At 43.9% G+C, this 1,062,915-nt stretch overlaps 13 protein-coding genes and 6 long non-coding RNA genes across 71 annotated transcripts; 10 read left to right on the top strand and 9 right to left on the bottom strand.

Annotated features, from left to right (window-relative positions):
- Window positions 1-48,451: 48,451 nt before the first annotated feature.
- On the bottom strand, window positions 48,452-83,519 carry FHIP2A (FHF complex subunit HOOK interacting protein 2A). Its single transcript, XM_082721496.1, has 17 exons — window positions 83,143-83,519; window positions 76,699-76,777; window positions 71,876-72,045; window positions 69,885-69,989; window positions 69,303-69,425; window positions 64,159-64,452; window positions 63,770-63,966; window positions 62,583-62,697; window positions 61,928-62,004; window positions 61,429-61,621; window positions 61,088-61,257; window positions 60,586-60,729; window positions 59,587-59,677; window positions 57,446-57,589; window positions 52,352-52,492; window positions 51,879-51,982; window positions 48,452-51,775 (listed from the first exon to the last, which is right to left on the bottom strand). The coding sequence occupies exons 1-17, from the start codon at window positions 83,185-83,187 to the stop codon at window positions 51,670-51,672; spliced, it is 2,298 nt and encodes a 765-aa protein (XP_082577622.1). The 5' UTR covers window positions 83,188-83,519; the 3' UTR covers window positions 48,452-51,669.
- On the top strand, window positions 76,834-108,922 carry LOC309860031 (uncharacterized protein; the record flags this gene model as incomplete). Of its 5 annotated transcripts, XM_082721506.1 has the most annotated exons (6): window positions 83,165-83,847; window positions 84,116-84,176; window positions 105,078-105,191; window positions 105,530-105,635; window positions 107,693-107,848; window positions 108,462-108,922. In XM_082721506.1, one exon carries the CDS (start codon window positions 83,165-83,167, stop codon window positions 83,789-83,791), a length of 627 nt encoding a protein of 208 aa, XP_082577632.1. In that variant the 3' UTR covers window positions 83,792-83,847; window positions 84,116-84,176; window positions 105,078-105,191; window positions 105,530-105,635; window positions 107,693-107,848; window positions 108,462-108,922. The 5 variants fall into 5 exon arrangements, 2 of the variants coding, with proteins under 2 accessions (XP_082577632.1, XP_082577631.1); XR_014309101.1 differs by lacking the exons at window positions 83,165-83,847; window positions 105,078-105,191; window positions 105,530-105,635; window positions 107,693-107,848; window positions 108,462-108,922 and adding exons at window positions 76,834-82,820; window positions 84,778-85,537 and having other exon boundaries at window positions 84,010-84,176; XR_014309102.1 differs by lacking the exons at window positions 105,078-105,191; window positions 105,530-105,635; window positions 107,693-107,848; window positions 108,462-108,922 and adding an exon at window positions 84,778-85,537 and having other exon boundaries at window positions 83,035-83,170; window positions 84,010-84,176.
- Window positions 96,585-100,974, bottom strand: LOC309860034. Its single transcript, XR_014309106.1, has 3 exons — window positions 100,863-100,974; window positions 98,017-98,229; window positions 96,585-96,686 (listed from the first exon to the last, which is right to left on the bottom strand). It is a non-coding gene; the product is annotated as an uncharacterized lncRNA (long non-coding RNA).
- A 20,702-nt stretch (window positions 108,923-129,624) lies between the features above and the next one.
- ABLIM1 (actin binding LIM protein 1) lies at window positions 129,625-429,268 on the top strand. 11 transcript variants are annotated; one of them, XM_082721489.1, is made up of 24 exons: window positions 252,313-252,553; window positions 278,385-278,519; window positions 296,314-296,497; window positions 300,171-300,280; window positions 320,334-320,460; window positions 322,111-322,204; window positions 373,473-373,560; window positions 376,786-376,844; window positions 379,294-379,377; window positions 387,261-387,338; window positions 388,054-388,209; window positions 391,549-391,584; window positions 394,110-394,239; window positions 396,639-396,758; window positions 403,956-404,060; window positions 405,775-405,822; window positions 408,590-408,736; window positions 410,945-411,036; window positions 412,227-412,332; window positions 415,072-415,136; window positions 415,794-415,865; window positions 422,140-422,214; window positions 423,128-423,208; window positions 424,283-429,268. In XM_082721489.1, the coding sequence occupies exons 1-24, from the start codon at window positions 252,538-252,540 to the stop codon at window positions 424,394-424,396; spliced, it is 2,322 nt and encodes a 773-aa protein (XP_082577615.1). In that variant the 5' UTR covers window positions 252,313-252,537; the 3' UTR covers window positions 424,397-429,268. The 11 variants fall into 11 exon arrangements, with proteins under 11 accessions (XP_082577607.1, XP_082577612.1, XP_082577614.1 ...); XM_082721481.1 differs by lacking the exons at window positions 252,313-252,553; window positions 379,294-379,377; window positions 396,639-396,758 and adding an exon at window positions 129,625-129,892 and having other exon boundaries at window positions 408,596-408,736; XM_082721486.1 differs by lacking the exons at window positions 252,313-252,553; window positions 379,294-379,377; window positions 396,639-396,758; window positions 403,956-404,060 and adding an exon at window positions 129,641-129,892.
- On the top strand, window positions 360,181-369,261 carry LOC309860033. The gene is made up of 2 exons (XR_014309105.1): window positions 360,181-364,463; window positions 364,683-369,261. It is a non-coding gene; the product is annotated as an uncharacterized lncRNA (long non-coding RNA).
- A 24,265-nt stretch (window positions 429,269-453,533) lies between the features above and the next one.
- AFAP1L2 (actin filament associated protein 1 like 2) lies at window positions 453,534-548,833 on the top strand. 13 transcript variants are annotated; one of them, XM_082721474.1, is made up of 20 exons: window positions 453,534-453,685; window positions 510,922-511,050; window positions 517,073-517,147; window positions 518,427-518,521; window positions 526,047-526,137; window positions 528,749-528,832; window positions 531,698-531,903; window positions 533,048-533,227; window positions 535,636-535,725; window positions 537,029-537,113; window positions 537,869-537,973; window positions 539,605-539,816; window positions 541,646-541,791; window positions 542,651-542,762; window positions 543,316-543,555; window positions 543,640-543,814; window positions 544,330-544,485; window positions 546,287-546,480; window positions 546,603-546,725; window positions 547,597-548,833. In XM_082721474.1, exons 1-20 carry the CDS (start codon window positions 453,670-453,672, stop codon window positions 547,621-547,623), a joined length of 2,541 nt encoding a protein of 846 aa, XP_082577600.1. In that variant the 5' UTR covers window positions 453,534-453,669; the 3' UTR covers window positions 547,624-548,833. The 13 variants fall into 13 exon arrangements, with proteins under 13 accessions (XP_082577600.1, XP_082577599.1, XP_082577603.1 ...); XM_082721473.1 differs by having other exon boundaries at window positions 543,637-543,814; XM_082721470.1 differs by lacking the exon at window positions 453,534-453,685 and adding an exon at window positions 459,311-459,359.
- A 550-nt stretch (window positions 548,834-549,383) lies between these two features.
- On the bottom strand, window positions 549,384-595,655 carry VWA2 (von Willebrand factor A domain containing 2). 4 transcript variants are annotated; one of them, XM_082721494.1, is made up of 14 exons: window positions 595,637-595,655; window positions 588,328-588,389; window positions 584,714-584,788; window positions 582,870-583,003; window positions 576,453-576,562; window positions 567,551-567,745; window positions 562,679-562,812; window positions 562,028-562,160; window positions 559,410-559,465; window positions 556,780-556,887; window positions 554,993-555,565; window positions 553,281-553,832; window positions 552,607-552,732; window positions 549,384-551,778 (listed from the first exon to the last, which is right to left on the bottom strand). In XM_082721494.1, exons 2-14 carry the CDS (start codon window positions 588,377-588,379, stop codon window positions 551,663-551,665), a joined length of 2,364 nt encoding a protein of 787 aa, XP_082577620.1. In that variant the 5' UTR covers window positions 588,380-588,389; window positions 595,637-595,655; the 3' UTR covers window positions 549,384-551,662. The 4 variants fall into 4 exon arrangements, with proteins under 4 accessions (XP_082577620.1, XP_082577619.1, XP_082577618.1 ...); XM_082721493.1 differs by lacking the exon at window positions 595,637-595,655 and adding an exon at window positions 595,375-595,547; XM_082721492.1 differs by lacking the exon at window positions 595,637-595,655 and adding an exon at window positions 594,967-595,086.
- On the top strand, window positions 595,192-603,244 carry LOC309860037. Its single transcript, XR_014309109.1, has 2 exons — window positions 595,192-595,308; window positions 601,690-603,244. It is a non-coding gene; the product is annotated as an uncharacterized lncRNA (long non-coding RNA).
- TDRD1 (tudor domain containing 1) lies at window positions 601,956-651,003 on the bottom strand. 9 transcript variants are annotated; one of them, XM_082721463.1, is made up of 26 exons: window positions 650,963-651,003; window positions 640,956-641,286; window positions 638,177-638,235; window positions 633,420-633,564; window positions 631,611-631,716; window positions 630,617-630,680; window positions 629,594-629,698; window positions 629,184-629,363; window positions 628,553-628,696; window positions 627,285-627,456; window positions 625,999-626,085; window positions 623,771-623,938; window positions 623,536-623,643; window positions 622,491-622,661; window positions 620,484-620,726; window positions 620,015-620,152; window positions 617,562-617,672; window positions 616,150-616,320; window positions 613,959-614,234; window positions 613,112-613,231; window positions 611,904-612,020; window positions 607,315-607,482; window positions 606,302-606,529; window positions 605,609-605,655; window positions 605,440-605,527; window positions 601,956-602,360 (listed from the first exon to the last, which is right to left on the bottom strand). In XM_082721463.1, exons 2-26 carry the CDS (start codon window positions 641,254-641,256, stop codon window positions 602,278-602,280), a joined length of 3,600 nt encoding a protein of 1,199 aa, XP_082577589.1. In that variant the 5' UTR covers window positions 641,257-641,286; window positions 650,963-651,003; the 3' UTR covers window positions 601,956-602,277. The 9 variants fall into 9 exon arrangements, with proteins under 9 accessions (XP_082577589.1, XP_082577592.1, XP_082577585.1 ...); XM_082721466.1 differs by having other exon boundaries at window positions 605,435-605,527; window positions 650,848-650,992; XM_082721459.1 differs by having other exon boundaries at window positions 650,848-650,992.
- Window positions 624,645-647,256, top strand: LOC309860032. Its single transcript, XR_014309104.1, has 3 exons — window positions 624,645-624,780; window positions 628,695-628,819; window positions 646,954-647,256. It is a non-coding gene; the product is annotated as an uncharacterized lncRNA (long non-coding RNA).
- Window positions 651,004-655,913: 4,910 nt separating the features above from the next.
- Window positions 655,914-708,963, top strand: CCDC186 (coiled-coil domain containing 186). The gene is made up of 16 exons (XM_082719189.1): window positions 655,914-656,144; window positions 667,109-667,795; window positions 671,724-671,850; window positions 676,036-676,164; window positions 681,763-681,975; window positions 683,018-683,137; window positions 691,381-691,485; window positions 691,933-692,031; window positions 692,200-692,286; window positions 693,337-693,479; window positions 696,436-696,691; window positions 697,560-697,749; window positions 699,136-699,216; window positions 701,132-701,342; window positions 703,906-704,125; window positions 704,746-708,963. Exons 2-16 carry the CDS (start codon window positions 667,143-667,145, stop codon window positions 704,827-704,829), a joined length of 2,718 nt encoding a protein of 905 aa, XP_082575315.1. The 5' UTR covers window positions 655,914-656,144; window positions 667,109-667,142; the 3' UTR covers window positions 704,830-708,963.
- A 12,588-nt stretch (window positions 708,964-721,551) lies between these two features.
- On the top strand, window positions 721,552-727,457 carry LOC309858870 (uncharacterized protein). 7 transcript variants are annotated; one of them, XR_014308399.1, is made up of 6 exons: window positions 721,552-722,350; window positions 722,447-722,576; window positions 726,177-726,323; window positions 726,428-726,451; window positions 726,609-726,859; window positions 726,960-727,453. XR_014308399.1 is itself a non-coding variant. In XM_082719187.1 (5 exons), exons 1-5 carry the CDS (start codon window positions 722,306-722,308, stop codon window positions 727,016-727,018), a joined length of 405 nt encoding a protein of 134 aa, XP_082575313.1. In that variant the 5' UTR covers window positions 721,552-722,305; the 3' UTR covers window positions 727,019-727,457. The 7 variants fall into 7 exon arrangements, 2 of the variants coding, with proteins under 2 accessions (XP_082575313.1, XP_082575312.1); XR_014308400.1 differs by adding an exon at window positions 723,003-723,132 and having other exon boundaries at window positions 721,552-722,576; window positions 726,177-726,451; window positions 726,960-727,452; XM_082719187.1 differs by lacking the exon at window positions 726,609-726,859 and having other exon boundaries at window positions 726,960-727,457.
- Window positions 727,458-760,431: 32,974 nt separating this feature from the next.
- On the bottom strand, window positions 760,432-761,654 carry LOC309859995. The gene is made up of 3 exons (XR_014309075.1): window positions 761,582-761,654; window positions 760,813-760,947; window positions 760,432-760,494 (listed from the first exon to the last, which is right to left on the bottom strand). It is a non-coding gene; the product is annotated as an uncharacterized lncRNA (long non-coding RNA).
- A 6,844-nt stretch (window positions 761,655-768,498) lies between these two features.
- ADRB1 (adrenoceptor beta 1) lies at window positions 768,499-772,395 on the bottom strand. Its single transcript, XM_082721361.1, has 2 exons — window positions 771,940-772,395; window positions 768,499-771,461 (listed from the first exon to the last, which is right to left on the bottom strand). Exon 2 carries the CDS (start codon window positions 771,377-771,379, stop codon window positions 769,832-769,834), a length of 1,548 nt encoding a protein of 515 aa, XP_082577487.1. The 5' UTR covers window positions 771,380-771,461; window positions 771,940-772,395; the 3' UTR covers window positions 768,499-769,831.
- An 87-nt stretch (window positions 772,396-772,482) lies between these two features.
- Window positions 772,483-773,968, bottom strand: LOC309859994. Its single transcript, XR_014309074.1, has 2 exons — window positions 773,456-773,968; window positions 772,483-772,939 (listed from the first exon to the last, which is right to left on the bottom strand). It is a non-coding gene; the product is annotated as an uncharacterized lncRNA (long non-coding RNA).
- A 10,175-nt stretch (window positions 773,969-784,143) lies between these two features.
- On the top strand, window positions 784,144-914,592 carry LOC309859993 (uncharacterized protein). 6 transcript variants are annotated; one of them, XM_082721362.1, is made up of 8 exons: window positions 784,144-784,198; window positions 855,396-855,510; window positions 857,145-857,282; window positions 864,341-864,488; window positions 864,824-865,033; window positions 907,947-908,036; window positions 912,494-912,592; window positions 914,192-914,592. In XM_082721362.1, exons 5-8 carry the CDS (start codon window positions 864,914-864,916, stop codon window positions 914,240-914,242), a joined length of 360 nt encoding a protein of 119 aa, XP_082577488.1. In that variant the 5' UTR covers window positions 784,144-784,198; window positions 855,396-855,510; window positions 857,145-857,282; window positions 864,341-864,488; window positions 864,824-864,913; the 3' UTR covers window positions 914,243-914,592. The 6 variants fall into 6 exon arrangements, 1 of the variants encoding a protein (XP_082577488.1); XR_014309069.1 differs by lacking the exons at window positions 784,144-784,198; window positions 855,396-855,510; window positions 857,145-857,282; window positions 912,494-912,592 and adding exons at window positions 900,755-900,848; window positions 904,597-904,771 and having other exon boundaries at window positions 864,178-864,488; XR_014309072.1 differs by lacking the exons at window positions 784,144-784,198; window positions 855,396-855,510; window positions 857,145-857,282; ... (1 more) ...; window positions 912,494-912,592; window positions 914,192-914,592 and adding exons at window positions 900,755-900,848; window positions 904,597-904,771; window positions 905,423-906,254 and having other exon boundaries at window positions 864,183-864,488.
- NHLRC2 (NHL repeat containing 2) lies at window positions 895,210-959,202 on the bottom strand. Its single transcript, XM_082721360.1, has 11 exons — window positions 958,763-959,202; window positions 955,688-955,840; window positions 938,089-938,544; window positions 936,016-936,137; window positions 927,497-927,626; window positions 914,449-914,548; window positions 911,388-911,619; window positions 910,709-910,831; window positions 909,028-909,237; window positions 907,772-907,991; window positions 895,210-904,756 (listed from the first exon to the last, which is right to left on the bottom strand). Exons 1-11 carry the CDS (start codon window positions 958,938-958,940, stop codon window positions 904,500-904,502), a joined length of 2,181 nt encoding a protein of 726 aa, XP_082577486.1. The 5' UTR covers window positions 958,941-959,202; the 3' UTR covers window positions 895,210-904,499.
- A 146-nt stretch (window positions 959,203-959,348) lies between these two features.
- Window positions 959,349-981,789, top strand: DCLRE1A (DNA cross-link repair 1A). 2 transcript variants are annotated; one of them, XM_082721358.1, is made up of 10 exons: window positions 959,349-959,456; window positions 960,014-961,135; window positions 963,550-965,250; window positions 967,599-967,732; window positions 968,827-968,945; window positions 972,424-972,564; window positions 974,065-974,210; window positions 975,005-975,159; window positions 980,000-980,141; window positions 981,158-981,789. In XM_082721358.1, exons 2-10 carry the CDS (start codon window positions 960,670-960,672, stop codon window positions 981,316-981,318), a joined length of 3,165 nt encoding a protein of 1,054 aa, XP_082577484.1. In that variant the 5' UTR covers window positions 959,349-959,456; window positions 960,014-960,669; the 3' UTR covers window positions 981,319-981,789. The 2 variants fall into 2 exon arrangements, with proteins under 2 accessions (XP_082577484.1, XP_082577485.1); XM_082721359.1 differs by lacking the exon at window positions 959,349-959,456 and adding an exon at window positions 959,591-959,672.
- A 41,411-nt stretch (window positions 981,790-1,023,200) lies between these two features.
- PLEKHS1 (pleckstrin homology domain containing S1) lies at window positions 1,023,201-1,047,352 on the bottom strand. Of its 4 annotated transcripts, none has more exons than XM_082719633.1 (13): window positions 1,047,195-1,047,352; window positions 1,045,388-1,045,434; window positions 1,037,072-1,037,160; window positions 1,036,847-1,036,953; window positions 1,036,143-1,036,277; window positions 1,034,325-1,034,400; window positions 1,033,356-1,033,472; window positions 1,031,335-1,031,460; window positions 1,030,162-1,030,268; window positions 1,029,481-1,029,687; window positions 1,028,670-1,028,771; window positions 1,027,362-1,027,497; window positions 1,023,201-1,024,910 (listed from the first exon to the last, which is right to left on the bottom strand). In XM_082719633.1, the coding sequence occupies exons 2-13, from the start codon at window positions 1,045,413-1,045,415 to the stop codon at window positions 1,024,731-1,024,733; spliced, it is 1,410 nt and encodes a 469-aa protein (XP_082575759.1). In that variant the 5' UTR covers window positions 1,045,416-1,045,434; window positions 1,047,195-1,047,352; the 3' UTR covers window positions 1,023,201-1,024,730. The 4 variants fall into 4 exon arrangements, with proteins under 4 accessions (XP_082575759.1, XP_082575761.1, XP_082575760.1 ...); XM_082719635.1 differs by having other exon boundaries at window positions 1,029,523-1,029,687; XM_082719634.1 differs by having other exon boundaries at window positions 1,029,523-1,029,687; window positions 1,033,356-1,033,475; window positions 1,047,195-1,047,319.
- Window positions 1,047,353-1,062,915: the final 15,563 nt, after the last annotated feature.

Genomic DNA, 1,062,915 nt, shown 5'->3' with positions numbered 1-1,062,915 from the left:
AAGCACATTTTCACAGTAATACACAGAGAGAAGCCACAAGCCCTCTCTTCCCCCAATACAGCAGTTTAGATTAAACACATGTGAAGAATTTTAAGGGCAAAGAGGTGGAAGAGAGGGAAAATGATACAGAAAGACTGGAGATGATAGAAATATTTTACAATGTATAAAGTAAAAGTATTTGGCATTTTCTTGCTTTTTAGGTCCATAAAAAGATCCCTGTAATTACTCCTGAGCTCTCAGAACATTCATTCAAAAGACGTAATTGATTCCTTACAATGTATACAATGTTATTAAGGTACATTCTCAAACTAAACCAATATATACAATTATAAATATTGAATTTGTATCAAATGATATTAATAAATATTTATAGTCTAATGTAAACAAAATACATGTGATTGTGTATAGTTGGTAAATTACAAACACAGTAGAATAAGCTACTCTTGGATTTGTCAAATGTGATCTTTATTGCTGCCAAAGTAACACAGTAGATCTGATTGTTTTTATGTTGCCGAACTTTCATTTGTTCATTCGTTTGTACAACAAATGTTTAGCATACATTTGTACTGTGACAGGCATGTAAAATAACATTCATAGTGACCACTGCTGCAAATGAGGTCATTGATGAACAGCTTGGAGAAAGTATCATCAGTATCAGTTTTTAGGTAGGCTCTGAGGATTTGGAACACTTAAAACCATTCCATATTCACATTCCAAAGATCATGTACAAATTGTCTTCATTGATTAATCTATGCTATCATAAGCTGGGGAAATGTCATTCTTTGACTTCAGTTTTCTTTAAACATTTAATAATGGTCTCTACTTGAGGACCATTTTAAGGCTGGACCATTTTAAGGCTGGACTCAAAGGTGATTGATGTTTCCCATTAACAGGTTGAATGAAGAGCCCCTTATTTAGCCTGGACTATGCTTAGAAGCTAGCAGAGAAGAGGAATTTACCCTACTGTCATTTGTTATCTGAAAACTCCCAAAGGGGCTTCAATGTCTCCTATCACTACTTAATTGAATTTAGAAAATCATGATCTTCCTTTTAAATATTTTACAAGTTTTTTAATGTACAACCAATTTTTGGACGGAGGGGTGGGGGGGCCCTGGAGAACGGTTGTATACATTCCTCCTAATCTGTGATTTGGTATATATTCCACAATTTTTAAAAAAATATCTGAATGTTTAGGCTAAGTTAGAAAATAAAAACATGCTCTCATTTTTGGAGCCTAGTGCCTATCTGCCTACTTTCTCGATTATGCAGATATGCTCTGGTTCCAAAAATTTCTTGATTCTTGTGGTTAGTCGTAGGGATGGAGAAACATTTCAGAACAAGTGAAGCTTGAGTCTGACATTCTAAAATTAGTTTTTACTATTTCACATTGAATTGCATATTATATATTATACCTTCATTACTCTATAAACTTTATTGTAGAAACCTTAAGAATAAGTTCTGACCTGCATCCACATCTCCTATCAACAATAAATGTTCTTTTTTCCTTTTTTTTCCCCTCTTCTACCACCGTACTTTGAACAAACACTAATTAACCATGAACACCCTAGTCATTCTCCTCCAAAATAAAATTTACTTCTCCTTTACAAAATTTCTGAAAGGAAAGAAAGCAATTCCCTCTTAGTACAGTTAAGATCATACTTAATGTTGCGGGGCTTTGATCTGTTTCTTAAGCTGTAACATGGGAGCCTAGTTCATATCTCGTTTGTGAACTGCCCGTGACACCTTGCCAATGGTTGAATTGACTTAGTTTAGCTTATCCTGCTAAAGGTTATATCCCTCCTGTAGGGGAGGAAAAGGTTTTCCTTGATCCTCTTAGGGCTGCTGGCTGGATCTGAAAATTAAACTCACAAAGTAACAGGAAAAAAGCTTACACAGTGTACTGAATTTTTATGTGCACAGACGGATCGTCACAAAAGAAGAAATGTCTGAAGAAATGGCCAGAACAAGAAGCTTTTACACCTTTTAGATGAAGAAACAATAAATTTGTGAAAGATTGACAAGACAAAGGGATTTGGGCTAGAGGTAGTAAATAATGAAGAAATAGCTAGAAAGATAAGAGTTCATTTAAGAAGGTTTGTTTGTACAGATTTCTCAGCCCCAAATTCCCTGTCTCTGGTGACAAGAATGTCTTCCTTCCTCTTGGTTCAGGGAGGGCACTTTCCACATGGGAGATTCATCTCCAGTTTCAGGAAAGGAGACCGAGTAGGAGAAGGTCAGAGCGACCTTCCTGCACCTGCCATTTTCTCAAATTCCTTCAGCTTAAGAAACTCAAGGGGCCAACATGCCATATTTGGGGGTAGCATATCCTGAACCCCATCATACCCAACAAATTTATCTTTGGTAATAAAACTACTCCAGGGGAACATCTCCCTCTCCTGCTCATGTAAAGTTTTTGGAATAATATTAAAATCCTGCTATCTATATTATACAATAAATATTCCATATTTTATCGAAAGCCAGGGTACTTAGAAGATTCATAAAGCTGCCAGTCTATGTAATTCGTCAAATAGATGTGCACAGCCACCTATGAAATTCTAGCCTTCCTTCATTTCAGTGTTTAAAACAGGCTGGCTAATTTTATTAAACATATGTATCTAATGTTTTCATATATCCAGTGCATAAATTCTTTTTTTTTTTTGATGACTATGTGACTATGAAGGCATATTTAGTTGACACTGTGGCATATAACAAGGATGCCAGGTAAGAATTTTTAGATATGGTGTCATTTTGTTAAGAGATACTTCCTTTTCTGATAAATGGCTTTGAAAGCAGCTCTAAGACTTTTCCTTTCCTCATCTCCCCTACCTCGTAGAGCACCTTTGTCAGTACACCTTTGTAACCTGCCTGGGGAGAATTATAATCCGCAGTGTGACTCTGCCTGCCATTAATCTTCCTCCCATTTTAGCGGTCTGAGAGAAGAAATCCCTAGAGCATGTTTTCCCCTGGCCTCTGAGTCATCCTGTTAGCTTCCTTGGTCACAGATAAAAGAGCAATCCTGTGCGCTCACCGCTGGTCTCTGGGGACAGGGAAGACATGTAACAACGCCATAGCTCAGATTTTTCCGTGAAGGATTCATGCGCGTCACCAGCCAGCAGGAAATCAACGCTATCAACTTCAGTTAAGGTATCACTATAAGCAGAAGATGTTTTCATGGCCAGGACAGAGCTCTGAAAATAAGGAAGTGACACATGCAATTGAAAACATAAATATATTATCATTCAGGGTGTGGGGAAAGATTTCTTCTAAAAGCTTTCATAAAATAACATTTTCTGCCAGCAGCAGCATTTTATCACCAGTTGTAATAACCAACTCCTTAAATGCATGACTTTCCTTAGAAGTCATGAATAAGCCAATTCTGATTCCTGGGTACATAAATTGTCCAGGATGTCTCTTCCCAGTACCAAAGTATATGTCTATATTCTGCCCACAGAAGAGCCGCAGGATAATCTTATAATCTTGTATTGTTCCCTGAAATACTTCACCAAGGTAGGAAAAAGAAAAAAACTCCCAATCAACATAGTATGCAAATTGTACTCCATAAAGGTATCTTCAATGTCTGTCAATCCCAAATTGGTCATTTCGTAGCTGTGCGAACTTTGACGAGTTAATTAACCACTCTGAGCTCTTTTTCCTATCTGTAAAACGGGGTGGTCAAATGACCTCCTCTCAAGATCGCTGCAAAGATTGAATACCACCATGCATAAAACACAGTGGGAATGATGTCCACGTACAACAGATGGAGCTCTCATTGTTACGAATCGTAGCTCACCAAACTTGGAGCTCCTCTGAGCAGGTTGTGGGCAAAAAAACACCACATTTCTTCATATTGGATATAATCTTATATCCATTTGTTTTCTTCTTCAACTGAGTCCTTTTGGGACTCTACTTGTTTAAGTAGTTGGTATTGCTGAGTCAAGACCATAGTCTGAACAACAGACAGGCGATCTTTAATGAATTGTACTAACCTGTTTAAGACACAAGGACCAAAAGTTAGAATTAATAACAGAATGATGAGAGGGCCCGTTATGGATGACAACAAAGTAGTAAGCCAAGGCGATCTGTTGAACCAGTTTTCGAACCATCCCTGCTGGGACTGAAAATCCCTTTTTCTTTGAGCAAGTCTTTCTCTGAGTTTATCCATAGTTTCTCTGAGTACTCCAGTTTGATCTGCATAAAAGCAACATTCTTCTTTTAAGGCAGTCAGGGTGCCTGTGGAATGTCACACATATTACCAAGGGGAGTGGATGGAGAGGGGGTGCAAGGCATCAGCCCCTTCTCCATCCTCAGCCAGCCTCCTGCTCCCTCATCAGTAGATGCCTCAGTAACTAGCTCAACACCCTCCAAGAAATGTTTACAGGCATCCACGGGAAGGAAGGGGAAGAGGAGATCAGTATTAAAGAAAGAAGGAAGGGAAGAAAAAAGAAAGCAACCGAGAAGGGTACAGCCAGCGGGGGAAGATCAAGGTTTCTCTCCCTTTCGTGAGTTTCTGAAGCTGTTTCATTATAACTTGCAGAAACCGGAATGGATGAGACATAAATGCCTTGGTTTGGAGCCAATGAGGATTCAAAGTAGGGTCCCTATCATTTGGCATCGGACACCCACTTTGACTAATCTGCAGTGTCACTGACCCATGTACCCAGCATTGCGCTAGGCACGCAGAACACGAGGTAGAGTGACTTAGGAACACACCTACGTACTTGGTGGGGGTGGGGGGAAAAAGAAGACCTAACCTGATATCATCTTGAAAACTAGAAATTATCCGCAGCTTCAGGAAGAGCCAGGCTTGGCAGTTTGGGGTGAACAAATACAAAGAAAGTGTGTCAGTGGTTTCTAATGTGTCATTGAGGCTGGGTATCATTATTCTGAAGGTCGATCCAGGGGAGCAGAGCTCGCTTCTCAGACGCAAGCTGCCGTGTGGGCTAAGTGAGGTTATTTATAACTGCCACGGTTCAGGATTGCTGATGGAGACTGCAGAGTACTATTTCTTTTGGCAGATGACGTCAATTATTTTGGTGTGTGTTCTTGGAACGTGGTCTTTGCTAAATGGTTGTTAACTGGCCGCAGCTGTTATAGGAAATGATATTAGTCTTTGGCCTTTTGTGATTACAGTAATAAAACCTGTAACTGGGTATTAGTGTTTGATGATTTATTTTAAGACTACAGCCTGTTCTTCACTCCTCTTTTGTGGGGGAAAAAGTGTCTTTGGAGAAACTGCATTTTATTCCTCCAAAGAACGAATCACCATTTCCAGTATTCCCTGGAAGTATGTAACACAATGTCTTTTTTTCTTGCGTTTAACAAAGAAAGCGTTTCTGTGATTGTTTTAAGTACTTAACTTGGTACTTGCAGGATTTTAGTTTTTCCTGAAGCTAATATGAAATATTCATCTATCAGCAATACTACAATGCTCTATGCTGTAAAAATACCTAATATGGTATTTACTTTCCTGGATAGAATTGATGGTGGCCTCTTTTCTCTGAAGTGATTCTCTTTTATTTCCAGGGATAGGTAAAGGAAATTAGATAAACTTACCCAGGCACCAAAGAATTCATCTTCATTCCTACAAGAGATTCTGATTTACATCATGTTTAGCTTAAGAAGTTCTTTAGTTGCCTTTAATTTTGATTTTTAAAACAATTCTTTACCTGGATAAACCTTTCTGATTAAATCCAAGAGGATAAGTCCTAGAAGCTGATAAACAAATGAAGACTTTCACAAAAGTCTTTTCAGGGTGCCTGGGTGGCACAGTTTAAGTGTCTGACTCTTGGCTTCAGCTCGGGTCGTGATCTCAGGGGTCATGGGTTGGAGCCCCACGTTGGGGTCTGTGCTCAGCGCAGACTCTGCTTAAGAGTCTTTCCCCTCTGCCCCTCCCTCCTGCTCTCTCTCCCCATCTCCCAGTCTCTGAGATGAATAAAATCTTGTTGTTTTTTTTTTTAAGATCTGTTCTCCGTCGATGCATTAAACATTTGTAAACATCAAAATTCCATCTGTATAATTAGGAATATAGAACGTGATACCTCATCTTCAATATCCGCCTCCTTCAGCCCACCAGGACAAGAAAGCAGGCAGAGGCTGACACAGGAAGAATCAGATCGCCCAGGGGAAAATGATGAGATACATTTTATAGCCCTTTGATTTCCTCCTAATTCAGTGGGTCTTTGATTCCTGGTTTTAAATTTATAAGATTTATTATCATTCTACGTGCAATAAAAATACGTTCATTTTTCAAGTAGTAATACTCTAATTAAGAATTGAGGAAGAAATTACTGTAACACCATGGAATGCAGAGAGCTTTAAGAGCTTTCAAAAAATTACCAGGATAAACAACCGGCTATTTAGGGTCGATGATGGATCTTCTTTTGTTCTGGCAAGATATGAGGGAGAAAAATGATTCCTACACGTATCTTCCTTTGTAGGTGATAAACAAAGATGGAGATTAGGACCCATCCTGGCATGTGTATATGCCATTCATAGTGACAGTCATTTATGCAAACCCGGGAGCAGACTTTGGCTCTGTGTTAAAGCTGTGATGATCCCCAGCTGGGTCCCTTATATCGCCTAAGGAAGCAGTGTCCTCTGTTTAACACCATATCCCCGTTTTTAATGATATCTGGAGACACCCGGATAACACCCTCTGGATTTGTCTCCAGTGACCCTCTCCTGAACTCTGGTCCTGATTTAAGCCTTCAGAACAGAGACACATTCAAGTTGATTTTGTGCTGTGTATCTGAAGATCCAAACGATTTCTCTTTCTCCTCATTGCCTTCTATCTCTCTAAGACAAGGGTGCCCCTGTTTCATTGTCTCAATAAGTTGAACACTTATAGGGTATGTTTTCATACATTTTGTTTCTTTGTACTCTTAGTGCAAGGTCCTGGGAGAAGGGTGAAGTTGGAGGCTTCTGTGCTTCTCTCCCACGCTGACTGCCCGTTGTCCCTTCTGTGTTAGGTGCTGCTGCCCTTGTATGTCCCCTCATTCCCTAGCAGACTCGTCTTTGGATCCCCATTTATACAAAGGCTCAAATAACTGATCCCAATCTAAAGCAATGGTTCCTCCACACGGGGAGGAAAAACTCACCTGCTTTGGTTCTACTCCAGAGAGTGAATCAGCGTTGCTAGGAAGGGAATAAGACTATTTACCTCTTAAAAGACCATGAGTATTCCTCATGAAGAATTACGATGTTCCACTCAATCTGCATTTTAATAGGTTCAAAACCTGCAACTGAAGCCACTCTGACCAACTAAAGAATTCTAAGCAGTCACGGAAGAGAAATGCAGAAAGCTGAGAATTCCCAGGACATAATGGGTGGAGGACTTTGGCTCCAAATCCCTTGCTTATAACAACTACATTTTTTTTTTTAACAATAAAATATTTTACAGGTTTTTTTTTCTGACTAAAAAAGCAAATGTTTTTTACAGGAAACATGAAAAGGATGTAAGAAAGAAAACAAAAACTGTAAATGTATGGTCTACATCTGATTCTATCTTTCTCTGTCCTCTCTCTCTCTCTCCCTCTCATACACACACACACACACACACACACACACACACACACGGTGCCTAACAAAGTGCCTCTCTTATTTTATGTACTCAATAAAAATGTGCAGCCTGAATGAATTTGGTGACACAGCTTTGGACTCTTTTCTGGGCATTCACAGAAATAGAGTAACAAGCATTCTAATGGTCTCTATTTCTTGCTTTCTCAATCAGCTTCAAAAGAAAATATTTTTGAGGATAATTGTGTAAAAAATATATAATAGAATTATTAACTACAATTTGAGAGGCTCTTTGATCTTTCAAAATTACTCATTGGCAATTTTTGAGTCTGAAAAAAATCTGTCTTCTAAGAAAGAAGACCTCTGCTTCTCTCTTAATTTCTTTTCTTTTTTTTTTTTTTTTAAGATTTTATTTATTTATTTGACAGAGAGAGATCACCTGTAGGCAGAGTCTACAGGTGGGCGGGGGCAGGAGGGGGTGGGGAGGGGGCAGGAGGGGGGCAGGAGTGGGTGGGAAGCAGACTTCCTGCTGAGCAGAGAGCCTGATGCAGGGCTGATCCCAGGACCCTGAGGTCATGACCTGAGCCAAAGGCAGTGGCTTAATCCACTGAACCATCCAGGCCCCCTTCTCTCTTAATTTCTTCCAAAAAATATCACTTCTAATTCTGTTCAATAGCTGCAACAGTCAGGATTGGTTTTGGTTGCATATATTAGTCATCCCAAATAAGAATGGCTTTAAACAAGAAAAAGTCCAGAGGTAGATAGTCCCGTGCTGGGAGGGCATTTTCATGGTCAATCAGAGACCACAGCTCCTTCTTTCTTCCTTCTCTACCGTCGCTTGTACGCGTCTTTTATCCTTAAAGTCTAACCAGAGTCAATTTGGCTATTAGAGAACCACCCTTTACATCCAAATTTCTGGCAAGAAAAAGGAGGAGGGGCGCCTGGGTGGCTCAGTGGGTTAAGCCGCTGCCTTCGGCTCAGGTCATGATCTCGGGGTCCTGGGATCGAGTCCCGCATCGGGCTCTCTCTGCTCAGCAGGGAGCCTGCTTCCTCCTCTCTCTCTCTCTCTGCCTCTCTGCCCACTTGTGATTTCTCTCTGTCAAATAAATAAATAAAATCTTAAAAAAAAAAAAAGAAAGAAAGAAAAAGGAGGAAAGAGAAAAGGGAAAAGAAAGAGCATCTGGACTGAGTTAGTGCCTGTTAGGAAGCAATCCTGGAAGGCACACCCATCCATTTGTTTACATCTCAGTTGAGCCCTAGCTTCAAGGGAAGCTGGGAAATGTGGTCAGCTGCTACTAAGAATACAATCATGGTTCTGTTAATAGGAAACAATGGGTAACATATTGTATTGACAGCTAGCACATAAGAGACCACAGCAAAGTCTCTTATGTCATTCAACAGTCAAAATGCAAATAACAAAACACTTACCAACAAGGAGTTTAAATAGTAAATTTTTATCCTAAAAATTTAGGGTGGTTCAGGGTTATTTCAGGAGCTCAGGGATGTTATCAAGGTCTGGGCACCTTCCAACTTTCTGTTATGCCATTCAGAAATATATCAACAATGTCCTTCTCTGTAGCCAAAAAATGGCTGCATTGTGTCTTCACATTACAACATCCAAACCCTGGGAAGGGCAAGTTCTCATCTGTGTCTCTTCAGGGAAGAAACTCCCAGCTGACTAACTGGGTACCACATGCCCATGCTTACACCAATCATTAGCAAGAGTAATGGAATTATAACAACTGGTTTATAGTAATGAATCAGTGATTCCCTCCTGGGCCGGAGTATGTGAGAAAGTAAATACTTGAACAAAACCAGGGTTCAGCTACCAAGGAAGAAAGAAAGTAGTCTAGGTGGTGAAGAGAATGACTTTGGATAGATGTCTGCCACATTTATTCTATGTTTTATAAAACACAGATTGACAACGATTCTGAGTAGTACATACTTAGGAAATTCCATGATACCTTATTCATTACTTAATTAGCATTTCCTTTCAAAAGGGCAAAATACAAGCCTGAGATCAGACAATGAATCATTAAACATTAATACACAGACAGATTTCTCTTTCTATAGTTGGAGAAAAATAAAACAAATGGTACTTTTTGTTGAATAGTATCAGTATTCATTAGGTGTTATACTTCTAGCATTACAATGGCACTGGGGAAAAGAAAAAAGTCCCAATTATTCTAAACTTCAAGTAACTGTCAAATAATTTGCATTTCTTTCACATAGATGAAAATACATTTTTATCGGGTGTTCCACTTAAAGTGCTGAGGACATTAACTGATCAATGAATGTAACATTTCCCTTTATTTTCCCCCTGATAACAGCAGTGTTTGCGTGCCCTATTGTAGGTGTCCCCACCTCTATCATTCGAGATAAAGCAACCTAACCTTGTATGTTGAAGATTTGAGTTTCCTGAACTCTAAGAGGAAATATTTGACTTGAATTCCTGGGGACAACGGTACCTGTCTCTCACCTGTGTGGCCAATAAGAATAAAAATAACTCACTGAGAAGCACTTTCCAAAAAATTCCTTTACTCTCTTGGCCTTTCCGTTCTGCGGGAGTGAGGAAATCATCCAACAGCTGTCTTTTAACCCGGGGGTTGGAAACAGGTCACCGAAGTTTGCGGAGCAAAAATAAAGGAAGTGCATTGGTTCCTGATGACTACCTCCAGCATCATACCAGCTCAGGACTGCCTTTATCTCAACTTTTACGTGAAAAATTGACCCTTCTCTATTTTATCACTGTGGTCAGCTCTCTCTTTTCGGCAGAAGCATTAATACCCTAACCAATTCATGGAACTGCCACACCTAATTGGAGAGTATTATTATGACTGATCTTCATTTTTTTTTTTTCATGATGACAGACTGATAAATCATGGCGTCAAAAAACAAACACAGGGGGTGCCTGGGTGGCTCAGGGGGTTAAAGCCTCTGCCTTCCACTCAGGTCATGATCTCGGGGTCCTGGGACAGAGCCCTGCATCGGGCTCTCTGCTCAGCAGGGAGCCTGCTTCCCTTCCTCTCTCTCTGCTTGCCTCTCTGCCTACCTGTGATCTCTGTCAAATAAATAAATAAAATCTTTAAAAAAATTTTTTTTTAAAAACAAACACAATTTTATCTGGCCCTAAAGCACATACGTTTAATTATCAAACAATCTGGTAAACCAAGCTGGGCTGATCTGTCTGCTTAGGCAGGCAGGTGGTTGGGAGAAGAGCAATGTAGAACAACTGGCAGAGCAAGGACCAGGTCACCAGAAGCCTGCGGAAGGAGTCCTTGCAGGCGGATGTGTGTGTGTGCACAGTAACAAGGCCCAGGAACTAGAATCATGCTGATGAGCACAGACCCATCTGCTTTTTAGTCCTAATCCTTGAACTTGAGGTATTTCTAGGCTGGAAACCTGAAGCCAAAATAAAACACGTACCTAGCACTTAGATTCCTAACTGAGTTGCTGCCTATCCTGGTAAGTCAACTCTCGGAGAAGAAATTTTTATCTGAATTAACTAGTTTAATTGTCTGTGAAATCCAGGTTGACCAAATAATTGCAAGTTAATCCTGCCATTTAATGCTGCGTCGAACCTCCCTCTCTGACTGGAAAGGTCCAATTTGTATTCTGGGAGTTCTCTGCCTCTGTGTAACAGGTATGCCTCCTGTCACTAGTGTGGGGTACAAACGTCAGGGGACATCAGGCAATGTCTGGAGTCATTTTTGGTTGTCACGACTGAGCAGCATTACTGGCATCTAGTGAATAGAGGTCAGGGTTGCTGCTGAACCTCTAAAGCGCAGGACACACACCCTAGGGTGGAGAGTTATCCAGGCCAAAATGTCAATAGTGTTGCCCTTGAGAAACCACGCTGAAGTCAAACAGTACTTAGTGAAGGGAGAACTCGGCACTTTAACCTGTTAATGACACTCCAATCAGTGCTTTCAAACTCCAAAGTAATATTTAAACCTGGCCTCTCGATTCAACAAATTAAGCAGCTAATTGATTATACTCCATTGCATGTTTTCCATTGTAGATGCAGCCAGAAAGTGTAGCTGACAGGCTTCCAAAATCCTTCCTCCTTTCTGTTCAAGTCTTCATGTTTACTGGAAGGTCATTAAGTTGCTTTGCTTTTGAAATCCATTTATTACTTCCAAATCTAGTTCAGTCTATTTAGTCCTTTCTTAATGCTGTCTAGTGAAACATTAATGAGGAGCTCACGCATAGTCATAGAATTTGTCTGATTACCTCATTTATTTTTAATGAGCTTGCTGCTTACACTTCAGGATAACCTAACAGAAATTGAATAATGTAATTCTCTCTAGGTGGAGTGCCCCTAAATTTGACTCTAAATTATTAATCATGTACGCCGAAGACATTAAAGAGTCTTTTGCCCATAAATTTACCTAAATCTTTGACTCTGTAGTTCTATCAATATATTCTCTTCCCTGAAATGTCTTTTAACCAATTATTGTGGCTGAAAACATTCAATTTTCTTCAGAGTGAAGTCCTCAGAATTCAAAATCTGAGGAAATTGAACTCCATCATAAGATCCAAACTTGAGCCCACTGTTAAGCATTAGAGACACGTCAGTTTCCCAAGAAGAAAAGTGAATCGCTATTTTAAATACCAATTTGTGGCTTTCAGAACCAAGGTAATATCTTTAATTCAACCTATTTCTGTACCTAGATCATCTAGCTTTGTTATATATGGTTTAAAAAATCTCACCTTATGGATCTGGGCACAAAGTTTCATTAATATTCTACTAGTTTATGGGTAGTGAGTCCCCTAAGCCCCATGGTAGCAATGATTATAAGATTACTCGGCCAGCAAAAGCTTATTTGATAACTGGAAACATCTTAGCACAAAAATGATTAAATTAGCTGTCCTTATCAAAAAACCCAAAACTTCTGTAAACCAGCCCTTTTCTAAGAATGGTAGCAACTACATCTTTCCAACAGAGCAAGAATAACAATGAAACTCAGCCTGTAAATGTTATGAAGATTCCTCTACAATCCTAACTCTACCAATCCTGAATTCTGGCTGTGTTTATCCTAGAATTATTACAAAACCTGACAAAAGAAGCCTTCTACTGAATGAATCAGCCTCAGGTCATCAACACAAGAGTACAGTGAGGATGACCAATACTTCCTAGACTCTCCTGATCCACCTTTCCTCTCAGCCAAAACCAGTTGGTTTGATTGAAAGCTGCAGCAATAAGGTTTAGTGAAGGTATCAACCCTATAGGACGACTTCACTGGAAACCCCACAAATAGGGCAGTCATGCTGGTCACCTTGGTCATGGAGCTTCACGTGTTAGGGCTCCAGGAGAGTAATTAGTCTTATTCTTTTGCTCCAGTGGACTAATTAGTCTTTATTCTTTCAGTTCAAAGATAGACCCAGAAGTCAAATGCAGATCAAAATATGAAATTTGTTGCCAATAAAGCTGGACTAGAGTAGGCTGCCAGCACCTGTGACTAAGCCAGACTTCCTGTTCTTTCCTGAGCTGCACACAGAGGGAGGACCCTTGAGAGGCCAGGGATGCCCTTGCACTTGTCATCTGAGGTGAAGAGTATATATCCCTGGACAGGCTAGTTGAGAAAAGATCGATGCCAATAGCTCAACACTCTTCTAGCAATCCCACTGTGGACGGTGTCAGCAAGACAAGGAAGGCAGAAGCTTCTATCCAATAGTTCCAAGATCATGGAAGTTCTTACTTTATGAGCCATGACTAGAAAGCCAGGACAAGGAGAAACTAATCCCCAATGACTCCTAAATCTCGTTGCTTTACAAAATCAGGGGCTCAGTTTTTCAGTTTCCAGCAGTCCGTCTTTAGGTATAAAAATAGAGATAGTCTTTATCCCTGAAACAGACTTCACTGTTAAGCTCCTATGAATATACTATGGTATTGATGGCTCAATGTTGGATGAAATATTTAATTTCATCAACCAGGGCTCTTTTATGTGGAGATGACCAGATGATATTAACTTCAACTATTGAACAAATCTCTAGTGTCTCCTTGATGACAAGCTTAAGATTAGATACTTAAATAATAGTATGGTCCCGGTCAAGAGAAAAAAAAAATCTTTGTAACTATGTATGGTGATGGATGTTCACTAGACTATTATGGTGACCACTTTGTAATATATATAAATAGCAAATCATTATGTTGTACACCTGAAACTGATATAATGCAATATGCCACCTTGAACCTCAATTTTAAAAAAATCGCCACCTGGGTGGCTCAGTTGGTTAAGCATCTGCCTTCGGCTCAGGTCATGATCTCAGGGTCCAGGGATCAAGCCCTGCATCGGGCTCTCTCCTCAGTGAAGAGCCTGCTTCTCCCTCTCTGTACTTGCTTTCTCTCTCAAATAAATACAATTTAAAAAGAAATAGCATGGTAAAGGAAGCTTGGAAATGATTTTGAACAATGGTTCTTCACACTGATAGTGCATTCGAATCACCTGATGAAGGTTATTGGATAAACAGGCTTGGCAGTCCCTATTCTCAGAGGTTTTGATCGAATCGGTCTCGGGTGTGGCTCCGACATCAGGATTGGAAGAGTCCCCAGCGGGGCTTCCAAATTCGTGAAGGAGTCTCTCGTGGTAGACGCTGCCCCAAACCTGGAGTCAGAGCTTGGCTCTGGTTGTGCTTTCCACCCGCACCCCCGGCAGCACTACTCTGATCTGTATAAAACTGCCCCAGTATTCACATTGGCCCTGCTCCCAAGTTGAGGAAGTCTGGAAATCAACAGGGAATTGAATTGAGGACAGCCATTACCGTGTGAAATTAGAAGCCGCAAGCCTGGGGGACTAGTCTGAGGTCTGTCATTTCCAAACTCCATAACCTCAGAGACTGCTGCCCTCTGGGATTCTGCACTCTCCTTTGTTACAAAGTATAACAGGAGCGGGATGTGTCTCTGTTTTAGCCACGGGAACTCTAGAGCCGGTTTTGTTCCAGCTCATGCAGGTCCTAATACAGGGAGTGCATTAAACTAAGAACTAGTTTTCTACTTGTAGAGGAGGTGTCAAAAGCAGCTCGTCACTAAATAACTGGCTTTTTATCCAGAAACACATTTGTAGAGCGAGGATAAAGCAAAGCAAACTTATTACTGACTCTCATCCTCCTAAAACCCAGTAGAGGAAGAACGGAAGGGATCCCTGACCAAATCTGGGGATGTATGGGGCACAGAATCTCACCACTCCTGGCAGGATTTGGGGCATGTCCAAGGTGAAGGTAATGTGGGGCTGTTCAACTTGGGCAGCATCCACAGGGAGACAACCTTCTTTGCTTAAGAACAGAATTTCATCCCTTGGGCAGATCTCTGGAAACAGAACTGGTTACAAGACTTGGGCTTTGACCGCTAATTCTCAAAAGTTAGCATGCATCAGAATGACTTAGAGAAAGTGCGAGAACCCAGATTGCTGGTCTCTGCGTTCCCACTGACCCCTCCAGAATTTCTGATGTATTAGGTCTGAGATGGGGCTTGAGGGTTTGCTGCTTCTGCTGGTCCAGAGAGCACATTCGGAGAACATTCTGAGGCCATCTTAGAGCCACTAGTCCTGAAACTAGTCCTGAAACCTACACCCTCACCCCCCAGCCGAGGCAGTCACTGCGCATTTGGGCCACTAAAAGCCTCTGAAAACTTCTGAATCCAGTTGCATTTTTTGTGAAACCTCAAACTTTAGGTTTCATTGGGAGTTTTGTACAATATTGTCGTTAACCAAAAACAAATTTGTTATTTCATTAAGTTGAAAGACAAAACACATGCAAATGCACACATGCACTTGACCTTCTAATTGACAAATTAACACCACAGATAAAGATCACATTGAGATTTGCTTCTCCATATCCCTTTTGATTGTTTTAAAAGTTCCATATGGTGACTATTAGTAAATAGACCCTTTTCTCCACTTGTAGCCGAGAGACTATTTAACTTTCCTGCTATTTAAATAATGCTCCAATGAACATTATTTAAGTATAATATTTCCCCCCAGGATTTTGGATTGCAAATACAGCTACTGTCATATTGAGTGAAATTATCCTTCCTGCATTGTATTAGCCTGGCTTCTCCAGAGAAACAGAACCACCAGGATATAAAAGGAGATTTAGTAAGAGGAATCAGCTCACGCAATTATGGAGGCTGAGAAGTCCCACCATCTGCCATCTGCAAGCTGCAGACCCAGGAAAGCCAGTGCTGTAATTCAATCTGAGGTTGAAGTCTTGAGAACCAGGGGAGCTGATGATGTAAATCCTAGGCAGAAGATGAGATGAGAGATCTCAGCTGCAGAAACAAGGCAGAGAAAAAGGGGAAATTCCTCCTTCCTCTGACTTTTGTTCTGTTCAGTCCTCAACAGAGTGGATGATGCGTAGTCACCTTATGGAGGTCATGGCCTTTACTGAGTCTGCCAGTTCAGATACAAATCTGACCCAGGGGCCCCTGGGTGGCTCAGCTGTTTAGCTATCCGACTCTCGATCTCAGGGTCATGGGTTCCAGCCCCACACTGAGTGCCACGCTGGCTATGGAGCCCACTTAAAAGTAATAACAACAATAACAACAACAACACTAACAACAACAATAATAAACACTAAAATGATCTAGAAACACTCTCTTCGGCATGTCCAGAAATAATGTTTGACCAGATATCTAAGCATCCTCCGATCCAGTCAGGTAGACACATAAAATTCACTATCATATGCACATTTGAAAAAATTCCTCTTCGGTCGCCAAACTGTGGAAAGAACCAAGATGCCCTTCAACAGACGAATGGATAAAGAAAATATGGTCCATATATACTATGGAGTATTGTGCCTCCATAATGAATGGAGAATTCATTCACTGAATGAATTGAATTTATTCAATGAACGGAGAAAGGATGAATACCCAACTTTTGTATCAACATGTACGGGACTGGAAGAGATTATGCTGAGTGAAATAAGTCAAGCAGAGAGAGTCAATTATCATATGGTTTCGCTTACTTATGGAGCGTAAGGAATAACACGGAGGACATTGGGAGTTGGAGAGGAGAAGTGAGTTGGGGGAGATTGGAGGGGGAGACAGACCATGAGAGACTGTGGACACTGAGAAACAAACTGAGGGTTTTGGAAGGGCCGGGGGTGGGAGTTTGGGTGAGCCTGGTGGTGGGTATAATGGGGGGCATGGATTGCATGGAGCACTGGGTGTGGTGGATAAACAATGAATTCTGGAACACTGAAAAGAAATAAAATAAAATGAAATGAAAAAAAAAAATTCCTCTTCCCAGCAAATGGTTCTAACTCTCCCCTCAACTTCCAGTCCAAGGAGGGCCTCTCCAAGGAGTCATTTAAGCTGAAACTGAGGATACGGAATAGCTAGCCATGCTGTTGCAGGTTGAAGAGTCCAGTTTTAAAAAGTTAGTGCAAAGGCCCTAGAGTGGGCAAGAGTACCAGGTAAAGTACTGAGGGAAGAACAGTGCAGCTAGAACCAAGGAATAGTAGAGAAAGAGAGAGAGAGAGACAGACAGAAAGAGGATACAGTAGAAAAATACTTTATAAGGCATTATAAAAAGTTGGGGTTTTATTCTCAGTGAATGGATGATTTTAAGCAGGGGAATTATATAACTAGATTTTTGTTTTAAGAAGATCACTCTTGCTATCAAGTGCAGAATGGATTAAGGAAGGAAGACTGAAAGTGGGGAGACCAATTAGAAGGTCATTGTTTTGTCCAGGCAAATGATGGCACAAGGCTCTAAGGGAACTGGTGAGCAAAGGACAGAGATGTAGTAAAAGAAAAATATCTGGAGGTAATCCATCCAGGATTTCCTGATATCGGGGATGAGAAAGTGAAGGAAAGGGAGAAATTGAGGCTAGGTAGATTTCTGGCTTGAAAGATGGAGGGACTAACTGTCTTCCCAATTACCCAAATCTCAGGACCAAAGTCCCTCGCATCTACTCTCTCTTGCTACTTCTGTAGCTCTTAAGGATTTCACGTGCTACTTACACACACACACACACACACACACACACACACACACACTCCAGATATTATGAATTTTTAAGTTCCAATTCCTGGTTTCCTTCTTCCATCCAGTCATGATAAATGGAAGCTCAGATGAGTTGTTGCTCTGAGATTTTACTTCTTCTAAGAGGGGACTTTATCAGCTTCTCTGTCTCAAACCTTCTTGTCCTCATAGTTCTCCTTGGACCCAGCCCCAGTTCTGATAGACTATCTCCTCTCAGAATGCTTCACTTCAGACACCATGGGCTCCTGAAGGCATTAGGTACTCTCTTTCTTAAAAATGGGTATGATATATTGCCTAGGGTTGTTGTAGCAAGTTACCAAACAAACTGGTGGCTTTACAAAAAGGAAGCTTATTCTTTGACAGTTCTAGAAGTTCAAAATCAAGGTGTCAACAGGTCTGTCTTCCCGCTGGAGGCTCTGGGGAGGGATCCTTCTTTGTCTCTTCTGGCTTCTAATGGTCTCTGCTTGTGATAGCGTCACTCCAGTCTTGGCCTCCATCTTTACATGGTGGTCTTCCCTCTGTATCTCTGACTGTGTCCAAATTTTCCTCTACTTATAAGAACACCAGTCATGTTGGATTAAGGTCCTACCCTATGGCAATATTGCCTCCTATTAAGTTAACATCTACAAGGACCCTATTTCCCAGTAAGATCACATTTTGAGGTACTGGGGGTAGGGCTTCAACATACCTTCAGGGGGCACAATTCAACCCATAACCGTGTGTGATTTACATCTCTTATAAGTATAGACTGTGTGACATCTATCTCTCGAATTTTTCTACCTGCCACTCACGATGGACCACAGTGGGATTTCTCATCAAGGCACTCCTTCTGTACTCAGCTGGTAGCCTCAGACATACATGGATATCCAGAGGTGACGTCCCTCTAAAGCTGGCTCCACACTATCATAATCAGGGCACTTGCTTATACATTTTTAGTATGAAAAATAATCATTAGATATCCTGAATATTTTTGTTGGTCTGATCAATGCATTTTTTCCATGTAGGCAAGCTGCATGGGAAATCAAGTTATCAAATGCTTCTTGGGCTTTTGGCTAAGATCAAGTGTGGAAATCAAGTTATCAGACACATTTTGGAAAGAATGGAATAAGTGGATGGTGGAGGTGGGAGGCAGAAGTTTTATAATTTGGACATTTGGTGACATCCACCCAGGACCACAATAAGAAGGTGATTAGAAGGGCTTCATCTACAATCTGTACTTAGATGACACAGCTAGTCTTATCTCTGACTAGTGATTTCTACCTCCTTGGCTGACAAAACCCTCCCCTGTCCCCGTTATTTAGAAACATATTAATATTTTTAATCAGATTAACGTCCATTCTTAACTGCCTCAGGAACCATTTGGTCCTGTTAAGGTACTTTAATCTCTGCACTGACCCGTTAGGAATTCATTCAGTTTAACTCCGAGAAGGCAACTGTATTTCCAAGGTTTTGAGGGACACAGCAACAGCCATGCTACAGGGATATTATTTTCCTTCAGTGTCTTTGTCTTCACAAGAGCAGAGAGATTAGATTCAGACGGGTCAGGGGAAGGAAGGTAAAGTTCCCAGCAAAGGCTATCTTGCACTGTACATTGCAAACTCTTGGGAATGTGGGGGGATAATAGGAAGACCCTAAGGAAATAAGAGGCACATAAGAGAGTGGAAACTGACCTCAACTTTGCAATTTTCCAGCAGAGGCAATTCTGACAGTATCTCCCTACCCTTTTACAAAGAGCAGCCAGTGAAAACTGAGATGACAACAATGTGGTGGGTTTTTTTATTTTCTCTTGTAAAACTGGGCTCCATTTGAGATGGAATATTAATGGCAAAAGGCTCAATATCTCATTACCAATCCCCATGGGCTTATAGTCCCCAGAAAAGATAAATATTTGAATAGATGATAATAATGTGTATGATAATTCATAGTGAACCTGCCACATGCCTTTTCATTGAGTCTTTCATTTTACACTAGTGCTTCTGAGTGACATTTGCAGTAATTACATACATATATACTTTGAATTCTGAGGCCAGGATTGGATGATCATTAAGCCCACACAAGCCTTCGAAAAAGAGCAGCATTTGTATTGATTTACCCAGGACAGTAACACATTGTCTAGAGTCTTTCCCTTTTTTCTTTCAGTCCATTGAGTAAAAATAGATTGACACTTACACCAGTTTCCTCAAAATTTTGTTTGAAGGGGAACTTGAGGTCACCTTAATAGCTATCGAAACCCTTCTTATTGTCAAACTTGGAAAACTTTCACCAATTTCCTGTTTGAAATGCTGTCTTTGGGGAACTTTAACCTTCTAATTAGCTTTTCTTCAATAACAAGAGTTCAGTGGGAAGGGAAAACAGTCAGTGAGGTTGCCTGGGGCACACAGGTTGCAAAAGTAATGGAACTCCTTTCATCTCTTCCTCTGAAGCAAATTCAAGGATTAATATTGTTGTCTTTAAAGTATGTTTTGGAACCAAGCCTCCCAAAGAAGATATTGATATATACAAGCAGACACAATTCCCAGATGAGCCCTTGGTTGATTTATGCTGATTCATGCTTCTACACTGTCACAGATTTGTCTGCGGTGACAACGCTTCAAGATGACTCATTCTTCCATGGACCCTTCCTAGACAGCCTGTTATAGATCCTTCCAAATCCCTGTAGTCAGTGCATTCAAGAGTCAAGTACTTTTCCATGAGATGGGGAAATGGTCCTCCAGGGGGAAGGGAATCTTCGAATCATTTGGACATGGATGAGGATGACTGGCCACGATCCTTTGTCTCAAGTCTCCATTCCAAAATTTCCTTGCTCTATTTTCATATAACTAAAAGACCCAGCCAAGTGATTTTTTTAAACAGAAAAGAAGCCTGTTCTCAAATATAAATATATTTATCCTTTGATTCATTCAGCAAATATTTATGATGTACCTACAGTGTGTCAGGAAAAGGTGCTAAGTTTGAGGTATAACTTTAATCCTCACAGAGTTTACATTTTATTATGGAACATGGATAATAAGCAAGCAAAGACAAAAACAAGCCCAGTTGTTCTCAATAATGATAGGTTTTTTTTTAAAAAGAAGTGAAGAGGGCAATTGGAGGGTAATTGGGGAAAGACACTTGATACAGGGTGATCATGGATCACCTGGAGAGGTGACATTTTGGCTGTAACCTGAGAGATGAGGAGAGAGTCATGAGAAATGCAAGAAGACTCTTCCAGGCAGGAGGGATGTCAAGAGCAAAGGTCACGAAGTCAGAAAGAATAGAAGTGAAATTTTTAGAACATGACAAGCCAGTGTGCCTGGCTGAAGGTTAGATTAGAAATGAGAAGTATGGGAATTTACTGTGGAAGACCTGGGAGACTGAGGGAGACGCCAGTCTCCTGTAAGGCCATGTTCTGTAAGGCCATGAGAAACCACTGGAGGATTTCGATCACGGTCTGACGGAGGTGACCCGTTCAATAAATTTACCCATTGACCAGACCTTGTTTTAAAAAATTATTTATAAAGTTTAGAGCAATATGTAGTGGATTTTATCAGCCCAGTTTTGCAGCCTCTCAAATTGAATTTGATAGTTTTAACAGCTTTTGAAGATTCCTTGACGTTTTGGTTGACTGATTCTGTCTCTTCTCCCTAGCAGCGTCTTACGGAATGGTCAGCTGGTCAACCACTCCTGGGTAAACTAGTCTTTTAGGAATACATTTAGTGTAAAAAATTAGCCATAGCTGATACTTCAACAATGTTTTATGTTTACATTGATTTCTAATTCTTGTTAATGAGATTTTTAAAGGATAATTTTATTTTTCTAATGTTTTCACACTTTCAAGATATTTTCTCCATTATGTCAAGCAACAGATCAATGTTTATTATTTTTAACTATTTGCAGCTTGCAATTATTATGTGATTTGTTTGCTTTTGTCACTTTCTGTTTTATTTCTCCATTTTTACCCTCTTTAGGATTTTTAACCCCTTTTTTAATTCTTCTACAGTTTCACGTTTATGATTAAGCTAACTCAAATCTGAAATATTAACCATACAGTACTTTGTGCTAACTCCTTCTAGGCATTCTTTTCACTCAGTTGAATAATTCTCCTTTTGTCACACTGAGTCTTTCTGCAGACAGCTCCTACGTCTATGTATATAATATTTGGTGGCTAGAAATAAAACTTGCAGCATTTGGGGCACCTGGGTGGCTCAGTGGGTTAAGCATCTGCTTTCGGCTCAGGTCTTGATCTCATGGTCCTAAGATTGAGCTATACGTCAGATTCTCTGCTCAATGAGAAGTCTGCTTCTGCTTCTCCTTCTCCCTCTGTGATCTCTCTTGCTCTCGCTCTCTCACTCTCAAGTAAAAAAATAAACTCTTAGAAAAAAAACTTGCAGCATTTAATATATGGCAGGGTTGTATAATCCCCTTCTCATTTGTTTGGGATAATTTAGTGTTAACTTAACATTTGAAAAGTAAGAAATAATAGTGAAATATTTTTAAGGATTTTTTTTTATAAATCAGTAAATTCAATAAATTTGGAGATGTTCATTTGGTAAACTGTCACTGAATGTATTGGATTTCTGTAAACTAGCATTTGGCAAATGGATTTTCAGATAATTCACCCAGAAGTGATTCAGTTTCCATTAAAGAAGAAAGAACACGGAACATAAATGTTGACAATTTATATTGAATTCAAGCCTCTACCTTTTGAGAAAAATACAACCTGCTTGGAGAAATAAATAGGTATCTTTTTTAAAGCTTCCAATTATTAAAGTTGCAGAACATCCTGAAGTCTACCCCCAGCCAACCATCTTTTACATACGGTTTTCAACATTTATAAAATGTCGTGTTTTCCACTAGACTTTCAGGGCAGGCTTTTCAAATGTTCACCTTTCACAAATAATCCTTTTCTAGGATGAAAACTAGTTACTAAGGACAATAGACTGCTCCAATCCAACAGGGACATGCATAAATGAGAGGTTCTCGTGAAATGTCTTCCTGGATTTTTCTTCTCCACAAAGTTCCTGGTAGTCTGCCGGATGACTACCCCAAATGCTGTTACAATTGTGGTATTTTATGATTTAAAGGTAATTTAAAAATCAATCCCCTTTGCCATTTACTTTCAGAGACACTCACTTGCTTTGGATTGTTTTGAAAAGTGGTCAGATGAAAGCAGCTCTCCCTGTTCCCCAGAGCCCTGCAAGTCAGACTTTACACCTTCCTGTCACTTCAGTTCCATTCTATGAGAATGGCAAATATTTTGGGTATGTCTTTGCTTTCCCTCCTCCCGTTCCGGAGCCATGCTGACAAACTGCCTCTGAATTTTTGTCCACTTTCTATTCTGCATCTTGCTCAAATTTTTCTCTCTTTTCTTATTCTTTTTTTAACTTTTCCACTCTGCTTGGAGGGCCATGCACAACTCAAAGTGAGCATATTTTAAGAAAAGAATGAGCGGTATCAGTTCTGCAGAAGAAACAAATGTGCTTGAGATCCCAGAATCCTTCCTCACCCAGGGTAAAGCAGAATAACAAACATCTGAGTTAGAGATACTTTTGCTCAGAAGACAAATATTTTCATTCAATAGGTAACTTTAAATTTTTCACTATTATAATTATAATAATATTTGACAATACAAGGACTTTTTAAAAAGATTTTATATTATTTTTTTATTTGAGAAAAGAGGGAAAGAGTATAAGCAGGGGGAGTGGCAGAAGGAGCCTGATGTGGGTCTCCATCCTAGGACCCCGGGATCATGACGTGAGCTGAAGGTAGACACTTAACTGACTGAGTCACCCAGATACCCTGACCATTTTTTTTATGCTATTATTATTTTTTTTAATGTTTAATGGCAGGCTAAATGATGCCCCCTCTAAAGATGTCCATGTTCTCATTCCTGGAAGCTGTGAACTTGAACTTACATGGCGAAGGGATCTTGTAGATGTGATGAAATTAAGGAGTTTGAGATGGGTAGGTTATCCTGGAATATCTGGGTAAGCCCAAGGTGGTCACAAGCATCCTTAGAAGAGGGAAGTCAAAGTCAGAAAAAGGGACATGGGAGCACCTGGCTGGCTTCATCAGTATGGCATGTGACTCTTGATCTCAGGGCCATGAGTTCAAGCCCCATGCTGGGCATAAAGATTATTCAAAATAGGAGATCTGATGATGAAAGCAGAGGTTGGAGTATGATATTTCTGGAAGGGGGGCCATGAGCTAAAGAGTGTGGGTGGCTTTTAGTAAATGGAAGAGGCAAGGAAGCAGATCCTCCCCTAGAGCTTCCAGACAGACACAGCCCTCTACCCTCAGGAAGAATCTTAGATGGTCAGGGTTCTCTACCTGGTGAAATGATCCAAACCTTCATTCCTTCAGAGTCCGAGTCCTTAATCCTCCTGCTTTTTGTTTGTTGGGTACTAGAGTTTTCTATTAACCTTTACTATTGAGCATGGAAATATCCAGAACTCTAGAGAATCCTCTGTGTTCCAGAGAGGTCTCCTCGTCCACATTGTGGAGTTACCCCTCGGCAACTGAGATGGATGATTTCATCTTTATTTGCTATGGGACCAGTAGCATAAGAGGACCTGAATGGTCAAATAACAGCCTCAACTTTTAGCATGGTAATAAGGGGTAGATTTGGAGCCAAGAGATAATGATAAGTCGGTAACTAACCTGATTATCTCTGTTTTTTCAAATTAGAGAAGTAGAGTTCAGAGAGGTCAATTGATACACCTCATGTCACCTGCTTACAAGGGGCAGGGTCCCAGGGCCTCAGACTTCAGATCTGAATATTCCTTTCTGTTCCTTTAAGTGTGGTGGTTCAGATAGACTGGATCAAACATCAGACCTGGTTCTGAATTCTAACATTTTCTCACTGTAAGACCTTGGACAACTCACTTACATATTCCGAGCCTCTCTTTCCTGAGCTGTAAAGCCAGGATAATAGTCCCTAACTCACAGGGTTAGAATGAGAATAGCACTAGGTAAACTCCAGCAGATTTGATAAAGGTAGGGTAGGGTATCGTTATAAAGAATTGTACAGACTCTCCATTTACTGCTTACCCACTGACGGTTTTGATTAATTCCTTAGCGCCTCGTAGTTTATGAAGAATGGCCTCTGTTAAGGGGAGTTGTTACGCCCCTGGCAGAAATGGGGGCAAATTCTGAAATCAGCAGGAAACACAGGGCAAGTGGGCATAGTCTGGTGTGGGAGAAACTGATAGAGTTCTTTGTACTGGTAATCTCCAAATCTCAATTATTTTTGCCAAATATTTCTTTCAAGTCGTTTTGGGAAATGGCTCGCTGCCTTTTCCTATTTTATTAAACCTAAGAACCTCATTAAGTCAAACTATCAGTGATGCATTGTCAGCAGGCAGAAAATGGGGAAAATCCTCTTTCAGTGTTTGATCACGAAAACCTTTCTAACAAACCCAAGACAAACACATTCCCCTCCCACTGCCTATTCATACAAGATTAACTATTGTGCCTGCTCACAATATTCAATCATCATTTCTTACCCATTTAAGAGCTGCTTGCATGAATTAGGAGATGGGGACCAGCAGGCTCACGTGCGTCTTTCCACACTCTCAGCACCAGACATATGGCTTAATTAAATGCAATTAGGACACTGACACAGTTTTTATTAAGAAGCTAGGGCTCTCTTCCTCCAAAATAAAGAAAAAGACAGTAGGAGAAATTATCATTTATTTTGCACTCTCTAATACTACTGCCATTTTTTAATTGTTCCACATTTCATAGATCATTATTCCCCATCCTGCCTAACAAACACCTCTACTTCTCCTCTTGCCTTCACTTGCTACTCTGAGGGTCTAATAAAAAGCTTGTGAGCGTGTCTAAAGGGGAAAGCATAATTTCAGACGCTAGTGTCATTTGTGAAGATGTCTTTTACACTGTTACAGTGGGATACTCTCTTAGTACCTGGTGCCTAATTAGGTGTTTGGTGCAGAGGCTCACAATACATATTCATTGAATGCAGGCCTTTACATTCATAACATGGCTTGCTTCATCAATGAAAAGAATCTTATAAAAAGGACGCATAAGGAGGTCCTAAACTTTCCAGATGGCGTTTAAAATTAACTGGTTTGGTGCTTTAGTGCTAAACCAAAATGTTTTTTCAGACACCGACTTCCTCACTCCCTATAAGTGACCAAAGGGTCATTGTAGGTTCTTTTTTTTTTTTTTGGAAAATAAAAGAAAAAAAAAAAACTAAAGAAGGTAAAAATCACCCAGAGTCTCACGATCCCAGATATAATCATTTTTAACATTTTGGTGTATTTTCTTTCTAACTCCCATCCTCTCCCCCCGTCTCTGTCTCTCTGAGTAGAATCATACAACACACGGTTTTGTATTCATCTTTTCCGCATAATATATTTTGAGCGGTTTTACTTGCCAGCATAGTCTTTGAAAATAAGATCGTTAACAAATGCGTTCAACATAGAATGGCATCCCACCATGTGTGTGTCTATGCGTGTGTGTAAATGTGTGCTCCTTCTGGGTGTGTACACCCAGCCCTAGACACATGGGTGCATGCCTTCCAACGTGCACACAGATGAGTTTGTTACTCTAGTAAATAACCCAAAACACAGCACAACACAAAGTTGAATTTGTTGCCTACTGTATACTAAGCGTACAGGGGCTGGCCTGCCACAGTCTCGAGGATCGTAACAGAGCAATGATTTTATAACGGGCTTTGAGGAAATGGGCACTTCAGGGATTGGCAGATTTTCAGGCGCAGAAATAGGTTGACATCAACTCCAGAAACATGACTATGCTAGTGAGACTACTGTTGACTGTTTGGCATTGAAAAGCCTATTTATTGGCCAACCTTTGATCCTGATTGGCTGACTTTGGGGCTGACTTTGGGTCCTAAGAGACTGTCACATACTGGTTGGTTCACCAGAGCACATTCGCTGAAACACGTTGCATTGAATCATAGAAGGGATTTCGTACTGGTTATAGCAGTACTTGTTACCAGGAGTACAAAACAATAGGCACTTCTCTAGGAATAGGAGAAATATTTGTATTCTCAGTACCCTAATTGGTTTAATTATTTTCTTATTGTGGAATAACTATAGTAATTGTATTATTTACAATTTTCCTTCTCTTAGAAATAATGCTGCAATGATCATCCTAACCAGTCTTTGAGAATACCTCTGGTTATTTTCTTAGGAAACAGTCCTGGAAGTGGATTGTTGATTCAACAGAAGATTTTAAGAAAAATTTTTATAATAGTACTACAGGTTCATTGCAGAACATTTAGAAAATATGGATGCATAAAAAGAAGAAAATTAAAATCCTCTGTAAGCCACCCACCTCCCCACCATATAATTGCTGTTGAGACTTTAGTGCTATCCGTTCAGTCCATTCTTTGTGCTTTCATAAAAGTATACAAATAAACACAAGTAAGAATCCTGGTGGTCTTTTTCCGTTTCTTTCTTCGCCTAATTAATTGTTCTGGATATCTTTTCTTCCCATCCAACATACAGTCTCATCTAAAGGCTAAAAAATACTGTGCGTATCCGTATCCGTATGTAACACAATTTCTCTGACATTTTCCTATTGTCTCACACTCAGGTTTCCTTTCCTGCTTCTTAACGTTCAGGCCTGCCTGCCTATCTTCCTGCTTTCCTTTTTATTTTATTTGAATTAATATTATTATACATATTCCAATGCTATTAAAAGCAATGACTTATTGCACATATTTGTTCCTAAATATTTTCATATATCTCTGTTTATTGCTTTGGGACCAATTCACAGAAGTTGAATTTCTGTACCAAGTGTTATGGCAAAGTTTTAGGACTTGGAATAAACACGTCACCCTCACTGGGGGGTAGGATATGCACCATCTATTACACAAACTGCAGCTCAATTACTGAATATTTCAACTGTGGTGACCTGGAAATGTGTCCCAGCAGAAGAAACGAATTTTAAGAGTGACCGATGAAGGGCTAGAATGTTAAACTAGAAAAGCAAGAATTCACTGGTTTGGGGGCACTTTCCCAGCATGTGGGATTTAACACCTCTGCAGGGGAAACACAGTGTTTTCTTTTTCTTTCACACTACTGTGGCGCTCACAGCACTTCTGACACTAGATATGTAGGTTTTCCACACAAAGCAATTCCGTGAGCCCAGCCAGGTGTCCTACAGTTCAGTTCCATTCTGACACTACCCACCTGGACTTCCGCATCAGATCCCAGAAGACTGCCCCCACCCCCCCACCCCCCCGCCACCACCACCCCCCTCCCCACCCCGCGGGATTACGACACCAATCAGCAAGCCTCGGGTTGTTACCGGTACTTCTGACTGATTGGCTATACATTGGGGTTCCGATGATCTTTTCTTTGTGTCAATAACTTGCTGGAATCACCCACAGAACTCAGGAAAACACATTTACTAGTTTATTATATAATAAACGTATGATGAAGGAATCAGATGAATAGACAAAGAGATATATTGGGTGAGATTTCGAAGGATCCTCAGCAAGGCTTCCCATGTAGACATGATCCATCGTTAGTTCAATCTCCAGCCTCTCTCCCCTTCCAGGATGACAGGGGGTGGGTCTCCAAGTTCCAGACTAATCATGGCCTGATCTTTCTGGTGACTTGCGCCCATCTGGAAGATATTTAGGATCCCAGCAGGGTTGTCTCATTAGAACAAAAGATGCTCCTATCACCCAGAAAATTCCAAGGGATATAGGCACTCTCTGGCAGGAACTGAGGGCAAAGACCAAATATTAGAACAGAAGATACCCCTAGTGCTGTTGTCAGGTAGGAGATGACAACAGTCTGAGGAGCTCTGCCAGGAACGGAGGGCAGAGACCAATATGCATTTTTGTATTATTTCATAACACCTAGCAAGAGCCTCAGGGAATGGGGGCAAACTCGTGGCTGGGTGGTTCTTGGAAGCCCAACAAAAGCAATGACCAACACTCGGGAAGTGTAAATGCCAGAGTTGCCCTGACCAATGCGTGAGGAAGGAAAACTAAGGGCTGTTAAGTATAAGGCTAGAAGACCCATCAGAGGACTGGAGTCCTCAGAGGGCCCAGAGGACACGCCATTTACCAAAACCATTAGGAATGTGTTAGTGAGGGGACACATTGCTGACAAGTTCAGAGGCAGTGGGTCTCACATGCTAGAAAAGATGGTGTCAAAGTCGGGCTTGTTAATATTCACGGGGGATGGGACCCCAAAGGTATTTAGGGTAGGCGATAGCACTTACCCATGGAGACTAGACCATCATTACTGTCATGACTAGAAGTGTAGAAAGAACAGCCAAGATGGCTGGATTATGAGGAATTATGGAAATAACTAATGGGGCATAACATCCGTAGGTAAAATAAACAAGACACCAACAAGGATGGTAATTAACAACTGCAAAAAAGAGGCAAGAATAGAGGCATAGGAGGAGAAAGGGACATCTCATGTCTCCTCATCAGAACTCAGTTTAGTTTTATTTTTTAATTTATTTTAAAGATTTTATTTATTTATTTGACAGAGAGAGCAATCACAAGTAGGCAGAGAGGCAGGCAGAGAGAGAGGGGAAGCAGGCTCCCCGCTGAGCAGAGAGCCCGATGCGGGGCTCGATCCCAGGACCCTGAGATCATGACCTGAGCTGAAGGCAGAAGCTTAACCCACTGAGCCACCCAGGTACCCCTCAGTGTTAGTTTTAAATGGTATTTACCAATAATTCTGGTATGTTGCAGTAGGGATTATGCAAATAAAAGCAGAGAGCAAGGCTTCTTCTGTAAACATATGAACATTAACTGACTCTTTTCCTCAGAACTTTCTTTTTGCTGATTAGTCCTGTCCAAATCATTTGTCCTAAATGAGCTTTGTTAGTCTCATCCATTATCCATGCCCACAGCTACACATCAGCAGTAGTATGTGTAGGCTCATAAATTTCAGAATCTGACAGAGCAATCTAAGGCCGATTGCCAGATCACCACCACATACTCCTTGAAACCAGACTCAGCACTTCATCTCACTCAGCGACCCCAACCCAATTCTAGAACTCCTGGTAAGTCACAGAGATTTTGCTGAATGCTCCGTAAGGAAATACCAGGAAAGGTTACATGACAAACCACACAGCAAACCTTCATCAGAAGGCCCATCTTTGTGATTTGAAACCTGCTTACTTAGGCTTAATTTTACTGATTTTTCATCTTGAACAGTATCCAGCAGCCACTTGGGGCACTTGGGAGTGTCTCCGTGCTAGCTTTCTTCTCCTCCCACTTACTGTTCTTTCTCCGCAGTGTTTTCGTCCTGTCTCTCCTTTTCCAATCTGGATAATTCCTACTCGTTCTTTAGAAGTCATCTTAGATTTCACTTCTTCGCTTCCTCCCCATTCCCTCAAAGTCTAGGTCAGGGACCGTTCCGTAGGCTCCTCCCACGATATCCTCCGCTCTCATCTGGTATCGGTCAGTCTCCCCTCAGGAGCTAAGAAATGCAACAAGGGATGATGAAGCTACTCCTAAGCTCCGACCCTTCAACCTGAAGGAGGAAAAAAAAAAAATAAGCCTGAGGGAACCAAGGGAGAGAAAGGTGGTACAGTTGCCCCTGTGAGAGCTGGGCCAGGGAAGGGTAGTCACCCAACGGAACTTACAGCCTCAGGGCAGGATAACATGACCCAACTGAGGTTGGGCAGTGCTAGGAGGCTGGGGAAGAAATACCCTGTCTCATCTCTCCTCCTCCCATAGGCTGTACCTAACCTAAGTCAGGGACAACAAAGCCTGGGTCAGCTCAGCTTCCTGGGACATGGGGTTTGACGGAGAGGTGTAGGGAATGGATGGAAAATACACACAGCCAACATTCCTACTGGAGTCCTGTATCGCATGGTGTTGTGTTTGCTGATTCGTTTAATTCAGCTTCTGGAAGACAGGCGTTACATTCCCAGGGTCTAGCACAATGCTGTGTGTGTGTGTGTGTGTGTGTGTGTGTGTGTGTGTGTGTGTGTGTATAAACATTAAATAGATATTTAGCTCATTTAGTACACTTATTAGGTCATGTACTACACAGGATTAATTCTATTAATCCCCATGGCCTATAGTATGGTCAGAGAAATGGAACTACCATTTCTGAAATAACTAATTAATGAGTGGCCGTGTGGGGTCCAGCTGAGAGCTCTAACTTTGGAGCAACACTGCCCTGGTTCAGGTCTGACTTCATTATTTTGTATCGGGGTGACCTGGGGCAAGTTCTCTGTCTTTCGCTGCCTCAGTTTCCCATTCAGAAATGGAAGTAATATTAGAATTACTTCATGGGTTTTTGTAAGGATGAAATGATTCAACCCATGTGAAATGTTTGAAACACTATCAGGCATATAGTAAGCCTCATGAAAAAGTAAGGTGCTTATTATTAATGAAATTATAATGTAAATGTGTAAAATGTTGTAATTACTGGTATTGCATTTATGGCCAATTGTGGTCCATCTTGAAAAGGAGATTCTTTTCTAGTATTGAGGTCCTTCTAGAGGTTCTTCTAGATCTTTTGGCCAGTACTCACACAGTATAATCATAACGGCAATGTGCATATATATAAAGGTATCTACTACAGCTGGCAACCATACCTCAAAAGGACAGTTTAGTGAAAAATGTACAGAAAAGGACTCCATGGTTTCCATCTGTGTTGCAAAGCCAACTGCTATAGGAAATGAATGGAATCATGGCCTTTGGGTCAGACAGTGCTGTGAGTATTCAAATCTCATTGCCACCTTCCTTACTAGTTACAGAATCTTAACAACATCCTTTACTTCTCTGGTCCATGGTGTCCTCCTCTGTAAGAATAGAAAATAGCAGGGTTACTGCTTTGCAGAGTTATTAAAAAGATGAAGTGAGATAAAGTTAACACCGAATGCCATATTTGACCCATTATAGATATTCAATAAATGTTTCCATTCTTTCTTCCTGAGATAGTGTTAAAGGACACTTTACATGGATTGGAAAAAAAAAAATATATATATATATATATATATATTAGGTAGTTATATGCATGGTAGTCTCCATGCCAAACGTGAGATCAAGGGTCTCATACTCTACTGACTGAGCCAGCCAGTAGCCCCTAAAGGACACTTTACAGATAAAACAAAGTAAAAATAAAAACAATCCATCAGGGGCACCTGGGTGGCTCAGTGGGTTAAGCCGCTGCCTTCGGCTCGGGTCATGATCTCAGGGTCCTGGGATCGAGTCCCGCATCGGGCTCTCTGCTCAGCAGGGAGCCTGCTTCCTCCTCTCTCTCTCTGCCTGCCTCTTTGCCTATTTGTGATCTCTCTCTGTCAAATAAATAAATAAAATCTTTAAAAAAAAACAAAACAAAAACAATCCATCAATAAGAAACTCCCGAGTCTCTGCATCACGGATTCAAAGCGCGCGGTAAGCTTGGAGGGCCAGGATTGCCACGTGAAAGCCTGGTGGCCTTCCGCGACTTATGGAACCTCTTTGTGTTTTAATTTCTCGTGTGTAAAGTGGAGGTAATAATAGTAAGTATGTCATAGAGCTGTTTGGAAATTTAAGCAATTTATATATGCAAAATGTAGAATAATGCCAGCACCCATAAGCACTTAAAGGTTGGATCTTTCTCCTGTTATTATTATTTATTTGATCAAAGCCCTAAATTAAGCACTAGAGGAAATACTGATGCTTTAGGCAATATCACTGACATCAAGAAGTTGTTATCTTCAACGTGAGAAACCCTCTCATGGAACCATGTCCGTGTCGCCCGTTTCTTTGACAACTCATAATAATAGGTAAACTACCAGGATAAACCAAGCCCTGAGACAACACTTGCCTTCCCCACCATGCACCAGGGCTGCAAAACATGGTGCCTTCTCTATACTCTTTTTGCCACAGGTTATAAGCAAGCCCTGGTTGAGGGAGAGATGGGGTCTTGCAATCCCCCACAGCTACGGAAAGAGAAAAACAAGGGAGGATTATTCCTGAAGGGGCTTTCATAGGGGTACCAATATAGTCAGTGTAAAGGCAGCAAAACCGGGCTAGTTAAGTGGCAGGAACAGCATGGGGAATAGAACCAAAGTGTGCAGTGATTACATCTGAGACCAGACAGAAGCATGGCTGCTGGATTCTACCTTGGCTTTGTCGGCATAAAAATTTTTAGTGTCAAAGAGCCAGCACACCGACACCAACATCATTAATTAATATTGACTAAGTGTCCAAAGTCTGTTGGGCACTGCAGAGCAGCAACAATTCCTGGCATTAAGATGACAAGAAGATCAAGAAAAAAGGTCAACATCCTCTTATGTCGATTTTCCCAGGAAGGTGGGCATTTGGGGAAGCCATTGGATTCACTTAGGGGTATTCTTGTAGGGAAATGGAAACGATCATAAAAATGATGGTAATTGCAGCATTTATTGAGCTCTTGCCATATGTCAGGAACTGTCCTAGCACTATATACACACATAGTGGTGAATCCTCATTCCCCAGTGGGCAGAGAGAAGAACGGTGCTAACGCTATTTACCCTCAGCAAGTCTCTGGCACTGCGCTAAGTTTTGTTTTAATACACAATCTCATTATGTCTTTAAACGGTCTTTTCTTTTTTGGCTGAAGAAAAGTCCAAAGAGTTTTTCACTTGCTAAGGTCTCAGCCCTAGTAAGTTTCAAACCTGGAGTCGTGCTCTTTTTTATTATACTGTGTTCTTCGGATAGCTTTACAGAACAAGCCCCAAAGTTTAAACAGTAGACACCTGTAGTCGTCATTAATGTTTGTCCAGACAAGATCTCCTTTCTCTCGAGAAGGGCTCATTCGAACCCCATGGGAGCTCCCATCTTTATTCAGAGCCTACTTACCATACCAGGAACCTTCCCATAGATGCGCTTTGTTCTTCAGTGAATTCAAGTTGAGCTTCGGACACTTGCAACCTAATGTATTCTGATTCATTCCCACTGCAATTTTCATGATAGGGCAGCACGTTAATTCGTTCTTGGTATATTACGCAGTAAGATGAACAAAATACTCTGAACATGATGCCACTGTAATCAGACAGATCTCTGTGTGCGGAGGTGACCAGTTTTTTTCACTAACTAGTCACACATTCCAGAGGAAGTGTCAGTTGACCTGTAAAGTAAGAAAATCTATTGTGTTGTCTGTCAAGCTGGGCTGGACTATTCCTTTTATTTTCACCCAATACAGACCAATCAGATGGCTTATCTCTTTTACTCTCAAAGAGAGGCGTTATCAACAATTGCTTACTCTAATAGTAAATAACTAGGGCTGTAAGGAGTTGTGTGTTCTATAAAGTGTGATACCTTTGAAGCCAAGGAACTACACTGTAGGTAAGAAGATAAGATGCACACGGGGTGCCTGGATGGCTCAGTGGGTTAAACCTCTGCCTTTGGCTCAAGTCATGATCTCAGGGTCTTGGGATCGAGCCCCGCATCGGGCTCTCTACTCAGCGGGGAGCCTGCTTCCCCCTCAGTCTCTGCCTGCCTCTCTGCCTACTTGTGATCTCTCTGACAAATAAATGAATAAATAAATAAAAACCTTAGGGGAAAAAAAAGAGAAGAGAAGATGCACAGAGAAGAGAAGACGGGAACTGGCATGGTTGGTGGAGAGACTCCGTAGCTTAGCAATTGGCTGGTTATGCTCCAGATGTCCCTTGGAAAACAGATCGTGTAAAATTCGGACTATTTCCCCATAGGAAGAGTGTTCTAAAGGTCCTGCTACTTCAGGTATCATTTACAAAAATGATTTAACCCTGTAATATCACAGAATGATCCCAAATCCGTAGCGTCCAAGGCCTTCCCTAGTCTGGATCCTGCTCCCCCTCCTAACCTCTTGGTTCTCCTTCTTGCTTTGTCCACCAACTACACCACCCTGGCCTTCTTTGTGCCTCTGATGCTCTGCTCTTTCCCAAGCTTCACGCTCCCTAGTCCTGCTCTCAGACTGTTGCTTCCTGCCCCAATCCTACCTCACACCTTCACCATCCCCTAGTCATCCTTCTAGATCCAGCTTAAATGGGACTAGCTCAGGAGGGGTTTTCTGACCGTTAGACCAAATCTTCCTTCTAAACACCCCTGCAGCACCACCAGGCAGGTCTTTCGTACTCTTTACAGCACGGGTGGGAATTTGTGTGGTGTCTGCATCCACTCTTGGAAACTGAATCCTCCCCCTGCACGATGGAGGGCATACTGCGTGAGCTGGCTAGGGGGCATTGTGGGTTCTCCAACCATGTGAGCTCTTCCTGTCCTGTGAAGGGAATAGAAACGCTAGAGCCTGGGTCCTGCCGCTTCCTTTGCTTAGAGGGACATGCCCGAGGTTGCCGCTGGAGCTTTTCTGGCTCCCGGGAGGTGATGAGGCGTCACGGCCGGCCTGAGGCTCTTCTGTTCTCGGGCGAGCAGACACAGGCCCACAGTGGTGCAGGATGCTGATGCAAGGCAGCAAGGCCTGGCTGGCAGCTCATATTCAGGCCGATAAATATCAACAAAACAGGTCATGTTTGGATTTTCCAGCAGAGAGAGAGGGAGTGTGTGTCTGTCTCTGTGTGTGTAGATGTGTATGCATGTGTATATGTATCTGTGTGTGTGTGTGTTTCTAGCAGAGCTGTGAGATGCCCCAGAATGGACATTTGGCGAGAACCCCTGGGCCAGCCATGCCTGAAATGTACAGCTCCTCATTCTGCAGACCACAGGGAGAGACCAGGCTAAATTAGTGGCTCTGTAACCCCAGCCTCTGGGGCTCAGCAGCTGGGACAAACATCTCGGAAGTCTCCTACATCCTGGCAGGCTTCGCTGTAATATTTTCGGGAGGGAGGCAACATGGGAAGCCCAGGGCCTTTGAGATCTGGGACGAAGGCCCAGGAGGAGGCTGCCCCTGGCCAGCTGGGTAATCTTGGGCAAATCTCTTCGCTGGGATCTCCGTTCTTTATCTGTAAAAAGTAGTTTAAAAAACGCCTATCTGCCTTATAAGGTGGTGGTGAGGAGCCCCGATCTAATCAGTGTCTCAGCCCCCCCGCTAAAGTGACAGACAAACAACAGGGATTATTTTGCAAACGTCGTTCCAGTTTGTCTTCCTGACCCTCCGAGGCTTTTGGAAAGCTCTTCAGAGGCTCTGACCTCGTATTTATTTGTTGGGAAGCTTCTGTAAATCAAAGTCATAAAAAGGGACTCAGCCAAGGAAGCATTTCCGCTCACTGGGAGAATGAGTTTCAGGCCCAGGAAGGGGCGCTGGGAGGCCGAAGGGAACTGTTGGGCACATTAAGCTCTCCCCAACACTCACATCAGTTCAGGCACGATGGTTGTTTAAAATCCCTAAGCCATCCTCCAGCATATTTGTAACGTGTAGCCGGTCAGCAGTTTGCAGTTGTTTCCAGGGATTTCTGTTACTTTTATACCTGCAAGTGTCCTCTGGTCTCCATAAGAACGGAATTTCCATATAATAACTGAGATGGTCTCGTGTGGATTTAAAGTCCCCATGTCGTTGCTATTGCAAAGAAAGGAAGACTGATTGACAAAGGGAGCGTATGAGCAAAGGCAGCTTTTGTCTAGTTTCTGAAACAGGCTTTTATAGTGGTTCTCCAGCGCTTATCCGGTACCCCACACGCAGAATCTCCAGAGCTACCTGGAGCTACCTGGACCCCATTCCGGACGCCCCGAATCCAAGAACGGGCCCAGGTGATTCAAATGCCCAGGTAGGTCTGATAAAACAGCAGAAGGGCACTTTCCCTTGGATGTTTAGTGCTCAGAGGACTCTTGGCGACTGCTTGGTGTAATCCCAGTCTCGATCGACAGGGGTCCTGGGAAGATGAGTGTTTGGCCTCCTTCCAGCCAATGTTTTTAAAGTACTGCATTCAGCCCCTATTTAGAGGACAGACACGTGGTGTTCAGTACGGAGGACGCCTCCGCTGCCTGCCGGGAACCTGCCCTTGCCCCAAACCTGCAAACTTTGCTCAGCAACGACATAGTGTGTATATATGTATGTGTGTGTGTCCATTTATATGAAATGTCCAGAATAGAGAAATCCAAACAGACAGGAAGTACATTTGTGATTGTCTGGGGCAGGGTTGGGAGAGTTAGGGATGATGGTTATGGGAAGATTATTTACTTATTTGAGAGAGAGAGAGAGCACAAGCAGGGTGGAGAGGGAGAAACAGGCTCCCCGCTGAGCAGAGAGCCCAATGTGGGGCTCGATCCCAGGACCCTGAGATCAAGACCTGAGCTGAAGGCAGACGCTTAACCGACTGAGCCACCCAGGCGCCCCGGGAAGTGGGGTTTCTTTCTGAGATAATGAAAATGTGATAAAACTGTGGAAATGGAAGCACGGCCCTGTGAAGATACCGAAAGTCCTTTGGTCATACACTTTAAATGGATGAATTGTGTGGTATGTGAACCACATCTTAAGAAAACTATTTAAAAACAAGCCAAAGTTTACTCAGAGAAACCAAAACCCCACAGTTAACTGATTGTTTCCTGCTCCTCACAAGGCAGTTAAGGAACTGGCTCTTGATATGGGGGCTGGGGGGAGGCTTTGTTCCAGAGATTCAGCAAATTTTATGTGGGCTCCAGATATCTGGGTTATTGGGACAAGCGGTTCTGGTGATTCTGATGTTAGGGAGTGGACACAGAGGTATTGGGAACCACTATTCCATTCTCTATTTCAGAGACAGTTTTTCCCAGATTGTTACCTTTCTAGAAAACTGTTAGTACCCCAGTGTGTGTGTGTGTGTGTGTGTGTGTTTTACCAACCCATCGAAATTTGTTCCCGTATGCTTTGGTCTGGCTCTAGTATTTTATAGATGAGATCAGTTCCCCTCTGTGATCTGATGTTGGGGTTGACGTAAACCAAATCCCTGGGGAAAGAGGGCAAATGGGAATAAAGAACAGGTCACTACTATGAGCTACCTGAGATTGCCTAGCATCATGGAAATCATGAAAGCATTGGTTGCCTGGGTGCAAATTCTAATCTACCTTTAATAACTGTCATATTCCCTCTCTTGGCCTGTAGATTTGGAATACTGCTGCTTGGCCCCTAGAAAGATTCTGAGGAGCAAATGATACAGTAAATGCATACAACATGGCAATAATATATGCTCAGTAAAAAGTAGCAAATGTTACTGTTCTTTAACTTCTCATCTCATACAAAGTCCATCTGATATTTGGACTTTAAGCTCCTTTGAGGATAGTCCTTTAGTTCCCAAACAGTTCCTATTATAGTTTTTTTTATGAACAAAAGCCGAGAGAGTCAAGGAAGAAGGACAGGTTACAGAGGACACCCATGGGTCACTTGTCCAGGCTCTCCTTTCCTAGGGGTTATCCTGGCATCACCGTCCATCTACAAGATTATAGAAATGGGCTTCCTGGGACGCCTGGGTGGGTTAAGCGTCCGACACTTGATTTCAACTCAGGTCATGATCTAGGTCATGGGATAGAGCCCCAGAATCAACTCCATGCTCAGCACAAGTCTGCTTGTGACCCTCTCCTTCTGACCCTCATACCTGTTCTCTCTCTCTCTCTCAAATAAATAAGTCTTTAAAAGAAGAAGAAGAAGAGGAAGAAGAAGAAGAAGAAGGGGGCTTCCAGCAGCTCTCATAACAATGTGATCTCACCCCCACTCCCCTGCCCAGGTATAATTGTTTGGACTAAGCGAGAACACTCAATCCAAGGTTGGCCAATGCGTCCCTGCCCTGGGAATTCGTAATTGGGGCCAAGGGATTCCAGCTGGTATCTCCAGGACTCTAGGGAAGGGAATATGCAAACCGACAATACAGTGCAGTTATTTCCTTCTAGAAGCATAAAAACAAGGTACAGGCATAAAACAGATCCTCTCATCTTCCACTGTGGCCACATGGTTTAACCCACTGAGCCACCCAGGCACCCCAAGTAGCCACATGATTTGACATGTATTCATACGGTGTGATTCTAGGTGACTATTCACAAAGCTTTTAAGGATTTTTTTATTTATTTCTATTTATTGTAATGCTAAGGTAAAAAGGGATGAAACAAAATTATGTAGTCCTCATAGGTTAAAAAAATACATGTGCATAAAATACTGGAAATGCATAAAAATTTGAATAGCAAGAAAGGGGTTCTGAATGATTTATTTATTTTTTAATACTTTCTGTCTTTTTAGGTTAAGTCTATACAATGGAGGGCAAAAACCAATGTCAATTTTCTTCCCTCTTTTCTTTAAAGATTAAGCTCTTCTGGCCTCATTTCTATCAGAATCCAAGCTTTTTTGATATTTGATAAGCTAATTTGCACGTAGGTGTTAATAAATTATTAGCTTTTTAAGGGTGTTATTGAAAATAGTCTTCTAGAGGCAAGATGACTTCATACAGTTGTTCTCAACCACTGATTCCTTCCAGAATTAGGCTAGACAGTTCTACCTCTAATGTCAAGTATCAATAGTGATTTCCCAGTTTGTAAGAGAAAACATAATAGAATTTTCTAAAATTAAGTTTTTCTCCCATAAAGTTTCCCTTGATGTCTGCTATCAATCTCTCAACTAGAATCCTGTAGAGTGAACATTAGAATTACGGTGGAGGTTTACAATATGCAAATACCATTGCTCCATCTTTCAGAGATTCCGATTTAATTGGTCTTTTGTGGGGTCCAGATAGTTATAGCTTTAAAACCTTTTTAGGTGATTCTAATCTTCAGGCAGAACTGGGAACCGCTAATTGAATACCTAGTTGAATACAAAATTCTATATTCAATTATTTCGTTGTCTAAAGCTTAATATATCCGTATCTGTGAGGATTTCAGAAGGAGCTTCATGATTTTCAAATGCCCTACTAATTGAATGAATTGGAAACTCACGCTGGACCCCACCCCCGGGGGCTGTGCCTTTCCTGGTGGTGAGAGACTGTTTGGAGACATCGCCCTCCAGTGGCAGCACTTGGTAACTGTTTAGCCAGGCCTGGGTTCACCCTTCTGGTGGTTTCTCCAGGATCAGGACCAAGGGCTGTTGTTCCTGAACCTTGCTTGGTGGAGCCTCCAGTTGGGCCTGCATTCTTTTCAGCCAATGACCGGCCGGGCGTGGGCCTGCCCCTGGAAAGCTCCCTCGCGTTAGTAATATGTTTGCCCCTTCCTGACAGGTTGGCAACAGACTTGGAACCGTAAAACCTGGGACAGAGTTTCCACATTTGTCCTTAATTGTAAGGCTTAGCAGTTGGACAGGAGAGTTGTGGGGTTGCTTTTTGCTGAGCTGAGCTAGAATTATTCCTGTAACCTTATAGAAAAAAAAAATCACCTCAACAGTTGTAGGGTATGGGAAGGAGAAAAATGTAAATATTTAGCAAAAGGGACCCTTTAGAATGTTCAGTTTAGTTATTTCCCCAGCGGGGACTGGAAGTTAGAGGTAGGTGAAGGTACGCTGCAGGGAGGGGGCTGCTGAGGAGAGGAAGTGTCGCCCAGAGGGACAGGGACAATGCGCCAGAGAGCACACCTGGGCCCTGGAGCTAGCATGTGGGGGAAGACCAATCTGTGTGAAGAAAACTTCAGTGCACACCAGAGCCACTTGTCCAGAAGGCTTCTGAAGGCCCATTCTACCAGTTATGACTCAATGGGCCTGGGGGCTCTCAGGGGAATTTGAGAAGCAGTAGAGGGTTCCAGGCATGGTGCTCCAATACTGCTGCCTCACTTTGTCCTCACCACAGTCCTCTGAGCTAGAGGTGCCACTCCGATTGTACAGAGGAGGACACTGAGGCTCAGGGAGGTGGCATTAGGTGCTCGAAGCTTCATAGCTGTGCAGGGGTGAAACTGGGACTGCACTACCAGGTTGAGGGCAGGAGGCAGCAGATCACAGGAACAGTCCAATGCACGACTGCTATAGCCGGTGCCTCAAGTCAGAGCAGGACCAACAGTAGGAGGGACCTGCACGCCCAGCCCACAGAACCCCTCGAGGACCTTCTGTTCTCCTTGAGGAAAAGCCCCAGAGTCCGGGATGATGCCAAGATTGTGCTGGTGGGGAATGAAAGGCTGGAGATGAGGTGGAGATGGGGCGAGGGGGCAAGAGAAGGTCGAGCTTCGGAAAACAAAGCAGGGCCGGGAAACCAGCAGTCACCGCAGAGAGCACAGGCCAGGGGGAGCGCCGGTGAGCTGGGGGGGATGGGGGGCCGGGGTCTCCTCCGCGCCCTCCCGCAGTCCGTTCCCCTTGAGCTCCCTTCTTTCTTCTGGATCTTTTCATGTTCCTTTCTTCTCCCACATCCTTTCTTCCGGTTTCTTTTCTCCCCCCGCAGAGGGGGGGGGCGTTTTATCTTCCCTCGCAGATCCAAGGCCTGTCCGCACAGCATGTCACACTCTCCTCACAGGATGTAAAGGAGAACAATCAATCGTTTAAGTAAAGAAAAACATCAAAATCAGCTCTGTCTGCAGTCAAAACCCACACCTGTGTTCCTCCCCGTGGTGCGCACAGCCTTGGCCCCAAACCTCAGCTAAGGCTACCACCCGCCCCCCCCCGCCCCACCCTTCCACCCGCCCCCGGAGCTGAGATCACCCCGGGGCGCCCAGAGCGGCTTGTAATTCCCCGGGGGCCACAGCACTTAGCGTCTCATGTTTAATGCAAGGGAGCTGCTGAGACAGAAGAGCTTTCAAGATGCGACTTAAGATACAGAAATGCTGCCCTTTGCAGAGCAAACACAAGTACACAAGCCTATGTGGGTTTTCCTAGGTTACAGTAATTGTGTTCTCATCTGTACAGATTGCAACAAACCAGTTTTGTCAGAAGAAAGGAAAATCCATAATACACAGGCCTCTGTGGCCTAGAGAGGCCGAGGTTGTCTCCCAGAAGCTGTGAAGTGAAGAAATGCAAAAATAAGGTCATAAAAGTTGTAGTTGATTGTGAATGATTATCCTTAGGAATTTAATATTTTTAACACAGAAGATATCGGGTAATATAATTGTTCTAGTTACAAACTAATGACAGGGTTTCTAGAAAGTAATAATTCACAGTGCACCATAGTTGATGGGATACAGGTGTAAAGCCGTATTCGAAAAACTTCTTTTGATCCCGTCTGTATATGATTCCTTTGGAAACAACACAAGTCTGAAATTAAAGTCTTCTGTGTGGCCATGTTCCAGCTAATAATATTGGTGACTGTGGAGGTTTCTGTGTGTGAACATGGACACTCTTGTCTCTAAATACATTGTACTGCTTGTCCCACTGTGTCACCCATTCTAAACAGTTCTGTTCGTGTAGCAACGTCCTTTCGCCTGACCTAAGAATGCTCAGGTTGGAAGGGATTTACAATACCATGCATTTAGTTCAACAGCCTTTCTTAGTCCATTTGGACCCGACGTGCCATGCCAACTCAATGCATGCTACAGAACCCAATTTTTGTAATGGGTCTGGTGCTCCTTGAAGAAATTGCTGATTCCAGGATTGGGGCGGGAAATAGGTGAGTCGAGCATGAAGCACCTTGCTCCTTGCCATTTGTGAGTGGCATAAGGGACACATTTCTTGCACCTTGCAGGAAGTAAGGACATGCTCAAAAACAGACAGAAACCCTTTCCTCGATGGGGGATGTCAACGGGGCATAGGAGCCAATTGAAAGAGCTCCCAGTGGCCAGACTGGAATACTTTGAGCAACAAAAGCGATGAAGCAGTAGTGGATTTTAACTCAAAGCATAAGATAAAGATCCATGAGTTGATATTGATATAAATGATTGAACAAATGGGGGTGCCTGGGCGGCTCAGTCGGCTAAGCGTCCCAGCTCTTGGTTTTGGCTCAGGTCACGATCTCCGGGTCCTGAGACTGGGCACCACATCAGTTTCTGCACTTGGTGTGGAGTCTGCTTGGGATTCTCTGCCTCTCCCTCTGCCCCTCCCCCAACCCATGCATGCTCTCTCTCTAGTTCTCAAAATAAATACATAAATTGAACAAATGATTGAACAAATAAATGGGGGGAGTGCAAATTTTCCTTAGAGAAGAATTCCAAATAATTCATGTAGCTGCTCTGGCCTCAAGAAAATAGAATTTAACACCCTATTTCTTAAGTGTGGGCTGTGAAGGCACCTGGCTGGCTCAGTAGGGTGAGCCTGTGACTCTTGATTTCAGGGTTGTGAGTTCCAGCTCCACGTTGGGGTAGAGTTTACTTAAAAAAAAAAAAAAAAATTGTAGGATATGCATTTGCTTTCAAAGAGGACAGTATTGAAAGAGGTGGGGCATAACTTTATTGGGAATAGAGTCAAATAAAGATAAAGTAGGACATTCAGTCAGGTCAAATGCATGGACTTGGAGGTACTTACCTGAGTTTGGCTTGGTTGTGTTAGTTCACCCAGCTGGAAGTGGCCCAAGGGGTTTTCTCTTCTGAGTCAATGAAATGTATTCTCATTGGTGGGCTACATTCAGTGACTTGAGATGCCATAGTTTCCTGGTTTCATGTAGAAAACTAATCCAAAGACTCGGGGAGATAAGGATGTGAATTTATGTGTGGCATGAATACCCTACCATATCCCCTGATGGGGTCCAGGTGGCAATGTCTTCATTAAAGTATTGAGAGAGACTGTCAACAAGGGAAGCATCAGCATCCCAGGAATGTTTTGTGCCGACTGTTTTCCCTAGGCTGGGTTTGGTCACGGAATATACAGCCACTGAGATAGGTCCTGTCAAGAAGACAGAAACTGTGTCACAGGCATTTCAGTGGGGGGAATTTAATATGGGAATTAGTTGTAGTAAGGTTGGGGGGCACTGAATGAGGAACACGCATAATTCACTGACTTCACCCATTAATACTAACCCAGAAAGCAGGATCCCAGGGCTAAGACAGTGAAGGGAAGATGTAGGGATTACGGACCCGGTAGCGTGGAGGAAGGTTCTGGAAAGCTGAGGCTCGGGCCTCCAAGGAAGGCACTGCCATGCTGCCTCCAGGGGAGCTTAAAGAATACAGAGGTTGAACCCCGTGTTGGGGTGACATTTCTGGAACAGCAAGCAAACTCAAAGAAAGAAGTTCCTCGGCCTATTTCCCCTTCTCGCTGTAGAAGCGCTTACGGCCAAAAGCTAGTAGAAAGCCAGCTGGGAAAGGAGAAATCTAATGTGTGGGATCCCAGCACAGCATCGTAACACAGAAGAGTAGATTTGGAACTGAGGGACAATAGCTTGATAACCTACACAGAGCTTGCCTTATCAACCTCTACTCTAAAAAGCAAATCTCTCAAAGGGGGCACTTACTTGAAATTCCCTCCTCTTGCAGCAGCCAGGCAAGATTTTAGTAACCATTGGCTGAGCTTCATGGGTGATGTTATTATAATCCCAGGACAAACAGTCTATTTTGGACCTCAGACCTCAACATCGACAAATATAACACTTGATTATAGTGTTTTATGTGACTAGCTAGAAAGATTTTTCCACTTCAAGCAGGATCATTCTGGAAAGTTCTATCAGGAACTCAGAGATCTGCCTCCGTCTACGTGGAATAGCTTCTAGCCGTCAGTGGTCTGATGAACAGAAATAATGAGGATAGCTTACCTACCCCTGCGAAATACCTTCTTTTTTAATCACGGTAAGAGGCAGGGGTCAGCTTCCGTGGCAATGTGGGGATTTCTGAAGCGATAAATATATGTATTTATATATATAATGCAGAGTCTGAGAAACCTGCACTCTTTTTCCAAATATAACCTGGACACCAGCAGAAAAATTCAGCATTTACATCTGTCCAACACCGTTCTTAACCAAAAAAAGGCCACTAGTGAGGATCTCTAAGGAGTGATGAATGTGTGATCATATAATTTACTGGAGGAAAGATCAAAATTCAATGTGCTTGTATCAGAAAGTAGAGTTGTGGCATACTGTATGAGGACAAAGAACTTTTCACAACAGCCTCAGAATGCTGTTGATGGTGAAATGCATGTCAATTAATTGCACTTCCCTCGTCTTCTCGTGAAATAAAAATGATAATAAATGAGCAAAACAACTTGGCAAGATATGTATCAGCCTTTTCTTCAAAATACCCAATTCAATGAATATCAATTATGTGTTATGCATGAAAACACGCCAACCATTAAGAATCATGCAAAGTTCTTTTTATTCTAATGTCAAATTCCAAAGAAAAACACTCAGAAATTGCTACACACATTTGCATTGATGGCTCTCATTATTTTTAGGATGTGGTTTTGAACTCAACTTCCAATAAGTCATGTGTTCTTGCTAACAGAGTCTTCAGGGAAAGGTTTACTTGTAGCTGCCTCACTTTGGATCATTTTAGGGAAAATGCAAATCTTTATAAAATGGAACCTGTGTATTGTCAAGGAGTCCAAAGGTACATGGACTATTGGGTTAATATTTATAGCTTAAAAGTACATGTTTTCTACTCAATTTCCATTTCTGTGGAAGCTCACCATCAATTCAAGGAAAAGATGATGTATTGTCTAATAATTGCTACAACAGAATGGACATAAAGACTGTAGGACACTCTAATAATTGAAGCAGCCCACAAAGATTTTAGAGCCATAAAATGCTCTTTGACTTGCTACATGGTTGGTAGGAGCAACAGGATAAAGAGATTTAAGAAGGAAAGCATATTTTAAACATGGAAGAATAATGTTTAAGGAATGGCTAATTTGTTTCCCTCTAGAAATCTTCAGTACATGGTTCTCTGGGGAAATCTAATCAATTAAAACCCAACATGCTCTTCCATTTATGAGTGGGTATGAGAAATACATTTCTTGTGTTATTACATAAATGAATCTCGTCTTCAGGGCTTTGAAATATAACTTCATCCAGACTATAGTGAATTTGTATGTCATCTCATCTGTCTGCATTACAGCGAAATTGATTTTATGATTCCTTACTCATAAATTACAGGCCTGAGGCCGTAACAGACTTGGAGATGCCTTTGCTTTGTCTTCCCTACTCTCACGGGCTGGGCGTGTCACCTGCTCTTTTTTTTTTTTTTTTTTTTTTTCTGAACCACATCCAGCTCCTCAAGCCTGCAATTATAGTTCTCGACCTAAAAACTGTGTTTTGAAAAACAAGGGTCTTTTGGACCCAGGATGTGTTCTTGGCTTGTTTGGATTCACTACCCTGAATATTGTCCCTGAAGCCCTTGGCACATTATAGGAATTAAACGTTTTGTTAAGAACTAATAGAATGATCACCATGCAAATGAATGCAGCTAACTCCACGAGTACCATTAGGAAGCTGACAGCTACCAGGGTCAATGGACGTCTTCTCTCGTTCCTCTCCCTTACCTCCTCAAATGAGAGCAGAGTAACCCATGGTAGCACCTTGAGTTTCTGGCAGTCCCACTGGGTCCTCCTTTCATGTCAGGATTTGGTTAGTCATCAAGAGTCAAGAGAATTGGGGGCACCTGGGTGGCTCAGTAGGCTGAGTGTCTGACTCTTGATTTCGGCTCAGGTCATGATCTCAGGGTTGTGGAATTGAGCCCCGCGTCAGGCTTTGCACTCAATGTAGGGTCTGCTTGTCCCTCTCCCTCTGCTCCTCCCCTGCTCATTCTCTCTCTCAAATAAATAAAATCTTAAAAAAGAGAGAGAGAGAGAGAAAATTATTGCCCCAATATCTCCTCTCCTCCATTTCCCTTTTAAAAAGAGAATTTCTGTTGGTTGATATACTGTCTAGTCTAACCAGAGTGAAAAATAAGATTAAAATATCAAACTAGAAAGTAAGCTGAATTTCCTTCAATTCCTGATTTAACCTTGGGAGACCAAGTAATTCTTTGAGGCTACTTCCAGATATATGAGGGTTGGAAGGGAAACACGTCAGGTCTCTTGATTTTGCTCCCTGGCAGGTATGACCCCCGGGTTGTCCTGCTCTGTAGCCTGACCTCAGCCTTCAATTTCAGGACTGAGAGACTCCGGTTGACTTTTTACCTTCTCTCTGTGTAACAGTTCTAGAAAGAGTCATTTAAATAAGAGCAGTTTATTACTATTCACCAACTGAGAAAATATGGGCCCCAAAGCACAATTGTTTGGGTTGGAGCTTTATACCAATCTCAGAATGAGGAAGGTGAAGCAAAACAGTTAGCTGTGGTAAAGTTAACAGGATAGAGAACCGTGTTCCATTTCTGGCTGATTTGACCTTATGGTTCTGACTTCTCAGAATATCCAGTGTATTTCTAGTTCTAAGTAAGAATGTGATTCAGTCAAACTTGAGTTGTAGATTTTCCCTTTAGGTGATTTCCGACACTATGGTCGACCCTTCAACAAAGGTTTAAACAGTACATGTCCACTTTGCACATGGACTTTTTGACTATAGTGCAGTATTGAAAATGTCCTTTCTCTTGTGATTTTTTAAAAAGATTTTTTATTTATTTCACAGAGAAAGAGAGAGAGGTCACAAGTAGGCAGAGAGGCAGGCAGAGAGAGAGGGGAAAGCAGGCTCCCTGCTGAGCAGAGAGCCCGACGTGGGGCTCGATCCCAGGACCCTGGGATCATGACCTGAGCCAAAGGCAGAGGCTTTAACCCACTGAGCCACCCAGGCACCCCTCCTTAGGATTTTCTTAGTAACACTTTCTTTTCTCTAGCTTACTTTATTGTGAGAATACAATACATAATACACATAACATAGAAAATATCTGTTGACAATTTTTGTTACGTTATATGCAGGTTTTTTGACTTCAAGGTGGGGGAATCAGCATCCCTAACCCCCAGGTGTTGTTCAAGGGCTAACACTACTTTTCTCCCTGTGCTCTCCCAGCACTTGGGTACTAACAGCATTCATCAGTGTGGGTTGGAATTTGTGTAAGCACACGGAACACTTCTCCCCTGTGACTGGGACTTCTTGAGGCCAGAAATTGCTTCTTGTTTTCCCAGCACCTTAAAAACCGGCTCATCACAAGTTCTCAATATTTGTTGAATAACCAAATTATTGTTTTGGATGGCACATTTTTGACATGTTTAGAAATGCTATTATAACACAGAAAAACCTCTGAGGCAAGCGAGAAACCACGAGCAGTGAGTGTACACAAAACAGGCTTCGATTGGTGTCCCTGATGTGCACAGTCAGGTATAGATCAAGTAAAAACGAAAGCCAGTCTCCTAAGAGCTAGGCCCAAGAGCAACGACTTTCGTAGCTAAGACCAACTAAAACCTATTCCATTTCTTCCAACCACGGATCCTTTGGCATCAAACTGTCATGCAGTGCTTCTGCTGGCTCATTTTTTGTTTATTTTGAGAGAGGTATAAGTTACTTGAGACTTACAAAATTTTGACTTTCACAATTTTATGTCAATTCTTTAAATTCCCTTCAGATAACACGTTTGTTTGAACCAGGTTTTTGGACTCAGGATCTGATTATACATCCCTCAAATGCAATTTTCTTTTATAGAAGCTCAAAGCAAGAAGGGTAATTTCAACTCCTCAGTGCCTAAACCTACCTACCCTACATCCATTCAACCTATTCTCCTTTTTAAGTCCATAAACTTTTTTGAGTAACAGTGGCTGGAAAGACCCTGGGTAGCTGGGATTAAAAATTACGTTTTTTCTCTCCCTGGCTATGCCATATATTATGTGTTTCTTTCAGTTTCCAATTAGGGCACTTTGGCAAATATTCACATGAATGGAATAAACCTTGAGTCTAATTGTCTTACGTGTCAGTTGAAGAAGACAATTTTTATATGCGTTACAAATATATTAAGCAATAATGCCTACAATGAATTGTTTTTCTAAGACTTGTGTAAACATTTCTTCCTTTAAGGATGTTACCATTAAGGAGTGGAGTGGAGGATATATAAAGAGGCAAGAGGCTCGCTCAGGGGGATTTTCCAAGCTATACATTCCCCTCCACAAATATTCTGATTCTGTTCCTTTTTGTTCTCTTCCTGGAATCAATGCTGGAGTGACCCATGAACGACTGTGTGTCATAAACTTTTTTCTTGTTTTTAAGTGAGCTGTATACCCAATGCAGCCTTCGATCAAGAATCACATGCTCCACCCACAGAGCCGGCCAGATGCCTCAGTGTGTGCCAAATCCTGTTGTATATGATGAATTACTGTTTTAGATATATCAGTGAATAAAGTGTTTTCAGTTATAGAATTCTATAAAAATATAAGACACTTTGCTTAAATTACATTATTTATTTTTTGATTATCCCTCTTAGTCCTGCATGCATCATTAGCACAAAAAGTTGAACTTAATCACAACCTCCTTTTGGAGAGATAGTAGGTACACAATCGCCATCCGAAGAGTTTTTCTTCACAGATGGCCCAAGAATCCCAGCCTTGGTAATACTGTCAGTAACCTACACAATGCTCAATAGAAAAATTCACCAAATATCCTTTGTTTAATGTAAACAAGGCAGGAGGCCAGAGTATTATAGTAACACTATTTTACAGGGCCCAGAAATATGATTATCTATCATGTTTTAACATATCAAGTGTCACAAGGACATGCATATTTTGATTAATTATACAACCCAAAATATAACTGCCATATAATTTGTGGTTTCAGCACATGACTGCAACTTCTGTCAATACCTGTGAACTTCATAATTAAATGGGAACTGTATATTAATGCAGTAATTTATGGAAATATGTCATCATGACTTATGAAGTAATTCCATAATTTGTGCCCCGTAAAATTAAGTGTAACAATTTTTACACTAGCAACAGTGTAAGCAAGCTAAGGATTTTGGTCCATATATATATATATATATATATATATATATACACACACACACACACACACACACACATACACATACACACACATACATATATATATATATATATATATATATATACATGTTCACACAAAATAATGTACAATTAAACCAAAGGGCTATGAATCCTCTCATAGCTTCCATATTGCACAGACAGATACATTATGAGAACATTACATAGTTATAATGTGAGTACTACAATGATACTTGGTTTAGGACAAATCTGAGTTCTATCAAGTAAAGAATGTGGCTCATTACTAAAAATAAAGTCAAAGACTATACTGTTAGAAAGTTAAAAAAATGTGCATACCTATTTATACTGATGTGAAGCAGGGCTAAAATTCAGCTTGGAACTTGCTATGGCAATCATTTGTGAAGGTGGTACCTTCCACCCAACACAGTGCACTGAAGTCACTGAGTAATGCAAATATTTAGCTTTCACAAGACAGTATGAAAAAGACTAGTAATATAGCACGTTGTTTCACTGACAAATCCGACTCACTGTGAGAACTTGTGCTGGCTCTAGGTCTGTCTGAACTAAACAGCTAGAAGAAAGAGAGAAACTTAGAAGAGAAACAGCTTACACTTTCAGCTTTAGCTGACTACAGATCAAAAATCATTACAATAACTTAGGAAAATAATTATGTTTTAAGAAGCAGCATACATAGACAAAAATATAAAAGTTAAAGCTTTTCAGAGCTTGGTGTCATGTATTAGCTCCAAGGTCCCACTGTGAAATCAAGGATAAAATAGTATTTGGCTTGAGAGGTAATATTGCTCGTACACCCATTGAGCACTACGAAAACATTAAGAAATATCTAATATCTCCTAATGCTTTATTTTAAATAAACCTACATCAAAGTAGACAACAACTATGTCTAAAATGGAAATGCTGCAGTGGTCCTTGCGTGGGCTGACCAATAAATACCGAGCACTGAACAATCAATGCTTTCCCACCATTAAAAATCATTTGAAGAAAATCACACACAAAGTAACCATCTTCCACTTTTGTTTTTTCCCTTGTTCCCTTGTTCTGCTCAGTAAGTGTGCTTAGACTGAGCCAACAAAGACTTGGATTAAGTCTTAACATTGGGAAGCATTCCAGAGCCAAGAATATTCATCACCTTTTGCTCTTTTGTCCTGATAGCTAAAACTAACTATAAATCAGAAAAACAAATACCACAAAATCAGCAGAAGGTGTAAAACATGCTTCTCTGCAAGTCCCACATGATGTACATCTGTGAAGACGCTACACAAAACAACTTCTTACCAGGAGCGGCGACAGTTCCTTCCAAGCTGGAAAGTTCGATCATCCGCTCCCCCCAGTAAAATATCAGTCAATGGAAAGGTAAGGCGCAAAGTGCTGCTGCTTAACATTTCAACAGAAAGAGGAGGAGGAGAGGAAAGAGAAGCTTAAAAGCAACATCTGAGTGACAACATCACCGAAGGCAAGAAGGGAAAGCGGATGCGCACAAGGCATCCAGGAGAAGCTCGCCGTGCACGGTGGCTTGGCCGACCTAACGCGCAGTTCTTCATGCAGACCCAATTCACCCAAATTCCTTAACGTGTAAACAGGACAGACTGGTTTTCTTTTAAATCTCTTTAGAATCATTTAAAACAAAAGAGTGAACAACATGAAAACAAACATTCAAACTGTAAACACTGAGGAGGCCCACTGGCATTTTGATTGCTGCCTAAGAGTTATCCGCCTGGACACTACCATGTATTCCAATAAGAAACCAAATTATAAAGCAATTTTTATACAGCAACTTTCAGACAGGGACAGATAGAAGAAAAAAAAGGTTCTCAACCCAACATGTGTTCATTAGCTTAAAAAAATACTATTTTAGCAAACATTACCAATGGAGAGCACGAATTCAACATTGTTGCAAAAATGACACCGTTTAAATACACTGGGACCCAGACGTGAAAATCAATCACTAACATGGCTATGTGCACAAAAGAGTAAAAGAATGTTTCTTTAAAAAATATATATTATATTAATCAAGAACTTCTTTATCATATTAAATCGTTATTCTTAGAAAAGCTGAAGAAAGTTAATGGTGCTCTACACATTTTTATCTCCTAACTCATTTGATGGTTTCTGAATTGTATTTTTTCTCATTTACAGTTTTTTTCATATTTTGTTTGATAAGAATTCTGACCTTAAAAAGTTATAAAATTAGTTTGTTTTTTTTCTTTGCTACTTATTAATCCAAAAGAATATAAGCATTTGAGTCCCAGAGAATGTCAAAATGCCTTGCTACCTAAAAGGATATTAAAATAAAAGAAATATCATCAAAGTCATGACATTGGAAATTTTGCAGCTTTTCACACAGGCATTAGAAATGCTTTTTTCCTGAAGTTCCTTTGATTGTATCCTGGATTCAAGGATGTGCAATCTTACATATAGAACCATTATGGTAAAGCCAATGAAAACATTATACAACATTTTACTGAGAATGTCCACTCAATGGGTTCTTAATGGTCCTGTCCAGTTTACAGCAGTACTTCATTTAAAAAGGCTTTTTATCCTCTCAGCTGGGTGCAGCTGAATCCTTTTTGATGAAATGTATACATACTACAGTTCCGCTCCCGTAGTTACTTGCAGGAGGCTGTTTACGGTGTGGAGGAAGCGTGGTATTTCACAAAAGCGATTGCCGCCAGCTCCTTGCAGAACTCTTCCAACACGATCACGCCCTCCAGCAATGTGATGTGGTCAATCCTGGTAAAAGGAAAGCAAGCAATAAGTCAATGTGAGATACTAATATTTCATCAAGTTTGGGTGAATTTTTTTAGATAAAAAAACAGGTAAAACACTGGCTTACATGGGGCCTTCAGGTTCCAAGCCAAGCAATCGCTTTCTGACTAACAGAAGCTTGGGAGTAAAGTCTGGAATACGCTGGATTCGGACCATCAGGTCTCCGACAACCTGCATCAGGGACAAAAGGAACTGTATTCCTGAAATCAACCTCACAGGGACTCTCAGAATTAAAAACAAAACAAAACAAAACAAAAAACCTCAACTTCCTATTACTAAATGAAGAGCGTCACCCTTCACTATTCACATAACCATCTTTGGCAAAGGACTCACACCTGTTCCTTAAATATAGAAGTTACCATTTAAAAGAATGAATTTTTCTTTTTTTCTCCACATAGTAAAATAATGACTTCTTGACAGTATATAAATAGTGCTTCCCATTACATAGCGCTAAGCACATACAATGGTAAGTAATGTTAATGGACATGTTTATCACAGGGTTTGTCAATCTTAGAGAATGTAACAAAACCAAGCACTCACCCTGACGATGACAGAGAAGAGGGATCTACAGCCAGAAGCAAGGTTCACATAAGGATCCAAAAGGTACTCATGTATGTGCGGATGAGGGAAGAGAGAAAGTCTAGATAACACGGAGGTGACTTGTAAATTTACGTCATATGGCTATGGAGAGGTAAAAAACAAAAAGACATCTGACATTATTTATAACGTAGATACCTGAGCATTTCATTTACCATTTCAATTTGTCTTTTCAACAAAGGAAAATATTCCATCTTATGCCTACCTCCACGTGCTCTACTACAACGTAAACACTGATAACTAAGTTGGCTCTCACCATATTAGTCAAAGTGCATATTTCACAGTGCTAAAACTTAGGAAAAAAAAAAGCAGCATACATATAGACGTACAGAAGAAAATATATAACATAGTCACAATGTTTCTATTTTACACAGGTTGTTCTAATTAATCAAAGTGTTCAAAAAGTCACCAAAACCCATGAAAGTGTCATATGTAACAATAACAGCAACATAGGACATATCGAATAGAAGACCAAAGATAGAAGGGGAGGTATTAAAGATCTTTTAAAATGCGGTAGCCTGGGGCACCTGGGTGGCTCAGAAGCTTAACTAAGGGTCTGCCTTCGGCTTGGGTTGTCATTACAGACAGGGTCCTAGGATCCAGCCCTGCATCGGGCTCACTGCTCAGTGGGAAGCCTGCTTCTCCCTTTCCCACTTCCCCTGCTTGTGTTCCCTCTCTCGCTGCGCCTCTCTTTCTCTGTCAAATAAATAAATAAAATCTTAATAAAATATATGGGAGTCTAGGGGCGCCTGGGTGGCTCAGTGGGTTGGGCCTCTGCCTTCGGCTCAGGTCATGATCTCAGGGTCCTGGAATGGAGCCCGAGTCAGGCTCTCTGCTCAGCAGGAAGCCTGCTTCTCCCTCTCTCTCTCTGCCTGCCTCTCTGTCTACTTGCGATCTCTGTCAGTCAAATAAATAAATCTTTAAAAAAATATATGGTAGTCTAATTTTAGAAAAGGTCTTTTTCATCTCTTAGATTATTCAATTATTGCCAATTATCAAGAGCATGTACACAACAAAATAAAGTCAGATACATCACAGAACCTTCTCAGCAGCAGGAGAGTTTGGGGGATAGAAATGACTGCCACATGCCTCACAGCGAATGAAAAGGTTCAAAATGGTGATTACAGACAAGGATCATCTCATTTACTGCAAGAGCATTAATTATCCCAAAACACTTATACATCTGGGTACAATTCCTCCTATAATTTTTGTATGTCGTATCACAATTTCATTTGAATTCTAGTTTTTTTATTTTTAATCTGTTTACTCCACAGAGAAAGCAGCTTGGAGATGGTTTAGGGAAGACATCAAAGTCAAAGGAAGAGGCGCACTGTACAAAAACAGCTGCTGTTACCATGCCTAGAACTTTCAACAGAAATCTCATTCCTTCCAGTTTTCTTCTGCGCAGCCAAAGGAAACTGAGTGGCTGAGACAAAATTGACTTCCGAGGGAGGGCTAGGGGTGAGTGAGGCACCTGTGCTGAGCCGGAATTTCAGAGAAATTCAGAAAAAAGGGATTTGACACGGATGAATGTTAACCACAGACTCTGCCTGCTTCACTCCTTTCACTGAGCAGCTGCTAAACCCTTGATATATATATAGGGCGCCTGGGTGGCTCAGTCTCCCTTTGGCTCAGGTCATGATCCTGGGGTCCTGGGATCAAGCCCTATGTCGGGCTCCTTGCTCAGGGGGGAGCCTGCTTCTCTCTTTCTCTCTACCCCTCAGCTCTCTCTCTCTCTCTTGCTCTATCTCAAATAAATGCAAACAATCTTAAAAAAAAAAAAAAACCCCACAGTTGATATGATGAACAGCAGTTAAAAAGTGAACATTTGGCATTCAGAAGACCACAAATGCTACGGCATGTGCCAGAAGCCAGCAAAGGTGCTGTTGCATGGGGAAACCACAAGTCCTATGTTACAAGCCCACCTGTAGTGGGTTTTTCATTTGTTTGTTTGTTTGTTTGTTTTTACCATGAGATTCACGAACATGGATTTTCTGAAAGAAGAAAAAGTATCCCTAAGTCACTCTTAATCACGGTCGAGCCTCAAGCAAGATGAATGAAAGGGGACACTATTCCTACGGAAGGGTAACTGGAAGGGCGTATTCTCCAGCCAGGTGACAACGTGCAACAGAACGGCCTCCAGGACTCATTTCAGAGCAAACAACGACGTTGTATTTTAGGCACGAAGGAGACATTTTTAAAAATCTTTAAGAAGATTGCATTTGGGGGGCGCCTGGGTGGCTCAGTGGGTTAAGCCGCTGCTCAGGTCATGATCTCAGAGTCCTGGGATCGAGTCCCGCATCGGGCTCTCTGCTCAGCGGGGAGCCTGCTTCCCTCTCTCTCTCTCTCTGCCTGCCTCTCCGACTACTTGTGATTTCTCTCTGTCAAATAAATAAATAAAATCTTTAAAAAAAAAAAAAGAAGAAGAAGAATGCATTTGGTCCAGGATGTGAACAAAATCACTTAAAATGTAACTTTAGTACAGTTTTGTATGTAACTTGATTTCTGGTAGTCAGATTTTCAGGTCACTGAATTCTGTCATTTATAGGAACTTAAATAAGTCAACAGAATTTGGCTTTCAGCAAGGCTGTAATACGTTGCCACTTAAACTTTGTATTTTCCTAATAGGCTATTACATTGGTTTTTTTTTTTTCATTTTATTTGAACAAGAATCTAAGTCCTTGGTTGTTTAAAAAGTTTAAGTCTAACTCAGATTATATTTTAATGTGAAAATGGAAGCAAATCTCAGCTATACAGAAATCGTCCTATATCTGAAACAGTCTCATAATGGTAATTAACTTTAAAATGAGTTGACTTTTTTCCTTTAATATGAATAACCCTTTCCTGGGTTAACAGTGAATGTTTATATCTATTATTTTGGATCTCTTTATTTTCTACTTTACAAACAGAATTCACCTGGAATGAAAGCTAACCAGATTTTTCTGACTTATCAAATGAACTTGGCCCACCTTTGAGTTCACACTAAATACAAGGCCTGAATTTTAGGACAATAAAATTTGCCTTATTCCTGTACTTTTTTACAAGTATTTTAAATTGCTTTTTTCATTTAATTCTTACAAGCAAATCAAGTAGGAGGTTACAGCAAGTAATATCAGCTTCACCTTAATGAGAAGAAAATGTGACAGTGGCGCAGCTGCCCAAACCCCAGCACAGAGAAGCGGGACCCACCGCGCTCCATTTTCCCTGGTGTTCTTTCCCTTCTGCTTAGGGATCTCAGCATTTTACTAGCTTTATAAAATCATCACAAATGATACTAAAGGTTTCTGTTATATGGTATTTTAGAAAATTTAACATTGTGACAACACAATAGTATTATGAACACTTGAATCACAATTTCTCAATTATACATACAGGAATCTAGCTACTTCACTAATTATCTGTAGTGAATGTTTAGTTCCAGGCTGGTTGCCCTGGCCCTATTTCTCTACCAGGAAAATACAAGCAAACATCATCCTCAACAAAACACATTTAGAAAAGAAAGAAAATGAAACTAAACCAAGCACGCTTAGCACACCAGGACTCCCGACTACCTCGGAGATCTGACTACATCACGTTCTTACCAAAAAAGGCTTAGAAAATCAAGGGTTTGAAGACCAAAGGTTTTGGGGCCTGTAGTGAACTAGCAGTAAGTCGCGTTAACTGCGACTAGGGATTCCTCACTGACAAAGCACGACCCGAAGCGTGTCCTGCCTGCAGGACAGGGTTACAGAAGATCGGCTGGGACAGCGTGCGGGAATCAGCTCTGTGCTGTGACGTGCTAGCTGCTGACATAAAAAGAGCTTTAAAGCATTTCGGGATATTCTGAGCCTCCACAAACTAAAGGGAAAAATCCCTGAGATCCAAAGGACGCTTAGCAAACCAGCACAAAGAACAACGAACTGAAGAACCCGCCGCCCAGGGGGCTTCCACAGCCACGATGCATAGGACGGATACAAATGCTACGGCCTAATGCCCACAAGAGCTGGATTTCGCAACCAATGGACCAAAATGAGAAACACAGCACTTGCTATTAAGAGGTTAAAAGAAAAAAGGACTTACTCCATCTCTTTACTGATTACTACCAGAAACAGTACTGACTGAAGTCTAACCCCATGAAATACTTCTTAAATTATAATTTCTTTATTTGGCTTTCTGGGTATTGAAGACAGCCTGCTTGGGGAGTAAATTTCCTTTAGAACTCCCTATGCTCACATAAATATTTAACTAAAATGCTAAAAAAGAACAAGTACTTTAATATACAATTTTAAATTAATTCCGCATTGGTTAAGTCAATTTCTATGTGGAGACAAGTATTATGCCAGGTGGTTTTATTTCAAGTGTATCTCCCAGGCTGTGAAGCATTGCAAAGCTCTGTCCTCACTCTGTTCATCCGTCAAGGAGACAGGGCAGGAGGGAGGGTCTGTAAGCCGTTCCATTCATTTCTCCTGACAGCCGACACACACAGCAACACACCAGCTGATGGTGCTTTCGGTCTACTTGGGAATAAGTAAATTCATTTCATTTCACCTCCCCCTTATGAAAATGAATATCATTCATAAGTTCTTTGTCTGAAGCAGATTCACCTAATATTGTTCTGTCATTTTAAGGAGACCAGAGCACTCAGGTTTCCATTTGAAATGATATTTAAGGTCCTCTGACTTGAACTTTACAAGGTTGACTCAATTTGTATCTGTGCTGACTGTCCTAATAAAAGAAAAGGGTTTCTACATCATGACAGGAAAAGTCTTCTAATCACCTTTACCTCCAAAATGTGTGAAGGTTATTAAGACAATGTTCTAAAATGAGAAGTAAAATATAGGATTCTGTAACAGCCGTCAGGTTGAAAAAAAATTTCGGACATAACCAATGTGTCAGAAATGCACCACTTGCCAGCAATCAAGCTTTATGAAAAAGTCATCTAGCGGAAAAACTAAGAAAACAAAACTATTTTATTAAAGAGCTAAACTAAGACTTGAGATGAACCCAGGGTGAATGGTAGCAAAATAATGTGAAAATCAGTATTTTAAAGCTTATTACCTGATCAAGAATTCTTCCCATTCTGTCAAATAAAACTTTCAAGAAATGGCCTTCAAAGAAAGTAGCTTCTAAATTGCACTTTTCCAATGCCTTTGGAGACCCAGGCCACTCCCATCTTAAGCAGATAGCGCAGTAGTCCCGGAACTAGGGAAAAGCATTTGCATCGTTAAAGAACAAACCAGAACAAATGGAGATCAAACAGAAATGATTTCCTCTAACAGGCATATAAGAATGCACTGGTGGGGGGGGGTGTGCCCGTGGAGAGGGGAGGGACACAGGGAACAGGCTAACGTGGGCCCCCGTAAGCTTATAAGTTCTAGTACCAACATACGCTGATGTAAAAATAGGCATGTGCTTTCCTTCAGAGTAATTTAACTCCCCTTATTAGTATCACAGTAAGCCCTAGCCACATTTTCAAATCTACTTGAAAACGTTACATGCACAGAGATGAAGACATGCACATCGTTGGGAAGGCGGGCTTGGCTCTCCTCCAGCACAGGGCACAAAGCCATGCTGCGCGGCGCGCTCTGCGGACGGTTTGCTACCCTCGCAGTGAGCGGAGCACCACACTGAGAGTCGGCGTGTGGAACCTTTACGGCACTTAACGGAGCAAATTTTATGTCTGTTGAAACTAATAAAATAATCAGGGCTGGTATTTTGTTGTGTTTTTTTTTTTTTAATCTTTCTAATAATTCATTTTTATTATACTTTACCCAACTGTTGGTCTGTTGACCGACTGGAATTAGTAAGAAACTAGTCCTTCACTATACAGTTTACCACAGGGGTAAACAACATGGATTTTGATAAGCACAGGACCTCACATAATAAGAATAAATTTGAAAAGTCTTCCCCAATATTTAATTTACCTGAGTTTAAACAAATTAAGAGCAGTTTTCTGTGCCCTTTTCAGATTCCCCTTATTCAACAAAGCGACATTACTCTGACCTCTCTAGTTTGGAAATTACGTGAAATTAAATCACATTCTCACCATGAAATACTAACTACTTCAACTCTTAAAAGAAAAACACACTTAAAACAATCAAAAAGCCAGCTTCTTCAGTATTTCGTGAGTTTTAAATGATTTGGCTTTCAGCAGACAGTTTTCTATTCTAAACCACACCCCAATATTCAATAAAGCATTTTCCCATTAACATGACTGAAATTCTCACCTAGAAAGCAGTAGTGTAAACATTTTTATATCCCTCTTGTTGATCTTCTAATATTTCTGAAACAACCCATAATAACTGCACTTGCGGAAAATGGAAATGAAACTTTACAAAAAGAATAAATGCAGCTTAAAAATCAATCTTGAGATTGGTACCACTTGTCTTGCTTTCACTCTCTTGTCCCTGAAGGCACTAGCTACACAATAGCTCCGGTCACTCATGCAGTCATCTGGACTTGCATTCCTGCTACAGGCACATGCAAATTAATTGTATAGAACACTACACTGCAATCTCAAGGATTTAAATGAAAATTGAATGTGCGTTTTTCTGACTTGAGACATTTTTAAAATTGGGAATTCTGTAAAATGCTAGAGAGAGGAAAAGTAGACCTTGAGAAGGCCATGAAGGTTAATACTTCAGAGGACACCTTTCAGAGTCCTATCAGGGAGGTAGCAAGCTGAGGGGGGGCGGGGGGGGCAGGGAGGAGGGGGGCAGGGAGCAGGGAGGAGGGGGGCAGGGAGCAGGGAGTGAGGGAGCACAGCACTTGTCCATAACTGTTCAAGTGAGAAAAGATGTGGAGAAGGGGACAGGGCTATGCCTGGGGACTGGGATCAAGGGTGGGCGGTGGGCAGAATCATTGAGAAGTTATGTTTTGGATCAATACAGAAAAGGATGGGGGCAGATATAATTTAAAGTTTAGAAAGAAAGGAAAGAAAGGGAAGAAGGATGGGGGGGAGGTGGGAAGGGGAGAGGTGGGGAGGGAGACAAGGGAAAGAGGAGCAAGCATAAAGAAATTCTGAGACAAGAGACAGTCAGTAAAAGGCAAAGTAAGGTCACCTGCCTAAAGTTAAAGTAATAAGAGAGAGTTCAGGTCTTGCTAAGGGAAACCTTTGGAGAAATGACTGTGCACAATGGGACCAAGTGTGTATGTGCCCTCATTAGAGTTCATTTCCAAAAATTAACTACTTCACTTACCTGCCTGTGAGCATCTCGGAGGTAGGTGTCATATCCAGTGCCCTCGACATGGTAGGACGATTTTGCTTCATCGGGTACCAGACAGAGAAAACTTAGATAAGAAAAGCCATGGTCAATAACAGAAATACACAATTCAGTACTTAATTTTGAATCAGTTTTATAGATCGATTACTCTTTCATATCTCAAAGGTTTTATTTAATAATCACTCATTCCACTTGAAACACAAGTAAGCCTAAAACGATCTTTTACATTCCAGCCCCGTGACAGACTGCCACAATATCCGTCCATGTCAGGAAACTGGCTCTTAGGTAACTGAACACAAGATTTTTAGTCACCCTAATTTTGCATCTTGAGCCACATGCAATTTCTCTAAAGTCACCTGCCAGCACCAGGCACATCAGTGACAGCGCTGCGGAGGAAGAAAGAGAACATCGCCAGAGAAGGGGCACTTAAAAAAAAAAAAAAAAGGTAAAACCAAAGTATCAAAAGGGAATGGCCCTTAGCATATGTGAGTACATGACTAAGAACTGCAATTTGTCAAACTGGACATTCTCCATGTTGTTCCAACTGGGAACGACTTAAGTTTATTTATGTTAAGAAAAGAGTATTAAGGAAGGCACATATTGCATGAGGCACTGGGTGTTATATGGAAACAATGAATCATGGAACACACTGAAAACTAATGACGTACTGTGTGGTGACTAACATAACAAAAAAAATTTTTAAATAAGTAAATAAAAAAGCAAGGCCATCTGAAGGTTTATTTAACCACCGTTATCCATTTCTGTTTCTATGTTAAGTAGAGCTTTCCTGCTCTGATATGGATTATTGCCCCTAGGCTGTGGCTTATTACATACACATGACAAAAAGCTGATAGAATCTTTAAAGAAGGGAAGATTGAATTTACAGTATGTCTCCATAACAATCTAAGAACAGAGCTATTATAGGTTATAAAACCAAGCAAAAGAGATGGAAGTCACATTTATATGGCAACTCACCTATTTACAATTTTATGGACTTCCGTTTTCCCATCGTTTTTGGGGTGGTCTGGAGTAGCAGGGGGTGAAGAACTAAGCCATTCTTGATTTGACAGAGTGTTATCCGGCGAAATGTCCGTAAATAATGGGTCTTCTTCTAGATCTCTATGTTCAATTTAATGATGTATAAAAAGACAACATTTTATTACATTTTCTAAACCAGAAGATTCTCTGCCACATTCTTACAAAACATTACATGATTTTGCTAATAAAAGAATTAAAAAATTACATTTTATAGGGAAACAAACATTTGATACGAACATCAAATTCAAGAATATATTGATTTTGTTCCATTTAATGAATACCACTTGTGGTTTAAAGGGATGGTGATACCATGGCATCTAAATTTTATTTTCAAAAATCTTGTAAGAGGCATTTTTTCATGAATAAGGGAGAGAAGCAGGAGAGAGAAGACGACAGTTCTGTAGGAAATGGGAAGCTTGCAGGCCCGGGGGGAACTTACACGGCTCCTGCTATCAATCCGTTCTCCACCACATCTTTATCTTCTGGACACACAGGCTTATACTCGGTATAATTTCTTTCTTCGAGATTTCTTAAGACCAAGTTGTAAAGAATGTGTTCGTTGGGTTTTTGTAAAAGATGTTCAAACATTCTTAATGTCATTATGCTTATCTGAAACCAAAGTGATAAAGGCTAACTGAAAAACATCTCTGAAAAAACAATTCTTCTTGCCATCCTGTAAGTCATGCTTTCGATTTTTAAAGCTACATCAAAAAAGAAGCTACACTCAAAACACCATAAAACCGTATTTCAAAGCCCCATTCTAAATCTTCCATCGCTTACCTCATCAGATATGTGATCACAATGTTCTATTAACCTATGTCTTAAAGGGTGTCTGCTAATATCTGCCAGAGTTTCCGGTTCCCTCTGTTCTCCAAGGATAAAAAACACCATTTCTTGAAGCAAAACGTCAGAGGTTACTTGCCGAACAATGCGATGGAGCAGAGCAGTCGAGGTCAGGATACCCATCTCAGAACTGGGCATAACAGACAGGTCATTAGTGGGGCACAGAATATGAAATAGAAATTTTTTGTTTTGTTTTGTTTTGTTTTTTAAAGATTTTATTTATTTATTTGACAGAGATCACAAGTCGGCAGAGAGGCAGGCAGAGAGAGAGAAAGAAGCAGGCTCCCCACTGAGCAGAGAGCCTGATGTGGGGCTCCATCCCAGGACCTTGAGATCATGACCCGAGCGGAAGGCAGAGGCTTTAACCCACTGAGCCACCTAGGTGCCCCCCCCCCCGCCCAACCATTTTTTGTTTTTTAAGAAAAAGGCTACTCACGTTTGCATCAACTGAGGTTCCATAACTCCGACAAAAAATCTTTCATGAACAGCTTTGGCCAGAGCAACAGCAGCGGTCTAGAATACAGAAGGAGTAACATTATCTTTTCCTTTCTTTTTAATGGAAAAGAGGATTAATTTGTAACATTGGTAAGCCAATTCCACTCTCCATTTGAATTAATGTGGAGAAACAAACTTGCCTATTGGCCATCTTGTTGATGGCATGTAAACCTAGATTAGATGTGAGCTACTCCATCCTCAACACTCTATCTAAATGTCCAAGAACAAGACGAACAGGACAAAAATATTATCCCAACCCCCTTATGGCATTAACATCTCCTCAAAGAGGAGAAATGGAGGGAAGCCAGCATCACCTTATGGAGCTTCCTATTGTGATACTTAAAGAAATATAAGGGCAAAACTTGAACTGTGATTTATTCCAGAGCTGTAACACACACACACACACACACACACACACACACACACACACACGTATATACCCAGGGTTTTTTTTTGTTTTATTTGATTGTATTTATTTTACTGACTGTGCTATCCTAAGACACTTAAGATATTTTTGGAGACATAAACTGAGGAAATTTTACTTAATAGACACATTTTAAAATTATCAATAAATAACAACAACAAAAAAATCAAACCTTCTGTGCTTCCTTTATGAGTTGATCACAATAATCAAACCAGGAAAGAAATGAAATTAAGGCTCGTTTTCCTGGAAACGCTGAAGCATCTTCTTTGTGACTATAGGAGTCCAAGCTGTAGGAGGTAGAAGAAATGCTTAGCCCAGAGTTATCCCAACGCGTTAACCCAGTTCAGCACATCTGGAACAAGGAAGGCCCGTGAACGAGCTCGTGCAGTAAAACACATGCATCCAGAGAGAGCCCGATGACCACCAGAAGCAGGTTTTATAAAAGAAAGCCAAGGGTAAGAGGAAACCTTTCAAATAAAAGTTGTAAATAACTTTTAATCCTTGAGTGGGAAGAGAGAGACTAACACAGAACGTAACTGCAGAGGAAAAACCACACAGACAGCTCCTCACGCACCAGCCATAAACTTGACCAGAATGGGAAGGGAGTGTGGCTGGTGCCCAGCCGCGGGGCCGGAAGGAAAGGTAACGAAGGATGCGCAAAAAGAATTAAGGGGCCTGCTTCTTTTCCCACCTTAACATGGACAGCAGTAAAGCTAACCAGGGGGTCTGCCCTACTAGAGATATTGGCAGAATATCAGGTGGAAAAAGACTAGTAAAAACCCAGCAAGAGTTAAAAATACACAGAAAAACTGCAACCGTTTTTATTATTATATTAAAACATTAGGCAGCTTATAGATGGTGGGACTTGGGGTACTTTTCCTCATGCTGCTTGTATACTTATAAATGTTCTGCGATAATCACATTTTCCTGTGAGAATCAGGGGAAGCCCCGACGGATGGGTAGAGAGGGTGAGAGACTAAGGTCGGAGAGGAGAGTTCATAGACACGGGCCGCGAAGCATAAGACTGCCCGAGAGGCATATTTACAAAAGGATGTTCCTTCTTTCAGGAATTAATACAAAAAAATCAAAGTTGTTGGTTTTAATATATTTAAGGTCCTAATTATTCACTATTATGGAAAAATAGCTTAACTACGTAACAGCTGGATTGTTCCCACACCAATTCGCTTCGGACTGGTAACAAATTTCAAACGCGCCTCCGACGACAATCCCATTTAAGGACCACAGGTCGTGTCACATTTTCCAAAACTGAAGATTTCTATCACTGCAGAGCAGCAGTGAATTTCCAAGTCCAGGCCTAAGAAGTCGCTTCTGTGGGCAAACACAAGCAGTGGCTCTTACCCCCAGTTAATTGCTTCCACTGTTTCAATATCTAACGGGTCCACGGACTGAGGTAGGGCCTTGTACAGGGAGGCGAGTCTGTCGGTCAGCAGCTCGCACAAGCACGTGCTCTGCGTCAGGCACTTGGCCGCCGCGGGCTCCGGCAGGCTGACTAACAGCATCAAGCCCTCACAGGCTTTCACAGCGATCCGGCCGTCCTGAGGGAAAACACAGACCCCGTCCACTCCTGAATGACAGGTGTGTCAAGGGGCTTGGGAAAAATTCACCTTAAAAAGATTGAATGTTTGACACGAAAACAATAGACTCTTTTTTTTTTTTTTTCTATTTCAAATGCACCAACTGTGATCAGGTTAGTGGGGGGGGTGAGGGGACGCGCGAGGAAGACTCACAGGACTTCTAGTGAGATTCAACAAGGAATTCACTAGGTTGTAATCCTGGTTTGGACGAACAACCGTGGCCTCCGGCAGTGGGGCGACAGCGAGGTTATCCAAGCTGGCGGACAGCTCATCCGCTGGCTGAGGCGACTCGTCTTCGAACTCTGGGGGCTCCAGGCCCGCGGCTCCAGACAGTTCCTCTGGCTGACAGGACTGTCCCGTGTCTGTTGACACGGAATCCTGACCTTTCAAGGACTCTTCTGAAATGACATCTGCTGTGCCTTTGGAAGCCAGGGATTTCAACTTATTCTGAAAAAGAATACATGTTCTGTATGATCTCTGTCAAAGGACCTATAATGTTCAATGTCTAGCCAATGTAGCAACAGATAAAAGTGTTATGACTAAAGAAAATACTCAGACGTCAACAAGCTGGGTTTTAGGTATTTTAAAAATCGCCCAGGCAGTCACAACACTCTCTGCACTAAGGACAAAACGGTTTACCATGACCATAAGCAAGGAACAATATTAGTGTTAACTATATGACTATTGCTCAAAACAACTGATACAAGTGGGGGAAAAAGATTCAGGAGATTTCAATTGGAAATAACTGTCTTCTCATCGCTGGGCTACTGAAAATACATAGCCTCACTGCTGATTCTTCTAAGATCAGTTTTCTAAGACGATTTTTCTGTTTTCATTGCCCCTCTGCTTTATAAAAAGAACTCAGTAGTCTCAGGACCCTTTTATTCGTGTTCTTGATTAGAGAAATTTACTTGAAATGTTGGCCCATCTCCCCAATACACACACACACACACACACAAACACAAAGAGAATTTTAACCGAAGTTGGGCGCCTGAGGGGCTCAGTTGGTTAGGCATCTGCCTTTGGCTCAGGTCATGATCTTGGGATCCTGGGATCAAGCCCCACATGGGGCTTCCTTCTCAGTGGGGCGTCTGCTTCTCCCTCTCTCTTCCCCCACCTGTGTGTGCTCTCTCTCTCCAATAAATAAACTCTTTAAAAAAAAAAAAAAAAAAAAAGGAATTGTAACTTTAGTCTCCGGGGAAAAGTATTTTGCTTTCCATTTGAACCTAAGAGCAAAAATCAAATCACACACACAGGTCAGAAGTCATCATGAACTAGCTTCTCCTCAGGGGTCCATTACCGTGTTTCAACCACCACAGAGATGCATTCAGTACTGAATGTATTCAAAGTTCCATTTCCAAAGTTATATTATAGGTATTATAAATCACTTTTAATACAGTTAAAGGTATAGTTTGGGCCAATCTTCTTGAGAAATTGAGCCCACAGCACATGTTAAAACAACTACTCCAAACAACTTCCAAATTTCCTACAAAATCAGTTGCATATCACAGCCCTTATGAATGTAAACACTTGATTCTATCTAAAATACTAATAATAGTGTTGGAGATGGTATCTCAGATCAGAATGGCAAAGGGAATAGCATTCACTTCTTCGACGAGTGTTTCGCAAAGTGTGACTCAAGACTGTTGGTGTCATGGTCTTCCGTGAGGCTTGAGAAAAATGTAGATTCCAGGACCCCACCCAGACCTGAATGAGAACATCTGGAGGTAGAGCTAAGGAATCCGCATTTTAACTTATTTACCTGCATTGCTGAAGTGTAGCTGACAATGTTATACTGGTTTCAGGTACACAACATCATGATGGGATCTGCATTTTCAAAGCTCCCTACGTGATGAGGAACTGCTGCCTTCTCTAATGCATTGGTTCTCACTGAAACTGCTCCCTTCCTTTAGGGGTCTTCCTGATAGCCACAGCACATTTACACACATAACCCCCAACGCTCTTAAACCCAGACTTCGCTCCCAAATCACAGATTTGCAAGACCAAATGCCTGATGATTATCTCCATCAGGATACTGGGAGGACTCAGAACAGCAGAACCGTAATGACCATCTTCCCAAACATAAGCTCCCTTGGGGCTCTTCTTTCTGTTAGCAACAGCCTTGCTAGTTCAGAAATTCAAGCACTCATCACCCTTTCTCTTGCTTCCTGAACAAGATCACAGAAGACCACACAAGACTACCTCTGGTGTTTCTGGAATATATTCACTTCATTCTGTCCCACTGCCTCCAACTTACAGTCCTTGCTACTTCTCTTCAGGGTGATTCCCTCAGCTTCCAAGCTAGTTTCCTCTGCTTTCCTTTTTCCTCTCAAAGGAATCCAGTGTGCAAGATGCTGCCACCAATTTCACTTAAAGTACAGACACCATCATGTAATAACGTCCCTGCTCAAGAATGTTCGGTGGCTCCCCAGGGACTTCAAGTATGTTCAAACTGTTCATCCTTCCATTCAAAGGCTTTGACCCTTCCTAGTCTGTCTCTCCGGGGCCTTTTCTTATCACAGGCCTTTCTAATTATACTGTTTCATGAACACGCCACAACCTTTTATATTTTCATTATCCTACATATGTTCACCCACTTTTTCTAAACATCTGTCAGGAACCAAATCAAAGACAACCTTTCCATGAAGTCCTTCTCAACAACCTAGAGCAGATGCAATCCCTTCATCCTAGGAAGACTTAAGGCACAATGACTTTGTACCCTTCTTACGACAGTCACCTTCTCTACCTCAGACTGCAGCCTGAATATTGATCTTACCCTTGTCACCAGACTGTAAACTCCTTCAGGGCCAAGTCTGTTCCTAACCCACTTACCACAGGCACTTAAACTGTAGTAGATGCACATAGGAGTTGCTTTCCATGAAAAGAGAGATTCGATTTCAGGGGATACATGCCTGGGAAATGCAAAGTACTTTTATTCCTCTCTGTACTTCAAGTAATACAGTTGCATTTCTCTGAAGATTCATTCGGTCAGTGTTAATTAAGCAGTTATTATACATTACACTGGATACTAGAGAAGCTGTGGGAACCCAAAGATTAATGAAACCGAGTCCCTGTCCTCAAGGGACTGCTGCTCTTACTGACCAGCAGGAGAAAATGAAACACGTTTAAGTAACTCTAATGCCAGGGAGACTGTAACCACCACATTAAAACCTTATGAATAGTCTTGAGAAAACGGAGCTGCCTACACCTCAGGCGGTGAAAAAGCATGTGCTCTAAAGCCTGGCGTCTGGAGTTGTGAGGTCTAAATGGAAACATTTCTCTCAAGACAGGTGAACAAAGCACATCAATCTCACCGGTATCAGCATGCCTGTACCCCTGCATTTGCTCTGCTTCTGATCGAAGGCTGTGTCCTTCTGAACGAGTTTCAGGAATTCTGAGAAAAAGTCCTTAAAGCTTAAGCTTGGACAAAAATCCATGCATCGAAAGTAACTAGGTTATCTAAGAAAACTTTTAACTAAAGCAAACTTTGAGAGGAAAAATCTCAGACTTAGCCAGATTGAAATACTTGATGTATTTATATCAAAACCTTAAAAAAAAAAAATGAGGCTCCTGGGTGGCTCAGTCAGGAAGCACCTGCCTTCAGCTCAGGTCATGATCCCAGGGTCCTGGTTTGGTCCCATAACCTGAGCTGAAGGCAGACGCTTCATAACTGGGCCACCCTGGAGCCTCCTTTTTTTTTTTTTTTAAGGTTTTAAGGCTGATTACATTTCTATGACTTTCTATGGAAGAGAAACCTAGAACAGAAGCACATCAGTGATTGCTAGGGACAGGGGTGGAGTGAGAAGGGCTACAAGGGACCTGCGGGAGGGTGGTGGACCTGCTGGGTCGCTTGGTGGTAGTGGCGGCTACAGCACTGAGGGTTTGTTAAGCTCAGAGAACCATAGGCCAAAAAAATGATATTGCACTGTACTTCACCTGTACCTAATCTAGGGGACACAAGACAAAAAGAAACACAAAAGGGGCGCCTGGGTGGCTCAGTGGGTTGTGCCTCTGCCTTCGGCTCGGGTTGTGATCTTGGGGTCCTGGGATCGAGCCCCACATTGGGCTTTCTGCTCAGCGGAGAGCCTGCTTCCTCCTCTCTCTCTGCCTGCCTCTCTGCCTACTTGTGATCTCTCTGTGTCAAATAAATAAAGAAAATCTAAAAAAAAAAAAGGAAACACAAAAAAAATTTTTTAAAAACTTATCAATTTCTTTCTTCCTTTCTTTTTTAAAAGATTTTATTTATTTGAGGGGCGCCTGGGTGGCTCAGTGGGTTAAGCCACTGCCTTCGGCTCAGGTCATGATCTCAGGGTCCTGGGATCGAGTCCCGCATCGGGCTCTCTGCTCAGCGGGGAGCCTGCTTCCCTCTCTCTCTCTCTCTGCCTGCCTCTCTGACTACTTGTGATTTCTGTCAAATAAATAAATAAAATCTTAAAAAAAAAAAAAAAAAAAAAAGATTTTATTTATTTGAGAGAGAGAGAGCATACATGGGCAGAGAAGCAAAGGGAGAGAAAGAAGCAGAGTCACGGCTGAGCAGACAGCCTGACATGGAGCTCGATCCCAAGACCCTGCGATCATGACCTGAGCTGAAGGCAGACACTTAACCAACCGAGCTGCCCAGGTGCCCCCCTAAATTAATTTTTCTACTATATTCCTAAATGACTTCACTGCAGAAAAAAACAAATGAGTGACAGAAGAAAGTACACAAAGTATTTTCTAATTTAAAACTGGGAGTAAAACCCAAAATATTGATTGATGGAATACATAAAGTGTGATCCAGGGACTGGCTAAGAAAAAACAGGACAGAATACCACAGCGATCACAATTGCTACGCCGTAACTCGCGATTTTGTGCATGCCGTCTAAATCCGCACACCCCATCCCTACCAACCTCGGGCCGGATTACCCACGCTCCACATTTGAGTAAACTTGGCTGAAAACACCACAGATGATAAGCTCCCATGACTTCACTCTCCCTGACTTTCCCCTTCACGCTGTAGGCCTGCTAAGCCTCGACTCTGTATTTGTCCAGGCCCTGCACTGCCCTGGGTATCCGGCTCACCTACTTTCTCTGAAAACTGTCTTCCTCAGAAGATTTCAGGTTAAAACAAAACAGTGGTCTTCAATGAAGAATAATTCTAGGAAGTGAAACAAGCCATATGACACCCACAAAATTTAATTCCTTCTATTCACAGAATTTACAGAATTCTGTAATTACAGAATTTATTTACAGAATTCAATTCTCCAAATAATTTTAATAAAAGCATGCTTCGAAGGTTGACAAGAAGTGTACCATACCTCCAGAAAAAAATTAACCAAGTAAGGATTTTGTTTCAGCTTTGCACACACGATACAGAGAAACTGGATTTCTTCATTTTCTGTCGGTGTTGCAAGGACTTCCCCACAGAGTCGAATTAATTTCTGTTAAAGAAGTTAAAAAATTTTTTAACTTACTTACATTTTATAAGTATGTAAATAGCCATCTGTTTGCCTTAAGAGTATTTATAATTTTCAAATAATACAAATATCTTTCCTTTTTCAGACAGAACACTACTTACCAGCACCTCTAACAAAAGAGATTTACTAGGAGTAAGTTTTTCAAATACATTACCCTAGAAAACTAATAAGCACACAATAAACTCCTTGAGAAGTCATAGCCACAAGTTAAAGGAAAAACTAATGTATAAAATTTTAAGAGAAATATAGAAAGAGCACTTAATACAATGTCATGCATACAAAAAAGCTCAAGTATTTGCTAATTTACACATTATTTTGGGAACAATTTCCTTTCTTATTTTTCCCCTTAGAAAAATCACATTGAATTATTTATATATGAAAAGAACTGGAACCAAATACTGTTTTGCAAGGGAAACAAAATACCTGCACTGGCCTGTGGACATTAATATGTGGAAGCAGCGGCTGCTGGATTCTCCCCAGGAGTTTAGTGTAGAACACCAAAACCTGCTGCTTCATTCCTGGAGGACACTGGGCACACAAGAACAGAAAAGCAAATAAGGAGAGGACAGACAACACAAACACACTTACTCAAAAGCTTAAAGAACAGGAATGTGAATCTATTTCACCCCCAAAGTCAATGCAACCAGCCAACTAATAAGTCTTTCAATATAAAATTCTCCATCAAATATTAATGACTGGTATTTTAGAAATAAAATCACATCCTGGTGTAGTAAAGCCAGTGGAACCGCAGGCCGATATGATGACAGACAGCACGCAACAACACGCTGCTGCAGAGTTTGGTTCCGGTAACACCAACCTGTTTGCTTCCAAATGCTAGGGTAACCTCAAACTATTATGGTTAACTATGGCTAAAGCAAGGCAGACTCTTGTTATTTACACTCATAACATAACAGGCCACTAATAACTTTCCATCCCAGAGATGTAGGAGTAAACAAAGCCTTCAAACATGTTTATGTCAGTAAAGGGAATCCTCTGGTATAAAATACTGTGATTTACTCTAACAATGCTGTTTTGCATCTAATGATTATCAACAATGAATATTTAATAAAGAAGTTTTTATAACATGCCAGCTGCTTTAAATCTTTGCTGGTAACTAGGTAAACGTGATGACTGCTTACACTGTGTGTTAAGAGAGCACAAACAAGATGACATGTTCTGTGACTAACCAACCTGCTTCTACCGCCTTGCAATTAAAATATAGTCACAAAATGAGCATTTCCATAGCATCATCATAGACAAGCTATCTGGAAATGGTATAAACGATAATCTTATGCACAATAATATTTTTTTAGATAGCAAATACTTTACATTATTCAGATAAACCCTAATATTTACAATCATTGATATCAGTTAATTTATCAGCTCTACAATTTTATTGACATCTGCTCAAAAATCAATTAATCTATATTCAACTCAGTGTTGTACCATCGCTCTCTCCGCACAGCAGAGGAGTGGACATCCTGCCTCAAAAATAAAACTGCAAGAAATTTAACTTAAAATGAACTGGGAGTATTACAGATTTAGTTAAAAGGAAACTTTCTGTAATACCATTATTGATAACTCTATTTGGTGTTTAAACATGTTGATTCTTTTTCCAGTTTGATTTTCACATATATTGGAGAAATTCACAGGACAAAAGCACAGATTTTGAGACTTGGGGGAGACTTTCGTGATCACCTGTTTAATTTTTTTTTTGTTGTTGTTATATCTGCCTTCTTTTTTTTTTTTTTTAATTTTTTATTTTTTATAGGGGATAAAAATCACCTGTTTAATTTTTAAAGAGAAAGGAGGTTAACCAAAGGGACTTTGAAGGCCGGAGTGTCTTAGTGACAAAGCCAGGCCTCCCAACCGCAAGCCCAAGTTCTTCCCTTTTCCTCACACCCCCAGCAGGCTTTGAAACTTGCCTCTGTATGTAGCCTTACAGTTACCTGGTACAGAATATTATTTATATCATAAATACCAGCTTGCGGAGATTCATGAGGTCTAAAACTTAACGTGACTGCCCTCATCGGTGGAGGCAGCCATCAGAAGATCCGTTACACTCTCTTTCAGGATTATGAAAATTAAGTCCTATTTTCCTAACCCAATTTACACTGGGCTCCTTCTTGTGTCCTCCGACTCTGAGTACACATATTCGAGCGTATTTTCATAAACGTTTACACTGTAATTCTCAGGAGCCCCAGTACCAGGTGTGGCTTCAGCATTAGGGGGCTTTGCTAGCTCTCTGGATAGTCCCATTCGTGCAGGCTGAACTGTCCTTCACAAGCCTGACTTGAATCCCACCATGCTTGACACATACCTCTATAGTTAAATTTAGCACTCGGCAGCTTCTTTACCTCTAAGCCATTAATGCACGTATTACCTGCCCAAGAACATGTGGGTGAGGAACTTACGTCAGCTTTTCCTAAGGTATATAATGTCTCCAAGATCTTGTGATGGAGCAAATATTCCATACACGGCCCTGTCACTCCGAACTCTCGCTCTCGTTCTTCTTGTAGCAAAATACCTAACATCTGGTCCAGATGAGAGGGAATATTTGTATCTGTCACTGGGGCTTTATCATCTAAATAATAATAAAAAAAAATCATCAAACATTCAAAAAATTTAAAACTGCCTATTTGTACCTAAAATGCCCTCAGTATTTCTCTATTAGAATTCAAACTGAGAAAAATCTGAACTACACACTTAAGTGAAATTTATATTCATGGTATATAATTATCCTTGCCAGGATTCAGGTGATTCTTTTCGCCATCTTCTTACTCAAAAATGGAATCAATATTCTGAAATATGTCCATGCATGATAATTCAAAATGAGAGCCAATAATACAGAAATGGGAATATGATCAAGAAAAATACACATAACATCAAAATTTTGTATACACTTAACAATTAAAAACATTTTTTTTTCAAATAGCTAGTTCAGAAGATCTGAAGTTCTATATTTGAATTTTAAATCTCTTTATATAGAAACAGACTGGCTTTAAGCATTAAGCTGAATCAGGTAGGGTACGTAGAAAGGGCAGGTTCTGTTTTTGACTGCTACCGAATTAACACTGTAAACACTGGGAAGTCAGACACTTACGGCCCATAACTCATCTCCAACTGTGAAAACACAGAGGAGCCCAAAGAAAAATTTCTGGCATCTCTCATAAACAAACAGCTATTCCCAAAGCCAAAACTTCTTCTTAGGAGAATTCTTATTAAGTACTATTGATTTTTTAAGATAAAAATTCATCAATACTTCTTTGAGTTCACAATTGGAGTTAAAGATCACATGATTTTATCAACCTATCCTTATTGTACGAGGGCTAAATTGCTCTTAATAAAATGTGAAGTTTTACAGAATGTTTAAATACAAAATATACTTGGCAGTGCCAAGTTCTTATCTATGTCTCTATTGTCATTTCCTGAGTATGTCCACAGTATGTGCCACACAATTCTAGGAAGCTATATATTTGATGTGTTGCTTTGCCTGTACATGTGCACATGTATGTATGTACACATAGGGTCAACCATAACACTAACCCTATAAAGAAAAGAATGGAAACACAAGGGTCAGCCTTGTTTCCAAGGATGACACATGCACCAAATTTGATACACGATGTGGCAGGTATTATAAGCACAGGGCCCTGCAGTTAGATAACTTGCATTCAACTCTTGGTTCTGTCACTTGTCACCGGATGACCGGGGCAAACTATTTTAGCCTCAGACTCCACCTACCTGTAAAATGGGGCTAATCATCACTGGTAAGTGTTGTGTGATTTCAATGAAACCATGTGTGCAAAGCTCAGTGTCTTCACACATAGTAAGAATTCAAGAAATGTTAACTTTCAATGTTTCATTTTGTATTCTAAAATGAGTACCCAGTCACTAACAGAAGATAATTTGTACATTTATTTGAAATTTGTGTTTTTGGTTTTTTTTTTTCCAAATTTTTCCCCCTTTCATTGCAGACTTTTATAAACATTCCAGGAAAGAATGAATATTCAAGCATGGTCTGATTACAGTTACCAATGGAGAAAAATGACCAGAAAGGCTTTGTAAATTAAGAGACAAATGAATTGTAAATGTGACTTGAAAGGATTAAAATCCTAGCTCCCTGGAAGACAGAAACACTCCTAAGCTGCTCGCAGGTCCCGCATATGCCAGTCCCTCTACCTGAAAAGCCTTGGTCCTCCTTGTCCGACTGGCACTTCCTACTCATCCTGGAAAACCCACATTATGGTCTCTACCTTCTTCTCTTTCTCCCTTCTTCGTTCTCTGTGCCTGACACGTACACATACATTCACCCCATACTTTATTATAATGCACTTGTTTCTACTAACCTGCAAAAAAACCATTTAAAGAAGAACTTAAAAGCCTTTCCTTTAAAGCATTTCCTTAAAGCTATGGACGAGTGAAAAACTCACAAGGGCTAAGGACCAGTCATTTGGAAAAGGCAGCTCCTATCAAAAAACTTTCCCACAGATCTGCTGTCTAAATTTCCAAGTTAAGGTGGAAATTATATTTTACATGGAAAGGTATTCACATTTTTTGTCTAATCTTTACTTATTATACAACTATAAAGGAATTTTTCTTTTATGGAATTATCACCTACAAACCCCTCGGCTTCCTCAACCAGACTGACTGCCTGAATATTCTGTTTCGGGAGGGGCCAGACTTTGGCCTATGGGGCAAATCCAGCCTTGCCACCTGTTTATGCTGTGTTGGACCTTGAGAGCTCGTTTGGAGGCTCTGGCCGGGAGCGCAGCTACTTGTATAGCCTTGACCGCAGAACGGTCCTCTCCTCTATCGGGGAAGGCCGTCTTCTTTGACCAAGCACACGGCTGCGGGAGGGACGCACGTGGAGCGCTGAGGGAGGAAGGGGACTCCCGCCTAGCCAGCCAGATCAGCCGAATCAACCCTGACGATCAATGGGGTGACAGATGTCGCAGTCAGACCACCCTCACATCCATATCCATACGCTGTATTGGAACAAAGGACCACAATTCTTCACATGCTGTTGATGGCTGCCTTGGCACAACAGAACTGAGCAGTTGCAATGGAGGCCAAAGGACCCACAGAGACGAAAATATTTACTATCTGGCCCTTTACAGAAAGTTTGTCAACCTTTGACCTAATTTATTTCTCATCTCCCTTACTCTCCATCCTTCTAACTCATTGAGAAAGCCGGAACTCTTCAAGGCTCTGTAGACCACATCCACCCTCCTTCTTCATCTGGGCTCTGCTTTCCACACCTTATTTTGACGGAGGGACTATCTACCTGCCTATTAAGGCTAAGCCCTAACTTGTGCACTACACTCCACCGCCCTGCCTGTTTAGGGGCATTGCTCAGAAATGGTCGTAGCTAACTACGGTCTGCCTTTCCCTCTATACTGGATCATTCCATCAAAGTTCAAACTGAAATATCTTCCATCTTTAAAAAAAAAGAAAGAAAGAAAGAAAGAAAGAAAGACCCTCTCTTGAGGAGCACCTAACTCACTCAGGAATAAGACCGTATGACTCTTGGTTGTTGAGTCCAAGCCCCATGTTGGGTGTAGAGATTAAATAAATAAATGCATGCACACATACACACATATATACATACATAAAATAAAACCCTCTCTTGAAGCCACATCTCTCCCTGGCATTTAATGCTCCACTTCTCAGTTCCCCTTTCCACTACCATAAGAGAGCAGCCCATATGCACTGTCCATACATGTTCTCTGCCCATTTTCTCTTAAATGTACTATGCTCAGGTTTTCTCTCTCTTCTTGCCATTAAAATGGTTCTTACCAAGTCCACTACTGAGCTCCTTGTGGCTAAGTCCAAAGATCCTTTCTCAGTATTAACCTGACATCAGCATCATTGGACACAATGAACCCCTCTCTCTCCTCTTCCTCTAGCTTCTGGGACACCATCTCTCTTGGCTGTCTTCTACCCCATTAGCAAAAGTGGTTTCCTTTGCTATTGTTTTCATCATCCCAATTTCTGAACATTGGGCCCAAGGGCTCCATTTCTGAACAACCCTCTTCCATCCATCCTCACTCCCTAGAACATCTCATCCAGTCTCATGACTTTAAATCTTTCTTACATACGATGACTGCAATTTCACATCTCTGGTTTAGAACTCCACCTTAAATTCCAGATTCCTATCTCCAACTGTCTCCTCACCACATCCAATTGGACATTATAGTTGGCATCTCAAATTTAACATGCCCAGAATACTCTTACAAACCTGTTCCTCCTGCAGCCTCCTGTCCTGGTAAGTAGCTTTGCTATTTTCCAACTGCCTAAGCCCAAAACTTTGGAGTTTCCTCGACTCAGTCTCTCATACCCAACATCCAATCTGTCAACAAAGCTTTCTGCAAAATACACCTAAAATACAATCTCATCTTACCAGCTCCATCCTGGTTTGAGCCACCATCATTGCTTGGACCACTGCAATAGTCCCCTAACAGTTTACAGCTTCACCTCTGCATTCTTCCAATCTCATTTTTTTTTTCACAGAAGCTAAAGTGGTCCCTTTAAAACAGATAATGTTACATGCTGCTCAAAACCCTCTATGGCTTCCCACCTCAGAGTTAGAGCCAAAGCTCTCATGATAGCTTACAAGGCCCTCTGTGACTGTACCCAGCTCCCATCTGATGTCACCTCCTCACACTTTTCTCCTTGTTTACATTCCTTTAGCCAAACCGGCTTCCTTGCAGTTTCTAGAATATGCCAAGCATGCTGGACGCTCCAGCCCCAGGGCTTCTGCGCTACGTCCTCTTCCTGAAACCAACCCCCCAGGCTTGCTTCCTCTTTCCTTCAGATTCCAACTGAGAAGTTTGCTCCAGCCATGAGGTTTTCTCTAACTTACAATAGCCAACTGCCCCCCTTCTCCTCATGTGTGCGCTTCTATCCCCTTAGCCTGCCTCATTTCCCCCTTAGCACCTGCCATCTGACACACTATGTGGATGTGTCCATTTAGTGCTCGCTTCTCTGTCGTCAAGATGTAAGCTCTATTAGGACAGGGATTTGGTCTGATTTACTCTTCTATCGCCCAGTGCCTGGAACACTGCCTACACATAGCAGGTGCTCAACAGATAACGTTTTTAAAATGAATCTAAAAGAGGAATTAAAAGTAAAAGAACTTGTTTATAAATTTAAATATAAAATAACTTTGAAAACTAATCTGAAATAGATTTTAGTATTTCATAAATTGTGTTCAATTAACATTAGCTTTGTTTCTTACCCGAAGTCTCTATGTAGTAATGGGTAATTGCCTTCCAGTGATAAACAAAATCTTCTTGTAAAGGAAGAGAAGGTGCAAGCTACACAAACACACACACACACAAAAAAACCACAACAATTAAGAAAATGGCATTAAATGTTTCCCATAAAGTATAACTCTGTATTTGTCTTACTAATAATACAATACAAATACTAATACTAATAATACAAAAGCGGCATAAAAATAAGGGATGAGCATTAATTTGATTCTATATGTCAGATATCGAAGAGAAACAAAAGGGGTCAAAATCAAGAAAGTAAAAATGATTTATTAAGAACGAAGAAAAAGATATTTATCAATATTATTATTAAACTACAAGGACCAGAACTATTCTCTTCCTCCCAGAAACTGGTAACTACATATGGTTTCAAAAGTATCAGTGTTAAATGAAAAGATGCAAAATCCCATTTAAATTATCAGTAAAATGAAATTATCAGTAACCGGGGATCTTTGTACCTAGGACTTTGAAATGCAAAACAGTAAAAAGTTGCTATGTAATTAGTTACACGTCACCATTACAACAACATACACCAAAGTCAACCCTGTAATCTGATTAAAACTGTCCCCTACTTTCAGTGACATACAGATGTAAACCTTTTCTTTTTAAAGCCTGGATTAGGCAGTGCATATTTTCAGCAAAATACCTATGGGAACAAGACATTATCAATTTAAATTCCACAAAGCCAAAATGTCTTACGTTTCAGCTTTAAAATTTACTTCAAAAATTTTAAGACCAAAATTCTATGCCTTCAGCCATCTCATAGCCAACCGGCCAGGTATTTCAGATGTATTAAACAGACAGCTAACGACCCAGATACACCTTCCACAACACTGTCTTCTCCTTCAGCAGAGGGAGGGAGAGAGAGAGAGAATGCTCCCCCCAGTCCTACTACTCCCTATAAATTTTGGTCAGAAAGTTCACAACTGACCCAGCTTACTTAAAAACAAGTAGGTTCCTATTCTGGAAACCTAAAGCATGGCACCGTCATCTTTCATTTCCAGACACTTCATCTGAACTGATGATCCGAGAGATCATGTTATGCCAATCCTTCTAACTGTTCCATTTTGATTTCTTGGTGTCCTTAAAGAGAGACCTCAAAGTCTGAAATCCTAATAAAACAATCTCAAAGCTACTGGGCAACTTATAAACACGGGTCACAGACATCTTGCGTGCTTCAATCCATATGAAATGTCCTTAGGAAAGTAGTGGACCTCAACACTGGGTGGCAATCACCAACGCTTCAGTGCTAGCTCTCATGACCTCCTGTGTGCACAGCTCTGAATCATACTGGATTAAGAGATTCTAAGTATCCACCTCATTTCCAAGTGGAGTGCTATGAAATTTCTAAAAAGACTTTAAGATCTTTAACAAAGGAGTTAGGAACATTTGGGATTAGTATCCTTCCAGAAGAACATGGACAGAGAACTTACTAGGGAGACACTGAGGAAAAAAATTAGAAAGAAAATTAGAAGTTATCTTAGGCAGATAGAACCATCTTCCCAAACCTTTTAGATTAAAAAAGTGTTTTCTTGTTTGTTTGTTTGTTTGTTTATCAGCTATTTGTTTTTAGGATTGTCTTATATGTCAAAATTCTCTTGGTTTTTTTGGACCTTTTTTTAATACACCATCTTTATATAGTTAAATAATTAAATGGATTAACAATTGGGATAAACCCAAATGCAGACTGGTGTTTTTTTTTAAAAAAAAGTACCTAAATTCTTAAGTCTAAATATTTCGATTTGCTAATTTTTTCCAAGGGTATCTCCTTGGTCTGTAGGGAATTACAGCATCCTTGCTCCAGATTATTTTACCTGTGGGACTTAACTCCATTTCCAAGTCAAGTCACTAGGTCAGAGATGGTACAGGATTTGTGTTGGGACCTTGGCTGTTACAGTCCAATTCAAAGCAGGACGGTGTTGCTTACCTGTGAATACCTCTCTTCCAGGAGTTTGATTTAAATAAGAAACCTATTTAAATATACAGTGAGATGTTCCAAATTGCTAACAACTTAGTAAAAATCTTGTTCAAACATGAATAAACTTCCTTATTTATGCAAAACTTCCTACTAAAATTGTCTTTCATACTAATTCTAACATGCAAATTGCCTGTTTTTATCATTGCATAAAATATACATTCATGCGATGGGTAAAAATTAAAAAAAGGATGAGGTGGTGTGTGAATCAGCATGAGGGGATTCTCGTTTAAGTTTTTACAAAACCGAAATGAAATTTTTGGAAATGCATGCAATCACACTCCCAACCCAAACTGGACCTGAGTGCCTACCTTGGGCAGGGCTCTCTCTGGGAAGCCTTGCCAGACTTCTTGCCGAAGATCCAGTTCTTTCCACAAAGTCTGTGGCACCCCCTCCCCCCTGCTCACTCTCCCTTAGCCCTTATCCCACATTTGTCATTGCTGATCTCCTCCACTTGTCTGTGAACTCAAAAAGGGCGGGGATCATGTTGTCTTTTCCATCACTGACTTCCCCGTTGGTTTCCAATTCATGGCACAGAGTAAGGGTTCAGTAATACTCACCGAGTGAATAATCCAACAACACAGAAATTGCTGTCATTTAGTGAGTAGCTATGTGCCAGGCACAGCACTGCAAAGTTGACAATTCCTACTGGGTCTTAAATGATCTTCCAATAAACTCTGATTTTCCCCAAACTCCTATTAAGATCCAAAGCCAGTTAACTGCCTCACCCAATGGGAAACACTGCTTCTAACTAGAAACCCATAACGTCTTTCTCCAGAAGGCCGACCACACAGAAGGACCTAGAGCAGTAATTCAGAGAAGAGCCATACCACGTCCGCCACGTAAGCCCCACCTGCTCTCTCTCTCACCTGTATCTTGAACATTTCATGCACTGATCTTCAAACATACTTCCTTCCAACTTCCCTAAGACCCCACCTATCTGCCCAGCCTCTTTCAAGTCCAGCTCAAGTCCCCTTCCTCCAGAGGGCCTTCTCCAAGTCCCCCAACCCTAACTGCTTGCCCCCACAGAACTCAATGACTGAACAATCATCCAAAAATTAATAACAACAGTTGACATTTATAAAGCACTTACAATGTACCAGGCACTGCACTAGGCACTTTGTATGTATTAACTTCATATGTATTAACTCATTTTAATTTTCACAATAAGCCCACAAGGTGGGTATAATTATTTCCACTTTACAGTGAGGAAACTGAAATGTACAAAGATTAAGTAACTTGTCCTGTGTAGAAGGAAGGGACAGCCGCAGGACTGAAACCCTGTTCTGGATGGCTCTAGGGACTAGGCCTACTCTTGTGCAGTTTAATTTTTAATGTATTTCTTTTGTCCCCCCAATTAGACCACAAGCATTATGAACAAGGGCCCTGTTTCCTCCACACTGTGCCACTCTTTTGTGGTGGTCTCAATAAAACATTAGCTGAATGACTAAAGGATGAAAAGTCAGAGATCCCATCAGAAAAGATACACTTAAGAAAACACTATATATGTTTGATTTGAGGTTTTGATTCCCAGGGCAGAAGACCTTTTAAAAAATTGCCAGTTTCAACAATCAACTCTCAACCATAATTTGAAAAGAAAAGACTCAAATTCTGAAGGATGACTTCCATTGAATTAATTTGTTAGAAGTAGATAAATCTTTCTTCCCTTATCCTCCTGGAATAAATCTGCCCTCAAAGGGTGAAACTGGCTGAAATTTAAAAAGAACCAGCCCCTGGCAGATGACCTAGGACTAGGCCCTCAACAAATATTTAATTGTACCAGATGGAAAGTGCTCTACTTGTACTTTGGAGAAACTGTGCTAACACGATCTAGTCCAACCTAGGAATTAACTATAAGACTTCACTCTTATGACATGTGGCAACAGGCTAACAAAATGGATCACTGCAAAACTTACTGTCCAGTCATTACTAGACCGAGGGAAGACTCATTTCTGAAAAGGGAAGCAAGAGTTACGTTACAGTTTTTATTTTTGATCAAGGTATGAATTTCTCTCCTAAGCTCAAAATATAATGTATCAGCTCTGTAACACTCAAATACTAATCTTGAAAGTCTTATATATTTTTTCCTTGTACTAGTAAACAGGAAGTGAGGAGAAACCATTAATTAAACAATAAGGACAAGTCTACATGTAAAGCTCATTTAAATGAGTATGTTTATCCGGTCGACCCTAAAAAAAATTTGAAGATTTGAAGGCTGAACCAACTGAACAAAGAAAACCTATAAAGTGATAATATCAAAGTAGTTGAAAACAGCAACACTGAAAAAAGGTCATGTCAGCACCTGCACATAGGATAATGCCCCACCTCTGAAAAATCCAGACAAATTAGGCTAACTGCAATACTATGACAGAAAATGCCAATTGGGAAAAAAAAGAAAGAAAAAAGGAAAATGCTAATTGGGCACACAAATTAAAAGGAGTAGAGAGAAAAGTTAATGAAAGAAACTGATGAAGGATGAAAGCAGTTTATAGAAGAAAATACCAGGAAAATAAGTAGAACTGAAAAAATGGAAACCAATCCTGTGCTAGGCAAAAACATTCTTTAAATACCACAAGAATGGCTTCTTTATCATTATTTATGAGTTGGTTTCCAAGAGGAATGTAAAAAGGAAAAAGTTAGTGAACTTTTTTTTTTTTTTTTCCCGGATTTAACCTCCTATCAAGGTAAACTGGGAGGTATCACAGCTGAAAACACTAACTCTCCAATAAAAACGTTGGTTTTCTAAATGCTATGGATCAGGTACTAGTACCAGATGAATATAATCCACTTTTTCTCACCTCAGCCAAGTAGAGAAGCTGGATATTACAGAGTCAGAGTCAGACAATTTACATGGGTAGTTTGGGTGATGTTAGCATATATAGTTATAAAAAGATAATGAGGACAGACAACACAAGCCTCAAGATAAAAATGAGTCTTTACTGGGAGAGTATGAAAGCTATCTTCCTTTCTCTAAGTACTTACTTCTGTATATCTCAACCTGATAGGTAAAATATGTAAACAATGTAATATATTTTGTATTCCCAATTATCTCAGTATTAACCTGTACTCAATGTTAAAATTAAATGATTCTTGGTAATTTAAGTAATAATATAAACTGTAAATGCCAGTGTTTCTATAAATCTTAGTTAACTTTTTTTTAACATAAAGTTGTAGAATTTGTATAAGAAGGGGAAATTAAAAGTTGTCCTAAAGTCTAAAGCTGTCATCTCCTTCATGTGTAACACTGCTCCTCATTCATTAAAACATTCTTTGATTTGATACCCGTTTTCCCAAGAACTTGTGGTAGAGCTTAAATGATTTTTAAGCATTTCCTGCATATCGCTTAAAAAAACATTGTACTAAAGTTTTGTTTTCATTCTTCATTCTAAAAATCCATTTTATTTTTATCTGGCCATAAAAATGGTTCTATTGCCGCTGGGGTTTGTTTTTGTTTTTGTTTAAGTTGTGTGGATTTCAAGGTGTCCTAGCACACAATCTAAACACAGAAGAAGAATGACATTTTTTAAATTAGCAAAGTACAGGTTTCTTTCACAGGATGCATTTTCCAACGTGGGCAGCTCTCCCTGAGTAAAGCAAACTAGACTTCTTATGAAAACAGCCGCACAGCATTTTCTTTGTAGTTACTTGTCTTCTGCTAGTCTGGGTATCTGAATGTCTCTCTACGCGGGTGTCTAAAATCCTCAAAGGGTAGAGTCCAGGAAGGGAAGGCAAGAAAGGAAACAGATGGTCCCGCCGCCCGGCCGAGGGCTCGGAAGGGTCCCGACCACGCTCGACCGGACCCTCCGAGCTCCCATATGTCTCTCAACAATCAATAGGTGCGGCCGAGCTCGGCCTCGAGGCCTGCGGAGGCAAAGCCAGCAGGATTACGAAACGGGGTCCGGCGGGCGGCGTCCTGCAGAGCCGCCCCCTCCGACCGCAGCCGGGGCGCACCTTCCTGCCCACCCCACCTTCCACAGTCAACACGACCGCGAGCCAAACCCAGCCCGGGCCACGTCTGGCCGTCGCTTTTGTCCTGCTGCGCGCTGACCACCTTTTCCCGGAGCAGGTTAACGGTCCGGAGCCCGGGGGTGCGCCCTGCGGCCCCGCCAGGTGCTCCGCGCCCCTGTCCCCCCTCCCGCAGGCAGACGACCCCCGCGCCGGCCCGGAGCGCGCGTCCCGCCCGGGCACGCCCGCCCACCCTCCCGCAGCCGCACAGGGGCCCGCGCCCGCCCGGGGCAGGACAGCGCCGAGGGGGCCTGGCCCGGGCGCCCCGACGGCCCCGCCGCGCCCCGGAGCGCCCGCCCCGACCTGCCCGCCGCCCCCCCCCACCCCCGCCGCGGGATCCCGGCCGCCGAGGCCCGGGCCGAGGCCGCAGGGAGCGTAGGCCGCCGCCATCCCCGGCCTGTCGTGAGCCCGCTGCCCGCGGCCTTACCGCCTCCACGGCGTGCTGCAGGATGGAGGTGAACTTGGAGAACATCTTGTCCCGGGACTGCAGCAGCCTCTCCCGGGACGACCTGGAGAGCTCCTCGATCCGCCGCCGCCGCCCCTGCTGCGGCTGCCGGGGCCGCTCCAGAGTGAAGGCCGGTGCGGGGCGGGCAGGACGAGCAGAGGGCCGAGGCGGGCTCGGGCCCGGCCGCTTCGGGGGTGCGCGGGCGGCGCGGCGGCGGCTCCGGCGGGCGCTGGGGCGCGGCGGGCGGCGAGCGGGGCGTTCGGCTCCGACACGGGGCCCCGCGACGCTCCGGCGGCGGCGGCGGCTGCGGCTCCGGTTCGGACACGGTGGCAGCCCGCCTCGGGTTCCTTCCGCCCGCTCTGCCCGCCGCGGCCTGCAGGGGGCGCCGCCGCGGCCCGGGGAGGCCCCGACCCGGCCTGCCCAGCGGCGCGCCGGCCGCACGCCGCGGGGGCGGGAGAGGCGCGGGGAGGTCGCGCCCGCGGGGGGCGGGAACCGGACGGGTGCAGCCGCCGCTCTCTCCCGGCTCCCGGGCGCCTCCGACACCGTCGTCCTCACGGTCGAAAAACTCCGGCAACCTCCCGGTTTTGTTTCTGCGGGGGAAGTAACAGGCGGGTTTTGTAGGGAAACGTAGCCCTACTCGTGTGTAACGTGCAGAGGTCGTCTTTTAAGAGCAGACTGGGGAGGCCGGTAAGAAACAGTACAGTGTTCCTAATCGGAAACGATCCGTGCCTTGAAATGCTAAGAATTAGAACGCATCAACGAATGTTGGTGAAATAGTTTTGCTACCTGGAAAATAGATCATTATCCTCGTTAACATTATTAATTGTTAATTATTCACCGTTAAAACAGGAAGCCCCAGATGGACAAATGGGAAGATGGCTCAGTCAATGGTGTGTGACTTGTCTGGTGGGTGCAGAGCATGGTTCACGGTCGTGTTTTCTGTTCTGTTTATCAGACGATACTGGACAACAGTGAGGGACAGAATCTGAAGGAATTCTGCTCAATGCACAGCACCGGTAAGTGGGGCTACAATCTAAGTCCTTGGGCCACGGCTTCTGGAAAGTACTGTGCAACAGTGTATCAGCCGAGCTTTGGAGCAGCACAATGGCGGTGGCAAAGTTTTTAGGTTGGGTGGATACAAGTTATAAAAACGCTCATATCCTGGAGAACTTTGTGTTTGTTTTGGCTAGTATTGGTCTTGTATCAAAAGGACCGTTAACTTCTTGATCAGGCGAGGGTGGAGTCAGTCTTTGCATAACCCGTGATGATAAAAAGGATTTGTAATTGAGTTTGTTGAACAGAAAAAAAGCAGAGAAGTAGCTGCAGCGTGGAGTGGTGTTAAGAGCTGGTCTCTGGAGGTGGGTGGTCTGAATGGAAATCCCTGCGTTACCACTCACCATGGCAAGTTTTTAAATCTCTTTTGTGCTTTAGTTTCTTCATCTGCGAAATTGAGGGAGAATAAGCAGCTACCGCATGAGGTTGTGTGGACGTATATTAACATACGGAAAATACTGGCATTTGTTATTACCATTATTATTAGCAGTAAAATAGTATTTAACAAACCAATAGGGCCAGAAATCAAGGTTTAAGGAGAACACTTTTTTTTTTTTTTTAAAGATTGAGAGACAGCAGGGGTAGAGGGAGAGGGAGAAGCAGATTCCCTGATGAGCAAAGCTCCATCCCAGGACCCTGGGGTCAGGACCTGAGCTGAAGGCAGGTGCTCAACTCACTGAGCCACCCAGGCTCTCCAAGGAGGACTCTTGATGCATCTTCCCTGACCTTCAGTGGGGTTATGTCCCCATAACTCCATCATAAGTTGAAAATATCTTAAGTCAAAATGCATTTAATCTACTTCACCTACAGAATATCACAACTTAGTCTACCTGTCTACCTAATTGCGCTCAGAACAAACACATTAAACTGCAGATGGTTCAGAATTATCTAGCACAAAGCCTATTTTATAGTAGTGCTGAATACCTCATTGTGCCTCATTGAAAACTGAAAGTGGAACACAATGATTTTAAGTGCATCAGTTGATTACCCCTGTGATCGAGTGGCCCCCCTGGGAGCCATGGTTGCTGCCGCTGGCCAGCAACACGAGAGTAGCCCACAGCATACCACTGGCCTGGAACAGATCCAGTTCCGAGTATGGTTTCTACTCAATGCCTATCACCCTTGCACCATCATGAAGTAAAAAAATCATAAGTAAAACCATTGTAAAGTGGGAACTGTAATTTTCTCATCTTTTTTACTCTGTTTTTGTTGCTTATATCCTGGCAAAGCAGGTAAATGTGACTTTAATTTTGTGTGTCCTATCTCCAGAATGCTGGAGCCATCCTCTCTGTTTGCCAAAAATTAAAACGTGCTTCTTACCAAATTCTGGCTAATGGTGTCTGCTTCAACCAAGAGGACGTATTTTTTATTATTCACACAGCGTGAGGTGGTTAGTCATATTATTAACCATAATTATCTTCCTGACCTAATAAATACATTTATGTGGTATTTTGTATTTTCATAATGCCTTACAACCACTAATTGTATAAGAGGGTCTGTTTAACGCGGGCTATTTAGAGTCGTTTGCATTTGATGATGCTTGTCTTTGTATACTTATTATGAATGTAATAAAAATGTTTTGCTCGAGATTAATATCAATATTTAGGAAGATGATTCATCTCTCTGATATCTAGGTTCCAAGACATACAAGTTGGACTAGAATGATAATTAAACAGATACCCTTACCTCTCATCCTAGAAAGTCTGTAGTGACACTAACATTATCACCAACCTTATGCATGGGCAGGGTTGGGACTCCTGAAACAAAGTGTGTTTTGAAAAAGCATAATACAGGCTTCTCTAGCCTCTAAGCCACTTATATATGGGAACCTGAAAATCCTCAATTAGGATTTTATTTCCTTATCCCTTTGACTTGAGTCAAATGAGAAATTTAGTCCCCGCTAAAAATTAAAATACCCTTAGGAGAGAGAACACACCAATTTCTATCGCTCATTACACTTCAGAGTGAATGAGTTTGTTAAATTCTTTACTGAACGAAGTTTAATCAGCGAGGACATAGAAAAATCCACAAAACTGAAACTCAGTCTGGATGAAGTTGAACAAAGAGGAGAGAGAGTTAGATGACACCTACTTCCAAAGTTTGGCAGATTTCTGGTTAAATAGATAGATTGAATTTAGCAACATTTCCTTCCTAAATGCTACTAGAATTACAATAAAGAGATTTCTCAGTATGTAAGCCCAAAAGGACAAACAAGAGGAAATGGCAAAAAAATTTTGAGAATTGGAAAGTAGTGGTAAAGGGAATAACTGATACAGTTCCTTAGGAAAGCTGAATCCTAAGGCAGCAATTAAGAAAACTAAGATCCAAAGTGATATATTCATACATTTATAGAGCCTCAATGACTCTGAAATTAGTAGCAGTAAGTACCTCTGGAAATAGAGGTAAAAGTGGGATTAAAAATAGCAGGATGGATTGAAAACTTGTTTAGAAGTAGATAGATCATCCCCAAGGCACAAGATTGGCTGACTCCCCTTTTTCCACTCTGGTTTCAGATTAGAATCTAATTCTGGGGAAAATCAGAGGCTCCATATTGATAGGGGGTGGAAGGGAAGAAGAAGATAAAGTTGATGTGGGAATCAAAGGCAAAAGAAAAAAATAAATTTTCTTACTGCCTACAGCCCACTGACAAATCCATGAAACCAGTAGAGCAACCTTCCCCTGGGAGCTCAGCTGCTGTGATATTAACACTTGGCTAAGGACAAAAGGCAACCTTAGCTGGACATCAAGGATCCTGTAAGTCTTTTTTTTTTTTTTTTTAAAGATTTTTAAAGATTTTATTCATTTATTTGACAGACAGAAATCACAAGTAGGCAGAGAGGCAGGCAGAGAGAAAGAGAGGAGGAATCAGGCTCCCCGCCAAGCAGAGAGCCCGATGCGGGACTTGATCCCAGGACCCTGGGATCATGACCTGAGCCGAAGGCAGAGGCTTTAACCCACTGAGCCACCCAGGCGCCCCTGTAAGTCTTTTTTAATATATAAAAGTTCCTTTGGAGACTTTCTTTATCACTACCCCCATGCTAGCCATCATCCTCCAAGCATGTGGCCCATTGATCTACATCTGAAGGGTCTCATGACTGAGGGTTTGCAAAACAGTAATAAATGACCTTTTCCTAATAATAGCTAGGCCTCCAGTATTCTGTGAGTCTCCTTTTATATGTGAAAGTCCTTCTGGAAACCTCCCTTTGTCTTTACTTCCCCCACCTCCAGAGTATAAAATCAGCCATTCCTCACAACCCCACTACAGCTCTTTCTGCCCACAGGTCCCATCCCTGTGCTTTAATAAAACCAACTTTTATTTTATTTATTTTTTAAAGATTTTATTTATTTATTTGACAGAGACCACAAGTAGGCAGAGAGGCAGGCAGAGAGAGAGGGGGAAGCAGACTCCCTGCGAGCAGAGAGCCCGATGCGGGGCTCGATTCCAGGACCCCAGAATCATGACCTGAGCCGAAGGCAGAGGCTTTAACCTACTGAGCCACTCAGGTGCCCCTAAAACCACCTTTTAGCACTGAGGACATCTCAAGAATTCTTTCTTGGCTATCGGCTCTGGATCCCAAGCTTCAAATCACAGCAAAGTGAAGGTAGATATTGTATATATATCGAACACATCCCCAACCCTCATCCTCTTCTCGGCCCCCAGAATGAAAGCATCAAACTGATCACCCTCCCCTTCCGCCTCCAAGAAGATAGGTAGAGTCCTCTCTGGAGAATCTGAGTCGTCTAAGAGAAAAGACCTAAAGATACTGAAGAGGGAACCTGGACAGCCCTACGGTGCAGCCTCTAGTTGACAAGCTCTGTACACGTGCTTGGAGCATCCACTGAGTGCCTTCATGCACCGCTCGTAAATGGGATCCGAGAGGCTGGGTCATCAACAATTTGAGAAGAGTTAATGATAGAGACCAAAAGAAAAGGCAGAACAAAAAAGAAACTTGGAAGAAACAATTAATTGCACTTGATAGGAATAGAGGGAGAAGGAAACTTAAAAAAATAATCATTAATATTCTCAGATAAAAGATACAGTATCTGTGAAACAAGAATGGCATTCTATTTTTAAAACACACTTAAGGTATCAAAAACGAAATCTTAGGAATCAAGAATATGGTAACAGAAATGAAAAACAACATAGAAAGGATAGAAAATAAACTTGAAATATTTTCTGCAAGACTAGGTTAAAAAATGACGTAAGGATGAGAAATGGGAAAGTTTTTCAAAAATTAGAGGGCTGGTCGAGTGTATCCAACATTTGAATAATTGGAGTGAACAGAGGGAGGAAATCATTGAACTTAAAATTCAATATAATTTTACAGATCTGAGAGACATGAATTTTCAGTTAAGTGCCAGAACAATGAATGAAAATAGATTCACTCCAGTGGATGTTACTGTGAAATTCAGAACACTGAGTTCAGAGAAGATCCTACACAGTTTCCAATGAGAGAAAAAGAAAAGAAGTCCATATAGAGAATTAAGAATTACAACAGCATGGGAAGTAAGAAGGCACTGGGGCAATGCCTTTAAAATTCTGAAATAAAATAATTTCAATTGAATTCTGTACAAAGAAACTGTCAAGTATGAGGATAAGTCATTTCAGATGTATGGGGTATTGAATATTTCTCCTACCTTGCACTCTTTCAAGAAGCTCTCAGAAGTAGTGCTCCGTCAAACCTCCGGGAGTAAACCAAAGGGAAAAAGGATGAAGGAATCAGATCAGAAAACCTGTCATCAGAGGGAGGTGAAGGAAATTCCTAGGATGTTGGTTAAGCAGAATTCCAGGATAACTATACATCAAGTTGGAACAGCCAACCAACCTGTCTAGACTGGAGCAGGTCAGAAGAGATGTTCTCAAGAAGATAAAACTTATAGATGGATTATCTATGTGTTTGAGAAGATTTACAAGATAGGAGAGTCTGACATTGAACTAGTGATAAATACAAAGAAAACCAAGCCAAAAAAACAAAAAACAAAAAAACAAATGAGATCGTTAGGAACACCAAGAAAAATAAAATATTCTGTAGGAACAAGTAATCATAATACACACATAGCTCAACTAAAAATATGTCTATATAACCATAGTAATGTAAATATAGATCTAATTAAAATTATGTTGTTGCTGCTATATTGGGAAGATGAGTGGATGGATTTGTGGTGGAACTGGGGGCAGGGCATGTGCGTGTGCGTGTGTGAGAGAGAGAGAGAGAAAGAGGCTAAATCATCATCATCTGTCATGAGGAAACATTATTACCGCTTAGAAAAGAAATATCATGACATGAAATTATGGACATTTTTTTTTAAATTTTTTATTTATTTGACAGATCACAAGTAGGCATAGAGGGAGGTAGAGAGAGAAGGGGAAACAGGCTCTCTGCCAAGTAGAGAGCCCGATGCGGGGCTCGATCCCAGGACCCCGAGATCATGACCTGAACCGAAGGCAGAGGCCCAACCCACTGAGCCACCCAGGTGCCCCAATATTATTTAAAGAAAGCAAGTAAATAATAAGAGTCTGTTCAAGGTGTTGAAAGAGATCCTTCTGTGGAGCAGGAAATTGGGAGTTTTAGAGGAAGAATAGGGGCTTTCATAACAAACCATGTAAAACTTCTTGATTAAACTATACACTGGTATAAACAATATGCCTTTTATTTGGCAAGGGGAGAAACTAGAGGCAAGAAACCATTTTTTAAAAAGCTCAGACAAGATTATAAAGGTTACTTACTATGGGAATAGAAAGGAGAGAGTAGTCCTAAAAGATGTGGTAAGAGCAACCCAATTTTGCTCTTAGGAGAAGCAAAGAAGAAGAAGAAAGCAAAGATGTTTCTGGAGTTTCTGGCTTGGATGAGGGTAGGTGAAGGTGCTTTTTACTGAGATGTAGAAAGACAAAAAGACTTTTTTTTTAATATGTTAGATTCTCTTACTTGTGTGATGAATCTGTATGACCATGTCTAGTAGGGGGCGATAAATTTGAATTAAGAAGTCAGGAGAGAGATCTAGGCTAGAAATAAAGATTGGAAAAGTTATCCTTTCTAGGCGGTAGATGAGATACAAAGAAAAAGGAGATAGTGCAGTGAGATGGTAAAGTGAAAGAAAAAAGAGTAGACACAAACATAGGACTTCTTGCATTTAAGGACCAGAATAGGGAGGAGGAATTCACTGGGAAAGAGCAGTCAAAGAGATAAGGAAAACATACCGTGAAAAAGCTCAGGGAGAAAAGAGTTTCTAAAATTGGGAGTTTGGTTCAGGGTAGGAAATGGCGAATTTGCATAAGCTACACACTTCATTTCCAGAACTCAACTTCGTTTCCAGAACTCAACTCTACAGCTGCCATAGAAATGAGAAGGAAGCTCATAGATTTTGGAAATTTACATAGCGACTACGAAAACTCCTTGGCCAATAGAGCAGATACCGCTGGTATCTGCTGCCACATTCCCTTTGCCTATTTCTGATTGTGTTTGCAGCTGTGGTGGACAGTTCTGTGCAAGCTTAGACTCACCTCACGGTGACAGCATCTCATCTCAGTCTCATGCTACTCTCGTTAGAATTTCTGCCACTGGAAATTCTGTATGGGGAGCCTGCTCTTTCCGAAAGCATGGTGAAGTTAGAACCCACAAGGACAACTCTTAGCCAAGAAGGTTTGGAATCTAGTGAGTAAATATTCCAGTGTCCTCTCTCTGTGGTGGGAAGCAATTCTAGGAAGTGTTCTGAGCACTTTTCAGAAGATCCCAGTAGGATCAAGGGCCCACTGACCACAGTAGTGACTGCAGTAGCCCTATTACACCTTCCTTCCTTTGTTCGTATTCTCCCTCGACCCTTACTTCCCAGGACCTGAAGTAAACTACTTACAGTCAAGTCTTCATCCCAGGCTCTACTTTTGGGGAAATCCACAGTGTGTGGGAATTAGAGTGGAAGAAGTCCAGATGGAAAGGCCAAGTGCTACAGACTGTCTGTAGACCAAGGGAGATAGACCTTCATCCCATAGGCTAAGAGATTAATTACAATTAAAGAAACAGTTCCTGGAATTGAACCATGCCGTATTAGGTCCAGCAGCTGCACGTGACCAAAAAAAAAAAAAAAAATAATCCCAAATAACAGTAACTTAAAGAAGTTTCTTTGCCTTTAGCCTGGTCGGTAGCCAGGACTATATCAGGACATTATCATGGAGACACACTCTTAACTTTCTGTGTACCGTCTAGCACAGCACACTCAAAATCACTTCATGGGCCCATATAGGTACTGAAGCTCCAGTTTCCAATTTTGGAAAAAGTAGCAGGAGGAAGCAAGGAGGAAAGGGTCTACCTCTTCCCTTTTTACAAACTCCTGAAAGTTCCATACTTCTGCTTGCATTTCATCAGCCAGAACTTACATATCCACACCTGGTGGTTGGGAAATGTAGTATTGAATTCTGAGTAACCACTAGAAAAATAAAAATATAAAGTATAACTTTCAAATTCAGTACAAAAAATTTTGCCCAGTCCAATGAAATATGGGAAAAAATACATCAAAGCTTGAAAAATAGAAAACAAAATAAGTTTTTATATTAATTATAATACACAGAAATGGACCAAACTCACCAATTAAAAGCCAGAGATACATAGATTGGTTTTTTAAAAATACCTAGTACCATATTTTCTAGAAGAGTCATATTTAAAACAAAAGGGTAAAGAGAGGCTCTAATAAAGGAATAGAAAAAGATATAACTTAGAAATATGAATCAATCAGGGTAACAAGTATAGACAAAACAGAGTTGAAGATGGGGACACTTGGGTGGCTCAGTGGGTTAAAACCTCTTCCTTCGGCTCAGCAGGGAGCCTGCTTCCTCCTTTCTCTTTGCCTGCCTCTCTGCCTACTTCTGATCTCTGTCAAATGAATAAATAAAATCTTTAAAAAAAAAAAGGATTGAAGATAAAAAACATCACAAGAGGTAAAAACAGATATAACATATTGGTAAAATAACAGTGGATTAAGATGATGTAATTTTTATGTTCCTGTACATAATATGTGGTATAGACAAGATATAGAAAGCAAGAGTTAACAAAACTACAGAAAGAATCTATTGTACTTAGACTTTTTTTTTTTTTAGAGATTTTATTTATTAGAGAAAGAACACTAGTGGGAGAGCAGCAAGCGAAGGGAGATGGAGAAACAGACTCCCCGCTGAGCAGGTCACCCAATGCGGGGCTCAATCCAGGTCCCTGGGATCATGACCTCAGCCGAAGGTACACACTCAGCTGACTGAGCCACGCAGGCACCCCTAAAGTTTTGTTTTTTGTTTTGGGGTTTTCTTCCCTTTTTGTCTGAAAACATCCTTATTTCACCTTCATTTTGAAAGATATCATTACCTTTATGTATTATTTTATCTGTGTCTGCTTATTCACTTATTTGACTTTCAGTGTTGAAAAATATTTCACTGGAATTTTTGGTTGGTGCATATTTTTCTCTTCATATCCTAAAGATGTCATTCCATTTTGCGGGCTTCCATTTTTTTGAGAAGTCAGCTGTCAGTTTTGGTATTGCTTTCTTAAAGGTAATGTGTCCGCCAGCACGCTTTTGACCACTTATAAGAAAACTTAGAGAATGTGTTTGGGAATAGACCTTAAGGATGCAAGATCCGGATGGAAGGAATATAAAGTTGGATCAGGCCAAATGTTGGCTCACAGATAATCAGAGACTCCAGATTCAGTGTGTTGAATGAGCATGGAATAGATCTGTTTGTTTGATTGGTTGACCCAAAATCTGGACCCAAAGGCACCTCCCATTACATGAAGTAGAAATGCCACACTTCTTTTGTATATTATAGAGGAAGCTCTTCAGGAAATTGTAATGTTTAAGGAAACTGGAGTGTTAGTGGATTAATCATGTAAGACCTGCTCACCCAGCCTCTGACTATATTCAAGAGGACTCACAGGATACACTCTTTTCCACAGCAGTGAGAAAGAGTCATGAGGGGAACCCCAGATTCTTGAAGAGTTCTGGGGTGGCTCTTCTCTAGGCGAGTGATTACAGTTGGGAACTTCTACCATTGAATTGGGATCCTTAAATTAAATGGGGATGATGGGATTCTAGGATGGCAGGGGCCAAGTGGCAGCATTTAATTACCAAAGTCAAGGTAAATTTAGTTAACATAATGGGCAACAGAGGCAAAGCAGTAATTAAAGTAGCCTAAACTACAGAGATCTTTGGCATTAGCTAGTTAATCATGGTGTCCCTATAGTTAAAGCAGGTGGCGTCACCACTAAGGTCTCACTTGATCTAATGAACAGAAGTCCAACTTGAATCACCAAAGTAGACAGCCTCAGTTACTCAGTCATTTCCCAGACCTGAGTCATTTCACAGATCTGGAGTCACGTGAATAAAGGGAAAGCCAGGTACTCTTGAGAAAGGACCATGCCGTACTTCCAAACATTTATTCTGTTGGTCTTTCTAGCCTCAGACTTTTTAAGGGTCTTTCTAGACTCAGACTTTTTAAGGGATTACTCTATACTAGCTCTGAACTGAACTAATTCTTAGAGACTCCGAATGTCACTGAAACCCAACAGTCAGAGTAGAGCCTTAAAAAAATCACTGTTAGATGATCCGTGGAGTTTTGGCTCAGGTTCTTTTCATAGTGGTCCTGGTGGGTACCTGAATCTAGCCTGTGGGTATTTGCACAGATTTATAAGGCATAACTGAAGTAGACACACTCGGCAACTGGCAGAATCCACATTGATTCCCTGGCTCATAGAGTGAAGGCTAGTATGGCAGAAAAGACCAAGTGGAAGCTACTAGAACTGCCTCTGTTTATGAAAATAGTAAGACACTGTTATGTTAATGGAAGGATTTCAGAGATTAGTGCCACTCTTAAGGATGGAAAGGATGCAGTGATGGTGATTCCTCTCACCTCTCCATGCAACTTGTCTGTTTACCCTACAGAAAACAGAAGAAGCTCGTATAACCACAGTGGATTTTTGTAAACCTAATTAGGCGGTAACTCTGATTGCAGCTGTTGTTCCAGATGTGCTTTCATAGCTGAAGCAAATCAACATATCCTTTTGCATCTGGCTAATAGCTATAAATAAGGCAAATGTATTTTCCTTATTATCAGAGATCAGCAATTTTTCTATAAATGGCCAGATGGTAAATATTTTAGGATTCGTGGGCCATAGATCTCTGTCACAACTACTCAGATCTGCACTGTAGTGCAAAAGCATCTATAAACAATATGTAAATGAATGGAGATTGTTGCATTCCAATAAAATTTTATTTATAAAAACAGGTGATGGGCCAGACTTTTTTCTTTGTGCAATAGTTTGCTGACCTTTTGTCAAGATCATCAAGTGCAGTCTGTTTTCAGCAGGCAGGCCCAACAATACGCCTTCACTGTTTTAGCTGGAAGATCTCTCTCTCTACCTCTCTGTCATAATCTGGTTGCAGAAACCTTGATTACCCTTCCATTCCATTGAACATCATGCTGCTCTTATACCTTGATGACATTCTGCTGATTGCTGAGGATGAAGTATTAATATCTTTATGCGTGGTGTTAAGAGACATATGGACCAGGAGGTAGGAAAGAAAGCCCACAAAACCGTAGAGGCTTGCCACCTTGGGGACACTTCTAGGGATTCAGAGGTCTGGGGCACATCAAATATCTTTTCCATGAGATGGACAAGTTCACATCTGGCCCCATGCTACCACTAATAGAAAGCAGAAGACCTAGTAGACCTCTTTGGAATTTGGAAGCAAAAATTTGCCCACTACTCTGACCCATTACTAAATGGCCCCAAAAGCTGCCAGTTTTGAGTGGGTCTTCAAACAATAGAAGGTTCTGTAGCAGGTTTAGGCAGTGGTATACACGGGTCTGGCGCTTGGGTCCTGTGACCCAGCAGACCCAACGGTATGTGAAGCATTGGTGGAGGACAGCGTTCCTGCCTGGAGCACTGGGCAGTCTCGTACACAAGAGCTGCAGTACAGACTCTGGATTTTGGAGTCAAGCCATATAAAATTATCCGTATAACACTATGCTTTTATATAAGGCTCTGAGTCCTTAGTAGACACTGAATGCTTGGCAGGGGACCACCACAGTCCCATGAGACCTAAGCTGTGCTTAATGACCTGGTATTGTGTGACCTGTAATGACCTTGTGTGCGACCCATTAAGTCATCCAGTAAGTCGGGCACATGCAGCAGCACTTCATAGATACGAGACTGAGCTCGAGAAGATTCTGAAGATACAAGTAAGTTGCATGAGGAAGTGGCCCGGAGGACCAGGGCCCTACTTCTACAACAGTTTCTCCCTCAGTTATCACTTGTGGCCTCATGAGGAATTCTCTGACCAGTTTGCTAGGGGAAAAAATAATAATAATAATTCTGGTTTGGTTTCCAGATGGTTTTGCATTACCTACTGATACTGCCTGGAAGTGGGCAGCTCTAGCACCACGAACCCACTCCAAGACGACCCTGCAACACAGGGAAGCTTCCAGAGAGCAGAACGTGCAACAGTGCACCAGGTTGTTTGCTTTTCCTGAAAGTGGAGGTAGCTGGAGATAAAGGTGTTCCCACTGATTCCTGAGATATGGTTGATGGTTTGGCTGTGTGGTCAGGAATTTGGAAAGAGCATGGTTGGAAGATTGGTGACAAGGAGGTCTGAGGACAAAGTATGTAGCTAGAGCTCTCTGAGTGGGAACAGAGAATAAATATTATTTTCATCCTGTGTAAACACGCTTCAGAGGCAGCCTCTGTACAGAATTTTAATCCGCTGGATAAGATGACATATTTTGCGGGGGTCCATCAGCCTCTGTCCCCAACCACTCCTATCATTGCCCAGTGGGCTCACAAGGTGACCACTCCAGCAAGGATGGGAGGTTAAGCATGGGATAAGAAATATGGATTTTCCCTCACCGAGACCAATGTAACAAAGCCACTGTTGAGTGTCCAAACTACCAATTGCAGAGACCAACACTGAGCACCTAATGTGGAACCATCCCAAGGAGCATAAGTCGGCTTCCTGTGGCAGCTCGATTCTACCGCCCTGTTTTCATCGTGGCGGAGTGGGGGACAGCATTCTGTTCTCATCAGGATAGACACTTGCTCTGGACATGGACTTTTTTCATCCCTTGGTGCTTTTTTGTTTTTCATCCCCCAGGAACGATAACTTACAGACTTAAAAATCTATCTACTGTCATTGTGTTCCATACAGCATTGCTTCTGATCAAATAACTTATTTTATAGCAAATGAAATGTGGTGATTGGTCCATGCTGCTCATGTAATTCCTGGGGCATCCCCTATTTCTTATAAACCAGAAGCAGCTGGCTTGCTAGAACAATGGTTACAGGGTGGCCAGGTGGCTCAGTCGGTTGAGCATCTGCCCTTGGCTCAGGTCAGATCCCAGGGTCCTGGGACTGGGTCGTGCATCGGGCTCCCTGCTCCACGGGGAGTGTGTTTCTCCTTCTCCCTCTGCCTGCCGCTTCCCCTGCATGTGCAGACTCTCTCTGTCAAGTAAATAAATAAAATCTGAAGCATAAATAAATAGAACTCAGTTACACTGGTGGTGAAGTGGCAGCACCATGTGTCACGGTGTCCCGGGGTGTAGTACATACTCTCCAGCAGCAATGTGTGTTGCTGTTTCTCTGGAGCCATGACTCATGAGTCTGGAAATTAAGGGTAGAAATAGGTGTGCAATACTGGCTCTTGATCAGGATAACATTAGATTCTGCTGGCTGAAAGGTCTTAGTTGGAACGAGAGGAATGTTTCCAAAAGGGGGCATGACAGTGATTCCATTGACCTGGGAGTTGAAATTGCGATGTGCCCACTTGGGGCTTTTTGCCAGTGAATCAACAAGCAAACAAGAAGGGTTGTGCCCTGGCTGGGGTCGTTTATCCCAACTCGAGAATGAGAGTTGGGTTGCTACTGCTCAGTGGGAGCGAGGAGGAGTATGTCTAGAATGCAGCTGTCTTCTAGGCTGCTTTTAGTCTTGCTTCCAGGTCCTATGATTACAGTCAATGGAAAACTACAACAGCCCAATTTAGGCTGCATTGCTAATGTCCCAGACTCCCGTGGAACAGACATTTGAGTCACCAAAGAAACCACAGCCAGTTGAGGCGCTTGCAAAGGGTAAGGGGAATATGAAATTAGTAGTAGAAGGTGGTATATACAAGTTAGGACCATGTGACCAGTTGCAGAAATAAGGGCAAAAGCCATTATGGGTAATTTTTCTATTGTATATGAATATGTTTCTATTTATGTATATGTATGTATGTATGTGTGTGTGTGTGTGTGTGTGTATATATATATATATATATATATATATATATTTATCCACTTTCATCCCCTTCTTATTCCCCTGTCATCTCAGTAGTTAAATTATAGAGTACAAAAGGGAGAGTATAAATTAACTCAAAAAGGAATGAACATCACCCGAAGACGACGGAGAGATTTCATAGCCTCTTTTGGGAATACGGTTAATGTGGTTTAGGTTATATATGGGATAATTGTACGTGTTAGGTGACAATTTAACTTTTTATTGCTTTCATTTGGAAATTGTGTAATTTCAAGAGATGTATGTGTGCCAAGTTGACAGGGAATCCATGGACTGCAGAACCTTTGTAGTGTGTCCAGCAGGTTGGGCTGAACTACAACTCCCATGATTCCCTCCCCTAGATATGTCCAGCTAGGGTGTGCCGCAAGAGACATTTTTGTGTGAGATGTGAGGTGCAAATATGTGGTGGCAAATATGTAATTTTTTTAGGCTCAGAAGTTTGGGGGAGGGTCTCCGGGTGCTTCCGCAGCTCGTGCACATTGTTGTTTGTCTGCTGACTCACCTCCTCAGTGTGGGCGGGCAGCCAGCCTGCTGCTGCTTCACCTTCCCCTGGATCTTCCCTGGGCTCTCTGACTTCCTCCTCCAGATCTGCACTTATCTGTGGGACACAGGGCGCCAGCTTCTCGGGCATGATACCCACATCATTAAAGCTGGAGACAGTGAGGCTGACACGGATTCCAGTCACCACTTGACATCTCTCTTCTCAACTGCCCGCCTGCAGATTTCAAGGTCTAGCATCAGATATGAAGACAGCCTTACAGGAACTGCTTTTATCAGCTCCCACCACAGCATAAAGTTTAATCCTTGTAATAAATCCGTGTCTCTGTGTGTGTGTGTGTGTGTGTGTGTGTGTGTGTGAGAGAGAGAGAGAGAGAGAGAGAGATTCTAATGGTTCTGGATCTCTGACTGACTCCTGACTGATATAGACCTATATAAAATGGTGTTTAAAGGAATGTTATTTTTTCTTTCCTTATCATCCTATTTCCCACCACTCATGCACTATAAAACCAATTTCATAGGTTTCTGTAATTTCATTAAAGTTTATAAGATGAAGCTTGAGAAGATCTATAATTACTTAATTTCATTATCCAGAAATGCATCAAGGCTAGATTCTATTTTTTTACATGGTATTACAGTGGTCATCATCTTGTTTTCTCTTCAAATGAGTCCGGCTCCTTCATTGCATTCTGTCATGAAACCATGTTGGTGGTGATGAGAATATTTTAGGTCCCCATACATTGTGGATTAATCTATTTGTGGATTCATCAGACTGCAGTTGTAGGAACTGACTTGAGAAGTGTGAACTGAGAAGGTAGGATCCACACTATGAACCTTTGGCTCGGCACTGACACTGTGGAAGGAGCCATGGTAGGGATGATAGAGCAGTACGTCTGCTACTAACAACCCTCACCTTTAACTGTGAAATGAGTCTTCCCAAGAAAAGTCCCTCTTAAAGTAAGGACCTCAGCCTGAAGTTTGGAGGTATTAAACAGTATCTGTCAAGTAATAGTCTTAGTCCTGCATTGGGCTTAAATAATAATAAAGGGCTGTGAATTTTCTGCCTTATAATCATCGGGCAGTCAAGCAGTTCCAGCAGTGTGGTGGGAAGCTGACAGGTCTGCTAGTTTATACGTTACCACCAGGATCTCTTGCAAGGGCATTTATATTTGTACATTTTCCCGAATCCTGTTTTGTATGCTTTCCTCCTTGGAGTAATACTTCTCAAATCCATTTCCAACAGTTTAATCTTTATATATATTTGTTTTTACCTTTCTGTATATTGGAAAAATCTGGAAATTCTTAGAGAGTATAAGCTATGTCATCCTAGGCCAAACTTTGTATTCATCTCCTTGGAGTATGCCAAGTGAACTCTACTTTTGAGTCTAGAGGATTCGGGGCTGGTCAGGGTGCATCTTGAGAATGATTGGCATGTCTTTGCAAGGCCGCTTCCCCAGAGTGAGGTTACAGAAGATCTTTAAGTGAATCTATTCTCCCCAGACACAGGAAAGCAGGCTTGACAAGAGGGGCTTAGAGAGATCCGGGAGTTCAAATTCTCATATTTGTTAAATTCCATCAGAAGTCACCCTTTCGAGCCTCACATCTATTCCTTCTTAATGCCAGAAGTTTAACACAAGATACTTGGATAGTCTGTGAATTCAACTTAAGTTATTGTTTTGCAACCCAGACAACTAATTTTGGATGTGATTTTCAGTAAGTTTGACGCTGTCACTCTGGGAACGAGTAGATTATCTTAGAGCTGCCATGGATACTCTCTAGTCCCCTGGCTGTGACCTGAGATGAAAGTTTAAAACCCTGATCTTGTTATTTCCTTTCCATAAGCTCTCCAGCATGTTCGGAAGCAGCCACTGACCTCACAGTTCTTGTAGTCATCAGTATTACCATAGCTCATTACCAAGTGCAACCACCACTTGGTCCTCCAGACCATATGTTTCAGTAGGCACAGTCAACTACAGGTGACACGTCAGGTAATCATGATGCATTATATGACCACAGATAACCAGATAACAATTTTCTGTAGGCAAAGAGCTCAGGTGATTGCAGAGTTAGGGATAGAACCAACCAATCCCAAATCCCATCTTGGAGGGTCTATTTCCTGGAACCACTCTGGCCACAAGTACCCATTAGAATGAAGTCAGGAAAACAGAAACCACACCCATCATTTCAGCAGAGAGAAATTTTTTAAAGATTTATTTATTCTGGAGAGAGAGAGAGAGAATGTGTGCAAGAGGGGTGGGAGCGTGGAAGAAGAGGGAGAATCTCAAGCAGACTCCTCGCTGAGTGTGGAGCCTGACACAGAGCTCGATCTCACTACTCCGAGATCATGACCCGAGATGAAATCAAGGGTGGGGGGCTTGGGAAGTGCCTGGGTGGCTCAGTCACTTAAGTGGCTGTTGTCTGCTCTGGTCATTGTCTTGTGGTCCTGAGATCCGGCTGGCATCAGGCTCTGCACTCAGCTGGGAGTCTGCTCCTCCCTTTCCTTTTAGCGCTCTCTCCCACTTGTGCTCGCTCGCTCTTTCTCTCACTTTCTCTCTCACACTCTCAAATACATAAATAATATCTTAATAAAAAAAAATCAGATGCTTAACCAACTGAGCCATCCTCAGTCTCCCCCAGGAGAGAATTTAATATAAAAAATGTGTTGCGATGGAGCCTGAAGGACTAAAAAAGCAAACGTTGAGACCCATGTATTAACCTGCTACAGGAACAAAGAGAAGAGGTTGGTGTTTTCAGAAATTAGAGGCTTGGAAGAGGGGCCACGTAGACCTAAGGCTTAGACTCCTGAGAAAGAAATGCTGTCTTGCTCATACCAGTACTTCAGGGGATTACCTGGAAGCTCATTTTGGAAGTTCCAAAGAAGCTGAAGACTGGAGCCAGCTGCCATTAGCAGAGGAAAGGAGTGTCGTTGAAGTTACAAAGGCAGGAATCACAAAGGACTGAAGAGAGGCTTTTCTTCTCCTGCCTAATATCTTCCCTCTAGCACCCTCTGCTGGCAGAAGTGGGCACAGCGGTACCTGGTAAAGGGAAATACAGTTGCCCTTTTCTAGACCTACACCAGAAAGTGGAGTTGAGGAGGATGGATTTGGACCAAAATTAATAGAATTATGTGTGTCTTAACATATAAATGCAGAGACTCAATTACAATACAGGAGGGTAAAAGATGTTTATATCTACACGTGGAATCAGCATCAAGATAATAACTATAAATGTGTTCAGGTGTGTTATACGAGTGATGCAAATAGCCAATGGTATTGCCAAGAACAATGTGATTCTCCAAAGTGGTGAGCAGTTGTTGGTAATGTTCCAAACATTATTGCAGGATGTCTAGTACTGTTCCCTGCCACAGTCCTCCATAAAAATTCCAGGTTACGGTTGTCTCAGTTAGACCAAGTGCCAGAGAATCTTACCACAGGGCAAAGGCATAGGGATTTGGGATTTTATTTTGAGTGAAACTGGAAACTATTTGACGGTTTTGAACAGAAATGTTCCATTTACATTTTTAGATATCACTCTGACTGCAGCTATGTGGAAAATCAACTATGGGGGAAGCAAGAATAGAAGCAGGGAGTCCAGGTGCGAGGCTCCTGTTTTTCCAGTAGGAGGCAATGGTGACTTGTTGGTGGAAGAAGTGTGGAGAATAGTTGGACTCTGGATACATTTCACAGGTAAAGTGGACAAGATTTGCTGAAAAATTGGATATGAATGAGGGAAGAGCGAGATCAAGGAAGACACCAGGCTTTTGGCCCGAATGACTGCAATGATGATGTCATTTTTAAATTCAGAAAATACTCAGGGAGAAGTGAACTTTCAAGGGGAGGGGAATCAGCGTTCTGCTTTCAGTCTATAAGATGTCGAGGAGACACCCAAGTGGAGATGCTGAACAGGCAATTAGATATACCAACGTCGAGTGCGGTGGGGAGGTCAAGGCTTACAGGAGGATTTCAGTGCATGAAGCTGGGTGCAACCACCCAGGGGATGGATGTAGATAAGGTAGGGAAGAGGTTGAAGAAATAAGCCCGGAGCTCATCAAGATACAGAGCCTGGGACGAGGCAGAGGTGCCGGCAAAGGATAGTGACATCAATCATCCTGGCCTGTGTCTCATAACAGAGAGCAAACTGATACTGATGATTACCAGAGGAGAGGTATGTGTTGGGGGTGGGAGAAATAGTGATGGGGATTAAAGAGTGGATGTATCATGATGAAAAAATAAATAAAAGCAGCTTTTGGAGGTCAAAGTGATTCTCATGCTAGCCTTGAAGAATCAAATAGCCATTTGCGAGACGGTCATATGGCAAAAATCTTTGGGGGCCTCTAGGAGCTAAGAGCAGTCCCTGACTGATAACCAGCAAGAAGGCAACACTAGGCCCATGCTTGGACTGCAGTCCGTAAAACCCTGAGCAGAGGACCGATCTAAACTATCCCAACCCCTGGCCCCATTACACAGAACCTGTGTAATGATAAAATCATTTTGTTTAAAAAAAAAAAAAAAGATACTTTAGGGTCTGAAATTAGTGTACAAGCTTCTCATTTCTGCTTTAAGAATTTACTACAAACTTTGTAGCTTAAAACAATAAAAAGTATTATCTTACTCTTCTGAAGTCAGAGGTCTGGAATAGGTTCCACTGGGCTAAAATTAAAAAAAAAACAAACAACCCTATATTCAAGTATTAATAGCCTCTGTAGCATTATTCATCTCACATATAAATACCACGTGTGGTATAGTGTATGAGACTCTACACTTTACATAGTGTAGTATATCATAGTATATTATTATGTAAAGGAGCTAAAGGAGAAAATAGTCACATTTCACTTTCCCAGAAAAAGTCATTACATAGTTCTCTACTTTATGAACACAGTTAATATTAAAGTAAAAGATAACTCATTTCTTTTACTTTGTGAATAAAGATACCATTTTTTTATATTGGGCGCAACTATGTAAGGAATTTAATCTTGATTATATATACAGAGGAAAATGTGTTATGTCATTCAGATAAAGGGGACCAGATGACTTCATAATACAGGTCACAGAATAGAGTATTTAGGAATTAGAGGTCAATCTAGCTATCCTGTTCTGCCCCCCAGAAATCTATACATGCAATATGCAATTAATATGGAAAGTGATTAAAGAGATAATATACATTATTTTCTTTAAATACTAAGTTTCTGAAGGCTGGTGAGGATTTATCATTTGGGACTAGCTATATTTCAAGTCATGTGGCTAGTGGTACCATAGTGGACAGTAGTTTTAGATAAAAGAAGGCAACAGAGTAAGACAAGGGACTACTTCAGGGAAGAAGAGAAAGTGGCTGTGAGACTGCACTGGGTTAAAAGAAATGTCAGGATTTCTGAGGAGGTGAGAAGGAATGGAATTTTAGTCAGAGACAGACTTCAAGTCAGAGGTGAAGCTCTTCTTTCATTAAAAGAGGAAAAGAGGAAAGAATGAGTCTAGACATAGAGAGTCCAGATAATGGATTTTATTTTCCTTGGAGAGTGAGAGAGCAAATGAAGTGGATGGGAGAGGTGGCAGGGGCAGATACAGAAAGTGGGGAGTATTTGAAATAGTCTCCGTGCAACTGGAGGAGAGCGCTGGCAAGGATGCTGGTGGACAGCCGTGGAAGCCTGTGTGAACGTGAGGACCATCTGCGTAGCCTGCAGTCATGTGATTTTCTCCAGCAGCCTTCAGTGGCCTGGTGGCAGGTGACAGAGAAGGTGTAAGATAGTCCATCGAAAGCAATCAGGACTAAGGCACATGTGAAAGAAAGACCATGAGACAAAGGAGGTGAGGAGTCTTTCCAGAGAGTGGTTCTTCAAGTGATGGCCTCTAAGATCCAATATGAAGTGAAGACAAGAGAGATCGGATGCAGAGAAAGTAGATTTGACCATTTCCTGGAAGTTCCATTCAGATCTGGGGGACCCATCTTGGGACGGTTGATGAGAGGATCAGAAAAACGAGAAGTTATAGCAAGAGAGTAAAGTGATTACATTTATGGTTTACAGAGTTGAAGTTTTGGTGATGACAAATTCAGGGTGATCGTAGGGAATGGGCTCTGAAGTGAGATGGCTGAGAAGGGCATTGGAGATGGGGAGGTTAAGGAACTTGAAGGCCATGATAACGGATAGTCACCCATGAGGACATGGAAGTCTTAGAATAATGACAGGACTTGGAGTGAAAAGGACAACTGTAGGTCAGGTGCTAAGTTACAGAGATGAAGGACGGTGACCAGGAAGTCTAGAAATGACAGCGACATGGATGGGTGGAGAAAGGTTTAACCGTATGGCTTACAGCTAAGAGGAATAGGATTTTCTTCTTTTTTTATTTTATTTTATTATTAGTTTCAGGGATAGAATTTAGTGAATGTAGCGACTCATCAGTTGCATGGAATACCAAGTGTTCATTACATCAAGTGCCGTCCGTAATGCCATCACCCAATTACCCCATCCCCCACCTACCTCCCCTCCAGCAACCCTCAGTTTGTTTCCTGTAGTTGAGTCTCTTATGATTTGCCTCCCTCTCTGACTTATCCCATTTTATTTTTCCTCCTCTTCCCCTATGTTCATCTGTTTTGTTTCTTAAATTCCACAGATGAGTGACATCATATAGTATTTGTTTTTCTCTGACTGACTTAGCTTAGCATAATACCCTCTAGTTCCATTCATGTCATTGCAAATGGCAAGATTTCGTTCTTTCTGATGGCCGAGTAATAGGAATAGGATTTTCTATGTGAGAGTGAAAACCAAGGTCTGGAAGCAGCACCTGGGAGAGAGGAGGTCACTAACCTCCAAGGTCATGTAGTATAAAAAAGCTCACTATAGATCAGGAAAAGGAGGTCAGAGAATGTAATAGGCAGCCTTCAAGATGTTCCCCAGTGATTCCCATCTTCTGCTGTTCATAGCCTTGTGTCACCCCTCTCCCACGGTGCATCAAGGTCAGCTTACGTGAGTGGTAGGATGCAGAATTGATGTAATTGTTTCTGAAGAAGTGATCATGGATATCACAGCACCTGCCTCATTACTTTCTCACTCTTGGATCACTCCCTTTGGAGGAAGTCAGCTTCCACCTCGTGAGCAAGCCTGTGGAGGATCCCACCTAGCGAGGACCTGGAGCCTTGTGCCATTGGACGTGCAAGTAAACCTAGAAGCAGAGCCTCAAGCCCCAGGTGAGTCCGATGACTGCAGCTCTAGCTGTCCCAAGCTCATGTGAATCCCTGAGCCAGAAGCAGTTAAGCCAGCCCTGAACCCACTCCCAGAACCTGGAAGAGAATACATGTTCATTGGGATTTGTTAACAACAGGTCAATAATTCTGAGACTTTTTGTAACTTACTCATAGTCAGATAGCTCGTGTCCAGCTTAAAATGAGAACAGAGGGCCGTAGACTCTCAACTCAATATTCTGTTAAATCATGCTATATTCTGATATATCTTGGATTCTTTTGTACTGAACACACATGCACTACCTAAAATAGTTCAAAGGATCACAGTTTTGCTTTTTCACCAGCAAAAGAAGGAAAGAAAGAAAGAAAGAAAAGGGAAGAGAAGAAAAGAGAAAAGAAAAGAAAACTGGACCACGCTTCCTCACGGGATGCAGAATAAAATTTAATAAGGTAAATATTTTCTTTGCCCCATAATAATACATAAGCATTTCTAAAACATGCTTACATATTTTTGCCATAATTTCCGGAAGTATCGAGAGGACTAATTCAAGTGCATACAATAGCTGAATGGTAAACCAGAAATGTAATTTCTGCTTGGCTTCTTTTAGTCACTTGACAAAGATCACATAGACTCCCGGTAGTAGTTGTGTCATTTAAACACTTCAGTAATTCTGATTTCCTGGACAGTGAATCAATGACAGGATGTAGTATCTGAATTTTCTTCTGTTGTCTCTAAGTGTAATATTCAGAAAGGGCAGGTGGCCAAAAAGGCACTTTGTGGCTTCTATTTCCATGCCAGAGAGTCTGCCATTTGGATGCACATAACTACCATGTCAGAGAAATTTTGTGGGACCCACTGACTTACCGTTTGGGACTCAGATTTTCTAAGTGAGATTAAATAATGTTTTGATTTTATTTTTCCTTCTTTAAGGATATAGCTAGAAGAGAAGAGGAAAAGGGAAAAAGTAGAAAAGTAGGTTTGAGTGTCATGACAACATAGATTTTTTGGAAAAATTAATCTCAAGTGTGTTCAAGACTCCGGTTTCATTAAATCTCACAGAAATTCAGATATATTTCCAATTACTTCCCATTACAGTCAGTAAGTTAATTTGCTGTCATATATTCCCAGCATTAGGGAGATTCTTGAGTGTTTTCCTATATATTTTTCTCTCTATGCTTGAAAAAAATAGATTTCTGACTATTCCCTGGTATCACTTACTCTCTCAAAGTCATAGAAAGACAGCTTTTACTCCCTTGATATTTTAGCACTTTCCTGGTTATAATCCAGCTAATCAAGTGTGACTTGAGCTTGCTTGCAATAAAATACTACTTCATATTTTATATTAAATAGATTACTGATAAATGTGAATTTTGTTTTTTAAAAAAATAGCATTTTTTATAATCAGCAAAAAAAAAAAAAAAAGAAAAGAAAACAAAAATGTGTGTCCTTAATTTCTTATGGTACTAATTTTTCTACTTGTGTCTTCATTCTTCAGAAAACTCTGATGTTACTGATCAAACCTATGCTTTGTAAATTCCTTTGATTTTTATGACCCTATATGTGATTTTTAGTAAGAATTTATTATTCAAGAGTGCCTGGATGGCTGAGTCAATTAAGCCTCTGACTCTTGATTTCTGCTCAGGTCATGATCTTAGGGTTGTGATCAAGCCACATGTCAGGCTCCACACTGGGTGTGGAGTGTGCTTAAGATTCTCTCCCTCTCCCTCTGCCCCTGCCTGCATATATATATATAGGCTTTTATTTGTGTTGGGGATATGGGAGTGAACACAGAGCCTCTGTTTTCATGGCGCTCGTGTTGTAGTGGGGAGAGGGAGTCGATAAGCAAATAACCAGAGTAGATGTATAATATGCCAAATGATGATTAATGCTATGAAGAAAAAATAAACCAGGATAAGAGGATAGAGAGTGACAGACCTGAACAAGGAAAAGGATAAAAATATGTACATGTCTGGGGCACAAGCATTCCACAGAGAAAGACGAGTGCACAGGAAAGCAAACCGTACCTAAAGGTCTAAGAATAGCCAGGAGATTCGCGTGGCCGAAGCAGAGTCAGCAGAAAGGAGATGAGATCTATGGGAAGAGCAAGGACCAGATCTTGTAGAGCCCAGAGCCAGAGGTGAAGAGGTTGGTCTTCACCTGATCCCTTCTGGCTGCTGCGTAAATGGACTGTAGGAGTGTAATTGTGGAAGCAGGAAGGCCGATGAACAAACCGTGTTAGTCTGAGTCCTCTGAGAAGCCATGTTGGCACGAGATGTGTGAGGGAATCATTAAAAGGAACAGCTGGGAGGACCCATGGAAAGGGCCAGAAGCGATGTTAAGAGCCTTCAGATTGCAGTGTAGGTCTTACCCAGGTAAGGGCCGGAACAGGGGCAGGAAGGTCTGATGGGGCGTTCTGAAACTACAGTGTCATTCTATGAAAGTGTGGTAAGGCCAACAGAGAGTCCTTGAGCCAAAGTCATCCACCAGCAAAACACTTGTCTCCCAGGAATGGACCCGGTCCAGTATACCCTACCAGCCAGAAGCTGGAAGCTCTCTGTGGGACGTATGGCCTCCATGTGAACTCATGATGGATGGGCCCACCAGTCAATTATCCTTCCACACTGGGAACTCTGGCCATCACCGAGACTTTGCCATAATCCAGGTAAGAGAGATAATGGTGGTTTGGGTTAGGAAAGTCGGTGAATTTTGCTTTCTATTCATCTGGATGTATTTTGAAGGTTAAGTTGACCTCATTTGCCAATAGATTTGGTACGGGGTGTGAGGGAGGGAGAAGTGACACAGATGGCTCCAAAGTTTTTGTTCTAACTGAAGAATGGGGTCTCCATTTACTGAATGAGGGAGACTGAGAGTCTTGAAGGAAGGGCATCAGCAGTTCATTTTGGTCAGGCTTAGCTTGAAATGTTGATTAGACCCTAAATGAAGAGGTTGAGAAGGTAGCTGAATACATGAATCTAGAGTTCAAAGTAGTGTCCCAACCTGGAGATACAAATTTAAAAATCATCAACATATGGAAGCACTTAAGGTCATGGGACTGGATTAGTTTTGCCTACGGAGGGTGTATAGATGGAGAGAAGAGGTTCAAGTCCCGACAGGGAAAAGGGGAAAATCCCATACAAGGACTGAAAGACTGGCCAGGTAGAGACATAAGGAGACCCACAGAGAAGTTGTGTCCTGGAGGCAGAGTGAAAAACCTTTCTGGAAGGATACGTTTTCAGTGTTCTAAGTCTTTAATCTTGATACCTCCTAACTGAAAGTTCTACGAAGTATTGACATCTTGCTAAGTGGACCTACTAAATAATGAAGAAAAAATGAAGCTTATAAAGAATATTGACTTTGTGACCAATTCAAGACCTGTTACCACTATCCATTGTGTGTCGGCTCTTAACCTCTGTTTGCTCAATTCCTCATTTCTGCAAGGGGGCGTATAAAGTTGGTAAGAGAATGGAGTGAGTTGGTAATTGGAACAGTGCCCGAGACATGATAAGTGTTCAATAAGTATTACATACTATTACATAATAAATATTGCAATTAAAGATCAATTTTACTATCTTTAACGTTTTCTGATGGTAGCAGCTAAGATGTAAGGGTTTAATGTAGATCCTTGCAGATTTCTCTGACTGGGATCCTGATCTATTTGTTTATTCCTTATATTTTTCTTTATATATTTCTTTTCTATGTTTTAAAATAAACATTGTTTTAAAAATTTGCCCTAACCCTTTTGTTTAAAGTTGTTTTTTTTTTAAACCAGACATTTCTTTAAGTAAAACATGGCTAGCTATAGAGATAACATCGAAATAAAGAGAAATAATTTCATAGAACAGTGGTTCTTAAGTCTTTTTGGGTTATTGATCCCTTTGAGAATTGGATGAACGCTCTCCCCTAAAAAATGCACATGTAAACACACACACACACGCGCGCATACACACATACACAAGCACACACACAATTTTGATTATAATTAGGGGGAGTTTGTGGGTCCCGAAAACCAACCAATAAATCCACCAGGCAGCCGTGAAAATAAGCCTTGAATTGATTGCAAAGTGTACATTCTTCCTTTTTAAAAGATTTTATTTTTTTAAGTAGTTTCTATACCCAGCAAGGGGCTCGAACTCATGACCTTGAGATCAAAAGCCGCACACTTCATGGCCTGAACCAGCCAGGTGCACCTGCAAAGTCCACATTCTTATCAGCTTAATTTTCTTCTTGATTGTCTCGTAGGTCCATTTAAGATCTTTGAAACATCATGAATCTTAAATTATTCATATCCTTCTAGTTTAAGCAAAAAGAATTTCCTTTAGAGAAATTTCAATTCTAAATATGTTCAGTTGAGGGCGAAAATGTATACAGAGCAGGTGACCGCAGCGCTCAGAGCCCTGCTCTTACAAGGGTCCCTTGCCTGGGGTTAATATGATGCTATTACCATATTGAAATTCTTAGCAATTTTTGAACAAGAGGCTCCACATTTTTATGTCACCCAGGACCCTGCAAGTTGCATAGCCAGATACACACAAACATACAATTTAAGTTCAACAGGACTTTTGTTTCATTAGCATTTAAATAAGAACACAAAAATTCTCAGGAGATAAAACATTTTCCAGTGTGCCTTTCCAAGGTAATGTTTTTATGTAAGTTACGTGTTCTCATTGGTTTTTGTCTTGAAGTAATGTATTATTTAATTATAATTTGCTGTGATAATTTGACGTTCACTTAGTAAGTCCTGAGGCAAGGTGTGATTACATAATAAAATTATCATAAGCAATATTAAAAGGCAGCAAACCAGGGAACTGTATATTCTAGGCCAAGCAAAGTACCTAAACAAAGGAAAGATTTTAATGTTGACGGGAAGCTGGTACTAAAGAGAGAGGAACCGGATGGTAGCAGAGACGTGAAGGTTCTTACGCACTGTGTTAAGATGCTTCTACCTTCCCCTGAGGCCAGTGAAAGGTTTTACTCAGCAGAGTGTGGTCAACATTATTATCTTTATTTTTAAAGGTTGCCAGATTTAGCAAATAAAACTGTATATGCCCAGTTAAATTTGAATTTCAGGTAAACAATGAAAAAATGTTCAGTATCGATATGTCACAGGGAATATTTGGGACATACTTATACCACAAAAGTACTGATAATTAACTGAAAGCAACCTTAAGTGAGAGTTCTGGATTTATCTGGCGGCCCTATCATTTTTCTTAATCCTGTGCTTGAGACCAGGTAGGTGGTGTTTTAACGCCGCTCTGCTGTGCTTGTGCCCTGTAGGTGGCAGTCTGATCAAATAATTTCACGGGAGCCACTTGGCGAATCCCAGTGTAATGCTGTATTATCTACCCATCTACAAATAAGGCTATTTTTTAAGTTTAAAAAAGGACTATTTTTCATATAAAGTAAGTTTTCATCAAAGAAAGATAAATTTTAAAGGTGCTCAAAACTAAATATAAGTCCGTCCTCAACTTTCCCAAAACTCACCATCAAACGGATTTAAACGCCCATGTGGTTCAATCCTAATGGGCTACAGTGACTTTTATACTTCTAATGATATTTCGAGAATTTGGAAGATTTTCATGGTACTGTAAATAGGATCTTTTCCCCTTATATTTTCTAACCCACTACTTCTGGTATTTAAGATAGCTATTGATTTCTGCATGTTTATTTTTGTGTGAAACCATACTCTATAGTTCAAGTAGTATTACTATAAATATTCTTGTAAGTAATATACTTTTCTCTCTTTTTTAGAAAATAGCAATCAATTTCTTTTTCCTACTTGAAAAAAATGAAATGTAATTCTATTAAATGTAGCACTAAAGAGAAAGAGAAATGATTACATGCATGGTCTTAAAAAACTATTCTAGGGGGTACCTGAGTGGCTCAGTTGGTTGTGTCCAACTCTAGGTTGAGGCTCAGGTCATATCTCAGGGAGGTGGGATGGAGCCCCACTTCTGGCTCTGGACATGTGGAGTCTGCTGATGTTTCTCTCTCCTTCTGTTCCCCCTCCCCCCTGTGCTCATGTGCATTCTCTCTCTCTCTCCCAAATAAATAAATCTTAAAAAAAAAACTATTTCTATTAGTTTGAAATTTTATATTCACTCAAAATTATTGTAGTTTAGAATTATAATCTAAAAATACAACATAATCTTATAGTTTGTATTTGTCCATGAATGGTATGGTATACAATTATAAAATGGCACCACAATGGTCCTGTTGCATCTACATCCATGCCCCAACTCCTACCTGTCCTAAGAATGCTCACTCTGATCACAGAGATCTGTCTTCTTGCAAAGCCAAAGGAAAAAGCATCTTTATGAAATCCACATTCCCAAGTAACTTATACTATTACTACATACTGTATTCTAGAGAAAAATAATTATAATTTATTTTGGATTCCAATGCAAGAGTGTTCCATTTTTTTCGCCGGAAAGCTACATCACTTTCTTGTTCCTACCATTATTCGTTATCTTTTGAGCTGTGTCAGCAGGCTTAGCACTACACAAAACATGGGACACGGACCCTTCCCATATCTATTGTTGTGAAACCATTTCAGAATTAGAATCTATAAAATCAGGAGTTTTGAAGGTTGCACCTTTTGATATTTTAGTTCACAGACATTTCAATATGTGTTGATTTATAAGCTATAAAATGGAATTAAAGTGTAAATATTTATCAGAGAAGTAAGCTTTGCACTAGGTGGCACTGTTCGGTCATGGGTTATTTACACTGAATTTGACTAGCCAATGGTTTCCATATACTTTGCTGTATCTCAGTAGTTACTCCGCAAATATAAAATTCATTATAGTTTTGTAAGTATTTTTATGATTGTGAGAGTAATTTATTCTGTTAATGAAAAGATTGGAAAAATACTGGAAAGTATTTTAAAAATCATCTATAATCCCATATTTAGAGAGTTTACACAATTTTTTTTGCTCTAAAGTCCAGGTAGCTCTAAATAAGGCATAAGCTTTGGAGACAAACAAAGCCAGGTTAAAATCCCATCTCTTCCATTTACACGTACTTGATGCATTTTCAGGACAAAAATCTTAATCTCATTGAGTTTAACTTTTTTTTTAACTCGACTCCTCTTCTTCCTTTAGCTGCCATTCATTTCTTTTTTTCTGTTTTTTTTTTTTTTAAGATTTTATTTATTTATTTGACAGAGAGAGAGATCACAAGCAGGCAGAGGGAGAGGGGGAAGCAGGCTCCCTGCTGAGCAGAGAGCCCGATGCAGGGCTTGATCCCAGAACCCTCAGATCATGACCTGAGCCGAAGGCAGAGGCTTAACCCTCTGAGCCACCCAGGTGCCCCTGTCATTTGTTTCTTTACCAAAGTCATGCACTGTCTTTATTTCTTACCTTCATTGCACTCCTCTACCCACTTCAAACTCACTTCTGCCCTAGAGTCTGAAAACAACCCTTATTAAGGTCACTAATGACCTTCCTTTTGTGAAATTCAGTGCACATTTTCCGGTGTTCATCTTGTGCTCCCTCTCAGCAGCAGTGTTGTCCTGGAGTCCAAGAGTAATGGTGCCTGACAGCTAATTATGTGTGGCTTTTTCCAACATCCAAGTTCTGTGAAGACATGTTGGTACCTTGAAATTCACCATGATGAGGCCGTTTACAGAAATCAGCAAATGCCGCAGATGAGAGCCGTTCCCCGCCATAGCCATTTGTTAAACATTTACCCTCACACTGCCTGCAAATATATGTGACAATGTTTCCCTTCACAGAATTCTCTTTTCTCTTGTTTATTCAATGCCACTATTCCTCATTTTCCTCCCATCTCAGTTTTTCTATCTTCTCCTTTGCCGGCTTTTCCTCTATCCCATGGCTACATGTTAGCTTTCCTCAGGAGTCAGTCCTGGACCCTCTCTTCTCCCTTTCACACCCTACCTTCAAAAAATAATGTCACCAATTTCCATGTATTTAAATACTACCATTATGCTGATCGATTTCAGATTTGTGTCTGCAACCCAGACCTCCAGTCAAAGGTTCGAAACCAAACATCAAGCCATCTATTTAAACTTGTCCACAATGTCTCACCGACATCTCAAACTCATGGCCAAAGTGAAGTTCCAGACTGAATTCCACAAATCTTTCCCTTGCTTCTTTTCTCCATCTCAACAGCCTCCATTTCAGTAAAAGGAGCCGCGATCTTCTTGAGGACTCAGACATTATCCACGGTACTTCCCCATCCATCCTCCTGTCGTATCCAGCAGCAAATCCTGTCAATTCTGCTTGTAAAATATCTTTTGGCTCTTGTTTTTATCCCTCACTTCTATTGCCATCACTTCTGGGGCTGCTATCATCTCTCAGCTCAAAACCTGTAATGGCCTCCTACTGATCTCTGAACTTCAGTTCTCCACCCCTCCCCCGGGTCCATGTCCAGATAGCAGCAGCAAGTCATGAACTGTAACCGTTTCCCTGCTTAAAATCTTTTTTTTTTTAAATAAATATATAATGTGCTATTAGCCCCGGGGTACAGGTCTGTGAAACGCCAGGTTTACACACGTCACAGCACTCACCATAGCACATGCCCTCCCCAATGTCCATAACCCCCCCGACTCCCCTCCCCCTGGTCACCTTCAGTTTGTTTTGTGACACTAAGAGTCTCTGATGGTTTGTCTTCCACCCGATCCCATCTTGTTTCATTTATTCTTTTCCTACCCCCCAAACTCCCCACACTGCATCTCCACTTCCTCATATCAGGGAGATCATATGATAGTTGTCTTTCTCTGATTGACTTATTTCACTACCCTACTTAACATCTTTAAGTGGTCTTTCATTACATTTAGTTTAAAAATCAAATTTCAGGTTTTTTAACTGGTCCCTGCTTACCTGTCCATCTTGAAGTGTGATCATTCAAGTTCACTCTGGTCTGCTCAAGCTGACAGTGGTTGGTGTCCTAGTCCTTGAACTGGTCAATCCCCCCCTCCCTCCCCCGCCACCCCCCCCAATACAGAACTTTTGTATACGCACCCTTGTCTAAAATAATCTTTTCCTTGCTCTCTCTGTGATTAACTCGTACTGTTCCTTTAATGCTAAATCAATTTAAACCTACCTACTGATTGTTCTGATCTTTATCTCAGCCCCCTATTTATATCTTGGTTGAATGAATGAAGGAATCAACTTATATAAACAAGGATTTACCTTATAGAAATAAATAGTGAAAGGAGTGTTAAAAAGTTCTTAGCGTAAGCCCTCATGCACAGTGGAGTTTAAATAAGTGGCAACTTTCTTGGAGGGAGGGAGACAACTATTTTAAAATTTCATTTCATTTTTAACATTCCAGAGTGCAGAGTAAAGATCCATGTCTGACCTGAAGGTGGCAGTGTGGAGACTCAGGAAACTCTCGCTTGCTCCTTTCACAGTCGGGTACCCTAACTTAAGCAGAGCATCCCTGGTATTTATGCCCTGAATTACTCACATGTACTTACGAGACAGAGAGCTAGGATTGCTGAGAGGAATTGAAATATTTATGGCAACCCAAGCAGTGCAAGAGGGAAATGGCACCAATGAAAGTATTAAGCCATAAATACCTTTTGTTTTTCCTTGATCAAACACATATGGAAAGAGCATATTTGGATTTTGGCAATGTGATAAGTTAGACTGTGATAATAATATGCTCTAGTTTTATGATTACAAATTTAGTCAGTTAACTTGCTATCAGAGAGTGCTGCAACTTTAATCATGTATTAAAAGTACAGCTTGTTTATCCTTACAGTGTAAGGATAGAACTGCATTGATTTATTTTTTTTTTAAGTGCCTCAGAGAGTATTATCAACTTATTCTGCTAGGAGTAAATTCAAGTAAGATAAAATTTAAAATAACATTATAAATAATGTTTAAAATAACATTGTAAATAACATGTGAAATAATACAGTACTTGCAACCAATTTTAAAGCCATTAAAAAAAAGAAATACATTTCAATACTTGTTGGTTTTGTCTCATGAGAAGTGATTTTGATGCCACTAACAATCACGAGTCACTACCTCTGTGACTTTTCTGGAGTTGTGAGGGGTATATGTGCAGGGGAACCTTCAGGCAACTGTATACTGCTTTTAGCTAAATCCTCGGTCCTCATAGTCTCTGTTGTGTTGCTCTCATCATCCTTAGGGGACTAGAGCAGAATTTTCCAGAACTGTTCACTCCATTCTCTCTTAACCCTGAACTGTCTGCTGTCCAATGTGGCCTTTCAAGGGTAAAGGGACGTGCCCTTGGGTTGGTTTTACCATACAGGTCAGAAAATATAGAAAAAAGAAACTCAAGAGGAGAAAGAAAGCTTTGACCCATTTTTTTTTTCCCCCACAGAAAATTCACTTCCTTCTGGCCTGCCTCTTCCTTTTTCAGGAAACCCATTGTGTGTTCTCAAGGAATCTGTTTGTACAACAACCTACATCAAAACCCTTTCTTCCTGAAGATGAAGTGGTTAAGAGGGAAGGCTTGGGCTTTCCTTCATGTGTCAGAGAGTGACGGTGTTTATATACAGAATTGATTTCTTGGAAACACAGCAGCCTCAAGCCCTTTTATCTGTGAATGACAAAGTAAAATTTATAGTCTCACTGGAAGGCCTCTGTCTGTTGCCATTTAAAAAAAATGTTGACACAATCTTCCTCCCCAGCAATTTTATTTCTTAGTGTTTTTTCTAGACATATTTGCAAACAATTGTAAAGAGACACATTCTAGGATATTCAGTTGCAACATTATATGTAACGAGTGGTATCAGAAACAAAGGAAAATGGTTAACTAAACTATAATACTATGGAATGTATCCATACTATGCAGCATTTCATAAAAATGAAATAGATCTACAAGTACTGATATGGAAACCTGCAGCAATCTATAGGAAGCTATTTCCCTGTGTTTATGTACATGTATACATAATGTATATCTGTATGTAAGCAAAGAAAAATGGGTCTAGAAGGATACCCACCAAATAAAGAGCAGTAAGTACCTCTGCAGAAGAAATCTGGATTTGGGTGGAAGTTAGATTAAAGTGGACTTTTTGTTTTGTTTTTTTAATTCTTCACAATATGAAAGTACTAATGTACTGTTTAGATAATGAACATTTAAGAGAAAGAGACAAGAGAGAAAGGAAGGCAAGAAAATTAATTTAATTTTATGGCCCCTGGAACCAGAGAGCCTATGTTTAGGTTGTAGCCTGCTACTTATTTAACCTCTCTGTGCTTCAGATTTTTTTCTCTGTAAAATGGGCCTAAAAAGAGTGCCTACTCAGAAAGTGATTGTAGAGATGAAATAAGATGATGTGTGTAAAATGCTTACCACCTAGTATGAGTTATGTAAGTACTAGCTAGGATTATTGATTATGTAAAGAATAAATCATTAGTTATCCCACTTTAGTCAGAGGGAAATTATTTCTTTCCTCATATTTTGGCACCGATGAGACTTCAGGAAATGTACCTTTAAAAAAATCAATGTCAAACAGCCTTGGAGATGAGGCTTTTAATGGCTTTGCTGTTATTTAGTCGTCTGGATCAAAATGCATTATGACACTCTGGAAGAGAGTACCGTTCAATCAACATTAACGCCAACCCATTGCACTGGGTGTTAGAGACAAAAAGACCAAAAGGCAAATTTTCTTAAGGATCCCATTCTGTGTGATGGGGGTGTGGCAGAGGGAAGAATCAATCAGTAAACAGATCATTTCAACACAACATAGCTCTGTGATAGGAATACAGAACAATGAATAGAGTTATAGGAGAAAGGAATGGCAAAAGACGGGAAGCTTCTAGCAAGAGGTGATGATTCTAGAAGGATGAGGAAGAGTTTACCTATGAAAATAAGGAAGAAATTGGGGATTCCAGGCAAAGGAAACATCATGACTTATCTGAGGGAACTACAGTAGTTTGATATCGTTGTAATGTGTATATGTTTTTATATATGTGTATGTGTGTTTGGGTGGCTAATGGAATGGGGGAAAAATCACTGGGAGAAGTAAAGATTAACAAGTTTGGAAATATAGTGACAAATAAAGGTGGTCTTAATTCTGTAGTATTGCAGTGGAAAGATTACTGAAAACAACCTGCCTATTCAGACAGGTTAGGGGATTCTATGTAAGAGGTCTCAACTTTGACAAATAACTTTTGAAGAAATATTACAGCTTGATGTCTGACTTCTGCTTCTAGGGAAAATATAGTAGGGCATCGAAAGCCAGTGTTCTTCCTACAACAGCTAGGGAAAAAAGAGGTAAGTTACAAAATTCATAGTTTAAAGACATCAGAGAGCAATGGACCCAGTAAGACTATAAGAACTAAAATTCCAGGGGTGCCTGGGTGACTCAGTGGGTTAAAGCCTCTGCTTCGGCTCAGGTCATGATCCCAGGGTCTTGAGATCGAGCCCCGCATCGGGCTCTCTGCTCAACAGGGAGCCTGCTTCCCTTCCTCTCTCTCTGCCTGCCTCTCTGCCTACTTGTGACCTCTGTCTGTCAAATAAATAAATAAATAAAAATCTTTAAAAAAAAAAAAAAAAAAGAACTAAAATTCCAGAGAGGGAAGATCCCTTCCTAAATGAGCTGATAATCTCTGGCCATTTTATCCCCTGGAGAGATCTGTCAGTTCTAGGTGAGGACTAAGAATCAGGCATGGCCTAGGAAGAGGAACCTCTCCATGGAAAAGAGAAACTAGTGAAGCTTTTTTTGGTGATTGTGTGGTGCTGGCTTGACAGATTGTAAACTAGTTTAGAACTGAACACAAAGGAGCATTTGTTGATTCCTAGATGCTAGAGGACTTGGCTAGGAGCTTCTAAAAGGCAAAATGAAATGTCCTAGTTTCATAGAATGTGGGAGACAAAGTCCTCCCAGAAGGAGGGATCCTGTCACAAATATATAGTCAGTTATCCCCTTAAAACATTTGCTCAATTTTGAAGGTACATCGGGTCAGAAGGCAAAAAGCTAAACACAAAACCTATAAATGACAGAACTGACCCTGAAGAAATAAAGAGAGAGACCCAGGAGGCTCTCAATCAAAATGCAGGAGGGTCACACCTGAGGAATAGGGACAAAGATATCCCTATTTTGGTTGAGGTCCTCTGCCTATCTAATGGAAGATGACACCATCTGCAGCCTCTGGATTCCTATATACAAAGTCTGGCATACAATAAAAATTAAAAATGTATGAAAACATAGAAAAATACAGCCAATAATCAAGAGAAAAAATAGACAATACAAGCAAAGTCACAGATGATGATGTATTAGTTAACTGACAAGGACTTTAAATATGATTAACAAGTTAAAAAAATATGGAAAAATGAATAAAAATACAGAGAAGTTCAACAGAAAATTAGAATCTATAAAAAGGACTCAAATGCATATTCTAGAAATGAAAAATGTATGTGAATTTAAATACACTTCTGATGAGTTTGATAGGACAAAGCAAAGTGGAGTTAGTGAATTTGAGGACAGGTCAACAGAAATCATCCAAACTGAAATCTATAAAAGAAAAGTTATGAAAGAAAAAGAACAGGGCATTGAGACATGTTGAACACAGTGGTCTAAAAACAGTCTAGCTTACATATGAGAGAGAGAGAACAGAAATTTGTAAAAAAAAAAAAAAAAAAAAAAAAATTTAACCCAAAGATTTCTAAAAAAGACTACTGAACCCCAAATAGGGTAAAGGAAAAAGAAATCACACATAGGTATGTCATAACCAACCTGGTGATAACTGAAAAAGGTAAAAACAAATCTTAAAGTAGGAAAAAGACATTCTCCTTCAAAGAAACGACAGTAAGACTAATTGCAGTCTTCTCAAAAGAAACCATGGGAAAAGGTGGTGGAATGACATCTTTATATTGGTGAAAGAAAAAAAATGTTATGTAAGGTGTCACTAATGATCTTACTTGCACCACGTATGAATTTGTTGTCCACCATCTCGTACTTATGACTATTTATAGGCTCTCTGAAACTCTCTTCAGCACTCTGAGTTACTTGGGTTCACACCCTCCGAATATTACATAATTTGGGACTTTGCAAATGTGTGCCATAAAGAGCAATTCTATCAGCTATATCAGGTTGTAGACTGGAGCTCTAAACTCCTTTCAGGTGATGTCCACTTTAGTACTCTATGGGCTGGACTCTGCAATCAAATCATAGAATCACTGTGATCTTCTCAGCAGGAGTTGACATTGCTTTAACCCTATTAGCAAGAGCTTTCTGTCTGTATATCAGGAATATTACTTGTATTAGAAGCTTTTATTCTAATTTTCTAAACAAGTAATGTTGATTTTCAGTGATTAAGAACATTTGTGTGAGAGAAAGAGAGAGAATATGCATGTGAGCAGAGGGTTGGAGGGACAGAGGGAGAGAGAGAATCCCAAGCAGACGCCACATGCAGAACTGAGCCGGACAAGGGGCTGGATCTCGTGACCCCGAGATCACAAGGAACCTAAATGAAGAGCTGGGTGCTGAACCGACCGAGCCACCCAGGTGCCGCAGACCAAGAATATTTTCTATTTAAAAACACCTGATTTGGAGTTTAGTCACACGCTCTAGACCAGGACTTTTTTTTTTTTTTTTTTTTTTCATGTTACTTTTGAATTTCCTGCGCTTGGGGTGTGAAGAGAGATGGAAGAGTTAAGTCAGTTCAGTGTTATAAGCAGCAATGCCGTCCTTGGGCTTAGGTCCCTTTGGTGTGATTTAACATATCCAAATAATGACTGAGAGGGTTTGTCAAATGTGTGTCTTCAGCACTCCTATAGATTTGTCGTAAGTGAAGCAGAAGAGCGAGAACTTCTGGTGGCTAACGTGCCCTTTCTGGCCTATCTGTGGTTTAGAATGAGCATCCAGTTATATATTGTTTGGGTGCCCTGCCTCTCTTCTGAAACTAAGGAGATCCTAGCCGGCAGCAGAGGCCTAATCCCTGATGGTTAGAATTAGCCAATTGCCACTCCCCATCCCTCAAACGTCCCGTTCAGCATCCACATCCCTTCTTAGGCTGCGTGCATACCTTGCTTCTGGCTGTGGCCATTTTTTTTTTCCTTTAAGGGCCATAGTCCCTGGAGTGGGTGCCTTTGGACAGCGTGTAGTTTTTTGCCTGACTCCTGCTAGAGAATACAGTTTTTTCTTGCCTCTGCCTTCATTCCTTTGTATTGATTTCTTTTTTTTTTTTTTTAAGATTTTATTTACTTTTTTGACAGAGAGAGAACACAAGCAGGGGGAGCAGCAAGCAGAGGGAGAGGGAGAAGTAGGCTCCCTTCTGAGCAGGGAGCACAATGTGGGGCTCCATCCTAGGACCCTGGGATCATGACCTGAGCCAAAGGCAGCCGCTTAACTGACTGAGCCACCCAGGTGCCCCTGTATTGATTTCTTTTAATGACAGAACTCACATCTGAAATAGTTAATATCTCCACTCTTTTGCTGGCCCTCACATCTAAATTAAAGGCCCTTCAAGCTTCACGTCTGGCCTGGATCTGGACTCACTTACTCATTCCTCTGTTTTGACTTTATCTCTCCATTCTTGGTCCACTTAATTTCCCCCCAGTTGCTGCCAACTTGTGCGTAACTTTTCCAGCATGCCGCATCACCAGACTCAAGCCGTCTGCTTCAGACTAACAGTTTCCCTATGTTAGGCCCCCCACACACTGGAAAGTAAAGCATTTACTATTTAGTGAAGGACAGAATAGATCCCATTCAGAGGACAATTCCCAAGAAACTGGCTGACATCAAACACAGCAGTATGCTTCACATCCAAATAGCCATTTTAAGCACGAGATCACTTAAATTTCTGAAACATGGGCACAGCTGGAGGCTGAAGTGAAAGGAACAGAGATTCTCGAAGGAAGTAGTAGACAGGTTGACATCTTCACTCATTAGTTCAGGAGCTCCCTAGGTGAAAATTAGGGCTCCACTGGGAGTGTAGAGGGGTAGGACCCACTAAAAGTGCCCATTACTAACCAAGCAAATAATTACCCTTTGTCCAATGATCTATATTAAAAAGTTCTTTCACACACATGATTGCACTTTCCTCTTCCAATAACCTTGTGAGGTGAATATTGTTTCTATTATGTGCATTTTTAATTCATTTTTTATTAAAGTGGGCTCCACATCCAATGTGGGGCTCAAATTTATGAGCTCAAACTTGGGCTCAAACCCAAGATCAAGAGTTGCACGCTCTACCGACTGAGCAAGCCAGACCCCCCCTATTATGTACATTGTGAACCCAGCAAATAATAGCTAACTTTATGGAGTACTTACCATATGTCTGATTATGGTGATGTATTTAACCTTCGTTATCTCTCTTCATTAAAAATCTCCAAGAGGGAGCAACTATTTTTCAGATAAGGACATCTGAGGCTTACAGAGGTTGTGCTTAAGGAAGCAGAAAGAGCAAGTGAGAGAGCCAGGATTTAATAATCCTAAGCAATTAATCATTAAGTTTGAAACTTAAATGACTTACTCAAGGTCTCCCATCCAGGAAGTTTAGGATTTGAATTGAGCCCCGACCTTCTGGTGATTTATTTCAAAAGAGCTTTATTCATATACCGTACAATTCACCCATTTAAAATGTAAAATTCACTATCTTTTTGTGTGTCCACAAGTTTGTATGTCTGTTTTAGTCAGCTCAAGCTGCCGTAACAAAATACCACGGACTGGGAGGCTTATGTGGCAGAGATTATTTTTCTTACCATTCTGAAGACCAAGTCCAAGGTCAGGTACCAGCATGGTTGATTTCTTTTTTTTTTTTTTTTTTAAGATTTTATTTATTTATTTGACAGACAGAGATCACAAGTAGGCAGAGAGGCAGGCAGAGAGAGAGGGGGGGAAGCAGGCTCCCCGCTGAGCAGGGATCCCAATTCGGGGCTCGATCCCAGAACTCTGGGATCATGACCTGAGCCAAAGGCAGAGGCTTTAACCCACTGAGCCACCCAGGTGCCCCCCAGCATGGTTGATTTTTGCTGCGGGCTCCCTTCCTGGCTGATGCATGGGATTCTTCTTGCTGTGTCTTCACATGGTAGGAGGGAAGAAAGAGAGATAGCAAACTCTCTGGTGTTTCTTATTATAAGAGTACTTACCCTACTGTAAGGAGTCTACCCTAATGCCTCATCTAAACCTAATTTTCTCCCAAAGGCTCCCTGTCCAAATACCATCACACTAGAGACTAGAACTTTAACATCTATTTTGGGGGGACACAATTCAGTTCACAATACCTCACTTCTCAGGTCAGGGGCCAAACAGTAGCCTATTAAGTGTCCTTTTTCCCAATCAATCCAAACTCTCTAGAAAGAGAACTGGATTGGCCCACTCTGGATCAAGTTTCCACATCAGACCTGTCCCTGTGGCCAAGCAGAGACTGCTATATCACTGAGTTATAGTGTGGTTTAAAGAATTCTCTTATTTTAAAAAATAGTATTTACCATACAAGTATGTATCCCTAGATGATACATTTTCTAGTATGGCTTGTTTTTAACAACATTCTGTTTCTGCAGTTTAACCATGGTGTCGAGTACAACTGTGATGCATGCATTATCATAAATGTAGTATATTTCAATATGTGACTGAACCAACCCTGTTTCAGATACCTTCAGATTTTCTGGTTCTTTCTTCATATGTGTCCAGGCTACTGATGAACTCACTGAAGAAAGTCTCATCTCATCCCATCTAGATATATCTAGCATTTCCATGGCACTTGTCCTATTGTTTCTGTCTTGTCACTGAAATTCCCCATCTCTTTGATGTGTTGTCTGTCCTTCTTTTGCATGAGACCCAGATTCATAGTTACTTTAAAGCCCTTGTCTGGTCATTATGAAACCTGGGCTTATGTCCAAGTCTGGTTCTATTTGATTCTACTTGGTATCATTTTCTTTCTCCCTAGAGAACTTTCTTCAACATTCTTAGTACAGGTCTGGTAGTGATGCATTTCCTCAGCTTTTGTTTGTTGAAGAAAGTTTTTAATGTTATTGACAAATACTTTTGCTGGATATAGAAGTCTAGTTTGAGAGGTTTTTTTATCCTTTCAGCACTTAAAAAAGTCTTTCCATTGTCTTCTTTATAGCATAGTTCAGTAAAGAAGTCTATTCTGGTTCTTAACTTTGTTGCTCTGCGTGTAGTTTACCTTTTTATTCTAACCACTTAAATGATTTTCTCTTTGCTGCTGGTTTCCAGCAATTTGTGGGGCACCTGGGTAGCTCAGTCCATTAAGCATCTAGCTATTGATTTCAGTGCAGGTCATAATCTCAGAGTTGTGAGATTGAGCCCCATGTCAGGCTTCACACAATGGAGAGCCTGCTGGAGACTCTCCCTCTCTCTAAAATAAATAAATAAATAAATAAATAAATAAATATATCTTAAATAATAATAAAAAAAAGAGTCCCATGCTCTTTTGACTGAGCCAGCCAGGTGTCCCCAGTCCATAGCCTCTTTAAACATCTGCCCTACTTGTAGTTAAAAACCTCTTTCAATTTCTAATATTGTTCATTTATGCCTTCTTTTTTTTTAATCTTAATCAATTTCACTAAACGTTATATACTTCTTAATATTTTAAAAGAACCAATTTTTTATCCTGCTTTTCATTTCAAATGCGTTAACATTTAGTTGGATTTGTCTGCATGTAAACAAATATTTTTCTCTCATTCTTCTATCTCACACCTATTAACAAGGATCATTTCCTTCTATATACTTATGTTTTATATATAAATAAAAGATATAATTACTAAAGTAATTTCTACTTTATATATATAAAGTAATTTCTACTTTAGTAATTTCTACTAAATTAATTTCTACTTTAAAGTAATTTGTACTTTATATATATATAAAGTAGTTATATATATAACTTATTATTACTTATTATTTATATATATATATATAAAGTACAAATTACTTTAGTGGAAAAATCATTATTTGTGTAACTTTTTTTTTTTAAAGATTTTATTTATTTATTAGAAAGAGAGATGGGGAGAGAGCAAGCACAGGCAGACAGAATGGCGGGCAGAGGCAGAGGGAGAAGCAGGCTCCCTGCTGAGCAAGGAGCCCGATGTGGGACTCGATCCCAGGACTCTGGGATCATGACCTGAGCCGAAGGCAGCTGCTTAACCAACTGAGCCACCCAGGCGTCCCTTTTATTTGTGTAATCTTAAAGTACCTTTATTTTGCCCTCATTTTTTTAAAAGATTTTATTTATTTATTTGACAGACAGGAATCACAAGTAGGCAGAGAGGCAGGCAGTGGGGGTTGGGGTGGGGGGGGCAGAAACAGTCTCCCTGTCAAAGCAAAGAGCCTGATGTGGGGCTCGATCCCAGGACCCTGGAATCATGACCTAAGATGAAAGCATAGGCTTTAACACACTGAGCCACCCAGTACCCCTTGCCCTCATTTTTGGAAGGTATTTTTCTTGTTTATGCAATATTAAATGGCTAGTTATAGTCTAATCAGAATTTCATTGTCTTCTGGTTTTCATCATTCCCATCAAGAAGTCTGTTGTCAGTCTGTTATCTCTTTGTAGGCTATGCTTTTTATCTTAGTCTGCTTTTCAGGTCTTTTCTTTGTTTTCAGTGTTGTTCAGTTTAAGACAATGTGATTTTTATTCATCCTGCTTAGTATATGTTCTATTTCCTTTGTCTATGGATTTATGTCTTTTTATAAACTTCTCAGCTGTTTTTTCTTCAAATGATGTCTCTCTTCCATATTTTCTATTCTCTTATAGGACTCCTATTAATTATAATAATGTATTATACATTAGATCTCATCCTTTTCTCCATATAGCTTAATCTTTCTTGTATTATCCATGTCTTTATATTTCAGAGCTGTATTCTTAGTAATATTTAATATCTACCTTCCATTTCAGTAATTGTTTCTTTTCCCCAACAAATTTTTTGTTTTACGTAGCCACTGAATTCTTTAAAAATTCTAACTGTTGATATTTTAAATTTTTATTTGGCTCCTTTTGAAATTTACTTGGTCATTTTTTATAGTCTCATGTGATTTATATCTTTATTATTTTATTTTATTGCTTTATGTATTTCAACTCTTTTTAAAAATTTTTAAAATTAAAACAAAAAAATTTTTTTTAGAGTGAGTGTGTGTGTGTGTGAGCAGAGACGGTCAAAGGGATGAGAAAGAGAATCTTACACAGGCTCCATGCTCAGCACAAAGCCAGATGCAGGGCTTGATCTTGCAACCCTGAGATCATGACCTTAGCTGAAATCAAGAGTCAGTTGCTTAACCAACTGAGCCATTCAGGTGCCCTCTGTATTTGGTAATTTTTTTATTATGACCTCATTTTTGGCTGATCATCTGTGGAATCCAGGGAGTCTAAATTGAGAATGCTTTTATCAAAATAGGATTTTTGTTTGCTTCTCTTGTGAGCCAAGGATGCCACTGATGTGGGATCATTTTAGCCCCTTTTAGTAGCCTGGCTTAATGAAGAGTCTTAGTAGCCTCTTGAGCTTGTATATTAGAATGCAAATGTCTGTGAGGACAGGGACTTCATCTAATTGTTTGCCATACCTTCCTCATTGGCTATTACATGGTACATATTACCAAGGTATTTGCTGAAAAGTCACTGAGCAGCTCAGCCTGCCTTTTTTTTTTTTAACTTGAAGTTATGCAAAAAGCAGAATTATTGTCATGTTACTTATGAGAAATTTAGGTTCAGAGTGAAAAATGATAGTGAGTCAGTAGCTAGAAAGCTGTGGGAGTAAAAATCCATATTCACACATTTAAAAAATCAATAAGGAAGATGGTTAGCAGAGGCAAGATGAGTGGGGAATGGGTGAAATAGGTGTTGGGGATTAGAGAGACAACCATCGTGATGGCAGCTGAGTAATGTATAGAAGTGTTGAATCACTATATTGTACACCTGAAACCAATATAACACCATATGTTAACTGTACTGGAACTAAAATCTTAAAAAATAAAGAACAGAAATTACTGATAATATACACTGGATTTCCTTCCATTAGAAGTTGAAAGGGTATTTTTAGCAAGAGTCAAATAATAACTCATCTTTTCTCAAACGCAGACTGAAATGTGTTTTTTCCCTTTGGTCTATAGAAACTCCTTTTTGTAATTTCAACCAACAGAATATATATTTTATGACTTCAAAAACTGGCACTGAGGGGCGCCTGAGTGGTTTAGTTGGTTAAATGTCTGACTCTTGATTTCACCCCAGCTCATGATCTCAGGGTCTTAAGATGGAGCCCTGTGTCAGGCTCTGTGCTGTGTGCGGAAGCCTGCTTAAGATTCTCTCTCTCCCTCCCTCTGTCCCTTCCCCCACTCACTCAAAGGGCAAGTGCACATTCTCTCAAAAAAAGTGCAACCAAGTGCACACTCTCCCAAGCAAGGGCACAGTCTCTCGCTCAAAAAAAAGTGGCACTCGATTTTTCTCTTAAAATTCTTTGCACCTTACAGTTTGTTTTTACAATGATTTGCTAAGTATTATTAGTTATTTTAGATGAGAAATTTGCCAGAATGTTAAGCTACTAACAGGAACTTGGTTGCTCTATGTTTGGAAGAATTAGTTTTAGATTTCTAAGATTATAGGAAGAGATTCAGGGATGACATGATTGACCCTAAAAGGTATTTCAAAGTATCATAACTCCAAAATATAAGTAAATCATATATATTTTATCTTTAAGATTTTATTTATTTATTTATTTGAGAGAGAGGGCGCACAAGCACGGAGAGGGGTGGAAGGAGAGGGAGAAGCTGACTCCCCGATGAGCAGGAGCCCGACTTCGGACTCCATCCCAGGACCCTGGGATCGTGACCTGAGCTGAAGGCAGACACTTAACTGACTAAGCTACTCAAGCACCCCAAATATATTTTAAAATCTGAACTGCTATATAACCCAAAGGCTAATGCTAAACTCATAGGAAAACTTTAGTCAAAGATAATTTTTGACAGCATAGAATTTCCCAAGCTTCCAGTCAATCAGGTCCTGAGTACTAACTGTGTGCCTAACAGTATTGTGTAAGGTGTCCTATTTCAGACTTATAATTATATACAGGAGTGTGTTAGTCTTTTATTAGGTCCTTAAGGTTAAGAGGAAAATCTGTTCATTGAGGTCTTTGCACCATACCTGTATTTCTGGTGTGAGATTCTAAGGACCAGAGCTGTCGTGGACTGGATATTAACTAAAGGATGAAGGTAGAAAAACACACTATTTTGGGACCCCCCCCCCCATCTTATGAGTATGCTGTCTGGTATAAAAATATTCTGTAATATACTTCCAGAACAAATTCAATTCAACAAAACTACCCAAGTCTCTGATTTCAAGAAACTTACAACAGTTGGGAAGATAGGAAACATATATAATAAAACCATTCAATAGCAATACGCAGGACTGTATTAAGTAAAAATAGGTGGTTCTGAAAATACAGACTACAGAAGCTGAGCGAATGAGGAGATCACCGTGGGTTAGGGTAGCTGGAGAACCCTTGGGGAGGAGGCGATGTATACCTTAATTTGTGTAAGAAGAAGGGCATTTGGGAAGAGCAATGAGAATGTGCAATGGGGATGAGGGAGACGATATCAGGATGTTACTGAGAAACAGGGGACAGTGTTCTGTCTACGAGTGTTTCCTTAGGGAGTAGCTAGAGGTGATGCCGGAGAGGTGGGAGGGGGAAAACCTCTGTAGCCTGGAGCACCTGGGTGGCTCAGTGGGTTAAGCCTCTGGCTTGGTCTCAGGTCCTGATCCCAGGGTCCTGGGATCGAGGCCCGCCTCAGGCTCCCTGCTGAGCAGACAGCCTGCTTCTCCCTCCATCTCTCTGCCTGCCTCTCTGCCTACTTGTGATCTCTGTCAACTGAATAGATAAAATCTTAAAAAAAAAAAAAATCTTTGTAGACCTTCAGCTCCATGTGGGCATTTCTATCTTATTCACAGGTATAACTCTAGTACTTAACCATACAGAATGGTACATAGTATATTTCAATGAAATTCCGTTGAATGGATTCATTGTATATATGAAGACACTTGGAATTGTTGAGGCTTTGTCTGGAGATCAATGGGAATGCACTGGAGGTTTTGGAGTATGAAGATGCTGTAGTATAAATAGTGTTTTAGGAAAACTATTCTCAAGGTTATAGTCAGAATGACCTGGAGGAGTGGAGACCAGGTGTGGGGAGAGCAGCTGGGCTATTCGTGTAATTGTCCATTGGGTCAGAAGGGTTAATAAGGGACTGAGGATAGCTGGAAAGAAGAGTTATTTTGAGACTGAACCAACTGGATTGTGATTTATTGGCAAGTTTTTTGCCTAGAATTCAGCAAAAAAAAAAAAAAAAAAAAAGATGTTATCATGATGGATAAATGAGTTAATTTTTGTAGTTGGTAGTTGAATTTGAGAATTTCGAGTTTCCTTATTGATCTCTTATCTTGTAATTCCTTCCCCATCTGAATATTTGATTAGGCTTTCTTTGATGATGCTCAATTATCCACCAATTTATTATTTTTTTTTCTAGAGCTATTATGTTCACCTGTTCTTCCAATACTTCTGGCTTATCAGATGAATTATACATATCAGGATGGATCCGGAAAGTGGCTACATAGGAAATAACTAGAATATATGTTGTGAGCGTGTATAGAGGAGTAAGCTGACAGAGAAGGGAATGCGTGTGAATTCCTCAAATTTGGAATCCCTCCACCCGTCTTACAGGTTAAGTAAGGTACTGTGATTGCTCTCAAAGCTTAGAATCGCACCTCTTCAGTTCATGATTTCTGGATCTGGTGGTTTTTGCTGTCTTGCTTACTACCACGAATGCTCTACCTTCAGGGTTTATATTCTGGACACCAAAAGACTGTTTTTGTATTTTCTCGTTTTCACCCTGGTATATAGAAAAAGTGGATTTGTTTGCAGTGCTCGCCCCGTCTCCAATCCAGGCCCGCTCTGACACTTCCGAGTAGAAACAATGAATCAAATGAGTCTACAGGCATCCCTTGAGTGTTGCCTCAAGACGCCAAGCCCAGCGGGCTCAGCCCTGCTCTGCAGGGTTTTACCTCAAAGGTCGCCGAAGTCCAGTCCCGCCCATCCCACCCAGTCGACTTCGAAGGAGCTCACAGGTCGCTAATTTTGCATTGACCGCCCAGCGTGAGCTGCCCGAGGCCTTCTTCCCACTGAGGTCCAAGCCCCCTGAGGCAGTCGTGGTCATCCTTGGTGGTCAAGGGCATTACTTAGGGGAGGGAGCAGAACGGCTCTTTCTTGCTTGCTTTCTCCGGGACCAAAGCGGGAGGCTGGAAAGCCACTAATAATAGCACCAATATTATTAATAATTATTTTAAATTAAGAATCCCAGTCGGGGGAGGGGAGGACGCAGACCCTTACCGCACGCCCCACCTCGCTCGGGGACAAAAGCCCCGCCTGGCGCGGCAGCCGAGCGGGCGGCAGGTCCCCAGCGGCCGCTGCACAGGGTGGGCCCGGCCGGGGCGGGGGAGGCGGGGGAGGCCCGGGAGGCCGGGAGGCGGGGGAGGCCGGAGAGGCGGGCCCCGCCCAGCGCGGGCCGCGGGCTGTCAGCGTTGCCGCGCCCAGCGGCGGGTCCCCGCGGTCGCAGCGTCCCCGCCAGCCTGCCGCGCTGCGCCCAGCGGGCGGCCAGGTGTCCTGCGGGCGGCGTCCCCGCGCTGCCAGCCGCCTCCCCACGGCGGACGGCGGGCGCGTGTGCGCTGGGGTGCGTTTCGGAGATATTTTCCTCCCCACGCCCTGCCGGGTTCCTCCTCTGCCCTCTCCGCTTCGGCTCCTGCTGCCTGAACCATGTCCGCAAGGGGTGAGTGGGGACCAAGTGGGCACCGTCCCTCGACCCCGTGCCAGGCCCCGCGGGGCAGGGCGCAGACCAGGGCGGGCCGGGCAGGTGCGGAAGGGCGAGGGGCTGTGGGAGTCGCGCTGGCCCCAACCCGGCCTGAAACTTTGGCAGGGGATCCCTGGGCTCTGGGCGACTTGGGGGCGGGGGGTAAAAGGAAGCCCTCGCCCTTGACCTTGATCCCCGGATGTGGGCGAAACCTGAGGGCCAAGGTCGGTGCCTGGCTCACCTGTGCAAGCCTGACGGCTGGGCTGGGAGGGCGTGGGGGATGGGCTTCCCGTTGCGCGTCCTGCTGAGGAGCCGCCAGAAGGGCTGTCCAGGAGAGGAAGAGGTATTTTTTTCCTCCTTCTTGTTACCATTTTGCAGCTTGGTTATGGAAGGAATCCAGGGCTTGATGCAGTAGGATTTAAAGCTGCAGTGCTTATACCCCATTAAAAAAAGTAAATTCCCTTACCTGTACTCCTCTTAGCATTAATCTTCATTTCCCACCCATTTTCTTTCTGGAGTGAAACAATTACTGCAGGTAAAACTGGGTGAAAGTAAAATAAAATAAAATAAAAAATTCCAAATTGCTTTTCAGGCAAGAGTGAAGGGAATGTATTTCTTGCCATCTGGAGCCAGTGGTGATGCTGGGGAGAGTGGGTTAGTCATAGCTCAGTGGCTGCTACTATGAGTGAAATATTAAAGAGATCAAGTCATTGTGCAGTTTGCTAGCAATTAAAATGAGCGACTTGGTTGCTTTGCCATAAGTGTTTAAGGAAAATATTGATTATCTTTAGAAAGAGTATTTGCAAAGCAGTAAGTACCACCCCTTTTGATACCCTAAAACTTGTAAGAGGAGTTGCAGAGTTGTTTTTGCGTCTCTTTTTTTTTTTTTTTTTTGAGTCTGAAGGGTTAACCCTGCTTTTGGAGTGGGGCAGTTAAGGAATTTAATAACATCTGTTGGATAATTTAGTGCTGCTTTCCAGGGTTCACTCTGGGGCATGTAATGAATGGACTCATTTCTTATGTTTAGATTTCTTTTGAAGGAAACGGGTCTTGGTTGATATGGCAATATGGTTGAGAGGTTCCATACCTGGACATGGGGTGGGAAGGCTAGGTGGAATGACAGAATGTACATTTGTAAATACTGGGCTCCGGAGCTGACAGGAGGCCCCAAGATACTCCCTGCCTGATGTTGCCTAATGATTTGTAATTAAAGAAAGAAAAAAGAGGGTGGAACAGATGTGATTCTAGGGGTCTGGGTGTGTGTATAGATCATCCAAGCGACTCCAGCTGTACAATCCCTAAACTGCGTTCTAGCACGGAGGCTTTTGGTCCTGATCTCTGTTCTGAGTACGACAAGGCACATGGGAAGAATCTCTCTCATAGATTGTAAAGCTGTCTATGGTCAGAGTCCACTTCTGACCCAACTTGACATCACCCAGACCACTTAGTACAGTACCTTGCACTGTAGGAGCCTCATAACTACTACTACTGGGAACCTGCTATGTCCCAGGAAGCATCAAGTTCATTAAGAAACCAATTCCCTCCCACTCACCCCCACAAACATCCCTGGAAGTTTCGCCGTATCTCTGGCCCCTTCTGTTATGGGGTCTCTGTGCTTTATCTGAGGTTATGAATGAGGACGGCCCCAGGGATTCGGAGAGCTAGACCTCTGGGTTGGGTTCAAATATTTCTCAATATTTCTCAAATATTTCTTCTTGAATCTGGTTTCAAGAAGGAAGATTTGGAGTCAGACACAGACATGTCACTCAGTTGTCTTGTTTTCTCTTCAAACTGTGTTGATAATTTTGCATTTAACAGTTAAAAATATGACTAATATTGCAGGGACAAAAAACCATGATAATCGGTGACAGTCATTGCATACTTATTATGTGTCAGGTACTTTGCATGTATTAAATTATTTAATTTTCACAACAACTGTCAAGTAGATACTGTTATTACCTACCCATTTCACAGATGAGGGAACTGAGATATTGAGAGATTGTATAACTTGCCTGCGCTCAAATAGTTGGTAAGTCACAGATCCTGATTCGCATCCAGGTCTGTCTGACTTCTGATCACATCACTATGTTTTACTGCCTTTTCAAAGTTATTAGTCCTTTAAATATTATAGTAAACATCCCAGTCATTGATTTTCCAAGACGAGAGAGAAAATGCCCTATACATGAGTTTAAAGGAGATGGCCTTTGTAAGTAAGTAGGAATTCCCAATGCATTCATGGGCACTTGGTAAGGACAGAGTGAAGGGAAAAAGACCACTTGATCCTACTGTTACTAACTTGGGATTTCCACTCTGTTTCCTCCTACTTCAGTTTAGAGGACCAGAACTTCTTAATGTATTACTGACTGAGGATTTTTCTAATGCTTTTACGAAGTGCTTTTATTTTTATGAATTTGTAAAACAAAACCAAAAAACCCCCCACCCACCAACCAATCAACCAATCAACCAAACAAATCCAATTCTAGGTGATTAGCAGAGTACCTAATAGAGGAGCTATTGAATTAAGCTGGTTTGGAAAAATGTCTGCTTGCCATTTATTCTTTTACAAAAGATGTCAAAACTGTGAGCTTTACTGTGTGGTTTTTTAATTCAGTATCTGCTCTCACCTATACTCCTGAAAGTAGAGATAAAGTTTCAGGGTCAGAAAGTTAATGTATCTATTTAAATACCCAATTTGTAAGTGGAAAGGTCTTTAGACATTTGGAAAGATAAATTTCATTAATCTAAGAAGTGATCTCTGCTTATTTCTAATATCTAGCCTTGTAGGTTATAGTGGGGTAGAACTATTTTTTAAACATCGAAAACTATTGAATTTCATAAGAGAAGTGGTTTTATTAAAAATTTTAGAGAGAAAAAGATCATTCTTTTTTTTTTTTTAAGATTTTATTTATTTATTTGACAGAGAGAAATCACAAGTAGATGGAGAGGCAGGCAGAGAGAGAGAGAGGGAAGCAGGCTCCCTGCTGAGCAGAGAGCCCGATGCGGGACTCGATCCCAGGACCCTGAGATCATGACCCGAGCCGAAGGCAGCGGCTTAACCCACTGAGCCACCCAGGCACCCGAGAAAAAGATCATTCTTTAATTCATCTGGTCTTTAAGATAGAAACAGGGTTGTAAAATTCAATTCCCTACTCAAACTAACAATAAGAAGTATTCTTTAATTCCATAATAGGACAAGATAAGACATTACCATCTTATGGTCTTTTAGAATATTTTCTTTCTTTTTTTTCCTTTTAGAATATTTTCATCAAAGACTTTTAATTTGGTGGTGTACTTTTACTACTGAAGGCCTAAATGGAGCTATCATATCTTGAGTTTTGGGTTGCCAACTAAAGGAAATTACAACACTTTAGAACAGAGTTCCTAAAACTGGGGAGAATGATCTAGATAATCTTTTTAAAATGTTGATTCCTAGGCCTCATTCCAGATCTAGCGGCTCATAAACTCTGAAGACAGAATCCCCAAATCCATGTACATGAAAAGCTCCCCAGGTAGTTCCGTAAACCATTACAGTACAGCCATAACAATCATCTGGAATAGTTGACATACTGATGTGAGGGCCCTGTTTCAGATTTACTGAGTCAGAATATTCATGGAGAGGCCTGGGAATCTGAATGTTTACTAAGCCCCCAGTGGATTCTTAATGTATAGACAGATTTGGCAGCCACTGAATTAAAGCTTGTTTCTTCTAATTTAGGGTTCTGTATCATTTTTTTTAAAGCTGCTTATGAATTATAAAAGTAATGTGTTATAATTCATTAATAATATATTAATGTAATAAAAATATTTTATATTACCAAATTTATAGATATACTAAATATTTAAATTATAAAGTAATATATACATTCAAACAGAAATATATAAAATTAAGAATGAAAATTCCCTATTTTTAACTCTCTTCCTCCCAAATCCTGAGAATTAGGTATGACAAGCAGTACATACTGTGCCTACTGCCTGAAAGTTTCCATCTAGTTAGATTTGGTTAAATATAATAAATCTTAAATGCCTAGTCTGTACAAGACATGTGACAGTGTACATGTAAGAGATCACTCATGAGCCCACTAGGTTTTCAGAATCTTGAGTCTTGAGAAGAAAGGTGCAGGTGTATGTAGATAGAGTCCATTGCTCTGGCAGAGAAAGACCTCAAAGTATGTATGCTCTAGAAATGTTAGATCATAATCTTTGTTTTTAGAACTTCCATAAAACTGGAAGAAATCTGAATGTTCATCCACTGGGAAATGAGTGACTAAGTTATGGTACGTCCATACGATGGACAATTATGCAACTATTAGAAAGAATGAGTTAGATTCATAATGTGTTTTGTCTGGAGGGATGGCCATGATACATGGTTAAGTGGAAAAAGGCAAGTTTTAGAATAAAGTATATATAATGCACAATCCCGGTTTTGTAAACTCAGAGAAATCCATATGTGTGCATATGTTTGTGTGCTCTGGAGGCACAGAAAATACCATAGACACCAAGATTACCTCAAAGGCAAGAGTGAGGAGGGGAGATAGCTGGCTTTTTTTTAAATACATCTTTCTGTTGTTTGCTAAGAAGTAGGCATAGCCTTAATAGATTGAGAGAAAAATCTAGTAAAGAAAAAATGTACAATTCCTCCCCATTCATTCATTTTTGTCAAGTCAGGAACATAGGTTTTTATTCATTCATTCAGTATTTATTGCACACCTGTTATGTGCCAGCAGTTGGTGAACAGGACCCAGGAGCTCACAATTTTGTGGAAGAGACAAATGCATAAATACTTACATTAATAGGATATGCTGAGTGCAGGGAGAAAGAGAGAAATAATATGGGATATATAGGGAGAGTATTTTGGTGATAGGAAAGAGTGGCCGAGAATATAGCCATGGGGTTAAGGACTATGAGATCTTGAAGAAAACGGACTTTTGTGTTCTTAAGGAACGAGCTTGATTCTTAGATGAGCCAGATGACCAAGGATGGGATTAAGGGACGGGCTCTTTAGGGAGGGGGCATAGAAGAGAAACAGTACGATGTGTGTTGACCTGGAAAACGTGTTGGTGTGGGATGGCACGCTTGCCAGCGAGAGGAGAGCCGAATCTCAGCTGAGTCAGGAGATGGCAGAGGGCACTTCGGGGAAAGGCTAAGGATGTAGGGAGTTTTATTTATAAGGAGCTGTGGTTCCAGACAGCACAATGGAAGGTTTTCCGTGGTGAGAAAATGTGCAGTCAGAGGGAAGAAGCACAAGGGAGAAGGCGATGAGAGGGGAGAGGAAATGAACAGGGATGGGAGCTCTTCATTGTTTCCATGAGTCAGACTGCAGGAATGAGAGAGGTGGTTGGATGCGATTGGCCTCAAGTATCCTCGCTTTGGCATGGGGGCTTTGGTTGCAGACCATGCTGAGTCCTGGGCCGTATCTGCTGAAGGCAGAGAGGCAGCGAGGGCTGCCATCAGCTTTCTAGAGTAGCAGTCAAGTCCTCTGCTGGATGATGGTTCCTCCACAGTGCTGGGATGTAGGGCGACCATAAGAATCAGAGCTACATTCTTTTTGTTGACCTCTTCCAGTTCCGTGCTTATGGTGGGACTCCACGAGCTTGTCTCTCTTTGTTGACAACGGGGAGACTTCCGTCCCATTTCTTCCTTCTCTCTCTTACCTCTTCGTGGAACTCGATGGCTGTTACAACAACCAGTTGCATCACTCAGCCCTTATCAGTTTTTCATGGTGATGCTGTAAAGATTAACGCATGGGGAGGGGTGTTTATTTGGTGTTATATGGGGGCCATTTTCCTGGCCTGTCTTAGCCAAGTTTTTTCCTCTGGTTACAGAGCCTCAAGCAGTTTAACAAACTGAAGACAAATAAGATATGTTTGAAAGCCAAGTTTAGCCATTATTAGTTTTGATATGAAAAAAGTCAAAAGAGCAACACATTATACTTCTAGCACTTTTCTTGTATTTAGAATAAATGGGTTCTAATTCAATATGTAGATTTTTTTTTAACATAAGAGAAATACTTTTTGACATTAGTATCTTGTAAGTGGGAGAATCATCTTTCAGAAAAGATTTTCAGAAGGTTAAATTGTTCCCACATTGTATCTGCAAATAGCATTACCTTTTATTTATCCATTTGTGTTTAGTTTTAAAACCTCAGGTAGAGAAGTTGGAGTTAATCATATTTTCTCAGGTTATGGCTTATTGTCATCATGAGTTCATCCGACTCTGCTCTTATCTTAGCTGCCTATCTATTTATTTATTTTAAACTTTAAAAAAATTTTTTTTTAGTAATCTTTAAGCCCAATGTGGGGCCTAACTCATGACTGTGAGATCAAGAGTTGCATGTTCCTCTGACTGGACCAGTCAGGAGCCTCTCCCATTCCTTTTTTTAAAATTTTTTAATTTTTATTTTTTGCATAGGCAACTATTCTAATGAAGTTGATATGCATGTCAATGGTTTTTAATAGCAAAACCAATTCTTAGACCAGTTTTTATATTTGAAATTATAAATATCAAGTTATTTTATGTATGTTCTGTATGTATTATGTCTGTATGTTTCTGAGGATTAGTCAAAGTCTTAAGTAACTGATTTTTATGAACATGTACCTATTTCTGATCTTATTTGGAAGTTTACATCACTAAATATAATAGCATGTCTTACTCTATTAGGGACTAGTTATATCCAATGAAAAAAGGTTAGTCCTCAACTCAGAGGAACATAAACTGAGTTAAGTGTGTGTTTATGTGTATGTGTGTGTGTGTGTGTGTAAAGTTATATACACAGCTGATTGGAATAGGATATGGTAAAGATTTTCATCTGGGAGTAATCATGCTACGGGAAGATCAACTAATTGTAGCTGCCAATAACCAGAACATCTTTCCTTCACAGAGGAGATGGAATCTGATATGTTAACTGGGCCTTGGAGGGTGAGTAGGAATGTGACAGGCAGAACACTAAAGATGTGCTTTCTTTCTAGAAGGAGCAGCACAGGTGAAGCACGGAGGAGTGAGGGTGCAGGGTATGTGGGGAAGAAGTCTGGGAAATACGAGGGGGCACAAGATTTGTGGTGGGGAGGCTAGAAGAACAGGAAGACAAGGGGATAATGGATGAAACTAGTAAGCCTCTACAACACAGTCTTTTCCTAAATAGAGAGCTACAAATGCAGAGAAGGAAAGGGAGAGGTCTCTTCTTGGTAACATTCAGGTAACAACTCATCCCTGGTTGTGCAACTGCCCACAATCCACATTAGAAATGGTATTTTATCACCACATAATGCTGCAGGAAGTTACATTTTATCCTGACCACAGTTCTCACTGAGGTAGAAATCTTGCCAAAGGCCCCCTGTTGTGTTTCCTTTCATATGGCAGATTAGGCTATCTGAGCCTTATCCTTAGCTTTGTACTTGACACCACAACATCCCATGCTAAGAATGCTGGCACACAGGAAGGCTGCATACAGAACAGCCAAACAACATATTTGTCTATAGCAAAGGGAAGGAGTGAGGCCATTCTATGGGATGGATGGACGATGCAAGGATGATATTGCTAGAGATGGCTACTTGAACCAGAGTGAAATACTAACCATTCACATTCCTTTTCCTTTCCCTATCCAAGTACACTGGATACCAGGGATTAAGCAGATAATGGGCAGCCACAAGTGAAGTACATATGAAAAACAAAGAAGTACATATGAACACACACAAAGAAGTGTGTGTTCTTTTTTTTTTTTTTTTTTTAAGATTTTACTTATTTATTTGACAGAGAGAGAGATCACAAGTAGGCAGAGAGGCAGACAGAGGGGGAAGCAGGCTCCCTGCTGAGCAGAGAGCCTGATGCGGGGCTCCATCCCAGGACCCTGAGATCTGAACTGAACTGACCTGAACTGAAGGCAGAGGCTTAACCCACTGAGCCAACCAGGTGCCCCAGAAGTGTGCGTTCTTTTTTTTTTTTTTTTTTTTTTTTTAAGAAGTGTGTGTTTTTAACCTGATCCTATTAAAAAAAAAATTTTTTTTTTAAATTTGTTTACTTGACAGAGAAATAGAGAAAACATAAGTAGGCAGAGCGGCAGTCAGAGGGACAGGGAGAAGCTGGCTCTCCTCTGAGCAGGGAACCCATCTCGAGGCTTGACCCCAGGCCTCTGGGATCATGACTCAAGCCGAAGGCAGTCACTTAGCTGACTGAGCCACCCAGGTGCCCCGAACTTGATCCTGTTTTTATATGCACTTTACTAGCTCCCTCACTTTGAAGGAAGAACAAAGCCACACTAATTAATAGAGCCCATTAAAATTAAAGATGAAATTTTGTAAAATTTATGGAACATTTCCTTTGAGATGGTAAATTAGTCTTTATCATCTTTTATGGGAGAAATATTTTCTTTCATGAGCCCATGATTTCAGGTTCATCCTAACTGAATCTATATTAGTATTCATTGATGTAAGTAGTACTAATCACTTGATACAGTTTGCCATTCCGTTGCTCCAGTCACAAGATGCTACTCAGTAAGACTTCGTATGTTCTTCACTTGTGGCTGCCCATTATCTGCTTAATCCCTGGTTTCCTGTGTACTTGGATAGGGAAAGGAAAAGGAATGTGAACGGTTAGTATTTCACTCTGGTTCAAGTAGCCATCTCTAGCAATATCATCCTTGCATCCATCCATCCATCCATCCCATAGATATCCATTGAGCCTTCCTAGAGTTCATAATCATACACACATCATTGAAAATCCCGCTGTCTGGATTTGTTGTCTTCTGTAGCCCATCTTGTCGATCCGTCTTGGAGATAGCATGGTAAAGCTCCTCAGGTACCTATGACTCTAGCCTTTGGACAGAACAAGCCCCCATTAACTGCAGGCTCCCCCGAGGCACTTCCATGTTTATCTCTTGTCTTCTCCCATGCAGTTTAGGGAATGCTTTTTGCTGCCTTTGTAAGTGCCTCATGGTCTAGAGCACAAATGTCATCCTGTCACAGACAACAGCCTGAGGCCAAAACCAACTCACATACAAACTGGAGAGGGAACTGTTTTAAGGGTAAAAAAAGAAAGAGAGAGAGAGGGACAGAGAATGATAAGAGGCAGAGAGAGGGAGAATATATGAGACCAATAGAGGGATTAATGTAGCTACAACAAGATTATTGAAACTTGAAAATAGAGAGATTGTATCTGAGTTAGAAAAATAAGTATTTGCTAGTATAAATTAATTATTACATTCATTCTTTATTGAGAAGGGAAGAGAAGCAAATGGAGTTACAATTTATGTTAGTTATAAAAGGATTCCATTTAAGAAAATATATGCTTTCTTCTCTCTTCTTCCTCAAGAACAGAAATGTCAACCATTTTTCTGTAAATTTCTTGACAGCAAGCAAGAAGACTATGATGGGCAGTAGTTAACTCTTTTGGTCTTTTGACCTTTCCCGCTGCTAATCAATCAGATAATATTTATTCAACCTTTCTCCTCAAGTAGCCAGATTTATTCTATCTCATACATTTCTGGGCTAGTGATACTAATATATTAATTAATGAAGTAATCTAACAAATATCTAATGAACAGTCTGGGGTAAGGAAGCATTGTCATGATTTTGGGGTAGAAAAGAATTAAAGGGGGTTAGAATTTGTGATTGAATTAGACTGGGGCAATTAGGAGCTGATCAACATTTATTGCTCACATTTAAATCTATAATATATTTTGCATGTGCCGTATAAGTAAACAACAAAATGGGGTATTTCTGTCTAGGACAAATGCTAAACCGGATGGGACACTGGATAACAGTCACATAGTGGGGCTATCCCCTGCAAATTGGGACCCTGGCTTTCCTAACTGTTTCTAGCCAGAACATGCTTTGGTGGGATTGTATTCCTTTGTCTCAAAAGATACAGTTTTGGTCAATTTCTGAGTTTCTATTTGTAGTATTAGCTACATTGTATATTATCAGCATCAAATTTCAAATTAAATCCTGAGGTGGCTATTTCTTCCCATCAGTCTAGTACTTTTCTGGGTTGTTCCCTCTCATGGGAACTTGATATGTTCAGATGTAATTGCTACTAGAGACAAACAAAAACATTTAGTACAAAGTCAAACCCAAATGAATTTTTGGTGTATTTGTGAATTTTTTGAGGGGGGGTGTTGGTAAATTCACATTATAAATAGAATTTATTTCTATTGGGTGTAAATTATCTAGTGCAGGGCTATTGTGGAATGGAAATCTTTAGTATCTTTGGTCCTTCTGCAAACATTTTATTTACTTTAATTTTTTTTATTAGAGAGGGGGAAGGTGCAGGGGAGAGGGAGAGAGAGAGCCCCAGATGGGCCTTGATCTTATGACCCAGAGATCATGACTTGAACCAAAATCAAGAATCAGCCACTTAACCTACTGAACCACCCAGGTGCCCCCCACTCTCCCATAGTCATTTTGAATGAACGGTTCTTTTCTTCCAGTTAATGCAGTTTTGAAGCAGCTTTAAAATGTTTGATTTACTTGTTATTCTTGGACTCACTGTGTACTTGAGGACTCTCTCCAATGTGTTGGAGGTGTATTTCCCTAGTACACTGCTTTATTTTATTAGGAAAACTATGTAATATGCATTTACTACTATAAGGAATTTGTCCATATTTTGTTTTATGATAACTGGACGGGCACGTCCTTATTTAGCAGATGTACATGTAAAATCCTTTGTCTTAGTGAGCCCACCATTAGAATAAAAAAGAAAACAGGAGTTGTGGGTCAAGCACTCAAAAATTTACTTGCTGACCGATTAGAGATCATATGACTTTGGTCCCGTGTTAGATAACTTTTTTCAGTCTTATAAGAGGAAGTGCTCTACATACAAAATTATTACTATTTACATTTTAATAAATTAAAGTTCCTTATACAATGTGTACTTTCTCCAGTCCTATAATACCATTATGTAGAAAATAATATTTTGATGGTATATATGAAACTGTTAGTCAATTCATAGTTTCTCCTAAAGAAAATACCCTGTCCTATGTTTGGCTTTAGACTGTGTCCAAGGTCTTTACGCATGCTTTTCTTCTCCAGCTTATTGAGAATTCATTTACAAAACACATCTACCACAGGGGAGCCACCGGAGAACTGAATGGTAACAATGCAGGGAAATGAGGACAATGCAGTAAACAGCTATTTCTGGCTTTCAGCTCCAAATAGGAATGAACAGAAGGAGAGGAGTCCCAGAGTCTGGGGGGAGGAGGGAGGAGGGGGAAAGCCATAATTTTTAAATGTTACAAAAAAATGCAAAAAAGAGGTTTAGGTTGGCAATCTCTAATGGCTTCCAAGGAGACTTTTGTTGTTGCTGTTCTGTGTAAAACAAGGGAATCTTTATTTTGATTCATTTAAGCAGTTGGGTTAAGTAATGAGCCTGAGCATCCGTGATGGTTTAGTTTTCTCACCAGCTCCTTAGTTACTGTTTGTTTTAGGAGAATCTATTCTGTGGCTAGACTTTATAGAAATTGTAGAAATGTAGTTATAAATCCTGTATTTGTGTGTTCAGTCATTCAATAAGTATTTAGTTGAACACCTGCTAAGTGCTCAGGTTGTTTTAGGTATTGGGGTAAGGCAGACACTTACCAAATAAACGTGGTGATAGAGGGCTATAAAGAAAATAAAGAAGAAGTAGAAGAGAGAATGCTAGGGAATTAAGGGCAGGGAAGGTGCTATTTTATATGGGATGATAGTGGGAGGCCTTTTTTATAAAGTAACATTTGAGCAGGGACCCAAAGGAAATGAGGAGGGTCATGTAGATTCTGAGAGAGGGTTTTCTAGACAGTGAGACAAACAATGCGAAGGCTTGAGGTCTGTCTTGAGGACCAGCAGGGGGGCCGCTGTTGCCAGAGAGCACAGGTGAGAGGAAGTTAGATGAGGTTGGGGACAGGAGTAGGATGGTCATCCTTGCAGATTACATCCTTGAGTTTTCCTCTGAGTGAGGCCAACTGAGATAGGAGAGCCTTGGGTAGTTCTCAGCAGAGTTGTGACTTGATTTGATGGCGTTAGGAAAGATTGCTTGGTTAACAACGTGGAGAACAGACAACAGTGAGCAGGAAGACCAGCAAGGAGGCTCCTGTAATGGTCAGAAAAGAGAAGGTGGTGACCTAGACCAGATGGTAGGAGAGCAGCTGGTAAGAAGTCACTGGGTTCTGGAGCTATTTCTAAGGAAGTGTTCATGGGACTTGCTGGTGCGTTGGAAGCATGGAGCACAAGGAGGAGAATTGAGGATGCTTCCTTTTTCTGTTCCTTTTTTCTCTCTCCTTCTCCTTCTTCTTCTTTTTCTTCTCCTCCTTCTCCTCCTCCTTCTCGCACCTGTGAGGACAGCAGGGATGGGAAAGAGTGCAGAAGGAGCAGGTTTGAGGAGTACAGAATCAAGCGCTTTGTTTGGACATTTCAGTTTGAGATATTTCTTAGACATTCTATTATGAAGATTTTTATTGTGTCCATTATACAGATAGAGGACATGAGGCCTAGAAGTAGTAACTTGCTTGAGACCATCTAGCTAGTAAGTGGTTGATCCAAGATCTTGTCAATGGTGAGTATACTCTACTCACCTCTTTATATTAGGCTGAAATATATGCCACAAAAATAGTGTATCTACGGTTTATTTCTTAGTTATTTATTATTTCTCATTATGAGATAGTTTTCTGCATTTTTAAACATGGCTTGTGTTTAAGGAAAAAACCTGTTATATTATTGCAAATTTTACCATTTATCAACATTATCATTAGCACTACAAAATGCTGCTGAAACATGAAGAAATATATGGCATTCATTCATTCAATCATTCATTCATTCACTTGATGTAATCAGTGAGTGCTTACTGTGAGCCATGCTTGGGGGTGGTGTGGGTGTGGGCGTGGGGTGGGGGTTCCTAGTTTCTCTAATTGCAGAGCTCTCTGACGAGGGAAGGTGAGCGACCTGTGTACAGAAGCTGCAAGGGGCCAGTGTTGTGATGGTGGCACATATAAGACAGTGAAGGAACAGAGGAAGAGCAGCGGTCCATCCTGGTGGATATTGGACCAAGAAACACCTTACAAGCACGTGGTATTGGAATAGGGCTTTGAAAAACGAGTGGAATTTGCAAAATGGAGGAGTGGTAGAGAAGGATTCCAAAACAGGAAATGGCATGTTATTAGAATTTTAAAAATGGTAATTAAGCATGGTATGCATTAAGAAGACATTTGAAGTGAAGTGTAACAAACAGGAATGCTATGAGGAAAATTTAAAAACTACCTTCGGGAACATGACATGTTTAAGCCATCAGAGAGAGCTACCGTGCTCCTGGATAACAAAACACCATCTTGTAAAAATGTTCATTTCCCCAAAATGTCTCTATAAAAGAAGGGAAGTCCTGATTAAAGTACTAGCAGACTCTTTTTGTAGAGGTACAGCAAAATGTACTCTTCTTTATTCTAACAAACGAGATTCTGAAACAGAAGTGTAATTAAGAGAGATTGGCCTAACTGAATATTAAAACGATATGACACTGTAATGATTAACCCAATTACATTTGGAGAAAAAAATCAAATGGTGGAAAAAGATCAGTGAACACATCTATATGGAATGGAGTTATAGTAAAGTGGCATTTTAAGATCTGTGTGAGAAAAAGAGATTGTTCCCTAAATAATGTGGGTATAATACCCATTTAGAAAAAGTCAATGTGGACCCCTTTCCTATTCCATATGCACAAAATTCCTAGTGTATTAAATAATTAAATATAAAATAAATAAACCAATCAGTACCCTGGAAGAAGGCAGGTTTATGACACGAGAATGTTAGAGGCTCCTGACCTTTTATACAGAATAGGAAGCCTTAAAATCATAAAAGGGAAGGTAGATACATTTAGCTACATAAAAGTAAAAGACTTCTGTGTGGTTAAAAATACCACATTCTTCATTCTGGCTTGCGGTGCTCACAAGACCCCAGCAGAGCTGACTTGAACCCGGCCTCCTGCAGCAGAAAAGTCCAGCCAGCGGGTAACATGGAGAGAGGCAGAGACAGGCGTGGGATCCCACAGAGGGCCTTTGGGAAAGCTTGGCAAATGCTTTGACAGCGTTATTAGTGTGAGGGATCACCTGAGGGCCTCACTCAAGTTTTACTGTCTGCACAAAGCAGGCTGGACAAGTGCTGAGGACGGCATTCACTTATTCAAGGAAAGAGGTATAGCCGTGGGAAAGGCACAGTCCCAGCCTCAAGAGGCCATGTCAGACCAGGGATTGATATCCCTCTGTGATTGGAAGGCCATGGTCACGTTCACTCTATCCTGCCTTCTAGAACATTTGCACTCCTTAGGGTGGTCTGGTCTGAGGCCTGAACCCTTTCCAGACAGCTGTGGAAGGGACACTAAGTGGTTGTCTACTTTAAGGTTCATATCAGGCTTTCCTGTGAGCCTGGCACACGTTTATCATAGGGAGAGTGGGAGCAAGGTGGGAATGTTCCACTCCTGGAAGGGGTGACAAGGGAACAGGGGCATCTGGCCTGAAGTGGCAGATACCATTTAGCTCAGCCTTTTCTCCCTCCACAGCCGAGCTGTCTAAAGGGATAAAAGATATTTATTCACTGGTGTTCAGAGCATTTGCTTTAAGTGAGCCTTTGACTAGTATCTCTTGAAGACGAGCCTGCCCTGGTCCCCTGCATCCATTTGATTAAATCAGGATGCCTTGGAGGCATCTTTTTGCCTTGATTTCTCTGCTATTAAACATAATTTGAATGTGGTGGTGAAACTCTGCTTATCCTCCAACAGCTACACACACACCCTCACCCCCCCACCAGGCTCTTTCTTTTTTGTGTCTGTTACGCTGACACTTCACTGTGCAAAGTTGTCTATAAACTCTGGGGAGCCAAGGACCAGCCATTTTCCCAGATCCTAGCCCACCCGAGAATCTGAAGCTGAGTAGACATTTACTAAGTAAGTTATTGAGAGAATTGGAAGAAGAGGGTTGCCATGCAGGCAGCCCACAGTCTGGTGGGAAAAGTTATGTGTTCACTAGGACACTAAAATCAATCCATCTGTTACCAATGACACTTTGATCTTCCTACCTACTTCCTTAAAAAAAAAAAATCCACTTTGCCTTTTTGCATAATATATCTTTTTTATTACCATTTTTAAAATTTTTTTTCTTTAGATTTTATGTATTTGAGAATGAGAGAAAGAGAGAGCATGAGAAGGGGGAGGGTCAGAGGGAGAAGCAGACTCCCTTCCGAGCAGGGGGCCGGATGCCAGACTCGATCCTAGGACTCCAGGATCATGACCTGAGCCGAAGGCAGTCGCTTAACCAACTGAGCCATCCAGGTGGCCTTTTGCATAATATATCTGGAGATCTTTCCATATTAGTACATACAAATAGAGCTCATTTCTGTGACTGTATAATGTTCAAGCACATGGTTGTTCCTATACCTGATTTAATAGTCCTTTATTGATAGATACTTTGCTTGTTTGCTTTAGTAGGCTATGCTATACTGAACATCTTTGTGCATGTATCTTGTTGAGATTTTTTTTTTTTTTTTTAGAACACAGAGGTATTAGACTGTAACTTTTAATGAGGCTTTACTGATAGTTCAGAGAAACTGGAAAGCGAGCATGGTCCAGGGAAGACCTTAAGTACGCCTCTGTGGTTGACTCACCCTGTGCTCTCTCCCGCGCTGCCTCCGCCTCCCCCCACCCCCCACACTGACTCATTCTCTCTCCATCGAGGAGCACGTTATTTCTTGAGCATTAGAAAATGTTGCAGACATTTCCTTCATTTATACCAAGGCACAGATCACTTCTAGCCCTGAGGAAAAAAAGGATATTTATTTCTCCTTGCTTCATCTAAAGCCAGCCTCATAGCCTGTTATGGGATTAATTTCCCCAGAATGACTGGCAGCAAGAAATCAGTTGCTTTTAGGATAAGATAATCATGGAATAGTCTGGTGCTGGTGCTGATATATTTCTCAAAGGCTGAATTGTTTATTCTTATTCATGGTTTCTTATCACACTCCATCAAAAAAAAAATCTGAAAATTCTTTTTAAGGTTGACTCCAAATGTGTCCCTCTTAAAAATTATCCAAATATGGCAGGCCCTCTACAGCAGGTAGTACATTCCCATGGAAGGATTGGATGATGAAGTGGGAGACCGGAGTTCTTTCTTGAGCACTGCTCTCCTGTGATGGGATGTGATCATGGGTACAGCATGCATCAGAGCCCCTCTTAGAGCCACATTCCCTATTTCCTTCTGTTCCCTAATGACCTCGAAAGACTCTTCCACTTCCAAGTCCTGAAATCAAAAATGAATTTCCCAATCCAATGACTCAATTTCACTTTGACTCCATTCCTGTAATGCTTAACTTTCAGCCCTCGGGACCAGAGAGACCAGCAGCATCTCAGGGAATGTTACTTGGGCAGGAGGGCTGGGAAGGGGCCGACTGTCATCGTGAATCAGGGCCCTGAAGCTTTAGACTATCACTTTTGCTTTTTGCAAGAGGTGACCCCTAGTTTACCAGAAAGGAGAGCTGCTCTAACTTCTGAGAGGTCTGTGATGGGTTGGGTGTTGTCAGAAGAACAAAAATAGAAGTTTTTTAGTGAAGGGAGAACATCCTTCTTGAGTTTGTTTGTCGTTTACCATTTCAAATGATGATCCCAGTATAGTCTGTTCAAGGATCCCAAACATAAAACTAACAGAGAGCCTACTTTGTGCTTAGAAAGGGGTCACGTGATGTTCATTGGGTTTGCTGGATGCAGTTATTTGGAAGCATTGACGGATAAGGCTTAACGTAAGAATATCCGATCTACTTTATAAAAGATTTTGAATGCCAACATTTGTTTGGAGCAGAAAGAACCAGCAAAATGTCATCATCTTCTTCTTTTTTTTTCTTTAATGCCTTCTCCTGTTATTTTTGGTACAAATCAAACAAACAAAAAATACCAAAGATGTATTTGGCAAAGAGGAAATGCAAATTTGGGAAATGCGGATTGCGTATCTGAGGGTCTATTCCGAACAGTGCTTGTTGACCTCATACAGCTCCTGGACTTTGCAGCAAAGCATCAGCGTCTGAACATTCTTCTTTCTGGAATAAGAATGAATTTGGTAGTAAAAAAAGATTCTCCACCAAGCACTTCAGTCTTGGATCATCATAGTCAAATTATACATCTTTCTCAATTACAAAAAGGAAGCATTAATGGATAAGTAAGGGAAAGAAGGCTCTTACGCACTTATTGGCTATTTTATGGTAAACACGATAATTTCTACTTTTGTATTATTTATTGCAGAAGGAAATATCCCTCATGAAATTGATGTTGGGCTGCTAAATGAAGTCTGTAAAATATGACTTTAATGCCAGTTAAGACACATTTATTTTGAAAAATTATTTTTACTATCTTATTGACTAGGTCGTAAAAAAGGGGTGACATTTAGTGGAAACATATTTCATGAACAGAATGCCAGAAGAAAGATATTTTATTGGGAATTGTTGTCACATGTAATATACTTCTGAAATTCAGCAGAATCCTTCTGGAGGTCATGAGTATCAAGGATATGAACTATGACTAAAGGGATGTGCTCTGCCTTCAGCTTTGTTGAGAATATTATCAACAAGATTTTTACATTCCTACACTGTCTCTTTTCAAATTTATTTCCTAGCCTTTCTTTGGGTTTTGTATTCTGCTTAAACTAGCTTATGCATATATGTGCACTTATTATGGGAAGTGTTTACATTCGCTTCTCTAAAGAAGTTTTGATATTGATTTAATAAGGTTAACAACATCACCAGGCTGGCAGAGCCCCTTCTGGAGATAAATTATGTCAGGCTTTATTTGGGGGAGCAATATTCATGGATACTGTTATCACCCCAATAGTAGAAACAATATCTTGCTTAAAGCTGTCTGCCTAGTCCCCAGTGCATTCATTCCACAAATATTTATTGAACACCTGCTATTTTGGATCAGTAGATGCAGCATTGGACTAAACATAAAAAAAAAAAAAATCCTTGCCAATGGGAACTTACGAGGGAGCCTACATCTTGAGTTGTGTTATTTCATTTATGCAAAAACGACATTTACGAAGTATCGGAAGTAAAAATGAGTAGTGAAAGTCATAGAGTGGTGAGTGCTCTGGAAAAAAAAAAAAAAAAAACGAAGCAGGATTGGTGGGAGGGGCCAGAAAGGGCAGGATGGGAGAGGTCAGGGAAGGCTTTGTTGAGAAGATGATGTTCAGACAAAGAGGAGGAAGGGAGTGCAAGCCGTGTGAGAATGTGGTGCTGGGAGTGTTTCAGGCACAGTGAGGGGGCAGTAGCCAGATGGTGGGGGGTTTGAGGGACTGAGCATGTGCTGTCTTGGGACCCACCAGAAGGACTTTGGCTTTTATGCTGTGTGACATGCAGACACTTGGAGAGTGTTGAGTGGACCAACGTGCTCAGTTGAAAGTTGACCTGAATTGGGGCGCCTGGGTGGCTCAGTCGTTAAGTGTCTGCCTGGGGCTCAGGTCATGATCCTGGGGTTCTGGGATCCACCCCTGCATCGGCTCCCTGCTCTGCGGGAAGCCTGCTTCTCCCTTTCCAACTCTCTGTGCTTTTGTTCTTTCTCTCTCCGTCAAATAAATACATAAAATCTTTAAAAACAAACAAGCAAACAAACAAGCAAACAAATAAAAATACTGGCCTGAACTGAGTGTAACGTGAGAACCTGAGCTGTGGCTTTCAGCTTGTTTACTTACCTTGTAGTTGGTCATCTTTAGGTTTTGTGGTGTGTGTGTGCTTGTGCACGCACACAGAGCCAGCACAAGGGTTAGGGGTGTGCGCGATGACCGTGAGAGGGATGCCTTCTTTTCTTTTGCCCTCTAGACACTTAATTCCAATCACCTTCCTCCTGCCCTGCCTGTGTGTTGTTTTAATTTGTGAATAATTGTGTGAATAAAACATAGCTCGGGCTACGGTTACAATTTGTAGCTTACAAACAAAGTGTATATCCTGTATTGCGAATCACTTCCATTGTGGGAACAAGAAAGAAGCAAATATAGCCAAGGGATAATGGGCAGCCATTGCCTAACATTTGGCTTAGAGTGCTTGATACAGTCCAGAAGAATAGCTAGGAGAGGAAGGCAAACCCCTTCCTTTTGTGGTTTCAGAAAGGAAAAGCTGTAAAACTAGATAACCATGCTGTGAAGGGTGTGACTAAGCTTAGAAAATCAAGATGTGTGATGATAAATCACTATATTCTCAATATACCCGAGGATTTCGGAATGGCACACCAATGAAATTACCAGGCAGTCTTACTTCTAACATGTGATTTGAACTAGAGACTTGTGACCTGGGACAGAGATTACACGCAGGTGTGACTGTCAAACATCTCAGCGCCATCCTTGCCTGGTTTTTGATAGTATGTACTGGGGTGTCTTAAATATTTTTTTAAAGCAAACAGAAAATTCTGGAGGGAACAGATGAATTAATTGGACGTACATGCACATTGAGCAGAGCACGAGACGGGCACACACAGCAGACATGACTTCGGAAGGCCTGGGGCTATATTAAAACATGCTCAGATAACAGTTTCATTGTTGCCTTTGCATCTGTCTGCATATCTGATGGAAGAAATGTAATTTCAGGATTGAGCCGCATTTTCCCCTCTGGATCACTTTCGTATGGATTGCATTTTGTAAGCTGGTCAGCCAGAGACAGTAGCTAATTTCATGTCTGTTTACTACTATGTGTGTTTTCTAAGAACTGAAAGATAACAGAGACAAATGATAGCTAAAAATATAGTCAGCCCAGTTCTCCAAACTTAGCTCATGACTTGCACTAAAAATGAGAGTTATTCGAGCTCGGAGCTTCACACGGTCTATAATTTTTTCCCATTGTTTTGGCATTTCAGCAGTTCAAGTGTGATCTTGTTATGGTTTCCAGTGTCTAATAAAGACTACTAAGTGATTAATTTCAGATTAACGCTCTTCCTAAATTTTGAGAATGTGTAAAGAAAGCGATCGGAACATATAGACAGCAATTATCAGTACCACTCATATCTTCTTTCCACTTCATTCTGTGTCATCGGTATTAGTTTTCTACAACTTGGCCTTGATTGCATGGCTTCCCTCTCAAAACCTTCCCTGACCCCCATTGCTTCTTAAATTACCTTTAGATCCCTCCACCACTGTTTTCTCAATATTTTTTTTAAGATTTTATTTATTTATTGGACAGACAGAGACCACAAGTAGGCAGAGAGGCAGGCCGAGAGAGAGAGGAAGGGAAGCAGACTCCCTGCTGAGCAGAGAGCCCGATGCGGGGCTCCATCCCAGGACCCTGAGATCATGACCTGAGCCAAAAGCAGGGGCTTTAAGCCACTGAGCCACCCAGGTGCCCCTCCACTGCAGATTTTAAGACTCCCTGGTGATAACTACCAGAATGTTTTAACTTTTTGGAGGGAAGAGATGACTTTATTGGGCATGTCTACACACTGAGCAAAGTAGAGAGACAGGCACACACAGCAGAAAACGACTTCCAGATCAATTGATTTTCTGTGGCTTGATTACCTGATTGCATTGGCCTCCTTCTTGCCTCTTGAATTGCCTTCCGATTCCTCTCACATGGCATTCCAGGGTCTTCATGACCCGGATACCCACCTTGACTTTTCTGTCTTTGAAACTCTTGCTTAGGTCAAGCTAGATAGTTCATCTTTTCCAAACATGGCTATGCTTTTGACTCTGTTTCTACCTGGAATGCTCTTTTTTTCAGTGTCTAACAACCACTTTCTGACAACATGGTGACTATTTTTTTAAGGTCCATTCTATATGCTATGAAGACTTTAATTTTGAGAGGTCTCCTCTGCTTTTTTGGTCTCCTGAGTAACAATCTTCTTTACATTATGAGGATGTATGTGCTTGTTTTAATTGTATTCCTTGTACTTGGAAAGGAAACTTTTTTTTAAGTATACTCCCCGCCCAGCATGGAGCCCATTGTGGGGCTTGAACTCATGACCTGTGCTGAGATAGAGAATTGGACACTTAACCGACTAAGCCCATCCAGGTGCCCCTTGAAAGGAAACATTTTTTAAAAGATTTTATTTATTTATTTATTTATTCATTCATTTGTTCATTTAAGGGGGATGTAACAGAGGGGGAAGAAGAGGGACAAGCAGACTTCTTGGTGAGCATGGAGCCCTACGCGGGGTTTGATCTCATGACCCTGAGATCATGACCTGAGCTGGAATCAAGAGTCAGACCAGGTGCCTCTAGAAAGGAAACATTTTTAAAGCTACTATTTCCTGAGTCCTCACAATGTGCCAGGCAGAGAGACATTATAGCACTGTAGTTAAGGCGAGTCTAGAGTTAGACTACTTGGGTTCAAAACCCAGCACTGACGCTTACAGCTGCGTGACCCTGGACAAATGCTCTCCCCTCTCTGTGCCTTTTTCCTCATAAATTGCAAGCATCCGATAGGATGTTTGAGAGAATTACATGAATTCACACCTAAAAAAGGATTTAGGATAATGCTTAGCATATAGTAAGTACTCGATGAACATTTGTGATTATTATTTGCAAACATCATAATATATCATCCTAAGAAAAACTCTCTGGGGTTTATATTATCCCCATTTTCAAGGTAAGTGAGAGTAAAGATACAGCCAGTAAGCAGAGACAAGATTTGGACCTTGGTTTGTTTGACTGTGCTATGGGTCTTACCCATTTAAAAAATGTTAACATGGCGTTGTGTACCTCCAAGGTGCTTAATAAATATTTCTTGTGTTGAAGTTATGGAGCAACAGAGTATACCAAAAAGAGCATGGGTTTTTGAGTTCAGAGTTTGCCTCTGCCTCCTACCGGCTGTGTGAATTTCAGGTTATACTTAAATTTTCTAGCCTCAGATTCTCCTCCTTTGTCAAAGGTTGGGAATAATAGCTATTCCATAGAGTAGGGGAGTGAATGTGCAGATGAACAGAGATAAGCAGTGTTAACTGCCCAGTGTATGAGTTCTTCACCTCACTTCTATTATTATTATTGCTGTTGTTATTAAATTATTATCATTGTATTATTAGTCAAGTTAAAAAACCACAACAGACACAATTCTGATAAGACACATCAATCCTTCCCAAAAAAGTGCTGGTCATTGTGATTCTAGGTCTGTCCATGAAACAGTGGCAGGGAGTCTTATGTTGGGGGAATGATTTAGAGGTTTGGGGTGGGGTTAACCAATATCCTCTTTCAAAATGCAGTGACATGGAAAGGTCTTACAAAGGAGTTCCTTTTATCTGATTGTGTTTCTTCTGACTTAGTTTAAAGCAGCCAGCCCTGGGGAGAAAAGGGCTTTCGTCTGGAGGAGGAAACATGAGGGAAAAGTAGTTTTTAAGTTACAAGGACAATCCTAAGCAGGAATCAGGGAGCCGGGCTAACTGAAGACCTCTGTGAGGGATGAGAGATCGTTTACAATCAGAATAGCCCCGAGACTGGGCCATTAACCTTTAAGTAACATTTGACTGCAACACTGAGCTTCCTTTTCCATCTGCTCTCCTGGGACAGAGCCATCTCACAGAAAAAATCTTCTCCCTCTAATAAAGTGTTTGGGATTAAAATCTGCTGCTTTCTAAAAATCCATAAAACATGAAGTTGATCAACTAATGCCTTAGTCTAGGCTTCAGTTTTATTTCCACTCGACTAAAAAACTGCAGTGGAAGAGTCTAGAGAAGATCCTCATCCTCCTTCTTGGAATCCACCCATTCGGTAACAATTCCCCTGTATTATACCCATGTTCCCATTTCCTCCAATAGCCTCTGATTTAACCTGTCAAGCGTGGACCTTTTCTGCGCCAGCAGGGTTCCTGTCGCCCTCTGTCTGAAGTGCCTACAGGGTTGAAGCCTCATACCCAGGTGAGCCTGGCTGTCTGGGTCTCCGATGTCACTGACTCCATCACATTGCAGTGCCAAGACTGGGAGGCTGAAGTGCAGCTTATTGAAATGAGAAACCCTGCAGCAACGATTTTCACAAGTGCTTATAATTTCCCGCTCACTTTTCTTCAGGCATGGGAAAAAAAAAAAAAAAACCAAACCAACCCCCTTGCACAGGTGCACGCCGATTTCCTGGGCTCCTGTGCTTGTGCAACCCTCCTACTTATCGAGCCAGGGGGAAATAAGAGGAACATCAGCACCCCAGACAAATTTCTGAACTGTGATCATCTTTCCACTTCTAATATCCTTGATGTATTTTTAGGGGCCACATGAGCTAGAGATCACTAACCTGGTTTAATTCCCTATTCATTCAACTAAAATTACTGATGAACGGAGATTTACAAGAACATCATAAAAATGGGCGCCTGGGTGGCTCAGTGGTTAAGCCGCTGCCTTCGGCTCAGGTCATGATCTCAGGGTCCTGGGATCGAGTCCCGCATCGGGCTCTCTGCTCAGCAGGGAGCCTGCTTCCTCCTCCTCTCTCTCTCTCTGCCTGCCTCTCTGCCTACTTGTGATTTCTCTCTGTCAAATAAATAAATAAAATCTTTAAAAAAAAAAAAAAAAAAAGAACATCATAAAAATATTCCAAAGAACAGAAGAAAAAGAGGTCATTTTAAGGGTGGGGTGTCCCTGAATGAAAAAAGCTGACTGTTGGTCGGACACGTTCTTATGGGTGGGCGGATCAGGGGGGTTGAGGGAGGCATGAGCTCATAATAACGCTAGAGTGACTAGTACTCTTGGTGATATGATGTCACAGCACTCTGAATTTTATGAAGGGGCGAATCAGGGGAACCGATTGTATAGTACATGCATTCTATTTTCCTTGTTGCTTTTAGTATATGTGGACCTTATGGCAAAGAGCATGATTGTTTATCACCTGCTTCCCTGCAAAAAGATTGCAAAATCAGAGTCATATTTCTATATTGGCCCATTTGAGAAAAATGGGAGGTTGTCAAGTAAGATTCCTTCTAGATATAAAATTACATGGGATTTCCAGGTACTCTCCAGACATCTGCAAACCTAGGTTGGCATTTTAGTATGAGATGTATAAATGCAAATGCTTGCCCAGTTCCCCCAGGACCCACCAGCCAGTGAGTACAAATGAGCACGTATTTGTGTAAATATCCAGACTGTGTTGGCCTGGTGGCCCTCACCTAGAAAACTGGAAGAGCCGAGCATTTTCCTCCCGGAATGTCCCTCTCCACCTTTCCTGGCAGAGCGAGGGGGAGTCTTAGATGTGCTGTGAATGAACTTACTATGGTCTAGTGCAGGTTCCGTCTAGTGTAGGCCACTCTGATGTTTAGAAGTTGAGCAGAGAAGGGAGACATAGAAACAAAGCTTAAGAATAAATGGCCAATGAGGTAGAAGGAAAACTGATTTTCTCCTGATTTGAACCCAGTCTGGCTGTCTGCAAAGGGCAGATTCACTGCCGTTTTATACTGCCTTCTTCCCTAGGCAGGGACTGTAGGGCGGCCCGGGGTGAGGCGCCGTGAGCCCATCCAGAAACTTCTGCCTCAGTGTCCAAGTGATGTCTCTTGGTCTCCACACTGGTCCTTCTCCCCAACTTTTTTTTTTTTTTAAAGATTTTATTTATTTATTTTGGGGGGTTGGGGGGAGAGAAGGAGAGGAAGAGAGAGAATCTCAAGGAGCGTCCCCACTGAGCTCAGACCCTGAGATCATGCCCTAAGCTGAAATCAAAAGTCAGACACTTAACTGACTGAGCCACCCAGGTGCCCCCTTTTCCCCAGCTTCTTGTCTCACTTGGTCACATAGCCCGCCAGAGAAACCTGTTGATACTTGAGGTTTTTTTATATTTTGTAAATTCCCTGAAGAAAGCAGCTTTTTTCTTCTTTTACTTCAGCCCCTCTTTTTAGAGAACTCAGACCTTGTCGATGTGGCAGAGCTGGGCAATGGGGCCATCCTGTCTCCATTCCCCAGGACCCTCTCTTGCATAGGGGCCCGTGCACATGAGGTTCATTTTGGGGAGCAGGAGCCTTGGTCAGCCTGGCCCGATCGTTTGCACAGACTGTAGGGTTTTTGTTTTCCAAATGTGATATTGACTAATACAGTTACCAACACAGTTACTAATATAGTGGACTAACAGTTTTTAAAAGGATGAATTTGATTTTTAGAGGTTTAAGAATTCCTCATGCTTTGAAAAAAGGAAAAAAAAAAAAGAGAGAAGAAAAAATGCACTGTCTTACCACTTGTAGTGGTTTAAAATGGAGTTTAAGAACATTATTATTTCACAGAAAGAGCCGAGATGATTTTATCTAATTTATGCACGAAATCTGGCAAGTGTATCTGAGTTTGGCAATTTGAACTTAGGAAAGTACAAGTGGTTCTACTGTTGACTCTTAGTTTCCCTGAGTTTTAAAATATGACACCTTTAATAGCTAATTGAGTCACTTATTCTGAAAGCGCCCCCACAAGGTTGCCCAGGACACATTGTCCACAAGCTGAATTCCATCAAGATTTCATTGCTCCTAAGTCAACACCATTGGAATATAAATCCTTCATTCTAGAAGCTATTCTAAATCTTCCTTTTTTAGGCAAAAATTTTCTCATGGCTTTAATCAGATTACTGCTATTACTTATATCCTCACATATAGTGATAGTAGTAATAATAATTTTAAAAAGCAAACTATTTCCTAGTAGTAGCCGTAATGGTAATAATTACAAATACTAATGTCAACTACACTTCAACTAAAAATAATAGTAATTATGAAAACCACCATTTCTTTATGCACTTATTTATTTTGAAAACTAACACTTATCGAAGGGCTCTGTGCCAAACAAGGTTGTAAGATTTTTTTATGCGGATTATTGAACTGATCATCCTTGAGGTATGGCTTAGTCTTTTCTAGCAGCTATCACGAAATACTACAGACAAGGTGGTTTCTATACTGAAATGTGTTGCGCACAGTCCTGGAGGCTGGGAAGTCCAAGATGGGGTGCCAGCACGCTCATGTTTTGGTAAAGGGGCCTCCTCCTCCTCACTATGGGGAAAGGAGTTCATTGCAGTCTCTTTTTATAAGGGCACTAATCCCATCATGAGCTGCTGCCCTGGGGCTCTAATCAGCTCCCCAAAGTCCCACCCCCTAACACCATCACTTGTTAGGATTTTAACATATGAATTCGGGATGGGACACAAACCATTCTACTGTGGCAAGGTAGATACTCTTATGACCCCTATAGTTAGATGAGGAAACTTAGGCACAGCAAGATCAAGTACGTGGCTCAACGCTGCTGAGTCGAGGAGGAGGGTCTTCTCCCTTCTCACCTTGCTGGTCTGGATGTTTTACTTGAGGAAGTAGGTCATGTGTAGCGTGTGCAAATGATCGTATTTTTGTTTTGTTTCACTTGTTAATGGTTGGAAATACATAATTCAGGGAAGGGACACAAAGAGAAATTGTACCTCTCCACGCTTTTTTGTGAAGGCAAACTGTATTTTTGGCAGTTGTCCATCATTAGAGATTCTTTGGCTTTTTGCAATTAACTAACTGATCTGATAATGTTTAAAATAAAATAAAGACACCAAATAAGAATATTCGAGGACATTTGAAGAACGCTTTGCAGGGCATTTGCTTTATAAAGCAAAATACAGAAACTGAGGACCTTCTTGTTTCTTAGGGCATCCATATTTCATAAGGCGGAAATAAGCTAGCTCTTTACCAAAATCTACGAGAATGACGGGTAGAGGCAATCTGCTTTTTTCTAATAGTAAGCCTGACTGTTCTTATTGAATATAGAAAGTCTGTAAGTTATGAATACTTTGTGTTTCGTGTGTTTGACAAACACATGTACTTACGTTTTGTTATGGTTTTCCCTACGTAATTTTCCATGTCCATAAAACTTCTAGAGGATTCTTTTCATGACTGCATAGTATTGCAGTGAACGAATGTACTATAATTTGAAGATATATGGCTGTATCATTTTAGACATCCATTGGCTGTGTAGAATAGTGTCCTTACAGTTTCTATTTTAAATTTACAATAATCTCTGTCAGTGACTTGCAGGGAACAGAAAGATCTCATTCAAACTTATGATTTCAGTTAAGGACTCTGATCTCTTCCCATAAACTACATTTTGTGAATTGCCTGATTTTTTTTTTTTTTTATGGTGGGGTATTCATGAAGATGTGGGTGACCACTGGAGGACGTCCCTCCATTTTTCTCCCTAAAGAAGAGGAATCAACCATTGAAAATTAACCATTTCCCCCCTGATATATGTTTTGCATGTATCTTCTCAGTTATTGGCAGGCCTTTTGATTTTAAATCTAGGGCTCTTTCGTTATTTTAAAGGAGTCATATGAAGAGTAAGCCTATCACACTGTTTGTCCATAGAATTCTTTTTTTTTTTAAAGATTTTATTTATTAATTTGACAGAGAGAAATCACAAGTAGATGGAGAGGCAGCCAGAGAGAGAGAGAGAGGGAAGCAGGCTCTCTGCTGAGCAGAGAGCCCGATGCGGGACTCGATCCCAGGACTCTGAGATCATGACCTGAGCCGAAGGCAGTGGCTTAACCCACTGAGCCACCCAGGCGCCCTGTCCACAGAATTCTTTAGGGTAATTTGAAACCCATTGTTAAATGGTTTCCCAGATGCTGAGATAGCATCTTCCCTGGTTTGCAATTTGCATATTACCTTAGGAAGCAGGTGCTTTTCTTACTTCAAAAGTATGTTTCTATATCAGCTCTGTCCAAGAGACTATGCACTGCTAATTGGTGTAGAACTAATTTTCTTGCAAATTTAAAGTTGAAGCTATAGTCACTTCCTTTTCCATACCCACAATTTTCCATCTTAACAAGTCCCCCAGGAGGATGCGTGGGAGTTGAGATTTAATCATGCCTGGGTAGATTTCCTCCTGGGTAGAATAAGAAAGACTTCCAGGGGAAGTGATGGAAGTCCCCCAGGATTACTTATTTCTACACAGTCCTAAGCAAAGCCACAACAAATGTCCCTAAGAGAATGTAGGGAGGAGGTAAAGCTTCTGCTAAAACCTATGACTGTCCGTTTGTGTTGGTGTTCCTGCTTTTCTTAAGTATGGTATAACTTACATGTACAAAAAGCTTAAAATCTCTATTCCTAAAAGGAATTCTTACTAATAACTCAATATGGGTATTTGTAAAAATTTGAGGCACATACTAGCATTTGCCAGGTTTAGTTAAGAATCCTATAAATGGGGGCACCGGCTGGCTCAGTGGGTTAAAGCCTCTGCCTTCGGCTCAGGTCATGATCTCAGGGTCCTGGGATCGAGCCCCGCATTGGGCTCTCTGCTCAGTGGAGAGCCTGTTTCCCTCTCTCCCTCTGCCTACTTGTGATCTCTCTCTGTCAAATAAATAAATAAAATCTTAAAAAAAAAAAAAAAAAGAATCCTGTAAATGTGGGAGCACCTGGGTGGCTCAGTGGTTTAAGCATCTGCCTTCAGCTCAGGTCCTGATCCTAGGGTCTTGGGATTGAGCCCCATGTTGGGCTCCCTGCTCAGGGGGGAGCCTGCCCCTCCCTCCCCAACTGTTGCTATCCCTCCACCCTGATCTCTCTTGTAAATAAATAAAATCTTTTTAAAAATCATGTAAATGTGTATTAAACCATCTACTACATCATAAGGGAGTCTCCATTTATTGCCTGGAAACTGTTAAATCGTTTTGGTGACAATTCTTTCCCTATGTGCTATACTTGTACGTTGTATGCTCAGATTAAGACTATATATATTTTTAAGATATTTATTTATTTGACAGACAGAGATCACAAGTAGGCAGAGAGGCAGGCAGAGAGAGAGGAAGGGAAGCAGGCTCTCCGCTGAGCGGAGAGCCCAACGTGGGGCTCGATCCCAGGACCCTGAGATCATGACCCGAGCCAAAGGCAGCGGCTTAACCCACTGAGCCAGCCGGTGCCCCCATTTATACATTGGTGTTACCGATTTGTTTCAGAAATGTACACCCGTATCCTAGCTGAAAATAGGGAGTCTGTCCATTATACTCAAGGCCAGTGCATTTACTGCTTTTTACTTTCGTTTTATCAATAGAAATATGCCTTACCAAGAAAATACCTTGATTGCACTTCCTTTCGGCCTGTTAGCCTGTATTCAGTTTATTTTCTAGTGTTGAAGCAAGGACCTAACATCGCCTGAACACCAGCCAAGTTGGCATTTGACCATCTGCATTGAAATGGGAAATTGCCATATCTAGGGGACTCGAGTGTTTGATGGCAAAGATCTCTTCCATGTGCCGGTTGGTATGCAGATCATTTTCCCCTTGATTCTGTGACTTAAGAATCAAGAAATTATTATAAAAACAATGTATGTAAAAGGTAAAAAAACAACAAGAGGTACTGAGTGGTATTAAGTGAAAAGAAAAAATACCCTAGCCCAGTTGCTGTACACATCAGAAGCAACTACTTTAAACCCTGTTATTCTGGTGGATAAAACCTAAAAACAATGTTGCTCTTTTTTTATTCCTTCACTTTAGACTCCTCAGTAAGAAAAAAATTGAGTACACTTCTTGTACCTCCCTTAGTCTTACCTAGTGTTTCATTATTTTTATTATAACAGAAACTGTTTTTAATTTGAAAAATTATGCCTTTATCCCAACTTCTTGTTCTGTCCACTAAACCCCGTGGACTCACTAGACTGTAAGTGGAAGGCCTGGTGTTTCTGAATCAGTCACCATGTTTTCCCTCCGACCCCTGAATTCCATTTATCACCATTTTCTACCACCATTCTTACATTTTCAGAATTCGGACATTTACATTCTGATGTTATTAAACATTTTGTCTATAGGCTTGTTCTATCCATGGGAACCTGGAGAAGGAATGCAACTCCACATAACCAAATCTGTGCTTCTTAAAGAATGTTCAAGCAGAGAGAGTCAGTTATGATACGATTTCGCTTAGTTGTGGAGCATAAGAAATAACTCAGAGGACATGGGGAGATGGAGAGGAGAAGGGAATTGGGCGGAATTGGAGGGGGAGACGAACCATGAGAGACTGTGGACTCTGAGAAACAAACTGAGGGTTTTGGAGAGGTTGGGGTGGGAGGTTGGGTGAGCCTGATGGTGGGTATTGTGGAGGGCACGGATTGCATGGAGCACTGGGTGTGGTGCGTAAACAATGAATTCTGGAACACTGAAAAGAAATTCAAAAAATAAAATAAAATAAAGAATGTTTAAGGCATTAAGATCAAATGGAGTTCTTTTTCTTGCAGTCCACATTTACTCAAAGTGACGTCGCCTTTTAACTGGTTTCTAGTCACGTAAAGACTTTCTTGTACCTTCTCGACCTTTTCTGGAGGTTTTAGGAGCCTTGTTTGTTTGTTTGTTTATTTATTTAGCAAGGGGTGGGATGTGGCAGAGGGAGAGAGAGAATCCAGGCAGACTTCTCACTGAGTCCAGAGCCCTATGCGGGGCTCGACCCCCCAACCCTGAGATCATGACCTGCGTGGAAATCAAGAGTCAGACGCTTAACCGACTGAGCTATCCAGATGCCCCTGAGTGCCGTTCGTTTTTGCAATTAGAATGTTAGTAATCAGTAAGTCTCTCTGCCCTTTCTTTGTCATCCAGCTGTCCCAATTTTGCTTAAAAGGTTTTAGGTTCTATTTCTTAGAGAGCCAAGTAGGAGTTTGTTCATGAAATTGTTGGTTTTTTTTTTTTTTTCCTTTTCGGTTTTGAGGTAAAACCTAGTTAGGAAAGGATAAAGGGGCTACAGAAGACCATAAGTATCCATGTAAAGTCACCAAAAACTTTTGTCTATCTCCTGAACTCTGTTTTGGTGCAGTCTCTGGATTTTTCCTTTTTAAACCAAGAGACTGAAAGGATTTTGTAGTTAGTCTTTGTCTTTCCTCGAAGGCATGGAGGGGATAAGGTGCTACATTAGATTTTGTCCACATTTGCACATTTTTCTGTGTATCCTTTTTGGCTTTAAAAAAATGACTTTATTTCTCCAGATACCTCAAATTTCTCCCATCTCCAATCTGGAAAGCATAATCCTTTTTTTTTTTCTCCCCCATAGGTAGATATAATTCACATATCATAAAACTCACCTGTATAATTTGGTTATTTTTAGTAAAGTCACAAGATTATGCAATTTAACTGCTTTTGGTAAAATATTTTAATATCCACAACAGTGGTTAAAGTAGTAGCATGACTGTGTATCCATTATCCATGATGAACAGCTATAATGGTGCCTATTTTTATGAGAGCAGTTCTGAGGCTGAACTGCTCTTGAGGAAACATTAGCTTTTGAGAAGTGAATTTCCTTTAAAAATGCAAAGTCTTTTATCAGGTGGATATGCAAGTGCGAAACCACTCTGTTTTTGTCCAGTATCTCCCAAGATTATAATCAGTCCGATCTGTTTGAGTGTTCTCTGCATTGTGTGGCAACAAGTCTAGAGATTTTCTTACTGGGTGGCTTTGACCTCTATTATTTGTGTTTTTAGTACTTCATCTTCAGAATTCTTAGAAAAAGATAAAATTGTGAGATAAAATTCTTGGAAAAAATTTTAAGTGATACTGGTATGTGTTGATCATACAAGGGTAGGATCTTCTTTCATTTCGGATAAGGATTCAGCAGGATATGAAAAAGTCCCTTTACAGGGTCAGGATTTGGGGTCTGGGGAGTAGCAAGGTTCAGGTTAGAAGGGGTTTCGATTTAGAACTGCTGTTGTATCGAAACCAGGAAGTCAGAAAACACTGAGGAGGACACAAGTTTCAAAGAGCAAGGTAGACTAGCGCCCTGAGTTGAAGAGGTCAGATTGGAAAAAGTGGCTTCCTCAGACTAATTAGGGACTGCCCATTCTTGGCCCCATTTCATTTCCTGTGGATGGTAGCTGCCACATCCCACAGATGGATCAGGAACATGCCAGTGTGTCTTCTCTTTCTGGAGTTACTAGATGTTCAGCAACATGCAGTTTGAAACTTATTTCAGATATAGATATTTTAAGCATCACTGCATTAAATCGGCTTTTTTTTGAAAAAAATTTTATTTGACAGACAGAGATCAGAAGTAGGCAGAGAGGCATGTAGAGAGAGAGGGAAGCAGGCTCCCTGCTGAGCAGAGAGCCCGATGTGGGGCTTGGTCCCAGGATCCTGGGATCATGACCTGAGCCAAAGGCAGAGGGTTTAACCCACTGAGCCACCCAGGCGCCCCTTAAATCGGCCTTTTAAAAGCACTAATGGTGAAGTAATATTTCTAACTACATGTCGGTCACTAGATTTAAGGGCACTTTATATATTTTATAAACTACCCTGTCTGGTATAGTGTTCATTTCAATGCTGTCTCCAAATTTGTGTTTAGAGAACAGTCATGGGATGTAGCATTTATATATTTCCCAGGACAAATATCTCCTTTATTATTTATAGAAAAATGGTTAATGAATATGCCTATTTGTCAGTTTTGTTGCTTTTTAAGCAGTGATTAAAATGGCACCTTAGGGTTACTGTCCTTTAATGTACAAGCCAGTCAGCCAACACAATCATCTAATTCTTGGTCTCTGTTTGGCTTGGCTTGATCATCAATCCCCAAAGGGCCATGAGGATTAAATCACCATGGTCCAGTTATTACATTCTTATTTATGAGTTCGTTGCTTAAAGCAAACAATATCTTTGTTTTAGCTCACATCCCAGGCAGGGTCCAGGCTATTTTTCACAGATGACAGGTAGTCTAAGAGTGGACTTTGAAACCAGTGTCTTCTGGTTCTTGGGGGTTACCTTAAGCTTAGAGAAATGGTTGTAGAAAAACACTACCACCTATCAAAATCTCTTTGCAGAAAGACTCTCTCTCTCTCTCTCTATGTGGGTGTGTTATGTAAAAACACTCCTTTGCCAGCAAGTTCAGATGACAGACTCCTCCACAAATGGGGAAGCAGGAAGATCTCTGGCCCTCTGTTGGTAAAGAATGTGTGGTTTGATATTTCAAGAGTAATAGATTTGCGATTACACATCCATAATTCCCTCACCTAGTCTCCTTAGTGACAGAGGCACACGTACTATGTTGTAATCTTTGGCTATAGGCTTCCTGTTTCAGCTTTGCCAATACAGCAAACGTAGCAGTTTTACTAAAATACTTTTTTATTCTAAGACCAAGTATTTATGATTATTAATATAATAAAATCTATAAATAAAAAAATAGATGGGACTCCAATTGGCTTCCATATCCCTGGAACATACTGAAAATGGAAATTTTTTTGTTTATCTGTGTCCAAAGGAAATTAAGGACAGTACTTTATTGGCTCTACAGAGAGCAAAATAAACACTCTTAGATACCTGGGAAAATCATGGCTACTCGAGCTGAGACCATCAGGATTACTCTAAGGAGCCTGCCTTTCTCCTTCCATGCCATTTCCTCTACCTGGAACGTATTAAATACAGGAGATAGCTGGAGGCTGGAGCAAGCTTACTAGATTTCAAACTTCTTGAGGTCAAGGACTCAAGGATTTATGTTATCTTGGTAAATCTTTGCAGTTTACAGTTGCATTAGTGGGGAGAAAAAAAGAATTTCAAACTTGTGCTCGTTCACTTGCCGCACTTTATGCAGTCCCGTGAACTGCTTTAACTCCCTTCTGGAACCCGTGTAAATAGCATGGCCTTACTGAAAAACTATTCCAGGCAAGAACTTTCTCAACTTTGTGAGTATATTTACTTAATTATTAGATATTTACTAATTTTTTTTTAATATTTTATTTTTTTGACAGAGATCACAAGTAGGCGGAGAGGCAGGCACAGGAGAGGAATGGAAGCAGGCTCCCCGCTGGGCAGAGAGCCCGATGCGGGACTCTGTCCCAGGACCCTGGGACCACCACCCTAGCCGAAGGCAGAGGACTTAACCCACTGAGTCTCCCATGTGCCCCTATTTACTAAGTTTTTACCAGCTGGAAGGCATACTAAAGAGACCTTACCCTCAGGAAACTTAGCATTTAGCTGTGAAGAGAAGACTTAACCCTTTTGAAAATTCAGTAATCCACGTAACATGACCGGCTGAGGATTTGAAGACATGGTCAGTCAAGTCCCAGACAGGAAAGCACTTAACTGTATTATGTGCCCAATGGTCAGGGATAGCTCCCTCCCTCGGGGAACTGAGCTCAGTTCTCAAGGGGTTGGATGGATTTGGAAGGCGTGGGTGAGGACAAGGACGGCCTTCCAGACAAGGAGGATGAGGGGAGCGAAATGTGCTAGTTGGGGAGAGTAGACCATGTGCTTGGGAGAAACTGAAGACCAGTTCGACCGGAATGGAGACTTTCAGAGAGTGAACGATTATAGAAGATTGGACAGGTGAGTTAGGAGCGTATCACAGAGGTCCGTGAGTGTAAGGTTATACAGTTTGGACTTTGCTGTGTAGACAAAAAACAAAATAAAACAAAAAACAAAAAACAAAAATACAAAAAAAAAAACATTTGAAAAGTTTTTGAACAAGAGACTGAGAATCTAAGTGGTATTGTGGTATTTTAGGTAGATTTGGTGGGGAGCCAGCTACAGGATGAATTAAATTAGGTGGTAGGGGCTGGGCAAGGAAGAGGTGGGAAGACCAGTGAGAGTTACTGCGACCACCTAGTCAAGTCCCAAGGTCCTAAAATAGGGAGTTAGTGGCGAAAAATACAAAAGAGGCATGAGATGCCAAAACCATTTTCCTAGAACATGAGAGCAGCAGGAGTGTGTTTCTGGTGCAAGTGGCATTTGGCAGAAGTACCTGGTCTCCTACTTACTGGGAGCAGACAAGTCCTCTATCTGATTATAAGGAGACTGGATTTGGGTGTTGTAAATCAGTTTTCCCATGCACCATTTGTGTTCCTTGGGTCCTGAAGAAAATGGGGTGTGACATCTCTAAGGATTTATCTCAGCTGGTTCCAGTTGGGTACATAAATCAGTAAGTTCAGCGCAGCGTGCTACAAGAAGGCTGACTTTTAAATTGTTTAGTATGGCTGATTAAATTAATTCCAGAGACTAAACTTAAGCTCTTCAGAGAGCATGTTTTCACTTGGGGTAGAGCATTGCAGTGGCTGAATTACCTACGATCAAGCCCCAAGAGCAATGGGTTAGGATATTTTTGTTCCAAAGGGCAATTTGTTTGACCTGCTTTGCATTGTTAGGCAACTCAGTCAAAGGAATTAAAATAGTAGCCAGTTTCCCTGCAGCCCTTACTTAAAACTTTCCTCCCTCTCTTCCCCGCCCTAGCTCCACACCTAGATCTACCTCACCCTGTGCCTGGCAGCCCACCAGATCTTCCTAAAATACCGCTGAGGTTATGTCCCTCTCTGGCTCAAGAACCCAAATGGTTTTGTTTGCACAGCAGAGTCCAAACTCTGTTAACATCACACACCTGCCCATCTGCAACATGGTCCTAATCCAGTTTTAGGATTTACAAGACGGGATCAGGGATGCCAGCATATTCTTAATCATTTTATTTATACTAAATGAATGCAATAATATGGACTAGAGAATCTGAGCATGAAGCGAGATTCATATCACCTGAAGGTCAGTTGGAGCCCAAGTCCGTGTAAAAAATTCACTATCACATTTTGAGTTACAGATTTTTTAGCTTTTTTAGACCTTTTTTTTTTAAAAAAAAAAAAGATTATTTATTTGCGAAGTGGAGAGAGAGGGAGAAAGAGAAAGTCTGAGCAAGGGGAGTGGGAGAGGGAAAAGCAGGCTCCCTGCTGAGCAGGAAACCCACAGATCTTGACCCAAGCTGAAGACAGAAGTTTAACCCCCCTAACCACCCAGGTGCCCCTAGATGTTTTAGTTTTTGTTTAAGTGTTTGTTACAGATATTTATGTATATTAAGATAATTAACATAGTTGTCTTTTTCAGTGACTGTAACTTCTTAAAAACTCATCAATAGGTTGCTTTTTTCTAGAATTAATTTAAAGCAGTTTATAATGATATATCTGTAAAATGTACCCAAGTAGCATAATTTAAAATAGGTCAGTTAGAAGAAGACATTGGTGCAAATCTTCATGGTCTTAGCCTGGGCAACAATTTTTTAGATATGACACCAAAAGCACAAGCATCCAAGGAAAAAGAAATAAAATGGACTTCACTGAAATTAGAATCTTTTATGTTTCAAAGGGAAAGTTAAATATAACTTTCAGGAAAGTTAAAATATAACCCACAAAGGGGGAGAAGTATATGCAAATCATATATCTGATAAGAGTCAATTAGTCAGAATATATAAAGAGCTCTTACAGCTCCACCAGAAAAACAAAAGTAACCTAATTTTAAAATGCACAGAGGGTTTGAATAGGCCTTCCTCCAAAGGAGATATATAAATGGCCAATAAATGCGTGAAAAGGTGCTCAGTCTCATTAGTCATTAGGGAAGTGCAAATCAAAACAACAGGATACCACTTCACACCCACTAGGATGGCTATGATAGAAAACACAGAAAAGTGTTGGTGAAGATGAGGAAAAATTGGAACCTAATACACCGCTGGCAGAAATGTGAAACCGTGCAGCCACCTTGGAGGACAGTTTGGCAGTTTCTCAAAACATTGAATACAGAATTACCATATGACCCAGCAATTTCACTCCAAGCTATATAATCAAGAGGACTGAAACGTGTGTCCACACAAAAACCTGTACGTGAATGTGTATAGCAGATAATCCCATTGGCCAAAAAGTGCAAACAACTCAAATACACATCAACCAATGAATTGATAAAGAAAATGTCATCTCTCCACACCATGGGATATTTTTTAGCAATAAAACAATAAAGTACTAATAGGGGTGCCTGGGTGGCTCAGAGGGTTAAGCCTCTGCCTTCGGCTCAGGTCATGATCCCAGGGTCCTGGGATCGAGCCCCGTGTCGGGCTCTCTGCTCAGCAGGGAGCCTGCTTCCTCCTCTCTCTCTGCCTGCCTCTCCACCTACTTGTGATCTCTGTCTGTCAAATAAATAAATAAAATATTAAAAAAATAAAATAAAATAAAATCTTAAAAAAAAAGAATAAAGTACTGTTACATGCTAAGCGTGGATGAATCTTGAAAACACACTAAGTGAAATAACGCAGATATAAAAGGCCACATATTGTGTGATTCCATTTATATGAAATGTTCTGAATAGGTAAATTCACAGAGACAGTCAGCAGATCAGTCATTGCCGAGGAGAGGGAGAACAGGGCAGGACTGCCGATAGATAACAGGGGTGTTTTTTGGATGATGAAAATGTTCTGGAATTCGATATGATGGTTGCACAACTTTGAGTATACTAAAAACCACTGACTTACACACTTTAAAAGAGTGAATTACATACGGTGTACGTATTATATCTCACAAACAAAGCAGGTGAGAGGATTGAAACTAGCCTCTAGATATAAATTGGATCTGGGAATGAAACTGATATTATCCCGTAAAGGTCCGTACACTTGCTGTTGGTTGGCTGGAAGCTTAGCTCTAATTTGTGTGAATTATGGATCAGTTACCTAATCCATAGCGTCATTAGTCCAGTGGCTCAGGATTTTATCACAGTGACCAATCAGCCATTTCACTCGAGGGGGAATTTTGTACTTCGCTGGAGGAAACCACACTCCAGCTCTTTATATTCCACATTTTTTCTTCTAGGAATACATTTTTTGTTTACATGTTATTTTAGAAAAGAAACATAACGCAGCCGTGTGAGTAGCAAAGCAGGTTTTGAATGAAGAATGAAAAGCCACTGAATTAGGCTGATTTGTTTGTATGAACATTTACTGGTAAAATAATACCTCTTGTTCTCAAAATGTTTACATTCGTGGAGTTGGCTGAACGAGAGGAAACTAATACTTTTCAATTGGCTCATAGTTTTACACAGTAATGGTGCTGACTGAGCCAAATAGCATGGCTTTTAACTAGCACGACGGTAGACCCTAAAGCGAAACGCTCAGAAAGGAGTTTTGCGTAGCAAACCTCAGTTCCATCCAGTGTTGTCTTTTTCCCTATTTCCAATCTCTCTTTAGCACAGTCTCATCTTCTCAGGCCTGGGTTTAAGAAACACCCTCGATCTGTGTTCAGACTGCATCCCTTAGCTTCCTGGGCTCTATGTCCTGAGGGAAGCTATGGACAATCACAGAGAGGGCTTCAAAACTCATTCAACAATTTCTGTTTCAGTTAGGGAACCAGACTCCCCTTCAAGATTTGCTCCTTTGGGCTATTTTTATACCATAGGTAATTAGCTCTGGCTACCATAGACCACAGTTCTTATTCTTTGTAAAAAGGATCCTCATTTCCTTGAGGCCTTGATGTCACGTTTGATGGGACCAGTGTGGTGCCGCTATGTGGAACAGAGAGCTCCTACCCGTTTTGAAGCTTGAGGTATATCCACATCTTGAAACTTCTGGAGGCAGATGGTGAGTGCCCTGGGAGAGCCCTGGCTTTGGAGTCACCCTGAGTCGTTGGCTCTACCCCTTGCTAGCTCTAAGAATTTGGGCAAGTACTTGCCCTAAGCCTCAGTTTCCTCCCTGGCAACATAAGATCATAAGAGCATGGGTGTGAAGTGATGAGTAAAGGTGTGTGGAGGGATTAAGCATGAGATGTAGTGAGCACGGAGCCCAGCACCTGTGGGAGCGCCTAGAACCAGAGCTCGCGCATGCTCAGTAAATAACGGCAGGATGAATGAATGCGTGCGTGAGTGAGAGGGGTCCTAACTACAGGTTGGGAAACATTAACACTTTAAAATAAGCAACATTTGGAATGTGCAGAAAAGAAAAGAAAAACATAATAGACACACTAATATGTGGAACTATACAACTTTGCTATATTTAAAGAAATTTTAAAATGTCGTAAATGGAGTCGAATTCCCCTATGCACCCCTCCCAAATCTCTTTAATCCACTCTCCCTAGGGATAATAACAATCATGAATGTGTTTTCATTGCCACCACGCTTTTAGAATATTCCTGCTTATCTTGGTAACTGAACAACATACAGCACAGCTTCTCCTGTTTCACTCTTTATATATAAGTTGGCTAATTGAAGTTAAGTTAAAAAAAAAAAAAAAAGCATTATGTACTATTCTGCAGCTGGCTTTTTTTTTTTTTTTTTTTTTTTTTTTTTGGTATTATGTCTTTGAAATGAATTCATGTTGATACAGGGTACTAGAGTTCATCTTTATTTTTTTTAACTGCTTTGTAGTATTTTATGGCTATCCATTTATATATCCATTCTTGGTGTTGATGGACACTTAGGTATCTCTTCTCTCCAGTTTCTTGCTATTATAACATTGCAGTTATACAATGATGCAGGGTCATACACAGAGGAGGAACTACCAGGACTATGGGCTTGTGTCTCCTCAATTTTAATAGATAGTAACAATTTGCTCTCCTAAATGCTTGTTTGGGTTTATGTTACCAGCATCACAAGAGCATTCCCATTTCTTCACAAATTTGCCAACATGTGTCACCATCAGTTTTGAGTATGAAATAACTCACGTTAGTTTTAACTTGCATTTTCCAGATCACTGATGAATCTGAATGACACTTTCCCTACGTTTATATAAGGTCATGTGTTTTCCCTCAACTGTGAATTGCCTGTGAATGAATTTATCCATTTGCCAGTGAATTTCTATATCTTATTATTATTATTAATTTGTAGATGTTGTTTATAAATTCTGGGTACTAATCTTCATCATTTTTTGTTTCAAATCTCTCAACTTGTTTTTTGTTTACGGTGGCTGCTTTTGAGCAGAAATTTTATTTTATTTTATTTTGGATTTAATTTATTTATTTATCAGAGAGTGACACAGCGAGAGAAGGAACACAAGCAAGGGGACGTGGGAGAGGGAGAAGCAGGCTTCCCGCTGAGCAGGGAGCCTGACACGGGGCTCGATCCCAGGACCCTGAGCTGAAGGCAGATGTTTAAGACTGAGCTACCCAGGTGCCCCTGAGCAGAAATTTTAAATTTCAATATTTTTTAACACTGTTCCTTTATGGCTTGTGCTCTTGAACTCCTGCTTAAGAAACTCTTTCTTGCCCCAAGCTCATTAAAACTATATTCTCTTTTAAAATTTTCACAGTTTGGGGGTGCTTGATTGGCTCATTCAGCTAAGCGTCCAACTCTTGATTTTGGCTCAGGTCATGATCTTGGAGTCATGGGACATGGAATTGAGTTCTGTCAGGCTCCATGCTCAGTGGGGAGTCTGCTTGGATCCTACCTCTCCCTCTGCCTGTCCCTCCCCAGCTCACTCGCTCTCTCAAACAAATAAATAAATCCTTTAAAGAAATCAAAGTTTTACAGTTTTTGCTTGTCTTACTAGTATTTTTAATCCATTTGGGGGATTTATTTGTGTATATATTATAAACTAGGCATCTAGCTTTTTTTTTTTTTCTTTACACGGGCAACCACCTGACAGGAGACCACTCCATTTAACACTCAATTCGTGGATAGCAGATAGAAATACTTTTCTGGGGGCACCTGGGTGAGTCAGTGGGTTAAAGCCTCTGCCTTCGGCTCAGGTCATGATCCCGGGGTCCTGGGATCGAGCCCTGCATCGGTCTCTCTGCTCCACAGGGAGCCTGCTTCCCCCTCTCTTTCTGTCTGCCTCTCTGCCTACTTGTGATCTCTGTCTGTCAAATAAATAATTCTTTAAAAAAAAAAGAAAAGGAAATACTTTTCCGCATTTGTTTTAGATATTTGACAAGCTTCGGGACATACTACCCCAAAATATGGCCCCTAGACATACTATCTTAAGCTGAAAGAATCTGAGAAACGGCAGGTGCAGGTCACAAGACCTTCATGAGAGGGGTGCCTTCCGTATACCGGGATGAAAGGAGCAGCCGTGCTTCCGAGACAAGGGATGCTGAGAGGAAACGGAACAAAAAAATCTTATTTCCTCATCTCTTACACTTAGCTCATTAACTTTGTTCTATTATATTTTCCCACAACTTTCCACTCTTCATCACACCTAGCAAAAACATGGAACTCATGAAGGGCAGAAAGGTGGTTGCCAGAGGCAGGGAGTGGTGGGCAGGTGAAACAGGAGAAGGGGGTCCACAGGTACAGACTTTCAATTATAAAGCAAAGACCTGCTGCAGATGTGATGTACAGCATGGTGACTATTGGTAACAATAACGTATTATATATTTGAAGGTTGCTAAGAGAGTAAATCTTAAATGTTCTTATCACAAGAAAAAAATTGTAACTATGGATGTTAACTAGACTCATTGTATTGGGTCCGTTTGTAACACAGGCAAATTTCGATTCATTATGTTGTACACCTGAAACTAACATATAATATTATGTATCAGTCATACCTCCTGTTACAAAAAAACCCTACTATAAAAACACTCAGGTTTAACCATTTGAGGGATGTCTTCTTTTCCTTATTGAAGGCTCCCTGTCATGGAGAACTTATGTTAAATGAATTTGTGTGCTTTCCTCTTGTTAATCTTTTTTTTTTTTTAACTTTTTTTTTTTTAAGATTTTATTTATTTATTTGACAGAGAGAGATCACAAGTAGGCAGAGAGAGAGGAAGGGAAGCAGGCTTCCCACCGAGCAGAGAGCCCGGTGTGGGATTCGATCCCAGGACCCTGAGATCATGACCTGAGCTGAAGGCAGTGGCTTAACCAACTGAGCCACCCAGGCGCCCCTTGTTAATCTTTTATTATAGAGACTCAGTCAAGAACCCAAGATGGGTAGAACAAAGAGTTTTCCTCCCTCATATACTCAAAAATCCCATATTCTACTTTTTTGATACTACATCAGAACATAAACAGAAACTTTTGAATTGTCACTTGAAATTTTATCTTGTTCCTAGGGTGAAACTCTTCTTTCCTGGTGAAAGCTTTTAAAATATTTGTTCGATTGTTTTGGCAGGTGACACCATACTTTTATCTTAGTATGCTATTACATTAGAAAAGATGGCAAGGCAATGAAATGGGTCTGTTGATTTGTTTATGCCCTGGGACATGGCAGCCTCGCAAAGGGAGATAAATATCTTTGATGATGACACTTTGAGATTCTTTAGAATTTGGGGGGTTGCTTTATTGCTATTAATTGTGCGGATTCACATTTAACATTGTTTCTGCAAGGTAGACAATTGAATTGCTATAGCGCACAAAAACCTTTTGCCCACTGGCAAAATGAAACATTTTTGGAAAAACTGCAGAAAATAGCTTTCCCACATACTTGTAACAGCTGTTTTGTTTTGTTTTGTAACCACAACAACAAATCTCCCAGCCTGTTCCCTAAAACTTCTTACAGATTGCACACTCATATTCTTTAGAAGTATTTAAAAAAAAAAAAAAACCACAGCAATTAAATATGGAAATGCACAGAAAAGAAAAGGAACCGAAGTCGCACAATCCAGATAATACCTATGGACATTTAGGAACAAGAAATGTGATGTCCGGACGTGACTTACATTTGCTGAGACTTCTTCCTCCCTGACATCCAGTGCATTTCTTCCGAGAGAATTGCTTTGTATTCTTTCAGAAGAAAGGCGCTTCCTTCGTGACACACTAATTTGTTCTTCAGTTTTTTAAACTTGATAATCTGTCTTGGGGACATGTCACACATAACCGCACATATAGACGTACTGGGTCCTTGTTAATGGCGGTACAATATTCGTTGTATGGATGGTCTCCATTTTTTTTTTTTTTAAAGATTTTATTTATTTACTTGAGAGAGAGTGAGAGAGAGCAGGTAGGGTGGGGGGAGGAGAAGGGAAGAGGAAGAGGGAGCCGCAGACTCACTGCTGAGGACCGTGAGGTCATGAAAGCAGACGCTTAATGGATTAAGCAACCGAGGCAGCCCAATGGTCTCTGTGTAAAAAAAACCTAAACACTAGTTCTAGAACCCTATTAATGGGTATTTAGGTGTTCTAGGATTTTGTGTGTTTCTGTTTGGTTTTGCTTTTTCCATGTCAGGCTGCAGGAAGCATCCTTGAACATGTCCTTTGACCTCTCTTTTCTGGTATATCTGAAGGTCAGTCGCCAGTGGTGGAATTTGTTAGTTTACCCATTATGTGATTTTTTAAAACTCTTCAGTTTTGAGGCACCTGGGTGGCTCAGTGGGTTAAGCCTCTGCCTTCGGCTCAGGTCATGACTCCAGGATCCTGGGATCGAGCCCCACATCGCCTCAGGCTCTCTGCTCAGGATGGAGCCTGCTTCCTCCTCCCTCTCTCTCTCTGCCTGCATCTCTTCCTACTTGCGATCTCTGTCTGTCAAATAAATAAATAAAATCTTTAAAACTCTTCAGTTTTAATACTGGAGATTAAAAAAAAGTACATTCCCGGGACACCTGGGTGGCTCAGTGGGTTGGGCTGCTGCCTTCGGCTCAGGTCATGATCTCAGGGTCCTGGGATCGAGTCCCGCATCGGGCTCTCTGCTCAGCGGGGAGCCTGCTTCCCTCTCTCTCTCTCTCTGCCTGCCTCTCCGTCTACTTGTGATCTCTCTCTGTCAAATAAATAAATAAAATCTTTAAAAAAAAAAAAAATAAAAATAAAAATAAAAAAAAGTACATTCCCAAATGCTGATTTTGGATTGAAGACCTGAGGTTCATTGAGGAAGCTCCCCTCTTTAAAAAAATAAAAACAACATTGAGTTATTTTGTGTGTTTGGGAGTGGAGGGAGAGAAGAGGAAAGAGAAACATAATTTTAAATCATGGTGTATCTAAATATATGAAAATGTGAAGCATGTTTTCACTAACCTGTTGTACTTTGCACGAAGGGAGTGCACAGTCTCGTTTACTGGCAGGAGCATGACGGGCATTGAGTATAGGTGGCTGATTCCTGGTGTGGTTCAGGGGCACACTGGGGCCCCGCTTCTTGTCTCTCCTGGTGAGGTAACTGCCTTTGCTGCCTCTCTGGCCTCACAGGCCTCTGGGCGTCTCTCCTTAGGGCTGAAGAGTCCAGGTGAAGGTCTGGCCCAAGAAGGTCTTTGTAAAATGGGCCTGCTATGCTCCTGGAGGAAGGCAGGACTTCTCAGGGCTTCCCGGGCCCTGTTGTGTTACCTGGGTGGGAATACTCTTCATCTTGGAAGGCCTTGAGTGACTTAAGGACAAAATAGAAACGGTTCAGAGGTGCCTGGGTGGCTCAGTTGGTTAACTGTTTGCCTTCAGCTCAGGTCATGGGATGGAGCCCCATGTTGGGCTCCCTGCTCGTCGGGGAGCCTGCTGCCCCTCCCTCTGCGTGTGTACTCTCTCCCACTCTCAAATAAGTTAATAAAAACTTAAAAAAATAATATATAGCTTTCAGGGAATGAAGGCCAGAAGAGGGAATCCTTAGGGGTATCTATGGCCAAAGGCAATTTTACCTGCTTTGTCCTTGGACAGAAACAGGAGGGGAGCTGAGTTTTTCCAGTTTGAAGAATTCCTTGCTTCCGCAAAGATGGTGTTGATGCCAGTGGTGAGAGGTCTCGTGCACTGTCTACACATAGGCTCATGCCCTCATACGCATTTCTCCTTGGATCCTCCCACTGACTCTGTTTTACAGGTGAAGAAACTGAGACCCAAAGACATCAACTGTCCTACTCAGGGACACACAAGTAAGTGGCAGAGCCAGGAGGAATTCTTCTCAAGGACTCTTTCTGCTGGGCAGTAATAAAGACTGTGCAATTTTAATAACCATCCCTAACCCTCCAGAGATAAAGGAAGGGACCTTCCTGTTCAAACGTGACTGAAATTTTGAGTAGAGACAGTAGCAACTGTTGAAAGAGAGTTTTCAGGAGAGAGGAAGATCATGACCCTCCCACAGATCTCAAAATGAACACAGGTCAGAGATTTGATTTCACTCGTTTATCGACGGAGGAACCATGCAGAGGTTATAAGCAATCTAAAAGAGAGTTGAAAACCAAACAAATGGATTCTGGGAATACTGAAATGAATCTGTTAATGGAGGCGAACTTTGAGCTTTCCAAAGAGGGGAAGGGAAGATCATCGAAGCTCTACTGAACGAAATTGTGTGTCTCTTGGCCACCTGTGACACAAAGAAGTTCAGAAGGACTCCAAGACAATGAGCAGGGCTGGAATCAAAACACCCTTTTGCTTGTGTCGTCCATAGCTAATGCCTCAGTGTTCCACTGAAATCCATCTCTGCACAATTTCTGGAGGCGTGTCCAATGGGCAGAAACAGCAGAGGGCTGCCCCCCTGGTAGGTTAGGTAAGGAGAAGGATGGGCTAGAGTCAGCCGAAGGTAGATTGATGATGCTTTCACAGCTTTGAAAAGGTCAAGATGCCCGCTGACCTTTCCCTCCAGTCCTATCATGCTTGTCTGGTTCAGCCTCACAACGTAATCCCATCCAAACATGCCCTCCTGGCCTTTCATTCATTCCTGTTTCAGCCCCCATTCCGTTTCCAGAGACCCCAGCCTCCAGCCAGGTTACAGCTTGCTCTTAGATAACCCGAGGATTTTCAGTAGGGACCTGTCCCTGGTCATTGTGTGTCCCTCCCAGCACCCACAGCTGTCCTCTGTCCACAGTGGCCCGGGTCGTCTCCTGAACTTGCCTCCCCTGGGAAGTCCTGTCTTTTGGACCTGTTGCTTTTTATTCTCCACCAAAATCTGATCAGACACTTAGAAATACCAGATAGGCGAGCCACGTGAGGGTAAGTATGCATGTATTCAACAGAAGCGTGTTCTGCTGCCCTGGGGCTGTGCGCTGTGTGAGGTGCTGGGGGAGCTCAGGAGCTCAGGCAGGAATCCGTGGTCCACGAGCGAGGCAGCCGCTTAGTCACGAGAGCACCATAGGCTCCGGGCCATGGCTGGGCTTTGTACGCCTTGAGTTATGATCACACAAGATGGAGGGATTGGCTCAGTCTGAATTGGTCCTAAGGCAGGAGTGGGAGTTTGCTGGTCAGCAAAGGAGGGAAAGAGATCCAGGTGCTGAGTTCCCTGTCCTGGGCAGCCAGGGACAGGCTGTTGGCTGCTGCCATAAGCCTGCCCCCCCCCTCCCCCAGCAAGGACAAAGCATTTCTGCTCCGAGTGGCCTCTTTGGGCACCAGTGGGATTCCTGTAAGCAAACTGATATGCAGATAAAAGAAATCCCCGGAAAACAAGTGTTCTTCCTCCCCTTGTCCCTCAAAGTGAGTGTGTGTGTGTATGTGTGTGTGTAAATAAATAGGGGGTAGGAGCTGTGAATAAATGACAATAATTTTTTTTAAAAGATCATTTATTTATTCCTTAGAGAGAGCGAGAGAGAGTATGTGAGCAGGGGTGAGAGGGGGAGGGAGAAGATCCCGAGCAGACTCCACACCCATCGTGGAGCCCGCCGCAGGGCTGAATCCCACAACCCTGAGATCGTGACCGGAGCTGAAGACAGGAAAGAGTCAGACACTCAGGTGCCCCTACTTTTTATTTCTTAATTAAGGCTTGTGGATTGTTTTAGAAGTTAGATCTCTGAAATTTTTTCTTTCTGGGCTTTTATCAGGGGGAAAAAAAAAAAAAGATATGATTGGGCATTGAGGTCTGATGATGAGACTTAAAAATTATCTTCTAAGGTCACGTAGTTATTCTCAGGGCCTGCTTGCCCGTTCACTGAGCATGTTCCTCCAGACTGATTTGTCAGCAGCAAGCGGCAAGACGTCACTCAGATACTTCCGTCCATGGGAGTGCTCTGGGGGAGGGGGTCCTGCGCACCAGGTGCAGTCCACCAGCCATCATTCCTGGAACCATAAACGTGCTCATTCCTGAGACCGAGAAGATTCCCTTGCGCGGCCTCCATTCCCGAGGGGTGAAGGTCACCTTTAAGGGAGTTACTGCTAACTAAGGAAGCTGTCCCCAAAGGGATCAGGCCAGTAACGTGCTTGGAAAAGAGCACAGCTAATCCCCGTTGCCGCCAAACCAGATTTAAAAAGCTACTTGATCTATTAATAAACAGTGTGGCATTCCTCCTTATCAAAACTGAGCACAATTTCCAATTAATTCCCAGGACAGCCTTTAATAGGGTAATTGACCTGTGGTACGAATCAGATTTATCAGGTGGGCTAACCCTGGCTCAGGACCCTTGAGGAACAGAGTAGGGATTAGAGTCCTAGATATTCTGTGTTTGGTTTAAGCCACTGATGGGAGAAGATTGTCATTTAGACACACTGTTCATTATACTCATTTGTTTCTTTGCACATTTGGAACTGAAGACTGAATGTAAGTGACAAGCAAATGTGCAACAGGGAATGGGAAGGGCTAAGTTTTGTGGTGTGCGTTGTGTGGACAGTGAATTTGGTTGTCTTATTTCCTTTAAGATTGAAGTTTTTCATGCTTGCTGTTTTTGATCTGATTGCCTTTCCCTGGTCTTGCCACCTTCTTAAGGACCTGGGGAAAAGGCATCAACCAAGAGGGTTCAGGATGAGCAAGCATTGTGATTCAGAGGGTACTGGAAGTTGATCTTTCCTGAGGATATCTCCCGGCACTTGCTCATTGGCCTAGAAGTCCTGTGAAAATACAATACCGAAGAAAGGTTAGTTGGACATGTCATGTGGACTTTTCATAGACACCTCTTTATGGCTTATTTTATAGGATTCATTGTTGAGAATTATTCACTGAAGGAATGGAAGAAAAGGCAGATATGTTTGACTAAAGAGTAGAGATTATGAAAATGTAAACAATGGGAAAATGAGATTATTCCCTGAAGTCATCAGAATACTAGAGCAGGGAGCCCCAGACCTCAGCCAGAACGGCCAGCACAGAGCTGCTGCGATGGTCCTTCAGAAGATGGGAGTCTGATGGGCACAAACCTGAGCCTCTCTGTTTCCTGCGGTCTGCTCTGCCACATACAGCCTGTGGGGCAAGGGTGGATGTTTTCCTATCTGCAATACCTAGAATTAGACTGTGTTCCTGATTCCAGCCACTGATCACAAAAATACTCTAAGGAGGGGTGAGCTCAATGACTTGGATAGATTATGTTCACCTAATGCCTTGGAGATGTGTGGTGAAGTGGAAGGATGGGATTTGGCCTCAAGGTCAAGGCTCACTGTGAGCATTGAACTAAGTGACCTTGGGCAAAGTCCTGCAGTCCATATGAGAGTAGAGATTCTGCTTCTCAAGGTTGTTTGAGGGTCAACAGAGATCTTTTATGTAAACTGCCCGGTACAATATCGTGGGCATGGTCGGTAGTCAAAAATTGTTTATTAGGCTTTTTATGGAGAAAGCCTAGATACTTAATTGTCATACTCTGTGGAACTATAGCCAACATAAATTCTGTCATTTAAAGCAGGGAGATCTTGGGGTACCTGGGTGGCTCAGAGGGTTAAGCCTCTGCCTTCGGCTCAGGTCATGATCTCAGGGTCCTGGGATGGAGTCCTGCATGGGGCTCTCTGCTCAGCGGGGAGCCTGCTTCCCCCACTCTCTCTGCCTGCCTCTCTGCCTACTTGTGATCTCTCCCTCTCTATGTCAAATAAATAAAATCTTAAAAAATAAATAAATAAAGCAGGGAGATCAGTGGCCTTTGGGGAAGGTAGGGAGGCATGGAATCCATTGGTTTTTCATTATCTTTCCTACTTTTCATCATATCCCAGGCCATTCTTGCCAAGTTTACCCCATGATGGATGGCCATTATTGTTTAACAGCATATGCATGTGAACAAAAGTTCAAACAGCATGAAAGGCTATTCAGTGAAATGAGCTTCCTGTGACCCCACTTATGTTCCTTGAAGGTAGCCATGTCAACACTTTCCTTTGTTTCCTTCCAAACATTTTTTTTCCTGTATTTGTGCACACATGGGCCTTGTTCTTTATACCAATGAGAGCAGCCCAACCACACTCTTCGGTATCTTTGGTTTATTATTTGTTTTTTTGTTTAACTTTACATTATTCAATATTGAGTAATACAAAGCTAGATTATTTGGAACATCTTGGACAAAAAATGGGAAGAGAACTCAGGGTTCAAGGCAGAGAATGAGTGTTGTTTAGAATCTAGGACTTGGGCACCTTTAAAACTGCAAGGGATTTTAATTATTTTCCTTTGGCTTCTAGTCTGATTCCCTCTGGAAGACCTTCTGGGTTAATTATGGGTCCCAGGGACACTTGGCCGACCTAGCTGCTGCTTTGCTGTTCCACAGAAGTAATTAATCATCCAGCCTGAATCAGGAGAGAATGCTCCATTCTTTGCCCTCATTACCAGTAACTTTTGGAGAAGGAAAACTTTCTTACAAAATGGAACCACATGTGGTTCTTTTTAGAGTATACAGCAGGTCATAAAAAAGGTGTTTCCATATTGGGCTTCCTATCAGAAAATAGAGAAGAAAAGAAGGTGTTGGGGGTAGGGTAAATGGTAAATCACTTAACTCGCTGGGGTCATCTACTGATAATTTTCAAGTGTTATTCAAAGGCATGCCGTGTGTGCATTCTATCCCTTTCCAGTGTCCTGCCTTTTACAATTTCATAAAATCCTAATTTCAAGAGAGAGTAGTGGTTCTCTGCTTCCGTGGTACTCAGCTGGAGGCAAGTTTGCTCCCCAGGTGACATATGACAATGTCTGAAGACATTTTTGGTTTTCACAGCTAGAGGAAAAGTGCTACTAGCATCCAGTGGACAGAGGTCTGGGATGTGGTTTAAGATCCTACAATGTGCGGACATCCCCAACAACAAAGACTTATCTGGCTCAAAGTGTCAGACTTGTAAAGGGTAAAGTCTTCTAGTTGATGGATCCAGTTCAATGCTCTCTCTCTCCGCATGATTTCAGCTTTGTTGAGTTTATTTCCTTTAAGTTGAGGTATAATGGACACATAACATTATATTAGTTTCAAGTATACAACATAATAATTCAGTATTTGTATATATTGCAAAGTGATCACCACAATAATTCTGGTGAATATCTGTCGCCATACATAATTATAGAATTTTTTTCTTATGATGAAGACTTTTAAGATCTATTTTCTATTTTCTTATGTTATTATTTACTATACTCACTGCCAAAGATTATATCTTCATGACTTACTTATTTTATAAGTGGGAGTTCATACTTCTGACCACCTTCACTCATTTCTCCCACCCTCAGCCCCCATCTCTGATAACCACCAGTCTGTTCTCTGTATCTATGAGCTTGTTTTGTCGTTGTTTCTAAATTCCACATATAAGTGAGCTCATACGGTATTCATCTTTTTCTATGTGACTAATTTCATTTAGTGTAATGTCTTCAAGTTTCATCTATGTTGTTACAAATAGAAAGATTTCATTCTTTTCATTCTTTTTCATGACTGAAAAGTGTTTCATGACATTGTGTGTTAAAAATATATATATATTTGTATATTTATACGATATAGATATATATATCATATCACATTACACATAAAATATATATATATGTCGGGATGCCTGGGTGGCTAAGTGGGTTAAGCCTCTGCCTTCAACTCAGGTCATGATCTCAGGGTCTTGGGATCGAACCCCGCGTCAGGCTCTCTGCTCAGTGGGGAGCCTGCTTCCCCCTCTCTGCCTGCCTCTCTGCCTACTTGTGATCTCTGTCTGTCAAATAAATAAATAAAATATTTAAAAATGTGTGTGTGTGTATAACATCTCCTTTATGCATTCATCCATCGATGGACACTTAGATTATTCCCATATCTTGGCTATTGAAAATCATGCTGCAGTGAACATGGGAGTGCATATATCTTCATGGATTAGTGTTTCCATTTTGTTTGGAAAAATACCCAGAAGTGGAATTGCTGGATCATATGGTAGTTCTGTTTTGTAATTATTTGAGGAACTTCCATACTGTCTTCTGTAGTGGCTATACCAATTTACACTTCCATCCACAGTGCACAAGATTTCCCTTTTCTCTATAGCCTCACCAACACTCATTATTTCTCATCTTTTTAGTAATAGTCATTGTAACAGGTGTGGGGTTTTATCTCATTGTGATCTTGATTTTCATTTTCTTGATGACTAGTGATGCTGAGTATCTTTTCATATACCTGTTGGCCTTCTGTATGTCTCCTCTGGAAGGATGTTTATTTAGATCTTCTGCCCATTTTTTTTTTTTTTTTTTTTTTAAGATTTTATTTTTTTTTTTATTTGACAGAGAGAGATCACAAGTAGGCAGAGAGGCAGGCAGAGAGAGAGAGGAGGAAGCAGGCTCCCTGTGGAGCAGAGAGCCTGATGCGGGACTCGATCCCAGGACCCTGAGATCATGACCTGAGCCGAAGGCAGTGGCTTAACCCACTGAGCCACCCAGGCGCCCCCTTCTGCCCATTTTTAATCAGATTATTTTTCTTGCTATTGAGTTATATGAATTCTTTATATATTTTGCTTGTTAACTCCTGATCAGATATATAATTTGGAAGTGTTTTCTCTCATTCAGTAGGTCACCTTTTCATTTTACTGATGGTTCGCTATGTGTGCAGAAAGAGGTTTGTTGTTTTTGCATATTTCTTAGGACTGCAAACATCTCTCCCAGTTGTAAGATTCTCATAATCTCTTCATTATCAGTAGATAAAGACATTAGTGCAGAATATTTCACTTACTCCTAACAAACATTGATGGATGGAATTACCCTACCGGTGATTCGATCCCATGTGAGGCCTCTCATCTGCTGTAATGTCCCCAGTGCCAGGTCCTACTAGGGTCTCAGTAAACATTGATTTGAGTGAATGAGATATTATGATGCTTTGGCATCAGCTGACGGGCTTGTGGCAGTGGTCTGAGGAGAAACTTGGCAGCAGCCAATACTTGGCTTCATGGTGACTGTGACTTCCATGACATCTCTCTGTTCATCTGGTAGTTTCCATGAGTGGAACTGCCCATTTCTCCTTTATTCTCCTGCCACTCCTGTTGATTAACAGCTCCAGCAAGTGCAAGCAGTTACAGAAGTAATCTGTACATAACTGGGTCCTGCAGAAGTAGTTAGTATAGGATGAATTTGTCGTTGAAGACTTGCATAAGCACCGCTCTACTCAGGTGGAGGATCATGTGCTCTTGTAGTTCTAGGGGATTCAATTTTCCCTTGGATTCCCAAATCATTCTAACTTGGAAAGTTTACATGATCTTAACAGTTGGCATGTGTGTTCAAGATGAAGTCCATCAATGAGAAGAAAACTGATTATCCTTAAGAAAACATCCCTTATAAATTCGGGAGATAGAGGTTCCCACAGAGGAGAATCAGAAGAACTTAGTTACCTTGGCATCATTTCTTTTTTTCTTGTTGAGACCACAGGGAGTTTTTGTTTGTCTGTTTATTTATCTTCTTTTTACTAATTTTAGATGCTTTCTGTGAAAAATCACTCAAGTCTGCATATATCTACTCTCCTTCCTTAGTAGCTTAAGAATGGCCACCAGAGGCAGAGAAACCATTCTAACACCAAATGGACATATGGAGCAAATTATCTTTCTGTTGAAGGACATGCTGGAAGATGATGAAAGGTTCTATGTTTTCTCCACTTCTCATTGGATAGCTACCCCCACCCCCGGCCTAACGGACTCCAGAAGATAGTCCAAGACAGAAAATAGTGACTCTTTGGGTTGGTGGAAAATGCACTTTCTAATGGCACCAGAGACATTTTGTGCTTTATCCTCACCCTATCCCTGTGTGGAAACACTTGATAGTTTGGGTGGGTAAATAGAGAGAGAAGTGGGGACAGACAGAACTTCTACGACTTGGCTCCGTATGGCAACATAGTAGAATTTGATTGCTCTGAACTGTGTGTGCCTCACTCTTAGGACTAATTTCAAAGGCAGTCTATAACATGTTCCTTTTGTTGTTGTGTCTTTCATATTCTATGACTGTTAACACTTCCTTGTGTGTGGCATGCAGACAAAAGAATTCAGATGTGTAATATTTGGTTGAAAATGGAAATAGCGTTCAGAAGATAGGTTTTCTTTGAGATGTATGGACTTGAATTTTAAGTTTAACTAGCCCCCAAAGTCTGAGTATTAAATATGTTAATGGATGTTTCTTCCAGAAAGGAAAGGTCAGAGTGAAGGTAGAAGTCAAGAAGAATGGAGACCCCTCCATACTTTTATTGCCTAGGACACTGACTGTGTGTGAGCCACCTGGCAGTTTCCCCACTGAGCTGAGTGGCTAAGCGACCGCAGGTCAGCCACACTGCTAGTCCGGCTTACTTATCAAGGGAGGAGGCATCATTAGGAAGTACGTGTCTTTGAAGGAATGTAATTTGTTTTTTATTTTGCTTTACTAAGTGTGTTCTTACTTGGGAAAGAGCAGAAGATTCCCAAATTCCCAGGCTTGTTCTTTCCTAGCAAGTGATTTTACTTGGAAAGAATTGAAGGAAGAGGGCTGGATACCAATCCTAGGTGTGTTTGTAAAAATCAATGGTGTTTGGCTAGCTAATTAGGAGGAAAGGGCAATGCTCCCTAATTACAGCAGCAAAGATGACTGGAATGTTCATTCTTGGCTCTCTCTTCCAGATCCCTTGGCCTTCGGCCTGTTGGGGAAATCTTTTCGCTCCTTCCCTTGCATCACATAAGAAAGTCTGTGCTTCCATAAAAGTTAGGAAGTTCATGAAGAACAATATTATTTTAAACATTCGCAGCTTTTCAAAGTATTGCAATTTTAGATGTGGTTTCAGCTTTGTTTTTGTGGGTTTTTTTCTTTCCTTTTTCTTTCTTTCCTTCTTCCTGTCTTCAGGAATACTCAAAAGTCGATGTTGGAATGCTTCTGCCTTCATGGCATAATAGGGAAACAGAGGGAGAGAAAGGCAGAAAGAGAGAAAAGGGAACTTTGAATATTTTTTAAGTGTTTAAATAACGATCCTTTTTCTGTCTCTATGATAAACACATCACATGGGGTCAGTTTACGGACTTCTTATTATAGCAGATAATTGCCTTCTTCAGGCTTTCCCTTTGTTTTCAGCATCTGTAAGTAGTTTCCAGAAAGTCATCTGCCCCGTTGACTGCTGTGCAGTCCTCTTTCAAACAAACAAACAAACTCCTCCAGGTGGGTGTGGGTTGGAGAATGGCACAGTCTCACCGTCTCGTTGGACACATCCAACTCCAACTCAGGAATCTCTGGCGGAGCGTTAGTCACAAGGATGTCAGGCCTCCAGAGTTCTTTTCCAAGTGCAGCTTTCAACTTCAGATGCCAGGATTGCTGGCTTCTTTCAATGCTGGTCGTGGATGGCCTCTTTTTTGAATGGCTGTGTTTGGCTCAGGACCCAGAACACGAGGGCAGAAAAAGCCCTCGTGTCCGTGTCTAAAGACCTGTGTTCTCGGCTCACTGCGCTTAGCTGTCTGATCAGCAGCAAGTCACTTAACCTCAGTGAACTTCAGTTTTCTCATCTGTAAAATGAGATGTAAAGCCTGAGGTCCCAAATGGATGATTTCATGATCTAAATGAAGTTAATTAAGAAACCAGCTCTAACCCTGTGATTCATAAACAGGAAGACAAGGCACTCCATCGCAGGCTAAACAGCACAGGCTGGCCAGGTCTGAGAATGTTCTTTTGGGAAGAATGTTCTTTTGGGAAGAATGTTCGGGAAATGTAAAATCGTTGTGAGGGCTCATTATGGTATATTTATAGGATGTTCCTCCATAGGCATTTCTGGGAGATGATTTTCCTGGTGTGTAGACCATACATCTTCCAGGACAGAGGGTGGTTAACACAGAAGAGGTGGAAGGCAGCTTCCCATTTTTGTCTCATTTGTGTCCCTTTTGGCTGTCACTCAATCCATTGTGTGTGTGTTTTTTAAGCAGGAAGACACAATGTTCTGTGCAATAATGATATTCACTAATTACTATTTTTCCATATAGAGAAAGATGTGTGGGAATTCCTCACTGTTTTTATTACCTTTACTGAGAGGAGTGAAGTTTTCTTCAAAGCTGCCCTTTTGCGGGGGAGAGCGGGTGGGGGGATCCTGTTGAATGATGCTGGCTGGTTGAAACGGGAAGAATTATGACTCCCTCAAAGTTCTTTAGTCCCTGAAAAAAAGATGAACCAAAGTGAAAATACTATGCTTTCTCTCAGAAAATGCCAGTGGTGGGACCGGTGAGGGCAGAAGCCTCATCATCCCCTCCCCTGAGCGGTACCCTGTTGACAATTTCCTTTTTGACCTTCCACTTCTGGTCACCTCACACTTGGTTTTGATTTCTCTGGGATGTATAGTTTATCGCCAGATTTTATTTTGGGAACTTAAATAACACCGTCCCGTGGCTCCCGTGTTCCTTCATGACAGAATAACAAACTACAAAGGATTTTCATGGGATCTTGGACATTCCATCTGAAGGAGCAATAATGTGGGAAAATGGGGCACCTGGGTGGCTCAGTCGTTAAGTGCCTGCCTTTGGCTGAGGTCATGATCCCCAGGGAACCGGGATTGAGCCCCACATCAGGCTCCCTGCTCGGCAGGAGATCTGCTTCTCCTTCTCCCACTCCCCCTGCTTGTGTTCCCTCTCTCACTGTCTCTCTCTGTCAATTAAATAAATAAATAAAATCTTAAAAAAACAAAACAAAACAGGAAAGCCAACATGACCTTGGGGACGTCAGCCAATAGAAGGTACACTTAAGTGTAACCAATCTAAGTGTGGGTCTGCAGTCTTTTTGTTTTGAAATTTTCTATTTTATGCATTTATTAGATTGGTTTGAAAATCATCTTATACCTCTACATTATAATTTTCAGGCCTTATGAAGGAATTATCATAGCTTTTAATTATAGCATTAATGTACATCATAATTAACATTTTCCCTCTCATTCTGAAGGATACATGGCCTATATTCCTCATGGTCCTTCAACTCCGCTCTCTCTACCCTTTGCCCTGCTCTGCGCTCCCAGAGACTGACATCTACCCCTGCCAGCGATGGCTCCCTGGAAAATATGGCTGGGGGTTTATCCCCATGACCCCTTCCCCAGCAGGCCACCACTGGCTGGTTGTCCCTCTGTGAAAGGCGACAGCTCCTGTGAGGTCGCCCTCTCCATTCGGCTACCCACTTCAGTTCTAGCATCTACTCTGCCTCTTGCCTCTTTAGACCTGGAAGTAGTGACATTGTTCCACTGTGTCTGGCCTCTGTGCAGTGCCTGTGCCTTGTTAGGTTCCCCTAACCCCCTCCTGGACCTCAGTAAACATGCCCTTTGTTCAGCTTTCTTCAGACAATCCGGTTTGAAAGTTCCATCTGCTTCCTGCTGGGACCCAGGCTGCTACGTAAGTCTATCGTGAGGGCTGGCCACCCCTGGTCCTGCCCGAGAGTGAGGTGTGGGACTGTGAGACTTGCGTCCATCGTAAGCTTTACACTTGGCTTTTTCAGTGGTCTTCACACTGTCACCTTGGAAACTGAGCATCAAAAGACAGGGAACATACACAGTTTCTAGAAAAGCATCATTATAGCAACAGAAGGGCTCGTGATAAGTTGAAATGGGATGACTACAAAGAGAAAATCAACAAAATAAAATATCCATACCCCTAGTAAAACCAAATTTCTAATGGGAAGCTGGATCACAGTAGTCATTGCCTTGCTTATAACAACCAGAAATAAGATGATTTTTTTTTTTTTTACTGTTGTTCTTATGACAGGTAAAAATTCACTTGTTTAACAGGTGAGTATATGATGGCTTATAGATGCTGTAGATGGGCAAGTGACCCCAAAATGGGCGAGGAATAACCTGAACAGTATCATAGTCCCTGAGCAGCCTTTTCAGGTCCACGTTATAATCAGGTGCAAGAGTATAGGTCATCTCTGAGTAGGACACATCAAAATGTCTTTGGAATGTTACAGAGTGAATGAGAGACAAGCAAACGTTCCAGAGCCTCACTTTTTCTAGGGAGATAATGGAACCCAAACAGTATGCAAATAATGGACCCATGTATTTCCTTCTGTGAAGCCAATGTGTACATTTTGTCAAAATTGCTTTTTACAATCCTGATAGTTTCCCCACCCCAGCTGAGTCCCTCTAACTCTGGATCAGTCAAGCAGTTAAATCTGTGAAAGGAGTGGATACAGTGCCCAAGTAGATATGTGTGCATGTGTGTGTTCGTGTGTATACCTATGTGTGCACGTGGTAGGGATGATGGCGTGTGTAGTTATTTTTGCTAATTAGGGAGAGATCCAGGTTTTATGAAGCCTGAAGCTTATATAAATTGAGGATCCCACTTTAGGTAAAAGGATGGAAAATTAGGAATACAAAATTAGGCATATAAATGAATGTTTACTTAAGGAAAAAGAGCCCATAAGAAATGCCAAATTTCTAAAAATGAAAATTACCAAATGTCAGAAAATATAGAATAACAGGCAGTTAATAAACATTTTATGACATATCTTTAAAAAGATTTTATTTATTTATTTATTTATTTATTTATTTATTTGGGTGGAGGGGTGGGGGAGAGAGAGAGAGAGAGAGAGAGCGCGAGCTGGCACAAATTGGGAGAGGGACAGAGGGATAGGAAAAGGCAGACTCCCTGCTTAACAGGGCTCTATCCCAGGACCCTGAGATCATGACCTGAGCTGAAGGCAGAGGCTTAACTGACTGAGCCACCGAGGCGCCCCTATGACATATTTATCTAATACTTTTCCCCTTACATTTTACACGGCATACTCTTCGGTTGCTTCCTCACATGACAACAGTTTTCTAGTATTTCCCATACAGACAAAAGAAAAATGCTTTTATCCTTCAATAACATAGGTTATTGTTACTTATTTGTTGTTATTGCTAGTTGGAATATATAAAACAAGCAATTTCATAGTCAGTTGCATTCCCTGCTATAGTTTGGGATCTACCAAAAGTGGAACTTAGATAAATTCTATTTCACGTGTGCCCCCTTAATAATGTCTGCTGCATCTATAACACTATCTGTTTCATTGCCAACTATATTCATGATAGGAAAGAACCTCTGACGTTGATGAGGACGGAATCCTTTACTTCTGATTTTACATGTCTGATGGTTGGAAGATCTTTTCCATAGACCATTTTTCTCCTTCATGCAATTTCAACTCTGTTTCTCTTCCAGTACCCACACAATTCTTGTGCTGGATGCCATGGGACACATTCTTATCATATGACCTCTAGTCTCACGTCTTCATGTCATGGCAGTAGGTGAGTCAGCATCATAAGCAGTGGGAGTGTTCCTGGAAATCATTCCCACACTTTGCAACAGTAGCAAAAATGTAACTATACATGGTAGTGACCATCAGCCCCATAAATATATTCCATGAAACCCCAAACTAAATGTTTCTGACTCAGCTGCTCCTTAGCCAGATTCTTAAAATATACCCTGGGTACTTAAATACTAACCTACAGAAAGGGTGTGGGTGAAGGGTCAAAATGCAAAAAGATGACAGTCTTTTTTTTTTTTTTAAAGATTTTATTGATTTATTTGATAGACAGAGATCACAAATAGGCAGAGAGGCAGGCAGAGAGAGGGAGGGAAGCAGGCTCCCTCTAGAGCACAGAGCCCGATGCAGGGCTCGATCCCAGGACCCTGGGAATCATGACCTGAGCCGAAGGCAGAAGCCTTAACCCACTGAGCCACCCAGGCACCCCCACAGTCTTTTTCTTTTTCTTTTTTTTTTTTTTTTTTAGTGAAGATTTTATTTTTAAGTAATCTCTGCATCCAGTGTGGGGCTCAAACTCACAACGCTAAGATTAAGAGTCCCACATGCTATTGACTGAGGCCACCAGGTGCCCCAAGAGATGGCGGTCTTAAAAGGATTCTGGTTAAAATGATCTTTGAGTACGTGTGTGTGTGTGTGTGTGTGTGTGTGTGTGTGTGCAAATTTTATGGACATGTAGCCATGTGAAAAATCTTATGGATCCTCTTAGGACTTTGAAAGGGTCCTTGCAAGTAAGAGTCCCTGAAGCTTAAGCATTATCAGCTTCATGATAAATCAGCTTCTATTAATTATATTAGAAGGCTTGTCTCTTACCTCACTCCCGCACTGAGAATGTGACCCTAGATTTTATTATTACGTAGAGTTGACTTTTAGGATAGGTGGATCTTATTACCCATTTATGACTGCAGTTCCTTTTTCCCTTCCCCTGTCCCTCCATTTCCCAACTCTTTCCCTCTCTCCCTTCCTGTCCTTCTTCCTCAAATATAGGAAGAGAATGTTTCTTTTTAAAATTAACTTATTTGTTATTCTTTCATTCTCTCTCTCTCTCTTTTTTGTATTTTCTCCACTTTTTCTTCTAACCCCTCTTGCCTCTTCTTTCACCAGAAATACAGCATTTTGTGGGTGTCATTTCTGCCTCTACCAACCAGTCCCCTGTGGTCTGGAGTCGCACAAGAGGAGGGTCCCTTTCCCTGGACCCATGCGTGGCCAGGAGACATTTGTGGTAGAGAGAGCACGGAGAGAGGACTGGACCGGCAGGAGGAGGCCCTTCCGGGGAACTCCCTGCTGGCTTTCAGGTGGGGAGGTTTTGTGCCCGTGTCTGAGGGCGTCGCTGCCTCGCCAGCCCAGGACGGCCTTGGAAAGGTGCCCGCTGACACTGTTTTGTTGAAGAATGTGCCGGTGGCTGCATCACTAGAGATGGCCCAGCATGCGTTTCACCCCCGCCGTCCTCCTCTGGGTCAGTCCTTACGACTGAGGAAGGTTTTCATAAGGTTTCCCGTCACCGAGACAGTTTTGTCTGTGGCACCACGTGGGGACACATACAAGACCCGCCCTCAAAGGAGACTTTGAAGGTGAGCCACCAGCAAAGTAGCTTAGTGAAACGCTGAAGGCAGTTTGGTAGTCAGTTTGCAGGGACTAAAATTCAGGAAGCCCAGGGGAGCTTCAGATTTGTCATCCAAAGCAAAGCCAAATCCTGACAACTGGACAACTCTGAGATCCTCTGGCCTCTGACCGCAGTGGCCAGATGACAGTCCCCTCCTGCACATGGCTACTAGGTCCTTGGTGAAGGGCTAGTGTGTTTTGATATGTTGGGTTAGATGAAGTAATTGTTACTAATTTCACGTTTCCTCTTTTTAAATGCAGTTACTAGGAAGATTTATTTATTTATTTTTATGTATTTATTTTTTTAGATTTTATGTATTTATTTGACACAGAGAGAGAGCACGAGCACAAGCAGGGGGCACAGCAGGCAGAGGGAGAGGGTCTCTTCCAACACGGGACTCCAACCTAGGACCCTGGAATCATGACCCGAGCCAAAGGCAGACGCCTCACCAATGAGCCACCCAAGCACCCCCTGGGAAGATTTAAATGACGTCAGCGACTCACTTTATATTTCTGTTGGTGGAGCCGGCCTCTCAAGTTCCATTCTTTTTTTTTTTTAAAGATTTTATTTATTTACTTGAGAGAGCATGAACGAGGAGAAGGTCAGAGAGAGAAGCAGACTCCCCATGGAGCTGGGAGTCCGATGCGGGACTCGATCCCAGGACTCCAGGATCATGACCTGAGCCGAAGGCAGTCGTCCAACCAGCTGAGCCACCCAGGCGTCCCTCAAGTTCCATTCTGTATGAGTGGAAGTGTATAGGCTTCCTGGAGGTCTAGGGAGATGCTGTTTCGCTTTTCTACAGGACTGGGCAGGCTCTTAGATTTTTTTTTTACTGTTGAACCAAACTCTGAAACATAACAAATCAGAGTAGCAGATCATTCTTTTTATATGGAGTTAGGATAAGGAACCCCCATGGGGGATGTTGTACATTAAACCACAGAACAAAGTCTCTCCTTTTAGGAAAATATTTCCCCCAAGCTTATCTCTTGTGACCTTTCTTCTGCCGATGGTAATTCAGCAGTTGTCTTGGATGTCTGTAGCCTCGGGCCTCATCACAGGGGTGTCTGGAAATGGTTCTCGTCCTCCTTTCAACGGCAAGCTGCAATTGGTCTACCAGGAGGAAAGAAACGGGCTCTGGGATTTGTAATTGCCTACGGTTTGTGCTTCCAGCGCATTGGAAGGTGCATTGACTTGTTCCTTGGGGTCAACTTTGGTGTCAGCATTGCTGGGGAACCTAAGCGAGAAGAACCCAAGGTATAGGATTCAGTGATTGACAGGGGTATCCCGCAACACTTTGTTGATGAGTTGGTGACTGAGCTATGCTGCTGCTGATACAATATTACTTATGTGACTCAGATACCAGAACGAGCCTTGTAAAGAAACAATATGAAGTCTGTCCTAGAAAGAGAGCCTGTGCCTAAATCTGCGTGACTCCCCAAGGCTTTCTCATCCTTTAGCCTTTGCTGTGTTTATTTATATGTAGTAAGTTTTTGTGTCTCCTTGCCTAATCATGTACTGATTCAGATTCTGGTTGATGGACCATCAGATTCTAGGCTGACATCAAGAAGGAGCATAGTCTTAAGGTTCAGGTTTGAAGATGTGAGTTTGACTTGGTGACTTTTTCAGTGGATCCAGTCCTTTATGGTGAGAATGACCATGGCCTTGTCTTCGAGGTAGTAGGGCCAACCTGACCTGTCAGCTACTTGTCTTGGAAAACAACCTAAAGGAATATATTTACAAGCAATTTGATCAATACCCGTATCCCATCACCCATGCCACGGCCCTTGCCCTGCAGTGTTCTGTACACAAAATAAGACTCTTCAAACAATTTCAAATTTTTGTTATGATTTTGAGTATTGAGGCTCCCTGAATAAATTAAAATAGTATTTTAAATGATTGCCTTTGGAAGTTGCAGTGGCTTCATTCTCTTGTGCATTTCCGCCCTCACATGGCACCATATTTAAGAGAGAGCACATTTGTTTTTGTGCCTGTCCTGGTACAGACTTTCTCGCCAAGGGGCAGTGTCCAGTTTCATTGGATGTGTTGCTTCTTCCATTTCCTATCGGTCTCCTGTGCTGGCTTATTCCCAAACCGCCCACCCCCAGTTCCTTTTTCCTTCTTCCGTACTCATCAGGTCCGACCTCTGTTAATAATGGTTTTTGGAGTACTCCTTCCAGGTTCCGCTCTTCCGGGTCTTTGCCTTTCCCAGCTAATTTGCATCCTGCCTGCCAGTGACCATCCCCTCGTGGATCACAGCAGGACCCTCCTGGGGACCCACATTTGACTGGGGCTGTAGGATGATGTCTAGAAAGTATACTTGTTGGCTTCATAGCCTTTGCCAATAAGCTACTGCTCGAAAACACAGCTCAGGCGGGTGTATTCCAGTCAAGCCAGGATTCTGCCTGTTGTCTGGTTTTAGAATTTAAAGAATTCTACGCTCTCGCCCAGAAGTCTTGAGAGTGAGCACAAATATCCCTGCATGGAAGTACATTTCTGCCTAGAGGTCATGGCATGAAGCAGACATTTCTCAGCGGATTTTGAGCTGACTCTGCACATGTTTACTTTAAGAACCAGACCTGGTACTTAGGAAACGGGGGAGCTCAAACTTGTATTTCTTATGTCCTCACCATATTGCTTAAGGTCCTCCAGTGAGCTCCAAAATGTTTGGCACAATTACCAAATCCTTTGGAAAGGTCTTAAGACTAGTATACATGAAAGGAATTATAAAGCAGCTTTTCTCCTCTGGCTTATGAACTATTCATGAGTTTGTCTTTGAGAATCAGAACTCACTGAAGTTGGACTTGACTCCTTATTAGAGTTGGTGATTCACTAAATCTTTATCCTTGGAAACAATTTGTGAATTCTCTTTGTAAAAAGAGCCTGTAACAAAGTGTACTTTCACATTCCCAGGCATGCCAGAAAAAAGACATTGGACCCCACAGCCACTCAGGAAGGGGGAGGCTGATTTGCCCTGCCATTAAGTTAATCTTTTTTCCCCTCGGACTGACCAAAGGTAGGCTTTGCCAGTGAATCCCTTTATTGAAAAGTATATAAAAAATAAATGAGCTATAACCAATTTAAAGAAAGCTTGAAACTGGGTATTAGGAAATCTCTGCCGATGTGTAATGCACATCCTAACTTCTAGTTTTGTAACTGGCTGAACAAATTTATAGATAATCTCCCTTTTTGAAAATAGTCTACTGAGAAACACTATAGTTACATTTTCATAGTTTATATGGTAACAATTTAATCTCTTGTTACTCACTCCAAGGTACCTTAGAGATGTAACATTAGGAGACAGAATGTATGTGGCAGGGAAATAGGGAGAGAGCAGGAGAAGTCGGGGGGAGAGAGAGAGAGAGAGAGAGAATGGGAAATTGTTTGAGTCACCGAGTAACTAGAAAAACCAAACCAAAAAATGCCAAGTAAATCACAGATGGCAGGTGGCAGCCTGAATTTAGGCATAGAGTCTCATAGGCATAAAATATCCCTATTTGAAAGTCGGTCCTTGCTGTTCTCAGTACACTGTTGAGAAGTGGCTCCTGTTTCATGAGTGCTAAGTCCAATAGCTTTTGTTCGCTGGTGTGTCTGGCAATGTGAGTATACACTTTACACATTGTCTCTATGAGGAGAATCCACAGGTATCTCAGGGATGAAGATAGAGTACATTGACTCTGAAAAGGGATCAAGCTCGTTCTGGTGAGAAGGCACGCAAGTTTCATGTGAGAACCTGGTTCTCCAGTAGAGGGTGGTGGTGGACCATGCCCCCAGCCTGAGCTCGGGAGCCTTCTGAACTCTTGTTCAAATGTGTGTGACTGATGAGCTATTTTAACTGAATGTCTTATTCTCGCAGTATTTCATGTAAGCTAGGGCCAAATTCAATGTATAGAATGGGTAATGTGTAAAGCACAGACCAGATACTTTGGAGGCGATGTAGGTGACTGACCAAATCATGAGCTGTATGGGCAGCTCTCAGGGCGGTCCTCCTGTGGTCTTTAAGAATGTGGGCTGGGGACAGAGTTGGTGCTGGGATCCCCAGCTGAAGGCAATGGGACCTGAGAGGAAGTTGTTTCATCTTTCTCAGTCTTTGGTTTCTCATCTGTAGAATGGGTATAATAATACCTACCCCTTCTTCCGCCATTACTAAAACCTACATCTGTTGGAAAACACACACAGAGACAAACGACTCTGACATCAGTGTGCTGTAATAGAGGTTAGATAAATGGCTGTAGCCACAGAGGGTCAGTAGAGTGACGAATTAGACTAGGATCTGAAGGGACAGCTTAAAGGAAGAAGTGGTCTTTGAGCTGAGTGTCAAAGGTAAGTAAAATCCTTTGGACCAGTAGGTGGAGATTATGTCTGTGAGGGGATATGAAGGGCATTCCAGGCTGAAGGCACATAGATGATTTTACTTTGTTTATATCTAAGATTGTAAAACTTCCAGTATTTCACAAAGGCTTTTCCATGCATCATAACAATCAAGTTTTACTCAGCAGAAATTGTATGTGGTAGAATTTCCCTTATTAGGGTTTACAGATGTCTGAATTAATTTATCTAGATATTCCTCGAGTTCATGTATTTAAAAATAATAATGGTATCAGATATAATTAAGATATTAATTAATTAAGAAATAATCAAATGAAGTGATTGTTTAGATAATATTTTTAAGAATGAGTGGTTTGAGAGCTTCTGAATGCCTAGTAAGGGAAAGTGTATTTTAAGTGGTGAGGCTGACTTATTATTTATATGAACACTTCTAGTGATACTGGGTGTTATGCTATTTTAGTGTTTTTCTTCTTTCTCATATATGACTCAACACATAGTCACGACAAACCATTAGTTAAAGACGAGAAATAAAGAAAACATTGATGTTAATATACAAGCCAATTTTTTTTACCATTAAAACCTATAATTCTGCACATTCTGTTTTCAAGTTGATATTCACAAAACCCATAAGTTTTATTCACCTAATTAAAATTCTCCTATAACTCATTAAAATATCTATGATATTTCAAAAGCCAATGTTTTAGGAAGGCTATATATTAGATTGCAATTTGAGTTTTTGATTAATAGCAGTAAAGACTTTCCTCACATATCGTGTGGTATTTAGAGAGAAAGCTTGAAAACAGGACACTGAAATATTTTATTTTTTTGCCTGCTGTTCAAAAAGAAAGAATGAGAAGAATAGAAATTGGCCATTTCAGTTTCTTAAGCTCAAATATTAGAATTCTAAACATCTGATCATAAATTGCCATATTACAAAGTTAAAATTCAGTGTGCATCCTTCACTCTGCCTGTGTTTGAAGATTTTGGTCATAAACATAACCCAAATAGTACAATGAACCATCACAGATTCCTGTGTTTGCTCTTTTATAACAGATATAACTGTCTTTGAAAAGTTCGTTTTTTACTTTTGCTGGGTACCACTATAATTCTAAATAATATTCTAAATAATATTTGTACTTTTTTCAACCACGTCTCATAACTACCTTTAATACTCATGTCCAGAGTTTCATTAGTTTTAAATCTACGATTGGTTTTCTCTTTAACTCTAAATGATAAACTGTTTTTCATCTGACTCTAAATAACAGCTCTTGACTCCCTGTGATATGAAATGAGGGAATTGTCCCCTCGCCTCTCGCTTCTTTTCTCTGACCCATTTGTCCTGCCCTCCCACTGCTCTGGGCGGTGCCTTGCTTTTATACTGTCAAGGTTTATAATATTTGAAATCTGCCAACTTGTATGCTTTCATATTTATTATAAGCTGATTCTTTTTTTAAGATTTTATTTATTTATTTGACAGAGAGACCTAGCGAGAGAGGGAGCACAAGCAGGGGGAGTGGGAGAGGGAGAAGCAGGGCCCCCGCCGAGCAGGGAGCCTGATGCGGGGCTTGATGCCAGGACCTTGAGATCATGACCTGAGCCGAAGGCAGACGCTTAATGACTGAGCCACCCAGTGTGCCTATAAGCTAATTTTTAGCTCCGAAAACCAGTAGAAAGCATTTATAATATTGAAGTTATATAAATATTTTCAACTGCACAAGTGATATGTGACTGGACCTATAAAGAAGGAATTACAATTTTGTGCACTAAGACTTCTTTACTTAGAGAATGTTCTGGCATTTATCAAAGCCTCATCATCAAAGTGCCCTCAGCCAAATTCTTTTTTTTTTTTTTTTGCTCAAAATTATGTAATTTTTTTCATTTGCTTCACATTTGGACTGTGATTTTCCTATACAGATTTTTAATTTACATAGAGCTTTTAATTCCAATTCTTTTGTTTCCCCCTTAAGCAAAATGTACATATCAGCAGCATCACCAAGATCTCCCATCCTCTTAATGATACTAACTTGTTGAATGAAATACACTTTTTGAAGATTCTAGATCTGTCGTAACTGCTCTTAGGGGATTCTTGGCCACCCCCATCTAATTCTTAAACTAATTCTCTGTTTTCTTGGAATCAGTAGCTTTATGTTTGAGGATTAATTTTTCCTTCTTTTTTTTTTTTTTTCTTTTAAGTAGGCTTCATGCCCAGTATCGAGCCCAGTGTGGGGCTTGAACTTACCACCCTGACATCTAGATCTGAGTGGAGATCAAGAGTCGGACGGAGGCTTAAGATTTAGCCTCCTGGGCACCCCTAATTTTTTCTTCTGTTTGAGTTCATCTTCAAGTAACTTTTCAGTAAGGGTGCATGAGAAGTAAATTGAATACTTGCATGTTTGAAAATGCCTTACTATGCCCACATGCTTGTTGGACCAGGTATAGATATCCAGATTCAAAGCCATGTTTTTCTTAAAACTCAAAAGGCTTTGTTCTACTATCTCCTGACATCCACAGGGTCTGCCAAGCCTGGTGGCGGCTAGAATCCTTTTACTTTCTTGGTAGCCTGATCTGGTCTCTGATAGATCGCCTTGATCTCTTTGTAGATCTCTGTATCTTCAGAGTTTCGAAATTCCACCAGGACATGCTTGCTGTTCGACTATTGTCTTATTCAGCCTGTTCCATATAAAGACCAATGTCTTCCAACATGGAGAATTGTCCCTCTACTTTGTTCTCTCTCTCTCTTTTTTTTAATTTAAAGATTTTTATTTATTTATATGACAGAGATCACAAGTAGGCAGAGAGAGGCAGACAGAGAGAGGAGGAAGCAGGCTCCCTGCTGAGCAGAGAGCCCGATGTGGGGCTCGATCCCAGGACCCTCAGACCGTGACCTGAGCTGAAGGCAGAGACTTAACCCACTGAGCCACCCAGGTGCCCTACTTTGTTCTCTCTTGATGAGACTCCTAATATATGAACGCTAACCTTCTTCCATGTCTCTTAATTCTTTTTTCATATTTTCAATGTCTTTTTTTATTTTGCTCTACCTTGTTGGAGATCTTGACATTTTTATTTTCATAATGATTTCATATTTATTTTTATTTATTTAAGTAGGCTCTATGCCCAGCGTGGAGCCCAGCACAGGGCTTGAACTGAGATCAAGACCTGAGTTGAGATCGAGAGTCAGACGCTTAACTAAGTGAGCCACCAAGGCACCCCTAATACTGGTTTTTAATTTGTCAAAACTCTATTTTTCTCTGGCTCCTTTTATTTTTTCTCATCTTTATTTCATGGATACAGTGTGTTCTTAAATACCTAAAAGGATATGAATTGAATATGAGTTTGTGTTTAGGTCCTCTTCTGTTGCATGAATTGTATGTTTTCTCTAGAATCCTATGTTTGTATTTTCATCTTGACCCGTCTTTGTGCTGGTTGTTTTCCTTAAATATCTAGTAATTCTTAGTTGTTCCTTCAACTATATTAATGAACTAATCAGGAAATTTCTATTTGGGTGATTGATTTTTTCTTTTGTTTCTTTGCTGGCATAATTTTCCATGGTAGTTGTCTTGGTCTGCATGTACAAGAAGAGGTCTCTACAATACAATCTTTAAAAATATTTAATTTATGGAACTAAAACAATTTTTACTTTAAATCACTTACATACCTAAGCGAAATGGCAAAATGATTTCTTAAAACCCTAAAGGGCATTATAGCATTTTATATTCACATGAATAGGTTTGGAGAACCAAGTTTAAACATTGATGATGTGAAGAATAGTGGAATCCCTAAAATTGAAATGTAGGGCAATCTAACGAAGGAGGTTTATTAGACTAAGTGATGCGTGTGGGTTTTCTCTTTCATAGTAAAGTGCCAGTCTCCCTCTCGTCTGGCTCTGTTCCTGTGATGTGACGGTTTAGGTGCCCACGAACACATGATGTCCTATCTGTCGTTAGAAGCCCTTTGCACACACTCTGTGTGAAGCCACACCCTCCTGACAGACCCGCCCCTGCTGGTGTTCTTACCCCTGCTCGCTGGCAGTGGCTGGGGTGGCGGCTTTGGCTCAGTGGCCCAGCCTGGGGCTGGCTCTTGCCCCCCGGCTGTCCTGCTGTGCATGACAGCTGTCTGGGAAGCCCGGGGTTGGCTCCCCAGGACTCACCCAGCCCACGCTCAGCAGCTTTGCCCCCAGGCCCCAGAGGCCTTTTGAGGTGCCAGATTCCAGCTCTTCCTTCCAGCTCGTACTTCTTAGCAACCGTTCATCTCTGACTCAGACTGTTTTATAAGGGGCACTTAAATTTTTTAAAAACCCACCTCAGCGTGACCTTACAGAAGCGCGTGATGAGTGGGGGCGGGGAAGAAGACAGGCCATGTTGGTGGACAGTGAGGCCGAGAATTGTTCGTCTCTGATAGCACAGATGGAGAAGCAAAGGTCTGACCTGGAACCCTTGTTCGCCTGCTTCTTCAGGCTGCCCTGAGTCACGGGCCTGGGAGAGTTAGACTATTAGGAATTCTTGTTCATACTGAGCCCAAGTGGATGAGTCCGCTTAGCACTAGGACTTTGCGGTGATGAGTGACAAGATCCCGCCAGCGTGTGGTGCAGGCTAACTTGTGTCCTCCCAGAATTCACAGGTTGAAGCCCTACCCCTCAGTACCTCAGAATGTGACTGGGGGAATTGAGCCTTTAATTTAAAAATATAATTAAAATGGGGTCACTAGGGTGGGTCGTAATCTCATGGGACCGGTGTCCTTGCACAACGAGGATATTTGGACACAGAGGAAGCGACGGCTAGACACATCCACGCACAGGGGGGGCGACCCGGTGAGGACAGAGAGAAGGTGAGCCTCCGTAAGCCAAGGAGAGAGCCCTCAGGAGCCAAACCTGCCAGCCGACGCCTTGATCTTGGACTTCTGGCCTCCAGAATTGGGAAAAAATGAATTTCTGTTGCTTAAGCACCCCAGTCCGTGGTCTTCTGTTGTGGCAGCCCTCACCAACGGATACAGAGTCTTACGCCAGCAAATTCTGATTCTTTCCCTGCTGGGCTCCGGGATGAAGGTAGAAGGTATTCTCTGGGGCCTGGCCAAGGAGCCCCGAACTCCTGATCCTAAAACCTGCATCTTTGACTTCAGGCTGCTGGTGCTGTCAAGGAAGGGATTGTGATGCATGTTGCTGAGTTCTGACTTTCACGAGCGAGACCAGAGAGACCGTACCTGGGAGAATTTCACAGGTGTGCGAGAGTAATTGCGTGGGATGTTCGCTGGGATAGGCTGATGAGGACCAGCTGCCACAAGTCACAGCAAGAAGAATCTGGAGGTTCTGGTTTGCCAAAGAATCTGACACCCCAGTGAGCTCTTGATTGCTGAGATGAAAATTTGAAGTTCCTTGGTTTGGTTGTGCAAAGCTTCATGAATGGAAAACGTCCTTTCCATTTTATATGCCCTTTCCTCCCCAGCTCTTCAATGCCATTGCGTTATCATGGGTTTGTTCTTTCTTTCTTTCTTTTCTTTCTCTCCTTGAGAGCGGTGGGGAGAGGCAGAGGGCGGTGGGTGGGGGGGGAGAATCTTAAGCAGACTCCACACCAGTGCAAAGCCTGATGTGGGGCTTGATCTCATGACCTGAGCTGAAACCAAGAGTCAATTGCTTAAATAAATGAGCCACCCAGGTGCCCCTCACTGGAAATTCTGGCACCAGAATTCTTTTTTTTTTTTTTAATATTTTATTTGACACACACAGAGAGGTGCACAAGTGGGGAGAGGGGCAGGCAGAGGGAGAGAGAGAGGCAGATGCCCCACTGATCAGAGAGCCCAATGCAGGGCTCGATCCCAGGCCCCTGGGATCATGACTTGACCCAAAGACAGACACTTAACTGACTGAGCCACCCAGGTGCCCCCGGAATTCTTTAACTTGAGAAACTTGAACTCTGACGGACCACGTTCTGACCTGAGTCTCAGGCGGTTGATTCTACATCGTTCTCTCACTCTGTGGCCTCAGTTTTCTTCACATTCAAAGGGACATAATCCCTCCTCCCCATTTTACAGAGATGTCCTTTGGGTGTTGTAGGCCTTAATTTGTAATAAGAAAGTGGACTTCAGAAAGGCCCTTTTCCCCGTCCAACTTGACTTTGAAAAAGCAGTGTTGCCTCCCTGAGCCTTGCTTCCCTCCTCTGAAAAATGGGGAGAGTCATGCCTGCTTGAAGGGGCGTTATGGGTACAGAGTGAGAACGTCTGGAAAGTGTTAACCTTGCATTAATCCGTGCACACTTTAAGAGCCTGAGAAATGTTAGTTGTGGATGGACAAGCATGAGGATAACATTTTTAAATCATTGACTTTACTAATAAGAGGTGACTTTGTGGCTGTGGATGCCCTCCTGAGCTGTTGCTCTGTTCCATAAGAGGAACATCTGCTTTAAGACACACTAAAGACACACTGTTACATAGTGTGAAACTATGTAAACTGAGGGCTGATGAAAAGGGGTATAGGATTTAGGATAACGTGTGGAGATGTAACTAGAGAATGGCGTCTCATTCCAGGTGCCTGGGTGGCTCAGTCGGTTAAGCATCTGCCTTCAGCTCAGGTTATGATCCCAGGGTCCTGGGATGGAGCCCCACATCAAGCTCCCTGCTCAATGGGAAGTCGGCTTCTCCCTCTGCCCCCTCCCACTCTCCCCCGCTGCTCCTGCTTGTGCAGGCTCTCAATCTCTCTCAAAAATAAATAAAATCTTAAAAAAAAAAAAAAGTGAGGTCTCATTCCTTTTACCTACAAATTGGGAAATCTCGGTATATACTATAAAGCAGCCTTTCTCCAGGGTTTCTAGGCACGGAAATCACCAGGAAACCTTGTTACAAGGCAGATCCTGATTTGGTAGGCAGGCATAGGGCTGGGTCCCGAGGTCCTGCAGTTCTAACGAGTTCCCAGATGAGGGCGTTGCTGACGCCCCAGGTGGACTGGGAGGAGCCAGACCCTGGAACTGCCGGTGAGGCTGACCAGGATCCCGATTTGTAAATTCCTCTGTTATCAACCCATGGTTATTTTCTATTGACTTACATTAAACTTCAGAACAATTTTGTTTTCAGTTCTCATTTTATTTTTTTTTTTTTAAGATTTCGTTTATTTCAGAGAGAGAAATCACAAGTGATGGTGGAGAGGGCTAGAAGGAGGGGCAGAGGGAAGAAGACTCCCTGCCCAATGAGGGGCTTGATCCCAGGACCCCAAGATCATGACCTGAGCCAAAGGCAGACACCCAAATGACCGAGCCACCCAGGCACCCCTCATTTCTCATTTCACATTGGCCATCTTGCTACTATCCTGCCCCCGGTCTCTCTGTCTAGTACTTAATTTTTTTTTTTTTTTTAATAAGAAGAATAACTGTGACGACTAGTATTTGTATAAGGGTTACTATGACCAGGAACTGCTTCCTTAAATTCTCACAACACCCCATAAAGTAGGTGCTATACTTACCCCATCTTATAGGTGAGGAAACTGAGACACATATGGATAAAACAACTTGCTCAGATGCTCACCTCATGGATGGCAACGGGGATCACTTTAGGAGTTATTTGAAGGAACCCTGTGTAAATCAGGGACCCCAGGAATAGCTGGAGTAGTTCACTCTAATTCATCAGTTTTTGTTACTCCCACTTGGGTCTCATCATGTTTAACAAGATGCAGCGCCCACCCTCCTGGATCCAGGGACTGTGGTGTTTATCTGGAATGCGACCCCAGATGAACTGCAGAGGCTTGGAACCACGGAGGGGACCTGGGGCTAGACCCCACACTGTGCGCTCAGCGGGGCTTTGCTGAGCGCTTCAACTTGGAGAATGAAGGACACAGCAAGCAGGACACATCCTGCTTCATCCTAAGTTGAGGATAAATCCAACTTTTATCAACCAAATATTTTCTATTGACTGACATAAAACTTCAGAAAGTTTCATTTTTACCTTCCGAGGGCAGGACTCTTGCTACCATCCTGCCACTTTCTAGTACTCTAAAAATGCTAAAATAAGAAGGATAAAGATGAGAGCAAGGACAAGAATAAGACCACCCTCACAACCACAAGTCTGCAGTGCAGGGCTGTGCCACAGTGCGCAGACCTGAGTGCATTCAAGGACAAGGATGGGGGTCCTGTGTGTTGGGGGCTGTGTAACTGGCAGTTGGGGGAAAGTGCACGCACTGGAGTGCGCCGCTCAGAGCCCGCGGCTGGTGTGACCCTGCGCTGGCTGCTACTCATCCTGGGACCTGGGACGAGTCTGTAACTCACGGGCCTTCCTTTTCCTCCTTTAAATGAAAAGATTGGACAGTTTGGGAATTTTTCAAAGAGTATGTTTTGTTTTGAGCTAGGAACCCTTTCTTCAAATAAAGATTTATCTGGAAACTCAGAGAAGGAGGCAGATGAGCCGTAGTTACTTTAGTGGAAGTTGGGGTGGGAACCAGAATCCAGCCTTCACCCCAGTCCCTGAAAAGCCTGATTATTCTGTACATGAGCTTCAGAACACCCAGATGAGATGATCTAAAGCACCCTCCCTCCACCAGATTCCACACCCTCCGTGTCTGTGTGCTCACAGGAATGGAACACAGCCTATCTGGAGTCTTCTGTTTGCAAGAGTACTTGACTGCTAAAGGTGATCTTGTCCTTGACCCCAGAGTCTGGTTTTTAGGGAGTCTAAAAACATTTAGCAAGACATCCTCAGAATTGACTTATTCTTAATTGGCTTAATGTTGTTGTTTTTGTTGTATCATTAAATTCCTTACACTAGACTTACCCTCTTGAATTTGGAACTGGGTAGGAAGATTGTTGTTTTGATTTTTTTATTAGATTTATAAGGTTGTGATATATGTAGTTACAAACTAGTCTAACCCCCTTTGGATCTTCAAATGAAAGTGGAAAGCAGGCAGAGACAAACCACTAAGATTTTCAAAAGTCAATAGGAAAGTCTTCGGAATAATTAGTTTGCCTGTGACCATAAGTAAATGGTTGCTTGCATTAGAGACTAAGTATGAATGTTTTACTGTCAGTTAACTGCTAACTAGGCAGGGTCATACAGAATGTTAAAGTCCCTCAGAGTGAGCTGGGAAGCTGAATTGAGTCAGCGGTTTGAGGGAGCATTTTCAGCCTCATTGAAATGTGCCATGTTTTCTCTTCCCACTAACTTTGGACCCTGCTTCCAAGGAGGTAGTGGACCAGCTTGGTGGAGGTACAAGCAGCCAAAGGTATAAGTGAGACGGAACGGATGTCGTAACATTGCTGGGGCAGGTACGTGTCTTCTAGGTGTGTATTTTCCTTTCCTACCCTCCAGCAACAAGAAATTCCATCCAAAATGCAGCCCTCTGTGCCTAACACTGTCAATAAATACCCTTGTCCTTTCTTTAGGGATGCAGCTATGTATGCAATATTTTACAGACGCCGTGGTTGTCTCTCCCTTCGGAGCCAAATGGAAATTAATGTAGAAATCATAAAAATCCAGACTCTAGGAAATCATGATGATTTAACCTAACACTTGATCCTCTTACAATGAAAGTGAGGTAGAATCTGCTCGTTCTGCGGTCATTTTCTTCCTTGTAGACTTGATCCTCACTGCTCTTTCTGAAGCACAGGAAGATTGGAATCCCCCCACCCCCATCCCGATCCTACAGCTTATTTGTGTCAAATGAGTCACCGAAGAGAAATGCCTGTTGTTTTCACAGGGAGTACAGAGGCCTTTTCGTCCCAGTAGCCAGCGACAGCAGGTGGGAGCAAGAGTCAAGGCAGACAAAGTAGGTAAGGGGGCCAGGAAGTAACAAGTCCACCACTGTCAACTCCTTAGTTAATGGCGGGGGCAGGGCACGATGCTGAAGGCTTCTCATGCCAACCACTAAGTACATTCTGTTTCTACTTCTTCCCTCTTTGTTTGAAAAGGTTTGCACGAATAACATCCTAGATATCGGTTAATTGGTAATTGCGGATTCTTTCAGCCGGACGGCAGGGAGAAGGCTTGAAGATGGTTACACTGGGTCATTGTATCACACCTCACTGTAGCATGGTGACTACGACCCTTGGAACTGAGTTGGAGTCCCAGCTCCTCTGTCTGCAAGCGGTGACCTTGAGAAAAGTCACTTTCTCTCTAGCCTTCATTTTCTCCTCTGTTAAAGAGGGATTAATAACACCCTGCTTCTAGGTACTGACCTTCTAAGATTGCTGTGGAGAATCCGGTTTCTGTGTGCTGGAGATTTTATCTCAAATCCTTTTTGACAAATACTGGCCAAAAAATAAATAAATAAAGGGAAAATAAAAAGAAACAGAAGGAGAAAGAAAGGGAAGGAGGGGGAGAAAAGGAGAAGAAGAGAAAAAGCTGACAGAAAATATCGGTGAGTTTTGTTGTCTCTCATCTCTTCTGATGTAGACAAAGCATACATTAGTGGCCCATTTTATAGGTTTAGAAGACAGCTTGGCAGTTTGCCTAGGATCACTGGTGAGCTAGACCCAGGTCAAGAACTTGGGTCCTTCTGCCCGTCCCTGGTCTAGTAAGTGTTGGCTGGCATCTCCAACCTGAACAGGAAACACTGCCCTGTACCATAGGCACGAAGCGGGGGAGCAGTGTGCTACGAAGGTTCTCCCCTCACTGCCGCCTTATGGAGACCAGTGCCAGCCAATGGCTGTGTCTCTTTGTGAATGAGATTAATTCAGGAGAATCTCATGAAAACAGAAAATGACTCAGAAAAAAAATGATTCTTTTGACATCAATAATAAGAACATGCCCCCACCCTCCCACCCTCAGTTTTCAGTGTTCTAGACTTTTTGCAAAAAAAGCATTAGCAGCCTTTGGGTATGCAGTAATTCTTGTATCACTAAACTCATGTTTTGCGTCAACTCATAATTTCAGGTGTGGTGGAAATGGCTTTGGCATTTTCTCTGATAAAATGATTCTCCCTGAGCTTTTGCAATGTCTTGAGGAAGTTCTAGCATCCTGGGCATGGCCTCTGATTCCAGCTGCTTGGGTCTGAGCCACAGCTGTATCTCTCGCAGGGGGAGTGACCTGGGGCAATTTCTTTAACTTCTCTCCACTTTAGCTGCCTCATCTTTAGGATGGAGATCTGGTGCATGCCTCAGAAGGTTATAAGAAATCAGCGAGGGAATCTTTGTTTGATGCCTGCAGAGAGAGAGAGAGAGAGAGCCCTCAGTACAGGGGAGCTATGAATAGTGACGAGGCCGTTCTGTTTGCGGTTTATGAAGCTGATAGGCGTGACCATAGGTAATGGGCATTGATATTCTTAGTAAAGTCCTTAACATTTTCTTTCCAGTCATAAAAATAATTACGTGGAATCTACCTGGAAATCAAAAGCAGAAACTGGGTTTGCTAGCACAAAGATACCTGTGTGCTATAAAGACCCTTCTAGTCTTGCGGAGTGCTTTGTGTTTAAGGGCTTGGTGAACTCCAAGTTCTTTCAGTTCTTAAAGTTGATCCTTCCAATGGAGTCACAGCTGAGTTTGGGTTGGAGCCAACCATCTGGGCTTATAACAAAGTATCAGCAGAACATAAGTTCAAGGGGAATGACAAATCAGTTCTTCCCTGTTTTCCTGTGCCTTTCTAGTTAGGGTCTGGAAGGGTCTTCTTCCTTATTGAATATGACTTTTTTTTTTTTAAAGATTTTATTTATTTATTTGACAGAGAGAGATACACCAAGAAAGGGAAGACAAGCAGGGGGAGTGGGAGAGGGAGAAGCAGGCTTCCTCCTGAGCAAGGAGCCCAATGCGGGGCTCGATCCTAGGACCCCGGAATCATGACCCGAGCCAAAGGCAGACGCTTAACGACTGAGCCACCCAGGCGCCCCGTGAATGTGACCTTTCAAGAAATGTCATTTTCATCTTTCCCAGAGGAATCATTTTTTTTTTTTAATGGAATTCAATTTGCTTTAGGTTTCTTTCTCTTCGCTGACTTTGAAAGATGAGGCTGGGGCCCATGCGTGTTTCCTTACTGATAGCGGCTCTTCCTGTCTCTCAGCTCTGCCATAAATCCCATTCGGGTAGGCTTCATCTCCTAGGCCAGGTCTTTTCACACAATCTCTTTTAAGATGTGCTGTTTGCCTAAGAACATGCAGCATCTCTGGGGACCATACCTTCCCTGCAGACCGAGCCGGGCGCCGTGGCCCGTCAAAGCCCCCAGATAGCAGAGCCGAGCGTTGCCGGGCAGAGTCGACCTGCTGCTGCATTCTGTGCCGCCTCGGGCCGGTCCCAAAAGTCCTCTGGCTTTAAGGTGTGTCATCTCTGACACTCTGAACGGAATTATCTCAAAAATCCTGTCCAGTGCTCTCCTTCCCTTGAGCAGGGTTTTGTGTGGAGTTATTTGTGCTGGGGTTAGGGTTCTCTGACCAAATAAATTTGGGAAATGCTTATCTTATTCTTCTCTTACAGAGTTAAAAGGCACACGTACATATTCATGTCGCTGAGAAATCCACGGTTAAGAAACCTAACAATGCTCAATCAAGTATTTCTCAAATCTAGGTGACTATGCAAATTAAAGCATTTTTATTCATTTACTTTGCTGACTGACAGTTGCTTTCCTGGGAAGAGTTCCGAGGGGTTCTGAGGGAGAGGCTTGCACTGAGGTTCCTAGATGATTGAGTTACGTACAGTGAGGAACATACAACAGTATCTCTGATTTTCCTTTTCCTTTTTCTTTTTTTTTTTTAAGAGAGCAGGCGTGCGAGTTGGGGGTGGGAGGGACAGATGGAGAGGGAGAGAGAAAATCTCAGGCAGGCTCCAGACCCTGCACAGAACCGACTTGGGGCTCCATCTCATGACCCTGAGATCATGACCTGAGCTGAGAACAAGAGTTAGACACTTAGCTGACTGAGCCACCCAGGCGCCCCAATATCTCTGATTTTTAAATGACCTTCTAGAAGTACCATTGCCATGTAATTAGAAAATGGTTGAACATTTTTTTTTAATATTTTATTTATGTATTTGACAGACAGATCACAAGCAGGCAGAGAGGTGGGTGGGGGGCGGGGGAGGAGGAAGCAGGCTCTCCACGGAGCAGAGAGCCCGATGCGGGGCTTGATTCCAAGACCCTGGGATCATGACCTGAGCCAAAGGCAGAGGCTTAACCCACTGAGCCACCCAGGCACCCCTGGTTGTATGTTTTAAACTGTTTTTGAGTGATTGGTTCGTGGAGTCTAATAAATCACCCAAGTATTTGTGTCAAATCTGGGAGGTTGTGGCTGGGAAGGAGCTGCTTTGCACTGGCTGATGGCTCCCAAAGTCAGTTTCAGTATCGGCTTGCCTTCCACCCTCGGCAGTCCTGCCTTATGAAGGGGCAAGGAACCCATGCAAGCTGCTTTTCGCTGGAGTCCTGGGTTAGCCCCAGGAAATAGTAGCAGCACTACACGTGGTTTCTTCCTCTGCTTTTCATGTCAAATACGGTAGGAATCATAATTTGGGATTTCAAGGGAATAGGGAAAACTAGCTTCCATTACATTTGAAATGAGGCTAATGATAATAAAAAACAAAAACAAACAAAACCCCGCAGTTGTGAAAGGCTCCTATTCCACTGTTTGGTAAGATTCCCAAGACACTAACAACAACAACAAAACCCCACTAGGGTAAAGCATGAAATCACTGCCATGAGAATGTTAGGCATTAGGCGTAATCAGAAGATTTCCATCAATGTGACTGGCCTTTTGGCAGCAGCTGACATAAGACAGCTCTGCGAATGCCAAGCATTTTATCAATGAGTGGTCCAGTTGTGATCCTTTGTCTGGCGCCTGGTGATTTGGCCAAGTCAGGAGAACGTTATCAGAAGCAAAAAGTTCCAGGCAGTGGCCTGGGCTAGCAGGAGAGTGGTTGGGGTAATCCAGGAGTATGACTGTCCCCAGAGCCATTTCAAAACAAAACAAAAAAGCCAGCTATAAGAGAGTAAGCCAGGGATGTGCAATTAATCAAACTTGATATTGAAACAATGTGATCATGTAGTCTTTCCTTCCAGTGGGTAGTTTATGGGCTTTATATTAAATTAATATCTCAGAATGGTTTGGGTGCTTATCTTAATTAGAGGAATTAAATGATTTACCCTCACACTTAAAACAATGATGTCAGTTTCCTCCAAGCTCCTAACCAGAGGCTGGGGGTAGTTGTCCTAAGTGTCTTTTCCCATTTAAACTGTATCTTCGTAATGTTTCCAATTTGCAAAAGCCCCTGTGTTCAAAAATAACTTGGAGAAACTCTGGACTGTGGGTGGCGGGTAATTCAACCCAGCATCAGGGCATTCCTGACTAAAGGAAAAAAATGTCTCTTTCCTGAGCCTTTCCGGATGAGGTCATTGTTTTCAGACAGCCTGTACCTAATATAAATGGGCTCAAAGTCCACGGCTTGCCTCAGACCAGTGTGTTGTCAGGGAACCACATCCCAAGCCATGAGGAATAGTCTGGCTGATAGTAAAAGGAACCTGCTCGAGTTATAGTATTTTTGTTAAATCCTTGTATTCAAAAAAGCAGTAAGTGCCCATCTGGTGAGACAATAATTCATTAAACGATAAAAATGAGGCAGAAGGCTTGGGAAGATCAATCTCTCTCTCTCTCTCTCTCTCTCTCTTTTTTTTTTTTTTTTGCCTCATGTGTCTGAGTTATTGTGAAATGACATTGACCAAAATCTGGATTCTGGATTGTGCAAAGTAGAGGAAAACCCGAGGGTCATTCCGGGTGCGTTTTAATGGCGGAAGGGATGATTTTCTGCAGGTGCGATGTCAGGGAACTGGTGTGTTCTTGAGTGGTCTTCAGAATTGGTGGGAGCCAGAGTGGGGAGGAGAAGAGGGTGAGGACTCTGTGCACGAGGAGGGAGCAAGAATCATGCAGGAAACTTCTCGTTCTTCCTGAGCTGGCTGGGGCACACCCTCTGGGTGGCACACCCCTTTCTGGAGTCCGGCTCAGCCCACGAACTCCTGGGAGGAAAGCCAGGAACCAAGCCTTCCCTCTGAGTAGATGCAGTCCTTCCGTGTGTGCCTGGCCACCTTGTGAAGAAAAGCTGACATCTTAAGCTCTGAGATCTGTGTGTTTAGTGAATGACCTGGGAACAGACTGAGTTCATGGAGCCTCATCACATGGTTGAAGACAACCAAGGTTTGTTTGACTGTTCATTTTGTAAACTTGGCATACATGCTGCCTGGGCCAGACCATGTCTTTAAAGATGGGGAGAGTTCAGAGGCGTTTCCGTTGGCTCAAATAGTTTTAGGCTTATTTACAATATATTAACACTCTATGTGCATAACTTTTTTTGTTGTTAAATATGTATCATCTTTGGCAATGTGTTTAAAGATATTATTAATATAATGAGGTTTTAAAATTGACATGACTATTTTGTAGTGGGAATCCAGCTAAATCAAATTAAATTAGGGATGCCTGGGTGGCTCAGTTGGGTAAGGTTCTGCCTTTGGCTCAGGTCATGATCCCAGGGTCCTGGGATGGAGGCCCATGTGGGGCTCCCTGCTCAGCAGGGGGTCTGCTTCTCTCTCTGCCCCTCCCCCATGCTCGTTCTCCCTCCCTCCCTTTCTCTCTCAAATCAACAAAATCTTTAAAAGAAATAAATTAAATTAAATTTAGATTGGTCTGTTGGAGCACTTTAAAAAGAGTCTTCAGTGACTGTGAGCGAAGCCTGTGATTCCATTTTTGCTCCTGTTCCCCACCCCACCACCCCCCCGTTTTTTAGGCCCCATTTCCATGACAATACTTCCATGTTAACATAGCTCTGAGATGAATTCTTTCCTCCTGAGGATGTCGTTTTTTTGTGCCCCGACATGGGGGCACGCAGGTGCTTTGAGTTTGGATCCCATCTCTAGAATGCTTCCCCCATAGTTGTGCTTTGTGGGAGTTCGTCCCCTGAAGAGACCGGCTTCAGGAGGGACCCAGCTTATCCTGCTCAGCACCCCCAGGGACTGGCAGACGCCGCCCCAACTTCACAGGTGGCCTGTTTCCCTGAAGCCAGCAGACTGTCGATTCATGTGGCCTCTTTTGATACTGGGCCTTTAAGATAAGAGATTGTAACTTATTTTGGCTTCAGAATAGGCTAGCGGGCAGTTCCATGTAAGGCAGATCCGCTCTGTACCCTCCCACCTTCACTTCCGAGCCCTCTGCCCTTCTCTGCTTACCGGGATGTCCAGTGAGCTGACAGTTGCCTTCCTACCCAGGACACGTAGGACCGGGGGACCTGGCTCTCCTGCCCCTCACATGTCCACACTTGTTGAGAGGTACAGGGGACCTGCAGGTTGGCACCCTCTGTGACTGATGAATAATTCGTGGTGACTTCTTGTGCTGGGAAACTTTCTCCTGCAAATGAATGTTATTTTGAAAGACAAGGCTGTTTTAAAATTCCGCCAATGTTCCGTATTCTTTATTGATCTCCCTTAGACATCCACTGGGAAGACAAAAGTTGAGAAACATCAGAAAAATAAAATGTAAAGCAGATAGGGGCCCCATGTGGGCAGTCAGCCAACTCTGTCAAAACTAGTTCCCCCTTATTCTTTCTGAAGTGTAACATCACCTGATGTTATAAAAGGCCTCTAGATGCTCAAATAATGTCTGGGCCCTCCTCGAAGATAGAAATCTGAATTTTAATTATAAGGTGCACCTTAATTAATATTAATGTATTACTAGTATTTGAAGTTGGAAACTCTGATTCGATGGCTTTTCCTAAGTGAAGGGATAAAATTAGAATATCTCAAAATGTCTGCATGTCTCTATTTGAATAAACTTGGAGCCCTCTCTTTTCCCGGCACTGTAAAAAGAGTGGATTTTGGTTTTGGTTTCCAGGAAAGGTAGGGCAGGTTTTAGAAAATCTTCCATGACAGAGAGATTATAAGTAAACTGAGTAAGCCATATATCTGATTATATTTTTTTGAGGTCAAACTGGAAAAAAAAGAAATAATCTTTCAAAAGAATTTCATTTCTTTTCTCCATTTTTTGACTACTCTTTCTTTCTACTCCATGGCATATTTTTAAGGGATTTGGAGTCTTTTCACTCGTTGCCAGCTGGAATTCACAGAGCGTGTATCTCTAGAACACTCAACAGTTGACTTGAATCTCAGTCATAATTAAATGGGAAGGCTGACAGATTATTCTGAGACTCAGAAACAGGCACACCTTATGTTTGGAACATAAGGACTTTCACTACCCTGCATTGTTTTAAAAGTATCCTCCATTGGGAAAATTGACAATACATTTCACTTACCTGCTTTTTAAATGGAAGGATATTCTGAATGGATCTATAACAAACAAGTTTGACCACTCTTAAAATTCTGTCTCTTTTTCCTGCAGCTGGGTTCCCAATACTTTAAAGCTTTAACAAAGCTATCCTTGCTCATCCATCACTCTTTAATGAGTACATCATTCTGTCCTTTCTCTCCTGGCACACCTTGAAAGCATTGGCTACTTAGAAGACAGTTGATTTACTACCTTCTGCTCTAAATGATACGCTTAAGAGCTGGTGTTTGCATACAATTAATAGTCGTTTAGGCATACAAGGCACCCAACCTACTCCTTTATATGAACATCTAACTGTTGGGGTGCCTGGCTGGCTCAGCGGGTGGAGCGTGCGATTCTCAGGTTGTGGGTTCCAGCCCCACGTTGGGTGTGGAGACCACTTAGAAATAAAATCTTTAAAGGTTGGGGTGACCATCAGGATATCAATTCAGAATACCGGGACTGGGATTTTGCAAAACTTATCTCTAAACCCCATTCCCTTCCAAAAAGGTGGGGGGGGGGTGAAACATGCTGGCGAGCACTCCTTTTAGATTTCATCTGAGAGAATGGAATGCTGGACAGGTTTTTCTGCTTTAAGAGGCAGTCACAGCTGCCACTGCAAATGAGCTCTGCCAAGGTCAGGGACCAGTGGGTCAATTAGAGCATGACATTGCCGGGGATATGCCCAAGCAGTGGGAGCCGGCCTCAGGAGCACCGGCTATCGGGTTGTCATAGAACAGTCAACAATAGAATGAGCTTTGAGAGGGCTTGTCCCCATCTCCCCTCCTGGTCCCTGTCTCTGCCCCTCCCCCTGCTGTTGATGCTTACAGGCTCCCTTGCCTGACTGCACCGAGGTACCTTGACCATCCCCCAAAGACCACATATCTTGAAGATCTTAATGGAATAGAAACTTCCTGAGCTGGTATTACTCTTCTTTACAATACTTTCCCTGGGACTCATACCTCATGCCGACAGGTGACTTGAAGGGACAGAGAGCTAGAAGGTGAACTGGAATGCAGAGTGCCCTTAGAAAAAAGGCACCACATTGGGGGAGTGGTATGATTTGGTGGAAAGCGCATCTCTTGACTCTTTTTAAATGACTTAAGTGGTCTGTTTTCCCGATTTTTCCTATACAAGATGTCGTTGCCTACATGAACCCTCAAATGCAGGTACAGATGCGTGAATTTAATCAGCCATTTTTCTTCTGAGGCTCCTGGCCTCACCCATGTCTTTATTGTTATTATTTTTTTTAACTTTAAAAGAACTCTCACTCTAATAGTCTGTCTCTCTAATTGGTAGCTTCCTCAGGGAGGGTCTGCTGATGTGTCATAGAGCCCAGGCTGGACTTGGCATTAAAGCAGCTCGTTAACGTTCTGTTTGTTACCATTAATTTATGAAGCATCTTTCAGCAGGTGGCAGGCACCGTGCTAGGTACTATCGGGTAAAATCTTTGTCATTTAGAATCCATAATCTTGGAAGGATCACTGGCATTATGTGCCAAAGATGAGCTGAGCAAGTCACCTACGTGACAAATTAATAACCTCCTGAGCAGGGTGAAGCATGCAAGTATAGGAATATAAGATGTTAGGGGAGATAGTCACCTCAGGAGATTACGATGCTGGCTAGGGAAGGCCCAGGGGCTCCTAGGGATAGAGATGAGCCCGGTGGTTTCAAGGGGCACAACCTGACCACAGATCATGTCTCACCGTGGTTCCAGCGTGGAGGAAGTTTGTCTCTTGTTCTCCAGAACCATCTCTGCCCCTTCTCACTGCCAAAGCCACAAGGGATTGGGGATTTACATTCCCCTTGCTAAAATGGTATTCTCTGGTGAATTTCAAAGGTAGTTTTTCTAATGTAAGCCAATAATTTCAGACTTGCAGGAGGAAAGTGGGTTCCGTCTGGACATGGTGTCAAGTTCTTGAGCTCTAGAGGCAGAGGGATTTGATTCCTAGCCTGGCTTTGGTATCTTCTAGCTGTGAAGTTCTCCAAGCCTGTTTCCACATCTATAAAATGGAGTTCATAGGTACTACCTTCTTTGTAAGATCATGAGTATTAAATGAATATGTTTACGTTTATAAAACCCATGACACAATACCTTACTTAATATAATGACTTACATAATTACTGGTTATGGTTCTACCTGAGAAATGTAGATGCTTCCAAATTATTTTGTTGAAGTGTCTTGGAATCCAAGACCTTGATTCAGTTTGGGTTTTTTTTTTTTAATTTTCTGTGTGTATTTTATTTTAAATTGTATAAATCATATAAGAATAAGCTTTTGTTATAAAATTTCAAATAATATATGAAAGGCAAGCGTTTCCTTGACCACCATTCAAACCTAGGGGGTAACTACTATTATCAGTTTTATTTTTTTCATTTTATTTTCAACAAAATAATTCATGTTTCTAGTCTTCCAAATGAAATAGTGTCTTCTCTCATGAGCGGGAGACAAAGGAATGAAAGCCAGGGATTCTAGAGTTTTCCTGGCCCGACTCCCTTCGATAACCCATCCCTCCCTGTTGCTCAGTGCAGCTCTTTACCTATTTCATAGTGTCTTTGGACACATGACCCAGCATGGTTTTTGAAAGTTTGGGGAGCCCCTTCTAACCTTTATGTTTTAGATATTATCTATTGTCAAGAGTATAGAAGAGTTAATTAAATCCTAAACTTCCTTTGTAGTAAATCAATAGATAATGTCTACCATGAAAAAAAAAAATACCAAGAGATGACCATGGAAACATCTTATTTAGAGAAATGGAATTAAGTACCAGAATAAATAGCTTAAAAAAAAGTTGAAAGAGGTTGTTGCCTCCTCTCTCTTATCCCATTTCCACCTATGCCAAAAGGGACCTTCCAGCTTGGCACAGAACCTCATGTCATTTTCAGCAGGCATCCGTGAGGATTAGTCTCTGGGCAGAGAGATGAGGAGGGGGAATGGAGGTGTAACTCCTTCCCATAAAGACTGTCAGGGCTGTTCAGTCTTATCCTTCATCCCTGCCTTCAGTGGTACCAGGTACCCCCAATACCAGCCCCTTCCTGGTGTGCCCCAGTAGGCATCTCTCCCTCCAGCTTAACTTACAGCCTCCCTGCTCTTTGCAGATATCATTCATTCACTTTCCAGCTTCCAAAACGGTGTCCACACCTCGTCTGCTGGTGTTCCTCTCTTGTCGTTTTGGGGTTTTTTCAAGATGCAGAGATAAACACATGATCAAAGCACTATGTTTAACCAGAACCTTGAAGTTTTGGAACTCAGTTACTGCCTTATACTCTAATTATCCGCCTCCTTTTGTTTCCTTTCCTACAGCAGAAGTAGAAGTTCTTTGATATTAGAAACTATAATTTTTATATCTTTCAGAAATCTCTGTGATTGAGTCCATGGTAGATGCTCACTAAATTTTATTGATTAGTTATTTATCCTTTGTTCTTTGGCTGTCGAGGGACATTTATGTCCCCTATACGTCCCCTATATATGTTCCTATATGTCCCCTATATGTCCCCTATACTTTATACTTCCCCTATACTTTAGCAGTATGGTCATGTAAGAACCAGGTCATTTAAAAAAATTTCAACTTTCTCATTTTTGCCTTTAAAATTCCAGGGAAATACAAGAATTAGCAGTCAGTATTTTCAGGCAAATAAGTTCTATCCATTGCCTATTGCTGTTTTATACCCATCCCAATTCAGAAATGTAAAACAATGATCTTTTATTATGTTTCATAAATCTGCATACTGAGGGTCAGTGGCTTTCTTTGCCATTAGCGGGCAGTTCGGCGGACTTACTCCTGTGTTTGGAGGTAGCTCTGCTCCATGCATCACTCACCCTCCTCTTGGCACCAGCAGGTTTGTCAAGCATGTCCTCATCACAGGGAAAGAGAAGGACAAGAGAGCTAGCACAAACATGCCTGGTCTCTTGGGGCCTAAGTTCAGAAATGACACACTGACATGTCTTCTTTACTCTTCTGGCCAGAGCAAGTCTTGTGGTCAAGCCCAGTCTCAAAGTGAGCGGACATTGGAAAGTGACATGGCAAAGGACTTGGCTACAAGGAGGGATAAATTAGGGTCACTGATGCCTACAGGGTCCTGTGCCCGTAGCAAGGGCATTGGTGAGAGTGATCCCTTGTTGACACCAAAATAAAAGTCTATGCCTCGTTAATCTGGCGGAACTTTTGTTTTTTATTTTTAAGAAGAGAAAGACTAGTTTAACCCACAGGGACCTTGCTAACCGTACTTGAGGAAGTGATCTACAGATGAAGCCAATGAACACTGATGTATGTAGAGCAAAAAAATCTAAGAAAGAGAAGTTTGAACACTTTGGGTGACTAGCCTAAAGCAAACTCTTTGTCAATGACAAGATAGTAACTGTTTTTAGCCTTTGTCAGCCAAACAGTCCTTCTTGCAACTCACCAACTGTGATTGTAACACAGGAGCAGCCGTGGATAATACAGAAATGAATGGATATCACTGAGTTCCAATAAAACTTTGCAAAGGCAGACGGCAGGCATTTTTGGATCGTCTACTGAGCTAGAATAGTGAAGGAAATAAGAAAGAGTCAGCTAAGGAAAGCTTTTTGAAAAAGGAACAACTATCTTGAAGGCAGTAAAGATTAATGTCGCTTACCAAGATATCTTTTAGAGAAGTCAGTAAAACCCGTATGGTCATTCAATAGACAGATTTTCCCACAGGCTAATGTGGCTCGAGCAGAGTGAAAACGCCACCTTCGTCCACGTTATTACTCGTTATAAATCATTTCTGCCTCTAAAAGCCTGTTTGAAAACACGCTTACCGAGAATGTTGATGCTTTTGTTTAGCTGGAGAAAGAGGGGGAAAGAGGGTTTAGAAATACAGCACAAGAAACACCTAATTAAAATGATTTGATTTTATGCCACTTTAAAGATTTTACTTGACCGACGTGACCTAGATTTGTATAAGGGAGCTAAGGGGATTAATAGGGATGATTTATTTTTAACTTCTAAGAATATACAGGATTCAAGTGGACGTTTGTCCATCTCAGTTGTATTTCACTTAGAATTACTTAGCAATCTTCATGAGTTTTTTTTGTTTTGTTTTGTTTTTGTGGTTTTTTTCTACCCCTATATTTGAAGATAGAAAAAAAGCTCAGAATGCTGTTGGGAAATGAAGGGTCTTTCTTTCTCAAAATCTTCAATACCTGTTTATTCATTTACATTCAGCCTGTCAGTAGCCTGTTACGTGGGTAGGTTTCTGCTCATTAAACTCAGATATAGGGGCGCCTGGATGGCTCAGTTGTTAAGCGTCTGCCTTCAGCTCAGGTCATGATCCTGGCGTCCTGGGATCGAGCCCCATCTTGGGCTGCTTGCTCAGCGGGAAGCCTGCTTCTCCCTCTCCCCCTTCCCTTGCTTGTGTTCCCTCTCTCGCTGTGCCTCTCTATCTGATAAATAAATAAATAAATAAATAAAATCTTTAAAAAACAAACTCAGATACAGAAGTCTGGAGTATTGCTTTTAGAAAGGTGGGAAAAAGGAATGCCCCTTGGGTAAGAGTCTCAGTTCTCTTAAATGTTTCCTAAAGCTTCATATCTTTCTTAATGTTTGTTTCTTGGTTTTTCTCTCCTTGTGGAAGATGTCAAAATATACATGGAAGATGGGCACTGGAAGGTATTGTCCATTTCACTCATTTCACATTTTTTTTTTTTTTTTTTTTGAGATCCGGATTCATACCAGTTACTGTCCTAGGACCTGGAGTTGCCTCAGTTGAAAAAGCTGACCCCTCCCTTCGTAGCACCCACAGGCTGGCATCAGCTATGGACATGTGGACCACAGCATGTCAACGTGCCCCTGGGAATCCCAGGGTGGGAGGGAACCAGCCTCCTTCAGAAATTAAGAGGGACTTTTCCCAAAGTAAATAAACTCCCTCCTGATTTTACATACCTCTGATTAAAATCAAACTGCACCTTAAAAGGATTTAGAATTTTCTTCAGAGTCATTACACCCAAGGTTGGCAAAAAATTAAAAGAAATCCTGGGGAGGTTTTGAGAACACAATCATTTGAAATCCCCTGGGTTTCTTAGAAAACACCATTTTCCCAGGTAACATAATCCTGTTTTAAGGGCACTCTCACTGTTACTGATTATTATCTTACATCCTTCGTAAGATACATTTGTATACATGTTTTCCTTCTTTTTTTGGGAAGTTCTCTTTCCTCTATGTCAGTTACTTTCCCAGTGTTTTGTGTTGAATTGTCCTTTACAAAACATGTTGAGTCCTAACACCCCCACCCCCCCACCCCCCCACCCCCCCGCCAGTGAATGTGACCCTATTTGGATCTAGGGTCTTTGCAGATGATCAAGATAAGATGAGTTCATTAGGGTGGGTCCTGATTCAGGATGACTGATGTCCTTTTTAAAATGGGAAATTTGGACGCACAGGTAAAATGATGTGAAAACTCAGGGAGAAGACAGCCATCTACAAGCCAAGAACACCTGAGGCCACCAGGAGCCAGGAGCAATGTGGAGTACAGATCTCCCTCTCAGCTGTCCAAAGGAACCAACGCAGCTGACACCTTGAGCTCTGACTTTTAGCCTCCAGAACTGGGAGACAATACATTTCTGTCATTTAAGTGAATCAGTTTATGCTACTTTGTTAAGGCAGCCCTGGGAAGTGATAACATTGATGCATAAAGTCATTGTGAACCTTACAGAGTGGATGCATGTCAATAAATGTGCACCTTAGTGACTGTCGCACAGGATTATTTTATTACGGTGTGGGTTTCAGCCTGGGGGGTACCAGTGTGGGGCAGTCTGTATAGATCCTACGTGCTATACTGTTTGTATGTGTATGTATACATCCTACATCCTTTTCGTAGGAAAGCAGATGTAGACATGTCTTTATAAAGACATACTTCCCAAAGAGGATATCCAAAATGGCCAATAAGCATGTGGAAAAAGTCTCACCATCATGAGTCATCAAAATGCAAGTTAAAACCCCAGTGAGATGCCATTATTCATCTATCAGAATGGCTAAAATTACAAGGACCCTTAGCACTAAGTCTAGGTGAGGAACTGAACCAGTCATTTTGGAAAGCGCTGTCCAGTGCCTTCCGAAGCTGACATAGGCCTATTCTACACCAGGTGTGTACTCAAGAGAAATGAGTATGTATCCACGAATGGACACATAATAGTCATAGCAGTTTTATTCATAATAGACCCAAACTGGAAAAACCCAAATGTCCCAAAACAGGAGAATGGATAATTTAGTTGTGGTTGTGGTGTAGTGTTCAAAGGGAACATTACTTAGGGTGGGAAGAACTACCAATACACAAAATGTGAATGAATTGAACAGGCATTATGCCGAGCAAAGAAGCCACAGATTTATCTCAAGGTAAAAAAACAAGCAAAGCATCTCCTATGATAAGTCAGAATCGTGGTTGCCTGGAGGAAGGGATTTGCAGTATTGACTAAATACAGAGGAACCTACTAGGGTGTTGAGAATGTTCTAGATCTTGATCTGAGACGTAGTTACATGGTTGTACACAGGTAAAATTTCACTGAGCTCTGTACAAGAGGTTTTTGAACTTTACCATAAGATGTATTTCAATAAAAAATTTAACTTTAGAAATTACCTTGAAATAGATTTGAATGACATGGGAGAAATTCTGATAAGCAAAAGTTGTAAATTGCACATATAATGTGATTTGAACCCCATGAAATATTTTATGGGAGAAAACTGAAAGACAAAAATTAATATTAATACTGATGTATTAATAGTGGTTTCTGGATGGTGGGATCATGTTACCTCCATTTCTTTATGGTTTTCAGTGTTTCTCAAATTTTCTCTAATGAAGTATATCAGAAATGGAAATATCAAAATCAAATGGAAGAAACTATAGGTAAGAAAATACATGACATATCTTGACCCTCAGTTATAAACCAAGTTTGCAATTCTAGGGGTGAATTCGCCACTCAGAGATGGGTGAATTGGCCACTCAGAGATGGGTGAATTCATAGGGGAGAGTTACAGAGGGCTTCGCAGGGCAGTAAACCCAAGGAGGAGGGACGGACGGTGTGGAGGGAAGGGTGTGGTTGAAATCAAGATTCGTAGGTGGTCAGTTAACCTAGTGTGATGTTTTTTCAGCCTGGTCTTTGTTTCTATCTACTCTATGGATTCTGTGGAACTTCAAGTATCTACTTGCTTTTTTCTAGGACTCTAACATGATAATCTTTTAAACCATTTGTAATTCGTATTCTTAAAAAGCTCTTTTTCTATCCTTTTGGATCCTTAGGCATTACCATTTGCTCGGTTCTCTATTTCGAGGCTGCCTCCCCCCCCCTGCTCTGCTTCTCCATATGCCCGTGTGAGTTTAAAAATTGTGCCAAGCAATTCTCTCCTTCTGAAAAAATAAATAAATAAAAGAACCACAGACACACACACACACACACACACACACACACACACACACACACGGAGCTCCAAATGATCCATCTGTCCTGTTGAAGACATCCACCACCCACTTCATCCTGGTGCAGGCTATTTTTGCTTGCTTTGTCTTGAGAGCTCCAATATCGGAAGCCTTTATAGAGGCTTCTATGAAAAGCAAGGCACTTTGTTTTTCTATTTTATACCTATTACAGGGCTATGCACAAGGAGATGTTCGATAAATGCTGATTAAATTGTCTTTATACAGATCATGGTCCATGCTACCTTTCGATTTTCCTGGGAAGTTTTACTGATGGGTACACATTTATAATTATGAAATGGATTGTGGAAAAGGTAATATTCTTTAGAATCCAATATTTCTCTAAATCTGTTCTCTGCAAACCTATATCCTCTTAGATGAGTTTAATTACTACATTTTTAAATTATCCATGATAAATGTATTGAAGCCTTCTGTGAGTGGTTTTTTGGTTTTGTTATGTTTTTTTTAACTGCTTCTCTCCTTTTCTTGGCAAGATAAGTAATAGCATTATGCTGTGTTACTGGAAATTTTAATCAATAAAATGCATGCGTCTTTAATTAGAATGCTAGGAAGTACTGCTGAGTTGCATTTTGTTAATGCAATGAGCTGAGAGGTTCAAGCATTTATGCACAAAGGGTCAATTTGAGTAAATTGAGTCTAGATGGGCAATTCTAATATTCTTTCCCAGATAACCTACAAGAAGATTCATTTTAAGGTCCAGTGCTCATAAATATTTGTAAACCATCTCCCGTGAAGCAAACACAGAAATGGAGAAGGCCACCTTTGCTTTCAAGAAGTTCATGGTTCAATGATTTTTTTCCTCTTTCATCTATTCCTATGGCTCCAGCCTTCACTTTGATGGACACTGCCAGAGATACGGCTCTGGCTTTGACTTTTCCACTGAGACTCAGAGGAACATTCCCATTTGTCTGCTAGACACCACTTTGTAGATACTATGATGACATCCTAAACTCATTATGATATCTGAAATTAGTTCATTATCAACAAAACTCAATCTCTTTCCTGTATCTCTTGTCTCAATGGCTGTACTTCTTTTTCCCTAGTCACTCAGGCTCTATTCTTTGGAGTTCTAACCAAACCCCTCGTATCACAGATTTATTTCCCCTTTAGTAAGCATCCCGCATCTTTGTATTCTCGCCATTTGTCCATTGGAGTCAAGTCGTATAAACACTGCCCATCCTCAGTGTGGCTGGGTGTATGAATCCAAGCAAGAAAAGGATGGCTCTATGAGGTACTCTGTATTGTGGGAAGATGTTAGAATTGTCACATGTTCCTTATCTACTAACAACTTTGTCTTACCCTACTTGCCCCATGGTTAGTCAAGCTTACCTATCTCTTGTCCCATCTCATCCTGGATTAGGTGTTCTCCCTGTCTGATTCCTTCTCCCATGTGCTGATTCATAATTGACTCCTTTCCCGTTTCCACTTCCCTTTTTGTTTCCGTACTTCCAGAGACAGACAGCTCTTCCTCCCCCAGGGACTGCCCCTTCAAAGTTGGTATAGTCTGAAGTGTTCCTATCCAGACTGCTGACCCAGGCAGCCTCCCAGATGATGGGCCTGCCCCCATCAATGACGTGGTATCAACAGCAGTCAGTTCTGGGACTCCAGAAGTAGGTATTGCATTTGTTATCAGTTCCAAAGTTCATGAAATGGGTGTTTACCATGTGGTAATCACACCCAGATTATGATTTATAGCATATTGGAGAGAAGCTATGATTTTTGCATCAGGAGAAATATTAGAGGTAAAACTTAACAGGGAAACATGGATGAATTTCAAAACCATGCTGAGAGAAGAAGCTAGAGGCAAAGGGGTAGAGCCTGGATATCTATGTTTATGAAGTTCTAGAACATACCAAAGTGGTGACCAGAACAGTGGTTGTCTCTGGTGTGGAGATGAGCATAAGGGCGAAGGAGCACAGGGACTTTTCTGTGGGAATGGAAGTATTCAATATCTTGATAGAGATGTGGGTTACATGGGTGGATGCATATGTCAAAACTCATTGACTTGTACACCCAAGATCTATGCTTGTCACTATGTAAATTAGACCTTAATTTTATAAAAAAAAAAAAAAGTTTAGGGAAAAGTTACAGAGTAGTGTGTATGATTTAATCCTACGAGGGATTAAAGATCCAAGATTATATAATGTGGATATAAACAATAATATAATGGAGAAAGGACAGTTTCTATTTGTCACATGGAAGAAAATGTGACAAACTTTGCTCTGAAAATGCTACTAGTATTACACACATAATTGTTGGGGGAATACAGGGATGTGCACACGGTGGCTCAGGACAGAGGTGCCTTAATTAAAATCTGATTTTACAAATGAGAAGGTATGACTCTTTTATGTAAAAACTGCCAACGCTTCTCAAATCTGGTACCCCACCACGTTCTGCCAGTACCCAAAATAAATCATAACTGTTTGGTTTAAGCTCAGTGAGTGGGAGGGTTTACACCGAGGTTTGAAAGAACTTGTACACAGGTCCCAGACTGCTGGCCCACAGGCGTGGTAGGCCTGGAAGCATGTTTTCTCGTGTGTGTGTGTGTGTGCGTGTGCGCACGCGCGTGCACGCGCCCCTATGGGCATGGGCGGGGTGGGTGAGAGAGACAAATTTTTTTTGTTGTTTTTCGGGTTTTTTTTTTTAGCTAGTTGCAAATGTTTGAAATTTGGGAGATTTCACATAAAAATCTGAACATCTGGCCCTACTTGGCCTGCATCCCAAACTAGCAATAATTGTCTGGATCTGAGTAGTGGCTGCTTCTTTAGGGAGGACTGTACTTTACACATATCCTAAGGCTCACGAGTATCTCAGGACCAACCTATGGCCTCAATTGTTTTAATTTCTATTGTTAATCCCACATCTATGTCCAGAGCTCCTCGTAGGGACTAGGATCTGCTAAGGGCTTTAGTAGATACATAGAGGAGTTACTATTATTGTATCCATTTTACAGATGAGGTAGTCAAGGTTGAAATAAGTGAAAAACTCACCTGAGTTTGCCCAATGGTACGTAGCAGAACTAGGTAGGATCTGAACGAAGTTCTCTGACTCCAGAGCCCAGGCATGCACTTATCCACCACATTGTTGTTCTTCTTTATGCATTTTCAACTTAGGTTCATCCATTATTTAGTACTTAACCTCTGGGTTAGTTGAGTTCTTATTAGTTTCCTTACGATTTATTTTGATAGATGAATCGCCAGTCTCCAACCTCTCTTGATTTTGCATCCTAGCATTAAAAAAGTAAAACAACACATAGCTATGTGTATTAATTGCTGATAAACAATGCACTTGAACTGTATTAATGTTGTGTACATTCTAAAGCATATGCATACTTTAAAATGTTAAAGGAGACACACACACACACATATGCTCTAGAGTTTTCTTTCTACATTGCAGTAGATCATCTTACAGTGATTACATACCCTAGTTTGACAAACAGGAAACAAAATGATACCTGGATGATGATTCTTCCTGAAAGCATCTTTCACATCAAAGACTCCCAATTTTGCATCCCATAAAATTGTCCCTTCCAAGTCAAAGGTGCCGTGGAAGTCACCAGACCAGCTCAGACTATAGAGAGACAAGGGCAGGTTCCCCATTGTTAGAAAAAGCATTGTCCATCCGTAGCCACATTTAAAACACCGTGTTCTGAAGCCTTTTACAGCCCTGAAATTCCGAACAGTCAGAGACATCTTTTATTTATATTAAGTTCTTGGACCTGCCTTTGGGGAATTTAGGTTCTCTTCACACATCGAGCTCTGACTGTGGGTTTCGTTTCAAGGGGAGCAGTGACCCCTGGGTCTCAGTTTCTCAGTCCGAGTTGTAGGGGCTTCCTGTAGCATGTGTCACCCCCTCCCCTCTCAGGACAGCTGCCGTGATGAACCCGTTTCTGGTTATAAGGTTCTTTGACATAAACAAGTGCTGAGTGGGGCAGTTACTACTGAATCAGGCTGAGGCACTGGTGGCCGTGTGCCCAGTTTTCTCAGCATTCTGACCCTCTGGAGAAAGAATAGCAGTCAGCAAACTGTTCGGAGGCATTTGTGTGTGTGTGTGTGTGTGTGTGTGTGTGTGTGTGTGTGTGCTTGCTCAGTCGTAATGCCATTTTATTTCTTTAAATAGAGTTGTTTATAGGTGGATGGGTAGGTTCTTCCTTCTAAGACCTTCCCTGGCTCTTGACCACCCTTCCCATCATCAGGTGTGTGATCTGAATAAAACATTCTGCTGGAGCATCCTCTCTTCGGATCATCCCTTCTGCCTTCCCCCAATCTGTTTATTTGCTTGGTACGTTTTTTTTCTTTGAGGTTCAGATCAAACTTCGTATTTTCCATAATCCCACCAGCACCAGGCTGACTCAGTCTTTCCCTCCCATGCACTTTCATAATATCAGAGCACGGCATGGAGAGTGTGCTGGAGGAGCACGTGTGACACACACGCCTGCAGACTCCCTAAGGGAAACGTGTTTTTGTGTGCCATTGTTGGGAACGGAATAGAAATACATAACAATTGTCCCCGTAAGAGGTGGAACACAAGCCACTTGTCTTTCAGAAACACTTTTTCTGAAACAAGATGGGATGGGGAGGGAGACAAACCATAAGAGACTCTTAATCTCACAAAACAAACAGGGTTGCCACACACATACACACACAAAAGAAACACATTTTCTTTAAGACGGAAAATTAAGACGCACCACTTCCCACATCCCAAATCTCCAAGCCCAGCCCCCAACCTCTTACGCTCTAACTCTACACGGGGGAGGTATTTACCAAGTTGCGCTACAGTTGGGCCCATACATGCCTGCATCGCCTGTAATTTGTGTGCCTGTTGAGGGCCCCCGTCTCATTCACTATGAAGGCTAAGACCTGACCTAGCCTACTGTAGGTGCTCAGTAAATATTTGTAGCATGAAGATAGATCCCTTAAACAAAAGATGGTGAAAAGCCTGACACTGATTTTAATCAGGTGTCCTGTTCCTTATCTACCTTGCTTATTCCTCATGACCATAAACTACAAGGAGTTCCTCTTTGAAGCTCAAGTTTAAGTCCAGAGGTGAATAATTGTAAGAAAAGACCTTGGTGAGTCGGAGGCCCTGCTTGCAACATAGTCAGGAAATAGATTATCTGGGGATGGTTGATGTTTTCTAATAAACTGACAGCGAGCGTGAGGTTTGCCAGAGCGAGTTGGAGCTATTCATGTTGAGATAGATGAATTATAAATACTTCAAACTGTGTCGCTGGAAACACTTCCTTCGGCATTTTTCCTCTGGAAGGGCTGAGCAGGGAGGCTGGGGCAGTCAGGCACCGCGCGCTGGCTCCGGGGCCAGCGCCTCTGTCAGCAGACGTCCTGAGAATCGCCGACGTCAGGGTTTCTGGGTCCACATTCAGCTACTTATCCAACCACCAAGGACGGCTTGTCTCCTCATGACCGACCTCCGGCACAGCTTCCTGTGGCCTCACCTGGCTTGGGCCTTGCGGGCATGTGCCTGTCACTTTGAGCCTCCCAGGTCGGTGGCACTTTTAGATCAGCTCTGACCTGCAGGAGGAGAATCCCATCTCACATATGTAGAAATAGGTGGTTCTCGGGCCAATCGGTATAAAAGGTCTTTCTTGTCCTTTCCTATTTAAGTAGTTAATAATGACCAGAGTGTGCTTTGTCTTTGATAACCTGCCTTTTGCCCAAGTATTAGAGGCTCCTGTTTCGCACTGAGCTCTTACTGGGAATAGTCAGATTCTCTTTACAAGGCATTGAGCACCTAGGACGTGTGGGAGGCATGTCGGATACAGGGTGACAAAGGCAAGACTCCTGCCCTCTAGAAGCTTCGCAGCCAGCAGAGGAAATAGAAGTCTACAGATAACCACATTATAGTGCAGGATAGAAGAAATGCCATGGGAGAGCTGCGACTTTGGGACAGGACAGGAAGGAACTGATTCTAGCCGGAGTAATTCTGGACACCTGGATGCGGGAGGTGAGAGTTGAGCGGCGTTTTTAAGCCCAGGTGGATTCTCAGAAGGATCAGGTGGGAGAAGGGTGAGGAATGTCAGGAAGAGAGAAAGAAGCATGGGAACGATTAAGGGTCAGGGCATGCTCAGGGTAGAGAGAAGTTTAGAAACTGAATGAGAGCAAGGCTAGTGGGTTGTGATATGTAGTCAGAAACGTAGTGCTGGGACCCCATGGGACAGACTCGTGGGGCAGCCTTGTCTCACCTACGGGACTCGGGCTCCGGGTCGCCTGTGACCCTCCCAGAGCCGATCCCCGTCTGCGCCTTCTTCCTGGAAGGCGTTCCAAGCCGGGCTCTCACCGCCATTTGGAAATCTTGCCCGTGAAGAATATTGTCAGGGAGTAATCTGAGCCCCTTGCTGTCTGTTAAACTAATGACACTTCAGTCGTCAGAGCGCCGTGGTGCTCTCAATCCTGAATGCTCAGCAGATTTTGTGTAGTATCTGAATTATTAATGGAGATGCTGTGGACCAGGGGGCTTGGCTGCTTGTTCTGTTCTGAGCAGGTCTTGGGCGGGTGGCCGTAGGGGAAGAGAGGCCGCTGCTTGCTGAGGGATGGACGAAGCAGGCCTTCCCGACGAGCCCTACCCAGAGGGGAGCCTGTGCCAGTGTGCTCAGAAAATCACAGCCTGCTTTGGAGGAAAGGGTAAGACCCCGTAAACTGAGCTTTACAGAGGAGATGCCCAGGGTTGCCCTTGCAAACGAAGAGAAGGGCTAAACTTGAGGCTTGCTGATGGCAGCAAGAGGCAGAGCTGCTGGAGGGGGAGAGCCTCTGAGGGGCCAAGGTGCATCTGAGAGTCCGACTGTGCCCCTTTCTCTGATGTTTCCCACTTAGAAAGCTGTTTCTCTGCTTCCCCCATTCTGCTCAGCAGCAGAGATCACCCCGATAACTGGGAGCCACGGCATGCACTTGCTGAACTGCTTTTTTGGCCAGGTTCTGATGAAAACCGGAACCCAAACCAAAAACCCCACAACTCCATTATCCCTGATCAAGCCACAGGATGCAAATTCAGGCCTTTCCCTCAGAAAACTAAATGCCATAAAGATCCACATTCGAAGGGGTTGGTTTTGTCTCTTAAAATGTTTTTTTCTTAGCAAGAAGCAGATAGATGGCTGCAGAGACTTTAAAGGGACAGGTAGGCCTTTGTGTGGGGGAAGAAAGACCTACGTCATAAGAGAGAACGGAATTAAAGAAAAGTCAGAGAGCATTTCTGGAAGAAATCGCTGCAGGAGTTGACCCGTGACTGGCACATTAAGAAGTAGTAAAGGCATCCAGCCTCCGAACACGAGGGAGCCCCGGAATGCCCAGCCGGGAGGCTGGGGTTCATCTCACCATCATGGAGCTCCCGCAGCTAGCAGCCTTCTCGGGGCTCTTGGTGCGAGGGGAAGCCGCTTGGTGAATTTGCCGACTGAAGGTTTCTTGTCCTAGTTTATCCTAGAAGGGCTTGTGCATGTGCAGTGGAACTGTCACTAGAAGAATTAGGAATGTCCTACCTGATGAGGTAGGCAAGCCACCAAAACGTGGGGTGAATGTTAAGCCTTTGTAATTAGCGTTAGCTTTGTAGTAACGCATTGTGATACTGCGTCATACAACCCTATAAACTGTCCCCAAACCCACTACACTTCTTTGTAACTGCTATGCCTGTCATTTTATGGGCCGTGGCAAGAGGCTGATATCCCTGCAGTGCTAAGAAATAGATCCACTGATGCTTTACAGACCTTCTCCATACTGTGCTTTCCTGGCTGAAGAGACGGCTGTCAGGCAGAGACCCCTGAAAGCATATCTTTAAGATTGGACGCTTGGCAAGCGGTGGGGGGCAGGGAGGGACAGAATGGGGGAGGGGATTAACAGATAGAAGCTTCCAGCTATAAAATAAGACACAGGATGCAAGGTACAGCATAGGGAATATATTTAATGATTAATATTGCAACAACTTCCTATGGCGACAGGTGTTGACTAAATTTATTGTGAGTACTTCGTAATACATATAAATGTTGAATCACTATGTTGTACTCCTGAAACTAAAATAATATTGCATGTCCACTACACTTCAATAGCAAAATGCAAAAGTGTTTATTTAAAAAAAAAAAAAAAAGATAGGAGGTTTGTCCTCTGCTGGGTGTTTACCCTGAACTATGTGGAAGAGGTAACAACAGAAGAGGTTAACAAATCTGGACATCCTGGCAAGTGGAACTTAGCGCGCATTGTCAGTGCTGGCCCTAAATCCCAAGTGACTGGTGTCTGAGCTTTCTCTCCTTCCACCGCCTGAGAAGGAAGTCACCCCTCACATCTGTGTGTAGTCAGATTGTCGTTAAAAGCAAACAAACCTGTTATTTTCATCAGCCTTGTCTATGGTCCCCATTTAGCTCACTTTCCATCATATAATGCATATAATATATAATATATAACACAAATATGTTACATATAACATATATATCATATATATAATATATAAGATATAATTCTTTTATTGAAGAATTTAATTTTTCCTTTATATAAGCTATGGGCACCCAGTTGCTTCTTGAGCTAAATATATGGATCTCTAATCTTGTCAAAAAATTTAGAGGTGGCTTGAATATCTGCTGATAACAAAAGCTAAGTGTTGAGATGGAGGCGATGCTATAGAATTCGTTTCAGTGGGCAACGCTTGACAATTTTCGGGACCGAAAAGGCACACCAGCTTTGCCATGGAATAGTTATACTTTGGCTTGGTCAGGAAGATGCTGGCTTTGAAGGAAATAATCATCTGATCTGTCCAAAGTCTGTGTTTGTACATTGTTAATGTATGCTAGAGCCTATGTTTCAAGTGGTTGGATCCAGCCTCACAGACACACACACACACACACACACACACACACACATTTCGCAGACGAGCCATGTGAACACACATAAGCAGAGAGAGCTGCACAGGGGCTTAGTTTGAAAACAGCAGGCATATAGGAACCTAACCACAGGAAGATGGAATTACGGGTAGAGGGCGGAGGTCCCACTCTATGATGTTTATAGAAAAATGCTCTAGAAGAACCTAGGTCTGAGATGGGCCTCAGGCATCTGTGTTTTAAACAAACTGGTCCAACAACCACACTCTGGGAAGCATTGGTAAAGTATCTTACACTGTATATCCCAAGGATCTTTGAATAGTCAAGCAAGAAATAGAACACACACAGATTGTTTCACCTGCTTTGTAAACTGTCTTTAGAGGAAGACCTTGGAAGGATTTATTTTCTGGGGGCAATAGCGGTCCAGGGCTTAATTCCCCCAAATTTGAGAATAGAAATTTTACCATGTGACTTTGGTAGTAGAAAGGCTCCTCTATTTCCCCCTTCCCCAGCTCCGTCCCACTGTGGAAGGCCTCTAAACAGAATCTACTTCCCCAGTCCCACTGTGCTTCCCATTGGGCTAGGGTCATAATAGCATATTTGGATTCTCTGGTTCTTGAGCTCTGTTGCCAAGTCTTGCATTAAAGATTAGAAACTAGTTTCCTTTCTCTACTCTGTTTGTAAGTTTTGTGGAAGGACCTGACGACTGTGGTAGGAACGGTCATAACCTAGGAGTCAGGAGACCTGGATCTGCTATGGGCTTGCTTTGTTGTCCTGGGAAAGTCACTTAGCATCTCTGAGACTTACAGTCCCCATCTTGAAATTGAAGGGCTGGAGGAAATGAGTGCTTCCTGAGTGGTGGTCCTGGTCTGGGGAACTTCAGAGGAATATAAATTCCTGGGTCTGGAGTGCTTGGGTGGTTCCGTGGGTTAAAGCCTCTGCCTTCGGTTCGGGTTAAAGCCTCTGCCTTCGGTTCAGGTCATGATCTCGGGGTCCTGGGATCAAGCCCCGCATCGGGCTCTCCGCTCGGCGGAAAGCCTGCTTCTTCCTCTCTCTCTTTCTCTCTGCCTGCCTCTATTCCTGGGCCTGACCCCCCTGCAGCATCTCATTCACAGGTCCAGGCTAGTGTTCCACAGTCGAATGCTTCAACAGAAGACCCTTAGGCATGGCATTATTTGGGAGGCACTGGACCAGATTATCTCTGAAGGCCTTTCTGGCTCTCTAACTCTATTCTGTTTAAAGCGTGTACAGGTTTTAATGAAAGGGAAAATGGTATCAGAACATAACGGCCCAGTGACGGGAACAGGCAGTATGGGTTTTTTCACTCTGACTTGTGACTGTTCTGTCATTTCAGACTGCCGTATATTGCACCCTGAGTGGGTGTCAGAGGGCCAACGTTCATGGCTAGGGTTGCCCTTGATATGTCACCCCCCTAGTTGAGTGAGGGTCCTGCTAGCTTATAACTTTGTGAAAACACGCAGCTCCCTACATGGTAATTCTGCCTCTGTCACGTGATTCTGCAATGGCGGAAACCCTGTGAAACAACATCAAGAATATTATTAGCATTGGCTTAATGGAATAAGGCAGAAAGATTTTCATGGCACTAGGAGGCGGGGTTTCCCTCTAGAAGGTGGAGAGGAGTATGGACTGTGGCCTGGAGCTGGATTTGTAACTAGTGGAAGCTGAAGACCTCTCTTGAGGTCTCTCTCCCGTGAGATCTGAAATACTGAAGAACATGGAATTATTCTCTGGGTTTCTTCTGCTCTGCATTTTTAGGTTACATACAATGGATACCCTGAGAGCTGTTCGCAACCCTCCTGCCAGAGATATTAATGTACAAGGACTCTTGGCAGGTGAATTCTTTTAGATACTGCAGCTGTGTCCTTCCCCTTGCTCTGGATCTTAATCTGGTTTTTGGATATGCATTCGCTTCTCAGACTGACCCCTGCCTGCGTTCCTGGTGGTGACTCTCTCTATGCCTGATCCTCTGACTACGTGGAGCCCTAAGCTCTTGGGGCTAATCACTAAACTATAACTCCCCTAATCTTCTTTACGGGCAGGGAGGAAAAACAAACAAACAAACAAATAAACAAACAAATGAGAAGGAGCCAGGAGAGTCGAGGGGAAAGCACAGCCTCTTGGGCTCCTGGTGTCTGTGTCTCCTTTGTGTGCAGTCCATACCAAGATGCCCTCCTTCCTCGGTTTAAAGTGTCTGGGGAAACTGTGCAGCTCTGAGAAAAGCAGAGTGTCCTCTTCTGAGAGAGCTGAGAGAGCCGGCCGCATGGGCTCATACAGGAGAAGGCTGGTTGTGCAGGACGTGAGCATCGCCGGGACCCCCCTGCCTGCTCACCGGCGGGCCACCATCACCCACTTGTTGTATCTGCACCCCGAGACCTACTGCACCCTGGAGCACTTGGTTAGCTGCCTGGATCCTCCTGGTAAGTGAGGGAGCCCGCTCTGCACATGGCTTCATGTCTTGGGATTGGCCTCTGAAGTACCATCTAGAGTTGTTCTTCCCTAATGCGTTCCTCAAAAGAAACCCTATCCCTTATACATAATTAACAGGGGGAGGGGAACGCATAGGAGGAAAGGAGCGTGCAACCTGAGTACAGCTTTGGAGCAAATTCTGAGGGTATTCTTGTTCAGGACTTTATAATCTCTGTAGCCAGTGCACCTCTTTCCGAACTAGGAAATGTGATGGAAAGGGAAGAGCTCTGGCCACCCACGCTGTTCTTCCGTATGTTCAAGCATCGATCGAAAAGACATATTCAAGGCAGCCTGTTGACAATAGTAAAGAAAGACCTCTGGAAAGGCGAGATCTCTGTTGTGTTCCTGCCTAGGGTGCGCTCATCTTGTGCGATATTTACAAAAGAAAAGGGGAAAATAGTTGTAATCTTTGGACAACTGGTTGAGGCTTCTTTGCGGCGAAGTTCATGAGGACGTGGTCACCAGTCCAGCTGCCCAGGAAAGAGAGGGAGAAAACCCAGCCTGTGGGCGAGAGTAAGCACACTGGGGAGTTTGCACACTTCGAATTTATGATTAATGAAGAAGGTACTTAGCTGCCGGCTCCTTTTCCAAATCGGGCTCGAATCAGTACAGGAGAGAAAGGCTATTGGACATGGTCCCTGCAAACCAGGAACATGGGCCATGTTCTGGTGACTTTCTGAAGTCAAATAGTGAGCTGCTCATTCCCGGGCATGGCTGGATTAAGGTGAAGCACAGTGGGTGAGTTAACCTGGGGGTGTTTCATTTTGCTGTTTGCAATTCTCTTTTTAACAGCTTTTTGAGGTAGAATTCATACACCATACAATTTACCCATTTAGAGTATACATGACTTTAGTTCATTCACTAATATACACTGATACGTGCAACCGTCGTCACAGTGAATTTTGGAATATTTTTATTGTTTCAGAAAGAAATGCTGTACCGTTAGCTATTCCCCCATTACCACACTATCCTTCCCACCCAACCCTGAGTCTTGGGAAACCACTACTTTATGCTCTGTCTCGATGGATTTCCCTATTCCGGACATTTCTCTGAGTGGAATCATATGCTGTGTGGTCTTTTGTGTCTGGCTTCTTTCACTTAGCATGTTTTCAAGAACTCCCTTCCCTGGGTAGGCTACATAGGGTTGCACTGTACGCTTAAACCACAGTTTGTTTGTCCGCTCATCAGCTGATGGACATTTGGGTGGTTTTCCCCTTTTTTGCTGTTACGAATCATGCCGCTATAACATTCATATACAAGTTTTTGTGCAGACGTGTCTTTTCATTTCTCTTAGGTCTCTCGAAAGGAGAGACATTGCCGGTCACATGGGGACTACGTTTCACCTTCGGAGAAACTGCCAGACCATTTTCAAAGCAGCTGCATCACTTTATGCTCTTATGGGCGGCATGGGAAGGCTAGCTCCTCCACATCCTTGCCAGCTCTTGTTATTATCTGACTTGGGATTCGACCCATCCTAGCGGGAATAAAGTGGTGTCTCACTGTGGCTCTCCTGAGCTTTGATGGGAGTGGGGAGGAGAGGCTGGCAGATGGATGGGGTGGGGACCTGCCATGCTGATGTGGCCAGCTCCTTGGTTGTCGCATTCCCCAACAGTCTCCACTCCCTCCTTCTCAGGGGAGCCTGGAGTAGGGAGGGAGAAGCTATAACAGCTCTCCCAGCCGCCTTCTTCTACCCTAGAACAACCGTATTCAGAACCCACTACCACACCTAACCTCTCAACCATCACATTACCATGCTGGTGGAAACCTAAATGGCTTTATTGAGGAAAAAAGGTTTATTCCACAATTAGAGATAAAAACTGAACACGCAGGTTTCTGCTGGAGCTAACACTTTATTGTGACGGTGTTTGGTGCTTCTACTGAATGCTTCCACTGAAAGAGATTCAAATCAGATGTTTTTGGACTGAGCCGTTGATGCTTGTGGAAGAGATAATGTCTGCCGGTAGGAGAAGGCAGGAAGTCAAGGGTAGACCAGTGAACTGTGGTTGAAAGAGCATGTGCTAGAAAATGGCTTGTCAGTAGGTTCAATAACAAGAGAACAAACAGTATCAAAGAGAGGCTTTGATACTGGCTAGAGGAAAGAGTCACCATTATTGGGATGTCCATATCTCAGGGAAGGCAGATAAGGAAATCTGGGGGATTAGTTTAGCATGTGGCTTTGGAGTTGGACATTCCAGAATTTCAGTCCCAGCTTTTCTACTTACTAAATGTGTTATTTGGGGAAGTTTTTAAGTCACAGTTTCTTCAACCATAAAGTATGCAGAAGAATGCCTACCTTCTATGATTGCAGTGAGCAGGTCTGCCCCTAGGATATATGCATCCCTGGGAAAATATTGTTTTGTGGTGCCCCTGTGTATATGAACAGTTTGAATCACCTGAAATCAGTGTGTCAACAGCCTGATCTTGTTCCCTCATGGGAAAGAAATATCATGCCGGCCGGAGGGACTGATCACTCACCAAAATCCCCTCCTGGACTCCAGTCAGTTCCAGGGCCCTGAGACAATCCCATTGACAGGAGTCCTAGACCTTCAGAGGGCATCTGGTCAACCCCCTGCCTAGCATGGGAGAGACATAGAGGATCATCAGAGAGAATTCCAAGAAGCAGGCTGCAGTGCCCCCCTCTCCCAACCCGAAGCCAGCACTGCTGGCTCTAGTTGGTCCCAGGCACCAGAAGGGGACTTAGACGTTTTTGAAGAAGGTATGGTTTAGGGCCAGGAGCCCAGCCAAAGGGCAATGTCGATTATGAGGATTAAATGAGAACACGCATATGAAAACTGTACAGTACAGGGGCACATGTGAGCATCCACTAAATTTTAACTGCAATAGGAATACAATAACACTGTTTATTATTTTTTAAAAATAATGATTTCTGTTGTCTGTCTGCCACTGCTGTGAAGTAATGAGGGCCCAGGCTTTGTGCCGCCACCTGGGCCCAGAACAATACAGGAAGTGGGATTCCCAGGAAGCCACCACGTGTGCTCAGAGTATCCTGTTTGGGACAGGTGCTCGGAGGAAATGCACCCTCCCGCAGCCGTTGCGTGTTCCTGTACTAGCAACGCCGAGTGCTCGGGAGCACCTCCTGGCAGGATGCTCGGAGATATTTGGCAAAGGCCTCCTGCAGCTGCCAGAAAGACCTCAAGATGCTACAGCTTCCTGTTGTTGTCTGGGGCTCCACTCCTACTCGGAGTGGTGCAGGCCTCCGTGCTCCTCAAAGTGTCCCTACATGGACCTTTCCTTTGTCATGCTCAAAACAACCTCGCAAGTTGGTAAGGAAGAAACTATTTTCTCCATTGAAGAACAGGAAGGGAATTGGCAAAAAGCAGGGACATAGCAACAAAACAAACAGGTAAGCGAATGCACAAAACAGCTTCTGCGTGTGCAGATAACTGTCTCATGGTGGCCACAGTACCATTCTAGAAGAACCGCTGTGATTCACGGAGGGCCTGCTATGCCTCAGACATTGTGTTCCACTGCTTTATCATTTTCCCCATTAAATATTAAAGATTCATAATAACTCAACAAAGGGAGGACTACTTTTAGCCTCATTTTATAGATAAAGAAACGGAGGCATAGAATGCTACAAACCTGCCAAAAGTCACATAGGTAGTGAGTAGAAGAGCTAGATTTGGACTTGATGCCAGCCTGGCTGAATACCCAAGTTTAGGGTCATACTCATGTTGCTGTATGGCCTCAGCCCTACGAGTAGAAGGACAGTCAGCCCTGAGATCGGCTAAGCATTGGCACACGTATCATTTTTAAGTAGTAGGACTAATTGAGTCCTCTCGCAACTTAAATTTGAAGACTCTCATAAAATAAATTGTTTTCCCCAAGAAAGTGAGCAAACCTTGCTTTTCCCTGGTTCACAAACACAAGCTATCCATATGGGGTTTTCTCTTGGCTTTACTATAGCAACTTAGATAAGTTTTTGCACCTGGGATTTTTTTGTCTCTGAGCTGTTGTGACTAGTGAAAACGAAAGAGCAAATTTAGGGCAAGTATCTTCTTGACAAACAAACAAGGAGAGACTGGCACTGTTATCAAACACCCGAAGGGTACCTGGAAAGGATTCAGTGATTATGTTGTCAGCTGAGTCCAAATCCCAAAGTAGAATGTTCTGGACTGAAGACCAGGGACCAAAGTAGACTTGGCAGCCCTCTCCCTGGAAAAATAATTCATATCCCTGGAGAGGGAAAGGCGTTTTTGCTTCAATTCAGGCACCTGCTGTGTCCTCTTTATTATGTTTAATATATCTCTAGGGACTGTCTTCACCAAGACTCAAAAACTCAGATTCACCACAGGACGGAGGGAACCTTATGGGTGTTTGTGCATTGTTGTTTCTTAAAGTGATATCAACCTGTTTTCAAACCGACCATAACTGTAATTCTGCAACTTTCCTTTTTGTGTCCCCTTCTCACTCACTAATCCCAGCCCCACCCATCAGACATATGGCAAAGGGCCAGGGGAAGGGCTTCGATGTTGAGGGACTTTGCTGTCTCGTTCAAAAAGCTATTCCTCAGGACTCTGTGGAGCTTTTCTATCGAATCTTCCTGGTGCTACTGAGATGCTATGTTGGGAAAATGTTTTTCATACTTTGCAAACCTCAGACTCCATTGTAAAGCCCCTCCCTTACGTGTAAGAGAAGTTCTTGATCCTGCCATGGAAAACAGTGTATTCCAAGAGATACTGCCAGAAAGAAGGTCTGGTTCCTCCCTTCAGCCCTACGGTCCTGACTGGCGGCTTACGGCTCGTGTCTGAGCGCAGCACAAAGTAGTGACGGGAATCTGGGGCTGGCAAGGGGCTGGCCTCAGTTCCCCAGCATGCGGGAGTCAAAAGCTTTGACTTTTATTCTTCTGGGGATGGACATGATGAGTGGTGGACAGTTTCCTCCTAAGTCGTGGGAAGGCACTGAAGGAGACAGATTAGAGATTTCATCTGTTTGGTAAGGGTTTAGCTCATTGGCATTCTTTTCATTTGCAGTTAGCAATGACCCTGTTAGCTTCCCAAGGCTTCCTCTTCCATTAGTTTAATCATATTTCCCAGAATCATGGTTTCAAGCTCTTGACGGTCAGGCCCTGCCTTTCTGTCACGTCCTACGATTAACCCCCAAATGCCCACATCAGACTTCTCTGTCAGGAACGTTTGAAGGCCTCTCTCCCCATGGGTCTCTCCCTGCACATGCTCTTCTGTGGCCTGGCATAGGCTTCCTGCTTCCTCTGACTGTCAGGATCCAGTTTAAGCTTTTCCTCCTCCGGGCAGGCTTACCTTCCTTCTCGCCTCCTCCTCCTCTGTGCTTCTGTGGCACCCTGTGCATATTTTCGTTAGTCGCCCAGTTCTAAGCCTCTCTTCTAATGCACCGTGAGTTCCTCTCTGGGTGTGGAGGGAGCCCCTCCCATATTTTTACTTGATTCTAGTACTCGGCGCAGAAAAGCCCGTACGTGTGCAAGTAAATGAATGAATGAATGTTTGCAGAAATCAGATCGCTGTGTTAGAACACGAAGGGCATGAAATCGTCCCCCTGTCTTCCCGTAACTGAGGCTGGGTGAGGCCGCGGGGGGCAGTGGCTCTGAGTGCCGGGCTATGGGGTCAGACCCCCCCGCCAAGTTCAAACTCTAGCACCACTCCTTATTAGCTGTGTGACCTGGACACGTTACTTAATATCTCTGAGCCTTGGTTTTATCACATATCGAATGTGGGTGGTACAGTAATTTATGAGGACAAAAAGAAAACGTAGATATAGAAGAAGAAAATATATCAGCATTTAATATAGGTTAGAGTAGGTTCTTAGTCACTATGTCCCTGCTTTCTGCTTCTCTCCACCCCAAAAGTAGGAGAATCCAAATAAACGGTTATGTAATAAATACCATTAGTTTTCGAAGGAAGGAAAGGGGTAGAAAACAGAGAAGGAATCCTGAAAATACGAACAGAAAGGCAATATCTCAACCATAAGGAAATAGAAAGAAAAAAACTAGAAGACATATTTTCACTTGGTTTCCTTGCCTGACCCTGCTTATTCCAACCTTGCTGTTTTATTTCTTTGTTATTTATTTATTTGGGTCCAGGAATGTGGACAAGTAACTATTTTCAAAGGAAATGTTCCCATCTAATTTACTTCTTTGAGTGACTAAAAATGCTGAAATGCTCCACCAGTTTTAATCATCTATGCTTAAAAACTGATCTTATTTAGTTGGTTAAGAATCCTACTCTTGGCTACGGCTCAAGTGGTAATCTCAGGATTGTGAGATCGAGCCCCACCTCGGACTCCATGCTTCGTGCAGAGACTGCTTGACATTCCTTTTTTCTGCCACTCCTACTTGTGTGCTCTCTCCCTCTCTCTCTCTAAAATAAGTCAATAGACCTTTTAAAAAAAAAAAAAAACTAATCTTATTTAAAGTCCAAGGGGAAGGCAGTCCGTTTAAATTTATTGTCTGTCATTGTTTTTATCCCAACTTAAAAAAAAAAAATTTTTATCCTAGTTTTAAAAATATTTTTAAAAAGGTTTTTCCTAAGAATGGGCTACCTTCACAAAAACCCCTAATTTAGCATCATTTGATCTTAATGATTTTGGGGGTGTGACCCTGGGCTCAGGAATATAGACTCCTGTTAACTGAGTGAGTTGGACATGAATGAGTTAGGAATGGCCTTGGGATGCAAGACAAAGGCTGCCAGGTGTAAGGTAGGATAGTGTGTGCGCGTCATTCCTCGGGGTGTAGAGGCAGCCAGAAGAGCGAGGACTCCTTGCTCAGCCTTCGGAAGGCACAGCACCTGGAATGCTATCGAGGAATCCTTGGCAGAATCAGAATTCATGGGACCTTCAAATTTAAATATGCTAGAACTCCAGATGGACTATGGTATGCCTTAGAGTTCTAGATGTTTCTTCAAGGTAGAAATAAAGCTTTGATATCAACACCCTCCTCAGGGAGTGAGAGATTGAGGCTTAGAGAAGTAAAATGACTTTCCCAAGGGTCTGTCATATCATTTAGAAGTGGGAAAGATTAGGCTTCTCTCCCCCCCCCCCATTAGCACTGTAGAAAAGAAGATCAAAGCGTTCTCCGTACTGTTTTGTTTAGCTTGAGATTCAGCTCAGGTGAAACATTGCTGGGAAGCCTCTCCAGACTTGCCCTCTTTGGGGGCCCTTCCTGTCCCACACAGTCGCTGATTCACAGATGGACACATGTGTCTACATGTCTCTCCCTAGCAGGTAGTAAGGTTCCTACGAGCAGGAACGTGGCCTTGTTTCTCCAGCGTATAACTCTGCTTGATAAATGAAGGTACTTCATACATTTAAAAAATTCAGACATAATTCACGCACCATAAAAACATACCATTTTACCATGGACAATTCTGTGGCTTGTTTGGTGTACTCACAGGGTTCTATAACCATCATTCCTGTCTGTCTAATCCCAGGGCATTTCATCACCCCCCAAACAACCCTGTATCCGTTGGCAGTCACGTCCTGTTATCAGCACCCCCAACCCCTGGCAGCTACCCATCTACTTTCTGTCTCTATCTATCTATGGATTCTCCTCTTCTGGAGTTTCGTAGCATTGGAATCATACAACATGTGGTGTTTTGTGTCTGGTTTCTTTGACTGAACATAGTATTTTCACAGTTCATCTGTGTCATAGCGCGTGTCTATACCTCATTCTTCCTTTTTATGGCCAAACAATATCTCATGTTATGGATAGGACACATTTTGGTTAGTATTTATTGGATGACGGACGTTTGAGTTGTTTCTGCTTTGGGGGCTATGAATCTGCTATGAACATACAAGTGCAAGTTTTTTGTACGAACATGTGTTTTCAATTCTCATGGGTATGTACCTAGGAGTGGGATTGCTGGGTCATATGGTCACTCTATGTTTAACTTTTTGAGGGATTGCCAAGCCATTTTCCCCAGTGACTGCACTATTTTGCATTAAAAATAGCACTTAATACAATTCTAAATTAAGTCCAAGCTCTTCCTCAAAAGTGGAATAGCCAGTTTTCAGTGAAATAAAAAATCCCACTGGACCTTCACATCTGTTTACATCCTGGATCTTGGCCCTAATATCCCTGCTACTTAAAGGCCTGCAAATGCCTTTAAGGGAAGGGAGGACCTTTACTCTGAGACAGTAACTGGCTGGTTTCCTTCTTGTGCTGCAGGTGCCCCCCAAGTTTTGTTTGGTTGATATTTCAAGATCTTTCCTCATCCAGGTTCTGTAGCCAGAGATAGCAACTGAAATGAATCAGAGGATGTCAGAACTGATCTGACTCACAGTGCTCAGAAAAATTCAGCTCACAAAGGTCTGTACATGGTCCGGTGGAGAGGGAGAACCCTCATGACAGAAAATGGGTCCCCCTGGGAAGAAGATGAGCTTGGAAAGAGGAGCCCAATACCTGGAGCCGCCGCCAGCACCCACCCTTCCCCCTTTCTGTCCATCACTACTCCGATCACGTTGTAAGGTCATTTTTGACATCACCGGAATATTCTGGCGTGTTTAACATTCACTCCTCTCGTGGGACAGGTCCCAGTTCTGTTTCATATCACCCTTTTCCCTGAAGTGCTATCATATGATTCTAGTAAGTAGCTGGATATGCTCATCTGTTATCTTTTCCTCCGGCAAGGACCTGTCCTTGAAGGGTGCAGTCCAATTCTGTGATCACTTGGGAGCCAGACCTGCTGCCTATTGTTAAGGTCATCAATAGGTCCAGGATTATTCTTGACAAAAAGACCATGTGATGTTAATTTGTTTCGTAATACTTCAGATGAACTTGTGCTAACGTAGATCGTGGTAAATCTATTTGTTTTAAGAGTTTAAAGAGAATACAAGGAGCTGGTTCTAACACACGTTTGGTTAGCATCTCGGTCTAGGTACCAGGACGGTCTAGATCATATTCTGTTTGAACAGCTGGTGAGAAGCCGTGAGCCCAAGGCAGCAAGTATTCCTTCCCTCAAACCTTTGTAGCATTTTCTCGGTATTTCTGCTTCCCGCACCTTGCTCCTTCTTTAGCGTGATTCAGGTACTTGCGCTATTTGCCGTACTCGAATATAAGCCCATCGAGGGCTTACTAGGCATCTTTGACCTCTAGCCCACCTTCAGCCTCTCAGTGGTGATGTTACGCATATTGTAGATGCTCAGTGAATATCTGTGAGCATAATGAATGAGTCAACTGTTGTTCATTTCTTTTCATGATTCCCTGATTTTTACCCACTTTGCTTTCAGCGGCGTGATGCTACAGCTTACTGCCATTCTTAGGGCTTTTGTGCTTTTTCCTGTGTGTGAACGTGATGGCCAGCAAAGCCTACTGCTAAAGGCTCAGCACTCTAAGGGTATTTTATTCAGGAAGAGAAAAACTATATTGTGCAACCCAGATCCAAAACCAAGAGCGATTGAAGTTCTAAATATTTCTCTTCCCATCCTCCCTCTAATCTTCGCAAACCCTAACAAAGCTTATACGTATGCGGCGTGTTTTCTAGCTTGCTGGGGACTGGGAGGAAGGGAGGAAGAGAACAAAACTACCTTCTCTACCTCTTCAGAAATACAGCCAACTTGAGACATGGCGTATTTTAAGACCAGCACAGTCTTTGATTGGATTGTACAAACGTTCGTCTGCGTGAAAGTCTTTAAAGAGATCTCACGGATATACGTAAACACAACAGGGCATCATTATAAAATGACTCATTGCCATAGAACTCGAAAAAGGTTATAAGTCACATCCTCCTCCCTAAAACAGAACTGCGGGCTAACAGAAATTTGGGGTCCTGTTTGTTGATGAGGCGGTGGTTAGTTCGCACACCTGTCAGGTGAGTTCAGGCAAGTAGGTTCATTTACATATTCTAAAGGAGGAAGCGCATTAGCACAGTGTGTGCATACGAATGCCATGATGTTTGTCCAGAAAAACGATCCCGTGAGTCACCGATTCTCTTGAGAGAAGAATCTATTCTCTTTAGAATCTGTCTCAGATGTAAAGTAAAGGACTGGTCGAAAGTGATCAGAGGATCAAGACCAATTTTTCTTTCTTTTGTGTCATAAAAATATGAATAACTTAGGTTGTCTTTTGTTTTGAACACCCCCCAAAGCACACCCCGAGACAAGGACTTGAGGGCAAGTTATTGATTTAGGAGGTGATCCAGGAAACGCGGGTAGGAGAGTGAAGCTAATAAAAGGTAAATTATCAAACTAGTTACCCAAGACTACCCAGGCAGCCCAAACTGAACTCCTTGGGAACTCGGGGAGGTAATGTAGACTGTGCCTCAGAAATATCCCAGCTGGGGCATTGCTCTGTCTGCAACCTCCCCACCAGTCATTGCCTGGAAACAGCTTCCAGATGCATTAACTCACCCATCATGAGGTTTCTAGTAACCAGGTCTGAATTGTAGAAGTGGATGCCAAGGAGATACGAGCAAACAAATGAGGGGAGAAAGGATAGTCTGAGAAGATAAAGAAGTTTCATAGGAACCCAGGAAATGCTGAACCGCCAGGTCTCCAGAAGTATAAAATTCCAGTCCCTTCCAGGACTATCAGTTCAGTTTTAGGGAACATCCTATTCTCTTCCCTCCCAGCTGGCTTCCTCTGATACTGTTCCCCTCAGAATTTTGGTAAGGTGGCCTCCTTGCCTGGACTTACCTGACCTTTTAATACAAGTACCCACCACTGACTGGGACTTTTCTCTATGTGTCTTAGTTCAGATTCCCAAGAGTGAAAACCTAGTTGGCCCTGCTCATCTTTTTCAAGGCGGAATATAAACTGTAAGTGTTTGGTCAGCTGATGTACGAGTTTTCCTATCCCTCCCGCCTTCCAGGGTCTACTAATGATCCAGTCAGCCATGGCCAAGGCAAGAAGTCATATGGCTCAGTACCTATGCAAAAGAGGGGGAGAATGGGAACAGAAGAGGAGTGGATGGGGCAGGGTCCCCCCAGGCATGTAGTTACACCTGGACAAGACTCTGTGTTGATAAGTGAAAGTCTTGTCATGAGTATTTTCATGGCATTTCATGAACATATAGACTAAATAACTGTAAAGCTAAAAAAATAAAAACAACCTATGTGGCTATCCTTTGAACTAGTGTATCCTCTTTCTGGAGGAAAGATACTACGGAAATCCTAGATATAAATAAAGTAGTAACAATTTCAATTTTTGAACTAAGCATCTGGAAAAAAAATAAAATAAGCAGTAAAAAGGCAAAGGTATGTCACCTTCCTTTTCTTAAAGAATGCCGGAGATACATTTGCCTTAAGTCTAAGAAACGAGGGCGGACGTTTAAGACAGTCATGAGATCGAACCTCAGCTCTCAGCAAAGACGAAGCAACTGGGTGGTGTGCTTTCAGACTCTTCTAAAGGACGCCAACACTGAGAAGCTTGGCTGGTCTGGCGCAGGTCACTCTCTTCCTGCTGGGAAAACCAGCACAGTCGCCCTCTGGGCCTTGTCTCCCACCCAGCTCCTGGTTTTGTCCCTCTGGTGTTGTTCGCACGTTGTGCTTTGCCTTCTTTGCTCAGGACATTCCCATTTTCTTCTAGAACCATAGTGAGCCAATGTTGTTGTTAAACGGTTTTACCAAGAAGGGTGTGTGGAGGTGTATTTCCTGAGCGCCCTGTGTTTGTGGTGGTTTGCCTGTTGCCTGTATGAACCTTTTGACTGTGCATGTGAAGTTCTTGGGAACCTTTCCTTCTCCAGACTTCCAAGTATTGCCCCATGGTCTTCTACACATCAGTGTTGCTATTGAGAAGTCGGAGGTGAGCCTGAGCTTTTTCTCTTTTTCTGGGTTGTAGGTTTTTTCTGCCTGGATAAATGGGGAATGATACCCTGTGACATTCAGAAGCTCTGGCTAGGACTTGGACTTAGCATCCTATGTCAAATTTTGCCAAAATATTGTATCTATATTCGTTAAATCTGTTAAGTGTAAACCTATTTGAGAGAGAGAAAGAGAAGGCACAAGCTCCAGACAGAGAGAGAGAGAGAAGCAGACTCTCCACTGAGCAGGGAGCCTGATGCAGGGCTTGATCCCAGGACCCCAGTATCATGACCTGGGCCAAAGGCAAACACTAAACTGGCTGAGCCATCCAGGCGCCCCTCAGGATGTCCTTGTGGGTTAATCTTTGAATATAGCTTCTCTCTTTTTTATGTTCTCCACATCTAGGACATAAGCGTTTTTTAAAGTCTTCCTTTATTTTGAACATCTATTGACTCCCACTCATTGTTTTAGGTGCTTTGTTCTGCATTCACTGAGATCAGTTCAAGCCCATTCCTATGCTAAAAAGTGGATATTGTATTAGTGTCTGTTCTTTGGTGTTTCATTTATTGCTATTGATACTATCTTGGTCCGCAGCGTTCATTCCTTATTTCTACCATCTTTTCCTTCATCTCATTTTGTCCTGATTTCATCTCACTCTGAAACTCTTTTTTTTTTTTTTTTTTTTTAATTTCATGCATCAATGCAACATTTTGCATCTTTGCCCCCTCTCCTTTCCTCTGGTCACCACACAGAAGCCAGGACAATCCTGGCCAGGAAATGACCATCATATTGTTCACCTTTCTCTGCTCAGAGCCTTCCTGCCTCACTCACCTATAAAACCCAAGGTCTTTGCCGGGACCAGTGGACCCCACCACCTCCAGCCTCACTGGCCCCCACGGGGCCTTGAACACACTGGGTGAGCTCTACCTTATGACCTTCACTCTTAGCATTCACGCTTTCCGGGGGGTTCTTTACACAGACGTCACACTACGCACACTCCCAACCCTATCAGGCCTACTCAGATGACACTTTCTCAAAGAGGCTCTCCTGGGCCACCCACTTAAAACCCCAGTTCCTTCCCCCAACATGTTCTTCTCCAGCCTTGATTTTCCCCCCAGAGTTCTTACCATTTATGTATTTTTTACTTATATATTTTATTATATCAGCAACCCTCCCCCTAACTGGAATGTAAGCTTCATCCAGCAAAGATTTCTCTTTTATTTGCTGTGATATATCCCAGCACCTACAAGAGGGTCTGACAGTAAGCACTCAGTCGGTACCTGCTGGATGAGTGAGTGGGTTGAGAAGAATAACTTTGTCTTCCTGGGAAGCTTTCCTGACACTAACATCCATTCTCACTTTAATGGTGGGCATCGCATGCCTTCTCTCATATGGCAGCAAAGGTCATATACCAAAGTATTGAGAGGTACTAAAAGTCTTCAAGGCATTATAAGTTAAGTCCCCCAGATTCAGTATTTTCAAAAGGCTCCTGATATCCTAAAATGGTTTTGAAAACTGGGATTTTACCATTTTCAAGTCTGTCCTATTTTGTTGTAAACTGATGAAGCAGTAAGAGGCTAGACCATAACAATGGTTATTGCCTTTCCTTGTACTGGGGCTCGGCGGGGGGCAGTTTCATCTCATACAGAGCACCTCTCGTCCTCACCCTTTGCCTGGCACAGAATTTGCAGGGCCCTGTGCAAAAGGAAAATGTGGGGCACCTTGTTTAAAGTACAGAAATCAAATACCACTAAAGGTGCTAAAATATAGGGGTGCCTAGGTGGTTCAGTCAGCTAAGTATATGCCTTTAGCTCGGGTCATGATCCCAGGGTCCTGGGAGCAAGGCCTGCATCAGGCTCCCGGCTCAGCGGGGAGTCTGCTTCTCCCTCCCACTCTGTGTGCGCTCACTCTCGTGCTCCAATAAAAATAAATAAAATCCTAAAATATATTATTTTAGGATTATATTATATGATGTATTATTATCATTCCACACTCTTTTTCTGAAATATATTATTGAAATATAACATGTTATTCCACACTCTTTTTCTCACCTTGTCATGGTATTTTTATTTGCTATTAAATGTCCTAAATAAAGTAAAATTTCATTTTTAAAATTTTATTTATTTATTTGAGAGCGAGAGCATAAGTGGGAGGGGCAGAGAGAGAGGGAGAGAGAGAGAATCTGAAGCGGACTCCATGCCCAACGTGGGGCTCGATCTCACAACCCTGAGATCACGACCTGAGCTGAAACCGAGAGTGGGCAGCCCAACCAACTGCACCACCCAGGTCCTCCTAAAGTAAAATTGTAAATTTTTAACATGAATTGGGCCATTCATGTTTATATTGTGTGGTGCTCATTTTGAATGCAAATAGAAGAGCATTTAGCTCATATGTGGAATCATGGAAATTACACCATCTCATCGACTATAGATCTATATGCAATTTATTCTTTAATGAAGAGTAGGGGGATGCCTGGGTCCCTCAGTCAGTTGGGTGTCTGCCTTCGGCTCAGGTTGTGATCCCAGGGTCATGGGATGGAGTCCCACATCAGGCTCTCTGCTCAGTAGGGAGCCTGCTTCTCCCTCTGCCTCTACCCCTCCCCTGCTTGTGCGCTCACTCGCCCGTGCTCTCTCTCTCTCTGACAAATAAATAGATAAATAAAATCTTTTTTAAAAAAAAGTAAAATAAAGAAGAGGGAAATAAAGAAGAATAAATAAATAATATTAATTTTATTTTAAAATATATTTCTTATTAAATAAACTTAAGTTTATTTATTAATAATAAATAAATAAATAAAGAAGAGGGAAATATACACACAGCTCAACTATTTTAATTTTGCCTCTTGATGCGCACACATTCTGCTGGGCTCCCTGTCTTTGCTTGCTGAGAGCCGGAAGGGAGCAGTGTTTCTTCTATGTCGTCATTTTCAATGTAAGTGGTTGGCTGATATAAGGAGGTAACAAGAGTCAGAAAGGATAGGGTAGGGTTCCTTGGCTAGTTGTTTTCTGGATCACCACTGCCTTCTGTCTGGATTTCAAGCAAGTATTCCAATCTAAATGGAAATTGCTCTCTCAGCGTCCCTGTTTATTCAGTGGTAGACGTCACTGCGCTCACCTTGCGTTTCCCTGCTCCCCGCGTGCATCTTGGGTCCACTGGAGTTCTGTGCTCATGGTGCGCTATAAACACCATCTGCAGATGGGTGGCAGGCATGATGTCACACATCCTGCATCTGTCTCATCTGCTCACACGCAAGCTCCATTGTCCCTCTGGATGTCATCTACAAAACACAAGTTCAGAGATAAAATTCTTACAAATACCAATGGGACAAGAGCAAAGCATTAAACCAAATGGAGGGCCCTTCTGAACACAGGTCCTGCATAACCGCACGGGCTGCACGCCCTTGAAGCCACCCGGTCCCCACCACCCCACAACTGGAGCGTATTATTACCGTTCACAGAGGAGACCGCTGAAAGCCAAGGACAGCAAATGGGCCCAAGGTTACTCAGCCTACGGCGGAGCTGGGGTTCAAACCCTGGCTGTGCTTGATCAGGCTGCCTATGTGACCAGCGTGACAGAGTGGCATAACCACTGGGTAGAGGGAAGACATCAGGAGTTTTGACCCATTTTAAGTAATTGCATAACCTTGGACAAGTCTGCCTTAGGACTTACTTTCCCTCTGACATATGCATCTTATAGGAAATTGATACCTATTTTTTCCCACATGTTACAGTGTTTTCCAAACAGCGTTGCATGCACAGCCCCTTCTGTCCTTGCAGCAAGAACTGGAGAATCCTACTGAGATGTATGTTGGGTGACAGTGGTGCCCTTCTGGGGGCAGCAGATGTGCTAATGGCTGTGCATGCCACATGCTTCCTTTGGACTGCCCCACAGAAGACGGCTGAAATGTCAAGGGAGAATGAGAGAGAAGTTATTTTCTGGGAGTGTGCCAGAGTGGGAGTGGGCATAATTAGAGTTGTAAGGCGAAATGGTGGGGTGGGGGGGGCGCGAATGCAGGCTTTGTAAACCCTGCAAACATTTTTTGATCCAACTCCCCCAATTTTTAAAATTGTCTTCCTATGTAAACCATAGAAATGCTAGTCCTTGAGAAGGATTCCACAGGACAGGTGATTGAATGGTATCTTAAAAGACGTGATATGGGGGTACCTGACTGGCTTGGTCTGTTAAGCATCTGACTCCAGCTCAGGTCGTGATCTCAGGGTCCTGGGATCAAGCCCCACACGGGCTCCCCACTCAGTGGGGATGTCCCTCCCCTCTCCCTCTGCCCTTCCTCCTGCTTGGGCTCTCTTTGTCTCTCTCTTTCAAACAGATAATAAAATCTTAGAAAAAAACAAAAAAAGATGTGACATGTAGATCTGGTATACTATTCTCCCTCGTCCAGCCAAGGTCATGATGCAGTTTACCTGTTTACCTATCAGGGCCTATCATAAGAAGTCCAAGAACTAACAAAGGATAAGGTATCAAGAGAAGATGGTTCTATACAAAGAAGGCAAAATACAACATCATTTCTGTTGTGCCAGGTGTTTTGGAAATGCCCGAGAAGTCAATGTACATTGAGAGTGTGTGTGTGTGGGGGGGCATGTACAGGGAAGGAGAAGCTCTTTCACGACCTCCAGTAAAGGGAAGGCCCAACAGAGCAAAGAGAGGGCCTATGGTTTTGGATCTTTCCTTGTGTGTGATAATATTATCTCACCCAGCTGGTATGCGGATTAGGTGAGGTGATAAATGTAAACAGACTAGAATAGTGGCAGACACATTATAAACATTCTGTAAATGGTGACAAAAGTAGTACTGAGGGTTTGTTAAGACGCCTACCCGGTTATATTTCTTTTCAGCTTGCTTTCTCTACAAGGTGCATTATGGGTTTGCATCTTCACAAATACTTTTAAGCAACTGCTAAATTGACTTACATATGATACTGAATTTACTTTTATTGTATTTGAGTTAGACTTTTAAGTCAGTCTACTTGACTATAAAAAAATGAAAAAAAAAAAAGTGAACCCTTATCTGGTATTTTGACTTACTCTGATGAGCTAGGGACATTTATTGTGAATATTCATCTAATATTGCTTTCCTACTCTGTGCCTATCACTGTGTGGATACAGATACTCACGTGTGATCCCTTCCTCAGAAAGCCAGGAGCCTTTTGCAAAAATAAACATGTAAATCTTCACTGCCCTATAGTCAAGCCCAGAGCGCTGGTGGCCCTAAGGACCAGGAGGAAGGGAATGTTGCTTGGGAAGCCATCCCAGTTCCCGATGACAGAAAGTGACCATCATTCTTCCCCACTACCTGTATTTCTACCTAGAAAATATTAAAGAAAAAAAGATAAAGCTAATAATAAGCTTTTTAAAAGGACCTTTTCCCCCAAGTAATTCAGAGCTATTTCTGTATTTCTTGTGAACTTCTCACATGCCTCCAATTAGGCTAAAATCCATGAAACTCTACTATCAAGAGATCCTTCGAATTCCGGTAATAGGTTCCAGTACTCATGTAGGGAAATGGCTTGTTTTATGTGCACTCTGCAGTTTATCTCTTCAGTGGATTATTTATAGGAAGGCTTAAATATACCTTAATAATTGTTCTTAAGCTGTAAACTATTGCTCAGGTCTAAATTCAGATCTGGCTTCTGAGAAGGACTGTGGGGGAAAGTTTTGCATACAAATGTGAAATGATTCTACTTGAGGAATTCATGGAAAAGAACTTTGCTGGGCATCGATTCCGTGAGATTCATATGGAAAAAATCCTAGGAATTCTCTGTTGAGGACATGAGAGTAGATCAAGAGGGCTCAGACATTTAGGACTTTGTCTCAGGCCATATGAAACTCTAGAATCATCACTTCCACTAAATTTCCGTTAAGATCGCAGTGAATGTCGGGATGATTGTTATTTTAGCCAACTGAGAGGGGTTCCTTTTTAGATGTGGCAGCTCGGTGTATAGCTGTGTCCGGACATCTCATATTCATTCATCTCCTGCTTTACATGCCAGTGTGCCAGGCCCAGGGTCCTTAGTCACTTAAGGAGCCGGCCGCAGCTCCAGCCTCCTCTGCAGAGAATCTGCACCATCAGATCTTGGGTGGGAACCAGGTGTCTGCATTTAAAGCATCCCTATTATTTTCATCTCTGGAGATCTGCAAACTATACCATTGGGGATCTAGAAAGTCACAAAACCCTACTTGGAACTCACAGCTTGGTGGTGGGTATGAAACCATTACTATAGTCCCAGATGGCTGGAGTTACTTAAAATGCTGCACATTTTAAGGGATGAACATGGCTATCATTTTATTCCGGGTATCAAGGAAATATTTAAATAAACTAATATACATAGACACTTCTGGACCTGCATACACTAACCCACCTAAAATGGAGGGAGCAGGCAATATCGTTGGAATCAGATGACAGCTGACTTTGAGATGAGGCCAAATTCTTTTGACCTTAATTTGGAAAGAAATGGGAACCCAGGTTTGAGACTCTAACCATATCAATTCTAAGGTCCTACCTCTCTGGTGTGGCATTCAGAGCCCTCTGCTGCTACCTAGCACCCAGGCCTTAGCTCGAGCCTTTCCCTCTTCCCCATGAACCAAGAGCTTCTTGACACCTTCTTGCTCCCCATGACCTCTGCTTGGAATGAATGATCTTACCCCCTTTCTTCACTCGGCAGCCCTTTCTTGTCCTCTCACTCCTCCTGGAAGCCTGTCCCAGCTCTCAGTTTGGGGTTCAGCAATGCCTGGAATCCTCGACACCCTACTGCTCTCTTGAACACCTTCCTAATTTCATGGAGCACATTCACATGTATGAATCCCTTCCAGCTGATGTTAAGCAATTCCAAAGCAGTGGTTTCTCTCTTCTTGTGTTCGAACTGCCAGCCCAGGAGTCTCTGGCACACAGTAGATGCTCCAGACGTGTCCACAGTGAGGGTGATTAACGTAAGCATGACCTAGAAAGCAAGTAAGGAACTCATTCTTGAGTTTTCTTTCAGCTGAATTCCTCTAGAAAGGATTTTGCATGTGCTTTTGCCCGTGAGTCCAAATGCATCGAGGGATGTGTGATACCCGGAAACCCGGGGTCCTGAAGTCACGGAGGGGTCCTAAAATTCCTGCCATACAGGTGCACAAGCAGTAGGCAATCTGTGGAAGGGAGAGGACGACGAGGAAGTAGGCTCTGCCAGGTGGCTTGTTCTGGTTGCAACATTTCCCTTTCCATTGGCTTCACTTCTGTTGAAATGATGTACTCTTGAGTTTTCGCCAAGAGTAGCTGTAGGCGAGCAAAGCTTTTCTCTCCCACAAAATGGTTCCTGTCCTTTGGTCACTTGTGGCCAGCCCTGACTTCATTTTGTGAGTGAATGAAAAGGGCGGCAGGGAGTCATTTTGGGTGAATAAAATGACCAATAAAACCTTGGGCTGGTGTCTGTATTATGAAGTCTTATCTCATTTGGGTGGAATAAGATGGAGATAAGTTTTTTGGAAATCATCTCTAAAAATAGGAACAAAAAGTCCTGCCATCTTGTGAACCTTATATTTTTCTTGATTTATTTTGCTGCACTGTAAAGTAAAAAAATTAAAAAGAAGAAAATATCAACCTTTTCGTTCTGTTCTCTAAGCTATGAACTATTCAGCCAGAGGCAAGGAGACAAAAACAATTTAGTTTTACGCTCCCACATTCCAAAAATAACTTTTAGTAATACCCTCTTTGGTTATCTTAAAAGTGCCGAGTGGATGCTTTTATCCTAAAGTAGCAGTGTCTGACTGTTGGGAGAACTTTAGCCATATGACTGTTATTTAGCAACTAAATGCTGGTGACTCATTCACTTTGTGGTGCAGGAAAATTCTTTCCATGGAAAACACAGGAGGGAGGGAATCTCTCTGAACCACTATGTAGTATTTTCCTTCAGAAAAGCCTGCTCTGAAAAATGAATAGCCACCAACTGTCACTCCAGGAGCTTAGTCCCTAAAGCTGCCAGAGAGCCTTTCTAAATCAGGGTTTCTGTACACTTCTGTTCGGAAGTGTAAAAAGGGACCAGTTTGGTTAATAAACCTCGGGATTAAAAACTGTCATGCCGAGTAAAAGAGAAATTGAACTAATTGCATTTATAGTATCTGGAACACTTACATAGGATTGGATTTGGACTAGAAACCCAACTATGTTTCACTGTCATGTACCAGCTGGGAGAGGAAAGGAGGGAGAAAGACGAGAGAGCTCGGTTGCCTTAGCTTTGAGCTGAATACCATGAAAGCCTTGTAGAGATGTGCCTCAGAGCCCATGCAGCAAAAAGGTAATAAAATAAATTCACCTGCTAGGCTCACAGCACTAAACTAATTCCACTTCTCTGAGGTTAATTCTGCTTGTCAGCATCTCTTTATAACCTCTGAGGGTGATCAGGGGTGGGAGAAGCAGCCGAGTACAGCCTTCGTGCAGGGAATCTGGGAACCTAAAGGGTTTGTCCCCTCCATGCCCTTGAGCCCCGCCCATCTCTCCCAAGTTGCAAGTTGCAAGTTCCAAGTTGCCGGGGTTGCTCTAACCCTTGGCTGGTACTACGTATGAATGGAGGTTGGAAAAGCTGCTTCAAGGCTCTTTCGCACTTAGGCTCCAGCTGGCTGCTGACTTAGGAAAAACCCGACCTGTAGGGCCACAGTGGGGGCAGGGAGCAGTGTGGGCCGAGTATGTTTCACAGAAAAGACGATTCAGGGTTTGGACAGGACTTGGCCCTTACAGGCTGAGACACTCAAGCTATTAATAGTAAAGCCTTGAGTCACAGATGTAGGAATGTCACAGCTGCTTGAGATCTGCTACTGTTACCCATCAGAAAACCAGCAGTAAAGGGCCTCCGCCCCCGCTCCCCCCCCCCTCCAATGAACCTCATGGGGCTATAAACAACCTCCCAGTCAAAGATGAGGCAGGTGCATTGACTTCATTCCTTTCTGCTACCCTGGCTCTCTCAGACCCAACACGTTACAATATTTGCAATAAATACAGTCTAATACTGGCTGTGCATTCTGGTTGGGAAAGATGTGTTGGCTATCTGCCGCTCTGCCGGAGTGGGGCTACAGCTGTCTTTTTGTCTCTTACTCATCACATTTCTCCCACGTGGTGGATGTAAGTGACGTGTGGCCGGCGGAATGATCTGAGTTCGGGAGACAGGTGCTGAAATGGGGTGGGTGTGGGCTTTGCGAACCCAGAGGTCCTCTGCTCCCTGGAACCCAACCTTTGACCCTGTGGGTCAGAAAGCAAAAGCTTTATCAGTAGCCACGTGGCTACGCCAGGCTGGAGGGGTGGGGTGGGGTGGGGGGTGAGTGGTGCGGATGCAGCTGTTTGCCCCCCACTTTTGTGGCTAGGGTTCCTCCCTCATACATGCATATATTCAAGGGGCTTGTCTAGAAAACTCCAAGGAAGCAGAGAGAAAGTGGACGGTCCGAATCCTACCTAACTGGATAAGTCAGATTTTTGCTTTGATCCTGAATTTGATCCTGGAAGGAACTGAATCCTGAAAGATCCTCTTCCACGGCTGGCTCTCGCTGGCTCTCCTTGTCCCCTCTGGCTTCTCCCCGACCTCCTCCCCCCCCCCCCCCCCATTCAGGAAAACCGTGTTGGGCGGGGCGGGTGGGGGCGGAGGTGAGCGCCAGGCCAATCTTTATTCATTATAATTGAGCCTCAGAAGTTGAAGAAAATGAACTTGGAGTCGCTGGCATTATGTTTTCCTTTTTCTACTATGGTTAATTTTATCTATTCAGTGTGTCCCAGAGAAGCTGGACTAAGAATTGCGAGCAGAAGTAATAGGAAACTAATGAGCTAACAATTGACTAGTTTTATTTATCGAAACAGTCCCTTGGCTGTTCCTCGGCCCCCCTCTTCTGGCAATCATTTATCAGACCCGGGGAGGGAGCGTTCTGTGCCGGTTTCCCCGGCCTGGGTGCGAGGAATGCAAAGTGGTGTCGGTGACCAGAGATTAGGACAGTGGAATTTTGCATTTGTTACAGCAGCAGCTGTAGCGAGTGGTTTCGGCCCAAGGGCAGAGTCCCCGAGCTGGGCGCGGCCGCCACTCGGCGGCGATCGCGGGGCGGGCACCGGAGCTCGGCCCCCCGGGATGGGGGCGGGATTTTAGAAAGCAGCCCCGGACTTCGCGAGTGGATGCCCGGGGCTTTTCCTCGCAGCGTCTACAGCCACGGATCTGTCCGCCCAGGAGCGCTCCCACTCCTAGACTTGATTCCTCGTTCCTTCCGCGCTGCTGGCCAGAGGACCCGGTTGCCATGGTGAAGGAGAAAGGTAATTATAAATATCGATCCCCGTGCATGGTTGCAGAAGTTGCAATGGTGCTGCAGGGCTCGGCCACCTAATGGGGGATGATCAATCGAAAGCCAGGCAGACATATTCTTGGTGCGAGAACCTCCGTATTGTGAAGTCATTAAGAACCTCTAATTTAGTCGCGGCGTCTGAAGCGTATCCTATTTCTGGAGTGTTTGCACAGCTGAGCTCCTGGATGTGTGTCTCTTTTGATTATCGCGTCTTGAAATTTGTGCTGTGTTTGAGAGTTGCTTTCCTGCTCCCATCCTAGCCTTCATTCTCTTCCTTACCCCGCTGCAATCAGGCAGTTAATGAAGATGTGTAATGAAAGGGTCCTTCGACCGGGCTTCTGCTGCTCTGGGACATGCCCAAGCCCAGCTGGGATGGGCTGAAAAGAGAAGCGAGCTGTTCTGAAGGTTTCAGGTGTGCTGTCTTGATCACCCGGCATTTCCGCGGCATCCCTAATCACCCCATCCAAACACCTTTTCAAAGGATGCGATGTGTGTCAAAGGGGGCAATTCAAGTGGCAAGGAGAATGTCAAAAGGGAGAGAGAGGGTGGGGCGCTCTGCGCAGGTGTACATTATTTATGAACTGGGCGTGGTCCTGAAATGCGAGTTAAATCTTTCGGAATTAAATGATAGTTTAAATTATTAGTTTATCTGGAACTTGTAAAAGAAATACAGCAATCCTTGATATTAATTATCCAAGTAATATATAAAATATATCTTAGAATGAAATGTGCAGAACAGAGAGCAGAAAGTGAAAGTCCCTTGTCCCTACCCTGCCAACCTCAATTCCCCCCTCTCTCTAGAGATAACATTGTTAATATTGTGTATCTTTCTAGACAGGAATAAGACAGATAGTCAGGAGGAGTATAAAAATGAGATCGTTCTATCATTTTTCTGTGACTTATTTTTTTCCCTCTTAATAATACATGTCTTGGGGACCTCTACCACATGATTTTATAATGTGAATAGCCACCCTTTAATTTTGCTCTTTGGTAAGCTTAGATTTATCCTGCCACACTTTCTTATTGTGGGACATAACTTCTTCCATAAACACAGATGTTTGTTCTTTTGGGGCTGTCTTGAATCATTTCAGTGATTTATTTGTATCTATTTTCACTTAAAGCTCCTACAGGGAATGACTTTGAGGTGAACACGCTGAACTCAAATTGATCCTTGTTGCTGGAAACACAGTTTGGATTTATTATACTAATGGATGGCCGGAGAAATAGGATCACGAGAGCTCACAGTGTTAAGGCTGCACCTTAGGACAAAGAGAAATGCGGTTCTGCTCCATCCATCCTCCTCCTGTGTATCTTTCGTAAGCCTGTCAGTAGCTTTGGTCTTTCACTGAGTAAGTGGTAATTGAATGAAATGTTTGGGTGCACATATAGATGCTTCTACTGATGTGCTCTCTTTTTTAGGAATATTTTCAGGAACCCTCAGAAGAACAAATACAGATGCTGACATTTAATAAAGGCCAGGTTTCTTCATTCGTACCTCCTTCTCAACCCAGCCCTGACCTCCATTGCTAATGGATTTGAGTTTGTGTCCCCAGTATAAGCAATTTATGCATAATGGGAAAGGGAATTGCAAAAGCCACTTCTTGATTCCCTTCCCGTGGGGCCCAGGGAAGCCCCAGACTTGCTCTGTGTGGTGGACAGATCATAGATCAGTGGTCCCCAAAGAGCAGCTCTCTTTCTAAGCCATTGCAGATGCCTCAAAACCCAAACTGATCGCCTGGGTTCACATTTACTTCATAACACAGTAGCCACTCTCTAACCGGAGCATTGGCACGGGCCACCGAGAGGTCACATACTAGAATTATCTTAGCCCTTAGCCACTGATTAAAGGCTGTTCCTTTTTTATTTTGAGGTCTGTGCCAGTCCGTGCTGCCACCTCCCAGCTCTCTGATTGCACCAACCTCCACCAGCAACAGAGGGAGGCAGGATTTGGGGCAGGTACACAAGAGCTTCTGTGGAAAGAGAGGAATTCCATCATAGCTTTTAAAGTGAGAGGGGTCCAGGGGAGCACGTAGCCCAGGCATTCACCCTAGAGATGAGAAAACGGGGGTTTGGAAAGGGTAAGTGAATTGTTCAAGGTCATGCGGCAGCTCCTTGGACCCAGTGTTCATCCTCTGTGTCCCATCAGATGGTGGGCATGGGTCAGTGACTGCACTTGCCACATGGTTGACTTCCACGGGCTGTCTCACTAGAAGGTGAGCCTCCCCGCAGCCGCGCTGTGTCTCCATCTGTAATTCTTGACCACACAGCTTCCTTAGTATCTGCCCATCACAGATTCTCAGTAGCTGAAACAGGTTGGCTTGTGCTCAGAGCTTGGACCTGAACCTGTGTCTTCTCAATCCCGAGAGTCTTCTGGTCCTCTGCATTTCTTCTTGCTCCCAGAGATGCCTTGCTTCTTCCTCCTGGAGCTGACACAAGTCACCCTTGAGTAGGCTCGGATCGTGGTAGCCTCCCTCCCGAGGAATATGGGGGGCCTTGCGAAGGAGGGACGTGGATTCCCTGTTGTGCTCTCCACTTAGAGATGGCTTAGCTCACACCGGTTTGGGGCGTTCTTTTCTCTTGCATGTATCTGTCTGCTTTGGGGGCTGGCCCTCGCTGGAAAGCAAGCTTGCTGGCAACTCACACTTCTGCTAGTGTAGAGTGACATTTGCCGACATATTCTGACCCTCACTATCTTTCCTTCCCCTAACCGGTCGCCCACCCTCTTCCAGGGACTGACACTTATTGATCCAGGAATCTTGATGAAACGGTTATTTCTCTGATGTGTTCAAGGACATGTTACCCTTGCTGTATCCCGTAACAAATAAGTAGGAGAGACTTTTGTGGGTTTATCAGTCAATATCTGTCTTCCTGAATACACTCTCATCAACCTAAACTCCAGAGGCCCGCTATACTCATTAAAAGCTATAATTGTCTAGCTTATGTGTATGGTCTAGTGCAAGCCTTAAAAGTACAAGAGGGATTTATTATTTTTATTAGAGAAAACGAGAAGAAATACTAGAGATTAAATTATGTGAGCGCTCATCTAATTTAAATAATGAGGGATACTTATGGTTTGGAAACCATGCATAAGAATAAGAATTTAGCTGTGAGGGAGACAGCATTAAGGTAGAGAGGATTTTACATTTGGACACACCATTTTTTCTTTGTTTTGTTCTGTGTCCTGGAAGACTTTTGAAACTATTGGATGGCCCAACTTGCTTTTAAGGAAAAGTGGGATCCAGTGAAACTCATTTCAGTCCAACCTCAAGGGAGAGACGTTCAATCTCCTTCTGACATTCAGGTGAAACACACACATGCACGCACGCATGCACGCACACACGCATGCACGCACGCACACATGCACGCACACCCGCACACACACATGGCAATCTTGTTTCGTGGTAGCTGCTGAGAACAGTGGTGTATTGTATCTCAAATGTGTCCTACAGACTGGCACCAAAGTAATCCTCTTAGGACACCGATGTCATCATATTTCCAGTTCCAAAACCTTGATGAGTGACAAGGTAAAGTTCAAGGCTTCCTGCTGATCACTGAGGATTCCTTAAGTCCTGAGCTTACCTCCGCCCCACTCCTATCTAAGCCCATCTTATTTTGTTTTTATTTTCAATGTTATTATTAAATCTGCCAGTTACTGAACACATACAAAGTGACAAACGTTGCCTTGAGAGCCTTACATACCTTGTCTTTAGTCTTTGACCCAGCAAGGTCAGTGGTGTTCCTCCTCTCCAATAAATGAGGAAGAGGAGGCTTGGAGGAATTTAGAAACCTGCCAGAGATCGCTAAGCTGAAAAGCAGAGGAGCTGATTTTCCATGCAGTCCTACCTAGATCCCCAGTCTGTGCTAATTGTACTGCTGCTCCTCTCGCCCCACATTCGTCCTGTTTGAATCATCGTGGAAGGTTTTTCTTCTCTCCAGCCCCCATCATGCTACACCTGCTATCCTTGTGGGAAATAGCTATATTCTCCTTTTCTGCCTTTGTCAAAGACCTACCTTAAGTTCAGCCTCCTTATAATGCTTCTCAAAGGCCCATCCCTTCTGTAAATTCTTCTAGAATTACTCTGTCCACCTAAGTAAACGCAAGGGAAATTAAACAACAGTTGGGCCACCGGTGCAACTTAAGAAAGTGCTCTCTCCTCAAGTGTTTGTTGACTTCCTATCCAGTCTTGTAGAACAGCCTTTCCAGGTGTGAAGAGCTGCTGCCTCTTAGGGTGTCTGCCTTGGTCGATCCCACTCCTGTCAACACCCACACAGCCATGGACACGACCCACTCAGGTACAGGCACACCACCTGATGTAACTGAAACCCATTTCTGCTCCATCCTTGGGGAGTTCTGGGGACGGTGGATCTCTCCATGGTGTCATGATTCCTCATGTCCAAGTTGCCCCTCGGACCCCTTTTTAGTGTCTAATAGCCTCTTCTAGATTGAGTTTTCCAACCCTGCTTCCCAGATTAATGCTTCATGCCCTACACACTCCTGGGCTTGTCTTAGTTCTTCATCTTTTCCTCAACTCAAAAAGCCCCAAGCTTTTCAAGGGATAACAAAAGGCCAGGACATCCTAAAGTAGGGCTAAAGAGAAGCTATCTATTAAAGGAGATGCCATAATGCTACAAGTTTCAGAATAAATTGTCTTGATTAGTGACTTATGTGTACAACTCAGTTCTGAACTTTGCATCTTTGGAGGGAGTGGAGCTCCAGTTTTTATCATGCTCCTCTTGAGAGGGAAAACAAATCCAAGTGTGAATAGCTCTTACTATGTTACAGATGGAAGTGCTACTCTCACCAGAAGTATGCCCAGCTTAGCTGCATTACAGTAGGGCTGTCCGGATAATGGGATTTCCAAAGCTAAGGGAAAGAATTTGACATTAGAAAACTAATCCCTTTCCCTGTGCTGTCTACTCACCGTCTACAAAATGTTCATCCAGAAATGAAAGAAGACTTGATTTGTACTAGAGTTAAGGCTGAATGTCCAAGTAAATCTGAGAGAAGGAATACTGACTTGAATTTACTGGGAGGTCTTGGGAGTGATTGTAGATGAGGGAGTGAACTCAAGAGCATGGAGACAGCGAGGACCTAAGCTGGAGGTGGAGATTTGAGAGGTGGCCCTGCCTCTTGCCTCTCTGATGACCCGGTCAGGTGACCAGAAAGGATGATATCCCCTGTACGGCATCCCAGAAACCCTCTTTTACAAAACAACAAATTGACTTTTCCAAATTCCTGCAGAAAAGACATCCTAAGGTAGACTCAGCCTACCAAGAGGAAAATCTCAGCATCGGATTCACTTTGAGGAGAGGAGTCCGCTGTGACATATACATAGCCCTTGAGGGGCAAGAAAGAGTCCTGGTATTGTTTGCCTCTAGTATGCTGAAGTCAAAATGCTGAGTGTTTTCCTGAGCCAGCATTAGAGAGCCAGAGAACTTTTCCGAAGGTTCAGTGATCGGTGAGTGGTGCAGATTTCTCTCATTGTGGTTGAGCTTGATCTGGCCACACCACAGCAGAAACCAGCCAGCTTCCTATTTCATTGTGTGTTGGTCTGATGGTGACTCATACTGAGAGGTATGTTTATCCCAAATTGGCAGGAGCTGTGTATTCAAGGGCAAATTTTGTTAACACTGGGGAGGGTGAATATTTGTATGCATGACCTCTTTTCTCTGAAACCTTGTATTTGTGTTCACACTGACATGATTAATGCTATTATGGTCCAGTGTACCCTGGGGGGACCCAAGAGGCTCATGTCTCTAGCCCATTGCGATCAAACAGGCTGACTTGTTTGAATACTTGGACTTAACCATGAAGATGCTGGATTTCTGAACACTTCCAGGGAAATTAGTGTCTGGGGCAGTGGTCCTCAAACATCAGCAAGCGTCAGAATCACCTGGAGGGCTTCCTAAAACATGGTTATCTGGACCCTGCTCCCAGGGTTTCTGATTCAGTAGGTCTGGGGAAAGGCCCAAGGTTTTGCATTCCAAGCCAATTCCAGGTAGCATCGATGCCCTTTGTCCAGGGACCACACTTGGACATGGTCTAGGTAATCCATGGTTTCTGTGGGTAAAATGATCAGCCCTTTAAGCAGAAAAGTGAGAGCTTTTTTGTAAGTAGCCTCTCCATTCCATTTGACTAACTTTATCTTGTCTACAATGCACAGATGTCACAGAGGAGCAAAGAGCGTGGTTTCCACGGACTTTCCCACAGTGTAGAATGAAGCTGTAGTTCATGATAAAGCAGACCTTCTGCGAGATTCGAGTGGCCAGAGACTTCTATCAGCATAGGACACTGGGTGTCCAGAGCGTGGTGGGGAGTGGGTGTGGGAGGAAGATACAAAGCCCCTCTTCCCAGCAGTGACTGGGGCTCAGCCTGGCTTGGGGGAAGGCAGTGCTCATTTGGAGTCAAGGCTCTAGGTTCCACTCTCTAGGCGTGTTCCACTCTCTAGGCATTGTCCCTAATTCTGGAAAGGTTAGATGAACTTTTTTACTGGGGTTCACAGAGCTCTTTAGAATCCTTTGATGAAAGATGGTTTCCGTAGATATCTTGTCTCACAAAGGCTACAACTCCCTCTTTAGTCTTAGAGGAACTAAAATATATTATTCATATGTGGTGTGTTTTACTCACTATGACTATAGCTGGTCTTATAGTCTAGTGGTATCTCTGTTGTTGTTTATGATTTGAAACACTGTAAAGAAAGAAGTTTAAGAAAAATTAAGAAAAACAGAATGATAGAAAAAGATATCGAGATCCTTCCATACTGGACTGTCTGATAGGAAATGGAAGAGCAGGCTGAGTACCCCCAAGAAAAATGGCAGGAGCTGTGGGTTCCGAGGTCCACTGAGGGTCCTGTAAGTAACCCATGGCTGGATGAGTGTCTACTGGACTGCTCTCTATATGCCACTCATGGAAACCCTGTCTAGATAGCCATTGAGGAATAGAGTTGGGGACCAATGATGGGAATGGTATCTGCTATCCTGGAGTCCAGTTATGTTCTACCTGCTCACCTGGAAAACACAAGTAGTTCTGCCATATGTAAAGGTCCCAATCTGAAACAATGAACCATAGCAATGGGTTTAATGATCACATTGTAGATTTTGGGAGGTCTACTCTCTGCAAGGCATTTTAGGGGTAGCCTAAGACAGTGAAAAGTTCCTACCTTCAGTAGGTTATTGAATTAGCCAGGGTAGAAAGGGGTACTGACTAAGAATGTAAATCAAGGAGACATAAGGCAATAGAAAAGGTATAAACAATATTCTGTGGGGGTTCAAAGGAAGAGTTAGTGTCTCAAAGGAATTTTTTTAAGAAGGCTATCTAGAAGAGAGCATATTTAAGATTGTCCTTGAGGGGTCTATATGTTTCTTATGTTTAGGGATGGTATTTGATTCAGTTGGTATCCATAAGACAGTGTCTTCTCCATAGTAAGTGCTCAATGATGCTGAATGAACTTATATGTGAAGGAATGGTATGTATTGATGGGGGAGATGGGTATACTTACTGAAATGTGTGGTCAGAATCCAATAAGAGATAAGCAATCTCTAGGTATAGAAACAAATAAAATACGGTTCTTGGCCTGAATGCACTCATATTCTAGCAAGGGACAGAGACACATAAGGAAGTAGTTATGGTATGATGTGAAATGTATTAGACAGAGAACTGTTAAAGTAACATGTTACATAGTGCAGGGAGTGATTAATTCTGCTCTCAAGGTCAAGGCTGGCTAGGCTTTGAAGGATGAATAGGACTGCAACAAGTGGTTAAAGAGGAAGTGAGAAAGAGGTGGTCAAATTGGCAAGACAGAAACAGGGAAGTATAACCTCTGTCTGAGGAAGAACAGCCAGTTGAGTCTGGCATGAACTTCTAGTTGGCCACTTTATTAACAGCAAATACAAGGAAGGGTGAACAGAGGGCTTTATGGGTCAGAATGAGTTGAGGATGGTACACCTAGAAGTTGGACGTACAGATGCCTCCAAGAGCCAGACAGGTGACCCACATGATTGAAGATTAGGGCAAACTGAACACTGTAGCCCTCAAAAGAGAGAAGCTGGGGCACCTGGGTGGCTCAGAGGGTTAGGCCTCTGCCTTCAGCTCAGGTCATAATCTCAGGGTCCCGGGATCAAGCTTCACATCGGGCTCTCTGCTCAGCAGGGAGCCTGCTTCCTCCTCTCTCTCTGCCTGCCTGCTTTTGATCTCTCTCTCTCTCTCTGTCTGTCAAATAAATAAATAAATACATAAATCTTTAAAAAAATAAAAAAAATTTTTTTAATTAAAAAAATAAAAAGCGAGAAGTTGCTCTGTGGCTCCAACCTAGTTCTCAAGAAGGGACATGCACCAAGCGGCCAGAGCTTCAGATTTCCAAGAGTGACTAGAAATAGGAATTTTTATGTAAAATCTCCAGATGTTTAAATGTTGGCAAATGATTCAACTTTCTCTTCAAGAAAATCCTTGTGTGGGCCAAACAAAACATGTCTGTGGGCAGAACTCGGCCTTAGGGCCTCCAGATTGTGGTCTGGGACTTAATACAGCATTCCCCACACCTACCCACAGCAAGGAATCCATCGTCACACACCAAGACCCAGGACTTGCGCACTCATCATACAAATGGCTAAAATAAAAGTCCCATGAAGCAATGCATTTACTCTTATTTTGTTTTCTCTTCTGTTTTTAAAATATGCTGGCCATGATCCGTTGAACCGATTTTATGTTTCAGTGGGTCAAACTGAAGTTTGAAAACCACTGGTTTAGAACATCTACACTAAAGTCTTATCGGATGCAAACAGAATGACGTACTTTCCCGGGCACCCTTTTTTCTCTCCTGGGTACTCTTAGAGTGAAGCTTAATGGGTATGTTTAGGTTAAGTGGCATTTCTTCCCTTGAACTCGGGAAGTTGTTTTGTTTTGGTTTTTAATTTTTTTTAATTTAAATTTGATGAACACAGAGCCTATTATTAGTTTCACGGGGGTAGAGGTCAGTGGTTCATCAGCCGTATGTCACACCCAGGGCTCATACATCACATGCCCTCCTTAATGCCCGTCACCCAGTTACCCCTCCCCCCCGCCGACACACCTGCCTCCCCTCCAGCAACCCTGGAGAAGTTTTCACAAAATCATTGTAGAACTGTTAGTGATCACTTTACCCTAAACAGAAGTTGGCCAGAATGTGGTGTCCTTTTTTGGGGTGCTTTTTGAGAACAATTGAGAACTGAGCTAGTGGCTTCACTGAGTACAATGCTACTTGGGTGAAGTTCAGCAGAAAAGCCAAAGGAAAACCCCCATTCGGGCCTCATCAGCTTCTAAGCCTGGTATTTCTGGAACCGCTTTTTCATTTAGAAGAATTTTTTCCTGTGTTTCTGCGTCACCACTTCCTGTCGCCATGCTTACCAGGTTTCCTGGCTTCTGCCTCTCAGCCAGGGAGACAAGGACAAGTTTAGGCCTTGGGCAGTTTGTCATGCATCATGTCACCCCACCGTCTGTGCAGAAGCTCCTCCCCTCCGTCTGCTGGGGAACACGTGCTGTGCATAGCATTCATTTTTGACCTATCAGAGCATTTCCAGAAATATTATAATTTAGGGGCTTCAGAGAGATGTGACTGACCTCTCACTCATGAAGGTCTGAGGGTTGAGCTGTCCTAGCAAGCCTCCAGTGCAGCAGGAAAGGCACGGCCTTGGGTTTGGGGCACGTCTGCCTTCACTTCCCTTTTGAGTGCAACAAGACCCTACGTGATCCTGGACTCTTGAAACAAGAAGCCAAGTGTGGCATCTTGCCATTGGAAGGAGCTGGTAGGAGGGAGACACCCTCAGGGAAAGGCCATGCCTACTGGGAACGCCACACAAACACTGGGTGGCAACACCAACATTGTGGTTTTGCGTAATAAGTAGGCAGAGAAGGCAGACACTAAACCTGAATCGAGCCAACAAGGCTGGGCAGAGAGCAGCAGCTTGCTGGGACAGACAGCAGCAGACGGAGATTGTGAGGGGTCAAGGGCCAGCCCCATGCAGGACGATGGGGCAGTGTTTCGAGATAAGAGGTGAAAGCCCCTTCTTTACAGAGCCCAAGCGTTGCTCCCCTACAGGGCTTTGTTCTCCTCCTCCTGTAGGTGGAGCATCCCCTTTGGAGCCGTGCAGCCCATATCCTGCACATCGTCTCTACCCAGAGGCCGTGTGCTGCCAGGGGCTGATGCTGGGCTTTGTATCAGATGCCCCACATCTCTGCCCCTTCTCAGAGGACAGAAAGCCGAGCTTTAACCCTACTGGAGATCTTTTTTTTTTTTTCCCCCTCAGTAAAAATGGTACTGAGATCACCCACTTTTTTCTCCAGGTTGGGGAGGTTTTGTAAGTTATTGGATGAGTGTGAACATTGGGAAGAATTATGGCTGGATCTATGACAAAAACTGATAAAAAAAAAAATAATAATAACCATGACAGATTGTTTATCAAGAAAGTAAGTGAGCAGGAGAAAAGGAAATGATTAAATTTGGGAGATGAAAAATAATTGTACAAGAAAGGGAATCTATTCACAGGACACACCCAGAGTTTAGGAGAGCAATAATTGCATTCTTAAACAGTGACCACAGATTTCACTGAAAACTGTGGTATTGCCATATTGGTGAGAACAGGATGTTTAAAAAGTAATGGCCCAGCTGCTGTAAGCACAGGTTTAAGAACTGTAGCGCTGACGGCCAGAAAAACACCAAACACAGGACACATCTGCCTATGGGCCGGTTGGAGGAGCAGAGTGGGCCATTGCCATCAAGCATTATAAGCAAACTTGTTTTTTATGTCTATAAGCCTATTTCGTTTCTTAAACTTTGACAAAAATAAAAACGTGGGAGAAAAACCATACGGCCTTCCCCATATCTTATTGTCAGGGTGAATGTAGATGAAATCTGATTCGTAAAAGTTTCCAACGTGGTTCTTGCCATGATAGGTAATCCCTAAACTTAGTTGAAGGTCAGCTGATCTCTAGAGTTTTTTGGGGTTTTGTTGTTGTTGTTGTTTTAAGGAGCAGGGTAGGTACACAGCTCAGAGCCAAAGGGAATGGCCCAAGATCCCTCTCAGAGAAAGTAAGATGAAAATATAGGTGGTTAGGAATGAGATCTGTAATTGATAGAGAGCAGTGTCAAACTTCCCTCAGCATGGATTCCTGGTAGAGACAAGTTCAAAGCCTGAACTTGTGAAGCCCTTCCCTAGAGGAGTCCATTTCTGTCTCATTCCTCCCTTGTGGGGCAATTACCATTCCATTCACCTCGGTGGCTTTGTAAATTTATCCCCTAAGTCTTCAGGATTTTATAGGCTTACCTGAAAAATAAGTTGTGTTTATGATGGGGAGCTCTGCAGCCAGACTGCCCGAGTTCGAATCCCGGCTCTACGGTTTACTGATTGTGTGACTTTGGGCAAGTCCCTTAACTTCCCAGGGGGTCTCAATTTCCTCGTCAGAAAATAAGGGTGTTACTAGTATGAGCTTCATAGGACTGTTATGAGAATGGAATCCATTCACAAATATCAGGCATTAAAAAGAATGCCAGGCATACAGCAAGAGCTCATCGATTGTTTGCCCGTGTTGCTATGACTACCACTATTCCTCCTGGCTGAGAAAAGTCAGGGGCGCCATGTTCATTGTTGTTGCGTTAGGCCATCAGATTAGTTTCAGGACTCAGGCAATAAATTAAGCTGGGATAGGTGACTTATGGAAGCAGGAAGGCCCACCCATGTCTGCTGAGCAAACGCTTTGTAATTGACCTGAAGCAGAACAAAGCTGTGAACTTCGGTTGTGCCGAGGGAGCTACTCCAGGACCACACGAGTCACTTCCTATGGCCAGTTGGGTGATGGAACTTCACCAGGGAATTCTTTTGACTGGGTTCGTGATGCCTGTGTCCCCTGGGCAAGCAAGCTGATGACTCCACTTCATCTCTCTGCTGTGCAATGAAATGCGATGTCCGATAATGACTTGGTGCTGGAATGTGTAGATCCACCTGGTAAAAGCATGGTTTTAAAGTGCTTCAGGCCAGAAGCTGCATGTGTTCAGGATTCTGGAGGAGGAAGCAGGCCACCCACCGGCAGTGCTCCCTCTCCACTCCTCCAGGTCACCATGTCATGCCCTGGGGGGTCACAGTCGTTATCATTTCCAAGGTTCTGATGCCACCTTCGGTCCTCCGCACAGATCAGCTCAACTGGAAATTGTGCTTTGCTGTGTGGTTCCCAACCAAAGAGAAACTTAGATAGACTTGATCTGAGATTGGGCGGTCAGTAAGTCATGCCCTTGGCTTTTGTTTGTTTTCTGAGTCAGAGGCTTAGGCAAGCGTTGTCTCGTATCATTTGTTGAGTTTATTGACATCATCACAATTAACCTAATGGATAGACACTGTTGGGGACCCAAGATATTCAACCCGCTCGTGGTTTTCCCGAGGCTGTTACTAAGGAAGAAAACCAGACTCATGTTCAATGAATGCATGTTTTGAACACATATTTATGGGGCACAAACCTGGTGCCAGGACCAGGCGAGATGCTGGGGATATTGCAGCAGTGAGCTTGTGGTGGAGAGCACAGAAAGAGAGAAACAGGATGCTTAGATTGTAAGTATAAGGACAGGAAACAGAGATGGAGTGGTGGGGACGCAGGGAGATTGCCTTTCCTTTGATGGGTTTGAGAAACCGCTCTGAGAGATGGCAGATAAACTGCCTTCGGGTGAGACCAGAAGGAGAGGCGGCCAGCCTAGCCAATGGCTGGGGGACGAGCCGTGGGGAAGGGAAGAAGGCACATGGAGATCCCAAAGCCATGGGAGCTAAAGCCCCGGGGGCTGGAGGCAGAGCTCCCAGGAAGACTGGAGAGGTAGCCAGGGCTCTGGGGCCACTGGGGGCATCCTGGGTCCTGTAGTGAAAGTGCTTAGAACACTTGGTGAGTGGAATGATGTGCTCTAATTTGGCCCAAAACGATCATTCTGGTTATTGTGTGGTAAGGCGATCAAACAGTTGAGTCCCAAACCCAAACTGTTTGAAGATGTAGATTCCCTGGGTTCCTCCTGACTGCTCTGTAAACGCCCCCTAACACCCAGCTTGGTGAGGGGATCAGTCATGTCTAGGCATGTCCCATTGTTTCTAAATTTCTGACAAATCACTGGAGTTGATCTGCCTCTAGGTCTATCTAGAGTGATCTAGATCTACCTCTAGTGATCACTAGATCTACCTCTAGTGATCATGAAAGCTCCCACCTGAGCCATGAATGCGGTCTGATGGTGTCTTGATCAAAAGTATTTTTTTTTCTCTTTTGTGGTCTCTTTCCCAGGAAGGCAGCCAAGATGAAAGGATAAATGAGGGCATTTTTTTTAGGGTGGGGATGTACGAGGGGGAAACAAATATATACTGCAGTAGGGAGGGTTTTATGCATCAATAAGGTGTGAGATGCGGAAAGGGTTTGGGTGGTTCCCATTTCCTTGTGCATTTACAGTCGTTCCCTTGGATAGCTGAGCAAACATCGGAAAGCTGAGACTCATAGACACTAGTCAAACCTGCTGGTTAAAATCTATAAAGACAGAAAAGAGATTGGTGGTTGCCAAGGATTGAGCAGGGGAAGGATCGAGGAGTGGCTGCGAATGGGCACGAGCTTTCTTTTGGAGGTGATGAAAATGTTCCAAAAGTAGATTGTGATCACGGAACTCTGTGAAAATACCCAAAGTCACTGAATCGTATACTTTGCATAGGTAAATTGTATGATATGTGAATTTAATAAAGCTATTAAAATAAAACCTACTGCTTACAGCCTGGTGGGATAAGCTGGAATGGTACACTGCAGGCTGTAAGGTTCACTGGATGAACTGACCGTTCACTGGCTAGGACACAGCAGAAGAGCAAGTGTCTGTTGCCAATAGTCACAGATGACAACACGACTGGAAATTGAATGTATTTGAGTTTGAGGTAGAGCACATGGGAGTTTATGATCAAGGACCTTAAACTGTGTCCCACCATATCCCTGCATCGAAGCACCATGGTAATGGTAATTAATGGCTTCCCTTAGCTGTCCGGAAAAGTGCGGGGCACTTGACATCCATTAACTCATGTATCTTCCCAACTATCAAAGTAGGATTTATCCCCATTTTACAGAAGAGGAAATTGAGGCTTAGGGAAGGATGGTAATTTGTTTCAAGATCGCGGAGCTAAGAGGGGTGCAGCCAGGATTCGCACCAAGTCTGTCTGACCGGAACACACAGTGACCGAGTCACCACTGGTGGTGATGTCTCCGCACACACCATCACATGAGAGCAGGGGCCCCCAACTTGCCTACATCGTGAGCTGAAAAACAGTCCTATCTCAGAGTAGACTCTACTCTGGTTCTGTCCCTCCTTTCACGAACTTCATTCCCGGGGAAATAAGGAACTTTAAAGTTTGTTCCTCAGCCCGTCCTTGGAGCAGGCACAGGGGCAAACCTCTCCCACTGTCTTTATTCCACAATGCCCTTCCCTTCCTCTATGCTTCCGAAGAACCAGATTTCCTGATGGTCCCAAGCACACCCCATCCCACCCGTCACGGTCTCAGAGGCAGTTCCCTTCCTTCCCACTTGTTTAAATCCTACCCTTCCTTTGAGACACAATGAAAGGGTGCTTCCTTCTCGAAGCTTTTTTTCCTGCTTTCTCTTTCCCGTTTTCACAATTTTCCTCTGGCACCTGATCTGTTCTCTACCTTTGGATTCATACTCATTCATTCTCCTCCACTTTGTCTCTGTCTCCACCTTCCCTCCACCTCCTTCCGTCTACCCTACTAAGCGGTCAATTCTGTGAGGGCAGGACCTGGAGTGTACGAGCATGTCAAGGCAGAAACACTGCCCCTTCCCCTTCTGTTGCTCTTGTCCATGAAGCCTCTATATCAGAAGATGAAGACCGACCTACCACCCCCCCCCAGATGTTTCCTAGGCTCTCTCCCACTAGGGCCCTGAGGGCTCAGAGCGCCCCAGCTCCCCGAACTATCCCCATGTCACCCTTTCAGCTGTCGCCCACCCCCAAGTCAAATCCCACTCTCATCTCCCTAGAGGAACTCTCTCTACCCCACTGTCCCAGCTTACTGTGTGCTTCTCTCTTCAGAAGTCCTCGCATAGTGTCTGAGCCTGTCCTATAGTCTTCACCTCCCAGGAGAGGGTGAGTTTCCTCTCTGTGTTGGTCAACTCCCCAGGCAGGGTATCCTGTGGGCTGTGCACGTCCCTGGGATGCCCCCTTCAGAGGCAGGAATGGCATCTCTGGAGGCCCACAGCGCCTGAATGACAGAGCACACAACAGCGGCACTCATCTGGTCAGTATTTGTTGATTGTGTTGATGAGAAATTATGTCCCAAGGACTGGACGTTGTGTTTTGTTTTCATGGGGGTGTATTTTTAATGTCTGTTCCCTCTCCCCCAGTCCCACGTTGGATTTCAAACGTATTTTTTTCTTTCCCAGTGATGACTCCACTAAGTCTAAGCTTTCTTCACCTCAAGAGATAATCTCCTCTCTCACACTCAGGCAGATGAACCCCTGAAGTTCAGTATAGGAAGATCGAGCCCCCCAGAGTTATGCTAGCACCTGGATGACTAGGAGAACACCTGGCCAGGAGACAAGTACAGGTTATGATGCATGTTTGCCTTTTCTTGCAAAGGCCACACCCGGCAAAGTCCTGTCCTACAGAAAGCTTGAATGGACCAAAAACTCGGGTCTGGGAGGAGCTCAAGTACTCAGAGGAGCTTGTGTTTGTAAAATCGTGCCTGATTCTGCATGTTGGATGCTGAGAACTCAAGCCATTTACTGTTGTCTCCCCACGGGCTTGCAGACACCGGAGAGATCCCGGGGAAGGCGAGTTGGTATGTTTGCTCACAAAGCAGGAGTGGGAGCGCCTTTTCAGAAAGTGTTCAAATTCCTATTTCTGGAAATTTAGAATTTTCCTGAACTAAGAGGCTCATTTTGCTGTTCACTAGCACTGTAACCTCAACCCAGGGGGGTGCTGGTGAATGCTTAACAACCAGCTCTAGGAGGGGAGGGGGGAGGGCCCTGAGGTGTAAAGTCTGCCAGTTTCCATGGTGTCAATGCCACGCCCCCCGCCCCCGCCCTGCCCCGCAATGGCCTATTTCAGAGGAAGTCACTAAGGGGAAGTCACTGGCTGCACAGTGGGGCAGGGCTGTGCAGAGTTAGCTCTCCACGGCAAGGGGCCAGTCCAGCCCCGCACTTGTGGGGCAATTCCCTTAGCATCCCTGAAGCTCCATTTTCATTGTTGTAGGGTGAGAATAACTTGAAGTTGACGGGATCAAGGGAGATACTACTTTTGAACACCTTTTTATAAATTGCAAAGTACCATACCGATAGTCATCATTTTGCTTAGTTTGTCTAAAATGTTATTTTTTTAAAAGATTTTATTTATTTATTTGACAGATATCACAAGTAGGCAGAGAGGTGGGGGTAGGGGGAGCAGGCTCCCTGCTGAGCAGAGAGCCCAACGCAGGGCTCTATCCCAGGACCCTGAGATCATGACCTGAGCCGAACACAGAGGCTTAGCCCACTGAGCCACCCAGGCGCCCTAAAATGCTATTTTTAACTAGTTGGTATTTCCCAGCGTATCCTGAGCCACAAGTAGAAGCCGCCAAAAAGAAAAGGCAAAGACAACTGGAAACTTCTTGTGCTGTTACCAGACTTCGGTCATCACCTCACAGGGACACTTTGACCTGATCTTGGTTCTTTCTTTTTTTAACTCCTCTAAGGTGTCTGGATCTGGAACTGGGGGGTAGAAGGCAATATTGGCACTGTGCCTAAGCCAAACCCTGTCCCAGGCCCTTAGGCCCACATGTGCAGAGATGGTGATCCTGTCTCCGAACCTGCATTCCCAGAATGGCTCCAGCAGGACCATGGTCACCCCCGGTCCAGAGATCAGCATGGCGGTGACTCTCCGGCAGCCCCCGTAAAGATGTGGTGTTCTGCCCGCAGGGTTCAGCCTCAAGCCACTGCCCAGTTGCTCGACTTGATCCATTTCTGGATGGAATTTCTAGTGAAGGGCGATGTGAGATCCCTGGATAACCTTAAAAGACTCCATCAAATCTCAGAAGGGATTTTTGTTACACATGAGATATACCCGCTCATACTGACACGCAGCCGACATGGGCCACTCCGTGCCCGGCGGGTGCTGGAGGGCCTCCCATGAGGGGATGACCTCATGTGGTCACCTGGGAGGTGGGACCTGTATTCTTAGTCCCTCTTTACCGAAGCAAATGGCTGGGAAGACAGCCTGGGGGTCAGGGAGCCTCCCTCCTCATCCGAAGTCCTCTCTAATTCCTGTGAGGGAGAGGAGGTGGGGCTCCAAGCAAATCAGTGTGCTCCAAAGTAACATTGCTGACTGTGTCAGGGAAAGGCTAGGAGAGGTCACAGAAGGGTGTTGCCTCCGTGAGTCAGGTCAGCCCAGAGGTGTGTCTTGGGAGTCCCTCTTTTAAAAGAGGGAGAAGTGTCCAAGTTGGTTTTATATCCCTTTCCAAGACTTTTAAAAGAGGGAGAAGTGTCCAAGTTGGTTTTATATCCCTTTCCAAGACTCGCCTTCCTATAGAGAAGACAGGTGTGACACATCCGGCAAAAGCGTCCTGTAATTTACAAGGAGGAAATTTCTCGGCCGAATTATGATAATCCTAGGACCTCTCTGCCTTGTGAGAATCAGATTAACCAGATTTGCTCCTGGGCTGTTTCCATAATCAGGAGCCCAGCTGACGGAGAGCTGACAGTGCCTTTTATGTTTAGAGGGAGTAGCAAAGACCTGTTGCACTGCCTCAGAAAGGCAAATCAAGTATCGGGACATCTCACCAGTGGAAAGTGGCAGAGCAGCTAGAACACAGCCTTCCTGCCAATACCTCCGCCCCCGCCTGCCGGGAGTGTCTATGCCAAGGAGCCCTACGCTTGGTGCCACGTAATAATCCTGATTAACAAACTAACACGGTGTATAGATATAAAAAAAAAAAAAATGAGGTCGTGGAAGCCAATTAAAGAGAAAGATCATTTTGGACAACAAATGATGGGGTTACAGTGTGTAGCTTCAAGTAACTACCACTTGCCACAGCAGGAAATGAACTTTTAGGTAAACTACAAATTAAGCACTCTGCATTTATTTAAAGTCTTGAGTTTCTTGTTTCCCTGGGCTGAATACCAGTGCCGTTTTCTAACACAAAGAAGGGGAGTAGGAGGTGAGGGAGGCTGGGGCAGGGGGAACACATCTTTGTGCTGTGAGTTTACGATCAAATGGGAACTCATGGAGAAGAAGCCTAGAAAAGATTCTAGGTAATCCAACAGTTTCTGAAATGTAGTCTCCCAGGAGAATAGGATTCCCACCTCGAAGCAGAAACCAGCTTTGCCAGCAGAATATCATCTCATGATTGCAAACCCAGAGGGATCCTAACCAGAGACCAGTCCAGGCCTGGGCTTAAAACAGTAGAGGCTGCAGGGAGGGCCCTCCCGATGGTGGGCTGCGTTTCCTCCCTGTATCACCCTACCCCTTGGAGGGTTCTTTTCCCAGAAATTGCTGCAGCCTGGAATAATTTCCTTTTATATGTGAAGTGCTATTTCCCATCTGCTTATTTACTAGCAGGTGTTACCTTTGGGATTATGATGCAGCTGGGTGTTCACTGCTTCTGAGCTGCGTAATCAGAATTTAGCTAGTACATTGCACTAGCTTGATTTCCTTCTGTGCTGCATAAGACTTTCCTGTGGAAATCCCCTACACAGTGCTTCCGAGCATGGGCTCTGGAGTCAGACTCCTGCTTAGCTGTGTGATCTCGAACAAGGTTTCCAGTTCAGCCCTGGTGCTCTCCTTAGCACCTCAGGATAATAGGATAGCATCGCCGTAAGGCATTTGCGAGAATGACCTGTGATCACGCATATAAATTAGGGATCTTCATGCCTGGAACATAATCAGTGTTCAATAAGTTGTACCAGCTGTAATAACAGAATGGTGCTAAGGAGTTATTTACTGAGATGCTCTAAGTTCAGAATTCTGTGGCTTTATGTGGGAGATGCTCCAAGAATATGTATTGGGGGGTAACCGTATTTTCCCTGATCCAAAAATTGAGCTGAGAAGCACAGGGATGGCAACTCAGATTACTCGATGTGTGAAGTCAGAAGTATCCCAGAAGTTTGGAGGAACTGACCACTGATCTTGTACTTGTATAGGGCCAGCATTGATACATTGTGAAGCAGAAACAAAGGAAGCCCAAAACAAAAGAAAATCAAACACTGGGTAACAGTACAGAGATTTAGTGGGGAAGGACAAGGGAAAGAACAAAGTATTTGATCAATGTGGCCCAGAGTGAAGGCTTCAGAGAAGAGCCAGCAGATCAGCTGGGCCCCATGGGTCAGGGTGGCTTTGGGCAGGAGGGAGAAGAAGAAGCCATTCCAGGTGAGGCTGAGAGCCCTGTGTGGAGGCTCCGAGGACGCTGAAAATCATAGGTCAGGGAATAGTGACGAGGCCCAACCAAAGGGGTATTTGCATATTTCCATACATGAATAATAGAGTGTTTTAGTGTGCATTCTTTGGGGTTAGACTGCTTGAGTTCAAAACCACTTAACAGTGCTATGGACTCAGCAAATGTAGCTCCTTCTCAAAATCTAGACAGCTAGTGTGGACCACATTATTGAAGATCCCTGAAGCTAGACAGAAACTTTAGACTTGATGGGTTGGGACTGAGAGAACTGTTGGAGGTTCTTTTGTTTTTACTTTAATAAACTTTATTTTTTTTTAAATAGTTTTAGATCGGGCGCCTGGGTGGCTCAGTGGGTTAAGCCGCTGCCTTCGGCTCAGGTCATGATCTTAGGGTCCTGGGATCGAGTCCCTCATTGGGCTCTCTGCTCAGCAGGGAGCCTGCTTCCCTCTCTCTCTCTCTGCCTGCCTCTCCATCTACTTGTGATTTCTCTCTGTCAAATAAATAAATAAAATCTTTAAAAAAATAAATAAATAAAATAAAATAGTTTTAGATCTATAGAAAATTTGAGAAGTTTGTGTAGTAACTTCCTACATTAATATAATACTTCCGTTATAATTAATGAACCAGTATCGATGGAGTATTAACTCAATCCTTCATTCATGCTTCCTCAGTTTTTATCTGATGTCCTTTTTCTGTTCTGGGATCTCATCAGGATGCCACATTAACGTTTCGTTACCATGAGTAACCATGAGTTACCATCTTGGGCCTGTTATGGCCATGACAAGAAGACTTCCCTCCTTGGTTTTGGTTACCTTGACAATTTTGAAGAATCCTGGGTGGGTTTTTGTAGACTGTCCCTCAATTTTGTAATTTTCTCATGATTAGATTAGAATTATGGAGTTTTGGGAAGGAAGACCACAGAGACAAACTGCCAGTTTTGCCCACATTATCTCGAAGGTGCAAACTATCAACGTGACTGTCACTGTTGATGTTGACCTCGAGCACGTGATTGAAGCAGTGCCCATCAGATTTGTCCACTGAAAAGTCACTCTTTTCCCCCATCCATACTGTTGGAAGAAGCAACTATGTACAGAATGTACCAAGTAAGAATGAGGACTTAATGCCACCTCTTCGTGCAGACTACTCTTTGGAGGTTGCATTGGAGAAGAAGGAGCCAGAGAATTGGACACTCTCTACACTCTGAGAAAAGGGGTTTGAGGGCTACATTAGATTCATGTAGCGAGAGAAGGCGGAGTTAGGAATGTGACAGTGGACAGAAGTTAGTGGGAGAGGAAAAGAGAGTGGAATCAAGGATGACCTCAAGGTTCCACGCAGGAGTATTAGGGGATTGTCTGAGTACAGAGAGCGATGCATGCATTGACTGCCAACTCCCTTTCTTAGCTGTGTCACTTTGGCTGTGTCACTTTGTTCCTCTGAGTCTCTGCCCATTTGTTATCTGGCATTGACGGTTCCTGTTCTTCCTGCCTCGTGGAGCTCTTTGGGAGTGAAATGAGAAAGAGCAGTGGCAAGCCCTCAGAAAACAGGCACAAAAACTGCATCTCTGAAGGCTGCTTAAGGGAGTGCGAGGAGAGGAGGGGGTTCTGACTTCCTCCGATAACCAGGAGCCACTCAAAACTCACACTGCACACACTGCCATCGGTTTGTGATTGTCACCGGCTAAGCAGATGTTTGCTTTCTCAGCTGTTCTGCTTCTAGGGATCTAGTTCCATGGTCTGTTGGGCAAGACGACTGCTGGTTCTGGATTGGAAGGAAGGGCTTTGCCTAATCTTTGCCGCGTTCTTACCACCAGTAGTAACCCCTGCCTGGGGGCACTAAAGGCTCCTGGGATTTCCTGACTGAGCTCAGTCCCCCAACCTTATCACCTGCCATACCCCTTGGGCATTTCGAAAGTGAAGCATCCAAAATGGCGCTTTTGACTTCCGTCCTTAACTAGAGTTTCAGAGGCGTGACTGGCCTTGCTTGCCTGTGACAGAGAGTGTGAAACTTCCCAGCTCACAATGGGCTGTTTACCGGAGTAGCCAGAATCCCTCCAAATGGGATATTGCACCGTGGAGGAGTCCCTTTACCTTTCTGGACAAATGGACTCTTCTTAGCTCGTCATGTCCTATCTCCTCATTATTCAGAAAGTATGCAGCCATGCTTTTGGGATTTCATTGTGCAACTCTTATGTTAGCAGTGGATTGTTGAGCCATGGGAGATTTTAAGCTTGTCTATGCAAGTTCCAGGGCAAATCATTGACTACTTGGTACAGTAGAAAGAGTCGGGCAGCCTGACTATTCGGGGTGCGTCTGCCAATAACCTGCTCGTAGCTTGGGGCAAGGAACGTCAGCTCTTCACCCCTCAGTCTCCCTATCAGTATAATAAGTGGGGACCACCCAGGCTCTGAAAGATGGAGCAGTTGTGTAAAAATTAGCAACAGAGCCAACTGGAAGTAAGAGTGTGGAATTACCGTCATGGCCGTATTGCAACTGACTCAGCATATTTCAAAAATGTAAAATTGAGCCAATGAACATACATTTGGTATTAACCAAACTGCTGGAGGCACTTACATAAAACAAACCTCTTTATTAATCTTTAAAAAGAGAGAGATTCTTTTGTCAACACTGTTGGGATACAATGAATGCACTCGCTTGGTCTTTGGATCCCATCAGTTTTCTAATAAGAAAAGCCCATTCTTTCTCAAGGGGGAGGTTCTGATACGCGTCTGCCTGGGCTGATATGTGATGGAAAGGCAAGGAAACGCGGCAGAGGCTCTGCTCATCTCTGGCGCTTAACAAAGGTCACCTCCGGGCAAAGAGGACTTCAGAGTGTAATACATATTTCCAAAGGGAAATGCTTGCAAAATGCAAATGCTGATCCCAATTCTGCCCTTTGCGACTGGTGCCGGCCGCTGCACTGGCACCTTTGTTGAGACATGGGGAAAAGCCAAGAAGTGAAAAGATATTTCCCTCCCCTCGTCATTACTCAGCATGGCTTACTTGCTTAGCTATAAAGAATTCGAGCGTCAAGAGAAACTGCAGTCAGTTTTCTTATCCAAAAATGCATTCTCCCTTCTGGCCAAGAGGCCCACTGTGCTCCAATCTTGTTTCTAAAGAGGATGGCCTCATGGACCGCTTTCTTCACTCTAACATTTCTGGAACTTGCTTATTCATACTGTCTGAATTTGAAAGGGAAATAGTTCTTAAACTATAGTATGCATAGGGATCCTCTGAGGAGGGTGTCTGGGTGGCTCTGTTGGTTAAGCCTCTGCCTTTGGCTCAGGTCACGATCCCGGGGTCCTGGGATCGAGCCCCATGTGGGGATCCCTGCTCAATGGGGAGTCTGCTTCTGCTGCTCTCTGCCCCTCCCTCTGCTCTGTCCCCACCCCCATCTTTCTCTCTCTCGGTCTGCACTCATTCTCTCTCAAATAAATAAAATCTTAAAGAAAAAATCATTTGGGGAGCCTACGAAAATGATAGAACCCTGATTCCCACCCCAGGTTCAGTGGGGCTGAGGAATCGGCATTTTTCATCTGTGGCACAGGGCTTCGGATTCAGGGCTCCGCGGACCTGCTTTGGGCGTGTACCACTGGGTGCCAGGCCCACCGGTGATACTTCATGACACACTCTGTCCCCTTTGCCAGTCAAGTCCTAGCTGTTGCTTTTAGAACTACACTGGAGCTGGGCTCCATCAACTGTTGCCTGACTCGTCACAGTCTGTGACTCAGACAGACAGCATGGGAGAAGCGTAAGTTTGGGAGTCAGAAGGGGAGATCTTCAAGCTCCCACTTACCGTTCCTTGGGTAGGTTGCTCAAGAAATATTTCTATTTACTTATCTGTCAAATGGGAACAATATAACCCATGCCGCTGAGAGGGGGAAGTGGTGGTGAGGAGGGGATAGAATGACTTACCGGTAAGCCCCTAGCGCCATGCCTGGCATTTAATAGGTAGAGGCTCAATAAATATCACTTTTCTCCTGTCTCATAGGAAGCAGGAATTCACTGCAATACAAAACAAAACAAAAAGCAAAAAACAACTCGTATTCTCCTCTAGCACTTGAAGCAGATACTGTTAAGATAAACTTTTTTTCTAAAGATTTATGCACTGGGGCACCTGGGTGGCGCAGACGGTTAAGCGTCTGCCTTCAGCTCAGGTCAGGATCCCAAGGCCCTGGGTGGAGTCCCCGCCCTGCAGGAAGCCTGCTTCTCCCTCTCCCCCTGCTACTCTCCCTGCTTGTGCTCTTTGGCTCTCTCTCTCAAATAAATAAATAAAACCCTTTTTTAAAAGATCTTTTAAAAAGATCTTTATTGAGAGAGAGAGAGAGAGCACATGCACATGGAGTGGGGGGGTCAGAGGGAGAGAGAGACCTTCAAGCAGACTCCCCACTGAGCAGCGACTCAGGGCTCGATCCCAGGACCCTGAGATCATGACCTGGGCCAAAACCAAGAGTCAGATGCTTAACTTAGCCACCTAGGTGCCCCAACACACACTTTTTTTTTAACACCCAGGTGAATAGATTTGGGACCTCGTTATACATCTCTTTAAACGTCAGCGGTTTTTCTTTAGCTGTCATGAAAGGATGCCCCTCCTTAGTTCCTTCAGGTAATACTGACTGCTGTATAAGCACATGTTTCCAAGAGCGGTCCCAGGGGTCAGGTAAGGAAATGCAGCTGTGTCACAGTGTTGGTACCTTGGATGGACTTTCCCCAGGGCCAGCGCGGAGAATTTGGATCAGGTGTTGAACCCGAAACCACACCTGCTCCTAGTCAAAATCTTACAAGGACCACCTTGTTGCTCCGAATTTAGCTAGTAATGGATTATTTGGACCGGGTTGTTCAAACTCTTTTCAGATGAGATGGGAACATTACAGGGTCCGAGAGAAACAATGCACCATTATGCCTGTAGTGCCGGCGGGCGCCTTGCTGGAACGGGCTTTCTAAATTGAGTCTCAGCGTATCGCCCCACATCCCCCCCATTCCAACCTGGTTTTAGTGTTGCAGGGGAAAAACCATCTTTGTTCTTTGTGTTGGTTGATTAATTTTAGGTTCACTGTTCTTATCCCATCTCTTGCTCATGTGGATACCTATGTAATACATTTCTGTATATCACATGGTCCTGCTCCTGAGGACCCAAATCAGGGGAGAAAAAAAAAAAAAGATAGCACAAAGTGCCTATCTGCATTCTCTGGCTGGAGGAATTGCAAGTTAAACAAAGACCTTTGTCAGCTTAAAGCCACAGTGTCCTCTCCTAGTCTTCTCTCTCTCTCTCTCTTAACAGGTTTTTAAAAATTTATTATTATTATTATTATTTTGCTCTTTTATAAAGGAAAGGCTGTAAATCCTATCCCTGGGGCAGGGTGGTCACAAAAACTCCCATTTTCTGAAGGCCGACCTCTGGAAACTGGAGAAAGTAAGGCCAGTGAGCCCCGTCCTATGATTTTAGAGCCTGATCAATCCCAGTCGTTTTACAGGAAACGAAGCTGAGGTTCCGAGAGACCCGCATAGTTATTAAGAACTTCTTCTTAAAAAAAAATTTGTGCCCACATTGCGTGTATGAGGGGACGTGCGCACAACACGAGCCCCGTCACAGGCCTCCGGCTGGTTATGGGACTTGCCAAATAAGGACCGCGGGCAGCTTTCTGGTAGACCAGACGAGCCTCTGGCCAGTGCATGCTACCTAATGAGTAAAGATGCATTTGCTGAGCTCCTTTGGTGCCCGAGGGTGCTGCTGTGTTCTGGGAAGCTGGGGAGCAAATGGGGAGAAATATATGAACTTTAAGAAATTTCCCCCAGGGACCTGGGTGGCTCAGTTGGTTAAGCAGCTGCCTTCGGCTCAGGTCGTGATCCTGGAGTGCCAGGATCGAATCCCACATCAGGCCCTCTGCTCATCGGGGAGCCGGCTTCTCCCACTGCCCCTCGCCCCTTTCATGCTCGCTCGCTCTCTCTCAAATAAATAAAATCTTAAAAAAAAAAAAAAAAGAAATTTCCCCCAACCTCAACAAGCTTACAGTCTTCTGTGATCTCCTTACTGATAGGTGTTTCTAAACCAAGATAAAGACATATTACAAATACATATTACAAAATATTGAACCAAACAGTATTATCTAGCCAATGGCTCAACTGTGTAGTCCTAGAGAAATCTGGGAGGAAGAAAGAGCGTTGCTGGCTCCCAGAGGAGCTAGCCTAGTGTTGGCCCCCACTGGCCAGTTAAAGCCACAATTCTCTTGTTTTTTCTGTGTATCCTCATGCTTATGGCTCAGAGAAGGATCTCAATTCATCCTTCCTGAATCAACGTGTGGTTCATTGGATAACATAATTATGGGGCTATTTCTGTACACCCGTAATAACCCCTTCTGTAAGAATGCTTTCTACTTACATGGGTCTTTTTTTTTTTTCCAGTGGCCCACCCTCAGGACCCTCACCACCCATCGGAGAAGCCTGTCATTCACTGCCATAAATGTGGGGAGCCATGCAAGGGGGAAGTACTTCGGGTCCAGACCAAACATTTCCACATCAAATGTTTCACCTGCAAAGGTATGGTGCCTCCAGCTTCTTGGTCTCATGGTGTGTCAGTCTGTGCTCACCTCGGGGTCCGTCCCTTTAACCCCATGCCAGGCCACCAGGTGATAAGTGAATTTGGTCAGAGGCCCTGGCATCATTTCCCTTCTCTAGTTTGGGTGAGATTAGACTCAAGGGGGAGGCTGGTCCCCTGAAGACTAATGGTCCATAAGCCTTTCTGTGTTTATTGAAGGTCCTGATCCTGGGAGGAGTGAGAGCCGTAAAAACCCAGTTTTGTGTTTTGTGATTTATATTTATTTTCCCCCTGAAATGAGGGACTCTTATCCCAAAGTCACCTTGTCCCCAAAGCCATTATTTATAGAAGAGCTGGAAAGTTTATAATATTAGGGTTCTAAATCCCTGGGTCCTGTGGGGTGAGTGGGGAACACGTGTGTGCACGAACATGCGTGTGTGTGCATGTGTATTCAGAAGGGAGAATTAATCAACAATGCTTGGAAGGTCTCCAAGACGCTAACGAGTTGAGGTTGATTTCCATTAACAAGCCTCCCTTTTGGGGTTTGTAACTGTTGACAACCCAGTATGAAATATGCTGATCTGGTGTTCTGGCGCCAGGGTGGCTCTGAGTGGGGAAAGCGAGCAAGGAGAGAATGGGTTTTGTGTGTGTTTGAGGAACAGGTTACCTGAGCTGGGGTCATGTGGGGAGCTCAGACAGGGTTGAAGAATCCAGAAGGAGAGGTGGAAAGAGAGGCAAGATGATGAGCCTGCTTTGTAGCTCACTCTGCCGTCGGCGTGTGCTGGCTACTCTCATCCCCGGGAACTGCATTCCTTCTCAGTGCCTTAGTTTGTGAACTCAGCGTGGCCATTTTAAGCCATCCATTCCTGGCCAGGGAAGCTCTCAAGGAGACACCAGGCTACCTAGAGACCATCAAATCCATAAAAACAGGAGAGGTGGGGGCTTCTGTGTTTGTTGCATTGAGGGTAAACTTTTCTGAGAAAAAAGCATTAACATATGGCTCCGGTGAGAAGACAGAAGGGTTGGGGAGGACATCAGCTTAGCTCCCACGGAGCTCCCGTGGAGGATGACAGAAGGCGTGATGCACGTTTTATAGAGAGGGGCTCCGTAGCTCTTCCCCAAACCCAGAGGAGTAAGTACCAAAAATCCCTTTTTTGGACAACTCAGGTTGGCCATCAGGAAACATGAGGGTCTCACCAGGGTCCTGACTGTGCTGCCATTCTCTGTGGCTTGAGTCCTGCCCTTGCCACGAAGTTGCTCTGTGATTTCAGGCAAGTTACCTGTCTCTCGGTGGCCCCATGTCCTTATCTGAACAAAAAAGAGACTAGACCATGGGCTACTCGAGTCATTTGGGTCTGAAGTTTGCCAATTGCATGTACACAGAACAGTGTATGTGTAAAATAGAGAAGCCAGACATACTGAATTAGAGCCTCTTAGCATGTAAGGGAAAAGGGCGTGGTTTTTGTTGTTGTTGTTGTTGTTGTTACATCCAGATTGATTAATTTAGAATCAGGCATTACATTCCGTTTTATTTTTTGCTTATAAATTTCCTACGACGTGGCTCAAGGGGTAGATTGGGTCGGCAGTAAATACAGTCCACAAGCGATGGGGGCCTTGCTTGTATTCTGTATTTCTTTTTTCTTTTCTTTACTTTTCTTTTTACTTTTTTTTTTTTTTTAAGATTTTATCTATTCATTTGACAGAGATCACAAGTAGGCAGAGAGGCAGGCAGAGAGAGAGGAAGGGAAGCAGGCTCCCTCCCAGGGCGGGGCTAGATCCCAGGACCCTGAGATTATGACTTGAGCTGAAGGCAGAGGCTTTAACCCACTGAGCCACCCAGGCGCCCCTTGTATTCCGTATTTCTAACTGAAAGTACAAAGTGCTAGTCTTGGATATGAGGAGTTACTAAGAAATTAGAAGTTGTGTTTGTTTATCCCCCACGGGCAGAAGCATCCTTGCTATTTTTCTCTCCCAGTTTAAATCGAAGGACTGAATGTAAATTATTTATGTTGGAACGTTTTCCCATAAACTTTGTTTCATGCTATGAATGTGTTCCTGAAAAGTCAAATGTTTGTATAAATTGAATCATATTTTAGGAGTGCTTGCTATTTGTAGGAACTATTTTGAATTTAACAAAACTTTACTAAAATAAATGTCTTCTATTCCTGTAAATTTGTATTTTCTCACACTTCATCTGTCAATATCTGTTATCTTATGTCCTCAATTCCTTTTCTTTAATATCCAAAGAAAGTGGCTTACATTTCTCAATCCTTAAACCCTGCCAAGCTCATTGATTTCCTTCAAGATTCTAGAGTGATGTTGTCCAGATGGAAATATGGTGCAAACCATGTATGTAATTCTGAATTTTTTATTTTTTATTTATTTATTTATTTTTTAAATAGTGTTGTTTTTTTTTTTAAGATTTTATTTTTTTATTTGACAGAAATCACAAGTAGGCAGAGAGGCAGGCAGAGAGAGAGAGAGGAGGAATCAGGCTCTCTGCTGAGCAGAGAGCCCGATGCGGGACTTGATCCCGGGACCCCGAGATCATGACCTGAGCTGAAGGCAGTGGCTTAACCCACTGAGCCACCCAGGTGCCCCATTCTGAATTTTTTTAATAGCTAGAGTTAGAAGATATAAAGGGGTGAGTGCAATTAATTTTATAATGTCTTTCATCTGTATATACCCCGAATATTATCATTTCAACATGTAATTCTTGTAAAAAATTATTGAGATATTTGACTTTTTTTTTCATACTCTCTTAATAGCACATCTCAGGTTGACTGGTCACATTTAAAGTATTCAAAAGCCCTTCGTAGGAGTGCCTGGGTGGCTCAGTCAGTTAAGTGTCTGACCCTTAATTTGGTTCAGGTCATGATCCCAGGGTGGTGAGATCAAGCACCACATCAGGCTCTATGCTCATCAGGAAGTCTGCTTAACTTTCTCTCTCTCCCTCCCCCTCTGCTCCTACCCCTGCTTGTGTGCTCGCTCTCTCTCTCAATCTCTCTCTCTAAAATAAATAAATAAATCTTTAAAAAAAAAAAAAGCCCTTTGTAATTAGTGGCTCCAGTATGGGACAACACAGTTCTAGAGAGTCCTTGAGGTTTTTTTTTTTTTTTTCTTTTAAAGAGTTTATTTATTAGAGAGAACATGAGTTGGGGACAGAGGAAGAGGGAGAAGCAGTCTCCCTGCTGAGCAAGGACCCTGATGCGGGGCTCAATTCCAGGACCCCGAGATGGTGAAGGCCGATGCTTAACTGACTGAGCCACCCAGGCGCCCTGAGAGTCCTTGAGGCTTGCATTCACGTGGCCCGTGTTGCTCCACATTCTTTCCAGTACCAAGTTCTTGGCTTCTCTTTGTGAATGCTTCTCCTTGTGCATTGCTTCACCCCATTTATTTCTCCCAAATCCCGTGAACACAAGGCAGCTATTTTCAGCAGATTCTACTGAAAGTTTGTGATAATGGAGGGAAGTTATAGCAGAGGCAATAACTGTCCTAATATTGTTGTCCGAAGAGGCAACAACTGTCCTAATATTTTCAGGCCATGATCAGAACTAGAAGCTTCTCATTGGCCAGGGTCATTTCTTTCTTTCTTTCTTTTCAATAATAGGCTTTAATTTTTTGTGCAGTTTTAGGTTTACAGAAAAAGTGAACAGAAAGCACAGAGCTGGGTCATTTCTCATATGTATTCAGAACCTCCACCTGCCACCATCTTCGTAGGTCTTCCTCTCTCTACAAAGACCCTTCTCCCCAGGACCTTAATTTCCTGCTCCCTTGCTATCCTGATTGTAAATTTTCATAGAGTCTCTACTTTTTATGAATCCATTAGGATAGTTTCCCAAAGGAAACAGAAGTCTTCTCCTTGAGGTGCTGTAGTCCTCTTAGTCCACACGGCCTGGACTGCAGCTCAGTCTGAAAACAACGTTTTGATTTCTGCTTGTTCCATCTAAAACACGGGCATTATGTCCAGGTAGTGAGCGAGTATCCTGGGAGACAGGATTTGGGGTGGAGAGCAGTTGCTAGAACAAGCCTAGGCTTTGGGGCAAGAGCTGGCCAAGTACAGAAGAGGAACATTCAGGTTCTGACTCAGATTTCAGGGCCAGACAGAGTTTCTCCCTCAAATTCTCTCCCCTGCCTCCCTCCCTGTCCACCTTCACTCATACACCTTGTTGCCAAAGCCTCACAGTTCTTGAGTGGAACCAGAGACTACTTTCCACAATTAGAAAGAACATCCTAAAATCCAGACACCCAGGGGAATAAAAAGCAGAGATGAACTCTTTAACTAGGAATGGGTTTTGAAAGGAGAGAGAAAAAGAGGCCAGCAGACATCTTCCATGAGAACCTGACATGTATCAAGGTAGGAAAGGGTTGCTTTGTAGGAACCTAGAGTCAGAGCACAGACTTAAACCAGGGATCGGTCCCTGAGTCACAGGACCCAGGGGTGGTGAGCAGGAATTTTGTTGCTGAACTCATCTCCCTAAAATGTCTGACATCTTGGGATTTGATGGTGTAGGAGTTATTTACCCAATTAGTAAATGTTAATTGGACACATACTGCTTGTGGGATATTATGCCAAGTTCGAAGAATAGGAAGAGACAGGACGCCATGTTTGTCCTCAAAGGACCCATAGGTTATTGGAGAGACATTTAAATAAGCAACATTGGGGCACCTGGGTGGCTCAGTGGGTTAAGCCTCTGCCTTCGGCTCAGGTCATGATCCCAGGGTCCTGGGATCGAGCCCCGCATCGGGCTTTCTGCTCTGCAGGTAGCCTGCTTCCTCCTCTCTCTCTGCTTGCCTCTCTGCCTACTTGTGATCTCTGTCAGATAAATAAAGAAAAAATCTTTAAAAAATAAAAAATAAATAAATAAATAAGCAACATTCATGATCTTGAGTAATAAGCGCCGTGATGGATATGTCGATAGGATGCTGACCGGAGGCAGGGGGACTCCTTGGGGAGACAGAAGCATTGGCCGGGTGCAAATAATGGAAGGTCACAGCAAGCATGATAGAGAATCAGAGGCAGATCTAAGAGCCATTTAAAGTTAAGGCTGATAGGATTTGGTGACCGTATGTGAGCAATGGAGAGGATGCAGGTTTCCAGTTGGCCTGCCTGTGTGGACAGATGGTTGCCACCCACTAAGGAAGAGCGAGAGCCCGGGGTCGTTCTGGGCGGAGAGTTCAGCTTGGGATACGTCGAGGCTGAAGACACATGGTGCATTTGGAATCCCGTAGGCTTAACACTCAAGAGACGGATCCTGGTCTGTGTTGGGAAGAAGGGTGATTTTTAATTTTTTTTTAATTAAGTAAACTCTACCCCCACCCTGGGACTCGAACTCACGACCCTGAGATCAGAAGTCGCATGCTCTACCAACTGAGCCAGCCAGGCACCCCAGGAAGAAGGATCTGAAAGTGTTTGGGCGTCTAGATAGCGGTTGAAGCCGGATGATGGTGTGTGACATTGCTCTAGAAAAGGACAAAAGGCAGGAAATGAGTAATGAAGAATGCCAGCATCTGAAGGAGGTAGAACCCAATTTCCATTTGTCGCCTTGGGAAATGTACCCACCTGCTAATGAGATGAGGAAAGCGGGAAAATGTTTCAATTAACACTGGGTTCTATAATTAAAAGAGAAGGAAATCCCCAAAGCTTCTGTTATTCTTTATATTAACCCAGTGGGAGTAAGATATGGCTGCAGGGCTCTGGACGGAGCATCGTTTCCGATCAGTAGCAATCGTCCCGAACAAGGAGTTTTTTCCTTAATGTTCTCTGTTCATTCTGATATTGATCCCGGGCTGTGATAGTTTTTTAATTATCACCTTGTCCTCATCATGGTTGTAATAATGCTGTATGAGAGAATAAGAAATCCATTTAAATATTATATAGTTAATATTGAATTAACTATATATTTAATAATTGATTTATTATGTATTTAACATTTGATTGTAATATATGTGGCTCATTATATTGATATGTATATTGTTTATTATAATTTTATTATTTATCTTGAGCATTCATTCTCAAAATAATGTTCTAGATTCATTTTTCTGCCAAAAAGCTCTAGAGCATTTAGAAAAGGCGAGGGAACAAAACACATAAATAGATAGATGGGAAGGACGAACCAAGGACCAGAGAGAGGGTCAAGAAGGGCTGTTGGGCAAATATTTAGTTTTCAGTGAGCCTTTCCTGGGCTATCCTATATGAGATTGCACCTCCTCCCTGTATCACATTTCTCCCCGCTGTATCCTTTTTTCCTGAACATTTACCATTATGTGACATTTTATTCATTTATCTTCACCCTCTACTAGAGGCTCCTTGAGAGCAGAGACTTGTCGGTTTTGTTCACTACTCTGTATCCAGCGCTTAGAACAATGCCCAACATAGTAGATGCTCAATAAGGTGAACGGCTGACTGACTGAGTGAATGAATGAAAAATAATCATGTATTTCTTTGGAACTTGAATATTAGTAAATGTTTCTAGTGGAATAGCTACTCAACAAGATTTATCAAGTGCTTAAAGTAATATATATCCTCCTGTGGTTGCTAGACAGTAACATTCCCTCCCAAAAGAAGGGGCGTAAGGAAAGCTTTCTATCATCGATGACAGGGCTGCACGTCTGACTGGCAGACAGAAGAGTTAAGAGATGGTGCAGAAGGTACCATCAGGGAGCTGTGGGTAAGGGTCTTTCTGCTGCTTAGTTTTTTATGCTGGTTTAGACCCTGCGCTTTCTCTTCTGGGCTTGCGTGGGCAGAGTGGTTATGCGTTATGTGGGGCCTCAAGAAGGAAATTGATAAAATTCCCATAAAATGGCAGTGATTGCTTAGATCTCCTAAGAGCTGAGCTTGGGCTTCTAATACCTATTTAGAGAATATTAGTCATTCAGAAACTGATTAAAAGGCAGAGTTAACCGGAATACACAAAAAAGAGGTCTTTTATAAATGTGGTCCCTTCTCCTAGCAAAAGAGAAATCACTTTCATGCCCTCTTTTGTTTATAAAGGATAATCCTTTTGAATTTTGTACTGTGTTAAAGTGTTACCCAAATAAATATGATTTAGATTTTTAAGTGGTTGAGGTTTTGAATTCCAAGCTGGAAAAGAGCCAGGGCTCATAAATTCTCCAAAATATACTGCTTAACAATTGTCTTACTGGGAGCTCATTATCCACGGGTCTCTTGTGAGCCCGAGGTGCTAGGTGCCATTTGTTCTGAATTTTCTTTTCGAGGTTATAGAGCCAACAGCCTTGGAAGATAGTGTCTCCCTCTGGAGTAGAGGGTAGATTCGTTTGCTGTCTAGTATATTAGAAATAATATCTGCTTCTGAAGCAAAAGTTGGACAGGTTTGCTTGGGGCTCGTCATAAAAATTTGGGGTTTCCTAAGCTCAGGGTTCTTCAGCTGTGAAACAGAGTCACTGCACATGCATATACTTCTCTTGCCTCTGGGGACTCACAGGGCAGCAAAACCAGGAACGAATACAGAGCTCATGCTGCCTGCTGTTAGTTGTAAACCCTTTTGCTGCAGACGCAGGACTGTCTTCTGCTAGCACCCGTAAAACTAGAGCAGGCTCGCTTGTTAGCTTGCAGGTAAAATCTCAGGATCTTTACAGTTCTTGACACCTCCCAGGCCATGTCCTTGAAAGCTTATTTCTTGAGAAAGGGTATGCTGAAGTTTACCCTGCTTAATGGAGGAAGTACACGTTTTCTAAGGAAATTAGTTCTACCGCAGAGGTTGTGGGACGGATTATACAACAGAGGATGGAGGGACACTGAGACTGTCCTCAAGCATTTTCAAAGTAAGCATTCAACCAGTCATATGGCTGGTTCTTTTCATCTCCCGACCCCGAACCGTTGGAGTGCCCCCCGCTCAGACCTCACCTCCATATCCATTTCGTTGGACTTTCTGGCCTGCAGACTACTGTAATATAAATCCCCCAGTCATTGTTTTTTTGTTTTGCTTTGTTTTGTTTTTTTCTTTGCTAGAGCAGCTTGAATGGACTAAGATAGCCCATTAATCAGATGTTCAAATAATCATATAAATATGACTTACCAACTGTCATCAGTGCAGTAAAGGGAAAATAAAAAGCTCCATGAACAAAGATGTGAGCTTGCAGTAGGAGGGTCTTGGTGTGTTAATGATGGGGGGAGGGGCAGGTGGTCAGGAAAGGTCCGCCCGCCCCCACCTCTCTCAAAAGAGATTAGGCTGACAAAGGCTAAAAATATAACCATCACTTATTCTTTCTAGCAGTAAAAGTCAACTAAATGGACTCTGTTATTCCAAAGAGTAGATTTGTACTCTTTTCTTCCTGAAAGTCACTTGATGTTTGCATAGATCAACCTGGGAATATCGATGCTTGATGGCCTTCAAATCCTTACCATGTGAAATGTTTATGGGACATCTGTCATCTATCGTTCACTGAGCCAGTGTGTGGAGGATTGAAAGAGATATATGATGGGAACCTGTGATTGGGTGGCAAGCAATGTGCTTTCTAGGGGACCTGTCACTGGCAGCAGACAGGTGCAGGTGAATGGTCCACAGCCCAGGTATGCTGAGTCAGAGGCTGAGAAGCCACCTAGAGCTCAGTGGTCTAGGGATGTTGCCAGGGGTGAAGCAGCATGTGAGAAAGCATGGGTCCTCCAGAAAATTTAATAACCTTCCCAGGACTAGAAAGGGGGTGCATGCTAGTTGTGGTCAGGGGAGTGGGGTCTGCATTGTTCAAGGCAGCAGATGGTGAAGACAAGGGTACAGCTAGACTTGACATTGGCCTTCGCTCAGGCAAACAACTCCCTATGAAAGTGAACGGAACCATGATGTTCCCATTGTCATTTGAAAGATGGCATTTTAAACATTAATTATAGTAGCTATTCCTTTTCAAAAAATGGAATTAGTGTTACATGTTATTTATAGTCACATAGTTTTAAAAAGACTTCTGAACATTGGGTATCTGTGGAAAATTTTAGAAGTCATATCATGCAAACTCTTCCCTCAAGATAGCAGTGGCAGAAATTGTTATATTGAATTATGTTCTAATAGACACTGTCACTACTTAGAGATATGAGTCTCAGCGATGTGTTAGAGGATGTGGAAAATGTCACCTTTTGATGGCTTTGCAAAAAAAAACCCTTGTCCTCTGAAATGTTCAGTCATCAAGGAAGCCCATGGACATCCAACTTATTTTTAAGGAGTTTATGTAAAACCGTTAGAAAGTTCAGGCCATATTTCTTACTGATGTTAATGAATTGTAGTACATTTTTCACAAAGTAGTCTTTAAAGACTGAGTTTTGTAAAGTGGCTTGGGATAAACTTTCCATCTCTAACAGCACTTTCCATATATGCCATCTTGGAGTCTGGAGGGTTTTGACCAGGTTAGGATCATTCCATATAGAATATGTACATTTGTAAAATGCAAGGATCTTCATGGAGCAAGATGGATGAAAATTGTAAGATGATGAGTTGGATATACAGATTAAGGATTTTCTATATTTAGGGTTTTTATATATTTTTTTAATCAATCAGTTTCAGAGGTGGAATTTAGTGATTCGACAGTTGCATATAACATCAGGTACTCATTACATCACATCCCCTCCTTAATGGCCATCACCCAATTGTCCCTTCTCTCCACCCACCTGCCCTCCAGCAACCCTCAGTTTGTTTCCTAGAGTTCAACATCTCTTATGGCTTGCCTCCCTCTTGATTTTCATCTTACTTTATTTTTCCTTCCCTCCCCCAATGTTCCTCTACTTTGTTCCTTAAATTTCACATATGAGTGAAATCATATGCTACTTGTTTTTCTCTGACTGACCTATTTCACTTAGTGTAATACCCTCTAGTTCCATCCACATCATTGCAAATGGCAAGATTTGCAAGATATTATTCCTGTTGATGGCTGTGTAATATTCCACTATAGATAAACATACCACATCTTCTTTACCCATTCATCTATTGATGGACCTCTAGGCTCTTTCCATATTTTGGCTATTGTGGAGATTGCTGCTAATCGTATTCTTTTTTTAAAAAGTAAAATTGTAGGTGGCTGGGTGGCTCAGTCAGTTAAATGTTTATCTCAAGTCATGATCTCAGGATCCTGGGATCGAGCCCCATGTTAGACTCCCTGCTCAGTGAGCAGTCTGCTTCTTCCTGTCCCTTTGTACCTCCCCCTAACTCGTGCTCTATCACCTTCACTCTCTCTCTCTCTCTCAAATAAATAAATAAAATCTTTTTAAAAATAAATAATAAAAGTAAAATTGTATTCTCTAGTTTATATGCTATAAGAACTAATAGTTTATGTTTATATCCCATGTCCCAAATAAAACTTAGGATGTTTAGGTAAAATTATGGATTTGATTTTTTTCAATGCAATGTAATCCTATGATTTGACCTAGACAGAAAAGGTCAAAAAAGTAACTTATCACATTGTCCATATCCAAAAGAATAAGTGCGCTTGCTATCCTGGATAGAAAGGCCATTTATTCTATCATAAATACTTCTAAAGCATAAATACAGTACAGCCTCCTTCAGCTGTATCATGGCTATGATCATCTCTCTGGTTATAGCTGTGAGCTTATCTAACCTACGTCTCTTGGTACATATAAAACAAACTTTTCTCTGCTTTGTCCCCCTTAGCTGGAAAAGAGCTGAAAATAACTCCCTGTACACTTAAAGACCATTATTACCTTGACCTCTTTTTCTGTGATCTAATCCCAATTTCATCTACTTTTTTTTTTCCTTAAGTGTTCTCTCACAGCCCCTTAATTATTCCTGTTGCTACCCTGTGAACCCATTCTGGTTCCTTCTCATGTACCTGACATGATGGAGTTCTTAACCAATCACAGTCTTATTCTCTGTACTCAGTCCTTCTTGGTACTGCTAAACAAAAAGCAGAGTCCAACCCTGGATATAGCACTTGTGCGTGGGAATGGTCTCTTGAGTTGTTGAATTGCAGTTAATTTCAATCGCCAATAAAGTTCAGAATCTCCAAAGACCTGAGAGGTTGGTGGAGGGTGATGTTACTACCTTGGCACAAGTATCTTGATGCCAATTAGGTGCTTTCAGAAGGAGGGAGGGTTACTGGCTCCAAGTCATGCTGAAATGCTTTCCTTGTACTTGCCAAGGCACTTGGCTCTGCCCACACTGTCTGGACACCAGCAGTATGAAATAGAAGGAAAGGGACAAGAATTTGCCATCTCTCTAAAGACACGAAAGAGCATGAAAGGTGATCTTTGACTTCAGTAAGCTTATAATTGAGATAAGGCAAAAGCCACAATGGTGGCTATAAGGTACAGGACAACATATCCAAAGTAGGAATCAAATGTCAATAATTGTTCTGAGCCCCAAGGGAGCAGAGCTGGAGGGGACTGAGGTGGCTGTAGCTTCATCAGGATGTCAAGCCTAAGTGGGGCCAGGGAAACAAGATGGGGTTGGCGGGAGGTGAGCCGAGGTGTCCCTCCCCAAGGGGTGTGGCAGAGAGACTGAGATGAACATTTGGTAGCTGTTGAGGGAGAAGTACTATTCTCAGTAATACCTTTGTTATTTGAGCTTGTTATAGTTAATGTTGTCTGCACATGGAATTCTACAAGTGTTGAAAAAAACAGACTTACTACGTGGTCAAAGATTTTATTAACAAAAGAGGTTCTGAAGTGATTCCTTTCCAACTAAAGTTCTTGACTTGTTAGTATAAATTCAAACTCCGAATTCAACACTTCCCCTCAGGTGCCTTCCACAGGGGGCCCATTCTGCCATCCGGATGGACCTCTACCTATCTTCTCTCTCAGAAATGATCACTGATTTTGATGGGCATGTAGAAATGAACATGAAAAACTATTTTAATATGTTTTTGAAGCTTAGTACTTGCTTCCAGTATGATATATTAGCAAATACTTATTTCTGGTGAGAAGCAGCCCCCTCACATTATTGTCTGAGTCTCTGTTCTGCTATTTTGAGTTCTGGGCTACAGCAGATAGTACTTTTGAGCTTCGGGGTGTCTGGTACTTTCAAATGCATTGCTCTTGGTTTCAGAGCAAAAGCAGATTCAGTGAGACCCCCCCCCACACACAGTGTAATGGAATTTTCGTGGTTTGGGAGACCTATGTCAAAGTCGACCTTTATATTTTCTATGAAGAAAGGATTTAGGGAAACGAATAGAATACCATCTTGAATGAAATACAGCTTTTTAAAAATATAATTAGATGGAGGATGGAGGCAGAGAATAGGAAGTATTTGGCATTCACACTACTATTCCATCATGAAGTGCTTGGGAGCTCCGTACCCTGTATCCATCCCACCCCCAGCTCTAGTGCATGGCGCCCAAGGAGGAGGCAGAGGAGTTGCTGGCTCAGGAAGGTAGAGTAGGGTTTCAAGCTGGCAAAGGGTAAAGTAGCACTTTCAGAACACATAGCCCTCGTCACCAGAAATGAGCAGGTGCAACCCAGGTGCCAGCCGTGCATTGCTTCCACATCACTGTGCGAGTTCAAAAAGGCTCATCACAGCCTGTGATGGGTTGACCAGCTGGCCAGATGCCAGAGCCAAAACCCCATGCCTGCCCTAAACAAGAGAAGGAAGAACCACCACCTGCCCTCCGAGGCTCCTGGCCCCCAATTAAAGCTCTTCTGTTACTCAAAACCAAATTGAAAACATTGATCACATTTGCTGAGCATTCCTCCCTCTCTTGCTGGCATGAATTGATTAAAACACCCACACGAACAGTAGCCCTGCAGAGATGTTCAGCCTACTGACAGAAAAGAAGAAAACATTGTTTGCATTTTAGCCCTATACACCCACCTTTGGGCAGAGTTTTAAGTATTACCTATTCTGCTAAGTGTTTGGCGAGGTGAACCAACAGGCAGATGGAGGGTCACTGAAATGAACTTGTTGTAACATAAAATGTTATCCGCTGTTTTCAGAAAGTCAGAGAAGTAGTTACCACCCCATCCCTGTTCGTCCTGCTAAAATACTGTTCTGTTTTCACCCTTATTTGACACCTCCATACTCGGTTCCCTCCTACTCCATGCTGTTTACAACCCAGGCAGCTCCTCTTAATTTTTTTTCTAAGATTTAAGGTTTTAAAACATGCCTGTTTCTAATCTCACAGCTTTTATGTAACACTTCTGGGACATACATGTTCTTACTTAACCAGTTCATGGTCGGTGTTTTTCAGACAATGAGTTCCAGAGCGTACCATCGAAAGGCATAGGGCTGATGTTGGCCATGCCTCAGTGACGGCACAGCAGGCAAGGTTCAGTGGGGCCCTGAGTGGGGCATGTTCTCAATAATTGATCATTGAGAAGAAAGCAATTAATCTCTTCTACTGGCAGCTCTGTCTCCTTTTTTAATGAAAGGAGTCTGTGCTTTTTCCTGGGCGTACATTGGTGATCACCTAGAGCAAAGACAAATGGCGCACCCGAAGTTAAAAATCTAAATATATCCTACTGAAGTTTGACCCCACCCATGGAGATTTTGTCATCATTTAGATGTGAAAGTTTTGCTTTGTGCCTCCAGTGTGAAGTGTTTGCTAAGCTGTTAATATGAAACTGACCAAAGGTTCCTTAAACCTTTAGCTATTTTTGGTTTAAGAGAGTAACCAAGTATAATTCTCAGAACTTAGATATAGGACACACAAATATAGAATGAGCATGTACCAAAGATTGATTTAATACATTAATGAGGGACCCAGCAGGCTGGCAAAGCTGGTTCACAGGAGAACCAAAAGAACAGATTATAAAGGCATTCAGGAAGGAATATCAGAGTAGGATGTCAGGGTCAGGTGTAAAGTGATTAGCAGTCCAGTAGGACAACAAAACCCGACAGAAATCATTTACATCTCTACCGTTAACTTTAAAGGCTGGGCCTTCAATCCATAATAAAGAGCTTGTCCAACACAACACCACTGCCTTGGGTAATGAAATAATCCTTGGGTGAGCCGCCAATACTTGGCAGGGCGCTGGAAGAAGATGCTTCTCTCCCTTACCTTGTTTACAAGTTCTGGTTCATTTTTCTCAACATCTTATCTGAGTGAACTTCCACTTACTGGGGAGCGGTCAAATTCGTAGAAATAGAAGTAGAATAGTGCTCGCCAGCGGCTGAGGGAGGGAGAACGGGGCATTAGTGTTGAATGGGAACAGTTTCAGTTTAGCAGGATGAGGGATGAAGGGTGCTCTGGTCGCTAGTTGCCCAGTAATGCAAATACTAAGTAGCACTGAACTGTACACTAAAAATGATTACGATGACATGTTATGGGTATTTTACCACAATTTGAAGCAATTAAATGAGCTGGCATATGGGCCTATGAAGAAAAAGCTATCAATTCTTCATCCTCCTGAGATAACTAGCTTAGGAATCCTATGTTTGTGTTAACTTTTCCTTATTCATAAAAATGTACGTAGACCTTTTAAAAGGTGATTATTAAAATTCTTTATTCTGTGACATTTGTTCTTTTCACTTATGGTTCTATCAATGATGAGCCTCTGGATTATAGATATTGGTCTAACTCATTCTCTTTAATACCAGCTCCATAGAATGGTCGGGCCATAATTTATTCAACTGCTGCCCTACTGATGGAAATTCAGTTGTTTCCAGTTGTGTCTTGTTCTGTTTTTGCCAGAATAAACATATCATAATACAGATTGAAGGCTGGGATCTCAGTGGTGACAACAAGGAGGCAGAGGAGGGAACTGTTCAAAGGAGTGTTTTGTTGGGAAATTGAATGGTTTTAGGGGCAAGTTGAAAATTTTGGTGCAAGAGCAGAGAATGAATAGTGCTGGCATGTTACTGAAAGAGGGAAGAGAAGAAGAACGAGGTTATGGACAGAAGGCATAGAAGCAAGAGGATGGAGTTTGTTTTTAAAATGCCAGGCTTGGGTGCCTGGGTGGCTCAGTCGGTCAGCGACCAACTCTTAGTTTTGGCTCAGGTCGTGATGTCAGGGTCATGAGATCAAGCCCCTTGTTGGGCTCTGTGCTGAGCCTGGAGCCTGCTTGAGATTCTCTCTCTCCCTCTCCCTCTTCCCCAACTCACGGATGCTCTCGCTCTCTCTAAAATAAAACAATACAGTACAATACCAGGCTTAAGATAGGCATGTTATCTGTGTCCACTGGGCAGCGAAAAATCAGGGCCTAAGGCTTGGGGAAGACATCACAGATGGAAACATTGATCATAGTTGGTCATAGACAAAGTCATAGTTGAGGCTGTGGGAGTAAGTAAGATGTGCTCCCAGGGCAGCCTTATTCTAGAGGAAGGAAGGAGCGTTCATGGCAGTTACTTGTGTTTAAGAGTCTGGCTAGGGAGACGGAGATGCTGTGATCTGAGAGGGAGGAGAATTGGTGGGTAAGGAACTTTAATGAGCCCTGCCTCCAAGGTGGTCTGCAAATGTGGGTTTCCTTGTATGTCAACCAGCAAAAACAATGGCACAATTTGATAAGCCAATTTGGGCCATTACTGACTAGGCCGAACAAACTCTCCGAGGGGCAGAGTTCAGCTGTAGTTCGACAACTCTCAACAGAAGTTACAAGGTCATTTTATGATTTTTTTTAAGATTTTATTTATTTATTTGACAGACAGAGATCACAAGCAGGCAGAGAGGCAGGCAGAGAGAGAGGAAGAGAAGCAGGTTCCCCGCTGAGCAGAGAGCCTGATGCGGGGGCTCGATCCCAGGACCCTGGGATCATGACCTGAGCCGAAGGCAGAGGCTCTAACCCACTGAGCCACCCAGACGCCCCTACAAGGTTGTTTTAAAGACTATTCAGTTTATATAAGCCAGGACTTAAAGGAGCGTATATGTCAATGTCACCATCTTGAGTGAACCAGAATGTCGCACAGCGGTGCCCACAGAAGCAGCCAATACAGGGAAACTCTAAAACATTTACAGTGAGCGCAGACGCTGTCCCCCACAATCTCCATTAGCTTACAGATGACCCTGCTGCCACCTGATCTTTTTATAAAGGATCTGTGAATTTTTAAAACATACCCAACGTGATTGGAGGGAGAAATAAAGGCGATTACTGATCATCCAAATGCATCATTCTGCCCCTACCTGTGTTTGGAAAAGCAACAGAGTCATCAGAACTGCTGATGTCACTGAGGAGTGACATCCCAGGGAGCCTGCCAGGTTTGATGCTGGATTCAACTTAACTCACACACTGTGTTCTTAGTCATACCCTAGACGCCATGGTTAAAGTTTCCTGAAGAAGAATCCAAAGACATAAAGATGAGGGCTCTCACCAGAAAGTGCTTTGTCATCTGGTGGGGAAATAAGATACTGAGGTATTCTGTGACCCGCCCCCCCACACCCCAGGATTGTGTTTGTTGCTGTTGAAGGAATTTGCTAGTTCGAGTGCGCTCGGTCCATACCTGAGTTCCCCCAACCAAGAAGCAGGTGTGTGCACAGTGGGGACCTGGGCAGGTTAGAGGAGGCAGCAGGTGGTGGACGAGCTGTTTTCCAGGTAATGTGATCGGAGTCGTATTTATAGGGTGGTCATTTTCAGGCGTGGTGGACTCCGGCCATCGTCTTGGGTTACTTGATTATAAACTGAGAGGAAGGAGGTCATCGCTGTGGAGTGTTGATGTAAACAAAGGCTGGTGAGTCCACAGTGGAAGGCTTATTTGTAGGTTCGGTGTCACCTTCGATATCCCTGGTGGCTTGCAGTAGGGAAGACTGCCAGCAGAGGGTGGGAGACTTGTCAGAGTCTCAGTCACTACCTTACTGTGCTGGGCGCCCGTCATCCAAAGGCATTGATGAGTCACAGGAACTAACCAGAGGAACACAAGAGATGTTCTGCGAGGATTCTTAGGGAAGCAAGTCAGTGGTGGAGCTCAACTTCCCCCTGCCCACTGGGGTCCTATTCCAGCTGCTTGCAGGAAGAATCCAGAATTCTTTGTCTTAGTTATATAAGAGTCACCCAAGCTTGGGCATCGAGAGAGGAGGTTCCCAGCTGCCGTGCTGGTTGCCAGTCCTTTGGCAGTGGAAACGCTTTATTCTCAGGGTCTGCCTTGGGCTTTATTTTTGGACAAGTCGCTGTGCCCTCCTCCAGTCTTGTCTGAACATGTAGGCCACGCCCAAGCCCCTGACAGCCTGGGACCTTGCACTATCTCCATAACCCACAGCTGCACAGTTTCGAAAGAGACACCAAAATCCAGACACAGCAAGGCAATTCCCTTTGGCATGTACTGAGGTCCGGAATGACAGTTTTATCTTGGACACGTTTCCTTTTCTTTCCTCTTTTGTCTGTTCATTTTTATCTCTCCCTATACTATATAAACAATTGGCTTATCCTATTTGCTGCCCACGGAGAAAATTAAACGTCTGAGTTTTTCATAGCTGTGGGGAAGTGTTTCCAGAGTGGGAACAAACGGACATTGGACATTTCATCTACTGCTTTCGGTATCGTGGGAATTTATTACTCAGCTCAGTAACAGTCCTGGCCCAAACCAAGCAGTTGTGCAGGCAAGCCTTGGATACCTTTCCTAAATCACACTGCCAGGAATACCTTTGTTCCTAATTGAGACAGCACAAACCGAGGGCATCTTTCCATCAAAGACTGATTATCTCTGAATCTTAGACATACCACAAAAGTCATTGAGCCCCAGCCAAGGCATTTTACTTGTATGAGCTATTGCATGCTCCCAAAAGGAGGGAAACAGAAGGGGAGGGAGGCAAGAGAGCACTCCCAGCCCAACAATAAATAACTCTTTGTACCAGTCCCCTCCCCTAACCCCCAGCCACTGACATCAGGGGGTAAGTTCCCAGCAGGCAGGGGCGGGCGGCGGCTGACCAGCAGCTTCGCGGATGTTGACCAAGAGCGACCTTGTCTTTCCACAGTGTGCGGCTGTGACCTGGCACAAGGGGGCTTCTTCATAAAGAACGGGGAGTATCTCTGCACCCTGGACTACCAGAGGATGTATGGGACACGCTGCCACGGCTGCGGGGAGTTCGTGGAAGGAGAGGTGGTCACCGCCCTGGGCAAGACCTATCATCCCAACTGCTTTGCCTGTACCATCTGCAAGTAAGTGGTGGCTTCCCCGACTGAGGAGTGCCGGGTTCTTGCTCTTACAGCCTGGGATGTACGCCTTTTTGCTGTACTGTCTTGAAATAATCTTTTTCCTAGGCACCCTTAAATTTATATATATATATATATATATATATATTCCTTTTGTTTTATCAGTCCTCATCAAAATGTTATTTAGTTGGGAAACTTTACACATGAGGTCTTCTCCGAAGTAATCGGACTGATTTGAAGTGACTTGAAACCAAGTGTGAAAGCAACTCTGGGTCTTGAAACACTTTGAGCAATGAAAACCTTAGGAAATGGTATAACTGCTTGGAAAGATGAAGCTTCTGTGGAAGTTTACGTTCATATGCGTGTGTTTAAAAATAGTCTCATTTACTCTGTAGCAGACCTGGGCAGACCCTGCCCCATGGCCCAAATTAGCCCCAATATATGTCTTTGTAAATAAAATTTTATTGGGACAAATAAAGTTTTATTGGGACACAATTTGTTTGTTCCCATATGGCTGCTTGTGGCTGCTTCTGAGCTACAGTGGCAGAGTTGAGCAGTCATGGCAGACACCATATGATCCACAAAGTCTAAAAAATTACTTCCGGTCTGAACTCTCAGAGGGAAAAGTTAACCCACCTCTGCTCTCTAGGCTTCTATCCTCCAGCAAGGTCAAATTTTCACTGCACAAAGCAGCTTGGTTAACATGACCAGTCAGAGGGAAGAAGGCGAAAGTATGTGAAGCGTGAGTAGGGAAATGTGGTGGTTTCACCATTGCTGTGTTTCGAATGCTGCACATTATAGAAATCAAGATGACTTTGTTCCCACAAAGCCACAAGGGTCAGTGGCTTTACTGACCTGTCTTCATCGAGCAGTCCCCTTCCTTTCCGTGTTTGATGGCCCATGTTGCTGCGGCTTTGTAAAGATGATGGTTCAGAGAAGGTGTTTTGCTTTGTTTTTCAGCATTTTATGTTTCTAGGCCAGAGAGATGTAAGCTCTAGAAAGGTAAACTTCATTTTATCTAATTAGCTAATAAGGTAGTCCTGACAGATGAACCATATAAGATCTAGATGAGGTATTATGGTAAAATTATTGTAATAATATTTCATAGTTATTATCCCATTTCTCAATTACATCTTTTTATTTTTTTAATTACGTCTTTATAAACCCCAATTTTAAAATGCTGGATTATTGAGCTGAAAATCTGTGTGTATTTAATCCAAAGTAAAGTTTCCTCTTGACCACTCCCTTTTCACTGTCTGCTTAAAGGCCCTTGGCTGGCATTTGAGAGTCCCAAGTTCTAGTCCTGCTTTGCTGGATGGTGTGAATTGACTTTTGCTTCATCTGTAAGATGGGAGGCTGTGGACCAGAGCTGAGTGATTCCCCAAACTGGGATCAACCGTGGGCCCCTCCCCTGGGGAGGGTCTCTTTACAAATATCTGTTTCTGGCATTTTCCCCCAAACTCTCCTGCTGATCTTGTAGTTTCTAGAGGGTTCCCAAGTATGGGGCTACTCAGCCAGGTTGGAAGGCCCTGGCCCAGATAAACTCTAAGAGCCCTCCTGATCCTGACCTTGAGAGATCATCGTTTTAAAGTCGGTGATGAAGGACAAGCCTCTGTTAGTGACAGTCCTGTCCCCGGCCATTTGGGTCAGCAAAGAGGTGCTCACTGTTGCTACTAGCGTGCCGTTGCCGCTGCTGCTGGCTGACGGTATCTGACCTCAAGTGGAGGCCTCCTTTATGGGTGACTGACTGCATTCTGGTTGAATCTGCTTTAACCCTCTTAGCAATTCCGTGAAGTCAGCCAGGAATTAGTGTCCCTAATTATAAGCGACTCTGAGTCTCAGAGTTTAAGGAACTTTCCCCAGGCTAACATGGCAAGACTTATAAGATTTGAATTCAGGGTTCCTGACCCCAAATCCAGTTCTCTGGATCACACACATTCATTCACACAAATGGCAGAGGGGAGTGAAGCCGTGTGGGCAGAGGACACAGCGGGCCGCCAGCGGAAAGAACCAAAGAGGGTCATTTATAAAATCCCACAAGCCAGCGTTCCAGTGACCCAAGAACTGGACTCTGGCTTATCCCCTGGTGGATCCAGGTGGGATTCGAGGCTAAACCTACAAGCGTGGCTCAGAGGCCAGAGGTGGCTAGCGTGCCTTGCATGGTCTGCACCTGAGAGTTGGGGCCTCCTTAAATGCTGTGCCCCAGGTGCCCCAGGTGCTCACTGGCCTCGACCTAGTCCTGGCCCTGATCAGATGCAAAAAGCCCATGCCTGCGCTTCTGGCCCCCTAACTCCTGATGCCCCATCACGGAGCAGACTGGGGGCTCGTTTGGGGTTCATGGATGAAGCAGTCGGCCCACTGGCATTCACCAGACCACGAGTTTTGATTGTTAAAGATTGAGAAGCCTTGCACTGGTGGATGCCACCTGCCCCTGCCTGGGGGCCCGTCTCCGGAGCTGGTCCATCCAGGCAGGTCGCTTAACCTCTCTGGGCCTTATCTGAACAATGGAAAGTGACACAGCCCGGTGAGAGAAGAGACAGCCTCAGCTCAGCCCTTGTGAAAGGAGCGCGCGGGGAAGAGTAAGAGCTCCTCACGCTCCTTGAGGACCAGCGCGAAGCACATCTGTGGGGTTGTTTGAAGTCCAAATTTACTACCTGTGCGTGTGTTGCGGCTAATTACCAACCGTTAGGCAGCCGAAGGGCCACTTAAAGGAGGGATGGCAGCTGTGAAAGTGAGGCTCCTGTCACGGAGCTAGCGTTTGTTCTTAAGTAATTGCTTCTGACTCAGATGTGTGGGGCTGTTTTGCTTGTGAGTTCTCCATTTCCTAACTGACAGAATCACACGTTTGAAAACTCACGTTAACGAAGGGTATTGGCAAATTGCCAATGACAAGTAAGCAGGCTTGGAAATTGTCACATGTGTCGTCGTTGGTGGCTTTCCTTTTCAGAAGGCTACCTGTCCCCTGAACTGGCGGGAGAAGAGACAGGTAACACGCATGCCAAGGCAGTATTTTTGCAAACTCTGTTATTGACAAATAACACAAAAGGAAACTATCTCTTTGAAAAGAAGCTAATGATTTTCTTTTTAAGTGTTTAGAAGCTAATCATTTTAAAACAGGTAGTTACAGCACAGTTGTAGTTCTCCACCAGGAACTGGGTCTCCAGCACTGAAACACCCCGTTCACCCAGTCAGATATCTGGGACAAAGTCTAACTAGGTGCAGAAACCCCACGTAGGTCTAGGGAAGTGAAAGTGTTAATGTTTGACCCGTAACCAGTTCTCCTGGGCAGGGGCCTTAAGCCTGAATAGGAATTTATGGCATTTAAAATATTTCTTCTTGAAGGATTTTCCATTTGGAAAATGGAAAATTTTTCCATGTATACCTAGCTAGGTGACTTGTTGGAACAATCCCTCCACTAATGAGGAGAGGTAAATCATTCCATTTACTGTCTGGATGCTGGTAGAAGCAGCGCCTTCTCCCTTCTCAAAATGAGGCATGTTTATTTGCTTGGACTATATCCAGCTGGCTGGCTTGGGTAAGACTGCATTTCAGACATTCTGGCCGGTGCTCCTCAAAGAAATGGATTGGCACGGGTGGGTGGGGACAGCAAGCAGAAGGAGTAAGGAAAAGAAATTAAATTGCTAGAATAACCTTGAGGGCAATGTCTTTCTGTCTCCAGGCGCCCATTTCCACCTGGAGACCGAGTCACGTTCAATGGGAGAGACTGTCTTTGTCAACTGTGCGCACAGCCAATGTCGTCCAGCCCTAAAGAAGCCTCCTGCTCCGGCAGTAAGTGTCCCAGCCACCCGTTGACATGAGTTGCTCGTAGCTCAAAGGTAGCTTAGGCAAGTGCCTTCCTTACTGTGAAGCTGGTAGCAGATGCCGAGCATAGTCATGTCTAAGGCCATTTGCGATTGTAAAACGTGAAGCCTTCGCTAAAACCCGTGCAGTGAGAAGCATCTCCCTTATGTCAAAAAGGCGTAAATAGAATCGGACATCAAACTGCATTTTGAGATTAAATGAAGGAAAAAGAGGATAACACTTTATACGAGAAATGCCCATTCCCTAGTCATGGTGGTTGAGATGTGCAAACATTTGGTGGTGAAGGAATTGATAGCTCTGTGTATTAAAAAAGCTGTCCCTCTTGGGACACCCGGGTGGCTCAGTCAGTTAAGCGTCTGCCTTTGGCTTGGATCATGATCCCAAAATCCTGGGATAAGTCCCACTTTGGTCTCCCTGCTCAGAGGGGAACCTGCTTCTCCCTTTGTCTGCTCTGCCTGCTGCTCTCTTTCTCTCTGACAAATAAATAAATAAAATCTTTAAAAAAAAAAAAAAAAGCTATCCGCACTGTGCCTAGGGCAAAGGTGATGATTTATACTTACCCTTAACTCTTTATGTCTGTTATCCTTAAATATTTATTCACTTGGAGGGTTTCCAACACTGATTTATTACACAAATAATTTGCTGAGCACCTACAATATGTGATGTTGTTCCCACTAGACATCCAGGCGTGAACAAAAAGTTAGCACCCTCCAGAGGCTTACTTTCCAGCAGGAACAGGCAGACCATAAGTGCATACACCAAAATTCCTAATATCTAAATTAAAGTAGGAAGAAAAATGCAGGGTAGAGGGGCGGCATTTATAAGGGGCAGTCGAGGGAGACATCTCTCAAAGGTGACCCTTAAGGAGAATCTGAAAAAAGTGTGGGAACAAGATACATGGGATTTGTAGTTCCTTATGACGAGGTCTTGTCTGACGTGTGGGAATCCAGAGAACACTAACTCGTTCCCAGACCTTCCCCCTGCTGACTTCCCTCATAGAGCTAGTAGCACTGTTTCTCCTACTAAGTAACACCAGGTAAGTCAGTTAACTTTTAAGTGAGATATAGTCTGATCGCTGGCACCAAACAGTGAAGCTCTACTTCCGCTCCTTTCCTGGTGGCGTTAGGAAGTAGACCAGGGTTTTCCTTGGTTTCTGCAGATTTTTCCAGTCTTTGGAAGATCTGCACCAAATTCCATTAAGCCTCTCCAGTCTCGGTACATAAGAATGAAATAAGCCACTTCTGCTCTAGAGGAATTCTGGGCAATCCATGGCAGTGAGTCCAAGTCTTTTTGTTCAAGAAGAAGAATCCTTATACCTTTTTTTCAAAAAGACTCTTCTGACCAAAGCATTTGCATAGAAATTGGATTTGACCGTTGGGAGAAAAGAAGAAAAGAGATGTAATCGTGCATCTTATTCAACATGGCCGGATCCTTAGCATGTGAATGTATATGTCCTATTGATAAATACTGGCAGCCTGAATAGGACAAGAGCTATAAGGCAAGGCCCAGTCCTAGACCGTAGGAGGGCGTCACACTTCTAACCACCCTGACCCCAAGCAGGTCACTGGGGAGGTGAGCCAGGGTGGGAATAGTCATACCACTGTGTGGGACAGCCTACTTCGCAAGTACATTACCAAAACTTCGGAGGAGGTTTTTCAGTCTAATTAAGAAAGAGGATTTTGGGGGGAAAAAAAAAGAAAAAGAAAAAGGATTTGGTGAGTCCCAGGAAAGAATGACAGCTGCTCATAGAGGGTCATGTCCAGAGGCCTGTAATAGGAATGACTATGTCCTCAAAATCTGTAGAGTCCTTCAGTCCAACTATCTTTTTTTTTTTTTTTTTAAGTCACCTCAACACCCAGTGTGGGGCTTGAACTCACAACCCTGAGATCAAGAGTCACATGCTCTGCTGACAGAGCCAGCCCAGCGCCCCATACCCTTCTTGATAGGTGAGGTCATTAGGGCCCACGGGCATACGTAAGGTCACTGAAGCTGTCCCTTAATAAGACAGGATTAGAGGCAGGTCTTTTGAGTTTGGGGCTCTCTTTTGTTTCATCTCATACTCTTCATTGTTTGGCTTAAGAATCAGACCCAGGTGTTTTTAAAGGCTTCCTGTCCCATCCCCCATCCATTTCGGGGATGGGTTTTCTCCTCACATCATTACCGAAATGGTTATTCCAATTTCTATTAAACATGTTTTTGCTTCATGTGTATTTTCCATTTTATATGACATCCATGTGATACACATAAGGAAGAAATAAAAATTTTAAGTATAAATATGTATCTTACCCAAATTTATGGTATCTTTAATGCTAGATGTAATAACAATTGCATGTGTGCACATTGTTGGACCAAGTCCTATTTTCTCCTTGGATGAGATCTCTTTTCTATGCTCCTGCTTTGGTCAGAACAGTTTTATTTTCCACAAGTACTTGTCTATTTAGATCAGTACTCAAATAACATTTATGGGGCACGTGGGGTGTTGAAAAAGAGCTCTTACGTATGGATACCCGAGCGGGACAGGCACATAGATACTAGAGCAAGGGAAATCTCGGCAAGCTGCTGAAATGCACTAGAGCGTAATTAGAAGACACTTGGACGTTATTTGTGATTCCATGAGAATCGCCTTTATCCCGATGTGACTTTGATTCTTTCTTTAAAAATGTCCAAAAGTTGGCAAATCACCTTAAATCAAAGTGAAAGAGGAAATGCCTCTTTGATGCTGCTCACAGAGTCAATGAAATACATGAGAGTCAAGGTCCTCTTTCTCCTTTGGAAATGTTCTTTCCAAAAACAAACTTGCTCTTCTGAAATGCAATTGTGTTTCACATTGGGTGGCTGTTTCCCATTTTCACTGCCTAGGAGGTGGGACACAGTGTGAGAAGAAGTGAGGGGTGGTCTACAGATCTAAGTCAATGATGCAATGAGAATTTGCACAAAACAGTGTCTGCTTGACCACACAAAACAGGCGTGTTTTCTACTACAGCCCATCGGGAGCTACCGGGCTATCCTCTGGTTTAGAGAGGACCCTCAGGGGCGTGCCTTTGATCTCACGTTACAATCATTCCTTTAACCTTTATATTTATTCTATCTTCTTCTTCAGGCACTCATGTAGCCTTCACTGTGGGTCAGGTCCTGTATAACTGCTCCATGAATTTTAATTCACTTAATTCGCACTACCACCCCCTAGGTTGGTACTGTAACTATCTCCTTCTCCCAGAAGACACAAAGGGCCATAGAGGTTAATGTGTCCAAGATTACACAGATGGTAAACAGTGGAGCTGAGTTACAGACCCAGGCTGTCTGGCTGGCTCCAGAGACTGTACTGGCGTCCCTGATGTCTGTTTCAAAAAGTGGGCGTTACTGTGCACAGAGCCTCCGGCGATGGCCCGGCTTGTCACCTTTACCTGAGCATCCTGCCTACATGGGCTATGCGCTTTCTACACACCACAGCTGCCTTCCTTTTGTCACCAGGTTTGAGGAGTGGAAACCACGAGAAGTTATTCCTAATAACTACTTCCAGTAAAGGTGATCGCCCCTGAATTAGTCAAAACTCTTGCTGCATCCAGTCTGATGTAATTTGAATTCAATAAGCAATAAACCTTCTATAACATGGAAATAATGGTAAAGATCACCTCAAAGGGTTGCGATAAACATTAATTAAACTGGCTTTACTGTTAAAAAAAAAAAATCAATTGCCTATGTCCAGCTGATCTATACTTTAAAAATAAAAATTGACATCCGGAAGACGTTAAGTCCAACCAGAAGGTGATGGGCACTCCTCTACAGCCCAGTTCTTCCCCAGTCTTTGCCGGAGTTGAGCTGAATTCCCATGGGTAAGGAGCCCTGTGAGGGGAAAATATGTGTGTGGCAACCTAGAATGTAGGGAATTGGGGTTTGGATTGTTGTTGGCTGCACAGCTCCTGTCTATTTCAGGCACCTGAGCAGGAGTGGGCTGCTGTCTACCATTACCCTTCCCATTTCAAAGGCTGTCTGACTAGTGTCTGATTGCGTGTGGGTTTGGTGGATTGACACCATGACCACCCACACACAAATACATCCAAACCCATCCTCCTCCCTCCTCCCCCTCTGCACGGCATTGTCATTATTCCAACTGCAATTGGAACTCCTACAGGTATCAAGGCAAATGCTCGGCTTGGCCTGAATTTAAATCATTTCAGATAAAGAATCATGTGCACGCTTTCAAAGGGGAGGAAGAACTTTCCTATTATTTTATGTTTCTTTTTATAGTTGCGAGATGACTTTTATTTTATCTTTCTGTTCCCTCCCAAAAAATCATCTGCGGGTTGAGTGGGATTTGGCTGCTGAGACACTTAACAACGGGTGGGGTTATGACGATCTGACACTGGTGTGTGCCTGCCTGGATCAGGCTCTAGCTCTGCTGCTTGCTGGCATTCTCTTTACCTTTCCAGCCTCCATTGCCTTATCCCTAAAATGGGATGGTAATAATTACCTTGTAGGATTAAATGAGAACCTATATGTAAATGCCATGCTCTTTTTTTTTTTTAAGATTTTATTTATTTATTTGACAGAGATCACAAGTAGGCAGAGAGAGAGGGGAAGCAGGCTCCCTGCTGAACAGAGAGCCCGATGTGGGGCTTGATCCCAGGACCCTGAGATCATGACCCGAACCTAAGGCAGAGGCTTTAACGAACTGAGCCACCCAGGTGCCCCTAAATGCCGTATTCTTATTTAAAAAAAAATAACTTACTGTTCAGACATTATTTTTGAGTGTTTGTTAGGACCATCACTACTTCCTGTGTCTCTACTTTTTTCACTCTGCTGTTCATGATAGCTGTCTTTATCTGCTCCTTTGATATTTTCCACCAGTATAAAAACCAGTGAAGGAAGAATACATCCAGACATTCTAGTCCATGGATTGTTGGAGTTTGACTCATGGTGATGGGTTTTGTGGCAGGTTCTCCAACACCAGATCTGCTCCTCCTTTTTTAGACATTTTCATCTTGTAGGAGAGGGTGTATGGGTTTCAGACAGGCTGTAGCCAGTTCTGATCCCAGTTCCACCACGCACAGCACTCAAGAACTCAATCTCTATCTCCATTTCTTTGCCTCCAAAGTGGGAAACAATAATAGTTCATTCTTCAGTGGGTTGTTGTGGGGATTTGTATGAGTAATGTGTTTAAAAGACTCATGATGTCTAATAAGCTCATCTATACATTAGCCATTATTCTTTGTGGAAGTTACAAGACTAGAACTTGAGCTTAGAGATACTTACAACCAGAAGGGAACAAAAAAAGAAGGCATAGCGTGATGGTTAAGATGATGGCCTCTACATGTCAGAAAGCCGGGGTCAGAATCCTAATCCTCCCTCTTGCTAGCCAGGGAGCCTCGGGCAAATTATTTGATGTTCTAGAATCTTACTGCCCTCATCTAAAAATTGGAAAATAACTACTTCGAAGGGTTATAATGCATGAGATACTGCAAGAGAGGACAGTCTAAATGTGGAGAGTGTTCATAAAAAAAAAGTGGTGCAGGGGAAACATGAGTAAACCAAAGGCCTTATTGTTCTGTGTCCTGAGACATGAACCTGGAAAAACAGAGTGACAGGACCAGGGCTCGGTAGGCCTTGGGGAGTTTGGCAACCTGGAGCTCCTGAGGTTAGCTTTTAACCTGGAGGATGACCAGATGAAAGCCATGTTCTAGAAAGATTGAGGTAGTAATAGGGATATTCCTATGCAAAATCAATGACTTGGGATCAGGGATCAGGGTTGGGGAGATCATTGATTATGGGCAGAGGAGAGAGAAAAGATGAAGAATGTGAATGTTCAAGAAAGACTATAGGATGTCATTCATTCATTCATTCATTCACTCATTCCACAAACATTTCTTTGAGTACCAATGATGTTCCAGCCACTAGCCCAATTCTTTATTCTATAGTTAACATAGCCATAACTTTATTTTATGCTTAACATTAGGTGTGAGACAATTGTCACAACTGAGAATACAACATCTGTACATAACCTATTGCATTTTAGTTGTGTACATGTGTGCCCACCTCTACCACCAAGATAATGACCTCATTAATATAGGGACCCTATTTTCTCTCTCTTTCACAAGGTCTAGCACAGAAAGCCCTACATCAGCATTCTGGAAATTGAATCAAAGCCTCTCTTTCTCTAAATGGGCTAATGACATTTTTTTTTTAAGATTTTATTTATTCATTTGACAGACAGAGATCACAAGTAGGCAGAGAGACAGAGAGAGAGAGAGGAAGGGAAGCAGGCTCCCTGCTGAGCAGAGAGCCCAACGTGGGTCTCGATCCCAGGACCCTGAGATTATGATCTGAGCCGAAGGCAGAGGCCTTAACCTCCTGAGCCACTCAGGTGCCCCAATAACAATCTTTTTGATGGGTGTAGGTATTCACTGTAAAATAATACAAATGTTACAGAAAAGTTCAAAAAGGAGATAAAAATCACCTGAAATCTCATCACCAAGAGAGCATCTTTATGAACATTTTGGTGAACATTCTTCTGGATTTTGTTAAGTGCTATAGATGTGTACAACTTTACATAAATTCTTCTCATAGCATCCCGTTCACATGTCTTTTCAAAAATCATTTACTGTTTTGAGGGTTGCACAAAGGACTGAAAGCCTTGAATTAGCTTAAGCCCCTTGGCAAGAAGGCCCATGCACAGATGTCTTGCCCAGAGCTGTGCTTTGCGTTTCTAGTGAGGCACTGATGACCCTGTCTCGTGTTAGTTCTCCGCATGCTCATCTCTCCTGCCAGACTATGAGTTACTTAATAACAAGGACTGTGTATGTATTTTTTGATTCTTATGACTCTCACCATGCCCACAGCAAGTACACGGCACATTGGTTTAGCGAGTGAATTGATGCCAACCCTGGAGGGCCTCTGAGGGACTAAGTCTTAGCTGCCAGGTCCAGGGAGTTCTGACTACTGTTTGAATGAGTGAGTGAAGAAGAAGAATGAAGATGGCTGTTGTGGTTCTGGGAAATCATACAGGCACAGCTCAGGTGCATGTGTGGTTTGGGGAATTGGCATGTTTAAAAATCACCTTTATTTTCATATTTACCAGATTACTCCCTTATTTAATAAAAGGGGAAACAGTTATTGTTTCAGATAGATCTGTTGATGACAGTATCACAGATTGGTGTTTTGTTTTAAAGGTTTTATTTATTTATTTATTTATTTGACAGAGAGCGAGAAAAAGCAGCAGAGAGAGAGGGAGAAGCAGACTCCCCACTGAGCAGGGAGCCTGGTGTGGGGCTCGATCCCAGGACTCCAGGATCATGACCTGAGCTAAAGGCAGACTGACTGAGCCTCCCAGGCGCCCCATGTTTTGTTTTGTTTTGTTTTGTTTTAAGTAGAAGGGCCAAGAAAGATATTTCCCCAACTTGAAGCGTGAGGTTGGAGGGAATGCTTACCTCTCTGGGCGTCTCAGGTGTGAGCCCTGGCCTGGAGGGGCGGGGGTCTAACCTGGTGTGTCAGTTCCAGTCGTGCGGTGCCGGCTGTGGAGGAGGGTATGAGAGGGTTTGGAATTTAAATACTAGCCAGAGGGTCGCTGCAGAGAAACAGTAATATTCAGATTTTTTTCCAGACTGAAATCCATAACTATGATGAGTCCCAGAGTGACACGTCTTTTCACTTCACCAAGAACTTGATCATCTCAGTTATAAGGAAGGAAGAGAAGTTTCTGCTTTGATAGGGAATTGGTATGATTTATGCAGATGAAAGCAAAAGTGAATACAAAAAGTGCCTTAGCGAATGGAAGGTCAATTGACATTATTTCACTAGATATGCCTCTTACATAGTAAGACCAACACCTTCTAACAACATATCCGTAAAACTAGAATTGTATTGCTTGGACCAGCATTCTTCAGTTGAATTTAGTTTTTCAGTGGCAGTAAAAAGCTAATTGTATATATCGAGAGTTGTATGACCCTATAGATTGTCCTGGAAGGATATTTTAGAAACTGTATTACTTGTGGTACTTGTCTCCAGCAGGGAGGGAGAGAAGGAAATTATTTTTACTCTATGAAAAAAATTTTAACTGTGTATATATGAATTACCTATTTAAAACAAAAGTAGATTAAAAATAAAACAATGTGGGGCACCTGGGTGGCTCAGTCGGTTAAGCATCTGCCTTCAGCTCAGGTGATGATCTCAGGGTCCTGGGATCGAGCTCCGCATGGGGCTCCCTGCTCAGTGGGGAGCCTGCTTCTCCCTCTCCCTCTGCCTACAGTTCCCCCTGCTTGTGCTCTATCTGTCAAATAAGCAAAATCTTTGAAAATAAATAAATAAAATAATGCTAACTTTACAAAATAAAACGAAAGGCTTATTCCAAACTAAAAAAATGCACTTTGCCCTTTCTGTGGCCTTCGGTGTGTGCATGTTAAGTGACTGGTCACATGATGAAAGTCCTGAAACCGACGTTCTACCCCTTTTCTTCTTCCTGTCTCTGGGAGGAAGTAAATGAGCTGCTGTCTGCTCATGAGTACAGAACCAGAGAAACTGACTCGAGCTCAAGTGTGACTTCCCCTGCAGCAGGAGCTCCTGGATGCTGAGTGACCACAGCCAGTTAAAGATTTATCTTTAACTCTTCACTAGGTTAAAGTTCACAACCAAATTAGGGAAACCAGTACAAGCACAAGCCTTCTTGGTACATTTTTCATTGAAGTGCAGTTCACATAACAAAACCATTTTAGGGGCACCTGGGTGGCTCAGTGGGTTAAGCCTCTGCCTTCGGCTCAGGTCATGATCCCGGGGTCCTGGGATTGAGCCCCACATCGGGCTCTCTGCTCAGCAGGGAGCCTTCTTCCTCCTCTCTCTCTCTCTGCCTGCTTCTCTGTCTACTTGTGATATCTCTCTCTCTCTGTCAAATAAATAAATAAAATCTTTAAAAAAAAATTAAAAAAAAACATTTTAATGTGAACATTCTAGTACATTCACGAGGTTGTACAGCCACAACCTCTATCTGGTTCCAAAACATTTTCATCACCCCGAAAGAAAACTCCCAAACCCATAGAGCAGCCCCTCCCCATTCCCACCTCCCAGCCCCTGGCAACTACCAGTCTGCTGTCCATCTCTGCATATGTATGGATTCTGACTATTTCATATAAATGGAATATATAAAATGAAACAAGATGGGATCGGGAGGGAGACAAACCATAAGAGACTCTTAATCCCACAAAACAAGCTGAGGGTTGCTGGGGGGAGAGGGGTATGGAGAGGGTGTTATGGACATTGGGGAGGGTATGTGCTCTGGTGAGTGCTGTGAAGTGTGTAAGCCTGATGATTCACAGACCTGTACCCCTGGGGCCAAAAATATATTCTATGTTAATAAAAAATAAAAATTTAAATAGTAAAAATAAATAAATAAATGGAAGTGCCCCTTTGCGCCTGTCTTCTCCCACTTAGCATAATGTTTTCAAGGTTCACACAGGTTGTAGCATGTATCAGTACTCCTCCATTCCTTTTTGTGGCTGAATAATATTCCATTATGTGGATAGAATACACAATTTGTTCATCCAGTCATCTGTGAGTGAACCGTTCGGTCATCTCCATCTTTTGGCTGTTGTGCATAGTGTTGCTGTGCACGTGCATGGACGAGTATTTTAATTCATCTGAGGCCTGGTACAATTTTAAGAGGTGTTGGACAAGGTCTATCTCAAATCTCAAAAGCAGTGGCTACCAAATTTTCTGATTCTCCCCCAGAAACTGTTGGGTTGGTATCCACTAATGTTCACCATGTGGCAGGCTGAATGCCACCAAATGGCCCCAGGTGGCAGCCTTCATCTGGGGCACCTGCCTGCTTCCTCTCCTACTCTTCCTTCCCTCCTCTCTTCTACCTGTTTTCCTCCTCCATGGGTGGCCATAACTTGAGCAGAGAACTACTTAGTCCTGCTGGGAGAAGTCTGACCCCCCGTTTTCTCCACCTTGTGCAGCAGAGTATCCATAGTCCTGAGGACTCGGATTTTGAACTTCAGACACGTTAGTTCTGTCTTCCTGCACAAATTCAGGTAACAGGTGCCCTTTTGAGGGATGGCTCAGGGATCAAGCAATGTTTACAAGGCATGTCTGGATTATGCACTGTAAGCAGAAAGAAAAAGCGCTCCAAGCCCACAGAAAAATGTGGGCGGAGCCATGTGCTAGGTGCAAAGTCATTCACTCTGTCCTGGGGGAGGCCCCATGGGAACCACTGAGGCTTTGGCTGGAACTCCTCACCCATGTAAGCTGGAAATCGACCTCCTTGAGGCTTCCATGGGACCACAGGCTTTTCCAAGAGCCTCCCATGATGAGGCAGGATTGGGCTTTGTTTCCATGACTCTCCAACTTCCTCTTGCTGTCCTGGTGGCATTTTTAGTCAAGAGGGAATCCTACTTTTGATCTCCGGTGAATCCCTGGGATGTGTGCATATCATCAGAAATGATGCTGAGTAGCCACATGAAGCAAATACAGCCTGACAGTGCAGGGGAAGGGCCTGAAAAGCCGTGAACCTTTCGGTCTATCCTTTGCCAGCTGGGCTTTTGAAATTGTTAGTTGGGAATTTGGCCGTTGTGACTCTGCTTATTAGGATGGTGGTTTATTCCATGAATATAGCCCATCTCCATTTTTTAGCTGTGGTTCTGAAAACACGGACGTGGGCCTGCGTGTACACACATACATGGAGTTCTCCTTGATAGGACCTTAAACCTGAAACCAAGAGCAAATGACAAAATAGTGCTAATGTTTTATACTAATATTTTTTTATTTCCTATCAAAGAATCTCATCACATCTCCAGGGAATACAAGCATGTTATCATTTTTCTTTATGATTTATTTGAGAGAGAGAGAGAGAGAAAGAGAGAGCAGGGGAAGGAACCAAAGGAAAGGGAAAGGAGACTCGGTGCCAAGCACAGAACCCAGCGCAGGGCTTGATCCCACAACCCTAAGATCACGACATGAGCTGAAATCAGATACTCCACTGACTGAGCCAGCCAGGTGCCCCAGCGTGTTAGAATTTTTATTTCTAGTTCAGAGAGTGGAAGAGTAGTCGTTCAGGAGTTTCTTGTGCAAGGCGGTGGACACCATGTTTAAGCAGACGTTCAGGTTCCCAACTTATAATCAGTTTTCAATATCCTTTCCAAAGTACATGTTCTGTTCCATATATGCATAGTCTCCAGTATCTGGCATCCTCACTGTGTGTAAGGGTGTAAGGCTCCCATATCATTCACTGTGTTGCAAACAGGTCCTGGGGAACCCAATGGGAAATAAGGCCTGCTGGAACCACTCTCAAGTCCGGTGCTGAGTGCTGTGTCATGTTCATGGGCCATTCAAAGCCATATTCCAAAGGCAACTGGCAGAGATTCTCAGACTCTCCATTCTAATGCTTTTGGGGTGCAGGTCTGGGTTGGTATCAAGTCCATGATAGACTGTCTTCTGTTTCTTTGATGTTTATCAACTTGCCACACAGCACTAGCCATGAGGTTCCTACTTAGTGATTTCATAGTTAATGGAGAGGAAAGTCAACAATCTGGCTCCTTTTAATTTTCCATTCAGATCCTGGTCATGAATATGGGAAATACCCACACATGTACACATACACAATACTAGTTGAAGGAAAGGACTTCCTGACCTTGAGAATGCATAACTCCTAACAGAATTCTGTGAGTACTGGTTTAGAGGTTAGAATGGGAAGTTTCAAATGTGTAAATGGTCCATATTTATAAAAATTATGAGCAATGTAACTGAAATTCCTTACGTATATATATGTGACACACAGTTTTAAAAGAAGGAGAGGTAAGATTTAGAGGACTCGGATAAAGGCTTGTTGCCAGGCCTGCCTTCTACTTTCCTGATGAAGGCTGATAACCTGTTGCTATTATAGCCTACGAAACTTGTTGTTGCACAGTATTGTTTTCCAAAGACAACACGGACCTTCACTTAAAATAGCAGGTCCCAGTCTGTTCTGGCTTGTGGTGTTTCCATCGTGGCCATCAAGATAGCAAAGGGAGCAGCTGACCTAAGCCGGGACATGAGCTATTATGGAAAAGTCTGGCTCAAGGTTAAATATTTCAGCAGCACATAACCTTTGAAAAGAATTCATTTTTAGTGATTTGAGATATGAATTACTTATAGCATTGAGACCCCCTTTTGCCATAGACTGGCAAGTATCTTGTACCTGCATGAACATTCCCCCCCAACCCCAAGGCCAATATTTATCTCGTGACCTCATATTGTTTTTTTGGCTAATGGTGGCCTGGAATTTCAGAAGTCAGAATGCGCTTTTGAGAAGTGCTTAGCCCAACATGTTTGCAGATTTCACAGTGTGTTTTTGTCCTTCTCTACCCTTTTGTATGGTGACCCTGCACCCGACATGAACTTGGTGACTTGGTTTCAACTAAAAACAAAACAAAACAAACAACAACAACAACAACAACAACAACAACAACAAAACAAAAAAACTGGACTGTGGACAGTCAATATTTGTCAACTCATAAAGGTCTGATTTGGAACCTGACCACACTGAGCAGCACGATAAAAGGACGTCAACATTCAACCACAACCACTTGTTAGATTGACATTCCTATCACTACTAGGATGATGTGGCCTTTCTGGTCAAGGAAAGGTTTTCAAATACCCAAATCCTTTACATCTTAAAGACCTTAAATCTAGGCCAACTCTTACTAAAATAATAATAATAATAATAACAACATAAAGAGAGTCTAGATTTTTTTTTTCACCTATAGGTTGCAAACTATAGGTGAAGTCCTACAGAAAAGGCCAGGCTAGTCACCTAAGGGCACAGGTCAGTTTCACAGTGACACCAGGGAGCAATTGACATTTAGACTCTCGGAGGGGTACGAACCCTAGCAAACTGGAAATATCTGTCCTGTGTGAAGTTCGCAACCACCACATGCCTCCAAACTGTTATTCCCATGAGGGAATCCATGTGTCCAAGGCTGAGCTGACATGGGTTGAAGGCTTGTGTCAAAGGCAGCTTGTTAACCTGGGAGAAACAGCTCGCTTTCCTCTTGTGTCCTTCCTTTCCCTCTTGTTTGGATAGAACAAGATAGAACAAGATAGAATTCTCCTGCTTGGATAGAACAGCTATTCTCCTGCACCATTTATCCCACAGTGAAGGAGAAATCCACGTCCCGTAGGAAGAGTTGAATGTCAAGATCTGGCATCATTAAATTCAGGATCTCAAGTGAGCCAAACTCTGGAGCTTAAGTTTGGTTTTGGTTTTGTTCTTTTTTTTTTTTTTTTTTTTAATCTTGAAGCTCTTTGGTCCGAGTCCTGGCCAGGGGTAAAGGGCCTCTCGTTAACGTTCTATTAAAAGGACACCACTTGAATATTTTACAGGGTGTCCAAAGTCTAACTCTACGTTCTAATAATAATGATCTAAATATGAAACGATTTTGCTTCTGTTTATTTTTCAGCCCCCGTGCACAGCCATGACCCTGTGCACTAATCTCCGGTAATAACAAATAGAGTTTTTGTTTCCTTATTATTTTTTGAAAAGGATTCCAGGGAAACCTGGAATTTGCTGGAGCTTATATGAGCAATAGTTTAAATACTGAAACCTGTTTCCTTTTTATTCTTAATTTTTAATTTTTTTTTTTCAGCAAAGTAAGGAAATACTCAGAAGTGACTCAAAATCCCTGGAGACATTTTATAACATCCCAGGATGCGAGCAAGCATCAATTGCAGGAGGAAAGTCTCCCTCTGGTCCCTTTTACAATTTACAAGACAATGTTTTATTATTATTATTAATATGTATTATTCATTTGCACAACAATTCTCTACTTTCACAGTCTTCCCTCTCCAGTGAACACCTCGTGCTCCTTTGCCATCCTGGTTCTTTTTGCCCATTGATAACAGAAGAGATGATCATCAGAAAGCCAAACCCATGGGTGGAGGTTGGGTTCAGAGAAGCTCTGTGAGCTGCAGAGTTGAGCGCATGTGCCCTTGAGAACAGAAGATTCCCACTGTGTGGCTAATTGGACACTGTTTCCGCGCATGGCTGTGTGCAAAGCTGAAGCCCGCCCAGGGCCCAGTATCCTGGGGGGAAAGAGAAGCGTTTGCATCAGTCTCGAAGGTCCCTCCGGCTGTTCGATGTTCTGTGATCTGTAAAATGCAGATAATCCCTGCCCTTCCAGGTTAGCAGGAGCCCTGAGAGTGGGTGGAGAGAACCCACAGGCCAGACCTTTCCAAAGTTAAAAGCTGAATAGTAACTATAATAATGGTAATGGTAATGGGATGGTGAGGACGGAACCACAGAGACCAAAATGCCTTCCCCGGGGGCTGATGATGGGCCTCGCCTGTTTGTTGAGGGGAAGAGGAAATGCAGGTTACTGCATGCTTGAGAACAGACACTGAGTGTATATACACTCAGGAGGGTGGGTATTGCCAACCTACCCATTCTACAGATGAAGACACTGAAACCCATGGCTTACCTAGCCTGCCCGATGCCCCTCGGCTCCATGTCAGAGCTGGATTTCCACTCCAGATCTCTTTGCTTCCCAAGTCCTTGACTGTTGGGAAATGCACGATTTGTATATGCAACAGACCAAAGCACAGGTGGAACAGACCGGTGAACAGCCTTGTTTTTTTCCTTTCATTACTTGTATCATCTTTGATCAGAGTTCCCTTTCCCACCCTGAGTCCCATCTTAGGCAGATCCGGAGCTATCCGGTCACCTTCAGCTCCTCGGAATCCCGGACTGGATCCTCCTGTCCGTTTCAGAGCTACACTCTGGCCCCGCTCAGACCTGACCCCAAGTAGAGACTGACAGTGGACATGACATCTTCTTCCCTCTTTCTTTACCTCCTTCCTGTCCTGTGGCTCCTTTGTGGGCCAGTCAGGGACAAGAGGGATTGGAAGTAGAAGGGACGAGGTATTAGGAACCTGGCATTGTCACGCTGCTCTCTCAACTAACACTGGCTGGAGACATTTCTTATGGGGGTGCACGTCGAGTTCCTTGACAAAAGCATGCATTTTCAGGTTAACCTCTGGCAACAAACTCCCCCCACCTCCCAACCTCAGGTCCTGCTCCTTGTAGCCTCCTACCCTCTTCCTAACGAAGTCCCCAAGACTCAGCAGGCAACTTTCTCCGGTGGGTTCGTTCTAGATGCTTGGGCGTGAGTACCAGCTACAAGACTTCAGTGCATCCCGCAGTGAGCCAAACAGTGGAAGTGAAGGCTAGTCCCTCTCCATCCTCTCCTTCGGCTTCCATTTGGGGTGGGGCCGGGAGACTCCAACCAGCTTCCTGCCGTCCAAATCTTCTGAATTCAGCAGGCTCTAGATTTTTCTGGTTATGAATGCTTCCAAGGTGTAGGATATTCCAATGAGTTTGTTCCAAGAACTCTAACGCCAAGCTTCTCTTGGACCCGTAGGCGTGCTAGGGCCTGAGCTTCCCCACTCAGTAAACTTCTAGGTCCTTCCTCTCAGGGTCCTTTAATCCCTGTCACAGCAGCGGGGAGAGAACACCCCCACCCTCCCGCTGTGTGGACAGGTCCCTGCTAACTCCCCCCATGCACTTGCAGATTTCTGATTTCAGAAGTAGGTAGGAAATGGGGGTTGGTAATCATCAGGAGAACCTACTGGTTTTTTTGCAAAGTCCTCAAGGATATTCCTGGCATCCTTCTTTAGGAGATGGAATATTTATTCTACCTGGTTTTCTTTTCTAGAGCTCCATGTCCTCTGTCCTCTTCTCTGGAGAGGCATCCTCACAGAGTAAGACATCTTTGGGGCCCTACTTTTCCCAAGTGAGAAATTCTTAAAGGGCAGAAATCATTGTCAAGGAGAAAATAGGTGTCAGTCTGATAGGACCTTAAGTGCTGCCCAAGTGCAGACATCTTTCTCAGCTTGGGAACACAAGTTTTCTCACTGAGAGCCATTTGTCACCTTTTTCAACTTCAATACTTTCAAAGCCCAGGTGTTCATGACCTGACGCCCCCCTCCAAAAAAAAAAAAAAAAAGGAGACAGTCAAGATCGCTGTTCTCAAGGGTATTTGTGGCCTTAGAACAAAGTGATACAAATATGGAACCAGATGTGTCATTAGATATTAGTTTAACTCAGGCATAATTCACCAAATTCCTGCTCCTCTCTTAGCTCTTGGTGCCACAAATGAAAGGCTTGAGGGAAAGTGTTTATGGTTGTTGTGTTTTTCTCTTCTCACATCTGGTGATTCTTTGTTTTCGGTGGAATACTGGCAAGTTGCTAGAAGGTTTAATTTCCTTGATGCTGCTCCGTAGTCACCGATTTCCGACTTCGGCAATAATTCCAGCGCCAATCGCCAGCTTTCTATATTTACCGGCAGCTGCTTCAGTGATGTGGAAACAATTTTCTCAACAGCTGAAAACCATGAAGATACAGAGTGGGACATTTTGTTCTTTATACGAGAGCTTAGTTGGGATGAGCAAGGGAGGAGTGAACGACCCAGCACGAATCTTTTTGTCTCTGCATCTTTCCCACTTTTCCCAGCATGACATCAGGCTTACGTGGAGAATTGAGGGTTTTGTCCAGAAAGAAATGAGTGGGCAGCCTCTGCAGCATATGCCAGAATAGTTTGTTTCAGCCAGTGGGACCGGTATTCTACCTTCTAGGAGGTGGTCTTTGATTTGCCTGGTTTATGTCTAAAGGTTTGGGAGGAAGGAGGCTCATCTCCATCTCTGCTTCTGCCCCACTTTACCGGCTGCCTCGCTCTAGACATTCAGCATTCGGTGAAGGCTTCTCTGTAAACCATTGTCGAAGTCAGTTGCAGAACATCTGCCGTCCATAGGACGCTGCAGGGCACAGAGGAGTTGAGAAGGTGTGCGACACCACCTGTGTCCAGACGGCAGGCATTCTGACCACATGACTGAATAGTAAACCGTCCCCTCTCTATAAAGCCCTCACGTGGTGCCTGGTTCATCCAAAAGCCTCAGTGCAGAATGGTCAGAGAAGTTGCTGTCGCTCTCAAATTGTGTCTCAGCTGCTTTCAAAGCTCTGGGATATCTGGGCATTCAAGACTTACCATCCAGAAATGGGGCGTCTAGTCCTAGCTCTGCTCCCACCAAAGAAAGGTAGAGCCACACTGAGAGGCTAACATGGACCAGGCATTCTAAGTATTATGCAAAGCATGTCACAGCTGGCATTTCACACATGAAGAAGAGGGGATTCAGAGACGGTAACTTGCCCAAATTAACCCTGGGGTCCTAATTCCAAAGCCTGGGCTCTTCCCATCTCCAGGCCGTCCATCTCCCTAGATCTCAGCACTGTGCAGGGAGAGACCCCGTATGGCTCTTCCAACCCTCCTGAGCCCTACTGTTTTCAGTATCTAAAATTGAAAGCCATCTCTAAAATTTATTTTCTGACTGGAAAAAAAAACCAAAAACAGAAACTACCAACCGACATCTTCCTTATTATTTTAAGTCTTTACTGCCACCTAGTGGGTATGATCTAATCAGAAAAACAGAAAAAAAAATTAGTTCAAGGTGGATTAGAAATTGTCAATTCAAAAAAAATTGTCAATTCACCTTACTGATCCCATGCTCCTAACCTTTAAAAATTGTACGTATGAGCAAATATCATGGCCTTCCACTTAGTCAACTTATAATAAACTACCAAGTGTGATATCCCCTTTATAAAGATTTTTGTTGAGATGCTGGGAAACAAACTCTAGTTAAAAAAAAAAAAAACTACATAATGCTTTGTGATCATATAATACACATTCAGCTAATAATGGGCAATACTTACAGAAATCTTAATCTGCAATAATTTAGAACTTGTATAGCAATTATATTTTTAACTTTATAAATATTTGCTTTTTTTTTTTACATTCTTGTGATAACAAAAAAATAATTCAAACAACACAGAAGACACGAAGTAAAAAGTCCTCCTTCACAGAGAAAAGTATCTTAAGAGTTTCGGGGTGTTTTTTTTTTTTTTTTTTTTTGGGGTGCCTGGGTGGCTCAGTGGGTTAAGTCTCTGCCTTCAGCTCAGGTCATGATCTCAAGGTCCTGGGATCGAGCCCCACATCAGGCTCTCTCCTCAGTGGGAAGCCTGCTTCCCCCTTTCTCTCTGCCTGCCTCTCAGCCTACTTGTGATTTCTCTCTGTCAAATAAATAAAATCTTTAAAAAAAAAAAAAAAAAAAAAAAAAAAAAAGAGTTTCGGGGTGTTTTTTTTTTTTTTTTTTTTTTTCAAGAAATGTGTTGTTTCCTATACAAGCATGTGTGCAAATACATATATAGCCTTTACTGTTTTTTTTCTAAATTAGCTTATGCTACATACACTGTTCCATAGGTTACTTTTTTTGAAACTTAATCTATTTTGAACACTTTTCCATGTCAGCACACAAACTGACCTCATTCTTTTTAACAATACATACTATTCCTGTATTCCAGATTCTACCATAATTGATGTAACCAGATCCTCAGTAAGGCTCCATTGGCTCTTTTCAGTTTTGTTGTTACAGAAGTGCTATAGGAAATGAATTTATTTTCCTCAGGGAATACATACATGGACACATGCCACACGCACACACACACACACACACACTCTTTTGAAATTGTTTTGTAGACTAAAATCTTACACAGGAAATTGCTGGATCTAAAGGTATATTGATTGATACCCACTGACCAAAGTTCACCAGAAACACGCCTGTAGTCAAAAAAAAAACAAAAAAAAAGAAAGAAAAATAGTGAAATTAATGTAAGCCGCAGCAAGGGAAAACAGCAGGGGAGTCATCATGAGTCTCTCTGGAGGAAACGTCATAGGATGGGAGTATTTGGTGGGTGGTATTAAGGGGGAGCCTAGGCAGCGGGAGCCCTTCTGGGCGGGGTGCTGTCAAGACACAGGAACAGATCTGTGGTTGCGCATCTCACCAAGTTTTTCTAGGAGGAGAAAAGAGTTGAAGTAGGGCATGGAGTGTCACTAGTAAAGAAGCAGCAGTCACACATGTGGTCGGAAGAGGGGGGTGTTTCATCATTCTGTGCGCCGACTGGCCTGGTCTGGGAGTTGCTATATTCCGTGAGTGTTTCTTCTAATCTGCAAGGACAACCTCCCGGCAAAGCTGGGTTTCGTTTGCTCAGCTGCGTTGATTTTAACTGTCCGTGGATGTTTATGTTGCTGTCCAAAAAGGTTGCATCAATTTACATTCTTCTGGGTTCTTTTAAGTACTCAACTTCCTAACAACAAGGTATTTAATCATGAGAATAACAGCGATTATAATAATAGGAAATGTTTATAGGGCCACTTCCCATGTGCCAGCCTCACTGCTAACCATTACTTCATTGAATCCTCATTGGAGGTTTGAGACAGGCACTCATAAGGCCCCAGCTTTCATACGAGGAAACCAAGGCTTAGAAGGGGGGAGAACTGGCCTGGGTCACGTGGCGGGCCAACAAGTTGTTGAGCTGGGCTGGGACCCAGGAACCAGGCCAGCTCCTTCCAGAGCCCACACCCTTTACCGCAAAGAAACACTTTCTCCTTCATCTGCCTCATAGGAGCCTGCCACGGAGAATTTAAAGCTAAGGAATTAAGAGCTATTCAATTGGTGGTCACGCATCTTCAAAAGTCCGGTTTAGGATGATAAGGCAGGAAAGTCCCATGAACAAAAATGAGATTCACGGGCGGCTTCCCAGGTGTCCCATATATATCTCGTTGGGTGTGGCATTTAGCACGCCATGCTCAACTACTCGCATGTGCCCTCAATTCATAGAAGCCTCGGAGAGCTTCCCAAAGATCACAGCCAGGACAGCATAATGAAATGTTCTGTGGGCCAGCTGGAGCTGGGGGGGGGGGGTATGTCAGTCACCACCAAGGCGATGAACGGAGGAAGGCCATCCATCTCCTGGATCCACTGGGGTCCCTGAAGCTCCCAAGCTGTGTGAAACTAAGAAAGACAGGATGCAGGGAAAGGAGTGGAAGGACATGGTGCCTAAGTAACTATTTGTTGGGTGCAGGCGGGCGCACACCGGGGTTCAGAGCCGGGCTTCGTGCTTGGATTTTGCAGAACAAACGGGGAGTAACGGCGAGTGGCTGCTCTTTTCCAGACTGTGCCGGCTGCGGGAGAGACATCAAGAACGGGCAGGCGCTGCTGGCCCTGGACAAGCAGTGGCACCTGGGGTGCTTCAAGTGCAAGTCCTGCGGGAAAGTTCTCACCGGGGAGTACATCAGCAAGTAAGGCTGGGCCCCCCCCCCCCCACAGGACAGAATGACAGACAGACGCATCCCACCCTCAGTGCGAACTTCTGCTGTACAACTTCTTTAGTTTTCTTAAAAGGAATTTTATTCTGAGGCTGTCGCCATAGTCTGCCTACAATACCTTTACTGAAGTGGGAATCCTTGCCTCATTCAGCAATTAGCAAAGCTGACATAATGTTGCACTAGCTGTTGTCATCCATTAAGCATTTAGTCATTTTACTTTCCCTAATTTATTTTTTTCCTACTTGGAACTAGTAAACCTTTGACCACTTTCTAGGTATTGAACATATTTGTAGACACCCCCACCCCACACACACACACCCTAAAGGAAACCACACAGGATCTAAGCACGGAACCCATTAGAACCAACGCACCAAACAACCTGCCAGGAATGGGTTCCTGTTAGAGTCGATGCGGGCGCAGATAACAGCTGGAAGAGGGAAGTGGTGGTGGTGGTGGTGCTTCAATGCGGCTTGGAAAAGCCAGTTGCAGTGCTTACCTTTTAAGTTAAGGAAATGAGAAGGGGGGATCCAGTGGCAGTGAGGGACAATTTTCCCCCCTAAACCTTACTATGATTCAAAAAATGTTCTCCAGGGCGCCTGGGTGGCTCAGTGGTTAAGCCGCTGCCTTCGGCTCAGGTCATGATCTCAGGGTCCTGGGATCGAGTCCCGCATCGGGCTCTCTGCTCAGCGGGGAGCCTGCTTCCTCCTCTCTCTCTCTCTGCCTGCCTCTCTGCCTACTTGTGATTTCTCTCTGTCAAATAAATAAATAAAAATCTTAAAAAAAAATGTTCTCCAACCAGGTAAATTATCTCAGCTATTAAAAAAAATTAAGGGAATTTAATTTAAAAATAGAGTGAAAAAACAACCGCAAAAGTAGCACAGACCCCACCCCCTGGAAATCCAATTCCATACGTCGGGGAGAAGCCAAAACACCTGAAGGAAGAAACTTCACAGGTGATTTCTGACGCGCAGCCAAGGAAAGAAGAGACAGGAAAGTGCCCGGATGTTAAACTAGCCCAGTAGGCTGTGTGGGAGTAGGTAACTGGGTTTTCTGCAGTGCTGCTTTTTGGGTTTTTCCCTCAATGGCACACCTAGAAGACTACATGTTTACTGTCCTTTGAGGTAAAAGAAGGAGGTTTCGAGAGGCTGGATGAGAAGGCCCTGTGCCCCTCGGGCTTCCTGAGGGCGGAGGACACAGCGTCTCAGCGCTGCCGGGAGGGCCTTGCATGTGAGCTCAAGGAAGCTGTGAGGGGAAGGTGACCTTGGGGCCTCCTCAGAAGAGGGTGAACACCGCCACCACATCTGAAGCCCATCTGGCTTGGGGGGGAGAGGGAATGGTGCCCATGTTTTGCTGTTTGAGACAACAGGGAAGCAGCAGTGGTAATCATGTGGTGATTTGGCTGTAATTTCTGTGTAGCCCAGAGAACCACAGCCCTCTGTCCACATCGTTTGGGTCCCTGCGTTGTGATCATGTCTGACCAGGTCCCCAGGCATGCGAATGCTGGGCGGGGGAGAAGCCCGGCCTGCTTCCATTCTGTGAAGAAGGGCTTCGAGAAATAGGGTCCTGGTGTCTTCCCTGCTCCTCAGCCCCCTCTCAGGAGCTGAACAGCCTTCTGTGTTGCAGGGATGGCGCTCCGTACTGTGAAAAGGACTACCAGGGGCTCTTCGGGGTGAAATGCGAGGCCTGTCACCAGTTTATCACAGGGAAAGTCCTGGAGGTAAGTGGCTGCGGTCAAAGCTACTGTCATTTTCCTCAGAAGTCGTCAGAAACACAAAAGAGGCTCTTATTCCATTTTTTTTTTTTTCATCTTCACCTCTGTAGGAAGGAGAGTAGTTGTCAGTGACGGCTTTCTCAGGGATTTAACCTGCGGGGCCGTCTCCAGAGGCAGTTTTTACTCAATGTTCACGCGCAACTGGAATGATGGAGAATTTACCAAAAGTGATAAGGGGACGATGAGTTATTATGGAGAAGGAAGGGTTACATGAGACTTTTTTTAGATGTCAGAGATAGGAAGTGAAGAGTGTGTTAGAGCCACGTGTGTGCCTGCGTGTGAGAACTGTGCACACGTGTGTCTCTGTGGGAGTGCGCACATATGTGCGTGTGCACGTACGTGTGAGAGCGTACAGACTCGCGGGGCAGGGGCTCAGCAGTGAAGCAAAGGAGGGGAGGGTGAAAGGTGAAGGCAGACACTTCCCACCCTTAAAAAAACCACATCCTGTGTGACCCAGAACACCCGGTGGGCCGGGCTGAGCCACCACCGGGTGCAGGTGTGACTCTCATGCCACCGAGCCTGGTTCCTGCTTTCTCAGCAGCGGCCCCGCCAGCGGCTGCCTCCTGTGGAATGAGAGGCCAGAATTCAGAGGGAGTCACTGCTTCACCTTACCCCGGCCTGAGGGGCGTTAACCAGATCTGATTTAAAAAAAAAAAAAAAAAAGAAAAAGAAAAGAAAAGGAAAAAAAACACGATTACCTCATATCCGTCCCACATTTCAGGGTGGAGAATGTGTCATGGGCAGAGGTAAGTCAGGACGCCCAGCAGCTGGGAAGGCGACCAACAGGTCCTACAGCTTCCACAGACACCAGGGCACCGACGCCACATCAGCCATTCAAACCTCCCAGCAGGGCGTGTTTCAGAGACACCGGGCATAGATCTGACGGGCCCCCACGTGTCTGTGGGCAGCTTCTGTGGGCTTCACAGCGAGGTCTAGCACAGCTTTCCTAACCCCATGGCAAGCTCGGGGCTGCCTTTCTTTCCAGGAGACGTAGAAGGGCCAGTGTCGGCTCTGTGCTAGGACCTGGTGTAGCTACCTGGATTTGGGAGTGACTGCTACAGGCAGTTGTCTTTGACCCAGGGGTAGGGGCCTCCAGGAAGCAGGAGTGACCTCCAGAGAGGCCCAGGGGTGAGGACAAGCAAAGCAGAAACAAATCAGTTGGGCAGGAGTGCAGGTATGAGAGGTGATGCTGGGGCCCGCGACCGGTCAGAGCACGAGGACTTTGAGAGTCACACTCAGGACTTGGGCCTTTATCCTAAGAATGGCGGGAAGCCGTTGAAGTGACTAGTTAGAGTCAAGCATGGCAGGATCACATCGCTGTGTGAAGAACGCACGGGGCAGCGCCTGAGTGGCTCAGCCTGTTAGGCATCCAGCTCCTGGTTTTGGCTCAGGTCATGATCTCAGGGTGGTGTTGAGCTCTGCGCTCAGCTCAGAGTCTGCTTGACATTCTCTCTCCCTGTCTCTCTGCCCCTCCTGCTCGTGCTTTCTCTCTCTCTGAAATAAATAAATAAATCTTTTTAAAAAAAACAACACACGGGAGTCCTCAGATACACGCAGACCTACATCCACGGCTGCTCTGTTCCCAACAGCCAGAGACAGAAACAACCCAGTGTCCACGTGTGGACGAATGGACGAAAAAATGTGGATATAAAGACAAGGAATAACCCTCAGTCTTAAAAAGGATGGAATTCTGACACCTGCTACCACAGGGGTGAACCTCGAGAAATTATGCTAAGGGGAAGGGGCCAGGCACAAAGAAAGGGCTGTGTGCGGTTTGCTTCCACTTAGAAGAAACATCCAGAAGAGGTAAACCCGCAGAGACAGAAAGCAGACTGATGATTGTGTGGAGTTGGGGCCAAGGGGTCAGGAAACAGGGTTAAGTGCTCATCAGTCCCCAATGGGAGCGAGCGGCGGCGTGTTTTGGAACAAGATAGAGGCAGTAAATGCACGACATTGTGACTGTCCTCAGTGCTGCAGAATGATTCATGTTTAAAGGGTTAATTTTATGGGATGTGAATTTTACTTCAAATTTCTTTAAAAATGGTTGGAAAGGGGGTGAGGGTAGAGACAGGAGACTCTTGCGGAGCTCAGGGCACAGAACAGTAGGAGCTTTGGGGGAGGGGTATGGTGACCAGAGAGGTGGATGCACCCTCTTCACACAGTTGGCCAGAAGGAGTTTTCATGGCCTTTCAGTGGTTTTAAGAGTTGGCCCAGGGGTGCCTGGATGACTCAAATGGTTAAGCGTCTGCCTTCGGCTCAGGTCATGATATCAGGGTCCTGGGATTGAATCCCGCATCTGGCTCCCTGCTCAGCAGAGAGCCTACCTCTCCCTCTCCCTTCTCCCTCTGCTGCTTCCCCTGCCTGTGCACTTGCTCTCTCTCTGTCAAATAAATCTTAAAAAAAAAAAAAAAAGTTGGCCCAAATGTGGTCAGTGCTGGGTTTTTGGCCCTTGGTGAAGCACCCCAGAGGGCATCATGAAGTCCAGGTGGTCAGACCACAAGACTCCACAACACTCAGTGCGGTGGTCGGTGCTCCCCACCTATCCTCTGAATGTCTCTCTCCCGCCCCAGAGCTCAGGAGGGGGTGGGGCACAGCATTTCCTTTGGGGTTCCCCAGTTTGATCTGTATAAGACTGAAATAAGCCCGCTGAATTGGGAGCAAGGAGGAAATTGCATTTTAAAACAATAATAATAAACTATCAGAACCATCTCCCAGATGTCTGGCTGGAGGAAAAGTGGTAGGAAGGCACCCACCCTAGCCCCCAGATTTGAGCCAGCCACGTTTACAGAAGGCGCGGATCGAAACAGCTGATTCAGTCCACGGGTGGAACTATGTTCTTCAAAAAGACTTGGGGAGGCAGCAGGCAGAGGGGTGCTGTTGGTGACCTAGGATTTTGTTCAACAGCTCTGAGCAGGAATGCATAAAATATACCAGATCCAAGAACATGACATTTTTTAAAAGATCTTATTTATTTGACAGATTTAGATAGAGAGCACAAGTAGGGGGGAGCAGCAGGCTCCCCAAGGAGCAGGGAGCCCAATGCAGGGCTTGATCCCAGGACCGTGGGATCACGACCCAAGCCGAAGGCAGTCGCTTAACCAACTGAGCCCCAGGTGCTCTAGGAACATGCCATTTTGCAGAAACATCCGCTTCCTCCAGCTCCCACCGGAGGTGGGGTTTGAGGTGGCTGCTAGAACTCCTCCCCATATTGGCGTCAGGTTTCAGTGAGGTCCATCTGTCCCCTGGACGTGGTGGAGGCTTTACACACAGTGCCTGCAGAGCTGGGACTTTCGGGAGTCATTCGTACAAACTTCATGGTGGAGTTAAGACCCACCCAGCGGGTGTGCCCACCTCTTCAGAAGGGTGTGATCTAGAAAAATGTCCCGCCTGTGTAGCAAGCACACTGACAAGTGACCAGCTTCTGAGTCAGCTTGGCTTGGTGACCCCTATAAACCAGGACAGTCTCTACACTCCACCCTCCTCCTGTGCCTTCACTCTCCGACCCCATCACTGAAATGTTATGATTGTGAATCGGTAAAACTTTGATCCCCGCCTTTTGCTTTTGCCCCCTTCCATTTTAAAAATGCAGTAAAATCCACCTGACCTAAAATTTACCATCGTCCTCACTTTAAGGTGCACAGTTCAGTGGGATTGAATATATCATCAGGTGCTACCCCCATCACCACCATCCCTCTCCAGGACCCTTTACCGCTTGTGGAGTGGAGACACTAAACTGTAAATCCTCATTCCCTTCCCCCCCTTCAGCCCTGACGACAACCATCCTGCTCTCTGTCTCTGTGAAGCTGACTACTCTAGGCACCTCATACAGGTGAAATCAGAGAGTATCCAGGGCTGTGTGTGTGTGTGGCTTATTTTACTTTGCACAATGTTCTCAAGGTTCATTCATGTTGTAGCATGCATCAGAATTTCCTTCCTTAAAGACCGATTGATATTGCATTATATAGATATACCTTGTTTTGCTTATCTGTTCTGGGATCCTTATCTTTTTTGTTACTGTTGGTTTTTTTTCTGATTGATTGTTTCCATAGAGATTGTAAATGTATCCCGTTTCCTGAATCGGCTCTAACAGTGGGGCCTTAAAACCGCAGAAACTTACTCTCTCACCGTTCCAAAAGCCAGAAGTCCAAACCCAAGGTGTCAGCAGGGCCACACTCCCTCCAGAGACTCTCCAGGGGAACTCTCCCTTGCCCCTTCCAGTTCGTGATGACCTCTGGCTGTGTGACCCTGATCTCTGCCTTCCTCTACACAGGGCCTCCCCTCTGTGTCTTCTCTCTGTGTCACCCCTCCCTTTGCTTTGCTCTTAGAAGGACACTTGTCATTGGATTTAAGGCTGACCCAGATAATCCAGGATGATCTCATCTCAAGATCCTTAGTTTAACGGTTATACCTGCAAAGGCCCTTTTTCCAAACATTCACAGGTTCCAGAGATTTTATGTGGACATATCTTTTGGGCCACCCTTTAGATGCACTCTAGTAAAGCTGGGAACTTAGACAAGGGTCATCCAGTGACCTTCACTAAGCATCAGAGGTGCCCTGTAGCCTCCTCTCTGGGTGCTTTCAACCGAGATGCCTCCAGACACCTGGGAAAGCTTTGGCTTCACGGACTGGGGAAGAGGGTATTTATGTATTTTAATAAAAAGGGCTCCATGTGATAGGGAATCCAAAATCTACTCTTGGCTCTGGAACTCCCAACTATGGGACCTCAGGCAAGTCTCTCAACTTCTTTGAGCCTCAGTTTTTCAGTACAGGCATTAAAAATATATCCAAGCCTTGGACTCCGAGTTTCTTTGGCTCTTAGGACCTGAGTTCCGTAATTCTCGTGTCTTGGGTCTCACGGATCCGAGTCAGCAGTTCTTTCTCCTGGAGAGATTTTCCTGAAAACTGGCATGGAGCATACGCTCAAATTGTAGCTTTATTTGTCATTAGCTGGCTTTCAATTTTGTTTTCAGCAAGAGTCTTTTTTGGAGAGGTCTTGCTATAAACGGCTTTAAAAGCTTATGCTAATTAACCTATAAATTCAGGAGCGTTCTGAAGATGTTTACAACCTGCCTCCTAATTAAGTCCAGAATCAAATTAGTGTGAAATACTCGAGTTGCTAATAGCCTTCTATCTCCATCTGTATCTTGAAACTCTCCTCCGAAGCAACCTCCCTCCCCCTTTGTCTTCCCACCCCTGACTGCTCCTCTCCTGGGCTTTAGCAGAGTCAGGGCACAGGAAGTGAACGGAGACTTTAGATCTTAGATCACAGATGTCAGCAGACATCGGGCAGCCCTTTGGTTTGAATTTCCTTCCATCTTTGGTTAATGGCCCTTGGAGATCTCTGACTCCAGCAAAATTCCTTTCCTGGGCACAGGAATGTTGTTACCTGCCAACTTATTAAAAAAAAAAAAGGTTGGGGGGAGCACCTGGGTGGCTCAGTGGGTTAAGCCTCTGCTTTCGGCTCAGGTCATGATCCCAGGGTCCTGGGATCGAGCCCCACATCGGGCTCTCTGCTCAGCAGGGAGCCAGCTTCCTCCTCTCTCTCTCTCTCTCTCTCTCTCTCTCTCTCTCTCTCTGACTACTTGTGATCTCTGTCAAATAAATAAATAGAATCTTAAAAGAAAAAAAAAAAAAAGGCAAATGTCAGACTGGAACTGGAATTGTTGAGGGTAAAGAAAAAAGGGTTTGTCCCTTGACCCCTACCCCTGGCCTTGGACTGTCCCATCAACAAAGCAACTCTTGAGCTCTTCCGTCAGTGGCCTCCCAGCACTCTTGCACAATTGCCTTCTGCCGGGGGCTCTGTGTTTACCCAGAACTCCACGGATTCCTTCAAGACAGATGCTTTCATCCTCAGAGAGCTTGGCTCCCTCCGCAGATGGGGCCTCCCTGCCGCCTCCTAGCAGCTCTTCTCTCAGGGAGAAAGCGAAGCGGCGTGGTCAGCACGCTTACTAACCACAGAGGAGGAAGGCGGCTCTGCCTTTCTTGCTGGGGTCTCCTCCTCTTCCCCTTCCCCTTCTTTCCCACATCCCCACACCAGGGAATCAGTCCTCCAGTCCTCGTACCTTTCTCTCCAGGAAGGCTGGTGACACGTGTCTTGACGTGGCGTGGTGTTTATGGCCCCACTCGTGCCCTCTGGGGACACCGTGTGATGCTTCGGCGTGTCTGCTGCACGGTGTAAGGGTGAGACCCTCCCACGCAGCCGAGGCAGCGCCTTTGCCTCTTCAGGGGCTTCCCGTTCACACCTCCTGGGTGATGCTGTCCTGTCTTAACTGGGAACTGGGAAATTATGGACGGACAAAAGGACAGATTTTATACCGACTTTAGACCCCTTCCTGCTGAACTCCTGCAGTGGAGGAAATGGAATCACAACATAATTCAGCCAAAGCCTTGTTCTTGATGCTTCCAGGGATTAACAACAAGTGGCTCTGTTTTGTTTCACTTTTGGACTACTTTTTCTTAAAGCCCGGGGTAAAGGTTTAGGATGTTCCTGTGAAATTAATTGGCGTTATAAAGTGGAGGCCCTTGGCCCCTTCTTTCCTTTTGGTGCAGGGATTCCAAGCATGTTACGCTCTAAGAACCGTAAGCAACGGGCCGGTCTTGTTCTGGGCTCATCTGCTATGTAGTGAGAGGAAATGCGGTTATCCCATGGCACCTGCACGTTATATGGTCTGTTTGCAACCATCAAAGATGTCATTTGCGAAAGATGGGCTGAAATGCCACCTGCCCCTTCCTTCCTTGGTTTTTGTCTTACACACGCGATGCAAGCACGGCACCCCATGTTCTCACTGAAAACTGATTGCAGTCTCCCCATTCCCACTGTGCTCAAAGGAATTCACGCTTCCACTGATCTCTGACCATAAATGCGTTTGAGGATTAGGGAGAGGAATCCTGGAAGAAGAATCAAGGAATCCTGGTGGTGTTGGTTGAGATGGTCTTTGTCTCAGGAGATGGTGAAACACCACAATATCCTACTCTTGGATAATATATTTAATGCTTGCTAATGACCTCATAAATATTTAATTCACACAACAGGCCTGTAAAGTGGTCAAGGCAGTTACCATTGACCTCCATCGACAGAGGTCAGCAACTCGGGGGCTAATTGGTAACAGACCGCGATTAGAAGCCAGGTTTCCCAGATCTCCAAAGAGAGGAGTGCATGCTACTTCCTGAGCCACCTGGCAGTCACCACTGCAGAACGCGGGGGATTAATTTGCTTCCCAGAATAACTTGCTGAAGGACCAAAATTTGTCATTCCCGGTGAAAGAGAGAAAGTCTATCTCACTAGCGGCCCTGTTATACCTATTTTCAGGATGATAAACATTTGATGCTTGTTTGGTTTCCTTTTTACCCATGTAAAATGTGACTGGAAGTCAGTGACCCCCTCTCATAGAGTCTCTTGTACTTCTGTGCAATCATAGGTCACGGTACCTGGTCTGTGTAGTCATAGCTCTTAGCGTCTCGTCTATGCAGTCATAGCTCACAGCATCCAGTCTGTGCAATCAGAGCTCTCAGTGTTTGGTCTATGCAGTCATAGCTCACAGTGCCTCATCTCCTTTAGTTAGGTGTGGGCTCCACGAGGGTACCTGGCAGGCCTAGGGGAACACCGTGGATGGAGGAAGCTGTCTCAGGTTAGATAACAGGCGTTCTTCATGGAGCTCCACTAGATGGACAAGAAGGTCCTGTGGAGCAGGGCCCGTCTAGAGTATAGTGATTCCAGTTGTGTTTCCTAATTTAAAACTAGAGCTTAGCAATAAATGGTAGAAAGGGGCTCTTCTTTAAATACAAGTTTAAAATGTGGTATATCCACACAATAGAACATTATTCAGCAGCAAAATGGCCAAAGTACTGGTAACACATTACCCTATGGAGGGACCTTGGTAACCTGGCGCCCAGTGAAAGAAGCCCGGCCACAGAGACCTCCTGTCATGTGATTCCATGTGTGTGACATGTCAATGTCTAGAATAGGCAAACCCCCAGAGACAAAGTAGATTAGTATTGCCAGGGGCTATGGGAAATGAAGAATATGATTGCTAATGGGTACCGGGTCTTGGGGGTTAAGGAAAACATTCTTTTTTTTTTTTTTTTTGAGATTTTATTTACTTATTTGACAGACAGAGATCACAAGTAGGCAGAGAAGCAGGCAGGGGGAGAGAGGAGGAAGCAGGCTTTCCGCAGAGCAGAGAGCCCAATGCAGGGTTCGATCCCAGGACCTTGGGATCATGACCTCAGCCAAAGGCAGAGGCTTTAACCCACTGAGCCACCCAGGCGCCCCAGGAAAACATTCTTGAATCAGCTAGTGGTGATGGCCACACAACTCTGAATACATGAAATCCACTGAATTATATACTTTAGAAGGATGAGTTTTATGGTATGTGGATCATGTCCCAATTTAATTATATATGTATAAACACACACACACACACACACACTATCTGTCGTCTGCTATGCAGAGACCTACAGGGAACACGGAGCTGGAGTCCTGTTACTCTCAGTCTTCTTACCTGTGAATGAGAATAGTAATCACCCCGTCCTAGGGCTGCGGGATTTGAAAACAACAGAAGGCAGGCAAAGCTGCTGGCATAGTTAGTGGTAAGGATAATCCCTTCCTTCCCTTTTTCTCCTTCTCTCTCCCAGTCTTGGGTCTTGGGCGGTTGAACTTATTAGGTAGAAGAACAGAGGGTAAAGGGTGAGAATGGGGAATTCAGTTCAGTCACTCTCTTCCTGCCACATTGTGTGCCAGGTTTTCCCCCTTCCTGAGCATTCCAACTTTTGGTTGCCTGTGTGGCCACGGGTTGCCCTTGCATAGAACTGTGCCCTTGATCACAAACTATGACTTGATTAATACCAGATCTTTCCAGCACAGGAAAGTGAGCTTGGGTTTATATTCAGCGTATGGTTTATGATGTGTTGGTTGCAATAACTTATTTGCAAAGAACAACTTGGTGCTCATATTTTGTCCCCTCCGTCGTGAACAGATTTGGAATTGGCCCAGCAGGGCATAAGCACGTTGGCAGGATAAATGATTTGAGGAAAATGTATCTGATTCACCTGAAGTTCTCTACTTTCTACTCCATTAATGACAAGAGGAAATGTGTCACCGGGGTAACAGAGAACTATGTTCACAAGCATAAAGTCTCGATATTTGTGAAAAAAAATCACCCCATTTCCTGTCAGCACAGATGGAAGGTCTTCCTTATCCAGAAATGATGTTTTGAAAAGAATTTGTATTTGGAGTTAAAACTATGTTTTGTACTTCAGTGTTAACTTCAGAGAGTTTAGCTTAATGCTGGTGAAATTGTGTGTGGGGGGGGGGGTGTAGGGGTGACAGTTGAACCAAGGGGTGGGATATAACTCTTCCAGAGAACTGAACAAGCAGTGTTGAAGTTATGCTGGGCCCAGCACTGGGGGCCACAGAAGAAAATGTAAGATTTAGGACTTCTTCTTAGGTAGATGAAGCATGCATTTCTAAAAGTAATAGGGTGTCCAAGTCTACAACTATACCCCCTGTAGGGTCCAAGCGGCCACCCAGCCCTCAAATACCCAAAGCTATTATAGCATCTTCAGTGTCTAAGAGTGATTCAGTGGTGGTATTGAACTTAATAAATGATCAGGATCCGAAAGCAGAGAGACCGCCCACCTACACGGCATGGTGATGGGATGGGTTTCCTGGTCTGGCCAGTGTTCTAGGCACAGAAGTGATGACCCATTGGAGTTGTCCTTTCTACTCTCCAGGGCACTTCCTGGGCCTCAGAAGGGCTCACGTGTCTGCTGTCTCGTGCACCCAGAGCAGCCAACCTTTCCCTTCCTGACCTTGCACACCTGCTCCCATTTCTGGCCCTGTTCATGTCCTTTTTTTTTTTTTAACCCCTGTTCTACTAAAGGATGATCACACTCCTTCTTCTAAGAGATTGATTTCAAGATGCCTCAGCAGCCCTGCACAGGTGGTGGTCAATGAATTCCAGGATAATTCCCATGACCTTCTCTTGGTGGAGCAGAAAAAGAGTTTAATCTTTGGCAATGTGTATCAGTACAGAGAAGCTAAGTGGGGACCCACAGTGGTGTGAAGGCTGAGTAGGAGGCGCACACAGTGAATAACCTGGGTTTAAGAGTTGCTTGTCAACGATTAGGAAAGCAGTCAGCTTTGGATTTGGAGGCATGGGTCATCGCTGGCAGGTGCAAGTGGGAAATTATCTCCATTTGTTGCTGTTATTGAAGTCTTAGGTCCTTTTTTTCCAGCCTTGTTTGTTTCTTTGATTTAAATGTGTGATTTGATTTTTACTAAGTGGCTTAATTGCATGCTTATAATGTGCTCTTTTCCGCTTCAAATCATTTTTGTAAGTAGTCAGGTTATACATTTTAAAGACTAAATATTTTTTTGTTTTGTTTTTCCATTAAAGACTAGCATTATTTTAGTTTAATTATGAGGTACACTGGCTTTTGTGGGCTCACCTGGACCCACTCTCCATCTGAAAGGTTAACCGTGTTAGAAAATGCTTGCCATCCTCTTGAATCTGCCTACCTGCCAGTCAGTGGTGGTCGTACAAGAGAGCCCAGTGGCGTTCCACACCCTTTCTCCTGCAATCCCGGTTGAACCTCGGGCGGCCATTACAGCGGCCCTTTGAGTCTCAAACCACCTTCTCGAGCTTCTGGATTCATGACAACACAGACCAAAGGTGGCATCTCAAGCTACCTCTACTCTGTTTTGTCCTTGTGCTTTTGTCCACAAAGCCTCTCTTGGTTGAGCATTGAACTGGGGGGCACAGAGGTCACCAGGACTTCTATACTGGGCATAGCTTTCTCTAGGAAAGGATGTGAAATTTGCCGTGAAGCCCGGGAGATGGATGCTCCAGGGGACGCGGGAGCATTTGCTCTCCTTGGCCCCCGCCGGTCCTCTTGGGAGCAGGCCTCCTTCTCTTTTGTTTTCCACCTGAACGTGCTTGCTTCCTGGACGTCATGGCTTCCCACCTTGCGAGAGATGTTATGCCAGTTCCAGCAGATGGACCTGCTTCGAGCTTGCCAGTTAGTCAGGAAGAGTGACGGTCTGGGCCGGGGCCCATACAGCCCAGCGGAAATGAACTGGTGCAGCAATTCCTCCCCCAAAAAGACACCTTGGAGTGTCCTTACAAACGAAAACGATTCATAAACTACCTGTTTTCACGGCCCTGCCGCAAAATCCAGAGCTGTAGGCGTCTTGGAAACATGGATAGAAACTGGAATCACCTCAGTCAGATCCCTGTGCCCTCGCTTTGATTCTTTACTCTTTATTTTCTTTCCCCAAATCACATCCATATGCACAGACAAGAGACAGGTGGAGAGGAAAGGCCTCTCGTTTCTTGCTCGATAAGCACCAGGCAGATTTTTCAAACCTCTTGACTCTACATGGTGATTATTTCTTGGCCCCTTTTACTTGGAAACCCACAAATTTGGCAGTTTGCTGGGTAAATGTGAAGATGAACCATTTTCTTTCTCCCCATCCTGGAAGACAGAGGGTAGTTAAATAAAATCGGAAAGAGGAGCCAATCCTCCAAATACAGGAGAGTAGACCGATGAAGTCTGGGGATCAAGGATCCCAATTCTGATGTCCGGGTGCTTCCCTCTGTGACTGACAGCCCAAGTGATTTTCCCCTTTTCCTTTGTGAAGAGGCTCTCCTTCGCTCCTCTGACAGTTGACTGCCTGCTAATTTCCCAGATGTAGCACAAAGTTCTGGGATCACAGAAATAAATGGTATAGTTCCTGACTGCTAGTGTTTTAAGGCTGGGATCCTATAGTCCCAAAGGCTGTGCATGAGAATCACGTGGTTACCTGGTTGAAAGCGTGGGTTCCCAGACCTCACCCAGAGATTCTGATTCGGGGTGAGGCTGAGGGTCCAGGCCTGGGCCCAGGAATCTGCATGTTAACATGCCACCCTGCTCTGGGTAATTCTAGTGGGGGCGGGGGTTTGGGGGCAACAGCTCACACTGGGAGAAACTGCAAGAAACTTGCCCTGCAAGGGTGTGGTGAAGGCACATTCCTGGAGGCTTCCAACTCCTTGAAAGAAAAGCTTAAAAAATGTCCTTTAGTTATTATAACGTGTAATCCAATAGCTTCCTCTTCATTTTAGAAAGCACAGCTTTGTTGCTAAAAACCTTGCATTTCTTCACCAGTGCTGGAAATTGCTTCCATCCATACATAAGGGGTCTTTCTACTAGCTCGTTTCATGGGCAAATAATCTTCATGAAAAATTTCCCTAGATCGCTTCAGTGGTATTAAAGATGACAAAAGCAGGAACAGGATGAGGCCCTCGTCCTAAGAAAGGGGACCGTCCAAAGTGCGGCGCCATCAGAGTGGAAGGTCCTTGGCTCCTTCTCTCTGTTCACATGTGAACAGCCTGTGGCTTCACCTTCTGTCCCTGGCTCATCTGGGATTTCTGCAGCTTGGTTTCGTTGGCAAGGTAGTTAGGTGTGTAAAGTACTTGCAATATAGAAGGTCTCTACTGAATTTTTGGGGCTACAATAAAAAAGCACAGTATGGACTGCACCAAAAATATGACTCAAGGAAGCTTGATAAGCAAAGTCGTTTTGGGGTCACATTTCTCTCAAAAACAAACAAAATATGACCATGAAGATCAGAAAATTCTGAATACTCAGTGGGAATCAAAATCAAGTTGCTCTCCGTTTTACTCCATGAAGAATTTCATAATACGTGCTTCAATAGCAGCGACTTGGAGGCGAAGGCTGCTGGCTGTTCCATAGCTGTGTTTGCTTGCAACACCTTTCCATTCATCTCAAACCCAAGAAAGGAACTTTTAAAAAGCCAGAAGAATCTGGTTTGGTGCAAGCCTCTGCCTCGGGGACAAAAGCAGTGATGCAGACAAGTGTTGAGTGACCCTGAAGAAATGGTACTTTCCCCAACCTGCGGGTTTAAAAAAAAAAAAAAAAGGAAAAGGAAAAGCCAGCTTACCCCCCTCCTTTCTGTGAGAACTTGGACTGGCCCGTAGTGGTTTGCTGGTGTGTTGAACTAGTGAGTACAGCGAGCAGAGGGAGGCGTGGGAACGCCTGCCCGGGTCTGTTTTCCGGTGTGTGAGTCTCTCCGTAGGGGCACAGCGCGCTTGCCTGTCTTCGCAGAGAAGCCCGCGCCGGTGGGTGACCCGGGAGGGCACGGGCCCCCGCATCGGTGGGGCGGGGGTCGGGTGGACAGCAGCCCCTCTGCAGCGCTCAGACGCGTTCCCAGCTCAGCGCCGCCAGGGAAGGAGCAGCAGGAGGAGAGGCGCCCTGGCGGAAGGTAAAGCAGGCGGCGCTCGAGGCATCTGTCTGTCCTTAGCTTTGCAGGGCGGACGTGGGATTCCTGGCTTCCTTGGTGACCCGGGAGCACCCCCCGGCCCCCTCCCCGGGGTCCTCCAGATGTGCTCTGCGGGGTGCTGGCCCCAGAACCCGTTTGCCACCGGCCTGAAAGACATTTTAACTTAAACTCGTGGGTGTTTTTTTAATGATACGAAATGAACTGTGCAGCTTTTTCTCCTTGACACAGTACTAAAGAGCAGGAAAGGCAGGTTGTTTGAGAGTTTGGGCTTATGGACCTTGTAACAGGGTTTGTGTTTTTTCAGGCCACTACCTTCAAGATTGAAAGGAGAATGTGGTTCCCAGATTTGTCGGGGGTTTTTGTTTTTATTTATTTATTTATTTATTTATTTTTTTTTTTATTTTTTGGTCTGTGGTTTGTGGCGCTTTGTGGAATTTATATTTGGGATGAAAGGGTTTGGGAGGCCTGTTTGGGGGGGGGTTGTAGTGCAGGGACTCGGGTGGATTTATCTGTTACTATAAATGTGTGGGGTTTTTTAAAAGAAGTTCCCCATGAATGAAAATGAGGAAGCAAAAACGTTTGCGTATTATTCATATTTTGTTACAGCTACAGATTGAAAAGGCTTGTTTGTTACCTGTCCCACCATCTTCTAACGTCAAGGGAAAGCCGCCTAGAGACTTTTGCCTTTAGGGTGAAAATAGTTTTCTGGAAAATCTTCTTCTTAAACTGTGCTCTCTAGTTCATTTTTTAGGGGAAGAAAAAAAGTTTTAAAATAGGCCATGCTGGCTCTAAAGAAGGAATGAGAAGAAGGAAATCTCAACTGTGAAAGAAAGAGATTTCTGACTTTGGAAAGGTGGGGGTGGTGGAAAGAAGGATCTAGCCAAAACCCAGCAGGAGAATGGTCACTACAGCTTCAGCTGTCACTTAACTGGGATTGGGGATTTAAAAGAAAGTTGCGCCTGTTTTCTCTGAGAGGGTCTCATGAGGAATGTTAAGAGGATGTGAAGTTATTTAGATTATCCAAACAGGTTCTGACAAGTAAGTGAAAATAACTCATTAAACTATAATTGTTGCCGTTCTGTAATGGATCAAAAGGCTTGTTGAGTCACGATGTACTTACAGAATAGGTGAATTTGCCACGGCTCATTGGCATAAATTACTTTTGAGGAGGCTTTTTAAGACTAAGTATGCGCCCTTGCCAAGCGTTTCGTTGTGGTGCTATGAATGCATGTTTTGACCAAATGTTTTCAAGTGGCTGCTTAGCCATTTTTATGTGTCAATGAGTCTAACCCTTGCATTGGGGCCTATCCAGCTGATCCAGAGAATATCAAATCAGGACAACAGATCTGCGGGGTTTTTCCCTCCAACTAAATAGTAGCTCATTTAAAAGGATGGGAGAGTTCAAAATACTCGGTCTCTGAATCTCAGCTCTAGAGGGATGACCATAATTTTGCCTCCTGTAGACCAGAGTTTCTCAACCTCCATACTATTAACATTTTGGATGGGTCAGTTCTTGGTTGCGGAGGGCGGGCCCGTTCGGATGTTCAACAGTATCCTTGGCCTCTGCTCATTACTGACCATAGCCTGCCTTCCCCAGTTGTGACAACCCAGAATGTCTCCAGATGTTGCCAGCGGTTCCCTGCAGGGCAGAGTCACCTGCCAGTTGAACCGTTGCTGTAAGGAAGCCGCTTTTGAGACCAGCTGCCATGAAGGAAGAGCGGGCAATGGAGAGAGAGGCCAGACCCCAAGGGACAGTGTCTGAGCCAAAGGAACCTGGACAGGACAATACTTTGCCCTGCCTGTGTTGGTTTTTATTGTGTTCTGCTTTTGTTTGAAGTCAGGTCCTGGCGTGAGCCAGAGAGCAGGGGTTAAACTCTATTCTTGGTGTACATTCTTCTGTTCTGGCCACCCCGGTCACAGTCCCTTGGGGCCTTGTTTGATACAGTGCCTTGGTTGTATAGTAGTCTGACTTCTCCAACCTGAATCTCCTGTTCAGTGCTTCCCAGGAATGTGGGGGTTTTTTGTTGGTGGTGGTTTTTTGTGTTTTTTTTTTTTAAAGATTTTATTTATTTATTTGATAGAGATCACAAGTAGACAGAGAGGCAGGCAGAGAGAGAGAGGGAAGCAGGCTCCCCGCTGAGCAGAGAGCCCGATGCGGGCCTTGATCCCAGGACCCTGAGATCATGACCAGAGCCGAAGGCAGCGGCTTAACCCACTGAGCCACCCAGGCGCCCTGTTGTTGTTTTTTTAAAGGGATCTCGTGTAATAGCCCACTTTATAAAGCAAATAATTATCCATTATTTATCAAGTCTGCAAACAGAGGTTTTTTGATATGTGGGCTTTGAGTAAATCTGGGCATGCATATTTGGGTTTTTCTTTTGGAACCTGCAGCTGAGTGCTTTCATTTCTCTTTTCCTTTCCCCTTCTATACCAGTAGGTCTCAAACTTAGATTTTCTAGGAATTGGGTTTCTTTTGTCAATGAAATAGAATACTCACAGCCTTTCCTCCAGCTCACAGATAACGATAAAGACCATGGCGGGGTCCCCCCCCCCCCCCCCCCCCGTTTACAATTTTTCCTATACCTTTTGCTTGTGCTGCTGCTTGTTGGCTCTCAAAAGTTAACAGATTGTGAGTAAAGTTGTAGCAAACAAACACTGATACAAAACATCTGACTGGGCTAACTTTTTGTAGTCCCACTTCTTTGGGTGGACCCAGTGTTCCAATTATAACTTTAAATTTTATAAGTATACATTCATAACCTCATAAAATAGTTGTTACAATCCAGTTACGTGTTACATTTTCTTGGCATTTCTCCAAGAATGTGGTAGGTTGCACTGAGCACCATGACTTCTGGGAGCTACCACCAAACAGGAGGGGACACGCCACTCTGGGGAAGACTCCGGTCAAGCCCAGTTGGGGTGGGAGGGGTGGCCCTTGCCATTGGCTGAACATATCAGGAAATGCCTCTACTTGTTTGAGTCCATTCTTGGTGATAGGAATGGACGGGCCCACAGTGTTATCAACAATTTATGGTTTTTGTTACTGTTCCCAACAAATTATGTTTTCTGCTTTTTTTCTTCTTTTTTTTATTGCAAAGCAAACCTTCCTTTTACCTCAAAAACCTTCCTTTTTAACCTCTACCTAGAGGTACCAGTTTGGGATACTGATACCACATGGTATCATACACCGTGTGCTCTTTTAGAAACATTTTGTCATTATTAGAATTTGCTCCCTCCCTTGCTATACCGGAGGCCCATGAGCACAGAGAATGTTAGGGTTATAGGTCCATTTGATCCCCAAGATGGGCCCAGTGTCTGGCCATTTTGGTTGCTTAGTAGTTGATGAATGAGTGAGTGAATGTCGGTGATTCCCATAGAAAGACCATCTAGGAGGTTGGTCTGTGAGAGGCTCACATGCCAGGTTCACATTGTCAGTCCATAGTTTTTCCAAAAGGACAAATCCAACCCCGGCAAAGCAGCTTTTAATGTTCGAGGGACTACCAGAAGAATCTTTTAAGAATGCAGAAAAAGCAGATCTATGGATTGTAGAATATGGAATGGGGAGCTTTGTAAATTTTTCTTTCATGAGGCCCGGAAATTAAACTTCTGCTCTTATTTAAAATCCCACATGCTAAAGATGCCACACAGATTTAATAACCTAAAAAGCAGACCAGCTCCAGGATGTGACCCAAAGGCGTTGTACTCTCAACTTGTTTGTTGAAAATTATCTGGTCAAAAGAAAAAAACTTGTAGATCACAAATGAAAAAATATGCCTCCTTAACTCTAGGTCTCCTAACATTTCACCCTGGAGTATTGGGGGGGGGGGGTCTCCTGGGAGATTGGACTGACCCCCCCCCCATTTCCTGAATCAGGATGTGGAGGCCAAGGACTTGAGATGGGAGAGAAGCAGAAGATAGTCTTCATGCCGTCCTGTCTACACAGACCGCAACTCCATTTCCCTTAGCAGAGCTGCTGCTAGGAGTCTGGATGAGCAAGAATGAACCTCCCCAGCACCAAGGTGTGGCCTCGGGGAGCCGGGGGCCCCTAGTCAAAAAGGAAACACACCCTGCTACTCTTCTGTTCACCAAGCCCAAAATGGTTTTGGCAAATACGCATCTGTGTCCTCCTCTGCATTGCTTCACGTTAAGGTCGTGTTTTGCTCATAAACTAATTCGATGAAGCAGAAACGTTTGCTTATACTTAAGACGGCTTTTATCTTTCCCTCTCGCTAAATAACCATTTTGCTGGTCGGTCTTGGTTCTCAGCAGCTGGCCCCTTGCGTCCGTTCATATATCCGTATACCTTGTCCAAATAAACATACTTGAAAGATACAGAAATGTGTTTTTGTAAAGTTTAGAACATCCTCTCACAGAGTTGGAGCCCGGCTTTTTCTGCTTTGTTTTGGCAGCTTGTTTGGGATGCAAAGTGTATCTGGTTCTGGCAACAGATTAAAGAAGGGTGTTGGTTCTTACATAACAAAGCGGACGGCCAGAGACTCCGGCGGGCAGGGGAGATTTCCAGCCTTCCCTTTGTGTTTTCTAAAGAGTTTGAAAGCTTGAGAGGGGGGAGAAAATGTTGTTGACTGGGTTTTTTTGTTTGGACTCTAACCTTCAGAATTATTTAAAAAATCTATTGAAAAATCTTATCTCGGCTTACCCAGCCCTCTGTGATTAAGCACCCCATTCTGTCTCTTGGTCACCTACATCTGTCCCCCCTCATTCTTACCAGCCCCCTGGCCTGCTTTCTGTCCCTCAAGACCTGCTTTTTCCATCTTGTGGGGTCTTTTGCACACTCCCTTGTTCTCCGCTTGGAACATCCTTGCCCCGAGTCTCGGTGCACTCAGCATTCGCCTTGCCTGCCATTCCGTAGAGAAACCTCCCCTGATCTCGGTAGCTGAGGCTGCCTCCGTCTACCCAACCGCAGGTCATCTTCTGTCCCCTGGACCGGTTTCCTTTTCTTCATGGTACTCCCCCCACCCGACCACCCTGCCCCAGGATCTAAAGTTCTTCGATGCTCATCTACTTGTCTGCTCTGCCATCAGCTGCTAAAATGCAGACTTCGCGACAGGTGCAGCCAGATCCCCAGCACCTAAGACTTTATCTGACGGGAGGTAATGCTCAGTAAACAGGCGGGTGAATGGACCAATGGGAAGGGATGGTGGGGGGAAGGACTATGTGCTTCGTAAAGGTCGCCCCCCCTTTAAATCTCCCTAAGTGCCCCTCTTCTGGGATGTCTCCATGACTCCCCTGCACAGCAGTCTTGGACGGTTTTCTCCCTGATACCCGCCTGGCTCGGTGTTACACAGCAGTCTTACTCTCCTGCACGCACTTGTTTCCGGGTCAGCCGCCGTTCTTCGGGGTAAGCTCCGTGAGGGCAGGAGTAGCTAATAGAGGGCAGTTACGGTTGTAGTTACTACCTGTTCTTACTGCCTTTGTACTTTGTACTTCCAAGTCCCTTTGTTTTTTTTCTCAAATTCTAGTTAGTGAACTTTAAATTCTAGTTAAATTTTCTTTAAAGTCTTTAATTTAAAGAAGTGCTTTATTTATTTATTTATTTATTTATTTTTAAAGATTTTATTTATTTGACAGAGATCACAACTAGGCAGAGAGAGAGAGAGAGAGGAGGAAGCAAGCTCCCCACCTATCTGAGAGCCCGATGCGGGACTCAATCCCAGGACCCTGAGATCGTGACCTGAGCCAAAGGCAGAGGTTTAACCCACTGAGCCACCCAGGCGCCCCTAAAGAAGTGCTTTAAATTAAAGAATTTAAGGGGCGCCTGGGTGGCTCAGTGGGTTAAAGCCTCGCCTTCGGCTCAGGTCACGATCTCAGGGTCCTGGGATCGAGCCCCACATCGGGCTCTCTGCTCGGCGGGGAGCCTGCTTCCTCCTCTCTCTCTACCTGCCTCTCAGCCTACTTGTGATCTCTGTGTGTCAAATGAATAAATACAAATCTTTAAAAAATAAAATAATTAATTAATTAAAGAACTTAAATTCTAGTTAGTGAACACACCGTACAGTATTGGTTATGGGAGTAGAATTTAGTGATTCCTCATTTGCATACAACACCCAGTGCCCATTTCGGCAACTGCCCTCCCTATAGCCCATCACCCATCTAGCCCCTCCCCCACCCCCTCCATCAACCCTCAGTGTATTCTAAGAGTCTCTTATGGTTTGTTTCCCTCCCTCTTTTTTCTTTTTCCTTTCACACCCTTCCATAAGTTCATCTGTTTGCTTTCTTAAATTCCACATATGAGTGAAATCATACGGTAATTGTCTTTCTCTGACTCATTTCGCTGAGCAGTGTACTCTGTAGCTCGTTAAAGTCCTTCTACCGACTGTATGCACAGTACTCACTATGCCTCTCATCTTTGTTTTGCAAGTGACAAAACTGAGGCTCAGAGCAGCTGCCCCAAGGCATACAGATGATTACGAGCAGGGTCAGAATTTGGATCCTAGCTGTCTGTCTTCAGAGCCCACCTTCTCCAGCCTTCTCCTCCTCCCCAGCAGGTGTCTGACTCACAGGTCCGCCATCTTTGCCAAATGAATGAAACCTAAGGCTTCCCCTCCGCCCTCTCTTCCTTAACTATTTGAACTTACAAATACTATTTATACAACTGCAATACTCATATAAATACTCTAAATACAAACGTACTCGTTCATCTCTAAGGACAGCTAGCTTGTCTATCATGTCCCATTCTTTAACTGACAGCTCAATTGATTGATTAAACTCTTGTTTTTCTTACGTAAACACATCTGCTAGTAAAAATTTCAGCTGCTGTTGTCACACATTTGTACTTAAACCAAGGGGGGTTTCCAGTGGGCAGTTGTGGGTAGGAATTTCTGTGAAAAGGCCTAAAAATTTTAAAAGTGTCAGCATTTCTTCAGTGTTTTTAACATTATCGAGTGCTTCCAGTCGCCTGGCTTGCCTTCACACCGGTCTTTATGAGATTGGTTGGTCCCAAGATATTCCTTCGCTGAAGTAGAAGACCAAGTTTAGGCGCCTTTGCTGATACACCAGTGTAATTCTCTGGCCCATTCTAAGATGGCAGAACTGCCGTCTTTACGTAAAGCTGAGGTGGGAACTGTTTACTGTGCTCACGCCCAGGGGTTTCCGCACTGGTGTGGCTCCGGTTGGAATGGAAGCAGCCTGTGCTGGTGTGTCCGCTGCGCGTCCCTTATTGTCTGACAGCGGAACCTTTTAGCATGTAGGTTCTGATGACAGCTCCAGCCAGGCAGAGTCTGCAGCCTGATGAGGCTGGTCCGTCGAAGCTTTTCTTGGCTCATAATCAAGTTTCACCCAAGTTTGGGCCAACACAGCGGTTTCCCATCTTCCTTGTTGGGAAGCCTGCTAGGCAGGAAGGTGGCACCCACATGCCGTTTGTGGGGATGACAAAACTCTGAAGGCCTCCAGCCCTGGGGGTGTGTGAGGAATCTGGGGGTGAACCCCAGCAAGTCATCCAGTTTTTCTGTCCATCACAAAGAAAACAGCTGCTTCCTGGCCCTTTAACCATCCCCGAGCGAGGGTGGAGGGACTTGGACTTTTTAAACACAGCTTAAATGGCCTTGGATGTGCTCACTGGTCAGTCAGTATGTCTTGTGATGTGCAGTTGAACTTACTGGGCAATGAGAGTCGGAGAAAGGAGTTTCTGACTGGTTAATTGTTCACTCATGCCACTCCCAGACTAGAGCCATTTAGTAACTGGGGCCTTGCCTAATCTAAACTCATACCAGCAAGAGCTGCAACTCAGCTGGCTGGTTTCCAGACTTGGCCATGCACCAACTAGAAAGATCTCTTCTCTACTTGCTTTTCTGTGTTAAAGGTAAGTCCCGCTCAAGACTCCTAGAATGAAAATTCCATAGATTTAATCGAGTCTCACCTTCTTAAAGTTAAGGACACTAGACCCAAGAAACACCAAGAAGGCATATCCCATTGGTGAGGAAGCCACAAGTGGACTTCAGAGCAATTTGGTACCCCCCCCAACCCCCAACACAGCCCAGTTTGCACCTTTAACTACTTTTCTGCTTATTGTACCAGAAAAAGCGAAGGACAGCGAACTCTCTCTGTAATGGGCCAGATGGTAAATATTTTCAGCTTCATGGACCATACGGTTTCCATCTCAACTACTCAGCTCTGCTGCGTGAGGCCAGAGTGGCCATAGATACCAGATGGATAGACGGCATGACTGCGGCCAGTGAAGCTTCATTTATAACAGCAGGTGGTGAGGCGGGTGGGCCCCACAGGTCCAGTTTGCTAACCCTCATACAAGGTAAAAGGAAACATCTCCCTTCGCTCCCCAGCCCCGCTCCCCAGAGGGGGCTACTGATGGAACGTCCAGTCTGTTCCTGCTGGCGTGCATCAGCACGGTACAGATGTGGGCTTTAGTCACGGGAATTTTGACCTACAGAATGTAGAGTTCCATACCTTGCTCTGCTCCTTGTTTCTTTTGTACAGAGACACGTGGGAGGCTGTATACTCTTGTTTTACACAAATAGGACCACATGGTGCATAGTTTTCTGTGGTTTCCTTTTCTTCACTGGGTGGTGACTTCGTGTCAGTGCTTTGATTTATGACTCCTTTATCAGGGGGACACAGTGGCCTCCCTCTCCACCTTCCTCCGAGAAATCATCCCAAATACAGAAGAATATATAACTGTATATACTAGTAATTACTGGCCAGCAGTCAAAGATAATGTCTTGTTTCCTTTATATTGTCAAGGGTGACACTCCACATTAGCCTTTCTTTTTTCTTTTTTTTTTCCTTTCTTTTTAAGGTTGTATTTATTTTTGCGAGGGAGAGAGAGCAGCGGTGCACAAGACCTTGCACACAAGCAGGGGGGAAGGGTGGAGGGAAGAGTGGGGGATGGGCAGAGGGAAGAACAGGCTGATGGATGACTTGATCCCAGGACCCTGGGTCATGACCCCAGTGGAAGGCAGATGCCTAACAACCTGAGTCACATAGGCGCCCTCCACATTAGCCTTTCTAAAGGGAGTACTGAGCCTCTGCCTCACTTCCTCCCAGCTCAGCAATGCATCCAAATGGTGAGTGAATAAATGATTTCGCATGGGACGCCTGGGTGGCTCAGTGGGTTAAAGCCTCGCCTTCAGCTCAGGTCATGATTCCAGGGTCCTGGGATCAAGCCCACAGGGAGCCTGCTTTCTCCTCTCTCTCTCTCTCTCTCTCTCTGCCTGCTTCTCTGCCTACTTGTGATCTCTGTTAAATTAATAAAATCTTAAAAAAAAATAAATGATTTTGCATGACTGAAGTGTTCAGAGCAACTTTAGGGTTAGCATCATGGTTGATTATGGAGAGATTTCTGTAAAGCCTTGAAAATTCTGAGTATTCTGTAGTCCTGTAGAGTGTGCCTTGTGGTGAATGGGACAGACCCACACCGTACACTGTGCTCTCCCTTTAAGGTCTGTGCATTTGGAGATGCCCTGTGTTAGTTTCCTAGAGCCGTGGTAACACAGTGCCACAGACTTGGCTTAAAATAGGAGAAATTTATTCTCTCACAATTCTGGGGGGCCAGACAACTGAAATCAAGGTGAGGGCAGATGTTGGTGCCTTCTGGAATTGCTAATGGAGAACTCGTCCCTAGCTCTCTGGTGGCCGGTGGCTTGGTGGCCGCAGGCAATCCTGGGTATTCCTTGGCTGGTAGACATACCATTCCAATCTTTGGCCTTCCTCTCTGCATCTCTGAGTCCGTTTCCCCTTCTCTTGCCATTGAAATCCAAGAGGACCATCATCTCAAGATCCTTAATGTAATGACATCGGCAAAACCCTTCATTCCAAGCAACATTACCTTCTGAAGTTTCAGGTAGACATTTTTGGAGGGTCATCATTCAACCCACTCCATGCTCTCTATCTGAAAACCAGTGTTCTTCCTTCTCAGGCTTTTCCTCCTGTTTGTGAGGAGAGGGGCAAAAGCCTTATTCTTGTCCTCATCAGAACCCCTGCTCTCTGGGAACCCTGGGAGCCCAGGAACAGCACCTGCTGTTAGTCATTTACAAATCTGAAATCAGTTGCAGAAAACTAGCAGAACTGGCAGCCTTCTAGGAGTTTTCTTGGGAGTTTAGCAAAATGAAAAGCGAATGAGTAAAGTGTTTGCATATCTGATAGTTTAATTGAAAAAGAAGCAGAAGGAAACTTTTTTATGATCCCCAAGAGTTCTTAGTTCATGGGTGCCAGGCTTTGCCTGAAATTAACCAGCACTAATTGTTGCATTTTGAAGCTTGAATCCAGTGTGCAGGCTGGGTGATCAATACCATCCCTTGTAGAGTTTGCATACATTTCATTTCATTTGTATCATTTCTCAGGAGAAAGTCATATTACTGCAAAAGTCAAGGACTGTGGCTGGGTATGAAATCTGCTTATAAGGGTTTGAGGAAACAGCTGTTTTTTTGTGGTGCAAGACACTTGGATGCAAAAGGGTTTTAATTTTTTTTTTAATCGAGGAACACCTTCTACTTCAGACTCTAAGACAGCACCTTTGGTCACAAGTAGCAGAAAGTCCCCTCAGAGCAGCTGAATTCGGTTGGAGTGCTGCCATAAGGAAGTAGTACAAAGTGGTGGCTTTTAAAGAGCAGAAATGTGTTCTCCCACTGGCCTGGAAGCTGAAAGTCTGAAATCGAGGTGCTGGTGGGGCCAGGGCTGTCTGAGGCCTCCAGGGAAGGATCCTTCTTGCTTTATCCAACTCCTGATAGCCCCAGCCATCGGTTGGCTTCTGGCGATGTCCTTCCAATCTCTGCCTCCTCCTCACTTGGCAGTCCTTTCCTCATCAGGCTCCCTGCCCTCCCTGCAGGAGGACGGCAGTCAGATTGGATTAGGGCCCAGCCTACTCTAGTACATCTTTGTCTTAGCTGATTACATCTGCAACAACCCTGTTTCCAAAGAAGGTCCCATTCAGAGGTAGTGGGGGTGAGAACTTCAAAATTACCCTTTTTCTTTTTTTAGGACATAGCGTTCAACCCATATCACCAGCTACAGCAGAAAGGGGCTAACATCAGCCAGCTGCAGGGGACCAGCATGGCTGAAGCCTGGGCCTCGGGCGCCATTGGTGTTCCCACAGCCAAGCTGGCTTGTTGCAGAGTGTGCATTCCTGTTCCCAGACCCAGTCTCTCTGGGCGGAAAGGGCGCAGGTGTAGCAGATCAGAGCTCCTCCACCTCCACGGAGGGGCACTGCTCCCCCTGCCCGCCACCATTCCCATCACAGCAGGAAGTCCTGGGGAAGATGCCCCGTGGTGTGGTCACCCATTCAGCCATCCAGCCTGGACCCTTCGCCATGGCCAGAGGCAGTCGTGGAGAAAATGGCAGCTCCCATGTTGAGAGCTGAGGGAGGATGAGGCTCCCCCCAAAACGAGAGTCGCCTTGACAGGGCCATGGTAAGGGTTGGGGAGTGGGGGATGTGAGCTCGGTGTAGCCGCAGTCACGTGTTGCTTTTAAATGACCCTTGTCTTGATTTGCTATTAATGGGATCTCGTGCGTGGGTTTGTTCTTTTTCATCCCCTGTGCATTAACCTGGACTAACCCACTTTCAGGTTCTGGGAGATGTTCTCAGATGTATTATTAGATTTTTAATTTCTCTGAAAGGTCAGCTCATTTGCATTCAGGTGGAAAGCATACAGAGACTAGCAATTTTGTCTTTAATCCCTAAGGACTCGATGGTGATACGTATCAACAACAGGTCCTTTCTGTCTCTCGGTTTTCAAACTAAAGCTTTTAAACGTCTCAACAGAATCACACTAGTGCAGAAACATTTTTAAACTCTGCTGAATGGACTGTGGGAAGAAAAGGTATCATTCCACTGCAAATGTTACACTTAATTCAGGGGAATGACTGTATAAATTATCAAAATGGCTCATAATTCAGAAAGCTCATTTCACTTCTTAATTATGTTTGACTCTAGCTGCTATTGGAAAATAACTTTTCTTTCTTTCTTTTTTTTTTTAAAGATTACTTATTTATTTATTTATTTGACAGACAGAGATGACAAGTAGGCAGAGAGGCAGAGAGAGAGAGGAGGAAGCAGGCTCCCTGCTGAGCAGAGAGCCTGATGCGGGACTCGATCCCAGGACCCCGAGATCATGACCTGAGCCGAAGGCAGCGGCTTAACCCACTGAGCCACCCAGGCGCCCGGAAAATAACTTTTCATCCTGAGTCTACCATCATCAACATAGAGAAAGCCACTTGAGATAACTAATCTGTAGATAATCCCAGAAGAGAGACTCGTACAGCCTCAAGATCAGCATAGTGACCCCGTGGGTATGATCATTTGAGGGATGGCATTGTCTGAAAACTTTTGGGGCTTTTGATAACATTCTCAAGAGTCTCTGCCTTGGGAATTCAGAGCATGACCCAAAGTTGGCCATACCAGTAACTAAGTAGACTCCACCAGGACACTAATCCTTACTGTCTCCTTGGTAAAGGATATGTTTCTTGGTAACACCTCATTCATCGCTTTCATTTCGGAAAGATCAGTTGCTCATATCAGAGCTCTGGAGTAGGCGGGAAGTGCTAAACTCTCACTTAGCAGGTCTTTCGTTCCTGGTTAACCCAGGTTACCCTTCCGCTCCCACCAGCCTCCAGAATTAGGGAGGGGCTTTCAATTCTTCTTGAGTCCAAGCACACTAGAATCACAGGCCGAGCCGGACTGGGGCTCTTGGCCATTTACTGTAGTGTAGGAAAGGGTGAACTGGAGCTCGTTGACCTGGTAAGATTGCTATGAGGGAGTATAAACCAGCGCGGGGTAAATTGACTGTGAAATCATTACTCTCGGATGTTGCCTGCTAGTGGGTTTCTTAAGTGTGTGTGTGAGAGATAATTACTTTTGCTTGATTTAAGAGGCGGTGGAATACAGGCTGTTAGGGAAATAAAGCTGATTTCTCTCTGTTCTTAGCCATTCTATTGTACAGTAGTGACATTTGAAACCCAGTTTTCTCCTAAGAAAGCTGCTTTCCTGCAGTGAAGTACCGGTGTTCTCTCTTCTCTTTCTGTCGCTTTCATTTTTGTTCCAGAGGTCGTCACGCGTGTTAGGTAAATGTACAGGGGGTAAGAAGTGAACGGTCAGCTGATCCCTGTGCCTGGAAATTACATAGAAAAGTAACTTTAGATAAAGAAGTGCCTGGGGTCTGGGTCTATCTTTGTTGGGGAAACAAGATGAAGAGAGTAGTAATATCTTCTTGACCACAGTGCAGGTGATGGGGGGAAAGTGCTAGTGTTTTGGTGCTGATAGAGTGAAAGGGAGAGTCAGCTCATCTTTCTAATCTCAGTGTATAGGTCCACTTTCCATGAAGTCTTCTCTGACCTCTTGAAACATCATTAACTGTCCCATCTTCTTGATCCCTGGCCACACTGATTCAATGAATGCTGATTGAGCCCTGACTGTTTACACACATTAGGGGCGCAGAGATGAATGAGGCTCCTGCCTAAAGGCTTTTGCCCCCCCCTGCAGACAGGTCTCTGTCCCTGGAGGATGTAGCATGACCTGAGTATACCCTAGGTATTCAGCATGTGTGCATTGCACGGGGTTGGCACACATTTTTTTTCCTCACATCGCCAGTACCGGCCCTCCTTATGCACAAGAGAATGCCGCGTTTTGTTGGCAGGTCTGCCTTTAACAGACTGATTACTTTTGATAGAAGTACTCCCCGCCTCTCTGCAATGTTCATCCGAGTCTTCTTCTGCTCATCATGGCTGGCCTGCAGCAAGGAAGTGGGGCAGCTGTACTGTCCTAATTGGACAGAAGGCAGTTGACTTGTCTTGGATCAGGATTGCCTGGGCTGGCTGTTCTGCTCCAGGAAGACACTGAGAGAGCATCTGTCCACCTGCGATTGTTTGTTGATAAGAAAGTGAGGCTGCTGAGGTCAAGTTTGAGAGAGTGGCAGGGAGAGAGAACCGCTTGGTCCAGTAAGAGAGGAAGGCCTTTAAATTTTATGGTGCTCGGGGCAGCTGGAGGGGAATATTGGAGAAGAAAGACAGTGGTTTTTTGTCTGAGAGTTGGGAGTATTTTGTGCAGGTGGCCTGTTTGGTATATACTGAAAGAATGAGAATCAGTCTTTTCCCAGAAAAGCAGTAGTATAAATATTACAGGAAATAGGACTATTCTGTTTCTCTATAGAAAGAGGTGAGGAGGTATACAAACGAGTTTTTAGAAGGAAAACATAGCTTAGAATAGAACAGAATCCTAATGTGCCTTCACCAGTATAACTTGTTCTCAGAAATTGATTCTGCCTTTGCTCTGCAGTGCTACAAATTTTCCCAACACTATACTTAGATAACATATTTTTGGTCTACTAGTTTGATGTATAATACATTCTTTGAACAAGAATATAACATTTCATGCTTATACTGTGCTGGCTGATTGCATAATTATAGTTATGATATACAGTTGTAAAAGACACAGCCCCTGCCTTCATGGAACTTAAAAGTCAGCAGAAGTCAGAGAGGAAGGCAAACGATGAGGGATTCTGGGAAACAAAGTGAAGGTCACAGAAGGGGGAGGGGTGGGGGGAGGTGGAAACCGGGTAATGGGTATTAAAGAGGACACGCCTTGTGATGAGCCCTGGGTGTTACATGCAACTAATGAATCACTGAACACTACATCGAAAACTAATAATGTACTGTATGCTGGCTAACTGAACATAATTTTAAAAAAAAGAATTCTGATTAAAAAAAGTGAGCAGAAGTCAGGGGCACTTGGGTGGATTAGTCGGTTAAGCATCTGCCTTTAGCTTGGGATTCTGGGTTTGAGCCCTGTGTTGGGCGCCCTGCTCAGTGCGGAGTCTGCTTCTCCCTCTTCCTCTGTTCCTTGCCCCTGCTCATGCTCTCTCTCTCTCTCAAATAAATAAATAAAGTCTTTAAAAGATGTTGGCAGAAGTCATAAAACACATAAATATCTTCAAGCTCCAGGCCATATGAGTGGAATAAATAAATGTTTTCAGAGTGTAGACGGGGGAGCAGATCATGTCCGGGTGAGACCACTGAGAAAACGTCCCTGGAGAAGGTAGGATTTGAGCCAAGCTTGGAACACTAGTATTCTATTACATAAAATAGACTTCCTACAAAAAATACTTAATAGGTGCTCAACACCTTTTAGACTCTGGAAATACAAAAAATGAATAAGTCAGTAAGTCAGAAGAGCTGAGGAAGGCTTGTTCTCGTCCAGAGTTGCTCAACCTGGGCGCACCTGGGAACCACCCTGGGGAACTTTTAGAAGGCGTTGATGCCCAGGCCCTGCTCTGAGCTACTCTGTCTCTCTCCAGGGGCCCGTGGGTGATGGAGACGACGAGATCACCAAGGCTGTCAAATGCCAGAGCTTAGGAAGTTTGACCTTGTCAGTAGGCAGTGGACAATGTTAAAGACTTCTTATCTGGAGAGTATTATGATCCCTGGGGTATGTGATAAAGATGATCCTGACCTTTGAGTGTCCCGAGCTTTGTTAAAGGCCTCAGAGCCTCAGAGACTAGGTGGATTAGCGGGAGGGAAGGAGCGAGGACTAACCCAAGAGACACCGCAGGCATATCTTGGCAGAGCTGCTGGTTTGCCTGGAGGGTGGGCTTTCCCTGTCTGTGGGTAGGTCCGGTAGGTCCGTCTCTCTGTCATCAGAGGAGCTGGCTGGCTCTGACTTTAAGTCTGATAGACTGTGCTGAGGGGCTCTTAGATGCTTGCTCTTTAGAACACAGGCTGGTCTGCTGCCCTGAGGCCAGGTGCAGGCATGACGTCAGCTCTGGTGAAGCGGTCTGGGATGGTGAAGGTTACGGAGCTGTAGGAATACACACAGTGGAACCCAAAGTTCACAAAATCGTGGGTTGACGTGCGTGGCTTAGGCTGTCCTCCAGGTCCTGGCATCCAGCCATGGCAGCATCCAGCCATGGCAGGGTCCCTGGTTCTGCTCTGGCGGGTCCCCTGTCACCTGATTTTACCGGCAGGTGCCGTTGGGAGGGGACCTGGCTGCAAGGCACTCCCTGGCACTCCCTGCTTGTTGTGGCTGTACTCCCTGCCTCCTGCGGTTCCAGAGGAATCCCGAGGATTCAGCAGGCAAACATCCCTCTCCCCACCCCAGCCCCCAGTCTGTAGAGTCTGGAAAGTAAATCTGCGTATCTGTTTCTCTGCAGGATACAGAAATGCTGTCCTTGTCCCCCGGAGGCACGGGCCAGGCGGTGTCTTCAGTGGGCTCTGATTTGGGGCATGGCCAAACCCAGGGGTCCTGAATCCCTCACACACCTTCCCTCCTACTTACTTTTCACCCTGTTTTTTCTTCCTTTTGGCAGTTAGAACAGACACTCGGGGATGGGTGGAAGCACCCCTCCCTACCGCTCCCGGAGAAATGATAGAGTCTGGGCCCTGGAGATTCAGGGCTGGAAAGCCTGGTTGTTTGTGAAAAGGGGGTGAAATCCAGCCACAATGGGATAGGAAATCAGACAAGGATGTTTTTAAAAGCAAGCTGTGTTTTTCTGACTGGTCTAGTAATGGTTCCCACCCCAAAGGCTCCTCTAACCCTAGGGAAGAAAAAATATTTTTAGTCTGATAGTATGCTTTCGGCAGCCCGAGAGCTGAACCATCTGCAAAGGCGTTGATAACTCGGAGCAGCTTAGAGCAATGGTTTTGTGGAAATAACATGTAAGGCGTCAGCCAGGACTCTCCAGAGTGAGGCATGGACCACGAACCCAACTCCAACCAAGTTCTGTAAGAGTTGTCTTAGAATAGAAATACCAAGGAAGGAAACAAGAGAGGGATAGGATGGGAAATCATTTGTAATTCCCGGAGAAGGATAGAAATCACAGAACTGAAATGGACTGTAGAGTTAGCAAACAGGCTGAGAAAAGCTGTTGACAAACTGGAATCTCACTGAATTGGGACAACACGTTTGCTGTACGCTAGACAACTAATAACATCAAAAAATTTTTTAAATTTAAATTCAATCAGCTGATGTAGTGAAAACTTCAGTGTTTTACTTTTAAAAAACTCCTGCCTTCTGCATGTTTTCCACAAGTTGCAGTGTCATTATCAAGACAGCCAGTAAAGGGGCCAGTCCTGTAATCTGGTAATCTGTAATCCCATACTGTAATCCATACTCCTTCCTACTGCATACCCCCCCATGCCTTTAATTGTGCCATTTGGCCACCAGGTCCCGTGTATTGATCATTGATTCCATTGGAGCGGCTGGCATGAAAGAGCCCCTTTGGGCTGCTGCTACACATTCCTGACTCCAGCGTGTTCTCCTGTTGGAAGGGAGACCAGGAATGAGATCACAAGCAACAAGGAACTTTAAGCGTTTATCCTTGCGCAAGAGACAAAAATGATCTAGTTGGGATTAGGTTTCAAGAGTGTTGAACTTGAAGGCAAATATTTATCTTCTGGTGTTAAGAAAGGAAAGGATGGAAAACCTTTGACCCTGACTGCAGGGTGGTGTCCGCGTTTGGGAAGAGAGTCCTACTCAGCCAGAAGCGTGATGCTTTTGTCAGTGTTCCTTCCCGGGAACTGTGCTAATAGTCCTCACTACAGGCAGAGCAGCAGCTAGCCAGCGGCCCCGTCACAGTCACATTCCACTGGATTCCAAGAGTCTCTCCCTCCAGGCTTCAACTTCCTGAAGAGACCCCTTGAAAATTCCTTTCAGAACACAGTGTTTGTAAAGAAACTAGAAGCATTCAGGGTTTTGGAGCCTGGTTCATCCTCTCCCTCCCTGTGCTGTGTTGTCAGAGTGAATTTATGTGGAATTTACATTTCTTTTACCTACACAGCAGTCCTGCAAGCAAGGCAGGACCAGTATCTTACACCTTTTTAACGCTCTGGAATATACACGTCTCTTTGGGAAGTAACCGGAATGGGGGGAAGTGAGCAGTTGGGCCCCAGTGTATCCATTCATTCTGAAAGTTCAATAAAACAGATTTCTCAGACATCTACCTTCCTCCCCGCCCCCCACCGCCCTGCCCGCCCCGCACTGCACATATGGAAACTGGGGCAGCCTAATAATATGTCTAAAACAGGCTGATTGAGTCTCTCCTAAGGAGTCCTCAGGAACCAAGGTCCTTGTCAACGATCTCAAGTTATCATTATTACCTCAAGTGAGTCACTGTTGTACGAAGGATAGCTTTACGAAGTTCTGGATCTTACCTGGGTGGTTAGCTCCAGTACTCTGTGGTAATTTCTGAGAGGGAGGATAGAAGCTTCTTACTTTTAAGCTGTTCAAGTCACCAAAGTGATTTTCAGTCTTTCTGACCCTTGACATGTTGCAGGTTGTGGGGGAAGGGAGAGTGGACTTAATCAAAAACCGTAGATTCGAACCCTAGCTCTGTAACTTTGAAGACTTTTCTGAGCCCATAAATAGGCCTAAAAGTAATAGGGTACCCCATAAAGCCCTGGGTGGATTAAATGGGAACACACTTAATAAGTGTTCTACTATAGAACAAATGTCAAGGTATTATTACCAATAAAAGTAATGGGTATAAGAAATGTCTAAGCTCAATCATGAGTAGCCACTAAACTCTTAGTAGCCACTGAAGTGCTCAACCTTCCAAATCCAATTCTTGTTTACTTTTCCCAGTGGGTCCTGGTGCTAACTAGAAGAAGCCACTTTTGAGGTTGCGTGGCCAAGACTTCTGCAGAGTGGTCCAGGCAAAGCCAGCCATTGTCTGCTGATTTTGAGTCAATTTAGGATTTAAATATGAGCATTATCTGCATTCCACCCACATCTCCCATCAGTTGAAAGAATAGGGCCAACAGAAGGACAAGGATGAAAAAAGGATCGAAAATTGTTCAGTGGCACCCTGGAGGACCTGGAATAATGGAGACCCAAGGGGATTGAGCTACAGCACGTCTACTTAGAGACCATTTTATATTAAAAAAAAAAAAAAATCATTTGCTTCACAGAGATTAGAAAAAGCACTGGGAATCCATTTGGCCAAGTGCTCTTAATTTGATTCTTCTTATTTAATCCCTTCAAATTCCTCTCAGATTAAAATTGTAATAAAAGGCAAAAACCACCTTGGAAAACGGTTTGGCTGTGGCCACTGAAGTTCAACATACACATTCCCAGTGACGTTGCCATGTGCCCTCTGCTCCTATGTAATATGCGTGGCCAGAACTTGGATATAATTCACCAAAAGGCACAGGTGGGAATTTTCACAGCAATACTGTTGAGAGCGCCCAACGTGTTCAAACTACCCCAATGACCACCGAGAGTGTAATGGATAAATGAAATGTAGCACATTTACACAAAGGGATACATGTCACAACATGTAATGAAGAAAACTACATGCAGCCTTATGGGTAGTCCTTGTTCCGTCGAGTAACGGAAGCCAGACATATTTGCTTCCATTTATGTCAACTTCTAAACCAGGTAAAACTCGCCTATGGAGTTGGACGTCCATGTAGGGAATAGAAGTCACGTGACTGGGGAAGAGCAGAAAGGGAGCTTCTGGGTGCAGAAAATGTTCTCTTTCTTTGCTTTGGGTGCCCGTTGCAAATTATGGTGCATTTATGAAATACAATTTGTCCATTTTTTTTCAGTGCGTGGTATACATCAATAAAGAAGTTTATCTAAATGAAAAAATAAAAGCAGTCCTCTTTCCTACTCCAGAAAGGAGGGAGAAGAAAGTATGTTCAAGACCTCCTACCTTGTAAGGGAGAACAAAATGATATAATAGGTAAAATGCGTGGCACTTTGATGACCACGAAAAGGAAAACACCAAACTGTGGGACAGATTGCAGTAACCACAAACAAAGCACCTGATCAGGGAATACCAAATTCAGCTAACACCCAAGGAAATTCAACACCAAATCCTCGGGTCACTGGCTACCCTCTGGACTACCCTTGCATTTCCTTGTAACTTATCTTGCATTTCCTTATAACTTATCAGAAGAGACTAATGGGATGATGTTATCTGTGCTATTTAATCAGTTCTTAGTTTCAAGGAAGTTTGGTACCTTGGAGACTTGACCTTGCTATATTGTTGAATCTGAAAACAACAGGTTGGAGCAGCTGGGCCTGCTTTACAAGGATTCGGGATCACACTGCCCCATACCGTGAAGATCGCCTATGTCAAGAAAGAACATTTAGGGTAGTTGGCTTGAAAGGCTTTGGTGTTATTTATAGTGGTTTTTAAATAACGTTTGATCACATTGTTGATAGCTAAGGGCAGGAGGGACAGGGAAAATAAAATTTTTGTAAAGGACTTAAGAAATTTCCTTTCCTTAACATTAACAAATTGTTAATTTGTCTTTCCTTAACATTAGCAAATTGTAAAATAGGAAGTCCTTAATTTTGCACGGTAAACTTTCTTTTGTATTCTTAGAGAAAGAAAAAGAAGTTGAAAGATGATCCTATAAAGTTGTGGGAGTGAAGGAGGATCTCAGTGGGGGCAGTGGGGGTAGTGGGGGGACTCCCTTGTTTAACTGAGCTGCCAAGGGCTGGGAAGGTTGCAGGAGGTGGTTTTGCTCTTTGGAGTTGGACAGACCTGAATTCAGGTGACAGATCTATCCCTAGCTCACTAACTGTGAACAGTTTCTTGATCTCACTATCATTTGATTTCCTCATCTGTTAAATGGGTCTAAAACCTAGCTCTCAGTGTTTCAGGGAAGGTCGAATGGCATATGGTTTATGAGGTGCTTAGCACAGTGTCTGGAAACAAGTAAATAATGAAATTGTAGCTGGGGCACCAAAATTCATCTATTACTTCTCTTTGGGCTGCTGTAATTGTGCAGGGTATGGTGGCTAATTGATGTAGAGGTTTTCTGGTAAGGGTTTCTAATACTGATTCGCCAGAGGTTTCTAGAGCACTTGCTAGGTGGAGAGCAAGAGAGATTGGAGTTACGGAGGTATAGGTGTGGCCTGTGTCTTCAAAGGAATGCATAATCCAATGTGAAAGAGAGAAGCAGCTCACCAACATGGACTGCTACCAGATACTTTGCTATTAACTTACCTTTGGTTAGTTTTTTATAATAATCCTACATGGTAGACATTCTCATGCCAGTTTTTACAGATAAAAAATTATTCCAGAAGAGTGCCCAAAGCCATAATGTTTGCAAGGCCAGAATGCAGACCTCTGGGTTCTCTTGGTTCCAAAGCCCATCTCTTTCCATTCCCTGTTGCATGGTGGGGTGAGACAGACAGTCCAGCCATAATAACCCAAGGCGAAAGTAAACACATCTGACAATGGGAGCACAGAGCTGCAGAGGTTAGTTTCAAATGTAGACATTCACCTTGATTAGTTTCAGAATTATGTATTGTCTTCAATCTTAGTTATTTGCTCCACCTTGCAGTTTGGCAAAATACCCAAGATAGAGGTTAATAAAATGTCTCTTCTCAATCATCTTAACCATCTTTTTGCACCACATGGGAATTATTTTCTTGTTGACTAGGATTTCTGAAATGAAAAACAATGTAGGTGTGGTGGTATTGATCCAAGAGAATCGAATTCGTATCCTCAGATCTGGGATGTTTTCTGCTTCTGACACTCAGCTGTATGACCTTGGTCTTGGAGCAGCAAGACTCAGAGGTCTCTGAGCCTCACTTGGACCATCATAAACAAGAAGAATGATGCCACCTGTTTTGGGCACCTGGATGGCTCATTTGATTAAGCAACTGCCTTCAGCCCTGGACATGATCCTGAAGTCTGGGATCGAGTGCCACATTGGGCTCCCTGCTCAGTGGGAGTCTGCTCTGACCCCCCCTTCTCTTAATAATAATTTTTTATTTTATTTTATTTATTTGACAGAGACACAGTGAGAGAGGGAACACAAGTAGGGGAAGTGGGAGAGGGAGAAGCAGGCTTTCCTCGGAGCAGGAAGCCTGATGTGGGGCTTGATCCCATGACCTGAGCCAAAGGCAGACGCCTAACGACTGAGCCACCCAGACGCCCCCTCCAAATTTTTTTTTTTTTTAATGTCACCTATATCAAAGGGTCAGAAGAGAATTCAATTAAATACTGTGTGTGAAAGCACACAAGTCAAAGAACCAGCCCAGAGAGTCCCAGTAGCTACATTAATGTGAATGTGGTTGTCCAGGTTTTCAGTTCAACTTCTCATGTGGTGCTGGCAAGTTACTTAATCTCCCAGAAGTCCGGTTTCTCTTCTCATACAAAAAAGAATGGTACTGCCTCTGAAGACAGAGAAATAATAATTAGATTAACAAACTGTTTTTAAATCCTTTCATAAATGTTCAAGTCTTCAGATAATTGCTAACAATATGATATTATATATATATACTGCTTTCTGTATATGTAAAGGTACATTTTATTCTGGAAAAAGAATCCGTATTTTTCAACAGCTTTCCAAAAGAATCTGGACACCACACCCCCCAAAAGGAATGAGTGTGTGTGTGTGTGTGTGCCCTGATGTGTCACTGTGGATAGTGAATAAAAAAGCTCCTCCTGTCTTCCCAGTCAGGTTTCCTAACCCCAACCCTGCTCTTTCCTTTTCTTTTCTGTTTTCTCTTCTCTTCTCTTCTCCTTTCTCTCTCTTTATGTGGACATATGCTATCATGTCTTTTAGTTCAAAACCTAGGAGGAGTAGTGCTGGGTTACATGGTATATTTATGCTCAACTTTTTGAGAAACCAGAGGTTTCCAAACTATCTGTACCATTTTACATTCCCATCGGCATTGGATGAATGTATCACTTCATCCTCAACACTTGGTACCGTCTGTCTTTTTAATTATAGGCTTTGTAGCCAGTGTGTAGTTTTCATTGTGGTTTTCATTTTAGTCCCCTTATGACTAAGGGTGTTTAAAATATTTTCATGTGTTTATTCAGCGTGCATATATCTTTTGTGAAGTGTTTATTTAAATCTTTTCCCATCTTTTTCAACCGAGTTGCTTGGCCTCTTTTTTTAAAATTATTTTTATTAACATTATAATGTATTATTTGCCCCAGGGGTATGGGTCTCTGAATCGTCAGGCTTACACACTTCACAGCATTCACCATTTCATATACCCTCCCCAATGTCCATAACCCAACCACCCTCTCTCACCCCCCCTCCCCACCAGCAGCCCTCAGTTTGTTTTGTGAGATGAAGAGTCTCTTATGGTTTGTCTCCCTCCCGTTCCCATGTTGTTTCATTTTTTCCTTCCCTATCCCCCAAACCCCCCATTCTGCCTCTCAAATTTCTCATATCAGGGAGATCATATGGTAATTGCCCTTATCTGACTGACTTATTTCGCTCAGCATAATACCCTCTAGTTCCATCCACATCATTGCAAATGGCAAGATTTCATCTCTTTTGACGGCTGCACACTATTCCATTGTGTATACACACACACACACAACACACACACCGCTCATCTTCTTTATCCATTCATCTGTTGATGGACATCTAGGTTCTTTCCATACTTTGGCTATTGTGGACATTGCTGCTATAAATATTTGGGTGCATGTGCCCCTTCTGATCACTACATTTGTATCTTTAGGGTAAATACCCAGTAGTGTGATTGCTGGGTCATAGGGTAGCTCTATTTTCAACTTTTTGAGGAACCTCCATGCTGTTTTCCAGACTGGCTGCACCAGCTTGCATTCCCACCAATAGTATAGGAGGGTTCCCCTTTCTCCACATCCTCTCCAACATCTGTCCTTTCCTGACTGGTTAATTTTAGCCATTTTGACTGGTGGGAGGTGGTATGTCATTGTGGTTTTGATGCATTTCCCTGATACCAAGTGATGTGGAGCACTTTTTCATGTGTCTATTGGCCATCTGGATGTCATCTTTGCAGAAATGTCAGTTCATGTCCTCTGCCCATTTCTTGATTGGATTATTTGTTCTTTGGGTGTTGAGTTTGATAAGTTCTTTATAGATTTTGGATACTAGCCCTTTGTCTGATATGTCATTTGCCAGTATCTTCTCCCATTCTTTCAGTTGTCTTTTGGTTTTGTTGACTGTTTTCTTTGTTGTGCAAAAGCTTTTGATCTTGATGAAATCCCAGTAGTTCATTTTTGCCCTTGCTTCCCTTGCCTTTGGTGATGTTTCTAGGAGGAAGTTGCTGTGGCTGAGGGGGAAGAGGTTGCTGCCTGTGTTCTCCTCAAGGATTTTAATGGATTCCCATCTCACATGGAAGTCTTTTATCCATTTTGAGTCTATTTTTGTGTGTGCTGTAAGGAAATGGTCCAGCTTCATTCTTCTGCGTGTGGCTGTCCAAATTTCCCAACACCATTTGTTGAAGAGACTGTCTTTTTTCCACTGGACATTCTTTCCTGCTTTGTTGAAGATTAGTTGACCATAGAGTTGAGGCTCTATTTCTGGACTCTCTGTTCTGTTCCATTGATCTGTGTGTCTGTTTTTATGCCAGTACCATACTGTCTTGATGATTATAGCTTTGTAATAGAGCTTGAAGTCTGGAATTGTGATGCCACTAACTTTGGCTTTCTTTTTCAACATTCCTCTAGCTATTCGGTGTCTTCTCTGATTCCATATAAATTTTAGGGTTATTTGTCCCATTTGTTTGAAAAAAAAAAATAGATGGTATTTTGATTGGGATTGCATTAAATGTGTAGATTGCATTAGGTAGCGTAGACATTTTCACAATATTTGTTATTCCAATTCATGAGCATGGAACATTTTTCCAATTCTTTGTGTCTTCCTCAATTTCTTTCATGAGTACTTTATCGTTTTCTGTTTATTTTATTTATTTTAAAGTTTATTCTTTGCCTCCTTGGTATAGTTTTCTGTTTATTTTATTTATTTTAAAGTTTATTCTTTGCCTCATTGGTTACGTTTATTCCTAAGTATCTTATTGTTTTGGTTACATTTGTAAATGGGGTCAACTCCTTAGTTTCTCTTTCTTCTGTCTTGCTATTAGTGTATAGAAATGCAACTGATTTCTGTATGTTGATTTTATACCCTGACATTTTACTTGATTCCTGTACAAGTTCTAGCAGTTTTGGAGTGGAGTCTTTTGGGTTTTCCACATAAAGTATCATATCATCTTCAAAGAGTGTGAGTTTAACTTCTTTGCTGACTTGGATGCCTTTAATTTCTTTCTGTTGTCTGATTGCTGAGGCTAGGACTTGTAGTACTATGTTGAATAGCAGTGGTGATAGTGGACATCACTGCCGTGTTCCTGATCGTAGGAGAAAAACTCTCAATTTTTCCCCATTGAGAATGATATTTGCTGTAGGTTTTTCATAGATGACTTTGATGATATTGAGGAATATATCCTCTATCACTACACTTTGAAGAGTTTTGATCAAGAAAGGATGCTGTACTTTGTCAAATGCTTTTTCAGCTTCTGTTGAGAGTATCCTATGGTTCTTGTTCTTTAATTAATGTATTGTATCACATCGGTTGATTTGCGGATGTTGAACCAACCGTGCAACCCAGGAATAAATTCCACTTGGGTCGTGGTGAATAATCCTTTTAATGTACTGTAGGATCCTATTGGCTAGTATTTTGGTGAGAATTTTTGCATCTGTGTTCATCAAGGATATTGGTCTGCAATTCTCTTTTTTAATCGGGTCTTTGTCTGCTTTTGGGATCAAGGTAATGGATCATAAAATGAGGTTGGCAGTTTTCTTCCATTTCTGTTTTTTGGAACAGTTTCAGGAGAATAGGTATTAATTCTTCTTTAAATTTTTGGTAGAATTCCCCTGGGAAGCCGTCTGGCCCTGGACTCTTGTTTGTTGGGAGATTTTTGATGACTGCTTCAATCTCCTTACTGGTTATGGGTCTGTTCAGGTTTTCTATTTCTTCCTGGTTCAGTGTTGGTAGTTTATATGTCTCTAGGAATGCATCCATTTCTTCCAGATTGTCAAATTTTCTGGTGTACAGTTGCTCATAAATGTTCTTATAATTGTTTGTATTTCTTTGGTGTTCATTGTGATCTCTCCTCTGTCATTCATGATTTTATTTATTTGGGTCCTTTCTCTTTTCTTTTTGATAAGTCTGGCCAGGGGTTTATCAAATCTTATTTCTTTCAAAGACCCAGCTCCTAGTTTTGTTGATTTGTTCTGTTGTTCTTTTGGTTTCTATTTCATTGATTATTGCTCTCATCTTTTTTATTTCTCTTCTCCTGCTGGAGTTAGGCTTTCTTTTTCCAGCTCCTTTAGGTGTAGGGTTAGGTTGTGTAATTGGGACCTTTCTTGTTTCCTTTTTTTTTTTTTTTTCAAGATTTTATTTATTTATTTGTCAGAGAGAGAGAGAGAGCACACAAGTGGGCAGAGTGGCAGGCAGAGGCGGGGAGAGAAGCAGGCTCCCTGCTGAGCAAGCAGCCCATTGTGGGACTCAACCCCAGGACCCTGAGGTCACTACTCGAGCTAAAGGCAGCGGCCCAACCGACCGAGCCACCCAGGCATCCCCCTTTCTTGTTTCTTAAGAAAGGCTTATATGGCTATATATTTTCCTCTCAGGACTGCCTTTGCTGTGTCCCTCAGATTTTGAACAGTTGTGTTTTCATTATCATTTGTTTCCATGAATTTTTTTAATTCTTTTTAAATTTCCTGGTTGACTCATTCATTCTTTAGTAGGATGCTCTTTAGCCTCCATGTATTTGAGTTCTTTCCAACTTTCCTCTTATGATTGAGTTCTGGCTTCAGAGCATTGTGTTCTGAAAATATGCAGGGAATGATCCCAGTCTTTTGGTACTGGTTGAGACCTGATTTGTGACCCAGGATGTGATCTGTTCTGGAGAATGTTCCATGTGCACTAGAGAAGAATGTGTATTCTGTTGCTTTGGGATGGAATGTTCTCAATATATCTGTGATGTCCATCTGGTCCAGTTATCTTTAAGGCCTTTATTTCCTTGTTGATCTTTTGCTTGGATGATCTGTCCATTTCAGTGAGGGGGTGTTAAAGTCCCCTACTGTTACTGTATTATTGTTGATGTGTTTCTTTGATTTTGTTATTGGTTTATATAGTTGGCTACTCCCATGTTAGGGGCAGAGATATTTAAAATCGTTAGATCTTCTTGTTGGACAGATCCTTTGAGTATGATATAGTCTCCTTCCTCATCTCTTATTATAGTCTTTGGCTTCAAATCGAATTGATCTGATATAAGGACTGCCACCCCAGCTTTCTTTTGATGTCCATTAGCATGGTAAATTGTTTTCCACCCATTCACTTTAAATCTGGAGGTGTCTTTGGGTCTAAAATGAGTTACTTGTAGGCAGCATATTGATGGGTCTTGTTTTTTTAATCCATTCTGATACCCTTTATCTTTTGATTGGGACATTTAGCCCAATTACATTCAGGGTAGCTATTGAAAAATATGAATTTAGTGCCATTGTATTGCCTGCGGGTTAAGCCTTTGCCTTCAGCTCGGGTCATGATCGAGTGCTGCATGGGATCGAGTCCTGCATTGGGCTCTCTGCAGGAGGGGGTGGGCCTGCTTCCTCCTCTCTCTCTGCCTGTCTCTCTGCCTTGTGATCTCTGTCAAGTAAATAAATAAAATCTTTAAAATAAAAAGGTGACTGTTACTGTATATTGTCTCTATTCCTTTATGGTCTACTACTTTTAGGCTCTCTCTTTGCTTAGAGGATCCTTTTCAATATTTCTTGTAGGGCTGGTTTGGTGTTTGCAAATTCTTTTAATTTTTGTTTGTCCTGGAAGCTTTTTATCTCTTCTTCTATTTTCAATGACAGCCCAGCTGGATATAGTATTCTTGGCTGCATATTTTTCTCATTTAGTGCTCTGAATATATCATGCCAGTTCTTTCTGGCCTGATAGAAAGTGGCTAAGTTGACTGCCAATCTAATATTTCTACCATTGTATGTTACAGACTTCTTGTCCATAACTGCTTTCAGGATTTTCTCTTTGTCACTAAGATTAGTAAGTTTTACTATTAGATGATGGAGTGTGGACCTATTTTTATTGATTTTGAGGGGGGTTCTCTGTGCCTCCTAGATTTTGATGCTTGTTCCCTTTGCCATTAAGGGAAATTTTCTATTATAATTTGCTCCAATATACCTTCTGCCCCTCTTTCTCTTTTTTTCTTCTGGAACCCCAATTATTCTAATATTGTTTCACTGAGAGATAATTCTCCCCTCGTGGTCCAGTAGTTGTTTGTCTCTCTTTTGCTCAGCTTCTTTATTTCCTGTCACTTGGTCTTCTATATCACTAATTCTCTTTTCTGCCTCATTTATCCTAGCAGTAAGAGCCTCCATTCTTGATTGCACCTCATTAATTCCTTTTTGATTTCAGCTTGATTAGATTTTAGTTCTTTTATTTCTCCAGAAAGGGGTTTTATTTCTCCAGACAGAGTTTGTCTAATATCATCCATGCCTTTTTCGAGCCCAGCTAGCATCTTGAGAATTGTCATTCTGAACTCTGGATCTGCCATATTACCAGTGTCTGTATTGATTAGGTCCCTAGTCATTGGTACTGTCTCTTGTTTTTTTTTTTTTTTTTTGTGGTAAGTTTTTCTGCCTTGTCATTTTTATCCAGATAAAAATATATGAATGAGAAAATAAAATACTAAAAGGGTGGCAAAGACCCCAGAAAAATGTACGCTAATCAAATCAGAGGAGACCCCAAACAGGGGAGAGGGGGGTAAAAAAAATTAATATCTATGTATATTAGACTGGTGAATAGAACAGAGCCACCCATTGGATTTTGGATGTATTTTGGTCTCTTAGAATAAACTACCTCTCAAATTTTTAAAGAAATAAAGACGTATATATATACAAAAATAAGGGTAAACATGATGAAAGGATGGAATATGGCTGTAAAGAATAAAATTTTTTAAAAATTCTAAAAAAGGAATTGATAAGATAAGTTGGTTGGAAAAAGAAAGAAATAAAAAGGTTGGTGGGGGATGTGCTCTGGGTGGAGACTAGTACAAAGCCCTTTGCTAGATTTAGGGTATATTGTGATCTATTAGAAGATACTGTATCCCAAAATTTTTTAGGAAGAAAAAAACCCCCTATATATATACAAAAATAAGTTAAACACAATGAAGGATAAAATATGACTGTAATAATGAAAGTTTAAAAAGATTTTTTTTTCGGAAAGGTATTATTTTTTTTTTTTTAAGATTTTTATTTATTTGTCAGAGAGAGCGAGCGAGAGCGAGCACAGGCAGACAGAGTGGAAGGCAGAGTCAGACAGAGAAGCAGGCTCCCTGCGGAGCAAAGAGCCCGATATGGGACTCCATCCCAGGACGCTGGGATCATGACCTGAGCCGAAGGCAGCTGCTTAACCAACTGAGCCACCCAGGCGTCCCTCGGAAAGGTATTATTAAGACAAACTAGTTGAAACACATTGAAAGAGGAAAGAGGAAACATTAAAAAAAAATTAGGATAAGAAAAAAAAATTTTAAATTAAATTTAACTTTGTAAGACTAAAGGATCATGGGGAAAAGCCATGAATTCCATGCATTATTTTCCCCTATCTCTGGACTTCCACTGTTCTTCTTGAGCAGTGATCTTGGTCTTGCCTCGATGTTCTTTCTGATCTTCTGGGGGAGGAGCCTGTTGTAGTGATTTGTAGTGGTTCTCAGATGTCTTTATCAGAGGTGGAATTGCATCGCCCTTGCCAGGGTCCAGGCTAAGTAATCTCCTTGGGTTCACTCTTGGTAGCTTTTATTCCCTGAACACTTTCCGTAGAGCTCTGAGGATAGGAGTGAAAATGGCAGCCTCCTAGTCAACAGCCTGGAGGAGCTGAGAGCTTGGTGCCCCACTCCTCAGTGTGCCCTTAGAGAAAAGGGGCCAATTACTCCCATCTCCCTGGTCTCCAGTCACACTCCGAGCTCACCCGGCCTGTGATCAGGCATTTCTGTCTCTGACACACAACCCCTTTTGGAGTCTCCAAACCCAGCAGATTCTTGCCTCCAGAGGAGGAAGGTGAGTCTCCCCGGATCTGCCACATGTGGGATCCCTGCTCAAAGAGCAGTGCCCTGACTGTGCCATGGATCACAGTTTAAGGTAACCCTGAGCTGAGGCCTCACTCCTTGTCTCTGTCTCTGCACCTGGCTTCCCCGCTCTGATACCTGCGAGCTCTGCTACACTTAGACACCCTCAATCCTTCTGTGACTCCATGGGGTCCTGAGACCACACTGTCTCTGCAAGGACTCCATACTGTCCCTGCGAGGACTCCATACGGCACTTAGCCACTGGAGTGACGTCCTTCCCCAGAGCAGACTTCTAATCATTCTGATTTTGTGCTCTACTGCTCCACAGCTTGCTGGGAGCCAGCCCCTCTCCCATGGTCTCTCTTCCTGTTGCCTTGGATTCATTTCTCCACATGTCCTACCTTTCAGAAAGCGGTCGATTTTCTGTTCCTAGAATAGCGTCTCCTCTTCTCTTCGATCTCCTGTTGAGTTTGTAGGTATTCAGAATTGTTTGATAACTATCTCGCTGAGCTCCTGAGATCTGATGTCATTTCAATCTGCTCCTCCTCCACCATCTTGCTTCTCTCCCATTCCTTGGCCTCTTATTTTGAAATGTAATTGGTTTTTATATATTCTGGATATGAGTCCTTTATTAGACATATGATTTGCACAAATTTCTTCCAATCCATGGCTCATCTTTCTATTTTCTTCATGATGTCTTTTGAAGAGAAAAAAATTTTAATCTTGAGGACATCCAATTTGTCAATCTTTTTTCTTTAATGAATTATTTTTTTGTAGAATATCTAAGAAATAGTAAACCAAAATCACAAAGATTTTCTTTGATGTTCTGTTTGGAAATTTTAGTTTTAACTTTTATATTTACGTCCATGACCCATTTTTAAGTTCATTTTTCCTTTATGGTGTGAGGTAGGGGCTTGATTGAATATGTATATGTAACTGTCCCGTCATTTGTTGGCAAGACTATCCCCTCCCTAGCAAGTTGCCTTCACACTTAACTTAAAATCAGTTAACCATGAACGTGGGGGTTTATTTTGGAATTCTCTCTTCTACTCCATTAACCTGTATATCTATTCTAGTGCCAGTCCATGCTGTCTTGATAACTTCTGGCATTATAGAAACTTTTGAAATCTGATAGTATAAGTCCTCTGACTTTATCCTATTATTTTGAAGTTTTTTTACTTTCATACATCCTTTGTGCTGCCACATACATTTTAGGATCAGCTTTTCAGTCCCTACAAATAATCCAGCTGGAATTTTGGTAGAGATTGAACTGAATCTATAGATCAGTTTAAAGACACTGGTTAGGTCCTGTGGGGAATGCACACATTCACAGATAACATTTATCTAGCACTATTAAAGTGTAAAGACTGCTTTAAAGTTTTTGCACTTAATTCCTTGGAAGGAGATGAGAAAGCAATAACCATCTGTAAAAATGGGATATGCATGTACACTGGGATGTTACCACATTCTTCATTCTTTACCCCTCATTAAAAGAAGGTAGTTGAGGGGCATCTGGGTGGCTCAGTTGGTTAAGTGGCCAACTCTTGATTTCAGCTCAGATCACAATCTCAGGGTCCTGAGATCAAGTGCTGCATTGGGCTCCATGCTCAGTGGGGAGTCTGCTTGAAGATATTCTCTCTCCCTCTCCCTCTCTGTCTCTTGTAAAGAAGTATTTTTTTTTTTTAAATAGAAGGGAGTTCTTTTATATCTTGAGCAGCAGGGCATCAGATCATTGGAAGGCAGTGGTGTATTTCTCTCTGTTGTTTTGTGCATCTTCGCAGGGAAAGATGAGCCACCACCCCTCCCTCTGACACAGCATACATGTTTGGAGCAGAGGCTGCAGCTGCGGTTGGGTGGTTAAGAGTGTCTGGCTGAAGGATGTTCTCATCTGTGCAGGTTGGCTTTGTATAGACTTGTGTAGAGCCCTCTGGGCTTCACAAACACTGCCTGGGCAAACTGATTTATTAACCTTTGCCCAGAATACAGACTTTGGGCCAAGGCACACCCTCATTATCTGGCCTGTTCAGGATCCTGCATTAGGAAAAATAAAAACAAAAACAAAAACCACTCCTGAAACAAATGATGTTCAACTTGGAGATCAAGCCATTCCAGTCCCATTGGCAGTTTCTCCTGCTTCAAGGAAAAAACAGCAAACACAAAGAAGGCTGAGTCAGCCCCTACACTGCCTTTCTGCAGGAGTAAGACAGGGAACTTAACGTGATTCTGGCTCTCCTTTCCCACCTGTGCACCTGCTGTGTAAGTGACAGATCCTTGTTACTCTTCTTTGGCCTCCTCATCTACTATTGGGTTTAGGGTTTGGAGACCACCGTGACTGGTATTTCCCCAGGTCATGATGATTTGTGTACTCATTTCACTGCTTGTAAGACAAAGAAACTGATTCCTAGGTTCCACCTTAAGGCCATTAATTGAACCCATTTTTAAAAGGATCTTGGGTGTTGCTTATACACAGTAATGTTAGCAAAGACCTGATCTAGGTCAACACACTTACCTCTAAAGTGTTTGCATGCCCTTTATCTAAAGTCACTATCAGCCAGAGCTGTGTTTGCAACAGTCTTGGGGACAGGAAAGCAATTTGTTTATTCCTTCGGGTGTTCTAAGCAAATCGTCTCTGAATCAAGTTAGAACTTTAAAAAAAACAGGCAACCTAGACCTTGATAGCTTAACTTCCCCGTATGGAAATGACTACAATCAATTATCTCTCAGGGTTACACCCTTGGTTTTTCTCAAGGGTCTGTGTAAGAAATAATGACTTCAGCGTTGCCAACCATCAGCAAAATTAGTGTGGAAGATAATTTTCAATTCCAGGAGCACGGTCCCTCTATGAGAATTGCTTTGGTGCTTTTAGAGGGTAGGCCTGGCTCTACTTTTTGGAAGCACTGGGGGTTCCGAGTACACTGGCCACATTAAGTGGTAGTTTTTTTGCTTGCAGTCTAGGACTGTAAAATAGCACCTACATGACAGAAATGTTGGGAGAGCAGGCCCTTAGAGTCCTTGATACAATGCCTGGCACAGAGCCAGACCTGGTGGAAATTCAGCTTATAATGACTGTTACTAATTTAGACTGGGAAACCTTGCCTGTCTAGTGACAGTTATATGTGGCCATTTTCTTTTCTTTTTTTTTTTTTTTTCACAGTGAGACTTCTAGTGGCTCGTTTTCTTTTTTCCTCATCTGCTGAGAAATTTGGATCATCACAGGTTAGCCTGAGTTTGGAGTCCTGATATTTTCTTTTCCTCTAAGGTTTTTGTCCAGTTGTTTATAGATCACGACCTTCTCTGATAAGAATCTGCAAGTGTCTTTTTGAAGTAGGTAGAACATTAGTATAAATGGCTGAAGATTGACCTCAGAGGCCCTCTTCCCCATCTCCTGGGCTCTTGTTAGGAGTAGAGCAAGAGAAAGAGGGTAAAGAAAAACTAAAAAGTATAGTTGGTCATACAGGAGCTAAGCAGATTATCAGGCAAGCAGATTATCTGTCCAAGGATGGGTCCTGTAATTACAGTTCTCTTTTGCTACTTCCGGTGGGCTGTTAGAGTTGGCACAGTCCTTAGGGCATCCAGAAATCCTCCTTGGTATAAGGCACTAGAGAGTCATTGCTTAAACCCCATTCCCTGCCATCAAGAGTTTCCTTGCTCTACCCAAATTGCTTTTCGGTTAACACTGCTGTGTGAGCTTGTAGAGGTATGGGATTTCACACAGAATCACAGAATTTTACAGCTGAATGGGACTTGAAATTGTCTAATCCAGCCCTTCACTTCTTACAGATGAGGGGGCCTGGAGGCTTGAGAGGTTAGGTAGTGACATCATTGAGGTCTCATGGGTAGCACATTAAGGAATGGCAGTTGCAAACATGGTAGTCCTTTCCCAGGGCACCCCCTGATCCACAAGGAATTCAGAATTATCTCCTCTGCCAGACGGTGGATTTTCAAATAAAATAAAATAAATTGATGGGTTAAACTATATCCTGCCTTATAGTAAATGGTATTACTCCAGATGGTATTCTAGTCTGTATGCTCAAGTTCCTGCTCCAATTTAGAGATTAACCAAATAGTAATAATTACCACAGAAGTCTGACATAATCAGCACTATTAAAGGCAAGCCATTTTTTCCACTTTGAATGTGTAGGCAGGTGTTTTATAAAACTCAGCTAAATAAGCAAATTGTTTACTTTCCATAGAGTTCAATGCCAGCCAGAATGTAGACTTTTAATATGTGCATTTTGAATATGTGAAAAAGAACAAAATAGGCTGTACTTTTTTTTAACATAGCAGGGTAGAAAGATGGGTGGAAAATAGCCACTGTGGAGCTCAGCAGCGGCCAGGGTGTGGGGGCTGTGTCCCTGCAACACATCTGGCCCCACAGGCTCAGGCACAGCGGGATATTGGGCTCTGGGCTTGGGGCCAGCTACCTAGTCACTGTCCTTTATGAAGTCACCTGTTAAAACAAAGCCCACAGTTTGCTTTAAAAGTTTGTAATCAATAACCTCCTCTTCACAATGATTTACATGTTTATTGTCTGTTCTTATGTAGGCACTGGTCTTCCATTTTGCTCATGATCTGAGATACTTTTCCTTCTTCTGTAGACAGACTCCAGTGTAAATGACTTTTATTAAGCTATGTCCATGTTGGGGGTTGGTTTGCATAGGAGCCCACATCTATGATCAGCTCTGATCCCTTTTCCTGGCCCTGTGCGTAGGGCTTGACTGTGAACCGTCATGGGTACCGGAGTAAGAAGAAATGAAAGAGAGGAAGTGACTTTCCCATGCAAAGCAGAGGCTCCCTTGTCCTTGAGACTGGGTGGTCCCCCGGGCTTGCACTGCTACAAAACCAGACCTTTGAAGGGCTGTGAAGTGGCCTTTGATTCTGGCTCCTTGCATTGCTTGACACGTTCGGCATTGTGAGATGAGCGAGTGCATGGGTCAAAGCCGATGTCCCTGCGTTACGATGGTATTGTTTCTTAGCAGTGTTTTTGCTCATGGTTTCTAGACCACAGCCCTGCTGCTTGGGACCTTGGTGTATCTTCCATCCACCTCGTATGACAGTTTGTGTAACACAGTTACCCTCCTATACCTGTCCTTGGAAAGAACAGGCACGGTGGGGGGGGGGGGGGGGCTTTTACCAGCGTGCCAACCTGTACTGACAAACTTTCTCTTTTGTGAATGGCCCTGGGACCACCTCTGTTCAGAGTGTTACTGTTCATTGTTGTTGTTTCTAGGATTATTACCGTATGTAGTGATGTGCTGCACCATTTTCAAAATATCATATGATCATTCACCCTAATCACGTCCTATGAGGTAGGTAGAACAGTGGAGTGCTGAATGTTTAGAGAGCCTGCCACCTTCCCAGGACCATAGAGTGCTGAAACAGGATTTGAATCCGGTCAGCCTTACCCCAGTGTCTCCACACTCTCAGCCCGTACTTCATGTGACTATATTATAGGCATTGTTTTTCTGGATGATTTTTTTCTCTTGGCAGCATTGGTTTGTTTTCGTGTAAGTTTATTTCATTCTTTTAATGGCTACATATGATTCAATATTTTCTTTAACTACTTTCTTATTTAGGTTATTTAGGTTGCTTTCTGTTGTTTTGTTCTTTGAGGTTATAAATAATGTTGAGATCCTGAATACATATACTCTTAAGTACATATACTTGTAAGGTATGAGAGTTTTTGTAGGCTAGCTTCCTATGTGCATATTAAATTTGAAAAAATATTGCCAAAGCTGCCTTTCAAAATAATTTTGTTCACCAGTAGTCTGTGAGAAAGCCTTTTTCCTCACATTAGTCTTCTCTTTATCTTTGCCAGTTTAGTGAGGAAAGATTTTTTTTTTTTTTTCTAAATTGTGTTTCCCTGATTCCTGGTGGAGTTGAGCTAATTCTTTATTTTTTGGGTCTTCTACGTGTCCTCTGGAAATTGCTTTTTGCCCATATTGCCACTTACTTTTTATTAGAGATTGTCTTTATATATTCTGGATAATAATCTTTTTTGTGGCCTGCATGGCAAGTATTATTTCCCCGCTACTTTTCCTTTAACTTTTCTAAGTCTAGACATTTTTATGTATGTGCAGAGTCATTATCTGTCTTCATTGTTTCTAGATTTTTGCCTTGTTTAGGAAAGCACTCCTATCCTGAGTATACTAAATTATCTCCTATAAATCCTTCTAATACTTCTACATTTTTGTTTCTGTATTTAGCTCTGTAACTCTCTAGAATTCTTTTTTTGTAGGTTATGAATTAGGAATCTAGCTTTACCTTTCTCTGTATGGAGAATCCATTGTCCTTACTGTTAGTGAAATAATCCATTTTGCAACTCACTGGAAATGCCTTCTTTATCATAGACTAAATTTCTTGTGTAGAGCTGTGTGACTGGCTTTCCTAAGTTATGTGTTTCATGACTTATGTTCTAATTCTGTACCAGTATTAAAGCACTTGAATTATTTGAGCCTTAGAATAACTTTTTTATGTCAGGGAGGGAAAACCCCCCTTAGTTGATGCTGTTTTTTGTGCATTTTTCTTCTTCCGTATGAACTTACAGAATCAGGTTGTCAAGGTCTGTAGACGAAACTCCTATGAGTATTGTGATTGGAAATGCATTGCATTAATAGGTTCATTTTAGATAAATTGACATCTTTAAATATTTAGTTTCCTCATCCAGAAATATTATATGCCTGTTAGCCTTTTTTTGTCCATCAGTTAAATTCTATAGTTTTCTTTATGTAGATCTTGCGTTGACGGGTTTGTTTGTTGGTATTAGAAATGGAGTCTTGTTTTCCCATGACACTGACGGAATTTGTTTTGCTAGTCTGTAGAAAGTTGTGAGGTTTTATATGTTTATTTTTTATCTAGCTGTTTGAACTCTTTCATTAATGACCTGCATGTTTATTTCTTCTTGCCTTATCACATTGGCTAGGACTAAAACAATGTAAAAAAGCTTTGGTGGAAGCATAATTCATTGTCTTGGTGCTCTTTGTTGAGAATGCAGCTAATGTTGTGCCACTAAATACAATAGATACATTGTATCAGTTTGAAGATCTGTCTTCCTACTCCCAGTTTACTGGGGAGTGTGCTTTTCACTGTAGACTACACAAACTTCCTGTAAAGGTGCCTTAATTCTTTCACTTACATTTTCCTTGAGAATCCCGAGATTGTCCTAACTGGCTGGGAACTCTCAGCATTAACATCCCAGCTGGACTACAGTGCTTTAGAACTTACAGTGACTTCTTTCTCCTTTCACTCACATTTGACCCTGGATGGCCTAGAGGAAGGAGCTACTTTACATGACATTGACTAGGCTTCCTTCATCCCCTAGGGAAGAAAAATTAAATAATAGTGTGTGGAGCAAAACAAGAGCACCACTTCTAGAATTTTCCAGTTGTCACCATTGAACAGATTTCATTCCTGGCTTCTATTTTCAAATATCTTCAGTTTTTTTCCACTTGAGTGCCTTGAGTAACAAACTACCATCTCACACTCTTGTTGCTAAGTGGCTTTTGTAGTTTCTCCTGGAGGGTGTGAGAAAGGAGTCACTACCTGGCCTCTGATTTCCTGTTGAGATTTTATGCAAACATAGAGGGTGCGGCTACTTCTGGCTGTCGGCACTGCCATAGCACGTGGTTCATGCAAAAGAAATATTTCACTCTTGGTTGATAAAATGATTTCATTGTGGAGTATATTAGAAAATTTTTAGGTGGTGAAGATTTTTTGCTAAGCTATAAATGAAAAGATTTCATTTTGTCAGGCATGCATTTGGACCATGACTCTAATGTGACTTGGCACCTGTCTAGAGAATTGTCCCTGTGTCCAGTGACATTTTGCTTTGGGGAAGTCAACACCTGCTGTGATGGCATCTGTCATATTTAGGAATGTGAAAAGCTCATGAATAATTCAGGGCCATCTCAGTAAAATGCCTTCTTTAGAAAACACTTAATAGAAGACTTTGGCAAAATACTGTTATAAGCAACACAGGAATTTGGGGTTCTCCTAAGGTGAAAGCTGTGAATGATGTCCTTTACTTTGGTTTTTCCCATCTTGGTGTACGTTAGATAGGTTTTATTATTTTTAGCAAAAACCCGCTAAATATGAGAATCCCCAGGTCCAGAAAAGAGGCTGGGAGCTGTGACAAGGTGCAAACTAAAGAGTCCCTCCCTCTTCTCTTGCAGGCAGGTGACAAACATTACCACCCCAGCTGTGCACGATGCAGCAGATGCAACCAGATGTTCACCGAAGGAGAGGAAATGTATCTTCAAGGTAAGGTGTCTCCGGAATTCATAAGTTCTTCTCATCTGGGGAAGGAAAACCTTGCTTTGTTCATTTGTTTGTTTGTTTTTAGAGAGGAGGCATTTCATTAGCTGCAAGGCTCCCCAGATCCAAAAGGAGCGTGGCCAAAAGTTACCTCATCAGTTAGTATTAGTCAGCCAAGCAGTTGACATGCTGGCCATGAGCCCCTGAGTCTTTTTAACAAAGGAATGCGTTGCTTCTGGAGTGAATGCATAGGACTTGATGTTTGGTCCCATGGAAGTGAGGCAAGAGTGAAAATTAGCAACACCTCCTCCCAGCCTTCCCCAGGAGGTGTGGGAAACAAGATGAAAGAAAAAGCATTTCTAGATGTTACTTTGTCTTTGCTCCTTTCACTACCCCGCGAGAAGGATTTTTCGATGCCTCCAGCCTGCTCTGATGCAAGCTTTCAGGAAGAACATCATCTCATATTTGGTGAATTGCATCATAGATGTATTTCATCCCCTTAAGATGACATAGCGCTCATACTGAAAGAAAGATAGCAGGAGGGTGAGAGAGAATATTTCCAGAGTCCCTGAAAGAGAAGTGGAGAAGTTTCTGGTGGCAAAGAAGTACTCATTACCAGAGGGCCATCAGATTTGGGGGACTGATGGGTGGGAGGGGCAGAGGGAGAGAAACTTAAGCAGGCTCCCTGCCAAAAACCGGGCTCCATCTCACAATGCTGAGTTCATGACCCAAGCCAAAATCAGGAGTTGGATGCTTAACCGACTGAGCCACCCAGGTGCCCCCAGATTTTTTCAAGTTGAAAGTCATTTTGAGAAATTTTCCCAGTGTACAACCATGACTAGTTTTTATCTCCCCTAAAATGCTGACGTTTCTCAGCGAGAAGCTCGGGGGAGGATTCTCTTCCAGTCAAACAGCACCATCTGCACAAACATTTTACTATTTTTAGCCGGAGAAAGAGTCATTAAATTGACAAGGGCTTATCAGTAAAATTACCGAGAGCCATGGAAGCTGGTGCTCATTCAGTTTGGTAATTACCAGGTCTCATCTGCCTTCGCGCTCATTTCTTTGTCTCTCTGCACTTAACACTACGTGTATTTTTAATGAATGGTTCCTTTGCTCTCTATTTTGTTTTTATACAATGAAGAAAGTCAACGGACATGATTCTTGAATATTAAAGCAAAGTCTTAATCTACTCTCTGAAAAATGCTGCCTCTATGAGAAATTGACAATCCAAATATCACTTACTTTTAAATGATCAGTCTGGAAAATTCTGATGAAAAAAGTCACTGAATTTTAAAGGACCCAATAAAGACAAGTGACAGGCCCCCAAACCCATAGTCTCACGTGGACTTTTTATGACACAGTCTCTGAGGGCAGGCTGTGAGTCTCCATAGCCACAGGCAGGTGTCACTTTGCATCTTCAGCATGGAATCGATATTTATTCTCCATTTGGTCTCCAGGCTTTGTTTTAGATTTAGTGTGTCTATGCTAGTACTCATAAACAAAGACACAAGAGTGTGTGGCAACCCCGTGTCTGCTGGGAACTGAGACTCAAAGGCTCTCGGTGCGGCCCTGCACGTTCACATGCTTCTGGAACCTGAATAGAGAGTGATTTCAAGCTGTGCGCCAATGAGAACATATTCATACTACAAATAAACAACCGTCTGTTAAGATGGGCTGCCCTCAGAATTCCGGGGGTGGTTGTAAATGGTTTCTAGAGTTGGGCTTCAGTGCCCTTTGCCTACCCTTTCGACATGTCCTTGAAGAAAGAGTAGTTCATCTTCCTCAGCATCTGACATGCTCCCCACGTCACAGTCCTTGTGCATCTGACCTACGGAGAATAGTGGGACCCTGTGAGCAAACCTAGTGATCCTGGCCAAGGGTTTCAACTCAGTAAAACCTTCAGAGTGAATGCTACTCCTGGGCCACCCACATTAAGAGGATTTCCTGTGCTTTGTAGCCAGCCTCAGAGTAAACACTAATGCTAAAAGGACTATGTGTCTGTCTGGATTGTTTGTTTCATCCCCCCCCCTTTTTTTTCCTCCCCCTTTATTTATTTATTTATTTTTTGGCTCTGGTTTAAGCAAGATAGGATGACTGTTAAATAGGGATTAAAGTATTATTCTGATAGGAAAGGTATTATCCTTATCATGAATATTATTTTATCTATTTTAGATCAGTGGTGTAAAATAATTCAAGAGGTTTTAAATTGGTGAATTTTCAAGTATACACAGGTGGTTGCTTGAAGAGATAAAGACTTAACAGGTCTGATGTTCCTCCTGAGACTTAGTAAATTCATATCATTTACTCGCTGCTTTCAACTTAGTAACTTCACTTGCTCAAGTCTTATCCAGTGCTCCTACGGCTCTTCTGCCCATAACCATATTTGAACGTCTCCTTCCACGAACATAGGACTTACATACAGGTCCGACCCACAGCTGTATAAATGACATACATATCTAGGCATACGAAGTCATACTGGAGGACTTGAATTCTTACAAGAGCATTCTATAGGATTTAAGTGTTGTGCTTAGTTCTAGGATGCGTGCACGATTCCAAGGAAGGGCTTCATTCTCAGAGAAGGTGAGGTATTGACTCAGGGACAGAAAATGACACTTAGTAATTTCACTCACTTGAGAGTGGAGACTTTTGTTGTTCTTATTGTTCTTAATTAAAGGGTTAAAAGTTAAAGAAGACTTCTGCATTTATAACATAACTTTTGACCTTTCTACGAGTTGGCTTAATTTTCCATATCTTTGTAGATGACCGTGTGTAATTGGATCAATAAAAAATTCAGTGAGTTTTGCTTCTGGGTATGGACTGTCTGACTCTATTTCCCTCATCTAAATTGCTTGGTTGTTTTGATGTTCTATAAACATGGTTTATGGCTTCTGTTTAAATTAAATACAGCTGTGACTTTTAAAGGATAATAATATGGTCCAAAATGACAGCAACAACACTCAGTCAAGAATCAAACATCTCTTGCGTCAGAACACTCGTGTGCCTGTTAGTGGTCTCTGTGGTCTAGAATTATGACCTTTCTAGAGCGAGCTCAGGCTGGGTGAGGAAAACTCACCTGGTGGTTAGAGTTGCCGTAATTCACTTGGTCCCAGGGCTCTCACACTCTCCTCTGATAGAGAAGAATATGAACTGTTCTCAGAAGTTCTGGCTAATAGGACTATGTCTTCTTTCCATTTCCTTTAACTCTTTGCGGGCATCATGTCTTTCCAGGTTCCACCGTTTGGCATCCCGACTGTAAGCAATCAACCAAGACTGAGGAAAAGCTGCGGGTAAGGAAACGATGAGAGCTGTGGTGCCAGGTGCATTTGCTGGCCCTCTGTGTCATTGCCACTAATTCTCAGGGCTGGAGTTTGGGGGAAATTACTTTATCATGGCTTTCTTTTTTTTTTTTTTTTCCTGAAGAGCAGATCAAGTTGAAAGACCATTTGGCCAGGGAAGGAGGTTCCCTTCCCTCCACTGTTAAATTGATTGTGGGTTTTGTTCCCATGCTTGTATTGGAGAAAGTAAGCCTTGCCTCACTAGTCAGGTTCATAGGAAAGCATTCAAGGAACAGTCAAAACATACAGATGAGAAGAAATTATTCATCAAGTTCTAAGTCAGATATCTGGTGGCCTACCAGACTTTTTTGTACTTAGTCCATAATGTACTACCCCAACCCAAACTCTGCATCCATGGTACATTTTACTGACCTCTTAAATCCAAATTCACTGAGTAGCCTGTCTCCACAAGCTAATGGTTTGTCAGATAAAACCCTTGGGGAAAACAATGATGTTCCCAAAAGTGTCAGTGTGAATAAGCATCCTGGTAACGTAACTCTTAGGTAACATCAAAATGTTTCAGTAACTGTCCTTGAACACTAAGTGCTCTGACAAAAGGATAGACCCTATTCACCTCTCACTTCTAAAACCTTCTCCTGGTCTTATTCAGCCCTGACAACACCTCCAGATGACATTATTTTATATGTTTCAGAAGCAAAGAGCTGCACACGCTTATAAGTCAGTATCATTATCTGTATCCTAATCAGATGCCCCTGGTTTTTCCCTTCGACTGTGAAATATTTTCTGAGCAGTAATCACACTGGATCCCAGTTCATAGGATCCCAGGCTCTTGGTTTAGCTGACTTACTGATACCCCTGGAAAAACTATAGTTGGCTGTGTTCCCCTTGGCATCTCAGAGAAAAGAAAGACCTGAAGTTACTTGGGAAGCCAAACTCTGGAGTGTGGTATCAGGTCTTCTTAAGCTGCCATTAGTAGGTGTAAGCAGCTCTGCATTGTAACCCCATCGGCATCATACTTCTATGGAAAAGAAAAAAAAAACCCTCATTCTCATAATAATGGAGTAAAAACAAGACAGACTGAAAAGGAATTTGTCCACCAGTATCAGGCGGACACATAACAGCTTCAACTTGAACATGTATGTATAACCCTCAAGTCCACCCACCAGGCAGGTGCACACTGGAACAGTCACCCGTGTTGGGCACCAGAGTCTGAGATTTTTGAGGAACTATGGATGCTTTGGAAGTGGGTTATCTTTCTAAAATCCCAGAACATTAAAGATAGTAGTTATTGTCACTTTTATCATAAGAATGTAAAATTCATAGCGTAGCTTGGGAATGCTTCCCAGAAAACACCCAACTAACTAGTGGTTTGTACTCTCTCTACTGTGTTGCTTTCAGTTTTTTTGAATATTCATTTTCACTTCATCTCTGATGAAGTCTTTTGGGAGACGAGGAGAAGAATGCTAATGAGACCAGACTGCATGGAATGTATGTCTTTTCTCTGTAAGAATCGCTTGAGTTTGCAGATAGTGTGACTAAAATGATATTTTAAAAAGAAAGGAAAAAACCACTCTTGATTGCATCTTGATAGAACTCTCTGGATAAGCTTGTGAAAACAATGAGTGAAATACTTCTCCTCTTTCTGGCCAAGAAGAGCTGTTAGTTTTTCTTCCTTTAGTCAAGTTTTCCAGAAAATTCCAAGACTTTTCTCCTAAAGCCAACATTCAGCCACTTGGGAAGTCAGTCCAACCCTCAGCTTGCTCACGTTTGGGAAGAGAAGGAGTGCGTAGGACAGAGCACTCCAGCGGGGAAGAGGTCCCAGTGCCCTGAGTAGGGTGTGTGCTGACATTGGAGGGGTTTAAAGGGGAATCGTTTTTTGAATAAGGGAATGAATGTTGTGCTCTCTTAAGGGTGTGTCTACAGATCACAGACCTTGAGCCAAGATTTCCAAGCCTTTCATGGGGTACCACATCAGTGCAGTTACCATAGCAAAATGAAAATGTTTTAAGAATTTTTCTGCAACCCTACTGAGTAATCTACATTCTTGGTATTTAAGAACTCACAGACCATTTATAATGATAGATTCTTAAAGACATCTCTCAATGGCTTCACTGGCTTCTTACTCTTCATATATGAAACTGTCTAACTGGAAATAAACAGAAGGGAATCATGGGGGGTTAGAATGTAGGTAAATAAACTGTAACTTGAAGACCAGTAAGTATGCTGTTTACACATGGGGCCTTGAACATAAGAACACACACGCGCACACGCACACACACGCACACACACAAACTATAAAGCGATGCCCCTTGACAGTTACTATCAACTTCATTTTCCCAAAGGTTTCGTTTTGTTTTGTTTTTTGTTTTGTTTGTATAGTGTTTCTAAACTGAGGATATTTCTTTGTTCATTTCTCCCCTTTTTTCATGTTTTATGGCAGCTGCCAAACACGCATCGTTCTTCATCCGATTTCTTTTATCCCAAAAGTCTGGTTCGACGCACAGGACGGTCTCCGTCTCTGCAGGTTGGCGCTGTGTCTAGGCTGAGGCTTCGAGCCGCTGTCCTGGCCCCAGGCTTCTGTCGCTTGTCCTCTCCGTGCTGCTTTTCCCCCATAACTTCTCTGGCTCCCGCAGAAGCAGATGCTTTTTCTCACCCCACGGAGTGCATCTCACGTTCTGGCTGTTCCCTGAGTATTGTTTTCATTTAGAGAACTGGCTACAGCATTATGTTCATTCAAGTGAGCCCCGTAGAAGCTCCCCTTTTGGTCCTGTATTTACACATTTGTTCATTGAACCAATATTTGCCAGGCACCCAGCAGGAGTGAGTGCTAGGCTGGATAGCAGGGAAGACCGGTAAATAATAGATAAATAATTATAAAATGATGTAGAAACCTATCACGTAGGTCCAGGAACCTCAGATGAGAGAAAGGGTCTCAAGGGGCACTTCCTGGGGAAAGTGATCTTGGCATTGAATGGTGGAGGTCATTTGAGTTGAGCACCCATGGAGATGACGAGAAAGGCTTGGGACTGGTGAGGAGAAGAGCACTAGCCCACCAGGGGGACACAGTGCTTGGGAAGGGACTGGTTTGGCTCAAGAAACCAATAGTGAAATGAGAAAGGAAATGAGAGGGACCAGGCACCTACTGTGCAGAGGCCAGGAGATTTAAACATGCTCTGATGTGCTCTCCCTAAGAATCCCTGTGAGGTAGCTGTCCTTGGCCCCATTTTACAAATGAGAGACTGAGACCCATCATGGTTAAGTAATTTGCCCAGAGTTAGCCCGCCAGTGAGTGGAGGAGTGAAGATAGTAAGAGAGGTCTCTGAGTTACGTTCTTTCCACTACAGCACAGAGGAATTTAGGAAGACAGGAGGGGAGCCCTGCATACTGGCTCCATCTGATGTGTCTGAGAAAGGGAGCAGCCTGGCCTGCAGGACTGTCCCGAAGCCAGGAGAGGGCTCGGCCAGCTCGCCAGGTGACCAGTGAAGCAGGAAGGAGCCTGGGCTCTCAAGCGCCTACTTGACTTTCTTTAGGGGTCTCACAGAATCCGTTGAAACCTGTTAAATTATAATAACTATCCACAGTCCTATCATAGCCCAGAGGAAACCCATTTTTTAGCTCTGCTCATAATTCAAGGTTATGGCATAACACTTCAGTCTGGGCTCTGTGCCTTCACCTTTTGTCCGTGCCTGCCAGGACCGCGCCACGGCTGAGGACATTTTGCTGACTGTACTTTTATTATGACTTCACCTTCTTTCTTTAAATGGTTTGGAAGAGAGTTAGAGGCAGATACATTCAGAGTGGAAAGACACCTTTTAGACATCAAGCCCCTAAGTTTCTTCATCCAGAGGATGAGATCAGCCCACGGCACTCCCCAGACATCAGCAGCGAGACTTAATTGCAGACTCCGGGCCTGCGGTGCGTTGGGTTGGCCCACAGTACTGGGTCACACTCCCGACTTGTGTTGGTCATTCTGATCTTTGTTCTGTCCTAAAGCTCATTCAGCCCCAGTGGTGGAGATTTTACACGCAGTGAAATTAGAGTCTCCTGAATCCAATGGAAGAGCGGAAGCTGGTCCCCACCACAGAGGAGTGCTGCTCAGAATTAGAGTTGCTGTTCGGCAAGCAGTGGCTTTTTCAGTAGTTTGGGGGTCCTTTCTCCAAAGTATTCCTTATAACTCCAATAGCATTCTCTTTTGTTAGCCTGAGGCTGTAGCCAACTGATGCATTTTCATGACTTGAACAAAAAATACCATCATCAAGTGTGAGATTCTTGGGTTTGCTTCAGACCCTTAAGTTTCAAAGATGGGGAGCCTCTTAGGTAGTGGTGGGTTGGAGGAGAGAGAGCTCTGTTTTTAATAACCACTCTCTTCCTGGCCTGGTTCAAAAGGGACATCTGATTCCCATTATCTGGCCGTAAGTATCAATGAAGTCAACTTCAGCTCCATCACAGAAAGCTGTAAACAGCTGGGGACCTGGCAGAGAAACAGGCCATTTGACAAGGCCCCTCTTCACCCATTGGCCATTGTGGAACAGCTCACCAGAACTTTGAAGAAGCCTGGAAACGCCAAGGCAATTCTCAGGTCACACATATATGTTGATCTTTTAGATGCTTCCAGCGGCAGCTCATTTCACCAGATAGTATCAGACCCTTTTAGTTACTAGGTAAACCGGCTGTCCTCCTGCAGGAACATTCAGCCCTCTGTGCCCGAGAGGTAAGCCCTGGTTTTGCTGTGAAGAAAATTGATAGGAGGAAAGTCATTTTATTATTTATATTCTGCAGTCACTCCTTTATTCCTCACGCTGAGGTACAGGTTAAAAGAAAATGATGAAGTAGAATTGCCTAAGAAAAACATACTCAGTTTTACTTGCTTGGAAAAGTTATATATGAATAGTGAATTTTGTCTGGATGAAAACTCAGGACTGAATATTTCTAATTTCTGCTATAATTCATTGTAGACAAAGCAGATGATATTCCCAGGTCCAAGTTTATTATAATCTACATTGGATCACTTGCTATATGCTAGAAAGGAGTTTCTCTGATGTGCCTTTGGAGGCTAAAGCATGAATGGACTGCTATACAAAATGGGCATGAGATTTTTTTTTTCTTTTGAAACTAACATTCACTATTATAACATATGCACTTGCAAACTTATAATATATCAAACATTTTTTATATGTGTGCATATTTTTTGAGAGCTAATGGGAGGCTTTATATATGTCTAGAACGAGGACATAATGTTATTGTTTTATTAACATCAGTACATACTGCTTTATTCCAGGCCTTTGCTTTATTCAAATATTTTATTCTTTTTTTTTTTTAAGATTTTATTTATTTATTTGACAGAGAGAGATCACAAGTAGGCAGAGAGGCAGGCAGAGAGAGAGAGAGAGGAGGAAGCAGACTCCCTGCCAAGCAGAGAGCCCGATGTGGGGCTCGATCCCAGGACCCTGAGATCATGACCTGAGCCGAAGGCAGCAGCTTAACCCACTGAGCCACTCAGGCGCCCTCAGATATTTTATTCTTTTTGCTGTGTTTTTATCATGCATCAGGATGTATAGGGGTCAAGATTTATACAGGAAAGACATATGGCTTTTGGTCATAGTAAAGGCTGATGGCATTTGTGAAACTCTCCAGAGAAGGGACATTGTTCCTCTGAGCCCCTCCTGCTTCCTCTGAAACGTAAAAGCCCTTTCTCCAAGGGAGTTAATTTCACCCTTTCTTGACTTAGCAGTGAACATGCAATGTATGCAAATTTTAAAAGTATTCCTTTTTCTGCAGCGATTATCACCACCTTGTCTGGTGAACTTCAGCAAAAACCCAAGGCAGGTACTGTCAGTCCCAGCAGCCCTTCCTATAAGGCATTGATCACCTTGTATAGGTAGTTGTCCCCTAGGGGTTCATCAGCTCTTTCCCATCTGGTTGCCAGCTGCCTGTAGTTTCTCTCCCTTCTTAGAGCATGGCTTTAGAGGAATGCAAATTAGATGGGTAGTTGTCACACCCCTGCTCCTGCTGAAAGCGGGGAGGTGGGGGGCAACGGAGAGCTCTCAGGCACTCCCTGGCCTGGCCACGTGCATGGTGGCCCATAGTGAAAGTCCATGGAAAATGTTACTTCTCTGCTTACTCACCAGGCAGAGCTCTGGTAAGTGTTTTAATGGCGAGTACCTGAAGAAGGACGAGCGCCATGTGGCCCCATGAAAAGATGTCTTCAGTGTCATTCTCACTTTGTGACTGTGCCTTCTGAATGGGGGGACAGATGGACCAAGTCAAGGCATAGAGGGAAGCTCAGCTGTAAGGTGGTTAGAGGCCTTTTAAAAAGACTTCATGAAGAAAGCAAAGAGACGTGTATTTTTAGGCAACTGCTGTGAGTGATCAAAGGCTGTTTTTTTTCTCTTCCTTCTTGAAACAAACTACTCAGAAATCAACGTCTTGTTGATTTTTTTTTTTTTTGAGAAAAATAAAAAACCTTTTTGAAATTGAAAGTGGGTCCATGAACATGTCCTGGGGAGATCAATGTAGGTTACAGGGACCCCTGGATGAGAGAGTGAGCTAGGACAGCCACACGCAATAGGCGTTTCTTCCTGAAGCTCCTTTCCTGCAGTCGCCACAATAAGGATTAAATTCTTCACCTCGTTGTATTAGCAAAATACTTTGAGAGATCACAGCCTGTCTGTAATCCTCTCTGTATCATCTACTGTGCCTTCACCCTTGCCCTGCCTTTTTTTTTTTTTTTTTTTTTGGCTAAAGATGGCACTAAAAAATAGAATTGAAATTTCCACCTGTGCTTTCAAGTTTGGTTTTTCCATAAGGCATGAGGGAAAAGGTGCTTTCAGGAAAATAAGTAAATTGCATCTACTTCTAACAACAGATTCTGTTTCCTTTCTCTATAGAAGGGGGCATACCTTTGAGGATAAGTATTAGAAATAATCTTCATTTATAATACAGTTGACCCTTGAACAACATGGGTTTGAACTGCATGGGTCCACTCATACACTTTTCATTTTTTTGTAAATACACTGCAGTACTCCAAATGTATTTTCTCTTCCTTGGGATTTTCTTAATTACATTTCCTTTCTTTGATGTACTTTCTTGTGAGAATACAGTATGTGATACACATAACATACAAAATAATGTGTTACTCAACGGTTTATGTTGTCAGTAAGGCTTTGGTTCCAACTGTAGGGTATGGGTAATTAAGTTTTGGAGGGAGTCAAATGCCCAGTGGGTCAATGCTCCTAACCTTGGCATTGTTCAAGGGTCAACTGTATAGACAAGAGAGTAATTTTGTTCAGTGTAACTCTAGTAGAGGCTCACAAAGGCTGCTGACCCATCAGGTTATTGAACTCAATTAGTAATTACTGAGTCACTGTTGTTAACTTGGATATCAGAATGGGTTGAAATCGTAATTAATGTAGGTTAAATAATTGCATATAAGGATCATCTGTGGAAATGTGGCTCATCTGCAAAACTTTGTTCTAGCCCATCTGGGTGATAGTAGAGTTCAGTTCCTGGTAAAGAAGAAACAGTCAGTGGGATTTGAAAGAGGGAAAGCATGGCAGAAAGTTGTTGCTTTTCAGGTTAAATGAGCTTCAGTTGGAGTAGATTTGAGCTGCTATATTGGAAGACAGCTATGTGCCTTTTGAAGCTCTCTTGGCCATCAGCGACCCTCAGCAAGTTATTTATTAATGAGGGGGGGAGGGATACAGCCAGAAGAATAAAAGAATTTCTCTTAATAACAAGGTTGTTCACTTTTATAATTCTAGATATTTAAAATTGAAATACAAAATTCCAAATACTTAAGATTAAAATTCCCAAACTAATAAGTTGAGTTTTAAAAAGTAATCTTACTATCCTCATGAAGGAGGGACCTCCAACCTCCGCCAGGTGAGCTCATACACTTTGGGAGCCATTGGGACTGTGGCAGAAAAGCCAGCGATCCGTGTGCACTGTTTGAGACCTGAGCACGGCTGAAGAGGCAGCACACCAGGGACCATTCCGGCAGATAAGACAGGCCTTTGTGCAAGGTCTTTGCCATACGGCGGGGGAAGGGCATAAATTAATAAACCTGAGACCTGCGTTTTAGAAGTCACCGTCTTGAGCAGATACGCAGTCACTTCCAGAGCTCTCGAAAAGGGGAAGGGCATCAGGCAATCTGACTGCCGCCCTGTGGACTGAGGTAAATGACTTCATGTATCTGAGTTCTGAAGGGAAGGCACACAAATGCAGTAGCCGTAGAGAGTTCAACAGACATCTCATGCACGGAGCTCACATTTGAAAGGACTCTTCTGTCACGAAGAGTGAAACAGAGGCAGTGGTCTCTTCCGCTATGTGAGATGAACAGATGAAGAAATCCCGACTAAGGTCCAGTGTCTGGAAGATGCTGGAAGTGGGTACATGCCCTGTGCGAGGTGAGGTGCTTGAAGCTTTATAGGTGTTGTTTCCTCTGATCCTATGAACTAGGTGTTAGTACCATCTACTCCATTCTAGAAATGAGAAGTTGAAACTTAAGGAAGAGAGAAAGCGAGAAAAAAGAGAAACAGAAAAACTCAGAATGTCACACAACTAGGAGAGCGAGGTTTTGAACTAATTACCTTGACTCCAAATCCAGCCTCCTAACCCCCCTCTATTATACTACATGGAGTCGTGTTTTATCCACCATCTCATTTTATTCGGGAAAGCAGAACAAAGGGCCATTGTAAGAAAATAAGGATGTAACTCAACCTATAAGCAAGTAGGAAGTGTATGGAAATCGATTTTAACTAAGGAGACCCGAGTGAAGCAAAAGCGAGCCACAGTAAATGCAATGAAACAAAGCAATTTCCTAATCTCCAAGAGACATCTTGAGCCTTTCCCTGTGCTGATGGGTCTGGAGATGCTCCCAGCAGACAGAGCTCTCCACGGAAGTCAGAGCATCGGCAGGTTTGGTGACTGGCTGATTTGACTTTGAACACAGTCTGACTGTGTTCAAAATACTTCGAAAATACTTCTAGAATCAGAGAACCTGGGGCAGTTGTATGCAAAATGGAGGTGGTTCAGATCTGAAAGCCTTGAACGAAGGTTGTCGGATAACTCTTCACGCTGTTAGCTCTGCCACAGTCCTGCTGACTGCTGCAGAGGAAGCCTGCAGTCTTCAGAGCCATCCCCAAGTGTATCATTAAAGGATGGCAGAAAGCATCCCTGACCCGTATCTCACAAAAATAGGATGTGAGCCGTGGGAGAGACCCCACGGCTCATTGTGCTCTCTGGCTGGTCACACAGTGTCCTCGCTGCTCACTGATGAAAACAGGGCTTCGTCATACCAGCATCAGTACCTGAAGACGTGTGACTGCCTTGCATTACCCCCTCTCCTACCCCACCCCAACATGGAGCCACCGCAGGCTTCTTGTGGAGCTAAGGACACTCTCTTCCTGCTAGGGGATCACACATTTTTTTCTTTTGCTTTCACCTCATCTGTCCCATAGCTGTGGGCTATTCATGAAGGAAAACTAAGAACGACACTGACAGAAAATAAGGGTAACTATTTGGGGTTGAAAGATCAGGGAGGGCTTTGAGGAGGTGACATTTAAAGCCAAAACTAGAGGAAGGAAAAAAAATTATGTAAAAATCGAGGATCAGAGCATTTCAGGCACAGGGAGGAGCAAGGATAAGGACCCTGAAGCAGGAACCTGCGTCATACTCCATGAGTGATGGTGGGAAGGAAGTGAGTGTGGGACAGGAGAACAGGATCCAAACCCTGAGGTGCTGGGAGTTGGGATTTTAAGTGGTTGCTGAAGCCAAATGTAGTGACCAAATTCTGTTCTTAAAGGTCTCGCTGGGAGTGCCTGCATGGGTGCCTCCATTGGTTAAGGGTCTGACTCTTGATTTCAGTTAGGTTGTGATCTCAGGGTCTTGGGATCGAGTCCCGCATCAGGCTCTGTGCTCAGCGCAGAGTCTGCTTGTCTTTCTCCCTCCACTCTTCCCCTCACTCACGTTCTCTCACTCTCCCTCTCTAATAAATAAATGAAATCTTAAAAGAAAAAGATCCCTCTGGTCTCTGGGTATTACATGGATTTGATGAGAATGGAGGCAGGAAACCCTCAGGCAGAGTCATTGCAGCGGTCCAGATGAGCAGAGCTGGAGACGGGGGCTGGGTCGGTGGCAACAGAGGCAGAGGGAGGTGTTGGTGAAGGCAGAGCCAGAAGGTCTTGGAGGGGACGAGGAAGAGAAGGTGACAAGTCCCCAAATGCATTCTCAAGGCTGATTGCACAGCTGGTTCTCTTTAAACTTTCTGTCTAGGTTATATTTTCCTTTACTCAGAAAGGCCACAGATCTTTTCTAACCAGTTTAGTTTTGAGTAAATGCTAGGGACTCAGGTCACTCTTGATTCTGAAGCCACAGTCTGAAATCTTACAAGGCGCGTTTTATTTACAGCCTACCAGGACTTCCTCTGAAAGCATTTATTCTAGACCAAGCTCCAGTATCCCTGGCTCGCCGGGTCATACTATCTATGTAAGTATTGACTCCTGGCAAAGAACCTTCCTTCTGGGACAGGTAAAGTAGCAGATGGTAATGGAGGGGGTGGGTAACCCAGAGTAGAATAATTTGAAATGATTTCTGTTTCTGTTACGAGATCCAGTTTTCACCCCCTTGTTAAAGATCAGCCTTCCCAATCATGTCTCCTTCGGGTAATTAAATTTATATACAAATGTGACCATCGATGTCAATGACCTATAAAATGTAGTAATACCATGTAGGACTTGAAAAATTGTTGGATATAGACACTTGGGGATTAATTAAACATTTTGTAAGGCTGATACTGAGTATTCTTAAATTCTGCCACGAGATATTTAAATATTTAGTTTATCAAATATGCAGTTCTTGTTTTTAGCCATCTGGGAGGATTTTTTTTTTTTTTTTTTTTTTGACCATCTGTTTGAGCTTCTCCATCTCTGTAATAAATTTAGGAAAATTATCCTGAAGGTTTGCAGGCGTTTCTGCTTGGTTTATTCTGCACAGACTTTTTCCTAAGCTTTTGGTGACTTTTTTTTTTAATAAAACATGATTAATATATGGTATAAATAGGCAACTTTCTAAAGCAAAATGCTTTGGTTTTTGTTTCTTTTTAAGGTCTTCACCTTTCAAGCAGGACGTGAAATGTACTAACAATAGTTTTCCAAAGAGATGAGACTGAAAAGTGATTTTGCTTTCTGTTTAACTTTGCCAGGCAAAAGTGGACAATGAAATCCTGGATTATAAGGATTTAGCAGCCATCCCCAAGGTCAAGGCAATTTATGATATTGAACGTCCAGATCTTATTACCTATGAGCCTTTCTACACTTCCGGCTATGATGACAAGCAGGAGAGGCAGAGCCTGGGAGAGGTAACACATCTAGAAGCTGTATTTATACAACTTCTCTTTCATCACATGTGTAAGAATGACTGACTGGAATCACAATAAGTCAGAGGGTTCTTTTGATTGCCTACTGTTTGCAGGCTTCTGTACCAGGTGCTTTGAGGGGCTCAGAAATCTCTCACACCATCCCTGGCCCCAGGAGTTTACAGAGGGTTGAGAGAGCAGCCAAAGAAAACAGCGGGGAAGCATGAATGAGCGCTGGTACCAGGTTGTGGGATGGCAGAGCGGGCATACTGGGGAGTGAGTCAGAATTCGCAGGGGAGATTCTGTGAGCTGGGTAGAGGGAGTGAGGGAGAGTCTTCTGGGGGTTTCCTGGGGAGACCATCTGAGGTACAGTCATGGGGATCATGAGGAAGAGAACATACATCCTCAGTTAGGACAGCCGCTGTGTGCAGCATCTTAAGATAGTTAGACTATGAGAGAACAGAAACAGCAGAGAGACGGAGACCATGGTGTGGCACAGTGAAGTGAGCCAGGGTTCTGGAATCAAATTACCTGGGCTCAGCCTGGGGACCCCACGTGCCCCTTGGATGACTGGCCACGTGGCAACCATTCTGACCCTGGTTTCTTCATCAGTAACACAGGATGACAGAATCCACTTCACAGGATGTTAGTAAAGATTAAATAAATGATCTCTTAAAGGTTAGTATCTATAGACTATCTAGATCATTTACTGTCTATTGAAACTAATCTGTATAAACTACTCTGTTAAAGCAATTACCTGAGAGACTCGTGGTGAATGTTCAGGAAATGACAGCTGCTGCTGTGGGGCATTCCCTGTCCTCTTGGGGCTTAGTAATGCTTTCCCAGCATTAATGGTCCAGAGGTTGGAGCACAGCCTCTCAGCCCCTTGGGGTCCTCCCTATCCCTTCCCAGGTTTGGGGGTTCCCTACCTGGGTTGCATGGGCTCTGGTCTGTTTATCCTGGCCTGTTCAACTCACTTTAAACCTTTTTCTCTTTTATTTTTAAAATTGGAATCCTCTATACACTGATTTGAGCCAGTCGGAGAGATGTTACCCAAATATTGGACTGAAATTAGCTGTTCAACCCAAGGTTAAAACAGACTATAAACTACCTAACATGTCCACACAGTGCTTTGAGATCTTAGATGAAGAAAAGCCATGCAAACATGGTGATTCTGTTTCATTTGTTCTCAAATACATGTATATATGACATCTGTCTCATAATTATATGTATATGTATTCGTAATTGTAATATATGTTGTTCATTCACTTATTTTTCAATTTGGGGTTGAAATGGCCCATTGGACAGGAAGTGATATCTATTTTCATGTAGTGCCCCCTAGTGGTCATATGCTTGTAACTGCATCTGCAGCCACACCGATGGGTGGGGGGGCGGGCGGGCGGCGCACTGTGTTGTTGAGCTGCCAAGGGGCCCCGCCTGGAGAGCTGTGTAGAAAATCAAGGAAAAGGACAGTTCCTGAATAGGGTGCACAGGGCCTGGGCCTGGAGCAAGTAGATGAGAATTTGCTCATATTCAGGTTGTCCAAGCAAGGGGGAGGTGAGTTGTTTTTTGGTGTTTTAGGTTTGGGGGTACATATCTATTTCCCGGTGGCTCCATTTTGAGCAGTAAAACATCAAGCACTTGAGAGTTTGGGCTTTGAAGTGAACGTTTCAGGGTTTGGAGTCAGACTTCTGTTTACTAACCATACAACTTTGGGGAAGATACGTATTTCAATCTCTTTATCTGTAAACTCAAGTAACACCTGCCTCAGAGGTCTTCTGTGAGTCAGTGAAATATTTAGATTAGAACGGTACCTGGCCCGTGAGTGCTCGACAAAATTGCTGGCCACTCTCGTAATCAGCATCATTATACCGTCAGGACCCAGAATGATGACCTGTGGGGTTTTCGGAGCACGGAAGCTTGATGGGAGTTTGCCCCCAGATCAGAACACATGTTCTCTGTCTCTTCCCCAACACATGAATCTTGCAATGAAGAAAACTTGACACACGCCGTTTGATTATTTATTCCTCTACTTATTAACACTTTCTCCAAAGAATCCATAGATTGCCAATTTAGAAACACTGGAGGAGTAAACTTGACCTTCTGTGTAGCCGTTTGTGCCTCCAGGAAACATGAGAAGGGGGTAGGATCAGGAGGCCTGCTGTCAGCAGAGTCAGGCCTGGCTCTGTACTTCAAGGAGCCTGTCTTCCCCCAGCTTAGACACCCCCACCACCACCAATGCCAACACAGGCTATAGCTGTCTCAAGACTTTGGGGCTTGAGGAAGCTGCTGTGCGGGGAGAGCCCGGTGGCGTCTTGTGACCTTAGGGTGAGGGGAAAACTGGGATGCTGAGAAATCTAGCCCTGTTCTTCAGGATGCTTTGTTTGCATTTCATTTCCATTTAAATGTTTTTTGCATTTTAATTGTAAACATTTCATTCATTCATTTAGGAAATATTTGTTGGGTACCTCATAGGTGCCAGGAGCTGCTCTAGTCCCTGGGAATACAAGTAGCTGTAAAGAAAGAGTTCCTGCCCTCATGGAACTTGCAGTGGGATATGGGAGACAGACCATCAGCAGATACATAACACCCTTCTCCAGGGTGTAGTGCTAGCAGAAAAGCAAAGCAGAGTAAGGAGAAAGCATGTAGGACTGGGTTGCTTCTTCAGATAGGATGGTCACAGAAGGCACTGTGTGTACCACATGAGACCTCACTGAAGAAGAGGAGTAAGCCCGGCATGTGTCTAAGTGAAAGGCACTGCTGGCAGAGGGCACAGCAGATGCAAAGGCCCTGAGGTGAGAGAGGGTTTGATCTGTTCACTGCCCCCACGGAAGCCTTTGTGCCCGGAAGGTTGGAAGCCAGGTGAATGTGGTCATGTTGGCAAGCCCACCAGGGCAGGATGCCACAGACCTGGTCATCCCTGGTCTGTGTCATGCAGCAAATGATTTTACGTGATTGCTCTGATTATAATTGAGTCAACAACCATGTTTATAAAATTCTGTGTTCCAGTAGACACCATGACTCATAGTAGTAAACCGAGCATAGTTTGAGCATAGAGGGAAAAATAGTTGCAGTTTGTCTAACTTAAGCATCAACGTATGACTGCGTCTTTCTCAAAACCAATAGTTCTTAGGCCAGGACATGAGCCAGGCTCCTGGGAACTTGGTTGTCATGCTCCTGTCTGAGCCCCACTCTCAATTTAACCTAATCAGAAGATGGGGATGGACAGGGAGAGCAGGGGTGTGGATGCAGTGTGCTGTTTCCAGGCGATTCTGATAAACTAATTAAACTGATAACAAATCAGTATCCACTGTAACTTTCGATTCTCTTTTATTCTTCTAGTCTCCAAGGACTTTGTCTCCTACTCCCTCAGCAGAAGTAAGTACCATTGTTGAACATTATAACGGATGGGATTTGGGAGTTACCTGGACTTTTCCTAGACCGGAGTTTTTAAGGAAGGACGCTGAACAAAACAACAACAACAAAAACAAAAAACAAAAACTGGGTGCAAAATTGTGATGCATGTCGAATCCCTTACGTATGAGATGACTCTAAGACACGGTAGTCCGTGTTTTCTCCAGTGAGACTGGGGGTAAAAACAGCCCTAGAGTAATCTGAGCCTCTGCCCCTAAGTGCCCAGGAAGGGTGTGCGGGGAGTGAGACCGCCCGTCCTGCTGGGGGCGCTCTCTCCCCGCACGTGTATGGACTTGATCCGAGGCCCAGCTTGCTGCACTATCTGAAATGGCCTGTCCTGGTCACAGAGCATTTCAGGGGAGGACACTCCCTTTTGTCTCAAATCCATAGTCTTGTCCCGCTCCTCGGGGTAAAGAAATCTCACCGTGGCTTGTATCCGGCCCACCGGGCCCGCCGTCCCCTGGGGAGTAGTCCGGCGGGGCTCGCGGGGCTCGCGGGGCGCCGTCGTGGTCCTTCCACGGTGAGCCCCGGGTCCCCTCTCAGTCCGTACACACGCCTTCCGCGCTGTCCGGTGTCCAAACCAGACTAATCCAAACCGGATTAGTTCTTCTCACAGCCATCTTAGCGGTTCTGCAGCAACTTCACCCTCTCCGTCCCGGTCCGGGGTTCCTCGGTTTTGCCCCAGTCCCACGCCGCCTGCCTGCCCGGTGACCGGAGCCCGTAGAAGGACGTTCCTTGGGCTCTCCTCTTTGTTTCCCCTTTTGGGGCAGGGTGCGGGGGGCTTCCGGGCTGGCGACCTGAGCTCAGCCTGACTCACGTCTGAACGTGGTCCCGCGCCAGGGTCCGACCCGGCATTTTCTTCCTTTTCGCCTCTTCGGAGAACAGTCACCAAGGGATCGCGTGTTTAGCGGGCTTCTTACTGTTCTGCATTTCCTTAGGTATCCGGGGAGCCAACGCCTCAGGTGTTGGGTCTGCTCCCATCTAAAAAAAGAATAATAATAAAAATAATAAATCTGGGTGGCTCCGCCAGTGAAGCATCCTGACGTTGGCCGGGGTCGTGATCTCACAGTTGTGAGATCGAGCCCCGCGTTGGGCTCTGTGTTCCGCAGAGAGTCTGCTTCAGAGGCTCTCGCCCTCTCTTTCTGAGAAATCAAATAAAACCTTAAAAAAATGAAAATGAATAAAAAATAAAAATCGGTGAGTCTTCCAGCAACTTTCTGGATACTCTACATAAAACTGGATTGATTTTAGATAACCATTATAATTTAACCTGGTAAAAACTCTGTGGCATTCCAATGTTTGTGACTGAGGGCTATGAAAAATTAATTTCTGTTAGTATTCTAATGACAGAAGTTATGAAGCATTGACTTCTGTTATCAACCAGTTGCAAAGTTGAAGCACATTGTTTAGGGACTTCTTTTTATTTTGTTTTTACATAACTTATTGTTCTAGGCAACTAGAATCAAACCATAGTTTCCTGGCCATTTACTCCCACATTTCACACAGCCCTGGTTATTGAGTTTTTAATTTTAGGCATTTTTCCATTCTGTCTTCCAAACTTGTGTTTCTGTTGTGGTAGCAGAAACTTCATAAGACAACCATTTCCTAAAATGTAGAACATTCCTTCCTACCCTTTTCATTGTTTGAACCGTTTTGTGTTGTGTTTGTGTGTGTATGATTTTTTTGTACTTCACATCTAATCTGCTCTTTTCTGGCTTTGGAGATAGTGGGCATATGGTGTATCCATTGAATGGATACACCTAATTGACTTCATTATTCCCCAATTTGTTGAGAAAGTTTAATCTTTATAAATGGTGGTATTATAAATATCTTTGAGCAGATTTTCCCATTTGGAGATCAGTTGTTATTTTCTTCTTGGGGTATGTTTCTCAAAGTGAGAAGTAGGATTTCTTGGGTTTGAGGCCACCACCAGCTTGTTCTTCAGGAAAATCATTTTAAAATGTCACCAGATCAGTGTTACAGACAGTGTGGGTTGGCGGCCAGAGCAAAGGGTAAGATTAGAGCCGGGAGGCTGGTTCTGAAGTAGGCTCTGCCCTATGCGAGCTACACACCTGCACAAGGGTCTCTTAACCTGCTCGGAAACATCTTACATTTGTGGAGAAGGGAGGTCATACCTTGTGTTCTACTTTTGTTGCTATGAAAATCAAATGAAATGCTGAACATGCTTTGTAAAACTGAAGGGTACCATACCAGTGTGGCCATCAGGGTATTCTCTTTTTCCCAGAGGTCTAGCAACATGGGAGTTCACCATTTTACATCTTAAAATTTGGGGAAATGCAAGAGCTATGGGTTTCAAACAAAATGCGTTAACCGCAGAATGCTCCTTTGTGTACATATTGAGGGATATGACCCTAAAATGTATGAACAGGTCGACATCAGGCAGTCCTTGTAGAGCTGGATGTCACTGGGACTCAGTGATAGCCTGAATGTGTGTCTGATGCGCCCACATTCCCGCTCTTTCTTTTCAGGGCTACCAGGACTCGAGGGACCGGGTGATGCACCGGTCCACCAGCCAGGGCTCCATCAACTCCCCCGTCTACAGCCGCCACAGTTACACTCCGACCACATCTCGCTCTCCCCAGCATTTTCACAGACCTGGTAAGGGTGCCTGTCCTGGAGATTGACTTTGTGTTGCTGTGTGATTTTCTTTTTTCCCACCACTGATATTGTATTTAAAATCTGCTGCCAAGTAGATCTCCTGTTTTCCCAGGAAAAAAAAAAAAAAAAAAGAAAACTCCTATCTAACTATAATTTGTGTAATTTTGTGATTATATTCATTACGATTTATTAAATAATTACATTTTGACAGTGAACAACGGGAAGCCAGGGAGATTTTTTTTTTCTTTTTTTAGACTTAAAGAAAATTTCATCACTTTGAGACTTAACATGAAGCTCTCCAAAGAAAATATTTTGATGTGCCTTTTAGACACATCTAAAATCTAGCATTGGTCATTTGTTGGTGGGTTTGCTGTGTTTCCCCAAACCAGGCACAGGGTGTTACTAAGTGTGCTTGGTTAAGCACCTTCTAGAAGGAAGTATTACATGGCACCTTGGGGTTGTATTTGATAACTTTTCAGATCTATTCTAGCCCTTAGATTTTGAACCAGACTTGGAAAACAAAAACATTAGAGACATATTAGGATAGATAATATCGAACAGTAGTGGACTTGAGGTGACCTTCATCTGTGCACAGTGTAGTCCCGATGACTGTTAGTGGTGTCTCATGTGGCATGGAAAAATGGAGATCCCAGCATGGATCCAGGGTTCCCTGAGAACTAGACTCCCAGAGGGAGACCCTGGCCTCCTAAAGCACCTTGGTGGCAGCGAACGTCTAAGACTTCCTTTTAAGTTTCTTGCTTCTGTGCAGGTTGATGAGAACAAACTCATTCGTATGCTAACTTATTTGATAAAATAGAACCAAAGGAAATGAACAGCATATAAAAAGGCTGCAATCTTTCCCTTAAAGCCATAGACTTAATGCACATAGAAAATTGATTGTTTTACTCTATGATTCTTCAATAATGTATAGTCTACTCTAGGTCATAAATAATATTTGTTGAGTTCCGTTAAATGAGAGGTTTTCAAGAAATGGATTCCTTTTTTTTTTTTTTTTTTTGCCATATATAACTATATTCATTTAATTAATGCCCTAGACCTGGGTCTGGACTTAAGCCCTCATCTGTGTGGAAGACAAGAAATCCTGTACGCAGCCACCCCTCCATATAAGCATGTGCTGAGGTCACTGAGGCCACAGCCATGACCTTGTCAGAATGATGTGGGGCCACAGGGAAATTGTTGTTCCATGGGCCCCTGAATAATGAAGGGGTGTCCAGCCAGGGACATTATTTCCCTAAAAGATCATGTCACTGTTGAGCACTGGAAGTTTTCATTGTTCCCGTCATGGTTCCGAAGCCAGCAGCCTCTAGAACATTCCCAATTCTAAGTTCTCCTCCTCCTTTTCACGATATATTATAGGCATGCATGATGCCAATTATTAGGGCTTATAATTATTTTTTCAAGTTAAATATTCAAAAAATAATTTCGATAAAATAATTAGGATAGACAATATCGAATGGTAGTGGACTTGAGGTGACCTTCATCTGTGCACAGTGTAGTCCTGGTGACTATTAGTGGGTGTCTCATCTGGCATGATTATTATTTTTTCAAAAAATACAAAAACAATTATTTTTTCAAAAATTATATCCAAATTATTTTTTCTACCCTTGTCAAGTGAAGCCGATGGGGTTCTGATAGAAAACCTCAGATTATCCTCCCTGCGGTTTCAAGATCCCAGATGATGGTACATATTCCCCAGGTCTGGGTTTAGTGACAGTGGCAAGTTTTCCTTCCAAGATAATGAAGCTTCCAGTCCCTGCGTGCTACCACCATGCAGTTCTCAGGATCCTAAGTAGATCTTCACTACCCAGGGAGCACAAACAGGTTTTCCTTCTACAAAAGCAAATAAAATTAAACTGCTACCGGGAGAAGTTGGCAGCCTAAAATTTAAAAAAAAAAAAATCTGACCTTTACATATAACTACTTTTTTTCAAGGTTCTTAAAATGATTATTGGGGTTTTTTGTTTTTGTTTTTGCTTTTTTAACGTGTGTTTCAAGGGTTCTGTTTTGTCAGGTGCTTTTTAAAAACAACTATCTGAGTCTAAATGTTGTGCCAGGTACTGGCTCCAGAGTAGCCCGTGTCATCCTGACAGAGAATGTCGTGGTGGCCATTCCTTCTCATAAAGCCATTTATTCCAGAGAGTGACTCTGTACCAACCCGAACCTATTTGCAAATTCTCCCCACTTTGCCTCTCCCTCAGCAGGTGCGTTCTTAACCCTTTTGCCTTCTTCCTTTTGCAGACTCCTGATTAACGTTCTTAATTCCTCCCCACCCCTCCCACCCCGCCCTTGGAATGATGATGTTGTCCCTGCTCCTGTGTTAATTTCTGTTCTTCTTTTCTGTTTCCACCTGGCCCTGCCCCTGACTCCTTGCTGCACAGAGCTGCTGTCTCCTGGTGTGCAAAGGTTGTCCCACCTGCGCACCAGCAGCCTCAGCTCCGCCCACAGCGACTCCCGCCCCAACTCCCCCTTCCGACACCACTTCATTCCCCATATCAAAGGTAAGGAGGCAGGCTTCTCCAGGCAGCCCCCCCGCAGAGTGGAGATTTATTAGCACCCGGGGAAGGCTAATAAGGCGCATCTCCAAGAGTTAGCTCCCAGCTTTCGACCTCTCCGCATGCCTGCGTGTGTCATGACTACGCCCGGCGTCTTAGAACTGACATGACCTCTCTCCACGGGAGAACCATGTCATTTCTGAGGGCTCTAGATGAAGAAACAGGAAGTATTTAAGACCTTAAGATTTATTATCCACCACGTAGGAAAAAAAACCATATATTATCATTTTGTTTTTCTGTGTGTCAAAAGCAAAATATAATATATAGTTGGGGTTTTTCCTGGTTTTGATATGTGATGTGGCTCGGCGAATTATACCCGCATTTAGCAGCAAAAATGCAAAACTTGTCTTACTGGTGATAAGCCACTTAACCACTTAATGATATTAAAACATTTGGATGGTATACAAAGATCTGTGGCAATGTAACTTGAATTCCTCTCCTCAAGCCAACCCTTTGAGTCATCAGTCCTCTTTTGACTGGTCGTGATCTCTGCTCGATGCAGAAGAAGAGCTTTGCCTTCTGTTTTCTGTTTCTGCCCTCCATCCCTGCCCATTCCCTTTATGCCATTCCCATTGTTTTCCTCCTTGTCCATCATGCTTCTGTAGCAGTCCTCAACTGGGGCTCCCGTTCCCCTCCATGTGTTGGGGGATCCAAGAGCCCTGAAGGGGTGTCAAAGGGGCCATAATTTAAAATACGTGTGAGCTCCCAGAAGCATGCTAACTTGTTCCATAGTCTTGATTTGAACCAAATTAACCCATGACGGCAGCTAAAGGAGGGAAGTGGCAGATGAGCACAGATGCTGTTAGGGGACTTGAGAGAGACCTAACAGATTCTAACCCTGTGATCCAAGCGCTCATGTCCTGAGCCCTGCTACTGAGTAGCCAAAATGTTGTTCCAGTTGACTGAGCTTTCCTTTGTCGTCTACCCAAGTTATTTTCTTACTGCTTACTTGGATTTTTGAGCAACGGAGTCCAAAAATATAAATACTTCACTTAATCAGTGTGCTGTTATTTTTATGGGTGCTACTTTAGCATTTTCTATGCCATAAAAATAATGTTGCTGACATGCTTATTGAAGATACACATTATTTGTCATTGGCAAAGGGATCAGCCTTTTTCAGTTGGAGCAGCACTTTCTAAAATTCTTGACAGAGTACTTACAATTATTATTGCTAATTAGTATGGGGGGGTACTTTAGAGAATGTTTCTAAAGCGGTGAGAAGTTATTTTTAAAAATTTCAGAGATGTATTTTAAAGAGACTTTAATATAGAAGCTCATGGCCCAACTAAGGTTAGTTTGTTTGCTTCTAATATACAAGAGAAAAATGGGTTTTTAATTAAAAAATGTAAGCTCCCTTGTTCGGTTACTAGATGTTTCATCTTTCCACTTAACGTGGAAGAAAACCTAGAAAACGTTCACACTTAAGAAATACCTAAGAGCTGCTTTTTGGAGGAAGAAAAATGCACATGCCCTTTGTACAAATAACACGTCATGAAGTATCAAGACATAGAACCTCGTGTCTGTGCATGGCTTTATGGAAACTTGGGATGCCCAGATGGACACTGGACGCCTAGGTTTAAATATTATCTCTGTCCTGTGCTCACTGTGGGACCTTGGATTGTTGACTTCACCTCCTGAGTGTTACTTGCCTACCTGGTCTATAGAACCTCTCCTAGGTTGTTGTGGGTATGTGAAGTCAAGAGCCGTGTAATAAGCACTCAGCTCACCTTGTCTGTGACAATTTCCCCCTGGGCATGGTGCCCTTAAAGGAGTTTTGATTACATCATTCTATTCCATTCTCTGGTTAAGGGGCCCCTGGCCAAGGGCTCACACCTGGGGTGTGCTACACGGACCAGACCCCAGCCCCCACCCCCGGGTGTTTCAGTGTAAATATACACGAAGGATAATTTTAAAAGCAAACTTCTTTTCCATCTCTGTTTAATTCAAAAATTGCATTCTTGTTGAGGCTAAGACAAACAGCTTCTTTCAGTCATTTAAATTTTTCCTTTTCAATCTGAAGACCAAATAGCAATAAAAATTACGTACCTTTGTGTGCCCAAATAGTGCCTTACTAAAAAGGTAATTATACAGTTGACCTTTGAACAATGTAGAGATTAGGGGCGCCAACTCTCTGTGTGGTGGAAAAGTCTTCGTATGAATTTTGACTCTCTAAAAACTTTACTAATAACCTCCTGTTAACCCTTACTGATAATACAGTCAATTAACACATATTTTGTATGTTATATGTATTATAGACTATATTCTTACAATAAAGGAAGCTAGAAAAAAGGAAATGTTATTAAGAAAATCAAGAGGAAAATAGCACTATTCCATTTACCAAAAAATACCCGTGTATAAATGGACCCATATTGTTCAAGCCCATGTCATTCAAGGGTCAGAGGTACATCGTTTTCTGTCTTTGGACTGAATTTGAACTTTTTGACACAAATACTGTGATTTTAAATTGTAGAGACCACTAGGCCAGGAGGGATTAGCTTGACCTTGAGTTCACACTTAAGAAATACCTAATGATTTCTCTCTCATATGGCTATAGTTCATTCCTATAAAATAGTTTAAATACATCAGATACAAAATGTAATGTACATTAGGGTATATGCCTAGTTTTAAAATCAGATGCACTTTTTGCTAAACTACAAAATAAATCATGAAGAATTTGTATAGTAAAGATACTGCTTTAAAAGCCTAATATAGTTGGATCAGTAAAAGCTCATTCTTCAAGGAATTACTTCTTAGTTATTCCAAAAAAACCTGTGTCCATTTCCATGGAAGACCTCTCCAGCACTTGGAAGTTTCAACATGGAGGGCATTTATGGCCTTTGGAGAAACACCTCGAAGGTGTCTTCAGAGTGGAGGCAAGTCCACCACGGCCCTTCATTTAAACATTCACATTTTATCTTACAGTTCGTCTTAACAGTCTTGAGGCGGTTATTTTTAAGACAAACGAGGATGCCAGGGCAGGATGTATGTCCTTCTCAGGAAGGTGTAGCTAGAAGCTGGGGGCCCCCTGCTACTGTGGCAACCGGAAGTGCAGCCCCACCCGCACCCCGCCTTTTCCCAAGTCCACCTCCTCATCCTTTTTGTGACACATGGGTCCGGAACCCCCCAGGGTTCATGGAGCTGAGGTTGCTGCGTGCGTGTAAAGCTAAGATGCCCATCACAGGCTGTCTCCCTATCCCACTGGCTTCTCCAGCCACGTTCTAGAATGTCCATCTTCTTTCCCGCTGTGTTTTTATTTCTGTCCCCTGGACTCTCCTGCAGCTTCATTCGATGTTGCTCTATCGTTGCTGGGCCACGTGAACAAGTACATGCTTAGATTGGAAAGCTTTTCACTCTGTTCTGAGCTTTGTCTGTGTCATGTTTGCTGAGTTACTCTTCCCTCCCCTTGGAAATACTGTTAGACATTATGTTCTGTGTCCACGAGGTAGAAAACAGATTTGGGACCCGGAGGGCTACCTATATTAAGTCTCTTTGAAAGGAATCTTTGCTGTTCTGCCATAGAAATGATTTTCTCTGATCCAAATATTTGACACTTGCTGAAGAAAGCCATAATGCTTGTTAAAACTTGAGACAAGGGGCGCCTGGGTGGCTCAGTGGGTTAAAGCCTCTGCCATCGGCTCAGGTCATGATCCCAGGGTCCTGGGATCGAGCCCCGCATTGGGCTGTCCGCTCCACGGATAGCCTGCTTCCTCCTCTCTCTCTTTCTACCTGCCTCTCTGCCTACTTGTGATCTCTGTCTGTTAAATAAATAAATAAAGTCTTTTTAAAAATAAATAAATAAATAAAAATAAAACTTGAGACAAAAACCAACAATCCTGAAACTCTGTCATGAAATTCTAGAGGCTGCCAACTTTACGATCCCCTCAAACTACTCATTTATATTTTGAAACATGAGCACTTAGCATCCAGAAAACCAGGCAGCACTCCAGCAGGTGCCCCAGCAGACACATGCACAGCCATTTTGATTTACTTGTCTCAGGATTTGTCACTTGGGCTCTCAGAGTACCAAAAAGAAGATTAAAAACAAGAACAGAGCATTCAAATTTGTTAAGCAAGTGATTTTATCTCCCAGACAGAAAAATCAGCTAATAAAGCTGATGTGGAAGGAGCTCACAGTGAAGGCTAAGAAATATTTGTATGCAGTAGCTTCTCATGACAGTAGCTAAGATCACTGACAACTGAGAGTTAGCCAGTACAAGGAAGGACTTACTTAAGGAACAAAATGGCTTTGAATGTGATAGGTACAATATTCTATGACATACACACTATTATGTTATTTTTAAACAGTGTCTGCATCTCCAGGCTGATGATGATGATGGCAATATCTTCCATGTATGGTCTTTCCTGTGACACCACATGTATTACTTTGCCTAAGTAATGCACTAGGCATAAAAATATTATTTCCGGGCCCTCCTCAGTTACTTCCTTCTAGAATAGATAGGGGTTTTTAAGTTAGAAAGAAGAAAGAGGACTTACCTTGAGAATTTTTCTTTTTCTTTGAGAATGCCAAAAAATGGGATCTGGGTGGCTCAGTTGGTTAAGTGTCCCAACTGTTGATTGCAGCTCAGGTTCTTGATCTCAGGGTCATGAGTTCAAGCCCTGAGTTGGGCTCCACACTGGTCGTGGAGCCTACTTTAAAAAAAAAAAAAAAATGCCAAAGATATTTAATGCCTTTGGTGTTCCAGGGGCTAAGCATTTGGTACCTAGCAACAGTATTCTGAGGCTTGTTCCCAGTGAGACAAGTGGAGGTCATATTGTTCAGAGTCCATTAGATGGGTGCATTGTTGAGTCTCTCTTTGCCTAGTGCTTTAAAATGTTTTGTGGGGGGTTTTAATTGATTCTAGCATTAAATCTATTAATAAGACTTGAACATGGTAGTGAGGTTGTGTGTGCGTTTTTTTTTTAAGCAATTAGAAAGGCCAGTGGTTGCTGAAATACGCAGCCGAATAAAGAACTATGCCCAACAAGAGACAGCATTCAGTTAAAATTCACCCATCGGGGGTCCAGACAGTTACTCCCCAGCCTTTGGGAATCATCTGCCCTAGGAAGTGATGGGTAGGGAAGTGATGGGCTCCTCCTGCCCCTTGCCAGCAGACCATCTCCATGATAGATTTTTAATACATGGGCAAAGGGTCATTCTAATAACCTTAAACCTTTGCGTCCCATCTATGCAGATACTTTTGCGTGTGTGTGCCACAGGCTAATCATCATCAGACCAAATTTAATGGAGTTTCATCTGATTGGATATTATCACCCAAAACCCGTGAGAACATTTCCCTGAGATGTCTGATGTCTTCTTGCCGTGAAGGAAGGGTAGAGTGGAAGGCCAGAGAACTGTGTGGCTCCGAAGCAGGAGCAGCCAGTGTTCAGGATATGCAGAAAGCTACCTTCTTTTGAGAACAGCCCCCCAGAAGTATTCTGTTTTTCAATTATTAATTGCTCTCGTAAGTTCTGATGTTTACAGGAGTAAAGAATTCCTCTGGAGTGAAATAGTTTAGGGGTTATCAAAGATCTAGTGGGAAAGTTATAAAAAGGAGATGTTCTTGTGACCCTGTTACTCAATACAGGCATCTGGTGCCTTTATCCAAGAGCAAGGTGAAGGTTAGTCCTGCAGTGGTGTTTATTAAATTCAGCTGTTAATAGCTCAAGAATTCGTAAGTAGACTGCTTCAGTCATTCATGGCCAGGCATTTATAAGGTTTCATATCATTAGCATTAGTTGATAAATTACACTGTGAAAACTTACAACTTCTGTGCTTCAGAGGGCACTATAAAGATAGCGAAAGACAATCCACAGAACAAGAGGAAACATTTGTAAGTCGTCTATCTATACGAAAAGGGACTTGCCTTCAGAATATATAAAGAAGTCTTCTAACTCATGAACAGAAGTAATCGCATTATAGGTCATTAACTTCTGATAGTCCCCTGCACCTTCTGTGTATTCTTGGGGCAGATGTTTTCTCAGACATGGGGTAGGAGGACAGTTTAGGGCAGTAGCTGACCTCTGATAGCTCAAGGCAAGCCTTAGTTCATCCTGGCCGGAAGGGGTGATAATTGGCCTTGGTGGAACTCAAGGCTTTGCAGCCAATGCCAGCTAGCCTTTCTAGCCCCTTCCCTATTCTCTCCTCCAAGAAGACCCTGCTGTCCAGCCACAGTGGCTCGGAGTGTTGTTCCTACACACCATGGCCCTTCTAGGCCTGCTTACCCCTCGGCCCACCCTCCCACCTGGTGTACTTACTCCTTGACACCCTGCTCAGTCTAACGTCTTAGCTCTGCGCACGAATTGATGGCACCCTCTCCTGAGCAGGCATGTCCATGTCATAGTCTGTCTCCTTAGGTAGCTTCTGAGACTCGCAACCCCCCCGACAGGCAGGGATGACTTGTCATTCATCTCCATGTCCTCAGTCATAGCTCAGTGCCCAGCCATGGTAGGTGTCCAGACCTGTTTCACAGATGAAATTGTTGGACGGGGTGGAGCCTCAGAGAAGCCTTGGAAGAGGCAGGTGGAGAGAGTAGTAAGAGGTCGCAGAGTCCCTGGGAGAAAGGGCTCTGACCCTGCGGCGTGTATCGCACAGTGAGGAAACAGAAGCATTTGCTGCAAGTGCAGGCACTTTGCATTGCTAAGGGGAGGGACTGGGTGACCACGCAGGGTCCCAGATACACGGAGCCTTCCATTCAGAGAAATCCATTCCAATCGCCAGCCTCTGCCATCGTGCCTGGAAGTGACTGTAATTGGGCTTGCGTATCCCGCCCCTTCACATGCTTGGGACTTAGTGGTCTGACAACTGAACCTGAATCATTACCAAGTGACCTTCCATGACTCTTAATGTACTTTCCATCTAATCAGTTTGCTGCTAGCTCACGGCCTTCAACCGCATGCCATTGGAATGACGCATCCTACCGCTAGCTGCTTCTAACCCAGTTCCGCGCGAACTCAAGTCTCTCTTGCGGAAAACTAAACCTTCTATCACCCTGGGAGCCAAATGGATAAATTGAGTTTGTTTCCTCTGTTTCTCCTTTTGGATGTACCTCCTTCCTGTTTGTTTCGAATTTTTATTATGCTCGCTTTGTGTTCTTTATTGCTGTCCCTTCTCTTATTTTGTTTTCTCCATTCTTCTCATTGGAGGCAATGAGCCGTCCGGCGGCCCGAGCTCCCCTCTCCCCTACCGGCCAGACAGTCGTCCTCTCACTCCAACCTATGCTCAGGCCCCTAAACATTTCCATGTTCCAGGTAGGAGCTGACACGGTCTTTGTCCGGGTGTCCTGTCACGGTGTAGAATGTAGCGCTGTCAGCTGTCTCGTCTCATCCTCACACTGTCTTCATCGGGGTGCACATGGTTGACAAACCCTAAATTGCACGATCTGACCCAGAAGGCCTCTCAGAAGTTTGGGGATGTGAAAAATGCCAAGGATTGTATGGAAGGTTTAAGTTCACTCAAAATTTTTTGAAGGGAGTAGGGGAAGCAGAGAGTGAGGGAAGGAGTTGAGTTGCCTTGTTTTGCTTTTACTGAGATTTTAATTTAAATGTACGGAGATTTGAATGAGTGCCCTTCGAAGATACCGCTCTGTGGTGTGGTGTCATTGCCTACTTGTCACAATGGCATTCTAGTGACCGTCTCATCCTCAAGAATGAACCACAGCCTCACTCAAGAGTGATTTTATTTCTTCCTGTTTGTCTCCCGTGGGGAGATTGTTTCTGTGAACTTTTCAGAGAGGTATAAAATTGGATCATTTGGTTGGTCCTTCGTAGTTCATAACCAACTGACTACCTTCTTAGCCCACAAAGATATCTTGCAATTTAGGCTTGGTGCTGTAAGCTTTGCTGAAATCCTAAACATTTGCTGTCATGGTACAAATGGTAATTTGCCACCAAGATCTGGAAAACTCAGAACCCAACAGTATCTTAATGTTTAGGGTCAACTCAATTTTTAGGGGCAAGGTTGGCCATCAGAAGTCATGATATTTTTCCCCCCATTGGAAGTACATTGTTTTCTTCTAAGCTACTGAAAGTGGTTTAATAAATTACCCATTATGTTAATATTAGGACACATATTTGGAATCTGTACTTTTTTTTCTTTTGCATTCCGAACTTAACCTCGTAAAACAGAGGAAAGTTCAGTGAGATTCATACTGCTAAGATAGAACTGCCTTTTAAAATAAAGCTTCACTGAACCCTGAAAATCAAAGTTGTTGGTACGTTTGCAACTTTTGTGCATGAAGAATGCCCCCACCAAGATACAGTGCCCAAGATTGGGGGGAAACAGACCTTTGAAATTTCCTGAGTATTTGCAGTCAAAGCGAAACTGGAGCATTATCAGATGGGGTCCTATATAAATAAATGAATAGTATTTGGCATCTCTTTTCCTTTCTTTTTTTGAAAAATTTGACCTATACTAGTTAGGATTCTCTCAAACATTTTGTCAGCACATCAGACCAGCCTTGCACATAAAAACTGTTTCTGTGTTTTAAAAAACAACTCTTACTTGTATTGCGTTGCTTTCCACTGTTCCACTCATTAGTTGAAAAGTAAATTGAGCCCCTGGTATCCACTTGGAGCTCAATTTCTAGACAGTAGCTATTTGGGGACCTTCCCCAAACTGGTTATGTCTTCCTCACCACTGGAGTCCCTCCACTGCTTCCATTTCTTCCTGTTTTAATCCCACTTTTAGTGAAGTGCATATTTGCAATAAATGGCTCATGAATTAGTTACGTCTCTATATATCCTAATATGTATTACAAAGGATTCCATATCACTTGTCTGTAGTAATTCACTCATCCCTGGAGCTTCTTCCACGAACTTTGGTCTTTGTAATACAAAAGTTAACCTTCAGGGTTATTTTTGTTCAAGAGTCTTGGGTTTGGTTTGCCTCCCTCTTGGTTGATCTGTTTTTCCCATTGCTGAACGGGTTCCCATAATTACACACCTTTGCTTTTCATTTCCACAGATCAAGGGATCAACATTTACCGAAAACCACCCATCTACAAACAGCATGGTAAAACCCGCTTTCCTCTGCATAGCTTTTAAGTAGGGGCGCCCACTGAGCTCTGCTGTCCTTTGAAGGGCTTCTCTGCTGCTGCTTTTGAGAATCAAACTGGGGCGCCCAGCACATTATGCTTTTATGGGTTCCTAAGATGCAATTACTGTGAGATTGGTTTTCTTAGAAAGAGAACACTTAGCTTGGTTAGGAAGATCCCAGTAATTCACACTTTTTTTTTTTTTTTTGCCATCAGATAATATAATCCAGGCTCTATAATAATTTGGATAAACTTATAATTAATTTAATTAAAATAGTGAAGGCCAGCTACCTAGAAAAATTAACTGGACTAAGCCTACATCAGCTTGACTCTCTAGTTCCCCAATTTCTTAACAGGCATGCAGATGTCTGCACCTTGCGGTAGAATGAACAGGACACACTCCAAGAACAGGGACCTAATCTGGTCCCAGCCCTGGTCCCAGCCCTTACCCTCAATGGTTCTGTGATATCACAGACACAATTTCTCTGTCCTTCAGTAATTTCTAATAGGCAGCAACTAGTGAGTTAGGCCAGCTTGTCTCTGAAATTCCTGCAAACTGAAATCCCTAACGTGGATTTATAATTGTGCTCTCCTTTTCTGGAAATATAGGATTTTTAAACCCAGGAATTCACATTACCATAAGTAAATCACGTTTCCCCCCAGCATTCTTAGGTCTCTATAGAGGAGGGGCCGTAAGTCTTTGTGAAGGGAAGAGAAAGCCAACACTGGTCTTCAGGTGATTTCAGAAAATTATACACAAAATGTGCCTGGAAATTTGAAGGCTGCCTTTAAAAAATCTAGTAGACGTTAATGAGTCCTTAAGGATGAGGATGACATGAAAAGCAAAGAAAGTTGAAAATGCACAAGGAAAAAAATTAGGCCAACATTCTGGGGGAAAAAAAGGACAATGTACATACAGTAATGACTCTAGAACTGTGATTTTTTTTTCTCATCTTTTTTTTTAAGATTTTACACCATGTGCTTGCTTTTTTAAGTTTGTTAACATTGTTTTTGTTTGTTTTTTTATGGTTTAATGTCTTCTCACCCACTCATTAACATGTGAATGTTTACTGACTTCACCAATTCTAATGCGTAAGTACTGTTTGAAGTCATGCTTTTCTTTTTTTCTAAATTTAGGAATGAGACTCCAAGAGTTTGATATATTAATGTAGAAACTGTTTTTATTACTAAAATCTCTAAGGCCCTGCCTCTCTCAACAAACATAATCAAATAATTAAGATTTAAAGAAAGTGGATAGTGTTAGCTTATTTATTTGAAAGAGACTGGGTTTTTTCCCCCTGAAATGTACTCTGACTTCACTCTTTGTTATCATTGAGAGTAGCTCAGTCAGAGTGCCTTCCCAAAGGACAGTGTTCAAAAGAGCAGTTCCAGGGGATAGAACTAGAGGGCACGGTAAAAACTGCATTTGGAAAATGCTAGATTTAAATAAAGTCACACTTCTTTTTTTTTTTTTTTTTGTAATGCAGAACAGCTTCATCTTTAATGTGCTAACCCATGTTGTCCCTCTTTAAGAAGATGTCCTCTACAGTGTTTTCCAGGCTGAATTTTTAATTCTTTTTTTCAAGAGGTTAAAGAGTCAGAGAAACACTACCTCGTGCTTGGCCAAGACTTCGACCCTGACAAGTCTATAGGGTGACCTTGGTCAAGTTGCTTCAGGAAAACGAGACACAGAAGGTTCCTACAAAAGTGGGCAGTTCGAGCTGAGGATTCAGAAAAATTATTTCCAGATTTTAAAATTTGTTAGGGGGGGGGGTGGATTTTATTTAAAGTGTTCTAACTCTACTTGAAATGTTTAGCAACATCTCAGGCCCGTCTGCCAGATTAGCCAGAATCAGGGTCTGACCATTAAACCTGGTTTTTGTTCCAGCTCAGTGATTAGATTTGGAGCTCTAAGCCAGGGACTCCTCCTTTAAGCAGAGTCATTAAGAACCCTCTGAACTAAGGCCCTTGCTAGTCTGGCTTTTGTTGTTTTCAAGTGGGATGACTCACTTGTATGTGCAGACCCTTGAGAAAAACAAGGAGTGTTCTGCATACGTAAGGCGCCATGTTGAATTCCTACAAGCTGAGAGTAGATTTTCCCATTGCCATTTCTCCTAGGACTCAAGACACATGTATAATACGTGAGGATTAGAATGAACTGGACGGATGTTAGTTAAAATGAACAGACACAAATACCCTAAGAGACAAAGCCAGCCCTGTCAGTCAAATGACAGTGTCATGTTTTTAACTTAGTTCTTTAATTTCAGATTGCTAATTCAGATTTCTAATTACTCTCGAAGAGTATTACCTGATGGAACTTTCTGTGATGATGGAAATGGTCTACCATTGTGCTTCCAGTATGGTAGCCACGAAGTCACAGGTGGCTACTGAGCACTTAAAATGCAGCTACTGCAGCCGAGGAAGGGAATTTTAATTTTATTCATTTGTTGGTTTCATTTCATTTTATTAATTGAAATTTAAGTAGCCACATATTGCTAGAGCTGGTATTGGACAGCCCAGCTCTGGAACAAGGTGTTTCAGATGTCGAATGAAGTTTTGCTTCCAGCAGAACATAAGGAAAATGAGTTGGCACTAGGCCCTCCCGAGTGGCTAGGCAATTGATACTGATCATAAACAGCTTTCTAGAGTTGAAACTTTTGCCAGAAAACAAGAAAATTGTGTAAGTGGGTTGTACCACCATGGCCTTGCAGACCAATAGCTAAGCTCCCCCTGATTCCCACCTAGATGCAGCTGCGTTAGCAGCCCAGAGCAAGTCTTCAGAAGATATCATCAAGTTTTCCAAGTTCCCAGCAGCCCAGGCTCCAGACCCCAGCGAGATACCAAAGATTGAGACGGACCACTGGCCTGGTCCCCCCTCACTTGCCGCCGTAGGTATGCGACTGCGACAGCTAAGCCCCATGGACAAATTGGTAGGAGATTGCAAATGAAATGCTTCAAAATACACAAGAAAATATGTCCTATTGTAAAGACTTTTAAGAAAATATGACGAGAGGTAGAGAAAAGCACTGAGGTAATGTTCGTGTGTGTGCACAACACTTCAAAATTACAAAAACCCAATCACCAGAGCCTTACACTAACCAAGCCACTGAGAGGCAGACAGAACTGGTCTAAAACAGATGATTGGCATGGACTTCAAGAGTTATTACTGCAAAATCAGTAACTCTTGAAACAGTGGAACCAAAGCCTCCTGCCAAGAACACTGTCCTGTCTAATTAGTCTGGTGGGCGGATTTATTGAGTGTCCACAGAGGCGTGACTTCTTTCAGTTAAACTTGTTTTAGACTATTTCTGGGTTATAATTTCAGTTCTCTTAACAACCAGTCTTAACACAGAAGCCCTCGCACCTTTCTTGCAAGATCACGTACTCTGTCACTAAGAAGGGCTGACGCAGAATCGTGGCTGTTCTAAAATCCTACTCGTGTAGTTATGTGATCTTCCATCTCTCATTTCCATGAAGTCTGTGCTAAAACGTCACATTGGAGCTGCTTCATTCATTGCGTTGAACCACAGATCTATGCTTTAGAACTGTGTCAGTGTTTTTACTGTTCTGTCAGTTGTGAAATCGTTTGGCCTAAAAAGTGCTATTAGCAAACTCAGAAGCTAATACTGAAAATTGAGTGAGTCAGCTTTACAAAGATACAACTGTCATCAGATTTTTGTCGACAACCTTTGAAAAAAGGCCTTCAATTTTCCAAATTTCCAAATTTTCTTCATCATGCTTTTTCTCAACAAGTTATTTTCTGGAACAACTTTTACAGACATGTAGGTGGATATTAAAGCAATCTATGTAGAAATACTTGTAGGAATAATTTACCTCCCTGGGTTTATGATTTGCAAGTACTCTGTATATCATGTTGACTTGAGACTATCTGATTCTTACAAACTTGTGTCTTTTAGTTTTTATTAGTAGAGATCAGAGAGTGAGCTTTCACAGTGACATTTATGATTTTAAGAACTAAGAATCAGTCATCAGCTTTTCTCAGCCAGACTCTATCCCACAGGCAGTTCCTGGGGCCTTTGGGGTTCCTAGTTCAGTCTTGCTACTCATGGGGACGTAAACAGCTAAATTTAGGGGAAAGGAAGAATTAATATTTTGTTCTTAAAATCATCATCACTAACTAGTTAAAAGCTTTTTGGGGAACCCAATGGAACCCAATTTGGAACAAAATGAAGAAAAATTCTGGCCCATTAATTAAAATGATAAAAACTGAGACCATTAGTTCAAGTTTATTTTGATTAGATTAGCAAGCTTTCCTGTTTCCTCCCACAGCCAGATTAATCCTAGCAATTTAGGAAAAACAATAATTATCTTAATTTTACAACCATTCAGATGGATTCCTGCCTCTTACTCCTTCACTCCCCTTTTCCAAGAAGCTTAAAAATTGTAAATGATCTGCTAGATTGGACTAAAATAGCTCACTTTTTTAGCTGTCTTAACACGATTCATTGACCCATTAGTATAAAACTTTTTGTGACCATTTTTTTCAAAGGATTGAGGGAATGAAACATTTGAGACTCACCTCTTAAAAGAAAAATAAAAGCATGGTTCATAACAAATTTACTAAGGGCAGAAGATGGGGTGATAGTTATAAGGACAAGTCTAAATATTCAGAAAAGGAGAAAACTAGAAGATTACAAAGCATGTCACGAGAGAGTGACTGTCTTACCTGTTTAATGGTCATGGACATGAATTTGGGTTCCTTCCTGTTTGAAAGCTGACCTCCGTGTCATCCAAAGAATAAGTCTGGATGCCCCTCCCCACTACCATAGACAGCTTTGGCCAGCGGCCAGTGGGATGACTTAGACCCAATCATAATGGCACCCAGTATCCTAAATGAGCAGGTCAGTTGTTAGGAGGCCAAAATTCACAACTTACTGGATCCCACATCAAACTTGCCTGAAACCCAAAACCCACCAGCAGGGCTCCATTGGCGGTGGGCCCTTCTTGCATCATGGGTTCATGAACGTTAAAGACCCCTGCTGGTGTTGCCCTCGGATAAGTTGAGCGCAGGAGGACTAGCCCCTTAAGGTCCTCTGGCCGTGGGACTGATGTGAGAAGTTGTCTGTGCTGTGGAATTAGGAGCCGACGCGAGACGCAGATCTGGCGGCAGAGAAGACGACGACGAGGAGCTGCTGAGGCGCCGGCAGCTGCAGGAGGAGCAGCTAATGAAGGTTTGTCCTTCAACTCCTTTGCTGAGGTCTTCAGTTCAGTTCCCTAGATCAGGAATTTTTCGAATGGACACTGTGAATGAGCCACCAAGGGAAGGAGAGGCCATCCTAGCCCTCACAGATCTGGAAATCCAGTAGGCAAGAGGAGACAGGATTCTAGTGACCCAAAGGCAGGGTACTTAGTATTGAGTGGGTTCCAGAAACTTTCGAGCTTCTGCAAGGAGAGCCAGACCACGTGGGGGCTGGGGGTGTGCAGGGCATGTGTCGGAAGGGCTAGGTGAAGCCATGCTGTTCAGCCACGTGGTGCGACACCTGCATTCCTCAGTGCAGGCTCTGCTGAAGGAATTCCCTTGGGGTTGAGTGTTTCTCCAGGGCTTGTCCCGGGACTTGAAGGTCCTTGTATGTCTTTCTGGACTAGGAGGGAGGGGATAAAATGGACTGCCACCAAGACGTCCTCGTTATACACCCCCACAGCATCCCGGAAGACCAAAAGAAGGAAAGTCCATTACAGCCTGGGGTAGAGGGAGCCAAGACATTGTATACTGTCCCAGCAATCAGGGACTGATGAGTCTTTTTATGTCCCTTGACATTTTCCAAAGATACTTAATCATATGGGAAATGCACATGATACCAGTTATATGGAGGGAGAGGATACAAAATTGCATTTATAGCATGATCCCAGTTCTGTATGATCTGTGCATAGAAAAGTGCTGGAGGGATATAAATGAAATGTAAATGGTGATTTTCTCTGAGGGGTGGATTATGGGATTATGGGTTACCCTTCTTTCCTTCTAGATTTCCTAAAATCTGTGCAGTAAGCTTGTGTTACTCTTGTTTTCTTGTTTTTAAACAATTCAATGAAATTTGTTTTTAAAGGATACTGTCCCCAAACTCCCCTTTGCACATCAAAAATTGCCACACAGCCACACCTGCCTCCTGAGGTCTCCTGCTGGCTCATTGGGGAGGGCAAAGGGGGGAGAACAGTCTTCAGGCATGGAGCTCGTCCCATGCTTGTCTGAGAGGGGTTCAAGGTCCAAAACCCGGCCTATCCCTTGAGGAACCACCAGGCTCTGGCACTGTGTGTGTTCAGGCCACTCCACGGTCAGGAATTTCTTGCAGGACCTTCTAGAACAGAAACTGCCATTCTGACGATAATTGTGGGCTTCACTCTCACTTTCCTTTTTTTGCGGTAGCTCAACTCGGGCCTAGGGCAGTTGATACTGAAAGAGGAGATGGAAAAGGAGAGCCGGGAGAGGTCGTCCCTGACCGCCAGTCGCTATGATTCTCCCCTCAATTCAGGTGAGCAGCGGGGCCACCGCCTTCTCCCAGCCAAGAGCCAGCCACCTGCCTGCAGGGAGCCCATCTGGACTGTTCCAGGAGAGGCGGAGCCATTCCTGGTGGAACCTGCAGAGTGTTCTACATGAACAGAAGTGTGGGAAATGCACTGCATGTCAGTTTAGCTTCTGAGGTTGCCATAGTTCAGGAGTGCCTGGGTGGCTTACTCAGTTAAGCGTCTGCCTTTGGCTCTGGTCATGATCCTGGGGTCCTGGGATCAAGCCCCGTGTAGGACTTTCTGCTCAGCAGGGAGTCTGCTTCTTCCTCTGCCCCTCCCCCTGACTTGTGCTCTCTCTCTCTCAAATAAATATGAAGCTTTTTAAAAAAAGCATGCTGTTGTTCTTCCTTAAATGTATATTTCCTTCATGTTGGAGATGGGGGAACCCTTGGAGGATTTTTCTTTTTCTTTTTTCTTTTTTTTAAGATTTTATTTACTTATTAGAGAGAGAGAAAGAGCACAAAGAGAGAGGGAAAAGCATAGTCCCCACTGAGCAGCAAGTACTATATGGGGCTTGATCCCAGCACCTTGAAATCAGGACCAGAGCTGACGGCAGATGCTTAACTGACTGAGCCACCCAGGTGCCCCATCCTTGGAGGATTTTGTGAAGGTGGTCAATTCAGGATATTCATCTTAGAGGGAATCAGCAGAAGGAAATTCTCACAGAGAACAGAATGCTTTGGGGCACTTGGAGATATGGGTATATCTCTATATCTGTAATATATGGAACACAGTTACACATATATATAAAATTAAAAGTAAACATTAAAAAAATGCTCAATCATTGAGAGGTCTAGATTTGGCAAGGAAGGAAGGTACATGATCAGGATTTTCTGTCTTTATGGTGTTTACACTCTCTGCTGGGAAAAGAAGACATCCACACATGCCGAAGGAACCGGTGGTAGTATCTTACCCTGGAAAGGGTCTCAGGCTTTCTAAATCCATGCCCCTTCAATTCCTATTGCCTTATTTCTGTTAGAGAAGAACTATGATTTTTGGCTCAGGGAACTCAGTTTTGCAGAAGAGACTTCAAAACAATTGATTAAATTGATTCATCCTTTTAATCTAGAGCATAATATGGCATTGTGAATCAAGAACCTTATAGGTCATTTCATTTTGACTCTTCTCTTAGAAAGGGGGGGGGGAGGAGGGAATAGAGTGCCTTTTGATCGTGAACATTTTCAAAATACTGTTTTTGCATTCAGATTTCAGTAAAAGAGCTGAAGACCTACAGTGTTGTTTTTGACACTTTGGAAGATTATACATTGGTCTGAAACATTCCATCAGTATATTTTGTCCTGCTTATATTTGTCAGAAGCCAAGTCTCTCTTCACCCACAAGATTTCTTCTCCCATGTTCTGAACTAGTGCATAATTTTCCCTCTTGAAGGTTCTTTTTTTTAAAGATTTTATTTATTTATGTGAGAGGGTTTGTTCATAAGAGAGACAGAATGAGCGGAGAGGGACAGAGGAAGAGGGAAAGGCAGGCTCCCTGCTGAGGAGGGAGCCCCTATCTGGGGCTCAATTTCAGGATCCTGGGATCATGATCTGAGCCAAAGGTAGACATTTAACCAACTGAGCCACCCCTTGAACCTTGAAGCTTCTTTAAAAATGTGTTTAGTGTTTCCTACATACAAGCACTTTTGTTAGACATTGTTCCATTTATTTTCACAACATGTCAATGAAGTAGATGATATTATTCTTCCCATTTTGTAGATCAGGTGACAGGTAAAGGATGTTTAAGGAACTTACCCACTGTCCCATTATTAATAACTAGCAAAACTAGGACTCTGTAGTCTGAGCATTATAACCCCAGAGCCCACATTCTGAACTGGAATGCCCTACTACCTCTCCTTGATGCCTCACTGGCATCAATCTCAGTTTGGTGGTTTACTAATCTTCAGAGTTCCTTCTGATCCTGTAGTACGGTTCTGTAAGAATACATAGCACAGTATCTACATGAGTCAAGAAACAAAGACTTCCACAGATGAAATACCACGCTGAGGTGTTAAGTTGCAGAGCCAGAATCCAAGCTCAGGTCCGCTCCCTGCAAAGCTCCACAGTTGATGTAATGTCATGCTATTGATTAACGGGATATCCTATCCCATGCCTCTCGGGAGCTGTGGTGAGCCCGGAGAGCATGACAACATACATGGTGGCTTTCAGGTCAGTTACCGTCACCATACCAACTGGGGCATGAGCTTATGCATCCAGATGGCCCTGGGTTTCAATCATTGCTTAGCTGTTTATAAGGTGAGCGAGCAACCTTGGACAAGGTCAAGGTTAGCCCCTATTTCTTCTCCTATAATGGAAGTAATACGGTAGTGCTATTAGGGTTGTATTGAGGATTTGGAGGTAAAGCAGTACCAAGCACCTCTTCCTTCTCCATCCCCCCTCTCTGCATCACCCAAATGTGGTGGCCTTCCATGAGCATTAGAGCCCAATATTATTTGAGTTATTTTTTGCTCTCTTTTTCTGTGTATCATTTACTCAGTAAGGTAGAAGATGCATTGCCACTTTCATAAGAGAATTGGGCTTCTAGGGACACCTGGTTGGCTCAGTTGGTAGAGCATGCAGCTCTTGATCTTGGGGTCATGAGTTTGAGCCCCACATTGGTGGTAGAGTTTACTTAAAATAAATAAATAAATAAATAAATTACTTTAAGAATTGGACCTCTGATTTCCTTTTTTACCTTTTCTCATTCAGCTTCACATGTTCTATCATCTAAAACCTCATCTCTCCCAGGCTATGGAAAAAATGGTCTTCACCGGGTAAGATTTCTCAATTAATTGTTCCTGAGTTGGTTCCCTCTTCAGTCCTCGTTGAAGTGCTAATAGACTGTCTGTGTCTGATAATATGATCTCAGTGTTACAATATAATAAAAAATGTAATTCCCCTGATCTCCTCGCAAATCCCTTAAAGTTACAGGCAAAATAACATACTTCTATTGAGAGAAAGAAAAATTGACTTTAGATGAGAGAATAGCCTGTATAAACTGGTGGGAAGACTACATTAATTAATTGTGTGGCAAATATTTCCACAGTCAAGCTACAAGTAATGACTTGAGCCTTTATCTCTGTTATAAAAGGATATGGGAAAGTTTGTTGCTCTTGCCCTCCCCAAAAAGCATAGAACAAATGCAGTTGTGTAGAGTTGTGCAGTTGTGCAGTCTGTGTGGAGAAATGTATTTTCATTTATTGGCAAAAGATAACTTGCTTACCCAGCACCTGCTGGCATTGGATGCCCTGCAAAAGACAAAGAGATTTTGTAATAGTAGAAGACAAATAACGAACACTCAGGAATTCAGCTTGGGAAGAATCCTGAGGATTTTGTAAATCCTTTCTTCCCTTTCACCTGACTCCAAAACCATGGCTCTGGAGCAGATTGTCTAATGGTGTGTTTTGTTTTGTTTTGTTTTATCATTTCAGCCTGTTTCCACAGACTTTGCTCAGTACAACAGCTATGGGGACGTCAGTGGAGGAGTGCGAGGTAAGACCCGTGTACATGGGCTGCTGAATGACTGGCCAAGTCATTGAGACAAGGTTGTGTAGTCAAGTGTACATTGGCTGGGCTCGTGCTGTCATCGGAAAGCCAGATCACAGCAAGCCTCTGGGAGCTAGTGGAGCATGTATTAAGATTGCAAAGCAGGAGATAGTTCAAGATTATGGATGAGTAAGGGACCTGAGTTTCATCAGGTCCCAGGAATTCAGCTGACAGTTGTCAAATCATTCTGAACACCTGAGAACTCAACCTGATATTTTAAAAAAATAATATCTGAAACTCTACAAATAGAAAAGTGACCACTTTCTGCAAGAATAACAAGATGGAAAAACTTGCATCAGAGAACAAGAGGCAGTACTGACTGCCAGGAACCTAATCAGTATGGATATAAGTAAGCTATCCAAACTAGAGTTCAGAATAGTGATTATAAAGATATTGGGTGGGCTTGAAAAAAGCATGGAAGACACTAGAGAATCCCTTTCTGGAGAAATAAAAAAACTAAAATCTAATCAAGTCAAAACCAAAAAGGCTATCAGTGAGCTGCAATAAAAAATGGAGGCTCTGTTAGGATAAATGAGGCAGAGGAGAGAATTAGTGATCTAGAAGACAAAATGATGGAGAATAAAGAAGCTGAGAAAAAGGTAACTGCTAGATCATGAGGAAAGAATTCAAGAGATAAGTGATACCATAAAGCAAAGCAATATAAAAGTTAATTGGGATCTCAGAGGAAGAGGAAAGAGAGAGTGGAAGAGGAAAAAGAGAGCTCTTTTATATTGGAGCAAATTATAGCCGAGAACTTCCCTACTCTGAAGGAAGCAGGTATTCAAGTCCAGGGAGCACAGAGAACCCCCTCAAAATCAATAAAAATAGGTCAACACCTTGACATATAACAGTGAAACTTGCAAATCTCAGAGACAGAAAATCCTAGAAGCAGTGAGGGACAGTAGGTCCCTAACCTACAAGGGTAGAAGCATTAGACTGGCAGATGATCTATTCACAGAGACCTGGCAGGCCAGAAAGGGCTGGCATGATATATTCAGGGTGCTAAATGAGAAACATATGCAGCCAAGAATACTTCATCTGGTAAAGCTATCATTCAACATAATAGAGAGATAAAGCTTCCAGAACACATAGAAACTAAAAGAATTTGTGATCACTAAACTAGCCCTGTGAGAAATATTAAAGGGGATCCTTTAAGTGAAGAGAAAGCCCCAAAGTAGCATAGACCAGGAAAGAACTATAGAATATACAGAACCAGTCAGTGACTTTATAGGTAGTACAATGGCACTAAATTCATAACTTTCAAATAGTTACTCTGAATATAAAGGGCTAAAATGCCCCAATCAAAAGACAAAGGATATCAGACTGGAAAAAAAGCAAGACCTGTCAATATGCTATCTGCCGAAGACTCACTTTAAACCCAGACACCTCCAGATCGAAAGTAAGGGGGTGGAAAACCACTTATCATCCCAATGGACAGGTAGGAATCGTTATATCAAACAAATAAGATTTTAAACCAAAGACTATAATAAAAGATGAGGGATGACACTATATCATAATTAAAGGGTCTGTCCAATAAGAAGATTTAACAATTACAAATATGTATGCCCCTAACATGGCAGCAGCCAGTTACATAAACCAACTAATAACACAATTAAAGAAACACATAGATAGTAATACAATAATAGTAGGGGACTTTAACACCCCCCTCACTGCAACGGATATATCATCTAAGCAGAAGATCAACAAGGAAACATGAATGACACACTTTGAATGACACACTGGACCAGATGGACCTCATAGATATATTCAGAGCATTCTATCCTAAAGCAACAGAATACACATTGTTTTCGAGTGCTCATGAAACATGTTCCAGAAGAGATCACATACTGGGTCATAAGTCAAGTCTTAACTGGTATCAAAAGATTGGGACCATTCCTTGCATATTTTCAGACCACAATGCTTTGAAACTTGAACTCAGTCACAAGATGAAATTTGGAAAGAACTCAAATACATGGAGGTTAAAGAGCATCCTACTAAAGAATGAATGGGTCAACTAGGAAATTAAGAATTTTTAAAAATTCATGGAATCAAATGTAATGAAAACACAACCTTTGGGCAGCAAAGCCAGTCCTAAGAGGGAAGTATATAGCCATACAAGCCTTTCTCAGGGGCTCAAATATACAACCCAACTTTACACCTAAAGGAGCTGGAGAAAGAACAGTAAATAAAGCCTATGTCCTGCAGGAGAAGAGAATTAACAAAGATTATAGCAGAAATCAATAAAGTAAAAACCAAAAAAAAAAAGAACAGATCAATGAAACTAGAAGGTGGTTCTTTGAAAGAATTAATAAGATTTATAAACCCCTGGCCAGACTTCTCGAAAAGAGAAAGGACCCCCCAAAATAATATCATGAATGGAAGAGAAGAGATCACAACCAACACCGAAGAAATATAAACAATTATAAGAACATATTAGCAACTATATGCCAACAAGTTCGACAGTTTGGAAGAAATTGATGCATTCTTAGAGATGTGTAAACTACCAAAACTGAAGCAAGAAGAAATAGAAAACCTGAACAGACCTATAACCAGCAAGGAAATTGAAGCAGTAATTAAAAACCTAACAAACCAGAATCCAGGACCAGATGGCTTCCCAGAGGAAGTCTACCAAACATTTAAAGAAGAATTAAATACCTATTCTTCTGAAGCTGTTTAAAAAAATAGAAAGAGAAGGAAAGCTGCTAAACTCTGTGAGGCCAGCATTACCTTGATCCCCAAACTAGACAAAAACCCTGCCAAAAAGAATTAGACCAATAACCCTAATGAACACGGATGCAAATATTCTCAGCAAGATACTTGCCAGTTGGATCCAACAGTACATTAAAAGGGTTATTCACCATGACCAAGTGGGATTTATTCCTGAGCTGCAACAGTGGTTCAACATCCACAAATCAATCAGTGTGATACACTACATTATGTTCAACATAGTGCTAGAAGGCCTCACCTCAGCAATCAGACAATAACAACAGAAATAAATTAAATAAATAAATAAATAAATAAATAAACAAATGGCATCTGAATCAGTAGAGAAGCCAAATTCTCACACTTTGCAGATGACATATTGTATGTGGAAACCCCAAAGACTCCATCCCAAAATTGCTAGAACTCATACAGGAATTCACCAGAGTCTCAGGATATAAATCAATGCACAAAAATCAGTTGCATTTCTATACACTAACAAGGAGACAGAAGAAAGAGAAATTAAGGGAGTCGATCCCATTTACAGTTGCACCAAAAACCATAAGATTAGACCTAGAAATAAAAGAGTCAGAGAACTATAAAACACTCATGAAAGATATTGAGGAAGACACAAAGAAATATGGATTTCTAATCCAAATTCATGGATTAGAAGAACAAATATTGTTAAGATGTCTGTGCTACCTAGAGCAATCTGTACATTCAGTGCAGTCCCTATCACAATATCATCAACCTTTTTCACAGAGCTGAAACAATCCTAACATTTCTGTGGAACCAGAAGAAACCCTGAATAGCCAAAGGAATGTTAAAAAAAGAAAAGCAGAGCTGGTGGCATTACAATTCCAGACCTCAGGCTCTATTACAAACTGTAATCACTCAACCACACAGTATGGTATGGGCCCAAAAACAGACACATAGATCAGTGGAACAAAAAAGACAACCCAGAAATGGATCCTTAACTCTTAAGAACTATGTCAACTAAACTTCGACAAAGCAGGAAAGAATATCCAATGGAAAAAGACAGTCTCTTCAACAAATAGGGTTGGGAAAATTAGACAGCCACATGCAGAAGAATGAAACTGGACCATTTTCTTACACCACACACAAAAATAGAATTAAAATGGATGAAAGACCTAAATGTGAGACTGGAATCCATCAAAGTCCTAGAGGAAAACACAGCAACCTCTGTGACCTCAGCCATAGCAGCTTCCTGCTAGATACATCTTGTGAGGCAAGGGAAACAAATGCAAAAATGAACTACTGGGATTTGATCAAGATCAGCAGCTCTTGCACAGCAAAGGAAACAGTCAACAAAACCAAAAGATAACCGACAGAATGGGAGAAGATATTTGCAAATGTTTTATCAGATTCAGGGCTATTATGCAAATCTGTAAAGAACTTTACAAACTCAACACCCAGAGAACAAATAATCCAATCAAGAAGTGGGGAGAGGACATAGACAATTCTCCAAAGAAGACACAAATGGTCAACAGACACACAATAAAATGTTCAACATCACTTGTCATCAGGGACATACAAATCAAAACCATAATGAGATACCACCTCAGCCCAGTCAGAATGGCTAAAATTAACAAGTCAGGAAATGACAGATGCTGGCAAGGATGCGGAGAAAGGGGAACCCTCCTACACTGTTGGTGGGAATGCAAGCTGGTGCAGCTACTCTAGGAAACAGCATGGAGGTTCCTCAAAAAGTTGAAAATAGAGCTACCCTATGACCCAGCAATTTCACTGCTGGGTATTTACCCCAAAGATGCGAATGTAGTGATCCGAAAGGGCATCTGCACCCCAGTGTTTATAGCATCAACGTCCACAATAGCCAGACTATGGAAAGAGCCCAGATGTCCATCAACAGATGAATGGCTAAAGATGTGTAATATATACAATGAAGTAGTACTCAACCTTCAAAAAAATGAAATCTTGCCATTTGCAACAGTATGCATAGAACTAGAGGGTATTACACTAAGCAAAATAAGTCAGAGATAGTTATCATGTGATCTCACTGATATGTGGAATTTAAGAAACAAAATAGGATCACGGGGAAGGGAGGAAAAAACTAAAGATGAAATCCAAGAGAAACCATAAGAGACCCTTAATCATAGGAAACAAACAGGGTCGCTGGAGGGGAGGACCGTGGGCAAGTGGGCGGACTGGGTGGTGGACATTAAGGTAGCGAGCACTGGGTGTTACGTGAGACTGATGAGTCACTGACCTCTGCTTCTGAAACTAACAATAGGTTAATAGTTAATTAATTGACTTTTAATTAATTAATTAACTGCAAAAAATCTCAAAGCATCTCTATGGAAATGAGACCATGAGAAGCAGGGTGTGTAAGAATGAATTCATTACTCCTGCCACGTGCTGAGTACTCAGTGAGATACACACGTGGTGTTGCCATGCTCTCTAAGAAAGCTGTGGTCTGCCTGTCAGAAATGCACGTGACGGAGAGACAGGGACAGGTTGGGTTCGGGGGAGAGAAGATTCCCGTGATGCGCGCCAGAATCGGAGAAGGTGGAAATACCTTCAGGGTGTCGGGGGAAGCTTCCATGAGGAAAGGGCATTTTAACTGACCACTGCAACTGGAGGAAGCATTTCCTGGGTTGTAGGGGGCAGAGACGTGGTATGTACAGAGACCCCCGCAGAGAGAGGAATGTGGTGCATTGGAAACTGTCAGGGGAATTGCAGTAGGATGAATGGTATTTTGATATTTCCGTGTTCTTCTATGATCTTATCCTTCTGATATTTTCTTTTTCTTTCCTTTCTAGATTACCAGGTATGGAACAGTGCCTCTTCTCGAGTTGGCCACACCAGCGAAACAACACTGCCCAATGAAGACACGGGTGGCTTCTCCCCGGAAGGGTTTCTGTTGAGAAGATCCCTATTGGGGTTGATCTGTCTGGTTCATTAGTACATAGATGTGAGGAGTGATGAGGATCAGGCATCCTGGTGTGGGTGTCGGGCTGGCTCTGTAGGCCTTGGGGCATGAACCAGGCAGGTGTCGGGGGGGACCTTGCTCTGGCCTTGGAGAGTCCTCTCTGGGGTGGAAGTGAACCAGCATCAGGGGTCTGCTCAAATACAGATTTGCCGTTTAATCATAACCACTCAGTACTTTCGGTCCTCCCCTCCCTCCTGTGGTCCAGCTGTCTTGGTCAAAAGAAAAGAGCTGTTCTGGTACCATTCCTTTTTTGCTGGACCCTAAACCTTACAAAATTACGGTGGAGAACGAGAAAAGGGGAAAAAATGCAAGGAAAACGAAGAGTAAAATAAGAACACGATCACGGATATGGCACTTGGAAGTGGAAGTGGAAGAACAGTATTCCCAGTCATCCTGCTTTTATGGAGCAGGGATCTCATTTTGAAAAATGTATGCTGATGAAGATGACACATCTACAGGATTTGGGACCCAAACGGGGAATTTGGGGGGGTCACAGAGTTCCCCCCACAGCTCCGTGTGGTGTCGTGTGTTCCTCCTTTCAACCAGCTTTTCTGTTGCAGACTCTCCCAGATGGCCACATGTCTGGGACGAGAATGGATCGAGGGGTGTCCATGCCCAACATGTTGGAACCAAAGGCAAGTACAGCCAATCTCCCTATTCTCACATGGGGTCAGCAAACCAGGCATCATCCTGAAAAGATGGGGCTTTCTTTCTACCATTCTCAGTGTTGAGGTCCACTTGCTTCCAAGCTGATAGGTCAGACAAGGCATGTCAGAAAGTACCTGGACACTCACTGGTTTTGTCACACTGAGTCAACAGGTTTAAGTCTTCACAGGGCGTGGTACTATGGGTTCACAGTAAAGCACTAGCCTGCCTCTCATGAGCTTAGTACTCGCTTGGCCCCTGCTGCCAGCACCGCGAGGCATGCCCACGGCCGAGTGGGGCTGACCATGCCAGATAGGGTGACCAAGACATTGCATTTGCCTAGGATATTGCCACTCTTAGCATTGGAAGTCTAGCATTCGGGAACTTCCTCAGTCCCAGGCAAACTGGGATGGTTGGTTACCCACGCTCTAGACCATTCTGAAACTCCAGAGGTGTCTAAGACTGGGCTCCCCAGTGACACAACTGGGGCTTATTTCAATGTCCTCCGCCAGAACACTGCTTCTGGGCCAGCTTGGTTTCATGAAATCGTGAGGCAGTCATGGAACAAGATTGTTGAGCCCTGCAGCGGTACCCTGGCCCTATCAACCATGTCCTGTCATTTCACTTCTAATTTTTTACCCTTACCCCCAAGACATAATAAGTTGGTATTCTTTCACTCAACAAAGCCCTCCAAAGACACAGGGCTCCATGAGACATGGTGAGCTGAGAAAAGGGTAAAAGAACTGGCCCCAGTCCACGGGATATGGGAGGAACCCATCACTCAGACACCTTAATTATAGTGTCTTAGAAGCTATATCCTGGGAGTACTAGGTTTTAGCGAGATTCTGCTTTTTAATCAAATGGACAGCAGTGTTCTGAAAGAGGTGTTTCTCTGCTTCTCAGATCTTTCCATATGAAATGCTGATGGTGACCAACAGAGGGCGCAACAAAATCCTAAGAGACGTGGACAGAACCAGGCTGGAGGTAAAAACTAACCAGTCCCAACCGCAGGGACCGTATTTACCCCCAACTTCCCCCTAAGCAATGTTTCCATGAAGGGGGGGGGGGGGGGAATCCACCTCCTATGGCCGATAGAACTAAGGTAACTTGGGGTTAGATCAGCCTAAATATGTGGTAAAGCCCAGAAGATGAGCCAGGAGACATAGAATGATGTTAGTCACCTTCTGAGGAAGCCCGATGTTGCCATAATTATGCCTGGTGTTGTAGAATGGGATCCCATCTCTCTTCAGACATCCCAGCACCTGGGTTGAACTTTGTCGAGAGAGGGAAGGAAGTACTCAGTGAAGAGGTTTGCCCTGGACAAGTTTCCCTCTTGGCTGTTTCCACACTGCTAGCTGAAGGGTTATCTGGGTGCACATACCCAAGATCCCCTTAGACACGCAAGGCTGCTCATACTGTTCTGTCTGAGTGATTTTAATTAAGAAAAACTCCGGCTGCCAGTCTCATAAAGAATCATTACTTTTTCCTGACGAAAGGCAGTACCTTTGTATGTGAAGTCAGTTGGCGCAGAGAAAAAAGGCTCTACTATCCCAAGGGAATGGTTTAGGAGGGATGACAGATGGAATCCATTCTCCTGGTCGACCAGGCGTCCTGCAGAGCTCCTGCTGCTGCTGCTGCTGCTGAGCCAGGAGGAAGCCCCAGGGCTACCCAGACCCCATTCTGGAAGTTTCTGGTTTTCTTAGTGCTGTGGTCCATTTTCCCTGCATCTTCTCAGCATCCCAAGGACCTGAAGTGGAGTTGCCTCTAGCTTAACGAATCACCTTCGTATGTCCCATCACCGGGTAGCGTATTGTAATAATTGTAATGGAAATAATCGTTACTCCGCCAGCTCTGTCCACTGGGGTGGGTGCCTCACCTGGGCCAACCAGGTAAGGAGCCAGTTGGTCCCGGGCCTGCCAGCCAGCCTCAGAGGTAAACTCCTCTGCCATCATTCTGCCTTGCTTTTCAAAACCATTACTTAAAATGGACTCAAAATCAAGTGTCAAGGCCATCCACATGGCCATCGGGACTGACCACTGTTCTTTCTCCCACCCACAGCGCCACTTAGCCCCAGAAGTATTTTGGGAAATCTTTGGAATGTCCATACAGGAATTTGACAAGTTACCTCTTTGGAGACGCAATGACATGAAGAAGAAAGCGAAACTCTTCTAAGCCCGCGCCACCCCCCCCCAACCATGTAGACAGCAGTTAAGAAAAGGACTGACATGGCGGCGACACATAGGATGTTGTGTTAAGGCCCAAATGTGATTGGAGCATTCGCAAACTTTAGACAGAATTCTGTCCCTCAGCAACAACAAAACAGGAAACCTGACTAAAACACCCATGAACCAAATACTGGGCCAGCCACTGGCAACACTTGCCAAGAAGTAATGGGGTCAGAATTTCTGTGTTCCCCACACACTCAACAGTAGTGTTCACACGTGACCTTCCAACATCACCTTATGTACACAACAGGAGCTACTTCTTCCTTTTCCTTTATCTGTTGTCTAACCCGAGTGCTGACTGTTTGGGTAAGAGCCAGCAAGTGCCCTTAGGATGCCGCATGGGAAAAAGCAGTCGTAATCATTCCGAAGCAGGAATGTATTGTGTAGCACCACGGCTAAGGAGGAAGAGCCTGAGGGATGTACCCATGTGGTCGCACCACTTCGCACACCCCTGTCCTCACTGGCCTCATGAAGCCTGGCCTGGGCCCCAGCGGGATGGAAATCCGAGGTGGGGAGCTGGGCAGCTCTGAGCGAGTGGGCTGAATAGCAGCCACAGTCATTTTTCGTAAGCTCCTTTTTCTCTACTTTTTGCTAGGACCTGGTTGGCAAATTACTTAGCTATTACTAAAAAAAAATTCATAAATAAATAAGAGAAAGAGAGGGAAAAGGAATGGTTAGCCCTTAATTCTTTTTCTGCTTCAGATTGTATGCCTCCCTCTGCCTCCCCACCAAGGACAGGTGCTATCGCAGGCCCCTACTGCAAAGAAAGGAAAGGGAGAGATGATCTCCAGTTGTGTGCTGTTGGATGATTTTTGCCCCAGGGCCGCAACACTCTTGGCCAACAAAAAAAAAAAAAAAAAGGAAGGAAAATCCCTGGTCCCGCCAATGCAAGTTCTTCTACTTTACATCCCCTGCTCCTCACCCCAGGGCCCCTGAATCTGATCAGGCCCACTTGGATTTGGGATTTTTTTGAGGTCTCTTCAGTAGTAGGCTAAGGAAAGGCACGCTTTGCTCTTGGAAATCTCTGCAGCTCCAGGGTATATTGCCTCAGACTGATTTCATTTGACCTTTTCAGCTTTCCTTCTTGCCTAGCTCTGTTGACTTCACAGTGTGCGTGTTCGTGCGTGTGTGTGTGTGTGTGTATGTGTGTGTCATTGGACGCCCCAGTGTAGTCTGAGGCATCTGCATGTTATTTTGCATTTCGTCTCTGCTCGGGTGCTGCAGCTTCCGAGGGACATTTGCACACTTGGGTGTGACTCAGAGGTCAGCACTGAGGTCAGACCTCACCCGATGGGGCATCTGTGGAAGGCTGTTGGGGTCGGAAACCAGCATCCCCCGCGATGCATATAGCTCAGATCTGCAGCACAGTGAGGACCCCAGACCTCAGATCAGGCTGGACGTGGACCTCGGAGCGTCCCACCAGAGTCTGCAAATTCAGCAACACCAGATTCGAAGGGGAGCCCAGGGTTTCACCAATGCGTGCATGTGAGACCGACCACATCGTGATTCCCGCACGCCTCCAGCCGTGACTCTAACGAGTGGTGAGGCGGACAAGGGAGGGTATCTCCCTCCAGCTCACACGTGGGTGGTTTTCACATTTGGTCTCGTGCTCTGGGGGCTCTGCCTAGGAATTTAAATTCTGTTTTAAAGCCAAAGGAGAAATCGTTTGAATTCTCTTTGTACGCCACTACTTTTAAAAAGCTAAGAAATTCTTCCTGTGGCCACCAAGTATCCGAATTAGTTAGTAGCCAATCTCCACGGTAAAGAGCAAACAAAAATAGTTCTGGAAACTGCTGCAGACCTGTAACATGGCACCCGCTCCATCACCTGGGTGCTGTGAGGAGATCTGGGCTGGCTTTTCCCGTGTGCTGTTCCCGAAAGCTCTAGAGCTGCTGTCCTTTGAGTGCTGCACACTGCATGTTTGAGGCCTGTTTTCACATATACAAGCGTGCATGTGTGCATATGTGCCTGTGTGCACGTGTGTGTGTGTGTGTGTGTATTGGACCTACTAAAATACTTCGCAAATGATTCTCATGGAGCAGACCTGAGACAACCAGCTCCTCGTTGGGCTGAAGCCCCTAGTTTGCAGGTTGCAGTTTGGTGCCTTGAGTGGCCTCTTGCTTTCATTCTCTATTTCTGCTGCCCGGTCTTTGCTCTCTCTGACGACAGCAGCCTCAGTACAATGCCTGTGAATCCTAGTCCTGGCTTCGCACTGGCAAAGTGGGAGGAGTGGGGACCATGGTGCCTTCCCAGTAATCCACAGTGAGGATGGCCAGATGGGTCCCAGTGCTGGGCTGGTGGAGAGAATTTTTCCATTAACGGGGATTATAAAAGACCCTCAATGTTGTCGTTGGTTAACGAGTTATGACCCATGCACATGCAAGCAAATGTCAGGGTGAGAAAAGTTGCAATGATAGTTAAAGATCTGAACCCAAAACCTGCTCCCACCGATGAAACTCTACTTTTCATATCTCTTTTGAATTCTGTTCTGTACCCAGTGTGGAGGTACAGGGGCGGAAGCTTCTTTCCAAGTATATTAGCTAATTTAAACTATACTGTGCAAAACGCATTACTGGAAAATGTCCATAGCCTCCTGTCTACGAAGAACGCAGTGCTACGCTCTGGGGAGGGGTTGTGGGAAACCATAACATGGACTGGGTTGCCCAACTCCACTCTCCGCAGAAGGCTCCAGTGGAGGGATGGGTCATGGGGCAACCGGGTTCTCTTAACTGCCAAATCTAATATATAGGCTACAATGGCCTCGCCATTTTTTTTTTCTTTTAAACTGGGCTCAGCACGTTTGTCCTCAAAACGTCCAGGCCACTGTATAGGAGATCAGTGTTCTCTGCTTGAACCCAACTCTGCATGGCACACAAAAATTCTAGTTGTGAATGCAGCCCGAGGAACAGGCTTGTTTACTTTAGGGGAAGACTTCGACACGAGGCAGGCTTTCCTGGTTCATACCCCAAGGGCTATATTTTTGAGCGCTGGGCTCATTTTTGATTCTTTAAGTACCCAGCGCCTGCATGAAGCAAAAGAGGCCTCTGACCGCCTGAAAGTCAGCGCTTTAAAGAAGAGTCCGGAAGAGCCAGGATACCATTTACTCTTCCCGTGTGGTTCAAGATGAGACCTAAAGAGAATTTGGAAACTTGTATAGCTAGCTAAGCGTCTGTATTTTGGTTCATGTTAGTAATGAAATGTCCTTAATGGGAATTCTTCAGCAACTAAGGACAAACTGCCTGTTCGCTGAAAGCTCCCACAGAAAAGCCAGGGTCAGTGGGTCCTACCGTGCACACTCCCTCTGCCACTCATCCTCAGTGTGGTGACCGCCGTCAACTCGACTTCGAGAGAAGTCTTGCTGGAAATGTTTATAAAACTTTCACTTAATTTCTTTACACTTTAAAGCAAACACCTTTTTCTAAAGAATTGCTTCTCAGATGATTCTATAAAATATACATGCTTTTGCAACTTAAAAAAAAATGGAATTAACCACTTTTGACTAGGTAGGTCTTTCTAAAGATTCTTTCAAAAAGCGTTCGCGTTCTGTGCGTGGAAGGGGTAGGCGAGCCCTCTCTTTGACTGTCAGGAAAGAGTGGGGAAGGCAGTGAACTCCATGAACTTCATGTAATCTCCCCGTCTGTGTCCTCTGAGACCAGCTGTTTTTACAAATCACCTCTTCCACATGACTGGTCACTGTTTTATCCACTCTTCCTAGGCCAGCCTTGACCTGACTCGATCTTTAAAATAATTTTCTTTGGACAAACCAAGTGTTTGTGAGTAAACCCTACAACTCACTCATTAGGACTCCCTTTTGAAGGATGTTCTATTCAGAAAAAAGATCATTTCAGGCGTGAGATTTGCTGTGATATCACCTTAAAGTGATAATGTACATTAAGGAAACTAGGCAACTATGCTGTGATGAAAGAGAAATTTTTACTTTGGCTTAAAAAAAAAAAAAATCACTCTTTCCATTTGCTGCCAGGAAACCATGAGGAGACGGTGATTGATCTGCTTTGCATATGGGTTTTTGTGTTTGTAAGTGGGTGAGTTTCATTTATGGCAAAGTGGAAAGGGGGAGGCGGTCTGTTTCAGCTGGAAGAAATTTCTAAGCAGTATATGTAAACACAGCAAAATCAAACAAATGCAATGATGGTTGGGGTAATGGACTGGCAGTTGTTCCCATGAAATAAAATCCTTCCCCAAAGTGTCTTCTCTCAAGAATGAAGACCCCGCGAGTCACTTTTCAGACCTCACTCACCAAAGGTCGCGGGAGACACCACTAGATCCACTGCCATTCAGAAAGGTGGGGAGCCCCTTAATGACTGTACGTGCCCGTGTTTCCTTATCCTGTGGAAGAGAAAACAAGTGTCCCCGATATTGATGTTCCTTGTGGGTTCTGGGTACGGACCCGTCCAGTAATAAATGTGTGGTGTCTGTGAGTTGCTGACAATCCTGCATCCCGTTCTCTTGGAGTCCTTTCATTTTAAGTTCAGTTGAATGGAATTTTCTTGCAAGCGTCAGAGGACGTCCAGTTCTTCCTTCCCTCCCCTTTCAGAAACATGGAAGTGAGTATTGGGAAGAACCGCTGTGTACAAGATGTGTCGTGTCCCCGTGAAAGTGAGTGGGTGTCGGTCTGCGCCCGGCAGACCACAGACATGTGCAGAGGCAGGGGTGGCCCCGCGGCCCCGCGTTGCTGTGCTTAAGGCCCCGACCTGCTTTGCGCTCCTGTTGCAAGCCACACTCGCTCCCCGCCCTGCCCTCCGCGTCACTGCTGTACACTCACCACTCAGTGAATAAAGTGTGTGCTTTATTCTAGCCACAGACGCCTCCACGCCGTGTTTCCTTGCTTCTCTGCACCCTTTAGTAGTCTGTCCTGTTCGAAGAAATACTTTTGATAACTTTTGATGACCAGCACAAAACCAGAATCAAACCAAAGCCTTAGGAATGCAATTTTAGCACACAGGAGGGCTGTGGAGAGGGGGAAATTCAACAAATAGCAATGGTACATTCCAGGACTGTCCAGTAATCAGACCAAATTGACCAAGTTGGCCGAAGGGAAAATACGTATTTTTTAGAGGGAGAGTGCGTGAGCGCGGGTGGTGTCGGGGAGGGAGAGAATCTCAAGCAGACTCCCCGCTGGGCGCAGAGACTGTCCCGGGGCTCGATCTCACAACCCTGAGCCATGAGCCATTATGGCCATGAGACAGAATCAGTAGTTGGACGCCCAACCCACTGAGCTACCGAGGCGGCCCTACAGGGAAAATATTTAAATAGAGCCGTTGGGCTGTGCTGGTCTCTCTGGTGTTTGGTTTTGTGACACAGCAGTGCCAGTCTCATCATCTGGACAAGAAGGGGGAATTGAAGTCGGAGGACAAGAGCTTGTGAACCACGGCGAGTGGGGGCTACTTACCAGGAAACTGCAGCGCGATGGTAGAAATAGGTCTTTCAGAGGTTTGACCTCCCCTGCGTTATCAGACTTTGGGTGAAGCAATCTAGATTTTGATTTGCATGTTATTCTCACTGCCACACATTTGCGCCTACTGGAAAACACGATGTATTTAGACTCGAGATGGCCTGTTCTGACCATAGCTTTTCTACGGCGTGTCTGTCAAGCCTGTTGGCTTAGTCAGTTCAGGCTGCTATTAGCAGACTTCCATAGCCTGGACGGCTGGAACAGCAAACATTCGTTTCTTACAGTTCTGGAGTCTGGGCAGTCCAAGATCAAGGTGCTGGCAGATCTGGTGTCTGGTGAGAATGTGCTTAGGTTTGTAGATAGCAGACTTCTCGTGTCCTCACAGGGCAGAGAGAGGAAGCAAGCTCTCCTGTCTCTTATAAGGGTGCTAATCCCATCATGAGAGCTCCACCCTCCTAATAACCAAAGTCCATGCCTGCTAATGCCATCCCAGTGGCGATTAGGATTTCATCATATACATCCGTGGGGGGGTGGGGGTGAGGGAGACACAAACATGCACTCCCTAACACCCATCCTGGGGACCAGTCGCACTAGCGTTCATGTGGACGCTCATCACAAAGCTGGGAGCTGAGACTGTGGGGGTCAGTGTTCTGTCCATTTTGCAGACCGTTGGCACGTTGGGTTTACTACTGTAGGAAACGGGTCAGGAGGCCCAGCTAGAGGCCTGTGTTCCATTAACTTCTGTCCCCACCTGTGCTGGCGTCACCACTCTGGGCTCTGACGACTGCAGTCCGTGTTGACCTTCAGCCTTTACCTTGAGCTCTCCGTGGCTTTTGCCACAATGATCACCATTTCATTGAACACTGACCCCCTGTGTCACTTGTTAGCCCTCACACACAGCCAGGTTCACAGCCCCAGGCCCTTCACGGCGCCCGCTGCTGTCCCTCCCACCATGCCGCACCTTCGAATCTGGCCCTCCAGCTCTTCCAAAGCCCTGCGACTTCCCTGAGCACACCATGCTCTCTCCTGCCGCTGGAGCGCATTTCTCTCGGACAATGTCCGGTTCTTCGAGGAGGTGGAGAGCGGGAGGACCTGGCCCCAGGGACAGGAGGTAACGGCAACACTGACTGTTTGAAATCAGTCATCCCGAGCTCTTTGGAGTTACCCGTGCGAATTTCCCATGGGCACCGTTTGCCCTGAATCAAAGACAAGCCTGAGTTCACACCCTTTCGAAGAGCCTGCCTTGATGAGCCCAGCCCAACCTGCTCCAGGAAATTCTTTGCACGCCTGTGGCTGAACATCACGTGTGACACTCCTCAAACTTTGCCCAGTGCTGCTAGCTTGGCGGGTGTTTCTGCTCCTCCGTTGAACTGAGGTAAGGTCTCTGGCGAGTGCCAGGCTTTGTGTGAACCATGCTTCTCACGACAGCCCTACGAGACGGGTCACTGCGGCGCGGCTCTACAGGTGACCCCAACGTTCAGCAGCTCATGCAATGTGCCTGCTTAAGCCGTAAAACTGGGACTGCGGAGGCCTATCTTCAAATCCCATGCTGTTCTCTTCTGCGTCTCCATGACCTTCCAAAGGCGAGGACTGCCTCTCCCACATTCCAGATCTCCCGGGGTCCGCGGCAGAGCGGAGGTTCTCCCCGTGAGACTGGCCATTTACCTGCACTAGGCTGCGAGCCCCAGCACGGCTGCCAAGTTACTAGTCCGAGCAAGCTTGGGGGAACTCGCTAGTTCCGTGTCTTAGGACCAGTTCTTTCGCCTCCCTAGGCCTCAACTTGTTCATCTGCAAAATGGCCAGAATACTAATCCCCATCAGAAGACTATTGCTTCATTTTAACTCATGTTGAGCATCACACAGTATCCAGGACATAGTAATTGCTCAAGAAACATCAGTGATCTTTATGAAGAGTAATTGGCCCCAAGAACCCCTGCTACTCTGAGCCTCAGTCTCCTCATCAGCAAATGAGGAGTGAATACCGGCATTCTGGATACATCCTGGGGGTTGTTAGGCTGAATGAAGCAAGGTGGAGCGCTCAGACACAGAAAAGCGTTAATTACACTGATAGGTAGTTTGGGGGAATGAGGGTTTCTTGGTACTACTTAGTATCACTACGACTACTAAGTAGTTTCATCATTCAAGAATTTTAGTTTTTTGTTCTGGGCTGCTTCTCCCCCAGTTTTCATAAATATCGCAGTGTGAAAGCAAGCCCACAACTTCTTTTATCTGCTTTAATAACAGCCCGCCCTTTGTCTAGTAACACTCGGGCGAGGCTTGAGATCATCTGAAGATGTGCCAGTGAGGAGTAATAACAAATTATCATGCAGTAGCTGAGTCCGGCTGTGGGGTCAGACTCGCTGGGGCTGGGGTTCCACCTCCACCAATAATCAGCTGTGGAACTACTGACAATTTGCTTAACTTCTTGAAGCCTCAATTTTGCTTTCTATAGGAGAGGAGTAATAATAGCGACCTCAAAGGGTTATTGCGAGCCTCCGGTAGAACAGGGCTTGGCACCATACAAGATGCACAGTGACAAGCTTTAATTCAAAAAAAGTTGCTGTCATGTAATGAGGAGCTGTATGTGCCCAGCCCTTAGCTGGGCATATCTTGTGGTTTATCCCACACACCTCTTTACATCAGCCCTCCACCAGCAACCCCCCCCGCCACCGCCAGCTCCCCAGTTTCGAGATCAGCATGTAGGCAAGAGTCATACAGGGAAGAGCTCAGGTCCCCTCCATGGGCACCATGGCCAGCCAGGGTGGCAGACTGCTCAAAACTAGCATGCCGGGCGCCTGGGTGGCTCCGTGGGTTAAAGCCTCTGCCTTCGGCTCAGGTCATGCTCCCAGGGTCCTGGGATCGAGCCCCACATCGGGCTCTCTGCTCAGCGGGGAGCCTGCTTCCTCCTCTCTCTCCGCCTGCCTCTGCCTACTTGTGATCTCTCTCTGTCAAATAAATAAATAAAAATCTTTAAAAAAAAAAAAAAAACTGTAGCATGCCAAGCTGTCAGCTCGGGGGTCAGCTCTTCCCAAGGGTTTTGTTTTGTTTTGTTTTTTAAGATTTTTATTTATTTATTTGACAGACAGAGATCACAAGTAGACAGAGGCAAGCAGAGAGAGAGAGGGGGAAGCAGGCTCCCGGCCAGGCAGAGAGCCCGAAGCGGGGCTCCATCCCAGGACCCTGAGAACATGACCTGAGCTGAAGACATAGGCCTTAATCCACTGAGCCACCCAGGCGCCCCTTCCCAAGGGGTTTTGAAGCTGTGGGGCCCCAGTGCTTCCGGAGTCAGGAGGATCTCCCTAAGCTGCCTGAGGAATCCTTTAGAAACACCATCCGTGGAAGCGCTGAGACTGCTTTTCATGAAAGATGCCTTTGCTTCCAGAAAGATCTTTCTGACTGTATTATTTCAAAACAACCAAGGCAGCAAAGGCTGAGCTGCCAGTCCTTACAGTATTGGGGCATATCTCCTCGGTTCCAGAAAGCCACCAGGCCTACTCAGTCCCTCCTGCCCATCGCGGGAACGGGGTTCCTGCTCTCTGCAGGGCCAGCCCTGCCTGGGTGTGTCCCCAGCCCTGCCCTTTTGGACGCGCTCATTGTTGGCCGGAAAGTGCTGGGAAGGGTGGGGACTTGGCTCTGGCAGCTTTTGAGAAAGCCCAGGGTGGTCAAAGGACTAGTGCCCAAAACTTCTGGGAATCCCAACCCTGTGCTTGAGAACCTGCCTCCACGCCCTGAATTTCCTACCCGCCCTCCCAACCCCAGCCCTTGGTAGGTCAGGACTCTTGACAAAAGTCAGAATCTTCACCCCTTCCACTCCTACAGCCCTCAGGGGTGGGCAGTCGTGGGTCAGGGCCCTGGAGGAGGGGTAATATGTCCACATGGAGTTTACTTTCTAATCTCAACTGGATAAAAATGCTCTCTGGGCCCCGCCATTGCCATTGTGCCAAGTACAATGGCCGCCCCTAGAGAGATTTTTTTCCATATTTATTTGTGCTTGTCCCCCTGCGGCTGTGTCTTAACTCAGCCCTTCCCCTCAGATAAAAAGACAAGTAGTCTTGGGAAAATTTCTCCTCCAAAGCAGAGGCAGTTTCTGCTTTGCCCTAAGCATGTTTTCGTGGCGGGACCTCCCAGAACATCCCTGAGGGCCTGGAGGCCGGGTAGAGTCTTGGGCGGCTTCCAGACACAGAGTTTGGGAATCTGACTCAGGTATACGAGTCCGGATGGTAGGGAGAGCGTGGAGGGCGGCAGCAGCAGACATTCGGTGAGGGCCTCTGGAACGCCAGTACCCGAAGTACTTGGCGAAGATTAGTTCATTTAATCTGCAGAGGGTAAGTCCAGGGTGGGGAGAGGCCCCCTGGCAAGTGGGTAGGCTTCTAACCCCTCCCATCAGGTTCAAAAGCCACGTTCCTCCGAAGGCTGTCACCGCTCTCGGGGAGGAGGGGGGGTTCTCTGAAAACCAGGCTAGCACATGGTTTTCTAAGGATTTGCCACAAGGACCATCTTTGCAAAGACAAACACCAGCCTCCCTCGGCAAGGTGGAGCCTGGCCATGAATAACAACACTTTGTTCTAAACTGGACACATGTTGGCACAGAAAGAGTAGGTCCTTTCGTTCCTGCTTTTGTGTTGGAACATACCTCTCGTAATGAAAGCTAGAAAATGTTCATGGCCGTTACTTCCCATCAGATAGGAGCAAAAATCTGCTGGATTCTCCTGGGAGCTTTTTGTTTTCGTTTTGGTTTGAATAGAACCATTTCTAATGTCCTCCACATAAAAATAGGGTGTTTCAGACCATTCACAGTAAATTGCTAATATTTATTGATCATTAATCAAATGGCTTCTGCCAAGTGTTCACCTCTGGGTGCATTAGCAATGATCCCACCAGCAGCACGGGCGAGGGGTAACCCTTGCGATGCAAATCAGAGGTTGCCTGATTTGTCCAGGTTCCCTTGGCCCCCTGTGGGAGCAGCCAAGAAGGCTGGGCCCAGGTCTAACTACGAAGCTCATGTTTCTGTGCACAAGGAGATTCTGATTGGGTAGATCTCGGGTGGGAGCTGAGAAGCCGTATCTTTAAACGAAATTGGAAAGCTTCCATGGGATTCTTGATGGATCCACCAGGTTTGGGAACCTCTGCCCCGCACCTACTCCTCATGACATAGTCTCAAGTCAAGAGCAGAGCTGGTCTGGGACTAACCCGAGCATCTGTCACCAGGCTCGGTCACTCCTTGTCCCCCCTAATTCATGGAATCAGCAGTCAGACAAGGCCTGGAAGTCTGCCCTTGCAGAGAGGCCCAGGGTCCCCAGTGGCCTCCTACAGAGTCACCAGCATCACCCTTTAGCACCCCTGGAGCCCAGCCCTCGGAGCAGATGACTTCAGAATCAGCTCAAATGTCACCTCATTTGCAAGAAGATTAAGAAGATTGTCTCCATTGAAAGAGAGAAGGCTGAGAAGAGAGAGAGCCAGTCCGCCTCCCTGGTGCAGAAAGGGAAAACAATCTGTTGGCGTTTGTTCTCCCTTTCTGTGCCCACAACTGTAAGAAAACCCTGAATGTTGAAAAATGGCCTAGAAATCTTGCTTTTTTATCAGATGACTTGTTTTTTTTCCCCCAATGGGCTCACTGTTTCTTCAGCCTATTATGTGCCAGCAGGGGAAGTGGAAAGAATTTCAGGGTTAAGTTTTCTACTGAGACAGGCCCTCCAAGGAAAGTTGTTAACTACTTCCAGGGCCTGGCTGGAGTGGGAGTGAGAATCAGGAAGCCAGGACTGGTGGTGACAGATTCTTCTTTTACTTGAAAGCAGTCATTTTTATTTATTTATTTTAAGTAATCTCTACCCCAAACGTGGGTCTTGAACTCCCAACCCGGAGATCAAGAGTTGCCTGCTCTACTAGCTGAGCCAGCATGCGCCCCCTAGTTGTTTTTGTTTTTAAACTCAATACTTGAAAGCATCAATAGTGGGTTGAAATAGTAAACCCCCGATAGATATGTCCACCCAGAACCTCAGAATATGCCTTTATTTGGAGTAAGGGTCTCTGCAGATGTAATGAAGGCAAGGATCTGGAGACAAGATCATTCTAGATTCCGGTGGGTCCTTACAAGAGACCAAAAAGAAGACACAGAGGGTTGCCCGGGTAGCTCCGTTGGTTAAGCATCTGCCTTCAGCTCAGGTCATGATCCTAAGGTCCTGGGATGGAGCCCCAAGTTGGGCTCCCTGCTCAGCGGGGTGCCTGCTTCTGCCTCTCCTTCTGCCCCTCCCTCTGCTTGTGCTCTCTCTCCCTGTCTCTCTCAAGTGGATAAATCTTGAAAAGAAGACGAAGACACAAAGATACATGCAAAGAAGCCCATGTAAGGACAGAGGCAGAGATCCTACATAGACACAAGCCCCGGAACACTGGGAGCCACCTGAAGCTGGAAGAGGAAGGAATCTTCTAGAGCCTTTAGTGGGTGCACAGCCCTACCCACACCTTGGTTTGGGACTTTTGGACTCTAGAACTCTGAGAGAATAAATTTCAACCTGGGATCCTTGAATGGAGAAGTTTCCTTCCCTCCTCCCTGTGTAGCCCAAAAGCAGATGTTACGTGAACACTCACATTTGGGGGGGAAAGTGCAATGAGTGGAACCAAAGAGGGGAACGAGTGAGAAGTGGCCCTGAAAGCTTGACCTTTATCTTTCTACTTTTGGGTTCATACATTATTTCCCATTGCTACTTTCTACCTGAATGTATTTCAGCTTTTAAAAATCTGTCAGAGCACTTTGGTTGGTCCTACAACCCCTGTATTCCTGGTTTCCGGGTAAAGTGATAAACACTGTTATAACAAGGTCTCATAGGATGAAATAACCTCCTGGAGGTCTCGGCCACCGGAAGCTGGTCAAGTGGCTGGTGCGGAGGAGGCGTACAGTGTACAGGGCTTGTTGAATGACTCAAAATGTTTTTACTAGCTGTGCTAACTTCCCTTTATTCTCAATGGCATACGCATCCCTAAGCCATCCTAAGATCTGTTCTTAAAATTTCAGTAACATCTATTCAGTATCTAAAGAGAGAAAGGAGATGCTTGGTGTTGCGGGAAATAGGAACGTGAATCTAATCGGGGGCGGGGCTGGGTGGGTCACGTGAGGGGCGGGGCTCGCAGCTGCAGGAAAGCTTCCCCCTCAGCATCATGCACCTGCCAGCTCCGAGAAGACGCAGTCCCAGCGCTCAGCAAGCTGAGAGACTGGAGAGCAGCGCAGAGGAGTAACCTGTAGATTAGACCTGGGGCCCCAAGCAGATGGAATGTTCACAAGCTAAAAAAGAGATCAAAACGGACCAAAAACCTAAATGTAGACCTTAAACCTATAACATTTCTAGGAGACAATTTTCATGACCCCAAGTTAGGCAAAAGTTTCTTAGATACGGCACCAAAAGCATCATCCATAACATGTTAAAAAGTAATAAATGAAGAACTTATGCTTTTCGAAAGCAATCCTAAAGAGAGCGAAATCACAAGCCTCAGCTGGGAAGAAGTACTTGCAAATCACAGATCTGCTGAAGGACTGGAATCCGGACTCCACGAGAATTCAAATATACCGAGTGCTGGTGAGGACGCAGGGCAACCGGGCTTCCCGCCCGCTGCTGGCTGGGATGCAAAATGCAGCAACCACTTTGGAAAAGAGTTTGACAGTTTCTTATAAAATTAAACATACAGCTGTCCTATGACCCCCGAGTCCCACTGCTGGGTGTTTGTCCAAGTAAAGTAAAAAAAAAAAAAAAAAAAAAAAAAACTTGGTTCAGGGGCACCTGGGTGGCTCAGTGGGTTAAAGCCTCTGCCTTCGGCAACGGTCATGATCCCAGCATCCTGGGATCGAGCCCCACATGGGACTCTCTCCCCAGCAGGGAGCCTGCTTCCTCCTCTCGCTCTGCCTGCCTCTCTGCCTACCTGTGATCTCTGTCTGTCAAATAAATAAATAAAATCTTAAAAAAAAAAAAACAACTTGGTTCACATAAAAACTTGTACATAAGTATGTATACTGACTTTATACCAATTGCCAAACATCCCAAATGTTCTTTAACTGGGGAGTGAGTGGATAAGCAGCTAGGATTCATCCCCACAGTGGGACAGTACTGAGCAATAAGAAGGAATAACGTAGGGCAACAGCACTAGGGAGGCACAAATGCTTTGTGGGAATCGAAAGAGGAATCACAATCAAAAAGTTACATAATGGGGCGCCTGGGTGGCTCAGTGGATTAAGCCGCTGCCTTCGGCTCAGGTCATGATCTCAGGGTCCTGGGATCGCGCCCCGCATCAGGCTCTCTGCTCGGCGGGGAGCCTGCTTCCCCCTCTGTCTCTGCCTGCCTCTCTGCCTACTTGTGATCTCTCTCTCTGTCAAATAAAATAAATAAAATCTTAAAAAAAAAAAAGTTACATAATGCCTGATTAGGTCTGTATGATATTCTAGGAAAGGTGAAACTATAAGGGACAAAAAAACCACAAATCAGAGGCTTCTAGGAGACAGAGGAGGGGACGGGTTGACTACAAAGGGGAATATGGAAATTTGGGGGATGGTGAAACGTTCTGCTTCTTAACTCCCCACGCTGGGCGTGGAACCTACTTTAAGTCAATCCATCCATCAATCAATCCTTACCGAACTGTACCCCCAAAAAGCTGAATTTTGTTATATGTAAATTGTACCTTCATTTTTTAAAATTTCCCCCAAAAGACGGAAAAGCAGTTCAAGTCCACACATTTTCAATGACAGTACTTTCGTATTGGGACCTTGGAGATGTTGTAAAAGAAATGTGATCCCTATCCAATCATGAGAGGCTGATAGCCTTGCTAGGACGTCGGCACCATGCTAAGCACTTGGGATAAAATTGTGAGGAAACAGACATGGATCTAATAACCCCACAAATGTAATGGAGGGTACAAGTGTGTGAAAAATTACTTCTGATTAATTCCCAATTCATTCTAGAATGTCAGCAAAGCCTCCTCTGGGGAAGGCTTCTGTCTGAGTTGCTTGCACTGGGCACGAGCTGCAGTGGGGTGCAGGATGGGGCAGTGGAGGGTGGAGCAAAGGATGACTGGTCGGTTTCTGGATTGCACAACACCAGTCATGTACTTTGGAGTAGGAGCAGATTTGGGGCGGGGAGGAAGACCATGAATTCACCTTAGGAACGAGAGTTAAGCTACAGGAAACAACACTTGATTAAGGGCAAAACTATGCAGTGGACCCAGTAGAAATGAAACCATGTATCCGCATGAAACCTTGGACATAAGTGTTTATAGTGGCATTATTCATAATAGACCAGAAATGGAAACAACTCAAGTGTCTATCAACTATTGAGTGGATAAATAAAATGTAATATATCCACACAGTGGAATATTATTTAGCAAACATAAAGAAATGAAGTACTGATATTTGCTACCATGTGGGTGAACTCGGAAATTTTTTGTTAAGTGAAAGAAGCCAGGCACAAATGGAATGGAATGGTCTTCAAGAATATTGTTATTATGTGGGGCGCCTGGGTGGCTCAGTGGTTTGGGCTGCTGCCTTCGGCTCAGGTCATGATCTCAGGGTCCTGGGATCAAGCCCCGCATCGGGCTCCCTGCTCCGCAGGAAGCCTGCTTCCCTCTCTCTCTCTCTCTCTCTCTGCCTGCCTTTCTGCCTACTTGTGATCTCTGTCTGTCAAATAAATAAATAAAATCTTTAAAAAAAAAAAAAGAATATTGTTATTATGTGACATTTCCAGAACAGGCAAATCTATTGAGTTAGAAGATAGTTTGGTGGCTGCCCAAGGCTGGGGAATGGGGAGAATAGGTAGACAGCTAAGGGGTATGAGGGTTCTTTTCATAAAGTGATGAAGATTTTTTTCTTTTTTCTTTTTTTTAAAGATTTTATTTGTCTGAGAGAGAGAGAGCGCGAGCGAGCACAAGCAGGGGGAGTGACAGGCAGAGGGAGAAGCAGGCTCCCTGCTGAGCAAGGAGCCTGATGCAGACTTGATCCCAGGAGCCTGGGATCGTGACCTGAGCCGAAGGCGGATGCTCAACCGACTGAGCCCCGCAAGCATCCCCAGTGAAGATGTCCTAAGATGAATTGTGATGATGGTTGCACAACTCTGTTACTATTTTAAAAACCACTGCACGGAACACTTTGAATGGGTGACTTAGATGATATGTCGGTTCTACCTCAATGAAACTGCTTTTTAAAAAGGAAGAAAAATAATCCATATGAAGATGTTTTAGATGTTCTATTTAGAATATTGAAATCCAGAAATCACCCAAACAGCCCTTCATGGAAGGACGGTTATAAAAATTTTGAACTATCAATAAGCTAGAATTTACAAACAATTAAAAACCCATCCAATGACAAGGAAGGGCAATTAACTTGAGAGCTGTAAGTAAAGTTTATTTTATGCAGTGGAGAAAGATGCAATGGATTTGAAGAAGAGCAGAGAAGAACAAGATCCAGCGGAGTGTCAGCTGGAGAGACAGGAGGGTGGGAGCCTGGCTGAGACGGCAGGCGGGAGCAAGGACAATGCATGTTCAGAGTTCTGACCGAAAAGGCTGTGTCAGAAGTGGTTGCGTTGGCTTTTTCCCTGGTAGGGAATGGACAAGAAGCTTAGGCAGGTTGGATATACATTTATGGCTCAGGGTGAGAAGTGTTGAATTTGGTTCTATGTGTACGGAGGAAGGCATTGGTAGAAAAAGAGATTTCTAAGGGGCACCTGGGTGGCTCCGTGGTTTTAGCCTCTGCCTTTGGCCCAGGTCATGATCCCAGCGTCCTGGGATGGAGCCCCACATCGGGCTCTCTGCTCCGCGGGGAGCCTGCTTCCCCCTCTCCCCCGCCCCGCCTCTCTGCCTACTTGCAATCTCTGTCAAATAAATAAATAAAACCTTTAAAAAAAGAGAGAGAGATTTCTAAGTTCTTAGCTCTTTCTTCCTTCTGTTCCCTCACCACTGCCCCCCAAAACTGAGAACTTCTGGACGCACCCACTACCATTTTGTGCACTCCCTCAATGCCAGGTATTATGCTCAGTTTTTGCGTGCTTCAGCCCAGCATCCTTACGATGTGTTTATGAAGTGAGTATTATCATTCCCATCCTGCACATGAAGAACTATGCCCAGTGGTGCTCACCCTAAATGATGGTGCTGGGACCCAATCTGGACACTCCAATCTTCCGCCGGCAGCACATGGTGTTTTGTTTTGATTTGTTTTGAAGCAGGTTCCATGCCCAACATGGTGCTTGAACCCATGACCCTGAGATTAAGAATCACATGGCTCTACTGACTGAGCTAGCCAGGCGCCCCTTGGATGTGTTGGCAGCAAGACATGGCCCTGCCCACTTTGGTGGGCAAGGCCACCAAAGAGCTTCCCAAGCTGTACCACCTTTCCAGCAACCCTACAGGAGGCCCAGCTGTGGGCGAGACCAGGGACTCTAGGACCTCCCCACGTTGGTGTTCCAAGTTATTGTGTGAATTAAGCACTAATAGTGGGTGGTAGAATTTGAATGCTGCCAGCAGCCCCCAATCTGCAAGTCAAACACACTTGTAACTTTGTTCTCTGGAAGGTCCAAGTTGCCACACCCTTATGTGTTAACAGATTATTCTTTTTCTGAGGAAATTGCTCCTCAAATGCATTAATAATAACACTAATAATTAGTAATAAAAGATTGTTGTTCCTTGCTGTCTAGGACCTGCCTGTGCTTGGCTCCAAACCCCACACCACGATCCCTTTTGTTCTGGGACTTTCCATAAACCATACTTGAATTACACTTAAAATTCTGATCGAGTGACAGGGCGAGCTCCCCAGACACTGTATGATCGCAGTGGCCGGGTTTCAGATGTTCTGCTCTGCTAGAGGCTTCTCCGTAAAGGATTCCCATTTCCATTCTCTCGGTCATCTCTGCCAGAAGAAATCTCGGGGACCCGAGGCTGTTTGCAAAAGGACGCTGAGAGGCGGCATTGATCATTCTTTTCTCTCTCTTTCCCTCCTTTGTCTTTCCCTTCCCTCCCCCTTAAGTATTTTGATCATGAAAGAAAAACAAACACAACTGCGTGATCCAGCCTGGGCACTGAAGCGAACCCATTGTCACACGGTGTTCAAAATACCGGGAGACCGGCCATGACCCCAGCTGCAGGATGAACTCGACTTGACGATTTTGTTCCAGAATTTACCAGCATGGAATCTTCTACACACATTATTGTGGGCCCCATAAGACAGCCAAGTAAGGCGCCGCCATCAGCCGAGAAAGGGAAATACCACTTCCCTAGGCTGGCTGACTATGGGAAAGGAGAGAACAGCTTCTTTAACTTGCCTCCTCCCTTTGTGGGTTTGTGGTCCTGGCCCCCTCGGTTGGCATCACCTGGGAGCAAGCAGAGAAATGCAGAAGGCTGGAAAACAAACAAACAAATAAATGTTTACATTTTAAAGAGAAAAAAGAGAAATGCAGACTCTTTGGTCTCACCCTAGACTTAGTGAGTCAGAACATGAATGTTACCAAGACCCCCAGGTGATGCCCGTACATGTTAATGTTTGACTGGCCCTGGCTCAGTAGTCTGAAAGGAAACCACAGACCCAAAATGGAGTCACTGAGGCTAAGGTCCCACATCAGCAAACCAAGACTTTATACCTAACCTAACAGCAGTCTCAACACCACCACCCCTGTCCCCAGGAATGTAACCTTTAACCCATCAGCATGGAATTTCCTGGTCAGCACCAGGAAATTTTCTGATAGACCCCATCTTTTCCCCTTAGGAGGGCAACCCAGCCTAAAACAATACATTCTTTGCTAATAATTTCCTTTTCTCCCTCCCTCTCTGCTTTAAAACCTTTACTTTTCTACAGCTCAACAGATCTCCTTTCTGTTTGCTAGATGGGATGCTGCCCAGTTCGTGAATTGTTCGATAAAACCAATTTAATCTTTTAAATTATTCAGCTGAATTTTTTGTTTAACAGAAGATTAGGCTCTTTTGCCAGTAAGGATGGAGTTTCTGGTTTCCCCTTCAAGGACCCTGAAGGGCCTTGTGCACTCTCTTATCTGACAAAGCACCTGGTGCCGTGCTCAGTGGGGGGGTGGAGCCCTGTGTGGGGGGCGGGGGCGGGGGCGGGGGTGGGGTGGGCAGGTTGAAATCCTAACACCGGTTCCAGTCCTTGGCACTGACCAGCACCCTTCTGATGACAGAAACAGCTGGTAGCTCTGTTGGAGGGGAATATAATTTTTATTCCCATTTGACTGAGAGGAAAACTGCGATCCAGAAAGGTTCAATACACAACCCAAAGTCACCCAGCTGGACAAGGGTACAAGAGAGAGTCTAGCCAGAACCTATATGCCAGTGTTTCGATTTTTAAAAAAAATTTTTTAAAGATTTCATTTATTTGAGAGAGAGAAATCACAAGTAGGCAGGCAGGGGTGGGGGGAAGCAGGCTCCCTGCTAAGCAGAAAGCCTGATGTGGGTCTTGATCCCAGGACCCTGAGATCATGACCTTAGCCAAAGGCAGAGGCTTAACCCACTGAGCCACCCAGGCCCCCCAGTGTTTTGATTTTTATTATCACCACCTTCTAGGAGCCTTTTTAAGCATTTTGTCCTAATTGCTCCCAGTGATATTATGATTCATAATAAGAAATAGATCTCTGGTCTGAGTCCTGTTTCTGGCTCTACTCTCCTGATTAAAACCCTTGGAATTTCTTAAGTGTTAAGAATGATCAAGGTGGGGGCATAGGGCTCCCTGCTCAGCATAGGGCTCTCTGCTCAGCAGGGAGCCTGCTTCCTCCTCTCTCTCTGCCTGCCTCTCTGCCTACTTGTGATCTCTGTCTGTCAAATAAATAAATAAAATCTTAAGAAAAAAAAAAAAAAGAATGATCAAGGTGTCCGGATCTGTACATACTCCTCTGAACCACACCTGACTTCCTGTTTCTGCCCTGACTTTTGAAAAGCACCCGAGGGTGAGGGCTGGTTGCCCGGGGAACCAACCTGGCATTGGCAGCCTGGAGTTTGCAGTCCCACTCTCCCGAACTCGGAGGTGGGGGGTGGTGTGCAAAGAGGGATTGGAATTTGAATGGATCACCGGTGACTAATGATTTAATCAACCTTGCCTATGTCAGGAGGCATCCAGAACAACCTAAAAGAAGTGATCTCTCCGACGAGCTCCCAGGTCGGTGAAGACGTGGAGACTGGGGGAGAGTGGCGTGCCTAGAGCTTCCATGCCCCTTTCCGAAACCTTGCCCTGGGCATCTCCCCCATATAGCTGTTCCAGAGTTAGATCTTCTTATGATAACCCGGTAATCTAGTAAGTAAAATGTATCTCTAAATGCTGTGAGCTGCTCTAGCAAATTAATCAAACCTGAGGAGGTCTTTGGACCCACCAACCTAGAGCTGATCAGTCTGAAGCACCGGTGACAAACAGCCTGAACTTGGGATTGGCATCTGAAGAGGGAACGGGGCTGGGGTAAGCTTGTAGGACTGAACCCTTAACCTGTGGGATCGGATGCTATCTCCAGATTGATATTGTTAGAATTAAGATGAACTGTAGGATGTCCAGCGGGTGTCTGAGGACTCCTTGCTGGTGTGGGCAACTCTCCCTCACCCCATACACATTGTAATTGTGGCCAGGATCTTACTCCTCCATGAAATTTTAATGCCACAGATATACTTTATATGTTTATATTATCTCTGCGTGGGTTTATGTAAGTTTTTGTTTTTGTTTTTGTTTTTCCCCACTTTCCCTGTAGAACCAGCTTTTGTGCTCTTGGGGATACAATCACTCTTATGGAGAAGGCCTCCATTTTCCAGGAATGACACGTGGACACTTACTGTGGGCTTCGCTGTCTTTATAGTGAGGAGCCTGGTGTCTGAGGCTCTGGGAAGACTGGTTTGGAACAGAAACACGGGGTTGGGGTCTTGGCCAGATTCAGTAACCTCTCCTGTCATGCAGGAAACAGTTGAGGCCTTGGGTTTCTTCTTAGCACAGTGGCTGCTGCAGGAAGAGCCGCGGACCATGAGTCAGGAGACCCAGAGCCCCGCCCCCGTCCTGCCGCTACCTGCTCACGTGCGCGGTTCTGGGTCATTCCATTTCTCAGCATTTCCATTTCCAGCCTTGAAACTGAGGGGTTAGAACTAAATAGGCCCTTTTAAGGGATAAAAACAAAAAACCCTGCTGTGCCTCCAAGGGGAGGCAGATTGGTGAGCTAGAAATAGCACACAGGACCTATCAGGGAAGCATCTCAGATCAGGGTTACAAAAGTGCCCCCCCGGTGTCTTCCAGAAGGCCCTGCACTTCGCTCCCACCTGCGACAGGAATTGTTTGGGCAGGAGCCTCATTTTTCCTTTGATATTAAGAAAACCTTATTTCGAAGAGAGTTCATAATGTTGTAATAATATTGTATGTGGCTATCCTTACCGTGGGGAGCAGGGAGTAATGTGTAGATTCGTCCAATCACTGTATTGTATACCGGAAACTCATATGCCCTTGTATGTCAACCATATTTCAATTTTCAAAAATCTTGTTTCTGCAAGTTTGGGCCAATCCCTAAATAATTTCTTCCCACTTCCACCCTTTCCCCCCAACCAATGGCTCTGGGGGAAAGGACATAAAATCCCACTCCATCCATCCAACCACTTGAAAGGGACCCAAGAAGAGTGCACGAGGGAGCTGGAAGAAGTCGCAGCTAGGTGTGGCAGCCGGGAGGCCGTGGTGGTCTGAAACCCAGCTTGAGAGCTGGCAGGAGCCTGGCCGTGCTGAATGGAGGAGGTCTGAGGTCGAGCTGCTCTGGCTGGTGGGGTACCTAGGAAGCCATGAGAGGCCTCAGAGAGCCTCTCAGGGAACACCCCCCCCTTCCTCCGCAGCTCAGCATCAGTCTCCAGGGAAGCAGTTACCGCAAGAAGCTGGTGACTCAGTGCGAGTGGCTGTCAGCCTGCAGGGGGGTCTCCAGAACCACCACAAACTCCTAAACCCAGACACCTGAGAGTTGCCAGTCCTAGCTGGACACCAAGGGACCTCTCCTGAGTTCCTGCTCACAGGATCCTGGAGCCTGTTTAGAGAAGTAAGACCTGAAAAGATGGTCATTCTTTTCTGTGATGGAAGGAGAAGTCAATCTCAGGGGGAAGTGCCCCAGGATTTTGAGAATCCTTTCAATCCTTCCGTACTTTCAGGACATGTTGGGAAGCCCCACTGGAGGAGGAAGCTTGCTGAGCTGGGTCTGGAAGGGGCAGGAGCAGCCAGGACTCTGCTGGGGGCGGGGGAGTTGCAGGGAGGTGGGGGAAGGGGCATTGTGCTAGGGGAAAGGCAGGAAGTGCTCTCTGTTTTCAGGCATGAATGAATGATTCCTTCCAAGGTCTCGTCTGGGGACTTGGAGGAACCTGTGGGGCTGCCGGTTCTGGTCCATCTGCATTTTTGCCTGAGTCTCTTGTGGGAAGTAGTGATCTTCGCAATCACAAGAAAAGTCAGCAAAGACAATCAAGGAAGGGAATCCAAGATCAAGACCCTGGCAACTGCCCAGATACCAGAATTCTGGCAAACTGCAGTGGCACTGTGTGACTTGTGAGGGACAACCCGGGGTTGGACTCCCCAGGGAGAACAGGCAGCTGAGCCCTGAGGAGAAGCAGATGGACACTGTGCTTGAGCACTGATGCCAACCACCCACCGCTGGTCTCCCTGGGCAGGCACTGGCATCGCTCCCGGCTACCGCATTCCTAACATCAGGTCACACAGTTGGGTTCGCTGTTGATTCCAAGTTTCCAAACAGCCTGGAAAGAGTCTACATTGATGGATTCAGAATCATGGCAGGAAAGGGGAGCCAAAGGGCCTGGAAGTGGGCTGGGCAACACGTTAGGCAGAGACAAAAGGGAAGTGGGGAAAGAAGAAGACAGAACAAGGATACATGTGTCTCCTGAGTTGCAGAAATTCTGGGTGGGAAGATGACTGGGGACTTATCCTTTCCAGCTCCCCACCCCCAACTGACAGGTGAGAAGCCCCTACAGAGAACTGGAAACCCCTACTGGTTATCTACGCGGATTTCAGGGACAAAAGTGAGAAAGGGGATGAGGGAGCCAATCTTTGGTCCCTCCTGGAGAGTGGGGCGTAGGGGTGGTGCAACCACATGTGGAGGGTGGTGGGGGCAGCGGCAGCAGCCTGCGGGGCCGTCCTACTGTGGGAGAGCAAAGGGGGAACCTAGCTAGCACTGCAGAGCTTTGAGAAGAGAACACAACCTTCATACCGAGTTAGGAAACCCAGCAGCCCTGCCCACCTATGGTCCTGGGGTCCAAAGAGGGGACAGGACACTCAGGCCACAGGAGGGGAACCTGAAGGAGCCTTGGACTCCGGGCTGTGAGCTCTTGACCCACAGTGCAGCCTGGACAACATCCTCATTCCTGGAATCGCTGCCTCCCTGCATGAAAGGAGGCGTCTTACATCCTCTACCCCCCAAACTGACCTTCTTGGACTCTTTGATCTTCAATTATGCAGGTCTTTAGAGAGTCACCTTTCATTTACTCTACCTCATAGGAGTATTGTAAAGAAATGTTTAAGAATAAAGAGCCTCTTTACATGAGCTAAATCATTAGGGAATATTGACCAGAATAGACGGGGGCGGGGGTGTTTCTCAAGGCTGCAATTTTTCTAGAAGTGCAGCTAAAAGTGATCGTCCTCACCCCTGTGTGTAGACCCATAACCGTTGGCTGTGCCAGCTGGGCCAGGAGTGTGACGATGGTGCCCATGTTTCTCTTCCCTGTTGTCACCTGCTGTAGGTTCTGGAGCAGAACCCAGCTCAGAGGGTCACCCAAGAGCCCCTCCCCACCTGCTCCTGTGCTCTCCCCTTCCTCCCCTTCCTGTCAGCCTTGCTTTCTTTCTTGAAGCCAAATATTTATTGTTACTGTTGTTGTTTTTTCTGGAGTATTTCAAACACGCTGGCCAGAAGGTTCCGTCACTGGGTATTCGATGAACACCCCCGTCTTCAAGAGCCCAGACCCCTGTTTCCTCAAGTGTCAACACGGAGAGGATCGGACCCCCAGCAGCGGCCCTCACCCTATAATATCAAACACGCACACGTGTAAGAAACGTTCACTTTATGCCATATTGACTTCAGAGTCTTAAAAAAGGAAAGATCCTCACTGAGATGGAAATAAAAAATAGGAAATAATAATTGTTGGGAGAAAATGCGGAGAAACGAGCCCTCGTGCATTGCTGGTGGGAAAGTAAACTGGTGTGGCCGATCTGGAAAACGGGATGGTAGGATTGAAAGCAGGGACCTGAACAGCTATTTCTACATCAACGTTCATAACAGCATTATTCCCAGCAGCCGAAAGATAGAAACAACCCAAATGTCCATCGGTAGATGAATGGATAAACAAAATTTGATATATACAAACGGTGAAATATCATTCAGCCTTAAGGAATGGAACTCTGATACATGCTACAACATAAATGAATCTTGGACATTACACTAAGTGAAATACACCAAAGGACAAATACTGTATGTAATTCCGTTTATAGGAGGTACATGGAATAGTCAAAGCCATAGGGACAGAAAGGAGAATACTGGTTACCAGGGGGAAGTAGGGATAAGGATTTGTTATTTTACTTTATTTTTTTAAAGATTTTATTTATTTTTTTGACAGACAGAGATCACAAGTAGGCAGAGAGAGAGAGAGGTGGAAGCAGGCTCCCCACTGAGCAGAGAGCCTGATGCCCGGCTCAATTCCAGGACCCTGAGATCATGACCTGAGCTGAAGGCAGAGGCTTTAACCCACTGAGCCACAAAGGCACCCCATTTATTTTTTTCTAAAGAGAGAGAGCATGCACAAATAGAGAGAGCACAAGCAGGGGGTAGTTGCAAGCAGAGGGAGAGGTAGAAGCAGGCTCCCTGCAGAACAGGGAGCCTGATGTGGGACTCGATCCCAGGACCCTGCAATGTTAACCTTAGACAAAGGCAGATGTTTAATCGACTGAGCCACCCAGGTGCCCCAGGGATTTATTACTTAATGGAAAGTACTGCAGATCAGAATGATGGAAATGTTCTGGAGATGGATGGCGGTGATGGCTGTATAACCTGAATGTACCTAAGGTCACTGTGCTGTACTCTTAAAAATGGTTAAAATGGTCAATTTTATGGGTATTCTGTTGCAACAGCAACCAAAAAGAATTAATTCATCCCTTCAATGCTTGGTTCAAATGGTACCTTCCTCCTGCTTCATCCCACCCCATGTCAAACCACATCTGATACGTTCTTTGGTAATTATTTGTCTCATCAGTGTGAACCAGAGAAGACATTGTGTGTGTGTGTGTGTGTGTGTGTGTGTGTGTGGTTTCCTCTTCACAGAAACCCCAAAAGGGAAAAAAGAGAAAAGTCATTCATTAATTCATTCAACAGGCATGATGGAGCACCTCCTGCGTGGGGGTTGCTGTGTCAAGCTCGGGAACAGAGGATCGACACAATACAACACCAAGGTCTACAGTATGAGTAGAGACAGGCAGAGCAGGACTGGGGTGGGGGTGGCGGTGGGATGTGGAGGCTGATGGGGGCAGAGTTGTCCTCAAAGCGGGTGTCTTCTGAGCTGACTTTTGAAGAGTGGCTAGGTTGGGGCGCCTGGGTGGCTCAGTCGTTAAGCGTCTGCTTTTGGCTCAGGTCTTGATCCCAGGGTCCTGGGATCGAGCCCTAGCAATGGTCTCCCTGCTCATTGGGGAGCCTGCTTCTCCCTCTCCCACTCCCTGTGCTTGTGCTTCTTCTCTTGCTGTGTCTCTGTCAAATAAATAAATAAAATCTTTTTTAAAAATTGCAGAGAGGCTAGGGATGAGGTAAAGGATAGCGGCTCGGATGACTTGTGATCAGACCTGACTACCACAGAAAGCTTGGGTGGGGAAGTCAGGTCAGAGACGTCTCTCCAGTCTGACTGGCTTGGGCTTTGCCCGGTGGTGACCTTGGACAATTACTTAAGTTCTCCATGTGTGAAAGCGGGGACAAAAGTATCTGCCTGGATCATAACGAGAATTAAACAAGATGAATTCTGTAAGGCAAGTCGTCACCCCTCCTCACTGCATCAGCTGGAGAAGCCCCCTTGTGGCTGAAGAAATGTCTCTGCGGCCAAGAATCTTGAGGAAACCTTGTGCTGTTGTTCGGTTGTGTGTCCTTCAGCCACACGCTCAGAGGACCCTGTGTACCCCCACCTAGCTGAGCTCGGTGGGAACGCCCACCACCTAGACTCGAGTGGGGGCACTCGATTTGGTTTCAGGACTGTCTGCATCTGTCCATCTCAGACGCTGTGGGTCTAGGCTGGGGTCAGTTAGAGCACCTAGAGGGTTGAGAATGAGTTGGACACCAGATCTTCTGATCATGGAGCAAGACACTCAGTGAATGAGGGTATGAATGTGAGCGCTCAGGCGTGGAGGCTGCAAAGCGACCAAGGCTGCCCCCGGGTTTTGGAGAGAGGGGAAAGCAGTGCCTGAGATTTCTATTGATGGTTTTTAGTAGTATTTTGGTTTCATTCTTGGAAATGGCAGTGAATTCTCATTTTAAATTCACTCTGCATACGTCTCTGATCGATTTGTGTTTGTCTAGAGGCTCTGGGATTTGCCAAGGCTCTGTCAATAAACTAGAATGGACTTCAGAAGAGGTAATTACAGGGCTGGAGCCAGGAGGGGAAAGGGGAGAGTGAACGTACCTGATGGAGGTACCAAGCTGCCCCCCCCACCCCCAGCCTGCAGAGAGCTGGCCCAGTGACGGGAAGTGCCTGCACAAATGGCCACCAGAGGACCTGCCGGGGTAGAGCCTGGTCCGATTAGAGAGAGTCCTGGCAAAGACTGAGGGGTGTGACAAAGCACAGGGTTTAGAATGGGGAAACCAGATTTTTGAGTCTTAGTTCCGGAAGAGAAACGACTTGACTTTTTGACTGGGGCCGGGCCCCTAACTTGTGTCTTCCTTAGTAGGATGAGGATAGTTTAATCCCTGTCTTTTGTTCTTAGTGACCTCAGTCAGAGCCAGCCTGGCCCTCGGCCCCTCTGAGAAGGTCACTTCCAACAAAACCCCTACTGAGTGGGGCTGGACCTGAAAGCTCCTTTGCTGGCCTCTGCTGACTGTTACAGCTGGAATCTGGTCAAGAGAGGTTGGCTGCTAGACTTGGACTTGAGGCTGGTTTTAGAAGCGAGAGCCACACAGTCAGATTCTCCCTGAGCATTAGAAAGGAAACCAGGGACCCACTGACACCAGTCTGGAGATACTGGAGATTGGAGGCTAGGCACCACGGAGGGACATTTGCAAGAGGAGGAAAGCAAAGGAAGGGGAGGGAGGGAAAAAGAACACAAAAGGGCAAAAGCATCCTCCATCCTAACCCCGTTCCCCATCCAGCTTGCAGGAGGGCCGCTGAGCATACTACCCATCCTATGGTTCCCTGGAATGTTTGTGTTCCTGACTCAACCTCCACTTTTCCTATTTCTTGAATCGCCAAGAGCCCAGCCCACCTGGAAGAGCGGCCGAGAGAATTAAGTAAAATGATGGATGAAGCTGAGGACACACACCCAGGGCTCTAACTCACCTGGAGGCACCAGGGGCCCTTGGCTGCCTTCTACCCCAGTACCTCAGCCCGCTATTTCTGCATCCAACTTAGACGCTCATCTTTCGTCCTGCTGGTGTCCTCCCACCCCCAGTCCCAACAGCTGTCCCTTGAGAGTCTCTGGCGCACCCTGCAGGCTCTGTGCAGTGCCTGGCAGCCCCTGGCCCCTAACAGGGCCTCAGGTAGTATCTGAGGGCTGACGGAGTGCCGGAGGTGACACTCTCCACCCACCAGGAAACCCTGTCCATCTCGGCTCTTCCTTCCCCCTCACACTCTGTGCTCGGGCGCACAGCCCTGGCATCACACTCACTGCATATTTCTGCCCGTGGTCTTCTCCACCTCAGCCAGCTTTCTATGGCCCCAGGGACTTCTCCCCACACCGGAGCAACTGCCTCCCACACTTCGCCTCCCACTCACGCCCCTGGGGGACCGGGGCACTGTCACTTTTCAGGGCTGCCCAGTCCTTTGGTTTTCAGATGACTCAGTCTTTTGGGGCCTCACAGGGGGCTTTGCACCCACCTTCCCAGCCTCACTGTTTTCCATTCCCTGCTTCACCCTTGTGGCATTGGTGACAGAGAATTGTGATCCTCAAGTAGCTCACTTCCCTGCCTCTGTCCCCGCTGTCCTGTCTGCCTGGAAGGCTGCCCTCATGCTACCTCTCCTGTCACCCCACTAGCTCCATCTCATCTTGTAAGACTCGCTCAGGCATCTCCTCCTCCGAGGATTGACAAGGCTTCCTGGGCTGGTTGAGCCCCCTCCCCTGGGGGTCCCAGAGTCCCTTGTGCTTTTATCAGAGCACCCGCCTGACTGCGTTTACCTTGTTCCCCTGTCCCTGTGCTCCACAAGCTGGTAACAGACAGCCTGGCCATGAGTGTCTGCAAAGCTTTGTGAGCGGATGTCTGGAAGCAGCAGACCTGGGTTTGAAGCCTGCTCTGTTTCTGGTTTTGCTTTGTTGCTGTTGCTTTTTTGCTGTGTGACTTTGGGCAAGTTGTCTAATCTCTGTAAACGTTGGTTTCTTCAACTACATGACAGAAATAATAATAATAATCCCCGCCTCACAAGATGACTGGGAAAAAGAGAGGCCGTGCCTGCAGCAGCCCTAAGTGCCAGGCCGGCGTGTGGGGAGCACTGCACGGGGAGGTTAGCCGCCGCTAGTGCGACTAAGAATATTTCTAAGACTGCCCGGGCAGAAGGTCTCCAAAAATCAGAGCTAACCCTGCTGTTCCTAGAAGAATGAAGAAATCTCTTAGAAAATTCCAACAACAAATCTTCCTTAATGTTCCTTCAAGAAAGGGGAGGGGCGGAACCCAGGCATCCTGCAGGAACCATGATTGAGATTATGAAGTGAAAATCAAGAAGTTTAAAGGAAAACCTGGATCTCCTTTGGGGGCGGATGCGGTCGCGAGACTGGAGGCACAGACGGCAAAAGGTAAAGGACAGAAGTGTGGCGCTCAGTGTCCCGGCGCGGGGTGGAGTTAGAAACGAGTGAGCGAGCTCCTACCAAGCAGATGCCACCCCTGGGGCGGTCAGGTGCTCCCGGACTTGTCCAGACGGCTCTAGGAATTCGACTGCTCACGAGAGCCTAGAACAACCGCTCCCCGGGACCGTGGGTCCCCGGAGATGGCAGCAAGCAGACATTTTCAGACGCCCTGATGTGTGTGTTGCGACCGGCGGCGCGACGACCGCCCAGAGCGGTTGCTGCAGGGTTGGAGCGATTCCCAAGGAACGCGGGCAGGCGCGGGGAAAGGGCTCGGGAGCCCCCACCTTCATCGCCCTGTCGCCTCTCGGGGAAGCCAAGGCATTAGGGCGCCGGGAGACGGGAGCCAGGCGCTCTAGGCCCGCCTCTGCCTCCCGGGTTCGACCTCAGTCTCCTCCTCCGGGCAGTGGGTTTGCAGCCCGGCGGTTGGAAGAGCGGCTCTCGTAGGCCCGCCCGAGCCCGCCCCTCGCCAGAACCTCCCCCCCCCCCCCCCGGGTTCGGGCACAGTCGAGCCTCCCGCCCTCCTGCCGCCCCCGGGTCCCGGACGAGAAGGAGCCGCCAGGCGGCCGCGGGCGGACGGCAGGGCCCGGGACGCGCACGGAGCTGAGCGCCGCGGGGCTCGGCGGCGGAGTTCCCCCGCGGGGGCGGTGCGCCGGGCGGGGACGGGGTCCGAGAGCCCCGGGCGCGGCCGGCGCGCCTGGAGGTCCGGCGGCGAGCGTGACCTCACGGGGAGGGGCCAGCGCGGCGGCCGGGGCGCGGAGCCGAGCGCCGAGAGCGCAGCGCGGGAGCCGAGCGGCCGGGAGCGCACGCCGCGGCCCCGATGGAGCGGTACAAAGGTGAGGGCGCGGGTCCCGGCGCGGCGCGCACGCACCGGCGGCTCCGGCCGCACCGCGCGGGCGAGGAGGGCTGGGGCTGGCGGGGGCGGCACTGCTGGCGCTTCGCGTCCCGTCGGGACTCAGGTGAGCAGAGCCGGCGGCGCCCGCCCGGCCCGGAGCTGGGCCGCAGACCGGGGCGACGACGGCGCGGCGGGCCGGGCGAGTGGGCTTCTAGGTGGCGGCTACGGCCGGGGCTCTCGGACCCTCCCGGGCGCAGAGGGCGGGGGTCGGCGTGGAAGGCTTCCCACCTGTTAGAGGAGGGAGGGTGCGCCCGGCGACCTATCTCTAACGCCCCGGCCGCCCCGGAAAGATGCCGAAGCCAAGGAGGCCCCGAGTGAGTTCAGAACCGCGCGGCGCCGCTTGGGGGCAAAGGAGCAAGTCGTTGGGTCGTCGGGCCCGGGCGCCTGTCGGAGGGGAGGGCTGCCCGCGGGCGCCGGCGACCAGGCTGAGCGGAGGGTGCCCTTGGGCGGTGGGGTGGGCGCGGAGCTCCGCTCCCGCTGGGTCCGGCTGCCCCAGTCCTGCGGCCGCTCCGGTAGCCGTTTCTGTGCGGGTCCTTCGCTCTTGCATCTCCGGGCAGCGGTCGGGCCAAGTGGAGGGCGGGGGGCCGAACGGGGATGTCCGGCAGGTGGAGCGCGCTGAGGCGTCCCGGCCCGAGGGCTCAGCTCCGTGCGCAGCTGGAGCAAGTTTTAGATTTGGCCGAGGGCTGGGATCCTGGCCAAACCGTGGTGGGCGGACCGGCCGGGGTCGTGCCCGCTCCCCGGCTCGCGCCGGTGCCGGGAACCCCGGGGCCGGGGTCTAAAGGATTAAAGATCTTTCGGAAGGAGGGTTTAAAGAGCGGCCCCTTAAGCGGGGTGTTGCGGACGCCCCCTGCCCCCTTCTCATTTGGGAAAGTCTTTTGCACTTCCTTGCCCTGGACTCGTCCCTGCCAAACCTGCGAGAGGAAATACTGTTTCTATATTTATTTTCCCCTGGGAGAGGGTGATAAAGGAGAATGCTCAGATTCCCAAGGAATCTCATTCCCGGTGGTTTCTCATTTCTGAGACTGCCTTAAAGGAATCTTCTGGGACCGGCTTGAGTTCCCTAAACGAGTCGTGTCTGTTTATTTTTCCCATGCTTTTTCTCATCTGGGTCACCTGGTTGCAGGTGAGGGCGAAAGGTTTACATTCTAGGCAGCACTTCATGCAGAGGGAAAGGGTCTTTGTCAAGAGCAAGGGAAGCCGACTGGGGGGACCGGGTTAAATTGCTTGGCAACCTTTGGTTTCTTTCTTTAAACCCTCCCTGGAGCGCCTCTCTCGTTTCTAAGGGGGTGTGTTCTTTTTTCATCCCAGATTCTGCTGAGATCATGTCAGTTTTGTGCTGGGATGATTGAATGCGCCCTTTTGTGGTCTCAGACACTGGAGGAAGCCACAGCCCCTCGCCTCCTAAAATGGCAGTTTGCTACTCCCTCTCCCACTCTGTCTGCACCTCCACCCTTTGGGAAGGACCCTCAGGGGGAATTCAGGACTTGCGCCGGAAGTGGTGGCCTCTGAGGTCCCTCTGAACTCAGGGGGTGTCCTTTCTGAATTGGGAAGTGAGGGAGTTCTGGCTCCGGTTTGAAGGGCCGGGGTAAAAGCTGCTTTCTCAAAGGAGCATATTAATCCAAGGGAGGGCAAATTATAACATGGAGGGGATGTTCTTTCTAAATGCCCATTATTATCAGAAGCTGTTTGTATTAATAGCTTTTGGCCCTTGACCTAAGAAAGTCTTCTTAGTTATCTTTTTCTCTTGGGAGTTTAAAATCCTCCCTCCCTGGAATATCAGTTAGGGGATTTTTGCCAACTGAAGGAAACTTAGTTTCCATTTCAGAGTGTTTATGTTTTTGGTAACACATGTATCTGCCTCATCATTTTGCAGTAAATCAGAGAGTGATAAGTGGATACATTTGAGAATTATCTGGATTGCAGAAGCTAATCCAATGCATCTTTTCCTGTTTGATTAGAGAGGGAGTCTTCAAAGACTCACCAGTGAATGCTGGTGTTTACTAACTACAGGGTTCAGCTGTGGAATTTAGGGGACCCCCCCCCATCCCAGGAATTTAGAAGTCCCCATTCTTTTGAGAAGCTTGTGTTTTGAAAAACTTGTGTTTTGAACTCTCATTGAATTGAAAAGTTGATCTGTGCATAGTGAAGCCCCTGGGCCCAGTCTCTGATTAATCAAGGCAGCTGTAACTGGCATCTGTCAGTTTTCTCTTGCTCATCAGAGATTGAAGCTGTCTCTGTTTTGGTTTTGTTTTTGTTTTTGTTTTTGTTTTTGTTTTTTATAGTCAGATGTTTATTTACCCACTGAAACTGCACAGCTCGACCTTTTTTTTTTTTAATAGAAGCTGTCTGTTTTTAAGGTAAGATTAAATAATTATGGAATGACTAGGTATCTTTTTAACAACAAAATAAAACAGAAAAGCAAGATTTACCTGGGCTTTTAGAACATACAAAAATTATAATGAAGAATTCTCATTTGTGCCACTTTAAAATTTCGTTACCGAAATGCCCCGTGCTATGTTTCTAAATTCCCGATTTTGAGCTCTCCCAGATAGGTAGAATGCCTCATTGTTGTGTTCAAATTCTCAAAAAAAAAAAAAATTTTTTTTTTTTTAATTTGTAAGTCTTATAAAGCAGCTGATGTAGGAGAAATTGTCTTCCATGTTCCCTAGCTGGTGTTACATACTGTCTATCTTCCGATACTACTGATCCTTTTTGGATGCAGAGCTGATTTTTCCATTGTTACGTGGGATGTAAAGGGAGGTCTGGAGCTAGAGTGGTTGGGACATCACCCTCTGTCTAACATAGAAACATTTCCAGACTTTTCCCCCATCCCACCAAAGGCATTGTGTTAGATAGCCATGGCTCTCTCAAGCAAAAGCAAGGGGTAGGGTGGTGAGAGACTACATAGGGGTGTCTTCCCAGAGAGATGGAGCTTTTATAAGAGTTCGCATAAAAAGTGTTGGTGGGGTTGCTGTTTCCTCTGGGTGCATCTCTTTGGTGTGGTATAAGCAGTGCCAGCATCTCCAGGGTCCTTTGAAAAGCCTCCCATCCTTGGGTGTTTACATATTTATGACTCTCATAAGAGCGCCCTTGGACTGCTGTGTCCATTGGCTGAACTCACACCATGTGGTCAAGGATTCTGGTTCCTGCTGCTCTTCCAGCTGGTGAGTGTGTCCGGGGCCAAATGTGACTGACCTACTATCTGTGGATTGCACTTGGACCGACCCCATGGAAGCTTCCTGAATTTGCATCACACTTGGATCTGAGCAGTCATGGTTGAGCTATTCACTTTAATTTGGATCACAGTAATTGGTCGAAGGTGTCATCATTCTTTTTCTGTTTTCGTTTGTTTGCTTCCAAGTCAGATCACCCCATTCCCAGGAGAGGGCACTTTGTTCTAAGGTATTGCAAAGTAGAGATGAGCCAGTAAAAATTCCTGAAAGCCTCACCTGGGAAGGCTGCGATCTGTGGTCAGGAAAGGTCTGGGAAAAAAACAAAAGAATAACAAAAACAAAAAACCAAAACCAAAACAAAAACAACCAAGAGAGATGGGCAGATTGATCATTCATTTCAGAGGAATCATCAGATGTCGTGTTTTCCGTGCTTAGGAGTTCACGTTTTTCTCTACTGAAACTGTACCTCAGGCTGTGCTCCATAACCTTAGCCACATATGGGAACCATCAGGGGACTTAAAAGAAAACAAACAGGGATCTGTAGAGCCCACTCAAGACCTTCTGATTCAGTTGGTATAGGGGTGCTGCTTAGGTCTTTAGGTGCTCTGATGTGCAGCCCAAATTGAGAATCCCTGAGAAAGATACATAGTCATTTATCCACCTTCTTCACCTGGAAAATTAAAAGCAAGGGGGGAGTAAGACTGATAACCCCTCCGTACTCCTGTGAATGTGCCATAACCAAATCTCTGGTACCTGCAGAAATCTACTGAGATTCCCCTGAAGCCATCCTAGGCTTTAAAGGCCGTGAGAATACTACTTCAGAACCATCTCAAAAGGTTGCTGCACAATATTAAGTTCAGGGTTTACTCATGCTTGGACTTGACCCTGAACCCTTCTGACTTTGAAGCTCCTTGTGTGGGAGTCCTTGATGCATTGGCAGTGGAATGGTCTGAAACAAACACTGAGGGGTCCCTTCTGGTGCTGAAGGGCCAGGCTGGGTGACGGCGGGAATTCTGCTGTGGACCCTTTCCCTCTTCTGAAGGGGTAGGAGCTCTGGGAACTGGGCTGGAGCCAAGCGCAATTAATGGGCCAGGAGGGGCCAAGAAGCTTCAAAGCTGAGGAAGCTGTGCCAGTTTTCTTGCAAATCCTTTTAATGATGGGAAATATTTCTCTAAAGACTTCTGTCATTTGGGGAAGGGAGACTTTCCCCAAGCTGAGAGAGGATGGCACATCTGCCCAGGCCCAGGCAGAAGCAAAAGGCAGAGCAGTTGTGGCGTGATGAGGAAAGCTGTGGCTTGGGAACGGGGAAACCCACGCCTTCGGTTTCCAGGTACGAAGCACTGAGCTCTCCGGTCCTCAGTTTCCCCATCTAGCAAACAGCCTCCAGAGTTGGTCTATCCTGACTTTCCAAGCGCTCTTCAATGCCGGGTGCTCTGTGGTCACTGCGGAATCTTTGGCGGAGAATGTTCCTGGAGGAGAGGGAAAGGAGGGAGGGAATGCGGATAGCCCAACAAAGGTCAGTTTAGGGTTGTGATTCTTATAAATAAAACTGGTTTCCTGGCGAGAGCCAAGAGCAGCAGACAGTGGGAAAGAGACGGCCATTGGCCATGTGAGGAATTTGTTTCTCAAGGACTTCTGTGTGAACACGTCTCCAGAGATCGCTAGTGAACGCCAGAGCCACCCTCCGAAACACAGGATTGTTCAGTCCCATTTGACAGACAGGTCAGCTGAGGTCTGAAGAGATGAAACAACAGCTTAAAGTCAAACAGGATGCCACATCCCTGAGAACTGAGTTTCTGAAGGGCTGGATTCCTGTTCTACTAAGAGCAAGGGTTTATTTAGAAAGAAGTACTCAAAGCAATTCCAGACCACTTCCTTCTCTGTGTTCCTCGAGCCACAAAGGGACCAGCTGCCCAGTGAAACTCTGCTCAATCTTCAGGACCCAGTCCACATGCCTCCTCTTCCATGAAGCCTCCCCTGATTCCCTCTGTGTTCCTGTGCTACTTGAGGTACAATCATCCACGCCTGGTACATCATAGGTACTCAGCAAAAATATCTGTTGAATTAATGTCACGTCTTAACTGTTTCCTCCCTTACGTCAAATCCCTTCAAGACCGAAATCTTGTCTCTCTCCTCCCAGGGTCCCTCCCCTTCAGCCCCTGGTGCGCCCCTAGCACCTGGGTCCTCCGAGGCATAACTGGGGCATGAGTGAGTGAATGATCCCAGGCAACGGGAGCTCATATTCTCTGATGCTCGGCTCGCAAGAGCAGAACTGGTTCCCAGAGGGAAATGAAGCAGTCTCTCAAAGCCCCATCTCATGAGTGGAGACAAGCCCACAGCGGTGGCCCTTGGCTTTCCCGACTTGAGCCTTATTTCTGTCTGTTCCAGCCCAGGGGTGTTGCTGTCTGCTGGTACAGAGAAGGATCCTGCAGGTTTCTGCTTGTGAGTATGAGCCTGCCTGTGCTCTCTGCAGCAGCTCCCCTGGCCTCCAGCGTTCCCAAGGGTGCAGACCTGGCCCTGCCCAAGCTCTGGACCGAGGGCTAAGGGATCTTGTGGAGCTGGGCGCTGGCCTGGGCACTCTGGGGCTCGGGCTTCTAATCTGGCCTTTGCCACTAACTCGCTGTGCGACCTTGGGCAAGTCACTTAATCTCTCTGGGCCTTGTTTCCTCACCTGTACAAGTGAGGATAATGATTACTAACCTGCCTTCCAGGCTGCTTGATGGAATCAATGGTAAGAGCTACTGGAGCAGGGGCAGCGTCACACTAATCCAGGGAGTGCCCCCTCCCCCAGGCCTCTAGGACAGGATTGTGACCCCACCAATTCCCGCCTTCTCGTGTGTGTACTGAGGGGCGATCCTCTGTTAATTTGGGCACCAGCCATGTCCATCACATGCTTTTCCAAGCTATCGGGAGCTCAGAGTTGGGGAAGCTCTGCCTGTTCTCAGGTAAACTGGCCTCTGTGTATCTCTCCCGAGTCAGCTGGAAAGGGCGTGGGCACAGAACTGCTCATTTTCAAGCCTTGTATTGTGTGTGGCCTTGCCTGACTTTTCTTTGATGTCTTGTTAAGTTTATATAGGAGAAACCCTTTAATTCTAACAAGAACTTCAAGCTGCTTATATTCATTTTCTATTTCTTGGCTCTCACCTTCTCCCTAGTTAGTCTCCACATGGAAAACCCCACTGGGCGGGAGGAGCAAGGAGAAGGTATAGAAAAGGAGGAGCTGGCCTTACCCTGGGCATATTAAACTGGACCGGAACAAACCCCGAATGAGCCCAGAGCACCTTCATGCCCCGTGTCTGTGCGCGTCCCATACCAGGGAGGCCTGGGGTGGGCACCGGCACCCACGGGAGCCCTGCTCTGCTGTTTTCCCAGCACACCCCTGCGTGCCCCTCTCACTTCCGCCACCCCCTGCTGGGGCCTTCAAAGACAGCTGCAGGCCTGTCAGAGCGTGAGCTCTGTGCCGGCGCTCGGTGCTCGGCCCCAGCAGATCGCATTTTGGCCTTCTGCCGGCGAGGAGACCAAGGGAGGACAGTCGGCTGTTAGCTCAGAGCGAGCATCCTGCCTCTCATCTGAGCAGGGCACCTGTGCAGCCCTGCCCTCGGAGGTGGCTGTCCCAAGGAGAGTGGCCAACTATCCTGGTTTGTCTGGGACTTCCCTGGTTTTGCCCCTGAAAGCCCCAAATCCCAGGAAATCCCATAGTTCTGGGCAGACGAAGCCGGGAGGTCACCCTGTTCCCAGGCCTCTGCTTTTTATTAAAAGGCCCGAAATCAAGAATTTGGTTCCCCCATAGCAAAGATGAGCTGCAGCCAGTCGTTTCATGTCCTTGGCAAGAAAGTAAAAGTCCCAAGCTTGAAAACCAACAGCTCGTACCTAAGGTCCATCCGCATGTGCTGAGTGAGAGAAGCCAAGCTTGAAAATCTTCCGCACTGTGGGATTCCATTTATGTGACCTTCTGGAGAAGGCAAAATTAGAGGGAAAGAAAACCAGTCTGTCACTGCCAGGGCTGAGGGAAGGGGTTGACCACAAGAAGGTATGTGGGATGTTTTGGGAATGACTGAAATCTTTATGGCTCAGCTCTCGGTGGTGGAAGTGGCTCCACAGTTCAGGTGTTTGTGAAAACTTGTGTGTAACGTGCTGGGCATTCTCCCCTCACCTTCCCGCCGTGTGTAAATTATACCTCCAGGAAACTGACTTTAAAACAAACCCTTGTGGGGCCCCTGGGCGGCTCAGGTGGTTAAGTGTCTGACTCTTGATTTCAGCTCAGAGTCGTGAGATCGATTCCCCACGCCGCTCCTCATTGGGGAGTCTGCTTGTCCCTCTCCCTCTGTTTCTCCTCCCTAGTCGCATAGACACACATTTTCTCTCTCTCTCTCTCTCTCTCTAAAATAAACAAAATCTTAAACATAAATAAGACAAACCCTAGCAGTTTGGAGTGCCGTGGCTTAAAATGAAAGATCTGTTGAGTGTCTGTTGGCCATCTCAGGTCGTGACTAGAATCTGAGGGCTCTGTGTTTTCCTGTTGGCAGTGATCTGGGGGGGGGAACAGCAGAAGGGAGTGTAGAATTTTGGTAGGAAACAAAAAGACTGACTGCTTGACAGCATCCTGAATGCAGGAGACTTGGCCAGGAGGCCCAGACATGCGAGGGTGGAAGCTCTCCCTCTGTTTAGAGAGAAGGAAAAATCATTGTCCTAAAACCCAGGCAGCAGATGAACCCAAGAGGGTCATGGAATTGTGAAGCATTCGCTCCGGGCTCCCACCCTGGGAACTCCGCCGCTACACACATGGATCTAATGTATTGAATCTGGCAGCCTTCCTGCAAGTCTTTTTTTTTTTTTTTTTTTTTTTCCCCTCCCCTCACCAATAAAGTCGTTGAATTGGAATTGAGTACCCAAGTCTGTGCCATAATTACTTCCTGGCTGACTTTTTGTTTTTTGGAAGTCCTGCTTGTCTATGCTAGTTAACGATTTTGAGGCAGGGAGAACCCATGATTTAGCAAAATAACGCACCTAGTTCTATATGATGTAAGGGATCCGTCCTCTTGGTTCCAGACAGGGAAAGTCTCCCAGTCGAGGGCAGCGTCACCAGCCCTTGTGGCACCGGTCCAGGAGATGGGGTGTGGCATTCCATGGGAATGGAAGAGTATCACTCTAGTGGTCCTAATGGAGTCCAAAGACCTTGGTGGTTTCCATTTTTTGTTTGTTTGTTTAACCAAAACCCATGTTGAATTGGCTTGTTCTTTAGATACACTGCGTCTGGGTCTACGCCCTGGGGAGCTGAACCCGTGTCTTCCCATCTTTCTTAAATACAGCGTGTTGAAAGGCTGTGGAACTTCCATCCTTGAGAACAATCTGGGCCTAGATCACATTCATCCATGGGTTACATAGGAGAGTTTCCCACGCGCGACTCTTCTTACACATATATCTAAGTCAGTAGTGGCTCAAAAAGGCTGGTCTGTTTCACCTGTCCTTAAGGCACTGAGGAAGAATTGCTGAGGCGGTCCTTGGTTCTAATTGTCTCGGCTTTGTTGGGGGGGGGGGCGCTGAAGGGGGAGGGAAAGACGTTTTGTACGTCTTTGTAGCGAAATGTCCCTGATGCATGGTCAGGCCTCGCTTATTGTGGGTTCAACTAGGAAAGGCCAGGACAGGGGCAGCCCAAGAGTCCACTGGCTAGTCTGAATATGAGAATGGGAAGGCTGCAGAGGAGAGGCTAGGAAGGCTGGGTGGGGGTAATTCCAGATGATTCCTTACCTGGGCTGCAGAGGTTGCCTCCCCCTCCCCAGGGCTGCGCCAGCACGCAGGCATCCTTCTGCGTCGTGAGGATGATCTTAGCCTCCTGCGAGTGGGAGCCCTGCCATTTCCTTCTATCCTCCACCCTCTTCTTTTTTTTCTCCCCCAGTTTTTACACAACAGGATTTATTCATGTTGACTGTATTCAAGTCCCCAGCTGGGGGGAGAAAAAGAGATTGTGTTGAATGAGCTTATTGTTTGGAGATTTCACTGACTTCTTTTATTTAATACCCACGGCCCTGGAACATATTGAGCTGATTTACTAAAATTCAAATATGGTCCTTTGGGAAGGAACTCTGCGAGGGTGCTGGGCACCCCTGCTATCAGGGCTGGGACCTGTTGGGTGGTGACTTTGCTTGGGACATCTTCTCTTCATCTTTATGGTCTTGGGCCCCCAAGGGGTGGATACATTTTGGGTTACAATCCCAGGCTCCTCATGAGCTTGAGATGGTCACCAGCCTACCGCCCTTTGCACTGGCTGGCCTTTTCAGCCTCCTCTCTAGCACAAGTGGAGGGTAGGAAAGGCGGCTGGGCATGTGGCAGATCTTGGGCTGAAGTGGCAAGCGTCAGACAGCCTCACACACCCACCACTCGGATGTCCAATGCAGTGTGGCCGGTCCATGATGGTCCTGGGAGAGTTGGATTGTGTGCCTTTTCTCGCATGCTTTAGAGACGGGGTCCCCGCAGTCGTACTACGGAAATGGTGGCCAAGCATGCGGGTGTAGGATGGTCTCGTCCAGTTGTCTGTGCCGCCCCGCGATGGCGCCTGGTGTCTGGAGCTCCCTGGGATCTCCTGACAGAGCGGCTGCTGCAAGTACTTGAGCTGGCGGGGGCTCGTGGCCCTCTGGGGACTGGGGGAGCCCATCTCCGGTTCAAGTTCGCAGCATCACAGATGCCCTTGACGTGAGCCTGTGGCAGATGAGTTGGGTTCCTGACAGAACCATCCCAGGCAAATGCAAGCCTGAGGTTCTCCCAGCCCCCTCGGGCCCCGCCCCCCCCCAGACTCGCTTCGGCTCCTGTGGGTGCAGAGTCCTCCCTCTCTCGCCCTCCCCCGCCCTCCCTGCTCCCCTTTCATTCCCTCATTCTCCCCTCTTGACTTTCTCCCACATCCGATAGTCAGGTCTCCTGAGTCTTGAGTTTAGAAAAGGGATTCCCCCTGAGAACCCAAGGCCAGAAAGACCCAGAAAGAGTGAGCGCTCTCCCGCCACCCCCCTTGACCCCAGATCTCTAGTACTGTCAGACTTTCATTTCTAGTAGCCATGGCTAGAATCCTAGGCTTCCCCGGGAGGAGCCCATGACCTCAGAGTCAGGGTGGGGAAAGCGGGCCCTGTTTTCAGCCAAAGGAGCATCTCATTCTCTCCTGGCAGAGCGGCCAGAGTGAAGCTCTGTTCAGCATAGCCCCTGGTGTTTCCTCAGGCCCTAGAAAGTATCGTTCCGTATGGCCTGACGCAAAGAAGGCCACCTTCTCCAAGCCTCCTGGCCCACGCCCTTGGCTCCCCCGGGACCTTGCCGGCCATCCCAGCTGGCCCGTGCGGATCATACCACAGTGACTCGATTCCCAGGAAAGAGCATCGTTAGCCTCGATGCGCGGGTCCTTAAACAGCCCTGGGACCTGCTAACCTCCTAGGGGTGGAGGCTCGTCCCCGCACCACCCCAGGCTCCCTGGCGGTGAGCATCAGAGAGGGGCCCAGCGTCCGCACCGAGGGAGCATGAGAACACTGCCACGGTTTGGATAAAAGGTCCAAACATGAAGGCTCAACACTGATGAAAATCATTTTTTCCCATTGACCTCCTGGCTCCTCGGTGGGCAGGCGTCCATCCCCCGCCCGTCTGCGGGTGGCTTGGTGTGTGTCATTGTAAACCCTCGGGCTGAGAGCAAGCCTCCGAGGGTTATGGGATCCAGGTGTCACTCCCGGTTCCCTCAAAGGGGAGGGGGGAAGCCGTTCTGTTCTCAGAGGGAGAATTTAGTCTGCTGCTTTCGGGATCCTTCTGAAGCACCACTCCCTCCCCGGGCCCCACCCTCCAGCTCGCCCCTCCCCTCGGACTGAAGGAGGCTTTGGGACTCGAGTTCCCTGGTGAATTTCTTTGTGGTTTCTCTGACCCCAAGGGGGGGTCCTCAGTGTGCCCAGGTTTGCAGGGAGGCACACGGATGTTGACAGAAGCACAGACCAGCGGCCCACGCTCTGTGCATGTGAGAATCAGAGCCGGAGTCTGCGCTCAGGTCACACTCAGCCTCGGTTCTCCAGCTCGGCCCGGCTCCTGAGGCCCGCGGGGCAGCTGACAGGTGTGTGTGTGGGGGGCTCTCATCCTCAGCAGGGGATGGGGGGGGCACCAGAGTGTGGAGATGGTTTTGGGCACTTGACTTTCTCCCTCTCCACAGTAACAGAGTGGGGAGTCCTCTCCGAGCAACAGTGGTCACAGAGATTGTGTTGGAAAACGCCTTCAGTGGGTGGGAGGCCGTAGGGGACCCTGATCTGGGGGTCTGGCTTCCTCCCCTGCTGGCATTCTTGCAGCCCTAAACCTACGTAGCTGGTGGGGCTGTGGTGACAGGGGAAGGGGCTGCTAAGAGTCTTCTCTTCACCCCCATCAGGCATGAGTGGGACGTGTGTGTGTGTGTGTGTGTGTGTGTGTGTACACTCGTGTCAGAGGAGAGAGGTGTCAGGTGACAATCAACCCCATTTTCTTGAAATTTCCTAAAGCTATTAATGCCCTCCAAGGGTAAGATTGCTGTCTAACAACAAGATTTATTTTTCTGCCCTGGGGAGGCTGAGGCAGCCGGGAGAGAGCAAGTAAGAGTGCCAAGAGACTGTTCTGTTGGGGTGGCGTGACTTCCAGACTCCAGGCTTGTTTGTCAAGGCTCACTCAGCCTTGACAGCTTGACCCCTGGGAGCCTTTAACCCCTCACTGCATTGCGCACAGCCCTTTTCTGTGCTTTCGTACTTGGCGGCCGTGTGTTCGTTCATATGGATTCCTTCCCTGGCTGGAAAAAAATAAGGGCAGTCACGTGGCTTGTAATAAAATATTCTCTACAAATGGCTTTCTTTCCCCTTAAAAAATTTACCATCATTGAGTGTGAAAATGGTTTAGATTCAAGAGGAAACAGCTGGCTGGCAGAGATCCTGGTGGGGTCTTGGGTAAGATTCCGCTGTGTCACTAATGACTTTATTCGGTACATTTCCGGCACAAGCACACTTGGCAGTTGGGGAATTTTGTGGCTGAGAACTTTCATCAAGGCAAGAGCAGTGGCAGGAACAGCTCCCAGATGAGGCCAGGAAGGGAAGGCCTCATTTCATTCCGACAACCCAGACCTGTCCAGGGGATGTCTTGTATCTGCCTTGGTCCTTTAATTTGAATGCTCACAAACCCTTGTCTTTCTAGAATGTTCTGTCTTTGGGTTTCTCTGAGATTTCAGTACATTGCCCCTGTAGCTAAGATGAGACAAGATTTCTTAAGGCCCCTGAACCAGGCCCTCTTCTTTGAGTGCAGGTGGTATCTAAGGCACCTTGCCAGTGCCTGTGGGGAGAGAGAGAGAGAGCAAGAGAGAGAGAGAGTGGTGCTATCCCCTCTGTTGCCCTGGAGAAAATCCGAGCTGCTTCTCTGCATGGCTGTTTCCTGTTTGTTCTAGCCTCTGTAGTCATTCGCACTTTGCTGTATGTCCCGGCCACACTGGATTACTTGTGGTTTTGCAGACTGGGCCTATGCATGTGCTGTTCTATTGGTCTGGATGTCCTCTCCTTGGAACTGCCTGCTAAGCTTATCTGTCAAGGCTGACTCAGCCCGGACCCCCTGAAGCCTTTAACTCCTCACTGCACCTGATACAGTCCTCCATGGCCATGGTCATTGTGTTCACATCGTATTTGATGGAACTTCTATATTCCTAGGAGGCTGTAAACTCTGGGAGGGTCAAAGCCATTATTCTTCCTTATGTCCATAGCACCTAAACCCATGGGTGTTGTGGGTGTTCAAGAAATTGGCATTGTGGGATTGAGAAGTGGTTGTCATCCTCAACTTTTCTGAGTTTGATTGTATGGAAGTTAGGGCTTCTGCTCACTAATGGACATCCTGGACAGAGTTAATGCAGCTGACAAAAAGGAGAGAGAGCTTTACAGTATCCAAAACCCTCCAAGGATTAACATTTAGAACAGACAAAGGATTCCTGCAAATCAACCAGAACAAGGCAGAAATTGCAAAAGAAATAAAAACGAGTAAAGGATATGAATGGGAGATTATAAGTGAAGGCGGCTTCACAAAGCTAATGAGCATCTGAAGAAGTATGGGGCTCCTTTAGTCAGCAGAGACAAACCAATCAAAATGACCACCCAGAAGACTGACTGGAGAGAGGGAGGCTGAAGGCTACCTAGTATTCTCAGAACATGTGAAAATTTCTGCCTGGGTCTGCACAGAATGGATTTGGAGATGATCTTTGTAGCATTCTTTGTGGCGGTCGAGAATGGGAAGCCACCTTGGCATCTCTGGGGAGAGGTGGACAGGTGAACGATGATGGTGGGCGCCCATCTGAGTGAATCACCCACCCCAGAAGCAGTGGGTTGGCTATCTATCCAGCCCCATAGACAGTCCTTGAAGACCTAGTGCCAAGTGAAAGGTAAGAAGCAGGGTAGGACATCTGACAATAGCATTTACAGCCATTAACAATTCCTATAGCGGACCCATGAAGCAGGATCACATACACACAAAAAGGTACCTATTAGAAAGTTCATCTTGGGGAGCGAGAAAAGGGATATAGGGATGAAAGGGAATTTGTAAGAGTTTGCTTATGGTGTGTTGTGGATACTGGAAGCCAGTCACAAATCTGACTTGAAGCAGAATGTGGCATAAGAAGGGCAACACCAGAAGCTCAAGAAGTTTCTGTGGAAAGAGGGAACGGGAGCTTCTCACTGCCACCCCCATATCCGCCCCATGGGGAGGAGTCAACAGGGAGATTACATTCCTTATTCATTGCTAGACTGTTCAAGACCCTTTGCCCCTGAGGTGGTTATAACAGACCCACCCTTCCATCGGATTCCAAGGCTTACCCTTTGTCAGAGCTGTAGTGGTGATGCCATTGTCATGAGGGAAGGGGATTCTTCTAACGCCCCCTTGGATATGCGTGGGCTGGTAGAGTTGGCTTCTAAGAGTTGAGTATTTTTCAGTTGTCTCCAGCTACTCTGAGCACCTGAGTCCTTTTTAGGTCCTCACTGCTGAGGGCAGGTCATGGCCAGGAGCTTATGGCCAACAGTTATCAGATTGAGTAGATTGCTTTGGACTTGGATTTTGCCAGGACCTGACTGGAAGTGAAGTCATTAGACTCCATACAGCAGTTCATTTTTGCTCCCCTCCATCCAGGAGACCAATATTCTCTCCAAATAGGGCATCCGAAGAAGATGAAATGCCTCTCCTGACCAGGGGTCTGTGTGATCTGGACAGAGACGGCCCCTGACATTGCTTGTTCCATCTCTGTTTCTACTTAAAATAATAGTTTTCTGGAGGGGTGTGTGTGTGTGTGTGTTTTGTTTTGTTTTTGTCTTTTTGAGATTCAGGGCTTTAGGTAGTAAAGGACCAAGGAAAACACAGCATCCCCTGCTTTTGCTTTGCCCAGTGGTGTGCTCTGGGAAGCTTCTGGGCCAGGATAGGACTTGGATCTGCCCGGGTCTTCTCAGCGTGGATGGAAGAGCGAAATCTTTCCCCATGTGGCTCAGCAGGTGGGCAGCACATCCAACCATTGGTAAAACCAGGAACTAAATGCTTTCAGAAACGGAAAAACCCCTGAGGTTGGCTCTGCTGGTTTGACAGTTTCCCCACTGTTCTTTCTCATGTGCTGAAGTCACTTAGGGACCTATTTCTTCTCGCTGTTCTTTCTCCCACCTGTCCGTTGGCTGATGATGTTCATTTTCGGCCCCACATCTCTGGATCTGCATTCCCAATTCCTGGGTCCACTGGAATGTTGACACCTGAGTGATGGAACAATAAAGATCTCCACTTCTGTGAAGTTAGTGACCCCGCCAGGGTCCTTTCCAGATGAAAAGACTGCAGTTTTGCTGTGAACTTGCTCACATCCTTACATAGCCCCTTGGCATGGGGGAATTTGCAGGTGTTCATGAAATCGGTATCTTCTTGAGCTTCAGTATGTATCGGGTCTTGTTTTGGTGTTGAGATCAAGCTGGGTGCGCTATTAATGTGGCTTCTGTCCTCATGGAGTTTCTATTCCAGAAGAGGAAGGCAGACCACAAGTAAGCAAAGACAGTTGTTTTTTTTTTGTTTAGTTTTTAAGATTTTATTTCTTTATTTGCCAGAGAGAGTACCCACAAGCCAGAGACGGAAGGGTTGGGGTTGGGTAAGCAGAGGGAGAAGCAGGCTCTCCACTGAGCTAGGAGCCTGGTGCAGGACTCAATTCCAGGACTCTCAGATCATGACCTGAGCTGAAGGCAAATGCTTAACCAACTAAGCCACCCAAGCATCCCAGCAAATACAGTTTTAAAAAAGGACAATTTCGGATAGTTGTAAGTAACACGAAAAACACAGCATATCATGAGAGGAATTCCAGGGGAGCTCCCCATATTAGCCAGGTGCTCAGGAAGAGTGTATCTGAGGAGATGACATTGGAGTTGAGACCTTAATGAAGAGGAGGAGCCTGCGGGTGGAGAACCAGGGTTGGGAGTTCCAGGTCCAGGGACCAGCAAGAGCAAAGGTAAAGCCACCGTGTGCTAGAATGGGGGTGGGAGTAGCTGGGAAGGGGCAGGGGCAGAGCTTGGTCAGCTATGGGGAAGGTGGAGAGAGATGTGATGGGAGAGCTGTGCCTGGAGCTCGGGTCTTATTTTCAGACCACCTTCCACGCAGGGACATTTTGCTTCCCAAGTACCCAGCCAGTGACCATGGCCTCTTCCAAATGCCTAGGTTATTAGCATGCGGACTACTTTGGATTCTAAACAGTCTTTTGTCCACAGGCAAAGTCCAAACACATCGTAAAAGAATATTCTCCATCTTTTCTGAAGAGGTGGAGGTGGGACAGACCTGTTGCAGTTTCCCACACTTCACTGAAGGGGGTTCGGAGGGTGGGATCGGGTGTGGAGTGCGCCCACAGAGCCACAACTCCTGGGTGGCGGATGTAGGACAATGGCCTGAGATCCCTGAATGATGTGGGACCATCATCTTTCCCACCAGGCAAAGCCAGGGAGGATCTTCTGAACCACCCATGTCTCTGCATTGCTTCTCCAAGGGGCACTCACTCCCTCACTGTTCACGCTGGAAGGAATATCAGGTTGAAAATTGCAGCATTTGTGCAGAACTCGTTCACAGCCAGTGTGGATTTCTGGGACCTTGGGCAATGACTAGCTAGCTATTTCTGAGTGTCTGTTCCTTTATATGAAAGGGGCTTTGACCCATTTCCTGGGAGGTTTGTAGGGATTGAGTGAAATCTTTGACTTCGCGGTCGGTGGCACACACAGTCAGAGCAAGTGCTGGTGACTGGTGGTAGGTGGTGGTGAAGCAAGACACTGACTTTGACACGGATCCGCCATGTTCCTTTCTGATGCCTGAAACCTTTGCTTCCCATAATACTGCCTTTAAGGCTGCATGGGGCAGGGAAGCGGTTTTGTGAGGGGCTGTTTCCTGTTTCTGAACCCATCAGTGTGAGAACACTGTGCCTTACAAGTCCTCTGTCTCCCCAGCCATCCCATCTAGAATAGTTGCTGCTCTACTCATGTGCCCAGCTTGTTGGAGGAGCCATAGAAAGCTGTGCATATGAGTGTTTTGAAAGCTGGAAAGCACTGAACACATGTACAAGGTGATTGGCTCAGTGTCGGGTTGGGAATTGCATTGCAGACCAAGGGAAGTCCGTGGTGCTTTCCAAGGCATTGCTGTTTGCTCCAGTTTTCAACCTAGGGGTCTTCCCAGCTGGAGGACAGGCTCCATCAGTCATGGAAACCCAGCGCTGGGTGGAATCGTGCATCATGTTTGAGTTTGGCTGATGAAATGAGCAATTAGATGCGGAATCACAGTCAACTGAAGTGAGTCTCAAGAAGAGATTCAGGCGGGCTGGTCAGGTTCGTCTCACTCCTGTGGGCAGTGGGTCCTTCCCTGCCAGGGTGCTCACCCTAAGATGTGGCGGAGGCTAAGCCGTCTGCGTCCCAGGACTAGTGCCCACATGGCCTGGATACCCGTGGCAGCCCCACGAGAGCATCGGCTCAGAGACTAGTTGCTGCTCGGTGACTCCTCCCACGCTGCTCCTCTCCAGCCTGGCTATGGGGAGGAGCCTGGCCCTGGGCCCCAGGAAGCCCCAGTCTCCTGGCATCTGCTGCCTGATGAGGGCTGGGCTGCTTGGGATGTCCTTGTCTTCCCTCTCCTGACTTCCTGCACTGCCTCTGTTTGGGGGAGACCCTTGCCCACCAACCCATCAGCCTTGGCTTTCTTCACCTTCCCTGGTCCGTAACCACTGTCTGCTTCATATCCAGTGGATCACTGAGAATCAAGGATGCTTATCAAAAATACTACTACCTTTTACTTTTTCTTTAGTGTCTGTTCTGTTTTTAACCTGTACAAATATCCCAGTGAGCTGTGTCAGAAGCGTTGTGACAGCTTTTTTTCTTCATGGGGCGACTGAGGGCTTGAGCCTTTGGATGTCACTGTCCCACAGCTACTGAGTAGGAAATTGTTTCTCCCAGAAGGTGGGTTTGGCCCTGAGCCAGGGGCCAGCCTCGCTGCCGGCCTCTGACTGTGACTGTGTGCCCAGGCTGGGCAGCGGTGTCCCTCCTTGGGCATTTATTCTCCCCATCTCAGTCAATCCCTAGAGACTTTGGAGGGATGGTGGTGAGAACCCACAGAACCGGCTCTCACCCTTCACCAGGCACCTGTAGCCTCCCGGGGGTGGTGGAATGCCTGGGAGTGTTCTGATTGGAAAGGCCTCCTAGAATCTCTCAGTGACATTCTTGGCATTGCTTCCTGGGGGAGAAGTCCCCTGCAGAATCAGGACTGGGCATGGGGGCGGGGAGGCAGGCATCCAGCAGTAAATATTATTATCCTTCTTCTGTGGACGGAGGAAATTGAAGCCAGACAGTGAGGCCGGAGGCAGCGCAAGCACAAGTTCACAGCCAGTGTGGTGGGGAACCAAACCCAGCTCCTATGGGCTTGATCACATTCTGCTGCCTGGTCTAGCCTGATCGAGCTAGACATGATCTCCATCCTGGACAGGAAGCCATGTTTGATCTGATGTTCAGTGGGGTGTGAGTCTACAGGCTGCAGTCCAGCCTTCTTGGTGTACTCCTTGGGGGTGGGGAGGAGGATTCCCCGGCACTGCTCACAGCCCGTGCTCCGCTCTCTCTAGGAGAGCCCTAGCCTCAGCTTGCCTGAAAGGGAGCTTTCCTCTTTCCCGGAGCTGGAGCTCCAGGTGTTCTGCCTCCCTAGTGTGCTTCCTGCTAGCCCAGCCAGGCCTTGGCTCGTGCTGTTCCTTGTGACAGGGAGCGTGTCCTCTTTCTCCCTCCGCCCTTCCCCGTCACACCCGCCTGCATCCACCACCCCCTCATCCTGGAAGCCAGCTTCCATCGATCACATCTGGCCCCAGCTGTCCTTACTTCATGGGGGACCCAGGCAGCACTTCCCGGGGCCGACACACGTGGGTCCCCGTCTCTCCTGCTTCTGTCTCGTCCCGCCCGCGAGTTGAGAGCCCCCGAGGTGCACAGTGAGATGCCGGACACTCGGGGAGGCATTCACTTTGTTTCTGCCAATTCCCAGGAGTTTCTGTCCAGTTTCCCCTCTGCCTCTTATACGAGGCTTTGAGCTTTCACAAGTCAGTATGGAGTCTCTGCCCAGCGCTGCTGTGGGCACTCAGAGGGTGGAGAGAGGCGAGGCGCTGTCCCTAGCCTTATGGGCACTTCTCCCCGAGGGCCCGGAGGTGGGTGCCTAACCCCTGCCCAGGAGGCCTTGTTTGCTGTGTGCTCCTGTGCCGCTTTGCACACCGTGTGCTTAGGGGAACGAGTGTGGACTCTGACATGGCCAGGGGAAGGATAAACATTTTCCCCACTTCTCACCATTTGGAAGGAAAGGTATGTTAGGATGTTCTCACTTGGAAAGTAAATCTCACTGCAGGCAACAGTCAGCCACACGCCATTCGTGCCCAACAGCTGTCTCTCGTTTGCTGGCAAATGTTCCCATTGATGAATGTCCTCCGTCCACAGTCACAGCCGTCCCTAAATGGAGGCTTTGGACAAGTGCAGGAGGAACAATGACCCTTCTCAGAGAGCTCTCAGCAGACGCTCCCAGTGAAGTTGGTTCATCACTTGGAGCTAGGTCAAGACCGTAGACAAGATGCCATTGATTCAGCAAGGAAGGCCCTCTAACAGCCGTGGAGTTGGGCTGCAGGCAGCAAGAAGCAGAGAGCAGGATGCCGGATTCATGGCTGCAGGGACAGGCCTCAAATTAGCAGAGTGACTGATTCCACTCTTCAAATACCATCGTCTAGAGGTTGACCGTTGGCGCGATGGCCCTTCTTCTTGATACATTTGCAAAGCCCTCCATGGTCATTCTAGGATCCCAGGTTTGGGAGGGCCTCGTGCTTCTCCGGCAGAGCATGTCGTCCTGCCCGCTGCTGTTGAAGCGGTGAGAGTGCTGGGCTAAGGGAGGTCAGGGGCCCAGCGGGGACCCGAACCCTGACCCCTGGCCTCAATCCACTTGCCTCCCTCTCCCCGAAACCAGGTGCGGGGCAACGTGTAGAAAAACAGAAGATGAGCTGGCAAGGCAGGCAGAGCACGAGGCTGCTGCTGGGAGCGGGTGTCTCTGCGCCGCCTGCCTCCGGCTGGGCACTCGCAAGGCCCCCTCCCGCCGGGTCCTGTGTCTGCTGTCCCTCTCTGGTGTGCGTCTGTGGACTTCCTAGGACAAAGGTTCAAGATCAGACTTCCAAGCTGGCATGGCTCAACTGGGCAAACTCTGTTTTTCTCTCTCCTTGTTATTGTTCCTTTTCCAGGAAGGCACTTGGCATCGTTGAGAATAACGCAGACAACGGCCACGCGTTATTTCTCTCTGGGAGGAGTTCAGTGCCGCAATTTCTCATGTATTTTTTATGGCAGAGGCCAAACTGCTTATTACAAAATATGCATCTGTGGCAGAAATTTGTAACCTGGAATGTGAAAATCCCTAGAATTCCACCGTCGAGGATAATATCTGTCAAGGATCTGTTCATCCAAATATTTTTCTTCCTCTGCAATCACTCTGTCCTTTTTTTCCTTCTGTCCTATCCTTCCGTTCCTTCTTCCTCTCCCGTCCCTTCTGTTCCTTTCCCTCATCCTCCTTTCCAGCCCCAAGGGTATAAAGTTTTAAAAACCAAAAGCGAAAAAAGGAAAAAAAAAAAAAAAAAAGCCCCGGTTTATCAAGGAGCCTTCAAAATGAGTCAGTGTATAAGCAGACCCGTGTGTATACAATTTCCTGCTTTCCCCAGACAGAACACGCTCACCAGGAACCTTTTTCTTTAACTTGAGGCTGTTTCTTGGAGCTCATTCCTGATAGATCTGCATTTTCTGTCCTGTGGCTCAATATTTCCCGCACGTGGAGATGGCATAATCGTGGAGCATCACTTTTCTCGAAGGCCTTTGCTGTAACACACCAGGCCACCACGAATTTCCTGGCGGGGAGCTCATTTCAGACACCCAAAGGATTTCTGCAGCGTAAACTCTCCGGAAGGAGAATCACTGGGTTGAAGGGGCGTGTGCATTTCTAGTTTGGTTCGATGTTGCCAGAATGTCCTTCGAGAAGTTGTGTCCTTTTCACTCTTAATAGCAGAGTGTCAAGATCTGTTTCCCTCCACTCCCTTCAACACAATGTGTTATTACATTTTGTCATCTTTGCCCATCAGAATGAACCAAGGTATTTCTGCAAGATTTCTCTTTTTTATGATACATGAAGTTGAGTGTCTTTTCACATGTTTAAAAGCCGTGAGTGTATGTGTGTTTGTGTGTGTGTACACACTCTGTTCATATGCATGATCTATTTTTCTGCTGGGTTGTTGGTCTTTTTTATATGTTAAGGAGATTAACCCTTTTTATATGAGTTTCAAATCCCCACCCCCATATCCCCTCCCCACCAGTTTCTTGTCTTTCGAATTGCTTTTCTGTTTACTTTCCCAAAGTAGAATTTTTGTATGTGTGTGGTCAAATTTATCTCCGTGTATGGCTCTAGGGTTTTTTTTTTTTTTTAATACTTAGAAAGTCTCTCTCTCTCTACTTTAAAAAATCTTTTTCCTTTTTCTGCAAAAGAGCTTTATTGAGATACAATTCACATACTTTAAAAGTCATCATTTAAAATGGACAGTTCAGTGGTTTTTAGTATATTCACAGATATGTGCAACTATGACCGCAGTTAATTTTAGAACTTCTCATCACCTCAGACAGAAACCTTGTACCCTGCTACCCTTCATTCTCCGCCTGCACTTCCTTTACCCCCAGCCCCAAGCAAACACTAATCTACTTTCTGTCTCTCTAGACTTCTGTCTTCTGGATTTTCCTGTGGATGGAATCACGTAATATGTAGACTCGTGATTGGCTTCTTTTACTTGGCCTAATGTTCTCAAGGTTCTGCGTTGTCACATGGTATCTGTATTTTATTCTTTTTAATGGCCAAATAATATATCACTGTATGTGTAGGTATAGCTTTAACACACCTTGTTCATCCATCCGTCCATCCATTGGTGGACATTTGTGTTGTTGGTACTGTCTGGCTCTTGTGAATGATGCCACCGTAAACATTTGCACACACATTTTTGTGTGGACATGGGTTTTTGTTTCTCTTGGGTATATACTTAGGAGTAGAATTTCTGGGTCATGTGGTAACTTGATGTTTAATCATTGGAAGACGTGCCAGACTGTTTTCCAAAGCAACTGCCTTCTTTTACGTTTCCACCAGCTATGTTTTTGTCTAGTGCTTTTGTGATCTTACTTTTCAGGTTTTAAGTTTTTGAATAACCTGAAGGCCTTCAGAAGGTATGACTAGGGGTTAAATGTGTATTTCTCCAGATGGCTATTTCATTGTAACAACAGTGTTTTCCAATCTTTTCTTCTCAGGTTTTTTTTTTCTTTTTAAATCATAAATCACTATATATACTATTCCACATACTGTAGCCTTTTCCGTGGATCTGTTTGTCCATTCATATAACATTGCCACAGTGCTTTAATTTTTGTAGTCTTGTGGCATGTTACCTCTTAATTTTTTAAAAACCCACACATCACGAGTATTTATTAAATCCTTATCTCTATATAGTACAGAGTTAGATTGTATAGATCAAATCCAGCATTTCTTCCTGCCACCCAGAATCTTGTGGTAAATAGGAGTTCGCTCTCGTTGCCATACCCTCTCACAAACACATTACATGAATTATTTGGGTAGGTAGAGTTTTTCGTCCCCATCGTAGATATGACGAGACCAAGTCTTTGAGACCGACAACCCTGAGACAGAAAAAAGACAGACAGCATTGGCTTTCAAAAAGTTCAGGGTCAGGTGCTTTTGGGTGTCTGTCAATGGACAGACTCTCCAAAGCAACGTGGTGGGAAATTCCACCTATGGTCTCTCTGGCAGCCACTGTCTGCTCCCTCACAGTAGAATGACCAAGATGACTGAGCCCTCGGAGGAGAGCTCCACAGTTTGGAATGGAAGCCTCTTGAATATAACTTTGGTCAGTCTCCAACACTGACTTGTCATTGAGAACCCAGACAGTGAGGAGGTGGGGTTAGACTTTGGCTACATTCTCTTCCCAGATTGTGGGACTCAAGATCCCCGCCAGGGATGGAGCTGTTTTGTTCTGTTTGGTTTGGTCCCCCTCCGTTGCAAAAGGATAGCAGAAGTATTTGCCACATAAAACATACAAAGCCTCATAAAGTCTGAACCAATGAAATCATCATCTCTTCCCAGGCAGACTCACTCTCCTGACTTTGGCTGATTTCCACCCTCCAGGGAGCTGTAAGGCAAGGGAACCGATTTACTCGAGGAAGAGACCTACTTAACTTTCACTTTCTTAGACTTGATCAAACACTTGGGGTTTGGGGGCTATGGGATTAAGACAGCATGATGTGACTGCCCTTGCAAGTTTGGGCTTGTAGGAATGTGGGGCGAACCCATGAGTAACAAGAAGTCTCAAAAGATTTTGCCTGGACATGGCAATAAAAATGCAGTCAAAGTTGCCTCAGTGTTTTAAAACTTCACACTAAAGAAGAAAATGTCTTTTTCTCCTTCTTTCATCCCCCAAAGACATTCATTTTATGGGAAACTCTTGGTAAAAATTTAACAATTCCACTGGGTAGGTGGGTGATGGTTGCTTACTTTTTATTGTGGGAAAATAGGCTTATTTAGGCTGGGTCAGGATGACCAGGTTTTGAAAATCCTGGTTTGGCGGACATCACCATTGCAGAGGAGCTGCTCTGGCTGGTGTAGCCCAACATCTGGTATGTGTCTTGGCCCAGGACATGCCAGCGTCAGGTGCATCTTCATGGTTGATGGCTGGGGCCCCTTAGACCAGTGATGTATTCTTGGTCCTCCAGAACATCCCTGTAGGCTTGGAGACCAAACTTCTTCCTCCATGGGTCCTTTTTGGGGGACTTCTTGAACAGTAGGGTCTAGGGAAGCTGGAGAAGGCAGCCATTACTTTTCCTCTTCCAGGTTCTTAGCTTTGGTCTTTGGGGGCTAATTTAATTTCAGGCATCATCTTAGAAGCAGAGGTCTCTAACAATCTGGAAGAGGGTACATTTGAAGGAAAAGCAAGACAACATTGCTCTGTGGAGAGAGACTGTTGTCTGTGTGGAAATTGTAGTCAATCGTGTAAGAAGGTATTCATTTACATCCTACCTCTCCTCGTCTCTAGGGGTGGAATGAAGATAGTGACAACAGGTTTAATATTTATTCATAGAAAGCTTCTCAGCTTCCTCTGGGAAGGGCTCCGATTTTTTTTAATGTGTGTCCCAGTCTCTTCTGTATTCCATCCAGCTATGCCTGTAAGCCTCTAAGGCCGATTGGTACTCCTCTCACTGTGTTTTCCTGGCCCTTGGTTCATCGCTATCTTGCAGAATTGAAATTAAGGCATTTGAGGGCAGAAATGCATCTTATTCATTTAAGTATCTAGAAGAGTATGGGAGCTCAATAATTACTGAATAATTCCACTATCCCACTGAGGAAACCCAGTCACTGTTCTCTCCATTAACTGTTATTTTCCCAACTCAGTTCTGGAGCCAGCATTGACCACCGATGCAGAAGTTGTGTTCTCTTGATTGATATCTATGGCATGTGTTACAGTATCTGATAGAGCAGACAGTCCGGAGGTGCTAATGTCTTTCCTGTCCACCACACCTGGATGGGCATGATGATGGTTTCTTTCTGAAAAGCATGTCATTGTTCTTGGTTGGACTTCACCCAGGGTCATCTAGTTTACAAATTCTCCTTTGTGCCCTGTTTGATCCTTGCCTTGAGAGGATCCTCTTTGAAGAGTCTTGGGAAAGGAGTATCTCTGCTAGATTTTTCAGATAACCCATAAAAATACTTCATCTGCGTAGCTCATGTGTTAGCGAAGGTGAAGTTCCCAGCATCTCCTGTTTGGTTGTTCGAAGGTGTGTTTTAACTTGGAATGTCTGGGGATAGGATAGGGGGGGTAAGTGCAAATTAGTAAACTGCAGGCCAAAGGACATGTTTTCTCTGTGCACTAGGACCTTGACTTGTATAAGGCCCCATAGTGATATTTGAAAACACCAGGTTTTTCATTGGATTTGAGACAACAAAGTATGACTCGGCCCTTTGCCTTCCCCGTGTTGGGAAAGCAGGTGAAGGATGTGCCCAGCCCAGTCCCCTGGGGTTTCTCCACCATCTCCTTCCCACTGCTCCTGGCTCCTGGCTCCGTGGGTGCTGACTTCTGGGGAGGCCTGGAAGACCCACTGGTTTCTCAGTCTCTGGCTCATTCCTTCTGGGTGGTCTTTTATTCTTCCCATGCTTCTCTATTCTTAAGTCCTCGGTGTTTCTATCCCTTGGATAGTACTGAGGTTGTTGTGTGTGTTTTTAATTGAGTGTCGACAGTTCTGGATATAAGGAGTTCAGCCATCGCGTTATCGGGCCTGGATGTGCGGTGTTGTTTTAGCCTGTGTGATTGTTTCAAAATGCTCCTGCTTGTGGTTTTTGAGTTAGGTACGTTGCTCTAATCCTCTTCCAAGAGGAGCAATGATCACAGACGCTCTTCGGTTCTGAGTAAGAGAAACTGCACAGTCCCTACCCGACGTTGAGAGAAATTCACATCTCTGGGATCCCATCAAGGGCAGCAGCCAACAGGATTCGATTCTGTTAGCTGTTCCTTCTCTTCTTCAAGCTGGAAGTCCTTAAGTATAGATACCCCTGCACTCGGTTTAGGCTCCCACTCACCCTCCCTCCCCCGCTCCACCTGACCTGAGCACAAGGCCAGGTTCACAGTTGAAGCTTTTCATAAGATGGTTTATTTCACAAGCCAGAGTGCTTACACAGCAGTGCACAGAGGCGGTCCTGCCTCTGGAAGACTTCACCATCTCTCAGACGGTTTAGTGTGTGCAATTCCTTTCAGGGGATGACTTTTTTTTTTTTAAAGATTTATTTATTTGACAGAGAGAAATCACAAGTAGACAGAGAGGCAGCCAGAGAGAGAGAGAGAGGGAAGCAAGCTCCCTGCTGAGCAGAGAGCCCGATGTGGGACTCGATCCCAGGACCCTGAGATCATGACCTGAGCCGAAGGCAGTGGCTTAATCCACTGAGCCACAGCCACCCAGGCGCCCGGATGACTTTTTTTTAGGGGTGTGGGAGGAGCCGTGTTTGTTGTCCCAGTTCCGATTTAAAATGTTTATGTTTGGTCTCTGTTAAACGTTTAGGGGACTGAAATATGAAATCAGAACATTGAAGTCCCCTCTCTCTGTACGGGCCAGTGGCTTTCAAGCTAAGAATGGCTTTTGCTGAGTAACATTGCAAGTCATTGGATGACAGAGAACACTAACTTCAAATCCCAGTTAAGCAAAATGTTATTCCCTTCTAAAAAAGAAACATGTTCATTCTCATTGATTTCTATTGCAAAATATTGCGCTGGATTATTATTATATTGGATTTTGTCAATAGAAAATTGGTGAATGTATGTGTTTTCTCTTGTTATTCTAGTAGCTGTAGAATTCACTTTTAGCCTCCTGGGCTGCTCTAGAATGGAGGTCAGAAAACTTCTGTGAAGAGCACTTAGTAAATATTTTAGGGTTTGTGGCATATGGTCTGTATGGCAATGACTCAACTCTGCCACTGTAGTCTGTAAGCGGCCATACATGGTATGTAAACAAGTGGGGTGACTGTGTTCCAATAAAACTTTTTTTATGGCCACTGAAATTCCAATTTCATATAATTTTCACATGTCAGGAAATGTCATCCTTTGGGTTTTCTTTCAACCACTGAACAATGTAAACGTCGTTCTTAGCTCAAGAGCCATACAGGTGGCGGGCTGAATTTGGCCAGTGTTTCAGTTTGCCGACTCCTTTCCTAGAGCAGGAGACAGCAGCCCCCAGTAACGCCTGACACAACTTGGTCAGTTGAAAAAAACACTAGACAAAGTAATATCTGGTCTCATGAGAAACTCCTTCCCACCACAACCATGAGGCGTGTTCCTGTTCCCACCTGCCACACCTTGGGTCTGAGGGTTTTCAACACACCTGCTTCCCCCACAAAGCCTTGCTCGCCACGACACACCCCTACTCAACCTCCCAATCCCACAGACCTAGTTCTTTAAAAATCTGTCTAGGAAAGAGTTTCTTCAGGATGCAACGTCAGCCCTGGGCCCCTTCCAACTCCTATTTGGAAGGTCTTTCCAAGGATAGAGAAGCTGAAACAGCTGCATGATTTTTTTTTTCCTTCTAGAATCATCCAGTGAGGGGGTGAGTCCAGGACTCTGGCAGTGTAAATGCTGAGCAACTAAAGACAAATCTGGGAACAAATCTGGAGCAAACCCTGCTGCTCCAAACCAGTGAGAATGGCCTCCCCCAAGCCAAGACTTCCAGCATCTGCCTTGATTTCAAGGCCACGGCTGGGGAAGGGGAGCCTGGAACAGGGTCTTCTGAGACCCGCTCAGATTCTGTCTCGCTCAGCTGGGGAGCTAAGGAGACCCTCTATGGAAGCTCGCACATCTGCACTCCTCAGATGAGTCCACTGTCCTGACGGACGGTCCTCTTTGCCGCCAGCATGCTGCTCGGGCCAGAGGGTTAGCCAGCTGTGCTGTTGTCTCATGGAGAAAGTTTCCAGAAACCCTTTTTCCCTTTCTGTTTGAATGACCACGTTTCAGAAAAATCCAGTGATAATGTGCAGCCGTTTCGAATTTGTGACTTTAGCTGGGATGTGTAGGGTCAAGTTGCCTGGGAGATTTAGGGGAGGGCACGTTAAGGTCTGTGAAATAACCAATAAAATGTCCTCTCGAGCCTGGAATGCAGAGGCGACGGAGAGGCCAGCGAGAGGGGATTGGGCATGTGGCATTTTCATGCGATGGTTTTCACCAAGGGGACTGTGTCGTGTTGCTCTTGGGCATGACGTGTGAGCACCACAAGGGCAGGGGTTCCGAACTTTTGAATCTTCTTCAACACTAGGCAGGTGTGGTCTTGGGTCCCAGACAGAGTCTCTGTTGTGGACCCTGGTCTTGTTGATCTTCCCAGCAGAGAAGGGGCCAAATGATCTTATAAGTGGACTGTGGGGCCTGTTGGCAGATAATGGTGGTCACTGAGGCCTGGAGACTTCGAAGAGGGAGACCAGGGAGTGGAGGCAGAGTTCTGAGGACCTGGCCTTGACCTTTCCAGTTTCTGATGTCTCTTGACTATCTCGGTGTCATCATTGAAAGTTTAAAAGGTGGGGGAGGGAGTTAATGAGAGGCACTTTGCCTTTTCTGTAATGCAGTTTCGCAAAATGTCGACTATGTCACGTTTTATAAACAGGATCTATTTTTTGAAACATACCTTGCGGGGCACCTGGGTGGCTCAGTGGGTTAAAGCCTCTGCCTTTGGCTCGGGTCATGATCTTGGAGTCCTGGGATCGAGCCCCAAATTGGGCTCTCTGCTCAGCAGGGAGACTGCTTCCCCATCTCTCTCTCTGCCTGCCTCTCTGCCTACTTGTGATCTCTGTCAAATAAACATACCTTGCTTCCAGTCAGTAGAATACTATGTAGCTGTGAAAAAGAATGTGACATGTCTGTATGTTGCCCAAAGTGTATCTCTAGGGGACAGGTGAAAGTAACAAGGCTCAGAATGCTGTATGTACTATGAGGTTACTTATATAAGAGATTTATCTGTATTTTTCTCTACATTTTTATGTAGAATATTATGTGTAAGAAATTCCTGGAAGGCTGCACAGTCCATTGGCAGCAGTGGCCAGGGAGGAGGAGGCTAACGCTGGGTGTTCTGAAATGGGAGGGAAACTTTTCAGTGCCCGTTTGTACCGCTGTTCGATGGATTGGTACATATGCCTGCCACAGGTGTATTTTTACCATGGACATGCATGCCATTTTCCCAGTAAAAGTTTAAATTAATAAAAAAACAGAAGAAAATGCACCAAAGTAGTCATTGAGAATGTATTTGGCATCACAAAAGCTTCCGGAGCTGGTCACCCTTGGCCTGTTCTGGACATTGAGATATGGAGAATAAAGCAAAGGAAAATACTGGGTTATTTCACTTGTGGCAGCCCCACCCCCTCCCACCCCACCCAGCCCTGTGCAGTTTCCCTTATCTGAGCCATAAATTCTGGGACGAACAATGGCAAGTCAGCCTAGGGCCGGGCTTGGTGTTTACAGATGGAAAATCTGGGAACCCATTGGAATGAAAAATGGCGCCCCAGGCTTCTGGGCTGGGAGGAGGAGCTCACCAGCAGGCTCTGGAGCCTGCTCACGTGACTGTCCAGGGACCGAGGGCGAAGACCAGTGGTTCTTCTGGGGGTTAAACCCTCCAGCTGCCCTGAAATTCTCCACAAAACAGCTCGTAGATTCGTACAGCATCACTCCTTAAGCCCAAGAAGAAACTTCAATTTGGAGCAAATTAGTCAAAACTTTTGCTCTTTCATCCAAATTAAAGGCCAGAAACCTTTATTGTTACTGTCTCTACAGGATGTGACTTGCTGGGGAGAAGTTAATGTAGTGGTTCTTGTTGGGGGGAGGTATTCCATTTTATCTTTTCTCCCCCTGATAAAATACAGTCGAACTCACCAGTATTACTCTCATGCTGGAATCCTATTTAATTCACTAGGTTTATGAGCTCTAAAAGGTTTGTTTTTTCTCCTCCCCCTGACAAAAAAAATCATCTTCCTTCTGCTCTTGTGCTGTTAAAAAAAAAAAAAAAAAATGAAGTCAACACAGGGAATTTTCCGTGGTCCAAACACTGCCCTTGGTAAATCATCTTTTCTGTTTGTTTGTTTGTTTTTCGCGATTGATGAAGGGTCTTGCCCTGCTGGTCTTTCTTCAGCATCAGCATTTACAACTACCCACACCAGAAGCCCTTTTATCCCAGGATCTGCCTGTTCCCCCGGCTCAGCTGAATCACTTCTTTCCAAAATGGTGGCCAAATCCTTGCCCTTTTCCAGCCCTTCTTGTCCTCCGCACAAGCCCACCTGGCTTGCTTCTTCGAGAATGGAGTGTGTTGACAAGCAGACCGAGGCGCGTGCTCAGCCTGATGTTAGCTACTCTGCCCAGTAGCCCATGGGGAGAGCCGAGAGAAACGCAGCCAGCCCGTGGCTGGTGGCCGAGCACTCAGCGCGTCCTCTCCCTGGGGCCCTGGGGGAGGCCCCGCAGACGCGAGTCTGTCACAGGACTACTCCCAGGATTCCTGAATATTCCAAATATATTCCAAAATCTATTTCATGGTCCTGGCAAATGCGACCATTCGCCCGGGGGTCCCTCCGCAGCCGCCTAAGTCCCCTTGGGTGCAGAAGGCAGGTTGCAGGAAGCAGGCCCTGAACGGGCTTGTCACAGATGGAAAGGATTTCTAGAGAAGCAGGGGACCCAAAGGGAATTGCAGATGAAGGGAAATAACGCAAGGAGACGCTGAGAAGTGGGAAGAGGGCCACGCCGCGGGCGCGCTTGCAACCATGGCGCTCCCAATGGCGAGATTTAGAAGTGGCCGCCGGCCTCCTGCCCACGACCCCCTCCCCCTCATATACCGAAGGGAAGGCGCGTCTCTGACTGAATTCAGCTGCATCCCCGACCTCGGTGAGCAAGCAGATACTAGAACAGTCTTACCGCGTGTTCGCTGGGCCCGACGGTGACGCCACGGCTCTCTGGGGTTCCGGTGTCTGCCCCGCGGGCCCCTCACTGAAGGTCGTCGCAACGGAATGCCAGTGGCAGCGTTCAGCTACCGCAGCCGGTGGGGCGACAGAATCTTCTGGTCACGGGGTGCACACCGAGCTGCATTTTCTCCCGGGCTCGGGGGGTGGCTCTGGGTGGGAGACAGAGGCTGCTGGGCTGACCTAGATTCTCGCCTCCCGCTCATGCCGCGGTGCAGGTGCTGGGGGAAGATTTCCAGAACATCCTTGCCCCGCTCCCCCATTCATCTCACACCGCTCGTCTCGGCAGTGAGATTGCCGGCGCACCACACACCTGTCCGAAGCCTTGTGGCAGCGGCCTCTGCGGTGGGGGCTTCCGACGTCCCAGCAGATTACTTTAAACCTGGGCTCCGCACCCTGGGGTGTGGATTTCAAGTGACCCACACGCACATCCATGTGACCCTATTTGAAGGACGGTATTAAAGTGAATTCTAGGCGTTATCTGAGCTAACCTGCCAGGACTCTCAGAGGCCCATGGATAGAAGTGTTTTGAGTTTAGATAAAACTCAAGAGACTGACCCCTCTGGGTTTCTTTCTTTCTTCTTCTTTTTCTAAAGATTTTATTTATTTATTTATTTGACAGAGATCACAAGTAGGCAGAGAGGCAGGCAGAGAGAGAGGAGGAAGCAGGCTCCCTGCTGAGCAGAGAGCCCGATGTGGGGCTTGATCCCAGGACCCTGAGATCATGACCTGAGCTGAAGGCAGAGGCTTTAACCCACTGAGCCACCCAGGCGCCCCAGCTTCCTGTGTTTTAAATGGACTTGTTTTCAGTCCTTCGGCACGAGGGAAACTCAGATAAAAGAGCAGGTCCAAATGGTTGATGCTCCACGGTGGGTTCAGGGGCAGAGGGCTTCGTGTTACTGTTCTCAACTTCTGTATGTTTGAAATTTCCCTTGAAAATGCTTCATAAATTTCATGGAAAGTGTTTCCTAAGATATTAAAAAATCAGAGTGATTTTTCTCACACCCAGCCAAGGAAACCGCTGTCACCAGGAATACCTGTGGTTGCCAGCCAGAATCTGTTTCTGGAAAGATAGGATTTTTTCCCCATTCCCCCTGGGCCGGTCGGGGAAGCCTGGTGTCTGCAGCTGAGGGGTCCTCCCCTGCAGGTGCAGCCTCCAGGTCCTCTTATCTCCCACACCACAGCTCGCAGCAGCCATGTGCGGAATCTCACTCCTGGTGACTCACGCTCCTTATCACCACCCCTTATCACCACCGTCTGCACACGGAGCGCACTACTCTGTCCCTGTCGTCAATGATCCCACGTGCCTATCACCACCCCTTATCACCACCGTCTGCACACGGAGCGCACTACTCTGTCCCTGTCGTCAATGATCCCACGTGCCGTGCTCGGGCCCAGCCTGCAAGCGGGGGAGATGGACTTAACTTGCTGTTGGTGCTGAGTGTGCCTGCATTCTCACAGCCCTCAGTGGCCACCGTGGATGTTGCAAAACATTACTCCTGGTTTGAGAAAGGCAGAGAGCAGACGGTCTTCCATCTCCTCTGCCCTCTCTGCCTCTTGGCCAGGAAGCCGGCAAGGCTTTGGAATAACCTGAAATAAACTTGCAAGTTCAAGCAGCGCCTTCATTCTGCTCTCCCTGGCAATTAATAGTGATTTACTGGAGGTTACGTTCTAGTGTGGCCTCTGGCCTTCTGTTATCTGCTCCGGGACTGGGCTCCTTATTGGTCAGTTCCTTGCTGCTCTGCAAATGCGCCTTTCACATTTAGCTCTTGCCCATGGCCACATCCTGTCCCCCCCCCCCCCCCGAGCGCTGTGTGGCACATCAGGCGGCCCGTGCTGAAGGAGGGGACGATGTGCAGTGAAGACAGCCCCCAGAGACAGATGGATGGAGGGTAATTTCCCCACCCCCCACCCCCCAACATTTTGGAGATGGCATGCACCCTGAAATTTGCACTCTGGGGCATGTTCGTAGAGAACATGAGGTTGGCCGGAGACGTGCCTCCATCCCCGAATGTCTGTCTGCAAATAGCCCAGGATGTTCCATCCTGGCACAGTCGGGGGGGTCCTGCCTGCTCACATTTCATCAGGAAGACCCCTGACCTTTCATCAGGAAGACCCCTGTTCACAGGGGAGATGAGAAGTCACCCAGAGCTCTGTTTTCCTTTTGGCTCAGTCAGAAGGTGATGTGCGGGCTGTCCCCTCCCCCGCATTTGGGGCCTCGTTCCTGGGTGTGGTGTGGCCGGACCATCTTAGCTGACCTGTGTGGGCCGCTGGTAAACGTTAATGGGAAAGGAAAAAAAAAAAAACCCAGAGGGAGCCTTCATCTGTCAAATGTGAGGAATTCCTCTTACAACTTAGCATCAGGAAAAGGCTTGTCCCTCCCTAAGCGTGGCATCTTTGATCAGATAAGAATAATTGCCTCCCCTCGTTTACTGGCTTTTTGGACTGCCTTGAAAGGCGGAGCTCACACTTCATGTTCTTTACAACGGGAGCCTGGCTTTGGGGTGTATTTTCTTGCCCCTTCCTTCACCTTGGGTTTTGGCTTTTGGTTAACAGTTTCAGAAATCCTTTAGGTCGTCTGCAGGGCACAAAGAGGTGACCTGTCCAAAGGCTGCACTGCCCTTCTGTTGCTCTTGCTACTCTGTCCTTTGGTGCTGAGGTCCCTGCAGGGTCCTCTCTACTGGAAGGCCACGTGCTCCCTCCTGGCAGAAGCCCCACCAGTCCTGTCCCAGTTGCGTCGTTCACAAGGATCCCAGACTCTTCCTTTTTGGCTAACAGATTGCGTCTCCTAACTGGAGAGCTGAGACCCTCTGCTCCTCACTGTAATTCGAGAATCCACTCATTAAACATTCCTTCTCAGAACATGCCTGTCTCCTCAGTTTCAGCTCCAAAGATAGAGATCGGCATCCAGAAAATCAAGGATGCTCAAAGATAGGTTGCCCCTTCCACTAATTGTGGTCTCTGGGTTCCGATGGATCTGGTTGGAAGACCTTTGTGTGGGTGGTGAGCTCTGCGGGGAGCTTGGTGGGGTGTGGGGACCATTTCCTCGGAAACCTGTTGTAGGAGCTTTTCTATATCGCACATAAAGATCATGTTCCTCAAACTGGGCCCTAGAGATTATTTGTTTCTCTGTGAGAACTTTACATTTTATATTTTCATTTTAGCATTTTTCTAAAATTATTTTTAGCCTGTCCTGAGCCCTTTATGACTTGGAATTTATTGCCTCTTATATATTCCCGATGAGGTTGGTGCCGAAGGGGTCCCCAAAATACCAGTGCTGACGGGACGCCCTGGAGGCTCTGCTGTGGTGGGTTGGCGGGGTGGCGGCGGCCGGGGGTGTGGTGGGTTGGCGGGGTGGTGGTGGCCGGGGGTGGGGGGGTTGGTTCCTGGATGGTGTGTCAGCTTGGGAACAGAAGAGAACAATATACACGCCGAGACGCTTCTGTACATTTTACTTGGGTAACACTGCCTTGGGATGTTAGTGAGCGTCAAGCAGAGCTTGGAGAAGTTGGTAGCCACAGCGGTTTAATCAGTATGTGTACTGAGGACCCGCAGGGACTCCCCAGTGCCAACGCGGTGGTTTCACCTGGGGAGCAAGGTGACACGTCTTCACCTGGTTGGCAAGGCCCTCTCAGGCCTGCCGGGCTCCCCCTGTGGGTGTCACGTCTGGCCGTTCGCTGCTGAAGCTTGTGCTCCAGCTTTTCCTCCCCCTTGGCGGCCCCCGTAGCTCTCACATCTGCCTTCAACAACCGTCTTTGCCCCTCCAAAGCCCAGTCCAGACATCGTCTTGCCTTCTTTGATTCCTCTAGTCACTTGTCACCATCCTTTCTGCCCCATGCTTCATGTAGCCTTGTCCCTTGAGTTGTCCCGTGGGGAGCTGGGTGGGAGTCGGTCCCACCTTCTGGATGGTGAGCTCTTGGGTCGATGGCGGGATTCCACTTACCCTCCTGACGGAGCTCTGTCTTCTTCCACAATGCCCGTCTCCGTGCCTCCGTCCGCTCATTCGCTCACTCGTTCATTTAACAAACTTGTATTGAGCGCCTGCTGTGTGCTGGCCACCAAACTCGGCCCCGTGAGTCAGTAGTCATCAGGACCAACTTGAAGGAATATTCCTCACCGGCTTGGCAGGTGGGGAGAGGGGAAGCAATGGAAGGAGAGTCAGGCCTCAGACAAGTCTGGACGAATCGAGACTGTGGGGAGAAGTCGGGGAAGCGTAGGAAACACATTGCAGAAGAATGGCAGCCATTGGTGGCACGTGGCTTCCCACCTCTCCTGCATGGAGGCTTTGGTCAGTTTGCACCCCCGACTCCAGCTCTGAAGCCTGGGAGCTCATTTGAATCAACTGGGGAGCCTCATGTATTGGAACCTCCTGCCTTGCCCAAGAGATGGTCTGACTTACATGGTCAGGGGCATAGATCAAGGCCCAAGGGCGAACAGGAGGACCCAGAGAGACACCCCCCCCCCCATCATGCCACACTGTAGCCCACCGGGTAAGTCAGTTCAGTCCCTCCTTGCAGCTCGGTGGGGTTGGGGAGCTTGCTCAGTGTTGGGGCCACAGGTGTGAGCACTCAGAGAAGAGGGATTTATTCATGTGGGCTGCTATGCGCCCATGCTGCCATGTTGGGGCTCGAATTGAGTCCCTAAAAAAATACGTTCCAGTCCTTATCCCTGGAATGGGACCTTATTTGGAAATGTGATCTTTGCAGATTGTAACCCAGTTAAGATGAGGTCCTACCAGATTGAGGTGGGCTCTTATCCAATGGAAGTAAGGTGTCCTCACGAGAAGAGGGCTGTTGGAGTACGGAGACTCCCGGGGAGAATGTCTGTGATGACAGAGGCAGAGGTGGAAGTCATGGAGGCCCAGGAAGGCCCAGGACTGCTTGCGGCCACTGGAAACCAGGAAGAGGCAAGGAAGGATTCTTCCCCAGACTTCTGAGAGGGAGTGTGGCCCATGTGTGTCAACCCGTGATTTCAGACTTCTCGCCTCCAGGACTGGGAAAGAAGTCTCCTTGTTTGTTCAAGCCCCTCTCTCCGTGGTATTTTGTGATGGCCTCTCCCTAGGACTCGGAACACAGGCCCCAAAGGTCTTGCCCGTATGAACGGCAAAGCCAGGAACCGCCCCTCCCCCAACACCCACAACTTGGGCAGCAGCAGGAGCCCAGAGGCAAACCTACAGCAGCTGTCACAGCTGTGACTAGGCTGAGTTTTTCATGAAGCGGCAGGCGGCCCCAGAGATGTCAGCAAGGGAAGAGCCGCTCGAAGAGGGGAATGTAAGTTGACGGCTTGGTTCTCACTCCCTAACCTTTGATTAGGCCCATACCTGCTGCTCAGACAGGCCTTCCTTCGCAAGTCACTGGCGTGGCCTGGCTTCTGCTTGGGGACAAAGGGCAGGATTTAGGGCCATGGCTCAGATCCTCCTCTGTATCACGTGGCTGTGTGGCTGTGAGCAAGGTGCTTTCTCTTTGGGGACCTCAGTTTTCCCATCTGTAAAATAGGGTTAACGCTACATGGCACCGAGGGCTGTCATCAGGATGAAGTCAAGTAGTGGGGGTGGAGGGCCTTGCTGTCGCAGGCCGGCGCAGGACAGCACTGTCGAGGCAGTGGTCTGAAGAAGAGCAGGCTGAGTGCTGGAGGCCAGAAGCCATCTGGACGAAGTAGGGGAGGCATCACCGATGTGGAGGGGTGAGCTCCCGGTGCCGGGCCAAAGATCGGGGCTTGGATTTTGTGCTGTGCCGCTGTTCTTTCTGTGACCTTAATGAGGGGAAGTATCTTGACATATTGGTTATAGAATCTTCTTTCTAAGATGGTGGGGGCATGCATAAGTGAAGCAAAACAAAGTTCGGCAAATAGCCCCCTTGTGCCTTGAGCTCAGTGATGCCGGTTGGAGGCCCACGTGCTGAGAGCAGGGGCTCAGTCCCGGGCCTAGGGCCTGGGGCTGCTGGTGGCCCAGGGCCCTGCCTCACAGAATACGGCCCAGTAGACAGCTGGCCTGACCGGCCCTAGAGGCATGTGTGGCGTCCACGCTGCATGTGGGCTGGGAAGCCAGCGGGCTCAAGGGACCTTCCAAGAGATGCAGCTTGGAATTTCAGTGTCTGGCACACATTCCGAGAGTTGACTTACTCTGGCTCCCAGAAACCCGTTTTCCCCATTGGCAGCTCCGGTGTCTAGAACCTGCTCCTGCAAGACCGCTGCCAATGTGTGAGCGGCTCACGTGCCGCTGTCACCACGGGACGGGCAGAGCCTGGCAGAGGGCAGCTGGGCGCATTCCTCTGTGCAGCTGTCCCACCCGCACCTGTCTGGTTCCTGCCTGGAAGCCCTGGGCTTTTCATGAAAATTGTTGATTATTTTTTAAAAAGATTTTATTAGAGAGAGAGAGAGCAAGCATGAACGGAGAGGAGTGGCAGAGGAAGAGGAAGAAGCAGGCTCCTCACTGAGCAGAGAGCCCGATGTGGGACTCCATCCCAGGACCCCAGCATCATGACCTGAGCCACAGGCAGACCCTTAAGTGACTAAGCCACCCAGGTGCCCTCTGTTGATGATGATTTATGGCAAAAATGGAAGGCTCTCTTTTGCCAGAATAAATATTTTCGAGTTCAGAAGTTTTTGTCCTGACTGGTTCTAAATCTGTTCAGACTCTTCTAATCCAGGGGGAGAAATCAGACTTTTTCCAGCCAGGTTGGCCTTTCATAAGTCTGTTCCTTCCCGGCTCTTCGTTTTCTTCCTGACACTGTGTGTAAATGTTCTGCTCTGGTCTCGTGAGTCGAACGGGGTTGTCTCAGTTTCCCTAGGGCTGCTGTGACTAATTACCACCAAGTAGATGGCTGAAAGCAATAGAAACTTACTGCCTCCCTCTTCTGGAGGCCAGAAGCCCCAAATCGAGGTGTCGGCAGGGCTGTGCTCCTCTGATGACTCTAGGGGAGACTCTGTCCTTGCCTCTCCCGGCTTCCCGTGGTGCTTGGCGTTCCTTGGCCGTGAGAGCGTCAGTCCAGTCTCTGGCTGTCTCCACACGACCTCCTTCCCTGTGTTTCGGGATCTCCGAGCTCCCTCTCCTTTCTCTTAGAAGGATACTAGTCACTGGGTGTAGAGCCCACCCTGCGTGAGATGAGGAGTCTCATCTCAAGATCTTTAATTACATCTATAAAGACCCAGTCAGTTCCAAATAAGGTCACAGGAACCAGGGCTTAGGGTTTGGACACATCCTCTTGGGGGCCACTGTGCAACCTATTGTAGGGGGTAATAATAACATTCACTGAAAAACACTTTGTGTCTGGTGGTTTTCATGGGTTCTTTTGTTGAATCTTCACACCAGCCCTGCAAAGGAGAAGCGATTTCTTCCCACTTCTGTAGAGAGAGCTTATCAGACTCACTGATGTTCCCCTGCCTGGTTCGTATAGTCACCAACTGTTAACCCGACTCTCTCTACCACCCTGGGATGGCAGAGGAGGACAATTTTTTGACATAAGACAGATTAATAGGAGAAAAATCTAATTTCATATGTACAGAAGCTCACAGAAAGCTCAAAGAACGAACCAGAGCAGGCAGCTTTCCTACTTTTTAGATGAAGAAACAATTACTTGTGCAGATTTAACAAAACAAAAGGGGCTGGACTTGGGGTAGCAAATTAATGAAGAAGTAACAAAATTTTTTCATCCAGCCTTCTGGGCCTTGAATTCCCTTTCTTTGATAAGGATACTTCCCCCCGCCCCCAAAGATTTTATTTATTTGTTTGACAGACAAAAATCACAAGTAGGCAGAGAGGCAGGCAGAGAGAGAGGGAGAAGCAGGTTCCCTGCTGAGCAGAGAGCCCGATGCCGGACTTGATCCCAGGACGCTGAGATCATGACCTGAGCCGAAGGCAGAGGCTTAACCCACTGAGCCACCCAGGCACCCCGATAAGGATATATTTGCATGGGAGGTTTACTTCCTGCTTTGAGGGGGAATAGGAGGGTCAGAGTGCCCTTCTCGCATCTGCTGTTTCTTAAGTAACTCTAAGTCAAAACCATCGAAATGCCAAAGTAGCCTATTTCAAAGTAGCCTAGTCTGCTCTCCTTCCCTTCATTATAAGGGGGATAAAAGCTGTTGTCATGAAAGAGACGTAGGTTTTCTTTTTTCCCATCCACTCGCACATGGAGAGGCACAGAATATTGGGACATTAAGAATACCAGGAATTTTATGTTGGTGTTTGTCCAAAAGGTGCAGAGAAGTTAGCATCACTTTAGCGAGAGGACTTACAATGAGGTCTGTTGATGTCTACTCAAAGAGGCCCATTTTATTTAGTGGTTGAATCAAAGCATCCAAGACAAAGAAGATGCTCTGTAAATATTTGGTGAAGAAATGAATGCTGGAAGAAATTGAGGTGTGAGAAGCACGATGACAGGGTCTGCTTGAGGCAACACCTCACCATAGGCTGTGACCTCTTGGTTGCCCAACGGAGGTCAAGGTGGTTCCATCACTCTGTAGACGCTTGGCGCCAAGACTATCCTACCTAGTCTCTGTTCAGATGTCAGAGGGGAGTGCTTTTCACAAGTGTGCTGTCCTTAGGCCTTCAGTTGAATATTTGGCAGAATTTCTCGACAGCAGGAATCTGTATTAAACATCAGGGATCAGGAGATTGAGAATAATCTCAATCATTTTATTGAACTTTCCAGACTGGGATTAGGCGAGACTTCACAGTAATGCTACAGAATTCTACTCCTTCCCAGACAGAAATGTGCTCACCATCTTCTGCCTGGATTCGTTTCTGACACTCGGTCCCATGATTTCACAGGAATAGAATATATGTCAGTGGAAGAGATTATTGTCCTGATGTAGAAATTTTGCTTGGAGAAGAAAAGGCACATATGCTTCCCCATTGAAGAGTTCTGAGAACTCTTGAGCCTGAACACTCAAGAGACTCCAGATCTGTGGGGTTCTGAACCATGTTTGTTGGGGTAAATTTGGGTTCAAAAAGTACCTAGGAAGTTTTAGGTTTCAGGATAATAGTGATAAATGTTTAGCTCCCAAGCACGTAACGTTTTTCTTGCCTTTTTCTAAATGTCGTTCAAATGGAGCAGGCCATCTCTTTGGTTTGCAAAAGTTCGTGTGCTAGTTCTCATTCTCCAGAGAAGCAAAATGAATAGAGTGTAGGTCTCCATCTGTCCATCCATCCACTTATCTATAGAAAGAGATTTATTGTAAGGAATTGGCTCGTGTGATTATGGAGGCCTGTGGCCATCAGGTTGACACGTAAAAGCAACCATCACACTCTGTGGCATTTGCTCATTCCTAGCTCAGTAAGGTGGCAGTGTCGTATATACAACCCTCTTTGGGTCATAGGTATGACCCATAGAATACCTTGGCAAAGGTATGCTCAGTTGAAATGGGAGTGTAAGAGCTTAGGAAGAAATCCAAAAAGGGACTGGTGAAATGCGTTGTTTTCTTAGTTTCTCAATTTCAGTTGGCCACTTTGTCCCTTGCCCTGAGCAGGCTAGTACCCCCCCACCCCCCGCCCCATGAATGAAAGGAAGGATGGGTAAGATACCTTATGACAACGCAGGGAGGGCTATTTGGGTTTCTTTGACCAAGTCCATACAAAGCCAACAGATCACATGTTTGAAACTTCTTTCTTCCTTTATTTTTTTAAAAAAAGATTTATTTATTTATTTTAGAGAGAGTGTGCATAAGCAGGAGGCACAGAGGGAGGGGGGAGAGAATCTCAGGCAGATTCTGTGCTGAATGCAGAGCCTGGCTTGGGGTTCCATCCCACAACCACGAGATCAAGATCTACGCCCAAACCAAGAGGTGGAAACTCAACCAACTGCACCACCCAGGTGCCCCTAAAACTATTTTCTAATAACCAGAGGGAGGCTTTGATTAAAACATCATTTGCCAGCCAAACCCCTCCCTTTACCTTTCCCGTAACTTGTATAACTCTCCCCATGAGCCCTGTCTAAGTAGACTTGCTGTGCAGGGAACCGGGGAAGTGGATTCTTTCCTAGAGGACTCAGGACTGCCGCGCATGGTGCTGGCCCACAGGTGTTCATGAAGCCCCCTCCCTGCTCCCTTTCATTTCCTCACTGTGATGAGCTGTGTCAGACATGTTTATCCAGAGGGGTCACAAAATACATTCGCGCACCGGATTATTTTCTATTAGCTAAACCTTTTCAAAGGCATTTAGTCTTTTTCAAGCCAAAAGTCTTCTAAAACCCAGTGCTAAAGCTGATCATGTTTTGCCACGTGGCCCCCAATTCTCAATTGCATTTACAGAGTAATTACCATGTGGGATTTACTGGGAAACTTGTCAAGTGTTTGCACAACTCTGTGTCACACACCAGAGACCTGAACATAGTGGTCTCGGCACCTGTTATAAGTTAAATGTCTCTCCTGAGTCTTTTACTGTGTTACTGTTCTCACAGGAGATGAGTTGGTCACTAACAACTTGTGTTGATAATAATTGGAGCAGAAATGGGCTAGCAGAGTTTTCTCTATTCATATATAAATCTAAGCAAGTAATACTCCCCTAGCTATGCCTTCTCTGCTAGGGTCTATTTTTTGAATGGGGATTTTTTTTTTTCTGTTTTTAAGTTTTGCTTAAAAACTTCTTAAATTACTTAAGTTTTTTCTTGAAAACTTCTGGATGTGAAAGAAGAAACTGCAGGGTTGGCCAGACAAGGTACGGGGGGAAGGATTAGAGTGACTTGAATTCAGATCTGAACATACTTTGTTTGCTGAGTGACTTGGGGCAAGTTATCTAACCTCTGTTTCTTCATCTAGGAGACAATTAAATCTACTCTATAGGCTTATTATAAGAGCTCAGTGTGACAAACTTGGTCAGTCATTTGGCTGACTTTATTCTTAATAAAAGCAATCTCCCTGTTTCGGTTTGTATTCTTTCTCTTTTACTGGTTTATTATTAATAGCATTTTGTGTTCTTTATTTAACTGTAATTCTATCTTCATAGTTTAAGTTTCAGTAGAAAGTGACCCATCATAACATCTATTAATCCTTGTTGCTGAATTTAGATTTCATTGTATTTTTGCTTCACTTTGTGCCAGATGACATTCAGAACAATGGTAAGGCAAACTGCCTTTATTTCCAGGTTTTTCTAATTAAGCCTCATGTCTAAGTAAGCAACTCCTGAACCAAGTTAGGGATTCAGAGCTGGGATTGTTCTGGAGTTTCTGAATGGGGTCCCAATGACCAGATTTGAATGGAAAGGGCAGAGATTTTCAGAAGCGCAGGCTGGAAGAAGGGGATACTTCCCCAGCACCCCCCAGCCCCCCCAAACCCTACACTGTCTTCATTAGTCATGCCCAAAACAAACCCCAAAACAAGATGCCTGTGCTTGAGAAATCTGGTTTGAGGTTTGAGACAGGTGGAATTTTAGCGTTTAAGGAACTTGGAAAAATTAGTAAGTCATCTGTTGTCCAAAGAAACATGACATGGCGCCTAGAGCCCTCTCATTATGAGGAAATGGAGAAATCACAGTTGGAAGGAGAGGAGTTGATTGAGAAAAGGCAGATTCTGAGATGTCACGGGCTCTGAGAAGCATCCCCAATTCAGTAACACCACAGCTGAGGTCAGGAAATAAAGGAAATGCTTCTGTGTTACATGCAAACAGTTGCAAGATTCAAACTCATTTTATTTATATTATTTCGAGGGATACATTCAAATGAGAAAAGGGATTTGTCTGTTTGGTTTACCCCACTGCATTGCTGCCTGGCGTGCCCTGGCAGATGATACATCTTTAAAAAGAGGTCTGATAGCTGCCCCTTGGAAAATACTTTTGAACGGTTGTAATGGGTAGACGGAGCAGGTAGGTGGTGGTGGGGCAGGGGCAGGGCACATTGGTGGGCTGAAGTGATGGACTGGGGGCTTGGGGAGCCTTGTTGGAGGGTTGAGGGGAGAGAGTGTGGTATGCATGGTGGCTGCAGGAGAGAACTTGGTTGTGCCAGAGGAAAAGTGGCTAAGGATGGATCCAGAGTGTTCGGGGCTGGGGGCGCAGTGTTGGAGACGTTGGTGTAGGAGAGGTGGTAGGACAGGGAGGAAAGGGGCTGACAGGTCCCTTTGACATGGGCTTGGGAGAGGAAGGGAGATTTGTATAAAGAGCCAAACGCAGACTTCAGATGTTCTCGGAAACCGAAATGCAGTGGAGACATGTCGGAAATCGTACATCAGCAGTTTCTTTTGACAAATTTTGGCTCAAACGTTAAGTGAAAACAATGGTCTGACTCAGAACTCTGAGATACCTTTACATTGTTTATAGAACAGAACTTCAAGGGTTTCGTTTAGAATATTTCTGCAATGAAGGACTGGCCCTTGCTCCTGGCAGCAAAGGACAGTGTCCCCCGAGGTAACCAGATCTGCTTCATCCTGGTCACGGCTGTTTTCCTGAGGAGAGAACTTCTCGCTTCCTACCCCTTTCACCTTGATGGAGAACAGCCAGCATGTGGAGAAGGCTCTACCTGCTCCAAGCCCTTTGGGGCCACTCCCTGGAGCTCTCCTGAAAGAATGACCTTTATTCCTTCCTCTGCTTTTCAGGATCCAGAACAGCTTCAATCTAGAAGGTTTGGAAAGCCCTGGGCAGGGAGAGGAAATGGAGACTTCCACAAAAGAATTGTGTGACTTTGGCCAAGTCCCTTTCTCTCTCTCTCTCTCTCTTTCTCTCTCTCTCAATACTTTTTGTTTGCATCGGGAGGAGGAGTTTTCATGATTTGGTAACCTCCAAGTCTAATCAACATCTCAGACCAATGCTGTCTAATAGAAAGCAAAATACACAGGTAGTTTTAAGCTATCAATTTTGAAATTTAAAGCAGTTTTACCAAAAACCAGGTGAAATTAATTTTCAGAAATTTTTTTTTAACTCCATACATCCAAAATACCATCCTGCCAACATATAATCGGTGTTTAAAGAAGACACACTCTTGAGATACTTCACGTTCTTTTTGGTGGGGGGGCGGTGGCACTAAGTAAGTAAGTGGTACTGGGTTGCTGATAGCACATCTTGTTCAGATGAAACACACCCCACATGCTCAGTAGCCACGTGCGGCTAGTGACCGAAGAGTTGAGTGGTACCATTCTGGACCGGAAGCCAGTGAGTCCCCCTCCAAAGCACAGTTAATTCGGTCAACAGACCATCTGTCCCCAGCAGCTTCGCTCCCAGACCTTGCAGCTCTGCACTAATTCATTAAAAGCCTGGTATGGGGTTGCCACCATCCAGGAATTCTCTTTTAAAAAGTGGACAATTAAGGGGTGCCTGGGTGGCTCAGTGGGTTAAAACCTCTGCCTTTGGCTCAGGTCATGATCCCACGGTCCTGGGATCAAGCCCCGCATCAGGCTCTCTGCTCAGCAGGGAGCCTGCTTCCCCCACCCCCTCTGCCTGCCTCTCCACCTACTTGAGATCTCTGTCAAATAAATAAATAAAATCTTTTTAAAAAAAATTGGACAATTAAAAGTCAATTTTGCGGCCACAGAAGAAAGATCCTGGGAATCCTGAGAAAGGTCCACAGGAAACTGAGAGACCTCTCCTCGATTCCCAAGTCCCCAGACTTGGAAAACCAGAAATTTCTCTGGGAGGTCGGCGCACATGGATTTGGAGGCTGCTAAAATGGCGGGAGACTATTTCTAAATCTACCGACCCCACTTCATAGGAGGATTTGTGCATTTTGCCGTAGAACTGCTAATTAATGTTTTGTTCCTGCGTGTTTCTCCAGACCCTGCTGGGGCACGTGTGCCATGTTTCTTTTCTGGAATGTGACACATACTGAATTTCAAAACACCTCTGGCTTTGCAGGTTTCACATAAGAGATCATGGGCCTATAGTAATGTTTTTCAAACTTTTTTATTGGACCTTTTTGATAAGAAATGTCTCTTATATTGTATCCCAGGACACACATACACACACACCGAAACCAAAGGTTGTATGGAAGATCTCACTCCTTTACTGAATAAGGTGCCTTTGGGTATTTTCTACTACATTGTGTTTTTTTGTTTTGTTTTGTTTTTAGCTATAGGTGTTGACTTGCTGAGTTCACAGCAAAGTCCACAAATGTGTCACACCCACAATTTGGGGGTGCTGTGGGCCCTGCACTGTGGACAGTGGAGACTAGCACAAGGACATAAGCACCAGTCTGAAAAGAGAGGCGGGATGGGCTCCCGGCCAGGAGGCAGCCCATCCCCACCCCCAGCCCACCGTCTGTCCCACACCTGCTGCTATGCACTGTGATTTAACCTGGACCATCCCAGCCAGCCATGGTCTCAGTGTTGCTTGGCCATTGTCAGCAGTTTTTCTGGTGGTTTGGACACCATGTGGGTCATCCGAGAAAATTACCTGGCCCTGTAAGCTTTGTGCTTGGACCTTTCAAAGGGAGCCATTTTATGACTTTGGGAAATTGAGGTGTGCATGGTTTACATGGAGCCACTGTTTGTTCAGACTTTACTTCCATGTTAACAAGGAGTTTTTGGTCAGCAGTGACTAAAAACTAGCCTATGTGAAAAGGGGAATTTATTGGTTCATGTAGTTGGCAAGTACAAAGTGAGCTTCAGGCATGGCTGGATCTAGGAACTCTAGCAATGTGGGTAGGGCTCTGTCTCTTTAATTATGAGTTCTGTTTCCGTCTGGGCACTGGCTTCCTCCTCAGACTGGAAAGGGGATGGGTCTACTCCAGCTCCAAGTACACATCCTCATGGTTTGTAATCCAAAGAAGAAAAAGACCTTGTGCTCCTGAAGCCCATAGAGCAAATCCCAAGGGAAATTCTGGCCTTGCTTCAATCTATCACAGTAGCCTGAAGGATGGCCAGTCCTCAGCTACCTCCCCAGCTCCTGCGGTGAAGGTGGGGGTCAGCCAAATCTGAACCATATGGAATAGGTGCTCCCACTACCAAAAGAAGGGAGATAGAATGCCGAGTAGAACAAAATCATTAATTTTCATCCCTTGTTGATACCTCCCTGCACGCGACTGATTCCGAGTGGATGGGGTTCACATAAAGGGATTGTGTACGGCTCTGTGTGATGATCCGATCTCGCCCGCTGGAGATGTTCTGCTTGGCAGAGGCAGCTTAGTTCAGCTAGACAGCCCTACAGGTCTGCAGGCTTTGATAAAATGGCTCCTTTGTGTGGAACTTTTGCTTTTCCATTCTTCCTAATATTAGGACTATTTTAGACAGTCTCTCTCCTCTCCTAACTTAATCAGACCACACCCATTTTATCAGCTGTTTGATCCTCTGGGCGAGGCCCCTGGCACTGGGGAGTCAGGCGTGGCAGGTGGGCAAATGCATCCTCTCCAGCTTTGTGGACCCAGAGCTGGGAGTCGGGAGTCGTAGTTTCCACCCTCTGTGCTCCCATGGGGTTGTCCTGCGAGTCTCCGTGGCCTGAAATCCATCAGCACTGCCCGGAATAAGTGATGGTCTTTGCTCTGACCTTTCCATGTCGCCAGAGGTCATGCTCTGCCCCCCCCCACCCCACCCCGCCGGGGCCTTGGGAGTTCGCCCTTTGGTTTCCACTCCTGTCTTACTCCTAAGGCTCGCACAGGTTCGGGTTCACTGCCCTCGGCCTGCTGGTCCTCTGCCCTCGCCCTAGGCCTCCGTGATGTTCCATCTCAGCTTCTCAAGGTGTGTGTGTGTGTTTTTTCCCTTGTCTTTCATCGCGCTTTGCTTTCATGAGGATGTTCTGGTGTTTCGCTTTCCAGTTTATTTTAATAAGCACATCTTCACCAGTGTCAGGTGGATTCAGACTGATCGAATAACCTCTAGGCTTGGGGCCAGAAGGCCCTGTTGATTCTGAGCTCTGACATTTACAGTGTGACCCTGCTCTGGCACCCCCCGATCTCCCCTCAGGGAAACAGGAATGGTGTGGTGGTCCTGCCTTGCAGGAGGAAGGGAAACTGGTTCTGCAGACGGGCTGGCCCAGATTCCAGCGTCATAAACGTGTGCTGGGTAGTCTGCTGTCCATTTGCCAGCAAGGGAGACCCCCCTCCTCTAGCTGGCTTAATGAAACAACGGGGCGTCTTGGTCACACGTAACAGAGCGGTGCAGGGGAGGACGAGTTTGAGTCTGGGCGGCAGTGCTGGCAGCAGAATCTCCAGGCCCTGTTTTCCTTCTTAGGCAGACTGTTCCCAGAGGGGCCTCTGGACCTGGGGCCGACGCTGTAGCAGATCTGGGTGCCTGAAGAAGGAGCTGCCGGCACAGCCTGCGTAGAGTCCTAAGGCTGATGTCCATTGGCTCAGCTCTGGTCCTGAGACCTCCCACAGGCTGGGGGAGTGACCTGCTGCTTGGCTGGGTCTGAGGTCATGCAGCTGCCCATGGAGAAGGGACAGGGGTTCTAGTCTCACCCCAACCACAAATAGGGTTGGGTAGAGGGGTTCCCCAAAGGAGCACTGAGTACAAGTAAGGGCAGGCGGATGCTAGGGAAGAGGAGGAAAGCGACAGATAGACTCTGCCCACGCTTATGGCTTATCCCTGCTGCGGTGTTGTGCCCAAAGGAACATTGCCTGGTTGTGGAGGGAGGCAGCCGGCAGCCTGCAGGGGAGAAGGGGCTGGAGAGCAGGCAGGGGACAGAACAGAGGCAACAGGACCCCATAGCTAGCTCTCCCATCACAGCCTGCCCCTGACTCTTCTCCCTGTATGTTTCTGGGATCACGTTCAACTTGTTGAGCCCTGGGCTCAGGAGCTATAGGAAGCTTCGAAAACCTTCACTTGTTTGTTCTCCGCATTGTGTGTTTCTAGGAAGGTTGTTCCCCAGGAGGGCTTAACCTAAACTCCACCTTGGTATCCCTGTGAGGGCGTGGTTTAGTAGTCCTGTAAATCAGGGAGGGATGTTTCCAGTGGCCTTTTTGAAGCTGCCCTACTAAAATTATAATGTATTTGTTGGCAGGGTTGGGGGGGATATGTTTATTGACACTTTCTATACCCATCTTGTAGGAGTAGTTTAGGTTTTATTTAGCAGCTAACATTTAACTTCGTGTACACACTTCATGAGATTATTTGTGGTCTTTATGCCAATCCTATTAAGTAGGTACTGTTACTAACCCCATTTTACAAATGAGACAACTGAGACCCAGAGAAGTTAATTAAGTTCTCCAAGGCCACACAGCCAGGATACAGTGAAGCCAAGAGCGAACCAATATTTGGAGCTAAGACTTGGGTACAGGCGGCAAGGGCCTGAAGGACGCCGCTGCCTCTGAACCAGGAACCCGGGGGAGCGTGAGAGCAGGCGTGAGACACCCCATTTTCTGGGAGCCCCCCCAACGTCCTGGCCAGACAAAGAAGCCTGGGGAGCTAGGAGGCCCTCGTTCCCCAGCCCACCTCTCTTGGAGCTCAAGGCAGGGCTCCATGCCTGAGGGGGCTGGTGGGTCCTGAATCAGGCTGGGGGACAGCCTCCTGCCCGAGTCCAGGGTCAGGCTGCTGGTGGTTTTCGGTGGCCGGGGCTGACTTTACCGCCTGGGAGGCAGAGGCCTGAGCAGGATACAGCCTCCTCCAACACATCAGTCCGCGGGTGTTTGGTTCCTTTTGCCAAGTGCCGGAAAGAAACAGGAAATTGGGATGGAGGGTGATTTTTATTTTTTTCCTTCCTATATTTTGTTTAGTTTGTATCCTTTTCCTCTGCTACCAATAGCACGTGCCCCGAAAGCCGCGCCGCCGCGCCGATGTGTCTTCTGTCTGTGTAATAACTCACTCTTCCGCTTGGCGGACTAGGGTAGGCTCTCAAAGAAGGAAAACTTCCCATAACCTCTCCACTGACAGATAACCACGCTCCCCCTCCAGCTTCTCTTTCTGCCGCACAGTACTTCCCAACCTTCCAGCGTGACCTTGAGTGAACCCCGACAGCCTCTTGTTCAGAGACTGCAGAGGCTGCCGCCGGCGGGGGACGCGCCCCGCACAGAGCCCCCCAACCCAACCTCTGTGTCCCACCCACACAACTGGCCTCGGCCGCTGAGCCTGAATGAAGCCACTCTTCAGGCAGTTTGCATTTAAGGAATGTCCTAACTGGGCTGGGGAACAAAGGCCTCCCAGGCCCCAAAGCTGCCTTGTGTGGCCTGGCCCCTCGGGGCTGCTAGAACGTGGCATGTCTGGCCCCCGCTGTCATGAGCCTCCTGACCTGCAGGGATGCCCTGGGGATCAGCTCCGACCCCTGGGCTTGCTGGCCTCCAGGGGAACAGCTGCCTCCCTGTCCCTCCTCCCTGCACCCCCGAGAGAGTTTTCCCAGCTCAGGCCACCCGGGAGGAATCTGCCTTACGTGCTCCTAGCCCATCACCTGCCGGGGGCTGCCTCTGGGTGGTCATTCCAGAGCTGTCATCCAGCCCAGGTGGGGGACTGCAGTTACGGCTGGAGACTGGTGAGCTCCTGGCCCAGACCTACTGGACAAAGGAGCCCAGGCCCTTTCATTTTATTTTACTTTATTTTTTTAAAGATATTTATTTATTTGAGAGCATGCATGCAAGCATGGGAAGAGAGCACAGAAGGGGAGAGAATCTCTTGGGGCTCAATCTCATAACTGAGATCATGAACTGAACTAGGCAACTAAACAGTTGCCTAACTGGCTGAGCCTCCCAGGGGCCCCGCCCAGACCCGTTTATAGAAGACAACTCAGGGGGAGCTTTCACAGGACGGCGTGTGTGTGGGTTTGGAAGCCTCATGCTCAGCAGATGTTCTCCAGGCCCTGACTTTGAGCAAAGCCCTGTTTAGGCACAGCGGGGAAACCAGATCAGGCAGCCCCGCCTTACACAGGTCTTTCCTTTTTTTTTTTTTTTTTTTTTTTTTAAAGATTTTGTTTGTTTATTTTACAGACAGAGATCACAAGTAGCCAGAGAGAGAGTAGCCAGAGAGTAGGCAGAGAGAGAGAGAGGGGAAGAGAAGCAGGCTCCCTGTGGAGCAGAGAGCCTGATGCGGGGCTTGATCCAAGGTCCCTGGGACCATGACCTGAGCCGAAGGCAGAGGCTTTAACCCACTGAGCCACCCAAGTGCCCCTACACAGGTCTTTCATTGTCATTGGAGATGCAGGACTCGCATTCAGGGGACAGGCAGCAAACGATCAGGTGGGAGAATGGCCAGTAGGGCCATGTGCTTCTGGGCAGGCTGAGACAGAGGGGAGGTGGCCCTGGGCAGGCCCCTGGCCTCCCTGACCTACTCTGCTCAGTGTGATGTCTTTGGTGGTGACTGTGTGAATTTCCGAAGGGCCCTAAGGAAGCAGCGCTGCTTCCAGCTGGCTCGGTGGCTGGGTTTGGAATTCTGCTCTTAGGGAGGTTGGTTCCACTGGAGAGGTCAGCGGTGAGCAAGCAAGCCGAGTTGTTTTTCCAGCCGTGCAAAAACTGCAGCAAAGCGTCTGTCCCATCTCTTCAGCCCGCGCCACTCATCCCACTCATCCGGGAATGCAGGCGGCGGCCCCCCGCGTGGGTAAAGTGTTTTAAGTGATGAGACTCCAAGATAGGTGAGAAAAAGCAGATCTTGCAAAAATGATGACAGGCTGACCTTGAAGGTCGACCCTGCAAGGGGTGGGGTGGGTGTGTACAATGCTGGTAAATGAAGCAAAACCCTCTCCTCATTTCCTGAAGATGGAGATTAAAAAAAAAAAAAAAAAAGAAAACAAAAACAAAAACCAACTCCTCAAGTATTTCTTTTCTTTCTTCTTCTTTTTTTTTTTTTTTTAACATTTTATTTATTTGTTTGACAGAGAGAGAGAGAGAGATCACAAATATTTAGAGAGGCAGGCAGAGAGAGGGGGAAGTAGGCTCCCCGCCAGAACAGAGAGCCTGATTTGGGGCTCGACCCAGGACCTTGAGATCATGACCTGAGCCCTAGGCAGAGGCTTAACCCACTGAGCCACCCAGGCATCCCTCCTCGAATATTTCTTATACTGGAGAAAGTTATGTACTTTCCGGGCTCCAAGGAGGCAGGAGCCGTGACAGCCTGCCCGAGGGTTAGCCTCTGAGTCTTTTGGGTGCTGATTTTCCATAAGAACTTCCACCTGTTTAAGCAGAATGACGAACTGAGCTCCACAGTGTGTAAGCCTATAGGCACATTGGTCCTTGCTGTCCACATCCTTACTGTTCAGAAGGGAAAAGATTTTGGGGGCAAAAAGGGATTTTCAAGCGTATCCGACTGCAGAACAGGCATCACCCTAGAAAGTTCTACATGTAAAAATCAGAATTGAGTCTTGTAAAGAAGGACTGTGGAGGTTTGCTTTTTAAGGAATCTTATAGATGTATAAAGTTGGGGTGCCTGGGTGGCTCAGTCGGTGATGCGTCCAACTCTTGGTTTCCGCTCAGGTCGTGATCTCAGGGTCACAGGATGGACCCCAGCATCAGGCTCCGTGCTCCGTGCAGAGTCTGCTTGAGATTCTCTCCCTCACCCTCTGCCCTACTTCATGCTCACGTGCATGTCTGTGCTCACGTGCTCGCTCGCTCTCTCTAAAAATAAATAGATCTTTAAAAAATGTATAAAGTAAAAAGACTTTTTATAAAGCAATAATTATACTTTTATTTATCTCGGTGGTTCATCAACTTGGCTATACCTTTGAGTCTCCTGGGAGAGAAGCTCCTGGAGCCCAGAGACCCCACCCAGAGCAGTGCCAGCAGGATCCCTCTCATCCAGCAGGACACAGGCATCAGACATTTTTTTTTTTAAACTTCCCAGATGATTCCATTGCGCAGCCATTGTGAGGAATCGCTACTTCTCCATTTGTAGCCGTGCCCCTGAGTGGGCATTACGTCTTAAGGGTGAGGAACGCAGGCGTACCCTCCTGAGTCAGCGGGAAGGTGCTTTCAGGAGCAGGACAGACCCGGGTTAAGGACATGGAACCCTGCTGTGTCTGCGGAAGCCCCTGGCCAGGAGCGACGTGCACCCATGGAGACGCTCGGGCTGCCCACCTCCACAGGACGGAATACCGCACAACAATCAAAAAGAAGAAATTGCTCATCTTTGCAACCACGTAGATAAATCTCACATGCCTTATGTTAAGGAAGAGGACTCAGACCCCAAAGGCTAGGCAGGTTGCCAGAGGAGAAGGAATGAAGTATTGGTAGACTACGGGCGAATGAGCCTTGAAATTGTTACACACTGTGAAGCCGTTCTACAGAAGGCCACATGTTCCTTGACTCCATCTATGTGAAATGTCTAGAATAGGCAAATGTGGAAGGGTACCCGTGTTATTGTACTCACTGCCACTGATTTGTACACTTCAAAGCCATTAAAATGGTTAAGTTTATGTTACGCGTCTGTTGCCACCATAAAAAAACAAAGAAGAAAAGCCACTCATTAGCATGCTGGGACTCAGCAGGTGCTTGGCGAAGGCTGGCTTGGCACGTGGCCTTTCTGAAGAAAGGGGACTTCAGCCTCATGTGTTCCTTCTTAGGCGGAATGAAGGGGTGTGTTTTCCAGAAGCTCTTTTTGAGAACTTGAGGATTCCTCAGTGACCAGGAAGAAGGGACTTGGGATTTTCTGTCCTTGGTTGCAGCTACAGGGTGCCGTTGCCAGTCACAGAAACTTCTCCCACGTTCTTCACTGTGGTCAGTCCCCAGCAGTTGCGTTTGCACAGATAATATGCCCAGTGGCTCCATCTGCAGAACTGTTGGGGCAGGGAGAGGGATGCATGTCTTTCTACTTAAAGAAGAGGTCTGTTTTGTTTCATATTTGGAGGGAAGATCATGGTCAGTCACAGGTCTTTAACAAATGCAGCTGAACAAATAAAACTGTGCATAAAACAGCGGGGGAGCCATGAAGAGCAGCTTTTTCGGCCTGTTGGGAAGACGCTTATGGTTGGGAACCTAGTGACCAAAAAGCAAGACTGCCTCAAGATGAGAAAAACCGGGGGAGGAGGTCACCAGGAGGCAGAGCTTGGCCATGGCCGAGGGCAATGAATCGAGCAGCTGAACCGCCCAGCGCTGCGTGGGCCTTGGAAGCCCCGAACAAGAATCTTATTGATGATTCGTCAGACCGTGAGCAGACAACTCTGAACTTTAACAGAGCCAGGATGGAAAGCCCGCACAAGGGCCTACAGTTTCCAGAATGAACAACACACTTATTTTTCCCTCCCTCTGCTGGAGGACGAGAGAGAGAGAGAGAGAGAGAGAGAGACCAAAATGAGAAGGGGCGGGTGGAGGGGTGTTAGGGAGTGGGGGAAGGGGAATGAGATGGGTGCCTTCCAGAGCCTCAATGAAATGGCCACATTCCTCTGAGCTCTGAGGGCTGAAAAATGTCACCAGGGTTGGCACAAATGAGGGCCCTGCTTTTGTTGATTGTTATTTTCGAGAGTCTGGAGCTTGGCCTGAAAGGGTATGACCACAGGAGAATCCCTGGCCTCTGCTGTGCTTAGCACCTCGTTGGAGCCCCCAACCTTTCTGCAAAGGCTGCCCCTCAACCCGGAAGCGCTCCCACCCAGCCAGGAATACAGACCGGGCTCACTGGGAGACACCATGAACAGCTGGCGTGGACAGGGAGGAATGGCAGGAGGCAGAAGCTGATAGGCTGCTGGTCATGGGCCTCTCTGGGTGCAGATCTAGAGAGGGACAGAGAGGACATCCCGTGGTTTGTGGCTCTGGTTCCTGGTCCCGTGTTTCTTCAGCTCTGGGGCTTAGCCTTCCCCAGCACATCCATTTAAGAGGAAAAGTGGGGGTGTCTCTGCTTTCTTGGTGCTCCCCCCCACTCCCACCCATCTGCCTGGCCCACCGGTTCCCCCAGAACTACAGGCCTGTGTCTGATGGCATTCTGCAGCTCTCTGTCACCCAGCATACCTTAAGTCCCTGCATCTCATGGAATTATCCCCAAGTCCCCTTGCCTCTGTATTGTACCCATCTAGAGTCCCCTGCTGTACCTTTGCCAAGCATGGTGGAACAGGAGGCAGAGGTCATGGTCCAGATAAACCTCCCTGACTTCTTGGTGGTGGCTCCAGCCAAGGGATGACGGACAGCAAGTACTTGGGACTTGGAAGTACTTGGACTTGAGCCCCAGGGCTACTACTAACTGCAGATAAAGGTCTCAAGGGCCCATTCCCATGCCATGCACTTGCAAGGGTGGTTGGAAGAATTGGGGGTGGGTGGGGTACGGCATCCCTCGTGGCCCCTGGATGCCATGATTAGTTCACACTCTTGTCATTCTCATTTGAGCTAGTGCTGGTCCCCTGCCCACCCTTGCCTGCCCTCCTTGTCCTCCCTTCTGTTTGAAGAGTTATTTGATCTCTAGGCTGTTGGAAGAACCATGTGCATGGCCCTCCTCCAGCATTGTCTAGAGGTCCTGCGGGATAAGGCACGGACTCCTTAGCAAAGCCGATCAAGCCCTTATGGTCTGCCTGCCTGATCTAACGTCCCAGTTCTGGCCTTGGAGCCCGCCTTCCCCCGCGTTCCCCCACGCCCCTAGTGCCCCAACGCACAGAGAGACTTGTGGTTTCTCAAATATCCTGTGTGCCTCCAGCACTTGAGCTGTCAGAACATCTCCTTCCCTTTTCCTGAAAGGCCTCTACCTCCTCCCAGCAAACTCCTATTCATCCTCAGTGGTGAGCTTATAAATTCCTCTTGCCAATAACCCGTTTGTCTTGTGACACCTTCCTGATCCTTGGACACATTCCTGAATCACTTCTCTGCTCACCCCAGTATCTACTAGGCCCCTCTCCCCAGACGTGGAGCTCCCGGAAAGGCTGGGGGACCCCATCTGGGTCAACTGTGTCTCCCCAGAGACAGACAGGACACTCTTTACCCTTTGGCCCAGTGCGTACTTGCTTGCTTGAAGATAAACGCAAGCTGTTTTCCAGGAATCGGGATGCTTTGGGGAATAGCGGAGGACGCGAAACTGAAGAGGCACTGAGTTTTCGTGCTTTTTTCTTTTTGGTGAGCGGAAGTAGCAGCAGTAACAGCCTGGAAAGGTTGAGAAGGTCAGGAAGAGCGCAGCTTGAGATCCCAACTGCTTTGCAAAGCTCATTCGCTTTTCCACATCCCCTGTAGCCGAGTTCAAGGCTCGATGTCATTTCCTTAGATTGAGTCTTTGTTTTCCCTGCTGCGACTTCTTTAAACTCCCTGCTTTTGAGCCTGTCGAGTTCCTGCAGCCAACAGGAAAGTCCTGAATAGCTGTTCAAAAAAACCTCAAAACCAAATGAAAACCACCCGAGAGGCCTTACCCTTCGGCACCTCTTCCCAGAAGCCTTCCAGGCCTAAGACTCTTGTCTGATCTTTTACATTTTTTGGTGTGAGTTTTTGGTGGGGTGCCTTGGTCTGTGAATCTCTTCCCTCGGGCTGGGCTTGTTCTGCCTCTGAGCTTGTGTAAGGCAAGACCCACACTGTCCTGGTCTCCATTTTAATGTTTTGGTTGGTTGAGGCCAAGGGCCCAGCTGAGTGCTGGGCACATCCTTGGGTCCCACTGTCTTGACTGGTGGGCTCTTGGAGCTCTCGCTGGTGCCCTCTCAAATCCCACTCCATCGAGAGTCTAATTGCTTCTAAGCAGACCAGGCAAAAGCCATTGGCCTCTTGGAAACTCACTCTTCCCAACACAAAGAACAGGGCAAGAGACTCTGCTATTGGGCCCAGGGCCCTTCCCCAGGCAGAAACACCCAAACGTGCCTTCTGCTTGCCTTATCTTGGCTCTCACTTACCCTCTATCCTTCCCGGGCAAAGACAAAGGCCACCTTCCAACTCGCCTCCAGGCATGGAAGCCACGCCACTGTTGACTGCCACTGTTGACTGCGGGCAGCCTCTGGGCTGCTGGCCACCTTGACCTTCACGTGGCTTTTGATAAGCCACAGGGGAATGGACACATCGACCTTGGTGGAGCTTGCTTCGATCTTAATCCTTTCAAACCAGGACCCTGAGAGGGAGATTGGCGGTTTCTCTGCTGCTTCTCCAGCTTTGGCAAACTGGAGTTTCCTTTGTGGGGAGGGACCCCTGCCAAGAAGAGAGTGCTCTGATGGCGCCAGGCAGTCCACACCCCTGTGGGCGAGCTGGCTGACCCCTGTATGTGATCGGATGGTCACATGAGCTGGCACTGCCCTCCTCTGAAACAAGCAAATCCTCACCCCCATCCCTTCCCCTGGCTCTCTCACGAGCAGTGGCAGTAGTCATTCCAGGGAGTTTGGTTTTGTAGCGATGGGGTTCAAAGGCTACTAGCCCACTGAGGTCCAAGGAGGTGTTTGAACAGAGGCTACTGGTTTGTGCCTTAGAACCAGGAGAGCCCGAGGGCTTCTTTTTCTAATATAGGGAGTGGCAGGGGTAATCTAGGGCTCTTGTTCAATTCTGGGGAGTTGGGCTTTTGGGGGATGTTAGAAGAATGATGGAAGCGTCCAATGGGGTGTTGTTAGTACCTCTGTCTTAAGAGTCGGACAGGAGATGTGCTGTCTGCCATGAGCCCTGTGGACCTTCTGGGCCATCAGACCCATGTCTTCAAAATGGGCATAACCATGCTTAGCTCTTCAACTTCTGAACTAGTAGGTGCCTGATATCATTCATTCATCCCATACACATTCATCCAACGCAGCGTAGGTGCCAAAGGTGTGGGACAGATGTGGTCCCCTCATTGAGCTAAGATTTTGTCATTTGTGTTTATAACTTTGTGAAACAGTCAGGGCCTACGTGGTCTTTGCCACTTTCCAGGTGAGGAAATGAGTTTGGAGAGAGCGTGTGACGGCTCAGCGTTCCCACAGCAGGCGATACAGGACGAGTCAGGGTTTCACTGACTGCTGCCTTCGGGAGCAGGGCCCTCAGGTGTGGGCTCTGGGCCTGCATCGAGACTGCCGGTTCTCAGTGTTGGCTGCACACTGGAATCACCCCGGGAGGTTTAAGAACTACTGATTCCTGGGGCATCTGGGTGGCGCAGTCGTTGAAGCATCTGACTCTTAGTTTCTGCTCAGGTCCTGATCTCAGGGTCTTGAGATCAAGTCCCACATTGAGCTCCACACTCTATGTGGAGTCTGTTTGGGATTCTGTCTCTCTCTGCTCCTATTCTTCTCTCTCTCTCTCTCAAATAAATTAAAAAATAAAATAAGAAGGAGAAAGAACTGCTGACTCCTGGGTTCTATTCCCAGAGATCCTGATATCATCAGTCTAGGGTGTGGCTTAGGTATCCGGATTTTCTAAAGCTCTCCGGGTGACCCAGTGCAGCCAGGGTTGGAAAGCACAGCACAGAACCTCGAGGTGCTGGCTGCCATTACTGAGAGCATGTTCTGGAGGGGCACTGGGCAGCAGAGCCAAGATGGCTACCCCATCTGCAAACGCAGCATCCTATAGACAGCAACAGCAACAACAGTGGTGAATGTGCCCGGTGCCCGCACTGTTGTCCTCTGCGCTAGCATCTCTGCAGGGTGGCTTCAGGGAGAGACTGACGAGCACTTCTACAATGGTGGAGCCAACTTGATCCCTTGAATCCGTGGGACCAGAGCCCTTTGCCAGCTTGGGAATGATGCTAGACTCCGTTTCGGTGGAGGAGGCTTATTTACTGAAGAAACTCAGGAAGGTTTTGTTTTTCTGTTTGCCCAGCCGTGGCTTCTGATGAATCATCCCTCTTTCAACGGGGCAACATAATCACTGTTTCATCTTGGAGTGACTCTGTTTGTCTGTCCTTGGGGAGAGGATGAACAGTTGGGTCAACCACAGCAAAAAAAAAAAATTTTTTTTGATGGTTCCAGGTTTGATCTGTGTTCAAGTTCCCTAGTCCTGAGCTGTCCTGATTGGCTTTTTATCAAGGAAGCAATCCTGTTTGCAGACTGTCATGGCTTGACGGGCTTGGCTGGGCTGTCTTGGCCGCCGTCGCTCTAGCAAATGGGAGACCTGCGGCTTCAGCCGGCGTCATCCATCTCAAAACCAAGGGCCTGCTTTTCCTCCCCCAGACCCCAGCTCTGGGAATCCCACTTTTGGCTGGGCCTCCTAGGTGCTTTCAGGGCTCCCCTCAAGTCCCTCCCACGCAGGACCACAGGGCCCATGGCGAGATGGTGCAGGATGTGGGGGTGTGTCTGACCTGGCCCTTCGAAGAGCAGGCAGCAACTATAAAGGGTTCTCTTTTCTGTCTCTAGCCCTGGAGCAGCTGTTGACAGAGCTGGACGACTTCCTCAAGATTCTCGACCAGGAGAACCTGAGCAGCACAGCTGTGGTGAAGAAGAGCAGCCTGGCCGAGCTCCTCCGGGTCTACACCAAGAGCAGCAGTAAGTGTGACCCGGGTGCCTCCGAGAGGTCCCCATGGAAACAGAAAGATAGTCATGCTCGGGCTGCCACAACAAAGCCCCACCGACTGGGTGGCTTAAACAATAGAAATTTGTTTTCACAGAGTTCTGGAGGCCAGAAATCTGAGATCAAGGCTTTGGGCAGGGTGGATTCCTTCAAAGGCCTCCCTCTTTGGCTGTAAGTGGCTGCCTTCTGTCTGGGTCTTCAGACCACCTTACCCCTGGGTCTGCGTCCAAACCTCTTCTTCATACAAGAACTCTGATCCTGTTGGACTGGGGCCCACCCTGGTGGCCCCATTTGACATCAAGGACCCCTTCCCCTACCAGAATCACATTCTGAAGTATTCAGGGCGAGGACTTCGTAGATGAATTTGGGCAATGGGAGTAGGGAAAGCAGTTCAGCCCCTCGCGGTGGTCCAGGGGTGACGTGACCTGAAGGTGAGCCCAGGAAATCTCTGAACACTCAACACAGCAGCCCTGAGTGTGGTTTTAAACAAAATGTTTCCAAAGCACTTTTCTTCATTTGCTCAAAGTAGAGAAGGGCTAGGGAACTGTCCAGGTAAGAGCCAATGCTTAATTGAGCATTTCCTACATGCACACATTCCTACATGCACACGTTCCTACATGCACACGTATTAACTTGTTTCATGTTCAAGGCCCCCTTCTGAGCTTGGTGCTGTTGCTACAGACGAGGGTGTTACAGATGAGGTCTGCAGAGTTGAAGTCACTTGCCAGTGTCCTGTGGCCCAGAGGAAAACAGAGTTTTAAAGCTATAGATCACAGAACCCTAAGTACCTGTTTTTTTTTTTTCTTATCTTTTTCATTGAGGTGGATTTTATATACACCCAAGTACGTAGATCTTAAGTATCCAGTTCAGTGTGTTCTGAAAATTGTGTACACCTGTGTTCCTACCGTTCCAAACAAGACAGAACATTTTTATCATTCCGGAAAGTTCTTTCTTGCCCCTTCCCAGCAAATTCCTCCCCACCCCCACCCTCGCCCCAAGGGAACCATTGTTTTGATTTCTCCCACCATACCTGTGTTGTGTTCACGGGTTTGGGCTATTGCGACTGAAAAGACTGCTCTGAACATTCTCAGGCAAGTCTTCTTGCGGGTGTGTTGTTTCATTTCCAGCACACTCAGATTTTCTTTCTTTCTTTCTTTTTTTTAAAAAGCCTTCTTGTGAAGTCCTGACAGTTTAGTTGAGTCTATTTTTACGTCGGATGTTTGAGAATGGGAAGTGATATTTCGGGACAGCGCGGGACCAGAAGAGGGCATGTGATCCACGTGCCCCGTGGCAGGAGCCGCCGAGACACACGCTCGAGGAGGGAAGCAGACCCTCTGCATCCAGATTCCCCGCACGTCCAACCCAGATCCACCAGCTACGTTTTGGGGTTGCTTTTCCTTTCCTTTGTTCCCTGTGGACCTAGTTTTTACTCTCTGAGTGAGAGAGAAGTCCTAACACTGAGGCGCATTGCCATCTGCCTGGTGGCCTTCCCTTGTGCCGGAACAAGCTGGCTCCCTTAGCCTTCTGTGAGAGGCGATTTCCTGGAGCCCAGTTTGGAGCCTTTGCTGCTCCCCAGGCCATCCTGGGGTTCCCAGGCTCCTCCCGGCTCCATGGCAAGCCTTGCTGGCCTGCGCCAGTGCTGGTCAGCAAGCAGCACATCAAAGGTGGGAAGGTGAGGTGAGAAATGCACAGTACAAAGAGGGTGAGTTAGAGATGAGTCACCCCGAGGCAGGATCTATCAAGGCAGCTCTGTAAGAAGCACACTCCTGTCCCACCGACAGGGACAGGTCAGGTCGGATGTGCTCTGACTTGAGATGTTTTAATGATAGACAGCAACTCCACTGGGAATTGGAAGACCCACGGGTTGGGCTCTGAGCCCGGGTTCCTGGTTCTGATCACTCTCTCAGGGCCCCCTGGGTGGGCTCCCCCTCTTTGGGGTCATGTGCTATATAGCTTCCTGTAGGATGACCTTTGTTTCACCCCAGATCTTTGCACCTTCTGCACTGATAAAGTCAACCCTCCCCCCACCCTCGTCTCCGCAGCTTGCTGGAGGCGCCCCGACGTGAATGGCCCCCAGTGCACCACTCAGACCACCGGAAGTGCGTGCACAGCCTTACTGAGACCTGCGGCTGCCACTCCTGTTGGTGTGGTGGAATGGTGTCCATTCCGGTCCTCTTTGCTCTGTCTTAGCTCGCAGAGTGGTCAGAGCAGCAGCAAACAGCTTTTGTGCACCTACTCTGCCCCAGCATGGGGCTTAGTGTATGAAATGACATGGGTGGTGCCACCTCGTTCCTACCCCAAGTCTATGAGAGAGTTGTCTTCGTCTTCTCTGCTGGAGAGTCTCCTCTTCTAGGCACATGGCTGCGAGTGGCTGGGGGCTGGGCAGGCAGCCCTAACCGCTGTCTTCCCGGCCTTGCCCCATATTCCAGACTCATCTGCACCACTGAAATCGTGCTGCACGGGACAGAATCCCGAGTCCCTGAAATCAAAGCATCTGTCCTCCTCCCCAGCCTCCAAGGCCCTTCTTGCTGTGTACGTTCCAGAGAATTAGCTCAGCTTGATGGGACTTGTAGGTGGAGGCAGGCTGATCATTTTGAGATAGTCTGTGGTCTACACTGGCTGAGCTGTTGTTTACTCCCACACCTTTTGGGCAGAGTATGAGACCGAGAGAGAGAGAGAGAGAGAGAGAGAGAGAGAGAGACTATATGTGTTTACCCTTTCCAAATTTGGGTTTTCTGATCTTTTATTGTATGGGCGTAACAAGAAGTTTCTGCTCTCTGTGCCTTTCATCTGCATGGTGAGGTCAAGGCAGGGTTTGTTTGAGTTTTGTTTACAGGAGATTACTCTTTGTTCCTGTTTTCACCTGAGAGGGCTGTGGATCTCCCAGTGCCCTGCTCAGAGAGTCTGGGAAAGTGTCGGGAGAGCCCTTCAGATGGGAAATCTGCTGATGTCCTGTCTATCCAACTGTAGCAAAGAGGGTCCCTGTCCTTCCTTCCTGCCCCTCCCGTTCTCTGGGAAAGACCACCTCCTTCACACAAGGGTCATTCCCCAGGAGTCATGTGCTTACTCAGGGCACACTGAGCTCTCCTTTCCAACCCCACCTGTGCTGTTGTCATTCCCTACCTGCTTGTGTTGACTGTCTGGAGAGGATCTGTTTCCCCCACCCATGTTAGGTCACAAAGGTAGAAACAGTGTCTTCTATTTCATTCTGTGCCGTCTGCCCAGCACCTCGCATAGGGCCGGGTGCTCAGTGCACTTCTGAAAATGAATGAGAGAATGATAGAAAATTCTCCAACCGAGGCTACCACCTGCCAGACATAGGACAGCTCAGTCATGCCCCGTTATAGGGCCAAGTTCACTGGGCATTTCCCAGGATCGCAGATGGTCCTGGGAGGCTCTTACTTACCAACCTGGATGGTCCTGAATTAGCTACCCCGAGAATCAAAACCTGATCAACCACGTGGCCTGCAGCAGAGCAGCCAAGAGCAGGAGACAGCCTCGAGAAGGGGCCGGTGCTATGCGTTTTCTCTGTAATTTACAAGCTGCCATCTTGGGGAGAAAACACCTGCCCGGAATCTATCAGTTAAAACAATGACAATAGTATCTTGCCTTTTTTTTTTTTTTTTACAAGAATGTGGGTTTAGTCAACAGTAAGAAAAAAAAAATGAACATGAGATTAACATTGCGCTGTTTACATGCCTTCAGTTCCTATTTTGAGCTTTATCGGTATCATCTGAATATTTTTATGTAGTCGTGGTTTGCCTCTGTATTCTGCTTTACGTTATTTTTACATTTAGAATTGCTGCCTGTGCACATTTCCATGTGCTGACAGTTCCCATATTTTTCTTTTTTGGCTATTCTGAAACCTGATTCTTTAAGTGTTGGATATCTCTAATTGTGGACCTAGAGCTACTTTGATATTTTTCGCAATTGGGTAGTGTCCACGGGTGGATGAACCGTGACATTCAGCTAGTCTCTGGTTAGTGGCATTAGGTTTTATAATTTATTATTTTTTTATTAAAGATTCTATTTATTTATTTGACAGACAGAGATCACAAGTAGGCGGAGAGGCAGGCAGAGAGAGAAGGGAGGGAGGCAGGCTCCCCGCGGAGCAGAGCCTGATGCAGGGCTCGATCCCAGGACCCTGAGATTATGACCTGAGCTGAAGGCGGAGGCCCAACCCACCGAGCCACCCAGACGCCCTTAGGTTTTTTAATTTAAAAGAAACCTCATACAGGGACACCTGGATAGCTCAGTTGATTGCGCATCTGCCCTCAGCTCAGTTCATGATCCCAGGGGCCCGCTCAGCAGGGAGCCTGCTCCTCCCTCTCCCTCTACCCTACCCCCTCACTTGTGCTCTCTCTCCCTCCTTCTCTCAAATAAATAAAATCTTAAAAAAAGCAAAACTCCTACAACATTACAATAAACATCCTCAAATAAAACTTTGTTTACATGCTAGAGTTTATCTTTAGGATAAATTTCTGGCAGTGGAAATACTGGGTTAAAGGTGATGAGCACTTGGAAAAAAAAAAAAAAAGAATACGAACACGAATACAAATCTCTTCCAAAATGTCTGTGCCAACTGACACACCCTCTAGTAATCCATTTGTTGTTAAAGGTGACTGCTGTTGTTCATGCTGATGTGTGATTTTTTTTTCCCCAACTTTTCCCATTATCGAGCCTTTGAGCCATTCCTCATGGTTTTGACTGTCATTTTTAATCTTTTTTAGTTATAGGATTAACTTTTTTAAGTTCCTTAATATTTGTGTTTCGTTCTCTTGGAAACTTAAGAGTTCGGTAAAAACAGGCAGTGTGCATCACCCTTGTTTTCCGTGCTAGGCAGACAGGGCCGGTGAGTTAGCTCTTCTGCTCTGAATTACACGATTAATGCCTGAGCTTGCTGCCCCCGACTCCTGCAGAGCCCTTTTCTGTGTGCTCTCCTCTGGGGAGGGTTCTGACCACTCTGGCTCTCACTGAGTGGAAGGCTACCAGTTGTGGCTAGCTAGCTACATTTAGACCTCATAGTTCCCTCGCATGAACTCCAGCTGGCTGCGGTGGTGTTGCTGACGGGTCCTGGCAGGGCCTGGTGCTGGCTGGGGTGGTGGTCCTGCAGACCGATGGCAGAAGACACCTCTGGCTGGGTGCTTCTTCTGGGTTTCCAAGGCTCTGGTGGCGTGAGTCTGACCCTGAGCTGCTTCCTTCACCTGGGGATTGACTCGGGTCCTTTCACTCGGGGACATGGTCTCCAGTGGAGACACAAGTTTCTAGGAAATGCAAATTAAGGGGCAAATAAGGAAATGCAGGAGGATTTCTAAGAGGAGAAGCATTTGGATGAGCTGTCTTCTGAAGAAAGGGTCTTTGGGGGCATAAACTGAGCAGTGTTAGGAGACCATCATATCTCTGCCCAGGCAGGCACTGGAAAGGTAGCCCACACAGAAATGATTTTAGGCACTAGGGTGGCTCAGCTTGTTAAGCATCTGCCTTTGCCTCAGGTCAAGATCCCAGGGTCCTTGGATGAAGCCCAGTCGTGTGCTCCCTGCTCAGCAGGGAGTCTGCTGCTCCCTCTCCCTCCCCGCTGCTTGTGCTCTCGCTCTCTAATGAATAAATAAAATCACCAGAAATATTTTACGATTTAAATGAAATGCTAGAAAACCCAGAGAAATCTGCTTGGCGGGATATGGGGTAGACCTTTGAGGGGCGGGTGCCCTTCCGCTCTCATTCCTGACGTTGCCCTTCTGTTCCTGTCTTTGCTCTCTCCCTCTCCCGCCCCCGCCCCCCCTCACCCTCAAGCCAGAAAATTCACAGTCAGCAGCTTGGCCTTTCTGTTTTTGGAAATTTGTCAACTCTTTAATGGACTCTTTCAATCAAGTCAAAATGTTGTATGCTTTTACTGGAACCCAGGCTAATGACCGTCTCTCGGGGGACACTGTTTCTCTCTAGAGCCATTTCCCATTGTGGAATCCTATGAAACCTTTGTCTTCCATCCTCCCTCTGCAGGTTCTGATGAGGAGTACATTTATATGAACAAAGTGACCGTCAACAAGCAGCAGAATGCGGAGTCCCAAGGCAAAGGTAGAGGCTGGCACTGCTAATCTCGGCCGGCTTCCGGGAGGGGGAAGCATAAGCTTTGGTCCCATTCCCCGCCCCGCTTCCTCCCAGCCAGCACCAGACAGCCCAGTGGAGTTATTTCTGGCACTCACATTTTGGCTGATGGTATTTCGGGTTGATGTATTTTGGGACATTCCATCAAGCCACCGCCTTGCCTCTTAAAGGTCTCATGTCCCCTTCGTGGATAAAGCCCTAAAGTCTCAGCGTTTCCCAGCATCATCCCAGGAGTAGGAAGTCACGGTCAGGTGTTCTAGGAAAGCAGCCGTTGTGTGGTGCTGATTCCATGCTCCAGCTTTATATCTTTTGATAGAAGTCTGGATTGTATGGGTGTGGGGGTGGGGGTGGGTAACAGGACCGAAACGCTGATGCCTGCACCTGCCTTAATTAAAAGTTTTGCTCAAGGTGCTCTCTCGGCAGAACATTGTATCTTACATTGGAAGGACATACTGTGTCTTCCATGACATCTCCCTCTTCTGCTCTGTCTGGCTCTCCTTTTCTCTGAAGACTTCAGGAGGTCTGGCAGGACCTCAGGGAGGCCCAGCATCTGCAGAGCTGCCGTGCTGCTGAGGAGAGGGGATTAGAAGCCCCATCTCCCAACTCCCCAGCCTGTGACCGAAATGCAGAGGCTTAGCAAGAGGTGGGAACGCAACACTGTGGGGCCCTCGGTCCTGTCCAAGGCTTGGCTTCAGCTGCCAGCCACACAAGCCCAGAGGTCAAATCTGTCTGAGTCTGTCTGTCCTGGGGCTGACTGGGCTGCTGGCTGAAACCATCAGGCAGGTGCGCCGAGGGCTGGTGGCCAGTCCTCCCATGTGGCTTTGGCACCTTCTGTTCCACAGCCAAGCCTGGGGCTCAGCAGAAATGACTGACAGGCCAGCTGCCACTGTGCCCAGGGTCGTTTCCCTTCTGGGATGGAAAGAGCCGTAATCACAGGGTTGGGACTGGGAACAGCTTCCCTGCTGCCTAAAGCTCTGTGGCTGGGCCATTTTTGGCAGAGGGCAAGTGGAAGAGACGGTGCAGAGCCTGCCGGAAACCCCAAACCAGTTCCTTCTGAGGAATCTGCCCCGGCTGAGGCACTATTCTTGGCCAAAATACCACATTGGCCCCTGGGACCGCCCACCTGGGTAATTAACACCTGCTCAAATAGATCTCATGGTCCACGTGACCAGACATCCCCGGATCATGGGAGGGATAATGCTGGGAGACTGGGCACCCCTCACCGAAGCCTTCTCTTCGCTGCCCACAGCAACCGAGGAGCAGAACCCACTGGCCAACGGGGAGCCTGGCCAGCACTCTCTGGCCCCACAGAAGAGTCTTCCAGACCTCCCGCCACCCAAGATCGTAAGTGTTCACCGGAGACCCCTGATGTCCTGACTGGGGCCTCTGTAAAATATCAGTTGTTTTCACAGGCGTCAGTCCCCGACGTGGCTGGCATTTTCTGAGCACCTACTGTGTGCGCCTTCTGTGTGCACACATACTGTGTGCAGAACATGGGGCAAGGCGCTGGGAGAGACAGAACTGAAGAATGCCCGCCTGCGGGTGACGTCATTGCCCAGGACCGCAGTACTCAGGCCACTAAGGCTTATGGGAGTGGGAGATGCAGGGAGCTCGTTGGCTTCATCAAATGCCGCCATGTGTTTGAGGCTCTACCGGGCTCCCTCCAGCACCATGCGAGGGGTGCCATGTTGACCCGTGGTCCCCAGTTCAGGCCGCAGCGAACTTCTAGGAATGTGAATCATATCGCTTTGCACTTCCTGCTTCAGACCTGCCAAAGGCTTTCATTAAACTTAGGGGGGAAAAAAATCCGTGTTCCTTAACCCAGCCCCACAGCCTACACGGTCTACACAGCCTGGCGCCCAGCTGCATCTCCAGCCTCAGTGCACTTGCTCCTCACTGGGCTCCTGTCCCAGGATGGGACCACATATCGGTGTTGCCTCAGGGTCTTGGTCCTTTGTGGACCCCGACTCTTCAGTGGCTGGCCACCTCCTCACCTCGCAGGCTTTCACAGACAGGCTTTCCTTGCCCTGATACATGAGACGTCACACCTCCGTCCCCCGCTACTGTCTGCCCCATGGCCAGTGACCCCTCCATGGCACTCACCACCGTTAAGACTATTTGCCTCCCCGACCAGACGTGAGCTGCCCAGGATGGGGAGAGTGTCTCTCGTTTACTGCTTCCTGGCCCGTGTCTGCACACAGTAGGCCATGTGCATGTATTTGTTCATGGACGGAGGGATGGATGGAGTGAATTATGGAACGCTACAGACCTGGGTTTAGATCTCAGTGCTGCCAGGTACGAGCTCTTTGAACTTGAGCAAGTCATTTAAGGTCTCTGGCCCTTCGTTTCCCGGTCTTTGAAAGAATGAATCTCTGTCTCCTAAGAAGTCTTGCTTGACAGGCTAAGGCCGTGCATAGCATACTAGGTCAGCATTCAGGGAGGCGGGCAGCTGTGTTTATATTTAATGGGCGAGGAAACCAAGAATCGGCAAGTTTATAGTGGCTGAATATTGTACACACGGATAACGACAGAACCAGAATTTGCACCCAAGTTCTTTCCTGTCTAGGACCTGGTCAGGGAGGTTTCCTGGGAGGTACAAGGCGAGAAGTGGGAAGGATTTCTATAGGTAGCAGGTCCTTGGGTCAGGAAGTGGGAAGGATTTCTTTCTATGGGCAGCAAGGTCCTGGGTTCAGCGCCAGCAGGAAGCTGTGCAAATCTGTGAGCACTGAGCTCCTACCATGCCACCCAGGGACAGATCTGTGGGCTCGGGTTCCTGCCGAGGCCGACCCCAGCCTGGCCCCCTCCATCCACGCCTTCCTGGAGGTGGCCAGGCTCCTCAGGCTGCTCTCACAGCTGGCAGGCTGTTCTGGAATGCCTGGGACAGCATCCCACTTCGCGAAGCCCTCCCTCTGGGAGACAGCTCACAGAGACTCTTCATCTCAGGCTGGGTGAGACTTGATGGCCTGAGCCTGAGGTCCTGGTGTCCCCAGGATGCTGACAAAGCAGGGGACGGCCACACCAGAGTAGCTAGCCACCCCGATGCACACAGACATGGTCCTCCCCACCATGTGTCTAGAGGTGCAGACTTCTGTCACTGTTTCTATATGAAGAAACAGGCCCAGTTAAAAGAACCAGCCAGGGGCCCGCCTCTGGGATGTAGCAGGGCCCAGGTCTGAGTGCAGGTTCTCGGTTTCCAGGCCCTTCTGCGGCCCGGCTGCTGGAAGCCCTTCTTGCAGCAGAGGGAAGGCGTCCGTTCTGTTCTCCCAGCCGCAGGCTCCCCTCACTTTCAGCTCCAGGACTGAGGAGAGGGGGTGCGGCCCCTCCAGGCCAGACCCTTACTTAGCCCCTGCACAAACCAATGGGCGATGCTCTGGTTTACCTGGTGTGTTTCAGGCATTGCCAGGTGGGTCAGGGAGGGGAGGCAGCTGCTCTGAGCTGGAGCTTTCAGGAACTCAGCATCGGATTCTGATCAGGGCTGTTAGCTCCTGGGTAGCAGAAGGGCCAATGGGGCCTACCGTAACCCACCTGGGGCAGCTGCTTCTGGGCCAACACCTGCGCCAGGAGGCACCCACCAGGCCAGGGTCATGGGCACCAAGTCCTGGGGGGGGCACTGGCTTGCTCTGGAAATTGCTTTGCGGGCGTGGTGGGGGTGGTGGTGGCAGGGGAGGAGGCCCGGGACCAGGTGCTAGTGAGAATCAGGCCACCCTGATCCCGGCGGCTGCTGGGAACCTGACTCCGGAGTTGCTGGCTCTTACGCAGGTCCCAAGGGCCCTGTGATAGGAGCCCCGGGAACTCCGAACAAGACCAGAGCAGGTGGCCTCCCCTAGAATAGGCTTCTTGTGTTGGCCGTGACTGTGGGGCCTTTTGGGGCCCAGAGAGGCTCGTATCAGCCCTTGAGAGAAACCCTGTCACCACCCAAAAATAACACCGCCCCTGGGGGCCCTTCAGGCGTGAGGCGGTTGCTCCCGTGGACGCAGTCCCGGCCCCAGGGAGGGTTCCACCAGGCAGGCTGATGTTACCCTCGTCCTTGTGGGGTTTCCCTGCCGAGAATGACAGGGGCTCCTGACCTGACTGCTGCCCTTCCTGGGTCCCTCCTTGTCCTGTTTGGGGTGCCCACACCCGACAGTAGGGGACTCCCACGGGCCAAGTGAGCAAGGTGCGGAGTAAGTGAGTTCTTGGCCTCCCGCGCACACACGCCCGACCTCCCTCAGGCCTCCTCTGGTCAAGTCTGGCAACCTTCGCTCTTCGGCCCCAGCCCTCTGAGGAGCGCGTCAGGGTGGAGTGGGAAACAGCTGTGTCTTCTGGCTCCGGGGGAGGAGAATGAGAGAATCCGAGCAGGAGGGAGGGAGAGAGTGAGCAAGCGTGGCTTGAGGTTGGAGCGACCTTGTAACCTCTCTTCCCGAGACAAGAAAACCCGTGCCCCTTCCCACCCTGACCGCAGAGCTTCGGGGTGCCGTGAAGCTTGTGCACCTGAGGCCTGGCTTTAGGCTTGCTGATGGCTGAAACAGAAGCCGGATGTCTGCCTGGGGTCCTCCAAGCCGGTGCCTGGGCCAGGAGTGTGGCCTCTGGGGCAGGCTTAGGAGGCCCTGATTCCCTCTCTGGTGGCTTGGGTCCCCTTCCGTCCCCTCCCGGGTCAGTGGGGTAGCAGACAATGGGAGAGGCGACCAGGGGTCTGGAGCGACCTCGTGGGCGTGAGCGGTGACTCAGGCAGCTGTGTGCACGGCCAGGTGCTGCGGTTACTGTAGGAGAAGCAGATGTTTGCTGGCGCTGTTTCTGCCCCTGGCTAGCCTAGCCCTCCCCTCCCCAGCTCCCTTGCGGCCTGAACATGCATTGGCGCTGGGCTTAAGTGAGCTGCTCTAGGGGGGAGGCAGCCAACTCCACAAGAGGATGTTGCTGTGGTCGGTCTAGGGAGCTAGGGCTGGCTGGATCTGCTGTCCCTGTCCCTGGAACATTCCACAGGGCAGGTTGGGGCAGGTCGCTTGTAACCGCAGAGACCCCTCAGGTCATCCGGGTCACCTTTCTCTTTGAGCTCTTGTGTCTAATCTCAATCAGAATCTGCAAACTGTAGCCCCCTGGCCAAATCCACAGTCACTGCTTTTGTAAATAAAGTTTTATTGGTACAGAGCCATACTTCTCAGTTGTGTATTATCTATGGATGCTTTTGCTCTGCATTCGCAGAGTTGAATAGCTGAGATCAGAGACCCCAAATGGCCTGCAGATCCCTTAAGTATGTGTTATTGGCCCTTTGCAGTTAAAGTTTGCAGACCTCTGGCAAATCGTGCTGAGCAGGGCAGCTTTCTTCCCAGCCCCTTCCCGTGCGTTCTCAGAGCCTTCTTTCCGGTTGTGAAGTCACATCTCTTCCACCTCTTCATTTACTGTCTCCAACCTGGATCCTCACAATGATGATGATAATTAAAGTACTGCTCCTTTAGTCTTAACCCCGAGAAATTAGCATCTCTCACTCCTTTGACTTCAGAGAACAGGCCATTACACCTGTGTAATTATGTGACTCTCTCCTGAATTTGGGGGGAATTATTTGATCCTTTTTTTTTTTTAACTTTTAAGAATTTATGTATTTATTTGACACAGAGAGAGAGATCACAAGCAGGCAGAGAGGCAGGCAGAAAGACCGGGAAGCAGGCTCCCTGCTGAACAGAGAGCCCGATGTGGGGCTCGATCCCAGGACCCTGGGATCATGACCCGAACCGAAGGCAGAGGCTTTAACCCACTGAGCCACCCAGGCGCCTCTTTGTTTGATCCTTTAACTTGACTCAAGCCCTTAGGTTTTGTCCCAGCGACCTTGAGGACGGGGCCTATCTTCTTCAATGAGGCTGAGCTTGGGCTTCAGCTTGGGCGACACCAAACTTCTCCTCCGTCCCCTTAGGTGACAGCTGGTCTTCCTTTACTAAACATGTATGTAGGCAACCTTTCTCCCTTCACTAATACTTTCATATTTTTTAGGTTAGTAAAAATTCATATGTATTGAATAATAGTGCTGGGCAGAATTTAATCCTTACAGGACCCCATGGGGCAGGTATTTCTCTCCCCATTATGCGGTGGAGGAACTGAGGCTCAGAGAAGTCAAGTAAGTTGCCTGGGGTCACACAGCTTGGCAGGATTCAAACCCTAGCCCTGGAGATCGGATTCCGACTGCGGCCCTATTCTGCCTCTTCATTTATAGGTGTCTTTATAGCATCAAGCTTAGGAGACTCTCAGAAAACACTCCCTCATGCTCTAACCCCCAGATAGGACAAGGGGACCCCTTGAGAAGGACCCGTGAGGAACTCCTGAGGAAAGGTTCATTCCCCCATTGTCCTTTTTTTTTTTTTTTTTAAAGATTTTATTTATATATGTGAGAGAATAAGAGGGAGAGGGAGAGCATGAGATGGGAGAAGCAGACCCCCTGCTGGTCAGGGAGCCCGATGTGGGACTCGATCCTGGGCCTCCAGGATCATGACCTGAGCTGAGAGCCATTGCTTAGCCACCTGAGCCACCCAGGCTAAACCCCATTGTCCTGTTTTGATAGCAGAAATCCGGGCTGGACCTGGAGCTTGGGTGCTCAGCGCTTCTCTCTGGAGGTGATCCACCTCCTCACCAAGACAAGGGTCCCTGCACCACCTGATGGGGCTGGGGCTTCTTGGAGGCCGGAGCTGGAGGCCGGGCCAGCTTAGGACACGTGAGCTCCAGGACCGATCCTTGAGGACCTTGCTGCTTCCCAGGGAAGGGTCGGGGAGAGGAGGTTTTCCCCTCGAACCCCAGGAAGCCGGCTCTCGGCAGACCACAGCTGGGTCTCGGCAGGCCTTTCTCAGACGTGGTCAAGGGAGTGGCTGAGATGAGCAGACCCGGCTCACTGGGCTTGTGGGAGCAAAGCAGCAAGGTCATGCCTTGGCAGCTCCTGATGGCGCCCCCTGTGTGCAGCGTGCACGGCCTGGCCCAGGACCCCGCCCCGGGCTGCAACTCATCTGCTCAGGAAAAGAGCGCAGGACTCTGCTTCTTCCTGCCTATGGGGCATTGCGTCTCTGGGGGCCGAGAGCCGCTTGGAGCCTGCCTTGGGGTCTTGTGTCCACTCTCTTGATGTGAGGCCGGATGAACTGAGGAAGCTCCTGTGTTGGGCCCAGATTGTGGCCTGGCCTTGCCGACTCTCTGCAGGTAAATCTGTCCCCACCTGCCGGACGGTGATCCAGTGACCTGGCTCCTGCGGCCCCCTCCCCTGCCCCAGGTCTTGGATGGCTCCCAGATGTTGACGACAGCCTCCTTGTGCTTGATCCGGGCCAGGGGCTGTGAAACCCTGTCATGTTTTGTCTCAGGGAACCCATCAAGACAACCCTGGTTTTATTCTTGTCTTACAGGGAGAGAAAGAGAGAGAGAGAGAGGGCGTCATATCCTCACAGTTAAATATTTGGAGTCTTATAGCCCTGATCGAAACCAAGTTCTACTTGCTGCAGAGTCCATATGAACAGACTCTAGCCACCAGGCCGCACTCGGCTCTGGGATGCTGGTTTTGCTGAAGCAGCCGCAGGGGCCTTGCCCTGCCCTGGAGGAGGCTGGGAGTGGGCACTCTTGCATTTCCTGCTGAGTACTGTCCCATGGGGACCCCAGCCCGGGCTGACTGCTCGCCCAGCAGCTCCCAGGCTGAGACCAGGGCAGCTGTCTCTGTCATAGATCCCTCAAAGAAACTCATTTTCAGAGGCTGGGGTTTCTGGATCCTCCCTTTCTCCTGCCAGTAGGGCAGGGGATCCTTCAAGACCCAGAGGTCCCTCTGAGCCCAGGGCCCCGTGGGGTCTTCCCGTTGGCTGCCTTCCTTCCGTCTTCTCCGCGCCCCCTACCACTTTCACTTGAAGCTCCCCTTCCCAGCATAAGGACTCCCCAAAACCAGAAGGAGGAATGCACTGAAGACTTTTCCATTTCTGTTCTCTCATTATGAATATTCCCTTAGCCCTCCTGAGGGCTCACGTGATTCGGGGAGACGTCAGAGACTGGTGGGGATGGATCCTTGTACCTTTATGACCGGCGTATAGTAACATTCATGTAACAATCTACTTCCTCTCTTCTCCCCTGCTGTGACTCCTAAGATGAGTTTCATGGTCCAATGGAGGATTTCATGCTCTCTGCTTCTACATGCCTGCCTATATTGTTTTTTCTTCTCAAATTGTGCTCATTCATCCCTAGACCCCGTAAGAACCTCGGGGTTATCTTCGAGACTCCGCTCAAAGATCGTGTCCTCTAGATGGTGAATGTTCCCCCACATCCTGCAGGTTCCTGCAGAATTTTGACCTTATTTCCTAGAACACGACTCACAGTGCACTAGGTTGGAGGCCTTGAACACCCACTACCTAGTTGACTGTCCCCCAGGACTGACCCCTCAACATCTGGATGTGTCCCTCACAGCTGGGGTGCGGGAGCCGTCTGGTGTTTGCTGACCGAATGATTGAACTTACTGTAAAAATTTCGGGTTTGGAGCCCTGGTCCTCTCCCTCCATGTGCATTTCATTAGCCCTTGTCATTTAGGAAGTATATGGTACTTAGAAGCCATAACAGCCTAAAACCATCTGGACCTTTATGGGGATTCCGCATTATGGACACAACGCTGTTTTGTGTGCGTGTTGGGGGGATTTCAATCTCATTTTGCAGAGGAGAATGCTGAGACTCGGCAAGGTTAAGCACCACGTGCAAGGTCCTTCACTGGAAGCAAACCCGTGGACGTGGTGATTGATGGGAGCCGTGGCATTCCACGGTCTCCCTCCCGACTGGGCATCTTTTGTTTTTTTTTTTTTCTTTGCTTCTAGACTCCCTCCTTCCACCCAAAGGGTTAATGCCAAGTCGTTCCCAGTGTATCATATCTGAAAATGTTTATTTGTTCATTCCACAGATTCCAGAGCGGAAACAGCTCTCCATCCCAAAGATCGAGTCTCCAGAGGGTTACTATGAAGAGGCTGAGCCGTACGACGCATCCCTCAATGGTACACCCTGGGCCAGGGCTGGGGCTTGGAGGGGGCGACCGCTTCTTGCACAGACGCCAGTGCTGGACACAGAGGGAGGCCTGGGCTGCCCTTTCCAGAGAGTCTGGCTAGAGTTGAGAACTGGCCGCAGAGCCTTGGCCCTCTGCTCTGTGGAGAGCTGAGCGGCACCACAGACCCAGGCCTGCCTGTAAGAAGGGGCTTGGGATGGCCCACAGTCAGCTGCTTTACTGTGTCTGATCCTTTCGCTCTTCCTGCCCGGACACTCGAACAGTGCTGGATTCAGCACAGAAATGAGATGGAGGAGAGGCGTGTTGGCCCAGGGGTGCTTGGAAGCAAAGGGAGTGTGGTCAGGCTGAGTCAGAGCCCGTTCCAGGGTGGCTTTCATTGGACTCATAGTTAACCATGCTCACTCTGTCTGCCATGCGTGCTTCTAGGAGTCAGGAACTCAGGAGAGCTCAGGAGAGCTCAGGAGAGCTCAGGAGAGCCCACAGTCCCAGCGTTTAGATTCTGTGAGGAGAGACAGACAACAGGTAAAGCTAGGCTGTGTCAGGGGATGGGTAATACAGTGTTAGGATCGAAAACACAGGGCCTGGTTAGGGTGGGAGAGGGTGTTCTCTGAGGTAGGGAGGGGCTCTCTGGTAGCATGACCTTGAGCTGATTCCTGAATGAAGTGGGCCATGGACGAGGCCAGAGACCTGCTGGAAGAACTTTCTAGACTGCACAGCACTTGCAGAGCTCCTGAAGCAGGAGGGCTCTCGGCGTGCTTCGGGAGCAGCAAGGAGGCCAGTGGCGCCAGGGCGAGGGGAGAGACGGAGGTTGGGGACCAAGGGGTCAGCCACAGGCCACAGGAAGGACTTGGGCTTCTTTCTGACGAGAGTGCAAGCCACGGGGAGGTTCCTTAGTGACTGACCCCTGTACCACAGGGACAGGGCTCACGCTGGACCCCTCTGTCTTCGGCCAGTGGTGCTCAGCCTGGGCAAGTGAGATCAGAACTGCTCCTGGGGTAGGGATTCAATAGGACAGAAAGGCCCCACAAATTCTGGGAGAGTGTGTTGTGGCCTGTGCACGCAAGCAGCTGGACTCTGGTCCCCTCACTCTGCCCTTCTCACCTCAGTCAGCTTCCTTCCTTGTTGAGTGAAAGGTCTTTGAAAGCATAAAGCAGTTTGCCGATGTGAGAGGCGAGGGTCCGCGGTATAGGAACCAGCTTGGCCGGGCAGGGGCGCTGCCAGCTCCGTAAAGAGCAGGACCAGAGATCACAGGGGACCCGACCCTTGCAGCCACGTCAGATCCTTCTTTCTTCACACTTTACCTACTGCTCCAGTCCCAGGAACTGTGTGGGAGGTGAGGACCTGTTTGGAGTGAGGTTATTTTATTCTGGGAGGCCGGCTTTGTGGCCAGACCTCGCTTCGCTTGAACCCACTGAGTGTGTGGGATGTTGCCGAGTCCCCGACGGGGCCGTGATTTCAGACCAAGGTGAGGGTGTGGCGCTGCTGTCTGGATGCCTCTGGAAGGTGGAAGCTGTGACTCAGCACGGCGGGTACCTCCATGCGTCTTAAACCCTGCTCTCCCGGGTGTGGCCGGAGCCAGCTCGGGCCTGCACCCCAGACACTCCTGGGGGCCTGTTTGTGGAGCAGACACTTCATCTTATCGTAAACAAGTGGACTCAAGCTTCTCGGCATTTGTCCCGGACGTGAATTCATGTTGCTTTTAGCTGGGACTGGGGTGTCCCTGTGAGGAGGCGGGTAGCGAGCCGTCAGTTGTCTTTCCTGTTCTGCGAGGACAAGGACCGAGGATGACTTGGAGAGACTTGGTCACACGGGCCACCAAGGGAGGGCTTCACTCATGTTATCCGCCGGCCTGCCCTTAGTTCCTGTGTGTCCCCTGCCCGCCCCCAACCCCGTCCCCCGCCAGCTGCTAGAGCTGGTCACGGCAGGAGGAATGGCCTTCGGCCACCAGCGATGTGTAGACTTCCCACAGGAGACCAGTTGCCCAGCTGCTTGTCCCCACACTGCTCTCAAGGGCCAGGCCCCTCTCTCCAAGTGCAAGTTGAGTCCGCGCCCTGACGGCCCGTGCAGAGGGGAGGGCCAGTCCCGCGTGCGTGAAAGGTCAGCTGCTTGCCTGTGATGTCTCGTGCTGCGCTCGTGGAAGCTCCTGGAACAAATAACCCCCCTCCCAGTGCACAGTTACCCGACACGAATCTCTTTCTCGTGAGCAGTTCAGTATGGGTATTACTGGTCAGTGGGGAGCTTACGCTCCTAATGGTGTGGGCTCGGCCACCCTCGAAGGCCACAGCATCCTCTTCAGAGAGCGAGCGGAGAACCCTTGCGTGCTTCTTAAAAGTGCCAGTCTGAAGTGACTTTTATCCACATTGCACTGGTGACTGCAGTCGTTACTGGTCATCTCTGGAGGGGTGGGGGCTGGGAAAGGAACCGGCTGGGACCGGTCCCGAGAAGCCCACACCTCTGGTGGGAAAGTCCTCGCTTCCGGGGGACAGGCAGCCATGTGGTCACATCTGGGTTCCTCTGTGTCTCTCTCTGCGCTTGGGTCTGTCCCTCTCTTCACCTTGTCTCTCTCCATCTCGCCTTTCTCTGTGCTTCTGGATCTCACACAGGTCACTCTGGCGGATTTTCCCCCACTGGAGTCCCCAGATGGGTGCAGGTGCCTGAGGGAGTCATTTACGCCACGATCACCTTGGGTACTGTTTGTCCCCGGAGCTGGAATGCCTGTGACTCTGTGCCTGCTGCCTGGCTCTTGGAGATGGGATGCATGCCCGGGGGTGGCCTCTGACCTCTCCCCAGCCTTGTGCATGGGTCCTGCATGTGCACACGCGTCTTGCCCTTCCAGAAGGAGAGGTTGCTCCACCTTCCACAGACCTCTGCTGGCGGCATCCGAAGGCGTGATGCCCACACGGGTGCAGGACCAGAGGGCTGCGTGGTGGTTCTGCCCTCTGTTCCCAAAGACCACCAGCAGAACATGGGGCGGGGGGTCCCACCCAGGAATGCAGAAAGGGGATGGAATTACGTGAAGCCTCCTCTTCATCCTGGACCCCTGGAAGCCACGTATCTGTCTTGCTTTCACGGCCCTACTAGGATCGCTCTTAGAGATAAATAAGAAACTGACAGTACCTTTGCCCAAGTGTCCCCGAAGGTGCTCCAAGTGGTTTGAGGTTACTGGGATTGGCCGTTTCTTCCCAGCTTCCCCACAACGCCCTAGAGGTGGATGGGCTGGTGTTAGAATTTTCCACGGATGCCTGGGCCATCCCCAGAAGCACCAACAGTGGTGGGGTTTGGTCAACGTCTTCCTGCTAAACTCTGCAACCTCCCTCTATTAATTTTTTGTTATGAAGGGAAGCATCCCGATGACATTGCCTTGTTCTTCTGATTTCCCTTAGTGAATAGATAATACCATATGGACAAGGAGGACTTTGTTTTTTAATAAAATCCCCCGGCTCCCAGCACTGGATCAGATCAGCTCTACTTGAGGTTGTCCTGCTGCCTCTCAGCACCGATCTGTCCGCACAGGGAATTTTTTTTTTTTAAGATTTTATTTATTTATTTGACAGACAGATCACAAGTAGGCAGAGATGCAGGCAGAGAGAGAGAGAGGAAGAGAAGCAGATTCCCTGCTGAGCAGAGAGCCCCATGTGGGGCTCAATCCCAGGACCCTGAGACCATGACCTGAGCCGAAGGCAGAGGCTTTAAGCCACTGAGTCACCCAGGCGCCCCCGCACAGGGAATTTTAATCGTGCCTCATCCCTCCCCATCCTCCTTACCGAGCTGCACACCAGCGGTCAGAGCTCCCGGCAATCTTGGTGGCTTGGCCTGCCCCGAAGTGCATGCATCCCGCCATCCGGGATGACTGTGAATGGCCCTGGAATGAACATCTGGATGCATGTACACCCCCTCCCCCCACCCCGGTTTCCTAGGATGGACTCCCAGGACTGGGGTTACTGGGTCAAGGGTAGGGGTGTGTTTACAGCTCTCGCAGCAACGCACTGCCGCCGTGTTTTCTGAGAGGCTCATGTGCATTTCCGATACTACAAGCAGCGGGAGAGTTTGGGTACCCCGTTGGGTACATCTCTCCTCCCCATCTTTGCTCGTTTCATGGGCGTGAGATCAGGAGCTTGTGCAACTTTTCAGTGAGGCTGTGAAGGGGAGTGGCACCACACTGCTGCCAAAGCTGATACTAAAATATGGGAAGTGTTACTGTTACAAATAGTGAAACACCTTCATTGGCCCTGGAGCTGGACTGACCATGGCAGCCGCTCCTTCTGGTTTTCTATATTCTATATATTCTATATTCTAAGTTAAATGTGGTCATCTTCCCAGTGCAGAGAGAAGGGGCTTCTGCAGAAGGGAAGGGTGAGGGCCCAGGAGCTGACTTTTTTCTGAAGGGGGTCGGAGGGAAGGATAGAGAAGGCTCGTTCACCCTGACTCGGATGGAACAAGTCTGTGGAGGTCACAGGGAAGTGGATGGTGGCCGGACTTTCTGTTAGAGCTACCCGGCCATAGAAGGAGGTAGCCAGCGATCAGGAGGTAGTGAGCTCTCCATCCCGAGGGAATTCAAACAGAGGCTGGCGCAGCCTCAAGGTTCCCACAGCCAGGATTCCTGTGTTGAGCCAGGGGGGTAGACCAGGGATCCCTGGGTTCTCTTTTCTCCATGTCCTGCTTTTCGGGGTTTTACTGATTTACTTTTTTCTTCGCCTTGTTTTGGTTGGCCCTAAACAGCAGAACGAGGCCTGGAGAACAGAGCGACTCTTGCAGGGTGCCGTGGAGGGGTGGGAGGGAAGAGAAACTGAGGCACAGGAGGCATGCAGACAACAGAACACAGTTCACGCCTGATGGGCTCTGGGATCCTCTTGGACAGAACAAACGCCTGGGGTTGGTGGGTTGCTGGAGGTGGAGGAGGGGCCGGAGGTAGAAACCAGAAGGGGCTGTCTGTGCTGGGAGGTGTGCAGGGGTGGGAGAGCGAGAGGAGTGGGTTGGGAAAAGGGCCGTGACCAAGAGGGACGGCCACTTTCACCCCAGAGCCATTTCCTGCTGTGGTTTATCTCACCTGAAGAAACTGCAGCCCCTCCCCGGGGACAAAACCGGGGATGGAGCTGGCCACACTGGGAGGCCTACCATGTGCCCATCTTGGGCTCAGAAGGTGGCCCCTTCCTCCGGGCACCCCCCACCCCCGGGAGCCAGGCTCCGCCCACTGCCCCCCACTGCCCCAGGCGGGACTGGCCTTGTCCAGTGTGGACAGTCGCCTGTGTACCTCATCGTGTCTGAAATTTCTGTGGAGCCTGGGATGAGATTTGAAGAGGAAAAGGGAAGCACTCCTGGTTTGGGTGATTTGTGTCTGTGGCCAGAAGCGGCATCCAAGAAGGTTCACCGAGGAGGCTTGGGGGCCGGGCCTGCCCCGGTCTGTGGCTGGTGGCTGTCAGTCTGGTTCAAGGGCACAGAGAGGCAGGGGCCATGTGGCCTGGAGGCCCCTGGCTGCCCCTGTCTCCTGCCCTTCTCCCTAGACCAAGGTCCCCTGCCCGGTGGGGTCCTGACCGCGTGGGTCTTCCTTGCAGAGGATGGAGAGGCGGTGAGCAGCTCCTATGAGTCCTATGATGAAGAGGAAAACAGCAAGGGCAAGTCGGCCCCCCACCAGTGGCCCTCGCCGGAGGCCAGCATCGAGCTGATGCGTGACGCCCGCATCTGTGCCTTCCTGTGGCGTAAGAAGTGGCTGGGGCAGTGGGCCAAGCAGCTCTGCGTCATCAAAGACACCAGGCTCCTGGTCAGTTGGGCTCCTGTCGTGTTCCCATCTTTTCTCTTTGTGGGGAGTGGGGGAGATGGACCCTGATACCAGGTGGCTGGAGCCGTTTCTATCTCGAGGCTTTCTCCCCTCCCTAACCTGAAACGCTGTGCCAGACATCCTGTGACTGGATGGGTGTGCTGCTTCTTAACTAAGAAAGTCTCCTGGTTTTCATAGGTCTCTGCGGGGGGCTGGGACCACCATCCCCTGCCCCCAGTTCTGTCACATAGATGCGGTTTCTGGGAATCTTGTCCCCTGGTCTGAGGGCTCATTCTTCCTCACATGCTGACCCCTGGCCGTTTGGGGCAGAGCCTGCTGCCTGGTCAGGGCTCTCCCTAACCTGGTTCTGGCCGCCGCATTCACCTGTCACAATGTTAGAATCAGAGGCGTTGTCTCAGAAGTCATGGTATTTTGAGACACTGATTATAACTCAAACCCCTAAAGGAATTGGAAGATAGTGCTCTGACCACAGCCCTGTTAACTGTTTTTCTAAATTACAATTCACTTTATGTCCTCATTTGAAGTGCCTTGGAGTCATTACGATCACACTTTCTTCTCGGGTCACGTCACGCTGTGCTCGGCGCGAACGTTCTTTCTGAGAATCCTGTTCCGCAGTCCTGTGACAGACAGGGGCAAAGTGTTTTGTCCGGGAGGGGAAGCGAGTCCCTTTCTTTTTTGCTGCAAATCATTTTCCTAACTAAGCAGCTTGGGGTTTGTTCCCGACGCACCCTTTCCTGGGGTGGTAAGTGAGAAAGGCGGACAGGTGGGGAAGTAGGAAGAGTGAGTTCAGCCTGCAGGTATGAGAGTGCGCTGCAGGGGACCACTTCCTGCAGCTCGCCGAGGCCTGCAGGGACCTCAGAGCAGCCTGGGTAAGCAGGGTGCGCAGGCATCCCTGGGCGAGGCTGGCAAGGAAGAGACATGAGGGACAGGGGACGATCTGCCTGGTCACTTGGACGCCAAGGACAAGAGCTACTGATACTGGGGACCATGTTTCTGCACCTTTGGTTTGGCTGGGGAGAGCCCAGGGCTTGGGAGGTCCCGCTGTGCTACAGGCCCCCCTCTGCAGGACCCGCCCAGGCCTGGTGCCCCTCGGAGAGCGGCACACAGCATCTCTCTTTCCTTTTAGTGCTACAAATCCTCCAAGGACCACAGCCCGCAGCTGGACGTGAACTTGCTGGGCAGCAGCGTCATCCACAAGGAGAAGCAAGTGCGGAAGAAGGAGCACAAGCTGAAGATCACGCCCATGAACGCCGACGTGATTGTGCTAGGCCTGCAGAGCAGGGACCAAGCGGAGCAGTGGCTTAGGGTGAGGGTGGCCCCAGGCTGGTGGGGACACATGCCTGCTCCCCTTGGGGCTCCCGGGCGCTCCTCGTTCTGGCGCCCTGGCTTTTTCTAAAAGAGATGACCCGGCAAGGGCAAAGGATCTCCGGGCCTTCAGACTCCCAGGGCGCCTGTGTTCTCGGTGGTAGCAGTCAGGCCTAACGAAAGGGCACAGCACTCTGCTGCTAAGCCCGGCCTCGGGCTCTCCCCGAGACTCCTTTGCCCTTTGGCTGCTGGAGAGGTATCGCCAGCCTCCTTGGGAAAGGTGACTAGATGACAGAGTCACTTGTAAAGCACTTACCACCGGCCATGCCCTTGTCGCCAGCGCAACTCATCTGACCTCACGGGGGCTAGCCTCCCCGTGTCAACAGCACCGTTTCACAGGGGTGCTGATTACAGCTCAGAGTTGACCCATCAAGGTCACCTGGCAAGGGAGTGGCAACCTCGGGTTTCAAACCCACGACTGTCAGACCGCAGCCCTGCGTGTCCTACCATCCCCCGTGCAGACGGTCAGGTCGGCCCGCAGGTACACAGTACGGCCCCAGCGATGATGAAGCCTGGTGTGCCCCATGTTAAAGAGAAGCTTGACCATTCTGGAAGGTATAAGGTTGGCACCAGGAAGGGGCTCCCGGTTGCAGAGGGATGTCCAAAGCCAGCAGGACCCCTGGTGAAGCCAGACTGAGCCAGAGAGTTCCCTTCCTTCCTTGGTTCCTGCTGCCCCCTCCTCATCACGGCTCTGGATCTGCTGTCTAGCCCTGTCTGCGGGTGCACACACACAAGTACTTGTGTGCACTCACACGCACATGCACTTGTAGAGGGACAGACACCTGCAGGCACATATATATATATATATATACACACACACACACACACACACACACACCACCCCCCCCCCACCCCCTCACCCCTCCTGCTCCCAGTTCCCAGGGCTGCTCCTCTGCTGCTCAGACCTTCCTCTCCTTCCTCTGACCCCCCAGTCTTCTCCCTCCCCGACTCACACGCCCTCTTGCTGAGACCCCCTGCTGCCGCTTTCAGAAGGTACAGCTGCTGGGCTGGCCGTACCTTCCTCCCTGGTCAGATGAGCACAGAGGCAGGCCCGGCTGCGAAGGGCCTGACTCCCAGGACTTGCCCCCTCCTGTGGTTTGGCAGGGCTGATGTGCCTGTATGACGGCTCGCAACCACCTACCCGTGTCTGTTTTATTGAACCCACCTACCTTCCCTGGCCTCCGGGTCCCAGCGCTGCGTAATCACGCCTGCGCCCACAGGGCAGGACAGGTGGATGGCCGTGGGTGGGAACCGCAGAGTATGGGACACGGGCTCCGGGACCAGAAAGCACAGGCAGGACTCTCCCAGAGAAGCCCTCAAGCCTTTGAGGTTTCCAGGTTTCACGTGCTTCCCCCACTGAGGGTGTTGGCATTTCCGGGCCCTGGCTCGTGAGGATGGTACCTTCATATGCGAGTCCCCACAGCTGCCCCCGGTGCAGGTGTGGCCCCAGTGGGTGACCACAGCCGCGGCCCCGGGGTCACGCAGCTGGTGGGCTGACTGCGGTCTTCCCGCAGCACCCCGTTGCGTGGCCCGGGGTCCGGACCTGGAGTCTGTCTACGAAGTGAGACCTGCCCTCTGTTTCCCCAGCCCCGTAGCCATTCTTCTTCGCTTCTTTGGCTTTCGACTTTGGAACTTGTTTCCACAAAGTGCTCTAAGCAGAGACTGAAGAAGGAGGGTCTGTGAAAGAGCTCTTGTTGAATCCAGCGGGCTCCGGATGTGTATGTGTGTGTGTGTGTGTGGCTGCCCAAGGTGGTTACCCTCTGCCCAGTGTGGCCAGAGCATCCTCTGACCCGTGGGCCCCCAGCCCAGGCCCCTGGGTGCCGGAGAAAAGGCTCTTCCTGGAGTAGGGTGGGGCGGACTGTGACAGGCCCCAGGTGGCCATTAGAAGTCCCGCCTCCTAAGCAGCAGGAGGATCTCCGCAGCAGACTCCACGACCCCAAAAAGCTTGGGCGGGGGGGGGGGGGGCTTTGGCAAATGCTGTCTTTATCATACCCACAGCTGAGCAGCCTTCCCCGCCCCAGGATGAGGGCGCGGAGGGGCCTCGCAGAGCTGAGGGCCGGCAGCTCCGGCCATCCTCCAGCTTTGCTGTAAAGCATCCCCCCAACCCCGCCCTGCGCAGCCCCAGAACATGTGGGGGTCTGCAGGAGAGGGGGCCAAGGGAACAAGCCTCCCCCCAGCAGCCTGCCCAGTCCCCAGCCAGGTGCTGCGGGGGCGAGGGAGAGTCGCTGTTCCTCGGCAAGCGAGCGTCCCCTCTCCTCCACCGTGTGCCCTGACCCCGAGGGGCTGTCACAAGGTCTGGCTGTGGTTCAGGCTGAAAGACCTCTGCGGATGGCTTCTGTCTCCCTTCAGGTCATCCAGGAGGTGAGTGGCCTGCCTGTAGAAGGAGCGTCCGACGGAAACCAGTACAGCCCAGATGTCCAGCGTCTGAACTGTCAGAAAGTAAGCCTCTATCCTGCCTGGAAGAGATTTCAATTCTCTGCCTTCTCTGTAAAAATTAGATTGCACCAGCCCCGTGAGGAAGAGACGTACAAAGGTTGGATAAAGCCGGTAGCTTCAGGCATAAAAGCTGACTTTGATACTCTTGCTTGGCTGCAGGAAGCTTTGTTGAGCCGAGGTCAGCATGCCCCCCATTCTTACACAGAGAAATTCATGGTAGGAGGCCTTTCTTTTGCACTGACTCCTGGTCAAGCTTCAGGGCTGGGAGAACTGTCCCCACGTTGATTCCAACTAAAGGGCTCTGTTGCTCATTTGCCTGGAGCTGGGGGGGGCCGGGTGCTTGCGGAAAGGGGGGCTGTCACCTATGGCTTCACATTCCAGGTCCCAGGAATCTGTAAACGGGTACTCTGAAGCTGGGAGTGCACAGAGCAGAGCGTCCCTGGGCCTCCCCCTGGTTCCCCCAGCCCTGGCAGGGAAGAAGGCAGAGGGTCCCGAGATGTCTCAAGCAGGGCGTCTGGAAGGCACAGGTCCTCCCTCACGGAGTGTTCCCTGCCCGGGTCTAGCCGTCCTTGAGGCTCTGCCTCAGCCCAGGCCTGTTGACTGGGCGTCCCTCTGCCTGCCTCCCGGAGGTCTGGGCGAAGTTGTTTTCTGAGAAACGCTAAGTTGGAACGCTCTGAGTGCTTCACCTTCTAACAGCAGCCACCACGCCCTTCTAGAAACTCCTAAGTACCCCAACAGCCCTGGGGGTGTAGACGGGTATATTATCCCTATTTAAATACATGCACAGCAGGGCCCAGAAGGGCTTATAAGTGGGGCACCTGGTCTGGATGGAGAGTGTTCCAGCCAGGGCTCCAACCTCGGTCTGACCCTGTGTAGACAAGCAGGCCTTTCTCAGGAGCCTGATGTGTGCATCGTGCCGTCTGTTCTTGAAAGCGTCCCTCATGCCTGGGTGATTCCCAGCCCGGCGCTCAGCTCCAATACAGATGAGAACTCTAAGCACCGCCTCCCCCGGGCTGGCCACAGGGTTGCTCTCCCAGCAGGCTGAGCAGGCATCTTGAAAACTTGCGTACTCGGATGCGTGGTGGCCCAAAGAAGAGGGTCGTCTCCAGGATGGGGCTGGGAAAGGGAAGGCGAAGCCAGGTCGCCCAGAGAGCCTGAGGGAAGCCTGGCTGATGGGCCATCAGGAACCCGGACTCTGCAGTGACCCCCGGCCTACATCTGAACGCTCTGAGTTTCCCGTACGTTGTGATCCCTGAGGTAACCGTTCCCAGACAAGGTCACCCACTTGTCTCCCTCTCTTCCGCAGCTAGATGTAACGGAGAAGTACCTGTCAGCCCCGGAATATGGAAGCTCCATAGAAGGCCACGCCGAGGTCCCAGAGGCCAAAGATGGTACCAGCGTTTGCGGCCGGCAGCCTCGGCTGGGGCGGGGGGTTGGCGTCCCGGGCTGTGAGACGTGGCTGTCCGGCTCAGCCCTAATGGGTTTTAACAGCTGCTTGCAACATGCCTCCAACTTATAAACTGCTTGGAAATAATACAGCTGATCAAGCCAAGAGAAAGGGGGAGATGAGCAAATCGAGGTCAGATTTTATGAATTGCCGGGGGTGGGGTGGTTAGAATAGTCTTGCGTGTCTTCTTGTTTGTTGACCCCGGACCCAGTCACTTAGAGCCAGTACAGTCAGTTGAGATGCTCCAGTGTGTGGGGCGCCGGGCTGGCTCAGTCGGTGGAGCCTCCAGCTCATGGTCTGGGTTCAGGTCATGACCTCAGGGTCATGGGATCGAGCCCTGCGTGGCGCTCCCTGCTCAGTGGGAAATCTGCTTGGGATTCTCCCTCTCCCTCTGCCCTTCCTGCCTGTGCTATTTCGCTTGCTCCCTCTCTCGCTCTCTTTCTCAAATAAATCATTTTTTAAAAATATAAATTTTCTTTAACAAAAAAAAAAAAATGAATTGGTGTCCCCTTCTTGAGTGTGTGATACCAGGGATTCCTGGCTTTGTCTGTGGCTGCTGGTCTGGGGAGCCGATGTGTGTGCGTGTACACAAGAGGGAGGGGCCGAGGCTGCAGGAATGGGCGTGCTGTTCCTGCTTCTCATCGTGGCACGTCGGCGGGTTGTGGGCCCTGCTGACAGCTTTTTCTCTCCTCTCGACAGTCAAGAAGAAGTCTTCTCCTGGCCTCAAACTGAGCAACCTAATGAATCTGGGCAGGAAGAAATCTACCTCGCTGGAGCCTCCGGACAGGTCCCTCGAGACATCCAGTAAGACCCGCAGCCGCCTGTGGCACCCACGGGCTCCCCACCAGGGTGGGATCCTGGCTCCGGGAAGGTGGCTCAGACTGTGCGGGCCTCTAGAGGTGGGAGCTCTTGCTGGAAGCATCTTAGGGAAAGCCGCCCTGCAGCTCCTGCCTCTGTCTGCCGTCCCCGGAGGTGGCTCGTGATGTGTACCAGCCTCGGTCTCGCGGCAGTGCTGGATCCTTGGTGCGCCTGATGGGTCCTCCCGGTGCTCCTCCGGCCGCTCTGTTCATTTGATCGGTCTTGAAGGAGCACAGCAAGCAGCGCCCGGGAATGGGGACCGGGCAGAGGGGGAACACAGTCCTGAGAGCCCACAGGCCAAGTGCAGCTTCATACCCCAAAGCCACACGCTGTGTCATTGCAGTAGCTGTAAGGACTCGGGGACAGAAAGAACCTTTCCTGCTCTGAGGTCGGAGGGGGCTTCCTGGACCTGAGCCCCGACAGTTGGGCAGGAGCTGAACGGGCTGACATGGTGCCCCCGGGCAGGAGCTAGGACTCAGACATGGGGACAGTGAGGCCCATTAAGGGGACGACAGAAGCCCACGTTGCTGGTACAGAGGGTGTGTCTGGGTGCTGCTAGGCTCCTTGAGGTCATCTCTGCTCCCCTCATTCTGTCTTGAGGAAACAGAGGCCTGTACCATAAAATATCCGGAGGGAGCCTCTGTCCGGGCTCAGACTGTGCGGGCCTCTAGAGGTGGGAGCTCTTGCTGGAAGCATCTTAGGGAAAGCCTCCTTCTGTGCTCCCTGCTTTCTTGACGCAGAGTTTTCAGTCCAGAGAACTGTGATGGGCAAGTGAGGCCCTTCCCTGGGTGAGCCAGCATTCCTAGGTTCTAGGCTTGAATTCTCCAGTGCTGCTATTCGTGTGGCTCTGAGAAACTCATGATCCCCACTGTAGGCCCAGCACTGGGTGGGTGGGAACGTGGCCACGCACCGTGACCCATCGCGTGACTTTGAACCCTGGGCCCTGGAGAAGCTCAGGGTCTGCTGGGGGCGGCTGACATGGAAGCAGGCCTCACTGTTCTGGGATCTGGGAGTTCCGGAGGGAGGCAGAGCCAGGCGTGCAGGACCAAGGGAGGGTCAAGCAAGGCTAGTGGAGTTTGGGAGGAGGAGAGGGAGCTGGGTAAGGGGAAGAGGAATTTGCAGACTGAGGTTGAGGTGACGAAAGGGCCGTCTGTCAGGGGCACTGAGGAGGCTAAGGCTGTAGAGCTCAGCGAGCTGACAGCACCCGTGGTGGGGCAACCTGGGCTGGGGACCTTCCTGCACGTGGCCCAAGTGACCAGGGGCCGGGAGGGCTTCTGCCAGCAGGGTGTGAGGCCAGGGAGCCTGGTCCTGCAGCATAGCCAGCCTGCTCTAGCCAACCGCACACCTCCCTCCCCTCAGGCCGGACGTAGTCCCCCACACAACAGAGCTGTGCAGTCTGCTTTCCAGGGGTCTGCCCATGTACACACAGGCAGGGCAAAGACTGGGCTGGATTCCCAGCCTCCTTGAGGTGAGAGAGCTGCTCGGGCAAAGGCTGACAGGTCTGGGAACAGAGATTCTGGGGGAGATCCTGGGAGGCCCAATGGCAGCCATGGACGTGCTTGTCCCCTCTCTGACAGGTTACCTGAACGTGCTGGTGAACAGCCAGTGGAAGTCACGCTGGTGCTCTGTCAGGGACAGTCACCTGCATTTCTACCAGGACCGGAACCGGAGCAAGGTGGCCCAGCAGCCCCTCAGCCTGGTGGGCTGTGAGGTGGTCCCGGACCCGAGCCCTGACCACCTCTACTCCTTCCGCATCCTCCACCGTGGCGAGGAGGTGGCCAAGCTGGAGGTACTGCTGGCCTGTGGGGGAGGCCGGGGACAGGGTGGTGGGGTGGGGGTGGGGAGGAGGGCAGGGGCAGGGGCGAGGCCGGGCATGGGCGTCCAGGCTGCCGGCTGTGCTGCTCGGACTGCCATCCTACCATCTGAGAGCCTGTATAGCCCTACGTGGTTTTGGGTTTTTTTGTTTGTTTGTTTTTACTCCCTCACATTTTACTTCTTTGCATTTCTTAAAAAAATTCCATTCCCTTTCTGCCCTCAGAGCAGATGTGTTATAGGAAAGGGACAATGAGCTACTTCCTGCACTGGGGGCAGGAGGATTATTTATAACTCCCTGAGCTGCTTGAAAAACCTTCTGGGGATTCACAGTGGGTTTGATTTGGTTTGTGTATCACCAGATGGGGCCCTGTATGTAGAGACAATTGTTTGTTAGGGCTTATCTGGGAGAAGAATGAGGTTTGTGACACAATGAGGTTTCTCCCACTCCCCACCCTCTGTTTGATGTGATGTTACAATTGCGAAAATAAGAGGTGACCTAATGCCTTGCATTGAGCTGGGGCAGGCCTGAGCCAGAGTTCTAGACACACAGGGAAGCACCCTTCCAGGCTCACCCCTGTTCACCTGGTCCTTTCTCCCGGGTCTTTCTCCAAATTGTGCTCCGATACTGCCCTCTGGTGGCTAAAAGCTCCACATCCCAGTTGCTTCCTGGAGGAGAACCCCCGGGGTCCAGCTTGATAGCCCCCTACCCATCCAGCTGTCCTGTTGACAGCTACCGACCCAGTATAATAATGTGGTAAAGGGGACAGCTGTGCAGTCACTGGACTTGGCTTCTAGAGAGAGTGTGATATGCTACTCAACGAATCACCCGGTGGGTGACTTCGTTAAGGGGACACCCTGGAGGGCTTCAGGGGACGGTGGCATGCTGAGCTTGGGATTGCAAGATGCTTCCTCCAGCTGCTGGGCAGGGAAAGGGATGGAAGGGCCACCAGAAGGGGCACACGGAGACCGGTAAGGGAGCCGCCACAGTTGCCCAGAGCAGAGAGGGTGGTGGCTGGAGCTAAGGGTGCCCACGCAGAGCAGATGGAAATGCCCACTGGAAAGGGAAGGGCGGACAACAAGCAGCTCGATGTCCAGCCCTGCTCCCAGCAGCCTCTCTGGGAGGAGCACAGAGGCATCAGCCGTTCAGCTGAGTCGTGTCAGGCCAGTGGGGTGGCTCCTGGTCCTCGTGCAAGTAAACCCGAAGTCTTTGTAGGATTCCCAGTGTTTTCTCATTAAAAAGGCAAGAAGCAGTGTTAGTGTTTTAATAGCACCCCAGCATTTGTGTTCGCTTCGACCGCACAGTCCGCTGGAGGAAGTCGGGCTCCAGCTTCCCCGGGGTTTACCTCGTTGTTCACGAGAGCTGCCGAGCTGCTGTCGGGTGTTGAACATGCCCTGTATCCTGACACTGACTCTACTGAAACTGTCAACAAAAACGAATTTGGATTTTGTTATTTCTTAGGGTTCTGGTCTTGTATTTACAGATTGGGTGATTAGACTGCCTCATGGTAGTTTATAAAATAGAGGTGTCACCCTCCAGTGCTTGCTCTCGGGGCTCGTTGGCCTTCTAGACCCACCCGTCTATGAATCACGGTGGGTCCTCGGACAGATGTCCACAGCGTCACTGAGGGGGGCGCCGAGCTATCCACGGTAGCAGGAAATGTTTGGTGGCACAGGGACGAGATAAGCCAGTGACAGTGAGGCCTGGGCACCTGGGCGGAAGGCGCTGCTGGCCTGGCCGCGAGGGCTGGGCACCCGACGGCACCCTCCGGCTCTACTCACGTCGTCCCTCTCGGTCTCCTCCAGGCCAAGTCTTCTGAGGAAATGGGCCACTGGCTGGGCCTCCTGCTCTCTGAGTCAGGCTCCAAGACAGACCCGGAAGAATTCACCTACGACTACGTGGATGCCGACAGGGTGTCCTGTATCGTGAGTGCGGCCAAAACCTCTCTGCTGTGAGTGTTCAGGGGCTCTGTGGCATCACACCCTCCCTTCCCAGCCATGCTTCCCGGCACGGGCCCAGGCTCACAACGGACCCCCCTCCCCGTGGCCTGTTCAGTTGAGCAGGGTGGCAGCTGAGAACCCAGGGTCAGCCCTGTTCTTTCCAGGAGTGGGAAACAGGGCCTGAGGACAGTGAGGAGCTGAGCCAGGCCTGGGGTGGGGCGGGGTGAGGGGACGCCCACCTTCTCCAGCTCCTTACGGCAGGTTGGTGCCTCTCCTGACCGTCCCCTTTCTTTGCGGCCGATGGAGCGCTTTCTCCTGGCCTCCCCCCGGAGTCCTGGCCCGCTCTGAAATAAGCAGGGTCGGTACTTCTGCTCTCCAGGCAAGCAGACGGGGCTCTGGGAGAAGCAGTCCTGGATCAGGGTGGTTTGGGGAGCTGTCAGGGAAGCCGGCCGAGCCGCCGCCGTGGGATCGGTTTTCCTGTGTCCGGAAACGGGGATGTGGCTGGGCTGCCCAAGGGCGTCGTGATGATGAAGACATGAGAAAGGATTTCATGGTTGGAAGCAGGTCCTAAAAGGGAGGAGTCCGGGAGGGAAGGCAGTAGGATCTAGAGAGGAGAGTGATGGCGGCAAGGAAGTTTGTTTTCCTGGAAGAGAAATTCAGAACAGGGAGTTCCAGTAAGAAGGGCCTGGGAAGAGAGGGAGGAGTTATCCCTAAATACAGGAGTTGAAATCGAGGTCGACGCCAGCGCCCAGGTCCCCTGCACGGCCTGCGGCTCCTGCCACACCTCGCGTCGTCATGCATCTTTGAGACCAGTGGCGTTCACCCCCCTCTCATCAACCCCCTCTCGCTGTGTCTCACCGGGGCTTCCAGACTGATGCAGAGAAAGTTCTCAGAGCCGAACACTTACATCGACGGCCTGCCCAGACAGGACCGTCAGGAGATGCTGTACGATGACGTGGAGACGTCAGAGCTGACGGCTGTGGTAAGGACCCAGGCTGGGCAGCGACCTGGCTGTCCTGTCCTCCTCCTGCCAAACCTTGATGCCAGAGACCAGCAGATTGTCCCTAAGATGGGCAGATTCCAAGTCCCCTGTAGGGTGCAGGGACCTAGTGCAACGAGGCCATCTTGTGTGCGGTGCCCCTGGCCTGGGGACCCGGCCTGGGCCGTGGGAGGGTGGGAGGAGGGGTGTCGGGATCGGGAAGAGTGACACCATTAACCTGTGAGGCCCACACTGATGATCGTCCCATTTAATCCTAACTGTCCCCATAAGGATGTGCCCTAGTCTCTTCTCTACAGATGAAGAAATGAGATTCAGGAACAATAAATACGATGTCCTGGGCCTCCCACCTCCTGGATGGTAAACCCAGGACTCGAACCCTGCCTGGCCTTTTAAGTCCAGCTCAGTAGAAGCTTCCCCAGGAGGCCGGTCCCTGTGAACCCCAACAATGGGGCAGGGACCAGAGGGAGGTCTGGCGCCCCCTCCACAGCGCAGGGGGCAGAGGCGATAGTGACAGCCCCCCGACTCTCCTCCGCAGGCGGAAACGCCAGAGGAAGCTGCCCCTGGGACAGATGCTCTGAGCGAGTCCCCACCCGACCGCGTCTACCTGGACCTCACACCTGTCAAGTCCTTTCTGCACAGTTCCAGTGGTGCACAGTCTCGGGCCCAGTCCCCACTGCCACCCCAGCCGGACCCTCCTGCCGAGACTCTCCCTGCAGACCCGGGCCCTGCCCCCGATGAGCCCCTGGTAGAGTCTCCAGAGAACCCGGAGCTGCAGGTAAGGCCATCCCCACATGGGAAAGCCAGCCTCGCCTTCACGACGCCTGGACTGGCTGAGCCATGTTTGTTTCCCCCAAAGCAGACTCTGCGGCAGGAGAGTCCAGAGCCCGAGGAGCCTTCCCTGAGAACCACGACCGTCAAAATCCAGACTGAGCAGCAGAAAATCTCCTTCCCGTCGAGCTGCCCCGACACGGCGGCCGTCACTCCAGCCGGAGCCAGCCCACCTGTGAAGGAGAGGTTGAGGGTGGCCAGTGCAGGTACCTGAGCTACATAAGAGTTGCATGTTCTGGGAGCGCCTGGGTGACTCAGTGGGTTAAGCCTCTGCCTTCGGCTCAGGTCATGATCACAGGGTCCTGGGATCGAGCCCCGAATCGGGCTCTCTGCTTGGCGGTGAGCCTGCTTCCGCCTCTCTCTCTGCCTGCCTCTCTGCCTAATTGTGATCTCTCTCTCTCTGTCAAATAAATAAATAAAATCTTTAAAAAAAAAAAAAAAGAGTTGCATGTTCTGGAAATGGCTTGGAGAAGTTAGTCCAGTTCCTGCCCTTTCAGACGCAGAAGCAGAGGTGGAGAGAGGTGAAGGGACTTGCTCAAGGTCACACAGCAAAGAAAGTGTGCGCCCGATTTCCTCATCCGTCCCTGCCAGGCTGGCCTGGTGTTCAGCTCTGAGCCACGGCCAGAGCCTTGGGTTGTGTCAGAGCCTGCGAGGGCGGGGGTGGAATGGCCCTTGTGTCCCAGCCTGGCTGACCTGGGGCTACTCTTCTCTGGGTCCGTAGAGATCAAACTTGGCAAGAACAGGACAGAAGCGGAGGTGAAGCGGTACACGGAGGAGAAGGAGAGGCTGGAGAAGAAGAAGGAAGAAATCCGGGGGCACCTGGCTCAGCTCCGGAAAGAGAAACGGGAGCTGAGAGAGACCATGTTAAAATGCACAGGTGAGGGGCCTCCCAGGTGGGGAGGTCAGGCAGCGGGTTTGGGCTCTCTGTGGGAAGAAACCGGATCTGTGCCCCTGCGGGCGGCCCACGAGCCTCGGCCCCATCCGCCTGCAGTGCGGGGGTCGGGGGACTCCCCTGCCCTGTCCTCCCCCACGTCCTGTCTGAAATGCGGCTGTTCTGTACGGAGACCCTCTGACCTGCTGTCAGCAGGACGGTAGACAGCAGACAAAACCGGTCAGAGGAGGAGGTCTCAAAATCACACATGTAGACATCACTGTTTTATTTTCACCTAAACATGTTCCATCTTCAAATGTGGTTCCGAGGCCTTTGCCTGAGACACAGGCCATCTGCCGGCCAGCCCGGGTCCCCTTTCCTGACATGTACAAAGAAGTCCGAGTCCTTGTAGCTCCTCTTCCAATCCTTCCCCGTCACTCGGCAGCCATCTCCTCGAAGAAACTTGCCTCTTAGGGGACCCCTGAAACACCTGCCGCATTTTCAGAGTCCGTCTCGCATTGCAGAGTCACACCCACAAGCGCAAGTGTGGGAGGCAGGTTTGGGGACAAACCCCGCTGATTCTTGGGAAGCCACGAACATGACTATGCCCCCCTCACCTTCCTCCACCAGAGTCACCTGCTTTCTTTGTTCTAGAACAGCTTTATTGAGATACAAGTCACAGATCAGATGGCTGCCCCATCTACGTTGTACGATGCCATTGTTTCTAGAATCGTCCCGGCTTTGTGCCACCGGCACCAGGCACCCTCAGAACATCTCACCGCCCATACTCATTAGCGGTCACTCCCATTCCCCCCATCCCGTTCCCTAGGCAACCCCTAATCTGCTTTCTGATGGAAGCTGGGTTTCCTTTCTGCCCAGCCGAGACTGCAGAGCTGGGACATGTGCGCACAAGCGTGACCAGAGGCTCATCCGCGACGGTCCTTGCAAACCTGGAGCGGGGCCTGGGTGGTGAGGCAGGGCCGGGGTTCCCTTCCATATGGATTCTCTGGGCAGGAGAGGAGAAAACTTCCAGTCGAGTTCATTCTCCTGGCAAAGCAGCCTTGAAACCCTAAGCTAATAACTCGCCAGAGCAAAAGAAAGTAATTCTCAAAGTATGGATACTGACCACGAAAATAGGACCCCAGTTCCAAAACCATCAATGACATCTTCTCAGCTTGTTCTCTGCAAAGTTTTCTTGACCATCGGGCCCTGTGCCTGCTTGTCCTCGGACAGGGGCTGACAGGTGAGGGCTCACTCTAGGCTTGGAAAGAGAGCGTTGGTCATGGCAGTGGCTGCTGGCCCGGAGCTCACGGCTCGGGGAAACCATGGTGCCATGTGGCTCTGCTCTAGTTTCCTGAGCCATCAGTTCTGGTGCTCTGGTACCAACCTGAGGATTGCAGGGTGAGAATAAGACAGGACCGAGGAAATGCCAGGACTGAGAACCACCACTCCGGGCCAGCTTGGCGGGGAGCCTGGAGTGCCGGAAGGACTGTGGGGACTCAGCGGGGCAGGTGGAAACAGCATAGCCATTCTCCAAGGGTCGTTACTAAAGCCGCTCTCTCCCTGGGGGTCGCTGCAACAACAGCAGATATCAAAACCACTGAGAGCCCTGAAGAACCTTCCAGAAGGTTTTATACCTCAGACCCATGCCCTCTGGTGAGGGCAGAGCTCTCTTCCCCCAGAGTGTGTACCAGCCTTTGCAGAATGCTAACGCAGGACCCAGCTCTGAGTGTGGGGGAGCCAGAGCTGTGGTCCGCACCCCGCTGGGGCGCCGTTACCTGCAGCCAGCTGAATTCCACCCCCCCAGACAAGGGCGCGCTGGCCAGCCTGGAGCAGAGGCTGAAGGAGATTGACGAGGAGTGCCGGGTGGAGGAGAGAAGGCGTGTGGATCTCGAGCTCAACATCGTGGAGGTGAAGGACAACCTGAAGAAGGCGGAGGCCGGGCCCGTGACGCTGGGCACCACTGTGGACACCACACACCTGGAGAACGTGAGCCCCCGGGTAAGTGGCGGGAGTCGGGGCGCCTCCGTGCCGCCTGCAGCGCCGCCTGGAGTGGGGCTCGGGGGAGGGGCTCCCATGACGGGCCCTCCGCTCAGGCCTTGCTCTCCTCTTACCCGCTACAGCCCAAAGCCGCCACCCCCACCCCTGCCCCAGACTGTACCCCCGTCAACTCGGCAACAGCCCTCAAGAACAGGCCTCTTTCGGTCATGGTCACGGGCAAAGGCACCGTCCTCCAGAAAGCCAAGGTAAGCGGTCACACCCAGCCTCCTTCAGGGCCACCAGGCCAAACTGTCGCTAAGGTGGGGCCCCCTCTTCTGGCCCGGGTAGCCCTCCCCTGCTTCCGGCACCAGCTCTGAGAGGGCTCTGGCCAACCAGAAAGGCGTGAGCCCCGGGGTTCCAGCGTTCTTACCAGTCCGCCCGAGGACACCGGATCCTGCAACCATCCCCCGCTCGAATATCTGTAGAGGCCGGGGTGATTCCCTAAGTTCAGAGACAGGCTGTGACTGGCCAGTTTTCAAATCAGAAAGTCAGTGATTCTAAAGGCCTTCTGCCGTTAAGAAACGGATTCAGAGAGGTGATCGGATTTGCCTCAAGCCCCCCAGCTAAATGGTGGTGAAGGCTTGGTAGGGTGTGAACAGACCGAAGGCCTTCCTGGGTTCCCCCTGGGGGCTAGATGGAAAAGTGTCGTCAATCTTTTCCTCCTTCGCACTGTAAAGAACAGACCCAAGGCAGCCTTTGTTTGGGGGAAAGTCTGCTCCTGGTTTCTGTCCTGCCTGCTGGAGAGAGTCTGAAGCCCCCCAGCACCAATGACTGGCTGCCGAGCCCAGGCGAGCCTGTGAGCTGCCGCCCCCTCCCTGCTGTGGCCCGTGTGGCAAAGCAGTCCCAGCAAGCTCTGCTGGGCCACGGCCTCCGAATCCTCGTAGCAGGTGCCCCAGATCGGAAACAGACAAGGGTTGAAACGTAACTGGCCTCTCTATTCTGAAATGCTTCAACGCTTCAGAAAAATATTTCTCCTTCACGCTGTTTCTATGTAGATGGAGGTTGCTAGAGAGGAAAACTAACTTTCTTCTTTTTTGGGGGGGTGGGGCGGTTGCTGGTATTTGAATGGCACTCTAGGAATGGGAGAAGAAAGGAACAAGTTAGGAGACAAGCTTCATCGAAAGACTCTCCTGCCATCACGGACCTTGGTGACAATCCTACTTCATTAAAGTCTTCGTGAGAGCAGCGACTCTGTCAAGAGGCGAGTCTGCTCCAAAGGAAAAGGAAGGACTGTGGTCCTCTGGGCGGAGAGCATGGCTCAGAGGAGGCTCTGTCCGTTTTCAGAGCCAAAGGAAATAATACAACAACAAAATAGAGGGCTTCTCTGGGGACCTAACTTGCTACTGGATGGAAACAAGACATTGCTGTGTTTAGGGGTCTTCTGTGTTTTTTCTTTGATGTTTTCATCAACTGCTTTATCAAGCTTTTTAAGTAGGGAAAAGCATCTGATGGTGGGACTTTGGTGGAAAAGAAATCAAGGCAGCAGGACCCTGTTCCACTGGTCATGTGGCTTGGGTGACCGAGGAGACCTCAACTCCTGCCATCTCTCGTCCAAGCTTCGACTTCTCTCCAACATGAGCAGGTCCGACTCTGTCTTCTGTGGTTTTAAACAGCATCGCGACCACCCGTGTGAAGCCATCCATGACAAGCATCTTGAGAAACAGTAACAGTGAGAATATTTGGGACCAAGATGAGGGGCTGTCCCCACTAAAGGACTTTTTTCCAGCCTAAAGCAGGCTTGAATCAATTGCTTTTAAATAAAATTTTAAATGATACTGTATTATATGGGGGGGGGGAGTTCATAATCCTGTAATTTAGAACAGCAAAAAGTGTCTTTTTCAGATTTAGAAGGATCTTTTTAAGGTCTGACTTTTTACATTACTGTAGGAGGAAAGGTCACCCGGTGTTTACAGATGCAGTCCTGTGGCCGGGCCATTTTTCGGGGAGAAGTTCTTTTAAGTTCTGCTTAATGTCCAGGCGCCTTCCAAGAAAAACATGGTGAATTCTGTTTCAGGTTGACACTGTCCTCCTCCTAGAATTGGCAGTGCTGTTGATTGTGTCTTTTCTTCTGATGCAGTGTTTTGTTTTGTTTGTTTTTAACACTGATTGAAACATTTCATCCGTCATTCCTGCCGCCTTTCTGGGGGTTGTCAATCAGCATTCTCTAACACTGGTTCCTGAGAACTAAAGGTCTCTCGATTTCTGTTGTCTTCCTAATCCCAGGGCATTTATTTCCTTTGTCATATACACTTGGTGTCCTTTACCAAGTGGTGAGTTCGATTTTTTTTTTTTTTTTAATAAAACGTTACCTGTATTTTGGGGTTTTCTTGTAGTTCATGGAATGGCTTGGGGCAGTGCCTGGTAGACGTCGACCTTAAGGGGAAAACACACTGAAGTTCAAAACATGTGCAGTAAAAACTAGTAGAACTGCAAGGTGCGATCTTAGCAGGAGACTTTAAGCCTCCTTAACTCACGCCCCAGAGGTAAGCCTGGAAGAGGATTTCCCCAGGATAACACAAAGGAAACACCTGTGATCAGTTTCTGCAGATAAGGGGCTGGAACCCCGCCCTCCTAGAAGTGAAACACACCCCTACGTAATTGTTGGGGAAGAGAAATGTACCAATACTTGGAGGGTTGCCTCAGGAAGAATTAAGAAAGTTCCATGCATGAATGTTACTTAAAACAAGACAAAATCTGGCTCATTGAAATGACCGAAACAATAAAGAGACAACCTGAGGCAAAATTAAATAGAATTTTTAAAAACCACCTTTAGTTTGAAGAATATGCATTTTCCATTTTATAAAGTTAGCACAGTCATGGTACCAAATATCCAACACAAATCACAGAAGAAAACCCCAATCTCATTTTTTTTTTACTCATTTTTTTTTAAAGATTTTATTTTTTATTTGTTTGACAGAGAGAGAGATCACAAGCAGGCAGAGAGAGAGAGAAAAGGAAGCAGGCTCCCAGCTGAGCAGAGAGCCCGATGCGGGGCTCGATCCCAGGACCCTGGGATCATGATCCGAGCCGAAGGCAGCGGCTTAACCCACTGAGCCACCCAGGCGCCCCATCCCAATCTCATTTTTTGAACAAAGATGAAAAATACCTTAATATTGGCAAGTGAAATTTGATAGTGTTTAAAGAATCATGCGTCACGGCCACATCATGTTTATCCAAGGAAGCAAAGGTGATTCAAGAACTGAAAATATTCTAATGGGCCATTTATGATATGATCAGATTAAATGTAAAAAAGATCATCTCCACACTCCTAAAAAAGTATTCCTAACCTGATAAAGTCATCCACATAGAATGATGGAAGATACCTTCAGGTCCAGAAACAGACACGAGCTTTTAAAAACATTATTTCAGAGATCCTAGACAAAAGTACTCGTATAAACATCAAAAGGAAGGGGTGAGTCTGATTATTTATAAATATCTTTCTAGAAAAGAGAATTAACTCTTAGGATTAGAGCGTCCAGCAAGTTGGCTAGAATTGGGATCATGCAGAAAACAAGATTGGTGATCTCTCTGCACTGTGTAAATTTTTCTAAGGAAAACCTATTTCTATGTACTTAAAGGCCAGTTTCTTTTAAAAGAAAGGAGTTCCCTCTGCCACTACTGGGGCACAGAGAGGGTTGAACTGTTCAGTGACACCTTCCCTAGAAAAGGTTAAAAAAAAAAAGGCTTGAGGGCTGGGACCTAAAACTAGAAATAGCCTTTAATGTGTAAGCCCAGAGCCCATGGCTCTGTTGTTTTTTTTTTTTTTTTTTTTTTCTTAAGCTGAAGCAATTCAAATGGGATAGCCAAACACGAGCCCTGACCTGGACAAAGAGCTCACACTACAAAATGATGAACCTGCTGTCAATTTGAAGACGGTTGGTTCATGTAAGTTCTTTGACATCGCCTCTCAGCACCTGCCAGGTGGACACGTGACCCTACCTTGATGTCGCTGCTACCACAGCAAAGGTAATAATGGGAGTGAAAATGACCATTCCTTTGTGATGTCTAACAACACCGTCTGATGACCTCTCCCTGCACTTTAAATCAAAATAGCCTTGAACATTTGCATGCAAAACAGTTACATTATTAATATTAAAAAGAAAAGCCAGGACAGAGTGTCTGGACTTAGGTGCCAGCTCTGCAAAGCTTTCTACTGAAAACCCAAATCCTAACCACACAACCAAGGGCAAGAAGTGTTTCCTGAAGACTGCAGGGCTGAGTACCTAGTTTGCCAGAAACATAGGCCAGCGGAGCCCTCTTGCCACACAGGTTCCATTAAATAACCAACATTTCTCAAAATAGTCCTTTCAAAACTGGACATGGAAAGCAAAACCACCTAAACAGCATAAGTCTGAAGCTTCAAAAAGCCCGTACCCTCTATGTTTCTTTAGGTCATATTTGTTAAGAATTCCACTCTTCCTTGTCCTACCAAGAAAGAACAAGCTATAGGCACTGCACAATGAGCCCCCACTAAGTAACCTCCCAAGGAAGCCCCTCCAAGGGAATGTAGCTCAGGCCCGGCGCCAACGTCACCCAGCCCCTGGAGACCAGGGTGGTCTGCATGCTCAGCTCCTCTCCCATAGTCAAACAAGCTGGTTCACCGTCACGTTTCAGTCTGGAGTCTTTCTAGGTCTTTGCCACGCACAGATCTGGTCACAAATGCCACTCCAGCCCCTTCTCAAACTAAAAGCAAACGCACTTGGACATCTCTGGGAAAAGACGTGTGAAAAGGTCCACAGTTTTTCAGTCTCGAAATGCCATGGCTCCGGTGGTCCCAAGGACCCTGCAGTGCCGGCCTCCTCCTGAGCGGTACCATCCCAACAACATTCTTTAGCGTTTGTTGTGGGCAAAGGGAGCCTCAAACAGGACACTGACCTTCTCCAAGCTCCTCTGTTTCTCCTCAGGGAGAGGCTGGCAGAGGACACCAGAGCACATCCAGGGACGGAAAGTATTTACTCACACATCAAGACGCTTCAATAGCTGCGGTAGTGGCTGAACCGGCTGCTGCCGTGTCCCTGAGCAGCACAGTCCGCCGTTGGGACAGCTCTTCCTGGGGCTGAGGGACATGGGCGGGAGGGTTCCCCGTGGAGCTGGAGGCAGATGCTCTGAGGACCCCAGGAGACAGGCAGCCGCAGGCATGCTCTCAGTGCCCGGGGCGCCCGGGCCTTCTGGGTGGCTGCTGGGAGGGATAGGGCTGCTGCCCTTCCGCAGGCTCTGGATGGGAGCCTCGTGCCTTGGGGGCATCTCCTCGCAAGGACCCTGGGACAGAGGCGAACCTTGAGGACAGGAGGAGTGTCCGAGTCCTCTTCTCCCCAGTGGGCAGCCTGTGGGCCCCGACACTTGTCTCCCTTGCTCCCCAGCCCAAGCACCAGGGCCAGACCAGAGAGGCCCTAGCTGACGGCCCTTCAGGGCTGCTCCCCGGCCTCAGGTTACCTGAGCCCGAGGCTCCAAGGGGCATCTGCTGCTAGTCGCTCGGCTCCTCTGACTTGAAATTCAAGTGCAGGAGCCCCAGCGGGCTTGTAATGCTGCCCAGTATGGCTGACTGTCCCGTCCAGACCTCTCTCCTAGACCGGGACTGTGCTCTGCTCCAACCACCAGTGCCTCCCCAGTCCTCCCTCGGTGGATGGCCATTCCTCTCAGTGCCCCGAGCAGAGAGAAATGCTCGAGAATGACCTCCCACTGGCCTCCCCCGCTCTGTGCCCACGTCCTGCCTTCCTGCCTCTCCGCCTCCGCCGTGCTCCCAACCCAGGCCTCCCTGGACACCCTCCTCCCAGCTGCTGTTTTCTCGACTGAGCCTGACGCCGACTCGCCCTGAGCTGTGCTTATTCACTGCCCGTCTCTCCACCGGCACGGGAGCTCCAGGAGGGCTGAGCTGCTCACTCTTCACCGCTATGTCCCCGCACCAGGAACAGCGCCTGGGACGCCGGTGGTCCCCACCGCATGTTTCGTGCGAGAAGGAACAAACCATTGCAGGAGGCCCTCCGCTGAGCCAAAGCCCTCGCCTCTGATTCCGCGAGCCCCAAGGGCCGAGCAGGGCTCAAGTGACCCCCACCCAGCACCCACAGGCAGCGCGAGCACCGCACTTACGGTTCCCGCAGTGAGGGCCCTGCCAGCCGTCCCGGCACTCGCAGCGGTAGCTCCCGTTCCGCAGGATGCAGGTGCCCTCGTGCAGGCACGGGCTGGGCTTGCACAGGCTGACCGGCCGCCTGGCTTCTGCAAGGGAGAACATGCCCAGAGGGCCCAGGCTGGGTCAGCCCCAAGGACGCCCTCCTCTCAGGAAGCCCGGGACAGAGGTGAGGCCACGCATCTCCATGTTTCTGTGGGCCCTTAAGCAGCAGGGCGGAGGTCAGCACAGGGTGGGGGGCCCACATCGCACGGCTGGTCAGAGACGCTACTTCCACCAGCTCTCCTGCGGCAGGCAGGGACTCTCTCCCTCTCACGTGTGCTGGGCACGCAGCAGTGTTTACTGGGATGGATACACTTCTAAAAAGGCAGAAAGGAGGTCACTGGCAAAAGGATGGCCTGGGGCCGGGCTGGTCTAACTGCCCATGTTCCTAGCTCCATCGTCCACTACAAATCGGAGTCAACCCGGATCCTTAGATTCCGGGAGGAATCTGTAGGGATTCAAGCGATGTCTTCTGTTCAAATGAGGTGCAAAAATTCTCAAGTTTGGCCATCCTGGCGATGACGTGTCTAGGGGCTCAGGCTGAGTACCCCCTCCCCGCCCCAGGGGCACGGAGGGCGCGCACAGCCCCACTCACCTGCACATATCCACGCGAGGAGCTCATCCTGGTGGTACCTCAGGTCTGCGTAGCTTGCCACATGGATCAGGGAGTCCCGGGGGCCCGCGAGCCTCCGCAGAGCCTCCCTTAGGACAGGCCCTACGCCCACCACCAACACGGAGACGCCGTTGTTCCTCAGCTTCTGGACAGGGACCGCTGCGTCCTCCGCCCCCATCCCGCCTGTGAGCAGCACCACAGCCTTGGGGACACCGGGCCGGGCACCCCTCTGGACAGTCATCACTTTGTCATAGACGTGCAGCAAGGCTGTGCCCGCCGAGCCCACGCCGCCCAGGTAAGGGGCCAGGCTCGTGGCCCGCAGCACCGCAGCGCGGGTGAGATGGGTGTCCAGCCCGAAGGCTGTCCGGACGCGGCCGCCGTACACCACCAGGCCGACCTGCGTCACGTCCGGGTTCACGTCAAACTGCAGCGTGAGGCTTCTCACGAAGCTCTGCATCTGGGCGAAGTTCTCGGGTCCCACAGAGATGGAGGCGTCCAACAGGAAGAGCAGATCCAGGGACCGGGCCTGGCAGCCTGTGGGAGCGCGTCGGTGAGCCCCGGGCCGGGCCGTGCCCAGCAGAGCCCCTCCGTGGGACCAGGCCAGCAAGAGGGACCGTGCTGGGTCGGGTCAGCCAGTCTGTCCCCTGCAGTAGCCACCCTCCACCCTCTCCTAAGATAATAGGACACGTGAATGCGGGGCTAGACCACATTCCCCGACTCCCTGGCAGGGAGGTGTGGTCACATGCTGAGGTTCTGACTGGATGTGGCTGGAAATCGTAGTTTCCAAAATCTGTCCTCAAAAGGAGGCTACTTGCCTTCCACTTCCCTTCGAAGCCGTGACCTTGGACCTCGAGGTGGAACCCCAAGATAGCCAAGCCGCCCTGTGGGCTGAGGCCACCCACCTCTGAACTGTGCAACAGACGCCTACCATCTGTCAGCCCCGAGCTCTGGGGACCCTCTGTGACAGCTCCCTGCCCGCACTCTCATTACTGAGCACTCTCCGTGTGCCACGCACTGTACTCCAGGCGCCACTATAGCAAGTGGACAAAGTGGGCCCATGCCTCCCTCCTCGGGCTGACGGTCTGTGGGGAGACAGCCACGAAACCAACCCAGAATCACAAATCCCAGGAGCGGGCATTGGGGAGAAAGCGGGGTCCTGCGAGATGGACTAGCAGGAGCCACACAGCTAGTGGACTCTCTGTGAGGAGGCCGGTCCACTGAGGGCTGGGCGGCTCGTGGAGGGCAGGGAGAGGGCCTGAGGGGCTGCTCCTCCGCCTTCCCCCTGCACAGGGGCTGTACAGAGGCCTGAAGGACCAGCCACAGGGGACTCTGGGAAGCCAGTGCAAGGGGCTCAGCTTTTCTTCCAAGGCAGAGGGGAGCCAGGGGGAAGGATTAGGCACGGAGTAAGTGGGTCAGATTCACTGGTTTTTAGAAACCGCTCCGGCACAAGCACATCTGAACAGCGGCCACCCCAAGGAGCCTGACAAGACACGACGACCACCTGTAACGGAGGGTCCGAGACAGAATTCTTGGAAGCACAAAAGGTCACTAAGTAAAAACTAAGGAACTCTGAACTAGGGCTGGGGTCCTTAGCAAATGAAGATGCATCAGTACGGGGTCATTAATTCCGACAAACGTAGCTCGTTAACCTCTTACAAAAGGAGCCCCACTACCGTGGGGCGCGGGGACCTCACCTGGGCGCGGCTGGCCGCACAGCTTCCCCTGCAGCTCAGGGATTCGGTGGAACAGGTCCCGGGGGCCGGTGTAGACCAGGACGTGCTTCGGGCTGCCGGTGATCTCCTCCAGCTCCGCCCGCACGGCCTCTGTGCCCACTCCCAGCAGGAGCAGCTCTCGGGCCCTCGCGTGCCGCGCAGGGCTGGCCACCTCGTCCTGGGACGGTGACTCGGTAAGCAGGACCAGCACCCTGCGCGGACGGTCCTGGCCCGTCCTGGCAGCACTCCCAAAGCCCTGCTCCACTGCCTGCCGCAAGGCACTGCCCGTCAGGGTGGCGCCGCCGCGGAAGGGAAGGCTGTCCAGGCTCTCGAGCAGGGCCGGCACGTCCCGGTACTCGCCCACGGGCACGGCCACCGCCAGCTCCCCGCTGTACCAGGCCACACCCACACGGGTCCGGGAGTCCTCGCTCAGCGACACCTGCACAAACCGCTTCACGAAGGCCTTGGCCCGCAGGAAGCCCTCAGGGGTGGTGCCCGCTGAGCTGGCCAACAGGAAGAGGACGTCGATCCTGCACTCCAGGCTCAGCTTCGGGGCTGCCAGGATCACAGCAGCCCGCGGTCACACTACGGCCCCCGGGAGCGTGTGGGTCACCATCCCACCCGACTCAAGGCGCCCTGTCCCCCTCCCGGGCAGGAGTGAGTCAGGGCAGAGACACTGAGGGGGCAGGGGCTGGGGAGCACCTCGACAAGTTAGGGCGAGACACAGCTCTCCCTCCTGGGTCTCCCATCTGACCTTTTTTTTTTTAAATTTTTTTTTTTAAGATTTTATTTATTTATTTGACAGAGAGAGATCACAAGTAGGCAGAGAGGCAGGCAGAGAGAGAGGAAGGGAAGCAGGCTCCCTGCTGAGCAGAGAGCCCGATGTGGGACTCGATCCCAGGACCCTGAGATCATGACCTGAGCCGAAGGCAGCGGCTTAACCCACTGAGCCACCCTGGCACCCTGACCATTTTTTAAAAATTTAAAATGTAATCTAGAACTTTCCTCCCTTATGGTTCCTGCTTCTTGAGTCCTCTTTGAGAAATCTTTGTCTGCCTCAAGTCATCAATATATGCTCCTCTGTTTCCTTCCAGAAGCTTCCCTGCTTTGCCTTTTGTATTAAGATCTATGACCCAGCTGGCACTGGTTTGTGGGTAGCTTGTGAGGTAGGGGGTCCAGTTTTGGTTCTTCCATATACACCTTCAGTTGACCCAGCACTCGATTTTTTTAGGTAATTACTTAAAAATTCATAGTAATAAATGTATATATATTAAAAACTTATTGTTTAACAAGCTCTTGCTATGTGTCAAGCATCATTACAAAGCACTTTGCATCTACCTTATTTAAAACTCTCCACAACCCTACAGCGTAGAGTCTATTGTAACGTTCATCTCATACCTTTAAAACCAAAAAGGGTTTAGGCCCCTTGCTCCTTTTCCTATGAGAGGGGAGATGAGACTTTGCCCAGAACCAGGCCTCAGAGTCCGGCTGGGGTCAGCAACGGGGCCCATCCACACACGAGGGTAGGGCAGTGGCCCACTCTGGGGCCAGTTACCCAGGAGCCGCTGTCCTACCCCGGGCAGCCCCAGCAGTCACCTACTCACAGAGCACTCAGAGGCTAGTTCACATGGAACGTCAGGTCAGTGGTGTGCTTGCAAAGTAGGTGGCTCTGAAATCCAAGGGCCCATTTCTGTCTAATAGCTAGGAAGTGGGAAGTGGACAGGGGGAGCCCTGGCTCCGCTGCTCCCCAACAGTCCCGTGCTACGTACCGCAGTTAGCCTCCCCTCTGAAGGCCGGCGGGCAGAGGCAGTGGTACTTGTCCAGTCCTTCTGGAATACATGTGCCTCCATTCTGGCAGGGCTGCGAGTCACAAGCGCCTATCGGAGAGATGCCCATTAAGAGCCTAGCACATCGGCTCAGATTCGCGAAGGGATCTGATCAGTGCTGTGAGTCCAGCAGGCCCCCCTGCCCCACCAGGGCCCAGCTCCCTCCTTCCCCCAGGACCACTAGGGACTTAGCCAGAGCACCTGGGGCAAAGACAGGACAGGAAGCGAGTGAGGTACACAAAGGAGAGGCTGGATGTGGGTACAAAGGACACGCCGTGGTGGGCTCCATCAGGCCTGCGTGAACCACAGGTTCAAAGGGGATGTGCCAATGGCCCCTGGGCTGTTACGGCCTGAATTGCATCCCTCCAAATCCATATGTATTAGTCCTAACCCTCAGGACCTTGGAATGTGACTGCATTTGGAGAGAAGGACTTCAAAGAGTCTTTAAAGGCTCCTTAAGGTTAAATGAGGTCATAGGATGGGCTCTAACCCAGTATGACTTAGAAGAAGACGGAGAGACCCCAGCAAGGTGCACAGAAGGCAAGCCACGTGAGCATCCCAGGAGCAGACGACCATCGTAAGCCAAGCAGAGAGGCCTCAGAAGAAAAAGAACCTGCCGACTCCTTGATCTTGTTCATCAGCCTCCAGAACTGTGAGAAAGTAAATTTCTGTTTTTAAGCCCCCAGTCTGTGGTACTTGGCTCTGGCAGGCCTAGAAAACTGCATGATGGGCCTCACCACCCCTGCCTGCTGAGGAGGCCTAGACAAGCTCTGGGTGGCCATGACAATGAACTGGTACTGGACCCAGGCTCCCTAAGGATGAAGATCTCAGTAGCATCACAGCCCCACACAGGTGTCCTGAGATGCGGGGGGAAACTGCAGTGTGGAAGGTGCCGTTCCCCAAGTTCTCCGTGGGGGTTCTTAACGGCTTCTGCAGGCTGGCACCGCCAAACAGGGAGCCTTTGGCTCCTGGAGCCAACAAATGTGGCCTCTGCTTCCCTGGGCACCTTAATTAGCTGGGGCAAGCCCCAGTATCTTCCACTAAAAAGGATGAGAACTTGTTCCACAGTGTTGCTGTGAGGATTACATGAACTAATCTGCGGAAAGTCTGAGCACAAAGCCTGGCATGTAGCCAACACTCCATAACAGGTAAAGACACTATTTGTTTTTGGATATGAGGTCCAAATGCTGGGCCACAACTCTTTCAAATGGGGTATTTTGCCCAGGGAGCCACAGTTCACGTCTGAAGTGTCCTCTCCGTGATCCTATCTGAGCTTCGTATCCATTACTATAAAACGCAGATAATACCACGCGCCCTCCCTCATAGAGTTTCGGAGAACAGGCAGGAGCTTCATGAATTCGTGTGTCTTATATTCAAAGGGCTTCCTAACTAGTTGTATGGCTACCAGTGGAAGTAGAGATTTCTGGCCTTTCTACATGAAAATGTTGATATATAACTTGGAGATCACGTCACTGAAACCAAACTGTCTGCTTTTTGAGGATAGGGATTATCGAGGCTCATGGAGAGCACCCGGGCTGCCATTCTGCCCCAGGCGTATCATGGACATGACCAGGGGCCCCGACAGCAGCACAGACATGGGCCTTTAACTGAGCCGCTCTTCTACGCTAGGCACCCCACTAAGTGCCACATGTGCACGATCTTGTTTCACTGCCCGATGAGTCCTGTAAAGGCCCCCCTCACTGCAGACAGGGGAGCTAGAGCTCAGGGACTAGAAGTCCCGTGAAGACCAGACAGCTAGAAAGGCGAAGATTCGGATGCAGCCCCTGGTCACTGTGGCTCCAAAGCCTTAGGTGCTCAAACCTTAATTTTTGAGCAAAAACAACTGAACTTTCGGTGTCTCCTGTCTTTCAGAAGCCAGCAATGTGAGAACTTGAAAACAGGATGCCGAGGAGATCACCAAACCCAGGGATAGGACCCAGGAGACATGCTCCCTGCCTCCTCGGGAGCAGCAAATCCATAAGGGACTGATGTCAACACGTTTGAGTGTAATTTCTCTGCTCTCGGGTCAGTGGGGTGCACTGGAGCCCCTGGTGAGGAGCAGGGAGGCCCCCCCAGGGAACAGGTTGAATGATGCCAATACTTCCGTGGGCGTTACCTACTCAATCTTCCCTAGGATCCCAATTATGATGCCCGCTATCATACGGAGCAGGGAAGTGGGTTTTCCAGACACGGGATGACCATTACCCCTGTTTTAGAGAGGGGGAAACTGAGGCTTATGTGTCCCATCTGGAGTTTGGTGCTGCATGTGAGGCTTTCTACCTGCAAAGCTGGTGCTCAACGCGTGCCCTTCTCTGCCTCTTGTCAACGCAAGGGGCGCTGGCTGAGGAAGGCGATTCCAAAGTCTTCAGTCCGTTCTTAGTGAAAACCACTACTGTGCAAAAGAGGACTGAGTGCGGCACAAGTGTGCTCTTCTGCCTCTGAAATGCCTGTCTCTCCACCCCTGAGCTGGTTCCCACCCCGCCCTCTGCCCCAGGAGTGCTAACGCCCCTTCTGAAGCCAGCCAAGTCCCCAGGGCCCAGAAAGAGCTAGAGAATCCAAGAGGCAGACTGTACCTGGGCACGTGGTCCTGTAGCAGGTGGAATGGTGGCTTCGGTACACTCTCTTCCAGCTATCACCCGAGGGAGCAAATGATGGAGATCAAAAGTTTAACAGGGGGGGGGGGCACCTGGGTGGCTCAGCGGGTTAAGCCTCTGTCTTTGGCTCAGGTCATGATCCCAGGATCCTGGGATCGAGCCCCGCATCGGGCTCTCTGCTCAGCAGGGAGCCTGCTTCCCTCTCTCTCTCTGCCTGCCTCTCTGCCTACTTGTGATATCTGTCAAATAAATAAATAAAAATCTTTATTTAAAAAAATAAAAAGTTTAACAGGAAGGCCGAAACCTGGAAAGTTATTTGAAACGCTAAAAGCTGATAGATTTCTATGCAGATAGGGGTCAAGAAAGACCACCCTGTTTTCTTTGATTCTACCCTAGCTTTAAGTTGCACACAGAGTGGGGAATGTTTCAAACTACCCAGAATCAATTTTTTAAAAATGTAAATTGGCTATTATGTCAGAATTTGGAAATACTCTGTGTTCAAAACTCTGAACTATGAGAAGAGCTTTCTATTACGAATTCCTTTCCAGGGCTAGCACCAAGGGGGGTGGAGGGGGAAGCAGTGGGAATTAGACAAGTGGATTCTGGCTGTGCGACACCCCCAGGCTCCCCACCACTGGGGCAGGCTAATTAGGCTCACCTCTAAGGCAGAGTCTTTCCTGGAGCAGAACATCCACTTGGGATAAGAGCCAAGTCAATTACAAAACTCAAGGTGCTAAAATCAGAAGTTTGCCAAGCTGCCAGCTCATTAAAGAGAAATCTCTCTCTCCACATCTCCTCCTAGTAACTTTGTAAAACCACAAGGCCTAGCCCACAAAGCTCTGTGGACGCCCCACGCCACCTCTCCGACCTGCATGGGAAATCGGTGTTGTTGGAGCAGGGACTGGCCACAGGACTTTGCCTGGATGTGCACATGGCTCCCTCAGGTCTGGACTTTGTACAAGGCCTTCCTTGCTCTATTTAAAATTACAACCCTGCTCCCAACCACCACCTCCCCACCCCACCCTGACCCACCCCTTCATTCTTTCTCTCTGTGGCACTCATCACTACCTAATAGTTTGTGTTATGCTTTCGCTGTATTTACTGCTCATGATGGCAGATTTCTTTCTGAGACATTTCATGCCGATTCCCCAGGACGTAGGATGGTGCCGGGCACACAGGAGGCCTTCAGTGTTTCTTGAGTGAGGAGATTGATGATGAGCTCCTCTGTGCAAGCATCATTCCAGAAGCTTGCAGGATTAGTGAACTCATATGAACGCTCTACCTGCTCCCCACAACCCCCTGAAGTGGTACGGTTATTAGCCCCCTTTCAAATGTAGAAGGGGGGTGGGTAGGAGGTTCCCAGTTCATTAGTGGTTGGAATGAAAAGTTCAGCAGTCTGACTCCAGAATCTTGAGTACAAAGCCACTAAGTGGGTCCTACCACCAGCCTCTCCCAGGGCTCCCAACTCTGAAAGCCTCTGCCCAGCGTGCCACTGGGTTCCCAGATTTTTCCAAAGTGTTCCAGCAACCCCTTCTCCATGATGTCCTGGGGAGGACAGGACCCATCCTAGCACCTGAGACACCTGACAGCGGTCACTAGTCCTCTTGTCCAAAGCCCCCTCTGGACCATGAGCGTCCTGGGGGCAGTGTCTGTGCCGGTCTGCTCCCTGCATGCTGCTTGACTCACAGCAGACGCTCAGAACATGTTCAGGGAGAAACAAAGAACTGTCTCCTTTCACTTGAAAGCTTGGGTTCTGAAGAGGTCCTCTAGTGGCCTCTGACACGGCCCCATTTCCTCAGATCCATGTACAGGGCATGGCCCTTCCCTGCCAAGACAGTCCTTGGACTCTCCCTCTGCCCAGCACGATAGCTCGTGGGTTTTCAGCCAACCCATTTCATTGCTGTGTCTCCTGAGCTCATCCCTGAGGGCAGGCCAAGGGGCAAAGATGCAGTGGGTTCAAACGTCACCCCTGGATCTCCAGGAAAGGCAGAAATGTGGGATTGCCAGGTGCTGACCTGCTGTCCTGTAGGAAGTCTGGATAAAAGGCCAAGCGCCAGTCCAGGAATTTTTGAGAAAATGGCTAACCACAGAGCAGCAGAGACTCTAGAATGCCCAGGCTCCAGATCTGACAAATACTGTATCTCCCATGGCCTCCACAACTAGAATTCATCCAAGACCTTAAACCTCCTGCCTCACTTGGTCCCATAAATATGGAAACTGGTATTCAGAGGAACCAAACTACCAGATCACCATCCCAAATCCAGACCACGGCCCTAGTGGACTAACTTTGAGTCGCTTATGAGCCTTCCAGAAGAGCTGTGACCCTGTCACCCTCACTCACTCTGGGCACCTGGGCAGTGTATCTATAAGACCCTGCCACTGTGTAGCTGTGATCCTCCCTATGACCCCCCCCCCCAGGACCCCACAACTCTGTCCCTATCTCCCCCCACCCCCACCAGGCATTCTCTGATCCCTGTCACTCTCCTTGGCCAAGACCCCAAACAGCTGTTCTCCCTGCACTCAGCACTCAGCTTTGGGGGCCTCCTTCTCCACCCAGACGTGTCTTCGGGCTCAGACCCCAGACCATGTGGACAAACCTGGAGAAGGGACAGACTGCCGCCAGCACGGCCTTGCTCCCGCGCGATCCTCTCCAGCACCGGGCACTGCCCACCAGCTCCCTGACCGTCTCCAGCGTCTTGTGTTCACAGGGGTGAGGCTGGACCTCGCAGTCTGTGTCCGCAGGGCACACGGATGGAGAAGACGCGGTTACACCTCCTTCCCCCCGCCGTGGTTCCACCACCCTCAACCCGGGCCACCCTCTGCCTCTCGCAGGGGCCAGTCTCTAAGCATTCCCCGCACACTGCTTTCACACCCTTGTGCCCCTGCGCTCCTTTCACACAGCGTGCTCCTGGGTAGACCCTGACGACAGCAACTGGGCGTGCAGAGACCTCACCCCAGCTGAATCTGACCATGCCGGGGAGCTGTCCATGCTGAGGAGGGGGACAGGCACAGGGACCCCCTAGATCTGGGCCCCAAGCCCTGGCCTCCTCTACCCCAAGGAGACAAGCTCAGGGTTCCTGGCCAAGAGAGGCCGCCGGGTCTGACACAGGGAGAGAGAGCAGAGCACCCCAGCACCAATGCTTCTAGCCCCCTGCCTGGGGAGCTGCTTGACCTGCGGCCTCAGGCACTGTCTCCACCCCACTTTCACCAAGGGCAAGACCGCTGCTTCCCAGCCCGGAAGGCCTTACCTGGAGAGGCGGCGGTGCAGAGAGCAGACGCGCTGAGGGCGCTCAGGAGACCGTTGGTGGCGTCCTCCACCTGCTCGGCCGTGAGCACGTGCCGCTCCCTCGGCTCGCTGGCCAGCGTGTGCAGCTCCTCCCACCTGTCCCCGGGCCCGGCAGAGAAGTCACGGCCTCTCCTCGCCCGGCCCCCACCTTCCTGTCCACCCATCCCCTACACCGTGGGCTCCTCGTGGGCATCAACACGACCCCACGCTCCAGGAGCCGCTCAGCGGCAACCTCATCCGCCCGGGGTGCCGGTGAGGTCCAGAAGCGAACCCGAGCGTGACCCCGAGGGTGCCCAAAGCACGGGTCCTAATGTGTGCGCTCCAGAGCCCGCCTGCTTCCTCAGAGGAAGGCCTCCCCCTCGGAACCAGCAGCTCTTCTCAGAGACCCGGTCCTCATGGAGGTCGCGGTCTGGCCGTGTCACCCAGAGCCGAGGAGGAAAAAACGTGACCAGAAAGGAAATGAGGGAACGTGGCTGTGTGTGGTGGCAAGACGAGAAAACCGAGGCCAGCTCATGACAGAGAAAAGTCCCGAAGAACGAGAAGCACTCGAAGGCCAGCGACGTGAGGTTGTGTGGAGGAAGGAGCCAGAGGGCACCACTGTTAGGGCCCGGGACAGAAGTGACACGTGGCTTGATAACCCAGGACATGAAGAGAGCGTTAAAGGACGCCGAGAAGCCTTTCTGAGAAGACAGGGGCGTCAGTAATGGGTTTAGCATCTTGCCCGCCAGAAACTCATCCAACGAGACAGAGGCTTGCCAGTGTGGCCGAAACTTCATTTATCTCTGAAATGTACTGATCCCTGTCACTCCCCATTCTCCCCAGGACGAGGGCGCCCCCTGGCCCGCACAGGGGGGCATCCAGAGGGCAGCCCAGCAGCACATTTTCACCAACGCCAGAGCTGAGAACCATCAGGGAAGGGGCTCGATGAATACTCCCAGGAGGTGAGAGTCGGGTTTCATGCCCGCAGAGAGCCTCACCCTGTCTACAGCAGCGGCTCTCAAACTTCAGGGGGCATCAGAACCACTGAGGGCCAGATACACCGCCGAAGGGGGCACCTCGGCCCAGAGTTTTGGAGATTCTGCGGGGTAGGGCCCGACTGTGTGTGTTCCTAACACGTTCTCACTTGCTGGTGCTGCTGGTCCAGGAAACAGACTTTTGAGAACCGCTGGTCGGCCGTGACCCGGACTTTGACCAGCAGTTGGGGGAGCGGAGTCCGGAGGGCTTGGAAACCCAGGGGGCTTCCTGGGATGGTTGCTGTCTCTGAGCCATGTCCCCTCTCCTGATTCTCGATTCCTCCAAGGGAGGGGTACTCAAAGCATGTCCGTGGGCCAGTGCAGGCCCCCCGCCCTGTTTCACCCTCACCCAGAACCAGACAAGCACAGACACAGAATAAAAATCTTTAGAACCTAGTTGTACAGCGACTTGACGGAGTCCTTTTCGGTCTGCTTGGATCAAATAATCAACATTTGAGCTCCCTGTCTGTTTTTTTTTTTTTTATTTTATTTTCCCAGTAGCTCATTGTGTTGTTTTTCTCTGAAGTCCCAGGCCACGATAGATTAAAACACAAAACAAGGCAAACTGGACTCCGCCACAGGCCATCTGAGAAGTGCTGCTCCCACGAGCAGCTAGAGAAGAAAGCCCGGAACGGGCCACAGATGTCCACCGTCTGGGAGGCTCCAGCCTCACGGACAGAACCGTGACGTGCAAGGTCATCCATCCAGTACCGTGTGGGAGGGGTGGGAGGTGAGCTGGGAAGCAACACCCTCGTCTCCTCTCTCACCGGGCTTATCTCCTCCTATGTGAGGACACGCGAAGAGTCCGCGATGAGGGCGTCTCACTGCCAGTAACGACAGCATGACAACGGTGCTGGGGACCGTCAGCACCCCCACCAGGACGTGGCCTGGCATGTCCCCTTAGCACTGCACAGGCTGGGCCGTGGGGCTCTTCCCTCTCTGCACTCCCCCGGGAGATCTCCAGGTGACACATGCCGGCCCCGAGGGCAGGGTCTCTGTGCAGCCTCTCCTGAGCCCTGGGCTCCTACACGCAGCTGCTGACTCAGCTTCCCTACTCAGACGTCCTGTCCGCCCCTCAGACTTGATCTGGAACAGGACTCCGCTTCCCTGGTTCTTCCCCAGGCTTCCCCATCTCAGGAGACAGCACTCCCTCTCCCCGAGGGGCTCCGGCCAAAATCCTTCCATGTTCCCTTCAGCGGCCACTCATCTCTGCCTTCAGAACAGACCCTCAGTCCCCCCATCTCAGGAGACAGCACTCCCTCTCCCCGAGGGGCTCCGGCCAAAATCCTTCCATGTTCCCTTCAGCGGCCACTCATCTCTGCCTTCAGAACAGACCCTCAGTCCAACCATTCGTCAGGGGCTCACAGCGCCCCCTTAATACACACGGCTGTTACCGCTCATGTGAACAGCTTCCAAAGGCTGCCTGCCTCAATGCCCCTTGTCCCCCAGTACTGCTTCTCCTCTCTCCTTCCACCTCAGCCCGCCCATCTATGCACTACCTGGTGGGCAGGTAGAGCATCTTCAGGTGTCATCTTCTACAAAAGTTAGCCAACACTGGCCGTTTCCCTGCTCAGAGCCTTCCCAGGGCTTCCCAACCTACTCACGATCAAGTCCCAAGTCTTGACTATGACCCACAGAGGCTCTGGACCTGACTCCCACCTACCTCTTCTGCCCCATTTCTTGTAATCCACCCCTCGTTTGCTGGCTTCCAGACACGCCCTGGTGGACACACTAAGCTAGCTACTGCCTCAGGGCCTTTGTGCTTGCCACACGCCTGCCTACCCTGTTCTTTTCCCTGCTGTCTAGGAGGCTTGCTACTCCTTTGACTCAAGTTTCTCCTCCAAAGTCAACTCCTGACAGACTCCCCTCTCTAAACTAGCTGGGCTCCCTGATTCTCATCGGTCTGTTAACCTTCTCCCTTACTCTTTCTCCTCTGCCTTTTATTTCCACCTGAAATGACATTATTGTTTATTCACTCACTTGTTTATCATCTAGTTCCTTTCCTAGAAGGGGAACTCCGTGAAGGTAGGCACCTGGTACTGTCTCTGTATCCCTAAACACTCAAGAATAGTGTCTGGCGTATTTACTGAGAATCAAAAATGTACTAAAATTAATGGGGAGGGGCATCTGGGTGGCTCAGTGGGTTAAGCCTCTGCCTTCAGCTCAGGTCATGATCTCAGGGTCCTGGGATCGAGCCCCACATTGGGCTCTCTGCTCCGCGGGGAGCCTACTTCCTTTCCTTTCTCTCTGCCTGCCTCTGCCTAGTTGTGATCTCTGTCAAATAAATAAATAAAATCTTAAAAAAATAAATATATAAAATTAACGGAGAGATTTCTGTGTGCAGACATAGCACCAGGACCAGAGTCCTTTCATGTAATACCCCTGACAACGAGGGCCCACGAAGGCACCTCCCATTTTAAGGTTGAGAGCAGTGAGGACGCGTGGAAAGCACGTGCCAGCATCTGGGAAGGGGAGCGGCCCGGCCCAGGCCCCCACGCTCCCGGCCTCTGGAAGGGGTCTGTGACTCAAGCTAATGAGAAGCCTTTCTTGGATCATTCAACTGGAAGCATGACTCTGCTCTCTCGGGGGTGCAGCTGGGCGCAGCGGGCAGCCACGGGTCCCGGTCCCTCGGGGGGCCAGGCTGAGGGAGCGGCAGATGCGTGTGGAGGACAGAAAAGGATCTTCATGGCTCCTGCTCGCCCCAAGGGACCCCCCGACCCACCCAGTAAAGTGAGAGGAACCCATGACTTCCATTTCTGCCCCAAAGAATTGAGAGTCAAGGAGCGGCGGGGCCAGCTGGTGGGGACGGGGCCGAGAGGCTGTTCACAGAGCAAGTGAAGATGAACGCCGGAGGGCTGGGGTCTCGGTTACAGGACAGCATTCTTGTACTGAGCTTTCAGCAAGTGGACCTTTCGTTCTTTCTTTCTTTCTTTTCTTTTTTTTTTTTTTTTTTAAAGATTTTACTTATTCATTTGACAGAAGAGATCACAGGTAGGCAGAGAGGCAGGCAGAGAGAGAAGAGGAAGCAGGCTCCCTGCTGAGCAGAGAGCCCGATGTGGGGCCCCATCCCAGGACTACAGGATCATGACCTGAGCCAAAGGCAGAGGCTTTACCCACTGAGCCACCCGGGGCCCCGCCAGCGGACGTTTTGAAAGTCATGATCATCTTCCAAAAGGCCTTCCTTGTGTGAAAAATGAACATTTGGATTATCAGAACTCTTGAAGTATCAGAAAAAAATTTTCAGTTCAACCAAGATAAAATGAATTTTTCTACACTCAGAAACATCCAGGGTCTGTCTGCTCCACTCACATTACAAACGGAATTCAAGGCAGCGCAGCTGGTTCAGCGTCTTCCATTGCTTCCGAGCTCCGAACCTTTCACTGGGTATTTTGAGGATAATGAGGAGACTACTGGGTTTGAAGATATTCTTAATGCCCCATCACAAAGTGAATGAATGGGACAGCCACACTTGATGGTGGAATATAAACTCAGTTTACTGTCCTCTGTTGTGTTGTTCATGAAAACAGAGGCGCTGCGTGTTGTTTATAGTCATCTTTTGACTATAATTTGATGCACACAACATTAAAAGTACTGACACATGAAAAAATAAAAAGAATTAAGACTCAAGTTTCCGGCGCTGACAACCCCGTCCTCAGACTAAATCAGAGGCCACACACGCTCCCAGACTTGGCGCTCCCTACACAGGCACGACATACAGAGCGAGGAGAAGGCAGAGCCCAGGAAGGACCAGGGCGGTCTGGCCAGACCCCTTCCCGTCCCGTGGCTGTGAAGTGTCTCCACAGCGTCCCGGGGGCTCTTACCTCGGAAACCGGACCCCGACGGCAAATATGGTGATGCCTCTTTCCTTCAGCTGCTTGGCGGGCAGCGCCAGGTGCCCTTGGGACCGCCCGTCAGTGACGACCACAAGGATCTGGGGCACAGAGGCGTTCCGGCCGCCGGGGAAGCCTTGGCGCAGAAGGTATTTCAGGGCCAGGCCTGTCTCTGTGCGCCCTCCTCTAAGCTCACACAGGGGGAGAAAGCAAAGACGAGTCAGTCACCCACGGACAGGAGGCCCGACGACCCCCTGCAACAAGGGGCTTCTCGGTTGTTGGTGACCGTCGCGCTCTCCCGCCTCCAGTGACAGCTCGGGGGCTGACAACCCTCATCGTGCGCGTGTCTAACACCCACCTCCCGCCTCCCCCCATCTGTGTCATCCCCTTCTTGCTATGGCTCAGCGTCTCCTTGGGGGCAGTGCGGGGGGTAAACAGGTCACTGAGCTGAAGAAAACCGTGTGCATCTGTGAGGGCGAAGGGCAGGGTTTTGATCTGAAGGTCGGAGGTGGGGGGCGGGGGTCATGTCTATGATCAGGTCTTCCTGGCTCGATTCCAGCTCAGGGTTGGGTGCTGGGAGGCTGAACTGACGGACAACTGGAGGGCAGGGACGTCACAGCGGTCCCACCTCGTCCCAGCCCCGTTTGAGGGACAGTCCACTGAGCTTGGAATGAAATCTTACAGTAGGAGGCTCCCGCAGGCGTCCTCGGGGGGAGAACCGCCAGCTCTCGGAGTCAAGTGGGCAGAACATGGTGATTCCCTACAGTGGGTTTTAGGCCAAACCTTTCGGTGGGTGGAAACACATCCCACATGGAAAACAAGGTCAAGGCTGATGGAATCACTGTACACACAGAAGAAACCATGAGACCGTCATTCTGAACTGCCGATCGCAGAGCGAAGATCTGGCGTACTTGGTTATTCTCAGGCTACACTGAGCGTCAGTGAAGGCGATGTCTGCCTCGCAGAGGGCCTTACAGTGATTCTTCTAATGTGCAAACATCGTGTGAATGCCTACGTGTGTGAATGTGTGTATACTTTTTAAACATAACACTGCAAATGCTCAGTTCTCATGTAAGCCTCACGTGGTCCTCCTGCCTGGGCATCTGTCCTGCTCTGTTCTCCTCCAAGTTGCTCCTTAGAGATCCACCCAGGCTCCTTGCATTTTGTGGTTTCCCCCTTCCTCACCATCCTCAAAGTCCTCTCCATTCAGCAGAGATGAGGGAAGAGCAAGGAGTGTGCTTGGAAGGATTTATGGCCCAGGCCCAGAATGTTCTTCACTTCTACTGCTTTTTGTTGAAAGTGCGCCCTTAAAGGGCAATTCTCTCCGCAGGGCTCCATAAAGTTAGCAAATGTCAGCAAGAGTGGAGAGCTCCTAGAACGAAGACTCGGTCTACCAGAGATCAGCATCTGCATCAGTAAGAATGCCAGTTTTCAGCCCACAGGTGTTTACCGTGGACTCTCTAAATGCAAGATAGTGAGAGGGAGACCAGGAAGCATAACACGATCCCAGCCCGCAACGAACTGCCTGTCTAAGCCGAAGAAAGAGGACCGGCCAGCAAATACAAATTACCAGTGAAAGGATGAGAATGAACAAGACTTCTGAGGGGGGCTTCACTGAGGGGAGGAGTTGGGAACAGGCTCCAGCAGGGAAAGTGTCTGATGGGGTCTTGGTGGGTCTATGGATTAGGAGGGGGAAGGTCCACTCCAATCCGGAGAAAGTGTGTAAGCAAAGACACTGGGGAACACCACCGGCTGTGTCCTGAGGCTGGTAAGCAGAGCCTGGCCTGAGCAAGGGGCTTATCCAAGGGGGGGGGGGGGAAGAGAGCACACCAAGTGCCCCCAACCCTCCTCACACTCTGCTGGTCTGCCTACAAGACACTGAAGACAGCCAACGAGGGATGATTGGAGAGATGAAGTGAGTTTTTAATGAAACAAAATTAAGAGCAGACTGATATAGTTGAGAAGTGGAGAAAGCTAATGAAAGAAAGATTGGAAAAGATCATTTCGCTTCCTAGCAGCCAGAGTGAAAAGAATAGGGCTGAGCTGAGTTATTCTTCAATTTCCGAGAAGACCTACTACCTTTACCAAAGCCCGTGTGTCTGTGAAGAGCCTTCCTCTAAGGTCCCTGGACGGACAAACTGTTTCCTGTTTCTAAAAGACAATACTAGCACCAAGTTTCTCCTTCAGGCCAAGTATCTCACTTACTCCTCTTACTGAAGTAATTCTCCAACTCTGGTAAAATGTGCTAATATTACCCTCATTTAACAGACGAGGAAACTCCAGCCCAAAGAACAGTAATGCTAACTGCTAATATTTCCAGAGCACTTCTCATGAGGCAGGCATGGCTGTGTGTGTGTGTGGGCAGATGCTAAGCTCCGATAATTCTCACCATAGCTCCCTGAGATACGGAAGTTCAGGGAAAGGCCTTATTAAAAGTCACACAGCTCATGAACGTGGAGGCAGGACTTGAACCCTGGACCCTCCACCTCCAGAACCTGAGTTCTTAGCCATAACATTATACAGCCATTCAAGTCATCTGCCTCTGACCCAGCTAGCTGGAGGTTAAACAGTCAGACTGATTCCAAAGCCAGTGGTCTTTCTCTCGCCAGGGGTTGACAAATTACAACCTGTGGGCCAAATCTAGTCTGCCAGGTTTTACAGATAAAAATTTACTGGGAAACAGACACGCCCCTTCATTTATGTATTGTCTATGCAATACATAAATGATGGCAGGCCAAGCCTGAAGTATTTCCTCTATGGCTCTTCACTGAAAAAGTCTGCTGACCCTTGCTCTAGGCTGTTCTACCTAAATGGTCCCAATGCTGTTTACCAAAAGCCAAGGTGCCCCCATGCCACAGAGCTCCCTGGGCCTTCACGCTCCTGGCAGTGTGCCCCCAAGCCTCCTAGCTGTGGTTAGAGAGAACTCAAATGTCAAAGACGTGGGAGCTCAGGCTTCCCACTGCCCTGGCCTGGGGGGAGCGTCTGCCCTTCGTATCACTCAGCATATGAATAGCCATGCAGCCTGTCCCCTCCACTTCTGCTCCCTAACCTGCCTCCACCCAACCCCTGAACTCTCCACAGGTCAGGTGAGATTCCTAAAGACATCTGAACTCTGGGAAATGAGGAAAAGTCCTCCCACCTCTGCGTTCCTGTGCAGCATTTCTAACTCAGAGTCTGTTCTGAGCTCAGGGTCTGGCTCCAGACAACGGAGGTTCAAGGCCAGAGTCTCTCCAGAATTTTTCCAATTCCTCTCGGTGAGACTAAACCAGACCGGAAGCGAAGGCTCACAGACTGACTACTGTCTCGGGAAGTTGTGACTGAAGGGCACGGACCTTTCTTGACAGGGGTGGGGTGTGGTTCCAGATTCTAAACATTTTGCCACTCATGTGGGTTAAGAACATGGGCTCTACAACAGACCCATGAAAAGTGTTCCACATCACTCGGCATTAGGGAAATACAAATTAATACCACAGTGAGATACCACCTCACACCACTGAGAATGGCTAAAATTAACAAGTCAGGAAATGACAGATGCTGGCGAGGATGTGGAGAAAGGGGAACCCTCCTACACTGCTGGTGGGAATGCATGTTGGTGCAGCCACTCTGGAAAACAGCATGAGGGCTCCTCAAAAAGTTGAAAATAGAGCTACCCCACTACCCAGCAATCGCCTACTGGGTATTTACTCTAAAGATACAAATGTATTGATCCCAAGGAGCACATGCATCTGAATGTTTATAGCAGCAATGTCTACAATAGCCAAACTATGGAAAGAACCTAGATGTCCATCAACAGATGAATGGAAAAAGAAGATGTGGTATATACATACAATGGAATACTATGCAGCCATCAAAGAAATACAATCTGGCCATTTGCAATGACGTGGATGGAACTAGAGGGTATTATGCTGAGTGAAAGAAGTCAACCAGAGAAAGACAATTATCCCTGATATGAGGAATTTGAGAGGCAGGGAAGGGGGGGGGGGTTGGGGGTAGGCAAGGAAAAAATGAAACAAGATGGGATCAGGAGGGAGACAAACCATAAGAGACTCTTAAACTGAGGGTTGCTGGGGGTGGGGGGCGCGTAGGGATAGGGTGGTTGGGTTATGGACATGAGGGAGGGTATGTGCTATGGTGAGTGCTGTGAGTGTGGAAGCCTGATGATTCACAGACCTGTACCCCTGGGGCAAATAATACATTATACATTAATAAAAATAATTAAAAATAAAACACAGGCTCTAGAGCTGGTGGGAATCAAATATTCGATCTGAAATTTATTAGCCAAGTAAACTAGAAAGTTACTTAAGTTACTTAACCAGAAACTCAGTTTCCTTCCCTGTTAAAGTAGGGACAGTAATAGTATTGAGGATTAAATGCTACACCCAGTACCTCCTAGTACCTAGTGAGTGTTCCATTAGTGGTAGTTACCATGATAAATTAACTAGCAATCCTATTCCAAGTTTATCTTTTGAGTTAAAAGATTCCAATGAGTCTCAAATTCCAATGAGCTTAAAAATCCCTTGGGATGGGGCACCTGGGTGGCTCAGTGGGTTAAAGCCTCTGCCTTTGGCTCAGGTCATGATCCCAGCCAGGGTCCTGGGATGGAGCCCAGAGCTCACTTCCCCACCCCCAACCCTGCCCTCTCTCTGCCTGCCTCTTTGCCTGTAAATAAATAAAATCTTTAAAAAAAAAAATCCCTTGACAAAATAAACAAACAAAAAAACTAGGGAAAAAAATCCCTTGGGAGGCAGAATAATGGAGATTCTCAGATCCTATCATCAGAGACTCCAGACTGGTGGTGGGTGTGTGACCAGGCTGGGAATCTGTGTTTTAAATCGGCTTCCTCTGCCCCAGTGATCACATGGATGCAAGTCATCCATGGAACAGATTCTGAGAAATAATTCATTAGAAAACTCTCTGTAGGTAGAGGGGTTTGATTACAGGTATTTTTTTTTCTCTTTCTTTAATCAGTAGACAACGACTTTGCTCAGAAACAATGTATATGTATCCTTTTAGAGGAATGACTTAATATACTATGATAGTTTAATTCATTGGGTTATTATATAACCATTAAAAAGGATCAACATGAAAAATAATGCAACTATATCCAAAAAAGACACACCAAATAGTAAGTTGAAAAAGAGCAAAATGCCTTGTAATTGCGACTCCTCTAAAAGCTGTGCTTGACCATTAATGTGGCTTGAAAGACGCCAGAGACAGCTACAAAAGGCTCCATGCTAAGGTAAAGAGGTGCTATTTTTGTAGAGCTATCTAAATACAGTAAAACACTGATAAAGCTACAGATGGGGTCCAGAAAAAAAAAAAAAAAAAAAAAAAAAAGCAGTCCCAGAAAATCAGAGCTGCGTTCCTAGGAGATTAGGGAAATGACTGAGGGAGGTTACACAGCCAGCTGGCCAGGAGCTCTGGACATTTGGAGTGGATCTGGCTGGCCATGCTCTATCTGATTTTATGTTATCACAGGGTGCAAAACTGGAAGATTTGATTGCAGTATTTTTAAACTTCTTATTGCAAAGGAGCGATAAAGGATCATCAGGACGGTTCCTTAGCCACCTCAAAACACACTTCAGGGGATCGCTGTGGTCTAAAAAGGCAAGTATTTGGGTGGGGGAGGGTTGGGTAGAGCCGTCCCAATCAATCCAGCCTTTAAAATTTCACTGCAGAAAAAGGGTAGAGTCGCAGGGAGGTCATCACTCCCACTCGGCCAACATTCCTCTGTACTGATTAATAACAACATCTTCATGTTTAGTGTCCTCAGCGACCCTGCAACTGTGGCCAAAAAATTAGTTACTGCCTCCTTGCCTTGTTTGCTACCTCTTATAGTCATCCTAGGACACACGAGCACTAACGACACACAGCCGTGCAAGAAGAGCTGACCTTGTGCAGACACATGGAGAAGCTTCTTTCTCCATCCCTCCTGTCCTCACGTGGCACCTTCTTACTGAGTCTCTGGACTTCCTATGCTGTGAATAATACTCTCAAACCCTTCATTATGACTTTCAACACAGATGAGAAGACATCAACCAACTCTTCAGAGGGTGGGAGAGGAGGGTGGAAAGAGATGGAAAAGGACAGCTGGTGGCATCTGCTGGACGCGCCACAGACCTCCGTGGTCCTCGCCAAGTCACTGCTCCTCCTCAGCCTCAGCAGTCTCCCGTAAAAGAACAGGCTGGAATAGATCCTGGATGATCTCTTAAGTACCTTTTTGAACCAATTTGCTGCAATTTGCTTAGATTTCAGAAGAGAGCAGGGCCAGATGATGGAATCAGAGTCACCCAATTTTTGACTTTCAGTTCTAAACTTAAAGCAACAGGTTACTTCTTCTTCTGCCAATGTTAGCATGCATAGAAGGGCTACAAAGATGTTTTTGTAATAAAATGTCATATCAGGGGGCACCTGGGTGGCTCAGTGGGTTAAAGCCTCTGCCTTCAGCTCAAGTCATGATTCCAGGGTCCTGGGATCGAGCCCCACATCGGGCTCTCTGCTGGTGGGGAGCCTGCTTCCCCCTCTCTCTGTCTCTGCCTGAGTCTCTGCCTACTTGTGATTTCTGTCAGATAAATAAATTTTTAAAAAATGTTATATCAGTCATGATATACTTCAAATACCATAAAATTCACCCTTTTAAAAGTATATAATTCCCTGTTTTTTTTAGTATATTCACAGAGTTGGGCAAACATCTCCACTAAGTCCAAAACATTTCATCGCCCCCCAAAGCAGCCCTACACCCATTAGTAATCACTCCTTATCCCCACTCCTCGCCACCTCTGGTAGTGACTAATCTGCATCTGTCTCTGCTTCTGTTCCAGACATTTCATATAAATGAGAACCTTATTCTCAAGGTTCTCAACCCTATTCTCAACCCTACTCATGCTGGAGCATGAATCACGGCCTCCTTCCTTTTTACGGCTGAATAATATATTCCATTGTTTGGTAGACCACATTTGGTTTATCTGTTCATTCACTAGACATTTGTGTTGTTTCCATTTTTTGGCAATTCTAAACAATGATACTCTGAACAGGAGTATGCAAGTTTTTCTAGGGGCATACATTTTCAGTTTGTTGGGAATAAAGTCGTTGGGTCATATGGTAAATCTGTGTTTACTGGCCAGACTGCACCATTTTACAACCCTACCAGCGGTGCATGAGGGTTCCAGTTTCTCCACGTCCCTGTCAACACTTGCTACTGTCTGCCATTTATCTTAGCTTCGCTAATGGGTGTGAGGTGGTGGTTCATTACAGTTTTGGATCACATTTCCTTAATGGCTAAGGACACTGAGCATCTTCTCAAGTGCTTAATAATCATTTACATATCTTCTCTGGAGAAATGTCTGTTTATAAGGTTTTTTTGTAGGGATGATGAAAATGGTCTAAAATTAGATTATAGCAATGGTTGTGTAACTCTGGAAAATACACTCAAAATCACTGAATTGTCCATATTAAGTGTGTGGACTTTATGATATTTAAATTAAATGTCAATAAGGTGTTTTTAAAAGGCTAATGTGCATAATAATCACAGGGCAGGGGGTAGTGGGAGAGATCTTTAAAAGGGACAGATCCTAAGTATCTAGTATCCAAGTATCCTAAGCCCAAAGAGGGAATCAGTAGGTCTGGGAGGAAACCAAGGCACCTGCATTTTGACACACTCCCTGGCCAAAGACCTCACTTTAACAGGGGCTGTGCTCAGGACTGCTTCTCTATAAGAAACTATTTTTGGAGGCCTCAAGGATAGAAGGCTCCAAGGGAACTAGGAAAGACCAGGGCACACTAATGTTGTTTTTAACAAACATTTCAATGTGCTCTTTTCTTTTCCCTTTTATTTCTTTGCATTTCACTTGCCTCTCATTCCGTTCAGGGCACCCCTGGGCTGGGGTAAATAACCTGGGATGAAGTCACTGGGGGTTCCTGGGGCCTATAGGGCCCCCATTGCTCCTGCCATGCCCAGTGTGAGGGTGCAGGCTTCTTGGGGACACTGGCAGATGTACAGAGGCCCATGACTGGGGAAAGGGCCACGGAGTCTAGGGCTTTTGCAATTGCCATTGGTGGCGGGCTATAAAGGGCTGGGACCTTTATAAAGAGCTGTCAGTGGCACTCCAGTGGGCACACGCCCCAAGGGGCAGCAGATACCACAGAGGATCCAGAGAGGAAGGAAAGGCATGCTTTGGTGTGGGTTTGTGAATGCGTGTGTGTAGCACGAGTATATAACACACTTTCATACACATAGGGCTAGATGTGTGTATATAATATACATGTATATAAAACATACACCAGATAGATGTGTATTTACATATGCATATTTGCATATACACACATCAGTTGACTTGTATCATGAATAATGTTACGACCCCACTACATACATAATTTATGGGGCGTGTGTGTGTAGGAGCTCTCAAAACCAGAGTCACACTGGAGGACAAGCAACATAAATAGCTATTCAGAAATTTTTAAAGCATTCTTAATGACAGAGTGACACCAACTCTTTCTAGAAGACAAAAAACGAGGCTTCTCTCAGCAATCTTCCCAGCTGACAGCGGTGCTCAGGGAAAGAATGGGGAGAAAGAGCCAGTGTTCTTCCCGCCACCTCACGCTCTTGACCCACCTCGACCTTCACCAGCTACTGAGTCCCAGGTTAACTGACTACTCCACACAACAGAAGCAAAAAGACTTCCTTTTTTACCTTGCACTTTTAAACGCCCACCCAGGACGCTGTTACGTAATAATGAGGAGCAGTCCTGAGAGGGGAATTCTCATTACGGACTGTGCATCGCTGGTTCTGGAAGCCCAACCACAGCCCGCTCTCGGGCCAATCACACCCTTCGAGGGAGCGATTTTAAGGGCGGCTGGCTGCGTCCTAACCCCGGCGGCATCTCATCATACATACTTGAAGACCATCCTCTTGATTTTGGCCTTCACTTCCTGTTGCGATGAAAGGGCATCCAAGGGGAATTCCAGACGCGGAGCGGAACTGAACTGCATCGCCCCCACTCGGACCTGCCGTAGGAGACAGAGGGCCCAGGGGTCTGAGAACAAGGTCAAGTCACAAACATTCCTAAGGGAAAAGAAGGGACCAGAAAGGTGAAGGACCCTGCCTCCCGCCCACTCAACAACTACCAGTGCCAGGGCTTTCTCCAGTGTCCCTAAAAGAAGGTTCCGAAGACCAGGAGGAGCATCTGGAAGGAAACAGGGAGTCGGCCCGCGTGCCGTGAGGACAACCACCAGTTCAAACTTCTCAGCCCACGTTCCGGCAGCTCTCTGGCCTGGGCTGTCAGCATCTCTAGGGCAGGGTCTCTGGTCACATGTCCAAAGGCCTCCCAGGAGCAGGCACTGTTTTCAGCAATCTCACGCGTTATTTCATTGAACCCACCCAGGTGCCATCAATACTCAGGGGGCTGCTGGAGGAACGGAACTGCAGTGAGGACACAGGTCTGGCCCAGGGCTAGTGAGAGGGGGACACTGGGCCGTTGGACCCTCCTAATGTGCCTCCAGCCCTTGCTAAGCCTCAGCCACCAGGCTTGCCCTCTCAGCCAGCACGGGCTTGCAGCAGAATGCACCCGGGGTGCCACAGCCACCACACATGCATCCTTGGGGTGGGGGGATGGGCAGGGGGCAGTCGCCACACTGGGGAAAGGCCAGCTCTCAGAACGGAGTCACCCTGGAGGACAAGCAACACTGAAGCTGAAGTGACCCTGCAGGCGAAGGAACCAGAGCCATGGGTGATGCCAGACAGACTGACTCTGCAGCCTCGCCCCGGAGGCCGCTGGAGAAACGCCAACGCCTTCCAAAACCAGAGAAGGGAAACTGAATAAAGTCACTTTCTGGGCTCTGAGGACGCCAGTCAGTCTTGAGCAAAAAAGGCTATACGCGTTTAGGCCTCCTCTCGAGGGCCCACGCCCTGAACCCAGTCACTGGCTCTCTAAAGCCCCTCAAGAAACTGCATTCTCAGCTACTACTCTATCACCTGTCCCCAGTTCTGGCCAAGATTGCAAACAGGCCGTCTGATTCATATTTAAGCAACCAGGCTGCCTTTTACCTACTACCTGAATTCCTGCACTGCCAATCCCGGAGCAGGCCTGGTGCTTTGGGGACCATCAAAGCACTCCGCCCCAGCAGGCCAGCTGCACCTGCTCCCGGCGAGCACAGCCCAAAGGATCTTGGTTCAACAGGGAGTTCTAGGGAGGCACTCATAAGCATCTACGGGAGGAAGAAATTTGTCGTGGGTGGGTGTGTGGGGGAGGTAGATGCTGGAAAACAGCAGCAGAGAAGCTCAGGAGATTCTGAGGAACAAAATCCTTTGGAAATCTCCCTGGAAATTAGCTTGGGTTCAAGCGCCATCTCCAATTAGTGGGGAAGAGACGGTCCAGCGAAACTGGGACAAATGAACAGCCACCTACAAAACAGAACCTCAATCACGAACGGAGTCAGGATCTACATGTGAAAAAAATGTAACTGTGAAAGTTCTGGAAGGAAACTAGAGAGAATTTCTTCATAACTTCGAAGTGGAAAAAGACCTTCCTATGCCTTGAAATCCAGAAGCCATAAAGGAAAAGGCTGATAAATCTGACTGCATAAGGAAAAGTTCTGCAGGGCAAAACATGCCATCATGCAATAAAAAATGAAGACAAATGGAAAATTAGTTTGCAACTGAAGTCAGAGGCACAGGGTTAGTTCTCCCAATATGTAAAAAGTGCCTAGGATTTGATATGTTAAAGACCAACAACACATTAGAAGAAATGGGCAAAGTATATGAACAGGGATTGCACAGGAAACACGAATGTCTCTTTAGTATGAGAGAAGATGCTTAACTGTACCACATGGAGATGTTGCAAAAAGCTAAATACAATGTTTGCAAAGGAAACTAGCAAGTTCTCAAACATTGCTGGTAAGAACATAAATGTTACTGCGTCCATGGAGGGCAATTTGTCAATATTTATTGGAAGTTACAACTGCAGGGAAGTCTGGGTGGCTCAGTCAGATAAGCTCAGGTCAGGTCATCATGACTTTGGCTCAGGTCATGATCCCAGGGTCCTGGGACACAGTCCAGCAACAGGCTCCCTGTTCAGTGGGAAGTCGGCTTCTCTCTCTGCCCCTTACCCCACTTGGGCTCTCTCTCACTCATTCCCTCTCTCTCAAATAAATAAGCTTTTAAAAGAAGTTACAAAGTTACAATTACATAGGGCTACTTGGAGTTCATCCTGCAGATATGCTTATGTGTGAAATAATGGATTTACAGGCTCACCATGTATTTGTAATATCAAATGTCCATCAGTAGGGGATTGGTTAATTAAACCTCAGGAAATCCTTATGACAGAATGTTAATAAGCTGTAAAAAATAATATAGATCTACATTAATGCCTATGTTACTTATATACTTAGATATGGAAAGACTTCCAAGATACCGTGAAGAGAAAAAGGCAAAGGATAGAACAGTGAATATAGCATGGTACACTCTATACTGCTTGTGTTTGGAGAAGTGGTTCTGGAAGGATGCTCAAGAAAGCTGATAGGGACAGGCGCCTGGGGGGCACAGTCGATTACATGTCTGACTCTTGGTTTCAGCTCTGGTCGTGATCTCAGGGTTGTGGGATCGGGCCCAGCGTGGGGCAGCACACTCAGCATGGAGTCGGCTTGAGACTCTCTCTCCTCTGCCCCTCCCAACCATGCCTGCACGCATGTTCTCTCTCAAATCAATCAATCCATCTTCTTTTAAAAAAAAGCAAGTAGGTAGGAAAACTGGGCAGATGGAAAATATATGAGCAGGAGGGAAACTAGGCATTGACTGCGTTTTAATTGAACCATGTGAATGGATTATTGAGTTAAAAAAAAACTCCCTGGAGACCAGCAGCTGGGTGTATTTACTTGAATTAAACAGGAAGGATACAACTTCAAAACAAAACAAGACAGAAATAACTTGAGTCAGTGGTTAAGACATTTAATGTAATTGGTGGTTTGGGAGCAAAGCAGTTTCCTTTTATCTTCAGTAGACTGTATGCTCAAGGGCAAGCCTGCCCGGATTTCTCGCGCTCTGTAATCACTCTGCTGCAGTCACTGTACTGGAGCCAGGAAGCAAACTTCTCAGCTTTTAATCACTGGGAGGAAGACTTCAAACACCTTTCATCCATCTCCACAACACAACATCCATAACAAGCCTTACCTTACAGCACCTTGAAAACTAAATTTTAGAAAGGAAAAAAAGGCGCAGATCCCTTGTACATGGAGGTATAAAGAGGCACAGAAATGCAGCAGCAAATACAGAAAGCCTCGAGCACAAATCAGATCAAACCATCTTTAAAGGCTCTCCTGCAAACACCCTTTGCTAGCATTCCAGCAAGTCAGAATGGCTCAAGCTTAAGGTCCAGCGGCTCACTAGCTCACTCAAACAGAGCCGCCCGCCCCCAAACCCTTTGCTCAACGAATCTTGCTGGAGAAAGTTTTTCTCAGGTCCAGCCCCAAGAGAACTCTCTGAATGCCCAGATTCTGTCTGAATGAAATAGAGCCACTCTGCACCCTCTTTCGCCTGAACGTCATCATCGGCTTCCTTCATCTATGGAAGTTTCCAGGGCTCTCACTGTTCTGGCTCCTTGTGATGGGTACTGAGTGGTTTGCCCATTTCTAGCCTAAAAATCAGCCTCCGGAAATAATGCCACATTTTAAATGTGGTCTGGCAGCACCAAGCTTTAATTCCCCAAGTTCTGGAGAACTGTGGTTGACACAGCTGCACCGGTGCACACCAGCCATGAAGTCTTTTGTGGTGGTTTTCTTACCCTGTTGGAGGATGCTGAATTCCATCAGTGCCCACCCCTTACACATCACACACACACACACACACACGCACAGTGACACTATACCAGCTATCCATTTGCCATGCAATAGGGTATGACTTCTTGGTGTCACCTCATCTTGACCCAGGGGCTACCCACTGGGAGGGACAAAGGACCTAACAGAGCAAGTCCTGAGCTCAGGGTCAAGATCCTCAGTTCTTCCACACTTAGCTGTTTCCTCTGATTACTGTGTGACCCCAGGCAGTTACTTAGCCTCTCTGAGACTGTTTCTTCATCAGTAAAATGTTCACCTATACTCCACACAGCTCTTCTCTCCCAACCTACCATCCTCTGGGGCCTCCAGGCCTCCCATTTCAGGACACACACTACATCACTGCTGACATCAAGCATTTGGTTTTTATGGCTCTTCCTCCACAAATAACTACTGAAACCTCATGGGGGGAATCGCCTCCTTTGGAAAGCAGGACACTGTGCAGAAGAAGATGGGGGTTCAGCAGTCTGTGGCCCTGGTCCTCTGAGGACCTGCGATGGCTTCACGGTTGGAACTTCCAGGCTGCCCAAGCCCAGATAGGATAGAATCTGCTCTGGTGTCTTCAGACGGCCATGCCAAATGGCGGGCAGACCAGGGTGATGGGCTCACTCTCCCCAAACTACCTGCCATTCTGGAGAAAATCCGGCTTTCATTAAAAGCCACTTTTGCTCTTCAGTCCTAGAGGTTTTTCTGGGATTAACCATGGAATGTCATCTTGGAAAACCACTTCCTTCTGCAACCTGTTTGCAAGTAGTCTCTAATTCAAGTTAAGAATGGCTTTTCAGATCAAAACACCCTTCTTAAATTTTGACTTTGGAGTAGGTTCACACGGCTCAAAATCCATCAAGTATTTAAAAAAAAGTAAAACGGTTGAGTCCCCCCACTGGATCTGCACCCCCTCTGCTCAACAGCAAACCACTGTTCTCAGCCTCTTCACAGATCTCTCCAAGAACCAACACAGAGTTTTTCCTCCCTTTTTCATAAAAAGTCACACATTACATATGCCATTTGCCTCTTACTTTTTAGTCTCATCTGGGTTGGTGCCCCTCCATCTAAGAGAACTTCCCCATTCACTTTCTACCGCTGCCAGATGTTTCCCTTATGAATGTACCCTAATGAATTCACCTGTCACCTGTGAGTGGGCGTTTGCATGACCTGAAATGTTTTATGATCATAAACAAACAACTCTGCAAGGAATAACTGTCCAACACTTTGCATCTGTGGGAGTATCTGTAGAACACATTCCATGGGGTGGAATTCTTGAGCCACAGGGTCCACGCCTTTGTAATTCCAATGGACGCTGCCAGACTCCCTCCCTAGAGGTCACACCAGGTTATACTCCCATCGCCGGCACGAACCCGCTTCTATAGATCTGCAAACGGGGCAGGTCACCAAACTGGGATTTTGGTAATCCAGAAAGTGAAAATGGTATTTTGGTGGAAGTTGTACTGTTAGAGTGAGTGAGGTTGGGCATCTTTTCCTGTGTCTAAGGGCTACTTCTGTTTCAATTTCTGGGAACTGTGTTCATTGTTCATTTTTCTATTGGGTTGTCCCAAGATGCCCCTTTCAGCAGTAGGAGCCACAGTTAGCACAGTCTGTTGCTGCTTGAGAGCAGCTCCCCAGAGCCAGGGAGAGCACGAGATGAACAAACTGGCTGGATTCACTCCGGCAGGAGTAGCTCCTCTCAAGTGAACGTGTGGGGTTGGAGCCCCACTTCATACAGGGGCTCTGCCTTTCAGAGGGAGAGTTTTTGTCTGCCTCAGTATGCTTTCCCTTTCCCGCTCCTCCACAAGCTCCTCTTCCCAGTGGGGAATCAAGAAGGTGCGTCAGCCCGTGACTCACGTGGCCAGAGCATCTTTCCCCGCTGACTACTAGGACTGGGCAAGGGACTGTCATGAGACTTGTGTCTTGGCCAATAGCAGCCCTCTCAGAGACCGTCCGCTGCGGGCGCAGGGAAAGAAATCCATTTTCCTTTCACTGGGATCAGTTGCTTGAAAGGCAGTACAGGGCAAATGTGCCGTGTAAGGAGAGGCTGCGTGGGAAGGAAGCCAAACAAGGAACGCAAAACTGAGGAGAAAAAGAGACTGAATGAGGCTTCAGACCCTACCATGCCTAGAACCAGGACCACCCTCTTGGTGTTCCTGTTCCACAAGCCAGCAAAATGTCCTCCTCTTCTTCTTCTATTTGCTTTAAAAACATACGTATGTATGTATGTATGTATGTATTTGGGAAAGAGAGAGAGATAGCTTGCGCACACATGAGCCGGGGAAGGGGCAGAGGGAGAGGGAGACTCCCCCGCCCCCGAGGCGGGCTCGCTCCCTAACCCCGACACCACAGAAGACCACAACCCAAGTGCATATCAAGAGTCGGATGCGTAACCCACTGGGCCACCCAGGCGCCCGTGAATGTCCTCTTCTGCTTAGAACTGGATTTCTGTCACTTGCAACCCAAGATGCCCGAATGCAAGGATGATAAGGCTTGCACTCACCCTCTCAGGGTTGATGTCCAGAGCGTCACAGACTGTGATGGCAAAGTTCTTAGACCTCTCAAAGCTCCCCTTCCCGACACTGTGTGATCCGTCGATCAGAAACAGGAGGTCCACTGCCGCCGAGCACTGCATCACTAGGGAGAGTGGAACACAGTGGCTGACAACTGGCCTCCCTGCCCTCCAATCCCCAGAGGGGTGCCCTCCTGAAGCAGAGTGGAGGCAGAGACAACTTCAGGGTACATCAGGCTGCTGCTCTTCTTAGCCCATGCACGAAAATAACACAGGAGAAGGTCCCTGCCAGAGGCAGCTCTCCTCTGCAGCAGCAAGTACACTCCCCCGCCCCCACAGCGGGCACAAAGTTGACAAACAGGCCTTGCGCAGAAGTCTGTGTACTATTGGAGGAGTCTAACTCAGCAACGGGAACGGAGCGCCAGGAGAGGAGGGGCTACTGGACCAGTGAGGGATACTAAAGAGCCTTGGTCCCAGCCCTTGGGGGCCACAATCTAGTCCAGGATCCAGCCAGAAACCCTGGTACCTGAAGCTGCATTATCCCAGAGTTCAAGTGAGGGCAGCACTGACTGGGTCTTCCCTCTTTGCCATGCACTGCCCCCAGCACTTTCTTATAAGCACCCTAAGACAGGTTTATTGAGATACAATTCACATACCAAGGAATTCATCCATTTAAAATATATACTTCAGGGGGCACCTGGGTGGCTCAACTGGTTAAGCATATTTTGATTTCAGCTCCAGTCATGATCTCAGGGCTGTGAGGCTGAGCCCTGCGCTAGGTGGGCTCTGTGCTGAGCGTCGACCCTGCTTGGGGAGCTCTCTCTCCCTCTCTCTCTGCCCCTCCCCATCGTGCATTCTCGCTCTCAAAAATAAAATAAAATATATGATTCGGTGACTTTTAGTATATTCACAGATACATTCCATCCTCACCACAGTCAAATTTAGAACATTTTCCATCACCTCAAAAAGAAACTCTAGGGGCACCTGGGTGGCTCAGTGGGTTGAGCCTCTGCCTTTGGCTCAGGTCATGATTTCAGGTTCCTGGGATCGAGCCTGAGATCGGGTTCTTTGCTCTGTGGGGAGTCTGCTTCCCTCTCTCTCTCTGCCTGCCTCTCTGCCTACTTGTGATCTCTCTCTGTCAAATAAATAAATAAATATTTATTTATTTATTAAAAAAAAAAAAAAAGGAAAGAAACTCTATACCCTTTAGCTATAAGCTCCCTAGATCCCTAGATCCCCACCCCACTCCTAAATAAATGTATGGTTTTTATTGCCAGCGGAGAGGAGGAGGAAAGAAGAGCACAGGGCGATTCAGTAACTTCCCTAAGGCCAAAGTACAAGTAAGCAGTGGAGCTAGGAAGCAAACTCAGGCTGTCTAGCTCCAGAATCCATGCCCTACCACCTCCCCGTCAGGATGGAGGAGAGCGGACATCAGAGAAGCACCAGAGAAAAGGCACCACCCAGAAGGCACTGACTAAAGGGGATTTCAGCAGAGAGGGAGGCAAGGGACACGCAACGTCTCTGGGAACAGGCTGGTGTGGCTTGAGCAGGTGGAGGAGATGTTGAAAAGGGAGGAAGAGGCAGGAACATGGTGGGAGGAGGCTGGTTGGGGAGATGGTGGTCACATAGCCGAGGACTCCCAAGCAAGACCAAGAAATTCAGCAACAAGAATTTACCCAAGGTTTTCACCCAGGGTAGAGACCCGGATCAGGCCTGTTTGGAGAAAATGACTCTGGCCACAATGTCAGAGGAAGATGGGAGTGGGGCAGGAGCATTCTGGAGTCATGCAGAGGCCAGCATGGGGGTCTAGAAGGTTGAAGAACACATGGGCTTACTTTTGCTGGCGGCTGAAATCTTCCCAATGGTCTCCCTGCTTACATGGACTTCCTGAAGCGCATGAGACAGGGGTACTAGGAGAGAAGACACCAGAAGCAGTCAATGGAAAGCAGAAAGGGGAGGAGTCTTAGTCCACATTATGTGACCAGAACCAACGGGTAGTAGAAGGGAAAACTGGAATGTGAAGGAATTTAAGGATGTTGCATCTCAAAAGTCACCAGATGGACAGCATAAAGAAACCCCTCCAATTACTTTACTTCTGTCAGGTAACCTGGTATTTAAATTTGGGTATTTTGAAGCAAAAAATTAAAAAAATATATATAGAAGGCGAGGTGTGATTCTGATGAGTTCTGCCCCTGGTTAGGCATGATAATTGGATGCCCATCCCCTCAGGGTACAGCACCTTGCCATAAAAATTAACCTTGGATATAAACATCCAATTCATAGACAAGCACAGGGAAAATGTTTGAACAGGTGACAAAATGTTTTTGACCCAAACCATGAGATACCCTTTTAACTGTGAAATGAATCGACCAGCTTCTACACTTAAATGCAAATGGGGAAAGATCAAATTGGGAGAAACCTTCCCCGTGATGGCGGTGAACACTGGTACAACCCTTTTAGGAAACAATTTGGCCACACGAATGAAGAGTCCTAAAGCTGCTGACAGCCTCTGCCCCCACAGTATCAGACCTGGGAAGGAACTCGAAGGAAGAACAGGGAGAGGGGAAAAGGCCCATTGGGGACTCTCCTTTCGGGTTGACTTGTGATGGAGGAACCGTGGGGATAACAAATCCCGGCAAGACGGGGCTATGAGTCAACACTGGTAAATTTGTTCAGCGCTATTACTACGAACAAGGGCCAAGAAGTTTTGGGGGAGGAAGTCCGTGAATACATCTTTCCTTCTCTTACAGGATGTCCAGGAAAATGGTAATGTTGTTTGATTTACAAAATAACTCTGAGAGCAGGGGTAATATGTCAAGGAAGCCCCAGGACTGCTAAACGTGAGCCAATCCTGGTGGATGTCCTGAAGGCCACGAGGTGCCACTTGGAGGGCTATTTCGAGATGCCACGTGCACACAGTTGATGTCTAGTGGCAGAAGTCCCCAGGCTTTATCAATGTCCACGTGTGGTGGGTGAGCACAGAGGAAATAAAATGAGGTGGGCAGAGCAGGGGAGCAGGGGGGCAGGCCAGGCAGGGGGGGCAGATGAAGAACGTTGGGCACGGGGGCACTGCTGGGAACATGGGAATGGGGAGTAGGGTCTGGTGATTCCCACCAGGCCAGTATGTTGGGCCCAAGGGGCTCTGTGACTGCCACGAAAGTGATTAGCCACTCCCTACTCCCCAGTGCAAACAAAAGTATTTCCCAGTTCTCCCCACCTAGCCTTTGAGCAGTCGGTTTCTGCTCACCTGATCTGCCCTGTTCCCAATCTCACTCACATAAGATGGTTCTTGGCCAAAATGCTGAACCAGCTGTTACCCCACAGACAAGAGCCATCAAATATCGTTCGTGGGGTCTGGGACAATCTGCCACTGCGGTTTTGCCACCAGAGGCAGAAACAAGACAAACTACAAATAAAGATTGTAGACTGGGTTTACAGGGGAGAAAAAAAAAAAAACACCACCCTTTCACTTGCATAAAAAATGGCACATGTTAAGACAGAGGCTGGGCAATGCTTCAAAACCTGAAAATTCACCCAATAATTCAGCACACTGGTCTTCCAGAACACAGAGGCTCTCGGCTTCTGGCAGGCTCACTCAGCCCGGCTGCCCCCTCCCTATCAGGCCGAGCTGCTCCCATCAGCCCAGCCGCCCTGGGAGCTCCCGAGGGCAGGAATGCTTCCATCCATCCTCTGCAAAGCCTAGTCCAGCTCTCTGTGCACCACGGACATGCACTAAGGTTTCCCGAATAAGTCCATGAAGTATTGCAAAGGGCCCAACAGCCAAGGAATCTCCAAGGCCCTACAAAGAACAGGAAAGTGCTGGACCTTTTTATAAGTCTTACCAGCAAATTCCCCAGCTGGAGACAGGCCAGCAGCCTCTCCCTGAGAGGAAGGCAGAGGAGCTTGGTGACCAGAGACCACTCACTAAAGATGTCACTCAGCCAATGTGTCCTTCTCTACCACGTGCTCAGCAGTTATGGTCTGTGCCAGGCTTCAGATGACCCCTCCTGGTGCCATGGGTGATGTCCCTATGGCTCCCCTAGGACGTTACTCAGAATTTTGCAGGGCTTCCCTCTGAAATAGGGAGCTGTGTTGGACTCTACCGATGAGAGCAGAGGCCTAGTCTGATGATTCCTGCACCTTCTCTTCCCGAGAGGACCCCTGAGTGATGAGGCCAGCCCAGAAGTCAGGAGAGAGACATTTGTCCCAGCTCTGCTCCCAACAGCTCTGTGACCCTGGGCAAGTCACAGGCCTCACTGGGCCTCCCCGACCTCATCTGTCCAACCCAGAGATGGACAGGACAAGCGCTCTGTAAACTGGATGGGGCTGTAAAAGGCGAACTCTGCAATGAGCTAGAGCAGAACCAGAGCCTGAGCCTCCGGGGACCACATTCAGGCCCTGTCCCCAAACATATCTCATTCCTCCCCAGGCCCCTCACCACGAAGCTACAATGTTACACCGTCTACCCACATGGCTTAGAGAGGGAGGCTGACAGGCTGAGCAACCACCCACCTTCTTCCAGCCTCTCTTATCTCGCAGCGCGCAGGGACCAGGCCGGTGGTGACAAGGTTCAACATAGCAGAGTCTCAGAGACCACAAGAGGACCCTGAGCTAGACTGGGATGGCTGGGTACCCTGCCCACTTGTTCTTACTTGTAGGACTAATCTGAACTCTGATTCCTCTCTACTTTTAACAAGGCTAGAGCTCGGGAGGGGAGTAAAAACAAAGTTGCTTTGCTCCATTATTCATTCATCCGTGCACTTCTGGAACACTTCTGTGCGCCAGGTCCGGTGCTGGGTGCCGAGTGCCAAGATTATGCAATGGTGAATACACAACATGTAGAATCTCTTTCTCATGGAGCTTCTATCTGGTACAGAAGATGGACACTGAGTCTTTAAAAATTCACATAGAAGGACTACATAGCAGAGGTACCCAGGGCTACAGGTCTCCGAGGAAAATCTAGGCAGGGTGTAGGTGTGGAGAGGGGTCCAGGCATGATCAGATTCGCATTTTTTTTTTAAAGATTTATTTTTTTATTTTAGGGAGAGCATGGTGGGAGTGTGTGGAAGGCAGAGGGAGAGGGAGAGAATCTCCAGCGGACCTCCCATTGATTGCAGAGCCCAATGTGGGGCTCGATCTCATGACCCTGAGATGACCTGAGCCAAAATCAAGTGTTGGACGCCTAACCAATTTAGCCACCCAGCACCCCAGATTTACATTTTGAAATGACCATTCTGTGCACAGTGGTGTGGAGCAAAACCAGGTGGAACCAGGTAGACCAACTGGGAGACTACTGCAGTGGTCCAAGCACAAGATGATGGGGCTTACACTAGGTAGGTGGCCGTGGAGTAGAGAGTTGCAGATGTATTTGAGAGGCCTCTAGAAGTTAAAATCGACAGGAAGTGAAACAAACCAAACCCCTCAACACCTTACTCCTGACCAAACTTACCTCCAGAAAATAGGAAAATGAAGAGGACTTCCAGCAACAGGGAAGAGGGCATGTTGATTTACCTACAGGGCAGGACAGGGAACAAAAAGCATCAGCAATTAGCTCTGTGCATCCCCCAGGTCACCCCCAAACGAGAACACAACTACTCAGCCTTTTCGAGGACACACAGATGGCCCTAGAGGCGCCTCCTTGCCACAAGAACCTAATTAGCCTGAAAAAGATCCATTGGATACTTTGCTCCAGTGATTTTGTTTCAAAGGATGGTCTAACAACTTTCCCAGACACCTAGCCTCCCACCCCCGAAGCTTCTTCACAGACACCAGGAAGGTACGCTGTACCCAAGGTTGAGTCCTGGGTCCTAGCCTGGCCAGACCCTGACCAGCCCATGTCCTTGAATAAAGTCCCTCCTTTCTCAACGCCTCTGTTTCTTATGAGGAGTTAGAATCCGAGAGATTGAAGATTTGATTTCCAATGTCCTCATTTTCTGAAACCTTCTAGCAAGTTCTCAAAGCCTATACTTTCTAAATTATAAAAAGTAACGCACCTGGGCGCCTGGGTGGCTCAGCCGGTGATGCCTCTGCCTTTAGCTCAGGTCATGATCTCAGGGTCCTGGGATCAAGCCCCACTTCGGGCTCCCTGCTTGGCGGGGAAGCCTGGTTCTCCCTCTCCCTCTGCCCTACCCCCTGCTTGTGTTCCTGCTCTTGTTATCTCTGCATCAAATAAATAAACCAAATCTTTAAAAATTAAAAAATTTTTATTATTTTATTAAAATTGAAATATTTTTAAAGTAATATGGCTGAAGAAGAAACAAAAGGGGTTTTTAAAAATTATTATTGCCCAATCATGTTTATAGTACAGGTAAGATTCAGTTCCATGGGCCTGATAACAATTCAGTTCCATTTTCCCTGATAAGGGAAGATAGTAAAAGCTTTTAGTAAGAATGATAGACTATAACTTTGATTCTATAAGAGCACATACATGAGACATACTTCTTATTTTAGCCATGAGGCCCAGGAAATGGATCCTTCATTATCTTTTCAACCACAAAGACATGCTGTACAATTCAGACGGTCTTACACTTTAGCGAGTGTACTTGCAAGTAGTATAAGGAGAAAAGGATCATATAGAATGAAATTGATAGAATTTTTCCCCCAGTACAATTTAGCAGGGAGAAATTTAAAAATATCTGAACAACAGGTTCTAGAAATTCAATTTTTTGCCTTGGAGGTTTCCATATTCATTCAAGGTCTTATCCTTCACCATAAAATGCCCATCAAAAAAAAAAAAAAAAACAGGCGCGGCCACAGGTAGGTCTTACTCAAGTTTCCTTCCATTAAACACATAATGTTGACACTCAGTCGGGAGACAATTCTGAAGAGAAAATCCCAGGCAGAGATATGGAAAGAAAACCACAGCAGGGTCCCCCCACCACCCCCGCCAGGTTCCAGAGAAGAGAGCAGAGGACAAGGTGGTCGGTCACAGCGTGGGGTACCCAACGGGGCAGCCCAGGACAGAGAACCTCCCTTCTGCCTGATGCACCCAAATCAGAAAGTCCCTGTAACGTCTTCAGTAAACGGTGCTCTCCAGCAGCTAAGAACGGGGAGGAGGAGGCGGCAGGGCCAAGTCCTCCTTTGTGTATCTTGGGTCTTTGGACCCCCACATCTCCACTGGCGGGTGTCATTTCTCCACAACACGGGGTGGGAGTTTCCTGCTCATCCTCAGCAGCTCATGGGAGGGTCTTTAACACAACTGGCACTGAAACAAGTTCTGTCGTCAGACACCCTCCACCTTCTCGCTGCGAGGCTGGGACGCACGTCTCCCAGCTGCAGCAACGAAACAGAACGTGACTCCTCATTCAGAGGATTCTGAGTAGGCTGTAAGCAAGGGCCCCTGGAAATCTGGTGTTCGCCAAGAAATACAGATGCTTTCGCAGGAAAGTTTAAAATGAGAGTCTCTGTGCCTCAAAGGACCGTGAGGCTCACATCTTCACCTAAGTGGCCAGTGGAGAGTGAATATCACAAGAGTGAAAAAGTCAAGAGGTTTCGCAGAGGGGAAGATGGACAGAGAGGACACAGCCTGGCGGGGCCGACGTGGCTCCTGTTAGTTTCCAGCCCAGCCCATGCCAGCAAGACAGATCTTCCTTTCCCCCAAAGGCACCTTTTCTTTCCTCTTGGTCCATACAACAGATGAAGGATGGGTTCCCACCTGCTCCCCGGAGCCAGGCAGGGGCAAGGCATGGGGACAAGGGGCAGTTCAATGCTGTCTACTCCTTAATTAGGGTCACGATGATTTTCTGGGGTCATAGCTTCTGACCCTGGGCAAGTGCAAGACTTGATTCTGAGGCTTATTGATTTTTTTTTTTTTTTTTTTTTTAATAAAAGCAGGATTCTAGCAGCCTCCCCAGGCTGCTATGAGGACACAGTAGAAGGAAGTACAGCAGGTTCCTGCTGCCTAGGAAGGCACTCAGGACACAGGGGGTCCCCTCCCTCTGCTAGGAGACAAACGAAAGCAACTTCGCCTCGCTCTCTTATGTGCCTCTGCATGCCCAGGTGAATGTCTTCCAGAGTGTTCTAAATTTCTGCTCATTAAAACAAAATTTATGTTGGCAATCTGCAAATCCGTGCAAGAAGTCGACCACCTCCTGCTAAGTGTGTAGACCAGCTGGTGCTGGCTCTGGGACCTCAGCAGCACTTCCCTCCCCTATGCCCAGAGTGTGGCCTGTCTCGTCACACAGCCCCTGCCAGAACCTCGCCCGCCCGGTGGCCAAAAGCTCAGGGACAGAGTCTTGGTCCCTGCAGGAGCCCCAGCCGCCCGCATGGGTCTGGCACACAGGAAGCAAGATGTGAGCTTCCTGGCTACACTGACCACCATCACGCCGACTTCCAGACGAGTCCCTGGGCTTGCGACACTCCCCGCATTCTCTTTCATGCCGAGAGAAAGGAAACGAATGCTACTTCGGTGCTGGTGCAGTAGTAACTGCACTCTCTGCTGTCTGTCCTCGCCCGTTATCGCAAACTTTCCGTCTCCTCCCACCCCCACACCAAAACCTGCTTGCAGTACTAATTCCACATTCTACATTCAACCCTGCATCTAAAAACTTTTTTTTTAAAAAGGACGCACTGCATAGTAAAAATCCCACAGCTACCACCATCTAGTGAGCGGTAAATACACCGTGTGCCCGGTACTGGGATCCGCACTGCGTCTTCCCCTTCTTGACCCTCGCAGTCAGCCGGCGACCGTGTTTTCCCCATTTTACAGATGAGAAAACTGAGGCACGGGGAAGTTGTTTTGCCGCAGGTGACTCAGCTCATCAGCGGATCAGACTCCTCTAGCCTCCCAGTGCTCCGTTCCACCCATCCCCCTCCTGATCCTGGCGGATGAAGGTAAAGGAACAGAAGCATAATTAAAAATCCGCCACCTGAATCCACCCTTCGGCAGTTTTCCACAAGCTAATACCTGCCAGCAAGTCCCACACTCAGCACATAACGTGAGGAGGTTTCCAGAACTCCCCGCATTCTTGAGCAAAGTAGTCAGGAGTGGTTTACTAGACATCCCAAGGCAGAAACGAATCGTTCCATCCCGGGTAAGCCTCGTCAACTCTTTTCCAACGCAAACACCTCACTCGTCATCTGTTCCTTTCTGTTCCATTACCCATGCGAAGCCCACATGATCCCAGGCTCCTGGGGCGCCCACACATGGACTCAGCTGCTTTTCACCACTCCCCCCTCCATCTTCCGGTGCCACACAGCAGCTGCAGCACCGGGGACAGCGGGCGAGGGAAGCTGGCCGCAGGGCTCCGCAAAACACTGGGTTGACACTGACCCTCACACAGGAAGACGCGGAGGCCAAAATAATGCTACTTTTTGAAAATAAAGGGCCAGACTGGCAAGAGCTGGAGGCAGCTTTGCAGGACAATGCCTGCCTTCTCCTCCATGATTGGAAGTAAGTTCAAAATGAAAAAGGAAACCCCTTCTACCTCCTTACAAAATGCAATGCCAACCCTAAATATTAATTAGATTAGCCCTGGGCAGCCTCCTCTCAAACAGCGGGATGGAAATCAGAGCCCTTTACAAGAACAGGCAGCACCTGAACAGGAAGACTTTAAAATCGGAGGTAAAAGCCTGAAGCCAGGAAGCCCTTGGTGTCTTTCACTGTAACAGTCACCTTCCTTGGCCTTTTGGCAAAACACTTGGTTCAGGTCCAAGGAAGTGGACCAAACGTTTCTAGCTTGATAGGGCAGGGAGTGTTTTAAAAAGCTACCCAGGGGAAAGTCATGCTCCCTGAAAAAGAACCACAGATTGTTAGAACCCAACAGTCTGAGAAGCAGAAGTCAGCACCAGGGGAGGACCACTGTGCCGTACGGATTCCCCGGTCAGACGGGCACGAAACTCAGGGTTCCCACTCTTGCCACACCCGCTAAGAGACATTCTTAGTCAAGAGGGATTTTGATGTTTGTTCTGACGATATTTGAAAATCCCTTATTTAAACTGTATAGAACACAAGTTCTTTGGACTTTGGGACATAAAAGTATAAGAGAATCCACGCAAAACCAGAAGTCCAGAGACAGAATTCCGGACTAGTTCTGCTTCTGACCACCCGGGTGACTCTGCAAACAACAGCTCCCCCTGTCTCAGGGTCTTTCATCTAGCACCTGGGGTGAATCTGCTTCACAAACTCAGGAACTCAGGCAGTACTGTAGGGATCCAGTGAAATAGTATGTGAACATCCCTCCTAATGGTCACTTTCTAAATACACAATGTTAAAGAATTATTACATTTTTGAAAATATTTTATTTATTTGACAGAGAGAGATCCCAAGTAGGCAGAGAGGCAGGTGGGGTGGGTGGGGGGAAGCAGGCTTCCCACTGAGCAGACAGCCCGATGTGGGGCTCGATCCCAGGACCCTGAGATCATGACCTGAGCTGAAGGCAGAGGCTTAACCCACTGAGCCACCCAGGTGCCCCAAGAATTATTACATTTAATAAGTTAATTTCATTTAAAACCCACAGAGCAGACACGATCATTTCTACTTTTCTACACGAGAAAAATGGTCTCGTAGAAGTTGGGACCCAAGGTCAAAGAGCAATGGCACCTTGCGAAGTCCACAAATGAGCCTCTCAGTAAATCCCTTCTCTTCAGTCTTTCAATTTCCTTCCCTCAAAAATGAGGGTGACATCACTCATCCTATTTTCCTGCAAAGGTTGATGCCGGGATCACATGAGACCGCAATACACAAGTGCCCCGAGTGAGGGCAAAGTTTCCTACATGGAGAGCAGGGAAATCCCAGCGAAGAGGAGGGACTCGGGATCAGGCAAGGAGAGGAGGGATCCGGGTCAGTAACCACACTGAGGGCAGGCCAGCTGGTAATTCTGTGTGTGGGAAAGGAGGCCTGGAGCTGTTTACAAGATGAAGGGTAAACAAAAGAAAGGGACTTCCAAGTGCATTCGGCTGTCCCAGGGAGCAGACCTGATATGGAAGCTAGGGTAGGATAGACACCCACTCCTTCTGCAGCATCCCCAAGAGACCTCCACTAGCCTTGGGGATGATAGGAGGGATTTATTTGCAAAAAGAAAAAAAAGAAAATTCTTGTGGGATAAAATTAAAAGTTGGAAGAAAATTTTAAAATGTTGTTATACTCCTGATGGAAACTTTTTAAAAAACGGATCTGTGCCGTGCAGAAGTACAAAAGTTTGAGGACCACTGCTCTAAAACCCCTCACAATGTTGTTGAAACTTCCAATGATACAATTACATGAAATTTCATCTATTCAACAAACACTAGTAAGCATCTGCTCTGCGCCCAGCACCCTGCTAGGAACTGGGAATACAATGAAAATACTCTGTAAGATACACACAAGACGGGAGCATCAGTAACAAAATGCTCTTGTAATCTCACCCATTTATCCCTAATGTCTTCACTTGCCAATTAATGACTGTGCCATTTATCCAGCTCATTAACAACCCAGGAATCTGTGTTCCTAGGGGCTCTCTCATTCACTCTTGGGGCATTCTTTTGCCCTCTCTACGTCTGTTTCCTCACCTGTAAAAACAGGGCGTCTGTGATGCATTTCAGAGGACCAGAGCCTGTTGGGAGGAAGGAAATAGGGAAAGGCCTTTCTTGGCTGGAGAGCCACAGATTCCACCCGGGCAGGAAGGTGCCACCTCCCTTCTTTCCTGCCTCGGTGCCCACCATGTTTTTAAACCAATGCCGCCCGGCAAGTTTCAAAGGTGCAATTCTGAGACCCTTCCATTTACTCTCCCAGGTGGTGACCAAGTGTGCAGCCCCCAGAAGGAGAAATGCAGGAAGCAGGTGGCGTGGGGGGATCCCAGTATGTAAAATCAACACAAATCCCCCTAGATTTCCCATTGCCCAGGGGCAAGTTTGTGGGCAACGGGCCCTTCTAGGGTTCTACTGGCAGAGGCTTTGCTGGGACACTTCACTGCTGAGAAAATTGCATTGAAGTCACCTTAACACCAGCATATGCCCTGAAAAAGGCGGCGGGCAGGGGTGGGGGGGGGGGAAGCTTAGGCATGTCCCCTTCCGAAGTCTCCAGGTTAAGAGACTGCGACCGTGCCAAGGAGGTCGGCTTTAAAACGTGGTTCCCTTCTCCACCCACAGCCGCCGAAGCCTGTTCCCTTACCTCTGCTCCGCGCCCCTCGGTTCTGCGACCCCGTGCCGCGGACCCAAGGGAGAGCCCGCTCTTGGGCCCGCCGCACGCCCCGTCCCAAGGCCCGGGGCCGGCTCTGCCGGGGCGGTGGGCGGGAGCCGGGAGGCGGCGTCCGCCAGGTGCGCTCTTCCCCGGGACGCCGGCTTCCCGGAGCAGCGCGCGGGCCTCGCGGCCGAGCTCAGGTGCGGCGCAAACAAAGCCGAACAAAGCCCGCAACGCCGCCCGGCCGCCGCGTCCACGCGGGGCAGCACCGGGCCAGCGCTGCTGGGAGGGACGGCTGGGAGCCAAGCATCCCCACCTCGAGAGCGCGAGCAGGTAATCGCGCCCCTTCCGAGGCCGCCGGCGGAGCCCGGGGCGCGCGGGCTCCGAGCTCGGACTCACCGGGACGAGCGCGGCGGGACGCGGGCGCCGAGGCCGCTGTGCTGGCCCTCGGACTCGGCTCGGGCCAGGGGGCGCTGCAGGCCCGCAGGAGGGGCGCCCGGGGTGGGAGCCACGTGGGACACCTGTAGCTTCACCAAAGGGAGGCGGCGAGCGCGGCGCGGGCCGTGGGAGGTGCATCAGGCGCTTCTGGGACCTGGGCCCGCACCCCTTCTCGCGTTTTTTAAACACCGCGTTGGTCTGGGAGGCAAATAGAAGTACTTACTTCTGCGCGGGTCTCCGGGTCTCCCAGCGGTGGAGCGGGGAGCACTGTGCCACCCGCTGTCGACTCCGCAGGATTTATGGCTCAGACCCATGCGAAAATGTTGACTTTGGCACCAATTTTATTTGTCACGGCAATGGCCGTTTACCTGCCTGTGCTATTGCAGGTGGGAGGTAATACCCACGCCTCTCTGGCCAGCGTCCTCGGTTAAGCCTAGCAGGTGCTGGATATTCAAAAATCAGACGCCAGCAAACAAAAGAGTACAATGCTTATAAACAGTAAGTGTTAAATAAGTGTTGGCTATTCCTACATCATTTGTAGTCCCCCCCCCCCCCCAAGATCCTGTTTGTTTGACAGAGAGAGATCCCAAGTAGGCAGAGAGGTGTGGGGGGGGGGGAGCAGGCTCCCTGCCGAGCAGAGAGCCCTGTGTGGGGCTCGATCCCAGCACCCTGGGATCATGACCCAAGCTGAAGGCAGAGGCTTTAACCCACTGAGCCACCGAGGCACCCCATCATCTTTAGTTTTCATACTTCATCAGTAAAGGGTGCTCATTGCAAAAAAAGAAAATGCCAGTAAGGAACTTGCAGAACCACACCTATCCCACCACCCAGAGATTATCACTGCTATCATCATGGTGAATGCTCTTCCAGTAAGTTTACATAAAAGTTTACATTTTCAGTTCAGTCCATACATACTGTAACATAACCAGCTTTTCTCTTCTGGAACATCTAATGCTTTCAGCCACTACTTAAGTTCTAGTGTATTTAAACTCTTGTTGGAACATTAACTTTTTTTTTTTTTAAGATTTTATTTACTTGACAGAGATCACAAGTAGGCAGAGAGGCAGGCAGAGAGAGAGAGGAGGAAGCAGGCTCCCCACCGAGCAGAGAGCCTGATGCGGTACTCGATCCCAACACCCTGAGATCATGATCTGAGCCGAAGGCAGCGGCTTAACCCACTGAGCCACCCAGGCACCCAGAACATTAACTTTTAATCATGCAATTAGATATTTCTGCTTTTGTCTAATTACTTACTTGGACTAAACGGCAAAAAAAGTAAATTCCTGGACTCTAGGATACTTGCAATTTAAGGCTTTTTATGTGTATTGTCAAACTGCCCTCCAGGAAGAACAACCTGTTTCCTCTTTTCCATACCTTTTACCCCATTATTATTAAAAATGTCAGTCCTGAGGACTAACTTTTCTATGCCCCCCCCCCTTTTTTTTGGTTAGGATTTTATTTGACAGAGACACAGTGAGAGAAGTAACACAAGCAGGGGGAGTGGGAGAAGGAGAAGCAGGCTTCTAGCCGAGCAAGGAGCTCCACACAAGGCTTGATTCTAGAACTGTGGGATATGACCTGAGCCCAAGGCAGACACCCAACGACTGAGCCACTCAGGTGCCCCGTTTTTCCTTTTTAAAAAAACTCTAGGCACCTGGGTAACTCTGTCAGTTAAGGCGCTGCCTTTGGCTCAAGTCATGATCCCAGGGTCCTTCTTAGAAGGGATCCTGCTTCTCCCTCTCCAACTGCTCTCACTCTCAAAATCTCTAAAATAAATTCTAAAAACATTTCACTTTTTCTGACTCTGGGTTGGTTTCCAACATTCCCAATATTAAGTTTCCAGTGAAAGCGACCTGTGGTAAGTAAATGTTGCAAGCTTCAAAAAAGTGGGGGAGAAGAGACTCATTTTTCACCTAATTCCTTCCAGGAACACTTACTGAGCACCCTACTGTAAAGATGTAGCATATTAGCAATGCAGGAGCACCTGTGCCAGGGAATTTAGCAGCAGGTTTAAATACTTGGAGGAATGGGGGGAGGGGTTCCTTTCTACATCGGAGTGCGCATGGTCTCAAATGTAATGCAAGCCAAAAATCTCATTTTGAGCGTTCCAGAAGCCACATTTAAGAAGTGGAAAGAACAGGGGTGCCTGGGTGGCTCAGTGGGTTAAGGCCTCTGCCTTCCATTCAGGTTGTGATCCCAGGGTCCTAGGACCACGCCCCTGCGTAGGGCTCTCTGCTCAGTGGGGAGCCTGCTTCCCCCTCCCCCCTCTCTGCCTGCTTGTGATTGTGCTCTGTCAAATAAATAAAATCTTTTTTTTTAAAGATTTTATTTATTTATTTGAGAGAGAGAGACAGTGAGAGAGAGCATGAGCGAGGAGAAGGTTAGAGGGAGAAGCAGACTCCCCATGGAGCTGGGAGCCCGATGTGAGGCTCGATCCCGGGACTCCGGGATCATGACCTGAGCTGAGGCAGTCGTCCAAACAACTGAGCCACCCAGGCGTCCCAATAAAATCTTTGAAAGAAAAAAAAGTGGAACGAACAGGTAAACTTAATAGCCCAGCAGATCTTGTGTAACAAATACCTTGTGTAACCAAAATAAAAGTTATTTTATACAAAGTTTTCAGAATCCTGTTTTACGTGTTTAGCACATCTCAGTTTGGACTAGCCACATTTTAAATGTCCAATAGCCACATGTGGTGAGTGGCCTGTGTCACTCCACAGACGTTTTGAGATGGACAGAACAAGTCCTGCCAAAAGTGGAAATTTCTCAGCGGATGGCCCTCCCCAACCCGTTGTGATTGTTTGCTAATATTTACCAGCAAACCTTTACCTAACCAGGTTTACCTTAGACGTCTAAGTCAGATTTCAATTCTGGATGTTCCTGACAGTTTGATGGCTTTAACTGGAGGGGGCGTTTCACATTTTCATTCCAGGATTAAGAAGTAAAGGACGAAAACTCTTAAGTTCTGGTGGAGATACCGGTTGCTTCAAACTCCTTCACATCGAAGTATAGTTTGCTCTAGACGCCTATCAGATCTAGCAGAAGTGCATGCAGGGAAGAGGGAAAGGCAGGTGGCCCAGGCTACAGAGAGTGGAAGGGGTGGAGGTTTTTTACACAAAGAGAAGCTGGGCAGCTACTGTCTGTCATCCACAGCAAAGCCTCCTTTGTGAAGGTTTGTGGACATTTAAAAAATAAAGGCATTATGAAGGACCATCATCCCAAAGAGTCTGTGAGCTCCTTGCTTTCAAACACTTGACCTTCCTCATCTTTGTAGCCCCACTGCTTGCTAGCTCTATGCACAAGGGCCCTTTCTCGGCGTGAGCTGCACTATACAGTGTGTCTCCGGGAACACACAAGGCTTGAAGACTAGGAGTTTCATGCAGAGATTAACTGGGGACATCAGCACTCAGCAATACATAGCGGGTGACATCCAGTGTTGTGGAATGACCACCTTTTTGGAAGTGAGGGAATCTGGGGTTCCCGATCCAGCGCTGCTACCTACTGGCTTTGTGATGCTTAATGTTTGCCCCGTTTTCTGGCCTACAAAATTAAAGGTTCATGAGTACAATGGTTCCCAAACCTATGGAAGCCCCAAATTCTTTGCACCTGGCCCCCCAAATGATGAAAGCAAGGCAGAACATGAAAAGACTCCCATGGAGAATAGGTTATAGAGTTGCAAAAGGGGACTTCCCAGAACCCTCTCAAGAAATCTAAGAACAGTGGGTATTTAAATGGCCAAGAAACCATCTGAGAGGAAAAGGGCCTGATTCTCAAGTGCTCCATAGGTGGTACATTAAGCCAGAGCAAAAACCATGGAGGCAAGGCAGTTAGAGAACAAAGTTGTGCAGGGGGACATGCAGAATGGAAATGCTGCATCTCAAAACCAAAGACCTTTAGTTTTGGGATAGGCACCAACTGCTCTAAAGGGTAAAGCAGACAATCCCCACTCCTGTAGACAGGGGGATGGATCATACACAAGGTTACTGGAATTGCTTTTGGGAAATGTGAGGCTTTCTGGCTGAATCAAGGAAATACTGGGATGTCTCCAAAGGCAAGGGCTCGGGTAACATCCTTCAGTCATTTGAACAACCAAACCTGCAAGCATTCTCCTCCTTCAGACTGCCCATACTTCCAAATTTTGTAGCTTCCGTTTTCACACCTGGATGACTGCCTTACTGTGTTGGTTGAATCTCGGCATACCCTTGGGGGCAGGAGGGCTTCTAACTTATAAGTCTCAGTCTGCCTCACTTCCTGGAAGGCTTATCACTACAAGGTCTTAAAAGTGGCATCACTTTATGGTGATTGTGATTGTGCTCTCTCTGTCTCAGCGTCTCAAGGTACAAAGGAAAGTGGCTGAGGCTGGGCAGCTCAAATCTTCAACGAAACCAATTTCAGGTTCTCCGAAAGCTACAGCTGAGGTTCAAGGGGCTTCCTAGGGAAGATGGACAGCAGTGCCTAAGCGGGAACTTGAACAGCATTCAGGGCAGCAGAAAACCCATCAGCAGATCCCTGGGTGAGCCTCTGCTGCTCCTGCCCTGTAGAGCCATGCAGTTGTCTCACTCTAACCAAGCCTCGCTTTCATTCTGGTAAAATCACCCTAGGACTCTTAACTGCATGTGTGGAACCGCAGGCTGCCCTCCAATTCCTTTCACCTGGAAAAACAAAGCAAAAGCCATCCTTGAGAATCCTGACCAGCTACGGAACCACGCGCTCTGGTGATGGCCTCCGGGCTACTCTCTGCCTGCCCCATAGGGGATCCGTTTGCCCAGGCCTGGCTGGAGCTGTGTCAGTGATGAGCCCACCAGTTACACTAATTGATTCCTGCTCTGGGCCGCCAGCCGCCCAGTAGCAAGCCTCAGGACTACTGAATTCCTCTCTTGGAAACGGTTTAGGGCCCTGCAGAAAAGGATCCTTGCCTCCTGTTTTCTGGAGCGCTTACTGTACAGCAGGAGAGCTCAAGTTCAGCATATTTATGACGCTCACTCACAGTTCTATGACTTTCACATTTCTAGCTGCCCCAGGCAGAAGACTCCCAACTCAAAGAAAAAGCATATTGAATATACCTCCACACGCGCCTTTATCTCAATATTTACATGGCGTCTGCCAAGGGATAGTTTGTTTGGTTATACAGCTTCAGCAATATTGTACTTACCTGACTGAACTACCTGTATCGAGGGAAACTGAACACCAACACCAGCAGGTGTGACAGATCGTTCATGACCCTAATGAACAAACACAGCACACCTACCTCGATCCCAGGCAAGTAGAGAGAGGTCAATAAATACTCAAATGTTGATTAATGCTAATTAAAGCAGGTCCAGTAGAGGATTATACAAAACTAATCCAGATCTCTACTTGTGAAACTAGTGCTACAAATAGCATTTGTCTCTTCTTGGGGATAAGACAAATAGCTGAACCACCAAATCATATTGAATCCATTTAATTAAATTTCTTGTATTCAAATTTCCAGGAGCATATAAAACCTTGGAATCCGAGAAACTGTGACTTAGATTTTTTTTTTAGATGTTCTTTGACTTGCTTCTCTAATATTCCACAACAAAAAGGCCAATTTTGTGATTCCATAGTTTTCTCCTACATTTTCATGATGACTGGAATTAAACTGAGAATGTATAAATTAAGCATCCACTGCTCCCCGTATGTCCAGGTAAGAAAAGGAAGTTATCAAAACAATGGCCATGAGAACACAAGGCTGAAGAAGTGAAAGGATTTTGAGCAAAACAGAGTACATGATCATTGAATAAAAGCACATCAATATTTGAACAACTTTTTACATGAGGAAAAATTCCATATAATCTGGCTGACATGTTACCAGTAAAAGCAAAAAAGAAAAAAAAAAAGTATTTTCTTCTTTGAGTTTGTGACATCTTAGGTTTATCAGAGTCTGATACTTAAATCATGGAAAAATTTCCAAACAGAAATTTATAGGTTAGCAGAAAAGTCAGCTGGTCCATGATTCTGTACGTGAGTTTAGTGGAAACTACAGTTGCTTTATGTGTTTCAAGAAAATTACAAACTCTAGGGATGCCTAGGTGGCTCAGTGGGTTAAGTGTCTGCCTTCGGTTCAGGTCATGATCCCAGAGTCCTGGGATCGAGCCCCGCATCAGGCTCTCTGCTCAGCGGGGAGCCTGCTTCTCCCTCTCCCTGCTGCTCTGCCTACTTCTGCTCGCTATCTCTCTGGCAAATAAATAAAATCTAAAAAATAAAAAAAGAAAATTACATACTCTAACTTCATTGTTAACTGTATTTGTATTTCAGGAAATGCAGATCCTACGATAACAAGTCTAAGTGGCTACAGATTTGGAAGTATATGGATGGCAGGAGCAGAAAAGAGAAAGTTCCTTCCCCCTCAGAGTGGCTGAGAGCCCACAGACAAACCTCGTGCCCAAAGGCCAAAGGAAAAGAGATCCGAGTCAGGATGGAGAGAAGGAAGCCGATGAGCTCAGAGCGGACAGGAAAAGAAGAACCAGGACTGAAGAAACAACAAGCCAAAGAGCATTCATTCAGGGAAAGAGGCAGACAAGGACAGCGAGAGGGCACATTTTATTATGAAGCTTTTCAAACAGTGAGAAAAATTCAAAAAAATAAAACATCAACTAGATTTATCTGCTAGTAGTTAGCATGGAGCCATATTTTCTTCAATACCTTTAAGTCCTAAAAATTTATATATACAGTAGAAAGCCTCTGTGTATCCCTTCCCAATGTCCCTCATGAATGTGGTATGAAACCTTCATTCAAGACTTATTTATTTGGGAGGAAGAACTGAGAGAGAAAAATCAAACCGCCCAACCTAATAGAAGAGCGGCCAGCAAACAAGAGTGGCGGCTCGGGAGACAACATCGCCAATCAAAGCCTCAAGAGGCCATGCTGGAAGGCCGGCCTTCGAGGTCTCCTTTCTCCTAAGTGACCATCTCGGAGAGAGACTGCTTCTGAAAGAGAAGAATCAACCCCCATTATGCCTTATTTACAAACTCTGAGGCTATAGTTCTTACTTTCTATCTTAAGTGCAAGCAAACCCAACAGTCACTTTGAACTGAAAGTAACGCATTCACGTAATTCACCCCCGCAAGAGCTACGCCTGCGAGTTAGCCACAACCATTTGTACTCCCCTTGCCGAATGTGAAACACAGGCGCACTCTCCCTCAGATGGAAAACGTTCTATTAACATGTGTGCTGAAGTACTTGTTTATCACATCTGAGCCCCAGGTAACAGCTTTCTGTTGTCATCACCACAGCACTCCTAGTGGGGCCATTTTACAGTTATTTACAGATTTCTCCAGGAGAGATCCAACACTTACATTTGAAATGTATTTTCTATGTATCCAGGAAGAACAATTTAAGATACATATTCAACTACACTTTCACCAAAATGAAGCAGATATGCTTAAACAAGCATGTATGTAATTTTTCCTAATATAACCCCTTGGGGTTCCATGCCTTCCAGAACTGATCTGAGGACATTGTAGTAGAGAGAGAGCAGCGTGGGGTCTAAGACCTGGTTCCCTGTGTGTGGGGGACAGGGGAAGAGAGAGAGAGAGAGAGAGATCTGGTGCAGCCGTGCAACCTCTCAGAGTCTCAGCCTCATCTATAAAATGGGGTCTGGGGGTGCCTGGGTGGCTCAGTGGGTTAAAGCCTCTGCCTTCGACTCGGGTCATGATCCCGGGGTCCTGGGATCGAGTTTCGCATTGGGCTCTCTGCTCAGCGGGGAGCCTGCTTCTCCCCCACCTCTGCCTGCCTCTCTGCCTACATGAGATCTCTGTCTGTCAAATAAATAAATAAAGTCTTCAAAAAAATAAAAATAAATAAAATAAAATGGGGTCTGCTTTCTTCTCAGGGGTATTGTAATGATCAAATATGTGACTAGATGTTTAAATGTTTTTAAAATAATATATAGGGTGTTTTGCTATATTTAAATATGGATAAAATATGTATTCCCACAAGAAAGGAAATGCTATTTCAACTACTATGCTTTAAATCAGGGTTTTTTTGTTTTGTTTTGTTCTGTTTTTAAAGCAAGGTCTTCAACCTATGTGGAAACAAAAGAAAATCCAGCTTTCATCTTGTGAGAGCACTTTCAAAACCCTTATGAAAAAGACACAAATAGAGGCGCCTGGGTGGCTCAGTGGGTTAAAGCCTCTGCCTTCTGCTCGGGTCGTATCCCAGGGTCTTGGGATTGAGCCCCGAATCGGGCTCTCTGCCTAGCAGGGAGCCTGCTCCCCCCCCCCCTCTGCCTGCCTCTCTGCCTACTGACCTCTATCTGCCAAATAAATAAAATCTTAAAAAAAAGAAAAAAGAAGAAAAGAAAAAGACACGAAGAAAAACTAGGATGATTTGGCACTAAAACTGAATCCCAGAAGTTCATGTCATTGCATGTCCCTTAATCTAGGAAGTTATTATTAAATTAAAATTTTGCCTTTTTAATTTTTAAATTTATGTTTTAAACTCAAGCACCCAAGACAGCAGTCAGTATTGAAACTGAATGCGTTAACAAGGACTAAAGGTTGTAGCTAACAATGTAAGTCAGCCCTTACTGAAATAACACAAAACTTGTAAAGAAAACCCATCAGGGGGCTCAGAACTGTTAGGGACCCTCTGAACTCAGCTGTACTTTCTTAGAAACAACAATACACCTGTGCCTGACCGCGTGGAGAAGACGGCTGCGTCCACACTGCAGGCCCCTACTTGCGAGCTCCCGTGCCCGCCCACAGAGGGCGGTACCGTCCAGAGCGGGACCTGCAAGTGGGCTCACAAGGCAGGGCTTCATTCAGCCAAGAGTGCACAGAAGAACTAAATCAAAAGACCCCCCACTTTTGGCTGGAATTATATCAATTAGACAAAGCAGGAAGGACAATTTCTTTTCAATCAAATTCTAATTGGCTACTGACCACAAAGTACTTTCTGAGCCCTATCTTGGAACAAAGCATCCCAGACAGTAAAACAGCAGGAGAACTGTTGTTTACAACTCAAGAGTAATGGTCTGTTAGCACGAGAATCACCACGGCCAAAGCAGAGGAGGTTTCGTTTAAAAATGAAATACACGGGGCGCCTGGGTGGCTCAGTGGGTTAAGCCGCTGCCTTCGGCTCAGGTCATGATCTCAGGGTCCTGGGATCGAGTCCCGCGTCGGGCTCTCTGCTCAGCAGGGAGCCTGCTTCCTCCTCTCTCTCTCTCTCTGCCTGCCTCTCTGTCTACTTGTGATCTCTGTCAAATAAATAAATAAAATCTTTAAAAAAAAAAAAATGAAATACACTATCAGTGCAGCCCATTTTCCATTCTTGGCCCCTTAGTGCTCTTCACCAAAAGTGCTAAACAGGGGCGCCTGGATTAAGGGCCTGACTCTTGGCTTTTGGCTCAAGTCATGATCTCAAGGTTTAAGATCAAGCCCTGTGTCGGACTCTGCACTCAGGGAGGGAGTTTGCTTGAGATTCTCTCCCTCTCCCTCTGATCCTCCCTATTCCACTTCTAGGTGCTCTTTCTCCAATAAATAAATCTTCCTGGGGCACCTGGGTGGCTCAAGGGGGTAAGCCTCTGCCTTTGGCTCAGGTTATGATCCTGGGATCGAGCCCTGCATCAGGCTCTCTGCTCAGCAGGGAGACTGCTTCCCCCTCTCTGCCTGCCTCTCTGTATACTTGTGATCTCTGTCTGTCAGATAAAGAAATAAAATCTTTAAAAAAAAAATTCCACATGCAGACACAAAGAATTTGAGGCAAAACTTTATCTCGCAACAATTTTTACAAGTCCCTCCATGTCATCAATAACATAAGCACTCAGAACCAAACAACAGTAAGGTGAGTGGTTGCACCCTGAACACCCCAGGACTCGGTCCCATTAGCAGAGCCAAAGTAAGATGACTGAATTAAACCCAGCAAGACAGCAAAAACATTACAACTAGACCTCAGATCACCAGATCACAAAATAAAGAACACGTCATCAGTTCTACCCCAACATGCCTAGAGATGTTCTGTTGATGGTTACAGAGTGGTGAAATCATCAAGTTTAACTTACTTAACTTTTTAACAATTTTTTCATTTCAATAAATTTATTTTGATTGGTTGGGTTGTTCAAGAGGAAGAGAAGAATCTGTTCATGTTTTTCAACCTACGGGTGAAGAAAAAATAGCATTATTTCATTTCTAAAAATGTAAGAAGTACAATTTCACTTCAAGGAAATTCTACCCACTTGTTTCTGTAACTCTGTGCAACAGCAATTCATCCTGCAGGTCTTTTCTAGAAGCAAATACAAAAAGCCATTAGAGAATATACACCATAACTAACAAACAGAGGAATCTGACTATACACAGCTCTGCCTCTGAGGTGTGGGTTCTAACTATGAAAGACTTAATCGATTACCTTCTCATTTGGGTTTTAGTATTTCCTACTACTGCACCCTGGGTTTTACCAAATTAATGCCCCCATCTCCAAGATTTTAGGACTTCTGCCTATCAAAAATGGGGTTATCTCTTCGGCCAAGCGAAAGCCTGCCAAATAATCATCGTATGAGAGATCTGTAAGATCCAATCTCAAAAATACAAACTCTTCACTTTGCTCAGGATTGAAAGTGAGTTGGAAGTAATTCTGAATACTAGCCATTTCTAAAGCTCTCGGTCATCACTATCACTAGTGATAATGCTATCACTAATGTGATCAGAAATGCTGCTGAGGCTACGCTAAGGAAAATCTGGCCTGGGAGCCTGCTTCTATCCAGTGGGTCCCCTGAGGTGGTAATGTGAGTCGCACCTTGCACTGGATTTGCAAAGGGGGACGACAAAGGGAACGTGACCGCAGAGAGTAAGGAAAAGCCAGGTCACCTACATTGGTTACATCTGTTCTTAATTACACTTACATCTGTCATTAATTAAACTTGAAAAAATACCTGTACTTAAAGCACTTTGCTTTTTAGATGTGATGTTTTTTGCCAGACCATATGTCACCAGCTTTTCAGCTATATTGATCGTTCCATTTTCAGAACATTTCTCAACCAACACTGTATGGACATTCTTGATAACTCCTTTTACAGAAAGCATTACGCTCTGATTCAACATGAAATTTTTCAGTAGTTCTACGATTAATTGAGAGCAGCTTCCATTCAATTCCATTAGTCCTGGGAAAACAACTGAATATTAATCTTCGAGTCCCTTAAAAAAAGATAAATATTCACATATATCGTCTAAAGACAATAAACGGAAGTCTTACTTTCTTTGGCTGGGCTTAGGTATGCTTTGATGTACTACTGCTGTTGCATTTTAAAAAATCACTCAACAGATACTCCCTGACCCCTATTATGTGTCAAACACTAACGTAGGTCGGGAGGGCATGCCGGCTGCCATGGACATGTGTCCATTATAACGGGAGATGCAAACATCAAAATGTTCCAACTCTCTCCCCGAGTCCAAACCAAAGCAGACGATGTGGCACTGAGTGAGCTCGTCTGCTGGGACCACTAGGTAATGAAATCACGAGTAACGGTGAAAAGCTACTTTAGCATTCCCGTTCGCTTTATTCAAACACCAGCTGAAGAACTGAACTTGTGGAGATACAGTACACAGTAAAGTAGTCCCAAATGGTGTCATCTCAAGCCTCTCAAGAGAGCGCCACGACAGAATGGAGGGGCCTTTAGGGAAGGGTCAGACAGCCCAGGTCCCCCAGCCCTGGCCACTTCCAGCGGTGCAACCTGTGGCCAAACCTAATCTCCAAACAACAATGGGCTGACAATGTAATTTTTTGAGAATGAAATAAAGGATGAAAGATAGGTGTTTTTTTTCCCCCTAAACTCTGTTTGATATTTAGAAATCTAGGCAGTTACTGAAATTTGATTCAGACATAGGGCTATAAAACAGGAGAAAAAAAAATCACACAGCTATCCCAATTGCAAAGTGACTTGACTACCTTCAAGCGAACATTTAATAATTTGGAAAGGAAGCTCCAGGTGGCTGGTGGAAATTGGCTGCACTCTGGAAAGAGGCAGAATTTCAGTGTTCCCATAGTCTGCATAGAGTACTTTCACATCAGCATCTGATGTCCCCAGAACAATGGCACGGTACCAGAAGTCATCACCTGAAAATATAATGCAACCTCACGTGAGAAGTTACATGCAATGACTCCCCCACCCTTCAAGACAGTTACATTTACATTAGTGAGAAATTCATGCCAACACTTCTGGTTAGAGTCCAGATAAAGCCAAAGTATCACCTCCACTCCTTCCAGATCCTACTAAAAAGACAATTATGTGATTAAAAAGAAAAAGGCAAAGAACCACAAGGAGAGAGGACAAGAGAGAAGAAAATATGATATTGAAGCTGGAAAGCAGATGGCAGGAATGAAAATGGTTTAGCAGAGCTCAACCGAAGCTGGCTACGGGGAAGTGAAGCAGCATCTTCCTTTGCATCTTAAATCCCCAAGCTCCAATAATTAACTCATTCCAAAGTAGAAGTAAGAACAGGGCTGAAATGAGGACTGGGTAAAGAAAACACACTTATTTCCCAAGAAAACTGAATAAACTTTAGTTTACAAACAAATTTACACATACTAAAGTTGCTGAAGAAGATCGTCAGTTTTATGGTCATATGTTTTAATATAAAAGCTAAGAATGCCATTCCCATTTCAAGGCATCTGCTCTACTCAAGGGCAGAAGACTGGAGGTTTCTTCTCCAGTGAGGATAAACCAGACAGACGACTGGACTCAGGAATATGACGCAGCGCAGAGGAAGTTGACCAAAGCACCATCGGGCCAGCTGTGCACACAGCAGCAGACAACCATCCCAAGGCAAATGCACTTCAAGATAGCAACAGCTGGAGTCCCCAGGGAAACAGCAGGGCCCGCAGTGAAGGCCACATACACAAGTTCTGCCCACAAATCAGCTTCCAATCAATGCCTAAGTGGCCCGTCCTAAGTGAACAGTGAAGGATCACCAGACATTTTTTTTAAAAGATTTTATTTATTTATTTGACAGAGATCACAAGCAGGCAGAGAGGCAGGCAGAGTGAGAGAGACTGAAGCAGACTCCCCACCGAGCAGAGAGCCTGACGCAGGGCTTGATCCCAGGACCCTGGGATCATAAGCTGAGCCAAAGGCAGAGGCTTTAACCCACTGAGCCACCCAGGCACCCCAGATCACCAGACATTTGAAGAAAGATTCCAGCAGAGAAGACCAAACCGAGCAGGAACTCAGAGAAACAGGGAGAAGACAGGGACAGTTAGAAGAAGGACATTAGTGTCCCCAGACAAACGGCCTTCCATCCTTGAAATGAGAGCAAGTCAGTATTAAAGACACACAAACTTGAAAAGACAAACAGAAAAGCTATTAAAACCAGAAATGGTATCAGAAATGAAACAATAGGGGTGCCTGGATGGCTCAGTGGGTTACAGCCTCTGCCTTTGGCTCAGGTCATGATCCCAGGGTCCTGGGATCGAGTCCCGCATCGGGCTCTCTGCTCAGCAGGGAGCCTGCTTCCTTCTCTCTCTCTCTGCCTGCCTCTCTACCTGCTTGTGATCTCTGTCAAATAAATAAATAAAATCTTTAAAAAAAAAAAACCTAAAAAAAAAAAAGAAATGAAACAATAAACTGGAAAATAAAATAGAGGAAATCTCCTGAAAAAAGAAGCAAAAAAGGTAAAAGAGAAAAGAGGAAACTTAGCAGAAGAGTTTCAAGTCCAACATTAGATTATTTGGAGTACCTGGATAGCTCACTCAGTTAAGGGTCTGACTCCTGATTTTTTTTTTTTAAGATTTTATTTATCTATTTGACAGAGAGGGAGAGATCACAAGTAGGCATAGAGGTAGACTGAGAGAGAGGGGGAAGCAGGCTCCCTGCTGAGCGGAGAGCCCCATGCAGGGCTCAATCCCAGGATCCTGAGATTATGACCTGATCCGAAGGCAGAGGCTCAACCCACTGAGCCACCCAGGCGCCCCTGACTCTTGATTTTTAACTCAGGTCATAATCTCAGTGTCTTGAGATCGAGGCCCACGTGGGACTCCATGCTCAGTGGGGAATTGGCATGAGATTCTCTCTTCTCCCTCTCCCCCCTCCCCCCTCCCCCCTCTAAAATAAATAAATCTTTAAAAAAACATTTGGAGTTTCTAACAGAGCAGAAAATGAAAGATGGGAATAAAAAACATTCAGAAAACTTTCTCAAAACTGAAGCTCATCAATTCCTATACTTAAGGGCACACCCACTAAAAGTGTCCAACACAATGGTAAAAACTTAAACCAAGTCACAGCATGGATTTCAAAACATGGAATGAAGAGATTCCTAAAAGTTCCAGAGAGGAGAAAAAGATACAAAGTTCGGAGGATCTAAATGACCTCTCTTTTGACCCGCAACATCAACAGCTTTAAAAAAAACAACAAAAGCGGGGCACCCAAATGCCAAATGGCTCAGTTGGTGAGGCTTGAGACTCTCAGTGTCTGGGCTGTGACTTCAAACCCCGTGCTGGAGGTAGAGAGTACTTAATTAAGAAATGTTTTAAAAGCAAGGCCGTCAAAGTTTTAAGGGAAAGATGATTTCCAGTCTAGAATTCTGTACCTAGGCAAGCAATTAATTAAGACAGAATAAAGACTTTTTCAAACATGGGAGAACATGGGAGAAATAACAGAAAATTTATCTGAAACATGCCTTTTCTTAGCTTCTGGAGGATGGGATATACCCAATTATTAGAACAAATCCAAAGTAAGTATTGCAGCAAACAAGGTGAGATGAGGAAGGAAGAGACTGTGAACACATAGTGGGATGGGAGAGAAAACTGTGAAACACGAGGGAGTGGTGTTGAAACAACCCCAGCAAGATGATGAAGGAAAACTTTCAGGGCGATGGCTCACATCTGGAGGACAAGCAGTCTGGCTAGCAGGTCAGAAGGCAGCAAGCGCTGGCAATGTAACAAAAGCTGATAAAGTACACGAGGCTTCACTGGGAGAATCTGCACCAATGCAAAGAACTGAAAAGTATACAGAACACTAGTAACGACAACAAAAAAGGCAAAAGAGATATGTCACCGTGTATCTCCTATGTTACAGTGGACCACAGGATTAGGCTGTGAATAGTGTTTATGCAATTCCAACAGAGTAACAGAGAATACTTATCTAACCAAAAGCTGTGACTTATTTCTATCAGGAAGAAAGGGAGGGAAAGTATAGATCCCATTATCATACAAAAGAAACACAGGGGTGCCTGGGTGGCTCAGTGGGTTAAAGCCTCTGCCTTCAGCTCAGGTCATGATCTCAGGGTCCTGGGATTGGGCCCTACATTGGGCTCTCTGCTCAGGGGGGAGCCTGCTTCCTCTTCTCTCTCTGCCTGCCTCTCTGCCTACTTGTGATCTCTGTCTGTCAAAATAAATAAATAAAATTAAAAAAAAAAAAAGAAAACCAAAACTAACAGAATATATTTATATATATTTAGCAAGTCTACAGATCCTTTTTCCATCATTTTACAGTGACCTTTTCTTCATTTTGGTTTATTTTTGTAATGTGAAAAATATCATTCTAAAACGCATTTTTATTTAACAAACTAAAAATATTCCTCCAAATCTCTTGCTTGTCATTAACTCTTGCGTGTCAATTTCCCTCAGGTTCTATTTTCTTAAACCAACCTTTAAAATTGTCACCTCTGTTAAGGTTGAACTTTGCCAAAAAAATAAAAAAGAAGTTACTTTGTAATTTTGGGGGGAAAAAGCACATACATTAAAACTAGGTAATGTTTTGTATATACAGTTATTTTGGATATATTATTGTAAGTTGTACAAATGTATTTTGAAGAATATTTAAGAAAAGCACTTTTGTTATTCCATCAATAAATGCTCTATTTAAAAAAAAAATCTAAATTCAAATTATTTTAAATGAGCTGTATGTGGGCAATAGTCCAAAAGCATTTTAAATATGTTGGTGGCAAGATGAAGATGAAACTGGCCCACTCACAAACTTTTGGCACATACGGACATTTCTTTAAGATGCCCACAGAGCAATATGTTTCCAGAACTTACAAAACAATTTATATCCTTTGACTCAGGAATTCCCTAAATTTCTGCCCAAGAATATTCACTCCAACTGCTGTTATTACTAAAAGAAATTTGTTAACATGAATTATTAAACAACAGGACAATGGTTAAGTGTACCTGATTCAACAAGTCTGACTAATTAAGGCATTTATTCCTTTTTGAGTACATGAATAAAGTTCTAAAATTATCTGCAACTCCTCCATATATAAATATGTTAAGGGCCACCATATTCAGTAGAGTTATCTAGAGCTGATTATGTCAAAGTTCTGACAGATTTATAGATATCTCCCTATATCCTCACCTAAATATAATCTATGGTTACAAAACAGAAAAGCTGGAGGACCCCAACATGAAGAGTTAAACCTACAAACTTGCTTTTAATTTCATAAGCAAAATTAAATATGCACCTTATGTAACAAAATACACAAGATTTAAAGTAAAAGAGAACACACATTTCCTGTTTAATGTTTTATCTAAAAGAAGCTTACTTGTGTATTTGGCACAGCACGCATCTCCGATTTTGGGTCTGTAAGACACTCGGCTTTTCTGAGCATTGCAATATTCTAACAATTCAGCTGTCAATATACACAATCTTTCCTGATCTTCTGAAACATAAAAAAGCAATCTTTTGTTAAGAAATTTCCAATGCTACTGTTTAGACAGTATACAAAAACAGTGTCAAATTGAATCACTGAAAAAAACCCATTTACATTTATGTTTTAAGAACACATAAAACCACGAGTGGTTACCCTGTACACAAGAGATCTAATACTCAGAGAAGGAAGCTTCTGGAAAGCCATTTTCTAGATCAGGTTGGTTATACTAGTGTGCTCACACTACAGAACCCTGTTAAATCATATTTTCCCAGTTTTTTGGCATACTTTTCAGGAAGTGTGTTATAGTTAATGAGATAAGAAAAAGTACTTCCAGTTCATCAGGATTCATTAACCCGAAGTCCCTGCTTTCCACTACATAGACTGAAGATGACAGTTTGTAATACTGGAGATTGAAGAGCACTTGCTGGTATCACCACAATTTGTGATTTGACAACCTGAAACAAAGGTTCACTTTCGTAGCCTTCACGTACCTGCCATTATTCTGCATAGCCATCACCCAGCTTGCCCTAACTCTCTCTGACACTACAAGGATAAACTCAAACATGTTCAAGAGATTTCTTAATTATAAACGTCCACGAAGTAAGAAAATATTTATATGCTACTTTTCTTCAGGATTAGGTCCAATATAAAACATTTCTCTAAGTTCCTAAGCCATAGTAACAGTGATTATAGAGTGACCTATAAAGCACTCTTTCAATATTAACAGGTTTTCTCAAAAAGTTGTAGACGGTTAGCTTTTTAAGTGCAATTCAATATACCTAGTACCTATTTTTTGTGATAGTATCTATTTTTAAACAACAAAGTATACAGTAATTAAGGAAACTATTTTCTTATAAAAAGCTGTAGGTTAGACTGGATAGGGAAGGTGTTAAATGCAGGGTGTTTCCCTGCACATTTATTTTACATTTGTTTGTATAACTAAATACCCCTGAAGATGGCCAATTCTTCCTTAAAACATTGAATAAAACAAAAATCACCAGCCTCCCCTTCTCTCTCACTTCCTAAGGAGTTCAGAAAAGAGGTTTCATTATACAGTTAAAAAGATGAGCATAAATAGGTCTCAAATTTTGGTTTCTTACCTGGCATCTCATTTGGTATAGCATAAAACAAGTGTGGGCTTATGATTTCCAATATGGTTGCTTGTACAGTTTTATTAACTGGCAATTCTATTGTCCTCCACTGCTCAGGGGAAGAAATGGCTGAAATCATACAAAACAGATCTTGTATAACAGATCAAAGTTGTTATTCTCTCTCAGTTTTATCTTTATTCAATTTATTCATCAACTGAATCAACATTCACAAATCCTTAAAATGAAAATCTGTATTTTCACAAAACAATCTATTCAGTTTGAGGGACTCTGTGTTACAAAGGAGTCCAATCTAGAATGAAAATCTTTGACCTGCTGCACTCCTGTATTATTTCTGTAATATATTTCCATTTCCATAGTATAGTTAATGTAAATCTTATAACTGGTTCGCACTGTAGAGACTCTATAACGGTACGATGCAAAACTACCTGATAAATAACTATGATAAAAATAATAGCTTTTAATAAAACCATGTTTCAATAAATACTATCTTTTTTAAAAGATTTATTTATGAGAGAGAGTTTGCATGAGCAGTGGGGGTAGAGGACGAGACGGAGACAGAGAATCAGAAGCAGACTCCACACTGAGCTGGGAGCCCGAAGCAGAATTCAATCTAACCACCCTGAGGTCTCTCACCACCTGAGGAGAGACCAAGAGTCAAGACGCTCAACCGATTGCTCCCTTGAGGCATTCCAATAAATACTAATTTTAGTAACTTGTTACCTATTTCCACAAAGTATGTATTCCTACAGAAAAACTGCTAGAAAAATTTTCATAGCCTATAAAAGCAAAGGATAACATAAATTTAAATAACAAATCAATGGTTTAAGCACATTACCTTGAAGCCCCAGGATATCAACTTGAAGATCACATTTACTAATGGCTCTATTATTTGTCAAGTCTCTGAGTGGCGAACTAGTTTTTAAAACCAGATGTTCATCAATCAAAACATCACTAATTATTCTGGGATATGATGTGGAGAGATCAGTGAGCTCTATTCCCACTCCCTGTCCGGTGATTTCGACCACTCGGGCTTGGAGTTTGATCCCTGCAATACACGTCTGAAATCTGGCTATGGCTTCTTCAGTCCAGTGCTTGTTTCTAGGCTGTATATCTGGCAAATAAGAAGAGCGTTAAAAAAGAATTCTGTGCCCAAGCTTCATTTTTTGCTTCAATAGTGTCCGGGACTGGTCCTTGTCAAGTGTTGCATTTGGGTCAGCGATTTTGAGTATCGTTTTTCAATGCTGAGTTACATTTCTACATCTTCCACGCCTGATTACAGATAACATACTACTAGGGTTTTAGGAGGCTCAGAAATTTTCCTTATTTTTCCCCCTAATATGTCTTTACCAGGCATTTTTCCAGTAAGCATAAATAGGATTAGAAGCCACCATTTTGTACTGTTATGTATATGATGATGAGTTACTAATTATGCTGGCAGAAGAGCTCAACCATACACCTTCACTTCCATAAACAGTTTTCTAATGCTTATTTCAAAATGTTATTTTGAACACCTCACCAAGAATTATTTTTTGGATAATTTTAGCTTATACCCTTATTTTTAGAACAGTAATCCTCAAACTTGAGTGTGCATCTGAATTACCTAGAGGGCTAATTAAAACAGATTTCAGGGCCACATGCTAGAATTTCCAATTTAGCAGATCTTCGTCAGGGACTGAGAATCTGCAGTTTAAAGAAGTTCTCAAGTTGATGCTGCTTGTCTGGTGGCCACATACTTTTTTTTTTTTTTTTTTAAGATTTTATCTATTTATTTGATACAGAGAGAGAGAGAGAGAGAGTGCCCACAAGCAGGGGGAGTGGCAGGCAGAGGGAAAGGGAGAAGTGGGTTCCTTGCAAAGCAAGGGGAGTCCAACATGGCCTCCATCTCAGGACTCTGGGATCTTGACCCAAGCCTAAGGCCGTTACCTGACTGACTGAGCCAGCCAGGCACCCTGGGGTCCACATTTTAAGAAGCATGGACATAAAGCATGGTAATCAAAAAAATAAACTAAAACATGTTTAGTGTAGTAAGCAGAAAGAAAACATGCCAAAGGAGAAATAAAGAGCATCTACACTGCCAGACATGAGCACTATTAGCATTTTGACATCCAACCTTCCATAATTTTCATGTGCATATGGAAAGACCCACATGCACATATGTACTCATTTCTTTTATAAAGAAACCTTTGCAATAATAATAATAGCTCTTATGGATATAATGCCAGGTAGTGTTAAGTGCTTTATATTTTTCATCTCTTTTATTCTTAATGACTCTTCGAGGAAGATACTATTATTTTCCAGATGAGGAAATAGAAGCACCGAGAGTCTTAATCATTTTCCTGAGATTTTCCTGAGTTGGTTCCAGAGTCTGTCCTTGTAATCACAATGCCATCCTGAATCTCCTTTATAACTTGCATGCTTTATGTACCTCACTAACCATTCTTCATATTAATAGCTCATGGTTAACAACACTTTAATGACTGTAAAAGGAAACACTTAAACCGAACTTTGCATGTCAGAAAAAGTCTGTTTCAAAGTGTTCATTTAATCCTCATAACAACCAATTGAAATAGGTACTATTACTGTCAATTGTACAAACTGTCATTTAACCAATCCTCTGTAACTGGCTAGTTAGCTAGTTTTGCTATTACTAACAGCAGCATAATGAATTTCCTTGTAGACAAACTGTGAAACTCCAAGATCGTTTCTTTGCAATAAATGATTACAAGTGAAAATGCTGAGACAAAAAGGCAGAAATATTTGAAGCTCTTGAGAAATCCTGCAAACTGCCTTCAAGAGAACACATTAGTTTTCGCTCCCATCTCAGACACAGAAAAGCAGCTGTTTCCTTACTTTAACATCAACACTGAATGTTTCAGCCAGGATCTTCAAAAATACATTTCTAAACTGTACAATATGAAGCAGGACCTTCTAATACACACATTAAAATTATAGGTGTTGATATTGTGAATTATGTATACCGTAAGTATTAGAAGACAGTTGAGAAAGTTTCTTATTCTGCACCATACCTACTAACCAGCACCGTATCCCTTGAAATGGAAGTTTTAAAAATTTGGATGGGATTATTCGGAGTTCATCTGCAGTAACTTCTTCCATGTTCCCATAATCCACAAAATGGACTTTAATGTTTCCATCCGGTAAGATTTCCTTGACTAAGGCACGATACCAGTTATCATCACCTATATTTAACACAAAGTTTGAACATGGAGCATTATTTCCCTTCTATTAACATTTGAAATTTTCATCTTCAAAAAACAAATCCTTTGTCTAAAGTAACTAGATAAATTTGTTCTCTTTCTCCAGATGATGTCTTTAATTTTTCATTTAGAAATCCCCAGAATTCTCAAAATCCACTTTTTGGAATACATCCAAAATGTTTATAGCACCACACTTTAACATCAGATGTAAATTAAAGATTTCATTTATCACCTATCCAATAAACAGAATGTGAAAGTGAAGAGAAGACTTCATAACTTCTCTTCATTTTCACATTCTGTAAACAGAAACAGAATGTTTACAGAACGTATCTGTCAATCTGGAAAGATTACAATACTCTCATAACTAAGGACAAATTGTTTTACTTGTTATTAGTAAAATAATGTAAAAAGCAAATAGAAAAGCTCACGCAATGAAATTAAGGTGTTTCACAAAATATACTTTCAAACTAAACATGCACAGGGTGACCAGAAGAAACAATGAACCTTCAGCGAACAGGTTTCCCATTACCTAATTTACTTTAATATCAGAAATTCTGGAATGAAAAGCATTTAGCAAAGTTTAACAAAGTTGAGTTAAGAAAGTTTCATTTGGGGCGGGGTGCCTGGGTGGCTCAGTAGGTTAAGCCTCTGCCTTCGGCTCAGGTCATGATCTCAGGGTCCTGGGATTGAGTCCCATATAAGGCTCTCTGCTCAGCAGAGAGACTGCTTCCCCCTCTCTCTCTGTATGCCTCTCTGCCTACTTGTGATCTCTCTCTGTGAAATAAATAAATAAAATCTTAAAAAAAAAAAAAAGAAAGTTTCATTTGGATTTTCCTTGCTACAAAGAGAAGACAAAACATGAGATTTTAAGCATTCATTTTGTCTTGATTTTTGAGAAATACTTGCTTAAACATCAGGAATAAAATACACATTAAAAATAAGGGCTGAATGGGGGCGCATGGGTGGCTGGGTCGTTAAGCAGCTGCCTTCGGCTCAGGTCATGATCCCAGGGTCCTGGGATCGAGCCCCGCATCAGGCTCCCTGCTTGGAGCTGGGGCTGGGGGAGCCTGCTCCTCCCTCTGCCCACTCCCCCTATTTGGATTCCCTCTCTCACTGTCTCTGTCAAATAAAGAAATAAAATCTTTTTTAAAAAAATAAGGGCTGAATGTCAAGAAACAAAAGTTTCTATCAATGAAGTGAAGATTCTATCAAGTGCAACTTACCTGCAAAAAAAGCACAACACGGTTGCCCTACTTCTGCCTTAAAGTCATTGGGCACCTTCTGCTGGCAATATTCTGCTAATGACTTGTTCAAATCATTGAGTTTCTTTAAAGCTGAAAACACAATACATATACAGCACTCAATATTCAGAAAGCATGCAGAATACAGCTTTTCCTCTAAAGTTGGGAAATGTTTTGATCATAAAATCTCAGGTACAGGGGTGCCTGGGTGGCTCAGCGGGTTAAGCCTCTGCCTTCAGCTCAGGTCATGATCTCAGGGTCCTAGGATTAGCCCCACATTGGGCTCTCTGCTCAGCGGGAAACCTGCTTCCCCTTCTCTCTCTGCCTGCCTCTCTGCCTACTTGTGATCTCTCTCTGTCAAATAAATAAATAAAATCTTAAAAAAAAAAATCTCAAATACATTCCCAAGCAACTGTTAAGTGCACATCAGATGCTTTTCTCTTTTCCTTACTAAAACGTTAATTGGGAAAATAAGTCGTGATTAGTGAAGTCTCTTGGTAACCCCCTACCATGGCACTGCTATCAGCATACCAGAGCACGAGCTTTGTGCAGAAGCCTGTACAGAAAGTGACATACAAGCTGTCCTGAAGGAGGACACAGAAGTGCTGAGAAGATGCAGAGATGTCTGCTAAGGAAACAGAGAGGTGAGCTGTGTGTGCTCCTTAAGCTTTTAGAGAAAAAGAGGACAGACAAGGAGAGGGTGACTCCAGAAGGAAGAAAGGGCTCCGAGGCAAAGTACAGAATTAAGCCTCCAAAATTTATTTGGTAGGAGCAGTTTGGAAAACAAGGGAAGGTAAACCACTGAAGGACACACCAGCCATGTGTTGGGCAAGATACAAACCACGGATGGCTTTAAAATGCTGAGGGGCACCTAGGTGGCTCAGTGAAGCATCCAACTCGATTTCGGCTCAGGTCATGATCTCAGGGTCCTGAAATGGAGCCCCAAATCTGGCTCCCCGCTCACCAGGGAGGCTGCTGCTCTCCCTCCCCACCTTCCTTCCTCTGCAAACCATCCCCCACCAGCTCTCTTTCTCAAAATAAATAAATAGATCTTGAAGAAAAAAAAAAAAAGAAGGAAAAGAAAAGACTTATCAGCCCAAGACCTAGTAGAAAACAGAAGCTGCAAAAATCATTTAAAGTATTTTACCTACCTGTATGCCTACACAAACAGGGATATATCCACATAAGCTTATGCACAGAAAAGAACCTTATTATTATTATTTACTTATTCTGAAAAGATTTAGAAAATTGAGAGAGGGACTGGGAAACTTACTTCCCACTATACATTCTTTTAAACTTTTATTTTGTACCATGTACTTGTATAATCACCTATAAAAATAAAAACTGACTTTAAAAATTTTTAATTTTATGCTATATGAAATAGTGGTCCATCTACCAGATGATTCTGGAAGGAGGGATGATAAATCTCACAAACTGGGAGCCAGACAGGGACTCAGGTACCTAGTTCAATGTCCTCACGGAGGAAGCAAGCCAAGATTTTAGAAATGTTAAAATTAAGGATGCTCTCAATGATAGCTCAAATGAAAAAGAAGGAAAATACAAATGTGAGGATGTGGAGCGACTAAAACTCAAACTGACAGCTGTCATAATCACTTTGGAAACTTTGTGGCATTCATTGATCAAAGCTGAAAATATAAATACCCTTTAGGATATAGTCAGCAATTTCCTTCCTGATATACATTCAAAAGAAGCACACATCCATGTGCACCAAATCTGTATGGAAATGTTCACACCAATACATTCTATAGCTCAGAACGAGAAACAACCTACATGTTCAGCCCTATAAAGAAAGAGATTTGCAGTGTCATTCACAAAGTGGACCACAAGCCACTGCTACATGTAAAAACGAAGAACTGATCTCACAAACAACGTAAAAAAAGATGGCAAGTGTACGAGTGTACATACTGTTCGATCACATTTCATAAAGTAAAGTTCAAAACCAGGAAAACTATGCTATTGGAAGGCAGGATAGTATTTACTTTTTAACGGGAGAAGGGGTAGTAATCAAAGGAGACCTGGAGGAAACTTCTGGATGACTGGTAATGCTTCATTATCTTGACCTAGATGTCAGTCACTCAGTGTTTTGACTTCGTGATGACGTATCAATGCTGCAATATTTGTGCACTTACATATATGCATGTCATGCTTTAGTAAAATCTACCATTTAATTTTCAAAAATAAATTTAGAAAATGTTCTATGAAATTGAAACTGGTTTAAATAGTTTTTAAAAATAGAAACAGTGGCTTAAAATGGAATAAAAGGCAATTAAGTTTAATCAAATCTTTCTTATTAGTAGAAATACTGCCCTGGCCCTTCTTGGAAAGACAGTACTTCTATTATTGAGTGAACTCCTCTTCAGTTATTACCACACCTATGTATCTGTAAGGGAAATAGATGAGAAGACTCCACTTACCATCCTCTTGAAGCACATGGCAGTAAAATTCTCCAGGACTGTACATCATACAGACCACAACATCTACTGTTTGGTCAACAGCCATTTCAACCCACGTCCACTCCAATGGATTTAGTTTTGCTTCTATACCCAAGGCAACTGCGAAAACAAAAAAAATGACCTTTTACAAAACAAATGGTCAAAGTGTGGATGGGAGGTATGGCTGGTGAGGGATCTGCTTTTGAGGAAGTCCAGGGACTTTTAGTGACATCTGCCAGTGACCTTCAGGTTTTGCTTTTTTTGTTTGTTTGTTTTGTTTTTTTTTCAGTTTTCCCACACACTCATACTATATTTAAATGAATGCTTGATTCAAAAAGAGAGAACATACTCAACATCATTCTCTTTGAAAGCATGAGAACCCTCCCCCCCAACACACTCACAAGCCATCGGGATTCCAGCACAGACATGATGGAGCGGACATCTTACTCACCGCTGTCTTCCTTTGTGACACTGGGTTTCTCGGCCAGCTCCCCTGCCTCCACAACGGCAAAGCCGGCGTCCCTGAGCGCCTGCGCAATGCTGATGTGAGGCGTCACGGATTCGTCCACGAGCTCCACCAGGGAGCTGTTCTCCAGCTTGTCAGCCACTTTCACCGTGATCATTTTGTTCTGCACAATCTTCTTCATCAAAGAAATAGCTTCTGGAGTCCAAATTCCTAATGATGGCTTTACTCCTATCAAAGAATGTTTAAAAGAATATTAAAATACTTCTTTTTTTTTTTTAAAGATTTTATTGATTTATTTGACAGACAGAGATCACAAGTAGGCAGAGAGGCAGACAGAGAGAGAAGAGGAAGCAGGCTCTCCGAGGAGCAGACAGCCGGATGCAGGGCTCTATCCCAGGACCCTGGGATCATGACCTGAGCCGAAGGCAGAGGCTTTAATCCACTGAGCCACCCAGGCACCCTTAAAATACTTCTTATAACAAGCATTTATAAAGTTTAGCTCCTAATTTCCTCAAAGTTAAATTTAAGGAACATGACAAACATGAGAGCCAAAAAGTCCCACCTGAGCAGAAGGATTTTCTAATATTAAAACAAAGGCAAAATTATAAAGAAAAAAAAAAGCCTATAGAAAACTACTCTATCTCTATGTAAACAAACCATAATTCCATTGATATGAAATGTCCAGAAAAACATATCTCGAAGACAGATTAGTGATTCCAGGGGAGCTGGGATTAACTACTGACACGCACAAGAAACCTCATCAGGGTGCTGTCTATGAACAGTAAATTACTAAAAATCACAGAATTGTATACCTAAGACTGAGAATTTTATGGTATGTAAATTATATCTCAATAAGCTAAGAAAATCATAAACAGAAGCATCCAACAATCCAGGAAGAAATACTGCTCCCTTACAAAGACATTAAAAAAACACCAGCAGTACTTAAACTGCAAAGGCACTTGCAAATCAACAACCCAACATTATGCCTAGCCTTCTCATAAGAGCAAGTAATGTATGGAAAAAAAAGTTCAGCCTCATGGTAATAAAATAATTAAATTGATTTAGTTTTAACTTATCAAAACTGGCTAACATGAAATAATAGAGAGGTAACTCTATTTGGTGCACCGTGTGAAGGAATGGGCTCCCCTGCTGTCTTTCTGGTAGGTGTATAAACTAGTTCTATCCTTTCTGGGGAGCAATAATAACATATACCACAAACAGGAAAAGAAACATGCCCACAGACACCTCCATTTCACCTGAGGAATTCTGTAGTACAGCTATATCTCATAGCCTGTCATCCTCAGGAAATGATCATGGAAGGGTTGCAAAATACAGTTAGAAGAACACTGCTACGGGGTACCTGGGTGGCTCAGTGGATTAAGTGTCTGCCTTTGGTTCAGGTCCTGGGATAGGCCTCACACTGGGCTCCCTGCTCAATGCAGAGTCTGCTTCTCCCTCTGCCCACCCCCACTCATGCTCTTTAATAAAAATCTAAAAAAAAGAATACTTCTACTAGCAAAAACTTGGAAATAATCCTTCTGATAATCAGATACTAGTTCAATTATGGTATATCTGAGTGAAGGTAATAGAGGCCAATTTATTGACATGGAAAGAAGCCCCGGCTCCTGGTGGGATAGATTTTATATATAGTAATTTCTAAGCATATGTTCGAACATACTGTTTTTACAAATGGGTTTTGCTCTACTTTGTGTAATGAATCAGCTTCTATGTTATTTACCAATAATCCAGACTACAAATAGAAAAAAAAAGAATGCTCAATTTCTTAACCACAGGAACATTAAATTAAACTTTATTTTATTAGAGATAGCAATATAGTCCTGTGTATTTGAAGTGTTCTATTAAGGACTATTTTTGCACTAACAGAAGTTATACTTAAACACATTCTTTTATCTTCTGGATAGTTTATGTTCTAATGCTCTTACTTTAGGTTTTAGTACTTTTAAGAATATGGGAACCTCAAAAATGTCCTACCTGCCAGCACACATTTTATAGCCTGCATCGGCAATTCCAGCAACTTCGGAGTTATGGGACAGAGTCTCGTCAAACTAAGGATTTCAAAGTTTCCATAATCTACATATCCAACCAGTACAGATTGTTCAGAAGCATAAGCTAAAACGGAGGCACGGTACCACTGATCATCCTCTGAAAGAAGGAGAGACTATGTCTCAAATGATTTTCCAGTACAGATATAAACAAAAACCTTCCCTCCCAAATTTAGAGATGGTCATTCGTAGGTTTTACGTTAACAGAGTACCAGGCTTTACTGAACAATGTATGCCTAGTCAACATGACAACCTCTGCTTCTCAGAAGCCCTCAATTCCTAAAAACTCCCTTTTATGCATACCTTACTAGACCGCTCATGTCCTGGGAGGTCATGACTTACAACATGCTTTGTCTCCGTTAACAACAACAACTCATTAGGACGGAGAACATGTCTGGGTCTTGGGAATGAATCCACAATGATGCTTTGATCAGTACAGGGACAATTTGCTAAGCTCAAGCAGGGCTAATTTTAGAATACTGGCAGTAGGAGTCAACCAGACTCTACCGACCAAGCAATCCATTTCCTGGAGGCCCACTTGCATCTTACCCTCCTGTGAGGCAACTGGACTTGCTTCCCTTCAGCAGGATAGAATGGAAGCCAGTTATCACAGCTGTGCTGTGACGGCTCCGTGCTTCCAGGCCCTCCCTCTCTTCCCAAGAAACTAGTGAAGACGTGATCCTGGAAGTTTCCATGCTCACATCTTGATGTAAACAAAATTACCTGCACCGGTCCCCTAAAACTAAAGGGCTGTTAAAATAATAGGAACTTCCTTTGCCAACTCCCCCAGCACTCACAGACCTTCTTCCCTTGCATACTTGGGTTCAGTTTAACTGTGCATAGTTAAAGGATTGGTGCACTCTAATACTCAAACTTCAAATGCAGCCATCCAGTGCAGACTGAAGATTGTTCCATTTTTTTTACTTGATTATAAGTAAAAAAAAAAAAAAAATTCATTAAGACTCTTCCCTCACCTGAGAATTGGGCACAACAGATATCACCAATGGTTGGATAAAAATCTGAGCGTGGAGACACTTGACCACAGTATTCGCTAAGGGATGCCTGAAGTTCAGCGAGCTTATCTGTAGATATAGATCACATCTTAAACACAGTAAATACAAATCTACGCATTATCTTCTTTTTCACATGTTGAGTCTCTTGAAGTACAAAGATTATACAACCAGCACAAATCAAAGAAAATTTACTTACGTCCGCTTTGCAGCTGTTGACAAAAGAAGTCTTCTGGAGTCTGAATGTGGGCAACCACACCACAAAACTTATCGCCTACATTCAAAGTTAACACTTTGGGGATTAGATCACTTCTATCCACAACAACTTTGTTTTCAGCTATCATTTTTCCAACATCTTCAAGATCATCTTAACAACAACAACAACAAAAGAAACCAAACAGAAAAACCAAGGCATTCTGGTTATCATTCAGCTGATTTTTGTAGCATTTCAAACCCAGTCACGCTTCTTCAACACCTCTAGGCCTTAACACATGCTATTCTTCCTCCCAGAACACACCCCCAATCTCCTAGCAACCTGGTTATTTCTTGCTCAGTGTGGTGTCACCTTGAAAAGACTTCCCCCTAACCCAGGTTAGGTGGCCGCCCAGGTGCTCGCATTGCACTCTCCATGCACTCGCTCTCATGCCGTTTTATCATCTCTTTTTTTTTTTAAGATTTTATTTATTTGTCAGAGAGAGAGGGAGAGAGAGTGAGCATAGGCAGACAGAATGGCAGGCAGAGGCAGAGGGAGAAGCAGGCTCCCTGCTGAGCAAGCACCCCCCCCCCCCACCATGTGGGACTCGACCCCAGGATGCTGGGATCATGACCTGAGCTGAAGGCAGCTGCTTAACCAACTGAGCCACCCAGGCGTCCCTATCATCTCTTCTCTACGTGTCTGTCCTGACCACAGAATACCCTCCACTAAGGCACCTCCATAGTCCCTCAGTGAAGCAAATACTGTCCAGGAGATTTTTGTTCCTTCTACGAGACAGCTCTGCAAGCCTTGCTTTTACTACTGATCACTTCCTTCTAGAAGCATTCACCCTTCTGTTGCTCTGGCAACTTTTGTCCCCACTCTACCCACCTTCCCCATTATGACTTCTCACTCGATGCTGTAGGCCCTGGGTTTATCCCCCACCCCCTTTTTTTCCCCGATCCCACACTCTCCCACCAGCATTTATGGTTTCAACCATGACTACTACTAGATCAGTAAGTGATCGGTTTTCTCCTCTAGATGGCAAAGAATTACTACAAACTTTCCAGCAGAGCTGTCATACTAAGATTTGTGTTCTGGGGATATCATGTATAGTATTATAAAGAATTCAGACAGCAGAGGGGTGCCTGGGTGGCTCAGTGGGTCTGACTTCAGCTCAGGTCATGATCTCAGGGTCCTGGGATCGAGCCCCACATTAGGCTCTCTGCTTAGCAGGGAGCCTGCTTCTCCTCCCTCTCTGCCTCCCTCTCTTCCTACTGTGATCTCTCTCTCTCTGTCAAATAAATAAAATAAAAAATCTTTAAAAAAAATTCAGACATCAGAAAAAGTCAGAGAAGGCTGTTGCAATTATCCACAACTGGTCAGGATTCCTGACCTAGAAAAATAATAAGGAAAAAAAGTATTTTAAAAAAGAAAAAAAAATCATATACAAAGGATATTCAGGAAGAAGAACCAATCGAGACCTGGCAACCAATGAGACAAGGCAAAGGACAGGAGGTAAGGATAAGGTAGACTTAAAAATGTGTCAACCTGGTTTATATGAAGGGATACATCTAGTCACAGAACCATTAACCTGGCCATCACCTCTGGATGAATGAGCAAGAAACAATGAGGTATGTCTACATCCAAAGTAATTGGTAAAGGGACAAAGTAAGAAGGAAAACAGGGCAATAAATACCACATATAACTAGGAAATGAGAAAATAAAATGCTAGTAGCAAAACTTCTTAGTTCTTGTTTAATATAATTCTTGTTATACTAAACGGAAAAGCCACACACATAATTAAATGAGAAGTAAAAAAAAAAATTTATGAAGAAACACCATCTTACCAGAACAGAATTATCCTATTTGTTATTGTTGGAACACCTAAGTAAGGAGGGAAAATTAAACTAAGGACATGTTAGCTAAAAACCCTTCAACTCAAACTGTCATGATATTTAGTACTTTGGAGATTTCTGATAATCGTCATGTCAAGGATTAATACGGAAGACAGATGCGGAAGGAAAACAGGCAGGGAGGGAAGACTAAGCTTAGACGTAATGTGCTACTAAATGAATATTTATCTTTTTTACATAAAGTTCAAAGAATGGTTACTTCCATTAAATCTGTCAGTGTGACAGCTCTGCCCTTTTTTTTTTTTGTTTATTTAGGAGAGAAGATATTCTTTAGTACCTGGAGTCACTGTACTGTTCTATACGAATCTGTATACTCACTTGCATCTGCACTTTGCTTCTTAGAATTTTGTCCCTTGGGTTTCAAGCCATATCCCATTTCTATGAGCACATCATCTAAGAGTTTTCCTAAAAATGGTTAAGAAAATACATCCCCATTGAGATATTATACCAAGAAGAAAAGCATAAACATGAAACAAATGAATCATAATCATGTGACCTAGAGATCATATCTATTAATACACTGGCCTATTTCGTTACCAGTTCAGTTTCTGTGTGCAAAATACTGTTAACTAATGCTCAGCCTTAAAAATTGAAGCAAAATTACCATTGTCATGTGGCAGAAAATTTTATAAAAATATTTCACCTCAAAATTCTGGATAACATGAAAGATTTAGTTGCTACCTCACTGGCAGGCTTAGTATGGCCACCATTTATAAGAAAAAAATAAGTTTAGTGTTAAACTAAGACTATTTTTTCTCAAAGTATGGCTGAAACAAGGGGTAGCCAGCATGTCATAAACTTCAAGTTCCTTGAAATACCAACTGAGGGGTTTTGGAGGGGAAAGGGTGGGGGGTGTGAACTCGGTGGTGGGTATTGCAGAGGGCATGTATTGCATGGAGCACTGGGTGTGGTGCATAAACAATGAATTTTGGAACACTGAAAAAAAATTAAATTAAAAAAAAAAAAGAAATACCATCCAGAAGACTGAGTCATAATACAAAACAATACACAGCAAAGAAAATACTTAATTTCACTAAAGATTTAAATGAACTTTCTACCATGTCATCAACCAATAGTATGTCTCCTAAAGAAAAAGAATGATACCTTGGAAAGTGAGATACAATTATAAGCACATGGTCAGAAGTCACTTTTTGAACACACAGAAGGGATTCCGAGGGGTTTCCATCTCCACACTTAAATACTAGGCACTTACATTCTCATTACTAACCAAACGCACTTCTGTGAAGATTCTTCAAGGAAAAAGCACTCGTGGTGAAAGTATGGACCAATTCATAAGGAAACTCTTGAATTTTTCTCCATAAGTGAGTAGAAATCAGGAATGGTGATCGTAACAGCCGTATCAAAAGGCTAACAGTCATCCCCACACTAAGTCAGCACCTAGCCTTTGAAGCCCCCCAGCTCCACCACTGATGCCGATGCCGGGTCTCCGACTGACTGCCACCGGCAAGAGCAAGGTCACACCCTGAAGGACTTGCGAGGAGCTTACTTGGCCTCATTTCATGTTTCTATTTCTTCTCTGTGTAACAGCTGAAGACTAAACACCATATTAATTGCTGCATCTACAAAGCAGAGTTCGATCTTACCTGAGCTGGGCAGCATCACATCCACAGCAAAGGTAACCACTTCTTCTTTGGAAATGTCAACAATCTTTACAGAGCAGTACTGCTCCATTAACAGTGACTTAATCGTTTTGACACATTCACTGCTCCAGTTCCCCTCTGCTGGGATAACACTGGCCACAAAACACTTTATGGCCTGAAAGATTTTACATGAGTTACTAAAAAATTAGTATTTGAAAATGATTTTTTCTAATTAATAACATGAAGATTTTTTAAAGGTAATACATTTATCACTGAATATTTATCAGAAATCTTCCAAGAACAAATAAGCAATTTTATGTTTTTTGTACATATGTAATTATGTATTTACATATGTAATTATGTATTTTTTTACATATGTACATTATGTATGTAATTACGTAATTTTGTATCTAATTTTTGTATGTAATTTGTCTCTTGCGCTACTCTATCCATGTACTTTTCCTTTTGGGACCTGAAGCTTGAGAAATTTATGAAAGGATAATTAATTATCCCTCAAATACATATAAATTCAGGTTGCTTCCAGACAATGTATTATACATAGAAATGATTGTTTTTAAAAGAACAGATGGAGGGCGCCTGGGTGGCTCAGTGGGTTAAGCCGCTGCCTTCGGCTCACGTCATGATCTCAGGGTCCTGGGATCGAGGCCCGCATCGGGCTCTCTGCTCAGCAGGAAGCCTGCTTCCTCCTCTCTCTCTCTGCCTGCCTCTCTGCCTACTTGTAATCTCTGTCTGTCGAATAAAAATAAATAAAATCTTTAAAAAAAAAAAAAAAGAACAGATGGATAAGATGTCCCTAAAAAATGCAAAGTTTCTCATGTAATGAAGGATTACCTAAGGCTTCTTAAATGGATCCAAGAAAGCCAATGACATTTATCTACATTTAGTAAAAATGAGAAATATACCAATAGGTACTTTTTTATAATAACCATTACAGAACAGAGCAAGCAAATATTGTGCCCATTAAAATATTAAAGACAGGGGCGCCTGGGTGGCTCAGTGGGTTAAGCCTCTGCCTTCGGCTCAGGTCATGATCTCAGGGTACTGGGATCGAGCCCCACATTGGGCTCTCTGCTCAGTGGGGAGCCTGCTTCCTCCTCTCTCTCTGCCTGCCTCTCTGCCTACTTGTGATCTCTGTCTGTCAAATAAATAAATAAAATCTTTAAATATATATATATATATATATATATATATATATTAAAGACAGCTCTTTGGGGACACTATTAGGAATTCAGAAAGTAAAAAAGACTTACACATGGAGGAAATAAGTCAATGTTTCTATTTAGTTGGTGAATTCTGTTTACTGGAATTATTTCTTCATTTCCATAATCAATATATAAGACATGTGCCTTCTTCTGCAGCATATCAATATCTTGTATCATTACTCTGTTCCAGGTCTGAAAGTGAAATATAATGGTGCTCTGCTTCAAAACGGTCTCTCAGGCTTCAAAACTCTCAGCCCATCTATAGAACAGCCAAAGGAGAAACTACAGCTCTGTTCTGAGGGACTCATTTAACAGGTTAATCTTCTAACAATCTGGCTAAGAAATCCCTGAATTTGTCTACTTAGGAGACTAATGTACAGACAACCACTCCCAGGTTACTCTAGCCCAGGAGACACAATGACACACTAATGCCTCAGTACAGAAGTGCATAGGCTGCAGGGCTGGCTGTCCATCTGCACTTGGCAGAGGAGGCGCCTATCGACAGAGCTGGAGGGCTCACCCAACAAATCCATAATACCGAATAAGGAAGAGAGACAGGAATGTGACCACAGACTCTGGTTAAGCCAGCAAATGCATTATTAAAAGCTCTGGTGTCCAGCTTATATGACAAAAGTAAATTAAAACATCGTATTAAATAATTCACTTCATCAGCGGTTACCTGATCAACAGTGTACTTGGCAACACAAACTTCCCCCTTAACAGGAATGTAATCCTCCTGAGTTGTATGTGCATAGGTTTCCTTTAGACTCGCAGAAAGCTGGTTCATGTATTCTAACACTTCTGAAGAATATAACTGCACATAGAAGTCACTTGGGTGTTTGAATTCAGTAACTGTACCCTTTCAAAAGACAGAAAAGGTGCAATAATTCACTGAGAACACAAGCACATGGCAATTTCTTAAAGCTTTCTAATGAGATTTTTAAAAGGGTATTTTAAGACAGTTTTCACAATCAGTTTCATCAGTTACATTTCGTAGCTCACTTAGAAGCTCAAACTAAAAACAGGAAACAAGGAATAAAAATCTATAGTTCTTTGGATCTCTGTCTATAGAAATTAAATAACAAATACCTTTATTTCCATGGTTTTCCTGAGTTGTAGACTTCTCAAATCAGAAAACATTATTTTATCAGCACCAGTGGCTATTTCTTTAGTAGCTCCAAGAGGGTAATCACCCTGGGTTTTAAAAAAACAAAACACATGAGTGAGTTACTTATACAAGCACATGTTTCCAAGCAATACTGTGGCCACCATTTGCTGGAATTGAGGCCAAAATAGCCCCTGAGGCTTGAGTAACAGAGAGATATAGTGTGTAACTCCAAGAGCCAATAAAACCCACTGTCCCTAGGCAGTTTACACAGCAGTGGGATCACTGAAGTATCAGGTGGTGGTGATGATACTGAAGTATCATCAGTGGTGATGATAATGTTGAGTTTATAAAATAAAACGGAGGGGGTTAGTGTTTTAAGTTTGAACTTGTTAACATTTTATAAGTATGAATATTTGAGGAAGTCAGATTTTTTTTTTTAAGTAGAAACTAGGACCAGCTAGAGAAGCCTAAAAATTATAGATGAGCTAAGCACTACTGATATTTTTCAAGTTATGAATGACTTAGCCCACAGTTACCTACATGGAAGAGAGGTCTTGGAGAAAAAAATGCTCCTTCCGTACAAGGGCAGGACACAAAGCCAGAGAATGTGTGCATGCAGGGACTAGAGAGAGGGGCTGTCTCTCAGGAATCCAAACAATTTTACACTGAGACACAGGCATCACAAGTCCTTCGGGGCAGAGTGCTGGGCACACATAATGCTCAAAAATCCCCAGCAGTCACCCAATCGATCATTAAGGTGTACAGGTTATTCCACAGGAAACACAGGATTTAATAAACATTGATGCAGAGGCACCTGGCTGACTCAGTCAGACGGACCTGCAACTCCATCTGGGATCTGGAGAGTTCGAGCCCCATGTTGGGTGTGGAGATCACGTGGATAAACATTGGTGAAATGCAGAAGTGGTATTTCATTTAGCTTAAGCCCTCTTAATTTAAAAGGAAATCATTCAAAATTTACTCTAAAGACAAAAAGTACATCATACCTCATTTTTCACTTCCATGTTCTTTGTTTCAAAAGGTGACTTACTATCTTCACGTTTGTGGAAACTGAAATAAAGCAGCTGATTATAATACTTAGAGTACAGAGCCAATCAAGAGTAGGGGCCACAGTGATGTTAAATTCTCAATCATCAAAATCCAGAAGGAGAAAAACAGCTTCCTTCAGAGAGTTTCACAGTAGTAACAGAGCAAAATAGTCCAGGGCTGGCTTTGCACCAGTCTACCCTGTGGGCGAGCTCGCCTCTTCCAAAGCCACCTGATTAAAGGGACCTCTGCAGCCACAATCTCCAAGCCCCAGCTTTCTTATCTGCAAGATGTAATCCCTACACGAGCTCAATAGTTTTGAGGACCGAATGAAGTTATAGATGTGAAACTGCTTTGTAAACTGGTAAATGCCATGCCACTAAGATTTTCATATTTTAAAGTCGCAATTCATGAGACACTGTGAGTGTTCTACCTTATCATAATTCAGGAAAGAACACGTGTTTAAAAGGAATTCTAAAGGTCTACTTATAGGGGCGCCTGGGTGGCTCAGTGGGTTAAGCCTCTGCCTTCGGCCCGGGTCATGGTTCCAGGGTCCTGGGATCGAGCCCCACATCGGGCTCTCTCCTTGGCGGGGAGCCTGCTTCTCCCTCTATCTCTGCCTGCCTCTCTGCCTACTTGTGACCTCTCTGTCTCTCTCTGTCAAATAAACAGGTAAAATCTTTAAAAAAAAAAATTATAAAGGTCTACTTATTACAAACACTAAAAACTTAAAGTTCTGACTCTGAATATGTACTAATAGAATCATATTCATGGAAACTCAGTCCTGAATTTGTAAGCTCTTCATTTCAAATTTGCATCCTTTATGTTACACCTCAGTAAATAAAAGTGACAACTTCTACATAGTTATAGCCTGCTAACCTCATTTGATTCTTACACTATCAAAAATAAAGCCCGTTTAAATATTCCCTAGTGAATAAAAGAAATCATGCTTACTTTTGTTGAACAGGTTTGCACACGATGCTGTGTGCGGACCAGTCCCTTCTCTGGCACGCTGTGGAGCAGTAGTAGGTCTGCTTGCACTGTGAGCACCTCAGCGATCCTACAGAACACAGCCCGTAACATCACCAGCGTTTTATTCCAAGTATTTGTTGCTGAGAGCAAGACATTTTCAAAGACCAGACATACCAATCACCATCTATTAATCACATCAGGAAGATTACATGAAGAGGATGATGATGTTTTTGATTAGGCATTAAGATTAAATTTTTAAAGCTCTCTCAGATTGCAAATAGGAATGCAAAGATGAAAATGAAAGGTGGGACAGACTGAAAACATGACTGACTTTCCTAAAGTAGAGCCCAGAACACATTATAAAAGGCACAATCAAAGGAAACAGAAAGTGTGTGGTTGTGAAAACAAACTTGCGCAAGCAAACTCTGACACGGCTTATTACCTCGCGCTGTTAAAAAAAAAATACAAGACAAAAAACCAATGAAGAGAATCACATCCAGAAAAACCCAGAAGTTTTTAAAATAAAGTACTAAAAAAACCCTATGAATATACAGGCAGAAAAAAAAAAAAAAAACCCACATAAAAAAACAACAACAACCAAAAAAAACCAGGCTGGCCTCAAATGTTTCTACTCAAAAGAAAAAAAAAAAGCTAAATGTCCAAGTGGTCAGTAAGCATGTGAAATACTGCTCAAGATCACTCACGGGTCATGAGGGAAATAGAATTTAAAAGCACACTGCAGGGGTGCCTGGGTGGCTCAGTGGGTTAAGCCGCTGCCTTCGGCTCAGGTCATGATCTCGGGGTCCTGGGATCGAGTCCCGCATCAGGCTCTCTGCTCGGCAGGGAGCCTGCTTCCTCCTCTCTCTCTCTGCCTACCTCTCTGCCTGCTTGTGATCTCTGTCAAATAAATAAATAAAATCTTTAAAAATAAATAAATAAAAATAAAAGCACACTGCAATACCAGTACACACCCACGAGGAGGGCTAACGTTGAAAAGACCAGCAGCACCGAATGACAGTGATGTGGAGCACAAAACTCACTATCACTGGGAAGGCAGAACAGGATAACTACTCAGGAAAATGGCTTGGCTGTTTCCTCTAAACTTATATACCTACCCTTTGACTCAGCAATTATACTCCTAGGTATGTACCCAAGAGAAAGGGAAATATATATCCTCATAAGGACTTGTGAAAAAGCATGGAAAGAGCTCTATTTATAATAACCAAAAGCTAAACACAAGCAAAACTGTTCAATAAAAAACCAGATACACTGTGATAGAATCGTATAACTACTACTTGGCACCAAAAAATAGTGTATGTAGACCATATTAATACTAAAAATATTATTCTAAATGAAAAAAAAGCTTCACACAAAAGAATCAAGATTCCATTTTTATGAAGTTCTAAAACTGGCAAAATTAATTTACAGTTCAATTAAAAAAACCACTGTGGTTGCCTCTCGTGGCCATAGAGATTGGAAGGAGCTAGAAGGGAACTTTCTAAGAAGATAGAAATATTCTGTCTTAATAAGCATGTGAGTTTGTGCATCCCAGTGCATGTAAATTTTATCACAAACAAAACTATGGGAAATAATAATCGGGTAAGGAAGCAGCAAGAGTGGAAAGGTATGGATGAACAACTGTAGAATGCCAGTGGCTGCTGAAGCAGAGAGATGGGTATAGAGCAGGTACAATATTCTGTTCATACTTACTATGTTTTAAACTTTCCATAGTAAAAATATTTTTCAAATGTGTGAAAAAATAATCCAGACATGTTAAGGAAATATGCTTACCAAACAAGCCACAGCGATGGCAAGTTGTTGACCGAAAAGAAGGTCCTAAGGAGTTGAAGAGTGCTGAATTATTTATGGACAAGGAATTCTCAACCAACTTGTGTATTTTTTTTGACTTTGCAGGAGGCACGTTATTGCTAGGCTTCTATTAAGAAAAAAGAATAGCAATATTAAAACTTGGTAGTAGTTTTTTTTAAATACTGTATTTGGGATTTCCTCTTCTGGACAAATAAAAAAGATGCACCTTTCCCTAGTCCTCCTATTACATGCTACTAAAAACCCAGACTTATAATATAAACAAACATAAGCTGACTTTGACAAGAGGGCAGCAGACAGGCTAGGAAATTTGGGGCCCAGAGAAGAACAAGACAATGAGTTCCGGAGTTTTCTTTTTGCCTCATGTATTTCAGACACGGTGCTGGAGAAGCCAGCAACCCAAAATGCCAAACAGTACAGACAATAAAAGCCCCAACAGAAAGTATCCTCTCTTGAGCTAAAGACCAAGAAATGGGCATCCCAGCAATACAGAAAACCAGTAACTGTTCTACCCTAGACAAACACCACAGTAAAAACTGTGGCCCTGTTCTAGAGTAGGGTGCTGGCATTTCATCCCTAGGAGTCTCCCCGGGAACCCGGACTTTCACCCAACAGGTAGGAGTGTTCCTCCTACCCCAACCACCATTACTGGGGAGGTAGAAGAGGACTCCCAGTGGACAGTCAGGACTTTTTAACCACTGTTCAAAAGTAATTAGTGTCTCCCAAATCTTCCCCTCTAATTCTCCTCTCTGACCTACCTACTCTCTCCCCACTCCATCCCACTCCTTTATCAGTAAAGAGGCACTCATCACTTCTGGCAAGGAGGAGGTATCACATGAGGCCTACCTGGAAGCTGGAACTCCCACCCTCACCCAAGAGCAAGGGAGAGCACCTCCTTCAGTGCCAGCTCAGGCTGACTGAAGAGCCTGGACATCTACTCCCACCCAGCAGCACCCACCCTCTGATGTAGGGTCAGAGGAAGCTAGCTAAAAAGGAAGTTTAAATAAGATACAGAATTTCATTAACATAATACCTCAAATGTGCTAGTTTCAATATGAAATCACTTGTCTTATTTAGAAAAAGGGAAATCACAACTGAATTTAAAAAAAAAAAAAAGCCAACATCAAGACAACAGAGAAGTTTGACAAACATTTTAAAGGAGCCATCAATAGTTCAGTAAGCAATTAGGAGCACAATTGAAACAAAAGTAAAGAGTCCCAGCGAAGAAACAGAAGATATAAAGAAGAACCAAATGGAAGTTTCACAACTGGAAAGCAAAATAACAAGGAATGTTATTTTGAGGTGAGGGATGCCATGCCAAAATGGAGAGAACAGAGGAAAGGCTCAGTAAACTTGAAGACTGAACAACAGAAATTACCTAACCTAAGAAGAGAGAAAAAACAAAATGGAGAAAAAACGAAATAAACAGAGCCTCAGAGACCTATGGGACTATAACAAAATATTTAACATTCATGTCTTTGGAGTCCCAGGAGAGAAAAAAAGTCAGGGTGAAGAAGTTCTTTTTTTTTTTTTTTTTTTTTAAGATTTTATTTATTTATTTGACAGATCACAAGGAGGCAGAGAGGCAGGCAGAGAGAGAGGAAGGGAAGCAGGCTCCCTGTTGAGCAGAGAGCCCGATGTGGGGCTGGATCTCAGGACCCTGGGATCATAACCTGAGCTAAAGGCAGAGGCTTTAACCCACTGAGGCACCCAGGCACCCCCAAAGAAGTTCTTAAATAAAAAATGCCCCAGACTTACAATATTTGGCAAAAGATATAAATCTACAAATTCATGTTGAGCGAGTCCCTGACCAAATCAAAGAAATCCACACCAAGACTCACGTAGTCAAACTTCTTCAAGCTAAAGACAAAAAAAGTTAAAAGCAGAGAGAGGAAAAGGACATTTTACTTACAGGGGAAAAAGTAATTCAGAAGAAAATAGATTTCTCAAAATACACCCTGGAGAGCAGAAGAAAATAATATAACACTTTAAAGTATCCTGCAGGAGTAAAGAAGAAATAGAAACCAAGACATTCTTTTTTTTTTTTTAAAGATTTTATTTATTTATTTGACAGAGAGAAATCACAAGTACACTGAGAGGCAGGCAGAGAGAGAGAGGAGGAAGCAGGCTCCCTGCTGAGCAAGGAGCCCGATGCGGGACTCGATCCCAGGACCCTGAGATCATGACCTGAGCTGAAGGCAGCAGCTTAACCCACTGAGCCACCCAGGCGCCCCAAAACCAAGACATTCTTAAATGAAAGAAAACTAAGAATTTGTCACCAGCAGACTTAAAGAATGGCTAAAGGACGTTCTCTAAACATAAAGGAAATAAAGGAATGCTGGAACGAAAGGAAAGGAAGAACACATTAAATAAAATACAATAAGTACAATAGACTTAACAGAAAAAAATTGAAGCAAAATGAAACTGAAAAGAGAAAAGGACAATATATAATTATAGAGACCTTAATATCCTTATCTCAACAATTAGTAGACCTACATTGAAAATCACCAAGAATACAAAAGAACTTGAGATCACCATCAACCAAGGGATTCTGTTAGACATTTATAGATCATTCTACCCAACCATAAAATGGACATTCTTTTCAAGTGCTAAAGAACATATACTAAGACAACACATGGGGCCATAAAGAAAAGCTCAACAAATTTAAATCACACAGAGTAGATTTTTCAACAACAGTGGACTCAAACTAGAAATAAGTAACAAGAGTAATTAATAATCTTCAAACATTTGAAAACAATAGAGTTCTAAACAACTCATGAGTCAAAGAGGAGGTCTCAAAAGAAATTAAAAAAAAAGTTGAACTAAAAGAAAATGAAAACATAACAAATCAAAATTTGTAAGACACAGTTAAAACATTGCCAAGAGGTAAATTCGTAGCACTAAGTTCACACACTAGAAAAGAGGGAAAGTTTCAAATAATCTAAATTCTCATCTTAAGAATCTAAAAAAGTAAGAAAAAAATGCCAAAAGCAAACAGAAGCAAGGAAACAAAGATAAAAGGAGAAATCAATGAAATTAAAAAACAAAAACTTAGAGAAAAAAAAAATCAATGAAACAAAGACCTGGTTCTTTGATAGGACCAAAAAAGGGGCATCTGGGTGGCTCAGGTGGTTAAGCATTGGACTTCAGATCAGGTCATGATCTCTGGGTCCTGAGATCAAAACCAGGTCAGGCTCCCTGCTCAGCAGAGAGACAGCTTCTCCTTAGACCCCCTCAACCCTCTTCCCCCCACCAATGGAATAAATACGTCTAATTTTTGACAAAAGTGCAAAAGCAATTCAGTGGAGGAAATAGAGCATTTTTAACAAATGGTGGAGAAATTAAAAGAAAACAAAACAAAAAGACCTTCAAATTAACTCAAAGTGGATCACAAAACTAAAGGTAAAATTATAAAACTTTTTGGGAATAATGCCCCAAATTTTCTGGATCTGAAGCAGCAAAGAATTTCTAGTCTTGACACCAAAAGCAAAATCTATAAAAGAAAAAGTGGTCAAGACATCATTAAAATTAAAAAACATTTGCTCTGCCAAACACCTTGCCTGATAAGAGATTGAAGACAAGCTATAGACTGGGAGAAATCATTAGTGAATCACACATATTTGACAAAAGACTAGAACCTGGAACATATAAAGAACTTTCAAAACTGAGCAGTTAAAAAAAAAATCCAAATCAGAAAATGGACAAAAGACATGAGTAAACATATCAAAAATGAAATAGAAATGGCAACTATGCACATGAGAAAGTGTTTATCAGTAGCCATCAGGGGAACACAATTTAAAACTACTACATAATATCAACATGTGTCTATAAGACTGGGAACAATAAAACCACCGCCAGCACCACATGCTGGTGTGACACTGCAGATATTCTCAGTGGGAAAGTCCAATAGTATAGCTCTTCTGGAAAATGCTTTGGTAGCTTCTTAAAAAACTCAATATGCAATACTCCATGACCCAGAAATTGCACTCCTGGGCATTTATCCCAGAGGAGAAACAAACAGAAACAAAAAATTTCTGTTCACATCAACCTTGCACATGGAGTTTTGTAAATTTTAACTGTGATAGCCAAGAACTGGAAACCCTGCAGGTTCACTTGAGAATGTGAATGTTAAACCACAGACTAGTTTTCAGCAATAAAAATAAAACTACGGATACAACAAACCCTAGATGAATATCCACAGAATTACACTGAATGAATTTATCCAATCCCAAAAAGTTACATTCTGTAGGATTCCATTTATATAACATCCTTAAAATGACAAAACTCTCCATGTGGATTAGATTTGTAGCCTCCATGGATTAAGGAGGTGGTAGGGGCAAGAGGGAAATGGTATGACCATAAAAAAGCATGTAAGGGAAAGATGCAAATGTTCTGTATCTTGACAGTATCACTGTCAACATACTTGTTACCATATTATACTAAATTCTGTAGCACATCGCACAGGGAGAAACTCAAAGAGCTACACAGGATCTGTATTTTCTCTGCACGTCATTGCAGGGCTGCACTAACAGTGGCACGGCATACTGTAATTACGTCAACAGAACTGAATTTTTTTTTTTTAAAGATATTAGGATGAAGAAAAGGAAGCTTCACCTTCAATAACATCTGAAAATTGAGTAGTTCTTCACAATATAAAATATGTTTAGAATCTTTTACACCCAAACAAAAACACAAAATAGAAAACAAACAGAAAACCTTACACTATTTACTTCTTTGGGTGGTGAATTGTTTCCGGCATTTAATGGGGACACGGAGTTTCCTGGAGAGAGAAAACATAAAGAGCCAAATATTACTTTATTCCTGAAAATGTACAAAACCATAATTAGATATTCAAATAATAAAGATATACTATAATAGCCTTAAGCCTACACTACAAATAAACAACAACTTACTTTTCCTAATGAAAAATAAGGATTTGTTTGAACATTCCTTAATTGCTATTCCTCTTGTGAATTTTTCTCCATTCACCAAGGCAGCAATTCTCAGACTTTTTTGAACCTCAGACTCATTTACACACTTAAGAAATTGCGAACCTCAGAGAGATTTTGTTTATATGGCCTATGTGTCTCAATACTTACCTATATTAGAAATTAAAGGGTGCTTGGCTGACTCAGTAGAGCGTGTGACTTTTTTTTTTCTTTTTAAAGATTTTATTTATCTATTTGACAGACAGAGATCACAAGTTGACAGAGAGGCAGGCAGAGAGGGAGGAAGGGAAGCAGGCTCCCTGCTGAGCAGAGAGCCTGACGTGGGGCTCGATCCTAGGACCCCGAGACCATGACCCCAGCCAAAGACAGAGGCCTCAACACACTGAGCCACCCAGGTGCCCTGAGCATGTGACTCTTGATCTAAGGGTCATGAATTCAAACCCCACATTGGGCATAAAGCTTACTTAAAAAAAAAAAATAAGTAAGGACACATGGTGGCTCAGTGGCTAAACATCCAACTCTTGATTTTGACTTGGATCATGATCTCAGGGTCCTGAGACTGAGCCCTGTGAGGGCTCTGTGCTGGATATGGAGCCTGTTTATTTTTATTTATTTTTTTTAAAGATTTTATTTATTTATTTGACAGAGAGAGATCACAAGTAGGCAGAGAGGCAGGCAGAGAGAGAGAGGAGGAAGCAGGCTCCCCGCTGAGCAGAGAGCCTGATGCGGGGCTCGATCCCAGGACCCCGAGATCCTGACCTGAGCCGAAGGCAGTGGCTTAACCCACTGAGCCACCCAGGCGCCCAGATATGGAGCCTGTTTAAAATTCTCTCTCTCCCTCTGTCCCTCTTCCCCCTAAAAACTGTTAAAAAAGAAATTAAAAATTAGTTTTAAAAATTAAAAGTTTATTTAAAAATAAATGCACTACATTGACATGATTTTTGTATGTAAAACACTACATTTTCAAAAGCAAAAAAAAAATTGTGAGAAGAGTAGCACTGTTTTACATTTTTGTAATGTTTGGTTTAAATCATGATCGTTGGATTCACATACCTGCTTTTGCATTCAATCCCTTGTGTTGTTTTGGTTGAAGCATATGAAGAAAATCTGGCCTCGCACAGATACATGGTTGCAAAAAACGAGTATTTAACGGCTTTCTCAGGTAATTATGGATGTTTTCCTTTAACATCATGCCAAAACTCAAGTGGTAGTTTGAGGGGTAATTGCAATGAGAAATCTAAAACTTTTTCATAATGTGACATTGGAATCCATTGATTGATCCTGCACTTTGAGTGGATTTTTACCCATGAGTGACTGTGCAACATGAGGCATTGGTCATTTGGAGAAGAATGAGAAACTCTTGAGTTATACAGATCTTTCAATTGTCGACAGATTCCATTACAAAATATTTTAAAATTCATGTGTTATTTAGTATCACCAGGCACCTCCCCAGGAAAGTCCAAGTATTGAGAAGCTGTCATGGCAGAGTGGCAGATATGCATTTCCTGAAATTCTCATTTTGCTCAAAAGCTTGAATTTTATCATTAGCAACAAAATACTGTCAGGTGTTTTCCTTGAAGTAATAGGTTCACTTTATTCATTTTTGAGAAAATGAATGCCAGATCCGTAAATCTGAATAACCAGAATTTTTCATTCTTTTCAAGTAAAAAATGATGTTCCAAAAAAAAGTTTCCATACAGCCTATAGCTCTGTCACATGCATGCTTTTCATACTTCCTATAAAGCAGAAGTTAGGGGTAATTCCCATTTTGTTACACAAAATACTAAAAATATGTGTAAACAGGTGTCAAGATTTGTCAAGGACAGCCCTGAGTAAGGCATTTCTGGTTTTGTTTTAACCTCAAGTTCATAGCAATGAAAATACCCAATTACCACTAGCCCAAGTAGGTAGGAACTAATGAGGCATTAATGATAATGGCATTAATGGTTTACCTTTGCTTCTGCATCATTGGTGTAAAGTCAGCCCAACAAAAAAGGCAAATGACATTTTAGTATTATCGGGAAAATAGTTTCGACCTCTTGGGAAACCTCAGAGGCCCAAGGGCCATGCACCAGAACCACATCACCATAACATTAAAAGATCACATATGATATACGTTCACCCAGTGCTCCCCCAACTTCAAAACCAGGTTTTTGGAATTAGGACTAAAGGAACAACTTTTTAAAAATCTGATGAAACAATATAATGTCTTATGTGTATCTTTGTGACAGATTGTGTATCTCAAATTATGCAATTTACATAGTATTTTTTAAACATGGCCAATCTTTAAAAAGGCAGAGGATGTCCTTTCTACATTCCTTGTATGGTTCTCCCATTGTGGGGGGAAGCTCCTCTGTAGATTCATGTGATGAATCTAGTCAAAGGAAGTTATTTGGCACCTGGCTTTTCCTTCTAAACCTTTACATGCAAATACTGTAAGGTAGCTATTTAGTTGTTTTGTTAATAGCACATGGGTATGTGATCACGTACCTGTGATAAGCCAAAGAAACCATCAGAATCAAGAAGTAATAAGCCTGTAGTTTTCACTTACCTGTTGACAACGTCTTCCTGTCTCCTTTGGATCCAACCACTTCTCCATTGATGCTGTTAGGGTTTGAAGATACTGAATTGTCTTCCTGACTAGCCAAATACGGTTTGGTTTGCTCACAAAGCAAAAAACTGTTTTTTTTATTTCCATTCTCTGGACTTTTCAACCGGAAATTAGGGTGGTTAGCATGTGCTCCAGGACTTCTTAAAGAATCATGTGGCGGAAGCTTGTTTTCATTTTTCTCAAAATTAAATGGCTCTGTCATCTTACAAGTAGATGACTCCAAATTATTTCTTGACATCATAGTATGTGGCAATTTAACATTCACAGAAGCCTATGGGAAGAAGTGCATTTAAAAGGCAATTTTTAATTACAAAAGTAGAAGCATCGCAGTCCCTTCTTATGTAACAAATAAGGCTCATCAAAGCAGAGGTAACCGTGATATCAGATCCTGGCCTAAAAGCAAAAGGAACAGAGTCTCTATCTCAGTAAGTACAAACTCCCAAGTTTCACACAATTCAACCACAGACAAAAGGCTAACTCAAGAGACATCAAAAGAGTCATCTCAGAGTTCGACACCATTTTTTACTTTAAAAAGCTTCTGAAACAACAGGAATAAAAAAGGACTTGCATGTTTTAAGAGAAATATTTCTAAGCCAGAGCATGCAACTTAACAGTCAGATACAATGAGGATATTGTCTTCATCGGGTCATCACCTACCTTTCCAGCCTCTCAGAATGCCTCTATCTGCTCCTACTTGAGACACTGAGATCTTGAATATGCTGAGCCCAGCTCTCAGTGCCTCTACCTTCCTCACTGGCCTGGCAAAGTCCTTCCTTCCTAGGCACCCTTCACGGTTTGCCTCAGCTGACCTCTGTTTGGTCTGTTTTCCCCCAGTCCTCTGCTTGATCATCTCCAACTTAGCTTCCATAAACTGTAATTTATATCTACTCCTTTTAAGGACTTAACTGCACGCACCTTTCTCTGAAAATAAGGTACATGTATTGTTACAAAGTGCCTCTGAGAAACCTCTCTCCAGACTTGATGCTAGCTTGTTTTTTTCCCATTACTCTTAAAGAATACTAAGTGTCCTGCCTAAGGGAAGTAATAAAAGTGGACAAACAACTTTTCTTTCTGAGGCTGTGACCTACAGCTTTGTACACAGACCTCAGGTAACACTGCCTATTGTCCCAAAACTGTTCAGTTTTGAGAGGAGGGGAAGCCACAGAAAGCTAAACTGGTATGAGTAGTATCTAAAGATTAACACTGTTTTAAAGGGAAAACAAAAATATAGCAGAAACATCTTCCCTCCTGGTGACCTAAAATTTCTGTATCATTTTTTGCTTTAAATTAGGCCTAGCCTAATCTGTGACAATACAGAAAAGAGAATGAAATAATAAAAAAAAAATACATATGCACACTCAAAGCGTGGGGGTTGGGGAGGGGGACTCTCAGTGGGCCAGATCCTGAGAAGAACCCTAACTAAAGGGTGCAGATGGGCAGTTATGGGAGATCCTACAGCCACTGGGGAAAGCGCACAGTTGACAGTAAGCACATCCTCCCACGGCTCAGACTGGGTGGGAATGAGATTGTTGGGCTCGGAAAGAGACAAATTCTGTGAAGTTACATAAGAACTTAATTTTCAGGGGAAACTGGGTGGGGCTAGGAATACTGAGTAACAGACAATTTACAAGAAATATAAACAATGCACATTAAGATACTAGGGGAACTACAAGAACAAAAACAAGGTATAATTTTTTAAATTACAGAAGAAAAATCTCAGTCTAACAAAAAAGAAAAAAAAGAAAGATTCAAGCATGGTCAATGGAAAACACCAAATAAGATGCTGGAACCAAACCTAAGCAATCCAATTATCAATGATTTAGTCTCAATTAAGAGAGAAAACGAGCTTTGCGCAGTGGCAGTATCGTAGCCAATGAGGTTTATCCGAGTCGCGATTATTGCTAATTGAAAGAGAGAAAACGAGGGAGAAAAACATCCTGCTAGAGGTCATGCACAACAGGCACACATAAAATTTATGGCAAGTTTGGAAATAATAGAATTAAAACATGTGCTATGCAAATAATTTTAAAAAGGTGAAATATGAATACTGATAGCTGATAAAAGAGAATTCAACTGGGACAAAGATTTTTTACATGTATGAAAGAAACACCCGAGGAGAGAGCACACCCAAGAATCAGTGCATCACAATGTCCTCAGATCTATAAAACAAAAACTGTTTGAGGGAGGAGAAATTTAGGCCACAGTAAATATACACCTGCCTTACACACTTGTCAACAGACAGAAAATGAGTGCTATTTTAATACCACGATAAACTTGATCTACTAAGGACCAATACAATCAAGAGCATTCACTTTTCCAACACTGGGCATATATCGAACTAGAAAAGTCACCTCCACGGACTCCAGAAACACTAATGCCAAGCAAAAACACGTTCACTTACCAAAGTATACAAATCTCCACCTCAAGTTTTGCTTCCCAGAGAATCAGCCTACAACAACCACATGAGCAGGTGAAGGGTTTCGGTTTAGTTTTTTAACGCGGTAAAATATCACAAAGAAAATAGCAAACATGACTATATAAAACAATTACAAAAAATAGCAAGCAGCCAGAAAATGAAGATTAATGCACAGATGTAAAACTCTATATCAAAATTTTTAAAAAATGGGATAAATAGTAAAAACATTCAGATACTACAGCGATGTGACTTAACTCAAAGGCCATCTTCTACCTCTGATTTTGCTAGCTTGAGTTAGAGATTAACGCTGGCCATAATCATTCTCCTGAGCAGAATTTCTCCTAGCAGAATTTCTCAGAAAGCTCTGTCCTTTCCTGATGAACAGGAACAGATTTGGCTGCAGGATCTTTCACCCCTTTCTTCCTTTAATGCAATCAGGAATCAATAAGCAAAAAAGAAGAATGCACACCCTAAGGATGGTAGAGTGGAAAAGGCAAAGCACCTGATGTCTCTGTCAGTATCCCTGAGTCACCAGCCCTGATTGGCCGATGCAGACTCACTGTGACATCAAATAAACCCATGAATTCTGTTATTTGCAGCCCAACAGATACAGATATCAATAAAATGTGAGCAAAAGGCATGAACAGAATGCACAGACAATGAAGATTAGTTGATAAACATAAGGGGGAAAGCATTCAACCTCATTTGTAATTTAAAAAATCAAATTAAATAATTATATATTATTTTCTGCCCAGCATGGGTGTGATTAAAAAGAATACTCCCATTGGGCCCCTGGGTGGCAAAGTTGCTTAAGTGACAAACTCTTGATTTCAGCTCAGGTCACCATCCCGGGAGCCTGCATCTCTCTCTCCCTCTGCCTCTCCCCCCTGCTCATGCCCTCTCTTCCTTTCTCAAATAAATAAAACCTTTTAAAAAAGTAAAGATAAAATCTTTGAAAAATAAAACAAAATTCCTTTGCATGGAATATAAATTCGTATGCTTTTATGGGGAGACAATTTGGATATACATACATATACACACCTACATGTGTGTAGGTCTATAAATAGATACATATTCTTAAGGTATGTATGCATTCTTTTCATTTTTATTATTTATTTATTTTAGAGAGAGAGAGAGACGTGCATGAGCAGAAAGGGCAGAGCAAAAGAGAATCTCAAGTAGACTCCATGCTGAGCACGGAGTTTGACAAGGGGCTTGATCTCATGACCCGAGCTGCAACCAAGAGTGGGACACTTAACTGACTATGCCACCCAGGCACCCCAAGTGTACATGTATTCTTAAAAATATTCTAGCCATTTACCTGGTAAATCTACACCTAGAAATCATCCCATTAAAATAACCCTAACATTGGGGTGCCTGACTGGCACAAGTCAGTTAAGCACCCAGCTCTTAATTTCAGCTCAGGTCATGATCTCAGTGTTGTGAGATCAAGCTCCATGCTTGACATGAAGTCTGCTTAAGACTCCCTCCCTGTCACTCTGTCCCTCTGCCCACTCCTCCTCTTTCTTTCAAAATAAGTAAATAAATTAAAAATAAAAATAATAATAATGATCCCGAACATCAAAAAATCCTATTTAAAATAATGAAAAAAATTGAGAAAGAAGTTAACTGTGATATCTCTACTAGATAGATTAACACTACCATTTATAATCTTAGCTTTCGGGGCACCTGGGTGCCTCAGTGGGTTAAGGTCTCAGGGTCCTGGGATCAAGCCCCGCATCAGGCTCTATGCTCAGTGGGGAGCCTGTTTCCTCCTCTCTCCCTGACTGCCTCTCTGACTACTTGTAATCTCTATCAAATGAATAAATAAAATCTTAAAAACCAGAATCTTAGCTTTCAAAAACATTATAAAATATCTAAGAACAGGAAATGAAAAATCAGAAACATTGTATAATAACTGTAATAAATAACCTCTCCATATAAGCAAGGTCAATGAAATACATCAAATTTTAAATGAGTGTTATGGGGTAAAGTAGATTGACAAAAGGAATCTTTTTTATAGTCTATTTCATTTTCAAATTTTGTTGGTTTTTTTTTCCTAAAGATTTTATTTATTCAACAAAGAGAGAGAGTGTGCGTGCTCAAGAGTGTGCAAACACTGGGGTGCCTGGGTGGCTCAGTGGGTTAAACCTCTGCCTTTGTCTCAGGTCATGATCTCAGGGTCCTGGGATTGAACCCCACATGGGGCTTTCTGCTCAGAAGGGAGCCTGCTTCCCCCCTCTCGGCCTGCCTCTCTGCCTACTTGTGATCTATCAAACAAATATATAAAATCTTAAAAAAGAAAAGAAAAGAGTGTGCAAGCACAAGCAGAGGGAGGGAGAGAGGGAGAGGGAGAAGCAGACTCCCTACTGAGCAGGGAACCTGATTCTGGGCTCCATCCCAGAACCCTGGGATCATGACCTATGCCGAAGTCAGATGCTTAACTGACTGAACCACCCAGGTGTTCCTCAAATTATGGGTTTTTTTTTTTTAAAGATTTTATTTATTTATTTGACAGAAATCACAAGTAGACGGAGAGGCAGGCAGAGAGAGAAGGAAGGAGGCTCCCTGCTGAGCAGAGAGCCTGATGTGGGACTCGATCCCAGGACCCTGAGATCATGACCTGAGCCGAAGGCAGTGGCTTAACCCACTGAGCCACCAAGGCGCCCCAGTTCCTCAAATTATGTTTAAAAATGAATTACTTTTATAGAAAAAAAGCATTTTAAAGATTAAAATATTAACATTACATTTAAATTAAGACTATTTTTTCCTCAAGTGTGGTTAATTCCTAACCAAGGATCAAGTAATATTTAAACCACAAAACTAGGATATAGTCATCTTCTCAAGATACCAGTGGGGCCCTCAATACACAACAGGTAACTCCTAAAATAGCCTTTCCTTTGTCCTTATTTGATAAGGCTGACAGTCAGTTTCTTTCTATCCTGTAGCACAGTTAGCTACAGACAGTTGTCTGTGTATTCTAGATTATTTTAAGTAATTTGAGTGCAGGAACCAGGTCTGTTAAAAACATTAACAAAAAAACACCCTGATTTCTCACATTACATGTGGCAGTCTCAAATGGAGAATCACATCACGTTATGAGGTTTTCTGAAACTTTATAGCAAAACTTCAAGTCTTACACCCACTCTTCCAAAGTCCAAAAATTAGTAAATAAATAATTTTCAGAAAAGAAAAAAAAACTGAATCAGTCTTAGAAGTTTAAGCAGCAAATAAAAAGAGTTTAAGCTTAAAAGGAGCTCCACCTAGAGCAGAATATGTAGGTTAGAAAGACACCTCGCTTGCCTCACCCTATTCAGGAATTTTCATTACAACGCCCAGGGCAAATATCGTAGACCTGTTCTATAACTAGAAGCTTCTAACTTCCTTTAATTTTGGACAACCAACTGTACTACATTCTCCTTTATAAAAGGGTTCACTTTCCAACTGACTGACTCCTGTTGCTGCCCTGTTTCCTTAACCTTCCAAATGTCTGAGATGTCTACTATATCCATTTTCCTCCAGGTCCTTCACCAGCTGTTCTAACACCTTCCAGGGTTCTCACAAGTCTGGACTTTCTCTAGCTCATCAGAAACCCTCACACAGACATCCTTCTCCTAACTGAGCACAGGACTGCAGATGGGAGCCAACAGCCGGTCAACAGAACCATCATTCCACCCCTCACTACGAACACTACTTCCAATCACGCACTAGCTTTTGGAGTAGCAGCCAGGACTACTCTGAGTACGCCTAAAACTTGGGAGTTACCTACCATCTTTTGGAATTTAATTTTTTTAAAAATATGTTTATTATCCTATAAAAATTGCCATTTTTAATTGCCTTTTTTGATTTATAGTCCTATGAATTCTAACACATGTATTTCAACGTTAAACGCCTGTAAGAAATTGCAATTATCCCTACTCCGCTTCATCCTGTGTGAAGCACTGGACATATCGGAATCTAGAGTGGGCAGACACTATTCCATAATGCTGTGCTTCCCAACCTTGGGCTACTGACTTTGGGTACCGGTACAGGTGTATTACAGACATCGCTGCAATGGTCATGATACCTCATGGGCTAATCTTACCCAGTTTTAAAATAAGCAGTTTCCTGCTTACTATTTTTTACTATTTTCCTGTTTACTATTTTTTATATGCTAGTGATGATGAATAAAAATGTATTTATAGGGGCGCCTGGGTGGCACAGTGGGTTAAGCCTCTGCCTTTGGCTCAGGTCATGGTCTCAGGGTCCTGGGACTGAGCCCCACATTGGGCTCTCTGCTCAGCGGGGAGCCTGCTTCCCTCTCTCTCCGTCTATTACTCTGCCTGCTTGTGATCTTTCTCTCTGTGTCAAATAAATAAATAAAATCTTTAAAAAAATGTATTTATAATCATCCCTAAATTCACAGTAATTAGTATATATTTCCTTAACACAAGAGGTTAATTAGGAAGTCCCCAAATTTCTTCATGTTAAAGTGATCACTGATGTAATAAAAGACCAGTGGAATGGAAGTAACTGCTACAGTTCCACCCACAAAAAGAAGTCCTTGGCTTTGTATTGTCCTTTTGTCCTGTGCTTCATGATTTGACACCAATAAAACGTGAAGCGCCCTAAGGGGCAAACCCTTTCTTATACTCCCCTGGAATCCTGTTCCCACTCCTCCCTCTGGCCAAGAGCATCCGCGATATACCTGCAACCAGTGACTGTAAACCTTCTTCCTTCCTTCCCAGAAGAATAGAAGCTAGAGTAAAATTAATTCTTACCACAGTGTGTTAATTCCTTTAATACCAAAAGTACTCGAGGCAGATATGCAACTATAATTTTCTTTTTCTTCTCTTAACGTTTGCTTTTGTTTTCCTGGTAACCACACACATTCAGAGAGAATGGCTACTCAAAGGCAACATTTAGTTTTTTGGGTTTTTTTAAATTTTTATTTTTTAAAAATTAACATATAGTGTATTACCAGTTTCAGAGATAGAGTTAAGTGATTCATCAGTTGCATATAACACCCAGTCTTATACCACGTGCCCTCCTTAATGCCCATCACCCAGTTACCCTATCCTCCTAACCCTCTCCCCTCCAAGAACCCTCAGTTTGTTTCCTATGGTTAAGTCTCTCATGGTTTGTCTCCCTCTCTGATTTGTATTTATTTTTCCCTCCCTTTCCTTATGATACTGTTTTGTTGAAATCATATAATTGTCTTTCTCTGCTTGACTTATCTTGCTTAGCATAATACACTCTAGTTCCATCCACATCACGGGAAGATTTTTTTTTTGATGGCTGAGTAGTAGTCCATTGTGTACATAGACATCTTCTTTATACATTCATCTGTCGATGGGTATCTAAACTCTTTCCATAGTTTTGCTATTGTGGACATTGCTGCTACCCAAAGAGGTACAGGATTTGTTCTCTGAAAACTATAGAACACTCATGATAGAAACTGAGGAGGAAACAAAGAAATGGAAAAACGTTCCATGTTTATGGATTGGAAGAACAAGTTTTGTTAAATTTCTATGCTACCCAAAGCAATCTATACATTGATTCACTGCAATTTTATCAAAATATTATCATCATTTTTTAGAGCTGGAACAAATAATCCTAAAATTGTCAAACCAGAAAAGACCCCGAAGAGCCAAAGGAATGTTGAAAAAGAAAACAAAGCTGAAGGCATCACAGTCTCATACCTCAAGTTCTATTACAAAGCTTGAGTCACTAAGACAGTATGGTACTGGCACAAAAACAGACACATCGATCAATGAAACTGAAGAGAAAGCCCGGAAATGGACCCTCAACTATATGATCAACTAATCTTTGACAACGCAGTAAAGAATATTCAATGGAAAAATGTCTCTTCAACAAACGGTGTTGGGAAAGTTGGACAGCCACATGCAGAATGAAATTGGACCATTTTCTTAGACCACATACAAAAATAAACTCAAAATGGATGAAAGACCTAATGTGAGACAGGAATCCATCAAAATCCTAGGGGAGAACACAGGCCGCAACCTCTCTGAATTCAGCAGCAGCAACTTCTTATGTGACATGTCTCCAAAGGCAAGGGAAACAAAAGCAAAAATGAACTATTTGGATATCATCAAGATAAAAGCTTCTGCACAGCAAAGCAAACAGTTGACAAAAGCAAAAGACAGCTGACACAATGGGAGAGATATTTGCAAATGCTGTATCAGCTAAAGGGCTAGGATCTAAAATCTATAAAGAACTGATCAAACACCCAAGGAAACATCCAGTTTTAAAGCTATGGAACTCAATGGTTTCAGCTGAACATGAGTTTTAAAGTGGGTCAGACCAAATCTGAGCAAAGTCTCATCTTCCTCATTAGGTATGCTATCTCGAGCAAAATCAATTCATCTTTCTTGGATTCAGCTTCTGTAAAATGTGGCCAATTTTAGTAACTTCCTCAAAACTCTTACCTGCCATGATTAAATTCAAGAGCGTATGTTAACTACTTAGCACAGTGACTAGTGCTTACTAGGTTCTTTGAAAGCAGCTATTATTTTAAACTTCACTTTCATACCACTAAGAATTTCTTCCATTCATGTGTAACTACTTTGTACACTGAAATAACCTGAAGATTAAAGTATTCTTATTTCCTTTGTTAGTCCAGGTAAGTAAGGGAGACCGGAGCTGGTTAAGTAACTTGCAAAACCCCCCAGGGCAAGCACCCTTACACAGCTGAGCTGAAAATCCAGGTCCGATTCCTAGACCATGCCACTTCCCATTCAATACCCCGAGGGTTCAGCAACGGAACGAGAAGCAACTTCTCATACTCCAGAGGCCAAAAGGGCCAACGTATTTGTAGCAGGGACCCAAATGCCAAGAAATGCGACTGGTGCACACCAGACAAGCTACAGACGCATACAAAATGAACCACTACTGGTTTACCCGTACCTAGCCAAAGCCGTGGTGCATCTACCTTTCCTACAGAAGGTAAGACGTAAGGTAAAGGTCTATTAAGTGTCAGTGTGGCACTGCAGGTTTGAGTTAAACAAAAGCACTGACTGAATCCCCAGACAAGATTCTTCCAGAGAGAAAAGCAAAGAGCTCCTCTATTGGGATGCCAGTGGACGTTCACATTTTGGAGAATCATGCCTGGAAGTACTATTTTCTAAACCACCTACAGGCACCCCCCTCTACCCAGGGGCTCAATTCTCGCTTTTCTTGCCCCTCCCCCACCACAGCCTTCAACCCTAGACCTGCCTTCCCAGCCAAGGCTCCAAGGGCTCCTCCACCCTTCCATCCTCTCTGCTTCCAGGCCCCTGGTGCCCGCTCAACGCCCGAATTCAACGCCCAACCTCAACGTCCAGGGCCCAACGTCCGATCCCCAACGACTGATGCCCCGCTGCCTCACACAGTCCCTTTCGCGGCCCACCCCACCCCCACGCGCCTGGGAACCCTGACCTGGTAAGAGGCGAAAGGGCCTCTGACCCCGACCTGTCGCTGAAGGCTGGCCGTGGTGGCGTCTGCCTATGCCTGGCAGCCTCGCCTCCCAGATGCGCTCGCTCCCTGAGCTCACCTCACCTCCAATGGCCAGCCCGGCTCCAGTGCTGCGCCTGCGCAGTCCGCGCCCACGTGCGCCCCGTGGCGCCCACGCATGCCCTCCGCGTGCAGGAGAAGCCAGGCTGTGCCTCCGGGAGCGGGTGGAAGACATAGCTGTACCCCAGGATTCCGTGCTCACGAACTTCCTCTTCTAAGACAGTACAGTGATTCCAGCAGCTTCTAGAAATTTGGCCCTGAGAACTCAGATGGTGCATTTTGAGCACAAAGTCGCAGACCGTATCTCTGTAAGGGTCACTTGGGTCTCATTAACCACTTAAAGTCTTCCAGGGTTCTTCAAATTAATCTGCTACCTCTGCCTGGAAAGTCAACACAGGTGATCACTTTTTCCCTGACCAAGCGCACCTGGTTATATGTTGGTGCCACTCATATAACTGTAAAACTTTCTTTGGAAGGGACTAGGGACCGTTCAAGCAAATTCAGTAGAAAAATGGTAACCCCATGTATGTATCACCTAGTTTTAACATTGTCAATTCACGCCCAGTCTTGTCTGCATTCGTGCCCCCCCCCCCCCCCGCTTCTCCCATTGTTTGGAAGCAAATTCTGGTTTGTATGTTTTTTTCTTTGTAATAGATTTTTTTAAAAGAATGATTTTAGGGACGCCTGGGTGGCTCAGTTGTTTGGGCAGCTGCCTTCGGCTCAGGTCATGATCCCAGCATCCTGGGATTGAGTCCCACATCGGGCTCCTTGCTCCGCAGGGAGCCTGCTTCTCCCTCTGACTCTGCCTTCCACTCTGTCTGCCTGTGCTCGCTCTCGCTCGCTCTCTGACAAATAAATAAATAAAATCTTAAAAAAAAAAAAGATTTTAGATTCACAGAATAAAGTGAGAAGATAGAACAGAGTTTCCCACATTAACCACACTCAGGTTCCCCTATTACTCATATTACAATAGTAGGTTACATTAACTACAATTAAGGAACTAACTGATTGATACATTATTACTAAAGCCCAGAGTTTATTTAGATTTCCATAGTTTTTACCTATTGTCCTTTCTCTGAGCCCGAATTCTATTCAGGATACCGCATTATTACATTTAGTTGTTATGTCTCCTTAGGCTTTTCTTGGTTGTGGCAGTTTTTCAAACTTTCCCTGTTTTGATGATCTTGATAGCTTCAGGAGTTCTGGTCAGGCATTTTGAAAGATGTTCCACTGTTGGAGTTTGATGTTTTTCTCATGATAAGACTAGAATAAAGAATTTTTGGAAGGAAGGCTAAAGAGGTAGAGTGCCATTTGTATAGCACCATATCAAGTGTACTTCTTGTGAACATGATTCATGACGGTGGGCATTTTCCACCTGTAGGGATCAAGATGATGTCACTCATGTCAAGGGATGATATGGTCAGAAAAGCAGCCTAGGATATTGCAGGTAAGACCAGATATCACCAAAACCAGTTTAGACTGGGAGTGCTAAAGGTTAATAACCTGTAAGGCCTTGAAGACCTAGGAGCTGTTAATCACTAGAGCCAGAAAAGGCCTGCAAAGGTGAAAGACTGATGAAACTTCTGTAAAAAGGGAGGATTTCTTCAGTAAACTGCCAGACTCTCTAGACACTGACCCTTTCTCATCTGATCACATTCAAAGGCAACTGCTGTGTAAGGCTGTGCCTGATTGATCTCTGAACATAATAGAGATTCTCCACTTTTGAACATATTAAGCTGTAAGTGTCTAGAACTGGTGTAGACCCAACGAAGACCTCATCTTAACCACGCTCGCAGACTAACTTGGTTTGATTCATTAAGTTCTTACCCTTAGTGTGTCTTGTTTGTTGCGTAACTTTGTATTGTACTTTGGTGATGTGTATGAAGCCAAGTTAAATGCACAGTGAAATGCATTGAGTTAGTCATTGAGTTAGTATCCTGAACCTGCTTTCAATTGTATTAACCTTACTTTATGATTGAATAAAGCTGACATTGCGGAAAGACACACCTCCTATATACACCTTGATAACATGCTTGATACACCACCACCTGACTAGTGTTCTTCAGATTTCTAAAGTTATTGTTTTCCCTCCCTTTGCAGATTATACACTTTGGAAAAAAGTCATTCTACACGGTCTACACCTAAGAAAGAGGGGTTAAGAGTCAGATACCGAAATTATTTCAAATTTGTTTGCACGAGAGATTTGTCTCTTCTCCATTTTAATATATTTGATCATATATACTGTATGATCATATATACTTAGTATGAACTTGGGTTTACTTTATACTTTGGATTATAATCCAACACTACCTTAGTTCCATGCTCAAATATTTCCAACTTTGCCATTGGGAGCTCTTTGTGTTGGCTCTTGCTGTCCTCTGACATATTCCCATCAGTGTGGGTTATTTTTATTTTTATTTATTTGGGGATTTTTGGATCACATTTACTTTCTGGGACATTGTATCTTGTTACCTATACATGTTTATATATCTTTAAAAGATAATAACTTTTGAAAGCAGCACCAAAACTTTATAATTAACAATTTAACAATTTCTTAATGTCATGAAACTAGTATTTAAAATATCCAGAGAGTCTCAAATGATTTTTAATAATTGGTATGTTCAAATCAGGCTCCAAGCAAGATCTTATATTGTATTCAGTAGATGTATTTTAAAAAGAGATTTCCTTTTTGGGGCTTCTGGGTGGCTCAGTGGGTTAAAGCCTCTGCCTTCGGCTCAGGTCATGATCCCATGATCCTGGGATCAAACCCTGCAAGGGGCTCTCTGCTCAGCAGGGAGCCTGCCTTGCCCTCTGTCTCTGCCTGCCTCTCTGTCTAATTGTGATCTCTGTCTGTCAAATAAATAAATAAAATCTTTTTTTTAAAAAAGAGATTTCCTTTTTATCCTTTTCTTGCAATTTATATATTGAAGTAATGGCAGTTTTTCCTTAAGTTCAATCTTGAGCATATCCCCTCTGGCAAGAATACTTCACAGGTGACATTGTGTTCCTCTAAAGCATCACATAAGAAGACACTTAATAATCTAGTTGTTTCTCTTTGGAGGATATTAAAATTGATCTCACAGTTTCAAGTGTTGTCAGCCCCATCCATTCACTGGCTTTTTGTCTAATGATTCTAGACTTGCTGATTGTTACCTAGATCCCTTATTTCATTAGGGCTTGCAAAATGCTGATATCTATTTTCTGCATTTATTTATTATCGTTAAAGAACGTTCCCACATTGACTATTTGATTGAAAGTCAGTTTGTAACAGGAAAGTTAGGATGCTTGACTCTTGTGTCAGTTTTCAGACTGTGATGATTCTTTGGCATCTTCAAAGGTGAGCAGTGATGTTTTAAAAAATCAGCACACATTAATTTTAAATAGTAGAGGAGTCGCAAATGTTATTATTTTTTAATGCTAAATTGTCCTTTGACCAGTGGGCACACTTTTGAATTGGCTCCTGAGTTTTTGACACAACTCCTACGATTTTTCTTCTTTGCTTTCTGATACATGTATCTTAGACTTCCTTGCACCTTTCCTGTTCCAGACTTAGAATCAGTCCTTGATTTCCTAGGGGAGCTCAAGTGATATTTTGTGGGAAATTATACTTAGAAATGATGGAGAATAAGGGTATGTATTGTGCTGATTGTTAATCCAGGCCTTTTCAGTGGACAGACTTTTAATGAAAACAAACAAACGAACAAACCATGAGCTCATACTGATATTTCTAAGTTCAAATTTAGGATTGCAGAATTTTTACTTAATTCCTTTTTGCATTTGTATTTCCTTTCTCCAACAATGAAAATCTTCGTATCCAGAAATAAATTACTTATATGCTTTGAAACTAGTATATATTTCAGAAATAACACTATGAAGGTTATTACTAACCATATGAGCTATGAAAAAGGCTTAGATTTTTCTCCGTTGGAAAAATATATTTCACTAGGAACGTTTGGTCGATTGTTTTAAAGTCGATTTATTTCTTCGCTATCAGAAACACTTTAACTGCAAAGTGTGTTTCACTGCAGTATTTTCATTTACGGATGGAGGTGCCATTTCCTGTTGAAAAGGAAAGAGGAACAAAGTGACACAATGTTGAATTTTTTTAGCGGTTTGTCCCCCTAGCAGTTAGTATCAAAGAAGCTTTAACAGAACAGGAACAAGCTTTGCTGTGCAAACTCTCACGCTGACAACTTGTCAGAATTAGGTACTTTCACTCATGAGTTGTGAGTGGGAAGTCCTAAACCAAAGAACATCAATGGACGGCGTAGATTTGCAAACTGTTCCCCTTACTTATCTGGATCGGATTAGGCGACTGTATTCAACACACTTTCTCCTCTAATACACTTTTTGTTGCTAATTACTGAGCAGCTCCTGCATGTCAACCCCCACAGTGCGGTCTGGGACAACCAGCCGGGAGAGGACACTTCCCGCGCTCGAGGCGCTCACAGACTGGTGCCAGGGACGAACGCACGCACAGTTCATTATTAAACAATGGCAGTGGGTGCCAGGCTGAAGATGCGAACGCGGCGTTATGGAAACCCCCAGAATCTCTCCCAGGGACGTATTGTCAGACGCACAGGTAGGCTCCTCCTGCTAATTGCGTCTACGTCAGGTGCAAGGTTTGCGCGTCAGAGCTGAGAAGTCACAATTTGGAATTCTTTTATTGCTTTATGCCCCTGACTAATATGAGAAGTGTCAAAGGGTAAGGTGGGCTTGTATCCAATGAGAGCGTCCTACAGAAAGAACACGCTTGGGGTGGGAATGGCGTGAGAGGCTGGACAGGACCAGCAGGATGGCTGGCTAGCCGAGTCAGTCCGGGCGTGGGTGCCCAGCGAGTCTGAGCTAGGGGCTGGGCGCTGTGTGGGCAGGAGGCGGTGCGGCCCCGGCCCCGCCCACTGCAGACAGGTTACACCCGCCCCGACGTGCGTCGCGTCACACCGCCTGCCCCTCGCTGACTGGCTCCTCCAGGGAGCCCCGCCCCCTCAGCTGTAGTGGGGCCGGCTACGGCGTCGCCGCCATCTTTGTTGATGTGTCAGCTCCGCGGGGGATTGGGGAAGCCAAGGAGGAGGGAGCGCGGTGTCGGCCCTGTCCCTGGTCGCTGTTTCCACCCCCGCCCACCCCCGACCTGGTCTGCCGGACCCAGCTATGGAGAAATTAGGCCCTGAGCCTGAGCTTCAGCGGCCTCGTTAGGGGTGCGGCCTGAGGCTCGGAGAAGTGGGGTGAGTGCTCGACGGGCGCCCGGAGCCGACTGCAGTCGCTGTGGCGGCGCTGAGGGACTGCCCACCTCCCCCGCGGTGCTGCGGGTCCCGGGTCGGCTCTCCGCCTGGCTTTTCTCCCGGGCAGGGGAGGCTGGCGAGCGCTGGGGGGACGGACTTAGGAACCCCTCTCTCTCCCTCCCTTGTTCCCTGGGTCCCGGGCCGGCTGGAGAGGCGGCGGCCGAGAGGTCGGCGGGGGTCGGGGGCCGCGCCTCGGGAGCGGTGCTTGGAGAGCTGCCTAATTTGGGCCGATGGCCTGGTCTCCCAGCGCGAGCTGCGGTTAAACCCCACCTGCTCGGCTGTTTCTCCGACTCAATCGCCTATGTCTCTTTCCGTTTTCAAGTTGACTGTGTGTGTGTTTTATGTTTACGGTTGTGCTGACTTTTTGCCGTCTTACGAACTCTTCCGTTACTGGGATTTTAATGTGATTTTAAGTAACTTGAAGGCGTTGGTTTGGGATTTTGGTTATGAGAGATACTGTTACTGGTTTTTATGTTGCCTTTCTTCCAAGGACATCGGGCATTGATAAACCTTGGCGGGCAAGGATATTTCAAATTTGTGCAGACTTGTAACATGGGAAAGCCTCTTGTGCCTGTCCTCCAGCCGCAAGCCGGGGGGGATAGCGCAGGTGTAATTGATGCTTAGATGTTAGCAGTTGAACCACTGTAGCTAATAGTCCCATCTTGGTTTTGTTTAAAGAGGTCTGGATTTGGAGTCGGAGCGTCTGGATTAGAATCTGTTTCACTTGATAGTTTTGTTACCTGTGGGGATTAGTATAGTAAAAATAATGATGTGCAGGCATTTGGCAGTTTTTTTTTTTTTTTTTTTTTTGGTTAATACTTTTAAGCTTTATCTTTCACAATTTTTTTTTTTTTTTTTTTTTGGTTAATACTTTTAAGCTTTATCTTTCACAAATGGCATTTGGCAGTTTTCTCCGTGTGTGTTTGTGATGTTCCTTGATGCCTGGTGGTTTTACTTCTTCCTAAATGATAGGCTGGAAGTTTTTTTTTTGTTTTTTTGTTTTGTTTTGTTTTGTTTTTTAAGGAAAAGTGTGCAGTAAATCAGTGGAACAGTATTTCAAAAGGTGTGCCGGTAATCTTTAAAAAAAAAAAAAAAGATTGCTCAGATATGCTAATTGAGGGTGTAGTTTTCCTAACTACAAACTGCACCTTCATATTCGCGGAGTTAATCTTGTGTGGAAGATTAAGGTTCAAGAGACATTGAGGGCGAAACTGAACTGTCTCCTTGTGAATAAAGTCTCTTCTCTGTACAGATACTTTTCAGCTTTTATTCATCATTACAAAAATAGAAAAGTGATGATTGGCCTCATTCCTTTTTTCATTTTTGGTCTTTTCATTTGATTTAAAATTAGTAAAGGTGTTGAGTAATTCACAAATCTTAAAAAGAGTTAAAACTTTGCTTTGTAGTAGGCAAACATATATAAATACTCCATCTTCTTGGAAATGCCTGGCTTGTGTTTATGTTTTTTCCTGAAAATGCATGGATTGTGTTTATGTTGATGTTATTATTTTGAATCCTTGTCAAATTTAGGATGCCAGCATATAAACCTAGAGATTTCTTTAAACAGTGAAAGTTTCAGAGAGTGTCTCTCGTATTTCAGAGTCTCCTTGCTAACATGAAAGGAGTGGTATAACAGTAACTACTCTGACCTTTTAGTTCCTTCACCCATAAATGCAAGAGTTGTTCTTTAGGGCTGTCCAATGACAGCGTAGCTGATGTCAGTTGCTTAGTATATTCAGTTTAAAAATGCCTGTTTGCAGCTACATGCTGACATCACTAAGTGCAGAATACTCAATACTGTTTGAAGCAGCCTCAATTAGAAATTTATAAAAATTGTCTTTCTCTTTGAAGAATGACTAGAAATCTGTATTTTCCAAATTTATCTAACAATTTCATATTAAAAGTAAGAATCTGTGACCTCAAATTCTGTGGTTTTTTTTTCTAGTAAAATTCAGGGTTTTGTTTTTTGTTTTTTTAATCCCATATTTTTGGCTTTAAACAAAGCTAAGTGTCTGATTTATGCTCACGACATGATCCTCAGGGTTCTGAGATTGAGGCAGCCTGGGGCTCCCTACTCAGCCAGAACCCCTCCCCCAGCTTGTGCTCCTGCTCTCTCTCTCTCTCTCTCAAATAAAATCTTGAAACAAAGCTGATTCTTGAACTTCTCATAAACATTCACTGGGCTTGGGGTATTGTAAATCTTATATTTAGTATTTCAGGGCAACAACAGTGGAAGTATAGATCATTTAAATTTACAAATAACCCTCTATTAGTTTTTCAGACTTCTTTTTTTTTTTAAGATTTTATTTATTTATTTGACAGAGTTTACAAGTAAGCAGAGAGGCAGGCAGAGAGAGAGAGAGAGAGAGAGAGAGGAGGAGGAAGCAGGCTCCCTGCCGAGCAGAGAGCCCGATGCGGAGCTGGATCCCAGGATCCTGGGATCATGACTTGAGCCGAAGGTAGAGGCTTTAACCCACTGAGCCACCCAGACGCCCCAGTTTTTCAGACTTCTTGAGAGTTATTATTTAGCTACTTAGATTATAAAAATCTACTTGGACCAAGTAAACAAGGAGAAATATTGGCATGAAGGGGCAATACACACAAAAGTCAAAATTAAACCCACCAAGGAAAGTATTGATTAGATTGTGAGTATATTTGTCTGTCAGTAAGACACATGAACTGATAGTCTGCTTTGGGGATGATTATGTAGTCAGTACTAATGAATAATGTTTTTAGTAAACTGTATCATATGAATATTAACTGAAAGCAGGCCAAAGTTGGTTTCAAAACTTAAACATTAACCAGAACCCCTTGATAAAATAAAGACTTAAAACTTACTTTTATAGGGGTGCCTGGGTGGCTCAGGGGGTTAAGCCTCTGCCTTTGGCTCGGGTCATGATCTCAGGGTCCTGGAATCGAGCCCCACATCAGGCTCTCTGCTCAGCGGGGAGCCTGCTTCTCCCTCTCTCTCTGCCTGCCTCTGCCTACTTTTGATCTCCCTCTCTCTGTCAAATAAATAAATAAGAAAAAGTCTTTAAAACTTACCGTTAATTTTTTGTATTAGTCTCCCTTTTTGAAAAGGGAACTATAGGTCAGACTTTTTTAAAAAAAGTTTTTAATTTGGGAAAATAATAGCCAAAAATACTTTTTATATTTCCTGAGACTCATTAAAGTTTATATAGTGAGTGCTCTACAGATACATTCAAAATAAAATTTCTGTATTAGTAACTTTTTGCTTTAAAACTTGTTAGAGTTTGGGCGCCTGGGTGGTTCAGTGGGATAAAGCCTCTACCTTCAGCTCAGGTCATGATCCCAGGGTCCTGAGATGGAGCCCCACATCAGGCTCTGTGCTCTGTGGGGAGCCTGCTTCCTCCTCTCTCTCTGCCTGTCTCTCTGCCTACTTGTGATCTCTGTCTGTGAAATAAATAAATAAAATCTTAAAAACAAAATAAAATAAAAAACTTGTTAGAGTCATAAAATTACATTGTCTAAGAGGGGCGCCTGGCTGGCTCAGTGGGTTGAGCCACTGCCTTTGGCTCAGGTCACGATATCAAGGTTCTGGAATTGAGCCCCTCATGGGGCTCTCTGCTCATCGGGGAGCCTGGCGCCCCGCCCCCGCCTCTGCCTGCCTCTTTTCCTACTTGTGATCTATCAAATAAATAAATGAAATCTTTTTTAAAAATTGCATTGTCTAAAAGTCAACATAATATGGAAGATGACTTGATAATGTGATAGATGGAATGGCCATTTACCTCTTTTTCCTGCAATCCCAATGGATCATAATTTCTCTTTCTCCTGTTATCCTGTCATAGGATTTGGTACTATTTGAGGGGCACTCCTGCTGCATCTGTTGCCCTCAGGTTTTTTGGTTTTTTGGTTTCTTTTAGATCGATTGGTTGGTTGATTATTTATTTAGGAGGGAGAGCGAGTGTGAGCAAGCAAGGGAGCATAGGAATGTGAGGGAAGGGGGGAGAGAATCTCCAGCAGACTCCATTACTGAGTGCGGAGCCCTATTCAGGGCTTGATCTCAGGACTGTGAGATTACAACCTGAGCTGAAACCGAGTGTCAGCCGCTCAACCAGCTGCACAACCCAGGCACTCCCTGAGTTTATCTTTCTAACATCTTTTCTTGTAATGTAATGCACATAACTGTGAAATTTACTCTGCCCTGAGGCTTAGGTGCAAAGCTAAACAAACCCCCAAGGGGATGATTGACTTTGACTTCATACTCTTTAAACTGGTTGGATAAAGGCAAAAATTGACTGATACGTTTTACGTAAAGAAAACTCATTAAAGTTAAATTTTACCTACAAACTTAGAATATAAGTACCATAAAGAATATTTCTCCCTTTTGAAAGAACTTAGAGTTCTTTGAAATAGCTAGCTTAGTTTTTAGTCTTTTTTTTTTTTTTTTTTTTTTTTTTTAGGTTTTAATCTGATTTGCATGAATTCACCTTCTTGTGAACTTCAGTGTCTGGTATTTTCATCATGTGAAACAAGGTTTTCATGTTATTTACACAGGTTCCTTTTTGTTCTGTTAGTTTATTCCACTTAAAAATGTTATCCAGGAACGTGTTTGTATTTTAAAGGTGACATCCATCAAAAATTACTTATTGGAAAAAAAAAATTACTTATTGGGGTTTGTGGTCAGATTATGTTGGACTGTGGATGCATTTTTGATGTAATTTATTGCTTCTGATTTTAATTGCCATGTCACAGCCTTGTTAGGATTGGCCATATAAATTATTCTTTTGCTCATGCTGCTTTTAAAGTATGTGGGGAATATGTGAAAAAGTGTTTAGAGTAATTGGCCTAAAAGGACAGGGAACCATTATAGTGAAGAACAGGAGTGCTCTCACAGACTCAACTTGTTTATCTTAGTGGACATGATTTTGAGAAATACACAGGTGGTGTTTGAGATTCATATGGTATAGTTTGTAATTTAAAAATTTGTTGTTGTAAATAATATTTATGCTGCACTGAGCCAGATTTTTCTGTTGGATTTAAAACATTTATGTATATCTTACATAGCTTCTGAGGGAACTTTGACAGATGTTCATATTAAAATGCTGTAAACACAAAGAGTAAAAGATTTAAGAGAGAGCCTTTTTTAAATTTTTTTTTTTTTTTTAAACATAGAGCTTTTAAATATATTGGTCCACTATACCCAAATGTAAACTCCCTAGCGGATGCATGTTTTCTTCACTGCCGTGTTCCCAACACATAGAATAGTGCCTGCACATGCTCAGTACATGTTTGGTGAATGAATTAATAGTTCGGAAATGTATTTAAGGCTTGGTACTTTTGTATGAGGCGTGTTTGATAAGCTGTTGCCAAATATCTGTGGATTAGATTCATTCGTATTTGCAGTTTATCGATTAAGCTTAAGCTTTTTATTTATACTGCTAATTACTGAGAAAACAAGTAACTGTACTAAGAGCTGTTAAAGACAGTGTTTTTATTTGTAAGGCTCTTAATATGGAAATAATTTTGTAGAAACGTGAGTTCTTGCATTAAGAAATGAAACAGGTGGATAATGGTTGGCCTTAAGGCAAGTAAAAAATGTTTCTTGACCAGTTGCCTACAGCTGATGAGCTCCAGTAAGAGCGAAACCAATTCTCACTTCACTGAAACAGTATGAAGTGTGAATTGGTCCTGTAGTACTGTGTCAGAAACAACTTTGGAAAAAAGTGCTTAAACTGAGAGGAATTTTGTGACTGTTAGGTTTTAAATACAGTATTTTCTCCTAATGAGTAAGAGATGCTAAAAAGTCAGATAACCTGTGTTATTTTTTTTTAACCTCAAAAAAGGAATAGATATTGTAATTTGTATAATCACTATATCTTTATACATGAGTGGGGATTTGATTTATACAAGCACTTCTTATTTAAAACAGTCTTATAAACAAATGTCTAGTTTTATATCCTTTCCCTTTAAACTACCCTGAGGTTATTGGATCCTCAGGAATCTTGATGACAATTATCCCTGTCCCCCAAAGAAAAAACCTGGACAGGGGCGCCTGGGTGGCTCAGTGGGTTAAGAAAAAACCTGGACAACAGCCAGACTGGCCCACATCTGTATGGACAACTGGAGTCCCACAAAAGGACTCAGCTGTTCCCTCCCTCCACAATTACCTGGTTAATTGTGGATATAATCAAGCTCATTGTGGTGCCCCTCCCCCCACCAATCTTTTACAATTGAGCTACTTAATCTTTGGTGATGGCTTTGTTGCATATATATATATATGTCATATATACACGTAAATTTTCCTTAACCCCTCTACCTTTCCTTTTGTGTCCAATTAGTATTCATTTGAGCATCAGAAAGCTCAGTTTGCAAGCTCAGTGGTTACCAGATGTCTTTTTATTTGAAGACTTTTTCAGAGGTCAGGGACTTTTAATGATCAACAGTTTAGAAAGTACTTGTCTTTTGAAGTTAAATTTAGCTATCTTTAATTTACGGAAGGATAATATGTAAGACAGTCTAAGCTGAGGTAATCATAAACAGGTTTATTTGTTTTTGTTTTTTTAATCTAAGTGAATATTCAGTGGAATGAGACAAACTTTTATTCTTCACATTACAAGTCTCAAATCATTGTATAAACCCAGTGGACCCCACCTCACTGAGAACTGAACAGCATTTAACATTTGCAAGAATGAATGCAAATGTAGTGGAGAATATATTTGTAAATATATATTTGAGAATATATTTATAAATAATGATTTATTATCATTATTGCTGGAGATTTAAGAATCTTGTTCAGAGTCAGTTCAGAGTCATGTTCCTCCTTGCTGATACAGAGATCATTTAAAAAACTGAAGACTGTTCAGAAGTGTTCCAAGGAAGGCTGTGACTGTGTGCTTAATGAGTGTAAATGCAGTATGTTTTCATTTACTGGGGGTATTTTTGTACTTAAATGAGAGAAAATTTGAAGGAAGATGAGGTGTTAAAATTGGACCTTTAAATATAATTAGACTCTGGATAGACAGAAGAGAAGGACATTCTAGATGGGAGCAAAGCCATGGAAATGTTAATGTGAAAATTGGAGGATTCTTGAGTAGACTGGTCAGGGACTGGTAGGTTATATTGAAGTCCTAGGTTTTAGGAATGTGTTGAGAGAGAAGATTGGGAAAGTAGTATGATTGGTTTACCCAGGTATTACATCTCTGAAGTGTAAACAAAATGGTTTTAGTTTTTCTGTAGTAGGTCTTTCATCCTTTCCACTTCCTTCTGGAATATAGTCCCCTAATAATATATTAATTTGATGTCTTATCTTTCTGCCACTTTTGATTACGAGAGAAAATTTATTCCAGAAATTAAGAAAGATTTCAATCATTAAAAAAAACAAAACAAAAAACTAAGCAACCAAAAACATTAATCACAAACTCCTTGTTCTACCTAAAGAAAGATTGAAGGTGTTAGTTCCCAGTTGCTTCGATTAAAGAAGAGGTAACTTAGCTCAAAATATGTCCCTTCTTTTTTTCTCTAGCTAGCCCTTTTGGAGTTGGGGGAAGAAGACCAGCCAGGGGAAGTAGAATTCTTATTATAGGAACCTCTAAAGAGGCAAGAGATAGCCCTGGTCTCGTTCTCATTTGTCTGTTTGCATTTGGTGGTGGTCTCTGTGGAGGTATTGTGTGGCTTTTTTAGGAGCTTTTTTAGCTTTTTTAGGAGCTTTTTTAGCTGCCCCTTCTGCCATCGAGGGGCAGCCCACTTCATAGGGCAGCTCCTGTTCCCTGTTGGCAGAGCCATTGTAGTACACACTTCAACCCCTTCTCTGGATTGGGTGGCACTTGGGCTGGTTCTGTCTCAAGACACATGCCCATTTCATGGAGTAAGATTGAGAAACCAACATTTCAAGTGTTACAAGTATGAAGTGATTACACGTGGATTGGGTTGTAAGTCGGGGACAATGGCAGTAGAAAAGAGTTGTATAATTGGAGACATGAAATTGGTAAAAGACTATGAGGGCAAAGGAAAGAAAGGATTCATGACTAGGAAAAATGATACCATTGTGGTGCCTGGGTGGCTCAGTCAGTTAAGGGTCTGCCTTGGTCTCAGGTCATGATACTAGAGTCCTGGAATCAGCCCCACATTGGGTGCTCTGCTCACTGGGGAGCCTGCTGCTCCCTGTTTACCACTCTGCCTACTTGTGCTCTCTCTCTGTCAAGTAAATAAAATCTTAAAATAAAAATAAAAATGATACTGTTGACAGAAATAGAAAGGATTAACTGGAATTGCTCAATTATGGGAGCTATAATTTTGATTTGGGATTTATGCCATTTTGAGTTTGAGGTTTTCGTGGAACATCCATTTGAAATGTCTTTATTCAGGTGAAGATTTTAATATGGACATAGAGTGAAAGCAAACAGGTAATTTGTTATTTGTAACTCAAGAATGTCAGACTGAAAGTAACTAATGTGGATATCAGCTAGGAGTTGTTGGTTCAACTTATCAAAGTGATTGAATTCTAGAAGGGAAAATAAAGTTGACAACTGAATTGTGGAAAATATGAATGCTGGATAAAAGGATAAGTCTTGACAAAGCATGACCTACGTTATCTAATGATAAAGTTTCTTCTTTATGCTGGAGAGTCATAATCCCTTTATATATTCTAATTTAAATAGATTCTTTGTTCTCTATTTTGGTCAGCTGCTATAACATTGGTTATGATGTTTAAAACCATTCATTTTTAGATTTCTAAATAAAGATTTCAAATTCAGCAACACATTCACAAGTTATATCTTAAAGTGACTTACTTTATGAGGAACTATATAGAGTAATACCTCTATTTGAAAATTATTTTACTTTGTCCTAGATTTTGGAATACAGCATGCTTATGAGGCCTATTATTAACTTACTACATTAATTTGTATTGTCTAAACCAAGCCTTTAATACTAGTGTGGGCTTTGTCTTGTATATAGGATTACATATGCGGCAAGATAATGGTAATTTCTGTTTCGTTGTTTAGAAATATGTTATACAGATAACTAATTTGTATTATTAAGGCTAATGACTATACTAGTTGATGCCCCAAAGGAAGAGAGAGGAGGAGGAAGTCTATACTACCTTTCTTAGAATAACTCCTCCCCATTTTCTGCATTCCTAGAATAATGTTTCCCAAACACTAGTTTTATCCTATCACTTCTGTACTTTAATTCAATACTTGAGAATCTACTATGTGCTAGAAACTATGGTATAATAAAGTATACAAATCTATCATGATTTATTGTCATAAAATTCACTTGTACATATCATTCTGAGGACCTGACAGTCTTCTCTTACCCTTTTTCACCACCCCTCGACTAGGACTTCATCACATACCAATGAAAACATGTATGTTTCTGTTGTTAAAAAATTTTATATTTGTTTTGTTTTCCAGAAGTACACCTTCCATCTGAAATTCTTTCTTTTCTAGTTTGTCAAAACTCTGATTTGCCCCCCCCTTTAAAAAGATTTTATTTATTTATTTGACAGAGAGATAGCACAAGTAGGCAGAATGGCAGGGAGAGGGAGAAGCAGGCTTTCCGCAGAGCAGGGAGCCCAATGTGGGACTAGATCCCAGGACGTTGGGATCATGACCTGAGCTGAAGGTAGCCGCTTAATCAGCTGAGTCACCCAGGTGCCCTTGATCTGCCCCTTTATTAATCCAACCTTATAAGACACTAGTAACTCATCGACCTTATATGTGGTTTGTTGAAATGATGAAAGAAGTTGACAATTTTTCATCAATATTGCTGTAACATTTTATATTTATTTCTTAGGATAATTTTTGAAGTTGACCAATTTTCAGAACATGGTTACTACTACATAGTATATACTATATACTACTATACTATATATGTAGTAAGTACAGTGTATATAATACATATATATATATACTACTATAGTATATATATATAAATATACACAACTATATAGTAGCCATCATAAACAGTCTAAAAATGTATTCTGGTTGTTGAATTAGTTTGTCAGTGTTTCCGGTATGTCCCGGGCAGTGCAGATTGGCTCCATTTGAGTTGCACTGAACATTGTTTATTCTTGATGAGAATGTTTGGAGATACCATGGTACTTCCTGGATTTTTGCCTGGATGAAAAACAAATTACTGTCAGGGATCCAGACTTCTTTTAGCTCAGCTTTAGGTGCCTGGGCTATAGATAGTTTTATTATTATTTATTTTATTTATAGATAGTTTTATTATTTAGTTTACCTTTTTTTTTTTTTTTAAGATTTTATTTATTTATTTGAGAGAGAGAGAGCATGAAAAGAGAGAGGTCAGCAGGAGAAGCAGACTCCCCACTGAGCAGGGAGCCCGATGTGGGACTTGATCCCGGGACTCCAGGATCATGACCTGAACCGAAGGCAGTCGCTCAACCAACTGAGCCACCCAGGCGCCCCTTAGTTTACCTTCTTAGTAAATTTTTATCATCATTAATTTGTATTGTTTTATAATCTTACTCTTCTAGTGTTTCCACTACCGTCTTATTTCCCCAGTATTTTATTATAGATTCTTGAAATTGTCTTTTTCCCCTCATGGAGCTGAAGGTATTCTAAACAATTCAGTTGAAGTCTAACAATTTAAACTGTAGATATTTCATATCCAACATCTTGTGGGGGTGATTAAGGAATGCCAAATTGTAGTTGAAGTGAAGTTGTATGAATGAATTAAAGGAGGGAAGAGTAGGACTTTTGCACCCTGCTGATTGTGGCACACTTGGATTGTCTGTCCTCTTCAGTTTTTGGGTCTCACCCACGGCCCCCAACAAAAGAAAGTCTTTTAAAAGAGTTACTAGTGGTAAAATTCATGGCCTTAGTTATTCTGCGTCATGGAGTTTGTGCTAATACATATAATGTCTTGGTTTAAAAAACGTTATTTTTAAAAATTTTGATGTTTTGACTTTGTTTTAGATGTAAAACGAAGATCAGGAGCAGATTTGAAGAAATGCAGAGAGAAGTGGTGTCAATCAGCATGTCAGAGACAGAGCACATAGCCTCCATTTCTTCTGATGAAAATCTTGGGAAAACATATGAATTAAAGGAAGACTCCTGCAACTCGTTTTCTGTTGATGAAAGCAGCAGCTTAGAAAATGAGTCTAAACTGTCATCATTAAACTTTGATAAAACTTCTTGTCCGCCTAATGAACATAATCAAATTGAAGCGCAGGAAAATTGTACTCAGGATCATGGTGGAGATGAGGATTCTTGTGCTAAAATATGCCCAGAAAATTCTGAACAATTAGGTAATTTTCCTGGTGGAGATTTTACAAAGCAAATTTTAAAAACAAATGAAACAGAACAGACAGTAACACAAATACTGGCGGAATTAAGGTCACCTACATTTACAGAAGCAGCGAATCAAAAGACTTATTCAGAAAGTCTCTATGATACAGACTGCACCAAAAAACTTATTTCAAAAATAAAGAATGTTTCAGCATCAGAGGATTTGTTGGAAGAAATAGAATCTGAGCTATTATCTACAAAGTTTGCAGAAGAACACCGAGTACCAAATGGAATGAATAAGGGAGAACACGCATTAGTTATGTTTGAAAAGTGTGTGCAAGAGAAGTATTTACAACAAGAGCACACCATAAAGAAGTAAGTTTTTAATTTTGGGGGGATTTTCTCCCCCTGCTGTGGTTAAAGATTGAATTCTTTAAGGGAAGGTATCATCTTGGCCATTTTTAATTCCACAACAGACATGCATGTTGTAGTTGATCAACAAATAATGCATTTAAATAATTGAGCAAATATCAGGTTTGTCTAGTTATTCAATATGTGCCTAAAGGAATAAATACTAATGTGAGTTCATTACAGATCTAGAAATATTTATAAAGACAACTCCAGTTTCTCAGTTTCAAAAGAATATAGAGCATAATGTCAAAACTATGGGAAATTCAAAAGAAAATAAGAAGTCATGCGATTCAGAATTTCTTAAAATTCCCATTGTAAATTCATTGGTTTTTTTAAGAATGAAAATTTAGAGAAGAGTTGGTTGGTTATCAGTAATTAATATATTTTTAGACTTCCCTTGGATTTGGGGGTTAATTTCTGTTTCAACGATAGTTTAGTTTTATTTTATCTTTTCTTGATAGTATTATATCATCCTGTATTTTAGTCTGGATTTTTATATCTAAGTGTAACATGTTTAGTCTTTTTTTTTTCTTTTTTAAAAGATTTTATTTATTTATTTGAAAGAGAGTGCATAAGCAGGGAGGGGAGGGAGAAACAGGTTTCCCACTGAGCAGGGAGTGGAGCAGATCTCAGACTCCGGGATCATGACCTGAGGCAAAGGCAGATGTTTAACTGAGCCCCCTAGACACCCCTAGGTAGTCTTTTATAACCTTTAAGAAAGGAAAGTAAAACATGCTACCCTTTATTAAAATACAGACTGACAGACTGATTCTCTCTTTTTTTTTTTTGAATAATACTTAAGAGATTTGAAATGGGACGTACATATACAGAGAAAGTGGAGGAGGAAGTCTATATAGTACAGGAGGCTGACAGAAAAAAATATACCATAATCCAGCTATTACTAGATATGTAACTGGCTTTTTTTTTTTTTTTTGGAATATTTTATTTATTTATTTGATAGAGAGGGAGAGCATGTTCACAAGCAGGGCAAGTGGCTGGCAGAGGGAGAAGCAGGCTTCCTGAAGAACAGGGAACCTGTAGGGCTTGATCCCAGGACCCTGGGATCATAACATGAGCCAAAGACAGATGCTTAACCAACTGAGCCACCTAAGTACCCCATGTAACTGGCTTTTAATCATCTCCTTGATTCTAGTGTTTTCTCTTCTAGACTTTCTTACTTAGTTGATCAGTCTTCCCCAAACCATCTTTGGTTTATTCAGTGAACTGTAATCTCTCAAGCATTCAGAGTTTTTTCTAGTTTTTGTTTTTGATTGTGACAAAATACACATAAATTTTACCATCTTAACTATTTTTAAGTGTACAGTTCAGTAATGTTAGGTTAATTCATATTTTTGTGCAACGAATCTGTGTAGCTTTTTCATCTTGCAAATCTGAAACTCCATACCGTTGGCTTAAATTTTCCTGAATGCATCTATTTCCAAATGTCTTTGTATACACATCCATTGTTCTATTTTCTAACATCAGTGTGTTGTCCAGGGTCCTAACCGGAATTCTTAATTAAGAGCGATTAGTTGTGCATTGGATGTAACAGTTTGATTACTTGTGAACTGCAGTCAGGATCCTTGTGCTACAGGTAGTTTTCTGCAACAACTTGAGTGTACACCAAATCAAATAATCTAAGTTAAACCACTGTGCCAAAGAGCTTGAATAAACTTGCATGTTACATTTTTCTCCTTCCCAAACATTTTCGTGAGTTGCTTCCTCGCTGTGGTCCTTTGCTCCTCAGGCCCACCCTGACTACCTTATCTGAATGCACCGCTCAAAGGGCACCTGCGTGGCTCAGTTGGGTGAGCATCTGACTCTTGGCTTTTGCTCCACTGGTGGTCTCAGGGTGGTGAGATCTACCTCATTGCCAGGCTCTGTGCCCAGTGGGGAGTCTGCTGGAGACTGGAGAGAATCTGGTGGGTGGCACCCACCCCTCTACTCCCCTCACCCTTCCATCTCAGACCATGTTCGTAATTGCTCTGTCTCAAATAAATTTAGTAAATCTTTAAAAAAATAAAATCAGGGACGCCTGGGTGGCTCAGTTGGTTAAGCGGCTGCCTTCAGCTCAGGTCATGATCCCAGCGTCCTGGGATCGAGTCTCACATCGGGCTCCTTGCTCAGCAGGGAGCCTGCTTCTCCCTCTGCCTCTGCCTGCCACTCTCTGCCTATGCTCACTCTCTCTGACAAATAAATAAATAAAATCTTGAAAAATAAAATAAAATCACTGCTCAAGTAACTCTCTGTCCTCTTGCCCTCCTTTAGTTTTTTTTTTTTTTTAATAGGATGTGATCACTGTCTGATATTTTACTGTGTTTGTTTTTATTTTCTCCCTTTGAATGTAAGCACCATGGGGGGGGGATGGTTTGCTGACCTACTTCACACAGAAGAGTATAGGAACATAGTACGTACCCAGTAAGCATTTGTCCAGTGAATGAATGATCCTCAAAGTAGGAGAAAGATGTAGGCTATGGAGCTAGACTTAGGTCCAAATCTCAGTTGAAGCACTTACTAACTCTGTGACCTGAAATAAGTAGCGGGCTTCAGGATTTTAGTTTTGGCTTTTTCTTTCTTTTTTTTTTAAATTCATAAAACAGTTAATTTCATAGGCTTATTTCATAAACCTGAGTATTAAATAATGCACTTAAATTTAGTAGGGGTGCCTGGGGTTGCTCTTTTGGTTAAGCAACTGCCTTCGGCTCAGGTCATGATCCCAGATTCCCAGATTGAGTCGTGTCTGCTTCTCCCTCTGACCTCCCCTCTCATGCTCTCTCTCACTCTCTCTGTGTCTCTATCTCAAATTAATAAATAAAATATTTTTAAAAAAAGATAAACTTAGTTGGGGCGCCTGGGTGGCTAAGTGGGTTAGGCCTCTGCCTTCAGCCCAGGTCATAATCCCAGGGTCCTGGGATCAAGCCCCGCATGGGGCTCTCTGCTCAGCAGGGAGCCTGCTTCCCCCTCTCTCTCTGCCTGCCTCTCTGCCTACTTGTGAGCTCTATCTGTCAAATAAATAAATAAAATCTTAAAAAAAAAGATAAACAGTAAATATAATTGTGCAATAAGTGTTAACTAATAGCTATTGCTATTAATAATTCCAAAGTATTAGCTGTTAGCCTCTTTAGGTGTCTTATTTATATTTTTCTAGGGGACACAAAATGAAATTTCTGCTCAAACTTTTATATTTTTTATGTTTTTTATGTTATTTTGGTTTCTTTATTATTAGAATGTTAATTGAATATTCTTAAAATCTCCCATCCAAGTACTAACCAGGCCCGACCCTGTTTAGCTTCCAAGATCAGACGAGATCGGGTGTGTTCAGGGTGGTATGGCCGTAGACAGAATATTCTTAAAGTCTAAAGCAAGGAAAAAAAAAATGTAAAGCAAGGTTTTTCACCCTTAGCACTGTTGGCATTGGGGCAGATCATTCTTTGGTGCTGGTGGGACTGTCTGTACTGTGCATTGTAAAATGTTTAACATCCCCAACCTCCACACAAAAGAATCCGGTAGCAACCCCCCAGCCCTGTTTGGCAACCAAAAATGTTCCCAGGCAAATGCCTGGAAGGGCTTTGCCTCAGACTGAGAACTACTGATCTGGAGGAGTTCAGATCCTGAAGGGATGAAGTGCATAGCTGAGATACCCAAAGTGGTAAATTTAAGAGAGTGTGGTTTTCTTTATCTGATTAAAATTCACTTGATTTGAAATACACAGCTTCACAGAGGAAGTTAATAGCCTGACTGCCAGAAAATGTTTTGTAAAGTATAATATATGATTACAAAAGGACTGCTTAGGAATGTTAATATATTAATCATAAGTATCTATAATCTGCAAACATATTTCACATCTCCATTTTTAATTATGCATTACTTATACTGCTCTTTTTATATTTAGGTTAATTAAAGAAAATAAGAAGCATCAGGAACTCATCTTAGACATTTGTTCAGAAAAAGACAATTTAAGAGAAGAACTGAAAAAAAGAACAGAAACGGAGAAGCAGCATATGAGCACAATTAAACAGGTAAAAAGACAAAAATCTTTAAACACTACACTTCAATTTCTAAAAGAAATACATTCTTGAAATTTTGTATATAAATTGAAGTTCTGTAACCTAAATTGTATTTTAGTTGCAGAGGATTGTTTGGTGTGTAAAGCATTGTTTTTTTATGAAATGGGAATCATAGCCTGATTTTTATTCTCTTACGAAAATTTGTATTTTTATAGGATACATGTGGTGTATTTTTCTATATATAATAGAAGTCTGAGGAAAAAGATTTGATTTGGCAGTCAGACTTCCGACCCCTTAAAGGAAGAAGAAGCAATATGTACCTTAAAGGTTATATCTAGCATTAGAATATTTATAAGCTTATAGTTTAAGGTGATTCCATTCTCAGTATTATTGTGAACTCTTTATTTTTCTGAGTTGCCTTTTTTTCCTTCTGTGGACAGGATTAGAAGCATTTTAGCCTTAAGAAGACTTTTGTCTCACCCTTCACCAAAAACTAGTAATGGGGAAAAAAACCAGTAAACAATTGATAATAAAAATTAAATCAAGTTTTAGTTGCTTATGTCTTGGTATACTTAACACACCATTGCATGGTTGGAAGGTGATTGTATTTGGAAATTTTACTTAATCCTGATTTTTATGTGCTTTAGACCTATACCACAATAAACCAAACTTAGAATTTTAAAATGTGAGGGAAGCTTAATAATGGATGGAAGCCACATTTTGGTAGGTGGGTCTCTGCTGATGACCAGAAACTTCAGAGCAAGTACATGGCAGAGAACCAGAGCTGTTCTTTTCATAAGCTTGTTAGTGGTTGTGCCTGTTCAAAGGAGAAAATTGGATTCTTCTTTCTTCTGCTAGCCAGTATAGCAGGATTTTTTTTTCTTAATTTTATCTCTAGATCTCTACCTTTCAGTATGGCAACTACTAGATAGCCTTTGAGCCCTTGAAAGGTGGCTAGTCCAAATTAAGAAACACTGTAAGTATGAAATACGCACTTATTTTGAAGACTTAGTATAAAAAAAGTAAAATTATCAATTTTTCAAGTTGATTATGTGTCAAAAATAATATTTTGGATATATTAAGTTTAGTATTCATTCCATGTTTTGCTTCTTTTAAAATGTGTCTAGTAGAAAATATAAATTACACATATGGCTTTTATCTTATTGGACAGTGTCATTCTAGGTAATCCTTTCACAAGGAAAATTAGTACCCATATTCTATAAGCTAACATTTAGGGTTTTTTTTTTTTTTTCCATTTGCTTTATTGAGATATAATTTAAATACCATGCAATTCACCCATTTCAAAGTTTACTGTTCAGTGGTTTTTAGTTGTACAACCTTTACTACCATCTTAGACCATTCTATCACTTCTGCCCCTGCAAAGAAACCCCATATCCATTAGTTATCAGTCCATAGGATTTTACGTATACAAGATCATGACATCTGCAAATAGGGAGTTTTACATATTCCTTTCCAATCCAAGTGCCTTTTATTTCATTTCTTGCCTGATTGCCTGGTCTTGACCTTCCACTAGGGTGTTGAGTAAAAGTGGCAAGAATGGATATCCTTCTCTCGTTCTTGATCTTAGGGGGAAAGCATTCAGCCTGTTATGATTAAGTTACAATGCTAGTTGTGGGTTTTTCACAGATGCTGTCAGTTGTGAAGAAGTACCTTTTTATTCCTACTCTGTTTTTTTTTATCATGAAGGAGTTGAATTTTATTAAATGCATTTTCTGAATTTATTGTAATGATTACGTTTGTTCTGTTGATATGGTGCATTATATTAAATGATTTCTGGATGTTAAGCCAGCCTTGCATTGCTAGGATAAATAGCTTTGGGTCATGGTGTATATTTCTATTTATATATTACAGGATTGTTTTGCTGGTACTGTAATTTCCATTGATCAAAAATTTGTCTGTATTCATAAGAGATATGGGTCTTATAGCTCTTTTTCTTGTGATTTCTTGGTTTTGATGTCATGGTAATATTGACCTCATAGAATGAGTTGGGGAGTGTTTCTTTCTTGGGGAAGAGTTTGTGAAAAATCAATTTGGTATTAATTCAGGGCGCTTGGCTGCCTCAGTCTGAGGAGTGTGTGACTATTGATCTTGGGATCATGAGTTTGAGTCCTGTGTTAGGTATAGAGATTACTTAAAAATAAAGTCTTAAAAAAAGAATTGGTATTCTTTAAATGTGTGGTAGAATTTATCTGTGGCGTCTCCTGGGCTTGACTGTTTCTTGGTAGGTTTTTTGTTTTGTTTTGTGTTTTTTACTAATTAAATCTCTCTCTCTCTTTTTTTAAGATTTTTTTTTATTTGACAGACAGGGATCACAAGTAGGCAGAGAGAGGAAGGGAAGCAGGCTCCCTGCTGAGCAGAGCCCTACTTGGGGCTTGATCCCAGGACCCTGGGATCATGACCTGCGCAGAAGTCAGAGGCCCAACCAACAGAGCCACCCAGGCAACCCACTAATTAAATCTCTTTACTTAACAGGTCTGCTCAGATTTTCTGTCTCTTCTTGAGCCATTTCGGTAGTTTTGTCCTTCTAGGAATTGTCCTTTTATTTTATCCAGGTTAAATTGGCTGTAGTATTCATTTATACTGTTTTTATTTCTGTAAGGTCAGTATGTCCCTCTTTTATTTCCATTCTAGAAATTTGAGTCTTCCCCCACCCCCTTTTTTACCTAAAGTCTTGTCAATTTTGTCAATCTTTTCAAAGAACCATTTTATTGAATTTTCCATTTTTCTATTTTCTATTTAATTTTCATTCTAGTATTTATTATTTTTCCTTCTTGCTGGCTTTAGGTTTAGTTTGCTTTTCTTTTTCCAATACCTTAAGAGGAAAGTTTGAGTTACTGATTTGAGAGCTTTCTTCTTTTTAATATAGGTGTTTTTAGCTATAAATTTCCCTCTAAGCACTGCTTTAGATACATCCCCTAAGTTTCAGTATGTTGTATCTTTCTATTTCTAATTTCTTCATATTTTCTAATTTTCCTTATGATTTCTCCCATTTATTGAAGTGTTGTTTGATTTTTACATATTTGTGAATTTCTCATATTTCTTGCTGCTTCTGATTCTAGTTTCATTTCATTGTGGTTAAAGAACATACATTATAAAGTTTCAGTCTTTTTATTTTTTATTAACATATAATGTATTATTTGCCCCAGGGGTACAGGTCTATTAATCATCAGTCTTACACAGTTTACATCACTCACCATAGCACATACCCTCCCCAGAGTCCATAGCTTTCAATCTTTTGGGTTTATTGAGGTTTATTTTATGACCTAGCATATGTTTGGTCCTAGAGAATATTCCACGTGTACTTGATGAGCATGTGTATTCTCCCACTTGTTGGGTGTAATGTTGCACGTGTTAGGTCAGTTGTTTCATAGTTTTGCCTCAAGTCTCCTCTATTTGCTTGTCAATCTTCTGTCTAGTTCTGTTCATTATTGAAAGATTCCCAACTATGAATCACCTCCTTCATTTCTGTCACTTTTTGGTTCATGTATTTTAGTGCTGTATTATTAGGTATATATATACTTAGAATTATTATAAATTAACCATTTAATCATTAAGAAATATTCCTCTCTCTGGTAACATTTTTTTTGTGGTTTATTTTGTATATTAGTAGAGCCACTCCTATTTTTTTATGGTGGTTACTTGCTTGCTGTATCTTTTTCCATCCTTTTTCTTTGATCTGTATCTTTGAAGCTAAGGCATGTCTTACAAATAGATGGTGTATTGTTGGATCTTGTTTTTTTTACTCCAGTCTGACAATCTCTGCCTTTGATATGGTTATTTAATACAATCTAATGTTGTTACTGACAGTACATTTATGTTTGCCTTTTTTTCTATGTCTCATGTCTGTTTTGCTCCTCTGTCCCTCCCTTACTGCTTTCTTTTGTATTAAGTAAATATGTAACATTTGAATTTCTTTCATATTTTCACTATATTTTTTTGAGTTATATCCGTAGTGATTGTTCTAGAGCTTACCATGTCCATCTTATCAGAATCTGCATCAGCTTTATACTGCCTTAGTTCTGATGAGATTCAGAAGCATTATGCTACCATTTACTTTTGATTTCTGTTTGAGGTGTATGTTCTCTGTGTTCCCTTTCTTTGTTTATATTTATTTGAAGTATTGGTGGTCTGTTTGGTATAGCTATAAAAATAATATGGAAATAATTTTCTCTACAGTTAGAATCAAGAATAGAAGAACTTAGTAAAGAAGTTAAAATTTCCAAAGATAAACTAATAGCTCAAGACATCGCAGCTAAAAATGCAGTTCAGCAGTTGCATAAAGAGATGGCCCATCGGATGGAACAGGTATTTTTCAAATTATTACCATTATTAACTTTATATTCTGGTGATTTTTTTCTTGTTTAATATAAACTAATCTGTTAGACTGTTTTGGGTATCAGTGGTACAGAATAGGTAATTAATCTTTCTTAAAATGCTAAAGCAATACATAAATATGTGCTAATTACAAAAATATTTTTAATAAATTAAGGAAGCATTCAGAGGTGCTGGGTGGCTCAGTCAGTTAAGCATCTGCCTTCAGGTCAGATCATGATCCCAGGGTCCTGGGATCCAGCCCTGCATCAGGCTCCCTGCTCAGCGGAGAGCCTGCTTTCTCCTCTCTCTCTGCTGTTCCCCCTGCTTGTGCACATTCTCTTTCTCTCTCTTTTCTGTGTCAAAATAAAATCTTCAAAAGATAAAAAAATAAGGAAGTATACAGAACAAAAAGTGAAAATCCTCCTTCATTTGTACTTCTCTCTTCCTACATCCAAATCCTTGCTACTCCATTCCTTGTTCCGAGGCCAATTATTGGTATTTTGTTTATGTATTTTAGTACATATACATGTATAAGTCCCACAAGCTTTTGTGTATTCATATACTTATTCATATTCATATACTTACTCTCCTCCTACTTGATTGGAATCTTACTTTGCATCTTTTCGGGGTTTTTTTCCCTCTACTTAATACACCTTGATCATCTTTTTGAGTTGGTATATATGGATTTCAGAAGAGATCATTTTTTTTTAAATTAACATATAATGTATTATTAGGCCCCAGGGGTACAGGTCTGTGAATTGCCAGGTTTACACACTTCACAGCACTCACCATAGCACATACCGTCCCCAGTGTCCATAACCCCACCACCCTCTCCCTCAGTTTGTTTTGTGAGATTAAGAGTCTCTTATGGTTTGTCTCCCTCCTGATCCCATTTTGTTGCATTTATTCTTTTCCAACCCCCCATGTTGCATCTCTACATCCCCATATCAGGGAGATCATATGATCATTGTCTTTCTCCAATTGACTTATTTCGCTAAGCATAATACCCTCTAGTTCCATCCACGTCATCGCAAATGGCAAGATTTTATTTCTTTTGATGGCTGCATCAGAAGAGATCATTTAAACACTGTTTTTGTTACTATTATTACCTGAGAGCCTCCTTTTTTTTTCCCCCCTAAGATTTTAAGACAGCGCCTCAAGTGGAAGCAGGAGCTGGAGGGGGCAGGGGCAGTACAGAGGGAAGAAGCAGACTCCCAGCTGAGCAGGGAGCCGGAGGCCACGGCCGCAATCTCAGGATCCTGAGGTCATGCCTTGAGCCAAAGGCAGATGCTCAACGACAGAGCTTCCCCTGAACACCTCCTTAAGTGTGTAATCTTAGTCATCTTCATTTCCTAGCACCATGCCTGACAACTGTTCGTCTTTATGGTGAATTGAATCAGAAAGTATTAACTGACTGCTAACACTGTTAGTGAGATGGATCCTGTCCTCTCTACCCTGAAGCTACTATCATAGGTAGCTTTCTTTCCTTTTTTTTTTTTTAAAGATTTTATTTATTTATTTATTTGATGGAGAGATAGCACAAGAAGGCAGAGCAGCAGAGGGAAAAGGAGAAGCAGGCTCTCCCATGAGCAGGGAGCCTAATGTGGGACTCAATCCCAGGACCCTGGGATTATGACCTGACCTCAAGGCAGACATTTAACCGACTGAGCCACCCTGGTGCCCCATAAGTAGCTTTCTGGAAGGACTTTAGGAAACAGATGAACCTCAACCTTTATTTCAGTGATTCTTTTCAATATGATGATTTCAAACCTATGCTATTAGTTCTCAAACTTTTTGTACTAACTGAAGAGAAATAAGATGAGACCTTACGATGTCAGTAAACTCAAAAATAGCCGCTAACTAGAACCAATTGGTAAGCTTTTTAAACAGTATATTCTTTGAAGTTTGTTTTAGAATAAAAACAGAATAGTAGTCGGATATACACCGTAACAACTCAAAGAGTTAAAAAAATGAGTCTTCTTCCAGACCTTTTCTTCCATTTTCCCCCTTCCCAGAGGTATCCATTGCTGCCACTTTCCTGTGTGTTCTTCCCCAAATGTTTGTTGCGTAGACAAGCATGTATGTATTCCTGGATTTACTCCTTCATTCCACTCCTTTTTAAAAAATGGCCAACATGTTGCATTCACCACTATGTAACTGTTGCTTCTATAATGATGAAGAATTTAGGTGAAGTTACTAATAGAGGCTAATATTTTGAGATTTAGCTATGTGCCAGGCCTTGTTTAAAAAACACTTTGCAATTTATTTCATCTTCACAATGATGCTAAGAGGTGGGTATTATTATGTAGACTTTCGAGATTATTTCATTTAAATATTTCTACATCTCCTTCCTTCTTTTTTACCCCTACCTTTTCCTCTCAACTTTTTGAGTTTTCAAGCCCATAAAAAGATAAAGGAATAGCAAAATGAACACTAGTTTATCCTTCACGTAGAGTCACCAAACCTTGTAAATTTTACTTAGAAATAGATTCCAAGTATGAGTGTGCATATTTACACACACACACACACACACACACACACACACAGTACATTCCCCAGTTTAATTTTCCAGCTTGAAGTTTTTCCATTTCTCAGACTAGATAGGTAGAATGAATTTGAACCTCAGACTTACAAGAGTATAAATTTATAAATTCTCAGGGAATTTATGGCATGTTCCCTTTATCTCCCCATGGCCTGGTATTGAGAAATGTCTGCAGGGCAATGAAGAGTTCAGGCGCGTAGCATTCCATTCTGGATTCCTGGTTCCTCTAGCTTCTTTGGCCCTGGGGAGTTACTCATACTTTCTTGAGAGCTCAACTGTTTATTAAAAGGATGTTTGTGGGGTGCCTGGGTGGTTCAGTCAGTTGAGTGTCCTACTCTTGGTTTCATCTCACGTTGTAGTCTCACAAATGTGAGATTGTGGGATGGAGCCTCCAGTGGGTTCCAGGCTCAGTGGGGAGTGCTTCTCTCCCTCTCCATCTGCCCCTCCCCCGCACGTGTGTGCATGGTCTCCCTGTCTCTCAAATAAATGAATCTTAAAAAAAAAACAAAAGGATGTTTCTTATATTTCATCTAAAACTTTTGGTGTTTTGATGGGGATAGTTTATCTGCCATATTTCATTATTTTAATTTTAACCAGCTGTTGAATCCTGTTGATTATCTTATTCATGCTTTCTTTATGTTCTTCCAAGTCAATGGTATATGTCTTAAGCGGGTCAAATCCAAAGATTTACTGGCTCTTCTTCCTTTATCTGTATGGTAAATGGACTGACTTTCTGTGGAAGCTTAAGTAGTAGTTACTTGTATCGTCAGTACTCCAGCAGTTCTGGGAGGCAGGTGCTGCCATTGTTTGGGTTGAAACCTAGAAACATGAACTTTTTTAGCACTCCAGGCTATTCCTTTGCAGCTGATCCATGGATGACTGAATAACAGGACATCCCTGCTATAGTCAAGAACCTTGTGATATTTTACTTTATCTGTCCCTTTTCTGGTTTTTCTGCCTCTCAATTTCAGTGATGCCTCCATCCTGCCCCCAGTTATCTTACTAAAACATACATTTATTAAAAGTTTCCATTTTATAAATCTTTTGGCTTCCCATTGCCTATTGGATAAAATTTCAACTCATTAGCACAATAAGAGGAGCCCTTCTTCCTTTGAAGATTTAATCTGTACTAGTCTATTTCAAACTACTTCCTCCCCAGTCCCAGCTAACAGGCCAAAATTAAATCCTACAGAATGTCTTGGTATCCTCTAGAAAATCATGCTATTTTATACCTTTAGGCATTTTCACATTTCTTTGTACATTTTATGTATATATGTTGTGCATGTAATGTGTAGATGTTTTGTTTATATGTTGTTAACATTGGGGAGTGAGCTCTTCTGGGACAGAAACCACAACTTACCTTATTTCTAAAAGCCAGTATGTTTCTGAGCATCAGCCTATGAATCCAGACTTGTTTTTAATTTGATGTTACAATTAATTACCTTTTGTAAAGATAGCTATTCAGTTATCTAAAAAACATAGCTAATTCTTTAAACCAGTTCCAGTACAGTTTTCTCAGTCCTTGCTCACAATTACATTGTGAAATCCTCAGGGATCTCTGACGTTCCTATTCCAGTGTTTCCCTTAATTTCTCTAGAAAATTAGTAAGCTATTTCAGTGGGGGGAAAATCCCAATTGTTCAATTTAAAAAGGTACTTCTATGTATAGTATTCTGTGTTGACTGGATATGCTCATCAGCTTTATAGGAACTTCATGAGACATTATTTTCAGTTTTCATCAGAGCATGGGAGCTTTTCCTACATTCTCTTAACATTTTACCATCTTCAATTCAGTTGGCATTTACTACTAGATACCATTGAAAATCCCTAAAGTTTAAGGTTCTATCTTTTATAATGTAAATATGTGCTCCATCATATTTGCAAATTGTGAATTTAAATGTAGTTAAATGAAGGGTTTTCTGTAAAAGTTTCATTGCATAGAACTTCAGAATATGGAGTATCAGCTTATATTAAGACAGAATTTTAAGTGTATAGATGTCACATTTAGAAAACAGAATTTTAAGAGTGTATAGATGTCACATTTAGTCCAATTAGGTATTTTTTTTATTAAGTGAAATACTTTTTATTTTTTCTTTTTTAGAGATTTTATTTATTTGAGCGAGAGAGCACATGAGGGAGGAAGAGACAGAGAGGAAGAAGCAGACCCCCTGCTGAGCAGGGAGCCCGCCTATGTGGGCTCAGTCCCAGGACCCTGAGATCATGAACCTGCACTTAACCAGTGCGCCTCCCAGGCACCCCATTAAGTGAAATACTTTAGAAAGTTTTTCATATACATGAAGTCAAATGGTTAATTAGCATACAGTTACTTAACTTTTTGCAAGGGAGCTAAGATTTTTTAGATTTTAGGAGTTGTCAGCCATACAGTCAGGGTCCTGACAGAAAACAGAAACTGCTGATTTGAAAATTTAATTAAAAGACTCTTTACAAAAGGTATAGATAAGGTATAGGGGGCCCAAAGGGAAAAATGCAGGGTCCTGTGGTGCTTGAGAAGCCATTGTTACTCTTTGAGCTAAAGGAATAAGGAGAGGGAACAGGTAGTGCTACTCAGAGTGGCTAATTGTATGGTAAAGGCACCTGACTTCATCAGTGGCCTTGAGCCAACCTGTTGTGATTATGGAGGAGCCAGATCTCACTCTTGGTCTGTACTGGTGCCTTCTTTTTGACTGGCTGGAAGTTACAGGGGCAAGGAACCTTATTGATACAGTCCATGGTAGCCATCTTCCCAAAGCACAGTGTAGGATAGGAAGAGTAGAAAAGTGGATCTGGAGGAGTAAACAGAAAGTACCAACTATGTCAGCCAAAGTAAAAAAAAAAAGAAAAAAAAAGTGAAAACAAGTATTGGTGATACTAATTTGTTCACTGTATCATTTTCCTGTGATTTTTAATTTTTCCTTTCATTAAAAAATTTCATGACACACGTCCTAGGAATGTTGTGCAAAAAACAGAAAATACATTGGTAATATTACAAAAAATATTTTTTATTTTGGTTTCTAAAAAATTTTTATTAATGCTGGATATTTTTCAAAGGCCAACAAAAAATGTGAAGAGGCACGCCAGGAAAAAGAAGCAATGGTAATGAAGTACGTAAGAGGGGAGAAGGAATCTTTAGATCTTCGAAAGGAAAAAGAGATACTTGAAAGAAAACTCAGAGATGCGAATAAAGAATCTGAGAAAAACACTAACAAAATTAAGCAGCTTTCTCAGGAGAAAGGACGGTTGCACCAGCTGTATGAGACAAAGGTATAAATTGTGGTGGTGTACTGAGTTGAAATTTATTCTTTTTGCTTTTCCTTATCTAATCAAATAATCATAACTATGTGGTTAAATTCACTATTACACATAAAGTTGTTTTTGTTAATTTACCTTCTGAGAACATGAATGCTTTAGGGTCTTATTATTTATATTATATTACATATTTATATTTTATGTTTGATATATTTGATATATTTTTATATTTTTAATATATATTTATATTATAATTTATATTATTTAGCATCTAATTTAGTATCTTGTTACATGTTTTGAAAAGGTTTTTGCTGGGAAAAATGAGATATTGATACATGTTGTTTATTAAATAACTTTTTCTTGATAGATAGTTTTTAAAAACTTTCTTTTAATATCTATCTATTGAAGAAATGAGTTTCTGCTCCAAAAGAACATTTTATTTTGGTAAAATACATACATAGTAGGATCAAGATATGAAGAGTTTTTCAGTGAGAACCGTGTATTTTGATTGGAATCTTAATGTAACACTTATTTATCATAGAATAGAATTTTTTTTTTTTTTTTAAGAAAAACATGTTCTCTTTAAATGCTTCCCAAAGAAATTTAATTACTGAGCATTCCAGAGTCCTTGCTCTTAACAAGCAGCCTCATGGCGTGGTCTTATTTCTAGTCAATTATCATTTCTTGATAATGTTATTTTTTTTATTAATTAACTTTTAGTCCAGGAATGTTGTCATTGTTCTCAGGAATTCTAGAAAAATTTAATTTGTATTTCACCTTAATGCCAGCCAGTGAGAAGAATCATAAAGGTGTACTTATTCTTGCAACATATCTGGTTGTTTGAAATAAATGTTAATCATCTTATGTCTATTGATTGGATTTAGGGTTTTGCTACTCTCTTATCATTTGAACTTTGAATTAGGTTTATGGTGGTCATAGTATGCTAACCCTCAAATATAGTGTTATTAAACTGATTATTTTGAGGAGGTATAAAAGATAAACAAGTAATTGATTGATGGTTTAAATGAAAAAACATGACCTAGTGATATTGTTTTAGGAAAGTGAAACTACTAGACTCACCAGAGAAATTGACAAATTAAAGGAAGATATCAACTCTCATGTCATTAAAGTAAAATGGGCACAAAACAAATTAAAAGCAGAAATGGATTCACACAAGGTAAGTATTGTAATGCAGTGGAAAAATTATCAGAACCAGTTTTAAGAGCAAATGCAGGGGCACCTGGGGGGCTCAGTCAGTTAAGTGACCGACTCTTGATTTCATCTCAGGCTGTGATCCTCAGAGTCAGGAGGTAGAACCCCATATCAGGCTTCATGCTCAGCTCGAAGTCTGCGTGGGACTCTCTCTCCCTCTCCCTCTGCCTGACCCCTGCGTGCGTGGACATGCACTTTCTCTCTAAAATGAATAAATCTTTTAAAAAGCAAATGCAGTAAAGATAATAAGGCATAAAGCTTAATTTAGTGACTTCTATGGGATAGATTGGGCTTAAATGTTTGGTGATTGTGAAAAGATATTTCCTTGTGTGATTTACATCTTAAATTAGAATGTTATATTTTGTCATAAATTGTAAAAAAAAATACTAAATTTTATCATTCATTATTTACAATTCCAAAACTGACTTTGTTCTTTAAGCAATTCTTGGTATCTGTATTTTATATTACACATTGTCAGAAATTTGGGGGAAAGAGGAGAGTCTGTAGGTTGTCAAAATAGAAAGCAAACTCTGGAAATTTAAAAAATATCAGTGATGCTAAAAGAGTGTTTCCATATCTGTTTATTATAAATATAATTCTATTGGTATTATGCCTAATGAATATCATTAAAAAAAAGTAATGTAATGAAAAATGATCATAAAGGCTGGTACCTTGTGCCATTTTAAGCACTAACTGAACTTGTATAAGAATTAATAAAAATCTGAAGATGATAGAATGTGAAGGAAAAGAACAACTCTGAAATATTTAAGTAGAAGAGCAATGTTATAACAGCTCCCAAGTTTTCAAAAATAGGGCTAATGGTATTGTTTCAAATCATAATCATAGATTATCTCAGTAAATACTTTTTTTAAATTTTTAATTAATTTTTTATTTTTTATAAACATATATTTTTATCCCCCGGGGTACAGGTCTGTGAATCACCAGGTTTACACACTTCACAGCACTCACCAAAGCACATACCCTCCCCAATGTCCATAATCCCACCCCCTTCTCCCAAACCCCCTCCCCCCAGTAAATACTTTTTTTTAATGTTTCCTCCAACCTAATCTTTTTTTTTTTTTTAAGATTTTTATTTATTTATTTGACAGAGAGAGAGAGATCACAAGTAAGCAGAACAGCAGTCAGAGGGGGAGAAGCAGGCTCTCCGCTGAGCAGGGAGCCCGATGTGGGGCTTGATCCCAGGACCCTGAGATTGTGACCCGAGCCAAAGGCAGAGGCTCAACCCACTGTACTACCCAAATGCCCCTCATTAAATACTTCTAAGTCAGCAGAATTGTTAATAACATTTGGACATTTTTGCATATAATATTATCAGATATTATCACAGAAAACTGTAGGGAGAGATGTCTGTGTTGACAGTAATCAAAGAATAGAGAACAGCAGCTCTCCTCAAGTTCTGGACTGACTGCTGATCTCTACGAAATATTGGGGAAGGAATTGTCAGAAGGGAGTAAAGGCAAAAATCCTTGCAGTTCCCATAGGGCTATAAATCATTTAAAATTTTCCTTTACTTTCAGTTACAGAATGAAGAACTAAAACTCCCAGTTCTGCAGTATGATAATAATTTCTAAACTACCTGATTTCCTTCAAGATCTGAACATAATACTGGGTCGTATCTAATATCTGTGGCACTTTTCTCCTCATCATCTATAGCCCTAAGAGACAGGATCCTGAAACCTATTAGAATGCTAGCATTGGAGAGTGAAAGACTAAAATTTGGTCTTCTGTGACCATATGTATTAATAAATGGGTGATAATAGATATTTAATAACGACTTTCAGGTCAGATGAAACCAGATACTCTGTAAGTAGGGTAAGACAAATGTCTTAAGACTGACATACTAAAAAAAAAAAAAAAAAAAAAGACTGACATACTAAGGTTACATTGTATGGATTGCTAGAAAGTGAAAATAGCAAGCATATTGCCCTAGTATGTGAAAATTAGAAATTTACCAGTTCTTTTTTTTGTTTGCACGTTTACATTTTTTAAAAAGATTTGTTTTATTTTAGAGAAAGTGTGCATTCAGTGGGGAGGGGCAGAGAGAGAGGGAGAGAGAATCTTCAAGCAGACTCTCTTTCAAGTGTTGAGCCCAAATTAGATCTTAATCCCAGGACCCTGAGTCCATGACCTGAGCTGAAGTCAAGAGTTAGCTGCTTAACCAACTGAACCACCCAGGCATGGTCCAATTCTTTTTAAAGGCATTTATTAACCAGCAAGTGTTTTATTGGGTTTTCTCCTGTGAACAGCACTGTATTAAATAGTATGGACACTCTAAAAGTCATAGAGGACAGAGTAATCGCTTTCAGAGAGTATCTGGAATGAGATCCTGGCTATCTGTTTTATGTATTTACCTAATAGATGTGAGAAAGGAGTCTCTGGATCAAAGAATGCAAGATTTAATGACTAAGCAGTGTTGGCTACCTGTTAAAATGTAGACAAGAGCCAAGACTCCTCTTCTTAAATTTTTCTCCAGGTATCCTCTAGTTTCTAGTCCCTGCACACCCAGTCGTAGGTGTTTATACTGAGATTCTGGAGGCTACTGGATTTATTGTGATAATTAACGTCTGATCAGGCCTCCAGGTCTGATTACCAGAATTAAAGTCTAAGACTAAGTAGATTGGATAGCTCTGTCATTAGTAGAATCATCAGTTGGGTCAAACAATAGAAACAATTTCATTTATTCCCCTTCCTAAATTCCCTTGGAAGTTAAACTAAAATGTGTTTTTAACACCTAGCCCATAAAAATAAAGCCTTTCAGGGCACCTGGGTGGCTCAGTGGGTTAAAGCCTCTGCCTTCAGTTCAGGTCATGATCCCAGGGTCCTGGGATCAAGCCCCGGGTTGGGCTCTCTGGTCAGTGGGGAGCCTGCTTCCCCCTCTCTCTTTCTGTCTGCCTATCTGCCTACTTGTGATCTCTCTCTCTGTCAAATAAATAAATAAAATATTGAAAAAAAAAACCCCAAAACTTTCATTTTGAGTGTGGTAAAGAACTTCCCCCAGTGTGCCTTATATACTTGCTCACCTAGTGGTTGCTACCTATTTACCTACTTGGTCCCAGGATAAAATAATCTCACTGGATCATAGATAACAGCCAGAAAGAGATGTGGTAGTAAACAGTGGTTTGACTGAGCTGGGTGCTTGCCAGTCATTTCTGCTTCAGAGAAAGCTTGAGGAATAGAGTCTGGGATATTAAGACAGTATCCAGACCGGTAGGATGTAAGAGACTGTAATATGCTGTAGACCAAATGGGCTACTAGGGGTTGGTATATTTTATGATATATTCCTTCAACAAGGCACTTCTACTTATTATTTATGCTGTTCTCTGAAAGTTATCACGTTGTCAACAATAGCTTCATTCTTAAATGGTTAACTCATAAATCCCACTTATTAGAAGCTAGGGCTCCCTTTAATATGCTATTATTTCACTTAGTAAAACTGTATTCTATGCTCAGTTCTATAACTCTCTCATGTGTCGTGTTTGCATTATGGAATAGCAGGGTCTAGGTTTACCCTCCCACCTTAAAAACCCTAAAAAAAGAAGAAGAAGAAGAAGAAGAAGAAGAAGAAGAAGAAGAAGAAAATAAATGAAGATTTTTAGGCTTGGGGCAACAAAGGCAGGACAGGGCAGTGATCTCTGAATGAAGGAAAGCAAGCAAGATGTAATGCCTGGAGAGTTTCCAGGTTGCAGCAAAAGAAGAGGAACCCAGACAGATCCCAGCAATCTCCAGGAATTGAGGAGACAGAGTCGGAAGTATAGAAAGTCGGGCAGAAGAGTACCACAGAAGGGGAAGATTTGGAGAGCTGCAGTATGTTCCCTTCAGTTCTTTATTTAGCTCACTACTTACTGATCAGTATATATGTGTGAGAAAGTTAGAGGTGGAAAAAAAACGATCAGAAAGGAGTAGGGACAACAGTCCCTTAGGGGGTCACAGAGGCCTGGTAGGAACTGTTCCTGTTTCCCCAGCCAAGAGAAAGCCCTCTTAACATATGGGGCATCCAATGACCCTCAGAAGGGTGTTGTTTCAGCAATGAGTACTAATTAGCCTGAGACTACAGTCTGTTATGGACCCATCTTGCAAAGCTTTGAAAGAAAGCCTCAAATCAGATTGTTTCAAATAATGATGTTATTTGCAGAATAGCCCAAAGAGTAGCTGGAAGAAAGCCCAAAATACTCAGGTGCGTGCAGAAATCTCCAAGACCTACGAACATAAAATTCACAATGTCTGATATCCAATAAAAAATTACCAGACATGGAAAGAGACAGGAAAATATAGCCTATAATGAGAAGTAAAGAAAAATCAACTGATAGAAACAAAGCCAGAAATGACATAGATGAAAGAAGTCGGTAAAGATGTTAAAACAGGTATAAAAGATATACTCCACGGGCGCCTGGGTGGCTCAGTGGGTTGATCCTCTGCCTTCGGCTCAGGTCATGATCTCAGGGTCCTGGGATCGAGCCCCGCATCGGGCTCTCTGCTCAGTGGGGAGTCTGCTTTCCCCCTCTCTCTGCCTGCTTCTCTGTCTACTTGTGATCCTCTCTCTCTCTGTCAAATAAATAAATAATAAATAAAATATTAAAAATATATATATATACTCCAGATATTCAAGAAGATAGATAAAGGTATGACTTTGTTACAGAGAAACATTGAAGATTTTAAAAAGGCCCGATTGATACACTGAGTGAGATGAAAAATATATTAGAATTAACTGAAGATTAGATGCTGCAGAAGACAAGATTAGTGAACTTGAAAAACATGTAACTTTAAACATAGGAAAACATAGCATAGAAAACTGTGCTAGTGATTCCTAGATTTATAACTTCTACACAGAATTCCAGATTCTTACATTCAGGTGACTACTTGACATCTGGTGTCTGGGTGACTCACAGGTATCTTGAACGGAGCATGTGTAAAACAGAGTGGGTAATGTGCCTGCCCTCCATCGCTCCCACATCTCAATAAATGGTAGTTCATCCTTTTAGTTGCCTGGGCCAGAAACCTTAGGTTTATCCTTCAGTTCTCAGTCACCATATCTAGTTCCTTAGCAAATCTTCTTGCTCATTTCTTCTTTTTTCCTTTAAGATTTTTAAAAAATTTTATTTATTTGATAGATCACAAGTAGGCAGAGAGGCAGGCAGAGAGAGATGGAGAAGCAGGCTCCGTGCTGAGCAAAGAGCCTGATACAGGGCTCAATCCCAGGACCCTGAGACCATAACCTGAGCCGAAGTCTGAGGCTTATCCTACTGAGCCACCCAGGTGCCCTTTCTTGCTCATTTCGTTCAGGTCTTTACACATCTCTCACCTCTCAGTGACACTTGCCCTGGCTCTCTAAATTTGCGTACCTTCCCTCAAACCCTCTTGTGCCCTTACTTTGTTTTTACTCCTTAGCACTTGTCATTATCTAATGTAACATATTTTTACTTACGTGTTTTATGTATTATCTGTGATCATTAGAATACCAGCTTTCTGAGAGTAGAGATTTTATCTGTCTTACAGTTAAATATTTCCTCAAAGCTTAGAACAGTGCCTTATATGGCAGGTGCTTAGTAAATAAATGAAACATAGTCCCTTAACCAAAACTTTTCTTTTATTCAATCATTTACTTATTAATTATTCAGCATTATAGGAATCTCTCAGTTGCTATTTTTTGAGTGAATGAAGTGAGTACCTACTGTGTGTCAAGCTGTTTTAATTATTGATGATACAGAAGTGGGGGAAAAAAACCCATATAAATTTGGAGCACCTGGGTGGCTCAGTCGTTAAGCAGCTGCCTTCAGCTCAGGTCATGATCTCAGGGTCCTACGATTGAGCACCATGTTGGGATCCCTGCTCAGCAGGGCGTCTGCTTCTCCCTCTCCCACTCCCCCTGCTCGTTTGCATGCACTGACTCTCTCACACATAAATACAATCTTAAGAGAAAATAAAAACCCACAAGTTCTGATTAAAGGATCAGCAACTGGAAGTACTTAATTGTATGATAGACTTTCCAAAAAATGACATAAAAGAAGTAGTGTGTGAATATGGATGCAATTTAGCTGGTTCAAAAGATGAAGAGAAACATTCCAAGTGGAGGAACATTAAGAAAAAAGGAAAAATGGGAGATGAGTATTGATGTTTAGGAAGACCAGCCTCCCTAGACCAAAGGCTTGTATTAGTGATTCTTTAATAGAGTCAGCAAATACCACATGAACAACGAGTATGTGGCAAGTGCTAAGCTAGATGCTGTCCAGAAGCTGTGTCCTCAGTGGGGGAAACATGTAAGCTGCAGAACAGAGTATCAGTTATTCTGATCCAGGACTGCCCTGGACTCTGTCTGTGGAAGGCAGTATAGCAGCTTCTACCCTTTTCTGAAGGGCAGCTACTAGGAGGTGGTACCTAAACCCTCATTTCAAATCCACATGAGAGCCCAGGACCTGGGACTGGGGGGTGATCTGAAGAACTGTGGAAAAAGAGGTGCAGAGCAGGGCTTTATTTGGAAAATTGCCACAGGAATCAGAAAGCCAGTTGAGGCAGAAAAGACAACAATGGAAAGGGGAAAAACAGTAGTATGTGGTCTTGTAATAGAAACAGAGGAAGAATATCCAGCGAGTCAGGTGTGGTCAGAACTGCAGCAAGTAAGTCAAGAATAGAAAATGAGAGAGAGTAATTGAACTTGATGAGAAAGTAATCCCTAGAAAATCTTCAGATTTGATATTTTAGGGGAGTGTTGAAGAACAGAAACCAAATTGCAGCATGGATCTAGAAGACGGTTTTGAATAGGGTGCCTGGGTGGCTCCATTGTTAAGCATCTACCTTTGGCTCAGGTCATGATCCCAGGGTCCTGGGATTGAGCCCTGAGTGGTCAGCAAGAAGCCTGCCTCTCTCTCTCCCACTCCCCCTGCTTGTGTTCCCTCTCTATCCCCCCCCCAAAAGAGACATCTTCGAATAGATACCATGGCTGTAAAGCAAAGAATTATATTTTATGTGTGAGCCGTTATCACTCACACATGGCTTTATGGAAGATCTATTAACAGTTTGTTCTTCTTGTCTTACCAGCTTAATTACTTCTAGTGATTTACTGAAAACTATCAAATTTAACTTAATGGCTATCGGTTAACTGCACAATCCACTTCCGTTTTTTGTCAGAAGCATTGTTATTTCTGGAATACAATCCAACCCTTCAATGGCAGTGCCAGGACTACTCTGGTCGTTGTTCTTACCATCATCACATTACTGGGCCCAAACTTGTCACTGTCTATGAAGGAGGAGGACAGACTGTTTTCCCTCTCCAGTGTAGGGAAGAACCCAGTTCTCCCTACTGTGTGTTTCTTCCCTGTGAATCTCGTTTACTTTTACAAGGAACACTTCACTTCTGACACTTCTGGTCACCAGTCGTGTGGAGGTTTTCCCCTACCACAAGGAATTCTCTGCAATACCACCTGGCTGTCCTACAGTTTCACTTGACTCTGACACATCCACCTGGAGATAGCATTGGATCCCACAGATTAAGGCTCATTCGTACAAGAAGGTCCCCCCAGACCCCTGCCACACACATACTTCAGATGCCAGCCACAAGGCCAGGCACCTGTAGCCAGCTATAGAACAGAAGTTCTAGCAACCCCCCTCTTTGGGTTTGAAGACTTGCTTAAAGAACTCGGAAGCATTTATATTTATCATGTTATTAAAGGGTATGATAAAGGATACAGATGAACAACCAAATGAAGAGCTATGTATAGAGCAAGGTCTGGGAGGGTCCCAAGCGTAGGTTCTTCTGTCCCTGTAGAGTTGGGGTACATCACGCTCTCAACGTGGTTGTACTTGGCAGCCTGGAAGCTCTCTGAACCCCATACTTTGGGATTTTATGGAGGGTTTATTATGAAGGAATGATCAATGATCAATCATCAACTCCTTCGGGAGCTGGATTCCAGACTGCTAATCATGAGTTGGTCTTTCTGGTGACCAGCCTGCATGCGGGAGCCCACCCACAGGCGCCTCATTAGAACAAAAGACACTCTTGCCACCCAGGAAATCACAGGTTTTCAAGAATCCTGTGTCAGGAACAGAGGTAAAAACCAGTACTGCAATAAGAGATGGTCTTAGTGTTCTTACAACTTAGGAAATGAAAAGGGGTTTAGGAACTTTGTGTAAGGGACTGGGGTAGAGACCAATATGTATCTTTTCTTATCTCACACTATCTTTTTATCAATGCAGGAAACCAAAGATAAACTCAAAGAAACAACAACAAAGCTAACTCAAGCAAAGGAAGAAGCTGATCAGATAAGAAAAAATTGTCAGGATATGATAAAAACATATCAGGTATGCTTAACTTTTCAAATAGATTAGTAACAAAATTGCACCAAATGTCAGTACTCTTGCTTCATTAATGTTTTGTATCTGTAATATTTGAAGTGTGGAATGGATTTGCTAGGGCAGTCAAATAAATGGCAGGTTATTTCCTGTGGTAAAGTACTTGCAGCTTAACTAGAGATCTTATTAGAGAAGTTTTTAACCAAATAAAAACACTAGAATATATCAGCAGAATGAAGAATACAAGGAAATGTGTAACCTAAAACCCATTCTGTATTATGTTATATATCTTAGGTGCTATTCTTGTTCATGAAGAATTGACATATTTAAAATCTTTTGAGTACTAGTAATTTTTAAATACCTAAGATATACATTTCACAATTTGCGAACGCCTTCACTTTCCAAAGTATAAAACTTTAAAAATCCAGCCCCACATTTTCATTTCCTTGCCATTAGGAGTCAGAAGAAATTAAATCCAATGAGCTTGATGCCAAGCTTAGAGTCACAAAAGGAGAACTTGAAAAACAAATGCAAGAAAAATCTGACCAGCTAGAGGTGAGTGGCTTTGTTCTTTACATACCCTGAATTGGGCAATAAATACAGAGGGAGAGAAAGAATGAGTGGTGTCACCCACTTTGAAGGCCTTTTTGAAGGAATAGGCAATAAATTTTAGGTCTTGTTTAGTACATAATGACTTGTGGTTTCTTTTAAACCTTTTAAAAGATGCATCACGCCAAAATAAAAGAACTGGAAGATCTGAAGAGGACGTTTAAGGAGGGTATGGATGAACTACGAACACTGAGAACAAAGGTAAGGAAATCTTCAGTCTTGATTTCAGAGGAAGGGTAAATATCTTTAATTTTAGATTCCTTCTGATTTTTTTAAGTGTTGGGGAAACACTTTCATTCTGAAAGAAAGAACTCAGAGAGTAGAATACCAATTTCCTAACAGTAAAATGGACTCTTTGTTGAAATGAAAATGTCTTTTACTTTGGTCCCTTTGAAGTATTTGCCAGACATTCCTGTTTTATAGCACATTTTCTGTTTTCTGTCACTTATCCTGGGCCCCTACTGCAAGGCAGTCTTCCGGCAAATTAATTGGTGAGGTAGTTGGACTTTAGAAATGTTATGTGACAGAAAATAATAGACTTTATATTTCTCCTGTATAGTCTTGTACAGTTTTAATTTCTAACAATCTAGTATAGTGTTCATTGTAAAAATAGCATTCCTTTTAATATGAATGTGAAATATCATTGTATATCATGCATTTCTTTAGAAGTAGGCTTTTAAGTTTCCACCTTGAATTTACCATCATTTAATAATTTTCAGAGTGTCCTTCATGTGCCTTTCCATTTGTTCTCTGTGCCAGTTCTTTGAGGTAGATGGGGAAGGTATATCTTGTTTTCAGGTGAGGATATGGAGATTCAGCAAAAATAATGTGACACGCTGAAACTCCTGTGACTAAATCACAAGAAATCAGAGACTGTTAATCAGGACTGTTAACGTCCCATTACATTTTCTTCACATTAATTAATCCTGTTCCAGAATTTAGCTTAGTTGTTTCTTGTTTTGTTTTTTTAAGCAAGAGCCAGAGCGAGTGCACAGGCATGGAGTGGTGGGGGAGGGTAGAGGGAAAGAAAAGGAAAGAATCTCAAGCTGCTGCTCACACAGTACGGGTCCCGATGTGAGGCGCAGTTTCACAACCTGACATCAGGACCAGAGCCAAAATCAAGAGTCTGATGCTTAACTTACTGAGCCACCCGGAGCCCCTAGCTTGGATTATTAATATATAATCACTAATGAAGTAATTAAGGAACAAGAAAATACTGTTGATAATCTACTTTGGTTATGATATTGATAGGTGAAATGTCTAGAAGATGAACGATTAAGAACAGAAGATGAGTTATCCAAATATAAGGAAATTATTAATCGCCAAAAAGCTGAAATTCAGAATTTATTGGACAAAGTGAAAATTGTGGATCAGATACAGGAGCAGCATCAAAGGTATAAACCAAGCAACTTGTGTTTTATGCTAATCAATAGGCTTTTTAATTCTATCTCAAGATTCTGTTATTAAATGTAATTATTACATTAAACAAGAATAATTTTATAATTTTACTAGCTAAAAAATTTAAAATCCCTTAAAAAAATTTAAAATTCCTGTTTTTATTTGAACTTTTTGGGTTATCTTTGAAGTTCCTATTATTTATGGCTTCTAAAAATCAAAGTTTATATTCACTAAGTATTTGAAGTAGCGACTTATAAAACAATGGATTTTAGTTTCTTAATCCATTCTTTAATGTTCAAATTATGCTACTTACAGTACTTATTTCTAAAAGGTAGATATATATGTATATGTGTATCTTTGTGTGTATCGTAGCGCTAGGTCAGGAGCTGACATTATTCCTTGGCTTCTTGTAGAGCCATTTAGCTAAACTCTACTCATGACATCACCTGGCAGAGCCTGGATTGAGCCTGAATCCAAATACCTTCTTTTTCATTATCGTACCAAAGGCTGCTGCTCAATATTCCTAAAAATCCTCACCATATTCAGGTTGGTGCTGTGATACATCCATGGTTAGCAACCTCAACTGGAAGTGTTAAATGACCTCTAATCCTATCGTATTTTCTAATCACAGCCTCTCCCCCACCTTGAAGCATCTATTCCAGACATTCCTTCATTGTTCACACTTCTGGTCTCCCTCTCCTCAGTATTTACTCTTGGCAGGAGGTTACCTCTTTTTTATTTCACAGGAGAAATGGGAGCTGCAGGTAATTGTTCATACAACCTCCTTCTGTCTGTTTTATGAACTTGCATCTGCAACCATTCTTCTTTCTCTTCTGTTGTTACAGAATAAATGTTCCCGTTCCCTGTGAACGGAACTGCTCTCTCTACTTCTGTGGATCCCAAGCTCTTTTGCCTTCTCAGGGGCTTCCTGGATTATTTCTTCTTTATCCTTTATCTTTTACTTCTCTCTACTTTTTGTTTTTCTACCTTTTGTTATTAGAAATGTCAAAACTGCTGTGATGTTTCCCCACTTTTTTCTGTCCTTTAGAGCCAAACATTGTTGTAAAATCTATACCCCTCCTCCATGCTTTCACTTCCTTTGTCTCTCTTTCCCCCTTCACTTCAGCCTAGCTTCTACCCAAGATCCCATTTAAAACTGCTAATGCCTCCTTAAATCTAGCAGATGGTTCTCGGACTAAGCCTTGCTTGAATATTCAGTATTAAAACCATTAAGCCCATTATCTTTCTTAACATTGTCTGTTCCTTTGACTTCATATCATGCTTTCCTGGTGTTCCTCTCCACTTTCAGGCCACTCCTTTTCTCAGTCTCCTTGGCAGCCTTCTCTTTGTCATATACCTATTTTGTTACTATTTTGTCATACCCTGAGTGGTCCTAACTATTCCTGTAGTGTGCTACAGGATCTTCAAGTCATTATCTTCAGCCCTTTTGGCTCAGCCCCAGACATACAAGTGTCAAAAGCACTTCACACTTTAATATGTTCCAAACTGATTCATCCGTCCCACCCATAAATACACTCCTCTGAGGTTCCCAAGGTGAGTGATGAGTGCAGCATCCACATGGTTTTCCAGCCCAGGAACCTGCGCATCCTCCTTGGTTCTCCTCTCCTTCCCCTCATACATCTAACCAGTCACAGAGTAGTATTGGTGCTAACTCTTCAGTATCTTTCAAGTTCATTTCTTTTTCACACCCCCACCGCTGCTGCCATTATTCGTTCATCTGGAAAACTACCACAGCTTCTAGGTTTTGTTGAGGTTTTTTGTTTTGTTTTGTTTTGTTTTGTTTTTTGCTTCCCTTGTAATCCATTTCCTACACTGCAGTTAGCATAATCTTTTTTCTTAAGATTTTATTTATTTATTTGACAGAGATCACAAGTAGGCAGAGAGGCAGGCAGAGGGATGGGGGAAGCAGGCTCCCCGCTGAGCAGAGAGCCCGATGTGGGGCTTGATCCCAGGACCCTGGGATCATGACCTGAGCCAAAGACAGAGGCTTTAACCCACTGAGCCACCCAGACGCCCCAACATAATTTTTTTAAAAAGAAATCTTAAAACCTTTCAGTGCTTTCCCATTGCCTCAAGGACTGTCCAGTAAGTTCAGATGCCACGGCATGATTTTGAAAGAGCATCAGTGACCTTGCTTCTCCCTCTGTGCCTTCCCTTTTTGCACTCTTGGGTTTCAGCAATAGTTGTTTCCAAATGTGGATTGGTTGTCTTCTGTGAGCATGTGCTGTGTTAAGTGCTGGGAATATAGTGCCATCCTAATCTTCATCAGCGTAGAACATGTATTTGTTAGTGCCAACAAGAAAGTCATTCTCGTTCTCTCCTAGATCTAGCACATCCTGTTTCTTCTACCTGGAACATATTTTGTTGTTCCACTCACTCCTACTTTTTCTTCAGATCAGGAAGTAGCAAACTGTGGCCCATGAGCCAAATCCAGCCCACTGCCTTTTTTTGTAAATAATTTTTTTTTGGAACACAGCTACTCTCATTCCTTCATGAATTATCTGTGGCTGCTTTCACACTGCAGCAGCAGGGTTTGAACGCTTGCCGCAAAGACGATATGCTGTAGAAACTTAAATTGTTTACTGTCTGGGCCTTTTACAGGAGAAGTTTGCTAGCCCCTACTTATTTGTTTAAACATCACTTATACTAGGTTAGGCAACCCACTCTGTGCTTTCATCTTCAAAAACGTTTTATCACCTATGTAATTTCCTTACTTGACTAAAAGCTCTTTGAAAGCAGGGCCCATGTCAGTCCTACTTATCTCGCAGCTCTTAGTTTCTAGCGTGTATTATTAGGTAGTCCTACAAATCCAAATAAATTGGATGAATAAAACTATCTTTATAAAGTATTTTATTAGATGGAAATCCCAAGCCATTAATGTAATGTCTTTTAGTAGTTTATTTTTTCTTAAGTATAAACTTTGTTTTTTAGAGGTAAACAAGAAATTGAAAATTTGAAGGAAGAAGTGGAAAGTCTTAATTCTTTGATTAATGACCTACAAAAAGACATCGAAGGCAGTAGGAAAAGAGAATCTGAGTTGCTACTATTTACAGAAAAGCTCACTAGTAAGAATGCACAACTCCAATCTGAATCCAATTCTTTGCAGTCACAATTCGATAAGCTTTCCTATAGTGAAAGTCAGTTACAAAGTCAATGTGAACAAATGAAACAGACAAATACTAATTTGGTAAGTATACATTTACATTTAACTTCTAAAGCAACCTACAAGAAGCACAAATTAAATTTTCCTGTTAGCATTAACCAACTGGTAGTTAAGTTGAACTCTTTTTTTTTTTTTTTTTAATTGGTCTGATTTTCTGGTAATTTCAAATGCTGTGAGAAGTGTCAGTTTTTCTTTCCAACTGGTTTAGAGTGTCCTTTTTCCCTCCTATTTATAGAATTTATAACCAAATACCTCCTTAAAATGCTTGAAAAAGTGTTTCACTTTTGAATATAAGAAAACCATGGTTTTTGTCTTTAGTAACTGGAATTACTACATATGTGTGTATAAAAAAAGATTTATTCATTTATTTTAGAGAGTATGCATGTAAGAGGGGAGGGGCAGAGGGAAAGAATCTCCAGCAGACTCCCGCTGAGTACAGAGTCTGACACAGAGCCCGATCTCCTGACCCCGAGATCGTGACCTGAGCCAAATCAAGAGTTGGACATTCAACTGATTGAGCCACATAGGCACCCCTGGAATTACTATATATTTTTTAAAGTATTTCAAATTTCTATATTTTTATAGTTTAAAACAGTTTAATATTTCTCAGTTATCAAAGTATCTTCAAGTTACTCATGAAAATAATTTGAGATGTTAGTCCAAAATAGAGACCTCTGACATAGACTGTTTTGCATGTATAAAATGGCAGATGTGTTAATATGCCCGCTCCGTTCCTATATAAGGAATTTGAGGAGGGTGGGAAACAAAACCTGGTAAGGAGCAATTCTGAAAGAATCTACCATCCTATTTTCAGATTCTGAACTAGGAGTGGTAATGGAAACAAACAGGTTTTAAAATTGGTGTTTTTTGTTTGATCTTATTTGATATTTAGGAAAGTAGGTTGTCAAAAGAGGAAGAACTGCGAAAAGAGGAGGTCCAGACTCTGCAAGCAGAACTCACCTGTAGACAAACAGAGGTTAAAGCATTGAGTACCCAGGTCGAAGAACTAAAAGATGAATTAGTAACCCAAAGACGTAAACATGCCTCCAGTGTCAAAGATCTTACCAAACAACTCCAGCAAGGTATAATATTCTCGAATACTTAGACCGTAATGTTGCACCATTTAGTCATTAAGGATTTATAGAAAAAATATTTTACACCAGGTTCTATCACATTGATTAGTGCTGTATGTTCTTAATGTATTAATGTTTATAAACCAAATCGTTAAACCTCTTAGAGTTCCATGAATAGTTTATAACATAATCTTCTTTAAAGGACATTTATTCACAAAATCCCAAAATGTGAAAGTTGGGAATATACTTGAGGGCAGTAGTGTCTAAACTTTTTTGATCCCATACTTCAATCTGTAAAAAGTATTTAAGCATTTGTTCTCAGATTTATATATATTTATTTATAAATCTTAAATGTATCTCTCTACCTTAAAAAACCATGAAAAATAGAATCTGATTAAAATAAATGTAATAAAAATAAATAAAAAATTTAAAAAACAGAATCTTTTCAAAGATCAGATGAAATGCAAGTGGAAGTGGAAGTTCAATACTTTCTCCCCATACATGCATCGAGTTGTTTTGTGCAGCACCTCGGGTACCTGCACCCACCTTATCGACCTCTACCTTGGAGATCGTTGAGCCCTAACCTACTTCATCTCAGAGGAAACTGAGACCCAGACAGATTATGAATGACCCGAACACAAGGATTAACAGCTGGGACTGGAACCCAGATTTCTTTCATTTAAAAATTTAAACTGTGCTGTGTGCTTGATACAAAGATGCCTAAGATACGTATTCTAACTTCCTAATCTCTACTATTCTCACTACTTTGTCTTAAAATAGGGTGAAATATAATACTAAGAGATTTAGTATTTACTTAATATGAATATATTCAGATGTTTGCCATAAGGGTTCAGTTTGTTTTTATAGCTATAATAGAAGGGAAATTGCTGGTATCATAGAGATCATTTAAATCCATCAGGACTCTGAACATTAGATTGCTGTGCCTAAGTGATGTCATCCTGGTGTTTCTGTGTATATTGTATGTGACCTGTACATTTCTAAATATCATTTTATATGAGTGACAGCTACAACCTCCTGTCTAAAGTATGTATTCCACAAATTTCTCTTGTGTTTAAGCCATTTTTAATCCACTGAGCCACCCAGGCGCCCCAAAGATTTTATTTATTTGACAGAGAGAGATCACAAGTAATCAGAGAGGTAGGCAGAGAGAGAGGAGGAAGCAGGCTCCTCGCTGAGCAGAGAGCCCGATGCGGGACTCGATCCCAGGACCCTGAGATCATGACCCGAGCCGAAGGCAGCGGCTTAACCCACTGAGCCACCCAGGCGCCCCTCCTGTTTAAGCCATTTTTGCCTGAATGATTTTAGCAATTGAAATCAGAAATGGTGGGGCAAATGGTCATAATTATCACAATAATTTGTTTCTTTTTTCTGTAGCACGAAAGAAATTAGATCAGGTGGAGAATGGAAGCTATGATAAAGAAGTCAGCAGCATGGGGAGTCGTTCTAGTTCATCAGGTAAAAAACTTCTGGTTTCAGTTGTCATCTAGTGACTGATTGTAAAAAGTAGTAGCATTTTTTGTGTTAGGAAGTGTTGATATGCTTTTTTTTTTTCCATTTTGAGTTATAAAAAGTATTATTTCTAGTTAAATAAGTTCTCATCATTATCTGGGGTTTCATATTTGCCAAGGGGTTCTAGATGATCTGTGTCCCTACCTCCTCTTATCTTACCCACTGCTTCTTTAACATTCTTTCTGACAATTTCCTTTTCCATTTTTATTTTTTTTTATTTTTTATTTTTTTTAAAGATTTTATTTATTTATTTGTCAGAGAGAAAGCGAGCGAGATCGAGCACAGGCAGACAGAGTGGAAGGCAGAGTCAGAGGGAGAAGCAGGCTCCCTGCGGAGCAAGGAGCCCGATGTGGGACTCGATCCCAGGACGCTGGGATCATGACCTGAGCCGAAGGCAGCTGCTTAACCAACTGAGCCACCCAGGCGTCCCTCCTTTTCCATTTTTAAATTTAAATTTGTATCCATCCGTATAGAGAGATTTGTTATAATATGGTCTCTTCTTTTTTTACTTTTGTATTTTTTTTTTAAAGATTTTATTTATTTGATGGAGACAGTGAGGAAGGAAATAGAAGCAGAGGGAGTGGGAGAGGGAGAAGCAGGCTCCCCACTGAGCAGGAAGCCCAATGTGGGTCTCCATCCCAGGACCCTGGGATCATGACCTGAGCCGACACTTAATGACTGAGCCACCCAAGCACCCCTTTTGTATTACTTTTTAACACCTGAAAACTAATGAGATGATCAATATAGATCAAGATTTTTTTATATATACATGTATGTTTACATCTTTTGGCTTTTCCCATGGTAGATACGTCTGTGCTCAGAAGTGAAAATGAATGGAGTTCATAAAATTATGATTCATATCATTGTGGAAATGGTAATTAGCAAAATATTAGTGTATTTGTCATTTTGGAATGCCAGGAATCATGCCAAGCACTTTAAACATATTATTTACTCTACAGAATAGTCCTGTGAAGTGTTACAGTTTGCATTTTAGTGATGAGGAAACAAAGGTTCAGAGTGGTTCCATGACTTGCCCCAAATCCACAGTGACAGAGCTCTCAGACTCTGGAGTCCTTGCGTGCCATGACACTACACTTTCTCCCAGGAGTTGCACACTGGGGAGAAACATCAATTGTTAGAGTAGTGGGAAAATCGCATAGTAGAAAGAACATGGGTTGAAGCTCCACATAAGTGCGTAGAACCCAGGTCTGTCATTTATTAGTGTGTGACGTTGGATAGGGTATATCACTGTCTTAAATCTACAAAATGGAGTTGAAAAAAGACTTAATGTTTGTAGGATAAAGAGGATCAGAAATTCTTCTCAACTGATGTTGATGAAAGTAATAGTAGCTAACATTTACTGAGTGCTTATATGCACTGTTCTAAGCACTTCACATATAAGGATCCTAGGAGGTAAATAATAATATTCCCATTTTAAGATGAAGTGACCAAGGCACAGAGAGTTAAATAAGTTGTCTGATGTCACATAGCTAGAAAGTAGAGGAGTGGGATTCGAGCCTAGGGAGATTAGTTTCAGAACTTAACCCGCTGGCTGTGTTCTGTCTTCTCTGTCCGTCTTTGGCTCTCAGTTTCACTTCAGATTTTTTGTTTTTACTTTTGCTTGAGTTTCTTCTTTCTTTCGCTGCTTCCTCATCCTGTTCCTGAGAGACATAATAGGCCCTTTTGGTACTTCTGTCATTCATTTATTCAGAAATAAGAACTCAGGCCAGGTATGACTTGTGTTCTGTGCCCGACTCTGTTAGATCATGTATTTGTAGGTTATACTAGAAGAAATAGTATGTGACATAAGCAGATGACTCTAGACTGAGTACAATATCTAAACTGATTTTTTTTTCTTCAGGGTCCCTCAATGCTCGAAGCAGTGCAGAAGATCGATCTCCAGAAAATACTGGGTCATCAGTAGCTGTGGATAACTTCCCAGAAGTGGACAAGGCCATGTTGATTGAGAGGATCGTTAGGCTGCAAAAAGCACATGCCCGGAAAAATGAAAAGATAGAATTTATGGAGGATCATATCAAACAGTTGGTGGAAGAAATTAGGAAAAAAACTAAGTATGTATTATTATAACACAATCTGTGTTTGAAATACCATTACTTATATAAATTTGCTATTTTCAAAATTAATCATATCAAGAGCCAGTCTTTCAAAAAATAATTCTAAATTTAGTCATTCAGTTCCTAGTCTATTATTGTTCACTTACTATGTTCTAGGTTTTGGGAATACAGAGATGAAAGAAAACACGGGTCTTTAAGGTGATCTGTAGTTCAATAGATCTTAGTTTTGTGTGTTTTTTTTTTTTTTTTTAAAGATTTATTTATTTGACAGAGAGCGAGAGCGCGTGCATGCAAAGGAACATAAGCATGGGGCATGGGAGAGGGAAAGGCAGGCTCCCTGCTCAGCAGGGAGCCTGATGTGGGAGTCAATCCCAGAACCCTGAGATCATGACCTGAGCTGAAGCCAGACAGTTAACCAACTAAGCCACCCAGGCGCTCCGATCTTTGGCTTTAATAAGAGCACAGGTTTAGCTTCTGATTTTCATGACTGTGGTTCTAAGAGAGATATGGGGTTGTGGATTATCTTTCCTTTCAGGTAGGACATAGTGGGTAATTTATTGGGCACCTGGCAAGTACAAGATACTGTGCCTGTGACTTAACAAAATTTCATTGATTTCTTAAAACTCAGGGACAAATAAATAAACTGGTGGTGTTCAGGTCAAGTCATTAAATGTTCAGAGTCGCCATTAATCCAGTAGGTGACAGACCAAGAGCTGGGGATTTGGACCCAACTGGGACCAGGTCAGTGTGACCTAAAATCAAAAGCTGGATTCTCAAGCTCCCAGTAGTTGGGCACCAGGAGCCTCAAGCTAATAACTGGCCTTTTGAACGGTGACCTTCTGGACCTGGGGCATCCTGGCCCCTGAGAGGGATGGTGCTGGTCTCCTGTGGGGTGGGCGGGATGCCTGGTCAGCACAGCCTGGAATCTGCTGTGCAGGGTGTCCTGTACAGGTTTAATTTGCTCCACTGTTCTTTGTTCTGGTGCCATGCATGAAACCTTACTTCTCAGTTACATTTATGAGATGCATTTTCATGCAGTTTTGTTTTCTGTTTTGTCCCCCTGCTAACTGACCTCTGACATGGTTTTTTTGTTTTGTTTTGTTTTTTTGTTTGTTTGTTTGTTTGTTTTTTAAGGTTTTTGTTTTAAAGATTTTATTTATTTATTTGACAGAGAGAGATCACAAGTAGGCAGAGAGGCAGGCAGAGAGAGAGAGGAGGAAGCAGGCTCCCCGCCGAGCAGAGAGCCCGATGCGGGACTTGATCCCAGGACCCTGAGATCATGACCTGAGCCGAAGGCAGCGGCTTAACCCACTGAGCCACCCAGGCGCCCTGACATGGTTTTTTTGTTCATCTCACCTGCGGGTTCTCCATCCTGACCCTGTGGCCTGTAACCTTTCTTCCTCATCCCTCCAGTAGCTTGTTCTTCCCTCCTGAGAGCTGGGCTTTCTGGGCCTTGGGACTTCTTTCCTTACCTGGTAAAAAGAAAAAAATAAGCAAAACAAAATTGCTGTGCAAAATTCCTTTTACAAATACCGTATTCTTTTAAGAGGTATTTTTTATATATTGCAACTTTTTACCCATAATTTTTATTTTGAAATCATTTTAGGCTTAAAGAAAAGTTGGCCCATGACTTTTAAAAGAAAAAGAGGGGGTGCCTGGGTGGCTCAGTCAGTTAAGTGTCTGACTGGTGATTTCAGCTCAGGTCATGATCTCAGTGTCCTGAGATCGAGCCCTGTGCCGCCGCCTCACCCTCTCCTACATCTCCTGCTCGCACACACATGCGTGTGCATGTGCTCTGTCTCTAAAATAAATAAATCTTCTAGGAAAATGAATGAAGTTCTAAGTTTAGTAACAAGAAAGTAGAAAATATTAACAAATGGAATAAAGAAATAATAAATAAAGAAAAATTACTCAAAAATATTTTGATTAGGAGCGCCTGGGTGACTCAGTCGGTTGGGTGTCTGCTCTTGGCTGGGGGATGGTGGTCTTGGGATCTGCCCCGCTTCAGGCTCCATGCTCTGTGGGGAGCTTGCTTCTCCCTCTCCCTCTGCCTGCAGCTCCCCCTGGCTTGTATTTGACTCTGTCAAATAAAATCTTTAAAATATTTTTTTAAAAATATTTTGATTAATAAGGAAAGAACTAGAAAATCAGTGTTTGTATATCTTTAATGTAAATACTATGTTGAACAAAAATGAGATTAAGACATCATCTGGGAGCATCTAGGTGGCTCAGTTAAGTGCCTGCCTTCACCTCAGGTCATGATCCCAGAGTCCTGAGATAGAGCCCCGAGTGGGGCTCCCTGCACACCAGCGAGTCTGCTTCTTCCTTTCCCTCTGCCCCTCCCCTCTGCTTATGGGCATGCACTCTCTCAAATAAAATCGTTAAAAAAAAAAAAAAACCATGTGAATAAGAAAAATTATTTTCTAACATATTACTGTTATTAACCTAATAGGTGCTTGTTTTATGCTAATCATCTTCATGCTTATGATTCGTTGACTCGTAAATTTTAACGTTTTTAATTCTGCAAGTATATAACTGACAGTGTCATTTTATTTTGCAGAATAATTCAGAGCTACATTTTACGAGAAGAATCAGGCACACTTTCTTCAGAGGCATCTGATTTTAACAAAGTCCATTTAAGTAGACGGGGTGGGATTATGGCATCCTTATATACATCCCATCCAGCGGATAGTGGATTAACCCTGGACCTCTCTTTGGAGATCAACAGAAAATTACAAGCTGTTCTGGAGGATATGTTACTAAAAAATATTACTCTGAAGGTATCTAGATTTCTCATTCACTTACCAGCCAGTAGATAAGCATGGCATAATGGTGCCTTTCCTAGTGTGAGCCAGCCCGTAAATGGACTGGTTCTGTAACGCGAGGTAGCCTTTTTACCTGGAGATAAGATTTTTGTGTTTTTCTTTAGCTAGTAAGGAAAGGAAAAAGCAAAAAAGCAGCTTAGCTATTGGACAGTTATTTATTTTGCAGTCGGGTGGCCTTTGATGTGTATAGTTAGTTATAATTGATTGCTGAGACTCTATTTTAAGATTAAGACATTCATTTTCTAATGTATTTTCCAGCTTGACTTCTTGCAGCTTTTACCCAACCCGACTATTCTATTTGTGCTATGTTTGGGCCTTGACGGTTAGAAATAAAGTTGTAAATCTAGTAACAAATCTGTGCACTAAAATTTGCCGTAGCTTCGATAAAGAGATTCCAGAATGGGCAGGTCTTACTACTGAAAACTGCTGTGCACCCGGTTTATGCCACAGAACGTTGAAGACTAATCCTCACCCCTTCAGTGTCAAAATTTAAGCAAAAACAGTTCAAACTGAATCCATAGACTTACGATACTTAATAGTTCTGTTTCCTTTTCCCCTTTTTCTAATTGGTAAAGGAAAATCTGCAAACACTTGGAACAGAAATAGAACGTCTTATTAAACACCAGCGTGAACTAGAACAGAGGATGAAGAAAACCTAACACACAGCTCTTGGTCACTAAACAGACAAGCCACATAAGGAACAGGTGCCACTGCCCAGTATTGTTGGAAACTTTTCCCTGCTTTGTGTGTCAGCCAGTAAAAAATTGTTTTGCTTCATCTGTATAAAAAAAAGTATCCTTTTACAATACGAATGCATTGCTGTGTATACTGTAAGAGAATAAGCTTTGATGGAATTTGTGTTTGTATAGGGACAGCCTGTTACTGAATCAGAACAGCTGAAATCGCGGATAGTCCTGCGAAGTGCTCAACAGGACTACAAGGGCTTTTGAAAACCCTTTCTCCATATTTCTTCCTTTGAAAATATATGATGTCAAAAATGATTCAGCTTTTTAAAATTATGCATGAAAGGACACATGTTAATTATTCAGCAGTAATGCTGTTTTTCCAACATGAAGAAAACTTGAAGTGATTAAAATTTTGTTTTACATTCCAGGATAACATTTGGTTGTATTTTAGGGATGCCAGTGAGTCCTTAAATCTCTTAATTTTCATGGAAGCTAATAGGAGAGCCAGCTCTTGGTAGCTAGCAGTGATCAGACATTGTATGCCTCTGTCAGGTTTCTTTATCCGTGCTAGGTACATTTTTTTTCCGATTCAAACTGCTTGAGTTAATGTTGAGTTTTTTTTTATTTTTCAGTTACACAAAATATGATTTTAAATAACATGCTCACTTAGATTTGTGGACTTCAGTTGTATTTTAAAATGTGAAAGAGATTAGTCATTTGAATAGAAAGATGAATGATGAATTCTTTTGAAACTGAAATACTTTAGTTTTAGTGACATCAAGTATAAAGATAAATGTTTAAGATATTTATGAAGACCCAGTTCCTGAGAGAATCCAGCATATGGCTCTGTTAATCATTTCATTTGAATACCATTCTTTACCATTGATACAATTATATATTCCAATGGAGGGATCTTACAGTTCCCAAAGTGGTATGTTTCAGTACATTTTGCTTAAATTATTTTGTTTAAAATATAAAATAATTATATCCCTGTAACCAAAGGAATTTTAGAGCCAAATTTGTGTATCCTTGTGGATTTTTACAATAATTATTTAAGATATGCACTTAAGTGTTGCCAGTCATAGTATCAGTATTTCTACATCATTGGATTTTGTTCCTTCCTCTTGTAATTTATCACTTACCATCATTTCTGAGTGTGGTTTTTCACATTTCATTATATTCAGATCATTTCTGTAATAGGATACCTTGGCTAATATGCAGATGTTGCCCCAGTTGTCACTTTTGTTTTAGGTTTTTGCATCCTTTTTTCTCTCAAGAGAAGTAAGCTTTAGGATGATGGTTTAAAAACCTTTAAGGAATTGTATGGCTCTAAAAGTTGGGCTAATGGTGGCAATATCCCTTTAATGTGTTTTAACATTTTTTAAAATCATTGTTTAAAATGATCATTTACAAAATTTTTACTAAGGATTCAATGCAGCATCTTATCTTTTCTGTATATCGAGTTATGTCTTGCCATTCAAAACCAAAATCTTTTCAGAATGAAGGTCTAAGTCCAAAAACATCTTTTTAAAATAACTGTAAGAAGTGTTAATCTTACCATAAGGTGTCTTGTTCTTTTTACCAACAATTTATCAAAATAAAGTAAGAGGGTAAGTGCAATAAAATTTGAATTACCTTCCCATTTTTCTAGACATACCACTGATATTCATAAAGACTACTTAGAGTAGCCAACATAACTAAATTTCTTAACTTCTGTGATAGAGGTTCATACACTACAATATTTGTTTTTTTCCTCCAAGACACAAAAATGTGTGAGTGGAGACCAAATAGGGATCAGATCTATAGTGTCCTATGTCTATACACTTTTCAAAAAATAAATACATTTTATTACATACAAAAGTGAAACATTCCAATATTAACATTTGTGCCACCACCGTTCATTTGGAGAAGTCAAATGGTGGCACTACTTTAGAGGAAAGCTATTATAAAAAATATTCTGACTTGCTGTTATTTTTCAAGCTGTGGAAATTTTTGAAGAAAATGTTTTTATTTTCCTTTTGTTCTTCAGTTTCTATCATATCTTTTTGTGTATGGATTAGAATTGAGCAAAGTAATGTGCAAAGATGTGCATATATCAGATCTTTATACCAGTTCACAAAAAGCTCCTAATGTAAGGATTTAGAGATCTTCTACTCTTAATATATTGAATATATGGAGAGAAGAGTGGGTGTCTGGAAGAGGAAAATGGTCTGGATAAACCTGAGATCTGGGGCAAATTTTATTTTATATGTTCATTGTTAGTTGTACAACTCAGAGGTTGTTTTGGTTAGCACTATTTTGGTTTCTGTGAGCAGGAAATTATTATTTGTGTGTGTACATCTCTATATGCTTTTCTAGGTTTTAATTTTGAAGTGAATTCTTACTGTGACTCCCTTTTTTCCCATACACTTCAAACTTTAGCCTGCTAAGTGTTAAGGAATGAAAATAGTGGGTTTGAGCAAAGAAATGGGTTTGAACTTTGGTGTTTTGCTTTCTTTATTAACTTTCTGTCGTCATCATCATTTAAAGTGATTTGTCTTGAATTAAGTTCTCTCAGGCTACCACCATGTAATTTATTCACTTAAAAAACACGTGTATTGAAAACCTGCTATTGTGAGGCAGCATCCGAGTACTGTGATTTTCTTGGTGAGCAAATCAGAGCAGTTGCTGTCCTCCTGGCGCTGTGGTCTAGTGACAGTGGTGGGGAGGCAGTAGGAGCAGCTCTTGGAGCCTCTGTAGCTCAAAGCCAGCTGCTGGGGGAAGAAGGCCAATCTACTTGTGCAGGTGATGGCCCAGAAATCTCACTGTGGCATGAACTCTGGGAAATGAATCCTTGCTCTGGGGTATGCTGAGAGCAGATCACTGTTTTCAGGATGGTCTACACATTCCCTAACTGTCAGAGTTTGATGTTTAATTATTCTTTAAGAAAAAAGAAAAAAAATCCAAAGACTGTCAAAAGGTATTTGATTTTTGCCATTTTAGTAAACTGTTAATGCCTACTTGATGCTCACAGAGATTAATCATGTTTTGGTGTGTATTCCTAAACTTTGTTTTACCAGTATATTATTTTCTAAAGAGTTTTTTCATACAGAGTTAGACCAAGACTTACTGGTAGAAAGAAACCAAAACATTAAAAACCATTAATATTGTAAATGTTATATATGCTACTGTGGTGAAAATATTTTTTATCTATCATGTTGCTACTCAGTATGGTAAATTTGCCTTATGAATGTTGACTCTAGTAGGCTGTTTTTCAATATCCTTTTTTTAAAACAAAACAATCCTTTTTTGACACTAAGATTGTTAATTTTTAACACCAGTTGGTGGCACTAGAAACCTGAAATTTTTCAAGGCTCTGAACCTGAGAAAATAATTGAAAAAGTATCCAAACATGAAGAATTTTCAGGAAGATAAATGAAAAATATAATTGTATAATAAAGATGTATTTTCTGGGATGGAATCCTTTTTTAAAATGCATATGGCTGTCCATTTTGACTACAATGATGAAACTTGTTTATCTTCCAAAAGTCCATATACACACAGACACACACACATGTGTGCATGTGTGTTGTACAGATAATCTTTAATTTGATTACACTGTTCATTTTGTAAATATGTTTCTGTATAAAATGAAGCTTTTCAAGAGAATTCTATGTATATATTGTACTTATTAAATAGGTAATGCCTGTTTACCAAGTTGTATTTTAGTAGCATCTTTGATTATTTATTTACATACACCACTTGCTAAACAGACTGATTCTCCAGACTGTTGGCAAGGCTGCCTCAGATTGCTTGAATTTTCTTTTTTAAACCACAGTAGGAATTTTTGCTTTCCACAGTTATCTTTATTATACCTATTATTATTAGAAGTCCTTGAACAATAGTAAGCAGATTAAATTGAATGCCACGTTCTATTTTAAATTTGTGTTTTAATTATTGGTAACAAAATTTGGCCATTTACAAAAGGCAGATTTTCACATGCCCATGTGAAAATTTGCCATTGAACTTGATAAGCCAGTAATATATTCACGTGTTCCACAAACCTATGTACTCACTTGCCCAAATTATCTAGCCATAATAATAAAGATCTAATATGTTCAATAAAAAGGTATCGGAATGGCATTAATTTCATGAAGATTAACATGTGTAGATATTTCACATCACGCTGTGTTGTTTTCCGTTTCTCTCACAGTTTGGGTATACTTAAATTATGCCACATACCTTCATGACTTCACTACTGGGAAGAAGCTCCTAAAATAGGAACCTTGGAATAAGGGTAGAAATAATAGAATGGGGGAAGCTTCTGTGAGGTCCTCAAGAGTCTTGCTTCCCGGTAGCCTACAGGTTTGTCTGTAAGGAAAGGAGTACATGCAGGAAGAGAGTGAGTGAGGAAAAGAGATACTGGCTGTGGTGATTTTTTTTTTTTTTTAATTTTTTTGTTTTGGTTTGTTGTTCTTACCTGGTCAGTAGGACCCTCAGGCATGAGATTAGAAAGACCATTCCACTGAATTTACATCCATGTCTGTTTTTGTTGTTTTTTGTTTGTTTCTTTGTTTGTTTTTCTTAAAAACTCTGCTCCAAAGAATGTAGAAGGAGTACATACTTCGTTAGGACCAGGAGCTTAAGAGGATGCCTGTGGCAGATGAGGGCCAATGTGGTTTTTAATGATTCTCTTTGAGAACAATGTGACCAGGCTTGATGTTCCTGCCTCTGTAGAGATGCAACATTCATTTCTACACTCTACGTAAGAGACTTGATTCTTGTTTTTTGTTTTTAAGCATGGATTTAAGAAGTACGTTATTTCTGAGGAATTTTCAGCCTTCTTTTCTTTTTTGATTGCCCAAAGGCTACGCTGTTTGCCAGATCGACTATCAGCCCCTAGCTGCACTTCCGGAAGAAGGATAGGATGTTATACTCCAGAGAGAACTCTCTGCCATTAACACATTGCAGAAATAGTTCAATTGTCCATTTAGGGTCCACTGAAATTAAAAAAACTTAAGTTACTGATAGTTGACTGCTAGTTGCATTAACTTGGGGAAGATATTAAATACAGGAGTAGTTTTCCACAGCATTTCACTATATGGTCTTTGTCTTTAATAAAGGCCCGAGGGCAAAAGTAGTGTGTGTGTCTATGTTTTTAGCACCCTCTCAGTTTGCTTGTCCCAGGAAATACCAGTTAAACTTGCCACACGACCTGTTATTTCTTGGGCTCTTTTTATAAGCTCTAACATAGGTGAGACACCGGCTGCCCTTGCTGCAGGTTTGAGCTGTTCCGCCCTCGCCATGGGAGAAACACTCTCTGTATCTGTTCTTCCACCAGAGCCCCCTCAGATCCCATCTCCCCCAAAACCAAGTCCCCAGGAGCCTGTGCCAGTGGAGGGTGCTGCTGGATTTTGTGTATTGTTACTGTGTGAATTTGGGACCAGGTTGGAGGGAGACCCTACGGGGGAAGCAGGCCAAAGAGACAGTTTCCAGTATCCTGATTGGGATTCAGAACTCACTTTGTCTTAGAAATCTTATTTTAGGGGCACCTGGATGGCTCAGCTGGGAAAGCATCTGACTTGATTTTTGGCTCGGGTCGTGATCTTAGGGTTGTGAGATCAAGCCCCATGGCGGGCTGTGCACTGGGCGTGGAGCCTGCTTGGGATTCTCTCTCCCTCTGTACGTACCTCCCCGCTCACACAGGCTTGCTCTCTCAAAATATAAATAAATAAATACCCGACTTTAAATAAGGAATACTTTGTTCAAAATTTATGAGTAAAAGGGGCTTTGAGTACTTGCCAGAAATGTTTACCTTCTTTCTTTACTTTTATATTTATGAGGTTCAGTGTCTTCTAAGCTCCAAGGCACCAACTTTCAAACACTGCTGAGGCAGAAGCCCCGCGGCCGGGCTCTGTACTGGGAAGACGTTGCCTGTGCTACAGTTCCCGGCGCCTCCCTGAGAAACCAGGAGATCCAGTTTCACAGTGTTCGACCTCCTAGCCAGTACTGGGACCTCGTGCGCCCAAAGCCCAAGATGTCAAGTGCAAAAGCCAAAAAATGGATTTTATTTCATCATTTTATTTTTGTAAGAGAGAGGGAGAAGCAGGGGGAGAGAGAAAAACTTTAGCAGACCCCCCGCTGGCCATGGAGTCTGACCTTCCACTGGATCCCAGGTCTCCTGGGATCATGACCCGAGCCGGAGGCAGACGCTGAACCGACTGAGCCATCCAGGCGCCCCCAGAAGTCACTCTTGTTGAGGTTTTGTGGTGCTTTCAAAGCAGGCTAGCTAGCTCAAATGCTCCCAAAGCAAGTGATCTGTGTTTTGATAGAACTCAGGCCGTTTGGCGACACTAAGACTAGGCCATGACGCTCAGCAAGACACAGGCAAAGTCATTTCTTTTCATTCTTTCCTAGGTGTTCTGCCTGTCTTTGATTTAACTGCATGTTTTGTATGATGCAATTATATCTCTGCAGTTGGCTTCTGAGTTATGCCTCATTTTAAAATGTTTTCACGGTTGCCTTACAGTTTACGAAATATCTGTAAAATAGGAAATGCTTCGTACATTCATCAGTCCTTGTTGTGCAGGGACCGTGCTAATAATCTGGGATGGGCCCAGATTTGCTACTGATGAAGGGAACCCCTTTCCACTTTCTTCTGCCTTTACATGTAGGCAATGAGCAGGAAAAACGGGCAGGCCTTTCAGAAGCACAGATTCTAGAGACAAAAGAGGGTTTCAAGATAGAACATCCAGTCCCAGACTGACCAGACTCTCAGGTTCCATGGACTAGTAAAATTTCCAAAACAAAATTCTGACCATGGTGGTTTTTATTTTTGCTAAGTGAGGATCAAAAATCATGAGCACTTATCAGCATAATATCATAAAAGATAAGACGTTTTATCAGTTTAAAAAAAGTGGTTGAAAAGTTCAAACTTTTAAAATAAATGAGTGTAGCTCTTTGAAACACACTGTCTTTGTTTTTCTCAGCTCGCTGTAGCCTGGGTGGCAAACCACCCACTCCATGCGGCCCCTCCTACAAAAATCAGGGAAAAGGCCTGACAGTAGAATGTGATTTACCCGAGGTCACCTGTTAGCCTCTTCCTTGCTGTTCCGGGCACTGCTGCCCTGATGATGCCTCAGCCCCAGGGAATTGAATCCACACACCCCTCCTGCTCCAGTACATCTTTGGAACCAAATGCATTCAGGAAGTCTGAGGTGGAAGATGTGTGGATTATTTTTTATTATTATTTATTGCCTCTCGGATCAATGCATTCAATACCTGACCTGAGAGAATCCCTTTACCCTTTGTCCTTTTGACTGAACATAGTGACAGGCTTCCTCAGGAGAGAACGATGGAGGCACGTTACAGGAGAAAGAGTCTTCTGGAAGTTTCGGGCAGGGGCTGGGTTTCAGACTTGGGAGAACGCCCAGCGGAGATGGCCCCAGCCATCCCTCTGCAGTCTTGCAGCACTTGGTGATAACCTTTCCGTGGCCTTCTCCACCCCACATGGCTGCACACAGTCCCTTGTCCAGAGAGTCCCACAGCGTGGTCAGTGCCCGTGCCCACCACTGACCGCTGGCTGCGGAGATTACCGTAAATACGGCTGGCGCAGGACTGCAGACCAGCTCCTGGCGGGCCAAACCACTGAACGTCTCTGCTAGCCGGTGGGCTGAACACAACTTCCCCAACAAGGTCTCAACCCCTCCCAGGGTTGTGCTTCCTCAGTTACTCTCCCTCAGTCCCAGTGTACCGCCTAGAATTTTCTTTAATTGCTTTTATCACGGGTAATAATTCTTTGTCTTAAACTCTGGCCGAAACTACTGTGCTTCTTCACTCTCCTGACTGGACCCGGCCTGAAGGTAAGAGCGAAGTACAACTTAGAATCTCCTGAACAAGCCCAATGGCGAGAAGTTGACCTTTGATACTCAGAAACTTAATGTTTAACAGAGCAAAGATAGCACTTCTCCTTCTGTCATCTAACAATACATCCAGTACCATTATGTATGGGCAAAGCTCCATGGGAGTGTAAATACCATACTTGGAAGGAGGTGGCAAGAGACCGGCATCTGAGACCGCACAGAGGCTGGTTCAAGAGGACCCGCTTCGTGCTGTAAAGGACGGCATCGTTCAAGAAGGGCCTTCATGGATAGGTCGCAGCATCTGGAAGGAAAGCTAGAGAATCTGGATGGAAGAAGGCACCAAGCCTTTCTGATCGGGGACACGAGGTGTCTCAGAGATGATAACAGAAAACGTGTAGAAGGAATAGCTTGTGGTTCTGTTATGCTAGAACTCGATCTGGACCATGTACTTGGCACAGAAAGATGGAGTCTAGGGATGCCTGGGTGGCTCAGTTGGTTAAGCAGCTGCCTTCGGCTCAGGTCATGATCCCAGCGTCCTGGGATCGAGTCCCATATCGGGCTCCTTGCTCCGCAGGGAGCCTGCTTCTCCCTCTGACTCTGCCTTCCACTCTGTCTGCCTGTGCTCGCTCTCTCTCTCACAAATAAATAAATAAAATTAAAAAAAAAAAGATGGAGTCTATTTTGCATTGCCAACCTTTATCATGCTAAACAGTTATCAAGCAATGGTAAGAATGGAATGGAAGGGACCTTAGGAAGGTCTGTGGCCTTGAATGCCACACACAATAAACAGAACTGAGTTTGCCAGAAAAGTTGCTTCAGTGGAAGGCCACCGGTTGGGGTCCCATCCATATTAATATATTGACTAGTCATCATATTAACAACAACAGGAATCTCTTTTCTTGTGCTTTAGTAATGATACTTTCAGAAACGTGCTTGTAGCCTAAGTACACAACTTGATAAATTGCTAGAAACCAAACACAGCTGTGTAGTCAACACCCAGTGTTTGCTTTGCCCTGATTGGATCAGGACTGATTCACCCCAAACCCTTCCTCATACCCCAGTGATTAGCCATCCTGGAAGAATGGCAGTCCTAACTTCTAATAGCATTGATTTCCTTTACCTCACTTTTCGGGACTTAACACAGAGGCACTGCTGTAGGAGGTATTGAGTCAACATCCTATTTAAAGGATCATCAGAGTTGTTGGGTGTTGGTCTAAGTCATTTATTCTCTTTGCTGTATAGTATTTCATTGTGTGGGTTCGTCACAATGTATCCAGTCTAATATTGATGAGCTTTGGGGAAGTTTCCAGTCTGGGGCTCCTAGGAACAAAGCTGCAATGATAAGGTTGTATACGTCTATGGCAAAGCAAATGGATGTATATTTAGTGCACATATGCCTGGCACTAGAATAATTGAGTCACAAGATACACACATGGCTATTTTTAGTAGAAACTATCTAACTTTCCCAATGTGGTTGTACCATTTGTACACCCACTAGCTATGCATGAGTCCCACTTGCTCTACATTCTAGCAAACGTTTATTTTGCACAGGCTTAGTTTTTAAAAAAGATTTTATTTATTTGAGGCAGAGCGAGTACGAGTTGGGGGAAGGGGCAGAGGGAAAGGGAGACTCCATGCTGAGCAGGGAGCCTGACACAGGGGGCTGGATCCCAGGACCCTGAGATCATGACCTGAGCCGAAGCGGACGATTAACCGACTGAGCTACCCAGGCACCCCTGCCAAGCACTTTTATAGGTGATTTATACATAGTAACTAATGTAGCCAATACTTCCTTTCTTTAGGGCCGAATAATCAGATCTTAGGAATTGAAATGAAGTTTGAAAAACAAGAGGTATATAGATCTCTGCGGGTATGTGTAACATTTATTTCATAGGTTTTTTTTTTCTGTTTGTTTTTAAAGATTTTATTTATTTGACAGAGATCATAAGTAGGCACAGAGGCAGGCTCCCTGCTGAGCAGAGAGCCCGATGCAGGACTCGATCCTAGGACCCTGAGATCATGACCTGAGCCGAAGGCAGAGGCTTAACCTACTGAGCCACCCAGGAGCCCCTCATAGTTTTTTTTTAAAAAGATTTTATTTATTTATTTGACAGAGCACAGCAAGAGCAGGATTAAAGTAAGTACCGTATGTGTTTATTAAATGAATACATGTGTGAGTGAATGAGTGAGTAAACTCTGTGGCTCGAGTTCAGCGAACCCTCTTTGTATCAGGGGATCCTTGATGCCATTTTTCATCTCTTTTCAAACCACCTCATATTTCCAACCTTATGTAATCATGCCCACTGCACTTCAATTCATTCAACAAATATTTGTCAAGTGCACCCGGCACTGTTCTAGATACCGGGCACACCAACGGTGGACATTTTTAGTGAAGATTAAAACACGAGCATGAAGCAATACATTCAGGCTAAGGGTAGTTTCAAAACAAGTTGAGGAATTATTTCAAAATATTTTTACCCCAAAGAGAGGAATTGTTTTTTTCTTAGTTGGAAACCGGTTGTCACCTGATGTCAAACAGAGTGCTGGCTTGGGTGGCTTTCAGCTGCGGAGACGGCGTGCCAGGGAGCTGTGAGCTGTCCTGCTCTGTGTTTTCTGCAGCCTCAGTGGCACTGGAGTAGGGAGTGGGAAAAAGGAGGTTGGAATGTGAATAAGATAACACACAAGACGACACCAAAGTGACTTGGGTCTAGACTGCGGGGACCTAGGGAACCGTGTAAGGCAGCACAGGGCCCCGTTAGGAAATCCGGTCTCTGACAACCTGCCCCCGAACATCCTCCCACCACACCGCTATTTTAAGGACCACGAGGGAAAGGGCCGGAGTCTGGGTAAACCTAGGAAGCATGGGAGCCCAACGGAAACGTGTTGCGAGAAATCTTGGTGCTTAGCAGGGGTGACGTCTCCAAGAAATGGCCTAGCCTGGAGTCTGACCAAACTCGGCACATTGAGAAGACACGGATCAGGCAGATCAAAGAAGCCGATCCCACGGGCGCCTTACAGAGCCCAGGGCTCCTACGCTACCCTAGAAGGCTCCTGTGAGATCAGAGCTTCGGAGGTATTGATCGTGGCCTTGAACAGGTCAATTTAGTTTTTTTGTTTTTTTAATTTAGAGAGAGAGCAGGTGTGAGAGAGGTTGGAGGGGACAGAGGGAGAAGGAGAGAGAGAATCCCAAGCAGGCTCCAGTGCCGGCTAGACACAGGGCTGGATCTCACAACTTGGAGATCACCACCTGAGCCCTGAACAGGTCAGTTTTAATAAGATCAATAAATATGACAACACTAGCAACTGAACACCCCCGACAATGGACTAGGAACAATTTCACACTTACCTATGTTTTCCGAGGGTTTACACCAGGGCAGAACCAAATGCTTCCCCTCCAACGTGCTAATTCTTGGCTGTATTCATGAGAGTAGCAGACACTACTCCTAAATCAGTTACTATTTTAGATAACTTATATTTGTTAACTTATTTCATTCATGCAAAAAAACAAAACAAAATAACAACAACAACAAAAACACCTATTTTAGAGAGGAACAAGCTAAGTAAGTTTAAGCAACGGTCTCGAGGTCACTGAGCTAACCAGCGGCAGAGTCAGAATTTGCACCCAGGCCCCCTGCCGGAGTGCGTGCTCTCAGTCTGGACACCACACTCCCTCCTCAACAAGATCCTCTGTCCCAGCACAGTGAGGAAACAGAAAAGAACACACCACCACCACTTGTCGAGCAAGTGAGTGAGTTATAAATTATTCAGTGTTCTCTTAGCTACTACTCGTCTAAGCAGTTGGAAGACCCAACTACACAATGCCAAGGAAAAAGTAACACAGGCCCATAAACAGGATCACAATAAATCTCTGTACTGGTCACATTCGTTCTGGTAGTTCAGATCAAGTTGTGCAGCCTAAGGTACAACTTACTCTGCAGGTGACTGAAAAAACCACATCTAGATTATTATACAAAAATGGCATGTATTTCTTGCATGTATTAGAGTCTCTAGGAAAACTTTCCACTCCTTGCCAGTTTCTTAGCTAGGAGGATATGGAAGTAGACGCTGGCTTCCACAAAGACAAAGACTTGTCCTGGTAGCAGACTGCCTTTTGATAATTGGCTACATTTTAACTGAAAGGAAGCAGAGTTTTATTACCACATTTTATTTTTAGAAGATTTTATTTATTTATCTGACAGACAGAGATCACAAGCAGGCAGAGAGGCAGGCAGAGAGAAGGGGGGAGGCAGGCTCCCTGGTGAGCAGAGAGCCTCATGTGGGGCTTGATCCCAGGACCCTGGGATCACGACCTGAGCTGAACGCAGAGGCTTTAATCCACTGAGCCACCCAGGCACCCCTTGCATCACATTTTAATACACAGTAGAAAACCACACTGTCTTAGGACTGCTTCAAGTTATATTTTTTTTTTTTTTAAAGATTTTATTTATTTATTTGACAGAGAGAAATCACAAGTAGATGGAGAGGCAGGCAGAGAGAGAGAGAGAGGGAAGCAGGCTCCCTGCTGAGCAGAGAGCCCGATGCGGGACTCGATCCCAGGACCCTGAGATCATGACCTGAGCCGAAGGCAGTGGCTTAACCCACTGAGCCACCCAGGCGCCCAAGTTATATTTTTAAGTTATATATTCTACTTATAAATATATTTTTATATTTGAAAATTTTTGTTTCCTCCCTTGGCAGATATTCTGCTAAAAATCATGATGACACACAAAAGATTCTTGTGTTGACTGCTGTGGTTGATTGATTTGCCAGCACCCATTTTATAATAGCTCTCTGGGCTTTAATGTTCATTGGGTAGGACAGGAGTATGGTTTATCATTTCTAAATTTCATTCCATTTTGTAAAATAAAAATATTGCCCAGATAGACCAAGATTTCAAGGCCAAGTACAGTTGCTGACATATTAACATTTCATATTCTAACCTAATTAGTGGACATGGATCAATTATCTATTGTAAGTGATGCATAGAAAGTACAAAAAATATTCAAGTAGAGAGATCTATAGATTAATCACATGAATGTGCTAAATTACTGCCTGATACCTAATCATTAAAGAGGAAAATGGGGGAAAAATGAAAATCCTTTAAACAACCTCAGATGATGGAAGTACAAGTTTTTCTGGAGTGTGTTCCCCTTAATATTATTAATTTTGACCATTCTCATTACTTTCTCTAAATACAAATGAATTTCAGATGATTTAAGGAGCACCCTGAGATGACAAGAACATCTAACAGAATTAGTGACACTTAACATCAAAACTTCACGTGGCTTTAAAAAATTGAAAAGCACAAAACTGAATCATTTTGTTTATATCAAATCATTAAGAAACCACCCTCTGTGCACATGAAAATGTTTAAATTGAAGTATTATTTTTATGCTGTCACATTTTGCTTAAGGTTTTGAGTTTTGATGTTTGTTTGTTTTGTTTTGTTTTGTTTTCTAGTTTCGTCCAAAGAATGGGTTTTAGTAATCAGTGAAGTTAAGTTCCTAATTTGCTCATTTACATACAAGGGGCTCAGTGTTTGTCTTCAGATCTGGGCTTGTTTTCAGGTCCTCACACCATTTCCCACTGACAAGTGTTTTGCCTGGAATGGTTCTGGGAAATCTTAAGCCAGAGCTGCTTTTCAGAAATGTGCAACAGGTCTTTCCGTGTGTTGTTTATTTCCAGGCCACTGATTTTGTGCTAGGAAGTTCTTGACATCATGTGATATGCAATGCAAATAGGACAGCCATCTCCTGGAATAAAGCTGGCATTCTTCTGGTGCAAGAACTTGTATTTGTGGGGAGTGACACACTTGGACAAACTGACCAACATGAAAAATGAAAGGAGAAGTTTTGCACCATCAAAAACTCTTAACAGCAGAGATCCGATATGAACTTGAAGGAAGCTGTGGTGAAATGGGTAGAGTGTACATTCTGGAATCAGACCTCCTGGGTTGGATCACTTGATCCAACTGCTTGATCTAATTGCCTCAGTTTCCTCATATGCAAAATGAAGATGACAGAGAGATTGTCATGAGATTCAAATGAGATAATGAGCACAGGGTGCTCCATGCACTGTCCCAGAGTGTGAGCACTGAACAAATGTTAGCTGTTGTAACATAGAGAATTCAGGACACCGGCATTGAATATGGCTCTTCCAAGCTTGGGAACTTTGCAAGGTCATAGGCTGTAGGCGAAAGGCTGCAATCATGCAAATGGCATGATGTAATTAAAGACTTGGCCTTATCCTTAGAAAAGAATTCCCAAAGTAGTACAAATCATAAAGGCATAGTCACAGAGTTCTTGTAGAACTCCTTGCGTCTATTTATAAAGATAACAAGAAGAGTGTGGGGTGTGTGTGTGTGTGTGTGTGTGTGTAGTCTTTGTGCTGTGGATCATGTTGTCACGAAAGAACAAGCTGTTACCCGCTACAAGATACCAGGCACAGAATCCTTGCAAAGTGGTTTGGGTTCATCACCCAACACACCAGCACAGGCTCAGAGTCCATTCTCATTGATCTTCTCTCTGATGAGCCTCACGAGGTATTTTTTGAAATTGCTTAGGTAAAAATAAAGACAATCCATCAAAGCCTTGCAGATTGGTTCTCATAGAAGCTCCTAGAAAGTTCGGTGGGACTAAAGTGTATGCTCTATACGCCACTAGGTGGCAGAGGAATGTTCTGAAACCAGCTAATCTCAGAGGACTTGGGTGCATCCAGCTTTCCTTCTCATAGCTGGGTGGGTGGCCTGTCTGCAGGGTCCTGACAGGACCTTCCTGTAATGTGGACTTTTAGTCCTTGCCCTTCCACATACTCAGCCTCCAGAGAGTCTGTGACTTTGGACGGCAGGCCCTAGCCTCACCTAATAGATCAGGATTGTAATTCTACTGTTACCCAAATCCCTAAACCAAAAATATCAAAAGCTTTCCAACTTTTGAAAACTTTATTTTCAAGTTCGGAAGAAATGGCAACATTTTTTTAGGCACGTTGCTGGACACTTGTTAACAAGGATGAGCCCAACACACTGGGATGCCATCTTTCCTCCTGACATTGGGCAGATCCACTTCTTATGCCCCCCCCCAACTCTATTTCTATACAAATCTTAACTTTTTAACCTCAGAAATCATTCTTTTGGGATATTGAGCAATGTTTCTAGTGCTCCAAAATTTGGGAGGCTAGATTGAACTAAACTTGAGAGATTTAATCAGTTGGTCTTATTTTCATTTTTGAAAAGATAAGGTCCTGAGTCTGAGCTGGAATGCATTCTCTTCATTCCTGGGGTCTAGCTCTGCTGTACTCTATCTGGAGAGAGTTCAGGATGGGTTTGATCAAGCAGCCTGTATAAGCAGAAAGGAACAATCCTTCTGGAAAAAGAGCTGCTGTAATGTCAGGTCACCACCACATGAAGCAGAAATCCAGCAAGTTCTGCCTTATGATGTGTAATTTTATTATATCCAATATAATTTGCTAATAGTAACAATACTTTCCCTCTATTATTTGTAACCATCTAATTAATTGTTCTAATTTATGGAGAGAAACCAAAGATAGCTAGTTGAGGCCCTTGGCTTAAGAATCAAGTCTTCCCCCTCTCTTTCCACAGGGCAGAGGTTGACTGGAGATTGGAGCATGTGGCCTGAAAAAGATTCATGTAAAGAGACATGATCAGGCCCTCACAGTCTCCAAGGACACGTTCTCGAGGTAACAGGGATTTGGGTTCAGAGGTGGCAAATAAGAATATGTTCTCCCACTGGACCCCCTTCCTCCCACCTCTGTCCAAAGACCTCAGTGTGTTTCAGATCTGTCCAAGGCCTTTGTCGACAAAGGCATGTTCTCTTACTGACCAGCCACTAGCCTCTGATGTTAGCTGAGATGCTGGCAAACCATTTTCTGTCCATCCAGCCCCATCTGCATGTGATTGCCTCAGTGGCCATTTGCTCCCTCTGTGAGTGGAGATTCCCAGCAAAGGATCTGTTTCTTGGCTTTGGGGAGAAAACCCAACTTTCTAATAAAGGACAAATTAAATTCAGGGGCTTCCAAATTAAGCCCATACACACTTTCTTCTTTATTATTATTATTATTATTATTATTTTAAATTTAAATTTAACTAGCCGACATGTCGAATACTCATTTCCTTCCTTAAAGAACCCCTCTGCCTTGGTAAGCCGGGGGCTGGGTCCTGGGTTCCTCCTGCTTCCCATAAGGGGTTCCTGAAAATGCAGCCCAGTCAAGGGCAGCACGGGCGGAGAGTGAAGACTGGAAAGCTAGAAGGTAGGGGAACAGCCATACCCTCCTTTCTGAGCCTCCCATCTCTGTGACCAGGTGTCCAGGCCCTGCTTTGAAAAGGTGCTGTGAGGGGCACCTGGGTGGCTCAGTGGTTTGGGCTGCTGCCTTTGGCTCGGGTCATGATCTCAGGGTCCTGGGATCGAGCCCCGCATCGGGCTCCCTGCTCCGCAGGAAGCCTGCTTCCCTCTCTCTCTCTCTCTGCCTGCCTCTCTGCCTACTTGTGATCTCCGTCTTTCAAATAAATAAATAAAATTAAAAAAAAAAAAAAAAAGAAAAGGTGCTGTGAAGTAGAGAGCGAGCTGGGAACAGCTGGCCCTAGGAGCCTACTTCATTCTGGTCCGGCTGCCAAGTCCTTGTTCCCTCCCAGGTTGTCACTTGAAGATTCCCCGCAGCTGGAACCACTGCCCTGCCTCCTTTCCTCTTCTAGAGCCCCAGCTCCCCCCGGCTGCACTCGGAGCCAGTGTCAACCTCTGGCTGGAGTCCCTTGCAGCCCACTCGGATGCTGGCCACGCTTCTTCCCGCCCCTGGGAGCCTGCTCTGTGCTTTCCTCCCTGGGGAGAAAGTCGTACTCATTTCAGTGCTTCCCGTGCTGGCTGGTTTCTTGCTTGTTAGTGGGGGAAATTTTCTCAAGGAGCCATTGCCATTTCATGTATATAACATTTGCTTTTGTGGCTAGGTGCCTATCTGAAGCTTTGAGAATAATATTGGGGCTTACCCAGAAATTTGCAAGCTTGTTCTCAATGGTGAGTGAAAAAGAAGGTTTTTCCTTTTAAGGACTTGGTTGTGCTGCATTGGGAAGGAGTAAGCGTACCCTTCTGTGGGGGCTTTTTAGAAGATGGACACTCACTCCCCACTCCGGGTCTCCATACCTCATTTCAGGGTGCTTGGGGACCCACAGACTTAAACTGGCTGCTGGAAGAGAGAAAGAGCCCCCACGTCACAGTCGGTACGGGCTGCTGACTTCACTTGGCATGAAGCTCAGAGGTTTGAGGTTAGTCTTTATGGGCACGATTGGAATCTTTGCCAATTGGGCATGTATTGACAAAGACCCAGTAATCATCCTGGAAACTACCAAGATGATCCCAAAGAAGACACCAAGGCATACTTTTGATAAATCCAGCTAGCACGTGGCACGTACATTAGTGAACAGAAACCCACATTCTCAGAACACTCAGGTTTGGGTTCTAGAACTGCACAGGGTACAAAAATCATCATGGAGGCCCACCCGTAGCCAGAGTGGAGATGGAGAACCCAGAATGTGATTCCACCACTACCGACACCCCCCACCCGGCCCCCGGCCGCCGCCGCCCCTGGCTGTGGCCGCACACATGGATTATGTCACCGCCACTTCCAGCAGTTACTATTTTAACCAGGTAGTGCCTGAGCTCTGCCTGATGGAAAGTCATGGAGCGACCTTCCTCCTGTCTCCCTCTCCCTCCAGCAGTGACAGAGTCTAGCCCTTTCTGCAGGAGACGTGTTCTGCCCAGAATAGACCTTGGCTCCTGGGCCACCAGTTGCAAACCTGTCTTCATGATCGAGGGGCTCTTGTTCCCTCTGCTTTAAGAAGTGTCCCCGGAGGTCAGGCCCAGTGGGAACTCGGTGAGTGTCCCCTCCCGAGGCAGGGAGGAAAGGGGAAATGAGCTTGTCGAGCAAAACGTTGCTCCTACCCAGATTTCACTTCCGTTTCAGAATGCAAAGTGACAGAGGGTGCTCCAGGCTCTCAGAGGAGGGTAAGGGGGAGGCGGGGAGAGCATGAAGAAGTAAAAAGGTGGCCCCTCCTTGAGCAGTGGGAGGGATGCCCTTCAGTTACCCTTGAAGGTGGTGATTCCTAGTCAAGGGTCTGTTTTAAATGGACTTTGGTCCACCTGAAGAAGTCGAGTTTTTCTCAGAATGTCATTCTTCGTGTGTGTCTCAAATAGGAAATGTGAATATTGGGTAAATCAAGGCAGATAAGGAGGGATGTTTTAGCTTTCCTCTGGGATGAGTAGAGAGTGGCTCTACAGGGGACCCTGAATCATTTTCCAGTGCTGCCTAGGATCAAAGGAACCTTTTGCTGTAAATACAAATGGAACCAAAAGGCACCTGAAATGAAGGGAACATTCTTTGTGTCTGTGTGCGTGCATAACCCCTCAGGCGATTCGACAGAGAAGAAATAGTAAGTAAATCAGAGCCCCATTACACATTAGCAGCTCTGAAGCAGGGGCTTTTTCAAAACCCTTAAGTAAATCATTTTATTTGTTAAAGGATTTTCACATTGGGGCATAGGGACTAAAGTTCACTCTGCTTCTTGACTGGGTTTTCACCACCTTGACCCTGTCTCCATCTGCTTGGGCTGCCATTAACAAAATGCTGCAGACTGGGTGGGCGGTAAAATGACAGAATTTATTTGCTCACAGTCTTGGATGCTAAAGTCCAAGATCAAGGTGCTGGTAAGTTAGTTTCTTTTGTGAGATCTCTCTCCTTGCCTTGCAGATGGCCGCCTTCTTGCTGGGCCCTCCCATTGCTGTCTCTGTGAGCACATGCCTGATGTCTTCCTTGCTCTCTGTGTCCTGATGTCCTGTACTTTTAAGGACACCGATCATATTGGTTTAGGGCCACCCTAACAACCCCCTTTTTATGTAATCATTTACTCCATTGGGTATGGGGTCAGTGTAATCCATTATCTACAGATCATGCAAAATAGCAAGTAGGCCTGATGAATTTTATAGGAAATTTCGTTAAGCAGGAGAAGACTCCCTAATTTGTCTTCCTATGTAGTTTCTCGGGAGCTTTGCTGAAAATATCTCTTGCCTTCAACAACTTCCCCATGACTCTTCCTTCCGCAATCACAGACGGCTGTTCGGGATCTGAAGGTTCAGAAGTAGGAGGTCATCCTGGGTTTGAGCCTGGGGCCACACAGGCTACACGGAGTCTGGAAAAAAAAAGCAGATTCTGTCAGTTTTAGAGGCTGAACATCTGATACAGTGAGGCAAACCTGAGTTCAATGAGAAGCCAGTTACACACACCATTTACCCACACCAGTTACACACATCAGTTACACACACACCACACACACACACACACACACCATGCACGCACACACACACACACACACGAGTGCACAGAGACCAGAAAAGTTTGTACCTGTCCTTGCATAAAGAAAGTAACATTGGGGGGCGCCTGGGTGGCTCAGTGGGTTAAGCCGCTGCCTTCGGCTCAGGTCATGATCTCAGGGTCCTGGGATCGAGTCCCGCATCGGGCTCTCTGCTCAGCAGGGAGCCTGCTTCCTCCTCTCTCTCTGCCTGCCTCTCTGCCTACTTGTGATCTCTCTCTGTCAAATAAATAAATAAAATCTTAAAAAAAAAAAAAAGAAAGTAACATTGGTATTTGTTACTGGTAGGGATTCCCAGCCTGTGCTAAAGAATGCCCTTTGTCCATAGAGGGCAAAATAATACTGTCACCACCCTTGATCGATCTCTCTCTCTCTCTCTCTCAAATTTTGAAACTTCAGAACTGAATGGGGAGCACAATACCCAAGTCTGCTATGTCAGCCATGGGAACCCCTTGTCTGTTGGCTTCAATGTCATGTGATGGGGTGTGGGCGAGATGGGAAATGGAACGACATCATCCTTGGGTGTCCGAGAGCTGAGTGGCAACACCTTGATTTCTTTCTGGTGCCTAGTCCCCATTCTGAAGTACCAGAGGTCCAGAAAGGAATAGGAAGTCAAGAGCACAGAACAAAACCTGGTGATAAACTGAGGCAGATACTGGCCTCTGGCACCAAGGCGGGAAGGAAAAACAAGAGAACACAGGAAAGTACAGCTTGCTGCACGAAAAAAGCCAAATCCAAAGAATGGGAAGAAGAGGGGCCTCCGGAATTTAATTTTTTACTTTGGACCAACAGAGTATCTTGTAGCCCAGAAACACTTTTCCTTTGGACTCCAACCTTGCTTTATGTCCAAAACGGGACTGGACATGGACATTATGAAGCCAAAAATATCAAACAACTCCAGATCCTTGGTTAAAAACATTAGCAGCAACACACGACAGAGCTCACCTCCCCCATTCTTCACATTTCATTTTGAGAGGAAAACCAAATGGTGTTATAATGAACTCACAAACCTTCTTCATGTGCTTGCGAGTGGTTTCTGAGTCTCTGAGGCTCCGAAGTAATGTAAGATGGTCTTATTTAATATGCATTGTGGAAAGAGGAAACAAAACCACATTTTTAGTCTCTTTTTGCTAAAGTCCCTTTTGTTTACTGTTTCTAGGTTCAAAGGAATCGTTTTCTGGTGATTTATCTATGTAAATTTGGGATGAAAGGAGTTAACATGTGTCAGTCGGGGTTCTTAATGGCAAGTAACAGAGGCCAAGTCTGGCCCCTTAGAGCAGAAAGAAATTTTTCCAAGTGTGTTAGATCCTTCTAGAATCCCAGGAGGGCTAGACAATGAAGCCTGGAGGCTATGCAGTCAACATAGCCTCCTTGAGCTGTTCCTAGGGGTTGTTCTACTGCCTTCTTCCTGAGCAAAGGGATTGTTGCTTGCACCGTGACCCCTCTCAGACCAGACCAACTTCTGAATCATCTATGACCTGATTGCAGTGCCCACCACCCTAGGCAACATGCCCCCAAATTCTAACCAGCTCCTCTGGTTCTCAGGTTGTTCCTCCTTCTCCAGAGATTCCTATGCAAATCTTCCCCAGCCCCAGTCTTTTTTGGGAAACCCAACCTTGTCCAGTGGAAGGGGGCTCATGCTCTAGAACTATCTGCCCCAATGCACCCTCGTTGCTTTTGCTCAGATTGGTGTTGTTCTGTCTGGAGTAGCACCTGGGTGGTCCAGACCCCATGATCTCTGAATCCTTGAGGCTGGACCCCTTTTTCCCAGTTCTGCCATGAGCATGGCAGGCACTCTGGATTCTGTGACTACCTGGCCCTTAGAACGAGCTCATGCATAGCTCCAAAGGAGGGACAAGAAGCCTCACAGGGCAGTCTAGTGTAGACTCATATCGAGGGAGACAATTCTCATGTACATTTTAAGATTCTCTTCCGACACAGCGAGCCTTATTTCTATGCGGAGTGGTTCCACCTTGGAGTAGTCCAAGCTTGTCAAGAACCCATGGTGCTTCCTGTTGGCTAGTCCCACTGACATCCTGGGAAGCTCTCCTGGCTGACCATTTATGGAGAGGACTTATCCGTCTTTTTGTTCTCCATCTCCCTCTTAGGGGTGGAAGGCAGTACAAGACCTGGTGCCACTTCTTCCCATTACCGTGTCATGCCATATACTGAACATCTAATGGAGCAGAATCACCAGCTTGAGAACGAACTATGTCTATTTTTCTCAGCTGTAAGCTCATCGGAAAGAGTGAGAGGTATTTTTTTTTCCTTCTCCCAAAGAGGGACCAGGTTCTGTGTTCTGGATGTCTGGACTTCTGTCTCAGAGGAGCATTAGATGCCTTTGTTTTCAATCATCTAGGAGACAGGACTCAACCCAGCTGGGGTAAGGAGGGCTCCATGGGTTGAAGGGGAGGGGAAGAGGGTGGTCGGGGTGGAGCTCTAAGGCTGGTTGGAGGGAAGGAGGGGAGATCTTGAAATAGTGAAGACTCAACCCAGTCGGCAGGCACTATCTGATGAACGGTGACACTTTGGACCACCAGGGCTGGTCACCTGGAGGACAGAGAATGATCAGGTACTGCTGTGCGTGACTCTAACAGCCCAGGTAAGTGACCCCCCACTACTAAGCCTGGCATGCAAGGAGGGGTGCACAGGGCATTAACTGCCTGCCAGCACCTGGACCGGTTGGCCTGGACTCACGCGGCTAGCGAGGCTCACTTCCGATGGAACTGCAGCCCGGGGCAGATGGCTGGGGACCACACCCACACGTCCAGTTGATCCTTGAACAACACAGGTTCAAACTGCTCGGGCCCGTTGATTCGTTATACCAACTAAACCCCCAACTTTATTTGGATGTCTCCAGTTTTTCCACTAATGCTCTCTTTCTGTTCCAGGATCCAATCAAAGGGGCCACATAGCATTTAATCAGCCTCTCCAGTCTCCTCCAGTCTAGGACAGCGTTTCTGTCTTCCCTAGTTTTCCATGACCTTGACTGTCCTAAGGAGTAGTGGCCAACTATCCTGTAGAATGTCTCCCAAACTGAGTTTGTCAGATATTTTTCTCATGCTTGGACTGGGGCTGTGGGATCTGGGGAAAAAAATCCCACAAGGGTGAAGTGCTCTTCTCATCACATCCTGTCATCAGACGGTCCGTGACACCCACATGGCATCACTGATCATGTCAGCCTTCATCGCTCAGTGGACGTGATGTCTGCCAGCTTTCACCGCTGTCAAGTTACAAATCCCAGTTCCCTAGTCTCTTCTTCTAAAACCACCCAGCCCTTTTTTATTTGCAATAGAAAAATAAAGGAAGAGGATGCTGCTTGCAACTGAGTGTCACGGAAGCGTTCTTGACTGTTATATTTATATTTGAGCAAGGGTTTTCTTGAAGCCCTCTGCCTCGACCAAAAGTAGCAACTCTAATGGTAGGAATTTCAGGCTCTGTGACAGTTGGGTGTGGGCGTGTGGGCCTGGGTGATAAATGCGAGCAGCGTTCTCCATCCTCCCGCTCAGGCGGGGCCCCGCGCCTCGGCCTATATATAGGACCAGAGCATAGAGTAGCCTGTTCATAAAATCTTGGTACAGATTTGAACACTCAACACACCCACGCACATTCAAGGGACTATCCTACCACTTATTTGCTAACACGGGGTAGAAGTGCAGATTCAGAAGGGGTGATGATTGTTTACCCAGGACAAATTAAGCATCTTTGGTGGAGAGCGTCACTGGAGAGGAATATGGCCCCCTTTCTATTTCCAGTCCGACTTGTTCCCAACGAGACAGTCACTCCATTTTGAGAGTAAGCCCCTCCCTCCATCCTTGAAATTGGAAGCTACGTGGAGATAGATATGAAAATAAGCATACAGCCCCCTCCCTCAGTGTTCATGCTCCCCGCACAGAGAGATGCTGTTGCAATTATTTGATCTTAAGGCTGCCTATTTCTGCTCCGGATATGACTTCAAGCATCTCTTCTTTTCTTAAATGCCTCCGATGACCCTAAGAGGTATGGACGGACTTTCAGGTTTAATGCTTTAGACGGAAAATATATTCCTGGGGTTGGGGTTGGGATCAGGAGAAAGACTACAGATCATTCAGAACCTCCGGGATGACAAAGTGCTTGTTGGAACCTTGCAGAAGTTGTTTATTGGGCTTCTGACTCGTACAGAAACAAGGAATTCAGCAACAGATTTGGAGCAATAAAGCATGGTAATGTTTGTTCACACTTCGTGCTGTCAGAATTAAGATTCAGTTCCATAAGCCCTCGACTTGGGTCCTTCACAGAAACCATCTCATAATATCCCTTCACGTGGGCTGTGTTACAGCAGTTCTGCGGGAGGTGAGAGCAAGGCATGGATTTGATGGAAGGCTTTTCAAGTGACTGGAGATTAGGAAGTGGCCTCTGGGGGGTTCTGAGTTCAGAAAGGCACTCTAGCCTCCGCTCAAGATCTAGGGTGAAGTGAGCCTCCCACATCCACCTCATTTTAAACCTTCTCTTTTATTCAGCCCTTATGCTGGAAGTTGGACTGCAGGGCAGAGGATTAGGACAAGATTCTGCCTCTGCTCCTAAGAGGCTCACAGTTTGGAGGGGGTGACCACAGGGAAAGGAGGATGGGAGACAGAAGGATGAACAGTGGCCAGAGTTACCCAGGTGATGAGGTGGGGGCGGGGGAGAGAAGGGCATTCTGGGCAAGGGGAGGGGCAGGGACACCTAAAAGCCCCAGAGGCAGGCTGGGAGAACTCCATGTAGTGAAAACTAACCAGCCTCCATGGAAACAATAGGATTTTGCTTCTCTCTCTCTCTCTTTTTTTTTTTAAGATTGTATTTATTTATTTGACACAGAGAGAAATCACAAGTAGGCAGAGAGGCAGGCAGAGAGAGGGGAGAAGCAGGCTCCCTTCTGAGCAGAGAGCCTGATGGTGGGACTCCATCCCAGGATTCTGAGATCATGACCTGAGCCAAAGTCAGAGGCTTAACCCACTGAGCCACCCAGGTGCCTGTATTTTGCTTCTCTTAAAACAAATGGCATAACACATTAAACTTCTTTTGAAATTAACATGCCAACAGAGGTAAGGAAATCTGGGGAAAAGATAACGGGAAGAGAAAGGAGCCTTAAATGTTAAAGGAGATCCGGAAGCTGCTTTCAAATGTTATGCTCTGGGTATAAGAATTGATAAATGGATAGACAGAACAGAACACTTAACCTTAAAGAGACCCCAGGACATTTCTGTATTCAATAGATCATAAGGAACTAATGGAGGAAGGTGTGAGTTATTCAAAAAGTGGTAGAGAAATTGGTTATTTGTAAGAGATTGAAGTTACAGCCTCATTGGAGATATTAAAATACATTACAGATGGATTAGCATAAAAGTAAAACATGAAGCCTTTTAAACGAAGAAGAAAATGTCACAATTGAACATTTTCTAAGTACCACATCAATGGAAGTAATTGTTCTGAAAAAGAATGAGATTTTTCCACAAAATAAAAGAAATTCTCCTGTATCTAAAGAAACACTAAATAATAAAAAGGCAAATGATAAACTGGCAAAAATATTTTGACACTAAGATAAAGGGTTAATAGTTTTCTTTTACAAGCAGACTTTATAAAATATTAAGAAAAAGTACACCAGAAAAACAGGCAAAGGACATGAACAGAAGTGCACACACCCAATAAAAGTTAAAGAATGTTCCACTTTGGAGGTAACGAAAGAATGTACAATAGGGGCGCCTGGGTGGCTCGGTGGGTTAAAGCCTCTGCCTTTGGCTCAGGTCATGATCTCAGGGTCCTGGATCAAGTCCCGTATCGGGCTCTCTGCTCAGCAGGAAGCCTGCTTCCCCCCCCCCCTCTCTCTCTGCCTGCCTCTCTACCTATGATCTCTGTCTGTCAAATAAATAAATAAAATCTTTTTAAAAAATGCACAATAAAATAAAAATACAGTAGGGTGCCTGGGTGGCTCAGTGGTTAAGCCTCTGCCTTCGGCTCAGGTCATGATCTCAGGGTCCTGGGATCGAGCCGCACATCGGGCTCATCAGCAGGGAGCCTGCTTCCCTCTCCTCCTCTGCCTGCCTCTCTGCCTACTTGTGATCTCAATCTCTCTCTCTCTGTGTCAAATAAATAAATAAATAAATAGATCTTTTAAAAAAAGATGAAAAGATAGCATATCTTCACCTGTCCAAGTGGCAAACATTTCAAAAGAAGGGACTCTGGCCATATGTACTGTGAGCCGCGAAAATGTGCTCATTACTTTTGACCCCATATTCTACCTTTAGAGATCTACCTGAAGGCTAGAATTTTGAAAATAACAACTACCCCTCCATTTTAAAAGATTTATTCATTTATTTTAGAAAGAGAGAGAGCAGGAGGGAGGAGCACAGGGAGAGAATCTCAAGCAGACTCCCATGTGGGGCTCGATCCCAAGACCCCGAGATCATGACCCAAGCCAAAATCAAGAGTGGGAAGCTCAGTTGGCTGAGCTACCCAGGTGCCCCCAACAACCCTGTTTTTAAAAGCAAACTCCCCTTCCATGAATGTATGTAGGACCTAAACCTACACGTTACAGCTCTTCTCTTTCACATCATTTTATAATATCGTAAAGAGAAAGGGCTTGTAGTCAGATTATTGAGTCCCTCGGAGAGAAACAACAGGGAAGTTACTTAACTTTTCTGAACTTCAGTTTCTTAATCTTTAAAATGGGATTTTGAAGTTAGAGCAATTCTTATAGTTGAGGGAGGACACCTACGAATCACTAACTACCATTATGCATTTAGGATTCTGGTAGAGAATGGGAATCTGGCAGAGGAGGAGAAAGGGAAGGAATTTGAAGGAAATCCTAAGGATCTTAGTATATGATGGAGAAAAGTGGGCACCGTGAAACACAAAGTAGTCCAAGTGCTCACATGGGAAATGGAAGCCTCTAGGAGCTAAGTATTGATCAGCCTAGGCAAATAAATAAATAAATAAATAAATAAATAATTATTTGGCCATCCAAGCTTTTGGGACACATCTATAGTGAAGGAAGCACCTAAACTTTTGCTCCGCCTTTGCCTGAAATATCTGACATGCCAGTGAGCAATGCCCACCTTCCTGTGTGAGACACATAGCACTTGTGTCAACCTAAAGGCTCGTGGTATCTCTGCCTACTGGAGGAAACTCAAAATGGGCATAGAGACTTGGCTGGCAGGACAACGCCCAGATGGGGTGATGTTAGCCTCTCCCAGATTCCCACTGAAGAAACACGAACCGCCTGCCTTAGAGCTGGAAACTACGGAGGACTGGCGGCCATGTGCCGGGAACACGGAGGAAATTCTGTCATCTATAGCTCAGACTCCAGCAGATTAGAGAAGGGATGACTCCGTGTGGGGCTGACTGAGTAAGGCAGACCGTGGGCAAACTCCCTGCCCCGGAGAACCCAGTCTGAAACACTTCAAAGCCTGACCTGCCATATCTGTGAATTCTTGGGGTTTATGTTCTCATGATCCCTCTGTCTCTCCCCCCTGGGGCCCCACACCACCCCTGCTTGGCCCCATATCAGTCTGACCAGAAACTACAACTCTTCAACACTTTCCACAGAGTATTCCCTCAGAACAGGCATGTCATGAGCTCAGTGGTCTTAAGTCGGTTGGTTCCCTCCCGCCCCTGCCTCTGGGACAGCTTTGCCTTCCAGGGGACATCTGTGAGTGTCTGGAGACATTTTTGGTTGTCACAACTGGGGGAGGGATGCTAGTGGCTTCTAGAGGGTAGAGCCCAGGGATGCAACAGCCCACCACGACAAAGAATGATCTGGTCTGGGGCGCCTGGGTGGCTCAGTGGGTTAAGCCACTGCCTTCGGCTCAGGTCATGATCCCAGTGTCCTGGGATCGAGCCACACATCAGGCTCTCTGCTCGGTGGGGAGACTGCTGCCTCCTCTCTCTCTGCCTGCCTCTCTGCCTACTTGTGATCTCTCTGTCAAAAAAAAAAAAAAAAAAAAAAAAAAAAAATCTTAAAAAAAAAAAGAAAGAATGATCTGGTCCTATGTGTCAATAATATTGATATGAAGAAACCGTGCCTGAACTAAAGATGTGAGTGAAGGCGATGAGGCTGGTGTTGGCGCCCAGTGCATGGGTGTCTTACCATTTCTGTGTCTTCCCTTCCTCCTTGTATTTTCTCTGCTCCCCCTCCACCCCTGCCCTCTTACTTCTCAGGAGCAAAACCAATTCCTCTCCCTGCCTCATGGTCCGCAGCGAAGCCATCCCCTTCAGTGCTGAGAGTATGTCTCTGGCGTTTCATCCACTCTGCCAAGGAGCTCGTCAAATTCTTTCTTCTAAACACAGTGCTCTCCCTAAGAATACTGGTTAGTGTGACCTCTCCCACCCGCATCTTACTACACACTCAAGTAAAGGGGCCACTTCTCTGGGAAATGGAAGAGGCATAGACCCTTCCCAGCCTTTGGGGAATAGCACATTCCTGCACCAGCACTTGGGGTGGACAGCGGTGCCAGGCAGGGTCAGGGACCCTGGGGTGGCTGCTCAGAGGATGGCGGTGTCAGGCAAAGCGTGTGTGTGGCTATACTCATGGACAGGGTCTCTGGCCTGAAGGTGAAGTCTTCTCCCCAGCCCCCACCGGGCTCTCTGCCGAAGCTGCTGGATTATGGAGAAACCAGAGAGAACCTCTTGTGTAAGAAATCCAACAGGTGGGGGCCGCCTGGGTGTCTCAGTCTGTTAAGCATCTGCCTTCGGTTCAGGTCCTGATCCCAGGGGTCCTGGGATCTAGCCCTGCACTGAGCTCCCTGCTCAGTGGGGAGCCTCTCTCCCTCTCCCACTCCCACTGCTTGTGTTCCCTCTCTAGCTCTCTGTCAAATAAAATCTTAAAAAAAAAAAAAGAAATCAAACAGGTGGCCCCATCATGTTAGAAAGACTGTACCTCCACTCCCACTGGCACATCCACCTGTCTCTGGAAGGCTTGACTCAGGATACATGTGACACAGACGACTCCAAGTTCTAAAGAAAAGAGCTCTTGGGAGGAATCAAGCAAACATGCAAAACAAACAATGAAATAAACTCAGTGCAAAAAAAAAAGGTTTAACTTGAGTTCGAATAAGGTCCAAGAAGACACATCTGCTGGGACAACGGCCAAGGTGATCTTGGGGAGGTGTCCGAGAGCAGGTGGGGAGATCTCTAGGTGGGAACTGCGATTGCTACATTGCAACCCCCGGGGGTAGGAGGGAGGGTGGTGCTCGATAGGAATTTCAACTCAGGGGAACCTGGGTGGCTCAGTGGGTTAAGGCCTCTGCCTTCCGCTCAGGTCATGATCCCAGGACCCTGGGATGGAGCTCCCTATCGGGTTCTCTGCTCGACAGGGAGCCTGCTTCTCCTTCTCTCTATCTGCCTGCCTCTCTGCTTACTTGTGACCTCTTCTATCAAATAAATAAAGTCTTTAAAAAAAGAAAAAGAATTTCAATTCAGCGAAGGAGAAGATAAAATTGAGAAATTCTCCCAGAACCCAGAGGAAAAATAAAAAAGAGATCATGGGACAAGTTTAATAATAAAAAAAGTATTATTTTAAAAAATAGGTCGGGGAATAGAAGGGAGTGAAATGGAAGCAGAAAGGGGCAGGGAAAGACACTCAGAACTGCTATAGTTAATAAAATAAAAAAAGGTGGTGAGGGAATGAGGATCTTCCTAGAAAGGGTGAATTCAGACCTAATGAGGAAGTACAGTATGTCCTGAGAACAGGCGGAAATAAACCTATTAAAGCAAGATTCAAGCAAAGAATGAGGCCTGCCCGGGCCCAACCCACTCTGGCCAGCAGCACCTTGCTGACACTATTTGGAGAGCATCTGCATAGCGACCGCCCCGCATCCCCCCACCCCCACACTACCTGCAGGAGTTCTCTAATCTGCAGCTGTAAGAAAACAATAAAAAAGATCCCATAAGAATAACTGGAAACCATCCTGATTAATGGAGAATTGTGGTTTATTGCAATTAATGGAAGAAAAATATAGATTGCACACATGCATCTTATGTACATGTGTACCTGCACTCCTGACCTAGATGATCATTATATTAATTTCCTGAGCACAGGGAACTGGTGAAAATCCTCTGGTGTAGCTGAGGGAAAAAAAAGTACCTGTTTTGCTCTAGTTTGGATCCTTTTCTGCCTGGGTCCAGGGTATGCGGCTGCTCCCTTTTTGTGGTCTCATGCTGGTCTGAGAGGTCACGGTCATCGTCTGTGGTTTTGGCCCATGTCCTTGTTCACGGTGATTTTTTTTTGTTTTGTTTTTTTACATTTCAAGGAATTGTTTTATTCAAGCTTTTGAGATGCAAGTTGTCATTAGGAGCTTTGCTCCCACCAGAGTCTCATTTGCATTATATTAGCTATTGTTAGTTGTGTGTTGAGATACAGCAATATTTTTCTTTTTTAATTGAGGCAAAATGGACACACAGCATTATATTAGTTCCAGGTGCACAACATCATGATTCAGCATTTGTGTCCATTATGAGATGATCATCATCACAATAGGTCTGGCTAAGTATCTGTCATCTTACATAGTTACAACCTATTCTTTTTTCTTGTGATGAAAACTTTCGAGATGGATTCTCTTTGTAACTTCCAAGTATGGGCGAAATAGGTGAAAATGATTAAGAGGAATAGACTTCCAGTTATAAATCAATCCCCCCGCCCAGGACAGTCTTCTCACCACCAGCCTGTCTGTCCCTGCTGTCTCCCACCCATGGGGGCATGAGCTCCTGGGGCTCTGTCCCACGCCGGCTTGCTCTAAGATGCATTGTCCAGCTCTTTACCACCCTGCATATATTATGCCAAAAGGAGGAGTTAACTCTGCAGCATTTGGTGGGGGAAATAAATTCCTAATTGGAATCTGAGAGGAAGACGTTTCCCTAGGTTGTAGAGACCTGGTCTCCATCAGGCTCCCCATGTAGTGCCTTAAAACACCCTTCCGGCTGCTACAGCTCGGGGTTTCCTACCGGAAACTCATGCCTGATCCCATGTGGATGCAGCAGCATCACTCAGTGCTGTGTCAGCCCTCAAAATCTGTCCCCAGCCTTCTGAGAATGAGCTCCAGAGGGATGGAAGTGACTCCCTGCTCAGGCGTTCTGAGTTAAACAAATGTGGACTTAGTAGCCAGTTGGGAGGGAGTCACCAGAAGATTGAGAACATCTGCAGAAGCTGGAAAACCCACTCGATCCCTTGCTTGCTTTTGCAAACCCGGAGAATTCCTGTAGCTCCGAAGTCTTAAGGCAGAAATGAGAAGCAGTTGTGAGCTCAGATAATGCTGGAATGTCTTCAGAAGAAAAATCTAGAAGAGTCGATTATGTAGAAAGGGTTGAGGTACTCTCACTTTCATTTTTATTCTTATATATTATTTAGATTTTTAATAATCAGCTACATCTTTTATTCTTCTATGTTTTTAAGCCTGTTAAAACAAAACAAAACAACAACAACAACAAAAGGGGGATTCTTGGCCAGGAACACAGGGGTGCTAGGCTCGGACACTCGGTCTCTAAGTCTTGCAGATCCTTGAGTAGCCGAGCCTGACAGGACACATTAATCAGGACAGGGGACTAGCGTGTGAAGACCCGGAGAGTGTGAGGTGGAGGAAGAGTCCTGGCCTGGGGCAGGGAGAAGCCCAGGGGAAGCCTTGAACTCTGGTTTTGATGTGAACTCTTTTTTTTTTTTTTTTTTTTTAAAGATTTTACTTATTTATTTGTAAGAGAGAGTGAGAGCGAGCACAGGCAGACAGAGTGGAAGGCAGAGTCAGAGGGAGAAGCAGGCTCCCCGCGGAGCAAGGAGCCCGATGTGGGACTCGATCCCAGGATGCTGGGATCATGACCTGAGCCGAAGGCAGCTGCTTAACCAACTGAGCCACCCAGGCGTCCCTTGATGTGAACTCTTAAAGCGGATTCTCTTACAAGACCAGCGGTGGGACCCTAGTAACTGTCCTTAGCAAATTCTACGTCTGCGCCTTTGGTAGTCTCCTCCCACAGAGGGGGGCGGGGCTCTGGGTTTGGTCATATGACTTTCTTTGGCCAATGGGCTGTCAGCAAATATGGAGCGCAGTCCCAGAAGCCTGACTGTTTGTGGCCCGGCCGACGGTCAATACCGGCTTCCAGACATGCGATGTGAGGCCGCGTTAGGCCACCCAGCCCCCCTGAACCCATCTGATAGATGAATTTCACGGCTTGAGTGACTCCGGTCGGGCCTGCAGATGAAGCCCTAGGTAGGCCCAGCCCAAACGGCTGACCCACACGATCCTAAGAAAACAAACAGCGTCGTTGTTTTAAGCCACCAAGTGTCCGGATGTCTAGTGCGTGGCAGGATCCAGCTGGTTACACCGTGTCACAGGTCTGGTTACACCGTGTCACAGGTCTGGTTACACCGTGTCACAGGTCTGGTTACATTTGCGTGTAGCACCTTGCTCTGCCCACATTCCGGGGTTGATAAATGAATCCTTTTATGGGTTTTATTTATTTATTTATTTATTTTAAGATTTTACTTATTTATTTGACAGACAGAGATCACAAGTAGGCAGAGAGGCAGGCAGAGAGAGAGGGAAGCAGGCTCCCCGCCGAGCAGAGAGCCCGATGCGGGACTCGATCCCAGGACCCTGAGATCGTGACCTGAGCCGAAGGCAGCGGCTTTAACCCACTGATCCACCCAGACGCCCCTCTTATGGGTTTTATTGAAGGAGGCCCGGAATACGAGGATGAAAAGTAGTATGGCACAGTTAGGGTTAAGCACTTAATCTCCCTGTGACTCATTTATTTCTGGATTGGAGGTCTTCTGTCACCAGGTGTAGGTAAGGATGGGTGATGTCCGCGAGTTCTCTTCTCCTTCCACGGGCACCAGGAGGGCAGAAATGAATTTTCAACCAAAGGAGAGAACTTTACCCAGTTCCCTATGTGCGTTCTTCTCTCCAATGAGAGAGTTCGAGGGCTTTGGGAAGAGGCCCGGGTCCCGTCTGAACTACCGAAGGGTTCGTGTTGTGGAGCCCCAAGGCTCCTGGGTTGAGTCCCTCTCTGGGAACCCACCATACAGGGCTGCCAGAGGCCACCGATGACTTTGCATGTGTTTTCCCCCTTCCGGTGGAGAGGGAAGGAGGAAGGTTATGTGTAGGGGGTGGACATGCATCTGAATTTCGTGGGGGGTGGGAAAGAGCTTTGCAACTTGAAAGTATAGTCTCCTCGAGCTCTTAAACAGGCCTTTTGTCTTTGGACCCTGTGCTTGCACATTATAGCCAATCACTTAATTGATTTGTTAATGTTTACATTTATAACGATTAAAAAGCATAATTTAAAAATGAAACAGACCCTTTAAACTAGAGCCTTTTTCCTCAAATGATTTGTTTAATGAAGCATATTATTCTTATCTCTTCTCCATGGAGAGGCCAATCCAGCTACAGTTCAGTTGTCAGGTTTCTCAAAAATGGGTGCCCTGTTTGCCCCCACCATGGGCAGTGCATGCACGGATCTGTCTTCACCTCTCGCAGAGGTCTTAACCTTTTCTTCTTTCCTGCAGCCTTGCCCACAGTAGGAGAAATAGCAGTCAGCTGAGGTGGTTTGATGTGCCGGTGCCCCTTCTAAAAATCTTTCAACAGCTGCTTAGGACATTGGGAGAGATCCTGGGACATGTTTCCCCAGGGGAACACCTAATGGCACCCCAAATGGAGTACCTTCCTTTGGGACATCCTAGGGCTTCCCTCTGGGAGTGCACCCTTGGTTTGCTTGAGGCCTTTTGGGCATTCCAGGCTTTGCCATGAAGGCATGTCAAAGGCTTGGGTTTATAGGACCTCTGGAGGTTCGCCATCAGAACCCCTCAAGAATGAGTGTCTTATTCACAATTTTCAACTATCTATTTATTCAATAAGAAGTCAATCAAAAACTACAGCCTATTACGAATGATCTGGTTTACTCAGTGTAGAAGCTGTTAAAGAAACACAAGATAAGAGTCTCTGGTTCAGAACATGAATGTTCTATATATTAAGAGAAAAAAAGTCAAGAATGATAAGAGGGAAGAAACGGAAGGCAAGTGTAAATAAAAACAAATAAGCCCAACAGTATTTCAAAGGAATAACAACCATTGCTGAGTAGAGATAAGGGAGGGAGAGAATGAACCCAAATCATTTTCAAACACCATACTTTGACTACATACCCTCAGTCCAGGAGGGGAGAAACAGCTGCCTACAAGTCTCGAACCGCTTTTAGTAGATTTATTTTGTGTAGTGACACAGGTGTGGAATGGGACACATGAGTAAATAGGTCAGTATCTTAGGAGCCAGAGTCTGCGTGGTAAAGAAAGGGCCGCGCAAATATAGAATGGAGGAATGCAAGGAAGCACTGAGATTGGTCTAGGGTATCAGTGAAACTCATGATTTCTATTCTAGACCTTTGACCTTTGGTTTCTGTCCTTTGATCACTTTCATCTATACCTCTTCCCATCCTGTTCCAGTCCCAGAGAATTTCCTTCCCATCACTTCAGTGTATTCAAACCCTACCTCTTCTCCACAAAGTCTTCTATCTTCTTTCCCCCTGGATGGGAGCCATTTCTTCTCCAAGTGTACATGATTCCATAACAGAAATTCATTAAAAACACGTGAACATTTACCTTAGAATAAAGTTACTCATGAGAGTCTTACCTTACCGACTATACGCATTTTTTGATGAAGGACTAGTGTCGGATTCTTCTTTCTTTCTCACAGGGTACCCAGGAATTTAATAATGACTTATTCAGTGAAGAAGGAAGGGCTTATTTGAATAAGAATAACCAAAGCATTCTACAAAAATCTAACACACACCAAGGAGCGAAGATGTTCCCTGATAATGAGTCTTGGTTTTATTAAGCTCCCTGTGGATCTGTAGGATGATAATGTCCTTCATAAAGTTAAGTTGCAGGACATGCTAAAAGAGGTATAATATTTAGAACAAGGGAGGTGATTAGGCCAATCTATTTGCCTTTAGCAAACTATTTTCTGATGTTTGACTTTTGGGGATTCAGTTATTTTTGACCAAAATTTAAGAGCCTTGCGATCTGCATGCTCAAAACCATGCCATGAGCAGAATGGAATGAATGGGATTGGTTGGACAGAGAGAGAGAGAGAGAGACTTCTGGGGAATGGAAGGGGCCAAGAGAAGGGAAGATGCACTAAAGTTGACTTTAAGCTTCTGAAAAGATGCTATATGGAAGAAGGATTAGATTTACTTTGTGTCATCCCAAGGAACTTTTGGTGGAGATGGGTGGGAGGGAGATTTTTGCTTCAGCATAAGGAAGGGCTTTCTGACAAATAGTTATCTACCTGGGAATGGTCTTTTGGGGTTGGTATTATCTTCTCAACAGTGAGCTGGGAGAGCTGGTCCACTCCGTGGTATAGGACAGTCATGTCATGGGATTAAATTGTATGACTTCCAGATACCTTCCACCTCGAATTTCCTATGACTCTATGATGCTACTTAAGAAGACAAGACCCAAGAAACACTTAATGAACAACAGCATATGTGATGAAATACAGCCAAAGAGTCCCAAAGAGCCAGGAAGAAGCAGTAGTCCTGGGGTCGGGCTTCACAGGGAAGTGGGTGGAATAAACAGGGGACGGGGCGGGGTTGGGGGAGATAGGAAACTTTTGGCGGAATGCCCGGCATAAGCCAAGGGGAAGGTCTGTGCATAGCAGTGAGGCAGAGATGGGAACACGGGCCAAGAAATGATGTTCTGTAGGAATGTGGGATCGGGTTGTGCTTTGAAAGTTTATCAGAGGAATTAATTCAAACAAACAAAACAACCATGCCCTGCATTTGAAGTTCTAGTTCTTATTTCTGTCCATTACTAGCTGAGTGAGTGTGAGCAGATCATGTTTTCTGGACCCTCACTTCACCACTTTGCGAATCAGTAGACTGTGTGGAATGGTGGAGATTCCTTCTGCTCTATCAGGCAGTGGCTTCTCGAGATAAATGATTGGCTGCCCCTGTAGCAGATTCATGAGCAAAAGAGGGACAGGAGAGGAGTATTGGGGGAAGATTAATATAATATGCAAGGTAGATTGAAGTTGGAAAGGACCAAAGTTAGGAAGAACAGCCAAGAGGCAATTCCAGTAACAGTTTCTCGAAATAATATCATTCAACTTTAATATTGTTTACTCAGAGTTTTCTGCCACCTTGTCAGGAAGGATGAAGTTTGGTCCCCCTCTATGACAATTTTCTTTCTAGGTCAAATGAATTTCCTGTCTTCTTGAGGAATTAAAAAAAAAAATGCCATACAGATAATACCATCACTCTATCCACTGCACTAGGGACCGCAGTCTGATTTTTACATTCTGTCATAAGAATGCTTCCCATGAGGGCTCCCTTAGCAGCATTTCTCTGCTGCCATGTCCTGCAAAATATTCAGCACCATCCAAACAAGTACTGAGACAGAGAAACTTTTACACATCATTTTTTCTCAGCCATCATGAAGAGATGGCCCGATCCAAACCTGGCTGGCCAGAAAATTCAGAATACTGATCTCTTAGAGCTGCCAGGCAATTTGTTTTGTGATGAAGTTTCATCCTGAATTGCAGAAGAGTTCTTGCCATGACAGTGTACTCTGGTTCTTAAAATAAAGTGCTCTCCACGCAGAGCTGAATGCCCAGGGCTGCTCACAGGAGGCGGTGACTCCTGTCCAGGTCACCGATTTGTAGCTGGCCAGACTGAGAAGGAAGGAGAGTCACAGCTGCCTTAGGGTACCCATGGCTGGCGAAGGCCGGGGGTGAGATGGAAGGGGAGGAGAGTGGTCTCTGATCACTGTAACTGGCTGCTTCAGTGAGCTAGAAACACTAATTAGAGAGCCAGTAGGTTGTAGGTCAGTGGCTGCATGTCTTCAGAGAGCGGCCTGACGGTGATATTTTATGACAGATACTGCCTGGTGACTAGTCAGGGAAGCATGAGATGTGTCAGTCTACAAGTTCAGCGGGCGGTGGGGTGATGAGAGCTCACACACGGAGTACGAACAAGGTGACTAGAACACATTAAGATGGGGAGAGCCAGGGTGTGCCTCTGGGAACACCTCTTTGGCAGTTCCCTCGGAATGGGTGTCAGCCACCCCAGACCTCCACACCTGCTTTTCTTCCATTTCTGCCTTTCTTCCTTCCCTCCTGTGCCCAAACAGAAAACAGACTCTGGAGAAGGAGGATTTGGGAAGCAAGATCAAATCTGGGTGAAGGTTGAGGATGGGGAGTCATTTCAGTCTCTTCACTCCTAGGTCATCAAGCCCAACGTGAGAAGCGGAATCGATGTGAATTGTGGGCTCACAGCCTGGATCACCTCAGGTACAGCGGCCCCTCTTCTCTCTTTCCCTTGTACTCCTGAAGCGCCGTCTGTGGACCAGTGCTGGTCTGCGGGGGCTTTTCCATCTTGTTTCTTTATTTTACGACCTACAATGAGATAACCACAGAAATGAGGATAAAGCCTGGGAAAACTTGCTTAATAATCTGGCATTGTTGTGACATCCAAGCACATTGTGACTGTTTTACCAACACATTGGTCTCCAGGGGATCGGAAGCTTAAAACCTGGTCCCTTTTCACAAGTAGTTTGAGAAGCCCTGCTTGTGCTCCCTCATGTCCTGAACACAATGTTGACTTAGGCCCGATTGCGTGAGAGTGTCCGCTCTTGGGACACAAACCTCGCAGGAGTTGACAGTCTGGGCTTTGTTTGGCTAGCTGATGATTCGAGGGTGGTGGTCTGGCAGATTCCAGAAAGGAAGAGCCCATTTTTCCATCTTCTTTGGTGTCTACCTAAGCCTTTGGCACAGGGCCGAGAACAGAGTAGACACACAATACGTACGAGTTGAAAAAGTTATTACTGTGCAGTCATGGTTGGAAAATTGAGGTAAGAATTGGATAGCTATGTGTGGCTGTAGCAAGTAGGTGACTTCTTGCCTTTCTGTCTCCCTGCTCTTTCTTTGCCCATTCTGAAGATAAACTTCTGGGACCACAGATAGGGACTGGAAAGAACTCTCCTTCTGAATTTGAAAAAAAAAGCCCGAATCTAAAAACAACAGGATTAGTGCCTTCTTAGCGCAGTAGGCAGCGCGTCAGTCTCATAAAAACAACAGGATTCTGTAAGGACTCTTCAAAGGAAGCCAAACTCTTGCTAGGCGAATCGTGTGGTCTGGTTTATCTGTGAATTATCTTAAAATTTTTCCTGGGGGCTCATGATTGGAGGCAAGGGTTCTCAAGAGTAAATATATACCTTGGGTGCCAGCAGTTGGCAGGGGAACGATTTCACTGTGCTGCTGGACAGTGGTAACCCCTAATAGTCTCTGATAGGAACCAAAGCCTCAGTGTGGCCTCAGCAATCACCTGCCTCTCTTGATTCCCAGATTGCAGGGCAGAGGAACTGAGATGCAGAGAGAGTAAATGAGTTGCCTTTTTAGTCACAAATTGTAACCTTTTTCAAGGATTTATGATGCAAATATAACTTTCTTTGGGCCAAAGTTTAATAATACAAAATCTGACCACCAAAATGAATGCAAAGGATTAACCATAGCATTTGACGTTTATTTGGGTCAGAGGAAGGCCAAAAACATAAGTTGGCAAGAGTGTGTGTCTCAACCTGGGAGAGAATGCGTATTATAAGAAGTAACAAGCTAAGGGCCAGGAATCTTGGACCCTGAGGGTATGCTGGCAGTTAAAGGTTCATATCCACTGGAAAATTCTTTTCTTTTCCCCTCCTCTCTCTCCCTCTCCCTTTCCTTCCTTCCTTTCTTTTAAAGATTTACTTATTTATTTTAGAGAGAAGGAGGGGAGAGAATCCCAAGCAGAGATTGGAGCATGATGTGGAGCTTGACCTCACAACCCTGAGATCACCATCTGAGCCCAAACTAAGAGTCAGATGCTTAGCTGCCACCCAGCACCCCTGGAAAATTATTTTCTAAGTCCCATTTTATATAGTATAATATAATATAACTTGATGAGCTCCCATAACCTTCAGGGTGGCCCGTAACCCCTAAGTGCGGAGTTTCTCAGCCTTGGCACTACTGACATTTTGGAATGGGTGACTCTTTGGAGTTGTGGGGGACGGTCCTATACATTGTAGGGTATTCAGCAACATCCCTGGCCTCTACCCTCCAGAAGCCAGCAGCCTACCCCCAGTGGAAAATGTCTTTCGATATTGCCAAATGTTGCCCCCCAGTTGAGAACTACTGCTGGGTGGGACGGTTAGAACTAAAAATGTTGTCGTGTGATGATGCACAACACCGTTGTCGTTAGGGAAATGCACACTGAGCCTGCAATGACATTATCCCAGACCTATAAAAAATAGCTAGTGTTTAAAAAAAATGACAGTACAACCTGTTGGCAAGGATATCCAGAAACTGGAAGTCTTTTTTTTTTTTTTTTTTAAGATTTTATTATTTTTTAAGTAATCTCTGAACCCAGTGTGGGGCTTGAACTCATGACCTTGAGAGCATCAGTTGTATGTTCTTCCAACTGAGTTGCCCAGGCACCCTGAGAAACTGGAGTCTTTTTTTTTTTTAAGTAATTGTCATTCTACTTTTCAAAAGATTTTATTTATTTATTTGAGAGAGAGAGAGAGAGTGAGAGGGCATGAGCGAGTAGGGGGGGGGAGCGGAAGGAGAGGGAGAGAGAGAATCTGAAGCAGACGCCACACAGCGTGGAGTGGGATGTGGGGCTCGATCCCATGACTGTGAGATCATGACCTGAGTCGAAATGGTGGGAATGCAAAATGGCTGTACCAGCCACTTTGGAAAACAGTTTGGCAGTTTCTTAAAAAACTAAGCATATGGGACTCCTAGGTGGCTCAGTCCATTAAGCCTGTGGCTCAGGTCATGATCTCAGGGACCTGGGATCGAGCCCCACATTGGGCTCTCCACTCGGAGGCAAGTCTGCTTCTCCCTCTCCTTCCGCCTACCACTCCCCCTGCTTATGCACTCTGGAGTGCTCTCTCTATGAAAAAAAAAAAAATCTTAAAAAAAAAAATTAACATACACTTATTATGTGACCCAGTAGTCTCACTCCTAAGTATTTATAAAAGTGAAACGAAAACTTACATTTGCACAAAAACCTGTGTGTCAGTGTTTACAGCAGTTTCATTTATAATTGCCAAAAAAGTAGAAACAACCAAAATTTCCTTCAACCTTTGTATGGATAAACACTATTGGGTTCGTCCATACAACAGAACACTAATTTACAATAAAAAATATTCAGTTACCGATACGTACAACCACAAGGGCAAATCTCACATCCACGGCTTCCCATAAAGGAAGCCAGTCCCCAAAAGATGGGTGATTCCGTTTATATGACATCCTGGGAAAGGCAAAATTGTAGGGACAGGAAGTAGATCTGAGCTGGAGGTGGGGGGAAGGGTTGTCCACAAAGACCCAGAGGAATCTTTTGGGTGACGGAACTGTTGGATATGTTGTTTATGCTTTGTGATTACATGGGCTCTATGCCTTTGTCAAACTCCCAGGACGGTCTGCCTAAAGGGGTGAAATTTTTTACATGTGATCCATAGATACTACCATGTGCATTAATTTGAAAACATGAAAAATATGTGCCATATTATCAGAATTAAGTTAGCTAAAATAACTATAGTTCTCGATCTTTTCCAAGCTAAAAATTCACACTGTTCTTAGCCAAATGGGCAGAAGACAAGTGGTAAAATATTGTTTCCATAGCAAAGGCCCAGACATTGTGATTTAATATTCCTTAGGTATTCCTTAAGTACAGTAAATGGCCTGGACACCATCTAGCCTCTATAGAAAGCAGACAGTCCTTGCCTTACATATAAAAACAAATCTTCAGCATCAAGCTCTAGCCCATTAACTGGCCTCAGACAGGTCAGGCTCCTATTTTTAAATGCAAATATATGTGGTCTGGGGGTCAGATGTTATCAGAGACACATCTTGGGCAGGACCCACATCTTACACTTCTTTGTATTCTAGGGCTTCTCCTAAGAGCAAGTGTTTAACAAGTGTTTGATGGTGATGGTGGTGGTGGTGGTGATGTTGGGAACAAGGCACAGGACAGTGTAACCCTGCTGTGGTTTAAGGGTTTACCTTCACCTACATCGAGCCTTTTAAAAAGGCCAGCTTTGGATGGAAGAAGAGTGGAAAGTGGATCTAGAAGGACAGAAGGGAATATCCAGCATTCTTCCCGATCACCTCAGTGTGAGAAAGTTCTCTGGATGAGAAATCAAGAATTTTAATTGGTAAGCTTTCTCATCTTGAGATAAGAGTATGTCTTGGGTCCCACTGAGCCATCTTCAGGGCTGGGATTACAGCTCCCCAGCGGGAGTATTTTAGCCTGAATCTCCTACTGAGCTGCCAAGAATAATGATCTTAGGTGTGAGACTTAGAACTCTCCCAGAAGGCTGTCTTCAAGGTCAAGGGGACCATCTGGAACTGAAATGAGAGATCCGCTGACAGGAGGGCAGGGCTGAGTGAGGGAGAGCTCATGGGGCGGGGCGAAATTGGCATTTCGCCCCCTCATTTGAAATTCTTCCCTTATCCTTATTATTCTCCATTTTATTTTTTTAAAACACTTTATAAAAACATCAGTGAAACAAACTGTAATAAGAGAAGCTATAGGAAAAGGTAACATTTAAAACATAATTTCAATATAGTAGACCAGAAAGTCACCAAGAATCAAAAGAAGACCCTTCTGCCGGATAGGCAAGCTGGGAGTATATGACCTCCACTGTTGAAGTGAAAGATACAACTGGTTCTTCTTGGGAGACACTTAGAGAGGGCCGGGTAACAGGTCCAGTCAAGGCCTCATAGAGGGTTTGGACCAAAGGGTGTTTGGATGTCCGTGTTCTTTGATTTCAGCCGTAGGTGCATACCTGAGGCTGGAGATACCACTGACATTACGTCCACGAGCTCTCCCCACCAAGCCAAAGGGAAGCAAAACTCACCAAAATTATAATCAGTCTTCTTCTCTTTCTGAGCTCTTCTGCTCCAAACCAGGGCAGGTTAAGCCCATGGGAAGAGATTCAAATACAAGGAACACCCCCCCCACATACACACACATTTCCAAGGGGCAGTGTGTGCTGTCTTAGCTGACTTGCACTGAAATCTCCATGTCCTCGGCCAGAAGTTAGGGGGCAAGATAAGAAAAGTGGACCCTAGATGGAATTGCTGAGTGTTACCTGGAAGGACAACTTGAAAGTTCAGTGCCTCCAGACATTCCTTTCACGTCAGTTTCCTCTGGTGTGGTTCCACGGAGGCCAAATTTATCAAAACGCTCGAATCCTCTTCCCTCCATAAGTAGATGACATGCCAAAAGATGTTTTCTGGAAGCCAGATGGGCTAAGTCCACCCTCTGAGCTCCAGCTCTCACAGAATTCGAAAATGACAGAGTGTCGTGCTGGGGTCCAAGCTTGCAGATCCCACATTTACTAGTTACTGAGAGATAACGGGGAAGGGATTGAGGCTTCAAAGTGCATGTTTTGGAAGTTATGTAAATGTGTATATTTATACAATGGATGATGAAAACCTTTTAAAAACAAACTTGGGCATTTACATCACAGACCTTCAGACTCCAAAAAGGTTGTTGTGCTCTATTTCAGCTTGCATGAGATTTTTTTTTTTTAAGATTTTATTTATTTATTTGACAGACAGAGATTCCAAGTAGATAGAGAGGCAGACAGAGAGAGAGAGAGGGAGGGGGAAGCGGGCTCACCGCTGAACAGAGAGCCCGATGCGGGGCTCGATCCCAGGACCCTGGGATCATGACCTGAGCCGAAGGCAGAGGCTTTAACCCACTGAGCCACCCAGGCGCCCCAAGATTTTTTTTAAAAAAGATTGTCTTGCAATGAAATAGTGAAAGAAAACCCACACACAAAAATAAGGTTAATGAGGCCTCCTTCCAGACCACTACTCTGCTTAATTTGAGGGATGGAAAAAGACTCTCAGAGCAGGGAAGTGAAAAACTGTGACAAGACATAAGGAGAGAAAATGGAGGCAAAAGCCATAACAGAAGGAAAGTAGAGAGTCCATAAAAAGGGGAGAACTTAAGTCTTTCTTTTTCTACTTTAATGAACTTTGTGGGGTGACAGGTGAAATAATTCTGGGAGGAAAAAAATGTTCTTTCATTTGCAAAGCACTTTGATTTGAATAAAAGAGCTTCCTGAAATAAAAACACAAGTATTTTGACTGGTCAGTACTCATTGCAATTCATTAACATGTTGTGCTTTCTCATTGAAAGATCAGAGATCTGCATGATACCCTCCAAGGTGCAGTTGGGTGCCTTTTGAAAAGACTTTAATGTCTTTCTCTTATGCATAAATATCATCACTTTTGGGGCGTCTGGGTGGCTCAGTCGGTTGGATGTCTGATTCTTGATTTCAGCTCAGGTCATGGTCTCAGAGTCCTGGGATTGAGTCTAGCCTTGGGCTCATGCTCAGCGTGGAGTCTGCTTGATATTCTCTGTCTCTGCCCCCCTACTCCTGCTCACCTACATTCTTTCTCTCTCTAAAATAATAAATAAATAAATCTTTTAAAAATATTTCATCACTTTAATCTTTCACTATCTAACAGGAACATTTTCCCTACGTGAATCATCCTTTATAAAAATAGTTCTCCCGACTAGTAGCCACAGAGACTCTGTAAGATGTAGAATGCCAGATCTTAAAACATACTGGCTGGAAAATCGTAGAATAATACCTACAAATTAGCAAATTGTGGAACAATGCCTTTAATATAATGTCTATGACATTTTCAAAGTAACAAGACAATAGGCTGTGCTCTATGTGTTTATATATAGTACAGGTAGAAAACCTGGGAGAAGATACCTCATCAATACAGCACAGAGGTCGCTTCTGGGGAAGGAGAACAGACAGTGGTACTGGGCAGGAAGCCAAGAAGCTTCAGCTCTATTTTTTTTTAATTTACATTTTTAAATTTTTAAATAATCTCTATACCCAACATAACACTCGAATTCATAACCCTGAGACAAAGAGTTCCATGCTCCACGGACTGAGCCAGCCAGGCGCCCCTGTCTTTTTCTTTTAAAAGATTTTGGGGTCCCGGGGCGCCTGGGTGGCTCAGTGGGTTAAAGCCTCTGCATTCAGCTCAGGTCATGATTCCAGGGTCCTGGGATCAAGCCCTGCATCGGGCTCTCTGCTCAGCAGGGAGCCTGCTTCCCTTCCCCTCTCTCTGCCTGTCTCTCTTACTACTTGTGATCTCTGTCAAATAAATAAATAAAATCTTAAAAAAAAAAAGATTTTGGTGTCCAGATACTAATATTAATCAATTCTAGTAGGTGGTGGTATGTAGACACCCAATCCTAGTAATCTTTACTTTTTTAAGTGTCTTTATCTTCCTGTTGAATAAAATGTAAAATTTTATGGACAAGGAAAAGCCTGTTGAGCTCAGTATAAGTCAATTCCAGTGTGCCAACCGTGGACGGAGCAGTTATAATCAGAAAAAAACAAATACAAACTTGAATGATAGAAAATCACGTCTGACCCTTTTTGTAAGGTCCCTTTGCTGAATTCTTAGATGAGAATGAATCGGACCCCCTCAAATACAAACTTGGTGTGGCTATTGATAACCTGTAGTTGTCGCCCAATGTGGACTGGATTTTCCCTTTCTTTCTTTCTTTTTTTTTTTTTGAAGATTTTATTTATTTGTCAGAGAGACAGACAGAATATACAAGCAGGGTAAGGGTAGAGGCAGTGGGAGAAGCAGGTTCCCCGCTGAGCAGAGAGCCGAATATAGGACTCGATCCCAGGACCCTGGGATCATGACCTGAGCTCAAGGCAGATGCTTAACCCACTGAGGCACCCAGGTATCCCTGGATGTTCCCTTTCATTGCTGTGTGCTTGCTTTCCCTCTCTGGAATCCCTCCTCCCTGTATTTTCTGCATAATTGACATAACAGCTCATAGTAAAAAGATATATATGTATATTCTTTTTTTCCTGCACTCTGACGTGGGATTTGGGAATACAGACTAAATACAGAAAAGTAATTACAAGTAAGTCTCTACCCTATTAGTCAATTCATCTAGATTCAGTTGCATGGGCTCATCAGGCCTTTATTCTGACATCAGATGCCTCTCCCCTGCTTCTGTCTGCGTTCCAAGCCAGGGCTCTCTCTATGCCCTTGGTCGCTGCCCAGGTCAGAAACCTCACCCCGGTCAGGAATTAGACACTCTGTTGTCCTACTCAGAGCCCTTGATTCGCACCATGTTGTCTGAGCACGTCTGCAAAGACACACTCTGCCAACCACTGCCCTGGATTTTTGAGCTTTTGTCTTGTTGTGCCTCTCTCTGCCAGGTCATGTAAGTCATTCTCTTCCCGTCAGTTTTCCAGCCCCTCGATTTGAAAATACACATCCTAGTTTGTGAGTGGTTGGCTCGCAGTGGAATTTTTCAAACCTTTGAATATTTAGGTGAGGTTTATAATAAAATGACACACATGCTGGGAACTTTCAGAAGTTTCTTTTTATCGTTGTTGTTTTTAATGGATAAAAGATAAATAGAAACATGGAGAAACAGATACCTGGGACTATTGGGTGAGCACAAATAAACTGGTTTCTGGTTCATCCTATTAACAAACCGTCTTAATCTCTCTCTCTCTCTTTTTTTTTTTTTTTTTTAAGATTTTATTTATTTCTTTGACAGACAGAGATCACAAGTAGGCTGAGAGGCAGGCAAAGAGAGAGAGAGGAGGAAGCAGGCTCCCTGCTAAGCAGAGAGCCCAATGCGGGGCTCGATCCCAGGACCCTGGGATCATGACCTGAGCAGAAGGCAGAGGCTTTAACCCACTGAACCACCCAGGCGCCCCTTAATCTCTTTTTAAAAGGCATTTTTTTTCCTCCTATTTTTTCCTTGGGTTTGTCCAAATATTCTGGTAGTGTGTTATGGTACAACAAATGCAGAAGGAGTACAGGTGTTGGAACCTAACTGTCCTGGATCCAAGCTCACCTCCCTTAGTCTCTGGGTCTCAGTCTTCTCGTATGGAAGATGGGACTAGTAATACTGGTATCTTTTTTAATACAAAGGATTAAAAGAAAAGCCTCTGTCCTCACAATCTCCCAAACCTAGCACTCAGAATCTCCCCACACTACCCAGCAGGAGTGATCACCATTGAGATGACGTCTGAAATGGTCTGCTCAGAGGGGACAGGGACATGCAAAATATCTAGCTCTGGGGCCTCAGCTCAGCAGCTCTGGAAAACAGACTTCTTTCGAAACGAGCAATCCAAGCGTGAGATCACTGTTTGGACTGGGTAACTGTTAAGGTGGTTGTCACTCTGGGACTCCATGATTCTCTGAATATAAATTGTTTTCTAGAAAGAAATGAATGTGTCAAGTTAAAGTTGCACCCATTTATACAGAGTCACCAGACTGGACAGAAGTTCTAGTTAGTTTACCGACTTGTTTTTTAAAAAAAAAACAAAAAAAAAAAAACAAAAAAAACAGGTCTTGTGGCAACGGGTTGGACTGCTTCATGGAAAAACTTCTCAGCAGCACTACAAGCCGGAGAAGGAATTTAGAAGGCCTCTCTGCGGCCAGCTGCACTTGCCTTCTTTTCTTCAAATTGGAGGTTGGCTGTCAAGTTTATGAAGTCTTTTCTCTAGGATATCTTGAGAATCCTTACTGTGGCATGTGGGCTCCCAGCAGACGCATTTCAGGGGATGGAGGGGAGCAGGCTATCACTATTTGGATTCCAAAAGTAAAATCTTAAGAACAGCATCATCCTCGAAAATGAGTTTTTGAAAAAACTTCCAAGGAGCAAGTAGGTAATGAGATAACAATTTTTATTTGCACTGGAAAGTACTATTTGTGGCCATTATGACTGCACCTCTTATTAAATAGGTCAAAGATGTTAAAATGGATTTCAAATAAGAGGAAAACCTAAATGCCAGAAAGAAAAATCCTGATTTATGTCATAGCTTTCTAAAAGAAATGATGGGGCTGTTTATTGGGTTTTTAACCAAGGAAACAGTAACTCTCTTGTACTATAGGTGTGTATCTAAAACATGGTTATCTAATGGCCTTTGATTGGTTGAATCACATTCTGCACATTTTAACACTTGGGTGCGTACAGGGTCACATTTTCTGCTAATTATTCCTTTGAGTGCTAAGTTCTTCGGAAATATTTTTGTATTCTAGTTTTCAGCACAGGCATATGGGTAAGCTTTAATAAATACTTCACAATTAGCTTTTCAGGGATGTTTTATATTCATATCTGGGTGATTATCAATTAGCCAGGACTCTATCCCCCTCCCTGTGTGCGCACAGTTGTTAATGACAAGTAATCCAATGAAGCTGGGGCTGCTTTTTAATTGTCTTCTGCTCAATTGCATTAAATAGTTTACATCTTAGGGTTCTGAGGATGTGGAAATTTGAATTTTCCTAAATCAGGGGAAATTGTGGAAAAACACTGGGGGGCCATGGAAATGAGTTATGTAGGGTCCAGATCAGAAAAAAAAAATACATATTTCATCATGCATGAGAAAGGAAAAAGTCTTTTTGCGTAAAACAGAAGCTGCCACTGATGTTAAAAGTGTGATCTTCAGTCGACAAATGCAGGTGTATTCTTGGATCTTGTGCCTCTGGACGTTACCCAGGGCATCATGGTTCGGTGCTGAGGCAGGAAGAACGGGGCCGACCGATTAGTTGTAATACTCATTCCCCAGCTCCAGGGTCATTTGGAAGATCCTTCCTTCCTTCCTTCCTTGCTTTCTTTCTTTTTAAGATTTTATTTGAGAGAGAGAGTGAGAACACGAGAGGGGAGAGGGTAGGAGGGAGAAGCGGAATCCCTACTGAGCAGGGAGCCTGATGAGGGACTCAATCCCAGGACCCTGGGATCATGACCTGAGCTTAACCCTCTGAACCACCCAGGCACCCTGAAGAGTTACTTTCTTAACCAAAACTAAGCTGCCACCACCCACCTGACAAAGCAGGGGGAGAATCAGAGAATCCTGTGGGGTGGTGGGAAGTGGTGCTCCCACTTCTGTGTCCATTAAAGGGCACTTGGTGTCGTGTATGGGAGACTATCTGGAGCACTGAATGCGGGGAGACGAGAGGGGGAGCTTGGGAGGACGGGGCAGGGGTTCCTAAAGCCCTGTACAGCCATCGTCCAAGTCCACACCCGGGGCAAGTTATTTGACCTCACTAAGCCTTAGTTTCTTCATCCGTGAAATGGGATAACATTCATCTCACAGGGCTCTCTCGGATCAAGTGACATCGTTTGTGAGGGCAGTTAGTGTTGTGCTAAATAAAAACACTAAAGAAAGATGAGCGATGCTTTTTAAAGCATGCTCTCGTATTTGTGCATCATTCCTGAAGTATTCCTCTTTTCCTAATTTCCATTCTCCAACAGGTCCAAAACACAAGGAGCATAACTTGTTATTAATGTGATGTCGTGTCATGTGGGTCAGAACTGCTTCTGTTAAGGGCAAACCCCCCTCCATTTCCTAATGATTTGCTGTTGGTTCTGGATCCCTCTTCCCCAGCTCAGATGGAGTCATGAATTCCGATGTAATTAACGTCTGCTGTCACTTGCTCCCCTGATTGTTTACGGTTTTCTTTTGTCTAATGACTACATGTCTGGGACTCCTATTTTTAACAAACATCTAAAACCTGTCAGATAACAGCTCCTAAGTTACCATTGTTCATTAGAAATAGGATTCTGAACAGGTAGGTATTAAAAACAGAAGGGAGATGGACTTATTAGGGAAGGTCACCTTAATATAAGATTATTTTGACATGGCTGGAAAACAGTATAACAGAGAGGAACAGAAAATGCCCGGTCAACACCAGCGCTCTCGGTCAAGGGAACTAAGAGCCATAAGTTATGCAACGGACAGACACAGCAGTGGTGGGTGCCAAGAATCTGCTTCAATCTGCCTGCACCCTGTTCTGAAACTGAGTGACCTTCTTGGAAGTGGGTGAATTTACCCTGGTATTTCTGGCAGCAGTTCCGGTTCTCAGGCTCTTTATTCTACCAGTGGCACTTCTAAAGTAAGAAATATGTTGTCTGCCTGATACCAAGTCCTTGGTGCCAAACACATTCTTTTAATGATGTAGGGGAAAGTCCTCCATAAATTGGACAATAAACAAACTATAAGGAAGAGAATATAACTTTTTCCTTGTTCTTCATGGGCAGCTCACCTGGTTCAGAGCTGATGCACCAGCTTTTCCTAGAATGAGGAAGGATATATACATGTATATACACATGTAGAAAGAAGATACACACACACACACACACACGGACATGTGCATAGATATACACATCATGTTCATACTTGCATTATATTTAATAATTCTGGAACCTATATTTTTCTACCTGCTCCTATATAATGTCTGCATTGGCTATAAAGGAGAAACATTTATCGGTCATGATATAAGAAATATTGTCATTTGGAAAACAATCTAAGGAAACCAGAAATGACTGTTTCCTTCCCCAACATTTGTCTCCTCCCCATCATGATTCTTTTGCTTGTTTTGTTGTGTTTTTGTTGGTGCTATGAGAGTGTTTTCACTTTTAACACCTCCTTGGAGGCAGGTCAACAATCCCCACATCTCTCTGCCTGACCCAATGCTGAGCCATGAGTCTGTTCTCTTAACTGCTTGGTGGCTATCTCTCCCTGGGTATCTACATCAAACTCAAGAACCTCAAACCACACATCTAACTCTCTTTACCCGAACTTCCTCCCCTGTCCAGAAAGCCTGGAAATAGGCTTTTCTTCCTTTCTGCAGTTATGGCCTTGTCTCATCACTGACGCTCACTGAACTCATGTCCCTTCCTCTAGTTCTTTCTCCACCAGTTCAGTCTTCTGTGTTCTGGTGGACTACACGTAATAGAACTCAAGTCTGAGTTGTTCTTTTACTTGAAAGCTTCATTGACTCTCTCTACTCTTCAGAATGAAGTTCGGAATTCTTGGTAAGATGTATTAGCCTCTGCCTGTGTGCCATGGATCCTCTCCCATGCGCTAGCCTTGGTGGCCTTATGCCCCAGCCATGGAAAGTTTCCTGCCATCTCTGGACTCCAGCTTATTCTTCCTTGCCTCCATGCCTTTGGAAAGTTCTCTCCACTGCTTGGAATGTCCTTTTCATCTTGGCAAAATCCACTCATCAGCCAAGTTCCAGCTAACTTAAAACCTTGTGGCGATGGTTTCTTTGACCGTCTCTGCCCATTTGGGGATCTATTTCCTCTTGGGGAGGGTGGGGGTCTCATGGTAAACCCTGCATAATTCAGTTGGAGACTAACATTGTCCATTTCTTCAACCAGGGGCCAGGATTGGCAACTGTGTGTTTTTATTACCTACGATAGTACCCATCTTCTAGTTGGAGTTCATGTTTCTGGATAGAAAAATAAGTTAATATAATTAACTCTTTTAAAATTGAGTTTTCCTTCAAGGAGAACTTGAACTTTCAGGAACATATCCATGGTTAAATGTAAGGTAGTTACAATTAATTAGAGCTAGGAAAGGATCTTCACTGCTATCTGTTCAACCAGTAGTCTTTTTACAAATTCAGTATTGTGGTTAAGATACTCACTGTACAAGGGGCAGCTGGCTGGCTCAGTGGGTTAAGCCTCTGCCTTCGGCTCGGGTCATGATCTCAGGGTCCTGGGATCGAGCCCCACATCGGGCTCTCTGCTCAGCAGGGAGCCTGCTTCCCCCTCTCTCTCTGTCTGCCTCTCTATCTACTTGGAATCTCTGTCTGTCAAATAAATAAATAAAATCTTAAAAAAAAAAAAAAGATACTCACTGGAGTGGGAGGGGTACCCACTCTATGCCATGCCAGTCCCAGTCCCTGGTTCAGGAGCCTTTTTTCCTGATGCCTTCATTGGAAGTGCCTAGAATAGGAATTATTCATAATACTCTCATGTTAAGATTTAGCCTGCCATATGAATGTGGGTAATTCTACAGGTCAGACAAACTGCTAGTTTATATAAATAAATACTGAAACAAAAACAGTTGTACTTGACCCCTAGGCAATAAATCAGGTTCAAATGGAGCCATTCAAAATGTCAACAGCTCTGCCCAGGAGAGGTAATGGAAATCACCTTAGAAAGGAGAAGAAACAAGCAGTAAAAGTGAATTTAGGCTTGACTAAGTTCAGGTCATCAAACCAAACTCTGGGTTGCCTGAAAAATCTAAAAATCTGTCTTTTAGCCCCAAAATCTGTTTGTGGGTCCCTCGGGACCAGTCTGTCCTTTGAGATTCCATATTTTTCCTCTGAGCAGGTCACGCTCAGGAGTCCACAGGAAAGGCTCTCTCAGCATCCTGAGAACCACTCCCAGGTCCTCCTAGAAGATAAGGGGTGAGTGAAAACAAAACAAAGGAACTTCATCTTTGTTCAACCCTAGAAACAAAATTGAATTAGAATCTGGGCCTATGGATTTACTCATTTTTAAAATGGGCTGATATGTATTGAGTGCCAAGTGTGGTCATCCTCATTTAACAGACGAGGAAGCGAGGTTTGAAGAGGTAAATCACTGGCCTCCCGTCACAGATCAAGTGACAGCAAACTTAGGACCTCAGTCTCTTGCCCTGGTAACCACTCAACTCTGCTGCTGCTTTGTTCTGAGTGGTGAAAAGATTTGGGAGTTTTACTGGGGCTGGATTAATTAGGATGAGTGGTACCCTATCCAGTCATGGCTGGCAGGAAGGAGTCTGGAATGCAATGTGGAAGACTTGGTTGGTTCTGGTTCTGGCTGAGATTCACTATCTAGAACTGAGTTTTTAGTGGGAATGATGGTGAGCATCTGGGAGAAAATCAAAACACTGGGTGGGCTTATGCTTGACGAATGACCATCGTAGCTTCGAGAACTATGACTCCGACATCAAACATAACAGAACTCTTAGAACCTGGAACTGAGACCAGCCATGTCCATGTGACTTAGCTGTTTGTTCCAGGAAGTCTTCCGTCAGGAATGGTAAGATTGTAAACCAATAAATAACTGCACAGTTTGCTTCCAAATCCCACAGATCAGTTTACCAGAGGCAACAGGCAAACAGCTTGCTATTCAAACAGCAGTTTACTTGTTAAGACTTGTTTCAGTCCCCTTGCTCTGCTGTGCCCATCAACCGTACACGCGGTACTATAACTCTGCCCAGCTCAGTCAGCCCCACCTTCAAAGACCTGCTGGAGATCACTGGAACCAGATCCTAAAACCCTATAAATATCCATCTTCACTTCCCCTTTTGAGACGCTGCTAAGATTTGTCAAGATGGTGTTCTCCCTGACCGCAGTACATTCTAATAAATGTGGCTTTGCTGTGTCAACAAATGCTCTGGGGACTTTCAGGGAAGTACAGTACCAAGTACTTTCAATCTCATTTTATGGATGTGGAGCCTGAGGTTCAGAGACACTAAGTAACTGCATTTAAATCACACAGCTAATACATCTACAGAATCAGATTCAAATCTCGATGTCCGCTTTCCAAGGCCAGGTTACCATGGAAGCCTCAACTTCCTTATCTGTGAAATGAGGGAATCGCATTTGCTCGTGAAGATTAAGATTCTTTGTTACTTGCTCTCAACTTTGATAAAAATAAATTTAACTATTTTTAAAGCCAGAATAAATTTCCTTCCCTTCCCATTCTCTTTTGTTAGACTATTTCCCCAATGTTTGTTTTACATGGTTTTGTCTATCTAAATAAATTGCGAACCTAGTAGAAAAGGACCCCATCAAATTATTACTATGGTAAAAGACACATAACCTTACATTCACCATTTTAGCCATTCTCAGATGCTCAAATCAGTGGCATATAATACATTTAAAAAGGCTGTGTACGGGGGATATCTGGCTGGCTCAGCTGGTAGAGTGTGTAACTCCTGATCTCAGAGTTATGAGTCTGAGTTCCATGTTGGTTGTGGAGATGACTTGAAAAAAGTTGCAAAACATGGGACTCCGGGGTGGCTCAGTCAGTTGAGTGCCCCACTCTTGGTTCAGGCTCAGGTTCAGATCTCAGGGTCAAGAGATCCACCGTGGATCTCAGTGGAGATTCTGCTTGGGATTCACCTTCCTTTGCTCCTCCCTCCCCTGCTCTCTCTCTCTCTCAAGTTAATCAATAAATCTTTAAAAATATCACAAATCACTGCTGAGAGAAATTAAATTAGAGGAAAAAGGTTGTGCAACCATTTCTTTTCTCCAGCGTCAGAATAGTTTCATCACCCTAAAAGGAGAACCCCCCCTACCCATGAAGGATTCTCCATTCCCCCCTCCTCCCAGCCTCTGGCAGCTACTACTTCTGTTCTGTCTCTGTGGATTTACCTACTCTGGATATTTTGTATGAATGGAAACAAGCAATATGTGGCTTTTGTGTCTGTTTTTGTTCACTTAGCATCATGTTTTCGAGCTCCTATCATGTTTCGTGTATTTTAACAGCCATGGCATATTTTTGACATGGAAGAGCCACAAAGGAACGGTGACATTAATTTTGATTGAGAGTTTTTGCCCTACTGGGAGTGGAGAAGTGGTCCTTGAGGTTAGCGATGTGAAGGAAAATGCTCCACATCCTGTGGCCACTTGACCTAAGGAGAGTGCTCTGTCATTCTCCCCAAGCTCAGGGCCAAGCCTGATAAGGAGAATACGTGCAGGAAGGGTGAGGAACCAGTCACCTGGCCTTCTGGTGCCTTTGTTGACCTACCTGGTCTTTTCCCTGCATCGTCTTTCCATGCTCATGAAGACAGTATGTTGAGCTGCTGGACGGAGCCTAGCAACAGGGTGAGATTTCAGCTGGGATCCAGCTTGCCCTTAGGACAGTTCATATTTAATTTCACCAGACTAAATGGAGAGAGGCTGTAGGGAAGTTTTTCTGCGCACACCTGGCAGGAACCATTGCTCGCTTAACTTCCCGTGAAAAAGGAAGTTAGCCTTTGCAGTGGGATCGCGAGGCTAGTTCATGCGTGCCTTCTGCAGGTGTGCCAAGGTGCTGGTGTTAGGGAGCGAGGCTCTTTGAGACCCTTAGATTGAAAAGGATGTTTTTTCGTGAACTGTTCAGATAAATGTGCGGAAGGAAGTGTATATGGCAGCACACCCCGAGTTCTCTTCTATCAGACTTCTAAAATCATCAGAAAGGAGAAATGGCGTGACTGCTACTGACAAATCTAAATCATGATTTGAAGCCAGAGACTAATATAAATCTTTTCTCCAGGGACAGCGCAACACTTAGAAAATTTACTTCATCATTTCCTTTCCCAGTTAATGTCACATCGAAAATTGATGCCTGATGCATGGACTAGTAGAAAATTTTATGTTTTTCCGTAGAGGACCTCTTTTTCTGTTTTTCTCCCGTCTGAATTATGGGTGATAAGGATGTAAAAATACACAAAGGAAAGCTAAAAATGCCATTATGTTTTTTCAACATTTAAGATAAAGAGAAAGGGTCACAATGAGTTCAAAAGATTTAATCTTATAAATATTGTATCGAGAGTCATAAGTTGAGATAGATGTCACAGAAGCCACCAAAACATATGACCACAGTCAGTTTATGAGGGAACGAAGCCCTCCAGGGTACTGATTGCTGTGAAATGATAAAACATTAGCTTTCTTTTTAAATATGGTTTGCATCTAAGGCAGAAATGATTAACAGGGGTCAGGAGACCAAGGTCAGGAGACCTTGACAATGACTGTGACATTTTTCACTTTTTATGTATGTGCATCTTTCTGGGTAAAAATCACAACTTTTTTTTTCTTTTCTCTTTATAATCTCAGAGGGGCTCAAGGATAAGAAGCTTCTTTGTTCTAACAGGTAGTTGGACTACAGTGATTTAAAGGTCTCTTCCAATTCTGAGATTTTTTGGAATCAGCCGTGTATTCATCAAGAACACTATCTTTCTTTTTTTTTTTTTTTTAAGATTTTATTTATTTATTTGACAGACAGAGATCACAAATAGGCAGAGAGGCAGGCAGAGAGAGGTGGGGGAAGCAGGCTCCCTGCTGAGCAGAGAGTCCAATGTGGGACTCGATCCCAGGACCCTGAGATCATGACCTGAGCGGAAGGCAGAGGCTCAACCCACTGAGCCAACCAGGCGCCCGATCAAGAACACTTTCTTAGCAGGTAGATGTAGACATGTAGATAAGCAGACAAGCACAAGATTGGCTATATATATATTGTTATTATTTCCAAAAAATTTGCCAATAGCTGCCAAGAAACTGCCCATCAATCACCATCATGCCTTTGGCCATTTTTTTTTTTTTTAAGTAGTTTCCATGCTGAATGTGGGGCCAAACTTGTGATCTTGAGATCAAAAGTCACATGCCCTCCTGACTAACCGGGCCAGGTGCCCCTGCCCTTGACCATTCTTAATATCTGCTAATAGGATGCAGCCTTAGTTATTTAAAATCTCTCTGCAGGAGTCAGCTCAGGTCAGGATCTCAGAGTCCTGAGATGGAGCCCTGCGACAGGCTCTGCTCTCAGTGGGGGGTCAGCTTTTCTCTCCCCCTCCCACTTGTGGGCCCACATGTGCTATTTCTCTAAAATGAATGAATGAATAAATAATTCAAATATTTAAAATCTCCCCAAAATTGCCACTGTCTCAGTAACTGTGTTTCTTACCCCTTTTGCAAGTATTTATTGAATACTCTTACTCATAAATTAATCAATTTGTCATATTTAGTAGGTTTTAATATGTTTCACTGCCTTCCCTGAAAATTAGATGCCATTTTATAAGGGAACATTCCATATTACAGGTCCATAGTTTCTCATTCTCAATTCCATGATCCAGAAAGCTCTGAGGATAGTTTTTCCATAAATCATTTGAGAGTAAATGTGACCTGACTTGGACTCCTTTGGCAGCAAAACCTGACCTGAACTAGCGAGAGGCTATTTATAGTCATTATTTGCCCACTTAGTATGAATGATCAAACATTTCACTGCAGAAACATTAGTGTTTGATTTAAAAATTCTGACCTGGACCCTGTTTAGGGTATTGTGTAATATACAGTGTATGCATATGCACCATACTCTCTTCCTAAAACAAAAAATGCTCAAGAGTTGCAAAGCACCTCGGGCCCCACAGTGCCTCCAATAAGTGTTTGTGGACTTATCCCATATATTTTGCCTAATCTCTTTCTTTAGAGCAAGATACATAGATACGTATCTATCTATATCTCTGTATCATTGAATGAAATGGAAACAATGCTATTTCTTTTCGCAAGACTAGTAGAATCAAACACCTGGGTTCTCATAATGGAGAAACAGAAACAAGAGCTTTTCTAGTGGGGAATATGCCTCCATCTCAGTGCTTTAGGGGAGCCATCAAAATGTCCTCCCCACTCGCACCTTCCACGAATTCAGGAATAATGGGTGAGAGTAGAGGTAGACTGTCTTTGTAAAAAGACAGGCAGATCAGTAAGACTTGACAGTGACTTGCTTAAGTATCTTAACTTCTATGAAGGAAGAATGTATCCGTTGGAAGGTGGGGACCTTGGTGATAGAAAAAGGTGAAACAGAGTCACATGTAGGCAGGTGTCCATCCAAGCCCAGCTGAGGAAAGAAACAAGAGTAGATCTTAAAGCCAGCAGATTTCCAATATTCCAGCCCACCATAGAAATGGATGCATTGGTAAATTTTAGCCTAATGGCCTTAATATTAAGTTTTGCAACCAGCTTCCCCTGTTCTGACCCTCTGCTCACTAAGCAACCTTTTGATTATAATTATCTTCCCTGGGCATAATGAGAAAAGATTTCATCATACTCAGGGAGGTATAGGAGGCCTTGTGACAGTTGCATTGTAAATTATTAAACTGGCTTTTGGATTTTATATATCCATCTCAGGAGCTGATCTAGAGAAATGCATTCTTACCAAATAAGTTGCGGAGTGTTTAGCCCAAGGGTCTGTAAATGCCTTTCGTGGGGGTCGTCCTCTCTGCATTGCTGTCCACTTCCCCAGTCTTCCCCAGTCCAAACCTCAGCACTGAGTTTCACACAAGCAATCATCCTGGTATGGTAATGCAAATACAATGCTATTTAAATGAACTCTGCAATATTTAGTACATATATACATCAAGAACACCAGTTAAAGTCCCAATGCTTTGTCAAAAGGCAAGAATCCATATAATTTCCCTTAAATAGCTAAAGGTTTGACAGGAGCTCTATTTCTTGTGTTAAGACAGGAAGACAATGATTGTGAATCCCTTTCATGTGGAAAAGCCCTGAGTGGGAGATGCAGACTTGGAGAGGGCCATTCTGTTTGTTTGCTCCAAATATCCTTTCTTATGGATAGAAGGTGATTTCTTACAGGATAGATATGCAAATGTAAAATTAAAACAAATCTGTGTGTTGGTGAAGTGGCATCTGATTGGTTCTCTTAGCTCTGTTGGCTGTTGGGGTCCAGGGAGACCCCAGAGGCTAGGGAGAGGGGCTTTTTCTCTTGGAGTCCAGCAAGAAAAAGGGTTATAGACCTCTCAGTTAGAAAGGAGAAAATCCCATTTAGGATAGAATACAATACCCGACAAGTAAATCAACAATTTTACACGTTGACAACCGAACTTAGAGTCTAGATCCTGTCGTTCCGAGTCAACAGTTGTAGTGAAATGCCTATTTTTAAAGAATAGTAATATACAGTACACCACCTTCATGCTCATTGAATTTATGATGTCAAGGTCCATCATTCCAACAGTCTATGTGCCATTTCTAGAAATAAAGTCATTTCTTGGAAGTATTGGGGAAGAACCCCGTTGTTTCCTGTGATGCCTGGCAGAGTCGGCTTCATAGGCACATCAGCTGGAGGTTTGCACCTTTCTTAGCGATATTATTCTTTATGTCTGTAGGAAAAATCTGAATGTACAAAGGAAATAGAGGGTCATGTCAGATCTTCTTGCGGTGCACAGTGCTTTTCTCTCTAAGAAAAAAAAACTATTTCAGGGTTGATCACAGAATCAACCACACATAATACTTTCCCTCTGTTCCTCGGTGCTCTCGTGTGCACGTGCACACTCTCTCAAATAAATAAATAAACAAATAAATAATTTTTTAAAAATAGAAAAATGTGGCTACTAGAAGACATAAAATTAAACATAGAGCTTGCATTGTATTTCTGTTGGATAGTGCCGGTTTAGAGCCTGGACTCTAGGCCCATGTGACTGGCACTCAGCCACGCCTGCCTCGAGGGCCTTTGTCATTTGCCACATGTGGAGGTCCAATCCCCCCAGCCAGAGTGAGTGCCTTGGGGACAGGCTCAGAGTCTTAGGCTGCTTGCTTCCCATACAGCACACTCACTCAGTGCATAGTACCCTCAATCTTTTTTTTTTTTTTTTTTTTTAAGATTTTATTTATTCATTTGAGAGAGACACAAAGACAGACAGAGCCCAGCAGGGGGAGAGGCAGAGGGAGAGAGAGAAGCAGACTCCCTGCCAAGCGGGGAGCCCAACATGGGGCTCGATCCCAGGACCTGGAGATCATGACCGGAGCCAAAGGCAGATGCTCAAACCATCTGAGTCCCCCAAGCGCCCCGCGCTCAATCTTTTAAGAACAGTCGAGAGCGTCTGAATCATATCTCACATCTGGAAGACTGATGACAGAAATCCTCTCAATAGCTCTGGTGTGTCCTGAGTACAACTAATGTAAAGAAACTTATTTAGCCATTTAGGTATATTCCTACTCAAAAGATTCCAAGAGAGCTGTAAACATTTGCCCTTTGGGGAGGGAGTTTTCCCGATTGCCTGTTTGAAGAAAAATTTATATTGCCTGTTTTGTCCTGTGTTCACAAGGATGCTTTATGCATGGACTGTAAGGACTTACTAATTTTCCTTCTACACTTTGTCGCTTTGTACAGTATTTTTTCAGATCTTCAGAATTTTGTGGCTCTGGTGACATTGAAAAAAAAATTAGCTGTATGATTCTAGGAAGGACAGTACACTGATGTCCCCAGCCAGGAGCCACACATAACACTTTACTGTGCTGTATTTCATTCTAGCCTCAAGCGAGGAGGAATCCCAGAGCTGAGATGAGTCCCATTTGAACAACAGGAAGAATGAAAGAATTTGAAGTTTGTAAGAGGGCATGGAAATAGTGCATAGAAAGCTGAGGAAGGGGGTCACTATTTTTCATATTTATCATCAGAAAGCTTTTTATACAGAAAATAGTGGATGTGAAATTCCATGGGGATAGGTCATGAGTCAACACAGCAAGAGGGATTTGTGTTAGCTACAAAGGAAATATTTGCTGATAGGACAGGCTATAAAATGGGGCAAATCTTTAAATCTTAAGCTGAATTCCATCAATTTCAGTGGTCTGCTCTTTGATGGAGGTGTAGCGATATTGTTTACTAGATATATCAAAGTCCTTCCTACATCAGAGAGTCTGGAATTTTTCTTAGTGGCTCAGTTTTACTTAAGTATGCCTATTTTAAGAAAAAAAAATTATTTCAGGGTTGATCACAGAATCCTTTAAGCACAAGGAATTCTGTAAGAGGACTGTCTTACTAAAATGTTACCTTTAATGGCTTTAGAAAAATCCCTGGAGTGCAGAAAATGTCATTGGAACATCTATTAATGTTTACTCTTTAGAAGCGTTTTTAACAAGGACATCAAGATTGCAGGTGAATTCCTCCAGTTAATGTAACAGATATGTTAAGTCCGTAAAGTTCCCGTAGGTCTGTCACTGTTTATGAAGTTGGGAACAAAGAAACCCAATATTCTGTGAGCCACAAAAGAGATAAACAAAAAGACAAACTCTCCTTACTCTCAGCACTTTTCATCTCTGCATTGCTATGCCCAGAAAAAGAGAACAATCCAGAGTTGCTTTTAGCATTTACAACTCAATACAATACAAAATTGTGGAGGTGAACAACTTTTCAAATTGACTTACTTTTTTCTTCAAAGTGGCTGTGAGTGAAAAATCATTAAACAACCATTTTTGCTTTGCACATGGCAAACAGGTTTTTTTTAAGCTGGTGTTTGGTGCGGTTATTTTATTCAGCTGCTGTTTCTGGGTTTCTGTAGAACTTTAAATGTGATAAAAAGGGAAGGACCATTTGTTTGGATGCATGGGGTACTGTATATTTATTTTGCTCTTCTTAGCCGTTCTTTTCACTTAAAAAGAAAAAAAAAAAAACAAACAAACCACCAACAACCAGGGATTTTTGTGGGTGGAGTTGCAAGGAAAGGGAAAAGAAAGTTAGGAGGAAGTATTTGAAATGATAGACTTTGCAAAGCAATAAACTCCTATCTCAAAGGGTTTCACAAACAAAGGCTACTGATCTGGCTTTGTGGGAAGTGAACTTGAGTGGCAGGAAAACCAACCCACTTTCCCAAGGTCATTGGCCACAGTGGCCAGCCAGAGCAGCCAAAATCTTTGGGCCATCTATTTGAACAAGTTTTTGCTCTCCAAGAATAGAAATTTACTCATGCTAGCCTAACAAGGACTAGGAAAACTGATTTACACATAGTTAAAGGTAGAACTAATGTTATCCTTTGTAGTCAGGAGACTGAAAGACTGACAAGGTCTTGTGGTTAGAAACTGAAAAATAGGGGCGTGTGGGTGGCTTAGTTGTTAAGCGTCTGCCTTTGGCTCAGGTCATGATCCCAGGATTCTGGGATCAAGCCTCACATTGGGCTCCCTGCTGGATAGGAGGGCCACTTCTCCCTCTCCCACTCCCCCTGCTTGGGTTCCCTCTCTCACTGTGTCTCTCTCTGTCAAATAAATAAAAAAAATCTTAAAAAGATAAAGTGAAAAATAAAGAAAAACAGAAAAACAAAGTCTAAGAAAGCCCCATACCTTACACTCAATGTGAAGACCTTTTATAGGAAATGTGCAAACAATAGTTAAAATGTTTTTTTCCCCACTCGTAATTATGAGCAATACTGAAATTCTCGGGAAGAAATCCAAACTTAAGACATTTAAAATGAATCAAAGGTAAGTTTTGTGGCATAAATTGGAAGAAAATTATAGCATGATCTTGCTAATACTAATTAATAACTATGAGCAAGGGAATGTGGAGAGAGAAGAAAGAATTGTAATCAGTGTATTGAGATATATTGAAAACCAGAGCTGTAAGAAACTGTTTATGAGAAATGAATACTTCCATGAAGACAATTTATCTAGAACTAGATGTTCTAGATATTTCAGGTTCATTCGAGAAGAACTGAAGAACTACCCAAGAGAAGGACTAGTGAGTGTGCTGGGTCCCACATAAGAACTGGCTTCAGGTACAGAAGGTCGATGGATGTTGAGAGATCTTTGCGGGACATGCAAGTGAAGGCAAAGGTGTATAGGGTGTAGACGGTTATTTCCAATGCTGTCTTGGGCTCCGCTGGCATTACTGTAAAGGTCACGCTCTAACTATGACGTGATCGGGTAAACTTCTCTTTGGGGCTGCTGCTTCTCCAGTCTGTCTTTAGAGCAGTTGGACTTGGAAGCCTATTCACTACTCCATCAAATGACCAAATTTTTTTGATTCAGAATCTCTTCTCTTTCTCCTCCCACAAAAGGGTAAAATGACTCTGCTGAAGGTAAATTAATCCACAAAGTATCTATTTATAGTATTGTCACCTCTTTGATTACCTTCTAAGGGCTATTTAATAGAGACTCTCCAAATGAAAGCAAGGTGAAAGCAGAGATTTCAGGAGAGGTGTATTTCTCAGAAAGAAGTCTAGTTGAGTTTGCTTAAAATCCTTGCAATGTAGCAGTGAAGTTTGGGACACACTGAATTACAAATTCTGAGATTCCGGAGCAAGATTTTGTTGGAAATTTAAATAATATAGAGGGTATGTGTGAAGGGGAAGAAAGAGAAATTAATTTAATCCCATTTGCTGATGTGACTGTAGCACAACTATTTTTAGGTATAATCCAAACAGTGCATATCTTCTCCATTTTGATTAGTAGGAAATTGGCAGGGATTCAAAAGAATTAGTATTTCTCAGCACAATATGCCAGAAACATACAAAATAAAACTAAATTATCTGTGCCAATGTGCTTAATTTGAATTACTGCTAAGGTTTTTTTTTTTTTTATTTATGTTTTTCTTTCAAAAGAACTAATGGGTCCAACTTTGTTAAAAAAAAATTCTTTTAAAGCTTTTCACATATGGCAGCAAAACTTAATAATTTTCCTTTAGACCCTTGCTTAGAAGCTCTTGCTAAAAATTTAAATGGTTATATCATCCTGATACTGTGGGTGCAGAATTTCCGTCTGGCAATTTTGCACATTGCCAGAGGAAGTTAGCATGTTCAAAATGCAAATTAAGAGAAGCTAGAAAAATGTGCTTCCCAAGGAAAGGCTTCACAATAGCCACTTAGAAGTTATTAGTAATTCCCAAAAAAGAAGTTATTAATAATTCCAGTTCCAAAGAAAGCATGGACTGAAGAAATAAACTCCATTTGCAAAGTTTTATCTAGGCAAGTTCACCAAGGGATTCAGCTATATTCTATACCAATTACATGTTTCTGCACTGGAGGGAGCATTTATAGATGCTGGGATATCTTGTTACGCACTGGAGAACTTTGCACAATCTCAACATAATTTCCAATGTAGTGAATCAATGAATCTTGATCACACTGAAGGTCACTGTGTTAATTTTAAGGTTTATGCCTTTGGAATTTGTTGCACACAAACCTATGGCGTAAGGTTGATTTTCTGCATATTCTTTGCTGTCCTCTGTCGTTGCTGGAGTGTATCATTTCACCAGATTAAACAGGATTGACAGTTCTCTCCTCCCATTGCCACAGTGGTTGGGATTGACAGCCCAGATTCCTGCATTTCTGTTATAAATCAGTGTCTGTCGTCTTCAAAAATAACAAAAAGGAGTTATCACGGAGAGTCGGAAGTCACCCACTGGTCTGTTTCGGAATCCTTATAATGCTCAGAGTACCAGGAGACTCTAGAAAAATATTTTTCTATTTCCTACAAATACGTACCAACTGGTTCCAAGATTATAGTTGGTTCTTGTAATTCACTAAACAGTTTCGACCAAGTAGTAAAATTATATATATTTGTTTACTAAAGTTTAAAGGAGTGTCACGATTTTAAGACCTGAGGTTTGATGGGCCTGGGAAATGGGGCTGGGAAGATGTCTTTTTATTTAGACGCAAGGACTTACTTAAACAAAATAACAAGGAAGTCAGGAGAGGGAAGCATTACCCTGGCACTTGAGGGTTTTTCAGATGCCACTGTAGGTGTTGTCTGTTAATTTTTTAGTATAAATTAAAGTGAAGAACAACAAAACCCCTAACAAAATGCATCGTATATACTCATGGGGTAAGTGAGGATAGAAGTGGGCTCTATTTATTTCTTGGGGAACAAGTGAGATTTCATCCTGAGATAGATTTTATATTCTCCAAACTGTTTCTTTGTTCTTTGTATTTTTAAGTAGGTTTGGCCATCTTCCCCCTCCCAACACCTTTTTTTCTTTCCTTTCCTCTCCCTTTTTCCCTTTTTCCCTTTCCTTTCCTCTCCCTCTCTTTTTCCTGGAGAAGGGGGTTAAACTTCATAGCCACTTTTGTTCATACAACCTTCTGCTGGTCTAAAACATCTATATCATTAACCTTTCTCAAAAGACTGTCTCCTGGTCTTTAGAATATTCTATTGCCAAAAAGAAAAAAAAAAAAAAAGAAAAAAAAGAATATTCAGTCTTCACTTTTCTTAGCCGAGATTCGTTTCTTCATGCTAAAGTTCAGTAGGGAGTCAAAACTTTATAATCCTCACTTTGGTTTCTTTGCTGTACGATCATGAAATATAATGCTTGGTTAAAAATAAACAGATAAAGATTTAAACTTTACTGGAGAATGCAGAATTAATCCCACGATGGAATTTCACTATCCTTTCTTTAGAAATCAATTTTACGAAAAGTAGCCCATACATTTTAATGTCACAGTTTTGCTGGCGGGGGGGGGGGGGTGTCAAACTTTTTCACATCTGCCTTTCCCTGTGACCTGCCCACCCCCAGATTCTGGAAAAATGGTCTAGATAATTATGTAAGAGAAAAAAAAATGTTGGCTTAAAAAGCTGTTTTCATACATTTTTTGTGTTAAGCATACAAGCACTTTCCATTCTAAACGTTCACTGAAGGAATTTGCACACACTGATCGTCATCTGTAGACTGTGATTTTCTACTGGAAAACAAAAACAAGCTGTGGAAGCCACTTACCTCTTTTCCAGGCAGGCAACTCATTATTCAAGGAGTATTTTTCCCTGCGTTTTCTGTGCAAAGTTGCAATTGATTTACCTGGCTCTATTGCCTTTTTTTTTTTTTTTTTTTTTTAAAGATACACAATCCCACATATTACTTCTTAAGTCAAGTGCAGCAGATGGGATCTTGAAAACATCTATAAGTAGTCTAGAATACCTTGAATCCGGCTGTGAAAATTTAGGGCAAGTCTGCAGCTCTCAGTAGGTGCACGCCTTATTTGGTCTAGAGGCATTTTGCTATGTTACTGAGTCATGAAAAGCTATTAAAAGAGCTCTATGGGAAACCCAGCCTATATTTTGAACAAAACAAACTGTCTCTTCCATTATCACTGACCCCTCACAGACACACGGTACATAACCTTGATTGTGCTTCATTGGTATTTATTGCACATGGACCAATCCCTCACACAGTAGTTAGTCGCACCAAAGTATAAATACTTGGTAAAACACACAGAGAAAATACCATTTACACACAAGTGCTAAACTTTACCAGCAGATTCACGTGGGCACTTGGACATAAAAAAATAATAGAAATCCTTAAGATAATTATATTTGTAATATGGATACAGTTACAGTACCATGATAAAAGAGTATAAAAATGTATTTTTCCAATAAATCATTAGCTCAATAACATACCGGACAACAGAAGTCGAGTTCGAATTTTATTTTTGTTTTTTAAGATCTGCCCCTGCCCCAGTTAAAAAATATTTAATTTCTTTTTGTGCAAGTAATATCTTGTGTGGACTTTACAATTCCTAACACTGTGCAAAAACGGTATTTGGAATCACTCCTTGTTTTGTGTTTTGTTTTTTTTTACCCATGTGTGCAGTAATCTGAACTGTTTCCTCTTGGGTTTTTTTTTTTTTTTTTTTCTTCTGTCCTGTCTTCAATGGACAGGGTCACATGTCATAGAGGCTCAGCGCCTGGTCCTCTCAACTAATATTGATACATAAATAAGCTGTTTAATATAAACAAGTCTTTCTGTCTTGCTGTGCAATGTGCACAGTGTGAGGTAGAAATCCCTCAGCCCGACCACCGAGGCGCGTTGGGGACAGCAGGTTTGCCCTACAAAAAGAAAGCAAGGTGAGGCTTGTTCCAAGAATAGCTTAAAATTTCTTGAAACGTGATTTTTGCATCCAGCCTTTCCCTTTGCTTTAAAGACAGGAAAAATCATTACTCAGGAAGTCAAATGAAATTTCTTTGGAAAGCAAAGGGAACATGTCCTGGCAACTGTCATTCCCCCTTCTCTCTCCCGTGGACCGCTCCTGTTCCCTGCAACGGGATGGAGGCCAAGTTGATAGCCTTTATGCTTCTCCCTTCCACCACCCAGTACTCAAAGCAAGTGTCAAAAACCTGGAGGGGGAAAAAAAAGAGGACACCCCAAAAAACTGAAGATGCATCACACGCACACACCAAAGAAGGCCAAAGCACACACAGGAACAAAAGAACCCGACAAATCCGCAAGCCACTCTCCCAGCCCTCCCCAAACTTTCCTTTCTGTGCAACGGTCCGTGGCTTTTGTGTTTGCCTTGGAGGAATCAGACGAGGTTTGCGGGCTTCGAGTTCACCTGCTCTGGGTCTTGAGTAAACACAGATCGCTTCCCGCTCCCCCCCACTCGCCCCCCGGGAAGCCATCAGGGGCGCCTGGGCGTTCTCGCTCCCGGGGCGCGCGGGGGGCCGCCAGCGGGCGCCGGGCGCTACACCTTGGATTCCGAGGCGCCCGCGGGGCGGCCCGGCTCGTCCAGGCTCGAGTCGCTGTCCGCCGCCGCCCCGCCGTTGCAGCCGGCCCAGGGCTCCAGCAGGCGCGCGGGCGGCGCGGCCCCGACGTCGTCGTCGTCGTCGTCGTCCGAGGCGGCCCCGGGCGACGGCGGCGGCCGGACCCGCGGCAGGCAGCCCGAGGCGCGCGGCCGGTCTCCCGCGGCCGCGTGGCTCCCGCGGGCGGCGCGGCGCGCGCAGCACAGCAGGCGCTGGAAGGCCTTGCGGAAGTCGGGGCTGCGGCAGTAGATGATGGGGTTGAAGGCCGAGTTGGCGTAGCCCAGCCAGTTGAAGAAGACGAAGAGGCGGTCGGGCACCAGGTCGCGGTGGAAGGCCTTGACCACGTTGGCCAGGAAGAAGGGCAGCCAGCAGAGCGTGAACACGCCCATGATGATGCCCAGCGTCTTGAGCGCCTTCTGCTCGCGCAGGGCCACGAGGCGCGACGGCCGCCGCTTGCTGACGCGCCCGTTGGCCAGCGGGGTGGTGGCGGCGGCGGCGGGGCGCGGGGAGCCCGGCGCGGGCGCGGGCGAGGGCGGCCGCGGCGGGCCGCTGAGGAAGCGGCGCTCGCAGCTGTCGATCTTCTTCACCTGCTTCTGGGCCTCGCGGAACACCCGCAGGTACACGAAGGCCATGATGCACAGGGGCACGTAGAAGGAGACGACGGACGAGGCGATGGCGTAGGCCCGGTTGGTGACGAAATCGCAGCACTTGGGGTCGTTGTAGCAGCGGCGCGCCTCGTCGCCCTCGGCCCGCCACCAGTGCATGAGAATGGGCAGGAAGGACACCAGGGCCGAGATGGCCCACACGGTGCACACGAGGGCCCGCGCCCGCGCGCGGGTCAGCAGGCTCTGGTAGCGGAAGGGCGACGTGATGGCGAGGTAGCGGTCCAGGGCGATGACACACAGGGTCTCGATGCTGGCCGTCACGCACAGCACGTCCACCGAGGTCCAGAGCTCGCAGAAGAAGGAGCCGTACTCCCAGCGGCCCCGCATGACGATGGTGGCCCCGAACGGCACCACCAGTAGCCCCATGACGAGGTCGGCGCTGGCCAGGGACATGATGAAGAGGTTGGTGAGCGTCTGCAGTCGCGGCGTCTTGGCGATGGCCACGATCACCAGCACGTTGCCCGCCACGATGAGCAGCACGATGAGCGCCATCAGCAGGCCTATGCCCGCCGTCCACTGCTGCGACAGCGGCGCGGGGCCCTCGCTGGTCGGGGTCAGCGGAGAGGCGGACGGCGACGCGGGCACCAGCAGCCGCGCCGCCGTGGCCGCGCCGTCGGGGAACGGCGCGGCCGACGACAGGTTGCAGGGCTCGGAGGCGCCCAGGGCGAGCGCCCCCGCGCCCATGCCGAGCTGCGGAGGCCGGGGGCGGGGGGTGTGGCGGGGTTGGGCCGTGGTGGGGGAACACCCCAGGGGCCCGGGGCGGCGGGGCGCGCGGAGGGAGGTCGCGGCCAGGTCAGGGCAGCCGCTGCGCGGGGCCGGAGGCATGGGCGCCGGGCGCCTTCCCCGCCCGAGCCGTGCGCTGTCGCCGCCGCCGCCGCCGCCGCTGCTGCTGGAGCCGCTGCCGCTGCTGGAACAGCCGCCGGGACCTCAGCATGGTTCTGAGCGCGCTGAGCCGGCGGCCCCGGCACCCAGCACCCACCCCACCCCGCTCCCACTCCCCCTAGCCAACCCCCGGGACCTCGCGTCAGGCTCTTGCAGCCAATCCGGGCAAAGGCACGCCCCTATCTAGTTCCCCCTACACCCCCTCCCAATCCCAGCTCCCCACACCCCCGCCCCCCTCCCACCCGCAGTTCAGCTGCTCCGGGGAGTCCGGGGCAGATCGCCGCACGAGCGCCGCCCCCGCCTCCGCCGGTTCTTGCAGGCGCGCCCCTTGCAGCGCCCTCGGGTTCCAGGGCCCTGTGTCCCCTACCCCACTACTGCGCCCGGCTGCCACCGCGTCCCCGCAGAGCCCCCGCTCTCTCCCGCAGTCCGCTCCTTCCCGCGCCCCTTTTGCCTCCCGCGCTGGGCTCCCTCCCGGGCTCCCCCCACTCCTCAGTCCCCTCTACCTCCTGTGCCAGGTTCCCTGCGGAGCAGAGCGCGCGCTCCCCTTAGCGGGGAGGGGACCTCGGCGTTCTCCCCGCGCCCGGAGCGGTTAGGACAGTCTGTCCGCCGGGGCTGGAGGAGTTTGGCGGCGAGGTTGTTTCTCGAATCTCACAGCCCTGCAGAGTGTGTGTAAAACCCTTCCCCCGTCAAGAGGGGACCCAGCCAGCCTGCGCCCTGCCAGCTCGGGGGATCGGAGGCGGGTGTTAGTGCTTAGAGGAAACTTTCCAGCAGAGCGCCCTGCGCCTTGCCGGAGCAAGAGCCCCTCAGCTGTCACAGAACGCTCTCTGGGCGCTCTCGCAAGGAGCTTCTGTTGTTCCGGTGCAGTAGACGCAGAAAGGAAGCGAAGGTTTGTGCATCTGACAGCTAACGCTGAGGACCAGGTGGAAAATCACACACTCCTCAGCCCCGGCTAATGAATATGTGAGTATGATGCAACAGCGCGTGTGGATAGTCTAAAGAGAGGCTTAAGGAAACACAAATGTTAACGTAGAGCAAATGACACCGCCAAGAACAAAGAACACATTTAATTACGTCCCAGACTTTTCACATTCAGTTACAGCACCTGTATTCTGTGTTTTATTACTCACATGATTTTATATTTTGAGCTGGGTCAATACAAACAAGAAGGTACTGTTAGTTTTGATTGACGTAATGAGCTGACATTTCAGAGTCCTGGGGCTGCTCGGTTGCTTTCTCCTTTTGCCCAAGTTCCCAGATTCGGAAAACTCTAGGGTTAGTTTTGGAGGGATGAGAGGAGAAAATATGTAAATACTCAAGGGGGTGAATATCCTATAGCATTTCGAGTTCCATCAGGGGTTTTTGAGTTGGCGAATGAATCCGTGTGAAATTGGCGAGTTGTTAGCCCGGCTGTAGGTGGATTCTATGTAGGGAACAGCCTCCTTGGCAGCAGCGGGACTGCAAGCCCCCTCTCTAATCGGGCCATGGTGACGTCCTCAGCTCAGCCTTGAAAATGAAAAGCGTTTAATGGAATCCTGGAGAAGTAAACAGCTTCTAATTATCCATGTAAGGGTGCACGAAAACGTTATACACCGCTCACATGCCTTTTTCGCATCGGAATAAAAAGAATAGGGTCTGGGGGGAGCATCGACACCTGGACCAAACCCATATTCTTACCTTTGGAGAGAGACTGATTGTCACAGCTACCCAAGTCAAGAGCTAAAAGCAAGGCTTATTCAGTTTATAAAACTAAGCAGTGTTAGCCACCTTCCCTTACTGAAATCCAAACATAAAATTTGCTTCAGGCCCAAACTGGATGATCAATCAGTGTTACAAGGCCGGTGGGAGTGGGTGTGGGTGATTTGTTTATTCACCCCTGCGCCAAGACTTGTCAGCCTAGTTCTGCCAACTTGGGGGAGGCTGAGAAGGGGGAGCAAGGAGAGGAGGGGGGCGGCTCGGAAGAGGGGGAGGAACAGGGACTGCACCCCGAGTTTACGGTAAGCTCCCAAGAGGCTCCATTACCTGTCACTGCAAACTTGTCTCCCCTTCAGGCTTCCTTCTGTTGCCACCCTCAAGAGGCAGACTCAAAATAGCCAAGGGCCTGGAAAGAGTTGAATTTGACAGGGCCCAGAAAAGGGGTTCTGAGTGCTGGGCCCTGGAGTGAGGTGTAGGGAATGCGGGGAGGAGGCTTTCTGTCCTTCGCCATCTTTCTGTCAAGAGGTGTTACTGGAAGAGTGTGTGCCAAGCCTGAGTGCCCATCATGGGCCAAGGGATTGCATTTCTGTGAGCGATAAAGCCAGAATGTGGTTGCAGAGGTTCGGTGCAGAGGCCGGGATGCCAATAACATTACCACAAGTATACATGTCTGTATATCTGTGGACATTATGTATAGATACATGTATTTGTGTACATAGGTATGTGTATAAACGTACCGTGCACGAGGGCATGGGATTAGAATTGTCACAAAACTCTCCTGAAACTCTTTCCCCCTACTCAATCAGAGGTACCTCAAACTCCCCCAAATTTCTGGATAATAAATACCTTAAATCACAAATATTCCAAACCAGAAGGTTATTTTTTTTTAATTTTAAATTTTAAATTTTTTATAAACATATAATATATTTTTATCCCCAGGGGTACAGGTCTGTGAATTGCCAGGTTTACATACTTCACAGCACTCACCATAGCACATACCCTCCCCAATGTCTATAACCCCACCCTCCTTCTCCCAAACCCTCTCCCCCAAACAACCCTCAGTTTGTTTTGTGAGATTAAGAGTCGCTTATGGTTTGTCTCCCTCCCAATCCCATCTTGTTTCATTTGTTCTTCTCCTACCCCCTTAACCCCCCATGTTGCATCACCACTTCCTCATATCAGGGAGATCATATGATAGCTGTCTTTCTCCGCTTGACTTATTTCGCTCAGCATGATACTCTCTAGTTCCATCCACGTTGTCGCAAATGGCAAGATTTCATTTCTTTTGATGGCTGCATAGTATTCCATTGTGTGTATATACCACATCTTCTTTATCCATTCATCTGTTGATGGACATCTAGGTTCTTTCCATAGTTTGGCTATTGTGGACATTGCTGCTATAAACATTCAGATGCACGTGCCCCTTCGGATCACTACGTTTGTATCTTTAGGGTAAATACCCAGTAGTGCAATTGCTGGGTCATAGGGCAGTTCTATTTTCAACATTTTGAGGAACCTCCATGCTGTTTTCCAGAGTGGTTGCACCAGCTTGCATTCCCATCACCAGTGTAGGAGGGTTCCCCTTTCTCCACATCCTCGCCAGCATCTGTCATTTCCTGACTTGTTAATTTTAGCCATTTTGACTGGTGTGAGGTGATATCTCATTGTCAAACCAGAAGGTTATTTTATCAGGAGTTCCAACACAGGGCTGCAGGTATAAAGGGGGCGCTGGCATTCTTGGAGCTTTCTTTCACATGTATTTATGGAAAAGTCTGGAATAGCCCCTGTTCAACTTGAGGTAGCTTTCTTTTAAAATAAAATGTTTTCAGATCTCCTTTAAATCCTACATGTCATGACACTTTTGGGGGGGGCACTTTTGAGATATGCTTTTTGGTCTTTAGATTAGGATATAGGTTAAGAAAAGGGTCACCATATCCACTCATACAGATGTTATGTGTTGCGGGTTCAAAATTAGTAAGTCCGCCATTTCCCCAATTCCTTCCTAGAAACTGTCAAAATGAATCAGTTCTTTGGAACCCACAGATTTGATGTACGTTATGAAACAACAACAAATGCTAATCAGCTCCCGGAGAGGGAGGGGCTTCTTCCTCCACAGTTCCCACCCCCACCTCCCTTTTCCATCCCACCACCATACTTCCCTGTTGGAACTTGCCGTGGTTTCTCTTTGATCTTCCAGCCTCCAAATCTCCCAGCTCCATTTAACCTGGCACCCCATCGTCAAATTAATATTTCTAAAACGCTGCTTTGAAGTAAGATGCTTTTGTGTTCAGAAGCCATCCCTCCCCAACCTGGCATTCAAGGTCCAGTTCCAAATGGCCTTCCCAGCACTGTCTTGTTGTAGAACTGTTCTTGTCACCCTAACTTGCAGTTCTGCGTTTTTTTTCCTTTTTTGGATCGATACTCTTCCTTTTTTTTTGGTCTGTTCTCTTTCCCATTGGGTTCTTTCCACTAAGAATCCCTTCTTCCATTTCTATTTCAGTGGATTCAGCCTTCAAGATTTGGTTGATAAGTTTTTTATTTTACAATTATCCCTGCCCACTGTTTCTGGAAATGATCTCTCCATCCTCTGCCTACAGTAGTTACTTTGCTAATTGCATTTCACAAGGTAATTAGCAATATTTGCCTTTGACACCTCTTATATTGTTACTTAATTTTTTAAAAAGATTTTATTTATTTATTTGACAGAGATCACAAGTAGGCAGAGAGGCAGGCAGAGAGAGAGAGGGAGAAGCAGGCTCCCCACGGAGCAGAGAGCCCAATGTGGGGCTTGATCCCAGGACCCTGGGATCATGACCTGAGATAAAAGCAGAGGCTTTAACCCACTGAGCCACCCAGGTGCCCCTTGTTACTTAATTTTTGTATGTTTTTCTTTTTTATTGTCGGATTGTAAGTTCTCTGAGACCCAGGATCCTGTACATTTTTGTATCTCTCCTGTTTATTAATATTTACTTAACTTTAGCTTACCTTTATTAATATTTACTTAACATAAAGCTTTGAGTCATATATATTTCCTGTTTAATTTTTTAAAATCTCATTATTTACCAGTATGAGAAACAATTGTTTTTGGGAGTTACAATCTTCCCTCATGCTTAGAATGTATAGTAATATTTCATATTCCTGTAGTCCAGTCCATTTTTTCATGTGAGTACTTCAAACTACTTTGTAAATACAGGGTAGGCTCATGAGATAAATTTATATCATACCTACTCAGTAATGAATAAAGTCGGACATAGGTAATAGGTTTTCCAAATGGATCACACAAGTCCACATCAATAAAAAGCATGACCTAATTTTCATAAATATTTAAGGTGAATGACCTTTTCCCTTAGCCTTCATTTGTGATTCTACATATCCAGGCATTTCTGCTCTGGGAGAATAGCTAGCTGATGACTTGAATCTTGTTTCAAGTTCTAGATTGAATTCACATTCTCGACAGCAGTGATTAATAGTAATTATGGCCACCTATGGTTGCAAGCCGTGAGCCTGGCCAACACATTTCCACTCTTGAGTTGATTTTGCTAGAAAATGAGATAAAAATAATAATGTATAACCTAACCAGACAACTGCTGGAATGTGGGCCAAAGGAATTGGGGGGATTTCCAAGTAAAGCCCCAAGAAGTGTATCAAATCAGTAGTTAGCAAAATTTGCCTTGAGGCTGATCATGAGTGGTGGGGTTTGTTAATCAGAGCTCAAGTGGCTGCTTCAGAAGAAAGACACACAGCTCTTCCCATAAGGCAATGCTACTGCTGAAACTGTCACTCAGGGTAATTAACCAGAGCACAGCCTGCACCCGTGGCTGGCACTTAAGGTCACATACCGGTTTTGCAGCCACAATTTACACAGGGACAAGCAACTCCATCCACTGTGATAAGAATGAGGACAGTGTGTAATCATGGCAAAGCCTGGACTATTTGGAAAATTCAGAAGCTTTCCTCTCTCCCACTTCCTCCCTTTTTGCCATCTCCTCCTCTTCCTGGTGTGTCTCATGACTACATTGAACAATGCTAGAGCCAGTAACAATATTTTTCAAAATCTGGATGTATTGGAAAGCATTCAGACCTAGGAGGCAGAAGATCCAGGTTTGTGTCCTGGCTTTGTCACTTTTCAGTTTGACCTTCCACAACGGCTTCGTCTTTAAAACAGACCTTTCCTCCCCTCGCACGATTGTGCACGGATTAAATGAGTGAATGAGCATGAAGGGTTCTTGAAGTTACATCCAGCTCCGTATATTTGCAACAAGTTCAGTCTTGCCCAATCCTCATGACCTTTCAAAGCACGAAAGGGGTCAGAATTTGCTCGTAGGAAAAGTCCATTCACTTAAATCAGCTTCTCTTTTATCAGCTGAACTCTTCTCTCACACCCGATATTAATATGACTCAGAGGCTGGATAACAGTGGACTATTTTTAAATGCTTTTTACCTTTGGCATATCATCTTTTAAAAAAAGTTTCCCCCTTTTTTTTGTGTCCTTCCTTAGTATGAGCACTATTCTTTTTTATTTTTAAGTATTTGTTTATTTGAGTGTCTGAAATAAATTCCTTTAAAGTATTTCAGCTATGAAATATTAGCTGTAAAGGATTTTTCCCCCCTCAGGTCAACTACTTAGGACCATGACTAGTAACTTAGGGGGGGAAAAAAAAAGGAAGGCAATGCAATATAAAACTAGAGCTAAGTCTCAAAAATTTTGTTCTTATTCAGCTATATAATGAATAAAAATGGATCTCTGGCCAGCTGATAGCTTACATGTAGGTGCTGTGGCGGTAGGAATCTCATGGCTACACATGAATAGCATTTATTTAGCCAGGAGTCATCCTTCAGTGGACCCAAGTCCAGAGCTTGTGGTGACAGCAAGCAGTGCTAATGATGGAAAAGTCTAGGCTTTATTCTAGCAGAGTTTTACCATCTTCCAGATAAAACAATTATGTCGTCACCAGCTGAGGAGTTTGTAACAACAAGAATCCCTGCATGCCCTTGTTTTACGTTTCTGAAGGGTAGGAATGATGCCTTTTAAACACTTTAGCTGCTGGGATACCTGGGTGGCTCAGTGGGTTAAGCCCCTGCCTTAGGCTCAGATCATGATCCCAAGGTCCTGGGATTGAGGCCCACATCGGCTCTCTGCTCAGCGGGGAGAGCCTCCTCCTCCTCTCTGCCTGCCTCCTCCTCTCTCTCTGCCTGCCTCTCTGCCTACTTGTGATCTCTGTCTGTCAAATAAACATTTTAGCTCCCATTTATGCCGGCCATGTAGCTGATACTTCATAAATCCCCGTGGAATAGAGAAAGCACTTCAAAAGCTTATGTGCAGTAGATTGTCCCAGATAGAAGAAGACACTGTGTTTTCCGTTCATCCGTGGAACATGGCATCTGCGTCATCCAACGGAGCGGAACTGACAAAGGGAACCGGTGGAAGAAGCTAGTTGTCGGTTCTGCCTCCGTCCAGGTGATTGACCAAATCATTTACATTTCTTTTTCACTCGTTACTTTGAGACCCCAAACGAGGATCTTCTTTCACATGTTCTTCCACTTCTTGTGGAAGCTAGTGTATAGCTTTGTTGTATACTGTATCGTTTATATACACTATTGTATAGTGTATAGTTTGTATAGGTTTTCTAGTTAACTTACTCATTACTTATGTACTATATAAAAGCCCACCCAGACCCACTCAACATAGAGAGGCATGGCAGGTCCCTTGCCTTGCAAGGGCTGAGGCTGAAGACGCCAGTAAGACAGTATTGCTGCTACTTGGGTTTTGACAACCAGTATGGCCAGTCTTCTTGCTTTGAAAATAAATATCAACCCTTGGACGTGACATTTATTTTCCACAGTGTGTCAGCTTTGCAGCTCCTTGAATAAAACCTGTTAAAGACCTTTATCTCATAACAGATTTCTGTCTCCAGCGCATTATCCCCTAATTAAATGCTGAGGGGACAATGACCTTCTTAACAGGCCTCTTTGAAATAGTTACTTTTTACACTGGTGGAGAAATGATGGGATTTTTTTCCCTCCCCGTTTTAATATGGAGAAACTGAAGCATAAAGAGAGAGACGTGCTTAAGTTTTTGAGAAAAGGAAAAGGGAGTTCTTGACTTTCCTGCCTCCTGAGCTAATCTTCAATTACCAGAACCTGCATCCTTAACAGATTTTGGCTCACCTCTGATGACTTGTCAGCGTAATTCAATTGCATGATATATTTGGGGTCTGGAGCGGGTCGTGGAGTAATTTTTTGAATACAAAGCCCTGAACAAGGGAAGAGATTCTATCAGGCAATGTTTATTTGTGTTGTCCAATCGGCTTAAGCATAAGAGATTTACAAGAATAATCATATTTAGCCACACAAATGAAATTCTCATTGTTGGTACATTTCAGTTCGAATTTCCAAAAGTGCCACATGAATGCTAACTCTGAAGACAAAAAGAACACCAAAGAAAAGCCAAACAATTAAGCAATTTGGTTTTTTTGTTTTGTTTGCTTTTTAATCTCTAAGTGGAAAAAGATTTCACAGAAGACTCTTACTGAGAATGAAAGGCTCAAAAGTTGTGACAGCCTTGGGGATTTTATTTAAGAGTCTAAGTAAAGCTGCTTGGGAGTTTGGAACAGAAAAATGAAAAACCCAGCTCTACTTGCTTTGCCATTCTACGTCCTAATACCTTTTCCAAACCAGGTAGTCATAGGCACACTGAGCTGCGAGGCGCTCTGAAATGCCGGGGTGAGGCACTAATATGGTTGGTATTGGCATAGTTCTGAAAATATTTTTTTCTTACTCTGAAAATGTCTGACTCCGACTTGTCAACATTTCCATCCTACTGCCTACCTTTCCTCTCTCCTGCCAATTACTCTGCAGCATGCATGTTTCACCACCCCCCCCATGACTAATTAATAGAGACTATATGCCTTTTCATAGCTCTCTCTTGTGGATAACAATACGGTCTCGGCTTATAAAAATCCCACACATATATATTCATGTGTATGGTTTTCACAAGTCCTCATCTGGGAGGTGCCTCAGAATACAAACAATTTCTTAAGCAAGTTAAAAGCCCATGATTAGCCTTGCAAAAAATAATAATCAGTATTTTATAGAATAGCCAGTCTTGACGGCAGATTTTGAAAATATTTCTGGCCTCTGCAGTTTTGTTTTAGATGCTTTTTTATTACATCATTTCAAAATATGGCATTTAAGCAAAATTACACTCATTTTCATGATTAGTTTTGACATTTACCTCTCTATCTATACCATAATGATTAAGAATGCAGGCTCTGGAGCTAGACCACCTGGGTTAAAATCCAGGTTCTAGCGCTCAGTAGCTGGGTGACTCAGAACAAGTTGTTTGAACACCTCAGGTCCCTGTTTCGTCATCTGTTAAATGGGATTAATAATATCCCACCTACTTGGGCACTGAGGTGTCAGTAAGATAGGGCAGAGATGCATTTGTTATAGCGCTTTGCTTATCGTACATACTTAATAACTTTCTCCCCCTGGCACCACCAGCATCACTACAGATCATGGTGTAAAGCAGAAAAATCTTCATTCTGTGCAAAACCAAGGGTGGCAAAGAAGGCAGCTTCCAATCAGTGGAAATTGAATAACTGAGTAAATGTGTTCTTTTTTAAAAGCGAGAGGATGTAGTAAAAAATCTAATTTGGTCAGTACTCTTTTGGTTTCAAAGACAAGTTTATTCCTTTGTGGTCATTTAATCTGATTATCGTTCCGCTTGGGGAATTAGAATTTCCTAAACTAATTTTGCATCATGGAAAGGTCATTCCAGAGAGTTCCATCCTATGGTATAACCATATTCCAAGTGTAGAAACAACAATGACAAAAGAAAGCCTCACTGGGCTCTTGATAGAGGAGTCTGTTTCCCCAGATATAATTGATCCAAGCTGCTGCTTTTTATGGGGTAAATACTTAGGACCTCAAGGAGGCCAGAAGCTTCTCTTGTGACCCACTTTGTGTCCATTTATCACAGTCCTTCAATTCCCTTGAGTACAAGGGGTCTCACCACCTGATCCCCTGAGAATGGAGGGTAAAGAAGTAGGCAACAAAAGAAGCTTTTCCATGTCTCTGAGGTTCGACCCCTAGGAGACTCTTAGACCCTAACTTAGAACTATGAGTTTTATTTCAGAAACAGTTTCAATGCCTAATTTTCCTTGTTTCTGATCTTTCAAAGCAGACTAGAAGACACATATTGGAGCGAAGGAGTAAGGCTGGTGTAGAGGGCAAAGAGGAAATTTGGGAACTTTCTATTAGAACACAGGGAAATGAGGGATGCTATGGACTGCAGAGACAGTGTTCTGTACCCACAGCCACTGATGACCCCACATCAATAAGAAAAGCTTAGATGGGGGCGCCTGGGTGGCTCAGTGGTTAAGCTGCTGGCTTTGGCTAAAGTCATGATCCCAGGCTCCTGGGATCGAGCCCCACATCAGGCTCATTGCTGAGTGGGAGACTGCTTCTCCCCTGCCTGCCATTCCCCTTGCTTGTGCTTGCTCTCTCTCTCTCTCTCTGTCAAATAAATAAAAATCTTAAAAAAAAAAAAAAAGGTTTAGATGGTGTTTTTTAGTCATCCTCCGTGAAACAGAATGTGCATTGTAGAAATATCTTTATTAAGAGATAGTAGTATGAAAATTTCCAAACTTCATATTTTCCAGAACACTTATATTACCTAGAAAATGAATTTATATGGACTATTTCATTCTCCAGTGATGCTGGCACCATGAGGCGTGAGTTAGACTGCTAGAAGTCTAAAATCGAAGTGCCAGTCAGTTTCTTCTGAGGGCTGTGAGGAGACTGTCCCGGGTCTCTCCCTGTGGCTGGTAGTTGCCATCTTTCCTCTGTGCCTATCTGTGTCCAAATTTCTCCTTCCGATAAGTACACCTGTCCTATTAATCAGACCCACCATAATGACCTCACTTTATCTTCATTACCTCTGTAAAGATCACATTTGGAGATCCAAATAGGGTCACATTCTGAGGGATTGGGGGTTCGGGGGGGGATACATTCAACCCAGAGCAAGATGCTACTTGTATGTAAGAAAGTTTGATGCCTTATGCACAATCTCTAGTCACCTGTGTTCCAGAACGTTCTATTATGTCTTCTAGGACAGAGGGCATCAGAATGACTTCTCCTAGTTCACACTAAAGATGGCTCCTGATTAAGTGGCATCCAGACCCTGGAGAGAACAGTGACCTTTGTTGTAGGATTACAGCCGGCCACAGAGTCACGGGTGCCCGCAGCTGAATGTAGACAGATCAAGTTCCCCTGTGTGCTGAGTAAGTATCCTGGGTCTTCATGTGGAGGGGAAGGATACACGCGAGGCACATCCCTGTTTACTGTGTGCTTCCAGGTGGGGTTAAAGGCCCTGCTCTTTTATGGTTTGCATTACACACCAAGAAACTCAACTATTGTCTTGCTAGTGAAATAGAAAAATTCAGGGATATGTTAATAATTCGCATTTCAGGGGGGAAAATCGGCCAATCCATTCAGCTGGTTGTGTGGACGGACCACTTTTCAGCGGGTGGTTTTGACATTGTGTGGACACACAAACAGTTGTTCTCCACAGCTGCAGCAGGGGTGTTATTTTTCCTGAACCAGAATTAGGGTAACAGACAGCAAATAACTGGGTAGGAGAGACACAACAAACCTTTATGACTGAGGAACAGAGCTGGCCTTTGAGGCAAGATACACTCAGGTCCTCACTCAGTTAGAATCCATTGACTACCAGGATTTTTATGACCTTGAAAGAATGATTTTGATTGAGAGATCCTAAATGATTGGCAAGCAGGGGGTTGACTAAGAAATAACTCCCTTCGGTATATCAGCTTAGATTTATTACGGAAACTGAAGCTCGTGAATGTTCTAATCTTATCTACCCTTAAGTGGTATAGCTAATTGTCCTTTGTGGTCGCTGATGACGGAGCTGATAATATTTTAACCTGTGCATGGAGGTGGACCAAGTGAACCTGGCTTTATGCCCACAACACGAAACCCAAAAAAGCCCCAGCTGATTAAGGTCCAAGAACTCACGCTGAGCATTCATCTTGCCATTTGATGTTCAGAAATGGCTCACAGCTGTCCTGGGCACATCTGCGACAGGAGCTGAGTCTGGAACCCGACGCCTGAGTCTGACAATTCGAGGATCTCTCTAACACAGTGCGGCATTCGGTGTTGCAGGGACGCCAACTCCTCCTTACAGATGAATCTGTTACATGCGCGCTATGTAAACAGCATGAATTTAGATGTGTACGAAATGGTATTTTTTAAAATGTCACATCCGAGTGTTTGTAATGACGAGGTTAGTTCAGTAGAAGCATCTTGTGTAAGATGGCACTTAAAGAAAAGCTCGAATCTGTGCATCTGAGTATTATTCAGTCATCTGTTTGGGCAACTATATTTTTAACTGAATTTATGATGAACAAATAGTCTTTCTGAACTCCCAAGCTGTGTTTTCATACTTCAGTTTGGTTTATTTTCCTCTCAATTTCCTTCAGAACCCATTACAGAGAACTTTCTTTGGAAATTTCGTAAAGTTAGCAGCATCCGTCAGAAAGCACCAAACCAAACAACCAAAATTAAAAACTGAGAATAGAATCATAGGGCATATGCATTCTTTTCCAAAGCAATGTAACAGATACAGATCTATGTTGCATTCTCTTTCTCTTTCTTTTTCCTGTTTCTTTTTCTCTTTATTGAAAACATCATCTGTGGCCATACAAAACGTCTGCCTACACTTCTGAGTGCCAAAGAGTCTTTATATTTTTGTTGATGGAAGTATCATAATTGTCACAGTATTAATGGTAATATACGGCTGTAAAAACCCACTTGCCATGGGATGTAGGATAGTAAGTCTGTATGAAAGACTTGGACCCTGTCTTAGAACTTTACCTTTAGAGAGTTTCCCACTCATCCCTTCCAATCTCCCTCCCTTCTGTCCTTCCAACTTTATTGAGGAATAATTGACAAATACATATACGATGTGATGATTTGATATACATATAGGTTGTGGAATGATCACCAAGACCAAAATAGAGCATCTATCACCTTGAATAGTTAGCATAGGTAAGTCTTTCCTACTTTGCAGTATCAACATTCCTATTCTCTGTTTCTAAGAAATTTTGTTGTAATTTTGTTTTGCTTCAGATTCCACAGTATTTGACTTTCTCTGTCTAGCTTGTTTCACTGAGCATAATGCCTTCCAGATTTCTGTTGTCCAAACAGCAGGATTTCCTTCTTTTTCACGGCTGAATAATATTCCATTGTAGCTATCTACCACATTTTCTTTATCTCTCCATCTGTCAAAGGACATTTAAGTTGTTTCTGTGTCTTGGCTATTGTGAGAAATGTTGCAATGAACATGAGAGTACAGGTATCTCTTTGAGATCCTGATTTCAATTCTTTTGGATATGTACCCACAAGTGGGATTGTTGCACCACACGGTAGTTCTGTTTTTAATGTTGTGAGGAACCTCCATGCTTTTTTCCATAATGGCTCCGCCAATTTCCATTCCCACCAACGTTGTGCCAGGGTTCCCTTTTCTCCGTGTCCTCACCAACATTTGTCATTGCTTGTCTTTTTTATCAGAGCCAACCTAGCAGGTGTGAGGGGGTATCTCTTTGTGGTTCTGATTTTCATTTCCCTGATGATGAGTGACAGATGTCACTAGGGACTGGTCAGAGCCAGTGACTCAACTCCAGACACTATTGTAAGGGTGTCCTTTGCGATGTGTCATTTACTTCTGGTAATGGCCTTGTCTGGTATTATGTTTGTGTTGTAAGGGAGGAAACTGAGGCTCAGTGTAGTTGGTGATTTGCCCAAAGTTTCACAGCTGTAAATGGCAGAGGGGACTTCCAGCCCAGCTGTGGGACTCCAAGGCCAGAGCTCTTGACCACTCTAAAATAAAGCCTCATTTTATTTTTTTCCTGTTTTGAAACACCTTCATTTTTTGGAAACTAAAATCCAAATTCAATTGCTGTAAGAAAATCTTAAGTCAATACTATGCATAATACCATGTGAATGTTTTCTGTGTTTAGCTTTTAGAAAAACTTTATTATTTGTAAGGATGTTTTCCATGAATGCATAGGGCCAGTTCCCCGCGAGTTACCAAATTCTGCCTGTTCAGCATTTCCTCTCTTCCACTGTTACCATGTCAGGTCTGCCTCTCAACTTCCTACATAGTCAACAGTCATGCCCTTTCAACACTTTCAGAATTTTCTTCCAATTTCTGTGACCAACAAAGAGAAAATGACCATTAACTGGGGGCACCACAGGATTGGTGAGAGTTGAACTTGTTCCCCAGGGGCCCAGGCAGCAAGCCAGCCTTTCACATGTAGAGCTTTTCTAGCATTAATCAGCTGATCCTGTATCCCCTCAATTTCATAAGACATAAGCCAGGCTCTCCAGAAGATTCTCTTAATGCCTCCTGCTTGGTTTGAGGGCGGGGGGAAAGAGCCAGTCCTCTGCAAAGAGCCTAGGAGCAACACTCAAGCCTCTGGTTAAGACGGTCATGATGGGCTGGGCCCTTGTGCAGTATTTTTGGGTCACCCCCTGCAGGGTCTTCATGGATGGCCTTGCCCCTCTCTTTAGAATGCATGCGTGCCTGACAGACTTTGTTCTCAGCCCACACTGAGCATCAGAAAAGTCCTCTGTTGACATCCTGTCACGCATAGTTTGGGGAGTTTTTGGCACACAGCTGTAATCAGAATGATGGCGGAGGCAGTGAGAGAAAGGGAGGGATGCCTTAGAAGGACATGTGGTGACATGAGGCTGCCAAAGATGGGGAGCTAACATGCCACGGCACAGTGGGGATAAGTAAGCCACATACCCGGAGAAAAACATCCAGGATGCTGGGATGAGACCTTGGAGATGTGAGAAGACCTGTAAGAGAATTCTGTTGAGGAAGCAAAGAGAACAGAGCTTCAAGAGAAGGCATGGTATAAAGGACTGGCTCCTAGAGACTCAAAGAGCTCCTAAAAATCAAGAATGAGCAGACTAAGGGCGCCTGGGTGGCTCACTGGGTTAAGCCTCTGCCTTTGGCTCAGGTCATGGTCCCAGGGTCCTGGGGTCGAGCCCTGCATTGGACTCTCTGCTCAGCGGGGAGCCTGTTCCCCCCCCCCTCTCTGCCTCCCTCTCTGCCTACTTGTGATCTCTGTCTGTCAAATAAATAAATAAAATCTTTTAATAAATAAATAAAAGGTGGAAAAAAATAAAAGAATGAGCAGACTAACAGCTTAACAGAAAATGGACAATCAGATAGCTTTCAACAAAAGAGAGACAGGTGGCCCCCACCATCTGCAGAGATACTCGGCCTCACTCCCAATAAGGGGGTCCAGGTGAAAACTAACCTGGGATCCATTTCCCATGTTGGAGATGGGCAGACGTTTGGACAAGACACCGTGTTGTCAACACTGGGGATAGGAGCAGTCTGACGCGGTGCTGATCAGAGTGCAGGATGGTTCCATCTCAGAGCAGGTGACCGTGGCAGCAGCCCCCTGAACCACACATCGAGCCCATCTTTGACACAGAGGGCCACCTGACTGTCCCAGAAACACAGTTCTGTTTTGGCTTCTAGGAGAGCTGCTTCTCCACTTTTCCTCCTGTGTCCCGGTTTGTACCTTTGAACATTCTTTGCGGGCTAGTCCTCTTCTGCCTGCCCTCTCAATGCTGGAATGCTTGGGGCTTGTTCCATTCTCCAGAGTGGAGACTCTCTCCTTAGGTCATCTCATCCAATCCCATGGCCTAGTTGTTGTTGTTGTTGTTGTTTTTCTTTTTTTAGCATGGTAAAATATCCATTTATATAAATGTCACCATTTTAAAGTGTACCCTTTAGTGGCACTTAATACATTCACATTCTTGTGCAACTGCTATTCCATGTGGTCCCAAAACATCCCCCATCACCCCAAAAGAAACCTCTGTACCCATTTAGCATTCACTCCCCATTCCCTGGCTACTAGTAATCTGCTTTCTGTTTCTGGATTTGCTTATTCTAGATGTTCCGTATAAAAGGAAGTGTTCCTCTAGCACAGTACTTTCAAGGTTCATCAACTTTGTTGCAGTGTTAGGGCTTCCTTCCCCTTCATGACTGAATAGTATTTCATTGTGAGGTTATTCTGCATTTCATTTATCCCTTCAACTGTTGATGGCCACTTGAATTGTTTCTGCCATTTGGCTGTTTTCAATAGTGTTGCTGTGAATATTTGTGTACAAGTTTATTTTCAATTCTTTGGGGTCTATACTTAGGAGTGGAATTGCTAGATCATATGGTAATTCTGTTTTTAATCCAACTATTTGTTTGTTTGTTTTTTTAACATCCATAGACTGACGACTCTAAAATCTGTAGCCCTTGCTGGATTCCTCCCAACTGTCTACCTCAAATCTTGCCTGACATACAGACGTCTCACAGCTGACTTATCCAACACTGAAGCTGTTACTCTCTGCTCCCTCTAGACTCCTCCTCCAGCCTTCCCAGCTGCCATGATGTAGTGACTCCAGTGGAGGCCCTAGGGCTCACCCTCACTTTTCCCTTTTCTAGCTCTCCCCACATCCAGTCCATTGGCAAGTGCCGTGGACTCTGTATTTGCCATCTTGTCACCTTTTCCCTGTGCTCCCTTGGTCTAAGCCAGCAACTTCCACTCCTGGCCCTAGAGTTTATTCTCTGTTCTGTGGCTGAGAATGGCTTTTAAAAAGATATATATGATCTTGGGGCACCTGGGTGGCTCAGTGGGTTGGGACTCTGCCTTTGGCTCAGGTCTTGATCTCAGGGTCCTGGGGCCGAGCCCCTCATCAGGCTCTCTGCTCAGCAGGGAGCCTGCTTCCCCCTCTGTGCTTGCCTCTCTGCCTACTTGTGATCGTTCTCTCTCTCTCTGTGTCAAATAAATAAAATCTTAAAAAAAAAAAGATATATATGATCTTAAAAAAACCCAAAAAACAAAAAAAACCCTAAAAAGATCACTTAGCCCTCCAGCTTCAAGCTCCCCAGTGGTTTCCCACTGCATTTAGAATTCACCCCAGACTTCTCTGTGCTGGCCTGTGGTAACCGGTTTGCTGCCTCCCCTTTCCTTCCTTCTCCCTTGCTGTTTTATCACACTGGCCCTTCTGTCGGTTGAATTGGGACCTGCCACAGGGACTCTGAGGTCGCCCCCTCTGTCAGAAACTGCATGCCAGCTCCTCATCACTTGTGAAGCTTCAATTCCAGTGCTACCTCCTTAGGGATGCCTTATCTCACCGCCCCTCCCCCAGACTCCACTAATCTTTATCTTATTATACAGATATCTGTTTTTTCATTGATCTGTCATTGACATTTCGCATCATTATCTGAAATTACCTTATTTATATTTACATGTTTATTTTCATTATTGGTGTTTGGTCCCTCCTCCCCATCCTTTCCAACCCCCTTCCCCCAATATCAGCAGCATGAGGACAGGAATTTTGTCAGTATTCATGGGTGACTCTTCAGACTCTTGTACACTGCCTGGCATCTATGAGACAACAGAGAAAGCATTTGTTGGACGCTGTTGAAGGACAAAGTTTCACATCTCGCTGGCCCTGAACAGATCTTCCTGATCCTACTACCACTTCTCATTTTCCTCCTCCTCCTCCTCCTCCTCCATGTACTTCCAGTCATTACTCTTTCCCTCTGTAACCCTAAACAATCCAGCTTTTCCCACCACTGCCATCCAAAAGCACTTTCTCACAGATCTCCACAGAAGTCAAAACCAGTTGCCCTGTGCACTATGCCCTTTCTGTAGCACTGGGCACTATTATCCCTGTTCACACCCATGGTTCTCCCTTTGACATATTGTCCTCTCTTGGCATGACTCCTGCCCAGGGGCATGGCAACCTGGGAGTACATCCTAGATGTATTCAGGAAAGTATTGAAGTTCCAGCCATCATACCTAGTGAGCAGGCTGGCTCTTAGCCAGATAGTCCACAACAGTTTCGATAGGTCAGTGGCATGAACTCCCCACAAAGAGTGCAAAGGGGAGCTGCTCAAAGCACCAAATCCCCTGGTCTCATTCAGGTGGTGATTCGGCAGTGGTGTGTCATGCTGGGTACCTGGAAGCCATGGAAGGTACCCTCTGTCAAAGGGCCCTGCTGAACCACCTGCTATTTGTAGTTGACCTTGGCCTGTCCATGGGTCTTCTGTTTGCAAACGAAGTAAGATCATTTTCTTGTGCCTGTGGAATCTTGTGATATATTCCACTGGGTCAAAGGTATATCTGCCACAATTGGACACGTGGTGTTCTAAATCACAGTCCTTGTCTTGCCCCACTCAATTCCCACTTGATGTGAGAGATGTAGAGGTTGGAAGTGCCCACCTGTCTCATCTACTGGCTACATGGCCTTGGACAAGTTACTGCAGACCTTAAATCCTCTAGCTCCACATCTGAAAATTGAGCAGAACCACTATGACCTCAGAGGTACCTTGACTCTGACATGAGGATGCCCTGAACATTCAACCATCAATAGTTCCCCATTGCCCTCCTCCATAGGTCTGCCATTCGGGCCCCCACGCCATGATCCTTGGTGGCTTCTCAGGTTCTGCCTTCTCTAGCTTGCTAGGTCCTGGGATTTTGTCCTGACCTTCCACTGCTTATGGAGACCATTTTCCCCTTGGGCTTTCCTTTGAGTTTCCATATTAAAAAAAAAATCAAAAACAGAAACATGTATTAATTTTATAATTGGGGAAAAAAATCTCACCATTAATATTGCTTTGAATTACCCATCCTTATTTCAAAAGCCATGTGTCCATAAACCCTTTCTGGATTACTCCATCATCTGTGGGTGCTCAGACCTTGGAATCCACTGGAATCATTCTTTTTAAATCCATCCTTTTTAAACCTCTCTGGAAACTCACAGAACTTAAAGTATACAAAGTCGAGTATGTATGGGGGTATAATACAAACACACAACAAATTGTTAGAGAACTCAAAATGTAAACCCAGGGGGCAGATCTTCACTTTTCACTCATTGGGTATTTTGACTGCAGTGACCGGTGACTGTCTAGCTGCTCTGCCCAGGATTTCAATAAATATTTGTTTAATTGAATTGTTAACCAATGCATGTAAGAACAGGCAGGACCTACATGCCTTGTCTCTTATAAATAGAATAAAAATAACCCATGTAATTCATCAGATTAGCTGATAAAAGGTTTTGTTCTTTTGTCTGGAGAGCGGGCCAGAAAGAGACCATTTAGAAGCTTGTCTTTTCCAAACCCAGCAGTTTAATGCCACTTGAATAGATGAAAAACAGCAGCAGTTATAATGATCTATGAGTTCATAGCTATCTTTTGCTTTTCCACCCATGGAAGATACTGGAAATACTTTATGAGGGCCAGAGCTCACGAGGGGCTGGGGTGCCGCCCTCATTCTCTGACTGACAGAACAGTAATTGCAAAGGAATGTTTATCCCGGCACCGACTCTCCACTCTGGGGCTCGCCATCACTCACACTGCTGTGCGTGGTTTCACTCCACCTGCCTCCTACCTTATTTTGTGGGAGCAGTCTAACTATGAGGGGACGAGTGCTTTCTTACACAGTTTTAACAGATTTGTAATTCCTCTGGGCGGTTCATAGAAGAGGGCGGGAGATGGCCGTTTTCATCCTATCGATCAGAATGGGAGGTTGAACAAGACTATTCTCTCCACTGTTTACTTGATCATCTGTTAAAATTTTCCCGTTTCTTTAAACGTGAGCCAAAAATCCTCGTTCCATTTTTCGTGATTGTGATCATCATTAAACAGTCTCCTCTCCACACCTTCCTGTTGTGAAGTCTGTACAAATTGGGTTAGTTCCGGTCCAGAAGGAACTTGTCATTTAAAACAACATAAAGGCCAATGTTTCTCAATCCCGGGGGGGCAGTTTTTGTGTCCCTGGAGGACATGTGGCAATGTCTGGAGATATTTTCGGTTGTTGTAACTTGGGCTGGGGAGGGGGTGTGGTTCGGTATCAGTCTCTCATAGGTAGAGGCCAGGCAAGCTGCGAGCCATTCTGGATGCGTTAGCAGCTCCACAATGAGGAACAACCTGGCCCAGCATTTCAGTAGCACTGAGCTTGAGAAACCCCGATATAAACGTATGGACTTAAAGGCACAAATAGTTTATAAATGGTGATAGACTGAGAAATGTCTACCTTCTGTCGAGAAGGTCTAGACAAGAGATGGGAAGGGCCTCGGACAACTTGATGCTCCGGAAACAGCCTGGGGTGGGGTGGGGGGCGGCGGTCGAGTCGAATTAATGAATCTTCCTCCTTCCAGATTGCAGGCAGCTCTGGGAAGGGGGTCAGGAGGAGGCAGGAGACCTTTTTCGAGGCGAGGGATCTTCACGAGGGTGTGTGATGACTTAAAATCCTTCTGATTTTTACCACCGGGGTCTACAGCTGACAAGAAAGCCAATCATTTAGGAAACAATCACTGCTCGCCAACCCTTTTTTGCGTTGGAAGCGGTGGACTTTATTCTGTGATTTCGAAAGTACTCACAAAGGCCAGAAACAACGGAAAGTTCAGGATCATGTTAATTCAAAGACCCAAAAAGAGGAACCATTCAGCCAGCTCAAAGAAATGATTGCATCATTTCCTTGTGTGCGGTTCAGGTTAAAAATAACCTTTAATCCCCATCAAGAGCAAACTGTCTTGTCAAAGAGAATTAGGAAATTACCTCAGAGCAGGTTAGAAGGTGGGGTGGAAAAGGGGCGATTCATCAAGGAAGAAATTACTTGCTGTGTTTTAGGATTAAACTGTCTGAGTGACTGCAGGAAAGGTACAGGGGGTGCCTTGAGGGGGTACAGACGTGAAGGAAGAGGCAAGGAAGGTGCCTGGGGCAGTCTTGGTAGGTTTTGTGTGGAGAGGCACAGGCGTGCTACCTGGGGAGGAGCGGGCTGGCTCGGGTGTCTTGCAGCATTGGGCATTCTGCCTTGGCCTTGGGTGCTCACAAGAGATAGACGGTAAACCACAAGCTCTATGCCCATTGGGCCAGTGATGAAACATGGGGAAGGTTGACCTTCTAGGAGCCCCAGAGCCATCTTGGTACCTTGGCATCACCACAACACAGCGGGGCCGCCATCGCACTGGCTGTAAAGGAGTGGGGGAGGGATGGCATGTGCTGAACAAAGGAGGCTTTTTGACCTTTCAGATTAACCGTAGATTTCAGCGAGCTGGCAGTCACCTCCTATTTGCCTCTGTGTTAAAAACTCCCATTAAAAACAAAAAAACCCAAAAAATCCAGAGGCACTGTAAATGTGCCCTGAATTTACATTAAAGACACTCAAATATGAGCAGAGATTGTCAGGGGCTGTGATGTCCTGTCTCACTGTCCCTCCAGCCTTGTAACTGGTGATAAGGCTTATTTCTCTGGAGGTAATCAACTAGACTCATTCTACCCAGTCATTTCAGAGCTTGTGTGAATATGCGTCTTGTGGAAACTGGCACTTGAAAGATTAAGGGTTGTTTTCTTTTCTTTCTTTTTCTTTTTTTTTTTTTTTGAGGTTGCACTGTACTGAGGTCGAAGTAAATCTTCACATCTGATCTTGTGTGTGTGTGTTTTTAAACTCAAAACCACAGTAACTCTGAGCGTGGTTTTTAGACATGAGTAATACCACGATATCCTGTGTAATAATAAGCCAAAGAAGGAAACTAGAGAAGTATGGTTTCCTTAGAACTGTGTAACCCAAGTGGCAGAGTAGAAAACGCACAGGCTGGACCCAGGTTTAAGCCCTACTAGTAATAGATCCTTGAGCAGTTCTTACTAGTTATAGATCCTTGAGGTTTGATTATGTCATCAGCAGGATGGAAATGGCAATGATTACTTCCTAGGACTCTAACCTGAAATGAACAAGTTCGTATGTGCAAGAGCCATCCCTAGTGCCTGGTGTTGGGTGGGTGCTTAATGAATAGTAATTATCACCGTATTTTTTTTTTTCTGTTAGAGAAGTGCAATGTGTCTTTGAGACATTGTTCTGTTAGTGATTATACGTCACGATATATAATATACCACAAAACCGTGTAGTTACCAGTAGTCCAACCAATGCCAACACAGGTTTCATTAGTATTATCATCAAAACCCCACTGTGAGGCACTCATCCTGTAGAATTAAAACTTGCTCACCTGTTTGCCAGTAGCACTGGGAAATCAAAGATATGGGCACGTACGTAGATGTCAGCTCACTGTTAGAGAAAAATACATCAGAATGAATATGACATCATTTGGTTTGAAGGCTACGGAGGTTTGGTCAGCAGAAGCAATAGCTCAAGGGAGATGCTGGGACTCTAGCCAATAACTTCTGACCTACAGACAGAGAAGAGACTCTGGGAACTGAAATGTTTCTTATCACATTTTAATTCAAAAAATAGAACCTTACACTCTGAGCCGAATCTATAAATGGAGTAAGATACCAGGAAGAGTGGTTTTCAGGTGATAAATAGTGCAGTTGGCAAAGAGCTTTCTACATGTGGCATCAGTGAAGCATGGGACTTTTTTCCTGCATATTCCCACCGTGTGTATCATCAAAACAGATGGATGTCTGGAACTTACTGATAATGCCATACATTTATATAACACTTGTATACCAGGGCACCTTGACATGTAGGACCTCAAAAGTGGGGAAACTTATTGATTGACTGGTCTGTCTCTTCATCCGTCTATCTGTCCATCCGTCTAGCCACCCACTTACCCCCCATACCCTCCTATCTGCCTATCCACCCATCCATTCCTTCTACCAACACTAATTGAATTCATACTTTCTGCCAGGGCCTGGGCTGGAGGCCAAGGCAACAAAGATGGAAAGGCTCAATTCTACTCCTCAAGGACCATTTCAAAGCACTGAGAGCTGGACACAGTCAAAAGGGAGACATATTCAAACCTCAGTGTGTTACACAAGGGCTGCCCACATAGCAGACTTTCAGTAAATACCAAACAAAAGCGATAGAAATAAACCACAGGTGTGTGGAAAGAGATGCTGTTTGCAGCTCTCTCTGAATTATTTATTTTGAGAGCAAGGGATTTTGAGCCTGAGCTCCATCCATTGAGGGGGAAGAACTCCAGTGAGTAGGTGGCTCCTTCCTCTCTTTCTAGCCCACATTCCTCATCTCCAGAGAGAATGTTTCTATGGCTCGAAGCCTTTAATGGAGAAAGTTCTCCCTAACAGGCTGTCTTCGCTTCAAGCGAGGGAGGGCCCTTTGCTGCATGCTTGGTCCCTGACGGTCCTGGTGGAGAGAGCCCAGGGATCATTTTCACGTCCAGCCGCTGAGCGGGCTGGATGGGGACCGTCTGTGTTACTCTCCCATTATCTAATACGGCTGTCCAGGGCAGCCAGGAATGGGTTTTTGAAAGAAATATGCAGAAAAGTTAAAAAATAGCACAAATGTCACCCCTGTTCACTATCAAGTTGCGATTTATTGGTCATCTTAGTTTGTCTTCTGTGCCTTTTGCCAAGGATTTAGCCATGTATGTTTTGGCTATTTTGAATTAGAATTTCAAACTGCACAGAAACTCTGGTGCCAGTTTTTTTTTTTTAATAGACAAACAAAAAATTGAATTCTGCACTTGTCTGTTTTAACCATCAGCAAAACTGAAATTGATTGTCATATAATTCTAAGTTATAATAACTTTCACCTACTTGGATTCAGTCTGCCGTTTTGGCATGAACTAAAATATTGTGAAGCTTAAAAAAAAATTTATTTTCCTGGTTTGGATTTGAGAGGCTCTGGAGGTTTGAGATTTGAGAGGGATCATTATAAAACACATCACCATCAATCAAATTACTGAGACCACGGTGTACATGGCGTTCCATTCCAGCCTTGCGGAAATCGTCCCATCAATTCTAATCTGGCCATTGTCACTGAAGCAGACAAAGAATCAATCAAATCAACAAGTATTTATGCAGGACGTAGTGCCCACTTGGGGCTGTTTCAGGGTAGGAATTGGAAGAGGAGCGGGACAATGTGACAGATGTCTAAGATACATTCCTTCATTATGTCAACAGTACAAAGGAAAAATAGCAATTTTTTTTTTCTCAAAATACCGTCTGCCTTGATCATTAGCTTTGAATAGATGTATGATTTTAGGTTACAAGGTTGAAAGTATTATAACTGCTCTGTACTTTCAATGTCCAATGAGTTATTTGGGGAAGCAAAAGCCCACAAATTTTATTATACTGGTCTGGTGTTTTCTTTTAGACAACTGCCGCTGATTTGGGCAGCAGAGGAAGGACCCTCCATCCTGTCTGCCAAAGAGCACAACAGTATAGACACGGCTTCAAAGGAGTTATTCCCACCCCCCCCCCCCCAAATCCTTGCTGCTCAGTGATCAGCAGGGCCCTGCATGTCGGGTGGTATTGTATGGTCTCTAAGGCCCATGGAGCTGACCAGCAGGCAGGGGGATGCTGATGTTCTGTCCAGAGTCCTGGAAAAGTGTTGCAAGTGGCCAGGCTATATAATAGTCTGACTTTAAGAGAAATCCAGACCCTTTTCCAATAAATAAAGCCACATTTGAAAAGTACAAGGGGAGTTTTCTCTGTATTGTCCAGTTAGGGAGGCATTCAAAGCACCTGTGATTTTCCTAATAGCTGCATCACGATGTAATTTACATGGCATAAAACCCCACCCATTGTAAGTGCACAGATCAACGAGTTTTAGTAAATTCATACGGTTGTGCAGCCACCAATGTAATCCAGCTATAGAACACCTCCCAGAGTTCCCTCAGGCCCATTTGCAGTCAATCCCTGCTCCCACCCACAGGCCCAGACAACCACTGATCTGCTTTTTGTCTAGGAATTTCACATAAATGGAATCATACAATATGTTGTCTTTTGTGTTTGGCTTCTTTCACTCAGCATCATGTTGTTAAGGTTCATTCATGTTGTTTCATGAATCAGCAAGTCACTCCTTTTTATTGTTGAGGAGTGCTCCTCTGTATGGCTAGGTCACTTTGTTAACCTCATCATCAGCCGGTGAACATTTCGGTCTCTTCCAGTTTTTGCTATAATATGCATGCTGTCACTGGAAACTTGAAGCAAAACATCACATGGCAGTTTGGTCCACTCCTGATTTTGAGTTGTTCGTGTCGCTGCCCCAGTTCTGAAATAGACTTGTATTAGGTCCACACGATATAAAGCACATCCGGAAGGGGGGAAGCTATTAAGTGGATAGTTTGTCCAATTAAGACTTCAGTTATGCCCCATGATCCAGATCTTAGAGACCTGAGATGAGGTCTCCCTACAAGCGAGAGAAATTTGCCCAAAGATACTCTTCCTTTTTTCCTCTTACTGAGTTCTGGTTCCAGCTACCCCGTACTTCCTCATTCACTCGTGCACAAATATTTCATGGACCTTTCCTTGTGTTAAGGTAGGTGCAGTAGTAGGTAGGTGAAGGACTCAAACATGAAGAGTATAACCAGTTTTGCATAGATACCCAAGTCAGTTTTTGGAACATTTTCAACTGAGAACCACAGGAAGAAATACGACTTACTGTATATAAACAACGAAGACAAAAGTTTCATCGAATGGTACTTGACATTACCATGTGTGGTGCACTATGCTATTTCCTGTTTCATTAAAAAAGAAGTTGATTGCAATCCACCGAATGGATTTTGCCAACACTCATGGGTTGCATCTGGCAACTTAAAAAAAAAAGTTTCTCAAAATGTTAATACTTTGGGAGAAGAGAGGACAACGCCTTCCATCCAGGAGGACTAGGGCAGGGGAGAATCATATAGGGGCTGAGCTGGGGGTAGATGGTGGTGGACAGGAGGGTGTGAGGACCTTCTTAGCAATGCAGAGCCTGCTCTGACCTTTGTTTGTCTAATTTCCACCAAGGCTTGGATGACAGTCGTCCGGGCAGGTCCTGTGTAACGAGGGAGCCAGGCCCCTGTGGTTTGGCAGAGTGGGTGGCTGAAGGGATGAGAGCGAGAGGAATTTTCCTTGCTTCCCAGTGAATAGAACAAGCCCAGCCTCATAAAGCAAATGTGCTCTCAGTTATTCGAAATTTACTGCCCTTGGATTTGATAATACTTCTCTTGGAGTAGCTGAAGTGCACAAACACCGAGCCAGTTTTATGATCTCCCTGGAAGACCAAACACTTGGGCTACGTCTCTAATTCTTTTGGAATCAATAATTATCTTTGGCTTGTTTCTCTTTCCTCTTCATCCAATCCTTTGAAAATTCCTTCTCTAGCCTGTTTTCTCTCTGCTCTCTTTCTTATGGAATAACTAACGCTGGGCACTCCAACAGAACAGGGCCTTTCACCAGTGCTCCCCAGATCTTGTATTTGGTGGTACTTCTCCCTGTCCCTTTCTTGAGGGAGACAAGTGCTGTGGTGGGGGTGGCTTTCAGATAAGCAGGGGAAGGGTTTTTTATTTAAGGCATTTATTGAGAAGTAATTATTGACTAAGCATTTGATATACTTCATCTTACTTCATTCTTGCCCTTTAAAGGGGGGCTCAGAGAGGTTAGTTAGCTGACCGAAGATCACAAAGCTCTTAAGTGGTGGAGTTGAAATTCCAACCCAAGTCTGCCGACTCTGAAGCACGTGAGGTTGGCGGTACCCACCCAGCAAACAGGCAGTGAGAATCTGGCATGGGCAGACAGCACCCCTGCTCTGGGATGCTCCTGGAACTGTACAATGAAACCTGGAAACAGCGAGAATGACCTGGAAGCTATGGGAATTTGGTCTGAGAAGTGTGTGGGGGAGCAACTGAGGGGTTGGACGTTTATTTGGAGGAAGTGGGGAGCCCCGTGGGTCTGTGAACAGGGGAGTCCCGTGGCAAAGGGGGGCTGCATCTGGCGGCAGATGGGAGGTGATGGACATCTGGCTCAGGAAGGCAGCCGGGGGGCGGGGCGTGGAGGTTGGCGGGGAGGATGGAGAGGAATGCCACGACTGTGGGAGCCCGACCAGACTTTCTAGCTGATTCTGTCCAGGCATCAGAGCCCTGCGCTTACTCTTCCCGCCATCATGGCTGATGGGAGCGACCCCCCTCCCTGGCTCATCCAAGACAACTCTTTTGGAAAAGTCCCCAAGCCCTTGTTATTCCTGAATTTTGCTCCTGGGAGAAGCCCTGTTGTTTCTGGCCTCTGGCTGGTGCCAGATTTGGCTGGAGGTCTGTTTCTTGGGTATCCTGAACTCATTAGTGTGTGTGACAAGTTTAACTGCTCTCAACCACAACAAATTATTTCACATTTTTCCCCAGTAGCGTTTACGTGATTTTGGAGCCTGTGAGTTTCCTCGCATTGGACCAAGTTCCACAGTGCTCCCTGCAATATGGTGGCCCCATCTGCTGCTATTTCCTACAGTGTTTAGCCTAAAAAATCTTGAGTAAAGCCTGCCACGTTGGTGGATTCCCATTTTCAACATTTCCCTCTAGCTTCATAATTTCCTCCACCCGGAACAGGATCTTGGGCTTCAAGAACACGGGACTCAGGCTGGTACTGCCCATCACCCTGACCTTGGTCGCTTCTGTCCCTCCCTGTGTTTGGCCACACAGCCCTTCCAGCCACCATTGCTCACCTGACTCTTGATCTTTGGGAAAGAGGTAAAGAGGTCACAGCGACTCACAGCCGCCCACAATTGGGAAAGGCTGGGATTTTTTTTTTTTAATTTTTTTATTTTTTTTATTTATTTGACAGAGAGAAATCACAAGTAGATGGAGAGGCAGGCAGAGAGAGAGAGAGGGAAGCAGGCTCTCCGCTGAGCAGAGAGCCCGATGCGGGACTCGATCCCAGGACTCTGAGATCATGACCTGAGCCGAAGGCAGCGGCTTAACCCACTGAGCCACCCAGGCGCCCAAGGCTGGGATTTTAAAGTTAAAAATGCAGAAAACAGCTTTAGCAAGCTGGGCCAGTTCTGCCTCCGAGAAACAGCAAAACACGGAGAAACCCTTGATTTTCCAGTAATTTTCAAACTAAGACCAGCAACTGGGGAAAAACCAGGATTGATGTGTAGGGATGGGGTTCACTGGCTAGGGAACCTAGGGAAGCTGACTTAATGGTCTCTGGACCTCAGGTTTCGGGTCTGTAAAATGGGTTCAGAGATCAGCAGTGCCTGCTCGAGCAGGCGCCATGGTTGAATGCACGAACATCCGCGCACCCGCCCTGGCGCAGGTGGGCTGGTCCTCATCTTCTTGTCCCTTATTTGCATTCACGCCTTTGGCTGTGGGTCCCTTACCTCCTCTGAGGCAGAACAGTGCAGTGGTTAAGAATGTGGCCTCAGGATCTGGGTCCTGGCCCTGCTTACTGGCTTATGGGTGACAGCGGGCAAGTCGACTTTGAAGTGCCTGTGCCTCAGTGCCCCCACAGGTACATCGGGGCTGCAGTGAGCAGTAAGCGAGCTGATCTTTACCCTCCTCGAATCTCAGGACTCGTAGGAGCCCCCCCGCTGGCCAAGGGAGCAGGCTCTGCTCGTCTTCCCCTTACTTCCAGTTACTCATTCCTTCTCTCCGACGAAAGACCTAACACAACTTGGAATTCAGAGCCGGCGAGACCCGCCATGAATCTTGGATTCTGGGTGTGACTGCGGAGAAAGCCCCAGAAGCTTTAGAAGCTCCTTGTCTCCTGGACACATTTCCTGTGGCCGTTGAGCTTTAGGAACAGGCTAGTTCCTTTGGAAGAAAAAAATTGAGAAAACTTCATTTTTAAAAAATTTTAAAAAACTGTGGTAAAATACACATAACCTTTGGCATTATAAAATTTGACATTTTAGTTATATTGGAGTGTATGGCTCAGCGGCATTAAGTACGTTCAGATTGTTGTGCAAACATCACCCCCGTCCACCTCCAGACCTTTTTATCTTGTAAAACTGAAACTCTGTATCTCTTAAACACCAAATCCCCATTCCACTTTCCCTCTGGCCCCCGACGAGCACCATCTTACTTTCTCTCCCTGTGAATCTGACAGCTCCAGGGACCTTGTATAGGTGGAACTGTACAGTATTTGTCCTTTGGTGTCTGGCTTCTTTCACTAGGCATGTTTCCCAGTTCCTCCATGTTGTAGCAGGTGTCAGAATTCCTCCCTTTTTAAGCCTGAGTAACATTGATTCCACGACTGGGAGATCATGACCTGAGCTGAAACCAAGGGTCGGACACTTAACCAATTTAGCCACCCAGGTGTCCCCATCTTCACCATTTTTAAGCATATAGTTCAGCAGAGTTAAACACATTCATATTGTGAAACTGATCTCTAGAACCTCTTCATCTTCCAAACCTGAAGCCTCTACCTGTCAAAAAATAACTCCCCTTGTCCCTTCTCCCCTAGCCCTGGTAACTACCATCCTGCTTTCTGTTTCTATGAACTTGACTACCTTGTGTTCCTCATGGAAGTGGAATAATACAGTATTTGTCTTTTTAGACTGGCTTACTTAGTCACTTTTTGTGACTTCATGTACTTCCTTTCAGGCATATCCATGTTGTAGCAAGTGACAGGCTTCCCCTCCCTTTCCAGGCTGAGTAATATTCCACTGTGTGTTGGTACCACGTTTTGCTTGTCCATTCACCTGTTGGTATATATTTGTGTTGCTTCTCCCTCTTGGCTCTTGTGAATAGCTCTGTTACAAACATGGGACGCTGCACTCAATTCTTTTGGATATATACCCAGAAGTAAGGACGTTGGATCATAGGGTAGTTCTATTTTTTTTTTAAAGATTTTATTTATTTATTTGACAGACAGAGATCATAAGTAGGCCGAGAGGCAGGAAGAGAGAGAGGGGGAAGCAGACTCCCTGCGAGGAGAGAGCCCAATGCAGGGCTCGATCCCAGGACCTTGGAATCACAACCTGAGCTGAAGACAGAGGCTTTAACCCACTGAGCCACCCAGGTGCCTCCCTATTTTTAATTTTTTAAGGAAGCCCACACTGTTTTCCATAGCCGCTGCTCTAATTTTATAATCCCACCAATGGGACACAAGTGTTCCATTTTCTCCACAACCTCGCAGACACTTGTCATTTTCCGTTTGTTTGTTTATTTTCTCATAGTAGACATTCTGATGGGTGTGAGGCGGTCACTCACTGTGGTTATGACTTACATTTCTCTGATGATGAGCACTGGTGAGCATCTTTTCATGTGCTTGTTGGTCACTCATATATCATCTTTGGAGAAATGTTTATTCGAGTTCTTTGCTCATTTTTAAAATCAGGTTATTTGATGTCTTCATTGTTGAGATGGAGGAATCTTTAGCTATTCTGGATATTATACCCTTACCAGATATGTGATGTGTAAACCTTTTCTCCCATTCTGCAGCCTGCTTTTTCACTCTCCTGTTTGTGTCTTTTGGCGCATAAAAGTTTTTGAGTTTGGTATCGTCCCATTTTGGCTATTTTTGCTAAGTAATTTCATTTTTTTTTTTTAAAAAAAGACTTTATTTATTTATTTGAGAGAGAGAGAGAATGTACCCAAGCAGGGGCTGGGGCAGGCAGAGGGAGAAGGAGAAGCAGATTCCCTGCTGAGCAGAGAGCCCGATGCAGGGCTCCATCCCAGGACCCTGAGATCATGACCTGAGCCAAAGGCAGATGCTTAACCGACCTAAGGTGCCCTTAAGTAACTTCTTTTTAAGACAAAGGGAAGTACATGTTATATTTGTGTACATGTTATGTTCTAGATAAGCTTGTAGACTTTAAGACCAGTGGAACAGATCGCTAATAATAATAGCAAATTATAGCATCTCCTTATCATTTTGTTTGGTGCCAGAGGAAAAAAAAAGTCATGATGATGTTCATTTTAGAGTAGTCAGAAATCAGGGTGAGTAGTTCAAGGGTAAGTACAGTCTCTATAGTCCATGTTCTGGGCAGGTCCATGCCCCTCTTGGCTGTGTCATCTGAATGTTTACTGAGTTCTCTGAGCCTTAATTCCTTATCTTTAGAAGGAGATAATAACAGCTTATGTATTATCTTGAAAATTAGATGTGCTAATGTCTACAAATTGCCTGGTACAAAGTAAGGAAGTGCTCAGTAAACCGAGGCCATTGCTCTTCTAATCCCACGCTGGCCGATGTTGCCTGTTGTTCCAGAAGCTTTCATTAAGAAAGGCATGGTGGCAAAACTGTTGAGACAATAAAAAGCTCAGTGGTCACCAGTGGTTCAAGGAGAGGGTGAGGTGATCAGGCAGAGAGTGGGGGATTTTTACTGCAGGGAAACTTTTCTGTAGGTTAACAGTGGATACATGACATTTTACGTTTGTTTAAACCTATAACATGGACAACACACACACACAAATGAGCCCTAGGGGAAACTATGGACATATGTTAAAAATATTGTACTATATGGGCTCAGTAGTATTAACACGTGTGCTACCCTAAGGCAGGATGTTATTAATGGGGGACGCTGTGTATGATTTTCTTATAAACTGAAACTGCTCTAAAATATGAGTCTGTTACTATTTTTTTATTTTTTTAAATAATATTTTATTTATTTATTTGTCAGAGAGAGTGAGCACAGGCAGACAGAGAAGCAGGCAGAGGCAGAGGGAGAAGCAGGCTCCCTGCTGAGCAAGGAGCCCGACATGGGACTCAGTCCCAGGACGCTGGGATCATGACCTGAGCCGAAGGCAGCTGCTTAACCAACTGAGCCACCCAGGCATCCCCTGTTCCTATTTGTTTTTAAAAGTGTGGTCGTCAACAATGCAACAATACAACGTGCGGTCCCACCTAATTCCCTCCATCCTGGGGGAAGCAGGTCCTCCTCGTGCACCTGCCCTTAGGTATTGTCTTGAAGTTCTCTCACCATGTGATTGCCTCCCCGATTCCATCCTTCACCAGGTTTCTCTCCTAAGGCACCATCTGATGGGAAAGGGGTTTTGGACGGATCTGTCATCCCCTGACAAGGAAAGACAGGACTGTCCTCTCCTTTCTGAGATGAACGTGAACAGCCAAAGGTAGAGGGGCTGGGGCAAACCATGAGAGCGTTCGTGACTTATCCTGGGCTTACCTTTCAAATAGAGGAATTCACCTGCAATAAGTTCTCGTTCTAATTACAAGACTTCATCTCTTCCTAACTGTACTACAGGTCAGCAGGGACCTGTGAGTAATAATTAAAATCTCGTGTTTCACAAGGGTAACTGGGTGCCCCCGACGCTGACTCTGGGGACCGCTCTTCAATACTGTGCTGTTCCCCTTCCACCCGAGCTGACTAGTCTCAAAGTAATGGTTGCCATTTTCCTTTTCGAACCAAGTGAAAAGATGGGGAGAGACTGTAGCTTACACTGAATGCCAGGGAGACCAGCCGACAGCACGTTCATGTAGAAATACTCTGTACCAAAGCCATTGTGCCTTGTTTAGCTCAATACTCAGTCTTGGGAACTGAAGTACGGTCAGAAGCTTATGAGCTGTCCTTGGCACTGGACACACCTCTGGCATGTCAACACTGAATGGTGCCTTTTGGACATTACAGCTGCACTGCCATAATGTCAAGCTGAAGGTAAATAATATCAAGTGTAGAATATTCTTGGGTGTTTGAGAAATGGCCATAATAAATAATACAGTATTCACTGAAAAGCTTTGGAATTTTCCTCCTGGTGCCGAGCATAGCCATGATGGCCCCCTCTGGTATGCCCTTCTTTGAAGTTACACTCCATCCACAGCCCTCACTGAAGGCAGGGGCCAATTTGGGAATGTTTGCCTTTATGTGATTGGCCCTTGGGCCCCAGCCGATTGGGTCACAGGGGCTCCTGACCTCAGAAGAGAAACGCTGAATGGGGACAGAGAAGCTGGAGTTTACAGGGGGCCCCTGGAGCCCTGAGGTCATGTGAAGATGCGGTTTGGGCATGTGTCCTGGGAAGCCAGCTGCTTAGCTTGAGGGCAGGAAGCAGAGGTTACACAGGGAAGGCAGATGTGCAAGGAGAGGCAGAGACAGGAGGACACTACCCCAGAGAGAGGGACATGGACAGGGTAGCAGCCTGATGACATTCCAGGTCCCTAGAGGCCTGCTAAACTTCCTGTACTAGGATCCTAGGAGTGGCTCCCTTTGCCTCATAATAACCCCCTTCTCAACCGTGCTTTTGGGGAATCAATATCTGCTCCTACCACCAAATGCTATGGGTGGAAAGACCTCTGATGCTGAGTGTCCCATCAAAAACAGACTCTTTTAGGAATGTATTTAAAAAATGGACAAAGAACTTCAATAGACCTTCCTTCAAAGAAGATGCACAACTAACGAATGAGCCAATGAAAAGATGCTGTGTCATTAGTCATGAGGGGAGCGCAAATCAAAGCCACAATAAGATACCACTTCATACCCTTTAGGATGGCTATTACTAAAAAAAAAAAAAAAAAAAAAAGAAGAAGAAGAAGAAGAAAGAAGAAAGAAGAAGGAAGAAGAAGAAGAAGAAGAAGAAGAAGAAGAAGAAGAAGAAGAAGAAGGAGAAGAAGGAGGGGGAGGGGGAGGAGGAAGAAGGAAGAAGAAGAAGGAGGAAGAAGGAAGAAGAAGAAGGAGGAGGAGGAAGAAGGAAGAAGAAGAAGAAGAAGAAGAAGAAGAAGAAGAGAAGGAGTGGTACTTGAGTGGCTCAGTTGATTAAGACGGTTAAGAGACTGCCAACCTGGGATTGAGCTCTGTATTGGGCTCCTTGCTCAGCATGGAGCCTGCTTCTCCCTCTCCCTCTGCCTGCTACTCTACCTGCTTGTGCTCTCTCTGTCTGTCAAATAAAGAAATAAAATCCTTAAAAATTTTTTAAAAAGAAGAAGGAAAATAACAAAAGTTGATGAAGATGTACATAAAGAGAAACCCTCCCGTGTGGCTAGTGAGAATGTAAAATGATACAGTGTTGTGGCAATTCCTTAAAAAATTAAACATGGACTTACCTTATGACCCAGTAATTCCACTCCTAGGTGTAGACAGACACACAAGAACTGAAAGCAAAAATCTCCAATGGCTACTTGCACATGAATATTCAAGTGTGTGAATAATTGCATTATTCACAATAATCAACAGGTGGAAATAACCCAATATTCATCAATATTTTTGGTATGGATAAACAGAAGTGGTCTATGTATACACTAGGATAGTCAGCCTTAACAAGGAATGAGAGTCTGATATCTGCTACACCATGGACGAACCCTGAAAATGTGCCTACTGAAAGAAACCAGACACAGAAGGGCAAATGTTGTATGATTTCATTTATATGAGGTACCTAGAGTAGTCCCATTTGCAGAGACAGAAGTAGCATGGTGGTCATCAGGGACTGAGGGGAGAAGGGAATGGGGGTTGTTTAATGGGTACAAAGTTTCAGTTTTGCAAGATGAAAAAGTTCTGGTCATGGATGATAATGATGGTCACACAACAGTGTGAATGCACTTAATACCACTTAAGATTATATACTTGAAAGTAGCTAAAGTGAGAAATTTTATATATGTTTTGCTACAATTAAAAAAAAAACCAACAAAGGACAGTGGGGAGCAGTTTCCTTTCCTTCCTTCATCATTTTGTTATGGTCATTGAGCGTCAAGCAAATGCCACTTGATGCTTCCTTATCACGAAGTTTCTGTGCTGCTGTATGTAGCTAAGACATAGTGATGCTATGGGGGGAGCTGATTGTTATCTGATCTGTGTTGTAACCAGCATTGTCCCAGACCAATTGGAGTGAAGTCCTGAAATAGTGAGCAAATGAAGTATGATTTTGTGCTTATCTAGTGGAACTGTTCCCTTTGAGAGCACACACGTCTAAACCTTTGATGGGCACACTCTTTTGAAACTTCTTCCTAATAATGCGGTGGCATGTTTTTTCTTGCTGTGTTAGTAGTTTTACCCACACTGAACACAAAGTTTCCCCTGTAGGTTGTTAAAAATAAGTTAGGAAGAATGTTCAATATGGAACTATTATGATGATGAAAAAGCTACAAACAACCTAAGTGTCTAAGGTAGAGATGTAGTTAGGGCCGTCATGGTATAACCATACAATAGACTATTATACAGCCATTAAAAATCATGTTTCTAAGGATATTGAAGGATGTGAGGAAATGCTCACAATATAATGGTGAGTGATACAAAACTGGATATTCATCGTGGTTCCAATTTTTTATGACCATATCTGTATAGAAAATTATTTTAAGGAAAAATATTAAAACATTAATTTTAGTATTGTTCTTTTAAATACTGTGTGATTATTTCAGAGCAGAAAAATTATAGGTAACTTGATTTTTTTCCTTATACTTTCTTGTTTATTTTTTCTCCTATATGGCATATTGTAAGTTATTATTTTATTCAGGAAAGTTAAATGTTAACTAATTTTTTAAAAAAGAAAGTGAGGGGGTGCCTGGATGGGTAAGAATCCAAACCTTGATTTTTGGCTCAGGTCATGGTTTCAGGGTTGTGAGATCAAGCTGCTTTGGGCTTGCACTGGGTGCGTGGAGTCTACTTCGGATTCTCCCTTCCCTCTCTCTCTGCATTCTCCCCTCTACCTACTCCCCATCCCCAAAATTCATACTCTCAAGAAGAAAGAAAGAGACAGAGAAAGAAAGAGAAGGATTAGTTTTGGTGCCTGAAGGAGTCGAGTGCAGTACTCTCAGGACAGTTTCAAAGGCCCAGAAGCCCTTGACCCTTGGCCTAGGCCTGCAGTTGTCAAGTAGGTTAAGACCATTGCTGAGTGGCAGTTTCTAGCCCACTCCTCCTGGAGACATCAGCTTGGTGCATCATTTATTTTGTTTGTCAACAATTAGAGGTATAATGCAGCCACCTGCTTCTTTTGCTAGAATTTGTGTCTAACTTTAATCACTCACTGTTGTATTGGCACTTTTTCTCTAACTGGAGGTTTCACTACCTATCCCCGGTACCAATCCAAAGTTGCACAGACCCTTCCACTCCTGAGTCCCCAGCAGCCCCCATTCTCCAAAGTTTTAGAGTTCCTGATCGCTTACTCCAAGAGACGAGTGATTCATGCCCGGAATTCCAGTGCTTGTTTATGATCTACAGAGCAGTTATTTGGGGGAACTTTGAATTCATCTTAGTTTGAGTATTGCGGAAAGGAATAGATTACTCTTCTTCCCCAATAAAATACATTCCCAGCTTGCTATTGTATGGATTACCTAAACCACAAACAAAATAAAAGCCAGTGACATACTTCCTGGTGTTAGCATCACAGGCATTATTACAAACGGAAAATTAGGCCAGCAATTCAATACAAGTGGTATTTTATACTGCTCGTTATCATTTTCCTGATGAGAACAGTACTTAAGATTGTGCAGGTATTGTTACATTTGCGTTTTGTAAATATAAACCCTGTCACTGGACTAAGAATTTTCTCTTTTGGAATATTTAGGGTATTTAGTGTGACTTGTCTGTCTTTTGCTCTACATGAATCAATGCAGGATTATGTAGTAAGAATTTAACTCAGAGTTATTAAAATCTATCACCACAAAGTAAAACACTTGTTTGGAATGACTGAAGAATATATATTTTTTAAAATTAAGGAATAATGGTAGTATGTTCTTGGGCATTCTTTAAGAAAGTCACCCTGTGTCTAGGCAAAAGCACCATATTCTTTGAAAACAAATTTGTTTTTGTTTCTCTGGAAACAAATCACTTTCCTTAGCCAAAATGGAAGCAACTAGGCCATGAAAATGATTATCTGCTTTGGAAACAGATACTCTACGAGACTGAAATATAAAATACTCTTGCAGAGCAACTGAAAAGAGCAAAACCTTAAAATAAAGACTAATCTAGAACACTTGCTAGACAGAGTGGCCAATGTCATCAGATTCAGTTCTATCAGCACAATGCACCCTTGAGAGTCTTGTTTGACATTGTTGAATATTGAGTCTGTTTGGACATAATTATGGCTATTGTTGGTCACAGTTCTGGCATGACACTAAACTACATGCTTGGGCTGTCATTATTTCAAGGTCAAGTTCATACCATATCAGAAAGCTTAGCTACAGCTGAATAAGTGACAAGTACAAGATCAAGACTATTTGCTACGGTGACTGAACACCTCATAAGAACAATTTTTTTTTTTTAAAGATTTTATTTATTTGTGAGAGAGAGAAGGAGCAAGAGCGAGCACAGGCAGACAGAATGGCAGGCAGAGACAGAGGGAGAAGCAGGCTCTCTGCCGAGCAAGGAGCCCGATATGGGACTCGATCCCAGGACGCCGGAATCATGACCCGAGCCGAAGGCAGCTGCTCAACCAACTGAGCCACTCAGGCGTCCCAAGAACAAAATTTTTAATCAACATGACATTTTATTCAAGTAGGGAATAAATAGTACAAAATAAAAATGTTGTAAAAATATTTAAAAAGAAATGGATACCAGTGGGGAGAGGACATGAAATTCCTCTAACAAGTCTGTCTTCTGGGAATAGCCAGGGAACCCCCCAAATACACAGAAAATGCCTCACCTTAAAATAGTGAACCACTGCTAAAGTTAAATGTCCACCCCAGGAGCTGAGCAAGGAAGGTAATTACAAATGAACACATGAATAGAAGTGTTAGGAATGTAATCCACCAGGTTGTAGACACCAACTGTTTAATCAACTTTTGTTGAGTTTCATGTCATCAAAAAAAAATCTAAATATTTATGATGGCATTTAATAAGGCAGTATCCATCTATTGATTTAACTTAACATGCTGAAACCTCCTTTAAAAATGGGAAGAAGAAATAATTTATGGGAAGTAGCTCATGGTTATTGCTTTTAAAAGCTTTATTGAGATGTAACTCATATATAATTCATCCATTTAAAATCTACAACTCCGTGACTTTTAGTGTATTTACAGAGTTGTACAGCCATCGCCATGGTCATTTACAGAACGTTTTCATCACCACCAAAAGAAACCGTATATTCCTTAGCCATCACTTCCTAATCTCCCCTTAACCCCACATCACCTCCAGCCTTAGGCAACCACCGGTCTATTTTCTATCTCTATAAATTTGCCTATTCTGGACATTTCATATAAATAGAAATAATACAGTATGTATATTGTATTTGGCCTATTGTTTCCCAGTTTCATTCATGTTGCAGCATGTATCAATTTTTCATTCCTTTTTATGATTGAATACTATTCCATTGTATGATGACATCACATTTTATTTATCCATGTATCCGTTAATGGACATGTGGGTTTATCCACTTTTTGGCTGTTATGAATAATGCTGCTGTGGACATTGGCATATACATCTTTGTGTGGAGATATGTTTTCAGTTCTTGTGGGTAGAAGCATAGGAGTGGAATTGCTTAGTCAAATGGTAACTGTGTTTAACCATTTGAGTAACTTTAGCTTGTAATTGTGGCACTACATTTTCTTAAACATTTGACCCAGCATATATATATATATATATATATATATATATATATATATATACATACATATACATATACATATATGTATACACACACACACACACACACACATAATATTTATATATAACTCAAGCAGATAACCCTTAGAGCTCTCATTGTAATTTACCCTATTAAGGCTGTAGATTCAGATACTCCTAGGACATGCAAGCCTTCCTTTCTGCTCAGGACCAGAGTTTTCTGTATTGATTTGGATTTATGTATGTGACACCTCTCTCCAAAATAACGTAATGTGTCAACTTGGAAATTACATGGCTTATAATGATAGTGACCTTGAAGGGAAGGCAGACAAAGTTAAGTAGAGACACTGGGATATTGAGCTACTTATAAAAAGTCATTAGTAATTTGTGGTGGCCTGAAATAAGATCTTAGACCACCTAATCACCATGTCTACACCCAGAAGATGTAGAATGTGACTATCTTCTAAATTATTATGAGAAAGAGCTTTCTCCTATGGGCACAGGTCCTTTTACTTTTTCTTCCTAGGAATATTGACAGTGTTTTCAGGGGTGCATGTGTATGTGTGTGTGTGTGTGTGTGTGTGTGTGTGTAAACCAATTAACTAGAGATAGGTGTGATTCTCTCCTTATGTAGGGCAATGTAAACACTTTTTCAAACAAGGAGTTCAATAGCAATTTTCAAGTATATGTGTCACCCAGGTAACTTTGGGAAAATTTTAAACAAGTACTTTCATTAGTTCTAAGACTACATTCTTATTTTTATATGTATTTTCCCCTGTAAAGCCTTTAATTCTTCTCAAAAATTTTTATGTGAAAAGGTTTACTTTTTCAAGGTTTTTATCAAAGTATATGTTCTTATAAATTTTGGCATTTAATTTATTCATTCATTCATTCATTATATTTATTCATTCAAATCCATTCATTTATTGAAGGCTAATGGGAATTTCAAGGTACTCAGAGAGAGAACAAGAGAGGGACATTTGATGGGATTGGAGAGATGGACACAGATGGATCTTGTAGAGCTCTGGAGGTTTTGTAATAAGGATTTTGGGTTTCATTCTGTCAGCAGGAAGCCACAGTTGGGTTTCAAGGGAGGATGTGATATAAGATGTTTAAAGAAGATACCTCGGAAATATTGGAAATACAGGACCATTCAACAATCCACAAGAGAGATGATGGTGGCTTGGATTAGGGAGGTGGCAGTGTAAATCTAGAGAAGAGTATGGGTTGGGGATATGTTTTGGGGGTAGCCATAGAAGTGGAATTGAGAAAGATGAGAGAGAGAGAGAGTGTGTGTGAGAAAATGACTCAAGCATTACTCCTAGGTTTCTGGTTCAGATCACTGGTCATGGAGGTACCCTGCAATGAAATGAGGAAGACTAAGGAAGAGGGAAAATCACGAGGTAATTTTGGAATATGAAGTCTAACACACTTGAAAGACATCCAAATGGAGGTAGTAAATGAACATCTCTGCACATCAAGACAAGCTCAAAGGCATGGCTCAGATTTTTCAGGTGTTTACAGCCTATTGATGATACAGTCGGGGGAATACTAAGGTCTGCTTGTGGGAGAGCATGGAGGGAGGTAAAAAGGGGCTCGAAGGCCATGTCCTGGCAGGCACTGAGAAGTGGGATAGAAGAAAAGGGTCTTGCAAAAGGGATTCCAAAGAGGCAGAGATAGAATAGAAGGCAAGCCAAGAACATGGGAGTCACAGGAGCCAAGAGAGAAGGATGCCTTGAGAGGGAGGAGGGAAGAAGAAGCTGGAGGTCTGGATCAGGGCAAATTGAGTAGGATGACAGTAGTAAGAGTAGAGTTGGATTACCACGAGTTAAAGAGTGAAAGGGAGGTGGATCTAGTTGCGTGTACAGACAATTCCTTTGAGAAGTTCAGATGTGAGCAAGAGTGCGGGAATGGGGAAGTGGCTGGAGGGGGGTGAAACAGGGAGTTTCTCTTAACAGAGACAGGAGTGTGCTTGGTCGTTAGGATGAAGGAAGAGAGAGAGAGAGAGAAAGAGAGAGAGATTGCTAGCTAATCACTAATCTTTTCTAAAGTATGAAAGAGGCAAGATTGGCAGTTGAGAGCTAGGGTGCGGACAGAGCAGAGAGGAAGATGTGTAGGATTCCTATCTTGTTCGGTGGGAAGATATGCTTCCAAGATATGTTCAGTGGGAAGAGAAGGATTTGGAATCTCAAGCTGTCTTGAGGACGATTTAGGATAATTCATTTAAAGGGAAATCAAATGCGCCCATGATTGTTTTTGAGATGAGTTTTGGCCATACAGAGCAGAGCATAAAGTCCCGGGAATCCCAGAGTGGGAATGGTGCCTTCGTCCCCCATTCTTTTTCAGTTGACTAGGGAGAAAGCCTCAGGGTGGTGCGAGTACAGCCATAGCCCTTCTCTAACTTCTGTTAATGTCCTTTTTTAGTCAAGAGAGAGCAGGTCTCAGACTTGGAGCTTTCCATCTGAAATGATGTCAAGTAAGAACTGAGTAACACTGCTTTACTTTCATTGCACTTGATTTTCTGTGATGATTATGCTTTTGTCGAGGGATACAGCTTTTCCATTTATGATGGTGAAACACCATTTTTCTTTTAAAATGCAATTATTTGAGTTCACAAAGTGAGGCAATATGAAGAAAAATCGGTGGGAGTTGAGAGGATAGAGAGCATGATACATGACCGAAATGGTGATGGTGGCAGAAGAAAGACTAGGAGTTGCATTTCCTCATGTTGCCTGGCCTGATTTTCATTAGGGTAACAGTTTACTTTCTCTACTCCCAGAAGTTAGTGTCAAGGGGGCGAGTCTGAAAGTCCCTGAGATGGGGTGGGCTGCACTGTGGGTCAGGAACTGTACAGATGAATTACTAGCCCAGCATCCCAGGAACCACCAATGGCAAGTGTTTGTGAGTTAACTGGGTGACAAAGAAATCCCAGGGCAGAAGAGCAGATGGTGGCACTGGCTGGTGCTGTGCTCTCCCCCTACACTCTGCACCCCAGCTGTTGCCTCCTGTTAAAGTTCCTCCTGCTGCCATCCGCGCCCACCTTCCCTATGTAGCATTTTCCTTCTGCTTTAGAACTGTTCTCTCTGTCTGCCCTGCTGTGCAAGAGAGAACACAAGAGAAGCCAAGGACACATGCCCATCTGACTTCAGCCTTGGCCCTTGGCCTCTGCGAAGGCGTGGGCACAACCACCGGATGAATCAGAGACTCTGGGATTTCCCTGGTCCATGGTGCCTTAAGGGAACATCTCATTTCCTAAATGGACAGTACGCCTTTCCTGGTTGAAGGAGGGGAAAAAGTGCCTTTTGTTTGTTCATTTCTGGATTTCTAGTCATATAGGTAGACTTGTTTCTAGCAGAATAGTGTCTTGTAGGGTGACCAGCTTTTCCTGGTTTTCGTGGGACTGTTCCAGTTTTAAAACCCAAGTCTCACATCTTAGGGAACCCCTTAGTATCAGGCAAATGGGAGGGGTTGGTCACCCTCACCTTAGGTCAGGCCTAAGGTGAGGCTGACCAAGGGTGGCATTTCTCTTAGACACTAAAGAATGTTCGGATGGCTGTGTCCAGAAATCCGTGTTTTGACAAAGTCAAGGGTATTAAGTGATTTCCTCATTCAGACTTAGACCACAGTGAAAATATTAAAACCGTGCTGTTTTTGTTAATACAAGTTATGCAATGCATCAAGAGAAGGTTTTGTTGCATCAGCAGTGGCTTTAATTGGGCTGAGCCAGGAAAACCTACAAAGAACCATTCTTCAAGGCATGTTTATAAAACCTGCTATGTTCACAGTGAAACGTAAGCCCCAGCCAGCTTCTTACAGGTGCATTGATCCTACAGTGTACCGGTCTGCGAGACAGGCTGTGCTCACCCCAAATATTTGGGATTTGCATTGTGTGTTACCTTGCAGTAATGCTAGCTACCGTGATAAGCAACTCCAAGATGAATAATTGCTCGAAACAGTAGGAGTCAACTTTTCATTCACTTAAAGTCCAAGACAGATGTTCTTGATGGGCTGGTAATCCTCCTCTAAGCAGTGATTTGGGGACCCAGGCTCCTTCCATTTTGTGGTTATATCCAACACGTGGCTTTCAAGGTTGTCGTTTATCTGCATCAAGCCAATGGAAGGGTAAAGAACATAGAAGAACATGCATGGAAGCTTTGGGGGAGCACAGGCTTGGGTGTGGCATATTGCATCCATTCCCATCCCATTGGCTAGACCTCAGCCCCAGGCCACGCCCGACCGCAGGCTGGTTGGGAAATGCTGTCTCGCTAGTGCCTGGAAAGAAGAGGACATGGGTCTGGGGACAGCTAGCAGGGTCTATGGCCGATAGTTGTCTTGTGTCTTTCTTACTATAAACCAGAGGCAGACTGAATCCTGAATGGAAGAGCCCTGCAAGTGTAGACACATGGGATTGAATTCTGTTTCCTTTTCCTCTTTCTAAATGTACTCTATCCTCACACATAAGTTGTCATACTGTTTTTTTTTTTTTTCCTCCCAAACTATAGCTCATTTGGGTCAAATAAAAATAGGCTATTTCTTAATGTGTCATCTCAAACTCTTTAGCAAAGGAGGTGTGGTCATAATTATAAACAAATACACTTGTAACATGTGAAGGATCCTTCTGGTTGAACAGAGCTGGAGAGTTCCCCTCAAGTCTAAGGGTAACTTTGTAAGACTCATGGAGGTCTGCATTAATTTTCTATTGCTGTAAGAAACTACCACAAACTCAGTGGCTTTGAACAACACCGATTTATTAGGGTTCTGAAGGTCAGTCCAAAATCAGCGTCAGTGGGCTTAAGGTCATGGTGTGCACGGAGTTGCATTCCTTCTGTAGGCTCTAATGAAGAATCCATTTCCCTGACTTTGCCAGCTTCTAGAGGCCACCACATTCCTTGGCTCATGGCCTCACATCATGCTGACCTCTGCTTTCATCAACACATCTCCATCTCTCACTAACTCTCCTGCCTCCTTTTTAGAAGGACCCTTGTGATTACTTTGGTCTCACATGGATAATTCAATATAATCTCTCTATCTCAAGGTCCTTAACTCAGTCATGTCTGCAAAGTCCCTTTGCCAGGTAAGGTAACATTTCAAAGGTTCCAAGGATTAAAACCTGCAAATCTCTGGGTGAGTAGGGAGTTGTTATTCAGACTACCATAAGATCCCACACCTCTACTTTGAGTGATAATCAGCATGTCTAAGTGGGATGGGGTAGGTAGCAATCTGTAGGACCCTGGAGGGACTAGATCATCAGGAACTGTAACCATCATGACACACTGGTGTCCTTATACAATAGGAGAAGAAACATGAAAACAAGCAAACATACAGATAACAACTTGTGAACACCTTCATGGAAATTGATGAAGGTGTGGGTAGAAGGACCTCAGAGTCTTTGTGTGAGCATAAAAAGAGAGAACAGAAGTGGTTTTTGTGGGACCACATCATGGATGGATAAAAGAGTTTGCCAAAGCTGATCACTGAATTGGCAAAGGGCTATGAGCATGGTAAGTAAGTAGTGTGGGGACTTCCACTAGGGGGTCTCTCAGCTAGAATAGAGAGTCTGGCATTTCTTATTTTGCTATCTGTTTAATCTCCCAGAGATTTGAGAACATGAGAACAAGTGACACCCTCAGGACCCAGTTCTAGCTAATAGAGAGAAATTAGTTCTGTGAAAATAAAAGTACTCTTGGAGAAAAAAGACCATGGGGCATCACTCATGCGTATAAATGATTGTATGTGTGGGCTGGGGGGGAGGGGAGGGAGAATTATATTTGTTCCCGGGGCTGTGCTATGTTATGTTCTATAAATAGTGCAAAAGTTCTATGAAGCAGTTAATTGTATTAGTTATCTACTGCTGTGTAACAAATTGCCCTCTAATTTAATGGCTTAAACCTAGTAGTAATCATCTATTATTATCATCCCTTATGGTTCCAAGGGTTGATTGTGTCATCTGGGAGTTCTGGCTTAGGGTATGATCATGTTAGCAGGCAGACTGTAGTTGAGACAGGAATAATCCCAAGGCTTCTTCATACACATGTCTGATGCCTGCGTTGGGAATGCCCAGACACTGAGGAACTGGAAGACCTACTAGCTTCAGGATAGTCAGACTTCTTCCATGGTGGCTCTGGGCTCTGCAGTGGTCTCCCCGTGGAAAACAGAGAACACTCAGTTCAAATTCAAATTTCAGAGAAACAACAAATAAGCTTTATTAGTATAATTATGCCCGGTGCAGTATCTGGGACCCACTGACACTAAAAAATTATTTGTTGTTTTTCTGAAACTCAGGTTTAGCTGGGTGTCCTGTAATTTTACTTGCTAAATCTGGGAACCGTATTCCAAAAGCACACGTCCTGTGTTGCCTTGCATGGCTCCCTCTCAGAAGGTGGATAGAATTCTGCCTGCCCAGATAGGGAGGTTTCCACATCACATTGTAAGAAAAGGATACAGGATGGGGCACACATGTATAATTATTGGTGCGGCCATCTTTGGAAAACACAGTCTTCAGAGTAGCCCTCCACTGCACAGATTGGAAAACTTCAGTACAAGCAGGGTCCCTGACTTGGTGAGGTGACATTGCCCGTAGGACGGAGTGCCAGGATTCAAGTCCATGGCTGCCTGGACACAGAATTCATTTTTGGGCACATGGTACCCAAGAATGAGGGAAGTTTTATAGCTAAGCACACAATCTAGATTCTGCGGAAGCAGATGTCCCAAAGATCAGAGGAGAGATAGGCCAGATGTCCCAGTCAGAGATTTTCAAATGAATGATGGCTCCAGGGGGTTGGGGCACTGTCAGAAATGTCACTCTGAGCCTGCAATTCCAAGTGATCCTCCTGCAGAAGAAAAGGGAATAGGACTCGTAAAACCAGGGGCTGCACAGGAAATCCTCTGATGTTCTCAAACTTTAAAAGGGCAGGAACAAAAATGGGAAGGAAGAGCACTTAACCAAGGACAAATAGAAATCTGTGGCAGAGAATTGTAGGAATAGCAGCAGGAAGTGTTACACCCCGAGTGGGCTCAGGGAGAATGTCTGAGAAAACAAGGAAGGGCTAGACTTGTTGCTTCAGGTCAATGGTGTAACGTTTATGGGCCAGAAAAGGAAGGAACTCTTTCAAGACAATGACCTTGAAACCAAAACAGCCTCTGGAATGCAATAGGTGATCAATACATGTTAGTTCAATGCATGAATTCACATGCAAATATGTCAAGGAGGGAAGTAAAGTTATGCCAGGATTGGCTCCAGTAAGAAAGCGCTGAGGTTTGTTTATTCTTTTTTAAAGATTATATTATTTGAAAGAGAGAGAGATAGCAAGAGAGATTATGAGCAAAGGGTAGGGAGTGGGAAGAGGGAGAAGCAAGCTCTCGAGGACCCTGGGATCATGAGCTGAGCAGAAGGCAGCTGCTTCACTGAGCCGCACTGAGTTCTTTGAAATGGGGTTTTTGGCGACAAAAATCTGCAGCCAGGTGGGATGCTAAGAGTAGAGACTGTAAAGAAAACAAAAGTAATAAGCAAACATCGGTCTAATGTCCTGAAGGAGTAATTAATGACCATTAAGATGAGTCATTGGCAAAAATTAAGACCACTTTTCCATTGCAGACTTAGCAGAAGTTTTGACTCACATGCGTCTTTGGTTTGAAATGGTTAAGATGTAAAACAAAGTCATTCATTTTAAAGACTTTTCTTAGTTTAATGTTTAAAATCTTCTAACTCTGTATTTTCTTGCTAGGAAAAACCTTTAGCAGAGGACACGTGATGTGATGAACCCTGGGTATTAAATGCAACTAACAAGTCATTGAACACTGCATCAAAAACTCATGATGTACTATAGGTTGGCTAATTGAATTTAAAATTAAAAAAAAAAAAAAACAAATTAAAAAGAGAGAAAAAGGAAAAGGAAAGTAATATCAAATTGGAACATTTGCTCTCACCCCTTAGGCCTGAGTATAATTTATTAACTAAAGACATTATCTTCGTGACTATTTTAATATTTAGCTCTGCGAACTACAGGGGACTTTTTTTGTGGAACGGATAGTACGATACCAAAAAAAAAAAAAAAAAAAAAAAAAAAGTTTGTTTTTGGTTTGGTTATGCTTAAAATTGTTTGTTGGCAAAATAATTTTGAATAATGTAATCAATCAAATGCTTTTTCTATTCATTTATAATTATAGACTTTATGGATAAATGCTGGAGGTTTTCCATCAAGCCCCTGTGAAATTTGCATTCAGAACACCTGTAGTTGAAAGCATTTAGCTTGTTTTGGTATTCAGAAGTGTGTTGACAGACACCAAAAATAAGACATCAAATACAATTATTCATTTGTTCTTTTTTTGAATTCCTAGCAGGTGCAGTCTGTGTTTTGGGCACTGAAGACAGAGCAAGAAATAGGATAGGCCTGAGTAAATAGGATAACTGGATAGGACTGGTAAACAAGTAATCAAATTAAAAAATAACAGTAAACAAACTGGACTAAAATCCCTGCCCTCTGGTACCTGGCATTCTTGTGGTAGGAGAAAACAATAAATAGGAAAGCCGGGAAGAGGTTGTTGAGATGAGAAGCCACTGGAAGCAGAGGAGTAACATGAGCCAATTTAGGCTTTGGAAAGGTTTCAACCACCATTAAATATCCTGGTGGAGATGTCAAGGAAGAATCTGGGTATGAGTCTGGAGCTGAAGGGAGAAATTATTGCTGGATTTGGGTGCTATCTGCGGATGAGAGTGTTAATACCACAGGACCAGATTAGGTCAACCAAGGAAACATTTTAAATAGAAAAGTACAAATAAAAGGCAGCAAAAATCCAAGAAGAAAGTGTCCTACATGGACACTCAGACCGTCCATCATTATTCCTGGTTCTGTTTCTTTCACAATGGGGACCACTGTTGGGAGCACTGCTTGATTTAATTCTTCCGCACTGCTCTGAGAGTCCATAATCAAAGAAATTTACAAATTCCAAAATGCATGATACGTATATGTGCATACTGTAGTCCTTTGTGAGAAAAGCTGTGACTGTAACTGGTGTCTGGTGGGCACATGGAACTGACAAGACCCAGAAGTGGCTCAGCATTCTCAGCTACAGGTAACGTCCAACCTTTGCTCCCGGGACCAAATGCTGCTCTTGGCAGAGGCTAGTGCTTTGTGCAATGAAGGCCAGTTAAGGTCACAGTTGGCTTGAGCTTTTGCTCAAAAGGATTACTCTTGCCTATCCACAGATGGTCAGAGGCTAGTAGTAGTGTTCTGGTGAGCCAGCTCTCCGCAATGAGGTAGGGTAGGAGGAGCCCTGATTTGTGGGGTTTGCCTATTTCTGTGATGTAAATACTCTCACCACCACCGATTACAGTTACGGATGATTTAACAACTCTCTCTCAAAATTCCTGTCATTTCCCTGCATATCTAATGGCTGACGTCTGCATACCGAGTTTTCTCTTTCCATAACCTGTGGCTTTTGAAGTCTCCAAACCTATAGCTTCTCAGATTCTCTCCACTTCCTGTATCTGTGCCTACAGTTCACGTTGAAGATGGCACAGTGGCATTTACCTCTGGAACTAGGAGTTCTTTCTCTGGTACAGTCACTTTTATTTATTTACTTTTAAATTTTATTTATTTATTTGACAGACAGAGATCACAAGTAGGTGGAGAGACAGGCAGAGTGAGAAGAGGAAGCAGGCTCCCTGCTGAGCAGAGAGCCTCATGTGGGGCTCGATCCCAGGACCCTGGGATCATGACCTGAGCCGAAGGCAGAGGCTTTAACCCACTGAGCCACCCAGGCACCCCTGGTACACTTTTAACCATGACCCCAAGAAGATATGAGCAGGTGTTTTCTGAATTGAACTGCCGAATTGAAATGACTCTTTGTCATTTCCTACCACAGGACACTTATCCTTGCTGGGATGGGCTCTTTATCTGACATATATGATGCTTTCTGCACCATTAAATTATTCTGAGACCTCCTATGGGGAGGGCCTTGAACTTGATGCTGGGGATACAATGAGCACAAACAAATCTGCCCTCTAGGCTCTTGGAGGAGAGTTGAGAAAAACGAAAAGGATACCTGGGAAGGTTATAATAATTACTATTTTTTTTTTCCTTAGAGTCAGCAAATGTGCCATGCAAAATGAGGGCTACAGATGGTGGATGCTGTGGGAGTTCACAGTAGGCAAACTCAGGCAAGCTTTCACGGGGGCTGGAATCTGTGCTAAGGCACAAACGGAGCAGCACTCAAAGCTTGGGACTGGGATCCCATTTGCTTTCCTCATTTTCATTCGCCACTTTGCATCAAAGGACATACCGTTCCCCCAGGCGTTTTTAACCATCAGCAAAATGCTGGGGATGATTATACATTAGAACAAAGACAGACAATATATCTATATCTATCAATTTACTTGTGTCGATGCCCTATTCTTCCCACACCCACCCAAAATTTGACCCCATTTCTTAAAGTCACATGTGGGAAATTCAACATCCTTTGGGACTCCGTGCTACTTAGGAGTGGGAAAGAGACTATTTACTGAGCCATTTTGCTCAGAGCCCAGCGACCTTTCTCCCATATGTACTATATTGTGTTTGGGAAAAGAAGCTGCATTCGTTGGTCAGGGGCTTCCCTCTTTTCTCATGCTAAGCAGCAGACCTGGCATGAAGCGTCTCAGGTGGGTTGCATGGCTGGAAGAAGTCAGACAAAGCCTTGCTGAGCGCCACCACCTCCAGATGCCCAGGACGGGAGGCATTTTTGTGGTTGGTGCAAGACGCAAATATCCCCCATCATTCTTTCTGTGTATGCGATGGTGATTTGGGGGGGGAGCGCAAGACCAGAAGACATCCAGACAGGGAGGCCGTTCTCACTGGCGACATTTGTGCTGCATTCTTCCCCCTGCCTGGTGTACATTGCAACACTCAGACCGGTGGCTTCTGGGAGCCAAGTGGCTGATTGGGAGCCCCAGGAGGCAGCAAACACAAATTAATCTTCGGGCCCACCAGTTCTCCTGAAACATACCACTTGCTAAACTGTGACTTTCAAGCCAAGAGCAGCAATTTTCCACGGCTCAAGTCTGGAAAAGGCTAGAAACCACATGGGTCAGAAAACCAAAGGTGTTTTTTTTTGGTATTTTGTATGGAGCACCAGAAGTAGTACAACTTGTAGAATTCCAGATGTGCTGCTGCTGGAGGAAGCGTCTGTCCACGAAGCTGCATAGCAACTTTGAAAATGCGACTGCCGGCAGTTTCCAAAGACAGATCATTGACAAGCTTCACTTTGCTTTTCCTTCTTCCCTCTCTCCCTCCCTTCCTGCCTCCCTCCCTTCCTTCCTAGCTTATCTAAACCGCCAGACTTACTTGTTTGGAAAGAAAGAGGGGGGAAAACCCCCCAAACCTGGCACTCCTTGTTTTGTTTTCTCAATTTCCTTGTCAACTGACTCAGGATTTTTAAAATGTCAATTTCAATCAATTTCAACTCCGCAGAACAGAAAACTAGAGAATTTATAGGCAACTATTGGAAACAAAGGAACCATCTGGTTTTTTAAGTATAATTCTTCTCCGAAGTTCCCTCCAAGTACTAAGATCATTTATTTTTCCTCACTGCATCCCTGTAAATATTCCTATTTTCCCCTAGAGCCTCTGTGCCCAACTCAGGTGGGTGTCTTTGAAAAGCCCACCCTTGCGAGGGGCGGGGTGGTCTTCCCATCCAGAAGGCCTGTGGGGTAACAGGGACATCTGTCTCTGATGTGGGGAGGGCTTTGTTATGGGAAGCAGCTCCATGACTAGTGGAGGTCATCCAACCCTGGTTACTCTGGTTCATTTGTCATTTTGTAGTGACAGTTTTCACTTTCCTCCAGGAATCTCCAGGGAGGTTTTACAACATTGTGACTAAAACTCAGTCATGTGCTGATAGCTTCCCCAGACTAAAGATTTCCTTGCCCCAAAGCCAGAGGTGTCTCCATCATTGGGGCAAAGTCTTATGTAAGCCACGTGACGGCAACCAGTGGTCTCTCATCTTCCACCGTGGAGGGGCCTCCTTCCCTTTGGTCCAGTGCTTACTGGTTCACGCCCCGTCCCACATTCAGACACCATCTGGCCTCCACATCTGGGTTTCTGGAGGGTCCTTAGGAAGCCTTGCGTTCTGCTCACCAGGCCGGGCCTCAGAGAATTCTCAGACGTGGACTTCCCATGCTTAGCAGCTTGCTTTCCTGGACCCCCTCTTTTCTCAGGCTCTTTCTCTCCCTTCCACCCCAGTGTCAAATGCAGCTCCTGGTCCACAAGACACCCTGTCACAAGGCTGCAGGACGTGGCCTGCTTTGCTGCAGGCTCGAGAGTGATGGGCTGGAGCTACAAGTGAATGTTACACTGTCCTGATCTGAGTCTGACCTTCCTCCTCAGGCCCTAGGGTCCTCGCTCTGCCCTTGGGTCCTCTAGTTCCCCACACCTGCTCCTGTCACCACAGCTCCTCTCCCATGCCCCCACCCCCAGGCCACCCTCGCCCTCCCTGGGCAGCCCCGAAGTCTCCCATTCTGCTCACTTGATTTGCTGCAGTGCGTTCTAAGCTCGTTCTTCCTGGTAAAACTATGCCAAGGTGGCCTGTCCTCCCTCCACCAAATGGCCCACCAAACCCATGAGGAAATGTTCATCCTTGAGGATGTAAGAGAGAAGCAACCATCTACAAGCAGAAAGGAGTGATGCCGCTCTGTGATAAGGCCTTGACTAATAATTTGGGGATTGGCCTTATTTCTCATTAAACTCAGCTTGCTCTGTTCCAGTCTAAGACAACGCAGGGTCTTTGTTGCCCCATACTTAGGTTCAAATACATAGCACATGCCTTTAGTGCCAGTCATTCCAGTGAGCTCTACAGATTCAAGAGTGAACAAGCCAGGCATGTCCCCAAACACGTGTCGCTGGTGGAGAAGGGCAGGTGGGGGCCTATCCAGAACCCCAGAACATGCTCAGGCCCCTCGCTCCAGCCACATTCTGTTTTACCTCTGGAAATTCGGGTTGGACCAACAGGCAAGGCCTGGAGAAGAACTTGTGCCTTACAAGCTTGGAGACCACAGAGCTCAGAATATCGTTGGGGATGCTGGGGTCCCAGATGCTCAAGTGAAGCCTTGCAGTTACCACCCCAAGTTGACTCCAGCTCTGGCTCTGGTCAGAGCTGGAAATGTCCATTCACAGGGTGACAGCTGCAGCCCCAGTGACAGCTGGGGCCCAGAGGGAGGTCAAGTGTGGGGTCACAGAACACCTTCAATGCAGTGGATGCCCATTTCTGCTTTGTGATCATAGGGGTGAGGGGAGCTGCAAAAGCCATGCATGGCATGATTGTGGCTCTCAGCAGTTGTGTCCTCATTTCTGTGGTCAAGCAGAGAGGCTGAGAACATGTTCTGAGAAGAATGATCCAGTAATGCTGGCCGAGGGCCAAGGGCAGAGAAGCAGGTTAAGGTGGCCCTGAGGAGGAGAATCAGGCCCTTCCCCACTCCTATAAAAGGGGCTGCAAGGGAAACCACTAGATTTTGTCTACATTTAGAAATTCCAAGTGCCTTACTTTCATTTCTTTGAGAACCCTCTGCTGTGCTTTCCTTGCCATTTTAGAAAGGCATGGAAATAAAACTACTGGTTAGGGACCAAGACGCCACCTGTAATTTCTGTTGTGACCAACTTTGTGGTCCAGACTGGAACTCCTCCAACTTTGACAGGCATGTGCAATCCTCTGGGGGTCTTGTTAAAATGCAGATTCTGGGCGCCTGGGTGGCTCAGTGGGTTAAGCCACTGCCTTCGGCTCAGGTCATGATCTCAGGGTCCTGGGATTGAGTCCCACATCGGGCTCTCTGCTCAGCAGGGAGCCTGCTTCCTCCTCTCTCTCTCTGCCTGCCTCTCTGCCTACTTGTGATCTCTCTCTGTCAAATAAATAAATAAAATCTTTAAAAAAAAATGCAGATTCTGATTCAGTGACTCCAGAGTGAGACCTGAGACCCTGTGATTCTGCCACGCCCCTGAGTGATGCTGAAGTTGCTGGCCTGTGGCCCATACTCTAAGTGGCAAGGCTTAAGGATCTCCTGGGCTCTGCTGAGACCATGTCCACAGTTTGGAGTCACTGTGAAAGGGACAAGGGCTACAGGAGTACCCCAGATAAGGCTGAGAGGCCTATGTCCGTGACCAAGAGAGAAGCAGCATTTCTATTCCCCACCCTCCTCCCACAGCTAGAGGTCACACTCCTGGAACTGGGCTTGAGCGAATGTTTCTTCTCTCCCTTGGCAGACACCCTGCCTCCCTAGGATATTTTCATCTGTCAAGGATGGAGACACGTCTCCAAGACCCTTTCTAGTTAGTAAGAAGAGCAGCTCTGGCTCCCAAGGCAGAATCTGACTTGTTCTTGAATGAAATTTGTGGTGTTGGCTTGGGGAAGGATCAGTCTTCTCATATTCCAGAAGAGTAGATACGGTTTACAGTGGGCCAGCATTTTGCCATGCATATGCTTCACAACACATTTGCAAGGAGGTTTTCCTACCCCCATTTATAGAGGAGGAAACAGAGTCTTGGAGAGAAACCGGACAACACATCCAAGGTCACGCAGCCGACCATTTACAGAGCTGCCACTGCAGACTGTGGTCCTGCCACCACCGTTAACTGGTTTTCAATGATGTATTCAAAAAGCTCAGGGTTTTCCTGGATTTCAGACACTGAAATCCATTAGTTGTGACCCTGCTACCAAACAGGGTGACCTTAAATTACTAGGGACAAGAGATGGGAAAGGGCCATTAAATATAGGCAACATTTATTACTTAGACCAATGGATGTGCCCTATGATTTTTTTTTGAATTTCAAGGGTAAAGGAAAACAAAAAATGTAGGCTTCCAGGCAAGTTACTACAAATGAATATGTATCAGTGTGCCTTTAGATTGCTCTTCTATGACATGGAACAAAAGAAGTACCTGTTGAACAGTATCAACATAATTTTTAGGAGAAGTGTTTATGAACCCATAGTTCCGACATTTAGCCAACTTAATGTTCACAAAGACATGATCAGATTCTAGACCTCAGAAAGTCAACTACCTACATGCCCTACCTAAAAAAAAGTACCCAAAGAAGAATACAAGTCAATTAGCAGATGAAGTAAAACAAATGACTTAAGAATGGGGAAGACACAGTATAAGTATATGGTGTTATGTGACCAGCTAAATACAAGTAAATCTAAATAATTATTGCTAATGTAGTTATAAAACTTCATATAAATATCAAAATAATTATTGAAAGAGAAGATATATATTATTAGTAATAATAACTTAAGCCAAAAATTCCCACTCAAATAAACCAAAGCTGGAAATGGCTGAAAGAAGCAGAAAGTAAGCAATAATGTACTAAATGTTGTGTCTTCTATAAAAGAAGAATAGCAGGCACTATTTCATTCTTGTTGTTGATAATCAGAGAAAAATGAATTAAATTAATATTAAACAGTAGCACAGTAAAGAGAAGACATGTCATATTTACCCCAAATTATTAGAAAAGGAAAAATAAAATATGTCAGAAAAGTATACCTCAAAGTGTACACAGCTGTTAGCCCTAAGTAAGGGAATTATGTGCAATTTCATTGTCTTCTTTTTACATTTTTTGCACTTTCCAAATTTCTGTAATAAACCTGAACTATTTTATAATATGCAAATGAAAGCCCCAAAATTGTCATGGGGAAGATTTGCTTCTTGGGGAAAAAAACCAAAAACCAACTACATGTGCATCCAGGAAACCAGTTTTTTACACAGTCTAATACCAAATAGCGACGCTAACTGGAATGTTCTCTTTAGTCTGTAGTCTCAGGAGGATCCTTATCTATTTCTAAGTCTCAAATGTAGGAATGAATCATTGACGTGCCTGGAACCTCCTGTGATTATATCAGTGTTAATTGCTTTGTGAATAGCGTCAGATGAAGGGAAAACTCAGTGACCTTACCCTGGAAGGTGTGGTCACTTTGCCACCTAATAGAACCTTCTGTTTTTAGCATTTCATTTTTAGTTCATTGGAAGTCATCATTTTTATCCCCACTGCCACTGTCACCACCATCACCATCACCACTACCACCGCTACCACCATCATCCTTACCATCATCATCACCACCATCATTGTTTCTACTTTTTATTGAGCACCTGCCAGGAGCCCGTCTCCATACCTAATGTATAATGTGCACAACGTCATACTAATTCTCCCTAGAACTCTATGAGGTAAGAATCCTTTCCCCTTCTTATAGCTGAGGAGACAGGCTCGCAGAGGTTAAATTACTTGTCTGATCATTGATGACCCTGCATGAATTATAGTTATTTTTTAAAAAATTATAACCATTTTATTTTGATAATAAAAGGATGCCACAGATTTGGGAGATTCGAGGGCAGAAAGAAAACTGTGCATCTCTGCTACTTCCCACTGCCCTTCTCTTGCTGTGTTTTTCTCCACAGTGAATATTACCTTCTAACATACTATAGATTTTGCTTATTTATTGTGTTTTATTATCTGACTGTCCTCACTAGAATGTCAGCTCCAGGAAGACAGATTTTTGCTGGGCTTGTCCGCTATTGTATCCTCATAGCTTGCACATGATAAGTGCTCATTAAATCTTTGTTCAGTGGAGATGTTGACCTGAACAAAAACGGAGATTGGGGGGAAAAGCTGGCATGGGTAGGAGGAGAAGGTAGAATTGATCTAGAATATTTGGTCTTCGGGGCTGAGGCATGCTAGGGGAACATGTCCTTCAGGCACCTGGAAATGTGTGACTGGAACTGGTGGGCCAGGTCCAGCCTGGGAGCCTGACTCTGGGGGCTGTTCAGAGTGAGAGAAAAGGGGGAGGAGAGAGAGAGAGAGGAGAGAGGCAGCTTGACAGCTTGACAGCTTGTGCTTTGAGGGAGCAAGAGCTCTGTGAGTACAGCTGTGGAGGGACAGGAGAAGAACCGGGAGTGTTGGGTTTTAGAAATCAAAGGAGGAGAAAGTGTCAAGGAGCAAGTAGTCAAATGTGCCTTAAGGAGCAAAGATTTCAAGGAAAACTCAGAGGAGGCTCTGGTGTTGAGAAGAGGCCATCGGACTTGATTACAGGTCATGGGTGTCCTTTGCACGAGGGCTCTCCAGCAGATTGGCACCATCTGACATGGCAGTTGGGCACTTGAGATGAGGCAAGCTCGAGTTGAGATGTGCTTCCAAGTGCAAAAAAACACACTCAACTATGAAGATTTAGAAAAGTGGGGGAGGGGGCGGAAGAATGTAATATGGCTTAATAATAATAATATTTTCATTTCAAATATATTAGGTGGGGTATTATATGTATATTATCGTATGTATATCGTAAGTATCAGGTCAAATAAAATATGTTACTTCAAGTAGTTTCAACTTTTTTTCTTTTTACATTTTTTAGTAGGATTACTAGACACTTTCCAATGACACATGTGGTTCCTGTGTGTATATTTCTATTGGACACTATCAGGCTGGACTGCAGGGGTTAAAATTCAGCATCGTGCATAAACTTGTCTCTCTTGCCCTCCCTTCTTTTCTCTCTCTCTCTCTCTCTCTCTCTCTCCCCTTCACTCTCCCTCCTACCTCTCTCCTTCCTCCCTCCTTTCGCAAACAAATGCCTTTCAGCAACTACAGCATTTTCTGATGGACACTTACTTGAGTGGTTGATCTTCATTCTCAATAAAAATTGATGCTTTTTGTAATATCCAATCATCACACTGCCTTCGCATTAAGCTGCCCGGAGCCGTAGTGAAGTCAGTGGTAGAGTGATACAGAGGACATTAGCCGTACCGAGCTCTTAGCTTCCTTGGGAGAAGAAGAAATGACATAGTGAGGTTCCTTCTAGATTAAGCAGCAAATAATGACATGAAATGAAAGCCTTTGAAGAAACCACCTACGTGAAGTCCTGAAATTGTAATTACCCAACCTCCAATTTGGCAAAAAGTTTTTTTTTTTTTTGTTTTTTTCTTTTTTACAATATAACCCTCTCCCAAATAACGCTCCCTCCTGGTGGGAGGTCGTGAGGCTGTGGGTTGCATGGGTCCAAGGTAAAGATGTTACTGATTTGGACACTTGAATAGCTACTTAAGAAGGAAATTCCCAGTGTCCCTCTTGGCTGGGATTAAGAATTGTTCTTGGACGCTGCGAGGTCAGCCTTTAGTCTTTATGTTTCTGCCCGTAGGGCAATGAATTTGCTTACTTAGAAAAATAAAAAAGGACACAATACAATAAGTGGCTTCTACTCCCCTCTGGTCTCTATGGAAAAGCATGAAATATTCAGCATTAAAGTCTGGTGCCATATAGCTGTGTGGACATCCTTCCTGAAGGGACTAGAGGAGTTTAGGGCTAGAAAGGACCCTGAAGGTAATCATTTCAGTAGACAAAAAAGTAGACTCAGAGAGGTCTTTGGTGACATGACCACTGTCTTGCCTCATCTGTCAGCAGCAGAGCTGCAAGGAGACCTTCCATCCACGCTGCCACCTGCCCCCCATGGCTTTGCCTCTCCTATGTCCCCGAACCCCCCTTCCTCGGGAAACTCTGTGGGACCAGCGCCGCCAAGAAGCTCCTTTGGGAGGTTTTCTTCACCAGTGTTTTTTTTTTTTTTTTAATAAATGAAAGGAAAAATACTTATTTAGGAACTTGGGGTTTAAGTGAACACCTCTGGTAGCCATTAACATTTCTAATCAAGGAGCAGTGAAAATAAAACCAGGATTAATTGATTCTTTCCTAGGTTGGCACAGCTGTAACCTTGGTCGAAGGGCAAAGAAGGAATTACAAGAAGTTTCCTATGTAGTGACCTTTCTATAAAGGGGGGGGAACCGTTTTGCGCCCAGAATCCTAGCTCAGAGGTAAGACTCACTCCAACACGAACAATGTCACCTTCCAAGTGAGCCAGAGGAAAGACGGAGGTTTGCACCGGTGTGAACACCAGTGGCCATATCAGCAGGCACTGGGTTCCTCCGAAGCAGACCCTCAGTCGGAGATTCACGTGCACAGGACTTAATGAAAGAAGTCTTCCCAGGTACTGGCAGGAGTGCGGGGAGCAGGAGAAGGAGCGGGAGAAGCTGAGTGCAAGGATGTTCTCCTGTGAAGTCCCAGCCTCAGCCAGATCCCGCAGAGGAGCCCCGGAATGTCGGTTCTCCCTCCAAGGAGTCCACACCCTGGGGCAAGAGAGCTGATCGTTCATCCCTCTCACTGGTCGCTCATTGGTCAAGGGCTGACCTGACCAAGTGAGTTCCCAGGTGGCCCCCGTTCCCTGTACGTGTAGCCACACAGAGTAGTCTTCTGGAGCGAGTCGTCGGCTTGGGCCGGAAGGAGAGCCCACGGGGCCAGGGGCTGGACGCATGAGCCAGGGAGGAAGAGATCTTGGTCCCGCCGGTGTCTGCTGCACCCCCAGCCTTGGCCTGAGCAGAATCTCGACGTCGTCCATGATTCTGCTTCTGTCTTCCAGGGTTTCTTCCCCAGATGTCTGGGTTGGAGCGTGTAATGGACATTTGTTTTCTGGTTGCCCAATAGCCATTCCCTCTTTCCTTTGATCACTGTAATTTAATTATTATTAGGCAGTTGAGCAATACTAAATGAATAGTAATTTCAGGAAATGATTCTTAATCTGTATCTTTTGGCAGAGATGACCATCCCAGACATCCTGGGCGGGCGTGTGTCCCGGGCCCAGGCAATCAGCATAATCCTTTCCCTGTGACCCGGTGACTAGTTCAACTCCCAGGCAGGAGTTGAATGCAGGGGGCGGGAATGACTGGCAGTTTGTAAGAGAAAGATAGTTTATGCGGGGAAACAGGTGCTCATGAAGTCCTTGGAGGGCTGGAGGAGCAGGCTCTGGCTGGGTCTTCAGCAAAGATGCTTCTGCTCACCAGAGGTTAAGTAAGAAGGTAGGGAGGAGGAGCCCCGAGACCACCGTATTCAAGAGTGTACCCATTCGTTCCAGTGCAGGCCTCAGAAGTTTCTCGACCCCCGCGAAGCTGGAGATTGTCCCCAGGAACAGCTCTCCTTGTCTGGGAGCCACAGCCGAGGTAGCAAGACCGTGGTACCTCGGTCTCTGCTGCCTTCCAAAGTCACCCCAGGACATCTGGTGGGTGGCCGCTCGTTGGCTTGGCTGAGCCAGAGGCTGGGGTTACAGATTTTCAGATTGTAGCCTTTGTAGCCCCGGGAAGCATTCCTAGAAGGGTGGGAGTGGGGTCTGAGGGCCAATTTCTGTGACCCCCTATGCAGGAAACAAGGGTCAGGACTTTGGTTTGGTCACCAAGGGGGTAGAAAAGCCCTCTCTGCTTCCTGCTGGCTGTGAATACGAGAAGAATTGGTTTAGAGCTGCCGGAAGCGATCCTGACCTCGGTAAGGTCCGAGAATGAAGCCAGTGCGCAGTGGAGAACAGAGTCAGTTCGAGAACTCTAGAAAGCCCTGGTCTCCACGACACCTTTTCACAGTTCAGAGAGGTGAGGCGACTTCTTCAAGGTCACACAGCAGTGACCCGCGGGGCTAGATCTAGAACACCTGACACCCAGTGCAGCTTTTTCCCATCATGTGGTCCTGCCCTCAGAGCCTGTCCTCCCTTCCCTCCGCCCGGCACCTGCCGGGGCTGCACAGGCCCCATTTATTAAAGAAGCTGATGGCCCTGACCCCTCAGAGAGCGGCACTGCCTCGAGAGCGGCCCGAGCAGAAATGCTCTCAGAGCACATTTTCGGGGCAGATGCGGAGGAGCCTGGTGTGTATGAATAACTCATAACCGGAGCTAGGCTACTGCGAAGTGCAGAGCTGGCTTTGAAAACACCCTAGGGGTTCTCTGCGAGTGGCACGCGAAAATGTGGCCACACCGGTTCAGGCTATTTTAAGCTTCGGAAACCAAGGGAGGTTAGGCGGGGTGAACTGGCAGGCTCTGAGGGCAGATGAGCTCCGTCCGGGCCAGCTTTCTCTGTGCCTCCAAGGTCACCTTGGGCCCCTCGCCTGTCACCAGTGACCTTGCTTTCCTCTTTCCTCTGCAAGGAGGGGAAGGAAGGACCCTTATGGCCTCAGGGGGGAGGGCGCTGAAGGAGCAGGAGCGGGGCTGAGCCCCTGGCCTGGTGCGCCTGTTAGACAGGAAGGAGATCCACCAGATCTCGAGTGCTTCCCTTTCATTTATTTGTTTGCATTGATTTTATTAAATCTCACAAGGGCCACTTGAGATACACACAACCATTATCTTCATTTGTCACAGGAAGAAAACAGAAGCTCGGAGCAGCTAAGACGCTTACGCAAGGGCCCAGGCTGACCCAGCAGAACTGGAATTTGAAACCAGGTGGGTCTGCGTCCCTCATTACTATGCCCTGTGGCCTCCACACCCAGGAATCACCACGGGCAATCCATATATGTGGCTTTCTATTCCTCCCAGTGGCTCTGGAAGTTCATTTACAAACCCCATTTTTCAGGGGCGCCTGGGTGGCTCAGTCGGTTAAGGGTTCACCTTGATTTCAGCTCAGGTCGTGATCTCGGGGTGATGAGATTGAGCCCTGAGGGGGGCTCCACGCTCAGCAGGGCATCGGCTTGCTTGAAGATGTCCTTCTCCCTCTGCCCCCTGCCCTGCTCGCATGCCCACTCTCTCTCAAAAAATTAAAAATAGATCTGAACCCCATTTTCAGATGCGGAAACCAAAGCTCAAAGAACTTAAGGAATCTGCCCCAGGCTACGCAGTCCTGTCCTTCTCCCTGCTGGTCGAGATTCTTACCTTTCTCCCTTTAAACACAAAGACTTCTAGTGCCCTGAACCAATTTCACAGGCTCTCAGAGGACACTAACCCCAATTCCTCTTCATTTTCTGCAGAGGAAACCGAGGGTCGAACAGGTTGGGTGATTTACCCAAGGTCACACAGCTAATGGACGATGGGCTAGAGCCCAGACCCTGGACACTTCGCTGAGTGTAAGCACCCTCTTAGTTTCCAACTCCCGTTATAATTTCAGGGATGTTTTTTCCACATTTCTAGCTAACCCTCATTTACCAGTAGCTTCTGCCACTTTGGCTTCCAGTTTCTCTATAAGTTTACTTTATCCTCTGTCAAGGGGTTAGCGATCTGTGACCGCATGAAGGGATTGAATTAAGGCCTCTGTAATTATGATGGAAACTTCTATATAAGACACCTTTTCAAGACAGGAACCCTCCCGTAATACAGTGTTGATATCTACTTGTTGATATCTATTTGTTGATTTCAGAAAAGAAGTCATTTCCTTGACTGATTCCTTTTCTGAAATCAACAAATATTTATCAAACTTCTCACCTTGGCCAAATACTGTGGAAGCTGGGTGCTGGGAATCCAGAAATGAATCAAACTGGGCTCTGCTGTCCGGGAGCCCACAATCTAGTGAGAGCGATGAAAACAGCCACGAGTAGCTCCAAAGCTGTGTGTGTGGTGCTATGAGGTAGGCAGGCCCAGTGTCTGGACAGAGTGTCCGGCCATTGGCATTTCCTTGGGTGGGGAAGTATGGGGTGTTTGAGCTTCATGGAGGCCTGGGAGGCTGCCCGAGTGGGAGGCGGGGCCTTCCAGGCAAAGGCAATGGCATATATGAAGGCTTGGAGCCGGACGAAGATACCTCGAGGACCCCAAGTGGTAGCGGCCATGGAGAGGGTTTTTGGGGAACGAGGAGACGACGTTGAAGGGGTTGGCAGGTTTTGAAGAGCGCTGCATGTTACAGAGAGGAATTTAAATTATCTCCTAGAGGCCACGGAGAGCTGTTGAAGAAGTTAAGCAGGGATGTGATGTGACTGGGTTACTATTTTAGAAAGTCACTCTGGCTGCCATTGGAGGGTGGACGGAGCACTTCGTGAGACTGCCAGTGAGGAAGCCATTGACGGAGGAGGATGATCAGAAAGAAAGATGATGACGTGGCGCCCGGTGTGCCCAGGGACCGAAGGTGGAGATAGAGAGGACCCGTGTGCCGAGATATTTAAGCAGAAGAAGACAAAAGACTCAAGAATGACCGCTAAATTTTTTAACTGGGTGTTTAGGTGGCAAACATTCCTAAAAGAAAGGGGAGTGGTTCTCTTAAGAAATTTTAAAGAACTATGAAAATTATGATATATATGAAATTCGGAAAATAGAGAAATGGAAAAAATACGCAGTCATCCCATCATCATGGCGCAACTCATGTGCATATTCGGATTTATTTCCTTCCAATATTTCCTCCTAGCCCCAAGTCAGTTTCCTAGATGACATGTTTCCTTGAGCATTGGCTGGTGAATGGGAAATGCACGCTTCTTCAAGCCTGGGAAAGAGTCCCTTTTAGACCCATTGCTGGCGGCCCCATCCTTGCTTCCTATTTTGAAGGAGGCCAATTGTTCAGCATCTCTAAGGGCCAGTCACTTTGATCCGGGACTTTACTGGATCACGAGTGTTTTATGGTTTCATTTGTCCCATGGCTTGGTGCCTCTGATCATTTGCTCCCTTCTACCTCCCCATCGGCCATAAAAACGATCAAGATGATAGAACGCCTCCTGCCTTTGTGTCCTGGAAAATTCTGCCTGAGATGCCAAGAAATGACAGCATTCAGAATAATCCTTGCTGTGGCTTTCGAGGCCCACTTGTTGAAGTTGGTGAGGAGAGCCTCAATGTTTCATTTAGCACCCTGGCATTTTCACTGCCAGAATATTCTCTGAGCATAGTTCCGCTTCTAGACTTGCTCCACAGGGCGTGTCCAGCTTGGAAAATAAAAAGTAATTGATGAGAAGTTTACAAAAAAGTCGTCTTGGCTCTAGCTGGCTCTCGTGGGTCAGAACAATTTGCTATTGGCAAGCTCCGTGTTTTGCGTAGGAATGGAGAGAAAACTGCAGCCTTCTTTGGGGAAGGTATTATGAAGAATGTCTCCTGTCTTGGCTTTGCATGAAAGGCCTCAGGGGGCAAACCACACAGTGGCCTTATTCTGTGTTATCAGGCTGAGAGGTGATCTTGGGCAAAGCAGACATTTGGTGGAGAGAGGCTGGCCAGGAAGGGGAGCCAAGTCAGACTGCTAGCCCGGTGTGAAGGTGTGCCTTCAGCGGAGTGTTGGCAGGCAGGAGGCCACTGGATTCATTCCTTGGATGGTCCCTGCCCTGCATGGCCACCAGAACCCTTCCCTCTCCTGGGCACCTCTGGGAGAAAATGCGGTGCTCTATGAACCCAGGGCAGGAGGGAGCTTGAAAGGAGGAGCTGGATCGTGGAGAACCTGGGAAAAGGCTGATGCCCAGATGCAGGGGTTGGGACCATTTTTCTCTCTCACATGCCCTTGTGCATGTCCAGCAGCATGTTCTCTGGGGCTTTGCCCAGGCTAATTGTACATGACAGTGGCCACTCTGTGCTCTTCCATGGAGTGCTGGAATGGCTCTGCAGGCCTCGGGTGGCCTGGCGGTGGAATTGGAAAAGGCTCCCTCTTGGACTTCTGGCCCACCTCAGCAGCGGGGCGAGGGTGGCTGTGCGTTCCCCAGGAGGCTGGACAAGTGTTCCTCCTGGCCAGTGCTGCAGAAGGGGCCCTTTACTGGTCACAAGAGGGCACCGTCCTTGACCACTAGGCTCTTTCATGCAGGCTGAAATGAAGGTTGGACTTTGCACTACACGTGGGTCACTGGGAGATTTTGCAAGACAGTGTGTCAGACTGTTTGTGTGGCTTCCTGTGGGCCTCGCCCCTCACACTCTGTCCACGTGAAAATGCCCGGTGAGGCCAGAGACAGAAGGATGTCTAGGAGCTCAAGGGAGGCTGGACCATGCTAGTAGGAGTGGAAGCTTACTGGTCCGCAGAGTGGCAAGCTGGTTTTGAAAACTGACTGGGCTCTTTAAAAATAGATAAAGAAAACCAAGTGACTTTTTTTTTTTTTTTTTTTAAAGGAAACCACTGATAAAGGAATTGTGACCCAAACAAAGAAAAATGTAAGCACTCTGCTCTTTTGAGAGCAAGAAAGGCAGTGAACAGGGAAATGTCAACAGCCATGACCCAAAGTGTGCACTATTCTAGAATCCCATTTCCATCTGTACACAAAGGGGAAATTCTTGTTTTCAAGTCACCTTCACTAAAAGGTATAACTCAGGGAAGGAAATGGGCTATAATTATAATTATTATTTTTTAGTTTGTTCTTTCAATTAAATAGCTCATAAGTAGAGTATCCCAGTGCAACTTAATCTGATGTCAACACGTGTCCCAAAGAACCTGCATCGGCCCCACATTCCCACCTGGGGTTCTGGCATCTGAGTAAGAATCTCTCCATGAGGAAGCTGAGGTCTATTAATCCCATGGGACCTTTCATTTATACGGCTCCTAGGCTTTCTTGTTTCAGTGTGTGGTTCCTAAAGGCAGACAGAACCAAATCGAACCTTCCTGATTCTTTTGGTAGTAAGTGAAAGAAACCAAATTTGAACTACCTTATGGAAGCACACAAAGATGGTGAGAAGAAAGGGGTGGGTGGGGCTTGAAATTGATTAGGTCTTGTAGCTGGGAACAACATGGGCAGAAATAGCAGCTACCTGCTACAATCTACCTTAGCACCCGGTGGGGACAGAAGCCTTAACCTCTTCCATCCCTGCACCCCAAAGGACTACTGCTTTTCTGTTGTCACTGGGCCATGTCCCATTCAGAAGCTCTTCTTTGATCTTAACTCACCTTTCCCTTTTGAGCATGTAGCTTACATTCCGCTGGCAATCCTCGTCTTTCTAATTCATATTCTAGGAAGACCAAGACCCCGAAAATAGTTTTGGCCTTGTAATAACCCAAGAGCCCTGAACAGATAGGATGCTGTGGTATTAGAATCTTGCCTTAGGGCAGAAGTTGGTGCTGGAAGCAAATGCAACTCAAAGTTCTTTCCCCTCCATCTCAGTAAGACTCCTCTTCCCATGATTCCAAGGAGTAGACATTTGACTATAGTCTACTGGCTCTGCTTCAAATCCACCAGTAGCCAATGATTATTGACTTCTTCCTCTGTCGCTGGAGGCAAAGAATAGAAGAGGAGACTTAGTGTCTTTACTGCATGGAACAGAGATCTACTTGGCTGAGCTGAGGGAGACTTACTTACCCTGAGATAAGGATTCCTATGGCACAGTTTCATGGAGATCCAAGAATAGGGCCATGAGCACTGGGCATTGCAAAGAATGCACAGGGAAGATGACTGGGGGTTCTTGCTGATTATGCCAATAGCAGGTGTCTTCCACCTAATACCACTCACTGGGATGTGTGTGCTTGTGTGCTTTTTATTCAGCTCTGCACTCCTGTGTATCTATAAGAAAGGTGTTCATCTTATTCACAGCTGTGTTCCTGAAAGCCACCCAAAGTGTGGCCTAAAGGAAGTGTTCCTTATATTTTTGTTCAGTGAGTTCGTGGATCTTCACCATATGCTCTGCCATTTCAGTGACCAGCTAACTCCATGTGCCTGCTTCTATCAGACCTGCTCCCAGTTGGTTCCTCTGGTGCCTCTGCTTTTCCAGTTTTTCTCCCATAACTCTGGATTGCACATGACCTGTCACAATCTTTTTGACCTCGTCTCCATTTTGACCTTTTGGTTTTAGTGTCCACCATTAACTGACAAAGTCAGTTAATAAACTTGGGTAGCCTAATTTATTCATTAAATTCTTGAGAGGGAGGAAATGAGGAAGATAGAGAATAAACCAGTTAGAGATGTCATCCATTTGTACCCAGTCAGGGTTTGTGAGCCGACCAGAAGATGGACAGTCCCTGGTCTGATGCCCACTTTGATCATCAGTGGAGGTGCAGGCTAGAGTTCAGTGTCAACTGGTTCAAAATATAAGTTCCTAGGCAGCAGAGTCTGTGGACAAGGCAGTTTCTCAAAGAAAGGAGTATGTCTGGAAGGCAGTATTTGACCTCTCTTGTAAAATAAGGCAAACTCTCTAAAGAGCTTATTATAATTAGGTAAGACTTAAAGACAAATCAATTTTAATCCATGTAGGGTCTGTTCTTGCTCCTTAACAACCCTTCTTCCCTACTCTTAGACATCGCAGGCCAAGGCAGAGTTCTGGTGACCCAGGATAGGCTCATCACTGGACCTCAACTCCCTAGCCCTAGTGATTGAGTCAAAGGTGAACATGTGACACAACCCAGTCAGCAAGAGTTCTTCTTGAAATTTTTAACAACGGGTCTAAAAGAGGGGCAGCTGGGTGGCTCAGTCAGTTAAGCATCCGACTCTTGATCTCAGCTCATGTCTTGATCTCAGGGTTATGAGTTCAAGCCCTGTGTTGGTCTCTACATTAGCTATGGAGCCTACTTAAACACACAAAACCAAAAACAACAAGACAACAACAACAAACACAATGGATCTAAAAGAGATCAGATCTTTTTCTCTTTCTGATCATGGAGTTATTGGGTTATGAGTTTATACTGCCAGCAGCCATGTCCACCATCATATGGAAGAAAGAATAAAGTACTGAAGTGGGGAAAAGACACTGAGAGAGAAGCTTAACAGCTCTCACTCCTAACAGCCCAAGGTGACTTCTCTCCTTGTTTCTGTTCTTTCCCTTATTTGGTTCACAGGTCCAATAAATTCTCTCCCTCTCTCTGTCTCTCTCTGTGTCTTTCTTTCTTTCTTTCTCTTTCTCTTCTTCCTCTCTTTGCTTAGGCTACTTTAAATGGACTTTCTTATGAAAGCAAGGTAGTTTGAATTAAAACAAATGCTAAATTTGGTCATTTAAGCTAAATATTTGTTAAATGAGCAAAACCATGAAAAGTATAAATATTCAAGGGAAAGAAAAAGAGACAAAGGCAGAGAGCTAGTAAGCAAGCTAGCAATCAGCACTGGCCAAGAATCTAAAAGAGACATCATGACGGTGTGAGCCTTCATGATGAGGCTTGAACTTGACTTTGAAGAGGCATGGGATAGGAAAAGATAAAGGGTGGAAGGTAGGGGCGAGCCTTCCAGGTGAAATGATGCGGAAGAAGGCATGAAGAGGGGAATGAACATGACATAAAAATGGGCACACTGTTACTTTAGCCTTGCTTTCCTAAGGTTGATTTCATGTATTGATTTCACATGAAAACTCTTTAGGGATGTGGACTATTTCTTTTGCATCCTTGTCATCAGCAACAATCCCTATTATTATGTCAATTTCAAGACCAATAGTGCTAGTGTTCTAGAAATACAAAGTGGCATTCTCACAATTCCCATGTGACCAAGAAACCTGTTCCTAATGGGGAATGATCCTAAGAACAGTCATACTTTTGGGTCCCTGGGTGACTCAGTTGGTTAAGCGACTGCTTTCAGCTCAGGTCATGATCCCAGAGTCCTGGGATTGAGTCCCACATCAGGCTCCCAGCTCCATGGGAAGTCTGCTTCTTCGTCTGACCTCCTGCTCATGTGCTCTCACTCTGTCACTCTCTCTGTTCAATAAATAAAATAAAATCTTAAAAAAAAAAAAAAAGAATAGTCATACTTTCGAGTTCCATAGCATCTTACTTTCCATGATTTAGAAACTCTTCCTATAAGAAGACTTTCAGCATCTTCCAAAATGCCTTTAGCTTCTACTTGGTGCATGGTAGATTTAAAATTCAAGATTTAAAATTCTTTCAATTTAGGCACTATTTTATTTTTTATTTTTTTAAAAGATTTTTATGATTTCTTTGAGAGAGAAAGAGTGCACAAGCAGGGGGAGGAGTGGAGGGAGAGGGAGAAATAGACTTTGCTGAGCAGGGAGCCCGACGACAACATAGGGCTCGATCCCAGGACCCTGAGATCATGACCCGAGCAAAGGCAGATGCTTAACCCACTGAGCCACCCAGGCACCCCAGTTAGGTACTATTTTAAAATCTAATCATAGATTCAGGAAATCTATGAATTCTCCCTCAAGAAAAAAATAGATGCATATGAAAATTTCTGCACAAAACTGCAAAGGATATTCAGCCTTTCCCGGGACCCAGCCACAGTTCTCTAGGGATCCTTTGAGCCCCTGCTGAAAAATGTGGGTATGTAGGGGGGTTATTTTGACTTTAGTATTTTAGTTACATTACTATACTCTTTTTCCTAGGACAGCTCATGTAAATCCTTGTCTGCTGCTTTTCCCTGGTTGTGCCTTGTTTTGCTTACATTCTTGGTTATTTTTTTTTACTGTAACCTGCTCGTTTTCCTTGGGAAATTTTTTGTGAGACTGTTTTGCAGCCTAGGTTGGGGATGCATTTTTTCCGAAGAGGACTTGTGTTTATTTCTGCCAGGTACTTAAAAACTCTACCAGTTCAGAATCTCTTGAAATTGTATGAATAGCTTGTGATTTTTTTTGACCATTCGGGTGACATGAATCTGGGCTCATGTGGGGGTGCTGAGTGCTGGTCCCCTAAAAGACATGCCTACTTCTTAATGTGCAGAACCTCTCAGTGTTACCTTGTTTGGAAAAACATGTATTTGCTGATGTCATTAAGCCAAGGATCCTGAGATGAGATCCTCCTGGATTATCTAGGTGGGTCCTAAATCCAAAGACGAGTGTCCTTAGGAAAGATACACAGAGGAAAGATAAACGGGGGGGGGGGGGGTGGAGTCTGAACTAAAGAACAGCATCAGCCACTGGAAGGTAGAAGAGGGAAAGAATGGCGTCTCCCCTAGAACCCTTGGTAGGAGCGCAGCCCTGCGGACACCGTGTTTTCAGACTGTTGGCATCCAGAACCGACAGATGTCTGTTATTTTAAGCCCCTGGTTGGTGGTATTTGTTACAGCAGCTACAGGAAACCAATATGGGCTCCAAACAGGACTGGCCTATTATGATAATTCCTCCAGGACCCTTTCTCTGGCCGGCTCTGCTTTGCACCAAGATGGCGTTCCTTATAGGAACAGAGACGTCGAAATCGAAGCAGGCTAGTTTACCTCCATACCAGCCCGCCCTCATTGCAGGAACGTTGGCTGAAAGTGTAAGATTGCCAGGTCAGGGACAAAGGCCAGTTTATTTCCCTCAACAGCAGCAGAGCCTTGATGTGGGTTCAGTGCACCCCAGTCTCCACAGAGTGATGTGAAGAGGACCAGACAATGCCTGCACACACTGTTGGAAAGCAGTCTTGAGCTCCGTGAGCCGAATCATTTATATTGGGCAGGAACCATGCTTGCCTCTGGTGTGACAAGGAGATACTCCCTTTTTTATGCCAGGTCATAAATCCACATGTTTTTGTTCCGGTGGGAGAGACTCTCGGCTCATGAGATGTGCAAGAAGATAAGAGAGCCACATTGAATTGTCCCCCCACAGAGAGCTGGGGGGCGAGGAGAGAGCTGCATCTGCTCTGAAGGTGTGTTTGTTGTCAATGGCCGCCGCGTAACTCCATCTGTCCAATTAGTCTAGAAGGAGCTAGACTTTGGAAAAACCCACCCCCACCCTGTCCTCTGTTTTCTTTTGTGGTTTCCATATTTGAGGTGCTCTCCGAGCCAGGCAGCTCTTCCACTTCTGCTGAGAATTTTATCACCTGCCAACCTACATGGCCACTTTGGGAATGGAAGTGCTCAAGCCAAGATAGATGTATACCTTAGTTCCCCGTAACCACCTGCGTTCTACCATTTGCATCAATTCCATCGGAGGCAGAAAGCCACTGAGGCGGAAGGAGATAAAATGCGGGTGTGGTTGATGGATGGTAGTAGGGGGAGGCGAGGCAGATGCCGCGTGGTCAAGAAAGTCCAAATTGTCTTTCTTAATTGAAGTTAAATGTTTCTGAATTCAGTACTTAATCCAGAACAAAACCCAACCCCTGAGATGTGGCCTTTCTTTTTCTTCTTCTTTTTTTCTTTTTTATTTTTGAGAGCAAAGCACATGTTTCCCCCTGCGTCAGCAATGGGGGAAACACCGAGTTAAAGGCAACCAAAGGACACAAACTTGAACTGAAGCTTGAAAATATAGGCTGTCCCAGATGGGATCTCAAGATTAGGAGACATTTTGATATAGAGCTGAACGTAAGTCTTTTTTCCTCCAAAGACCAGTTACCCTTTGCTCTGGAAGCAAAAAGGGTAAGCTTACATTTCCCAGGGTGGGCAAAAAAAAATTAAGGCTTCAGTTGAGCAAAAACCACAGTTTTCCCAAGACTTATTTTGATTCTTTATCTTGGGGGCCAGGAGGACATAAGACCTGGAGTTGGAATGTGCGTCTGTAAAGGTGAAGGTGTCTCCAGGGCTGGTGCCCGTAGGCTTTACTTAGAGCTGTGTCAAAGTGCACCATGACCCGTGATGGCTATGGGCTCACTTGTGGTCTAGCAGCATGGTGAGTGCTTGCGTGCAAAAGACCGAAGCAGGTAGTGTAGGAACGAGCCTGGCTGCTGTCTCTGCAGGGATCCCATAACAAGACGAGAGGGTCTTACTCTGCTCTAGATGGGGGTCTGGAATCTTCAGAATGAGGCTTGGGAGCATTGACTCACCCCAAGGACAGTGCCCAGCCTCAGCTGTAATGTCAGTCTGGGCCAGCCTTTGGACCAGCTAAACGAGGGGGCAAAATGGAACTATAGAGGGCACCCTTATTTCAGAGTAGGGGACAGGGAGACCTGGAGGTGAGAAGGGCTTTACCTAAGGCTTTGTGGTCACTATGTTGGTCTGGTCCTCTAAGAAGTTGGCTCCAACACAGGACTCAGTAGGCAAGGATTTTATCAGATTTTATCAGAGTGAACAGCCATGTGGGGGAGAGCTGGACAAGACCACAGGGCAGGTCTGGTCCGAGCGGAAGTATTCTAGACTGCTGTGTGGGCCAAAGCAAATTCACAAGGCTGTTGGGGTTGGGGCTGCTGAAATCGGCTGAGAGAGGAGCATCATGTCTCCCAGAAAGGGGGCCAACTTAGAATCCTTGCCATGTTATTCACTGGGCTCTGTGAAAGGCTGGCAGTGGATTTCAGTGGTGACAGTTGGGTCCTTTAGGTTGATTTCGCTCCCAGCAGTTGGAGGTCTACTGACACATTCTCACGGCGGCCTCAGTGCCCTTGATCTTGGACTCACAACTGGTACCCATCCTTTCCCTTCTCCTCTCTCCATTCTGCTTGACTCTCATTTTCCGCTGTCACCTTGGCAGGTCTTGGTGGCTTACTTAGTGTTATGACCAAAACTATCATTCCTGGGACTCTCTGAACCCTTGATCACAAACACTTCTCCGGCTTGGGTTGGTGCCCATGTCTCCTTACATGGAGAAGCAAGGGAGAACCAGGTGGTGCCCAGATGTACCGCTTGGATTCATACATATTCCTCTCTTCCCCCATTACATAAAAGCATCTCTCTTCTCTGGATTATCAAGGTCAGTACCTCTGCCAGTATAGTGATTTCTCTCTTCTCCTGCTGATCCTTGGGCACGAATTCAAAGCACACTGATGGTAGCCACAAATTATAGTTCAGAGGAATGCTTGATGTGTCCCCTACCAAGAATGGGACCTTCAAGCAGGCAGAATCCAGAGTCATGGGATAGGAAGCTCCAGATTCGCAGTGGGTCATCGGGAGGGATGGCAAGCGGAGCCCCTCACTGCAGCTTCTACCCCTTGGTTTCTAAACTCATGTATCTGTCCTCCTGGAGATGCAGGACTCTGACCTAATAAACATACCGTGTCCTAAAGGATGCACCCCATTTTTTCTGAGGGTTTCCTCTGAGTTGACACTTCTAACTGCACCCTTCCAAGGTGTTCTAGGATTCTGTTCGAGGATTCTGGGAGGTAGGCTGTTCCAGTGCAGATCACCAGGGCAGCTGCCCGAGCAGATACCTGATTAGAGAATGACATGCCAGTGTCTGCACTTTGCAGGTACCCCCAATGTTCAAAAGTGACTTGGCTAACTTCAGGGAAGGTGTTCTATTATCTGTAATTTACTTTCAAACACTTTGCCATATGTGGTATGATACATGCATGGGTGCTGGGGTTAAACTCTGGGAAGCTAGCTAGTCGACATTTGAAGTACACGAACCAGGAAGCCACACTCTCACCATGATGAGTTTGCATTTGAGAAGTCTACAGCCTTCAAGCGTTGCACTAGTTGACCTCCAAATACATTCTCTGTCCTCCACGCTGCCCAGTGGGGGCCCTCAGAGCTGGCCTTGGTAAAAGGCACTAACCCAGCCTCCCTGCCTCTGACTCCCTGTGAGATTCAGCTGGTGGAAGGCAGAGCAGGACACTGCAGGCTGGAAGGATGGCGAGGCTGGGGATTATCCTCCTTCCCCACCCACAATCCAAGCAAGGCCTTCAGGGCTACGAGTCAGCAGCAGCCCCTTTTGTCCACCTAAGGCTCCAGCTGCTGCCGATCAGCGACAGATCCCTCCGGGTTCTGAGAAACTCTTCTTCTTCTGTCCCTTCAACCTTTGGACAAGGATGGCAAAGCCTCTCACCATTGCTTACCCTGGGGAGCTTCTGCTTCCGTTTGTTGTTTCTTTTTACCCTGACCCCACCTTTGTGACAGTGCCTTCTTAAGCGTTCTTCCGTCACCTCATCTGAGTGTGCTGTCTGTCTTCTGCCAGGACTTGGACAGATAGAAACACTTTTATCTCAAATCAACATTCAAAGGTTTATTAATTAGGGATTTTCAGAAACTATTCTTACATTGGTGAAATGCGTGACATTCAAGATACGTGCATCAGTTGGCTAGAAATGGCAGATAGGTACCTTTGCCCTTGCACAAATTGGTCGAGAAAGTCCGACAGCCTATGCCTTCTGGATTGCCGTTTTGAGCCTAAGCCCCTTCACATGGGAATCTTGATGATAACTAGACCCTTGGCTGAAACTCGCCAGCCCGTAGAATACTCTTGCGTTTGCCTCAAGGGAATCCAAGGACAGAAGGCAGGGATGGTATCGAGCTTAGAGGCAGCTTGGATGAATGTTGTATTTTGCTTTGTTATGCCTGCTTGCTTATTAAAGTTAGTATGTGTGTCAGAATTTGATTAGGACTTCTAGATTGTGGAGTGAGAGACCGTTCACCCTTTCCTCTCTCAAACCACTAGAAGCTACCAACATTATCTGAAAAACCAACTCAGTAATTGTGAACCATCAAGCTGGCTTAGGTTGGACCACTGCGGAGAGAAGCACCCTTCTCTCCTCTCTGATGAGGACAGAAGAGAATCGCTGTTCCCAGATACTGGGCCTTCCCAGAGACCAAAGACCACGTGGTACTGTGCTTCCCCTGCCCTTTGTGGCCTGCATGTAGGAGGAGGAAGGAAGGGTTTGCCATTTCTTAGTAAGTGCTGCATGGGTTCCCTGGTCTCTTACCTGATGGCTGTTTTCAGAGGCTGGGGTACATAAGGACTCTGTTTTCATCTCTGGGCTCTCATTACAGGTTTGGGGCCCCAAGTCACATCACTGCCTTGTTACAAGCTTTATTTACAAAAGTAGCATTTCATTGCAGGAAATCTCCCAAGAAATCTCCCAAGAAATCGTCAAATTGTGGAAGAGGAAAAGAGGCCCAGGGAGGCTAAGCAACTCATCCGAGGCCACTCTTATTTGTTGGGCAGAGACGTCATTGGACCCAAATTGCCCACCATATGCAGGGTCCTATGTATAGCTGAACTGACTGTGCAGGAAAGCTCATATAGTAGGGTTAAGTGCAGGAATTATATGGAGACACACCGATCCATCACCAAACATTCATCCAGTAGTTACTACGTGCTCAGAACTAGGCTGTAGGGGTCAGGGGAAGAAGAGGAGACATGTTCCCTCCTTGAGGAAGTCCCTGTCCGGTTGGGGACTCTTGCTAACCTGGGAAAAGCAATAACTAGCTCACTGGGGTGGGATAGCTCTAAGAACCCAGGAGCACAAAGAACGGTAATCCAGGAGGCGGGTGAAAGGTGTGCTCCAGGCCTGGACAGACCCAGTTCAAATCCCAGCTCTTTTCAGTTCAAGCCACTTAGCCTTTCTAAGCTCCCTTTGCTTGTCTATGTAGGAGTAAGTGCCTGCGTCAGAGAACAGTGAAAATGCAGTAAGACCTTGCTGCTAACACGCTTTGCGTGGACTTGGACTACACAGTAAATGCTCTACTGGCTGGCTCTAATGCTCTATTGGCTGGCCACTTAATATTAATTAGTTTATTTAGTAACCAAAGAGGAGAGCGGATACCTTGCTTCTTGAACAAGCCTCACAGGGCAGCTGGTATTCCAAAGGGTCCATTTAGCGGGGGAGCAAAATCTTGAAGATGCTAATTTAATGACTGAAATGACCTTCCAAGTAAACATGATCCAGAGGCAGGATTAGTCAAGATCAACCAATTATGGTGGGATTACCCGGCTGCTGCCATGCCGTGGTTGACTAAAGTGTCACACAGTATTTGAGGGGTGGTAATCACCTGCTTTCCCACGTACTTCTTCATCTTCAGCCTTTCGATTGGCCACACATGTCAGTGCAGGGCTAAAATGACCAAGAAATCCAGTTTTAGACTTGTCTTTGTAGAGCAGCAGCCAGGCAACTGTGTAGAAATGGATTAATTGTTCTTAAGGGTTCTGTTTGCTAATCTCCTTACCAGCTTCACAAATACCCCAAGGTCAGGTTTAGTCCTGGATCAGTCTACCGTAATGCAACTCCAGGGTGAGAACAGGATGAGGCCAGGGTGCTCTCCTCTCCCTGAGTTGTCATGAGTGAGTTAAAAAGTGATCTCCAGGCTACCTGCATGAATGGAATCAGAAGGAGAACACTGGTCCATCCATCCAAACATTCCAATTTCAGGAAAATTAAATCAAATGTTCCAGAAGCCCAAAAAAGTACCTTTGGTTCAAAAACCAGTATCTTAATCTGAAAGATGTTTTCACCAGAGAATGAAGCCTTAATCTGGTATGAACACTGCCAGGACCCCTGTGGTTCAGAATCAGTTGGAAAATTCAGGATATGAAACAAGTGAGGTTTGGTTTACTTAAGGCCATAATCTGATTATCAGTACATAGGAAGAATTTACTGTTCTCTTAGCCGCGGCAATGGTGACAAGCCCGTAGACTGACTTGTGCACGGACACTGGCTTCACACAAGGAAACAAGAAGGAAATCTGCCACAGAGAGAAATTCCATCCCTGGATCGGCCCCAAGAGCTGCCTGACTTACCATCTACCGCTGAGGAAAAATTTTTTCTTTAGAATAGTGCAGCTTTGCCTAGTCATTAGCTTTGCAGTTTTTCCTGGGAATCCTGTTTTCTCATTTAATGTAGGTCATGGTTAACTTAAAACCAATCAACGTAATAACCACTTCACCTCCATTAGGAGGCCTCCTATCAAATACCCAGCAGATAACAAGGGTCTGAGAGGATGTAGCTTATCGCGACCTCTGGCAGGATTGTAACATGGCATGTTTTCTGTGGGAAATAGCATGGAGGTTCCTCAAAAACTTAAAAACAGAACCACAGCATGACCAAGCGATACTATTTCTGGGAAAAGATACAAAAGAATTGAAACCAGGGTCTCACACTGATATTGCACACCCATGTTCATCACAGCCCTATTCCCAATGGATGAGAGGAGAAACAAAATATGGAGTATACATAGGCTAGAATCTTACTGAGCCTTACAAGGGAAAGAAATCCTGTCACATGCTACAACAGGGATGAACCTGGACGACGTTACGTTAGTGGTGTAGAAATAAGCCAGTCACACAGCGATAAATACTGGATGATTTACTTACGTGATGCATCTAGAGTAGTCCAGATCCCAGAGACAGAAAGTAGAGGGGCGGTTACCGGTGTGCGGTGGGGAGGTGTGAGGGAGCTCGTTTCATAGGTTTAGTTTCAGTTTTGAAATGGGAAAAAGTTCTGGAGATCTAGTTCGTGTCACAGTGGGAATAGACTTAACGCTACTGAATTGTCCACTTAAAAATTAGGACAAAAAATTTTGTGCTTTGTGTTTTTTACCAATAAAAAAAAAAAGTCATACATGCCTCCAAGAGCTACGGTGAACTGATAGATGGACGAACGGCTAAATGGACGGGTAGTTAATAAAAAGAGCCTAATGAAAAGCTAACTGTACAATCTAGGTCATAGGTATATGGGGGGTGACTATAACATTTCTTCTACTTATTTGCATATTAAAAAATTTTCATAATGAAATGTTGGCCAACACATGAAAAAGATCAGTGTCGTCATTAAGATCTGTATACGTGCACCCTATCGGTCAGACCTATACCCGACCATGCCAGCTAATATTTAAAATTGTGGCACATTTTTCTTAAAAAGAATTAAATCCCTCTGAAAGAGTAGATTATTGTAAAAATAACAGGGAGACTCTTCAGTATTTGCATTTCTTAACATCCGTTCCCTGCAGATAACACATGCACATTGGCTTTTAGCAAACTGCTCTTGGTGGAAGGGCTTTTAGGCTGAAGAACAAGTGGCCTCCGTTCAACCTCTTGCAACCACCCCCCCACCAGCTAATTGCATTTGCTCACTTCTGTTTGTTTGTGGTGGTGATTTCCCTGTCTTCAGCGAACACGCTGACACTGCTGTTTCTCATTTTATCAACTTCAGACATTGCCTGTTGCCTTCCTGCCTTGAGAGACGTGGATTCGCTCCAGCACGCTAGCCCCACCCATGACCCACACCATCCCTGCCTCCGCCGCCGTCCCCCTTCCTCCCAGCCAAATACACCTCCCTCGGCTCCTTCACCTGTTACCTCTACAATGGCGAATGTATACCCAGACCGCTAGTTCTCCTACTGTCAACCATCCCTATCACCTCTTGGTTCTCTGTAAGGTAGTCCCTATTCCCGTGGTCCCTCACACTTCTGCTCCCACTAACCTTCCCCCCGCAAGCTCTCCGCCAGTGTCTTTACTTCTATATCATTACATCAGTTTGAATGTGCCCCACACAAAAAACCCGAACCCAACAACATCTCCATGTTGAAAATCCCATTCCAACATGGAGAACGAACACATTGCTAAGACTAACGTAGGCACTGTAGAAACAGCTGGACGACTGATGTCTTCGCGTTTGCCAACACGGAGCTCAGACAACAGGGGTCTGACCATAGCCTCGTCGTCCCTGCAAGGCACACGGCAAGTTCATCATGATCCCAAGTGGGAACAAAGACAAAAGGCATTTCGCAAACATCTATTTTTTTTCTTTTTTTAAAGATTTTATTTGACAGAGAGAGCGAGCACAAGTAGGCAGAGCTGGAGGGAAAGGAAGAAGCAGGCTTCGCATCGAGGCCAATTTAGGGGTATCCTTGGCCTTCTCAGTTTATCTGAGCTGTCCCTGGAACTGTCTCAGCCTGGAAGGACCATGGCATGAGCCTTTTAGCATGTCCTCCCCGGAGCTGCAGGCTTTATTTCGTCCTGCCATGCGTCCGTGTCGTGCACGTGCGGGATACTTTAATGAAGCAGCATAGAACGTCTCTCCCGGGATTCAAGGGTTCCCATCATCTTGGTTTTTACTGCACTAAAGCCTGAGTCTCCTGAAATGCAGACCAATTCACACTACAACTTTGCTGGAAGGTGTCCAACCCAGCGTATTGATCTGGTGGCTGTGTTATCAGAAGCCAATTGTTTATAAGGTGCTCTGACACTCACGGAGCTCTCTCTGTGCCCTACTTCCCGCCAGACACTGTAAACAGCCTCACTCCAGGATTTCATATAATGCTTTAGGAGTGTGACAGTCGCAGATTGCCCTCTGATATAGTCAATCAAGTAGAGAATCCCTCCCATTTTTCTTATTTGACCAGAAGAGAAAGCAAAAGTTCAGAGCAATTCTGTGCCTTACTCTGGTATGCACCAGTTTGGGGACTTTCCTTATACTTGAACAGACCTCTGTTAATTCCAAGTCTAGAATGCTGGCCTCCACCTGCCCCCCCCGCAATATCTGCCTCCGAACCCTGGGAATCTGTGAATGTGTCACCTTACTAGGCAAAAGGGACTTTCAAATGTGATTAAGGACTGGGGAGACAGGTAGATTTGTCTAAATAATCCAGGTGAGTCCAATCTGATCACATGACTCCTTACACAGAGATTTCCTGGTTGCGAGGAGGAGATGTGACTGTGGAAGGAAGGGGTCAGATGGATGCCATGTGAGAAGGACTCAGGCCGCCATTACTGGTTTAGAAGATGGAGGGAGGGGGCCATGAGCCACGGCATGTGGGCGGCTCCTAGAAGCTAAAAAAAGGCAAGGGATTAGTTTCTCTCTTAGTGTCTACAGAAAGGAACACAGTCTTGCCAACACCTTGAATTTAGCTCTGCATGACCTGTTTTAGGCTTCTGACCTATAAGATCATGTATGTGTTGTTTTCAGTGACTAAGTTCATTGTAATTTGTTATAGTGACATTTGATAACCAATACACTGCTCCAGTCCACACCGGCACGCCCTCAAAAGATACAAAGACAATCAATTTTTTTTTTTAATATTTTTTAATCCTCATAGTATACCTATGAGATAGGGTCTCATTATCTCTGTTTTGCTTTCTTTCTTTCTTTCTTTTTTTTTAATTTAAGATTTTACTTATTTATTTGACAGACAGAGATCACAAGTAGGCAGAGAGGCAGGCAGAGAGAGAGAGGAGGAAGCAGGCTCTCTGGTGAGCAGAGACCCGATGCGGAGCTTGATCCCAGGACCCTGGGATCATGACCTGAGCTGAAGGCAGAGACTTTAACCCACTGAGCCACCCAGGCGCCCCAGACAATCAATTCTTTATAACAACTAGGCACTTGAGAATTGCTTATAAATCACGTATGGAGAAATGTCAGCTACCTGGGACTCCTGCAAAATATGTCAAGTTATACCTTAGTTTCTCCAAATAGCTCAGGATTTATTCATGTAAGACCCAGACATTTTTTAATTCATTTTTAAAAAAGATTTTATTTGTTTATTTGAGAGCGAGCTTAAGTGGGGGTGGGGAAGGAGGGGAAGAGGGGGAAGCAGCCTCCCTGCTGAGCAGAGAGCCAGACATGGGGCTCCATTCCAGGACCCTGGGACCATGGCCTGAGCTGAAGGCAGTTGCTTAACCAATGGAGCCACCCAGGCACCCCAATATTTTTTATTTTTAACATTTTATGAGATGAACATTTGCAACTTTTAGGAAGTATAAAATTTAACATTTTAAGTTAAACATTCAAGTTTAATATTTTAACCTTTAGGAAGATTAAATCCTTTATAAATTATACAAATATATATATACAGACACATAAATACTTATTCATATACACGGATATATATATATATATATATATGTATGTGTATATATATATATATATATATATGTATGTATATATATATTCCTTTCTATTTAAGCAGAATACATTGAACTTTATTTCACATTTTTGTGATGCGTGGGGGGATTTCCTATTTTGAACATTAGTTATTACCCAATATTATAGCATCACCGTTGTGGCTGACTAAGTACTGGAGAACTACCATATGTGGCAGATTTTCTGGATTGATCCCAATGTTAAATATTCTCTCCTGCTTTCCCTATTTTGGTCAAATCACCTTTCCTGATTTTCTGCTCAGGTACCTGGTGCCTATAGCTGTACGGCTACTTGCCTTCAAAACAATCAGCCCAGAACTACTGTGCAAAAGGGAATTCTAAATCGTGTGTTCGCCTTGAATACATTAAAAAGAAATAAAAATATTTTGCAGTTCCCTGTTCATTGCCTTTCAGCCCTGATAAAGAATTTTCTGCACCAGCTTCTTAGCTAGTCATGTCACTGTGGCTGGGCTGCTGGCCTGGGAGACCATGTGATGCGGGCCACGGGGAGTTACCTGGCTGTCACATCCCACAGCTCATCTGTAGCCAAGCCACAAGGGAAACTCAAACTCCTTTGTCTCTCTCTGTTCCTTGACCTGATAAGTCTACCATCTTGCTTTTGACTTTGACGGCAGCCCTGGCGACTCTCTGGGGGTGGGTCCTTTAAACAAGACTAGAGCCACCAAGCAAACCAACCAGCCTGACTATGGTCTCCCTTCCCAAAACAAAACTGCCTTCCCAGTCCCAGAAAACCTAAACCAACTCAGGCCTCCAGACTCCAAACACAAGCATCTTCGGAAGGCACAAGAGATGTTTCGTTTCTTAGCAGTCTGACGGTGGCGGGGTGGGGGCGGGGAGCACCAAGGTCACCACCTGCTGAGATGACTGAGACAGGAAACTCCTTTCCAGGGGGCGATGTGGCAGCTTCTTGGTCCTCGCCTGCTGGGAAACTTTGTGATGAACCGAGTCACCCCTGTGGTTACTAAGGGTTACTAATTGTTCTTTGAGTACAAAGAGATGTCAACAAGCCTGTTGGGATGGAGGTGGTCTTCCTTGGAGTTTACTTGGCTCAGTGGGGGAGGCTGGGGTCGGGGAGAGAGAGAGAGAGAGAGTGTGTGTGTGTGTGTGTGCGTGTGAAGTCTGTGGGATTCTGCATCTGTGTGTATGTGTGTACTGTATGGGCACTTGTGTGTATGTGTGTGTCTGGGAGTATGAATTGTGTGCATGCCTCTGCGTGTCCATGCGCACGTGTGTACGTATGCGTGTGTTCACACATGCAACCAAAGGAAAAGCAGAAGCAGAGAGACAGGAGCCTAGCAGGAAAAGAGAACCAACAGAGAAAGACAGAGGAAGAGCCACCTGTGGGGACAGACCCACAGAACGGGGGAGTGAAAGAAACGAAAAGGGGCAAACAAGGGAGAGAGGACAGAGGCAGAAAGTATGAGCACAGAAAGAAGACGGTGCACGAGGCAGAGAAAAGCAGGACCCCGAGGTGTGAGTCCTGTGTCATTTCCAGACGTAAGGCATACCCTTTAGGGGAGGCGGTGGAGTTGGAAGCCCCTGGAAAGTTAATGTCATTTCCTTGCCATTTTGCTGTCTTCTGGTCACACGGCAGCTGTCTTCTGCCCCACGGTCCCGTCACCCAGCCTCAGCCTCAGCTCCGGCCCCCATGGCCCCGGGAGACGGAAAACCTCATTGTGGAGCTGTGGGTTTATTTTTTTCTGATAACTTAGCAACATCAAACAAAAGAAGCCATGCTAGTCCTCTGCCTCAGCAAGGCAAACAGTCGCTGCCCCAGCCTGGGTGCCTCCCTCCCAGGACACACACGGACGAGGCTGGGGCCCGAGGGGCTCACGGGGTTCGTGGGTTTGTGGGGATGAAGGGGCAGGGACCCGAGTCTGGGAACAATAAACACCCTGTCTGGCATTTAGTGCGGAGCAGAGACCAGGGAGAGGGGTTGACCTAGGAAGGGATGTGTCCCAGCGGGACAGGCCATCTGCCTGCGGACGGGGGAGGGTCTCAGGCCCAGCTTCCCCACGGATCTGCTCCCTGACTTGTTTTCCTGTTTACACTGGGTTTGTTTGTTTATTTATTTATGTTCATGTGCAGAAGATGGAGTCACACTGGATCAGTGGTTTCCAAAAGTTTCTGGGGATTCCAGCAGGTTCCGTGGGGCTCCTTCAGGGCCCGTGGGTGGAAGGGAGGTAGTGGAAGGAGCTGGGCGTCAGGTCTCCCGTCTGCACTAACCTGAGCTGCCCCATGTCGAGGTGCTGCTTCTGTTCGAAGACAGCTAAGCCAAAGCAAGCGTGGAACCCCTTGCGTGGGACGCCGTCCACATGCCTGCGCGTCCCTATACTTGATGGCTTACTTTCTACTCCAGAGGGTAGAGCTGCGCTCCTGGGACCCCAGGATGGAGTGGACAATGCACGTCAGCAGAAGAGAAGGCTCATTTCTTCCATGTGATTAGGAGATCTCGACTCTTCTTGACTGAACCCCAGCGCTGGAAACTCACCCAGAAAGGCTGACGCCTTGGGACCAAGGCACATCCGTCCGGGGCTGAAGGAGGGCACACCCCACCCTGAAGGGCATAGTCTGGGCACTCTGGAACTTCTGGGTGGGGCAAGCCATCATTTGACGTGGTATTCAGCCATAAGGAAACAAAGAAGCTACTTCCTTGAAATCAGTGTTACCTTGATGATAACAAATCCTGCCAGAAACCGAGGGGAAGTCCAGATGAGATGATTCGTTGGGTTAGAAGGTCAGAGTCAAGCTCTGTGGGATGGCAGTGCCTTCCTGCCAGCCAGCTGCGTCCCCTGCACCAAGGCCTTCGCGCCCCGCCCAGCCTGTCCACACCTCCCCGGGGCCCACCCACTTGGTCAACAAGCAGATGTTATCCCTCAGGATATGTCATTGAGGCATGTGCCAATTCTGGGCTTCCGAGCTGCTCCCACTCACGTCACAGTGGATTGCCCATTGCATGTTCCAGAAGGATCGGAGGGCAGGCAAGTGACGGGAAAACCAATGCTCCTCTCTCGAGTTCTCTTTGAGCTTTCCTCTTGGATTTGGGAGCACTGAGGTGGGGGGACCCGCCTGTAGGCTGAGCGTGGGGCAGAGGGGGGAGGCATTCGCCATCAGATGGAAAAACGACCAATTGCTCAAAAGCCAGGTGGATAAATCCGCCAAATCAGTGAAATGGCATCCTGTTCCCTCCGGAGGGGACGGCAAACACAGATGGGCAGAGCAGAGTGCTAATTACATCTCAGAAGATGCTAAATATTTAAATGCCTGCCTGGTGCCGATTCGTATCAGAGGGAATTTTATGAGATTGGGTTTCATGGGCAGTAAAACTCGTGTACCGAGCTCTTTTCTCCTCTCTCTCCGAGAAAGTGCTGTGTCGGTGTTTTACCTGGTAGCAGGTAATGGCTAGTTCCCTTTATGGAAACCATCAGCACCTTCAGCTTCGGCCCGAGTTCTCCCACCAGGAAGTTCTCCTGCACGGCTCTGCCGTAGCCAGGGAAATCGCTCCATAATTGGACCATGGTTTATTACTGTTTCTAGGGGCAACCACTTCAGATTTCTAGCGTGTGGGTGGTTTGCATACATGAGCCACGCAGCTGTTCATGTTCCTCTGGAAGAACCGGCCGGATCCTTTCACCGGGCCAGGGCTCTCATTGCCACCCTGCTCTCTGCGGAGACCTGCGAAGGCCAGCCCCCTTGCTTCCAGGGATTGCGTGGCTGCTGGGACCACCATATGCAAACACTCCAGGGCCCTCGTGCCTCGGGTCACAGCTCTGAGACCCGTTCTTGCTGTGTCCTCCCTCCATACGTCACGTGCCTCCCATTCCTGGCTCAGGCAAGACAGCGCATCCTGTATCAGCGGCCCTGAAGAGCTGGCCTTCCGAGGTCTCTCCACTGGTATCATCGATGGCTTCCCAACCCAGTCTGGTTTCCTGGTTCTTCTAGAAGGTTCACCTGGGCAGCGGAGGCCGAGGGTGGCAGCTCGGCTCCAGCACAGGGGGGTTCTGGAAAGTGCTCTGCTGTTGGGGCTCAGCTTTAGTAGATGCATTCTTCCTAGGATGCATCCACAAGGCAAAGCGTTTCAGATCTGAGCGTCACAGAGTTCAGGTGACAGAGATGGACCCTGTCACTTTGTGCAGACATCTAAAGGGCTGCTGGGGATAGGGTCTCCTCTACCAAACCACAGCTGGGTCTGAGTCCGTTCTGGCTGCTGTCACCCCATAGTCTGGCTTCTGAGCAACATTTATCCCCCACAGTCTGGAAGCTGGGCAGTCTGGGTGTGTGATGACAGTCGCATCCCAACTCACAGACTCTCGGTGTGTCCTTACCTGGTGAGGGGCCAGGGCGGCCCTACTGGCTATTCTATAAGGGCACTAATCTCATTCCAGAGGGCTCCACCTCCCTAACCTAATTACCTCCCAGAGGCCCCACCTCCAAATACCATCACAACAGGGAGTAGGTTTCAACAGATGAATGGGGGGAGGGCACGAACACTCTATAGCAGGCTGCCGTCCGAAATTCTACTTTTAGAGATTGAGTCCTTTATGTTGAGACACAATGTGACTTATTATACTGTCAGCTGTTAGCAGCTTTGTGTGAATTAGTTTGTTCCAGAGTTCGGTGTGATAGTTGGTCCAGGCAGCTTTGGATGGGGGGGAAGGGAGAGGGAGGAAAGTCAGGACAGAAATAAAAGCTGGGATGCGGGTGTCTCTGCCATGGGACCAGGGGTACAAAAAGGCTGTCGCCAGGGCGGGCTTCTTGTTGGATTTGCTGACAATATTGGTGGTGGTGGCAACAACCCCAGTTTTAAATTTCCCTTCCTCCTGTAGTTCACAGTCACACACAGTCACAGACACATAGTAGGACTGAAAGATGCACGCTCCTCGACAAGAAGACAGATACTGTGACGATGCCACTTCCGTGAGATCAAACTCATAGAGACAGGAGGCAGAGTGCTGACAGCCAGCGGCCGGAGGGGGCGGGGGATGGGGAGCTGTTTAGGAGCATGGAAAGGTTCTGGAGATCAGTTGCGGAATGCTCTGACTATACTTAATAATACTGATGTGCGCACAACCATAGTGAAGATGGTAAATTTTTATGGTACGTGTATTTCGCCGCAATTAAAAATACTGTTCAGGGACGACTGGGTGGCTCAGTAGGTTAAGCCTCTGCCTTTGGCTCAGGTCATGATCTCAGGGTCCTGGGATTGAGCCCTGCCTCAGGTTCCCTGCTCACTGGGGAGCCTGCTTCTCCTCTACTTCTGCTTCTGCCTCTCCCCCTGCTCACAGGCACACTCTCCCTCAAATAAATAAAATCTTTAAAAATATAAATAAAAATAAAAAGGCTCTTCAAAGATGATTTGGGCTTTTCATATAGTAGATCCTCATGTAACAGTCAACTGTTGACTTGATATCTGCAGAGCCTATCCCTTTTGGGAGTTCCCAAACCTAGGAGAGAAGCTCAAAAATACAAACAAAAATGAGCATACAGGGCCTGAAGACCCTCAGAAGCTGCTCCCCACTTTGCCATGCCGAGGCCGTCCCCAGCCCCTCTGCTCCCCATCTCCATGCTCTTCCCCACCACGGCCCTGCCTGCGCTTTGTCTCTCCTGGCCCCCTTCCTCTCAGATTCCTCAAGACCCCTTTCCCTTCTGGGATGTTGACTTGTGCCTTCCTGAAGTCCGTCTTTCTCGTGTCCCTCGCTCAGCATGGCTCTCCTCCATTGCTTGATCAACAGAAGTCCTAGACTTGATGTTTGGGTGTTTATGGAATTCTTGGCCAGGCTGCGGTTGGGGGTTGGGATGCTGGAAGGGTTGAGGGAGGGAGGGAGGGAAGGGGTGGTGAGTGGAGGGGATGGAGGGGTGGTGGGGAAGGGGGAAGGCTGGCGCTGGGTTGGAAATAGAAGCCGTCAGGGAGGGGATGGTGAACACAGTAAGGGACAGCAAATACATTTCCTCAACGCTGTTGGTTTTTTCCTGTTGACTCAAGACTTTTCTCTCTTATTTCTCAGATTTTATGTGTTTGGGTCCTTGCTCATATTCTCATGAAGTTGTGGAATGCAGTTCAGTTCATCACACTCAACAGACCTTATCGGAACCCGCTGTACCCAGAGTGCCATTCAAAGGGTCAGAAATGGGGTGCCTGGGTGGCTCAGTGGGTTAAGCCGCTGCCTTCGGCTCAGGTCATGATCTCAGAGTCCTGGGATCGAGTCCCGCATCAGGCTCTCTGCTCAGCAGGGAGCCTGCTTCCTCCTCTCTCTCTCTGCCTGCCTCTCTGCCTACTTGTGATCTCTCTCTGTCAAATAAATAAATAAAATCTTTAAAAAAAAAAAAAAGGGTCAGAAATGGCATCTGCCCCCAAGCTGCTTATGACCTAGGTAGAAAGGAGGATTCTTTCCTGATCACACTTAGCTTGGTGACTCAATCTTAGGAGAAGGTCTCACTAAACATAAAGGGGTCTCCAGATGATATGAGTTTATAAGAATTCGACTTTTTTGCCCTACTTTTGATGACTTGCATTTCTTTAGGAGGGTGGTCTCTCTAACATTTTGGGTCAGTGTGTAGGGATGCCCCACATGTTCCAGAGCATTTAGCAGCCCTCCTCCCAGGCACGAAATGCTAGGAGAATCTCGTACCCATTATTTCAGCAACCCTCCAGAAGATTCTCCATGTGCTGGGACCAGGACATGGGGGCCATGTTGCTGGACTGAGAACCACTGGACTCTAGGGTAGATACGGATCCCTCTCCTTATGTAGCTTTCCAAAGGATGTGACCCCAGGAACTGCCTCACAATGCTTAGACCCCAAAGCCAGAATGACAATGACGAAGAAAGGATCAGATATGGTCAAACGAGTGCTGAGGAGCAGCATGGGGTTGTGCTTTGAGCTCTCCCCACCCCTTACCCAAACCTAAGCCAGCGGGATTTCCAGAGCAGCCCTTGAGAGTGTTGACAATGTGTTGATGTAGTTGGGAGATCCAGGGGGGCTGGCCTCTGACTCTAGGGGTCTAAGTGCTGCAGGAAATCGGAAGGCCAGAAAGGACCGAGTGTATCAGAGGTGCTGGTGGGAGCCCCCTGCTCTGTTCCCACAGCTGTGGGAGCAGAACAGCCACAGGGCCATCGGGGGTCTTGTGCTAAAGGACCAGCCTGGAGGGGCCGGGAGACCTAGGCAAGGGAGACTCGAGGTGTAACCTAGAGGAAGTCAGGATGGCCCCAAAATAAGGATCTAACCATCCTGTTAGGGAGCTGCAGGAGAGAGGGCACGGCAGTTCCGTTTCTGAAAGGGCCCGGCCTGAGCCTCAGCCTGAACTCTGCTGGGCGGAAAGAAACGGGGAGCTTAGGAGTTCCCGTTGGAATAGGAGCTCCCGTTGGAACAGGAGCTGTCTGCAGCCGCTGCTTCTCTTCTCTCCTTCACCTCCTACCACCCGCCCCCTCCCATCCTCCACGGGCAGGTGAGTAAGGAGAGAGCCAGGGTGGCTCCGTTGGTTAAGGGATCGGCTCCTGCTTTTGGCCCGGGTCATGATCTCAGGGTCTTGGGCTGGAGCCCCACAGTGGACTCCTGGCTCAGTGGAGAGTCCGTGTTTCAGTATTCAATCTCTCTCTCTCTCTCTCTGCCCCACCCCCTACCCTCTGCCCCCTTCCCCTGCTTGCTCACTCTCTGGCTCTAAAATAAATAAATAAATCCTTAAAAAAGCAGAAGGAGGAGGGGGAGGGGGAGGAAGAGGAAGGAGAAGAAGAAGAACTGTGCCCCCTCCCCGTCAGGATTCCCACCCGGAATAATGCCATGCTGGGGAAGGAGGAAGGACATTCTGTTTCCAAACTGAGTCCGTCTGGGCCTTCAAGGGACTGTGGGAATGTGGAAAGCCCTGAGCAGCTGCTGGAGTTCCCACCTGGCTGCAGGTGAGAATGAAATTTTTAAAAGACATGAGAGAGCAAGAGTGAAAGTTGTGTTTGATCACGATCCAAATGTCACGCGAGTTTATGTCGGTTTCAAATAGATGAATTTCTGAATAATCATCCTAACTCCGCTCCCCCCTGCTCTGTGTAAGCTGCTGCGAGGGAACACGGTCAGCTTGCCTGGCAGGCGGCAAAGACCTTGGCGATGGCACAGGTTTTAGATGGCCCCTCCCCCCTTCAGACCATTGAGCCTTACCAGTCTTCATTTAGATGAACAGTGCAAGCTTCTGTAATTAACATATTGTCGTCAACTGGAATGTGCTGGGGCTGCGAATCGCAATGTGTAATTTATTGTGATTGGTCTTCACTGAATGGGATAGAAAAAAAGTAAATTAGCCATAAATTTAGAGAGATGCCACATGGTAAAACTTGATGGAAACTGCAACACTAGCAGAGAAAAGGCCAGCTCCCAAGAACACACAAGAGGAAAATGGTATTTCCTGTGAAATGCCACCAGATCCTTGCAGTATAGCAAAAGCTGGGGTGTAAGGACCGGTGCTTCTGGTTTTTCTAAGAAATGACATGGTGGAGGCTTGGGGACCCTCCGGGATGACGAGTGCACCACCCGTCACCACCCGTCACAGGCACTGGGCGAGGAGCTCATGGAAACCCCTCAGAGCTCTCTGTGGGGCGTGCACGTGACTTGCCAGGAGGCTTGGAGGCTAAAGGCAGTGGGAGGTTTGCTGCTTTGCCTTCAAGCCTTAGCCGGTGCAATTATGGTGTCTTCGTCAGCCGGGGCTGCTAGAACAAAATACCACAGACTGGGTGGCTTAAGCAGCACACACTTCTTTCTCTCAGTTCTGGAGGCTGGAAAGTGCAAGATCAAGGTGCCAGCAGATTGGATTCTTGGCGTGGGCCTTCTTCCCAGCTTGCAGATGGCCACCTTCTCGCTGTGTCCTCACATGACAGAGAAAGGAAGCTCTGGAGCCTAGCCCTCTTCTTATAAGGACACTGATCCATCACGAGGACTCTATCCTCACAAACTCATCTAAACATGAATTTCCTTCGAGAACCCCACCTCCAAATACCATCGCGGTGGGGCTAGAGCTTCCGCATCGGAATCTGGGGTGGCGGGCGGAACACTATTCAGTCCACAGCACATGGTAACCGTCCCGGGACACAGAGAATAGACCCTCTGTCAGATGTCCTCTCGCCTTCACCTTGGCCAACACCCAGCTGAGAATGTAGATGGCAGACAGAGCTGTTTCCTTTCGCACTCTCCAGGCTTTCAGGAGCCAAAGTGGGGGGAAGGAACGAGCCTGAGCAGCGGCGTGACCAGCGAGGACCTTCAAGTGTTATTTGTTGGGATGAGTGTGTCTGTATGGGTGTCTTGTTCCAAAAAAGATTTAAGGTGTTTGCAAAGATAAAAAGCACTGGAAGGCGGTAAGAGAGATGAGGTAAAAGGACAAGGATAGAGACAAAATAGAGGGCCGAGCCTTAAAATAGAAGGCAAATTAAATCTATTTTGCTTAACTAGGGAAAAGTGCCACGTTTTCTGGGAAGCCAGTGGCATTCTGTTCCATCTCTCTTTTAAATTAAGAGAGAAGCAGTGTTAGTCTCAATTTAGGGGCCTGCATTTTGATGAGTTTGCTGTGTTTTGGTTTTTGTTTGGTTCACTGACCTTAAATCTCCATTTCAATAAGAAAAGCAGGCCCCATCACAGCCAGTGAGTTTTCTTGTAGCCTCCTTCCTCTGGGGATCTTTTGGTGGGGGAACTTGGCAACTCCTGAGGGTAGCAGAGGAAGTCAGAGGTTAAGAAAGAATCAGCCTGTACAATGCAGGAACTCCAAAAAAGAAGATTCTGGAAAGAATGGTCATTTTACCTCTTGCATTTAGATGGCTCGTGATTAATGATTTTCTTCTAAAAGGGAGTAAGACTAGGTAGGCATCTTCCAGTAAAGCTAAAAGCTTCCTAAATAAAACAGGATTATCAGGATAATTGACTTAACTTTTTCCTTTGGCTGTGTAGGCACAGGGAAACAAAAAAGGGCTTATTCAATTCTGTGATATTTTTATTTGTTGGAACAAAGGCTGTCTTTTCTTTGAACCCCAAGCCTTGTTTGCCAAGGTTATCTTTATTCAAATGCTCTGTATTAATAAGAAACACCTCTGTAGGCTTACACAGAATAGACATTTTCAGCTGCTGGCATTAAAAAACAAAACAAATAAGAAACAGGGAAGTCACACGAGTATTATATTAATATTGTCTAATGGTTCCCCATTATCTACAGGATCCAGGCCAGTTTCTTAGCCAAGGATGAAAGGCTTAGCTACACTGACTCTTCCAACTTGGTAGCTCATTTTTTTTTTCTTTTAAGATTTTATTTATTTACCTGATTGAGAGAGGGAGAGGCAGACTCCCTCTGATGTGGGGCAAGGAGCCTGATGTGGGGCTCGATTCCAGGACCCTGGGATCATGACCTGAGCCACAGGCTTAATCCACTGAGCCACCCAGGTGCCCCTGGTTCCTCACTTTTCCTCCAGAAACTTCCCTAAAGGGATCCTCAGCTCCATATAAAAGTCTGGGGCTTGGGGGGAGGGGCTGGGGGCGGCACCTGGGTGGCTCGGTGGGTTGAAGCCTCTGCCTTCAGCTCAGGTCATGATCCCAGGGTCTTGGGATCGAGCCCCGCACTGGGCTCTCTGCTCAGCAGGGAACCTGCTTCCTCCTCTCTGTGGCCTGCCTCTCTGCCTCCTTGTGATCTGTCTGTCAAATAAATAAATAAATCTTTAAAAAAAAAAAAAAAGTCTTGGGTGTCTCAGATCCAAGCCCTGCCACTTAGCTCCTCCTTCTCCGGCTTCTTCACTAGCAGCCCTCAACCAAGGGTTTATGGCCGCTGATAATAAGTCTTTGGCCAGCTCCCTGGCCTGTCTGCCTCTGAGCGCCCAGGTATCAGCTGGGATTACTTGGAAGATTTAAGGTCAGTGGAATCACTTGGGATGGATGCTGTTATGTGCCGAACTGCGTGCCCTTAATTTTCACATGTTGAGTTTTAATGCCTGATTCCCAGGACTTCGGAATATGACTGTATTGGGAGATAGGCCTTTAAGGAGGTGAGCTAAGTTAAAATGAGGCTGTTAAGGTGGGCCCCAAACCGGTCTGACTGGTGACCTTATAAGAAGAGGAAATTTAAACAAATAAAGAGACACCAGGGATGGGAACACACAGAGGAAAGGCCATATGAGGACACGGCGAGATTGCAGCCATGGGTGCGCCAAGGAGAGAGGGCTCAGCAGAAACCAAACCTGTAGGCACCTTGGCCTTGGAGTTCCAGCCCCTGGAACTCTGAGAGATGCCTTTCTGGTGCTTTGTGATGGCGGCCCAAGCACACCAATACAGGTGCCCTCCGTAAAAACTTTCCTTTGAGCTCAGTTCATTGCAGTCATTTTTCCTCTCCACTCATAATTAGTTTCGGTAACCATTCATTTGAAAATTACAGCTGAAGCTTAAAAATTATTTGATTTGACTCTTTGTGATGTATATTTTATCACCTCTGGTTCTTCAGTCATTAACCAAATCTTTACTGAGCCCTACTATGCCCTTTTCTAAAGCAACGAGAGCCCCAGATTTTCCAGTTCAGCTTCAAATCTGCCACAAAATCAGATACAGCCTGGAGCCCTGCAGGGCTGAGAAAAGTGTGACGGGTTTCTCTGTAAAAGTCACCATTGTTCTGATTTATTAAAGTAATTGGAATTGTTAAAGAATTAGGAAAATTTAGAGAAAAGGATGACTGTGAAGATAAAAATCACTCACAAGATGTCACTCCATGGGGAGAATCATTCTTATCATTTTGAAGAATTTCCTTATAACCTGACGTTGACACTATGTGTTAGGAATGCTTTCCTAGGTTCTGAAATAGCTCTTTAAAACCATTTTGACACTGTAATATTATTCCATTGTACAGACCTATTTAATCTATTTATTTTACAATTCACCTGACATCTGACTTTTTCCTATGATGATGTTGAGTTAAGTAGCCTGGTTCATTCATTCTCCATATAAATCTATCAAATTTCCAATAGCTTCCTGTGATAGATCCCAAGAAGGGGACAGCAGGATCATGGGACGTGCACTTTGCAGTTCTTGGTAGACACGCCCAGACTGCTAGCCAGGGGTGATTGCACACGCCGGACATGGTTTTTACTCTCAAATAATCAGGGACATGCTACGGGTACTTCTCCTGCTTAGATTTGATCACCCAAGACTTAGGACAAGAATATTTATTTTTTTATTTTTTGAGACCAGAGAGGCTTGTGTTTTAATGACAAAACAGCGGTTTTGATTACTGCACTTGATATGACACCAACCAATAAGCTTGTCACGATCAAGATGTAAGATTGGAAAACCGAGTTTTGGGTTTTTTTTTTAAGTCTAGGATTTTAAATCGAGCACAAAAAGTAGAAGGACCTTTAGAAGCCATCTGCCAACTTCACAAACGGCCAAACTTCAGCCCAGGGAAGTGGATTCCTTCAGGTCATAGAACCACTTGTCAAAGGATGGTGTCGGCGTTCCTGTTTCCTGGATACAAGTCGTAGAAACGTCTCTTACGGGATTCAGGTCAGGGCAGCAGGAAGCAAGAAGGCTAAAACATAAATGTTTCTGGCCAAGAGTTCCCTAACTCAGCTGCTAATAAAAGGCTTTTCAAACACCTTCTCTTGATGAGTTAATTAGGAGGCCAGTGGGTTTACAAAGAGGATTCTGAAATAATATTTCTGAGTAAGAGATACAGTTAGAATTGGAGATTGCCCACTACAGAAACTCCGGTACTTGCCTGCAGAGAAAATGAGACCTTAATGCCTTTTGGAGCTTTTGACTGATGGATGGAAGCCCAGTGCTCACCTCCCTTCCCAGGGCTTGTGGAATGAAGAACTAGTAAGAAGTAAAGCGTTATTCTCGCTTATCTTGTAACACGACAAAAATAGATCGAATATCCAAGGACAGTGGGCGAGGCAAAATGTTTGTCTTCCTTTTTTGAATGTGGAAACTCAGAATTCAAATAAACTAAGTTCTAGATCAGCACAATCTAATAGAACATAATATGAGCTGTAGACGTAATTATATCTTTTCTGGTGGGCACATTTGGAAAAGTAAAAAATGGTTGTTAATGTATTTATTTAACCCAGTATATCCCAAATATTATTATTTTAACATGTAATCAGTGGAAAAATTGATATTGAGCTCTTTTACCTTTTGGGGTTATACTTTATCTTTGATATCTGGTGTGCTTCTGCACTTACAGCCTATCTCATTTGGACTAGCTGCATTTCCAGGGTCAGTACCCACATGGGGCAAGTGTTTCCATATCAGATTGCAGAGCCCTGTGCAACAGAATTCAGTCTCCAGGGGACCCATGCCTGTGGAGCTCATTAGCAAAATGGAAGAGGTATCTTGGAATAGAAAAGACGATACAGTCATTTCTGTTTTAAAGGTCCTGTAGGAGGGGCGCCTGGGTGGCTCAGTGGGTTAAAGGTCCTGTAGGCAATGTGTCTAAGTTGTTATTAAGAAATGTGTATGGGTGGGGCGCCTGGGTGGCTCAGTGGGTTAAAGCCTCTGCCCTCGGCTCAGGTCATGATCCCAGGGTTCTGGGATCGAGCCTCACGTCGGGCTCCGTGCCTGGTTCTCTGCTTACTTGTGATCTCTGTCTGTCAAATAAATACACAAAATCTGTAAAAAAAAGGAATGTGTATGGGCAATGGGGTGCTGGGCCGGCTCAGTTAGGGAAGCACGCGACTCTTGATCTCAGAGTCATGAACTCAAGCTTCAGGTTGTCTAGAGAACTCACTTAAAAATAAATAAATCGGTTTAAAAAAAAGTGCGTATGGGAGAGAGAGAAATTAATTGGCCTCAGCTGGGCAATTTTGCACACTTGACCGACAGCTTCAATTCACATCCCCAAGTCTCAAAAGATCATCTCCTGCTGACCTTGTAGGCTCCCCAGCTCCATTCCTCACACCCAGAGGAGCCCCGAGGGCCTGGCTGTGGCGAGGAGCCACAGGAAAGGTCTAGAACAGGATGCCACAGTTGGCAGAAGGTTTCTCTTATCAGGGACACACAGAGAAAGAAAGTCTCCTTGTTCGGGGAGGGTTTCTTTTGTTTGCTTTTTCTTTTCTCTTTAGCTGAGGGGTGTTCCTGGGAAAGATGAATGCCTCTGGAAGCAGACATTCTTGGCAATAAGAAAAAAAAACCCGCCCGGGGGCGGACAGCCCACCGAGCAACTCCCAGCCACCCGGGTTCAGCAAGGGTCTGGGTCCTGTGGCTCATGATCTTGCGGGAGGGCAGGTCTGTGGAGAGCCTGGGGCTCGGGGCCCATCCCCTGCCTCTCCCCTGGGCCGGGGCTGCCTTCCCAGCACCAGCGCCCTGAGCCACCTTGCCGATTGTAATCAGGGGGAGACCAGGCAGGCCAGGCTGATCTTGGCATCTCGGCTTCTGCAAGTGAGGAAGCCTTGAAGCCCCTCCTAGGAATCTGGGGGAGGTGTGGGGATCCCGAGCCCAAGGCGGTTGGCGGGAGGGTCCAAACAGGCAGAGGGGGTGGCCAGGGGAGGCTTCACAGCGAAGGTGATATTTGAGCACAATCTACCCAGAAATGGGGTGTTAGGCAAGTTCTTTATCCCTCTGGATGCCTAGCAATAGTCATGGTAAGAACAGAGCTAACAAGCGGCACGCTTGACCTGCAGCCTTCCGAGTTCCTTACGCACATGGAACTCCTTGACTCTTGAGGCAGGGGCTATTATTGCCTCATTTTACCAGGTGGAAAGAAGAGGCAGAGAAAAAAGTAGGTTTGCCTGAGTAGGTTAGCTGAGATCACACAGTTAATGACTCAGCAGGCAGGTCTGGCTCCAGAGCCTGCCCCTTTCTTTGCCAGCCCTAAAAGGGGTGGTCTCGAACAGGGATCTCGGGCCCGGCCCGATGTCAACAAGCAAAATTGAGAAGTGATTGCCTGTGCGTGGCTCGTGCTTTATCCGGGCGGGCTCCTCCCGGTGCTTCCATTTATCTGTCTCCAAAGCCGAGTAACTAACCCCTGTTCCCACGTCGACCGTTTCTGAATCATCGTGCTGGACTTCAGGGGACACCCCAGTATGACACTGGCTGGGGAGCCAGTCCTAAGAAACAGATCCTCGCTTTGGGCAGAAAGAAGCAAGTGCATTAGAAAGGTAGGCAGGAGGAGGTACCACCCGAAGTCTGCACGGCCCACGCCCAGGGTGGGCAGTCCCCTTGGGGCCGGTGGGGGCCTCTGGCAAGACGTGCTCAGAGCGGGTCTTGACTGCCAGGAGGATGTGGGTAGGAAGTGAGTAGAACAGGGCCAGGGTTGGGGGTGGGGGGGGCGGCGGTGGCGCGCCCAGGCAGGAGCGGGGCACAAGTTCAGGCTGGGACAATGCAAAGAGCGAGTTTATCAGAAACAACCCTATTCCGAGGCCTGTTTCCTAGAAGTGTTACAATTAATAAGCACAAAACCGTTCCCAAATCCTGATTATCTGTTCTGATTTAGGGGGCTAAGAAGCCGGGCAACTGACAACATCAGCAAATCCCAAAGTAATTTCCAGCTGGTTTGGAACGCAGCTGCTTTGACCTCCTAATTATGCTGCTTGCCCTGGACGCCCACCGCCATGGCCAGGTGGGAAGCCGGCATGGACCGACAGCGGGAAGATTCCCTTTCGTGGGAGAGAGGAAGAAGAGCCAGAGGACTGAGCCCAGCCGGGTGAGTTCTGTGTATCTTGTTACTTACACTGAGGGTGTGTGACCTCCGGGGCAGTTTCTCTTTAGCTCAGCTTCCCCATTCTGTGAATGGGGGGTACAATGCGTCCTGCCTCCCTGAGTTATTTAGGGACCGAGGGAGCTAGCTGATAGTGTCCGCTATCAGCGCTGCTCCCAGGCCCGCTTGGAGCCAGCTGATGGGTTCTGTGAGCCCATCCCCTGGTTTCTGAGGCTTCGCTTCCAGAGGCTCCAATCTGAGACCTCCCTCGGTGGATGGCCCTTGGGCTGCAGTAGCTGCTTCTCCCCACTCTTGCTGGTTTCTCCTGGGAGCACCTCCATGGTGCTCGCTCTCACACGAATCTTCTTCTGAGCCTACTTCTGGTGAATCCAACCGAAGGCAGTTTACAAAAGCATTTTTGAAAATTTGCAAGTGAAACACATTCTTGTAAGGCATGACCATTTGAAATAACCTCAGAACTGACTGTACAAATCTTACATCTCTGAATTATTGGGGTCAGCACAGAACGAGAGGTCAAAGGGGACCTGACGCTAGTTGTTCCATAATTTACTGAGTGCCTTCCGCCTCCGTGACTACCCTGCTTCTGACTTTGTGCTCGCTGCCCCATCACCAGATCGACCCGAAGCCTTCATCTTCTCGGGCCTCTGGGGGCCTCCACTGCTGCCCCGTCAGCTAAGGCTGCACTGTTTTCCACCCAGGGGTCGTCACTTATTCCCACTACACTCCCTGCTCGACCTTTCTCAGGGCTCCAGGAAAAAGCCAAGACTTGAGCATAGGACAAGGGCGTGGGTTGGATTCATTTTGGAGAACCATATAAACAAGGTGCATGCTTTTGGAAATTGTCAAGGGGGCAAATCATGAACTCAGTTTTTTTTTTTTTTTTGGAACTCAGATTATTTGATCAACAAGACTTAAATAGAAACAGAGACTATTCATTATATCCCCCGATTTAGTTCCTTTTAACAAGGAACACATACACACATGCTTTCAAAATAGGTCCTCAAGATTCAAAGTCTTGTTTTGATCTCCTATGGCTGATGAGTCCACATTATCAGGGACATCCTTGGGAGCCTGGGACAAGGACGGAGGCATCGCCATGTTCAGAGTCTCTAAGTTTTCCTCTTCTTTGTTTAAGGAGAACATTCCAGCTCCCTTTCAAGAATCACTGTAAAGACCATAAATAATCAAACTTACCTTTGAGACCCAACGGCCTCACTTTCTAACGGCCAAATTCTTGGCACCTTGTCCTGTATGCCTTCATGCCAACAACCGGAGAGCTAACCCACGTGCTTGCCTATTTATATGAGCATGGTGTCGCTTTAAATCGAGCGGATCCAGCCTGGCCTTCTTGACTTCTGTCAGAATACCTAGGCTTGATCTGGAGCAGGACCCAGCCAAAGACTGAAGGAGGGGGTGAGGCAGACTTAGTTGAGACCGGGAGGGAAGCCAGAGAGCTGTTTAGCCTGCAGCTTCCCCTTCATCCTTGTGGGGCATCGGCGGAAGGCATAGACATGTGGGGTCAGAACCACCAGCTGCCTCACTCGAGCCTTCAGCAGCAGAGGGGTCTAGCACAGATTGTCCTGTGTCCCAAAAGGAAGGCAGGACCCAGGGACAGGGAATCCAGAACCCAGCACTAGGGACATCTGGCATAGGGTTGTGCGGGAGAGTCAGGGCCTATGCTGAGAACAAATCATGGAATCTGGTAGGTGATGTGGGGAAGCTAACCCCTTAGGCGCAGAAGGACAGAGCACTGGCACTAAATTAGGAAATTAGCAGTTGGCCTGAGTCAAAGCTGAGAGCTGAGGGCACGAGCTCCTTAAATCCCTCTTGCGAGGCCAGGCAGGGATTGACCCTGAGGGAGCCACACAGGGACTGACCAGACTCGAACTCAAACCCAGGGTCTCTGGCTTTTGAGTCAATGTCTTCATTAAGTGAAGTTCCCAGGACCAAATACCCCCAAATCCTAGGTCTACCTGCTACCCTTCTCAGTCTGCCTCACGGGCCCAGAAGACGTTCGTCACCTGGGTTATTTCTGGGCATGCAGATATAGGGGGAAATGGGCTGGATGTTTGTGGAACAGGAACCTACTGAGCATGAGTCTGGTACAAAACACTCGGTGTGAGTGAACTAAGTAAACGGACCACTTCTAGAAAAGTCAAAACTCCTCTTTTTCCACTAGAACCCATCAAACCCCACAAAGGTAAATTTCCAAATCTCTAGGTTCTGCTGGAATTCTGTCGTAGCAAATATTGACTGAAGTTGGTGGGCTGCTGGCAAGGTCTTGTCAATGTTTCGGTTATCTGGAAACTCTGCCAGGCTGTAGTGGGAAGATACAATTGTGGGGAGTCAGGAGGCCTGGCTGGCTTCGGGCCCAGGCTCCGTTACCAACCAGCAGGTGTCCTGCAATGACCCCCTTCGACTCACTGCCCGCCCACTTTCCTACTTTGTAGCATGATGGCGTTGACCTAGAAGACCTCTCAGATCCTTTCTAGGTCTAAAAATGCATGGTTTTATGACCTAAATGGGGGCATGTGGCTAAAACCATCTGCTGTTAATCTGGACTTCAAATCAGTTTGATAAATGTGTTCAGGCTTGGGAGATGGCCTGGGTACACTTGTGAGATCCAGATTGGCCTTTTCCAAACCCCAACTCTGCATGAGACTCGTGGCCTGGGGGAGCCGTTTGGAGCCTCCAGGCTGGGTAGACGGTGCAGACTTTGGTGCCACTGACAATAAACATTGGTCCCCATCTGGCTGAACCCTGCAGTAAAGACCACGTGGAGTATTTTCTTTCTCTTTTTCACCTGGATGGAGCTCAGTGCAAACACAGACTGGAAACTCCAAATGAGGGCACAAGCATTTTAATAGATAGTCTGTCAAAAACATTAAAATTCTTCCAAGGGGCGCACCAGACCTCTGGCTACGTTGACACAGGCTGTCGGGACAGACTCTGAGACCATGCTCTGGAGTCGCTAGGGAGAAGCAAGACAACTCCCGTGTGGAAACCGTCCTCCATCGGAGCTGGTCTCCAGCTGGTCTGGCTCCTATCTCAGATGTCTGCCATTCTCCTTAAAAAAGGGGGAGGGGGTGGTAAAGTGAAAATTTTTTTTTTCCTTCGAGGAGAATGTCAAATGCTCTGACAATGGGAGGCTGTCCTTTTGCATAAGCATTAGAAAAACCATCCGCTATGGTGGAGAGAGTCCTCTGCTTCAAGAAAATGGTATTCACAAAAAGGTTACTTCACAAAATAGTGAAGCGTAATCTGGATCTGCGGGGAGAGGCTGGGCAGAGGCAAGTGCTGGGCCAGGCACCAGACCGGCTTGGGGGTGAGGACAGGTGACCAGCTCTCTCCAGCACTCCCTATGTGGGGCCGTCCCTTTGCTGTGCCTGCCATGTGCACTTGAATTTATAACATGGGAGAAGCTTGTTTCCAGTCATCAAAAGAGTATACAGTGTACGGAATATCCCTGGACTAAAAGTGGGCTCCATGAGACACTTGGACACCCCATGACACATACTTCTTTCTTATTCACAATGACGGTGAAGAGCAGCCCAGATAGTCCAAAACCACAGGGAGTCCGAGAATAATTTATAGCAGGCACACACATGATTGTCTTCTATTATTTCTAGAGTTCTATTCTAAAATCCTGTATTTGTAGAATGAGAGTGCCTGTGCCCTTTAAAAAAATTGTGGTAAAACACATAAATGTACCCTCTTAATTTTAAACCATCCATTACAATATTGCGAACTGTAGGTACATTGTTGTACAACGGATCTCTAGAACTTTCTCACCTTGCAAACCGAAACTCTTACAGCGGAACAACTCCCCTTTTTCCTCTCTCCCCAGTGGCTGGCAACCACCATTCTACTTTCTGTTTTTATGGGTTTAATTTCTTTAGATACCTTGTATAAATGGAAACACGCAATATTTGTCTTTTTGTGACTGGCTTATTTCACTTAGCAAAGTATCTTTGAGGTCCAACCTTATTGTGGCATCTGATCAGATTTCCTTCTTTTTTAAGGCTAAATAATATTCCATTGTACATCTAGGCCACATTTTGTTTATCTGTTTATGGACATTTAGTTTCTTCCACCTCCTGGTTGGGAATAATGCTGCAGTGAACATGGGTGTGCCACTATCTCTTTAAGATCCTGTTTTAAATTCTTTTGGATAAATACCCAGAAGTGTGATTGCTGGATCGTATCGTTGTTTTATTTTTAATTTTCCATACTGTTTTCCATACTGGTTTTTTTTCCCATACTGTTTTCCATAGTTGCTGCATGAACTTCTATTCCCACCAACAATGCACAAGGGTTCCCTTTTCCCCACATCCTCACCGACGCTTGTTATTTCTTTTTGATAATAGCCATGCTAGTAGGTGTGTGGTGGTATCTCACTGTGGTTTTGATTTGTATTTCCCTGATTAATAATGTTGAACACCTTTTCAAGTACCAGTTGGCCATCTGTATGTCCTCTTTGGGAAAATGTCTATTTAGTTTCTCTGTCCATATTTAAATCAGATTTTTTTTTTTTTTTTGCTATTGAATTGTAGGAGTTCTTTATGTATTTTGGATAGTAACCCTTTATCCAATAGATGATTTGCAAATATTTTCTCCCATTGCCTTTTCACTTTGTTGGGTTTCCTTTGCTGCATAGAAATCTTTTAGTCTGATACGGTCCCACTTGTTTATTTTTGCTTTTGTTGCCTTTGCTTCTGTTGTCAAATCTGAAAAAAATCACAAGACTGATGTCAAGGAGCTTATTGCCTATGTTTTCTTCTAGGAATTTTAGAGTTTCAGGTCTATGGTCAAGTTTTTAAAAAAACTTTTTAAAAACTTTTTTAAAAACTTCGAGGGGTGCCTGGGTGGCTTAGTTGTTTAGCCTCTGCCTTTGGCTCAGGTCATGATCCCAGGGTTCTGGTATTGAGCCCCATATTGGGCTTCCTGCTCAGTGGGAAGTCTCCTCCTCTCTCTCCCCCTGCTTGTGTTTTCTCTCTCACTGTGTCTCTCTGTCATATAAATGAAAATGAAATCTTAAAAACAATAACAACAACAACAACCTATTTTGCATTACTTTTGTGTATGATGTAAGACAGTGGTCCAATTTCATTCTTTTGCATGTGCGTGTCTGGTTTTCCCAGCACTATTTATTGAAGAGACTACTCTTTCCCCATTTCCTTGACTCCTTTATTGTAAATTAATTGACCATATAATCGTGGGTTTATTTCTGGGCTCGCTATACTGTTCCATTGATTTATGTATCTATTGTTATGCCAATATCATACTGTTTTGATTACCATAGCTACACACTGTAGTTTGAAATCAGGAAGCATGATGCCTCCAGTGTTGTTCTTCTTTCTCAAGATTGCTTTGGTTATTTGGGGTCTTTGTAGTTTCATACAAATTTTTAGGATCATTTATTCTTTTTATGAAAAGTGCCATTGGAATTTTGATAGGGATTGTACTGAATATGTAGATTGCTGTGGGTAGTGTGGACATGTTAACAATATTTATTCTTCCAGGGGTGCCTGGGTGGCTCAGTGGGCTAAAGCTCAGGTCATGATCCCAGAGCCCTGGGATCGAGTCCCAAATCGGGCTCTCTGCTCCTCAGGGAGCCTGCTCCCCGCTCTCTTTCTGCCTGCCTCTCTGCCTACTTGTGATCTCTGTCCGTCAAATAAATAAATACAAATCTTTTTAAAAAAAATTTATTCTTCCAATCCATGGGCACAGCATATTTTTCCATTTATTTGTGTCTTCATTAATTTCTTTCATCATTATCTTACAGTTTTCACTGCGTAGGTCTTTCATCCCCTTGGTTAAATTTATTTCTAGATATTTTTTGATGCAATTATAATTGAAATTATTTTCTTAATAAGAACTGTCTTTTTGACAGTTCATTATCAGAGTGTAGAAACACAACTGATTTATGTATATTGATTTTGTATCCTGAAACTTCACTGGATTTGTTGATTAGTTTTAACAGTTTTGGTGGCGTCTTTAAGGTTTTCTATATATGGTACCATGTTATCTGCAATTAGACCATTTGACTTCTTCCTTTTTGATTTGGCTGACTTTTTTACTTTTTTCCCTTGATTGATAGCTCTGGCTGGAGTTTCCAATACTATGTTGAATAAAAGTCATGTAAGTAGGCATCTTTGTCTTGTTCCTGATCCTTGAGGAACAGCATCTAGTTTTTGGTCAATGAGTATGATGTTGGCTGTGGGCTCATCATATATGGCCTTCATTATATTGAGGTACCTACTTTGTTGAAAGTTTTTATCATAATTTTTTAATGTGCAAAGTGGGTCCTTGTGGAGGAGGGATTCATAGCAAATCTCTTGGCATCATAAAGTTATACAAATTGTGGTTTTCCTTTTTTGGGTAAGGAAATAAGAGTTTGAGGACCCCCAAACATGGAGATAAAAGTCCTGGTGGAGAGGGGGCCACCAGGGAAAAAAGGGCAAGGAGAGATTCCCTGGTGATGGGAATGTCTATATCAGGGAAGTCTGGTGTTGAATTATTACCAATCCCTGTGCTGTTCTCCAGTGCCGTTAGATCCAAACCCTTGGTAAAAATATATTGCCATTTCCATGGTGCTGGGTTGGGAGGGGAGTGAGTGGAGAAGGAGGAGTGATAGGGGCTGGTGTGGGGCAGAAATAGAAGAGCAGCAGCCCAGGGAGGTCAGGAGCCAGAATGGTAGTGAGAGACATGGTGAGAATGTGAGCCCCTGGAGTGCTGGGAAATCTAGAGATAGTCCTGAGTTTCACACCAAGGAGGAGGACGTTATTTAAGGGCACGGTGGCTCAGAAAGGATAAAGGGGACTACTGTTCCTGCCCTGAAATCTGGCAACGGTGCAGTTAGGAGGAGAAGGTGGATGCACACGCACACACACACACACACACACACACACACACAGGAAACATACCTGGTAACTAAGGCAGCAAATGCTAAATGTGCATTCATTGAACAGAAAAGGTAAGAAGCACTATGAGAGTTTAGAATTCAGAGGGGTTATTTTGGCTGGAATCTGTGGTAGCGCTGGTAGATGTTGAACAACCAGCCCCTGGGGAAGAAAATAAAAGCTTTACTTTGTAGTGTTTGCCACTTCCATGGTGTAAATACCGTTAATTCCACCCTGGTTAATTTCAAGTCACCAAGTTGACTTCATGAAATGTGGAGGTGGGAGGAGACACAGGAGACACACAGGAGCCCATCATTATGGAGGAGTTCTGCCACAAAGGTGCAGTAGATGCAAAGACACTCAAGCAGAGATTAGCATCAAGCGTATGATAGTAATTCAGAAGTGATGAGTTCTGAGCATTTACTACCTCCGTCTTTAATTTCTTTCATTGTAAGTTTACACAATGCAGCTTTTATTAATACCCATGTTCAAGAACTGGCTTGTGAAATTCCTGAAAAATTACCAGTTAATTCCCATGAGCTGATATGAGCCAGGCTTTTTGGAGAAGGTGGGACTTAAGCTGGGCTTTGGAGGGCAAAGAGGAGTTTGATAGGCCTGGCAGAAGGTATTATAAGGAAGGCAAAAGATATGGCAAAATTGTGGCCCGTAAAGCAGGTGGCAGGAGTGACAATAATAGGGCTTCTCTTGGTTCTTTAATGTTTTAAGATTAAGAAAATGCCTTTTTAGCAACTCAAAAATGATGGAAAAACCCAGGAGGCATTGAACACTCATAATACACATATAGCTTACAAGGCACCAAACACTTGTGGTATACTAAGTATAGTCATACCAGGTACTGAATATTTATAAGGTCTTACAGTGGTCACATATTGGTGTTTCCCACTCTGGTCCCCTGTGTTCCCTGCCGGATGAAATGCAGAGGAACTCAACAAGGTAATCGACAAGCTACTATTATGGCCGTGAGCACTTGCCCCTGCATTTCCCTCACAGAGCAAATGCATGTTATGGGCCCAGGTATCTTCTGCCTGTGAGTCCCTTTTGCTCAAACATCAACTCTGGTCTTCTTAGTGAAACCATCAGTGGGGAAGGTTAATGGCGCCCGGAGAGATGGGTTACCCAAACACTGCATAATCTAAAGCTCTGATAGTATGGTCTTTGACTACTACCCTAACCCATCTCTTTTCCCTTGTTTCTCAATTTTAAAAATTGATTTAATAAACTGTATTAATTTATTAATTCTTAGTGAGGGCTGCTATCGTGGAATATCAGATGGATTATAAACAACAGAAATTTATTTCTCCCAGTTCTGTAAGGCTGGGAAGTTCAAGATCAAGGGGATGCCAGTCTGGGTGTCTGGTCACATCCCAGTTCAGAGATGGCTGTCATCTCACTGTGCCCTCCTCCAAGGTGGTAGGGGAGAGGAAGCTCCAGGGGGTCTCTTCTATAAGGGTTTTAATCTCATTCATGAAGGCTCCACTCTTAGGACACAATCACCTCCCCAAAGCCCCACCGGCTAATATCATCACACTGAGGATTAGGTTTCAACGTAAGGACTGGGGTGGGGAGGATCATGAACATTCAGTCTACAGCAGTTAGTTCTCTAGGGCTATGGAAAAATGATCCCACAACTAGTGGCTCGGAATAACCTTCATTCTCCTAATTTCTATGGGTCAGGAATCTGGGGGGCTCCTCTGGTCAGGGTCTCTCACCGGCTATAATTACGGCTTTGGCTGGGCAGCAGCCGTCTCAAGGTCAGCTGGCGATGGATCTGCTTTTAAGCTGCTTAGGTGGTATTGGCAGGATCCTTCCGATTCTTTGTGCTGCTGGTCAGAGCCCTCAGTTCCTTGCCCCGTGGGCCGCTCTACAGGGAAGTTACTTGGCAGCTGTTGTCCATCACGGTGAGGGGGTGAGAAAGCGAGAGAAGGGGAGTAAGACAGAAGTTGGAGGGACAGCCCATCACTTTTGCCAGGTTCATTAGACTGGAAGTCACTAGGTGTCCTGTCAGTACTCCAGGGGAAAGGATTATACAAGGATGTGGCTATTAGGACACAAGGGACATGGGGGCCATCTCAGCAGCTGCCTGTCACATAAAGTTCTGTGACTTGCAGCTTAGACAGTCCACTGGTGGACTGGGGGGCTGGTTTCTCATCAAAGTAATTCCATACCCCCGTCCCCCAGAGGTTCTTACCCTTGTCTCACAGCAACCTTGAGGTGTCAGTGGTGGTGGTCCCATTTTATAGCAAAGACATTGAGAATTTAATGACTCCTCTGTGTCCACATAAGTAAGTACAAGAGTCAGACCTTGAACTCAGGTCTTCTGAGTTCTAGGCTGCAGCCTTTGCCCTTTGCTGTATGGTACTAGGGTGAATAGTGTCCCCTTCCCCATCTCCCACCCCTACCAAATTCATATCCTCCCAGAACCTATGAATGTGACCTTATCTGGAGCTAGAGTCTTTGCAGATGTATTTAATTAAGGTGAGGTCATACTGAATTAGGGTAGGCCCTAAGTCCAATGACAGTGTCTTTATAAGCAGGCCATGTGAAGACCCAGAGACATGGGGGCTGGGGAGCAGATGCCATACAACGATGGAGGCAGAGACTGGGGTGATGTAGCTACAAGCCAAGGAAGGGCAAGGATTACCAGCAGACATCAGAAGCTGGGAGGAGGCAAGGAGGAGTCTTTCTTAGAGCCTACGAAGGCCTGGTCAACCCACAAACACCTCGATTTCAGATTTCTACCCACCAGCACTGTGGGAGAATAAATGTGTTTGAAGCCACCCAGTTGGCTGTCATTTGTTATGTCATTGAGCTCCAGGAAACCAATATTTGTATTGTCTCCCTCGAAAAAGATCTCAGCCACAAACTTCCTGATGTCTACAGCATGGTGAAAGGGTTTGTTGATAGTGGTTCACAAAGCACAAAGACTCTGGATTAGCCTCCATCCAGAATTCAGTTCCCTCAGTTCCCCTCCTGGCCCAAACAGCCTGTCTTCTAAGCCAGCAGCCATAACCCAGGACTGGGGGGAAGAAAAGGGACGCGGTGAGTAGATTCTCTGCCTCTGATCTAAGATGATAAACATTACAGGACAGAAAATGTGGGTCCGTGAGATTTTCTTTCTTCTTCCACGTGACAGGCCAAAGATTAGAATCCCTCTGCCCTTCTCCCCCTCATTCCCTTGAACTTGAAGGCACTTGGAACGACCGGCTCACAATAGCTCCGTGTGTGTGTATGGAGTCTTTGGTAGTCTCTGTTCCTTGCATGTGCTGACTTAGAATAAGAAACAGAGGTTGGGGTTCACCTGGAAAAGGGGTGGGTGTGGCAGGATGGCTGTGGGACGTGTCCTTCTGTGCATCCACGGTGGGTTCACACAGAGGAATCCGCAGCATTGCATCAAAGGAGAGGAAGGCTCAAAGGATGTTCTTTGGACACAGAGCTTTGGCAAAGGACTTTTGCTCATGTTTGCAGCTATTGAAATGCAAGAATTTCCTCTTGTACAAGGAAAAATAGCTCATCATGTGAATTGTGATTAAGGTTTAAGGATTATCCTTAAAATAACACTAAAAATCATGCCTAAGTGCCTGCCACCTTCTGGCTGGCCTTCTGATGAAAGCAACTGTCCCACTTGTATTCTGCAGGGCCCAGTGACTAGTGATTCACAGTTTGTGGTCCAAAAGCATCTCAGACTGGAAGGGACCTTAGAACTGGTTGGTCTAAACCTACTCCTTTGGCAGAAAGAGAAGCAAAGGCACAGGGACTCTCTCCAGTCTGCCCAGAAGCTTCCCTGTCCCCACCAAGAACCCAGCTGGATCAAGGGCTCTGTCCTCTGTTTGTCTCCCTACTCTGTTCTGATGTCTTCTTCTGACCTCTGTATTTGTCTGTACCACCTCGATCCCTATAGCATCTGTAGTTTACATGGCGGGCTCAACCATTTGTCCTTCTACCTATCACTATGGGTCCACCACTCTGTGCTGTGGGTACGGAGAATATTATGGCAAGATCTTTGTTGTCAATGAGCTCACTGTCTAATCAGAGAGCAAACACTTGCATGCAAGGAACTAGACCTCAAGTTAGACTTCTCCTTCCAGAGAGTATAGTTCCCATCTAGCAAACCATTGGAAGAACTGGAAAATAGTAGTCGTTAGTGGCCATGGTCTCACAAGGAGGTACCATCGATTGACCTATATCATTTGAAAAGTTAGTGGAACATAGATTTGGCAATCCTACATCCTGAATTTTTTAAAATCGCTTCGATATAAAATATTCTCTTTTTAGTTCATGTGTTTTAACTATTGGTCATCAAGAACTGGATGTCGCTCAGCCAGGGTTTCTTGTACCCAATCCAACTTTTCTACCTCCTTCCTACTTTGCCTCTGACAGATTCATTCTTTGGACCGCAATCTTAAAACATCTCTATTTTAGGAAGAGTAACACCCTAAGCCGTAGGTGAGCTGTATCTTCAGCAAGCACATGAAGCCCCTCTTCAGATAGGGGGTCCAGAGATGCTCAAGTGTACCTGGGAGCATGGGTCTGTTGAGCTGAATGGGAGATGGAATCTTATGAAGACCACGAAATAGGCATCAACAGAATGCTCTGGAGCTATTCTCAATGGGCCTTGGGGATAAGCATGCAGGGTGAGTGGGTAGAACATGAGAGAAGGTCCTGGGGAGTGGGAAAGAATCTGTTTCTTCCAGTCATTCTACCACTTTACCCAGGGCCGGTCCTGTTAGGAGCTCACTGGCTGGGGGCCTGGAGATGCAAACCACAGCAAGCAGGAAGAGATCTAAAGTCTCTGCATTTCAGTTTTATAGGCAAAGTATCCCTGCTCTTCCTTTTTTCAACAGCTTAGAGAGAAAAGAAGTCCATGTTGCTTTCTGGATTGGTGCAAAGGTCTTTTCTTTCTGTATAAGGACAAATGGTCACCAGCAAGGCAGATCTTTCCATCACGGATGACTTTAACCAGAAATTAGGGAGCGTGCTAGGGAGTCGTCTCAAGGCATTCCGGGCTTCATCCACCCAGGTAGCCCTGACACTTGTCTCTGTGCTGTTACAGATGTCCTTATCCCCATCTTCCCCCCACCGACTTTGTCTTACTGGTGTCTCAACAACAATTATCAAGGTAATGAAAGAGTATGTTATATAATATGCATGTTTGAAATAGATATGTAAGTTTAGAACAGATTTGCTGTATTTTCCTTCAGTAAAACTTATTTTATTCATCCAAATATATTTTAAGCACCAACTGTATACCAAACATGAATGGGGCTGAAAAGGGAAGAGTCCTGGGGTAGAGCAAGGTGTAAAGTTGTAAAGTCTTCCCTCCTCCCTTGGGGAGAGTTTCCCTTTAGCCCCGAAACTTTCTCCCCAAACCTGTGAGCTCCCTTACATCCCACAGCTGGGAACTCAAAGGCATTGTCCCAGTACTCTTCTTGATTGCTTTTTGTCTGAAAAACACTTCAGAAAACCTCTGTTTCACAAATGTTTTGGCTTCAGGCATTTTGACCTATTGCTTTTTATAGTGCTGCCTCAAACACTTGGTGGCCTTATGTTGTCCCAGTCTCCAATCTTGTCTACGGATTATAGGAAAGACCTCAGAGGAAGGCCCAGAGAAGTTCAGGGACCCCTTTCAGGTTGGACAGGGAGTTAGGATGCCTGAACACTGCTCCCAACTTAACACCAGTTTACCGGGTGATGGGCTGACACCATCTTGGGCTGAGAACCATCTTCGATGTCTATCTCGTGTCAGGGCCCTCCTCTTTCCGATAAGGAAACTGAGCCCCGGAGTGGGTTACGGGTGGTCCACTGCCAGGAAATCACAGACTGATCTGGAAGGCACGTGGGTCCTTTGGTTATCTAGTTTCATCCAGCCCAAAGGAGCAATATTTTCCACGTGCTTTTTGCCAGCTGATTACCGAGTCTCTGCTTGAACACCTCTGGAAATGGGGAGTGCATCATCTTTTCTCTCCATTCCACTTACAATCCTGTCTCATTGTTGTCGAGCTCTTCTCTGTGATCAGAGGGAGTCTGGTTTCCCTGTATCCGCTGACAGCTGCCTTGCAGACCTATCCCAACACAGACTACAGCCTCTGTGTCGTAGGAAAGTTGTCCCCAATGTGGATCCCTTCGCCCAACTGGACCATTTCAGGTCACCCTGCCTCAGTTTCCCTGGTCCAGCCTGCCTCTCTTTAGCATGGCTTAGTTCAGAATGTTTGTTTATTTTGCTTTTATTTATTAGCGGTAACTACCCCTTCTGTAGGTCCCCCCATCTCCCCCTTTTCTGAGACGCAGAAGGCTCTCATTAGAACATCATGAGTTCACTGCACTCATTAAAATCAGGACAACAGCAAAAAAAAAAAAAAACTTGAGTGTACTTCCTATGACAAGCCTCCTTAAATATAATCACAGATCTGTCACGAAATCTGCAGGCTTATGAGGGGTTGTCAAAGTCTTTCCTGAAGTCGGAGATGTTAAGGGGGGGGGAAATTATCTTACATTAACTGAAAAGGAACAAAGTAGAAAAAAACAAGGACCAAATGATTTTGTGAAGGTTTTACATAGCTACAACGTTGCAAGCTTTGCCTTGATTAATGATAATGTGGCAGATTTCGAAAAGAGAGAAAGATGAGGTTCTGAGGTGTAATTGTAACTCTGAGCATATAATTGGTCTTGACATTTCTATTCTACAAGTTCTTCTCTTAACTGCATGTGGAAACAAGTGAGGTAAGAGCCATGAAGTCTTTCCAGTCACCCAGCTTCCCACTTCCGGTTCTGGTGGGGAGTAGACCAAAAGGCACCCAAAGCCCTCCATTTTCTTTGAGGAACGTTCTGCTTGGTAATTCCCATTATTAAGTTGCCTCCACACCCTGACTCTGGAGGGTTTAGGGACTCTAAAGCTTTTGCCATTTTTTAAAAATTTCTTTTTTAAAGCCATTTGGCTTTATAGCTCAACACCAAGGAGAATTCAAATCCTCTGGCTTCTACCGATGGAATCGGTGGAAGGTAGCTCTGGTTTCCTCTGTTTCTTGGGGCAGTCGCTTTGAGGTCTGGTCGACATCTGCATGTGCCCCCGGTTCCTGAATCAATTCCCCACTGGCCTAAGCATCTGATTGCCTCAAGGGACAGCACAAATGTGTCCCTGCCTTGCGTGGCATTGGAGGAGTAATGATAAGGACCAGCACTAAGGAGATCTAGTGCCCTGGCTCGGGGCGGGGGGGTGGGGGGGACTCTCCAGCCACGATCACTTCACTTCTGTCCTCCTCTGATGCCAAATCTCCCAAGTGGTGCAGGGATTTCTAAGCCTTCGGCAATTACTCAGCATAATAAGATTTCAGAGCTCTCCCTGTCTTAAAATGAGCTTTCCATTTTCTCACCAGCCCACTCCCCTCCCCCGGCCTTGCCCTGAATTAGAAGTACATCGGCAGAAAGATTCACAGGCCCCTAAGCTGCCCAGTGGCGCATTTCTGTCTTCCATTTCTCCCGTGGCCTCCCCTTGCCCCTTCTCCTTGGTGCACCGGGCTGGCCGGGAGCATTTCATCCAGACACAGCTACCCTGCCCTGCCTGGAAGTAGGGTATCATGCAAATCCGCTTTGCCTTTCTTCCAAATGAGAAAGCTGTCCCCTCCTTGTAAATCCCCAGTCATTGTGGTGAGGATTATGAACAAGCCCTACAGAGATCGGTTTTCGAATGAAATGCGAGAACCCTTTCAAGTGCCTAACCCTGATGGTAGATTTGTAGTTGTCTCTGGAGTTGGTTTTGAAAACCACGTCGATGCCCCAAATTCAGTTATGATGCACCTGCACCTGGCAAAGGAAGAGACATCAAAGGAAGACTCCATGTGGACAGCGAACAGAAAGAAATGCCAGGCATGGACATTGAAGACATCTGGCTTTTCTGGAGCCTCATGTTTGTTTCTCAGGCAAAGACAATTAGTGGCTTCAGCCAGAGCTGGGTGTGGCTCTGTTCTGTCCTCAAACTTGACTGTGAGTCTGTTTCTGAAGCCTGCTTACTTCCCAGGAGAAAGGATGTGTCGAATGTCTTCCTTGTTGCTTTTTAAAACTTCTATGTTAATAAAGCAATCTTTTAGGTAAGACGTCCATGTCAACGGTGCAAAGTCAGGTTTAGGCTGTGGCAAAGGAAATGCAGCTTGCCTGCTTTCAACCTAAGGAAACAGAACATTGCTTGGGAGAGAGAGGTCTTGGGGAGATGTGCTCAGAAGGAAAAACAACAAATATTTTTAATTAATGTCACTTGTCTTTTTTTATGGACGTTGACGTGTTTTGAATTTATTTTTGCATGCCATTTTAACACTATCTCCTAAGATCTTTTTATACTTTATCTCTGAAATGTGTCAGATTCCAAACTGACACCCTTTTAATAGGAAGGAAGTGGCGTTGGTGGCTCTCGAGAGGCACGGACTGGGGTTTGAATCTTGGGTGGGCAGCACTGTTTGGGTGCCCCTGGGCATGTCATTAACCTCAGGGGACGATGGCCATCCCCACTTACAGGTGGCAGGTGGAGACCAATGACCCCATCCATGGGCATCGCCAGCGGGGCTGGGCACAGAAGGTGAAGAACCTTGGCCGAGAACCGGGTTTTTCTGAGAACGGCCTGGAGGCTGCCGATTCACCGGGCAAAGGCTGGGTCTGCAGATGCCTCCGCTCCAGCCTTCCCAGGATATGCCCAGGCTGCAGCCCTCAGTAAATAACAGATTTAATCTCAGGGGAAACAAGTGCATTTTGTTATGGGCACGGAAACATTTTATCAGTCTTCAGACAAAGTAAACAGCAGATGAAAGAACATCCTCTTTCCAGTTTTTCTGACGTGGAGGGCGAGAAAACGGCAGCATGAGTGGCTCAGCGGCCTTAGGGCCACCTGGACTGTCACAAACAGAGTGGTGATATGGGGCAAGTGCGAAGTCAGGGCCCCGCCCCAGCGTTTCGGGGTACCGGGGTTCTAAGGTTCTGCCGTGGGGCCCTGGTCATCAGCAATGTGGGCCTGACCCCCCCAAGGCTATGATGGCTCCCCTAGCTTGCCCCCCACAATTCTGTGACCCCCTGAGGCCTCCAGCCAGCTCAGGCAGGCAGTCCGTCCCCCATGCGGGGTGTTTGCTCTCCCTGGTGGTAAAACCCCATCTAGTAATACCCACCTGACAAAACGTCCCCCCGGGATGTGGTTTCCCTGGCAGGTACCCATGTCCTGGGGAAAGACCCCACCTGGCTGTCTCTGGGGGACTCTAGGTGGGCCGGCCAGCCCCACTCCTGGGGGTCCACGCGGGAAATGTTCTTTTCGGGGACAATGTCCACTATCAGGTGGACGGGCCCCGGGCTTATGTGGGGGCTCCTTTGAAGAAGAAATATGTTTACCTAGAGCCTATGGTGATCATCCAGATGGCCAAGAAAACGTACCCAAGGCCCCACCCCGGTGACAGAAGGTCTTCACAGGGAGTTTTAGAACCTTCCTGGTTTAGCTCCAAGCTGCCCGTCCCTGTCTCCATCTTGCCGGCAGGCCAGCTGTCTCTCAGTGGGAGTGCGGGCTGCTGTTGCTTCCTGACGTGGGCTTGCTTGACACTGTCAGGCCTGCTCCGTCTGAAAACAGCGTCCACTCGCTCCAGCCAGAAGCACTTAGAAACCTGACTGGGGGCTCTGTTGTTCTCAGAGGACGAAGCTGTGTCTTGCTGGAAAATGGGCCACCAGTTCAACTGTGTGTCTTGTCTTGGTCCAAGCACAGATATTCTTTCAAAATGCTGCCAAGGCAGAATAAAAGCTTGGTAGCAAACCATGAGAATGAACGTGAAGAATGCTTTATTTGCCAGTAAGATGCTCCCTGAGGAAGCCATTTCCTTTTTTTCAGCCCGCCGGCAACCATGATGTTGTCAGGACGCCATGAAGTCCCAGGATTTGTTGCCGCCTCGGGCTTGCTTTCTGCATAATGAGTGACGCTCTTGCTTTTCTCTTAATTGTTCTTTTTACTCTCTGAGACTTGGGTTTATAGGAAGAAGTCTTATTTAACACCCCCCCTTTTTTAAAAAAAAAAAAAAAAACAAAGGCTGTTCTTGAGACAGGGTTGAGTGTGAGGCTATGAGGGGCACATGGGGAGAGGGTGAATCTAAGATAGCGGTAAAAAAAAGACGTAGGTGAGCTTGGGAAACAGTGAAAAACCATCCATCAGTCAATGAGTGCCTTCTGCCAGGCGTGGTGCCCGTGTGCAGAGCCCACAGCCTGGCCTTCGGACTCCCTTCTTCCAAGGAAAGCCGTTTTATAAAGTAGGTTGACCTAAGCCACAAACACCTTTGCGGGGCTGAGACAGGAGAGGCTCCGGGGCCTGCTTGTCTTTTTCCTTCTTCCATTCCCCCTCTTTTTCTTTTTTATAATCACAACTTCCCAACTGTATCAGTTTTTGATGCGATGTTGTGACAAAAGACCACACATCTGGCGGCTTGAAATAGCACCTGTTTGTTGTCTAATAGTTCTGGAGGTCAGAAGACCAAAATACCTCAGCGAGCCAAAAACATGACTGCTTCCCTTCTGGAGGCTCTAGGAAGGATGGTTTCCTTGCCTTTTCCAGCTTCGTCACCCAGGTTCTGTGGACTGAGATGTGGGTATCTTTGGGCCATCAGTCTGCTCACCACGCAACCGACTCCTGGCACGCAAAGGGCCGGGGCGGAGGGGGGCACGGTGACCGCTGATAACAGGGAGGCTCGCGTCAGACTTGTCTAGTTTTGTGAGTAGGCCAGGGGTCCAAAGCCTCTTGCATGGGTTTAAACCGAGCCCATCCTTCAGTGTTCTTTTTTAAAAAAACAAAAAACAAAAAAACAACCACACAGCTCCCTGTGCCTTTTATCAAAACGTTAACTCGACTTGTCAGTTAGACACAGAAACCTGTGTAAATAGATCTAGAAGAGATTATCTATTGTATTTTACAAGTCTTCAGGCGCCCAGGCGACAAATGGAAAAGAAGGATTTTTTTGGTTGTGGAGGGTGGCTCTTCAGAGGTAGGCAAGCTGTTGAATCTTTTGGGTACGAGTTTAGGAGGGAGATTTTGTCTATAGTAGAAGGTAGGGGGGCGCCTGGGTGGCTCAGTGGTTAAAGCCTCTGCCTTCAGCTCGGGTCATGATCCCAGGGTCCTGGGATGGAGCCCCGCATCGGACTCTCTGCTTGGCGGGGAGCCTGCTTCCCTTTCACTCTCTGCCTGCCTCTCTGCCTACTTGTGGTCTCTGTCTGTCAAATAAATAAACAAAATCTTTAGAAAAAAATACATCTTTTTATAGTAGAAGATAGGAAAAACCCCAGCGTGCTTCCGAAATGAGTAAAGGGAGTTTTAACCAAACTACTGTATTTATTCAAGCCCTGCCTGGGTTCACCATGGCTGTACCTATTCCTTCCCCTACAGTAAATAAAATCTGAGTGCTTCCTTAAGCAGAGACTGTTGCTGAGTTTCCCTTCAAAAACCAACTAGCCACTACAGCTACCAAAAATAAGAGCAATGGAGATATGCCTATGCCTTTGAGACAAGACACAGTTTTAAAGAAGATCTTTTCCTTTGGGGGGCGTCTAATGTTGTCTTTAAAAGATTCCTTCCCTTTCTGTTCCCTCTCTCCCAGCAGAATCACAATCCCCAGAAAAATATCTTTTTAAAAGGGAGGTAGGCTCAGTAAATGATCAGAAAGTTTCTTTGTGGGTCAGTGCCCTGCTGTGGTCATGAGGTTCATTTGAGATAGTGTGAGGATAGGAAAAGGCAATATCTGTCCGTGTTTTAATCTTTAATCTGGTAACCATATGTTGTTTCTGAAGGATTAGTTAATTAAAAGACCTTATTTTCAGAACCTGTTAAACTAGCAATATGCCAGAAAATAAGAAAGAAAAAATTAAGTAAATTTGTTGACTGCAGAAACGTCTCAAAAAATGCTCAATGAGTTTTTGATAAAAATTTTAAAATTAATCTGGAGGGGCACCGGGTGGCTCAGTGGGTTGGGCTACTACTGCCTTCGGCTCAGGTCATGGTCTCAGGGTCCTGGGATCAAGCCCCACATAGGGCTCTCTGCCTGCCTCTCTGCCTACTTGTGATCTCTTTCTCTGTCAAATAAATAAATAAAACCTTAAAAAAATTAATCTGGAGGGTGCCTGGGTGGCTCAGTGGGTTAAGCCACTGCCTTCGGCCCAGGTCATGATCTCAGGGTCCTGGGATTGAGCCCCACATCGAGCTCTCTTTCAGCCTGCTGCTCTGCCTACCTGTGATCTCTCTCTCTGTGTCAAATAAATAAATATTTAAAAAAAAATTAATCTGGAGTAGGAAGAGAAGATTTTACTCCAAATTCACGAGCATTTAGCTCACAAGAAGCCAATACTCACAAATTCTTTCGGAGATCACCCTTAAAGAGCCAGTGGTAGTAATGAAGTGGGTGCCTGTGGTTTGGACGCCTCTAAATCCACTGTATTTTTTAGGCCAAAAAACAGTAAGGGCAGTTACAATTCAATATTGCTTTGCTGTTATTGTTTTTAAAACAATAGTGAATATTTGCAGTTTATTTAGATAGTTACTGTGTCGGTTTCCTAAGGCTGCTTAGGAAACTTGGCCGCTTGAAATAACAAATACTTTCTCTCCTGTTCTGGGGGCTGCAAGTCCAAGCTCAAGGTGTTACCAGGGCCAGGCTCCCTCAGGGTCCAGAGAAGGTGCTGTTCCCTTCCTCTCTCCTTAACTTTTGGAAATCCTTGCTACTCCCTAGCTTGTAGGTAGGTGTGTGACTGCATCTCTTACTCTGTCGTTGCACAGCCTTCTCTTTGTGTGTCTCGGGGTCCCTCTGTCTTCACACAGCCTTCCCTCTCTCCTGTGGTTGTGTCCAGATTTCCTTCTTTTTGTACGATTACTGGTCTTTGGATTAAGATCACTTTAATGCATTATGACCTCATGTAAACCATATCGCAAAGACACTATCTCCAAATTAGGTTATATTCTGAGGTTCCAGGTGGACACGAATTTGGGAAGTCCACTGTTCAAGCCCAGTACTGTTCCCATCTCCGGGGATCAGCTTCTTTGTCCATGAAATGGGGGTACTATTACTTGTTCATGTTGTTGTTGTTGTTTAAAAGATTTTATTTATTTATTTATTTGACAGAGATCACAAAAAAGACAAAGAGGCAGGCCAGGGGGGTGGGGGTGGCAGGGGAAGCAGGCTCCCTGCTGAGCAGAGAGCCTGATGCAGGGCTCGATCCCAGGACCCTGGGATCAGGACTCAAGCTGAAGGCAGAGGGCTAACCCACTGAGCCACCCAGGCACCCCCATATTTGGTTTTGATGAAGTTTTAGAATATAAGTGAGGTTCAGTGGGGTGAGGTCCAGAACCGATGACCGAGAAAGAATTGTTGACACATCTTTGGTGCAGAGTGGTGGTTTATTAAAACACGGGGACAGGACGCGTGGGCGGAAAGAGCTACTACTACACTGGGGCTGTGAAGGGTGGCGGGTTATATACTATGCGGTTGGGGGAGGTAAGGAAAAGGGAGGGTTTGAAAGAAGACACACAGAATATGGGAGGCTTTGCTGTTTGTCAGGTTATGGTTGTTTTCTTTTTTAGCAAGGCATGAACAGAGAGACAGTTGGGAGCTTCCGGGGGGAATGTCCCACTCCTGCTATCACGCGTCCTTATCAATGAGCTTTAGGTTTAGAAGAAATTTGACTTTATTTACATTTCCCTCTGCCTCAGCCTCCCTCAGTTATAGGGAGGGGAAGATGATGTTAGGGCTTCAAGAACCGAGTTATGGGTCTTTGGAAGTTAAGTTATTGATAAGAAAGCTGCTTCCTTGTCAATCACTAGGACATTTGTAAATGCAGGGAGACTCAGGTCTTGGCAGGATTGTGATCTCTACAAGTTAACTGTTTTTCCTTTAGGGCAGCCAGGAAGGCCTGAGAATGTCGCATATATCTCATGGGAGGGGGGTTGTGGGGTGTCAGCTCCTGCTTTGTCCTCAGCTTGCCTTTTGTTCCCTCATCAGTTTTAGTGTAATGAATACAAGACTTGTTCTTTGAATCTTACTCCTGAGATCTAGTGAGATCAGAGCCAAACTTCCTCTGGAATTATTTTTATGTAACCTAAAAATTACTAAGCGAGGAATTTTTTTTTTCTGTGTCATCTAGCATTTCCCAGAACATACCTTGGGAAATATCAATTTCATAATGTGGCCTATGTGTCAAGTAGAAATAATAAAACTAGAATGTGAGTAGAAGATCTGAAATTGTCACCCCCACCCCTTGAAATCATATGTTGAAATCCTAATCCCCAAGGTGATAGGGTTAGGATGGGGATGGGGGTGCTGGGAAGGTGCTTAGGTCATGCGGGTGGTGGTACTCTCACGGATGGGGTTAGTGCTCTTGTTAAAAAAATAAAATAAAAACCCCCCAAACCACAAAGTTAGCCCCCAACTTTTACCGGGGGTGGACACTGAGAAACTGGGAGTTGGTGGTCCAGAAGAGACATCTCACTGGAACCCAAGTACACAGACACCTTGATCTTGGACTTCCAGCCTCCAGAAACTCTTACCTTCAAGTCCCAGTCCTACACACACACACACGTACACCCCTACTTCGAACCCTTGAATGCCAGGTGAGATTTTTGGCTTCAGGAGGGTTTTGGAATTTCTACTAGTGCAGCTTAACATTTTCATTAGTGGTTGGATGAAAGCCTTAAGCTTTGACGACACGAGATGATGCACGATGGCTTTGGAGATGGCTAACATGGAAGTCATAAAGGAAGAGTTTCATGAGTGCCGGGCAGGGAATGATGGCCCTTGCCCAGAGGACAGCAGGTGAGGATATGGGAGAGGAGACCGATTTCTGGAATGACAGTGTGTGGAACTCTATGGACCTGCTCCCCAGAGAAACTGGTGAAAAATGATTAAAAAGCAAACATTGAAAGCCCCTGGAAAGGGTCCCAAGTTCAAACAGTAAATGAAGAAACATCGTGAGAAAATCTTTGCAGATTTGGTAAAAAGTTGAGCGTCTGGGGTATCTGAAACAAGAGTGCCCTCTCCCTCGGCAAAGTGAAGCCCCTACTCCAGACAGCAGTGGCCACCAACCCAGCTCCCAGTGGAGGGCTCCCTTCCTGGGAGGAGCAGCAACTCCATGTTTCCGACCCCCCAGCCTCCAGTTGCTGAGGCTTAGTCTTGGCAAGTATATGGTCAAAAGGTGGGGGCTTCCCTGTTTTGCCCAGCCCCCATTTGCAGAATAGGGACTTGACCTTGAGAAAGGGGTGATGAGAACATTGGAACCCGCACTGTTCTTGCCCCTGCTGTTGAGGCTGTGGTCCCATGCCAGGAGAGGCCAGCCAGGAGGACCTCAGGCGGCTGCTGCCCTGGCCCTTGCAGGGAGTGCTGGGCTCCTCGAGCAAAAATGTCACTCAGAGAGCATCTTGTCATTGTGGCATTCCCAGTTCCAGGGCCCTGGCTCTGATATTTTGCCCCGGGGTGGAGGGGAGCAGCAATTTTATAAAACAGCTCATCTCTTCATGGAGGGACTACTTTCATTTAAAACACAGACTGAAACAGTTCAAGTGTAAAGGCGCTTGGGAGAGCAGTGGAGATCATGGTTAAAGGCAACTGACAGGTGATTCGTGAGTCTCACGAACAGCCTAGACTATAGACTGGCTAGTTTGCAGGACAGAACAGAGGAATATGAGCTAGACAGGAGACCTCCTGAGGTCCGAACAAACACCAAACACGGACCTCAGTAACTATTCCTTCAAAGGAGCCACACATTGACTGAGTTCATTTGTGGAGCAGTTTATGCCCAAGTGCACTTTTGAAAACAATAGAGCAGTCATCTGGAAATTAGGAGAGTTTAATAGCTGGGTGTGGTCAGTGAAAGAGAGGAAGGGGTCCCTGTGAATACCACAGTCACCCCAGGGTGACTGTAATCCAGCCGGTCACTAAAACTAAACAGGCAAGAAACAATAACAACTGGGGGACCCGAGCAGTGGCAGGACATTATCGAAAGTGTTCAGTTTCCAGCAACAACAACAAAAAATTACGAGGCGTGCAATGGAACAGGAAAGTATGACCCACACACCAGAAAAAAAAGCAGGCTGCAGAAGCTGCCTGTGAGAGACAAGATGTTGGATTTAACAGAAAGAGACTTCAAAATAGCCACTATAAATATGTCCACAGAACTCAAGGAAAGCGTGATTATCGAAGTAAAGGAAGGTATGACGACAGTGTTGCATTGCATAGAGGACATCAGTGAAGAGATAAAAATGGTAAAAAAAAGGAGTAAATGGAAGTCTTGGAGTTTAAAAATATAATAGCAGATTAAAAATTCACTAAATCAAGAGAGTGAGAAGACAAGTCACAGACTCCCATTCTGATAAAGGACTATTACCCAAGAAGTCAGCAATAGGAAAATGAGCAACTTGATTTTTTTTTTAAAATGGCCAAAGATATGAACAGATGCCTCACCAAAGGAGCTATATTGGTGGCAAATAAACCTATGAAAAGACACTCATCATTACATATCAACAGGGAAAGGCAAATTAAAGAAACAAGAGATACCAGCGCACACCTATTAGAATGGCCAAAATACAGCACGCCAACAACGCCAAATGGTGATGAAGACGAGGAGCCTCAGGAACTCTCATTAGTAGCTGGCAGCAGTGCAAAGTGGTATAGCCACTCTGGAAGACAGTTTGGCAGTTTCTTAGAAAACTAAGCATTGTCTAACACACACACACATATATATGTGTATATATATACATATGTATGTATATTTTTTATCACATCCAGCAATTGTACTCCTTGGTATTTACCCAAATGAGTTGAAACCTTATGTCCACACAAAAGTCTGCACACAGATGTTTATAGTAGCTTTATTCATAGTTACCACAACTTGGAAGGAACCAGGACATCCTTCAGTTAGATGAATGGATAAATAAATTGTGAGACATCTAGACAATGGAATATGATTTGGCTCTAAAATAAATGAGGTGTCAAGCCATGAAAAGATATGGAGAAATCCTAAATGCATACTTGGGAGAAGGAAACCTATCTGAAAAAGCTACATTATTATGATTTCAAGCATACGACATTCTGGAAAAGGGAAAACCATGTAGCTGTCAAGGGTTAGGTAGGATGGAAGGATGAATAGGCAGAGGATTTTGGGGGCAGTGAAACTTTCTGTCTGATACTATAATGGTGGATACATATAATTAGACATTTGCCAAACTATGGAATGTATTACAGCAACAGTGTTCCCTAGTACAAGCTACAGGCTTTGGGTAATAAGGATGTGTCAGTGCAGGTTCACCAGTTATAACAGATGTACCACTCTGGTGTAGGGTTGTTGTTAGGGAGGCTGTGCGTGAGTGGGGTAGCAGATACATGGGAAATCTCGGTACTTTCTGCTCAATTTTGCTGGGAACCTCAAACTGCTCTAAAAATAAAGTCTATTAAATTTACTAGAGACTTGACAGCATATGTGAACTAGCAGAAGAAAGAAGTTAGTGAACTTGAAGGTAAACCAATAGAAATTATGTCAGCTGAAGAACAGGGAGCAAGAGGAATGAATAAAAAGGAAGAGCACCTCAGGGAAATGGGGCCAGCATCAAACACATCAACAGGATAACTGGAACGAGAAGAGAGAGAAATGAACAGAAAAATTATCAAAGAAAAAAAGTCCCAAATGTGTTGGAAAATAGTGTCCTGTACATCCAAGAAATTAAACTCAAAATAGGATAAAAACAGAGGTCTATGAATAGATACATCATGATAAAAAATATGAAAGTCAAAGATGACAAAAATCTTGAAAGTAAGAGAAAAATGTGTTACATGCAAGAGAATCCCAGTAAGATTAGCAGCAACAATGGAGGCCAGAGGCAGGTAGCATAACATAGTCAAAGTGCTCCAAGACAAAAACTGTCAACCAGATAGAGTTATGACAGACCCCACAAGTTAAGGGGTTAATTAAGTTCTACAACAAGACTGATCTCCTGTCAGATCAACACTACAAGCCTGGAAGGTTCCCATGACCTCCATGAGTTCAGTAATTCATCAGACCAATTCACAGAACTCGGGAAAATATCTAAATGAAGAGACATTGGTCTCTTGAGGTGTGGGAGGATCCCAAACACAGGGCTTTTGCACCTTCTCCTCATGGAATCAATGTCTGTCCCCCCTCCTGGCACACTGATGTGCTCACCAACCAGGAGTCTCCACCATTTGTGTCCAGAGTTTTTATTAGGATTACAGTATAGAGGCATGATTTACTGAACGTTGACCATGTGCTTGAACTCAAACTCCAGCCCTGCCTTCTCCTCTTTGGAGGTCAGGAAATCAGGCTGATACCGTACGGCTCAAAACGATAACCCTAGTCACATGGTTAGTCCTTCCAATCATGATCAGTCCCCATCCTGCTGCCCAAGACTCATCTCATTAGCATAAACTTAGACATGATCCCAGGGGCTCATGAACAAAAGAGACTTCATCACTCAGATTCCAAGGGTTTTAGAAGGCCCATGCCAGGAACCTGAGGCAAAGACCAGGTCAATTCCTTATTACGCAACAGTCATGGCCTTCCATTCTTTTTACATGTTGCTAGATTATGTGTGTTTGATTTTTTCCTTTTTTTTTTTTTTTAAATTGAGGATTTGTACATCTCTATTTTTAAGAGAGATTGGTTTGTAATTTTCTTGTGACATGTTTATCTTATTTTGGTACCAGCCTCACAGAATGAGTCAGGAAGTGTTTTGCTACTTTTTGCAAGAGTTTTGCGAAGAATTAGTATTAACTCCTCTAGAAACACCTGGAAGAATTTACCAGTGAGGCATCTGTTCTTGGAATATTTGGGGGGCAAGTTTTTAAATTACTAATTCCATCTATTAACTTGTATAGATCTTGGAGTATTTTCTATTTCTTCTTGAGTCAGTTTCAGTCATTTTGTCTTTATAGGAATTTGCCCATTTTATTACAGTTATTAATACTTTCCATTCATAATCTTTCTTACTTCTGTAAGGTTGGTAGTAATGTCCTCCCTTCTGCTTCTCTGTATCACTGTTCTGGAGATGGAAGTGGGGATAGAGGCCTGCTTTTGGGGAGTGATGCTGATGCTTTGTGAGGAAGACACCAGGGGGCATGGTGGCCTCTGGTCTTTCTGGTTTGCATCTGCTGTGGAACCTCTGCCCTGAGTGAGGGCGGCTGAGAGTGTCCAGAATTCTTGGCTTGCCACACTGGAGTGGAGCCTCCGCGTTATGAGTGGCCATGGGTGAAGGAAGACAGACCTTGATCTCTTGACTGCATGCACCTGGAGTTTAGCTTTTTCCACCCTAGGTTGGGAAGATGAGAATGTTGGTAGCCTACCTTCCTGGGGGAACCGAAGCAGCCCTCTCCCGGGAACCAGGGGAGAAGGAGTCCGAGCTTCTTGGCCTCACCCACTGGAGTGGAGCTTCTGTCATACTGATCTGGGGTAGGGGGTGGTGTGGGACTGGGTCATGGCTCTAGTGCCACAGATTCTCAAGCTTTTTACCTAGATTTAGACTTTCTTGAATTAATGTTTCTTCATTTGCAATGTCTTGGAACAAGTTGCAGGGAATTTAGATGGTTATTTAGAAACCGTTTTCACCAGTTATGGTTGTCCGATGGAGAGAGAGTGTCCTCAGAATTTCTCCTGTGGCATTCTAGAAGTATGTCTAATCTCCGCTATTAGCTATTCTTTTCCCAGAATGCCCTGCTTACTTAATTCTTGGTTTATGGCTTCAGGTGGCCGTGAACCGCTCAGGGAGGGCTGACAGAACACAGAAGGCCGAAGAAGAGAACCTAGGGGGCATTTATGCAGGGAATTACTGTTGATTTGAAGACAGGGCTAAAATACGAAATGATTAACTTTGAAAAGAGAAGGATAAGGGTATGAAGAGCTCATACATGTGTTCGTTGAGCAACAAACAAGTGGAATGCTTTAGAATGCAGAGCAAGGTCCTTCCACACAGAAATCATCTCTTCTCAAGGTTGTTACATAATAGAATGGACTCCCCACAAAGGTTGCAGAATCGCATTTTAGAACAGGCTAGACCCTTATTTTTAGATCTCATGAGTGACTAAAATGCAACTTTTCTGTCACCTCATTTATTATGATAAAATCTGACAGAGGCACTTTATTAACACAAATTATCAAAATAACTGCGGTGTTGTACCTTTCACCTACCGCTCCGAACCACCGCAAAACACCCAGGAATATCTTAGAGCTTGTAATCGCAAGGTGCAAGCAAACCAAATAAGGCTCTGGGCCACACGGATGATTATTTTGTTCTTCCTCCAGAAAGTTAAACAAATACGAGCAGCTGTCTTTCCTACGGGCTTCCCTGCAAGGCTGACCGAGGTGTGTTGCTGCCCGAAGACTGGGGCGCGGGGTAAACAGCCTCGTTAGAGCCCTTGTGATGCTTGGATTCTTAGGTCATGTCAGCTTCCTGAACACGGGCAAGCTATTGTTTTTTTCCCTCTCCAGGAATGGGGAGTTAAACTACACTTCAAATATTTATCCTCCGTATCTTTCTTGTTCTAAGGGACTCGGTTGTGCGGCCATTTCCAACGAAATGCCTAATATAGAACTGGTTCAGTTTAAAGAGGTAGTTGTTATTGAACGAGATGATGCTTTTCAACTTAAAATCTTAAAAAGATCCGGGTCAGTGAATGCTCTCTTGGGTTGGCAGGATCGCAGAGCTCGACCTTTCTGCTCCGCGAAGGGCAAGTCCGTGTTTTCCTCAATAAGAGGAGGAAGAAACAACAGGCACAGTGATAATGTCTAGCAGTTTCTCTTAGCAACGGAATGAAATTAAAATATGCGGGGCCTAGATTTAAATCGTAATTTCTAGAGTGTAATGAAACTTAACTACTTATTAAAGTTGTGCTCTAAGCTTGAATGGAACTTGAGTTTTGGGGTCAAAAAGGGGACACTACAACTGGCCAAATATACACACCCATGGATGATACACATTAAATTATATTTGCAGAGCAAAATTATGTATGTGTGTTACACACACACACACACACACAGATAGTGATATATCCATAGTGATTATAACTAAACTGTATCTAGATACAGATAGATCTCTATCTAGGAACTCGAATTACTGAAATGACAAGCAGATACATTTCCCAAGTTTTGCAAGCTGAACACTGCCTTTTGGTAGGAGAAGTAAGCCCTTGTCACCATCCAGTGATGTCTGGGGGCTGAGGTTTATTTTTCAAGAAGGGGAGCCCCTTCTTGAAGCCCCTGAAGATAAACAAACATCGTTTCAAATCAGTTTTAAAGTCATCACATTTTGGTGAAACTAGGATGAGATTTTTTTTTTTCACATGAATGAATACTATAAAGATTTATTTATTTATTTGACATAGAGAGAGAGAGATCATAAGTGGGCAGAGAGGCAGGCAGAGAGAGAAGGGGAAGCAGGCTCCCCACTGAGCAGAGAGCCCGATGCGGGGCTCGATCCCAGGACCCCGAGATCATGACCTGAGCCAAAGGCAGAGGCTTAACCCACTGAGCCACCCAGGTGCCCCAGGATGAATGAGTGTTATAAAGTCCGAAGGCATAAGCATGGTTTGGAGGTTATGGAGATGTCTTTAAGCTAAAAAGTGAAACCCTCTGAACATAAAGGAGGCCACTTGGAGTGCTTTGCCAAAGAGCAAAATGAAGTTCAGTGTGCGTTCTTCTGACAAACTGGTGTCTCATCTTAGTTTCACTAAAACCGGATGATTGAACACCTGATTGGACGTGATCCGTTAATTTATTTTGAGGGGCTCACTGCCCTCTTGGATGGCAAACCACCTGGACACGTCCCTGGATGCCGATGAGGGCTTGCTCCCCCAACCCAGGGGAGATTTCAGACGGTGGGAGTTTGGAGATGCATTTGCCTATCACATCACTTATCCAAGTTCCCTGATTCCTTAGCAGCTGACAAGATAAGCACTGAGCACAACATATTCTCAATGTCTAGATGTACTTCCTGTGTCATGAAAGAATGAATCATGTAATAAAGAGTAATTTGTTTTTTTTGGAAAGCTGCTAAGTTCAAGGTCATGAATCTATAAAAATAGTATGACTGTATGTTGGATAACCCGTGATTTTTTTTTAAATAAACCTTCATTTAAACAATGTTTTAAAATATCCTAAATAAGGTTTTGTATACATAAAGAATATTTCAAATATTTTGTGGCATATTCATTATTAAAAAAGGAGGGGGATGAATATCTAATTTTTTTCCCTTTCAACATTCTTTTAAGTCTGAAGTTTCTTACCCAGTTAGGAGTTCACAAAAGCAATTGAATTAGCTAGAGAATGGAATTGCACAACATTATTTACACTGACAAGGTTGCCTTTGGCGACATAGTGTTTAAATGATTTCCTCAGTCCTATTAAAAATCTATGTATCTTAAAATGTACTAAAACTTGAGTTGGTTTATAGGTGTGTGTTTCATCCTTAAAAAAAAAAAAAAGTCCCTGGGTGTAAACAACAAAGTATTGTTATTTTGAACTAAAGCTAAACAAGCAGATTTTTCACTGTATATTTCAAATTGCAGAATCTTGGAATGGCCCAGAGCCTGAGGTCTTTGGGTTGCATTCCCCACTTGGGATAAATACATCAACTGTCTTTAAGTCTCTATTTGATGACATTCACACGCAGAGAAGTCCGTGTTCTCCATGGCGTGTATGACTCAATGTTTGGCGTATTCACTAGCTGTTAGTCACGGGGCTAGGTTCTTTTCTAATGTTATAAAATGATTCCATGAGGTAAAGATATCTAGTTTAACAGATGAGCAAACAGTATCCGTGGAGAGGAAGTAACTTGCTCCCATTCTGATTAAGTGATAGTGTCAGGTCAGCTGGTACAAAGTTGTGCTGTCGACATAATACACCTCGTGACAGATTTACTCTCATTTGCATGATTTCTCTTCACATATGCTAAAATATCCGGTAGAGGCTTTTTCTCCCTTCCCACAAGTATTTATGTATTCAACCCCATTTCTTGTATCACTCTTCATTACCCTCCTGGGTACCTTTTCCAGGACACACACAAAGTAAGCAATGTGATTGTGAGAAACAGAAGTCCTCTTTTTCCCACTTGAGTTTGCTCTACAAACTTGTACTTTTAATTTGTAAAATTTCAAACAATACAAAAATATATAGGGTACATAAATACCAGTCCCTCCCTCTCCCCTATATTCAGCTCTATATGGTTATTAGGGCTTGTTGTATTCTTCCTTCTATCTGTTCTTTTTTTTTTTTTTATCGCTATACATATGCAGTCAGCTCTTGCTCTGAAAAATTCTGGTGTGTCCGGTGTCAGTTCCAACAGTTTAAGTAACACCACTCCCGCAAGAACATGGTTCTAATTTCAGCCGCACAGATTACTGACTGTAATCACCTAAGTACAAACTTCACGGTCAGCCCTTCAGTTCACAAATCACTGTGCAGTAACAGACATGTCCCACGATCAGTGACCAGTATTGTCACTTCTTCCAAAGTCTGTTGGTGACTGGTCGCTGTGTGCCAGTTTGTGCAGACGGTAAAGTGTGTAGTTGTGGTGACTTCTTGATGGATAACTGAGAGGGATTTGGCCAGAAAGACAGAAGTCCAGCAAGGAAACTTGAACATAGTGGAAGTGACATTTGACTGAACGTACGTGGAGCAAGAGCTGGCCTTGGGAATGCTGTGGCTGTTCAGTAGACTCGATGTACAGGGACACTGATGGAGGGTGGTGACCTTGATGTCCATGAGGAGAGTGGCTGTGATGAGGATGAGGATAATGTGATGATGGAAAAATCTTCACATTAAGGAAACCAGGGGAGATGGAGCACAGCATTGAAAACATGGTTGAAAACGTTGGAAACTGATCCAAACCTAGGCAAAAGAGTTTTGCCTTTGAGAAAAATATTTGCTGCTAGAAATTTTATGATGCGAAAGAAGCAGGCACCTTTCAAATACTTTTGATGTTTTCTTATAAAGAAATGAAAGTTTTATTCTCAACATTTGTAATGTTTTAAACTACAGTGCGATACTTTCGCTTTATTTTTTCATTTTCCCATACTTTCATAATTCGGTGGAGGCCTTTATTTACCTGTTTCATCGTTACCCTTTTGGTTTATTTATTTACTCTCATCTCTCAAGTACAATGCAAGTTCTAGAGCAAGGACCTTGTCTGATGCGTTCATCACGGGACCTAGAAGTGTAAGAGATGCTCAGTGAATAGCTGAACGATGGATCTGCGTTTGCTTTAGTGATGCGAGCACCTTCTCACGGCTTTCCTTTATGAGCTGTATGCGCACATTCTCTCTGCCTGTTTTCCAACAGGGGTATGTTTCATAGGATATATGATCTTCTGTTGACACACACAGTTGAGATATACATATATACATGTATATATAGTTCGTAGGAGCTTGCAATAAGATTAATTTTATGTCCAGTTTTATATTTTGCAATACCTTTTCATTTCTGTTCTCATTTGTTATATAGATGCTTAAGATTTTTATGTAGTCATACATATCAATCTTTCCCATTATTGCTTTTGGGTTTTAGGTCATACTTAGAAATGCCGTTCCCACCCCGACACTATATATTCTTCATTTCTTCTGGCACTTGGTATTCATAATTTCTGTGTTGCCATTAATTCCTTTCAAGTTCTGTATATAGTGTTAAGTAGGGATCCTTTTTCTTGTCTTTAAAAATATATATATTTATTTTGAGAGAGAGACAGCATGAGTCAGGGGAGGGGTAGAGGAACAAGGAAAGAATCTCAGGCAGACTTCCCGCTGAGTGCGGAGCCCAAAGCAGGGCTGAGATCATGACCTGAGCTGAAATCAAGAGCTGGATGCTTAACTGAGCCCCTCAGGCCTCCTTAGAGATCTTTTTTCTTTTCAAATGTTTCCAATATCATTTACTGAATAGAACACCTTTCCTAATTGCAGTTTTTATACTTAAGATTTTAATTACTGTAATTATGATTGCATGATTTTGATTATTTGCTTGCAGTTTTTTCTTTTAATTACATACTACACTCACTTCCCCAAAAGTTCAAATACTAAATTGTGACTTACAGATTTGTAAGCAGTAAATGGTATATTTAAAACAGAAAGCATATTAAAAACAGAAACATGGCTTTAGAGAGAAAATATTTAATCTATTTCACGGAAAAATGTGCAAAGTTTTAGAAAAGAGGCATTAGGCGTTAGTGTACAATATAAATACATTCTTTTATAATCACATGTATTACACTTTAGTTGGTAACGAAGGCGGGTGCACAAATTCATTCTAAATGATCTTCTGTTAACACATGCACTTGAAAAAGTCACTGAAATCGTCTTGAAATAAATGTAGAAATACAGTGTTGTAAAAAAAATACTAATCTGTCTGCGTGAAACACTTAAAAATGCAAACCACATTAATTTTTAGAATTAGAGCATGAATGGGAATACCGGTATATGGAATTATACATTGGATTTCCTTGCATTTTCTCTTTGGAGGAAAAATAAATGTAATCAAACCTTTGGAATGACAGATATGAAGTCAGCACAGCAGACAAACTCTATCCACATTTTTATCCACACAAAAGATGGGAGAGTCTGAGTCTCTAAAATTTGACAAATTTATGAAATGTTACAATTCAGGAGTGTATTCTACATATAGATCTCAAGCACACAGCAAACTTTGTCCATAAACCACATGTAAAGTAATGACAGCAAGGAAAACATTTCTAAGTTGGTTCTCAATGCATCCTAATAGGATTTCAAACCTTTAAAAAATATTAACCTAAATATTCCTAAAATATTTGCAAGGTATATTGCAAATTAGGGAGAAATTAATCTTTAAATCACACAGGGTACTGTTCTCTTCTGGAAACTGAGATATCATTAGGAATTCTAGAAAAAAAAAATACAGGGACGCCTGGGTGGCTCAGTGGGTTAAAGCCTCTGCCTTTGGCTCGGGTCGTGATCCCAGGGTCCTGGGATGGAGCCCCGCATTAGGCTCTCTGCTTGGTAGGGAGCCTGCTTCCTCCTCTCTCTCTGCCTCCCTCTCTGCCTACTTGTGATCTGTTAAATAAATAATAAATCTTCAAAAAAAAAAAAAAGTAGCATAACAAATCCTTCTGTTATTTGTGAAACCATAGCTCCTCACTGAAACTTCTACAGAAACTACTATTGTTTTTAAAGAAAGGGAAGCCTAAGGTGTGGAGAGGAAGTGGTAGTGTCTGTTTCACAGGTAAATGTGGATGATGAGTAGTATCACAGGTGTGCATGCATGAACAATAACATCTCAACTCCACACAAGCCAACACTTGTCAGTTTCGAATGGTATAAAGTAGCTTAAGCAGCCCATCCCATTGGTGCTCACAGCTTGACTGGAATTTTGGTGGGATGAAGAATAATGGCCACCAATTCTAACAATAGAAGATTGTTAGATGGCAGAGTCCTGCTACATTTTCAGAAAGGAGCCTATTTTTACGCTTCATTACCATAATTTATCAACTGATGTTTCACCCTGCTAACTTTAGTATATATTTTTCCTGAGCACAGCACGGTAGATGAAGAATCAGAAATTAGATTGGGCATATTCAAATCTGAAGGCTGATTTTTTTTTTATTCCTAGTTTTCAGCAGTATGAAGTCTCATTTCACTGTATTTCAAATCTTAGTATGTAACCAAGTATATTAAAACCAGAGGCAATAAATTGTCATTGATAGTCTCAAGTTTTCAACATTGACTTTGCTTCGCTCTGTTACTGAGAAACACCAGCTCTGTCTGTTGCTACTAAAAGGGGAAGCAATTCCTACCATGCCCAGACAGACAGTCACGAAAAGGCCTGGGTATATGCTTGGTTAGTGTTTTTTAGGATGTGGTTGCTGGTACAGGCAGGGAGGCCCACTTGGAAATCCCTGTAACTCTTTCCTTTAGGTTGGGGGCTCTCAACACAACGAAATACCCGTCGGTATTTGAGAGTGACATGCGTCGAAGAGGGACACACAGGCCAGTGGAGAACTCTAGGCAAACACTCCACAGCCAGGATGTAGGTTTCTCATTTTCCAGCTCTAACCTTTGAAAATAATTAAACCAAATCAGCACATGAAGAAATGGAAGGGTTGCCATCAGCAAAGCTGCCTGGTCCACTGTACCCAGGACCTCTGTCGTCAGACGGGCTGCTGGGAGGCCAGAAGCGGCCAGGGGAACCTGCAGGTCTGATGGAGAAGGGCCAACGTTTGCTGGTCATGGAACACACGCAGGTAGATCAGTAAGCCCCAGCTGTAATGCTGTTCTTTAGTTAATCCTATGGCAAGGAAGTGGGGAAAATGGGCTTTTAATTACTCAGGATCAAATAGTGATTTTGGTTAGTGTGAATTCATTTAAATAAATCATGTATGTGCGCCAGGAGAAAGAGGAGGAAATCTTGGTGATTAATAGTGAGTTCTACTTCTAACGTATGAAACAGTAATTACTTTTTAAGTTGTACAAATCCTTATGGGTTTCAAGAATGGGATTTTATAAAAATTAACCAATTTTAATAATTAACAGACTATCTATTGAAAAGATGTTTATAATCATGTTCCTGGATGATCGTGAATCCCAGTGGTATGGGAAATTTTACTTCCTTCCCTGCAGTGCCTACAGCAGAATAGGCTGGCCTGGTGCAAACGTTGCTGTAATAGAATCACATATATTCGAGTCACTGGGGTGGAGGGTGAGAGTGGTGGCGGGTCTCATACCAAACATCCTTCACGTAGGAAGGAAGTGAACAACTTTAGGTGCCCTCCGTGTGTTAACAGGCTGGCCGAATGTTATGCTTCGAACTCATTTCGGTTATTAAAAACAGAATTTTCTTTAATATGAAGATGGTTAGGGTCTGAGACAACCCTGTGCTAAGAATTCAGTTATCCTTTATGACAAGGTCTTATAATTACTTTTTGAAGACCAATTAAAATAGCACTGTTGGAACTTTAAAACTGAAAAATCTACTTAATTCTTTAATACTTCCGTCTGCCAAGAAAAATTCTGGATAATATCCGAATTTAAGAAAGAACGGTACATAAAATCTTTTGGGAAACAGAAGCATACAGACTGTTCCAAGCCAGGAAGGATAAGAGTGTATAATGAAAAGTCCAACGAGCTAACAGAGTTTAATGGATTTGATTTAAATTTCAAAAACAATCATCACTAGGACTTTCTGGATTCTTTGGATTAATTACTCTTTACTATATATAGCTTTGAAAGATTTAGGTCTAAAAAAACCCCCACTTTTCAGAGGCAGTGTCGCCCGGAGAGGGAGCAGACTCATCCCGGCCCCGCCACTTCCTACATGCAGGATCTCCAACCTACCGAACTGCTCAGAACTTTGTTTCAGTTTCGTCATCAGGGAGATAAGCAAAAACAGTCTCTGTCTCTCAGAAGGCTGTTGTAAGGGTGAAATGAGTTGATGCATTAAAAACACTTAGAAAAGTGCCAGGCACATAGTAAGCACTCAATAAATTCAGCTGTTTGTACTACTTTATTTACACAATGCAGAGGCTGAAGAAAGCATGCACGGAAGTACTCTTAATTCTGCAGTTTTTCACTCTCCATCTAGGAACAGAGGTAGGAATTAGGAGGCCTGTTTTCAGAGAAGATGTACATCACTCACTATTCACCGTTCAGTCCCTCCAAGCAACTGGCCGAGCAGCAGCCCGAGCCAGGCCCGGTCCGGCATCAGCGCTACTCTGAGAACTTGCGTTCCGTCGCCGGCGTTTTCACATCTGTAAAGTGGACGTAACTTCTCCTTGCCTGATTCATAGGTTACTTGGAAGCTCAAGTGAGGCAAAAATGCAGGAAGGCACTTTGAAGACTTTGTAAAGCACCATCAGAGCGTGTTACAGGAATGGCTGCAGGGTGAGTATGTCCAGACCCTCTCAAAGGAAGTTTATGACTCCTAGTTCTGGGTCTAGTTAAGAAACTTTTCATAAAACTGTAGGTTTGTTTCTAACTATAACATCATTTATAAAATCGTAATATATTTTATTACAAACAGTTTCTCTTCTTGAACCCCAGCTCTACTGAGATTATTAACATATCAAATAGTTGGTTGAGAAATATTTTCCTTTAGAAATTTCAGTTGCAAAGAAAATGTCAAACTATGTGTTTATGCTCATAAATTAATATCATATTAACTAAGCAAATAACTGGCAGTTCCATTAATTACTAAATGCTTTATGCACACTATTTCACTGAATCCTTACAGTGACCCCATAAAACAGGTAGAACAGCCCCATTGTATAGGGTTAGAATCCTAGAGCCTGCAAAGCACGTGCTCTCATCCACTCTACTACATTACACTATACAAGCACCAGAAGAAAAAGTCATGATCATTTCTCTCTTTGTCAAATCACGTAATTAAGAGAGCCAACAGAACGAAGGGCTCCAGACTACGTTTTGATCCTTGGTAATAAAGATGACTTTAGAAAAGTTACATTAGCACTTACAATTCAGTTCATTTTAAATCTTTAAAAAAATGCTTCCAATTTTTTTTTCTTTCTGGAAATAACACATTGTTCACTGAAAAAAGAATACAGACAAGTAGAATTAAAATATTCATAATTTCATTATTCAGGAGAACCACTGTTGACACAGTTCCTCTTCATGTATTTTTATGCAACTGTGAACTATGGAATTTATTTTTTGGTAATTGTTCTTAAACATGATGCCAAATACAACGGTCAGACTGAAGTCTTTTTAATTGGCAGATAATGCTAAACTAACAGTAAATTTTGTGCAGGCAGAAAATTATTTCTGATATGTATTTTCAACATTTTCCTACATGGAAAAATAAGCAGAGAGTAAGTTATTTGGTGATATTAACTCAAAACTACACTGCCCAGGAGAGAAACTTAGATGGAAATTCTTGACTTGATCTTTGTTTTCTATGTATGTGTACACAGATACACATACACGACATATATTCGTCCACACATGCGAAATGTTTCTGCTGGGTTAATATTATAGCTTTCTGCGGGCCCAATAATACTAGGACTATAGTATTAGAACGGTCAAGGAGAAAACTGTTCTGTAGTCACTGAACTTGACTGAAGTTAGACTTATGGATGATTAAACTGTTAAGTTTTTCCTTGTGAATTGGTCAAATATTTGCTTGAGGCAGCATATTTAAGATAAACAAAATTCTTTTCAGGGACCATACTAATCCTGAGTATAAATTCAGAGAAAAAAAGTTCTACCACTTGTGAAATGGTTTCATAAGGAGTAGTGGAAAAAATTGTGACAAAGCAGCACAATAATTTAGGGCAAAGATTCTAGGTATGATGTCGAAGTGTGTGTGATGCCCCATTACTGATACTTTTTGATTAAGGTGACTTAAACGAAAACCTTACTCTTTCTAAACTATCACTGGCCATTAATTTATACAAGAAAGAGAAGCAGAAGTTAAAAAAAAAATATGGAAGTCCTTATAGAAAACAGAAGACAGACAGGGATCAAGTTTTTTAAAAATAAACTTTCTAGTGCTTCCTCTTATGTAAGAGGTTTATATTAGTCATAAGTTCTAGGAACCTATTTATACTGCTCTAGTAGGATTTACAGAAAATCATACTAAATCCATATAAATAATATTTTTAATGTAAGAAATGTGCAGACTGGTAACTGGGTAAGAATAAGAATGTTCAATAAACTATACTTTGAAAGAAGAGTATAAGCCTAATACTAACTGAAAACTGTCTAGACAAAAGGAGTATTAAAAGATTCTGAGAAACATGTAATACAGAACTAGATGTGTGCTTGTGTATTATACTGAAAAATTAATCATCAGGTATTTCTGAGTTAGGTTAAAACTGCATATACTTCTTTCTCAGGGGGTGAAGTATTCTCATCATATCCAACTGGAAGAAGTATTATGTTTCAAATGAGATTAAAACATGACTTCGTCCTATTCTCTATAAAAGAGTATTAATGTTAGACACTGCTTTATTACAGAATGTTTTTTCACGGAAAGAAAAGGTTTGTGAGGTAATTATATATAATTTTAAACAAGATTCTTCTTAAGTGTATATTTCTACATCTCTTTAAAAGTAGCATTAGCAAGTTACAAACTGAACCCAAGTCAGGACTACACACTTCCTTACTTCAGAGGTTTAGGTAACCTGTGGGAATAAAGCTGATATGCTCAAAACTCTATTTCAAGAAGAAAAATGGGCAGGTGATGCACTTCCAATCTGCTTTTGAAGCGCGAAAGGCATATGATGCCATCTTGTCTACAGATATTTATTGGATAAATAAATACAGTCTACCTGACGTTTAAAAAAAATCCTATAAGCTGATTAAATCACAAACATACTGAATCAATTACAGTAAAACAAAGAATAGGCTTTTAAAGAGCTATAAACGGAAATGATGATAATAAAAACAAGTTCAGTATCTTCTAGTGACAATTTCTTTTTGGATTAAAAATAACCCCAGTGTCAGTAAATGCCCTCTATGTTTCAGCCCTAATATTTTAAAAAGAGTAATAAATATATATACATATTAATAGCATGAAAGTGCTTCACACTAGAATTTTCTTCGAAGGCTTAAAACTGATTTTTAAAAACATCACAATAAATGATAATTTACGTTCTGAATATAGGAACCAAAAAACACAAACCCCAACCAATCTGCATATTTTAATGCTTATAACATATATACTCCTTTACTCAGATGCAACTATCCCAATTTATTCTTTATCATAAACAGTATCACAGACAGTAATATGTCCCCAAGTCCCTCTCTCCGTGGAAGGCGCGGTATCTCTGGGGACCCATTCATCACCAGGTAAAACTGTATTCCTTCAGAAAAAGTTAAAGGAGTCTGTACATCCTTTGACATACTTTTTCCGAACAGAGTTATAAGGCATTAATAATGGTATGTTAAAATAACAAATAATTTATAATAAAAATAGAAACTCTCTTTTAAATCACTTTCAACCAAGAGAATCCCAGAAGAGGACAAGGAACATATTTACCACCCAGTTACTCTTTAAGTTTCTACTGTGATGTAAAGACTTTTTTTTGGCTTAAAACAGACCTTAGACTTTGAATAGCAAGTGTCTTGATACCAACATGTGGACTGGATCCTAGGTTCTGTTTAAAGTTACTGTGAAATTTATATATTCAAATGTGCTCTTTGCTAGTAAAGGTAGAAAAAGTTAGTTAAAATATTTGGTTTCATTATTATTAACAGTATTCACTGCAAATCAGTTTCATGATAATATTCTAGACTACAGTGTGGATTAAAGTTTTGTGCCAAATAGCAGCAGAGATTACTAACTCATGGTTCAAATGATGGTCAGTGATTTAGCTGGTACACAGCCAGAATGAAGGAATTTGTTTATAATAGATAAGTAAGTATGGAGCATAGCTTTATTTTAATATCAGTCGCTAGAACTGAGCAGTGGGTTTCTTGGTATCCAGAGGCAGAAATAAAGCTGCTTTTCCTAAGTCAGAGCGATGACGAGGACAGAGGATAACGGCCACGGTGACCGTGTAGCTAACTGGCTTGTTAAAATCCATACTTGAGCTCTACTGGAGCGATGCCCCCTTGGTGTGCACTGCTTATTTGTAAAGGCTGACTGAACAAAATTCCCTTCATCATACAGGCATTGCTGTCTGCACTACAGTAATAAAGGAACACTCGGATAGATATCACCGCTTCCAGTGATAAGCAATCTCCAGGAATCTGCAGCGAGATCGCTGGTTGACTGGAAATGCTCTCTATTTCTCCAGAGGGTATCTGTCCTTGAAGAAGCCACTCATTGCCTAGAAAATAAAAAGGTAAATTACTAACTGTATAAGAAGACAAGGTAATTCGACAAACTTTATGAAGACTAAATTCATTCAACCAACAGATATTTAACAAAAGCCTCTAAGAGCCAGGCATTATGCTCTGTGTGAAGGACAGAGATGGGATATAATGACCACCCAGAAGTTCCCAGGCCAATAATCTGGATATCAAATTACTAAAATTCTTCCTTTCAACACTGTAAATTGCAAATTTCTACTGGAACCAATCTGAATAATGCAAATATGCCTATAGATCCTTAATCCTTGAAGTTAAAAAATGAAAACTATAAGTTCTAGAAGGCCATTTTTATCAGATAAAGTGTTTAGGAAGAGCATATGACAACTACAAAATAACCTAAGGTATACCAATGTATGTACAACTCTGTGGTGACTTTCAAAGTCAAGATCATGATGAATTATTAAATATCCAAAGATAAAAACCAAGAAATACATTTTTAGAAACAAGTAACACTGTATATATTATTCAGATGGGCTCAATAATGTAAACACAAGATTCTGTCTACCTCATTTTAATACCTAACTCTTCTTAGATTTAAATACATAGATTATAACACAGGTCTAGTAAACCACTAAAAATCTTCAAGCTTCTAGTATCAGAATTTTAAACATGTCTTAATTCAGGCAGTGCCTCTCAGAAAGGACGTCGGTGTCGTACTGAGGAAGGCCATGTTTACATGGACTTTCGGCTTAAAGAGGTGTTAGAAATCAAGAGCCCGCATCTGGAAAACACAAGGACATGCTTTCCTGCCATCTTAAAGAGAAGGGGCAGAGCACAGTCTCATGACTTCTCAACGACTTGGGTCATTAGTACAAACACTGATCGCCTACTGAGTGGTAATGAAATTCTACGTCTACTTTTTAGCTTTTTTCTTTCTTTTCACCTCAGCATGGGCCAACAGACTCAGAGCACCTGCTTTTATTAGGCCTCTCCATCTCCCTTCCAGTACTGCTTCTAGTTCTCTCTTGGTTGAAAAATCAAATTTAAGAAAAATATGTCAGGTTGGAGAAGGAGAAAGTAAAAGGTGAAAATCTAAAGAGTTAATAAGTAAAGAGCTTTTAAACCATTATTTAAAAATTCTCTTTAAAATTCTTTGGCCTCCTTTGCTTTCTTGGGAGAATATGTTTTATTTCATGGTTGGCTTTGCTAGATAGCAGAATAGTGGGGAACTTTTTATATTTTAAATCAAAACAGGAAAACAACTGTGCTATTTTAATGTCCAATTCTAGAAATAAACACAAAGTCTTTTTAGATATTTTTCAGATATATCACATGTGGGATTTGTGAATTTATAATATGCCAGTGGTGCTTTTATAAATGCCTTTTTTGAAGGGGGGAGCTTAAAATCTTCACATGTGCTGACACCTTTAAGATTATATAGACCAAAATTTAGTTAAAGAGATGTTTTACGTTCTCTAAATAATTGGCCAAGAAGAAAAACCTTCCTTTAATCACAAATGTACAAATGTACGCTATAAAATAATTTTCAAAAACCTTAAATTTTTAGGACTCTTGTCTGAAAACTTATTTGCCCACGTACAATGAAAATGGAACCACTATTTTGGACTAGGATAAAATAGGAATTTTCTCTATAGACTACTTCACCTTAATACTACCCGTATTTTGTATTCCAGTGGCTCATTATTAATCTATGTGTTGGACCAAATAGACTTGAACAGGTTCATCTGCCAATATCCTATTTTAAAAATCAACCCACTGCTCTTTAGTTACAGTCGGAGACGGGAAATTAACAGTGATCCCAATCGACGCAAGTGCTTGCCGACTAACAGACACGGCACAACAGTTATGCCAACAGTTGAGGACTGAGGAATGGCCCGGGTTTGAGGACTCCCCTGTCCCAGTCCCTGTCCATGGAGCTGGCTCTGAACCTTTCCCTCCTTCTCACCTGCAGAGCTCAGCCCTCTCTCCCTTGTGGTGGGCGGGGTGGTTCCCAGGGCTCAGTCAGGCACCCCAGAGCCGGCCTCCCCACTCTGACCCAGCAGTTGCTCCTGGCTACACCACTGAGATCTCTCTGTTCTCGGTGTGGATGCCCAGTGGGTAGCTGCATGAGCGCAGCTGCGGCCCTGAGAAAGTAGCAAGGTAGGAAGGCACAGAGCCTGGGACTGGGAAGGCACGAGAGAAGTGTGTGAGAGGGTAGGAGGGGGGAGGCGGGAGGAAATGCAAGACTGAGAACATGTGAAAGAGCGTGGGAGACCGGGCCAGAGGAAGGTCATTAGAGACAAGGAGTCAGCCCTTAGTTCTGACTGCTAGGAGTTTACAGTAGTTGTCCACTCTATTAGAGGGGCTGGGAAGCACTGCCAGCAGGCCAGCGGCAGGCTGAGTCCTTAAACAATTGAGATCACACAGTGATTCAAATACACATTCAAATCTTTACACAATTTATAGTCACTGAATACTTTGAGAATAGACTCAAACAGGAAGTGCTCTTAGCTTAAATGACTACAAAGTAGTGAGTAAGGACAAAGGCTCTGCCTGCATTCCGATCAGAGTGATTCATCCGTATTCAATTACATACCCTTCAACAGTGTTTTAGTCTACTTGGATGGCATACTTTTAAGACACGGTCTGGGCATCCGTTTTCTTATAGCAAGCAAGTAATGGGGCTCGAGTTCTACCTCTGGCATCTCTAAAGAAGAAAATGTAGCTTCAGGCTTAACGTAAATCAAGTCCTTTTGAAATGAAGTAAGCACCAGCTGAAAGCACTGAAGCACTGGACAGACGCAGACGTGGGAGAGTAAAAGGTAACAGTAAAACCACCAAAAAGCTGAATCGGGAAAAGCCCAAATCAAGTTAGTTCAGTTAAAAGAGAGTATTTTTAAAAATATCCTACTCAAAGGGAAAATCAATTTCCTTCTTTAGAATGGACTCCGAGATTTAGATCACTACACCACTGGGAGGCAGACGGGAAAGTACAATTTGATACTGGAATGTCTTCAGGATTCATCTTGTACCTTCAGCGGCTAGAAACCAGCAACTGGGCACACCCTCCGTCAGCTTCGTTCCTGATGGGAGCTCTAATCTTAGCTTGAACTGCAGGGTCTGGCCTGGAGATGCAGCCACCGGGGACAGTCTAATGTTTGGAGCAGATTTAGGTAGTTTGGGTAATGTTTTCTGTTTCTCTACTAGGAACGGGCCATCTACCACAGCGTTGTCAGGTCTGAAGACTGGGAGCTAGGAAGTAAGAAGATCTGTTACTTCAAGCACAAGTACATTATAGTAAGCGTAAAGAGCTTATTTTTGAACCACAGTTGAAAAATGAGATTCTGTGTCAATGAAACTTAACCCCCATTCTAGTCTGAATGAGAAGAGTGCTTATTTAGACGTCCTCATGGTTATTTTATAGGTTCAGAAACACATTTCATCCTGGCTATAAGATTACCAATACTAATGAGACAGAGCTAAGTTCATTGTCCAGTATGTTTATAGATGGTAGGAAATTAAAGTAAAAGTTTATCATTTAAACGCAGTGGATATAATTCCACTTTACAACTTTTCACTGCTGATTATAAGATGATCTATGTCAGGAGAAAACAACACTTATATTATGATGGCATAATATTTTGTATTATGTACTGTATTCTGTATTTTTATTTTAAAATATATTTTGGGAATTCCTGGAATTTTAGGGAAAAAAGCTCCCCCTCCCCCAGCCAACTGTGATATATCAAGAGGTAGCTTGAAAATTTTTGGAGACTATATCCTAATCTTTAAAAATTGACTAGAACTCTGTTTAGTAAGGTTTTTTCTAATCTTATTTTCAATGTGTTGAGAAGTGTGGCTCCTAGAGTTTCCTTTGGGAAGTTATCTGATAAGAGATTAATGTGTGATCTTTGTTTCCTATGGTGAATCCAAGAATCCTTAAACACACACACACACACACACACACAGAACTGGACAACCCAACCCATGTAATGTGTAGGTTCTGTGGTTCAGTGTGTATATGTCTATACATTTTTTTAAAGACTTTTAAACATAGATGAAAGTTCCAATTCTCTCCAACTTCCAGTATCTTAAACACTCTTGTCACAAATGGAATTTTTAACTTACCAAGAACTGAGCATCTCGGAAGGAGGCATTCACTCACTACTCTACCTACATGTTTCACGTCTAACCTGGAGATGGTCTGACCAGAAGTGTCTCCTGTGCTGTGAGGACTTTAGTATCATTCTTAAAATGATACTCTTTAACTTATACTTTGATTGCTTACCACAGAAATTGTTTTTGTTTCTAAATCCATCACTTTAATTTGATGATTATTGGTGTCTGCTACATATAATAACTGGTCATTCTCTCCAATACACAAGCCTCCTGGTTCATTAAAAGTTGACTCCGTAAAGCTCGAAGTGGTAACATTACTAGCGTCTCCAGTTCCTGCTAATGTTGAACAGTTTTTTGTTTTTGGATCCACAACTTTAATCTAAAAAGAAAGAACAATGCAGTATACATCTGAAGTCAATTTCACGTTCATAGTATAGAAAAGTGTCCTGAAAAGCAAACCAGAGAATTTGACTGCTATTAGCATTGTTACTAAATCTGAGAAAAAGAATAGGCATTTCCAGGGCACCTGAATGGCTCAGTCAGTTAAGTGTCTGGCTTTTTTTTTTTTTTTTTAAGATTTTATTTATTTATTTGACAGGCAGAGATCACAAGTAGGCAGAGAGGTAGGCAGAGAGAGAGGTGGAAGCAGACTCCCCGCTGAGCAGAGAGCCAGATACTCCACAGGCCTGGCTCTTGATTCGGGCTCAGGTGCTCAGGGCTGTGAGACTGAGCCCGGCCTCAGGCTCCTTGCCCAGCAGGGAGTCGACTTGAGATTTTCTGCCTCTGCCTCTGCCTCTCCCTTGTTCGTCCCCACACTCATGCAGGTACTCTCTCTCAAATCAACCAATCAATCTTAAAAGAAAAAAATAGGCATTTCCCTATTTTCTTGAAAAGTCAAATATTCAAATTATAGACTCAGGGGAAACACTCCATTTTGAGAGCTAAAAACTCCGTAAAACACCCAGTTACATCTTATCTTTCAGCAGCAATCTTTGATGAAATTATCTCTGGAATCCAATTTTTTTAAATGCTATGCTTTTTCTTCACAATGAGATGCAGTTGAACAGACTTTCTTCTTTCTCATGAACATCTAACACGGGTTGAGAATTGACCGCCTATGTTAAACCTAATGATTTCCAATTGTGCCTCAATTATGTTAATTTATGGTGTCATCACAAGGTATTAACATTTTCCACTCATTTTTATAGAAAAGAAAAATGCAATAAAAATGGCAACAGTTGAAGAATTCGTGCAACAGAGACAAAAATGGAAATGCTGCTGAAAATGGAATTATTTGCTAGCAGGCACTGCAACTGTGCAACAGCTCAAAAACGTTCCTTTGTTAGTTGACATATGAATTTCCCTGCCACCTGCTGCCTTCTTATTTACCCTGTCACTAGGCAGCTTTGATGGATCGCAATTCACGATTTTCTGCTGTAGTCATGGGGGATTTATTTAGTCCCTTCCCCAGCTCCGAGTGCCATCATATCCTCTTTGCAAAGAAAGGACTAAGAAAAGAACAGCAAAGGCTTGTACATAGTTGTCAAAGACTGTTACTCCTCTCTATTTTAAAGTGGCAGTTGGAGGAGGCTCACAAAGCTTTCAGCTTTTATTTATTTATTTATTTATTTAAAGATTTTATTTATTTATTTGACAGAGAGAAATCACAAACAGACGGAGAGGCAGGTAGAGAGAGAGGAAGGGAAGCGGGACTCGATCCCAAGACCCTGAGATCATGACCTGAGCCGAAGGCAGCGGCTTAACCCACTGAGCCACCCAGGCACCCAGCTTTCAGCTTTTAAATGCCACAGATGAAAAGCAGGATATTCTAGAATTCTGTTGAGACTCACCTTGTGATTATAAGAGTCTGCCACGTAAAGTAAATTCCTTTTCTTGTCCCAAGTTACTCCAAGTGGGTGCTGAAGCTTGGCATTGACTCCTACTCCATCAACATCACCAAAAGCAAATAAATTCTTTTTTTTTTTTTTAAAGAAAAAACATCACGCATTAAAATTTTTATAGTGCTACCACACAGGCTATAAAAAGACTACATATTCTACTTAAAGGGGAAATGGGTCTAATTTCATATACATCGGCCTGGGTATTCAATTTAGACCAAAAAAAATGACAGAGTTTTGAACCTATGTTACCTGCAGCACTTGGTAGTTTTATTCACAGTAATCACACATCTGGTCAGGAACCAGTCAAGTCTACTAATCTGCTCTTTCCACCCTCCTGCCAAGTATCTAATTTACATTTTCCTCTTTCCTCGGTGATCAGTATTTATCCTTCCATACTTCCTGAAGCCTTGACATTTGTGTAATCAAATTAGAGTCAATTGATTTTTCTTAGATGGTTTTGTTACTTGTGTTTCTTTATATTCACAATTCCTTTGGCCTGACTTCCACTTTAATTTATGGACAGGACAAGAACTAGTTCTCCTGAAATTTATTAACTCTTCACTATTTGAAACACGCAAGTATGCTAAGGGTCTGAGCATAGCATGCGAAAGTGACCTTCACACATTACCATGGGATCTCTTTCTCCTCCCACGAGGTGCTTCACTGCTCCGTCCTTCAGCGAGACGGTTCTCACGGTGCTGCTCTCACTGTCTGCGACAAACAGGCAGCTCCAGGGATCTTCAGGGGCCAGAGAAAGACCTGAAGGCTGGGCGAAGCCTGCCTTGTGAGGATATGCGTTATTTCGGTTCTCTTCATTTCCGCTTCCAGCAAACCGAAGGCAGGTTCCTTTTTTCAGCTCACTAAAAAAAAGCCAAGTTCACAGGTGGAATCAACATCATTATTTTGTGTCCAATTTAGTAATCAAATGAATTTAAGTGATGAAACTGGTGGAGATAAGCATTGTTAAAAAAAAGACATGTGGGGCGCCTGGGTGGCTCAGTGGGTTGGGCCGCTGCCTTCGGCTCAGGTCATGATCTCGGGGTCCTGGGATCGAGTCCCACATGGGGCTCTCTGCTCAGCAGGGAGCCTGCTTCCCTCTCTCTCTCTCTGCCTGCCTCTCTGCCTACTTGTGATCTCTGTCAAATAAATGAATAAAATAAAAAACAAAACAAAACAGACATGTGGGGTGCCTGGGTGGCTCAGTGGGTTAAAGCCTCTGCCTTCAGCTCAGGTCATGATCCCACGGTCCTGGGATTGAGCCCATCGTTGGGCTCTCTGCTCCGCAGGGAGCCTGCTTCCTCCCTCCTCTCTCTCTCTGCCTGCCTCTCTGCCTACTTGTGATTTCTCTCTGTCAAATAAATAAAAAACAAAAAACAGACATGTGACCTTAGCCTTAAGTGTGCAAGTCAGCTTTTTCTAAAGCTTTTCTAAATCATTAACATACTTTTTTTTCCGGACATACACAAAATTGAAACTATTCTCAATTGCCAGAGAGGAAATCCCTGACAAGAACGACCATATCGTTGACTGGATAGTGTGTGTGTGTGTTTTCTACAAATGGCCAGAGACAGGTACAGCTGGATCCCACCTTAACTTCTTAAAGGACGATTAGGCTGCTTTAATCAACTGTAAAATCAATTTTTTATATACAATAGGGAAACTTCTACTTGAAGGACTTTACAATGATTCTTTTTCTAAGAAAGTTTTACACGTTGTCTTCTGGGTTTACGCTAGAGGAAACAGAAGGAAGACCTGGCGGTGGGCTGTGCTGAGGGAGGGGAAGCAGCTGACTCAGGATGCAAAATAAGGAGACCGCATGTTCATCATCTCCAGGTATGGCCCAGCAAGCCGAAGTCTAGCCTGACCACCAATCACTTATTCACTGATGTGTTCCCCATGCTAAAGTAGGTAGAGAACAGGAGATAGAGCAAACAGGCACAGACTGTACAAAAGTCAGCCACTTACTCAACAAACTTATATAAAAATGTAGTCAGGGAAATATATGTGATAGCTAAGATGCCAAACAAGTAAGAGGTAATTAATATGAATCTTAATTTCAAATAGGAGTTTCTTTAATTAAATAAAGAGTGGGGAGAAAAAGTAACTTCTAAAATGTTAGCAGTCTTTACCACTGTAAGATCAGTAATACAGATCAGGCATCCTTAAAACTATGATACACGTCCATGGGATCCGACAAGAGTGAGAACTCTACTTATTTGGATATTTAGCCCACTCTTGACCATATGGGTCGAAAACAGCCATCAATTAGAAGAGTGCATTCTGGCCATCTCTGTTACTGTTTATAATTACGTCTCATGTCAGCGTTTCTGGTCACTGTACTGTCAGGCTATCATCTCTGGCCTGGAGATAACCATAGTCCCCTCACTGCTATCTCAGTCTCTAGTTTTGTCCCAGGCCAAGTGCTGCCAGTGTTCTTTAAAAAGCACAGATCTAATCATTTCACTAGCTAGCTCAAAACTTTCCATAAAGGCATGCAGAATAATGTTCACATTTCTTCAAAGGACGCATAAGGCGCTTCATGATCTGGCTTTTACTCACAAAACTAGTGTCACTTCTTGCCTGGGAAACCTCCACTCTCCTAAGTCCTACTCCTCTACCCAGTTTTAATTTAGCAGCTTCTTTCAGGAAGCCTTCCTTGATACCTCATATTTTACTGATATTGGGGTCCTCTTATTTACGTGAGGGCCAATTTTACTTTAAGGCACAGCCGAGTAGGAGGAAATGGTTCTGGAAGCCAGTAAATGCAACCAGAAACAGCACCGGGGAGAGCAGGAAAGCGAGGGAAGGAGGAAGGGAGGCGGGGAGAGAAGGGACTTACCAGGGCAGTAAAGTAAGTACTTAGGGAGGGTAATGAGGTCACAGAGAAGAATGTGGTCAGTTCTACCTGGACCGTGTGGGAGAAGAGACAAGGCTCTACAGAAGGGGTGTAAGAAACTGTGCAGGTGTGCTACTTTTTCATCTTTATGTCCCCAACAGTGGTGGTGAAACTCCTACATTTACTGTATAAACTATGCACTAGGCTGAGCTCTTCATACACATTACTCGTTTTCAAAACATGCCTATGAAGTAGATCCAAGAGACCGAAGCACGGAGGTTAAACCGGCTCTCCTAAGCTCCCACAGACAGCGAGTGGCAGAGCCACGATTCAATCTTAGGCAGGACCACAAAACCTGAGCCACTAAGCACTCTGCCAAGTAGTGTTCAAATGTCCGCGTTCCTGAGCAGGGGTACAGGAGCCGCGTGTTGGGAGATGAGGGGCCGCCAAACACTTCTCCGGAGGCTCGACAGCACTGATCTTCCCCGTTCCTGGAAGTCAGCGATGGTGGCCACAAGACATACTTGGGCTGATGAAATTTAAGTAAAGCTGATGTGTGTCACTTCTGAGCAACTCACCACCCCTCTCTCTGCCAGGATTACCGGCAAAGGTCCAGAGGGTGGCTGCTTCATCAGCCTGGTCAATAGCTCGGCAGAGGAGTGCTCCCCACCGAACCTACATGAGCAAGAAGAAACCAACCTTATCTCACGCGCCTGAGAATCCGGGTTGTTTCTTACGGTGCCAGAGCCCAGCGCATCCCAACTAGCACAGAGGTGCTGCGAGAAGAGAGACCCGAGGGGAGGGGATTCTGTGGACTCGTGTAGTTCGCCCAAAGAGAGAGACGGTCACTTACTTTTTCTTCGGTAGTCTGCCACAGTCCAGCAGCAGTGCCCATAGCTGATGAGTCCCGGCCATGGCTATCCACAGGATATCATTTCTTTGGACTTCCGAACCTTTATAAAAATAAAAAGGAATTAATATCTCATTAATACAAATACTCTACGTCTTTCAGAAATTTAAAGACCGCAGTAAGTTTATAAATCATCTGAAGAAGAAAAAAGTATTTACAGCTTTAAGTTGCTTTTGAAATTTTTCCATTTTCCTTGTGAAAGATTTCTTTAGATTTATGAACTTACCTGTAAATTCACAGAAATCCAAAGTATTCTTAAATAGCAGGAAGTCCCTCTGCATCTCTGGGCACAATGTTTTTAAATATCTGATTTCTCATTTGATAAAATGGGTTGACATACATTCTCCAAAGAAACTCTGCCGGTCAAACACCTAGCACTAACCACTGAAATCATATGCTTTAATAACAGGTTCTTTGAATAATTTCTCATGAAAAAAACCCCTATCTTTTAATAGTGTAAGAAATGGGTATTTCCACTGGGGGTGCCCAGCTGGCTCAGTCAGTAGAACATGCGACTCTTGGTCTCAAGGTCATGAGTTCGAGCCCCACATTGGGCATGGAGCCTACTTAAAAGTAAAATAAAGGGGTGCCTGGGTAGCTCAGTTGGTTAAGCATCTGCCTTCGGTTCAGGTCCTGATCCTCAGGTCCTGGGATCCAGTCCCACACTGGGTTCCCTGCTCAGTGGAACTTCTCCTCTGCCTGCTGCTCCCCTTGCTTGTGTGTTTAGTCTGTCTCTGACAAATAAATAAAATCTTTAAAAAAATATATATATATATTTAAAATATATTTCCACCACAGGATTGGCTAGACTTTGAAACACACCACAGTTGCTATTTGAAAATCCATTATTTAATTGGCTTTGAGGCTTTTTCCAAAAACTATAGTTGACATGCAAAAAAGCTAAAACTATATTACAATATAGACTATACAATATATTATAATTGTTTACGCAAACTTGTAAGTAATTTTCTACTTTCTTAGACTGTTACAACTTACTACAAAATTAATTTTTCAAATTAATGCTACTGTTAAAATATTTAATTTAGGAGTGCCTGGCTGGCTCAGTCAGTGGAGCATGTGACTCTTGATCTTAGTCTTGAGTTGGGGGGTGTGGGGCCTAAAAAATGTATCTATTTTAAACTGTATCCTGAGGTGACTTTTACATGTAGTAGAGATTTGTAAAAATAATTTGGTCAGATATTCCTTTTGCTAAAAGAAAGATATTGGTAAGGCCATTTTATTTGTTATTTTAACTTCAAGTAGTGTGTGTCCAGAAGGAACCTGTTTTCCTTCACTTGTATTACCTTCAAGTGTCTTTCAATTTAACGACAACAAAAATAGTATTGATGGTTCTCAATAAATTGTGGTGGCTATGTGCCAAGAACTTCATAGATATTATCACTTACATTTTCTCAAATGCCCCAAGGGAAAGGTAGTGTTATTAGGCCCTTTTTACAGATGAAGGAACTGAGACCTTAGAGAGGTGAGGGAACTTGCCAGCAACCCAGCGCCAGTAAATGAACAGGAATCTGACACCAGGAAGACCAACAGAAAAATGTGAATCACATGCTGCCTCTTTTTCTGTGTTCTTAATTGCTATCCTATGAAATCTTAAGGAAAGTATTTCAATTTAATTTTTCATAGTCAAATATTTTTATGAACAAAAATTATATTAAAAGTGACAAGGGCATCCATTTATTCTGGGGACTCAGTATCTGCTTAATCACCTTCAGAGTAGATCAAAAGCTTTTCCTAAGTATTTTATTTTGCTCCTGCCATGTGAGGAACAAGGTACAAAGGTGACCATCCATAAGCCAGAAGAGAGCTCGCACCAGAAACCAATCATGCTGGCATCCTGACCTTGGACTTCTAGCCTTCAAAACTGTGAGAAAATAAATTTCTGTTGTTTAAGCCACCCCAACTGTGATATTCTGTTATGGCAGCCTGAGGTGACTAAGACATTCCCCCGAGAACAGAAATGAGACAAGGATATCTGCTAATCAACATTTTTATTTAGCATCATTTGAGGCCCCAATTTGTGCAACAAGAAGCAAAAAGTATAAAGATTAGAAATAAAGCTGCAATTATCAGAAGATGACTTGCTTTGAAAGCCTCTACCTTGCCAAAGGAGAGCTGTGTTGGTATATAGCTGAGGGAAAGACCAAACCAGTTCTCCAAACAGACCAGCCTAGTTCAACCAGGGTCTATTATATGAAGGCCAAACTTCATAGTAGTAAAGTGTAAACAGTTTGCTTGGTTTTGCTCTCTGTGTACTTACTTCCTTTAGAAGCCTGACGAATGAGAAAAAGTAGAGAAACAAAGACTATGTCAGATCATGATTTCAGTGTCTTGGGATTTCCCATGACAACTGACGGTGACGATGAGGAGCACAGTGGGAAGGAGGGAGGATGGTGACCATCTAGAACATCTCCTATATTTAAGGCACTGAGCTAAGGAATAAGCACTTTATGGGGATTACTTCCTTTAATGACTTTAGTAAGTCTTATTCTTATCATCTCCATTTTACAAAGCAGCTGAAACTGAAAAGGGCTAAATAAATTATTGAAATTCACATAGCTAAACCTGTTATAATAATCTATTAGTGAGTCTGACTCCAGATTATTCGTGTTCTGATCAGAATGCAGGAAATACAGAAGTGAGCCTGGGCTCTTCGGGCACAGTCCTTGCTTGGCCCATGACTTCTCCCTCCCTCCTGCCTCTGCCTCATGGACTTAGCTCAGGCTTGAAGTACACAAAAGCATTTTCTGTGTGATCGGAAGCAGAGATCTGACTAAATGTAATCATGCCTGTCTATTCTAGGATGTGTGCCTAGGTTCACTCCTGTCCTTCCCTCCCAATAGCCTGTGGCATAAGCCTATGGCCGAATCATCTCTTACCAGGATTTTTTCCCAATCCCTTGCCTTTCCATTTTTGGTTTGTTTCAGCTTATCGGCAGCTCTCTGTGACTCACAAGATGAAACTCTATATTATAGCAAATACTTCTGCAGTACTTTCTATGGGGCCAGGCTCTATTCTAAGTGCTTCGTGTATATTAGCCCTCATAATTCTTATAATAAGCTTCTGAGCTAGATACTATTAATATCTTTAATTTTGATGAGGAAATTGGGGGCTTAAAGAGAATAGGTAACTTGTCCAAAATCACATAACTACTAAGATGTAAAACTAATTAAAACCCAAGTGGTCTGGCTCCAGTCCATGCAATACTGCCTCTGAGGAAGCTTTTACCCAGCCCGATCATTCCTCCGAAGGCTGAAGGATTTGTTCTTGCAGATAAAATGATGAGTTGAAAGAAAGAAAGAAAGAAAGGAAGGAAGGAAGGAAGGAAGGAAGAAAGAGGTCTGGCATTTATAAGGCTTATCAAACCAACCAGAATCATATTAATAATGTATATTGTTCACCCTGGAGTCTGAAATGTGAAGCACACAGTTGTACTACCACATATGGGTATTAGTTTTGTTCCTTCTAACAAGAATGTGACAATCATAAACATCTCAATTTTAAATTAAAAGTACACTTAGTATTATTGATTTTCAACAGTTACTTAAAAATAAGAGAGACAATGCCAAAAGCTGAGAAAGGTTTAGCAAGTATTTCAAAAGACAAAATCTTTCATTAGTAAGGAGTAGTGAAATAATTTTTGAAGGCAGGAATAAAACCAGCAAATGAAATATGAAAATAAAAGCAAATTACCTACCAATGAGCTTTTAAAAACTCAGTGTTATATTAAGCAGCTATGATCAAAAATAGATCCCAATCATTAGAACCCTCTAAATAGCAACTGGGAAATTGTCCATTTGTGTAGTTTTTTTTTCTACACAGTCTCTAAACCTCCTAGGAAGCAAAACCTCAGGCCATTAGGAGAAAGAAGTAAAGCCTAACACCCCATCGCACAGGAAAACACAAATCGTAGCTGTAGAAGGGTAGGAAAACAAAAACCAAAAAACCAAAAAAAACAATCTTTCTACCTCTCTCTGGGGGAGGGGCAGAGAACTACCTTTGGCCAAAGACCCCATACTGATACCAATACAGGTTTTCCACTGCTAAGGGAGCAGCAGAAAATTCCTCTGAACCACTCAGAGTTTAGCTGCCAGATAGAAAGAACAGGAACAATAAGGAGGCCCAGGCACACAGAGTCTCCCGGAGACTGAGGCTGACCAGAAGAACAGAACACCTCCTTAGCCCCACTGCAGCCTAGTACAGAATACCAAATAGCAGCTATCTGCCTCGTGAGGAGCTGCGAGAGCGCAGAGAGATGACCACCCTGGGGCTTGGCTGTGCAGGATGACTGAACACTGCCAGGTTCTCACACTGAGAAAAATCCTCCGGCACGTAGGCCCCTGTGCTAAGGTAACAGCAGTCCAGTGCCAGAGCGATGTGAAAGCTGTGATAAACTGACAGTAAGCACAGCAATAAAACCCCAAGTCAGCCTAGGTTCTGTTTAATTGACTCAACCTCCCTTATAATGGCATAAATACACTGATCTCATCAGCCTCTACAGTTCTATTCAAAATTACTGGAATATAACAAAATGAGAAGACACACATGAAAGAAAAGAAGAACAAAATAAAACAACCCCAAAACCAAAACCCCATTTTCAAGAGAAAAAGCAATCAACAGAAACAGACTCAGAGATGACCTGAAATTTACAACTACACAACATGGACTTTCTATGTTAAAGAATCTAGAGAAAAAAAGTGATCAACACACCTATACAGATGAAGAATTTAAACAGGTAGATGAAATCTATAAGAAATAGTAAAATGGAAATGCAATACCAAAAAGAATCAGTGATAAAATTTCCTTCAACAAACTCATCAGTTGATTAAACATAGCTGAGGAAACAATGACCCTAAAGATAAATCAATACAAATGGTATGAACTGAAACACAAAAGGGAGAAAAAGGGATGAAATAAAAAGAAAACATGGTATGTAAAAGTTGCTTACATACAAGTAACTGAAATCCCAGAAAGAAGAGAAAGAAAGGAGCAGAAGAGCTGAAGGACATAAATAATGAAGGACACAAAACTACAGACTCAAGAATTCTAAGCAGGATAACTCCCGGACATATCAGTCAAACCAAAGAGAAAATCTTGATGGCAGTCATGGAACTAGGAAAATAATTAGACCTCTTGTTTAAAACTATGTAAGTTTTAAGGCAATAGAACAACATCTCCAAAGTGTATGTGTGAATAATATATACACACACATATATTAAATATATTATTTTATACTAATTATTAATATATATTAAGTATGTATTTTATATAATACATTAATTATATATCATATATATTTAAAAGTCAATATAGACTTGCATATGGAGTAAAAAATACCTTTCAAAAACGAAGGTAAATACTTTTTCAGACATCCCACCTCCAACCACCCTACTTAAAAAAGGAAGGCCAAGAGAAATTAATGTCAGTAGACATGTGCCTCAAGAAATGTTACAGAAGTTCTCCAGGCTAAAGTGGTATTATTCCAGGACACTCGAGACTCTAAAAAAACAGTCTGGCAATTTCTTATAAAACTACACATACACTTACCATATGACCCAGCAGTTCAATTCCTAAGCATCTACTCAGGAAAATAAATATGTTTATATCCACATAAAAACCTGTACACAAATGTTTATAGAGGTTTTAGTCACTGCCATAAACTAGAGATATTAAAAATGTCTATCAACCAGTGAATTAATAAACAAAGTGTATTATAGCCATACAATGGAATACTACTCAAAAAAAAAAAAAAAAGAAAAGAAAAAACTGCTGATATAAGCAGCAACAGGGATGAATGTCAAAAGCTAAATGGGGGGGCGTCTGGGTGGCTCAGTGGGTTAAAGCCTCTGCCTTCGGCTCAGGTCATGATCCCAGGGTCCTGGAATCGAGCCCCACGTCGGGCTCTCTGCTCAGTGGGGAACCTGCTTCCTTCCTCTCTCTCTGCCTGCCTCTCTGCCTACTTGTGATCTCTGTCTGTCAAATAAATAAATAAAATCTTAAAAAAAAATGCTAAATGGAAGTAGACAGACATAAAGACTATAATGAGCAACAAGATTGTTGCCAGTAGCTGCAGTGAGTGGTAGAAGGGGTGGGAGGGAGACTGAACAAAGGGTCATGAGAACTTTGGGGGGTGATGGAAATATTCCGTATCTTAATTGTAGTAACGGCTAGAAGACTGTAGAGGTTTATCAAAATACACAGAACTTATACATAATAAGGGTGAATTTCACTTTCTATAAATTATACCTCATCAAAAAATTTTATTTTTTATTTATTTTTTTTTAAATTTTTTTTAAAAAGATTTTATTTATTTATTTGACAGAGAGAAATTACAAGTACACTGAGAGGCAGGCAGAGAAAGAGAGAAGGAAGCAGGCTCCCCGCTGAGCAGAGAGCCTGACGCGGGACTTGATCCCAGGACCCTGAGATCATGACCTGAGCCGAAGGCAGCGGCTTAACCCACTGAGCCACCCAGGCGCCCTCATCAAAAAATTTTATTTAAAAAATCTTATAAATACAAAGTCAATGTGATAAGATAATAAAAGAATCTTCTCTCAAGTTTTAAATATGAAACCATTTTAACAAAATAAAAACACATTAGTCACTCTGTATAAAGTTTATTCCTCAAAAAAATCTCATCTACTTTAGAGGGTGTTTTTTATATTTTATAGCTTATTAATGGAAATCAAAGAAGCATATTATCTAAGCACATAAGTACCAACACTAGATTTTTAGACTAGCATACTAAACAGCTGGATTTCAATCATTTAAAGTTGTAGAAGAACAGCTAAATTATAAAATGCTGATTAAAGGGCCAGGGAAGGTTAATGGGATTCGGGCACATTGTCCTTTCCATAAATTGTTCTAAATCAGGTAACGTCTAAAGTACTTCGAGACTAGCAGGGGTTTTGACCTTTATGATAAAAAAGCTCTTAGAAAAACCGTGAAGATTCTGAAAACCTATAAATTTATTGTAGCTAGTAATTATTTTTAGTGCATTATGAAGCTCTGACCATTATTCACAGTGATAAAAAAATGAACAAAGATGAAACAATCTCTTTTGTAAAAATTATTTTGTGTTATTTTTATGCTTTTATTACTGCGATGGCATGACTGGGCTAAATATTTAGCCCATTAGTCACCATTTAAAATACATACATGCACCTTCACAATACATGTATATTTAAATAATCAGAGGTACTAAAGTACCTTTCTCTAAGCTCCTGAAGTATGTTGTTTCTTAAATGGGTCTCTTGATAAGATACACATTCAGTTGTGTATTCATCCACATTATTTTTCATTCTTTACCTAATCTATTGTTTTTAAAGTTCAATTTTTAATTAAACATACATACAGGGGCGCCTGGGTGGCTCTGGGTTAAGGCCTCTGCCTTCGGCTCAGGTCATGATCACAGGGTCCTGGGATCGAGCCCTGCATTGGGCTCTCTGCTCGGTGGGGAGCCTGCTTCCTCCTCTCTCTTTGCCTGCCTCTCTGCCTACTTGTGATCTCTCACTGTCAAATAAATAAATAAAACCTTAAAAAATTAAAAAAAAAACATACAAATGGATGCCTTATATATAAAGTTTATTAACTAAAAATCTATGCACACAACCAAGCTGAAGAAGAATATTATTAGAAAACCTCATGCATCCTTCCATGATCATATCCCCTCTTTTTCCCACAAGGAACCACTAGTCTAAAAAAATTTCTGTTTTTCATATTTTTATTTTCTTTTTTAATTTTACTATGTCTGGATGGATCTCTCAATGAACAGTTGACCACTGAAAACAGATCTGAACTACATGGGTCCACTTATGCACAGATTTTTTTCAATCAATACAGTATAGTACTGTAATTGTATTTTCTCTTATGATTTTTTAAAAAGATTTTATTTATTTATTTGACCGATAGAGATCACAAGTAGGCAGAGAGGCAGGCAGAGAGAGGAGGAAGCAGGCTCCCTGCCGAGCAGAGAGCCCAATGCGGGGCTCGATCCCAGAACCCTGAGATCATGACCTGAGCCGAAGGCAGAGGCTTTAACCCACCGAGCCACCCAGGTGCCCCTCTCTTATGATTTTCTTAACATTTTCTTTTGTCTAGGTTACTTTTTTGTAAGAATACAGTATATAGGGACACCTGAGTGACTCAGTTGGTGAAGTGTCTGCCTTTGGCTCAGGTCATGATCCCAGGATGCTGGGATCTAGTCCTGTATTAGGCTCCCTGCTCAGTAGGGAGCCTGCTTCTCCCTCTCCCTCTCCCTCTGCTGCTTTCCCTGCTTGCATGCTCTAACAAACAAATGAACAAAATCTTAAAAAAAAAAATACAGCATTAAATACATACAATATACAAACTACGCATCAATCAACTGTTAATGCTGTCAGTAAGGCTATTAATAGTTAAGTAATAGTTAAGTATAAATAGTTAAGTTTGGGGAGAGTCAAAGTTACATGCTGATTTTTCCCCGCGGGGAGGTCAGTGTCCCTAACCCCTGCATATTCAAAGGTCAACTGTATAGTCTTGCTTCGTAGTCAACTTTCTGTAAGAGAAATCATATTTAGGTCTCTTCTGTACCTTGATGTCTTACTCAGATGCCTGAGACTTGTCTGCAAATGCTAGCTGGAGCTGGGGGTCATTGTCTGCACTGCAAGACAGCCTCATGGAGGAAGATACCACAACCCTGAATCTAGTTTCCATGTTTTCCTCCTGATTAATTCCATCCTCTCTCAAACTCACAACTATACCAGAATTTCACACATATTCTCTTAAAGTGTTAAAAACCCCAAGTGTTTAGAAGAACAATTTTTCTAAGCTAGTCCCCTTCAAGTTGGATTTAATTCCACATCTGTTTAAACTAGTTGTACGATTACATAATTTATTTATACAGCAACCAATTCACTAAGAATGCAAATGGAAAGCTCTTTTTATGAAAACAAAATTGAATACTTCGGAAAGACTTAATAAAAGCAAGTAGCCAAGTCAAATTGTTAAACTAAGTGTGGAAAGACAATTGAAAGAGTAAGTTAAAAACACCGCAGCCCTCAGACTTCCTTCCAAGTGTTTCAAAATTCTCATCACACTTTAAGGAAACCCTAACAGTTGATACAGAGTGGTACAAGACTTGTCAGAGCCTACATGACGGCTTTGGTCCTACCTCGAAAGACTGCCTTAAAAATGTACATATGTGGGGCGCCTGGGTGGCTCAGTGGGTTAAAGCCTCTGCCTTTGGCTCAGGTCATGATCTCAGGGTCCTGGGATCGAGCCCCACATCAGACTCTCTGCTTGACAGGGAGCCTGCTTCCTCCTCTCTCTCTGCCTGCCACTGCCTACTTGTGACCTCTGTCAAATAAATAAATAAAATATTTTTTAAAAATGTTCATTTGTAATTCTTAGAAGAAAGTATTTTTACTTTTATGATTCTCAGATTTAAAAGATTTTTTTCCCAATATGGACCAATTATAGTCAATCACATCAGTAATGGATTCTACTTCATTTACTTCTTTTATTTCCACAGAGGATTCAGGTAGTGTACAAAGAAATACCAATAAATTTAAAATAAAAAATTGAAGCAGTAAGTAAATAGGGTAGAAAAGAGATGTAGCTGTACTGATAGCAAAAAATGAATGCCGGGGTTCCTGGGTGGCTCAGTGGGTTAAGCCTCTGCCTTCGCTCAGGTCATGATCTCAGCTTCCTGGGATCGAGCCCTGCATCAGGCTCTCTGCTCAGTGGAGAGCCTGCTTCTCCCCGCCATCCCGCTACCTGCCTCTCTGCCTACTTGTAATCTCCGTCAAATAAACAAATAAAATCTTAAAAATAAAAAAAGAATGCCATGTTTCCATTATACTTTACTAAAGATAACTTCTCTCTCTGTTTTCTAGCAATCAGTACAACAAAGCAAATAAAATCAGTTATGATATTCAAATTATCAAGAGCTTAAATCAAACTTAATACTTAGGAAAAAAGTATTGTCTATAATATAGAGATCAGAAAAAAATTTCTCTAGTAGAGAAATTTATTTATAAGGTAATGATTTAACTACCAACAAATCCCTATAGTAAAAATCATAACGTGTCCCAAAGGACTCTATTTTGATGAAATACGTACTATCAGATACATATACACACATACAGATATATATGTGTTGATACATTTTTTAATGAATGACACAATGCCAAAATACTATTTAGTAAAAACTGTAAGAACCAATACCACTTTCCCCATACTCTGACAATATACATTAATCACATTAATCCAGGACTCGATTTTAGAGTATTTGAGAGCAGTGGCTCTGAAAATGCTTTCGGGTAATGTACAACTTTGAAATTCCGATGAAAAACTGACCAATTCCCCCAAATCTTTCTTTTTAAGACTTTATTTATTTATTTGACACTGAGAGAAGGAACACAAGCAGGTGGAGTGGGAGAGGGAGAAGCAGGCTTGCCACAGAGCAGGGAACCTGATGAGGGGCTCGATCCCAGGACCCTGGGATCATGACCTGAGTCGAAGGCAGATGCTTCACTGACTGAGCCACCCAGGTGCACTCTGCCCCCTGCAAATCTTATACAGAATTTCTGAGAAGTTTAAGTACCTCAAAAAAGCCTAACCAGGAATGCTTGGGGTATACGACTGAAGGTTAAAAAATCTTCTACTAGAGCAGTCATTGTGATTACAGGTCCTTCAAGTAGTGCTTGAAAACCATTTTCTCTTAATATTTTGAAAGGTGTTAAGCTTGAGTGCATTCAAGATTATGTACCTGGAGTGAAGCTATTCTAAGTCATAAGTGAAATGTTAAGCTAAGGCAGGACTCACTTCCCTTACTGAGAAGTTGAGCTTAATAAAGACGGCAGTCTCAGCACGTTACTCCAGTTGGAAGCTGGGAGGGTACTTGTCTCTACAGCCAAGATTTCCCTTAGAAAACAATTTGGGTGCATTCTCAATAGGAAATAAACAACCAGAGATTCCATGCTATGAAGTATGAAAATCTTTTAGCCTAGAAAAAATCCTTAAAGAAATCCAACTAAATAAAGTATCCAGTAAAGTATATCCTGTTTTTAAGCAATGCAAATTGATTTATGTGGCAGACGGAATTAACTAGTTTTAATTCTTCACTCCTCGGTTGTAGTACTGTACATCCATACCCTTACCATGTCCTCACTGCAGGCAAAGTGCATATCCCTGCTCCATGACTTTGAGCTTACTCGGGTGATATGCTTAGTAACAGTAAATAAGCAGATACGACATGAGCAAAGGCTTAAAATGTGTTTCACTGGGTTTACTCTCCTGTGCTCCTGCCTTTTGGCAAAAGAATGTGCTTCAGACAGCGGCTGGTTCAGGAGGTTGAGAAACAAACGGGGCAGATCTAGACCCAAGAAACAGTCTGGAACTTAGTCCAGGCTTAGACTTCATCAGCTGAACCCTAATTCTGTGTGTGTGTGTGTGTGTGTGTGTGTATGAGTAAAAGATAAAGCTTGAGGTTTGTATGAGTTTTGGGATGATTTCTTATGAAGTGTTATTGTAGCAATTACTAACAAATACAGTAAAAACAAGTTTTAAGTTGCAAAACATAAATATCTTTAATTGAAATGTTATACGCACTATCCGCTTCAAATCCCTCAGGGCTTACATGCTAACCAGAGAAAAATTTTCTTTTTCCCATGAGGGAGGGTGACAGCATATACCGAAGTAACCATTCTCATCCACTTTGACTATTTTACTGAGAGACAGGTTTCAAACTATTTTTCTGTCTATAAGGTTTATGTTCAAATAGCTCAGTGAATCAAAGGCAAGGAGGCAGGGCTGATAGACAAGTCCTGGTGGGGATAAGAATTTTTTTTTTTTTTTTTGATAAGAATTTTTAACCCTCAAATATTTAGAATTGAGGGAGCACGGTGACAAAAAGAAGACTGAACTACATCTGCTTTTACTGCTGTTTTAAAATTCTCTGCATACATCCCCTTATTGATTGTGCCTTGGGACACTGCTCCCCTCCCTTTCCAACCCCTTCTCCCTGTGAGCCACTAAAACAAAATTCCAAAAAAAAAAGTCACAAAGTAACTTATGCAAATACCCAAGTTGTTATCATAAGTGCAGTAGTACCAGAAGTTCATTCAATTATTTTATGAATATTAAAAGCTTTATAAAGTTAATCACAATGGAAAAAATTAAGGTCTTTGAATTATAACCGGATTAACATCACAATAGGAAATTATCTCAAATGTAAAGCCACTAAACTAAACTAGTGCTTATTCACTCTATAAATATAATTCAGATCATACAAACCATTTAGTCCCAAATTCTATTTTCAATGTATTCTACTAACTTTCTTTATTCATTACTCTGGTTTTACATAATAGGTTACTATCTCAGAATCACTGAGGGCCAATGAAAAATAAGAGTACTAATGTTCCAAGATTATTTTTAGTCAATTAATACAAGTAATAAGGTTATAAAGATAATGTAAATTTCATCCATTATCGATATCTACATAATTTAGTAAAGTTTTCTTTAATTACCTAAATGGAGCTATTAATATTTCAATGCAAATTTTAATAATCTAAAAAAAAACCCAGCTATCATTCTTGATTTCATACTAGAGTAAATAAAAAGGACATTCTTAAATAGCACAGTTCATGAATAATCACTTTAGGTTCTGAAACTACAATCTTTCCAATGTAAAACTATTCAGAACTGTATTAATTGGAAACTGCAGCTAAGACAAAATTTTTTAACATTAGAGTAATATATAGTCTATCTTGTGTATAAAATATAATATACAATGTTATATGTAACAATATATACTGTAAGTTATATTTATTACTGCTAGCTTTATTTTTACACAATAAATCCCACCACAGGCAATGAAAGTATAAAACAAGCAGCAATTAGAATTAATCCAAATGAATGTCCCCAGAATATTTTAAAAATCTTAACATTTGTTGCAAAGTTTACTTATATTTAGTATTAAAAGTTTACATACCTGAAGTTCCAAAAACTACATCCCAAGGGGAACTAATGGGTTGTTCTTCTCCTTGAGCTCCGCCTTCTTTATCTGTACCTTGAATTCCAATGCCAGCTACAGTGCTCACCATCTCAGCTTCTAGATCAATCTATAAAAATTAACATATTTTATGCAATGTATGTTACTTTTTTTTCCTCCTTTGGTACATGAAGATTTCCAATAGAACATATAGAAAGTTTTTGCGACACAAATACTCCTAAAAAATAAAAAGCTAAAAAAGGACTAATCAAGAATAGGGGGAGCTTGTTATTCAAATACACAAAACACAGTCCTTTTCATTTCCCCAGCCACCCACTCCCTGCTTTCCTCATCATTGGACTCTACAAGGATTGGTGCTGATGTCATCTTAACTATAAAAGGTGTTGAAGAAAGTGAAATTTGAAATTTCAAAGCAAAATCTAGAAAGGTGCATGTTTCTTAAAAGTAAACATATGTATTTCAATTATGCTTGACTAGTAACTGACAATTATAGATCTTAATATGTGCTAGGCACTGATCCAAGAATCATCCATCCATCCATCCTCACAATAACCCGTGACTGTGATTTTGATTAATATTGAGGAAACTGATGCACAGAACATAAAGGTAAGACAAAGATCTGGGATTTAAACCCAGTTAGTTCTAGCTCTATTAGATTACATTGCCTCCACTTTATAAACTGGAAAAATGAAGTCTACTGAAAAAAGGCACTTTGGTTTAATCTCCTAAAAACCTTCCACCCACATTTACCATGAAAATTATCAAACACAAAAGTTGAAAGAATTTTGCATCAAAGATCTATATACCTGCAACCTCCTATCAACATTTCATTTACTTGCTTTTCACGTATATTACTGAGCTACCCATTTACACTTTTAGATGCATTTCAAAGTACACCATAAACATCAGTACACTGGCCCTAAATATCTCAACAGGCTTATAATTAACAAGAATTGTGTATTTTTTCAGTTCCCTTTTTTTTGGAGCTGAGACTTACAATGAAATGCACATATCTTAAGTGTACCATTCAATGAATTATCACAAATGCATTGTAGCCTCAATTTACATAAAGATACTAAATGTTCTCTTCACTCCAGTAAGTCCCTGCAAGCCTCCTTCCAATCTCTCCTACCCCCAAAGGCAAATAGTACTGTTTTTCCATCACAGGTCAGTCAGCTGTAGCTCTTCCAGGACTTGAGATAAACTGAATCAAACAGTATGGACTCTTGTGTATGAGGCTTCTTTCACTTACCAGGTTTTTGAGATTTATTCATATCCATGTAGTTTGTTCCTTTTTACTGCTGAGCAGTATTCCATGATAGGAATATACCACAGTTCATTTACTTATTTTCCTACTGATGGATACCTGGACTAGTTCCAGTTTGGGGCCTTCAAATAGAGTTGCTCTCGATATTCTTGTGTTAAGTCTTTTGGTGAAGGTATCTTTTAACTTCTCTTTTGTACATACCCAGGACTATCACTGCCATGTTACAGGATTAGTTTGATTAAAACAAAACAAAACTGCCTGAAGTTGGTCTATCATTTCTGTATTGCCTCCAATGTATACAAGTTCCAATTACTCCACATCCTTGCAAACCTATGGTGTAGTCAGTCGTTCTTTTTTTCTTTCTTTGTCAGTCTTTTTAATTTTAACCATTATAGTGGATGTGTTTCATTATGGTTTCACTTTGCGTTTCCTTTTTAACCCATGATGTTCATTACTTTATGGGTTTGTGGTCATTCTTACATCTTTTGAAAGAAGGTCTGTTCAAATCCTGGCCCATTTTTTATCTGTAGAAAACTCTGTATTTCATGGATCTTAGTCCCTTTGGATATGTTTTGTAAATTTTTGTGACTAATTTCTGATAGACTGTAGCTTGTCTCCATTGTCTTAACAGTAAATTTTAATAAGTTTTAAATTCTGATAAATTCAAATTTATCTTTTTTATGACTGTTTGTGTTCTGTCTTTGAGAAACCTTGCCTATCTGCAAGTCACAAAGATTCTCATGTTTTCTTCTAAAAACTTCATAGCTTTAACATTTACATTTAGGTCTGTGATGCATACTGAATTGATGTTTGTAATATGATGTGTGAGATAGGGGTCATGTGTTTTTTTCCCCCCCCAAATGAGTATCTAGTTGTTCAAGCACAATAGGTAGAAATGACTTTCCTTTCTCCCTTATTACTTTGATGCTATCCTTATAAAAGTATCACACTGTCTTGACTTAGTATAATATTACACTGTCTTTAAATCACATGGTGTATCTTTTAACTTTATTTTTCCAAGATTGTTATAGATACAATAAATCCTTTGTTTTCAAACCTCCATGTAAAAATATTGGAATCCACTTGTCATTCTCTTTAAAACAAAACAAAACAAACAGCCTGATGGAATTTTTATTTGAGATTGCATTAAATCTACAGGTCAATTTGGAGAGACTAGATATCTTAATCTTGAGCCTTCCAATCCAATCACTGGATTAATTTTTCTCAGCAATGTTAAATTTATTTTGTGTGTTATTACTATAAAATTTTAAAATTCATGTATTTTGTTAACTTATTCCCTGTGTTCTCTATTACTGTAAATAAAATTATAAAATTCTAAACATTACTAGTATATAAAAATACTGTTGATCTTTTTATGCTGATCAGCAACCTTCCTAAATTGACTTATTCAAGCAGTTTTTCTCATAGATTTTCTAGAATTTTCTACATAGCTGATATGCAATTACCAAATAAAGACAGTTCTTTTCAGCCTGTATGCCTTTTCTTTTTCTTGCCTTATTACAATGGCTAGTACTTCCAGTATAATTTTTAACAGATGTGGTGAGAATGGGGATCCTTGCCTTGTTACCAATCTTGGAGGAAAGGCACTCAATAATTTGCATTTAAGCATAGCTCTAAGATTCTTATAGATGCCCTTTATCATACTGAAGATGTTCATTTCATGTTTACTAATTTTATCATAAACAGAAAAACATTTACAAACATTTAATAGCTAATCTAGCAAAGCAATCATAATTATTATCTTTTATTCTGTTACTATGGTGGATTACACTGAATTAGTTAAGCAGTATCCTCCTGCATTATTTTTAGTGGCCATTCTTTAATCTCCTGAAAATGTAAAGAATATTCATCAATGTAACCTTATTTATATTTTTACTGAACCTAATCTGCAAAAATACAATAGGCATCTAGAGCTGGGTCCTTGAAATACATCTTGACTTAAGAAATGTATTTAAGACTTGGGGCACCTGAGTAGCTCAGTAGGTTAAGCGTCTGCCTTCAGCTCAGGTCATAATCCTGGAGTCCTGGGATCAAGCCCACATTGAGCTCCCTGCTCAGCAGGGAGTTTGCCTCTCCCTCTGCATGCTGCTCCTTGTGCTTGTGCTTTCTCTCTCTCATTCTATCTCAAATAAATAAATACAATTTTTAAAAAAGAGAGAGATGTATCAAAGACTTGTTATAATAATTCCTCTTGCAAAAGCCACAGGTCCAGGTGATGTTAAGAGGAGTTTTAATGAATATTCAAAAACTATTAATTCTAATGTTAGACAAATTACTAAAAGCAAAAAAAGCAAAAAAAGCAAAAATTAATTAGCTTATTTGATGAAGCTGGTGTGACCTTGATTCCAAAATCAGGTGAGAAAAGTATAAGAAAATATACAGCCATTTAATTTATGAACATGAATTTTTAAAATATTTAATTTGGGATAATCAAATCCAACTTGACTTTTTTTAAAAAAACATCATGATTAGGTAAGATTTATCACAAGAATAAAAAGGTGACTGAACATCAAAAATCTATTAACTCATTACATCAAGACACCAAGGGCAAAAAATTATTTCAATAAATGTAGAAAATGCATTTCACAAAATTATAAAATAATTCTTAGTAACCAGGAATAGAAAGTTTAGCCTCATGAATAATTTTATTTCCCAAAGTTATAAAAAATATTAAAATTCTGGAGAAAATTTACTCCCTTTAAGATTATGAGCTGACAAGACATATACTATTACTGCCAATGTTTAAAGGCATTTGAGGTTTTTGCCAACAATAAGATGTATAAAAATAAGAAGAGAAAAGATAAAACTCCCATTTGTTTTTCCAGACAATATAATTATTTACATGAGAAACAAACAGGACTTTACAGGAATGGATAGGCTAATCCTAAAATTAACATGGAATTGAAAGGGACTCAGAACAGTTACAACGATGTTGAAAAAGAAGAAAATGGGAGGACTCCTACTTCCTGATTTAAAAACTTATTAAAAGTTACTGTGTGGGTGGCTCAGTGGGTTAAGCCTCCGCCTTCGGCTCAGGTCATGATCTCAGAGTCCTGGGATCAAACCCCGCATCCGGCTCTCTGCTCAGCAGGGAGCCTGCTTCCTCCTCTCTCTCTGCCTGCCTCTCTGCCTGCTTGTGATCTCTCTCTGTCAAATAAATAAATAAATAAAATCTTAAAAAAAAAAATTACTGTGATACAGGCATAAGAACTGATACATATGTTACTGGAATAGACTCCAGAAATAAACCCATGCAGGTATGAGTAATTATTTTCTAAAGGTTGCCAAGACTACTCAATGGAGAAAAAAACATTTCACAAAATTATATGTTTTGTGGGGAAAATGGAGATAAAAGTCTCTTCAATACACGATTCTGGGATAACTGGATATCCACATTCAAAAGAATTAGGTTGAACCCCTACCTCACGTCATATAAAAAAAAATAAATTAAAAATGGAGCAAATACTGAACTTAAGGGGCCATAACTATCAAATTCTCAGAGGAAAACACAGGAGTAAATCTTCATGATCTTGCATTTGGCAATGTAATCTTATATAAGACACCAAAAGCATAAGCAATGAAAGAAAACAATTGGGAATCATCAAAATTTAAAACTCTTAACATCAAAAGATATGATTAAGAAAGTGAAAAAGACAACCCACCAAATGTGAGAAAGTGTCTGAAAAATCACATATCCTATAGGGATTTGTATCTAGAATATACAGAGAACTCTTACAACTCAATTAAAAGAAATGCAACCAAGTTAAAAAACAGGTAAAGGGGGTGCCTGGGTGGCTCAGTGGGTTAAAGCCTCTGCCTTCGGCTCGGGTCATGATCCCAGCATCCTGGGATCGAGCCCCACATCGGGCTCTCTGCTCAGCGGGGAGCCTGTTTCCTCCTCTCTCTCTGCCTGCCTCTCTGCTTACTTGTGGTCTCTGTCAAATAAATAAATAAAATCTTAAAAAAAAAAAAAACAGGTAAAGAATCTGAACAGACACTTCCTCTAAAGAAGACATACGAGAGATCCATAAGGACGGGAACAGATGCTTGACATCTTTACTCATTAAGGAAATAATTAACAAAACCACAGAGGCCAATCATGCCTAGTAAGAGGGCTAGAACTTAAAAAATGGAAAATAACAAATAATGGTGAAGATTTGAAAAAAATGGAACCCACAAATATTGCAGGTAGAAATGTAAAATGGTACCAGCACTGTGGAAAAGTTCAGCAGTTTCTTAAGAAGTTAAACATAAAATATAAAACATATAATTCAATAATTCCTTTAATTAGGTATCTACCCAGGAGAAATGAAAATATGAGTTTACGGGGCACCTGGGTGGCTCAGTGGGTTAAAGCCTCTGCCTTCGACTCAGGTCATGATCCCAAGGTCCCGGGATTGAGCCCAACATCAGGCTCTCTGCTCAGCAGGGAGCCTGCTTCCCCCTTCTCTCTGCCTGTCTCTCTGCCTACTTGTGATCTCTGTCAAATAAATAAATAAATCTTAAAAAAAAAAAGAAAATATGTGTTTACATAAAACTTATACATGAGTTCATAACAACCAAAAAATCGGAAATACACTAAATGTCTATCAACTGATGGAAAAAATATGGTACGCTATACAATGGAATGCTAGTCAGCAATACAAAGAATAAACTGCTGATAAGCTACATCACAGATGAACTTCAAAAACATTGCTCAGAATAAAAGATGACACAAAAGGCCATATATTATATGATTCTATTTCTATGATATGTTCAAAAGAGGCAAATTTATAGGCAGAAAGTAGATTAGGGCTGGGCCTAAAAACAGGGATTAACTGTAATTGGGCACGGGGGTTCTTACGGGGGACCGAAAATGTTCTGAAAACAACGTACAGTCACGGCTGTACAACTTGTGTACATTTCCTAAAGATTCTCGGATTGTATACCTAAAATGAGTGCTATATAAAATACATCACAATAAAGTTGTTAGAAAAACACACGCAAACGTTATATCTTACAAGGTCATATACAAATAGAAAGATGTGAATTAAACATGCCAGAACGACTGGCTACAGGTCTGTTTATGTAGGAGAACAGCAAGAGTGGGGCTAAAAAGGAATTTATAAATTTCTAAGGAAATTATTCTAAACAAAAGTCAGGTCTGCATGGAACAGTGATATCTGTGAAATATGAATATATATGATCAGTCTTCTGCAAATGCCGCCTTAAACAAAAGTAAACTACAGTCCGTATTTTTATATATTTTAAAAAAGAAGAAATAATAATTCCATCTCACTTTATTTTGCAGACATTAAACTAAGTCATATAATTTAAAAATAAGGTCGTGTAGTCTAAATTTTTGTGATTATGCTACTTAAAATGTAGTTGAAATGCAGTGAATACTCTAAAACCCATTACATTCTAAAGCAAGAAAAAATTACAGAATTATAAAAAGTACACTCTGAATATTGTGGGCTAACTATCTATTTTAACACCTTGTTAGATATCTCAGACACCATTCTGAATTATAGAAGCATACACACAACCCTGAAAAGACAATGATAAAGAAACAGTGACCTTTAAGGATTGGTAACAACAGAAAGGCACTTTTTCCCAAAGCAGGAAATGGTGACATATCATAAGATCATTAATCCTACAAAAAGGTCTGCCTAAAAAAGACTCCTCCGTCAAATAAATTTAGAAATACTGCACATATATCCCCCAACTAATGTATTCACAATATATTAACATATTAAAGTCTCTAAGAACAAAGTCTCTAAGACTTATAAAGAATAAATCTGCCTTAATTAACAAATCCACAAAATCCTTGCCTCAGATGTTTTCAAATTAAGAGGAATACACACTTCAGAAACTATTTCACTAAATAGGTTATTTACTCAAAAATTCATTCAACAAATATCTATTGAACACCTATAATGGGCCAGCCTCTGTCCTAGGTGCTTAAGATTTCAGCAGTAAAAATAAATTTTGTGACCTCATGGAAATTTACCTTAAAGTAGTATACAAGCTCTATACATGTTTTTTCCTATTATATTACATGATAATATTGCCAAATGGCACAAATATCAATACAGAGAAAAAAATGAGAAAAACAAGGAAGTACCTGAAACCATGTGCTTCGGCAGGATGGGTTAGATGAACTTAATTATTTTCTAAATAGAGAGCAACGTAAAGGCCAATGCATTAGAGCCAAAATATTTATTAATATGAGATGTTTAAAATAACTAAATACTTCTACGGTGGGATACTATGCAGTCTCATCATTCACGTGACTAGTATGGAAAACAAATTTGAAAGAACTGCAGAAGATTATTATGTACAGTATGATGTCATTTGTTTAAAAAAGGATTCTCTAGAGACAACCTTTTAAATATAAATTTATTTGTACAGGAGTAGAAAATTACTGAAAAGACAAATATTTTAACAATGATTAGTTATCTCTAGGGACCCAGAATAGATGGTACAAGCCCTTTTTACCTTTATGTATTAATTCATGTTTAGTACATAAGAATCATATTTAACTTTTATAATGAGGTAAAACGAGGGGTGCCTGGGTGGCTCAGTCAGCTAAGCATCTGCCTTTGGCTCAGGTCATGACCTCTGTACCAGGAATCTGGTACAGAGTCCCGCATCGGGCCCCCTGCTCAGCAGGGAGGTCTGTTTCTCCCTTTCCTTCTGCCTCCTTTCCCTGCTCGTGCTCTGTCACTGTTTGTCTGTCTGTCTCTTGCTCTCAAATAAATAAATAAAATCTTTTAAAAATAATTTTTAAAAATGAAGTAAAACAAATTTTAAGACTGACTGATAATTATTTCCAGGCAAAGCATTAGACCTGAAGGGAGGTGGGAATGGTATGATTTTTTTTTCTCGGTTTGAGAAAATTTAACTGAAAAAAGGACATAGCATCACTCTGTAAACAGTGGTTAGGAAAATACCGCAAAATGAGAAGTTTTGGGGTGATTAGGCACTTTGAAAAAAAGGATTAAAAAAAAAAAAACTTGATTGGCAGGTTTGTCTTCTGTGACAACTACAGGCTGACACACAGAAAAACAAGCTACCTAAGAATAAAACAAAAGCAGTTACCTCTGGAATAAGGAGGATTTGAAGTGTTTCAAGTATCACCCTCTCATTCGAAATATTTAATGTAGCACATAAATGCCATTTTTTTTCTGAGTAGAAGATTAAAACTTTCCTTAAAATTGAAAATTACCTTTCTTATAAGGTGGTTTTCAGTATCTGCCACGTATATGATATTATTCCTTATGGCTACACCCTGTGGTGAATTAAAAGTTGACTCTGAAAATATTCCATCTTTTCTTCCAGGGTTGGGTCCTAAAAGACAAGATTGCCACAAGACAATTTTTTCCACTTAAAAAGTTATCTCAACACCGCCACCCCCCCCCAAATATTTTTCTTTCCTTTATTTTCTTTTTATTGTATCTATAGGGGAAGATGGATGTTAGCTGAACCTGTTGTGGTAATCATCTTACAACATATATAAATCAAACCAAAATAAATAAGTAAAATTTGTATTTAAAGCTGGGATTTTAATATAAATAGCATGATATTTTCACCTAAAAACTATTTCTCAAGATAAAGTTTTGCTAATGACAGGGCTTATTGGATAATGGTTACTTTAGTAGCATACATCAGAATAGAATGTATATTTTAAACTATTTTAATTATCTACTACCTGGACTAGAAAGAATTAAAAATAATTTTAATCTTTTAACATGTAGATGAATGATTTTTTAACAATTTTGGAAGATATACTCCTTTGGCAATACACAGAAAATTATGAACCTTTTCCTTAGAAAAATATATATGCCTGTAAGATGTCACAATTTCAAGGGGTTCCTAGATCCTGGGGGCCATTCAAGCATTTCTTAATAGTCTATGTACCCCAGGTTAAGAAACCTGCATATTTACTATTTCACTTTGCCACAAAGTTCTGTAATATCCTATAAATGCTTGGCGAGACAAAGAGTGGCTCTGGTCTAACGGCCACTTCTCAACTTCTCTAATACATGCAGAGTTTCAAGGGTGGAGAGTACACAACACAAAAACATGTAAGTGTTATCTCTGTGACCAGACAATAAGTCATACAAAGCCTGTAAGTCAGCACTCCCAAACTATGCTTTGTAGAACTCTGCTGTCCTAGATGTTAGTAAGAGAAGTAGTATAACGTAGTGGCCAGGAACATAAACTCAAGAGCCCACATGACTTAGCTCTACCTCTTCCTAGCTAATGATCTAAGCAAGTCCTTTATATCTCAGTTTCTCTTCTGTAAAATGGAGTAATAATATACCTAACTTATAGCACTGTGCAAACTAAATTAATACAGGTAAAGTGCTTAGAATAATGCCAGGCATATATATGTTTGCTATTATTACTATTATTAATAATACTATTATTGTTGCTAATGGGAGTTTCCTGTGGGAAAAAGGGAGAGTATCACGGTCCCTTTAGATTGGAAAATACTGTATGGTATAACCTCTATTGAATATTCATGAGGTGCATAAGCAAAGTAGAAGACTGAGGAGTAGAAGGACACTAACACCAATAAATGTCTCTTAAACACCTAACCAATATTTCCTAATTGTATCTGACCACAGAATTTTTAAAAATTATTGTAGATAACTTTCAATTTATTGCAAGATACCATTATTCCTAAAAACAGGTTTGGGAAAGATAGCTTACTGCTGGTTTAACAAAGGAAAATATTTATTTATATCATTCTGAAAATTATACAATTAAAAACCTTTTAGCCATTTAAATGAACCTACCAAAACATAATTTTTAAGCAAGAAGTCTCATAACTGCCTGTCATCAACTCAAACATCAAATTGCTGAAACAAAAGAAACATAAACACTAACATACACTAACAAAACAAAAACAAAAAAGAAGAAATGTGAAAAATTCAAGAGCTAAGGGAACAGTATCTAGGCATCCTAAGAATAGCACCAGGTTTAGGAATAAGACTAGTTTATTTGCATTGGTAATGCAGATAACCCCTACTTTATGTATTAATGCTGCATATGTTACCAAAGCAGGATTGCAAAGAGATGAATTACTTTTGACTATTATGTTACTAGATGTCAGTTCAACTTGAGGAAGCAGGATTAATAAGAATGTATTTAACAGGTTTTATTAACTATGTTGATGTCAGTATGAGCCTGTTTTAGATCTAAAACCAGCGTGATAAATTTCAATTTTAATATATTTCCTTGAGCTTTTTTACTGTAAAATATATTACGTATCATAACTAGAAGCAAACTTTACCTCCAATGCTGTACTGAATTTCTCCATTCTTCCGGACGACCAAAATTCTATGATGTCCAGTGTCTGCGATTACCAATCTATGTGAAACATGGTCTACTGTTACTTTGCCAGGAAACAGCAATGGTGAAGGTGGCAAAGAATCTTTATAGAGTTTTACTTCAATTTTATTATCTCGGATCTGTCCCCTGTCTTTGTAATACTTTAACGCCATGGAAGTATATAAAAATAGTTTATCTTTGTGTCCCTCTCCAATCAAAGAAAATAACATATTTCCACGGGGTCCAAGTATGACCAGAGTTGGCCAGCAGGAAACTTCTAGTTCTTGCCAAAGACTGGCATCTGCATCATTAACCACGGGGTGGGTGATGTTGTATCGAAGAACAGCGCTCTTAATGTTATCCAGGACTTTTTCATTTGGAAACTTAGCCGAGTGAACGCCAACAATCAGAAGACCATCTAAATGGGAAAAATTGTAAGTTAAACATCACGAAGCATTGAAGTTTGAATGTCACCATCCACACATTAGGTTATGGGTCATTAAAAAACAGTCCAGATTTTTTGTTTTTGTTTTTAAGGGTAGAACTAAAATAGTGTTTTCAACTGCATTTAAACATGAATAAAAAAATTAACATTTAAATCTCATGACAATCTTGATTACATAAAAATACATATGATCAAAATAATGTGGGTACTTCAGGACTGAACCTCTTTGTGTCCTCTATCTAGACAAATTTTTTAAAAACATTAGTTTCTTTTTAAGATTATATTTATTTATTTGACAGAGAGAAATCACAAGTAGTCAGAGAGGTGGGAAAAGAGGGGGCGGGGAGCAGGCTCCCTGCTTAGCAGGGAGCCTGATGAGGGGCTTGATCCCAGGATCCTGAGATCATGACCTGAGCTGAAGGCGAGGCTTAACCCACTTAGCCACCCAGGTGTCTCCAAAACATTAATTTCTTACAAAGATACTAAAATACTGTCATTTTTTCCCCTTTAAAATTCATAGTGGCTATGACTGCTTTTTGCTGGTATTTATTGTCATATTATCCTCTTAGGTTTTTCCGGCCTACCTACATTACAGATTAACAGAATGAATATAAGGTCTTTACTTAAAATTACTATTAAATGGGGGTGCCTGTGTGGCTCAGCTGGGTTAAGCAACTGCCTTCGGCTTAGGTCATGATTCTGGAGTCTCAAGATCAGGCCTCACATCCGGGTCCCTGCTTGGTGGGGAGTCTGCATCTTCCTCTGACCTCTCCCCTCTCATGCTCTCTCTCAAATAAATCAATAAAATCTTTAAAAAATATACTATTAAATGGTTCTTAAACAGGCCTTAATTGTAGATAGCAGAACTGCTAAAAACTAAGAACAACATATTTCTTTTACCTAATCAAAACAGTGTGTCAAGAAAATGATATAGGGAAAAAAAAAAGTAAAAAGCATTTGGCTGGATTCAGAGAAAGAACTCAATACTGATTACCAAGATAACAGAAGTAATAGGTAAATTACAATTTCCCAACCCACTCATCAAAAATTATGCACATCAGCATGAAGAAAAAATAAAACCACAATAATTGGGGGTGTAATTTCCTGATAGCTCATCCTTCCATTTGCAACTATTAACTCCCAACAAAACACATACATCACACACATACACACAGAGCCCCCCTGTCTAAGGACCCAGCAAAGTACACAAAAGCAGGTACATTGTTAGCAGGGGGGCAAAACTTGGAGAAGTTGACCCTGAAGGGGAGTTTCCAGTTTCCTTTTCACTTTCATGGCTTTGCCCTCAAGATGGGCCTCAGTTTAGAAGTAAAGCAGGTGGTGAAAACAATGGAAATCCCTTCCTGGCCCAAGGAGCCAGGAGACTGGAGGGTGTGGAGAAAACCTCAAGGGGAGGAGAGCAGGAGATAGGGACCCCCCCACACACATCTAAGTATGAACACTCACAAGTCTTGGCTTAACTCCTAAACTATACCTGTTTGAGGCAGGCCTACAAAAGTGTAGCAGAGGCTTGAGCTGAAGAACCAAGGATTGGGTTGCTGAGCTGATGAAAGCAGAGCAGATCTGATTGAAGATGAGACAGAACTTAGAGTCTGAACCAACAAAGCTGAATGCCTGTGAAAACAAGGGACAGACCCCAGCACCAAAATAAAGCCGAAGTATGAATTAGTAGACAAAGACTTTAAAGGAACTTTAACTATGCTCCATGAGGTAAAGAAAAACACACTTGAAATAAATGAAAAGATAGGAAATACAGAAATAGAAACTGTAAGAAAGAGTTAAATGAAAATTTTAGAACTTAAAAATACTATATTTAAAATAAATTCACAGGATGCCTGGGTGGCTCAGTTGATAAAGCAGCTGCCTTCAGCCTGGGTCGTGATCCCAGCATCTTGGGATCGAGTCCCACATGGGGCTCCTTGCTCAGCAGGGAGCCTGCTTCTCCCTCTGCCTGCCACTCTGTCTGCTTTTTAAAAAATAAAATAAATTCACTGGATGGCCTCAATGGTAAAAAAGAGATGACAGAGAAAAGAGTCAATAAGCCTAAAAATAGCTCAATGGAAATTATCCAAAATAAAGAACACAAGGAAAGAAGACTGGAAAGCAAAAATGAACAGAAGTTCACGGACTTGTGGAACAGTTTAAATGAATTAATGTAAGCAGATTTGGAATCACTGAAGAAAAAAGACTGGGCAGAAAAAAAAGTCTGAATAATACCAAAACTTCCAAAATTCAACTGACAATATAAATTTACAGAATTCAAGAAATTCAAGAATTCAAGAAATTCACTCTCTAAATAGGATAAATCAAAAGAAAATCACATTAAGGCTCTGAAAACCAAAGATTAAAAACCAAACCCTATAAACATTTTGAAAGAAAATACACACAGAAATGACATTGTGATTAGTAGTTGTTTAGGCACTGGGAAGAATGGTGGTGGGGAGGAGTGGGAAGAATTATACACAAAATATGTGTAGTTTACTGGGTGTCAAGTATACAAAGATACAGTTTTAAAAAAAATTCATTAGCTCTGGAGTCATACTCCCTGTAATCAAATTCTGGCTTTACGACTTGCTGAGTTACTTTGGGCAAGTTACTTAACCTCTCTGGGCATTAGTTTTCTTATTCATAAAATTCGGAAAATAATAGTAACTGCCTCATAGGTCAGTTTTGAGGATCAAAAGAGATCATCTGGGGTGCCTGGGTGGCTCAGTAGGTTAAGCGTCTACCTTCAGCTCAGGTCATGATCCTGGGGTCCTGGGATCGAGTCCTGCATCAGGCTCCCTGCTCGGTGGGGAGTCTGCTTCTCCCTCCCACTCCCCCTGCTTGTGTTCCTGCTCTCACTGTGTCTCTCTCTGTCAAATACATAAATAAAATCTTAAAAAAAAAAAATAATCTGTATAAGACATTTAGCATAGTACCTCGTATACTGTAAAAGCTCAATGAATGTTTACTATCAATTTTTTAAAGTTATAGGTACAAAAATAAACAAAGAAAAATACATTTTCTAACTAAAGCAATTACTAAAATAAAATAGCAAGGAAAATACATAGTTTGAACAAACAACAAATAAAAGCTAATACATACAATGCTTATGCATAATAATCGTAAGTAAATATGAATGGGCTTCACTCATCTATTGAAAGAAAAAAATCTGGATACATTCTGTATATCAGAAATACAACTAAAACAAAGTTAACCAAAAAAGCTAAAAATAAAGGGGTAGACAAAGGTGCACCAGGAAAAGAAAGCAATACAAGGTCATGATCCTAATATTAGATAAGGCAGATTTCAAGCACCAAAGCATTAAACGTGACAAACATTTTAATGCAAAAAGCATTCACAACAAAGATAAAACAGTAACAGGATAAAAAAGTAATGAATATCCATGTACCAAATAATAAAAGCAGTAATCTAATAAAACAGAAACATGCCACTCTCAGTGTGAACCAGTTCAAGCAGATATCAGTGAGGTAGATCTTATTGATACATATCAAATTATACTGTGACAATATACTTCCTTCTGAAATATATCGAGAGTATTGGTAAATACTGATCACATAAAGAAAGCATTATGAAGAATACACTCTAACCACGTTATAATAAAACTGCATATTAATAACAAAAAACAAAAGTAGCCTCCATGCCCAGTGTGGAGCCCAATGTGGGGCTTAAACTCACAACCAACCCTGAGATCAACACCTGAGCTGAAATCACCAGTCAGACATTCAACCTACTGAGATACACGGGCACACAAAATGCCTTTTGTTTAGGAGAAACACACTATTTCTGTGTATTTCTCCTTTATTCTCACATTACGACCACACTCACAACACTTTTGACACCAGAAATATGAGTTTTTCCCCCATTAGGCAATTGCCTGTAACACTGAATGGGTGTCCCATGATTCAATTCTGATATTAACCACGGTCAGTGCAGACACCACAGGTTAAGGGCTCAATCCTATAAGACAGATGGCCCTGCCACTTTAGATGTCAATCACAAGTAATAGGTTCCCAAATTATCCTCAACTTCTGCTGGACTTGTCTACAAATGAGAGATTTGACTTTCCCCTTGGATTCAATTATTTGCTAGAACAGCTCACAAAACTCAAGGCAACAGTTATGTTTATCAGTTTATTATAAAAAGATACGATAAAGGACACAGATACACAGGACAAGTTGTGGGAGTGGGGGTGGAGCTTCCATTCTCTCACCAAGGCCTTCACTTTCCCACCACCTTCATGTGTTTACCAACTTGGAGGCTCTCTGAACTCCGTACCTCTGGAATTTTTACGGAGGCTTTATCACATAAGCATTATAGAACATTAGCTCCATTTCCAGCCCCTTTCTCCTCTGGAAAAGGGGGTATAGGGTTCAAAATCCCTCACTTCTAATCATGGCTTACCCACCAAAGATCACCTCAGAATAAAACACACTGTTAATCTTCCAGGAAATTCCAAGGGATTCAGGAACTCTGTCAAGAACTGGGGGGCGTGGGGGGGTGTCAAAAACCAAATATTAAAACAAATGATGCCCTAGTGCTCTTATCACTTGGGAAGTCACAGGAGTTTCAGGACGTATGTGCCAAGAACCCAGGACAGAGGCCAATATATATACCAATATACATATTTTCTATTATCTTAATACCTCTCCACTTAAAAATTGTAAAACTCTCTATCAGCTCGACAGAAAGGTGAAACAAAAGTTGAAATTACAGAATTTCTAAAAAATGATAATGAACATACTATATAATTTATGACAGAAGAAAATTCATAGTCTTCAATTCAGAGCCTTAAACATTTACATAAAAAATTAAAATAGATGATTAAATATCCTGCTATAAAAATCTAAGAAAACACATGAAAGACCTCAAATAGCCAAAGAAATCTTGAAAAAGAAAAACAGGGGTGCCTGGGTGGGTCAGTTGGCTAAGCATTTGCCTTCAGCTCAGGTCAGGATCCTGGGGTTCTGGGATCGAGCCCCACATCAGGCTCCCTGCTCAGTGGGAAGCCTGCTTCTCCATCTCTCTCTGCCTGCTGCTCTGCCTACTTGTGCTCTCCCCCTCTCTCTCTATCAAATAACTAAAGAAAATCTTAAAGCAAAACTGGAGGTCTCCTAATTCCAGACTTCAAGTTATACTACAAAGTGGTAGCAATTAAAACTGTATGGTACTGGCATAAAAATAGACACAATGATCAATGGAATAGAAAACCCAGAAATAAACCCGTAATTACATGGTCAATTAATCTTTGACAAAGGAGGAATGAATAAATAATGAGAAAGAGACAGTGTCTTTTTCAAATGGTGTTGGGAAAACTGGACAGCTACATGCAAAAGAATGAAAGTGGACCAATTTTTTACCATACACAAAAATAAACTCAAAATGGATTAAAGACCTGAAACCATAAAAATCGTTGACAAGAACGCAGTGATTTCTCTAACAACAGCCAAAGCAATATTTTTCTAGATATGTCTCCTGAAGCAAGAGAAGTAAAAGCAAAAAATATATTATTGGGTCGAAATAAAAATAAAATGTTTCTGCACAGCAAAGAAAATCAACAAAACTAAAAGGCAATCTACTGAATGGGAGAGGTATTTGCAAATGACACATCCAATAAAGGGTTAGTATCCAAAATATATAAAGAGCAGATACAACTCAACACCCAAGAAACAAATAACCCAATTTAAAAATGGGCAAAAGACATGAATATTTTTCCAAAGAAGATATCCAGACGGCTAAAAGACACATGAAAAGATACTCAACATTACTCATCAGCAGCAAAAATGCAAATCAGAACCACAATGAGGTATCACCTCACACGTACCAGAATGGCTAAAATCAGAAACACAGGAAACAAACGTTGGTGAGGATGTGGAGAAAAAGGAACCCTCTTGCACTGTTGGTCGGAACACAAACTGATGCAGCCACTGTGAAAAACAGTATGGAGTTTCCTCAAAAAATTAAAAATAGAACTATGCTACAATCCAGTAATCACAGAAATGGGTATTTACCCCCAAAATACAAAAACACTAACTCAAAAAGATACATGCACTCCTGTATTTATTGCAACATTATTTATAACAGCCAAACTATGGAAGCAGCCCAAGTGTCCACCTAGAAATGAACAGATAAACATGTGTACACACGCACACACACACACACACACACACGAATATTATTCAGCCATAAAAAAGAATGAAATCTTAACATTTGCAACAACATGGATAGTTAGTATAATGTTAAGTGAAATAAGTCAGTCAGAGAAAGACAAATACCATATAATTTCACTCATTTGTGGAATTTAAGAAACAAATGAGCAAAAGAAAAAAGAGAAAGAGACAAGCCAAGAAATAGACTCTTAACTATAGAGAACAAACTGATGGTTACCAGAAGTGGGGTGATGGATGAAATAGGCGATGGGGATTAAGACTATACTTGTCATGATGAGCACTATGTGCTCAGAGAATAGAATTGCCGAGACACTATATTGTACACCTGAAACTAATGTAACACTGTATCTTAACTATACTGCAATTAATATTTAAAAACATGTTCTTTGGGTTTCAGGAGGGTTTCTATTTTTATTCCAGTGGTTACCTTTGTAATAATACCTTTTATCATTTTATAAAAGTATTAATCCCCATTTTTCATAACCTTTTATTATCTGGTTAATAATTTTTTCTAATTAATTAACTAGTTAATTAACTAGTTAATTAATTAGAAAGAGAAAGAGAGAGAGAGAGGAAGCATGCAGGGGGAGGAACAGAAGGAGAGAGAGAGAATCTCAAGCAGACTCTGCACTGAGTGTGGAGGCTGATGCAAGGCCTGATCCCACCACCCTAAATCCAGACCTGAGCAGAAACCAAGAGTCAGACACTCAACCGACGGAGACATCCAGGCGCCCCAGTCAATCATTTTTAAATGGCATCCTTTAATTCCCACCTATTACCTATACAATAATCAGTAGTTTTCTGCTTTCCATTCTCTCCTTTTTTCCCTTTCTTTTTACTTGTATTCTATCTCTATATGATTTTACATTATTCTTCTACTCACAGGTGACAGAGTTATATTTTGTCAATTTAGCTAAAGTGATACTGTTTTCCAGTATTCTATTCCCTGCCTAGTTCTTATCCTTTAGTGAAAGAGATACTCCACGAGCGAACTGGAAGGCGCAGAGGCAGCAGCAGCCACATTCTCTTTTGCCTGGAAGACGGGTGCAGCGACCATGCGCTGCTGCATTTCATACTCTGCAGCTTATCTGCCGCCTCACCTTGCTGGCCGGCTGGTTGTGGGATAGCAGCTAAGCCCCCCACAGCTGAACCACAGCTCCTGCCAGACCTCCTCCCTCAGCTTCTCCAACTCCTAGGTCATATGAGTGTGTAACTCCACAACAAGGGACAACTTACTCTGTTGGTCACCTCACTACTTAGCTTGGAAGTCTGCATGGGTCCCAGTTCATGCCTGCAGGTGGCAGCTGCTTCTGCTCTCCTTTATTTCAACTCCCTCTTTCCTTTTCAACTGCCTGACCAGCTGACTTCAAGTTGAGGCACCAGAAACACAAGTAACAGTCATATGCAGACTAGATAAGCAGCTCCTGCAACTATATAATGTCAAGCGCCCATAATCCTTTATTATTTCTCATCATGGATATACATATGAAATCTTCAGCCATCCATCTCTCAAGTGGATTCACCAGAAAGTAGATTCACAGGTGCATCTATTCACAGGTGATTCTGAGTTCTTGAACATTCAAAACTAGTTTTCTATAAGTCTGATTGAATCTTGAAAGATAGCTGGTTAGCTATAACATCCTTGGTTTATAGTTTCTCTATATAAGATTCTTTAAAATGTACTATTGCTTTGCTTTGTATGTTATGTATGTAGTCTTTCCTGTCCAATTTACATGCTTCTGAAAGTCATCATTTTTCTTGGAGGTCCTGAAATTTCCTTTTTTTTTTTTTTTTTTAAGATTTTTATTTATTTGACAGGGAGAGAGGTCACAAGTGGGCAGAGAAGCAGGCAGAGAGAGGGGAGGAAGCAGGTTCCCTGCTGAGCAAAGACCCCGATGTGGGGTTTGATCCCAGGACCCTGAGATCATGACCTGAGCTGAAGGCAGAGGCTTAACCCACTGAACCACCCAGGTGCCCTAGGTCCTATAATTTCTTGAACATCTCTAAAGTATAATAGTTTAAAATAGGATACTTCTTGGGCTGTTATTCTGTGTCAGTTTTCCCTGGTATCTGGTAGTACCTTTCAATATGCAGATTCAAGGTTTCTTTTATTTTCATAGCATTTTTTGGATTCTAATTTTACATTATTAGTTTCGGTCAGTTGTTTTGATTTTTGTCTTCAGTCTTTCAGCAGTCTTATGTTTGATCTCTTCTGCCTGTCTTTCTGTTCAATCATTTCCTGTTTCTACTTTTTTTTCTAGCCAATTTTCCTTCTCTAAGTTGGTTTACCTCCTGCTTTACTTCAATGCCCCTTATTCATTTTATATGACTTTATTGCCCCTTAGGCACCTTATAATTTAGTCTTCATTTCTAACATAATTCTGATCTTTTCTTACTCCTTTTCTGAATTCAAGCACCACTTATTTCTTACACCTTTGGGTGGGGGGAGCATTTCCATTCTTAGTTTTTGAATTTCTGAATCAAGATCCTTTCCCAGTATTCTAAATGCTGTTTGAGGATAGACTGATTGATCTATCTATAATTCAGTATGGGTTGTGTTACAGTTTTTATCACTTTTTGGATCACTTTTTTAAAAGATTTCATTTATTTTACAGAGAGAGACACAGCAAGAGAGGGAACACAAGCAGAGGGAGTGGGAGAGGCAGGCCTCCCGCTGAGCGGGGAGCCTGATGCGGGGCTCGATCCCAGGACGCTGGGATCATGACCTGAGCCGAAGGCAGCCGCCAGCCAACTGAGCCACCAGCCACCCCCGATCATTTTTAAGCAAGAATGTTCATCAGCATTTCAACTCTGAACCACATTTTCAGCTTTTTATAGTTTTATATGGATGTGATCTGCTTTTTAATATTCTCCATTTTGTGGACAGGGCTCCTAGGTTGAGGGTGTGCTTTTCCAACAGTTCCCTTTCCCTATGTAGCTTCATTTTTGGGTAGCATCGTTAGAAGGAGGGATTAATGTGTACTTTCTTTCTTTTTTCTTTTTTTTTCCTGCAAGATCCTTAACTTTTCCCTCTTATTTAAAAAAAAAATTTTTAAGTAAACTATCTTCAAGGGAAACTACACCTCTGTATCCAATTCACTCTAAGAAGCAATGCTTCTCTCAAGCTTCTGTTATTAGTCCCACACTCCTCCTTCAAGAGCTAGTGTTATGATCTAAAACTGTGTTCAATATTTTACATCTAATTTTGGAGTTTCTCTTTCTACTGGTTAAGGGGTCACTCTGTGCCTTGCCCAAGAGCTGTGATCCACTCTCCTTTTTTTCATGGAGTCGTTTAGCCTCTCCCATTCCTGTTCCGGTACCTCAGGCTTGCAGGAAGAGGACCTTTAATGGAATTTAGTTTATTTCTCAATACAGGTAATTGAAGGCCATGATATTCTGTCTTTTACTACTGCTGAATAAATGATCAAGTGTGGTTTTAGTTACTCTTTTTGATTTTGTATTTGAGGAAGATGAAAAGATAAATGAGGAGATTCAAAACCCAGTGGCCTTCCTTCTCCTCCAAACCCAGAAGTAGGAGAGAGAGATTCCTGTTTTTAACATCCATTATACTGAGATATAATTTCCTTAAAGTAAATTTTGTCCCTCAATACTTTGTTAACTGATTAAATAAATATAACTAAACCCTAAAACCAGCCTCTTACTTAACGGAGAAAAATGAGAAATATTTCCAATAAGATAAAGACAAGGCAAAGGTGCCCACTGTCTCTACTACTACTGAATAATGAATTGGGAGGGGGTTTTTAGCTAACAAAATTAGATAAGAGAAATCAATTATAGAAATAAGATTTGGAAAATTTCTTTGAAGATAATATAGCATGTTAGGGAAACCACAGAGAAACAATTATAAAACCAAACCAAGTAATAAAAGATTCGGGAAGCAGAACATAAAATTAATAGATAAAAATCAATAGCCTTTATATACCTAATCAACAACCAGTTAGAGTATTTAAGGCTAGGTGAAACCCCACTTACAATAAATAGCCACAAATAAATGAAAACACTTCTAACCACATTCTAAAATGCAATTTAAAACTACAGCAAGGAGTACCTGTCTGGCTCTGTCAGAAGAGCATGCAACGCGTGGTGTCAGGACAAGTTTGAGTCCCATGCTGGATGCAGCGTTTACTTAAAAAATAAATAAAACTACACCAAGATACCACTCACCTATTAAATCAGTCCAAATTAAAAAGCATGTCAATACATTTTACTGGGGCAGCAGTGGGGAAAGAAGCATCTTACCTTCTCTTAGCAGGAATGCAAACTAGTACAAGTCTCCTGGTGCTGAATATAGCAATACCCAACAAAACTATGCTGTATGTATTTAACTTTGACCCAGAAATCCCCCTTCTAAGAACTTACCCTTAAGATATGACACCAGCAATATAAAAACATATTCACGAAGTTATTCACTGTTTGTAACTGTTAAATATTGAAAACAAACTAAGGGCTGATACAAAGGAAAGGACAATGACTGAATTATTTATTATTATAAATTACAACACACACACACACACACACACACACACACACAAAATGGGGTGCTATGTACTATTAAAAATAATCAGGAAGTTCTCTATATGGAGTGGCTACCAGGATACACTGATACATTAAAAAAAGCAAAATGCACAGAAACAGAGTAGGTCACCATTAGTATTTTTCTAAGAAAGAAAATAGAAAGAATGGAAGAATGGGATGGAAAGAATAAGAAACAGGCAGAAGACATGGGTAGATGGAACTATACTGTCTACACAGTTCTGACTTTCAGGACCCTGTTTAAATTTTATATCCTCAAAAACAAAATCAACTAAAAATACAAACAAATGAATCTAACTGTACTTCAAATGAATAACATAACCTCATGGGGAGTGGGAAAGACTAAGTTAGTTTTGAATTAGTTGAGAAAGACTAGAAGCAAAGACCCCCAACAGCAATGAGCACAAGCAGCACAGACCTTGATTTCTCAAAACCATTCCCAATATTCAATACTAAAAGGAATCAGAGCTCCCTGGAGAAATGGCTGATTCAGAGAAGGGGCTGGGAAAGTACAAGAGGAACCTTTAAATACTTTGTTGCAACAAGTAAGGAAGTACTCAAAGAATGGTAAGGGCATGTCAAAATGACACAGGTGATAGCCTGACGAGGATTCCTTTCGTCAAACAGGGAAAATATGAACATCTGAATACTGATGGTGATGATTATAACCCAATGAATTAAATAAGAATTCAAGAGTCAAATCTTTATATATATGTTTAACATGCATACGCACAATATATATATACAGCAAAACACACGTTACATCAACATACACATACATACACTCCGTCCGATAAACATTACCTAACAGTTCTTCAAGAAGTGAAGATTAGGGGGAGATGGGAATCCTGAGAAGGTGCTAACCAGGGGAAGAGAATAAGGAAGGAGATTCATGGAGCGAAAACAACACACATAAAACACAGTGCATGAAAGACAGAAGAGATTAAAGACGGTAAGTGACTAAACGCAGAGAACAAAGGGAAGCAGGGGACAAAATAAGAAAAAAAAAAACAAACAACCCTATAAGTAGGATCAAAATTGTAAGTCATTTAAAGGATGTTTTAGATGTTATCCTTAAGAACATGGAAGTCATATGGAGAATGAAGTGCAAATCTCAAAGATAATTTACACTAAATCCATGACCTTCCCTTCCAAAACTGTCCTTTCTATAGTGTGTCCTTTCTCTGAATGGCACCAGCATCTGTCCAATTACACAAGCCAAAAACCTACCTAGGACATCTCTGTAATAACCCAAGAGCCCTCTCTCATCATCCATATTTAACCCATAACCAAATGCTATTAGTTTTATTCCTCTATAACTAGTTTCAAGCTATTATCAGGTCCCAGAGGGAGCACAACAACCTTGTCATATAGATCTCTTACATCCGCTCTTGAACACTAATTAGTTACCCATCCAGGAGTGCGACTAATCTTTAAACAAACACAAATCTCATCATATCACCCTCTTCCATTCCACCCTCTTTCATTGTTCTTTGTATAAAAACCAAATCTCATCTCCCCAGTACATTTACCACTCCTTCTTCCCTCCCCTCAGGGTGCTACGGCAGCCCGGGCCTTCTCCTGTTCATCCAGAATATCATTATTCCTCTTGCTTGATGCCTTAACACACAATGCTCCTTCGGCCTGCTATGTTCTTCACCCTCTTTCACCCGGTAAAGCCACATTTCTCATCTAGATCTCAAGCTCAATTTTTACTCTTAGGCTTTAAATTCCTCCAGATTAAACTCCATTATTTGTTTCATAGCACCCTATAATTTTCCTTAGCACTAATCAGAAATTATAAAGCTATTGGTGAGTATTTGATTATAAGTCTTGCCCCTGTTAACAAGACTATAATTCCTATTAATTATTTAGGTATCGTGCATGTTTCATTATTCACTAGCACAGTGCTTAGTACACAGTAGGAAACAAAACAATGACTAGATGGGACATGAACAGTGAAGAAATTTATGTATTTATACAATATATAAACCATACTATATTGTCTAAATACACTATATTAATCTATAAAGACAACTAAGTAACGATGCCTTACATTTTTTCAGTGTCAATAATCTTAAAGTAAACAAATTAAAAAAATACTTTGCTTTTTCTGTTAATCATACACAATAAAAAAATAGAATGTGAAAGATCCTTCCCTTTATGAATCTTCTGCCAGCACAGGGATCAAAACTACTCCATATGGAAGGGAAGGAGGGAGAGGGAAATGGAGGAGGGAAACTGGGAGGGAAGTGGGAAGGAGAAGCCAGATAAAAAGAATAACCACTTCTAAAATATTAGTAATAAAATAATAACTTCAAAAAATCATTTTAAAAACTTCAAAGGTCTTATTTTTCAGAGATACAAATATACAGAATTGTACTAGTTTATAACTGTATATAGCAGTATATATCATATTATATTTATATAATATATAGTAGAAAGCACAGTTAAAGCACAAACACTGTAATAACCTAGGTAAATGCAAGGACTGAAAAACAGTTGAGGAGTTTTACATGCTAGGAAATTGTAAATGGAGACATTCTGAGATCTAAACAACAAGGATGACACTTCCCTAGACTAGAAAAGATAAGGGTATTCCAAGCGGAGAGAACACTGTCAGGGCCTTAAAGCAAGAAGAGCAGTGACACTGAGGAACTAAAGGCAAGCCAGGGAGGCTAGAACGCCGTGAGGAAGAGGAGTAGGGTGTGGACAGGTAGGATTTTAGGTTTTGTACTAAAAGTAATAGAAACATGAAAAGACCAAAATCACTGAACACTAAAACACAGAGCTGAAACAAATTTGAATTTTTAAAAAAGTTTTTTTAATAATTTCAAAAACGGACGTTGCCCTGTGTCTCTCCTGACATACCCTCAAAGTGTCACAAACTGACCAGTATTTTCATCATACTTCATCTATATAAAACAGAATATAAGGACTGCTACGGAGAGAAAATGGTATTCTTTTGAAGGCCTGCTTACAAGGGTGGCCCTTGCCAGGATTTCAGGAGGGTTCCTGCCATTCCCAGAACGGTAAGGATGGCTTGCTAGGCCTAAACTGGTGTACGAATAATATGGTTTATGCTGAACACCTTTCTTTCTGGGACTCTAGAATTTTCCTGCAGAAAATTCCTCCAGAAGCTGCCTATTTTGGCCAGCCCCCAGGAAAAACCTTGGTTGCTGAGTCTCTAATGAGAGTCACTGGTAACATCTCAAATGCGCTGTAACAACTCTTCTCTGGCTATTAAGTTGTCCGGTATGACTCTACTAAGGGAATAGGAAGCCTGTGTTTTGTCTCCTCTGGATTTAGCCTCATTCAGGCACCTCTTCCCTTCGCTGCTTTCACGTTGTATCCTTTAGCTGTAACAAATTACAGCTAAGAGTCCTCCTAAAGAATTATGGAACTTGGGGATGGTACTGGGAAACCTGACACACCATCAAATTATATATGGAGTCACTGGAAGGTTTAGTTTCATTATAAAATTAGAACTCATTCTTCTAATCTTTAATAAAGTTAAAACAGAAAATTAGCATCTACTACATAGTGAGAATACCAGCATTTACCCAGTAGTAATCCTAGCATTTAGGTTAAGTCTGATTTAATTATGCATTAACATATACCTAGCAGTCACATTTTAAAATATGTCAAGTGTTCCTAATAGATTTTTTTATGAAATAAGAATACTTTTCCTTAATAGCCATTGTGCTACATTTGTGTATTATATAATAACATTATCATTAATGCATCCAGCATAAAAAGGCAGTTTTATATATTCTCAAGTACAAAGAGGAAAATAAAACCTCAAAATGTGAGTTACCTATCAGTTAATGTAAACATGTGCTAAATCATTATGAATCAATAACAAGCTTAGGGCACGGCTACATTTAAGAATTTCCTAAAGATCAAAAGGCATTTATAATGTCTCATGCTATCATGAAAATGATACCGGTCACCGTTACAAACTTAATTTTAAAAGCTATTTTACAGAGGAAGGAGACTGGGTATTAATTTGGACCCTTTTCAGGCTGTTTTTGATTAATAAGCACTTCCTCAGTTGGCTGAGCATTTCTGGCTTACTGATGAAATGAGCTGAATATTCCATGGAATTTAAAATAGGCTGCTGAATGTCACTTCAAATACTATTAGCATTGCTGCAAATATGTTCAGAAACATAGCAGATAGTGATGAGACAAGACACATTCGCTGTAAGAAAGTAAATTAATTTAGTGACAGCTTATTGAGCTTTCATATGAAAATCTCTGGGTATACCTGCTTTTCTGAATATGAATTGAATGTAGATTTTGAACAATAAAAAATATTTTGAAGTTACCAGCATTTTCATAAAGTAGCATATTACTGAAGTAATGTTTCTTTGAAATTACAGTGTTGGGATCACTTCAAGTATCTTACTTCTCAGAAGTGCATTTGCATGTAGAAATAGTTTTTGTGTCACAATGTGCTATAAAAATGATGCTCCAGTAAATGGATAAAGAGATTACAAAGACCCATTCCAATAAATTCTTGAATTTGCTTCAGGTGTGCGGTAATTAAGTTAACCACATACAGTCTTTTACGGGTTATCCAAGTATGGAAACAGTTAATTCTGGAATTCTTAACCCAGTCTTTCATCCTCCTATTAAACAAACAAACAGGGATGCCTGCGTGGCTCAGTCAGTTAAGTGTCTGCCTTTGACTCAAGTCAGAATCCTAGGGTCCTGGGATTGAGCCCCACATCACATGGCTCCCTGCTCAGCGGGGAACCTGTTTTCCCTCTGCCTGCCACCCCCCCCCCCCCACTCCTGCGCGTGCACGCTCGCGCTTGCTCTCATTCTCAATCTCTCTCTCTGGCAAGTAAGATAATAAATCTTTTTTAAAAATAATAAATCAAAAACAACTTTAAATATCTCTGTACCTTCAGTGGAAGAGAAAGGCTAAGCTATTAAGAATGTTAATTCTTAATAATGAAACTTTTCACAGCTGGTCTGAACCTAAGGCACCTTCCTCTCATCTTCCCCAGAAGTCTCTACAATCCGGCCACACTGAACTACTGACCTCTCCCCAAACAGCCCACTCTTCCATGCCTGCCTACTTATCTGTCACTTCCTCAGCCAGCTTTGTCCAGCTCCCTTTTCATTTTCAGCTGTAGTCCTGCTTACTTCTCAAGTTCAAGCTTAACTGTCTGCTCCTCTGTGAAATCTTTTCCAATGCTTCTAAGCAAAGTGAATTACTCTTTTCCACAGGTTCCATGATGCTTTTTATTCAACTCTGTTACATATCTCCTCAGCAGCTAGCAGAGTACTCTGCATATATCACATATTCAAAAAATACACTCACTTGCATGAGCTTGACCAAAACACAGAGGGATCCAAAACTAGCAGCTAATAAGATACTTTTATTTCTTAAATCAATACAGATTAAACTTTTGAAAACATGAGTTAGCTACCAGTAATACCAGAGACCTTTATAAAGCTCACTGACTGGCAATTTTAAGATAAAATATAATTTATAAGCATCTGAGGTTTCACTTGCACTGAAGAGTTTAACCCAGCATTCCTTTTTAATATTCACTCTTTTTTTTAAAACCAAGTTATCTTTCAATTCTGTAACATATTCTCATTTTTACTCTACGATCAGTGATCCTCTACCCCTTTTATCACTCCAATTGTGTTAATTTAAGCCTAATCAAATCAAACCTTTAATTAGTTGCATTAACCTCATATGCTCTTTTTTAGAAGAAAGTAAACAAGAGGAAAGAGATCTGAAAAAATTTCAAAGTTCTAAAGCAAATACTAAGTATAATCTCTCACATCTTCAGAATTTGTAATACCATAAAAGAGGATTTCCTAGTGTGCTTTGGAAAACATTAACCTTTATAAATCATTTTTTAATAAAGCAAGGTCAAAGAAAAAGTATCTGCTATAATATTTGGCATTCCACTGTAGTTCATGTCATCTGAAATTAAAGGAAGTCTAATCACATTTCCTAATAAGAACTTTAAACCTTTATATCTTAGTGAGAAGAGTGTAAGATTAGAGTCACAAGTTTTACTTTCTCATAGGACAAATTTAGGTAAGTCTAAATATACATAATGAACTTTTAAAAAATACTTGATCATAAAAAATAAATCATGTCCTTAACCTCAGAGGAAAAAAAAATATACTAAATCCTGGTTCCTTAGGAAGGCAAACCATTATCACTAAGCTTAACTCTTCATGAGAAGGTACAGGGAGTCCTTAAATCATAGATTAGAAATTACTTTTAGAATCACTGAAGTCTTGCCAAATGTTCATTCCCCTATGAGCAAATGAGTCAGCTACTCCTCCAGTGCCTATGCCTGGACAGTCTGCTAGAAACAATTAAAGGGCAGATACCTTTATCGGAGTATGTGTGTTCTAATGCATGAAGATCAGGCAATAGGTGAATGCAGTTTATGCAGCAGTAGGTGAAGAAGTCCAGGATGACTACTTTTCCACACAGATCCTTGTAGACAGAAATAGGTTCTGCGGTGTTCAGCCATTCTAATCCTGAAATTTACACAAAACAGACTATCATGATTAAAGGAAAAGGCAGAGATAACTTATCTAAAACTTTCCATTAAAACATAAACCATTACTATTTCTAAGGAAGAGCTGAGTGGGTGGGGTAGATGGTAAAGATTCTATAATGGGGCAGTATGCAAATATAGTCAGAAAAAACTACTAAATTCTTTCAGAAATAGTACACTAGTCTGTGTGTGAAAGAAAGCAAGATCAACACACCTAGGTAAAAAGCGAGAGTAAACAGCAAATATTAAGAGGACCTAAGTACACAATCAGGTTCAAATGAGCTTTTGAGAATGAGGCTATTTTAAAAGCAAAACAGGACTAAACTCAAAAAGGAGTAAAGTGGTAAAATATAAACATACGAAATGCCTACGCCAATTTCATAAGAACTAAAGTGCTCTGGATTTGAATGAAACCTTAAATACAAAATATTTTAAATGCAAAGTTAAGCAAAATACACTATTACAGATTTCATGGAAGCAACATTAATACTGATGAAGAACATGTTTCCTTCCCTCCAAAGAAAGGTAGAATCTCATTAATCTGTATTTTGATAAGTCAGAATTTATAATTACTTGAGCATGACTTACAACTTTAACTATTGACTGTAAAGATTTTGTTAAAGATTAAAAGTACAACATCTCTACTTAACCAATTTAGAAAAACAAAGATAATGAGCTCATTGTTTCTAAGTAAATACAGCCACTAACACTATTAATTACATCTCGAAAGGTATTCAGAAATATTTTATAGAAACTGAAAAACAAAACTGGGTGGAATTAAGTGAATAACAGCAGCTAATGACTAATAACAGTAACTGGAATTACTCAATTAAAACAAAATTCTAATAAATAAATAAATAACCTGCAAATCAAACTAGTCTTTTGCCTTAACTAGTCCAACCTAGTGAAGTTTTACGGCAGAGTAAGCTCTTAATTATGCATTTTACACCAAAGAGCCAATTAAAGCAGAAAAGAAACGCTATTAATTATGCATTTTAATAAAGTGTTAATTGTATACCAGATCACGTAATCATATAAAACTTCAAACTTATGTATGTTTCACATCTTAACTGCAAAACATTTATGAATCGGTCTTTTAAATTTATTTTCTGTAAATACTCAAGGAGTGACTTGGATTTCAGAGTAAAGAAAGCATTATTACATGTCAGTTATTGTGCTTACCAGGCTTAATAATAATAAATTTTACAATAACTACAATGAATGTAATTTTTAAAAACTTAACATCCATTGAGCTATCCTAAAAACCAAGAACTTTAGATATACTACCTCTAATCCACATTATTCGCCTGAAAGCTAAATACTCGCTCTTTTTTACGAGGGAGTAAAGTAAGGCTTGGAGAATCGAGTAGCTTGCTCAGAATCATGCAACTAACAAAGGAAATAACTAGGATTTAATCCCAAATCTGTCTGAATCCATACACTACACCAGTTTCCCATAAACACATCTCTTTTAGGAAATGAACAAAGCATACTGTTTCTGAGATAGTTGTTTATGACTTCTTGGTTACAGCTTAAAGAAACCAAGAAAAAGTTACCTAGTATTCTGAGCTCAATAATCAGACCCTTAAGAAAATTTGACTAGGTCACATATGAAGCCTGAATATTTTGTTGTATTATTTATGAGTCATTAAGGTCAAATCTCATAATACATATATACATAGTAATACATAATACAGTGGGTGTAATAAAATATACCCACTGTAAATATAAACAGGACTAGAAAATAAAAACACTGGCCCAAAACCTAACCGGAAGCCTGTTTATAACACTATACTATGTAACTAACTTCTTAGAAAGTTTTTTAAAAACATGCACATATGTATATACTCTGTTAAAGTTCTTTTGATGGGAGAAGCAGTCATGAATCTATTTCTTTCATAATAACTCCACAATATTTCAAATTCAGGATAGGATTAGTAATGGAAAAAAATAAGCATTTTTGAAGGTGGGAGCAAAAGGCTTGGAAAGACACATAAGACTCTATTTTCAAAGGCAAGGTTCTGGTGTATCTCCCATGAGATACCGAACCCTGCCACAGCCAACCAATTAACTATACATGTGGTTTCAGTGTCACGCCAGGAGACATGCCAACACCAACAAAACAATGCCAGTCTCAACCAAAGAAGGGAAAGTACGGTTTCATTTATCAATGCAAGATGTTCTTCCCATATAGCACTACAGGGAGTATCCGTTCGCTGGGGTTCTAAACCCTCACAGAGCTGGGGTTCAAACCCTGGAGACAGGCCGTAATTGATGCAGATTTAAAAAAAAAATTACAAATTTCAAGACTTTGACCAGCGTAGTGTGGTACAGCTAAGACACCTGCCAGTCTGGGGTCTGCATCATCCGGCGGCGGCGGTTATTAGTTGCGAAGCCTTGTGGAAATTACTTAGCCGACTTGTGGCTCAGTTCCCTCAACTATAAAAGAGGTCTTGAAGAGGTCTCCACGAGTTCTAGAGAGGAGTAACTAGAACAGTCCCCCGATGTGTTTGCAATTGCGTGTGGCACAGAAGTGATCAGTAAACGCCAGCAATACGCGCAGAGGATGACAGTGACGATGCTGGGCAGCCAGACTGAAAGAAGAGGGTGGCATGGACGTTTCAATCCTTGCCAACCGGGGCCACTAAACATTCATGGAATGTCTACTGAGTTAACACAAGGCCCCAGCAGGGACTCGGATCCAGAGGCGAATGTGCACGTTCCCCGCGCTCCAGAAAACCACCTTTTCCCGCCGCCTGGGGACCCGGGGAAGCCGCAGAGCTGGCGATCCGCCCGGGCGCGGTTGCACAACCCCGCCTCGCCCCCCGCTTCAGGGGAGGGCTCCGTCCCCGAGGAAGGGGAGGTTCCGGGAAGGGTCCCCACCCCGAAGCCTGTCCCTCACCTTCCGGAAACTCGGGCACTGACAAGTCCTGCTCCCGGCCGTCCACCTTCTGCAGATACTGGTAGACCAGACTGTCCTTCTCCTCCTGGGTGACGGCGTCGAGCAGGGCGTACTCCAGCGGGGTCTGCGCCGGGAGCAGGCCCGCGAGGCTGCAGCCCCGGGCTCCGGGGGCCGCCATGTTCTCTCCGGACAGTTCAGAGGCGGCCGCCGGGCCCGCGGGAGGGTCTCCAGTAGGGAGAGAGGAAGCGATTACTGTCCTTTGGTTTCAAAACAGCACATTCACCTCACTCGTCACCGGCCCCCGCTCCACGTAAACAACACCTTTTTCTTTTGTAATCATGCATTCCAATGCTAAGGCACAAACTGTCGGAATTCCCGGGCCCGTAATTTAGCCACCGGCCCAAACCACCCCGCCCCTTCCAGAGCGTCCCGCCACAACCGAGCCTGGACATTCGGAGCGCCAGATTCAGCATGGGGAAAGTCTCTGGGTCCGCGTTCCTGGAGCTCTGAGAACCATTCCCCCCACACTTCACTTTGGAAATTAGCAGGTTTTAGAACAAAAATAAGATAAAATAATATAAATCAGTAGGACCTAAAAGGACACAAACTTTTTCAAAATCCCGCCCTTAGGCCAGGGTCAGCCGATTCGACACGGCACTGGCAAGAGGAAGTTGTTCCCGCCAAGACACCAGAGGTAAAGCGGGTAGGGATATCCTCCTGGGATGGGGTTTTTTTTTTTTTAAGTTGAGAGTGACTGGCAATGGCTTTGACTTATACGCAAATACAGTATCTTGTCGCCCCGCAGTGCTGAAAGTGCGAGCACGAACAGATTGTCAGCGGAGCTGGGGGAGGGGGGTGCGGAGAGGAGCGGATGCAGCTGGAGCTACTCCCGAGGGTGTACGGGTGGCAGGTGGGCTGGGGCGAGGATCCGGGTGGTCTGGGCCTCCGACTTCAGAAGCGGAGGGCTCTTTAGAGCTTTTATGGAACCGGCTGTGCTTGCAGCTTACTCATTCCCTGCCTTAGAAGGGGTGAGGCCTTTCTCACTGCAAGTTGGCCTTGCAGCCTCCTGAGCTCAAGGAGAAGGCAGAGCAGGTGGGAGGCATCAGGCAGGTGACCCTTGGTTTTGAGGCTCGTGGAGAGAGGGCTGACTACATCTAGGGTAGACCACTTCTGCAGCTGGAGTTAGGAGTGTGGGTGCCCTCAATGCAGGCACAACTTCACATATTTGAATTTTGTTTGTTCATTGTGCAGTGTGTGCTCATTGCTGCTGAAGAAGACACGGGACTGACCCGGGAAGCGAAGTGGTCAGATTATCCAAGAGACAAGAAGGGCAATTACTAACCCTCCTCCCCCTATTCACACACCTCTTTGATTATGGTGTGATTATGGTTGTACTAGCAAGCTGAGATAGCCGTTTCATGTTTGGAAACCCTGCTACGCAGATTGCCCAGAGACTGTGGTTTTATTTGTGAATAATTTGGACAATCGTCCAGTTGAAAGGGAACGGACAGGAGCTTTATAACAATTTTACAAAGCTCATTCTAAAGTTAAACTCTTGGACCTATATTTCCTATGAGTGCTTAATTTTCAAAGTATTACTGATTTTTATATTTATGAATCAAGTCCTTGGAAAGGCTAACACACTGGAATGAAATAGTGGTCGCAATGAGAAAGTTCTCAGATGCTACCCCTGGGGTAGATTCTCTTAATTTTAAAGTGGTATAAATGGAATAGCTGGTGTTCTCAGGTATAAGGTTTGTAGTTTGCCAATATATTCATTACCAAAGCTTTAGATTCCCATCAAGTTAGTGGGGGTTTTGTTATTTTTTTCCCCCTCAGCAAAATAGTTCCATTAAAAATTTTTATAACAAGAAATAGATTCTTATTTACTTAAAAATCATTTTGCCATGTTAGAAGATGATTTTTTGGAAGAGGACATCTGGGAATACAAATCTAAAAGAAAACCAAAACCAGTACATACAAATAATTGCTCTGAGAATATTCCAAAATCTGTTGAAAAAGCAACAGATGGAAAATACCAGTCAAAACGCAACAGAAATAAAAAAAGAACTGCAGAACTTAAAGAGAAGACAAAGGACCCCGAAGTGTGCCTCGGAGAAACAGATAGTCAGAATTCCGTAGCTTCTAGTCAGAATTCTAGCTGTGGAGATGGTATTCACCAGTCCCAAGACAAGGAGACAACTCCAGGAAAGCACAGTAGGACTCGCAAAAACAAACAAGTATCTCCAAAGATACGTCCAGTTTATGACGGATACTGCCCAAATTGCCAGATGCCTTTTTCCTCATTGCTAGGTCAAACACCTCGATGGCATGTTTTTGAGTGTTTGGATTCTCCACCAGTCTCTGAAACAGGTAAGACGACAAAAAAAGGGAGTAGTCTTTAAATAGTCTAAAAAGCCTGCATTCGGCGGATGAATCAGTCCAATAGAACGAGCAAGGCAAGCAGTTAAGTGAAAGGGAGATGAGGCACTGAAGTGTAAATGACTTAGAAGGAAACAAGGAAACCTTCTTGAGGAGGTTAAAGAGATCATCGCCAGTGGTTTAATTGTAAAGAATGTTGCAAACTTGAAAGCAATTGAAATGCATTGTATTATTTCGTAGAAGTCCCTAAATATCTCAGTGATTTTTCATAAATGTTAATTGAGCACAGACTATGCTGCCTTCATTCCGCTTACTTACTTGACTCTCACAATGACTGCAGAAGGTAGGTGGTATTGACGTTTTACAGATGAGCATTCTTGAAAGTTAAGCTCCCCACTTGTTACCTTTTGTGAAACAGAAATTTAGAGAATTATGCATATAGTCGAGTCTTGTAAATGTTGAATTTATCATGCTGTTTTACAGGAAGGAGATCTGGGAAGGAGTCTTAGATTTTTAAGATTTGAATTAAAAATGTGCCAAATGATAACTGAAGTAACGTTATGCTTTTATTATCTTTTGAGATATATAATGTCATGTTTAACATGTAGGTAGTCCTACTTGGGAGTATATGGAGAATGCGTTGTTAGGATGATTTGTATATTTCAAAGTTATATAGACCATATATGGATTTTCAAATCTCAAAGAGTTAGAATTCAGCAAAATAAATACATTACTCAGTACGGCTTTCATATTATTTATGATTCAGAGGACATCTTATTATTAACCTCTAGTTATTTTAAAGTACTGCGTAAAGACACAAAAGAACTTAAAAAAAAATTGGTATTAGCTTTTTTTTAAAAAAGATTTTATTTATTTATTTGATAGAGAGAGAGATCACAAGTAGGCAGAGAGTGTCAGGCAGAGAGAGAGGGGGAATCAGGCTCTCCACTCAGCAGGGATGCTGAGGCAGATGCGGGGCTTGATCCCAGGACCCTGAGATCAGGACTTGAGCCCAAGGCAGCTGCTTAATCCACTGAGCCACACAGGCGCCCCTGTTATTAGCTTTTTTTTTTTTTTTTAATAAAGTGGAAGTCTCATCAAATGCTGCTAATTTGCTTTTTAAGTGGCTTGAAAATCAGAAATGGAAGTTGGAGTCTCACGGTGAGCTTCTCAGGGTGAAATGTCTTTGATGAAGCCACCTCAAAGAGATTTTTCTTTTGGTTTTTCACTGACTAAACTCCTTTGAATAGAATCTCAGATGGACTCTTGAACTGAATTCTGTGCCACAACAAATAACTTTTATGAAGTGGTTTTAAGTTAAGCAGCGAGGTCTTCTAATTTAATGTAACGTCTTTTTTAGGAGGGAGAGTGGGTCATTTTTTGGATAAACCTGGAAATTGGGGCACCTGGCTGGCTCAGTCCGAAGAGCATGCAACCCTTGATCTCGGTGTCATGAGTTCAAGCCCCACACTGGGTGTAGAGATTGCTTAAATTAATAAAACTTAAAACAACCTGGAAATTAACATACAAGGGGTTACGCCATGATGGTTTTACAGACTGTTTCTCTATTATAATGTTACGACGGGGAATACGTCCCCGATTATTATTAAAGCTCATCAAATTCAATTTCAAATCTTAGAATCTAAACTATTCAGTGTATGAACAGCTATAACTAATTAAGATATTTATTACTCTTATTATATGCGGTATAAATATTAAATAACGGACCCTAATTGGGTACTCTAAATTGTCACAAATCCGTATTACTTGATAAGATAAAAACTGGGGTTGAACTTTAGTTCAACTAGTGAACTAGCCTTTTTCACTCTTTATTTATTTATTTATTTTTTTAAAGATTTTATTTATTTATTTGACAGAGAGAGATCACAAGTAGGCAGAGAGGCAGGCAGAGAGAGAGAGGAGGAAACAGGCTCCCCGCCGAGCAGAGAGCCCGATGCGGGACTCGATCCCAGGACCCTGAGATCATGACCTGAGCCGAAGGCAGCGGCCTAACCCACTGAGCCACCCAGGCGCCCTTTTTCACTCTTTATTACCGGAACAATAATGAACTAGTGAGCACCTATAAACACCTTGTGTAAATATGGAGGGTAATTGAAGGGGCTCACGTTTGTGAGAATTACTAAGGGAGGAAAAGGTGTTAGTCTTAACAAAATTTTTTTGGGAAAACAATCATCTGAAAAGAAATTTAGAAAAGTATTTGATTTAGAGATAATAACTAGCATGTTGCAAGGCCATGCTGGATTATTATTATTTTATGCTGGATCTTTTGACTGTATAAAGATAGGCATGGTGCTAAGGCCTCAAAGTAGGACTGAAGACTTCCCACTTAGGTTTTAAAGCTGTCGCTGCTTTGATCCTGCATTACCTTTTTTTACAATTTTCAGAGTGTCCTGATGGTCTTCTGTGCACCTCAACAATTCCTTCTCATTTTAAGAGATACAGTCACCTCCTGCTGGCTCAGAGCAGGGCAAGCAGTAGTTCCTTCAGCAGCCCACTACCTGGGTCAGAGGATTGCTTCAGGGAGACTAATTCAGGCCTTCTTTGTGACCTTGAGGAAAGATGGTCTCTGCATCAGAAGCCAACGGAAAGCTTAAGAAATGTTGCAGCTCACCCCTCGTTAGTGACACCGTGTCTAAGGAAATCTCAGTCTCCATCTGAAACCAGTAAAAAGATTTCTTCTTCTTCGACAGCTATCCAAACGTCCCAACAAATCCCACTATTTCCAGAAAGTGTTAATAAGGACAACCTGGTAGGAGTTGGTTTGGCTCTTGCTGAAGAACGAGACAGCCAAAGCAACTCAGAATACATATACTCCCCACTGCCAGAAAATGACTTTAGTAGCTGTGAAATCTCTTATTCTCCACTTCAAAGTGATGAGGAAACGTACAGTATGGATGAAAAGCTGGGTGATTCGCAGCAGGAGATACTCTTGACGGGGAGCTCTAAAGATGGCAGCGTGGAAGAAGATGACAGCCCCTCCACTTTGTTCCGAAAACTCCATGGGTCCTTCCTGAAGGACCAGCAGAAGAGCGGCCCCTACTTGGACAGCTTCTTAACTCAGGATAAATGCCACGAAGTATTGTATAAATCCAGCACTCTACCTGATTCATCTCAGCTTCTTTTCCAAAATAGGGATGTTTTCCCGTGCGATGACCCTGGGCACACCGATAATGATTTTGCGCTGTTTCCATCTGCTTTAGCACAAAGGCTTACTTCTATTTATCAGGCCGCTAATGCAAAACTTGGTAAGCCAGAATGTCACCCATCTCAGTCAAATAAACAGAAACTGCTAGTTGAAGAATCAGCTGTTTGCAGTCAGGTTTCTCTTCCGTTGCTTAATAGTGAGATGCCCAAAGCTCTCGAGGGGCAGGGAGAAGGGGGTCTTTCTTTGCATCCAACCCAAAGTAAAATTAGAAAATCATCAAGTAAGAACGTCAAAGCAAAGAACAATGCTAATTCAGCATGTGTCTGCAGAAAGGCATTAGGTGGTCGACCAGACAGTAAAGTTACAGTTCCCAATACAGAGAATTCTTCCAGTTCACTTAATACTCCCGAGTCTCAGAAAATGTTGCCATCTGGTCCCAACTGTCCTGCAACACCGCCTTCTTCCAAAGTAATGAAACAAATGGATATAGGTGTTTATTTTGGACTACCACCCAAAAGAAAAGAGGAGAAATTGCAGGAGGGAGGTGCAGTGGAAGGGATGAACTTAAATCCAGTTGTAAGTCCTAATGAAAAGAGGTCCCCCCGGCAGCGCAAGAGGAAAGCAGAAAAATCTTTAAGTGATTTAGAATTTGATGCAAAGAATTTAAGTGAGAGTCAGGCCTCTGTAGAACTTCCTAGTGAGAGGTCACGGCATCAAAGAAAGAGACCTAAAAAGTCAGATTCACTACAGGAAGGAGAACATCAGAAGAGGTCACATCAACTTAACAGGGCAGAAGCCAGAAGAGTCAATTTAAGGAAAGACAAAGTCTTGGTAAAATCACCTTACAGCAGGCTGCAGAGAGAGAACTCGAAAATCCCAGAGTCACCTAATGCAGGACAATTAAGAACAAGGACATGTCCATTCTATAAGAAAATACCTGGTAAGTTGAAATACCAATACTTTACGTATCTACAAAGAATCGGCTTTCAAAAATTGTGTGTTTATTGCCTATGTTGTGTGTGTTTGTACAGAACAATTTTTTGTATGTATTTCCTTTGTTTTTTATACATCATTGACTTGTAACATAGATTTTTTTTGCCTATTTAAATGTTTTTGTCCCATTCAATTCAGCAAACTTTTATCAAACATATTTTGTGAACAACATACTATACTAGTAGGTAGATTTCACAGATTTGACCCAGAGGAGTAAAGGTCAGCTTAATATGGAAGGAGGAGAGGCTCTCTGTAAGTAATTATAATAAAAACATATATAAATTATAATTAAATTTAATTAAAGTGAAGTAACAGTCTCTAAGCGCTTAAGAGAAATACAAAGTGCTAAATAGCCTCAAAGAAGGAAAATTAACAGATTGTATAGATCATAATAAATGCTGAACATTTTTTTATTATGTTCCATTAGCCACTGTATAGTCCATAATTAGTTTTTTTTTTTTCAAAGATTTTATTTATTTATCAGAGAGAGAGGGAGAGAGAGCAAGCACAGGCAGACAGAATGGCAGGCAGAGGCAGAAGGAGAAGCAGGCTCCCCGCCGAACAAGGAGCCCGATGCGGGACTCGATCCCAGGACGCTGGGATCATGACCTGAGCTGAAGGCAGCTGCTTAACCAACTGAGCCACCCAGGTGTCCCCATAATTAGTTTTTGATGTAGTGTTCAGTGATTCATTGATGAAGTGTAACACCCAGTGTTACACTTATCACTCATCACAGCACGTGCCCTCAATACCCATCACCCTGTTACCCCCTCTCCTCTGAAACCCCCCAATTGTTTCTCAGGGTCCATAGTCTCTCATGGTTTGTCTCCCTCTCTGGTTTCTCCCCCTTCAAATTTCCCTCCCTCCCCTTATGGTCCTCCATGCTATGGCTCATGTTCTGCCTATGAGTGAAACCATATGATAATTGTCTTTCTTTGCTTGACTTACTTCACTTAACATAATCCCCTCCAGCCCCATCCATATCGATGCAAATGGTGGCTCTTCATCCTTCCTGATGGCTGAGGAATATTCCATTGTGTATATGGACCACATCTTTATCCATTCAGCTGCCAAAGGGCACCTCGGCTCCTTCCAGTTTGGATGCCAGATATTTTTAATCCCTATCATAATAACTTAGTTTCTCATCCTTTTTTTATTTTGTAAGGTCGCATGCCTTCATAGATGAGTTAGACAAATACGTCCTAAATGAATTTTATGAAACCAGTAATTCTTATCCTGAAAAGGATATAAAATCTGCCAAAATATACCTGGTTTCAGAAAGATTGTTTAAAGTACTTTGGTAGTCGCAATCCATAATTTGCTCAAAATGTTTGTGTAGGGATTATCATATTTGTACATCACAGCACCAGTTTTGTTTTTTAGTTCTTATGGCAATGAATTTTCTGTATTTTAAGTGAGCCTGAGACTAGTAGGCCATATGTAGGGATAAGCCTCAGTGAGTTGTGAAGGTGGGTTTGTTGACTTACCTATCACAATTCACACGTTTGGTTATTTCTTCCATGAACACTTTCAGAAGAGCTCAGCCATTGTTTTTTCTTTATTGCTCCTCTAGGTAGCCTGTCTTTGGCATTTATTTTCTTCTTTCCCTTCTTCCTCCCCTACCTCCTGTTCTCCACAATGAAATTCAAATGCTACGGACATGCTGTCCATCTGTTACTGAACTGTGACCCAATGGAAGGCCACGACCACTGTAATATGTATGATTATTTGGGCCTGTGATCATTTCTGCGCCAGTATCAATTGCGCCAGTATCAATTGCCACGATAGAATAATACAAGAAGAACATTAGCATTTTCCTTTCGCTGTTTCGCAGAAGCAAAGAATTTTGGGTCAGTAAAAAATAATAACTCATTTGCAGCTTAATTAATTTTTTTGGTACAGTTATTCACTTAAAAAAATACAAGCCTGGGCGCCTCCATTGGTTAAGCATCAGACTCTTGGTCTCAGCTCAGGTCTTAATGTCAGGGTCATGAGTTCAAGCCCTCTGTTGGGCTCTACGCTGGGCATGGAGCCTACTTAACAAAACAAACAAACAAAACTAAAAAAAAAAAAAATTTTTAAAGCCAATCCTGGGATGTTTAGTAGAAACTTAAAAGACTAATTTTCATCTCTAGTATGCCTTTTTGCTGAATTTATGTTGCATAAATTTTTAAGTTATGACGTTAATTTGGAATCAAGATGTAAAGACATTAGGGGTTCACTGTTTAGACTCAGACTGGCCCTTTTTCACGATGTTGGCTCTTGCTCAAGCAGCCGTGTGCTCTTTTGTTGCAGGGACTGGCTTTACCGTGGACGCCTTCCAGTATGGACTGGTTGAGGGGTGCACAGCCTATTTTCTCACGCATTTTCATTCTGATCACTATGCTGGATTGTCTAAAAACTTCACATTTCCAATTTATTGTAGTGAGGTAAGTGTTGGCCTTCCTAATTCTAAATTTATGACGTAGTGAATTTCTAAGCGATTTGGTTAAAAAAGAATAACATTTGAAGATCTATCATTCGACTAGAAAAGATGTGAGAAAACAGATTTCCACATTAAGATTCTCAGATGAGTTATTGTCAGTAGTGAAAAAAGACTTTTTTTTTTTAAATGCTTTAGTATAGGGCAACAGTAAACAACCTTACAGGTGTAACTAGAACACCTAAGTTTCATTCAGTAAACATTTATTGATGCCCAAAAAGACATTCAGGGGGAAATACCCAAGTTCAAGGAGCTCACAGCCTTCGGGGGACACATTCACAGATACAATGCAATGGAATTGGTATTGTGACCAAAAACGGAAGGAAACACCAGCCAAGTAGAAGAAAGTGCTTTATTCTGGCCCAGGCCAAGGTTAGAGAAAGTTTCACAGTAGAAGAGATACCTTGAGTTAATTATTAAAAGGTGACTATTTTAATGTCACTACTAAGGGCTTCTACTAGAATTTAGTTTAATCCTCAAGCATTCTTGAATTATTTTATTGAAATAAAATGAATTTCTTTTTATTAATGAAGCAACCAAGGCTGGGAGAGATTAAGTGATGTGCCCTAAGTCCAGAGCCAATAATGGCAGAGTCAGAATTCGCAGGTCTGTCTGATTCCAGAACTAGGCAGAGGAAATAGGAGAGGACATCCCAAGTAGAGAGCAGAGTTTGCATTCAGGCATAGACATCTGAGAAATCTACGCATTGCAGGCTCTTCAGATAATTCCCAACGGCTAACCGTGAGATAGGGAACAACAGAAGATAAAGCCACAGAAATGAGCAGGGGCTGGTCATAAAGGGTTTGTATGTCATCTGGGGGATGAGGGACTTTTCACAGGTGAGGGAGAGTCCGTGAGCTGTGTGTAAGCAGAGTTGTGACAGAGTCATGGTAGGAAATTCTTCTGGTATTCTGGAGGGTTTCCATGAATGTAAGTAAGTGGGAGAACAGAGACTAAGATGCTTGGTTCTAAACTAGATCTGAAGTAAAAGACTTATCTAGTGTCCTACTGTATCAGCAATAAGCACATTCTGTTTTGCAGATAACTGGAAATTTGTTGAAGAGCAAACTTCACATACAAAAACAATACATCCATCCGTTGCCGATGGACACGGAATGTATAGTAAATGGTATAAAAGTTGTTTTGCTTGATGCCAATCAGTAAGTATTAAAGTTACTTTCTGACTAGCCTAGTTTTAAAAACTATTTAAAATAAAATAAAAACATATTAGGTTGGGTATTAAAGAACATTCTTGTATTGGAACTAATATGGTTGATATTTTAAAAACTTTGAGTAAAACAAGTTTCTCCTTCTGAACAAAACAATGTATGCAATTACAGAATCAGAGATTAATTGTACTGAGAAATCCTTTAAATGTTACCTAATTCATTTTTAATGCATTTTAAATTACTGTCCTTGACCTATGAGAACATCTTATTTTTTAAAAAAATATTTTAATGTGATGCTGCTGTTTTGAAGAGCTAACCTTTTGCCATTTTCTTTATTTTTTAAATTTTTTTGCCATCTTCTTTAATATCGCTTTTATAGGTCAACAGCTTGCACTCCATTTAGATACCAAAGGATTTTTCCTCCCTTTTAAGAAATCCTTCAGGCTTTTAATACTAAAGACTTGGAAGATTTTTTTTCTTGGAAGTAGTTTCCCTTTTCCCCCTCATTTTTTCTTTTTAGTGTAAAGCACTGTTGGTATCCTGTTACCAAAATGCAACTGTCAACTGCACTTCTGCCTTGTTTTCATAGGATTTTAGCCATCACAGGTACTTTAAGAATTAAAATTAAGACTAGGTCTCCAAAAATCCAGACCCATGCTCTGTCTTCAGGTTGCTTTTAACTTTTTGTCTGCTAACTTTGCTGTTGTTTCTTTTTTCTTTTCTTTTCTTTCTTTTTTTTTTTTTTAAAGAGGGAGTGGAGGGGGCAGCGGGAGAGGCAGAGAATCCTAAGCAAACTCCCCGCTGAGCGCAGAGCCTGATGCAGGGATCCACACAGGGCTCAATCTCACCACCTGCAGATCATGACCTGAACCTAAACCAAGACTCAGATGCTCAACCAACTGAGCCACCCAGGCACCCCTGCTGGTGCTTCTTTTTTAATCAATGATTTTAACAGCCCAAGTTCTGATATTTTTAGTTAACTTTATTAGGTACAATTTACATAAATGAAATAGACCTATTTAAAGTGTTTGCTGAATTTTGACAAAAATGCACACCCATGTAATACCCACTATAGAAAAATATAGGAAATTTCCCCCCACCCCAGAAGGTTTACTTGTGTTCCCGTCAGTCCCCAAACCCAACTCTAGCTCAGTCAGTCCCCAAACCCAACTCTAGCTCAGGGGACCATTGATCTGTATTCTATCACAATGTCTTAAATTTGTCTTTCCTAGGGATTCAGTGAAATGAAATCCCATAGTATCTACTCTTTAGCCTCCAGCATCTGTCACTAATCATGTTTTTGAGATTCATCCATGCTGATGTGTGTATCAGTAGTTTGTTTCTTTTTTTTTGCTGAGTAGTATCTACTGTAAGGGCACACTAAGATGTCTTTATTCACCTCTTGATGGACAGCTGATTTTTGTGTATTGAACTTGTATCCTGAGACCTTGCTAAACTTGCACATTAGTCATAGTAGGTTTTTTACAGATTTCTGAAAATTTTCTGCACGTACTATCATGTCATCTGTAAATATAGACAGTTTTGTTTTACTTTTTACTTTCTGTTCAGAGTGACAAGTCCAGCTTGTCTATGATCCTGGATCAGACCTCCAGTAAAGTGTTGAATGGGAGTGCTGAGAGCAGATACTACCTTGTTCCTGACCCTACAAGGAAAGCTTACAGTCTTTCTCCCTTTAACTTGATGTCAGCAATACAGTTTTCGTAGATGCCTTTTTATCAGGTTGAGGAAGATTCCTTCCATTCCTAGTCTATGGAGAGTTTCTAATCATGAATGGGTGTTGACTTTTGTCAAGTGCTTCTTTAGCTTCTACTGAGGTGATCACATAATTTTTCTCCTCTATAATGTTAACAGGGTAAACAATAATGAGGAACTTTTTTGAATTTTAAACCAGTCTTGTTTCATTGGGTTAAACTCCACTTAGCCTTTAAAATATATATATATTGGGCGCCTGGGTGGCTCAGTGGGTTAAGCCGCTGCCTTCGGCTCAGGTCATGATCTCAGGATCCTGGGATCGAGTCCCGCATCGGGCTCTCTGCTCAGCAGGGAGCCTGCTTCCTCCTCTCTCTCTGCCTGCCTCTCTGCCTGCTTGTCATCTCTCTCTGTCAAATAAATAAATAAAATCTTTAAAAAAAAAAAAAGATTTTAAAATATATATATATTTTTGGGGCACCTGGGTGGCTCAGTTGGTTAAGCGACTGCCTTCCGCTCAGGTCATCATCCTGGAGTCCTGGGATCGAGTCCCACATCGGACTCCCTGCTCGGCAGTGAGTCTGCTTCTCCCGCTGACCTCTCTCCTCTCATGCGCTCTCTCTCTTTCTCAAATAAATAAATAAAATCGTTTAAAAAATTAAAATAAATAAATAAATATATATATTTTTTGAAAAATATATATTGCTTTAGAAATAAATATATTGCTGGGTTTGATATGCTAAATATTTTGTTAAAGACTTCTTTGTCTGTATTCATAATGGATATTGGTCTGTAGTTTTTTTAATAATAATTTTGTCTGGTTTTGATATTAGGATAATATTGGCCTCACAAACTATTCCCTCCTACTCCATTCTGAAAGTTGTTGTATAGTATTGGGGCTACTTCTTCCCTAGGTGTTTGTTAGAATTCCCCAGTAGTGATTGCGGTCTGAAGTTTTGGGGAGGGAGGTAAGAGGAAGTTTTTAGTTACAAAAGTAATTATTTCCTTTCACAGTGAAGTTTCAGATTGAAAGTTCTGTGTGTTTTGGCAGTAATTTCCAAGCCCCAGTGTGTCCCCAAGACCACGCTGAGGCTCAGTGGTTCTCTAGAAGGACCCACTGGACTCAGAAGGGCTGTTGTCCTTATAGTTTTAGTGACAGGACAGATTAAAATCAGCAAAGGAAAAAGGCAAATGAGCGCCATGTGCAGGAGAAAGCAGGCACAGGTTTCCGGAAATCCTGTGTCCGACGGAGGAGCACCGATGCGCTGGTTCCCCCGGCAGCGACGTTCACCACATGGGCCACGCGTGGCCAAGCAGGGAGGCTCATCTGAGCCTTGAGTCCAGCCAGGGCTTTCACTGAAGGTCAGTCCTGTACACATGCAATGCCTGTGTGACTTGCCTTAGCTCCTCAGACTCCAGTCCCCTAGCGCAAAACAGACAGTTGATGCCAAGGATGTTATCTATGGTGACTGTCCAGTTAAACTAGGGACACACAGGCCCCTGCCTCATTCAGGCATACAAAGCGCTCTTATCAGGCAGAATATTCCAAGAGTTCAACTCCTCTCTCAAGGGCCAGCAAAGGACTAGTCCTCAAGGCAGGCTTAGGTGGAGAAGTGTGGAGTTGGAACAAACAAGCCGAATTAGCCCTTTCCCACACACGTGCTGTGTCATGTGTATTACCTTGCTGAGCGTGAGAAGCCCTCTTCCTTCAGCTGCCTCGTGTGTGTTAAGACTATTCCTTTGAAATGTTTGTGTTCAGCTGCCCAGGTGCTGTCATGATCCTGTTTCATCTTCCTAATGGTAACGTCCTCTTACACACGGGCGACTTCCGAGCAGATCCCACCATGGAACGTTCTCGTCTTGCAGGCCAGAAAATCCACACGCTTTACTTAGATACAACGTAAGAGAAGCTTTCTTTGTGTTTTCCCACTGACAATATTTGCCCTGCTTTTTATGAACAATGTGTATGGTTGCTTAGGTAATCAAAACAATGGCTTATTGTAAAAAAAAAAAGAAGAAGAAGAAGAAGACAACTTATTGTCAATTACCATTTTAAGACCATTTATCAAGAACTGCTTTTGAAAAAATACGTAGTGGCTTAAGAACAAATTTGGGATGACATGTCTTAACTAACTACAACTCAGTTTTTTCTTTTCTGTGGTTTCCTTTGGCTTATGTGAGAATCCTGTTACTGAAACAAGGAAGAAAAATTGGGGGGCAAACTTTAGGAAAACACCCTTTTAGTTTATCTTTTCAAAGTTCCTATGTAACTATTAAGTATAATTGTGAAGAAGAAACAGAGGCCAAAATGTGATTCTGTTTCTGAATATTCAAAATTACTTTGTTCCTTCTCCAAAAGGTAATTTATAAGTGACAGCTTTGAATTTCTAAATGTTATAAACATAATGGTACTAGCCATTTTTTATTACATTTTAAAATACCTCATCAATTTGTTAGAAATGAATTATGTTGACTATTTCAACCTGTTTTGAGAAGTGAATTTGGATGGCATACTTTAGCAAAAAAGATGATCTTCCCACATCCAGTTTTGTAACACTGTAGCTAATTTTTCCATTCTTTTCTATGTACTCTCAATAAATTAAGAAAATAATAAGTAACCCCCCCCTTTTTTGCCTCGTGTTCTCTACATAGAATTCTGAATTTCTTTGTGAGTTTTTCACAAGAGAAGACAAATGTTTTCTCTTCTTATGGCTGACTAGCAAAAACAATATTTTTTTATGTTTGTACTTTATTACTTCTTTTTTTAGTGAAAAAATGCTTAATTTTCATCCCAAATAGAGTTAGCTATCTAGTAGTCTTAGGGTTAATTTTTCATTGGGTGTTACTGTATTGAGGTAGACTGGATTTGTTGTATTGTTGTAATACTTCATATATTTCTCTATCTCCTCAGAAGAGCAGATAACCATGTGAATATTAACTCTTTGATTTAAAACTGCTTCATTAAATTCACATTTCATTTTATTATTTTAAGAATTTTTTAAACTAAATCAGAATTCTTTAGTTCAAAGACAAACCCTGTCATTTGTATTTTCTTCAGTAGTGATTAGAGTTAAAACAAAAGGATGCCGAGGTATACAATTCACAGCTAAACTAGCCAGCTAGAAATGCCCTTGAAGCAAAAGAGGCAATTTCCTTATATGAGGGCAATAAAAGTAACACACTGTAAAAGCCGTATTGGAAATGTAGAATTCCATCATAAATTATCTATAGCTCGTAACAAATATTTTAACCACAGGCAGTGGAATGACCGTGGCGGGGTTAATGTATTACAGTACCGTTACAAGTAAGTTTGCTAGAGCTTGGTTTCTAAAATAGCATCTGCCTTAAAGCTGTGGCTTTTCTGTTGCTCATTTATAAGTACCATATTTCCATCTTACAGATACTGCAGCCCAGAATACTCCTTTCCATCTCAGCAAGAGGTTATCCAATTTGCCATCAACACTGCCTTTGAGGCAGTAACTCTAAACCCACGTGTTCTCATCGTCTGTGGCACTTACTCTATTGGAAAAGAGAAAGTCTTCCTAGGTGGGTGGTGGTTGTCTCTAATTTACATTAATATATTATAAAGATCAGATTCTCTTTTGCATAAAAGCCCTTTCAGTCTGGGTGCGTGCACTCGATCCTTATTTCCTGAAATGGTGCAGTATTACCATTGAAGAAAAATTTGATAGAGTTGGATTCATTTAAACTTTGAAAGGCTTTCCTTAACGGAAACCCTTGTTAAGTGTGTTTGTGGTAGCCTTTACATCTGCAGAATGTTTACAGAGCCAATATCCTCACTACACTAGTATTTCAGGGAACTTTGAAAAATGACAAGTGCAAAGTCACATTGCTGCCTCCTTTGGGGATAACCATCAATTAATTATTTTAGAGAACAGTTTTAGTTTTTGTACATAAATGATTTTGGATATGTAATTGTAGCTTGTCTAGATGGCATTATACTATTTCACAAAATACTTTCTGTGTCTCCCTAATTATGGTCACGTCATGTCAGACATTAAAATATGAAATGATAAAGCCTGGGTTTTAACTCCTCCAACTTTGCTGCTTTTCCTCTACCCCTTTCTGTATATCTTTTGCAGTTTTTAAATACTAGGTCTTTAAAAAGAAATTCTTTGCATTTCTCATAATTTACTTCCTACAGTTAACCAACAAAAGTATTTAGCCTTTTTGAAATATAGCAAAAGCATGAATGTTGTGAATTTTTGTTGGTGTTGGTGGTGGTAAATTCTTACTTTAAATTTTGATTAAGTTGTAACTTAATTATCTTTTTCATAAGCTGCAGTTTTACCATTTTAAACCTTTTCCTTTGCCTGTAGCCATTGCTGATGTTTTAGGTTCAAAAGTGGGCATGTCCCAAGAAAAATATAAAACCTTGCAGTGCCTCAACATACCAGAACTTAATTCCTTCATCACTACAGACATGTGTAGTTCACTGGTTCACCTCCTCCCAATGATGCAGATTAACTTTAAGGTAAGTATCCACGAGACACGCATTTTTAGGATGGACTAGAACAGGTAATACAATGATTATAATCTGGAATGCCATCATAGCTGCATTTAATGCAGAGGAATTCAATTATAGTGGAGTCATAGTAAACCTTGTGCTAGAAGATCTTTTAAGTGGAAATTGAAATGTTTTTATTTGTTGTGTGTGTGCAGCTGTGTGGAGTAATTCATGGGCCTATAGGAACTAGAGAACTATTATAAAAGAAACAAAAATAGAAAAGTATGCAACTATCTGCTCATCCAAATCTTCTGTGTTTAGGATTGTGTTCCATTTCTTTCCATTGAGTGCGGAAATGAACAGAGAACTTTTCTTCAGATCTTTTCTGTGTTAATATTAATCCCTGATAATACTGATTTATGTTGGAATATGACTTGTTGTAAGGATTAAGTGAACCAGCGGAAGTGTATCCTAAGAGCAAGTTCTGGTATCGGCTTTGAGGTGTGGATTAAGATACAGAGAGGTTGGGACACACACTGGCTGGCTCAGTCGGTAGAGCATGTGACTCTTGATCTCAGGGTCGTGGGTTCAAGCTCCACGCTGGGCACAGAGCCTACTTAAAAACAAATAAATAAGAAAAAGATATCTGTTAGGACCTCACTGTGATTTGGGGGACTTCTCTGTCAGATTTATTCATATACTAAGATTCTTTCCATTTACTAACATTTTGATAATCTAGCAATGGAATACATCAGACCTGTGTATTAGAAACAAATCAGAACATAATGTACACCAAAGAATGTATTTTCACTTTTGCTATAATTTCATGAACTAACTTTTATAGAACTTTTTGAAATAGCTTAGGATGTCCATTACTGTATCTGCCTTATAAATAATAACATTTAAAATTTATTGACAAAATGAATATTTTAGCTCTATCCCTGGAATTACAAGGAAATTGTAACTGACAGAAATCCTTTCTTCATGAGATTATGGTGAAATTTTTATGGCCTATCATGAGTATATACTTCATAAAAACTTCAGGGATAAACAAGGCAGTGTTTTGTCCCTTTAAAGCCATGTTTGGAAACATATTTTAAATTTGGGAGGCTGCTAATTTGTATGGCGGTTAATGAAGTGTTAATTATAAAATGAACATTGATATCTTGAGGAGATAGCATTATTTTTAATGATTTCATCTTACAGTTTTATTTCCTACTAACTTAGTTTGTTCCATTTGAACAAATGATCCATTTAGGAAGATAGCAGGGGTGGAAGAGTCAGAGTTTTATAGAAACGGAGGGACTAGAACTTTTCATGAAAGAGTTTTTAAGGTTCCCAGTGCTGCAGGGAGGTCATATAAGGAGAGAATGGCAATTTGGCGATTAGAACATCTTTGGTGACCTGCATAAAAAATGTTTTAGTGAAGTGGTATTGGGAGGAACCAGATGGCAGAAGGCTAAGAAGTCAATGAGAAGGTGTAAATAGCCTAAAAACATGAAAAAAGAAAACCAACATTACTGGGGTGCCTGGGTGGCTCAGTCAGTTCAGCGTCTGCCCTCAGCTCCGGTCATGATCCCAGGGTCCTGGGGTCGAGCCCCACATCAGGCTCCCTGCTCAGCTGGGAGTCTGCTTCTCCCTCTCCCTCTGCCCTTCTTACCCTCTTGTGCTCTTTCTCAAATAAAGAAATAAAAAACCTTAAAAAAAAAAAAAAAAGAAAGAAAAGGAAAAAAAGCTGATGGTCACATGAGACTGTATTTTTGTTAGTACTTAAAGGCAATGTTTTGCCACCAAAAATAGTTTTGTTGCATCAGAGCCAATGCCATTTTGTGAAAATGTCAATGGATACGATTTTCAGTGTTTGTAAGGCAGGCTTGAAAGCCCTAGAAACCCCATAAAACCATTCATGCTGCCGAGTTTAACATCCCACATCCACTTATGTGATACGGATTGACTACCACCTCTAATTTAAACCCAGCCAACCAAATGTGGTAAAACATTATAGTAATAAACAATAATGTAATAGATGATCATTTACCTGTGAGAAACAATTCTAGGGGCATATACCAAAATCATTTTTGTCACAGATAGGTTACCAATAAACAGACAAGTCATGGATCAGAGACTTTATGTTGACTAGATCATTCTTTTTTTTTTTTTTTTTTTAAGATTTTATTTATTTGAAAGAAAGGGAGCATGGCGGGAGTGGGGGGCACAGAAGGATAGGGACAATCAGACTGCCCGCTGAGCAGGGTGGCTGCACCGCTGATCCCAGGACCCTGGGATCATGACCTGAGCTGAAGGCAGACACTTAATCAGCTGAGCCACCCAGGCACCCCTTGACTAGTTCATTCTTAATAAAATTAATAAAATGGCAGTAGTTCCCAGATTGTGGTTTATGATTTAGTCAGTGGCTGCTGGCAGCCTTTTCTGTATGTTTGGGTTGGATGAGAATCTCTTTCTGTTTGTGGCATAGGTTAATGATGTTTTTGTGGTAACTCTAATTTGTTTTATGAAAAGCATAAACTCTCACTTAATTCTACTGAATGATTTTGTGGAGCAAATAGGAATGGATGTGTTTGATGACCTGTATTGAAAAGTGGACTCTCACTTTATGATATTAAATGTGTAATTGCTCTAAACCTCAGTTTTGTATTATTTCCTTTTCCCTTTAGTTACATCCTAGACTAAGCAAGACAAAACGCTGAAAATTTGTAGAGCCAGATTATAATGAAAGCTTAGTTATTGATCCATAATTTAAACTATTTTGTGGGGAGGCAGTAGTTAGTAAGAAATACGACTGTTTAAATGGTAGGTATTGGGCTCCTGGGGGGCTCACTTGGTTAAGCAGCTGTCTTTGGCTCAGTTCATGATCTCAGAGTCCTGGGATCGAGCCCCATGTCAGGATGCCTGCTCAGTGGGGAACCTGCTTCGCCCTCTCACTCTCCTCTGCCTGCCACTCCCCCTGCTTGTGCTCTCTCTCTCACTCTCTGGCTCTCTGTGTCAAATAAATATATAAAATCTTTAAAAATAAATGGTAGGTATTTAAATTAATAAGAGATCATTGATTGATACAGAGGAGAAATCAGAAGATTATTTAATTCACCAATGAAATATAAATATCTGATAAACACAATCAAATGTTTAGCTTCTAACTAGTAATCAAACATAAAACTAGCAAAACAAGGATATGTTTGTCTCCTACCAAATTGGCATACTTTTAAAAAAAGTAATATTCCGGGGCACCTGGGTGGCTCAGTGGGTTAAGCCTCTGCCTTCAGCTCAGGTCATGATCTCAGGGTCCTGGGATTGAGCCCCACATTGTGCTCTCTGCTCGGAGGGGAGTCTGCTTCCTCCTCTCTCTCTCTCTACCTGCCTCTCTGCCTACTTGTGATCTCTGTCAAATAGATAAAATCTTAAAAAAAAAAAAAAAAAAGTAATATTCCTATGCTGTGGCTTAGAGAAATTAGCACTCTCGTCCACTTGGGTAGAATTAGAAGTTAGGGGTAAATCCTTTAACTCAACAATCCCATTTCTAGGAATTTCTACTCAAAATGAGTCCTTTGTGAAAAGGTCAATCTGCAAGACTTCTAGTTGCTAATGGTATAATAGATGATGAGAATTAGAAAAAGTTAAGAAAGGAAACATAGTTTCCATTACAAAAAAATAAGAGACCCAAGAAGTAGGTTTTTTTAACCATCTCCCTTCTAGGCTCTAAGCTTCCAGAAGGTTGAAGGGCTATGTCTGGTATCCACCACTCTGACACCCACATCATGGCCTGATCCTGAAACAGACATATATTAGATGAGGAGTGAGTAGACAGATACATGGGTTTGTCTTTGTTTTCTTCAGAACTTTCTACCAGCATCTCCTACAAGACTTTAATAATTCAGAATATGGGTGATGAAGGAAGAAAAAGCAGAGTATGGATGATGAAGGCAGGAAAAGCAAACCTGGGGAAATCCAAAATGATACCATGGGCAGTTTAGATTTTTTTATTATTTTAAATAATGCTAAAACTTTATTATTAATTTACACTAAGCCCTCAACACTAGGTTTTGCCTGAAGACCAAAAGTATCGGACTTTTCTATCTCTGGTGCCATCACTGTTTTTATTTGGATTTTCCTTATCTTTCAAAGATTGAACCTTGGTCGTTGATTTTCAGATTTCATCAAATGTCATCACTTTTGATAACTTTAGTTTGGTTGTATTAGGTTGTATTAGGAAAGCATAGTACTCCGAATTGTAGCAGCAGGAAAAGTTTTGCAAGTATTCTAGTTCATGTTTAAAGAGTGAAATGGAGTAAGACCCTGAGAAGAGTGCTAGTGCACTCTTTGAAATATGCGTGCATGTTGAATGTAATGCCGCTCATAGACTCATTCATTCCCCTCTTTCTCTCCACCTGTCAGTCCTCCGTTGTACATATGCATATGGATCTGTTTGGGCTGCTGTTTACCAGTGTTAGTATTGGTACCTCGAACACCCTCACAGTATATTCAATATCCTAATAGTAGTAGGATTTGGAGAGTTCCTTCTTTCTATTTTCTTTTCTTTCTCTTTCTGTTGTTCTTTCTTTCTTTCTTCCTTTTTTGGTAGCTATCTGAATTGTAATCTTTCAATTCATAATTCTTATGTGGCCTCACTTTACTTTTTTTCAGGCTGCGCTCAAGGTTATTTAACTTTAGATAAAGGGAAAATTTTTTTTAATGATTCTGGTTTTTTCTGGAAGTACGGCTCTAGGTTATTGCAAATTAATGTGTACCAAGTGTACACTACCTAAGACTATACCCATGTGATCATTCTGTTTTATTCCCCATAACCCACCTTCACTGACTGTTAAATAAATATTCTGTTTCTATTTAACAGGCTTTACAGAGTCATTTGAAGAAGTGTGGTGGAAAATATGATCAGATTTTGGCTTTTCGACCTACGGGATGGACGCATTCTAACAAGTTAACGAGGATAGCAGACATTATTCCCCAGACCAAAGGAAACATTTCAATATATGGTATAATTATTAATTTTTTTCACTTTTAATGTTTGTTACGACATTTTTAAAAAGGAACTGTAAAAATTAGATCTCAGAAAAATGGACACTGGTGGATCTTTAAAAATCGAGTTTCAAATTGCTCTGCACTCTCTAAAGCTGTCCCTGTAGTACATCATACACTGATAGACAGGAACATGGCAGGAGGAGAAAGTCAAGGGCTAATAAGACATGGTTCGTTTGCGTGCTTGATGCTGTGTCGCATCAAAGACGCATAGAAGAGGGGCGGATGGTGCCCCTGGGCCTGGAAGCTCAGGAGCCACCCACTGTCCAACTGTCAGCAGGAAGACTGGATTAGATGCCATGACGGCAAGAGACAGGCTTGACTCCTTTTCCTCATTTCCTGGTGGAGGTTTACCTTTGTCCTCAGAAATCGCTTATTGTCGTCGTGGCTGATGGAAACGTTTTTGATATGTCCCTAGACTAGTGACTTAATTTCATCCCCTAAAGATCCCAGTTAAAGCAGGACCCCTCCTCCCTTTCTCTGTGCCACTTGATCTTTAGGAAAGATAAAGGGATTTTTAAGATTTTATTTATTTATTTATTTTGCTTATTTTTTTTCTAGCTCAGGGACTAGATTCTGCTTACTTGCTCTGGAAACCAAGAGTCTCTTGCTTGTCACTCTTCACATCTTTCTCCTAATTTTTCCAGGATATTCCTGAAATCCGTAGCTGAGTGAAGTGCTGCCGAGAAGTCTAATTTAAAAAGAAAGCCTGAGTCTATAGAAATACATACGAAGTGTCTACATAGAAAAGTAATAGGATTATTTAATGTTCAAAGTTTCTGTATCATTTTAATGTTTTAATCTTTATTCTCCATAAAAGTCATTAACACACTTTTTTTATCAGAAATAAAGTACCAAGGAGTTTTTGACAATACTCTGGATTGCTTTCCTTTTTTATTTTGCTTTGGGCTTGTGTATTTTTTTTTTTTTAAATAATTGGATTTTTTTGTCTGCAATATCTTTTGTGTTACAGGAATCCCTTACAGTGAACACAGCAGCTACCTAGAAATGAAACGCTTTGTTCAGTGGCTGAAGCCCCAGAAAATCATACCGACCGTGAATGTTGGCACCTTGAAGTCTAGGAGGACAATGGAGAAATATTTTAAAGAGTGGAAATTGGAAGCTGGATATTGATGTGACCCGAAAGGACTCAGATCTAGTTAAGTCACTTGGGTAGAGCTTGTTACTCGTTAAACATTTAGTGATCTGAAATATGCTGTGTGTGGAAAACCTTGTGAAGGCTGCTCGGATAGCTTGTTTTCTCATTTATGTGTAGTATGTGTGCCGCCGAAGCGAGCACTCTCATTTATGTTTAAATAGCGTGTTGCTGGTGCCAGGCATCTCTCAGAATCATCAGTGATGATGGAGACTGGTCTCCCAGGCCCTGGATTCTTGCTCCTTCATCGGGAGCAGGTATCCTCTGCATCTAGCCTCAGGAGAGGCAGCAAAGGCAGCCTTAGGGACCAAAGGACTCATGATCATAGATAAAGGACACTGAAAGCTTTATATATAAGTAATTATGTATCTTTAAAATTATTTAATATGGAGCATATTTTTATGAAATAACTTTTATAATGTACTTAAATAAAAAAATCTTAAATTTGCCATAGTGTCTTTTGGTTTTTAGGATTTATAGCTGTGATGTTCATGCAATTTTATTTTATTTTTATTTTTATTTTTTTAAGATTTTATTTATTTATTTGACAAACAGAGATCACAAGCAGGCAGAGAGGCAGGCAGAGAGAGAGGAAGGGAAGCAGACTCCCCGCTGATCAGAGAGCCTGATGCGTTGCTCAATCCCAAGTCCCTGGGATCATGACCTAAGCTGAAGGCAGAGGCTTTAACCCACTGAGCTACCCAGGTGCCCCTGTTCTTGAAATATTTTAAAAATTTCAAGGGAAATAATTCAACATTTGATACTAAAGAAGAGGATTCAGAGAGCCTAGGTAATCACCCAATAAAGGATGGCAAAAAGTTTGCATGAATAGATGTTATCTGAACTGTTTACTCAAGATGTCAGATAACTAGAAATTCAGATTTCAGCTTTGTTTTTTAAGTGAGATTATATAAGTCATGAATCTTGATGTCGCCCACCACAGACAAAGTAGCTGATCCAAAATAAAAATTCGAGAAAGGGGCGCCTGGATGGGTCAGTGGGTTGAGCCTCTGCCTTCGGCTCAGGTCATGATCCCAGGGTCCTGGGATCGAGGCCCGCATTGAGCTCTCTGCTCAGTGGGGAGCCTGCTTCCCTCTCTCTCTGCCTGCCTCTCTGCCTACTTGTAATCTCTCTCTCTGTCAAATAAATAAATAAAATCTTTAAAAAAAAAAAATTGATACAGGCCAATGCATGTTAAAAATGTGTTTATGGGATTTAAATGAGAAAACACGTATAATGCACATATGCATGTGTGTATATGCATATTTTTATACTACCTCTAGCAATGAAATTATCTGGGGGAATTTCTTAATTGATGTTTTCATGGAAAATTATTTCCAGTAATGATTTCAGTAAGGATAGTATTCTCCATGAACTTTATTTTCACAAGCTTGGATTTTACATTGCTGTGGAGGTCAGAGTTAGAGGGATCACATTTTTTTAAAAGATTATTTATTAATTTGATAGAGAACACAAGCAGGCAGCGAGGGAGGTGGAGAGAGAGGGGCAAGCAGGCTCCCTGCTGAGCAGAGAGCCCTATGCTGGGGCTCAATCCCAGGACCCCAGGAGCAGGACCTGAGCCACCCAGGCGCCCCTAGAGGGATCACATTTAAGGGAGGAAAAGCTTTTAGGGGCACAGTGGCAATAAGTCCAGTTTACCTGTGCTCTCTGCTGACTTCAATTACACATTTAAAATATTTTAACTTGTTCGGGCTGTTGATGTTTTAAACTTTTTGTAACTTCTAAGTTGTTCCAACTTACAATTAGAAAAAACTTTGTGTAGTCCTCAAAAACAGGCATTTTGGGGAGATGGTCAAGTCATTTATAGTCATTTTAGTTTATTATTTGAGTAATGTTTTTTTTCTTAAAACTGTCCTTTTTCATTGGTAAAAAGATTTTTCATGATTTTGGAGGTTTGACTTCGAAAACCCAAGCATGTTATTTAAGGGCAGCCTCAGCCTTTTTATTATCCAATGCATAAAACCTCTTTCGACACAAACAGCACTATTTACAGCAGCTCGGAATGATTTTGTTCACTGCCGTTGCAGCAGAACATGCAGAACCTCATTTAGGGACCACCCCAAAGAGTTTTAAATATAAGTCATAATCACAGCCAAACTCCCCGAGGCTCAGTCGAGAGCTATATATGAAATTCTTAGTTCCAACACCTCACACTTCGGTAGATAAAAAATTTCAATTTTAAAGTGAAATGAAAGAAGAAGAAATCTACCATCAACCCAAAATAAACGGATGACAGCTCTTGAACATCTTAAACACGTGTAGGGGAGAAATAGGATTAAGCCAGTACAGAGGAAAATGTTTTACTCCGTATTTGGGACTTTTCAGAAAGCTGCTTCACAACCTTACCTGACACTGAGCATTGAATTCCCAGACGTAGTGATACTTGACAGGCTGATTCCAAGTTGTCATGACTTCGGTGTCACGGGAAAATCTTTTCCACTTGATGTCAGTGTCTGAAATCTAAATCACTTATCCCCAATTCTGTATTTATTAGTGTACCTAAATCAACTACTGAGGTATAGGCCTATCAACCCAAGGCATCCAGAATTTCCATATTTGGTCCTGAATAACCATCAATAAGTAGACGAAGGAACTAAGAAGGGAGTCATCTTCAGGTACTAGTCCTTGAAATAATCTGTCTTGAGAGAATATTAATATTGTCTTGTAACCTTTCTGATGGTTTTACTACTGTTTGTTCAGTTCACTTGATATTGATCTTGGAAAAACTCCAATCAAAAGTTACTGGAGGGGCGCCTGGGTGGCGCAGTTAGTTGAGTGTCTGGCTCTTCATTTGGGCTCAGGTCACGATCTCAGGGTCCTGACATCAAGCCTCGTGTCAGGCTCTGCACTGGGTGGGGAGTGTGCTTGAGAGTCTCTCTACGGCCCCCTCCGCCCTTTCCCCATCTCCACCCCGCGCTTATGCTCGCACTGTCTCTCTTGAACAAATGGGTAAATCCTTAAAAAAAAAAAAGTTACTTGAAGCCAGCAAACCCATAAATTAATGGTTATAAATAATAGAACAGTTTAGATATAAGAACTACTTCTAATCTGAATAGTTGGCAGCTTTGAACTTGGCAGTCATTATACTATGCTAATTATGTTTCCTCTTTCCCTTAATATCTACCCCCTACCTCCAAAAAGTAGACCTGCTCTTTGCATAGGTCTCATTTCCCCCATGATTTCACAGTTCCATTTTTGGTAAGTCAGAAATAATCTGTAAAGCATTTGTTATAAAGTGTACCAAGTCTACAAAATTGACTATAAATGCAAAATGATTATTTTCTTAAATATTTGTAGCCGGGCCAGAACTAGGGTGAGGCAGGAGAGGTTAGGGTGTGAGATTTTAAGGGAACACTGGTTCTCATGGCTGACCCTGCACTTGCATGGACTGAGGAACTGGGGAGGGAGAATCTCCCTACATTTTACACTAGGAAACTCTCTTGCCTAACTCTATTTCCAAGCCCAGCTTCATAGCATCTGATTATATTTCCAAGCCCAGGTTCATAGCATCTGTTTTGCTGTTTTGGTGAATCCAAAGTGGTTTTCTAAATAAAATACTATTAATGTTTTTAATATACATTGACATGTAATTTTTATAATCTGAACTGAAGAGGGTACATTTTCTTTTTTTTGGATTTTTTTTCTTTAATTATTTGACAGAGAGGGAACACAGCAGGGGGAGTGGGAGAGGGAGAAGCAGGCTTCCTGCTGGGCAGGGAGCCTAATGTGGGGCTTGATCCCAGGACCCTGGGATCCTGACCTGAGCCAAAGGCAGATGCTTAACAACAGAGCTACACAGGTGCCCCTGAAGAGTGTACATTTTAAAGAACTTCCAGATTCATCAGCATAGGGCTAAGTAGTCCCTGTTTTTCTAAAGCACCAAAACCCAGATTCCTTTGAGACTTGCCTTCCAGGATATGTAAACACCTTCAGGGCAGGGGTTATCATATTCATTTTATGATCTAGTTCCTTTTTCTGTGTCTGGTCTAGAGACCATTACCAAGTGCTTGAATGAATCTTGAATAGACAGTGAAAAATCCATTCACGTCCTAAGAATTTGACTTCCAAAATTCTTTCACGTGTTTTCCTCAGGTAAAAATAGTTTCTCTCCAGAAGAACCACTGAAAATAAAAATATATTGAAACTACTCCATTGATTGTTTTCAGTAAATCAAGACATCTGTTACTTAGGACCAATTCAGTGCCAGAGCAATTTAGAGGATTAGAAAATATGCTTTTCTTAGTCGAGATGTCATTGAGCTCCCCCCCCCCCCCCGACCCAGAGCCTTTATCAGTCAACATTATTTGTTAATTAACTGCTATGTGCTCCACACTATCTTTGGTGCTGCAGGGAAATTAAGATAAGAACTGTCCAATCTAGGGGCCACCGGGTGGCTCAGTCAGTGAAGCGCCTGCCTTCAACTCAGGTCATGATCTTGGGGTCCTGGGATTGAGCCCCACGTTGGGCTGCCTCGGCAGAGAGTCTGCTTCTCCCTTTCCCTCTGCTCCTCCCCGCTGCTTGTGCGCTCACTCGCTCATTCTCTCTCAAATAAATAAAATCTTTAAAAAAAAAAATTCAATCTAGCAAGCACATATTGAGTGATTATTCTGTTTAGGCAAAGGGGTTACAAACCTTCGTTGGGGGACCTCAGCATGAATAAAATGGTCTCAAACATCAGAGAATATTAGGAAAGAAAGACCTGCACGGAAGCACTGTAAAAGGCAAGCTGTGAGATGCGGTCTAACACCGAAGGGCATGGGAGCACTTAAAAGGAAAATTTCAAAAAAAGGGGGGGGGGGGCAGGAAAGATTCATTCTCATAAGGACGAGTCCATCGAGAAGACAACTTTTTACATGGTCTTTAAAAGATTGACAGAAAATAATAAAATAAAAATAAATACATAAATAAATAAAAGACTGACGGACTTCTCATAGACTGGAGAGCCACACAACAGACCACCAGGTCCTGGAGGCGTGAGCAGCCGAGGGAGGGGGGGAACCCGGAGCACTGGTGTGTTGGTGTTGGTGTTGGTGTGTCATGCTCGAGCTACAGAGGTAAGTGGGGGAAGATGCCTTTTGAGAGCTATACTAAGTTGTTGGTGCAGGGTCCATGGTCAAAGGAAGGAGACTGATACAAAGCGAAGGTCAAGCAAAGCTTTATTTCCCACCAAGCATTGAAAATCAAACCGAACGTTCGAGGCCACGCCTCTTACAGAGAGGGCGACCTCTCTCTGCTTCACAGACTAGCTGTTAAGGGCAAAGGCCATGTGGTTGGGCCTGGCCATGCACAGGTGGCCAATGAGATTGTAACACACAGAGAAAGCTGCACAGTCATGCTAGGTCACACATAAGTGACCAATTGAATCACAATTTATCCTATAGTAGATATTTGAACTAGCCTATCACCTTGGTCAGAATTGGCGCCCAAAAGGCACCCAATTAGTAAGGGCGGGGCCCATACTCCTAGGGAGTATGCGCCCCCACTGATTGGATACCTCCACCTGGCCTGACCCACCCTTGTATTTGGGCTTTGGTACCTGGGACTGGTTTCCAGGACTTGTTTTTAAGTAAGTCCCCTGGAGGAAAGGGGGACAGGGACAGTTGAAGTTTTGTTGCATAAACAACAAAATCACTGTTTAACCGGATGGGATGGAATCGCTCTGGCTAAATAGGCCCTTACAGTTGGGAGGTTATTCTGAAGAAAATCAAGAGGTTTTGAAGATTTCGGGGCAGTCAACACAAATGTATGTGTTAGAAATGAAGAGAACGTGAATTAGAAATCGATACATACACATGAATTGAATAGTATAAAAGCATACGAATTAGAGATTAACAGGAGAACTGGGCCAACTCTCGAACCTCGACAAACACATTGTAATCATGGGGTCTCTGTGAGGTGTTGATGTTTAAGACAAGGCCCTTGCCTTGCTTAGAATTTTCTTGGGGGGCTGGGTAAAAGCTAACAGACATAAAATAGTTAAGAGATAGATTTGCGGGGTTTTATATCTTGAAAAGGAGAGATAGGGGTAAGTTGGGGTTGTTTGAGCTACTTGGTGAAAGAGGATATATGAGAAACTAATTTAGCGACACAAAACACAGTATGTAAATAATTCATGAGTGACCAATTGAACTGCTCTTTAAAAAGCTCATTTAATTCAAATGAAACTTGGTTATGTAAGTGTTGCTCTTATGTTTGGGATGGCATTCGCTGGCTTAACTCCCTGTAGAGCTCTTGTAGATTATGGATTTTAAAACACCGAAGAACACTGTTTGCTTTGTCCTAAATATGACAGACGTTTTTTCAAGAAGAAAAAGTTTCATAAAGTCAAATTACATTCTCTGTATAAGCCCCTCTGTTATTTTGAAATGGAAAGCAAGAGCTTGAGATCATAAAATGGCATCAAAGCAGTGCAAAGCAGTGCTTTATACACTATTAGATAATGTTATTAAACTGTTTTTTTAAGTTTGTTTGAAAGAACAGTTACAGACTTCCTGTTGGGGCTCTGAACTCTGATTACATATCACATGGGATAAGTAGATAAAATTGTAAGTGAACTAAAAGCAACAGTGTCTGGAAGGGGAATAAAAACCAAATACCCTGGTTTTGCTAAATCAGCCATTTTGTATGTATGAGGGTCTTTTATCCACAGAAAGAGTGCTGAACTCTGTTATGTTTTGAGTTTTTGAAATAGGTTTATTGAGATATAGTCACATACTGATTAATCCACTCATTTAAAGAATGCAATTCTGGATGCCTGGATGGCTTAGTGGGTTAAGTCTCTGCCTTCAGCTCAGGTCATGATCTTAGAGTCCTGGGATCGAGTTCCACATTGGGCTCCCTGCTCAGCCGGGAGCCAGCTTCTCCCTCCGCCTGCTCCTCTCTCTGCCTGCCTGCCCCCCTGCTTGTACTCTCTCTTTCTCTCTGATAGATAAATAAAAATCTTTTTTTTAAGTGTGTAATTCAAAGAGTTTTAGTATATTTACAGAGTTGTGCAACCATCACCACAAAAGAGTATTTTTATCACCCCAAAAAGAAACCCCAAATCCATTAGCCGTCACTCTGCAGGCCTCCCCTCCCTTACCCACCCCATAACCCTCGCCCATTCCCATCCTAGACAGCAACTAATCTTTTGGGGTCTATAGATTTGCCGATTCTGGACATTTCACATACAAGGAATGGGGTATGTGTTCTTTTGTGATGTGCTTTTTTTCACTTGACATAATGTTTTCAAGTTTCATCCATGTTGTAGCATGTATCAATACTGTGTTCCTTTTTATGGTCAAAAATAGTCCATTGTTAGAAAATGCCACATTTTATTCATCCATTCATCTGCTGGTGGACGTGTGAGTTGTTTCCACTCTTTGGCTATTATGAATAATATAATGCTGATATTAACATTTTGTACAGGTTTGTGTGTGGACATACAGTTCCAATTCTCTTAAGTAGATACCTAGAAATGGAATTGCTGGGTCCTATGGTCGCTGTGTTTAAACTTTTTGAGGAACTACCAAATTGTTTTCTGGAGTGCTGTCTCACTTGACATTCCAGTTGGCAATGCAGGAGGATTCCAACCTCTCCACATCCTCTCCAACGCTTATTATTGTCTATCTTTTTGATTACAGCCATTTTGGAGAGTGCAACGTGGTATCTCATTGTGGTTTTTTATTTGCATTTCCCTAATGACATCTTAAATTCAGCATCTTTTCACTATTTCCAAAGAAGCCACATACAGAGACCTCAGCTCAATGTAAGTTCTAAAAGGTATTATTAATCCTAAGCAAAACAGTTTTATAGACTTTGGCTTTGATTTGCTAGAAAATGATGGTGTTTCAAAATCACACGCCTACAATTTCGGTTCGGTGAGATTTTTTTGAGTTAGTAACAGAACAAATTTAAGATGTGTAGCAGCATTCCAGGGATCATGAAGTGATTCTATACCAGGCAGGTAAGACAGACTTAGTGCCTCAGCTTATAGAAAGGAAGCAAAGCCAATCATAATTATAAGTTAGAAAGGAGGATTTAAGATAGGAGGGTTTTACATATCAGGATGGATAGCACTAGCTGACCTTGAATAAGCAAAGCTCTTTATAAAAATGGCCCGCAATGTTGCTGCGATATATAACCATAAATCTTAACCCAGATTTAAAAATTTTTAAATTACAGCATGCTATTTAAGATCGTCTCTGAAAGCTAGATAAGGAAATAAATAACTTATCTGGGTCCCGTTTAGCCCTGAATCCTATAATTATATAATCCCTGGCTAACATTAAGTTTTCCTTTAAGAACATAATAAGAGCATACTGTTTTAAACAACCCAGCGATTCATATGCCATGAGAATAATCAGCCAAGAAACTTATCTTTTTGTTTCAAAGCTGTTGACTTTTATGTAAGAACGCTATACTCCTTCCAGGTTGTGCTCTGGTAATTTATTCATTGGTATTATAGATTTTAACAAGTTTCTGACAAAGAACAGGTGACATAAGTTGGGAGTCATTAGAAGTTCAGCATAAAGTTCTTTTTGTCACCGTTCAAAATCCCCGGACAAGAGGAAACAGATGGGTTTGGTTACATTAGCCTTGCTGTGCCAAATAAACAGTCAAAGAAAACGTTAACTATCCTTTTGCTGTGTGTCTGTAGCTAGGCTAGGAATGGTACTTGATGCTAACCACGCTAGCTTGTCAGCTGCTAAATATTTAACAATAGAAGCTGGAATTTTAAAAATACGCAACATTAAAAAGCGTGTTTGAATCCCCATTGGATGACTTTATTTATTTATGAAGTCATCATAAAATAGACGCTGATTAAGGGTGAGACCCTGAACACGTTGAGTAGAAGAAGGGGTCTGGATTCCTTAGGGAAGTTCTCAGGAATCAGTTAGCATTCCAAGTGGGCTTTTAAACATGAGTACAATTGGGATTCTCAGAGGGAGGACAAAGCTAAGAGCAGCATTTACATCTTAAAAAAAAAAAAAATCGTACATAGTTATGAGTAAAAGCATCCTCTCGAGAAAGAGATGAAATAACATTCTCAGATCCAAGAAATAGGTAAATGTCCATCGAAGTCGTTCAGGCAAGAAGCAGAGCAGTTAAAAAACCACCAACAAGACAGAGATGCCTAGAGGAATACACAGAGCAAATGAGACACAGTCCATGATAGTGCAAATGGAATGGTGTGAGCAGAAGCAGAGTCCAAGATGGGGGTGGAAGGACAGAGGAGAGTTGCCGGATGAAAGCCAAGCCAGCTCATCGTCCCCTCCTGGTATTCAGTCACATTCAAAGCAACAACTCGACAAAGACAAATCGGAAGGCTTTTGAATCTTTCCTGAAGTGTCACAAAAAGGTCAGAAGGAGAGTCTCATTTTCAGTGTATTTTACCAAGTTACAATTTACTACAAAGGAGAGAGTTCTTACGCTACAATGTTAATGGAATTTCAATTAAATCGATGGCCAGATCATGCTTATTTTTTTTCTCCTCTTTCTATCCCAAGACTCCTTTAATACCTGAAAGGTATTAAAAAGGAATCAGTTCATAAGGATGAGAGATTTCAACAGGAAATGTCTGGAGGACAGAAAAAAATAAGCTGGACTGCATAGATGATAGATAGTCTGATGGAGGATCTGCAGTGAAATGAAGCCATGTATTTGTGTGCATTGTGTGTGTATAATGATGTAAGCGAAAAACTAATGATACTGTTAACTTGAGGCGAAATAACAGCTGTAGAAGAAAGGAACCTACAAGAAAGTAAATGGAACCAGTATGCTGCATGGTTCTGCAATAAACAATATGTACATACTCAGGCTGATGTAAATAGTGATGAATGATTCAATCAAAATCAACGACAAGGTGCTATAAGGAATGGAGAAAGGGGAAAGTGTGAGAGAGAATGGCTACATCAGCTCCCTGCTGAAAACTCTGCCACTGCTTCCGACAGAAAAAAAAAGTGAAATTCCTGGCTGTGTTTTTGAAACCCCCACATCATCTGGTCCCTGTCTGCCTCCCTGATCTCATATCCTCCAGCTCTCCCTTTTGCAACCACCAAGGCATGGCACCGACGTCTTTCTCTTCTTCAAACAAGTCAGGGTCTTTCTCTCCTCAAGGCCTTTGTTCCTGGTCGTTTCTCTGTGTGAATTGTTCTTTTGGCTGAGAGTAAGTCCGTCCCCGATACCCATTCTCCTCTTCTTCCACAGTAATAGAACTTTAGCTCAGCTCATGGCTGCCCAGAAGAGAAACCACATTTCAAGCTTCTCTTGCAGATAGGTATGTCTATGAGACTACATTCTAGCCAAAAGGAGGTAGGCAGAAGAGGTGGGCAATTGCTGAACTGTGCCCTTACAGAGAGGTGACTTGCCCTTCTCCTTCTCCCATGTTGCTATTGGAACACAAATGTGGTGCCGCCATCTTGGACCATACAGATGGTGGAGCAAGAAACTAGAAGGGGCCTGGACCTCTGGAAGACCTACCCTCAGGCTATTATATAAGGCAAAAAAATAGACTTCACTCCCTTAAACTACTGCAGTGTCTGTTACCTGCACCCAACCTGTATCCTAATTAACACAGCTCTTACCATAGATCTTCACAGTGCAACTCAACTCAGATGCTGTCTCAGAGGAAGTTGGTCTTTTTAATCTCTATTACCATGTTTTATTTTCTTTATAGCACACAGCAGCTTACTAAATTGTTTTATTTAGTTATTCATTTTTTAATTGTCCTAGAATTTTTCCTAGAATGTAAGTTTCATGAATGCAATGATCATATTTGTTTTGTTCATTGTCTGGAATAGTGCCTGGCCATCTGAATAATATATATTTGTTGAATGATTGGCTGTATCACTCTGCAAGTTGATAGGTAAAATAGATGAATCAATTTTTTAAAAAAGTGTCAGGGTGCCTGGGGATGGCAGAGTCGGTTAAGCATCTGAGTCTTGGTTTTGGCTCAGGTTGTGATCTTGGGGTCATGAGATCAAGCCCTGAGTCAGGCTCCATGCTCAGTGCAGAGTCTGCTCCAGAATCTCTTTCTTCCTCTCCCTCTGCCCCTCCCCCTACTCAGGTAGGCTCTCCTTCAAATAAATAAATAAATCCTAAAAAAAAAAAAAAACAAACGTGCTATACCCATAAATATAGAGATAAGTTTGGAGAAATAGCAGATAAAATATTCTTAAATGGCTGCTTCTAGAAACCAGGGCTGAAATGGGGACAGGTGACACAGGGTGCTGCTGCTTTTTATTATAAATGCTTTAACATTATTTGATTTTTTTTTTAAATGTTGGAAGAGGTCAAAGTTAGAAATAAACAAATCAATACAACACTGTGGAGTCATCAAGTGATGTGTGGAAGAATGGCTAATAACGTGGAAAGACAGCCACGACGTGAAAATAAAGCGAGTGGGTTACATAACAGATCGGTATGTAGAGCAAGATCCAGTTTGGTATATGTACAAAACACATATGCATAAAAAAGACCATATTATAGTCAATGCATATGGCAAATTCCTAACTTTAGATGGAAGTGATGTTCAATTTTTTATTAATAGAATCAGTTTTTCCTCATTAACAATGTTGAATGAATATAAGACTTCAGGTTTGAAGGGATACCGTGTTGCCACAGGCCTTGGCCAAGCCCTTGCTTTAGCCATCTAATGAGAAGTTTTACCCATTCTAAGAGCAGTAAGGAGCCACTGAAGTATATTAAGCAGAGCTGATGCGAAAAAAAAAATCAGTTATAGGTAGATTTTTCTCCCCTGTATTGTGGAAATGGTTTGGAAAGGCAAGCTTTCAATCACAGAAATGAATTAGGAAGCAGGTGAGGCCATCAAGGCAAGAAAGGAGGGATAGGAACCTATCATAGGAGAGTAGCAGTCTGGTAGAGAGAAGGCGGCTGTCTCAGAAACAAGAGGGTGCTGTTAGCAGGATGGGTGGTTGAGAGTGAGAAGTGTCCGAGGCTGTGAGCTCCTGGAACGCAAAGACCTTCTTGACCTCATAGATTGCTCCATCCCTGGCCCACCTAGCACAGTCTCTGGTCCATACTGCCATGAGTAAATGTTGTGATCTAAAGAAGAGGAGAGAATCAAAGATGAGGCTCAGAAGTCTGATGACGTTACCTGGGTGAGGGATGGGGTGTTCGCTGAATGGTGACACAAGGACCGGCATGGGTAGAAGGAGACGAGCTTGGACTTGCATTGTTGAAATTCCTGATGCTCCTTCATCATGAACACCTACCATGATCTCAGCTCGAGATAGGTTTGTGGTCACCAGCATAAAGATGGTGCCTTGAGTCAGAGAAGAGTATTGGGTGAGAGGAGAAGATAGGACAGACCCTCTGAGCAGCTCCCAAATTAAAGGACAGTTGGCTAAGCAGGAGAATCAAAGAAAGTGACCTGAGAGGCAGAGGCGGGGATATCTGGCATCACAAAAGAAGGGAGAGTCCGCAGTGAGAACAGTTGCCAATAGAGCATTGGGATCAGTCCTGAAAAACACCCATTACGTTTAAAACAAAGGGGTTGTTGGTGACATCGAGTGGGGGTTTCAGGATGCCCAGGGCAACTGGAGATTGGGAACCATTTTACTGTGTTAAGGAGACTGGTGGGATGATCTACGACCTTTCCTCCTTTTTAGTTTTCTCCCCTTTATTTTGAATGTATCTCTGAACTTGTACCCACCGCTGCACTGTCACCTTATCAACGTTCCAATGGCGAGTTTGGCAGCAGGGAGGTTTTTCCACTTGGTCACACTGGTAATCTGTGCACTATCAGGAGGCTGACAGGGACTTGTTTGTGGTGGTTCTGAATGGGGCTGTTATAAAACCAGTCCTCCAAGTACTTGGCTTTCCCCACTGCATGATTATACCTGTAGTTCCTGCATGTCCTTTCCATCTTTCCTGGAATAAAGACACATACACATGCACAAATCCAGAAAAAGGATAATCGACTTTGTGATATCAAAAATTACACTGCCAGGGGTGCCTAGGCGGCTCAGTCGGTTAAGCAGCTGCCTTCAACTCAGGTCATGATCCCAGGGTCCTGGGATCGAGTCCCACATTGGGCTCTCTGCTCAGCGGAGAGCTTGCTTCTCCCTCTCCCTCTCCCTCTCCTTCTTCCTCTGCCTGCCACTCTGCCTACTTGTGCTCGCTCTCTCTATGTCAAATAAGTTAGTAAATAAATAAATAAATAAATATTTTAAAAATGAAAATTACACTGCCACCATAGTCTAGATTATTATTTTTTTTAATATTTTATTTATTTATTTGAGAGAGAGACAGAGAGAGAGCATGAGAGGGGAGAAGGTCAGAGGGACTAGCAGACTCCCCGTGGAGCTAGAGCCCAACGTGGGACCCGATCCCAGGACTCTGGGATCATGACCTGAGCCAGAGGCAGTTGCTTAACCAACTGAGCCACCCAGGTGCCCCCATAGTCTAGATTATTATTATTTTTTTAAGATTTTATTTATTAATTTGACAGAGAGAAATTACAAGTAGATGGAGAAGTAGGCAGAGAGAGAGAGATAGGGAAGCAGGCTCCCTGCTGAGTAGAGAGCCCGACGCGGGACTCGATCCCAGGACCCTGAGATCATGATCTGAGCCGAAGGCAGCGGCTTAACCCACTGAGCCACCCAGGCGTCCATTGTCTAGATTATTGATTGACATTTCCATTGTGTATTTTCTGAAATTTCTTGCCCAAGGATGTTCTCACGCCTGGCTATTTTCTGAATATAGCCTTTTCCTCTTCTTCGTTCATCCCTCAAGCCATTATTTCTCTTTCTATCTTAGCTCCATAATATTATTACTTTTCCTTTATAATCAACCAGCCCTGTTTCTTGATTCTCCTTGAACAACACAAAATCTCTCTCTATCATTTTTCTCATCTTTCATGATTTCCTCTTTGTAATAAGTCTTGGAAGCGGTGATTTGGAAAATTATATTGGAATATTAAGGGCATGTTGATTTTGTGGTAGAGTGTACTGTATTCAAACGAAGTGCTTCTAATTATATACTACCTTTTTTATCATCAAAACATTCATTCAAAAAACACTTCACTGAGCACCTTCCTACTCGTGGGTCCCACAAATGGGCCGTAAATACCCATAGCAAATACAAGCCCCAGCATTTGTGAATGACTGAGACCTCAAGCAGCCACTGACAGGAGGTTTGGGGGACAAGATGAGATGAGATTAGTCTTCACGCTTGGAAAATCCGGGAGATAAAGCCACGGTCGCATTCCACAGGGGGAGTGGTGGTCTCTGTTACAGCAGCCCAGACAAGGGCAGCTGAAGTGATGACTGGCAGGTCTTGAGTACCTTTTAGTGATGAACAGGAGTGGATAAAGCACCCCACACTCCACCTTGCCTCTCTGGTGATGAACACCTCTTGACTGGAATAGCGACCAACCAAAGGGAAAGGGGGGGTGGGTTTCCAGTTCCATTTAAACCTGGTGAAATTAGCCAGAGAAGCTGGGAATATAACACCATTTTTTGATGGTCTGAGGGGCCAGGGGTTAGCTCTGCAAAAATCGTCATCAGACAACTTGTAATTAATGTAGGGCTCTTTCAGAAGAAATCTTGCTTAGGCACCAGATATAGTAATGAAAACCTTTGGCTTAATGTCCTGAGGCTATAATTTAGGCCTGGTTCTTCCACTAATTTTGTGACTTTTAGCAAATTAATCCACTTCTCCAAATTAATGAAACCCAGTCTCAGTTTCCTCCACTACAGTTGAGAGAGCAGATTGCTCTCTAGATCATGCTTCTACAATTCTGTGTCTTTTAGCTCAGTTTCTTTCTTTCTTTTTTTTTTTTTTCAGAGTTTTTCTTGTTGGTGTTTCATGTTTCATTTTTCCAGGGCTTAGACATAATGGTATTTATCAACCTAATGAATCTGTTCTACAGTATTAAAATATGTCAGATGAGAAAATGTTTTGTGTACTCCTCACTTAATATTTACCTTTTTTGTGTATAAACAGCAGAATTCCCCCAGCTTAGATATAGGATCACGGAGGTTGACTAATGGGGAATCAGTCCCTTGTAAGGGTATTAACTACAATATGGTCATATTAACTCTAAAATCGGGCCAGATGCCCACAGCAACAGAACAGGCTGTCAGTAAGTGGTGGAAAGAGAGAGCAGAACACATTCATTCTTTAGTATTCTCAGGGTATATTCAGCACATAGGAACAAAACAAACCCACAGAGGTAGATTATTGATTTTGATCAATAAGGTGTTGGTACAGATCATTGGTAAGACCTATGTATTGTATCAACTGCCAAATGATCATTTTATGGTTCAGAACTGCCAATTCCAGAATCACCTAGTGATGCGTTGCATTAACGGGCTTTGGCAGGACTAAGGGACCTCTTTGATGATTCCCTGTGTGGATAACACACCACAGTATCTGTGTGGTACATAAAATAAAGTGAGGGTCCAAGAGGCATCAAAGAAAAGGATGCATTTAAAGGTTTGAGGTGGTTATGGGGAGAATCGAAAATTGAAACATAAGGAAGTTGAATGGCCCGGAGTAAGAACTGCTCATTTTGACTCGTAGGAGAAAACTTTTGCATCCCATTGCCTTCCAGGCATCCAGGATTCCCTCTATAGGCTTAAGATAGTCAAGTTTCCAGAGGGGGGATGGGTCTATTCGCAATCAGGAAAAGCAAGACTAGGCAATGGCCCCTAGTGGGGGCACAAGGAAACAGAGCTATTTTGCTTTTTTAAAAAAAAGAGTGGCTTTTAAAAGTTGCATTTCTCTCTCTCCCCCCTCTCTTTTCCTTCTCTGGATTATTCTCCAGAGGCAGCTCCTCAACCACAAAAAGCAGGGCTACAAACAGTGCCAGGGGTCAAACCCCACTGCTAAAGATCACCCATTCTTGCAACTCCTTTCTTCCTGAGCACATAGCTAAATGTTCAAGAGATAATAAGCATTTCCCTCTGTTTATCCCTAAAGGGGTCCATGGAGACATTTTTTCATCATTTCCTGGCTTGGTGAGAGAGGATGTTGTCAACCAACTGCCATTTTACTGGTGAGATTACAGTGTCAAGACCGAAGGGCAGCTGGTTTGCTTCACCGATAAAAGAATGAAAGCCCTTTCTTGTAAATAGCTTTGTCTGTGTTAGCAACCTCTTAAATCGTCTTGCTACCCTCACATTCCCCAACTGCAGCTTCAAAAGCTCTGCTCCATTCCTAGGCTGTGTTACCCTGGTGACTAATCTTGATAATCAGCTCTTGGAGTTTTCCTTGGAGACAGTGTCTTAGCACCTGTGTATGATGGCTTTGAATGCGGTGGGACAGATGACTGTGGCCCGTGGCAGGTGTGCCTGTGCCTGGTAATGGTGGTGATGGGGTAGGGTGGGGAGTTGAGGGGGAAATGCTCCCTTGCTACGATCTGAACAATGGTGTGCTACTGAATTTTGCCACCACTTCGCATGGCATGTGTGATGGTTAACTTAAACATGTGAAAGGGGATTTATTCCCAGCCAATGCTGAGGTGCTGGAGAGGCGGCCTCTTGGCTTTTTGGAAGTTCTGAATCTCACGTCCAAGTTCTGCTAGGAGTTGACACTGACCTACTTTGTCTTCTAAAAATGGTCATGTGACAAAGTTTGCAACAGTTTCTGGAAAAAGAGGTAGAGTGAGAGGAGAAAAGAGTATAGTGCCTAAATGAACCAAAAAAGGAGGAGTCAGAGGAGGAGGGAAAGAGAAGAGGAAGAGAGGAAGGGAGGGGGGGGTAGTGGAGAGAACAGGAAGGGGAGGAAGGAGAGGCAGGAGGGGGAGGAAGGTAACCAGATGATGAAATGAGGCCAGTTTGCGGGGTGGGGGTGGGGGTGGGGAGCATTTGCTGTTATATCTTCCCAAAGCTTCCAGAAACTTCCTACTGTGTAATGCTTAGGTCACTCACAAAAGGGTCTTTTAACTCCTCATGGGTTTCTTTCTGAGCTTAGGCAGAAATTACTCCAGATGGCAGCTTAGTAAGTGGGTGGGAAGAGCTAAACCGGCTCTCCCTTGCTCTAGGCTTTCTCAGAGCATGGTCCATGGGCCTTTCTTAGAGTCACCTAGGGCTCTAGTTATTTAAAAAAAAAAAAAAAAAAAAAAAAAAAAGACAGATTCCTGGACCTAAATCATATCTTCTGGGGTGGATTCTGGGGATTTGTAATCTTCTGGTGTTTTTACTTCTGTATTTAAGGAGGAAGAGCCCCAGATGCTTATTAGTGCCCATAAAAATTCACGAACCACTGCTTTAATCCATAGGACTCAGAGCTCTGTTTTTCTCTCTGTAAAAGATAGCACTTAACAGCTTTTTAGCGTTTGAGTCATCAGCCAAGACACGTGGGTGTTGCTTAGCTCTAAGCATCCTGAAGCATTAGAGAAATATGTGGGTACAAATACTGAAAGAGAAAACTGTGGCTACATCGTTATGACAGAGTCAGAGAGCATAAAAGATATTAGTTTAATAGGTCACTTAAAACAGTGGGAACCAGGAACCACATGAGCCAATGGCTTAAACACCTAAGTAAGCACATGTCCTGAGAAAGATGGTGCACCTGAAAACGGAGCTCCAAGAAGGAAGTGGCTTTGCTGAGGATCCCTTCACAGGCTGCCCTGCAGTGAATTTCCAGCACATGGCTCAGCACGCACAATGTGTGGGCTGCCAGGCCAGCTACTGTAATCTAAGGCAGAAACACATCACGATCTAGTGCCTAGCCAGTTGGCTGGCTTACCCCCATCCTACAAACCCATACTGCCATGTTTTCTCTGGTGGGCTCAATGGGCGTGAGCTTCCGGAAGCTACTCATGAATGACCCACAAAGCAGAGGGAAATCAGGATCATGGAAAGGGCCCAGATTGCCGACGGTGTGGTGAAAAATAAAACACGGAGTGCATGGAAAGCCTGGTGTCCTAGAATACTGAAGGCAACAGACAAAACAGCCATATAGAAGTCCCTATGCTTTCCATTTTTTGTCCCATAATGACACATCCATTAAACATCATTTTTCTCTGGTAGGAGTTGAACAAAGAAATTCCTGTATGTGTTTTAGCTTTAACCAAACTAAATCTATTAAAAATAGGATCTGAAAAACAATCTGAGGGTTTTGAAGGGGTGGGGGGGTGGAAGGTTGGGGAGAGTCTGATGGTGGGTATTACAGAGGGCACATATTGCATGGAGAACTGGGTATGGTGCATAAACAATGAATTCTGTTACACTGAAAAGAAATTAAATAAATAAATAAATAAAAATAGGATCATTAAATAAACAGGATCAAAGAATCAAACATTCTGAGAAGAAAACAGTGAATGGTAGCTTGCTTTTGGTCTCCAAAATTAAAGATTTTTGGCAGTCAATAATTCCTTTTGAGAGGATTAAGTGAACATTTTGTGAAGTGATGAATAGAAAACAATTCTGGGGGCGGCTGCCTGGCTCAGCTGGTAGAACATGCAACTCTTGATCTTGGGGTTATGAGTTTGAGCCCCGCATTGGGGGTAAAGATTACTTAAAAATAAAATATTTTTTAAAAAAAGAAAGGAAACAATTCTGGGTTTTTGTTTATGAAGGTTTATGTTGATAAATTAGTCCTCTGCTTTTCCTTCATCCTAGTAGGGTTTGATAAATACTGCTTACCTATTGACCCTACATCCTTTTGTTGTTTTTTTCTAACAAAAAACCTAGGTAGGTGACTAGGGAGATGTGCCCAGCAGGGACAGAGGAAGAAAAAGCTGGTTAGGAAGAGGGAACAGCAATGTGCATACATCTAGAGGTAAAGAAGAACTTAGAGCCTTTCAGGAGCTAAGTGGAAACCAGTAACTGGAGTGTGGGAAGCTCAGAGACGGTGACCATGATGGTGGGGCTGCCATCGCGTGGGGCCTGGGTGATGGTGACAAGGCAGCTAGTTTCCATGTGGGTGATGGAATGCTGTCAGAAGTGCTGGGAGTGACCTAATCCACATGTTCAAAGATGTGAATTTGTTTCTCAAAATTTGCAATAAATAAAGGTAGAAGAAGAGGAAAATAAAATAGTCCATGTTTTGTTGTTATCCTGATTTTTTTGGTTGGTCAACTATTGTTGCTGACAATTAATTAATTAGACTTTATATTATTTTATTTTATTTATTTATGTTTAAAAAATTTTTATTTATTTTATTTGACTGAGAGAGAACGAGCACAAGCGGAGGGAAGCAGCAGAGAAAGAGGGAGAAGCAGGCTCCCCACTGAGCAGGGAGCCGGACAAGGATCTCGATTCCTGGAGTCGTGACCTGAACCGAAGGCAGATGCTTAACCGACTGAGATACCCAGGTGCCCCTAGACTTTGTATTATTTTAAAAAGTAATAAATACAGGTACCCTCCACTTTTCAAAACTTCACATTCCACCACTTTGCTTTTCTGAAGGTCCTACCTGAGTACCTGCTCTCACTAACCATAATAAATCCAGAGGGGCTTTTTGCTTTTGGGGAAAAAAAGATGGAAAGAGAAAAGAGGGGTCAGCGTTTCTTTGGTGTTTGGAGGCAACCCCTTACAGAGGCAGCGCACCCGAGCAGTGAGGGTGTCGATGCCAACTTGCCCCCCTGGGGGCGACAATCAGCATCTTGGCATGAAGCCTCCAGAGCTCTGAACTGTGTCTGTGAGCAACTGTGCTTTATCTCCGTTTATTTTGTGCACCCGTTAGCAGGATGTGTCTGTCCTGGGCATCAGAAAAGCCTAAGGAGCTTCTGGCTGGCTCAGTCACTTGAGCGTCCCACTCTCGATTTTGGCTCAGGTCACGATCTCAGGATCCTGAGATCGAGCCCCGCATTGGGCTCCACACTGGGCGTGGAGCCTGCTTAAGATTCACTCTCTCCCTCCCTGTCTGCCTCTCCCCAGCTCACCTTCTTTTTAAAAAAAGAAAAAGAAAAAGAAAAAGAAAAGCCCAAGAGAGGTTATCTTTTGATTCTGGAAACGCTCAAAAATTTTCCGTGTCAATGAACGGTAATTACCTCCAAGCTTTACAACATTGGCTGACGTAGGGTTTCATAGGAGCAGTCTACTCTTGGTTGGTAGGGGTGGGGGTGGGGGAGTGAAGAGGTGAGCAACCTGTGCTTAAAACAAGGACCACACTTTGGTGTGACTAAGCATCCATTGCCAGCCACCAGCCCGGGACCCCCAAGTCATGATAGACACTTGATGATTTCTTCTTGCTAATGCTGCTTACTCTACTTCTGTCTGGAAAGGAAAAGACCCAGATAAGGAATATGAATCCATGATGTCTGCAAAACATTATCAAAAGGAATACAAAAGGAGGCTAGGAACTCAGTGAATAGAAACCATAGAAAAACTTGTCATGGAATAGGTGTTGAACTTCTGAGTTGTTGACTACACACATGAAGCCACTGTTAATGATTTGTAATACTCCTTACGACATAAGCTTTTTATCTCTTTACTTGTTAAATTTTGCTGTGTTATCAGACTCCATTAAGATTACTGACTAGGGCTCCTGGGTGGTTCAGTCAGCAAAGCGTCTGCCTTCGATTCTGGGATCCTGGGCTCCCCTCTCAGTGGGGAGCCTGCTTCTCCCTCCCTCTCTGTCCTACCCACCCCCCCCTGCACTCATTCTTTCTCTCTCATTCTTGCTCTCGATCTCAAATAAATAAACAATATCTTTAAAAAAATAAAAATAAATTTTGAAAGTTTACTGACCATTCATCACTTACGTATTTTGAAAGAAAAATCCATTGTACTTCCAAATATCATCCCTTTCCTCCCTGATTTTTGCCATTTCTGTATTTATCGTTGCTTTGGTAATCAGTCCATTCATCAATTTTTCAGAAGCCCAGCTTCGAAATTGCACCCCCCATACTCTCCCAAATAAAATTGTTGACACTCAGAAACATAAAGAAACTTAGGTAAAAATTTTCCACGTACATGTGACCCTAATTCATCCAGTGTAAAAATGACCTTTGAGAGTAAAAATAGGAGGAAAAAAATCACTGTTGAGAGGGAATGGGATTTCGAGGTTGTACCACTTCCAAAGCATTAGATATGTCCCTTAGACATTCCCAGTGTCTTTTATTAATCCATTGGTTATTTCACTCAGAAACTTACTTAAACCCTTTTTGAGCGCAATTATGCTTTCAACCTGTACCTCTTTTTTTTTTTTTTTAAGATTTTATTTATTTATTTTGCAGAGAGAAATCACAAGTAGACAGAGAGGCAGGCAGAGAGAGAGAGAGAGGGAAGCAGGCTCCCTGCTGAGCAGAGAGCCCGATGCGGGGCTCGATCCCAGGACCCTGAGATCATGACCTGAGCGGAAGGCAGCGGCTTAACCCACTGAGCCACCCAGGCGCCCCTCAACCTGTACCTCTTAATGGGATGAGGAATTCCTTGATTTTATAGGTGTTTGGCAATGTGTTTATCTTAAATTCACCTCCTTAAATTATACTTTCAAAATGTCCCTCGTGGTCTATGCTGTCTCCACCTTAGCTCAGTGACCCCCTCCTTCTGGGGCAACTTTGCAGGGGGAGGGACAACAGCACTCCTTTGTACTCCTAGGAGAGAGGTTGAAGAGGAGCACTCTGGGGAGAGGGACACCATCCAGACACAATCAAAAAGGAGCCTGTACAAACTGTAGCCTGGGTTCCTTAAGAGAAAGGGAATTAAAGCTTGATGGAAAGCCTAAGGACAGGAGGTGACCATAGTCACAGGCTGGGGAGTCAGGCAGCCTGGGGTGCAGTTCTTGTCCTTGCTAGCATGTTGTTTAACGTCTCTAAGCCTCATCCCTTCTGCAAAATAGGTTAAAAAATTAGTCCTCATTTCCTGGGGTGCCTGAGAATAAAAAAATGAGAAGATGGGTGTATACTAGGTGCTCAGCACAGGGCTGCCATGTCAGAGGTCTAGAACGTTCATCTTGATCGGCTCCAGCTGGCTCTGACTTCACAGAGGGTCATCACCACGGCAAGCTTTCATCTCTAGGACTCTGGACACGGCAGCCCCCCAGGCCCTTCCCGTGCAGCTCTGACCCCTCTCCAATGCAGCTTGGAACGTGGCATTGAAATCCCCTGATGGTGTCTTGAGTGTGCTACGGCTTGTACAGAGTTTCGGTTGCACACCCCTTCCCCAGGACGTGATGTTTCATTAGTATTTGTTTTCACCTGTGGGATTTTGAGCCCATGCTTTCAGAATACTCCATTACGACTTCGCAGGAGTCGAGGTGATCGCTGGATCCCAGGGTTACTGAAGCATGGTTGCTTACACTGAAACTTTCTATTTCCATTCTGTCCACTCTTGGAACTCAGCAAGCCCTTCTACCATTTATCCTTATCCACTTGGCATTCCACTTCTGGAAAAACTTAGCATGATGTACGAACTTGGAGATTCCAATTCTGGGTCATTTGTAAAAATTTAGGACTAATTCGAGCACACATTCCTAAGAAGTCACTAATATTGGCAGTTTCTATTTAGAGAAGAATCATCCATCTATCCCTAATCTTTGAGTTCCCAGCTCTTCTGGTCTGGATTTATTTTATTTTAGGACTAAAGCCATGGGTCCAGGCTAATTTTCACGTTAGCTTTACATGGCTAGGTCCATCTGTATTTGAGATTTGACTTTTTGCACGATTAGCTTTTAGCTCCTGAGAACCATTCCTGAGACTCAGTACAGACCTCAGGTTGGAGACACCAAGTCTGACCCCTAAATACGCAGCCATATTGGCTCTTCCGCTAACTCTCCTTTGCTGGGCATTGTGCCAACATGCATGCTCGGACTTCAGTAGGGGACACAAATTGCAGTTCTATTTGTCTTAATGTCTTTATGCCCCCGAGAGTTCTTGTCGTGAATTAAGTAACATAGCTGAAATTGATATCTAACTTGATCAACTTCAAGTGCTGGAAAGCCTGAAATCACCAAATTCCATGGGAATCATTCGCAAAGCTTTCCTTCTGTTGTTGTGTTTTGTCAGTCCTGAAATCTTAGCCAGGTGTGGGTTTCAAGCTATGTGCTTCCTGCATACAGCAGAGTAAGTAAGTCATGAGCTACCTTCCCTGCTAGCAGGTGGGCTTTTCCCCTGATGACAGGAACAAGTGCGGCAACTCTGGGTTTTTTGTTTTGTTTTGTTTTTATTTATTTGACAGACAGAGATCACAAGTAGGCAGAGAGGCAGAGAGAGAGAGAGAGAGAGAGAGAGAGAGAGAGAGAGAGGAGGAAGCAGACTCCCTGCTAAGCAGAAAGCTCGATTCGGGGCTCAATCCCAGGATGCTGGGATCATGACCTGAGTGGAAGGCAGAGGCTTTAACCCACTGAGCCACCCAGGCACCCCCGCTCTGGGTTTTAAAGATTTTATTTACTTATTTATTTGAGAGAGAGCGAGCATAAGGGGGGTGGGGCAGAGGGAGAAGGAAAGAAACTCAACCCCGGGCTCAATCTCATGACCCAGAGATCACGAGATCATGGCCTCAGCTTATTAAGAGTCAGAGTTTAACTCACAGAGCCAGCCAGGCACCCTGCCATTCTTCAGTTTAAAAGCCAAGAGTGAATCCTGCATCCTTGATACTTTTTTGTTCTGACTCCAGATTCCAACAATATACATGAAAGCCAAGCCTCTCTTGCATTAAAATGCATGATGGACAGCAATCTCCCTCTTGCTTGTCTGGTGCACCTTTATTTACAAATCCCTGTCCCACTCCCTCTGCTTCCCAAATCCAGACCAGTATGGGCAGATATCCCAAGAGCCTTGACTCAGAAGAACCAGGTCTGGACCAGCTGGGAAAGTTCCTGAGGGCAGGCTGGGGTAGAAGAACCCACTTACTGTTTCTCTGTATCCTTCTATCCTCCTGAATGCCACCAATTCTCCCTTTGTGTGTTCTACTCAGCAACCTAATATCCTTCCATCACAGGGGACCAGCAAGGTGCTAGGGGATTAGACAACTCCACACCTCTCACTCCTTCTCCATGTCAGCCTTTGAAACCCTCGAGTCTTCTGTGAGCTTTTCAAGGTTTCTTGTTATTTCATCCAATGAATCTGGGAGTGAGGAGTCCTAAGTTCAAGTTCTCATTTTGCTACTAACTGAGCTACCTCGGGCAAGTCCTTTGACTTTCCCCTCCCCAATCTTCAACCTCAGTCGGGAGATGAGAATGTTAGATCTGATGGCATCCCACACTCCCTTTAGCTCTGGGACTCCATGGAGGAAGAATCTTGGAGTGTCTGCACCGAATGAGAAGTCCTAGAGCCCGCCCATCAGTAACTATGGTATAGGCCGCGCCCGCAGGCATACCAACGAGAGTCAAGTTTATCAGTCTCAGGCTACGTGTTATGAAATGCCCGAGCAGCTAACTTTTGAGGCTCACAATTTTGACTGCAAAGCTTGAAAATAATACTGATTATAGTTTGTAAACAAATCTGTGAGCTCTGGGGAGGCCAAATATCAACAGTCTTTTGCAATTTGTTGGCACAGGGACAGACATCTGCAAATTGTAGATATTTACATAGATGAAATACAATACTCGAAGGGGATTAGATGGCATTTCAGTAAAAATGAAATGTCCAGTCACCATATTATAAATTTAATTCCAACCAGAATCTTTATTAAGCCTTTTGGGGCAGGAGGACATGGGGATATAAACATTTTAAAACTCGGCTGCTCTCCAGAAGCCCGCAGTCTAAAATGCAGCAATGTTCTTTCCAGTTGCTGAGAAGAGAATGTCCTATTTTAGTCACATTTAAGTAACTTTAATTGAACCATTAACTCCTTGTTAGCTAGTTCTTGAGACACCGAGAAAAAGTCAAGGCATGTACAGGTATCTAGAAAAATGGCTACATTTTGGGGTGTGTATACTCGGCCACACTTGACAACGAGTCAGGGTCGTCATTCCACCGTGGCCCTTAGGGTAAAGCTGTACACATGGGAAGCTCTCGAAAAATGATTGCTGATGGAATGACCTTGAAATTCCAATATACCCGAAAGTCAATTTTAATTAAAGGAAATGATTAGCACTTATACACTTCAAAATTGTATAAATGGTTTGGATTTCCCTTGCTTTTCTACCTAATCTCCATTTTACAAATAAAGAAACCGAGGCTCGCGGAGATTCATTTGCCCAAGATCACCTTGTCAGGGCATCAAGAATCCTCCACCTTTCATTTTAAACTCCATAGTTCTTTCCAAAGTCCTGATGGTGTAAACCATAGATAAGCACAGACATAAATATGGATAGAGATATTTCTCCCAATAACTGTATGTTTTGGAGGTAAGGAAGTCCTTGAGAAAGAACAGCATTTTTGTTCCGTGATTTTTTTCCCCCCCCTCTGGAGCCCCTCCCCTATCTTCCAGGCTTTCCTATATACCTTGTTTTGATTGCATGTGTTGAATTTTTTAAAAAATTTATTAATTTGCTGGATAGAGGGAGACACAGCGAGAGAGGAAACACGAGCAAGGGGAGTAGAAGAGGGAGAAGCAGGCTCCCTGCTGAGCAGGGAGCCCAAGGTGGGGCTCGATCCCAGGACACTGGGATCATGACCTGAGCCAAAGGCAGACACTTAGCAACTGAGCCACCCAGGTGCCCTGCATATGTTGAATTTCTGAAATATTGTACCCAGATAAAACTTTCAGAAAAGCCAAAAAACACGATCTTGAGAATATATATTTTTAAAGATTTATGTATTTATTTATTTGAGACAAAGAGAGAGATTGAGTGGATGGGAGGGGCAGCGGGAGAGGAATGAATCCTCAAGCAGACTCCCCACTGAGCAGGGCGCTGGACAAGGGGCTCCATCTCAGGAACCTGAGATCAACTTGAGCCAAAATCAAAAGTCCAACTCTTAACCGACTGAACCAACCAGACCCCCTGAGAATAATTTTTAAGAAGTCCTTCAATCTTTAAATATTCCTTTTGGGGCCGCCTGGGTTGCTCAGTGGGTTAAAGCCTCTGGCTTCAGCTCACGGGATCGAGCCAGGCTCTCTGCTCAGCAGGGAGCCTGCTTCCCCCTCTCTGTCTGCCTCTCTGCCTACTTGTGATCTCTGTCTGTCAAATAAATAAATAAAATCTTAATACATACATACATACATAAATATTCCTTTTGGTGCCCAATGTGCATTGACCTGGCTTCAACCAGCCTGGCATCTGGCCTGTTTTTTTATTTCCCTCTACTGCGACCTACTGGTGGTAGGTCTGCAATGGCATCTTCCAGAACATAGACCACGTGATCCATCACGTTTCTAGGGTCAAATTCTCCATGAAGACCTAAATCAGTGATTCTCAACTCTGGTTGCATATTAGAATCAGATGGGATGTTTCCAAAAATGCTGATTGCCAAGCCCTTCCTCCCCACGAGGGATTCTGATTCAATGCGGTCTGGGAGGGGGCACATGCATTGGTATTTTTTGAAAAGCTTACCAGAGAATTCTAATACACAGCCAGGATTGAGAACTACTGACCTTCTCTATCAAATGTACTAGTACAGAGATAATTAGGAAGGTTAATGTAACCATGAAAATTATGCATTCAATTTTGTCATATCTAGACTGGTTTTCTAATTTATGAACAATTTGCTTCAACTCTATGTGACTTTAATGAATTAAGAAAGATTGAAATTATTTTCTCTGCAAACTTTTAGGATTTTCCTCGTGACTAAACAGGAGTCCAGCCTAAAATGAGTCAGGCTTATTATTTCTCACATTTCATATTTATAACCTATGATATAAACAAATGCTAAAAATAAAATGAATTATGAAAAATGTATGATTCAGAGAGATAGGCTTGCATTTCAAATTCGTGTTCCTATAAAATTAGTGTTCCTTTACCACGAGTCTGGGTTAGACTAAGAAATCAGAGGCTTTCTTACTGTTTTACGCAGACAGATTGAAAAGGTTAATTTATCAGAGATTGAATTTCTGTTCGGTCCTGAAGAAAACGGAAATTTGCAGAAGGAGAAAATAATATATGATTTAAACACACACAGACTCACACACACACACCATACACACATCATGTATAGATCTCGTGTATTTTCACAAATTGCAAATGAGTGGGAATAAGGGTTTGATCTTCTTGGAAATGAATTTAACAAATGATTCACAGAACATATGTTAGAATAAGTAAATATTTATGCTATGTTCCCAGGAGATGTTCCGTAGGCCTGCAGGTTAAGAAATGTCTCCATACCATAGTCAACCCCAATCCCAACCCCAAAGGAAGACATGGCTTACTTAATTTATGAATGTCAGAATCTTTAATCCTTACCTGTACCTGCACGGCCTTGACCCTTTGACCTGCTACACTCCCTGGGATCAGGGAAACTGTAGCTGGGGCATTTTCTCCCTCACTGTGTGAACTTTCTGGGAAAAAAACCAAAACCTAAAACTGAACCAAAACCCAAGAATCCCACCCAGTATCTTCTTAGCTTAAAAAATTTTAAGAACACACAAGGGATTCATAGTCTTGTTAGGGGGTGTTTTCGCAGTCTAATGGGGGAAGATTGTCACTGTTATTAGTCTCCATGACAATTTGTACTGGAAAAAAAAAAGTTACATAATATAATCCATTCCTCAGTAAAATGAATCTGAAATTTCCACTGAACTTAAAAGATTTCCAATAAATTCAACTCTTAACGAAAAAATAAGGAAATGGTAAAGAGAGGCAGAGTAAATTCAGTTGGTTTTAGTCTTATTGCCTGCTTTCAACCAGATTTAAGTTCTGAAAATATTGTGCAATTATTTATTTCCATGGCTGAAGGAATGAGTTGCAAAACTAGGGAGACGGGATCTTGAAATAATCTGAAAACAATCTCCCAGCCCGGTCTCATCCTTTTGTTATCTATAGGATTAGACTGTAGTTCTGTGACTTTCCTAATGTTATAATTTTGGATTGGGCAAGATTCTATTTCTGATCACTCAAAACAGATCTCGGGGAAGTAATGTGACTTTGTGAACTTCTGTTAAAATCATTTTGTACATGGAAGGAAATAATTTCAGTGCCCTTTGGTACCAAAAAGTAGACAGCCAGCTCTACATTCCTGAAATTATAGTGTGGATGTATCAACCAAAATGCTATCACTAAGATGAATTGTTCCACCTGGTTCCATTTAAAACCAAATGGGATTACTCACAGAGATCCAATCTACTTGACTTAAACATCAATTTCTTTGGGAGGGAAGGTTCATTATCTGGAATCCAGATGTGGGTTTAAAATGGAGCTGGTGGGGAACCAGAGAGCTTGTCCCTCAGCTGGGGTCTTTACAGTATTGGAGCTCGGACTAAATCCAGATGTTTTGCTGTTTGCCAACACCCCACCGCCTTGGGAACCCTACCGTTGAGTTCATGGGTAACATTACCCTCTTTTTGGTTCTTCTGAGAAATGCCAACCTCTGCAAGTTTTTAACTAATTTCTTCCTTTTTTTTTTTTTTTTCTGGATGGTGCACTGTATCATGTAACGTTAAATTCAGAGCTCTGTGTATCCAAAAGAGGTTGCTAGGAAATGTCTGATCCCTTCCAGCTTCCTTGCAGAAATGCAGCAAAATTATGAAGTGAAAAATGCCTGAAGTCTTTACAAGGGTACGCATGTGGGATTACTACTTCTCAGGACAAAAACAAGTTATTTAAGAGATTACATTTGTCAGGAAGGGAAAGATTAGGCTGACAGTAGAAACCACAATCCAGCAAGACCAAAGATTTTAGAAATAACAGAAGATCTGTGAAAGTGTTTTGATATTGTCAGCATGTTAAGTGTATTTAATATTTTCAAACAATTAAAATATATGTATTTCAATGAATTCTGGACCCCTGAAAAGAAATTAAAAAAATGAAAAATGTTAAAATAAAATGAAATAATAAAAAATAAAATCAAATATATGTATTTGATCAGTAGCATAGTCATACTTAACTATAGAGTAAAGACATTACCAATTTTTAAAATATGTATATGGTTAAGTAATAATCAGCATGCACAGTGCTTAGAAGAGTTTATTTTCAATTCAGAAGTCGGTCTTAGGAAAAAAATTTGTAGAAAATATACTGTCTCTGTCAACTTTGATGGAAAACACATCTATTATTACAAATTCTTTCCTCTTTTTAAAAAAGATTTATTTATTTATTTAAGAAAGAGAGTAAGAAGGAGAGAGATAGAGAGCACGAGACAGGGTAGGGTCAGAGTGAGAAGCAGACTCCCCCACTGGGCAGGGAGCCTGATGTGGGACTTCATCCTGGAGCTCCAGGAACATGACCTGAGCCAAAGGCAGTTGCTTAACTGACTGAGCCACCCAGGCACCCTATTATTATAATTTCTATGCTGGAGAAGATGATTTTACCAAAATACAAGCTCTATGAGAGCAGCAACTTGGGCTTTTTTCGTTCATTGCTGTAGCTTTGGTGCCTTGAATAGTACCGAGAAGGTAACAGGTGCTGGAAATTCCTTGTTGAACCAATGGCTTTTCTTAAACAGGTGTAAGTTAGTCAACGAGTAGCCAGGACTAGAAACTTGGGAGGATTTACTAAGGATTAAGAACATTTCATACTTGGATCTTGGTCTTACTTTCAGGTTGAGGTTGATCCTGCATTTGGGAATAAGGAAGGGATTTCAGCTTTGACTTTGATTTCTGTTTTCCAAATCTTCAGCCCATATGTTTACGGGGCGGTGTTCACCTTGACGATCTGTAATGCCACAGATGACAATAGAAAGAAGGGTGCTACTCCTTCTTCCCGTCTCTCTTCAGGGTTAGGTATTTACTACATATTTGTAGAGTTGCACTGGACTGTGGAACTCCTGTCTTAAGGGTTGCTTTCTATTTTTCTTGGCAAATGTTAACCTGGAAACAAATCGACATCAGGCCTCAACACAGAGACATCTTGTTATTCAGGCCTGCCACAATGATTAAGTTTGGTTTTATTTCCAGACCTGAAACGAAAAGCAGTTAACATATGGAGAAATGCTGCACAACTCCTTTGCACTTGCCAGTCATTTTCAAAATAAGTGCTATCTGCAGAATTTTCCATGCAGTTTGGTGATAGATTTATGTTCTATTAAGATGCTCTGGTTAAGGGATGCCTGGGTGGCTCAGTGGGTTAAAGCCTCTGCCTTTGGCTCAGGTCATGATATCAGGGTCCTGGGATGGAACACCCCATCAGGCTGTCTGCCTGGCGGGGAGCCTGCTTCCTCCTCTCTCTCTGCCTGCCTCTCTGCCTACTTGTGATCTCTTTCTCTCTCTCTCTCTCTGTCAAATAAATAAATAAATAAACAAACAAACAAATAAATAAATAAGATCTTTAGGGAAAACAAAAACAAAAACAAAAACAAAAAAACCCCACAAGGTACTCTGGTTAAGTATTTCAACAGGAGGCCCCCTACAGGGCCAGGTGGTTGACATCAATGGGCTAAATTTGCTCTATGTAACCCCCCACCCAACCAGGAAGACTCTTGTGAGACCCTGTGGCTGAATTTTTGCAGGACGGTGCCAGGGGGAGTTGGGCACCCAAGGAGAGGGTACAGAGAGTGCACTTCCTTACCTCCCTGCCACACCTTCTGTCCTTACATAGTCCTCAGAGTAGGTACAGTCGTCATCATTACACGCCAACTTTCAACACCCTTTACTTCCTTTCCAGGTAGGAACCTTCACAATCTAGGGTCATGGGATATCCAGTTTTCCCATCTGAAAACACTTATGGTTTTGCTGGATATTCATCTTGCTTTTTAATAATGGATGTCTTGAGAGAGTCCAAGCAAATGCAGTGTGTGATAGTAGAAGCTGTACCCGAAGGGCACTGAGTCTTCAAGGGATTTGCTCCTGCCATACACTCTGGCCACAAATTCCCCTATTGGCTGGGAGCTCCAACTTGAAGGCACAGTATTTTTTTTTAAAGATTTTATTTATTTATTTGACAGACAGAGATCACAAGTAGGCAGAGAGGCAGGCAGAGAGAGAGGGGGAAGTAGGCCCAGGACCTCGGGATCATGACCTGAGCTGAAGGCAGAGGCTTTAACCCACTGAGCCACCCAGGTGCCCCGAAGGCACAATATTTATGCCATGAAGTTGGGTGGCAGGTTAACGGAGTCTTTGCCACCTTGGGGGAATAAAAGCAGGTAGGGATGCTTCCTACCTTAATGGTCATCTAAAGAGTGTTTGGTTTTTTTCCTGAACTAAAAAGGCGCATGATCGAAGGAGGCTTAATGTGAAGCCAGATCACTTCTTGACCCCCCAAATGATAAATTCACAGCCCCTGATTGTTCTATTTTGTACAAGGAGGTGAGAAAGTGACTTCTATCACGTCATTGCTATACGAGAGGTCTCGCTTTAAATTCTTGAATTGCTTGGAGCACATGGACCAAATACATGCTAGAACTGAACAAAGCCTCTAGCCTAGAAGTTTTCCGATACAGTAACACATAGAAAGAGTTGTCTTAGTTACACAGCACAAAGAGAATAGCGGAGAATTAAAACATAAGAAATGCATCTAGGTAGTAATAATAATAAAACTTGGGACTCTTTGCTAAACCTAATGAAATTCAAAGAAATTTAGACAAAGATCTCAAAGACCTATCTTCCTCTGAAAAATCCCTGAGAGATACATTCTCTGTAAAAATTATTCCTGTGACTGCAGTCTATCAGATGGGATTAAAGGAATAATCCTGCTAATTCAGTGACCAGCCAACCTCTCATTATTGTCTTTTGATACAGATAATAGCCAATTTAACCAGCAAAAAACAGTTTTTAGATAGTAACCTTAAAAAGGGGAAGAAAGGATAATTTTCCAAAGGGAAAGTAGTTACTGGAAACCACCTTGATTTTATGTTGACATTAGGACTTAAAAACAAAACATGAAATCTACTGACATCAGCAAAACTGAAATGATTCGGGGAATACCCCGAAAAGGTCAAGTTAGAGGAGTTGGATTTGTCATTCCAGCAAAAGGTAAGGCAAGTTTTAGGAATTTGGGGGAGATATCTATAAGGTTTTGCATTTCTTAACATTTTGTGGGGAATATCAGCTCAGGTAGACTATCATCCCCGAACGTCAGAGCCCCCGGCATATCCCTCTCGTAACCCATCTGTAATGTGCGCCTTTTTTCCCGGTCAGTCAAGAGCGTGGAGCCAGACTTCTCCTGCAACTTAATAACTATGTGACCCCAGGCAAATAATTTCACTTCTCTGCTCCTTCATTTTTGCATGAGTACAATGGAGGTGATCAAAGAGGTAGGTAACCGCTTAAGATTGGTGTGACGATTCAATGAAAGTATGCTTCCAAAGGGCTGGGCACAATTCCCGCTGTATCCCAAACACAAAATAGACGGTATGTTTCACGGGGCGTCTGCGTTCCTCAATAATCAAAATCTTTTTAAAAATGGTAATTTTCATTATTGTTATGTACGCTGATATTGTCACTATCTTGCTTATTTCAAACTCATATTTCTCCCTTTGCTCAACCTGCTTTCTCCCTCATCTTCCCAAATATCACTCATCGTTTTAGGCCAAGTTTAAGCCTGGTCTGTTCCAACGGGCTTTAGACATTCCCTTGTAGGCACCTCTTGTTTCTCTGAAAAAATCCCACATTGCCTGTTGTTTGTACGGTAGATTTTAGCATTTTCTTATGTTACATAGGTTACTCCCCTCAGGATAGCCACATCTCTCTGAGTGGATTTAGAATGACAGGCCTGAGGGTAATCAAGGATTCCTTGAAAGATTAGGTGATCATTTCTCCAACAAGGTAGTATTATTTCCATTTTACAGATGCAGTAACTAAGGCCCGAGAAGCAAAGTAGACGCTCTAGGCCCCAGGTCAAACTAAATGAAAGGTCGGTAGGACTGTTCCATGGGCTTGGGAGCCAGGCCAACCAGGGTTTGAATCTGTGACCTTGGGACGATGACTTAACCTCTGTGAGCTTTCGCCTCCTCTCCTACAAAATGAGGTTTTTCACGTGTGAAATGATAGCACTTACCTTGAAGGGTTGTTTGAAAGGTTAAATGGAATACTGTACATAAAGCCCCTGGGAAGGGTCTACGTTGTTCAATAGATGCTCCAAAAAACAAAACAAAACAACAACCCCCCCCCCAAAAAAAACCAGACCCTTTCCATTCCTTTCTGTAACTGTAAGAAAAGAAAGCACTTTAAGGCACCTTTTTAAGCTCCAAGCCTGTATTAAGTAGCACTGAGTAAATACTTGTTTATTGACTGAGGGCAAAGTGGAGGATATTTGCTAATGAAGAATGTGAGAATTCTATTATCCCAAGAGTGTCTGAGCAACATGCCTTTCTCCTGAGTCCGAGCGCTCTCAAAGACCCTCACACAATAGCCGTGACAAGACACAGCTTGCTTGCAAAGAATCCAGACTTATGTGCAATAACATGTTTATTGACAAATATCCTTAATAGATTTACGTGTCCCAGAGGACGTAGGTACAAAGTGATGTGGAAACACAGACAGGCAATCGGTTCTACCTGAGACAGAGGAAGGATGATACTTGGTTAGACCTTGTGGGGTCAAGTGTTTAAATGATAAAAAGCGAGTAAGTGCTCTATTAAAAGTGCTCACAGCTCTGGGGTTTGTTTTGCTTTTATTTTTTTCCATTAATTCCTGAATCCTAGAGAGTTCATCAGGCAGTTCTGGTATAGTTTTAATGATGCAGATTGTCTACATTCTCAAATTCAGCAAAAGGGGAGGGAAGGTTGCCGGAGGCAGAGGTGGCTACGGAAAAGCTCTGAAGCAGTGCGTGATGGGCACATGCCTCCCAGCCCCCGTCAGACCTGGCGAAGAGAAGCATCTTTCCTAAACCCATGATGACACTAGTATCAAGTCTATTTATACAGCTCAGTAAATAAATAGTGCATTAAAAATGTTCACAGCGCTGCCTAATAAATCCACAGCCCAGCTCAAGCTTGGCTTATGTAAGCTGAGAGAGTCCTGGCAGACTTCTCCACGGTCTCACCCACTTTGTTTGGAAGTGTGAGATATTAATTAAAGAAAAGCGGGATTATTGCATGCAGGCTGATTAGAGCTGGCAGCGGCTTGCTAGCCATCTGCAATTGGCGAAGAATGATTCCACCCCGCATCTCTCCCTTGACTCCAAGCCTTACTCCTTCTCTGCTTTGCTCATTGCTAGAGCTTCTCCTCTCCTCACTGTGTCCTCAGGATTTGGTCGTTGTTCAGGCGCTGTGAAGACGTTTCTACTACAACGTTAAATTTTGTGATTTTCATGGTTTTTGTTTTGTTTTGTTATTGTGTTTTTTTGTGTGTTTTGTTTTGTTGTTACTGCTGTTGCTGCTAGGGGTTTTTTGTTTTTGTTTTTGTTTTTTGGGGTTTTTTGGGTGCTAAGATGTGTTTATGAGAAAGCAGGATCCGATTAGCATATAAGGCAAAAAACATTTGATCAAGGAGTTACCTTTCTTTGGAGCACAAGAAATCCTACCAGTCCTAAATATGACTGAGCAAAGATAGCAGTTATGTTTTCGAAACAGCTCCTAGACGTCTTTAGAGTAGGGAATATGCCTTCTAGCTCCTCTTAGACAGGATCAATAGCTACTTAGCTATTTGTAATTTGAGAAATAGTTTAGATGATTAGATGATGTATTAGATGCCTTAGAAGATTTATTAGTATCTTTCCTCTTTCTTCTGCTCTAAGTTAAGACTGTTATTTACACCTTAGTATGAATGAGTCTTTAAGCAGGTTCTCTAGTCCTTGAGGTACTTTTATTTACTTTTCTAATTTTTAAAAATATTTTATTAATTTATTATATATAGAGAAAGAGAGTGTGAGTAGGGGAGAGGCAGAGGGAGAGAGAGAATCTTAAACAGACTCCACCCTGAGTGCTGAGCCCAATATGTGGCTCGATCTCATGACCCCGAGATCACGAACTGAGCCAGAATTAGAAGTCAATGCTTAACTGACTTAGCCTCCCAGGTGATCCTAAGTTCTTTTAAGATTTGATAGTTATAAGAATTATTATCTATAAGAGAGTTAAAGATTTTTGTTAATCAGGTAATCAATTGTTTCTTACATAGGGATGCCCTTACCATCTTCACATGAGGTAATGTTTTAGAAGAGGCTGCTCCATCTGTCCCTGGGGAAGACTGTACTGCCTTTAGTCTTCATCAGTTCTAAATGGAGCCTGTCTCCAAGGTTGCGGGAAATGCCTTGGTATCCAATATCCAATTTCCCTACCCGAGTTGAGAGTTTATAAGTGAATTTTTTAAATTTTTTTAAAAGATTTTATTCATTTATTTGACAGACAGAGATCAAAAGTAGGCAGAGAGAGAGGGGGAAGCAGTCTCCTTGCTGAGCAGAGAGCCCAATGAGGGCCTCGATCCCAGGACCCTGGGATCATGACCTGAGCTGAAGGCAGAGGCTTTAACCCACGGAGCCACCCAGGTGCCCCATATTTTTGTATATTTTTGTTGAGATATAATCTACATATCATAAAATTCACCTTTTTAAAATGTACAATTTGGTGGTTTTTAGTGTATTCCCAGAGCCGTACACGCATCACCACCATCTAATTCCAAACATTTTTACCATCCCAAAAAGAAAGCCCATCAGTATCCACGAGCAGTCACGCTCCCCATTTCCCTCTCTCCCCTTAATCTACTTTCTGCCTGTACAATTGTGTGAATTCTGGGCATTTCATATTAAACAGGATCGTATAACATGTGGCCTTTGTGACTAGCTTCTTTCACTCAGCCCAATGTTTAGAAGGTTCCTCCATCTGTAGTGTTTGTCAGTACCTCATTCCCGTTTCTGACTGCATCATATTTCTGCATATCAAACGGACAGATCACATTTTACTTATCCCTACATCAGTTGATGGACACTTCCACTGTTGGGCTATTGTGAATAACGGTGCTATGAATATTTATGGACAACTTTTGTGTGACTATATACCTCAGTTCTATTTGCCAAGTTTTTACCCCTGAGCAGTTTTCACACCCGTATTCTTAATTAAGTCATCACCTCCTTGAGGTCCCATCTTTTGTTCCTGTTAATATCACCAGTGTGTGGCACTGCGCCCTGCTCCCAAGAGGCGCTCCAAAGGTACTGACTGGTGAGAGTTCAAAGAGCTCGAATTGTATAAGGACTAAGGCGTTCTCTACTACGGCCTTTGAGAACTTCTCTGGTCCTGACAATTATATTGTGATGGTTACACTGGAGGATTGACCAGAGGTAAAATTCCAGCACCTCCTCCACCTGTAAGAGAAGAAGTCACCTTTCCTATGAAGCTTTTCCCAAACCTACTACATAGGATTAGTCTTTAAATTGTTTGCTCATTTAAGGGGCACCTGGGTGGCTCAGTCAGTTAAGCATCTGCCTTCGGCTCAGGCCATGATCCCAGGGTTCTGGGATTGAGCCCCACATCAGGCTCCCTGCTCAGCGGGGAGTCTGCTTCCCCCTCTCCTTCTGCTCCTTCCCATGCTCGTGCTTTCTCTTTTGCTCACTCTCTCTCAAATAAATAAATACAATTTTAAAAAAATTGTTTACTCATTTAACACTTAATTTGTACTTTAACAAAGGATTTATCATCACAGCCTTGCCTCGTAGCTCTCTATGTGTATGTTTGTATCACCCTCACTCAAGGAGAAGGTTTGCAAAGTCAAGGATCCTTTCATTACTCATCTCCTGTCCAGAGGACCAGCCCAGCAGCCTTTGTTAACGGAGCTGGGTGTTCATCACTGGTTAACGTGAACGTTACATGGATGCAGATGACCATCTAAAAGGAGAGATGTAAAAAATGCTGAACAGTCATGAACAGGAGCTTCCAGAGAATTCTCCCGGGTCCTGAAACATACGGTGTGGACTTTTAAGGTTCTCCTGGGCGAGCGGCCCGGATGATGAATGGATATTCTTGAAACCAGTGGTGGATGAGAAAACTGAGTCATTCCACACATTCCCTGTTTTCCCTGGGAAAGTGCGCTCCAGGCTCGCCGTCTACATCTCTGAGCCTTGGGGGTTATCCTCTTCCGGAGCTCGAGCCGCCTCCTCCTCCAGGAGGCTTTCAGCGCGGTGGAGAGCTCAGCTTGCGGCCTCCAGAGCGAATCCATCTGGTTTAACTTTTTGCTCGGTCATGTACTAACCACGAACGAGTTCTTTAACTGCCCCATCCAAAACATGGGGGTGACTGGACCTCTGGTGTCACAAAGCTGCGGTAGGATTCCGTAGCATGGCCGAGCTGGACGGAAGTCAGGACACCTGTCCTCCTTTCCACCATCATGGCTTGCGTCTCAGAACGCCTGCATCACCACACGGCTTGGTACTTCGTTGGTCTCTACTTGTTCTCACTGAGTACTTGTACTTGGCTTCTGATCATTTTCCTGGTGGTCTCGCCCACGCGGACCACACTTGGAAACCGAGAAGCAAGCAAAGGACAGCACCACAGACATCACTGCCAAGAGAACTGAGCAGCCCACACCAGTGTCACGGAACCCTATACTAGAAGCAAGAGGGCATTGGTCACAAGACCTCTCACACGCAGAGCCTATATTGACTCTTCGTTTGCGGAGGTTTAAAACCAGCCCAGCCCCCAGCACAAACACAAGCAATCCGGGATCCCTTGGTAGAGGAGGAGATAATCTTCAGGTCTCTGTACTCTTAGGAAATATGCAGGCTGTGGCGAAGGAATACCACTGCCGAGGTAGAGGAGTTGAGAAAGGGAAGAAAGGGCTGGCAAGTTTTAGAAAGATGATGATGAGCATAATTTTAAAATTAAACTTATGAAATAGTGCTTCTTCAAATGACATCAGGTCAACCAGAAATCATGACGAGTCATTTTTCCCTGCGTCACCACATCATAAACTCTTGTGAAAGGGTTTTAGATCCTGTGTTTGTGTGTTTGTTTGTGTGTGTGTGTGTGTGTGTGTCTGTGTATCTCTACAGCTCCCAAGTCAATTTACTCAGAAATCTGCTAACTCTTGAGAAAACAGATTACCTTAAAAAGGCCCACAGTTTGGCTTTAAGAACCAATTGGATCTGGCCCTGTACCCCCCAAAAAATAGGTTATCAGAATCATTGATGTATTTGAAAACACCATCAAAAAGAATGCTTAGGGGCGCCTGGGTGGCTCAGTGGGTTAAGCCGCTGCCTTCGGCTCAGGTCATGATCTCAGGGTCCTGGGATCGAGTCCCGCTCGAGTCTCTGCTGAGCAGAGAGCCTGCTTCCTCCTCTCTCTTTCTCTGCCTGCCTCTCTGCCTACTTGTGATGTCTCTCTGTCAAATAAATAAATTAAAAAAAAATCTTTTAAAAAAAAGAATGCTTAGAAATTATATAATAACCCCAAATTTAGTGATTCCTTCTTTCAAATATATTGGTCAAGCACTCATCATGAATAACATGCTGTATTTAAATGCTAGGATCATGACGGTGAATAAGGCAGACATAAATTGTTTACCCCTCTTGGGGGTTTAACATTCTGGAGTGCCGCTGTCCACCATGACCTCCTGTGAGAATAGTCTCTATCCATGCTGTCCGGTACTGCAGCCTCTTGCCATACAGGGCTACTGACCACTCCAAATGTGGCTAGTGTTAACTGGAAAATGCAATTTGAATTTTATTTACTTTTTGTTAGTTCAAATTGTAAAAGTCACACGTGGCTAGTAGCTACCTAATCGGGCTGCTCCAGAGTCCAGGACTGTGAGTGCAAGATTCCCATAAACCCTTAGTTTTCCAGAACCATCTAGCCAGAGTTGGTATTGACAATGCCTTCTGAGATCATTCCAAATCCTTGACCAAAGACAAAGAATTCATTAACTGAGACCGTTTTAAGGAGTTTTTCCGATAAAACACATTTCTTGCATATCTGGAAATTCAGCTTCACTAAAGAACTCTGAGTTAATCCACACTCTGAATCTGAAAGCCCTTTGGGCCTGTTTATGATACTTTAAATTCTCCTTATCCTAAAAGAAACTCTCTTGGCATCAGCCCTGAAGAGAAGGGTTGGGGGTGGAGGGCCCTTGTGGTCTTGGGCTTCTCAGCTTGGTAAAGAATTATTGTTACCTGGCGCCTGCATGGCTCAGTGGGTTAAGCGTCTGCGTTCAGCTCAGGTCATGATCCTGAGGTCTTGGGATCGAGTCCTGTATCAGGCTCCTTGCTCCCTGGGGAGCAAGCTTCTCCCTCTGCCCTTCTCCCGCCACTCATGTGTGCTCACTTTCTCTTGCACAAAAATAAAATCTTTAAAAAATAAGGAATTATTTCCCACCTGTCTTCTCTGTCTCTTCCCCTCTCAACACACACACGTACCTATACATGTCTGGCTCACTCTTCATAACCCCAGATGCCTTTCTGGAACCCACTCGAACATGTCAGCAGCTTCAAGGAAGGGTGGATGTGTTTGGCCCGGCGCATTCACTGCATATCTCACCAGCTGCTGTTTAGAATTGACTGAACCGTTTGTGTCCTCAGCAGAGAGACAAAATGGGAAGATAAGAGACTCCCTCTGGTGTGGGTTCTAGAGGCGCGAGGCCATGAGGAGGAGCGAGCGCCCAGGGAGATGGTGAAGGCCTTGAGGTGAAGCTGTTGGCCTGGGAGCTGGAGGCGTGGCCCGGGCCTCAGCGAGCCCAGGTCAGCCTCTTTCCCGTCTGGGCTCTGGTTTCTTCCCCAGCCAGACTGCAGCGCTGCCCCAGAATAGCTTATAATCCGTTCTTGTTACTGCCTTTCCTCCACAAGTATGCCTAGAACAGGGCCTCCCTGTGCCTATAAGGGTCGGTCACTCTGCGGGCCCTAGCCCCACCTTTGCCCATGTTTATCCACCTGGAACCAAGTTAGAATGAACATCAAGACAGTTCTGGAAGCAAAGAGGTCACAGGTGGCATCTTGCCCTGAGGAGGAGTGTGGATGTGGCTGGGGGTGGGCAGTGTGAGGTGGTCTGGCCCATCCTCTCTGCTCTGGGAAAATTATGAGGCACACATCTGTTCAGCCCTGGCCTGGAGACCTGCCCCCGCCTCAGCAGACCATGCTCCCGCTCTCAGCCCAGGGACAGAAGACGACTCTAAAAGCTGGGGGACGCATGCCTTGATCAACTTCCGGGCCAGTTCAGCTTTCCTTGGGGTCACTACCTTTGTTGGGAGGAAGAAAGGCCCCTCACTGGGCAGAGACCTAGGTTGAATCGAGAGTGGCTGGCCCCTGGCTTGGGGAAGGGGAGGCACAGAAGAACGAAGCCTGAGGAGGAGGAATGGCCTGCAGGAATGGCTTTATGGGAAGCCAAGCACCAGGTTCCTGTCTCCACCCAATGCCAGCTGCATCTAATGGCCTGTGGCAGCAGGGTCAGGATCCCACGGCCTCTGGCAGGCCCTGGTTAGGACATCTCCCTACCCCTCACCCCCCCAGCTCCCGGGACCAAGAGCAAGGAGAGACGCTGGGCTTCTCACCTCTGGAACAGGGTTCTCTTTGGAGGAGGAGGCAAGGGGTGGCCACCATTAGCCTTTTCCAGAATTATTGAGAACTGTGGGCCCTCGCCCGTCGATACCACCCACATGCCCATTCCATGTCCTGCAGCCTCTCAGAAGCCACTTTGCCTCTTACCATGACCCCGGAGCTGATGCCCCTCAAGGGTCCCTTGTCCACCTAATCTAATCATCTGGTCCTGGCCTTTAAAATGCAGATTTCAGGGCCCACCCTGGACCTTAGGAATCAGATTGCGTTGTGGGTGGGGGGAATCTGGGAATCTGCCCTGAGGCTTCCTTTTGGAAGCAAAGCCTTCAAGTGGGAGGAGCCCCTAGAGCAGGACCTAGAGCTTAACATGCCCCCCGCTGATTTGGCTACAATAGGAGGGCTGGCGGGCCCAGGGCTGGCACAGCTCTCATGCTGGAGGGCAGAGAAGAGACTGGGAAGGATTTAGTTCATCCCAGGAAGGGCTTAGGGCCTGGTGGCTAAGCTCTGTCCATCTAATTTTAGCTTTTATTAGCATTGTGGTGTAGACTTCTGAGCCAAACAACGGCAGGACCTTTGGGCTTCAAAGGAGTGTATCTCCCCATAATGCTGGTTGCTGGACAGTTTTACTTAGATGGTTTTGCATTTCCTTTCCTGAAGTGGCTTGGTTTCTTACTTTTAAAGATTAAACAAATATATATATTTATGTAAATTCTGTTTTTATATAAACATATTTATTTAAATGTATGTTTATATAAGTGTAAATAAGATATATAATCTATTTCAATAAGAAATATACATTTATATAAGTATATATTTATATACTTATATAAATATATAAAATTTACTTATTTTCCACACTTGTATTTTTTTAAATAAAAGTGACATGCTCATTGCAAAAAAAAAAAAAAATTCAAACATAATAGAAATGCCTCCCCCACATGGCCAACTGTGCTCCTGCTTCTCAGAGATGATTCTTACCGAACAAAACAGCATTGTCAAAGCAGCAGTTGCGTAACCAGTGCTGAGCGTTCACTGAGTATCAGGCAGTGTCCTAGCTGCCGTCCACACTTCACCCATTTAAACCTCACGACAACCAGATGAGTTAGACATTTCTCTCTTATTAGGGTTGGGGAAATTTTGTATATACATATACATATATGTAAATACCAATAATTTATTTTTGTAAAAATAGGACGAAGTCATGCCTGCTGTTCTGCAACTTGCTTTTTCCTTTTTCTTTTTCTTTAAGATTTTATTTATTTATTTTAGAGAAAGAGAGAGAGCACAAGCAGGGGGAATGGCAGACGCAGAAGGAGAAGCAGGCTCCCTGCTGAACAAGGAGCCCGATGCGGGGCTCAATCCCAGGATCCTGAGATCATGACCTGAGCCAAAGGTAGACACTTAACCGACTGAGTCACCCAGGCACGCCGCAACTTGCTCCTGTCCTTTTACTATAGTGCAAACATCTTTCCGTGACTCACATGTAGAATATTTAACATCTTCAGAGCACCCAATCCCAGGAAGTGGGATTCCCAGGAAGTCCACATAATTAAACAATCCCTCAAGAATTTATTTTTTATTACAAAAAGTGCTGCAGTGAACATTACGGAACAATCTGGGTTGGGTGAGTATTTCCATTGGACAGATTTCTGGAAGTAGAAATAGTAAGTGAATCCACACACATCAGATCATTACGTTGTATACCTTGACCTGATACAATGCCATGTGTCAATGACATTTCAATAAAACTAGGGAGAAAGCAGAGTTTTCAATCCAGCTTAAAAAAAGAAACAGGAGGTAAGGATTTTTAGACAATCTGGATAACATATCTGTATTTGGATGTGTCTTCTGTCTGCTGAAGGTCTTTTCAAACCTCAGTCCAAAAACAAAGTGAAGATCAGGACATCTGTTTCTCAGATTCTTAGATTTCTTAGATTCTTGTTCTGCCACTACACAGCTATGAAACTGGGAACCACAGAGGATACAGCTTTACTATTGTTCCTTTCTGACATGCTGTGTTCTGTTAGTTTCAGGCCTACAACAGAGTGACTCAACAATCTTGTACATTACGCTCTGCTCACCACAGTTAAATGTGGTCACCAAACTATATTATTGTGGTATCATTGATTCGATTCCCCAGGCTGCGCTTTCCATCCCGGAGACTGCCTTATTTGATAACTGGAAGTTTGTACCTTTTATTCTCCTTTGCCTACTTCTCTGTCCCCTCCTTCTGTCTGGCCACCACCATTTTGTTCTCTGTATTTATGAGCCTGTTTCTGTTTTGTTTGTATTAAACGTTTGGGGCCTTGATGTCTTCTGGCACAAAATGACAACGTGGTAAGATATATTTCCTGAAGCCTCCTTATGCTCTAACATTTCCAGATTTGATTAGTCCTTTCACGCTCTGCCTCTGTTTTCCTGTTTATGAAAAAGGACTTGATGTTTTTGGCCTGTAGGATCAATTACTGTATCAATTAGTTAAGACTTTTCCAAACTCAGAAGTGTTAAGTCATTGCCTTAATTCCTTGTAGAGAAAGCAGATCTTTACTGTATATGACCTGAAATTGCTTTGACTTCTAGAATAGTTACTGGGTCTTTAAGAAAACAAGATAATTATTGAGTCCAAGAGGCGACTCTGCCTGGCATTTTGGACCAAGGGCATGACAAGGAGCAGGAGGTGCTTGGGAGGACTGATATGATATTACATCTCTCTGGAACCTTCCTTGCCTTCTTGGAATGAGCATTTCCAACCGTATGTTCCCAACAGAGAAGGGATTACGTGGGGGTACCGCCTCAGAGAGCACACCATGTTCATCTTAGATGAGGGACTTACCCAGTCTCGATGGTGTGTGGGACAAAGTCTGAGATATTGAGGCCTTCCATTTCCTCTGTGTTCCACAGTCATTACCACCCTTGGCCCTCTCAACATCCCGGATGCAAATAGCCAGAGAGGGGAGTTATCCCCGCGGTTGAGATGTAGATGCCGAAAATCAGAGAGCTGTGTTAACTTGCCTTGTCTCACACAGCGGTGAGGGGCAGAGCCCCTGCAGAGTCCAGGGACCCTCTTGGCTCCTCTGCGGGTCTTGGCCTGTTACTCTCCACTTCCTTTGCACTGACCCTTTCTAATGGCCGGACTCCTCTTCAGTGTCTTCCCGGGTCCAGACTTATCCAGTTGATAAGGTACGACATGCTCATTTTTTAAGGAGCACGTGCAGGAGACAGCATGAAATTTCTCCGAATTTGGGATCCGGCCGATGGTGAGTTTTATTTTCTAAAACACAAGAAAGAAGGAAACTCAATGACTAAAGATTATCCTTATGATTGTTTGTCCTCAGTCTGTCCTCAGTAACACCCTCTGACGCTGGTTTTGAAGAAAACCCTACCATGAACCACAAAATCTGGCCAGAGGAGCCACGGTGACTTACGTATTCAGGTGGAGGATGGATTTTACTCTCTGGCGGCCGCCAGCCTGAGCCTTTAGGGTAGACCCGATGGGCCCAGTTGTACCACTGGGTAAAAGCCTCTTGAAACTAGAAAATCCAGATGAAACCATAAAAAACCAGCACAAACAAGGCTGGACAAGCCCCGGACAAGATCAGGGGGAAATTAAAGTTTGATGTGTCTCCCCTATAATCTAGCATCTCCTCCTTTCTTTATTTTATACACACCCCTTCCCTCCAACCCTTTAAATCTCACATGGCCTCCTCTCCATGTCCCTACCCTGTCCTCAACCCAACCTCCTCGTCTCTCAACTGTAGTCCAACAGGAGGGAAAGTGAATAGGATCAGTCCAAATGCTCTAAAACAGTTAGGGCCCTTGGCTGCCCCTCCTTTGGTTCTACACATCCCCCTCCTTCCAACATTCTTTTCCCTTCCAAGGACCAGCTATTTGAATTTTTAAAGAGAACTGGGCATCCACTTTACCATAAACAATAGTCAGGAATGGGAAGGGGGGATGGGAAAGTAGAAGTCTTTGATCTCCCAGATAAGCATGTTGGCGAATGTCCCATATTTCTCCATAACATCGAATTGTTATCCAGTAGAAAGGGACAGGCAAAGTCAGCACAGGAGAAATGCTGCTGTCGCCTCCCACACAAGATGCTTCCCAGTCTAGAAAGGAAGTCTTGGAACTCTTTAGTCAGGAGTGCCCAAGTGAACTTGCTGCATTTGCTCCTCAGAAAACCCTTCTCCACACCCCTGCCCGTTTTTTGGCTTCAGAGCTGATGCCCAGCTCTTTGGGTCAGAGTACTGTTTGGTAACATTCAGAAGATTATATTGAACACTTGGCTGCAGAGTAGGTTTCTGGCCAAGGAAATATATTATAGTCCCCTGATTGTTGGACTGAGCACCTAACATCTACTTCTTTTCCAAACTCCTTTCTGGTCTTCAAAACCCAAGCCAGACACCACCTTCTCTGAGACGCCTTTCTGGTCTTCCTCAGATAGATTCACTCCTTTTCCCTCTCTGTTCCCATGGCCCTCTGTTCACATCTTAAAGCACACACTGTACTGTAACTAGCACATGACATGCCTATTTGATCCATAATATGTGAGCTCCTTAAGCTTTGGCTGAGACCATTTATGTAGCTCTAGGACTTAGCCGGGGATCCAGCATAAAGGAAGTAGTCAGTCAATGGTGAATGAGTGACTGAAGGGAGGAATGAGTCCTTGCCCTGCCACTAACTAGTTATGTCCCTTAGATAATTCCCTCACCCTTGCTGGATTTCCCCATTTAGAGAGTATGGATATGTTTTTTGTTTAACCAATGAGGTTATTGTGTAATGCAGAAGAGATAAGAATGGTAAACCCTGGAAGAAATTGGAGAGATCATCTAGCACAGTGGTTTTCAGGAATTTTAAGCCAAGGAAACGTTTCTTCCGGGAGAGCTAACAGAGCTCGCGTAGGAGCAGATAAATGACAAATGTAGATCATTCTTGTTAAAGTCTTATATGCATACTGTCCCCTTCTTCACTTCTTCCTCAAGTCCTTGTCTCTTACGGGCCCAAGGATCACAGGTTGAAAACCAGCTATCTCACTGTAGAGAGACAAAGGTGAAGCCCAGAGAAGAAAATGATTTTCCCAAGGTTATGTGGCATGTTAGAAATAAACATAGGCCGGGGAAGGAATTTGCCCTGCCGAACCAGCACCCACAGGCAGAGCCATGGGGAGCCTTTTGAAAACATACATAGTTAATACACACTCACACGTTCTGTTTAATTCTTCCAATAACTCTGTGAGGAAGATATGGCGAGGCCAATTTCTGAGTTAAGGAGCCTGAAGAGTTAAAAAGGGGACCCTGGCCAACATGCCCCAGCCAATAGTTGGAGAAGGAAAAGCAGTAAACGCAACAGAGTGTCTAGTGTGGGCCAGTCCCATTTGTAAGCAAGTGATACCAATTATGACAGTTAATTCTCCAACAATGAGTATGAGCCTTACCCCCAATTTTGCAGAAGAGAAAGTTGAGGCACAAAGTGGCTAAAGGAAATGGAACACACACCCTGAGCCAATGGGATTCCCTTGCAAGCTCCTTCCACCACCTCATGCTATGTCTGAGGTCTCCACAGTCTCCTACCCCTGGCCCTCTCCAAACACTCCTTTATATGAAACAATTTTGAAAAGCTTCTAAAATAACATTCTGTTATTTGCAAGTATTTGTATGCACTGTTTAGGCTCCACCCAAGACCTTGGTCTTATTCCTGGCCAGGGCCAGGCAGCAGGACTCACCTCCTTCTGGACAGACCGGCTGAGAAACAAGGAGGCCTCGTCCAGACCATGGGGCTTCAGGTCGTTCACGGCCAAAAGATGATCTCCGTGAAAAAATAAGCATCCCAGGCGTGGGGGGCCTTGCCACTGAGCCACACTGCAATGAGACACGGCATTCAACTCAAGTGTGAGACTGTGCCCGCAGGACACAGACTAGGGTTCCCTGATGACCATCACCAGCTTCTTAAGCTATTGTGCACCACATCTGACGCAGACAAACTCCATTTTCTTTCGGAATATTCTCTCATCTGTCACTACTGTTGGACCCGACCCTTCTTCCAAAACCAACTCTAATCGTAACGTCTCTACATAGTCCTCCTACATTCCCCTTCCTTTAATGACTCTCCCTGCCCCGGGACTTCTATTGCACGGTGGGAACACCCGTTCCTTGTATATTTAAATCACATGTATTTTATATTTGCTTGTTTATGTGACTGTCTTTTTCACCAGGCTATGAGACCCCAGAAGGATAGCACTACCTTCAAAAAATATTTTTTTACAGCCACTTAACTCCAAATAAACAGAAGATGTTTAATAGGTATTTACAGAAAGGGAGCATGTGATGATTACATAATGACTATCTAATGAACAATACATGAATGGAGGAATGAACAAGCCCAGGCACAGAGAAGTCAATGGTTTTAGTCAAGTATTTACGGAACCTCTAAGATTGTTAGGAAATTTGAAAAGTGGAAGATATCGTTTCCTGCCCTTTCAGAACTTGTCACCCCTTTACGTTAAAGGGGTTTCTTCCCTTGTAAAAATGTAATCTTCCACCCAAACAAATTGCAAAGGTTTTAAATCAAAGGTCTAGAATCAAATAAACAGTGCTGATTTTAAGAAAATTCTCTCTTTTGCTTCTGTCCCTGACCAAGAGGTGTCTGGAAGTCTTTGATCTTGGTCCTACCTTTTCTTTTAGACCTTAGATTCTTGTTGACTTCACACACTTCATTCATTTATCCCATAGTCATTGCTTGGTGATTAATGACTTAAGAGTCATTGCTCAGAATGATTTCCCTGGACCATACCTATTCATTTCTGCTTTTCTTTACCTTCCAAGTATCAGAAACTTGCTGCTTACTGGACTTTTGGGTCCTCCTATCTGCAACCCACAGCAACACCCTTCTTTCTGCCTCTAACCAAAGACCTTTGGTGATAACAGCAACACTACCATCCAAGCTCTCTGTTTTGCCACATACAGAGTTTCAAGATACAATTGTGTTCTTCCCACCCCATTTATAATCAAGAACCCTCAGATCTCACACCTACCATATCTGACCTGCGGCTTCTGTGAGAGTGAGATAATTGATGATGTCGGAAGGAGAAAGGAACACATTTAGTTTCTCCACTTGGCCTTCATCAGGGATGTTACTATGAGATAAAATGTTTATAAAAGTCACATCAGGACATAGTCTCTGGTTCTGAACTGACTTCCTGAGTAGACTTTGCCCTCTTACATCTAAGATGGTATTTTCCAGTTAAAGATTGTCCCCCAAATTTGCAGAATATGAATTTAAGTTACTCATTAATGCCCTCCCTACCCCTCTTGGAATGTGGTGTGCATGGCAAACAGTAGAGTAAAAAATGGACTAAGTTGATAATGTATTACATCTATCTGCTCATTTCTCCATTGGAAATGATTCATAGAAAAGACAATGGAAAGAGTGAAAATGGAGAACAATTTCATCAAATACTCTTGGCATCACTTAAAGCCTATCACTTCCCCCTCCTATTCTATAACCAAACATCATGCAACCTTTGTGCTCATAATTTTAACTGTAGACATTGGGGGACATGCTACCTAGGTTCAGCATGATCCAAAGTTCCAGGGCCTGAAATACTAGTCAAGGGAGAATTTTTAGAAATATTTGAAAATGCTACCCACAGCCCAGGGAACCACTTTACTTCTAGCTCTGTTACTCACTGTCCTTGGCCACCACATCAGTGAGAAGGGGAAGCTGGTCAAAATGTTGGCTGACTTGAAGATTTTTAGGAATTACTTTAAAATTCGAATTCTGAGTTAAAAAAGGAAAGCTGCCTTGCTTAAGGGCCCATAAAGTTTTAGAAATTAGAACTTTACTTGATTAGAATAGATAATTGCACAACAGTAAGCGAGGCCAACCCCTTTATGTCATTCACGGTTTGTGCTTCCATATTGGCAGGTGGAAGACACGAGTCACTTTGTGAGTCTTGTTCTTGTAAGTGAAGTCCCCCGTTCTGGATCTCTGGAAGGGCCTGGGATTCCTTGTTGCCATCAGCAGTCTTGTGGGACGTCTCTCTGAAGACACTACAGTATGAGAAATTAATACAATACCCTTTTTCAGCAGGTCTGTTTACAACTTTCTATGGTTTGTGAATCAGATTTCAGTAGCTAGGAGGCTTGTGAAAACTAACCAGGTCTTCAAGTATGCCTAGCCTTCAGAATCACAGAATCAAACTTGACAGACTTTTCTTCTGAAAATGGAAATGGCGTCAAAATAATCCTTGACATTGGGAGGACTTAAAGCGCAGAAGGGAGAATGCAAGCATACATTCAGAATAGAAAATAAGTTCCCCAGGAGATAGAATATGGTCTGAGGTGATCACTCCATGGTTTTCAGGAGGCAGAGAAATCATTCTCATGTCTTCTTGTTTTGAGACTATGGAATAATGGAGTGACTTGTTCTATGACAATGCTTTTGAATTAATATGTCAACAGTAATGGTTCTAAAAGAGTGCGTTGGTTAAGAATCAGTTTTAAGAACATGGCAATTTTACATACCAGGATTTCATTGACATGTAGTGATTCTCAGTTGTCTCGGAGAAGTGGTTTAGACTGTCAGCCTCGGCAGATTCACCAGAGTCATTGGAAGCAACAAAAGTATTCAACTGCAGACAAGAAGAATGGACGTAAACACAAGTCTACCAATAGCCAGGGACCTCTTAAACCTTCCACGATGGCCCTGGGCCCTGAAATGGTAAGTACATCCCCTATGGGATGAACAGTGGCGTTCATTCTAGGAGACTGAACTCAGAAAGCCTCTCCAGCTTCAAGTCTGTTTCCTCCTCCTGGATTCCCCCACACTCCCAATACAGCGTTTTATTGGACTGCATTGCTTGACTGCATTTATTTTTCTGTTTCATCACTATGCACTTAATGAGATGAACTCTTTTTCTCAGCCGGTGCAACTGGAGGACCCTGTCACCTGGCTGGGCCAGACTCCCACACAACACAGGGCTGCAGGGAGCTGCAGAAGTCCTAGAGATACGTCCTCCCCAACCCCAAGAGGCTCTCCACAAACCCCTCAAGACTAAGTCATCGGGGGAAATGGTTGATCCAGAACCCTGAGGGCTTTTAGCTGCCTGCCTAACAGATTCATCATGAACCCATACCTGGAAAAATCAGTTTTTCTGCTGTTCCCCCATAAATGGTGGACTTCCAGGGCCGGCTTTCGGGCCCCTGGCTTCACCTGGACGGCACCTTTGCCCTCTGGCCTGACGAAGCTGTGTTCAGGCTTTGTGAGGTCCCACAGCCCCCTCTGACCTCCTCGCCTTTGCCCATGTATCTCCTCCTTCTCTGAACTTCTACTGCACAGTTTTGTACTTAATTTGCGGGGGCGGGTAGGGGGATCTTTTTACCAATGGCCTTTTAGCTTAGTTTTACCAGCCTTACTAGCTCAGTTTTACGTGGTCTTCTCTCTGGAAATCACCTCCCCTGCCTTCCTTCCCTCATGTACTCCATGCATTTTCTGAGCATCGCTCATCAGCACAGAGCCCTTTCTGTCTGGTCTCTTGGGCGCTCCTATTCAAGAGTCAATACTGTGACACATCACCTGTGCCCCATTCATTGCTCTGTTCTACAGAAGCCCGCCTAGTCCCCCAGGAACAGCACACAGCCAGCGCCCAGCAAATATCTGTACAAGGAATGAAGGGTTAATGGAAGGAGGGGGGTTACCTCTGAAAGAATGCTTCGAGGACTAACATAATAACTCTCTTCTTCTGTATCTTCTGTAGTCTCTGACAAGAAATCATGTAGTAAATGGGCTTGTCTGAGTCCTGGAGAATTTTTTTCCATTAAATGCTGGATAAAGAGATGAAGACAGAATTAATTATTTTCTTTCTTTCTCCCTTTCTCCATCTTTCTTTCCTTCCTTCCTTCCTTCCTTCCTTCCTTCCTTCCTTCCTGTCTTCCTTTCTCTCTCTTCTTTTTGCAGGAGACAGAATTAAACCATATGCTTTTTGGACAAGCCATCCTAGATTAATTGGGTTGAGAAGATCAGAGGATCTTCCAAGGTTACAAGAAGAAGCCCACACAACTCGAACTTGCCTCTTGCATCTGGATCACCTTGGTGATATAAAAATATAAACCCATCTTTCCGGCTTTCTCTACAATTGGGATCTGTAACTCAGAACAAGTGGTTCACTCTGGCAGGGCTGGGGGAGTTTGGGGGAGTGGTGTTCTAAGGCACTTAGCTCTGCTATGGAGGCCCCCACCGCACCTACTAGTTTTCACCCAGTGCCATCTGAGAAGGTAATTAGCCCATGGTCAAGGCACCACACCTTCCCTCTTCCTGCTCAATATTCCTCTTTTGTGTTCTGCTCACATACTTCTATTGTTTCCATAGAAATGGAATTTGCTCATGTTGATCATGTGATAGCATGAATTATAGTCTTCAAGGTAATGTAGGTTCAACCAATTACCACCTTCCCTCCCCAGCAGATACAGGATAGTCTACTAAAGTAGCTGCTGTGCATGGCAGGAGAATTGTTCTAAGTACAACTTAATTCTTCTAAGAACAATGCCTGGGAGCAGGGGGTTTTGAAAAGGTCTTGAATGTGTTCTAAGAAGTCCTTGAAGGGAAGGGATTCTAAAAACATAATTCTTTCAACTGTGTCCATTTCTCTGGTGCCAGGATCATGAAGCCAGACCATGCTGAGCTGGGGGTGAAGAAGGGTTCCCACTTAGTTTGGGCAACAACAAGCCCCAACAAGGCAGACAGTACTTGTAACTGGAGCTGACTGAAAATCCACGCAGTTGGAACACAGTGTGTGAAAAGGCAAGACAACCCCCAACGTTATCTTTAGGGAGAGGGGTATCGTGCGTGAAAAACAAGAGGTATTTACTGAAAAGAGTTACCTTTTGCAACCCATTTCCTGCAAATACCAAATGAGGTGTTTGGCCTGGTGAATTTGATCCACTATAGAAAGCTTTTAAAATAGTTGGAGAGCTCCCAGCTAAATAGAACAGGAGCTTATGCTGAATTCACACGTGCTGTGTACCCAGGGAGAAGGGAAAGTCAATGGTTACATCTCTGAAGGACAAATGGTATCCATGGCAGAAAAAAAAGCAAGCAAACAAACAATTACTCAGCCCACTTATCCAGACTTGGGAAGATTGCAAATCTGAGCAAAGCAGAGAGTATAATCACAAATCACTTTCAAGGGCCAGGTGTATTTTTTCTCCTCAAATGGATTTCACTAGAAAGAAAGATGAAGTCACAGGCACACACACACACACACACACACACACAGGGAAGCAAGACTGAGTAAGTGAAGGAAATTAACAAGAACCTCGGTGTTCCTTCCCCCAGAAGTACAGATGATAGGGCAGAAAACCAAGTGGTGTTTCAGGAATCTTTTCACAGAGGTACTCTGTGCCCTCTGTGTGAAAGGGAGGAAAAGGCTGGCAGCCAGACTTTTGGTTAGCTGGAGGGCTCCCCAGCTCCCATATGTGGATGCAGGGCGAGGGGCACGCAGAATGAATGAGTACCTTTCGAGGTAGGCAGAGCAAGCGGTAAGGCTCATTGTGGTACCAGAAACAGACTGAACATAAGACCATCACCAGTGATAAGAGTCATTCTTATGGTGGGTTAGGCTTAGAGCAAAGTGTCAGATACATTGGTAAGACTTTGGAAGCATCAGCGGATCCCCAGGCAAGGCGTCCTGAGAGAGAGAGAGAGACGGGAGTCTCATTACCATGTCTGGAAGACTGTTTCTTGGTGTGGTGGGGCCAACAGCCTCTGATGTGCTGGGAGAACCAAGGAGAGGGCTGGGGTCTGAAGAGGGCCTTTTACCGCCCAGTGAGAATTTCCCCTGCTTATGGAAAAGGAATATTGCAGTCAAGATTGATCTCTTCCCTGGAATTAAACAACAGCCTTGTGGCTGGGCTTCCTACCTCCCGTCTTTTACCACGAACATGTTTACCCCAGCCCGCCTTCTCTCACTAAGACACGACGCAATCGTGCCTCTCTGCAGTTTCCAAACCTTTGAGGGCTCCCAGCCTGGTCTTCAGATGCCCTGAGTTTCCCTAGACCTGCTTTTCCAAACCGACACCCACCCGTTGGCTCTAATCATGTGATTCTACTCATAGACACGTCTCAATTTTCTTCCTCGTTGGCCTCTGCTTTCTTTGTCAGCATCAAAGAACTTAGAAAACACGTCAAAACAATGCCTAGAGACTGAGTTTCATTTATAAAGGTCTGCCCTAAGAAAGGACTTGTGTAAATTCGTGAAGGTTCTTGGGAAGTAAATGAAACACTTAAACCTGTTAGCCTTTACATGACAGAGATATTGCATTGAAAACGCAAGAGATAGGAAAAAGCATTTTTACAGAAACCGCCCTAGACATAGTCATTCAAAAGGTAGCCGTTATGCACCTAGCATAACAATGATGGAAAATACTCTAGTTTTGGCGACTCTTAATAAAATGCCACAGTTCCCCTTTACTCCTCCGGCCCCAGTAATGAAGACCTGAAGTGTCTTGCAAGACACAAAAGTATTTCTTCCTATTGTTACTCATAAAAATGACAAGGATGTACATTCTCCCACTTATTTATTCCCCATATTAGGGCCAGTGGCTGAGGAGGAAAGGAAAAAGCTACCATTGTTTCCTCGTGAAAGAGGGAGTGCTCGTGTGCCCCAGCATTTCATGAGGGAGGGAGTCACCTGTGGGCTGTGGCGTGCTGTCTCTCCCCCGAGGCAGAATGATGACACGAAGGAGACCCAGTCTTTAATCTTCTCCCTGTCGATAGGAACAAACTCGCAGCCGGTGTGTGGCAACAATAGCACCTGTGTTCCTTTTGAACCAGAGAAGGGTTCTTTTATTAAGGTCGGAACAGGCAGTGGGAGCAGGTACCGGGGAAATAAAGATTTTTTTCTGAAGTAGCTTCAGTGACCCACGGACTCCTCACCACCTCCACGCTTGTGCACTAGAATTAATCTTCACGCCGCCTCTGTGAGGCGAGCGCAGGGAAATGGGGGAAAACGCTGGAAAATAATGGTAATAATCACAGGGTTTGGAGCTCTTGGCTTTGACACTGATTTCTTTTGTGTTCTTAAGCGAGCCCCTTCACCTGTCAGTGCCACTTTTGTGTAGCTATTCTGGTATGCCTCCCGTCGGGGAAGGCATGTGTTTATGAAGAATGGGTTTGAATGCATTTATATAAATCACATCATCTTTTCTATTGACTTTTCACGACAATGTAAAAAGAGAGCCTTTGGCCTTGGGCTTCACCTGCAACAGATCAATGGTCTTCATACTTTGGGCGTTCGCTACCTTCCCTGACCCTGGCCTTCCTGCAGGGGCAGATGACCATCTATAAAGGATCCATTAGGCACTTTGCTAGCGCCAGGAGCCCCTCTTAAAAACTGAAGACCCCCGGGGCATCTGGGTGGCTCAGCTGGTTAAGCCACTGCCTTTGGCTCGGGTCATGGTCCTAGAGTCCTGGGATCGAGTCCCACATGGGGCTTCCTCTGCTCTGCGGGGAGCCTGCTTCTCCTTCTCCCTCAGCCTTTCCCCATCCTTGTGCTCTCTCTCTGTGTCAAATAAATAAATAAAATCTTTAAAAAAAAACAAAACAAAAACAAAACTGAAGACCCCCTCAGGGAGGAGTACTGCCCCTCCCTAACATAGGCGGCTTGTATAGTTGTTTGTGAATTTTTTTTTTTTTAAGATTTATTTATTTATTTAGGAGAGGGAGAGAGCGGGTGGGGGCGGGTGGGAAGAGGCAGAGGGAGAGGGGGACAAGCAGACCCCTTGCTACACAGGGAGCTCATTCTCCCAACCCATGAGATCGTGACCTGAGCTGAAATCAAGAGTCGGACGCTGACCCAGCGGAGCCACCCAGACATCCCTGTGTGTATTGGGTCCTTTCACATGAAGTGCATCTGGGGTGATGGTGATAGGGGTATGGGTTGAATTGTGTCCCCTCAAAAATTTGGATACTGAAGTCCCAACCCCCAGTACCTCAGGATGGGACCTTATTTGGAAATCGGGTTGTGTCGTCGTAGCTGTGATTAGTTCAGATGACATCGTACTGGCCGCCTAATCCAATAAAACAAGCGTCCTTGTAAAAAGTTTGAATGCAGAGAGACACACTCAGGGAGAATGCTCTGTGAACCTTAGAGTTCGGCCACCACGAGCCCAGGAACTACCAGAAGTTAGGAGAGACCTGAAACAGACCTTCCCTGGGACTTCAGAGGGAGCATGGCCCTGGGACAGCCCGATTTCAGATGCTTAGCCTCCAGAACAGTGAGACAATACATCTCTGTTGTTCTAGGACACCCAGTTTGTGGTCCTTTGGTATGGCCGTCCTAGGAAACGAATACTGGGATTTTTCAAGATATTGTCACAAATGAGGAAGACTATCAAGATGGTCTTGAAGGGTGTAGCCATGGGCTTCTGATCAAAGGGTGTTTCATTTGTCTGTGTGTCTATTTTTTATTGGGCGCACAGGAAGCACTCTGTGCTGTCTTACGACTTACCTGTCCTGCCCAATGAGGAAGTATTCTCTGTTAGTAGTTCGTATGGACATCACCTCATCAGGGAGACATTTAAACATCTTCTGTACAGATTGCATTTTTTCCTGGCCATGTATACCAACTTCTACACTGGAATTCCTGTCAGATACAAAGTGTTAAACAGATTCGAACATGAAGACTAGCATTACATATTAGGATTCAAACTGAATAAAATTTAGATCTGTTTGATCAATATCTGATCATTTCAGAAAAGACATTTAGATCTGGTTCACCACCGATAGAGAATACTTTCCTCAGCCTCAAACTTAATTCAGAGATTCTTTTTCTGGTTGGAGTCTTTGTTTTACAAAGTATCATGTTTTCTACTTTTCTTTTTGTACAAAATTTTTGAAAGCAAAGACAAAAAAAAGCCAATCTAAATACTTTTTAAAAATCCATGTTGAGTTTATGAAGTGATGATTTTATCAGCCCTCATCCATAAATTAAGTGAATCAAAATCTTTTGTCACTAGATGCTTATTGAGTAATAACTTATGAACTATAATATACAATACAAAATAAGTATTTTGCTACGTTTTACTCAAAAATGTTCCTCATTTTAGCTTCTTTTCAGCAACAACTACTGTTGAGTGTGAAGCCTTTGGTTCTTTCAATGATTTAAATTTCAATTTGCAGGCTACTTGTTTGTTTTCTCAATTGGATACACACGGGTCGATTTCAATGGACCCTCTGCGATGCTGGTCTTTGTAATAGGAAAGACGAAGCCTCCTTTCCCCACTCTTGGAAAGAATGAAATACCGCCTTTTCCAAGAAGACTGAAAAAAAGAAAATTGAAACCATTTTGCATCTTAGTTAAATCTCGGAAGAAAAGAAAGGATTTTTAAAATGCTCACAAGCCTGTAGGAGGCCTGTTAAATCATGGTGCACACTTACAGCAGAGAAGAAAAGCTGAGGAGGTGGGGATTTAATAAAGTAATCTTGTTTGCAGACTTCATTTTCATAATAAAATGCCAATGGTTTGCCTAATAAAAGAAAGTGAACAGATTCAGTTTGTTCCCTGTAAATTCTGGAAACGAGAACTGCTACAATCAGAAAACACTATTTACCTCTGGAAAGGTCTGCGAATTATTCAGTTATGGGAAAGAACATCTCTAATAGGGCCAGGAAAACAAAGAAGTCAAAGGACCACCAGGGTTCCTCTTCCTCGTCCACAATCAGGACCTTCTTTCAGAAGACATGTGGAAGCTCCTTAATGTCTAGCTCTAGCGTTGGGGGCACCTTGCTGGCTCTCTCGCTGTGAGCCAAGGTTTGTCTCTACTCTTGGAAGAACCAGGCTGAGGAGCCGGGTAATTCTGCCTTGCCTTGGCTTAGCAAACAAAAGCAAAACCACCTGCTATTGAAAATGAGGTGGTAGAGTGGTTAGTTAAATCACAAGGTTTCCAAAATGTTAACTGCTTCTCAGTAAGTCCTGAAATGTATAGGGTCTTTTTTTCCCCTGTATTTTCAAAAATGTCTTCCAGAAATCTGCACTATTTTTATTATTTAGAAAAATATAATGTTGTTATAATAAAATTTATTAAAAAAATTAAATAGAGCTTGGTTTTGCTTTCACATCCAGGCTGTTCTAGTTTGTCCTTGATTTTATAAATGACAGACTTTACTAAAGAGTTAGAGCTTTTATATTAAGTGGAAACAGAGTCAGGATTAGGTAGCACAGTTGATGGGGCTATTATGCTATAGTCGATCTAGTAATTCTTTTTTTACACTTTTTTTTAGAATAGTTTTTTTTTCTTTTAAAATTTTATTTATTCATTTGAGAGAAAGAGGGAGCAGGAGCAGGGGGAGGGGCAGAGGAAAAAGCAGGCTCCCCACTGAGCAGGGAGCCCTGGGCGGGGCTCCATCCCAGGACTCTATGATCATGACTGAGCTGAAGGCAGATCCTTAACTGACTGAGCCACTCAGGTGTCCTTCTTTAACATTTTTTTAAAAAAATTTATTTATTGCGCACCTGGGTGGCTCAGTCATTAAGCGTCTGCCTTCAGCTCAGGTCATGATCTAAGGGTCATGGGATCGAGCCCTGCGTTGGGCTCTCTGCTTCTTGTTTCTTCCACTCCCTCTGCCACTCCCCTTGTTTGTGTTCCCTCTCTTGCTGTCTCTCTCTCTCTGTCAAATAAATAAATAAAATCTTAAAAAAAAATAAAAAGTTTATTTATTTAAGTAATCTCTATATCCAACTCAAATTCATGACTCTGGGATCAAGAGTCACATACTCTGGGGCACCTGGGTGGCTCAGTGGGTTAAAGCCTCTGCCTTAGGCTCAGGTCATGATCCCAGGGTCCTGGGATCGAGCCCCACATCGGGCTCTCTGCTTAGCAGGGAGCCTGCTTCCCCCTCTCTCTGCCTGTCTCTCTGCCTACTTGTGACCTCTCTCTCTCTAAGGAAAAAAAAAAAGAGTCACATACTCTTCCAACTGAGCCAGCCAGGTGTCCACAGAATTGAGTAATTCTTAGGCAGCTGTCCTCACCTTGCCTCCCTCTCGTCCCTCTGAAGCAACTCTGTCTGCTCCCCATCCCTCATCCTTATACACACACTCCCCACACACACTGGAAAAGGAAGAAAAAAAGAGAAGGAAACAATATTGCTATTAGCTCCTCTTTAAAATCATCATGCAGCCTTGGATGAACACACGTTTATTTACTGAACAAGTATTTGTAGAGCACCTTGGGTCACCATCTCTCTGTTTCCTCATCTGTAAAATGGAGACAATAGCACCGACCTTACAAATTTGTGGTGAGGATTGAAGGAGTTAATACATGGAAATCTCTCAGCACTGGGCCAGGCACACAGTAAAGCTCTGAAGAGTAGCTATTATTAATAATAGAGGAGGGGCACCTCGGTGGCTCAGTGGGTTGAGCTGCTGCCTTAGGCTCAGGTCATGTTCTCAGGGTCCTGGGATCGAGTCCCGCATCGGGCTCTCTGCTCAGCAGGGGGCCTGCTTCCCTTCCTCTCTCTCTGCCTGCCTCTCTGCCTACTTGTGACCTCTCTCTGTCAAATGAATAAATAAAATCTTTAAAAAAAAAGTGTATTAAAAAATAATAGAGGAAACTTTAGCCTTTGTCATTTGCATGGGAAACCAGTCTCTCTTCTACCTATAACATAGGTGCTCTTTGGTGGTACTAAATTTAGAGGGTTCAAGGGATGTAGGTATTTTATGAAAATTTGGAAGTCTCTAATAACATTGTATACAATTAGTTGAATCTTTTTTTTAAGGAGGGGAAGGGCAGAGGGAGAGAGGGAGAGAATCTCAAGCAGGGTTCATGTCCAGCATGGAGCCAGACGTGGGACTTGATCTCATAACCTTGAGATCATGACCGGAGTTGAAATCAAGAGTCAGATGTCCAACTAACTGAGCCACCCAGGTGTCCTTACAAGTAGCAGAATCTTAAAGTAAACATCTATGAAGACGTTGCCCAGTTTAGACATTCCCAGGGTGTCCCCAGTATTCACATGGACTACCAGTTTCAGGGCACAAAACCTCTGATAGTGTTTGTTGACCATGGCAATGGTACTGTTATCTCCAGAACTGATGCTGAGGAATCACCAGCTCTCACCCTTCCATCACCCTTATGGCCAGTCAATGATTAAACCATGCCTGTTTCACTTCCCAAATACTTTCTGGGACCCATCCCTATTTCCCTGTTCCTATCAGCACCACCTTCAAGATCTTCAGACGTGTCAGTATGTTTCAGTTCATGTGAATTCGAGAACTTTGCATGTTTTTCACTTACTGTTTCAGTAACTGTCCCGTTGGACCCCCTACTTCCAGTCTTGACATCTTCAAATCCATTCCTGACATACCCTTGAGACTAAACACCAAATCTGACTGATCTAGGACTTTGGACAAAGACAGAATAACAGAGACTGGGTCTACCAGACAGAAGATATAAAATAGTGGTTTTCAAGACACTGAGCATGGGCAGCTAATGTCACTGATCCTTGAGAGACAGGAAACAATCCCAGTAGGTCCTACAATCCCCTTGAGAGAGATTCCAGGCTACAGCACAGGAAAGGGAAACTGAGGTGGAACCAGGCGGATGGCTGGGTTGAGGAGACAGAGCTAAGGGTTCAGGGAGATCAAGGCACTAGGGCTCACAGGACAGAGTTCTGGAGAGGGAAGAGCTTCACACAGAAAGAATCACAGAAACATGCATCAAGTTCTTAAGTATTCAAGAGTATAAATCAATATGTGGGTGTGAGGAAACTACCCGAGGCCAAAGAACCACTAGAAAAGATTAGAGGGAACAGTGTCTGGTGCTCGTACAGAACCAGAAGAATTAACTGTTCCCTCCAACCAGACTGATAACATTTATAATTTATGGGGCATTGGGTAGGGTGCTTCAAGAGGTCTTGACTCAGTAGTGAGGGATAATTATCTCTAGGCTGAGGACTGTTCCTTAAAAGGATCACATTGTTTCCAAAAAACTTAACTGCCTCCCAGGACAAAGCTCAAGGTTTGCTGAAATACAGCACCCAACACGGTCAAATTTTCAATGTCCGGCAATGAATCAGAGACTACCAACCACGCAAAGAGGCAGGAAAATCATGGCCCATATTTAGGAAAATAATTGAAATGAGACTAGAACTGACACAGATGTTCCAATAACCAGAGAAAGCCATAAATACAGTTACTATAACTGTGCTTTATAGATATGAGAAATTAGGTAGAGACACAGGTGATATCAAAAAGATCCAAAGTGAACTTCTAAAGGTAAAGACTGCAATGTCTCATTAACAAACAGACAGACAAAAACACAGGACAGATGGCATGAACAGCAATTTAGTGCACGTGAAGACAAAGTATACTAGGGACTATCGACATGAATGCAGAGGAAAAAGAATAAAAAAACATTAACAGAGCAGCAGTGCACCGTGGGACAATTTCAATGGCCTACAATATAAGTAATAAAATCCCTAAGTGGGAAAGTGGACAGGAAAACATTTGAAGAAATAGTGCCAAAAAGTTTATAAACTTAAGGAAAATTATAAATCCACAGATCCAACGAGGTCAGGAACCCCAAACACAAGGTACATGAAGAAAATGGCATGAAAGCACATTGCAATCAAGCTGCTCAGAACCAGTGATAAAGGAAAAAAATCTTAAAATCAGCTGGTGGCGGAGGGATGGTGGTGGTGTTTGGAATATGTACACAGAAGGAAAAGGGGAAAAAAAAATCTAAGATATTAGATTTCTCACCAGATACAATGCAAGCCAAAAAAAACAGTGGAGCAACATATTTAAAGTACTGAAAGAAAAACACTGTCATTCAAGAATTCTAAATGCAGCAAAAATATCTTTCAAAAATAAAGGCAATTTCAAGACATTTTTCAGACATACAAAAGCTAAAGGAATTCATCAACAGGAGGCCTGCATTATAAGAAACATTAAAGAAGTCCTCTGGCTGGGGAAAAAAATGGTATCAGTGGAAGTCTGAATTTTATTTCCTCTTTTCCTTTTTATTTTCTTTTATTTTTAAAAATTAACATAGAATGTATTATTTGCTTCAGGGGTACAGGTCTGTGAATCATCAGTCTTATACAATTCACAGCACTCACCATAGCACATACCCTCTCCAATATCCATCACCCAGCCACCCTATCCCCTCCCCACCCCCAGGCAACCCTCAGTTTGTTTCCTGAGATTAAGAGTCTCTTATGGTTTGTCTCCCTCCCTGAGCCCATCTTGTTTCATTTTTCCCTCCCTACCCACGACACCCCATTCTAACAAAATCCTGCCATTTGCAAAGACGTGGATGAAACTAGTAAATGGAACTTAATTTGCTTAGCAAAGACAATTATTATATGATCTCTCTGATAAGAATTTTTTGGTAATAAATGCTTTTTATTTTATTTTAAGATTTTATTCATCTATTTGAGAGAGAGAGTGAGAGAGAGCATGAGCAAGAGGTGGGGAGAGGGAGAAGCAGACTCCCTACTGAGCAGGAAGCCCAATGGGGGGCTTCGTCTCAGGATCTCAGGATCATGACCCAAGCTGAAGGCAGGCACTTAACTAAGCCACCCAGGTGCCCCTAGAAATCTGAATTTATATAAATAAACGAAGAACACTGAATGGTAACTGCGGAAGTAAATATTTGAATTGTTTTCTTATTATTTAAAACATTTAAAAATTCAATTGATTGTTCAAACAAAAATACTAACAATATGTTGTGCAGGTTGTAGCATATGTGTAAGAAAAATACAGTTTCAATAAGTAAAATGTATGAAGGTCAGGAGGTAAAATTCTTATATAGTATGTTAATTGGTATAATATCACTTGTAATAAGATAGACTGTTATGTTAAAGATATACACTAACAGCCCTAAAGCAACCACTAAAATAACAAAACAGTTACAATCAATAAACCAAGAAAGGAGATGAATAGTATCATAGAAGTACTCAATTAGTTCAAAAAGGGGCAAAAAAGAAGAAAAAGGGGAACAAAGAAAAAAAAGAGACAAATATAAAACAACACTATAATAGACTCAAGCTTGATCATATCAATAATCACATGAAGTATACATATCTAAACAATTCAATTAAAAGAGATTAGTCAGATTGGACAAAAAAGTAAGATCCAACTGTATGGTACTTACAAGAAACATATTTAAAATATAAAAAATATTTAAAATATATAAAAATATATTCAAATACAAAAATTTTTTTCAATTTTTTTGGAAAATATTTTCAAGAAATATATTCAAATATTAAGAAATATATTCAAATATTTTAAAAACAACTATATGGTACTTACAAGAAACATATTTAAAATATAAAGACATGAATAGGTTATAAATAAAAGGTCAGCAAAAGGACACACTATGCCAACAGCAGTCCAAAGAAAGCTGGCTGGCTATTTTAACAACATATTTCAAAGCAAAAAAATATTACCAGGGATAAAGGTCTTTTTATAATGATAAAGGGGTCAATTAATCAAGAGGACATAACAATCCTAATTACATACCTAATAACAGAGCTTCATCATACATGAAGCAAAAACTGATAAAACAGCATAGAAAAACAGACAAATCCACAATTAGGGATTTCAATACCTCTCTCTCCATAACAGATAAAAAGAAATAGGCAGAATATCATAAAGATATACTGGACTTGGACAATTTGGACAGCATTATCAACAAACTCGTGCTGATTGATATTTATAGAACACTCAACGACAGCAGAATGAACACCTTTCTCAAGGGCACATGCAACACGTACCCAGGCAGGTCTTGTTCTGGGCCATAAAACCAGTCTCAACACATTTGAAAGGATCCAAGGTTTACAAAGTATATTTTCAGAACATAATGGAATCAAACTGGAAATCAGTAACAGAAAACTTTGGGGAGGGATGTATATGTTCATTATCTTGATTGCGGTGATGGTTTCCCAGGCATATACACATAGAAAAACTCATCAAATTGTACATTTTAAATATGTGCAGTTTATTGTATGCCATTTTCACCGCAAAAAGCTATTTCAAAAAAATACGACCAGCCTAAAACGCAAATCTAATGATGCCTTTATCTTGCTCAAAAGGCTACAAGGAGGGGCCCCTGGGTGGCTCAGTGGGTTAAATCCTCTGCCTTCGGCTCAGTTCATGATCTTATGCTCCTGTGATCAAGCCCCACATCAGGCTCTCTGCTCAACAGAGAGCCTGCTTCCTCCTCTCTCTCTGCCTGCCTCTCTGCCTGCCTACTTGTGATCTCTGTCTGTCCAATAAATAAATAAAGTTTAAAAAAAAAAGGCTGCAAGGATTCCTGGTCTTATGAGATCAAGGTCAGGCACAGTAGAGTGCCATGGCCTCATCCTCTACTCTCCCCTGTCCTACTTTCTACACCTGTTGTCCTTTGACACACCCTGCTTCTAACCCACCCATTGCTTTTTGTTCATGCCACCCCTCTCTACTGAGATGTGCCCTTTTGCAATCTCTTTTAAAACCCTACACATCTTGTAGGGTCCAGCTTCAATGTCTTCTCCTAAAACCTCTCTGGACTCCCATAACTACTCGTATGCTTTTCCTCAGATCCCCATCCCATTTTATTTCGTGATTCCTAGCATACCCTGATTATTTGTGCTTACTCTCGTGTGTTTAACTTCCCAACAAAATTTATAAGCTCACCCAGAGCAATGACTCTATAACTTAATCTGTATAATCTCTAGAGTATGAAGCACAGTGACTTTACTAATAATAGGTGCTTTGAATAGGTATTCAAAACTATTTACTTCTAAGTTGATTTGGATAATTTGCTTTCTAAATTATTTCACTCCACACTCAGCTTTCCTAACTACCCACCTGCAATGAACCATGTTAACATGAACAAGGACCTTTGAGTAATATACCTTGAGCTACCTTTCTGACAACAATTTAGGCAGTTTCCTCAAGTGTGAATTTCCTACTAAATTACAAAATATGGGGTGCCTGGGTGGCTCAGTGGGTTGAGCCTCTGCCTTCAGCTCAGGTCATGGTCTCAGGGTCCTGGGATTGAGCCCCATGTTGGGCTCTCTGCGCAACAGGAAGTGTGCTCCCCCCACCTCTGCCTACTTGTGATCTCTCTGTCAAACAAATAAATAAAATCTTAAAAAAAAAAAAAAAAGAGGAGAAACAAGATGGGATTGGGAGGGAGACAAACCATAAGAGACTCTTAATCTCACAAAACAAACTGAGGGTTGCTGGGGGGAAGGGGGTAGTTGCTGAGGGTGGTTGGGTTATGGACATTGTGGAAGGTATGTGCTATGGTGAGTGCTGTGAAGTGTGTAAACCTGGTGATTCACAGACCTGTACCCCTGTGGCTAATAATACATTATATGTTAATAAAAAAATTAAAAAATTAAAAAAAAGGATTAGGGTCGCTAGCATCCTTTAAAAAAATTAAAATAAATTACAAAATCCTCTTCAGTCTTTTCTGGGCTAGTGTTTGTTTCAGTAACATCTCCAAGCAACAGATGGAACAGCTGGTTGATGAAAATCAGAAAACGTCAAATTTCTAGACAGGTGAGCTCTTACAAAATAATGAACCCAATCCAACAGCCCCTGCCACACTCTCCATACCAAGAATCATTGTCCTAGAATTCCACCCCTTAGCCTCACTAAAACTGTCTTCTGGATCCTGGTTAGCTTGATGAGAATTGTTTGTCACATTCAATAGTTTTTTTTTTTTTTTTTTTTTTACTTCGGAGAGTATACGCCCTGGGTACCTGGACTCTTCTGGGGTCTGGGTTCCATGATGGCTGTCTGTTCTCTTCTGTCAAAAGGAAGAGTGAAAGGCCAGTTAGTCCTCAAACAACAGTGTGCTTCACTGATGAGCCACTCGATCGTGGAGCCTCAGGGCGGTGCCCACAAATGTCACTGCGATGGGTTATCAGCCTTCCGCTTTGGAAAGCTCCTGAGGCTGAGAGTCGCCACAGTAACAAGGACACATCCGGGCAACTTGTGTTCACCGAGGGGCAGTTCTGTGGAGGTGTTGGAAGGAGCCCTGTTCCCTGGACCTTCCTGCCCCATAAGGGACTGTGACAACAAAGTCCCTGCTGGAAACAGCACCAAGGAGGAGAGACAAAGGACAGGGCACCGGCAGGAGGCTATGGACCCAACGCAGCTGAGGAAGCCTGTCTAGCCAAGAGGAAGCATTAGATAAACCCTTCTCCATGCCAGAAACTTGCTTTCTCCAGAGGGAAATTCAAGAGCAAGGACCAGGGCATAACCCTGTTCTTTTAACCCATCTCAGGTGCCTGCCCGGCTCCAGGGGTGAAACTGACTCCCGAGAGCTGGAGCTCTTTCCTGGTAGCTGTGGGAAGATCCCTTGACCACCGTGCCACCCTGCGAGAAGGGGGACCCCACAGGGGAAGGGCCTGGGGGCAGGGGAGATCTTTCCAACCAGGGATGTGTTGGTGATCAGAGCAAGACTCAAAATAGTGGGCGGAATCAAGCAGGGCAGAGCCAGAGAAGTCCCAGGAAGTTGGGAGGAGGCCAAGGGCCCTTTATCTGTATTTTGCACGTTTTATATAGTACATATAACATATATAATACATATAATATGTATTAATGTATTAATATGTGTTAACATGCAAAAATTGTGTCAACCAACTCTAAGGCTCCTGATTAATAGTAAGCTGTTTGTGGTTTTGGGGGGGGAGTCAAAAGTTACCCGTGGATTTTTCCACTCTGTGGGGGGTCATCACCCCTAACCTCCATGTTGTTCAAGATTCAACTGTGTATGTATAGAAACACTGGATTTCCAACAGGACATATATTTCATATTATATGTATGAATTTCATATTACATATATGTAATCTATGTATACATACGTGAAATCCATTATATATGAAACCTATTATATAAATTTTGCTTCTATAACATAAGCAGAACAAGCATAAGCTTATGTTATAGAAACAAAATCCTACATTATATATGAAATCTCATTCAATTCATATATATATTTATAAAATACATAGATTTCACATATATTGTTCCATATACTACAGAACTGACACTACTTTTACAATGGTGTAATAAAATACATGGATTTCACATATATTGTTACATATACTACAGAACTACTTTTACAATGATGTAGTACCCATTTTACAGATGAGAAATTGTTATCAGGGATACTAAGCAATTTGCCTTTGACCACATAACTAAAAAGAAGCAGAGCCAGAATTCTAACCTCAGAGTTGTCTGAACCACTTTGCTTTTCCTATTTAAGAAAGAAGAATTAAATCTCTTCATAGTTCGGATTGCATTTCTTGTCATTGCCCACAAACAAAAAAAGCCTTTCAGACTTATCTCCGTGATCTATTCAGGAGAATCGACCCACCATCATTACCTATAACCTGTTTATTTTAACGTCATTTGGGATTTGATCGGTGTGATACCAAGCGGTCCTATTTCCTTCTGACTGTACAATTATGAACCAAGAACCCCAAACAGCAATTTTGCTCAATTAATATTTCAGATTACCACAGCCTTGAGAACCTAAAACATTCAAACCAAGCGGTACTTACTAGAAGCCGGGTGGTCGCTGGTTCAGTTCTCAGCAGAATGCTCCATCCGTCTGTCTCCTGACCATATCACTGTTCACTCTGAGCACTGACTGGTGAGGTGAAAATTAAATATAATCTGTTTGAAATGTAAACCAACAGGAAGTTCCTAAACTGCTACCTTAGGGAAGATTTTGTGCTGGCCTTTAGCTAGTGTGGAAGCTGATGTCCTAGGGGAAATCCCGGCCTTTCGTTTCTGTGGCTTGGCACAGAACTGCCCTTGGCATTCCAACTGTCTAGTATCAAAAAAATAAGAGCAAACAAATTAAAAAAAAAAAAACCCACAACCTTTGTTCACAATCACAGTGTTTCTTATTGAGAACAGTGTCAGCCTTGCCTTGACCTCGTACACTCAGTACTGTTGCAATAATGCCTTTGCTTCCCACCCATCCGTACCCTCCCAACATCCTCCTGGGGAAGGTAGGGGAGATTCCTTTGTACCAGACAAGGAAACAAAAGCCTGACTTCAACACACTTGCACATGCCAAGGGTCCCCAGGACAATTTGCTTCTTCATCCATAACACTTGTCACCAACAGGGTGGCACAAGGCAGACTCTCCTGTGCAGGCACCCAACAACTCCTAAAAATAAAAGTTTTGCTCACTCTCCACCCCCTCTCCACTGCTTGTGTGCTCTCTCTCTCTCTCTCAAATAAATACTAAATAAAATCTTAAAAAAAAAAAAAGAAGTGTTGCTCACAAGAGGCAATGGCAGTCAAACTTCGTTGAAATTCTGTTTTTGCTTCCAGTGTACTCTTCTCATCTGGTTCTCTTCTGCTTTGTCTCTTTGTTGGCTCCTCTACCTGCATGCACGGTCTTCATTTCAGAATCCCCAGTTCCCTCCTTATACATTCCCCTCCTCTCTGCAAGTACTTCTTTTTTTGTTTTTTTTTAAAGATTTTATTTATTTATTTGACAGAGAGAAATCACAAGTAGACGGAGAGGCAGGCAGAGAGAGAGGTAAGGAGGCTCCCTGCTGAGCAGAGAGCCTGATGCGGGACTTGATCCCAGGACCCTGAGATCATGACCTGAGCCGAAGGCAGCAGCTTAACCCACTGAGCCACCCAGGCGCCCCTGCAAGTACTTCTTGATGCTGGGAATGTTGAGAGTCTCTTGAGAATGGTGACCTTGAATTTAGCAAGATTCCTGTCTGACTGATGTGTGGCATTCAGTTGTTCAGGAACAGAATGGGGGGAGCTGAGGGGTGAGGTTCATTTTAGGTTAATGGTTTTATTTTACTTACTTACTTATTTACTTATTTATTTATTTATTTATTTATTTAGTGCCAGGGAGTTACCACAGATAGACAAAGGACCAAGGGAACTTACCATACTTGCAAAGCCTTCCCCAAAGGATGAACCATGGAATCAGAGGCACATATAGAGGAGAGAGAATAGAAGGGGACTCTTAGGGAGGAAGTGCTGGTGAGATTGAAGAAAGATGGAGCAAGTTGGCTTGAAAAGTATGAGGTCTGCAGAGAGACAGCATGACTGATGATCTTAAAAGTAGAGCAGTTGCAGGGAGTGGGTGGCTTTGCTATCGTGTAAAAGGAAGGTCATTGGGGATGAGGAGGTCAAGGAACTGAGAGGGTAGGGTGTTTGGTCATCCACTTGGATGTCCAGGTTATCCTTTTTGAAGGTCTCTAAAGGTTTTTGAAATATGAGAAAGAGATTAAAGGTAATCATCTACACACCTCCCCAACACATACACAACACTGTCTATTTTTATACTTGGATTCATTTGTAGAAGCAAAAGCAGACACAGATGTCAAAGGAGGACCCTTGGATCCATAGAAGATCAAAGTCAGAATCTTCTTTCTTTCAAAAGAATACTTCGGTCTAGTTCCTGGGGAATAGGGGATGTCTATAGGTGATAGAGGATGGCCTAAAGATTGTGGCTTAGGGAGACAGATAACAAGACCACCACTGGGGCCAGATGAGGGATGATGAGGTTTCTTTTTTCTTCCTTTCCTTTCCCCTTATTGCCCTGAATCCTTATATGGCCCACTTGGCTGGCATTGGAGCAGTGAGATCAGGGTTGGTAAGAAAGGGGTGGCAATGTAGCTCACAATAGGAAGAGAGAGAAACAAGCAAAGTAGGATAAAGACTCCCAAAAGTTGGGACCCCACAGAGTAGCTTTTTTCTCAAAAGCCCATCTCTTGCATAGGGTTGGATGCAACTCCTGGCACCCTCTGTTTCTTAGATCCTCCTGTTGGTCAGCAATGAGGCTTCCCTGTTTCTCAGTTATTTGGACTTTGATTTCTATTTTTTTTTTAATTTTTTTAAAGATTTTATTTATTTATTTGACAGAGAGAAATCACAAGTAGGCAGAGAGGCAGGCAGAGAGAGAGAGAAGGAAGCAGGCTCCCTGCTGAGCAGAGAGCCCGATGCGGGACTTGATCCCAGGACCCTGAGATCATGACCTGAGCCGAAGGCAGAGGCTTAACCACTGAGCCACCCAGGCGCCCCTTTGATTTCTATTTTAACAGAAGTAACTGTCTTTCATATCTGGGCTTGGAGAAGAAAAAGCCTGTTCCATATGGATTTTGAATAAACCGTGAATTTGAGGAATCAGGCAAAACCCGTAAAGTCAGCACTTAGCATTATTTCATTCTTTTGCCTGTGGATTCTGAGAGATGTGTGTGTGTGTGTTATGTGTGTGTGTGTGTGTGTGTGTTTATTTTTTAATGTTTGTATCACTTTCATTTTGTGTTCATGTTGAAGGAAGTTAATAAGAAAGAATATTTTATTTCAGCATTTATTTATCCCAATTGGATAGCAAGCACTATTGGGGAGAAAAGAAGAATTAAACGCAGACATTGTTCTTAGTGGCCTTATAAGCTACTATGGGAGGTAAGTGGCAAAACAAAACCAAGCAGTGTATTAGTCAGGGTCCTAGCAGGGAATAGCACTCTCCAAGGCTTTATGGAAGAGAGCTCTATTGTCTATAGAGGTGTGGGCTGGATTAAGAGAGCCAACAAGGGGTGGAGAAGCATTCAGTGTCTAGCAACCGTGGGAAACTTTTACCACCTCCAGGCCTGCTGGGGTAAGAGGAGGGGGCGGTGTTTCCAGATTCTGATGAGAGTGGTAGCTGTGAGTGAGGTGCCATGACACGGAGGCAGTGGTTTTAGGAAGGCGAATGTGCCAACTGTCAAAATCATGGTCCTCATGGAGAAAGCAGGGTTGGGTAGAGGTGGGATAGTAAGGGGAAAAGCCAGCAAAGGACATTAGAAAGGAGCAGGGGAGTACGTGACAACACAGAAGCATGTGGTATCTGAAAGTGGAAGCCAATGTTTTGGAAGGAGAGAGGGGTCATCCATGGCAAATGCTGTCAAGAGGGTGAGAAAGACGAGAACTGAGTACTGGTCACTGGATTTGGCAAGATGAAGGCCATCATGACCTTGGCAAGAGCTATTTTAGTTGAGTGGTGTAGAGTAGAAAATCTGATGGGAGTGGGTTAAAAAGAGAAATGGTCCATCTGCTGGGGTACAGAATGTAGCACAGAGGAATAGAGAATAGTGGAGAGTTGTTTTGGAGAAGCAAGTGAAGATGATCCAAAAGGGAATCCAAAATGAAGATTATGAAGTGGTGAGTGCTGTCAGAGCAATGCAGAGCAGAAGTAATGGGAATCCAGAGGAAGGAACTGTTCTTCCAAGGATGGAAGAACAGGAAACCAAAAGGGAGATCTCATGGAGGAGGTGACATGACACCTCAGTTGGATCCTGAAGCCTTCTTACCCTCCCAGTCCCCAATTATCCTGGTGCACATGTGAATCTTGGATAGTAGACACTCTCTTGATCCCAGCCTTGGCCTCACCCACTGGTTCAGAGGCAGAGGAATCTGCCTTGTGAGAGGGACACTGGGTCAAAGGCTCCCTTTCTTCCTCTGGGAGGTGCAATGTGTGGATGGAAGAGCATTTTGCTTCATTGAGGGAAGTCAACCTGAAAATGAAGCCAACACAAGGAAAGAATAGAGCTGAAAGAATCACAAAGATGCAGAGCATTCCTCTTGATGACTGGGACACTTAGGATCAAACCATGCTTGAGCCAAAACATTGGCTTCCACTTTCAGATACCACATGCTTCTGTGTTGTCACGTACTCCCCTGCCCCTTTCTAATGTCCTCCACCCTTCCTCTGGACTAATAGATTAGGAGAAACTGATACTCCCTTGACTATCTAAGTCAATTCCATTAAATTGTCTTATGCAAATGGAAATGATTTGGACTGAGAGATGTTATGATTTGAACATTAGGAATTAACCCAGGGATAGAGAGGGAAGAGGGAGTTTGGGAGGAAAGAAAGTATAAAAAAGGTATGGTAAAAAAGAAGGAGAGAGTGCACTATTTTTGAGCATGGAGTCAGAATTTTCAGATTCATTGCTATGCTCTGTAACTTAGAGAAGGCACTTAACCTTTCCATGCCTCAGGTTCCCCATCCTGAAAGTGAGAATGATAATAGTAGTTACTTGATAAAGTTGTGATGAGGATTAAATGAGCAGATATTTATTTTTTTAAAGATTGATTTATTTATTTGAGAGAGAGAGAGCGAGACAGAGAGTGCAAACATAAACAGAGGAGAGGCAGAAGGAAAGGGAGAGAAAATCAAACAGACTTCCTACTGAGAACAGAGTCCCCACATGAGGCTCAATCTCATGACCTGAGCCGAAATCGAGTTGGGTGCCAAACAGACTGAGCCACCCAGGTGCGCCTGAACTAGGTTTTGTTAGATGCTCTTTTATCTTTGTGCATGCTTAGTTACATTGCGGGTACTGGTTATAATATTTGGAACATCATATGTAGAAAGCAATTTGAAGGCGATGGTGATATCTTCCTTGAGAAATTTTAATTTCTCTCTCTCAGGTCTCTGATGGTACTAGCTATCTAGTTTTTTCATCCATTCAGATGTGGCAAAATGAGCAGATATTTGTGAAGAGCTTACAAGAGTTCTCGGAAGGTGGTAAGTACTTTACAAGTATTTGTCAAATAAATCAATGGCATCGTGTCTGCAATCTGCAACTGTGCATAAGCCCCACATCTAATGAGAGGTGCTGAGCTCCCTGATTTGGAAGACTCTCCAAAATACTCCACACAGTGACAGTGTGGGTGCCAGGTGATTCTTCCTAAGTTTCACACGAATAAAGAGAGTCCCCAGGGGCTTAGAAATCATCTAAGAGAGAACTGATAACAACGTGATGGAGTGAGTCGAACCCACCAAATCCAGAATCAGGACACCAAATTTATGCTGTGGTCTGCTTCAATTCACTAGGAGAACTTGGGGTTGTCTCCTTTCTCCTTCTAGGGATAGGGGGTGACAAGATGACTGCCAGGTACCTAACATCCCTAAAAGTCTATGGGTTTCATAACGCCACCTTAATTGATTCTGTAGTTTACCATTTACAAAGCATTTGCAGTGCCTCCTTCTGTTCACACAAAAACCTCTGAGGGAGGACAAGGCAGATGTTCTTCTTCCTGTTTTACAACCATGAAGGGAAACTAGCTGATAAGAGGTTTGATATCAGGGGCGCCTGGGTGGCTCAGTCGGTTGAGCATCCAATTCTTGATTTCGGCTGAGGTCATGATCTTGGGGTCCTGGGATTGAGCTTCACGCTCAGTGGGGAGTCTGAGGATTTCTCTTCCTTTCCCTCTGCCCCTCCCTGCCATGCTCACATGCTCTCTCTCCCTCTCTCTATCTCAAATAAATGAATAAATCTTAAAAAAAAAAAAAAGGTTTGCTATTAGATAAGTTACCACTGAGGGTAACTGGAGCTGAATCTCCTGAAAAACTCTGGGAGCTGGTGTCGCATCTGCCAGTCATCTCATCCGGGGTTGAGGGCATTGGGGTATTTACATGCCAGCTCTTATCAGTCATGGGGGGAGATTAATTTCTGGCACTTCTGCTTGTTGAACATGTAGCAAAGTGGGCTCAGGGACCAGAGGGACTCCTAAGTGGAAGAACGTGCCTGTCTGCCCTTCAGAGCCGGCCACTGCACTACAGTGATGAGCATGAGGGGCTAGGCGTGACCACCACTGGCGTGTGCTAGTTTCCTTTGGTAGGATGCTCTAGTTCCCTTTATGTGCAAATAGGTCTGTGAAATGTGGTGTTTTGGTTAGACACATTGCTCTTTTGACCTCAGTCATGTTTCTGAGGATAAGAAAGTCATGACAGGCTAAATAATGACCTGCCCCAAAGATGTCCACATCCTAATCCCTGGAACCTATGAATATATTATCTTATAGTACCTTACATGCAGACGTGAGTAAGCTAGGGACCTTGAGATGGGAAGGTTATCCTGCCTCAGCCAGGTGGACCTGATGTGACCACAGCGGTCCTTATAAGAGGGAGGTATTTGGTCACAGGAGAAAGAAGATTCTATATTGCCGGGTTGAAGATAGAGAAAGGGGCCAAGGAGAAAGGAATGTGGGCAGACTCTAGGAGTTGGCAAAAGCCAGGATATAGATTCTCTCCTTAAGTCTTCAAAAGGAACACAGCTCTGCTAAGACCTTGATTTCCGATTTTTGACCTCTAGAACTCTAAGAGAATAAATTAGTGTTGTTTTAAGCCACGAACTTCGTGCTCATTGGTTACAGCAGCAATTGGAAACAAATACAAGGAGAATGGATATCAGCTGGGTTAATGGAAGGGTCTACTTCAGGTGTCCGGTAGATAACTCACACAACTTGTGCAAAATAGAAATGTTCATTTCACCAATTTCATCCCTTCCACCAAACATGTTCCTGGTTTCAGGAAATGGCACCATTTATCTACCTGCTTGTGCCATAAACATGGGAGCCATCCTATATTTCTAGATTTTTCTTACAATCTCATTTCAAATCTACCAGCACATCCTTCTGGCTCTACCTCTTAAATAAAGTCCAAACCTGACCACTATTACAATGTCATGGCCACTCCAGCCTGCCATCACCCTACCAAGCAACCTACAGCAACAGCTTCCTACCTGGGCTCCCTGCTTCTGTTCCTTCTCTCTTTAATCCAGTCTTCATAGTGTCTTTTATAGGAGTTCATCAGATCTTATTACTTTGGCTCAAATCCCTCCAATGATTTCCAGTTGCTTTAGCATAAAATCCAAGGTGCTCACCATGGCTGAAAGCCCTACATGATCTGGCCCTGCCTGCCTTTCATCCTTATTGCCCAGCACCCCGCTCTGTAGCACTTGCTTTCATGATGTTTCTTAAACAGGGCCAGGTGGTAACTGCCTCAGGGCCTTTGCACTTGCTACTTGCTCTGCTTAGAACCATCCTTTTCCACAAATCCACATGGTGCACCCCCCTCCCCCACCACTCTACTCAAGTTTCTGCTCAGATGTAGGCATTGAAAAGGCTTTCCCAGGCTTCTACCTAACTTAACTTTCCCTTCTCCCATTTCTCCTTATCCTGATCTTTCTTTCTTTCTTTTTTTTTTTTTTTTAAGTTTTATTAATTTGTCAGAGAGAGAAACAAGCAGGGGGAGCAGCAGGTAGAGGGAGAAGCATGCTCCAGCTAAGCAAGGAGCCCAATGTGGGACTCAATCTGAGGGATCATGACCTGTGCCAAAGGCAAATGCTTAACTGACTGAGCTTCCTGAGAGTCCCCTAATCTATCTTTCTTTATAACATTTCTCACTGTATGGAAGTATATGAACTATCTGTATTTTCTACTAAAATATAAATTCCATGAGGACTGAGACTTTTTTGTTACCTGTTCTATCCCCAATGCCAGGAACAGTGCTTAGCACGTAGTTCAATGAATATTTGATGATTGAAAATGTATGTATATATAAAAAGTTATTTCCTGGTAGGTGACTGTCATGGTTAGTTAGTCAAAGACAAGTGCTGACTTCTCCTGTAGGTGTGACTTACTCAGCACAAGAATTCCTACATTTTTACATAACCGCCCACACCTTCTAAATCTTTATGCCTGAGAGGGAAATTGGTCCTCAGCTACCACAAGTCCTGTAAGAAGTTAGAGGAAAAATTATGAGCCATCTGTGATTTCATGGAAAGTACAAATCCTCCAACACAGCCCTTTTCAATCACAAATGGATCATTTTGCCCTCTTGAATGAGAGGGACCGCTGTTCCCAATGGATGTGCTGGTGGGTGCTGGTGGGTTAATTACAGAAAATTCTCACTTGCTTTTCTTATCTCACCCCCTGCTTTTTGCTCACATCCAAATCTCCTGGTTTTAAAAGTAGCCATTCTCATTTGTTCTTGGTACTTATTTTAAAGTGCTTATAATGTTTGGTTTTCTTTTTTAAGCAGATGGAATGTACCTATCTTACAAATTCCCTCCTCTCTTTTTTTCTTTGATTCCCCTTCCCTTCTTGGGGAAGGTCACACTACAGGGTGTCACCGTCCCTTAGCACCCTCCCTAGGAACCAAGTTTTCGAACCCGTTGGACTTCCCTTTCACAGGTTATTCAACCACTACTTTGCAAGGTTGGCTGCAAATTGCAATCACATGGAGGGGTTTAACAACACGGATTCCTGGTCCCACTCTCAGTGTCCTGGCTTAGTAGGTCTGGGGCTGCTTGGGGACTGGAGAAGCTCTCCATGTGATTCTCAGGTGCAACCACAGCTAAGAATCAGCATATCTAGTCTTTATCATTGAGGTCTTAGCACCTCCCCTTCTGAATAACCTCCCCCAACTCCTTGGAATTTTCCATATGTCTCCTTAAATTTACAAAGACCTGGCTTTTGCTTGATGAGTCAGAGTTTTCATAATGACACCCACCAAAGGAAATGTCTCCTTACTCTATTTGATAGCTCTGCGGAGTTTGCACAGCCATTCCGCACACATGACTTCTCTGACTCCTCCCCACTTCCCCGGGAGATGGGAATTTGGGGCTGGGGTGAGGTGACGGCAGCCGGAGCCACTGTCTGCAGTTTGGGCCAGAGTGGCCGCCATGAGCAAACAAACAAACAAGCAAACAAGCAAAGCAACAGAGAAAACCAAAACAAGGATGACAAACAACCCAGAGCAAAACAAACGAAAACAACGAAACCTCTCAAAAACAGGATGCCGGGTTAAATCAAAATTCCAGGGAAACCATGATTTTTTTTTTTTTAAGATTTTATTTATTCATTTGATACAGAGAGACAGAGAGAGAGGGAACACAAGCAGGGAAAGCGGAAGAGGAAGAAGCAGGCTCCCCGCTGAGTGGGGAACCAGATGTGGGGCTCGATCCCAGAACGCTGGCATCATGACCTGAGCCAAAGGCAGACACTTAACGACTAAGCCACTCAGGTGCCCCAACAATGATTTTTTTTTAATGTAAGTCTGTTCCATGCAGGATTTGGGACATACACTAAAACCAATTGCTCTGAGAGTCTCACGTAACTGGGCACCCTGTATCTTATCGGGCATCTGTGCACTGAGTGCCCATTCCTCTCCTGAAGCTTGGGCTGGTGGCTCTGCCATTCTCTCGCCTTCCTGTGATCTCCTAGCAACTCGTCAGCTTGAGCTCCTGCCCACGTTCCTCCTCCCTTCTGTAGCGGCAGCCATTCTCCTCAGAAAGAGCCTCCTCTGGATATTAGAATCTACTTGTACTTCCTTTCCCATCCCCCCCTTCCTTTCTCCCGTGGCCTCAATTATTTATAAGTTCAGGCTGTTTAAAAAACATAATCAGGGGCGCCTGGGTGGCTCAGTGGGTTCAGCCTCTGTCTTCGGCTCAGGTCATGGTCCCAGGGTCCTGGGATCGAGCCCCGCATCCGGCTCCCTGCTCAGCCGGGAGCCTGCTTCCACCTCTCTCTCTGCCTGCCTCTCTGCCTGCTTGTGATCTCTCTCTGCCAAATAAATAAATAAAATCTTTAAAAAAAAAAAAACCCAAAACATAATCAAACATTTATCCGGTCCTTTCTGTGTGCTGGGCATGTGCTAAACACTCTGCCTTCATTCTTTCATTTACTCCTTACATGGCTCCTGGAGGTGGGTGCTGTTTCCTAGGTACCTACACAGGACTCTTTCCCTTTTAAGATGGAAAAACAAGGTTTATGGAGGTTGAGAGGTTATGCCACTTGGAAGTTGCCAAAGCTAGAGTTGAAAGGGGCTGTCTGACTCCAGAGCCCTCGTTCTTGACTGGCGTTCTAGGAAAACAAGGTGGGTCTCAGAGCCTTGTGGAGTTGCTAGTCAAATCTTCTAGCTTGTTCTCAAACTCCTGGCATTTGGAACCACCCCTGGATAGACCTCTTCCGTGCCATGTGGGTGGCCTGAGAGATTAAGTGTTGACAGTATAGCAATCCATAAGATGAATATACATTTTTGGAAACTTATTTTTAACCATGAGAAAAAGAAGGCTTTTGAAGAAAAACCTTGGCGGCCATTGCCAGCCAAGCAAACACTAAATCAACCCAGGGACAATGTTCTTTAAACACGTTTGCTGAGACTAAGGGGCAGATAGTTTACATGGATTCTGGGGAGCTGGCCACAAATGCAATGTGTCAGAGAGGCTTTTTTTGAGAGTTCCATATCTTTTGGGGTATAAGTTGTCCCTGTCCTTTAGCAGTCTGTAAATATTTGTGTAATTAATGTACGCTGGCAAATGTCTCAAGAGGAAAGCAGGCTTCATCAGGCTAAGCAAAATTGTAATTAGCAACACAAAAGAAAAAGGATTTGTCTCTTTCATCTCAGTGCTTAAAAACTGTCAGCATTTAATACAGCTGGAAGCTTCAGAAAGGATAATTTGCAAAAGCTGATTTTCCTAAGCTTTTAAGAGTTAGCCCTTTACCCTAGTATAAAAAACATTCACTTGAAAATTATTTTTTCCCTTCCCTACTTAACATTAATCCCGTTAATACTAATTATGAAGGTGATGTAGACGGAACTAAACATGTTAGTTATGCTGTCAAAGGGAGTGTTTTGCATTGTGATATCCACAAAGTACCAGAGGAAGGAAAAACATGAGTGGCCCATCTTGTTTAGAAATGATTGCCTAAGTGATTGGAGAGGAAGAGGAAAGAAGTGGGCCTGCTGACACCAGCTGGGGAAGGAGGGCACCTGGCCCTATTCACTGCAAGCTGTGTGCTTTCTGTTCCTTCCTTGCAACTAGTGGGCTGCCTCACGAGTGGCCATGGCCTTGAAGGTCATGGAGAGCCTCTGAAGTTCCTGGGCCAGTGTTCTTGAGACCTGAGCACATCAGCGCCTTTGATCCTTTGCCATTCAATCTTGGGGTCAGATGGCTAGCCAGGTGTTAGTTTGTGTCCCCCTAAGATTCTTGTGTTGGAATCCTAGTTCCTAAATATGATGATATGTGAAGGTGGGGCCTTTGGGAGGTGATTAGATCATGAGGGTGGAGTCCTCATGAATGGACTCATGCCCTCATAAGAGACCTCTCAACCCCTCAAAGCTCCTTCCCCTCTCTGCTGTATTCAAGTGAGAATACAGCAAAACGGTGACATCTATGATCCAGGAAGCTGACCCTCACCAGACATGGAATCTGCCAGTGCCTTGATGTTGGACTTCCCAACATCCAGGACTGTGAGAAACATTTGTTTGTTGCTTAAGCTGCCGACTTCATGGTGCTGTTACAGCAGCCTGAGCTGATAAGACTGTGAATAACCAAGCGTGCGAATAGTCAGTGCATTGCTGGCCCTTTGCTGGTTTTTCTCCAGCTGCTTAATTTAGGCCTTGGTGCCACTCGAGCTGATCAGCAAGGCAGCCTTTTGATAGCAGTTTAACGCACCTGCATCAGAATATCCAGGCAGGTCATTAAGTGAGCAGATTCCAGGTTTCCATCCCAGGAATACTGGGTGCAGGGTTCAGCTTCATGCACAGATCCCCTGGGATCCTCAGGTAGGTACCCAGCGCTTGCGAATCTCCTAAGTAAAAATGTCAGCTTCTACCCACTGACCTTAATTTTCCCTTCTGTACTGCCTCCTCTCAGCCTTTCTTGGGTGGCTAACCCAAAAGGGGATTAGATATTTCCCCTGGAAGCTCCTCCCTCCATCCTCCAGTGGAGGGACACCCCCTCATCTGCATTCTGGAGCAATGTATGCAAAGTTCCTCTGCAACCACTATTTTACTGGAGTGATTTGTTCACCTCCTCTGGGGAAAGCTCCATTTCGGGGTCATCTTTTTAGCCCCACCCCTAATCCAACCAATCCAATTTAGTTGGGACTCTCTCAGTGGTTGCTGCATTAATCCATCTTTGGCGTCATCAGAGCCCTTCTGGGAGATCTCACTTGGGAGGGGCACAGACTGGAAGACACGATCAAAGACACAGTTCTCGAGGCAGAAAGAGTGAGGAGAGGGTCCAGTGGTATATCTTCCTTTCTTGCTCTTCTATAAGCTTCACGTCATTGTCCTCATTGTCATCTGTGACACCCACCTTTTTATTGAGTGTATTGTGGCAGGCATTGTGCTAACAAGCTCTTCGCATATATCATCTCATTTAACCTCCACGATGTTACTACCCTCCTTTGTAGAGGAGGAAATAGCAGGACTGCCCAAGGTCATGTCCATATTAAGTGGTCAAATGGCAGAACTAAGATTAGAACTCCAATGGGACTCAGAGCCAGATTTCAAAACACTAATGGTTAAGACACCTTTGTTAACTATGCTGTGTTGGCTGAGATATGCTCAACCCACTTAATCCGGGACCAGCAATTTACACGAAACCTCTCAGACTGTTTATACTTCCCTCTCTTTCCCAAATTCTCCCTGAACCTCATGCCATCTACTTTGGTCAGACCATCAAAACCCAAGAAGTGGTCAGCCTTGTATATCTATCCATAGCTATAACACAATGTGCCCTAAATCTAAATCTTCGACATGATTTGGGTTTAAATGCTTAAAACACACTTATCAGAAACTTGCCATACATGTTTATAGTGCCTTATAAATCAAAACTCATGGCAAAGCCAACTCATCAGATCTGGCTTGTGTGTTTTTGACGGTGGGCCAAGTAATTTTTTTTTAAAAGATTTTATTTATTTATTTGACAGACAAAGATCACAAGTAGGCAGAGAGGCAGCAAAGAGAGGTGGGGGAAGCAGGCTCCCCGCTGAGCAGAGCCTGATGCGGGGCTCGATCCCAGAACCCCAGGATCATGACCTGAGCCGAAGGCAGAGGCTTTAACCCACTGAGCCACCCAGGCGCCCCATGGGGCCAAGTAATTTTTAATGGCTGTTCATGCATTAGCCTGCAAGCTACTGGGGTTGCCATGCCCACATCAGTCCTGTGGGGGTAGCTGGGGCCTTCCAAGATCGGTGTGTTTGTGTTAATTATGAAGGAAAAAGAATAACTTGCCATCTGATCTCAAACAAAGCTCTGAGGTTTAGCAGAGGGTGATCTATGTATGTCCTGAGGGCACAGTGGCAGGGAGAAGTAAAATTCTCTTGGTGTCCCCTGGGGCTCTGAGGATGGGTGGGAAGAGCCAAGCTCTGAGGCTTCAATGCCCAGTAGCTCCTGAACCAACGAAAACATGCAAGCATTGGCTCCCATAATCCCTTTCTATCTATGCAGACAATTGAAAGGCTGCAATTCACATCTGAAGACACTTTGAGGGATGCCTGAGTGACTCAGTCGGTTAAGTGGCTGCCTTTGGCTCAGGTCATGATCCCAAGGTGCTGGGATCAAGTCCCGCATCGGGGTCCTTGCTCAGCTGGGAGCCTGCTTCTCCCTCTGCCTGCCACTCTCCCTGCTTCTGCTCTCTCTCAGTCAAGTAAATAAACAAAATCTTAAAAAAAAAAAAAAAAAGAAGAAGAAGAAGACACTTTGAGAACAGAGAAGCAATCCTATTTTGTGGCTCAGAAGGCTCTTTTTTTTTTTTTTTAAGATTTATTTATTTGACAGACAGAGATCACAAGCAGGCAGAGAGGCAGGCGGAGAGAGAGAGAGGTGGAAGCGGGCTCTCTGCTCGGCGCGGCTCGATCCCAGGACCCTGGGATCATGACCTTAGCCGAAGGCAGAGGCATTAACCCACTGAGCCACCCAGGCACCCCACAGAAGGCTTATTTAAAATGCAGACGGGTATAAAACATCTACCATGTAAATCAAGGGCAACATGTCATTTCATGAGAAGATATTAAGGTTAAGAGATGCTTAAACAGGTGTCTTCTGTGGAAGACACAGAAGACAATATACCTGTTTTTTCCCAAATTCCTTGTAGGACCATTCTGTATTAGTGGTTCCACATTCAGAAGTGCAAAGGGCGAGCAACAATGTACAAACAAGGGAGCTTTGCCCTCCAAACTGAGCTTCTCAGACCTTAAGATGCACCTGGATCCCCCTGGGGACCTGGTTACAGGGCAGATTCGTGTTGAGCAGGTGTGGGGCAGGACCCAAGACCCCGCATTTCTGACAAGCTCCCCGGGGATGCTGACGTCACTGTGCACACACTCACACACTCCATGCTGCAAGACTGAGTGACCTATCTACAAGACAAACAGTGTCAACGAACCTTCTGATCTATGTGTCTTTGAAGAACTGTTAAGGATCCCATTCCTTCGGAAATTAGAGATACCTGGGCTGAAGCTCCTTGTCTCCTGGCTAATGACACGATGAACTCTTACTTGAACCTGGTGATCATTATAGCTTCTCCCTTGGCCTGATATTTGCTGGAAAGGGGCATGGAAGATGAAAGGCTAGGAGGGAGACATCTGCTCCTCCAGAGTCTAAAGGCAGTCTTTGGTTCCCAGAGCAGCTGGTGCCAAGATTTTCAGGCGATGGGCTGCAAGACTGGACAAAATAAAGGATTTGTCACGTAGGGCCTGTGCCCTTCCAGAGGACATAATCTTCCTTCTCCCAGAGGGGCCTTCCTTTCCTGGAGGTTTTAAACCACTGAACTCCAGCACTTTGAGACCTATTTTGGGCAATTCATAAACACAATAGACTTAGCTGGTTTATGGAAATTCGCTCAGAAAAAAGGCCCAGGACAGAGCTTAAAGCTAACTGTGAATGTATTAACAGTTAACACTTAAAATAGGCTAATGGCACCTTGAGAAAAAACAAAGAGAAGCCCATATTTGAGCCCATGATGCCGGTGAGGATAGCATAGGCCACTGGCTTCCTTGGGAGCCAAGATGAGGCTCTGTCTATTACCCCTGCAAGGGGCAGGTGGGTTGTACATAATGGGAACTAGGAATGTGTGTTCACCAGGATTGCGTTATCAGAATTCTGGTTTATAGGAAGATCAGAAAGTTTAAGAATGGAGGTGTTGACTGACTATATACCCAACTTGAAATAGGATCTCTGATCTTGATTAACAAGGGTGTCTGCCCAACGAAGTGTTTGAGGGGAAAGGCTCTTTCTTAACAGCCCTTTCTACCTCTGGTCTAAAGGACATGAAGGAATATTCATTATTTGTGAGCTTAGTACCTATGATCACTCAGAGAATTTTTAAAGGAACCCTAAACCCTGACACTTGGGATCTTTAATGAATCTTATAAGGGGAAGAACTAGAATGCTGTAATTTCTACTTTCAGTTACAGTGCTCTTAAGCCCATTTATTTCTACAAGAGGTTCCTTTAGTAGGATAGTCTGATTTCCAAAGAATGGCTGGTGAATTCTGAGAACGGTGGGGAGGATGCTTGTTGATTCTTGATTCATGATCTGCACTTAAATTTTGTACATTTGGTGTATTTTAGATGGCAGGAAACCAGGGACAGATTGAATAAACTGGCCCTAAATTAGTTTTCTTATTGAAACAAGATAACTTCTACTTGCTCTGATTTTATTGCCAAATTAATAAATGG

Source organism: Mustela nivalis, assembly GCF_964662115.1.
Source record: "Mustela nivalis genome assembly, chromosome: 2".
In the NCBI taxonomy this organism is placed as follows: Eukaryota; Metazoa; Chordata; class Mammalia; order Carnivora; family Mustelidae; genus Mustela; species Mustela nivalis.
This window is presented reverse-complemented; position numbering and strand designations above follow the sequence as displayed.

Excerpts from the sequence above, each read along its gene's own strand:
- FHIP2A (XM_082721496.1), bottom strand. The coding sequence starts at position 83,187 with ATGTTCTCCAAGTTCACCTCCATCCTGCAGCACGCCGTGGAGGCG. Across the intron at positions 62,005-62,582 it reads TCATAAAGGAAGCACAGAAG|ACCGCTGCTGTTGCTCTGGC; the intron begins GTTTGATTTTTT and ends TCTGTATTCTAG. Across the intron at positions 51,776-51,878 it reads TTGGAACCTGAAGGCCCCAT|GATTGACCACATCACATTGC; the intron begins GTAAGCCAGTGT and ends TCCTTTTACCAG.
- ABLIM1 (XM_082721489.1), top strand. Across the intron at positions 320,461-322,110 it reads ACCGGGGAGTACATCAGCAA|GGATGGCGCTCCGTACTGTG; the intron begins GTAAGGCTGGGC and ends TCTGTGTTGCAG. Across the intron at positions 405,823-408,589 it reads ACCCATCTACAAACAGCATG|ATGCAGCTGCGTTAGCAGCC; the intron begins GTAAAACCCGCT and ends ATTCCCACCTAG.
- AFAP1L2 (XM_082721468.1), top strand. Across the intron at positions 537,114-537,868 it reads GGTCCCAGAGGCCAAAGATG|TCAAGAAGAAGTCTTCTCCT; the intron begins GTACCAGCGTTT and ends TCCTCTCGACAG. Across the intron at positions 537,974-539,604 it reads CAGGTCCCTCGAGACATCCA|GTTACCTGAACGTGCTGGTG; the intron begins GTAAGACCCGCA and ends CCTCTCTGACAG.
- VWA2 (XM_082721494.1), bottom strand. The coding sequence starts at position 588,379 with ATGCCCTCTTCCCTGTTGCTGGAAGTCCTCTTCATTTTCCTATTTTCT. Across the intron at positions 584,789-588,327 it reads CATTTTCCTATTTTCTGGAG|TACCCCTGTCTCATGCGCTT; the intron begins GTAAGTTTGGTC and ends CTTCTCTCCTAG. Across the intron at positions 552,733-553,280 it reads CCTCGCGTGGATATGTGCAG|AAGCCAGGCGGCCGGTCAGC; the intron begins GTGAGTGGGGCT and ends TCTCCCTTGCAG.
- TDRD1 (XM_082721463.1), bottom strand. The coding sequence starts at position 641,256 with ATGATGTCAAGAAATAATTTGGAGTCATCTACTTGTAAGATGACAGAG. Across the intron at positions 613,232-613,958 it reads TGATATCCTGGGGCTTCAAG|CCATTTCTTCCCCTGAGCAG; the intron begins GTAATGTGCTTA and ends GTATGATTTCAG. Across the intron at positions 602,361-605,439 it reads AATGAAAAAATTGTTAAAAA|AAGCAGTCTCTCTCCGAGAT; the intron begins GTTAAGTAAGTT and ends CTTCTCTTTCAG.
- CCDC186 (XM_082719189.1), top strand. The coding sequence starts at position 667,143 with ATGCAGAGAGAAGTGGTGTCAATCAGCATGTCAGAGACAGAGCACATA. Across the intron at positions 676,165-681,762 it reads TGGCCCATCGGATGGAACAG|GCCAACAAAAAATGTGAAGA; the intron begins GTATTTTTCAAA and ends TATTTTTCAAAG. Across the intron at positions 693,480-696,435 it reads ATACAGGAGCAGCATCAAAG|AGGTAAACAAGAAATTGAAA; the intron begins GTATAAACCAAG and ends TTTGTTTTTTAG.
- LOC309858870 (XM_082719186.1), top strand. The coding sequence starts at position 722,306 with ATGGATTATGTCACCGCCACTTCCAGCAGTTACTATTTTAACCAG. Across the intron at positions 722,577-726,176 it reads TCAGGCCCAGTGGGAACTCG|GGGTGGAAGGCAGTACAAGA; the intron begins GTGAGTGTCCCC and ends TCTCCCTCTTAG. Across the intron at positions 726,324-726,427 it reads CTCATCGGAAAGAGTGAGAG|GAGACAGGACTCAACCCAGC; the intron begins GTATTTTTTTTT and ends TCAATCATCTAG.
- ADRB1 (XM_082721361.1), bottom strand. The coding sequence starts at position 771,379 with ATGCCTCCGGCCCCGCGCAGCGGCTGCCCTGACCTGGCCGCGACCTCC.
- LOC309859993 (XM_082721362.1), top strand. The coding sequence starts at position 864,914 with ATGCTGCTTGCCCTGGACGCCCACCGCCATGGCCAGGTGGGAAGCCGG. Across the intron at positions 865,034-907,946 it reads AGAGGACTGAGCCCAGCCGG|GAACGGGCCATCTACCACAG; the intron begins GTGAGTTCTGTG and ends TTTCTCTACTAG. Across the intron at positions 912,593-914,191 it reads CGCATGTTCATCATCTCCAG|GATTACCGGCAAAGGTCCAG; the intron begins GTATGGCCCAGC and ends TCTCTCTGCCAG.
- NHLRC2 (XM_082721360.1), bottom strand. The coding sequence starts at position 958,940 with ATGGCGGCCCCCGGAGCCCGGGGCTGCAGCCTCGCGGGCCTGCTCCCG. Across the intron at positions 914,549-927,496 it reads TGTAGTTTTTGGAACTTCAG|GTTCGGAAGTCCAAAGAAAT; the intron begins GTATGTAAACTT and ends ATTTTTATAAAG. Across the intron at positions 907,992-909,027 it reads AAACAAAAACAATTTCTGTG|CTCCCAGTCTTCAGACCTGA; the intron begins GTAAGCAATCAA and ends CTTACTTCCTAG.
- DCLRE1A (XM_082721358.1), top strand. The coding sequence starts at position 960,670 with ATGTTAGAAGATGATTTTTTGGAAGAGGACATCTGGGAATACAAATCT. Across the intron at positions 972,565-974,064 it reads ACGCTTTACTTAGATACAAC|ATACTGCAGCCCAGAATACT; the intron begins GTAAGAGAAGCT and ends TCCATCTTACAG. Across the intron at positions 975,160-979,999 it reads TGATGCAGATTAACTTTAAG|GCTTTACAGAGTCATTTGAA; the intron begins GTAAGTATCCAC and ends TCTATTTAACAG.
- PLEKHS1 (XM_082719632.1), bottom strand. The coding sequence starts at position 1,045,415 with ATGGAACCCAGACCCCAGAAGAGTCCAG. Across the intron at positions 1,037,161-1,045,387 it reads CAGACCCCAGAAGAGTCCAG|GCAAACCATTGGCATTTTAT; the intron begins GTACCCAGGGCG and ends TTCTTTTATTAG. Across the intron at positions 1,029,688-1,030,161 it reads TACATGTCAATGAAATCCTG|TGTCTTCAGAGAGACGTCCC; the intron begins GTATGTAAAATT and ends CTCATACTGTAG.